Source organism: Hemiscyllium ocellatum, chromosome 20, assembly GCF_020745735.1.
Source record: "Hemiscyllium ocellatum isolate sHemOce1 chromosome 20, sHemOce1.pat.X.cur, whole genome shotgun sequence".
In the NCBI taxonomy this organism is placed as follows: Eukaryota; Metazoa; Chordata; class Chondrichthyes; order Orectolobiformes; family Hemiscylliidae; genus Hemiscyllium; species Hemiscyllium ocellatum.
The window spans coordinates 46,896,968-48,005,210 of NC_083420.1; the positions used below are offsets into that span (position 1 = coordinate 46,896,968).

General features: G+C 40.4%; 2 protein-coding genes across 2 annotated transcripts; both read left to right on the forward strand.

Annotated features, from left to right (window-relative positions):
• Positions 1-131,207: 131,207 nt before the first annotated feature.
• sdk1a (sidekick cell adhesion molecule 1a) lies at positions 131,208-958,469 on the forward strand. Its single transcript, XM_060840817.1, has 45 exons — positions 131,208-132,127; positions 420,666-420,825; positions 422,921-423,027; positions 443,441-443,588; positions 536,853-536,986; positions 642,753-642,864; positions 662,496-662,686; positions 663,728-663,811; positions 663,967-664,161; positions 674,682-674,798; positions 676,294-676,461; positions 699,115-699,217; positions 701,316-701,492; positions 704,449-704,585; positions 733,799-733,946; positions 737,493-737,633; positions 740,075-740,256; positions 751,252-751,367; positions 766,034-766,229; positions 771,092-771,190; positions 791,338-791,529; positions 791,908-792,029; positions 801,573-801,682; positions 806,894-807,044; positions 810,908-811,145; positions 816,166-816,281; positions 825,050-825,239; positions 847,886-847,984; positions 851,791-851,985; positions 863,349-863,550; positions 872,945-873,048; positions 873,841-873,911; positions 887,448-887,583; positions 898,607-898,663; positions 900,329-900,430; positions 900,531-900,646; positions 904,273-904,459; positions 919,772-919,909; positions 920,981-921,142; positions 927,252-927,377; positions 930,425-930,589; positions 946,184-946,321; positions 949,824-949,944; positions 956,229-956,358; positions 957,930-958,469. Exons 1-45 carry the CDS (start codon positions 131,521-131,523, stop codon positions 958,206-958,208), a joined length of 6,969 nt encoding a protein of 2,322 aa, XP_060696800.1. The 5' UTR covers positions 131,208-131,520; the 3' UTR covers positions 958,209-958,469.
• A 71,551-nt stretch (positions 958,470-1,030,020) lies between these two features.
• LOC132825493 (cytochrome P450 3A21-like) lies at positions 1,030,021-1,071,160 on the forward strand. The gene is made up of 13 exons (XM_060840821.1): positions 1,030,021-1,030,173; positions 1,031,231-1,031,324; positions 1,036,875-1,036,927; positions 1,038,302-1,038,401; positions 1,048,936-1,049,049; positions 1,049,458-1,049,546; positions 1,054,318-1,054,466; positions 1,059,312-1,059,439; positions 1,060,658-1,060,739; positions 1,061,268-1,061,428; positions 1,068,360-1,068,586; positions 1,069,674-1,069,836; positions 1,070,172-1,071,160. The coding sequence occupies exons 1-13, from the start codon at positions 1,030,076-1,030,078 to the stop codon at positions 1,070,265-1,070,267; spliced, it is 1,554 nt and encodes a 517-aa protein (XP_060696804.1). The 5' UTR covers positions 1,030,021-1,030,075; the 3' UTR covers positions 1,070,268-1,071,160.
• Positions 1,071,161-1,108,243: the final 37,083 nt, after the last annotated feature.

Below are 1,108,243 nucleotides of genomic sequence, written 5' to 3' on the forward strand. Positions count from 1 at the left end.
GGTTATGGCAACGCAAGTGAATATGTAAATAAGGCTGAAATGTTATAAGAATTTCAGACAATCAATTCCAGATTACCACCCTCTGGAAAAGAAACTCCTCAATTCTTATATTAACTTTCAATCTCTTACCTTAAATCTTTATTCACCCTTTTACTAATGGGAAAAGTGCCTCCAATCTTCACCATATGCATCTTTTCAAGTCACTCCTCAAACTTCCAAGTGTTGTCATTGTAAGTCAAGTGGACCTCATAGAATATGAGTTCCCTGATTAGGGCTGTTAACCTGGTCCAGAGAATGGTGTTGGAAAAGCACAGCAGGTCAGGCAGCATCCGAGGAGCAGGAGAATCGACATTTCGGGCATAAGCCCATCAAGGACCTTGGAAGCTGGGAAGGTGACTTGATGATGGGATTTCAGGCTCTGTGGAGTTATTTAACTCTGGAAAACTTTCTCTGAACCATCTCAGGTGCAGTCACTTTCTTTTTCGAATGGGTAAGCAGAACTTCAACATGTTCCAGTTGTGGTCTGACCATGCTTTATACAGTTCCAGCATAACTTTGTTGCTCTTCTGTTCAATGACTTGGCTAATTAAGGCAAGTATCCTAAATGCTTTCTTAACCACCTTTTTTAAATTTCAAAAGTATACTTCATTCATAAAAATATTTTTATATGCACAGTCACTGAAGCAATTTGGTTCTGCACTGTAGCATGTGAAGGAACAAACAATCATTGGAGTTTGACTCCATCTAACAAACAAATCAAAGGCATTCGTGACTTGTACAAGATTATATTTGCAGATATTTGAGGAACTGAGAGGTCCTATAACTGAATGGAACCCCATTGACCTTCAGCAGGAAGATCTCAGCTAACCCAAGCTTTAGTGCATCCCCCAGCACGTCATCGCTGATCTTGGAATGTGCCAGTGTGCAACACCCAGTTGAGGTTACCTTCATGCTCTGGAAGACTAACAGGTTTCGTGCAGACCAAAGAGCACCTTTCACTGAGTTGATGATCCTCCAGATATAGTCGATGTTTGTCTTGGTATGCGTCCCAGAGAACAGACCAGAGAGCACAGAGTCCTTGGTCACGGAGCTGCTTGGGACTAACCTCAACAAAAACCACTGCATCTCTCTCCAGACCTCCTTTTCAAAGGCACATACCCAGAAGACGATGTGTAACAATATCTAACCTCCCCTGCAGCCACTCCGAGGGCAGCGTATGGTGGGGCGCAGAGAGTCCGAGTGTACATGAAGGATCTCACATGTACAGTAGTGCCCTTCTCATCACCAGGCAAGTGATGCCTTGGTGCTTGTTGGAAAGTTCTGGTGATGAGGCATTCCTGAAAGTCTGTTCAGGGAATAGCCCAACAATCCACTCTCTCCTTTTACCACAGGATCTTCAGGACTCTATGTACTGACCACTTCCTGACAGGCCTGTGGCGAAAGATGCTTTTCTTTGCAAATTTCTTTACAAGGACAATCCACCTGCTTGGAGCATTCCGTGAAAACAAGGCCAATCCCATCCTTTGCCAAACCAGGGACAGGTAAAACCTCAGTACAGAGTGACACTTGGTGTCTACGCACTGAGGGTGTATGCACAACTTGATGTAGCCACACACAAAGATGGCCTTCAGGATGAGGGCAGCATTATGATGCGCTTCTCCCCCGACTTATCCAGCGTTTCGTACATGGTGTCCCTGTGGACACAGTCTGTCGTATACCTCCAGATGAAGTTCAAGATGGCTCAGGTGACTGCAATGAAACAGGACCTGTCCTGCTACTTTCAGTGATCTGTGGACATATACATCAAGGTCCCTCTGTCAGAGGGTCCTCACCTTGACCCTCCCCTTCAATAATGCTGACTGTCACATGGTTCTCACCCCAACCACTCTTGAGATGGGTTTGGAAATGAAGAGGGATGTGGAAAATTGGACAAAGGTAGAGGAGCTGGCAATTAAGATTGTCATCAGTATAAAGAAAAGCAAATTTCCTGCAATCAGACATGCTACCATGGCGTCAGGTTTTCAATGATGTATTAGATGCAGTTTCACAGTGGGAAGTCTGAGCTGCACAACAATTAAAACATTTTAAGCATTTTGCAGAAGTTCAAATGTATCCCCAGGCAGAAGCCAATGCAGCAGTTCGTGGAGACAGATATCTCAATGATGGTTGTACCTGATATAATGGTAGCTTCTCAGCTTCCTACTGAAGCTGTTGCTGTGCTGTTGGCAGAGTTTCAGTCTTGGTGAACTGTAAAAATGGGAGCAGAAATAAAGTAAGTGTGAGGTTTTAGAGACAAGATGATGGCATTTACATTGATGAAATGGAGAATGTCATCAAACTCCTTTCTACATTACTACGCATTCCTCCAGATGGCTTTGACTTCACTGACCCAGGTCTCGTAGAATCATACAGCATGATTCGGTCCAACCAGTCCATGCTGAACATAATCCCAAATTCAACTAGTCCCAGCTGCCTGTTCTGGCCCATATCCCTCCAAACCTTTCCTATTCATGTACTTATCTAAATGTCTTTTAAATGTTGTAACTGTGCCCGCATCCACCACTTCCTCAGTTCACACGCGAATCACCCTCTATGTAAAAACTTAGCTTCTCATTTTTTTAAATCTCTCTCTTCTCACCCTGACAATTTGTCCCTAGTCTTGAAATCCCCCATCCTAGGGAAAAGACATCTATCATTAATCCAATCTATAGCTCTCATGATTTTATAAACCTTTAAGGTCACCTCTAAACATCCAGTGAAAAAAGTCCCAGCCTATCCAACCATTTTTCATGACTCACACCTTCCATCCCCTTGTGTGTTTGTGATGATTAGCCTTGACCAAGTGATAGGGTCTGGTGTCATGGCCTCTTCTGCTAATTCTGGGGGAAGAGGACATCCCATCTATGTGTTATCCTGTTCAACAGGACCGCCAAGTCCTTGCCTGCAATGTATGTGCACAAATTTCCTTCTGCCATGTCCAGGAACTGTGCAGTTCATTTATAGACTGACTGGACTTGTCTGGGTACACAACAGCCTTTTAAAGATGGCACCCAGTGACAAGAGTGCTGGTCAATTCCAGAACATCTTAACAGTGGTACTTTGCTCTGGAAACAAAGTGTGGAGAGATAAATTGGGTAAAATGAACTCCCTGGGGCAGGCAAGGTAGTTAATGAGGCGAGTTTGGTAAGATGATGTGAGAATACCCATTCGGCCTCACAGTGAGAAACCCTCCAGAAAATACAACACAACAGATAAATATGCTTATGATTGAGACCAATGTAACTGACAGTAGTCTTCAGGAACAAACATTGCCAAACATCATGTGAACATTCCAGAGGCTTGACAAATTTTGATAATTAACTAATGAATTTTATTGTATTGTTTATTGCAAAAAATAACAAAGAAAACAATTTAAATTCAAAAGAGCTGCATAAATCTCAGGGCTCATGATCACTGTGATTAGTTCAGTTTGTAGTTTGCAGTATCATATAATTACAATCATATTTATAATTGTAATCATTTTTAACACACATTTATGCATGCACTCTTTAGTATGGAATACAATATGACATAATTGAGCGCTGGTGCGAAAAATCCATTTAACCTCTTTAATGCTTATTTTAGTTAACCTGCAATAACCTTTTCATAATTACGCATATCTCTTTCCAACTTTAAAATACTAATTTCCTTTGATTTTGTTTATTTCATTTGGACTAATTCAACTGTTGTGATCTTGGTTTACATTGCTTTTCCTCCTCATCAAAACAAACTTAGTTCACATGTCTGAAAATGACCAGTTAAGTTTCTGTTAAATAAATGCAAATTAAAAACCTTAAGCAAAAAGAAAGCAGTGAAAGTTTAAGTATACTTGATAAAACGTTACTGAATTAATTAAAATTGCAGCAGTTTTGTCTGTCTTCAGTAGTTCAGGAAGTGGCACTAATCTGTTATTCTTTAAAATGATTGATATTATTTAATTAATTGATTGATAATAACTACAAAATGGTTTTGAAATAAAGACACTGAAAAATTGCTTTTCTCTTCATGTTTTTAGTTATGACCCAGTAGGCAGTGGACCAGGTTTTGTTTTGTTAGCTCAACATTGAATTGTTTTGTGTTCAGCTGAAAAAAATTCTTAACATTAACTTCAAATTTGTAGTCAAACATGAGCTAAAGACAGACTGAACTGGATTTTATCTGAAGGAGTGCATTGGATTTGGGAGTGGATAGGAGGTTAACACTCGCAAAACTGACTTCTAACCAAATATCCAGCTCCCACCTGTTGTCTTCCAACTTTCACTGCAGCGCATCAGACGACATGTGAAGAGTCCAAGGAAGATTAAGGTCAACCTTGATCGTATTGAAGGGCAGCGCAGATTCGAGGCACTAAATTGTCAGTCCTGCTTCCAGTTCTTCTAGCCTTGAGATGGTTAGATTTTAATTTAATGCTTATTATGTTCTGTTAGAACAACATTAGCAAAGATTTTTCAGTTTAATTCTTGAGTAAGTGTTCCCTGAGCTTCCACAAACTTACTTTCACTTGCAAGACAAGAAATACTTTGAGTTTATTTGATTTATTGTTGTCACATGTACCAAGATATAGTGAAAAGTGTTGTTTCACTGATTTACTGATTTAAGCTTTATTGTCACATGTATTTAAGTACAAAAGTAGAGGAGGACAGTGAGAAGTATACAATGTCACCACAAGTGGCACCATTTTGGGTACAAAGGTTCTGAGGTACAAAACTTAGATAAAAATGGTAATGTAGAGAGACAAAGTTAAAAGTAAAGCATTACCATTGTTCTTCGTATAAGTAGAAAAATAAAGAAATAAAGTTAAAAGTTAACATGACAGTCCTTTCAAATATTAAATGGAAAAATAAAGGAATAAAGATAAGTTTTTCACACTATACAGGCAGATCATACCGAGGAAGTGCACCAGGGTAGCAGAACAGAGTGCAGAATCCAGTGTTACAGCTGCAGAAAGGTGCACAGAGAGAGATCAGAATTAATATTTGAGAGGTCTATTCAAAAGTCTAAAAACAGCGGGGAAGACACTGTTCTAGAATCCATTCTTATGTATATTCAAACTTTTATATCTTCTGCCTGACAGAAGAGGTGTGTTGGCTCAGAGCAACACTGAGAGGTTACTTTACCCACTTTTAATGCTTCTTCAACAACCTTGAGTCTGATCTGCAATATTGTGGTCTTTCAGATCAGGTGAGGTTTGACCTATGCTGCGAGTTCAGATTGCAAATGAGGAACAATAACGAGCAAAAACAGTAACTTTCTGGTAACTGATCTCCATCAACAGGCTAAAGGAAAACAGAGATATACAACTCACAGAAGGCCACACTCGGTACAGTGTGCTGAGTTTCTTTGACATGTCTGAAGCATGGAGTCCCAGGAGGCTGAGGATGTCCAGTCAGGTGATGCAGCCATTTGCAGGTGGACCACGTTTGACGAATGGTTGTCAAAATCACCACCACCCTCAACTTTCCAGATCTGTGCTGGAGATATTTGCAGGATTTCATAGGTGGTGAAACACGAACAAATCTAACAGATGACAGAATGATTGTTTGCCATGGTCATTAATTATGTCAAATTTGTATGCAGTGACATAATCATAATGAGTAATCCTAACTGGCTTCTCACAGATGCTGGACATCATCAACTGCACACTTATGGCGATTAAGGCAGCCGTAGATCATCCAGGAAATTTTGTCACCCATAAGGACTTCAATCCTGTCAATGCGCAGCTGGTATAAAACCACAAAAGCACCTTTATGAAGATGTGTGTAGAAGTTCCCAGCAGCTGGCATGGTGCTTTCATTTTTGCTGTAGTCCACCTCCCCGTCACCTTTACTGACAGAACAACATGCAATTCTCTGGTGTTTTCTGTTCTCTTCTAGAAAGAAGGAAAGAAGCGGTCACTACATTAGATAAACATCATGAATTCACTCAATGGATGGAAAGCATTTGTTGACACTAAAGAGAGGCAAGATATTGCATAAGGCATGTAAGAGGTAGTTGGATAGGTGGGGAAGTGAAGACACACACTGTTATGAACCATGCCAGACTCCCTCAACACATTTCAAGAAAGTAGTCCAGACCCTAACTTTGCTCGTTGTTTTAAGCAGGTATAAGGTGGATATTCCAGGAGGGATGCAGCTGGTCAAACCACTTAAGTTTTAAACAAAACAGAATTTATTTACAAGATTACTAAATGAAACACAAACAAAAGAGAACAGAATACCGAACAACTTAACCTATCCGAAAACCCAACAGATCATGCCAACTTAATGATGCTGTCCCCAATATTTGCAACAATCCCCATAAACACCGCTTGGCACAAAAGATAAAATCAAACACAGAGTCTTACAGGAGAGAAGTCAGAGAGAGAGTACCAGCATGGGCCTGCTTCTTTGGATCCAACAGCTTCACAACACTACTGTGCTAAAACCAAACCAAACCAGAGTAAAGCTGAGCTGGGAGCACTGGCCATTCCCCTTTCATTGTACAAGTGTATTTTTTAAACTTGAAAGTTTTTTGCCTGAGGCAGTATCTGTTGGCTTTAATTAAACTGGCCCTAAAATCCATCCAAACCCAGACTTTTCAGAGTCTGTGTCTTTTATGACTTCTCCAGAAAAAGAACCAAAGGATGACATAACTTTGTTAAAAGAACAGCATCATCATAACACAGCCAGCAAGAGATGGGATGGCTGTACCAGCAAGTGAAATGAGTGTGAAGAGAGATAAACTAGAGTAGATTGGAGAAGGCAAATTGAAGGGGCTGTGTGATATCAATGTCACAGTGCAGGTAAAGATGCCACAGTTCCTACCTTTCCTGCCTTGATTGTGCTATTATGGATTCAGAAGCACATCCTGCTCCTGACCTCTTCTACCATCTTCAACCACAATTGCTTGGTTCTCCCAGAAGTTGTTCTCCTTGTGTTGGGAGGGAAGGTGTTATAGGGACCTCACAGACCGTGACAGCACATGCAGAGAGCAGTCCATAAAGCAGAGCTCAGCCTTTGATCATCCACCTTCCATTCCTCACCATCCACCAATTCTCTTCCCAAGAGTGCTTCAACTTGCATGGTTAGATTTTCCCATTGCTTACTGGAAATGTAATTTCATCACATGCTCATCATTGTGCTTTCTGACACTAATTGGACAGCAAATAAAAAGGTCATGAGGTAACTGTTATTGTAATGGTGCAACTATTGAATTGAATTGAATTTATTGTCATTTGCACCAAGGCACAGTGAAAAGCTTTGTCTTATGAGCAATACAGGCAGATCACATAGTTAGGTAGCATAGATAAGTAATTACTAGGTAAACAGCGGCAAAAACAAAAACACAGGTACAGGGGAATGTTAAGAGTTTGTGAAATATTACTGCTACTGTACTTTCAGTCAACATAGGAAAGCTTTGCTGTTGCCACCATCCTCCTTTTGGGATCAACAGTGCCTCCTTTGTTCAGTGCATTAAAGGAACCCAGTCGGCTGACTAATGTGAAAAGGCTCTTGACTTAACAAAATGTGGGTTGTTGGGTGATAGTGATTAGGTTCAAGTTTCATTGGTACAAGAGACATTGTTATAAAGTCTATGATGGAAACTTCAATGGTATATCTGTCTCTTTTGAGATTCATAGCTGTTTTGCCTTTCTTCACCAAGTACTTACAACATCATCAGATTACTTAAGAGCCTAAGGTAGTCTTCAGAATTAACCCATATCACAACCATTGCCATATAAAGCCTCTGACCCTGAAGATTTTTTTCCATAATTTATATTTATACTTGCACGCAAGATATTCCATCTTTTCCTAGGTGTCCTACTTCAAAAGTTCAGAGGATCTGGAGGGTTCATTGTTCTTCCAGAATGCATCCTCTTCAGACTTCCAATATTGGTTTGTATTTGGCTTGATGATTGCTGACTTGATTTTGTTCTGGATCCTAATAACGTTCGTAATGTCTCTCTCCATATAAGACCTTTTATCTCATGAATATCTCTTGCAAAGAATATCAGTCTTGCTGAACCAGGCAATTGATTGATTACACCATCTGGATGACCCTTAATATCCAGAATTTCCTCCACAAACTAATTCATAACTGCTGAAACAGGTAATTATCCCATAACATTATCAAAGGACATTTAATCTCATGAATGTCCTTCATGGAAAATAACCACTGTGTTGTGTTATGGACTAGGCCAGACCACTCAAAATATTCTTAAGCAGTCAGCCCAGACCAATAATTTGCAATTTATTTCGATAGGTTACATGAAATTTACCCGAAGTTAGCTAGGTTGACTATAGAGTTTAAAACAATATTTATTCTCAAAATTACACAATGAAACACAAAGAACAGAATAAAAATCCTCTGCAGAACTCAGTCTATCCAAGCTAGACTTAAGTAGACAACAGTCCCAATAAGTAAAATTCCTTTGAAAACCAGTATGAATGGAACACATGCTTACAGGTTGAAGGTGAAGGGCAGAAAGAGAGAGAGCGAGAGTTTCCACACAACTCACTGTTGAACTCCTTACCAGTTCAGGACTGAACTAAACTGCTCAGCTAGAGAAATGACCACTCCAATTTCATTATACAGGTCACTTCTAAAACATTACCCCTTTGGCCTGAAGTCTCATCTGTTTACATATAAACAAAAGTCCTCCCAAAATCCTTTCCATCTGTGTACCAAACCAGACTGATTGGCACCCGGCCTGGTTTTATTACCCCTCTGAAAAGAATCAAGGACAGAGTATCCCTGAGCCAAGGAACAGCTTTTAGGAAAAAAAAGGGATTAGCTTTGTGCCAGTTGAAGCAGTATTTTATCATTTACAACATATGGTTAAGGTAGGCAATTTCTCCTTCACAGTATCCCGTATTTTTGTGTAAGTTAGTTTCTTCTTGACTGTGTTTCAAATTTATGGACATGGATCATTTAGTTCAGTGATGGTTTACATGGAGTGGCATCCAACTATCCTCAACCTATGTCAGAAAATCAAAGTTTGTGAGAAGATTTGTAGCTCGGGTGCTCGTTGTTGTGTTCTGTTCGCCGAGCTGGGAATTTGTGTTGCAGACATTTCGTCCCCTGTCTAGGTGACATCCTCAGTGCTTGGGAGCCTCCTGTGAAGTGCTTCAGTGTTGTTTCTTCTGGCACTTATAGTGGTTTGTCTCTGCCTCTCCCGGTTGTCAGTTCCAGCTGTCCGGTATATTGGGTCCAGATCGATGTGTTTGTTGATAGAATCTGTGGATGAGTGCCATGCCTCTAGGAATTCCCTGGCTGTTCTCTGTTTGGCTTGTCCTATAACAGTGGTGTTGTCCCAGCTGAACTCATGTTGCTTGTCATCCACGTGTGTGGCTACTAAGGATAGCTGGTCGTGTCATTTTGTGGCTAATTGGTGTTCATGGATACGGATCATTAGCTGTCTTCCTGTTTGTCCTATGTAGTGTTTTGTGCAGTCCTTGCATGGGATTTTGTACACAATGTTGGTTTTGCTCATGCTGGGTATTGGGTCCTTTGTCCTGGTGAGTTGTTGTCTGAGAGTGGCTGTTGGTTTGTGCACTGTTATGAGTCTTAGTGGTCATAGTAGTCTGGCTGTCAGTTCAGAAATGTTCTTGATGTATGGTAGTGTGGCTAGTCCTTTGGGTTGTGGCATATCCTCATTCCGTTGTCTTTCCCTTAGGCATCTGTTACTGAAATTGCAGGGGTATCCGTTTTTGGAGAATACATTGTAGAGATGGTCTTCTTCCTCTTTTTTGCAGTTCTGGTGTGCTGCAGTGTGTTGTGGCCCTTTTGAACAATGTCTTGATGCAGCTTCTTTTGTGTGTGTTGGGGTGGTTGCTTTCATAGTTCACTGCAGGCGGCCACTGCAGCCGTCAGCTGGAACTGACAACCGGAAGCGGCAGAGACAAACCATTATAAATGCCGGAGGAAACAACACTGAAGCGTTTCACAGGAGGCTCCCAAGCACTGAGGATGTCACCTAGACAGGGGACGAAACTTCTGCAACACAAATTCCCAGCTCGGCGAACACAACCACACCTATGTAAGAAAATTTTTATTCTCAATCTCCCAGTTAATCCGAACTATGTATGTAGACTTATCTTCAACTTGTTGATTACGTTGGAAGTTTGCATTCACCTTCTGTGGTGGTGTACCCAAAATACTTCCTTCATCAGGACATGCTACTTGAGAATTGCTACTTAATCAGCATTATCGTTGTTATTGGTACTGATGGTTCTTCCTTGAAAAACTAACAATTTCAATTTTCTTCTTGAACTTGTGTGTCATCATATCATCTGAAATCAAATTTGAATCTGTTATAACAAATTGTTCACCCGACTATGTCACTGGCTGAATGACTTCAGTCAAAGATTCATCAATGCAACTCAAATGGGTTACACTGCTCATTATCTTTCTCATAATTTGCATTTTCTCACAAATGTCATCTGAATTCTTTTCAGCGTTAATAGAAATAGAATACATTTCTGTCAGCCCCATGTAATTACAGATTTCCAACCTATTGACAATTCTTTTCTACCAACTTCGGTAATCCCAATGGACACTGTCTTGTTTTTTGAGTCCAGGAAATTTTCTACCAATTGGTTCTTACTGGTTGTTCAACAACTATTTGTTAAATACCCACATTTCCTTCAGCTGTGGTTCCATAACTGGCTGCTCCTTGACCATTAGTTGCCTGACTGGCATTTCTTTGAACTGGCTTGGTTTAACTCGCTGTTTTTGACCTGTTCTTCGCAGACTGTAACGAGTTAATTTCTTCTGCCATGTGGATAAGGTTGAGGTCAGGATTCATACTCAAAAGTGAGAATTCTTGATTATGATGTGCACATACATTTTATATTCTTTACACCCCTTGCAGCATTCCATTAATCTCAATTGGTGTATCACCAGGACAATGTTGTAGGCTGTGAACTGTTTCCTCCCCTGTGGTTTGTTAGTTCGACAATATAGTAACACTCACCACCACATCAAATCTAAAATTAGTGAGATGTCCATTGGCATAAACATTTTCTTGCCAAAATGTTCAGTTTGGATCATTAATTTCTCCTGGGAATATATTTGACTTCTCTTCCATTGTATGTTGCTCAACTTCAACAATGTCTTTATTTGATTAAAGTTAAAAATCACACAACATCCAGCTATAGTCCAACAGGTTTATTTGGAAGTACTAACTTTCAGAGTGCTGTTCCTTCATCAGAGAGCTGAGGAGCGGGATCTTATGACATAGAATTTATCGCAAAAGATTATAGTGTCACGCAACTGAAATGATATATTGAACAAATCTAGATTGCTGTTAAGTCTTTCATCTTTTAGAATGGGTTGCAGGTTTCGGTTCAGTAATATGTGAATCCCAGAAGTTCTTTTAAGTCACGTTCTTGTGATAACCTAAAGTTTTATAAAAACAAGGTGACATCTCAGCTTGGGCAACGCATTAAAGGTGTGAGTTAGATCTGTCTGTATCCCAATCTTGAGTCAGACTGGTTCTATTTCCAAAGTAGGAATTGATAAAATGTTATATGGATTGACTGTCTGCATTGACTGCCTGCAGATTGTGTGCTTTTTGAGCAAAATAGAATGGGTCTGCAAATACAAATCTACAAATGCAAATTCACCCCATAGACTTATATGTCTGTGTACATGCATGTGAGGGAGGGAGAGGGAGCGAGAGAGAGAGCGTGAGTGCACATGAGGGACTGCGTATTTGCATGTGTGCATGTTTGGTAGTGTGTGTCTGAGTGTGATGAATTATAAGCCTGTGAGAGAGTGTGTGCTTGGGTGTGAGTGTGGGGGGGAGGGGTTTGCATGTGTGTGTATGGGGCATGTGAATAAGAGATGGCCTGCGCGGGTATGTAAGAGTGTGTGGGTATGTGTGCTTGTGTGTGTATGAGTGTATAGTATAGTGGGGTCACCTGTGGTGTAACATGAACCCAATGTCCCAATTGAGGCCATCCCCATGGGTATCGAACTTAGCTATCAGCCTCTGCTTGGCCACTCTGTGTTGTTTTGTATCCTGAAGTCCGCCTTGGAGGATAGTTACCTGAAGATCCAAGGCTGAATGTCCCTGACCGCTGAAGTGTTCCCCGATTGGGAGAGAACATTCCTGTCTGGCAATTGTGCGGTGTCCATTCATCTGTTGTTGTAGCATCTACTTATTCTCTCCAATGTACCATGCCTCTGGGCATCCTTGTCTGCAGTGTAAGAGATAGACAAAGTTAGTGCAGTCACATGAGTACCTGTCACATACATGGTGGGTGGTGTCCCCACATGTAGTGGTGATATTCATGTTGACACTCTGACACATCTTGCAGTGGTTGCCGTGACAGGGTTGTACTGTTATTTGACCTTTTCAGACTCTATAATTATATCCTACTTCTACTCATCGTCTAGAAGTGATTTATTATTTTACAAATGTAGTTTATTAAAAAAAATTCTGAACATTGTTTTTACTCTTGAGGATTTGTTGTTATACAGTGCTGACACTGACCTGATCTGCTATCTGGCTGATTCTGCACTGATTTCTCATATGTGTCTTTGTAACCTTCCAGTTTTTGTGCCTTACATACGGAATGGATTCTGCAGATCTCCTGTAATAAGGTTGATCTTTTTTTCTTAGAATTGAGGTGTGTTGCTTTAGGACTTGACTCACCATTTGCATAACTTTCTCTGAAGTCAAATCTTCTTTGGACATCTGATTAAGTAGTATGTCTGACCAAGATTTATCAGTAATTCAAAGAACAATTCTGTCTGTTCTGAATTCAGATTTTAAAGCTCCATAGTTACACTATCTCACTGATCTGATGAGATGGTGAATTAAATTAATTGTAGATACCCTAGATCCTGAAATTTTCCATTCAGCTTGCTCCTTCAAGAATGTTATTTGTTCAGAGATTAAAGTAATTGTCAAAAGCTTGAAAGACTTCATCCAAAGTATATTTTCCTTCTTTTGTGCCTTGGTGAGCTGTAGTCCCAACTGAATCCAAAAGGGTGTTTACTTGTCCTGCTGGAAACTTAGTGTCTTGTTCGGAAACGATTCTGTATCTTAAGATCTGTTTTCACAAAAATGTCCAATTCCATTTGGTCCACGTTGAGAACTAAACTTTCCTGGCAATTTTATTTCTGTTGCCAATCCTTCCTATGTGATTATTTATTCTTCTCATTTTAAAGCTTTTCAATTCTACAGTGTCTCAATGCTGCTTTATTTTCCTTGCCTAAGAGTCTTTTAAATCTGCTGCATGGCAATGCTGTTCCACTTTCTTTTTCTTAATGATTTTCAATCCTGCAATATAGTAATGTTGCTTCATTCGTTTCCTTGAAAGGCTTTTAGTTATGTTGCACTACAATATACTATACTGGCTTCCACCTGTTACTACTGCCAAGCTGGCTCTGAACTGTAAATACATCATTTACTCCTGGATTTCTCAGTTTGTCCTTTCCAATCATTGATTTCAACTTTGCTCACAGACCATCTAAAGAAGATAGAACATAGAACAATACAGTGCAGAACAGGCCCTTCGGCCCTCGATGTTGCACCGACCTGTGAACTAATCTAAGCCTATCATCCTACACTATCCCATCATCATCTATATGCCTACCTAAGGACTGTTTAAATGCCCGTAATGTGGCTGTGTTAACTACATTGGCAGGCAGGGCATTCCACGCCCTTACCACTCTCTGAGTAAAGAACCTACCTCTGACATTTGTCTTAAATCTAACATCCCTCAATTTGTAGCTATGGTCCCTTGTATAAGCTGACATCATCATCCTAGGAAAAAGACTTTCACTGTCTACCCTATCTAATCCTCTGATCATCTTGCATTTCTCTAACAAATCCCTTCTTAGCCTCTTCTCTCCAATGAGAATAGACCCAAGTCTCTCAACCTTTCCTCATAACACCTTCCCTCCTGACCACGCAACATTTTGGTAAATCTCCTCTGCACCTTTTCCAATGCTTTCATATTCTTCCTGTAATGGGGCAACCAGAACTGTATACAATATTCCAAGTGTAGCTGCACTACCGTTTTGTATAGTTGCAGCATGGCATTATGGCTCTGGAACTCAGTCCGTCTACCAATAAAACCCACCACTATCAACCTGGGTGGCAACTTTCAGGGATCTATGTACATGGACTGCAAGATTCCTCTGCACACCCACACTACCAAGAATCCTTCCATTGACCCAGTATTCTGCCTTCCTGTTATTCTTACCAAAGTGAATTACCTCACATTTATTTGCATTGAACTCCATTTGATACCTCTCAGCCCAATTCTGTAGTTTACCCAAGTCCCCCGCAACCTGCAACATTCTTTCACACAGTCCACTACTCCACTGACTTTACTGTCATCTGCAAACTTACTGAATCATCCACCTATGTCTCTGTCCAAGTCATTTATAAAAATGACAAACAACAGTGGTCCCAAACCAGACCCTTGTGGCACACCACTAGTTACTGGACTCCAGGCTGAATATTTTCCATCAACCACCACCCGCTGCCTTCCTGCAGAAAGCCAGTTTCTAATCCAAACTGCTAAATTACCATCAAACCCATGCCTCTGCATTTTCTTCAACAGCCGAGCATGTGGAACCTTATCAAAGGCTTTACTGAAGTCCATGTACATGTAGAGTGATGTCCAGTCACTCTCAGGTTGAACACCTAATCAGGATTAGTTGGTTGCAATCTGATTAATCTAAACTGCCAAGTGTGACTAACATGCCTGCTGAACATACTTTCCAGCTCATATTTGCCAGCGTCTTTCCTTTGACTGCGGTTGGTCCCTCATAGAATTTTGCCATAAGTTTGTATTTTGCAAGACTTTTGATTGTTCAGCTCCTTCTGCTGCTGACTGTCTGCAAAATCATTTTTAAAGCTGTAACTAAAAGTTTCTTCTCGATCCACTGGAATTTGGTCTTTACAACTAAATCCCTAATTCCAATCCTCACTGCTGTTTACTGTTTGTAATAGCGTGGCTAAATTAAATCTTCAGGTGACTACAGCTGGCACTGTATTGAATGAACCAGCTGGACAGTTGATCACTAATAAGTCAATAACAACCTGCCACCATCCTCTTTTAGATTGTGATCTAAAGGGCCTGCTACGTCTAGCGTGGTAGATGAAAACCACTTGGTAGCCAAATGAGCAGAGGGTCTCCTCTTTAAAAAGTTGCAATTTATTGCATAATAGCAATCATATACAAGTTACATTGGTGTACTAAGCGTTATTACAAAGATGTATTTACAACTCAGAGCCAGATGTTTGCAAAAGCAGGTGGAAACCAGTACTTTGTGGGTTTGTCTGAGCGCCAATCTATCTCTTCCCAAGGTGACTATGTTGAGGACCTATCAGACAAATGGTAATCAGAGGTGCAGAAAAGAAGAGCTGCCCGCTATTTTCACCAATGCAGCTGCAGGCCTCAATATGCTGCCACTTGCCTTTGCCATTGGCCCCAGGCAGGTAGCTCCTTATTTCCTGAAATGCTTGGTGCCACTAATTGGGTGCTGAGATCGCTTCCTGGGGTCAATTAGGGCATTTGAATTTAAAAAGTAATGTCACAAGAGTGTACACAGTTCAACCAAGGGAACAGGATTTGGAGTTCATCTGAGTGCACAGATCTGACTCCAAATTGAAAAGTCGAGAGTGTGGTGCTGGAAAAGCACAGCAGGTCAGGCAGCATCCGAGGGGCAAGAGAATTGACGTTTTGGGCATAAGCTCTTCCTGATGAAGTCGATTCTCCTGCTCCACGGATGCTGCCTGACCCTGACCAGCGCCATACTCTCAACTCTGAGCTCCAGCATCTGCAGTCCTCGTTTTCTACTAGTCCAATTTGAAAACCCATCCTCAAACGGCCACTTCTGTCATAAGATGCAAGGCAGGATTAAGTGATCAAGGAATGAAGGTCTAAGCAAAGGGGAATGGTGTTGGGACAATAACAACACAAATGCTCGATCCAGAGGAGGTAGAAATAATAATAATTGAATTATTACATATACCTGCCAGCAAAAGTTGGGAGCAGTAAGAGTTGATTGTTTTAGTTGAATTTGTTTTAGATTTGACTCTGAATTTTCAGATTTAATTCTAATCCCAATGCTTCATTGTTACATGCTAAGCCGGGATAATTGAAAAAGTCCATGGTGTTCATTAGCTTTAACCTAACTGAATCACAGAATTCTGAAATGAAGCCAGAAATCAAACAGACATCATTGCAAAGGAGACATTTCCCTGACTGATTTAATCAGATTATGTCATCTTTGCAGCATATGTACTCTAAGAATAATGGATTTTAAAGTGGAAAAGCAATCACAGCCAAGGAAGTTCTGATGTTTTCATTCAACATGAAAAGAAGGGTAGGAATCATTTTGCCTAGGCTACCTTGAAGAATTTTCGTCTTGGAGGCAGAAACAGGAATTTGATTTATTTTCTGGTTACAACCTGTCTCCACGATGGGGCATGTGTGGTCAGGGAATGTTAACTAAAGATCACATTGACATGGGGTGAGCCCTTAACTGGTTGCCCAAAGAATATCCACACACACACACACACACCCACCCATGGATTCGGAAACTGACAGCTTCTGAAACACAGGGCAGCGTGGGGCTTAGTGGTTAGCGCTGCTACCTCACAGTGCCAGGGATCTGGGTTTGATTCCATCCTTGGGTGACTGTCTGTATAGAGTTCCTCCCTGTGTCTGTGTGGGTTTCTTCCAGGTGCTCTGGTTTACTCCCACAGCCCAAAGATCGGCAGGCTAGATGGATTAGCCATGCTAACTTGCCCATAGTGTCCAGGGATGTGCAGGCTAGGTAGTTAGCCACGGGAAATGCATGGATAAGGTAGCGAGCTGGGTCGGGGTGGGTTGCTCTTCAGCGTGTCATTGTGGGTCAAGTGGCAGGCTTCCATACTGTCGGGATTCTATGATTCTACATACACCCCTTCAAATATTCAACTCTCCTTCTTCAGCAAGCTGTGTTTTAACAAATAAAGACAAAAACTGCTAGAAATATTCAGCAAGTCTAGAGGTATTTGTGTCAAGAGAGACTGAGTAGATGTTTCAAGTTGAATATGATTCTTCTCCTGGAAGGCCATAGAAATTTTGCCTAAGTGCTTAAAACTTTTGTTCTCAACACTGATGCAAGTAACGCAGAAGAAAGTTCAGAGGAGTGTAAAGGAAATGCATGTTTTTTTTTCAGTTTCAGCCAACATTTTCATATTTTAGTTATAAAAGGATTGGTCGATATGAAGAAAGGCTGTTTTACTAAACTGGCCATTTCAAGGTATGAGAACATGTGATAAAATGTCCAGCAATACTTTCAACCAGTATTGGCAATTCTATCTCTGCCAGTTGGAGCAAAAACAGCAAAGAGGAAATGGTACAGACAAACTGAGAAAGGGACCATAACAAAGAGAAACCAATGTGGTTGAAAAGGCAGCAAAAATCCACTGAGCTCTGAAGCACAAAACTGCTAGTCAGCAGCAGCAATAGTTGTTCTGAAACTAAAATGGTGCTTACACAAAATAATTGTACTCAACATTCTGTTGGTGTCGGAATTGCTGAGAATTATTCATCAGCTATTAAATTACTTACAATGTGTGAGGAGTGGGGTGGGAGTGGGGAGGGTGAAGAAATACAAAGGCACAAAATGGCAGATTGATAAAATACTGCATGAACTCTACCCGATATATTCAGTCTCCAAGGCAGGTGAGTGCAAGGATAAAACTTTAAACATGATAAAGGAGTTAATAATTTCTTCCAATTCTCGCCTCTCATCAAAAAACTAATCTCGTAAGACTCAGGGGCATGAATCCAACATCAGAACTGTAGAGAAGTGCATATGTTCATTGAGCAATCCTTCACAGCATCTGGTGAGTGATAAATCTGTGAAATTTCTGTGTAGTTTTAGCTGAGATTATAAGTATTAATAGTCCACTCTGATATTTAATGATATTAAAGAGTACCAATTATTCATGTGCACAAATGTTGTTTCAAGAAAAAAAGAAAAGTTCCTTGAAGTGATAAATAATATGTGAATCACTTACTCATTCCAAAAAGATAAATAGGCAATAAGGTAAGAGAAAAGCAGCAGGATGAGTAGTGGCCATTTGTCCTGCTGAAACCTTGTTTTCTATAGGTCATGCACAATTCACACTATCATAGGTTCTGCTCAAATGTTCAATCTCCTGCAGGGAATGTGTCCAGATAATGATATCATTTTGTACCCTTTAACCATAAGGCAAACAAGTGAAGTTCTAAAGTATAATTCTACAACAATGCAAAGAAAGAAAGAGCATTATGTTTGTACCTTTACAACTTCAAGACATACAAAAGCATATTATATTCATAAAGTGCAATCATCACTCCTGTTGGGGATAGTTAGATAAATGAGATATGCCCACTATTCATAGTAAAAAAAAGCCTGAAGAACCGCCTTTGCAATAATGCAACTCAACATTATACCATAATTACCACCTACATTTACCAAAGAGTCTCAGTAGGGCCTAAGAATATTCCCTTTGAATTCAGTGCTGCCAAAGGTTACGCCAAAATTATATTTAACTGTATCTGACAAAAAAAGTCGACAAAACATGCTTCTGTATTCAATTCACTTTTCAAGCACACGCTCAAAGGACTTTAAGTTTAATATTTAAAATGAATATATATGGTAATAAACTCAGCAAGCAGGGCTCATTACAATGACAGGACTTCCGTGGTCTCTTTAAAGCATTCTCCTCTTGTTAAACTTCAAGAAAGATGTGTTTTTCAATGAGGAAAGGTGAAGGTGAAGGTGAATCAGTTTCATTGACCGTGTTTAGTTGTACAAGATTCGGCTCCAAACAGAATCATTCTTCATTTAATATCCAGCATGTGGAGCTGAGTGCTATAAACATGGTCATTTGGGACACTTTAGAAAACATTGTAGGATGACAGCGCCTTCATCACCTCAAAGCCAAAGAAGTGGCAAAATGGATATTTCCCATAAAATGGACAACATGCAACAAGGATAATGTTCAGAAAGTTAAAGACACAGAATAAAAAGTGAAGATAACACTCCCAGAGAAGAGTTAAGAGAATCATAACTGATTCAGGACCATCTAAGCAAGTAAAAACCAAAAGAACTATGGATGTTGTCAATCAGAAACAAAAACAAAAGTTGCTGGAAAAGTTCAGCAGGTCTGACAGCATCTGTGGCGAGAAGCCAGAGTTAATGTTTCAGGTCCAGTGACACTTCCTCAGAAGGGGTCCTCATGACATCCAAACAAGTATTTGGAATAAAATTTGATCTTGACAAAGGGGCGATTGTTTAATCACAGGTGGCCAGCCAAAGCCAGTGAGTCAGACCAGCTAACATAAAACTCAAAATGTCAAGAGGCATAGATCTTTAGGTGCAGGCACAATTCACCCTGAAACTTAGTTACAAATGTCAGACAAATATTATGCATGCCAATAAATCAGAACATCTTGCTGTTCAGCAGAAATGAATTTGTCTAGGTTTCTTCGAGAAAATAGATGCATTACTTCAGAATGAAGATGGGACACAATTTTGACAAGAATTTCCAAAACTATTTGAAGGTTGAGGCAAATTGAAGCAGGTGTATTACATTACTCTGCAACTTAAACATCCAACATCTTGCCCTGTGAGATTTAAATGTTAATGAGATTGAAGGGACTGATAGTGATAATAGATTAGACTCCCTACAGTGTGGAAACAGGCCCTTCGGTCCAACAAGTCCACACCAACCCTCTGAAGAGTAACCCACCCAGACCCATTTCCCTCTGACTAATCCAATTTAGCATGGACGATTCACCTGACCTGCACATCTTTGGACTGTGGGAAGAAACAGAACAAACCAGGAGAATGTGCAAACTCCACACAGACAGTTGCCTAAGGCTGGTATCGAACCTGGACTCTCGTGCTGTGAGGCAGCAGTGCTAACCATTGAGCCACCCTGTTCATAATGATATTTATGATAACAAAGTCTAAGCAAGTAGGTAAAAACACTGGAATACCTTAGAACAAGTAAGGACAAAGTGGGGGAGCAGGGGAAAAGATGTGTCATAATAATGTTCATATAGATGATGATTGTATAACTGATCACATGACTGACATCAGTAAGCAAGAAGGCACAGTCTAAAATATGTAAGTGAAGAGAGAAGTCGTATACATTATCATGGAGCATTATGTTTGCTAACCTTTATTGTTCAAATGACAACAAAGGGGTGTTACAATTCATAAAGAGTTGAAGAGCTTTAAAGATAAGGAGAAAATAATCATAGGGAGAGTGTATGCAGACATCCACAACTGAGAGATTGTCCAGATCAGTAACCCCATGTGCAGGTAGCAGTATTGTCTTAAAGCATAAGGTAGAGAATTTTCCTAATCAGCTGAAGTGATCTGCATTTCGTAGTAGCAAATGAATATAATATTGCAAAAATAACCATTTTACTTCAAAAATACAAAATGGGGTACTTTTTTTTGGATGTGTTCTATTCCCAAAGGTAACTCAAACTAATGTCATTAAACACAGGAACAGAACAAATCCAGTGGAAACAAGATTAATCGTACACATTCTCATTGCTTCATTTGATACCACAGATACAATCCATCGTTTCTGTTAAAGAACTCAGTTCATGTGATCTTTTCCGAACTGTTGTCAACAGAAGATGGGAGTTATACTCTCACCTATATCCATTTGGAAAAGGCTAAATGTACAGTATTTTAAATTTGAATTGTGCAAAAAACATTGTATTGTTTTCAAGATAATTTGCATCCTCAATTTGCTGTTTAGAGTCTCAATGTTAAATATGATAAATGCTTATATAAGAAAGTAAGTCAGAGTAATGACGTCAGTTATGAGTGTTTCAAATATAACTTTTGATTTCTCAGGTACCAAGTGTATTATAACTAGAAGGAAGAATGTTGAATGGTAACATTAATCTCTGAAGGAATTTTGACATTACTTGTCCAGTTTAGAAGTCAAATTATCAAAATAAAGAGACAAAGGTCCATTATGTTTATTGTTATGTTCCCAGCTGTTTCACAAGTCAGTTACCAGAATGTACTTTTGTTAATATGGTGATTAGTCATTAAAGGCAACAGAACTTCTTTAATAATAGAGCATTGTTTATTACACAAAAGAAAACAAAAACACAAGCCCTACAAATACCACAGAAAAATCTTGACACAAACATCAAAACAAAATTTCAGTCTGTTTCCCAACACTGTCTGTTATAAAGTCCAGAGAAATTACATTTTTCTATCAACTCTTGAAATGTCTATTCAACCAAAGGCCATAGAGTTGAAAAGTGTGGCGCTGGAAAAGCACAGCAGATCAGACAGCATCCGAGGATACAGGAATGATGAAGGGCTTATGTCCAAAACATTAACTCTCCTGCTCCTTGAATACTGCCTCACCTGTTGTGCTTTTCCAGCACCACACTTTTCAACTCTGACTCTTCAGCATCTGTAATTCTCACTTTCTCTCAACCGCTATCAGCCATAGAACATAAGATAGGAGCAAAATGAGGCTATTTGGCCAACTAAATCTGCTCTACCATTCAAACATGGCTGATACATTTTCAACACTTATTTCCTGCTTTCTACCCATAATCCTTGATACCTTCACTAATCAATATCCTATCTATCTCTATCTTAAAAAACATTCAATGACTTGACCTCCTTCTGCAGCAATGAGTTCCAGATTCACCAACCTCTGGATAAAAAAATTCCTCATCATCTTCAAATTGTAATTTTAAAGCTCACACACTTCCCCACATTGTATTCTATGTCACTCTTCTTTGCCCACTTTCCTGGTCTGTCCAAGTCCTTCTGCAGTTTCCCTGCTTCCTCAACATTACCAGCCCCTCTATCTATTGGATATTATTAAACTGGCAAGGGTTCAGAAGAGATTTACCAGAATGTTGCTGGTATGGAAGGTTTATTTTATAAAGAAAGGCTGGATAGGTTTTTTTAACTGGAGCATAGGTGATTGAGAGGCAACCTTAAAGAAGATTTATAAAATAATGAGGGGTTTAAATATGGTTAATGGGGGATTTCAAGACCAGGGGGCACATTTTTAAGGTGAAAGGAGAGAGATTTAAAAAAAGATACAAGGGGCAATTTTATTTTACACAGAGGATGGTTCACGTTGGAATCAACTTCCCGAGGAAGTTGTGGACGTGGGTACAATTACAATGTTTCAAAGACATTTGGATAAGTACATGAATAGGAAAGGATTGGAGAGATATGGGCCAGGAACAGGTAGGTGGGAGTAGTTTAGTTTGGGATGATGCTTGGCATGGACTGGTTGGATTGAAGAGTCTGTTTCCATACTGTATGACTCTATGACTCTGTCCTCAGTTTCTTCATCCAAAATCTTAATGTATAGCATGAATAGTTGTGTTCCACCACGGACTCCTGCGGAACTCTACTAGTCACTGGCTGCCATCCTGAAAAATAACCTTTATTTCCACTATCTGCCTCTTGCCTGTCAGCCAATCCTCTATCCATGCCAGTATCTTGCTCCTAACTCAATGGGTTCTCATTTTGTTTAGAGCTCCTTCCCATGTGTCTGCAGATCAAGAAAGAGAAAAATGTGTCAATTGCTCCTTGAGTCTTATGTTGCAGACCTTTTACATGTCTAATGGCCTAAAAGTTTTCATTTCTAACCATTGCTGCGATGCCTTCTGTCCCTTTTGTCTTGCGGGTACTGCCAACATTTCCACCATTACCGCAGAGCAATAGTTGTCTCTTCCAAAAGCTTTCTCTTCAACCTCTGAGAAAGTGAATATGGAAATCTCAGAAGAAGCATTGGAAAGGCTTATGTGATTACTCAGAATTAAGTACTTTCTGCTTGCAAACAGGGCTATGTTACAGTATTTTCTAAATTATTCCAAGTGGCCACGTTAATAGAACTCAGCTCCTTTTGCTGGACATGCCATGCATGAGTGATTCTGTTTGAAGCCACATGTCATACAACTTAACATGGTCAATGACACTGATTGGTGGGCTTTCAGGAGGTAGATAGCAATTCTTAGGGGATATCCAACCAACCATATCAGAATAATTCCTGATCTTTCCTCGCAATATGGCTGATTTTGGGCCCTGATTACTGCCGGGAGTTAGTGAATTGGATAGCTTGTTCCAATGGTAAATCTTTCTTGAATTGAAAAAAGTCTGACAACCTTTTCATCCGTCACACTGACTACTATACTGTCTCTAATCAATTCACCCTTCAAAGCTCCAACCCGCAATATCCTGCGATATGATATAAATCTGTTAAGAGAACTTATCAGTTCTCCTGAATGATGAAATTGCTGATTGAATCTTGTTTGTTTTATCACCCAATCTCTATTGGTACATAGGTTTTAATCACTTGTATTCATCAGCTATTGGATCCACAACATATAAATGCTGATTGGATTTTGCTGTTCTTTCACATGGCTCTGTAGCAATGAAATTATTATTTCCAGAGCTCTCACTTCTGACCTTGTTGTGGATCTTCTGCATTATCAAATGGTTGACGCAATGGCAAGGTCTCTACCAGAGCTGCCATCCCTGCAGACTATCATGCCTGACTGACCTGAGTGAGTACTTGGGTTTTTCCTTATTACAGTCAAAGAGTTCTACTCCTTTGTTTTTCTTCTCCAGAGTATGCTGGTTCTGGCTTGGTTTCAAAGTCTTCTGAAGTTCTTTTTTGCGGCTTCAGAGATTTCCCTTTACAGCTCTGTCCCTTGCAATCTGTTTTAACTTCAGAGCTTGGCTCTGGAGGATTTTCTTTTCTCCTAGCTGCTACGATATTTCATTTTCTGTTTTAAGCCAATACTGCAACCTGCACATTGATATATTGATCTGGAGTATCTCAAGCTGTGCGTATCTGTATATACATGGTCACTGAGGCTACTTGCTCCTTATCTCTAAGTAAGGGTCTCAACTCTGAAACTGCTAAAACACTCCTTTATTTACATGTGTACATAGTAGATTCTCAAATAGAGATCTCTAGTGTCATGTCCAAGACCTCACTCTTCACACACTCATTCTAGACTGGTGTCTTCTTTTACTGATGTTAGAGTCATATGATCAGTCACATCATTGAGATTTATCATTGCCAATTGCAATATACTACAAAAAGTACAGGAATGAACTGTACAAGTTTTGATTTTGCAGCAAAGACTCTACAGAACTGGTGATTCACTTGTAAGTAAATTTTTGATTCAACTTCAACCAGATAGAATATAGGAATTTCAACAAAGATCTGGTTTGACTCTTGTTAAATAATTTGATTTTTATACTGTATGTCCCTTCAGATGAAATTAGATTTTCCAAATAGTTTCCAAAACGAGCTATTGAGCATATTGTCAGGAGTCCAACAAATGTTACAATTGCATTGATTTGCTGTCTCTATTGTAGGTTCACTCAAAGATGAAATTTGGGAATGTCCCACTTTATTCTTCCATTAAAAGTAATTATAACAGCGAGTTGAGATTACTGACCGAATAACTGAGGTCTTACCACGTTGTCTCAGAAGATGGGCAAGAGTTATTGACAGAGATAAGACAGAAGATGCTTTACTGGCATTGAAGTAAGTATGAGTTGACAACAGAATAAAAATGACCCACTTCAAATTAGAGAAAAATATAATTAATTATAGATCACATTGGCAGACTTTAAACATGATCTATATTTTTTCAATTCATATATTAAATGAATGGTCATGGTGGAAAAATTGTAATATGTGAATCAGATTTTCCATTTTTGAGACATTTGGACTGATTCTCATAGGTCTTTACAGCATAAAAGGAAGCTATTCAGCCTGTTATGTCCAGACTGGTCAACAAAGACATGACAACAATCATCCCATTTTCAAGCTCTTGGCCCATAACCCTAGACAGTGTTTTATGTTCAAGGGGAAGTGGACTTTCTGCAGACAATATATGTATCTTCAAATCATATTTTTGAAGCTCACAATAGCTTGTACAAATATCCTCATTGGCGCTTCCCTAGTTCTATGTGAAAGAGTCTAAATTAATTTGTCAGGGGACTAAAACAAGAGTGTAGCATTGGAAAGAATGAGCAAGGTATACAAAACATTGTGAAATACTGGAGTAAGAAATAACAAGGAATTACGCTAACAGGGAATAAATAAAATTCAATTTAGGTTTTCAGTGCCAATACATAAACACATAAAGTATTGTAAACAAGATGAGTGAGCTGCAAACACTAATGGGTACGTAGGTATATGACGTGATCACAAAAGAGACATAGCTCAGATAAAGCTAACCTGCATTTGAAACATTCCTACGTATAAAGGAAGAGAGACAGGCAAGGAAAGAAAGCAGCACGATTGGCAGAAGTGGTTAATTAAAGTATTATAGGGCAGAGGCAGAGATATTTAGAAGGGCCAAGAACAAAATTTATTTGGTTTTAGTTAAGAAACAAGAAAAGTTCCTTTACACCACTTCTGCATTCTGTAGGACACCATCTCATGGGAAAACTGTAGAGGATCTAATTTGAAGAGAATTTACAGGCAATAGGTACTTTAACTATCTACATATAAGCTGGAATAGTCATAGTATAAAGGGCAGAGAGGGAGAAAAATTTCTGAAGGATGTTTAGGAGGATTTTCTTCACCAGTATGTTTCTGACTCAGTGAGGAAGGAGATACAGTTGGCTTTGTTTTTGGGGAATGAGATGGATCGAGTGGAGAATAGGAATCGTTTATCATAAGGTTTAGATTATCTATGAGAAAAGGAGTAATGTTTACTGTGAATAAAGGGGAGCCTGTAAACATCTATACTTGGATTTCCAGAAGGCATTTGATAAGATGTCACATCAAAGGTTATTGCAGAAAATAAAAGCTCATGGATCGAAGTTAGTTGCCTGGCTGGCAGAAAACAGATAGTATGCATAAATGGGTCTTTATCTGATTGGAGGGAATATGATGAGTGGAGTCCTGTTGTGCAATCTGTGCTGAGATCTACATTTTTTACAATTGACATTAATGACTTTATCGAGGACTGAAGGAATACTAAGTTCATCGATGACACTTGCTCGGTGGGAAAGTACATTGTGAAGAAGAAAAAGAAGTTGTAGACAGATATAGATAGGTTAAGTAAGTTGGCAAAATCTGACAGAACGGAATATAATGTAGGAAAGTATTAAATTGTTAATTTAGCAGGAATTTTTTTTAAACTTTGCTTTAAATTGAGAACAACTACAGAATGCAGTGATTTAGGTGAACTGGTACATGAATTACAAAATGTTGATTTAAAGTTACAGCACATAATCAAGAAATGGGATGGTATCTTTTATTCTGAGAAAGTTGAACACAATAATAAGGATGCTATGCTTCAGTCATTCGGTGCTTTGTTGGGTCACATCTCAAATACTGTGTGCAATTTTCATTTCCTTATTTAAGGAAGGATGGAAATGCACAGGAGGTAATTTAGAGGATTTACTAGATTGATACTTGGACTGAGCAGGTGATCTTATGAGGATAGACTAAGCTTGTATCTATTGGAGTTTAGCAGAGTGAGGAATGACTTGACTGAAGTGAACAAGTTCTGGAATGGATGCTTCTTTTTGTGGGTCAGTCAAAAAATAGGAACTATTGATTTAAATTAAGTATTGCCCTTTCCGGACAAGATGAGAAGTTCTTTTTTCTTTCTCAAAGGGTAGTGGAATTTTGGAACTCTACCTCAGAAAACACTGGAGGTAATGTCATTGAAAACATTTGAGATAAAGGAGGATAGATTCTTGTCAGGCAGGGGAATCAAATCTTATCAAAGGATAGAGGAAAATCATGAAACTCAACACAAACAGATCAGCTACTATCTTATTGAATGGCAGAAGAGGCTCACAGGGCCAAATGTTCTATTTCTGCTCTTATATCGTATGTTTGCATGCAAGTTTAATTATCTCAGCTGATTTTTCATCGCAAAAATATTAATTGTCCTCCTGTTACTAACTTCTACATTTCTATGACTTGCAACAATCCCCTGCTTCCATTCACTTCCTTGCAATCAGTACTGGGCACTTCACCCCACTTCCTTCTCCCCCAGCTTGCACAATCTGTACTCCATTTTCTCACACAAGTAGAAAACACATCTTGCACACAAATTCTGCACTTTCCCACAATAACGCATGCATTCACAAAACAGTTGGTGAAGCCATTACTGACACATTTGTTTGAGAGTTGTGGGAGATGGTCACACATGACATGAACCAACCAAAACTGCAAAGATTCCGCATATAGTGTGTCCAAAATATATCTGACCAGATGAAACATTAATGATGTAAGTTAAAATAGTGAAGGCAAATTCAACAATCGATGAAAGCCTAAGATGAAACTTTTAAACAAACTCTTCAGCAGATTTGTGTCTAAATTAAAACAAGTGGATAACCTTTCCTTTTAAACTGAACTGAAATGCAGAAGAGGGTTCAAGGGAAAGAGTTTAAATTTTCATTCCTCTTGTCTGGCAGAAATTTTAATGGCTGGGAAAACAATTCCCAATGCAATATGGAGAGATAGTCAGCAAGAAGGATGTTAATGAGGCTTGGCGATCACCAGATAGATCAGGTATTCAATAGACAGTTTCTATCTGGAAGTTAAAATTGTGCTTTTTGCATAATATTTCCTCACACTAAATTTTTTCATGTTCTTTTATTGCTTGGAAACATCAAGCTGTGAAAAGTGGTCATGTTCCAGAAAAAGAGGCTGACAGAGGTAATTCATTTCATAAATGGCACACGAAGCTACTATGCTCTGCACGTCATCTGACCACACAGATCATTTTCTCACATTTACTACAGTTACACTCCAGATAGTGCCATGATTGGCACTATTAAAGGTTACAGAGTCACAGAATGATCGCCCATATCTTATATTCTACAGCAATCTCCAGAGCCTCTTTGGTGAATTGGCTCATCCTTTTCATTTATCTGTGGGAATGGTTGAGGATAGCAATGACAAAAGCAGAGAAGCTTACATGCAATTGGTGATGACAATGAAGAGCTTTTATCATTTTGCACTTTTGCTAATCTTGCTGCCGTCAAATTGTACAACATTTAAAGTAATTGCCACTGTACACCAAAGCTATCCACACTGCTCCTTACTCAAAATATAACCGTTTTGCATACAATGTTCATATCAGAGCAACTCCATGTCTTTTTTTTATGTACTAGGATGCATTTTTGAACAAGCATTGTACTTTGATATTAACACCACTGAGAAGGTTGAAGTATGCATTGATCTGATCATTGATAAAGTTGCTTTGGTTAAGCCATTTGTCAAATGAATACTGACTTTACTTCCATTGTAGATAATCCGTTTACTATGAATGTTGCTATTAAAAATTGAAGCATACAGGGAGCAACGATCTGGCTTCTCTCATGGCTCCTGAGGATGTTGCCAGTCTTATTATTCTGTTGGCAGACTAATTTGAGATCTAGATTAGATTAGATTTTTTTTTAGATTAGATTAGATTTACAGTGTGGAAACAGGCCCTTCGGCCCAACAAGTCCACACCGACCCGCCGAAGCGAAACCCACCCATACCCCTACATTTACCCCTTACCTAACACTACGGGCAATTTAGCATGGCCAATTCACCTGACCCGCACATCTTTGTGACTGTGGGAGGAAACCGGAGCACCCGGAGGAAACCCACGCTGACACGGGGAGAACGTGCAAACTCCACACAGTCAGTCGCCTGAGTCGGGAATTGAACCCGGGTCTTCAAGCGCTGTGAGGCAGCAGTGCTAACCACTGTGCCACCGTGCCGCCCACTATTTTGATTTTACCTTCTTTTCAAGTCATTATTTATTATACCTGATTCATAGCAAAATCTTCTTTTTGAAAATGGAGCTTTACTTTCAGAATCATGCTCATAGAGTCACAAGACTTATTGCATTGACAAAACTTGCATGCACAGGTTAGCAAGAAAAGCACATCTGCCTGCAAAATGTCCTTATTTTCAGAGAAACACCTTACCAGTAAGAATAAGTTAATTATGTTGTTCTGTCAGGTAAGTGAAAAAAAAGACATGCATTACAAAACAAATTTCACCACCACACAACACAGCAAATTGCAGAGGAATGCAGGACAAATGTCTTTGGAGAATTACATATGTGGCTTGGAAATACAATCATGTTCCACTTCATTACCAGTTTTCTTATCACAGTCATACTTAAAAAGGAGGCAGCTGCATCTTTGTTCTCCATTCTCTACATAGTCATCATCTGCCTCTGTCTGTGATATTCTCTTGTTACAGGGGGTGTGAGGGAAAGGAAGAAAGATAGATGAATAGTTAGGCATACCTTGGCAATTAAGGGTTCAGAAAAATGAGGGAAATTGTTATACCTCTTCTGTGCCAGGTGGGCAGTGCACCAGTTCACTCACCCAATAGCAATGATAATATGCTGCTGCCCTCTTCCATTTAGCTCCTTGCTCACACCCAGTACATTCTTCACTCCATGGCTATCCCATAAAAGGAGCACAACCCGAATAACACCACAGCCTTTTCTTTCAGGGCATGAAGGATCTAAACTAGTTACACCTCCACTTATGCCCTTCTGCTGGGCTATATTCTCCTGTAGGCTGATTGAACAGATAAGCTGGGGGCCTGCAGTGAGAATGGTGGCCAAGTAGCTTGGGAAAGCTGAGGCAAGAAATGTGTGTACTGTCAGCCATTTAAATGGGAGAAAGGAGGCTTAGGGTTGGGTCATAAATAATTGCCATTTGGAAAACTGGTCAGACATAGTGCAACATCACCACAATAACTAACTTTTAGAGTCCAAATGTTCCCTTAATAAGGTGAAGAGTATGCTGGGTATGAGCAAGAAAGTAAGGGGAGAATTTCCTTTGTGTTACTCCTCTCCTGGTGAAATAGTTGAACATCTTGCAGACTTGGGGGTTGAAAGCATCGGTATTTAATACCAGTGTCACCACTCTCCAGGTGGCACAAGTAACATATCAGTGGTATTTTAACTTTGGATCTTTATTTCTTTCAATTTTAAGAGACCTCATAACATGATTCCAATAAATTGGAAATGTGATAACCCTGTTTTTCAGAGAAGGTTTCATGCATTTATAAAGCATCTATTCTCACTGGGATTTTTCCATTAGACTGAATTGCAGTTGGTTTTCAAAAATCTCTAAGCGTAATAAAAATACATGTAAAATAAAGCTCAATTAATTGGTCAGGTAATCGACTGAGGATTGTTGTATCAAATTTGGACAGGATTAATACTTGATTGATACAATAATCACCACCCACGGTCATGATATCATGAGGATTTGTCATGAGGTGGAAGCGCAAATAGGATTTTATGGGAGACAGACTAAAGACTTGGTCCTCCCAACAGTCTTTGTATCAATGTATAGCCTATTCTTAAAACACCTAAATATTTGCACAGATACAATAAACTGCTTCTTGTTTTATTTACAAGACTTGTGTTAAGATTATCTTTAATACAATCTGATAAAAAGTTAAATCAAATAGGCCTTCAAAGTATTTCATTTGATATCTTTATCTAGTGTAAATAAACATTCACAAAATAGATCACAAAAGGAAAAATGTTGTAAAGCTATCAAGCAAAAATCCCCTTCTGTCCATTTGCTTCAACAAATGAATGGAAATCTGGGTTCTCAACCAAGCCTCATTATGAATGCATAAAAAAGCTTGTTGCTCGTGTTTTATCTACTGAAACACTGGCTCTTGAGAAGGCCACAGATATGGAATTTTACTTCTAAAGTATTTTAGATGATATTTGGTATAATGGGTAAGCTGAAGATAGTATCCACTGAATGTTATGTATGTTTTCATGCCTTCATATTCAGAGAGTGAGAAAAAGTTTGGCTTGAGTTTGTCCTCAGATCAACACAGCATGATCAGTTTTTCCCCTTCCAGTCATACATTCCACCTTCACCTGATAAAGCTGTTGATGACAAAGGCAACAGTGACTGTCGGAGAAATTTGCCCAATTGGTTAGAGATCACAAAGCACAGTTCAAAGTGAAATTGACAAACAGTTTATTAGTATGGCGATATCATGGAAGAGAAACTGACTAAGCTGAAACAATACAGACAGTCTGTTTGGGCAGTCAAGGATTTTCTTCCCAGAGCTGAGGATGAGACTAGTTTTTTATGATAATGTCATGGAGTCACAGAGATGTACAGCATGGAAACAGACCCTTCGGTCCAACCCGTCCACGCAGATAGATATCCCAACCCAATCTGGTCCCACCTGCCAGCTTCCTTCCCATATCCCTCCAAACCCTTCCTATTCATATACCCATCCAAATGCCTCTTAAATGTTGCAATTGTACCAGCCTCCACCACTTCCTCTGGCAACTTATTCCATACACATACCACCCTCTGCGTGAAAAGGTTGCCCCTTAGGTCTCTTATATCTTTCCCCTCTCACCCTAAACCTATGCCCTCTGGTTCTGGACTCACCAATCCCAGGGAAAAGGCTTTGCCTATTTATCCTATCCATGTCCCTCATAATTTTGTAAACCTCTACAAGGTTACCCCTCAGCCTCCGATGCTGGGGAAAACAGCCCCAGCCTGTTCAGCCTCTCCCTATACCTCAAATCCTCCAACCCTGGCAACATCCTTGTAAATCTTTTCTGAACCCTTTCAAGTTTCACAACATCCTTCTGATAGGAAGGAGACCAGAATTGCATGCAATATTCCAACAGTGGCCTAACCAATGTCCTGTACTGCAGGAACATGACCTCCCAACTCCTGTACTCAATACTCTGACCAATAAAGGAAAGCATACCAAACACCTTCTTCACTATCCTATCTACCTGCGACTCCACTTTCAAGGAGCTATGAACCTATACTCCAATGTCTCTTTGTTCAACAACACTCCCCAGGACCTTACCATTAAGTGTATAAGTCCTGCTAAGATTTGCTTTCCCAAAATGCAGCACCTCGCATTTATCTGAATTAAATTCCACCTGCCACTTCTCAGCCCATTGGCCCATCTGGTCCAGATCCTGTTGTAATCTGAGGTATCCCTCTTCGCTGTCCACTACACCTCCAATGTTTTACAATAAGGCTGATTAAGAAATGGGGAAAATACAATGTATCTGGAAATGGAGTCATCTAATAACAAAGATACTAATTAGAAAACAGTTATCAGATGAATGTCCTGTTCCTTCATACAGTGTAATATCCTGACAGTATCAATGATTCCATTCCTCTTTGCAGGTAGGTGGTAATGTCTCCTCTGAAGTGGTGAGGTACTTCCATTGTCCTGTTCTTGGAGTATTGGGTGTTTTTCAGTACAGTTTGGCCAATTTTGCTTTTATGGGCCTATCGTGGGTTGGCAGGGTGACAGATCTTTTCCCACAGTGGCCAACATTCACAGTTATATGTACGCCTTCAGAAACAGAGGAGCAATTTTAAACCATCTCCCTAATGGGAACTGAGCTGCTGCGCAATTACCTCTGAAAACTCAGTGGATGTGCCTGTTCAGATTGTAACCATTGTCACTTTAACTTGATTCTGTTTTCACATGGCTAAAGCACCAAATGGATGGTACTTATCACAATTGCCTCCACAACATGGGAAAACATGATAAGTGCTGGACAATATTTACAGAATAATAGTTTTATAAAGTTCAAGGAAATTACTGGAGATATCAGTTGAGGCTATTAACTAAAACAAATGAGAAACATTGACATATTTGTTATCACAATTACGATAATACTTAACATTTCAATTATGAAAAATATAGCTTTTATAAATGATATATAAGACACAATTTCCGCTTCAATGTCTTTTCAAGCATAAATGTTACTATGAATAGAGTGATTGGCATAATTAGAACTAAAATTAGAATTTGCTTTATTGTCACATGGACTCACATGAGTACTGTGAAAAGTTTACAACTTGCCATTTACGACGCCATCTTAGGTTCAAAGATACCTGGATACCTGAAGTACAAATTCTTAGGGAAACAAATAGAAAAATAAAGAAATAAAAAGCCCAGCATTTCAGATAACAGGAATAAATTTGAAAAGAAAATGTTCAGAATAACAGACCATATTAAACCAGTCCACCCTGGCACCTAGCCTTGAGTCCTTGCTGGGCCTTGACTCCAGACTGTGCCGGGTTACACCACGAAGCTCTTGAGGACAGGAGACCGCTCTGGAATCATCTTGAGGCCCAAAGTCTACGCTGAGGCCAAACTGGGCTGAAAGATCGCCACACTGGGCTGCTGGGAGACGTCACAATAGGCCGAGATAGTGTCACGCCAGACGAAGAGACAGACACAACAGGCCAGGCGACAGTCATACCAGACCAAGAAGTCACCACATTGGTCTGCATAAGGCTGAGAATCCGAATCTGCAATCAGGCCAGGAGTTCACGACATCGCCAAGGAGAAAGAGGAAAGAAAAACACAAAAGAGAAAGAAAGAAAAGAAAAGGATGGCGTGGATGAGCTCTGGCTGAGGAGTCCTACTTTGTGGCATCACTTTGGTATCACATAATTATATCATCTCAAACAAGCCATACAATTAATTTCATTCCTAAGGCAAATTAATACAATTAAAACAATTGTATTTTTCATTTTAGAAAATTACTTTAATTACCTGCAACAGATTTTCATATTAACTGCAATACACAATTCATAGTGGTGAAAATTAATATTTGAAATATTGCCAAGGAGATAGAGGAATAGAAAATTGCCTATGGTATGGATTTCTTACTGACTTTTGCATCTATCCTAATTTGTTAAACAGTTTAATGACATTCAGAATAAATAATTGTATTTCCAGTATAATTCTTCACGACCAGCAATTCCTCAAATCGGGTTGTGTTTTCAGTCCCTGAGCACTGAACGGCATGTTTTAATCCACTTAACATTTCAAAAATGGTTATGTTTACTGAGCAGTTGGCTGGTGCTAGATGGGGGATCTAAAAAATGATTCAAAGTGTAATTGCAGATACTGAAAATCTGAGACAAAAAAGAGGAAAATATTGGCAACATGCAGCATGTCTGCCTGTTGAGAGAAAAAGAGTGACTGTTTCAGGTTGATGAAACTGACAAATGGTTTCCGATCTGAAATTTGGACTGAATTTTACAGAAGATTTTTAGGGCCAGGCATTAGGGTGTAAAGTGAGTCTTCAGTTGCTCATGCAGCCAATGGGACTGGCTCAGTAATTTCCTGGCCATCTGCAGGGCAGGCTTCAAATACTTTTGACCCAATCACAGGGTCAGCAGGTCTGAAGCTTCAACAACCCTATCAGAAGAGGCCATCACACAGATAAATTAAGCTTCAGGCGACTGATCAAGGTAAATAGTTTTGGCCAACCTCTGCAGACATACTGTTACTTCTGGCCTGGCGGTAGGGACATGATCCACAGCCACCAGAGGGGAAACCCTTACTGGAGGGTTTTCAGAGCTTCCTTCATAGAGTCATAGAGTCATACAGCATGGAAACAGACTCTTTGGTCCAACTTGTCCATGCTGGCCAGTTTTCCCAAATTAAACTGGTCCTATTTGCCTCCGTTTGGCTCATATCTTTCTAAACTTTTCCTATTCATGTACCTCTCCAAATGTCTTTTAAATGCTCTAACTCTACCGGCCTCTGCACTTCCCCTGGCTGTTCAGTCCATATATGCACCATCCTCTGGGTGAAAAGGTTGCCCCTCAGGTCTCTTTTAAATCTTCCCCTTCTCACCTTAAACCTGTGCCCTCTAGTTTTTGTACTCCTTGACATGGGAAAAATACCTTGCTATTCACCGTATCTACACCCCTCATGATTTTATAAATCTCTCTAAGGTTACCCCTCAACTCCAGGAAAAAAAGAGATCTGGATCAGAGTGGTGCTGGAAGAGCGCAGCAGGTCAGGCAGCATCCGAAGAGCAGGAAAATTGACGTTTTGGGCAAAAGCCCTTCATCAGGAATAGAAGCAGGGAGCCTCCAGGGTGGAGAGATAAATGGGGCAGGGTGGTGGGGGAAGCTGTGAGCTGGGGAGAAGGTAGCAAAGAGTACAATGGGTAGATGGAGGTCCAGGGAAAAAGTCCCAGTTAGCCTCTCCTTATAAATCAAACCCGCAAGTGCCAGTAATATCCTTGTCAATCTTTTCTGCACCCTTTCCAATTTAATGACATCCTTCCTATAGCAGGGCAACCAGAATTGTATGCAATACTCCAAAGGTGCCTTAACAATGTCTGAACAGCCACAGTAATTCCCAAATCCTATACTCAATGCTCTCACCAATGAAGACAACCATACCAAACACCTTCTTCACCACCCTGCCTACCTGTGATGTGACCTTCAAGGAACGATGTACCTGAACCCCTAATTTTCTATTTGACAACATTCCCTAGGGCACTACCATAAACAGTGTAAGTCCTGCCCTGGTTTGTCTTATCAAAATGCGACAGCTTGCATTCATCTAAATTAAACTTCATCTGCCACTCCTCAGCCCATTGGTCCAGTTGAATCTTAGATAACCTTCTTCACTGTCCACTATCCCACCAACTTCTTTTCTTCCACCCCAGAATTTGGCCTGGAGCCTCTGGTTCTGTGGGTTTTCCCAGGCTCCAGAAGGAGGGTGCCTGCAGGAAGTTAGCAATTTCCCTAGTCAGCAGGGAATGCTCCACAGTCAGCAAGATACTGGTAACTCCACTAAATGGCCCTGAAGTAGGTGTCTGACCAAGCAAATTGGCTGCCTGCATCCAATCCATCATTCCTACCCTGTCCCACTACCTGAGATGGGTTAATTCATCCCATTAAATCTGCTATTTTCTCTCCACAGATGATGTCAGACAGGCCAAGCTGTTTTCAGCATTTTATGTTTTCATATTAGACAGTTTAGTGCAATGCTTTCCAGTAATTTCAATGCTTTAACACCATGTCACTCACAGGTAGTGAACTGGGCATTTATTAAAAATGTTTCTTTCTGACAACCTGTTCTCAGCTTGATGAATAAAACGGCTTCAGATTACCATCATTAAGTATATAAAGGAGTATCTTTAACAGCAATGTTAAAAAAAACAAAGAACATTATATTGTACTGATTGATTGCTCTAGTTTGTGGATAATCTTACATGCGTGATTATGCAAAGGAGTTTTGCAGAAACTTGATACATAAACTCATTTTGGAACAACAGTGCAATTTGTGCCCAGTTTCACACCCTTTGAGTGAAGAAATTTCTCCTCATCGCAATCCTTAATTATTATCCTCTTAATTTGCAGCTGTCTATTCTGTCAATCCTCTTCAGAAATCTTGAATGTTTCAATGAGATCATCTCATATTTAAACTCCAGTGGATAAAGGCCCAATTTATTCAGCTTCTCAGCACAGGAAAACTATCACCTCATGGAATAATTTTGTGATCCTTCGCTGGACCATCTTCATTACAAATATATCTCTCCTTAAAATTGGAGGCCAGAACTGCACGTAATGTGCCCTGTACAATTTCCTTTGGTCAGGAAAACTAAGAACAATGACAGAATATTAAATTTGAAGTAAGGCCATCCAAGAATGAAAAAAAAATCTCAGTCATGCAAACAGGTAAATAGATTTCTGATAAGCAACAGGAGGGCTATCATGGACAGCAGGGATATTGAAGAACCAGATCCATGCTGTACATCTCTATGACTCTATGACTCTATAACATGGTGGCTCAGTGGTTAGCACTGATGCCTCACAGCATGAGGGAGCCAAGTTCAATTTTAACCCTGGGCAATTGTCTGTGCGGAGCTTCCACATTGTCCCTGTGTCTGGGTTTTCTCTGGGTGCTCTGGTTTCCTTTCTTAGTCCAAAGATGGACAGTTTAGGTGGATTGGCCTTGATAAATTACCCATAGTATCCAAAGACATACAGGTCAGGTGGAATAGCCAGAGGAAATGCCGGGTTACAGGGAAGGAGTAGAGGGGTGGATCTGGGTGGGGTACTCTTTGGAGGATTGGTGTGAACTTGATGGGCCAAATGGCTTGCTTCCACACTGTAGGGATTCTATGATAACTTTATTGAATGGAAGAGCAGGCGAGAGGTGCTAAATGCCTTCCACTTGTCTTAAATTTGTACATTATTAGAACAGAGCTGAAAGGGATATTAAACAAAGGTTGGCAATCATAATGTGCGTGAATCTTGAAATTTTCCAAGAGCTAAGTTCCTAAATTATACCCTCGCCAGGATAGACTACAATGTTTATGGACCAACATCAGAATTTTTAAGATTCCACCTTTACATTAATGACAATGTTTTATGTAACTTTATGACCTTGATTTTCAATGTCTTTTTAAAGTAATTTCATCTGACAACCATCCAACGAAGAGCCACAGGATATTTTACAACATGAAAGGTGCAATATAAATCCAAGTTGTTGTTGCAATAAAGTCTTCATGACCTTTAGTGTTTAAGTTAAAGCCCAAAGCAAAAGTTAATTAATGATTCCCTGTATCCTCCAGTTATACAAAAGGCAGCCCTCAACGTCCACCCTGTCTGCCCACTCTAACCCTTGGAAGTTGAAATCAAGGGGGATCCATTGCCCCTAGCAAGAAGACCCTCAGCATGTTCAAGCTGACAAAGCATAAATGCCCCTGCGGTCATCCAACCAAATGTCCATGGGGTCCACTTCTGAGCCAATTCCCACCAGCCTTACTGTGAAATCAGTGACTCCACTGAGACACAGTAGGAGGAAGTGAAAGGAGAAAGATCATTCAGGGCACTTTGGTAGCACAGGTAAAACTGCACTGCACATGAAGTCTCACGTTTTTATAAACATCACTGTTGGTACTATATCTGTTCTGGGTGGCACGTGGCACAGTGGTTAGCACTGCTGCCTCACAGTGTTAGAGACCCCAGTTCAATTCCTGCCTCAGGCAACTGTCTGTGTGGAGTTTGCGAATTCTCCCTGAGTATGTGTGGGTTTCCTTCCACAGTCTGAAAATGTGCAGGTTAGGTGAATTGGCCATGCTAAATTGCCTGTCGTGTTAGGTGAAGGGGTAAATGTAGGGGAATGGGTCTGGGTGGGTTGCTCTTCGGAGGGTCGGTGTGGACTTGTTCCACACTGTAAGTAATCCAATCTAAAACAAAAGTGTCTGTGCAGATCTGAATGTAACTGTGCCATCATCATACCTACATTTAAGTATACAGGGTGTACCATGGATCAACATATTGAAAGCCTTCTGCAGCTATTGGAAACAAAATGAACCAGGTATATATTAGGCAATGGGTTTTGGTGGTATCATTGCCCCTTATCTTAAAACATCCCTACCTGTGTGCCCAAAACTGCTAGTGCAAATGAGTTGGTCAACAATTTTTTTTCACTTATGGGATGAAGGCATCACAGGCTGGCCAGCATTTATTGCCCGTCCCCAGTTACCTTCAGAAGGTGGTGCTGAGCTGCCTTTTTGAACAGCTGCAGTCCGTGTGATGTAGGTTGATCCACAATGCCACAAGGGAGTGAATTCCAGGATTTTGACCCTGTGATATTGAAGGAATGATGATATATTTCCAACAAAGGATGGTGAATGTCTTGGAGGAGAACTTGCAGGTGGAGGTTTTCTAATGTTATCTGCTGCCCTTATCCTTCTAGGTGGAAGTGATTGTGGATTTGGAAGTTCTGCAGTGCATCTTGTAGGTCATGCACATTACTGCCACTGAGCACTGGTGCTTGTGAGAGTGGAAATGCTTCTGCCAATCAAGTGGGTTGCTTTGTCCTGGATTATGTCAAGCTTCTTGAGTGTTGTTGGAGCTGCACTCATCCAGACAAATGGGGGTACATTTGGCACTGGGAGGTGTGTATCTACAAAGAGCCAATGCCTTAGAAACCTTTGGGATTTGGGACCCCGCAGGTCTGTGTCCTGTACAGTGCATGAGTCTGTGTGTAATGTTCTTTCCCTTGAAAGAGCTTCACCTGGGTAGATCCTCACAGGTCAAAGCACTTTCCCTGCTCACTCTGAGTGTGGTTGCAGCCATATTCTTTCAATTTCCAGCACAATGGAAGGCGATGGTGAGTGCTGTTTGGCCAGTGGTTTCTAGTCTCTGCTGCTACAATTGCATAGCTTGTGCTTTATTGCATGTTGAGATTTTCTTTACAATTCCCATATATTACCCCATGTTTCCGACAATGTTTTTTTCTCTACCTCCTGATTCCAGATCCCATCGAGTCTCACCATATCCCCCAAGGCATTCCCTCTCTGCAAATGGTATATGGTACTAACCGAGAGAGCGTCCCCACATCGGAGCACCCTTCTTTCTGTGTCTGACTTGTAGGACTATGCCAAGAGTGTGGTTACCTCTGTATATAATCCCTAACCTGGATGTATCGGAAAGGGTCCCCATTAGGAATCCTGTATTTCTGGCTAAGCTGGCTGAAAGACATCAAGAACTCTCCTTCAAATAAATATCCCAAGCAGGAGATTCTCTTACCCTCCCATGCTTTGAAGCCGGAGTCCATGGGCACCGGCCTAAATCCGGGGGGTCCCACTAATAGGGTGAACGGCGAGGTCTAAAGTAAATTGCCTTCATCCTACCCCATTATCCTCCATGCTTTTACCGTAATTTAAGATAATTGGACTTTTACAGTGCTCAGCCACGGATCTCATCTTGTCCATAAACAATGAGGGACATCTCGCCTGCGAGGCCTCAACATCAAGCCATATTGACCTCGAGTCCTCACGCACGCAGTCACCCACATATGACACCAGGGCGCTTATTTAATACCTCTTCAGATCTGGGAGATCCACCCTCCACCACCAATACCCTGCGGAAGTTGCAGCTTGGTAAATTTAATTAAGGGGCACATAAGGCATAAAGGCTTGAATAAAGGATCCAAGCCATCCCGCAAACCTCTGCAGCACCTGTCTGGGTAACATCAATGGGAGCATCCTTATAGGATGTAACAGCCGAGGAAGAACATTTAATTTAAACAGAGCTATGCGGCCTAACCACGATATTGGTAGCCCCTCCCACCGTTGCAAGTCCTGCTTTATCCTCTCAAACAACAGCACAAAGTTAGCTCCGTATAGCTGACGGAAGGCAGGGGTAATAAAAATGCCAAAGTAGAGAAAACCTTTCTGCATACACTGAAAAGGAAACTGTGTTCCACCCTCTAGCTCTGGCACTTCCACCAAACCTCCCATGGGCATGACTTCTGACTTCCTAAAATTTATCCTGTATCTCAAAAAACTGCCGAATAGTTTAATTTTTTTGTATTAACCGATGTATAGACTTTTCCGGGTTAGCCATGAATAGAAGGACATCATCTGCATAAAGAGTAATTTTATGTCCCCCAATTCCCACCTTCGATGCCACTATTTCAGGGTCCTTCTGGATGGCCTCCATCAACAGCTCAAGTACCAAGGTAAACAGCAAAGGTGAGAGAGGACATCCTGTCGGCTGCCTCTCCCCACACTAAAATTATTCAATTTGACACCATTCGTGATAATCAGTCTTGAAGTCTCTGTATGACACTTGCCACCCACCTACCGAAGGCCCCCCCTCCAAAACCAAAGTGATTGACAAAGCCAAAGAGATATGGCCACACCACCCGATCAAATGTCTTTTCTGCATTCAGGGAGACCACCAAGCCCAGAATCAATCCCTTCTGACATACTTGCACTATATTCAATATCCTTCTGATATTATTGGAAGAGCTGCGTCCCTTAATATAACCCATCTGGTCTTCTTTTATAATAGTGGGCAGCACTTTTCCAACCTCATAGCCAGCACTTTTGATAAAACTTTGAAGTCTACATTCAATAACGAGATGGGTTTGTACAACACGGAATCCTTAGCATCTTTCCCTTTCTTTCAAAAAAGGGAGATATTGGCCTCCCTAAGAGAGGGTGGAACGTAGTCCTGGCTATACAAATGATTCCTGAAGAAGGGCTTATGCCCAAAATGTCAACTCTCCTGCTCCTTGGATGCAGCCTGACCTGCTGCGCTTTCCAGCAACACATTTTTCAGCTCTGATCTCCAGCATCTGCAGTCCTCACTTTCTCCTATACAAATGACTGTACCTCTCCAGAAGTGATTCAGCTCATATGTGCATAAACTCCTTTGAAAACTCACTTGGGAACCCGTCTGGGCTGGGTGCTTTGCCACCTTAAAGCTACTTTACTGCTTTTGCCATCCCTCAACAGAAACTGGTCCATGCACCAGTGCCATATGTCTGCTCCACTATACGTGGTCTTAACATCCAAGTACACTGCCACATGGTCCGAAATAGTTATGTTCCCAGTTCTGCAGGCCAACATCAAGTCCAAACAAACCGATGGAATAAAGCATATATCAATTCTTGTGTGGCACGTGTGCGGGTTGGAGTAAAAGGTAAAATCCCTCCCATTAGGGTGGAGATATCCACACACAAACACTAGCCCTAAATCTTTACACAAGTCCATTTACTACCTAGACTGCAGGCGTGTACCCTACAGCTCCTTGGCATCCTGTCTACCTCAGAGTCCATGAGACGATTAAAGTCTCCTCCTACAATCGTGCAGCGCATCCCAAGAGCCATTAATTTAGAGACTGCGTCAACTAAACATTTGATAGGATGCGCTGGGGGATAGTAAACGTTCAGGATGCCATACTCTTCTCCGTGCCTTGAGAATGACGAACCATCCATACCCATTCTTGATTTGATCTGTCACCTGAAATGAGAGGTTCTTTCGTACCAGTATGGCCACTCCTCTGCTTTTGGAGTTAAAGGAGGAGAAGAATACCCTATTGTATCGCCCCTGCTGTGACTTCAAATGTCCCCAGCTGTTAAATGTGTCTCTTGCAGAAGAGTGATGTCGATCATTTCCTTCTTAAGGTTTGAGAACACCATTTTCCTTTAATAGGAGAATGTCTCCCCTTTATATTCCAGGTACACCATCTGAACAGATCGCTAGCCATAACCGCACACTACAGCCCGCGATCCCCCGAGAGGAAGAAGCCCATTCAATGTGCGGCGAATGGAAAAAACACAGACTTTACAAAATCTAAAAACTACCCCTACAAACACTACTAAAGCTATACAACTAACCTTGACTCCTAACTTAAACAAATAAATACAAAAACCACAAATCTCCAGAGATCTTCCCTCTCACCCATTGGGGGCATTGACTCCCAACGTTACAGACATCCTGGCTCCTTCCAGTTGAGGCCGCGTCCCAACCCCAGGCAATGGGAAAAAAACCATGTTATTCACATTTAAGAATGTTAACAATGGATGTCCTCGCACTGCGCCCCCCACCTCCATATCTCAACCCCATACATCTTTACACCAAAGCAGTAACTATCCCTCACCTAGAAAAAAAAGGAACAGCAAAATAACAGAAAATTATTAAACAAAGCAAATTTAGAATAAAGAAAGAGAAGAAAAAATTATGCTATTGTCCACAAACTTCTTTTCCTCTTTCCCCCTTGGCCCAAGTCAATTATTTCATAGAGTTCACAAATTCTTTTGCTTTTTCTAGTGAGTCAAAGTTATGGACTGATCCCCCATAATTAAAACACAGTATTGCCGGGTACCTCAGAGAATACTGAATGTTCAAGTCTCTTAGTTTTTTCTTAACATCATCAAAAGACTTCCTCTTCATAATTATGGCCCCAGAAAGTCCTGGAAAAACACTATTTTTGAACTTTTGAAAACTAAAGACTAGAAACTAGAGTCTTCTGACTGTTTCTATTATTAACTGCATCTCTTTATAGTACTGGAATCACACTAGGACTAGGTGTGGGCGCTGACCCAACCCCCAACCTGTGCATCGTGATCTGGTGGGCCTGCTCCACACTCACCCGGCCCAACTCAAATCCAGCCCCAGCAACTCTGGGAGTCACCTCTCAAGAAACTCAGCCAAGTTCTTGCCTTCCTCAGGCTCTGGAAGACCCATGAAATGTAACTTTTTTCTCTGACCTCAATTTTCGAGGTCGTCGACCTGTCAGCGTGAACCTGGCCTTCCAAGGTTCAGACCCATCCTTCCGAGTTCTCCGTCACAATCTCCGACGCCAGGGTCGTTTGCCCGATCACTTCCACACGTCGATCCAATGCCCAAATCTCCTGATAGGAGCCCACCTTGCTGGGATATGATACAGAGCCCAACACTGCAGACTTTACAGACTGCCACCATCTTGAATCTCTCTGCAGTGAGCAGTTAACCATCCCAACTTACATGTAAAGGATTCTTAACATCAAGCTTATTCAGCACATTTGGGAAGTTAGAAAACTGAATATTAATGAGGCAAATTGTGGCATTAATGACATGTTTAACAAGCAATAATCACCTTTAAAAGGCAATTTGTTGCTCCTCACAAGCAACTCTCCTCGCTGCTCATCAAATTTCTCACACAACTCTGTTACAAATCTCGCCAAAGCCCACACCTTTCAGACCTCTGTAAGATTTAGCTCATTTTTGCACCTTTTTAAAAAATGTTTGCAGAACAAGAGCTCAAGTTGAAAATTCTCTGCTACATATTACTTCCTGACACAAAATCTCACCAAAAGAACCAGGACGAAAAATTATCCTGAAATATTACTGCATTTCCTGAGCACCCTTGGAACGCTGATCTTGCAGGATGCAGCGTCAAGCTCAACAATTTTCATCAGGTTATGGCACTATTTCAAAGCAATATCATCCCAGACCTCATTTATTTTTAATCGAGGGGCAACATTTTGGAATTCTCTCCCTAAACCCTATGCCTCCTCCTTTTTCATGATTCTTCCCAAAAATCGCCCAATTGGAAAAACATTTGTTGTTCTTCTTAATATCATCATCTTTATTATGTGTGCTTTTGTACTTCTGTATTTTATACCAACCTAGGACATTTTCCTATGTTGAAAGCACTATAGAAATGTTCATTCTTGCTGTTATCTCTTTTGTACACGACAAAGTGGAAAACGTTTTGCAGTCAAGTATAGACAAGTGAGCTGAACTCTGCCACTGACTAATCACAAGTCAAACTCTCTCTTGCTATCTCTCCATCATGTTGATGTTCACACATTCACAAATTACTGACTTCAACCTCAGCATAAACCTTTTTCCTGCAGCTACTGATTATTCTTTAACAGTGCTGCACTATAGTCATCATGTACCTTATCCATCTCTTTTATTTTCAGCTTGCAAGAAGAAGCCATTTTTGTTATCCCATAGCAAGTTAATTGACTGCAACCTGAAACTGTAGGAGTGTAAAATGGAAGCACATAAAATAAACCTGTTAAATGCAAAAATAAAATCTTGTGGACAAAAGTACAGAAGTGGATACCTTTCACTTATACTGGTGCTCTTACAAACAGCATTGTGTCTCTTATGGTTGTTTTACTATCTTGTTTTAACTATCCCATTTTCTATGAAAGCTGTCATTTATTAAGTAAGGTCAACTTACAAAATAGGAACAGGACACTCAGCCAACTGCCTGATGCCAGTCACTGTGGTCCACATCAATCTCTTCATCTCAGCCTGTGAGCATAGCCTTCTATTTCTTATATTTAACTAACTTTCCCTTACATGATCTTATTGCCTACTATTAGTTGTGGCAGTACATATGCTGCACTCTTACAACTTTTTGGGTAAAGAACCATCTTCCAGATTCTCTTTAGATTAATTTATGCCAAGCATTTCTTTATCATCTCTGGGCAAGGTCTTCCTGACATATGGAAACACTTTTTCTGCATCCAATTTCTCAAACCTTTTCAACATCTTCAAGACCAATACCTGACTAGGCCTTCAATCTTCCATTTTCTTGAGAAAAATGCCTCAGCCTATCTAGTCTTTCATATGGTGATGGACTTTGATAATGAACGAGTACAGAGGAAGCCATTGTGAGATTGAGTTACAAGCTTCTTTAAAATGTGATTGAACATTACAGATGGTTAAGTGTGCCAGGAACTGAGAGTGGGAGAACAGTTATAGACAGCAAGCTACAATGGTTCATCCCACAGGAATGCAAGGCAGAGCCCAGACTCAAATTGAAAAAAAAACTAAATTAATTAGAAATTAGAACAAGGCTGAAAGATTTGCCTAACTTTAGTCAAAGAGAGACAGTTGCCTTGGAAACCTGGCACAATTAAAAATGGTGTGGCACTGGAAAAGCACTGTAGGTTAGGCAGCATCCAAGGTACAGGAGAGTCGACTTTTCGGGCATAAGCCCTTCATTAGGAATGTGGGGGTGGGAGGGGAAAAGGGAGTTGAGAGTTAAATAGAAGGGTGACGGTGGGGAGAGGGTAGCTGGAAAGGCGATAGGCGAATGCAGATGGAGGGTGATAGTGATAGGTCAGAGGGGAGGGTGGAACGGATAGGTGGGAAGGAAGATGGACAGGTAGGACAGTTCAAGAGGGCAGTTCCAAGTTGGAGGATTGGATCTGGAATCAGGTGGGCGGAGAAGCGATTAGGAAACTAGTGAAACCAAGGTTGATGTCATGTGGTTGAAGGGTCCCAACGCGGAAGATGAGGCATTCTTCTTCTTCATCTTACACCTTGGAACCCTTCAACCACCCGGCATCAGCATTGACTTCACTAGTTTCCTAATCTCCCCTCCCCCCCACTTCATCCCAGATCCAACTCGACACTGCCATCTTGAACTGTCCCACCTGTCCATTTTCCTTCCTACCTATCCGCTCCACTCTCCCATCCGACCTATCACTATCACACCCCACCTACATCTATCTATTGCCTTCCCAGCTAGCTTCCCCCATCCCCACCCTCCTACTTATCTCAACATCCTTTTCCTCCCTCCCCAACATTCCTGATGAAGTGCGTGTGCTCAAATCATCAACTCTCCTGTTCATCAGATGCTGCTTGACCTGCTGTGCTTTTCGAGCACTACACTTTTCAATTCTGATCTTCTGATAGCATCTGCAGGTCCTCACTTTCTACTACAATTAAAGACAACCCTGGAATTTAAAGTTTTCAAGCTGGAAAAGGAAAACAACAGAATTATTTCTAACTGATTCGAGGAAGACTGCATGTTTCCCTAAAGGAAAGTGCAATATTCACTTGTTACACATGTTAAAGGTTGAAAGGATAAAGTTCTATGCTGAAAATGTGTTGCTGGAAAAGCGCAGCAGGTCAGGCAGCATCCAAGGAGCAGGAGAATCGATGTTTCGGGCATGAGCTCTTCTGCAGTCCTCACTTTCTCCTAGGATAAAGTTCTATTCCTTGTTATGAAATATGGTTACTGACAAATATAGTATTTAGTGAATATTGTTTATAGTTCTGAGTTATATAAAGTCCTAAAATGCAAAATCTTGACACTCTTTCAGCTATTTAAGGAAATTCAAATTTCTTTTTGAAGCGATTGGTCTCCAGACAGATCATATCAGTGCCTTTCCAGTTCCTTGGTATCCGTTGTACAGTATTGGGATGGATTTTATGGCCAGTGCAATGGGGTGAAAGTGGGGGGGGGGGGGGGTTCGGGTGGGTCTGTGAAATGTCAAAGGTGTATGCGCATTACCTACCTACCCAGCCCTGCACCCTTTACAGCTTTATCATTTTTGCCGGCAAAGTAAAAAAAAAGTGTTGGCAGCTTGCCTACCCTTAGTCCAATTGAACCTTTAATTGGCCAGTTAAGACCCACCATTGCTGATGTAATTGAAACCAACGGAGACAAGGGCCTAAACCAAATATCCAACTCAGCAGGTATCACTGTGCACGCTGATGCAGAACAAGGATGGTGTACCTCCTTAAAGTACCCGAAGCATGCTTGCTGTTTTCTCTGCCCCACCACCCATTGGTGCTGATGAGCTCCTCACCTAATTTGGCCCTGTTACCTGTATCTTTTAGTCTGACTCCAGCGATTGCACTGGGTAACACCACTGATTTTTCCCACTGGCTCTGACTCCTTATCAAAGGGGACTGCTGTAGTACAACAGTGGGTACTGTTCCTGGCATTCCCAGCAGCTGATGGAATGGAAGCAGAAGACCAGCCTTAAACTGATTAATGCCCCTCTGAGCAATTAAATGTCTACAGGGTGAACCACCAGGCCTGTGATAAATCAATTTTTCTGAATTTTGTTGAAATTTAGCACTTGGGGCTTTGTGAGGTTTTCAACAGGTCACTTGCAGCAGATTGAAATGACCGAGTGAATTTACAAAGAGAGAAAGAGTCAGAGAAAGTGACTCCACATTGCTAAAGTGCTGCGTTTAGCTGGTCCCATACACTTGGCATGAAAGTTGAGCCCATGGGATCCAGTCAGTTGGTTGGAAACCGAAGGCTGAGAGCTTGCGATTGCTGTTTCAGTCAGATACTTAGAAGTAGAGGGAAGAGACTTTGGACAACAGAAGTGGTGTTCTTCACAATCTCCAGGCAGTCAGGTTTCAGGAGAAGTCTTGAGGAGTGATGAGGGTGTGGAAGGTCATTGGCTCTGTGTTAGAGAGAGAGAGGAGCAGGAGCAGACAAAGATGTCTCCATACAGCTAAAGCATTGCTCTGGCTCTAATGAATGGTGAGGAGTATCTCCTCTTTGTCTTCTTCTCTCTAAAGAGATGTGGTCTATCCTCCTCACTGACATTTCTCATCCTTGGAACTGTTATGAATACCGTCCACATTCTCTCCAATGCATTCATAATCTTCCTTTCGTGTTGCACCAAGAACTGCACATAGCATTCCAGCTAAAGTCTAACAAGTGTATTGTGTAAGTTCAGCTCTACACCTCTATTAATAAACCCAGGATACTGTACACTCTTTCAGCCATCCTTGTAACTTTAAGTCTACTCAAACATATATACCCCAGTCCCTCTACTCCCACACCCCAATAGGTATTGCACCTCCTGTTTTGTATTGTCGGTCCATGTTCTTTATATTAAAATGCATTACTTCATGCTTCTTCACATTGAACTCCATCTGCCACCTACCTGCCCACTCCACCAACTTGATAATGTCCCTTTGGAGTTCTACACACTTTACAATTTACAATGCTTCCAAGTTTCATATCATCCGCAAACTTCTAGATTTTCCCTGTCTGACAAGATCTAGATCATTAATGTATATCAGGAAAAGCAAATGTCCCAATACCAACCCCAGGGGAACACCCAACAAGCCTTCCTCCAGCCTGAAAATTATCCATTGGCGGCTGCTCTCTCTTTCCAATTGTTCAGCTAATCTTGTGTTAAAAAATGCACCTGTCCCTGTATTCCATGAGCTATAACTTTTCTCAAACCTGCTGTGTGGCACCATACTGAATGACTTTTGCATCATGTACATCACGTCAATAACATTTCTCTCATTGACATTTTTGTTACCTCTTCAAAGCACTCTAACAAATTAATTAAACATGATTTCGCCTTTGAAAATCTATGCTGGCTCTTCCTAATCAACCTACTGCTTTTCTTATGATACCAATTGTGTTCAGAATAATTGTTTCTTGATGCTTTTTACCATCAGAGTTCACATGAATCACATAACGTTAGTATGTTGGTACAGCAAATGATGAGAAAAGCACGTGGAATGTTGTCCTTTATTTAAAGGAATATAAAAGTGGGATGTTTCATTGTAGTTTTACGGTAGTTTCACACCGTACTTTGTCCAATTTTGGTATTTTATTTAAGAAAGAATATATGTGTTACCACTTAGAAAGCATGAATAGGGAGATTTATCTTGTATTGGGGGGAAGCTTGGATAGGTGAGCATACATCTATTGATGTTAAGAGAATGAGAGGTGACCTTATTAAGACATGTAAGATCCTGAGTGGGACTTGAAAGGATGGATGCTGAAAGAATGATTCCCCAGATGGGAGAGACTTGAACTAAGAGTCACAGTTTAAAAGTAAGGGATTATTCATCTAAGATGGAGATGAGGAAGGTTTATTTCTCTCGGATAGTTGTCAGTCTTTAGAGTTCTCTTTGCTAGAGAGTGGTGGAGGCAGATTCATTTAATATTTTAAAGGTAGAGGCAAACACATTGTTGAGTAACAAGGGACTCAAAGATTTTCAGGGGAAAGTGGAAATATGGAGTTAAGACCAAAATCCAATCAGCCATGATCCTATTGAATGGCAGAGCAAGATCAAGGGGACAAATGGCCTACGCCCTCTCCTGATGTGTATGTTTGTATCCTCTCCCTAACATATTTCAATTTGTACACATAAACCAAATGGATCAGGGGTCTTACTCTAAATTAGATTAGTTTGCCTATTAGCTACCTATTTGAATCTTAAATGCTTTAATAGCTTTTTTGATTTCTTCTTCTAATTCATATCAACTCTTTAGTCACCATGTTAAATGCTGGGGCAAAGTAATGATTCAATATGTCAATCATTTTGCACTCATATCCTGCCAAATTAGCTTTCTTCGTGGTTACACCCCTAAACTGATTTTCCTTGTATTTATGTTATTATAGAATATTTTGCTTTTGCTTTTTTATATTTTTTCTTTAAACAATAGCTGAAACATGGTTCCACTCGTGATGGAAGCCTTTGTGTTTTCATCTGTATTCTTCACAACTGGTCTCATATCCTTCATAGAGTCAGAGAGTCAGAGAGATGTGCAGTATGGAAACAGGCCCTTTGGCCCAACTCATCCATGCCGACCAGATAGCCCAATTCAATCTAATCCCACCTGTCAACACCTAGCCCATATCCCTCCAAACCCTTCCTATTCATATACCCATCCAAATGCCTTTCAAATGTTACGATTGTACTAGCTTCCACCATTTCCTCTGGTAGCCCATTCCACATTCACACCACTGTCTGCATGAAAAAGTTGTCCCTTAGGTCTCTTTTATATCTTCCCCCTCTCACCCTAAACCAATACCCTCTAGTTCTGGACTCCCCCAACCCAGGTAAAAGATCTTGTCTATTTACCCTATCCATGCCCCCCATGATTTAATAAACCTCTATAAGTTCACCCCGCAACCGCTGACACTCCAGGGAAAACAGCCCCAGCCTATTCAACCTCTCCTTATAACTCAAATACTCCAACCCTGGCAACATCCTTGTAAATCTTTTCTGAACCTTTTCAAGTTTCACAAAATCCTTCAGATAGGAAGGAGACCAGAATTTCACACAATATTCCAACAGTGGCCTAACCAATGTCCTGTACAGCCGCAACATGACCTCCCAGTTCCTATATTCAGTACTCTGACCAATAAAAGAAAGCATAGCAAACGCCTTCTTCACTATCCTTTCCACCTGCAACTCTATTTTCAAGGAGCTATGAGCCTGTACTCCAAGGTCTGTTTGTTCAACAACACTCCCTAGGACCTTACCATTAAGTGTACAAGTCCTGCTAAGATTTGCTTTCCCAAAATGCAGCACCTCGCATTTATCTAAATTAAACTCCATCTGCCACTCCTCAGCCCATTGGCCCATCCAATTAAGATCCTGTTGTAATCTGAGCTAACCTTCTTCACTGTTCACTACACCTCCAATTTTGGTGTCATCTACAAACTTACTAACTATACCTCTTATGCTCACATCCAAATCATTTATATAAATGATGAAAGTAGTGGACCCAGCACCGATCCTTGTGGCAATCCACTGGTCACAGGCTTCCAATCTGAAAAACAACCCTCCAGCACCACTCTCTGTCTTCTACCTTTGAGCCAGTTGTATATCTAAATGGCTAGCTCTTCCTGAATTCCATGAAATCTAATGTTGTTAACCAGTCTCCCATGGGGAACATTGTTGAATGCCTTTCTGAAGTCCACACAGGTCACGTCTACTGCTCTGCCCTTATCAAACCTCTTTGTTACTTCTTCAAAAAACTCAATCAAGTCTGTGAAACATGATTTCCCATGCATAAAGCCATGTTGGCTATCCTTAATCAGTCCTTGCCTTTCCAAATACATGTACGCCCTGTCCCTCAGGATTCCCTTCAACAACTTGCCCACCACCAACATCAGGCTCACTGGTCTATAGTTTCCTGACTTGTCCTTACCACCTTTCTTAAATAGTAGCACCACGTTAGCCAACCTGCAGTCTTCCTGCACATCACCTGTGACTATCAATGATACAAATATCTCAGCAAAGGGCCCAGCAACCACTTCTCTAGCTTCCTACAGAGCTGATCAAATCCTGGGGATTTATCCAATTTTATGCATTTCAAGTGATCCTCCTCTGCACTTCCTCCTCTGTAATATGAACATTTTTCAAGATGTCACCATCTATTTCCCTACATTCTATATCTTCCATGTCCTTTTCCACAGTAAATACTGATGCAAAATACTCATTTAGTATCTCCCCAATCTCCTCCAACTCCACACAAAGACCGCCTTGCTGATCTTTGAGGGCTCTATTCTCTCCCTAGTTACCCTTTTGTCCTTAACGTATTTGCAAAAACCCTTTCGATTCTCCTTAACTCTCTTTGTAAAGCTACCTCATGTCCCCGTTTTGCCCTCCTGATTTCTCTCTTGGATATTCTCCTGCTGCCTTTATACTCTTTCCAAGTATTCACTTGATATATCCTGTCCATATCTGACATATGCTTCCTTCTTTTTCTTAACTAAACCCTCAATTTCTTTAGTCATCCAGCATTCCCTATTCCTTCCAGCCTTTCCTTTCACTCTAATAGGAATATACTGTCTCTGCACACTTGCTATCTCATTTCTGAAGGCTTCCTATTTGCCAGCCATCCCTTTACCTGCGAAAAACTGCCCACAATCAGCTTTTGAAAGTTCTTGCCTAATGCTGTCAAAATTGATCTTTCTCCAATTTAGAACTTCACTTTTTAGATCTGGTCTATCTTTTTCCATCACTATTTTAAAAAAATAGCTAGGCAACTTTTGTATGGAGCCGCTGGAGATGGGGGAGATATGAAACGAGTATTTTGCATCAGTGTTTAGATTAGATTTTAGATTAGATTAGAGTACTTACAGTGTGAAAACAAGTCCACACCGACCCGCCACCCACCCATACCCCTACATTTACCCCTTACCTAACACTACGGGCAATTTAGCATGGCCAATTCACCTGACCCGCACATCTTTGGACTGTGGGAGGAAACCGGAGCACCCGGAGGAAACCCACGCAGACACGGGGAGAATGTGCAAACTCCACACAGTCAGTCGCCTGAGTTGGGAATTGAACCCGGGTCTCAGGCGCTGTGAGGCAGCAGTGCTAACCACTGTGCCACTGTGCCGCCTTTTACTGTGCAAAAAGGACGTGGAAGAGATAGGATGTAGGGAAACAGATGGTGACATCTTGAAACATGTCCATACTATAGAGGAGGAAGTGATGGATGTCTTTAAATGCATAAAAGAGGATGAATCTTCAGGACCTGATCGGATGTACTGTGAAACTCTGTGGGAAGCTAAAGAAGTGATTGCTGGGCCTCATGCTGAGATATTTGTATCATCGATCGTCGCAGGTGAGGTGCCAGAAGACTGGACATTGGCTAACGTAGTGCCACTATTTAAGAAAGGTGGTAAAGACAAGCCAGGGAACTGCGCAACTGCCACAGGCTATTAATATGTGATACTCATGTACAAAGGTAAACTCCACAACCTGGATAGATTTTGCAGGGACAACATATTGGGCACCAAAGGAAAGTAACTTTTGTATATACACTGTAGTCCAAAAGAGCAGTCAACTTGGATGGAATCACAGTTTGCAACATTATGGCTACAGATTGTCTTCACAATCGATAACTAATGGTAACTAATGATGATAACATTTAATTCTGAGACTGTGTTACAGTATTTTATAACAGCCAATTAGTATTTTATGATTATGAACTAATTCAATGCAATTTCAACAGGCACTTTGGTTTCCTTCCAACACATCTCTCTGGGCTATGAAAGACTTTCGTTCATTTTTATATAATTGCATTCTGATGGAGAGGCAGATGATGTTGGATTTAACAAAAAGTGTCTATCTGATGAGAATGCAGAAAACTAGTTATCAAGCATTATAGAACAGACTAGATCACATACTGTTGATTGCACCCATTGACAATGAGTAAGTAAGACAACTTGAATCAGATAATTATATTGTTGTAGACATGGCAAGGTTGTCAATTAATGAAATATTATTTCCCCTTGATTGGAGGCAATGATGTCTCCTTTCAATATTTGTTGTTCACATACATTGGGTTGCTGTGTTGACTTTACACATTGTTATCAAGGAATTTCAGATCTTAATTCAATGTCTTGCAAAGGTTTCTGCAAGCCAATGTGCATAATACTGAAATTGCATCTAATTTTGTAATTCAGCAGTGGTAGTACAAGGCCTGTGTTCTACAAGTTTTTACTTACAACAAACTTTATAGTCCTGCACTTTCATGTCTCAGTTTTCAGGTTTTAATTTTTCGATTTAACCATCAGTCTCGTTGCAGTTTCAATTGAATAATGCTTTTTGAATAACCAAATTTGCTGAACAGGTTATATGGACCATTTTTAAAAATATTGGAATAGGATCCCTTAGGAATTTGCAAAAATCAAAGAAAACAGCAGCAGTAGCAACATCCTAGTAAGTGAAGTTGAACAGATGGTCTTAATTGTCATCTTAAAGTAGAGCACATTTGCTCGTTCCAAATATGTAGTAAGACCTAATGGAACTGCCCAACTAACCATTAAGCTACGTCCAAATCTCCTTCCCCCACACACATTCCAGGAAATGATGTGGAGGAGCCGGTGTTGGACTGGAATGGATAAAGTTAAAAATCGCACAACCACCCCTATAGTCCAACAGGTTTATTTGGAAGCACTAACTTTCGGAGTCCTGCTCCTTCATCAGGTGGTTGCAAAGTATAAGATCATAATTCTGTGTCTTATGATCTTATACTCCACAACCACCTGATGAAGGAACAGAGCTGCAAGAGTTAGAGCTTCCAAATAAACCTGTTGGACTATAACCTGGTGGTTGTGTGATTTTTAACTTATTCCAAGAAATAGTCTTGATAAAGGAAGTTTTTCAAATTGGAACAAACTTCTTCAATGGCTTAGGAGGCTGATTCAATGATTAACTGTGGCATTCAGAACAGTACATTTTCAGTTTTAAGCCTAGTTATTATAGCGTAAGGATTTTTTTTCCCCACAGATGTCAATACAACTGACACAGCTGGCCTTGGAACCCTATAAGGAAAATCAGCAAAGATTTCCATTCATGATCAGAAGGTTGTGAGTTCAAGTCTCGTACCAGGATCAGAGCTCATGAATCAAAACTAACTCTCCAATGTCATATTTAATGAGTGTCTCCTTGTTAGAAGTGCCTGTTTTCAGTTGAGATGTGAAATTGAGACCCCTTCTATTATCTTACTCATCCTATGGCACTGTCCTGAAGCTATGTAAGTGTGCTTTATCCAGAGTACTGGCCAATGCTGTATTCATCTCTTAATTAACATTGCAGAAGTAGATTATCTGATCATTATCAGAGGTTATTCGTGGGAACTTGCTGTGTGCAAACTGGCTGCTGCATTTCAAACATCACAACAGCAACTACACTTCAAAATTATTTCATTATGTTCATGGAAAGGTACTATTCACTAAAAATACAAATATTTTAATTATAGTGATATCTCCTGAGAACATGTATCCTAACGGTGGGTGAAGAAAGTTTTGCATCTGCTGTAGTGGTTTTCTCTCCAATATCCAACTTCATGCAAGCTCTATTAATTTGATGCTTCATTTTGGCGATTAAAGCTCTCTTTTCTATGTTTGGAAACCAAAGACTGGAATCTTTTTAACTCAGATTTTGGTCATCTGATCAAAAAATAGATCAAAAACTCATAGTCATGAAATCAGATAATCCCTACAGTGTGAAAGCAGGGCATTTGGCACATGAGTCCATACTGATCCACTGGAAAACATCCCACCTTGACCCACCCCACTAGCCTATCCCTGTAATCCACCATTTTCCATGGTGAGTCCACCTATGCTACACGTCCCGAGACACTATGGGTAATTTAGCATGCCCAACACACCAACCTGCACATCTTTGAACATAATGATAGGATGTGTAGTTTGTTAACAGGAAAGGCATGTGTTCTCAAAGTTTTTAATGGAAAATATGCACAAACTGATAACGACTTGAGAATCCTATATCAGTATTATGTTTCAGGACAAGCTGGACACCACCAAGACAAAGCACCCTACTTAACTGGCACTCCATCCACTGGCACTAGCTTCAACAGTGCCTCCGTTCACCACTTACACACATTGGCAGCAGTGTATATCAACTCCATGTTGCACTGCAGTAATTCATTACTCTTCCTTAATAACATGTTAAAAACTAATGACTTCTCCCACTTATAAGGACAGCAGATACTTGGGAATACTGCCACCTTTAAGTTTCACTCCAAGCCACATACCATCCTGACTTGGAACTTTCCCACTGTTCCTTCACTGTCAATCGGGAAAACCCTGGAACTTTGTCCCTCAAAGCACTGTGGATGTGCCTAAACCACATGGACTGCATTAGTTCAAGAAGATAGATCAACACTACGTTCTCCAGAGCAATTAGAAATGGTGTTATGATCCCAGCTGATGGGCATACTCAAGTCAGTACCAAAGTGAAACTTGGCTAGATAGAAAATAAGTTTTACATTGTAATATGGTTACCATGGTGGTATGTCACTGATATTATTCACGAAATTGTCAATTTACTTTTAACAAAAGAACAAAATTTAGTACACTTGAAATGGATATAAATTAAAGATATGCATAGCGGTAAAAATAAGACAGTTTGGAAAGATCTGATGAGAAACAGCAAAAAGAATCAAACTAGCCAGTGATGCCTACATCCCATAAATGAATAAAAAATTCTGCTAGCTTGTCAAGTGATTTAGCTTAATCCACGTAATTTCATTTATGTTTTGACACTGTGCTAAAAAAAAGTTATGATCGTTCGAAAAAGTTATCTTCACAGAATTATACATCAAAAATCCATTTGCAACACAAGTTCACAAATAATAATAATAATAATATATTATGAACCGTCAACACACCAGCAAAGTTCACATCCGTTGAATAGAAAATAAAAGCTGTTTTATTTGCCTTAATTTGAAGGTGCTGAGAGATGAATAGGTTTGTATAATTAAGATCACTCCTAGCACTTGGAGTGCAACATGGACTCGTACAAACAATACTGGCTTCAAGGGAATAAAAATCCCAAGGGTACATCATAGGAAAATTATAAAACAAAATTTGACATGAAGATAAATAAGGAAATATTTTCCAGAGTACCAAAAAAACTGTAGATTTTACAGAACAACTTGAAGGAGGAAGAAGGGCTAGAAGTGATTAGAAAGAAATAACATTACTTCAGTCTTGGTAGCTCCCAAAAGTGGGAGGCACTTTTGCACAGCTCCCAAAAGTGCAACAATTAAAATTAAAGATGCTCAAGAGGCCATTTAGATGAGTGCTTTGGGCCAAGGCAATTTTATAAATAGACTGACATCTCTTTAAACTGAAATAATTTCTCTTATGTGTGACATGAATGAAAGTTACATACAATAGGACTAACAAGCATCCTTAGTAATTCAGAGTTGAGAGTCACATGTCCAGTACACTGTTAGCAAAGTATCACACTAGCAGATTATAGTTCAGGTTAACATTACTGGTCAAATGTACTGACAATTCTAAAAGTCAGGCCAAATTAACAAAACAAAATGACAAATGAATAGATTACTATGAAAAATATTGGAATTCAGTTGACTTCTGGAAAAAGGAAATGCCAGTGAGGGGTTAATGAAGTTTTTGCTACATGGAGAAAAGGAAGAGAGATGCAGGCATTTTCATGAAGCATGGCAACTCGACTCTACATGAGATAGAATAAATAAATACTTTTAATGCAATCTCTTATTTTTGTCAACAATTAATGAATTTAAAACAAATGGTTTATATTCATATGTGAACAAGTGATAGTTTATGGGAAGAAATTTTGCTGATTCATTCTTGAAGTGTTTGATCCAAAGGTTAAGTTCCTAATATTTTGTTCCTTCTTTATACGAGTGGACACGTATGTTTATTTAAGTCAGTACAAGTATTTATTTTTAATACACATCAGCCAACTTCTATATGGTGTGTGGTTCCATCGACAGGTATCTACGGCCTGCTGTTTCTCTACTGCTCCAGATGTGACCACTGTTAATATGGAAACTTACAGTCATGCAAACAATGCATGAGCAAAGAAAATGCACTAATCCAGAGTGGATTGCAAGTTTAAAAACTGCCTAATTTCCCTTTACGAATCATGAAATTGCTCTTTGCTCATTCCTTTCATTGAAACATACAGTGAAGGAGGAAGTTATTTGGTCTACCATCCCTGTGTTCTTTTAAATGCCATTCAATCAGTGTCACCCTTCTGAGATTTCTCCACAGCCCTTTTCATGAAATCTTTCCTTTTCATGGTTTCTGCCTGTCATTGTACTGAAATAGCTTCAATCCAAATGTCAAATGAACATACTCTGTCAGTGTGACTACAGTGCACACTCCAACTTGTCCTCACTGAACTCTCTGAAGCCTTTGGTATAGTCCACTGTGTCATCCTCCTCCAAACCCAATAAGCGCTAGTAGAATGTCAAAGGAAACCAAATAGCCATTATGTCATTGTTGACATTTTAAAGGCAATTCACCTAGTGCCATTTAACTGTCTTACTCTCTCCTGCAAATTGTTTGCCTTTAAAACATCGTTGAATTCTCATTTGAAAACCTCAGTAAAACCCTCAGCACACTATTAGGCAGTGCCTTCCAGATCCTAAGCATTTGCTGTGCAAAAAGATTTTCCTCATATATTCATTACTTGTTTTGTCAATCACATTAAATTAGTGTTCTCTAAATCCTGATCCTTCTTTCAAAAATAATATTCTCCCGATCTACTCTATCCAGACTCCTCACAGCTTTGAGTACAGCTAGCCTATCTAAATGTTTTTTCCTAAAAATTCTAATACTATCAAGTATTTCAAATATGTCTTCTTTTACCATGACCATGATATCAGCAATTTCTTTGGTAAAGTCAGATGCAACTTATTCATTTCATACTTCAGTCCTGCTACCCTGTATTCATGTGCAAAATGTTTGTCAGTACTATAATCAGCCAGACATTTTTCACTCTTATTAGTTATACACATGTAGAAGGCATGTGAATTCCTTTTTACGTCAGTAACTTCTCAGTTTTTCATTGTTTCTGTTTTTCTTTATTCATTCACCTTTGAACCTTCTATATTGAATATTTCCCAATGCTTCATGTGATATTTGCCATATGCAACATTTTTTGCTGTACTTTACCATTTATTTAATAATCCAAGAGGTAAGTGGGTTTTGAGAAGATTTGTAGCTCAGGCTTAGGTTTGCTCAGTGAGCTGGAAGGTTCATTTCTAGATGTTTTGTTACCCTACTAGGTAACATCTTCAGTGGGCCTCAGGCAAAGCAATGCTGAAAATTCCTGCTTTCTATTTAGGTGTTTGGGTTTCTTTGGGTTGGTGATGTCATTTCCTGTGGTGACATCATTTCCTGTGGCAAAGTCACTTCCTGGTCCTGGGGATACTAATGAGAGAAGGTCAGTTCTTTTTGTGCCTAGTTGGTGTTCATGTATCCTGATGGCTAGTTTTCTGCCTGTTTGTCCAATGTAGTGTTTGTTACAGTCCTTGCAAGGACTAGCCATCAGGATACATGAAGAACAACTAGGTACAAAAAGACATGGCACTCTCTCACTAGTATCCTCATATATGAATGAGGAAGGACACCACTTTGCCTGGGACAACACATCCATCCTAGGACAAGCCAAACAAAGACATGCACGAGAATTCCTAAAAGCATGGTATTCCAATCGGAACTCTATCAACAAACACATCGAATTAGACTCCATCTACCACCCCCTGAGAAAAGAAACAGGAAGAGACTTCACCACAGGAAATGACATCACCACAGAAAATGGCATTACCAACCCAAAGAAACCCAAACACATAAATAGAAAGCAGGAATTTTCAGCATTGGTTTGCCTGAAGCCCACTGAAGATGTTATCTAGTAGGACAACAAAACAACAGGAAATGAATCTTCCAGCTCAGCGAGCAAACCTACAATTAAAATCCAAGAGGTTTTGAATTTATTTGCCCTACCTTTAACCTTGTGGTCATGTATTTTAACTGTATCCGAAGTACCTATTTTTTAAAGGCACCCCATTGTTCATGACCGTATGCCAATCAATCTTTGATTCCAGCATATCTTGATCTGAACTATTTTCCTTTTCTGGAGGCAAGTTAACCTTGCAGCACAATAATCACTGTTGCCTAATTATTCCTCTTCTGACACTTGATCTATGAGGCTCACCTCATTCCTAAGAACCAGGTCCAGCAACCTCCTTTCACATCTTCTGTATGTTCTCTATTTTATGTGCCCCTGTGATTTGATTTAAAATGAACATAAGAATTAGAAGTAGGCAATTCAGCACCCCAAGCCTGCTCCACTATTTAATACAACCATGACTGATCTCACCTCAGCCACAATTCCACTTTCCTGCCCACTCCCCATAACCCTGATACTAATTTAAAAATGGTCTTTTTTCTCTTTAAATGTATTCAGTGTCCCAGCTGGCCAAGCAGAAAAAGACCCATTTATCCCAACTGTCTGCTTTCAGTTAGCCAATCCTCTTTTCAAACTACTCTTTACCCTTTGTGATCTTACCTTATGTATTAATCTTTTGTGTGGCAGCTTGTCAAATGCCTCCGGGAAGTCCAGAAATACTACATCCACAAAACTCTCATTATCCACTTTGCTGGTTAGAATTTTGATTAACTGTAGCACATCTATCAAACATGATTTACTTCATAAAACCATGAAAACTCTGAAGGACTATGTTTTGACTTTCCAAATGTCCCATTATTACTTGTTTAATAATGAATTCTAACAATTATCCAATGGTAGACATTAAACTAACTAGTCTATAGTTTCCTAATTTCTGCCTTCCTCCTTTTTTTTCCAAAGATGTTACATTAACAATTTTCCAATTCAATGGAACTTTTTAAGGGTCTAGGATGTTTTGAAATATGATAAACAATGCACCCAACATTTTTGCTGACACTACTTTCAAGGCACTAGGATGTAGACTATCAGGTCCTGGGAACTTGTCTGCCTTTAATCCCAATAGTTTTTTCAGTACTCCTTCCCTCGTGATAGCAATTGTTTTATATTCTTCCTTTTCTATGACTTCTGCATTTCCTATTACTATTTCCTCCACCATGAAAACTGAAACAAAATATTGATTTAATGTCTGTGAAATGTCAGTGCTTCCCATTATTAACTCCAAGTCTTGTCTTCTAAGGGACTGACTTTCACTTTAGATACTCTGTGGATTTTTATACACTTATAGAGGCTTTTGGAATCTGTTTTTTGTATTGTGCATTAGTTTTCTTTCATAATATGCTTTTGTCCTTTTTATTACTGTTCTTAGTAGCTCTTTGTTGGTCTTTACAAGTTTGCCAATCCTCTAGCCGACCATTGATCTTTTCAATATGGCATGCTTTAGACTTTGCCTTTATGTTATCTTTCATGTATTTTCTTAACCATGGCTGATCCCCCCGCTTGTAATCTTTCTTCACGTCTGGAATATATTTTAGTTGGGAAGAGTTGAATATCTCTTCATATGTCTGCCATTGTTCACCAACTGTCCTATCTTTAAAAAAACAAACTAACCATCCAGCATTATTAAATAGGAACTAAACAGCAGATTACAGAATCATACCACAGAGAAACAGATCATTCAGCCCATTGTACATACACCTATCCTTTGAAATAACTATCATTTGGTTCCACTTCTCTATAATTTATCCATGTCTCTGTATTTTTTCCTTTTTCATGTACAAGTCTATTTCTACGTTGCAAGTTATTACTGAATCTGCTTTCTTCAACCTTTCATCAATACATTCATATGCACTTGCTGAGTATGACAATTTCTCCCAGTAAATCACTTTTGCAGTCTTCAAGGCCTTGACACCTTTTCTATAAAGTGGTGCCAAGAATTCGACAAGATATTCCAGCTGAAGCTTAACTATTGATTTACAAAGTTGGAGCATCTTACTTTTGTATTCCATGTCTCTATTTATAAAGTCGAAGATCTTGTATGCATAAATAATAGCATACTGGATAACTAAGGACTTACTTCTTTTATAACAATTTTAGTTGTTAATATACACATTTAATGACATAATACCAACCGTGGTTTCCATGGTATTTATGTTCCATTATTAGATATCAAATATTCATGCTTCCTGTGCAAATCTTACTCCCATGATTTTATGTTACATTACTAATATGGAACTATGCCTTGAGAGATATACATATTAACTAGGGCTGCCCCAAATATCTTTTATTTGAATTTAAGAAGATGTTCTGGATAGTTGATGCAAATATGTACAAAGCAGTCTGATCACAGGAATGAGGAACTGGTGGAATTCAACAGAGAAAACAATGAGCTAAGAAATGAAAGAAAGGCTTCAACATAGGAGTTTAGATCCTGGATTGAAGCAAACAATTCCAACAAGACCTGAATCCTGCAATTAATTGGATTATCAATAAAATAATCTGGAATCCCCCATTTTAAATTTTACCGGTAATCTGACTGTGCTACAGTTCAAATTTCCAGTCTACAGTAATCCATTTACAGTGAAGAGACCCTTGTAAATGTGACAATACTTTTACAGAGGGATCCTGGGGTTCAAGTCCATAGCTCCCTGAAAGAGGCCTCACAAGTAGATAGAGTGCAAAAGAAGGTGTATGGCATACTTGAGTTTATTGGTCAGGGAATTGAGTACAAGAATCAGGATGCCATGTTGCAGCTTTATAAGACTTTGGTTAGGCTACACTTAAGAGTATTGCATTCAATTCTGGTCACCACATTACAGAAAGGATGTGAAGGCTTTGGAGAAGGTGCAAAAGAGGTTTACCAGGATTACCTGCCAGAATTGCAGGGTATGAGCTATGAGGAGAGGCTAGAAAAACTCAGGTTGTTTTTTCTGAGGGAAAATTTGTTAGAAGTCTATAAAATTATGAGATGCATAGGTAGGGTTGATGGTCAGAATCTTTTTCCCAAAGTTGAAATGTCAAATACTTGGAGCATGCATTTAAGGTGAGAGGGTGAAAGTTCAAGGAGATGTGAAGGGCAAGTTTTTAAACAGAGGAGGAGTCTGGAACACACTGCTAGGGGTGGTAGTGGGGGTAGTGGGGTAGATACGATAGGGGTGTTTCAGGAACTTTTAGATAAGCACATGAATATGCAAGGAATTCAGGGATATGGACCAAGGGCAGGTGATAGGGTTAATTTAACTTCGTATCATGTTAAGCACAACATCATGGGTGAAAGGGCCTGTTCCATTCCTGTGCTGTACTGTTCTATGTTCTACATATTTAAGGCATATTTAGACCTTAACCTTCTAAACAAGCATTTGTGATGGTAATAAGTCTTCTGCTCATTCAGATTGTAAACAAAGAATGGGAATTTACACCATACAGCGTTATAGATTGCTATGCTGCCAATAGGACATCATAATTCAGAAATATAGAAACAGCAGTGAGTTAATCACAAGGCATAGGGGACATAATAGTTATGGTGGTAGACTAACAGTAAAATATATTGTGATTTCTATTCCCACCACATCAAGTTGGAAATTTAACTAATAAATTTGGAGATTTCCAGCAAAAAAAGATAAGAAAGATATTGTACTTTTCTGAAACTCTGTAATGAATGTGTTTCATTCATTTTCTAGGTGGAAATGCTTACAAAGAAGTCCAGTGTAAGCATTTAAGCAAACTTTTCAATGCCATATTCATTTTGGCACGATAAGAAGAGCCATCTAAAATATGTATAATGCCTCTCAGTGTATTAATAAGAAGCTTGTCTTGTTTTAGTGTCTAAACCTGAAATTAATTAACACTAAATGTTGCAGGCATAGGTATGATATGAGTAATATTTCTAAAAACACAATGTCTGGTCATTATCTCATTGCTGTATTTGACATTTTGCAAAGCATCATTTCCTGCTGCTTTCCCTACATTACGACTGTAATAATTACACTTCAAAAGTACTTTATTTGCAGTAACACCTCCCACCATGTATGCAGCGAGTATTCATGTGATTTGGCCAATGTGGTCTATTTCATACATTATAGGCAAGGATGCCCTCAGGCATGCTCCTTTGGCAAGACCAAGCAAAGGCTACAACAGATGAATGGACATGTGACAACAATCAACAGGTAGGAGTGTTCCTTCCCAGTCGGGGAACACTTCAGTGGTCTGAGACATCCGGCCTCGGACCTTCAGGTGACAATTGTCCAAAACGGACTTCAGGACAAGCAACAACACAGAATGGCTGAGCAGACTTTATAACAAAGTTCGGAACCCATGGGAATGCCCTCAACTGGGACCTTAGCTTCATGTCACACTACAGGTGACCCCACTGCCTGATACACACACACACACACACACACACACACACACACACACACACACACACACACACACACTCATGCACAAGCTCTCCCATATACCCACACACATACACCCCCCACACGCACACCCACGCATGCACCCATTCACACATACCCCATCACGCTCACACACACACTTAACCAAGCTTACACACACACTCTATCACGTGCAGTCACACTCACACACACAAACACACACACAGTCATGTGCACACTCAATCTGTCTCTCCCACACCTGCACAAATATAAGCTTATGGGATGAATTTGTTTTTGCAGAATTACATTTTATTTTGCTTAAAAACAGCATGAATCCATGTAAAACTCTGTAGAACTAAACAGAGGGTTTGTCAGTCTGACATAGCATTGGGACACAGACAGACTTCACACCTATTTTTTTAAAAAAGCTGAGCTATCTTGAGAATGTAATTTAAAAGAAGATCTGGGATTTACATATCAAAGAACAGAAACCAGCATGTCCCATTATAAAAGATGAAAGTTTTAATCTGAGATTGTTTTCTGTATCACATCTCCACGACACTGGACTCCTTTGGCTATAAATTCTGTTAGCATGATCTTAACCTCCACCTAGAAGGGGCAGCACGGTGCCTCACAGCGCCAGGGACCTGGGTTCAATTCCCGCCTCAGGCAACTGACTGTGTGGAGTTTGCACATTCTCCCCGTGTCTGCGTGGGTTTCCTCCGGGTGCTCCGGTTTCCTCCCACAGTCCAAAGATGTGCGGGTCAGGTGAATTGGCCATGTTAAATTGTCCGTAGTGTTAGGTAAGGGGTACATGTAGGGGTATGGGTGGGTTACGCTTCGGCGGGTCGGTGTGGACTTGTTGGGCCGAAGGGCCTGTTTCCACACTGTAAGTAATCTAATCTAATGAAGGAGCAATGTTCCCAAAGCTAGTGCTTCCAAATAAACCACGTACTGTGTGATTTTTAACTTTATTTGCAGTAAAGCACTTTTGGACTCCTTAAGTCATAAAGTACACTATGGGCAGAATCTTCCCAGTTCCTGGACAACATGGGCACTGGCAAGAAATGTGGGAGAATTGTGAAGTTGAGTGAGTCTTTCTTGACATTGGGAACACTTTCCAGTCAAGTTCCAGACATCGAGATGAGATTCTTGTTCATGAGTTTCAAGAGACCTAGTAACAGGGATTGTTGCTCATTATTCATTAATTCACCTCATTAATATGCACTGTCCCATGATACCAACTGCTTAATAGAAACTAAATTCTGAGAATCCTGAAATTGAAGTTAGAGCAGGTACCTGGCTACTCCAGTTCGCTGCATTCTCCTCCGCAGAGGAGGACCTGAAGGGCAGTTGGCACCAACATCTCAGGGAACACTCCACGGGCAGTAGCTGCACACACCTCATATCCTATCTTCACTCCCCCTCTCTCTCCCTGTCCTCACTGCCCTCCCACCATCCTTACTCCTTCCTATCCTCACGCATCCTCTGCCATCCCTCACACACTCCCCGTGCTCACTCACCCTGCCCTCATCCTCACTTAAACTTCCACTTATCTTTTCACACTCCCTTCCCATCCTTACTCCCCAAACACTTCCATCCCAACTCCTCTCTCATTTCATCCTCATTCCCATGTCCTCATTCCCACCTCCCGCATCATCACTCCCCCAATATCACTCCATCCTCCCTGTTACTTATTTCCTCCATCCTCCTTCTTGTCCCTCCTGTACCCCATTTCATTGCTACATTTCTTTTCTCACATGTGCAGTGCTGCCTTTATATCAGACATCATGGAAATTTTACATGTGACGTAACTAGTCTGGAATTGTGTGAGTGAGCATTCCTGGATAAGTATATATGTGCAGTTGGCTGCAGTTGTGGGTGTCGGCAGAATACATGTTTTGCATGAGGAAACCAAATGCAGCGTTTCCAAGTTTACTGATGCTACAAAACCAATAGTGAGTAGTGAGGAGGATGTAAAGAGGCTTCAGGGTGAGCAAGACAAATTGAATATGTGGGAAAACACAATTAGGAAGGCAGATGGAATGTGTGCTTTCATCGCAAGAGGACTTGCATTCAGAAGTAGGGATGTCATATTGCACTTCTACAAGGCCTCGGTAAGACAGTACCCGATTATTGTATGCAGCTTCAGCCTCCCTACCTTACAGGGCCATGATATATTCCCCATTGACAGAGGTTCACTAGGCTAATACCAGTGATGGTAAGATTGTCATAAGTGGAGAGATTTGTTCAGTTGGGCCTATATTCACTAGAATTTAGAAGAATGAGAGGGGATATGATTGAAATGTATAAAATTCTAACAGGGCTTGACAGACTGGTTTCTCCTGCTTGGAGAGTTTAGAACCAGAGTCACAGTCTCAGGATATAGAGTGGGATATTTAGGACTGAGACGAAAAAATATTCCTTCACTTGCAGAGTGGTCAATTTGTGGAATTTGCTACAACTGAAAACTGCAGGGGCTGGGTCACCAAATGAAAAATTTTAAGATACTAAAGGCATCAAAAGGTATGGAGAGTGTGCAGGAATATGACATTGAGATAGAGAATCAGTCATGATTGTATTGAATGATGGCGTAGGCTCAAGAAGGCTGAATGGCCTATTCCTGCTCCTAGTTTCTATGTGTTTCTGTTCCTATTTGCAATGGTTCTTTTTCTCCCAATGGTACATCCTCAATCTCCTGTTTATGCCGAAACTACAGAAAAGGAATTATACTGATGCCAAAGAGCATAAAACAGCCGTCCAACTTGTTTGCATTTGGAGTTCAACTAGATAGTTGACTTTTCTCAATTCCCTTTTGGCAAACTTTGTAAATATGCAAAGTGACAAGCTTCACTGGAGACAGCAACAACATTTCACTTGGTGTAAATAAGACGGTCATCTGCCGATGTCTGAGAAAAATCATCAAAGCACAATAACATTGCACTCTGGATAGAAGCACAATCACCATGTAAATGCTCTTTGTCTGCTGAGGATGGTGTGGCACCAGTTAAAGGAATACATAAAATCTCCAGAAATTTCTCGCTCAGTGAGTCACTTATAATTTGTACATAGCAAAGTCTGGAGATTTAACTCAATCAATGCCTAACTATCATTTCAGTGAACCCAATTATAAGTCATGGTCATTGAATCATTTGTACCCACCCAAGCCACATCAAACACTGAAATGATGAGTTTCCCAAACATTGGTCCTAGTACAGAAGACTAGAAGACATTCTTACAATTAGCAGTGATGGCCAGGGAATCTAATTTTCTTGGCTAGAATTCGAAGTATGATTGTTTTCACCTGTCCTTTTAAAAATGTCCATTTCCTTCTTTCCACAGAAAATTATATGTTATTGAACTTTACTGGACTGCTGTTGAAGTTTCAGATCAATAAAACATTCAGTCAATGCAAGGAAAGATGTTGTGAAACTTGAAATAGTTCAGAAAAGATTTATAAGGATGTTGCCAGGGTTGGAGGATTTGAGCTATAGGGAGAGGCTGAACAGGCTGGGGCTATTTTCCCTGGAGCTTCGGAGGCTGAGGGGTGATCTTATAGAGGTTTACAAAATTATGAGGGGCATGGATAGGGTAAATAGGCAAAGTCTTTTCCCTGGGGTTGGGGAGTCCAGAACTAGAGGGCATAGGTTTAGGGTGAGAGGGGAAAGATATAAAAGAGATCCAAGGGACAAAGTTTTCATGCAGAGTGTGGTACATGTATAGAATGAGCTGCCAAAGAAAGTGGTGGAGGCCGGTACAATTGCAACATTTAAAAGACATTTGGATGGGTGTATGAATAGGAAGAATTTGAAGGGATATGGGCCGGGTGCTGGCAGGTGGGACTAGATTGGGTTGGGATATCTGGTCGGCATGGACAGGTTGGACCGAAGGGTCTGTTTCCATGCTGTACATCTCTATGACTCTATGACTAAAGTGTCAGGTCACTGTCCATCCTTTCCATGAGGGTAACCACAACAAGAATAAAAATAGTATAAATGTAGCCGTAAAATTAAAAATAATGCAAAGCTGTCATAGCATTTAACTTGATGCTTGCTAACTGGCAACAAAAAAACTCAAAATAGGGTCTCCAAGTATTCTTAAGACCATGGAGTCATGTTCTTCAGATCACTTGTCTGATGCAAGGTATATCACCACTGTCATGTCACTGTGAAAAGTGGAAACTGATTTTTACCAACGATGAAATGGCAGTGTTTCAGCAGCTTACTTGTCATAATACCCAAAGAAATAGAAATATGAGCAAGCCTTTCAGTCTTAGTGTTGACTTGCCATTCAATAAGATCATGGCTGATCCAACACTATCCATGTCCACTTTTCTGCCCTTCCCCTACTGATCAAGATTCTAACCATCTGAGCCTACACCGGGACTTTGCCCCCACAGCTGTCTGCGGCAAGGTGTTCCGAAGACTCACAATTGTCTGAGAGAAGAAATTCCTTCTCCTCCTTAAATTTTCGGCAATGATTCTGAGACTATGTCCTTTGGTCCTAGACTCTCTCATGAGGCAAAAACAACCTCTCAGCATTTACCTTGTTAAGCCCTTAAATAATCCTGTTTGTTTCAACAGCATCCACTCTCATTCTTCAATCACTACTACTAACAGACACACCCCTGCCTTCAACATTCACTTGCTCAGTTTATATTGAAACACCATTCAATTTTTCTGTTCCAACTTACACAACAGAATTATGCTTTTGTCTTCTCTAAAGAAGAAAGACTTGGATTTTTGGAGCACCTTTCACAATCTCAGACCTCCCAAAGAGTTTTACAATTACATATTTTTGGAGGAATTCACTTACTTGAATATAGCACCAACAATAATTGAGACAACAGCACCTCCTGTGGTTGGACAAAGTTTCAAAGTGTAAGTGTGAGCATGAAGCTTGTAACATATATACCCATATATTCAATAGGAGGCTACAATATCAAATATAAAATAGTAAATTATGCAGTTGTTGCATAAGACGATAATTTCTCTAACAGTAAATGTGTGTTCGTACTGAATCCTCATAGAGCATACAGCACAGAAACAGACATATGAACAAAATCTCGACTGAGTCTTTTTTTAAATTGTGCAAATTTATTCCACAAAGGGAAAAAAATGGCCTGTGAATTGTCTACCCTTTACTGGGGATGAGAGAGTTACTGTACTTGAATTTTTTTTGTACCTCTGTTGTAATTGTCATATTACATTTCCATTGTCTCAGAATTTCTTTTGTCCACTTACCTAGCTTCATGTAGCCTCTCCCAATAGTTTGACCACTTTTATACCCTCTCTCTTATTCTTTATAGAATCATAGTCCACACCAATCCTCTGAAGAGCATCACACCAAGACCTATAATCCTTCCCCCATTCCATTCCCACAACCCTACATTTGTCATCGCTAATCCACCTAGCCTGCACATCCCTGGACACTAAATTTAGCGTTACCAATCCAACTTACCTGCACATCTTTGGACTGTGGGAGGAAATGAAAACTCCTTGAGGAAACCCATACAAACACAGGGAGAGCATGTAAACGCCGCACAGACAGCTGCCCAAGGCTGGAATCCAGATCCCTGATGCTGTGCTAACCACTGAGCCACTGTGCCATCCATTACGGACACCCATGGACAATGACCTACAGAAATACGAAATGAGAATGTAATGTTCTGCAAAATTATGATGAAATATGTTATTAGTATGTAACCCAGTCCAATATTCAATGTGGTGCTGAGGAAATGCTGAACTATCAGTTCTGCCATCTTAAGAACCCAAGAAAAAGGAGCAGGTGTAGGTCCTACTGTCCTCAAGTCAGGTCTGTAATTCTGTAGTGGCTATCATTATCCTGCCCAATATCCATAAGCCTCAATTCTTGCAGTGTGCAAGGGCTAGACATCCATGACTGGTTCAGATCCGAATGAATGCCGCTATCCAGAAACAAATGGGTCCAACATCGTGCTTACTGATGTCCTGATGCCATTCGTATCTGAAATCATTCTGAGGGTGAGTTGGGGGGATTTCTTATCAGGAACCAAATATTGGCAATTTCTTAGAGATCTTTTCGGGGCTGCATGGTGGCTTGGTGGTTAGCACTGCTGCCTCACAGTGCCAGGGACCTGGGTTTGATTCCCATCTCAAGTGACTGTCTGTGTGGAGTTTGCACATTCTCCCCGTGTCTGCGTGGGTTTTCCCTGGGTGCTCTGGTTTCCTCCCAGAGTCCAAAGGTGTGCAGGTCAGGTGAATTGGTCATGCTAAATTGCCCACAGTGTTAGGTACATTAGTCAGGAGTAAATAGGGGAATGGGTCTGGGTGGGTTACTCTTCAGAGGGTCAGTATGGACTTGTTGGGCCAAATGGCCTGTTTCCATACTGTAGGCAATCTAATCTAATTGTCTGTGTCGCCACGCCAACGAAAAATAAACTGAAAATTAACAGTTCCACAAAATAAGGATTGCAAAAGTTCTTTGCTGTTGCAGAAATTTAGTTTGTTCCAAAAGTCCCTGGAAGGGAATTGGAACCTCTTTATGAAGGGCAGATAAACATGTATATGCATATATTTTTATTTAAACAAAGTAATAAGTTGAAAAGTGAAAAGTTATAATATGAAGAGATGAAAATATTCCTCTGGAGCATTCATTTAATCAGTGCAAGCTTCAGCAATAAAACCTATTATTAAAACAATTATTTGCCTATAATGTCTGTATGCTGCTACTGCATTTTTTTGTTGGAAGAGGTTAAAACTGTTTCAGCAAAGAGAAAGTTAATTTAAAAATGGACGGCTCCAGAACATAAATTAGCAACAAGGGAATAGAAAAAGCACATAAGGATCAGGATTGGCAACTTTAAAAATTGCTACAATTCTTTCAGTAAGAGTCCAGGGTAATATTCGTAAAGAACACAGGTAGGTAATATATTGTATGATGCCGACTTTGGCTGCAATCCTGGAGACCATATCCCTCCTCCCACTAATAAGTGAAATCATTCGGTTCAAGCCACTGTGTCTAATTTAAATACACTTCTAAAAATCTCAAATGAAGGTTTTATGTTGTAATTACTGAACAAACTTCAATTTTTGCATGTTACATATTGTTATAACATTATGCCACTGCTTTGATTTCAGTTGTGTTGAAAACAGGGCACAGAAACACACTGAAGAATAAGTATTTATTCAGTGCAGATTTAAAACAATACCAGCTCTTTTTAAAATGAACTATTGTGCAAAACAGGATGAGATCAATAGCCATGAGCAACAACTTTCAATTCAGTTGTCTTGTCTTCAAGGGATACTATTACTGCATTTTATTACAGAATATCAATAAGATATTGTTTAGCAATAACAGAGTTGATAAAAAAAGGTGAGAAATGATTGCCAGCCTATTTATTAAAATAAAAGCAAAATGTACATCAAGGTAGGATTTTCATTGTTCTTCTTATTTTTGTGATGCACAAAGTTCTTTTTCTTCTGGAATAATTTAAGCTTTAAGGATTAATAAAAAGGCTTTTAGTTCAGTCACCAGAGAATTGTGCTGCACCACTGAGGAATGTTAGAATATGATTTGTTCAAAATATTGTTAACACACTGACAACTAGTCCATTCATGGAAAATGAGAACCTCGGTCACATTAACCTTTAGAGAACAACAGTGACATTACCAACTTTTAGAAAAAGAAAGTATTGAAAGTTGGCCAGCCACATTTGGACTGTACAGCAGGACTCTAAAACATGGGGGTGTGACATTTGAAAGCTGTCTTAAATGATGTTGAAATTTGGCAGAGTGAGTTTCATTGCTCAAAATGTTTACCACTCCCACCGAAAGTTGCTATTTGCTGCTGGGATGAAGATTCACTCAGGCTAGCAGTTTTCTAACATAGACACTACTTAAAGTAAATTACTTGATGACAGATTATTACAACTGAGCCCTGTGTTGAACTCACAAATACATAAGTTTCAGAGACACAACAGAAGGACTGGCTGGATAAGAATTAATAACAATAATCTTGGTTCCTTTTCTTGATACCTACCTTGGGGATTCTGAGACTGGCTCTTAATGCCGAAGTCATGTGCAGATTTAAATTATAAAGGTATTCATTGAATTCACTTATTAAGTTAATGGTGGCTCGAATCATTGTAAACTGATGTCTGTATTATTATGGCCAGATCCATTTGAATTTTCCATCACATGTTATTTCTCTAAACTGATTTTGAAATATTCGAGAATAAAATTAGACTATTATACAGTATTTAACATAACATCTATGAAAGTTTGTAAATCTCATGTTATTAATCTCTTATAAATAAATATAAACTTCTACTGAATAGCCATATTGAAGACAACTAAGCCTTTAATTGCCCTTTTAAACTATCAAACTGTGAACTGGGGATGCTCTGATGATATAACAATATGTTTTGAAACTCAAGCCAATATCCATAATGATATTTAATAGCCCTTAGGGCTATGCCAATGAACAGTTGTCTGAAAATTGCACGATCAGATAGAATTCATAGAATCCCCCACCTTGTGGAAACAGGCCATTTTGGCCCAACCAATCCACACTGACCCTCCAATGAGTAATCTACCAAGACCCATTCCCCTACCCTATTACTCTAAATTTACCCCTGACTAATGCCCCTAACCCACACATCCATGAATGCTGTGGGCAATTTAGCATGGCCAATTACCTAACCTGCACATCTTTGGATTGGGGAGGAAACTGGAACACTCGGAGGAAACCCATGTAGACACGGGGAGAATGTGCAAACCCCACACGACAATTGCCCAAGGTGGGAATTGAACCTGGATCCCGGGTGCTGTGAAGCAACCATGCCACCCTATGGCTTTCTTTTTGGTAACATACACTGTCAATAAAAGCAGTCCAGCAGAGGATTTATTTAACTCACTGCCAACTGCAGCATGTGTTTTTTTTAAAGCTTAAGGAGCAGGGAATTTAAAGAACTTCAGATCATGACAATGACAGAGACATTATCCACTTTTCTAAGGGGTTTATAGCTACTCCATAAATTCATGACTTCAACAATGCTGATTAAGGTCATTGGAACAGCCAAAAAATTATCTGTTTAAAGTCAGCACTGAAAACAAATGCCTGTGTTGAATTCATGTTTCCCTTATGTTTGAATCATGCCCATCTCCCTTTCTCTCACTGGCAAAAATTGGATCTTCTAAGGATTGGTGAGGGGTGACTTCCACATACAGGTTTTGCCCATTATGGTGGCGCAGTGGCTCAGTGGCTAGAACTGCCATCTCACAGCGTTAGTGACCGGAGTACAATTTCACCTATGGGCGATGGTCTATGTGGAGTTTGCACATTGTCCCCATGTCTCTGGGTACTCTTTTTGATGGGCGGCACAGTGGCTCAGTGTTAGAACTGCTGCCTCACACCACCAGGGTCCCAGGTTCGATTCCAGCCTCAGGCGACTGTCTGTGTGGAGTTTGCACATTCACCCCGTGTCAGCATGGGTTTTCTCCGAGTGCTCCAGTTTCCCCCCACAGTCCAAAGATGTTCAGGTTAGGTGAATTGGCCATGCTAAATTGCCCACAGTGTTAGGTGCATTAGTCAGAAGGGAAATGGGTCTAGGTTGCTCTTTGGAGGGTCAGTGTGGACTTGTTGGGCCGAAGGGCCTGTTTCCACACTGTAGGGAATCTAATCTATTCGTAAAGTTCAGCCAAAATTCAGTACTTTGATGCAAGTGCCTCAAGATGTTGAGCATCAAGGTTTATAAACTGTTATGTTTGATGCACCTTGTTGAATTGCAATATAGAATGGAATGGAGGTGCAGGGTCTAGAAATATTTAATTAGTATTTTAATCTGATGCAAGACTCATGTGACTCATGTTGTCATGAGTTCTTTGAGAAGGACAAAATTGATAGATGAAACATGTTATAAGATGGGATTGAGCAGATGAGGCATCAGAGTCGCTAGATTCCAGAAGTATAAGACAATGAATAAATTTAAAGAGGAGATAGACAAATTTTTAAGTAGAAATGGGTTAAAATGTTATGGGAGCACTCAGTGGAGCAGGCTCCAGGGACTAAATTGCCTACTCTTGCTTCCTACTTAAAAGAGAAAATGAGAGCAAGAGACAGTTCAGTATCTGAAGGAGAGCATATACTGACTCGATTGTTCACCATACAGGATGAAGGTTGGAATTATCATCAGATTGAAGAGAGCACATTAATGAAGATTTAAAGAACCTCGAAGATGTATTGATCTTCAGCTCAAGTGGGAGAATCTCCAGAGCATTCCTCACAGTCAAAGGGATTGGGATTAGAAGGTATTTGCTTGGAGAATATAAAAGGAAGCAAATAGGAGTAGAATACAGCTTTGAACTTGTTCCAGAAGTAAGAGAGTTCCCTTTAGAGACAGTGTAAAATATAATCTTACCATAGTTGGACATGTTAAAGTCATATGAGGAAATGTTTGTGTAATTTTAACTATAAATTGTGTCCTAAAGTGTGCAATTTGTCAATATGATTTTAAATTTATTGTTACAGTAAAGTACGTCTACAGGATGGATGGAAAACTTAAATCAAACTCAACTGATTGAAATCCAAGAGGAAAATGACACCAACCTCACTTGTAGAACTTCAGTATGCAGATGACAAACAATGGTTAGCACCGCTGCCTCACAATACCAGGGACCCCGGTTCATTTCCAGCCTCGGGTGACTGTCTGGGTGGAGTTTGCACATTGTCCCTGTGTGGGTTTCCTTCGGGTGCTTTTTGACATAGACAGGATGCAGAGCTGGGCTGAGAAGTGGCAGATAGAGTTCAACCTGGATAAATGCGAAGTGATGCATTTTGAAAGGTTGAACTCGAATGCTGCACATAGGATTAAAGACAGGATTCTTGGTAGTGTGGAGGAACAGAGGGATCTGGGCGTGCAAGTACATAGATCCCTCAAAGTTGCCACCCAAGTGGATAGGGTTGTTAAGAAAGCATACAGTGTTATGGCTTTTATTAACAGGGGTACCGAGTTTTAGAGCTGCGAGGTTTAGCTGCAGCTCTACAGGTCCCTGGTGGGACCACACTTGGAATATTGCGTCCAGTTCTGGTCGCCCTTCTATAGCAAAGACACAGAGGCTTTGGAGAAGTGCAAAGAAGGTTTACCAGGATGCTGCCTGAACTGGAGGGCTTGCCTTATGAAGAAAGGCTGAATAAGCTCGGACTTTTCTCTCTGGAGAGAAGGAGGGAGGAGACCTGATCGAGGTGTACAAAATAATGAGAGGAATAGATACAGTCAATAGCCAGAGACTTTTCCCCAGGGCAGGTTTGACTGGGATGTGAAGTCATAGTTTTAAGATATTAGGAGAAAGGTACAAAGGAGACATCAGAGGTAGGTTCTTTACACAGAGTTGTGAATGCATGGAATGCGTTGCCAGCTGAGGTGGTGGAAGCAAAGTCATTGGGGACATTTAAGCGACTGCTGGACATGCACATGGGTAGCAGTGAGTTGAGGGGTGCGTAGGTTAAGTTACTATATTTTACATTAGGGTTAAGTCTCGACACAACATCGTGGGCCTAAAGGCCTGTTCTATGCTGTACTTTCCTATGTTCTATTACCTCTGTACTGTCGCCAGAGAGAATCTTCAAGCCTTGCTTAATGCCTTCATGAAAGCATATTGAAGAATTGATCTCAGCCTCAACCTCAAAAAGACACAAATCCATTCCATCACCAAACCATTCCAAATCACATTCCAGTCCATCCTTCCACTTTAGATCAATAGAGAAATCTTCCCAAACATGGAATATTTCCCATACCTTGGAAGCTACTTCTTATCTAAGGCTGATATCAATGCGGAGATTCAACATTGCATCTAATTTGCAAGTGCTACCTTCAGAGGCTCAAGGATGAGAGACAACATCCATGCTAATACCAAGATCCTTGAGTATAAGACAGAGATCCTTATAGCTTTTCCATATGGTTCCGAAATTTGGCCTACATATGGACACCACCTCAAGAAAGTCTGATTCTTCACATCAGCTCGGATGACAGGCTTCCTGACATCAGAGCTCTTGAAGCAGCTAAAAGTGCCAGTATCAAGGCCGTGATCATCCAAAACCAACTCTGCTGGGACAGCCGCATGCTTAGGATAGCTGAATTCCAGCTGAAAATGTGTTGCTGGTCAAAGCACAGCAGGCCAGGCAGCAGCTCAGGAATAGGGAATTCGACGTTTCGAGCATAAGCCCTTCCTGATGAAAGGCTTATGCTCGAAACGTCGAATTCCCTATTCCTGAGATGCTGCCTGGCCTGCTGTGCTTTGACCAGCAACACATTTTCAGCTGTGATCTCCAGCATCTGCAGACCTCATTTTTTACTCGATAGCTGAATTCCAACAACCAAAGCAAATCATGTTTGCCCAGCTCCAAATAGACCCTCAAATGAGAAGACAACAAAGGAACCAATTCAAAAATTCTCTGAAGGTTTCCCTTAAGAAATGCTACATAGATGGCAATGCATGGGAGACCCTTGTTCAGAAGAAAATGATTTGGAGGAAACTCTTGTATGAAGAGACACAATTCTTTGACAATACCCAGCGGCAAGAGAAGTACGGAAAAGGAACTAGAGAAAAGGATGCCAGTGATCTGAAGGCCAAGAACCAATTCTACCTCCTGGAAACAGTTGCCAAATGTGTGATCAGTGATGGGGTTGTATGATTACTACAGAAGGACCCACAGAATCTGTAACAGTAACATGGACTTTTCCTAGGTGGACAATCATACTCATTAGTGAATGATTGCCAATGATAACAATAGTGAACAGTTAAAAGTGTGAATTTTTCTTTTATGCTTTTTGTCAGTCACTAGAAATTCAAGTATGTTTAAAAGTAAAAATTTTCAATGGAGATCATAACATTTGATATAATGTGGCATCCATGCTGTCCTGCAATGATCAAGAAAAATGCAATTATTGAGAACTCTTCATTAAAACAGGAACAGTTGATTTCTGATTTCCGTTTAAGAGTTTTGTGACATTTAAATATCCTGTTCTTAATGAAATTGCTAGTAACTTACATGAAGAGACGGTAGGGCATCAAGCATTTTATAACTTAGTATGTTGCAATTGGCAGAGCACAAGAAGTCTTTACATTGAGGTTGTGGTAGGGTCAATATCAGCATGTATTTCTTCAGTGTTTTCATTAGACTCTACATAAACACACTGAGTTGTGAGAATTCTGCGGGACAGGAAACATTGTTTACACTTTTTCTCTAAAAGTTTCATTGGAACAGATCCCAATGATTAAGAGATCAACAAGCAAGCTGTGTCAATTAGCAACGTGCAATACTTGTTTGGTTAAATAGGTAAAGTTCCAGAACTCAAGATAATTTGGGGTGAGAAAGGTCATTCAGCCCAAATCAGTCAAAGTAACAATGTGTATTTATATAGTCCCTTTAACAAAGTAAGATATTGTCAAGCGTTTAATAGAGGTGTTATCAAACAAAATTTAACACCAAGTAGTGTAAGGTGATATTAGGGTAAATGGCCAAAACCTTAGTTAAAGATGGAGGTTGTAAGATGTATCAAACTTACAGTGAGACAGAGATTTAGATTAGAGAGGTTGGATAAAGGTAACTTTGGAGTTTGAGGCTTAAGCTACCGAAGACATCAGCATCAATGGTGTAGTAATTAAATTTGCAATCCTCAAGGAAAGGTGCTCCAGAATTAAATGAGCAGAAATTTTTTGGATGATTGTAGGGGCTTGAGGAAGTTTCAGATGTAGAGAAGGGTGAAACTATGGAATGAATTGAAAACAATGATGAATAATATAGAATTTACAGACCTAGGAAGTGGTAAGTCATATTGAGATTATACAGTTAATGAGGCCTTTTTTTGGGGTATAGTGTAAAGTTCTGGTTGCCCCACTATCAAAAGGATATTAAATTGGAGAAAGTTCAGAAAAGATTTCCAAGGATGTTGCTGGAACTGGAGGGTTTGAGTTATAAGGAGAGGCTGGATAGACTGGGTCTTGTTTTCACTGGAGCATATGAGGTTGAGGGATGACATTATAGAGGTTTATAAAATCACAAGACGCTTAGATAAGAGAGATAGTAAAAGTCTTTTCCCTAGGGTGGGGGGTTTAAAACTAGGGGATATATTTTTAAGGTGAGAGGATAAGGATTTAAAAGGAACCTGAGGTGTAACTTTTTCATATAGAGGGAGGTTCATATGTAGAGTGAGCTGCCAGAGGAAGTGGTGGATGCAGGTACAGTTACAATTTGGACAGGTACACAAACAGGAAAGGTTTAGAGGGATATGGGCTAAACACAAGTAAGTGAGACTAGTTTATTTTAGGAAACTTGGTTGACATGGAGACAATTAGGAGAAAGTGAGGACTGCAGATACTGGAGTACCAGAGTTGAAAAATGTGGTGCTGGAAAAACACAGCAGGCCAGGCAGCATCCGAGGAGCAGAAGGGCTTATGCCCGAAACGTTGATTCTCCTGCTCCTTGGATGATGCCTGGCCTGCTGTGTTTTTCCAGCATCACATTTTTCAACTCTGACATGGAGACAAGTTGAGCCAAAGGGTCTGTTTCCATGCTGTATGACTCTAGAAGATCCTAACATTCTGTATTGCAGCCCACACACAATTCACATTTGTAGCATTCAATTATTGTTTCAATTCCAATTTGATTCTGGAGTTTTTGCCCTACTAATCTAACAGCAAATTAAATTCACAGATTGGTCACTTCGTATGAAGCCAAAATTAGTCCAAAATTATCTTCTGCTGCCCAAAATATTCATTCTGCAGTTTGGCTAGTGCACTAGACCATTTGAATATTTATTCCTTTGATTTGCATTTACTATTTTGACCATCTGATTTAACATTTTCTTGGTGTTATTACATTCTGCACCTTACCATTGATCTTTGAAGACTTACAGATCTCTTTCAACTTCACCTTTAGGTATTTCAACAGCATTCATAGAATCAGTACATGATAGAAGCAGGCCATTTGGCCGATCGAGTCCTCATCGACTCTCCAAACAGCATCCCACCCAGACCCACCCCCCCTATCCTTTGTCTGTAACCCTGCATTTCCCATGACTAATCCACCTAGCCTGCACACGCCTGGGCATGTCCAATTAACCTAACCTGCACATCTGTAGGAGGAAACCAGAACACCTGAAGGAAACCAACACAGACACAGGGTGAATATGCAAACTCTACACAGAGAATTGCCCGAGGGTAGAGTTGAATCCAGGTCCCTGGTGCTGTGAAGCAACAGTGCTAACCACTGAGCCAAAGTGTCACCCTGATTATTCATAAATAACACTTGTTGTGTGGTTTCTTTTCTATGTGTGTCAATTTAAATATGAGTCAAATTTTCACCTCCTAGTAGAGGTGTCAATTAGGTCACAGTAAGGTGTACTTCTGTTTTTTTGAGGAAAAGCAATTTTCCACTATCTTCTTAACTTCAAATGATTTCATGTGGCCAGGTCAGGAAGGCCAGGAGTTCAAAATGCAAATGTATCTCTTCAAAGGTTGGTGGCCCTGTTATGAGGACACCAGGAAAAACAAATTTCTTCCTGCATACTAGTTTTATGTGCTGGTGTGAGTTTGCAAATCCAAAAATAAATGCAGCACCTTCCAACGTTCATGATCACTGGTGAAAGACTGTCGGGAATTGTGAACATTCTGAAAAGGTAAATGTAATATAGTTTGACATCTTCAAATATCACGACTTGTAAAGTAAATGCATTTTCTGTGCTTTTTTTTTGTCATGGGGACTATCCTCCAACAATATGTATGCCTCTACATTAACCAACATTGTGCGACTGTTTGCATGCATTAAATAACCTTTCCAATTGTCAAAAATGGCATAGTACATTAAAAACATAAAAGAGGTGTCCTTTCAACCCCTGCTGTTGAGTTATACACTGTGATTTAAATGAACGAATAGCTCTTACTGCGAAAAAAAATCTGCCTTTAAAAGTTCAACAAATGTCGACAATTGTTCCCTGTCATTGATTGACAGGACTTTGCTTTTAAACAAATGGGGCATCATTTTGTTCAGTTACTTTCAGGCAATGGAGTTGGAAGCTTTTGCTATGACAATTGTAGCCATTTTGAATGTTTGGCCGTGTTTCAAAATCTAGGAATGACAACAGCTCACTGAATCAAGAATGATTTGAAGTTTTAAGATGCTGCAATGACAAAATACGTTTCTGATGTGTTTTGCATTTGTTAACATGAAACTAAAAGGTACTTAAAGGATTATAATTGTTTTTGTACCAGAGTAGTTTTTCTCTCCCCAGTATCAGTGATAGTGTATGTGAATTCAGAGGTTTTATTAAATTGTTAGAGGTTTACCTTTTAAAAATTATTTTGAAATGATTTCTACTGCTATTGCACTGCACTTGAGGGCTGTATATAGTGCATACTGGGTGAGAGACTATTGAAGATAAATGGTTACAGGATGTGGGTGGGGTGGGGGGGGATGGCATCAATATAATAGCCAAGATCTAGGATTAAAAATCACACAACACCAGGTTATAGTCCAACAGGTTTAATTGGAAGCACACTAGCCTTCAGAGTGCTGCTCCTTCATCAGGTGGTAGTGGAGGACAATTATCTTACAATTGTGTTCTCCACAACCACCTGATGAAGGAGCGGTGCTCTAAAAGCTAGTGTGCTTCCAATTAAACTGTTGGACTATAACCTGGTGTCGTGTGATTTTGAACTTTGTACACCCCAGTCCAACACCGGCATCTCCAAATCAAGATCTAGGGTGGCACTAAAAAACATGGGTATTTAGAGGGGCCACAGGATGGAATGGGAGTGGATTTGTAAGGGAGAATAGAGGGGATATGAATGATATGATGAACATGAAGTGGCATGGATGATTTGAGGGAACATGAGATGAAATTTTTAGGAGGGCTTCAAATAATGTTGTAAACTACATTGCTGTGTTGGAGAAAACTAAAGAGGATTTTGAACCTTCCTACACATTCAAAATCTCCATATTTTCTATTGCAATTCAGAAAATACATTGTGAATCTGAATCCTGTGTGAAAATGCAAAACTTTTAGGAGGCGTAGCATGGGCCAGACAAGTATACCAGAAGACAAGGGAAAGTGTGCAGTCCAGGCTTTTCCAAGCCTATATGAAAATTGGAGCCTGTATCTGCATTAAATTTCATCTACCATTGTTGATACATTCACACATTTCCACTGAAATGGAGAAAAAGATCAGGTGATATACAAAACAAGTTGCAAACTTGCTAGTCATTGTATTACACTAACAAAGTTAAGATCTACTTCATTGTCTTTATTTACTTATCTCTCCACTTCAATGCCTTTTCTTTTTTCTATTTTATATTCTATTCTATTTCATGTGATATGAAGTCTGTGTTGTGCAGAAACAGCTTAGCACCTTCCACGACACATAGTCGTGATTTTAAAATTTACTAATTGTGAGGGTAAAATCATTATATATCAGCTCTTCAAACAGGTGTAGCATCCTTACCTTCTTCAATATCAATAGAAACTGAGTTTCTCTATTAAGCCAGATGTATTACTAAAGACTTTAGTTGAAATGCCAAGAGTTATTTTCCCAAATCTGACAATCTCAAATCACTTTTGTCCCTCATTATGTTTCTTCTTTACTGTGATGGCTTGAGATATCCATCAGCCCTTATTTATTGTCTGAAAAGCTGATTTATGACAAGAATTCAGGAGAGCAGTGTTTGAAAATAGATATTGTAGACAGGAACAACTGATCTTCTGAGATTATCTATCTATCCCCAAAGGGATAAGAAGTCACCACAGTTGGAAAACTGTTATTGTTTTAGACAAATTATTTCAAAGCTCTAAATTGAATAGATTGAGAAAAAGATGCTGAAATAATTTTAATGTGAGGTCAGCTTTTAAAGTTAATTATTAACTTATTCTGCAAAAACTGATTACAAGGAAGTGCACATATAGGAAAAAGGTAATCCTTTCATTAGATCTTCCATAAGTGATGGTGTTACTGGTATGTATTCTTCACTCACAATTTATCTTCACTGAATTAATTTTGAAGAAGAGCAGGAGAGTTATCCTTGGTGTCCAAATTAATATTTATCTCTCAGCCAATATAATTAAAACATATTATTGGGTCATTCTCATGATATCATGTGAAATGTTGCTGTACACCTTTTACTGCTGTTTTCCTACATTATTACAGTCATTATCCTTCAAAAATATTTCATTGATTGTAAAAGCCTTTGGGATGTGTTGACATTGTGACAGGCTCTATAGAAATGTAAGTGCTTTCTTTCAATATATTCTATTGTTTGTAAATGTTAGTGGTTAAAAAAGAAGTGGGATTGCAATTGTTCCTCATCATAAATGAAATAAACCCCTTATTTGTGCGTAGTATCATTGCAATGTGCCCATTGAAAGCAGGAGCAGATCACTTTAGGGCAGGCCAAGAAGGTAGTTGGGTTCTGTGGTGGAGGGCAGCATTCAGAAGATGGTTAGCAAGATGTGGCCACTGGTGTTTATAAAATTAATGCAGAGCTAGGAGGAGCAATGAATAACTTACCTTTCAGGACACAACCTTCATAAATCAACTTGGGGTCTATTTTTGCTGCTAAACTTTGGAGTATATTGATTTTGAACAGACTATATAAACGGAAACAATCATTTGATCTTCTGTTTTCCAAATAATTGGTGGCTTGAATGTTCCAACTTAATTCAATAGGCATCTCCTTGGTGATGATAATGGAGCCTTGATAATGGCAGTACCATTGAAGGTGAAGAAGAGAATGATTTAGCTTTATCTTGCTTCAGCTAATTATAATTTGACAATTGTGCCACAAATGTCACCTTCCGCCTGTCAGCTCAAATTTGAATGCAATATCGTTTACTGGTTCAAGGAAACATGGCTCAATAGATTGTGTAGAATAATATCCTCATGTCCTATATTGTTTGTAAATGTATGTCATTACAAAGAGAAATGATGGTCAGGGTGGTACAATTAAAATATGAATACATTGAAAATTCTATGAGTACTGTGCCTCAATCAAGTCACTACCCCAAACTTCTCATTCCCAATTTTCTTCATTAATAGGAAAATAATCTCTGAATTATTTCTTCATTCAAGCATTCCTTTCTTCCTGAGCTACAAATTATTTATAGCTTTTCTCTGTCATATATTCATTGATGGAATTGTTGTAAATGGATTAAGGCAGCGTCAAGTCCAACAATATATCAAGTGCTGTCTGTTGAAAGCACTCAAGCCATCAACATTTCGCAACTTGTTCAGCTCAGTGTCATTTGGTTGTTTTGCCTGTAGCTGCTGTTAACATAATTAGTAAGTTCCATTTAATCAACACTATTACAGACATCCTAGAATGGAATCCCATGGTTAACCTTTTCTTCCCTTTGATTCCTGCAATATTACACTCTTGATAGTTGAACACATTTAGAACAAAGAACACAGAACAAAGAAAATTACAGCACAGGAACAGGCCCTTCGGCCCTCCAAGTCTGTGCCAATCCACATCCTCTAACTAAACCTGCCACCTATTTTCTAAGGGTCTCTATTGTTCTGCCACCTGCCCATTTATGTATCTGTTTAGATACATCTTAAATTAAGCTATCATGCCCACTTCTACCACCTCCACTGACAATGCATTCCAGGCACCCACTTCCATCTGCATAAGGAACTTTCCACGCATATTTCCCCTAAACTTTTCCCCTCTATTTAAACTTGTGATCCCAAGTAATTGGATCCCCCACTCTGGGGAAAAGTTTCTTGTTATCCACCCTGTCTATAACTCACATGATTTTGTAGACCTCAAACAGGTCACCCCTCAATCTCCATCTTTCTCATGAAAGTAATCCTAATCTACTCAACCTCTCTCCATAGCTAGCACCCTCCATACCAGGCAACATCCTGGTGAACTCCTTTGCACCCTCTCCAAAATATCCACATCCTTTTGATAATGTGGCAACCACAACTGTACGCAGTATTCCAAATGTGGCCAAACCAAAGTCTTATACACTGTAACATGACCTGCCAACTCTTGTACCCAATACCCCGTCCAATGAAGGAAGGCATGCTGTATGCCTTCTCGACCACTCTATGACCTGTGTTGCCACCTTCAGGGAACAATTGACCTGAACACCCGGATCTCTATGTACATCAATTTTCCATTTACTGTATAGTTCACTCTTGAATTGGATCTTCCAAAATGCATCACCTTGTATTTGCCTGGATGAACTCCATCTGCCATGTCTCTGCCCAACTCTCCAATCTATTTAAATTCTGCTGCATTCTCTGACAGTCGCCTTCACTAGCTGCTACTTCACCAATCTTAGTGTCATCTGCAAACTTACAAATGAGGCAGCCTACACCTTCCTCCAGACCATTTATGTATATCACAAACAGCTGTGGTCCCAACACTGATCCCTCTGGAACAGGTATGTCTAATACTACTTAGATCTGAGCTCTGAAATTTCCATCTTAAACATCTCCACCTCTCAATTTCTCTGTCCTCCTAAGATGCTCCTTAAAATGTATCTCTGACTAAGCATTTTGGTTATCATCTCGTTAGTGTCAAACTTTATATGATCATACTCCTCTGAAGCATTTTGTACTGTTTTACTATGTTAAAGTGCTATATGAATGCAAATTGTGTTTGTTATTGAATACATCTGTGGTTTCAGACTCCTGCAGATTACAATTTAATTGCTGTTTTGATGCTTACTAGTCCTTTACATTACACCTTTTCCATAAATCCTGCAACTAATAGAAAGTAACAAGAAAATTAATGAAAGACAATGTCAGCTGAAACACACTATATCCTTCTGTTGCTATGGAAACTGATCCAAACGCTCAGCAGCAGAAACACTCAGTTACGGTTCTGGAAACTGATGTGCATTGAAAGTATCAGGTCTGCTGGAATAGCACCTCCAAAAGTAAAGAGCCGGGGTGGCTCCAAAAGTAAAGAGCCGGGGTGGATCCAAAATGACAAATTTTGAGGTACCAACATTGTAAGTTTAGCGTCTGAAATCAAAGTAACTCAGCCTAGTTATGGTCTGACCTCAAAGAGCAATGATAAGCAGGAGAGTTGTTGCTGCAAAATCCAATCATATGTGGGAAAGAGCCTTAGGTTATGTGGTTAGGACATGTGGGCGGCACGGTTGCTCAGTGGTGAGCACTGCTGCCTCATGGTGCCAGGGACCCGGGTTTGATTCTAGCCTCAGGGGGCTATCTGTGTGGAGTTTGCACATTCTCCCCCTGTCTGTGTGGATTTGCTCCGGTTTCCTCCCACAGTCCAAAGATGTGCAGGCTAGGTGAATTGGCCATGCTAAATTGCCCATAGTGTTCAGGGATGTGAAGATTAGGTGCATTAGTCAGGGGTAAATGTAGAATAATGGGGAATGGGTTTGGGTGGGATACCCTTGGGTGGGAGGATCGGTGAGGACTTGTTGAGCCTAAGGGCTAGTTTCCATACAGTAGGGATTCTATGATTCTCGGACAATTCTGAAACCTCGCTCGAGCAATAATTTTGAAAACATCTCAGGAAAGGGAGCAGGGCAGTTCAATTATGCAGTGCATTGAATTTTGTAGGTGCTGGTCTCTTGCTCTTATCTGACTTGTCCGATAGGAAAAATTAAATAGAAATGAGATAGGACATTGGTATGTAGTTAACTTGAGTTGGTGACTAGATCAAAAACAGCATGGAAAGATGCCTGGGACCTATCTAACTTCACAGTTGGGTCAATATGGGCAGTATGGAGTAACCTGCAGTAATTTGATAATATGATTGATATAAATTCCACTGAGTTCAGAACTTTCTTGAATGTTTCATTGTAACTATGGTATAAAATGACACTTTGCCTTTAATTTCTGAGCAAACTAGCATGCAATTTATTTTTAAGTTCAGTATTTTAAGTTGGTTAAAAGCTCAAAATTTGCCAATCAATTATGCCACTTTCAAGGTACATTTAGTAAAATGTCTGCTAATCATTTGCAAAGCTCTTTTTAGGAACTCCCTTTGAGCCCCATTTCATGCAACAGATCAATTCATATACTCTCCTTTGCAAATATTGCATTGGAATAGATTAATGCTCAAATATTTAAGGTGCAGGATGATTCAGCAGCACACAATTAATTACATATTGCCTACAGAAATAGACAGTTCAATTCACCGTGCTAGGATTTATGCTGCATGCAATCCTTCCCTAATCTCTAGCCATCTGACCTATTGTCATATCCTTCATCTTACACACTGGGAGGAGATGTCACTGTCTTCCATCACAAAGGCTAGTGGGATGAAATTCCAGACCTACTTTTTTCTGATCTTGTTCCTGATGAAGGCTAAAGTCAAAGCCCTGGAATTATGCACCAATCTGGTAAATCTAGATTGCACTCTCCCCAATGCCATGAAAGCCTTCCTAGGGTGTGGTGTTCGAAAAGTACTTCACAACGGTGTCACAACAGTGTTTTGTATACCGGAAACATGACTCCTGCTCCCTCATAATCTCTTTCTCTACGTACAAAAGGAATCAACCCATTAATCACTGAGATTATTTGTTGTAACTGTTAAGGACAATTTCATGATCTACTCCAAATCTCTTTGGCCTTATGTTTCTTCCAGGTTTTTCTGTTCAGAAAGCACACGTTTTTTTTTGACCAAAGTAGATGAAAATGCCTAAATTGAAGTCTATTTACTGATTTTATCCTTTCACAGTTAAATATATTTTATTGTCATTTAGATTCATAGTGTCATAGACTCATATAGCATTGAAACAGGGCCTTTGGTCCAACTAGTCCACACTGACCATGTTCCCAAACCGAACTAGTCCCATCTGCCTTGGCTCATATTTTTCCGAGCCTTTCCTATTCATGTACTTTTCCAGGTGTCTTTTAAATTTTGTAACTGTACTCACATCCACCATTTCCTCTGGTATTTCATTCCATACACAACCACTCTCTGTATAAATATCTTTATGTCCTTTCTGAATCTTTCTCCTCTCACCTTAAAAAAATACTCTCGTGTTTTGAATTCCCACCCCCTATGGAAAAGAATCTTGATATTTAATTTATCTTTGACACTCATGATTTTATAAACCTCTATAGGATCTTGATACACAATATAAAGTATGCTGTTTACTATATTCTTAAAATTTTTGATGAGTTTATGGAATAATCAAGTTTAAAATAGGCATTTTTCTTACAAACTGAAAAAGAAATACACAAGTTTTTGCTGGCTGCCTTTATCCCCTCTATGAAAAACAAATCAACATTTCAGCTTCCCATAATTTTTAAATGTATTTAAAACAGAGACGCTCATACTTTCCTGTGTGAAGTAACACTCCCATACAGACAGACACTCCCAGGAACACTGTGTCCTAATCTGTGAGCTGTACACTGAAACAAACAATGCCATCATTGTCGAATAGATTTGTATTGATGTATGATGACAGAAACAATGTGTTAAAAAGTACACTAATAATGAAAGCCAAACATGCAATAAAAATTTCCCAAGACTTTACTGGAGCCAACAACAGCCAGAAATCAGGTGATCTTTGGCCCTTGGGGTTTCTAGTTTGAAACTCTGTCAAGCCTGAGAGAAAAACAAACAAACTAACTAACAAAGGAAAAGCTGAAAATCAAATAAATCTAAATGGTAAAATTTCTCCATCTTGGTGCATTATAAACAGGTAAAGGAGAAATAAAAATAGCAGTTATGTGAGAATAATTCAATCTTGTTAATTATACTGAATCATTGCCTCGTCACTAGCAGCATTTAAATTACTGGGAGTGCAACTTCTATTGGAACTGAAATGCCACTAAACTCTCACAATGAATGCACATTTTATTACCAGCTTAAACACTGGTAGGAATGCTTAAAGAATATGGTTATTTTCACAGACTGCACAATTTTTTTTGGCTTTGTTTTGAGCTAAGAACTAAAAAGGGAAGATATTGCATTAAGCCAGGGAGACTATGCAAAGGGTTGGCTGAAGTTTTAAAAATCACATTAATTGGAATACATTGTGAATTGTGTCCAATGGCTGTGCTTTTCCTGGAACACTGAGAGAAGATGGCAGGAGCAGAGTAGGCAGCATCTGGACTTTTGAGCCAGGGCTCGTTCATTCCATCCACTTTTCTTGTTTTATTCTTCCTTTCTCCGTTTCTCAGTTTCTAAATTTTTTTTGCTTATCTTCTGGAGAGAGCTCAGTCATCGAGGCACAATGGCATCGGAGTCTAAAGCATGGCAGCTGCTGGGACCAGCAGGACTTTGACAATCACCAGTGAGCCTGGATGGCAGCTGGTGGCGAGAGACTCAGCCCAGCTTGAGGGAGAGCATGCCTTCATTGGGATTGTTAGCCCCGTATAAGAGAGATCAAGCCCACATAGGGCAAGCCCAGCATGGAGTGATGACATGCTCATGGTTAAACAAGACTGTAATGTTTAATTTTTAACTGTTCATCTTTATTTTTCCACTTTGAACCTAAGATTTAGTACCCAGGTACCTTTGTATCTAAAATGGCATGAAGAATGGCAACTTTGTCCACTTTTGACTGTACTCATTTACTTCTGCACTTGAGTACACATAACAATAAAACCTAATTCTAATTCTATTTCTAAAAACAGACAACACAACATCGAAGGGTTCTGAGTAAGGGACAACTCCACATTTTGTTGGCTTATGACCCAGTGACCATAGCTTTTTTGGGGTCAATGTAGCAGGGAATATTCAGCCCGCAAAATGAAGCATCAGAAAAATCTGAGTGCGCATCTTTCTCTCCGTCTCCCCTTTTGCGAATGTACTATTAATGTTACAGAAACAACTAGCTGTTAACACAGGGTTGTTTGCACACCTTTGCTCTTTCATTCACTGGTCCTTTTCTTGTCTTTTTATTCCTCCTTCAACATTAGATTTACATAGAATGTTAAGTGGAAGACACACCCAGAACCCAATTGATCTGATTATTTTGGCCGATTATGACCTCTTCCCATCCCTGCTGGTATTTTAAGCACTTGAAGCGTACCCTCTACCATATGGTCAGAATGCTGGGTAAAGCTGTCGGCTTCCTGGTTGGCTGAAAGGTGAGACTCTCCTTTAGGATATTCTATCCCATGCAAATAATCCCCAAGGACACTGGTACCATGCTTTCAGAGAATGCCTCCCTAACCCTCACTGGATCCTAATCTACAAACCCTGGCACCCAGACGCACCACTTATCTTTGGTGGAGCAGTCAGACGCAGCCTCACTCTGCAAATATAGCTCTGCAGTGGCCCCCTGTAGCTCTGGTGATGCTGAACTGTTGGCCCTCTGATTTTCTGATGTTAGGGCAGGAAATTGGCAGAACACCTCTGGAAATTCTACCTCCCTGAGTCTGTACTGATTAGCCTTTGTCTGGGACCATTAACAGTGCCAGGACACCCACTAACAGTTTTCTCTGTGTAATCAGCAGTGAACCTACATCCAGTAGTGATCTTTTCCCCGAACAATTAGCTCCTTCAGAAGTTGTTGAGAATTAACAATGTCATTTGGGATTGTAACAATTTGTAAAACTGGACCTGGCACAACTTCCTGTTTGATTTAATTGAATCATCTGGGTTTTACACCAAACCAGCAGCTCAAGCCATTTATTTTCTGATGCTAATCCATAAATTAACAGATATATTCAATTTAATTTTAAATATTGCCATAATGAAATTGGACACATAATATAATGGCTAGCTTTGTACCACAGCTAGAAATATAACAAATGGGTTATAACGTTGTAAAAAAAATTTTAAATGCTGGATGTATTCAGCAAATCAGGCAGCATCTAGGGAGAGAAAAATAGAGTTAACATTTCAGTCTGTGACCTTTCATACTCTGTTATTTCAGATTTCCAGTACCCACTGGTATTTTGTCCAGTGTAGTTGTGGAGTCATCTTAGGCATTACGAAGGAGAAAATAAATATTATGCATACGTGAAAAGAGATGGAGAACAAACATGTGAATATAGTAACTCCAGACTTGATTGATAAATCCAAATCTGGTCTATTTATCATTGTCAGACGCCAATCAGCAGAGGGTGCTGTCTGACTTGAGTGAGTACATTAGCGACACAATAAAAAAAGTGCAGTATTGCAGTTTGCAATACAGAAATCAAGGACAGTATAATATATTCATGAGTATACATTATGTAATGCAATTATTCCATTTATTTTGCCTGATAATTTAGTCCTCCTTTCAGGTAAATGTACAATAATTTTCTGCATGAAAACTTTGCTTGTCTCTCATTCCACAAAATGTTCTCTTATTTAAAACTGGAATGTTCTCACAAAATAACAGCATAACACTGCACAGACAATAATGTAATATGTGAAATCAAGAAGATTCCCAATTTCAGAACTTTCAACAATAGATTTATGTTACACTGCAAAGCTCCTAATAATGGTGAGGTGCTTCTACACAAAAGATCAGACATACTAAAAGGAAACTTAGAGCCATTAACTCGAACATTACCTCAAGACTGCATCAATGCCCTAAAGCACTTCATGTTCTCAATCCTTGAACCCATTTCCTAAAAATGTTACTTCAGCATCTTCAGTGAGATGTATTAAGATCTCATTTGAATCTCTTTCAAATTTCTCACTCTCCCCACTTTCACTAAGCGATTAGTCTTAATTTAACAATATTCCATTTAGTTTATATCTTTTTCTTTGGTTTGCATCTTACAAAGCTCCTAGTGAAGGTATTAGGTTTCTTTGAGTAAGCAGACAAACAAGCTGAGTCTATTGTTTGCTGCTTATTTAATTATTTATAGGGACATATTAATATTTATCTTGAATGTGTGAAATATCCACAATAATATCTACACTCTCCCCAGGTGATAATTCTGGAAGCACATCTTCAATGATTTGCAACAATCACTCAGTCACAGATATTCCATGTAAACATTCAATAAATAGTTTATTAAGCAATGAAGAATCGAAGGTACAACATGCAAGCTTGAAACTTAGATTTGCATAAGCTGTAACCAAGGTAGCAAGGTTGAATGCAGACTAATCAAAACAATTTAAATATGTCAGACTTTGAGCTACTTAGGAGTAAACATTTGTTAAAGCTGGCACAAACTGAGGGTAGGGAATGCAGCGTCCCTCAACTAACAATTTTGTGTCTCATTAATACGTTTAAAGGTTCTAAAGCCAATGACTGGCCAGGCCACCTGTGAAATACTGCTTTCATCAATATTATGGCACTTATCACAAGCACAGGTCAGGTGGAAACAACTGCACCCTGAAGTTGATTCTTCCTGCCCACATATTCCATCCAGAAAATGGATCTGTGGAAAGCCTGTCTATCCAATTGTTTTTGGAAAGTATTTTACGATTGCATTATCGAGGGGCTTTACACAAATTATAATGAGCCTTATGTTTTATATGGCAGCTATGCAGTTATTGCTCTTTGATGGAGCCATCTAGTCCAGTAACTACTTTTGCTAAAACATTCCATTTTTCAATAAGTACCAGTATTCATCCCTACATTTTCTAATGATCCAGTGTATGGTGATTTGCAGTTAATCAACCTAGACATACTGATTGTCACTCTTTACCTTCTCAAACCTTATATTGCCTCTGATAAACTGTGCAGTAGGTGCCCCTTTCATCTTTCCTGCTCACATGTGAAAAAAAACCCAGAAATTCTATTCTGATCATACAATGCAATATACAATACAGCACAGTGCAGGAAGAGGCCCTTCAGCCCACCAATCCTAGTCCTTATTTAGACCCCTTACATATTGCCCATACAGGTTTCTACCCCTCTGTTTGACACCTGTTCATGTGTTTATCAAAATACGCCTTAGCATTGCTAATGTGCCTGCTTCCACCACCTCCACTGGCTGCGTTACAGGCACCCACCACCCTCTATGTGAAAATCTTTCCATGCATTTCTCCCCTAAACTTTCCCCTGCTCACCTTGAACCTGAGCCCTCTAGTAATTGACCTTTCTGCCCTCAGAAAAGGCCTCTGGCTATCCAACCTATCTGTGCCTCTCATAATTTTGTAGAGTCTATCGGGTCACCCCTCAGCCTCCTTCTTTCCAGTGAAAACAACCAGAGTTTATCTAACCTCTTCTGGTAACTAAAACCCTCCAAACCAGAAAACATCCTGGTAAACCTTCTCTGCACTCTCTCCAGAACATCCATGTTCTTCTGGTAGTGTGGTGATGAGAACTACACGCCTTATTCCAAATGTGACCTACTTAAAGTTTTATACAGCTGTAACATAACTTGCTAACTTTTATATTCAATGCCTCGAATATAAATTTTTAAAGAGCATCCATGAGAACTTTTTGTGTCAGTACAATGCCAGTCCAACTAGAGTTGGGGCAATGCCCAAACTAATCCTCAGGGAGGAAGCTGATCAACAGGTGACAGCATTTTGGTGGAAGTGAATATAACACTGTAAGTTTCAAAGTCAGTTTGGAAAGGGATAAGGATGGTGCAGAAATTTAGTTTCTAAACTGGAGGAAGGCTGAATTTAATATCATTAGACAGGACCTGACAAATATAGTCTGATATTATAAGTCTAGATTTGGATAGTGGAAGTATTTAAACGTACTATGGGGAAAATTCAGGGCCAGTATGTTCCTCTAAGAGTGAAAGGCTAGAGCGGTAGGTCCAGGGAACCCTGATGTCAAGGGATATCGAGAGTACAGTAGTCCACCTGCAGCTGCAGGGGATATGTTCCAGGACCTACCTCAGAAGCCCCAAACCGCGGGCAGGAGTGAAAGTATTCATTTCAATGGGAAACGTACCTTTCCATTAGCCTCTTGGTCTCTGATTCTGGAACGTTCCCTATAATATGTTCTGGCTGCAGTAAACAGCGGGTAACCGAAATTGTGGAAAACAATTCTGTGGATACAGGGTTTGTCCTGTATATAAAGTAAAATAAAGAAGCATACATCAGTTGAAGCACATGATAAACCAGGGAGGCCCTTCAACAGTATTGAGAGTGCAGGAAGTTACTTAAAAAGGAAACTAGGTGTCAAAGAGGGACTACGGAATATCTTTGGTAGATGGGATAAAAAAAAAACAAGGTTTTGCTTAAGTATATTAAGAGTAAAAGGATTACCAGGGAAAGATTGGGACCTATTAGAAATCAAAGAGACAACCTGTAAGTGAAGCAAGTGGATGTGGGTGAGGTCTTAAATGAATAGTTCTCACCTCTATTCGCAGAGGAAGGAGGCATTGTAGCCAGGAATTTCATTTGGGATGGTGAGGTTCTAGAATATATTAAGATTAATAAGGAAGAGGTATTAAATGTTTTAGCGGGCATACAGGTGCATAAATCCCCAGGGAATGAGATGTATCCGAGGCTGCTATGGAAGGTGAGGGAGGAGATTTCTGGCACCCTGGAGATACTTAATACCTCACTGGTCAAAGGTGAAATGTCACATGACTGGAGGAGAGCTAATGTGGCTCCTTTATTCAAGAAGAGAAGCAGGGATAAGCCAGTTAATTACAGACTAGTTTGTCTGACGTCAATGGTATGGAAATTATTGGAAAAATTCTGAAGGACAGGATTAATCAATACTTGGAAAGGCGGGGATTGGTCAGACATAATCAGCATGGATTTGTCAGAGGGAGATGCTGTCTGACTAATTTTGAATTTTTTGAGAGGATGATTAAATTTAATGATGAGGGTAGTGCAGTTGATGGTTTTCATAGACTTCAGTAAGGTCTTTGACAAGGTCCTGCATTGAAGTCTGGTCCAGAAGGTAAGAGCCCTTGGGATCCAAGGCAAATTGGCAAACTGGATACAAAATTGACTTCAAGATAGGAAGCAAAGAGTGATATTGGACAGCTGTTTCTGTAATTGGAAGCTTATCACCAGTGATGTACAACAGGGTTTGGTGCAGGGCCCCTTGTCGTTTGTAATTTACATTGACGTCTTGGAAATGGATGTATAATTAGTAAGTTTTCAGATGACACAAAAATTAGTGATGTTGTTGATAGTAAGGAGGATGGTCTCAGGGTACAGTCTGATATTAATCACTGGTAAATTAGGCAGAGCAGTGGAGATGAAATTTAATCCTGACAACTACAAGGTGATGTATTTTGTGGGGTCCAAAAGGGGAAGGACATATAGAATGAATGGTAGGTCCCTCAGGAGTACTGAGGAACAAAGAGACCTTGTACAGAAAGTATTGCAGGTAGACAGGATGGTGAAGGTGGCATATTAGATGCTTTCTTTCATTAACTAGGGCATAAAATATAGGAGCAAGGATGTCTTGATACACTAATTTATAAAGCATAGATAGAATATTGTGTACAATTCTAGTTGAAGGATATGATTGCACTGGAGAGGGTGCAGAGGACATTCATAGAATGTTGCCTTGGATGAAAAGTTTCAGTTAAGAGGAGAGACTGCATAGGTTGGGTTTGTTTTTCCTTAAACAGAGAAGGCTGAGGGTGAATCTGACTGAGGCATATAAAATGATGAGAGATATAGATAAAGTATATAATGAGAATCTCTTGCCGATGGCAGATGTCTCTAAGACCAGAAGGGATAAGTTTATGGTGAGGAGCAAAAGGTTTAGAAGAGATATGAGAAAGAAGTTTTTCTTGCAGAGGGTGGTAGATATATGGAATGTGCTGCCTGAGAGGGTGATGAAGGCAGATGCTCTTGTAATATTTAACAACTGTCTGGATGAGTACTTAAATGCAGGTAAATGTGATTAGTGCAGTTTGGTGTTTGTTTCTCATCTAGGCATGATGGGCAAAGTGCCTGTTTCTATGCAGTATGCTCTATATTCTTGCTCAGCTGGCATGGCTGCAATCAAATCCCTTTTGTCGCATCACTGCAAATTTACTAGATGCTATTTACTTCAGTTCATGTCTCTCCCTGGAATCCCTGAAAATAAACTGCTTACTCAATTCACTTTTAATTTACCAGAGATTCCCCAAACTCAAGTCTACAAAAGCCTTGAGGGAGAACACTCCTATTGTCTTCTAATTTTGGCATTTTTTTTCACTGACTCCAAAGCAACCCTTCCTTCTCCCTGCATGAACCTGTTTCTGGCCCATTCTGTCTCTCTCTAGGGCTTATAAAACTCAAGACAGCAAAAACCAGAACAATTGGCTTTGGAATTCATGTATTTTTCAAAATGAATACAAGCTACAAAGCTTCAGTTTCAAGATTCTGGGATATGGGGAAACAGCATGGAGTGGGATTAACTGGACTGCTCTTCAAAAGCTCTGATGTTGACCCAATAGGCTAAATGTCCTACATCCATGTTTTGCTATTCTATCATTCATACTCTGGGAGACACGCTGTACATTTCTCTCTTATTTTCATAGGAGAAGCTAGTGTCAAACAATAGATAGATGAGGAGTTACAGGAAGATGAATGTGCCATACTGTTTCAGAGTTAAAAATCACACAACAAACCATGGGCTGTCCTGGACCACCATGCCGAGTGATTTGTTCAGATGGTGCACCTGGAATGTAAAAAGGAGCCATTCCCCCATTAAAAGAAAGAAGGTGTTGTCAAGCCTTAGGAACGAAAGGATGGACATTGCCCTGCTGCAAGTGACACATTTAACTGATAACGAACATCTGAAACTGCAGCGGGGGGGGTTATGACAGGGTTTTCTTCTCCTCCTTTAGCTCTAAGAGTAGAGGAGTGACTATAATAGTAAGAAGGAACCTCCCTTTCCAGTTAATAGAGCAAATCAAGGACCAACATGGATAGTTAATCATTTTTAAAGCTCTTATACATGGAGAAGAGTATGACATCTTGAATGTTTACTGTCCCTGGCACACCCTCTTAAATTTCTAATTGATGCAGTCACTAAATTAATGAATCTTGGGGTGCACCGCATGATCATAGGAGGGGAATTTAATCGCTTGAGAGATCCTGGGGTAGATAGGATGCCAAGGGTCCCGGCAGGTACACCCATTCAACCTAAGCAGTTGGTGGACCTGTGTGAGGAGTTGGGATCAGTGGATGTGTGGAGGCATCTCCACCCTAATGGAAGAGACTTTTACTTTCCATTCCAACCCACACAAGTCCCGTATGCGAATTGACATGATTTTTATGCCACCAGATTGTTTGGACAGAACATTGGCATGCAAAATTGGGAATGTAGCTGTCTCGGACCATGCACCAGTGTCTTTTGATGTTAAAATCAAGGGTGGTGGAGTGGATGCATGGCACTGGCTCATGAACCCATTTCTGTTAAGGGATAGCAAATTTGTTGAGTACATCACAAGAAAGTTCAGGGCCTTCTGGGATGTCAACTTGGGTACGACCAGTAATCCGGCAATACTTTGGGAGGCCACTAAGGCATATTTACCAGACCTGATCATTTCATATTCAACAACTAGAAGGAGGTAGAGGGAGGAGCAACAGCGGATGCTGGAGACCCAACTGCAGATAGCTGAGCAAGTATATTAAAATAGGTCCTCTATGGTCAAGGTTGGAGAAGGTCCTGCTCCATATTATAAAAGAAGATCAGATGGGTTTTGTTAAGGGCCGTAGCTCCTCCAACTATATCAGGGCAGTACTGAACATAGTGCAGGTGTGCCATCAAGGATTGATCCTGGGTTTGGTGGTCTCCCGAGATGCAGAAAGGCATTTGACTGGATAGAATGGCCGTACCTATTTGGGGTCTAGAGCGTTTTGGTCTGGGGGGGTACCTTTGCCAGATGAGTGGCGGTATTGTACAGCTGTATAATGATCCGTTTCACCATTGCTATTTACCTTGGCAATTGAGCCGTTAGCTGAGGCTATCAGGAGGGATCCCGAAATAGTGGTGCCAGGAAATGGGGGTGCATGAGATCACCCTATATGCTGATGATATCCTTTAGTTCTTGGTCAAGCTGGAGGAGTCCGTTCCTCGATTGATTCAAGCAATGATTTTATTTCACAGTTTTTCAGGCCACAGGATCAACTTCACAAAATTGGAAGCCTTGCAGTGGGGGGATTAGTGGAGGTGCCTTATCTGAAGGATGGAATGCAGTTCCCATTTAGATGGTCAGCAAAAGGCTTTTTGGATTTGGGAATTTTTATTACTCCTGTATTCCACCTGTTATATAAAGCTAACGATGTACAACAACTGGAGAGGATAAAACAGGATTTACATCAGTGGGATGAATTACTGTTATCACGGTTAGGCCAAATAGCCCTGATTAAAATGAATGTTCTTCCTTGCCTGTTGTACCCCATGAGAATGTTCCCATTATTGCTACCCAGACGAGTGTTATGGAGGCAGTGTTTGACTAGGGTCCTTTACTCGGTGTCACAGGTGCCTCTTTATTAAATTTACCAAATTGCAAAAAACTTTCGCAGGGTGAGGGAGGAGTGGATCCTCTAGACTTGAGGAGATATCAAATAAGCACCCTTTTGCATACGTTGGTGTCTGGGTAAGGGGGAATTTGGAATCGATTTGGCTTGACATTGAAGCCTCGCAGTCAAGGTGTCCCCAAGTTAATCTATTATTTATGGATAAGATGACATTTGTGACCGAGCAGTGTAAGAACCCAATTGTTTTAAATACAGTGAAAGCCTGGAGGATAGTGAGGCAAAACGGGGCAATTGGCTTAAGACCTTGCTGTTTACCCCATTGGTGAGAGCCCAGGAATTTAAACCTGGAGCAGTGGGCGGCCCGGTGGCACAGTGGTTAGCATTGCTGCCTCACAGTGCCAGAGACCTGGGTTCAATTCCCGACTCAGGAGACTGACTGTGTGGAGTTTGCACATTCTCCCTGTGTCTGCGTGGGTTTGTTCCGGTTTTCTCCCACAGTCCAAAGATGTGCAGGTCAGCTTAATTGGCCATGCTAAATTGCCCGTAGTGTTAGGTAAAGGGGTAAATGTAGGGGAATGGGTGGGTTGCGCTTCGGCGGGTCGGTGTGGACTTGTTGGGCCGAATGGCCTTTTTCCACACTGTAAGTAATCTAATCAATGGACTCCAGCTTTAAACTATGGGAGAATAAGGGAATTTCTTGTCTGGGAGATTTATTTGTGGGGAGATCTTGATGACATTTAGCCAGCTAAGTGTCCAGCTAAAATAGGGACCTTTTCCAGTACTTTCAGATAAGGGATTAGAGACAGAGGAAGATCATGCTCTTGGCTCAGTTTACAAGTCAGACATATAGAAAAGATTGTTGTGGTGTACAGGTGCTCTTTCAATTAGTACTTTGTATCATTTACAGAAAGGCCATGCCTTAGGGGACGTGAGGGACTCTGTAGGAAATCAAGAGCAAGGGAAGGATATCTCATCGGAGGTATGGGAAGATATATGGCAAAATGGAAGGAAAATGTCAGTATGTAACAGAGCACAGGCCATGCAATTGAAGATTTTAGATCAATGTCATATGGCGCCAGAGAGGCTAGCTAAGTTCAAGAGAGAAACATCTCCAGGGTGTCCCAAATGTGAAATGAGTATAGGCACTCTCACACACTGCTACTGGTTGTGTTGTAAGATCCAGAGATATTGGAGTGCTATAGCAAGGGAGCTAAAGGACATCCTGGGATTGAAGTTAACGTGAATCCGGTATTGCTTCTTTTGGGGTTGTCAAATTTGCCTTCTCTGGGGGAACATGGAAAGAGATTGTGTAACATTCTTACCCAATGTGCAAGGAAGAACATTTTAATGAAATGGACTTTGGAAAAACCACCAGGTCTTATGAAGTGGCCCAGGCTGGTGATGGAGCATCTCCCCCGAAACTACCCCACAAATATGGTGCACCACAAAATGGAGCAGTTTTACAAGATGTGGTGGTCCTTTCTAAATTATATATTTTTTTTATTTTTACAAACATAAGCAAACAATAAAGAAACCCTTTCTAAATTATATTGACGCAGACCTATCAGCAATATTAATTAAGGCCATGGTATAGTCCTGGGAATCAGTCTGGTCGCCCATGGGGTCCTGGGAGGGGGAGGCTGGGGGAAAAGAGTATGGGTACAATGACTGGTGCTCTCAGGGATGGGAGCCTCAGTGGAGGTGTGATGAGTGAAATAGAATAAAGTCGTGAGATACAATTTAACTTAAGTTAATTTGAATTCATTTAATTTGTTTGTAGTTTAGTTAAAGTTAAGTAGATACCTTTGTTCTGGTAGAATAGTAGGTATTCAGTACTAATAGTATTGCGATATGACATTGTTGTACAGCCTCTGTCTTTCTGTTTTTTGGTATTATTATTTTTTGTATATAGATATTTTGTTAAAGATTTAAAAAGGTTTCTAATAAAAATACTTATAAAAATAAAAATCACACAGGTTATAGTCCAACAGGTTTATTTTGAAGTACAAGCTTTAGATAGTTACCTGACAAAGGAGCAGAGCTCAAAAAGCTTGCATTTCAAAATAAACCTGTTGGACGATAACTTGGTGTTGTGCGATTTTTAACTATGTCCACCCCGGTCCAACACAGGTACCTCCACATCATGGTTACTGTACTATTTCAACCACCCATTGTGTATTTGGATAATTTCAGTCTCTGTTTTGCCAAGGTTGAAAAGTCTTTCAATGGTGTGTCATGGACATAAACACCTGTTATTTTTGTCACTCTTTTCAAGTCAATAGTTCTACATGACTGATCAGCATTAAATAGGAGAGGGAACTTTAAAATTTACAAGCAAAATCAATATTTAAAAAAATATTTTAATGATTCTTTTGCCTTTAAAGAAAGTTGGATTTAGGAATGATCTCTGAAGAACCATCAAATTGAAGTTGGCATTCCTTAGATTTTCTGAATTTTCCCAGTTCAGAATGAGTTAATTCCTTTAGTCCTTACCTTATCCCACGTTAGATACTTTATATTTACCAAGAACCACTAACTGAAATTTCTAAACAATGAAACCGAAATTTGGATTCCAAATGAATCAACTGCACACGTCCTAATCAAGCTGATAATACTATATCTTCACGTAAAAGTTAAAAGTCATTATTGAATTATAATGTCAAACTATGTACTTGAAAGTTGTTAACAAAGAGTATTTCAAATCAAATGCTGCTCTCAAATCATTATGTTTGCCATGACTTTGCAATAAGGGGTGAATTCTCTGAATTACTGAAACTATTAATAGAATTTTCTTAAGCAATAAGATGACCTTATGTCATGATTATTGTACTCAAAGTTAATTGTACATATTGCTTAATATCTTCCCCATTGACCTTTACATATTGGTGCTTTGTTGCAAGTTCTTTGAGTGATAATTTTGACAAAGAACATGCATAAGACTATTCAGAGAAGTTCAGAATAAGCTTACTTCAATTAATAACATATCAGCCTGCTTTTCACAGATGTATGGTTACATTATTTCCATAGCATATTTCCTGAGTCTTTTCTAATAATAGCCTAATCATGTTAACATGCATTGAAACTGAAAAATATGAATTTTTAAGCCATATGGTTGCGAATCTCACCAATGTGGAAATGGAGATATTTGATCCCACTCATTTCAGTTCAGAGTTTTCTGCTTTCACATGCTTTGCTTAGTTGAGCAGAGGACAGTTGTATTTCAATGCATTTCTGTTCTTCAAATTTGTACCAGTGAGATAAGGCTATGTATGATATCAAATTCCAGTTTCAGAATCACGGCATGAGATTTTAATGCACAATATCCACCCTGTATTAAAATTTAATGTTCACGTTGAAAGATGTGAAATTTTAAGAGTTACTGTGAAAAAAGCTTTTAGAAATCTGAAAATGCTTTCTAAAAAATATTTTCACCACCACATTTCATTGCACATTGCAACCTTAGCACAGAAGATATAAGCAGATGTTGGTGAAAATGACACCCCTTATGCACAAGTACTTCTGGCACAACAGTGATAACACTGTGGCTTTAAGAAGTTATTTTGTCCTGGTTTCTTTTAAAAGACAGATTGAATGAAAGGTACCGAGCTGGCTAGTGAAGACCACTTGAATAAACAGTTGGGGAGTTGACATTTTTTTCAAAGACCCTGAATGGGTGTGGCCAGCTCTCACAGACCAGGGGTTCTGGATTTTGATTTTTCAGCAGCATCAGAAGTTGTTAGTGTCTCAACAGAGTTGGAAGCTTCAGTAAATGTCTCCTAGCTACTGTCTCTGAATTTTCTCTTGATGTTTTTTTTCCTCCTGGATTGGAGAATTGCATATGATAATCTATGTCTGAATTTCCCTTTAACCTGATGGGTGTGTTAATGGGATATCACTGTAATGTAACAGTTAATTACTAATAGCTACCGTATCAATTATTCAGTTAAGTTTTTCACTAGAGTTGTTACTCTAAATTCCTCTTTCTTTGTTTATATTTTAACTACAGTGTTTAAATAAATTGTGTTTTGCTTAACGTCTAGTTGTTGACGAGTTAAATTTTGTCTGTAACATACATTTTACAACTGCCTTTAAGATACAAAATAGTTAGGGTCTAGGCTATCTTCTTAAAATATTCTGTAGGTGTCCGGTCTGGTCTATAAGACTGTGCACACTGGAGACATTATGAGCAGATCACAAATGCACATGTTAAAATCATGCACCAAATCTACAACGCAGAATAAACAAATTGCAACATGTGAGTCATTATGATTTGAATCTGGCAGTGCCACATTCAACCTCACTTCTCCATTTAATGCTAATGTTAACTATACACTGTTGAACAGACATTCAGCTGCAGTAAGGACCTCCCTTCCTACACCACCCACTCTAGAAACCATATGTAAACATGTCGTAAGTAATTTTCAGGCAGGTTGCTGATTTATTCCTGTTGATTGTTGCTAAATTAGTTAAAAGAAAACACTCCATACTGTTACTTAAAGTTCCACAAAGGGTTCCACATAGTCTGGCCAACTGTACTATTGTAGTCTACACGGTGGCAGAGTGGTTAGCACTGCTGCCTCACAGCGCCAGAGACCTGGGTTCAATTCCCGACTCAGGCGACTGACTGTGTGGAGTTTGCACGTTCTCCCCGTGTCTGCGTGGGTTTCCTCCGGGTGCTCCGGTTTCCTCCCACACTCCAAAGATGTGCGGGTCAGGTGAATTGGCCATGCTAAATTGCCCGTAATGTTAGGTAAGGGGTAAATGTAGGGGTATGGGTGGGTTACGCTTCGGCGGGTCGGTGTGGACTTGTTGGGCCGAAGGGCCTGTTTCCACACTGTAAGTAATCTAATCTAATCAATACACACTTGCAGGTCAATCCTGGCATCCTGGCAGCAGTTACGATGCCATTATTCTGTATGAATCCACTGTAACATCTGTACTTGTACCACCAGAAGAAACAGTATTTGGATAATAGGCAACTAGAGCTATCTGCTAACTATTTGTATCCACTGACCAACCAGTGGGCATACAACAAGAGCCATTCGGCCTCATGATAGGTCATCAAGCAAACCACTGAAGTAGGTAAACAACACCTTTGCTGCCTGAGCCACTTGGAAAAAGCACTGTATTACTGCTATATCTTGTAAAATCTACCGTCGTACAGCTCTGGTATATAGCAAAACAGCGGGAAATCAGGAGTAGGAGGGAGGGAAGAGGGAACCAAATTCAGTCAGACTGTCTATGGCTGGCTCATTTATCTGCAGTTCCAGGGAACAAAACATCTATTCATCAACAGTTTCACACTTTACCCTCCCTCGGTTACTAATTACCACAGCTCTGCCTTGCCAAAGGTGTGCATAAAAGCTACAAAAAAACAAACATTCCAAAGGCATCTTATCAAATAAATCTTCTGACACTCATATGAAAGTAATCTAATTACTCTTGTGCATTCTTTAATGCTTAGCTTCTATTTGCCTTTACCAGTCCCAGTGCTACCACACAGCTGGTGGAAGGCTGCTGACATTTATTGTGGGTGACTATAGGTCATCATCCATGGTAACCTTCAGCAGCTTTTTTTCCTTGAAGGTCAACTTTGGACAGCACCATCCCAGACGGTAGCAGAAGACTGAGTTGGCTGTCTGGCAAGCAACAGAAAGGGTACTGGTGAAGTGGCAGTGATGGGAAGATGAATGCTGTCATCTGACAGTTCACAGCAGTTATCTCTCCACAGATACACAGTCACTTTCAGATGTAAGGATGTAATTTAAAAGTACTTATATCATTGAGTTTAGAGTTTGGATCTTGAATTAGTGGTATATGGGATTTTGTTTGTGTCTATGAAAGGGTTTAATGATTAACTATCAGTTTTTCTGAACCATGATCTTAAATCATGTTCAAAATATGTGTCAGAGAGCTGGGGCCTACCTGGAGTGATTATGGGACTTCATTTTCAGTAGAGTTCTACAATTGGAGAGAACAAACATTGAAAGGCATTGAAAATCTTGTATTTGGTTTAAGAGAATCAGGAATTATTTTTGTTTTGGGGGGAAAAAAAAAGCCAGAGAATGGAAAGCTTTTGGGACAGTTCACAGAAGACCAGGTTGGTGCCAAATGTGGAAACACTTCCTTCTGGAGAACTATTTTAGAATAGTTCGAAAATCGGTTACTTCATTATCAGAGTTTCAGCTTGAAAATTCAAGACCAAAAGTGATTGCTTGGAATGCTAAGGGGTCCATTTGAAGTTCAATTTTGTGACTAATCAAGCAAGAGGCTATCAAGCTCTTAAAAACCAAGCATTCAATGAAACAGTTAAGTCAAATGTATAGATATGATAGAACAGGGAACTCTCTCTAGAGTATGTTAAAGTGAAGATATTGAAAATACATGGGATTGTGTTTTGCCATGTGTTTTGAAATCTTTCAAATTATATTATATACAAATAGCTTGCTTTGTTCTACTTTATTTTCATTGTTTTTGTGAAATAAACTTCTGTTTCATCATTATTAACAAATTGGCGGCACTAAGTGCTCATATTTCAGTTCTTGTTGAAAAAAAGCAACATATTATCTATCAAGCCATATTTCAGTCTGGGATCTGACTTGTCCAGTAGCAACATCAGCTGGGGTCATAGCAGACTCCACAGTAGTTGCATCTCAGTGGTCTTAGTAATGTCAGAGGATAGACTGTTGTACTGCATGCCTTTTTGAATGGTGGTGTTAACAGCCATATAGCAACGGCCTGAGCTTGCAAAGCAGCAAGCTGATCCTTCATGATAACAGTATAGAAAAATTGGTTGGTCTCTGTTTATGCTACAAGGGAAGCTGAGACCTACTTTGGAAAGAAGGGACACACTCTGTGTAGAACCTCGTATTAGATTGGTTCCACTCTCATCCATGCTCCTTGACAGTGATTGCATAATTTCTGAAAGAAATGCCAATGCTTTATTTAATTCTACATGCTGTAGAAAAGATTTTAAACTAATTGGGTGCAGGGTGTTGGTGAAGGTTTAGGAAAGGGAGATACATAGCCTTACAATGCAAGATGATGTGGCAGCATTGCAGGGCAACTATTTTAATCGTGATGTACAGGGACTGGCACGGACAGTGTATACATACAAAAAAGCAACAAATAGGAAAAAAGATCATAAAATAGCAAACTTAATTGCTCTTCAATTAAATGCAGGTAGTATTCAGAACAAAATAAATGAATTAACTGTATAAATGAAAGTTAATGGGTATGATTATATAGCCATTATGGGGACATAGTTACAAGGAGATCAAAGCTGGGAGCTAAATATTCAGGGTGCGTGACTTTAAAGAAGGAGAGGAAGAAAGGGAAGGATGGTGGCGTGACTTTGTTTGTATGAAATGGAATAAGTAGAATAGCAAAAGATTTAGGATCAGATGTTGTAGAATCCCTATGGGTAGAGGTAAGAAATAATACTGGTGGGAATAGTTTCCTATGTGACATATTTGCCCACTCTTCCATTTAGCCTAGCACTTCCCCACCCATCCATGACATCTTTTGATTCAATCACAGAAGGTATAACAACTGCCATTTATCTCTTTCCAGGTGAAACCACATTTTATTTGTATTTCTTTCAATCTAGCCTTCTGCATTTACTGTTCACAATGTGGTGTCCTTTACCAAGACTAAACGCAGATTGGGTGACAGCACCATGGAATGTCTTTGTCTTGTTCCAAAGAATGACTCAAACTTCCAGTTGCTTGCCATTTCAATAAGCTATCTTGCTCCCAAACTAACATTACTGTATTGGACCTGCTACAGCATTTCAATGAAGCTCAAAGCCTTACTTTCCGCTTTAGCCGTTTACATCCTCTGGGTCCTAACATCGAGTCGATCAACTTCAGAGCATGACCTCTGTTGTACCAAAATTGATAGATTTATAGAGATCTATAGCATAAAGAAAGGTCCTTTGGCCCATCAGGTCTGTGCCAGTCAAAAGCAACCATCTAACTATTCTAATCCCATTTCCAGTCCTAGGCCTATAGTCTTGTATGCTTTCACAATACAAGTGTACATCTGAATACTTATTAAATGTTGTGAGGGTTTCTACCAATTATATAGGCAGAGTTCCACATTCTAACCACCCTCTGAGTAAAAATACTTTTCTGCATATCCCCACTAAACCTCCTGCTCCCTATGTTAAATCTGGTTATCGTTCCCTCCACTAAGGGGAAAAGTTTCTTCCTGTCTACCCTGTCTGTTACCTTCATAATTTTATACATCTCTATCATGTAGTCCCCCAGGCTCCCCTGCTCCAAGGCAAACAACTGCAATCTATTCAATCACTTTTCATAACTAAAACTCTCCAGCCCAGGCAACATTCTGGTAAATCTCCTCTGCACTGTCTCTAGAGCAATCACATTTCTCCTAAAATATGGATTCCAGAACTGCACACAAAACTCTATCTATGGCTTAACCAACATGTTATATTGTTCTGGCATAACCTCCTTGCTTAAACTCTACACCTTAGCTAATAAAGACAGGTATCTCAAATGCTTTTTTTTAACCATGCTGTCTATCTGTCATGCAACCTTACGGGAATAGGTCAATATGCACTTCAAGTCATTCTGATCCTTGGGGCTTTCCAGGGAGCTACCATTCATCATGTATCCCCTTACCTTGTTTGTCCAACCCACGTGCATCACCTCACTCATATCTGGATTGAATTCAATTAAGACTGAGTTGAGGAGCTTTTCTCTTTCTTTTCAGAGAGCTGTTACTATGTGGAATTCCCTTTCCCAGAGAGCACTGGGAGGCTGGATCACAGAATATATTCATTATTGAGAGAATTTTCTTCTCTAAGATGTGGTTTCTTTCAATTTTTTGTTTATTAAAAAATTTGTTTGGTCTGATGCCAAGAACAACCTGTGCCTTTTATTTTGTCCTTTCACTGACTATGTCTGCTTTATTGTTACTTTTTCAGTATTTCATCTTCTAGTCTGCCACCCACATGTGAAGGAAAGCAAGACTTTATTAAGATTAAAATAAAGAGCAAGAAAGATTTTTTTATGAGAGAATTAATATTGCTTCTGGCACAGGGAAACAACTGAACACAAGGATAACAGATCCAAGTAACCACTTGTCCTTTTAAGGAATGAAATAACCTTCTCGCTCTTTTATAAGCCTTTTTAAACAGTGAATTGTTCTTTGATACAGCCCTTAAAGAAAAATTTTAATCCAACTGTTTTGTCTTCCTGACATCTGAGCAGCAAGAGCCAACAAGATGCTACCCAGCCTTTACAATACTACATTAAGAACTTTGTTTTGCACAGTTGATTACTTCTAAAAGGAACAAACTGAATAGGTTTGTCATGTTACCACAATGCAGGATTGTTTTAGGAAAAGTAACACTACTTGTGGGTATGTAGAAAATCAATTAGAGCTGATGGTGGTAAATGGGCCTTGAATGAGCTTGTCTATTTCAAATTGTATTTTCAAGCTTAAATGTTGTAACAGCATCTTGTTTTGAGTTGCACTCCTGAATTATAAACACAGTACAACATGTTACAGTCTTATTGCTACAACTGTGCTTTGAGTTGATTTCCATAAAATCAATATTGCCATGCAAAAATGGATAAGAACCAAAAATGGGCATGCAGATTGCAATATATTACTAACCCACGCGTGTTTGTTGCAATGCTAGCAGATGAAAAACTCATATTTCCTGCTAATTTGAATCGTCAAGTGCGACCCAGCACTAAATGCATTGCTGAGTGGGTGTATGCCTCATTTTGTACAAGACTAGCATCATTTATACCCAATAAATGCTTAAAACCAGCCTGCATCTCTCAGACGGTAGTGCATCCTGACTACAGCAGGTGTTGAAAGTGGCAATGACATTCTAAGTAGGAACAGTGAAAACAGCATAATAGGACATAAAGTATGTTCCTAGGTTCATGCAACACTGGAAGACATAGTGTAGGAATTAGCAAGAGGAAAAAGCCTCTGTTGCTGCAGGATGCGTGAGGGCGTCCACACATGTATCAAGAAGGCAATGGAACCAAACAGCCTCACTGTCAATGCAAAGAATCTAACCCCAAGTACTTGGATGTAGTTCAGGTAAAAGTTGAGTGATCAATCATGAGTGGTCAGGTTCAGTGCATTTTTAAATTTTTCTTTTATTTCAAAAATATACTTTATTCATAGAAATCTTTTGGTATCTGAACAGTTGGTGATGCCATTCATACGTATACATTATATGTCTTTACATACAGAGAACAGACTGAGTCATTTGTATTTACAAGTCTGTATGTTAACCATCCAACCTCTTGGTGTTTAGCTGAGGCGTCAGCGGAGCCCAATTACTGAGTAGGCCCCCGTTCTTCTTTGGCAGGCAGACCTTATATGGTGATCTTTCCCACTATGCCTTGGTGGCAGCTGTCCCAAGCTTCAGTGCGACCCTCAACACATAGTTCTGGACCTTGAAATGCACCAGTCTGCAACACTCAGTCAGGGTCAACTCCTTCAGCTGCTTTCAAGCAGACGAAAGTGTGTCTTTCACTGAGTTGATGATCCTCCAAGCACAGTTGATGTTCGTCTCAGTGTGCGTCCTGGGGAACAGACCGTAGGGCACGTAGTCCCATGTCACAGAGCTGCTCGGGATGAACCTCGACAAACACCACTGCATTCCTGTCCAGACTTCCTTAGCATAGGCACATTCCTGAAAGATGTGTGTGACAGTCTCGCCCCCTCCACAGCTGCTTCGAGGGCAGCATGTGGTGGTGCAGAAAGACCAGGCACGCATAAACGATCACACAGGCAGAGCCTTTCTCACCAGCAGCCAAGCCATGTCTTGGTGCTTGTTGGAAAATTCTGGCAATGAGGCATTCTGCCGAATGACTTTGACAGTCTGCCCAGGGAACTGCTCAACAGGCTCTGCCCTCTCCTTTTCCCGAAGGGTCTCAAGGATACTGCATGCTGAACACTTCCCGATGGACTTGTGGTCAAAGGTGCTTTTCTTCATAAACTTCTCCACGAAGGATAGGTGATATGGAATGGTCCAACTACTTGGAGCGTTCTGTGGCAATGAGGCCAGGCCCATCCTTCGCACCAGGGACAAGTAGAACCTCAGTACATAGTGACACTTGGTGTTTGAGTACCAGGGATCCACATATAGCTTGATGCAGCCACACACAAAGCTGGCCATCATGGTGAGGGTGGCATTGGGTGTGTTTTTTACCTCCATTGCCCAGATCTTTATACATTATGTCCCTTTGGACCCGGTCCATCTTTGATCTCCAAACGTGGAAGGTGGCGTGGGTGACTGCAGCAGCTCAGGTTCTGGGAATAGGCCAGGCCTATGACACATATAACAACACTGAGAGTACCTCACACCTGATGACTAGGTTTTTACCCACGATGGAGAGTTGCTCCCATGTGCCCGTTTTTTGCCTCACATTACCGATACGCTCCTCCCAAGATGTGGCGCACACCCCAGCCCCTCCAACCAAATACTCAACACCTTCAGGTGGTCAGTCTTGATGGTGAAGGGGATAGAGGGTTGTTTGGCGCAGTTCCCAAAGAGCATGGCCTCACTCTTGCCTCAGTTTATCTGACTCCCAAGGCTCGTTCAAACTGTCGCAAATGCACAGGAGTCTGTGCACCGATAGCGGATCCGAGCATAAAACGGCGACGTCATCCATTTATCTGTAGATTCCCGCTGCCAGGAATACTCACCCCTCTCAGACTCACTTTCTTCCTGATGGACTTGGCAAATGGCTCTATGCAGCAGACAAACAAGGCAGGAGAGAGAGGGCAGTCTTGCCTGACTCCAGATCTGACTGGAAAGCTATCTGATTCCCACCCATTGATTGAGACTGCATTGGCAATGTTGGTGTAGAGCAGTCAGATCCAGTTGCAGATTCCCTCCCCAAAGCCCATTTCTGATGTAAGTATGCGATATCCTGTCAAAGGCTTTCTCCTGGTTCAGGATGATGAGGCAGGTGTCCACACCCCTGTCCTGCACGTAGGCGATCGTAACCTGAGGAGTGCGAGACTCTCAGCAATCTTCCTGCCAGGTACAGTGCAGATTTGGTCAGGATGAATTACAGATCCCCAAGTAGCCTGACCCAGTTGGTGATGATCTTTGACAAGATTTTGTAATCTACATTTAGCAGCGAGATTGGTTGCCAATTTCTAATTTCCTCCCTCTCCCTCTTCAACTTGTAGATGAAGGCGATGATGCCTTTCCTCATGGATTCACTTAGTGTACCTGCCAGAAGCATGCTGACATACAGTTCCAGCTGCCGATCAAGTCCCATAGAGCAGAATAGAACTCAACCGGTAAGCTGTAGCTTCCGTGAGTTTTATTCTTTTGAAAGGACTTGACGGCTTTGGTCTGTTCATCCAGGGAAAGCGGATGGTCCAGCCTTTCCCATGTTCTGTTGTCTAGGATCTCTGTGATAGAGGACAGGAACGACTGGGAGACCATGCTGTCAGTTGGCTTTGAGTCATACAAACTGGCATAGATTTGCTGATCCTCATCATGTCAGCCTGAGATTACATTACCGAGCCATCTTCTTCTTTCAGGTTGCTGAGGAGGATTTGTAGGGACAGATACTAAGAAAAGGTCTTGCTAGCAAGTTAACATTTGCATAGGACATGGCCAGTCAAAGGGCAATTTAAAGTAGTCTTAGGCACTAGAAAAGGGAGAACAAAAGAGAAAAGGAAAGAAAATGAGCATTCAGCATGCAATTGTGAAATGAATGTTTTCAATAGTTTAGGTGGACCAGAACCTTCAGCAGTTAAAGCAGAGTCAGAATTAATGGGTTGAAAAAGGATCCACAACAACTGTAGTCTCTACCTTGCAAAATAATTTCTATGCATGTTAGACTTAAGCTGATGAAGCTAAATTCTTGAAGGGCATTGCCAGTCAAGAAACCACACTCTAGAACCAAAAAGAGAAGATTCCAGACATCCTAACATCCATGGAAAAGGTATGCCAAAACACAAAACCTTGCATATCATGCCAAGCCTCAACTATTGAGAAGCTAAATATCACTTTCTGATGTTCAAATTTACCTTTTTAATTGCATTTCAAATTTGTGTTTGTCCTTTCTGCCAAAATATTATTCCTGGACAAAAATGTTTTTTACTTAGGTTCAATATTGAGTACAAATCCCAATATTCTCTGCAATGGAAGCACAGACTGAGGATGTGAAACCTTGGTTCGTTGGGTAGCTACTGGTGCATCACTGATGGTGGAGCACCTGGACAGGCTGAAGTACCAGCAGGGAAGGGTGATTAATTGACATGTGTATGGAATATAGTTTGTGATAACCCCCACAAGACCCAGGGAAAATCACTAATTAATCTCCCGATGGAGCTTGTTGAGTATGAGTTCCCTTGGTAACAGATAATAGCCTGCCCAGCTGGAACTAATCACCTAAGCCTTTGATATAGCAGACACCTGGGGGCTCTTGTGGCACTGTGGTAGTGTCCATGCCTCTGGGCCAGAAGACCTAGGCTCAAACTCACCTGTGAAGGAAATATCTCTCAACATGTCTGAACAAGTTGATTTAAAATAATTATAGATGGCCCTTTTCTGGCACAGTGAGAGTGTCCCTCCCCTTGACCAGGAGGACAGGTTCAAGTCCCATGGAAATAACTCTACAGAGGCTGGTATGCAGTCACCTTTCATTTACACATGGAGAGTCCTTGACATTGAGCCAGCACTCAGATTGGTCAGCTAGTACACCCTGATTGGACCAGATTAACAGCCCTAGTCAGAGAACTCCTATTCTGTGAGGTCCACCTGGCAGACCTCATTACAATCACCATACCCACCTACTCCACAGGTATGTAATAACATCTCTGAAAAGGTCGATTAGAAAATTTGTTAAACACATTTTTAAAGTCGCAGACACATATCCCCCTCCAACTCCATTTTGATTTAGTCCACTTCCTCTCTCACTAGCTGCCCACACCACCCCCCTCACCCTTGATGGTTTACATTGCCCATAAAGGGCTTTTGCTTGCAAATATATAATTGGCTACATTGGCGATTGCTGATGGTGGTTAATTTTTTTTTAAAGTTACAATGATGTGGTCATCGTAAAGCCATTTGATTATGTGTGATAGCACTTCTGGATATAAAGAGGTTATTAAAAAAAAGCAGACTCACAGGGGTCTTGTTGTGCAGTGGTAGTATGCCTACCTCTGAGCCAGGAGGCCTGGCTTTAAGTCCACTTGCTCCAAAGGAATGTCATAACATCTCTGAACAGATTGATTACAAAAAATGAATAATTAACCCATGAAGAGTTCATGAGTACAGTTGTGGTGTATCTATGAATAAGTTGATTTAAAGATATAATTATATTATATTTACACATATATAAAACAGACTCAGTGTCTTCAATGGGTTTTGGATGTCAATATCTAACTGGCTGTAAGGGTGTTTTACTAAATGCTGGTTATAATTTTCCATCACTATTTTAAAACTAATAGAATTATGGTCGCTGGCCACAAAGTGCACCCCCACTGACACCACAGTCATCTGCCCTGCCTTATTTCCCAAGAGTAGGTTAAGTTTTGCACCTTCTTTAGTCGGTACATCCACATACTGAATCAGAAAATTTTCTTATACACACTTAACAAATTCCTCTCCATCTATACTCTGAACACTATTGGCAGTCCGCTTGTATGTTTGGAAAGTTAAAATCCCCTTCCATAACCACCCTGTTATTCTTACAGATAACTGAAATCTCCCTACAAATGTCTTTCTCAATTTCCCACTGACTATTGGGGGGGGGGGGTCTATAATACAATCCCAGTAAGGTGATCATCCCTTTCTCATTTCTCAGTTCCATCCAAATAACTTCCCTGGATGTATTTCCAGGAATATCCTCCCTCAGTGCAGCTGTAATGCTATCCCTTATCAAAAGTGCCACACACCCTCCTCTCTTGCCTCCCTCCCTGTCCTTCCTATAGCATTTGTATCCTGGAACATTAAGTTGCCAGTCCTGTCTATCCCTGAGCCACGTTTCTGTCATTACAATGATATCCCAGTCCCATGTTCCTAACCAAGCCCTAAGTTTATCTGCCTTCCCTGTTAGGCCCCTTGTATTGAAATAAATGCAGTTTAATTTATCAGTCCTACCTTGTTCTCTGCTTTGTGCCTGTCTGCCCTGACTGTTTGACTTGCTTCTTTTCTCAACTGTACCAGTCTCCGATTGATTGCTTTCCTCAGTATGTCCCTGGGTCCCTGCCCCCACCTTACTTGTTTAAATCCTCTCGAGCAGCTCAAGCAAATCTTCCTACCAGTATATTAGTCCACTTCAATTCAGATGCAATCTGTCCTTCTTGTACAGTTCACTTGTACCGAGAAGAGATTTCAATGATCCAAAAATGTGACTCCTTCTCCCATACAGCAGCTCCTCAGCCATGCATTCATCTACTCTATCCTCATAATCCTACCCTAACTAGCTTGTAGCACCGGGAGTAATCCAGATGTTACTACTTTCGAGGACCTCCTTTTTAAATTCCTGCCTAACTCTCTGTATTCTCCCTTCAGAATCTCATCCTTTTCCCTTCCAATGTCATTGGTTCCAATGTGTACAATGACCTCCTGCTGGGCCCCCTACCTCTGGAGAACATTCTGCACCCTCTCTGAGACATCCTTGATCCTGGCACCAGGGAGACAACACACCATTCTGATTTTATGCTGCTGGCCACCAAAACATCTGTCTGTGCCTTGGACTAAAGAGTCCCCTAACACGATCAATCCCTTGAAACCCGACGTACCCCTCATTACATTAGAGCCAGTCTCGATATCAGATACTTGACTGTTCATGCTACATTCCCCTGAGAATCCATCACCCCCTATATTTTTTAAAGACAGCATACTTGTTTGAAATGGGGATAGCCACAGAAGACTCTTGCACACCCTGTCTACCTTTCTTACCTTTCCTGGAGTTAACCCATCTATGTGACTGCATCTGCAACTTTTCTCCCTTCCTATAACTGCCATCCATCACACCCACTTGCTCCTGTAAATTCCTCATTGCCTCCAACTGTCACCTCCAATCAATCCATTTGATCTGAGAGGATTTATAACTGAAGGCACTTATTGCAGATATAATCCTCAGTAACACATAAACTCTCCCTAAACTTCCACGTCTGACAAGAAGAGCATATCACTTTACTAAGGACCATTTTTGCTTCTTCCAATTACAGCCCTAGAAAATAGCACCATCTTATTCCTCTACAAAACACTGCTCCAGGCTAGCTTAATGTTTATGGCTTAAATTTTTACCTTTAATCAAGAGACATATCTCAATAAAACATACAATCAAGAAAGAAGCAACTCTACTCACTATTGGTTTACAACAAGGCCATACTTAAAACTATTCACTTATCTGTTTCTGAGCTGTGACCTCTCCCAAACAGATTTCTCCAAGATCGGTTGTGAATTTCACTGTTTTTTTAAGTTTTCCTAGACACACAACGATGTCCAGCGATACAGGAATTCAACAGCAAAGGGAGTAACTGTGCAGGTTCACTGCTGTGTCAGTTAACAGTGTGGGTTTCTTTCTCTCTTTCTCTCTCTACTTCACTGACTTGACCATGTGCTGCCTATTGTCTGTCCCTCTCCCTTTTAAAAGTGCTGTTGTTTTGACTTTTGTTTCCCTCCAAAGTTCCAAAACAATGCAACAGTGTATTAAACAGTAATTGTTGCTTCTGTATTTTGAGAAAATCACCTCCAACTCATAAAATACATCAAAAAAGGACAGAAAATTTTCCCATTCTCCATCTTGGGTTACCCAATAAAAAGGGCCTGAGGGTTAATTTTTTAATGCAGAGGGTTGTGTGTGTGGAACAAGCTACGAGAGGAAGGGTGGAGGCAGGTACAATTACAACATTTAAAAGGCATCTGGATGGATATATGAGAAGGAAGAGGTTAGAGAAATATAGGCCAAATGCTGGGAAATGGCATTAGGTCAGATTAGGATACTTGTAGGTGCAGACAATTTGCACTGAAGGGTCTTTTTCCATGCTGTATATCTCTGTAACTTCATGTAGATCTTGGCGTAAACCTGCAATTCCAAAATTTGTGAGTAATACAAAACTTGGAAGCATTGTGAATTATGATGAGTTTTGTACAAAACTTCAAAAGGACCAAGATGACTTGTTGGAATGCACAGGCAGGTTGCAGATAAAGCTCGATACAGAGAAATGTGAAATGATTCATTTTGGTTAGAAGAATATGGAAAGAAAATATAAAACAAATAGCTCCAGGGATGAGAAACTCTAATTGTTAGGATAGATTGGTTAACTTGTGACAGTTATCCTTGGAGAAAAAAGGCAGAGAGGAGAATTATTTCAGGTTTCAAAATCATGAGGGGTCTAGGCAGAGTAGGTAGGAAGAAACTGTTCTGCTTGTAAAACAATTGAGACTGAGAGGGCACAGATTTAAAGAAATTTGCAAAAAAAAAACAAATGTGATGTGACCTAAACGTTTTACATACATGGTATAGTTAGGATCTGGAAGACACTGCTTTAAAGCATGGAGGAGGCAGTTTCAATCAAAAAGGAATAAGAGCAGTCTGAAAAGGACAAGTATGCAGGGTCATGGGGAGTAGGTGGTAGAATGTGAATTGCTCATTCAGAAAGCTGTTGCAGATATAGTAAGCGAAAAGGCCTCCTTCTACTCTGAAACAAGTCCATTGTTCCATGCTTGATTATGCTTTTAGGTCTCTTAATGCTTCTAACACTGTTGGGCACCAATTTCTCTTCTGTAATTACTATGAATCACTCTCCATGTTAAAATAACTGGATAAATACAAGTTGTTTTTGCTGTTACATCCATTGAGTGACTATCCATTTTGATAGCATCACAGGATCAGTACTGCAAAATACTAGAGATGGTAGCTATCTGAAATAAAATCTGTAAAATGCTGAAAATGCTCAGCAAGTTAGGCAATATCGGTGAAGAAAACCAGCATGTGACATTTTGTACATGAACTCTTCATTTTAAACCTGCAAAGGCCATTTCATTGTTCTGAATCCTCACCACTATCAGTTATTACATAATCACTCATTCAGAAATGCACTCATCACAAGACAGCCAAATTACTTTGTCTATCCCTCGGGCTAACTACCTCATCAATATAAATTCCAGTCAAGAACTCAATTCAAATAGCTGTGTGTCCTATTCTTCTGTACCTGAGGCAAGTGTTTTACTACCTGTACAACTGGGGCTTTCCCACATCTCAAAGGACTGATGGTAAAGTGTGCTAGAAATCTTGAACAGTTTTGAATCTCATTCAGACAGATGTGTCAAAATTGTCTGTTCTCAGATGATTGTTGTGACTGATAAATGAAATGAGTCTGGGAATTTCAATCTGATCTTCCTACTAATATAAGTAAACAGTACAAATGATTTTAAAATTTAGCTTCGACAAAAACATAAAATATGCAATCAAATGGTATGATGTAGTCAGATACAAATAAGGCTAACCAGTAAAAAAACTGAAATTTTAATGTTCATGATCTTAAGACATAATTGCTATTTTCTCAGCAGTTTTTCCAAATACTATCAAAGTGAGAAATCTAAGTTGGCAATACCTAAAAAGCATAGTACTGACACTAATTTAGGTGGCACATAATGGTAACATAACATGGAATGTTCTGGAGAATTTGCATGGTTCTACACAGTAACCTTATCGAGCTAAATGCAGTCATGTGCAGATTTTTCAATATTCAACCTCATAATTACAATCAGACACCTATAAACGATTACACATTTCAAGCCATTTAATTGACCATCTTGAATGACTGAATTTGAGGCTATAATTACTGGAATATTCTGTAATTGAAGTAAATAGCTAAGTAGCTTATGCAAGAACAGCTATTATTATTTTTCACAGCCACAGTGCACATTTACACAAATTTATAAATTATTCAACGGCATAATGGCACATTTTAATATTTGAGCTATTCAAATACATACCTAGTTGCCTTTTTTTTTGGTTGAGTATTAAATGACTGCTGCAGTCAAATTACAAATAATAAACTTTTTTCCCCTGCTTCGTTTTTATCCCCTTAAATCCACAATTCCAGACTGTAGAAAGAATATAAATGCACTCAAGTGCAGCCCTTCCCAGAACAGCAGTCGGTTTTTCCTCATAGAACTGATTGTCATAGTCATGCAGCAGTCATACTGAAACTAGCACCAGCTAATAGCATGGACTTGAACATCTGTTTTTGTGTTTAAAGAGGCAATATATTTAATGAGCTGATTTATAATCCCTCAGCATTATAAAAGGATGTATTTGCAAGTCTCCAGTTACCAAATTAAACTGCTGATGAGAAATTGGCTCAGAGCAGCCGTTTTGCATGGAACTTTCCCTTAAGTAAATGGGGTCTACTGTTCCTGGCAAATGCTTTCCATTTGTGGATGCAGATCATTAGAAATCAGCATTAAAAAATAGCTGAATTTAGTCTTAATGACACCATGTATGCCAAGGCGTAAAGTATGGTAACAAGAATAGTTGAGAAACAGAAGAAACAGCTCAGATATCTCTCTTTGTAATATTTAAGACAGTAAAGAAATATCCTGTAAATAATTTTATTATTTTGCCACATAAATAGAAATCAGAATGTGTCAATCTCATGCCCAGATGCCTGTAGTTACTTGGGGTTTCCTACAGAACGGGGTGATGAATGACATTCAGACTTTATAATAGCATGAAGCTGATGCCCTGAAGAATACTCTGCTCAAAGTTTATTCAAAGCTTTGCACAGTTTATTGGAATGAGTAAACTCAGCTACAAACTGGTAAGTCTACACAGCAAGATGAATAACTATTTTCATGCCCCAGTGTATTCGAACTTGCAGCCAATACTTGTGAATTTTACAACTATTAAATTGATGGTGCAAATCACATGGCCTTTGGTATTTGAACTACAAAGTATTTCTCAATTGAATACTTAATTAAATTTGGATATTCACAGCCTTCTGGGGAATTGATACGTTCCTTTGCTTAAGGATGGATCAACACAAAAGAACGACAGCTGGCCAGTCTTTTGGTTACATCTTGGACAAATGGGAGCATCAACACTAAATGTGCATAAAAGGATGTAAATGGATCTTATCAACCTTCCATTTCATTGTAAAGGTTACCCTCATACAAATCAAGAACGAGTGAATCTCAAGATATCAAACAACAATTCATCATATGTTATCTGTAGACATGCTATTCCTTTATTTGAAAGGAAATTGAGTGTCTTAAGCCTTATGTTTAGCATGTTGATGTCTGCTTTAAATTTAGCAAAAACTGTTTGCACAGAAATTCATAAAGAAGCCATCAAAGTATTTGTAAGTCACCAAAGCAGCCAAGGTAATTGCCAGTAATACTTTTCAAGTAGGAGCTTCTATGGAAGAGAAGAACTCAACTCACCAGTTAATACTTAAAGTTTCTGGCAACCAATTTAAAAGAAATTAATTTTCAAGGAAGCTTACAGCTTGCTGAGGATCCTTAATTTTAAATCACTTCAATTTTTAGAGTTTAAATTCATCGCACAAACTTCAGGCTCATACTACTTGCATCATAATCTAATCAGTGTCTATGAATCAAGAAGGTGAAACATCGCATTATTTTGCAGTAGGGAGAAATTTATAACCTTCTTTGTTGTTAAACTTACAAAAGCTTGATGCCAAGTAGCATCAAACCATCATATCTTCACCTTCAATGGCATTACCATCGCTGAATTGCCCATTATCAACATCTTGGATTACCAGCGATAAGAAATTGAACTGGATTAGCCATATAAATACTGTGGCTATGAGAACAGGTCAAAGGCTAGGAATCGTGCAGCGAGTAACTCACCTCCTGACTCCAAAGATCCTGCCCCTGTCATCTTAAAGGCACAAGTCAGTCATATGTTAGAATACTGTCTACTTGCCTGGATGAGTGCAGCTCATTTATACTCAAGAAGCTTGAGGACAAAGCAGCCCACTTGATTGACATCACTTCTGCACACATTCACTCCCTCCACACGAAAATTCAGTAGCTGTGATGTGTACTGTTTACAAGATGCATCATAAAAAAGTCATCAAGGCTGTGTAGTCGGTACCTTTCAAACCCACGACCACTTCTATGAGAAGGAAAAGGACAGCAGATCCATATCAACATCACCACATGTTAGTTCTCCTCAAGCCACACACCATCCTGACTTGAAAATATATTGCCTTTCCTTCAGTGTAGCTGAGACAAATCCTGAAACTCCCTCCTTAAAATTATTTAAGGTTCACTGACACCAATATGTGTGTTACACTATGTGTTTGAACAGATTTATTAAAATAACTTAGCACAAGAATCCGTGTTCATCCACAATGCCTGCTGCAGCAGCCAAGAGCATAGCACAAGAAAAGGGGCCAAAGAAAGTGGCAACCAAGTAAGGTGTCAAAGGTGAGAGCAAGTGCAAGTAATGCTAGAAGGGGAGCGGCAATATTGGCATCTGCGAAGTGCTGAACGCAGGTTGACCTTGGCACTGGCATCCATGTGTTATCAACAACATCTTTGAGTGCATCAACTGTGAGGCCTTCTGCCTGATCAGTTGACAGAAAATGGTAGACTATCCTTTCCTGGGAAATCCATACCACGGGTTCGCTGCCTGGGAATAGGCGAGGCACTTTGCCTCTGCAACGACAAAGCAGTCACAAAATATACCAGTTGCAAATAAACCAATATATAGGTCGGGGGGTTGGTGGGGTGGGGGGGGGGAAATCCACTCACAAAATCAATAGATAAATATCCTGCCACCCAATCACCTGCCCTGGACTGTCTGACAGGGTGGGGGATGTTTTGAATACCCAGCCTTGTGCCCATTGAGGCCAATAAGTAGCCAAGGCACCCCAATAATTTACTAAAAAAGGAGGAAGCACACATTTGCTGGAAGTCCAGCAATAATACAGGACTACTTGCACATCAAGCAGTGGAAATACAGATATTAGACAGGGTTCAGTGATCCCACACGTACCCTATAAGCTTTAAGTGCTGCAGTTCTGCCACATGCTTTTGTGAACAGTGTTGGATAATTAATGAACTAACTAGAAGTAAAAGCTTTTCAAATATCTCTATCTTCAACAACGGGGGAGCTCGGCACATTATTGCAAAACAAAGGGTAAAATGCCATGTAATGACCATCTCCGACACAAGAGAGTTAAACAATCTCATCTTGTCATTAAGTGGCATCACCAAAGCTATTACTTTCTTTGGGTTACCACTGACAAGAACTGAACTGGTCAAGCTATGTTATAACTGCAAGAGCAGGTCAGAAGCTTGGAACTCTGTTACGATTGATTTGGATTTTGACTTTGCAATATCTCCCTACCGTCTACAAGACACAAGTCAGGAGTGTGGTCCACATAATTGGATAGGTGTAGCTTGAACACTCCAGAAGCTGACATCGTAGAGGACAAAACACTCAGCATGTTTATCAGTCCATCCACTACCTTAAATCTCTCTACAGTGGTAGCAATACATGCCATCTGCAAGATGCACTGCAGCAACTTACCAAGGGTCCTCTGCTAACAGCTTCTAAAACTGCAACCAACATCATTTAGAAAGACAAGGACAACAGATATGTGGAAATACCACCACCCATAAGATTCTCTCCGACCCACACACTGACCGAACTTAGAACTACATCACTTTCCTTCACTGTCACTGGATCACCATCCTTGAATTCACTTCATAATTGCACTGTGTGTAGACCTAAACCACATAGATTACAGGGTTCAAGAAGGTGCCTTCTCAAGGGCTAAGGAATGGAAAAAAATTGCTGCTTAACCATTAACAAAGAGAAACACCAAATATAATTATCATTGTATAAATTGCATAATTTAAACTCTGACAAAATAACCACACATAAAAAAGAAAATAAAATAACTTTGCAGCCTTTTGAATATTGCTGTCACAACTGTTAACAGTAGACTGCTCAGGATGTAATTGTTCACCTTTTCTGCTTTCTTTTCAGGTTATAACACCATTAAAAATAACCGTGCTACCATGCTACTGTCAGCCTTCCTCTTTTTCAAGAAATGCCAAGGATGTTATGTAGCAAGTAAGGACTGTTTCTTTTTATTTTGTGTTTTAAAGAACTGGGGAATGCAATTTTAGAAACCATTGTTTGAAAGCATGGCTGCAGTTTTGAAAGCAAATACCTGTCACCTATTGCAGGCATCATATAACTAACTGCTTGGACAAGCAGTAATTGGAGTTTTAGCTGGAGGTGAATTTGAGGCTGAGGGGGTTTACTGATGAAGCTTTTGCTGGCAACAAGAAATTGATTGGTCTATGGACTAGGGACCAATAATTAATGACTGAGAGTTACCTGCCTGCCAATAACTGTGTGATTGGCTCTTAGTAAATGAACAGCTTAGAACTGGGAACAAGTTACTAAGAGAGAGAAATGATCAGTACTCCCCCAGTACAGGAGTGTTCTTTCCATTTTCTGTAGTGAATGTAAAAGCTATAATTAATAATTTTGCTCATGACATGAGAATTAGTGGTGTATGGGATGATTGCCTTATTAGCTGGGGACTAGAATGTAGAACCAGGAAGTTTTGTTACAACTTTACAAAACATTGGTAAGGCCACAGATGGAATACTGTGTGCAGCTCTAGTTGCCATACAAGTGGAAGGATGTGATTGCATTGGAGAGGGTGCAAAGGAGAATCATTAGGTGCTGCCTATAGAAAGTCTTAGTTATGAGGAAAGACTGGATAGGCTGGGTTTATTTTCCTTGGAGCAGATGGGGCTGAGAGGGGAAACTGCTTGAGGTATACAAAATTATAAGAGGCATAGACAAGGCAGATTATGAGAATCTTTTGCCCTTAGCAGACCAGAGAGGATAAATTTAAGGTGAGGAGTAAATGATTTAGAGGAAATCTGAGGAAAGGTTTCTGTCACTGAGTGAATGGGAGAAATATGGAATGTGCTGCCTGAGACAGTGTGGAGGCAGGTACTTCCACAAAACTTAAGAAGCATCTGAAATTCCAGGGCACAGTTGGCTGTGGACCACATTAAATGGGATTAGTATGGTTTGATGTTTGTTGATTGGCACAGACATGGTTGTCTGAAGGGCCTATTTCCATTCTTTATGACTCTTTGATTATGACTGAAAAGTACTGTAAATCTGCACAAAACCAGTTAAAGTTTCAGCAACATTTATGTATGCTGCAATTTTTAACTGTTAAATCAGAAATTTTTTGTAAGGGAACCAACCACCTTGTGTCTTTCACCAACCAGTGGAAGCAATCAGAGAAAGATGACTGAAGCAAAGTGCTGGCCAGTAGAAGAGTCAAAAGGATGAACAAACAATCACCAATAACCTATCAAACCTAACAATCTGGGAACAAAGTTTACTGAACTGTCTTTCAGCACTTCTCCCTCAACTCATAAACTATTTCACCCTCACACAAAACAAAAGAACTACAAATGCTGGAATTCTAAAACAAAAACATAAGTTGCTGAAAAATCTCAGCAGGTCTGGCAGCATCAGTGAAGAGAAATCAGAATCAAGGTTTCAGGTCCAGTGACCCTTCCTCAGAACTCAGACCTTCAGAACTATTTCACCATGTCTCTTTATCTGTCTGTGTGTGTATAAGGGGAGTTTATAAGGGGATTTGAGTTTTAATTAGTGATATTATATCCTGACAGTTTATAACTGTATTTGTAGCTAGAGCCTTATTTACTTGAAATAAATAGTAATTTTTATTTGAGAAGGTTAAACTTTATTCCCTGGGTTCCAGCTTTGGGTAAAAGACTGGGGAATGGGATGATACTGACAAACCAATGGCTAGTAGCCCTAAATTACAGACGTGCCCATCTTCATTCTCACCCCCAAGATGAGGTGAAAATTCAACACATATTTTCAAAATGATATGCAAGTGAAGCCTACAGCCATTAATAGAAGATATCTAAGAGTTTTCTCAGTCATATTCGATTATGGAACCAGATTTTTTTGTGTTGTCGTATTAACGATATGCTGAATAATGTAATTGATACTTCAGGTCCTGGATGTAGCTGCAAATAATGGTTCAGGGGTTAGACAACTTTTAACTTTATTTCAAAAGTTGAATTGTGTAAATCCCTGTAAGAAATATTAATTTCAAAATTTTAAGCTCATGTAATTTTAGAAATCTAGAAATTATTCGTATTTATGCCACATGTAATATTGAGACAGGTCAGTTGAATAATATCTCATGCTGAGCATTGACCTGCGTAGCTATAATTTTTAAAACGTGCATTCTCATCAAAACTCTTGCCCTAATCTATTTACAGAAAAACACTGACTGAAATGCATGACTCAGGAATGATAAAGATACAACAATTGACACTTTGGATTATCAGTGACATTCATTGGATTTAGATCCAAATAGTAACGAATAACGTAATTTGATGAAAAGGTGATAATTACTATCAACTCAGAGTTGCATGTAATTTCATCACAATGCATTCCACAGATGAGAAAGGGAATAATAAAAATTATAGTGGCAATAAAATAAATCTTAAAAACACAGTTTACAGCATTTGTTATTCTCCCCATTGCACTTGCTCAACGTTTCAAGCAGTGTAGGTTTGTGCTGTGATTTCATCTCAGGAACAAGATTCCTGTTATTCTATTTTTATTCACTACATGTGGAATTGCAAAAGTGGTTGGGGTGGGTGGTTGTGGGGGAGACAATTGTAGAGATATGGGGGAAGACCAGGAGGTTGGAATTAATTGCATAGTTCTTTCACAAACCTGGCACAGGCACAATGCGCTGACCGGCCTCCTTGTGTGATACATGATTCTCATAAGAAGTGCATTTTATACCTTCAAAATTGAAGTCATAAAAGAAATTGAAGCAAAACCTCAGTTCATATCCACAGTTCACAGTTCAGAGTGAGACTGACTCACATCTCTCATTATTGGGGAATAGAATCTCAGACTAAATGAGGAAATGGTTAATAAAAATTCAATTCTGTATTGTAGCATTTTTCCATAATAATTCATTCTTAATGTACCTATTTCTAGCTCTTCATAACAAAACTTGATCAGTATTATAAATGGCAGTGTTCCTGGATGAAATAAATTCAACCTATCTCAAGTTCTACATCTATCATTCATATATTTTGAAATTTTTCTGGGAGTCCTCTTAAAAAAAAGAGGATGCTTACTAGGCACTGTGACAAGAACCTGCCAGTGGAGTCGTCTAACATGGCAAGGCCATTGAGCTGCAGCTACCACATGGTGTTAGCTAACTGGGGGATTCTCCCATGTTTACTGCTTACCATCAGAATATTAGAAGGATTTTCCAGTCAATAATTAACCTCATGAGTGCACCTTCCATGACCATCAAGTCGTGGAATTGGCCTTGAATCTGGAATTTCTAGCTTACAGGCAGATATGTTCCCTAGAACAACACAGGTCTTCCTGTTTGAAAACTCATTGTACAAACACATCTGATTAATAACATTGAAATGTTATAAAATTAAGCATGGAAAATCATAAGTATCTGTACTGATGCTTTCAAATTTTAGTGCTTTATTTGTTTTATTTGAAACATGTTTATGGAGTTTATTCAAAATAGGATAAGTTATTTGAAATATCATTAAAGATGCCAGGATCAAAAACACTAATTTTCCTACTTGTCTTGCTGCTTTACTTCGACAATTTTCTCATTTTTGAATGTTTGCTGACAATTAATATTGTCAGAAAGGATTTTGAGGTTATGTGCTGATGAGATGCCTTCCACCACTGATACATCTGCAGCCTCACTGACCAAGTTCGGAGGCACTGGTTCACCACGAAGATAGAGGTGATGATTCAAAATAACGGTAATCTCTGAAAAAAAATTAACATGGCCACAGCCTGCTGGTAGTGGTCTGAGTGAAATATAGGAAGTGTTGTGGGAGACCCAGTGGCTGCAACTATCACTGGTATAAATTGGGGTGTCCTACACTGAATAAAGAGCAACCCTTATCTTTCCCAAAATGAACCTCCGATGGTTGTTTGACTGTGGTCTAGTTTGATGTTTCTTTCCAGAATTGCAGATAAGAAATCCCTACTGGCATGGGAATGCCGAACTGCCCTCAGATTGACTATTTGATGTCTGCCTCCTGTCTCCAAATGTGACTTGCTTCTAAAATACAGTCCAATATTGTGATAGCAAAGTCAAATTGCATCTTCTTCCTTCTGTAACAAGAAGGATTTGACAAATACTTTCTTAAAATACTGTACAATACTATTGTTTTTTAAAAAATCACATTGCTATAAAAGGAGGTCTAAGAAATTCAAAGCAGAAGCAGTCATGATTTTTCATGTAGATTTCAAGTTTTGTAACCTCATGTTATTCTAATCATAAGTAAAATATTACATTGAGAGAAGTCTGACACATCCAAAAGCTTTTCTGGAGTTTCTGTGGTTCGTCTGCTAAAGTTAAATTGGGAAAATGGAACACGCCTGTGGAAATTTGTGCTAATATTGATTAAATTTAGTTTACAATATTTTATAAGTAGAATGTGCCTTTTTTTCTGGAGAAATAAATTATTTGTACTACTGTTCTCTCAGCCAATAGCTTTTAGTAGCCATGGAAACTCAGTTCATTTGGGGTCATGGTCTAAGAAGAACACAAGTGTGATTGAATGTAAATGTATTGGATTCTGCAGAAGGAAAACATTCAAGAAGTCTTTTGTAAGGTTACATTACCAAAAGGTTGATTACCACCCTATGACCTGTGACTAAGTATCTGTGAAATCTTTTGAAACCTAATTTCATTATCAAGCAGGCTATCCATTCGAACTTAATAGATATGCTCAGAAGAAACGACAGTGGATTTTTGTTGAAAGACAAAGAGACACTCTGGTGAACAAAACAAAAAAAGATGAAATGGAAAACCGTTGTCAAAAATGCTTGGGAGGAGTCAGTTTACAACAGATCTTCTATCTCACACCAAATTTTCAACAAATGTTAGTTTAATGATATAGTGTGGAACCTGTAGCATGAAACCTTTCTGAGGACTGACTTCAGCCATCATAACTGCTAATCAAAAATGATACATTATTTCACTTGAACATAACTTCATTCTCAGAAAACTTTCATTGCTGAACTGCATGGTCAGAGATAAAAATAAAACTATTTCAGTGTCAAATTATTTTCCAGCTGACTTTGTAATTTTGAGGTAAATGCAACCACATCTGCATCATAAACTACAATGCTCCTCTCTAATTTCTTGTTTTTAAAAATAACTTGTCACATAATCATTATTTATGAATCCCATAAATATATTTATATTTTAAGTTCCTTTTAAAAGACAGTTAGATAAGTACATGAATAAGAAATATTTGGAGGGATATGGGCCACATGCAGGCAGATGGGACTAGTAAAGTTTGGGATTATGGTCAGCATAGATGATTGGACCAAAGGAACTGTTTCTGTCTGATTCAGTGACTCTAAGTGTAAAGACAATGGCAGTCAGGAGATTCTCTTTAGCTTTTGGTACACTACAAAAATTAAAATTTCTGTTTACTTACTGAGGCTGCCAAATTCATTTATTTCAGGGATTTTAAAACCTCTGATGAGTATGACTCCAAAATTCCAAAATTATTACTATTAGAAATGACAAGAAAGGCTTTACACAATTTGAGTCTAAATAGCCTGTTTACTTTATAATTAAAAATTTATACAAATCACCTTATGCATTGTTTGGTTTTTTTCAGAAACTATGCGCAATGTACTTCTTCAATAACATAATTAAGTATTAAAATTAGAATTAGAAGTAGGTTTATTATCACATGTACTCAAGTACAGGGATACTTGAGTACAGTGAAAAGTGTACGAAGTCGCAGTTTCCAGTGCCATCCTAGATACAAGGATACCAGGTACAAAATCTCATGTATAAATTGGAAAAATCAAAAAAAGCTAAAAGATCAGCGCTGCAGCCCCTATAAAGTTGGGTACAAAGATACCAGATACAAAATCTTAGGTATAACTGACAAAAATAAATAAAGGTTCAGCATTAACAAGTTCCATCCTGAATATGCATTTCTCTGGGATCAGCTACAGAAATAGATAAATCCAGTAGAAAACAGACGGTGGGTTCTGGTCAAAGATCAGACCTCAATTGCAGTTCAGAGGTCCGATACAGAGGTAGAAAACGTGTCTTGTATGAAATACTGACAAATGCTGGTGTGTGTGTGTGGGGGGGGGGGGGATATTAATTTAATTTTAATACACAAAATTCAGATGGGTTGGGTTTGCATCAAACGTTGAAAAGTTAAACATGAACCCTGGCTCAAATAAATAATACACCTTGAACTTTATTCAGGGAGGAAAAGGGACTTGGAAATGTCAATATTTTAACGATGCTGGTTGCCGCTGATTCAGCGTTGCGGGTTTAACTCCGAGCAGGTTTTCTAAGCCTTGGGAAATCTAGCAGCTAAATTGAGGCGAGGACATTTCAGGGGGAAACTAAGAGCACAGCTGTGGCCAGAAAGAAGGAGCAGGAATGTTTCTCCGCACCCTCTCGAGGTGCACGCTCCGAGACAAAATTCCCCATGTTCGTGAAACGGATCAAACCCAACCGATATTACTGCTTTGAACTTCTCTCTGCTTGGCTGGAAACTAAGTCTGTCAATCAGGCTAACATCCAGGTGGTGGACCACTCAGTGCAAAATACTGCATACTGTGGACTTAAAAGCCATACCGAGGCGTTGTTTCAATTCTCAATACTAAGTAATTTAAAAATAAGTTTTTCACTTTTTAGTTTAGAAATTATTACCAGTAGAGTTAATGTATGAATATTATCCCGCCAATGGATGAGTCTCAAAATAATTGCTTTAAAATTACGAAGTGAAAAACTGATTTTAGAACTCGGACCATGTATGAGACTTTAACTTTTTCAAAACACATTTCCTGACAGAGTTAAAACCCGACCCTACAATTTAATATTGCATAATTCTGCTCTGCATTTTTTTTCACTCTTATACTTCAGAAAAAGCAAACTACAGTAACAAAGTGAAAATTATTATATAAATTCTAGTTGCTCGTCAATTCCACCTTTAGGTTTGTTGGCAAAAATGTGTATTTTAATAAAAAAAGTATTTCAAGAAAGCTTCTCTGTGTGCATCTAACTCTAAATCCAACCGAGGAAAAATTATTCAATCCAGTTTTAGTTAAATTGTAATTTATATTTCTTTGGTATATTACGTTTCAAGGAACAAGACAGTGCCATCTAGTGTCTGTTCATGAAGGAAAACTGAGAATAAACACATCGAATTTTCAGTGACTAATTTTTAGGTTTTAGAAATTTGAAAAGACAAAAATGATTTTTGGACCATCACAAACATGTAAAATTTCTGTAAAGAAGTACTTGCAGAAAATAATGGTAGCCTTTGTAAAGATAATGTTACTGTTAGCGTGACAATGTAAACCAAAACCAACTTGTAACTGTTCAAACTTGCTAATGACACAAAATAGGGGGAGTGGCAGAATTATAGAATGCAGCAAAATGCTCTCAATAATGTGGGTTAATTATGCAGACATATGGCTGATGAAATTCAGACAGCTAAGTGTGCGTCAAAATAATATCAGACAGTGAATGAAATTGAATGAGCAGAGGGAGGCTGTGGGAGGGAGCTTGGGAAAAATAGTAAACATTTAGGTAATGTAATGAAGTAATTTAAAAGTGAGAGAAATACATTTCCAGAGCTATACTAAGATTTTACAATACATTGTTTAGACTTAGAATACTGTGTTCAACGCTACAACAATGATATGTGTGACAAATGTACAATTTTGATGCCAAGGTTCAGATGAACCTTTTCCCTAATTAAAAAAAAGTGGAAAGAAATGATTTTGACTTTACAAAACGGGAACATCTTTTGATTAAGATTCACACTAGCTATTCATGGTGGTTCTGCAATATTGTATTTTAACTTTAGATGTTTTAGGCACTTGTGAAATGAGAGCTTTATGAGTTGGAAGCATTTGCTACTGAGGAGCACCAAAGATCCTCTGGAAGATTCTTAGGAGTATTACTGACAGAATTCGCATGAAAAAAATTGAATGAAATAATCACATCTAAACAGCCACTTGGGCAAGAAAGTTAACCTTATTGTGAAGGTTGTAACTTTGGACACAAGTAAAGTTGGAAAGCCAACTGTCCTTTTTGCTGTGCATTCTCAATGTTCATGTATTCTTAACTGCTGCCTTTTCATTTTAGTATCAACTATTGATGTTCCATTTTTAAATGTAAAAATAAACATTCGTTTTTAAGAAAACTAAGTCCAAAGTGTAACATTTGCACGTTTGAATCAATGAGATACTGTTGGAATCCTAGAAATTCCTTTTGGAAGTATTGCTGCAAAACATGATAATTTTTCATTCTTAGGGGCACAGTGCTAGATCAAGACATCCACTGCTTTTTTTTATAGGAAGCCAGAAAAACATGAGCAATAGAATGGGTAAGCCATCTAGCCATTCAGGCCTGCTTATTCTTTCAACATGTTCAAAGCTGATCTTCTACCTGAAGTCTAGTAACTGCTAAAAGGGAAAAGAGTGGGCCACAAAAAGTTGCAGAAGAGTCATATTTCAATTCAAGTTAAAGAGAATGCGCTTTGCAAAAAGATTAGAGAAGTTTAGCTTTACAGTCTGAAAAGAAAATGTTTCAGTCGGGGAGCACAATGAAGATATTAAATGTTATCAAAAAGGTAAAACAAAATTTTAATTAAGCCATGTAAAACCAAAGTAAATTAGTATTTGTTTTAAGAACTGGTAAAACACAAAATATGTTCAAAAAATTGATGTTTGGAAGAATTTATCAAATATGTTAACTTGAGCAACAGTATTAAAAATATTTAGCTTCTAATGAGTTGTTGTGATGGGTGAAACATTACCCCCCGGTTGAATTCTTATTGTTTTAACTATCATTTCTAGTTGGTCTATGACACTTTTTCTATTCTTAAATTACATCGTAAACAATCAAAGTATTGCAGCATATTGAGGGATCCGACCATGGTGTTGAGGGAATTTACTGGCAATAAAACTCAAGAACATCAGCGCACAGTTAACTTAATGCTTTGGGGAAATGGTTCACTTGAAAAGGGAATAGTGATGGCCTGGAAAGGGAATGAATTGGGTATTGGGTTGTGTGGGATTGTCTGTAAGATGAATCTTTCTCATTGATTTCTATTGGAGATAGTGATGAACTTGAATTTTGAGGACAGGGCGAGCATGAAGAATCCGTTGGAAGATGGTCTGGCAGTGGACAGCAGTTTTCCCTTTATTGCTACAAAATGGATGAATGAAAAAGAATGGAAAATGGGAACACGACTTAGCTATTTTGTCCTTTGGGTCTGCCCTGTCTTCAATATAATCATGGCTGATCATCCAATTCAGCACCTGTTCTGACTTTCTACCTCTTTCTCTCTCCCTTTGATCCTTTTAGTTCTAATATAGATATATGACTTGTTTGTGAAAACTTTCAATGTTTTGGACTCCACTGCTTTCTGTGGCAAAGAATTCCACAGGCTCATTACTCCCTGGGTGAAAAAACTTCTCCTAATCTCTGTCCTAAATTGCCTTAGTTTGTGAATACTGTCTCTGGACTCTTCAGTCATTTTTTGAGTTTACCCTGTAGAATCTTGTTAGAATTTTACATGTTTCAATGCGACCCTCTTCATTCTTTGAAATTCCAGTGAATATTTCCTAAACAATTCAGTCTCTCTTCATACATCAGCTCTGCCATCCCAGAAATCAGTCTGGTGAACTTTAAGTGGGAATAAAACTAAAATATTGTGGATACTAAATAAAAATTACCAAAATAAAAACAAGAAAGAGTGCAGAAACTCAGCACATCAGCAATATCTGCAGACAGAAGCACCAATAAATCGAATGTAATATCATTCTTTGGGGCTCAGTACTGCTGCATCACAGTGCCCACCTCACGCGACTTGCGTGGAGCTTGCATATTCTCCCTGTGTCTGTGTGGATTTCCTCCCACAATCCAAAGATGTACAGGTCAGGTGAATTGGCCATGCTAAATTGCCCATAATTTTAGGTGCATTAGTCAGGGGTAAATGTGGGGAGGTGGGTTACTCTTTGGAGGGTTGGTGTGGATTTGTTGGGTTGAGGGGCCTGTTTCCATTGTGTAGGTAATTTAAGAACCACAGAAAGTTGGAAAATTATGCTTTTTTTAATGCTATGAACAAAGGGGGAGAAGGAAACTGGTGGTGTGGGTGCACATCGTAAAAGGCCAAGGAAGCGCTAATGATAGATAAATTATATAGATGCAGATGAGTGGTAAGGGTAAGTTTGAATCATAGAAAATAAATCGGTTCTGCTGAAAACAATTCAATTCAAACAAAACAAGGCATACACAGTGATGGATTAATGAGAAACCCCGTTCTCGTGAATGATTGAAGGTGCTCTGATGAAGTCACCTCTGTTCAAAAGGTTCATTCTGTTTTCTCCCCGCAAGTGCTGCCACATCTGCTGAAGTTCGCCAGTGAATTCTATTTTGTTTCAGATCATCCGCATCTGCAGTTCTTTGTTTTATTTAAGAATTTAATTAAGCTTAGAACTTGGTCATGAAAGAACAGGAGCTGGACAAATCCAATTTTCTAACCTGGACATTTGTTCTTCCTTGGAACCAATCAGTAGGCCATCTCTTTTCATCCTCCTATTATTGGAAGGGGCTGCGGTTAAAAGACCAATCACCGACGGAATGGTCTTCAGTCTCGCGACCAATGGAAAGGCAGCGCCTACCTGCGAGCTGGTCAATCACAGCGATTGCATTCAATCCCTGCCGTAAGACTGGCGAATCAGCGAGCGGGGGCGAAACATTGGACCAATCAAGCCGCAAGAGATGTTTGCCTGGCGCAATGTTGACGAATCAGATTGCAGGTTGTGGTTGCCGGTGTTGACCAATCGGAGGCGCGCTCGATCTCCAGCTCGAGCTGAACGAGTTCGGTCCGGCGACAGGAAAAAGCGGCGGGGGCGGAGGAAATTGAAAACTGCCGTTGCAAACCTGCTGAAAGCAAGAGGAAAACCTGCAGGAAAGTAATCGGACAAGGGGAGTTCACCTCATAAAATTTAACTTCAGGTCTTTTGCAGGGCTCAAAGTTATTGGAGATTGTGTTTTTTTTAAAAAAAACATGTTGGATGTACCAATATAAATCTGTATCTACGTGTGTGGTGAGAACGCCTCTGGTCTCGCGCCACTGTCACGTAAAAGTTCAAACTTTGCTAAATGCAGCTCTTCCAGTTGGGGAATAAATTGAATGTGTTCAAGTAAAGTTTGAAAGCTACTTCAGTTATGAGTTGAAACTTTAACATGGTTTTCAGCTTTGGGGATTTTATCCCGTCTCCGCATTGTTGACAAAAGCCAACAACCATTCAAGTGATAATCAAGTTTGCTTTTTTGTTTAAAATAAAACAGACCGTTGGAGTTAATTATCAACCAGGTACTTGCAAGTGGCTGGTTGGAAGTTCAGAGGGATTCATTATTTCTGTCTGGAGTTTCCTCGCTGTGTGTGTGTTGAAAAGTAACCACGAAATAAGGATAACGAGGATTGGGAAGAAAACGCCTCCATTTATTTACACCTCTGCTTTCTCCTCCCAGGAGTGAAGGCGGCCTGCTGGAACAGAGTGACGCTGTTCCCATCAAGGAAATCCGGACTTTGGGAAGAGAGGCTGGTGCGATCCGAGCCCTCTATAAGAAAGCGGCAATCATTAGCAGGCGGCAAGAGATTAAAACAAACCCGACCCTCCTCCCTAGGGCAACCAGCCAAAAAACAAAACAACTCAGCCAGCGGCTCGGAAGAGACCATCGTCCAGTTTAATATATTCATACATATTAATTGAAAATATATTAGTAAATGCCAAAGCGTATCGATTGGTAGAGAGCGAATTGATTGCACGAATCGAGGCGATCAACAGATGATGGGAGACGCGAGTTGTGGGCTGGTCGATGCTCAGGTCATCACTGGATTACTCGTTGATGTTGATCGCTATTCAGAGGTGATTTGTACTCCAAAGACTGGAAGCAGGGGCCCGCAAACGCTGATCGGTGATTCCAGCAGCAGGAAAAGACCGCACTCTGGGGCTACCAGCTATGAACTAATTGTAAACCCAGCCACATCTGTAATCAATCATCCGAAGGATCGATGCCAAAGGAGAGCCCTGCAGGGACCGACAAGGAGCCTTCTTCACTCGAGAGGAATCAATGAGCAAGCATTGATCCAGCGTTCGAATCCCTCCCATAATCAGTCGATCGGAATTGCCAAAGAAATCGGGACTACGGACGGTACAATCAATAACCAAAGGGAAATGAAGCAAGGGCCTTGCTTGAAAGGTATTATCGATAACCAGATTGAAAATCGAAGTGATGAAATTAATGCATTGATCATGGGACCGAAAACGGGAGTATTCCGAAGAACAGTTGGATTTGCTAGTGCGAGAAGAAACTTTAATTTGTTTGGATGTTTTGGTCGATTGTGGACGTTAGTACTGTTTCACATCCACGTGCTACAGACCCTGGCTCAAGGTAAGATTAGGTGCAACATTTCAGGAGCCAAACTCCTGCCAGCGGGGACAGATTATGTTTGAATTTTGTTTATACAAATCTTCGAAGGGATATGAAGGAGAGATTAGAGTGTAGCATTTGTACTGTGCATTGATGTGGTAGCTTTAAGTGCCGACACAAAAATGCAACCATATTTGCAAGTGTCATATGGTTGCTTTGCAATATGCTTGTTAATCAAATGGCCTTTTGCAAGCTGCATAGTGCGCAAAGGGTTACATTTGAAACGTTTGAATATTGTATATGCTATCAGTTTTCACAGCTTTACTTTCTAAGCTGACTTTGCAGCATTAAGGAACAATTATCCATTGGTGAGTGAATTAATGGGACTGCGTCCGTTTTGATTTTTCCTTCTTTTGCCATGGGAACAAACTAAAGAATTGAAATACTATCGGCCAGTATTAGTTAGTACTTATACCAGTTTCACTTTCCATCACAGAATTGCAACGCGAAGTTGAAGCCTAATGTACTTTATCAAACCGAAATAATCTCTGTCTCCTTGTTCTGTCGCTTTTCATATTGCATTATGGATTATTGTTATTTGACACACACAAGCTTGCTTTTTTCATAATATAAGTAAACTCTGATATAGCTAACCGACCAGATAATACAAATAACCATTTTTTGTACTGTTATCCATGCGTTCGAGAAAGTATTCGAAACGCGGTTTTTACCCAATGAATGAACTGATGGTTGTACTATGATGGGATGCTAAAGTTATTTTGCTTGAGGGATGCGCCATCATGTTTATAAATTATGTCAATACTGCGTTTATTCAACTGCCGATGTCCTCAATTAGGAGTATCCCTATGTAAGAATTTGTATTAGCTTTGAATAAAGGGCTTTTATGTTGTACTCGTGACCTTATGTTTAAACGTTTAAAAGCTGTCACCTTTTTAAGGTTGGAGTAGATTTCTTAATCTAACTTTTTTCTCTGAGTAGTATCCATATTTATATTCAGTTTCATACACCTAGTTATAATTAATCCCTTTTTAAACAACTTATTCTTCACATTTCCCTTAGAGAATAGTTTATAGTGAGAGAATTTTCAAACTGATTAGCACCTGACAGGCCATGATGTTATGGTTTCTTTCAGAGCAGCAAACCTTTTTAATATATATCAATTGATAGATAGGTTAGCCCTATAGGGCAGAATAGTTTTATGAGCTACCATAGAGTGCACAGAGGAGGACCACTCATACCTGCTGGACATGAAGGTCCCACTGGATGTCAACCTGGAATTGAGAGTTGGGGCTTCCTTGTCTCACTTGATGGGATTATTTCAAGTAGTGCTAAAGCACTGTACATTCTAATTCTGAGTTGGGAATAGTATCACTAAGCTGAAGGCTCAAACCAGACTTGTTACTATTAAAGGAAAATTGATTATGGGAAAAATATAGATTTTCAGTGCTACCTTATTCAAAAGACATTGCAGTTAAAATTTTAGCTTGTAATTTTGTAGTAATTATTTTTGATTGTAAATCCCAAATGGGAATGAGATTAGTCACATGTCATCTTGGGTTTTAACAAAAAAAGTTCTTATTAATCTGGACAATTTGGTAATCTCACATGTAAAGATTGAGAGAAAGTAACAGCAAATAGTTGAGCCATCAAGCTAGTACCTTTTTTTTTTAAACCAAACTTTTTCTTTAGTGCCTGTGCACACGGTTGGAATATTTCCCATTGTCAGTCCATGATAAGTGATCAACACTGAAGTCTGTTAACCTTTATATGGAAGTTAAAGCACTAAAATCATGATAGCGACAGAGATGCACTTGGCAAGCATGAATTTGTAATAGAGTACTTTAATATTCAAATAGGTTTGAGAGACAAAATGTTCATATACTTAATATAAATCACAGGAATTAGGAGCAGTAGTAGATCAGGCAGTGCATTGAGCTTGGCCGATCATTCAGTAAGATCATGGTTGATCTTGATGTTGTCTCAATTCCAGATTCCCTTGTACTGCTGATAACATTTGACTCCCTTCTTCGCAATAATTTAATTACTCGCTCCCACTGCCATTTTTAGGGGAGAAGGATTCTGATAAATTATGATCCTCTGAAAGAAAAACGTTCTCCTCATCTATCTTAAATGGAAGACCTCTTATTTTGAAACTCTATCCCCTTGTTCTCGTCTGTCCATGTCAAGAGGAAAGCATTTAATCGATCCGAAGAAGTCCTCTCCGGGCCTTGTACGTCTTATGTGATCATGTCTTATTCTTAACTACGTTGGAAACAGACCAGTCTGTCTAACCTTTACTCAAAATATCTGGGATTGCAGATGGCGGATGGGTGTCAGTTGAGTGAATCTTCTCAGAACTGCCAACTCATTTGTAACCTTCCTGAACTAAGAAAACCAAAATGTACTCCCTTCTCCAGATATGCTCTTACCAATACCCTATACATTTGTGGCAGAATATCCTTACTTTTATGTTTGCCTTTCAGTAATGTCAACCATCCATTTGCCTCCCCAACCACTTGCTGTAACTGTAAACTAATGTTTTATGATTCATGTATCACAACACCCAGATCCCTCTGTATCTCATAAGTTTGTAGTTCCCTTTCTATTGAAATAATATGCTGTTTTTCTATTTATCCTTCACAAATGGGAAAGTTAACGTTTTCCACATAATGCTCCATATATCAATTTTTTTGCTCACCGATTGGACCTATTTATATCCCATTCCAGTTGCCTTATGTACTTGTCACTAAGTCTTTTCCTATCTTCCTTTGTTACATTTGCTGATGAGTCATACATTAAGTTCCTTCATCAAAGTAATTGTGTTCGTCGAGGCCCCACACTAATCTTTATATTCTGTCCAATCTTTTGACTCACCATTTATCTTGGTAGAATTATGTTTTTTTTGGATTTTATACAAACTTTAACATATTTGGGTTGGAGTGCAGGGTGCATTCTTTCCTTTGAGCCTTTGTCACCGGAAACTACCTTTTCCGAGTGTTTTGAAATATCTCCTTAAATGTGGACTATTGTATCTAATTTTGCACTACCACCTAAATTCCTTGTTCACTTGAGTCAACGTTTTCCTCGTGGTCATAATTGCCTTTCTTTAAGCTTATAATGTTTTTAGGTTTACTCTCCTCCCTCAAACTGAATGTGATATTGAGTTATATTATAGTTACTGTTACCTTGGAATGCCTTTAGTATGAAGTCCATTAATAAGTGTGGCTTATTGTACATTGCCTGATCTGGTTTAAACTTGCTCACTTACTTGGATCTAGAATTTTGTGACCTGAGAGACAATAATCTCATGAATTCATCACCCTTTACCTTTGCCAAACCAATTTGTTGAATTTATATATTGATTTAATATCACCCATGATTATTGACATATCTTTCCAACTAGCTCCTTTTTTTAATGTTTATCATCTTGCAGTATGTCTCAGTGTTGACTACCAGATCATATCTTTATATTAAGGCTGTATTGAAACAATTTAGCTCTGAGGTTTTAAATTAAGGGGATAAAGGGCAGGGAATGGTTGTCGTCTTATTGGATTTTTAGAGAGAAAAAAACAACCATGAATTTATAGGTGTTTGTGATTTGGCTGATGCAAAATAATCTTACCATGTTTTGAACAAAAGCAAAATACAGTGGATGTTAGAAATCTGAAATAAAAATAAAGTACTGAAGAAATTCAGCAGGTTTGGCAGCAGCTATGGGTAGAGGAACAACGTTCATGTTTCAAGTCCAATATGACTCTTAAGACCTAAAGAACATTGCATTTGTCCACCTCTTCAGTTCCTTAGGAGTATTGAATTTTCATTTATATAACATAGACAGATCAATGGGCAAACTTGAGTACTTATTTTGTGTTCATCCAAAAATAAATATTGGCCTGGGCACCAGGAGTGTTTTTGTATTTGAAGGCACTGTGGGTTCTCTTCTGACCTGAATAGACAAATCATGTTTTAACTATTATACTGAATTGTTAACTCAGATTATGTGCATAAATTCTGCAGTGGGCCTTGAATTTGAATTAGATTAGTTGTTACCATTTATAAACTAACTATCTTTTGACTCTCTGAATCATAGAATCCCTACAGTGTGGAAACAGACCATTCAGCCCATCCACACTTATCGTCCAAAAAGCACACCACCCCAATCCCTGTAACCATGCACTTCCCATAGCTAATCCACCTAACTTACACATCCTTGGACCATTAGGTGAATTGGCCATGCTAAATTGCCCAAAGTTGCACATCCTTGAATTGTGGGAGGAAACCAGAGCACCTGGAGGAAAGCCACGCAGACACGGGGAGAATGTGCGGACTTCACACAGGCAGTCGCCCAAAGGTGGAATTGAACCTGGGTCCCAGGCACTGTGAGGCAACTGTGCCATTATTGTGCAAACTCTGGAAACAGTGCTATTTCCAAGGTGTTTATCTAAAGCACAACTGACGTAATATCAATGAGATTGATGTGATGCTGAAAGGCAAATAATAAAAAGATATTGTAAATATTAAACTGATTATGTATTGCCATGTGGTTTGAACAAAACTGGTCATCTGTGGAAGACCATAAAAATGTGTTCAGTTGGTTGTTCAGAACTTTTGCATATGACCTAGATGGATGTCATGATTTGGAGATGCTGGAGTTGGATTGGGGTGTACAAAGTTAAAAATCTCACAACACCAGGTTATAGTCCAACATGTTTAATTGGAAGCACTGGCTTTTGGAGTGCTGCTCTTACATCTGATGAAGGAGCAGCGCTCTGAAAGCTAGTGCTTCTTGTAAAACCTGTTGGACTATAACCTAGTGTTGTGTGTTTTTTGACTGAGATGGAATATTGTAATCCTAATGAAAAGTGCATTATTTTAAATATTTGTTAGGTTGGGCCATGGGCAGAGAGATCGGGTGGAGTTCAATGTGGATAAGTGTAGAGTTGTGAGATTGGATAGAGTAATGGAATACTAATTTATGTATTAAATGGCACCATACTTAAAAGGGCTGATGAGGTAATAAATTTGAGGGGTTTAGTGATAAGTTTTTAAAGTTGTCAGTTCAGCATTTAAAGGTGGTGGTGATGATAATAGTGTCTAGCTAAGGATATGGAATAAGTAATGGTTTATTTGATTTTGGGATGAGAATTTGGTATACTTTGAAGTTTTGGCCTTCATGTTGCAGAAAAGAGGGAGAATTGGAGGGAGTCCAGAAGAGTTTTGAAGTTCTGAAATGCTGATTATTCTTTCTCTGGCTGTACAGGGGTTTGCCATGACAGCTGACAGCACAGTATACAGTTGGAAGAACTAATGGCCAAAGCAGTCTGAAAATTGCTAATCTTGGAAGCTAAACAGATTTGGGCAGAGTTAGGATTTGGCAGGAAGGTAATGGAGCAGTCGTGATATTACGAGATGAGTAATCTAGAATCCCAGTTTAATATTTGGGGTAAATGGGTTCAAATGTCACTTCAGTTGAATGGTGAAATTTGAATTTGTTTAAAAAAAAATGAAGTAAAAAGATTTAGGGTTCCTTACCTCTGGGCCAGAACACCACACTTCAAGTACCACCTGTTCCAGAGGTGTGTCATAACATGTCTGCACAAATATCTACAGTGAATGGGAGTGGCCTTGGTGTTTTTATTGCGGAACTCATGAAATGATAAGGAAACCTCCTGTTGATTACCAGTACGTCTCTATGTTGAACATACCTGGGAAAGCATTGAATATTGTCAAGGCATAAAGTGTATTCTGACTGGGGACGTCAGTATGCTTGATAGCAGCACTGCGGAATGACTGGCTCAGTTCTATAAGATGGGACACTGGTAAGCAATGTTAAATCTCATGGAATATAGGGAGTACTGGCCATTTGGATACAGAACTGGCTGGAAAGTAGAAGACAAAGGCTGGTGGAGTGTTGCTTTTCAGACTGGAGGCCTGTGACCAGTGGAGTGCCTTAAGGATCAGTGCTGGGTCAACTGCCTTTTGTCATTTATATAAATTGCTTGAATGTGAACATGGGAGGTATAGTTAGTAATTTTGCAGATGACTCCAAAATTGGAGGTGTAGTGGACAGCGAAGAAGATTACCACAAAGTACAACAGGATCTTGATCAAATGGGCCAATGGGCTGAGAAGTGGCAGATGGAGCTTAATTAATGTGAGGTGCTGCATTTTGGGAAAGCAAATCTTAGCAGGACTTATACACTTAATGGTAAGGTCCTAGGGAGTGTTGCTGAACAAAGAGACCTTGGAGTGCAGGTTCATAGCTCCTTGAAAGTGGAGTTGCAGGTAGGTAGGATAGTGAGGAAGGCATTTGGTATGCTTTCCTTTATTGGTCAGAGCACCGAGGATAGGAATTGGGAGCTCAATTTGCGGTTGGACAGGACATTGGTTAGGCCTCCTTTGGAATAATACATGCACTTCTGGTCTCTTCCTATTGGTAGGATGTTGTGAAACTTGAAAAGGTTCAAAAAAGATTTACAAGAATGATGCCAGGGTAGGTGGATTTTAGTTAAAGGGAGAGGCTGAATAGGCTGGGACTGTTTTTCCCTGGAGCGTTGGAGGTGAGGGGTGACCTTTATAGAGGTTTATAAAGTTATGAGGGGCATGATAGGGTAAATAGACAAAGTCTTTTCCCTGAGGTGGGGAATTCCAGAATTAGAGGGCATACGTTTAAGGGTGAGGAGGAAAGATATAAAAGAGACCTAAAGGGCAACTTTTTCATGCACAGGATAGTGCATATATGGAATGAGCTGCCAGAGGATGTGTTGGAAGCTGGTACAATTATAGCATTTAAAAGGCATCTGGATGGGTTTATGAATAAGAAGGTTTAAGAGGGATAAGGGACAAGTGCTGGCAAATGGGATTAAATCAGATAAGGTTAAGATATCTGGTCGGCATGGGCGAGTTGCTCTGATGGATCTGTTTCCGTGCTGTAGATCTCTGACTCTAAGTGAGAAAGCTGAACTTCAGCAGATGGTCAGAGAAAACACAAGGAAAAATCTGTTAGACCTGCTCCTCTTCAATCTATCTATCATAAAAGCATCTGACCTTGACAATAATGCGTTGAGACAAACATTGCATGTTATCTGTGGAGCCAAAGTCCTGTACTCACCTGTTGACATCCGTTGTTTTATGACTCTAATATCATGCTAAATGGGATGGATTCAAATTGATTGAGCAATTTGAATGAGGTTCTGAGAAGACTTGAGTTCTGAGCAGAAGAATTGCATTCCACTAAATTTTGTAATTGCATGGTGTAACCTTCACTCTTGTCACTACTATCATTATAAGTAATTAACTATGGTTTAATGAGGATAGTGATGGAACCAGGCATGCCTTTTCTAAAAAAAATTCTGATGAAGCTGCCCCATAGAAGAACATATGATAGACAGGGGAAGTAGCATGTAAGCAACAGAGGTGGTCTATTCCACAACTGATGGATCAGATTAAATACTAACAACCTGCCGTTGAATGGTAGTAGATTTTTAACCAGCTTATGGAAGGAAATGGTTTACATTGCCATTCTCACTGATGGCAGAGTCCAGCTCAAGTGCAAAAGACAAATCTGAATTGCTTGCAGTTATCTTCAGTGATATTTGCTCAGTGGTAATCCACCTTGGCCTACTAAGATTCCCACTATCGTGGATGCCAATTTGATTCACAGTGAGGTCAAGGAAATGACTAGGAAGTCTGGATACAGCAAAGTCTGTGGCCTGACATGTGCCCAGCTGTTGTGCTAAAGGTTTGTGCTTCAAAACTAGTGTACCTGCAGCCCAATTGTGTCAGTGCAACTATAAATTGGTGCATTGCACCAATGTAGAAAATTGTCCAATTGTGTACTGTTCAGAAAGACAGTTCCTGCCCCATCAGTTTTGATTCAGTCACTAGTCTGTTGATGCATTGATAATCCTATCAAACAGCATTTAGTCACCAAAAATAGTGTCGTTCCTGACCCCTTGATTTTTGGGATCTGTAAGGAGTACTGTGCTGTGGATTTTCATAGCCTTCTTCAAACATGCACGCATGCTCAGTTTCACAGGCAGGGTTACAATCTTCAACATCAAGGTAGATGACATTGCACTGGCTAATGTCATACTTCATACAAAGGAAGGTGTGGACCACACCCAAATGCTCTCAAAATGTTCAGAAGATAGCGCAGACCCTTTATCTTATTTTAAAAGTAGATGTAAGATGCTGCGTTTCAGATGCAATTCAAATGATCTAATTACTAGATTTAAAGCAAAACATACTTTATACATCCACTATAGTTAAATTAACCAAATTCTTTGGTTATATTTTAACAGAATAATAGATATAGTAACATACCATAAACAGATCCTTGGCAAAAGGTAAATGCAGAAAATAGTTTGTCTTACATGCAACTCCAGTAGCAGGAAGAGAACCCCAACTTTTGTCTCTAACCGATAAGGGGGGAAAAATCACTTCCATTCTTCAAGACCACAACTGCAGGTGCTGAAAACTGAAAACTAAAAGTCCTCATTCTATGAGAGCTAGATTGCACCCATTCAGCCTGCTTCCAATGTGCCAACTTAATACAAATTGCAAGGCTTCACGAGCTGTTTCCTCTCATAGATTACTTGGTACCTCTGCCTTAAATCTCTCTTAAAAACAATCCCAGGACAAAATAACCTCTTAAAGTCTTAGTATTGTCACTTTTTATGGTTATTAATGCATGGCATCTATGTACTGATACATTGTGACTTGAATTGCTCAGGGTTGTATCTGAGGTCCAACCATTTTCAGATAGTTTAGTAATGACCTCCTGTCCATCATTAAGTCAGGAGTGGAGATGTTCACGGGTTGCACACCATTCAATTCAGTTTATAATTCCTCAGATATTAATGCAATTTGTCCCTCCAGGCAACAATATTCGGTCTAATGTTGATAACCTAGAGACACTCGACACAAGTGCCAGGCAATGATCATCTTTAACGAGAGAGTGTCTAACCATCTCCCCCAGACTTTCAATGACCATCACCAAATCCCCTATTGTCAATAATTCTGAGGTCTACTTTTAAACAAACTGAACTGGACAGGTTATAGTGGCTACAAGAGCAGGTAGGAGGCAAAGAATTCTGCGATAGGTAACTCGTGTTTTGACTGTTATGCCCCTGTCGACATGTATGAGTCCAAAATGTGATGGAATACTTTGCACTTGCCAGGATAAATGTTGTTCCAGCAACAATCGGGCAGCTTGACACCATCCAGAACAAAGCAGCCCTATTGATTGGCATCTTGTTCACGCCCTTCGCTTTAGGTGCACAGTGGTAACCGTATGTACCATTTACACTTTAGTAACTCAGCACGGCCTGTTTGACAGCACCTTTTGAACTTGCATCTTCTATTACTTAGATGGGCAACAGCAACAGATACATGGGAATACCACCATCTGCAAAATTCTTTTCAAACCACACTACCTTGTTTTGGAACTACATTGCCAATCCGTCACTGTTATTGGGTCAAAATCCTTGAACTCCCTTACAAGCAAAAATCTGGATGTACCTACCCTTGATGAACTGCTGTGGTTCAAGAAGATAACTCACCCGCATCCTTTCAAGGACAATTGGTAATGGGCAATAGACTTCAAAAATGTTTCTGCCCATATTGTTTGAACTTATCAATCAATTTGAGCAAAAAATGTTTAAAATTTTGTTTTTGTTTGGGTTCTGAGATGGGATGGAGGAATTGGACTTTTGCAATATTTATTGTTGGTGAAAGTGGTTACAGTGGTACGTCACACAGTGAGGAATTTTCCCTGTACCCTATTTATTGTGACTAAACAATGTACTTTTGTTTCCGTAATGCTTTGTTCTCCTACAGTAAAATATGTATATATCCTGTAATTTTTCTCCTTCACTGGCTTTATCACATTTTATTTGACATATAACCACCATAAGACAAATAAAATTGAAGGCAAGGAGAATAACTTCTTAGCTAGGTTAATCTGAATTTATAATGTGTGATATTTAGTTGTATTTGAATCATGGCAATTTATTTTACATTCATATCTGAGAGGATAACATACAAAGAAAATTAGCTAAGAAACTATTTTCATTTGGACAAATGGATGTGGATTTTTATTTTGCATTATAATTGCTTTTGTTTCCTCATTGAGTTGCCCATATAAGTCTACTCCAAGAATATGTGGTTTGTGCACTTAACATGTTTACCCTTGGAGTTATTTCAACTGACATTTTGAAACTTTAACAAGCTCCCAAGAAATTCTAATAAAAGAAAATGAGAGGGATAGCCTTGCATCTCCAGATTTTTCTTCCTTTACTGATCACAAGAAAAAAAAACATGCTGACACTAACTTTTTTTCTTGGACTTTAATTCTTTCAACTCATGGTGCCAGAAGTGAAGATTGGTAAATTCTGATAGATGAGAATTGACATTGTGAATGGACCCTTTCATTCATTCCATATGGTTGGTTTGAAGGAAAACTGTTTCTGGTCATTGTATTTCAAACATAAAAGAAAATTCATGATCTGCCTGTTTCTCTTCAAATGATGTCAGTGGTTTCTAGGCACTGAAGTACTAAATAAATTCGAAATATTAACTTCCAGTCACAAGTACAAGACTTGAACTAGATTAGTGATGTAGTACCTTTTTTTTCAAGTTGAAGTTAAACATTGCAACTATCACAAGTGAAAATATGCATTTCAGGCTGGGATAATGTATTAGAAACAGTTACATTTTCAAGAATGTTGACACCAACTATAATGTTGCAACTACCATCTGTGTTGCAATTAGCTATTTTGGTGTCCTCTGAAGAAAAGTTCTGGGGCAGTAAGTATTTGTGTACCATGTTTCTTGTTCCAGAGCATTGACCTAATCTATTGAGTGAACTTGGGTGTGTTTTGAACAACAGACTTCAAAACTAAATTGAAACATTGTCTAATAGATTTTTGCACCATCAATTATTTCATATGCTAATAAATTTTGCTGAGATCTCAGAATTTTGTTCCCTTTTTTTATGACCATCTAATAGGCAATTGTTAGTAATTAGATGTTTCCAAACCATTTTTAATTGTTGTCAGATCAACGATAGTTGGAGAGAGATTTTAAAGAGGAGTCTTGACACTCTTACACATTTGGATCACAACAACTGGATTCCTCCCCTCCCACTTCAACTTCTTGCACAGCCCAGATAAGAGATCCTCAACCTAGATACGTGGTAGGAAACATGGCTCTCTATCCTGGCCTCTGAGAACAGTATCTATTCTTCTGATTATACTATCCCCCGATTACAACTACATTGCTTTTTTTTTAATCTCCCCCATCTCTTGAATGTCTTCCAGCACCAAGCTGCAATTTGGTGCATTCAGTTTGCTCATCTTCCCTACAGCCTCCATTCTCAACAGTGCAAGCTCAAAGGCTAACACTCCTTCAGCACTACATCCTGGATCTCTCCACCTGTCTCGCTCATAATCACATCTTTCTGTCTCTGACCGCTGACCAAATTTGAAGTACAAAGATCAGAGCAGTACAGCACATGAACGGGTTCTCCAGCACACTTTGACTGTGCTGATACATGATCCCTTCCTAAACTCAAAACATTTTGGCCTCTATGCGGTCTGTATCCTTCTATTCTTTGCCTCTTCTGATGTCTGTCAAGATGTCACTTAAATGTTGCTATTCTATCTCTTTCACCACTTCCTCAGGCAGTACGTTCCAGGTATTTATCACCCCTCTGTTTTCAAAACAATTTGCTTCTCATCTCTTTTAAATTTCATCTCTTTTATCTTAAACAAAGGTAGTTAATCTAATTGATGGCATTGTTTCAGGAGGCAATGTCCAGGTAACATTGCATTGCAGTGTTTGAAGCTCGGGCTCCAGCTTATCAACTGAGTTACAGTTCCACAAGCAACCAACACTTGTTATAGATGTGATCGCTATGAACTGCAACACAGTCCATTAGCTCCGACATTATGCAGTTACATTGCAATGCCTAGCTCTGTTGCCATGGCTTGGAGGTCCTGGTGTTGGACTGGTGTGGATAACATTAAAATTCACACAGCACGAGGCTATAGTCGCAACAGGTTTATTTGAAAGCATGAGCCTTCGGATCAGCACTTCTTCATCAGGTGGTTGTGCCTGGTGTTGTAATTTTTAACCTTGGCTCTGTTTCAATCACTTGGTTCTTAATTTGATTTTTAAAAAATGGTCTTTTTGTTTATAACCTGTTTCCCTTATTCCTCTTCAATCTGAAAGTAGCCTATAACAGTCAAATTAATAACTATTACCAAACAATTAATTTATGGTTCACCTCTGATGTAATTCTCTTTTGTGCTGGGCCTCTGATTCTCAGCTTCAATTTATCTTGGGCTGTGTCTCACTCTGGATGTGAGCTCTCCTTTCTAACCATGCAAAACGTACTTTTTAGCATGTCTTCTTTGTCTGTCATTAGTTTGCTCAGTTGCTAAACATCTGTATTTTTCAATTGGGCCATTGTCGTCATCTTATACTTTTGGTAAAGATAGGAGCAAAATGTTTGCTTAGGAACTCTGCCATACCTTTTTGCTTTTGTGAACAATTTACACTGCTTGTTCATTATGATCCCCCCCCCCCCCCCCCCCCCCCCCCCGTTCACTAATCTTTTACTATTAATATGTTTGAAGAACATTCTGCTGTTTTTTGTTTTAGTGCAACCTGCCATTTTTCCTCCTGCTTCTTCATAGGCTTACTTATTTCGAACCTTGACCTCTCTTCTGCATTTGAGGTTTAATTTGCTGATTTCTATTGTTCTTATTATTCCAGTATCCATCCTGTGCCTCCGTTTTCTTCTTTTTTTTTATCAATGTCCTTAGTCATCCAGAGTACTCTAGCTTTGGGTACCCCATAGCGTGTAGTCTATTCATCTCTCTTTTGAAAATCTCCATTTTCCATCCATTGTTTAGTCACCAAAATTGGTTTTCAATCAACCTCTGCGGTGAACTGTTAGACTGCTAAAATTTGCCCTTTTTCAGTCTGGAATCTTAATCCTTAATGGAGTTTTATCCTTTTTACAAGTTATTATTTAATCATATTATATAAAGATCACTTTCACAAATGCTGCTCTGCTCTACTGTATTAGTCTCTGCTTTGCCTCAATTCCAAGAACCAGATCCAGGTCTCTGTCTCTGGTAGGACTAGAACAGTACTGTTCCAGAAAATTCTGTGCACATATTAAAGGAATCTATCCCCTTCCAGCCCACATTGTACCTTTTACACAGTCTACCCTGGGAAAATTGAAATCACCAACTATCACACCCCTACTTGTCTTGCAAGTTTCCATAATCTGATTACAAATGCTGTCCTCTTCCTCCCAACTATTTTGAGGTGTACAATAAAATATCCAACAAGGTTGCCACTCCCTTCCTGTTTCTCATTTCCAACTATGCGAGTTCTAATTCCGGAATTATGGCTATATTGTTATCTTTGACCAAGACGTTCTTTTTTTATCTACCCTGTTTGTATTAAAAACTTCACAACTCAGGATGATCAGTTTCCAGTCCTATTTCAGTTTGAGACACGTTTCTGTTAATGCTACTTTATCCTATCCCTCTACAGCAATTTCTGCTGCAGTTCCCCAATTCTATTTACTAAACTCTCTCCTTTTGCATGCATACTATTTAACCTACCTTTAACTTTTTTTCTTGCTTGTTGAAAGCCAACAATTTCTTTGTGCACTGTTAACCATCAAGCCCCGTCCCTCACTTCCTTTTCCCTGTTCTCATCTTCTTGGCCTTGCTGGTATTATGACCACGAGTCAGCCCAGCCCCCTGCCTGACGAGTTTATGTTCGTGCCCAATGCACTATGTACTCCCTGAGCCAGGAGATTATTTCCATTTCAGCTTAGGTGAAACTCATCATTTCTGAGCAGCTTTTTCCTTTCCCAAAGGTGATCACAAAAATATAAATCCCTCCTGTCTACACCATCCTACAAGCCACACATTTACCTCCCTGATCTGCCTTTGCCTAAATGGTGAAGCTTCTGGCAAAAGTAATATTTCTCAGATGAGTACCCTGGAGGCCATGTGTTTCAACCTATGCCTTGACACCTGAATCAATCCTACAAGTCCTCAAAGCAGTTCTTCGCTATGTTTTTAGTTCTCACCACAACCAAAAGTTGGTCAGCACTCTTTCCCCCTGCCCATCTAGAAGTTTATCCAGCTGTTCTATTATATCCTGAACCCTTTAACCTGGGAGGCAACAGACTATGCGGAACTCATGATTACAGCTGCACGTTACGTTGTCTGTCTCTCAAATTATTGACTCACATAGTCTTGCCCCCTTTCTAATCTGCTTACCAACCTCTCTCCTTCTCCAGAGTAGCCTTAGGTATTATAATACTGTGAGGTTTCTTCCAGTCATCCACTCTTGACTATGTCATTTTGCTTACTAAATAGGCATACGAAATATCATTACTTGTTGGACAGCTTCAAGGAATATTGGGTTTCTGGACATGCTTTTCCTTTCAAACGGCCATCCACTCTTGTGCAATCTGTACCCTCTTGCTTCCCTGCCTATGATAATGTAGGTTGATTACCCTCTGGTGCAACTGTTCCAAAAGTCTCTCTCCTTACTGTATGGCATGCAGTGATGAGAGGTCAGTGCTCCAGATCATCCACATGTTGTTCAAAAGCTGCTAACCTCTGGCACTTCATGCAAATACTCATGTCCTGGATATCTTGTGAAACCAAACCTCCCACATCTTAAATGCCACACTCATCTTACACTTCCCCAAGAGTCCCTTTACAGGTAAGGTGATGCACACTGGCAAAGCTCTGCTGGTCCTCAGCCAGAAACAAGTATTCTAATAGCCCCTTACTCTTGTATTTTATTGGCTCAACGACGAGGTAGGGAGGAAGCAACTATAATAATGTGATCACTAAAAAAATTGCGAAGGTTTAGAACGGTTATTTTTCTCTTTTACTCAGATTCTTCAAGTTCGGCGCTTGCTATCTTGAACAAAAAAAATTAAATAGTGCTTCTTTGCAAGTGGGAGTGAGAAAGGAAACAAATTGGGAAAATTGCTGAGCCACAACATAATCTGTTCTTCGTTTTCTCCCATTGTATTTTAGTGCTTTTTCACATACCTATGAATCATACATTCCCAGTTTGTTCCAACATAGTTTACATATAACAAGCCAGAGTTTTAATAATATTACAACTTGCATTGCCATAAGTACATTCTGGTAAGTGAGCACTATGAAATCTTGTTCTGTGATTGTAAATGGGCTTTTTAAATATTTTTGGATTGTCTCAAATTTTATTAGCATTTTTCTTGATTATCAGGTATATTAATTAGTGCATTGGTGTTCGTACTCCGTCTTCTAGTTATTGCTATAATTAATTTGGAAAGATTTACTATTTAAATTTTTGAAAATCCTTTGAAAGATAGTTGGATGTCTTATTATCTGAAGAATCAGTCAACATTCTAATGCGACTGGAATGTTGGGATGTTGAAGTTTTTAAATAAGAGTTTAAAATGGAATATTAAATGATTATCTGTGCAGAAAAAAAGTCATATTTTGAATTCTACTTTCACATACTAATGAACTGATGTACTTATGCAAACATCTTCTACAAGGTTAAATGAAAAGCTTAGCATGGCTTTGTAATATTGGTTTGTGTCTGCCAATTTCTCTCTGCCAACCACGAAAAGGCCTTATCTGGGACAAACAATCGTTATTGAAGAAAATTATTCCACTATCTTTTTTTATATAGGGAAATTCAACCTTCAGTTTACAGTAAATGAAACTTGTAGCCTATGCATTCCTAGTTAAAACAATATGTATAATTTCAGCAAACGACATTTTGGTGGTGGCCTTGTCACTTAAGTTCAAAGTGAATCATACAATATGGATTCAAGCCAGTCAGTGAGTCAGAAAACTAAGACACTTTTTGTGGATAGTATTTATTGGTCACTCTGTTTTACAGTTTCTTCTACAGATACTTTCTATGTATGTGCTGAGGTAATTAATAACCATCGTGTACTTCTTAGACTTTAATAAAGCATTGGTTGAGTTTTGAATGTGGTAAACCAGACATGAACAAATTTCCCTCTTAAGTTGACAGCTTTGATTTGATTTAGAAAGATTGTTGCCAATTAAATATGAGTGGTCTTATGCCACTGTGATAGTGACCCTGTCTTTGGGCAAGATGGTCTAGGTTCAGAAAACAGATTTTTAAAAATAAATCTACTTATTCCATGTTCTCATCATAAATTATCCACATAATTTTCTGTGTACATCTTTTTTCCCCACATTATGTCTTGTTTAAGATTTCCATTAGACTATTTGACAAGTATGGTCCCATATCTGTTGCTTCCACTTGCACCAGTGTTTCAGGTGCTGAGGTACTTTTAACGTCCATTTTTATTGTCTGTGCTTTTCAGGCCATGGGTAACATTTTGTTTTTGTTTTAATTCTTTCCCACTAAGAATATGATAGATCTTATTTTACTAAATTATCTTGGTTGGAGACAAAAAACGCTGCAGATGCTGGAATCCAAAATAGACATGCAGGAGGCTGGAAGAACACAGCAAGACAGGCAACATCAAGTGATGGAGATGCCCTGAAGAAGAGTTACACCCAAAATATCGACTTCTCCACCACCTCATGCTGCCTGGCTTGCTTTGTTCTTCCAGCCTCTTGTCTATTTATTACTAAAATATCTCTGTAACCACCCAATGCTGGAAATATGAGTGCACATTTTTCTGAATTTAATTTCTGAATGTTTTACTTGCTATCAGAACTTCCTTAACTGTAGCATGTTTTAACATGGCACCCGGTTCCAATCGGACCTGCCTATTCTGAGTCCATAGCTAATTCAACTGACTAATCATGTTTCTTAACTGATCTGTTTCTGACCTAGATGCAGTATTTTCTTTGGCTGTATTTATTAGTATGTGATTGACCTGTTCTAGGTAGGATTGTTGATCCAAAGTCACTCTTGATCTATTTTGTTTTATGTCTAATCCTATATATTTAAAGGTCCCTGAAGCTTGATTACAATCTTTGAACTCCTTTTATTGTTTTATCTATTACATATTGCTTGGATTTTCAGAACATCCCCACAGAAAATTATCAATTTGCATCATAGAGGTACTAGCCAGTTTCTTTGTGTGACATCAGTAGAACATTGTTTGAACTGAATACAACTTAATTTCACGAAGTGGAGGTGCTGGTGATGGACTGTGGTGGCAAAGTTAGAAATCTCACAACACCAAGTTATAGTCCAACAGGTTTATTTGAAAGTACAAACTTTCAGAGCACTGCTCCTTCGTCAGGTAGCTAGTGGGGCAGGATCACAGGACTTATAGTATTTATAGTATACTATACTATAGAATTTATAGTAAAAGATAGAAGTGCCATACAACTGATGTGATGATTGAACAAATTTAGATGGTTGTTAAGTCTGCAATCACTTTTTAGAATGAGGATGCAAGTTTTGATTGATTAATATGTAAATCCCAGAATTTCTTTCAAGTCACAGCTCTGAGAGAACTTAAAGTTTTGGCAATGGCTAAAAAAAAAAGACAGTGCATTAAAGTTGAGAGATTAGAGTTTGCCTGTATCCCAGCTAGTCAGACTAATTCTACTTCCAAAGTAAGAATTTATAAAATTTCACATTGTTCAAAAAGCACACAGTCTGTAGGCAAAGTAGAATGTATCTACAAAATCCTCCCATAGACATATATGTGTATGGTGGGGTCCCCTGTTGTGTGTGACATGAACCCAAGATCCTGGTTGAGACCGTCCTCATGGGTACGGAACTTGGCTATCAGTCTCTGCCCGGCGACTCTGCATTGTGTACCCCAAAAGTTCGAGTTTGAGTATGTTCCCCTGAAGATCCAAGGTGAACTGTCCTTGAGGTGAAGTGTCCCCCGCCCCAACTGGGGGGGGGACATGCCTGCCTTGTTCCACAATGTCCATCTGGTGCCATAATATCTGCTTGGTTTTGCCAATGTACCATGCCTTGGGACATCTTTGCCTGCAGCGAATGGGATAGACAATGTTGGCTGAGTGACAGGAGTACCTGCAGTACATGTGGGTGTATCCCCACGTGTAATGGTTGTATCTATGTTGACACACTGACATGTCTTGCACTGTTGCCTGGCAGGGTTGTGTGGTGTTTGTCCTGAAGGCTGGTTAGTTTGCTGCGAACAGTGATCTAAGATTTGGCGGTTGTTCAGAGGTAAGAAGTGGAGGCATATGGAAGATCTTGGTGAGATGCTCATCCTCATTGATAATTGTTGCAGGCTGTGAAAGAAATGGCATAGTTCCTCTGCTTCTGGGAAGTACCGGATGATGAAGGGTACCGTCTGCGTCATAACCAGTGTCTATCTCCTGAGGTCATGACAGTTTCTCTGTTCTTCGCAGTCTGAACCACATTATCATTGAGGATGAACACCTTGTCAAGCTTTTACCTATCCCTCCATTTCTCTCCTTTGAACAACGCCAAACCTTAAACACACCATTGTTTGCAGCAAATTACCTAGCCTTCAGGACAGCATCGACCACAACACCATACAATTCTGCCATGGCAACCACTGCAAGACATGTTAGAGTGTCGACATGGATACCACCATTATATATGGGGAAGCCACTCATCACATGCACGGCCGGTGCCCATGTGACTTGGTCAACATTGTCCATCTTATCTGCTGCAGGCAAGGATGCCCTGAGGCATGGTATATTGGCGAAACCAAGCAGATGATATGACAAAGGATGAATGGACACAGTGCAACAATCACCAGGTTGGGATGTGCACAAAGTCCTCCAAGGCAGACTTCTGGGATACGTGACAATGCAGAGCCACCAAACAGAGGCCAATAGCCAAGCTCTATACCCATGCAGACGGCCACCCCTGGGATCTTGAGTTCCTGTGACACCACCGATGACATCACCACGTCATTCTATTGCACACTTTCTCTCTTGCACATGCCCCTCCCTACACCCCCAGCATATACTTCATCACACTTCCATGCACAGACTCTCTCTGGCCATATACTCATGCATATACTCACAAACTGCTACACGCTTTCCCTTTCCCTCACCTACCCACTTGTGCGCACACCTACAAGTTTATAGGATGAATTTGCAGTTGCTGATCCATTCTATTTTGTACAAAAAGCACAGTGTGTAGGCAGTCAGTTAATTTATATTTTATAAGTTCCTACTTTGTAAGGAACACCAGTCTGACTCAAGATTGGGATACAGACAGACTCTAACCTCACAGCTTTAATGCATTGTCTGAGCTGAGGTGTCAATTTTTTTAAGATACTGATAAGACCTTAAGTTCTCTTGGGACTGTGACTTGAAAGAGATTCTGGGATTTATATGTTCATCAATTAAAACCTGCATCCTCATTCTAAGTGATTAAAGACCTAATAGCAGTCTAGGATTGTTCAATACATTTGCATCATTGTAATACACTTTCATCTTTTACTATAATTTCTGTGTCCTATGATCCTGCCCCACTGGCAACCTGACAAAGGAGAAGTGCTCTGAAAGCTTGTATTTTCAAATAAACATGTTGGACTATGACTTAGTGTTGTGTGATTTTTAACTAATTTCAAGAAGACACATTTAACCTAGAAATACTAGATTCTCACTTCATCATTCAACCTGTAATCATATCTGTTTAATGCCTGTATATTACCACCTTTTTAGGTCATTTCAAAATACTTCCTTTTAAAACGTTTCTCCTGTAATGTAACTTTTACATTGGCTTGCATTCTCAGGAGTATGTTGCTGAAAGAAGACAGTCAAGGTTTCACTTGTTGCAGTTGGAAAATTTACCTGAACATTTTGATCATTTAACTTCTGTTCAAAACTCTGAACCACTGGCCTAGCTTCAACTTTGTATCCGACAAGGGAGCACTTTTTTTATGCTTATCCATCTGTGTGATCAGGCTAGCTGTCTTTCATCTACTTCCTCCATGTATAAACTAAATTCTTTGCTGCTGTCCAGCTTTTTGATTTGCATTCTTTATTAACATATCTTCGAACTTGTTTGTATCCACTAAAATAGGGTTTTTATTTCTTGTCATTCCTACCATATTCTATAATCTACATCCTTGTAAAACTAGGAGAAAGTGAGGACTGCAGATGCTGGAAAGTCAGAGTCGAAAAGTATGGCGCTGGAAAAGCACAGCAGGTCAGGCAACATCTGAGGAGCAGGAGAATCGACATTTCAGGCATAAGCCCTTTTTATCAGGAATGTTGTCAAATTACTGTTCAATGTCGATATATTCTACTGGTTCACAGTCTTCCCCTGTCGTAATCAAAGTATTTTGCTTGGTTGTGATCTTTCCTATAATTGTGCATATTTTCAAGTTTCATTTTCAAGTTTCATTTTCAAAGTTTCTTTTCTGGCTTGCCTGAAATTTTGTCAAATTTCCCTGTATCCCTGCTGTCCTTTTGGAATTTAGTGAGCCTTCCCAGTTTAGTTCCTAATAGTTCCTTCTCTTTTTTTTGTCCGCCATTTCATTTCTTTTCAAGATTATGATATTGAAAACTAAATATAGTTGCCATATCAATGTAAGTGCATGATTAAAATTATTCTTTCCTTTATCGCATACTTTCATGTCCATTGCTACAACTTCGTTAAAATCTCTTTCATTGGACATGATGTGACTTAGCAAGTAAAAGCAATGTCATATTTATCACACATTTCTACTTTAAATTTAGAGTGCTTATCATCCTTTTCTCTTGTTAACAAGCAGATGGGTAAATTGTCAATGTGGATTTAAGATAATTAGCCTTTTCCTTAAATCTCCTGGTGCTATTAACACTTTAACATTCTGATTAGAGAAGTTAGGTTTTCAGGAAGTAAAATAATGTCTGAATGGTATACATTGTAAATCCACTAACCTCCCAAAAATGATTATCTTCTTGTTCTATCCCAAGTTTTTTATTTGAGTAATTTTCATTGATGACCTGTTCAACAATAAGAGTATTTCACTTGACACTAAATTTCTGTGCTTGTAGCAGTTTACTCTGGTAGTTTACAGGAATCACCACTTTTTTAAAAAAATGATTTCAGCACATTTTGATACCCAAATCTGAAGCTGCCAAAATTCTCTAACTCCTTTTTAACTTAACCAGTCCTGGTAATCCAGAGTACCTAAGAATGCTTTAACCAATCATCTCTACACACTGGACATACAAACACAGCACAACACACCAACTGAATGGGTAGGCAACTAAACATTCGTTGATGCGCTGAAACCTTGACTGTTATGACACTTCAAATGCTCATCTAAGTAATTTTTAAAGGTTGAGTTTTCATGGTGCAGCTACCCTCCCAGGCAGGGCATTCCAGACCCCCATACTTTCTGGATGACATAAAAAAAATTCCTCCAATTCTTCTAAACCTCTGTCTTTTACCTTTTAAAATTCAGCTCCCTTGGACATAACCAGTAAAACTGCTTAACAAGCTCAAATATTATTGTTAACATTCTCTTTTCACAAACTTGATGTTCCCTATCTCCCCAACTTTCTATTTGAAATGTTATTTTCTTCCTCTTATTGTTTTACAATGAACAACCTGTTTACCATTTTAACAAAAAATGCCTGCCTCTTTCTCAACACGCCCATCTATGTTACTACCTTGGTACATTGATTTATCAACTAAATCATTTATATGAATGACAAATAAAAGTGCACCTAGCACCGATCCCTGTAGAACACTGCTTGGTCACAGGCCTCCAGTCCATAAAACAGCCCTTTACCATCAGTCTCTGTCTCCTGCCATGAGGCCAATTTTGTATTAGTTGACGAGCTCCTCTTGAGTCCCATCTGATCTAACTTTACTAATTAGCTGACCATGCAGAACCAAGTAAACAAAGTCTACCAGCATGTGAATAAAAAGGGTTTGGAAAGATACAGGCCAAACGTAGGCAAGTGGGGCTAGTTTGGTTTTGGGAAACTTGGTCGTCATGGACGAGTTGGACTAAAGGGTCTGTGAATGTATGACTCTACGACAATCTCAGTCTTCATCAGCTTCAGACTTCACTACATCATTATCCTGACTGTTATGGCATAATTCACTCCTAGTGATCTGTAGGGGATTTGAGGATTGAGTTACAGGCAGGAAAGTGCAGGTACAACCACAGTCAGGTCAGCCATGATCTCCAGAAAATGACAGAGCAGGTTCAGTGGACCAAATAGTAGCCATCTTCAATTTCATATGCTAGAGTCATAGAGATGTACAGTACGGAAACAGACCCTTCGGTCCAATTCATCTGTGCCAACCAGATATTCCAACCTAATCTCATCCCACTGCCAGCACCTGGACCCTTCCTATTCATACACCCATTCATATACCCTATCTTTCCGATAGGAAGGAGACCAGAATTGCACGTAGTGTTCCAACAGTGGCCGAACCAATGACCTGTACAGCCACAACATGACCTCTCGATTCCTGTACTCAGTATTCTGACCAATAAAGGAAAGCATACCAAATGCTTTCACTATCCTACCCACCTGCGACTCCACTTTCAAGCAGCTATGAACCTGCACTCGACAAGGTCTCTTTGTTCAGCAACACCCTCAAGGACCTTACCATTAAGTCTGTGCCTCCTGCGAAGATTTGCTTTCCCAAAATGCAGTACCTCACATTTATCTGAATTAAACTCCATCTGCCACGTCTCAGCCCATTGGCCCCTCTGATCAAGATCTTGTTGTAATCTGAGGTAACCCTCTTTGCTGTCCACTACACCTCCTATTTTGGTGTCATCTGCAAACTTACTAACTGTACCTCTTATGCTCACATCCAAATCATTTATGTAAATGATGAAAAGTAGAGGACCCGGCACCGATCCTTGTGGCACTTGACTGGTCACAGGCTCCAGTCTGAAAAACAACCCTCCACCACCACCCTTTATCTTCTACCTTTGAGCCAGTTCTGTATCCAAATGGCTAGTTCTCCCTGGTATGTATCCCCTGAGATCTAACCTTGCTCACCAGTCTCCCATGGGGAACCTTTTTGAATGCCTGACTGACGTCGATATAGATCACATCTACCACTCTGCCCTCATCAATCCTCTTTGTTCCTTCTTCAAAAACTCAATCAAGTTCGTGAGACATGATTTCCCATGCACAAAGCCACGTTGACTATCCTTCATCAGTCCTTGCCTTTCCAAATATATGTAAATCCTGTCCCTCAGGATTCCCTCCAACAACTTGCCCACCACCAACATCAGGCTTACTGGTCTATAATTCCCTGGCTTGTCCTTACCACCTTTCTGGCACCACATTAGCTAACCTCCAGTCTTCTAACACCTCGCCTGTGACTATTTGCTCATTAAGATTCAATTGCTGCTGATCAAATCCCCAGCCAACTTACTCAGCATCTCGTTTTTGTGGAGGTCTGTTGGTTTCCAACTATGCCATCCATAGATTATTGTATAGTATTTGTATATTTAATTGTGTTCATGTATTATTGGGTCAAGTGATGCATGTTTCTGTAAATGAAACATTTTATATAAAACAGGCTATCTTTCTCCCCACTCTTTTGTACATTTGGAAGATGATGCAATTTGACGCTTTCTGTTGAATTCTTGAATGTTCTTGTGCCACAGAAGCTAATGAGGTGTCAGTGTTTCATCTGTCAGCTTTGGTAGCATTGAATATCTTCTTGTCACTTGGCTTGATAATGACCCTTGCAGGCTGTCTGATCGTATGAAGGTATCGAATAGAAGAATCAGAGTTCGGAGTGGTTGGATTAGCATGTGCAGAAGATTATTTTTCTGCATTTAATCTGTATTTGATTTGATATTATAATCTGTTGTTAAGATGTAATAATGGAATACTAGTTCACACTAAGTTTGAACATTGTTTATGTACATAGTTAGAACAAAAATGCATATAAAGTTATACAGCACGGAAACAGATCCTTCAGTCCAACAGTTCATGCTGAACGTAATCCCAAACTGAAACAGACACACCTGCCTACTCCTGGCCTATATTCCTCCAAACATTTTCTATTCGTGAACTTATCCAATGTCTTTAAAACGTTGTAATTGTACCCATGTCCACCACTTGCTCAGAAAATTCATTCCACATGCAAACCAATCTTTTTGTGTAAAAAAAAAGTCCCTTGTGTTTTTAGATCCCCTTCTTATCACCTTAAAAATGTGCCCTCTTTTTTGTTCCTTCAGCATTTCCTCAGTTTGGGGAACTGAAGCTTTCAAAGTCAACAACCCACATGTGTGCCCATGCGAAAGTAGATTGGAAAAGGAAGTTATGGGAGCAAATGCAGTTTAACTTACTTTAAAATTGCATTCGATGTCTATTACATGTTCTTGCTTTGTGGGTTATTAGCTCCAAAAATACTGAACTTGGTAATTCTTCTCTAACCTGCTGTACAGGATGAGCGGAAACATTCTCCAGTTAAAGATTGAGAAGGCCGAAGCTGAAGTTTTCATTCGGTTATCCAACAACTGTCTCTAAATTTGTTTTTTTTCCTTCTATTTTCCTCTCTTTCTCTTTTCTTTTTTTTTCTTTTCACTTTCTCATGGCAGACTGATTGCCATGCCATCACCTAAGACTACCTCTTTTGATGATCCCACCCCATTATATTGCCACGTTGCTGTCCTGGTTTAGCGCGTCTGCTGTGAATCCCTTATCCTATCTTTTGTTACCTCAAGTCTTAAATATTCCAATTCATCCCTGAATGGCCTCTAATGTGTTACTCTTTATGAAATCAAGCTGTCATGCTCGAGTCCCTTTTGTGTCAATTATGTCAAATTTCCCCCCACCCCCACCCCGTCATTTCTTGTTTTGACCTATTGTAAAATTCTGATCCTTGATTTTGAATTCTTCAGTGGAATAACCATTTGTGTTTTCTCCTCTATCTTCATTACCCTTGAAGGTATTGGTACTGCTTTAATTATATGGCCTGACCATTCTTGGTTTTAATCACGCTACAATTTTGTGGTCGTCTTTGCAGTTGCCTAAGCTTTAAACTTAGGTAATATTCCCCAGCCACCCTGAAACTTCCCCATCACTTGATCTCTCTTCTCATATGTCGAGACATATGTCCCATCTGCCCTAATATTAACTTTGTCCCTTGATGTCCAATTTTACATCATAACTCTTCTGTGAAATGCATTGCCGGCTGTATTACTTTCAAGGCTCTATATAATTACATACAAAATTGATGTTGATATTAATCAATTTTGTGAGTGACATGTTACCAGATATATAGCAGGATGATAACTAGGTGTGCTTGGTGTTGCTGGTTTTGCACCCTAATTCAGTTCATATTGACTTGCTCAATAATATGAGCATATAAATTTGAACTGTTCCTATGTCGTGAAATTTATGCTGTTCATTTCCTTTGTTCATACTAAGCTAAATTAATCCCATTGCCACCTTTCATCATTTTTGAGTTTGAAATAAATCAATCAATTTTTTAGTAAAATTTGGATTCAAATTGCTTTTTGTGTGACTAATGACATAAGAAGTGGGAGCATTTTATTGGATAAAGAAATGTAATTTTGTTTGGGTATTAGTACTGATGGTCCTTCTGTGCAATGTAAAGATTATTGCGGTGTGGTCTTCTGGTGAAATGCAGCTGCTGCTTTGGAGCCAAGTTGCATATTTCAGTCTTTTAGCTTGTAAATTGTAACTTGCAGTTTGCAGTTCCTGGTATGACTTAAATTGATTGCAGTTCATAAAGCAATTGGAATCTGATAAATTGAATTGAGCAATTATCCTTCCATTATTATTCTGAAGTAATTTAAAATCTGAATTTTATACATGATATGTTTTTCTAATATACTCCAATTTAAATTATTTTTAAAAAGTGTACAATTCTGATGCTCTTAAGTGCCATCCATTTAATTCTCGATTTCAACTGTACGAATCAAATTCCTGGAATGGCACTTTCTTGCCAATTGTTTATAATATCAAAAAGAAAGAAACATTAAATTCTGATGATGGTACAAAATTTGAGTTGATGGTGCCCATTTGTGGGGAGTACAGTTGCTGTTAAGGAACTGAATTGATATCTGATATACATGTTTTGCTGAGAGTCATGCCACATATCGTCTTGGTGAACTTGTTGCTATATGCCAGCCTGTTGGTAGAGCGTGAGACTTAATCTCAGGGTCTTGGGTTTAAATCCCACATTGGGCCACTGACTCATTTAAAGGGCTTGCCTTTTCAAGGCTGAGAGATTTTTCACCACTAAGGGAATTGAGAATTGTGTGGGGGAAAAGGTAGGAAAGTGGAGTCGAGGATTATCAGATCAGCCATGATCTCCATGAATGACAGAGCAGATTTTAGGTGCTGAATGACCTACATTTGCCTCATCACCTTAAAGTCTTACAGTTTTACAGCAAGTTGTTCATGACATCATGTGGCGTTGAGACCAACAATGCCATTTTGGATCATCATGCTTCAGCCATGTCTTTGCTTTCATTTTTGTTCAAGTATGTAAAGAAAAGCAGTTGTAATGGCTGCCAGTTTCCCACCTATGTTATTTTAAGGGCTATCAGTTGCCTAATATCTTCTGAATATTGCCTATTATTCTGCAAATATTTGGTACTTTCCATAGGTTTTTCAAAATATGTGAGGGATTATCGCACGTTCAAGAGGACTTTTTACTGGTTTTAAGGCTTCTGCACAAATGCAGGTATGAGAACATAAATAATCGTCCTTCAAATAGGGCATTGCTAGGAGAATGATCAGAAGCATCATAGAACAAGTTGATAGAAATTGAGAAGAGGAACTCTCAGCAGCAAGTTTTTTATTTGCGCAAGGGGTTTTGAGAACATTTTCTGACCTGAACCTGAGCACGGAACAATGTACAGGATGTCTGCCTTTCAGTGCATGGCCTTGGTGACGTTTTGCCACGTGCAGCTGCAGTTGAAACACTGGAGCATAAGTAGTAGGAGGTGTAGGTGTAGTTGGTCCAACATTTGCCAAGATCAAAGTTATTCTGATCGTGATATCAGCTCCACTTGCTTGCTCCTCACGATCAACCTTGTTGGTCAAACATCTGTCGAATTCTTGATTGTACATATTTTGTGACTAAATCTCCCTTGCCTCTGGAGAATATATTTTTGTGTATATGTCTTAAATCGGAGATTCCTTATTCTGAAATTGTACCTACCTACTTTTGTATTCCCCCACAAAGGGAAATATTCTCACAGTCTCTCCTTGTCCTTAAAATCTTTTATATTTCAATAAGATTATTTTTCATTTGTCAATTCTTATGAGTATAAACTAACTTGCTCAACATTTCCTCAGAACACAACCTTTTCAGCCCAGGTATTAGCCTGATGAAACTTCTCTGAATGAGCTCCAGTGCAGGTATCTCCTTGTTAAACTGTTCACAGCACTTGACAGTGTGGCCTCACTAAAGTTCTCAATTCTGGCAAACTTTTCTGTTAGATATTTTCTAATCAACCTGTTCAGAGTGTTATCTCGCATCTTTGGAGCAGATGAAACTTAAAACCTGGGTCTCCTACTCAGAGACAGGTAGAATCCCACTGTGTCCCAAGAGCCCCCTTTCTTCCATACTTCATCACCTTGTAATAAAGGCCACAAATACCTTTTGTTGTCTGAAATGTTTACTTTATTTAAAACATCCAAATTTGTTCTTGCTTTTGCCCCACACTCTCTCACCATGTGCTCATAAACTCATGGGCTCCTGATGAAAAGAAAATCTAATTTTTGTTTTCAAATCCCTCCATGACCTTGCACCTCCCAAACAGTCTGAGTTCCACAATTATCCAATATACCTGTGTACTTCTAATTTTACTTGTGAACTCACAATAATAATTGACTTCACTTGTCATACCCAAGCCCTGACATTCTCTTCCACAACTTAACTTAACTTCCTTTGGCCAAGGTTTTGGTTACCTGATCTCCCATCTTCTCATATGGCTCTGTTTTTGTTTTATGATGCTCCTGTGAAGCACATTATGACATTTCATTAAAGGTGCTATTTAAATGTAAGTTATTGTAATATTGAATCTTGAAAATGAAATGTTACTTTTATTGAATTGAGTGAAAATTTCAAGCGCATTACAATTGGAGGAAAAGGGCTGCATCCGAATTATAACAGACTGTGATGTTAAATGATTTTTGCTTTTAAGACAAAAAAAAAGTGTTCATGTTATTTAGGTTGTCTGCATTATATGATTATTCAGTTTGAAAATAATTATAAAGTATGTAAAAATAAAGTTGGAGTTTCTCTCTAGTCTCCCCATTTTTTACATTTCCCAGCTTCACGTTGAAAATAGCTGGCAAAACTATAAAATTCAAGGTTAAGTTAATTAATAAATTTAAACATTGTTTATCAGAAGACACAAGGTTCTTTTTTGTCTTTTCATTATCATGTGCTTCCTTCCTTCCTTGTTTTGCTTTGCACTACTCAGCTTTACTGACAGGATGTACAGATTCTTTGCTGCAAGTTGTCATGACTGCTGTCTATTATTTGTCATTATCTTAGTGGAACAATTTTTATTGCATGGAAACAATTTCATCTTAAATTTATTGCCAAATTTTCCCTTCTCCCAGTCACCTCAATATAAAATATTCTATATTCAGCAACCATTTGCTTACTTGAGAAGAGATGTTACTTGAACATTCAGAAGATTTAAGAGCAGCTAAGCATGATTCTCAATGTTTAGTTTCAATTTTCAACCCCCTATCTCCTCTTCTCCCTCCTCCTTTCTTCTCCTCCTTCTTCCTTCCTCCTCCTGGCTCCACCTATTTGTATTTTTTTTTGTATCGTTTAATTGTCTTTAATTCTACTTCTCTTTGTCTTACTTTATGTCAGTTAAGACATTTTATCCTTGTGTTTTTTTTATTTTAACAGCTTATCACTGTAATTCATCTCTTGTCTTTGTATTCCCGATCTTCCCTTTGGTCTGTTTCTTTTAAAACACTATTCCTTGTGATTCTCTTGTTCCCTCCGGTACTGAGGGATTACACATGAAGCAACATGTTCTCTCTAGGAAAGTGAAAAATGTTGCTGAGCAAAGCCACCATGTTGTGCTTTTGGTTTGGATATTCTGGATTGGCTTTTTTTTTGCTTTCTGAAAGGCAAGTTGGGAGAATGCTATAACTGCCACATGACTATGTAGATTAAATTTAGTTTTCAGACTGGTGTCAACTTCAGATATTTCTATTTTCCTGGATAAAAGCAAACTACTGTAGATGCTAGAAGTCAAATAAAAGGAGAAAATATTGGAGAAACCTAACAGGTCTGGCAGCATCTGTGGAAACGAGAAGCACCTAACATTTTGAGTCTGATTTGACTTTTCAGAACTCCCACAAATACCTGTAATCTTGAGTTGATTTGAAATGTGATGGCTGGAACTTCACTTGGAATCTGTTTGGAGTAAGTTGGGGCCAGAGACGTTCACTAACCAACAAAATGTTGCTGTGAAAGCCCATTTTGGAAAGGCCATTTATCAAAGGCTTGGAGCGAAGTAGAAAGCAATGAAAGTGAACACGTTAAAAGTTTAAAACTGAAATCATGTTACAGAGAATAGGACCTCGTCAAGGTGGGCAGACCTAGAAGATAAGTAGCAGTTATTAAACAGTCAAATGAAGTACTGTGGATACCAGAAATCTTAGTACTTGGGACGTGCTTCTGGGGAAGACTCATATTGAACTCAAGATGTTAACTCTTTCTCTATCCACAGATACTGCCAGAACTGTTGAGTTTTCCCAGCACTTTGTCATTATTATTGTTTTCATGGGTTGACTGTTTTTATTTTGGATACAACTTCAACTTGGTCAGTGTAATTTTGAGGAAAGATCTAATCTAGTAAATGTGTTGTCGAATATTTGAAAATTTTAAGCTTGCTCTTTATAGTATCCAGTATACCAACATTTGTTCTGGAGTTGTGATCTTTTATCAGTAATATTTGTTAACTGGCTGATGTGTGGATTTTAGGGGGTTTGTGGTCACAGTTATCTAATGATTTGTAGCAATTTTATGATCGCTTATTGAGTTTAAGAAGTAACAGTTTAGAAAGATACATTAATTGGATGATTTAAGTATATAACCATGACATTTGGGGATGATTCACTATGTTACAAAATGAAAACAGCTAAATCAAATCACCCTTTACTTGCAACGAGTGAAATTAAAACATTGCATGGTCCTCAAAGTTGACCCACTAGTTCTTCACCAGACTTTTTCAATAACCTTTGTTACATTTTGTGAATAACCGACATCAAGTTTGTGGCTTAAATGAAAGAATGAACAATTCATTAGTAATTCTTATAGGTTTTGCAGAGCACAGATAGTCTAATTCATGTCAATGATTTAAATCCAATCCTCTTCAATTTTAGCCCCTAATCATACTAAGACAGACAGACGCAGTTAAGGAATAAATCAAAAGAGAAAATATAAGATGTAACTGGCCAGTTCACTTAAGCAGACTCCATGAGCCATAACAACTAGTCCATAAAATTATATCTTGCTTGGTACCTGATAACACCGATCAATGCAAACGGCTACCAATAGGCTCTGAGGATTATTCACTTAATACTTATAACTGAGATTCTGTTTCCTGAACTTTTCAACAAGTTGATACTGAGAGGACAAACATTGAGCAATCAAATCTCTGGCTGTAGCTGTGGCAGCCACGTTCTTTTTGACTTTAAACACATTTCACAATTAGTTCACACTTTGGACTTTGTTTGACAGGTTGCCTCCAGATGAGGCCCATGTTAACTTTCAGACATTTGCCATCTATTTGACCACATCTTGAACAAGAATTACCTGTAATTACCTTCCAGATCTGACCTTAAAAGCTGGTGTTCACTGTTCCAAGGTCACCTTAGCTCTTGCTCATTGTTCACAGCTCTAACTCAAAAATGGTTGAAAAAATTAAAATAATGAAGGTCTGAACAACTAATGCTAAGAACAAATAGGTTGTTTTTATTGAATATATGTTTTTTGTTATGTTGGTAGGGATTGCATTTCACTTTGTCGCCAAGGTGGTCTTCTACTGGTCTGTCTTCCATCTGATAAGACAGTTCTCTGAGGAATGCCTGATGAGCACTCCCTGTTGCAAAATGCTCTCGGCTTTTGTGAGCTTGAGCACTTGTTATGATGACATATTTCTAGAGACAGGTAGCTTACTCTCTATCAATTGTGTAAATCCTGTTGGCCAATGACTTTGGGACAGCTGTGCATGATGTCAGATGACGATTTTCTCCATGCCCACCTCCATTTATAGGTTAATTTACTTTGCTTCTAAGAACAAAATTACCTTATTTTCCAAAATAATGCATTGAAAATAGGGTGTATGTTTGGCACAGCTTAACTGCACTTAAACCTTCTACGTGTTCCCTTTTGTTTTTCCAAGTTGGAATTTTGAAAAATTAATTACTGCTTTAACAACTGTTAAATGAAATTGCATACCACAAGTGAATTCTAGGAATATTCAGTTTTTAAGGCTTCAACAGAATTCCAGGATTCAACAGAAGACTAGGTTTAAAAGCTGATCATCATCTTTCAAGGTAAAGAACTGGATTTCCAGAGCCTGACCTTTATCACTGCAATGATAACAGCAAGCTGAAGAATTGCTTCCTGGGACCAGTTTGGACAATTCAGGCATGTGAGAGTGTAACAGGAGTTTGGTGAAAGGGTGATGTGAAAGATGGAGGAGGTGACCTGTACCATCTCTCTTCTCTCATTGATGAGGACCTCTACTGTTTACTTTTGAAGTAAAATATTTGGAGCATAATGAAAATGAGTCAGCAAGGACAGAGACTGAGACCAAGCAGGAAATAAAAAACACAATGGTGTTCTCAACGTAAAATAATTTATTCTCTGTGAAACCGTTTGGAATGCTTTTGAATGACGTGACATGACATGTTATACAGCACTTCCAAAAGTCCATTGGGAGTTTGTAACCACACAGCTATGAGTGGTTACTGATCCAGAATTGGCATGGTTTTTGAAATCCTTTTGCTAGCACTTTTTTAGTTGAACTATTCTGAAAATAATATTTTCGAGGTTCCTGTGAAAGACAGGTTTTTCTTAGGGAAGCCAAAGTCACTGCGTACCTCTCCCCCTCCATCCTGCTCTTTCCTGACGCCACCCACGCCCCTGCAACGCCATCTGTGCCCTCTCCAATGTCACCTGCGTCCACCTCAACCCTCTCTAACCCTCTCCATCTGCCATCCGCCTCCTCCCTCACCCCCCCTCACCGTCTGCACCCATCTCCCCTCTCGCCATCTTCATCCGTTCCTGCCCAACACCACCTGCCCCACCACCCTGTCCATCTGCACCCCAACACCATCCACACCCATCCTCTCCATCCATGCCCCCCCCCTCACTATCAACCTGTGTTCCACCCCCCCTCACCCTCTCCACCCCCCTCACCCTCTCCACTGATTACTTTTTACCAAATTAATAACAATTTTGTCAAATTATGGCAAACCAACTTTCAATGCATACACTGCCATAAAATGCATCAGTCGTGACCTTGAGGAATCTCACTAAAATTCAAAATTGTATTATTCACATTTTCAGTTCTGCAAATTGAGACAAAGTGATTCTTTTTCTTTGGCCATATTTAATTTGATCGGTCCTCTCCACAAAAATTGACCAGTTATCAGCCTATCTGCTTAATCTCCGTCATCAGCCGAGTGCTGGAAGAGGTCTTTGACAGTAATTTCTCAATGATGGTGTTTCATTGCCATCTGTTACTTTGCCCCCTCTAATCAACCGAAGTGACTTACTGCTGTTGCTTCAGTGATTTGCTGTGAAGTGCCTCAGCACTTGCAGTCAGCATCTTACAAGTGAACCTATTTGCAGCAATCTAGGGGAAAGACGTAACATCTAATTGGAGGAGTGACACCTGTCCAATTCCATCTTCAGCACAAATGGGTGTCTGACAGTTGATCTGTGGTTGAATTTTCTTCTGACGTTTGGGGATTTTGTTCGTTAACCTAAAATCCTATTGTGACTTTATGCTTGCTGTTGTGTATTGGGAAATGTTGCATGCGTTGAAATGACTGGAATTGGCTTCCGACTTGAGTAAAACTATCAAGCCTGTGCTCAGAATTTTGAGTGCTTAAGGCTTGAAGTACAAACTTAATAAAGCATTATAAATAATTCTGTGTAAATTGAGCATGATAAGCTTGTTCTTTCAAAATATACATTGATCTTTTAGAACTTCATTTTGAAATTGCACCTATGGTACTAAGAAATAGCAGTTTCTTTTGTGTTAAAAAGTGTGTTTTGAGTGATTTATTTGGTTCATCAACAAACTGAAGATAAAACTTTGACTTGATTAGATAAGCCCTTGAGGTTATTATAAAGTGTATTGAATTTCATTTTCAATATTACCAGAGGCAGTTTGAGTTAAATGCTGAACTAATAAGTATGATCCAGAATCTTGACAACATTTATATGCAAAGTGGTAAAAGTAACGTTGCCATCATCCCAGAGGACCATAGAGCCACTCCTTCATTGGATTGAAACAACTGATGGTGGTTTAATCTGAGGGTCACTGTGCCTCCGATAAGGAGAGGAGTTGAAAAGAAGGAATCTTTTTGGTAACCTCGGCTAGTGTGAGAGTTGGACCCATGCTGTTGGCATCACTCTGCATCACAAACCAACAATCTAGCCAACTGAGTTAACTGCTCCTACAAACGATTCTTTTATTCACTCAGGATGTGAATGTTGCAGCCTGGCAAACATTTACTGCTTGTCCCTAACTACCCTTGAGAAGGTGGTGATGAGCTGCTGTTGTGAGTCACTGTAATCCATGCACTGAAGAGAACCACAATGCAACTCAGGTGGGAATTCCAGAATTTTGATCTAACTACACTGAAGGAACAGCAATATATTTCTTTTGAAATCAGGATAGTGAGTCACTTGGAGAGGAACTTGTAGATAATGGTGTCCCTCTGTCCTTCTAGAAGGAGATGCTTGTGGATTTGGAAGGTACTGCTGAAGGAGATTTAGTGAATTTCTGCAGTGCATCTTGTGGATAGCACACTGCTGCTACAGAGCGTCAGTTTTGGAGGGACTGGAAGCTTATGGATGTTGGTTGTCAGTGGGCTGATTTGTCCCGAATGGTGTCGAGCTTCTTGAGTGTTGTTGAGCAACACCTGCCCATCCAAGTGGGGACTATTCTATCACATGCTTGACTTGTGCCTTGTAAGTGGTGAACAGGGTTTGGGGAGACTTAATTTGAGATACTTGCTGCATTATTCCTAGCCTTTGACTTGGTCTTGCAGCCACAGTATTTATTTCATGAGTCCAGTTGAGGTTTTGGTCAGTGGTAACCCCCAGGTTATTGATAGTGGGGAATTCAGTGATGACAACGTTGAATGTCAAGTGGCATTGGTTATGTTATTTCTTATTGGAAATGGTCATTGCCTGGCATTTGTGTGGCATGGATATCACTTGTCATTTTTCAGCCCCAGCATGGATTTTATCCAGATCTTGTTGCATTTGAACACGGACTGCTTTTGTATTTGAGGAATGGTGCTGGTATTTGTAATCATTGGTGAGCATCCTGACTTCTGATTTTTATACTGGAGGAAAGGTTGCTGAAGCAGCTAAACGTAATTGAGCCTAGGACACTACACACAGTTCTGGGATCTCACAGCTTTCGGCAGCGCAATTTGCCGTTGCTGAAGAGTTAGGTAAGTGTTCTCCAAAATACCATTACCTTCGTTGGTAGTAGCGTGATTCCAGTGGGGATCGGTTCGCATGCTTTTGCATGCAAGCGCAGTATCATTGCGCTGTTTGGTGCACGTGCACTATCTGCACAAAAGACCCTATGCCATTCAGCACATGTGCAATGTCAGCACAGGTTTTTGTGTCGTTCTGCACATGCGCCAATGTCAACTGCCAACAGAACAGCTTTCTGTGGGAATACTGTACAGAGAACAGCTTTCTTATTTTAAATGTGCTGTTAGGTTTTCATCTATCTTGTTAATATATACAATTTCAACTTTCATTTAGGCTGTGCTCTACTTTGCATTAGACTTTTCAGTGATCGTGAGTTTTTTATTCTCTGGTCTGTCCAATCAGCTCTATTATTTATATTAAGTGATTTTCTATGAAGCGAGGTTTTGCTGGAAGGCAACAATGGCATTTGAGGAGAAATATCTGCACCTTGAGAAACTAGAGTTCTTGTGGTGCAATATTATTACCCCTATCTCTGGATCAGAAAGGTTGGATTCAGGCCTCATGCCCAAGACATTTCTGAACAGTTTGATAAAAAAACAAGTAGTCTGAGAAACTCTGCAGAGTTGAAAAAATGAACAGTTGCAGAATTCAATCCTCAAGGCAAACTTTTCCTGCTTTAAAAAAATGAAATTAAACATTAATAGAAAATGTTAATCCTGATCTCACATTCTGATCTAATAACCCATCCTCAAGCCTCAAAGAATTGCCTTGCTGACATCCTAAGCAGCCTGTAAAATTGTTGTTTACACTTTCTTGTCTTAATTGTTCATTCTACTTAATGATTCATTATACAGCACAAAAACTGGCCCTTCGATCTAACTTGATCAAGTTTCTTAAACTGGCCCCATTTGCCTGCATTTAGCCCATCTCCCTCTAAACCTTTCCTAATTATGTACCTGTCCAAGTGTCTTTTCAATGTTGTTTCTGTAACTGCATTTACCATTTCCACTGCCAGTTCATTCCAAACATGAACCACTTTTCACAAGTCTGTATTGAGTCGGTCTTAACCATAATCTTGAATGATAGGTAAAAATGAAGGATGAGGATCTGTGATGTGCTACTGAAATGGCTATCTTCTGGATCATAAATAACAGAATTTAGAGCTTATGATGTTATTCTGATCTAAATACATCATATTGTGGTTGCCCTTTTCAATATGAGCACAGCTTGCAGGCCGGCTCACTTAAAGTCATGGTAAATAGGTGTTCAAAGTTTGTGAGAAGATTTGTAGTTCGGATGCTCATTGTTGTGGTTCTGTTTGCCAAGCTGGAAATTTGTTTGCAGACGTTTCGCCCCTGTCTAGGTGACATCCTCAGTGCTTGGGAGCCTCCTGTGAAGCGCTTCTGTGATCTTTCCTCTGCCATTTGTAGTGGTTTGAATCTGCTGCTTCCGGTTGTCAGTTCCAGCTGTTCGTTGCAGTGGTCGGTATATTGGGTTCAGATTTTTCGATGTGCTTATTGATTGAATCTGTGGATTCAATCAATAAGTACATTGACCTGGACACAATATAGCGACCACTGCAACGGACAGCTGGAACTGACAACCGGAAGCAGCAGATTCAAACCACTGCAAAAGGAGGAGGAAAGATCACAGAAGCGCTTCACGGGAGGCTCCGAAGCACTGAGGATGTCACCTAGACAGGGGATGAAATGTCTGCAACACAAATTCCCAGCTCGGTGAACAGAACCACAACAACATGGTACAGTAGGAGGACTTGATTTATGTTATCAAAATGAGGCATTAATATCCCAGATCCCATCTAAGTCTTTTTTTCAAAAACCTATTTTCCGAAGAAACCACAACTTCCTAATCCTGTTCCAAAATGTCATTACGCACTTCTGGAACAAATGGGACTTGAACCCAGGTCTCTTATGGCAAAGTGGTCGTGTCCTGAGACTTGTGCCATAAGAACCCTCTGTCATTCAAGTCTTATAAATGAATTCACCCACAATACATCTGGCTGAATTATGGTGCAAAAACTACTGGAATTTTGTGACCTGGAAATATTATTAGCTTTTTGACCAACATAGGATAACCATGTTTCATTTTCCACCATATCAATACTGTCTTTGAACAATTTCTTTTTGTTTAGCTGTTATTTTTCTTGAACAACACTTGCTTTTTTTTTTACATGTTCCCCAATGAAATTCAAACTATCTGTGTTCAGAATTTGATGAATTTACAAAAAAAAATCTCAATTATTGGCACCAGGAAGTCCGAGATTAGATGAGATTACTTACAGTATGGAAACAGGCCCTTTGGCCCAACAAGTCCATACGGACCCGCCGAAGCACAACCCACCCAGACCCATTCCCCTACATTTACCCCTTTGCCTAACACTACGGGCAATTTAGCATGGCCAATTCACTTAATCTGCTCATTTTTGGACTGTGGGAGGAAATCTGAGCACCTGGAATAAACCCACGCAGACACAGGGAGAATGTGCAAACTCCACACAGATGCCTGAGATGGGAATTGAACCCAGGTCTCTGGTGCCGTGAAGCAGCAGTGCTAACCACTGAGCCACCATCCTCTGTACTGAATTAGCAGATCATTGTTGAAATATGAGAAGTGGTGCTAAAATTGGTCTTGCATCTAGCAACAATGACGACAGTTCAAAAGCAGTTAATTTACTGTGATGTGCTCCATCCTGTGCTCAACGAGGCAGTATTTTTTTTAAAAAAAGATTCTTTACCAATTTTGGAAGGAAGGTGGAGTAAAGCTTCAGTAATATTAATTACCATCACCGTTTCAATTGTTCAATTAGTTAATGGGACAAAAGTTACATTGTAAATTCTCCAGTACTCTGTATGCTTCTCAACAGTTTAAAAATGGCCAGACATTGTTCCATGCAAACTTTGAGTTGCCATCTTCAGTGTCAGAAGGTTTGAGGTGGTTGGCAAAAAAATACATGTGTGGAAAATCTGTGCTTAAAAATGTGTTGCTGGAAAAGCGCAGCAGGTCAGGCAGCATCAAAGGAACAGGAGAATCGACGTTTCGGGGTAGCCTCCATGTGGAAAGTCTCTGTTTTAATGTACTGAATTGTTAGAATGTGCTGTCTGACAGTTTTGACTTTTCAGTGGTAAGCTTGAGTTGGGAATTTGATACATAATTAAAAGAGAATAGTTTGCGGCAATACATGCCAAGAACAATGGAGGTAACTGGAGGTCTTTAAAAGAGATAATATAGACTTGATGAGCCAAACAGCTTCCTTTTGTGCTGTGCTCTTCTGTGGTTTTATTATTCATTACTTTTAAAGGGAATTCCCTTTTTAAAGGGAATTTTGGATGTGACAAGTAAGAAAAATATGTTGAAAGATTAATTTGTGATCCAGGAGGAACTGGAATGGTTTAAGGATGGCTTAACACAGATCTGATAGAATTTCAGGCATTAACTGGTAATCTGCATGTCTTGTCTGCATCGGAATGCTTGATCAATATCTGTAGTTAAGCTTCTTCATTGGACTGAGGCCCAGCGTTGAATTTCAGTTGAGCCTCTGGTTGGCTGAGTTTGTTAAAATAAGTACTTTGAGGACTTGTTGCTGATTTTGTGTAAGTCCAATTTCTTGGCTGCCGTATTCAAGTGCAAAACATTTCTCGATTTTTCTCTCCACTTCACAATCTAATCTTGTAGTTAGGATGGCGCAGAAACCAGCAGGGAGGAGCTCTCTAATTCTAGCCCCTAATAAATGTGTCTTTAACTCTTCAGAAGAAGTTATTTTCATGTTGCCATTTTTTTTACCAAATTATTCTCTACATAATTTCTGATTGAAGGGAACGCCTGAAAATTAGTTGTAAAGTGTAGCAAGTTTAATGTATGCTATCGCAAATCTGGAACTCGGCTGAGTCTGAAAAAACTTTCTACTTGACTATCTTCTCAAAGAACCATTTTTATCAATTATAGTGTTTAAACAGATGCATGCTAACTCAGTTCACGAAAATGCTGGAATGTGATTTAGTGTTTTGGACGCGGACATTATTGTTTGTTTGACGTAGATGGTTGCTAAGCTTTATTTTCCATCCTTATATGACTTGTAAGGATTGCATGTACAGTGATGACCCTGGAATCTGAATGCCCTATTGCTCGAACAACTTGGAATCCGAACAATTATTTCGAGAAAATTTTGCCCTAAAATCCAAACACATTTTCAGAATCCGAACACCACGTACTGTTCAGGTCGCACGTTGTTTGTTCAGTTCATCAACCGGAAGTAGTTATGAAAGCATCTCTCCTGTATCCATCACTAGTTTTACCTCGTGTTTTCACCTTGATTTGTGCTGTGTTTTTAAAATTATCACCCTTGTGCATTCACTGTGGCACCCAAGAAAAGCAGTGAAGCAAATAAGAGTAAAAGGAAGTCCATGAGAACGACAGTTGGGTTGGAGAAAGAACTTATCGCTAAGCATGAGAGTGATACACGTGTGTCTGGTCTCGCTGGCATGTTTGAGATGCTGCAATTGACCGTGTGTACGATTCTGAAAAATAAAGAAGTGATAAAAGCAGCTGATGTGGCAAAAGGTGTTCCGACTCTGACCTCTAAGAGATCGAAGTTTATAGAGAAGGTGGAAAAACTCCCCTTGGTGTGGATCAACGAAAAACAGTTGGTTGGTGATCCCATCTCTGAGGGCATAATTTGTGAGAAAGCCAGGCTCCTGTATGCTGGCCTTAAAAAAGACGTGCCTGGAAGTAGTGCTGATAGTGGTGAGTTTAAGGCTGGTAGGGGGTGGGTTGAAAACTTTAAGAAGAGAACTGGGATCCACGGTGGTGTTATGCATGGAGAGGCTGCTAGTTCGAATGTGGATGCAGTGGCAAATTTTGTGAAGAAATTTAATGAGTTTGTGAACACTGAGGGGTATGTGGCACAACAGGTGTTCAATTGTGATTAAACAGGCCTCTTCTGGAAAAAAGATGCCACGGAGGACCTATATAACTAAGGAAGAGAAGTCTTTACCAGGCCATAAGCCAATGAAAGACAGGCTTACTCTCTTGTGTGGTAATGCTAATGGAAACTGCAAGATAAAGCCTTGGCTTGTGTACCAGTCAGAGAATCCACGTGTGTTCAAAAAGAACAATGTTATGAAGAGCAAGCTTAATGTTATGTGGAGGGCAAACATGAAAGCATGGGTTACCAGGCAGTTCTTCACTGAGTGGATTCATGAGGAGTTTGCCCCTTTTGTGAAGGCTTCTCTTGAGGAAAAGAATCTACCCCTGAAGGCTCTTCTTGTGATGGACAACATTCCTGCTCATTCTCCAGGCTTGGAAGAAGATTTGGTGGGTGAATATAGCTTCATCAAGGTGAAGTTCTTACCCCCCAATACCACTCCTCTCATCCAGCCCATGGACCAGCAAGTTATCTCAAATTTCAAAAAGCTGTACACCAAGGCTATGTTCCAGAGATGCTTTGAGGTGACAAATGAGACCGAACTGACCCTCGGAGGCTTTTGGAAAGATCATTATAATATCTTCCATTGCTTAAGAATCATAAACAAAGTATGGAGGGAAGTGTCTCTGAGGACAATGATCTCTTCCTTGAAATAACTCTGGCCTGAATGTGTTGCAAGAAGAGACTTTGAAGGCTTCAAAGAACCGCCTGTTATTGTGTCTCTGGGCAAGTCCATGGGCTTGGAGGTGAGTGAAGAGGATGTGGAGGATCACAAGAATGAACTCACCACAGAAGAACTACTTCACCTCCACAAGACGCAGTAAGATGAACTGGCAGAGGAAATTTCTTCAGAGGAGGAAGAGAGAGCTAATGGGAACATTTCCAATGCTGAAATTAAGGAACTGTGCTTCCTATGGTCTAAAACACAGGCCATTGTTGATAAGTGCATCCCAACAAGACAGTGGTCAACAGGAACATAAACATGTTCAATGACAATGTGATTGACCACTTGAGAAAAATTCAGAAAAGTCGCCAACACCAGACAATTTGGGAAAGGTTTTGGAAAGAAAGCTAGTCCAGTGAGCCCCAGTCCTCTACAAGTGGTCTTAGTGTTACAACAATGATGAGACAAAGAGAGCAAACACCAAAGCACAGTTACCTGATGTTATTAAGGAAGGTGACTCACCTTCCAAGCAGGAAACCCTCTCCCTTCTTTCTCCTCTCCAACTTCCACATGTACCATTAGCACTCCTCACTAAGGTAAATGAAATTATTTTCATGTTAGTACATTTATTTCTGGTTATTGTCATTATTACTTGATATTTAGGTCATTTACTCATCTTACTTTACCTTAACCATGTGTATTTGCAGTTAAAACTGTCTTGGAAATGTTTTTTATTGCGTCCAGAAACTGATTAATTCACTTTCCATTATTTCCTATGGGGAAAATCGTTTCGGAATCAGAACTTTTCGCGATCCGAACAGCCTCCTGGAACGAATTAAATTCTGATTCCGAGGCCTCACTGTATACTGTTTGTTAGTTAACTTAAACTAACATCCTTTAAAGATAGTCTTTCGATATTACATAATATGTTTTGCTTCTGCAATGAGGTTGCCAGTTTTGTGTAATTATGTCTGATAACCAAATTAAATGCGTAGTGCACCTCATCCAGAATGAATTAAATGAGACAAGCTTGTTTAGTTAGCTGATTATAAATAATAATTAGTCAGTTGATCTACAGGTCATTCTGCTATAACGTGTTTTGATAACATGAATTAGCTGTAATGTGCTTGATGTTTTGGGGACACTGTGTTTCTAAAGTGTGAACTTTTTGCAAGGTCTGTGAAGGTTTGTAGCGCAGGTTGAGGTTTAGGGTGGAGGTTTGCTCGCTGATGTTACCTAGCCAGGTAATGAAACGTCTGGATATCAAACCTACAGCTCTGAGCAAACCTACAACCTAAAGTGTGAACTTTTAAAACATGTTGGCTTGTCAACATAGATGCCCACTGAAAAGAACCCAACTTCACTAAATTCAGTCTGAGATCTTGATCTTTGTAAGATGTTATTTCAACAAAATCAAAGCCCTGTCACGAATTTACAATCAACATTGCCATTTAAATCTTTCCATTGGTCTGTATGTGACTCTTAGCAGACAAAGCATTTTGAAAATCATGATTTGGAGATGCTGGTATTGGACTGGGATGTACAAAGTTAAAAATCACACAACACCAGGTTTATAGTCCAACAGGTTTGATTGGAAGCCTGAGCTTTCGGAGCGCTGCTCCTTCAGGTAGTTGTGGAGTACACAATTGTAAGACACAGTGTTTATAGCAAAAGTTTACAGTATGATGGAATTGAAATTATATATTGAAAAATACCTTGATTGCTTTTTTTGAGACAACAAACAAGGATTTTTCAATATATAATTTCAGTTACATCACATTGTAAACTTTTGCTATAAATTCTGTCTTACAATTGTGTACTCCACAATCACTTAATGGAGTAGTGCTTCCAATTAAACCTGTTGGACTAGAACTGGTGGTGAGTTTTTGAACTTTTTAATTTTTGAAACTTTGTGCTCCTTTTAGAGGGTCACTAGTGTCCACTGTGATCTGAACAAATACTGCAGTGAAACAATTTGCTGATTTTTACGCACGCTTGAACTGTTTAATTAATATCAGATTGATTTTCTTCATGTTTACAAGTTCCAAATTTTTATCTTAACTTCAGTGTTTCCTGCTGTATAGAGGTTTAGTGTATACAGTTCCTTGTTAATGTTAATTACAAACACATGAAATAGGAGTAGAGGAGATCATTCAGACCCTTGAGCCTGCTCTGCCGTTCAGTGAGATCACAGAATCCCTGGAAGCAGGTCATTCGATCCATCAAGTCTACATTGACACCCCCCCCAAAAATAGAAAAGAGCATCCCAACCAGACACCCACAAGTTGTCACTGTAACCCAGCATTTCCCATGGCGAAACCTCCTAGCCTGCACATCCCTAGATAGTATGAGCAATTTAGCATGACCAAGTCACCTAAGCTCTATAGTTTTGGACTGTGGGAGGAAACCTACGCAGAAAATAGGAGAATGTACAAACCCTACGCAGATAGATGCCCAAGGATGGAATCGAGCTGTGAGGCAAAGTGCTAACTAATGAGTCAACCTGCCGCTCAGATCATGGCTGATCTGTTTGTTCAAAATTCCATATTCCCGTCCATAGCATCGTAACTCTTGTTTCTTCTATCTAACAAGAATATATCTAACTCTGTCTTAACATTCAATTGCTCTGCCTCCACTGCACCTAAAGTCATGTAACCCCCAGTTCCAAACTGATCCACAAAAGGACACTTCGTTTCCACATTGATCTTATCAAAACCATTTAGGATCTTATACACCTTGAATAATGTCTCTCCTTACTCTTGTAAAGTCCAATGGAAATACTTTGGACTTTACAAGAGTAAGGGGAGACATTAACTTCATCCTATCCTCCAAGGACAATCCACTCATTCTAGGTATCCACCTAGTAAACCTCCTCTGATTCTCTTCCAGTACATTTACATCCTTCTCTAAATAGAGTCATAGAGATGTACAGCATGGAAACAGTCCCTTCAGTCCAATCTGTCCATGCCGACCAGATATCCCAACCCAATCTAGTCCCACCTGCCAGCACTCTGCCCGTATCCCTCCAAACCCTTCCTATTCATATACCCATCCAAATACCTCTTAAATGTTGCAATTGTACCAGCCTCCACCACTTCCTCTGGCAGCTTATTCCATACCCGTACCACTGTCTGTGTGAAAAAGTTGTCCGTAGGTCTCTTTTATATCTTTTCCCTCTCACCCTAAACCTATGCCTTCTGGTTCTAGATTCCCTGACCCCAGGGAAAAGACTTTGTCTATTTACCCTATCCATGCCCCTCATAATTTTGTAAACCTCTATAAGGTCACCCCTCAGCCTCTGACGCTCAAGGGAAATCAGCCCCAGCCTGTTCAGCCTCTCCCTATAGCTCAAATCCTCCAACCCTGGCATCACCCTTGTAAATCTTTTCTGAACCCTTTCACATTTCACAACATCCTTCTGATAGGAAGGAGACCAGAATTGCATGCAATATTCCAACAGTGGCCTAACCAATATCCTGGACAGCCGCAACGTGATCTCCCAACTCCTGTACTCAATACTCTGACCAATAAAGGAAAGCATACCAAACGCCTTCTTCACTAACTGCATACACTGTTTTGTGATGTGGTCTCATCAATGTTCTGTATAAATGATGCCTAGCATCCTTGAATCTCTTGCTCCTTGGATATTGTCTGACCAGCTGTGCTTTTGCAGAACCACACTCTGCGTCTTTTATCGCCAGCATCTGCCTCACTTTCTTCATCCTTACTTGTATGTTCTCTTTATAGATGGCAGCCTTGATTACTAGCTTTCCCTTGATTTATTTTTTGATTCGTGCAACAGCATACACTCACTTGTTTGCACTTGTGAATTCTGAAGTTGTTCTCCCTTTTAATACTCTTTTTTTTTTCTTAAATATTCTTCCTGCCAAGGGAAAATTCCACTCCATTTACAACTTTGTTTGATATCCGGTCTACCATGGTGGTGTCATCAATGAAGAGTCGGAATACAGGAAGAAGTTGGGGGCTTCATGTCATGGTACAGTGACAACAAGTGCTCTCAATGTTGGCAAAACAAAAGAACCAATCGTTAACTTCAAGAAGAAAGGTGCAGAAGACACCCCAATGTTCATCAATGGAGCTGAGGTGGAGGGGGTTGGGAGTGTCAAGTTCCGAAGACAATCTGTCCTGGCACTCCCATGTAGATGCAATGGTCAAGAAGGCACAACAACACCTCTTCTTCCTCAGGCTGCTAAGGAAATTTGGCATGTCCATATGGACTCTAACTGTACAGAAGCACTCCAGAAAGCATTCTATCTAAGTGTATAATGGCCTGGTACAGCAGCTGCTCTGCCTAGGATCACAACAAACTGCAGAAAGTTGTGTGCACAGCCCAAACCATGGAGGCCAACCTCCCATTATGGACTCCACTTGCACTTCACATTCTGCGGGAAGGCTGCCAACATCATCAAAGATCTCTCCCACCTTGGTAATGTTCTCTTCCAACTTCTTTCATCAGGCAAAAGATGTAGAAGCTCAAAGATATACTCAACAGAATGAAGAACATCCTCTTCCATGCTGTTATTAGACTGCTAAATGGACCTGTCTAACTTCAATTAATGTTGAGCTTGCTTTGTGCACCTCCTGTGTAGACTTAACCTTGTATGCATTGCTCTGTCCTAGTTCTCCATGATCTGTAAGTCCTTGTCTGCTGTGATCTGCCTGTACTGCTTGCAAAAAAAATCTTTTCACTGTATTTAGGTACACGTGACTACAATAAATCAAATCAAATCAAATCAAATCAAATCATTTGGCAGATTTGTACTCAATAATTCAAGCTGTGCTTTTCATTTGTAATTTTCTTAATTTTCTCCAGAATATACTTTTGTACTTATCTTGGTGTCATCTGTGAATTTAACCGCAGTGTCTTTTTATAACTCCTTGATGTAAATTGAGAAAGTCCGGGCCCCAGTGCAGACCCCTGTTGGTCTCCAGCAGTTTCCCTTTGAGACAACCAACTTTGCCTTTTTTGCCAGCCAGCCAATCTCCTATCCATGTTGCAATGTCGCCTTTGCATAATGAGCTTTCACTTTTCTGCAATAACCTTTGATGTGAGACTGTTGATCCTAGGCATCTGGTTGAACTTATCTATATCTTGTGACGATGATGCATTATCTTTCTTCATCTTCTCTGCAGTCTTTGAGATGGGTAACCACTTCATCCTCCTTCTCCAACACCCATCTTTTCCTAACTACATATTGACTACTATTAGATGAGGAATCACATCTCTCTACATAACCTTTAAAGACAGAAATTGTTTTTTTCTCTCCTTTTTACAGTTATAGCTACATTCATCAATGGATCTGTCCTCCTGCTTACCTTCACTTCCTCATCTACATACCATGGCAATAGTACCTTGAAACAATACCTTCCACATATATGCTGAAACCGTGCATGTTTTTCACGCCACCGTCATTCGCAATTAACTCCTCACTTCAATGTTGTAAAACTGTTTGTGATCTCCTGTCTTGATTGAATTACATCTTCTACCAAGTACCAGCATAAACTTTGTCTGATGTAACCCTGCTGTCCAAGCCATCCTCTTTTGCAATCATTGTACAAACTGTTCACAACCTTTTGGAATTGTATTCACTCTTCTATCTTCTCTATTATAGAAGCCAGGTTGCTGCTTTTAATCTACAAAACCTTTTCCATCTCTGTCTCAACCCCTCTTAGTGAAACTGTTACTCATGCCTTTGTCACTTCCAGACTATTCCAATGTCATCCTTGCCAGCCTTCACCTTCAGTAAACTTCTGCTATGTATCCTACAGCAAGTTCTACTTGCATAGTAGTCCCATTCATGCTGGCCACATTGAATCCTGTTTGCCCCAGAGATTCAAAGTGAAAATTCTCATGCTGATCTTTAAATTCCTCCAGGTTTCCCCTTCCACCTCATAATTTCCTTTTTTCCTGACAGCAAACAGGCCATTCATCAACTCTTGTTCTCATTTCAAAGATATTATTTAAAACTCACGTCTTTGAGGACCATTTTGTATCCTGTCCTTGTATCACCATTTTTTTTTCATTAGACCTTTGAGAAACATCATAGTTTCCTACATTTAAGATATTTTGAAATTTCCTGTAACTCTCTGATTAAGAGTGATAATTGGTACCTGTTAAAGGAAGCTACATTTGCAGCAATACTTGCGTTCTTTTCATAGCACGCTTCTGAAGAATCAGATTTGCTATTGCAATCCCCTGTAGTATGAGCATTTCTGTCAATTTGTTTGGACATGTTGTGACACACCTCCATGGACTTGAATATGGCCCAGGGAGAGTAAGAGGTGTTGTACTGTCCCACAAGACCCTCTGCTTTGTATTGTGACCTTGGATCGCAAATTCTGATAGAATTAATTCTAAGATTAATGTATTTATTTGCACTGCTTTTTGAACTTGTATTTACTTATGCCTTACTGATTGATTGAATGAATTACATTCATCACATACGTTTACCATTTTAGACATTTGCATTCCTGGGTAATTCTTTACTAACAAAGTGCCAGATGTCTATAATTGGCGTCAGTGTACTTGACAGTCTTTTGCTGTCTTCAGATGTGGGGAGGGAACGCTTGTCATGTTGTATCATTGCCCAGCCTTTTAATTGCCTTGAACTAACTTACCACTGTAGTGGAACCTTAAACATGTGTGGTAGCACTTTTCATCGGAAGTCATGCTGAAATGCTGTTTATGTTATTTAATCAGTGTGCTTGGACATGTTATGATACACCTTCAGGGCAGGTCAGACTTGAGCCTGCACATTCTGGCCCAGAGTTACGGACATTATCACTGTGCTATAAGACTCTAAAGTTTTGCTTATTAAATACCATAAAGTGTCATTTTAGTTGCATTTCTATTGCACATTTAATAATTGTCAAGTTATATATTGAATAATGTACCGAATATATATGGAATTTGTGATTTGGATTAGTTAAATGAAGGAAATGGCGCTGAACAGTTGAAATGAATGGATGTTAGCACAGTGAAAGATTCTGGAGCTGCTGTTTGTTGGCATCTTAACATACAGTTTTGGATACTGTTGGGGGGGGGTGACTTATCAAGGGTAAGCCATGAGGTACAGGTCTCTGGCACACAGTCTGTCCCTGTTGCTCAGAAACGAAGGGGGAGAAGAACAGGGCATTAGTCATTGGGAATTCCAAGGTTGGGGGACAGATAGGAGGTTCTATGGGAACGAGAGAGACTCATGGTTGGTGTGTTACCTCCCAGGTGCCAGGGTTCGTGATTCAGGGGGTGAAGGTGAAAGCTTAGAGCTAGAACAAACAGAGTTGTTACCTCTGGTTTGTTACCCATACTATGTGCTACCAAGGTGAGGAATAGGGGGAGAGAGAGAGGAGTTGAACACGTGGCTACAGGGATGGTGTAGGAGGGAGGGTTTCGGATACCTGGATAATTGGGGCTCATTCTGGGATAGATGGGACCTCTACAAACAGGATGGTCTACACCTGAACCGGAGGGCTACTAATATCCTTGGGGGGTGGAATTTGCTAATTCTTTCGGGAGGGTTTTAACTAATTCAGCAGGGGATGGGAGCCTAAATTGTAGTTGGGGTCCAGGAGATTGAGAATAGTGAGGTCAGAAATAAGGTTGCAAGGTCGCAAGAGTACACTGGCAAGCAGGAAGGTGGTTGGAAGTGTGTCCACTTCAACACCAGGGGCATCCGGAATAAGGTGAATGAACTACCAGCATGGGTTGGTACGTGGGGCTTTGATGTTGTGGCCATTTCGGAGACATAGATAGAGCAGAGACAGAAATAGTTGTTGCAGGTTCTGGGATTTAGATGTTTCAGTTAGAGCAGAGAAGATGATAAAAGATGGGGAGGTGTGGCATTGTTAGTCAAGGACAGTATTACAGTGGCAGAAAGGACGTTTAAGGACTTGTCTACTGAGGTGTTAGGGCCTGAGGTTAGAAACAGGAAAGGGCAGATCACCCTGTTGGGAGTTTTCCAAAGGCCTCCAAATAGTTCCGGATTTATAGAGGAGGACAGACAAGTCATTGGCAGATTGGATTAAAGAAAGTCCTAAAACTTTCTATAGGTATACCAGGAATAAAAACATGACGAGAATAAGATTTAGGGCCAATCAAGGACAGTAAGGGGAAGTTGTGCGTGGAGTCTGAGGAGTAGAAGAAGAGCGAAATTAATAATTTTTGTCAGTATTCACACTGGAAAAAGGTAACGTTATCAAGGAGAATACTGAGATACAGGCTTACACAACACCAGTTTATAGTCCAACAGGTTTATTTGGAAGCACTAGCTTTTGAGGTGCTGCCTCTTCAAAACCTTTTGATGAAGAGACAGTGCCTTGAAAGCTAGTGCTTCCAAATAAACCTGTTGGACTATAAGCTGGTGTTGTGATTTTTAACTTTGTCCGCCCCAGTCCAACACTGGCACCTCCAAATCATGAGATACAGGCTACTAAACTAGATGGGATTGAGGTTCACAAGGAGGTGGTGTTAGCAATTCTGCAAAGTGTGAAAATAGGCAAGTCCCCTGGGCAGGATGGGATTTATCCAAGGATTCTCTTGGAAGCCATGGAGGAGATTGCACAGCCTTTGGCTTTGATCTTTGTCGTCATTGTCTACAGGAATAGTGCCAGAAGACGAGAGGATAGCAAATATTGTCCCCTTGTTCAAGAAGGGGAGAAGAGACAACCCTGGTAATTACAGCCAAGTGAGCCTTACTTCAGTTGTGGGGAAAGTGTTGAAAAAGGTTATAGGAGATAGGATTTATAATCATCTAGAAAGGAATAGATTGATTAGGGACTTCTTTGAGATGGTGACCAAACAGGTAGATGAGAGTAAAGCGGTTGATGTGGTTCATAAGGATTTCAGTAAGGCATTTGATCAGGTAGACTATTGCATAAAATACGGAGGCGTTGGATTGAAGATGATTTAGCATTTTGGATCAGAAATTGGCGATCTAAAAGAAGGCAAAGGGTAGTGGTTGATGGGAAATGTTCATCTTGGAGTTCAATTACTAGTTGTGCAATGCAAAGGTCTGTTTTGGGGCTACTGCTGTTTTATCATTTTTATAAATGACTTGGATGAGGGCATAGAAGGATGGGTTAGTAAATTTGCGGCTGACACTTAAGGTTGGTGGAGTTGTGGATAGTATTAGATTAGATTAGATTACGTACAGTGTGGAAACAGGCCCTTCGGCCCAACAAGTCCACACCGACCCGCCACCCACCCATTCCCCTACATTTACCCCTTTATCTAACACTACGGGCAATTTAACATGCCCAATTCACCTGGCCTGCACATCTTTGGACTGTGGGAGGAAAACGGAGCACCCGGAGGAAACCCACGCAGCATGGGGAGAATGTGCAAACTCCACACAGTCAGTCGCCTGAGTCGGGAATTGAACCCGGGTCTCTGGCGCTGTGAGGCAGCAGTGCTAACCACTGTGCCACCGTGCTGATGGATGTTGCAGGTTACAAAGGGACATAGATATGCTGCAGAGCTGGGCTGAGAACCCCAGTTTAGTTTATGAAATTTGGAATTACATGGGACAGTGTTCCAATGGAAATTATGTATGCAATTGTTTGTTCATCCTAATTTGCATTATTAGGCGCAAGTGAGGACTGAGATTAGAGTCAAGATTAGAGTGGCTCTGGAAATGCATAGGAGGTCAGGCAGCATCCGAGGAGCAGGAAAATCGGCGTTTTGGGCAGAAGCCCTTAATCATTTATGTTATTGCCTATTGTAAATCCTTTGAAAGAAAGTTTTTAGAAAATGTTCAAACCAGGCCTGAAATTCTTTTGTTGTGATGTTTGTGGAAAATAATGATTTCTTCGTTAGTTTAAAAATTAATCCTTGTCTGTGTGGGATCATGTTCAATAATGACAAAGATCAGTGAATGGTGAAAATAGCTTAGTTATTGAGCATCCGCAATAGCACAGTTCAATGTGGTGATCGCATCCAAAGTACAGTTTGACAGTAGCCTCTTTTCTACACCATTTTTATATACTTGAAAATTTTAACATGGTGGTGTCACATAATTGTATCTATTGTAAACTGTTTATTTGACATTTGATTAAACACTGTGCTGAGTGCTGGCTGTTAGGGGGCGGCACGGTGGCATGGTGGTTAGCACTGTTGCCTCACAGTGCCAGAGACCCGGCTTCAATTCCCACCTCAGGCGACTGACTGTGTGGAGTTTGCACATTCTCCTTGTGTCTGCATGGGTTTCCTCTGGGTGCTCCGGTTTCCTCCCACAGTCCAAAAATGTGCAGGTTAGGTGAATTGGCCATGCTAAATTATCCGTAGTGTTGGATGAAGGGGCAAAATGTAGGGGTTGCGCTTCAGCGTGTTGGTGTGAAGGGCCTGTTTCCATTAATCTAATCTAATCTAATCTAATCTAATCTAATGTCTGATGGGATTAGCATGCATAATTCAACGATGTAAGTCATTTTGTCTTTAAAGTTAGTAATGTTAGTAAAAACACGAGATCTATATGATCTAGATATTGAGAAATTATATGTGTACTAAATAAAGGTAGAGAGGATATTAAACTGATCTCCTGCAACTTTCTATTGTCTCATTTGACAGTTCTTATACATTCATTCATGCAGTTTCATTGAAACACTGTTTTGATAGTAAGTTTCTTAAAGCGGGATAGCGGTCCTGTTTAATATGTATTCAAAAAGTACATACTAGTGGAGGAAACTGTTTGATGTGCTGAAGCCTATTCAGGCTCTAAGAGATGGTTAACCCTTCTATAGTTTCAAGTGTGTTTTGGAGACGATGTGGCATAGTTGGCATTGCTCTAAGTAGGTTACAATATTAAAACTTTTTCAGGGATAACCTTTGATACTGAAACAGGTCTAAACACTGCTTGCAGCATTGGGCCAATAAGAATTGAAAGGTGTAAAGAAACAGTTATGGGTTGGAAGGGATGCTTCATTTAGTTTATCTTGTAAGAGTAAACTGTAATACAAAAATGCATTTTAATTGATTTAGATTGGATTCTCTACAGTATGGAAAAAGGCCCTTCCGTCCAACAAGTCTACATCAATCCTCCGAAGAGTTAGCTACCCAGATCCATTCACTGCTCAGGTTGTTGATTTGCTTGCTGATCTGGTAAGTTTGTTTAATTGCAATATTAGGTAACATCATCAGAGCACCTCCGGTTAAGCATTGGTGTTCTGTCCTGCTTGCTATTTATCATAGAATCCCTACAGTGTGGAACCAGGCCTTTGGCCTAACAAGTCCACACCGACCCTCCTACATATCCCTGAAGACAATGGGCAATTTAGCATGGTTCATTCATCTAACTTGCATATCTTTGGACTGTGGGAGGCAACTGGAGCACCCGAGGAAACCCACACAGACACTGGGAGAATGTGCAAACTCCACACAGATAGTCGCCCGAGTCCCTGGCACTGTGAGGCAGCAGTGATAACCACTGAGCCACCGTGCTGCCCTGTTAGTAACTGGTAGCCCATAAACCAACAACCACACTGTCAGCTACATACCCACAACTAACAGAACAAACGCTCTATACAAAATACCGTGTAAAAATGGCCACAAACATTATATAATGAAAACTTGAAGAAAACTGGCCATCACTGGAGATGGATACCAACTAGCCAACAACAGAAATGATCAACTATCCCTTGTGTCCATACACACAAAGGAGGACACCGATTTGACTGGAACAGCATATCCATCCTAGGACAAGCTAAACCAAGACGTGCACAGGAATTCCTGGAGGCCTGGCACTCAACCTAAAACTTCAGTAACAAACATGTAGAGTGAGACAAACCACTGAGAAACAATACCGGAAATGATGCAAACCCCCCCCTTAGCAAACTGGGACACATAAATAGCAAGCAGGACAGAATACCAACACTTCATTGGAGGTGCAATGATGATGTTATCTAGTATGCAGATGATATGTCTGCAAACAAACTTGAGCTCAGTGAGTAAGTCAACAACCTGAGTGAATGGAGTTAAAAATCACACAACATCAGGTTATAGTTCAACAGGTTTACTTGGAAGCACACTAGCTTTCGGAGTGCCGCTCCTTCATCAGGTGCTTCCAATTAAACCTGTTGGACTATAACCTGATGTTGTGTGATTTTTAACTTTGTACATCCCAGTCCAACAACAGCATCTCCAAATCACGAGTGAATGGAGAGACAGTATAATAAACAGAGTGCACTTATGAATGAATTAGTACAGAGTTTGGACTGAATGAATGGAAATGTGGTATAGTACTCGCAGTGCTTGGCAAAGAGAATGATATGATATCTCGCAATACGCTTGTAATGATACAAATGGCTTGAATTTTTATGTTTATTCATTCACGGGGTGTTGACTATCATTTATTGTGGTGGTGAAAATGAACCTCTGCAGTTTGTAGGACAGGTATCCCCCAATGCTGATGGGAATTGTGATTTGGTGACAATGAAGGTACAGCAATATAGTTTCAACTCGGGATAATGCAGCTGTGGATTGAAAAGATGCTGTTAAAGAAGCCTGGGTGAGTTGCTACATTGCACTTTGAAATGAATTTTGTGCTGTCACTGTGTGTTGGTGTTGGCGGAAGCAAATATGTGAGATGGTAGATAGAATGTCCATGTAAGAAAGCTACTTTGTCCTTGATGGTGCCAAGTTTCTTGCATATTTTTAGAGCTGCAGTCGTTCAGGGAAGTGCAGAGTGCAGTCCTGATTGTGTTGCAGATGCTGGATAGGCTTTGGGTATCAAGTCCTGATCTTTGACCTGTTCATGTTGCCACATTGACAGCAATTGGCTCTGATTTAACTGTTGTCTGTGCTGTTACTCGAAGGGTAGGTGAATGTAAGATGTAACATGAAGATGAAGATGGAGGCACTGGAACAGGTGCAAAGGAGGTTTACCAGGATGTTGCCTGGTATGGTAAGAAGATTGTATGAGGAAAGGCTGAGGCACTTAGAGCTGTTTTCATTGGAGAAAAGAAGGTTTAGGGGTGACTTGATAGAGGTGTACAAGATGATTAGGGGTTTAGATAGGGTTGACCATGAGAACCTTTTTCCACGTATGGAGTCAGATATTACGAGGGGGCATAGCTTTAAATTAAGGGGTGGTAGGTATAGGACTGATGTTCGGGGTAGATTCTTTACTCAGCGAGTCGTGAGTTAATGGAATGCCCTGCCAGTAACAGTGGTGGACTCTCCCTCTTTATGGGCATTTAAACGGGCATTGGATAGGCATATGGAGGATAGTGGGCTAGTGTAGGTTAGGTGGGCTTGGATCGGCGCGACATCAAGGACCGAAGGGCCTGTACTGCACTGTATTTTTCTATGTTCTATGTGTTTGTTATTAATCTACTCTCAAGGTCGTGAAAATAACAGAAAATGGCACCCTTTATTGTGAAGAAAGTTATTTAGCAAGTATTCATATGGAAGGTTCCACTGTTGGAATATGAGGTGGAAACTGAGTTTAGCAGAGAACGGAATAGATTCCTACAAAGAAGTTGGTATGTTTTCAGGATAGCTATGCAAGTTGCTAATCTTAGGGGATTGGTTGCAGAGGATAATTTTTTTCTCCTTTATTTTCTCAAGGGCTACTTTTGATTTTCTGGGACACCTTTCTTTTTCTCATTAACTCTTTTACGATTCAGTGCAGTCATGTAGAAACATGACTTTCTAGCTTTGTGTTGAATTTAATTTGTTTCCTTCTTTAGAAACTTAACTGTGTACATAGCTATTTGAAAACTGTTTAACTTGGAATCCATAAAGATGTTTTTATTGTTAGTAGAAATAAATCTCCCAACCCTGGTTGACAGACAACCTTTTCTTCCTGGACTCTATTCCATTTCCAGCAGCTGTGGTATGACATGCCACCACTACCTTGCTGTCATCCTTGCAAAATATTGTCCCAACATGTTAATGTTTACAGTAATCATCAGCTTTCCTTTATTGTTGTCAGGCTAAATACTGATAGTTAGTCAGAAAACGAAGCATGATTTTTAAAAATAAATTATCAAGTTTACAATTAAGATAATCAACGTCTATGGAGTCCTTTGATTAAAGAACCAATCTTCCATCAACTTCCAGACCTGATCTTGGCACAAACAATAGTTTGATTCTTCCTTTTTTTTAAGCGCTAGTTGCTACCCACAGTCTAAAGATCATCTTCTGCTCGCAATTTGCAAGCCAAAAATTATTTTAAAAGAATGAAAATCAATGACGGTTCTAACACCACATTATGCACTTGTGTCCATGACTTTGTGTAATTTACTGGAAAAATGTGATCCAGCTGACTTGATGGATTTGAGCAACATAAAATTTCCAGGTTCCAAATTCTATAGTTTTAGTTTGTGGTCTTGCTTGTGAAGTAACACAATTTTGTTTTCATTTTTTGGGGCAACTGACTGAGATTTTTGACATGCAGTTGTTGAGGCAAGAATGTGAGCAATCCATCTAACTTAGTGTAAGAGTTGCAAAATCATGCACTAATATTTTTCAATTGAAACATTAAGCATTATTATTTTGAATTAATTATTATTAACATCATATAATACTGACATGCAAATTTGTTAGGTGAGGATTTTTTGAGGCTTTTAAAATTTAACTGAAACTATTGTATTTTTCATGATTTTTAACTTAATTGTTCTTAAATTATTTCAAGTTAAAAATAACTCAGGTACAAAGTAAATATACTGAGAAGTTTTGATGACATCTGGTTGAACTCCCACAGACACATCGTCTGTATTGGGGATTCTGCATGATCCTGACAGACAGCTCCAGTCTGTGGTGCTCGAGTGACTGCCTGACCATTGGAATATCTGGATCCATATCTTTTTGTGGCCAAGGAATTTACTTGATGTATGAGGGAGCGTGTTTTCAGTTTGGCAAAATAAAAGCTGAAAGTTTTTCAGCTTAGCAATTTACATTCTGTGATTAGTGCTTGTGCCACAGATGCTAAATTCGAGGTTTTTTTTCAGCAGCATGCAGCTTAGCGGTAAATGTTGCCATTGGCTTTCGATGTTTAGCTGGACATTCCAGGAGGATTCTGTTGCATCATCCAAAACAAAATTAAACCTTTTGTTCCAGAAAACCTCAGTCGGTTTCAGAGTAATTTACAACACGGAAATAATGGATTGATCTACCCCCTGGCGCTCTGCACAGGAAGATAGTGACCTGATGATAAGGCAAAGCCAGGGGATGAGTAATCTCAAGGCCCAGGCTGATGTTCTGGGAGCAATGATTCAAATTCCACAATGGCAGCAGGTGGAACTTAACTTCAGTTTTTTTTTTAACTGAATTTAAAAGTTAGCATTGTTAAAGGTGACCATGGAGCAACTGTTTTAAAAACTCTCACCTGGTTCACTATTTGTGAAAAGAAATCTGTTGTTGGTATTTGATCTGGCCTATGTGTGGCTCCAGATTCACATGAATATGGTTGACTCTTAACTATCCTCTGAAATGAACCAGTTATCCAGTCAATTCAAGGGTAGTGTAGCATGGGCAGCTAATGCTGGTCCTGCTAATGATGATCACATCCCAATAAAGAAATTAAAAGACAGCGTATTTCTTGATGTGTATTAAACCTGCAGGAGCCTGTGGCTCTTTGTTTTGCTGTTCAGATGTAAGATAGGAGTATATCACCTTTTTTAAAAAAAAAGATGTACCTTTTTGTCAAGTATTCTCTGTAATTTCTATTTTCAAGTTTGTCCAGTCCTTGCTAGTGAATTCCTCTCCTCCCGTAATCTTTATTGATTCAAAGAGGAGGCTTTATTTTCTTTTCCCCAATACTTAGTTATAGTTTTTACGACACCAGGTTATCATCCAACAGGTTTATTTGAATTTACAAGCTTTTGGAGCACAGCCTCTTTGTCAGGCGTAATGACAGAGAAGAGCACACAGGCATAGAATTTATAGGCATAGAGATCAAAAGATCATACAACTGGTGTGAGTGGAGTGTCAAATAATAAGTCTCTGCAGGTTACCATAAGGTGTGAGTAAAGTGTCAACAACTGAATGACAAGCCAAGGGATGACCTATAATCCGATTTAAGTGAGGTAGTGAGATAATTACAAAAGGTTAAAAATAAGGTGGCGCTGGAAGCAAATCAAATGACTGGAATAATATGATAGGTACAGGAGTTGCATGCCATGGGTCCTACCAAAGTAAAAAGTAATCCAAAACTGTAAAAACTAAAAAAGGTAGAGAGATCATAACAATTTATCAAGGTGATGATGTCAAAATAGGACAAAAAGGAAGATTTTACAGGTACAGAACATTGTAGTGGGGTGACATGTTGCATGATTTGAACCCAAAATCACGGTTGAGGCCGTCTTCATGGGTACGGAACTTGCCTATCAGTTTCTGCTCGGTGACTCTGTGTTGTTGTGTAAGTCCGCTCTGAAGGATGCTTACTCAAAGGTCACATCCTGAATGTCCTTGACTGCAGAAGTGATGCCCGACTGGCAGGGTACATTCCGTCTGGCAATTGGTGTGCAATGTCCATTCCTCCTTTGTTGTAATATCTGCCTGGTCTCTCCAATATACCATGACTCGGGGCAGCCTTGCCTGCAGCATATGAGATAGACAACATTGACCGAGTCTCACGAATACCTGCTGTGTACCTGGTGGGTGGTGTTCCCACTTGTCATGGTAGCATCCGTGTTGATGATCTGACATGTGCTGCAGGTGTTGCCATGGCAGGGTTGTGTGGTGTTGTGATTGATGTTGTCCTGAGGCTGGGTAGTTTGCAGCAAACACTGGTCTGTTTAAGGTCTGGCGGTTGTTTGAAGGTGAGAAGTGGAGGCGTAGGGATGGTCTTGGCGAGATGCTCATCACCATCGATGACATTTTGAAGGCTGTGAAGAACACTGCATAGTTCTTCAGGATTATTTTAGGATGGCAGCCAGTGACTTGGGAAATTCCACAGGGGTTTCTGTTGGGACCACAACTATTAATGTTATGCTTCAGTGGTCTGGATGAAGGAACTGAGGGCATTGTTGCCAAGTGTGCAGATGGCATAAAGATAGAAGGACAGGTAGTGTTGAGGTGGGGATGCTGCAGAAGGATCTGGATAGGTTAGGAGAATGGTGAAAGAAGTGGTAGGTGGAATACAATGTGGAAAAGTGTGAAGTTATGCCCTTCAGTAGGAAGAATATATGCAGAGACTATTTTGTAAATAGGGAAAGGCTATGTAAATCTGAAGCACAGAGGGGTGTGGGAATCCTTGTGCAGGATTCTGTTCAGGTTCAAATGTAGGTTCAGTTAGTAGTTAGGAAGACAAAGCATTCATTTTGAGAGGACTAGAATACAAGAGCAGGGATGTATTGCTGAGGCTGTTTAAGGCTCTGGTCAGACTATTTGGAATATTCGGAACAATTTTGGATCCTATAATAATAGAAGGATGATGTTCCAGAGGAGATTTACGAAAACGATTCCAGAGATGAAGGGCTTGTTAATATGAGGAGCAATTGCATTCTAACTGATTTGTCAGGCGTGACAGCCTCATGGCTAAGGGCCCTGTCTTGGTCTATGTTTGATGGAGTTTAGAAGGATGAGAGGAGATCGGATTTGAAATTTTCACTCTATTCAGGTTTCTCATGATTCTGTGTATGTGGAGGAGAGGTTTCCACTAATAGGAGAGGCGAGGACCAAGGGCACACCTCGGAGTAAAGAGATGATTAGAACTGAAATTAATAATTTATTCTTCCAGAGGTGGGTGAATCTGTGGAGCTCTTTGCTGCTGAAATCAGTGGATGTGAAGTCATTGCATGTATCCTAGTCAGAGATAAACTGGTTCTTGGTTAGTATGGAGCTGAAGGGTATGGGGAGAAAGCTGGAGAATGGAGTTGAATAACCTGTCAGCCATGATCAAATTTGTCAAGCACACTTGTTGGGCTGAATGGCCTAATTCTTAGTGTTTTAGCCATGTCTGATCCATTTTTCTCACATCTGCACTCAGTCCTTCTCCTCTCAAAACACGATAGGGTCCCCTTTGTCGTCACTTTTCACTTCATCCACTGTGTACCCAAAAGATCATAGGGACACTATTTTCATCACCTTTAACTGAGTTACTCCTACAGGACAGATATTCCCCTACTCGCAATTGTCAATGTTCCACACAGGAATTGTTCCCTCCAGGACAGCCTGATCCACTCCTCTACTTCCAATAACACTCCACACAGTCTTGGCACCTTTCATGCAATCACAGGAGGTGCAACAATTGCCTGTTTACCTCCTCCCTCACTATCCAAAGCCCTGGACGCACCTCTTGGATGAAGCAGCAACCTATCTACACTTGACTCGTGTCTAGTATACTGTATTCACTGCTTACAATGTGGGTCTCCTGTACAGCTGGGAGATGAAACACACCCTGGATGACAACTTTGCGGGCACCTCTGTTTTGTCTGTAAAAATGACACAAGGTTCCAGTTGGTTGTCACTTAAACATTCCATCATTTTTGTGCAAATATTCTGTCTCTGGTCTGCTCCAGTGACGCTTTGCACCTCATTTTCTGCTTGAGGAACCTTGTAGCCTTCAGGAATCAAAATCAAGTTCAGTAATTTTAGAGGCTGAACCCACTCACCCCAGGTCCTGGCATGAAATGGGTTGCTTTCAGCCCAGCCAACCCATTTTCACCCACTCATCGTTACTGTTAGTATCTCTCTAGCTTATGTTCTTCCTTGGCTTACTGTCCACAATCCCTTTATCTGCCTATCTCTCTCCCATGCACACCCTCACTCTCTCACATGTTCTCACTTCACCTTCTCCCTTTCCTCCCTTTCTGCTAGTTCCTTTACATTCCAATCCCTTTCATCAAGATAAATACCACATTTTTCCTCGATGCAAACAGTTCTGAAGATGAATCGCTATACTCGAAATGTTAACTCTGGTTTCTCTCCAGAGATGCTGCCATACTTGTTGAGTATCTCCAGCAGTTTGTTTTTGTTCTTCCTGCACTGTGGTGACCAGAACAGCACCATTAGCGTAACAATTGTGCTTGATAATTTGATCATGGCTGACATGTTTTTCAACTTCACTCTCCAGCTTTCTCCCCATGCTCTTCAGCCTCCACTAGTCCCAGAATTATGACCTAACTAACATAATATATAGCTCCATCATAATCTCATTGCTCTTGTATTCCATGCCATGATTTAAAAAAAGGAATATCTCATTTGTTGCCTTAATAGCCTTTTCCAGCTGTCTTGTCTTCGAGGATCTGTGGACATGTGTACACAAGGATCTTTGGATCATCTATATTGCCTTGGCTCCTACCATTCAATGTGACCTCCCATGCCTTGTGAACCCTCTCAAAATGCATCACATCACTTTTCAGGATAAAATTCTGTTTGGTACTTATCAGCCCATCTCAGCAGTCAGTCTATATAATCCTGCAGTCTGAGGCTTTCCCCCTGACTGTATATCATGCCATCAGTTTTGTGTACTCTGTGAATTCACTGATCAGACCTCCTACATTCATATCTAAATCATTCATGCACATAACAAAGGACCGAACCTCATGGTGCGGCACTGAACAATGGTTTCCATTCACAAAAACATCCTTCGACTATTACCCTCTGCTTCCTGCTGCATAAGTCAACTTTGGATTCAATTTTCCAAATATCCCTAGATTCCTCATGCTCTTAGCTTTTTTACTAGTCTGCTCTTGTCAAATGTCTTGCTCAAGTCCATGTAGATTTTATCAATTTCACTTTCCTCTTCTATACACCTAGTCACCTTTGAATTATTTTTGAAATCAGTCAAGTTCAGTCATGACCAACAGTTCTGAAAACCAGCATGCAAGTATTCTTCTGAGATAAATTGATTCATGTTTCTGTGCTATTTCAGCATGATTTTTGAGGATTTGAATTTGAATGATTTGCTAACATAGCCCAGCATTCTGTCTGCTTTTAGCACTGATGCTTCACATTGTTAGACCATGAGTGACGGGTCAATTAATCCATGGTCTTTTTGACTTCCTCTTGGTTGAGTGTTGCTTCATCATTTGAGTACAAGCAGGTTATGTTTGTTTTTCGAAAATCAAATCCTTTGTATTTGTTTGCTTTGAATTAGATTTTCCACTGTTCACTTAAATCAAGAAAAGGAGGGTCTTTCTTAGTTACTTTTTGGCCTAGTTCAGCTTTGGTATCCTCCTGCTTCCTCACTTTTTGGTCCTTTCTGATTTGCATGCATTACCCTTTGACCTTAAATTGTATTGGATTTACTCAAGAACTTTTAAAGTCGAGACTCACCAGATTTCAACATTACAATGTATCTTGCATCATATCAGTGGCTGCACCTGTGGGATGATGTGACATTTTGAAAGGCCACCACATAAATTCAAATTCTTTATTTCATATCCTGCTGTCACTTTGATATGTTACCTTCTCAATGTCTGTGGTAATTGTGCAATTTTTATCTGTTCAGTTTTCTAATTGGTTAGTGTATAGATAGGGTCATGGAAGGCTGGTTCGTGTGCGACATGAAGTGCATGGAAAACCAGAGCATATGATGTGTGTTTAGTCAACAGTTGGTGTCAGCAGTGGGATGAAAGGTTATTGGAGGGGACAAAGTAATGTGGAAGTGAAGGAGAAGCTAACAACCAAGTTAGCCTGGCTGGAGGGATTTTAAAAAACATTTGTTCATGTGATGGGTGTCACCAGTATTCCTTGCTCATCCCTAAGTACCACGGAGGGTGATGATGAGCTGCCATCCTGAGCAGTTCTTGGCGTATATGTGCACCTAATATTTCCTTAGGAACAGAATTCAAGCATTTTGTCCCCACAACAGTGAATAATTCCTGACGAAGTTCCAAGTCACGGTGGTGAATGACTCAAAGAGAAGGTTGCAGGTGATGGAGTTCTTCGCATCTGTCTTTTCCCTTCTAGGTGGTAGAGGTCATGGATTCAAAAAGTGTTGTTAAAAAAGCCTGGTTGAGATTGGAAGCATGAATTTGGACTGGGAGTCTGGATGGCCTGGGAAGAGTTACTGGGAAGAGCTGCTGGCAAAATGTGATTGGGAACAGCATGTATTGGTAGGTTTAGGGAATGAATAGTGAAAACAGAATCATTTCATGGGAAGAATTGAATAGTGTGGGAGGTGTGGAAAGGAGGAATTACATTGGAGGAGTACCTTAGATAATAGATTTGGTTACCTATCCTAATTTGACTGCAAACACTTGGCAGGTCTTTGCTTGTATCAAAGTTTTTTTTGTCTAAACATTTTGGTTAATGCCAAAGGGACTGAAATTCCAGAGCTTCAAAATGCAGTGGTCGGTGATCTGAATCTTTAAAACTCCTTGTAGTTGAAGTGGCACCCTGCCAAAATAATTAGGTGAGACGGTACCATTGTCCCAGAGAGTAGAAGACTGCATCCCATGAAATTTAATAAAAGATGGAATTTTGTTAATGAACCCTGACGTCGGTTAATTCCCATCGTGGGTCATGCTCCTGTATGACCAGTGTCTTGAATGTGACAAAGTAGGCTTGCGAAATATACCTGCCTTCCATTCCCAGACTGTAATTTGAGATAAACATGGATTGGAATTTGAGCACTATTAATTCAAACTTCCGGACCACAGATATTTTACGATTAAATTATGTAATTAGTGAACACATGTTGCTACTTGTGATAATATATTTCTAAGTCTTTTCAAGTTTCTATGTGGATGTAGCACTTTGAAGGGTTGCTCTGACATCCTGTACTTTCTGAAATTGAAAATGTGCAAGAGTCCTCTTTATATCTAAAAAGTCTAATACTACACAGATTGTTTTATTGATGTAAATAAATGTATTGAAACTCTGAATTTCATTTTTTTAAATAATGGAAGGTTTTCAAATAAATCCAAGTGTACATTAACATTCAGTGGTGTAGGAAGATAGCCCTTGAAAATGGAAGAACCTAATAATATACAGATCTGAATCAATGTAATGCTTAACATTGAGAAAACATTTAAATTTAAATGCAAGTAATCCTGGAAATATGTTTTAATTATGTTAGGGAACTGGTTAGCACTAGTCATGCATGGTGTGTAAAAGGAACATTTGAAACATGTATAGATGTACAGTATTGTTACGTAAGAAAATTGGGGTTCATGGAACTGATTAACATTTTACTCCCTTTTTCCCAACTCTGGAATGGTATAGAATAATGATCCTTAATGGTGACAGTTCCTATCTTTTTATTCGATCTTTGTCTACATTAAAAGCGTGAAAATCATAATTCAGTGTAACACTGGGTACCAGTAAATGTATTCTCACCGAGTGGACATGATGATGCAGGGGCTGGGAGCATTGGCGAAGTGTTTCCACATATTATTTCCCATTGACATGAAAATTATTCTGAATTAAGTGAGGTATTGGATGGATCTATCAAAGGAATCCTACCCACAATTGGCATGATGTTAATTGATGAGGCAATTAAAACTAATTATCTCTCAGCCTATAGGGATTTATTGGTAACCAAGAAGAGGAGGAGACCCCTCCAACTCTATTTTGATTTAGTCCCTGCCCTCCCCTTCACTGTTAGATTTTAAAAAAGGGTGAGTGATCACACAGCATTGCCTTTTGTGAAGGGCACTGCTTGTCACTGGACCACTCGGGTGTTTTCCCTTGACTTGAGCTGGATCAGAAAAAAAGAGGAGGAGAGAGTTCCTCATTGACAGGACGTCCGTCACTGACCCTTCCTGTTACCAGTGACCACCTATTTCAAACCCCATCAGCATCATACCACCCACTTAATGATCTTCAGGAATCCAGCAGTGGTACTTACGAAAGATTTCAGTACATTATTGACAGCAGCTACCACTCTGTGGTGTTGCCATTCTCTGACTAACAGCTCTTGGAGACAGGATTTACATCCTTGTTCCTTGACCACACAAGAGGCATGATACTGGCCATCTGAGTGCCTGACTGCATTTTCACAATGTTGAGCCTCCCATAGAGAGGCAACACAGGGTTTCCGCTAGTTTTTGAACTGGTTTGGATGTTGGGGGAAAGACCGAACCACAAACTAAATTCTATTTCAATGAATTTGAAGTCATTTTGAATTAATTCGCTTTGATCAGCAATAAAGCCCAATACAGGCGTTACCCAAAAATCTTAAAAAGTCACCAGCAAATTTCTGTGAAAATAAGCTCATGATTCATTGTTGATCAAACGGCACAAAAGATCCTAAAGTAGTGCATATGTTGGAAAATATTCATGAAATAATGTGGCAAAACTGAATCAGAGGTGTATTGTGCCTGAGGCTTCTGCTTCCCTCATCCACTGTCTCCCCGAGTTATTTTAGTTTGGGAATTTTCTGACTGTTCAATGGACCTGAAATGTATGTAGTGTCAGTTAGGTTTGTTATTATTTCTGATGTTGCAAAGATATAAAATATGAGCTATTGATTTTTGAAATCTACATTCAAATTTAATACATGGGACTTCGGACTAAAATGGTTCTGTAATAGTGATGTGCGTGAATACAGAACAGCAGTCAAAGTGGTCACTTTCATATGCGTTAGTGGGTCTGGTGATGTCAGTTACTGGCAATGGATATCCATAGTCAAAATGATTCTGCACATATGGCCAATGTCACTACATTATCACATTGACAACCCTCCTGGTGCCAAGATTCCTGTATGTCCAAGAAAACCCATGGAAGGCCCAGAGAGACAATTTTTTTTTAAAAAACTCAAGGGAATCCAGGATCATAGGGATAAGGCAGGAAAGTGGAGTTCAGGATTGTCCTATCAGTCATGGTTTCATTGAATGGCAGAACAGACTTGATGGGTGAATTGGCTTATTTCTGCTCCTGCATCTTATGGAATAGGGGAGAAAGCCATGAAAATTGTGCAGGCCATTGAGCAATGCAGCTGGTCAGCTCCTCATGGTGGACAAGAGAAAATAGTTTTATGCTGAATTTGGACTTTGGAGGAGGGCTTCTGACATGGAAAATTTTACCTGTCCTTCCAAGTAGGCTCTTTTCTGGCTGGAAGGCAACGGCTTTTGTCATTTGGCAGTGAGGTAGCATTGCCATGTGGAGTTTCAATGACAGCTTATGTTATCTATGAAAAACAGCCTTAAAAATAAGGTCAGAAATACTGACAAAATGGTGACAGTAATGAATCAAGTACCTAAGTTTCAGCATAGATTAACCAAGTCATTTGAGCTGAAATTAACATTTTATTGAAAAATCTGGGAAACCAGCCCATGGCCTTTCCCAGTTTTTTTTAAATCATCTGTTAAATCTCTTTTCATGCTTTTATACAGCATTTAAAATATTCACAATATCCCACATCTCTTCTCACAAGTACTCTCCCATCTGTACACTGTTTGTTTGTGGTTTCGGTAGTTCCCTATACTGACTTCAATGCAGTTATCATCTTTGAAATGTGCGAAGATGAGAAACTCAGCAATGTGTGCCAAGTTTCACACTGGTACTCTGGAAGTGACAGCTTGTCTGTCATATCCGCAAAGCAATTTTTCCCACTTGTAAATTCACAACTTAAAAGCACTTTGGCAAAACTAAGAACACTCCCTATACATTCTTCATTGTTCATACTCCCTGTTTCCTACTCCGTGGTCTTTCAGTCTCATGAGCTGACACTGCATTGCCAATTCTTGATAATCACTGTTTTCATTGCAATTATGCTGTAATAGAACACACTCGTGCTGCGTTGCCATTACTTAAATTGAACACTGCAAGTGCACTTTGAAGCATGGTGAATTATGTGCAATTACTTATTGGGTCGTATTGGGTGAAGTTCAGGATTATCTTGGAAATGCTGCTAAAGTGGTTCTACATAATTATTTTATTAAAAGGGTCACAAGATAAACTGTTAAACAGATAACTGGATAGATTACGTGCATATAAGAAATATTGTGTCCAGGAGCTATAAGACATGGCACAAAAGCATTTTACCAAAATTCAGGCATATGATAGCACCATTGAAGAATAGTCAGGAATACTGCACCCTCAGCATTTCCTACTGGGTACACATTTGTACTACACAATGAACGGGATGTAGGCAAATGGATTAAATTATCTAGGCCACATGGCAAGAGATTTTACAGTATGGAGAATTGTAAAACATTTCAAAAGGAGACAATAATTGACAGATGCAGTTTAATAAAAACAATGTGCAAACACATCATGATAAACAAGAAATAGAAGTAAAGTCATAGTCATAAAGATGTACAGAGCTGAAAAATGTGTTGCTGGAAAAGCACAGCAGGTCAGGCAGCATCCAAGGAGCAGGAGAATCGATGTTTCGGACATAAGCCCTTCTTCCTGAAGAAGGGCTTAAGCCCAAAACATCACTTCTCCTGCTTCTTGGATGCTGTCTGACCTGCTGTGCTTTTCCAGCAACACATTTTTCAGCGATGATCTCCAGCATCTGCAGTCCTCACTTTCTCATAGAGATATACAGCATGGAAACAGACTCTTCGGTCCAACCCGTCCATGCCGACCAGATATCCCAACCCAGTCTAGTCCCGCCTGCCAGCACCTGACCCATATCCCTCCAAATCCTTCCGATTCATATACCCATCCAAATGCCTTTTAAATGTTGCATTGTATCAGCCTCCACCACTTCCTCTGGCAGCTCATTCGATACCTGTACCTCCCTCTGCATGAAAAAGCTGCCCCTTTAGGCCTCTTTTATATCTTGCCCCTCTCGTATATCATTCTAAGTCAGTAAAGCTGGGTAGAAGATTGTTTTCAAAAATACAAACTAAGCACAAAAGAAGTGATGATAACTTCATTAAAGTCAGTATGGGGAGCTACCAAAGCTCCCTGAAACGTCCCATGCAAGTATCGGGCCCTCATCACCAAACTCAAACCACCTGACAATTTGAATAAGGATGCCGCATCTTTTGCCTTGGAACCCTTCAACCACATGGCATCAACATCAACTTGACTAGTTTCCTCGTCACCATTCCCCTCCCCCCCCCACCCCCAACCACCACCACCACCACCTCATCCTCGATCAAACCCTTCAACTCCGCATCGCCCTCTTTACCTGGCCATTGAGGTAACATCTTCTGCATATTATGGGGAGATTCATTCTCTCTTGTGTGAATTCTCTGGAAATATTTACTTAATTGTAAAATCATACATAATGTATCACATTACAGATAATGCGTGCCAATTTTATTTTTGTTTTCAGGTATTTGTCATTTCTAATTTGGGTAGCTACGCTGTTTTAATTTCTGATTCTAAATATCCCCTGCAAATCTTTCTATCCATCCTAACTATTTTCTAATCAACCTGTTGAGAGATGTTATTCCATACCTCTCGACCAGGTGACATTTGAATCTGGGCTTTTGGTTCGGGATAGGGACACTACCACTGCACCACAAGAGGGTCTCTCAACACTTATTAAAATCAACTTTAAAATCATTCAAACAAACATTTGACCATCAATGCACAGTGAAAATCATCAAGCTCATCAAGCTCCTTACAAAATTTATAATCAGGCATGTTATGTCATACCCCTGAAATAGGTGAGATTTGAACCCAGGCTTACTGGACCAGAGCTAGAGATACTACTGCTATACCAGAAAAGTCCCATTCTACGCTACAGTCAAATCATGTTGGACAAGTGTGTTATTTGAATTTAAAGTTTTCATTGTACAATGAAAATTTAGGTAACCATTAGGAATGTTTCAACCGGTTAATGCTCAGTGAAATGAATACCACTGCAACCAACAACAGGAAAAATACAAATTTTAGCAGCCATTTCTATTTACAGAATAGTCTCATCCCTTTATGACTACATTACCATCTCTAAGATGGTCCCTGATCTGTAATTATCTTTGATTTATGTTTGTACAGGTCACTCTGTATCCTTATCAATATTGAATGATAATTACTTGAACTTTAAGAAGTGATGACAGAAGAAATGAATTGACTATTATGTTACCAACACCTGTGCCATTACGTTTGAAAACTGGAAGTTCGGGTTGTAATGATTTTTGACGTCTATGAAGCACTCTTTTATATTACAAGAATCTTTAGAATCCATCTTTACCTGACAAATCTCTCAAGGTCTTGGTGTAGAAAATCTGAATTTGAAAGCAATGTTCTCTTTTTCCATACATGCACTTGTCCAAATTAGGAATGGGAATAGACCATTTGACCGCTCAAGCTTGCCTCTCCATTCAGATAAGATTCTGTTATAGCCTCAACAATACATTTCCATCTGCTTTCCTCCATTTGATTGTTCACATTTAAATGTTATTCCTTCAAAAAACATGTTTTCAGGTTGTAACAGACTGAACTGTATTTGCTGTAATTAAATTCCTTACCACAAGATCTATTAAAACAGCTGTGCTTGTATGATTTTTTTTAACCTCTGAAAATGTGGTGTCATTAAACTTTTTTTTAAAGTAGCCACTTGTGTTCAAATTATGTACTTACCAGATGGTTGGCATTTGTGTTTGGAAGCAAGGGAATGGTAAATGTCACAAGCCCAAAGCTTACTAAAAACCTTGTGCAAATTCTTCAGGGATACCTAATCGCTGATTTATAGGATATTTTTATTTAAACACTGCTGAAATATTCAGTATTCCTTTTGACCGTATACCAAAAATCAACATGTAATGAGGAGATAAGAAAAGCATCTCTACTCGAGTGACTTCAGTCCTTGTGCACACATGATGGTAATGCTGTGGGTAAAATTGTTTTTGCTTCATCCAGTTGCATGCACGTTTCTGTTTATTTAAAACCAAACATTTTAAATGCTTTGCGTTTCAAACTGTGGTTTGCTGTTAATGCAAAGTTTTTGTTAGCAACATTTGTTACATACCCTGAGTGGAAAAATACTTTGTAGAGCGTTTGATGGCTGATTGTCAGAGAGGTTTTGAACACCTTTTCCCCCTTGCCTTTTCATTTGATGCTGCCTTTTTAATAAGGGCAGTATTCCAGTTTAAAGACTTATCGTCTTTTTTTTTATTGGGGAGAATATTGGGAAATCTGGAATGATTCTGTCAAATTTAATCTGACAGATTTGGGCGATAATGACAGTTATTTGAGGTAATTGTGTACATTTATGTGTGAAATGAAGCGTAAGTGTCTTGATAGGTAAATACAAAGAAATAAATTTTATTGTAAATTATCTCAACTGTGTTGATGTTTTGTCACATAGAAAATATTGATATCATGTTCTTTTCTTTGACCTTGATCTCTTTAATATCTTTGTCCTTTGTAAATAAGGAAAAATTGTTTTCTAAATGATGTGGATGTTTAATTGGGTACTAGTATTCTAGATTTAGCTGAAAAATATTAGCTTGTTTACCCTTTCTTTTAAAGATTCTATTCTGCGTGACCATTGTGTAAATAGGTGGTATATTATGCAGCAAATGATTAGTTGCAGGTTGTTCTCCACAGCAAAGTGCATGAGACAGGAAGACAATGAGAAATTAGCAGAAAGATCCCCTTCTGTTAGTGCTGAGCAACAGCTGTTAAACTGTCCAAAATCTTCATGCATAGACCTGTTTTCATTTTCAATTTAAATTAGTAATGTTACTTTATGCGTATAATCTACATCTTTCCATTGTTTCATTTATTATTTTAGAGTATATTTATGGATTAGAAAGGATATTTGGGTTGGAGTAAAATAATTTAAAATTAGTGTTAAACTGATAGTTGTAAACATTATAGACCTACTATTTTAGATGTATGTGTCTGCTATAGTCAGTCATCTAGCACAGAAACTGAGTCTTCAGTCCAACCAGTCCATGCCGAAAATATTCCCAAACGAAATTAGACTCACCTGCTTGCTCCTGACCAGACCATTCCTATTCATGCAATTGTTGTAATTGTACCCGCATCCTCCTCTTTCTCAGGAAGTTCATTCCAGTAGCAAACGACCCTCTGTGTGTAAAAAAAATTGCCTCATGTCTTTTTAAAATCTCTTATCTCACCTTAAAAATGTGCACCCTAGTCTTGAAATCCCCCATTCTTGGGAAAAGCCTGATGACTAGTACAAGGGGACATAGTTTTAAATTGAGGGGTGATAGATATAGGACAGATGTCAGAAGTAGGTTCTTCACTCTGAGTAGTAAGGGTGTGGACTGCCCTGCCTGCAACATTAGTGGGCTTTCCAACATTCAAGGCATTTAAATGGTCATTGGAAAACACATGAATAATAATGGAATACTATAGATTAAATGGGATTTAGATTGGCTTCACAGGTCGACGCAATATTGAGGCCAAAGGTCCTGTACTGTTCTGTCTTCTAAGGCAACTACCATTAGATTAGATTAGATTAGATTAGATTACTTATAGTGTGGAAACAGGCCCTTTGGCCCAACAAGTCCACACCAACCCGCCGAAGTGCAACCCACCCAGACCCATTCCATACGTTTATCCCTTCACCTAGCACTACGGGCAATTTAGGATGGCCAATTCTTCTAACCTGCACATTTTTGGACTGTGGGAGGGAACCGGAATGATTCCGGAGTAAACCCGCGCAGACACTGGGAGAATGTCCAAACTCCTCACAGACAGTTGCCTGAGGTGGGAATTGAATCCGGGTCTCTGGCGCTGTGAGGCAGCAGTGCTAACCACTGTGCCACTGTGCCGCCCATTAATTCTATCTATAAGCCATAAGATATAGGAGCAGAAATTAGGCCATTCAGCCCATTGTGTCTTCTCTGCCATTCAATCATATCTGATATGTTTCTCAACCCCATTCTCCTGTTTCTCCCCGCAATCCATGATCCCCTTTACAATGAAGAACCTAACTATATCTCTATCTCTATCTTAAATATACTCAATTACCAGGCCTCCACAGCCCCTGTGAATTCCACTACACTTTCTGGCTGAAGAAGTTTCTCCTTATCTCTGATCTCGAAGGTTGTGCCCTGGGGTCCTAGTCTCTCCTACCAATGGAAACATCTTCCCAACATTGACTCTGATCAGGCCAATCAATACACTGTAAGTTTCAATTAGATCCCTCCTCATCCTTCTAAACTCTATTGAGTACAGACCAGAGTCCTCGAACATTCCTCATATGTTAAGCTGTTCATTCCTGGAACCATTCTTGTGAATCTCATCTGAACACGCTGCAGGGCCAGAAACCTTCCTGGGACGTGGGGCCTAAAACTGTGCAAGATACTCCAAATGTGGTCTGACTGAGCCTTATAGACCCTCAGAAGTACATCCCTGCTTTGATCTTCAAGTCCTCTTGAAATAAATGCCATTATTGCATTTGCTTTCCTAACTATTGTCTCAACCTGCAAGTTCATCTTGAGAGAATCCTGACTCGAACTCTCAAGTCTCTTTGCACTTCAGACTTCTGAATTTTCTCCCCATTTAGAAAACAGTGCATGCCTCTACTCTTCTTACCAAAGTGCATGACCTCATACATTCCCATCTGCCACTCTCCTAACCTGTCTAAATTCTTTTGTAGCCTTCCCACCTCCTCAATACTTCCTGTCCTTCTCCTTATCTTTATGTCATCTGCAAACCTAGCCAGAACGCTCTGTTCCTCCTTCTAGATTGTTAATGTATAAAGTGAAAAGTTATGGTCCCAACACCGAGCCTTGCGCAACACCACTTGTCACCTGCTGCCACCCTGAGAAAGACCCTTTCTCCCCACTTTCTGCTTTCAGACAGATAGCCAATCTTCTCTCCATGCTAGCACCTTGCCTCTAACATCATGGACCCTTATCTTAGTCAGTAGCCTCCTGTGTGGCACCTTGTCAAAGGCCTTCTTGAAGTCCCATAGAAAACATTCATTGGTTTTCCTTGGTCTAACCTGCTTGTTACTTCCTCAAAACATTCTAGCAGACTTGTCAGACATGACCTCCCCTTGATGATGACACCATGCTGACTTTGTGCTATTTGACCTACGCTTTGAAGTATTCAGAAATCTCATCCTTTGTGATGGATTGCAGGATCTTACCCATGATCAAGGTTAGGCTAATCTATCTGTAATTTTCTGTCTTCTGCCTTACTCCCTTTTTAAACAGGGGTGTCACATTAGTTATTCTCTGGGACCCTCCCATATCCTAGTGATTCCTGAAAGATCACCACTTACACCTCCACTATCTCTTCAGCAATCTCCGTTTGAACTCTGGGATGTAGTTCATCTGGTCCAGGTGATTTAGTCACTGAGGCCATTCAGTTTTTCTAGTACCTTCTCCTTGGTGATGGCCATCAGACTCAGCTCTGCCCCCTCTCTTGATTTTTGGGAAATTACTCATGTCTTCCACTGTGAAGACTGACGTGAAATAAATATTCAGTTCCTCAGCCTTTTCTTTGTTCCCACTACTATCTCTCCTGTGTTATTTTCCTGTGGCCCAATGTCCACTTTTGCTTCTCTTTTGCCCTTTTACATATCTAAAGAAATTCATCCAGTCTTCTTTTATATTATTGGATAGCTTACCCTTTTATTTAATCTCCCTTCTTATTTCTTTTTCTTTTGATGCCCTCGAGTCGTCTGTATAAGCTTCCCAATCCTCTGGTTTCCCACTGTCCTTCGGCAAATTGTGAGCTTTCACTTTTGCTTTTATGCTATCCCTGACTTCCCAAGTCAGCCGTGGTTGTCTAATCCTCCCTATACCATGCTTTCTTTTTCCCTTGGGATGAATCTCTGCTCTGTCTCTTGAATTACTCCCAGAAACTCCTGCCATTGCTGTTCCACTGTCTTTCTTGCTGGACTCCCCTCCCAATTGATTCTACCCAGTTCCTCCTTCATGCCTCTGCAGTTGCTGTTATTCAACTATAATACTGTTACCTCTGATTCTATTTTCTCTTTTCCAAATTGCAGAGCAAATTCGATTATGTTATAATCACTGCTTCCTAAGAGTTCCTTCACCTTAAGCTCCCTTATGAAGTTTGCCACATTGCACAACACTAAATCTAGTATTGCCTGTTCCTTATTTGGCTCCATCGCAACTGCTCCAAAAAGCCATCTTGTATACATTCCACAAATTCCTTTTCTTGCGAACCACTACCAACCTGATTTTCCCAATCCACCTGCTTATTGAAATCCCCCATGATCACTAACTTTTTGCCTTTCCTACACACCTTTTCCATCTCTTGGTGTATCAAGTAAACTTCTATCAGATTGCCTTTCAACATCCTACTCTACAGTGGAAAAAATGTCCCAGCCTGTCCAGGCTTCATAACTCAAACCTCCCATACCTGGTCTGCCTATTGCCTTCCAAGCTACCTTGGAAAAAGAAGAAGATTCCTGAAGAAGAGCTCATGCCCGAAATGTCGATTCTCCTGCTCCTTGGATGCTGCCTGACCTGCTGCACTTTTCCAGCATCACCTTTTCAGCTTATGCCTGAAACGTCAACTCTCATGCTCCTTGGATACTGCCCGACCTGCTGTGCTTTTTCAGCGCCACGCTTTTTGACTCTGATTCTCCACCAGCTGCAGTTCTCACTTTCTCCTGGTGTGTTATAATCTCAGCTCTTATTCAAATTCCGTTTCCGTCAGAAAGAGAGTACAAAGAATGGTCAAGTACTGTGGATACTGGAAATCTGAAAGAATTATAGAATTTTGGAGAGACTCAGCAAGGAAGAGAGTACAGACTGTCTGTAGGAGAAGATTGGTAGATTATGGGCCACTTGCTGTCTTTACAATCAAGTAGTGGGGTACAGGTTTCATGTAGGTCTCTAGGTAGGGTGGGGAATGATCCTTTCCCCCACATTTAACAAGGTTAAGTAATATATGCTCCAACTCTGGGTTCCAATTAGTTTGCAGTTGGACTCCAGTTGCATTTCTCTTGACTCCAGAAGATGACTCATTCACTGATAAAGCAAGAAGCTTTAAATTGGAAAAAGACTTTTGAAGAAGGGTTACTGGATCTGATACACTAACTCTGATTTCTCAATACAGATGTTACCAGATCTGAGTTTTTCGAGCAATTTCTGTTTTTTTTGTTACAGTATCCACAGTTCTTTTGGGTTTTTTTAAAGCTTAAAATAGGAGTCAGGCAGAAACTGTCTGGGGACTGGAGTTGTGCCATTTAACTGCTGTGTCGCTGTTGTCCCACCCAGCAGAGAAAGTGAAAATGTACTTGAGTTTTTGGAGAAAACCTGCTGGAATCCCTCATTTACTAACTGAAACTTGGCAAAACAATTTTGGAATGTTATCGTGTTTTTGCAAGCAAATTTTTTGGCTCATAATAGCCTGCACTTTTCAATACTTCACTTGTAATTTTCTGTACTCATGACTTCCAAGTCAGTTGTTTAAACATTGTTAGTACAGAAATTAGAAATAAATTAGTTATGGGGAATTAGACATTTTTGGATATATTAATCCTGCATACTAGTTCACAATTCTTGGTAATAATATAGATGGTACTATATTCAGCAGTTTCTCACAATTAATCAGTCTAACTGATAAATGACTAAATTTGAATATCATCATGATCATTCTGACAAGGCACCATGTGTTTTCTTTCCAAAATTGCTGTGTAAAGTCAGCAATGGGGAATAACTTGTTCAGTGAATGCTGATGTCACTGGCCCTTGTCCATCGGTAACAAGTATTCAATGTAGGTTGTATTACTTTTGGTTTTCTGGTATGTTTTTTGCTATAAATGCATGAGCAAATTTAGGTAATTATCAGTTTGATCCTAGTAAACACAAAGTGCTTCGGCTTTCTAGATAGGTAATTATAACACAGGTTTACTGTACTTCATGAAATTTATTTCAGAAGGCTTATTGAAGATAGAAAGAGGTGCAAGCTTGTAAGACCTTTTATCTTGAAAGATTTGTGGAGAAGGAAGAGATATGTCTGAGAAAGTGAAGCTACATTGTCTTGAAAGAAAGCAGTTGAGGTAGAACCTCAGTAAAGTGTAACTTCTCTGACTCGTAAACATCAATTGTTCTAACTACATGAACTTGGTTTAAGGTGTACGTTCAATTAAATGTTCCTTTTTAATTTGTTGACTTTGCTATGTCCTTTTTATGAAAAATGCTTAGTTAAGGTTCTTGGAAAATTTAGATTAACAATTGAAAAGTTTTTTTATATCTTGAGGACATCATTAGCAAGGCCAGAATTTGTTTCCTTTCCCCAGTTGCCCTTCAGAAGCAACTGGTAGTCTGTTGTCTTGAACTGCTATAGCTCGTGTGGTGTTGTAGACAGTCCCAGGATTTTGGCCCAGTGACTGTGAAGAAATGGCAATATAGTTTCAAGTCAGGATAGTGTGTGGCTTTGAGGGAAACTTGCAGATGATTGTGGTCTCCTGCATCTGTTGCTTTGAGATGGTGAGGACTGCAGATGTTGGAAAGTCAAGAGTACATCTCATCTTCTGTTTGGGGAGCTTACAACCTTATGGCCTTAACAAAGAATTCACTAGCTTCCAAATCTCCCTGTCCCTCACCTTATCCCAGGTCCAGACTTCTATCTTTGCTCCACCCTGCCTCCTTGACCTGACCTAACCTGTCCATCCTCCTTCCTACACATCTGCTCCATCCTTACTACTGACCAATCCCATTCAACTCCACCTTTTGCCATACCACCTACCTTTTGTCCCCCCCACCCCATATTTCTCAGTCCCTTCCCCTCTCCAGTCTAGATAAAGGGTCCTCCCTGACTCAACTGATGCTACTTGACCTGCTGTGCTTTTTCCAGCTCCACATTTTATTGACTCCTGCATCTGTTGCCCTACACTGCTGTCACTGTGTTCATGGTGAATGGGCTATCAATCAAACAGGCTGCTTTATTTGGGATGACACTGAACTTGTGTGTTGTTGGAGCTGCACTCATCCGGGAAAGTGGTGATTATTCCATTATACTCCTGATTTGTGCCTTGTAGAATGTGGGCAGTCTTGGGGATTTAGTGCTGAGATAAAAACCAAACATTGCACACGCTGGAGATCTGAAATAAAAATGAAGTTCTGGAGAAATTCAACAAGTCTGGCAGCATTTACGAAGAGGGAAATGTGAGTTAAGATTTTGAGACCAGTGACGACTCTTCTAAGAAAAGTTATAGAACTGTACAGCACGGAAACAGACCCTTCGGTCCAACTCATCCATGCCAATCAGAAATCCTAAATTAATCCAGTCCCATTTGCCAGCATTTCGCCCATATCTCTCTAAACCCTTCCTGTTCATATACTCATCCACATGCCTTCTAAATGTTGTAATTGTACCAGCCTCCACCACTTCCTCTGACCCAAAATGTGGATGGTTTTCCCTTTATTCATATTGACTGCCGTTTGCTAGGACTTGTTGAAGCTTTACTTGTTCTAAATGTTGCCAAAGGTAGTTACTCCTATCTTGAATAGCAAATAGTAGAGATAACATATTGCAGAATAAATATACGCATGTTGACAAATTTAAAGAAATTGCTTGATGATTTAATATTTTCAGCTATGCCTTTCTATTGATTTCAGATGTTTACACTGATTTGACTTGATATAAATCTTGCCAGAGCAAATTCTGATTTTCATAGCTTTGAACATTGGAAATCATTCACCTGACCATCTATTTGAGTATACTTCACTGTAATCGATGATGTGGTCATATCTGTACTGGGGAGACCAAATGGAGACTGCATGATTGAGTAGAGGTGTGCCACAAACAATCTGCAAACATGATCCCAAAATTTGATTGCTTCTCATTTTAATTATCCACCTTGCTCCTGTCCTGAACTTTCTGTTCATGGCTTGTTTCAGTGTTCAAGATTGAGTAGAGGTGTGCCACAAACAATCTGCAAACATGATCCCAAAATTTGATTGCTTCTCATTTTAATTATCCACCTTGCTCCTGTCCTGAACTTTCTGTTCATGGCTTGTTTCAGTGTTCAAGTGAAGCTCAAAACAAACTTAAGGAACAACACCTTGTCTTTTGTCTTGGCAATTTACAGTCTCTGGATTCAGCATAGAATTCAACAACCTACTGATTATCACATTGTCTTCATCTGTGTGATTTCTTTCTCTCGTTTTGCTGGCTTGGTCTTGTTTTTCTGACTTCGTTACTACTTCATGTTGCTTTTAGATGGTTTTCACCTTGCCGTTCGCCTCATTCACTTTTTATTTTAACTAAACATATTAACTCTCTCTTTTGTTGAATTGTTATGAAATCTTTTGTTATTTAATCATCCCAGTTTTCCACCTTATTAAAGAGTTTCACTTTTGTTCGACTGCAAGACATAGGAGCAGAAGTGGGCCCTCCGGCCCAGGCGAAAGTGAGGACTGCAGATGCTGGAGATCAGAGTCAAGACTAGAGTGGTGCTGGAAAAGCACAGCAGGTCAGGCAGCATCCGAGTCCAGCCCATTAATTCTGCAGCACCATTCAACGAGATCATGCCTGAACTGATGATCCTTAAGCACCACTTTGCTACCTTATCCCCATAATCCTTGATTCTCTTAATGATTAGATGTCTGTGTATCTCAGCCTTGAACATATGCAGTGACCCAGCCTTGACATCCCTCTGCTGTAAAGAATTCCACCTCTGGCATAACTCATTACTCCGAGATTATGCCCTCTGGTCCTAGACAGTCTGAGGCAAAGCAATTTCTTCACATCTATCCTCTCCAGTCTCTTGCAAATTTTGTGTGTGTCAATACAGACTCCTTTCATTCACCAACTTTTGTCCTACATCTTATGGTCTTCTCATCTCACATGAGAACAGGCCCGATCTACTCAACTTCTTGTCATAAGAAAATGCCTCCATATCTGGGATCAACCTAGTGAATCTTCTCTGGGCTGTTTCTAATGCCTCTATACCTTTCCATAGACAAGACGACACATTATTCCCAAATGTGGTCTGATTTGTACCTTGTTCTTTCCTTCTTGATCTTTAAAACTGTTAAATATTCATCTCTCTTCAGATCTAATGCATAGCCATTTGACTCGAATTGATAGTTCTGCCTTTCTCCAAGATGCTATCAGAACTGCTGAGTTTTTCTGGAATTAAAAAAAAATTTGTTTACACGTTTCCAGCATTTGGCTTTGCGATCATTTAGAAGGGGATGGTATTCAAGTGGTGGCTTACATGAATTCTGGCTGTTCAAAAGATCTGGCAAATGGTTAATTAAGTGCAGTTGCTATTATTTTGTAAGCAAATGCAGCAGCCATTTTGCATCCATATGCATCATTTTTAAGTATATTATTTGTTTGATCTATTCTTACATTTTATTCAATTATTGGTCTGAACTGGTTTTGTGACTGACTCCATGCCGTTCTACAAAACATTAGAGAGAACCATGAGACAATTGACCTGAGCCAACATCTCCCTCTTCAGGGGGAAGATTTTATTTTAAATTTTTTCATGAGATGTGGACTTTGTTGGCTGGGCCAGCATTTGTTGCCTATCCTGAATTGCGCCTGCAAAGGTGGTGGTGAGCTGCCTTCTTGAATTGCTGCGGTCTGTTGGATGTACTCCAATACTGTTGGAAGGAAGTTTGGGGATTTTGACTCAGTACAGGAACGTCATTATATTTTGCAATCGATATGTTGATTGTTTTGGAGGAGAACTTGCAGGTGGTGAATTTCCAGTGTATCTACTGACTTTGCCCATCCAGATGGGGGTACGCGGTTATATGTTTAGAAGGTGCCGTCTGAGGAACCTTGGAGAATTTCTGCAGTGCGCTTTGTACATGGTGCACCGGCTGATTCTGATGCCAATAATTTATGCATTTATATCTGAGTTGACCTATCAACAATTCATCTGAATAATTGACAAAAAAATTCTCTGAGGAATTCAGTGACACACATCATTCTGTTAGCCTCCTGACGCTGACCTGCATGTGAAATTGGCATGGTCTATAAATATTGGAAATATCCACATCCTGTGAATGTACAATATAAACATTTATATGCATATGTATATGATTATTTTCAGAAATTTGTCACTGATTTATGTAATTTTCAGCCTTTGAGATTGAATATTTAAAGTGATCCAGGAGTGAGGGAACACAGTTAAACCTGTTACATGTGAAAAATGATCAGTCTTGACAAATACCGTTGTTTAATGCAATTGAACATTAATGTAAACATAATTACTTTAATTTAACTAAGTACTTTTAGCATATGATGAATGGTTGTATCTGGCTTTTAATTTGGTTTCTGGATTTTCATGTTGGACATTGTTTTAGATTATCTCTTCTCTATTGACAACTTTTGTTTAGAGACACACACACACACACACACACACCATATTCCTTGGTAAAATTACAAATTACTACATGTTATATCCTTTACCGACATCTTTGGTGTCTTAAAAGACAATTATAACTGTTCTCTTTTGTTGCATGACATTGCATGTGTGTTTATCATGTCTCAGCAGGTCTGCTCAAATACTTATTCATGTAAATATGTTGTGCCAATAACTACATTTATGTTACAAATACATCTGAAGTAACTAATCTCTTTCTAAAGTCAGTATTGTAATAACTTCAGTTAATAATTGTCAGATAAAGCATGCAGATAATAAGAAACAAGTTTAAACAATTGTGCTTTTAAATATAATTGTGTAAAGTGAACATTTTTACTGTAACTTCACATTGGATGGAATTTAATAACTTAGTTGCACTGCCGTAGAGTTCCTGTGAAATAATTTTAACTATTTTGCTACTGTGTTCATGGGCTTTCATTCTTTTCAGTCTGGGTTGCAGCATCATGATTGACATAGAATGTACTGTGGTATCTTGATGTAAAATATTTGCTTATTGTTTTTCATTAACGAGTGAAATATAGTGTTCACTTTTTGGTATGTTGGAAATATGTGTAGAGTTGAATAAGGAAACAAAATTAGCCAATGACGACAAATCAGTGGGCTTTGCGTTTTGTCCTGGATGGTGGCGAGTTTCTTGAGTGCTGTTGAAGTGAGCATGTCCAGGAAAATAGACAATATTCCATGACACTCCTAACTTGTACCTTTATGGATCATGGACAGTTAATTATCACAAATTCCCAGCTTCTGTCTTGTTTTAGTAACCAGGGTAAGTATATGGTTGATCCAGTCCAGATTCTTGTCAGCGGTAGCCCTCATTGATAGGGGAGAATTCAGAAATGTTAAAGCCAGTGAGTGTCGTGCAGAGATGGTCATGACCTTCCACTTGTGTGGTGAATGTTAGTTGCCACTTATCAGACAAAGCTTGAATGATGTCCAGGTCTTGCTGCATAGTAATGCTGGTTATTTCAGTATCTGAGAAGTTATGAATGGAGCTGACATTGTATAATCTTTGGTAATTGAAGCACCCGAAAATGGTTGAACCTGGGACGTTATCTGGAGGAACTGCTGGTACAATGTAGAGTTGAATAAGGAAACAAGATTAGAAATGGCAACAAATCAGTGGGTTTTCTGTTTCTTTTATGGAAAGTGTAAACCTAAGTCTACATCTCTCCAATTTTTCTTAGCTGTACAGAATTAGTATCTTGGTCATATTCGTAGGTGTACAACATTGAAATAGACCCTTCGGTCCAACTCGCCCATGCTGACCAGAATTCCTAAATTAATCTAATCCCATTTGCCAGTACTTGGCCCATATCCCTCTAACCTTTTTTATTCACATACCCATTCAGATGCCTTTTAAATGTTCTAATTGTACCAGACTCCACCACTTCCTCTGGCAGCTCATTCCACACTCACACCACCCTTTGTGTGAAAAAGTTGCCCTTTAAAATCTTTCTCTCTCAAATCTCTCCCCTCTCACTCTAAAATTGATGTGCCTCTGACATCTGAGCCCTCAGTAGGACTAAAAATTTCTTCGCCTGTATCTGGAAACTGTGGATTGGACAAATTCCGAAAGGTTTCAACCCCTCAGTTTCAAAGTGCATTTTGTTACCAAGCAGAACACATAGGAAGAGTCACTACGTAAATCTATTTCTCAGAAACCTACTGCCACTGATCTAGTATGAAATACAATTATTGTTGAAACCAAGGAAAATTGGTTCATTTTGAGGTATACAACAATTAACTTTGTGCTGGGAGAGTGGCAATGGGGGAGTCATCGGTCTTGGAAACGATCCATAATTTAATTTTCTGCCTTGTTTTTTGCAACTTTTCCTTTCATCTTTCATTCATGTCATGTTCTTTTGCTGATGGAGAGTGCCAGTTGTTTAACAATAGAGACAGATTATAACTACTGCTCAAGGAGAATATAAGTGCTTACACATTTAGACTTTTAGACCCAGGAATTCCATAGTATTACATCAGTACTTAAATTTACCTATCTCAAGAAACTTGCTTTTGGTTACTTAATGGTCAAGTTTGTTTTCAGTTGAATGTATAAATAGTGTTTTTGAAAGGGACATCATGAAATCTTTTCATTTTGCTGTTGATTTGGTGTAAGATACTTTCGTTTGTGCTGAACTTTTTTCCCTGGCTATACCATGTTCAATGCTCAGGAAGTGAATGAATGGTTAAAGGGGAAAAGGCAGGAATGTGGAGTTGATTATCAGATCAGATGTGATCTCGTTGAATTGTGGAACGGACTTGATGGACTGAATGGCCTACCTCTGCCCCTATCTCATGCTCTTCGTACTGATATACTCATTGGTTGGAGCAGGCATTGTTTCACGCATTGCTCGTTTTTACATGAAAACTTCTGCTATAAGTGTGTAATTACTATGGAATGCAGGATGGTGCATCTGTTTGAGCACAACCTTTTGAAGGCTACTCCTTTGGGGTTTATACAGCTCTGGTTGTTGAAATTACACAGGCTGGACTGTGTGGCAGGATGAAAATTCTACTTTGGATTTGCAGGCTCAGCTTGCATCCAATGAATGGGGGAATAGACTTGAATCTGGTTTCGTCCTGCACCCATTCCTAAGTTCGTGACTAATCTTGAACTTCAACTCTGCTTGCCCACTTCTTCTCCATATCCCTCCATTCCAGAAGACCTCAAAATCTAACCTGACCTTAAAAATATTCCCTGATACCACATTCATAGCCCGTTAGAGTAGTGATTATAAAGGTATACAAGAAAATTTAATTTCATAGGCAATATTGAGATTAATCTGTTAACAGTATGAAAGCAAAGAAGTAACAATGCAATTGCACTTGCACTGTGTTCTAAAACCTTAAGATGTAGGGGCAAAAGTATATGATTCCAGCAGACACTATTAGGGAGTGAGTCAGATCCCAATCAGAAAGCTGGCTTGATAATAATTTTACTTGTTTTGATTTTACCAAAATGGTCTCCTGCTGAAACATTAACATGAAATCCTGCAGATTTTGATTGAACAGCAAAATGGAAGTTTATTAAAATAGAAACAAAGTAAAACAGATTAATCCAAGCTATGTAGTTGGATTTTAAATACATAGTAGAAATCCCAAAAATTTCTTTAGAAATTGAAAAGCAACCAAGTTTTTGTATTTTATCCAAAACGCTACTCTTAATATCACTCGCAGCAGAATTCATGCCCATACCATCTCTAAGTTTCAGTCACCGGCAACTTGAACATTTAAATTGGAATAGCACTATCTTCTAGCTGGAGCTACCACACACCTGAGCTTCAATGTACTCAACTTAAACAACCACTTTCTGTTTCTGCCGCTGCCACCCCCCCCTCCAACACTCTGGTGTAGGACTAATCTAACTTCTAACTCAAAGATGAAATAATTTGCTGAATTTATAATTTCCTTCTCAGGACCACTGCTGTAAAAGCATCTTGTTCCATGATCTTCCTCGAACTACCTCATTAAAGTCATAAGTATAACAAAATGTGTCTCGATAGAAGCCATTTTCCAGACACACAAACAGATCTCTAAACTCCCCCGATTTATCACACTAAGTCACAAGCAATCCGAAATAAACAAGTCAATTTGTATACAAAATCTGTTGAGCCAGGCTTCAAAAACAGTTTTTAAAAGAAATTGTCATGAAAGAAAGCAATTGAAATACTTGCAAGTTAACTCTAACTTCAGATGCACAGAAAAATCCAGTGGTTACTGATTCAAGTACATGACTTAAACTCTCACTAAATAACATGAAACATTTTACCTGTAAATCTGACATTGTAAAATTCTGAAAGACTGACTTAATTCGAGAATCTTCCCCCAACCTGATTCCAGGAAAAAAATAATAAGATCCTTAGGAATCAGACTCTCATAGTTGTTTTTCCATTTCATCAACTGCATGGGCACTTGCATTAAATTATAACAACGGGGAACTGGAGCTCTACACATACATAAGCATGTGCATCCACGCTTCTTGGCAAGCCACTCAAATTCTAAACCAGATCTTGATTCGCCTGGAACTAATTTTATAACTGCTGCAACCAGAATGTTGCTGATATAGATGAGTACAATTTATGCACAGATTATTTTCATTTGCAACACCTCGAGTTAAAAGCTTTTGCTTTCTATGATTCGTTCCTTGTGTATTTGTAGATCTTTCAGTACTTTCTCAATGCATTTTCTCAATTCAGCAAAAGCAAAACACTTTAGATTATCGAAATCTACATCTGTAAATAGAAAATTAAAATTTACAAAGGAAGTTAGATCTCCTAGTTTCTAAGCAGGTGCAGAGTTATGGAAGAGAATGAACAAAAGGATCTGATGGGGTGGATGAAGTGGTATGGGGAATAATGGTGCAAGATTTTTTATCAGTTTCTCTCACATGGAAAGGCAGAAAGAATTTCTTTGATTAGCTGTTGAATAGAAGAAGAGAACTGAAAATTGTGTTATAAGTATCTGCAGCATATTATTCAATAATTTCTAAAGACTTGAAATTAAAGAAAGTAGAATAGTAATGTCTGGATTTTCCGAGGACTAGCAATCAAATGCAGAATGCCAGTCTGCTCCCCTTCCATGTGAAAATGGGATCTTGCAGAAATATGGAGCTGTATTTTAAATCTGTCAGATTCCTTGTAGTGCAGGGTAGTTGGCAGAAGGCAGACCACCCCTCTTTTTTTATATATTACAAAAGTCAGTACATATATATTGTGATTTTAAAGGTCAGGTTGAAGGTAGGTGCTGAGACTTGGGGTGCAGAGGGATGGTATTGCAGGTGGATTTGCTGCAACTACAGCAAATTATTAATGGGATGCTATCCTTTTATTATGTGGAATTGAAAACGAAAAGCGAGGATGTTATGCCTCACTTACACTGGGCATTGGTAAGACCATGTTCTGAATATTAAAGTCTCCTTATTTATGGAAGGATTAGATTGGAAATGATTCAAAGGAAGTTTACTAGTTTGATACCCGTAATGAGCTTATGGGCTGATTGGGTTGTCTGACAAACTGAGCTTGTTTCTGCTGGAGGTTAGAATGTGAGTAGTGACTTGATTAAAATATCTAAGATCCTGAATGGTTATGAGGTGGATGCAGAAAGAATACTTTTTGTAGGTCAGTTCAAGATTAAAGGGAGTGGTTTTACAATTAAGGGTATTTCTCTTCAGGCAGAGACAGGATTTGCTTGCTCTTGGGTGTTGTGTGCCTTTGAAACTCTCTGCCACAGATGGTAGCAGTAATGCACGTATGGAATAATTTTAAGGCAAACATAGATTTGTCTTAGGCAAGGGAAACCAAGAGAGCCATCGAATCGTTGACAGTAAATTGTAGACTTTTTGTTTAAAAACACCTGTACGGACTCCAAGAAATTGGTTTGGAGGGATATGGGCTGGGTGCTGGCAGGTGGGACTAGATTGGGTTAGGATATCTGGTCGGCATGGTCGGGTTGGACCAAAGGGTCAGTTTCCATGCTGTACATCTCTATGACTTAAGTACTGTTTCAGAATTGTGCATTTCGGAGAATACTGATTGTGAATGTTATCAGTTTTACTTGGATTCACTTTCCCGATGCCTGTGCTGCTGTGGGTGTTCTAGTTTATATGATACAAATTTCAAAACAATAAATTTGTTTTGTATCTTGAGACCTTTAAGCAATCAAAATTTTGAGAGAAACATGTACGCTGTGGCAATCTGTATTTCAAAAAGATGTCCTCTTAAAACCTGGCCAAGGAAACACTGACTATACTATTAGAAGATCCACCAAAGACCACCAACTTCATCAGCAACGACAATATCATCAAGCTAGTGGACCTATGCCTTACTACTCACTTCACTTTCAACAGCAAAACCTACAGACAAACCAACGAAACACCCACGTAATCTCCGATATCAGGGTTCTTAGCAGAGGCAGTAATGCAGAAACTCAAACAAATGGCTTCGCTAACTATCCAACTCAGACTTTGGGTCTGCTAGGTGGATGACACCTTTGTCATGACCAAATGAAATGAGTTAGAGGAAGCCTTCAAGATCATCAATAATACTCTTCTTGACATAAAATTCAGTTAAGAGGAGGAAAACAACAACAAACTGCCATTCCTATATGTCACAGTAGAGCGAACAGCCAATGGGGAACTTCAAATCAGAGTCTACAGGAAAACAGCACGTACGGACCACATACTGAACTACAGAAGCAATCACCCCAACACCCACAAATAAAGCTACATTAACACATTATTTCAATGTGCTGTAGTGTGTGGTGGCTCAGAGGAGGTATGAAGAGCCGAGGAAAATCATCTATACAGCGTATTCAAAAAGAACGGGTACCCATTGAATACAGCAACTCAAACAAGCAGACAAAGTGCATCCAGAAACCTTGTCCACTCTCCCCTATATCAAAGACATCTCAGAAATGACTGCCAGACTTTTGAGCATCATAGTAGCTCACAAACCCACTAAAACAGCAGCTAATGAACTTGAAAGACTTACACAGACAACAAACAAAATTCATGCCATTTACAAAATACCTTGCAAGAACTGTAACAAATACTACATTGCACAAACAGGGAGAAAACAAGACATAAGGATACAAAAAGACATTACCCACTCTTACTTGCATCTTTACATACAGATGAAGAAAGACACCACTTCAACTGGAACAACACATCCATCCTAGGACAAGCCAAACAGAGACACCCAAGAGAATTCCTGGAAGCATAGCATTCCAACCAGAACTCTATCAACAAACACATCGACTCAGACCCCATTTACCACTCTCTGTGGGGAAAAAAAACAGGAAATGACATCACAAGGAATGACATCACCACGATGAATAACATCACCAGCCCAAGGAAACCTAAACACTTAAATAGCGCGTCACACACACCAGTGCATCAATGGAGGCTGTCCGATGATGTTACCTAGTATGGTGACGAAACGAAAACGAACCTTCCAGCTCTGTGAGCAAACTTACATCCAGTAACTGAAATGTGTTTATGACTTATCTGTCCTGTTTTTAACAAGTTATTCATGAAAATTTAGTTTGTCTTCTGAAGGCATGCAATGTTTCTGGTTGGCGGGCTATTTTGCAGTAGATTACAATGGGCTATACCAGATCCTACCCTCATTTGATCTCCTCTTGTGTACTTATTTACTTTAATTAACATGCACAGACTTGCTATGACCCACATCTAGGGCAGTGGGGACTTCAAACATGGCTCATAGATAGGGGTATTGTCCTTATGCCACAAAATATGACCTTTCTTTGTCAGGTCCTGAATAAATATAACAATCAGGGGCCACTGGCAATCTCTCCCTACCCTTTTGTAGCTATGGAACGCATAACACCAGTTATTCCTAATGCTGTAGCTGAGGTCAACAAGTCCGCACTGGCTGGAATTGAGTAACAGCCATCTGGCCTGTAGGTACAGCTGGCAATGCTTTATCCATAGTGGCATTTGGAGGATCTGCATCTAAATTTTCAGCTAATATGCTGCTGAAACTACCTTTTTTTTATGGCTCACATTTTGGTAAAATAATTTTTTCTATGGATAAGGAAATCTCCTAAATTTAGAAGATGTTGTGGTTCATTTCAAAGTGTGCACATGAAGTCTGAAATTCACGTTTTTAGTTCTAGTGTTGTGGGAAAGATTGCTCAGAACTAAGAAGGTTGAGGTGATTTTGGAAATGACTGTGTATATATTAAGGCTGAACATTGTACTGTTTGTTTCTTTTTGAGATGTTTAAAAACTGTTTTCATTCCCTTTGAACACAGGGTGAATGAAATGAACTTTGTTTCATGCACTTACTACTGTCAGATATAATATAAACTGGATTCTGATTGACTATTTTAATTGGAATGATACAAGAAAGATTGTGCAAAATAAAATGTTGATGATAAATTATTGGGTGGTCTTGTTATTTTTAAGTGTTTGAAATGTAGAAACCAATCACTAAAAGGATTAGGAGTTTTGTTATACAGTGCAGTTCTCAGATTCATAGCCTGACCGGCAATATTTGATCAACTACAGTTACAGATTTTAAGATGCTGGAAAATGTAAAGTGAGAAACACACTGTAAATTATTCATTATCTTTGGGCTTTGCTTGTTATATAAATTTCTTTTCAAGAGCTGAGGGGTCTGGAATAAGTTAATTTTAGAACACCTTGTTAATCGAGCCTTAGTTGAGTCAGAAGATGAGAGGTTTCAATTTCTCCCCAGAGACTTGGTCACACCAGTAACCTGATATTCACATGTTGTATTGAATGAGTTGTACTGCCAGAGGTGCCATCTTGCACAGGATATGTTAATCTGAGGCCCCATCCATTTTTTAGGATGATGTGAAACATTCCTAATCTAAAGAAGAGCAGGTGTGTTCTTCCAATGCTGAATACATATCCTGAAATGATCACTAAAAAAGTGATTATATGGTCATAATCTCAATGTGCTTGTTGGACTTTTCTATGAATTGTACATTAATTGAATGGTTAATTGTATAGGGGTAGTGTGCAAAATAGGGTTCAGTTGTGCTTGTACATACAGGAACAGACTGAAGCTATGGTTCTTATATTTGGGAGTTGAATGTTTTCATGTGTGTCTGTAAATAACAATTTGTATACAAAGATTTGGGTTCTTTTTTTTTGAGCTTGACATCTACCTGTCTGAAATATAGCACTTGCTGTGGGTGAATTTACTGTACCTCAACAGAATTTCATTAACTGTGGGGAAAAACAAACTTCAAGACATTCAAAATTTGTTCACATCAATAAGTGGAAGTTCATTAATTTTGTCTCTTTTGTTTCTCTACTCTGTTTTGCCAACCCTGCATCTCTGTCAGTTAATTTGGGCAATTATATTACAGTATATTCATGTTGCAAGCACATGATTTACAATACAATTTCTGCTTGTATGTTGAAAACTTTCTTAAAAATGCAAGTGGATAACATTGCAGTAAAAGAAACAGGTCATCTGAGAGAACAAAAAACAAGTATCCCATTTAGCTAACAGGTTGTGGGATCATAAAGTTAAGTATCGCAAGTACTGTAAATTTAAGTGGGTTGTAGTGATTGTAACAAGGTAAGCCAGGTGGACCTCATAGAATATGTACCCTGTTTGTGGCTGTTAATATCGGAGACCCTTGGCTGACAGGTAAGAAAAGGGGTGTCAGGCATCCTGTTCGTTTTGAGAGCTGCCTCTATGTCAGGAACTTTCCACTTATAAGTAATAGGGTGACTTGGTGATGGGATACCAACTTCTGTCAGGGTTAATTCATGAATAATTTCAGTACCAAATCAAATGCAGTGAGAGAGACATGCGAAATGGAAGATTGACTTGAGAGAAAAGCACGTAATTGGAAAAATTTGAAGAAATAGTAAAGTCTTAAATTTAATCTTTTGAAAATCAACAACAATTAACACTGAAGGATTAATCTTTAATGGCAGCATGGTTGTCTGGCAGAAAGAGTTCTTCGACTCAAAGTTGAGTTATCATTCTGCAGTGAGTTTAGATTGCAACTACTGTATAAGCCAGTGACGTTTGTTCTATTGGTGAACACTTTTAGGTACAATAGTCGAGGACAAAGTTGAGTCTCAAACATGGATTAAGTCAGCACAGGTTTATTGAGTGTTAGTTTTGTTTTTGTAACAAGCTTTTTACTGAATTAACGGTGAAGGCTGTTGACAGTGAATGTGGTGTGTGCAAATGTTCAAATAACAAATGTCACGCAGCAGCCTCGTTAATAAAGCTAACGCCATGGAATAATAAAATGACATTAGCAGCCTGTTAACAAACCTGATTGAGAGATGAATAATGGTGAATTTTTGGTTGATGTAAAAGAAGGCATGAAAAGGAGTTCATCAGAAGTTGTGTTTTCAAATTATTTTCTTGATCTATATTTAAAAATATATCAAGATATTTATTATATTGTTAAGCTGGATATGTTAGTTGAAGCACAGTGGAAGATGACAAGAACAGAGAGATTTTAAGAGGACATCCACTAGTAGAAAGGTCAAAAAACTGGTGGAAAAGTATTTAATGCTCAGAAATCTGAAATAAAAGTTTTGCATGGAAGAATGAGGAGGCAAAAGAAGGAGTAAATGCACATTAATTGTGAAGGTAGCAGAGACATTGAGAAAGTAGACATTGAGTCATGTGGGATCTTGGACTTCATAACAGTAGGCATGCAGTTCAAAATCAAGGATGTTATGGTGAACCTTAATGAAAGTGTTTGCTGGGATATGGTGTCTGAAATTGGGCACCATACTTCAGGAAAAATGTAAAAGAGGAAACAGAAGAGAATTTCTGCAATGATTTTAGGGATGACACAGTTTAGCTATGTGGGTAGAATAGAACCTAAGACATCTAAGAGCATAAAAACAAGGTGCAGGAGTAGGCAATTCAGCCCCTTGAGTCTGCTCTGTCAGCCAGTGTGAAAATTACACAACCTGGGGCTATGCTCTTTGGAGGTTTAATGTATCTGTTCAAAGTCATGACTGATCTGGGTAGAGGGAGAAAGAGTTGTTTACTTTCAGTCATTTCCATTTAATAACTTTTTAATAACCACATACTTTGAATATGCAATATTATTTCAGAAATTAATACAATAGGCTGGAAGAAAAATCTGGCTTTTGACTCAGCATATTTCAAACATTTGCATTCTTTAGAATAAAGGAAATATAGCACATGAAAAGGCCCTTTGGCCCATTGACCCTGCACTAATGAAGGCTTTGTATTGCCTTCCTTTAAAATATATCAGGTTGTATGCAATACGTGAAATTGAAGTAAGTGAGATTGAGTTCTCGATATTTAAAAAAAAATCCGACAGGCCTTAAATGAATGCTGGTTTCAAGTAATGATCCTGCTGAGTCAGCTTTCTGCTTCTTTCTATTCTCCACCTTTTCCACCAACCCAGGCCCTGGGCCCTCTACATTATCTGGAATATATTGCTAATTTGTTATTGGATGATGCCATACCATTGCTGTTTCTGATTTTGTCCTTCTAACCAATACCATGGCATTTGTTGTTGCAGGAGAAACAACAGGAGATTGCTGAAGAAGGGCTTATGCCCGAAACGTCGTTTCTCCTGTTCCTTTGATGCTGCCTGACCTGCTGCACTTTTCCAGCAACACATTTTTAAGCATTTGTTATTGCTACAGTGGGAATCATAAAGCTGAATTGGATTATGAATATTTGCATAGATTGATTGAATCTGATGATACAGAATTAATAATATTACAGTATTAATCCACAAATCCTACAAAAAGATGGAGCAGATCACTGACCGACTTAGGATAAAATTTTAAAGTGTGAAGCTTACTGTACTTGGAAATCTTTTAAATACAGGCTCAATCCATTCAAGAATTTTTTTTCTGTTGTAATATCTTAAAATTTAGGATATCATGAGAATATGCGCTGAGGAACCAAAAGTTAATTGAAAGTTTATTGCTCTTTTTGAGGAATCATAGTTCCTCAGAATTGGTTCACCATTTATTTTAATATATAAGAACAATTGAGCAGGAAAATCTGTTGTTATTGAATGAAGGCCTTCAGGTACGTTTTCTGTTTCTGTCAGATCATTTTAGTGATGTGTAAACACATATGCTTTGAAGCTGACATCTTCAGGTTTTTTTGATGATGAAATGCCACTGACGCAGTGACTGCAAAGAAAAACTTACCCAAGGCCGATTTGGATTGATAGTTTTATCCTGTAAATCATCAGGGCATCAATCAACCTGGAGTTGGTGCCTTTAGTGACTCTGTATGATGGAGAAAGACTTCTTCTCTTCTACTGTTTTGATTGCCAATTGGCATGCTTTGTGTGTCTGCAACTGTTAAGTTATGATGTATTGCTATTTCGTAAATATGAAATTGAAGTCAGTGCAATTGTGTTAATCTGCTGAAATATGGCACCACATATTTTATATATTTGCAAGCCTTTGGATTTTAGGAAAGGGTGACATGAGCAACAGACTGTGATCAACCTGGAAGGATTTGGACTGGAGTTACTATTTTTACTGCATTAGCGTCTTCAATTTGTTTTTATTCATTTTCCAAATAACCTTAAAGTGTTGTAGAAATTTAATTGACATCACATTCAAAAGGAAATGGAAGATGATCATAAGCAATTTTACATTGCCACTGGAGAGGGGTATCTTATTTATGCAGATTTAATTCTTATCATCCTTGAACGTTTGTAAAATTAGACTGCAACACTGCTAGTACAAGCACTGCTGTAGTACAAGAAGCTAACAGAACTTGGGCCAGAGGTTCCTTTCAGTTAATGTCTCATTAAATGTAGGTGAGGCAGACACTGTGCATATTGCACATTTGTATCTCAAAGTTTATATCTCAAAATTTAAATAATATGATCGAGTCAGAAATCCGATATGTTGTTTACTTTACAGATTTTACTCATGCCTACAAGCAGTACAAAATGTCTTGCATTTAATACTCGTTTCACTTAACCTTTAGAGACATTGAAATGAATGTTTATTTTTGATTGAGTCTGAGTTATGTAAAATCTTTTTGCATGCATTTCCACCATGAAGCTGAGGAGGTTTTCTTGCTATACCTTCCCAAAGTTGCTTCGTTATCTGTGTATCCTGCTTCTGTGGTGTCCCTCAAGTCTAATTCTGACCTATCATACCATGTACTGTTCTCAGAACAGTTTGCCAATCAGCAGATATCCCAGAATTGAATGGCATCCTTTGTGTCTGTGCCACTTATAAAGACTGTTGTGCAACCAGAGAAGCACTCCCAGTCTGGAGTTCCCAACACCGTTCTGACATTTGCCTTAGACATAGCAAACAGTGGAGGTTGACTTTCACTTTGTGGGCAAGAATCTAGAATGTGAACTTTGGAACAGGAATAATAGTCATTTTATCTGCCCAGTGAACTTGTATGTGGCTCATAATTTTTTTTTTGTTAATTTGATACCCTTTTTGTCTTCCAGTTAGTAAACCCTGATCATCACCACTACCACCTCCCCTTCACCCAGTGAAAACATGCATAACTTTGAAGAGCTCTGTTATAATCAAGACAATCCCAAGATTTTTCTATTTGCTCTTCATAACTAAAATCTCTCATTCCTCTTATTATTTCAGTGAAGCTGATCCTCAATCCTCTCCACTGTCCATGAAAGATGCCCAATACTCGTACTTGGGTTATATAGTTTAATGGTTAATAAGTACCAGTCATATTCAGCTCAGCATATCGGTTCCAAGTTTTCCTTAAAAGTGATCACCTGAAACATTAATCCATCTTGTCTTTTGACTTCTGATCACTGAGCTGTGTAATTCCATCTTGTGTTGGTTTATATTTCTAATGTATTTTCTTTTAAAGCAACTTTGCCTTGGGTTGCCATGGTTTGTTTGCTGTATGAGTGGTGGATTGGAAGAAACCCTGTGGAAATTCATCCTCTATAATTGAGTAACCAATATTACTCAATTAATAATGGAAATTGAATGAGTAAATCCAACTTTTAAATTGACTGACTAACATTTGAAAATCTTAACTAAACTGCATGTTCGCTAGGTTTGATAAATTTGTACCATATTGGGAATGGGAGCAGTAGGTAACATTAGAGAGAAAAAGTAAGGTGTGTAAAGAATTGGAAGAGACAGATCACATCTGCATTTTAAAAAAATAGTGAACGTAGTAAGGTTTCAAACAAATTTGCTGTTTGTATGTGCATGTGCTTAAGGTTGGTGAGCTGTGTGAGCCATATGGCAGTATGATTTTGTGATCATCAAAAACTGAAGGACTGAGTACCATATATTTCTGAATATATGGGAAGATGGGGAAAGAGAAGAGGAGGAGTGGGTCAATATTGGCAATAAAATAAAAGCAAATTACTGCGGATGCTGGAATCTGAAACCAAAAGAGAAAATGCTGGAAAATCTCAGCAGGCCTGGTAACATCTGTAAAGAGAGAAAAGAGCTGACGTTTCGAATCTAACTGACCCTTTGACAAAGCAGCTTTGACAAAGGGTGTTAGACTCGAAACATCAGTTCTTTTCTCTCCTTATAGATGCCGCCAGACCAGCTGAGATTTTCCAATATTGGCAATGCTGGAGAGACAGGATTCACTATAGATATTATGAGCCAAAAGTGTATAGCAGAAAGGTTCATAAGCAACAGGACTTAAGATGATAAGGTGCGTGATGGTACAAGCTTGCATGGCTGACTGAAGAAAAGTAATACCTGTGATTTTCAAATGCAAAATTGTACTGAACAGCGCATTTCAAACTGGTAGCACATCGATGAAAACTGTTGGAGAGTAAAATTTATAGATCGAGCGCATTCATAGTGTTTTCCTTTCCCATGAAGGCTTCCATTACAGCATTCAAAATGTTAGAGCCTGCTTTCCTCCATGATGTGCAGTCTTCCATGTTTCACTTCAGATTTCCATCCTGCAAGATTTCAAACATGTGAAATACTTCAAACTTGGCTTCCTCTTATAAAATTTGCAGGCCAACATTTTAAAATGTGCAGTCTGGTTGAAAGTGGCATTTGCACTCTGGATATTGCTCCCCTCGAGTGATTCTGGTCATCAATATTGTGGATATTAAGGACTGAACATTTGAAATCAGTGAATGAGCTTTTAGCATGGAGCTAGAATGTTGCGTGCATTTCATTTGATAGCCATGAGTTAGTTGTGTAATATGATTTCTGTGTCAGTTTATGGAGCTATTTAATTGAGTCTCCAAAGTGCAGTCATTTGTGATCAGACTTCTGAATTAGGCTCACCAGGTTGACATCAAGTATAGATGGACCATTTTATAAGGACAAGTTGAGTAGGTTGGGCCTGTATTCATTGGAATTTAGAAGAATGAAAAGTGTTTTTATTGAAATGCACAAGATTCTAGGAGTTCTTAACAAGGTGGTTGGGAAAAGATAGTTTTCTTTGGTGGGAGAATCTAGATCCGGACAGCATAATCTCAGCTAAGGGGTTGAACATTTACAACAGGTGAGGAGGAATTTCTTCTGAGGGTGGTGAATCTATGGCATTCTTTACTGCATAGGGCTGCAAGGCTGGGTTAAGAATATTCAAGACTGAGTTGGATAGGTTTTAATGGAGGATTGTGGGAAAAGGCAGCCAAGTGGGGTTTAGGATTACAGAGTTGTAGTCTCTCAGCATGGAAACAGATCTTTCAGTCCAATTTGTTTGTGCTGACCAGGTTTCCCAAACTAAACTAGTCCCATATGCATGCTTTTGGCCCAAATTCCTCTAAATCTTTCGTGTTCATGTACCGTCCAAATGTTTTTAAATGTTTTAATTGTACCTGCAACAACCACTTCCTCTGGTAGTTCATTCCACATCTGAACTGTTTGTAAAAATTCAAATCACCTTTCCTTGGAAAACTGGTGACTATTTGTTAAGAGTTAAGATTGACATGGCGCAAGAATGTGCCACAAGAAATAGGAAAACAAGGCTAAACCTACAAATGTAAAGTTTCAGCACATAACAGTTCATCAATTCTGTGTGCAGGATCAATAATGTTGAAGTGCAGGTACAGTTAGTCAGGACGTTGCAGACTGGTTTTGGGCTTTGTATCCAAGGAAAGACATACTGCTAATGGAGGCAGTGAAGAGAACCGTCTCCAGTCCCATCTGGTGTTCTATATTGCAGATGCTGCTGAACCAACATTTTTGGGGATAGCAGCATGGTGTGACTTAACAATGGTCACAACCAATGGGCACATTTAAATATTAGAGACACCACAAAAACTGCAGCAGTACATTCAAGAAACACTTGCAGAATGGAACACAAAAGAATAACCACATCACTTTCCTCCAAATTAGTGGAACTAACATCTTTGATGTCTGTGTGGAGAGAAAGATGAAGGTTCAAGAGGACAAGACTGAACAACCAATTCAAACATCAAAATACTATCTCTGAAATTAAGTTGTAGGGGATATCTGTGTTCTGTGCAGTAAGATGAGTGAAAAGCTGAAGAGAAAGAAAAGCAGCAGGACAAACTGCAAGCACAGTATCATCAATTCAGTGAAAAGATTGTCAGTTTGCATAATGATCTGAAGCATCTGACATGTAAAACAGATCACGTTCAGCAGGAGCAGCTTCAGAAACATTAGATTCGGTTCAAAGCTATGCTGGAAAAAATTATAAGCCTATAGACAGGTGGAGATGCACATGACAAGAAGCTGCAAATTAATCCACATTGCCTGTAATAATTTTAAATTTCAGTTTCAGTAAATAACTGCCTAGAAAGTGAAAATAGTCCTCCGTTCACAAACCTTTGAATGACCGGCATAGAGGAAAACTTTTCTAAAATCTTTGACCTCCATTCTGCTCCATCACTTCGGGGATACTATATTGACCTTCTAATATTACATTTGCAGTTACAAAATAAAATTATAGATGCAAAAACAGACAAATTTATTTTACTTTTTGGATTCTGTGTTCAGTTCAGAGAGATTGGGGAAGGGCTATGACGGAGGTCCCAACAGCAACATTTGATAATCTGTTTATAAATGGAATCGTAGTAGAACATTTAATTGCCTACTTTTCTGTATGCTGCAAGACCATCCAAAGGTTGACCGTTTTATGAAGGAAACACCAGTGGCTAGGTTTGTAATATCTGTTGCTAAGTATCTCCATCCAGACTGATACACCAGGTCAAAACAAAATAAACTATTTGAAATCTTAGTTTTTTTCTGCCTTTGAGAAAATTTTATCTGATGACTATAGAAGGTTCTGTGGCAGCAGATTACTGACAACAGTGTGGCCGGCTAAAACATAACCCTCGTACATCTTTCGTTTCTTAAGAAATTCACATGAAAGGTTTTGCATCTCCAAAGAAAGTAATCTGTCAACTACTTTTCTATCTTATATAACTGCCATTACTGAGAAGTTTGGACAAGGTGGTTGTAATAAATCTTTTCTAAATTGCTTAAGTTCTTGAGATAGCTGTGAGCAAAAACCTATGAGCCATAATTGGACAGCATATAGATCAGCTCAAATTCACTGGCAGACCACACTCTGGGCTGAATGGCCTACTTCTGCTCATACATCTTAGATCTTAATTGACAAAAATGCCTTTCAGAAAAAGGTAAAGGTGAATAGTTAGGTAATGTTTTCATTTTAGTTAAGAGGAAGTCTTAAATCAAAATAATGGAAACAAGTGAACTAGAAGACTCTACTTGTAATATTTTCCAAGCTTGCAATGAGCTGCAAGGTGCCGGGAATGAGAATTGTGAGAAAGATGCCAAGAGACTTCAAGGGGATTTAAAAAGGCTGAGTAAGTGGGAATGAGCATGACAGGTGGAATTCAACATGGGTAATCTACTTTGATTGGTTGGAGGAAATTGTCAAATAGTGCGAGATTGGAAAATGTTGATGCCCCAAAGGACTTCTCTGTCCTTGTTTACCATTCACTGTTATCTAAAACATAGGTGCAATAAGCAGTTCATGAGTCAAATTGTATATTAACTTTATTGAAAGAAGACTTGAATACAGGAGCAAACAGGTCTTGCTTCACTTGTTCAGAACACTGGTGAGATTGGACCTGGAATGTTGTGTGTACTTATGGACATCTTGCCGAAGGAAGGATAGAATTGCCATAGAGGGAGTGCAGTGGAAAGTTCATGAGACTGATTCCTGGGATAATGGTTGTTTCCAGTGAGGAGTGATTGAGGATGCTGGGCCTTTATTTCTGGTGTGAGAAGTGATCTCATAAAAATGTCAGAAATTCTGCACGTGAGGAGTAGAGTAGGTGCAGACAGGATATTTTTTTCCTTGTCGTGAGGTCTGAAACTAGGGGGTGTAGAGAGGTAAACCACTTTGGTTTGGTTCACTGTTGTCACGTATTCCTAAATACAAGTTTTCTTGTCTTGCATACAGTACAGGCAGGTATGGTATTTAAATAGAATGAGGCATATGTGGGATTGTGTTCAAATAATGACTAAAATAGGAGTGGCAAAAATATCCTCTTTTATTGAGCAACCACAAGTAACATAAGTTTGTGGTGACAATAGAATCCTGACATACAGTTCTTACACTAGCCCTTTTGTGCACAATTTTTATATTAAAATTCCATTATTATGGTGTTACATTGTTTTATCAAGAGTACACAAAGGTTTGAGGGGTCTGTGTCATGGGTGACCGGAAATGGGTTAAAACATGTGCTAAGTGCTGGCTGCTAATCTAATAGGATTACAAATATCTGTCCAGTCTGCTTGCATAATTAAAAAATATTAGTCCCTTTCTCCTTTTAAGTTAGTAAATGTTAGTAAAACAAAACTAAGCCTGTATGCTCTAAATAAGTTAGAAATTGTACCTGCATTTAATAAAAGAATAAAGAATATTAAACTGATTACTGCAGCTGGGCTGAGAGATTTATTAAGTGCTGTTTTGACAGTTAGTTTCTAAAAAGTATAACAGTCCAGTTAAAAGATACTCAACAAGTACATAATAATTGGAGAAAATGTTTGGTGTTCTGCCATCTATTTAGGTCCAAGAGACGGTTGGTAAGGGCTGATTAATATTATATCTTACTATAGTTTTGGATAGGTCATGGAGACATGATGGCATAGGTAGTCTTTGATATTTATTCAGAGGTAGGTAGGTCTAAACACTGCTTGTAGCGAAGGCTGATAAGAGTTCAAGGTATGAAAAAGCAGTAATGGTTGAAAGGGTTGTTTTGTCTATCTTGTGATAGTAAAGTATACTAGAAAACCGTGATCTTGTGAATGAATTAACGAAACTGTTTTAATAAATAACAGGTTAGGAAAGGGTTATGAATGAATGTACAGAAACCTGGTATTAATGAATTTAGCAAGCTGGTGAGTGAGTTAATAAAGATAACCAATAACAATATCTCACACAAAGGAGGTTATAGCTGCACAGGAGGTGCCCAAAAAGCAAGATCAGCATTAAATTTGAAATTTGAGAGGTCCATTTAGAAGTGTAATAACAGTGGGCAAGAAGCTGTTCTTGAACCTGTTGGCACATATGGTCAAGCGTCTGTTTTGTCAGCCTGACAGATGAGGTTGGGAAAAAAGTATAACCAAGATGGGAGGGGTCTTTGATGTTGGATGCCTTTTCAAAGTGTAGATAGACTCCATGGATGGGAGTTTAGCTTACATGATAGTCTGGACTGTGTTCATAAATGTATGCAGTTTCTTACGGTCCTGGACAGAGCAGTTGCCATACCAAATAGTGATGCACCCATTTAGGTGCATCTATAAAGATTGGGTGAGGGTCATCATAGACATGCTGAATTTCCTTCATCTCCTGAGGAAGAGGACATGGCGTTGTGCCCTCTTGACAGTTAAATCTATATAGGGGGACTAGGACAGTTTGTTAGTTATCGTCATTCTTAGCAACTTGATTCTTTTGACACTCTCCACCTCCAGCTGCATTGATGTAGATGGGAGCATGTCCTCCTCCTCACTCCCTGGACTGAGAACTGAGATGAGAGGGAATTTCTTTACTTGGGTGGTGGTGATTCTTTAGACCCCTCTACCTTATAGGGCTGTGGACATTCAGTTGTTCAGTAATTTCAAAAGAGAGATCAGTAGATTTTTTTGTTACTAATTACATCAGGGGCTGTGGAGATAGTTGCAATATGGCATTGAGGTAGATGATCAGCCATGGTCTAGAATGACAGCAAACTTGAGCAGCTGAGGAATCTATTCTTGCTGATATATTTCTAAGACATGAAACAATAGGAGTTTAGAAATATAATCCATTTGATAGAGGTTGCATATCACTTTTTAAACACTGTTTAAAAGCAATAGTGGATACTGATGGTCTACTGTTTCAAACATTTAGTTGTGCACTAACAATGATTAAAAGCTTGAAATTGAATTTAAAGTTAGATTCTAATGATAATTGAACACTTGAGCTTAATAGTTTGCGGCTGGATTTCTTATTTGATAGGAATCAATAGGTAATATGCCTTTAACTGGTGTCTTTATCATTGTAAATGTCCTGATTATTTATGGGAATGTGATCAAACAAGTTCACACTGAGTAACATCAGAATAGACAACGAAAAAGATATAGCTTTCAAAGAGCAACGAGCGATGCAGGATGTTTAAATGAGGGGATTCCAGAACTTAGGGCTTTGACAGCTTAAGACACAGATGCCAATGGTGGAACATTTACAATTAATGATGATCATGGCATTAATATGAGAACTTAGTAGGGAACAGCTAAGATCTCTGGGTTGTAGAGTTGGAGAATGTTATCAAAGAAGGAGGGGTAGGCCATGAAGTGTTCAAATTAGGAGTGAAACTGATAAAATTGAGAATTTATGGAAGCTGTGTAAGTTAACAAGTACAGGGATGGTGGAAGATTGGGATATGGTGACAATTTTGGATGAGAACTTTGGAGTAATGGAGTCTTCTAGTGATAAGATGATCAACCGAAAACACACTGCCAAAGGGCACATGTAATGGTGCACTTGATGTTAGCAGAATGAAAATCAATGATGTGCACAGTAGTGACTTGGAATTTTCAGTTCTAATTCCTACCTTTGTTCCACAGTTTCTTTAACAATTTCCCAGTAGCTGATGCAGTAGGAGGACTAAGGCACCCCAGAGGAGATATCTCTTTCTGTAGATCTACTGTTTACTATTTCTGATGCACATTCTTTGGTGAGACTGTCAGTGCAGGTGGTTGTATGAATGCACAGGGTTTACACATCACAAGTGTGTACAACAGATGACCGAGACAGATACAGCAGGTCCCAGGAGAGTCCCCATTAGACAATGCAAAACTGGTGTTTCAGATGATGAGACATGGGACAATTTCAGAAGAGAACTATTGTGGAGAAACAGCAGAATAAGCATGCGGTTCTGCAAGGAAATGGATCTGCAGCATGAAATCAATGATTCCTCAGAGGTTTGTACAAATGTCTGTGTCCATGGCAACAGTCGCTTCATGTTTGCAGTATTTCATGTGGGCAGGCAATCAAATGCATGCTAACTCTCATCAATAGTCTACCTGCTCATTGTAAATTTAAAACAAGATTAAAGAAGACATTGCAGCATCTTGCTGAAGAAAGAAAGTGCTCTTCAGTTCTTTGAGGCTCACTGGCAAGTGTGAATGTATCAAGAGAGCAATGATGGAGAAAGAGCAGTGAATTCTGCTGGAAACCATTGCACTTCTGGTCTCTGGAGAAGACACCAGCCAAGAGTGTCTAAGTTGATGTAAGTGGCCTGACTTTAGCTTTATTGAAGCCACAGTTGTAGTACCATGTGGAATAGCGCAAGAAGAAAGGTAAAGAATTTGTAGTTGTGCAAGGTCTTCACTTAGGTCTTTAACATAGTGTTATAAAGTCGCATTTATTCACTTTATTTAGCATAGTATTTATTTTGCAGATCTATTATCCATTTAGTTCATTTTGTACCTTTCTTCAGAATGTGTATTGTTCAGCAACTGTCTGAATGTGGCACGGTAGCTCAGTGGTTAGCACTGCGGCCTCACAGCACCAGGGACCTGGGTCCAATTCCTGCCTCTGGCAACTGTCTGTATGGAGTTTGCACATTCTCCCCATGTCTGTGTGGGTTTCCTCTGGGTGTTCTGGTTTCCTCCCACCATCTAAAGATGTGCAGGTTAGGTGAATTGGCCATGCTAAATTGCCCCTAGTGTTAGGTGCAATAGTCAGGGGTGAATGTAGGGGAATGGGTCTGGGTGGGTTGCTCTTCGGAGTATCGCTGTGGACTTGTTGGGCTGAAGGGCCTGTTTCCACACTGTCATGAAGCTAATAAAAAAATCTAATCTAATTAAAAAAAATTGAGGGAACAAGTCAAGCTCGTTGCCTGTAAACCCTATCTTTGGGCCATTTCTTCCAGGGAGCTTGAGTTTCATGCTCAGTCTCTCCACCTGTTTGAGTGGAATGCTTTTAATACAGTGTGCTGCTGCTCATCTTCATCTAAAATCTGGGAATTGCATAGATAACTGTCATGCTGATCTGATGTTTTATAAGGCAGAAAGAATTCCAGTATGATGGAGATGTCCCTGATAGTGCTGGAAATAATATCCAAAGTGTGAAAAGCATGCTTTCAGGACAATTCCTCTGAACAGAAAACTTATATATAGGCAGGTTAGGAGGTGCAAAATCTCAGTATTTAAGACATTTTTGTCTGTCATGTGCTCAAATTCTGGGGTTCTCTTCCCTTGTTACTTTTGGCAAGTTCCAAGAAGCTAAGGTAGTCCATGCATTCATAATTAAAGAAGCACATTGACATTTTACTGTTTGAAATAGTAGTTGAGCCACAGTACTTGTCACATGCAGGTTATCCTTAGATTAAAAGTCTAAGTTGTCAGGTTCCTGTTACTTCCCCCACACTGACAATTTTAACACTTTAGACTGCTCACTTCAGATGCTATCTACCTTGTCAAATTAAAATTTCTACCATTTGTTTCGTTGAAGTAAATTTCTGCTCATTTTAGTATTGGATGTCAGCTAAACCTAATGGGTTGGGCAGGGTGGTTGTCAATGATGAGTCGGACGTTCAATTTAATAGTTAGCCGATAGTTATGGTAGATTTTACCTTAAGATTTCCTTGCCAACTACTTAGTGAGTTGGACATCACTGCGTTAATGGCTGCTTTGCAGGATTCCAAATATAGCGGAATTGTTTATTAGAAATTTCAGTTTCACAGGGCAGTTGCCATGAGAGTTAGCTGTATCAGGAATGTTTCGTGGTCCTGGTGTGTAACTCTTGTCTGTGCTGCTCCAACAGATCTTGTCCAGTTCTGTTTTCCAGAGAGTGAGAACAGACATTGCTCAGGTAAATTGGAATCAAAGAATCACCACCAGTAAAAGTGTAACGGAAAAATGGGCTACCTTCAAAGTGGAGTTAATTCAAGTGCAGGAGAGAAAATTATCACAAAAGGGTAAAGTCGAACAAACCTTCCAAGGTGCCAAAAACAATAGTAGGTAAGATAAAGTGGAAATCATGTGTAAGTAGTAGATGTCATGTGAGAACCTGGCTTAGTTAGAGGTAGACAATAACCAAAGAATTGCAGATTCTGGCAATCTGAAATAAAATTACTGGAGAAACTGAGCAGATCTAGCAGCATCTGTGGAGAAAAGAAGAGGCGATGTTTCTGGTCTGGTGAGACTTTGTCAGCACTTCAGTTCTAAAGAAAGGACCCGAAACATTGAATTGCAGTTAGTTCTGAGTGGACGCGAATAAGAAACAAGGAGGCTGAAGAGTATAAATGGAATCCAAATACATCCAAGTAGTCAAAATAGTAAAATGGGGAGTGGAGCTAATTATAGATCAAGAAGAGAGATTTATGCATTGTGGCCAGGGGCAGGGCTATACGCAACAAGAGTACAGTGCACCTCTCTACACTGAGGAAGAATGTGCTACTGTCATAAATGAGGTTGTTGAGACATTCGATGAACATCTCATCATGAAGACATTGAACAGGTTGGTTGTTCTTAAAATTGCTAATAGAGCTGTCTTAATAGAAAAGATTGAAAAGGTAATTTGAGCCTGTACTCATTAGAGTTTAGAAGAAAGATAGGTGACCTTAATGAAAAATACAGGATTCTTTTGAGGACTTGGGAGGATAGGTTGCTTACTCCTGGATGTAAGTTTGCTCGCTGAGCTGGAGGGTTTGTTTTCAGATGTTTTGTCACCATACTAGGTAACTGCATCAGTGAGTCTTCGGTGAAGGACTGGTGTTAGTGACCCTCTTTCTACTTCTGTTTTAGGTTTCTTTGGGTTGGTGACATAATTTTCTGAAGTGATGTTATTTCCTATTTTTTTTCAGGGGTGGAAAATGAGGTCCAACTCAATGTGTTTGTTGATAGAGTTCGGGTTGGAATGCCCTGCTTCTAGGAATTCTTGTGCGTGTCTCTGTTCGCTTGCGAGCGAACTCCAACCTGAGCTCCAAATCTTCTCAATACTTATTGCTTACTCCTGTTTATCGCTCAGCCCTTTTCACCCTCCATATTTCTAATGAAGGGCTTATGCCTGCAACGTCAAATCTCCTGCTCCTTGGATGCTGCCTGACTTGTTGTGCTTTTTCCAGCACCACACACTTAATATTTGGTACTGCTTTTCCAACATTATAAATTTCATTTAACCTGCTACTTTTCTAGTTAACTTTGATGGTACCACTTATCTTATGGAGTTGATATCTTCAAGGATATTGTATTTTTGAAGTGAATTATTGAGTATTGCCCGAAATAGAGATATTGAAGATTTCTGTCTTGCATTCATCAGGACATTTCGCAGGAAAATATTAAGTCTGTGGGAAAGCAGTGTTGATACTGCATGAGTGTGCTGATTGGTTGACACGAAGACTTTGATTAGTCGAAGCTTTGCCATGGAGAATGCACTCATTAATGCTGATTGACTGTTAACAGCCACTTTCTTTAAACTTTAAGTCATGCATGTTGTAACTGTTTAGAGTTGAAAACTTGTACTTCCAAATAGACCACTTGATCTATAATCTGGTGTTGTGTGATTTTTAACTTTCTTCACCCCAGTCCGACACCTCCATGTTATCATAACTGGTTAGGGCATTGCCATGAGAAATGAATCACTGGTTGTTACCTATTTTGTTGAATTGAAGCAGGCACAGAATGTGGACATGTTCTTTCTATCTGCAACAAATAGGGCCCTATATATTAACATTTTAGCATCCTCTGCACACCTACAAGTTGCATTGCTAGCCCAAGTGACAATCTTAATTTGTAAGCTGTCATTCTACTTCCTCCATGTTGAGGATAAACCAGCAAATGGTGTTCACTTGCAGAAAAATGTGTCAATCTAGATACTGTTTTGCCAGTTTTGCAAATGGGGCTGTTTATGTAATGTCAGTACCTTGCTTAGACCATAAGACAGAGGAGTGGAAGTAAGGCCATTTGGCCCATTGAGTCCACTCCGCCATTCAATCATGGCTGATGGGCATTTCAACTCCACTTACCCACATCCTCCCCGTAGCCCTTAATTCCTCGAGACATCAAGAATCTATCAATCTCTGCCTTGAAGATATTTAGCGTCCCAGCCTCCGCTGCACTCTGCGGCAATGAATTCCACAGGCCCACCACTCTCTGGCTGAAGAAACGTCTCCGCATTTCTGTTCTGAATTGAGCCCCTCTAATTTTAAGGCTGTGTCCACGGGTCCTAGTCTCCTCCCCTAACAGAAAAAATTTCCTAGCGTCCACCCTTTCCAAGCCATGTATTATCTTGTAAGTTTCTAGTAAGTCTCCCCTCAATCTTCTCAACTCCAATGAATACAATCCCAGGATCCTCAGCAGTTCCTCATGTGTTAGATCAACCATTCCAGGGATCATCTGTGTGAATCTCCGCTGGACACGTTCCAGTGCCAGTGTGTCCTTCCTGAGGTGTGGGGATCAAAACTGGACACAGTACTCCAAATGGGGCCTAACCAGAGCTTTATAAAGTCTCAGTAGCACAACGGTGCTTTTATATTCCAATCCTCTTGAGATAAGTGACAACATTGCATTCGTTTTCTTAATCACGGACTCAACCTGCATGTTTACCTTTACAGAATCCTCAACTAGCACTCCCAGATCCCTTTGTACTTTGGCTTTACGAATTTTCTCACTGTTTAGAAAGTAGTCTACGCTTTTATTCATTTTTCCAAAGTGCAAGACCTCGCATTTGCTCACGTTGAATTCCATTGTTGTGAACAGCCAAATAGAGTACTAGTTTGTTTGGGATATATGGCCTACATAACTGGCATCACACTGGTGCAGAAAGCTATATGCAGGTACCACATTATTTGCTTCTTTGATAGAAAGAATGACCTTTTATTGCGGTGGCAGCATCCTGTTCATGATGGTTAACACTCCTGTTACTACATTGCAGTAGTGTGAAACAAAAAAACAGAACAGGCCCTGTTCTTTGCAAACAGAAAGAATATGTATGTGATCTGCACCTGCAGCAGCCCAACAAAATAGATGACCGCTATTTGAGGAATGTCTTATGGTGCAACATTATTTATTCATTTATTTACTACTTTATCCCCATTTATTTTATAAAGAATTCCATTGTTTTTGCTCTCACTTCTGTTGCTAGAAATTTATTCTGCATTTGCTCATCCTTTATGTAAGGATTAATTTCTTCATATCAGTCCTGAAATTATGATTTATTTTGTTAATAATCTTGTATAGCTCTAAGTCTTTTTCTGAGGCAGTTTTACTGATTGCATCCAAAATTGCCAAATATGGTGCATTTTAAAACTTTGCAGAATTGTTGTTTATGCATGAACTTATTATTTTCGCATTTTCTAAACTTGCAGCTTAAAACTGCTGAAAGCAGCGCAGACAAGAATGGTATATGTTCTTCATATCCTCACTGCTTTCAAAATATATGAAAATGCCACATTTTTCATTTTCAATGGGCTTAATGGGACATGAGTAGATTATCCAACATTGCTTGTGGCTCTTGATGTAATGAGACATTGAGAAAGGATACATTTTCAATATTTGATTTTTATTACCTTCAGATTCAATAGAATTCTTCCCCTACAGATCAAGAAAATATGCAAATCATGTGGAGGTTTGTGTATTTGAAATTGCTTTCCAAAAAAGCTTGCTAAAGGTGAGGGCAGTTGTGATTTCACTGCATACTGATTATTGAACCAACGTGCAGTTGTTTATCATCTAAATCTAAAATATGCATTAAGTTCAATTTCCTTTGGGTTTTGTTTCTTTTAGCCATTTGATTGAAATGAAAGAAAAATAAGTTTTTAACTGATATACCTGAAAGACATTGTAATGGAAAATGATGAAAAACAAGTTTCAGGTTTATTAAATGTATATAACAACTGCATTATATCAAAGAGTATAGAATATTCTATGCATAGAGAAATGGTTGCTATTCATAGATGCAAGCTGAATTACCACTTAACTTGACCCACAGCTACCCCCTAGCAAAGTGATCAACAAAAATCAATTGGCAAAATTTTCAAATGAAAAGATAATTTCCAACAAATGTCGAGATAGTTTCTAATTACCCTACTCAAAGATGTTATTGTACAACTCTGGAGCAGGTAGGACTTTGAATTCTGATCTCCAACCAATGTCTTCGCTTCAGTAGACCAACTGAGATTTTGAGTGGGATTGTAGACCTGCTGTCATTAAAAATTGTGTAACTTTAATCCATTTTAATGTAAGCGGAGTTAGGTTGGATGTGACAGTCCTGTTTGGCAAATGATTTTCTTATTCTTGCACAGTTGCAAATCTAATTAATCAGGTGCAGTGAGGATAAATCATTGAGTTTTTTTTCTAAATATAACTTCATTCCAAGATTGACAATAGATGCATATCATCATACAAGACTAACCCCTTTTTTTTGTACCCAAATGTATCATGAATATGATTTTAACTGTCACTTCATGAATTAAATTACACTAGTGTAAGCTTTCCTTCCCATAAAATGTTAGTACAAAAAACTTTTTTTTGCCAGCTGAAACTCCATAGTAGGAAGTGAAGCATGAAATTAACCTCTTCTGGAATGGAATTGTAAACTTGTCTTATAATTTGTGCATATTTGTTACTTTCTAAGACTTTTTTTACCTAACATAGCATATGAATAAACTAATGATCGTTGACAGACTCTGAAATAAATGGGTTTTAGGAAGTGGATGTCATTATTGTTCAGGACCCTGATCAAGTGGAAGCTAGGCTGTTTTAGCTAACTATGTTTCTGCACTGGGAATCTTGTCATTTTTCTGAATTTGTATAGTGTTGTGTACAGAACTGGAAATCACTGAATTGTATGCACATCTTTAGATGGCTTCACAGTAGCTTGCTTTTGCATTTTGCTCCTTTTGAGTGACTGGAAATTGACCACCTTCATCCTTCAAAGGTGGTACAAATCCTTCCTGCAATTGTCTTACTTCTGACAAATCAATTATGTGGTATCTGCATAAAATTTAGAGTTGTGTGCTATTTTGCTTTCCGCTTCCAGTGTTCTGAAAATATTGAACTTGTGGCTGGTTATCCTCTTTGGAATCGGTGTGTTGTGTGTTTTTCATAAAAACGAACATTTACATAAAAATGCCCCTTAATTTTTCTGTTAAATCAAGTTTATTGTCAGGAAATTTCAAAAGGTCATCCTGGGCAAGTAACCATGAGAGACCAGCCTGCTGACCTCCATAAAACCATGGGCAGGACCTTGTTGAATTTATCTGTGGTATAACATAACATTAGTTTCAGGGAATGTTGAAAACCTGGTAAATGCACGTCAGAAGTTTTAATCAACCAGTTTCATGGGGACATGAGAGTTATTGAGTTATTTGGAAGGCAGCATCACAATGGTAGTCTTATAAATTCTCAAAAACTATTTTATCCGATAAGTAAATAATCACACTGGGAATTACAGGATCCAGTTTCAGCAAACAGATAATTTGGTATTTCAGAATTGAGTTGTGGCTTCTACAAATACAGGTATCAAAGTATATTTTACAGGGATCTTACTGTTATTAAAGCATTTGAGAGAGTTCTTTGGATTACCAAACAATGAAAGCAGCATCCTGGATTTTGCTTTCATGTAGAACCTATGGAAAGTGTGGAAGTGTAGGAGGTTGCAGAGATTATAAGATCCTGGGCTACCGATATGATTTGTTTTTGGAAAAACTGTTGATCTGCTGCCACTGTAACATATAAATGAGAATTTCTTAGAGTGTGCAGTAAACGTTTGGCTTTTATATACCATGTATATGCTTAAGGTACTTGTGAATGCTCGTGAATGATGCCGATTATCCTTTTTGAAGGATTTGTTTTGTCTGTACCTTCTATTGGCTGCTCCTAATGTGCACCTGCTTCATTACAATGAAGCCCCAGAGTAAGTTTGGGTATAGGCTATTGTCTAGCAGAGCCCACGGTTAGACGAATTACTTCTGGAAAGTACTGGAAAAGAGGTACATCCCCATACACTTTTAGTTATAAATGGCTCAGTGGAGATTACCAAAATCAAGATTCCTGGCCAGAAAAGATGGTCTAATTGACTTGTTCATGTTTGTCATCTCTTGGGGGAATAATGACTTGGAAGTAAAACATCATAAATTTGGCACGTTGCATTGGTTAACATTTCTGCTTATCAGGTTCACTTGAAACTAGTTTTAGGTGATATGTAGCTAATGTTTTCTCTGGATAGATAGTAAGACTCTGAAAACCTCGTCTGAATGAAAAGTATTGTAGTTAAAACAATTAAAACTTAATTTGATCATAATGTTTAATCATGGTTTCTAACATTTTAATCTTTCATTGGGATGAAATTTGGTTTGATCCAAATAAAAATGCTGTTCTTCAAAGCTGTCTAGTTATCATAAGTAGAGGTGAAATGAAAGCTATAATTGCTAGGTTAAGAATCTTCTATCACGCAAGGTAGTGGTTAATGATATTACTTAAATATCATTTAAATGAACTAGTTTTGAAGGAAAAAGGAAAACGCTGGTGACATTGAAATGCTATTAACTAGTGGATGATTAATTCCTAAGTGACAATTATGAGCAACATCCTTATAAACTTTTATTTTAAGAGTAAACAAGGGATTATCTTGGGCATCTTGTAAGTTGCTGAAAGGGCTATTACTTAAAACAAGTCTTTGTCTTTATTATCGATCTCTACATTAATGCCACATTGTTGGAAGCAAATAATGGCTGTGAACCTCTGAGCCGAACCTATTAACTATTTCAATCAGATTTATTCTCGATGTTACATTTCAAGAACGTTTCTGATGTTTCAATTCTTGGGCTCCAACCAGAAATCATCCTGATTTTTAACAAAATGGGTTAAGGAGATTCCAAAGAATAGGGCCCTCAAAGATCAGCAAGATGGCCTTTGTGTGGAGATGCAGGAGATGGGAGAGATACTAAATGAGTATTTTGCATCCATATTTACTATGGAAAAGGCTATGGAAGTTATAGAATATAGGGAAATGGATGGTGATATCATGAAAAATGTCCATATTAAAGAGTAAGAGCTGTTGAATGTCTTGAAATGCATAAAAGTGAGTAAATCCCCAGGACTTGATCAGGTGTACCCTAGAGCTCTCTGGGAAATTAGGGAAGTGATTGCTGGGCCCCTTGCTGAGATATTTGTATCATTGGTAGTCACAGGTGAGGAGATTGGTTAACGTGGTGTTATTGTTTAAGAAAGGTGCAAGGACAAACCAGGGAACTATAGACTGCTGATCCTGATGATGGTGGTGGGCAAGTTGTTGGAGGGAATCCTGAGGGACAGGATATACATACATTTGGAAAGGCAAGGACTGATGAAGGATCGTCAATATGGCTTTTTTCTTGGGAAATCATGTCTCACAAACTTGAATGAGTTTTTTGAAGAAGTAACAAAGAGGATTGATGAGGGCAGAGTGGCAGATGTGATCTGTATGGACTTCAGTGAGGCATTCAACAAGATTCTACATGGGAGACTGGTTAGCAAGTTAGATCTCAATGGAATACAGGGAGAACTAGCCTTTGGATAGAGAACTGGCTCAAAGGTAGAAGACAGAGGGTGATGGTGGAGGGGTATTTTTCTGATTGGAGGCCTGTGACCAGTGGAGTGCCACAAAGATAGGTGCTGGGTCCACTACTTTGTCATTTATATAAATGATTTGGATGTGAGCATAAGAGGGAGGTATGGTTAATAAGTTCGCAGCCGACACCAAAATTGGAAGTGTAGTAGACAGCAAAGAAGGTTATCTCAGATTACAACGGGATCTTGATCAGATGGGCCAATGGGCTGAGGAGTGGTAGATAGAGTTTAATTTAGATAAATGTGAACTGCTGCATTTTGGGAAACTAAAATTGAGCAGGACTTATACACTGAATGGTAAGGTCCTCGGGAGTGTTGCTGAACAAAGAGACCTTGGAGTGCAGGTTCATAGCTCCTTGAAAGTGGAGTCGCAGGTAGATAGGATAGTGAAGAAGGCATTTGGTATGCTTTCCTTTATTGGTCAGAGTATTGAGTACAGGAATTGGGAGGTCATGTTGCAGCTATACAGGACATTGGTTAGGCCACTGTTGGAATATTGCGTGCAGTTCTGGTTTCCTTCCCATCGGAAGGATGTTGTGAAACTTGAAAGGGTTCAGGAAAGATTTACAAGGATGTTACCAGGGTTGGAGGATTTGAGTTATCGGGAGAGGCTGAACAGGCTAGGGCTGTTTTTCCAAGACCATCGGAGGCTGAGGGGTGACCTTATAGAGGTTTATAAAATTATGAGGGGCATGGATAGGGTAAATGGACAAGGTCTTTTCCCTGGGTTGGGAGAGGCCAGAACTAGAGGACAGAGGTTTAGGGTGGGGTGGGGTGGGGGTAAGATATAAAAGAGACCCAAGGGGCAACTTTTTCACACAGAGGGTGGGGCATATGTAGAATGAGCTGCCAGAGGAAATGGTGGAGGCTAGTACAATTACAACATTTAAGAGGCATCTGGATGGGTATATGAATAGGAAGGGTTTGGAGGGATATGGGCCGGATGCTGGCAGATGTTACTAGACTGGGTTGGGATATCTGGTCAGCATGGACTAGTTAGACCAATGAGTCTGTTTCCGTGCTGTAGATCTCTATGACTCTGACCCATGCATCACATTGTTATTACAATTAACCAACTTCAAGATGGTGCCGGATATTGTCGACTCCTTGCAAGCTCCTGCATGCAGATGTAAGTTTTCAATTTCCTCCAATTATGCTGCACTATTTAAATTTAATAGCCTACTTTTAAAAATTACTAATAATCATGTTATATCTAGACTCAAATGTTTGAAGCTCCTCCGATCCTCAAAGCCGGCTTACTGGATGAAGGCAGCAGACCTCGTGGTGCCCATGACCCATCCAACCTCCCCGGAAGAAGGCCAGGCCAACCGGAGGCAGCCTAAATGAGTCCCAGGCTTGCGGCCTGCTGAAAATTGGACGGACCCGAGAGACCGGGTGGCACAGTGGTTAGCACTGCTGCCTCACAGCGCCAGGGACCTGGGTTCAATTCCCGCCTCAGGCGACTGACTGTGTGGAGTTTGCACATTCTCCCCGTGTCTGCGTGGGTTTCCTCCGGGTGCTCCGGTTTCCTCCCACAGTCCAAAGATGTGCGATTCAGGTGAATTGACCATGCTAAATTCCCCGTAGTGTTAGGTAAGGGGTATGGGTGGGTTGCGCTTCGGCGGGTCGGTGTGGACTTGTTGGGCCGAAGGGCCTGTTTCCACACTGGAAGTCTAATCTAAAAAACCTGTCCCAGGAAGGAGAACCAACACAAAATGCTCCTGACCCCATAAGACCCCTGCCTGACAGGAAATTTGTCAGAACTTACCTGGAGAGCAGCCCAAACACATGCAAAATATGTGGCTGGATCTGGTTTTAAAAAAAACACATCTGCTTCACTAGGTCTTAAGCAGATCCACTTCAAAAATGCACTAAACTGCAACGTACCTGCTCCACAGGGTCCTCGGGAGGACCACTTAACTGGAAGCAGTCACAATCCACTTGACTAGACCACTGGACTGCTCAAATGTAAGAAACCTGCGAGGAAGCAGGGTAAGCCTGCGGCCAGCTCATAAGACTGAGGATGTGTGGTTTCATGACCCCCCCCCCCCCCCCCCCCCCCCCCCCCACTCCCCTTAGCTTACTCTGAGCAAATGTACAATCTCTGGAGAGCAAGATGAATGAACTCCGATCACTGCTCAGTTTCCAGTGTGAACTGCGAGACTGCTGCCCTGTCTGCTTCACAAACAACCCATCCATTCCTGGCTGCGCATTTCAGGCTGATGGTTTTTCTATCCATCGTATGGACCATACAATGTTCTCAGGTAAGACAAACGGTCGAGGGTTTGCTTTTTAATCAGCAACTTGTGGTGCATGGACATTGTAACCCTGGGCAGCCATTGCTCCCCAAACCTTGAATTCCTCACCATCATATGCTGCCCCTTCTATCTACCAATTTACCATTGCTATGTTAGCTGCTGTGTACATACAGGGTTGAGGAAGCTCTGGATGTGCTGTACTCCACCACTAATATCCTGTAGGCTGAACACCCGGAGGCTTGTTTATTGTTAGTGACGATTTCAATCGACCCAATCTAAGGAACGTATTGCCCATGTACCATCAGAACATAACCTGCCCCACCAGGCGCCCGAACATTTTAGATCACTGCTATACCACTGTGACAGATGCCTACTGCTCCACACCCCGCTCTCATTCTGATATCTGACCACAATGCCGTGTTTCTCTATCCGGCTTACAGGCAAAAGCAAAAGGAGGAGACCCCTCACGGATACAAGTCCAGTGCTGGTCGGTGGAGGCAGAGGATCAACACTGGTACTTTCTGGAATTGGCTGATTGGGCCATGTTCAAACAGTCTGCAGGTACCTTGCATGAATACGCCACCACTGTGACAGACTTTATTAGCAAATGTGTGGAAGACTGCACATGAGGCAGTCAATCCAAGTGTTCACCAACAGGAAATCTTGGATGAATCAGGACATACAGAACCTGCTAAAAACCAGGCCTTCAGATCAGGAGACCCACTCAAATACAAAGAATCCAAGTATGGCCTTTTCAGAACCATCAACTTAGCCAAGGACCAATCCCGATCCAAACCAGAGACCTGGCGACAATGGCAAGGACTGAATGACACCACAGGTTCTAAAAAGAGACCATGCAAGATGGCAGATATGATGATCTATCCCTCCCAACCTGTCTCAGCGCCTTCTATGCTCACTTTGAGCAGAATTTCGGCAGAGCGATAACACCTATTCCAACAGGTCCTGATGAACCTAGCCCAACAGCCACTGCATTAGATGTCAGGTCTGTTTTCCTTCGTGTGAATCCAAAGAAAGCGATGGGACCAAATGGAGTACCGGGTTGTGCACTCAGAGCATGGGCAGATCAACAGGCAGAGGTGTTCTTGGACATCTTGAACCTCTCCCTGCAGCAAGCCAATGCCTCTGCATGTTTCAAGAGGGCCAACATCATCCCTGTGCCTAAGAAGGCTCACATGGCATGTCTCAATGACTACCGCCCAGTGACCCTAACTTCAGTAGTCGTGAAGTGCTTTGAAAGGCTGGTCATGGTATTAATCACCCCTCCTGCCCCCCTTCCCCCCCATATCAATCGCCCTTCACTCCTTCCTAGAGCATCTTGATACCAAAAACAACTATGTAAGATTCCTACTCATTGTCATAGCGTCTTTGAGAGGTACAGCATAGGAACAGACCCTTTCGTCCAACTTGTCCATGCTGACCAGATATCCCACCCCAATCTAGTAACACCTGCCAGCACCTGGCCCATATCCCTCCAAACCTGTCCTATTCATATACCTATCCAGCTGCCTTTTAAATGTTGCAATTGTACTAGCCTCCATTTACACACAGTTCAGCCTTCAATACTATTATCTCCTTGAGACTGATGACTAAACTTAGTGTTCTCAGACAAAGCGCTACTCTCTGCAACTGGATTTCCCGACCCACAGGCCTCAATCAGTGAAGATTGGGGACAATATTTCATCCTCAACACTGGAGCCTCCCAGGGGTATGTACTGTACTCACTGTATACCCATCACTGCATTGCCAAATGCCAGACTATGCCCTTTACAAGTTTGCTGATGATGCCACCATAGTCGGTTGAGTTTCAGATGGCGATGAAATAGACTACAGGTAGAAGATCCTTTATCCGAACATCCAAAAATGAAAAGCTCCAAAATCCAAAGGTTTTTTTTGTGTTTTTTTTCTCATTAATAAGGTTGTTTGGCTTGCAAACAGTTAACCCAAGTCATAGAGATGAACAGTATGGAAACAGACCTTTCGGTGCAACCCATCCATGCCGACCAGATATCCCAACCCATTCTAGTCCCTCCTGTTAGCACCCGGCCCATATCCCTCTACCGTTCCTATTCATATACTCCTCCAAATGCCTTTTAAATGTTGCAATTGTACTAGCCTCCACCACTTCCTCTGGCAGCTCATTCCATACACGTACCAACCTCTGCATGAAAAAATTGCCCCTTGGGTCCCTTTTATAACTTCCCCCTCTCGCCTTAAACCTATGCCCTCCAGTCTGGACTCCCCTACCCCAGAAGTCGACATCCACTCGATGCGAGTCACTCAGTTGCAAAGTTGGGGCGATGTGGCCAAGCACCAACAGGCCTGGAGTTTCTATGTGAATGCCCCCTAGTTGACACCCACTCTATGCATGTCACTCAGATGTGACATGGTGGTGGTGGGGGGGGTGGGGGGCTTGTGTGGCATAGCACCAAAGGCCTATTTTTACATAGAAGTCTGCTAATCCGGTAAGATTTTTATAAATTTCACTATTAAACCACCACTTATTCTGAAAACTGAAAAATTACGAATTCTGAAAAACAGCTGGTCCTGAGTATTTCGGATAAAGGATCATCTACCTGTAGAGACGCGAGGTGAAAGACCTGGAAAAATTGTGCACTGAGAGCAACCTAGCACTTAATGCCAGCAAAACCAAGGAACTCATTGACTTTTGGCAGGATGTTGCTCAAGACCCCTACACATTAACAGCACAGAGGTAGAACAAGTGGAGTGTGTCAAGCTCCTGGGAGTGGTCATCAACAACAAGCTTTCTTGGGCTCTTCATGTGGACGCACTGGTTGCAAAGGCCAAACAATGTCTCCTCTTCCTCAGGTAGCTGAGAAAATTTGGCATGACAGTGAATATCCTTGCCAACTTTTATAGGTGCGCCATCAAGTGCATTCTGTCTGGATGTATCATTACTTGGTATGGCAACTGTACCATTCAAGATCAGAGGCGGTTACAGAGAGTGGTGAACTTGGCCCGGACAATTGCAAAGGTCAACCTCCCATCTACCAGGCCTGCTGTCAAGGAAAGGCTGCCAGCATTCTCAAAGATCCATCCCACCTTGGCAATACTTTTCTACAACCTCTACCATTTGAGGAGAAGGTACAGAAGCCTGAACATCTGCACCAGCTGGTTTCAAAACAGTTTCTACCGTACTGTAGTTAGAATACTGAATGGACTCTCAGACTCTTAACATTCGCCTGTACTTGTACTTTTGCCGCTGTTTACCTATTATTTACTCATCTATGCTATTTAATGATGTGGTCTGCTTGTATTGCTCGCAAGACAAAACTTTTCACTGTGCCTCAGCACACGTGACAATAAATTCAATTCAATTCAAACTACTTTTTACCATTACTACTGCCACTAGCGTGGTAACTTGATTAGCTCTGTCCCAAGTGATGGTTTGATTGTCGAAACAATTGGATCGATGTAAGTAATGAACATGAAAATGGATAAATGCAATTTACTTGAAGAAAGTGGCTTTGCTTTTGTTTTGTTTTCGACAGCAAGCCAAACACACAACACCATGTAACCTGTTTGTTTATGCTTAATTAGTAATGTTTATTGAATGCTATGTGGAAATTATGATCTAAAGCAGAATTGCAAATTTATAAGGGGGGCTTATAAGAGGAGCTAAGTCCCAAGTTATTTGGATGTTGTGTAACCAGAGAAGGGTAATTTTACTTAGTGCACAATTAGAGTACACTGCCATGGTATTATCTGACCTCTTTCCACAATGTGTGTGTGTAGCTTGTAACAATGTCAGCTCCTTGAAGTACATCACCTTGGTAAATCTCAACAAGGGTGTAGAGGCGAATCCCAATCTAGTATTAAACTGGGCATTCTCCTTGGTTTCACTGAAATCTTGAACAACGTTTTATTTGATCTTCATTTATGGGGATCATTAGATTAGCCAGTATTTATTGCCTATCCCTCATTGTCCTCCAGTAAGTGGTGGTGACCTACTATCTTGAACTGCTGCACTTCACGGTGAGTAGATATGCCGTTAGTGCTGTTAGCAGGATGTTCCTGGAAATTTGACCTGGGAACAGTGAAGGAGTAAGAATATTTTAACCCAATCAGGTTGGGTGTGGCTGGGAGGGGAACCAGGTGGTTGAACTCCCATTCATTTGCTGCCCTTGTTCTAGTTGGTGAAGGTCACCGATTGGAAGGCACTGTTTAAGGAATATCAGGTGAAGCTTGTTTTAGTTTGTTTACCTTGACTTAAACTTTTGATCAGGATCATTCAATTTTGACTCCCCTGTACTTTGTGTTCATCCTTGCCTGTTAGCTGGAAAATGATCTGAGCAAGAAAGTAATAGGTAGGTCACTTCTTTTACGTTTAAATACTTTAAGACATGCTAAATATTCCTTAATTTTTTTTATGGTTATAAGTAACACAGTGCTGTTGCCATAGATTGGAATCAATTCTATGACTAAAATGTTGGAAATTGGCTGTTCTGTAGATGTAACTGCAGTATTTTGTTGGTTCATGTTCTCATCAATGAATGGAGTTGGAAGCATCAAGGATGTGCTGGGTTTTGATAATGTGATTTTTTTTCTTCGAGGAAATGTAGGCAACTACTGAACAATAGTTGAAAAGCTCAGTGAAGTTTCATTGTAAAGCAAGATGAAGATTCCCTGTACTGGAATTGTGGCAATGAGAAAAAAACTACAGTAAATGAAAATATTCAAAATCTAATCACAACAGTTTTTTGTTTACCAAGGTGAATTTTGTAAATTTGCTGCTTTCTTAAAAATCAAGACTGGCAGGCAGTGATACCAAATTTATTATTAATCTTAAATTTATTTACAATTGAGACTGTTAGTTTAACATCATGTTAAACTGGAAAATTTTAGCCAAGCATTTGCCAAAAAGATGCATGTTGTGAGGTGTGTGCCGAAAAATGTTCTGAAATTCTTGAGGTTAATAGTTGCTTTTCAACCCTGGATATGTTATGCATTTTCTGTGCATGCATAATGGTAACCAGAGCGCAAGTTTATTAATTTGTAATAAGTTTTTTTTTGCATTCCCTCAAAAGAATAACCATTATTCCCAAAAATTTCATCTGCTTCATTAGCATCAAATCTTGTTAATTTTGTTGTGCTCATTGACCTTAACTGCAACTAACCTTGGTGCATATTTAAGTGCAACATTAAAGGATGTTCTCAATCATTAGAGCAAACTGTTTTGAGAACAACTCGTCTTGAAAGTTTTGTCATTAACACCATGTACTTTTGACAGTGCTGGGAGCGCAAATGCTGTTTAACTGAGAGAAGTCAGCAGGCTGGTTGGCTGTGGAATCTCTGGCATTCCGGCAGAGCAAAATCTTAGTTTTCGGTTCATGTATAGATTACTGGATTGCCACGAGAATCTGCTTTTCCTTTTGATCACTCAACACAGATTTCAAAGCAGTTTGTGGCAACTAAGAACTGATCTTATGATGTCAGTCTGAGGTATTTTGTGACTTCCATTTGTGTTATAGTGGAAACTGAAACAATGGCCAGCAGATGTTGCATCACAAATAAACAAAAACAAATTGTTGGAGAAACTCAGCAAGTCTGACCTCATCTGTTTTCTCTTGACATGCTATCAGACCTGCTATGTTTCTCCAGCAATTCCTGTTTTTGTTTGTTTCAGATCTCCAGCATCCATAGTTATGTTATTTTAGATGTTTCATCATATTGGACATGCAAGCAGTTACTTTGCACTTCACCGAAAAAGATAAGCTCAGTGTTTTTATAGTGTCTTGTGTGAACTTGGAGCTGAAATCCTTTGTTATCTTTGACAGTGACAGGTTCTATCTGGAAGGCTTCCCAAAGCATGAAATACCTTAATGAGTGTATTTATCATTGGCTTCCAGTATGCTATGTAAGAGACCACATTGTAGACTGTGGATAGAAAATAAGAAACTGAGCATTGCTTTAAAGGAAGGGAAAGTTAAAAATGTTGTTTGCAGCTTTGGAGGACCAAATTAAGCTAACAAATGGATATGAGAAAATGTTATTTCTGTGAATGCTATGTCCAGACAAGTTGGTACTATATGATGTGTTTTGCCCAGAGACACTTTTGATTGGCACTTCAATTGACACCAATTATTACAGGTTCGGAGAGCTCAGCATTGCAACAAGTCTTGTCATGTGGCGGTTTAATGCAGATTCTAAGGGGAATGTGTGTGAGAGAGAGAGAGAGAGAGAGAAGCAAGAAGACTTAAATTAACTGCATCAGTGTCACTCGTGCTGTCACTCACTGGAGGTGGGGGGGGTGCATTTGTTCAGAAGGATTAAGGATATCTGTTCTTGGTGTCAATGAATCGATGTAAATAACATCACTTGTGGAATGTGTGGCAGTACTTCCTTTTGATCCTGAGGTATGGAAGCTACACATATTTTACAGTTGGATGTTGGATAACTGAATTTCTGAATGACTCTTAAAAAAAACTCATACTCAATAGGAAAATAACTTGTAATTTAATAAGCTGAGTGGAATATGCACTTAATAGAACAATCCTGATACATTTTCATGTATACTACACTGAGCAGATTTAAATTTATTAAGCTCAGCTCCCTAATATTGACTGTTCTGGAATGTGAATGTCTCATTACCCTTACAAGCTAAGAAATCACAAAGGCTGAAACAGAGATAATAAGAAAGTTGGAAGATGTTCGTAACGTGTGTGTGTGTGTGAGAGAGAGAGAGAGAGAAAGAGTTCTTCTCTAAATTACATTCACTGACCTAAGGGTTCAAGGGACGCTAGCTGAGAGAGGGACAGACAGGATGGAAGCTGGTGGAAAGTATTGTGACTCTTTGTGGTCTGATTTGAGTGTACATTTGCTTGTCATGGATTGAATGTTTATGTGTTGTACCTTGGAGCTCGAGATCTTGCAATGTTATGAATTTAATTTGCATTGTGGGAATTTAAGATGATTTTTTTAAAAAAGCCATTTTGTAGGACAATGGTACTTGACACATTAACAGAGTGTGGTTACCTCATGACCTTTTCCACATAGTTTAGACTGGTCTCTTGTTATGATGTACTGTTAAAAGGGAACTTACCTAGCTAAGGCATTTGGCCTGGTTTGATCATGGTTTCCCACTTTCATATGCATGTAGCTTAATTAGTCAAGTGTACTCAGACCTGTCAAGTAGTTTCTCTTTCTCTACAAACTTTTGCCATTTTTTTGCTGCTTAAGGATATGTGGTGTTTTTTTGTAATCTCAGTACCAATTTCTGTATAAGGACAGCTTGTTTGCAGCAGTAAGGGGAGTAGCCTGAAAGAGCTCTTCGCGGTAAGAGCTGGCGCTCCTACTCTGCTAATAGTTTTAAAACCTTGGCTCAAGCCTGGCTTGTAGGTATTTGTTATATTGTAACATTGATGACATTGGTAAATAGAGGTAATAATTTAAACTAAGCTGTCTGCAAGACTTTTATATTCCACACTACCACAGAGTATGATCTCTGTGACGAACCAAGAGAGACTTAGAGGTCGGGTCCATTAGGGAATCCCTGAGCCATTTCAAATAGGTACTTTAACATTGTGTGTGAATTTTAAAAGGGATAAGATCAAGTTACATAAACATCCCATTCTTTTACAATTCTTGTTAAAGTCAGGAGTTTTGTAAGTAGGTTTTTTTATTGTGGTGGACAGACTGCTGGGGTTCACTTTTGTCTTGGGTAGCAGTGCTCAGAAGCAAATCTGAATTTGTGGTTGTGTGATTAAATCTTCACATTTGTCCTGACTCTGGGAATAGTGGGTTTTGATTTTCAGTCCACTACCCCTGTGGTTTGTAACAGTTGCCACATTGAAGTATTTACTTGGTGAGCTGGCCGCTAACCTATTTGCAGCCCATTTGAACCAATACGTGCAAAGCCTAATTCTGTTGTAAAGTTTGCAGCTTTTCAGTATCACTACTTGTTTCTTTGTGTACTAAATTAGGTGATGATACTTCATTGGTTTTGCAATATTGTTTCTTGCCCTTCATGAGACTATACTAGCTGTGCAGCTATAAGTTTATGGATTCTGTATGTAGAATATCAGAGGAGATTACAGTCATTGAGATGTACAGCAAGGAAACCTATCTAAGGGTGAGAGAACAGAGCTGTAGGGTGGCAAGTAAGAATTCTTTGGGGGCACCATCATCATTTTAAACATCATGCTGTGCAGCAGGGTGAGCCAAGAGTTGAGAACGGGCTTGCCATCTTCCTCTATGCTTTTTGACACCGTTTCTCTGTCACAGTTAGCCCCATTATACAAAGAGCCATTCTCTCTTTTTGGGGCTATGATTCTTGTTCCTCATAGCTGGTTCTTTGTTCTTCGTAAGGTACCCTTTTAAGATGTTTAATAAATGAATAGGAAAGGTTTGGAGAGAGATGTGGGCCAGGTGCAGGCAGTTGGGATTAGTTTATTTTGGGATTATGTTCAGCATGGACTGGTTTGACCGAAGGGTCTGTTTCTGTGCTGCATGACTCTATAAATCAAAAAAAAGAGCGGGAAGAATGCTAGAGTTGATGTTGCACTGTGTGTCTGTCTGTGTGTGTAATCTTCCTGCTACAGCTGGATATTTGAGCTTTAAAGAAGTTGCAGAACATGATTTAAATCTGCTCTTATTGGAAGGTGTGTGAGGTAGAATATGGAAATGTTATGTCTGGGTCCTGAGTGCCAAATATAGTTGATGGCTTACATGATAGGGATGTGATGCATTGAACAATGTTGAGGTTGTTTGGCACGTTGGATAAGAGATATTATGTGAAGTTTCATTCAATAATTTGTGTGAGGTCAGACCACTTTGTACAACATTGATACTAGTTCCTTGAGCCCTGATTTTCAGCATTGATCAGTTTATCTTACATGGCCTCCGTACCATTACCCATTTCCACTATCTATACCTCTAATATGCGCTGTGGAGAGGAATGAACCCCTCTTTTCCTTGGCACCTTGTTTAAGTAGGCCCTATTTTAAACTAGTATCACTATATGCAACTCGCAACAGCCTCCTTGAACAGAGTGCAGTTCCCCTTGAGTCTGTCAAAATGTCTTTGAGGAGCAGGCTAGCTGTACGATACGTAATTAATATGTATTCCTAGATCTCCTGCTGACCACTCAACTAGTCACCAACTGGCCATCTTGGCCCAGTGCTACAACAATTTAAATAATAATGTAATTGAGAAGGAAACATGAGGTTTGCATGCTACCTGGTTCAATGGGAGTGGGTGCAGATGCTTTACAGATTGAGACTTGTAGCTGAAAATGGGTGGCAATAAATCTTTAACCTAAAATTACTATTTTTGTTCCCTTCTGGTGTTGCGCTTATGTGAAGATTCTTCTCAGAATATCAAACTTAGCAAAGAAATAAATATTTTTGATCCATGACCATTCACACTTGGTCAGAACAAGCATACAGTCATCCCCGAAGAGTGATGTAATCCAGTGTAGTTAGAGTGCAGGTAACTGCATCCTCTGGATTGTTTATCGAAATTTTTGTACTATCTTGGTTAGTGTGTAGTAACCATTAGTTTGTTTTTCAGTTTGGGATAATAAAAAAAATTGATTTTATTTTCGTTTAGAAAACCCATAGGTTGAAAGAGCATTTCAGAGAGAACATGACTGGGTCAGAAGCAGGTATTGTTTCTCTCCGAGAAAGGAACATGTATCCAGAGCATTAAGGGGAAATAAGTTACCTCAGTAGAAAGTTTCAGTTGTGCAGCTTTATGTCAGTAATGAAATTCTGCACCTTCATGTGACTGACTGCCATGTTAACCAAAATTTAAAAAAATGCGTCTATCAAGCCAGATTTCATTTTTGGATCAGACTTGTTCAATAGTACCATTAATTGGCATCATAACACAGACTTAATGACAAGAGTTCTAAAGACTCTAGCAACAGAGGAATGGAAGGTAACGGGATATTATGTTAGTGAAGCAAACTTGATCTTGGATTTCATAGAAATACTGAATCCAAAAGCAAGGAAATTTGACCAAACCTTTATAAAACCCTGATCAGCCCAGATCCAGAATCTGTGAAGTTCTTATTTAATATTATCTTGTTTTACATTGTTTGCTTCAAAGTCATTTGGCTAAATTGTCCGTACTTTCAATTTTTTGTGATTTGGTTTCAAGTCATTTCATGCTGATATGAGGTCAGGCTATGTCACCAACTGGCGCTATTTTGGTATGGCCTGAACTGCTCATTGCCATGCTTCCTTTGACCTTTTCAATTTTGCCCTGTCAGAGATCCACCTTGCTGAGCCTGTTATTCACAGATTCTGCCACTCATTCCTTTCCTGCCCTAGACCCTTGCTGTGAGTATGGAAGCCATGGTGCTGTTGGGTTTTTAGAACATGACTGTATTGAAGGCATCAATTATAACAGTCCAACTTTGGCACTTTTGCACTATTGGCACACACTTGTACAGCTGTGGAATTCCAGATTTGGATCTGAACTGGACCTGTATTGGTATATATGATTATGACAGCTCAGGTAGACAAGGAGTATTGGTTCCTGTTTGCTGATGGTACTAGGTTTGGGAACAGAGGTTTAAGGTTCTGAGCAAGAGAGACGTTTTTGAGAATGAATATTTTTGTGCAGTAAGTGTTAATGACCTGGAACTCCTGCCTACAAAGCAGGGATCAAAATATTTTTGTTTCAAATATGCCTTGACATTTTCTCGGGCTGCTTTTTTGGTTTTTGCGTGATTTTTCAATCTCACTATCTTAATGTATTAGGTGATATTGTCACCATACTAACTCTATCATCTCTATTTGGTGTTGAACATGGTATTTGGACTCACACAAGGAGAATTTGTGAATAATTCATCAACATCCTGAACAATGATCATCTCCATTTCGCTTAAAGCCACAGTGCACAGTGAAAGCATGAATTTCCTAGACACTGCAGTATTTAACTTAGTACGAGTCAAGAGGTTCGCCTTAACAAAAGCTTTACCAAACTCAATTGCCTCTCACAAGATGTCATTCGTCTATGCACACCTTTCACGAAATAGGTGAGGTTGCAATTAATGTGGCAAAACTGGAACTTTTTAACTAGGTAGTTACAAACCTGTTTACTGCATCCCTAATTTCCATCTTAGATTTAAATTCAAGCTCTACGTTCATTGGAGCAGCTTTCCCCTAATTTTTACATGTATAGTGGCTTCTGAAATTTAAACTAGAGATCCCACATTGGTTTGTAACAAATTTATTATCTCAGTGATTTAAAGTTTTTTGGCTGTTATTTATTTGAATATTTCTTGAACAAGTTTAAAATAGTTCTCTATCCTTTGGAGCCTTTCACTCTTTCCCCTACACCCCTGCAACAACAGTCTCCCTCCACAATGTTTCAACTTTATTTTGTCCTCAGCCATTAGATCTACTACATCCTCCTTCTCCTCCAGTCGACTCACTATGAATTTATCAGCAAGCACAGGAGAAAAACAGCCTGCAACTGAAGTGTGAGCATGAGCAGAGACACAGCTGTGACTGAAACAACTCCTTTACATTTCCTATCATTTTATTTATAAAGTACGTTTTCTCTGATCGCCAGAAGCAAATTTAACCGAGTGTTTTGGGGACTTCGTGAATGGATTCCCATCTCCCCCTCCTCGCCTGCCTGTCAGCCCCATTTCATGTATTTGTGTGTTGCTGCAATGTTTATAGAACCAGAGATGAATGGATAATGGATGTAGGTTTGCTCGATGAGCTGGAAAGGTTCATTTCCAGACGTTCCATCACCCTACTAGGTAACATCTTCAGTGGGCCTCTGGGCGAAGCACTGTTGATGATTCCTGCTTTCCATTTAAATGTTTGGGTTTCTTTGGGTTGGCAATGTCATTTCCTGTGGTATCGTCATTTCCTGTTCTTTTTCCTCAGAGTGTGGTAGAGGGGTCTAACTCAATGTGTTTGTTGTTAGAGCTCCAGTTGGAATGCCATGTTAGATACCATCTACCAACTCCTGGGGGGGGAAAAACAGGAAATGACATCACCACAGGAAATTATGTCACCACAGGAAATGATATCACAACCCCGAAGGAACCCAAACATATAAATACAAAGCAGGAATTATTAACAGTGCTTTGCTCAGAGGCCTACAGAAGATATTACCTAGTAGGGTGATGAAACATCTGGAAATGAACCTTCCAGCTCAGCGAGCAAACTTACATCTAGAATCTCAACCTGAACCACAAATCTTCTCAAAACTTATGATGGATAATTTCTAATGAAAGAAAGTTAGATAGGCATTTTCAGAGAGTAAATGTGCAGGGGTACAACGATGGTAAAGAGGAGTATGACCGATTGGATTGCTCTACAAAGGACCAGGATGGAATTAATGTGCTGCACTGTCTCTTTCTGTTCCATAACAACCAAATAACTCAACCATTTGATGACATTCTTGAATAAAGAAGTCACAGAGACATAGGAGCAGGAGTAGGCCACTCAGCTGTTTGAGCTTACTCTGCTGTTCAATGTAATCATGGTTGATCATTCAAACTCTACGCTATTCCCTCTTTCTCCCCATACCCTTTTGATCCCTTTAGCCCAGAAAGAAGAGCTAAATTTGCTATCATCTTACCAGACCATAAGACTGCTTCCCCATTGGAGAGAATGAGTGGCGGGAGAGAAATGCCTCCTCATTTCTGTTATTAATGGCCCACTCACTTAATCTGTCTATATCCCATTATTATTGTGTGAACCTCATCAGTTGCATTCCCACCTATGTTTCGTTAAGGTTTGTGACAACTGGTTTGAGATAGTGATGCCAACAGTGTGGTTTCGATTCTCTCACTGAGATTGCCATGGAAGACTCTCCTCCTCAACCTCTCCTCTTGCTTGAGGTGTAAAGACCCACAGGTTAAAGCACTATCTGTCTCCATCAACATAGCTAAACTGACTCCTTGATATTAACAACTACACTTCATTCCTCTTTGAAAATATTCTGTGTTTTGGCCTCAACTGCTTTTTGTGACAGAGAATTCCACAGACTCAGCACACTTTGGGGAAAATAAATTTCTCCTTGTCTCCATCCTAAATGGCCTACACTGTAACCTTAGACTGTAATCCCTGATTCGAGACTCCCTACTCATTGAGAGCATTAGGCATTTGCCTTGTCTAGACCTGTAAGGATTTTTCTAAACTTCAGTGAATGTCATCCTAACCAATGTAGTTTCTCTTCATACTTAAGTCCGGTCATCTCAGGCACTAGCCTGCCAAATCTTTTGTTGTATTCTCTCCATAGTGGAACATTCTTCCGAGCAAAACTGCACATACAACTCCAGGTATAGTCTGACCAAGGCCCTGTACAATTGCTCCCATGAGGAGGTTGAAACATTGATGACTGTATCGACACTGCCTTGTGCTCCCATGAGGAGTTTGAACAGTCCATCAGCTTTACCAACACCTTCCACTTCAACCTCAAAATTCACCTGGACCATCTTGGCAACCTTCCTCACCTTCCTGGACCTCTCCATCACCCACATTTATCCCAGTCCCAAGCCTCCAACCCGGCACCTCCCACTGGACCCATCCATCACTGCCCCCCTCTGACTTATCACCTTCTCCTTCACCTCATCCAGCTATCGCTTTCTCAACTTCCTCCCCTCAATCTCACCCCCCCTCCCCCCATTTATCTCTCAGCCACGACCCACAAGCCTCATTCCTGATGAAGGGCTTATGCCCTACTCCATTGATGCTGCCTGACCTGCTGTGTTTTTCTAGCACCACATGCTTGACTCTGATCTCCAGCATCTGCAGTACTCACTTTCTCCTGTACAATCACAGCAAGGCATCCTTGCTCCAATACTTGAAACCTCTTGCCATGAAGACCAATATAACATTTGCCACCTTCACCAATTGCTGCTTCTGTGTGCTTACTTTCAGTAGCTGGACTACAAGGAAACTCCAGTCTCGTTGCACCTTCTCCTTTCCCAATCTATTGCAAATCAGATTGCTTGCCTTCCTGTTTTTGCTGCCAAAGTAGTTAACCTCTCAATTATCCGTGTTAACCTTCATCTGGCATACATTTGCCCATTCACTCCTCAATTTGTCCAAATCATATTGAAGCATCTCTGCATCTTCCCAACAGTTCATCCTCCCACCCAGCTTTGTGTTGTCTACAGACTTGGAGACACTTCACTTTCCTCATTTACGTCATTAATATTGTGAACTCATTCCGTTCTGTTCAATGGTCATTTGTCCAGGATTAACCAACATAATGTTAATGCTTGTTAAGTGCCTCCTTAATGATCCATTGGCCTCATTAAAATGCAGCTTCCTATCTTCTGAAACAAGCCAAACTAGACATCCAGAAATCTCTCAACATGAAAATCAGAGATTGACTTTAGCTCATTGCTTGCTCTGAAGGACCTCCATGTTATTTAGGATCAAACAGTATCCTGGGGCTGTGATTCATGGGCACAAGCTGCATGCACTCTCATTTTATAGACATCCAACATTTGGCATTTTCACATCTCTGGTGACCACCATGGCACCCTTCCAATCCATTGCAAACTGCTATGGAAGCACAGATTTGCATTGCAGGGTGCACGAGCAACTAATATTTAAAAAGCTGCTGCAAAGACACTTGATTTGCATGGATAGGTATTCAGTTCAAGATTGGAGTTGTCTCTCCATCAGGTCTGCTCATGTGCTGTTGTAGAACTCGCTTAACATCTCCCCTTCAACATTCATCTTGCCTTGCTGTGCCATGGAGTGCAGTCTGGCTTGCTGGCCAGTCTGTCTTGAGGGCTGAGAACGAGTAAACAAGTGAGGGAAGATATAACCGGCAATAGAGAATGGCAGAACATGTGCCTTAGTGGAAGGTGGCTGCAGTAGAAGAAATATTGAGGTGGCAGAGAAACAAATATGGTTCTTTACCTTGGTACAGCTGAAAAGGTAATTGACCTCTTGTGGCATTGCCAGCTATTCCTTGGCACTGTTGGGACAGCACTGACCCAAAATGGTAAACTTAGGTCAGGCTACCTAGGCATGTGGCATAGCCTTCTCTAGTGTGGGTGTGTTTCTCTTGCCCCATACCCTCCACCAGGAGCTCCAAGTTCTTGTGGGAGAATAGTTGCCATCTCCTCTTCTCTGACAATTTCATAAAATGCCCTTGACCAAACAGGACAGGTTCAGGATGCCAGTGCTTACCCAGGTGCACGACAGTCTTTTAATGACAGAGTGCAGACTGAAAGGCTGTCAATCTTTTGACAGATATTTGCCAAGTGGAATGTTGTTCTGGGATTGTTGTGCAATTAATATGGGGATATAATCTGACATGAAGGACTTGAGGGGGCGCAGTAGATTACTACTTCAGGCGAGATAAATTGTGGTGCTAACCTAGCTAGGCTTTGCAGTTGGAATTCCTCTTTTTTTAAAAAACGTTAATGTACCTTCCACCTTGCTCAGAATACCATAATACGTAACCCTTTATCTTTAGATTAGATTCCCTACAGTATGGAAATAGGCCTTTCAGCCCAACATGTGCACATCAACCCTCCGAAGAGAAACCTACCCAGACCTGTTCCCCTATATTTACCTCTGACTAATCCGCCTAGCACTAAGAACTATTTAGCATGACCAATTCACCTGACCTGCACATCTTTGGATTGTGGAAACTGGAGCACCCGGAGGAAATCTACGCAGACACTGGGAGAACGTGCAAACTCCACAGTCAACCGGGTGAGAATTGAACCCAGGTCCCTGATGCTGTGAGGCAGCAGTGCTAACCACTGAGCCACCATGCTGCCCTCCTTGAAGACTTTGTGGCCCACCTGACTTGATGTTACTCGATCTCAATATTCTTGAAATTTCAATTTTCTTCTGAGGGCTTATAAGCCAATTTAATTTAAACCATTCATTTCATGTTTTCTACAGAATCTCACGTCAAAGCAAATTCTGCTTTTGTTAGTAAAAATTAAACTTGCTCCACAATTTACAATCTTAAAAGTGTGCTGTAGAATTTAACAATCCTTTGGATGTTTTGTGCAATTTATTGTGTAGATTATCCCATTCTATTTTATTAATTTTCCAGCGCAAATTATTGCTTTCCCCTTTGGGAGGTTACAATTGTTCCTGACATCATAATGCTTTTTCTATAAAGAATATTGAGTTCATCTTTAAGTAAACCTAAGTATATCTTGTTTTTTGTCATCTACTTTTTCTTCCCACCATACGTTACTGCTCTGAAGTGATAAACTATTTCAACTGACCAATGCTTTTCTATCTACAGCAGCAGAATGAATCCTAATTAGTTTGTGTTTTTTATATTTCATTGCTGAAAAACGATAATGCCATGGGCTTATATTGGTATTGCACAAGCCTGATATGTATTTTTGCCTCATGTAAAATTTAAATAATCCCATATTTTTCCCATAAATATCGCAATACAGAATTATTGAAAAATCTGGTTAGTGGTTTGGAGTTTCTGGATACTTAATCAAGAGCAGCCCTGATGTCGTGACTGCTATTTTTTGCTAGAGGTGTTACAATGTTATTATGAACATGGTAAATTCCAGTACAGTAGAAACAGCCAGCAGATGAGGCAGCGGTTCTAGAGGAAGAAATGACATTAGGTTGATAGTATCTGAATGAAAATTTGAACATTAATAATGGGAGGGGTTTGACCTCTCAAGTTTGCTGTGCCTTTTAATATCATGATTAATCTGAATGTAGCTTTAACTGCATTTTCTCTCCAAGCATTGCAAGTCTTCACTCCCCCACCTCAGCTTCCAAAAAGCTCATCAATTTAAAATTTGTTTCATTAAACCTTGGATATCTTTAATGAATTTAATTCCAAAGATTGACACTGCTCTGAAAGAAGCATTGAACTAAATGGACATTTCACATGCCACCTCCTTAAAACTGCTCCCTCATTCAAGGCTACCTCGTGTGGAGACACTTTGTTTTAGCTTCTGTCCTGTTAAATCCCCTGATAATCGTATGTTTCAATAAGACTATCACTCGTGCTTCTACATTCATATGAATGCATTGTATGTAAGCCCAGCTTGTCTAGCCTTTTCCTCATAAGATTCCTACAATCCAAATTCTTAGTGCTTAACAACAAGAGGGCCGTAGTGTGGTCATTTGGGTAGTATCAGGCAGATACACATTTTACAGATGCAGAGGACGCAACTGATTGGATGTAAAAGCTTGGAAATTTTGTTTCATATTGCTTGAAAATGGCAAATTTAAAGAAAGGATTTATTTTTAAAAGATTATTTCTGCTGTTTCAGGAGGATGTCAGTTGGAAAGTCTAAGGAGGATATTTTGTTTAAAATAAAAGTAACAGCTGGTAAAATAATGGTTAGCTTTGTTGTTAAATGAACCGGAGTCTAAGGGTATGATTCAAATTAAGAAGTAGAGGTGAATTTGATTTATAGAAGAATATCCACAATTCAAAAATGTTATCATAACATGTGTTGGCAAGTAACAATCATTATACAAAAGGTCCAAGAAAAATGACTGCAGAAATTCACTTGGCCTTCTTCCAAACCCACACTCACCAACCATCTAAACAGACAAGGAAAGCAGATACTTTTGGTACTTGGGCAAGTTCCCCTCTAAGCCACTCACTGTTCTGCTTTGGTAATATGTAACTTCGTAACTCCCTGTACCAAATGGGCTGCAGTATTTTAAGAAGGCAGGTCATCCATACCTTCTCAGGGGCAGTTAGGGATGGACAATAAATGGTGACCTTGCTAGCAGTGCCTGCATTCCTTAAGTGGATGAAATAAATTGTTTGAACTCCTTCAGAATATGGGAACTGCTTTTCATACAGTGACATATGCAACGAGATTCCACAGATCCCCTGGATAGACAATATCACAAGGAAGGAAGATAATGGGTACAATCAAGCTCGTTCACAAATAACTAAATTAATTCAACCCTATTGTTGCTATTTATTTGACCAAAAATTCATGTGTGGTGGTGTGGGCAAATACTGTGCATTGTTAAGAGATGCTGGTATTACTGTTTTCTGGAAGTAACTTCCTGTTGTACGTACTTCACATTCCTGAAAGGCATGATAAACAATGAAGATTTGTGAAGAAGTGCACAGTGAACTGAAATACATCATTTTAAGATGCCAGTATTAGGGACCCACATAAGTATTGTCTCAGTCTATATACTGTTAGAGCGCAGATTGTTAACCGTTAAGTTTTTACCCCATTGATATTGCTCCCCCTTCCTTAAAAGAAAACTTTTATTTTGCTTTGAATATATTATAACTGAACAGTAATCTGCTGATTTACATTGTTTATGCAGTGACATTTCAACTGAGTTGAGTAATTCATACTGAATGTAAATGAATTGGTATGAATTAGAACTGGGAAAGTGAAATCATTCAAAGCACTGTCATGACCTGATATTCTGTCTTAAAAATGTGAATTGTTACATAAGTTTAAGAATATTTGGGAAATAATGGAATGTAATTGACTGAGAATGATGAGTATCAAAGCATTTGGAAAACAGTAATGGTGACAGAGTTTGATTTGATATATCACTGTACATTTAAACTGAGGATGAGAAATGAAACAGAAGGTGTTGCAATACACATCAGTCTTCAGATGTTGTGGTAGCTTGCACTCAAGGTGACCTGCAGTAGAAGTTGATTGGAAAGATTTTTCACCAGTAAACATATTTGAAGCCATGCATGCAATTCATTGAGCTGCTCGGGTATCTTGTCTTCATTTTAGCTTTGGAAGAGTTTGATATCCAAGCTCAATGAAGGGTCTGTGTAACTAGTTTTAACAAATTGTGCATGACATGAAAAACAAACTGAGTTTGATGTGAGAAGAGCTGTTTTTCGATCAACATAGATTTATTAATCTGTTTGATACTTGCTTGAATATTGGTGATTGCTTAACGGGCTGGCAACCATGGTAAGCTTGCTGAGTTGAAATTTTTATTTTGAAAAATGTATCATGATCCTAGAGTTTGAGTGGTTGCAATCAGGACGCAACTACCGGAGTGTGTGTTGATTCAAATTCTGTCGTGGCTTTGAAAATGGAATTGGATAAACACCCTTGGGGGAATATTTGCATGGCTTGGCTTGGCTTGGTGTGGGGGGGTGGGAGGAGGAAGTATGATGGAGTCAAGCTAACCGAGTTGCTCTGGTAAAGAACTGGCATGATACTATCAGACCAACATCTTCTTTAATGCTGTAACTGCTCTATGATTCTGTAGCCTCTTGTGTGCATGACTTTTAGAAGCGTTAAATGGAAATGATCTCTTCTGTATCTAGCAGGTGATTGGTGCCAATGATATCTGTCAACAATGCACATTAAAAAGAAGCAACTTATACAAAGTCATTTAATGCAGATTGGAGCACAGCTTTCCTAACAGTTACTAAAGCCAGTTTATCTCCCCCATCACTATGATATCTGAGTTAGCCTATACTGAAAAAGTGAGTAGGAGGCATTATTAAAGATCTGCATTATAATTATCATCACAACTTTTCAGTTATGCAATGTTTTGCATAACTCTTTCACTGACGGATGATAAAAAAGCCACCATGAACTGCTAACTTCAGCTTCCACGCTGAAGCTGTCTGCCAAGATCCGTTTCTCTTCAACTCAATTCCCATATGACTCCATAACCAAACAATATAATAGGTACTGACATTACTCTAAGATGAAAGCTACTGAAAAGGTCTGTCTCCCTCAAATAGTTGGCATACTTCATGTATTCTAAGCTATGAATCTGTAATTGACAATAATGGTATTGGTAAATGGTTTGTGCTATTTACCTGATAGAAACAGTTGTCCAATTCACATGTTAATGGTTGGAACGACACAACATCCTCAGTTATCAGACCGAGATGGGTGGGGATTATCTTGTTCAGATAATTGATTGTTCATTCGGATAATGTTTTTAAGGAACCTTGAGATCTTGTTCAGCTAATCCGAAATTCAGGTAAGTGACATTCGGATTGAAGATGTGGGCCACCAGCGGGGTCCCTCGGTTCCGCAATTGGTCAATAAACACTCTCAATAGGTCTGACTTTTTAGGACTTCGCTCTTTATTTTTCATATGGGTGGGTACACAGCATCCGGAAATACAGAGGTTGTGTACTTCCGTATTCCTCAGAGTGCGCAAATGGCTTAAAGCAAAGACATTTGTATACCCTTAAAGAACGGTACAGGCCGTGATTGCATAGTACATTCAAACAATTACCAGTCAATACATGGTATTGTTTTTATTAACAGTTACTTGGTCCAATGATATTTCCTGGGAACCAACTTTATTTTCCAATGCTTAGGCCATCTCTATCTCATGAATCGAACCACTACACCTACCTCTGAAGGCCAGCCAGGATGGCTAGTACCTTCTTATCTTGTCGAGTTACTTTACTCTAAAGGATGCATTGTCTGTTAATTTCCTTTGACGCAGACAGTGGTTAGTCATTTATGCAACTCTAGCAGAATTAGCAGTTGGTTACCTAAAAGCCATTAATGCCGCTTTAGCAGAATTGTCAATTAGTAGCCTAGAAGCCATTTAGTCATGTTACTTGCATTGAGAAGCCATCTTGTTGCCCCCCCCCTCCCCCAAGTTATTAAGAGCATCTGTTAAGTGGTTGCCCCTGACTACAACTAGTCACCTCAGCCTGAATTCAGGTTTCAGATTCTCAGGATAACTGAGGTTGTTCGGTATACACTTTGATACTCTGTGATAGACAGGAGTTGTCCACTCAAACTCCATTAGAGATATAGGCAATTTGTGGGAAACAAAATTAACTGAATCATTCATTTGCTATTTCTCATATACTCAATAGCATAGATATCAGGGTAGACTTAAGTCCTCCTGCTATGTAGTAACAGGAGATTAGTTCAGTACACCATTTGCTACTGATCCAGTGCCTGCTGTGAGCTTTCCTTGTGTGTATGAAACCGGGGATGCAGGATCCACATTTGAGGTATTATACCTCAACATCCTAATCCTCTATCTTTGCACAGTACTCCATGACCCACATTTTCATCACCATTCTTGCAGTCCAAGGTTCATGAGGCATTTGCTTATCTGATGATGCTCCTTGAGAAGGTCAGCTTGTGTTTTTTAAGGTGAAACACAGTGAAGTCCGTGTTCTTCCTTGGGTTTACCTTTCCAAAAGAGAGTGTAACTTTTTTTTACCTTGTTATTTAGTTAGACTTTTGCCTGCTCGCCATGACTCAGGGGTGTAATGTCAGAGCTAAAATGCTGCAACTGCTGAGCTATGATGGTTATACAGAATTTTACGTCTGTTACTGCTTGGGTATTCCATGAAGGTCTTGATGTTCCATATGCTAAACATCATTTTTCAAGGCAAGGTAAATGACTTGGTTGTGTGTGTGTGTGTGTGTGTGTGTGTGTGTGTGTGTGTATTTAATGGGGGTGGCCATTGCGTTAGAATGACCATGTGTTCCTTTGCCAGTGGTAGTGATAGCAAGATAATTGGAGACTGAGCTGTGCTGCACAGATGGAAACATAACACGCATAGTAGTCCTGCTTACTCGTAAGTCATCACTGGATTGGAGAAGATGCTATATATAAAGTGGCTGCTGTCATATCAGCAAAACGTTTTCTACAACAGGCTGTATTTCTCAAATGGCTAGACCTCCTGTGCCATCTGCACTTTTGTCCTTGTGCATGTGCTATTTTTCACATTGTGATTCAAGTTCTGATTCTTTGCTCCCTTGCTTCTTCAACTGACTGGCTCTGGCTTTTGCCTCCTCACTGAAGCTGCTCACTTTTCCTCTGCTTCTTTTAGTTGACTGGCTCCACATCTCTATTTGGTGTTTCTCACTTGCTCCATTACCTACCCACTTTGTTGTGATGCCATACCTTGAGTCAGTTCCTGCTGCTCCGAGGCTGTGTTCTTGCTACCTCTGTACCACTTTTATCGTCATTGCTGATCTTGCTCTCCCCATCTATACTCCTCTCACTATATAAAATAAAGGCTGCAAGAGCAGGTCAAATGTTAGAAGTTCTGTGGCAAGTTCGGATAAGGTTGTTGACCCCCTTTGATAATTAAAACCAAGACACCCAGAGAAGCTCGCCTCACCTTTTATAATCTGTAAAGAAGGGTGGTTAAGTGGAAAGAAAAATCCCTGACATTAACTCTAATGAGCAACAAGTAACAATTTATTGATTTAACCCTAACTGTGAACAAATTAACAGAATTACAAAGAAACCGAACAATTTCCCCCTTAACTACTATCTATTCCCTGACCAAACAAAATTCTACTAGTCTGCTCTTCCAGTAAACATAAGTCCCACTTATGTAAACCCAAGTAGTCAGAAAAAAAAAATAAAATGTACTGTTACAACACGGGGTAAACCCCCCTTTGCTAATTTAAACCAACAACGCAGAAAATATTTAACCCGTGCAGTAATCTGTGAAGATTTGAGAGGCCAAGAACTATTCCAAAAGTCATGATTGGAAGTAAAAATTAACAACTTTATTTTGTTTTTACAAATCTAACAGAGAATAATTAATTAACAACTATTTATAACTCATTTCTCTAACTTTTACTTTCCTTTCTACAATACTGAGCTGAAAAATGTGTTGCTGGTTAAAGCACAGCAGGTCAGGCAGCATCCAAGGAACAGGAAATTCGACGTTTCGGGCCAGAGCCCTTCATCAGGAATGATGAAGGGCTCTGGCCCGAAACGTCGAATTTCCTGTTCCTTGGATGCTGCCTGACCTGCTGTGCTTTAACCAGCAACACATTTTTCAGCTCTGATCTCCAGCATCTGCAGACCTCACTTTTTACTCCTTCTACAATACTGGTCTGATTTAAAAAATAAATTCGGATTATGATTTACCAAAAAAAACCCATTTCAAAACCAGTCACTTTGTTGTGGTTCTGTTTGCCGAGCTGGGAGTTTTTGTTGCAAATGTTTCATCCCCTTTCTAGGTGACATCTTCAGTGCTTGGGAGCCTCCTGTGAAGCGCTTCTGTGCTGATTCCTCCGGCATTTATACTGGCTTGAATCTGCCGCTTCCTGTTGTCAGTTGCTGTCCGCTGCAGTGGCCGGTATATAGGGTCTAGGTCGATGTGTCTGTTGATAGAATTCGTGGATGAGTGCCATGCTTCTAGGAATTCCCTGGCTGTTCTCTGTTTGGCCTGTCCTATAATAGTGGTGTTGTCCCAATCGAATTCATGTTGTTTGTCATCTGAGTGTATGGCTACTAGGGATAGCTGGTCGTGTCGTTTCGTGGCTAGTTGGTGTTCATGGATGCGGGTTGTTAGCTGTCTTCCTGTTTGTCCTATGTAGTGTTTTGTGCAGTCTTTGCATGGGATTTTGTACACTACGTTGGTTTTGGTCATGCTGGGTATCGGGTCCTTTGTCCTGGTGAGTTGTTGTCTGAGGGTGGCTGTTGGTTTGTGTGCAGTTATGAGTCCTAGTGGTCGCAGCAGTCTGGCTGTCAGTTCAGAAATGCTCCTGATGTATGGGAGTGTGGCCAGTCCTTTGGGTTGTGGCATGTCCTCATTTCGTTGTCTTTCCCTTAGGCATCTGTTGATGAAATTGTGCAAGTATGGTATCCGTTTTTGTTGAATACCTTGTATAGGTGTTCTTCTTCCTCTTTTTGTAGTTCAGGTATGCTGCAGTGTTTTGTGGCCCTTTTGAATAATGTCCTGATGCAACTTCGTTTGTGTGTGTTGGGGTGGTTGCTTTCATAGTTCAGGACTTGGTCTGTGTGTGTGGCTTTTCTGTATACCTTCGTGGTGAATTCTCCGTTCGGTGTTCTTTGTACCATTACGTCCAGGAATGGGAGCTGGTTGACCTTTTCTTCCTCTCTCGTGAATCGGATTCCTGTGAGTGTGGCGTTGATGATCCGGTGTGTGTTCTCTATTTCTGTGTTTTTAATGATTACAAAGGTGTCGTCCACATATCTGATCCATAGTTTGGGTTGTAATTGCGTTAAAACTGTTTTTTTCTAACCTTTGCATTACTGCTTCTGCTATGAGTTCGGAGATCGGTGAGCCCATGGGTGTTCCGTTGATTTGTTCATATATCTGGTTGTTGAATGTGAAGTGTGTTGTGGGGCACAGGTCCAGTAGTTTAAGTATGCCGTCCTTGTTAATAGGTTCAGCGTCCTGTTGTCTGTTATGTATGTCCAGCAGGTTGGATATTGTTTCTCTGGCTAGGGTTTTGTCAATAGAAGTGAACAGTGCCGTTACATCGAATGGTCTCAGAGGCACCTATTTCTTTGAGGTTGGTCGTGGGAATTCCTCAATGGCCTTCATCTTTGCTTTCCAAGGGGGTCAGCTTTCCATGACCGATGAATTTGTTCTGGAGACATAACAGTTTTGTTTAAGTTTATTATCAGTTTTGTTTCTCGTAGTCATTCAAAGAGCTCTGCCAACTGTACCATGTGATCTTTCCAGGACTTAGTAAAGATCACTACATCGTCCAAGTAGACTGCAGAGTTTGTTAACTCAGCCATAACTCTGTTCATGGGTCTTTGAATGTGGTGGGAGGCGTTCTTCATTCCAAAGGGCATCATTTTAAACTGATATAACACATTTGGGATTGCAAATGCAGAAATTTCTTTCGCTGTCTTTGATAAAAGTACCTGTCAGTAACCACGCATTAAATCCAATTCGGTGATATAACAGGCTTGTCCGACTTTATCAATACAGTCTTACAATCTTGGACTTGGACCTTCTGATAATTCACGCTGAATCATTGAGTCCCGTCCAGTTTGGGAGCTAAGATGATTGGTGAACTCCAGTCGCTCTGGCTCAGTTCGATGATGTACTTGTCAAGTATGGCCTCCACCTCTTGTCTGACTTGTCTGACTTTTAAAGGATTAAGCCAAAAGGGGTATTGTTTTATTGGGGCATATTCCATAAGTCTGCCTCATATACAATAGCATTAGTCCTCCCCATCTGATTCTTACATAAACTGTTATACTGTAGGAACAAATCTTTCAACTGTATTCTGTGCTCATGAGACAGATAGCTTACTAAACTATCCCACTCAAGGACGACTTCGTTTTTAAATCTATTTTGAGGCACATCAAAATCCACATCATCTGGATTTGATTTTTCTTTCTATGGGGCAGTAATTAACAATTGTTTCTCCAGTTCTTTCTCTCTATTTTAATATGGTTTCAACATGTTTACATGATATACTCATACCTATTTTTCTATGAGACATCTTTACTTGATAATTCGCCTGACTCAACTTTGTCACAATTTGATATGAGCCACTAAGCCTGGCTTTGAAATGGATCTCCTATCACTGGTAACAGTACTAACACGTCATCCCCTTGGGAAAACGTCTGAATCTCAGAGCTTTTATCTGCCACCTGCTTCATTCTACAGTGTGCCCTCTTTAGGTGCTGTTTAGCTAACTCACCTACTTGGTTTAGTCTCTGCTTCACCTCCAATACATAATCTAAGTGTGAGATTTCCGACTTTGGTCCTATCAATTTTTCTTTAATTAATTTCAAAGGGCCTCTTGTTTCATGTCCGAATATTAACTCGAAGGGACTGAACTGAGTAGATACTTTTGGGGCACCTCGAGTGGCAAACGATATGAATGGGACACCTTTATTCCAATCATTTGGAAATTTCCTGACAGTATGCTCTCAATGTGGTCTTCAAGGTCTGATGTCATCTTTCTAAAGCTCCCTGGGATTCAGGATGATACGCACTGGGCTTAAAGCGCTGTGTACCTAAGCTATCCATAACCACCTTTTAAACAGCCTGGCAGTAAAATTTGATGCTTGGTCCAACTGAATCTCTCTGTTCACATGGTACGGGCTACCCAAAACTACTAACTTCACCACCATTTTTGCCTTGATACTCTGTAATAGAATTGCCTCAGAAAATCTGGTAGAGACATCCATTACGGTTAACAAGTACTGGTTCCCATTTTTAGTTCTCAGGTGGAGACCTACACAATCAATCATAACTCTCATGAAAGGTTCTTCAAATGCAGGAATTGGCAACAAAGGTGCTGGTTTTATTACCCGCCTGTGGCTTACCTATCATTTGGCATGTGTGGTGTTGGAAAAGCACAGTGGGTTAGGCAGCATCCGAGGAGCAGGTGAATCGATGTTTTGGGCATAAGCCCTGATGGAAGGCCTTATGTCTGAAACATTGATTCGCCTGCTCATTGCATGCTGCCTGACCTGCTGTGCTTTTCTAGCACCACACTTTCGACTCTGATCTCCAGCATCTGCAGTCCTCACTTTCTGTGACCATTTGACGTGTATGGCACTTGCAGCAAAAGTTAACCACATGTGCATTCCAGGCCAATAAAAATCTTTTTGTACCTTAGCCTGAGTCTTTCGTACCCTTAGGTGACCTCCTACAGGTAACCCGTAACAATACCTGTCTGTATGCTACTAACAACACAATCTGGTGGACTTCGGACCATTTCTCCTCTGCACTAACCTGCTGTGGTCTCCATTTCCGTCTTAGGATTTTATAGTTCAGATAATAATCGTCCAGAATATTCTCTGCCTCCTTCTTCGGAGTACGCATTCACATATGTATATATTTTATTGGCTTGTCTTGCTGTTGCAAAACCCTGAGCCTTTTAGGACTAAACACTTTTCTGTCTGACCGTCTGCCTGTTCAGGTTTTTCCTGCACTATTTCGTCAGAGGTGTCTGATAAATGATTCTCAGCACCTGCATCTTTCTCCTTACTTTTCGCTTCATGCCGTGGGATCTGATTACTGCAGAGTCTGGGAAACTCCCAGGATATTTCTGTTTTAACCCCTGTTTCTTGGCCTCCTTTGAGCTTCTACACAACAAAGGGTGACACTCCCACCTTGGATCCTACCAAATCATTCCCAAGAACAAATTGAATTCCTGCAACTGACACTTGGCCAATTACTTCCACTGTAACTTCCCCAGTCTTACGTTGGCACTCCGACCTGATCTTACATAGGGGAATGCAAAATTTCTGTCAATCCATCTTACAACTTAGCACACTCTCGGGTAAAGATCAGAAAGAGTGCAAATTTGCTCATCCCTTACTATCATTGACTGGTTAGATCCCGTGTGTTCTAAAATTGTAACTTCTTGTCCTTCTTCCCTGTTTTTTGAGTAAATTTTACCCATGGAGGCAAATTCTTTGTAGAGCTCAAGTACTAACTCCATACCCAGCCCCAACTAGGCTGTGCACTCTCCTGCAGCTCCTCGGCTCCTCTTGTGGTCTCCCTTATTGCCTTCACTAATGCCACTAGCTTACCTTCTTTTCCCACATCTTTTCCCACAGTGCCTTTCTTTAATGACCAGCACTGTGACTTGACATGTCCCACTTTACCACAGTGGAAACACCTGTGGTCTTTCACCACCTTTCCACCCTCTTGGGCTTTTTTAACCTATGGTAGAGTCTCACCAGTGTTTTCTCCTCTTGCTTCCGTAGTGTAGGATTTCCCCTTCTCCCACCCTTCGGAAGAAATTTTGGCAGGAAGCTTGTCTTATGCACCAACATGTATTTATCTGCTAATTCTGCTACCCTTCTCACTTGCTGAACTTTGTTCCTCCATGTGAATTCTTAGCATCACCAGAAGTGAGTTTTTGGATTCCTCCAGCAGAATAATCTCTCTTCGAGCTTCAAAAGTCCTGTCTATTTTTAAAGCACACACCCTTCTATCAAAATGACTTATGTTTAATTCTTTCAAACTCAACATAAATCTGACTTGGCTACTCCCTTGTGTTTCCAAACAACTGTCTATATGCTTCTGGTACCAATTTATAAGCACTTAAAATAGCCTGTTTAACCTCTTCATAATCTCTTGACCCCATCATCTGACAACATGGCAAATATCTCACTGGCTCTGCTCACCAGTTTAGTCTGAACTAGCATTACCCATAAATCTTTGGACCACTCTATCTGCCTAGCCAATGTTTCGAATGAAATAAAGAAGGCTTCAGCATCTTTCTCATTACAATGTGGCAATTTTGACATATTTGCATATGTCATAACTTTCTCTTTTAATCTCCATCCTGTTAACTCGACTTTGCTACGTCGCAACTTCTCGAGTTCAGAATCTCTCTCTGAATGTCTCTCGCTTTGTTCTCTCACTTTGCTCAGCTAAGAACCTTCTCTTTTTCCTCTCTCTCTCCCGATCTCTTTCCTCGCTTTTTCTCTGTTGGTCTTCTAACTCCGTTTTCTTCAAGTTAAGTTTTTCTACCTCGAAAACACTTGTCTGTTTCTCTGACACACATAAGTGTTTCAGTAACTCCCTTACAATTTCAGTTTTACGTTTGTCCTTGGTTAAACCCAAATCTAACTTCTTTGCTAATTCCACAAGTATGGCCTTTTCCTTTTGTTCTAAACTTGCTTGGCAAATTTGAGAATCATCTTCCTATTCCAAAGCCCCTCTAGCAATTTTAAGAGCTATTTCTCTCACTTTTAATTTAATCAGCCACAAGTTACTGTAATTAAATTACCTCACCTATATTTTATTTAAAGATCTTGGACACTAACCTGAAAGTATTTAAATCTGCTGGGATTTTTCGTACTTCCAAATCTATTCAAATCTGTCTAAATGAGTTCACCTCCCAGATAAGCCCCCAAACTGTTACGACACGGGGTAAACTTCCCATGCTAATTTAAACCAACAGCACAGAAAAGGTTTACTCCATGCGGTAATCTGTGAAAATTTGAGAGGCCAAGCACTATCCCAAAAGTCACTATTTAAAGTAAAAATTAACTTTCTTAAAAGAAGTCTAACCGAGAATAATTCACTAACAACTATTTACAACTCCTTTCTCTAATTTTTACTTTCCCTTCTACAATACTGGTCTGATTTAAAAAACAAATCCGAATCCTGATTATGATTTACCCGAGAAATATAATCTCGTTTCAAAACCAGTCAGCTTGCCGAGTATCCTCTGTATTTTCCTGTCATCTTTTCTTCTTAGGGATTTCTGTTTCACAGGTCATTGATAGATAAAGGTACCTTTAAAGAGAGTTACTTTGCGGGGAATTCTGTGTTTGTGTTGGTGGCCTGGCAGTTCTCCCCCTAACTGTTCAATTCTTTTCTGGTTTTATACCCCCCAAAACATTGGATTGTTTCATTAGTTTTAATATTGTCAAAATACCAAATTCAACCTTGATTTGAGTTCGGTATCTTAGGGTATAATTTAAACTGAGTGGCCGAATTCAACTTTGATTTTGTATCCAGGCAACCCAGCTAATCTAGCTGTTCGATCAAATGTTACATTTTAAATTTTCTAGGACTCTGTGCTTGCTAAGTCCTTCAACTTTCTTAAATTTACAGTACACCTCTACAACTTCATAACAGTAGTCTGTCAAAGTCTACATAGAATGTTTCTTCTGGAATGCTCTGTCTTTTCCGCTTTCTCTCCTGTCATAAATGCCTTTCCATTGATCCTGCTGTCAGAGATGTTTTCTCTGTGAATTCCTGTGTGAGGACTCTGAACTAGAAGTGCTGTAGTACCTTTTTTGTGGATAGATGGTGCTTTCTTAGAGAGCTTAGAGATTTCCTGTGAAAGCTGGATGATTATTTCTTAGATAGGAGTTTGCTCTCATCCAGATTTTTCAAAATTCCTCTCCTTAAATACTTTGGATGACATTAACTTTTGTACATTTGCATTGGTCTGAGGTTGTCAAAACCTTTTAGATTTAAATCCAATTGGCTTTCAATCTCAAAGTGCTTGGTTTAACTTGTTTGGCTGATTCAAGCTAGTTGTCAAAACAAGCCTAAGGTTTCCAATCACACAGCCAATTGATAGATGTTTCAATTTCAGAATGGTCTGTAATTTGCAACTATTTATAGGCACATTTTTCACTCAATCTCTAAATTTAAAGGCAAACCACTTTACCTTTGTCCCCCATCATTTTTTATTTTACAGACAAATTCTAGCTTCCTGCCTTCCAATTCACAATTAGTCAACACAACTTTGTAACACAAAGAAACTCACGACTTGAAGGTATCCTGGTGCTTCTCCACCATCTTTAAGGCACAAGTTATGAGTGTGATGACCTATGTTCCATTTGCTTGAATGTAGTTGTAGTTTCAGTAACAGTAAAGAAGTTTGACCACATCCAGGGTAAAGCATCCTAATTATTTGGTACGCTATCCATCTCCTTTCACTTTGAATTCTTCCACCACTGATGTAGCCGGTGTACCACTTACATGATGCACTGCAATAATTGAAAGTGAGGATTGCAGGTGCTGGAGATCAGAGTCGAGAGTATGGTGCTGGAAAAGCACAGCAGGTCAGGCAGCATCCAAGGAGCAGGAGAATTGATGTTTCGGGCATAAGCCCTTCATCAAGAAGTGCTAATGCCCGAAAAGTCAATTCTCTTGCTTCTTAGATGCTGCCTGACCTGCTATGCTTTTCCAGCATCACACTCTCGGCAGTGCAATCATTGACTGTTACTGCATAAAAATTCTGGAACTCCTCCCCGCAACAACATTGTGTGTGCACCTACGCCTGAATGATTGCTTTCATGGTTTAAGAGGAGGTTTGCTGGTCATCTCCTCGAGGACAGTTAGGGATATAACAATGAATACCGGTTTACCAGTATGGTGCTCATACGACATGGCCCTGCATAAGATTTCAGGTCAGAAGACATCCCAGACCTTGCCCTGGTAAGCTGCAAGGGCACCAACTTCACCTTGTCTCCTTCCTCAAAAAAGATGGAAGAATGAAGAAATACTCCCTGGGTCAGTGAATGCTGAGTCATAGGAAAGAATACTTAACCTGCTCTTGCAGTCCATGTAAGAGGACAAGTTTAACAGTGTACATCCATTCCAATATAACTATAGAAGTAATCTTTTACTCCATTGTAATAGAATAGGCACGGTGGCTCAGTGGTTAGCACTGCTGCCTCACAGTGCCAGGGACCTGGGTTGAGTTCCAGCCTCAGGAGACAGTGCAAACTCCACACAGACATTTTGCGTGGGTTTCCTTCAGGTGCTCTGGTTTCCTCCCACAATCTAAAGATGTGCAGGTTAGGTGATTTGGCCATGCTAAATTGCCCATAGTGTTCAGGAATGTGTAAGCTTAGATTCATTAGTCAGGAGTAACTGTAGGGGAATGGGTCTTGGTGGGTTACTCTTTGGAGTGTCGGTGTGGACTTACTGGGCCGAAGGGCCCGTTTCCACACTAATTCTCAGGGCTTCCAATTCTAAGATGAACCTTGGACTTTCTCAGTGACTTATAGCATTTATACATTGCATGTGTGTATAGTGTTGTATGAAACATATAGATGCACCAATGTATGGATCACATTTCATCCTTTAGCCCAGAATTAGTTAATTCAGCATTCCAGATTAGTGAGTGTGATAAAATTTTTGCAGAATTGTCATTTCTATCTAGTCATTTTAACTGGATCAATCCTCGCTGTGATGCATCCAGCAGTTAAAAGTATAGTTTACTCTTTGAGGTACTAGCTGAAAATGTGTTTTTGGAAAAGCGCAGCAGGCCCGGCAGCATCCAAGGAGCAGGAGGATCGACGTTTCTGGCATGAGCCCTCCTTCAGGAATGAGGAAAGTGTGCCAAGCAGGCTAAGATAAAAGGTAGGGAGGAGGGACATGGGGGAGGGGCATTGACAGTACGATAGGTGGGAGGAGGTTAAGGTGAGGGTGATAGGCCGGAGTGGGGGTGAGCACGGAGAGGTCAGGAAGAAGATTGCAGATTAGGAAGGTGGTGCTGAGTTCGAGGGTTGGGACGGAGACAAGGTGGAGGGAGTGGAAATGAGGAAACTGGAGAAATCTGAGTTCATTCTTTGTGGTTGGAGAGTTTCTAGGCGGAAGATGAGGCGCTCTTCCTCCAGCCGTCGTGTTGCTATGGTCTGGCGATGGAGGAGTCCAAGGACCTGCATGTCCTTGGTGGAGTGGGAGGGGGAGTTAGTGTTGAGCCATGGGGTAGTTTGGTTGGTTGGTCCGGGTGTCCCAGAGGTGTTCTCTGAAACGTTCCGCAAGTAGGAGGCCTGTCTCCCCAATATAGAGGCGGTACTATAATATTTGAGGTATTCGATAATATTTGTTGTTTATTAGAATTCTACACCATATGTCTTCAGGTGGAGAGGGAGGAAAAACTTTTGGAAGAAAATTTGTACGCACCTTTTTTATTTTCAAACAGAAAGTGTTTTATTTAAATAAAACCAACCTAGAGGAAATGTCGAAGTTCTTTCCCAAGGGAAACATAGGCGGCTGCTGTTTCATTACTACCATCTGGTGCAGTTGAACCAGTTTCTGAGCTCAAGGAATTTCTACTTAAATTACATTGTACCAAATTGAAGTGTACTGCGTATCTAGCCTAAAAGTCTCATCAGATTAATCAAGGAAGAAAAATCTTGTCACACCTAACAAGTAAACCATTCAACCATCTGTAACTTCTTAAAATTGGTACCATTTTATCTTCAGAATTCTGTAGTATCATAGTATCAGAAGCAGAGATTCTTGGAAATGTTTTCAACACTTGTGCTATGCTGGAAAAGTCATGTTAGTTGTAAATCAAAGCTTGCCCAGAAAATTAGCTGGTCTTACTTCAACTAATGCAGTCAGTGTGGAAATAGTGCTGCGACAGTGGTGTTAGATCTGAGGAAGGAACAGTGACATATCCCTTGACATGATGGACAATTTAGTATGGCCTAGCCACTTGCAAATCTTTGGACTGTGGGAGGAAACTGGAGTACCAGGCAGAATATGCAAACTTCAGACAGACAATTGCCCAAAACTGGAATTGAACCTGGGTCCTTGGTGCTGTGAGGCAGCAGTGATTCAGTGTTTAGCTAACCACTGAATCACTGCTGCCCAAGAGATTAGCCACTCTTTGCAGAGTAACTATCCTCTCTTCAAAGTCGATGATGTCACAATATTGCTGGCACAGTGGAAGACTTTGTGAAATCACTGGTTTCAAGAGGCTTATCTGATTCTAGGGCTCTTATAGTGCAGTGATAGATGTTGTGGGTGCGCATGCTAGAGGTTGATTTAAAAATATCTAGTATCTCGTGCTTATAGGACACAAATATGATCTGTTACTGGTCAGCTCAATATTATCCATGTCTTGCTGCACGTGGCATGAGTTATTTCAGTTTCAGAGGATTTGTAAATTAAATTAGATGTTGTGGAATTGTCAAGCAATAGTCCTGCTCTTAACTATATATGGAGGCAAAGCCATGATGTTTAGGCTGAGATACGTCCCTCAGGGACTCGTGATGTTATGTCCTGAGGCAGAGATTGCTGATTTACAGTCACCCAAATATCCTCAGGAATGACTATAATATTTCCTTTCACAGCTTATTGGCACTCTGCTTTTGTATCAGGTCTGAATCTAGTGTGTGCTGCAGTCTGTTACAACTCGGTGAGGAGAGGTGAATTGGCTTGCCTCCTTTCAACCTGATGTTCTGAACAAAGAGTTAAGTTCCTTTTATGCACTTGACTATATCTTTCTTTAATTAAAATGTAGTTAACTGTATTTACTGTAAGCAATAAGGGACCAGTTAAAAGGATTTATTCATATGCCCTCGAGATGTCCTGCCCTTAATCATTGATCCCACCTAAGGTGGAAAAGTTCTTCCTGTCCATCTTGTCTGTTCTCCTCCAAACTTTTATGCATTTCAATCATAATCCCTTCCATCTTCTCTGCTTCAAGAAGAACAATAAGTCAAACCCTTCAGCCAAGACAACCCTGGTAATTTGCCTCTGCACCCTATCAATGCAATTATATCCCTACTATGATGTGGATTCCAGAACTCTGCACACCTTTAGGTGAACAGATTCTATATAGACTTAAAGTCATTTTAAAAAGGTTCCGCTTGGTTGACTGTTCAGCAAGGTTAGATCACGTCGCATCCAGGGAGAGCTAGCCATCTGGATACAAAATTGGCTTGAAGGTAAGAGACAGAGACTGATGGCGGAGGGTTGTTTTTCACTCTGGTGGCATTGACCAGTGATGTGCCTGAAGGATCATGCCAGGTCCAATGCTTTTTGTCATTTAAATAAATTATTTAGATTTGAATACAGGAGGAATGATTAGTAAGTTTGTAGATGACACCAAAATTGATGGTGTACTGGACAGTGAGGAAGGTTGCCTCCTCAGGTACAGTGGGACTTTGATCAGAGGAGCTGATGGGCTGAAGCTTTTCTTAAAATATCTGTTTTTGTTCCTGAATAGCCAAGGTATTTTTCCTAGGGTAGGTGAGTCCAAATCTAGAGGGCATAGGTTTAAGGTGAGAGGGGAAAAGATTTGAAAGGGATCAAAAGGGCAACTTTTTCAGGCAGAGGGTGATGCATGTATGGAATGAGGTTCTGGAGGAATTGATGGAGGCAGACGCAGTTAAAACATTTAAAAGACATCTGAATGGCTATATGAATAGGAAGAGTTTCGAGGGATATGGGCCAAATGCAGGCAATGGGACTAATTAATTCACCGTGGGCGGCACGGTGGCACAGTGGTTCGCACTGCTGCCTCACAGCGCCTGAGACCCGGGTTCAATTCCCGACTCAGGCGACTGACTGTGTGGAGTTTGCACGTTCTCCCCGTGTCTGCGTGGGTTTCCTCCGGGTGCTGCGGTTTCCTCCCACAGTCCAAAGATGTGCGGGTCAGGTGAATTGGCAATGCTAAATTGCCCGTAGTGTTAGGCAAGGGGTAATTGTAGGGGTATGGGTGGGTTGCGCTTTGGCGGGTCGGTGTGGACTTGTTGGGCCGAAGGTCCTGTTTCCACACTGTAAGTCTAATCTAATCTAATCTAATCTAATCTAATCTAATTATATCTAGTCATCATGGACGAGTCAGACTGAAATGTCTGTTTCTGTGCTATACAACTCCAGGACTCTAACTCAAAACTGTGCATCCTTGAGACGCTGTGGACCATCAGGAGCAACTGAATTGTACTTTCATATAATCTGTAAGCTAATGGTTGGCACATCCTCCACTGTACCATTGTCATCAAACCAGGGGATCAACCCTGGTTTAATGAGTGCAGAAGGATATACAAGAAACAGTATCAGGCACACTTAATAATGAGCTGTTAACTTGGTCAAGCTACAAAACAAGCCGACTTGCATGCCAAACATTTGGCAGCAAGTGTTGAAGGGGCTAAGCTGTATCAAACATGGTGGATCAGATCTAAGCTCTGTAGCCCTGCCATATTCAGTCATGAATGCTGGTGGAAACTCACTGGAAGAGGAGACTCCACAAATATCGCAATACCCAATAATGTTGGTGAAAAAGATCTTTAGCTTCCTGCGGAGATCTCCAACGTGACAGATACCAATCTTTAGCCAATTCGATTGACTCCACATGATAGCAAGAAATGGCTATAGGCATTGGATATTGCAAAGGTAATGGCACTGGTTAACATTGTGACAGTAGTACTGAAGACATGTTCCAGAACCTCTCCTAGTTAAGCTGTTCCAGTACAGCTCCAACACTGACATCTACCTCACCGTGAGAATGTGTATAAGGTATAAGCAGGCAGGGAAAGGGTTAAGTTCTGAGTTTTGTGAAACAAGAAGTTCAGCTGAGCATGATCAGATAAGAACTTGCAGTTACCAGTTGCGTGCTGGCGGCAAGGGTGATGGGTTAACAAGGTGGAAAAGCCATTCATTATGTTGAGGCATTTAACAAATGGAGGTAGTATTCAGTATGTAACATTGGTTAACAAGGTGAAAAGTATTCATTATGTGCAGTCATTTAGTCATTTTGTAACAGCAGATGGCTTAATCTTTACTATTGATACTCGTTCGTTGTAATGGTCACCCAATTAATATGTATGTTATTTTATCTGGATGCTCCTCCTGGTAGAAAGACTATACAGTTCATTTGAGAAACTACTATTCCAGAGATGACCGAGAACTTGTCACTGTGCACATAGGCAATTGTTCTTTCTCCCTCCAGGGCCCAGAATAAAGATGAAGGGGGTAAAGCCAGACTGTGTCTCTGAGTGTTTTGCTTCAACTGAGGAGGGGGATGACAATCATGTGGAAAATTATCCAAAAAAGGTGAAATAAATTCCACCTGGTCACTGGCTGGCCCATCCTTATGTGCTTGGTCATCAGTGAAGTGGTAGAAAGATCATCAACATTAAACAGCACTTGCTTTAGCAAAATCTGCTGACTAATGCTCAATTTGAGTGTCACCAGGACCACTCACCTGTGGACCTCATTATAGCTTTGGCCCAAATATGGTGAGAGACGACAAAAATCTGCAGATGTTGGTGTCCAAGTTCAACAAGCAGGAGGCTGGAAAAACACAGCAAGCCTGGCAGCATCAGGAGGTGGAGAAGTCGATGTTTTGGGTGTAATGCTTCTTCAGGATGAGTGGTGGGTGAAAGGGGAACTGGGAGAAAGTGAAGACTGTGAAGGGAAAAAGTGTAGCACTGGAAAAGTACAACCAGTCAGGCATCATCTGAGGAACAGTAGAATCGTTGTTTTGAGCATAAACTCTTCATCAGGAATGGGGAACTGTCAGAGAATGTCTTCAAAGTGGGCATCCTTTGAAGTGACTTGCTCCTCTTACACCCACCCCCAGTCTTGGAGTAGTATACCTGAAACATTGACTTCTCCACCTCCTGATGCTGCCTAAATTGTTGCATTCTTCCAGCCTACTGCTTGTCTACCTTGGCCCAAATATGGCCAAAAGAGCTGAATGCTTGAGGTTGAGGTATGAGTGACAACCCTTGACATCAAGGGACTCTAGCAAAAGTAAACTTGAGGGGAATCATGGTGAAACAAAACACACCTTGCAATTTGATGTCAAATCTCATGCAAAGGAAGGTAGTTTTGATTGTTGGAGGTCAGTCATCTCAGTTTCAGAAATCTGTATTGAAGCTCCTTGGCTTAGTGCCCTCGGTACAAAAATCTCCAGCTGTTTCATTTAATGACCTTCCCTCCATCATTAGCTCAGAAGTTGGAATGTTCTCGAATGATTTCAATGTTCAGCACAATGTCCATCCAAAATGGAAGCAGTTTTTGTCCAAATCCAGCAACACCTGGATAATATCCAGGTTTGGGCTGACACGCAGCAAGTCGCTTGCATGTCTTACACATGCCAGGAGATGACTCCAAATGAGAGGATCTAACTATTGCCCCTTTATATTCAATAGTGTTACCATTGCTGAAACCTCCCTGTCAACGTCCTGGTGGTTACAGTAGACAACAAACTAAACTGGATGAATCATATAAATATTGCAGCAGAGAAACTATTTTTATAATCAATGTTAGGATTAATATTTCAACACACTTTTCCTTTCCAATTATTGATGTTGCACAGTTAAATTTCCTTCTGAATATCCTGATTCAAAACTACAATATGGAGAAAAAATGCCAAATGTGTGCAATTTCTGTAGAAGGCTTATGGTTTTAAATACTTTGTTTTGACCATGCTTGTATTGGGAAAGTAAAATTCAACAATATGTGGCTAATCTCTTTCCTATAGTTACCAAAGGAAAAACTACAGCTTGTGGTCATTGGGCAATTTTGGAAAACAGCCACAAAAAGAAATACATCACTGGCACTATCTTATTTAAGGCACCATTTTGGTAAAAACAGAATCTTTGATCCGAAACTGTGCTTTAAATAGTTCATCTTTTTACTAGTATAATTTCATAGAAACTAAAAATTAGTTTTGTGCAACTTGTTTTATTTGCTATTAAGATATCAGAATCTGAAGAAATGAGCAGATTGTGTATGTGCATTCATAAATGTTGTAATACAACAAGGTTTGTTCATTGACATTTTACTAATTTGATATTTTTCAATCTGTTGGTTGATTTCTTCAAGATTCACTGAACTGTTCAGTAGGTTGTTTTTCTTTCAGATTGTGAACATCAAAAAGATATGTAGGAGTGAGGTTTGCAGGATATTGAGCACCTGTAAACTGTCAAAGTGAGCTCTAGATTGTATTCAAGTGAAATCACATCTGTGATTCAAATTGCCTTTGGGAACTGGGAAAATCAAGTTTTATTTCATTGGAAATATTTGCTCTTTGAATCATGGCAAACTTGTCTGAAAAAAACATTTTTACTCCAATCTTTTTGGGATCTGTAGGTAAGTTGATGTGTATTTTTAAAAGTTTTGTTGCAATTGAAGTGCAAATTCAGCCATGAGTACAAATCAACCAGAAGGTAGTGATAGAAACGAAGCTTACAATTGACTTACCTAGGTGAATCTACTCTACTATATTATTAACTGATCATTATGAAGTGAATTTTTCATACTCACTTTACAGATTCTGACACAGTCTGTATTGTGAAGTAAGGTCACTCTTTTGTAGTTAGTTCTGTTGTGGTGAAAAACCCATCTGAGTTAGAATCGGGGTTCAATGACAGAGTTTGTTGCTCAAGGAAATAACGGAGCTCTGGAGAGAGAGAGACACCAATAGCACAGTGGTCAGCTGCGAGTCTTCTCTTGACCCGGAGCATGTGTCAAGAAACTTTTATACATCTTGTGATACAATAGGTCAGTGATGAGATTATTGTCTTTGTAATGTGGTTTGTTTATGGCAATCATTGCAGAATCGTTGATAGTTTCGATACAGTCTTTGTCAGTTCCAGCACAGCCTTTGTTAATTTCTGCATGGTCATTGTCAGTTTCAATGTCTGCTCGGAAATCCATTGCTGTTAGTAATGGGTGCTAATCGCTCTTCCTGAGAAGGATGAATGCTGCAGCCTTGCCTATTAGCATTTCATATTGAGTCTGTATTGAGCTGTTAGCATTTCTATAAGAGCTGTTGGCTGGACCCAGACACTTTGGTAGGCACATGTATTCTTTCCCCCACCAGCCTTGAACTAATCACCTGGGTTGTGAGTGCCATACACTCAGACAACCAGGAACATGAATTTGACTGGGAAAACACTACCATCATAGGGCAAGCCAGACAGAGAACAGCCAGGGAATTCCTAGAGGCATGGCATTCATCCACAAACTCCATTAACAGACACATAGACCTGGACCCAATATACAAACCACTACAGCTGAAACTGACACACGGAAGCGGCAAGAACATCCATCAACAGACACATCGACCTGGACCCCACGTACAAACTACTACAGCTGAAACTGACACCCGGAAGCGGCAAGAACAAACCACTATAAATACCGGAAGAAACATCAAAGCAGCGCTTCACAGGAGGCTCCAATAGCACTGATGATGTTCCCTAGCCAGGGAACGAAACGTTTGCAGCAAAAACTTCCAGCTCGGCGAACAGAACCACAACATCTTGAAAATTGCAAATCAGATTTGTCAAACATAATTTCTCTTTCTAAAGTTCATATTGACCCTACGTAATCCTCCCATTATTTTCAAGGGAACCTGTTATCACATCCTTTATTGTAGTTTCTTGAATTTACCTAATAACTAATTTTAGGTTAACAAGTCTGTGGCCCATTTCCTCTCACTATTTTTAAATAATGTGGTTATGTTTGTCGCCTTCCAATCTTTCTGGACAATTCCAGAGTCAGTCGGTTTTGAAAAGTAATCATCAGTGCATGTGCTACAAACTGGGATATGGGTTATCAGGTCCACGGCATTATCTGCGTAGAATCGCAAAGTACAAAGAGGTTTTTTAACCCGTCAACTCTGTATACCACCAAAAATGTACGACTACTTTAATCCCACTTCACTGCATTAGGCCAATAGCCTTGAAGGTTATGATGCTTCATGTGATCATCAAGTATGTTTTGAAGGTTGAGGTTTCCTGCATCAAATACCCTCCCAGACAGTGCATTTCAGACCCCCATCACACTCTCGGTGAAAAATGTTTTTCTCAAATCCCCTCTCAATTTCCTGCCTTTCACTTGAAAATTCTGTCCCTTTATTATTGACCCGTTGTCTAAGGGGAATAATTGCCTCTCTTCACCCTGTCTATGCTTGTATATCTCTATTGGGAGTCTCACCTACTCCCCCCAACAAAAAACTTCTCTGCTCCAAAGAAAAGAATTTGAGCTTATCCAGCCTCCATTCATAGCTGAATGCTCCATCCCAGGCAACATCTTGGTGAATCTCCTTTGCAACTCCTCCAGTGCAATCACATCTTTCCAATTCTGTGGTGACCAGAACTTCTCTCAGTACTCCAGCTGTGGCTTCAGCAAAGCTCTGCACAGTTTCAACATAGGTTCCCTGCTCTTATACTCTTTGCCGTGACTGATAAAGGCAAACATCTTAAATACACATCGCCATAACTGCCTGACTAAACTGTCCTGCCACGGTCAGGGATCTGTGGATAAGTACCCCAAGATCCGTCTGTTCCTCAGAACTTTCTGATGTCTTGTCATTTTTTTGAGTACTCTTTCATCTTAGTAATTCTTCCAAAGTACATCACCTCAAATTTGTCAGCGTTGAATATCATCTGCCACTGATTTGCCCATCTGTCCAATTTGTTTATATCCTCCTGTAGCCTAATATCTTGCCCTCACTGTCAACCACATGCCCAATCTTTGTCTCATCCACATAGTTGATTATCATTTCCCCGCTCCCCATGTTCTCATCTACCACGTTTATGAATTTCACATACAGTAAGGGACCCAGCACTGAACCTTGTGGTACACCAATGTTTACCAGACTCAAGTCATACAAACGGCCTTCCACCATCAGCCGCTGTCTCCTGTCACTGAGCCAATTTTGGTTCCGACTTGCCAAATTACCTGAGATCCCATGAGCCTTTGCCTTTATAATTTTTCCATGCAGGACATTGTCAAAGGCTTTACTGAAATCCATGTGAACTACATCAAGTGTCCTAACCTTTTCCAAACATTTGGTAATGTCTCAAAAATTTTACTAGATTTGTTAAGCGTGACCTCCCGCTGAAGAAAATCATGCTGACTATCCTTGATCAAATCTTGCCTTTCTGAATGAAAATATTTTTCCTTGTCTCATGTCTCCAATAGTTTCCCTACTACTGATGGTTTCACTGGTTTATAATTTCCGACTCCATCTCTACCTTCCTTTTTGTAAAGTGGAATCAAATTAGTTGTCCTCCATCTCCCCTGTACCAGAGACTATTTGCAAATTTGTCAATACCCTTTAATTTTCTCCCTTGTCTCTCACAGTAGCGTGGGATACAACTCATCTGTGTCCCTGGGAATTTGTCCACTTGTAAATCTGCCACGGCCTCTGGTACCTCCTTGCTGCTTGTGTCAATCTGCTCAAGAGATTCCCAAATTTTGTGTTTGCATCCTCTTCCTTCCAAGTAAAGACAGATGTCAGTATTCATTTAACCTCCTACCAATGTCCTCTGGCTTCATGCACAGACTCCCCCTTGATCTCTAATTGACCCTACTCCTTCCCTGATTATTCTCTTCCCCTTGATATGCTGGTAGAATAGTTTGGGATTCTCTCTAATCTTGTCCACTAATATTTTCTTTTATACATTCTATTTGCTGTCCTAATTGCTTTATGGATCTCCCTTCTGTATGTTCCGTACTGTTCTGGAGCTTCCATTGTTTGGCATGTTTTTTTAAAAAATCTATTATGCATCTCTCTTTCTTTTCCTTTTTATCCATCTCTGAATATTCCTGGATACCCATGGTCTTCTATATTTAAATGGCATTAATTTTTCTTGAGCTTTTTTCCCTCACTAATATAAATATGTTGTATTTCCTTGTTTGCACTTACCCTCCATTGTTTCTAGGAAGATTTTCATATTTTTCTCCATGATTACAGGCGAAAAATATTGTTTGCTTTCTTTGTTATTTTCTTATGCCCCTTTTATAAATTCTTCTGACTCTGCGTTTTATGAATCCACATTTGATTTGCCAGTTTTTTCTCTTTCTACGTCACTGTAAAAGTTTTTCTTTCTATGTTTCTTGCTAGTTTACTCTCCCTCTGTGTCCCCTTTCGCCATCAATTTCTTGGTTTTCCATTGCAGTATTGTAAATTGTTCAGGCTTCCATTTATTTGGAATGTTACAGACCATTTGCTGTTTCTAATACAGTCTTTGATAGTCACAGTTGGGTTTACTTGGTTTTGTACATTTTGGGAATGTATTTTTATTGTGAACTATGAATATTGACAATGATAAGAAAATTGGGATTGGCAAGAAAATTGGAAAAAAATGTCAAATTGAAAAATCAGATCCTCAATGCAGAGAAAACTTTTTCTGATTTTTCCCTTAAAATTTAAAGGACTAAGCTCTGAATCTAGCTAATGAGCAGGATCTGTGCTATTTCCATACTTCTGCATCTTATCATTAGTTAATCTTGCCTCATTTTTATCCTCCCAATTCTCCACTATCCCTCCTTTGAATAGCTTGGCGCCGATTCCTGACAAGAACATCAGGTCCTCCAGCCACCTCCACTGCCATTCCCCTTCATGCAACATGGACAATGTACTCTTTGCCCTTAATTAACACAATGTGTCATCATAAAAACAGCCTATCCACGTCATTTTGGGTGCTTTTGAACTAGCTTAGATACCATTTCAGGATTTCACTTTGGAGCTCAGGGACCATTTTGATTAGATTAGATTCCCTACAGTATGGAAATAGGCCCTTCGGCCCAACAAGTCCACACCGACCTCCGAAGAGCAACCCCCCCAGACCCATTTCCCTCTGACTGATGCAGTCAATTCTATGGGCAATTTAGTATGGCCAATTCACCTGACCTGCACAGGGAGGAATCCGGAGCACCCGGAGGAAACCCACGCAGACACAGGGAGAGTGTGCAAACTCCACACAGTTGACCAAGTCTGGAATCGAACCTGGAACCCTGGTGCTGTGAGGCAGCAGTGCTGACCGTTGAGCTACTGTGGTCCAATGTAATTCTAGGGATTTGGCCCCAATCAGTTAGGTACTTAGTGTTACTGTAGTCTGACGATCAGTGTCCTTGCAGGGTGGGATTGGGCTGTCTTGCAGGCCATCTGATATTAGTCCAGGGATTGCAGGTAGATCAGTTGGGATGCTGTGGAGAAACTTGTCTGGGGGTTAAATTGCTTTCAATCACAGCTGTCCTGCCAAGTCAAACCTGGGATTTAGGATATTAAGGTTAGGGGCAATTCGTGGAGCCCTGGGGAAGTCTGGATTTGGGATTCAATGGATTGGGCTGCTGAGGAAAGGAATATAGTGAAAGGAGTAATTTGAAATTGGGTGGGATCTCCAAGCATGGGGGTGATAGGAAGCTGTGTGAGGAGATGTTCTCACAGGTCACTTTGCGAACAGGGCACAGCAATTTGCAGAGCCATGGACTCAAATGAGAACAATAGTTACATAAAGGACATGAATGGAAACTGGGGTGGCTGAGAGGCTGTGGGGGTCACAGAGACAGAACATAAATGGAAATCTGAAGGAATGGAAGAAGATCATTGATTAACTTAAGTGGCACTGAAAGTAATTTCCAAGGCAGGACAATGACCCATGCCATTGTTGCTGCAGGCTTAGCTATGCAACACTGCGCACAGAGTGGGCTAACTAAGTTTCTGTTTTCTATTTGGGGCTGGAGTACAATTGTTAGAATGTGAGGGCCTGCTGTGGGTGATAATATTAATCATGCACCTATTGACTCACTGATGCCATCTATCAAGTAGGATTTCATTGATGGATCATTCCTTTAGCAAGAATTTAATTTTAAGAATCCTTTTGAAAAATTGTGGACTTAAGCAATCGTGAACATTACGTACTTTGCATTAGCTGGCCTCTTGTCAAACACAAGGTATGAAGAGACAAAGTTAAAAATGTCATCTGAGTTTGCCATATCTGCATTTTGTTTGTATCTGGTGTTGGAGCTGCACAATCTCAACTGGAATCTAAATATGCATGGACACAGTACGTGATGTAAGCTGGTTTTTGGTTTGGGATGGTGTGCTCACATTGGTATTTCACTCACCCCATGTAGCATTTGCACTTTAGATCTGCAAATTATAACTGCATAATGTTACTTAGCTCAGAGTTCCTTATCAAGTGCACTCATGTCAGGGCACAACCTCTTGCTTCGTAATGATTGATGTGAAGAATTATTGATGATGTTACTGATGTGCTGTTCTGTGATATTGTAAACTTCAGAACTTTAATAACTGTTCATAGATTGAAAGAAGCAGCAATACCTGTCTGGAATAAACATCAAGGGACAAGGACAAACTGTTACAGAGGAATTGAAAGCAATTAGTAATGCCTGGGAGAAGAAAGATTTGAAGCTATTTAAACAAAACAGTTTTCACAATTGTTTGATAAAGGCTGCCTTATGCCACCAGGACAAATGATTGCCCTGCAGAAGAATGTGAAGCAGTTAATCACAGGAAAGCTGTATCTTCAAACAGACAAACCAATGCCAAATATTGGGGAAAAAAAAGCTCCTTCTGATAAGGCAAGATGCTAACATAATGGTTATAGAGGAGTAGTTGGTGTTTTGGATCAAAAGAATCTAAATGATTATCAATAATGTCACACCACAAACTTTAAGGAGAGAAAATTGTATAAGATTTCAATTCCAGGATTTCTTGGGAGCAGGACTTTGAAGAGCAACATTGTCCAAGGATCAAACACTGGACATCCAGAAACAGATTTTGTTGTTTGGAATTGTGACTAAATTTTTCTGCATTTAATCAGGTAACAGCCAAGTTGGGTTGTGAGGCTGAACTTGCGTACTTGAGATGTCTTATTTTATTTGCTACATTAAATAAAGCTTAATTAATTATTTCAGTATTTTATTGTCTCTGAAATTTCTAAAGTAACTGAATTAAAGGTAGCGTTTTTGTAATTTACCCACAATAGTTAGATTGACATTCTCCACAGATTATTGTTTTGCATATCTGAGATAGAACCTGAGGTTGGAAGATTGCTTGTAGTTTTGTTGGAAATCTGATGACAGTATTCAAGAAGAGAGTAAGTGTGGCATATATCACCAAGCTCCACAAAAACAGTGACTTCAAATGGTTGCTGCACAGACATTGACAGGAGGGATACTCAAGATCATGATAGAGCTTTGCATCATTGAGTGCAAGAAGTCAGATAGAATCTGACTGAAAACTTCATCCAACATAAATGACTTGAGTTTCTTTGGCATTCCTTTCACTATATACTTTAGTTATATGACAGACGGGCCCTTGTCAGTCCACAGAACATGTGGACCTTGTTCTTGTACTCCTTAAACTTGTCTATTGCTGAAGAGATGTTTCCTTGGCCTCTGGCATCTGGACATCTTTGATGCTGGGGTTTAAATATGTCACCAACAGCTTGAATATCTTAATGTCCAGGTTCCAGTGCGTATTTCTGCCTCTCTGGCCACACAATTCCAGTAGCCTGTGCCAAGATGCACAGTTGCACAATTAAGCTAAAGAGTGAAAGATTGTGAAAGTGAATCTTAATGAAAAATAAAACTTCAAAGCTTAGGAAAGTTCAGGCGTTAGTGGAGAATTTAGCATGACCAATCCACCTAACCTGCAAATCTTTGGATTGTGGGAGGAAACCCATGCTGACGCAGTGAGAATGTGGAAATTCTGCACAGTCACCTGAGGCTGAAATTGAATCCAGGTCCCTAGTACTGTAAGGCAGCAGCGCTAGCCACTGTGCTGCACCCTTTTATTCACTACCATTTCTCTGCTGTTCCCTGTTCTGAAGAAGGGTCACTGGACTGGAAGCATTTACTGTGATTTCTCTCCACAGATGCTGCCACATCTGCTGAGTTTTCCCTGCAAGTTCTGTTTTTGTTTTAACATCTACAGTTTTTCGTTTTTTTGTTTAGCCTTTCCTGTTTCCTGTCCTTATATATACAGGATTCTGCTTTTGGTTAACTTGTAATCATATCTCTGTCAAGACTACCAGGTCTCATGAATTTCTATGTAAGCTGAAATGTCATCCACTTCATGGCAGTGAGGTGGGCATTCATACGCAGAGTTCTTAATTTAATGTTTTAAACAGTTCTTATAAATTCTGGATTGTCTGTAGCACAGTCTTTAGTTTGCAATCACCACCCCTCCCTACTCTCATTATCATTACCTTCATGACTATTTTGAGCTTTGTCTTGCCATTTCCCTTAATTATACTTAATCTTCCCCTTTCATGATCCCGTCTCTCCTTTCTACTTGTCATTAACACACCAGTTCCAGCATGGTTCAACTGACGTCTAGTCTGAATGGTGCATCCTCGCTTTCTCCAGCACTGGGTGTATGTGCCTGATGAACTGAAACCCAATCATACCATACCAGTTTTTGAGCAATTCACCTCCCTCCCATCTTTAACCTATGTCCATTTGTGTATATGTTAAGAACGATCCAAAAGTTACTATCTTCTGAGGGTTGGCTCTTTAGTGCCTAGCTTCACATACTTTACATGCAAAGCCTCTCTTATTATTTTTACTTGTATCTTAGACCTATATGGACCCTTCCCACTTTGCACATTCCCCTCCAGCCTTGAACAGTTTTCTCGGCAGTAGGGAGGCAGCATAGCCTTTTAATTTCTTGCTCTCAACTGCAGAGTATGGTGTCATTCCTGACTATATAGTCTCTTAGTATTACTACATTCCTCTTCATTTACCCCACACAAATGACTTCCTGTGCCAAGGTGCCATGATTGACCTGCTCTTCCCCATACAAATTGCAAGAACTATTACAACTGTTGGACAAATGCGGGTGCTAAGGTTACTTCACACTCTCCACCTTGATGCCATGATGTACATGACTTGCAGTCATACCCTGACCACTGATGAAATCAGACAAAGCTATACTAAGGTGTGTCAGTGCCTTCTGGGAACAAAGCAACTGTCCCCTCAGCCTGATTGGTCGTCATCTATTATTCAGTGTATTCTTTTGAGATTGACAGTTCCCCATCTCACCTAATGCTTTGTATTACACTGAAGACAAACAGAAATGAGAAGCCCTTATATTTAAACTCCTGAAAAATAATTTGTTAAAGCTCTGTTGAAGCCGAGAAAGTAGCTTAAGCTAGTTCAGTTATTAATAAGTTACAAAAAAATTCACTTATTTATTTTCAACTGTAATTCTAAGTTAATTTCTAGCTGTTAACAAAAATTAGACTAGAGATGAATTTATTCTGATGATCTCCCTACTCCTCTGGCTTCATATTCTGCGCAATGTTGTGGACCAGATTAAACTCCCTCAAAGCGTGTCAAGAGAATAGCCTTTAACATAAGAAGATGTTAGGGTAGTGCCAGGAGTTGTGTACCAGATGCAATTCATTTGGTCAATCTACCAAGCTTGTGGCAAAACATACTCTGTCCATTATCTATAGTTGAAATACAAACAAAAGAAACAAGGGTTGGAATAACTCTAGTGGAACATATAACCGAATAATGGATTATTTAACGATTAAACAGCAACTGTTCCAATATAGTAACATTACATAAACACTCTTGGCAAAGGCAAATTTTTGGCTAATTTTCAAAAAAAGAAATACATTGATGTTATTTTCTTTAAATAATGGAATTTGTGAGCGCTCTGCCACTTATATTTTAATGCAGTAAAATAGATTGTCTCACATGTAACGCTAGCAGCAGGAAAATAACCCCAGCTTTTCTCTTTGAGAGAGAGATATAGCAGCTTTCATAACCCACAGCTACTGAAAGCCAAACAAAAAGTCCTGGTTTTGTGGGAGCTTGACTCCACGCATTCAGGTTGTTCCAACTTTAAAAAGAAAACCCAGGCCTCTCAAGCTGTTTATCTTATTGGTTTGAAGTAAATTGCTTGGTACCTATGTCTCAATCTATCGTCATTTTAAAAAAAAACAGAATACACCTCTTTTAGCTGTAATATTGTCATAGCAGACGTGGACTTTGGCACCAACTTGATTGTAAAGTTGCTGGAAGGGTAACAGTGTGTTATTAACCTTCTTTTGGGCAACACTAGAGTTATTGTCAAGGTATTGTTAGGAAGTTGAAGGTGTGTACTGTACCTTGAACAGAGAGTGAATGCTGTTCAGAACTGAGAGCTTATAAGCACCTGTGTATATGACTAGATGGCAGTCTCGGGGTGTAATAGAAAATTGAAAATATGTAAGATTTGACTGTGAAATTAATAGCTGCATTTTGACTGCTGTTCTGACAAAAAATTGAATTTAACTGATTAATTTAAATTATCTTCCAGGATATCAAAACCCGATCGATTTTTAATTTATTGTTTTGCCAACATTGAACCAATGAGAGAGTCCGATGTTGGGGATTAAAATGTGGACACTTTGAAAATTGGTCAGAGAGCAACTGCCATTGAGACAGAAACATATTGTCTTATGGAATCTTGAAGACAGAAAACCTTAAAAGAAAAGCAATAACTTGTTTGGGATTGTTTAATAACTCCTTATACTCCAATTAAAAAGGACATCTAATAAATGTATCCTAAGATATGGAAGCCATGTTGTCATCACAATGAATTTTTTTTGGATTAAATAAATAAGAAATTCATCTCACTTTATGGCAGCTGCTCATTGACCTCCTCCTGAGTGAATGTGTTTAGTGCACCAGAATAAAATGGTCTCAAGTGCTTAATTTGTAGAAGTGATGATACTGAAAATTTACTAATTCCAATGGATCTTTTCAGCACAATTTATAATAAAACAAACATAATAAGACCTCCTTTCTCAAGTTATTGTGTTTTCAATTCCATGTATAATTTTAAGATAGAAGAAAGCTGCAAGAGCAGATGACTCATCTTGCTCTCTGAGATTAGGAAGCACTCCCTATCAAAGGTACCTTTTCATATGAAACATACTTGCAGTAAAAAGAAAAAAGACAACCAGGGAGATCTTCAGCCAGAAGAAAGACACCAAAGATAGCAGCTGTTCTGTGGTTTTGAAATTAAGTTGATGTAATTTAATGAGTCTCTGATTAGAACAGCATACTGTTATAAAGTTGGAGGCAGTTAAGTAGTTAAGAGAAAAGGGGGCTTAGAATTGTGAATAGTTGTTTAATGTTCACTTTTTGAAAAAAGAAATAAATTGATGTTATTTTCTTTAAATAATGGAATTTGTGAGTTTTCTGCCACTTATATTTTAACAGATTACAAAGTGAGGTGAGCTTTTCTGGGAATTTGGTTTGTTTTAAAAAAAAGGGTTCACCTCCATATCGTAACAGTATTTACTGCATTAGTCATTTGCTCTTGCAGCTTTCTATCTTGGAATTATATATGGAATTAAAAACACAATAACTTGAGAAAGGAGGTTTTATTATGTTTGTTTTATTATAAATTGTGCTGAAAGGATCCATTAGTGTTAGTAAATTTTCAGTATTATCATTTCTACAAATTAAGCACTTGAGACCATTTTATTCTGGTGCACTAAACACATTCACTCAGGAGGCAGTCTTGGGACAATCCTAATACAATGAGCAGCTGACTTGCAAGGCTTAAAGTGAGATGAATTTCTTATTTGCTTAATCCAAAAAAAATTCATTTTGATGATAACATGGCTTCCATATCTTAGGATACATTTATTAGGTGTCCTTTCTAATTTAAGTATAAGGGGTTATTGCTTTTCTTTTAAGATTTTCTGTCTTCAAGATTCCATAAGACAATAAACCTTTGGTCAGTGGCATTTATAAGATTGGGATAAATGAGAGATGTCAGACAAAATGAACATGAATGATTTGAGATGCTAACAAGAGAATAAATTTGCTTGAATGAAGCACATAAAAGAATCCAAACACATTATAGCTTAGATTTATGGAAAATTAATGACTACAATGCATAATTATACAGAAATGAGGGAATAAAATAAAACCCAGGGGATATAGCATCGTAAACTTGAGTAAATTGGAAGTAAATAAAGAATATATTTAATTGTAGAACTAACAGAATTGAATGCATATCTTACCTCCTTGTTCGTATCAATGTTTTAATAGTCCATGCACCAAATATATTCCACTCAGATAAGTTAATGGATAACTAACCAATAAGTTATATTTTTCCTCATCATCTATGGATAGGTTTTCAAGGCTATGTTTAATTGCAAGACTTCTTTAATTGATAGGTTATTGAAATGGTGCTTGAATAATGTGAAATTAATCTACTCACCCAAATATTGAGTGCACCAACAATAGGTGCTCATGTCTAGCTACTTAGTTATGATTCTTAGCTATGATTATAAATCAGACTTAGCTATGATTTCAAAGCAATACATGCATGAATCTTGTGTATGTAATTTAATTTGATCATATATTTTGTTCAGAGGCACCCAGCCTAAGATGCAGAATCTGGTGCCAAATAAAACAGGCCATTTACAAATTGCCTTCAGCATGTTTTGCAAACCAAAGCATTTTTTTGTAGCTTCATTGGGTAATTAAATAACTATACAAATGCATTCAGAAATTTCATTAAATCAGAAGAAAGTCTATTTATATTCATTACTTTTCTTTGCAGCACCCTGAGAATTATGAATTGTTTTAGTGTAACATGGGACTCTTTCCCACACTCATGCAAAGTGGCTTTTTTCCACTCACTGCAGCAAACCCAGTGCAGACTTGTGAAGCAGCCTATCAAGTATGGTTATCAGTCTGGACTGTAATTGAGATTTCAGTTTCCCAGTCTGGCAATAGATTTTTCTTGCATTGTAGTTAGAATTCTGTCTTGATACAGTTTAAATCTATGGTCTTTGGCTGCTTTGAATCTAAAAATAAAAATATTCTGTTCAGATTAATTAATTTTCTGATTGACAAAATACATTCAAGTTTCTTCACCATTTATTCTAATGGTCCAAGGAAAACACTCAATCTTTGGGCTCATAATGCTGAAACTTATACTGATGCTTCATCCTGCAGAAAAAAGCCCTGTGCAACTGCAAGTAATGTCTGATAAATGGATCAAATCTAAAATTTCAGCTTTTCTGGGTGCTGATGGACATGTGTATTTTCAGCATTCCTTTGTCTCTTCCCCCCCAAGATTAAAGTACCTGTCGTAGGCCCTGAGCTAGTATATTCTGTGTTGTCTACACTCCAGTCATGTATAGCAGAAATGTGAGGACTTACTATCTGAAAATCAGGTCGCTGGTGATTTTCATTATTTGTCATTTAATAATATTTGTCCATTAATCACAATATAAAATTATTTAGTGATCATTACCTTTTAAATAGGTTTTAACAACATGTCATTCCTAATTACTCAAGAAATGTATAGGGGAGGAAGTTGGGTTTTGCTGGTTCTCGACAGTTACGTCAATTTCCATGCAGCAACCAGTGATGTTGCCTCATGAGGGGATATTGAAATGATCTGCGTAGTGCCACTTTGATAATTTTTATCCTTTTTAAGGTTTGTCATAAACAGCCTAGCTTATTAAGGACTTGTATTGCTATTATTTTAGCCACGCCAGCTGTAAACCAGCTCCTCGACAGGAGTGGGCAAACCTTTATACTGGAGGGTCACATTTGAATTGAAAATTGTAAAGGAGTGGAAAGGGATAGTATTAAATGCTCAAGAAATAGTTTTATCAGGACCAACCTATACCTGGATGAGTTTCAAGTTTTCCTGCATGTGCGCTTCAGTGGTCCTGGATGTTCAGCCTCCGAATTTCAAGTGGGAGTCCTCCAAGGCAGACTTAGAGATAGGCAACAATGCAAAATCGCTGAGCAGACGCTGATAGCTCAATTCTGTACCCATGAGGATTGTGATCTTGTGTTCATGTCACCCTACGTACTTCCACAAAGGCACACTTACACTGACCCATTCTTGCCCATGCACACTCCCAATCACATAAACACAAACCCATTCCCATTCACAAATGCGAAGCCATACACTCTATCTTTGAAATGTACACACATGCACACTATAACATATGAGCACACTGGAAGGAGTTATTTCATTCAAGATTCTTTTCTGTCAAAAAAAAATCCTGACCTCCGCTTAAAACAGAGATTTGAAGTGGGACCGCACACTTAAAGTTCATTGTCTAACCTGAAATGTCACCTCTTGTACAATAAAGCCTTTAATTATCAAGGGACAAAGACTTGAAAGGAATCTGGATTTTGCATTCTAATCAGCATCCTACCTCCAACTGATTAAAGGATTCAACGTGGACAGCTCGTTTTGAAGTTGTTAACTTTTTCCTCCTAAATACTACATCTTATACCTCCCTATCATACTAGGCCTGGAGGAAGGAGCTGAGCTCCATAAGCTTACAATTTCAAATAAACCTTTTGGACTGCAACCTGGTGTCATTTGAGTTTTGACCTTGTCCACCTCTCGTCCAACTCTAGCACCTCCACACTTTGCCTACAGGCACATTCCTGAACTTCATCTCAACTTGCGAAAAATAGCTTGGTGATATCATATGGTCTATGCTGAACCTGAAAGATCAGCAAGATGTGATCTTTCCTTCCTCACCCTGTGAAGCTTACTTTAGTTATATTAATCCAATAGGAAAAAAAGAGCCATTTATCCCAATTCTACTTTCTGTATATTAACCAATCCTCAGTCCATGCTAATACGTTACCCACAATATTGAGAACTCTTTTCTTATGTAATTTTTTAAGTGGCACCTTTATTTAATGCCTTTTGGATAACCAAATAAATTACATCTACTGGTTCCCCTTTATAAACTCTGCTTGTTACAATCCTCAAAAAGCTATGGCAACTTTATCAAGCATGCTTCTCCTTTTCTGTTGGCTCTGATTGATTGCATTAAGTTTTTCTAAATGCCCTGTTATTTCTCCCTCTATAAAGAATTCTACCATTTTCCCAACAATAGATGTTATTGGGAAAATGCAAATAACTGGTCTATCAGTTCCTGCGTTGCCTCCCTCCCTGTGTTATTATTCTTAATCACACTGATAACTTTCTTTATTGTGCCAGTAAACTATAAAAAGTGCATACTGTATTTGATTGGCCCAGGTTGAAAGTAGTTCAAGTATTCCATAATTCATTGTCTTTGCTACAAGCTACTGTTTAGTGATCTGTCTGACATGTAATAATTGTAAGAAGGTCTTTAACTACTTTCACCAGCGTTTCTTAACCCTTATTATTCCTTATTTCCATCCATATTGATCCCACCCTCTGGTCCTTTTTCACTCATGCTATTATCAGTGCTATCCCTCATTTTTCATTATCTGCGTTTTTTCAAAACTTAATGCACCCTGGAATTTATATTTCCAAACCCTGGTTACCCTGATGCTCTACACGTTCAGAGAAAAGGAATTCAGTTTTCTGTTTTTCCCCTCCCCTGCATGGACTGTAAACTCTGTGCTCTTATCATTTAAACTCTTTGTCCCTCTCTGTTCCATCAGCTTGGCTTTACCTCCATCAATGTATTTTACCATGTTATCAAATTTTATTTTTAAACATAGAACAGTACAGCACAGGATTAGGCCCTTGGGCCTGCTATGTCTTTGCCAACCATGATGCCATTTCAAACTAACCCCATGTGCTGCAAATGATCAGAGTCCCTCCATTCTCTGCCTCTCAATGTACTTGTCTAAATTTCTGTTAAATTTTGCTATCATATCTGCTACTACTTGGAGTGACTTTCAGGCACCTGTCATCCTCTGCATTTAAAACAACTTGCCTTGCACGTATCCTTTAAACTATTTCCTTCTCACTTTAAACCTGCCCCTCCCCTTCCAAAAACCCCTTATTATTTGACACTTGCACACTGGATAAAAAGACTGGCTATCCACAGCTCTCATATTTTTATGTACTTCTATACAGTTGCCCCTCAGCCTCGAAACCTCTTGTGAAAACAGTCCAAATCTGTCCCACCTCTCCTTTTCGCTAATACATTCCAATCCAGGTAACATCCTGGTGAACCTCTTCTGCATCCTCTCCAAAGTCTCCACATTCTTCCGTTATGTTTGAATTTTTAAATCACCCTCAACCTAAATCTTCCTCTTCTGTAAGTTTAATGTCATCTCCCCTACTCTGACCATACTTGTTAGTGCACACTCTGTCCCTTCCTTTCACAACCTAGTTACTGTTGGCTCTACCTTCTGCTTTTGTCTTTTGGTTTCTTTTAAGAAAAGTCCAAATCTCCACACCCTGCCCACCTTCAAAGTATTCAAATTTAGTTCAAAGCCTTCTCCACAGCTGTATTTATTAGACTTGCCAAGATACTTTGCAAAGTGGTTCAGGTGAAGATCCTTCAAATAAAACATCTGTTTCTTTCCCAGGGCCCTATTCTCCCAAATGACTGTTTGTTTGAGTTGTACATGCAAATCTGTGCTCTTTTATTTTATGCCAGTTTGCTTGTGGTTCAAATGGTAATGTGGAGGTTATTATCTTTGGTGGTTGTGCTTTGTAAACTTAACTCCTAGCTCCTTTCACTTCCTCAGCAAATCTCGTTATTAGACCGGCTGATATCATTGGTATGCACGTGGAGATGACATCTAAATCCTTACCCTTTCAATGTATTCCTCTTCAGCCTTGAAATTCTAAACCTTGGTACTGTTTCGGCATCATGGCCTTTGGGACTTGCACTCTTGGCTGCATCGAATATCATCGAACCAATGTTATAGATACGTTGCACTTTGCTCTCTGATGTAAGTGACTACCTGCACCAGGCTGCCATGGATAGTTTACTCATCTATCTGTTCTTCTGTTGTCCACATAAGTTGCAGACCTTGAACCTGTTCAACAATTGCAAGGGCTAAGGCTCCTCCTCTGTTATCTTTTGGTTCCCTAAAGCTACCTAACTCATAATCAAACTCTCCTGCTCCTGATCACAAGCCAAATCAGCAGTACATAGTCTAAGAGGTGTGACTTCCTCCAGGTACAAAGTATTCAGGTAACCTTCCTTTCCAGGATGTTCTCAATATCCAAACCAATGTCCAACTCTGGATCATTATTTCTGAGCTGATGTTCCATGAACTGCAGGATCCCAATGTGGTTGCTATGACATGGTTTCTATCACCCCTCACGTGCAACAGTTGCACCACATCAATGCATCACTTGCTTTGTTGCCTGTATTATGTTCTATTTGACCAATTAGCCGAAGTTTAGAACTATCACGCTACAGTCATCTGTATAAGAAGTTCAACTAATTATATATTTAATTTCCTGTCATTGTTTTGACCGAATGCCTCCTTGAAACAAATATAATCTTAACTCTCACTAGCCAATTTTCTTATGCCCATGGACACTCACTAGCATCTGGAGCCTGAAAAGATTTTAAAAAGCACTATTTGCTTTTTCTTCTGCATAAATATTAAAAATACCATTCTTTCTTCAAAGCAATGTGTCCTCAGTTCACTCTGTGTTGGGTTATAAAGTTCCTATGCTGAAGTTAGAAGGCAAATGTTTCATCAAAGTGGTGGTCATTGGTCAAAGTGGCGACTAAGAGAAAAACTAAAACTGTCAATATTACACTGACGTTGAGAAATTTCTTTTAATATGTTCCTTGGTGTTTTTGGTTTCTGTATGCATTGAGATACCAGCCTTGTTATTCACTAATATGATAAGACATCTCTATGATCCAATGAACAGAAGCAGTGTACAAGTTTAGGTTTAGGTTCTCTGCCCTTGGAAATGTCTGTAACTTGTTAAATGTGCATCTGTTTTGGTCTCAAAAGTTTCAACACTTCAATAAATCAAGATGCTTCCCTGTTCTCCAAATCTTATAGTTGAGCTTTTTAAAGGACTGACACGGGAGCATTCTAAGAGATGCTTAGAACTACAGGCTATAAGCTGACTGACAAGTCATCCTTTTTTAATACTTAATATCAAAATATCTGACAAGTTTTATCAAGATGAAGTCTTTTGGTAAAGTTTCCATACATATGGCAGGACTGATGCAATCCAGATTTGCTGCCAGTGATTTGCCAGTCTGATATTTGCAATAAATTCCATAAAAGTGGGCTGCATTCATCGGATTTATTGCATCTTGTCTGGTTGCCATAATATTGCACGTAAACTTCCAGAAACTGTTAAAATTTCCATTTTAACAAATTTGAACAATAATAAATTGCTTCTCACAACAAATGTCATGGCTTACCAATAATTGCTATTAGAATAGCCCAATTCAGAGTTTGTTATAAAAAGCATGTTATAATTAAATGATATACGCTGAATTATGGAGATTATTAAACGTTAAAAAGCCTTCTGTATGCCAATTGAATGCTAATGTATTTAGGTGAGGTGTTAATCAACAGGGGCACTTTTGTAATGTCAAACTAATGTCCTCATATCTTAATTATATTGCTACTTAGAAAATTTGTACAGATCAGCATTGCATAGATTTAAAATACAAAATTTATTTAAAAAAACTGTATTGCATTCTGTAACACACAAGCTGCATTACTTTTGAATTTGTAGGATTCTGGTGGGAGAAACACAGACCTCTTGTTGAGGGTAGATCGTGATGAGCAACCAAATGACCAGCTTTCATTGCTTGTTGTTGAATAAATTACAGAGAGGGCTAATGAAGGACTCTGGTAGTGTTCCTATCTCTGAGCCAGGACACCTTGGTTCAAGTCCCACCAGCTCCAGAAGTGTGTCATTTTATGCTACTGCAAAGTAGTGCAAGTGTGTGAATTTTGATATAAATAGAAAATGCTGGAAATGCTCAGTGGGTTAGATAGCATCAGTGGAGAGAGAAATATAGTCCATGTTTCAATGAGTGATCTGTTATTAGATCACATACCATATTAAATACTGTGGTGAAAAATGATTACTGTCAAGACTCAAGATTTAAGGAAGAAAAGATTCTTGAAAATATGCAGAGGAGAAGATCTCAGTTACCTAAAGAACTTCTCCACACAGAGCTCACAGCATGTGGATTAAGATAAATGCTCAGCACAACATTGTGGGCCAAAGTGCCTGTACTGTGCTGTACTATTCTATGTTCTGTGTTCTAAAACAAAATATTAGAAATACTTTATTATAGACATCAGAAAAGTATTCAAATCTCTCTTGTTATGAAGTTGAAAGAGTGTATGTTCAGTTTAAGACAAAATGTTTTCTGATTTTGAAAGTAAATTTAAAGTACAGCATCAGCTGCCAGAACAGAATAGCTGAGAGATGAACATGTAACAATTGGCTGTTAAATGGATACCTGAGTTTTCATTGCTGTTTGACAGTAATTCAAATTTGACCAATTGAATCAAATCGTGCCCAGAATACTAAAACCCAATTGAATTTGAATTTATTGTATTGACAACATGTGACAAATGAGAGGAAACTGTGTTGGGTGGTACAAAACCAAGGCATTTTGAAAATTGGTCAGAGCAACTGCCCTTCTAATTAGAAAAGCTCTGAAAGAAATCAAAGGCACTATTGATTCAAAGGTACCTTTTGTGGAATAAAAACTCAGTCAAAAGAAAGAAGACGACCCAGGGAGAAGACAGCAAAATCAGAAGACCAGAGCAAAGACAGCATGTAAAACTCTGTGGACTTGAGATGAAGTTAATGTAATGTTTAATGATTGTATTGTTGGAACATCATATTGATAAAATTGTGTTCATGGAGTCATAGAGATGTACAGTATGGAAACAGAGCCCTCGGTTCAAATCATCTAGGCCAACCAGATATCCTAACTTAATCTAGTCCCATTTGCCAGCACTTGGCCCATATCCCTCTTAAACCCTTCCTATTCATATACCTATCCAGATGCCTTTTAAATTCTGTAATTGTACCTGCCTCCACCACTTCCTCTGGTAGCTTATTCCATACGTGCGCCACCCTCTGCGTGAAAATGTTGCCCTGAGGTCCCTTTTATACCTTTCCCCTCTCACCTTTAAACCTATGCCCTCTGTTCCTGGACTCCTTCACCCCAGGGAAAAGACTTTGTCCATTTACCCTATCTATTCCCCTCATGGTTTTATAAACCTCTGTAAGGTCACCTCTTAGCCTCTGATGCTCCAGGGAAAGCAGCACCAGCCTATTCAGTCTCTCCCTGTAGCTTAAACCCTCCAACCCTGGCAACATCTTTGAAAGGGTTCAGGAAAGATTTACAAGTTTCATAACATCCTTTTGATAGGAAGGAGACCAGAATTACATGCAATATTCCAAAAGTGATCTAACCCAAGTCCTGTACAGCTGCAACATGACTTCCCAACTCTTATACTTAATGCTCTTACCAATAAAGGAAAGCATACCAAATGCCACCATCATTATCCTATCTACCTGCAACTCCACTTTCAAGGAATTATGAACCTGCACTCCAAGTTTTGTTCAGCAACACTCCCCTGGACTTTACATGAAGTGTATAATTCCTGCTCTGATTTGTTTTTCCTAAATGCAGTACCTTGCATTTATCTAAATTAAACTCCATCTGCCACTTCTCAGTCCATTGGCCCATCTGATCAAGATCCTGTTGTACTCTTGAGATAACCTTCTTCGCTGTCCACTACACTTCCAATTTTCAGTGAAGGAATAGTGATTAGTTGGAGGAAAGAGTATTTGGTTTGTTCATAGTTTTGTTTAGTGTTCATTATTAGAATTAGGAAAATGAATTGTTATTTTTCTTTAAATAGTGGAAATAAGGAGTTCTCTTTCGGTCATTCACATTTTAACAGGTTAAGAGGTGAGGTGAACTTTTCTGGATGTTTGGTTTTAATTAACAAAGGGGTTTGACCTATGCATCAGAACAGTTTGCAGGCTTGTCTGGGACTTGGGCAGATTTGGGTAGGTTTAGATTAATCAGATACAGGATTTGAATAGATTTGAGATACGAAAGATCCCAGCAGATTTAAACACACTTGGCAATTAGTGTTCTACATCTTTAATTAAAAATTACCTGAGAAAAATCTGTTTAATTTTGGCTACTTGTAATTGATTAGTGCCATTTCTCTCACTTTTAATCTTCCACTTACTAAATGTTTCTGGGGGTGGAAGAAGTGACTTTGGGAATTTTATAAAAGGTGAGCAAGGAAAATCTGCTGCAATTAGTATATAAGCTGGAGCTGGAGTTGCCTGTCTCCCCCCAAAATGCTGAGATTACAACTGAAATAGCTCAACATTTAAATGTGCAGGAAAGTTTGAATCTTTTGGAAATGGCTAAAATTCCATTCCAGATGAGGCAACTGGTGTTAGAAGATAGAGAAAGGGGGAAAAATAAAGTTAAATTAATGGCGAATTGCAGACTAGCAGCTATAGGAAAGCAACACACAGACCAGACACTTAAATACAGAAGCAATCATCCCAAAACTCTCAAATGGAGCTCCATCAGGACATTATTTAAATGGGCCACAACACATTGCAGCAGCCAGGAACTATGAGCAGCAGAAGAAAAATACCTATACAGTGTATTCAAGAAGAATGGGTACCCAATAAACCTAGTCCGCCGATTCTTAAACAACAAACCAAAGCAAGTAAACACAATAGCACCCACAAACTCTAGCCACACTACCATACATCAAAGACATCTCTGAGTTGACTACCAGACTACTCCGATCCCTTGGCATCATGGTAGCCCACAAACCTATCAACTCACTGAAACAGCTACTGATGAACCTAAAGGATCTTATACCAACGACAAGCAAAATGAATGTCATTTATGAAATACTATGCAAGGGCTGTAACAAACACTACCAGGGATAGACAGGCAGAAAACTAGCCACCAAAAGACATGACTTACTTTCACTAGTATCCTTACATACAGATGAAAAAGGACATCACTTCAACTGGGATGTGATATCCGTTCTAGGACATGCTAAATGGAGACAAGTACGGGAATTCCTAGAGGCCTGGCATTCAAACTGGAATTCCATCAATAAACATATCGATTTGGACCCCATTTACCAACCTCTGAGAAAAAGAACCAGAAATGATATCACCAACCCTAAGCGAACAAGATACGTAAATAGAAAATGGGACATGACACCAGCCCTTTACTGGAGGCTCACTGATGATGTTACTTAGCATGGTGACAAAGCGTCTGAAAACAAACCTTCCAACTCAGCGAGCAAACTTACAACTTGAACTACAAATCTTCTCAAAAATCATTCGACACTAATGTTAAAAGAAAAAGTAACTATTCCATTTGTTTCAAGGTGACCACCTCCAGATGTCAAAGATGATCTTTTATACAGTAAAGTGATCTTTTTCGCTAGTATGAAACTAGAAAGTTTAATGACATACCATAGCAATCATATGCGCTGGACATTTTTAATGAACTGTGATTGATAGAGCTGTGCCCCTGTGAAAGTAAGAACCTAGAATTGAAATCATAATAAATCTGTAAAAAATATTATCTTACCAAAACTGCTTACATTTCCGGTACTGCTTGGCTGAATGTGTTCACTGTATAAAGATCTCATTGCTACAGTAACAAATTGTACAAATCGTGGAAAATAAGAGTATTTATACTGTTGCACTTCTTTTAACCAAGCAAGCAATTGGAAAACAAAATTACCATGCCAGTGATATAATAAAGTTTGTTCTGAATTGTTAATTTGTGGACATGCATATGGACATGACTATCTTTTGGGAGTTACAACAAAACAACAAAGTGAAGCAGTCAATAAAGTTTGTAGCCATTGCAAAATAGACCACTTTAAAACAAATTTTAATGTAAAAATGCATATTTGTTAGGCAGCTTTGGAACCCCAACTGGTATTAAAGATTTAACTAGTGGCAACAGACCTTGATTTTGATTCTGTTTCCAGGTCAGCATTTGAACTGAAGTGCCATCATTTTGTGTTTTTTGGATTGTCACTTATCAAACTCAATTGGTGGAAATAGAACTTGGTTGTAATAGAAAGCGTCAACATTCAAAAGGGTAAAATAGCTATATTAAGGCACATACTTTTCTGAAGGAGTTAATTTTTGATATAGCTGAAAGTTTGGTGGCTCAGACTGTTGTACATAAGTCTAAAGGAAAATGCCTATGAATGCCAAACTCTGAATCTCAAATGAGACACAAGATACGAGAAGAGAAGAAAGGAATAACTTTTCATGGATGATCAAAGACCGAACAGAGAAGTATACAATTCTTTGCCAGCTCAGGAGTGGTCTCTCTATCTGTGCAGTCAAATCTCACTGTAAATCTGAAGAAAATCAGTTTCTGTTTCCTGTAACAGGTTTTTCTAAGCATGACTTTTGACTGATCAGTCAGATTCTTTCTCAAGAGACCAGCCACCTTGTGCATCTTACCAACTAATGGAAGCATCTGAAGAAGAATGATGAAACGAAATGCTGACTGGCACATATGTTGTAAGGATCATCACAAACACAATAGTTCTGAATAAAGGCGACTGAACTTTCTTTCCAGTTCCCCCTCCCCGCTGTCCATAATCTAGCTTTACCTTGTCTGTGTCTGTAAGAAGGTGCTGATAAGAGCATTAGAGTTTTATTCAGTAGTATATGTCAGTGTTTTACAGTATTTTGTTGCTTGAGACTAATTATTTGTAATAAATAGTACTTCCTGTTCAGCACAGAAAGCTGGTCCATGCTTTTTGTCATTCTGGATTTGAAAGTCAGGTAAATTGGGAAATATTGCTGACTTTTTAACCTTCTGAGCTTCTGTGATGATTCTGAGAATACTGGGGCTTGATTTCTATTGTGCTGTCCCCCTAAAACATAATACCTGTTAAAAAATTAACCTCTGCAGAAATAATCCCATTGGGATTCAAAGGATTTCCAATTTTTGTTATCTCTTAAAGAGCCACAAGACAGAGAACCCAGCCAAGCCTTGAGAATTTGTACCTTAAATGTCTGTTTAATCTCTTGATAGACTATTAACAGAATGACAGATGTTTAACAACATACTGTATTTTCCAACATCCATTTCTTGGTGTGTGTGCCTGTGTGCTTGAAAGTGATTTTTGTTTGCAAAAGGGTTGGAGTGGGATTGGAGGGAGGGTGTTGTACGCATGCACAGTAGCTGTTGGACTGAATTTTAGGGAACAGAGCCTGGCAAGTGATAAATGTTGGTGGGGAAGCATTTTGGTAATAGGGACCATAATTCAGCAAGATGCAAATGGATATTGACAAAGATGAATCGGTGTAAGGATCATCTTTTTATTTGTGCTTTAGAAGTTACGGGCTGAAATGAAGAGAGAACTGTTGTTAAAACTAGTGCTTTGAAAAGACGACTGCATATTTTTCAGAAATATCCTGAACAAGCAGTAATTGAAGTGGTTGTAGACAAACAGCCTGAGATGTTCTGTTCAGATGAAGCATTGGTTGACAACAAAAGTTGGTTGGTCTATAAACTTGGACCAATTGTTGATTGCAAGACCGTTTGCCTACCAAGAGTTGTGTGATTGGTTGTCAGGGGACTAAACAGCTTGGAGCTGGGAACAAGTGATAGTGAAGGGATTTTATTTTTACAAGCTCAGGAAAGGTGTCTCTATTCTTTGCACTTTAATCTTGCTTAACCTGAAGAAAAAACAGTTAATCTTTGCTTCAGCAATTGCCGTAAACTGTGATTTTTTTTAAATTGACAAATGAGAGACATTTTATATGTGAACCAGCCACCTTATGCCTCTTGCAAACTAATGGAAGGTTTAGAAAAGGGAAGCCAGGGGAAAAAACAACATTAGAACTTGGGAACAAAGACTCAAGTGAATTATTTTCCACTTTGTTCCTCTATTTTTATTTTCTCCCTTGTCCGTACATGTGTCTGTACGTATGTGTAAGAGGAAGTTAGTAAGAGGAAGTTAGTAAGAGCGTTAGAGTTTCAATTTGTATTGTTGTATGTCGCCAGGTGGTAACTGTGTTTACCCGCAGCTTGTAATTATATAGAGAGTTATACAGTAATACAGCATGGAAACAGGTTCTTTGGCCCAAACTGGTTCATGCTGACCATGGTGCCTGCTCAGCTAGTTTCAATTGTTTGTATTGTCCATATCACTCTAAACCTTTCCCATCCATGTACCTAACCAAATGCTTTTTAAATGTTGCTATTGTACCTGTCTAAGCCACTTGAACAGCCCATTCCATATAAGCACCACTCTCTGCATGAAGGAATTGCCCATTGGCTCCTTAAATCTTTCGCCTCTCTCCTTAAACCTCTGCTCTTTAGTTTTCAGTTCCTCATGCCTGGGAAAAAGACCTTATGCATTCACCCTATCTATGCCCCTCATGTTTTTATACACCTCAATACGGTTGTCCCTCATTCTCCCACATTGTAAAGAATAAAGTTCTATCCTGGCCAACTTCTTCCGATAACTCAGGCCTACCAGTCCTGGCAACACCCTTGTAAAGCTTTTTTGCACTCATTCCAGTTTAACTATGTCTTTCCTATAATAGGGTGACCAAAACTGTACATGATACTCCAAGTGCAGCCTCACCAATGACTTGTAAAACTGTAACATAACGTCCCAACTCCTACACTCAATGCCTCGACCGATGAAGGCCAGAATGCTAAATATCTTCACCACCCTGTCTGCCTGTGACGCCACTTTCAAAGAATTATGTACCTGTACTCCTAGGTCCGTCTGTTCCACAACACTCCTCAGGACCTTACCATTTACTGTATAAGTCCGACATGTAATAAATAATAACACTTCCTAACTACAGAAATTTAGTCTGTGCGTCATATCAACCTGGGTCTGTAAACCAGGTGAGTTAGGGAATTTTTGGGTTACTCTTAGAATAGCAGGGTTTGATTTCTAGCACAATGAATCATGAAACTCTATTCCTTTATGCAAATAACTGAGGAGTGAGGAGAAAGAGGGAATAGTATCCCACTATCTCTGTCATGCAGTAATCCAGTGAAGGAAAAGTAATTTTTTTGCAAGGCAGGTACAACTCCATCTTTGTGAGGGATTTCCTTTGCTACTTCTCCTGTTTGACAGGTGAATTACTAGAAATAAAATGTAACTGCTGATGTATTGAATACAGCTGTGCAATTTGTAATTAATTTCAAAATTAACAAAAAAACAATACATTTTCTTCAAAAGGGTAAGCAGATTTCAGGTTTCCATCATACGTTAATTAAATTCCATTCTCCATCCTCTGGTTGAATTTCAGTGCAAAACTTTCAAACAGATGATTTCTTAACTCTTTTGGCTTCTCTCCTCTCAGTTTCCATGAGCTTCTTCACCTACAGGGGAAGAGCTTGGATTGGGTATTACACAAGGTGACCCTGGAGCAGCTGAGGACGCTGTCAGTTGTGAAGATGGGCTGGGAAGAAAGGTTGCTTTGGGTCCAGTACTGTACAAAAATTAAAATACAAATGGTGTCTTGGTACCCCAGCCCTCACTCTCACACCCTTGTTAATCCCATGCCCATCCATGCTGTATTACATTTTCTATCTATTCCCCATGATTTTTCAAAGCCTCTGTACTGCTTCATGTCGCTTTATCTATCCATAGGCCCCTTCAGAACTCCCTGTGCAACCCTGTGCCATTTCTATCCTGCTCCATAGCCCCTCTGGCAACTTAATGCCTTTACCCAACCACAATCCTTTTCCTTTCAACTTACCTTGCAAATCGCCTAATATCCACATGGACCTATGCAGATACGAGAAAACATTGTAGTTGTATTACATGAAGTTCTACACAGCGCTCTGTTGACAAAAACACACTCCTTATCATAATATTTTGATAAGTCCTGACAGCTTTGCTTCTCGACTGTGTCTTTACGTGTTTCACGCTTCTTTGAGAGTTTTACAGTTTCAAAGATTTGTGCACGTTTTAGGTGCAATTACCTCTATTGTTATCAATCCCAAAGTGTTCCTGAACTCTCTTGAAAGGATGCATGCCCTCCTCCATCCCCCGCATGGTGATCTTGATTCATATTCACATTAATGGTTTAAATCTCAAAAGAGGAATCTGTGCTTTACAAAATAAATACACAAATAACTCTTTTCTGTGCACTCTGGGTTCTAACATCAGGATGACTGAGATGACATTTAAATGCAGACAGCTGCCTATATAAATGGCCAGCTGCTTCAACGACCTGTGCATACATGAAACCTGAGTGAGTTCCATTTCTATTGCTGTGGAAATAAAAGTAATGTGTTGAGGTGTGCATACCTCAATTTTGAGCAGTTTTCACTGTATTTTGTCACATTGCAGAGTTCGAGAATTCTGAAAGTCTGAACCTTGGAATGCTATTTTGCTGCAACTTAAGAATGATTTAAAAGAAGTCCATAATAGCCCGAGGAATAATGCAAGGAACAAAAATGTTATTAATAGTTGTACAGATTCACATTTCCGTTAGGTAATGATGTGTTTGTGATTTTACACACTGCTACCAGAGGGCAGAAACAATTGCTGCGTAGGGTGGAATGATAAAATATAGTTGAGAAGGGATTGTTGCAAGAGCTCTCAACTACTTATAGCACAATAAAACAGAACAGAAGCAGAATTGTGTGCCTAATCTGATCTAAGCATGATTCATAATGCTTGAAAATGCATTTGAGGGAGACAGCATTTGGTTTTAGCACCATTAAGTGGTGTGGCCGGGATTTAACAAAATATGCAAGCTAGGACAAGCCAAACAGAGAGACACGCGAGAATTCCTCGAACCATGACATTCCAACCAGGAACTCGATCAACAAACACATTGACTTGGAAGCCATTTACCATCCCCTGAGCAAAAGAACAGGAAATGACATCCCCACCCCAAGGAAACCTAAACACACAAATAAAAAGCGGGCCATATCACCAGTGCTTTACCAGAGGCTCACTGATGATGTTACCTGGTATGGTGACAAAATGTCTGAAAAGAACTTTCTAGCTCAGTGATCAAATTTAGATCCAGAACCTCAACGTGAGCTACAAATCTTCTCAAAACTTGCTAATTTCTGTTAACCTACAAGTGATTTTGGATGTAGTTAAATTTAGGATTGAGGCATAGGTTGATTGTGAAATCTTGTTGTAGTTGAGTAGGTCCCCAAGGTTCTGTTCTTTCATTTAATCATGTTGTGTAAGTCATTAGTGGTACATTGTGATAACCTAGAATGATTGTCTATTCTGGGTAATAGGGAACTGTTTCTGGAAATCTCTCCTCTTCCCCTTCAAAAAGAAATTGCAGTACATAACACGTAAATATGTAAGGTAATGCTTCTCCAAAGAATCTTGGACCTTATAAGGTCCTCTTCAATTAACAGAAATTTGCAGGATCTTCATTGTTTATCACCTTATGCTCCAGAATCTTTTCATAAAGTTATTTTGTATAAACACATTAAAAGTTTGCTGGAATCTGTTGGTCATTTAAATTGCAAAGGTACATGAAATTTCGATCACATTGTGTAGTATGATCGTTTTATTTTACAATTCCTTCGTTCTACATCCAGTTAACTTTTCATTTTAGTTCAATAAAATATTGAAAGAAGTCACTGAGCGGATTGACTTGTATACTGAATTTGAAACTTTCAACAGCTTAACCAAAAACATTGAACTCTGAACAGAGGAAGCAGAAATGCAAATTCATTGTAGGGGATAAAACCCACTTGATTCTGAAAGAATTAGTACAGTCTGGATTTATACCCCAACCTGTATTTGACCTCCACATGGGCAATCTGATTAATTTTAGTTCTGAGTAGGGTGACTTATATCTTAAGTAATTCTCATAGAACCTGTCTTTATTCCTTTGATGTGTCTGTGCAGGTTTGAAATTTATTTCTTATAACAAATAACCTCATACCACTGAATGTAAATGTTGGATCTAGCGAGTCAGTAACCTTGATGATAATTGTCAATTTGTGTTGAATTGATTAAAATATTTTATAATGTCACGAGCCACAGGTAATCTGCAAATGTTTGTGGAAAGATTCTTTGAAGTTTGTGCTCAGAGCTATCCTTTGACAAAACTGTATGCAGAGCTCACTAACTTTTAATGTATTGTGTGATTGCTTGAAGGCATTTAATTAACTTGCAATCTGGCCAATACCATTGTAATTTCAAAATGCATTTTATACAAATGTATAAAATATCATAACATAAGATGCACACCAAAAATTATGCAAGGATAGATTAGTGATATGAAGATGATCAATCTGGACAAATGCCATCATTTGACCATATACTTTTTCCGAATTCATTTTATGTTATCACCCATAATGTGAGCAACAAAATTAAAGACATCAGAAATGCCATGAAAATTGATAGAGATACTTTAACCAAATTTAAGTCTCTTCAGAACTCCGCCTCCTGTATCTTATAATGTAACAAAGTAGACTGTAAAATAATATTGTACCACAGATGTAGGAAAATTCAGTGGATGTGACATTTTCCTTGGGTGTCTTGAGTTAAGAGTATGAGACGTTCACCCAAATGCATTATAGCAGCTTTTCTTTATCTTTTCACTTGAAAATTACAATTATGAGGCAGTTAAACCTGACATTGTTATTTTGGACACTGTGAACTGGTGGCTAAGAAGCCAGAGCTATACTGATTTATTTTCAAGTTTAACAGGAACAATTTTATTAAAAATCAAAGCCAAGAACTATTCCTTTGAAACTCAAAAAAAGAAACTGTTAACATCACTTGTGATCTTTTCTGTATGATGGAGTACAGAATTTACTTTTTGTATTGAGCTACACGACTATGTATCCTTAACATATTAATTCATGTGACAAAAGCAGAGCACCGAGATGCCGTTCATAATAACATTGCTGTAATATATTTCCTAGGATTAAAGTGTATTTTATAATTATACCTATTTAACTGCCATCTTAAACAATTATTTTGGCTGTATGTGGTGGGATAGTGAGGCAATCCTTCTTTATCTTGAGACGTTGTTCTGGAGAGGGCAGTTTTTTGTTTTTCTGAATTCTGTCAATTGCCTTTGCTACTGGAACTTGAAAATTACTGTTGCACACACTTAGACTGCCTTAAAGAACAATCTCATTGTGCGATTTAAATGCCAAATGAAGTCAGACCATCAGACAACTAAATTTCGTGCTGTACTTGATTCTGTGTAGTTATGATTCTCTGAAATGTTGAACTAACAGGAATGGTTTCCTCGTTGGAGGAAACTAAGGATTTTGGTGATAAAAATGCCCAAGCTACTTTCTAAACAGTGTTGCACAAAACTGACCATTCCAAATCTTAACTTGCTTTAGAATTACAAGGTAATTCTTTGTAATTATTTGCACACATCTATCTGGTTTTCATGAAGACCGGGACCCACTGCAGTTTTAACAAATAACCTGAACGTGGAAGCTGATTTAGGTTCACTGTGAAAAAGCATTTTTAAAAATCCAACAGACTGGAAGAAACTTTGTGAGTGTACAGAAGGCTTGTGTTGCTGTGGAGTAACTGACAGAGATAACAGAAAACCTGCATAAAATACAAACAAAGTTGCAACAGCCCAATTTGTAACAGCACGTTAAAGAAAAAGGACCTACTTAGAATAGTGAACTGCTATTTTGGTCTGTATTTTTCTTTCTGAACCTGCCAGTTTTCAGAAATGGACAAAGTCAAGAAGTGGCGTGGCTTTGAATGAAAACTCTACCCTGAATAGATTTCCTTTCCATGAATCCACTGTCATCCTGACCCATCTTTTTGAAACCTACTGTCTTCTACAGGGATGAAGTCAGAGGGATTGGCTTAGCTGTGCACAAGGTTTTATTGATTTATTGTCAGGTAGCCATCCCCTGAAAATTTTAGGGTTGTAAATGATTCTGTTCTAATAAATATTTTTAAAAGTGAAAACCCCTTAATTGGCTTGCCAGCTTTTACCACCATATCAGAGGCTCTGCATCCTCATTTAAATCAAACTTCTGCTTCTGCAGGGTAGGCCCTTTTCTTGCGCTCAATATGTGACAAAGATCCCCTTCCCCTTGGCATTTTACCTGCCCATCATCATTCTGTACGATTTTTGAGTGGGAGTCGGATAAGTGAGATAAGTTTAAAACCAGGCGTGATAGTAGCATCTTTTAAGCACAATTTGAGTAATGTATTTCATGAGTATAGAACCCTTTGTATATCAGAAAAACTTGTCCTGTCCTTTGCCCTTTATATCCAAGATTTACCCTCTGATCTTTAGATTCGGGGAAGGTTCCTTTAGATTGGAAAATGGCTAATGTGTAACCCCTTTATTCAATGAAGGACAGAGTCAGAAAGCAGGAAACTGCAGGCCCGTTAGCTTAACATATGCAATGCAGAAAATATTAGAAGATTTTATTAAGATAATTGGGAAAACCCAACATGGTTTTCTCAAAGGGAAATCATGTCTAACTAATTTATTGGAAGTATTGCTGAAGTAACTTTATGTTTTAGATAAAGGGAACCAGTGGATATATTGAACTTAGATTTGCTGATGGTATTCGATAAGGGACCCATCACAAGATGTTGAAGAAAATAGTGTGTAGGGGCTAACATTTTGGTATGGATACAAGATTGGCTGTTTACCAGGAAGTAGAAAGTCAGAATAAATGTATCTTTTCCAGCTGGCAAGACTTTACAAGTGGTGTGCCACAGCCATCTGTGCTGGGGCCTCAACTTTTCATAATTTATGTAAATGATTTGGATGAAGGGACCAAAGGTATGATAGTTAAATTTGCTAATGACACAAAAATAGGTTGGAAGGTGAGTTGTGATAAGAACATAAGGAGCCCACAAAGGGTTATAGATGATGAGAGTGGACAAAGGTCTGGCAAGTTGGGAGAACATGAAATTATCCATTTTCGCTGAAGAATTTTAAAAAAGCTTTATTTAAATGGTGAGCGGTGTTTTTGTACATGATTCACAGATGGTTAGTGTGCAGGTACAGCAAGTGAACAGGAAAGCTAATAATTTATGTATTATTGCACGGGGAATTGAATGCAAGATTAGGGTGTTTTTGTTTCAGTTATAAAGGGCATTGGTGGCACCACACCTGGAGTACTGTGCTTAGAGAAAAATGTTAAAATGTTGGAAGCAGTTCGCAGAAGCTTTCTTAGACTGTTGCCTGAAATGAGCAGTTTGCATTATGAAGAAAGGCTAGATAGGCTAGGCTGTTACTCTGCAATTCCAAATAATCAGACATGACTGAATTGAACCATGTCGCCTCCGGATCTTACATGACAGATGGATGTTGAAAAAATGTTTCCTCTTGTGGGAGAATCTAGAACTAGAGTCGTAGTTTAAAGAGAGCACTGATTTACAATAGAGATAAGGAAACAATTTCTCTGTGGGTTGAGAATCTTTGGAATTCCCTTCTTTAGAAGGCAGCGGATGCAGGATCTTTAAATATTTTTAAGGCAGAGGTAGCTAGATTCTTCATAACCAAGGGAACGGAAAGTTATCAGGAATATTCATGAATTGAGGTTAAAACCACATCAGCCATGATTCTATTGAATAGTGGAACACGCTCGAGGAGCTAAATGACCTATTCTTGTTCCTAATTTTTATAGTTCCCCTCGTAGCCAAGTGCCATTGATCCAAATCTCTTAAGCATTGGAAACAAACTGCTTTTTTTTTCGCAATCAGCCTGTTCAGAGATGTTATGATGCATTTCTAGAGCAGGTGGACTTGAACGCAGGCCTCCTGACTCAAAAGCAGGGAAATTACCACAAGAGTAAAAAGTGAGGTCTGCAGATGCTGGAGATCAGAGCTGAAAATGTGTTGCTGGTTAAAGCACAGCAGGTTAGGCAGCATCCAAGGAACAGGAAATTCGACGTTTTGGGCCAGAGCCCTTCATCAGGAAATTACCACAAGAACCCTAAAAACTGCTTTTTTCTATCCCTTGAAAAATTTTCAACACCTGCACCAAAATCGACCTTCGACTTCCTTTTCTTACAAGAAAACAGATCTATTGTTTGTGAATTTTTCAAATCTGTGGTCCATCCTAAATTTGAAATACCAAACATCATCATCTGATTAACTGCAAGGCATGGGACTATCCAGAGCAGCCAATCATTTCTGAGAAAACTTCTCAAAATATATATCATGCCTAGGTCCTATTCATAAAACAGTACACATACAGTCAACTGTGGGAGCATGTTTTCTTCTGAAAAAAGGACAACAATTTAGACTACATATTATGTACAATTGAATTTTTTTGTGTGTATAAAAATGTCTTGTTTTGTATGGTTGGGTATAATTTAAAACTTAAGTAGGAATCTTGCAGTTTGACGTTTAAGGTTTGACTGTAATAACTCTTAATGGCTGAAACAAGATTTAATTGTGAAGCTGTAGTGTCCTGGAGAAAAATGGATATGCAACTGATACAGAATGAAGTCAATACTATGTGATTAATAGCAGTGTCATTACTACACTAGATTTGCAGTTATTATCAATAGTTGATTTTTGAGTTACATCTTTATATATCTGTATGCATAGAGACAATAGCACACACTTTTGATATAACCGTATGAAATTAAGCTTGCTTTCTTCGTTGTGCTTATGCTAAAGTAGGCAGAGTGTTAGGAGCACTCATGGTTATTACAAATATTGAAGAAGAGATTAATGTTCAATTTTTAGTTCAATAAAGATCTGAAGTGAATTGAAAACTGGTTGCACATTTTCGAATTGCTTATTACTGACCTGCACTGCAGTTTTAGCTTTATGATATAACATAAGTGATGATTCTACTGCAGTTTATGATTTGTAACTTTTGATGTTTGAGTGTTTCCTATGGTGACAGTCCCAATGAAGTTGTATTCTGTTGCAATGAAAACCTGCACACGATTCAGGCGTAGTGGTTCTAACTAAACTCTAATTATTAATTATAAGAAAATGCTTGTATAGCAATAAATGGCAAATAGTTAATAAAGCCCCTTTCCAAGACCCTGAATGGTCAGCTATCTTCCCTAGACTATCTTTAGGATTTGAGATGTTCTGAGAATACTTGGGCCTCATACTTTTCATAATGTCCTGTCAAGCTGACAGCACACGTGATTTGATAAATTTTTGGCTGAAAAGTATCCCAGTTTGTTGAGTGAAGCAAAGAATGAGATAGCAGGAGTATTTGCAAAAGATTTTAATTCCTCTCTGGCCACAGGAGAAGTACTAGGAGAAAGTGAGGACTTCAGATGCTGGAGATCAGAGTTAAGAGTGTGGTGCTGGAAAGGCATAGCTGGTAAGGCAGCATCCGAGGTCCTGATGAAGATCTTATGCCCAAAACATCGATTCTCCTGCTCCTCGGATGCTGCCTTACCAGCTGTACTTTTCCAGCACCACAATCGTCAACACAGGAGAAGTACTGGAGAGCAGCTAGTGTCGTACCATGACTCAAGAGCAGGAAACTACAGGCCTGTCAGTCTAACCTCAGTGGTGGGGAAACAATTGGAAGCAATTCTGCGGGACAAAGTTATCTGCATTTGAAGAGGCAGGGATCAATCTAGGACAGTCAACAAAGTTTTGTTAAAGAAGGCCGTGTCTAACTAACTGGATTAAAGTTTTTGCAAAGATGACGATGTGTAGATGAGATTAATGCATTTGACATCATCTATTTAGACTTCAACAAGGCTATCAATAAGGTCCTGCATGGAAACATGATAGTGAAGGTAAGAGCTCATGGGATCCAAGCACATTTGGCAGATTGGATCCAGAATTAGCTGAGTAGTAGGAAGCAGAGGGTGATCGTTCAGGGGTGTTTTTTTGCCTCTGTGACTTGTGAAGTCTCTATGTTTGGGCCCTTCCAGTTTGTGGTTACAGAAATGATTTCGATTTAAGTGGATTGATCAGTAAGTTTGCAGGGTGGTAAATAGTGAATAGGATAGCCTTAGATTATAGGAGGACATAGATGGACTGATCAATGGCAAATAGAATGCATCTGGATAAATGTGCACTTGGGCAGGACAAAAAAAACTAGGTCATTACCATGAATGATAGGACCCTAGGAAGCACTGACCATCAGAAGGACTTAGAAGTGCATGTCCACTGGTTCATTAAAGTATCAGGACAGGTGGATAAAGTAGTTAAGAAGGCATATGAGATACTTGATTTTAGCTAAAGCAGAGAGCTCAAGAGCAGTGGGATTACGCTGCAACAGTGTAAAATATTGGTGAGGCCACAGCTAGAGTGTTGTGTGGAATTCTTGAATCCACATTGTAGGAGGGCTGTGAGAACCCTGGAGAAAGTGCAAAGGAGATTAACCATGATGTTGCCTGGACTGAAGAGTTCCAGTTATGAAGAGAGATTGCACAAACTGGAATTGTTTTCCTTAGAGTGGAAGAGATGGAGAGAGGTCGTGACTAATATGTATAAAATTGAGGGGCACGGGTAGAGTAGGCAGAAAGAAACCTTTCCCCTTCATACAAAGATCAATGTTTGGGGGTTTGGATTTAAGGCAAGAGGCAGAAGGTTTCAAAGAAATTTGAAGAGAAGCTTTGTGCACTCAGAGGATAGTGGAATTCTGGAACTCATTGCCTGTAAAGATGGCCAAGTCAGAAACCCTCATGAGATTTCAGAAGTATTTGCATGTGTACTTGTGATGCTAAGGCATACAGGGCTATGGGCCAAGTGTTTGAAAATGGGATTTGAATAGTTAGTGGATATTTTTGACCATTGATTATACAATGGGTTTAAAGGTGTTTTTCTATCCCATAGATCTGTGTGTATGAGGGGGTCACATCTTGACTATTTAGTCAACAAATTATTTTGCAAATTTTTGTTATTGCACTTAGGCTGGTATTCAGGATTCTATAGTTCTGACTGTCTTAGTACTCTTAACAGGTTTTTTTGGCGTATTATGCTTTGACAACAGCATTTATTACTTCAAGTTCAACTTTGGAAAGCTGGTACATGACCTACACTTGTGTTACTCCATGTTTGCTTTCAGTGTTTTATGCAGTCAGTCTTGATTGTGTTGGCTTGCTAGTTAATAACTTTAATATTATTTAAATAGATTTCACAGTGTGATTTTGAGGAATTTGGGTTTGATATATTGGACATATTGCGCATATCTGATTCGATAATTCATATGTATTTTCAGAGTATATCCTTCAGGTTGGAGATTGAAGTATTAACTGCAATATCTTGACTTAACAAAATCATGTCTCAGGAACTTGTTTGCGTTTTTTGAAGACCTAACCAAAAAGATTGAGGGCAGAATGGTAGACTTTGTCTACTTGGACTTTTGTTAAAGCCTTTAAAACGTAGAACAATACTGCACAAGAACGGGCCCATCAGCCCACAATTTGGTGAACATGACACCAAATTAAACTAATCCCTTCTGCCTCCCCATGATCCACATCACTCCATTCCTGGCTTATTCATGTGCTTAGAGGTAAAAACAATGACTGCAGATGCTGGAAACCAGATTCTGAATCAGTGGTGCTGGAAGAGCACAGCAGTTCAGGCAGCATCCGAGGAGCAGCGAAAATGGCGTTTTGGGCAAAACCCTTCATCAGGAATATTGGCTTTTGCCCGAAACGTTGATTTCGCTGCTCGTTGGATGCTACCTGAACTGCTGTGCTCTTCCAGCACCACTGATCCAGAATTATTCATGTGCTTATCTAAAAGCTTCTTTAAGCACCTTTCCCATATCTGTCTCCATCAGTACCCCAGGCCACATGTTCCTGGCACCTACATGAAAAAAGAAAAACTTGCCCCTCATGTCTCCTCTGAATGTTTCCCCACTCACCTTAAATGTAGTATTAGACATTTCCCTCTAGTATTAGACATTTCAACTCTGGGAAAAAGATTCTGATTGTCAACCCTATCTATGCCTTTCATAATTTAGTTGACTTCTGTCAGTCTTCAGCCTCCACCACTCCAGTGAAAATGATCTTTGTCTGTCTAGCCGCTCCTTATAGCTCATGCCCTCTAATTCATGCAGCATCCAGATAAACCTCTTCTGCACTCTCCAAAGCCTTCACATCCTTCCTGTAGTGTGGCAACCAGAATTGAACACAATTCTCTAAGTAAGGCCTAACCAAGCTAACTGTACTCTTGCCCTCGATGCCCTTATCAATAAAGGCAGAATTGCCATATGCCTTCTTTATCACTTTTTGATAAGGTTCTGAATGGTATACGAATTAAAGTTAGATAACATGGGATTCAGGCCAGCTTGCCAATTGGGTGCAAACTTGGCTTGAAGATAGAAGACAGAGGGTGGTGGTAGTGAAAGATAGTTTTTTGGATTGGAGGACTGTGACCAGTGGTGTTCTGTGACCTGTTGTTTGTTGTTTATGTGAAAGATTTGGATGAGAATTTAGTAGACATGGTTTCTAAGTTTGCAGATTACACCAATGAATGACAGTGAAAACGATTATCTGAGGTTACAAAGACATCCTGATCATTTGGGCCAATGGGCTAAGGAGTGGCAGATGGAGTTTAATTTGGCTAAATGTGAGGTATTGCATTTTGGTAAAACAAACAGGGCAGGAGTTATATCGTTAATGGTAGGGCCTTGAGTAGTGTTGCCTGATTGAGAGACTGAGGGGTTCATGTATATGGTTCTTTGAAATTTGCATTAGAAGTAGACAGGGTGGTTAAAAGGACATTTAGCATTCTTGCCTTCATTGCACAAACTATTGAGTATAGAATTTGGATGTCATATTGAGGTTTTAGGGATGTTGGTGAGGCCTGTTTTGGAGTACTGTTTACATTTCTGGTCACCCTGCTATCGGAAGAATGTTATTAATTAGAGAAGGTTTAGAAAAGATTTATCAGGATGTTCCTGAGTTTGGAGAGTTTGAGTTATAAGGCAAACGTGGATGAGTTGGGACTTATTTCACTGGGAGGTTGAGGGGTTATCTTTATAGAGATTTATAAGTTTGTGAGGAGCGTAGATAAAGTGAGTAGCAAAAGCTTTTCACAGATGTGGGTGTGTTCAAAACTAGGAGGTGTATTTTTAAGGTGAGAGGAGAAAGATTTAAAAATAACCTGAGGGGCAAGTTCTTCCACACGCGGCATGGTTTGTTTGTGGAATGAACTGCCAGAGAAAGTGGTTCATATTTAAAAGACATTTGGATAGGTACATGAATAGAATGGTATAGAGGAATATGGTCCAAATAGAGGCACATGGGACTAATTTAGTTTGAGAAACTTGGTCAACATGAACGAGTGGACTGAAGGGTTAGTTTCCCTGCTGTCTGACTCTGACTGTGACGCTATGGAAAGAGTGTGCCAACAATTATGCCACTCTGTTTCATAAGCTGTCACAAAATTTATGAAATCCTAACAAGACTATCAAAAGTGACCAACTTAGCTGCTAACTGCTACTCAGGCCAAAAGTAATTCACACGGTAACAGAAAAATAATGAATTTGATATAACACACTTAGCTTTAACAAGAACAGTGAAAAGAAAGGATTTTTAATATATGCAACTTAAACCATGCTCCTTTAAAACCCCAAATGTAAACACAATTATGATTCTGAAATACAAAAGACAAATAGTTTAATGCACATGTTATGGGTGAAGAATATTCTCGACAGGGCCAATAAATTTCGAAGATCAATAGTTTAGACTACAAGGTTGTAAAGGATTTTCCTCTCAGTCCTTTTGATTTTTGCAATGATGATATGCTGTTGACTGTAGGGTGACTGCATTCTTCGATTCATCGATTGATCAGGTGAATTTGGAACTTTTCAATATGGTTTTCTTATCATTCTGAGCTTTGAGTTTTTCTGTCCTTGTTCCCATATTGATGCTTCCTGTCTGCAGGCTGTGGGTGTTTCCTTGACTCACTGCTGTGGATGGCATTTACAAATTCCTAATAATCAATTAACTTGGAGAATGCAGTGGCATTAGATTGACAAATATCCAAAAGCCAGATCCATTAATATTGTAAGCAAATGATGTAGCTCCGTTGTATTTTTTTTTAGTGTTGCAAACCTGCCCAAAAGAGAGGGTTTTGCAAAGGAAAGTGGAAGCCAGTGGGGCAATAGTTGGTCACGTGTAATACATTTGAGCAACAAAAGCATTTCCAGATGAGAAAGTCCAGTTTGTTTTTGGCAAACCTCCTAAAAAGGTTGAGGATAATACAAATTACAATTTATGTGTAGTGTTAGGACTTCTATTGGAACTTAAGGCTAGAGGAGAATCCCATTGTGGGAGGTCTCTGAAGCAAATGTTCATACATTGTTATATTGAACTTATTATGTAGTAAACTGAAGTTCTTTTTTAAACCCTTTTAAACCCTTTGAATATTAAAGACCTAAAGAATGTATAAATAAGTTTGTACCCTCAACAGTCTCTTTGTCTCATGATTAATATCAAGATCAATAAACTTGGCTTTGTTCCAACCAGGGTTGCCAAGTGTAGTTGAATTAATTCCTGGAGATTTTTATTTGCATCAAAATAGTCAGCACCCCTAATCTCTATATCCCACACACCACAGGACCATCATTGGTTATCTTCCACACTGATTTGGAAAGAGAACAGGTTCTTCTTTATCTGGCAAGCAGTCTTTTACTTTCATAATAATGTAACCAGTCGACAATATTGTTCAAATAAAGTAAAGAAATGCTCTTCACTTTTATTATTTCTGAGGTAAACTATTTGAATTGTTGATATTTGAAAGCTATGAAATAATCTGTATTTCTCAGATGGAGTAGTATAATTAAACAAGAAAATAAAATTATCTGGACCCCACTAAGTTATTACAATGAACGACTGGAAACATTGTATAGAATTATCAAGGGAAATGTGTAAAGTTAAAGTACATTAATTAAGTTAGTAGTTCTATTCTAATTATAGTTTAAGTGGACTTGGAGCTTTGTGCATCAACCCTTGGTGAATTCAGTGTTTGAATTTTAAAAAAAGGAAAGCAAAAGTAAGAACTCTTTCAGTTCCAGGTACTAGACCTGTTAAAATTTTAATTTCTGGAAGACTGAATATTTAAGTTCTTGATTTAATCTGGGTTTTTTTGGTATATTTGTTCAAAACTTGGAAACTCCTAGCTTCCTGTCCAGTATCATTGGAGATCTTTGAGTATCCAGAAAGATAGTGTAAATAGAATCAGAGAAAGCTGGCAATACTCAGCAGGTATAGCAGTATTTATTAATAAAGATGCATAACTAATATTTTAGAATGAACTTTCATCAGAAAATATCTCTGTAGAGGATTAAATCCACAATGATTTTAAGCATTTGGTGTGATAAAAATAATTTGGGCTAACTTCTCCTTCCTAGAGGGACAATGTAAATGAGTCATCAATATGATAGTCTTACTGGAACATTGAACTAACAAAGCTGGAAAGCAGATAACTGCATTTTGGGCTTGATGGGTCTGTGGCTAGATGAGAATGTGGTTGTAATGATCAGAATAGATTTGTAACTCCAACATGCTCCATATTTGCTGTTTACTCACATTCAGTCCCATTTTATTATTAACAAAATGATGTGAACTCTGTCTGGTAAATTATTGCTACATCAATTTCTTGATGCAGATGTAGTGGAACTCTTTCGTGCCAAAATGCATCAGACAAAAACACTTCACAGGCTAGAATCTGTGACCTAGCTGGAAACCCCTGATGTCTATTAAGGGAGGTCCAACCAAACCACAAGTCAATATGGCAATAGCAAGGTGACTGGCGGGCTTACTGTGAGAGGCAGGTACTCATGTGACTCTGCCTACATTGTCTATTTCATACCTGCAGGCAAGGATACCCCGAGGCATGGTACTTTGGTGAGACCAAGTAGATGCTACGACAATGGATGAATAGATACCACACAACAATCACCAGGCAGGGTGTTCCCTTCCCGCCAGGGAGCACATCAGCAGTCAGAGACATTTGGCTTCGGACCTTCGGGTGACCATCCTCCAAGGCAGACTTTGAGACAGGCAACAAAGCAAAGTGGCCAAGTAAAGGCTGATAGCCAAGTATGGTACCCTTGAGGATGGCCTCAACCGGGACCTTGGGTTCATGTCACACTATAGGTAACCTCATTGCAGCATACTGCTATACCTGCTGAGTATTGCCAGCTTTCTCTGATTCTATTTACACTATCTTTCTGGGTACTCAAAGATCTCCAATGATACTGGACAGGAAGTCAGGAGTTTCCAAATTTTGAACAAATATGACAAAAAAAAGATTAAATCAAGAACTTAAATATTCAGTCTTCCAGAAATTAAAATTTTAACAGATCCAGTACCTGGAACTGAAATAGTTTCTCGCTCTCTCTCTTGCTGTCCCTCACTCACTCACCCTCACTCTCTCTCTCTCTTTCACACTCTGTCTTACTCACTCTCTCATTCACTTAGTCATTGTCTTGCTGTCTCATGCAGACTCTCTCTGATACGCGCACATACACCTCACGTACTCACACCCTCTCACAGGCTTTTGCCCCATCACAGCATACACACACGCAAACACAGACCCTCTCACATGCACTCATTCTGTCTGTCTGTTCTGCCATACATACATTTAAGTTTATGGGGTGAATTTGTATTTGCAGATACGTTCTATCTTGCTCCCAAAATGCAGAAACTGCAAGCAGTCAGTGCAGGCAGTGAATCCATATAATATTTGTAAATTCCACTTTGGAAATAGAACCGTCTGACTCACACCTTTAAGGCATTGTATGAGCTGAGATGTCACCTTTTCATGTAAAACCTTAAATTATCTTGAGAATGTGACTGAAAAGAAATTCTGGGATTTACGTATTAAAGAACCAAAACCAGCAAATCCATTCTAAAAGATGAAAGACTTAACAATCTAGGTTTGCTCAATGTATCACTGCAATCCTTTGCTATATGTTCTGTTTCTTATAGTCCTACTTCACAACCACCCGATGAAGAAGCAGCGCTTCGAAAACTAGTGCTTCCAAGTAAACCTGTTGGACTATAACCTGGTGTTGTGTGATTTTTAATTCTTACATTTGATGAACTTCCTCTGAATATTTCTGTCCACTCCAATTAATCTGTCTGTATCCCTCTGCTGACTATTGATGCCATCCTCACCACTTGCCTGACCACCTATTTTTGTGTTGTCTGCGAACGTGGCAATATGACATTCACTTTCCTTATCAAGCTCATTAATCTATATTGTAAATAATTGTGGCCCTCTGTGGCACACCAGTGGAGGTTGCCATTTCTTAAAGTGCTCCCCTTATCCCAACTCTGTCTTTTATTAGGTAGGCAATTCTTTATCCATGCTCATCTGCTACCTCGAACACCGAGAGCTCCAATTAAGTAGTCTATTGTACATGAATGAATTCTTTGTTGAAGTCCTAGTCAGATTGCCACCCTCTTTTTCTGCTACATGGATTATTATATTGGTGTGATGTGCTCTTTTTGCCTAGGTTGATATATTTCATCATGTTTGCTTCCTTCTTCCACACTTACCTTGCCATCACGTGGTCTACCTCTATCATTTCTGATCCTTGACTGCTCTGCTTCCATTACTGGAGATTGGCTATTGATTAATATCTATGATATTCATGTTTCTACCACTGTTCATTTTTCTACTTTCTCTGTGTATCACACCTGTTCTTGTTATGCTGCTTTCCATAGAACCATAGGAAAATTATAGCATAAAAGAAGGGCATTCAGTCTATTTTCTCAGCACTAGCTGGAAAAAGCATACTAGCTGTTGTCTTGTAATCCCACTTTACAACATGTGTTCCATAGCCTTGCACTTCAGCTGCAGATACAAGTTACTTGTGATCAGTTGAGGGTTTTGCTTCTGCACCAAACAGGGCAGGGAATTCCAGAATCATTTCGCCGGCTGGGTGCAAAAGTTTTTCTTGTGTCCCGCTGAGACTTCAACCAGTTAGCTTAAACCTGTGCCCCCTGGTTGTTGACCTCACTGGTCAAGAAAGCAGGTCTTTCCTGTCTGCTCTATCTAGGGTTGTTGTAATTTTGTACATCTCAATTAAGTTCCCTACTGTTTCCTCTGTTCTAAGCAACCCAGACTGTCTAAGCTTTCCCCACAGCTGCAATTTTTAAGCCCTGGCAACATTCTTGTAAATTCATTCTGTACACTGTCCAGAGCAATTATAAAATTTCTCTAATGCAAAGACCGTACACACAATTCCAGCTGCAGCCTAATGAGAACTTTTTACACTTGGGATATTACATTCCTGCTTTTGTATTGGATACCTCATCCACTAAAGCAAACTTTTCTAAACATTTTCTTTTCACTTCATTCACCTTTCTATTAAAGGACCTTTGGAAATGTATACCATGGTGTATTACTGCTTTTTTTTCCCCTTTCTATCTCATGCTTATTGTATATTTGCCTAGCTTTCTTTGCTGTCCTTGTGTATTGCCTCACTCTTGTCTAGATTGAATCAATTCATTTGAAATCATGTTTCCTACATTCAAGCTCAAATTATTAGTATACAGGTCATTCTCCTGTAATACGCATTTTGTTAATGTGAATTTGCAATAACACAATTGATGAATTTGTGACACTGTTTCTCAAGCTTGAACTTTTAAAGCTGTCTTGTTTATAACTGTATTCCGGCTCCATTAGTTTAAATGATGGTATTGTGTGCTTTTATTCTCACATAGGGTTGCATGAGAGCAGAACTACTGCATTATAGCAGGACCAGCAGTATACAAGAAAAGCAAGGAATCTAACACTGAGCCCTGTGAATGTCACTAGAACAGATTTCAATTCGTAAATCTGTTGACCATTATTCGTTCTTTCCTGTCACTAAGTCAATTTTGGATCTGATTTATCACATTCTCCTGTATCCCATAGGCTGTGAGACCTTGTCAAATGCTTTACTGAAATTCATGCAGACAACATCCGTAGCATTCCCCTCATGAATCCTCCTTGTTAGTACTTCCAAAAAAATCAAGAATTTCAGTGACATGAGATCTTTCTTTATAAAGACATGTTGCCTATTTCCAATTGATCCAAGTGGTTTGAAATGACAACATCTCCTGTCTCCAAGAATAATTCTTATAATTTACCTGCCAGCAAAGTCATACGTACTGGCTGATAATTGCTCAGTCTACTTCTTGTATAAAATAATTATACAATGTTGAAGACCTCCAGTCATCTTGTACCTTGCATGTATCTTGTGAGGATTAGAAAATGATGTTCTGAGCATCAGCTATTTCCTCCCTGACTGGGATACAATTCATTCAGCTTTAAGGAAGTTAGTTCCTCTATACTTTTGCATTATGCTTCTTGAATTTATTACTTTGCACTCCTATTTAACTGGAATTTCTGCATTACTGTTCTCCTTTGTGAATACAGTGGTCAATTACTTGTTAAGAACTTTGTCCACATTTATCTAATCTGCTTTGTACTTTTGTACATTTCTGATAAGCCTGATCTTAGTTATTCCCCTTTTCTTCATGTAATTAATAAAATATCTTTGGGTAATAAATTCAAGGAAAACAATGTTCTTCTCTTTGCTTTCCTAATTTCCTTTGTTTTGTTTTACCCCTGGACAGTCTATTCTCCTCTAGACTTTCTACTCATAAGCTTTTGTTTTGTTTATTTTACCTCAAATGTTTCTGGATAACCGTGGGTGTGTAGATTTGGCATACTATAGCAGTATGCAATTTGTCTTCCTTTCTCTTTTTCAACAAAGGCTACCCCACCATTCCTCCCTTCACCACCTTCCCAGAACCACATAAGGCTTTCCCTTCTACTCACCTTCATGGGAGGGCCTTAACAAATGTCGTGGAACAGAGGGACCTTGGAGTTTAGGTGCACGGTTCTCTGAAAGTGGAGTTATTGGTAGACTGGGCATTGATGAAGGCTTTTGACACACTGGCCTTCATCAGTCATGACATTGAGTATAAAGTTGGGAAGTTATGTTGCAGTTGTACAGAACATTGGTGAGGCTGCATACGGAGTATTGTGAGCAGTTTTGGTCACCTTGCTATAGGAGGGATATTATTAAATTGGAAAAGGTGCAGAAGAAATTTATAAAAATGTTGCAGGACTCGAGGGTCTGACTTATAAGAAGAGGTTGGACGAGCTTTCTCTTTAGAGGAAAGGAGACTGAGGCGAATCTTACAATAGTGTATAAAATCATGAGAGGCATGGATAGGATGAATGCACTCAGTCTTTTTCCTGGGATTGGGGAATTGAAGACAAGGGAGCAATTGTTTAAGGTTAGAGGGGAAAGAATAAAAGGGAACCTGAGGGGCAACTTTTTTTTTAAGAGGGTTGTATGAATATGGAATGAGCTGCCAGTGGAAATGGTTGAGATGGGTACATTAACAGCATTTAAAAGGCATTTGGACAAATACATGGATAGGAAAGGTTTAGAATGATATGGGCCAAGTGCATGGAAATGGTGTGAGCGAAGATGGACATTTTGGTCGGCATGGACCAGTTTGGGCTGAAGGGCCTGCCTCCATCCTGTAGGATCTACCACTTCACCAAGCTCCATTTTAAATGAAATATCCTCGACCACTTCTGCCACCTCCAACATAAAGCCTTTTTCCTTTGAGACTTCTGAAGCAATCGTAACACAAGTCTACTTTCAATCATTCCAAACATCCCCTACCTTTCCTATGCCACCTTCCCTGTCGAGGAGATGTAACAATGGTCCTTTTACTTCTCCTTTATCATTGCTCAAAAATCCAAACACTACTTCCATGACATGTGATACAGTGACTTACAAATATTACAAACTATTTAATATACTATATTTGCCACTTATTATTGACCCTTTTTCTTTGGAGTGACTAACATGTACATTGAACTCTGTTCAGTTTGTAAGTGTGACCTTGGGCTTCTAGTTGCCTGTCATTTTTCTACCTCATTCCACCTCTGATATCTTTGTCCTTTGTGTTCTATGCTGTTTGAATTAAGTTCAGTATATCATGGAACAGCACCTGATCTTTCAGTTTGGGCAGTAGAGAGAAAACCCTTTTATTCCATGTGCCATGGGAATCAACAGCCTGTTCCGTAGAGATAGGCAGGCAGTAAAACTAACAAAAATTGCAATAATTTTTCTCCAGTCTGCAACGTTCCAGATATTCCATAGTTGGCTGCCACATTGGCGTCTCAACAGTTTTCAGGGTGTGATTGGGGAGTGAGAGGCTACTGAATTGATTGGGAACATCAGAGGATTGTAGTGATTAGATTACTTTTTAGGTTAGATTACTTAGTGTGGAAACAGGCCCTTGGGCCCAACAAGTCCACACCGACCCGCCGAAGTGCAACCCACCCATATCCCTACATTTTCCTCTTACCTAACACTATGGGCAATTTAGCATGGCCACTTCACCTGACCCGCACATCTTTGGACTGTGGGAGGAAACCGGAGCACCCGGAGGAAACCTACGCAGACACGGGGAGAACATGCAAACTCCACACAGTCAGTCGCTTGAGTCGGGAATTGAACCCGGGTCTCAGGCGCTGTGAGACAGCAGTGCTAACCACTGTGCCACCGTGCCGCCCTCAGAGTGTTCAAGAGTTCAAGGACAGTCACAGGTACTATATAGATAAATCCATCACTAAGCATTGTCTGGATATAGTGTTCCAAGACCTGTCGAAAAATTAAGCCTGTTAATCCTGTTTTTCCTTACAATTGCTGCCTGACCTCCATATTCAGAAACTGAGTAGGTCTGGCAGCATCTGTGGAGAAAGAAACAAAGATAACATTGCATGTGGGATTTTTATTAGAATCTAAGTCAACAGAATTTCAAAGGACGAGATGTTTGACAATTGATGTGCTCTTCAGTACCGGTTATCTGAAATTTAAAAGCAAGTCTTGCATCTATGATGTTCTGACCTGAGGTGAGGAAATTGTCAACTGAGCTGGGAGAAAGTGAGGACTGCAGATGCTGGATATCAGAGTCAAGAATGTGGGGCTGGAAAAATACAACCAGTCAGGCAGCATCAGAGGAGCAGAAGAATTGACTTTTCGAGCTTAAGCTCTTCATTAGGAAGATCTTATGCTTGAAATGCCAATTCTCCTGCTCCTCGGATGCTGCCTAACTGAGCTGAGTAAGGTCTGTGCATGAACCACTTGCACATGAGGGTGCTCAATCCTGACAACTTGTTACCCATCAAAGACGGTCAGAAAGGATGGGGAAAAATATCACTGTGGGAAAATCAAGAATTGGAGACATTAATTGTGCCATATATAATTTTTCAAGTCATGCTACTGAAATAAACTGTTCCTTTGAATGAATTGGACAAAACAAAATCCCCTTTCTTAAATCGAGTTTTAAATTTTGTAGCAGCTGTAAGTATGAATGTTTTAATGTTGCTCTTTTTGGATTCTGTATCTTGGCAGTAATTGCAAAAAGAAGCTTTGAAAATAGTATATCCCTGTATTATTTTCTCTCCTGGCTTTGCTGTTTAGTTGTGTGCGCTGATATGTCTCTAAGCATTGTATCATTAATGTATTGTTTGAAATTTGTGATAATATTTGAAGATGGTCAAACCATTGTAATAGAATTTCCAGTAAGTTAAATGTCAAACTGGCATGGATGTTTTTAAAAATTTCTCTTTGATGTATTTAATCAGTGTCTAACCATTCTTTCAGGTTTTACCGTGACTTTACATTTATTATGACTCAGGTTAAAATATGACACTACGTATTTGTATTCATATTAATTTGTTCCTAATCCCATTTGAAAGATGTAAGCTGGAAAGGAGATTATGAAGGTTGCTGTTGTATCTGTCAGTAAATTTAAATATCCTACTTACTGATTTTGTTTCACAAAAATTGATGTACAGTGAGATTACTATTTGAATAAGACCATGCACAAGCATGCTATGTTAATTATGAAACAGGTATTTAGAGATGTATTGGCTACACGTTTTTTATTAAATGTTCACAAGATTGCAGCACACTGCTGTGTAGTACTGCATACAATACATGATACAGCAAACTAATTATTAATCAGTACCTATGGGACCAGGAATATGCTGGTTGATCAAATATTCTGGATCATCAAGAGGTACGCATATCTGCAGTAGACCCTGACTAAGCAAAGCTTTGAGACATCAACACACCTCATAAGATCGCTATAGAAATGCAATAAGTAATTGAAACATAATGCAGGGTGTATATACATGATTGTTATACTTTATTTACAATATAAATACTCAGCATGGTATGTAATTTTTGCCAGTTTATGGAGAGTATTGGTTGATAAGGTGCCAGTTAAAACAAAGTTTGCTGTTTTTAGGATGCCCCCACTCCTCCCTTTGTTCATAATACACCCAGTAGACCAGGATAATTCAAATGAAAGTGGATAGTAATTTTGTCAGTTTTCTTCACTGATACATATGGGATTTTCCTGCATACATTTGAGTTTGTGACCATTGGCTGGTGTGGGTGCTTACCCCAATTTATAGACTTATTGGTAACAAAAATGATGCATCCGGTGAAATCTCCATGACCTAATCCATGGTTAACTTAACAATGTGCTTCATTTACTTAGAGCTGTGTGTCCACGCAGAAATTGGACTGACCTCATTAATGATGACTTATTTGTTTGAAAGTCCTCTTCAGTTAAAAATCACACAGCACCAGGTTACAGTCCAACAGGTTTATTTGGGAGCACTAGCTTTTGGAGCGTGGCTCCTTCATCAGGTGATCTTGAATAGAGTTAACATTCTGTGTGTGTTGCAGATGGTTAGTTAAGATCATGACAGTGCTTACTTGATGTAGGTTTCAAATAAATAAAGTATGATCTTGCAATAACCTATCATGATTATTAGATGTAATAGCTAAAGCTTCTGCTGACCTTCAGTATCAAGTTAGTTGGCAGGGATCCACAAACCAAAAGAGAATTATTCTGAAGTTATTCTCGTTGAAATTTTAAACATATCTAATCAAATTCTAAGTATTTTTTTCTGTTATCTTTTCCTTTAGTGATATACTTTCTCAACAATACTATTACAATATTCTGCACAAGTAGTGATTCTAATTTTAGAATCGTAGAAACTCTATAGTGTGGAAACAGGCCATTCAGTCCATCAACTCCACACTGACCTTCCAAAGAACATCCAACTCAGACACCAGTTTGACATCTTCTGTTTATGTAGTCCTTTGGCACTCTTATTTCAGATGTTGTATGTGCTTGGATTCTTGTCAGCTTTTACAGACTTTTGATCCATGCCATGCTTTTGTAAAGTTTGCTTTATTACACTTCACGAATAAGACTGTTTCCTCCAGAGCAAGGCAATATATGCTATAAATCTAATATCCAATTCATTTTTGTTAGGTTTTAAAAAATTCTAATGTGATATTTATTGTGATTTTTATTTTCTTGACCTTTCTCCCTGCTTTTCCTTCCATCTTTACATTTTCTGTAAGGTTGACTGGTGTAGTGTTTTTAAAATATTTGCTCGTAATCTACACAAATGCTGCACCATCCTATGCTCCCTAACGTATGCTGTAGGCGAGGGAATAAATGGGTGTGATAACAGGTAGAGGGGAAGGCACTGTGCTCAACACTTTCCTTTCTCTCATGGTAATTTACCAGGGATAGGAAAATATTGGCTGGCCCAGCAGTCTTGCCATGCTTTTCGTATTTTATCACAGAGGTGGGATGCACTGCCACATAGGGCTGCTGAATGAATGAGTAGGAGGAGAGGATTTGGAGAAAGAAGCAGCTTAGTGAATTTGTTTACATTTTGAGGGGTGGGTTAGAGAGGTACATGGATTGGGTATGTGTTTGGAAAGAAGAGCTAATTGTAATGTGTATGTTTATATTGGGTGAAAAACGTTACTGAATCACCAGTCAGCATGGAATATGGAAAGTTTGACTGACATCAACATGAGTACGTGAAGTAATAATGCTGTTACAAAATACTTTTAAAAACACAGATTTCCGGTTTCATCAGTTTGTAGTACAGAACTTGAATATTGCTGATAAACAAATGCATTTTGCACTCTAACTGTGTTGAATGTTGAGTTCAGTTTAGGAATTTTATACAGATACATTTATCCACAGTCTTCATGGTAACAGAGGGTAAACAAAAAGGAAACTAATGTTTCTAACTTGAAATTTAATACTGACAGCAGTTTGAAGTGGCCTGGAAACATTTACATCTCAGTACAGATCGTATAATACATTCCCTATTGTCAGCATATAATTCCTACCACATTCATGATTGTCCAGCAAATGTTGTGCCATAGCAGAATCACATCCAATGTTAGACTGTGTTGTAACTTGGCTTGGGTACTGACATTACATTGCATATTGTGAATGGCTGAAAGGCCAAGCTGTTTATTCAATTTACCAGTTGGATGCATGGCCTCTATCTGACGTCACACCAGCACTGAAACTAATATACCACATTATTTATTTGTGTGATTGGCAGTCCTTTGCTTGATATCAGCATCCTGTTAGGAGTGAATACAATTCATGTTGTTTCTGCATAATTCCAGAAGGAAATACCTTTACCTGTTACTCAGGTACTTTTCAGAATCAGGACACATGCTGTTTGCAAAAAAAAAGTAAGATACTAACCAAACACAACCAGACTTCGCGTATCTCACTTGTCTCACGTTGGATGTGGTTCTGCAGTTGGACAGCAATTGGTGGATATTCCTGAATGTCAGAGGAATTATGCTTGCAACCAGTTTAGGATTGTCAGTCAGCTAACAGTACACATGCATGTACTGGAAGCTACATACATTAATAGACAGGACCCTGTTCTTTGTGTGGATATAATATGTCTGTGTCTGTACCAGCTCAGCGAAATAGGTAACAGCAGTTCACTGGTTCATTTCTCATATCTGATCAATCAGAGTCAATCTGCCTAATTTAAAGTTCAACAAAGCCTTGCAGGTAACTGCCAGTCAAGATTAGAGTGGCCTCATTCCTGATGAAGGGCTCTTTTCATGGGTACTGAACTTGACTATCAGCCTCGACTCGGCCACTTTGCATTGCTGCCTGTCCCAAAGTCCACCTTGGAGGATGGTCACCCGAAGTTTCGAGTCCCAAATGTCCCGACCGCTAAAGTGTTCCTCGACTGGGCGTGAATACCTCTGCCTGGTGATTGTTGTATGGTGTCCACTCATCTCTTGTTGTAACGTATGCTTGGTCTCACCAATGTACCATGCCTCAGGGCATCCTTGCCTGTAATGTATGAGGTAGACATGGTTGGCCAAGTCAGGTGAGTACCTGCCGTGTACATGGTGGGTGGTGTCCTCACGTGTAATGGTGGTAGCCGTGTTGACACTCTGACCCATCTTGCAGTAGTTGCTGTGACAGGGTCGTACAGTGTTATGGTCGATGCTGACAAGCAGGCTGGGCAGTTTGCTGGAAACAATGATCTGTTTAGGGTTTGGTGGTTATTTAAAGGTGAGAAATGGAGACGTAAGGAAGGTCTTGGTGAGGTGACGACATTTTCTTCCTCCAAACCCATGGCGAGGAGTCACCTGAAAAAGACTACACAGCGATATCAGCAAGTTTCAACCCCCATCAGACATGCCATGGACTACTCTATAATATTGGTCTCGTTCTTGAACACATGCATCTCCATCAAGGATGGGCACCTCAGCACCTCACTCTACTGAAAGTCCACAGATAACCTCATGATGCTACACTTGCCTAGCTTCCATCTGGAACATATTAAAACAGCCATCTGCTATGGACAATAGACAATAAGCCATTCAGCTCTTCGAGCCTGCACCGCCATTCAATGTGACCATGGCTGATCATTCCTAATCAGTATCCGCTTCCTGCCTTATCTCCATAACCCTTGATTCCACTATCCTTGAGAGCTCTATCCAACTCTTTCTTAAATGAATCCAGAGACTTGCCCTCTGGGGCAGAGCATTCCACACAGCCACCACTCTCTGGGTGAAGAAGTTTCTCCTCACCTCTGTCCTAAATGGTCTACCCTGTATTTTTAAGCTATGTCCTCTGGTTCGACACTCACCCATCAGCGGAAACATGTTTCCTACCCCCTTTGATAATCTTATATGTCTCAATCAGATCCCTCTCAGTCTTCTAAACTTAAGGGTTAACAAGCCCAGTTGCTTCAGTCTTTCAGTGTAAGGTAATCTCTCCATTCCAGGAATTGACCTCGTGAACCTATGCTGCACTCCCTCAGTAGCCAGAATGTCTTTCCTCAAGTTTGGAGACCAGAACTGCACACAGTACTCCAGGTGTGGTCTCACCAGGGCCCTGTACAGCTGCAGAAGCACCTCTTTGCTTCTATACTCAATTCCTCTTGTTATGAAGGCCAACACATACACAGGATATGTTCAGATGACGAGGAACGTAACGGACACCCGAAGGTACTCAAGGATGCCCTCACAAGAACACGGTATGATGCTCGACTCATCAACTGCCAGTTCCAGCATGCCACAGTGAGAAACCATAATGACCTCCTCAGGAGACAGACATGGGTTGCATCTGATAGAGTACCCTTCGTTGTCTCATACTTCCTGGGAGCCGAAAAATGTTCTTCGCAGCCTGCAACACATTATCGACGAGAATGAGCATGAACTGATGCTGATTAAGGTGGAGAGAAAGGGAGAGTGCACATATAGTGGCACTTTGCATTGAGTGTGGATTTCAGGTTGTGGTGGGAACAACTGTTCGAGGGATATTGCATTATTTGGGGATGCCTGTATTTTTGGATGAATTTGAAATGTGCTGAATGGAATTTCAGTTGCAATCTGCATGGTGTAAGAAGGGGCCACAGACAGTCAAGGAGAAAGGAGATATGGGAGTTCTGGCAATTGCTTTATCAAACACTAGGAAGAAGATCCAAAAGAATGAAGTGAACAGCCGAAGGAGTAAAACTGAAATTCTGCTGGAGAGATGAGCAGAATATTTTTGAGGCAGGAATACCTGGAAGTGAAGTGACAGTAAATTATACACACTCCAATAAACGTGAAATACTGCGGATAGTTGAAATGTGGAAAACAGAGAAAATGCTGGAGAATCTCAGCAAAACTGGCAGTATCTGTGGCGAGAGAAACAGAGTTAGCATTTTGAGTCCTCTCCATAATTCATTAGCTTGCTAGTTTTGGCTAGCTTGGAAGTGACATGTTAAATTGCAGTACAAGCCTATGGCAATGATTTAGGAGCTAAGTAGGATTGCTTCAAAATTAGATTCATTCCCAAATTACATATATGGTGTTAGGAGAGTAGAATCCAATGAATCGATTGTGGGAAACTCAGTGCGGAACTTTTAGACTTCCATTGGATGAGCATGTGATCCTGGCCACAGCCAACGTGCTGTATCATTGGCATGGTTATGTAGCCTGGGCCATTAGTGATGAAGGAGTGATGAAGGAAAGTGGATAATCAATTAAGGCTGTCTCTGGGCTCATAAAGCCAGTGGAATCTTTTAGTTGCGAGCACTGGGAAACCAGCTATCTTCCTGAAGATGACAGATTAAGAAGCTGGGACTGCAGGCACGTTTTGAAGCTTCTTACATAATTCCAATGGGTCACTTAATCAAAGAATTTTTGTTTAAAACTTAAAAGGGGATAACATCTCAAAAAAGAAGCATCCTTTCTCTGTCTTAGTCTACTAGTGGTGAGACCAGGTATTTGGAAGGGTGTGTGTGCTTATAGCTATACCCTTTCCCTACCCTTACCTCTGATAATCCCTCATAACTGCCTTTCCCACAAAGTACTGTGCAACCCCCATGATACTTTTAATCACTTGTGGTCTGGATTAAAATATGCCCCATACAAGTACAACATATGAACTTGGCTCATCTGTTTTGTCAGTGGCTGAATATAGCAGTTACCTTCAGAAGATTGTGGACTCAAACTCCAGAATGAAACAGCAAATTATCCTAATGTGCTGATCAATGTTCCTTCCTCAATTTAAAAGAGTATAAATTATTTTGAGATTATTTGGTTGTTTGCTTATTAGCTTACAGTGTTCAAACTAGTTGTTTCATAGGTTTCAGAACGGTGATATTGTTATAAAATTAATTATGATTGTAGTTTGTTCAGCGCATATGAAGATAGAAATACAAATTATTTTTACCAAGTTTGATTCCTGATCTGTATACAGTTTTGAGAGTAAGATCATGTGATGTTGCATCATTTTCTGTAATCATGCAAACTGTTTTTCAATACCATCATATGGGAGAAGCACTAACTGATTTAGTTTTTTGCAAAGAAAATGTCAGCTTGGGAACCCATTCTGATCACAGTCAGTTATCAATTGCTGTAAAATACTTGTCTGAATTTAGGTGGAGACTAGATTGGGTTTGTTGGTTCCACTATCTGTCAATGGTTAGAGTCTTGGTTCAAACAGTTCAATTAATTTGCGCTTTTATAGAAGGAGAAAATTATAAAGAGGAGTAGAAGAAAAGAGGCACAAGTGTTCATTAATTCCATTTAAGCCATGAAGTATTTAATTTCTGGCCTTCATTGAAGATCATTACTCATAATAAGGCAACTGCCATCGTGTACTCTGCCCACATTGTGAGGTATTGTAACCTCTTATTTCAGTTTAGGAATTGGGATGCCTGTTTCAATTAGCATTTTACAGGTGGTACTAAATCCAAGTGGACAGAAAAATAAGACTTCCATTAACTTGCAAGTGATATTGAGGTGTGCTTTTATATTCCCATCGAGACATCTTTGATCAATAAAGGATACATTCATTTGCTGTGCCAAGTATTTAAAAGAAGAGACTTGCACATCATTTTTTGAACCTGTAGTTATTGTTGTGTAAATGAGTTTCCATAACAGACATCTTAGCAGAGACTGTGCTTCCTTGTTTTTTTTCCATTAGTCTGGGATTGGCAAAGGCATGTACAGACAGTGTTATGAAGATGTGGGTGTACTTTACCTTTAAGAGAGTTAAAAGCTGGCAGAACTACCTGACAACGCTAAGTGTTCTGAACAAGACATAATGTAACATGTGGTTCAATAGCTAGGGTAGCTGGTTGCCTGGAAATGACAAACAGATTCTATTCGAATTAGGCCAATCAGTTTAACTTATACCCCAAAAAATACCAAACTCCAATCAAGTTTGAATTTAGTGTATTGACAATCTTAAAAGCCAATGACACAATCCGGTGCTTTGGGGGGTATAAGACTGAGGAAAATTGAACAGTTGGGAGGAGGACTGCAAAGCCACCAGTATCTGTAGACAGCCTGGAGAATAGCTTATTTAAAGGTATCTTTATAGATTAGTAACCTATGAAGCAGGAATCCCTAAGAAGAAGAAAATAAGACCGAGGAAAAGATCAATGTCTGGCTAGATTTTTGAAAACTTGAATTTTTGGTAAATCTTAATTGGGGAGTTTTACCGGACTAGTATTGTAGAAGGGGAGGGTAAAAATCCAGTTAGAGGAAGGAGTTGTAAATAGTTGTTCGTTAACTATTCTCTGTTCTATATTAAGAAATGAAGTTGTTAATTTTTACTTTAAATTGTCCTTGGCCTCTTAAATTTTCACAGATTACTGCACAGGATAAATCTTTTCTGTGTCGTTGGTTTAAATTAAGAGGGAGGGTTTACCCTGTATCATAACAACGATAATGCTGAAGATAAAAGAAATCACATAACTTCTTGCACAGATGTGGAGATTGCACTCTGAAATTTCCAAAAAAATAATTATTAAGTCTTAAGGTTCTGAAATTTACAGTGGTAAGGCTGTATAGGCACTGGCTCTGATTTTCTAAGGAAACTAACAACTAAGTAAAACGCAGCATTTTTCTATAATTTTCTATTTTCATAAATTTTTATTATGCAATTTTAATTGCTGTGTAAACAATATATGCTCACCTCTGTTGATTGGCTAGGTCAAAGATTTTGCTGCATAGAAGCTGCGTAGCCTGCAGAGTATTCTGTTTTTTATTCTAAGCAATGTCAGCTTACTTCTGGGATAAATTAAAAATCACACAATGCCAGGTTATAATCCAACAGGCTTAATTGGAAGCACTAACTTTCAGAGTGCTGCTCCTGCGTCAGGTGGCTGATAACCTCATTGACAACCATCTGTTGAAGGAGCGGCGCTCTGAAAGCTAGTGCTTCCAATTAAACCTTTTGGACTATAATTTGGTGTTGTGTGATTTTTAACTTTGTACACCCCAGTCTAAAACCGGCATCTCCATATCGTACTTCTGTGATGCATCTCTTGTCCCTGAGTTAAATGTTGTTGATTCCAGTTTGATGCAAGAGTTGAGCAGATAATCAAATCTAACACAATGCAGTGTAGAGGGAATGTCTTTCAGATATGATGTTAAATTGAAGCTGTATCTATACGCTCAAGGGAATATCAAAGATCCTATTACACTGAGGTTTGTCTTCACTGCCTGTTCAACAATTTGGCTGCATGGATTAGCCACATTTTATAGAATCTATTATATAACGTACGTGCATCCTTCTCTACTCCCAGATTTCTGCTCTGATATTGAAGATTTGCTCCTTGATGAATATTTGGTTGATTACGGAAATTATCACAATAAAATTGCTATTGTTGACCACATGTAAATGAATACAGGTCCAGGGTAAAGTTTTCTGAGGGATATTGTTCATGACCATGCCTTGGTGTTCCTTCAGGAGTGCATGAATGCACTTGTAGGACTCATATAATGAAATCCGCCAAAGGCAAAGTCTGGAAACTGAAGCTGGGCCACTGATTCAGCTACATTGTGAATCATCCCTAAATTAGAATTGAAACAGTTAACTGCAGGTGTGTCACATACAAGGGAATTGTTAAGACTCTTCTCATTCTCGAATTTGGAATTACATTGCCAGTATTGTCGATAGAGCTGTGAGGTCTGTTGTCGTTCTTGAGAGTCAGCTATTGAATTTTGTAGGTATCTTCTTCAAAGTTTGTAATGTCTTGTAATTCATTTGGAAATTTTATGTGATTGTTTTAACGGACTTATAAAAGTAACAATACGTACAAATCGTAAATCAAATCTTGACACATTTATTGCCCACAAGTAAGTGATAAATGACTTAATTTAGATTGTTGGGCAGTCTCAAGAATGAGGCCACAACTATACTGTGTTGTATTTTCTTAGATAGAACAAGTGAAAATTTGGAGCTATTTAAACAGTATTGTGGTACAATAAGAAAAGTCTCTCTATATTTTCAGATTTCCTACTACTTGTAGTAAGTCCTCCTGTTTCTAGTACAAAAAACATTGAACTGCCAGGAATGAGAAAATGACATTTTATTTTTTTAAAAGTTGAAGCAATTAGTTGTCAATATGTTGAATTCAAGGGAATTGTTAAGACTTTTCTCACTCTTGAATTGGAAATGTGTTATCAAGAAAGAGAAAGTGACATGTTTATTTTTTTAAAAATTCAACTATTTTTGCATTTCCCCATCTCTGCAGGAGAAAAGTAACAAAATTTGCGTGACACATGGTACCTTTTAATTAACAAATGAAAACTGAACAATATTAACTCCTGAAATATTTCTTTCTAGCCATTAAAAAAGATATTTAGATTTACCTTTCACGTTCTCAAGATGTCCCAAAACACTTGAGCGAATGATTTTTTAAAAATATTGTCAATTAGTATGATGGAAATATCAAACCAGCCTTTCTGATGACGTGTGCTTTTTATGAGGGGTTTGTTCTGTCCTGGTTCTCTTGAAGAGTCAACCTGGTGCAATGAAGCTTTGCTCCATGGAAAGCAGAGTAAATAGCTTTCGTTTTTTTAAATAAAATTAGACATAAGAAGGATTCTGTTTTGCTTGAAGCCTAGAAGTGTGACCAGTTGAATCACATTTGGAACATACCACTTTTCACTTGCCTTTAAGTAAGATAGAAGATAGGATCTAGCTATTTCCTTGATATATTTTGAGGGGGTTTGGTGTGGTTCATAACACCCACTTGATTGGCAAATCAGCCACCATCTTCAATGTTCACTTCGTCCTTCTTCAATGTTCACTCCGTCCATTACCAATGCAATGGCAGCAGTTATATCACCTACACTGTGCACAATAGTAAATCACTAAGGCTATTTAATAGCACGTTGTAAACTAATAACTTCTACCAAGTAGAAAGACAAGATTAGCTGATGCATGGGAGCACCACCACCTGTAAATTCCCCTCACACACACAACATCCTGACTTGCAACTATTTTACTGTTAATCCTGTGCTACTGGATCAAGATCCTAATAGCATTGAATGTACCTACACCACTTGAGCTGCTGCAGATCAAGAAACGGGCCCACTGACACCTCCTGAGGCAATTAGGGATAGGCACTAAATGCTGGCCTCTCCACTGAGACCCTCCTTACTGATTAAAGCTATGCAACCAACTCTGTTAAGTTTGCCCTGGCAGTGGGATAGACGTACTTGGTAAGGTGATGACATTTTAAGATCTGGTACTCAATATGACAACTTTAGGCTTTTGCTTGACTAGCATTCCTGATGAAGGGCTTATGCTCGAAACGTCGAATTCTCTATTCCTGAGATGCTGCCTGGCCTGCTGTGCTTTGACCAGCAACACATTTTCAGCTGTGGGAGACATGTCCCAGTTTTCGCACAATCTATTAGATGTTACTGAGAAGGGTATGCAGGGTTGACAGGGCTGGGTGTGCTGTTGCTTGTGGCTAAGTGGATGCCAAGTGGTCAATCAGGTTTCTTTCCTTTATTGGGATTTTCACAACTGGTTTGATCTAATTCAGAATTACTTTCCTTCCCTGAAGTTAATTAGTGAGCCAGATATTAGAATTAGAATCTCTATATTATAGAAACCCCTTTGGCTCAAGAAGTCCACATCAACCCTCCGAAGCGACCCAGGCCCATTCCCCTTACTCTATATTTGCCCCTAACTAATGCACAAAACCTACCCATCTCTGAAAACTTTGGGCAATTTAGCATGGCCAATTCACCCAGCCTGCACATCTTTGGGTTGTGGAAGGAAACCGGAGCACCCGGAGGAAACCCATGCAGAAACAGGAATAAGATGCAAACTCCACGCAGGCAGTCGCCTGGGCTGGAATCGATCCTGGGCCCCTAGCCTGTGAGGCAGCAGTGCTAACCGCTGAGTCACGTGCCAGCCTTCGTTTTTTTTTAAAGATCTCCAGTGGTTTCATGGCCACCATTCTTGAGACTTGTTTTTAATTCCAGATGTATGAACTGAACTTATATTTCAACAGCTGTTATGGAATTTGAACCTCTTGTCCCCAAAGCATTAACTTGAGACTCCATATTGCTAATCTAGTGATGCAACCATAACACTATCGTCTGCCCTTCTGATTTATAATGACAAATGGACACTTAATCACCTTCCAGTTTAATGTAATAAAATGGATATAATTTAGAAAATTCCTGAAAATAATGCAAAAACTTAATCAATTATTGAAATGTATCTTAAATGTTGGCTTGTCACATCTGAGGAAAATGGAAAGATAGTCTGTCCAACTTGTTACTAACCTTGGAGTGAAAGCAAATTGATTATTTAAGATGGCTTTTCAAAATGTGGTCTTTCAGATTAAATAGTTGTATTTGGAAAAATTGAATAATATGCAAATTTTAATGGTTGCTTTTGACTAAATCATGTTGATAGGTGGGTCTTTGGAGAATGTAAAGACCATGTCGCTTGTTTTTATGTTTTTTAAAATTGTTGGCTGAAATAAGAAATAACTGCTTGAAACTAGTGTTTTAAAAAGATTGCTGAGTGTTTTGAAAAGCAAGTAAGTTCAGAACATATTGGAGCAGAATTAGACCATTCAGCCCATTGACCCTGCTCCCCTATTCGATCATGGCTACTATGGTCTTGACCCCCATTTTCCTGCTTTCTTCCCATAACCCTAAAATCCATCACCAATTAAAAAATTGTCTAACTCCTCCTTAAGTGTACTCACTGTCCCAGCATCCACCGTACTTTGAGATAGCAGATTCCACAGATTCACAACCTTTTGGGAGAAGGAGTTTCTCCTCAACTCTGTTTTAAATTTGCTAACCCTTAACCTTAGTAAACTGACTCTTTGCAAGTATAATGTCAGCTCCTTGAATGAACAGTGATTTGAGTTTGGATTGCTGGTGGAGTGGAACCTAGGTTGTGCATAGATGCAGCTTTGTTGGTAACAAGAAGCTGATGGGTAACTCGTTACTAGTCCGTAGACCAGTCACAAAAAAAACCTTTTGCTTGCCCACAACTGTGTAATTGCTTTTCAGGCTGTTGAACAGCTTAGAGCTGGGAATAGGTTATAGAGAAGGATTTGATACTCCACGAGCTGAACAGCTGTCTATTTGTTTTTTTTTCGCATTAAAACCTACTGCTCAACTTATTCTTTAGTAGTTACTGAATTCCTCGATTTTGTTTGTTTGACATTTTTCTGTGAAATGTAAACATAATACAATCTTATTCAACATTTCATTGAGATGACCTTTGCAGATTTAGTGTACCTTTTCCCTAAAATTGTGTTTTGTATTCATGTAAGCTTTGTGCCAGATCTCAAGAGCCAACTTCGTACTTGTTTTACCCAATTCCAAAACTTCAAGGCTTAATAATGAACTCCATAAAGTCATTAGTTTGAAGCAGTTAAAATTTGAATCTCTGTTTTGTGGATCCCCATTTCAGTTTGCCTTCTTGTCCCACACCAATACCTTAACCTTATTTTACGAAAGTAAAGATGACTTGTGATTTTGCCTGTGCTGCTGCAATATTGTCCTGTTGATTTTGTTCATTTCTTTACTGCTTAACTATCCGTGTACATCTGTCAGGCTTAAGCAACAACATAAATCACTTTTCTTTGTAGTTTGCAGTCTCATGTTTACTCTGTGAGACTTGTTTTCTGTAGGTCTCCTTTTAGAGGATCCATAGCCATAAATCATTGTTTTGCCTTGAATGCATGAATGAGCAATTTTGGAGTGGTGAAAATGAAAAACATTGACTTGCACATGGACAATGATTTTCATCTTCAAAGGAGCTACATACGTTTGAGAACCTCCCCTTTTTTCTCAGATATATCAACCACCCTTGCCATTATTTTTATTCTCGCCTGCCATTCTCTTATTTGAAAGAATTGGTGGGTGACTAGCTCTGATGCACTACCACCAGCAATTGGTTTACATCTCCTTTGCATAGAACCAGTGTTGCTTTGTTTTCCAAGTAGACTTGACATTTTATTCATTCTAAAACTGCAAATACTGAAAGATTGAGTCTAAACTGCAAACCAAACAAGGGTGTGCAAGCGTGGGGGGAGTGTGCGTGCGAGGGTGTGGTGGAGGAAGTGTGTGCGCACGGGGGAGGGTGGGGAGAGGGTGTGTGTGTGTGTGTGTGGTGAGGGAGGGTGTGCGCATGTGAGTGAAGGGAGTGTGTGTGATACAAAGTGAGAGAGATATAGAGAAGGTGTGCACGTGGCAGAGAGAGAAAGTGTGCTTGTTGGGGGAGAGAGGGAGTGCGCGTGGGGGAGAGATAGAGAAGGAGAAAGTGTGTGCGTGGGGGAGAGAGAGTATATGTGTGTAGGAGAGTGAGAGAGCTCGAGATGGTGTGCACTTGGCAGAGAGAGAGGGGGAGAGAGTGTGCGCGTGGGGGAGAGAGAGGTACAGTATGAGCATGGGGGAGTGAGGTACAGTGTGCACGTGAGGGAGGGAGAGAGAAAGTGTGCATGGGAGAGAGAGAGAGAAAGTGTGCATGGGAGAGAGAGAGAGAGAAAGTGTGCGTGGGGGAGAGAGAGAGAGAGAAAGTGTGCGTGGGGGAGAGAGAGAGAAAGTGTGCGTCTTGGAGAGAGAGAGAGAATGTGTGCGTGTTGGAGAGTGAGAGAGAATGTGTGCGTGTTGGAGAGAGAGAGAATGTGTGCGTGTTGGAGAGAGAGAGAGAATGTGTGCGTGTTGGAGAGAGAGAGAGAATGTGTGCGTGTTGGAGAGAGAGAGAGAATGTGTGCCTGTTGGAGAGAGAGAGAGAGAGAGAAAGCATGCGTGGGAGAGAGAGAGAGAAAGAAATTGTGCATGGGAGAGAGAGAGAGAGAGAAAGAATGCGTGGGGGAGAGAGAGAGAGCGAGAGAGAGAAAGAATGCGTGGGGGAGAGAGAGAGAGAGCGAGAGAGAGAAAGAATGCGTGGGGGGGAGAGAGAGAGCGAGAGAGAGAAAGAATGCGTGGGGGAGAGAGAGAGAGCGAGAGAGAGAAAGAATGCGTGGGGGAGAGAGAGAGAGAGCGAGAGAGAGAAAGAATGCCTGGGAGAGAGAGAGCGAGAGAGAGAAAGAATGCCTGGGAGAGAGAGAGCGAGAATGTGTGCGTGTTGGAGAGAGAGCGAGAGAGAGAAAGAATGCCTGGGAGAGAGAGAGAGAGAATGTGTGCGTGTTGGAGAGAGCGAGAATGTGTGCGTGTTGGAGAGAGAGCGAGAGAGAGAAAGAATGCGTGGGGGAGAGAGAGAGAGCGAGAGAGAGAAAGAATGCGTGGGGGAGAGAGAGAGAGCGAGAGAAAGAAAGAATGCCTGGGAGAGAGAGAGCGAGAGAGAGAAAGAATGCCTGGGAGAGAGAGAGCGAGAATGTGTGCGTGTTGGAGAGAGAGCGAGAGAGAGAAAGAATGCCTGGGAGAGAGAGAGAGAGAATGTGTGCGTGTTGGAGAGTGAGAGAATGTGTGCGTGTTGGAGAGAGAGAGAATGTGTGCCTGTTGGAGAGAGAGAGAGAGAAAGAATGCGTGGGAGAGAGAGAGAAAGAAATTGTGCGTGGGAGAGAGAGAGAGAGAGAAAGTGTGCGTGGGAGAGAGAGAGAATGTGTGCGTGTTGGAGAGAGAGAGAGAGAAAGAAAGAATGCGTGGGAGAGAGAGAGAGAAAGAAATTGTGCGTGGGAGAGAGAGAGAGAGAGAATGTGTGCGTGGGAGAGAGAGAGAGAATGTGTGCGTGGGAGAGAGCAAGAGAGAATGTGTGCGTGGGAGAGAGCAAGAGAGAATGTGTGCGTGTTGGAGAGAGAGAGACAGAGAGAGAAAGAGTGCGTGGGCAAGAGAGAGAAAGAGTGCGTGGGCAAGAGAGAGAAAGAGTGCGTGGGCGAGAGACAGAGAGAGAGAGAAAGTGTGCGTGGGAGGGAGAGAGAGAAAAAGTGTGTGCGTTGGAGAGACAGAGAGAGAGAGAAAGTGTGCGTAGGAGAGAGTGAGTGAGAGAAAGTGTGCGTAGGAGAGAGAGAGAGAGAAAGTGTGCGTGGGAGGGAGAGAGAGAGAATGTGTGCGTGGGAGGGAGAGAGAGAGAATGTGTGCGTGAGAGAGAGAGAGAGAATGTGTGCGTGGGAGAGAGAGAGAGAATGTGTGCGTGGGAGAGAGAGAGAGAGAATGTGTGCGTGGGAGAGAGAGAGAGAGAATGTGTGCGTGGGAGAGAGAGAGAGAGAATGTGTGCGTGGGAGAGAGCAAGAGAGAATGTGTGCGTGTTGGAGAGAGAGAGACAGAGAGAGAAAGAGTGCGTGGGCAAGAGAGAGAAAGAGTGCGTGGGCGAGAGACAGAGAGAGAGAGAAAGAGTGCGTGGGAGGGAGAGAGAGAAAGTGTGCGTGGGAGGGAGAGAGAGAAAAAGTGTGTGCGTGGGAGGGAGAGAGAGAGTGTGCGTGGGAGAGAGAGAGAGAAAGTAGGCGTAGGGAAGAGAGAAAGTGCGCGTAGGGGAGAGAGAAAATGCGCGTTGGAGCGAGAGAGAAAGTGTGCACAGGAGAGAGTGAGAGAGAGAGAGAAAGTGTGCGTGGGAGAGAGAGAGAGAATGTGTGCGTGGGAGAGAGAGAGAATGTGTGCCTGTTGGAGAGAGAGAAAGAATGCGTGGGAGAGAGAGAGAGAAAGAAATTGTGCGTGGGAGAGAGAGAGAGAGAGAAAGTGTGCGTGGGAGAGAGAGAGAATGTGTGCGTGTTGGAGAGAGAGAGAGAGAAAGAAAGAATGCGTGGGAGAGAGAGAGAGAAAGAAATTGTGCGTGGGAGAGAGAGAGAGAGAGAATGTGTGCGTGGGAGAGAGAGAGAGAATGTGTGCGTGGGAGAGAGCAAGAGAGAATGTGTGCGTGGGAGAGAGCAAGAGAGAATGTGTGCGTGTTGGAGAGAGAGAGACAGAGAGAGAAAGAGTGCGTGGGCAAGAGAGAGAAAGAGTGCGTGGGCAAGAGAGAGAAAGAGTGCGTGGGCGAGAGACAGAGAGAGAGAGAAAGTGTGCGTGGGAGGGAGAGAGAGAAAAAGTGTGTGCGTTGGAGAGACAGAGAGAGAGAGAAAGTGTGCGTAGGAGAGAGTGAGTGAGAGAAAGTGTGCGTAGGAGAGAGAGAGAGAGAAAGTGTGCGTGGGAGGGAGAGAGAGAGAATGTGTGCGTGGGAGAGAGAGAGAGAATGTGTGCGTGGGAGAGAGAGAATGTGTGCGTGGGAGAGAGAGAGAGAGAATGTGTGCGTGGGAGAGAGCAAGAGAGAATGTGTGCGTGTTGGAGAGAGAGAGACAGAGAGAGAAAGAGTGCGTGGGCAAGAGAGAGAAAGAGTGCGTGGGCGAGAGACAGAGAGAGAGAGAAAGAGTGCGTGGGAGGGAGAGAGAGAAAGTGTGCGTGGGAGGGAGAGAGAGAAAAAGTGTGTGCGTGGGAGGGAGAGAGAGAGTGTGCGTGGGAGAGAGAGAGAGAAAGTAGGCGTAGGGAAGAGAGAAAGTGCGCGTAGGGGAGAGAGAAAATGCGCGTTGGAGCGAGAGAGAAAGTGTGCACAGGAGAGAGTGAGAGAGAGAGAGAAAGTGTGCGTGGGAGAGAGAGAGAGAAAGTGTGCGTGGGAGAGAGAGAGAATGTGTGCGTGGGAGAGAGAGAGAGAGAATGTGTGCGTGGGAGAGAGAGAGAGAGAATGTGTGCGTGTTGGAGAGAGAGAGACAGAGAGAGAAAGAGTGCGTGGGCAAGAGAGAGAAAGAGTGCGTGGGCGAGAGACAGAGAGAGAGAGAGAATGTGTGCGTGGGAGAGAGAGAGAATGTGTGCGTGGGAGAGAGAGAGAGAGAGAATGTGTGCGTGGGAGAGAGAGAGAGAGAATGTGTGCGTGGGAGAGAGAGAGAGAGAATGTGTGCGTGGGAGAGAGAGAGAGAGAATGTGTGCGTGGGAGAGAGAGAGAGAGAATGTGTGCGTGGGAGAGAGCAAGAGAGAATGTGTGCGTGTTGGAGAGAGAGAGACAGAGAGAGAAAGAGTGCGTGGGCAAGAGAGAGAAAGAGTGCGTGGGCGAGAGACAGAGAGAGAGAGAAAGAGTGCGTGGGAGGGAGAGAGAGAAAGTGTGCGTGGGAGGGAGAGAGAGAAAAAGTGTGTGCGTTGGAGAGACAGAGAGAGAGAGAAAGTGTGCGTAGGAGAGAGTGAGTGAGAGAAAGTGTGCGTAGGAGAGAGAGAGAGAGAAAGTGTGCATAGGAGAGAGTGAGAGAGAGAGAGAGAAAGTGTGCGTGGGAGGGAGAGAGAGAGTGTGCGTGGGAGAGAGAGAGAGAAAGTAGGCGTAGGGAAGAGAGAAAGTGCGCGTAGGGGAGAGAGAAAATGCGCGTTGGAGCGAGAGAGAAAGTGTGCACAGGAGAGAGTGAGAGAGAGAAAGTGTGCGTAGGAGAGAGAGAGAGAGAAAGTGTGCATAGGAGAGAGTGAGAGAGAGAGAGAGAAAGTGTGCGTGGGAGAGAGAGAGAGAGAATGTGTGCGTGGGAGAGAGCAAGAGAGAATGTGTGCGTGTTGGAGAGAGAGAGACAGAGAGAGAAAGAGTGCGTGGGCAAGAGAGAGAAAGAGTGCGTGGGCGAGAGACAGAGAGAGAGAGAAAGAGTGCGTGGGAGGGAGAGAGAGAAAGTGTGCGTGGGAGGGAGAGAGAGAAAAAGTGTGTGCGTTGGAGAGACAGAGAGAGAGAGAAAGTGTGCGTAGGAGAGAGAGAGTGAGAGAAAGTGTGCGTAGGAGAGAGAGAGAGAAAGTGTGCATAGGAGAGAGTGAGAGAGAGAGAGAGAAAGTGTGCGTGGGAGGGAGAGAGAGAGTGTGCGTGGGAGAGAGAGAGAGAAAGTAGGCGTAGGGAAGAGAGAAAGTGCGCGTAGGGGAGAGAGAAAATGCGCGTTGGAGCGAGAGAGAAAGTGTGCACAGGAGAGAGTGAGAGAGAGAAAGTGTGCGTAGGAGAGAGAGAGAGAGAAAGTGTGCATAGGAGAGAGTGAGAGAGAGAGAGAGAAAGTGTGCGTGGGAGGGAGAGAGAGAGTGTGCGTGGGAGAGAGAGAGAGAAAGTAGGCGTAGGGAAGAGAGAAAGTGCGCGTAGGGGAGAGAGAAAATGCGCGTTGGAGCGAGAGAGAAAGTGTGCACAGGAGAGAGTGAGAGAGAGAGAGAAAGTGTGTGTGGGAGGGAGAGAGAGAGAAAGTGTGCGTGGGAGAGAGAGAGAGAGAAAGTGTGCGTGGGAGGGAGAGAAAGTGCGCGTTGGAGCGGGATAGAGAGGGAGAAAATGTGCGCGTTGGAGCGGGAGAGAGGTAGAGTGTGTGTGTGGGAGAGAGAGGTGAGTGTGCGCGTGAGAGAGAGAGGTGAGTGTGCACGCGGGGACGAGAGAGGGAGAGAGTGTGCCTCTAGGTAAGAGAGAGAGGGGTGGAGAGCGCGAGAGAAAGTGTATGCATGCGAGAGAGAGGGGGTGAGAGTGCGCGCACATTTAGAGAAAAAAAGTGCATGCGAGAGTGAAGGGGTGAGAGAGAGGGAGTGAGAGCGCATGAGGGAGAAGGGCGGGGAGAGAATGTGCACGAGGGAGTGGGAGAGGGAGAGAGCAAGCGAGGGATAGGGGATTGAGAGCGTGCGCGAGAGGGGGAGAGTGAGAGCGGGAAAGTGCGCGTGCGAGAGAGAAACCGAGCACGTGAGAGGGAGTAGGGGCAAGAGAGGGAGTGAGAGCGCTTGAGGGAGAGAGGGCATGAGCGAGGGAGAGGGGGGAAGAAAGAACACGAGAGCAGAGGAGTGAGTGCGTGTGCGGGTGAGAGTGGGAGAAAGAGCACGCGGAGCAGTGTGAGAGAGAGCTTGCACCCACGGGGGGGAGTGAGCATGTGCACACACATGAGAGAGAAAGTGCGAGCATGCAAGAAAGAGAGAAAGTGTGCCCCTGAGCGAGAGAGAGAGAGCACGAGAAAGCGTGTATGTGCGAGCAAGAGAGAGAGAGTGGGAGAGAGCGTGCGCGTGCGGCGGTGAGAGAGCGCAAGAGAGAATGTGTCCCTGAGTGAGAAAGCGAGTGCAAGAAAGCGTGCGTGTGGGAGGGAGAGAGCATGAGAAAGCGTACGCATGGGAGAGAGAGAGCGTGTGCGCGCACATGAGTGAGAAAATGCGCAAGGGAGAGAGAGAAAATGTGTGCGTCAGAGAGACAAAGTGCGCACGGTGTGAGAGGGAGAAAGCATGTGTGCGCGGCGGGGGGGGAGAGAAAGTGCACGCATGGCGAGTGTGTATGCACATGGGAGAGAGAAAATGCGTGCGTCGGAGAAGGAGAGAGAGTGTGCGCGTGTGGAGTGAGAGATTTCTGTGTGCGGACGTGGGAGAGAGAGAAAGTGTGCTTCTGGCTGGGGGGAGGTTAGGAAGTTGAGTGGGGTGTGCGTGTTCCCCCACTGGCAGGGGACATCCCTGTGTGGTGATCGTTGCACTGTGTTCATTTACCTGCTGTCATTATGTCTGCATGGCTTTGCCAATATAACATGCCTCAGGGCTTTCTTGTGTGCAGCGTATGAGTTAGACAATGTTGGTTGAGTCACATGAGTAACTGCCATGTACAATATGAGCGGTGCTCCCATGTGTAATAGTAGAAGCCATGACGATGCTTTGACATCTCTTGCAGAGGCTGCCCTGACAGGGTTGTATAGTGTTGTGGTCGATGTTGTCCTCAAGGCTGAGTAGTTTGCTGCGAACAATGGTCTGTTTAAGATTTGGCATTTTTTTAAAGGTGAGAAGTGACGTCTTTGGGAAAATCTTGATGAGGTGCTCATTGTCATTAATAATGTGTCGTTGATCTACCTCAGCTCCACTAACAGCTGTCAAGTACTCAGTCATAGTCATGTTTAAGTTCTTTGCAGACTTTTACCTTACCATTTTTTGTAATTATTCCCCCAACTGCTTAGTCCTGACCTTTGAAATTAACTGCCAGTTGTGTATCCTTCTTAGCTAATCAGCTGTTTGAGGTGTTTCAAAATATGAAATGAATTTCTCCTACAGTAGGAAGTTCACTGAGCTAGATTTGAAAAGCAATATCGTCCTCAATCTACAATATTTGGCAGAGGATGCATAGTGGAGAAAGACTAATGTTACTCTGATGCAGCAGGCGTTTATTTTCTGAAATTGGAATAGAGCAAACAAACCTTACTGTGTGTGCATGAAAAGTATTAAGATGTTCAAGTTGAAGCATAAGAAAGCAAAAAGAAATTCAAATCTTAAGTAACACTATTCCCTGTTTAATTAGTCTATTAAAATATGAATGCAGTTTTGGGGAAGGGGTAAGAAAATGTCTTTCCTGCTCTGCTCCCCTGGAATGGTTGTCACTGATTTACCCCAGCTTCTTAGTTAATTATTGGCAACAGCACCACAAAGATAACTTCTTTCAGATTGTGAAGTACTGCAGTGCTGCATTTTTATGTTATGTGTTACTTACAGACCTCTCTAATGAATCTCTGATGTATCAATTGTCACTGAGGTGCATGGCAGGTCATTCCCTAACTTTACAAGATGTTTTGAATATCTTCAAATGATTTCACGAAGGCATATTTTCATTTTTCTCTTTTTAAATACTGACCTGGTAATATATCATTTTATTCCCTCGTACGGCAGAAGGCTTTTTCGGGCTACCACTTAGAGTCACAGAGTCATAGAGATGTACATCATGGAAACAGACCTTTTGGTCCAACCCAATATCAGCTATCCCAACCCAATCTAGTCCCACCTGCCAGCACCTGGCCTATATCCCTCTAAACCCTTTCTTTTAATATACCCATCCAAATGCCTCTTAAATGTTGCAATTGTACCAGCCTCCACCACTTCCTCTGGCAGCTCATTCCATACCCACACCACCCTCTGTGTGAAAAAGTTGCCCGTTAGGTCTCTTTTATATCTTTCCCTTCTTACCCTAAACCTATGACCTGTAGTTCTGGACTTCCTGACCCCAGAGAAAACACTTTGCCTATTTTCCCTATCCATGCCCCTCATAATTTTGTAAACCTCTATAAGGTCACCCCTCAGCCTCCGACGCTCCAGGGAAAATAGCCCCAGCCTGTTCAGCCTCTCCCTATAGCTCAAATCCTCCAACCCTGGCAACATGCTTGTAAATCTTTTCTGAACCTTTTCAAGTTTCACAACATCTTTCCGATAGGAAGGAGACCAGAATTGCATGCAATATTCCAACAGTGGCTGAACCAAAGTTCTGTACAGCTGCAACATGACCTCCCAACTCCTGTACTCAATACTCTGACCACTAAAAGAAAGCATACCAAACACCTTCTTCACTATCCTATCTACCTGCGACTCCACTTTCAAGGAGCTATGAACCTGCTCTCCAAGGTCTCTTTGTTCAGCAACACTCCCTTGGACCTTACCATTGTGTATAAGTCCTGCTAAGATTTGCTTTTCCAAAATGCAGCACCTCACATTTATCTGAATTAAACTCCATCTGCCACTTCTCAGCCCATTGGCCCATCTGGTCAAGATCCTGTTGTAATCTGAGGTAGCCCTCTTTGCTGTTCACTATACCTCCAATTTTGGTGTCATCTGCAAACTTATTAACTATACCTCTTATGCTTACATCCAAATCATTTATGTAAATGACAAAAAGTAGAGGACCCAGCACCGATCCTTGTGGCACACCACTGGTCACAGGCCTCCAGTCTGAAAAACAACCCTCCACCACCACCCTCTGTTTTCTACCTTTGAGCCAGTTCTGTATCCAAGTGGCTCGTTCTCCCTGTATTCCATGAGATCTAACCTTGCTATGACTCTTATTTGCTGTTCATTGTGTGCCACCTCCATTCTCACATCCTCACTTGTGACTTGTGCTTCACTTGAGCTGTTCCATCCTCATAATAATCATCGAAATATCCTGGAATGCTTGGATATTCATGATGTTTGTACTTGTTTGAGTGCATAGAACATAGAATATAGAACATAGAAAAATACGCGCAGTACAGGCCCTTTGGCCCTCGATGTTGCACCGACCCAAGCCCACCTAACCTACACTAGCCCACTATCCTCCATATACCTATACAATGCCCGTTTAAATGCCCATAAAGAGGGAGAGTCCACCACTGCTACTGGCAGGGCATTCCATGAACTCACGACTTGCTGAGTAAAGAATCTACCCCAACATCTGTCCTATATATGTGTTATTAACATGTTGTTAACTTCTCTGTTGTCAGATGATATAACCTGGAAAAGCCAATTGAGATGATTTCAGGATAAAATAACTTCTAAACATGCTAAGATGGCAGTATGTTATATGTGAATTGTTGCATACTTAGAGATATTTAGTTATCTAATAAAAATTGGTTTAAAAAATTATTCTATGTGGAAAGTATCTACTTCTTCAAATTCTGCCTTTGTATGAAATGGGCGATTGGGAGAAATAGTGGCATTTTTAAAGCCACACAGCACCAGCTGTCTCTCTCATGCAGTGGGCAGCACCTGAAAAAAATTGCAGGTTTAGGATTTGAATTTCAATGGATGGATAATTGCAATGAAAACATCAATAAATTGCTGGTGAGCGACTTGGTGCATGTGAGCTAAGTTCATCCATGACTAGACCGTATATAAAGTTCACTATTTCTGTTGAAGTAACATCAAGAAATGCAGAGTAAGATTGCACAACTTAGTTCAGGATCAGAACATGCATAGGTGCATAGCTTTTGCAGTAAACAAAATTTTACCAACTTAAAAACATTTCATCCTGTGAAGATTGAAGTCAAATTGGAGGAGTTTAAGGACCAGTTTAAATGACAATTATTCAAATTTGCAAGAATCCATTGCAGTGAAATGGCATTTGCTGAAATTAATACTTGGTCTGACCAATACCTTGGAGGTACAATTGAGAATTTGGTAGTTGCTTATGATCCATCCATTACCAAAGAAATACCACCAATCTAAGCAGAGAGCCGAATGTGGTCAGCAGGGCGAAGGAAGTTGTGTCCTAACTGTACCTGCATGAGTTGTTCATTACAGTGTAGTGTGCAGAAGAAAACACTCTGCAAAATGTATAGGCAAAAGGTGAAAACTGCCTAGCTTTGGCAAAATTGTTTTAGGAATGAAAAACAAGTGGTAAGCTTTATTGTATTTTTTAATAGACATTATATGTGGTTCATAGTTCCAGATTATTTTTGCACTACAGACAGCTCAGCAAAGCCTGGCTAAAATAAACTGTTTCATTAATTTTACATATTCCCGATATAGCCAACTTGTGATTGAGGCTGACTTGCATAATGTGCCTTTAGATGTTTTCATGCTTTAATTTACTGTACTCTTCACAATTTAAAATACCTCTGTGAAAATCAAATTCCCATTTCAACTAAGTGTGCTTGGGTTCACATTTTTAGTTAATTATGAAGCTAAAATTTCCTGTTCTTTGATTCTGTTATTGCAATGAATTGTATTTGTATGTTGATTTAAATTTTCATGCATGTAAAACCATTCTTTTATTTCTGAGTTATATATTTCAAATTTTTAAATTATTTTTCTTAATATTTAGGGTGGTGATGCTCAATTTTTGTTATTGCAATGCCAATAAGCAAATACAGTAAATAAATTCAGTGAATGTGTATTGCTATCATGCCATGCCACATGGCTTGATATATTTGCATGCTTGATTTTCTGAACTGAAATGCATCAATTTCAAAATGATTAAAATGGTGTTGTCTGGCGTTGATTACAGTAGTTTGTTTTGTTTTGGATGTTGTAACCTATAGTCTGCTTGAAATTGTTGTCAGCTGAAGATAGGCTGGTCCCTTTCCATGTTAAACATTGTGGTGGTGGTGGTGGTGGTTCAACTTTATTGTGATGACTGACATATCTTTTAAATTGTTTACTTTCAAAATAGAGTAGCCCCAGATTTCTTGGGTACTTAATGCTGCTTGTCCAGCATAAAGAATTCTAATTTGTTAGAGTACCAATAGAAGATTTTTTTTGTGAGCTACTTTTCTCCTTTCTCCTTATATAGGTTCACGACTGCTTTAATATGCATATCCTCTCTTCATAGAGGATGGGAAGGTGACCTATAATAATACTTCAAGCCAACTACTGGGGGTGCATAGTAATGGAATTTTAATTCTCGGGATGTGGCAGCTTCGGATGTTTTTCTGCCTACCTTTCATAGTCATGCAGTACAAAAGGAAGCTATTTGGCCAATCACGACACTGTCAGCTTTCTGTAGAAGCAGATTTTCTCTTTCAAGTACTTAGTTCGTTTTTGAAAACCACAATTGACTCTGTACCCATGATGCTCAATATTTCCTCATGTTGCCATTTAGTCTTTTCAGCCATTCATTTCAAATTATACAGTTGTAGAGGTTTACAGCACAAGAAAAGGCCCTTTGGCCCATTGAGTCTGCACTATTCAAAAACACCCACCTAACTATGCTAATCCCATTTTTTTCAGCACTTGGCTTATAATCTTGTACACTTGTGCTGCCAATGCATACATTTAAATGCTTCTTAAATGTTATGAAGGTTTCTGCTTCTTCCTTTCCAGATTCCCACCACCTTGTTTTTCTCACATCCCATCTAAATGTCTTGCCTCATATCTTAAATCTGTGCCATCTGCTCATTGATCCCTCCACCAAGGGGAAAAGTTCCTCCTGTCTACTTTGTATTTCCTTGATGCCTCTCATAAATTTGGGCATCACAATTGTGTCTCTCCTCTGTCTTCCTTTCAGCAGAAGAGACTATGTGTTGCTGGTTAAAGCACAGCAGGTCAGGCAGCATCCAAGGAACAGGAAATTCGATGTTTCAGGCCAGAGCCCTTCATCAGGAATCCTGATGAAAGGCTCTGGCCCAAAACTTCGAATTTCCTGTTCCTTGGATGCTGCCTGACCTGCTGTGCTTTAACCAGCAACACATTTTCAGCTCTGATCTCCAGCATCTGCAGACCTCACTTTTTACTGAAAGGAAGACAACTCAAGTCTAATTTTTCTTCAATACCAAAACCCCTCAGCCCAGGTAATGTCTTGGTAAATCACCTCTGCACCCACTCCAGTGCAATCATATAACTCCTAGAACGTGGACTCCAAATTTGCATGCAATGTTCTCGCTGTGATTTGACCAACTTTTATACAATTTCAGCAGCACCTCATACTCACCTGCTGAAGATCTTTATGCCTTGACTAATTAAGGCAAGTATATCAAATGTTGCCTTAACCAATGTATTTATCTGTGCCGCTACGCTATAGGACTGGTGGATGTGCGCACCACGGCCCCTTCAATTGTTGGTGTTTTCCAAGGTCCTGTTGTTCATCTATCCCTTAACTTGTTTGTCCTGCCCAAGTGCATGACCTCACCATTTATGTGGATTGAATTCCATTTTCCACTAATCAGCTCATTTGACTGGCCAGTCTATGTCGATCTGCAATTTAAGGCTATCTTGCTCACTTCATTTCTCATTCATGACCTTAATGATAAACTCTCCTATTTTCAAGTTTAAATTGTTTATATATACCACAAACATCATGGGCCTGACGCTGATCCCTGCGGAACCCTAATGGACACAGGGTTGCAGTTACAAAACATCTCTTGACCATCACCGTCTCCTTCCTGACAATTAGTCAATTCTGGATTCAATTAGCCAAATACCCTTAGATTCCATGGGCTGTTAATTGAATCTGTGATAAACGTCTCCTTTTCCTTCTTATTTATGATTTCTGTCGTTAATTTAGGTGCTGTGGTATGATGATATATGAAACTTCTCACAATTTTTTTGTCAAAGTGCACGTGACATTAAATTTCTGTTACCATCAAAATCAGTTTCCTTTGTGGGACATTATCAGAGGTTTTGCTGAAATCCAATTGTACCGCGACACATGCATAGCCCCCATCTACACACCTGGTCAGCTTTTCAAAAAATTCAATTATGTTGGTCAGAAAGGATTTCCCCTTAAGGAAACCATGCTGACTATTCTTGGATTAATCTTTGCCTCTCCAAGTCCATATTAATTTTGTTTTTCAGAGTTGCTTCTCATTGTCTCCAACTACTGAGGTTAGACTGACTGGCCTATAGTTTCCCGGTTGATCCCTTCTCCACTTATTAAGTAACGGTACCACTTTGGCTGTCCTCCAGTCCTGGGGCACCTCACCTGCGGCCAGATGGGAATTGAAAATTATTGCCATTGCCCCTGCTATTTCCTTCCTTGCTTCACTGCACAGCCTGGAATATATTTCATCCGGCCCTGGAGATTTATCTACTTTTAAGCCTGCTCTTAAGTTCTTTAAGTGTGTCACAGCCCTCATTGTTAATTTCTATATCTATATCAGCCGTCTCACTCGTGTAAATACTGACACAAAGAACTATGTCCTTCAGCTCCATGCACAAATTATTTCTGTGGTCCTTAATGGGCTCTACACATTCCCTAATTAACCTTTATTTTACTTGTTATTTTCACATTTCACATGGCCCTTTAGTTTTGCTGTCCTAATATCCTTTTGACATTTCCCCTTGCATCGTCGGTACTTCTCCAGGGCTTCTGCTTTTGTGAGACCTTCGTATCAGCCATAAGCCTCCCTTTTTCTCTTTAGCCATTCCTATATATCCCTTGATATACAGGGCTGGCTAGATTTGTTGGTTCCACCCCTAATCTCAACTGATTCATGTTGACCCTGTCCTCTCTGTATCCTGCATGAATGTTGAGATGCACTTAACCCAAAAGTATCTGCTCCTGTTCCACTCTAACCAAATCATACCATATCGTATGAAAATTAGCACCGTCCACCTCTCAAAAAGTTAGACCTTAGATTTCAGGCCCACTGTCGCCCTTTTCCACACGTTTTTGAATCTAATGAAGTTAAATCAGTGTCCCTTCAATTCTTTGCCATTGAATAGTTTCTTCTTACTCTGTTTTTCACCCCAACATCTAATCTACTCTTAACCTTTTTAAAGAGAGCAGCCAGACGTTTTCCTGTCTGTCTCTGTAATGAACTCGTTTTTTGTCAGTCTTTTCTACATTCTCTCCACTGCTATCACATCTTTCTCAAAATGTAATGACTGTGGTTGAGGCTGAGTCAGTCCTATAAATGTTCTCTGTAACTTCCTTGTTTTGAACTCTGCCTTGGTTTAGATAGCCCAGAATCCCATACTCCTTAACACAAAAACATTACTTCTGCTTTTCTCCACCACAGCAACACATGTGCTATTTGACAGGGAAAAGAGAGACTTGTCATTTCAGTGTATTTTACACCTAATATTTTGCACCACCAAAGTTTATGAATGCAGAGAATAGTGCTAACATGCCCTGTGAGCAGTGCAGCTGCATTAGTAATTGTAGGATTAATTTAATTTGACTTATTGCTATGCTGTATGCCTGTCGATGAACTCAGCTAAGGGACCAACTAATCATAGACTAATCTAATGAGTGAGTTGTCTGTTAGATATGATTTAAGGTGTTTATCGAATAGAGTGCTACATTTACTTCAACAGAGTGATTGATGGAATTTGATTGTGAATTTGTTCTGCAGGGTAAGGGTTGAGTTGTTTGTGATCTTGTCCATATTTTTAAACTTGATGTGCTAAGAATCCTAATGTCAATAAAATTTCATAAGTAATTAGTTTAACAATAGTAAAAGGTGTTGCTGCTAAACATAAGCATGTATGAATAAAGCCTAAATCTGAAGTTAGTGCAGATGCTTGGAACCATTCCAAATGGTATTTTGCTTGTAATGCAGATGACAAAGTAAATAAAGAATCTGAATTGGCTGTACCATGAATTGGGGAATCTGTTCCACCTAAAAACAATCTCCGTTCCAAAGAGTGCAAAATAGCTTGTTTACTTGTGTCTTATTGGTTTCCATAGTCTACCCTGACCAAGTGTGAATTCTTCAGCCATTTCCCATGTTGACATTTTTTGTTTTCTATTTGAGTAAAGATGACTGATGGTCAATTTAAAATAATATGAACCTGTTATTTTTATAATGCATATCTTTTTGTAAAAAGCTATAAGCTCAGTTTTACACATTAGTAAATACTGAGTGGCATTGCCCTTGCGGAATCTTTTACTCTCCTGATCTCTCTCTCTCTCTTTGTCATTCTGTGTCTTTTATCCTGCTTACATGGATGTCTTTTCTCTTCACCAGATAATGTTCTTCACAATGTCTCTGTATATTGATTTGTTGGCTTAATGTTTCTCCCTAAACTATATCTCCTGTCGCTAATTTATCTTGTTTATTGGGCTAATTTGTCTTGATTTCTGTTTTGGTACATTTTCTGTGGTACTTGCCCTTGAGTGAAAAGGTTGGTGTTTACAAACTCAAAAAAAGGCAACTTAAGTAAATGAATAAATTTTGTCACTTTTGGGCTAGCACCAGACAATGGCTATGAAAGCTGTTGATTAACTGTTGATAGCAGATTGTTATAAAAACCTTGTTTCACAAATACCTTTTAAGGGAAAAAAGAAGAACTTTTTCTGTGCTGCAGACCTCCATATGCTTGACTCAGTAATTTCAGGTTGGCTCTGCAAAGGCAGTATATGTTAGCATGCTCGCAAGTATTGGCGGTATCCCAAGAAACATTCTGAAAACAACTTCATATGTATTCTTTCCTTGTCTTTTCTGTTCTTTCTCTGTGTGTGATATCTGTATTTATGGTATGCCTCTCGCTCTCTCTTTCTCCAATAGTTACTTTGGTGTTTGAATGAGAAGTAATCACAGGGCAGGTGACTGAGGTGTCAGTGGGGGAGCACCTTGGGGCCAGTGACCATAATTCTTTTAAATTTAAAATAGTGATGAAAAAGGAGAGACCAGATCTAAAAGTTGAAGTTCTAAATTGGAGAAAGGCCAATTTTGATGATGTTAGGCAAGAACTTTCAAAAGCTGGTTGGGGGCAGATGTTCGCAGGTAAAGGGACGGCTGGAAAATGGGAAGCCTTCAGAAATGAGGTAATGAGTGTCCAGAGACAGTATATTCCTGTTACGGTGAAAGGAAAGGCTGGTAGGTGTAGGGCGTGCTGGATGACTAAAGAACTTGACGGTTTGGTTAAGAAAAAGAAGGAAGCATATATCAGGTATAGGCAGGATAGATTGAGTGAATCCTTAGAAGAGTATAAAGGCAGTAGGAGTATACTTAAGAGGGAAATCAGGAGGGCAAAAAGGGGACATTAGACTAGATTACAGTGTGGAAACAGGCCCTTCGGCCCAACAAGTCCACACCGACCCGCCGAAGCGCAATCCATCCAGACTCTATTCTCCTTCATTTACCCCTTCACCTAAATTGGCAATTTAGCTCGGCCAATTCACCTAACCTGCACATTTTTGGACTGTGGGAGGAAACCGGAGCACCCAGAGGAAACCCACACAGACACGGAGAGAATGTGCAAACTCCACGCGGTCAGTTGCCTGAGGCGGGAATTGAACCTGGGTCTCTGGCGCTGTGAGGCAGCAGTGCTAACCACTGTGCCACTGTGCCACCCACGAACTTTGGCAAATAGAATTAAGGAGAATCCAACGGGTTTTAACAAATTAAGGACAAAAGGGTAACCAGGGAGAGAATAGGGCCTCTCAAAGGTCAGCATGGCAGCCTTTCTGTGGAGCTGCAAAAAATGGGGGAGATACTAAACGAGTATTTTGCATCAGTATTTACTGTGGAAAAGGATTTAGAAGATATAAAATGTAGCGAAATAGATGGTGACATCTTACAAAATGTCCATATTGCAGAGGAGGAAGTGCTGGATGCCTTGCAAGGCTAACGTGGTGCAACTGTTTAAGATGGATAGTAAGGACAAACCAGGGAACTATAGGCCAGTGAGCCTGATGTCGGTGGTGGGCAAGTTATTGGAAGGAACCCTGAGGGACAGGATTTACATGTATTTGGAAAGGCAAGGACTGATTATGGATAGTCAAAATGGCTTTGTGCATGGGAAATCATGTCTCAAGGTTGATTGTGTTTTTTTGAAAAAGTAACAAAGAAGATTAATGAGGACAAAGCGGTAGATGTGACCTATATGGACTTCAGTAAGGCGTTCGACAAGTTTCCCCATAGGAGACTGATTAGCAAGGTTAGATCTCACGGAATACAGGGAGAACTAGCCATTTGGATACAGAACAGGCTCAAAGATAGAAGACAGAAGGTGGTGATGGAGGGTTGTTTGACAGATTGGAAGCCTGTGACCAGTGGAGTGCCAAAGGATCGGTGCTGGGTCCTCTACTTTTTGTCATTTACATAAATGATTTGGATGCAAGCATAAGAGGTACAGTTAATAAGTTTGCAGATGACACCAAAATTGGAAGTGTAGTGGACAGCGAAGAGGGTTACCTCAGATTACAATGGGATCTTGATCAGATGGGCCAATGGGCTGAGAAGTGGCAGATGGAGTTTAATTCAGATAAATGTGAGGTGCTGCATTTTGGGAAAGCAAATCTTAGCAGGGCTTATACACAAAGAGACCTTGGAGTGCAGGTTCATAGCTCCTTGAAAGTGGAGTCGCAGGTAGATAGGATAGTGAAGAAGGTGTTTGGTATGCTTTCTTTTAGTGGTCAGAGTATTGAGTACAGGAGTTGGGAGGTCATGTTGCAGCTGTACAGAACATTGGTTAGGCCACTGTTGGAATATTGCATGCATTTCTGGTCTCCTTCCTATCAGAAAGATGTTGTGAAACTTGAAAAGGTTCAGAAAAGATTTACAAGGATGTTGCCAGGGTTGGAGGATTTGAGGTAAAGGAAGAGGCTGAACAGGCTGGGGCTGTTTTCCCTGGAGCGTCGGAGGCTGAGGGGTGACCTTTTGGTGGTTGACAAAATTATGAGGGGCATGGATAGGGTAAATAGACACATTTTTTTCCCTGGGGTCAGGGAGTCTAGAACTAGAGGGCATTGGTTTAGGGTGAGAGGAGAACGATATAAAAGAGACCTAACGGGCAACTTTTTCATTCAGAGGGTTGTAAGTGTATGGAATGAGCTGCCAGAGGAAGTGGTGGAGGCTGGTACAATTGCAACATTTAAAGGACATTTGGATTGATATATGAATAGGAAGGGTTTGGAGGAATATGGGCCGGGTGCTGGCAGATGGGACGAGATTGGGTTGGGATATCTGGTCGACGTGGACAGGTTGGACCGAAGGGTCTGTTTCCATGCTGTACATCTCTATGATTCTAATAGATATTTACCGCTAAAATGGGCCTTAGTGGAAAAAATGAAATGTCAATTTGGATAAAAGGAATAAGGTGCAATAAAAGTGTCATCAGCAAATAAAAAAGCATGGTCGAGACTGTAAGGGGCTGTGTTTTTTTTCTCCTGTTGAGAGTTGTGCTATATACAGTTGTGAAACAATATTGAAAAATCAGGAGCAGAAATAAGAGGCTCATGGTACCTCACCATCACCTAGTGGTGAGCCCTGTAACTACAGCAGGGCAGCTGACTGTTTACATACAAGGAAGGGGTGCTGGAGAAAATTCAAATATGAGGAGTCATGCTGTACTTGAAACATTAACTATATTTCCCACTCCATCGATGCTGAAGTTTTGTTTCTATTTCACATCTTAAGTATCTGCAGTATATTGCTTTTACACAGGATTGCTGCTGTATCAAGAAGTTGAACTTTGATGCTGTAATAAAATAATTTGAATAAACTTGTGAAATGCACACGTGCAAGATTTTGGTTTTATATAGATTCTGTGTATTTATTATATATTTGCTTGCAAAACACTTTTTTTAGAAATGTTCTTTGTTTAGTTGAAAATTTTCTGCCCTTTTCTTTCCTCCATGCTTGCTGCTTGAGTTGCTGTTTATCTATTTTCAGTTTCTGGATACGCATTGTATTGTTGAGAACTCTGACTGCTATCAGACCTAGGACAGGAGTGGTTCTTCCACAGATGGAGTTTTTTGATGTATGTATCCTAACACAACTGCAGCTGGTATATCGATCTTTGGTATGACGGTTACCAGTAGTGAAGGAAATCAGTGTCCATTATGATGATCATTTCTGCATCTATCAGGGCATTGTGGATACTTGTAAAATTATTTAGCGACAATACTTTAGGGATAAAGAAATCTAGCATAATATTTTGTATGCATAATTTTTCATTCACTCACCAAGTATTGTTGAGAACCAAAGATGTTGTCAGAAAAACATTCCTTTCGTTCTATGCATGGTAATGTCTCCCTTTGGAATACATATTTCATGATAGCTAACCTACTAGAATTTGAGAAAGTGGTGTTCTCGGTTGTAATTTATTTGCAAGATCTAATACATTTAACATGTAAGTGTATTGAGTTAAATGACGTAGAACCTCAATGAATAGCATTGTGAATGCAGAGCGAACAATGTCAAGCTAATTTTTGAAGTGGCATTTATATGCTAAAGGGAAATAAATTACACCCTATTCAGTTATTTGGAGCTGTAATTTAGGGACACCAAAGCTAGTTATTTTTTGGAAGCAAGGTGAATGACTTCTCTTCTTATTCATGTCAATTGGTAATTTTGGGGCTGTTTTGTACTTACAGATAAAACAAGCTGTATAAAAATGACCCTACACCTGACTTTTCAGCTCAGTCAACAGTGATTTGTTTTCAAAGCTTTCAGTGGGAGGAAAAATGTGCAACCTTTAACCAGCAAGCGAATGAAATTTCCTGTTCTTCGGAGAATCTATCAGTGCTCACTTTCCTCAGCATAATATATAATTCAGTTTAGTTCAAAGAAAGAAGTGAGGACAACGTTGTGGAAAATAAAGCACAAAACTTATGCTACAGACTGTAAAATTAAAGATACAGGTAGAGGATTGTTTTGACTTCAAAATATTTAAGATACACCTTCTTGTCAAACATGCTTTTGCTTTCAGATAGTACATAATAAGAGCCGAATAGATAGGTTTGCGATTGCAGTGTGGCTTGAACTTTTATTTGAATTCCACTGTCTGTCCTGAGGGGAGGTTAATTATTTTTTATTAACCTATTTTTCTAATCAACCTATTCAGGGATGATATTGCACACATGTGGAGTAGCTGTGACTTGAGCCTGGGCCTCTTGGTCCAGAGTTAGATTAGATTAGATTAGATTACTTACAGTGTGGAAACGGGCCCTTCGGCCCAACAAGTCCACACCGACCCGCCGAAGCTCAACCCACCCATACCCCTACATTTACCCCTTACCTAACACTGCGGGCAATTTAGCATGGCCAATTCACCTGACCCGCACATCTTTGGACTGTGGGAGGAAACCGGAGCACCTGGAGGAAACCCACGCAGACATGGGGAGAACGTGCAAACTCCACACAGTCTGTCGCCTGAGTTGGGAATTGAACCCGGGTCTCAGGCACTGTGAGGCAGCAGTGCTAACCACTGTGCCACCGTGCCGCCCACTAGGTTAGGGACACTACCACTGTACCACAAGAGGCATTTGAGCCAGAACAGAACAACAGTTGGCTGAATTCAACCTTGTGCAGGGAAACCTCAATACATTTGAAATCCATCGCTTTGACCACTCAGCCATGACATTGCCCTGCCTGTCCATTGTACTTGCAGGGCTGCAGTGAAACAAAAGTGTTGCTAATCAATGGTATATTAAGTAAATGCTCCAGCAACTCCCAATGGACATAATAAGGTGAACCACTGGCTGATGTTTTTGATAATAAAGGCAAAGGGGAACGTAAAAACTGAGTTTTTTTTAAAGTTTACTGCGTGTTGAACTTGTAAGAAAATAAAAATGGACCACACCACAGCTGATAGCAGTTGTGATCCAGTTGAACTGGTAAAGCATTTTCAGTTTGCATTTATTCATCATTTACACTTGCAAAAGTCTTAGTGAAATGATTAATAAAAAGTAACATAAATAATGTGCAAGATGGAAACCCGAAGTAATAACAATAAATACTGACCAGTTAAGGCAGTATCCATGAAAATAAACATTTCAGGTCAACATGACCTTTTATCAAAATCAGGGTATCATTAAAATATTCAAGTTTTTAAGATAGTGGAGTGGGAAGGAACATGAAGAACAAAAGAGAAGCTCTGAGATAGGGTGGAGGACAAAAGAGTGTAATTATCAAAAGATTTCAAGTTGCACTACCTAAAAAGAATGGTAATGAACATGACAGCAAGAATTTGGAGAGTTCCATATACTTGAAGAGAATGTTGCAGAAGCCTTCATTATGTGCAGTACTCATTGAATGTAGTGAATTCGCACAGCATGGCAGACAAAATTTGGTTTAACTGTCTGTACTGCATGGTGAGGAGCTTAATGAGGATTTCAGACTCAGTTTTCAAGTCACCTGTTCATACTGCAAAACCAGGAGCAGGAAGAAGATTCAAAACCTTACAGAAGAAACCTTGGTGCAGTTCATAACAATGAAGAAAGCTCCAGTGAATGATAAAACAAGTTCAACCCTAGTAGGAGACCTATTGCAACAGGAGAATTGGCAGCTTCCTGCAGATTGAGAATTAGTAACTCCAACGCAGGTAAAACCTGAATTACAAGCCAGTGGGCTACTGGAATGATCCCAAATCAATGTTCAACAATAATATAACAGAGTCAATATAAAAGAAAAGAAAATGGTGTTTGATTTTTGAAAATTATTAAGGTAGACAAGCCCCCAGATCCTGATGACATCTATCCCAAATTACTGAGGGAGGCACGGGAGGAAATTGTTGGGGCCTGTACAAAATCTTTGCATTCTTTCTTGTTTCGGGAGAGGTCCAGTGTTGTTCCTTTGTTTAAGAAGGGCAACAGGGATAATTTGGGAAATTTCACACCGGCAAGTCTTGCATCAGTAGTAGAAAAATTATTGGAGGAGATTATTAGGGACAGGATTTGCTCACATTTGTAAAAAAAAATGGACTTAAAAGCGATAGGCAGCATAACTTTGCATGTCTCTCAAACTTGAGTGAGTTTTTTTTTGAAGAAATGACAAAGATAATTAAGGATAGAGTAGACCCAGACCCATTCCCCTACATTTACCCCTTCACCTAACCTGTGCATTTTTTGGACTATGGGAGGAAACCGGAGCACCCGGAGGAAACTCACGCAAACAAGGGGAGGATGTGCAAACTCCACACAGACAGATGCCTGAGGCAGGAATTGAACCCGGGTCTCTGGTGCTGTGAGGCAGCAGTGCTAACCACTGTGCCACCGTGCTACCTGTATAGGTTTGGATGGAAGATTAGCTGGCTAAAAGGAAGCTCAGGGTAGGTATAAATGCTTCTTTTTTTTAGGTTACATATATGTCATAAGCAGTGTTCCCTCTAACCTGTTTACCTTAGATTGATGTAGGCATGTCTGTTGTCGTACTGACTTCAGAAGTTGTGGCCACACTCAGGCCTTGGATGCTCCTGCAGCCTGTAAGAAAATTAAAGGGAATGATGGTAACAAACTCTGTGCCAGAGAGATGCGTGTTGTGACTTCAACTGTTAGAACTATATAAATGACATGTGAAGGGATGGAAGGTATGGTTGCCAAGTTTAATCTCACAAATATCATAAAGTAAGCTGTGACTGATCTGGATGTCCTCATTCATTAATTGTAAAAGGTAAAACAAATAATTAGGAAAGCTAATAGAATATTGTTATTTATCGTGAAGGGAATTAAATGCAAAATTAGAGAGGGTTCACTTCAATTTTTCAGTGCAGTGGTGAGATTGCATTTGGAGTACTATGCACAATATTGGTTACCTTATTTAAGGAAGACTGCAAATGTATTAGAGTATTTAGAGATTGTTTACTGGACTAATGTCTTGTATTGCTGGAGTTTCGAAGAGTAAAAGACAACTTGATTGAAAAGTACAACCATGTGGAGTGATGGTAAGGTAGGGGTTGAGAGGATAAGTTGCCACTTATTAGAGTGTCCAGAAATAGAAGTCAGTAAAAATTAGGGATTGCCCAGTTAAAACAGGGATTATGTTGGTGTTTTCTCTTGGAGATTTCTTTGGAGCTCTATTCCTGAAAAGATAATGGAAGCAAAGCTGTTGAATATTGCTGAGCCTGAGATAGTAGATAGGCAAGAGGCTGGAAGATCACAGCAAGCCAGGCAGCATCAGGAGATGGAAAAGTCAACGGTTCGGGTGTCATCCTTCTTGAGACCTGAAACGTTGACTTTTCCATCACCTGATGCTGCCTGGCTTGCTGTGTTCTTCCAGCCTCCTCCCTGTCTACTTTGGATTTCAGAACCTGTAATTTTTCTGTCTCTAACCGAGGCTGAGATAGGGAAATTCTTTTTAAGCAAACAGTTAAAAGTTATCTAGGATAAACAGGAATGTGGATTTGAAATTTTTAATCAGATCAACAATCGCTTAATTGAATGTCGGAGTAGGGTTGAGGGACCGAATGACTAATCTCTTCTTCTAGCTGACTAATACCCAGAGATTGGACAGTGAAAAAAGACATTCGTCATGAAGGAAACCCAAGCAATTTGATGTTGTGCAATTCAGGAAGAGACTAAAGGTCATCTACGCAGAAAACTACCAGTCTTCCAAGGTACAATAGAATTCATTTCCAGAGAGCAGTGAACTTTCAGATGGACTGAATTTGCAAGGTCAGATATTTGGATAAAGATGGTGACACGGTGTATAATTACACACAAATGTATAATATTGTTAATTATGAGGAATAGAGGAACTTGGGGGCAAAGCAATATTGTATGAGACCAGTACTCCAAATGTGATCTAATTTCACTGTTTTAACTAGTTCAAGAGATTAATTTTTTAAAATCCACTCAGTTGTGTACTTTTATTAAATATTTCCTGACATACTTCAATGTCAGTGGCACCACTCCCTGCTTACCTAGTGACTTTTGTATCTTTTTATCCAAACAGATATTGTGATGTAGACTCAGTACAGTAGAACACTTTCCATTGCAATTTTTTATGCAAGAGATTATCATATGGAAATAGTTGTCAGCTTTCTGAGAGACAAAACCTGTGACTATTCGGGGTGGGGAATATGAAAGGCAGATGAAAGTTGCTCAGTGAAACTATTTCTATTTGTCTTTCTTGTCTGTCTAACAATCTCTGTATAACTGTAGAAACCTGGTTCTATAAGAGTTGAGTGAAAACATTAATATTTCAAGTATGTGCATCATCTTTGTTGATGTCATAATTGTCGGGAGCAACGAACAGTCCAATCTCCATTTTAGCATACTCAAGTCCTCCATTTCTGAATAAAAGTTCTTCTTCAATCCACAACCTGCATCTATGGTAATGTAATCCAATTTGATAAGTTCTGGGAAAACTATGCAAGAAAACATCTTTGTGATTTTGCAGATGAGCAGTATTGCATAGTCTTCGACTTGGATGTTATATCAAAGCAACACAATTCTGGAATCGTATTTTGAATAAGCTCAAGGTTATACAGTTTGGGATGCCTTCCAGGAGATGATTGGTACAGTAGAGCTCAACTTAATAAAGACAGAAATGAGAATTTAGCAGTACATAAAATTGAGACAGACAATTGGTTCAGTGTTCCAGTTAAGTTTGCTTATTACACAATACATTTATTGGCCTGTTGTGCAAAATGTTGTGCAAAAGTTTCCGCTAACTTGAATCAGTTGTGAGAGATGATCTGCATGTTTTGATATAAAAAGAAGAAAGTTTACTTCAAGTAATTGCAGTGGAATGCTGTTTGTTGGCATCCTGTTTTACACTAGCTGTTTAGAAATGCTGGTTCATTTAGTCCCTTGCTGGTTCTTTTGTTGGTACCTCAGTTTTATTCTGTGTAAGATTTGAGTAAGCCAGCACTTGACTCCTCAAAATTTGTTCGTTTTCTACAGAATCCAAGTCAGAAGTCTGATTGAATGCTGTGCACTAGCCTGGATACCTGCAGCTCTATCTGCACTGAAGAAGCTCAACACCATTATAATCGCTTGATTGGCATCCCATCTATCAATTTCAATTTGAACATTGACTCCCTCCACCACTGATGCATAGTGGCAGTAATGTATGCCACCTAGTAGCTGCACAACCTTAAGTCAGAAAGACTCTTTTGATAGCACTGTTCAAACACCCACCTATGCAGTTCCTTCCAAACTAAACACGATCCTGACTTGGAATTATATTACTGTTTCTTCACTGTCACTGGGTCAAAGTCCTGGAATTCCCATCCTGATGGGACTGTGAACATACATAGACTGCAGTGGTTTAAGAAAGACAGCTAAACACTATCTTTTCAAGAACAGGCAATACGTGCAGGCTTGGACAGTGATGGCCAAATCCCATGAAATAATCAAATTTTAAAATCACTGATCAGACTTCGAAGAATACATTGTGTTGATATATGTACTTGGAAAAAACATGCATTTTCTCTTGCCTGAGGTCCCTCTGAGAACAAAATGTGCTGGGGAGCATTTTGAAAGACAGTTAGTTGGTTTCCTGATTATAGTATCATTAAGTTCCAAGAAATTCACATGTGACCTGAGTTACCATGTTCCGTTATCTAACATAGAGTCATAGAGATATACAGCATGGAAACAGACCCTTCAGTCCAACCTGTCCATGCCGACCAGATATCCCAACCCAATTTAGTCCCACCTGCCAGCACCTGGCCCATATCCCTCCAAACCCTTCCAATTCATATACCCATCCAAATGCCTCTTAAATGTTGCAATGGTACCAGCCTCCACCACATCCTCTGGCAGCTCATTCCTTACACATACGACCCTCTGCATGAAACAGTTACCCCTTAGGTCTCTTTTATATCTTTCCCCTCTCGCCCTAAACCAATGCCCTCGAGTGTTGACATATTTTGTTTGATAATGCTCCTTTGGTGCTTCTTGCACTGATAAAGTGCTTTTAGCACAGTACGTTGTTGTATTGTACTTTTGTAAAAGCTGGATATTTTAAGCCATTAAATTTCTTATTCATTATGTATGTAAAATATATAAAACAATAGATTATTTCTTTTGATATTTGTGAACTTTCCCAGTAATGTTCAGCAGTCCCTATAACATCCAAAGCCTAAGGCAGATACAGGTGCTGAAAGAATAAGTAATAATCTATTTCAGTCCTTTATGGGAGGTTTTACTTGGAGGAAGGGTAGCTAATGTATTATATACTTTACAGTTCATTGGAGAGGGCTTGTACTGAATCTTGGGCACCTGGAAATATGCCAAAGAAATGTGTATTTCACTGTCGAAAAAGACCCTAAAATTGAAATGTGGATTCAGAGGGTCCTTAATTTTGACTTTTGAATCGTGACTGAATATATTTGAGGATTTATCGTTGATAGTTACTATTTTCATTATTCTGTCGGAGGTTTAAATCCTGAAAGTGATTATGTAGTCTACAGTGTTTGAATTAACAAGGATGAAGTAAAGGTTTGATTGTATAAGCTCGCTAGCTATCAAAAATCATCCCATAGAAAAGTTAGAGGATGAAAAGAGGCCATTCAACTCATTGTGCTTGCACCAGCCAACAAAAACATTGGCTGACGATTCTGTCCATAGCCACACAGATTACAGCACTTCAGTTTTATAGATCTTGGGACCTGTAAGCACATTGAGGGATCTGCTTGGACCACAATGGCAGGCAGTGATTTCCAGACATCCAGCAGCAGTTTTTTCTCATGTCCCCTCTATCATTCTCCTTAAATCTGTAACCCCGAGTAATTGACCACTCTGCTAGGGAAACACATCTTTACTGTCTACTGTCCTCATAATTTTGCACATTTCAATTAAGTCACCCCTCAGTCTTCCCTTGTTCTAAGGAAAGTAAACAAGGTTATCTCTCTTTATACCTTGTCAACTTCCTTGTAATTAATCTCTGTACCCTCTCCAGAATACTTATTGTCATTTCTGTAGTGGTGTGACCTGAACACTGGACAAAAATTCCAGCTGTAGCCTAACCAGCATTGCATCCTTGTTTTTGCATTCTGTACCTCTTTCAGTAAAGAAAAACATTCCATGTATTTTCTTTACCACTTATCTATCTGTCCACCACCCACACCCACAATACTTTCCAAGGTCTCTCCCACTTTCTCTATCACTCTCAATATCTTCCTGTTCATTATCTTACACCTATCTGGATTTAATTCAATGAGTCATTTTTCCACAATTTCAACTGGCACCATTTTGGAGTCAAAAGCTAATAATTACATGGTCAATTTTGTGTTATCTGCAAATTTCCCAATCATGCCACCCACATTGAAGTTGAAATCATTAATATACACAAGAAAGTGCAAAGGATCCTGCACTGAGCATTGTGGAATGCCATTGGAAACAGCTTTCTGTTTTCAACAAACATCTCATCCATTACCCTTTGTTTCCTTCACTGAACCTATTTTGAATCCAACTTGCCATATTCCCCTATATCTCATGGGCTTGTACTTATTTGACCAGTCTGCTATGTGTGACCTTGTCAACAACCTTAGTAAAGTCCATGCAGTCAGAGTTCCACTGTATTTCAATCATAAGTCCTCTGTTATTTCCTCACAAAATTAAACAATGTCAGTAAAAGACAACCTTCCCTTAACAAAACCATACAGTGTATCCCTGATTAATCTATACCTTTTGAAGTGGTAGTTTCTTCTGTCTCTGAGAATTGATTCTCAGAATTTGTCTGCTACTGGTTGACCAGCCTATAATGTAAAGGTGCCGGTTTTGGACTGGGGTAGACAAAGTTAAAAATCACACAACACCAGGTGATAGTCCAATGGGTTTATTTGTAAGTACGTACTAGCTTTCGGAGTGCAGCTCCTTCATCAGATAGCTGTGGAGCAGGATCATAAGACACAGAATTTATAGCAAAAGATCACAGTGTCCTGCATGCAACTGACATGATATATTGAACAAAGCTAGATTGCTATTACTTTTAGGATGGGTTACAGGTTTTGGTTCATTAGTATGTAAATCCCAGAACTTCTTTCAAATCACATTCTCAAATTAATTAAGGTTTTATTAAAAAAAAGGTGATATCTCAGCTCAAACAATGCATTAAAGGTGCAAGATTAGAATGTCTATAATCCCAGTCTTGAGTTAGACTGGTTCTATTTCCAAAGTAGGAATTTATAAAATGTTACATGGATTGACTGCCTGAATTGATTGCCTGCAAATTGTGTTCTTTTTGAAAAAAGTAGAAAATACCTGCAATTACAATTCTGCAAATTAAAATTCACCCCATAGACTTATGTGTGTGTGCATACATGTGAGGGGGGGTGGTGTGGGGGTGCAGGAGAGACAGAGAGAGAGAGAGACTGAGACTGTGTGTGTGCACGTGTGAGTGTGTGTGTATTATGGACACGCTCACTCACAAACACACACTCTCCCTCTCTATCTCTCACTCGCTCTCCCTCACGTGAACGCATACATACAAATAAGTCTTATGGGGTGAATTTGCATCTTCAGATTGTGACTGCAATGATGTTCTGGGATTTTCATCTTAATGAAACAAAGCCTGCAACCCCTTCTAAAAGATGAAAAACTTAACAGCAATCTAAGTTCGTTCAATATATCATATCAGTTGCATGCTTGACACTGTGACCTCTTGATATAAATTCTGTGTCTTATGATCCTGCTCCACAGCTACCTGATGAAGGAACAGTATTTCAAAGGCTAGTGTTTTCAAATAAACCCATTGAACTATAACCTGGTGTTGTGTGATTTTTAATTTCAGCTGATAATTATTTGACCTATCCCTCGTACCCTTTATTTTTTAAAAAATTCTTCAATGGAAATTATAGGTCAGTGAGTCTTGCATCAATCATAGGGAAATTACTGGATTAGATTCTGAGTGATAGGATTTGCATGCATTTGGACATGATTGGGCTTATTAGGGCTAGTCCACTGGCTTGTGCAGAGGTCTTGTCTCTCAGATTTGACTGAGTTTTTCGAGGCAGTAATGAAGATGATTGATGAGAGTAGATCTCAATCATTATCCAGATAGACTTTATGAAAGCATTTAACAAGGTCCCTCATTGTGGCTTAGTCAAGGAGATTAAATCACATTGGATCCATGGTGAGTTAGTAAATTGGATACAAAATTGCTTTGTTCATTGAAAACAGTAGATAGTTGTGGAGAGATGTTTTTCTGATTGGAGGATCCTGCACCCAGCATTGTGGAATGCCAATGGAAACAGCTTGTGACCAGTTGTGTTCTGCATGAGTCAGTCCTCACACCTCTTTTGTATTATATATAAATGATTTGGATGAAAATTGAGTGGACTAGTTAGTAAACTTCTGTACGACACATAAATTGGTGGAAATGTGGATAGTGAGGAAGGATGTCAAAGGATGCAGCAACATATGGATCAGTAGGAAAGTTGGTTGGAGAAATGGCAGATGGAGTTTAATCTGGACAAATGTGAGGTGACGCACTATGGGTGGTTAAATGCTAGAAGAAAGTGTTCAGTAATTGTTAGGAGCCTTAAGAGTATTAGTATACAGAGGGGTCTTGGGGTGCAAGTCCCTAACTTCTTGAGAGGGAAAATACATGTGCACAAGGTGGTAAAGAAGGTATATGGCATGCTTGCCTTCATTGGTCGGGGTATTGATGTATAAAAGTTGGCATGTCATGTTGTAGCTATATGAAACTTTAGTTAGGCCACATTTGGAGTATTGTGTGCAGTTCTGGTTGCCACACTATTGGGATAATGTGGAGACTTTGGAGAGGGTACAAAAGAGGTTTACCAGGATGTTGGTTGGATTGGAAAGATAAGGAGAGCTATAAGGAGAGATTGGAAAACCTTGGATTGTTTTTACTGGAGTGTTCGAGGCTGAAGGCCAACCTGACGAGTGTAGATAGCTAGAGACTTTTTTCCAAGGTGGAAATGTCAAATCCCAGGGGGCATACGGTTCAGGTGTGAAGAAGAAAGTTTAAAGGAGATGTGCATGTCAAATTTTTGTTTGCACAGAGAATGGTAGGTGCCTGGAATGCACTGTTAGGGGAGTTGGTGGAAACACATACGATAGCAGCATTTAGACAGACACGTGAACAGGCTGGGGATAGGGGCATATGGACAGGGTGCAGATAAATGTGATTAGCATAGACATAGTGGGCCAAAATGCCTGTTCCTGTGTGTACTAGTCTATGTCCTCAGAACTCCAGTCCTCTGGTACCTCACCTACATCTACTGAGGATTAGAAAATTATCCTCCGAGAATTCATTATTTGTTCTCTGGTTTCCATTAACAACCTGGGATACAATCCAATCTAGTCTTAGTGATTTTTTCACCTTCAACGATGTCAGTACCTCTGGTATTTTTTCTCACATTATGCATATTGTTTTGTGATAGTGTAAATTTCAGGGCATTAATAACTATTCATAAATTGAAAGAATCAACAATAACTGAAATAAACTGTTTAGGAACAAGAAAAACCTTATCAACGAATTGAAAGCATTTAGCTATGTCTAGGAAAAGGAGGAGTTGAAGCTACATAAACAAAACTCTTTTTAACATCTGCTTGATAAATGGCTGCCTTATGTCTCAAGGACAAATGATTGCCCAGCAGAAGAATTTAAGGAGTTAACTGCAGGAAAGCTGTGTCTTCAAAGAGACAGTCAAGGTCAAATGGAACAAGGAATAGGGAAGTTGCTTCTGCTAAGAAGGCAAACTGCTGACTTGCAATATAATGATTGAAAGATTCTAAAAGATCATCAATAATATCACACCACACATTTAAAGGAGGGAAAATTGTTCTGCTATAACATGAGTTTCATTAACGCAAGTTCGCTCTAACACGATTCACAAATTATGGACACTTTCTGAAGTACAAACTTTTAAAACTTGTATTGGCTGTAACATGATTATGATGCAAACACTTTAAGCGCTGTTTCTAAAGCGCAATTTTTCTATAACATTGGTTGTAATCTTGTGCAACCCTATGCATTACAGAAGAACTACCTTATAAGAAGTCAACTCCAGGATTCCTCAGGGGCAGAACATCAGAGATCAAGCCTGTGCAAGGATCGAGCCCTGGGCTCTTCAAGAGACGGACACTTTGGTTGGAATTGTAGTGAAATTGCACCATTAACTGGGTAGTAGCCAAATTGAGTTTGAGGTTGATTGAGACGTCTTATTTTGTTTGCTGCATGCAATAGTTTAAAGAAATATTTCAGCATTTGATTGTCTGAGATTTCTTAATAAGTGGCCAAATTGGAGATAGACTTGTGCTAATTTACACACAATAGTGTCTAATGTTTCACATGCCTACTCTCAAATTTCTCCTTTTGTGAAAACAAAGGCCAAGTGCTCATTGAGAATCCTGTCTGTTTTCTTCCTCCACACGTTACTTTGTACATTTGAGACCCTCTCTTTTCCTTATTTTTCCTGTTGCTCTTAAGGTTACAGTTTTATCAGAACATTAATAGCTTTGACATTCTTTACACCGTTTTGTTCATTGATGTCTACAAAACATTTGTGTGAAAATGAAAATTGTATTAAATTTTACTTTATGATGTTTATTCTTGGTAAATTTTTGTAGTAATTTGAGGAGGATGCTATTTGAAGGGAATAGGACTTCTTTCTACCCTGGATATTCAGCTTTGCCATCAAGCAATGCTAAACCCGATACAAGGCGTGCTTCTTTTTGACCATCAGTTTTAGATTAATATTTTCCATGTATGTTGGAATTTGTTGCGTCTTCATCCAGTTGTATTACAGCACCTGCATTCAGAGATGTGTTAGATTGATGTGACTGAGTTCTCTAGGAATTATGTTGAGACTGCTCAGGGTGAACTAGGGTAGATCCTTGAATATTGGTAGAGAGTAGGGAATGCAACTAATCCAATATGGATGCAAAACCAGAGGTTAAATTTTCTCTGCTTAGTGATAAATAAAAAGTTAAAAGTAAAATAATAAATGCTGTTGGATTTTTAAAAATATCCTAAATTGGAGCAATTTATGCAGTTTTATTGTTTTGTCATAAATTGCTTTTAACTTGTGTCAGTACTTTTAAAAAAGATCTTTAGTTATCCTAGTTGTGTTTCGTCTCACCAGTGCCTTGTCTTGCTGAGTGATCAGGATGGTATAAAGAAAATATTGTAATGAAAATTAACAGTATCTTGTTGCTATAGGGTGGCTCGTGGCGAGTATTGAACAAATCTCTTCTCAAAACTCACTAAGATCTCAATTTAAGCGGGCTACCTTCAAATCCAAAACAGGAAGAGATCCATTAATATATTGAAATAGGAGTCCTATAACATAATTATGAATCAGATGCAATATGATCTGTTGGCTGTACCACTAGTGTTCAGTTTTTAAAACAGTTGTGTAACTTAAGTGGAAAGGAAACATGCATATTTTACAACTGAGTCTTATTTACTTTGAGACCCAACTGACATTCACCAATTTCTTAGTGTTTGTGCTAATTTCTATATAAAAATTACTTGGATCTAATTTATCCAAACAGTTTTTTTAAGTCCACACAGTTGCATCATATCCTTGCATTGTTCTCTTTTCACGCAATGAAGGACCCAAGGTGATTAGTCTTTCCTCATACTTCATTCCCCCAAGTTCTGAGATCATCCATGCAGGTCTCTGCCTATTTGGCCAATTAATGAATTGCAAGATGTTATTTCTGATGTCGACTTGCTAGGACCAAATGTCATGATTCTGTGGAATTCATGACCCCAGAATATGGTAGATCCCAGCTGAAAATGTGTTGCTGGAAAAGCGCAGCAGGTCAGGCAGCGTCCAAGGAACAGGAGAATCGACGTTTCTTCTTCCTGAAGAAGGGCTCATGCCCGAAACATCGATTCTTCTGCTCCTTGGATGCTGCTTGACCTGCTGTGCTTTTCCAGCAACACATTTTCAGTTCTGATCTCCAGCATCTGCAGTCCTCACTTTCTCCTATGTAGATTGCATGGCACTGAATAAATTTGAGATGGTAAACAGATTTTTGGTTCGTGATATGTTAACAAGTGTGGGGTGCAATCAGAAAAGTGCAGTTGAGGCCAAGGTTAAATCAGCTTTAGTCATATTAAATGGAGGAGGAGCCTTGAGGGGTTGAATTGCCTACCCTATTCCGAACCTTTTATTTTATATTTAATATATTTGTGTTATGTTCTAAATTTAAAATGATATCCACAGTTTGGAGGCCAGTATTTCTGTTGGCTACATATTTGTTTTGATGAAATGTCATGATCCGAAACCATAACTCTGTTTGGCTCGACAGGTGTTGCGAAGCTTTCCAGCATTATTTATTCTTGTTTCAGATTTTCAGCATTTGCAGTATTTTTCTTTTCTCTTGTGACTACGTAGCAAGTATGTGGTGTAGTACAATGCAGCAATGTGCCTTCAATCCTGTACCAGTTGTGATAGTCGATGAAAGCTGACCTCCTTAACTTCCCATATACTTGATGTTGGTGGTACCCTTTAAGCTATAACCAATTGTCCCCATCTTTCTATTGAAGAGAGATGTCTAATGCCTTTCATAGACTAGAGCTAACTACCTGAACAATTTTCATTCACAGTTTATTGTTGAATGAAGGCATTGTAAATATAACCAAAGAATTGTTTGATGAAAGGCTGTCTTGGATTGCTTTGAGGAAAACTGAGAAGCTGATCTTAATAACATTGTTCATGCTGATCAACATCCTGCATAAGCAGTGCTGCATTTGGGTGACTTAAGTCTGGAGATTACTTTGTCATTGTATCCAGGATATCTGGCTCTTTGCAGCTGACAGCTCTCAGCCCATGATTACGTTTTCTTTTTGCCCTTCTGCAGAATCTTTTATGTAGCTGGAAATGTTGTGCTAGAATAAGGAAATAGCATTAAACTTGCATTAATGAATATTATGGGTTCGGTTCTACTGTTTGATTTCTGTACATGAAAACTGACCCTCACATGCATTTTTAATATTCTGGATTTTTCAGGTGTGAACCTCTCCATTAAATCATAAGAAATAAAAAAAAGGAGTGGACCGTTTGATCCCTCGAGCCTGCTCCACCATTCAACAGGATCATAGCTGATCGAACATTCCTAGTGTCCATTTCGCTGCATTTTCCTTATTACTTTTGATTTCCCCTATTAATCAAGAATCTATCTGTCTCAGCCTTGATGTACACAAGAGCTTTGCCCCACAGCTCTCTGTGGCAGGGAGTCCCAATGACTCTCAACCCTCCGAGAAGACATTCCTCCTCACCTCTGTCTTAAATTGATGCCCTTTTATTCTGAGATGTGCCCCTGCCCTAGACTGAGGGGAAATATCCTTTCAGTTAATACCCTGCTAGGCACCTTAAGAATCATATTTGTTTCAAAGAGTTCACCCTTCGATATTCTAAATTCCAGTGAGTAGAGTCGTAAGCTGTTTAGCCTTTGCTTCTAAGACAATCTCTCCATACCGGGATCATCCTAGCAAATCTTCTCTGAATTGGCTCCAATGAAATAATACCTGTCCTTAAATAAGCATGTGGAAGCTACTCGCATCACTTTCCTTTAGGACTTCGTGTCATTTATACATCAAAGTAGGAATTTTATCCAGAAATACAAGTCAGAGTTACAAAGTCAAGTTTCAAGATATCATCATCCTGATCATCTTTATCCCAACCTTTTTGAAGAAATAACAAAGAAGATTGATGAGGGCAGAGCTGGAGATGTAATCTGTATGGGCTTTAGTAAGACGTTCGACAAGGTTCCCTATGGGAGACTGGTGAGCAAGGTTAGATCTCATGGAATACAAGGAGAACTCGCTGTTTGGATACAGAACTGGCTCAAAGGTAGAAGACAAACGATGGTGGTGGAGGGTTGTTTTTCAGACTGGAGGCCTGTGACCAGTGGAGTGTCACAAGGATTGGTGCTGCTTCCACTACTTTTCGTCATTTATATAAATGATTTGGATATGAGGATAAGAGGTATAGTTAGTAAGTTTGTAGATGACACCAAAAGTGGACGCCTAGTAGACAATGAAGGAGGTTACCTCCGATTACAAGGGGATCTTGATCAGATGAGCCAGTGGGCTGAGAAGTGGCAGAAGGAGTTTAATTTAGAAAGCAAATTTTAGCAGGACTTACACACCTAATGATAAGGTCCTGGGAAGTATTGCTGAACAAAGAGATCTTGGAGTGCAGGTTCATAGCTCTTTGAAAGTGGACTCGCAAGTAGATGGGATAGTGAAGAAGGCGTTTGGTATTCTTTCCTTTATTGGTCAGAGTATTGAGTACAGGAGTTTGGGAGGTCATGTTGCGACAGTATGGGCCATTGGTTAGGCCACTGTTGGAATATTGTGTGCAATTCTGGTCTCCTTCCTATCAGAAAGATGTTGTGAAACTTGAAAGAGTTCAGAAAAGATTTGCAAGGATGTTACTAGGTTTAGAGGTTTTGAGCCATAGGGAGAAGGTGAATAGGCTGGTGCTGTTTTCCCTGGAGTGTCGGAGGCTGAGGGGTGACCTTATAGAGGTTTACAAAATTATGAGGGGCATGGATAGACAAATAGGCGAAGTCTTTTCCCTGGGGTCGGGGAATCCAGAACTCAAGGGCGTAAGTTTAGGGTGGGAGGGGAAAGATATAAAAGAGACCTAAGGGGCAACGTTTTCACGCAGAGGGTAGTACGTGTATGGAGTGAGCTGCCAGAGGAGGTAGTGGGGGCTAGTACAATTGCAACATCTAAAAGGCATGTGGATGGGTATATGAATAGGAAGGGTTTAGAGGGATGTGGGCCAGGTGCTGGCAGGTGGGACTAGATTGAGTTGGGATCTGGTCGGCATGGACGAGTTGAACTGAAGGATCTGTTTCTGTGCAGTACATCTCTATGACTCCTGTTTTTATTGTTCATGAAAAGAACTCATGACAAAGCTTCTGGTTGCAAAATCTCTGCAGTCAAAAAAAGATCTGGGAAAATAATTGGTTGAAAAAGCAGAGCAAGTAGAACATTGTGGATAAGGAAATAAAAGTAGATTATTCCAGCGAATAGCTCCCTGAAAGTAGGGTTGATTTCTGCTGTCTCAGCCTCTGTTTAATGTAAAGCTTACTTTTTTCTCAGTAGTTCATATAACAGAAGAAACATAAATCATTCCACTTTATCAAAATCTGCTTTTTGGGTAGGTTTAGATATGTAATTTTTAAAGTTACATAATATTATACTTGCACTAAGAGACAGAATGTTATGAATGCCAACCCTATTCCAAAATGTAAGTGTGCAAAATGAAATGAATTGATGTATTAAATTGGACTAAACTTTTCAGTATTCTGACATATTCAGATGTGAATCTCTCCTCCAAAACATTGTAAGTTGTGAACTGCTTTGGTATTTTGGTATGCAGTAGTCTAGCAGACATGTCTAGAAATAGATTATATCTGCAGAATTTACTTGGTTCTTTTGCATTTATTTTCTTCTTTGCAAAGTGAATACTTCAATAAAACATGAAAGGTTTATTGACTTTTTAAAACTCTCTCATAAATAAAAGTTTCAACTGAGCAAGAATAGATTCAGTCATGTTGACAAAATCACCAGTAATGTCTGAGACAGAACCAAAGATAGAACAAATGGATAACATTATCATAAAGAAGCCACTCTATTTCTCAAAAATAACAAGTCATCTTGGCTCAAGAAGCATATTATATGATCTAAGAGATGCTTTGTGTATGGTTATAATTTTGGTGTCTTTTTTATTTGAAATGGTTGGCTTTCTCTTAGTTTCTGTTCTGAATTTGAGTGTATTCTGCTGAAGAACCAATATGTTTTCTGAGTATTGTACCTTTAGCATTGTTATGAAATGGTACAGCCTTTGGCTGGGCTAAACAACTTTTATTTTGAAATGGGGCAGTATTTTGAATCCTTATTATTTAGCTGCAATGCAGAATTGAAATCCTTCCGAAAGCTGTTTAAATGGTACATTTCCATAATATTGTTTTAGGGAAAATCACCAGCCTCTGAGTCAGAGTTGGGGTTCAATGACAGAGTTTATTGTACAAGGAAATACTGGAGCTCTGGGGAGAGAAAGACACCAACAGCACATTGGTTGGCTGCGATTCTTCTCTCAACCCAGAGTACATGTCAAGACACTTTTATACATTTTGTAATATAATAGCTCGTTGATGAGGTTATTGTGTTTGTAACACGGTTTGTTTATTGTAAACGTTGCTGAATCATTGATAGTTTTGGTGCACTCATTGTCAGTTCCAGCGCAGCCTTTGTTAATTTCAGCGCGGTCGTTGTCAGTTTCAGAGCAGACATTGTCAATTTCAGCATCTGCGCAGAAATCCATTACTGTAGTAATGGGCGCTAATCGCTCTTCCTGAGAAGGATGATTACTGCAGCCTGGCTATTAGCACTTTGCATTCAGGCCATATCAAACAGTTAGCATTCCTATCAAAGATGTTGGCTGGACCCAGACTTCAGTGGGCAGTATATGCTACTCATGTATTCTCTCCCCACCCGCCTTAAACTAATCAACGAGGTTGTGAGTGCATTGAACTGGCATCCTAGTGGCCCCAGGCAGTGTCTGTGTTTGCGGTGATGTCCCTCTCCATATTGTGATCAGCCGGCCATCTTGTGTGTCAAGTGACTAACGTATGGCTCAATGGCCATCTTGTGTGTCCGTGTGCCTAGTGTCAGCCCGCCCCGTACCATCTCCCACTTCAATATGAATTCAGTATTTGTGTGCAGGCATATGATGAGGGTTGTGATATACATCCAACCCAACAATAGGGTTCCTTTCCCAGACTGGAAAGATCAACTGCAAGAGGGCACAGGTTCAAGGTAAGAGGGGGAAAGTTTAGGAGAACTTTTTTCTCATGGAGTGATGGCTGCCTATTGAAGCAGTCGAAGCAGATATGTTAGCAATGTTTCAGGCTTATCTTGATGGCTACATAAAAATGAAGCAAACAGAGAGATAGAAACTGCATAGGGGCCTCAAGTAGTAGGTCAAAAAATGGACAAGGAATCAGCAGAGTCTGAGTGGCCAAAGGGCCTTGTCTTGTGCTATGCTTTATTGTATTAATATGCATCACTTAAGCTTATATATGAAGAATGGTAACTTCTGTGAAGTATTGGAACAGAAATGTTGCTTTGGAGTCAACACTGGTCATCTATTTTTAAAAAAATGAAGAAAATTGATTGTAAAAGTGAGAGAATTACAACATTTTGCATCACATTTTTTGTATTTCTTTAAATATGAAAACAATTAGGTGATGTTTTTTCAGACAAGTAGCTTGACATTTAGCAGAATGAAATAATGGACAAAGATGATCATAAATTTAGGCAAATCAGTGAGTATGTTAGTTTTAGCAGTGTGCTTTCATTCTCTGCTGCCACATTGATTGCTCCAAACTCATTTCAGAGAGTCATAATGGTCTATAGTACAGGCTGTTCATCCCATTGAGTCTGCACAGGTCAAAAAAGAGCATTTTAATCCCATTTTCCAGCATTTGGCACATAGCCTTGTATGCCCTGGCAATGCAGCATGCATCTTAAGTATTATGAAGGTTTCTGCCTTTATCACCATCATAGATGGTAAATTCCAGGTCTCACCACACTTTGGTTGAAGTCTTTTTTCTCTAAATCTGCTGCCAACTATCTTAAACTTATCCCCACTGGTCATTGATCCCTTCATCAAGGGGAAAAGTTTATTTGTCTGTTTGTCTATAACCCTGATAATTTTATACATGTCTTTTTCAGTTTGCTTTCCTCACAGTAAACAGTCTATCCAAAACAAAAACAGAAATTATTGGAAAAACTCCGCAGGTCTGGCAGCATCTGTAAAGAGAAATCAGAATTAATCTTTTGAGTCTAGTGACTCTTCCTAGAACTGATGGTAGCTAGAAAAATGTCAGTTTTTACACAGAATATTAGAGTTGGGAGAGGGGATGAGGAGCAAACGGTAGTTGTGGATACAGTCGAAAGAGAGAGAGAGATGAAAGGGGTAGCATGGTGGCTCTGTGGTTAGCACTTCTGCCTCACAGTGCCAGGGACCTGGGTTTAATTCCTGCGGTGGGTGACTGTGTGGAGTTTGCACATTCTTCCTGTGTCTGCGTGGCTTTCCTCTGGGTGTTCCGGTTTCCTCCCACAATCCAAAGATGTGCAGGTCAGGTGAATTGGCCATGCTTAATTGCCGATCGTGTTAGGTGCATTGGTCAAGGGTGGGGGAATGTGTCAGGGTGGGTTACTCTTTGGAGGGTTGGTGTGGACTTGTTGGGCTGAAGGGCCTGTTTCCGCACTGTAGGGAATCTAATCTAAAAAACCTAATCTAATAAACAGTTGAACAGACAGAGGAGTGGTGACGATCTAGGAGGATGAATAGCTGTTAATGGAGTTTGTGACGAACAATGTATAATAGCTGACCATGTGATCACAAGGTCTGGTGTGTAGAGGTTGGGGCTAGGACATGGGAGAGTTGAAGCCCTAAAGTTAATGAACTCAATATTGAGTCCAAAAGGCTGCATGGTCTATAAGTGGAAAATGAGATGTTGCTCTTTCCAGCTTATGTTGAGCTTCACTGGAGCACTGCAGCAAGTCTGAGAAAGAGATGTTGGCCAGGACACAGGGTGGTGTGTTGAAGTGACAGGCAACTAGAAGCTTGACCATTTTTGCGGGCAGAACATAGGTGTTATGTGAAGTGGTCACCCAATCTACGCTTCATTTCCCCAAGATAGAAGAGGTCACATTGTGAGCAGCAGATGCACTGGATGAGATTGTGTGAAGTACACATAAAACACTGCTTCACCTGGAAGGTATGTTTGGGCCCTTGAATACTGAGGTGGGAGGATGTAAATGGGCATCTGTTACACCTTTGGTGATTGCAGGGAAAGGTGCGATGGGATTGTTGGAATGAAGCTTGGCGACCCTGCAGCCTTCTGGACTCTATTTAGAGTTCAATAACTTTAAGGCTTGAATTCTCCTATGTCCTCACCCCCACCCCCACACACTAGGCCTTGTGATTACATGATCAGCTGTTATATACAGCCCATTGTTAATCACTAACTCCATAAACAGTTATTCATCCTCCGAGCCAGATCTTTACCACTCCTTTGTATATCCAGCTGTTCTTCTTTGTCTTTGGGCTGTATTGCCAACTATCATTTACTCTTTATCCCCTTCTCCATAAAAACTGAAATTTTCCTAGCTACCATCTGTTCTGAGGAAGGGTCACCAGACCTGAAATGTTAACTCTGATTTCTCTTCACAGATCTGCCAGAACTGCTGAGCTTTTCCAGCAATTTCTGTCATTTGCTTCTGATTTAAAGCATTCTGCAGTTCTTTCCATTTTTACCTAATCTATCCAATCTGTCTTCATAAGTAAAACTCTCCAGCCCAGACAACATCCGAGCAAATCTCCTCTGCGCTCTCTGCGGTGCAATCAGCTCCTTCTCATGTGGATTCCAGAATTGCGAACAATACTCTAGCTCTAGATTAACCAATTTTCATACAGTTCCAGCATAAACTGTCTGCGATTAACCTCTGTGCCTTGGTTACTAAAGGCAAGCAATTCCTATGCCTTCTTAACCACTTTATCTACATTATTTACTTGTCCCTATACTTCAAGTGTACTTAGATTAGATTTCCCACAGTGTGGAAACAGGCCATTTGGCCCGGGAAGTCCACACAGACCCTCCAAAGAGTAACCCACCCGAACCCATTTCCCTCTGACTAAAGCACTTAACACCATGGGCATGTTAGTATGGCCAATTCACCTAACCTGCACATATTTGGACTGTGGAGGAAATCCACGCAGACATGGGGAGAATGTGCAAACTCCACACAGTCACCTGATGCTGGAATTGAACCCGGGTTGTTATAGAGGCAGCAGTGCTAATCACTGAGCCACCATGCCGTCCCTGCTTGGTGATGGACGTGTATACCAAGATCCTTCTGATCCCTGGAGAAAATGAGGACTGCGGATGCTGGAGAGTGAGAGTCGAAAAGAGTGGCGCTGGAAAAGCACAGGAGGTCGAGCAGCATCAGAGGAGCAGGAGAGTTGATTTTTCAGACATAAGCCCTTCCTCAGGAATGTGAAGGGGGAATGAGAGATAAATAGGGCAGTTCGGGAGGGTAGGTAAGTAGCAGATAGGTGGATGCAGGTGGATCTAATTGTGATAGTTTGGTGGGGAACGTGGAGCGGATAGGCGGGAAGGAAGTTGAATAGGTAGGACAGATCAAGAGGGCATTGTCAAGTTGGAGCGTTGGATCTTGGATGAGGTGGGGGGAGTGGAAATTTGGAAACTAGTGAAGTTGATGTGGATGCTGTGGGGTTGAAGCATCCCAAGGCAGATGATGAGGCTTTCTTCCTTCAGTTTGTAAGGGCTTTCATTTGGCAATGGACAAGCCCCAGTGCTACCATTCATCATACATTCCCTTGCTTTGTTTGCCCTGCACAAGTGCACCACGTTAAATGAATATATGAAAGCACCAGTGTTCCTGTTTGGTTAGTGTATTTTTTTGCTTTATTTAGATGAATATTTGATCTCACAAATTTCCTTAAAACATAAAACAGAAAAGATTTAAATTAATTGTAGTTATTTCTTTCATTTAAAGGGTGGTTTTAATTTAAGCCATTAGGTTTATTAATCATACTGACTATTGGGCATCCCTCTCTGAACAGAACATGAGGAAGATTGGAATCTTGGCCTAATTTGTAGCTTAAATTAGAGATGCCACCTAACTAACAGGCAGTACTCAAGTAATTTTAGTTTGTTCATTTCTTTCTAGGACAGGAGTATTTTACTGCCTCAGTTGATTGTTGAAGATTGTTGCAGCAAGTCAGTTGAGAATTGACTCTTCCTACTTGAAAAATAATGATAGTAATAGTCAATAAATAATCATGCACTGAGCCTTATTATTGTATACATAGTCCATGTAAGCAAGCAAGCAATATTGGGGATGAAAGAAAGGAGCAAATTTTGGTACAAGTTTTAGACCACAAATGTTGAGTGAAGTTGCCATAAATGAATGTCTGTACTTTCTTGTTGTCTTTGATCAAAATGCTTTTGTGACATTAATGTGCTGTTAACCTCAATGTGGTTTGTCTCAACTTAAATAATTTCCAGCAGTGAACTTCGTGAATTTAAATAGAGTATCCTGAAGAAGGGCTTATGCCCGAAACGTCGATTCTCTTGCTCCTTGGTTGCTGCCTGGTTGTTTTTCCAGCATCACATTTTTCAACTCTGGCCTCCAGCATCTGCAGTCCTCACTTTCTCCTAGTATCTTTTATTATAGTTGAGAGTGTGGTGCTGGAAAAGCACAGCAGGTCAGGCAGCAGCCGAGGATCAAGAAAATTGGTATTTCGGGCAAAAGCCTTTGATCAGGAATTTCCGGCACCACACTCTCGACTCTAATCTCCAGCACCTGCAGTCCTCACTTTTGCCTGTCATTTATTATAGTTATACAGGAGGTTTAAATATGACATCCCTTACACACTCATGCAGACAAAGGTCTGATACAAAGGAAGTGAAAAGCAAACAGTTACAGGTAGTAATTATTTCAATGTCATTCCTTGCAGGTGTGTAGTTTCTTGGGAGAATTGATGTTGCATCTGCAGTGGAGGAATTATAAAAGCAGTAAAGTGTGAAGTTTTTGTAATTGAATCATCACCTCTTGGTTGCACCTGAAATTGGTATAGGTGAGAGCAAAGCCCTTCTCCCAGTTCCAACATATCTTTGTTTTAGCTTGGCTGCAAAGTTGTCTTACGGCTTGTCTAATGGTATTTTGCACTTTTTACGAAGGTTCAGATGTTATTTGTCATGGTGTGTCTGACCAGAGAAACATCAGTAATACTTAAAAAGAAAACATAGATGGTTTACTCCTGTGACCTGTTACTTATCTTGAAGTCCTTTTCCAAATAATGTAGTGCTTTAGACCAGTATGCATCATTTGTTATAGAGTCATTAAGATATACAGCACGGAAGCTGACCCTTTGATTCAATTTGTCCATGCCTAACAGATATCCCTAAATTCATCTGGTCCCATTTGCTAGCACTTAACCCATCTCCCTCTAAACCATTCCTATCCATGTACCCATTCAGATGCCTTTCAAGTATTGTAATTGTACCAGCCACTACCATTTACTCTGGCAGTTCAGATAATCAAAGTCCATGTGTTTAGCATGAAGCAGCATCACAATATAGTGCAAAGTCCGTTTTATATTTGTCCAGCACCAATTGAGTTTTGATGTATCTGTTGTTGCTGGTAAAACACAAAGTCAAGCTGGCTGGTATGTTTGTTGATAGTCCATCCTTAAGCAAAATAAGCAAGAATTTCACTAGTATCTGATTGTTTATACTTAATTAGATATTTGCTTTAGTTTTAGAACTGTAAGAATTTGAATATTGCTAAAAGTCACATGACATGACCAAATGTATCAAAAGCATCTATCTCTACTTTGAAAATGCAGCTTCAAAATCTGTACATGCCTGTTCTTTGCATGATGAAGCATGTGATCTGTTTTGTAGGGAGCCTGTGTTGTGTACCGATATATAATAGTTCATCAGCTATTCAGTTCAAGTAGTTCTTGCAGGGATGTCAATTAATGTAGGTTGTCTGATGATAATAAGGAGTTTGGCCAGCACTGAAGTATGCAAGCTCGGTGTGTTAGCACCAGCATTTTCCTTCAGTGTTTTTGCATACCTGCCTTGGTAACATGTTAATTGTTACTCTTTTGGAGGCATGCTAAAGTGATGCAGGTACATAGTTAGTGCAAGGGCATTAAAAAATCTGTTTCCTGTTTGCTCATCTGTATTTTTTCAAAAAGTCTTGTGACCTTTGAAAGTGCTGAAAAAACATGCTTTTCATTTCTGAGAGTGATTTGGGTCAAATCTTTTGTTACAGAGATGAGTGCAGGTACATAGCAATGGGAAGCTACGTTGTAAATGTATCTTATAAAAACATGATTTTTTTAAACTGTTGAGAGCTGCTTTTAATGGGTATTTTATCTGGAATTTCAAGGGTAGTTTGGGGAATTTTTATGCAGAGCTATTATTTAAGGTTGTCTTCTTGTGTAAGCTAGTTAGAATGCAGTTTTTTAAAAAATTAATAAGCTAATCAACAGTTAATAATTATGACACACACCATCAGACCTCTGAGTGAAAATGTGTGCAGGGTATAAGCAGGCAGGGAAAGAGTTAAGTTCTGAGTTTTGTGAAGCAAGAGGTTCAGCTGAGCATGATTCGGATCAACTAAAAATGGGGTGCTGGAGGCAAGGGTAATGGGTTAACAAGGTGGAAAAGCATTCATTCTGTAAAGCCATTTAACAAGAGGAGATAACATTGAGTATGCAAGGTCAGTTAACAAGGTGAAAAGTAGTGATTGTATGAATCCAGTTAACAAGATTAAGAACATTCATTGTATAACAATAAAGGACTTAGTCTCTGCTATAGATACACATTGATTGTAATGGTGACCCAATTAATATGTATGTTGCATTAGCTGGATGCTCCTCCCTGTAAAATGACTATATAATTCATTGAGAAACTGCTGTTCCAGAGAAGCCCGTGAACTCATGTCTTTGTGCACATGGGTGATCATTCTCTCTCCCTCCATGGCCCAGAATAAAGGTGGAGGAGGTAAAATTACTGTGTTTCTGAGCATTTTGCTTCGACTGAGGGGGGAACGAGATGACATGAGGAGATCATGTTTAGGATAACCTAATGGTGGAGTCATTTCCCTCGCAACTTTCAGATACAGCTCAGAAAATTGAAGAAATAAGTTGTCATGGAAACTAAACTGGTTCTCTTTGTTTAATTGCAAGAGAAGAAAGATGTCTTTCTTTCCTTCTTGTTCAAGGCAGTAATATCTATTTCATAGAAACCCACGGCTTGAAAATATGGGATTTGACTATCATTCTGTGCTGGCGTTATACAGAGTATAGAATTATAAATGATTACAGTGCAGAAGGTGGCCATATTGTACATTTCTTAGTGCTGATCCTCTGAAGAAGCAGTTAAGCTCCCCCATCTTTTGCTTGTAGTTGCAAATTGTTCCTTTTTAAATAATGATTCAATTTCCTTTCAAAAGCCTCCTTTGACCTTGCCTTCACCACATTCTCAGGCAATGCCTTCTAGATCCTGAACATTTGCTGCATTCAATTTTTTTTCATATTACTCATGGAATGTGGGCATCACTGGCTGGCCAACATTTATTCCCCATCCCTTGTCCTTGAAAAGAAGCTAGTGAACTACCACTTTGAATTCTTACAGTCCATATGCTGTTGGTTGACCCACAATGCTGTTAGGGAGGGATTTTGAGGATTTTGACCCAGCAACAGTGAATGACTGAACATATATTTCCAAGTCAGGATGACGAGTGGCTTGGAGGAGGATTTGCAGGTGGTCATGTTCCCATGTATCGTGACCTTCCAGATGAAAATGCTTGTGGATTTGGAAGATGTTGTTGAAGGATCTTTGGTGAATTTCTGCAATGTATCTTGGTGATTGTACACGCTGCTGCTATGGAGTGTCAGTGGTGGAGGAAATGAATGCATGTGGATGTGGTGCCAGTCAAGCAGGATGCTTTATCCTGGATGGTGTCAAGCTTCTTGAATGTTGTTTGAGCTGCATTAATCCAGACAAGTGGGGAGCATTCCATTATGCTTCTGACTTGTACCTCACAGATGGTGAACAGGCTTTGGTGAATCAGGAGGTGAATTATTTGATGCTGTATTCTTAGCTTCTTACTTGTACCTGTAGCCACTGTATTTATATGTGAGTTCAGTTCTATTCTAGTCAATTGTAACTTTCAGGTTATTGACTGATGATAATAACATTGAATGTCAAGGTAGTAGTTAGATTGTTGCTTAGGGGAGATGCTCATTGCCTAGCATTTGTGTGATGTGTATGTTACTCGCCACTTGTCAGCCCAAGCCTGGATATTATTTATGCTTTGTTGCATTTGAATGTGGACTGCTTTAGTGTCTGTGAGTCACAAGTGGTGCTGAACATTGTGCAATCATTGGCGAACATCCCCACTTCTGACCTGATAATGGAAGGAAGCAGTTGAAGATGGTTGGGCCTAAAACACTATTCTAGTGAGCTCCTGTCATGAAGCTGAGATGACTAACTCCTACAACCACGATCACCCTCCTAGGTACCAGATATGACTCCAGCCAGCAGTTTGTCCCCTGATACCCATTGATTCCAGTTTTTCTCCTTGATACCACACTCAGCCAAAAGCGGCCTTGATGTCAAGAGTTATCATTCACCTCTCCTGTAAAATTCAGCTCTTTTGACCATATTTGAACCAAGGTTGAGTGGCCTGGGTAGAACTCACACTAAGTAAGTTATTGCTGAGCAGGTGCTGCTTGTTAACACTGTTGATGATACCTTCTATGACTTTACTGATGATCGAGAGTAGACAGGTAGTAATTGGCTAGTTTTGATTTGTCATGTTTTTTTACGTACAGGACATACTTGGGGGCAGTTTTCTACATTGTCGGGTAGATGCCAGTGTTCTAACTGTACTGGAAGAACTTGTCTAGGAGATTAGCAAGTTCTGCAGCATCAGTCTTCAATACTATTGCCTAATGTTGTCAGAAACCATAGCCTTTGCAGTATCCAGTGTCTCCAGCCATTTCTTGATATCATGTAGAGTGAATCAAATTGGCTGAAGATTGGTATCTATAATACTGGTGACTACTGGAGGAGACCAAAATGGATGATTCACTCGGCAGTTCTGACTGTATATTGTTGTGAATACTTCAGCCTTATCTTGTGCATTTTCATTATGTCACTAATACTTTTACCAATTGCCTTAAATCTGTACCTCTGGTTCTTGGCCCTTCCACCAGTAGGAATAGTTTTTTTTGTCTACTGTGTCCAACCCTCACGAATTTGAGGATCTCTGTCAGATATCGTCTTGAACTTCTCCAAGGAGAACAGGTTCATCTTCAATCATTGCACAATGTTAGCAACATTTGCAACTCCTCAGACATTGAAGCATTCCATGTTCAAATGCAGCAAGATATGGACAATGTCCAAATGACAAGTAACATTTGCTCCACAAATGCCAGACAATGACCATCTGCGATAAGAGACAATGTTATCATGGTCCCTTGATATTCAATGGTGTTATCATCACTGAATTTCCCACTATCAATCTGTTAGGCATTAGCATTGACCAGAAACCTGTGATGGGATACTCTCCACTTGTCTGGCAGAATGAAGCTCCAACAACAGTGAAGGAGCTTGACACCATTCAGGACAAAACAGCCTGCATGCTTGGCACCACATTCACTCACTCCACCACCAATATTCAGTAATAGCAGTGTGTACAATCTACAAGGTGCAGTGCAAAAATCATGAGACCCTTAGATCCAAATTCTTGACTACGTCTTCCTAGTATGACAAGGGCAGCAGATACATGGGAACATGACTATTTGCAAGTTTCCTTCCAAGCCACTCAATATTCTGACTCGGAAAAATTTGACTGTTTCTCTCTTGCTACTGGTCAAAAAAATGTTAATTCTTTCCTTGCAGCATTCAGGGTCTACCTCCAGCACATGGACTGCAATGATTCAAAGAAACTGCTCACCACCATCTTGTCAATGACAACTGCGAATGGGGAATAAATGCTGTGCAACTTTGATTCCTACGTCCCACAAGTGAATAAATTAAAAATTCATTGAATACTTTCTTGTTCCTTCTTCAAAGAACATCATCTCACATTTATTGGGGTTAAATTCCATCTGCCACTGATCTGTCCATCTGACCAATCCATTTGTCTCCTCCTGTAACCTAATATCTTCCACTTCTCTATCAACCACACAGTTAATCTTTGTGTCATCCACAAACTTACTTTTCACCCCCATCACATTCTCATCCACATCATTTATGAATATCACAAACAATAAGGAACCCAGCATTGATCCCTGTGGCATGGTCTTGGACCCTGTGCTCCAGTCACAAATACATACACACAAACACCTTTCTGCCACCACCCTCTGTCTCCAGTCACTAAGCCTGTTGTTGTGGTTCTGTTCGCCAAGCTGGGAATTTGTGTTGCAGAAGTTTCGTCCCCTGTCTAGGTGACATCCTTAGTGCTTGGGAGCCTCCTGTGAAGCGCTTCTGTGATCTTTTCTCCGGCATTTATAGTGATTTGTATCTGCCGCTTCCGGTTGTCAGTTCCAGCTGTCCGCTGCAGTGGTCGATTATATTGGGTCCAGGTCGATGTGCTTATTGATTGAATCTGTGGATGAATGCCATGCCTCTAGGAATTCCCTGGCTGTTCTGTTTGACTTGTCCTATAATAGTAGTGTTGTCCATGAACACCAACTAGCCACGAAATGACACGACCAGCTATCCTTAGTAGCCACACACTCAGATGACAAGCAACATGAATTCGACTGGGACAACACTACTATTATAGGACAAGCCAAACAGCGAACAGCCAGGGAATTCCTAGATGGCATTCATCCACAGATTCTATCAATAAGCACATCGACCTGGACCCAATATACCGGCCACTGCAGCGGACAGCTGGAACTGACAACTGGAAGCGGCAGATACAAACCACTATAAATGCTGGAGGAAAGATCACAGAAGCTCCCAAGCACTGAGGATGTCACCCAGACAGGGGATGAAATGTCTGCAACACAAATTCCCAGCTCGGCGAACAGAACCACAGCAACAATCACCCGAGCTACAAATCTTTTCACAAACTTTGAGTCACTAAGCCTGTTGGCAGAAACAGAATAAGAGTTGTATAGTTTGAGCTGAGATTATCAGAACTGGTGTCACACTTATGTGGCATTTCTAAAAAGTGAAGAGCCAAACTCATTCTTTGAAAGTTTTTGATTTATAATCTATTTGTAAAGGATGTACCTGGACCCAACCTCTGAGCTGTCACACAGTGCTTCTATTTTCAAATTTAGTCGGTCTTTCCAAATAGCCATTAATAATCCAGGAAGGTGCTTACTGTTCAGAAAGTGTGCTTTACTATATGTGTGACTAGAAGTGGAAGCTTTTTATGTTGATGTCTGCCCTTTGTTTGGAAATTAATTCCAGCAAATGTTTTGCCCCTAGTAAAGTGTCTTTTAATTCACAACTTTTTCCCTCCGGGTTTTAAACATGCTATGAGTTACCATCCTATCTCATTCATAAGCCTTGGACAAATTTTAGTTTCTAAATATTATTAATATAGCACATCTAAAAACAAAGTTCAAAATTATTGGTTTGATTTATTCTTTATTTTGGATGATTGTATTAGTTTGTTACATCAACAACAACTTATGCAAGATATAGCTTAATTTAACATCTCAAAATCATCTCAAATCTGAATGATTGTTACTGTGTTGATGGGGTCTCTCCAGCACTTAATTTATTCTCTTGAATGGGAACTTTTTCTCTTCCATGTTCGTTGAAATTATCAAGATTGTGTCTGCTTTTTATTATTTTCAGAAACTTTCCTTAAACCCAGATAAACTTAATTTAGTTCATAGATTCTAATTCCTTAAATGTCTTATCAAATTCTTGAAGTTGCAAACATTCTTGCTACATTTGTAAACAAAACGAATGAAAGATTTATTCCGCTTGAGGCAGAATGTGTTGATGTGGTGACATGAAATCTTAATCTGCTAGTGAAAGTAATAAACTTTGGTGTCTCCAAAGAGGTGGAGCAAAACCAATTTCCACTTCACTCATTTGTGTCATTTCATATATGTTTTAAAATTAATGTCTTGAACAATAAGGCACAAGACTCCACTTTAAATGTAAATTTTCCCCAAACTTTTTAACATTTTTTTCTCATGCTTACCTTTGTCAAATTTTCTTAATTGTAACACTTTGAGCCGACTATCAAACATACACCAGTTGTTTTTAAATTACACAACCAGCAGTATCCAAATTTAAAATTAATTCCCCTTTGAGAGTTATAATGGGAACAAACTTTTCTGGGTTTTTAACCCAAGATCAAACTTGTTTGAGACTAATCATAATCACTCCAAACAACCCCATTTACACCAGCAAAAATTAAAGAAAAATCATTCTGAACAAAGATTAAAAATATACATGTTTTTCAGAATATTCTGGAATCCTAATTCTGGCCAATAGCCCTGATTCCAGTAGTTATCAATTGAAAAATACACTTGTTTCATTACTCTTCCCATGAGTTATGTTATTTGCTTTTTTTACTCAAACCACTGAAATGCTGTAAGATTAATTCCCAAGGGGAAGCTTAACCTATTTAGTCCAAACACTATAAAACTTGTAAACTTTCACGGACTCGCATATAATCTCCTCGACATTCATTTATTTTAATAGATTCTTAATTTAAAAAAAAAATTTTTTAAAACTGCTAACTAGCAAGTCTCCTACAGCCACAAGGGGCAAGAAAAAGAGGTCTTCAAGTCTTCATTGATATGCTTTTTTCTACGTTTTGAATGTCTGATGTTGTTATACCTCCACGCCAGAGAATGGTCTCAGAAATTTAATTCACGTCAATGAAATAATTGCTTCTGAATAACTGAAATATGTATTTCATCATGAATTATTCTTAGGCCAATTTTACTATAATTTTGTGAGGAGGTATTTCATGCGCATTATACAAGTTTTAAAGTGTACTAGACTGCAGTGTGTTCAGGAACCTCTGCTTATTTTAACAGGCAGATATATACGAAGAACCATATGTATACAGAAATGGCATACAAGTTTTTTTTCTTGATAGTAATCTGGGATGTTGTGGTTAATTCAAAATTCCCTTTCGTATCTCTAGTCGTGTATTGGTGGGAATGAAAAGATCATTTTTTTTCTTTATGACCAAAACACACAACAAGCTTGAGTCATATCTCCTGACATGAGCTCTTCTCCTTTAATCTCAGCAGTTACCAGTAGTTGTTGTCTATCCAGTTTCCCTTTAAATTCCAATACCTCTCCCAATCCTTTCTCTGTATCCTTTTTTTTGTAGCTCAGAAAGGCTTACCATGCACAACAGACGATTCCTTCTTTCAACATGAGGGTAAAAAGTGAGGTCTGCAGATGCTGGAGATCAGAGCTGAAAATATGTTGCTGGTTAAAGGCAGCAGGTCAGGCAGCATCCAAGGAACAGGAAATTCGACGTTTCGGGCAAGCCTGATGAAGGGCTTATGCCCGAAATGTCGAATTTCCTGCTCCTTGGATGCTGCCTGACCTGCTGTGCTTTAACCAGCAACACATTTTCAGCTTCAACATGAGGGTCCCCATTGTGAGGACCAGAGGAAAACTGTATTCCCTTGAGCACATCATTTGCGTTTGGGCTGAGATTTTCTAAGCCCTTAAAAACAAATCTTAGGTTGTGACCAATGTGGGAAGATTGCTGACAGAGAAGTGTAAAATGTTTTGACACTTTCAACTGTCACTATTAGGTGATAGATTATAGTAAACATAGTTTCTGATTGCATTGCTTCATTACAGGGATCTGTCCTGATTTGGTTCTTTCATTGACCACTATTGTATATTTATTGTCATACATCACAATACTTTTCCCATTCTAAAAACTCCCATCGTGCATTATTAGAAAAATTCGTCAGCCTCTGAAGTGCTGTTTTGGGGCTATGATTTAGATTGACTGGCAGCTCTAGATGTTAAAACGAGCAATTTTTGCAAGTTAAAAACAAATTCCCTGCTTCACCTTCTTCCATTGAATGGGACCCATCATATTCTGTCAGAATCATGCAATGTAGTTGGAATGTTTTCTTTGACAGCTATAATTGTTCTGAATGTTTGGTTGGGTTTCAGAATTTGCTGATGGTTTAAGTTCGTCAAGTGGCCTGTTAATCCAAGAATGTTTGAAAATGTTCACAAGCTGTAATAACCAAATGTGCCTTTGATGTGGATCGCTGGTTGTTTACGAATCAAATAGACATTTAAAGGATTAAATTTTTACACAAGGGTAGATTTATATTTTCTTATGTAACAGTAATACTGTGTTTGAATTCAGAGTTTTATTAGATGGCCAGTGTTTTCCCCCCAGTAACTTAAAATAATTCCAATTGCCATTGCGTGGTTCATGGGGACTCTACTGGTACATACTGGGTGAATAACTCTGGTGGACACAATTGTGGACATGGTGATCTGAGAAGATATGATATGAGAACCAGGCAAGGGTGAGGGGGAATGCAGTGGTATAAGTAATGAGTTGGCATGTGGTGATGTGAGGTGAGTAGGGGGTGAACGTTAAAGCAAATAATAGGTGTCTGCCAATTGGCCTAATTTCAACTTCGGAAGTTTTTAATGTGTTTGTGACTTCTACTGAGATGTAGTTGAAATGTAGAATACTTAGAAATTCAGCAACAATTTATTATTCATTTGGGCCTGGCTTGGGTAGGAGGTAGGGGGTGTGAAATATGCAATGTATTGATGAGTGCCTTTTTTGGATGTGGTGCTGGAGTATTGATTAAATGTCACAAAGCATAGGGTTCAACTTTGCACATGATCCTGAGCTTGAGGTAGCCGAAAGGCAGGACATCCATGATTTTGTCTGTCGTCTGAAGTGCAGAGAGACTTAGGAGTTCTAGTCCAGGATTCTCTAAAGGTAAACCTGCAAGTTGCGTCAGTAGTTAGGAAGGCAAATGCAATGATGATATTTATTTTGAGAGGACTTGAATATAAAAGCAAGTACTTTTGATGCTCTGTAAGGCTCTGGTCAGACCACATTTGGTGTATTGCGCACAGTTTTGGGCCCCATATCTCAGGAATGATGTACTGGCCCTGGAGCATGTTCACAAGAATGATCCCAGGAATGAAACGTTTCACATATGAGGGACTCTGGGTCTATCCTCGAAGTTTAGAAGGATGAGGTGGGATCTAATTGAAACTTGCAGGATACTGAATAGCCTGACAGCGTAGATGTTCAGAAGTTGTTTCCATTAGTAGGAGAGACTAGGACCCGAGAGCACAGCCTTAGAGTAAAGGGATGACCTTTAAGAACAGAGATAAAGAGAAATCTCTTCCGCCAGAGAGTGGTGAATCTATGTAATTCATTGCCACAGAAGGCTGTGGAGGCTACATCATTGAGTATATTTAAGACAGAGATAGAGTATCAAGGGGATCAAGGGTTTCAGGGAGAAAGCGGGAGAATGGGGTTGAGGAACTTATAAGCCATGATTGAATGGCGAACTAGACTTGCTGGGCTGACTGGCCTAATTTCTGTTCCTCTGCCTTACGGTCTGAAAGGAGATCAAGCAGCAGATAGCTTAGTTTGTAACTGCTACAAACAGGCAAAATAATGCATCTTCTGCTTTTAATTTTCCTCCTGATTCAACTTGCTTCAGGTCAAAATAAAACTGAACTGCAGTTCACTTGAAGACAAAAATAAGCTACTTGTTCATTTCTGAAAACTGAGTTTTTTTTTAATGAGTGGCCAATATGGAGCATGAATTTTAAGTTCATGACACAATTTGAAAATCTAGCCCAATGCGTTTAATCAGTTATAACATGTTGTCATTTCTGGAAAGCAAATAATCCACCTGAAACTTAATTTGTCACTGAAGTCTTCATTTCAGTTCAGACAGAATCCACTCATCCGACAACTATTTGATTCTGTTCAGGATTTCATACAGCTTATTTATTCAACATGTTTAACCTAATGAAGCATCCCAAGGGATTTCACAGGAGCACATAAAACTAAGTCACACAAGGAGATATTAAGTCAAGTACCTAAAAGCTTGGTCACATAAGTAGATCTTAAGAAGCATCTTAAAGACTGAAAGCAGGATGGAGAGTCCAAGAAGTATACTAATGAATTTCAAGCTTGCAGTTGAGGCAACTGAAGGCATGGCAACCAGTGATGGTGCAATTCTAATCATGAATGCATGAGGGAACAGAGTCAGCAGAGTGCAGATATCATGAAGGATTGTTAATGTGGAGCAGGTTACAGAGATAGGGAGGGATAAGTGAGGAAGCGACTTGAACATAAGGATAAGTATTGCTCGGCAAGGAGCCAATGCCAATCAATCAGCACAGGAGTAATAGGGTGAACGGGTTAAGGATATGTATAGCATAGTTTTGATGCCCTCAAGTCTGTGGAGGTTAGAATATGGGAAGTCAACTAGGAGTGCATTGGAACAATCAAATTTAAAGGTATTAAATATTTAGATAAAGGTTTCAAAAGCAAATGAGCTGAGGCAAATATTGAGATGGGCCATACACCGGTTCCAGTACTAACTGAATTAAAAACTGCTTCCGTCACACTAATCTTTGGACATTTAATTCTGTCATTTGATTTATCATGCTCCCAACTTGTTTGTGGCTTCAGTAATAATGTTGAGTTTATTATCTTTGAGGTTCTGCTTTTCAACTTAGCTTCTCGTTGCATGTGGTTCCAGAATAAAACCTTTTTCCTGATTCTATCCACAAGATTGATATGCATGTGGACTTCAGTTGGATTTTCCTGTCCAACTGCAAGGTCCTGTGCAGCCCAGAGGAGACATCCTGAACTCTTGGATCAGCAGACAATACTGCTGTCTGGACTCACTCTGGGTAACAGGAAATTGTGTCTGTTGCCTGACTACATTCTCATCTATTACCACTATTTTTTCGATACTCCCCTCACTTCAATAGCAGTCTTCACCATTTTACTCATCCACTTTGCAGCCATAGGTTTTATTCATACGAACCATAAGAACTTTGAATCTATTCAATAATATCAACGATTGAGGTTTTACCTGCCATGTGCTGAGTCCCATTCCTATCTCTGAGAGTTATACCCTCTTTTCCATAACCACTGACCAAATCAGGCCCCCTCTTAGAACAAAATTTTCAGTTGTCCCCTCCTCCCTGACATGACTGCAGTCCGGTTTTCAGCTCATAAACTCTTATCCAAAGCCGCTTGAGCAGTAAACACTTACGGCTGCAAATGTGTTGCTGGTCAAAGCACAGCAGGTTAGGCAGCATCTCAGGAATAGAGAATTCGACGTTTCGAGCATAAGCCCTTCATCAGGAATAAGAGAGAGAGAGCCAAGCCGGCTGAGATAAAAGGTAGGGAGGAGGGACTAGGGGGAGGGGCGATGGAGGTGGGATAGGTGGAAGGAGGTCAAGGTGAGGGTGATAGGCCGGAGTGGGGTGGGGGCGGAGAGGTCAGGAAGAGGATTGCAGGTTAGGAGGGCGGTGCTGAGTTGAGGGAACCGACTGAGACAAGGTGGGGGGAGGGGAAATGAGGAAGCTGGAGAAATCTGAATTCATACCTTGTGGTTGGAGGGTTCCCAGGCGGAAGATGAGGCGCTCCTCCTCCAGCCGTCGTGTAGTTGTGTTCTGCCGGTGGAGGAGTCCAAGGACCTGCATGTCCTCGGTGGAGTGGGAGGGGGAGTTAAAGTGTTGAGCCACGGGGTGATTGGGTTGGTTGGTTCGGGCGGCCCAGAGGTGTTCTCTGAAGCGTTCCGCAAGTAAGCGGCCTGTCTCACCAATATAACACTTACTTCCAGTGTGTTTGCCCTGGATCAAACTGGCATCCAGAACTCATCAGCTGCCCTGCCATCTTTACTGTCTTAATTAAGTAATTATTTGTATAACCAATTAAATAAATGTCTCTCCTCACTACTGTTTGTTTGCTTTCTAATTTAAACATCAATAATCTAATAAACCATATAGATTAATAATAAAATAAGTGTTGAAATCATTAGGTTCTTGCTTCTGTAAGAGTTGTGAAATTAATCATGAGCCAGTTACTTATAGGTTGTTCAAAAAAATTAATCTACTCAATTCCGGTACTTTGTGATTGATATGAAAAATAATGAAACTACCAAAAAATGAATTAGTAAAGTTGAAAATGTATTTACCAATTAAAGGAACAGGTTAGAACAACTCATGGGAGAAAATAATTGGTTTCTTTTAGGTTTCACTTAATTTTGCTGCAAAGAGGTAGAGACATAGAACCTGCTCTTTCACTGTCCAGAGTCTTCACCCTGAACACCAACTATTCAGCTGCCTGGGAGACAGTCAGCGAGTTATCATCAAGCTGAAGACTTTCGGCAACCATAACTTTTGTGTTGTGCATTACACATTGTTATTGCATTCAACAGTGTTTTCTCATAATTTTAGACACATTTGCACAAACCAATCAACAATCTGTTTCTGAACAAATCTCACTCTGTCTACACACCCCAGTGCCATGACTTCTTATCTGTCTTTTCATACTGCTTACAAAGTAGCAGTGTAACCATAACTCAATGGGTTCCAGTAACTTGTTTCAAAAGTACAGCAACTCCTTATGCATCCCTGGTTTAGAACAGTCCTTTCTTCTATTTAAATTCCACAATTAAAAATAAAGAAAAATAAAAAGAGGTGCTCTTTACAAATTTGGTATATTATTATTTAGAAATTTGTGTTCTAAAATAGAACAGTGTGTACCATTAAATTTGATTTATATTTTTATGTTTTGGAGGTTAAGAAAGGGGGAGATAGATTGTGTTTTGTTTTTGTGTTTGGTAAGTGCCATTTTGTCTGGATGTCTATTTGCATGCATTTAAATAGGGTTTAAAAATATATGTTTGAGGATGAGAGTTCATGCTTTAGAAAGCAAGGTTAGGAAAGAGGAAACAAATTGAGTTGTTGCCTGGCAACAAAGTGCTCAATGACCTTGGAAAACAGAGACACAAACAGGTCCTTTTTGTGAAACACAACCATCGGAAGGTCAGTGAGTGAACAGGTTCTTTCAGAGAGAGAAGCAGATCATTTACACAGGAAAGGTCTGTAGCAGGCTCAGTGCAGTTTGGTCATCTCCAAAACTGTTAGGGCAAGATAAAGAAAATCCTGAATAGAAATGTCTGAGAAAGAGAGAGAGACTCCAACGGAAAGCCATAGGAGAGGAAATAAAGGAAACCATGTCAAGAAATTATTGAGCTGTATCAGCAGTTTTTTTTTCAGGGTTTCAAAGAAAAAAAACTTTGCCTAAGGAGCATCAAAACCAATTGCACCCATATCTATGTTCTTTTGTTAAAAGTACATTGGCAGCCACTTATGAATATCTTCGATGACTGACCAATGCGGTAAACAAATTACAAAAAAGTACGTGAGGTCGATCAAGCCAGTTTTCACTTTGTGACTGTAAAAAAGGAGATAACATCAATTGTATTAATATACTACAGGGAAGGTCATTCCAAAACTCATCCTCAGTTGCCTTCAGTTAGTTGCTGAAGAGCTCCTGTCACAGTCATGTCTTGCTTTTCTCCACTGGAGGTTCAATTTTCTCTGTATCCACTGTATTGAAACCTTTTGTAATTTTAAATACTAGTTATGTCAACCCTCAACCAGTTTCTAAGAATAAAAGAAATTCCCTAAAAAGTACTGATATTCTTTCTGGAATGTGACTTGATTGACACTATTCACCACGCTTAAACATGTGTCTGAAGTGGCTGTAATATATACCAGATAGGAAATGCACTACCACAACTCAGGAAGGTTTCTATCTGCATCAGTACAACTCAGCTTATGAAAGGGAACGTTACTGCCACATTCCCATCCAAATCACTCGCCATCGTGATGGGGCAATACATCTCATTGAATCTAAATCCTGGAATACTTTCCCTCAATACTGTGGGAATCTGCACCAAATGAGCTGCAGTGGTTCACTTATTACCATCTTCTAAAGAGTAATAGTTACTGGTCATATCAGTGACATTTGCATCTCAGAAAAGTTTTTAAAAAGTGTTTATGAAGCAAAGTACAGTGGATGCTATCGTCTGAGGGAACATAAACCTATAACATGCAGGGAATCTTACAATGTCCTGACAGGTACAGTCAGACCGAAACACAGTTAATATTTCAGATCCGTGACTTTTTGTCAGGACAGATTAGAAAAAAAAATCATTTGAAAATCAGCCTTGTGTAGACAGCAGATGCCATTTCAGTTTCAGTTTTGAAGAACTGAGAAACTGAGTAGCAAAGAATGCAAATCTGGATACATTTTGATGAATATTGCAATGAGTAGTTAGGCAGTTAGGATAATAACCCCATTGGCTCTATGAGATGATGCAGCTCGCCACAGGGGAATTAAATCTTTTTTCTTCATGAATTAAATTGGACGGCACTTAGACCAGATTGCTTTTTTAATAGAAAATATTAAGTTATGAAAAGATTTGCACCGTGCCAGAAACCTAATCCCCCTTGCCCTTGAGTAATTGAAAGACCTTTCAATCCAGCATTTCGATTTATTCTGGAAAATGTAATCCCATTGAGATAGAGATGTGTTTATGCAGTTGGGTAATATTCCTAGAGTTTTATGGGATTTAAATATAGTCTGCACAAACTAGTAGGTTTAAGATTTGCTGCTGTATTCATTCGCATCGCTTGCCTGCAAGAACTTATTTAAACATCTGTATGAAGTGCTCCAATTAGCAAAATTACTGATACATACAGCAGAATTAGGAGAAAACCTAAGCTCTCTTTTTCTGCTCATTTTTCCATTTTATATTTGTATTATAGCCAATCCTTGGATACTGGTGTCTAAAATAACTTTTTGCTTGTATATAAATCTGGACATGATGCATAATTAAACTTTGAATTATTTCAGATATGTCACATTTTCTTAATTGCGTATATATAGAAAATGATTGGCTTCTTTATATCACATTAAATAGCAACAAACAACTTATGAGGCAAGCGAGAAATGCTGTGGTTATATTTAGGAACTGAAGTCTATCTAATTCCTGATTTGCAAACCTCATTTTAACATCAAACAGAAGTTCTGTAAATTTGGTACTCTAAGACAATGAGACTATGGCCAAAGGATGTGTTGTACTGGTGCAGTAAAGGACAAGTCACCTTGAAGTTACTGTTAAGGTGTTATTGTTGTGGACTACACTGATATTTTCTATTGCAATGTGGATAATAGCATAGAAATGGGAGCAGGACAGGTAGCCCTTCTCTAATCATTCTGTTAGATCTTTGCTGATCAGATCTTTATTCCACCTGCAATTTACTGCTTGTTCTCAATAATATTTGACTTAGCTGTAGTTCAAAAATCTATCTACCTTAGCCTTGAATATATTCAATGACTCAACTTGCACAGCTTTCTAGGTTTGAGACTTCTTAAACTTCCTGTGAGAGAACAAATTAATTTGTCTTTATTTTAAATGAGTAGACACTTACTCTGAAACCATGTCACAAGAAGAAATAGCTTCTCAGCTTCAACCCTGAAAAGGCACTTCAAAGTCTTATATACTTTAATAGGATGAGATCTCATTCTAAACTTCAATGACTGCAGGCCCAATCTGCTCAGGTTCTTCTTAACAGAACCTATCCACCCAAAAAAGTATCTTCACAAACCCTTTGCCCCTTAACTGAAGAGGGCAAAACTACAATCAGCACTCTAATGTGGTCAACCAATGCAGTTGTAACAAAACTTCCTTTACTAGGCACATTTATAGAATAAAGACTAACATTCCATTTGCCTGACTAGTTCTTGTTGAACCTGGTAGTGTCTCTCCATTCAATTTTATTTTTGCTGAATAACCTCATATTTTCCCACATTATACAGCATCTGCCAAACTTGGATCTGCTCCTGTCAAATTTCTCACTTCACGTCCTTATGGCTTGCTTTATACCTTTCTGTGGTTAGCAAATTTCGCTACAAAACACTTGGCTCCTCCATTCAAATCATGAACATAGATTGTAAGTAATTGACGCCCTAGCACAAATCCCCTTGGCACTCTATTAGTTACCGTTTGCAGACTTGAAAATGGCCCATTTTTTTCCCCCTCAAACCCTATTCACTAGCATCCCAGTAGGGCGGAAGGTTGCATCTTCTTTGTATTAGGACTTTCTTCTTGGCGTCAATATCAGTAAAATCTATGAAATCGTGATTCCTTTTAGATTTTTCATTCTGAATCATATGACTCAGTCTTACTGTTTCAAAGTGTAGATTTTTTTGTGTATTTCAGTAAATCATGTATTATTAGGGATTAATGTTAACAAATGCAAAAATGAGACATGCAGTTGAAGCATTTTGAAATCTAGGATTGTGACAATGCTGTAGGTTTGAGGTTATTTTGTTCTAGTTTATTTTGAAAAAGAGATGGGATGAGAGCTGAAAAACTACCTACTATTGACCACTTGAGTAAACAGCTTGGTTTTTTTTTAATACAGCCTGATTGGGTATGGCCAGCTCTCCTTGATCAGGATTTATGAGTAGCATCCGAAGCTATTGGTGTCTCAACAGAGTTGGGAGTTTTAGTGGATATTTCCTGGCTGCCACTCTCTCTGAATTTTCTCTTGATGTCTTTTCCCTCCTGGATAGGAGAGCTGCATGTGAGAAACTGTGTCTAAATTTTCCTTTTTAAGCCAAGCAGGGTGTTTATGGGATGTTACTATATTGGTGCAATTAGTTAATAATAGTTACCATATCTATTATTCTGTTAAGTTCATCTTTTACATTTATATGTAATGTTTACATTTGCCTTTAAAATAAGAAAAAGTTAGGGTCTAGGTTACTTTCTTAAAATATTTAGAGGGGGGTCTGGTTTGGTCTCATCCATAACAGTGTACTTAAGATGTTGAGGTCTTGTTTCAAGACATTGCCCATATTTATTAAATAAGTTAGAAAGATTGGTTATTTTTTGAATTGGAGCGAAAGATGAATTATGACAAAAACATTCAGTGAGTTCTGTAAAGCTGGAAAACCCATTATCTTACAGCAGGCTATGTCATCATGGGGATGTGTGGAGCTAAAGTTTCTCTGATTTTAAAGTTAGTTTCACTTGGAATCTGTAGGAGTACTGAAGCAAATACGTCATTTTAGGCATCAAAAGTATTACTGTTAACGAACTGTAGTTAGGGTATGAGAAATCACTGATACCAATGGAAACCATTGGTAGTTCTGTGTAGTTGAAATTGTGGGTAAGAGAAGACTAAAGCAGTGTTTGCTTGGCATGGCTATGAAATATTGGAGTTTGGGGAATCCTCAGGAATAGAGGCAGCTTCGTGAAAGAGTTGGATTTGTTCCAGTGATTAGGCACTGATGTGCAGTCTCTGAAATCCAGTGGAATCTGGTTTTGGGAAAAGAGATTAAATGACCAGGACATGAACAGTCATTGAGACAGTCCATGACAAAGCAATATTTGGGGGATTTTCAAGGCTTGATCATTGGATACCAATTCTTCACTCTCAATGTGAAGGAGACCCACAGTGTGATTGTGTAGTTATTGTGGAGAAATCATGGAATCTTGACTGTATTTGTATTTGTATTTTCCATTGAGAGAGAGATGACAGGGTGGGAGGAGAAACTGAAACTTGATAAGAGTGAATAATAATGTGTCTGTTGTCAATATGTCATCTAATTTCACGTAACTACAATTGATTAAAGCTTTAAATATGTACCTGCAAGCTAGTTCCAACTAATGTGCCAACTAGTTCCACTATGTTCAAACTCATTCACTCAGCTCAGAAGCCAACTGGCCCAATTACTTCCAGCTGGACCCATTATTTCCAGTGATGCCAGTTAGACTGAATTGCAGTTTACAATTGATAAACTCATCCACATCTTCCCAGTGTTCATTCTAAAATGCCCTTTTTAAGAATTTTATGTATTTAAAGGAGGTTACCTCCCATTCTTCTAAGGTCACAGTCGGATAGGCATTTCTCCTATGGTAATCACCTCATTTCAGAAACAAATCTGGTGAAATTCTGAGGTGTTCTCACTTGAAATAACAAAGGCTGGTACCTCATCACCAAGTCACGCTGTGTTTACATGTGCACAGGACACTGGCTCTCGTCAGCCAATTCAGAGTCAATCCCTGAACTGAGGAGATTCTAAATCCCTGTTGATATATTTTATTAGACAGTACAAAATACAGTTAACAATAAATATATACAGGGGAAAGGGCAGCAAAGCCAAACCCACTGTTCAACGAGTTTATCCTCTGTTGATATTAGTCAGCCAGGGCTTCCTGACTGGCCCAGGAATCAGATCCACCTGGTTCCAATCACTGCATCTCTTAAGCACCCTCTTCCTTGGGTAAGGAGACCAAAACTGAGTCAAGCATTTCAGGTGTAGTCTCACCAGGGTTATACGAAATTTCAGTAAGATTTCTTTATCTTCTTCTGTTTTCTTCCATGTTGTCTGTGCCTGCATGTTACATATCTGAGATTCTTTACAAGAGTATATGAGATCCTTAAAACATTTTCTGTCTCTCTTAGGAGGAGATTAAACTACCAAAGGCAAGAGCAATTGTTGATGCAGTTTAAGAGAGTGGCTTTTTAGGGAATTGTGAAGCTAGATCTTAAAAAGTGAAGGATTAAAATCTCTTTTAAAGGAGACAAAAGTTTTTGAATGAAAATTTGTGAGCACAGTATTACTAATGTCTGGATTTGTTGAGAAATCTGTAGGATGAAATTTGACTCCATTGGCCACTTGCTCTGGGATACTTCAATTCAATTTGTTTGTTAATCATGTTTACCTTGTTAATTTTGAGTATCAATTGTATATATTGTAGATTATGTTGTCGCTGTATCTTTGTATGGTAAAGTTTAGTTTGGTTGTTCAAAACAACAGAATCTTGTGGTTTTATCTTCTTAGTAAAGTACTTCAGATTTTGAACTTTGTCTACTTTAAACAAAACAATTGCTCTTGACTCTTAGCCAAAATTTGGCCATCTCATCTGAGATTATAAGAATATCCACTGGTTCATGGTTATCAACACTGGTTAAAGGCTGTTAACACATATGTCAAATACCATTTTAGTTTCAGAAAACTCTCTTGACTTAATCATATTTTGATTTTCTAAGCACCCGCTATTGCATTCATTTTCTGTGCTTTTAATGTCTGTCATTTTATGTTCGTTTTCTCTCTCTCTCTCTCTCTCTCTCTCTGTAGTTTTTTTAAACTGAAAATGCAGTGAGTGTGGAGTCATGTAGTTCTGGTTCTGTTCACTGAGCTGGGAATTTGAGTTGCAGACGTTTCGTCCCCTGTCTAGGTGACATCCTCAGTGCTTGGGAGCCTCCTGTGAAGCGCTTCTGTGATCTTTCCTCCGCCATTTGTAGTGGTTTGAATCTGCTGTTTCCAGTTGTCAGTTCCAGCTGTCCGTTGCAGTGGTCGATATATTGGGTCCAGATTTTTCGATGTGCTTATTGATTGAATCTGTGGATGAGTGCCATGCCTCTAGGAATTCCCTGGCTGTTCTCTATTTGACTTGTCCTATAATAGTAGTGTTGTCCCAGTCGAATTCATGTTGCTTGACATCTGCGTGTGTGGCTACTAAGGATAGCTGGTCGTGTTGTTTCATGGCTAGTTGGTGTTCATGGATGCAGATCGTTAGCTGTCTTCCTGTTTGTCCTACGTAGTGTTTTGTGCAGTCGTTGCATGGGATTTTGTACACTACATTGGTTTTACTCATGCTGGGTATCGGGCCCTTCGTTCTGGTGAGTTGTTGTCTGAGAGTGGCTGTGGGTTTGTGTGCTGTTATGAGTTCTAGTGGTCGCAGTAGTCTGCTGTCAGTTCGGAAATGCTCTTCATGTATGGTAGTGTGGCTAGTCCTTTGGGTTGTGGCATGTCCTCATTCCGTTGTCTTTCCCTTAGGCATTTGTTGATGAAATTGCGCGGGTATCCCTTTTTGGCGAATACATTGTATAGGTGTTCTTCTTCCTCTTTTTGCAGCTCTGGTGTAGTGTGTTATGGCCCTTTTGAATAGTGTCTTGATGCAACTTCTTTTGTGTGTATTGGGGTGGTTGCTTTCATAGTTTAGGACTTGATCTGTATGTGTGGCTTTCCTGTATACCTTTGTGGTGAATTCTCCGTTAGGTGTTCTCTGTATCATCACGTCTAGGAATGGGAGATTCCTGTGAGTGTGGCGTTGATGATCCGGTGTGTGTTCTCTATTTCTGTGTTTTTAATGATTACAAAGGTGTCATCCACACATCTGACCCAGAGTTTGGGTTGAATTTGCGGTAAGACTGTTTGTTCTAATCTTTGGATTACCGCTTTGCTATGAATCCAGAGATGGGTGAGCCCATATGTGTGGCGGAGGAAAGATCACAGAAGCGCTTCACAGGAGGCTCCCAAAATTTGTATTGATGAAACACACGTTATAGCAGAATGACCTGTACTCATTCAAATGCTTATTAAATGTTATAAATGTCATTGACACTCAGGCAGTGTGCTCAACATATCTATAACACTCTGGGTGAAAAAGTTTTTTCCTCATTTCCTCTAAGCCACTTACTCCTCACCTTAAGTGAATGCTTTCTGGTCTTCGGCACATAGTCATAGAGTTATACAGCATGGAAATGGACCCTTCAGTCAAACTTGTCTATGCTGACCAGATAACCAGAACTGATCTAGTTCCATTTTCCAGCAATGGCCCATATCCCTCTAAACCTTTCCTGTTCATAAACCAATCCATTTGGGGCGGCACGGTGGCAGGGGTGGCACAGTGGCTCAGTGGTTAGCACTGCTGCCTCACAGCACCAGGGATCCAGGTTTAATTCCCACCTTGGGCAACTGTCTGTGTGAAGTTTGTACATTCTCCCCGTGTCTGCGTGGGTTTCCTCCCACAGTCCAAAAATGTGCAGTTTAGGTGAATTGGCCATGCTAAATTGTCCATAGTGTTAGGTGCATTAGTCAAGGGTGAATGTAGGGGGGGCGGGTTGCTCTTCGGGGTGTCGGTGTGGACTTGTTGGGCCGAAGGGCCTGTTTCTACACTGTAGAGGATCTAATCTAATCTTAAAAAATGTCTTTTAAATATTGTTATTGTACCTACCTCCACCACCTGCTTTGGCAGCTTGTTCCATTCAGGCTCCATCCTTTGCATGAAAGAGATGACCCTCAGGTCTCTTCTTTATCTTTACCATCTCACCTTAAACCTATGCCCTCTAGTTTTGGACTCCCTTTTTCCTGGGAAGAAGACCTTGGCTATTCATCCCATCCATGACCCTCATGATTTTTTGAACCTCTACAACGTCACTCATCAGCCTCTGAGGGGAAAATATTCTCAGCTTTTTCAATAGCTCAAACCCTCCATTTCCAGCAACATCTTGTAAATATTTTCTGACCCCTTTCAAATTTAACAATATAATTCCGATAGCAGGGAGACCAGAATTGAATGCATCTCCCAAAGGGAGGAGATTCATACAATCTACTCTGTGTACACCTCAATCAGATTCTCTATCAGCCTCCTCTGTTACAAGGAGACCAAACCCAGCCTATCCAGTCTCTTTTCATAACTGAGACTGTTCATCTAGTCAGCATCTTCGTGAATCTCCCATACATCTTCTCCAGTGTGATTATGTGCTTCCAAGAGTGTCGTGACCAGAACTGCGCAGTATTCTATCTGTGGCCTAACAATGTTTCATAAAGTTGTAACAAGACTTCCTTGCTCCTGTATTGATGCTCCAGTTAATGAAGACAAGCTTGCTGGATGCCGCCTTCACCACTGTGTCTGCCTAAGCTGACATCTTCAGGAATCTATGGACTTGTATACCAAGTCCGTGTCTTCCTCAGTACTCCCCAGGAAACATAGTGTATATTCATAGTGTCTATTTTTCCCCTATTTGATCTCCTAAAATGTATCATCTGCACTTACTGGGATTAAATTCCATCTGTTGTTGCTCTGCCCAATTTACGAGCTCATCAATATCAGACTGTAGCCTGATACCATCCTCTACACTATCAACACCACTACCAATTTTTATGTTGTCTACAAACTTAACAAATTATACCTTCTACATTCATATCTAAGTTAATGGATATAACAAGCTGCAAGGGTTCCAGCACCTATCTCTATGGTATACCCCTGGTCACAGGCTTCCAATTCCGAAAGTAACTCTCCTCCATCAGCCTCTGCACCTATTTAGAGTCATAAAGTTCTGCAGCACGGAGATGGCCCATTTTGCCCAAACTGGTCAATACTGACCAAAATGTCTATCCACACTAAACCCATTTCCCTGGACTTGCCTCATATCCTTCCAATTCTTCCCTATCAATGTATTTGTCCAAATGCCTTTCAAATGTTGTAAATGTATCCGCCTCAACCACTTCTGCTGGCATCTCATTTCATATGTTTACCACCTTCAGTGTAAACATTTTGCCCCTCAGGTTCGCTTTTATTCTTTCCCCTCTAACCTTAAACTGATACCCTCTAGCTCTCGATACCCCAAACCTAGGAAAAAGATTGAGTGCATTCACCCTATCTATGCCCCTCATGATCTCATACATCTCTATAAGGTCCCCCCTAAGTCTCCTAGCGCTAAAGAAAACCATCCTAACTTTGTCCAACCTCTCCCTATAACTCAGATCAGGAAACATCCTTGTAAATTTCTTCTGCACACTTTCCAGTTTAATAACATTCTTCCTATAGCAAGGTGACCAAAATGGAACACAATACTCCAAGTGTGGCCTCACTAACATCCCATATTATTGCAACATAACTTCCTAACTTTGATACTCAGTGCCCCAACTGATGAAGGCCAGTGTGCCAAAAGCCTCCTTTATTGCCCTGTCTACCTGCGACTCCACTTTTAGAGAAATATGAATCTGAACTCCAAGATCCATTTGTTCCACTACACTCCTTAATTCCCTACCAATCACCATGAAACTCCTATCATGATTAGTAAGTCAATTTTAGATCCAGTTTGCCAATTTGCCTCGGATCTCATGAGCTCTTTACTTTTGGACCAACCTTCCTTGTGGGATCTTGTTAGAGGCCTTACTGAAGTCCATGCGAACTGCATGACTTTCATCAATATATTTAGTCACCTTTTAAAATAAAAACTCAATCTAAATTAGACAGGATCTCCTTCAAACAAATCTAAGCTGACAATCTCTGATCAATCCCTGCCTTTCCAAATACTGATTAGTTGTATCCTTCACAATATTTTCCAATAATTTCCCTACCATTGGTATAGACTAACTGGTCTGTAATTAGCTGGCCTATCCCTGCTTCTTTTCTTGAACAAAGGAGCCACATTAGCTCTCCTCCAGTCATCTGGCACTGCACCTGTGACCAGTGAGGTATTAAATATCACCAGGGTCCTGCCTTCCATAGCAGCCTGGGATATATTTCATCAGGCCCTGGAGATTATCCACCCGTATGCCAGCTAAAACATTTATTACATCCTCTTTATTAATGCTAACACATTCTGGAACTTCACCGTCCCAACTGAAATTCCCTGTACACACAGGTCATCTCTTTGGTGTCCAATAGATCCCTTTCCTTGGTAATTATCTTAGTCTTACTATACTTACAAAAGCCTTGTTTTTCTTGATCTCATCTGCCAAAGATATTCTATGGTCCCTCTTTGCCCTCCTAATTTCCTTTTTAAGCAAACTCCAACACTCTCGATAATTTTGTAGGGCCTCCGTGTTTTAATGCACCATACCTGACATGTGCTTACATCTTTTTCTACCACTTTCTACCACTTGAAATCCAGGGTTCCATGGACTTGGTACCCTTGTCATTTACTCTTAGAGGAACATGCTGGCCCTGAATTCTCACTCTACTACTTTTAAAAGACTCCCAGTTTCCAAATGTAGACATGCTTGCAAGTAGCTGCTCCTAGTCTATGTTTGCCAGAACCTGTGTAATGATATTGATATCAGCCTTCCCCTAATTTAGACACTTAATGTTTGCACGATCCTTATCCCTTTCCATAATGACTTTGAAACTTAAAGTTATGGTCACTATCTCCAAAGTGTTCGCTGACAGAAACTTCAACCACTTGACTGGATTCATTTCCTTGGATTAGACTGAGTACTACCCCATTTCAAGTTGGAATATCTACATACTGGCACAAAAAGCTCTCTTGGGTGCCGTTGAAAAATTTCCTCCCAAGCTAATCGTTCCACACCTAAGGCAATCCCAGTTATTAATAATAAAGTTGAAATCTCCTACAACTTGAGTCTCCTATTTCTGAGATTTGTTGTCTCCATGTTCTCTGCTTTTTCTCCCTCTGACTGTTGGAAGATCTCCAGTTTAACCCCAGCAAAATAATCCCCCTTTTTATTTCTCATCTGTACCCAGATGGCCTCATTCGAAGACCCTTCTTGGACATTGTCCCTCAGTACTGCAGTGATGGTTTCCATTATCAGTAATGCAATACCCCACCTCTGAGGTGGGGTATTAGGAGTGGAGGAGGATTGGATCAAGGTGGTTGGAGGGAACAGACCCTGTGGAAGGCTGGCAAGTGTGATGATGCTATTACTTTGAGAAGGTTATTTTGTCCTGGGTTTTTCTTTTGAACAGAGGTTATAAAGGCAGAGGTGCAGCACTGGCTACGAGACACGGTCTAGTAAACAACTTAGGAGACCTTTAGGTTATTTTTAGAAAAGTTGGATCAACCGAAGCAGCTTGAATAGGAATGGCCAGTTCTCAAATTTTTTTTTATGGTTTTTTTTAGCTTTAGTAGTCAGAAGGTGATTGGCGTCTCAGAAGAGTTAGAAGCTTCAGTGAATGATTCCTTGCTGCTGTTTTCTCTGAAAGCTCTCTTGATGTTGTTTCTTCCTGAATTGAAGAACTGCATTTAAGAATCTGTGTCTGACTTTAGCTTTTTGGCAAGGGATGTGTTTATGGGATGTTATTATATTGGAATAGTTAATTAGTAGTAGATATTGTACGTATTATTCAGTTAAGTTTTCCAATAATAAAGTTATTCTAAATTCCTCTTTCTTTTGTTTGTATTTTAACTGTAGTGTGTAAGTAAATTGTGTTTGGTCAAACTGTGTGATATTAATCAATCTCATCACATGTGGAATATGCACTTCACATCTACTTTAAAAATAAGAAAATGAAAGATTCTAAGGTACCATCTTTAAATATTTTGAAGGGGTCTAGTCTGGTCCATAACACAAGTGCTGGGAGGGAGATGTGTCTGGCGGTGGTATCCCACTGGAGATGGTGGAAATGGCAGCTAATGATCCTTTGGATGTGGATGTGGATGTTGATGTGGATGTTGATGGAGTGGTAAGTGAGATCTGGAGCCCTATTACTGTTCTGTGGGAAGGAAAAGAAAGGTTGAGGGCTGAAGAGCAGGAGATGTGTCAGACACAGTGGAGAGCCCTCTCAACTACAGTGGGAGGAAATACCCAGTTCAGGAAGAAGGTGGAGGCAAGGTGATGCATTTTAGATGATCAAATTTAGGTGTGAATTATACTATAAATGGTAGAACCCTTAGGGACATTAACATCTAGATGGGTCTGAACATGTAGGTCCACAGTTCTCTAAAAGTGGCAACACCCATAGCCAAGGTAATTAAGATGGTATAATGTTAAAGATTAAGTTGTACTATCTCTCTGGACATTAATGTAATGCTAAAGGGTTAAACTGTACTGTCTTTCTCCAAGAAGCTGAACATTCTGGATGGGGTGGTGGCGGCTTTCTGTCTCACAGATAGCGTGCATGAATGTGGATGACTTTCCATTGTAATTAAATTCTCATTCAGTCGGTTTCATTCAGAAATGCTTTCATAGCCATCCCCAGCCAATCACATTTGTTTGCACAAACATTCCCTGATGCTGAAGCATATCACACTGACATTGTCTTGGGAGATCACAGTCAGGAAATCGTTTGCATAACGATTCCCCAGGATTAGGGCATTAGCATTTGCATTATCTCCGAGGATGACCTCATCCGCCTGGGGTAACGTGGTAATGGGGGTGGGGGGGGGGGGGGGTGGCTGGAGTACCGGTGAGCATTATAATCTGTCCTACATAAAGGGGATGGGTTTCCTTTGTTTGGGCCCTCTTTTGACTTGACTTCGCACGCCTGTGAGAATGTCAAATGGGGGTCACCTAGCTTGTATAGGCTTTAATAAACTTTAACTGTTTGCAGAGGTTGGTGTGTGCAAATTGCATCTCGTGTGTGAAACCTTGGTAAAAGAACCTAACAAAGGCATATGCTTGTTTGTCTTCCTCAGCCAGGGCATAGAGTACAAGAGTTGGAAAACCATGTTTCAGCTATATAAAATCCTTGTTAGGATTTGGAATATTATGTGCAATTTTGGTCGTCACACTACCAGAAGGACTTGGAAGCTTTGGAGAGAGTGCAGAGAAGGTTCATCAGGATGTTGCCTGATCTCTTGGGCATTGGTTATGGGGAAAAGTTAAAAAGACTAGGATTGTTTTCACTGTAAAGATTGCGGCTGAGAGGAAACCTGATTGAAATCTAGAAATTGAGAGGCATAGATTTACCCAGGTTTGAAGTTTCATTTTCAAGGGGCACAGGTTCAAGGGAGAGCGGGAAAGGGAGATGTGTGAGGGACGTTTTCACACAGAGTAGTAGAAGCCTGGAATGCACTGTCAGAAGAGATGGTGGAAGCAGGCACGTTGAGACATTTTTGAGACATTTGGTTGGTTACATGAACAGGGAGGCAATAGAAGGATCTGGACCAAATAAGGGCTGAAGGTTTTATTTTAGCCAGGGCATGATGATTGGCACAGGCTGGAAGCGCCGAAGGACCAGTTCCTATGCTGTACTTTTTGTTTGTTCTTGTTCTTCATTCTGGAGGCTGCCTTCAGAGACTTTATCAGAACAGGTGCGTCAGATCAGTTCTGAAGAAGTGTCACTGGATCTGAAATGTTAAGTCTGCTTTCTATCCTCAAATGCTGCCATACCTGCTGAACTTTTCCAAGCATCTCTATTTTTGTTTCGTTTCAATGTGCTTTCTGTAGGGCCAGGAGATACTTGCTGATTAGAGGCCTTCTTGAAATTCACTTCCCATGATTTACCTATGTGCTGGGAGTTTTTCCACTTGTCCGACCAATAACCACCTTCTGTCCAAAATTCTGCCTCTACCTGCGAACCAATATTCAACATTCTGGTGGGAAAATAATCTAATCATACAAATGGTATATGAGAATTAAAATCTCAGAGTCTCATACGTATGAGATGAACATTTTCCAGACATCTAAGTTAAAATCAGGGCTTTGAATGTATCATCTATGGTCACAGTTCATTGCATTACTAACGTACTTTCTCACTCCCCGAAGATCTACCTTTTCAATGATGTGCTAAAACCTGTGCACCCTTTTTTAAAGGGTTCTAAACAATCTCATGGCATTGTTCAAAGATTAGGAGGAGGGTTCTCCTTGCCTTGGCTGACATTTATCCCTCAGCAAGCATCACAAAAGTTAGTTCTCTGGAAATTTTAATAGCTTTTGAATCTTGTGTGCAATGTTTTCTACTGTATTTCCCTACTTTGCAAGAGTGATAACTTCATTATTTGTAAAGTGGTTTGGGATTTTGATTTTGAGGCATGAAATATGTTGTGTTGTTGCAACGTATGTTTTTTCCTTTTTGTAAGGACTTGTCGTAGAGATGTACAACATGGAAAAAGACCCTCCGGTTCAACTCGCCCAAGCCTTAGGTATCCCAACCTAATCTAGTCCCACTTGCCAGTACCCTGCCCGTATCCCTCCAAACCATTCCTATTCATATATCCATCCAGATGCCTTTTAAATGTTGCAATTGTACTAGCTTTCTCTAGCAGTTAATTCCATACATGTGCTACCCTCTGCCTGAAAAAGTTTCCCCTCAGATCTCTTTTCTATCTTTCCCCTCTCCACCCTAACCCTAAGCCCTTTAGATCATAAGACCATAAGACATAGGAGTGGGAGTAAGGCCATTCAATCATGGCTGATGGGCATTTCAACTCCACTTACCCGCATTCTCCCCGTAGCCCTTAATTCCTCGTGACATCAAGAATCTATCAATCTTTAGTTCTGGACTGTCCCACTCCAAGGAAATTTATCCTATCCATGCCCTCATGATTTTTATAAACCTCAATAAGGTCACCCCTTAGCTTCCGATCCTCCAGGGAAAACAGCCCCAGCCTATTCCACCTCTCCCTATAGCTCAAATCCTCCAACCCTGGCAATATCCTTGTACATCTTCACTGAACCCTTTCAAGCATAGCATGATTGAAGGCAGGCAGCATGGCTTTGTGAGGGGCAGGTCATGCCTAACTAACCTTATTCAGTTCTTTGAGGAGGTGACAAGACAGGTGGACGAAGATCGAGCAGTGGTGTGGTGTATATGGACTTCAACAAAGCATTTGATAAGGTTTTCAATGGTAGGCTCATTCATAAAGTCAGGAGATATAGAATACAGGGAGATTTGGCTATCTGGTTTCTGAATTGGTTGGCTGACAGAAGGCAGAGAGTGGTTGTAGATGGAAAGTATTTTGCCTGGAGGTCAGTGTTGAGTGGTGTCCCCCAGGGCTCTATTCTTGGGCCTCTGCTCTTTGTAGTTTTTATAAATGACTGGGATGAGGAAGTTGAGGGGTGGGTTAATAAATTTGCAGATGACACAAAGTTTGGAGGTGCCGTTGATAGTATCTAGGGCTACTGCAGGCTGCAATGTGACATAGATAGGATGCAGAGCTGGGCTATGAATGGCAGATGGAGTTCAACCTGGATAAATGCGAAGTGATGCATTTTGGAAGGTTGAACTTGAATGCTGAATATAGGATTAAAGACTGGATTCTTGGCAGTGTGGAGGAACAGAGGGATCTTGGTGTTCAAGTACGTAGATCCCTCAAAGTTGCCACCCAAGTGGATAGGGTTGTTAAGAAAGCATGTGGTGTTTCACTAATAGGGGGATCGAGTTTAAGAGCCTTGATTCACTCAATCTATCCTGTCTATACTTGACATATGTTTCCTTCTTTTTTTTGTGCTTATTATTATTAAATACTATTATTATATTTAGTATTAAACTATTATTGTACTATTCAATGTTACAGATTGGCTCTCGACACATATATTAATGACTTCATCATGATTATATTTCTTTAATCAAGTTTGCAAAAGATCTGAAAACTTCCTGAGTCTTGTCAGTTTGAATAACATTAGGTGATTTTTCTAATCTCTCTCTTTATCTCCTATTTCAATAATTGCTTGATGAGTTAAAAAAAAATGAACATGCATTGTGATATATCTGTCAAGGAATTGTTTAAAATGTTTGTGATTCAGTTGTGGTTTGTTAGTTGTCCAGCAGCTGGTTTATTTGCATGGAGAGCATTGCACTCAGAAAGGCTTTTGACATCAGCCTGAATGATTATGCTTCAGGGCTATTGTTTGAGCCTGACCTCGATGTAAGGAGTGAATCTACAGTACCATTTGATCTCTGAGTTTTCTGCATCTCTAATGTTGGTATTTCTGTTGCAACTTTGGTAGTTATGACATCAGACACATTTCATGTCGAATGTTGTATTTTTGATACTGATCTTCTCAGCATTCCTGTTTGGATATTTTTACTTGATCTTGGATGTGATCGTTGTTATCTAGACCAGTAATCTCTCATTACCTTGATGCAGTCCTTAAGGTATGGGAATATCCACGCTACTATTTGACCCAGCAGTGAACGAATGGCAATATAATTCCAAGTTAGTATGATATGTGACTTCACGGTAGTGTTCAACTACAACTGCTGCCTCTGTTCTTGTAATTGGTAGAGTTTGCAGGTTTGGAAGGCACTGTCAAAAGAATCTTACTGCATTTCTGCAGGCCATCTTGTAGCTGGTGCATGGTATTGCTGCTGTGCGATGCTGTGAAGGGGAGTGAATGATAAAGGTGGTGGATGGGGTCCCAACCAAGCAGGCTGCTTTGTCCTGGATAGAGTCAAGTTTCCTGAGTGTTGAAGCCATCCCCATCACACCCTGGAGTTATGCCTTCTAGATGGTAGACAGGTATTGGGACAATAGGAGGTGAGTTACTCACTAAAGAAATCCTAGGCTCTAACCTGCTCTTCTAGCGATAGTATTTATAGCATTTTTTCTCTAATAAGAGACATGTGAATTAGTATTGAAGCTTCACTAAAATGCTAAATTTAAAAAAGCAACAATTCAGTCATTACTTCTGTAAAATCCAATCCTCCATGCAAATATTTTTATATCTTAATAGTTTCATGTTACCATTACATTTGTTCCTGAGACAGAAGACTTGCTGCCTTCCAAGAGCTATGGTTCAAGATTCGAGCATGCACTGGTCAACATATGACTTTGTAATAGACGGAAGTGGGTACTGTAGATGCTGAGATTAGAGTAGTGCTGGAAAAGCACAGTAGGTCAGGCAGCATCCGAGGAGCAGGGCAATTGACATTTCAGGCAAAAGCCCTTAATCAGAAAAGCCCTAATTAAGGGCTTTTGCCCGAAATTTCAATTGCTCCTCAGATGTTGCCTAACCTGCTGTGCTTTTCCAGCATCACTCTACCCTTGACCCATATGATTTTGTAACCTCTTACAGAGAGATGCCGACAGGGTGGGTTCACTTCCTGCACTGTCTGAGGTTAGCATGAGGGACTCTCCTTCTCAATCTTTTGCCCTGTGGTGACCCTCCGGTTAAACAACCATCTGTCGTCCCTCTAACGGGAGTAAGGGATTACTGGGAAATGACAGGCCAGTCAGTCTACAACTTGTAAAAATTGGTTGAAGATAAATATGATCTTTGGCATTCATTTAAGGACAATAGCTTCAAATGTTTTCACATTACTTTGCACAGTTTTTTAATTGTATGTGATCAGCATAGTAATTGCCAAGTTGGTACACAGTTTAAAGTGCAAATCAAAATAATGTGCATATTGGAGATCTGAAATCAAAACATTGTAGAAAAACTCATCGGGTAGGCAACATCTGTTTAAGGTGGAGTGACCTCTGAACAGAACTGATTCAAGGTCATTCCATTTGTTCCCTTCACCAATGCTAGGTTATCTCAGTTTTTCCAGCTTTCTTATTTTCATTTCAATTTAAAGACAGCATTGGTTCCACTGCTAAGTACATGAAAATAGCATCTGAGGTATAAGTGGTGTACCTCTTGATCTGCATATTTAAACAGTCCGCTACTTTTTCTGGAAGAGACTGCTAGATGCTCCTTTTAAATCATTGAACATTGTGAAAGGTGAACCTGGATCAATAAAGGGATGTCTGAAATGCCCCAAAAATGTTCCTCTATGTGCTTTTCAAGTGAAAAACAAGTCAGCAGTAATTGAACATTGCCTCCATGTAAATTAGAACCTGAAATCCTTTTAATGCAGAATTTCAGTTTCATGGAGAAGCTGAAATTGTTCTCCATGGAGCAGAGGTGTTAAGTGGAGATTACAGAGTTATTTGATGTGATAAAAGATTTTGATAGAGTAAATAAGATGAAGCACTTTTCTCTGGCAGAAGGACGAGTAATCACGGCTCAAATTTAAGCTAACTGTCAAAACAACTGGAGGAGAGATGAGAAATATTTTTACATCGTGAATTGATGTGTTTGGAATGTCCCACTTAAAAGAGTAATGGTAGCAGATTCAATAATAACTTTCAAAAGAGAATTGGATGGTAGTTCTTTCGTCAAGTCAGTGTAGGCATGATTACCCAAATAGCTACCTTCTGGCAGTGCCTTTCTATGTACTCGTGATGTATACTGGATACGATGTATGTTAGCTGTTATTAACATAAAGTTCAGTAACCCAGAGTGATACCACTGTCTAGCAAGCAGTGTGTCATAATGAAGAACCTACTGTGTCTGATTGGAACATGCACACGGATGTTCTACTCCCTCTGCTATTGAACTGTAATCTGATTGATGGTGTGATTATGATGGCTTAATAAATTTCAATGACAGTTTACTTGAACATTTGGTTTAATTTGTATGCTGCTCCCTATACTGTCTATAACAAAATTGATTTGCCTGTAACTGCAGACTGATTATTATTAATCTGAAGGAGGAATTTATGAAATCAGGTCATAAATTAGCCTCAAACCTTTCTGGTTGGCCAGTGCAGGACTCATCCATCTCTTAAAAACATTCTCCCCCCCCCCCCCAACAATATTTTTCAGACTTCGAACATGAGAACACTGCCAGGCCTGTTCCCAAAGGTTAGACCTCAACCAGTCATATGTTATAAAAATACACTCACAAGAAGCTCATTTGACATAATAATAGTTATAACAAGAATGATGTAATGACCAAAGATGATATAGGTCTACTTCAGTGAACCTTGGCAGCAATGAATTAATTAATTTTGGATTTATTTATTTTTCCTTATTTTAACATTAGTATTCGACATTGTATTTGAATTATTGCCCATATCTGTACAGCTTCCACAATTGAGAATGAATCATAGAATGATTACAACACAGCAGGAGGCCTCGTCGCCATTTGTATTGATGCTGTCTCTCTGCAAGAATAGTTCAGCCAGTTCAGAATGTTCTTATTGCCTGTGGTTCAGAACAGTTGATCAGTTCTTGACTTTTTATTCTGAATCAGTTAGAAAGGAGTGCATAAAGTGACTAGCAGTGTTTTCTTTTCTCCCAATGTATCTGGCTTTCACAGCATTACGTATTAGACTGGTAACCCAATATTGAAAATGTTTCATCTATTTTCAGCATTGGATTTTAAATTTCCTTATAAACAAAGATATCTGATGCTGAATTCATTTAAAAATAGACCTGCAGGAAGGCATTTATGCTGCCATCTTATTCACCTGTGTACAGTGGTTTGTTTTCATAATTTACAAACCAATTATTGAGTATTCAATAAACTTGGTTAATTAGTTTATTTTCATAGTCCCAAGGATCCTGTCAAAAACAATTGGGGTATTACCACAGATCTGTAAGCATCAATTTGGCACCTTGATAATATAAAAATAAATTGTTACATGAGCACCAAATTTTTTGAAGTAATTTATTTTCTTCGACTTATACTCTAATTACTGGAAAACATGTATTTAGAAGTAGTGAGTTGTAAAGTGGCTTCTCCAACAGCTTTATAAAATATACAGATCATTGCAGCAAGACTAAGGCTATATTCATAGGACTACAGGGAGTTCATTTTATGTTCTGATTCACCAGAATAAATTAATTGGATATTTATTTCATTTTCGTTTTGTGGCACCTTGCTGTACATAAATTGACTGTTGCACTTGCATACATAACAACAATGACTAGTATTTACAGGTGTTTTGAATATAGAAGGACGTCAAAAGGGTTCATAGCGATGTAAGAAATTCTCCAAGCCAAAGGAAGAGAAACTACAAGGGGGTGACCAAAAATTGGAGATGAAATTTGATGGTATTCTTTAAAGGGGAAAGCAAAATGGAGAGGTGAAAGATTCTACAAGCATAAATAGCTGAATACATGGCAGAAGTATAAGAAAAGATCTGCTGACAATTTTCTCAGTAAAGAGAAATAAGAGATGTTATGGAGCAAAAGCAGGCAGACTTCATGCTAAATATGAGATTAACTAGAGCCTGAATTTGCAAATAATTGGGAATCATTGAGAGGAATGTTGAATTTGTGTTCGGACTCTGGCTTTGGTCAGAAACTAATTATTCTTCTTTCTCCTCTTCAAAAGAGTAATGATATGGAAGAACTGCAGGTTTCAAACCTTCAGGTTGTCATGACCTTCAAAATGTTGCTTTCGATGGATAAACCAATTAGTAAATTGTTGGGATTCTTGGCAGGGTGTAGGGAATATGACAGTTGAGATGTCAATTCAGAGGAACAGGAGGATGAATAGATGTAAAACCTCTGTTGGACCATTGTGTGTAATTTTGGGATGTACTATATTAAAGGGTGTACCTTTTATTCTATTTGTATTGCAAAAAAGCTTGAGCACAGTCGTCACAAGTTCAGTGCCATGGAAAATAACACAAATTGTACCAGTTTTATAGAAGTGTCATATCTCTTGCTCTGTCTTTAACATGTTGGTTTCGGCTGCTTTGTGACAGAATCTTTAACATTTACATGCAATCATTATAATAATGTCATTCACCTCACTGAATTTCTTTCTGGAGCAGACCATTAGTCACAATGAGAATGTTTGCTGCATTTGTAAATATTTGTAAATCTGTGCAGTTAAAATCGTGAAGGACATGATATGTTGAGAGGAATTAACGGGTCTTCCTTTCTGCCCTATTAGCTTCTAACCAATAATATGAAAGCATGATCATTATAGTGCTGCTCATATCCTGAAAGTAAAGTACTTTGTGCTGTTTGTGCATTTTCTTAATGATTGAGGAAAAATTTCTATTTTCTTTCTTTTGTTTCCTCGCTTCTCTCACAGACTGTCAAAAATTAATGGAAGTTATTTGCAGTTGTTTGAAAGAACTTGTGTATTGCTGGAAAAGACTTTGTCAAAGTTTTTAAATTTTATTAGGACTAACAATCCTCAATTGAATGTCAGCATAATTTCTCTGTATGTTGCACTTGGGTGTACTGAAAGCTGCATACATTGCTACGCAGGGGCCTGTTCTTTACAGACAGAAAGTACTTACACACACATGGTACCTGTTTCAACTGAACAAAATAGGCGACAGCCATTTGCTGGTTAATTTCTCAGTAATGCCCCGACTCATCAGAGTCAACTTGCCTGGTTTATATTGATCAAAGCCTGGCTGTTAATTGTTAAACAGCACGAATGGGTGCATTCACTATTGCAGTGTCTCTCCAATCAGAATCCTCTTGCCAAACAATCTGTTCTCTCCTCTCATGCAGCATAAATATTGACTTTTCCCTTGAATTTCTATTACCATGAAAAGTCCTGAGGAATGCAAAACAGGAGGCTTCAACAATTTGTTTACAAATATATTAAGTTAATTGTGTTGTTAGTACGAAAGGTAAAGTAGTATCTGGTGTTTTGCTTTAGGGATTGGAGAGAAGGGGCATCAGTCAGAATGAAGTATGAGGAGGGGTACAGACTTGGGGCTGGGATGTTCCTCAGAAAACAGCCAGGGAATTCCTAGAGGCATGGCACTCATTCACAGATTCAATCAATAAGCACATCGACCTGGACCCAATATACCGACCACTGCAGTGGACAGCTGGAACTGACAACCGGAAGCGGCAGATTCAAACCACTACAAATGCCGGAGGAAAGATCACAGAAGCGCTTCGCAGGAGGCTCCTAAGCACTGAGGATGTCACCTAGACAGGGGACAAAACGTTTGCAACACAAATTCCCAGCTCAGCGAACAGAACCACAACAGCTGCTCTATTATTGGGCATAGTACAGAGAAACTGGTACAAAAGATGCAGAGGTACATATAATTGGTCTCTGTATCTACATGATGAATGATACATTAACTGTCACATAGTCACTGCAGATAAATGAGGTGTCTGGAAATCGACATCCTTGAACGAACACAATCATTTTTATTGTATTATTAACATTGTTATTGAATGCTGTTGTTGAACTTTTACCATAATCCAGTAACTGCTAGAAAGGTTCTGCTGGAACTGTCAAAATGAATTGGATGCAGTGTGTTTATATTAATCTAATAGTATTAATTTCTGTCACTGTACAAGTTTACAATATGAAATTCTGTCTTTCAGACGATGTTCCACCATATTTTAAGACTGAGCCAGGACCACCACAGATTCACTTGGAGGGGAATCGTTTGGTCTTAACATGCCTGGCAGAGGGAAGTTGGCCACTTGAGTTTAAATGGTTACGAAATGATACAGCAATCACAGCATTCTCTCCCGAGTACAGGTAATCAAATGGAGCAATATAACATAATTGAAGCTGGCAAAATATACTTGGATAATCTGATAAATCAAATAGGGAGTCTTTTATTTATGCATATACTTCCGCACCACCAGTTTAATGATCGAGTCTGCATCAATGCAAAACATTTTAAGATTTGCATTGACACAAAATTTACAACATAATTTGGGAGTTTCATTGACCATTTTATTGTAGGTTATATTGCTATCTATTTGGTCTTTGATTTGCAAAATTGTCTGGGATAAATTGAATGCTCGGGTCAACTTATCTAGTCCCTATTCATAGCCCTATCTATTGGCTGATTAGTATCAGTGCCTTAGAATGCTGTTCGCCAGTCAGAAACCACATTTTCAAGTCTTATTACAAAGGGTTGGCTTGATTCAATTGCTGCCCATCCTTAATTACTTTTGAAATAAGAATGTAAGGAGCAGGAGTAGGCAATTCAGCCATTCAAACCGATCGTGGCTGATCACTACTTTTGGCCTCAACTCTACTTTTTTTGCCTACTGTTCATAATCCTTCAACCATTGCTAATTAAAGATCTTGTCTGTCACTTCCTTAAATTTACTCAATAACTATTGTACTCTGGGGTCATGCGTTCCACAGATTCATGACCCTTGAGAGAAGTAATTCCTCTTCATCTATGTTTTAAATCTGCTACTCCTTGTACAAAAGTGATGTCCTCTTATTCTAGATTCCCCACAAGACGAAACATCTTCCCTCCATCTAGTTTGTCAATCCGCTTTAGCATCTTATCTATCTCAACGAGATCACTTCTTCCAAACTCGAGCAAGTACAGGTCTAAACTCAAGATTCAATGTTTCTTCATAAGATAGACTCCTTACCTCTGAAGTCAATGTAATGAATTTTCTTTGAAATGTCTCCAACGTAACTACATCCCTCTCTAGTAAGGTGATCAAAACTACGCAATTCTCCAAGTAGTCTCAATAGTAACATTTCTCTACTTATATACTCCATTCCTTTGGAAATAAATGCCAGAATTCAATTTGCTTCCTTATAACCTGCTGTACCTGCATACGAGTTTTCTGTGATTCATGCATGAGGACACCCAGATCCCCCTGTACTTAAGCACTCTGAAGTTACTCTCCATTTAGTTAATAAGTTGTTATTCTATTCTGCTGACCAAAATGGATAACCTTATGCTTATCCATGTTAAACTCCATCTGTCAAATTTTATCCTATTCACCTAATCCATCTATATTCATTTGTAAACTCCTTATTTCTTCATTCCAACTTACTTTCCCACCAATTTTAGTGTAATTTGCAAATTTGGCTGTATTACCTGCTATTCCTGCATTCAGGCCATGAACATAGATTGTAAATATCCCAACTCTGTCTTCTGTTGGTTAGCCAATCCTCTGTCTGTACTAATAAATTTTTGTGATCTTGCATAGTGTTTTACCCTTGCATGTAGTACTTTATCAAATGTCTTCTGGATGTCCAGATATACTACATCTACAGGATCCCCAATATCCACTTTGCTTGTTACACATTTGAAGAACTCTAGCAAATTAGTAAAACCCTACTGGTGGTTCATAAACCATGCTAACTCTGATGAATTGTATTTTGACTTTCTTAACAATGTATTCTAGCAAGTTCCCAATGACAGATGTTTAACTGGTTGAGAATTTCCTCCTACTCCTTCCTTTTTTGAATAAAGGTTTTATTTTAGCATTTTTCCAACCACTGGAACCTTTCTGAAATTCAGGGAATTTTAGAATATTATAACCAGTGGATCCATGATCTCTGCTGTGATTCCTTTAAGCCTCTAGAATGTAAACCATCAGACCCAGAAAACTTGTCTGCTTTCAATCCCAGTATGAAATTCATGGCTTGTACAATAACAGGAGTAAATGTTTGCCTTCTTAGTGGATCCCAGATGGACTAATACATAAACCAAAAGATGTAAATAAAATGAAATGACTTCATACTGCTGGTGGAAAATTGGCATTAGTTAGAGAATGATCAAACAAAAAAACAAAAGTTGCTCATTTCCGTCAGCATTATTTTCTACCCCGTTGATTCTCCAAACTAATCTGAACATTTATTCTTGTCCAAGGTATGTTATTCCATCCCTCCAGCGCTCAGACACTGGGTTTTATCAGTGTGTTGTGCGGAACAGACGTGGAGCACTTTTACAGAAGAAAACACAAGTACAAGTTGCATGTAAGTGGATGCTACCCTCTGTCACTGTGATGCACAGTATCTGAGTTGTGCATATGAGCAGCTTTGTTAGCTTTGTATAATAAGAAATGCTGTTAAAACTTCACTTTCATGACTTCTTCGAAATATGTATTGGAAACAATAGTGGCAAATGGTCCAATTTACAGCATGCACACTCGAAAGTAAACTTCCATGTAGATGATATAAATTAAGTACCTTTATAGAAACATACAAAATAGAAGCAAGTATATGCTATTTGGCCCAATGAGCATGCTTCATTGTTCAGTATAATTATGGCTGACCCTTTAACATGCATCTCTAATTTTCTGTTTGATATTGTCCATGTATTACCACTTTTGCCCAACGATACTTATTAGCTTCACACAAACTTATACTACAGCTAGATTTGCGAAGCCATTTCTTTTCTCATTCTTGCACTGACTTCACCATTTTTCTGCCGATGACATTCCACATCCTTTTCCTTTTTGCTTGTCTTTCCTAAATATTAAATGCTTGTGCATGTTCAGGTCCCAGGTTTGACCGCCCTACAGCTACATCTCTGTAATTGCAATCACAGATAATAATGATCTAATAATGTTTATAATGATTTGACTTGTAAGTCCATCTCCCTGACTGCACATACTGTGTATTCCGCCACACAGTACCATTATTTTTGATTTTTTAAAATATTGCATATCTCTTATTATGTTTCCAGGTGGGATACCCCACATTGTCAAACTCCCATGTGAAAAGGAAGGAATTGAATCTCCTGCCTTATTCACTTGTCCTATTGGTTAATCATGACAAGGTTCATTGTGATAAGGATCTCTTCTCCTGTGGATGCCCATCTCCCAGGCCAATTAAATTTATGTTTTTGAAGAAGCCCATTTAACCAGGCTTCCTTGAGCTTATGAAAGATGGAGTTTAGTATTTCTTTTCATCTTTAGTATCTAATAATACCACCCTCTCTCATATGTACACACGTGTAACCAAAAACAAAGAACAGTTGAAAAAGATATATGGAGCAGATTGTTGAATTCTGTGAGGAATAGATGATGGGATGTTGCAGCGTCAATATTGGGTGAAAGTGTGGACAGTCAACAGCTTAGTGGAATTTACAGTCCAGTTTTCTTTTGATGATTGCTAGCTTGCAATACTGAAAGCACATTCACAGCCTACTGGTTGACTAACATAAACAGGCCAGGGTTTGCAGGTGTGTTCCAAACACCTGTCTCGCGTATTCCTGGAAGGGTAAAATGCAAACATATCTTCCATCTCATGTCTCCAGTTTGGAATATAACTGACAGATTTTTTTTTCTGCTGAGAGTTGTGAAGAAATTGCCTTGTCCTTCCACTTCTTGAAGTCTCAGTCTTTGAAGCTTCTGTGGCATCCTACCATGTGTGAAATTCTAGGGATTCATTCAGCAGTCAAAATCAGTGCTATAACTTAGATTGTCAGTCATGCTTAGCTTGTAGTCTTTGTTGAAAAAGACGTGTCTTGTCTTGAACTTCAGTATCATCCATAAGTAATCTGGGGTTCTGATCCATCATTGTGACATCTCCTATTTCTGATCTCACTGTCATGTGACACTGGGAGTAATGCTGAGATTACTACCTTTTGAGGTTCTGTTGCTTTTTAATTTATTTTCATGATGCCCCTCTTTTTACTCATTGTTGGCACTGACATGGGCCCCAAACTCTGCCTTTTCACCATCCCCATTCAAAATATTCTCTAGCTGTTAAGGGACATCCTTGATCCTGGCATCAGGGCGACAACATACCATCTGGTATCCGGTCTGCAGCTAAAGTGGAAATCAATAAGCAATATATTAAAAAGCAGGTAATATTAGACTTGCTTTGATATCAACTTTATTCACTAGATGTGACTGATACCTTGTAACTCAATTCATGCAATCAGATCTTATCCAAAAATAGCTATTTGAATCTGGCTTGTTCTTTCCCTATGTTAACTAATGTAGTTAATCAGGAAAATCAACTGTGCAGTTTATCCACAGAGTTTCTCCAGTACTTTGTTTTTGTTTCAGATCTCCAGCATCTGCAGTAGTTTGCTTTTAGTAGTCTGTTTTTCTTCCCTTAATGAACTACCACTGCCACATAGTTTCATTAGCATTGGTGGTTTGAAGCAACTAGGTAGTTATGGTCATTATCTCTAATTAATCTCTGCTAAAGTAAAGGATGACATCTTTACTTGTATTGTGATATCAGCTCTTCTGCACTCGATCAATGTTGTCTAATTGAAACTGCTGACTACTCACAGGTGTGCCAGGAAGTACTGTTTTAGCCACATGCACCAATGATAGTAGAAAGTATTTAATGTTGGTTGATTAACTTGTGGAACACCTGTTGCTATTTTGTGTGAAACTTTGCAATATTTCATTTTGCCCAAAGTTTGGAATTCTGAATTGGTGTGCCATACACAATTCGTCTGACTACAAATTAAGGCTTTTGGCAAGCGTTTTTTTGCAGCGTTTGGACTTCACATTAATTGCTAAAAATGCTGAGTTGTGCATTGAGGTGCAGTTGTCTCTTTCTCAATTCACTCTGGATTCTGGTTTTCTGGTCACTCCACTGCTCTAAATCTGGTTCCATTCCTTGTTCTACATATAACGCTTGTGTCTTGCTCCTCCTCTGTTCCTCCTCTCCTTGTCTCAGCTCCCTTCTCTCTATCAATCCTACTCCCCTTGCACCCACACTCACTGTTCTCCATAAGGCCATGCCTGTCTTCTTCATCCAGCCAAACCATATTCTTCATCCTGATGCACCTCAGTTTTTTAAGTACAACTATCCTGATTCTCAAAATTATGAAGACCAGATGTGGTCTCTTGTGTCTATTCTGCCATTTCATAAGATGATACATAGACTAGCAGGAGGCTGGAAGAACACAGCAAGCCAGATAGTATCAGGAGGTGGAGAAGTCAACATTTTGGGTGTAACCCTTCTTCAAGACTCGGGGTTAGTGTGAGGAGACTTACAGATAAACGGGGTGGCGGGGGCAAGGTGATGAAGTGGGGTAGATGAAGACAGTAGAGGGTATGATCTGGTTGGTCAATGGGAGGAATGAATCCGGTAGGTGGCTGAGAGGAGTGGAAGGGAGGGGGAGAGCTGGGTAGGGAGCTGGGGGAAGTGAAGGGAAAAGAGGTTATTTGAAATTGGAGAATTCAATGTTGGGTCCTCCGGGCTGTAGGCTGCCCAGGCAGAAGATGAGGTGTTCTTCCTCCAGTTTAGTAAGATCATGGCTGCTGCAAATGTGTTGCTGGTCAAAGCACAGCAGGTTAGGCAGCATCTCAGGAATAGAGAATTCGACGTTTCGAGCACAAGCCCTTCATCAGGAATAAGAGAGAGAGCCAAGCAGGCTGAGATAAAAGGTAGGGAGGAGGGACTAGGGGGAGGGGCGATGGAGGTGGGATAGGTGGAAGGAGGTCAAGGTGAGGGTGATAGGCCGGAGTGGGGTGGGGGCGGAGAGGTCAGGAAGAGGATTGCAGGTTAGGAGGGCGGTGCTGAGTTGAGGGAACCGACTGAGACAAGGTGGGGGGAGGGGAAATGAGGAAGCTGGAGAAATCTGAATTCATACCTTGTGGTTGGAGGGTTCCCAGGCGGAAGATGAGGCGCTCCTCCTCCAGCCGTCGTGTAGTTGTGTTCTGCCGGTGGAGGAGTCCAAGGACCTGCATGTCCTCTGTGGAGTGGGAGGGGGAGTTAAAGTGTTGAGCCACGGGGTGATTGGGTTGGTTGGTTCGGGCGGCCCAGAGGTGTTCTCTGAAGCGTTCCGCAAGTAAGCGGCCTGTCTCACCAATATAGAGGAGGCCACATCGGGTGCAGCGGATGCAATAGATGATGTGTGTGGAGGTACAGGTGAACTTGTGGCGGATATGGAAGGATCCCTTGGGGCCTTGGAGGGAAGTGAGTGTGGAGGTGAGGGCGCAAGTTTTACATTTCCTGCGGTTGCAGGGGAAGGTGCCGGGGGTGGAGGTTGGGTTGGTGGGGGGTGTGGATCTGACAAGGGAGTCACGAAGGGAGTGGTCCTTGCGGAACGCTGATAGGGGAGGGGAGGGGAGGGAAATATATCCTTGGTGGTGGGGTCCGTTTGGAGGTGGCGGATGGCTGAACATCTATGCAAGCTCTAAATTTCCATACAGTTCTCACGTGCATTGATTTCCTTCGACGTTAAAGTTTTATTTTAAATGGGATGCAAGTGTCATTGACAAAACCCAAATGTACTTCCCATTCCTAACTATAATCTTGAACCTTTGCAGTCTCTGTGCTATGGATGCAACCACATGCTGTCTGGGAGGTTATTTAAGGTTTTTACCTAGCCATGATGAGGGTGGATGATGTAGTTACAGGTCAAGATGTCATGTGACTTGGAGAGGAACTTTTGAGGTGCCAGTATTCTGATGTGTCTGCAATCCTTGACTTTCTAGGTGGTAGGGGTCACTGGTTTGGAAGATACTGCCAAAGGAGTCTTGAAAGTTCATCTTGTAGATGGTGCATACTACTGTTACTGTGCACTGTGTATCCATTAGAGTTTAGGAAAATGAGAAGTGGTCTTGTTGAAATATAGGAAACAATCACAGGACTTGACAGGCTAGTTGTTGAAAGAATGGCAACCCTTCTAAAAGAGGCTCAATGGGCAAAATTACCTTACCCCTGCTCCCAATTCCCAAGTATTCATGTTTCGACTTATGGAGGTGATTGGAATTGGAGGACATGGTTTAAGAAGAAGAGGTCCTCCTTTTAAGATAGGGAGAAGTTTTCTCATTTAGTTTTGATCATTGCTCTCCAGTAAGATTCAGGGTGCTGGAGGCTCCAGAGTGTTTTTTTTATATTTCTGTTTATTTGAAGGGCTATATTCCTGCTTACAACAGCCGTGAAAAAATCAGTAGAAGTAGCTCTGAATAATCAGGCACTCAGCAGACCCCAATGTGTCAATCAGTGTGTTGGGGTCAGGGTGAGGGTTGGGGGACACTGCTGCTGAAGTGAGCTCCTCGTAAGTTGTAGAGTCCTCAGTAGCAGTGAACCCCTCTGCTTATTGCTGCTGAGAGGGCAAAAATACTGTTATTATGTGGTCAATGTCCCAGAGAATTTCAATCTTTTCACCTGTGTAACACACTTTTTCAGCAGGTAATAAGTTACCAAGAAGATAATGCTCAAAGTCTGCTCAAAATACACTTGTGCTGTTTTCCACTGATTATTTTAATGGCATTGCACAACAGAGGTTCAAGTTGCCATGAAGTGGATATGTTTATTAAAATGACAGACAGAATGATGGTATCTGTTAGTCATTTTTGATTTACTATTTAAAATTGCAATTAGCCACATCCAGATTTCCACATTCTATAACACTGCTCTGGCTGAAAGTTTCAGGTGGAATTCAGACTAGAGTAAAGCAAAGCTGGTAGTGAGAAAAGTGGAAGGCAGGAGAAATAAATGCCAGCATCAAATAGATTTAAAAGGCAGAATAACAATATTCTAGCTGAAACCAGACTGCATCTATAACAAGGTTACAATTGATGATACACAAAGAAGTAAATGGATATGATCTGATTGCTATTATGGGGATGTGATTTTAAAAAAAATCAAGGCTCAGAACTGAATATTCTAGAATGTTTGATATTTATGACAGGCAGAAAGGAAAAGCAAGTAGAGTGGTGCTAAAAATAAGGGCGAGGGTACATTAACAGGAGAGGAACTTAACTCAAAAGGAAGAGATGTAGAATCTGTTTGGGTAGAAATAACAGTTTGGAGAATTTTGGTATTCAGCCAAGGAGGATCAGAAAGCTGACAAAGGGAGAGCAGAATATGAATGTAAACTAGCAAGAAGCACAAATAAAGACTGTAAAATTTCTACAGCTCTGTAAAATGAAAATGTTAGCAAATATAAATGTGGGTCCATTCCTGGCAGAGGCAAAAAAATTTATAATGGGAAATAGGGAAATGCAGAAGAGCTATCTTGTTAATCAAGCAAAGTCAACAGTTCTCCTGACTATCCAAATGACTTCCCACCTAGGGAAGCTTTTTAGGAGCTGAGAATTAAATTTTATTTTTCTTTATGCTTCTACAATTATTTTACTGGGTTTGTTCATTACCAGTCCCCTAAAACAAACTCAGAAAATGCTGGAGGAACTGAGCAGGTCTGGTAGCATTTTGTTGAAAGGGAAACAGTTAGCGTTTTGAATCTGGTAAGAGCCTCCTTCAGAACTGAAAGGTGGCAGAAATGTTAACATGAGAGCATGGTGTTTATTAAAATGGCATATGATTGGGAGGTCAGCGTCATTCCTACAGACAGAGCAGAGGTGTTCCACGAAGCGGCCACCCAGTCTAAGTTTGCTATCATCAGTGTGAAGGAGACCATATTGTGACCTACTATGTCTCTCTGAATCTTTACCTCCTGCCCTTCTCCTCGAAGATGCTCATTGAAACCTAACTACTGTGAACTCACCCTTCAGTTCTTCTATACCCTGGGACACACAAATCAGTGATATAAAACTTACTAAAAGAAGTTAAAAAAGGCTTATGGTTTGCTTGCCTTCATTGGTAGTGGCATTTAGTATGAGGAAAGATAAGTTATGCTGCAGCTTTATAGAACTTTAGTCAGGCCACACTTGGAATATTGCATACAATTCTGGTCAGCACAGTACCAGAGGATTGTGGATGCCTTGGAGAGGGTACAGAAAATGTTGATCAGGTTGTTGCCTGGAATGGGGGATTTTAGTTATGAAGAAAGATCAGACAGACCGGGCTTGTTTTCACAGGTACTCAGGAGTTTTGAAGGAAGACCTGATAGAAGTTTGTAAGATTGAGAATGGCATGGATAGAGAGGAGGCTTTTTCCTCAGGGTGGAGGGGTCAATTACAATGGGATACAGGTTCGAGGTGAGAGAGGGGAAAATTTGTGGGGGAAGTATTTCACACAAAGGGTGGTGAGTGGGTGAAATTGAATCAAAGCTTGACAGTTAACTGTCAGCCTTCACCAAAGTGGCGAATTCTCCATAGCAAGACCTTAACTAATTAGTGTCCACCACCAATCTATCAGCAATATTTCCCATGCATACTAAATGCTGAACCCCTTCAGAGTGGTATTTTTGTACGTGTCCTGATGATGTAAGGTGAAAAGCTTTAACAAAATATGTTTTCTATTCAACAATATATCCATACTATGGGAATTTGGGTAAAAAGGCACATTCCATAGCCACGGGTTCCGAATGCAGTAGGAGACAGTGTTCCATTTCGGAAAGTGCACAAGCTGACCAACTGGAGGTGCCAAGGCTGCAGCACTTTTAGACAGGTGACAGGACCTAGTTTGTCAGTTTGTAAAACTACTTGATTTGAACACGATAAAATTACATGCCTGAGCAGAAACTGCACTTGCCTTCTCTTTTCTGTGAAACCCCTCGCATCAAAATTTAAGAGTTGAAAACTCACTCGGAGACTGCATGACTCCAAATGGAGCATTCCAAAAGGGAGAGCTCTTCATTGATACAACTTGAGAGTTCTTGAAAGAGAATCTAGAATCAATCATCATGGTGTCCAGATAAAAAGAATTTAGAAAGCCATAATTGGTGCAGGGACAAAGAAGGAGCATCACATTAACAGGCCCTTCGGCCCTCCAAGCCTGTGCCAATACATTTAACTGTTCCATACTAAAACCGTCTTCACTCACAGAATCTGTATGTCTCTATTCCCTTTCCATTCATATAATTGTCCAGGTACTTCTTGAATGCTGCTGTTGTGCCTGCTTCCACCGTCACCTCTGACAGCATGTTCCAGGCACCTCGCCACCCTTTGTGTGAAACTTGCTTCCCACATCTCTTTTTTTTTGGTAAATACCTTTATTGAAAAGAAGAAGATTTGAGGTTTTTTTACAAAATTAATATAAAATAGTGTTTCCACTTTTCAGTATAATAACAGCACCAATATAAATTAAGAAAATTAATTACTAATCTACTGTACAAACTACCGAAACACAGAATAAGACATAAGAAAGAAAACTTTATATATAAAAAAAAGACCACAGTGTCGTACATGACTGACAACAAAAAATGGGGGAAAAGGTGAGTAAATAAATAAGTACACATTCAGAATAAAATTATATCAAGTCACAACAAAACTCGTATTTATATGGGATTCTTCCTACCGGGGCCCCCGAACCATCAAACATCATCCTCATGGCTAAAAAAGGCCCTAGGCAGTATGGTTGATACATTTGCATCGCTGTAGTTCAAAAAGGGATGCCATGTTCTGTAAAATAATTCTGTTTATTGGTGCACCATATTCATACGGAAGTCAAGGGGAATATATTCCATAACTATCCTGGGCCAATTCGAAAGTCCCGGGGGACTTTCCAGTACCCAACGTATTAAAATATTTTTCCTTACACAAAAGGAAAGGGTAATAAATAGTTTCTTCCCATTTGCATCTAGAGAAGGAAAATTTGGAAAGCCCAAAAGGAAAAACACTGGGTTCAACCCCATCTCCATTCCCAAAATCTTTGCCAAGGCATTCACTACATTGTCCCAATATCTACGAATCTTATGGCATGTGACAATGAGTGAGAGTACCAACTTCTATTTTACATTTAGGGCACATTGGGGATGCTCCTGCCTTGAACTTTTCAAGATGCTCTGGTGCCATATGAGCACTATGAAGTATGTTCAGTTGAATAGCCTGAGTTCTGTTACAGATAGAGATCTTCCTGGCATTTTCCCAGATATCCTCCCACATCTCTCAGGAGACTTCCATCCCCGATTCTTGATTCCAGGTTTTATATAACTTCCATATCCTTTGATACTTATTATCTAGCGAGTGGCAGAGAGTACTGACTGAGGGTGTACCCATTGGCCAAAGCGCACTCCTTTCCATATCTGATTCGCACGGATTTGTCATCAATGTGGTTGCTTTTTGTATGAAATCTTGTACTTGAAAATATCAAAAAAGGTCCTTGTTAGGCAACCTGAACTTCTGATGCAACTGTTTGAAGGACATCATGACCTCCCCATCGAACAGATCTCCCAAACAGGAGATGCCTCTGGACTCCCAAATTTTTCATTCCTGAAGAAGGGCTCATGCCCGAAACATCGACTCTCTTGTTCCTTGGATGCTGCCTGACATGCTGCGCTTTTCCAGCAACACATTTTCAGCTCTGATCTCCAGCATCTGCAGTCCTCACTTTCTCCCAAATTTTAAGTCCAGCATCAGTCAAGCCTAGCTGAAATCCCAACATTCCCACTATAAGAGTAGAAGGGGAGGTTTTTTTTGTGAATTACCCTCATCCTGCCACATCATCCTCCAAGCTTTGATTGTATTTAATACAACTGGATTTTTACAAAGATCCATAATAACTCTTATGTTATCCATAAATAATAGATGATGAGGGAACATTTTGCTTGGGAAGCCTCAATATCCAACCAAATTGATTGTGGGTCACAAGAGACCCAATCAGCCACATATGATAACAAAGAACTCAGTTGGTACCTCCTGAAATCCGGAAAATCTAGACCTCCCCTTACTCGTGGGAGCTGCAACTTATCTAATTTAATAAGGGACCGTCAATGATTCCAAATAAAGGAGCCAAGCCAAACACAAAGCTTACACAGCGCCTGTTTCGGCAACAACAAAGGAAGCATTCTCATGAGGTATAATAGGCGAGGTAGAATATTCATCTTGACCAAAGCTATTCTTCCCAGCCAGGATATCAGGATATCTTCCCAGCATTGGAGGTCCTGCCTTATTTTCTCTAATAAATGTGTATAATTAGCTTTGTATAGCTGTCCAAATACCAGGGTAATAAAAATACCTAAATAAAGTAAACCTCCCAGTGACCACTGAAAGGGGAATCGGGATCCATCCAGAAAATTGGATATGCTGGTAAGACCTAACTGCATGGCCTCTGATTTCGTAAAGTTAATTTTGTAACTTGAGAACATACCAAATAAGTTAACCACTTGAATTAAGCGGGGCACAGACATCAATGGGTCATTTAGGAAAAGAAGGACATTTTCCGTATAAAGAGTGATTTCATGCTTACCCGATCCTACCTCCGGTGCTGTTATATTAGGGTCAGTTTGGATGGCTTCCACCAGAGGATCAATCACTAGTGTAAATAATAGTGGTGAGAGAGGGCTTCCTTGACGACAATTTCTGTCAACACTAAAGCTGTCCGATCTTATGCCATTGGTAATCGCCGCTGATTTAGGGTCGTTATATAATACCGTGACTCACTTGGTAAAGACCTCTCCAATGCCAAACCGTTCCATAGTTTAAAAAACATATGCCCATTCTACCCGATTGAATGCCTTATCTGCATTTATGGAGATGACTGATCCCGGTATCGCTCCTTGCAGCAGACTTGTACCATATTTAACAATCTTCTAATGTAATTAGTAGATCTGCGACTCATGATAAACCCCGTCTGATCCTCTTTTATAACAAATGGTAAAACCCTCTTCAGTCTTAATGCCAACATTTTTGAGAGAATTTTGAAGTCCACATTCAATAAAGATATAGGTCTGTACGAAGTCCAGTCATCTGGGGCATTTCCTTTCTTAAAAATGAGAGGGATATTTGCTTCTCTCAGGGAGGGCGGGAGGCTACCCTGACTATAGATGGTCTGGCCAATTTGTCTATAAATTCTTCACTGAACTCAGCCTGAAATCTGTCTGGTCCAGGCGCTTTACCGCTCTGGAGCTGCCTCACCGCCTCCTGGACTTCCTGGGTTGTCGGATTTTTAAGAGATTCCATCTTCCTTGCTCTATCCTCATAGCCTTCCGACTTATATAACTTGAAGTAGAACTTTCTAAAGGCTGCATTGATCTTTTAAGGATCACAAGCCAAGGTACCAGCACCCTCTCGAATAGACATAATGGATTGGTGAGCCTTTTTCTTTCTGGCAAGGTCTGCTAGATACCTTCCCGCCTTATCACCGTGCTCAAATAATCTCTGCTTTGCAAACAGTATCTCCCTCTTTGCTGTTTGAGTAAGTGCAGTATTCAAAGTAGCCCTGAGGGCTGTAATCCGCTGTAATTTAGTAATGGATGGCCTATCAACATACGCTGTCTCAGCTGCCTTCAGGCGAACCTCAAGCAGACGCTGTTGTTCTCCCTTTTGTCTTTTCCGGATTACAGAATATGAGATAACCAAGCATATGCCTTAGCAGTCTGGGTTGCTGGCTGTATCTGAATTCATACCCCAGAAAATTTTAAATTCATGTGAGAAATATTCAATGAACATACTATCCTTCAATAGGAAAGGGTCCATATGCCAATGTCGGGAACCCACCTTGTCATCACTAGTCTTGACCTCCATATACATTGCTGCGTGGTTGGATATAGTTATATTCCTTATTTTACAAGACATTTTGAATTCAGGAAGGTTGAGGGGACAAAAAAAATCAATTCTGGTATGATACTTATGTGAGTTAGAGTAAAAAGTAAAATTTCTACCCTCAGGGTGGAGACACCTCCACACATCTACCAGTCCCAACTCCCTATTCAGATCAGCCAACTGCCTGGATCTCTGAGATGTACCCACAGAGCTCCTAGGTATCCTGTCCAACTTCGGGATCAATAACGCAATTAAAATTTCCCCCTATAATTATATAACGCACCCGAGAGCCATCAACTTGGAGATCGCAATAATTACAAATTTAAAAGCATGTGGCAGGGGGCAATATACATTCAAAATCCCGTACTTCTGTCCATATATTAGGGCTTTAAGTAATATATACCGTCTGGACTCATCTTTTATCTGGCTTAGCATTTGGAGGGGAAGATTCTTCTGGATAAGAATGGCTGCTCCCCTACTTTTTGAGCTGAAAGATGAAAAAAACACCTCACCAAATCCTCCCTGCTGCAGCTTCGAATGCTTCTTTGAATGACTAACCATGATCGTTCAAGAATGTCCAAGACCTCCCAGGAGAAAGAACCCCACTCAAAAAGCATTGGGTAGAGACCATAAATAATTCACATAAATTTAAAAATACAACCTTTAAAACAACTAAATCAAAACAACTAAGAACTACTTCTTTAAAAAAACATAAGACATAATTCAAAGGAGACTTTCCCCCTTGTCCATAGGGGGCACTCCTACTTTCAGTAATCCCACGATAACACCTCCCAGCTAGAGCCATGCCCTCGGCCCAGACATTACAAAGTAAATAAACAAATGGCAATGTCTTATAATACAGGAGTTAGAAGTGAGCAACCAACCAGCCCCCTCCATATTATTACCTAGGCACTCTTAACAAGACAGCAACATAAACACAGCAGTGGAATGGACGATGGAAGAGGACTTGCCATCTGAGGTAGTTTGGGCTGAGGTTAGAAATAGGAAAGGTGAGGTCACCCTGTTAGGTGTTTTCTACAGGCCTCCTAATAGTCCTAGAGAAGTAGAGGATAATATTGCGAGGATGATTCAGGAAAAGAGTGAAGGTAGCAGGGTGGTTGTTATGGGGGACTTTAACTTCCCAGATATTGACTGGGAGAGCTATAGCTCGAGTTCATTAGATGGGTCGGTGTTTGTCCAATGTGTGCAGGAGGGTTTCCTGACACAATATGTCGACAGGCCAACAAGAGGGGAGGCTATATTGGATTTGGTTCTAGGTAATGAACCAGGCCAGGTGTTAGACTTGGAGGTAGGTGAGCACTTCGGGGACAGTGACCACAACTCGGTGACTTTTACTTTAGTGATGGAGAGGGATAATCGTGCGCCGCAGGGCAAGAGCTATAGCTGGGGGCAGGGAAATTATGATGCAGTGAGGCATGACTTAGGTTGTGTGGATTGGAAAAACAGGATTCAAGAGAAGAACACTAATGAGATGTGGGGATTGTTCAAGGAGCAGCTACTGCGTGTCCTCGATAGGTATGTACCAGTCAGGCATGGTGTAAAGGGCCTTGTGAGGCAGCCGTGGTTTAGTAAGGAATTGGAGTCCCTTGTGAAAGGGAAGAAGGCGGCATATGTAAAGATGAGGCGTGAAGGTTCAGTAGGGGCGATTGAGAGTTATAAGGTAGCCAGGAAGAAGCTAAAGAGGGAGCTAAGAGAAGCGAGAAGGGGACATGAAAAGTCTTTAGCTGGTAGGATTAGGGAAAACCCAAAGGCTTTCTATAGGTATGTCAAGAATAAAAGGATGACTAGGGTAGGTATCGGTCCAGTCAAGGATAGTAGTGGGAAGTTGTGTGTGGAGGCGGAGGAGATTGGAGAGACATTAAATCAGTACTTTTCATCAGTATTCACTCAGGAACAGGACACTGTTGCTGATGTGAATATGGAATCACAAATAATTAAAATGGATGCCCTGGAAATATGCAGGGAAGAGGTTTTGGGAATATTGGAGAGGATGAATATAGATAAGTCTCCTGGGCCTGATGGCATTTACCCCAGGATCCTATGGGAAGCTAGGGAGGAGATAGCAGAGCCATTGGCCTGGATTTTTATGTCGTCATTGTCAACGGGAATAGTACCAGAGGACTGGAGGATAGCGAATGTGGTCCCATTGTTCAAGAAAGGGAGTAGGGATAGCCCTAGTAACTATAGGCCAGTGAGTCTGACTTCAGTGGTGGGCAAAGTCTTAGAGAGAATGGTAAGGGATAAGATTTATGAACATCTGGGTAGGAATAACGTGATCAGGGATAGCCAGCATGGTTTTGTGAAGGGCAGGTCGTGCCTCACAAACCTTATTGAGTTCTTTGAGAAGGTGACTAAGGAAGTGGATGAGGGTAAAGCAGTAGATGTTGTGTATATGGATTTTAGTAAGGCGTTCGATAAGGTTCCCCATGGTAGGCTAATGCTAAAACTTCGGAGGTATGGCATTGAGGATACATTAGAGGTTTGGATTAGGAATTGGCTGGCTGGAAGGAGACAGAGGGTAGTAGTTGATGGATTATGTTCATCTTGGAGCGCAGTTACTAGCGGTGTACCACAAGGATCTGTTTTGGGACCATTGCTTTTTGTTATCTTTATAAATGATCTAGAGGAAGGACTTGAAAGCTGGGTAAGCAAGTTTGCGGATGACACGAAAGTCGGTGGAGTTGTGGATAGTGAGGAAGGAAGTGGTAGGTTACAGCGGGATATAGATAAGTTGCAGAGCTGGGCGGAAATGTGGCAAATGGAATTCAATGTAGCTAAGTGCGAAGTCGTTCACTTTGGTAGGAATAACAAGATGATGGATTACTGGGCTAATGGTAGGCTACTTGGTAGTGTGGATGAGCAGAGGGATCTTGGTGTCTATGTACACAGATCTCTGAAAGTTGCCACCCAGGTAAATAGTGCTGTGAGGAAGGCATATGGTGTACTGGGCTTTATTGGCAGAGGAATTGAGTTCCGGAGTCCTGAGGTCATGTTGCAGTTGTATAAGACTCTGGTGCAGCCTCATCTGGAGTATTGTGTGCAGTTTTGGTCGCCATACTATAGGAAGGATGTGGAAGCTTTAGAACGAGTGCAGAGGAGGTTTACCAGGATGTTGCCTGGAATGGTAGGAAAATCTTATGAGGAAAGGCTGAGGCACTCGGGGCTGTTCTCATTGGAGAAGAGAAGGTTTAGGGGAGATCTGATAGAAGTGTATAAGATGATTAGGGGTTTAGATAGGGTAGATACTAAGAACCTTTTACCGCTAATGGAGTCAGGTGTTACTAGGGGACATAGCTTTAAATTAAGGGGTGCTAGGTATAGGACAGATGTTAGGGGTAGATTCTTCACACAGCGGGTTGTGAGTTCATGGAATGCCCTGCCCGTATCAGTGGTGAACTCTCCTTCTTTATGTTCATTTAAGCAGGCATTGGATAGGCATTTGGAAGTTATTGGGCTAGTATAGGTTAGGTAGGACTCGGTCGGCGCAACATCGAGGGCCGAAGGGCCTGTACTGCGCTGTATCCTTCTATGTTCTATGTTCTAAATACATAAAATTACAATCCCAGCAAATATTAAGGAAACAAAGACTCAAACATCCCCCAACAACTGAATAAACCAAGCAAATTAAGGTAAGAGTTAAAAGAAAGTACAAACCCCCAAGGAAGGATGGAAAAGAGAAAGGGGGAGGGAGGACGAGACAACAAAGGGGGTAAAATAAAGTCATTGTCCATATATTCAAGTCCATCAGTCTATTTGAGAGCATCCAAAAATTATTTTACTTCTTCTGGCGATCCAATTTTATGCACAGACCCTCCACGACTGAAGCGCGGCGTTGCCAGGTATCGCATGGAATATTGAATATTTAAATCCCTCAGACGCTTTTTTACCTCGTCAAACTCCTTCCTCTTGCATACCACAATCGGAGAAAAGTTCTGGAACACCATTATTTTGGATTCTTTGTATACCATGGCTTGGGGATCCTTCCCCAAAACTCTGGAGGCCTCCAGGAATATTTGTTTTTCCCTGTAGTGCTGAAGTCGCACTAGGACCGGGCGGGGCTGGTCCAAACCGGGCCTGCGTACAGCAACCCGGTGGGTCCGCTCAACCCACACCTGGCCTAACTCAGAGTCCAGCTTCTGCAGTTGTGGGAGCCATTGGTCTAAAAAGTCAACAAGCTAGCCTTGCTCCTCACGTTCGGGAAGGCCCAGCAACTGAATATTTTTCCGATGACCTTGATTTTTGAGGTCGTCGATATGCTCTTCTAAGGCTCGGACTTGACATTCCAGAGCCTGGACCTGACCCACGGAGGATTCAGCAGTGATCTCGGAGGCTGCGGCTCGTTACTCCGCCCTTCCAACACGCTGCTCGAGGTTCTCAATGTCTCGGTCTCTCGGTCATGCTGCAGAAGCATGACTGAGATCGACTCCCACCTGGACCGGGTCTCTTCAGTGATGCGTCAATCTTCTCTCGGAGCTTTACAAACTCCGAGATCAGGCTCGCTTTTGCAGATAAGTCCCCCGGGGTGGCTGCGGACAAATCTGTTGCTGCAGGAAGGAGGAGGGGAGGGGTCTCTGCCTGTTGCAAACTCAGTGGTCCTTTACCTTTGGTCATTTTAAAATGTATCAAACTGCAAAAGTTTGTTTCAGAATGACTTTAGCTGTTGGGGAAAAGCTATTTTTAGTAGCTTGAAAAGTGAGGAGAGGGTAGGTACCCCACTTTGCCTGGATCCTGGGCAGAGCTCAGCAGACTCAGACCTTCTGAGTTGCCACCATCTTGAATCCCCCCCCACAACTCTCCCCTCTCTCACCTTGGACCTGTTTCCCCTTGTAATTGACCCCTCCACCCTGGGGAAAAAGCCTCATACTTTCCACTCTCTCCATGCCATTCACAATCTTACTAATGATTTGGAGATGCAGGTGTTCGACTGGGGTGTACAAAGTTAAAAACAACCACCTGATGAAGGAGCAGTGCTCCAAAAGCTAGTGCTTCCAATTAAACTGTTGGTCTATAAACCTGGTGTTGTGTGATTTTTAACTTTGTACGCAATCTTACTAACTTGTATCAGCTCGCCCCCACCCTCCCCACCAACCCCCTGCATTCCAATGAAAACTAACCCAGTCGATCCAACCTTTGTTAGCTAAACTTCCCTGTATCAGGCAACATCTGATTTGTGAGTTCATGGAATGCCCTGCCAGTAGCAGTGGTGGACTCTCCCTCTTTATGGTCATTTAAGCGGGCATTGGATAAGCATATGGAGGTTATTGGGCTAGTGTAGGTTAGGTAGGCTTCGGTCGGCGTAACATCGAGGGCCGAAGGGCCTGTACTGCGCTATATTTTTCTATGTTCTATGTTCTATGTCCTAGTAAACCTTTTCTGTACCCTCTCCAAAGCATCCACATTGTTCTGGTAATGTGGTGACCAGTGGCAATAGCTTGTATGCCAAATGACTGAGGCAACCGAGCAATATTTTGCACCATTTAAGATTTCCTTTTGTTTGAATTTAACTGTGAGTTGGCCAGGTAGTTTTATGTTGATACTGTTCAGAGTTTTTGGATTTTTTCCAACACATGGAGCACTTGGTTGTGTTTGCATCTTTTCAAACCTTTTGTTCCTCATTTTTGTGTCTTTGCCTGACAAAATTTTGTTCACAATAAAGTAGTTCCTCACGATCTCACTTAATCAGCTGGTTGACTTGTTTCTAATGCTAAGCTATATGCAGTCTTTTAGATATACTTGGCAATATTACCTCCCCATTTAAATTCAAACTTTGTTTTGACCAATGGAAGAGTGGGATATGGAGAAAGAATCACGCCTGTCTCTGTGTCTGACTCCTTCACCCCTCCGACCAGGTCCCTAGATGGGAAAGGCAAATCTTAGCAGGACTTATACACTTAATGGTAAGGTCCTTGGGAGTGTTGCTGAACAAAGAGACCTTGGAGTGCAGGTTTATAGCTCCTTGAAAGTGGAGTCGCAGGTAGATAGGATAGTGAAGAAGGCGTTTGGTATGATTTCCTTTATTAGTCAGAGTATTGAGTACAGGAGTTGGTAGGTCATGTTGCGGCTGTACAGGACATTGGTTAGGCCACTGTTGGAATATTGCATGCAATTCTGGTCTCCTTCCTATCAGAAGGATGTTGTGAAACTTGAAAGGGTTCAGAAAAGATTTACAAGGATGTTACCAGGGTTGGAGGATCTGAGCTACAGGGAGAGGCTGAACAGGCTGGGGCTGTTTTCCCTGGAGCATCAGAGGCTAAGGGATGACCTTATAGAGGTTTACAAAAGTATGAGGGGCATGGATAGGATAAATAGGCAAAGTCTTTTCCCTGGGGTCGGGGAGTCCAGAACTAGAGGGGATAGGTTTAGGGTGAGAGGGGAAAGGTATAAAAGAGACCTAAGGGGCAACTTTTCACGCAGAGGGTGGTACGTGTATGGAATGAGCTGCCAGAGGAAGTGGTGGAGGCTGGTACAATTGCAGCATTTAAGAGGCATGTGGATGGGTATATGAATAGGAAGGGTTTAGAGGGATATGGGCCGGGTGCTGGCAGGTGGGACTAGATTGAGTTGGGATATCTGGTCGGCATGGACGGGTTGGACCGAAGGGTCTGTTTCCATGTTGTACATCTCTATGACTCTATGACAGAGCATTGACAGTTTTCCTGGTAACAGGATTCTCAAAGGAGGTCTCCATATACCAAGTTAAAATAATGTGAAAATATGACTGCTTTTAGTTGACTGAATTACTGTAAGGTTTTTACAATTACATGATGTATTAAATTTCCTGCATGAACTTAAGAGTTCCAGTTAAATGTCACTGTTCTGAAGAATGTAAGTGATTTAAGCTTGTGTTGTGAAGATGTCAGTGTACTGTACCTTTTAAGAGCGTAAAAAGCTAGCAGAACTACCTGACAGCACTAAGTGCTCTGAATGAGAGAAAATATAAATGTGGTCCAGCAGCTAGGATAGTTGGTTGCCTAGAAACAAAAAACAAATTTTAATTACCAATCAGTTTAAATTATACACCCCAAAAATACCAAACTCCAATCAAGTTTGAATTTAATATGTTGACAATATTAAAAACCAATCTTACAATCCGATGCTTGGAGGGTACAAGACCAGGAAAAATTGAACAGTTGGGAGAGAACTGCCAAAAGACCAACAGATGCAGGCTGCTAGTCAGAACTCTCTGAGAGGTACTTGTCTAGAGAAGGAGTTTGCACAGAGGAAAGCATCAACATCGATCTGGAGAGCTAGTCTACAGAGGAAGGTATAATAAGAAGATTCGACCGCTGGCTGGTTTGAAATATGTATTTTTGGTCAACCTTAATTGGGAGTTTTATCTGACTAGTATTACAGAAGGGAAAGTAAAAGATAGGTTAGAAGAAGGAGTTGTAAATAGTTGTTAGTTAATTATTCTCTGTTAATACTTGAAACAAAGTTGTTAATTTTTACTTTAAATAGTTTTTGGCCTCTCGGATTTTCACAGATTACTGCATGGGATAAATATTTTCTGTGTTGCTGGTTTAAAGTAAGCAGGAAAGTTTACCCCTGTCGTAACACTTGGGAGAGAAATCCAAATGCAGTTACAGTTACTTGTATTCATGAAACTTCGTGTTTAATAAAGGACATGGGTATGTTAGCAGATGGCTACTTAATATAAATATAGGTCATATTTAATCAAATTAGCAATCTGTCAGTTCTACGAAATGTTGGCTGAAACTCAAAGCAGCATTAAGGAGAATTTCACTTTCAAGACCAAGTTTGAAGTCAACGGTTTAAATTCAAAATGGATTCAAGGGTAAAAAGTTAGGTTAGAATGTCATGGAAAAATTACCTTGTTCTAATTTTTAAATGCTAGAATTATTGTAATGTTTCCTATGCTCGACAAATAATTTCTGACTTGAAAAATCAAACTAAGATGCGATTATATAGAGTCCTAGAGATATACAGCAGGGAAACAGACCCTTTGGTCCACTTCGTCCATGCCAATCAGATATCCTAAATAAATCTAGTTCCATTTTCCCGCATCTGGTCCATATCCATCTTAACCTTTCTCATTCATATACCCATCCAGATGCCTTTTAAATGTTGAAATTGTTCCAGCCTTACCACTCGCTCTGTCAGCTCATTCCATACACCTACCACAGTCTGCGTGAAAATACTGCCCCTGAGGTCCCCCTTAAAACGTGTTTTGGACTCCCTCACCATGGAGAATGTGAAATAAATCTCGAGAGGCTGGTATACTAACACCAAGTCACCCTGTATTAACCCGTGGAAAGTTGTTGACACTGATCCAGTTCCCTCAGAGTGACAAGATGTCTGACACTCTTATTTATAATCTGTCAGCCAGGGCTCCCTGATTGGACCAGATTAACAAAGCCAACAAGGGAACTTATTCTATGAGGTCCATCTGGCTGACCTCATAACATTCACTACTGTATTAATTCTAAATTAAAGATTTTAATGTTCACTTGTGACAATTCAAACACTTAAGCAAACTGAACAAATGTTATTCACACAATGGTAGATATGGAAGAATTACATACTTAATTCTGGTTGTTCAGTTTTTCACTTATTCACAAAGTAAAAATTATTTTTATAAATTGAATATAGATTTGGACTAACAATGAATACCTCAACTCTAATCATTAATGCTCATTTTCTAGTCTGCAATTTCTGTGTATACTGGTACATTTTAGGGAAAAATGACATGTATGTGCAGTTCTGTAGTTTTATCCTTGAAGGAGAAGAATCAAGTATTGCTTGCTTAATTGGTCCTCTTAATCTGGGGATGGAATACAGTACCAAAGAAAGGGAAGAAAAATGAATAGAACAAGTGAGTAGAATTACATGATAGTTGTTCTTTGACACTTGCAATGCTGTTTATAGGTAGTAGTCTACAAAGTTGATCCCATGCATTGCAAGAGTAAATATTATTTGAATATCTTTCACTTTCTTGTCCTGTTTAGTTTGGTTCCTAATGTTTTAATTACAGAAGTAGTGTAGGTCTCATGGTCTCTTAGTAATTTTTGTCATTTGAAACTTCTCACTTTTTCCTGTAGACATGGGAAATTTTGAAGGAGGCAACAAACGGATTACAGTGTCACAGGGTCAGGCTGCTGTGCTAAAATCTCCAGACATCAGCAGCTACCCCCAACCACAAATGACATGGTTTCGTGATGGCCAAAAGATTATCTCAAGCAACAGAGTGTGAGTTAACATTTCCTTAGCTGTTAACATGTCAGTGGTGATTTTTGTTTTAAATAAATTGATGATATATTGTGGAAATTTCCTTAATGCTAATGTAAAGAATTTATTTTAAGAATTCACACTAATGGCTTGAACTTTATGTGCTAAAAACATGAATTGTGTGCAGGGATCAATGTACTCTTTAAAATTTTCCATCAATAATTTCAGCAGAAAAATACACCACATTAAATTAGCATTAATGCATTTCTTCACTGCAATTTAGTCAGAGTCTTGGCAGGGGTGAATAAAGGAGGGTACTTGACAGTTATTATCTAAGATCAATATTCATATCTGTCTTAATTATTTAAGTTAAAAAAACATTATATTTTTAACCAATGGTTTGTTTCCATTCTATCAGATTTCGGTATATTATAAAAAGAAAACTAACGTTGAGGTCAGAAATCTGTACTGAGCTCTGCTCTAACATCACTAAGCTATGGTAGAAGTAATGCACATGTGGAATTTCTTTTGTATTTCCAATTATGGTTGACAGACGAGGAGTAGCTTCCAAGGAAGTTCTCTGTTTTCATTACATGATTCAGGCCTGAATTCTGCTTGCACAATTCTCAAACTGTAATGATTGTAGTAAATTTTGGATTCTTGCAGTGATTGTGACTTTGGGTTCTTATTGTTATTTCAGTTTCTCCAGAAAAGTGTTTGAAGTTTTAAGACATCTTAAATTATTACAGAAATAATTGCTAAGAACAAATATATCAGATGGAATATTTTACTCACCCTTATGTTGAGATTGGTGGTGGTAAGGGGAGCCATTATTTTGGGACCCTGAAATACTCCTATCAGCTAACACAGATACTAACTAAGCAATGGTTGCCCTCATTCAGAGGCAGTCAATACCTTACCAGAGTATTCAGAATTACGATTGGGAGCTGCTAAAAGCCAACCCTTGTCTTTGCTCTTGATCCTCTTCTTCCATAACCTTGGTATGCAACTCTTCTTGCCATTGTTCACTTGTGACTTGATTTCTTGATGATCAGAGACCTGGAACAAATGAAGTATAATGGCAGCATCAAAAGGCAAATTTCAGAGATAGATTAAGTGGTCCATTGAAGGGAATATAGGTAAAGGTAATGCCGCGATTGAGATTTGCTGAAGATTTTCAACATTGTCAGCATTCACACCAGCATTGCGTTGGCTGTCAGGCAAGATTGCCACCACAAAATATTTAAATTCAACCACTTAGTTGAGATCTTGCGAACTCTAGCAGATGAAGAGCATTAGTGATGAACCTTCGTATAAAGTTCAGCACCTGCAGCTGTTTAGACACAGGATTAATCAACTTTAAACATTTTCCAAGTGAGTATTAGTCTCTGACTGAATCTGAGACTCGCCAGTGATTCCCCAATGCAGTCTCTCTCAGCCTTCCAAAAGAGACTAATTTGCCAGTTATGTGTTACTGTTATAGTTTTATGCAGATAGACTATATTGCTCATTACTTGCAGTGTTTATACTTCTTAAAATGGTGGGTAACTTGCGGCTTGTCAGATAAAACTTTACTTGAACTTCACATCAGTGTAATGTGTTGGGCACAACACAAATGCTTTCCAACCCCTCAGCCCTGTTCTTAAAGGGCTGCTAAAATGCAAGCCTCTCCCTACATTATAACAAGGACTATAAATATTTCAGAACTGTAATGTGTTTTAAAACTTCTGGTGATTGTGAAAGGTGCTATATATAAGGATAAATTTTCTTTAGTTAATGTAACCTTGATCCTTTTGCAAATTGAAATTTAAAACTGTTTAGAGAAATAAATAGCTAAACTTGAGAGACATTTCAGATGTAAGTCATCAGCTGAATAAAGTGACTAAATGTAGGGAGTGGATATTTGGTTAAACAGCACTCTTCTTGGGATCACTGTATCTGTAGTAATCAAGAATTAGCCTGCAACTAACTTCCAGGTCTGGCCTCACAAAGAAACAAAAGCTTGTGTGGCAAATTTTTCCTTTTACTGCAAACTGTTTCCCAAAATCCACAAATCATCTTCAGCTCACAATTCCCAGTTCACAGCTCTAAACTAAAAGAATAAAAATAAAATGGTGAAAAATCAACAAGGGTTCTAATAGTATGTACTTCCTCAACAAAGAAGAAACTGTCCTTGAAGTCTTTAGTGATGTTATTGCAACAATATCTGTGATGAGAATCTTTGTCATTGGCCACAAGGCCTCTGAAATAGGTGATCAGGTCTAGGAGATGGACAAATCTCCTGAAGACCTTTGGCTTTTTCATAGTGTGACATTTCAAAATCCTTATTACATAACATTGGATATAACCTTTCAAACCAGTAAATAAAAAGAAATGAAGTTAAATGTTTGCACTCTCAGCATGTTTTGGTGCAGTTCAAGTTTGAAAATTATATTGGAGTCTAGCCTGATATTGGGTTCTGATAATTGTTGCTAGATTTTTGGGATGCCTATTTTGGATCAGAGCTTTCATTAACCTAAACCTGATTTCCTGCATGGTAGTTATTGCTGGGAATTTATTGGCCCTGACCTGAGATTTCAGGATCAGACACAATGTGAGATGAAGGACTAAATATTCATGCATTTAGTGAGGATGGATGACATGACGGGCAGTGTGAGGGTTGGACCTGTGTGATGCAGTCATTTGCTGGATCCTTTAAAAATGGAAAAATGTTTTGATCAAGATTGGAAGTAAATACTGAGACAAACTTGCTGGAGCAATTTTCTTCGAGAAGAAAAACAAGTAGAGTTGATAAAGGGGAATTAGTAGATGTAGTACATTTAGATTTCGAGTACTAGGCATCTAGATGGATATATGAATAGGAAGGGTTTAGAGGGATATGGGCCAAGTGATGGCAAATGAGACTAGATTAGTTCTGGATTTCTGATCAGCGTGGACAAGTTGGACCGTAGGATCTGTTTCCATGCTATACATCTCTATGACTCTATGAAAGACCGTTGACAAGATAAGTGCTCTTGATAATAGGGATAATGTGTAACTGTGAATTGGGGATAGGCTAAAACGCAGAAGACAGTTGCGATTAATGGCTCTTTTTCAGGTTGCAAAGATGTAATTCGTGAAATGCCACAAGGATCAGTCTTATGGCCAGATATATTTGGAGGAAGGGGTAGAGTTTGTTTCTGGACAATACAATAATAATTGAGAGGGCGTATTGTGATTCAGACATAAGAGATTAGCAAGGGGATAAGATAGTTTGAGTGAGCAGAAAAAAATCAGTTGATGGATGGAGTTTAATGTAGGAGTGTGAGATCATGTACTTTGGTCGGAAAAATCACAAAACTATTATTTAAATGGAGAGATTCTCCAAGAAAGTGCAGCACAGAGAAACTTGGATGTTCTTGTGCATGAAACAGAAAAGGTTGGCATGCAGGTGCAACAACTAACTGAAAAGACAAATAGAAATTTGATCTTTCTTGGCGGGTGCTGGAATTTAAGAACAGTGAAATGTTGTTACTGAAAATATTTAAAGAGGAGGAACATAGATTTTTGTAATAACTTGGAGTCGTGAGTTATAGGGAGCTGTTTGAGAGCAGAGTTGAGGGGGTTAGAAAGAGTAAATGTTGAGAAGAAGTTTCCACATGTGGGGGAATTTCACACTAGGGGGCGTAGTTAATGAGTGGACCCTCATCTAAAGGTGAGATACAAAAGAATTGCTTTTCCCAGAGGGTAGCCAATGTCTAGAATTCTTCATCTCAGAGGGGTGGAAGATAGATTGTTGAAAATATTTAAAGAGGAGTAATAACTGGGAGTTGAGAGTTATAGGGAGCTGCATGAGAGCGGAGTTGGGGCCTGGGTAGATCAGACATGTTTATATTGAATAGTGAAGCAGCTTTGAGGGGTCGAATGGCCTAGTGCTGCTCTATTATCTATCAGTATGGTGGGTTGTAAAAGGCTGAAAGACCTCGCTCTCTTCTATCTTGCATGCCAAGGTTTTCTTGATAGGTGCATCTCTAAAGGCTTACAAGTGACAAGTAACATTTGCACCACTCATTCAACAAAAAAGAATCTAATCATTGTCCCTTGATGAATGGCATTAAACCCCCACTATCAACATTCTGATTTGGATGGATGGATTAAAGAAAACTTACATACTCTGTTAGGATCAATGACAAATGTTACAATGGATTTGTGCCAGGATTTTTATACCTGCATATGTTTGGCTGCATTTGATACTTCTTTTAACATTTGACATAATTTCCAACAGTGAAATTTATACAGTTCTACTGCACATAGCTTGTGAAGGCAATCATTAGCCTGCTTTCTGGCTGTTCTGCCGTTAGTTTAAATCATCTGATGAGTGTGGTACTTTAGGAAAATGTAAGGTATTCTTCCATTTTTCTAAACCTTCCTTTGGGGAGCTGCCTGTTGATTATCGTGACTAAAGCCATTCATAAGAGACTCTTGCATAGAATCAACAACATTAGCTAGTTTTGTTTTACACCTTTCATGAGGTTGCATGACAATACAAATGCATTGTTACTTCTCAAGTATGCCTTCTAATCATTAATAATTTCATTGCTTTGCTGACCGAATTCTCTATTCCTGAGATGCTGCCTAACCTGCTGTGCTTTGACCAGCAACACATTTGCAGCTGTGATCTCCAGCATCTGCAGACCTCATTTTTTACTGACATAATACTTAGTAATTTTCTAGAAATTCCTTGTGTAAAAAACATTTGCTTCGAGTAAAAATTCTTCAATTAGTATTGGGAATAGCGTATTGAACTGAATTTTTGATTAACACTTCGAGGAACAATTTTCTGAGGCTTAATCTTTACAGGATAATAATCAACAATACAGTGCAAAATTTAACCGTCAGACAACAGTTATTTAAAATACAGGTCAACAAGGTTCTTATTGGAATATCCTGCTATATTATCAGAGCTAAATTATTAACTTATATTTCTTACTGGTTTATGAATAAAAGCTCGGCTAAAATGGATTGCAAAATATTTGCCTCTGTGTAATCATTAAATGTGGGAGTGTGTGAAAATTAAAAGGTCACCTTTTACCTTGGTCAAGTATCCTATCATGCAGCAGTATGTCAAATTCTTACTACTTCCACATTTGCCTCCTTGTTGATCTTCCAGATCAACACCGAAGTGTAGGAAAGTGGTTCATCCAAAAAAGAGGGTGCATACTCATACACACTTGCTCATCATGAGGGTCATCATGGGGTACGGTCCGGTAGATGATTACTGGCTTTTGAGCAGAAAATGTGGTAGGAGCAAACTGTGCACAACAACAGCCTGTAGTTCTCGATATGATACTAAGTATCAGGAGTAAGATAGTAAAGATGACAAGCCCAATAACTAAGGAGGATCCCTACTTACCCAGCCAGGCAAGGTCAAAAGACCATCCAGATTCAAAAGGTGTACTTACTTTCTTGACTTAGGAGCAAATGCAAGTCACCAAATAGGGACATTTTAAGAATTGTTAGGTATGTAGGTACAACATTCCTGCCCTAATAACAGCACAAGTGCCACCCTCCTTGGATAATAGAAAATCCAAGGCCAAGCATTTCTGAAGGGCCACTGTCCTAACTGCAACTAGCCCTGCATTGATCTCAGTAAGGACTTCAGCAGTATAATTGGTGATTAGTATTTAATTTGCCCAATTCTTGGGAATGCAGATAGATTCTGTTAGGAGGAGAAGACATCCCTGTCCAGGTGAGAAATCCAGTGAGGGATCTTGTGGGCTTCACTGGAGTAGCCAACCCATCCAAAATTCTGATACGAGGTACAACATATCCCATTATGTCGTCATTGCACAACTGACAGGTACTTTTGGCATGCCCATCACAAGGCCATGCATATCTAGTTTCAGTCATTTGCACCAGGAAGTGCATCCACAGGGTTCTCATCATTTGCGTTAGTAGTTGCTGAGTTGGTGGGGTTATGTATTTTACCGTTGGTTGCGTGCACCCACTCCTTACATCCTTCCAATTTAATTGCAGTTTGGCTCGTCAGTAACACTTGATATGGCCCTTCCTCCAAGGGGAGAGAGAGACAGCCATTTTTAAGAGACTTATCATACACTAAATTGCCAGGTGTAAAAGGGTGTGTGTTTGCCACATGGGGTTTTGGCATGGCCTTTATTACCTTTGAATGATTGACCCGGGCCACTTCGCTCAGGGCTTGGGCATATTATGTGGTTTTCTCATCTACCCAGATCAGGGCTATTTCAAATGTAGACAGAGGGCATGGGTACCAATAGTCATAGGTCTTCCCTTCGGAGCTTCAAATGGGGTTAGACCAGTGATTCTATTAACCTAGTTTTGAAGGGTGTACAGGGTAATAGGATAGGCTTCAGGCCACTTAAAGATGTAGATGGAGGTGTAGTGGACAACGAAGAGGGTTACCTCAGATTACAGCAAGATTTTGACCAGATGGGCCAGTGGGCTGAGAAGTGGCCGATGGAGTTTAATTCAGATAAATGCGAGGTGCTGCATTTTGGGAAAGCAAATCTTAGCAGGACTTATACATTTAATGGTAAGGTCTTAGAGAGTGTTGCTGAACAAACAGACTTTGGAGTGCAGGTTCATAGCTCCTTGAAAGTGGAGTCGCAGGTAGATAGGATAGTGAAGAAGGCTTTTGGTATGCTTTCTTTTAGTGGTCAGAGTCTTGAGTACAGGAGTTGGGAGGTCATGTTGCGGCTGTACAGGACATTGGTTAGGCCACTGTTGGAATATTGCGTGCAGTTCTGGTCTCCTCCTCCTTGGAAAGATGGTGTGAAACTTGAAAGGGTTCAGAAAAGATTTACAAGGATGTTGCCAGGGTTGGAGGATTTGAGCTATAAGGAGGGGCTGAACAGGCTGGGGCTGTTTTCCCTGGAGCGTCGGAGGCTGAGGGGTGACCTTATGGTGGTTGACAAAAGTATGAGGGGCATGGATAGGATAAATAGACAAAGGCTTTTCCCTGGGGTCCAGAACTAGAGGTCATAGGTTTAGGGTGAGAGGGGATAGATATAAAAGAGACTCAAGGGACAACTCTTTCACACAGAGAGTGGTACGTGTGTGGAATGAGCTGCCAGAGGAAGTGGTGGGGGCTGGTACAATTGCAACACTTAAGAGGCATTTGGATCGGTATATGAATAGGAAGGGTTTGGAGGGATATGGGCCGGCTGCTGGCAAGTGAAACTAGATTTGGTTGGGATATCTGGTCGGCATGGACGGATTGGACCGACGGGTCTGTTTCCATGCTGTACATCTTTATGACTCTATGACACAATGTGCAGGTTAGGTGAATTGACCATGCTAAATTGTCCATAGTGTTAGATGCATTAGTCAGAGGGAAATGGGTCTGGGTGGGTTACTCTTCGGAAGGTCATTGTGGACATGGTGGGCTGACGGACATGTTCCACACTGTAGAGAATCTAATCTAAATCTAAAAGTCTTTGCAAAGGTATTTTTTAGCATCCCGTTAATTTGTTCCACTATTCCTGAGGACTGGGGTTGAACCTTACACAAATCCCAATACTGTACTGTGCACAGTGCTGTTACTGTGGATACCTCTGTCATTATTCACTTGTTCTAGTATTCCAGATTGTGGGATTATATCTTTCGTAAGACATTTTACTAATGTTCGGGCATCACCCCTTTTAGTGGGAAATGGCTCCATCCATCTAGAGAATATATCTAGTATGACCAGTATGTATTTAAACTCTCCTGAGGGAGTCATATGGACGAAATCAATCTACAAGTTCCAAATGACCCCTCAGGGATAGGTAGATGATCAAAATGTGCGATTGTTCTTCTTCTAGTGTACTGTTGGCAAATAATGCAGGTTTCTGCTATTTATTTTAAGATAGTAGATATCCCGGGAGCAACCATTGTTGGATAATGTGATGTAACGTCTCTCCTTTTCCTACATGCCCCTGCCCAGGTGCCAGCCAGGCAAGGGTATGGAAGAAAGTCTGCGGACAGACCACTCTGCCATCAGAATGCCGCCTAAGGCATCAGTGGAGCATTGCAACACAAGCCCAGAAATCATGTACCTCTGCAGCCATGTCGTGTACCTGAAGAGCTGCTACAAGGTCAATGGTGGAGGGGACTTGTATCTTAACGAAGACATGGACCATGACCGTGTGTGTCTGAGGGGCCTCACAGGCGGCAGCATCTGCGGCAGCGTTGCCGGGGTCACCTCGTCCTTAGAGATAGTATGAACTTCACATTTTGACAACCACAACATGTGCAGGGATAAGTACTGCCCATAATAGGTTGTTGATAAGAGTCATGTGTTGAATAGATTTATTGGATGAGGTAATAAACCCACTATTTTTCCACAATATATTGAAGTCATGAACCACCCCAAAGGCATAACGAGAATCAGTATAAACATTAATGATTTTCCCATGGCAAGGATACATGTGCAGGTAAGTTCAGCAACCTGGGCTGAAGACCTGGTTTGGAGAGCGCATGTTCTAGCATTTTGAAGGGAGTAAACAACCATGTAAATGGGCAAGGGAATGATCATCAGTGGGATGTATGGGCGAACCAACAGTGAACAGAACAAGGTCAGGATTGTCAAGAGGCGTGGATGATAAATCAGGGTAAGGAGAGGTCATGGAGTCTACCACCTGCAGGCTGTCATGGTGGTAGGATTCCAAGTCAGAGGAAGTAGGAAGGAGGGTAATGGGATTCACTGAAGGAGCATGGCGGAATGATAGATTCGACTTGGATGACAGTATGATCTCCAACTCAGTCCTATGGGCTGGAGTGAAATGCTGAGTAGCAGCCGAATTGAGACAGAGCAAAACAGCGTGGGGGCTGTAACAGTATAGTGGTGATGCAGAACAATGGGATTAGCCTTTTCCAGCATGGTAGCAGAGACAGGCGAGCAGGCCATAGACCACTGGAGGTAACTGAGAGGAGTAACAGGCCACTGAACGCTTCAGACCGCCATGGGTTTGGGCGAGTACTCTGCTGGCAAAACCCTCTCATTCGTTAACATCGAGGATGAAAGACTTACGATAATCGGGTAAGCCCAAGGCTGGAGCCTGTGTCAGAGTAGTACGAAGTTCCTGAAACCTTTGCAACCACTCAGGGATCTACTCATTAGAATGAAGCTGACCCTTAAGAGTAACCTGACACAAAATCGCATCCATTTTTGTATGGACCCATTCGCAGTAAAGTTCACCATGCCAAGAAAAGACAGCATCTCCTGTTGTGTAGACAGTCATGGGTGTTAAGAACAGCAGCAACACAATCGGGACCCATGTGATGGGTACTGTTCTCCAGGATGCACCCTAGATATTGTAGCAAGGTCTGACATAATTGTAGCTTGGCAGCAGAAACTCAGTGCCCAAAGGAGGCGAAGTGGATCAACAAAGTCACTCAATCTTGCTGAGAGTCAATGTGGGACCACAAGGTGACAAGGAGGTCATCAGCATATTGCAAGACAGTACTCCCACGAGGCAAAGAGAGTTGAGACCGATCCTTTCGTACTGCTTTGCTTTCCGTATATACCTGATGAAGACTGGTCCAGGTAAACTGTTGGCTCCAGTAGGTGAAGGTAAAGAGATCTTGGCTATCCTCATGCAGAAGAATAGAGAAAACGCTGAGCAGAGGTCTATGACTGTGTAACAAGCTGAAGCTGGGGGTCAGCTGAGAAAAAGATAACTTGGTATCTTGGCTAACCTGTGCCATGAGGATAACAATCTGATTTAGGACATGCAGAGTAGCAGAAAGCACCAACCCCACGTGATTTTTACGGAGTGCCCACAAGTAAGATGGTATGGATGCTAAAAGCGGTAGGGACATACAATCATGAGGCAAGAATAGCAGATACTGGAGAAAAGTCACCGGCCAGCAGGCAGGTGGGAGTCAGCTGCAACAGGCCTCATCAGAAATTACAGTAATCCGGAATTTCCTGCAATGGATCTTCCTTAGAAATTCACCACAGGACAAGGATTGGATCATAGGATTAATTTCCGCAGGCCAACAGAGACAGTGACATGGGACACTGAGAAGGGACCCATTGTGAACAAAAGTGGTTGTACAGTATTCACGTGGATGGAAGCACCAAGGCCCACCAGACTGAAATAAACTCACCCGTTGAACTACAGTGAACCTAACCGACCGAAACAAGGGGCTGCCAGGCTTGAATATAAGTCAGAGACCAGATGATAGGTTAAAAGGGCCGTGCAATGTGATTTTGTAGAGCAGGATATAAGGAGTAGGTGATGAAGAAAGCTTCTATGTCTGTTATCTGGTCGCAAGACAGGTTCAACAGGGTTGTTCTGTGTAGTTGTCAGCAGTGCAATACAGCCTGGGTTGCAGGGTCAGAGCACTGCATCAGCAAACTTGGAGCATGTGCCGCAGAGTGATCAGGGAGCTCCAAGAACAGGCTCTGATCAGAGCAGTGGATCGCGACACTCAGTTTTGGTGCCTATCAGAAGCTCCACGAGGAGGGTACAGACAAAATAGTTGCACTGGAGTTGACTAAAACCTTAATACACTTGCCCTAAACATCAATTTTCATCATTCGGTCTTCAAGGGGAGAGGAAGATAGCTGGATCAAGGCAGCCCTGTACCGATAACCCCTTTTGGCACCTTTAGTTTTTAGTCTGGAAGGGGTCCATGAGTGTAAAAGTTCAGGCATGGAGGGCTGAATTCCTGCAGTTGCAGAGGAAGCAGCCAACTGTACCTGACAATCTCTAGCCGACTGACCCTTTCGACTACACTGATGGCAAATATCATTATCCTTGGACCAAACCAGCCCCTTTCCCCCATCTAACTAGGTGAGTAATATCTTTGGGGCCTTTTATTATAACATTGGTTTTATTGGACAAACTAGCCCTGGAGACCCTAATATGTTGGTCCATATTGGTGAGGAAGGTAACTGCAGCACCCCAATTCTGCTGTTGCCAGGTTAGATTGATCAGCTTGAAAGCCTGAGCTATCTGGGGCTCAACACAATTTCAGAGTCTGTACCGCCAAAAGATCGTTTCCTTCCAGACGCACTCCCACAGATGATTCCCACTAGTCCTTAAAATAAAATAAACAAGGGGTTACCCTTTGTTTTGCAGGCATGGAGTGACTTTCCCAAAGTCCCTGGCGGCCTGACCCAATTTTGAGATGGCCTGCATAGCTCAGTTCTGGAGCCATTCTTCCCGGGAGATATTTCCCTGACCCTGCTGCTTCTCTGTGGGTTCTTCTATCCAATCCCCATTTTTCCTAGCTGGAACTGAAAAGGAATCCTCAGTAGTAACCTAGGAGGTGCCATGTACAACTTTGAGTAGCAGAAGAACATCTCTGGGTAAGTGGGAAAAAGTTTGGCAGGTTTGGACCAGCCAATTATGGAAGGGGATAGGCTTCTTCAATGGGTTAGGAGCCTCCTTAGTCATGCTTCTAACCTTAAGAGGGGACCAAGTCTTTCAGACAGCTATATTACCGACCATGAGTCAAGGTAGTTGGGTGTCCACACAGGTGGAACTAGAAGGTTCGATAGCATCAGAGTGACGGAGAGTGACCCATATGCTATAGTCAGGTGATGCATTTTATCTGACACCAAGTCTACGTTGTAGTGGGTTGGGTAGAATCAGGTGCAGCTGTAGACGTGCCAGTAGTACGGACTAAATTCCGGTACTGTGGAGTTTGAAGAGACAAGGGCTGCTGTTCTTGAGTAGCCGCTGCCAGGAGGATGTTCTCTATAACTGTATCCTCTGAGATTCAAGCCAGGGATAACGCCTCATTGAGGCACTTGAAGGTGGCTCGTTCTGTGCACCAGCATCTTTCTTAGGTTTAGATTTGGGAGGTTGGTGACCCTTAGTAACCTCTAACCATTTAGTGAAAAAGTGCATCATATAGCATTTTTCACAGTGGGATAACCACCTCCTTCCTGAGTAATTTCTTGCCATTCCTTAATTTTACTTAAGTCAAAAGAGCCTCTGTTGGGCCAACAGCCCTGGGACCATCCGTAAAGATCATTACAAAAAGGAATGATGTATGTGGAATCTCGTGTTTCACAGAGCACCATATCCGCCGGTGAACCCTCTGGAATGATAGGATCTCCTACCTGTTGCCATGATCTTATCACCTTACGATTCCTTTGTTTTGTTCACTTTTCCATCTTTGGGCCATCTTCTGGATGCCTTACGTCAACGTTCGCGGAGAGGCGCTGACTGCTGGCTCGATTTTCCATTTCCGTAACCTACAAAGAGCTGTCATCTGCCAAGAAAGGAAAAGAGAAAATACTGTTATCAGAGCCAGCATGTACTAACCTACTATAAGCGCTCACCGGTGTTTCTCTTCTGTCTACAAGGTCTCGAAGTCTCGTGCCTACTTCAGTTGGGTAGCTACCACTTGTGAGTCTCTCTGACTACCCTGGTAAGTTTCGTCTTCTCTGCTATTTTGCCTCAGACATTCTTCGTTCATCTGGACACCAGACAGTCTCCACACTTTTCCCCCATGAGGGGAGCACGAGGCCCAGTCCCCTTTTCAGCTAGGTCTGTCCTGTGCACTAGGTCCACTATTTCCTCCTTTTACTTTCTTCGGATCCCATATTAATTGGGATCCTGTCAACTACATCGGATTCTGTTGAAACAATTACTTAGTCTGAGACTTCAAGAATTGTTTCAAGAAGCTTTATTTTTCGTGAATTCACGGAAAGGCTGCCATAGTCTTCACTCTCACAGCACTCTCTATATATCAGCAAACAATATTACACAACCTCCGTCTTTATCTCCAGCAGTATTTTTCAACCATGGCTGAGAGCTAGGTCACCTTCCCATCATGCAGAGTATGTCAAGTTCTTATTACTTCCATATACCACATCTTGACGTACATTGAGAGTGCTTACTTTTTTTTGAAAACTTGCTCCTAGTGCATAGCAAGAAACAATACAGTAGAAACTTTACCCATCAATTTCAAAGTTTGAGGCTATTTTCTGTTGTAGGTTTATACTCATTCTGAACTCGTTTGAGATTACCCAAACAAATTTCCTTTACAAATAACAGATTGAAGAAACTTTGGCTCCTTTCTTTTTCTGGCTTGACTTGAACTCTGGCAGAAGGTTTGTGTCTAAACTACAGTGTCACACATAATGGGGCCAATTTTACCTCAATATAAGTTTGGAATAAGCTAAAATCTCAGACTGCTGAAGCCAGGCGCCAACTCGAAGACACCTCCTCCTACTGCCCCCTTGACCATGACCTCACCACCCCCAATCACCAAACCATCATTGCCCAGACCATACACAGCCTCATCACCTCAGGGAATCTCCCACCCACAGCATCCAACCTCAGAGTTTGGGAGCCCCGCACCGCCTGATTCTACCTCTTACCCAAGATCCACAAGCCTGACTACCCCGGCGACCTATTGTCTCAGCCTGCTCCTGCCTCATCAAACTCATGTCCACCTACCTTGATACTGTCCTATTCATCCCAGTCCAGCAATTCCCACATACGTTCGAGACACCACCCATGCCCTCCACCTCCTCCAAGACCTCCGTTTCCCTGGCCCCAATGCCTCATCCTCACCACAGACATCCAGTCCCTCTACACCTCCATCCGCCATGACTAGGGCCTCCAACCCCTCCATTTACTCCTCTCCCGACGCCCCCATCAGTACCCTTCCACTGACACTCTCATTCGTTTGGTTGAACTGGTCTTCACCCTTAACAATTTCTCCTTCGAATCCTCCTACTTCCTCCAGATGAAAGGGGTAGCCATGGGCACCCGCATGGGCCCCAGCTATGCCTGTCTCTTTGTCGGCTACGTCGAACAGTCCATCTTCCAGAGTTACACCACCATCACTCCCTACCTCTTCCTCCACTACATTGATGACTGCATTGGCGCCACCTTGTGCTCCACGAGGAGGCCAAACAGTTCATCAATTTGGCCTCATACATTCCACCCCAACCTTAAATTCACTGGACCATCTCTGACACCTCCATCCCCTTCCTAGACCCCTCCATCTCAAGCCACAAGGTCCGACTCAACATTGACATTTTTTACAAACCCACTGGCTCCCACAGCTACCTGGATTTCACCACCTCCAAACCAATCTCCGACAAAAATGCTATCCGTATTCCTAATTCCTCCGCCTCCACCGCATTGCTCCCAGGAGGACCAGTTCCACCACAGAACACACCAGATGGCCTCCTTCTTTAAAGATTGAAATTTCTCCTCCCATATGGTTGAAGATGCCCTCCAACACATCTCATCCATGTCCTGCACTTCCGCCTTCAAACACCACCCCTCCAACTGCAACAAGGACAGAACCCCACTGGTCTCACCTTCCACCCCACCAATCTCAGCATAAGTCACATCATCCATCATTTCCGGTACTTACAAATGGATCCCACTACCAGGGATATATTTCCCTTCCCACCCCTATCTGCTTTCCGCCAAGACCGCGACTACCTGGACTGCTACACACCCTAACAAGCGACCCACCCCGACACTTTCCCCTACCACTGCAGAAATTGCAAAACCTGTGCCCGCACTGACCGTCTTACCTCCATCCAAGGCCCCAAAGGAGCCTTCCACATCCATCAAAGTCTCACCTGCTGCACTTCGACACGCCATTTAATTGTATCCGTTGTTCCCAAAACCATCTCCCCTACATTGAAGAGACTGGATGTCTTCTCACAGAGCGCTTCAGAGAACATCTCCGGGATACCTACGCCAATCAACCCCACCACCCCGTGGTCGAGAATTTCAACTCCCCCTTCCACTCTGCCGAGGACCTCCAGGTCCTGGGCCTCCTCCATCGCCACTCCCTCACCGCCTGGCGTCTGGAGGAAGAACGCCTTATCTTCTGCCTCGGGACCCTTCAACCCCAGGGGATCAATGTGGACTTCACCAGTTACCTCATTCCCTTCCCACTCCCACTCCACCCGGGCCCCCAACCTTACCCCAGTTCCAACCTTCCAGCTCAGCACCGCCTTCATGACCTGTCCCACCTGTCAATCTTTCTCCCCACCTATCTGTTCCACCCTTCTCTCCGACCTATCACCTTTACCCTCACCTCCATCCACCTATTGCACTCTCAGCTGCCTTCTCCCTAGTCCCACCCTCCTCCCATTTATCTCTCCACCCCTGAGGCTCCCAGCCTCATTCCTGATGAAGGGCTCCAGCCCGCAATGTCGATTTTTCTGCTCGGATGCTGCTTGACCTGCTGTGCTTTTTCAGCAACACACAACTTTGATCTCCAGTATCTGCAGACCTCACTGTCTCCTAAAATCTCATCCAGTCCAGCCTTTCCAAGAAGTTTTAATCTTTTCATAATCAGCTGCAAAGCTTAATATTTAGAAAAATTAATTTACTTGTTGCTCTGCTTCTATACTTCAAAGGTGTGCTTAATTCTTCAGTGCAAAGGTAAGTCAGTGAAGTATTTCAAAACCTCCTTGTTAACTCCCAATTGTGTTTTTATCAATGTACTTTTCCTGCCTTATGAGCAGGAGTCAGTATTTTAGCAGTAGTGCTTATTAAATCTTTAGAGTCTTAGAGTCATACAGATCCACAGCATGGAAACAGACCCATCGGTCCAACTCGTCCATGCCGACCAGATATCCAAACATAATCTAATCTAATCCCATTTGCCAGTTCAGGTCAGCATTTGCTTTCCAAGCCTAATTGCTATTCAGAAGACGGTGGTGAACTGTTGCCTTGAACTGCTAGAGTCCATTTGTTGTTGGTACATATACTTTGCTATATGGAGGGAGATTCAGATTTTTGACATGGAGACGCTGAATTAATGACAATACAGTTCCAAGTAAGGATTGTAGAGATGTTCTCCTGCATTTACTTGTTGTCAATTACAGAAAATAATGAAGGCATTTAATAATAAGCCCCTGAAAGTTGTTATATTTTTTCTTGAAAATGCTCTTTCTAAAATAAAATCAAACAGGCTATTCTACAGTGAGCTGCTGTAGTTACTCATGTTCACTGGTGAAAGCTTTTAGCCTGATCTTCTTACTATAGGTATTAAAAGTAAACAAATCATCAGCTGTAGCAGGAGCATATTTCATTTTCTACAGTAAAGACTGCAGCAACGTGATGTTGCTGGTCAGTTCTTGAACTGTACAGTTTAACTGCAACTTTAGTTGCAGTTTCATTAATGACCAGGGAAAGTGCAATAGCAGTATAGAGAAACAACCCATGGAGTTACACCTAAATCTGTCTGTAGTGGTTTGCATTACTCAGAGGATGAGGTAACACATTAAAGAAAGGAAATAACTGCTGTACTGGAATATTGCCAGGGCTGGAGTATTGTAATTACAAGGAAACATTGAGGAGGTTTCTTTCTCTGACCATGTGGTTGGCATTATTTTCCTTGGAACAGAGAAGGCTGAAGGATGACATGATTGGGAAATACATAATTATGAGGGGTAGAGACAGTAGGTAGGAGGTAACCGTTTCCCTGGCAGAGTGTCCAAAAACCTGGGGTCATAGATTCAAGCTAAGTGACAGTAGAATTAGAGGAGATGTGAGGACTTTTTTTTAAATGCTGAGGGTGATGGATGTCTGAAGTTTGCTCCTTGAGTTGGTGGTGGAAGCAGAGACCCTGAACACGTTTTTTTTAAAAAAAGTACTGTATCTGCACTTAAAATGCTGTAAACTGCAGGGCTATAGGCAGTGTGCATGAGGATGGGATTAGAATGGGCATCTGGGTGTCTTCTGTTGGCATGGAGAAGACTAGCAGAATGGCCCCCTTCTGTGCTTTATCATTTCTGTGGTAGTATATCTCAAACATGTTTTTATAAGGCTGTGGGGCAGCACTGGCTCAGTGGTTAGCACTGCTGCCTCACAGCGTCAGGGACCCAGGTTTGATTCCAGCCTCGGGTGACTGTGTGGAATTTGCACATTCTCCCCATGTCTGTGTGGGTTTCCTCCGGGTGCTCCAGTTTCCTCCCACAATCCAAAGATGTGCAGGTCAGGTGAATTGGCCATGCTAAATTGCCCATCGTGTTAGTTGCATTTATTAGGGATAAATACGGGGTCAGGGGTGTCCCTCTTCGGAGGGTCAAGTTGTTGGGCCGAAGTGTTTGTTTCCATACTGTAGGGAATCTCATCTAAGATATAAACCACCATATCAACATGTATAATTGGTCAGACAAAGCCATCTGTTTCTCCAGAATAGTTTCATGCGAGACCAAGCTGCTTTGACTTTGTCATGCCATCTGGAAGTTCGCTGTCTCATTCCTTCTGCATGCATCTTCCATTTCATAAATTGAATCATAGCTGCTTGACTGAGGATGCCATTTAGCTGATGGCTTATGAGTAAAGGCTGTACTTGGTTCAGTTAAACTTAGTCTTCATTAGAATAGGAACTTCTTTTCAATGAGCACATGGGATATAGTTACGTTTCAGCCCTGTTGGGTACAAACCAAAGAAGCTCTATCGTTTGAATGATTAAAGTGGTTGGCACCAGCACTTGCTTTGCATAAGAGGGGCTCGGCCTTTAATTTGTTATTTTTACACTCTTCAGGTTTCACAGTCTAGTTCCATGGGTGATCTGATTTGTTTGATTTTAATGGATTACAGGGGAAGTGGGTAAATGTACAGATGTAGATGGATTAATGTGCTGTAAGCAATTAACACTGTAATTATCTGTACAACTGAAACAAGCAGTAGAAGGAAGAAAAACATAAATTACATCCACCTTTTGCCTTGTTTATGTTGTTTATAGTGATTTATTCCGGACACTGTTAAAGTTTTTACGTGCAATAAGAATAAAAATAAGCAGCTTGTATTGTAATTTCAGGGAAACCTAGGAAATGAAATAGAATGATAATATAACCTCTGTGCTGTGATAAATTCAAACAGAATATTAATATAAGTTCCTCTTGGTAAATGTTTTTGAGGTTTTTTTGATGGTCGTTACAACAAGCTGAACTGAGTTCCCTGATTGTAAACTGCACTGCCTAATGTGTTATGGAGCAATATAGCGAATTGAACCTGAAATAGGAAGTAGAAAGGTTGCAAAGGTGACTTGCAGAAGATGGAAGAAATGAAAAAAAGCATCAAGTATGCTTCAATTGTGGTTTGATCTTAAAAAGACAAAGAGCAGCAAACACATATCATCCATCTTTGTTGCAAATGGTCTGAATGGGCAAATGGAAGTAAATGGTTTTTATATTAATGCCTTTCTAGAAGCATAACTACGTAGCAATCTAGGAACTGAATATTCAAATATATCTAACATTTTAGAAAGGACAGAGAAGAAAGAAAAGGAAGTAGAGTTGGGCCAATAATACAAGACAGGATCAATGCATCTGTAGGGGAGGATTTCAGAAATGTGGCATATTTTTGGGAAAAGCTAAGAAACAGCAAGGGGCATCAGACATTGTGTGGAATTATTTACTGACTAGCAAACAGTAGAGGCAGTGTAGGGCATCAGGAAGTGAGATAATATTGGAGCATAGACAACACAGCAATCATTGGGTGACTTCAATCTGCAAATTCATTGAGTAAACCATTTCAGCTCTAAAGCTGTGGAAGACAAGTTCCTGAAATGTCTTGGGGTTGATTTCTAGAACAGTGTAATGAAGAGCTGACTCGAACAGAATGTTTGGATCAAATAATAGGTGATGAAAATGGCTAATTAGTAATTTTATTATTAACCCAGTTCTGAGGAAGGATCACCTAACCCAGAACTTTAACTGTGAATTCTCTCCACAGATGCTGCCAGACCTGTTGAGCTTTTCCAGTAATTTCTGGTTTTGTTTATGACTTATAGCTTCTGCAGTTCTTTTGGTTTGCATGATAGATTTTACACTGTTTGAAAGTGAGATGGTTCTTTATGAAGCAAAGGTATACAAATTGAAAAAGGAAAATTATGAAAGCATGAGGTGCAAGTTGACTGAGCTTAATTGAGAAAGTACATTAAAAAGCATGACTGTATATAGGCAGTGAGCAGTTTTCAAAGTAGTATTTTAAGACTCAGAGCAATTATACATTCCTTCGTGATGTAAAAACTGAAAAAAGATCTGTCAACTATGGCAAAGTATGTTAAAGATTGTTTAAGATTAATAGAAAGTCACCAGGAATATTAATAAATCTGACGGTTAGAAAGATTTTAGAATACAAGGGAGGATCAATAAACTGGTAAGAAATTGAAGAGTAGAAAATGATTGCAATCAAGTAGAAAACATAGAAATGGAGTATAAAAGCTTTTAAAAATATGTTTAACAAAATGTTTGGCTAAGAAGAATGTGGCCATTAACAGCAAAGTCAGAAGAATTCGTAACGGTGAACAGAAAAATGGCAAAGAAGATAAATTATTACTTGACATCTATTTTAGAACATAGAACAGTACAGCACAGTACAGACCCTTTGGCCCTAATTATCCTTTTATCCTAATCTAAGGTCAAACTAATCTACATACCCTTCATGGTGCTATCTTCCATGTGCCTATCAAGAGTTGCTTAAATGTTCCTAACGTATCTGACTACTACCACCAGTGGCAGTGCACTCCATGCACTCACCACTCTGTGTAAAGAACCTACCTCTGACATCTCCCATAAATCTATCTCCTTTCACCTTAAAATTATGCCCCCATGTGATAGCCATTTCCGTCCTCGAAAAAAGTCTCTGACTATCCATTCTATTTATGCCTCTCATCATCGTGTATACCTCTATTAAGTCACCTCTCATCCTTTTTTGCTCCAGTGAGAAAAGCCCCAGCTCACTCCACCTTACTTAATAAGACATGCCCTCCAGTCTAAGCAGCACTCTGTAAATCTCCTCTGCACCCTCTCTAAAGCTTTCACATCCTGAGGCGACCAGAAATGAACACAACATTCCAAGTGTGGTCCACCAGGGCTCTATGGAGCTGCAGCATAACCTCACAGCTCTTAAACTCAATTCCCTGTTAATGAAAGCCAACACAACATACACCTTCTTAACAACTCTATCAACTTGGGTGGCAACTTTGAGGGATCAAGGGACATGGAGTCCAAAATCCTTCTGAGCCTCCACACTGCCAGGAATCTTGCCTTTAAGCCTGTATTCTGCACACACGTTCAACCTTCCAAAATGAATCACTTCACAGTTTTTCATCTGCCATTTCTCAGCCAGTTCTGCATCCCATGAATGTCCCGTTGCAACCTACAACAGCCCTTCGCACTATCAACTACTCTACCAACTTCGTGTCATCGGCAAATTTACTTACCCACCTTCTACTTCCTCGTCCAAGTCTTTAATAAAAACCAAAGAGCAGAGGTTCCACAACAGCTCCCTGACCAATACCCTTAGTCAATAAGCTCTAGGCTGAATACTTCTGATCTACTACCACCCTTTGTCTTTTATGGGCCAGCCAATTCTGTATCCAAGCAGCCAGATTTCCCTGTATCCATGCTTCCATACTTTCTGAATAAGCCTTGCTAAAATCCATGCACACCACATCCACTGCTTCATCGATGTTTTTTTCGTCACATCCTCAAAGAATTCAAAAGGTTTGTGAGGCATGACTTGCCCCTCTCAAAGCCATGCTCACTATCTCTCATCAACTGTGATTTTCCAAGTAATCGTAAATCCTGTCTCTCAAAATCCTCTCCAATAATTTGCCCACTACAAACGTAAGACTGACTGGTCTATAGTTCCCAGGATTATCCCTATTCCCTTTCTTGAACAAGTGATTAACATTTGCCAAGGAAGGGTGTAGTTATACTGTAGGCCTTCCAACAGCCAGCGAGTGATAGAGGAACAAATATGTGGACAGATCATAAAAAAAAGTAAAAACTACGGGATTGTTGTGGATGGTGATTTTAACTTGCCCTATATTGGCGGGAACTCCCTTAGAGTCGGGGGCTTCAATGGTGGTGAAGGGTGGAGAATTTGTTATGGAAAATTGTGAGGTTATCCCCTTTGGTCAGAAAACCAGAGTATTTTTTAATTGGTGAGAGTTTGGAAATTGTGGATGTGGAAAAGTGTATCCTTGGCAATAAATCACAAGGCTAATATGCAGATGCAGCAGGCTGTTAGGAAGACTGATGATAGGTGCATCCAGGAGGGTTGCTAGAAGCAATATGTAAATAGTGCAAATAGGGAAGGGGTCATATTAGATCTGGAATTGAGGAATGAGGTTGGCTAGCTGGTTTAAGTTTCATTAGAGGAGCATTTCAGAAACAGTGACCATAATTCGGTAAATTTTAAGTTACTTGTGGATAAGGATTAGAGTAGGTGCAAAGTACTAAATCACAGAATGGCTATGAAAATATTGGGCAGGAACTGGGCAGTGTAGTTTTGGGACAGCTGTTTGAGGGTAAATCCATATCTGTCATGTCATGATCTTCTAAAAGCCAGTTGATTAGAGTTCAGGAGTAGCATGTTCCTGTGAAAATGTTCATAAGATAGCTCCCAGAATTAGAGATACAAATAACTACTATAGAATAGTGAATAGAAGGAAATTACTGTCAAAAATAAGATTGTATTGGAGAGCTTAATTGGGACCTGACGGTCCACATCCCAGACTCTGGAAGGAGGTGTCTATAGAGACAATCAATGCATTGATAATTATCAACAGAAATTCCATAGATTCTGGAATGAATCCTGTAGATTAGAAGCTTGCAAATGTCACTTTCTATTCAAAAGAGGAATAAGGAAGAAAACCAGGGCACTACAGATCTGTGAGCCTTAGAACGGTAGCAGAGAAATCTAACAAAGGATATGGTAAATGGACACTTGGATTAAAATGATCTAATTGAGTTTAGCGTGGATTGTAAATGGAAAATGGTGTTTGATAAACTTATTGGAGTTTTTTGAGAATTTTCCAAACAAAGTTGATAAATGGGAGTTGATGCTATAAATTTGGATTTTCAGAAGACCTTTAATAAGGTACGCACAGGAGATTGGTTAGTGAAGTTTATGCACATGGTATAAGAGGTACTGTACTGGCATGGATTAAGGATTGACCAGCAGAAAACGGAAAATAGGAATAAATGGCTCAGTGTTGTGTTGGCATGCTGTGACTAATGGGATTAGTTCTTTGGGCCCCCACTGTTCACAATGGGAAGCAAAAAATATCATTTCAAAACTTGTAGTTACAAAACTTAAGCAGAATTGTGAGTGATGAGTAAGATGTAACACGCTTTCAGGACAATATGAACTGGCTTAGTGATTGGGAAAGAACATGGCTGTTGTAGTACAATATGGAAAATTGTGAGGTTATCCCCTTTGGTCAGAAAACCAGAGTATTTTTTAATTGGTGAGAGTTTGGAAATTGTGGATGTGGAAAAGTGTATCCTTGGCAATAAATCACAAGGCTAATATGCAGATGCAGCAGGCTGTTAGGAAGACTGATGAAAATTTTGCATTATTCACAAGACGATTTATGTGCAGATAAGACAGCAACTGGAAAACTCTGCAATTTGGGTCTCCGTACCTCAGGAAAAATACAGTTACCATAGACGGAATGTAATGAAGGTTCACTAGACTTGTTCTTGGGATGGCAGAATTGTCCTCTAAAGAGAGATTATGAAAAAGGTTGTGTGCCCGAGAGTATTAAAGAATGGGTGATTGAAACCTACAAATACTTGAAGGGTGAAACAGATTAGATTCAAGTACAATTTTTATCCTGGTGGATGAGCCTAAAATGAGAGGGCACAATTTAAAAATACTTGCGGAGTGGGTTGGGTGGTGCCATTTAGGACTGAGAAGAAGAGAATTTCTTTTACACAGTGTGGTGAATCGTTGGAAGTCTCGGCCACAAAAGTATGTGGAAGTTCAGTTGTGTTTTTTACTAGTAGAATAGAAGGGGACAATGAGGTTAAAAATCTTTGAAATATTCAATCCATCATGGCGGAGCAAACTTAGTTGGCTGAATGGCCTTCTCTTTTTCCTATATTACATATTGCTAGTCTTATATTTGATATACACCATAAGACATAGGAGCAGAAATTAGGCACAATTGATAACAAGCTAAAAGGAAAGAAATGGTTCACAGTTTAAAGATGCTGAACTCAGTACTAAATCCAAAAGGCTATAAAATGCCTAGTCTGAAGATGAGATGTGCGCTGTGTTTCAATGGAATTGTACAGCATGCCGAGGACAGACATGTAAGCATGCGAGCAGGATGTTGTATTAAAATGACAGGCTACGGAAGGTTGGGGTCCTACTTGCGCACAGACAGGAGATGTTCTGTAAAGTGGTCACTCAGTTTGCGTTTGGTTTCTCCAATATAGAGTAGGGCCACATAGGGTGCAACAAATACAATACATAAGATTGGTGGAGGTACAGGTGAAATGTATCTTCACCTGGAAGACTGTTTGTTTAGGCCTTTGGACAGTGAGCAGGGAGGAGGGTGAAGGGGCAGGTGTTGCACCTTTTCCGGTTACGTGGAAAAGGTGCCATAGAAAGGGGATAGATAATGTTGGTGGTTATGGAATGGACTAGTGTGTCCTGGAGGGAACAGTCCTTGTGAAATGCAGACAGGGGAGTGAGGGGAAGATGTGTTTGGTGGAGGTGTTCTGATGGAATTGTTTGAAATGGCAGAGAATGGTCCTCCTGAATATGGCATCTGGTGGAATGAACAGTGAGGACAAGGGGAACCTGCTCACGCTGTTGAGTGATAGGAAGGGGCAAGGGTGGAAGCACAGGTGATAGGTCAGATGCAGCTGAGAGCCCTGTTAACCACAGTGGGTGGGAAACCACAGTCATGGAAGAAGCAAGACATATTAGCAGCACTGTTTTGGAAGGTGGCATCTTCTGAAAAAATGTGATGTGGGAAAAGGAGCTGAGAGAAAGTCATGGAATCCATGCAGGATGTGGGGTGTGTGGAACTATAGTGAAGGTAACTGTGGGAGATCATGGCTTTGTAGTGGATGACAGTGGATAGTTTATTCCCTGAAATAGTGATTCAAAGGTCAAGGAAAGGGAGGGAAGTATTGGAAGTGGATGATGTGAAAGTTATGGAGAGGTAGAAATTGGAGGCAAAATGAATGAATTTTCAATGCCCTGGCAACCTGATAATGAAGAGATTGGGGGCAGGCAAGATGCCAGGGGAAGAGGTCCAAGTGTTGGAGTATAGGTTGAACACTGAAGGCAGATGAAGCGATCAGTGGAGTGTTTGGGGGTGGGGGGGGGGGGGGGGTGGGGGGGAGGAGGGGAGTGGATGGAGGGTTGGTGGGGAATACTCCTGACGAAAACAGTTCAACATCATGACAACCTGAAATTGATGAAGGTGGGAGGCGTAAGGTTATGAAGCTAAGTCCTTTGCCGAGGACAGTCTGTTCAGCCTTAGAGTGGGGAAGGTCAGGAGACAACTGTTTTTCTGCTGACTCTGTCTCTGTGCTCACTTTGCTGGGCAGGATTGCTCCCATCGTTCCACTGACCCCTTCACCCACCTCCAGTTTCTACCCTCCGCTTGGACCCCTTCCCCTGGCCTCTTGCCTGCCCTTGATGTCTTCATTGAAAACTGCCAACATGACATTGGCTGTCTCAATTTCTCTGCTCCTCTCACCCATTCTAATCTGTCATCTTCTAAAATTGGTGCATTTTGCTCCCTTAGTTCCCACCCTAACTTTGTTTTCAAACTGCTGACAAAAGTTTTGCTGTTGTAGTCTGATGCACTGATACCTTGCAGAGGCTTAAAGTTGGTTCTTGGACATTTCTTCATATTGCCCCCTGGACTATGATTCTATATCCGAACATCAAGCCATTGTTGTCAGGACTGTCACTGACCTCATTACCTCTGGACATATGCACCCCTCCCCCACAACCACCACCACCACCACTATTACCTTCAAGCTAGTAGCCTCCCAACCCTGGACAGCCTGCAGTAGGAATGGCTATGGGTACCTGCGTGGGTCCCACTTATGCTTGCTTCTTTATGGGATATGTGGAACAATCCTTGTTCCAGTCTTACGCTGGCTGCTGCCCTCAACTTTCTTTTTGGTACATCGATGACTACTTCAGTGCAGCTTCATGCTCCCACCAGGACCTTGAAAACTTCATTCATTTGCCTCCAATTTCCACCGTTCTATAACTTTGTCCATATCTGACACTTCCCTTCCTTTCCTTGACCTCTGTGTCTGCATTTCGGGGAATAAACTGTCCACTGCCATCCACTTCAAAGCTTCTGACTCCCATAGCTACTACCTTCACTACAGCTCCTTACACCCCATGTCCTGCAAGAACTCCATCCCATTTTTCCAATTCCTTCTCCTGTGTCACATCTGTTTGGATGATGCCACCTTCCAAAACAGTGCTGCTAACATGGCTTCCTTCTTCCATGAATGTGGTTTCTCACCCACTGTGGTTGACAGGGCTGTCAACCTCATCTGACCTATCACCTGTGCTTCTGCCCTTGCCCCTTTCCGTCATTCACAACAATGTGATTGGGTTCCACTTATTCTCTCTTTTCATCCCATCGGCCTCTTGCATTCAAAGGATCATTTTCTGCCATTACAAACAGCAAAATGCCACCACCAAGCACATCTTCCCCTCACACTCTGTCTGCATTTCACAGGGATTGTTCCCTCCAGAACTCCTCCTTCGGTTCCACAACGACCACCACCTTCTCATGTAACGGGAGAAGGTGCAACAGCTGCCCCTTAACCTCCTCCCTGCTCACCATCCAAGGGCCTAAACAGACTTTCCAGATGAAGCAGCATTCCACCTGTATCTCCTCCGATCCTGTGTATTCACTGTACCCAATGTGGCCCTCCTCTATATTGGAGAAACCAAACGCAGGCTGGCTGACTGCTTTGCAGAACACCTCCAGTCTGTGCGCAAGCAGGACCCCAACCTTCCCGTAGCCGGTCATTTTAATGCAGCATCTTGCTCTCATGTCTGTTCTTGGCATGCTGTAGTACTCCAGCGAAACCGTGCAAACTGGAGGAACGATATCTAATCTTCAGTCCAGCCTTCTGGACTTAATATTGAGTTCAATACCTTTAAATTGTGAGCCATTTGTTTCCTTTCTTTTAGTTTGTCATCATGTCCTTTGTCCCCTCCCCATCCCACTTAATGTCAACTTCATGTCTGGCATGAGAGAGACACCATTGTTCTGCCATTCTCACGCCCTGATCACTTAATATAAACTACTAGCATCTTTCTCCACTAGCACCTATTCCCACTACCCTCACCACCAGCTCCCTGAACTATTGCTTAAATGCTGTCCCTCCATACTTCACTTCAGCTTTGTTGAAGAGTCACCTCAACTCGAAATGTTATTTTGCTCTCTCTCCATGGATGCTGCCTGACCCCCTGTGATCTCCAACTTTGTCGTTTTGAATGTTATATGTTTGAATAGGATAAAGTTGGCTATATTATTTGTCATGGTTCAATAATCTGCCAGTGAGTGCTGTTTGATATTCCTAAGTGCAATAAAATGATTCATTAGCTATTTGACTAGTGTATGTATCACTAATTTGATGGGAATTCATTTTGCACCAATCAGAAATAACACATGACGGTGATAACAAGAAATATTGTTAGTTTCACAATAGAAAATTGCAAACATTTTTAAAAACAGGGAGTAATTCAATTTCCTTTTTATCTGATTGAGTCTTTTCTCTGCCACCTTTTAACCATGACTTTGAATGAAAAGCTGAAAGCCTTTTAAACTAGTTTTAATAACATTGACGATAATGTCTGTTGTGAAGTGGATTGGTTCATTCAGGTGTCACTTTGTGGAAATATTGACTATTTGATTATTTTATCTTTGAAAGAAATAGCTGAACTGATTTCAACTAGGTAAAAACAATGACTGCAGATGCTGGAAACCAGATTCTGGATTAGTGGTGCTGGAAGAACACAGCAGTCCAGGCAGCATCTGAGGAGCAGTAAAATCAACATTTGGGGCAAAAGCCCTTCATCAGGAAACTGATTTCAATCCAGTTGGGTTTTGCCACATAACTGAGTTGTATACAGAATCTGACTTGGAGAATCTCACACTGTAAATTTTTGCTATAAATTCTGTGCATTAGGATTGAGCCCTCCACGATCACCTGATGAAGGAGTGACGCTCCGAAAGCTAGTGTGCTTCCAATTAAGCCTGTTGGACTATAACCTGGTGTTGTGTGATTTTTAACAGAATCTGACAACAGTGATCTGGCATTTATGAGAGCGTGTGTGGGCTTAGAATTAAAATGCTGCTTGTTAGTTTTCTCCAATGAGAAACTCATCAAACATTCTTGGGTAATTTCCCTATCTACATTTATATATCATGCCTTTTCCATACTGGAAGTAAATTTCTCTAACTTAATTTGTTTGAAATTAAGTGTTATCTTTTGACAGTCATCTGAAAAGAAGGGCAATTTAGTATTCATAGTAATTGCGCCCTCATTTTTTCTTACAATCATTTTAAATGTTATCCTTTTGAAAATGTCTAAACACAACTGTTGCAAATTGCAATGCAACTAGAAGGTTTATTTCCCTTTGAATGCAGTTATTTCTTTTTTTAATATTTAATTTTGGTGAAACCTGTTTTTACAAAGATGAAATAAAAAGTTAAGTAAAACCTTACCCTTATATCACACCTTCACCAGTTTCAGGAATGTGCATTTCCCTGTATTTTCAGGGAATTCCAAAGTTCATCTCAGCCAAATATAGTCACTGCTATAATTTCAGTCACTGCAGAACCCATTTTCTGTGCAGCAAAACCCACAAATAGCAATGCAACAAATAATCTGTTACATTACTTGAGGTGTAAGTGCTGGCTGAGTCATGCGAGCTGCCAGATTTTAGAATGATGTCATAGCGCAGTGGTTTCTTGCATATCCAGCACAGAGGACCTCAGTTTGCTTTCTCATTTGAATAACAACACCCATCTCATTGCAAAATTCCCTCCCAACATCATTGGCCCATTGTGTTATTGGCAAATTTAGACGCATTGCTTTATATTCAATCCCTTAAGTTGTTAATAAGTATGGCATATAGTTGAATCATGATCTTAATCCTAAGCGAACACTCTGTCAACATTTTCCCTATGATCCGATTCTTTCTGCTTAGCCAATTTCATGGGGTGAATCTTTTGTAAACTACAGCTTTACCTAACCATCTCTTATGTGGGACTTTATTGAATGCAGAGTTTAGATTAGAGCGGTGCTGGAAAAGCACAGCAGGTCAGACAGCATCTGAGGAGCAAGAAAACCGACGTTTTGGGCAAAAGCCCTTCATCAGAAATGGAGCAGGGAGCCTCCAGGGTGGAGAGATAAATGGGAGGCCTGGAGCTGGGGAGAAGGTTAACAAAGAGGTGAATGGGGATGGGGATGGAGGTGATAGGGTCGGAGGGGAGGGTGGAGCGGATAGGTGGGAAGGGAGTTGGCAGGTGGGACAGGTCATGAGGACAGTGCTGAGCTGGAAGGTTGGAACTTTATTGAATGAAGACTAGAGAAGTTAATTTAAGTAACATCCATAGTCATTCTCCTGTACAATATGTACTTCTTCAAAGCATTTTATCAGATTTGCAAGAAATGGTTTGGGCTATTTCTGAGGCTAGCTTGAAATGTGTACCACTAAAAGTGAACCCCCAAATTTGTGTTAGTCAAACCTAAGGCCTTACTTGACTACATCTGCACCCCTTCCTTGGTGATCAGAACTTGGGGATTATTCCCTTTTGTTCTAGCTCTGTTTTTCAACTGAAAAGACAAAAGAAAAGATTTTTCTTATTATTAGTCAGCTTGACTGCCTGGCACTTTTTAATGGTCATTTTTATGAATTAGTTACTTCTTAACTCACCAATGTTGCTTTGGAAATATATTTTTTCTGAAAATCCTGACAACTTTTGTTACAAACCTTATCTTTCTGATATTTGCTCATCCACATCTTTTCCCCCAAGAGAAATTTGAAGTGTGACCTCTGATGTGAAAGCTTTTTGACAATCAAAATGTAGGCATTTAAATTTTTCTTTGATGAATTACTAAAATTCAATAGATCACTAGGTTTTGAAAATACTTACAGTGGATCAAAAAATGTATGCGCTTAATCGATGGCTTTTACTGTCAGAGTTCATATTGATTGTTCAGGGATTTATCATTCATAATATGTATATTCTTAATTACCTATTGTTTTAATACTTTGAAAGTTAGTGATGGCAATAAATTGCCTGAGAATAATACTTTGTTAAGAAAAGAATAGTAAAGTGAAGGGATTTTAAATAGTGCAGTTGCGTGATGCATTGACAAATATGACTGCACATTCATTCTACTTTAAATATATATTAATTAATTTAATGGTAGTCATTAACTGATTAAAAATGGCTCAATGGTACATTGAAATTTGTCAAAAACTATCCACTGTAATTTCATAGATGCCCCAATTTCCAATATGCCCACTCATTTTTATTGCAACATGGTTTAACAAAGCAGAAAGGGAATTGTCATGAATCTTTGGAGTGTAGAATAGAATTACAGACAGAACTCACTTATGTTGTGATTCTGTGAACTTTGAAAGTATCCCATAGTGCTTGATGTGGAATAATTTTGAAGGAAATGCACTGGGTGGAATCTTGTTTGGCATAACTAAATATGGCACAGTCCACTCAGAAAAGATCAGGTTGGCTTGTGATTATATTGTTCTCATGCATATATGCATATCAGCCTATCTTATGGGCCAGAAATGCTGAAGGCTGCCAGGATCTCCTGTTTCCCAACATTTGGTTTCTGTTTTTAAATATTCAGAGTGCACTTCACTTTCTCCAAGTTAGGGGTATCACTCAACCTTTTTTGGTCATTGCCATCCATCCCTTGAGATGACTGAAACCAGGCAGAATGTCGCTCCTTGCTTCAGCAATACTTCCCTTGAGGTTCTCCTCTTCTGGAAGAGAAGGGATGTACCATTTCTGGGAATAGCAACACCAGGCTATCCCTACTGTCAAACACATCCTGGATCAAGGCCACTGACATTAGTAATCATGGATGAATTGAGAACCTGGTTCTTGTCCCATGAGAGGATTATTGATCAGTTCTGCTCTGCCAGTGTAAATGCCACTGTCTAAACAGAGTATGAGTTAACAGTGTCGGTGCGTCCTCTGCAGAGGACACCATTGAATGCTGGTCATTTCTATTAATTATGTTTCAATTAACTTGAGCTACAGTAATAGTCCTATTTGCACTACAATGGTACTGGCTGTCTCACACATGCCACAGTTCATAGTTAAAACAGTAAAAGGAACAATAAAACTCAAGAGCTCAAACACCATCCGAGTACAGACTTCTATTATCAACTAGGACAGCGTAGTCATCTGATGTGCTTTTACCAACGCGTTGTATGAGACAAGAGCACATCAATTAGATCAGAATCAGTAACATTTTTTTTTATCTTTCAACTACTCGGCACGGTGGCTCAGTGGTTATCACTGCTGCCTCACAGCACCAGGGTCCCAGGTTCAATTCCAACTTCGGGTGGTTGTGTGGAGTTTGCACATTCTGCCCGTATCTGCATGGGTTTCCTCCGGGTGCTCCAGTTTCCTCCCAGGGTAGGTGAATTAGCCATGCTAAATTGCCCATTGTGCAAGCTGCATTAGTCAGAGGGATATGGGTCTGGGTGGGTTATTCTTCGGTGTGTTGGTGTGGACTTGTTGGGCCAAAGGGCCTGTTTCCACACTGTAGGGAATCTAATACGCAAACATTTTGACAAAAGTGCGCACTGTTCATTCAGTACCTTTAACTCCTTAGATGTCTGAAGCCACATTCTTCTTACAGGATTGCGAGTTGAGGAGAGGTGATGCTTGACATAATAACGTTCCTGACTTCCTTCATGGGAGCCCCAGAACTGGCAAGTATGCAAGGGGACCATGCCTGAGCCAGAGGAGATATTGAATATGTACACACACCCCATGAGAAAGTTTGATTCAGCTACTTCCAGCTGTAAATGAAGCAACAATGTCTTAAAAACATGCTGGGTAAAGGCATCAGTTCATCACACAAATACATCTTTGATTTTCTTTGCTCCTCCAGATCCCAATCCCATTGAAGGAAACAAAAAAAGCAGGAGCCCATCTCCCGCACCACTTCTGAGGGAAGAGTTAGCCCCTGCAGAGGCTGCACTGCCAAAGCCTTCCTCCCTATCTTCCACCAAAGCAAATAAATTAATTTCAATAAATAATCTGTCTAGAGTGGGCCTGGAATTGCATTCCAATTAGCACAGCGCTGACAAGGGCTTATAGCTAATGCAGAAAGTTACAGCCAAGGTCTTTGGCACTAAGAAAAGTACTGGAGGACAGGCTCCTGCCCACTTCAGACAATGAATCTCAGGAGTCAGCCATTAATAGGCTGGCAGAAATGCATAGATGTACAGGGAACAGCTGTCAGAGGTGCCAGAGATAATTCACCGACTAGAATGAATGGTTTAGGACTTTGTCGTGTTTGTCTGATGTCATAGCTCTGGCATGCAAGTGTACGTCCCTAGAAGGCCAGAACCAGCAGAACACTCTGTATTGAGTCATAGAGATATACAGCGTGGAAACAGATCCTTCGGTCCAAACCATCCATGCTGACCAGATATCCCAACCCAATCTAGTCCCACCTGCCATCACCCGGCCCATATCCATCCATCCTTTTAAATGTTGCAATTGTACTAGCCTCCACCACTTCCTCTGGCAGCTCATTCCATACACACACCACCCTCTACGTGAAAAAGTTGTTCCTTAGGTCTCTTTTATATCTTTCCCTTTTCACTTGAAACATATGCCTTCTAGTTCTGAAGTCCCCACCCCCAGGGAAAAAACTTTGTCTATTTATCCTATCTATGCCTCTCATGATTTTATAAACCACTATAAGGTCATGCCTATATCTGCAGGAAGTATAAGAGGACCATTACCCCGTATTGAACCATGGATACATTCGTTCATTGGCTAAGTGAAAGAGGGGGTGGCGAGATGACTTGATCACCTTCCAGGTGATCCATCCATCAAGGTAACTTACCTACCACACATATTAGGTTTACTGATCTACAGTTCCCAGGATTTTCTTTGCAGCCTTTCTTGAGAAAGGGCACAACATTCACTCCCTCTTCCGGGACCTCACCCATGGCTAACGATGATGCAAAACTATCAGCCGGGGCATTTATGATTTCTTCTCTAGTCTTTTGCAGTTTTCTTGGATATATCTGGCCAGGGCCAGGAGACTAATCCACCTTCATATGTTCTCATACATCCAACATCACGTCTACTGTGATATGGACTATCTCCAAGATATCACCATAAACATCTCCAAGTTCCCAAGTCTTCATGTCTTTCTACAGTAAACACAGAGGAGAAATATTCATTGAGGACCTTGCACATCTCCTGCGACATGGACATCTGTAGGAATTGTTGGCTTGTGGTCATAAACAAGCTGAGCATTGAAGGATTAAGTTCCTTTCCTGTTCAAGATTTTGGCTGGATGATGCCTTGGGGCTCTGAGAACCAAGTGTGCCCAGTTTTGGTAGAAAATTCAATTGCAGCTTTGCTCTCTGGATGTGTGATGAACTGCACAAACAGATAGATGTACTTTCCAGAGGAGTGCGTCCACAAACTCTGCAATCTACTCTTGAACTGGTTTAGAGTCCCCGCTCAAATCATGTGTTGTGGTTTGAAAGGTACATGATGAAGAAACACCATGCTGCTGCAATCTTCAGCTCTGTAGCCATGGTGTTTCCTCCCAAGCAACACAAATGCAGATCTTTCTGCAAAAAGTGGCAGATGAAGATTATAGTGTCCCCAGACATGTAACGATACTTCTGGCATTGACAATCAGTCATCTGCAGGTAGATACATTTGAATAGACTCACACATGGCACATTGCTGAACATGCGGAAGACCTTGTTTCCCTTCTTCAAGCACAGCATGATGCTCTTGAGCTAGATTTCCTGAGCCTTGGGTTTTTGATAATGCTGGCACAGGACGTTTATTCACTACCTTCTGCTCTTTGGATACATCACAGCCAGTGCAGCTGCAAGCTTTAGATGGCCTGGTTTTTCCAATGGATAGACAATGTAGAAGGGAGCTATGACAATGACGACATAAAAATCCAGGCCAATGGCTCTGCTATCTCCTCCCTAGCTTCCCATAGGATCCTAGGGTAAATGCCATCAGGCCCAGGAGACTTATCTATTTTCATCCTCTCCAATATTCCCAGAACCTCTTCCCTGCATATTTCCAGGCCATCCATTCTAATCATTTGTGACTCCATATTCACATCAACAACAGTGTCCTGTTCCTGAGTGAATACTGATGAAAAGTATTGATTTAGTGTCTCTCCAATCTCCTCCGCCTCCACACACAACTTGGGTCTGAACTTGCAGCGTGCGTTTGAACTTGCAGCGTGGGTTGGTACCTGGGACTTTGATGTTGTGGCCATTACAGAGACGTGGGTAGAACAGGGACAAGAATGGCTGTTGCAGGTTCCAGGGTTTAAATGTTTTAGTAGGATCAGACATGGGGGTAAAAAAGGGGGAGGTGTGGCATTACTTGTCAAAGATAGTATTACAGCAGTGGAATGGACGATGGAAGAGGACTTGCCATCTGAGGTAGTTTGGGCTGAGGTTAGAAGTAGGAAAGGTGAGGTCACCCTGTTAGGTGTTTTCTACAGGCCTCCTAATAGTCCTAGAGAAGTAGAGGATAATATTGCGAGGATGATTCAGGAAAAGAGTGAAGGTAGCAGGGTGGTTGTTATGGGGGACTTTAACTTCCCAGATATTGACTGGGAGAGCTATAGCTCGAGTTCATTAGATGGGTCGGTGTTTGTCCAATGTGTGCAGGAGGGTTTCCTGACACAATATGTAGACAGGCCAACTAGAGGTGAGGCTATACTGGATTTGGTTCTAGGTAATGAACCAGGCCAGGTGTTAGACTTGGAGGTAGGTGAGCACTTCGGGGACAGTGACCACAACTCGGTGACTTTTACTTTAGTGATGGAGAGGGATAAGTGTGCGCCGCAGGGCAAGAGTTATAGCTGGGGGCAGGGAAATTATGATGCAGTGAGGCATGACTTAGGATGTGTGGATTGGAAAAACAGGCTTCAAGAGAAGAACACTAATGAGATGTGGGGATTGTTCAAGGAGCAGCTACTACGTGTCCTCGATAAGTATATACCAGTCAGGCATGGTGTAAAGGGCCTTGTGAGGCAGCCGTGGTTTAGTAAGGAATTGGAATCCCTTGTGAAAGGGAAGAAGGCAGCATATGTAAAGATGAGGTGTGAAGGTTCAGTTGGGGCGATAGAGAGTTATAAGGTAGCCAGGAAGGATCTAAAGAGAGAGCTAAGAGAAGCGAGAAGGGGACATGAAAAGTCTTTAGCTGGTAGGATTAGGGAAAACCCAAAGGCTTTCTATAGGTATGTCAGGAATAAAAGGATGACTAGGTTAGGTATCGGTCCAGTCAAGGATAGTAGTGGGAAGTTGTGTGTGGAGGCGGAGGAGATTGGAGAGACACTAAATCAATACTTTTCATCAGTATTCACTCAGGAACAGGACACTGTTGCTGATGTGAATATGGAGTCACAAATGATTAGAATGGATGGCCTGGAAATATGCAGGGAAGAGGTTCTGGGAATATTGGAGAGGACGAAAATAGATAAGTCTCCTGGGCCTGATGGCATTTACCCTAGGATCCTATGGGAAGCTAGGGAGGAGATAGCAGAGCCATTGGCCTGGATTTTTATGTCGTCATTGTCAACGGGAATAGTACCAGAGGACTGGAGGATAGCGAATGTGGTCCCCTTGTTCAAGAAAGGGAGTAGGGATAGCCCTAGTAACTATAGGCCAGTGAGTCTGACTTCAGTGGTGGGCAAGGTCTTAGAGAGAATGGTAAGGGATAAGATTTATGAACATCTGGATAGGAATAAAGTGATCAAGGATAGCCAGCATGGTTTTGTGAAGGGCAGGTCATGCCTCACAAACCTTATTGAGTTCTTTGAGAAGGTGACTAAGGAAGTGGACGAGGGTAAAGCAGTAGATGTTGTGTATATGGATTTTAGTAAGGCGTTCGATAAGGTTCCCCATGGTAGGCTAATGCTAAAACTACGGAGGTATGGCATTGAGGATACATTAGAGGTTTGGATTAGGAATTGGCTGGCTGGAAGGAGACAGAGGGTAGTAGTTGATGGACTATGTTCATCTTGGAGTGCAGTTACTAGCGGTGTACCACAAGGATCTGTTTTGGGACCATTGCTTTTTGTTATCTTTATAAATGATCTAGAGGAAGGACTTGAAAGCTGGGTAAGCAAGTTTGCGGATGACACAAAAGTCGGTGGAGTTGTGGATAGTGAGGAAGGAAGTGGTAGGTTACAGCGGGATATAGATAAGTTGCAGAGCTGGGCGGAAATGTGGCAAATGGAATTCAATGTAGCTAAGTGTGAAGTCATTCACTTTGGTAGGAATAACAAGAAGATGGATTACTGGGCTAATGGTAGGCTACTTGGTAGTGTGGATGAGCAGAGGGATCTTGGTGTCCATGTACACAGATCTCTGAAAGTTGCCGCCCAGGTAAATAGTGCTGTGAGGAAGGCATATGGTGTACTGGGCTTTATTGGTAGAGGAATTGAGTTCCGGAGTCCTGAGGTCATGTTGCAACTGTATAAGACTCTGGTGCGGCCTCATCTGGAGTATTGTGTGCAGTTTTGGTCGCCATACTATAGGAAGGATGTGGAGGCATTGGAACGAGTGCAGAGGAGGTTTACCAGGATGTTGCCTGGAATGGTAGGAAAATCTTATGAGGAAAGGCTGAGGCACTTGGGGCTGTTCTCATTGGAGAAAAGAAGGTTTAGGGGAGATTTGATAAAGGTGTATAAGATGATTAGGGGTTTAGATAGGGTCGACACTGAGAACCTTTTACCGCTAATGGAGTCAGGTGTTACTAGGGGACACAGCTTTAAATTAAGGGGTGGTAGGTATAGGACAGATGTTAGGGGTAGATTCTTTACACAGCGGGTTGTGAGTTCATGGAATGCCCTGCCAGTAGCAGTGGTGAACTCTCCTTCTTTATGGTCATTTAAGCGGGCATTGGATAGGCATTTGGAAGTTATTGGGCTAGTGTAGGTTAGGTAGGATTCGGTCGGCGCAACATCGAGGGCCGAAGGGCCTGTACTGCGCTGTATCTTTCTATGTTCTAGTTCTATGTTCTATGCAGGGGACCCCTGTGAAATTCCCAGACTCTGGAGTAATTTCCCAGGAAATTGCAGATTCCACAGAACAATTTTTCTGGTCCACCTGGCACCCTCTGGGAATAGAACCATAGAAAAGGTAGAGCACAGGAAGGGGCTATTCAGACCATCTTGTCCATGCCACTCTAAAGATACCCAGATGCCCTTTCTAATCCCAACTTCCTGTACATGGATCAAAGTATTGCACCTTACAGCATTCAAGTTGCAGATAAAGACACTTCTTGCAAATGTTCAGGGTCTCTGCCTCCACCATTAACTCAGGCAGCAGAATTCCAGACACTGTGCATAAAAATGTTTTTCCTTATGATCCATCTAATCCTTCTGCCACACCATGAATCTATGACCCTTGGTTTTGACCTCTCAGCCAAGGGAAACCGGTTCATCCTGTCAACTCTCTCTACCCTTCATCACCCCAAACTCTCATCTCGATTTGTAGCTACAATTCTCCAGCTATGGCAACATTCTTGCAAATCTTTTCTGCATTCTCTCCAGAGCAATTACATCTATATGCTATAATGACCAGAACTATGCACGATACTCCAAATGTGACCTCACCAGTACTTTATATGGTTTCATCATTATATCCCTACTTTTGTATTCCACAAAAAAGAGAGCATTATACATGCTGTCTTTACAAACTTATCTATCTGTAATGCCCTGTGCACTTGGACACCAACATCACAGAATCATAGAATCCCTACAGTCTGGAAACAGGCCATTTGACCCATCAAGTTCATACTGACCCTCTGAAGAGTAACCCGTCCAGACCCATTCCTCTACCCTATTACTCTACATTTATCCCCGACTAATGCACCTTACCTGCACATCTCTGAACACCATGGGCAATTTAGCATGGCCAGTTCACCCTATATGCATATATTTGGTTTGTGGGAGAAAACTGGAGCACCTGGAAAAACTCTCATAGACACAGGGCCAATGTGCTAAATTGACACAGGCAGTCGTCTGAGGCTGGAATTGGACTTGGGTCCCTAGCGTTGTGAGGCAACAATGCTAACCACTGTGCCACCCTTGATCTCTTATTTCATCTACTCCTCTCAATATATTCCCATTTATTTGGTACTCCGTTTTACTCGCACGTTCCTGACGAAGGGCTTATGCATGAAACGTTGACTCTTCAGCTTCTTGGATGCTACCGGACCTGCTGCACTTTTCCAGTGCCACACCTTTTGACTTTGAACTTCAGCATCTGAAGTCCTCACTTTCTCCTATTCCCTGTTTGACCTCCTTAAGTGCATTTACTTCATGCTTATCAGACTTGAACTCCATTTGCTACTTTCCTACCCATTCTAACTACTCATCTGTATTACCTTGGAACTTGCAGCTCTACTTCACACTGTCCACTGCATGCCAACTTGTCTTATCTGCAAATTTTCCAATTGTGCCCTGCACATTCAAGTCCAAATGTGAAAAAAAAACAGCAGAGGTCCCAACACCGAGCTCTATGGAACACCATTTGAAACAGCTTTCTGTTCTCAAGGCAGCAATCAACCATTACCCTCCGTTTCCTGTTACTAAGACAACTTTGACACTTAACCATATATTTAACTTTATCAACTAGACTGCCATGTGAGTCCTTGTCAAATGCATTACTAAATACATTAGACAACATCTACTGCACAACCCTCATCGATCCTCCTAGGCACTTGCTCAAAGATTCAATCAAATTTGTAGGGTATGACCTTCCCTTAACAAAACCATGCTGATTAAACCAGTCCATGCTTTTCTCAGTGGCAGTTTATGTAATCTTTCAGGATTGATTCTCGTAATTTGTTTACCACTGAAGTAAGATTAACTGACTTCTAATTGTTTGGCTATTCCTTTGTACCCTTTTTAAACAACATTTACATTCCTCCAGTCCTCTGGCACCTCAACTGTGCCTAGTGATGATTGGAAATAATCTTGGAGCATCTGCTGTTTCTTCACTGACATCCTTCAACATCCTAGGGAACAATCCATCTAGCCCTGGCAACTTCTTTACTTTCAAGAATGCCAACGCCTCTAACACTTGCTCTTACATGATTATTTTGTCCAAAATTTCACACTGGATTACTGTATCTCTTATCTTTAAGAATGCGATGACAAAAGTTCTTCTCATATCCTCTGTATGCTTCTTCTTCTGTGATAGGTCCAATTTTTTCCTTAACTATCCCTTTGCTTTTTATATACTGTTAAAGCATCTTTGGATTTTCCTTTATCTTGCTTGCTGATAGTTTTTCTTTCCTTATTTCTTTTTGTAACTTGACCCCTGTACTTTCTATATTCCTCTGCGCTATTTGCAGTGTTGAAATTTTTTTTGATTATCATAGCCTTACTTTGTCAGTTAAATCTTGCCTTGTATTTTACCAGACAACCATGAAGGCTTACATTTGACGATTCCGCCCTCTCTTTTAGAGTGGAAACATCTGCTTTGTGTCCTAAGGATGTCACTTTGTAGTCCTCCCACTGGTTTACCACTGATTTATCCTTTCGCAGTCCTGACTAGCCCACCTCAGCCAAAGCACTTCTCAGTTCTTTTTAAATTGGCCTTATCTCAGTTTAAAACTTCTACTCCTGATTTATCTCTGTCCTTTTCCACCATAAAATTAAATTCAACTGCATTGTGGTCACTATCCCAATATAATCACCCACAGTCACTTGACCCACTTGTCACCCACCTTCATTTCCCAACATTAAACCCAGAATTGCTCCTCTCTTTGGGTTTGTCATGTATTGTTAAAAAAGACTTTACTGGACACAGGACGTGAATGTTTCACCCTCAATGCCCTTCTGTTGTTTGAAACCCAGTTGATGTTGGGATAGTTGAAGTCTTCTACTGTATTGCCCTCTTACTCGTACAGGTAGAAATTTGTCTATGTATGAGTGCTTCTATCTCCCTGTCACTATTTGGTGTCTGTAGTGTATTCCTAGTAGTGTGACTACCTCTTTTTTTATTTCTATGCTCAACCCATAAAGCTTCATTTATTAACCTGTTCAGTATATCATCCCTTGCAGTTGTAATTGATTCTTTAACCAATACTCATAGCCACACCCATCCTTTTTCACCCACTGTATCCTGCCTGAAAACTTGAAGGGTTTTGAGCATTAATCAAGTTTCTGTCATAGTAATTACATTATACTGCCATGTGTTATCATGCCCTTAGTTCATATTCCTTGTTTGTAATACTCCTTTCATCGAAGTATAAACAATTCAACTTCATCAACTTGCTTTGCTGGATGCTTTTATTTGGAAAATCTCCAGTTAAATTAAAGAATTTGGAAGGTTACTTAGAAATTGTTAGACAATTAAATAACTCCTGAATAATCATTTACTCTGCCACCTACTTACTTCGCATGCTTGCCAGCTACAGTTCCCCCAAGACCACTTAAACTGCTGACCCTGACCTGACACCTGCACCTACTCTGGTCCCAAGGCACCTTTCCTCCGATCCCCTCTTCCTGTAGTCTGAACTCAGTCTCGTTTGCCCATTTACCCTGCTGCAGACCTGCCTGTCTGCCTTCATATGTTTTGCATGTGATCCCCTTCACTGATTTGGAACTTGATCCAATTTCATCTGCTCCTGACCCACCCCCCATTCACTGCGAAAGTGAGAACTGCAGATGCTGGAGATTAGAATTGAGAGTGTGGTGCTGGATAAGCACAGCAGGTGAGGCAGCGTCCAAAGAGCAGGAAAATCGACGTTTCGGGCAAAAACCATTCACTGCACCAGTGCTGACGCCTTCATCTTCTTGGACAAGAGCCCCTCCCCTACCCCTTCATCTCTTGGGACGTGAAGCCCCCCAGGACCTGACCTTTTTTTGTTTCCTTGGAGCTGATCTCACTTACCCTTTAACAAAGAATCTGACCCTTTCCTCTCCCCCTTCCTTTTGTTCCCCAGGTCCTGGCACCGCTTCGTCCCCCGGAATCTTTAGAGAGAGAACCAGAATTGATGTTTCCAGTCTGGTGTGACTCATTTTATGAAGAAAAAACACATTTGACTCAAAATGTTAACTCCTCCTTTTTCCACAAAAGATACCAGACCTGCTGAGATTCTTCAACATTTTCTGTTCTAAATACAATACTATGTATAATCACAAGTATCATTTCCTCGTCTTTTTTTGTTGATTTCTATATGTGGATGGTAATAATTTAAATGTAGTTAAAATACTATAATTTGATGTTGTTAAAGCTGTAATCAGAATCTGACTTTCACACTTCAGCTGAAGTATTTGACTTATATAGCAATTTGATTTTACATTAATGTTAACTGTTTTGCCTTCATATTATAACTTGCATTCTTGACTACATTGCACTAGAATCGTGTAAATTAAAATATAAAATATAAAATAGAAATGGAAACATTTGAATTAACATTTAAAAACATAAATACAATTAAGTCCATTAGCCTTTTATGGCTTTAATTACGAGTTATTACTTTTAATACCTTGTGAACCTTTTTCTCTATGTCCTGCAATCTTCTAAATTACCCAGACTTTCCTCATTTAGGGGTATTACAATTTTGCTTTTTTTGACAAAATTGAGCCCCTCGTGTTCTTCTGACCATTTCTTTGTCCTTTTGACTAGCTTACCAATATCCACTTGTAGTCTCCTTTGTTCTTCAAAAATGTTATTATTATGTGTAAATTTGGACACAGCTCCTTTTAGCCCTGTATCTCAATTCCGCATCTGAAGATCCAAACATATGCGAGGAGTATATTATTTAAGGTTTTCATCAAATCGTTTGATGCCTTAAAATACACTATGGAGTAATGTTAGATAATAGAAAACAAGGAAATTCTAAGTTTAACCTTTGTTTTTTTTTCTGCTGCAGTGACTGGTGACAAGTACACGTTGACCTCAGACTTTTAATTGAAAATTGAGCTAGGGTTCAGATTCTTGTTAGTTATTTTTGGTGAAATTCCGTTAATGTTTGGTAAAAAAGCAAGATAAAGTAAGAAAAGGATTGGAATTTGCTGTCATGAACCCATGACTCCATGAGACACTTCAGTAAAGAATAATTACTTAGGCAAGGTACTGAACAAGTACTGGGATTGTCAACCCTGTTCCCCTTTGTGAAAATCTTTTTTTCCAATGAAGGAAAAAGACAGTGAGAAGAAAATTATATACTGAGTTGTTTGAATATTTTTTGATAGTGATACATCTAATTTATGCAAAAATAAACTTAATAAATAAATACAGCACTTGACAAATCATTTTCACCACCAGCCTGGAAATTGGTGAGATGATTTAACCTTTTATCTCATAGGAATGTTGGACTTAGGAGCAGAAGAGGGCAATTTGCTGTTTGAGACTGCCACCATAATATCAACTACTCAAATTATACTGCCTTTGCTGACACAATTTACATTAAAAATCTCATTGTCATCTTATCTGATATTAAAGAGCTACCTAACAGTCCTTGTTCTTATCCATTCAGACTGCAAGTACTTCGTACCTGTTAATTAAAGGCAAAAATCAAGGCTCCATGAGTCTGAATCCTCATACTTGCTTGAATTACAGTCATACCCACCTGTTGCTGACCAGTGACCATATCTGAAGGACTAACTGAAGATGTATGCCTGTCTCCTGGAAACAAATATCCTTACAACTCTCCACTATTACAATACAATGTCCACTTGTGAATACATCAACTTTGTTTTTCGCCCTCCAACATCACTGAAGATATGGTGTACCATTCATCTCTGAATATAAGATACAGCAGTTCTTTCAATTTAAAATTATCTACTATATATTGTAAACACTTCGACTTAGTGAGTGTTTTTTTTTAAATGTTTCTCCTTGTTCACGTGGATATAAAAAATCCCATTGCATTACTTGAAGAAGCATAGGGGAAATCTCCATGCATCTTGATCAACATTTATTCCTGAACCAACAGAACTAAAAATAAAGATTATATGATCATTTACCTCAGTGCTAGTTAAGGGACTTTCTTGTATGCAGTTGATTGCTTTGCTTCCCCACATCACAGAATTTCAATGGCAATTTTAGAATATCCTAAGCAGGTGAATAATTTCTAGTTATATTTTTAGTTTTATTAACTCAATTTCTGCTCAAGAATTGTTAGTCTGCATTGGTTGTTTTCTTCAAATGGGAGACATTTTATTTATCTAAAAGAATTTTTAAAAGTAGAATGGTTCGTAATTAATTGTCCCTTATTTCAGCTTCTGTTCCATTAAAGCAAGTGTGATTTGGCATTTGTAATGATATGGCATTCAGTATCCATGTAGAGCTATTCAAATTGCAATAGATATTAAATTGCATATTTTAAGCCAAAGTGCTAGGTAACTATTGGAGTTTGCATGTTCTCCCGGGTGCTCCGATTTGCTCCTACAGTCCAAAGATGTGAAATGGGAATAGGGTGGGATGTTCTTTGGAGGGTCCATTCTATGATTCGATGAAAAATATGAAATAGAGACCTCCCAAATAAAAATGCCAAAGCAAAAACATGATCAAGGAAGCAAGTTTGTTATTAGTTTAAAATACTGAACTCAAGGTTTGTGCATTTTCAGTACTCCAAATGATTTCATTGGGAAAAAAAGTGTTTCATATTATGCGATGATGTATATATACAGTGGTATAAGATTCCACCTGTTTGTGTCTGTATGATTCCATTTCTCAGCCACTTTCTCAGGTCTGTCAGTACTCAGGTTGCAAACAGAGTCAATTGAAAGTCAAAATTTACCAACAAATTTACTAAAACATTAACCCAGATTTAACTTTCTTCTTCTTCCTTTGGCAGTCTCTCAGGTTCGAAGATGACTTGCTTCCACTTTGTGCAGTGTAGGTCAGGGTCTGAAGTTGCAGAATAATCCAATTCTGCAGACCCTGCCATGGGTGGGGTAGGTGGTGTTTGGTGAGGCAGGTGGTTTTTGGTGAGGTAGGTGGGTTGGATGCGCTGCTTGCACTTGGTGTCCATGTGCTCCACTTGATGCCTTAATTTAGTACATTTTGGTTTGCATTAGATCTTATACTTCGTTTAGGTTATTGTGCAGTTTCTGGATATTACTCCTATGTGGATGATATGCTGCTGTAGATCTGCAAATGAGGGATACCTGAGAACGTATATTTTCACCTTTTGCATGGGAAATTCAGGATTTATGTGTTTTCTTATATAATTAATGGGCTGTCTTAACATTGGGGAAGATGTACCTCTGACACATGCAACCCTCTTACATGACTCTTTTAAGACAGCAGATACCTCAAGGCACTGGAGCAGTACCCCAGCATTGCCTGTGCAAGATCCTCCAAATCTGCTGGGAAGAAAGACACATTAACACTAGTGTCCTCGCCAAGCTAACATTCCCACCAACGAGGCACTGACCACCATGGTTGGCTATGATGGGCTGAGCGAGTTGTCCATGTGACTGACACGAGACTCCCAAGGAGGTGTTCTACTCCCAGTTTCGAGACGGCAGCCAAGCCCCAAGTGGACAGACCGAAATGCTTCAGTGATACCCTCCAAGGCCTCACTGGCGAAGTGCAACATGCCCACAGACACCTGGGAATCAAAGACAGTTAGAAGTGGAGGAGGAACATCCAGGAAGATTAGATTATTTACTGTGTAGAAACAGGCCCTTCGGCCCAACAAGTCCACACCAATCCTCTGAAGAGCAACCCACCCAGACCCATTCCCCTACATTTACCCCTTCACCTAACAGTACGGGCAAATTAGCATGGCCAATTCACCTAACCTGCTCATTTTTGGACCTCATTTTGAGTTGTTGAGCACCTCAAGACTTGCAGTCAGGACAAGTTAGAAAAAAGATGAAAATAGCAAAAGGAGCGCTCTGCCACAGTAATAGGCCAGCCACTTTCCTGTGACCACTACCTGCCCCAAGTGTAACACAATCTGTGGTAGCTGCATCAGTTGGTACAGTCACCTCCGGACTCACTGAGAGTGGAAGAGAGTCATCCTCGTCTGTGAGGGACCTTTGTATTCAAAATCACCTTGCAATATGAAAGGAGTTGATTGGGAAAAGCCAATTCAAGCTGTCAAACTACCTCTACTTGCGGCACATCTGAAACATCAATGTGGTATTATATGTATTTCAGTGCAAGGATGGAAAGTCAGCAATATTTCTGATGATGTGTACTAATCAGTTGTTAATTACCTTGTCAACCCAATTGATAGCTTATTATGGATGTGTCTAATTTTGATTGACATTGGCAGAGCATTTATCTTAAAACCTGACATGTTAAACATCAGTGTAACAAAACAACGTAGCCTGTTTTGCATTTTACTCACAGATTGATGTAGTCGTTAACCCCTGTTGAAATGCATTGATTTTTACCTTGTAGTGTAACCTATGATCGGAGAATATATCATTCACTTGTTTACATGGGCAGATCCAATCAATTTGGATTAAGTTTCAAAGCTGATACTGACCTTCTGTTGGCTTTTGGCAGTCTTTTTCTTCAGATTAGATTGTACTTTGAATGTTCAAAGACAGGCTGAATAATTTTGTGATCTGTTATGTATGCACATAATGAGGTAAAGTACAGGCATTTAAATTGTTTGGTAAAACTAATAACCTATTTGTTAAATTATTTTATTACTTGTCGGGGTATTCACTTAAAGCTTTGATTTTACATTGCATTATGTTAGGTATAAACATTACAGTGTATTTTACTAGAAAATTGTACATGCTGCATTTATAAATTGCAACATTTAACTAAGTAACATCCATTAAAGAGTTTTCTTGTGCACTCTTATCAAACGTATCCTTTAACATGAATTGTCAGATAAATATGAGATGGATTGCCTTCATCTGTTTTTTGTGTTTATGCATGATGTATATGTCTTTGCGTATGTTTCTCTTTTCCATCTATTTAATGAAAGGACATAGAAAAATTATCCTTTTCATTCAATAATCTTGCAGAACTAAAAACAGGAGCACATTAGTTAAACAGATGTATTCATCTGTACATATTGGATTTGAAATAAGCACTGATGGTTGTCCTTTGAGTTTGAAGAAGTAGAGGAATATGCAGACTCATCAACGATAAATGCAGAGAAGAATATATTGCCCTAGTCTGGCCATTGGAGTTTTAGAACTCATGTTGACATAGGTAGAATTTCTATTATATTGTTCATGGATAGCAATGTGACATTGATGTCAATTCTTTCAAAATGACAAAAACTCCACAAGTGGGGCCTCTCCAATATATTCATTCTTGCACTGATGTTTTCAACTCTCTTGGCTTCAGGCCTGCATCAGGTTTCCTTCAAGCATGCCCTGTACTGCTGGCACAGCTTTGGTTCCTTCTGCCAGATAATTTCCCTGCATGCAACAAATGTCTTGGAATGAAATAGTCTTCCGAGTCTTACACAGGGCATGTGGACTTCCAGGAATATTGCCTGAATACTAGTTGACTGAGCATAGTTTAAGATTTGTAATCTTGCCAGCAGATGTTAAGAATAGAGCAGAGAGTACACATGTGAAATTGTTCCAATGGTCTTGTGTGTATAGAGGCTGGCACACTCAGCCATAAAGGAGGGAAATAATGTCAGGAGTGTCATATGAAATGCAGCAAATTCTGTACACAATGGAAGGATTACGAAAGGATTGTAATTTTGAAATGTCATCAATAGCTTGCAACAAATTTAAATTCTTAAGGAAATCAGCAACCTCTGTTTCATATATTTAGAATTGCAAGAATTATATAAACTACTGAAATGTCAAATGCAGTTGCAAACATTTGCAACTAATAGTCTATTGGAATAGTATTTGTTCCTTTTTGAACAGCTTCTTAATTTAATCTGCTCAGAATAAAACTGACCGCAGTAGCATTTTATGGTGAAACAAAAGCGATGAGAAAAACTAAAACCTAATGAGAATAGTACTAAAATGTACAAGCAGGTTCCACAAATTATTTTTTTCTCCTTTGAAGGTTATTTTGATCTTGCAAAACAAAACCTTATTCCACCAGCAAGGGAATAATACACTGTATCTCTGCTGTGATCTCACAATCTTCAGTATCATATAAAAAGAAATCTTTCTTTCAGTTCAAGATTTAAGTTATCAGACAAAAACTGTAGTGCTTAAAATGTGAACAATGCTGCTTGATATTTGACCTTTAAATATATGTGTACTGTGGAAGATTGACTTTCGTTCCTGCAATGCAAAACACAGAGTGCAAGTACTGAAGGATTCTGCTATAGCCATGGTCTTTCAATTGGGTTTTCAATGAAAAATTTGAAACTGATGAAGTCCACATGCCTTAGGTGAAATCCTTCCCAGCTTCCAACAGAGATTGCCTTGTGTTATATCATGTTTTCAGTTTGCTTAAATAGAAATAACAGGGAATTTTAGAAGGGTAACTTTTTGCTTTTAGAATTTGCTTAATGTCACAAGGAGAATGGGAGAGAAGGTAGGAAATTTCAGGACAGCACAACATTTAAGACTCTTGTTCCAATTTTAAAAAATTGAGAAATTGATTGATCAGGGAAGGGCTGTAGATGTCATATACATCGTCTTCAGTAAGATGTTTGATAAGGTTCCCTATGGTAGAATGATGGAGTAAGTGAAGTCGTATGGGTCCAGGGTGTACTAGCTATATGGATAGAGAACTGGCTGGGTGACAGGAGACAGAAAGTAGTAGTGGCAAGGAGTTTCTCAAAATAGAGAACTGTGACCAGTGGTGTTCCTGCTAATCAATACCACTGTTGTTTGTGATATACATAAATGATCTGGTTCACAGGAAGGCATGGGTGTTCTGATTAGTAAGTTTGCTGATGACACTAAGATTGGTGGAGTGACAGATAGTAAAAGGGACTGTCAGGGAATGCAGCAGAATATAGATAGATTGGAGAGTTGCGTGGAAAAATGGCAGACGAAATTCAATCCGGGCAAGTGCAAGGTGATGCATTTCGGAAGATCCAATTCTAGAGCGAGCTATATGGTAAATTAAAAAACCCGGGGAAAATTGATGTACAGAGAGATTTGGGTGTTCAGGTGCAATGCAGGTGAATGGAATTGTCAAAAAGGCATATGGCATTCATTGGATGAGGTATTGAGTACAAGAGTTGGCAGGTTGTATTACAGTTGTATAGGAGTTTGATTTGGTCATATTTGGAATACTGCGTACAGTTCTGATCGCCACATTACCAGGAGGATGTGGATGCTTTGGAGAGGGTGCAGACCAGGTTCACCAGGATGTTGCCTCGTATAAAGGGTGCTAGCTATGAAGAGAGGTTGAGTAGATTAGGATTATTTTCGTTAGAAAGATGGATGTTGAGGTGAGTTCTAGAGGAGAGGTATAGAGAGGGTCCCAGAGTGGGGGACTCAATTACTAGGGGTCACGAGTTCAAGGTGAGAGGGGAAAAGTTTAAGAGAAATATGCATGGAAAGTTCTTTACGCAGAGGCTGGTGGGTACCTGGAATGTATTGCCAGCGGAGGTGGTAGAGGCAGGCATGATAGCGTCAGTTAAGATGTCTCTAGACGGATACATGAATGGGCAGGGCGCAGAAGGATACAGATCCTTAGAAAATAGGTGACAGGTTTAGATAGAGGATTGGATCGGAGCAGGTTTGGAGGGCCGAAGGGCCTGTTCCTATGCTGTAATTTTCTTTGTTCTTTTTTTCTTTGTAATGCTGTCAGTTAAAGGTAAATAGCTAAGTATGAGGGCTAACGTTCAAGAGTGTTCCTAAGGATATAGAATGGATTTTTAATAGCTGGTAATATTAATTGGGATGAAAGGCTGCATGAAATAATAAGATAATTGCCGGAATAAAGTGAAGATACTCAATACGGAGACATGAATGAAATCTTTGAGCATATACCAGTGGTATCACGTTTAGCCTCTTATTTTGTGGTTAAGCCACAGTAATTCTGTATGCCAAGTAGCTGACGATAAAGACATCATAGCTGACTTCAGCATCTTGGGGTAAAAAAAAGTCAGGAAAATTGGCCAGAGTCTTAAAAGCCAGAAATTTTCACAGTGGTAGTAGCCCTGCACCTGGGCTGAAAGATTGTAAGATGCTCTGCCTTTCCCACCCAGTGAACATTTATTCATACTGTTAACTTTCCTGTTGCCGAAAACCTGCCCCAACACTGCTGCAATTCCTGCAGAAGGGGGCCGCCCACTTTTGAGGGCGGGGAGCCCTGAGTTTAATTAGTTTCGGTCATAGCTTCCATGCCTGTCTAGTGAAGATATTCCATCTCCCAGAACTGCTAGTCAATCAGATGGCTCACAGCTCATCAGCTCCATCAGTGACTGGAGGTGAGTCCTCCAGAAGCAGCATTGATGGAGGCCAGGTTTTTATTTAATCCATTCTGGAGTATGGATGTCTCAGCATTTTTACTTCACATCTGAAAGTTCCCAGAAGGCAGTTAAGAGTCTACCACATTGCTCTGTTTTGAGAGTCGCATGCCTGACCAGGTGTAGGTGGTAAAATTCCTTTCCTAAAGGACATTAGTGAAGCAGATACATTATCATAACAATCAATTATTGCATTGAAATTTTATCATCTGACACAGTGAGATTCAAGCCCATGTTTTCAGAACACTAGCCTGGGTTTCTGAATGAATAACCTAGTGGCATTACCACAGTAACTGCCTCCCTCTCAGGAGGGTTTCTTTTTCAGAATCTGTTACGCAGGCTAAGGAAAGCTGGGTGAGAGGCTGCAATCAGGAGGGTGACTCATAGACTGCGATTAGTAACAGTCTATCGGCTATTTGTTGTGCATAAAATACCCATAAAGGGAAGAGGGCAGGCATGCCACATGTCTTTGTGATGCCCCCCTCCCCAAATTATCACTCAAGTTGGTTAAAAATTGGTTTTAGGGCATAAAATAATGAATGACGATATATCATTACTTTTCCTGACTGGTGCACAGTAGACTATGATGTTTTCCAAACGTCAATGCTAGGACACCAGTGGCACAGTGATAATGTTATGGGTTTTAATAATCGGAGACTCAGGCTAATGTTTTGGGGATATGTGTTTGACTTCCACCATGGCAAATGGTCCAATTTGAATTACAAATTTAAATCTGGAATTATTAGCTTAGTCTTGTGGTTTTAAATTGAACAGCAAAACGTTTGGTGGCAAGCACTTAGTTACAACATCCGCCATCCCAACAACCCCTATCACCACCAACCTATCATTCTGTCAGGTAATGAATCAGCAAAATCCTTCATAATGAGTACCAAACCACCATTCTCAGGAAGCAATGATAGTGTTAAGAGCACAAAAGAAATAAGAACAAGAGTAAGCTGTTCGGCCCAACAAGCCTACTCCGCTTTTTAATAGGATCATGGCTGTGGGGGGACATTTCATTGCCTATCACCAAGAGTGAGCTGTTAGTAGCACGACAGACCAAGCTTTCTGTGACCTAAATGGTTTAGCTGCTGGACTGTATCTGTGATAGGTGGCAAAGAAATAAAAAGAGGTAAATATTCTACTTGTTGTCATCATCAACAATCAACCAATTGCATATGCATCTGCTCATGATAATATTGGTAGAAGTGATGCCACAAGTCATTGTAGAGGCAATCTCCTTTTCTCACATTGACTGTTGCATCCATGTTGAAAAGCACTACCACTGTGCTAAATGGATGGAATTTCTAAGCAGTTCTAAACTGTGCATTGATAATGATCTGTGGACCATAATCAGCAACAGTTATATTCAACCACAATCACTAACCTCATGACTTCTCATGTCCTCCCCTCTAAAATCGACATGGGGAACCAATGATTCAATGCATGCGGGGGCATTCCATGAACAGCATCAGGTAAACCTAAAAATGAGGTTTCAACTTGGTGAAGCCACTACATAGGACTTCTTCATGTCAAATCTCATAAGCAGCATACGACAGACACAGCTAAATCATCTCAACCAGTGGATCAGATCAGAACTCTGCATGCAGTCCTAACACATCCATGCATCAATGATCATGAACAAAGGAGGAGGCTGTATAAATAATTCCATCCTCAACAACAAGAGAATCCAGCACATCATACTAAAGACGAGGCGGATATTCTGTGACCGTCTTCTGCCAGAGGTGTGCTGAGTGGGTGATCCATTTCTTCCTCCTCCCGAGGTCCCCAACATTCAGTTCAATTTACTTCAAGCAATATCCAGAAATGGCTGAAAGAATTGGATACTGTAAAGGCAATTAGCGCTGACAATATTCCAGCAATGGTACTGAAAACCTATGCTCCAGAACTAGCCTGCCCCTAACCAACTATTCCAGTGTAGATAAAATGCTGGCATCTCTTGGCAAAGTCCAGCTATGTCTAACCTACAATTAGCAGGTTAAATACACCTCTATCTGCAGAATCCCCTTCATACCTGCATACCATCCTGACTTAGATCACTTTCCTTTTACAGTCATAAGAAAATAAGAAATAAGAACAAGAGTAAGCTGTTTGGCCCAACAAGCCTACTCTGCTTTTCAATAGGATCATGGCTGATCCTACATTCTTAATCCGGAAAAGCGCAGCAGGTCAGGCAGCATCCAAGGAACAGGAAATTCGACGTTTCGGGCATAAGCCCTTCAAGAATACAGTGGAGGCCGGGATGCAAAATGTCTTCAAGGCAGAGATTGATAAATTCTTGATGTCACAAGGAATTAAGGGCTACGGGGAGAACGCTGGTAAGTGGAGTTGAAATGCCCATCAGCCATGATTGAATGGCGGAGTGGACTCGATGGGCCGAATGGCCTTACTTCCACTCCTATGGTCTTATGGTCTTATCAGGAAATCAGAGCTGAAAATGTCAGCATCCAAGGAACAGGAAATTCGGGCATAAGCCCTTCATCAGGGTGAATTCCTGATGAAGGGCTTATGCCCGAAACGTCGAATTTCCTGTTCCTTGGATGCTGCCCTGATCTGCTGCGCTTTTCCAGCAACACATTTTCAGCTCTGATCTCCATCATCTGTAGACCTCACTTTCTCCTCCTATATTCTTAATGCCTACTTTCCTACATTTTCCCAAATCCCTTGATTACCCTACTGATCCAGAATCTATCTATCACAGTCTTAAATATACACAAGGACCCTGAACTTTCAGCTCTCTGTAGTAAGGAGTTCCAAAGGTGCTCAATACTCTGAGAAAAGAAATTCCTCCTTATCTCAGATTTAAATTGCTGCCCCTTTATTCTGAGACTGAGCTCTCTGGTTCGACAGTGTTCCATGAGGGGAAACAAATCCTCTCAGCATTTATGCTGTGAACACTGTTAAGAATCCTATTTGTTTTAATTAGATCACCTCTCATTCTTCTACACTCGTGTTTGGAGTCTCAAGCTATTTAACCTTTGCTCAAAAGACAATGCCTCCATATCAGGGATCATCTGAGTGAACCTTCTCTGAACTGTCTCCAATGAAATGACATCTTTCCTTAAATAAGGATATCAAAACTGCTGAGTACTCCATAGATGTGACCTCACCAGCACTGTATACAATTACACTGAGACTTCCACGTTGTTATACTCCAATCCCTTTGAAATAAGGCCCAACTTTCCATTAGCCTGATTACCTGCTGCACCGATAGGCTTACTTTCTGTGTTTCAGGCACAAGTACTCCAAAGTATCTGTGTTTCAGCTTTCCTCAATTTAAATAATACCCTTCTTTTGTTCTACATTCTTAAATGAATAACTTTACATTTTCTGACATTATATTCCAATTGTCACCTTTTTGCCCACTTAACCTACCAATATCTCTCTGTAAACTGTTTGATCCTCTTGTAACTTGTCTTTCCACCTATTTTTGTGTCATCTTCAAATTTGACTACACTGGTTCATTATCCTGGAAACCTCTTCTTATCAGTACTGTTTCCCTACATCCCAAGGTCTGCAGTAGTTCAGTAAAACAGGTCAACATGACACCCAGGACAAGTAGGGGTGGATAATAAATGCTGGCTGTGCCAGAGACGACTCCTCACAATGAACAAATAAAAAAAAGCTTTTATATTGGAATACAAAGTAAAGTTTCATCATTTGCCAATGATATCAAACTTGGTGTCATCCTCACTGTCCAGAATGGTTCCAAGGATGGATATTTTAACTGCAGGTTATGTTGGAAAAAAAATGGTGATACTATTCTTGAGAAGGGTGATTGGAGATTTGTACAAGATTATGACAGGTTGATATCTTAGCTAAAGAAATGCTGCTCTTCCCATTAGCTGATGTTACAAGAGCTAGGGGATAGAGATTTAAGATTTTCATCAAGAAAAATAACAAGTGTGAAGAAGAACATTGCTGTGCGAGCAAATGGTAATAGTTAGGAGTTTACTCTCTGTGAGGATGTTTGGAGCAGAACTTCTGATTAGTTGCTAAATGAAATTGGATATATACTTCATGGAAAAATGACCCAGGGCTACCAGGACAGAGCATTGGAGTTGGACTGTGTGGAATTTCATCCTCAAAATGGCATGGACTGAATGGCCTCCTGTGTTTTCATGACTCTCTGACTCTCAATATCCATTGTGTATACACAGTGTTGACCACTTTTGATGAGAAGGGATCTATACTTTAAAAATGTAGCTAGATTAAATCCAATTTTGATAAATTTAATAATAAAGTGAGCTGAGCAAAACTGGGTGACTCAACTTTTGGGTGTGGCAATATTGCAAACCACTTACCTTTGACAAACATAGACCACTTTAATTTATTTGTTATGATTCTGTATGTATCAGATTTTTAAAAATGATCAACTTCCATTCAAACTTAAACATAAGCGCATGAAACCTAGCAATTTATTATCAAACTGTCAGTAGATAAAACTTGAAAAAAGTTTACAGTTGATAACATAAATGGAGAAGAAACAATCAGATGTGTCTTGAAATAAGTTTTTCTTCCTGCCTTCGTAACAAGTTCCTTTTATTTTGCACATAAATATCAGAAACCTTGAAGAATAATTGGACAAATTTACCACATTGAGAGAGTGGCACATTCAAATCATTTTTTAATACGACTTAGTAATGTGTTTACATATTTACCAAATAGTCAACATGACAATGTTAAAAGACAACTTCAGTGGTTCCAGCAAGAAACATGATCATAATAAAGCAGTGGATTTGGATCAATCTCTTTCTAGATGTGCATTCGCTATTCCCTTCAGATCTTGGTTGTGTTATCAAGAGAGTGTATGCACAGAATGGAGACTGAAGGCACAGATGGAGGTTAGATGCTTTCCCGCAGGGGAATACGCAAGCATAGTGCAAAACGAGAAGCCAGATTGGAGAATGATAGGTCATGTCATCTGGGGCATATTAATTTTCACAGAGGAATGATTCTGGTTTCAACATTTTGCTTTGTGTTCTCTTGAGGAACCGGCTGTTCAGAGAAGGGGGACAAACAGTCTATCCTGCTAAATTTTTAATGCCCTTTTCCCCTTTCATTTCATTATTTGGAAAGTGGGCTGAATATTTCATCCCATATTCTGTTCACTGACAATTATTAACTAAGCAACTACTGTATTCTACTACTGGTTTACTGTCTTGCTACGTTCAATCTGACAATTTGTAAACTTGATCCACAGTTTGCTTTAATAATCTTAGGTATGGAAGATTGTGAGTTCTATGGGATTAAGAGGATTTGTAGTGAATCTTTGTGAGTGTCTCCTGAAAAAGGAACTGATGTCTAGATGAAGCTGCATGTGCTGAGTGAATTCTCAAATAAGTGTCTACCATAAAACATAGGGTTCAATTATTGAAAGTTCAGTTATTAATGTTCAGGAAGCTTTGGTATTTTGCCTGACATATTTGTGGAGAAAATGCGAGAGTCCATTGTAACAGATTTAATAGCAGAACACTTAGAAAACTGTGACAGGATTAGATAGAATCAGGGATTTATGAAAAAGATATCCTGCTTGAAAAATCTTCTGGAATTTTTGGAGAATGCAACTTGTAGAGTTTATGACTAGGAAACATTGACTGTGGTTTATATGGACTTTCAGAATGTTTTTGCTCAGGTACAACATAAGAGATATGAGATTAAAATGAAAGTGCATGGAATTAGGGTTCCTACATTGACATTGATTGAGGAACTATTTGGCATGCAGGAAATAACAAGTAGCAATAAATGAGCCTTTTTCCAAGTGGTAGCCAGTCACAAATGGGGGACAGTAGGGATCCGAGCTTGGAGTCCAGCTATTCAGGATATATTTAATGATTTAGTTGAGGGAACTCAATGTATTATCTCCAGTTTGCAGATGACACCGTGCTGGGTGGGAGGGTGAGTTATGAGGAGAATGCAGAGATGCTTCGTGTGAATTCGACAAGTTGAATGTGTGAGCAATAACATGGCAGATAAACTCTTATTTATCCACATGATACTTTACCGACTATGGTAGCAAAAGCAGGAAGACAGATTATGTTATGAATGGCAATAGATTGGGAAAGGAGGAAGGTGCAATAAGGTCTGAAAGTAAGCATGCAGACTCAGCAGGAGGTGAAGAAAGCAAAAGGCATATTGGCCTTCAAAGGCGAGAGGATTTGCATACAGGAACAGGAATGTTTTGCTGTGAGTGCTCACCTCGAGTTTTGTGTGCAGTTTTAGGCTGTTTGTATTCTAGGAAGGATGTTCCTGGCTATGGAGGGAGTGCAATGAAGGTTTAGCAGACTGATTCCAGATATGACAGTCCTGACGAAAAAGACAGATTGGATCCGTTAGGACAATATTTACTGAGGTGGGAGACTCATAGAAACCTATAAAATTCTAACGGGACTTCTAACATTAAACACAGGAGGAATGTTCCTGATGAGCAGGGGTACAGTACCATGGGTTACAATTAAGGATACGGGTTAACTCATTTGTGACTGAGATAAGAGATTTCTTCTCCCGGAGAGTGGTGAACCTTTGGAATTCTCTGTCACAAAAAACAGTTCAAGTCAAAACATTGAGTATTTTCAAGAAGGATTTAGAGTCATAGAGTACAGCACGGAAGCAGACCCTTCGGTCCAACTTGTCCATGCCGACCAGCGATCCCAACCCAATCTAATCCCACCTGCCAGCACCTGGCCCATATCCCTCCAAACCCTTCCTATTCATATACCCATTCAGATGCCTTTTAAATATTGCAATTGTACCTGCCTCCACTGCTTCCTCTGGCAGCTCATTCCCCACACACCCCACGCCCCACGCCCCACGCCCCACACCCCACTCCACACACCCCACACACACACCCCACACACATGCGCACACACACACCCCACGCACACCCGGCGCCACACACCTCACACTACACACCCTGCACCACACACCGCACGCACCACACACCACACACACCCGACACACACACACACCGACACGCACACACACACACACCCCACACACACACACCCCACCATACACACCTCACACACACCCCACATACACACCCCACACCCCCACCCCGCACACACCACGTGCACACCGCACACACACCGCGCACACACACACTACACCCACACACACACCGCAGACACACGGCATGCACACGCTCCACCGACACGCGCCCCCCACATGCCCCCCACTTCTCCACCACACGCTCCCACACACCTCCACCACACGCCCCACCCCACACACGCCCCACCCCACACACGCCCCACCCCACACACGCCCCACCCCACACACGCACCCCCCACACACGCACACCACACACACGCATACCACACGCGCACACTGCGCACACCACACGCTCACATACCACACAACACACACGCACGCACGCACACACACATACACCCACACCCACACCCCACACCCCATCCACACCCCACCCCACAACCCATCCACGACTCCACCCCACCCCTCCCCACACCCCACTCCACACCCCACCACACACAGTCCACACACCCCACACCACCCCCACACTACACCCCACCCCACTCCCCACCCACACCGCACACACATCCCACCACACCCCACCACCAACCACACCACACCGCCCACCCCACACTACACACCCCACCCCGCACCACACCCCACACCACATCACCTCCCACACTACACTCCAACTCACACTACAACCCACACCCCACCCCACCACCCACCCCACCCCACACACCCCACATCCCCCATCCCACACCTCCCATCCCACACCTCCCACCCAACTCTACACACCCCATACCAGACCCTGCACCACACCCCGCATGACACCCCACCCCAAACCACACCCCACAACCCACACCACACCACCCCCCACACTACACCCCAACCCACACCCCCCACACACACCCCACCCCATACAACCCACACCGCGCACACCCCTCCCACACACACGCCCGACACACCCCCCACACCCGTCCCACACACCCGTCCCACACAACCGCCCCACTCACGACCCACACCTCACCACACACCCCACCAGACACCCCACACCCCACCCCACACCACACCCCCCACCCCACACCCCACCCCACCCCACACAACCCACACCCCCCCACCCCCCCACACAACCCACACCCCCCACACACCACACCCCACACACCCGACACACCCCACCCCACACAACCCACACCGCACACTCACCCCCTATTCACCCCCCACTCACCTCCCACACACCCCACACCCCACACCCTCAACCCCCAACCCCCCCATACCCCCAACCCCCCACAGCCCACACCACCCCACACCCCACCACACCCCACACTACCCACTCCACACCCCACCCCACACAAGCCCCACATCCCCCACTCCCCCCACACCCTACCACACACCCCACCACAAACTCCACACCCCACACCACCAACACGCCACCCACACACCACACCACACCACCCACACCCCACACTACACCCTGCCCCACACCCCGCCCTACACCCCGCCCTACACCCCGCCACACCCCACACTACCCGCACCTCGCCCCACACCCACCCCACACCCCACTCCCCACCCCACATTTCACCACACACATACACACCCTGCACACACCACACACGCCACGCGCACACACACCACCTCCCTCGCCCCATGCCCCGCCCCATGCCACGCCCCACCCCACTGCACACCCCGCAGCCTCCTCCACATTCCACTCCACGCCCCACCCCGCCCCACTCCACACCCCGCCTCACACCCCGCCCCACTCCACACCCCACTCCACACCCCACACAATCCCCACCCCAGCCCACACCCCCTACACCCCACACCTCACCCCACATTTCACCACACACACACCCCGCACACACCACACACAACGCACACATGCAAACCACACGCACACACCACAGACACACGCAGCACAGACACACACCATGCACACGTCCCCCACACGCCCCCCGACCCGCACTCCCATACCTCCACCACACGCCACGCCCCACCCCACACGCACCCCACATGCACCCAGCGCATACGCATCCCGCGCACAGGCATCCCGCGCACAGGCATCCCGCGCACAGGCATCCCGCGAACACGTACACCACACACGCACACCACATACCACACACGTCGCACACGCACATTCCACACATGCGTACTCGACACGTGTGCACCCCACACGCGCGCGCACACCACGCACAGCACACCGCGCACGCACACACACACACCCTGGCAACATCCTTGTAAATCTTGTCTGAACCCTTTCAACTTTCACAACATCTTCCAATAGGAGGGAAACCAGAATTGCACGCAATATTCCAACTGTGGCCTAACCAATGTCCTGTACAGTCGCAACCTGACCTACCAACTCCTGTACTCAATACTCTGACCGATAAAGGAAATCATACCATATGCCTTCTTCAGTATCCTATCTACCTGTGACTCCACTTTCAAGGAGCTATGAACCTGCACTCCAAGGTCTCTTTGTTCAGCAACACTCCCTAGGACTTTACAATTAAGTGTATAAGTTCTGCTAAGATTTGATTTCCCAAAATGCAGCACCTCGCATTCATCTAAATTAAACTCCATCTGCCACCTTTCAGCCCATGAGCCCATCTGATCAAGATCTCGTTGTAATCTGAGATAACCTTCTTTGCTGTCCACTACAGCTCCAATTTTGGTGTCATCAGCAAACTTACTAACTATACTTCTTTTGCTCACATCCAAATCATTTATATAAATGATGAAAAGTAGTGGACCCAGCACCGATCCTTGTTGCACTCCACTGGTCACAGGCTCCTAGTCTGAAAAACAACCCTCCACCACCACCCTCTGTCTTCCACCTTTGAGCCACTTCTGTATCCATATGGTGTTTCCTCCCTGGCTGACATGAGATCTAACCTGGCTCACCAGTTTCCTATGGGGCACCTTGTTGAACGTCTTACTGAAGTCCATGTAAACACATCTATTGCTCTGCCCTCATTCAAATCTCTTTGTTACTTCTTCAAAAAACTCAATCAGGTTTGTGAGACATGATTTTCCATGGCTAAAGCCATGTTGACTATCCATAATCAGTCCTTGCCTTTCCAAACACATGTGCATTCTGCCCCTCAGGATTCCCTCCAACAACTTGCCCACCACCGATGTCAGGCTCACTAGTCTATAGTTCCCTTGCTTGTCCTTACCACCTTTCTTAAACAGTGGCACCAATTTAGCCAACCTCCAGTCATCCGGCACCTCACCTGTGAGTATCGATGATGCAACTATCTCAGTAAGAGGCCCAGCAATCACTATCCTAGCTTTCCACAGAGTTCTAGGGTACACCTGATCAGGTCCTGGGGATTTATCCACTTTTATGCATTTCAAGACATCCAGCACTTCCTCTGTAATATGGACGGTTTTCAAGATGTTACCATTTATTTCCCCTCATTCTATAACTTCCATATCCTTTTCTACAGTAAATACTGATGCAAAATACTCATTTAGTCCCATCTCCTGCGGCACCACACAAAGGCCACCTTTCTGATCTTTGAAGGGCCCTATCCTCTCCCTAGTTACCCTATTGTCCTTAATGTAATTGTAAAAACCCTTTGGATTCTCCTTAACGCTATTTGCCAAAGCTATCTCATATCCCCTTTTTGCCCTTCTGATTTATCTCTTAAGTATACTCCTCTGCCATTACACTTTTCTAAGGATTCACTCAATCTATCCTGTCTATACATGACACATGTTTTCTTCTTTTTCTTAACCAAACCTTCAATTTCTTTAGTCACCCAGCATTCCCTATACATACCAACCTTTCCTTTCACCCTAACAGGAATATACTTTCTCTGGACTCTCGTTATCTCATTTCTAAAAGCTTTCCATTTTCTAGCTGTCCCTTTACTTGCAAACTGCCCCAAATCAGCTTTTGAAAATTCTTACCTAATACTGTCAAAATTAGCCTTCCTCCAATTTAGAACTTCATCTTTTAGATCTGGTCTATCCTTTTCCATCACTAATATGGTTCTTAGGGTTAAAGTGATCAAAGCATATGGGAGAAAGTAGGCACTGAGTTGGATGGTCAGCCATAATCATATTGAATGGCGGAGCAGGCTTAAAGTGCCAGTTGACCTACTCCTGCTCCTATTTTCTATGTTTCAATGTTTGTCTCATAAGTGTTAAAGGCAGCAATTAAGTCAAAACATCAGAGGCTAGAAATTTGTGAGGACTCATTTTAGCTGGACTGTAATTGTGCCAGTGAGGTCTTAAGGTCCTTTCATATTGGACCTTGCATTTCACTTGTTTTGAGACGTGTAGCGTTCCAATCTGTCAGCAAAATGTCACTATAGTATTTGGACATTTGGGTCTGGGATACTATTGGGTTGCATGTATCTGAGGAATTCTGTAGGGTGGGAGATCAGAACCTAGGTCTCCGAGAGATGACGTCTGGAATCTTTAACTGGCATGCTGCCAGGCACAACTCCTAGACATGCCCATTAGCAGCCTGCATTTATTTTTGTAGGAGCTGTGTTAGACTTACACAGATTTACTGCTTACACAGTAGTCTACTTCAGTGTTTTGCAGTAATATCACCTTGTGGCCCGAACTGAGTATTTCTTTCGATCCTTTAATCTCTCAAAAAGCAACTGTAGAAAGATATTATGAGACTATATTTGATAGTTTTACAAAAATCTAATTCATCATTTGTCAGAATAATTTTTACTTGTGGGATTTAAAGTTTTAACTGCAGGTAAAGGGAGACCCATAGCAACCCTTAAGTAAATACAATTCAAACAAACTTGGAATTAATTAGTTAAAAGTCAACCTTGCTTATTTTGCAAGCTCAGAGGTAGAAGTGTAAAACCTAAACATGAAAAACTCATCTCAATGTGGTCACCATTCACATCAATTTTTTTTTATTCTTGGAAATCAAAGTAAGGTAAAATCCAGGTTGTACTTGAGAGAGTTCCTTGACAGGGTTAGCAATTCTGGGAGAGAGGTCTGTAAAACTCAATTGGAAAAAAGTTCAATTTTCATGTTGTGTGGTGAGAAGGTAGTGGCATTGTTATTGTTTCATATTTGAATTGTTCTTTGTAGACTTCATCCATTAGCTGTAAGATAGAACAATGATTTTCATGAAGTTTGAATAGTTAGCTTGGAAAGAGCTATGCAAGCAGACTGGGAATAAAAGGACTGAGTACTTATATGTCAAATGCCAGGGCAAGCAGCTGAAGATGAGGAAACAGACATGAAATCTCAAAAGAAAATTGAAGGGTCCCTCAGCCAAAAACCATTCAAAAAGTCCCCATGTAATTTGTACCCCAAGGATTATCTAGAATGCTAAGGACTATTAAAATAAATTGTAGAGGGCTGTTTCAAAACCTTTACATTGGTACAAGGAAAAGTGGAATGCACCCTAAAAAATATTTCAAAACATAAGAGAACTCTTGGGAAATAGAAGGTAGAACTGAGTTTAGAACTTTGTTTATAAGCTGTAGTGTTAATTAACACTTTTCATTTGTTTATTTTCTCATTCTGTCAGTTAATTGCTGGGCGTTTGGGTTTTTTTCTTGAAATGATAAGTTTGTAACAAAATAAGTCATTAAGTTTTTTTGTGTGTCACAATTAGATTAATACAGTACAGAGAAAGGCAGTTACGGCTAGGCTCATTCAATTCAGGGGCATACTGCAAATTACCTTTGTGCCGTCATTGAAAATTAAGAAAACATCAGCATGAGGGAGCATCTTAGTTGGATACTTTACCTCTACATTCCAGCCTCCAATATTTTTCCAAGTCTTGCTTGACTACGTAATAGTATTGCATTTCAAAGAGCCTCTTTAATTTGCCTCTGTCTATATTTTAGTTTCTATTGTTCAAAGGTGTGAAAGAGATTGGACCACCTGACTGAAGTGGGACTGAAAACTCCCCAACACAATGCCTTTGAGATGTTTATAGATTACTCAGATGAAACATTAATTTTTTTTTAGTCTGTGGTGAAACAATATCTGAGCTAATACCTGAGATATTACCTATGTATTCTCTGAGAATGTCTTTGTATTTGTTTGGATGACTGTTTCCTGCTTTAAAACCGGTTTACATTCATTCATTTTCCAATCCTTTCCATGAAAATGGTAGAAAGGTTCCAAAGCATGCTTAAAGCCTGATTTTCTATGAGAAAACCTGCCAATGTTTTGCAAATTAGTTTTCTGTAAATGTTTGATACTTCCTTCTCTGAGGCACTCCTGCAAGAAAACTTTGACATCAATTCTGTATTCGATGGCACTCCCAACTATATCAGTACATCATTAGAAATCAAATGAGGAATTTTGAAATGAGTCTTGATCGCAGACTAAGATTGTGATCAAGGAAACAAAGTCATAAGTCAAATTGTTAAATTTGTGGAAGCAGGCATAGGCATCAATTGCAGATTCCTACATGTAGTGATATGAATAAAAAATAAACAATTACGACTGTGTGTTTTCAACAATTTCTTGAGCTTAAATACAACTTCCATTTGACTCTACCCTTCACTCAATATTCTCCATCATCTCTGTGTGAACTCCCCCTGGAGAGCGTCACCTCTCTGCAGACTTGCCCGGGTGACCTACCACTGGGGAGAAACAAGGCATGCTTATGGTGCAGGGTTGGGGGAGGTTATAAATAATCAACATATGTAACTATGTAAACGTAGCAAGTTTGGTAGCTAGTAAAGTGCACTGGAATTAAATGTAAATATATATAATTCAATGTTTGTGAGAAGATTTGTAGCTTGGGTGCTCGTTGTGGTTGTGTTCGTCGAGCTGGGAATTTGTGTTGCATACGTTTCGTCCCCTGTCTGGGTGACATCCTCAGTGCTTGGGAGCCTCCTGTGAGGCGCTTCTGTGATGTTTCCTCCGGGCATTTATAGTGGTTTGTCTCTGCCGCTTCTGGTTGTCGGTTCCAGCTGTCCGCTACAGTGGCCAGTATATTGGGTCCAGGTCGATGTGTTTGTTGATAGAATCTGTGGATGAGTGCCATGCCTCTAGGAATTCCCTGGCTGCTCTTTGTTTGGCTTGTCCTATAATAATAGTGTTGTCCCAGTCGAATTCATGTTGCTTGTCATCTGCGTGTGTGGCTACTAAGGATAGCTGGTTGTGTTGTTTCGTGGCTAGATGATGTTCATGGATATGGATTGTTAGCTGTCTTCCTGTTTGTCCTATGTAATGTTTTGTGCAATCCTTGCATGGGATTTTGTACACTACATTGGTTTTGCTCATGCTGGGTATCGGGTCCTTTGTCCTGGTGAGTTGTTGTCTGAGAGTGGCTGAGACAGAACCACAACAAATATATACAATGCAAAACGAAAGCTTGAAACTCAGCAACCTGGTCAGCATGGGTGAGTTGGGCCAAAGGACCTGTTTCCATGCTGTATAATAACTCGAACTCACCAAAGCTCTTTTGCTACTTTTTCTACCTGTGACCTCCACCACCCTTTTTTTTTGTGTGTTTGTGTGTGTGTGAGAACACTGTAAGAAAAATTGACCAGATGAGTGTTACCTACTCAGCAAAATTTCTGTTATCCAGCATCTTACCAACTAGAATGCATCACCAACTGGAATCTTCAATATTCAATATTCCCATCAGACATTACTGTTAACTATATAAGTAAACATAATTGTAAAAGAATTGGCTGAATGGTGAAGTATTTTTCTCCATGTTGATGGTGAGAAGAGTCAAATTTTACAAACCTCTGCGAGTAGCAAGCCTCTGACTGTTCAAAACATGGTTTTATTAACATGAAATTCAATGAGTTAACAGCATTTTTGATTTATTGGCACCACCTGACCCTGGAGTGTACCGAGAAACACAATCCTTTTTATTGCTCTGACTAAGTTCACATTCTAAATAATGCAAAATCTCAATGTTAAATTAATGTTTTTATTAACCTTTCTTGCTGCACAGTCAGAACCAAATGTGGTGGTTCGCAGAGTCAGAACCAAATGTGGTGGTTCGCACAGTCAGAACCAAATGTGGTGGTTCGCACAGTCAGAACCAAATGTGGACAAGCAGGTTCAATGACGGTGATGGACATGTCAGCAAGAATTCCCTGCTTCATGTAAAACACTTGGATAACCTTGTGCATTACAGTTCCAGAAAAGCTTTGAAAAACACCACTGCACCAGGACTTTGATTGTTATGAAGTGAATTATTTTAATCAGCTTCTGAAGCTTTTCCATCATTAATTGTATTATATCCTACAGAGTTTTCAGATAACCCATTTCTATTTGGCCTCAGCAAGCTACAAAACAGAGAAGTGAAGACCCTAAGTGAGTTTACAACATCCCAGTGCCCCGATTGCAATGACAGTGTGACCTGGTATCCAAGCAACAGAAAACTTCTTGTCAATAGGAGCAATCCAAAATGAGATTTAAAAATTGTTGTATGCAAAGCTTTGGAAGTACCTACTTTTTTTCTGGAAAAACAGTTGAAGAGTTGAGCAGGCTTTATGATGTATTAAAATCAGTTGTGGGATGGCATGAAATTGATTCACAGTTATGGGTGTTTGACTGTTAAAGTGAAGAGCTACAATTATCCACCGCATTTAGGCCTTTAAAACTAAAAACAATTTTGGTTCCTCAATTATAATCAAAACAGTCCTGTGTTTTTAGTTGTATTTCAAAAATTATCAAATATTTTGTATTTACTTAAAGAGGAAGATGAATATTCACTTAATAGCTGAAAGAAGACTTTAAATTTAAAGATTGAATTTTTATATAAAATTCAATTATGTGGGGGAAAAAAGTAACTTGAAATATGGCATGGTATCTCTATGCCTCACTGTAGAGAATTCCTGAATGAAGTATGGAGGAGGATATATGCAAAAATCCCTTGACTTTGCATATATTGCCAGTTTTGTTATCAGACAAAAATAATGCATACAATTTGTGTTTATCTAATAATGCAGTTTGTGTTGTATATTTTTACAGAAGTTTATATTACTTTGTTGTAGAAATGGCCTATTGTACAACATTTCAATAAGAAACGGGTGAAAAACACCATCGTACTGTTAAATAATTTCTGACTGCTACTATTGTGGAGATTTTTGATTGCTCTTTCCATTTTGGAAGAGCTGTCAGCATTTGCAACTGACTAATGTGACAGTAAAATGATGATACGTTGCACAGGGCCATGAACATTTGGCGTATGAAAAGTGAAAGGTGGCAGGAATTAATAAAATGACATCTGATTTTAAAAATATCAAATGATACATGAGAAATGAGGTCATTATCAGGATGATTTGGCTCTCAACGTTTTTACTTAAACTGCGTTGTAGATTGAATTACATCTTATATGTACTGTATAAATGGTAAAAACAAGCCTACTGCCAATGTAAAATACACTAGGGGCAATATTAGTTACCTGTAAAACACCCCTCCCATGCTTCATTTCTACTGACAGCAATAGACCTGAAAATCACAAGCTCTGCTTAGAAAATTACATGAAGTTGTAATATCATACTACTGAGCTCATTTTAAACTGTGTTCCATTTTCTTTATGGTATGTGTGTTTTGTGATAAAACAATGGATGTTGCAAATCAGCTTCATGGAGTCATAGGGATGTACAGCATGGAAACAGACCCTTCGTGGCAGCCTGTGACCAGTGGAGTGCCACAAGGATCGGTGTTGGGCGCTCTACATCTTGTCATTTACATAAATGATTTGGATGCGAGCATAAGAGGTACAGTTAGTAAGTTTGCAGATGAGCCTAAAATCAGAGGTGTAGTGGATAGCGAAGAGGGTTACCTCAGATTACAACCAGAGCTCGACCAGATGGGCCAATGGGTTGAGAAGTGGCAGATGGAGTTTAATTTGGAGGTGCTGCATTTTGGGAAAGCAAATCTTAGAAGGACTTATACACTTAATGGTAAGGTTCTGGGGAGTGTTGCTGAACAAAGAGACCTTGGAGTGCAGGTTCATGGCTCCTTGAAGGTGGAGTCGCAGGTAGATAAGATAGTGAAGAAGGCGTTTGGTATGCTTTCCTTTATTGATCAGAGTATTGAGTACAGGAGTTGGGAGGTCATGTTGCAGCTGTATAGGACATTGGTTAGGCCACTGTTGGAATATTGTGTGCAATTCTGATCTCCTTCCTATCAGAAAGATGTTGTGAAACTTGAAAGGGTTCAGAAAAGATCTACAAGGATGTTGCCAGGGTTGGAGGATCTGAGCTACAGGAAGAGGCTGAACAGGCTGGGGCTGTTTTCCCTGGAGCGTCGGAGGCTGAGGGGTGACCTTATAGAGGTTTTCAAAATTATGATGGGCATGGATAGGATAAATAGGCAAAGTCTTTTCCCTGGGTTGGGGACTCCAGAACAAGAGGGCATAGGTTTAGGGTGAGAGGAGAAGGATATAAAAGAGACCTAAGGGGCAACTTTTTCATGCAGAGGATGGTACATGTATGGAATGAGCTGCCAGAGGAAGTGGTGGGGGCTGGTACAATTGCAACATTTAAGAGGCATTTGGATGGGTATATGAATAGGAAGGGTTTGGAGGGATATGGGCCGGGTGCTGGCAGGTGGAACTAGTTTGGGTTGGGATATCTGGTTGGCATGGATGGGTTGGAGTGATAGGATACATTTTTATAGTTAGTTGGATCCTTTATTAAAATTGTGCATTTGTAAATTTTAGGGATCTTAATTGCTGTGTACATTTATGTTCTTAAATACAAGTTAATGACATTTAACAGACAGGTATTTTTACAAACATATGAACATATTCAATGAATTTTAGTGTTTTTTAAAAATAAACCAAGCTTTACTTTTTTTTTCTTACCCTGTAGCTATGAATGTTGTATGTTCGTAATTTGTGAGCTCGATTACACATTCCATTCATATGTAGCATTAAAAAAAATCTCAATGTGACTTTAAATTCTCAATACAGTCTATTAATGTTGTGTGTCAATTATTTATCCATATTATTTGCTGCACTGCTAGGTATTTATTTTGTTGTTGCTTAATAAAACCGTACCTAAGCATTCATATCTGGTATTAATATTGCAATATACGGTAAGTTCCTAATTTGATCCTTATTAATTATAGGATGGAATTATGTCAACGATATGTTATTTCTAATATCATAACTTTGCATCCAATCAGCTTACCACTCTATTATAATTAAAAATGTAAGTGCCAACAGGAAGCAAGAAAAACTCTCCTCCCAAATGATCTATCCAAGTTGGAGCGTATTAGTCTACTTCATACTTCGCGGCTGTAAGTGAGACAACAGCAAATGTGTAGACCAATTTGTTCCTGGCATCTTTGCTGGTCCATGGTTCTGGCTTCTGTGAATGGCTAATTTGGATTCATGGACTCTTGCTTATCAGGGAATGGTTTCTCCTCACTACTTCTCTTTGCAATATGTATCCCTATTGGAGTACCAGATTATGCAATACACTGTTGTTCATGACATTTCTAAGATGTGATTTTCAAATGGTTCTGGTAAATGCATGAGCTTGATTGCAGTACTCCTCTACCTTGCACTGCAGATGTCTCACTGGTATCATATTTCACCCATATAGGGCATAACCCTCATCGCTGAGATCCCATTCAGCAACCTGGACTGGGACTTCAGTAAGCTTTGGTGTAGTGAGTTAGACAAGATATGTGGATCATGACAGCTCCATGGAAATGAGCAGAGACTTGCATTATTCCTCTGTTCATTGATTCACTGAAACACTTTACAATTTACAAATGTAGTTTATATGATCAAAAGTCAGTAGATGACATCTTCAACTCAATAAAACTCAGCAATGACACAAAAAGTAGCTGGCCATGTGTCCTCATTTCCTATTCAGTGGTGAAATGGTTGAAATCATAGGCATGACAGAATAGGGCACTTTGTTTATGTGTCTTGTGTGGCAACTGGTATGATCTCACCCATCATGCCCTGGAAGCTACCACTGGCAGAAGAATTGAGAGACACAATAACCCTGAATGCCATTAGTATGGAGTTCCCACCAAATCCATATGGCTGCATGTGTGGATTAACAATCCAACAGGTTATAATGACTGTTTCCTAGGTCATCCTCCAAAATTTTTGGCATTCCCTCTTGGGCATCTGTAAGTAGTTAGTTCTTGTCCTGTGGATGTCTTGATGTGCCACTGTTTGTCTTCATGCATGTCTTCCCGAGATATGTGTGCAGAATTACCTCATCCTTTGGTGCTAACTGATGTTGACCTTTCAGATTCTGCTGTTGGGTGACTAGACTTCTCCTTATTTAAATTCTCTCCTCTTCCCCCCAAAGTTTCAGGAAAATTTAATTAATGAATCCTGTGGTTAAAGCAGTAATATCACTGTGATTGGGGAAGATATACATCAGAGCATGCTCACTCATGGTTCTGTTTCAATTAAGTAATCGTTAGCCCTCTGTGCTCAAGGTAGCTGTGAGTCTAATGTTACCTTTTCAATGCTGTCTATGTTTATGGATGATAAGCAGCTGACTCCAATTGTTTTATTCACAAACTGCTAATAATTTCCTGGAAAACTTCAAATGTTAAGGTTAGAACCCTGATCAGACTGCATCTGAATTGGTAGCCCATAACAAGTAAAATAAATCTGTTGCTGATAGACAATCGTTTATCTGAAATGCTTGGCACTAGCTGGTTTTCGGGATTCGGAATTTTTCAAATTTCAGAATAAGTGACAGCTCAACAGTGAATTTTTATTTTAAAACTCTTACCGAACAGCAGACTCAGTGTGAGTAACAGGCCCTAAGACAGAATTGAGGCCTGCCAGTGCTGGGCCGTGCCACCATGTCACATTTGAGTGACATGCATCGAGTGGGTGTTAACTTTGTTTAACTGTTTGCACGCCATACAACCTTGTTAATGAGATTAAAATCTTCACAAAAAACCTTCAAATTTTGGAGCTTTTCGGTTTTTGGAATTTTGGTTAAAGGGTTGTCTACCTGTACCTTTTCCACTACTACTCTAGCTGTAAATGCCCTTAAAAGAATAACTTTTGGGTGTTGAGTTGTTATATCCAAAATTGAGGATGTACTGATGTCCTGCTTTTGTTTTTTGAAATTCTCCTACACAATCCACTGTCACTCAACTAAATAGTTTTTTTTTGAAAACTACATATTGGTATCAAATATGCTGGTCTGATTACTTGTTGAGGCTTTCCTATCACCTGACAAGTATGATATGCTCTGTGGACCTGTACCACATGAAGTCCTGGATATGTAAAACATCGGTTTATTGATGCCTGTGTTTTCCATATTCCTATATGCACTGCTAGAGCAACTTTCTGTGCTACCCAAAACATCATCTTATGATATCTGGGCAGTAGCACTATTTGATGAGGAACCATTCATCCTTCATCCACAAGTCTAAGAATGTGTCCACCTCCTCGTCAACATTTTGTTCCTTATATAATAAAATTCTGGAATCCCTTCAGCCTCGGCTTCAGTGTGAGCAGTCTGTGCTAACTTACTTAACCTAGATCTGATTCCTGAGTTTCAAGCTGTAAGTTTTAGAACACTCATAGACAAAGATGAGAGTGGTCCTAAGGGAAAAGCATTAAACTGGTCCAAGGCCAATTATATCAAATTGGCAGGAGCTGGGAAATGTGGATTGGGAGCAGTTATTTAAAGGGAAGTCCACATTTGATATGTGGGAGGCTTTCAAAGATAGGTTGAAGCTAATGCAGGATAGGCATATTCCCTTGAAAACAAGGGATAGGAAAGGCAAGATTCGTGAACAGTGGATGACAGGAGAACTTGTGCAACTAGCAAAGATGATAAGGGAAGCGTGCATAAGGTCCAGGCAGCTAAGAACAGAATGAGCCTTGGAGGAATATCGGGAGAGTAGGACCAATCTTAAACGAGGAATCAAGAAGGCTGAAAAGGATCATAAGATAATTTTAGCAATCAGAATTAAGGAGAATCCCAAGGCCTTTTATTCATATAATAGAAGCAAGAGAGTAACATGAGAAAGAGTTGCTCCACTAAAGGATAAGGAAGGAAGGAAGGTTGTGTGTCAAACCTGAGAAAATGGGTGAGATTCTCAATGATTATTTTGCATCAGTGTTCACTAAGGAGAAGACAGGATGAATGTTGAGATTAGAGATAGAAGTTTGCTTACTCTGGATCACGCTGACATAAGAAGGGAAGATGTGTTGGGTAGGCTACAGGATATTAAGGTGGACAAATCCCCAGGACCGGATGGGACCTATCCCAGGTTGCTGATGGAGGCGAGAGCAGAAATAGCTGGAGGCCTGCCAGATATCTTTGTAGCATCCTTAAACATGGGTGAAGTGCCGGAGGCTGGAGGGTTGCTAATGTTGTCCCCTTGTACAAGTAGGATATTCCATGTATCTACAAATCAGTGAGCCTGATATCAGTGGTGGGAAAGTTTCTGGAGAAGGTATTGAGGGATAAAATCTATTTATATTTGGAAAAGAATGGGCTAATCAGTGATAGGCTACATGGTTTTGACCAGGGTCGGGGATCATACCTTACCAACTTAATAGAGTTTCTTGAGGAAGTGACCAAGTTGATAGATGAAGGAAGGGCTGTAGATGTCATATACATGAACATACATACAAGGCATTTGATCAGGTTCACCATGGTAAACTAATAGAGAAAATGAAGTCACATTGTGTGCAGGGTGGTCTAACTAGGTGATAAAAGAACTGGTTGAGCCACAGGAGACAGTAGCAACTGAAGGGAGTTTCTTGAAATGGAGGAAGGTGACCAGCGTTGTTCCACACAGTTCAGTGCTGGGGCCATTGTTGTTTGTGATATACATAAATGATCTGGAAGAGGACATTGTTGGTCTGATCAGTAAGTTTGCAGATGACATGATAATTGGTGGAGTAGCAGAAAGTATAGGGGACTGTCAAAGAATACAGGAAAATATAGATAGACTGGAGAGTTGGGTGGAGAAGTGGCAGATGAAGTTCAATCCAGGCAAATGTGATGCATTTTGGGAAGTCTAATTCTCAAGTGAACTATACTGTAAATGGAAGGACCTTGGGAAAAGTTGATGAGAGCAGACAGATCTGGGAGTTCACACCCATTGTATCCTGAAGGTCTCTAGACAGGTGGATCGAGTGGTGGATAGAGACATTTGTTGTGCTTGTCTTCATCAGACAGGGTATTATGAATAAGAGATGGCAGGCCATGTTAAAATTGTACAAGACTTTGGTTCGGCTTAAGTTAGAATACTGTATACAGTTCTGGTTGACACATTACTAAAAGCACGTGGAGAGGGTGCAGAGAACATTAACGAGGATGTTGCCTGATGTGGACGCTGCAAACTATGAAGAGAGGTTGACTAGGTTAGGATTGTTTTTGTTAGGAGAAAGGAGGTGGGGGGGGGGGGGGGTGTGGGGGCGGTTGGGACCTGATTGAGGTCTACAAAATCATGTAGGGTATAGGCAGGGTGGACAGAGATAAGTTTTTTCCCTCAGGGTGAGGGATTCAGTAACGAGAGCCACATGTTCAAGGTGAGAGGTGAAAAGCTTAAGGGGGATACACATGGAATGTACTTTACACAGAGGGTGGTAGTAGAGGCAGGCACAGTAGATTCATTTAAAGTGATCCTGGACAGATGCATGAGTAGGTGGGAGCAGAGGGATACACATCCTTAGGAATTGGGTGATAGATTTACCCAGTGGATTTAGATCAGCTCAGGCTTAGAGGGCCGAAGGGCCTGTTCCTGGGCTATAAATTTTCTTTGTTCTTCTTTGTTCAATTAATGAAGATGTGACAAATACACTTGAGAACTATCCTCATTCTTAAATAGGTGTTAGAGCACCTGAAATTCCACTTGCAGTATTACTGTGACATCTGGTGATGGACTTTATTTATCCATTGCTGTGGTCACCACTCATGATGGGAATAAAACCCTGCAACTAATCCATTTATTTAGCCTCAGTTGGACTTTCTATGGTTATAGGTGAAACTCTGACTTTCAAATCTACCAGATTATTCCACAGAAATAAATCAACTCCATCTACAAGAAAATTTCTTAGCTACTCTGATCATTACTCATCCAGATGACAAGTCACACTCCACTTGGACTTTGTTAAATGGAGGGAAACTAAATTATTCTTCTTAAAGTTTGAGTAGCTCTTGTATCTCTTAAAGTAGTTATGTGCTTGAATTCTCCCTTTGAAGATAAAGGGGTTATCTTCACTTTAGCTTAAAATACTTAATATCTCTCAGCTACCCTAGATTCTACTTCTGCGCTGTGTTTATCTTTGGTCTTGGTTGTAGTTAAAGCTTTTTTCCTTTAAGTCCTTTTTCTTCTGAGTTTTCTTTTAACACATTTTTACAAACTTTATTTATGTCTCATGGCATTCCCTTTCAACTTCCAGCTTACTGAATGATTGGGTCTCTATTACAATAGAAACATCTTGGCTTCTGATTTTCACTTCCATCCTCAGTACTTCCTGATCTGAGGAGGAGATCTTGGGGCATTCTTTGCCTTGGCCACTGACCTGCCTTTCACACTGTCATTTTGGACATATGAGGGTGACGAGGAAAAGGTTTTGTTTTATGGATTGGTTTATAATAGTTAACCATTATTGCTGCCTGTCCAGCAGTCTTAGCCCCTTGCTCCGCAACATGAGTTTTTATGACCAGAGGTTTTTCAAGTTTTGAAGTTCCTCGAAGAAAATAACCTCTATAAGTGCCTCATACATGGTTTCGCCATCTAATGCTTTTGTGATTCTTGAGTAGCTGAACAGCTTGTTGGTGTGAATGACTTCAGAATTTTGCAAGGGCAGTTAGTATGCCTCCCTCTTTGCAGTGAAATACTTTAAACCTGAGGAAAGTCAGTTATTTTCTCCCATCAGTTGCTGTAAGCTGTTTCTCTTCAGAGCTTGTGCAGTTAGTGTACCAACTATCCTGTTGCTGAAGGTTTGAAGGGAAGCTTATGCCCGAAACGTCGAATTTCCTGTTCCTTGGATGCTGCCTGACCTGCTGCGCTTTTCCAGCAACACATTTTCAGCTCTGATCTCCAGCATCTGCAGACCTCACTTTCTCCTCAACTATCCTGTATGTCCTGCAAAGAAATGATAGAACCTGGAGAAAAGAAATCCTATAACAGAATGTCTGGCAAGCCAAAAGGATCCATGTGGATTGGTGCTATTGAACTGTGGTTCCATATGTTTTCTGGCAAACCAACCATGTGGATTGGTGCTATTGATCTGTGGTTCCATATGCTTTTTTTCCCATCCCAAGTGAGTCATAATTGAAGGCACATGGTATGTATTCCTTTATTCTAAGAGAATCTGAATTAGTGAATAAAGATGTCTAATTGAAAGTATATAGAGGCTATATTTACAGTTTTGGGCTCCCTCCCTAGGAAAGACGTACTTGCAATAGCAACAAATATCATTTCTGGGGTGGCGAGTTTATCCTATGAGGCAAAATTAATAGGCAGGGAACTTGCTGTAATTTAGAAGAGTGAGAGTTGATCTCATTCAGATATACAGAATTTTGCAAGGTTGAATGACATGGATACAGGAAAGGATGTATTTTCTTGCTGGGACAGAAGTGGAGGACACAATCTCACAATAAGGGGCAAGCTATTTAGGGCTGAGATGAGGAGGAATTTCTTCACTTAGGATGGTGAATCTGTGGAGCGCACTGACCCAGAGGGCTGTGAAATCACTGAATTTCTCCAGAGTTTGACAGATTTCTACATGTTAAAAGCTTTAAAGGAATAGTGCAGGACAATGGTGTTGAAACGGAAGACCAGGTATGATCGCTTTGAATGGCAGACCAGCCTCAAAGGGTACAGTGGCCTATTCCTGTTTCTAGCTCTAATGTTCATATGTTTTTGAAGTTTTAACAAAGAGACCCAGAAAGTTTGAAGTATGTCAAAGTCTTCCCTTCAAACCTTCAGCAACAGGTGTACAGTCAAAGGTAATGTAATTTGACCCTTGAAATTCTTTGCAACAACTTCTTCACTTCCAGTCAGCAGGTCCCTTATCGGAGTAAGTGTTCGGTAAAGCAGTATCGACAAAAATACAGTCAGTCTCAGTTATTTTTTTAAGCAGTTTAATTGGTAGTTGGTGCCTTAACTATTCTCTGGATGTCCATTATTAGTGCTAACATTAATGTTTTTCCCCAGGTGGCCTCTTGCTCACAATATGAACTAAATACTAGTTTGATCACCAGAAGGTACCATTGAAAATTGACCATAAGAAAGCAACTGGGAAAGTTTTAAATTGGTTTTTATATTATTGGGAATGAATTAGGAACTTGTGTCTTGAGGCACTGTGATGTTGTCCCTACCTCTGGACCAGAAGGTCCAGGTTCAAGTCCTACATACTCCACACAGGTCATACTTGTCTGGATAAGTCAACTAAAAATAATTTGTGTCTCCTTTGTTTCCCAATTTAATTGTTACAGTGACATCATATATTCAGTAAAAATGAGTAACAAGTCTATCAGTCACCTGGACATGATAAAGCTCTAGCCCTTTGAGTATAAAGTGTGATTATTTCTAACTTAGGAAGATCTGAAAACAAACTTTATTCATTCCCCCAAACCAATCTATTGATATCTATGCTGCATTTATCTTGTTGTCATTTTAAATCAAGAGATATGATGAATTTTAAATACCTAAAAGCTTTACATAGTCACAACTCCACATGTTTTAGTAATTAAAACCATACAACATTAGGTTATAGTCCAACAGGTTTATTTGGAATACTAATTTTCAGAGCACTGTCCCTTCATCAACCACCTGATGAAGGAGCAGCTCTCTGAAAGCTAGTGCTTCCAAGTAAACCAGTTAGATTATAACCTGGTGTTGTGTGATTTTTAACTTTATACACCCAAGTCCAACACCGGCACCTCAAAATCATGCTTTAGCAGATGAGTGTTAACAAATTGCCTCAACAAAGAGGGAATATTACCAGTCTCATTGTGAACATCTTCAGTGCAAGTGAACAGCACCTATGATTTACCTAAGGCATTATATATAAACAATTTCAATTCTGTCCATGTTGTATCGAAAATCATGGCTTTCATATTCTCTTTTTGTACTGTGGACATGATTATGTAAAGCCTTTGATGTGTTTATTAATTATTCTTGAAACCATAAGAAAAAAATATTAACACAGTGTTACAGTCAGAGTGTAATGACTTTGATCTGACCATCAAAAAGGTTGGTTTTGAACAGATCTGTTATGAAGTGTGGTCTGGATTTCAATGAATTGGATTGCGTAGATGTTGTTATTCTAAATTAAAATTGTCACGAGAATTTGGCTGGTTAAAATCATGTAATTTGCAAATTTGTTTACAGTGGCAGTTGACAAGTTTAATCATCTTGGTTTGGGTGTCGGGTTGTTATAACTGTCTCAGTGTTATGATCATGCTGATGGTAATATGAGACAATTCTGATTCCAGAGCGAAGCCTGGCTTATTAGATCATGTGTTTTTCTTTTTGTTTTGATACTGTGGTAGTTTGTCACTTAACATAGTCACACAGGACTGTCTACATTCTTTAACAGTGTGTTACACACACAAAAAAAAAGCTATATAAATAAAATCAATAACTCAGCTGGTATTACAACATCAGTGTTGATCTTTTGACTGATATAAATATCCTTCAAAAGAGTGTCATATTGGCCTTGAAATATTAACTCTGTTTTTCTCCAAATGGATACTGCCAGATCTAATGAGTTTCTTCACCTTTTAGATTTTGAATTTTCAGCATCTGCAGTATTTTGTTTCTATATATTTAAGGCAGTTTGGAAGGTTCTTAGCACCAAAGAAAACTTCAAATCTTTTCCCAGCAGTATCCTTTTATAGATATTCAGTCCCAGTGTAGTTGAACACCTATCTTAACTCTTTCCCATTTTGATGGCCAATAGATTTCTTCTTGCGTGAATGTATAAAATCCTTTTCAGTTCTGACAGCCAGGACGCTAATACAAATTTTCACTACCAAGAGTTTCTACAAACTAATAAACTGCCCATCAGTGAGGAAAACTGTTTTTCTGAACTCAAATGTAATTGCCCTAAGCAACTAGTGGCCCCTGACCATTTGCCCTTCTGTATGTTTTAAAACTTGGCATTGTAAACGTTTTATCACTCTACAGTTTTATCACTCTACTTTAGTTGCATTTAACTCACTTTTGCAAATTACTTCCTATATTTTAAGCAAACTCCTGTCATAGAACTAAAACCACATTGGTTTGTTTCCACTTTATCGTTTAGAAAATTTATATTGTACTATGTTATAAACCTTGATCACAATTATGGGTTATATTAAGGGTGAAAAATAGAGAATTCTTATTTGGTTTATGTGAACCAGATTGTTTACTTACAATTTGTTTACTAACTTAATGCTACAGACAATGCCTGAATCCAACTAAGATGCTTTTAGAATCAAGAAAGCCCTGAACTTACCACAGAAATAATTGTTTATGGATGGAGCTTTGCTATTTTGGTTTTATAAAAACAGAAAGCAGAGGAAGGCTGAATGTAAAGAAGATTGCCAAAACGTAATTTGTTGTGTTATGTGTAGAGACAGAGAAAAAGTGTTTCTTAGTAGTTGTTACAGGGTCATGTTGTAGTTTTAGGAAAGGGAAGTCCTTTTACAGAATAAACATCAAAGGGTTGCCTTTGTGTCTGGTGTGTCTTGGCATGTGACAGTCATCAATTCCTATAATTGGATAAAAAGTAACTGCTTTCCAGACAATGTATAAAAGCTAATTGAACTGAAAGTGAGTAAAATTATTTAGCTGGATTTAGCTGTTAGATTGAGTTTAAGTTAGAAGCTTATATTGTTCAGAATCATTATGTTACTTGATCATTGTACCTACTTAGTCATTATTGCTTGTGCTTGTTTTGTTCAGTTTTGTGTAGCAAAGATTGTTTTGATATTTCAGTTTAGCCTGGAATCTTGCCAATGATTTTCTTAACCTTGATTCTTCCAACCGCTGTTTTGTTTCAGTGACTATGGTTTATCCAGCTTAATCCTGACAAATATTCAACTTGTCAGTATTCTCATAACTGGTATTTTAAAAATTTACAGTTGGACTAGTCAATTTGATTGCACTTGTGAGAAGCTTCTTGAAATAATAATTTCATTCAGCCCATCATGTCTGCACTAGCTCTCTGAGCATTTTAACTTAGTGCCAGTCTCCTGGCTTTCCCTGTGACTCAGCCAATTGTCTCCCTGTGTCCATCAATGTTCCCCGTTCAAGGGCTATGTATGGCAATTAGAGTGCTGTTGTCAATCTTCATATTGATGTGTGGTTCGTGCAGTCAAGAAAAAAAACTGAAGGAAACTCCGAGGCAGTTCGCTCAAGCCTTAATTATTCATTGTGTGAAAAATGTTTTTCCGCTCTTGCATTTGCATCCTTTACATTTTTGAAAAAAGGTCCCCTCTGAATCTTGGTTGATTTGTGAGTATAGAGTCACAGTCTATATGATGTACAGCATGGAAACAGACCCTTCGGTCCAACTCATCCATGCCAATCAGATATCCCAATCCAATCTAGTCCCACCTGCCAGCACCCGGCCCATATCCCTCCAAACCCTTCCTATTCATATACCCATCCAAATGCCCCTTAAATGTCACAATTGTACCAGCCTCCACCACATCCTCTGGCAGCTCATTCTATATACGTACCACCCTCTGCATGAAAACGTTGCCTTATAGGTGTCTCTTATATCTTTCCTCTCTGACCCTAAACCTATGCCCTCTAGTTCAGGACTCCCCGACCCCAGGGAAAAAACTTTGCCTATTTACCCTATCCATGCCCCTCATAATTTTGTAAACCTCTATATGATCACCCCTCAGCTTCCAAAGCTCCAGGGAAAACAGCCCCAGTCTGTTCAGCCTCTCCCTATAGCTCAAATCCTCCAATCTTGGCAACATCCTTGTAAATCTTTTCTGAACTATTTCAAGTTTCACAATATCTTTCCAGTAGGAACGAGACCAGGATTGCACACAATACTCCAACAGTGGCCGAACCAATATCCTGTACAGCCGCAATATGACCTTCCAACTCCTGTACTCAATACTCTGACAAATAAAGGAAAGCATACCAAATGTCGTCTTCACTATCCTATCTACCTGTGACTCCACTTTCAAGGAGCTATGAACCTGCCCTCCAAGGTCTCTTTGTTCAGCAACACTCCCTAGGACCTTACCATTCAGTGTATACTTAATGTATACATTATAATGATAATTATAATTATATAATGAGTAGGAGCAGTTGCTTCTATATACTCTGCCCAGATACCTAATGGTTTTGCAAGCATCTATTAAATTTCCACCTAATCTTCACCATTCCAAGGAAACCTATTCCAACTTCTCTAGTTTATCCTCATAACTGAAGTTTCTCATCCCTGGAACCATTCCTGTAGACCTTCTCTGCATGTACAGAAGATAAGAGTAGGGGTAGGCCTTTCAACCCCTCAAGCATGGTCCACCATTCATCAAGCTCAATTCCCTTATCCCACCCTCGCTCCACATACCTTGATTCCTTTTGTCACATGAGTTATGTCTATCACCTTCTTCAAAACACACAATAGTTTGGTCTCAACCATTCACAGCGGTTGTGAATTCCACGAACTCACTACACTCTGGGTGAAGAAATTTCTTATCTCTGTCCTAAAAGGTTTGCCCTTTATCCTTAAGCTATGACCTCTGGTTCTGAATTCCCTAACCATTGGGAATATATCCTTCTTGCATCTAACCTATCTAGTCCTGTTAGAATGATATAGGTTTCTATGAAATCTCACCCCATTCCTTTCAACTCCAGCAAATGCAATCTGAGCTGACTCAATATGTCCTCATATGTCAGTCCTGTCATCCCAGGAATCAATTTAGTTAACTTTTGATGCACTCCCTCCATAGCAAGAACATAGTTCCTCAGATAAGAAGACCAAAACTGCATGCAATATTCTAGATGTAGCGTCAAGAATGACTGTATAATTGCAGCCAAACACAGTCTTCAGTGTACTCTCATTCTTTCTATCATGTGGAACGAGAACCGTAAACAACACTTCAGCTGACATCTAACCAGTGTCTTATATCAATTCACAATAGCCTTCCGACATTTGTATCTGTTTTATGAGAAGATTTATTAAGCTAAGAATCGTGTTTGCTTTATTCACTGCTTTCTGTACCTGTCCTGCCACTTTTAATGATTTATATACATTTGCAACCAGGTTTCTTTGGAATAGCACATATCCTTTGGAATTGTACCCTTGATTTCACACTGCCTCTCCATGTTCCTTGCACTGAATGTATCACCTCACACTGCATCACGTTGAACTTCATCTGTCACCTACTTAACCACTCCACCAATATATCAAGCTTTTCTTCAAGTCCTACACTTTCCTCCTCACGGTTTATAATTCTCTCAAGTTCTGTTTCATCGGTGAACTTTGAAATTATCCCCTGTATATCAAAGATCCAGATCATTTATCTATGTCAGGAAAAGCAAGAGTCCCATTATCAACCTGTGGGGAACTCAGCTACAAACTTAATTTCAGCCCAGACTAATAAGATATGAGTGGCGTCATATTGATGAATGCTGAACACATGAATTAGGTCAAAAGACTCGGCTTTGCAGCCAGCACTATCCTTCATTTTAGGAAAACAAGCTAAAATGGTCCATCAGAGTTATTGTAATTGTGACTGGTAGTTCAAGTTTGCAGTTGTGTCAGGAAACTGTAGTTTGTAAAACTCAGGTGCTTGCGAAGTGCCAGAGTTTTCATAATTACAGAAATTTTCCAGCTTTTCAGTAGATTTTCAGTTCGATTGCATAATCTTCTCCTGAAGTTGCATAATGTTCACAAATTAACATATGACTTGAATTTACTTTTAAATTTACAAAGGAATACTCAAGATGCTTGCTGAACTGTTCTTAGTGTTAACACAGCTGTTGAATAATGGCACATATTCAAGATTCTGATTGGGCCAAGACTGAGAAAGTACACAAGAGTAGTTTCATGCTCAAAGAAGTTTGCAGTAGGTCTAGTGAAAACTTCTTTCAATGTGTGATTTGTCTGTTGCAATGAGAAATGTACATGTAGCAAGAGAAATTCGTTAGATATAATGGTAGAAGTCACATGACACCAAGTTATAGTCCCACAGGTTTATTTGAAATCACAAGCTTTCTGAGTGCTGCTCCTTCATCAGGTGACTGTAACTTGATATCGTGTAACTTGTGACTTTGTCCACCCCAGTCCAATACTGGCTCCTCCACATCACAGATATAATGCTGTTCACAGCAATTTGAATATGTAATTTGATCATGGAAGCCTACTCATAAACCAATTACAGCTCCCAACTTGTGTTGTCCATTTGTGAGATACTAAATTATCCAGATATCCTTGAGGGAAAAAAGAAGAATGTGGGAGAGCAGGGGAAACTACAGATTGGGGGACAGGAAGTAACCTAATACCTGAACTTGGCACTGCTTGTACACAACTGGGGAAAAAAAACTGAGGCATTTCCAGCTTCAAGAAGTTATGCATATCTGTAAATGTGACAGACTTGAATATCTGAAATTTTGTAGGGATCTTGAGTAATCTCTTTAACTTTTATATTATTTTTAAAAAGCTATGATACTGCCCATATTGAAGCACTTGGAGGTTGACAAAGGACCTATAATGAGGACCTATATGAGGAACGGCTGAGGATCCTGGGATTGTATTCATTGGATTTTTGAAATTTAAGGGGAGGCTTAATAGAGATGTACAAGATAATACATGGCTTGGAAAGGGTGGACGCTAGGAAATTGTTTCCATTAGGCGAGGAGACTAGGACCCGTGGACACAGCCTTAGAATTAGAGGGGGTCAATTCAGAACAGAAATGCGGAGACATTTCTTCAGCCAGAGGGTGGTGGGCCTGTGGAATTCATTGCCACGGAGTGCAGTGGAGGCCGGGACGCTAAATGTCTTCAAGGCAGAGATTGATAAATTCTTGTTGTCTCGAGGAATTAAGGGCTACGGGGAGAACGCTGGTAAGTGGAGTTGAAATGCCCATCAGCCATGATTGAATGGCAGAGTGGACTTGATGGGCCGAATGGCCTTACTTCCACTACTATGTCTTATGGTCTTATAATGTAATTTAGCTATAATTAGTTTTTATAACCTTGCTATTTTATGCCAGTTGATGATTTGATTAGATTAGATTACTTACAGTGTGGAAACAGGCCCTTCTGCCCAACAAGTCCACATCGACCCGCCGAAGTGCAACCCACCCAGACCCATTCCCCTACATTTACCCTTTCATCTAACACTCTGGGCAATTTAGCATGGCCAATTCACCTAACCTGCACATTTTTGGATTGTGGGAGGAAACCGGAGCACCTGGAGGAAACCCATGCAGACATGGGGAGAATGTGCAAACTCCACACAGAGAGTCGCCCGAGGCGGGAATCGAACCCGGGTCTCTGGCACTGTGAGGCAGCAGTGCTAACCACTGTGCCACCGTTATGCCCAATGAGGAAATAATTTTTCAGAAATTAAATGAGTGAGATGACTAATTTTGATAATGTGGTTTCAGGTAAGATTTGTATTGCTTTTTTTTAACACAATATTTTTATTGATATTATTGATTTAGCAAATAAAGCTATGTTTTCAGTATATACTCATGAAATACAATTTTAAAAAATATTATGTTTGAGCAAATGTAATTGCACTTCGCAAGGTGATGAATGCTGGTATTATTACAGCAATTGATGCTTATTAATATATACACTTGACAATCCAGAAAATATTGACAATAGCAGTAAACAAAAATAATGCTGGCTGTAAAAAGCTGAGAAATCCAAAATGCTCTGCATATTGGTCACTAACATGTGAAAATAAGGTTTTACACTGGTGAGGGTGCATTTGTTACTGGTGATGTAGGCAGAAAGCAGGTCGGCCTGATCATGCCCATGTTTGATGCTATCCCATGGTATTGCATGCTACATTGAGGTTAGCTCCATTAGAGACAATCCCAATGTAACTGAATTATGAGTCAACAATTCTAAATTGGCAACTCTCTCATGGTTTGGCACTGCGAATGGAACATGGAGTAAAATGTGCGGCCAGAAAAATATGCCAAACACAACATTTCCTTTCTCTACTCTGGCATTTTTACATTATCTTGTGGGGAAGATTCCCATGAGAGTTCAAAGTGCGTTTAAGAATACAGTTGTTTTAGCAGTGATTGGAATGTTTTTTAAAATATATTGTTACATCTGCTTAGAGCAGAACATTTCTCCTCCTTCAAAGCTCATGTTACAGTATTTATGTTTTTTGTTCCATTGTCTTTTTGTACACAGTAAGGATGAAAATAACTGTGAATGCTCACTATAACTTTATTCAGGAATTATGGATTACACACTAATTTATAATTACTAAATCAGTATGGTTCAGAACTTCAGAATAAAATAAAAGCTATTTTATATAATTTCCACAATTCTGTTCAATCCGTTCATGATAAATTTATGTACACATGCTTTTTTAATTCAAACTTGTATACATTATACCATTACATATTTGAGATTGAAAGTTTTAAATTTTTTGGACATATAATTACAGTAATGAAATGAAAACCATATAGTAGACAACTATTAGAAATAATTTTATGTTTCCAGAGGTGAATCTGTTATGCTGAATGTGTTGTACTATTATTATGTTTAAAATGTTTGAATTTATGTCTACTTAGTAACACAAAATTCTATTAGTGACCATGCTTAATGTAACAAACAGTCTAGCATGTTTAACTACAGAAGACTTGTCTGCCGTGATCCTCCATTTCAAATCAAGGTCGTACTCTGTAGACCTTTGGATTTTCTGATTGGGGAGTATTTTAGGATTGTGGAGGTATGGGAAACAGGGTTCAATTTCAAGAGAAGGCCAAAAGAATTCCAGATATTTAGGCTTTGGGCCTTTTCTCCATTAACGCCCTATAGAATGAATAGCTCACTAGTGAAGAACTAACAAAGATTGGGTAGCAAGTAGCATCATCATGCCTTCAGGTAAGTGAAGACCTGGGCTGGAGAGGTAGACACTGACCCATGACAATGTCCTTACCAATGCCTTTTTATCATGCACAGCTTTGTCATTTAACTGCAGTGCCTTTTAAATTGTTTTGGATAATTGCGTATCTGTTTGTGTGTATATCTACTTAAAGGAGACAACTTATGTTCAGCCTGGGAGAGAATGTTTTTGGTGAATGCATTACTTCGAAATCATATTGAATTGGGTGGAAAGGGTTTATTATGTTCATGGAAGGGATGGGGAGGGCAATGATGGAGTCTATCATTAGGGTTAAAGGGAATATCCCTTTCCAATTCTTCATATTCACCTTAGTCTATTTCAAACACACTCAGTGTTTATGACAAATCACATTTTTCCTGAGGGCATCTGAGAACTGACAGCAAACCAGTCTTGCAGTTGAGCCTCAAACATGTCTGGTCCTATCATGTGCATTGACAAAATGTTGACCGTCCTTTTCAGGAATGGGTACTGCATCACAGCTTTTGCTCTTATGTGAGCAGCATGTTTCTAGCTGACTGTGCCCATGCATTTGCCAACTACTATGTTGGAATCTTATTGGGCTTGTGAGATCCTGAAAAGCAGCTACTTTGCTACCAACTTTAAAGTGATGTTGACCCATTGGTATAGCATTAGTAGAACGGTATGCCATTTTTATACAGTTAACTTGCAAAATATCTATTTAAAATCAATTATTGATAATACTTAGTAATACTTCTCATTTTTGTATTTATGTTCTAAATGTAGCAGTGAATATGAACATAGAAAGGAGTATCCTTGCAATAATAGTATCGTGTTATTGAGTCTACTAAATATTCTGAAGTAGTAACTATAGATTATGCTAGAATGTCATTTAATGCTGCTCAGAGAAATTGGAAAAATAAACTAATTGAGTGAATAAATAAATCTTATTTACTCACCTATCTCAGTAGTATCTCTGCATTAAGCTTTTCATAAATCAGCTCTCAGGGTCGCACAAATCCAGGCCTTTGCACATTAGCCTCTCATAAATTAAGTTGCAGATTGCTGGGAACCAAGGCCCTATATTTCTCCAATAGCAATCTGACAGAGCCATTTCTGAATCACTATATTTTGAATGACTCCTTCAATACCAGAAAACTACTTCTAATTCTGAGTCGTGATAGTTCGCTTTCTTATTGATAATATCCACGAATATAATTGGCAGCTTTTGTGCAGTCCTCCGAATAGGTTCTGTAGGAGGGTCACTCAAGCTACAACATTAATTCCGTTTCTCTCTACAGATGCTGCCAGACCAGCTGAACTTTTCTAGCAACTTCTATTTTTGTCATGGATGACAGTCTAACCTAGTAAACACATTGTGTACTCTTCTAAGATCTGCCCTATTGTCGGCAATGCTGTGCTCTGTTTCCTGTTTAGATCTATTCTGGCTTGTCAGCATTATCAGTCTAATCTTTAGATTTTCTCCACCTGAGAAGAGTGGCTTGTATTTACTGTCTATGGTCTGGAACCCCAGATTTTTTTGAATGCAATTGCATTGGGATCCTTAGCACAAATAAAATTCTGTCACATTACCTCAACCTTACTTTAGTCGTGTTTCTATTTTGGATGGTAATTTTGAAACACTTTGCACAGGTCTGTAGAGGTCTTGATATTGCATGATATAGGTGTTTATCTATCTGAGTGTCATGATGACTGATATCCTCCTTTTGCAGTCATCATTCTGACAGTCACAAGCTATGCATCAACCCATTGGCTTGACTAGACTGATCAGTTGCATCCTGTAGGTGACTTATCGATACCATCAGCAGATATCTCTCACGTAGTCAGCTGTACCTGCTTATTGTGCTTTCTTTCAACTCTAGTGTGCAAAATAATTCTTCTTGCAGTGAGAGCATTGCTTTCACCATGCTGGATACATCTCCTTCTCTTTTGTCTAATGTCCTCCACACCATTTGCTTGTTGTCCTTTGTCTTGGATTGTTCTGTCCTTTTGGCATGAAATATTATCAGAATAATGCACCTATTCTGTTCTGCCATGAATATGCTGTCTTTGCTGATTTCTAACTTCATCACTTCTGTACATGTTAGTTGACAAGGATTGAGCTTCTTCTCTCCCAATAGACACACTCTCACTGCAGAATCTCTTCAGCTAAATTTAGTGCTGTTTTTAATTAGATCATCTTTTAATTATGCAAATTCACAGAATTCTGAGAGCTGAGTTAATTGCATCAATGAAATCTTTCACTTTGGGCATGAACATTTCGAACATAAGAAGTAGGAGTAGATCATCTGGTCTTTCGAGCCCGTTCCACCATTCAGTAAGATATATGGCTGAACACATACATCGAACACATAGCATTCGTAAATTACATTTAATTGCTGTTCAAAGTTTGTCTTTAAGGTTTTCAGAAACTTTGCACTTTTTTATGTGCATCAGAGAGATGCAGGATGGAATATTCTTTTTGACACAGTCTTTTCCTCATAATAAGCATAGAAATCTGTAGCTTATTAAATCACATTTTTGCAATTTCATAATTTTGCTGTTACACATGGAGGACTGTCAGTCTTGCTTCAGGTCATCTTTCATTTTGCTGAGTGGCATGGAAAAACAAGTCATTTTCTCTTGCCCATTGTTTCAGCTGTAGCCTGTTTCTTTGTTCTCTATGCACTTATTTCAGGTGCTTATAGCATTTTTATTGATTTTTTATTTTACAGCACTTCACTGAATCTCAGCTTTACTCCTGACACCATGTTTTGTGTTTTCCAGGCAGCAGCCTGGTCAGGATGGAGGCTTTGTCTTAATGCCTCTTTTGTGGATCCTGCAATATGCTGCCTTCATGTTAGCGATCACATCACTACAGCAGACAAGGAAGGACATTTGTACATGATTGTATTTCTATCTAAACAGCCTGGGAGCTGCCTGTTGTTCTCTGCAACTCATCAAATTAAGCGCAAAGCTCAATGTTGGGCTATTTTGGGCTACGCTGGGCCTCCCAATTAAGGTACAGAAATTGAACTCTCTGGTTTCTTCAACAACCACCCCATTTTACCTTCTGTAGCATTCCTGAGGTGGCATGTCAAAGTTTCTAGGACAGTAATTCAGAGCATCTTTCCAGAAAATATTTAAGAAGCATATGTTATCAATTACAGTATAGTAAAATGCAAATGATTTGTTTAAAGAATTCATCACCTGGAACAATATTGAAATCAAAGTTTACTTAGCTCAGTGCTCCTTGTTCCTTTCCTTAAGGACAAAAATGAGACAGTCTCCGTTTGGTTCCTTTTTAAATAATTAAAGCTTAACCTGTTCTAATATATTGACCATTGAGTACATTTGCAACAATGAGAGCAGTTTAGGTTATGGAATGAAATATCCTGACTGAGGCAGTTAGTGTTTTGATTTGGGAGGATGCGGATGAGAGTAGGATTGGAGAAGGAAGTGTCATATTTAATCATGCACTACATAAAAATGTTTATTTTTACTCATGATTTTTAATGATTTTTTTTATAATGATTATTCAATGCACTTTAATGTGATTTATGACCTGATGTCAAGCTAAAGATTTACAAGTGGAGCAATCACCCAAACATTTATAGATGGATGAGAAAAAAACAGTGGTGCAGTTGAAATCTTGACAAGGATAGAAATGAAGAGGTTTTATTGAATTTTATCAGAAAAATGCAAAATAATTATTTCTTCTGTTTATACATTTGGCAGCTGGCCAAATTGATGGGCTGATAGGTTGCTGGGTGAATTATACCTTGGAGATTGTCCCCAGTAGTCAGGATCATGGGACATATGACATGTAAGGTTGGAATTCAGGGGCCAGATGTGAACGCAGGGCAGGTTGCAGATCTGGGCCTGCTGATGTTGGCATGTTCATCGCCAGCCTGCGGTTTGCGATTGGTATTGGGATGCTGCCAGTTGTAGCAAGGGCTCAAGGAAGGTTACAATAAGCTGAAAGTAAACCAAAAGCATTACCTTTAGCTCAAAGCTACCACTTCGCTTTCACTGGGGAGTTTCCTGAATCTTGTGAAAACCATATGGGAAGTATCAAGTTTATGGTAGTGTGGTAAGCCTGTTTTAAATATAGACATATCACACCTGTCCAGAATGAGGTACTTGCATTCCACATAATCCACAGCATAAAAAATGGGAACGACCACATACATTTGTGGGTTAAGGATACGTTCACTGCTATTTAAGGTTTAAATATTATACTACTTCACTCCATTATGAGGAGGGTTAATATTGAGGCCATGGTCTTTGCTTTAGGATGCTGATTAACTTCTAAAATGAGCCTGGCTTCTAGAGTTCAAAATTATGGAGATCTCTGAAGTAATATCTTCATCTCAAATAGTTTTGTTGAACAAACTTTGTACTTTACTCCGATGACTAAGGATACAGTAAAATGCATGTAGGTTGTAAGTTTGTGTTTATTCGTGCTGTAAACCTCTCTATACTTGGAGTTCAGTAGAATAGCTTGTTGCTGTTTATGTACCAGGCAAATTAATATGTTGTTTTGTTATAAGCTCTGCCTCCAATCACAACCAGTGCTGCATTAGAAATCTCAATTTCCCTGTTAAGGTTATCTTAAATAACTTAAGGCTGCTAATTACTGTACCATGCCTGCAGGTACATTGCCTAGCCTGATGTCACTTGCATTCTTTCGCACACAGAATCTGATGATCCTACTAAGATCAGACTGACTACCAACTGGCAGAAATTCCTACATATTTCTTGACGAAAATGGATCCACTTACCCACTGAATCTTATAAAAGAAGCATTTATTTAGAAGGAAGTCCAGTTTTGAAGTTTCCTGTTCATTTACCAGTGGATTGTGGGAGTTCAGTTGGCTGATCAATTTTTCTGGAGAAACTACCGGATAGTTGGCATTTCTGGCGGGTGCATTCTGTTGATGTTGGACATCAGTCACTGCTAGCTTACCCCTATGCTATGTACAAGGTTCTGATGAGACAGAGTGATTGTTCACTTTTTTTCAGGCTTGATCACTATTTTCCACCCTCAGGTGCACATCGTTTGGTTTGTAAATCTAGATTGTTCAGGCAGTGGAGAGGAAAATATTTTCATGGAACTGCTAAAGTAATGCTTTGTGAACAAACTTCTTTCTCTGTGTATTTGTTGCATTATAGGTTGTGGGTCTTGTTATTGTGCTTGTTTCAACAGTTTGTTCTGTTTTGAATTTTTTTTAAACAATTTTTTTATCGTTGTTTCCCTGAAAATGTAAACCAAGTGGCATTTCTTTTTCTTGATGTTAATGCGAGCGAATTGTAACTCATTATTGTTGCAGTCACTATTCCGCACAGACCAACACAAGCTGTATTACCTGCAGTTTTGCTGCACAGGTTGAAACTTAAATACAGAACTGATGGGTTCTGTTTGTTCTTTAGTAATTCTAGAGTGAATATGCTGTGTCTTTCCCATTAACAAAAAGGTGCCAGCATTGCTTCAAGTACTGTAGAGCTAATACAAATAATGATAGCTAAATAATAGCCTGAAATATGCGTTTTAAAGTATACCTCCACCTAATCAAAATTAGGTTTCTGATATCTGCTGAGATAAGCCCAGAGGCATGATAAAAGCTGATGGGAATTGAGTGTGGCTAGAGTAGTCTAGCCACATATTGTGATTGTCTAGTTGTTGTTGATATCTGTAAATACCAGTCATTAGTAAGGTAAATCCCAACCTGCTGATCTCCAAATAAAAAGAAATTTGGAGAGAGAGCTCAATGCCTGACCTTGTCATACAAATGTATTTATTTAATCTCTCAAATGAATGAAATGTCCCAAGATGTTTCATGAGCATTCTGAAATAAAATATGACACAAGCCAGCTAAGATAATGTTAGGACAAGTGTCTTAAAGCTTAGTCAAAAAGTTAGCTTTTAAAGGCATCTTAAAGGAGGAAAAAGACTTATATTCAGAAAAAGGTTTGAGAGAGGAAGCTTACGGCCAAGGTCCTTGTTATTGTTTTTGTAAAGCATTTAATACCTAAATGGATGAACTGACGTTACACAATAAACTTTGCATCAGACCATGATGTATATTCTTAGGCAGAACTAACCAGTGTGTTTTCAAGTTATTAGTGTTTGCTGTCAAAGCTGAGTGAAAATGTTTTACTGAGATGAACCTGTTTTCGTGAGTTAGATCTATCTTTTCAAGCAGTGGGGAAAGTCTGGTTACAGATGTGCAGGGGTCAAGGGATGGTACGAATGGAGCTTCAACCAGCAACAATTAACTAATTAAACTGGTATGGTGACCAGTTATCATTGACAGAGGCCTTCTGCCTGCCAATAACTATGGCTCCCAGGTAGTTGAACAGCTTGAGATGTGAATGTTTAAGGGAAAAGTCATCAGACCTCCAAAAGGGAAGAAGGAGCTGTGCCTTTTCTCTACTGTAAAAGCCACCTCAAGTCTGAAGAAAGAACACTTATTTTTTTTGTTATCTGTTACTGTAAACTGGGGCTCTTAACCAAGTCACAGAGTTCATAAGTGTGAGTCAGCCATCCTTTGTTTATGCAGGCAAGTGAAAATACCTGGACAAAGTTCGAAGTGGTGCACTGTCTTGATAAGTCAAAACGATCATCATGGCGGACTCGAGGGAAAGGGACCATTGAATTGCCTTTCTAGTCTTTCAGTCTGCAATACCTATTTCTTAAAATCTGAGGAAAAGGCAGGATTGTGCAATTGAAAGTTATTAGCTCAATGGTGATCTTGTTAAATTGTAGGGTAAACTCAATAGGCTAAATGCTGTACTTCTGCCATGTTTTATGGCCTTATGGTTAGAATTTTACCTAGAAGGGTGATGTGTCGATGGTTCATAATTGTTTATAAGTAGTTAGAATTGTTATTTATTACAAGTACTATTGTTAAGTACAGAAACCTCCATGCTGATGGTCAAAGACAGATAAACTAGAGAATTCTGTGTACTTTTTTAAAATTGTGCATTTGTTTTAGTAACTACAGGAATAATGGGGCTTGATTTTCAGTGTGCTATCCGGATTAAGTGTTACAGTACTTTATTTAATGAAGTGGTCTGTTTTCTTCATGAGAAGACGGAATATTACTTTCCACTTCTGACTTCTTGATGTGCAAGTATTTTCTTCGCAAACTGAGGCCAGTCCATAGATAATGGACTATAACTCCTTTCTCCTGAATCTCAAATAGATTGTTGCTGACTTTATCCTTATCCCTGACAGTAGTCTGAGATTAAGCTAGTCTGTCCCCTATTTTCGTATCCCATTTCAACTAGAAATGAGTTTCCTATTTTGCATTCAGTCCATGGTGAAGACTGCCTGTTGCCATTCCAACACATTGTCCAACTTCCTCTCGTCTCAGCTCACTTGTTGCTGAAACCCCAATTCATGTTTGAGTTGCCTCTTGATTCAGTTATTTCAGCATGTTGCTGGTTGGCTCCCCACATTGTATTCTCCAATTTGTCATCCAAAACCTGCGCCATCTTAAGACAAGGGCTCCCAGGTCCAGGATCTTTATCACAGCTATGCTTGCAGATCTATATTTTCCCAGTTAAGAAATGTCTTGCTTTTACAATTTTTATCATTGCTCTTAAATGACCCTGTGTCATAGCTGCTCTCAATTTCTCTAAACTCCTCCAAACTCTCAGTCCTCTGCAAGATATCTGCATTTTTCTCACTGACCTGTTGAGCATCCCCAGTTTTAATTGCTTTACCTTTGCAGGTCACACCTTCAATTGTTTAGGAGATGAAGTTTGAAATTATTTCCCTAGCTCTCTAGGTCACCTTTCTCATTTAAGTCGTGCCTCAAATCCTACTTGTATCATATTTTGTTTTACATGCTGCTTGTGAAATGACCGGGCATTTTATTCATTAAAGCTGCTGTTTAGTTATAAGGCTTTCTAGTGAATTTTCTATGAATTTTATTCTGTGCTGAAAATCGTAATTTTTATTTAATCACATCACGAAGACTAAAATTAAAGTAACCACTGTTGGGTAAAATCAACCTTTCTTTGTTACAATCGCTGTTGTCTTGACTGTTGAAGAATCTAGAAATAATAGGTGCATATATAATATTATGATTATGAGAATAAGGTGTGCCTTATCGTTGAAATTAAGAAGCATTTTTAATTGTATTATGAATAGATTGGAAAGATAGGCTTGCAGTATGCATGTTGGAAACATGTGCTTTGAGTATGAAACTCCAGGTCATAACCACAGCTAGAATGAATGAGAGTTAGTAGAGGCTTAGTCTGCTTTACAGTTTGTATCATTCAATGACAAATAAAAGTGGCTAGCCACTGTAGTCGCTTGACATGCGGAATTAGAAAATGTGATAAACATGTCGACTAGAAATTCCATATCTTGTCAACATATAATATGTACACACCGGCTTAAAGGATATTTTCAACAAGGCTGCTTTAAGAAGAATAATATCAGTTTAGTAGTTGAGAAAAGTTTTGGTCTCCAGTTGCTGTCAGTTTCTAATTTGTTGCAGAGTTCTCTGGCTTCAGTTGTTAACTGGCTTACTGTCATTTTCAGTTTTGTACCTGTATCTGAATATTCATGTGTATGTAGGTTCTTGGAATGTTGCTCACAAGTTTTGCTTATTTGAACTTTATGAGAGATGTTTCAGTTCATTTTTATACAAAGACTTGCATTGATTTTGTTAGGTTTGTAAAATTCACTGTAAAACAAAACATTAAGTGAAAATAAAACTTCTCCTTGCCAAAGGTTTTCTTAACAGGGTGCCAATTTGTCTTTTCTGCACTTTTTAAATTTGCTAAATAGCTTTAATCTCAAGTCACTGTAATCTAAATATTTCAAAGTTAGGGTCACAGAAGATAAAATTTAGCTGCCATGCTAATCCTTTATTAAAAGTTAACAATGGTGTGTTGTTAACTATGAGATACTAAACTAAACTTTAATCAAAGGCTCCAGATATGGAGAAGATTAAGAAAAGTGACCAAATATTTTAGGGTCATGGATTCTAAGTTTAAGGAGATGCACTGAGAAATAACATTTGTTTAAATGTAGAAAAAAAATCAAGTTATAAACAAAAAGTTTTAAAAGCTGAGAAATGTAGGTCATTTAGACAATAGGTGCAGGAGTAGGCCATTCTGCCCTTCGAGCCTGCACCACCATTCATTATGATCATGGCTGATCATCCTCAATCAGTATCCTGTTCCTGCCTTATCTCCATAACTCTTGATTCCACTATCCTTGAGAGCTCTATCCAACTCTTAAACAAATCCAGAGACTGGGCCTCCACAGCCTTCTGGGGCAGAGCATTCCACACACCCACCACTCTGTGGGTGAAGAAGTTTCTCCTCATCTCTGTCCTAAATGGCCTGCCCCTTATTTTTAAGATGTGTCCTCTGATTCAGGACTCACTCATCAGCGGAAACATGTTTCCTGCCTCCAGAGTGTCCAATCCTTTAATAATCTTATATGTTTCAATCAGATCCCCTCTCAGTCTTCTCAACTCAAGGGTATACAAGCCCAGTCGCTCCAATCTTTCAACAGAAGATAGTCCCGCCATTCCAGGAATTGACCTCGTGAACCTATGCTGTACTCTCTCAATAGCCAGAATGTCTTTCCTCAAATTTGGAGACCAGAACTGCACACAGTACTCCAGGTGTGGTCTCACCAGGGCCCTGAACAGCTGCAGAAGAACCTCTTTGCTTCTATACTCAATCCCTCTTGTTATGAAGGCCCGCATGCTATTAGCTTTCTTCACTACCTGCTGTGCCTGAATGCTTGCTTTCATTGACTGGTGTACAAGAACACCCAGATCTCTTTGTACTGCCCCTTTACCTAACTTGACTCCATTTAGGTAGTAATCTGCCTTCCTGTTCTTGCCATCAAAGTGGATAACCATACATTTATCCACATTAAACTGCATCTGCGATGCATCAGTCCACTCACCTAACCTGTCCAGGTCACCCTGCAATCTCCTAACATCCTCATCACATTTCGCCTGCCACCCAGCTTTTCATAATGATAACTGCAGTGAGAAAAAACAGTCATCTCATATAGCTCATATTTGCATTGAGATCCAAATGTTTTCTGATCACAATGTATCATGAATGATTCTTCAGTGCTTTCAGAAGTGTTTGTAGACATTTAGCAATTACCTCTTACATTAAGTAATTCAGAGAGGCAAGTTCTAAACTAACTAACATGAGCTGACATTGTACTCATCAGAGTTGTAATTCAATAAGCACTCATGAAATTGTTCGCATATAACTTAACCCTGGCACATATAACAATTTCAAGATTGTAAATGCATGCTTGTACTGTTCTTCTGTTTTTCTCAGATAGTGAGCGAAGTTCTTTTTACAGTTAGTATATTCACATTGATTGTGAATCATTAATTTCCGGAGACATGGCATGTCTTTGTTTACCTGTTCATATACTTTTAATGTAAGTATCCTTTTCACACAGCAGGTAGAATGCTTGTCTTTGCGTAAGGAATAAATTTATTCTCACAAGTGATTTCAAAAATATCTAGATGTAACTTCAGGGCAATAAGAATGCACTTATTGGACGTGCTATCTTTTAGGTAATACTATAAACCAAGGTTCTGCTATTTATTTGTGTAGATTTTAATGGTTCGATGGCACGTTTCCAGAGAAGAGTAGGATGTGCACCTAACGTTATGACTGTTCATCTCTTACAGCCTAAAAACAGATTAACTGGCCACTTAGGTCACTAAGCATCCTCTGCAATGCTGTGGTGCAGAAAAGTTATAACGCTTGGCTGCACAGCAATGAAAATGAAGGACTTTGGGATGAATTGGCTTTTGAAAAATTGGCTACTTTTAAGTGATTATTGAAAGACTTTTCAGTACTCAAATTCCCAGCATTAGACTTTGTCAGCTACTTTTGTTGCAGGTTTCTAATGATTAGTCTACATAAGATTTGGCTAGGAGAACTCATTTTTTTTGTTTTTTAACAGAGCTATAACTCTCAACAATCAGCTGGTGGTGCTTTCAACAACTGCAGCAGATGCAGGAAAATACTACGTACAAGCAGTCAACGAAAAGAATGGGGAAAACAAGACCAGTCCATTTATCTACCTGAGCATTGCAAGTAAGTGTGAAAACTAAATGAATTGTACTCGTGTTCAGGAAGAACAGGGGTTTCCAAAAGGGCAGTATTGCCTTCAACAAGGGACTTACAACATTATGGATTTATTTTTCACACAGTTAAGTAAGATCTTCTTGTTCAATCAATACAAAGTAGAAAACCTTTTTTTTTCATTTCCATTCTTATTCAAGACAGCATCAAGAGTGAAATCAACTATAATTTTAATTGTGTTACAATAAGGTTTGGAAGTACGAAAATATTATGTCGAGCTTGCTGAAGAATATGATGAAACAAATTATTTTGCAATCTATTGGCATAACATGGAAAGAGAAGATCAGTGAACAAAATTGTTCCTGTGTATGAATATGCTTACATTTTTAAATCCTGGATTGTTTGAAGCGTTCCTGTAATTTTTGTGGGTGGTACTTCTTGTTCAAGCTTGAGATGGAGAATGTGCTGGAGTCGAACATATTTTTCACATCAACCTGGTCAGGGATGTCATTACACACCTCTGGAGCAGGTGGGACTTGAACCCAGGCCTGAAAAATGAGTTGCTGGAAAAGCGCAGCAGGTCAGGCAGCATCCAAGGAGCAGGAGAATCGACGTTTCGGGCATAAGCCCTTCTTCAGGAATCTGGTATGAATTGGGGGCACTATCATTGCAGCACACGAGTCTCTTGTGATGAAATTTTTTTTTTATTTAACCTGTTCAGAAATGTTATTACAGACCTCCGGACCTGGTGGCACTTGAATCCGGGTCTCTTGGTTCAGGGATAGGGGCACTACCTCTGGACCACAAGAGGGCCGGTGCTGGAATCTAACAGTCTGCCCTTCAATTGTTAACAGCATATTGCTCAGATAATAAGCCCATTTGTGTAAGTGGATGGGTTTTGAATAGAAACCATTCTCATTTTGAATAGAAACCGTTCTCATCCATCCTGCTCCCTCCCTTCCCTGCTTCCAGAACAACATTGTGGACGTTTCTCCTAGTTGGGCATAGCAAACCACAGAATCTTTCAATTCTAGGGTGAAAGTCCGGCCTTACGTGTGAATCCACAACTTGTCCCATAGATTGATCAGCCTTCTAGGAAAAGAAAATTCTTGACTTTAAACTTCTGATTTACTTTATATACCTGTTCCCTTCTACTTCATAAACAGTCATGTTTAACATTGGCTAACTGTTCATTTGGTTATTTTGATTCCTTTTCCTTCTCTGTATGGTAACATCTGACTTCTCCTTGAAAGGTTATTTTGGGATGGCTGAGGCCGATTACAAAAATGTGAGCAGTTCTGAGCAGGAAACTATCTCCCAATGGTTTGGGAATTTGAATTCCAGCATGTGGTCACTCTGAATGTTTAACTACATTCTTTAGCGGAATCTAGCTAATTTGTTCAAATTAATTGTCCTTGCTAAAACTGCTGAAGCCGTATTAAGTCTAACACATTAGGAGTGGCATAGCTTTGCGAATTAAATTGTAATTCACTTTGTCAAATTGAGATTGAAAGGTAAGCAGTGTTTTTTTTAATGCAGTTTGGAATTTGTTTCACTGTTTATACATACATACATCGTAGTTCTGACAGATTCTTGAGTTACCATGTGGAATGTTGTATAAAAATCACAATCTCAATACATTAGGTTTCTGATAATGCAAAATCTAAAGTTTCAGGTGGTTCTTGTTGCTTTTGTTTGCTTCTTGTATTACCCTAATGATCATATTGACTTGCACTGTATCAGTTCATAAACTGAAGGCTATGTCTCTCATTCTAGATTTATCTCCCTGATGTCTTGGGGAAAATGGATCAGGTACATAAAAGAGTAGTTTAGAAGAAAATAAACAAAGTGATTAAGAATAATTGTTTAAAAATATTCTGAACTTTCTCAGAAGGGAGAGGAAATGTTTGGATCTTAATTATCGTTGATAGGTTGCTAAAATGTCAATTTATTATTTAGTAAGTGAAAATTTCTGGAGTCAGCAGTCACTTCCTTAAAGTTTAAAGCCTGCCACTTAGTTTGTACAGGGCACAGTCATCAGTAATGTGCAGCATTGTTTGTGTCTCATAAATGCATAAGGGGTTTGTACTGTGGCTCAGCACTAAAGATCGTTACAAAAGGCTCTGGCTTGTCCTAAGCCTGTTTCCTTTGGACCACTGTCTCACCATGCTATTCAAAGCAGGTTATTTGATATATGGGATTTGTTGCGAAGAAGATGTTAGTCATGTCCTGTATTTCCTATTCCTTTATCCAAAGCATGCATGCTGGTAGATTTTGCTCAAGAAATGTGTTACAAATGGTGTGGTGAGATATGGATGGAGTGAATATGTCTCTATGGGGATGTATGTATGAATGATTTCAGTCAGCTTGTCAGTTTTCATCAATCAAATGACGGAGTGAATTTTATAAGGAGAGGAAGCCAAGGGAGGGGTCTTGAGCAGAGGGTGTCCAATTACAACGCATATTGTGACATTCAGTTGGGTATCAATAAGATGTATGTGAGATGACCTATGCCTAACAGATGCACTGTATTCTATTGAGGCTTTTGGTAGGGCAAGGGCTGATGTCCAGAATCAGTCCCATTTAGATCCGCAAGTTTGACTAAAGTTTGTCTCCTTCAGATGTCTTCAGAAGAATGGAATCCCATCTAAAATCACTGCCAAATAGATTAGCTTCTAACCATCTGTATAGGTATGCAGATCTTTCAGCACTGATGTTGGGGAGGTGGACTACAATGGAAATGACTTCAGAGGTCTAGCTTAGAGTGGTGCTGGAAAAGCACAGCAGGTCAGGCAGCATCCGAGGAGCAGGAAAATTGGCGTTTCGGGCAAAAGCCCTTCATCAGGAATAGAGATTTCAGAGGTATTTAGTGTGAAGTGTGTTATGCGGTATAGTCCGTAAGCTTTGTAATGCCTCTGTTAGAGACTTTGTTCAGTGTATAAAGGATAGGAGTTTGGATGGTGCAAAAAATGTCCTGAGCATAGATGAACCTGAGATCTGGTTGTTGGCAGGTTGCACTAAGCTGTGGTCGTCCATTGGATAGTTTTCTCTGTGCACATCAGCAAATTAAAAAGTGGGTATATGTGGCTCAATGCTTTTGCATCATCCAATCTCATACTGGTCACCAGAGGTAAAGCATTTGAAACAGTCAAATACAGTCAGCTCAGTGAGAAAATATGGGAATAACTCTGATTAGAAAGCAATCAAAAGAGATTCAGTAAGATTGTGTTCTCTCACTGGACTCTGCATACAAGTGATCACATTCTCAGAATAGATGGATTTTATAAAGTTGGGAGGAAGATTCATTAGCATCCACTATGTCAGTGACATTGTACTTGCAGCAATAACTGAAGGCTTCCAAAAATTAATTAACAATTGTGAATGAAAATGGTAGTTTTAGATTACCACTCAGATGCAAGTAAACACATACCATGGTAAGATACAAACGAAAAAAGACATTACGGTGTGCAGCATTGCAATAAATCAAGTTAGAATAGTCAATCAAGTCATTTTTAAAATTCAATTATAGGATTAGGGTGACTCTGGCTAGGCCAACATTTATTGTTCATCCTTAATTAATTCAACTATCTCAGAAACACGGTAAAATCCAATGTCAAATGTAGTATTTAAAATCAGAAATGATTTGACAAGTCAAAAGTGTTCTTACTAAATTAATCAACATTATAAGAAACAATCAACCTGAATCTTGAAATGAGAATCTGTTATGTCTGGTTGGTAATGAATTATGGATGTGTTGCTTGGAGCATTGGGAAAGAGGAAGAAACGAAAATCAATAACTTTGCAATGTGGTGCTTAAAGATCCTAAGGGTAATCTGAGTGGAGAAAAGAACTGACTAACAAGTACTGAGTGAAACTGGGAGAACAAAAGTATGTTCAAACAATACCAAAAAAAGACAAATAGAATTCTTTGGGAATGTTACTCAGTGGAAGGATTGGAGCACCTACTCAGTGCTCGAAGGGTAAGAGGGTGACAGTGAAGGAAGTAGCTAGACAAAAGAGAGTATTAAAATTAAAGGTTGGCTTAACCAGAATTTCAACAATTAAGTCATTCACATTTATTATGATCAGAAAGTTCAGAAACTTCGGTCTCATACACTTAGATAATGATGGCATGGGATATTTGACACCGAAATAGACTTGTGCAGTCCATGCCAATGTTAATGCTCCATACAAGTAAACCATATGATCATTCCCATCTAAAAGTTTACCAATTTGATTTGTTTGGACCTCTGATATTTTAAATTCAGTAGTCCTGATATTATTGTTAGCACTGAAAAGTATGAATTTTTTCTAAGAAACAAGCTTTGATTATGGTCTGTATGGCTGATTTCAGTGGGAGAGAGTTATACTAATACCTTAGTGATTGGAAAACGATACTGCAGCTTTGACTACTACTGATTATAGAAGCATACTGCAAAAGGATTGCTGCAAGGGAAAGAAAGGAAGTGTTTTACTGTTGTAGCATTTGGTAACATGAGCAGATGTTAAGATGAAATGGTTTTGGCCAGAAACATAGTGTGATATGAATATTTGATATTATTTTCAAATACTCAGAAGCAAGAAGGAATGGGGATCAAAAGGGTGCCCTCTGGAGATCTGCCACTAATTATCATGATCAGAAGTTGGTAAACTGATAACCACTTTGCTGTGGAAGTTCTTCATATTTCCAATAAAATCAGTAAATCTTTCAAGATCAAAGTGTTTTAATGTGGCTAATGAGGGCACATCATTTGCATTATGGCCATTACTGTCTTGAGTTTATAAGACTGATAGGCATACATTTACATACTATCTTTCATAACCTCAGGGTATCCCAAAGCATTTTACAGACATTGAAATACATTTTGACAGTTTATAACCTAGGTTCAGGAAAACCTGACCTGTGTGCTTCTGAGCCAGTATAATGGACATTGAACCATTGAACTTTATGTGGATTCTTGTCAGGTGTGCAGTGTATTTTGAGATTTGAAACTTGGAGAGTTTGGCAAGCTGGTTGCAAAGACCTTTTTGTATCTCCAGTATAGCAGCCGAGCTCCCAACATTTTTTCAAAGACTCCTCCCCCCAAAAAAACTAATTTCTCCCTTACCCCCATGGCATCGCACATTTCCTGATAGCAGTCCATGCCCAATCAGATTATTCCATTCTACTAAATATGCCTCACATTCCTCTGTGTAATATAAACTGGGATTTTTACTTTAATATTTATTTTAAGTTTGGATTTCTGGTTTTCAGTTCATTACTGGAGGATTTTTTGTATGTCTAAAGTTAGTAGTTAACTTGTATTACTGTAGCCATGGTGATTTCTTTTAAAAACAAGGTTTGAGGCCTAGCTTTGGAATTAATGGGTTTTTGTATATGTGGTAGAGTTTTATAACTGAACAAGATAAACATGCTCTAATTTAGAAGAATCGGAGAGTTCTTTTAAACATCAGGGAAACACTTAGAGAGATTTACTTTTAGATTTTCATTTTAGAAATGGTATCAGTCCTCGACCAGAAATGTTGAGCGAAACCCTGAAAAGGGTACTTAAACCTGAGTACGTTTAAGCATGTTTATACTAATAGATCCAGAAAGAAGCTGTTTGCAGTATCAGTGTAAAAATTGATGTAATGAATGACTTAAACATACCAAGGTGTTAGGTAAGTGACTCTGTTGAAAGTATTGTATGAGTAGGGTTTTGGATACTGTACCGGGGTGTGAATTGGGTATGTATAAAAGATATTTGTTTCTTTTCAATCTACGCAGTGGTGTTTTGGGATTAATGGGAGTAGTTTTATTGTGTGGTTAAAGATCTTTGAGTTTACATTCAAAGTAAATGATTTGGTTTATTCTATTTTATCATCTGTTTTATTATCAAAGAAAAATCTGCGGCATTCTGTGCTTTTGTTTCAATGAGCTACTAGTTCATTAAAACCAAACAAATCAAACTATGCTTTATCAAGCCAGTTTGCTGGCTGGATCTGATTTGTCTGGTAATAATATCAGAATCATAAGATTTGCCTCCCATGTTTCATTCTCAGTCTTTCATCTTTTCGAATGGGTTGTAGTTTTCAGTTCATTAATACGTAAATCCCAGAACTTCTTTTAAGTCACATTCTCGAGATAGCTTAAGGTTTTCTTAAAAAAAGGTGACATCTCAGCTCAGACAATGCATTAAAGGTGTGAGGTTAGAGTTTGTCTGTGTCCTAATCTTGAGTCAGACTGTTCTATTTCCAAAGTAGGAATTTATCAAGTATTACATGGATCGACTGCCTGCAGATTGTGTGCTTTTTGAACAAAATAGAATGTATCTGCAATCACAATTCTTTAAATGCAAATTCACCCCATAGACTTCTGTATGTGTGTGTGCGTGTGTGTGCATGAGAGAGTGAGAGTTGATGTGTGCATGCGAATGCACGTGAGAGAATGTGTGTTTGCGTGTGTGCAGGCTTGGTAAAGTGTATGAGTGTGATGGAGTATAAGCCTGTGAGAGTGTGGGGGGTATATAAGTGTGTGTATGTATAAGAGAGGGTTAGCGTGAGTGTGTGTGTGTTTGATAGTGTGTGTGTGTCAGAGTGTATATAGTATAGTGGGGTCACCTGTTGTGTGCCGTGAGCCCAAGGTCCTGTCTGACTGCCTGCATTGCAGTGCAGTTCTCAGGAACCAAGCAATATTGTTGGGAATTATTCTAAAATGATTGGAATATCAGTAAACATGTAACAATCTTAGAAACTCCTGAATTCAAACTCCTTTCTTTGATACGGGACTAAATATTAAAAGTTGTAATTTGTTAAGGATGTTTCTTAGGTTGGGGGCAGTTGGGAGTGTGCAGAGGCATCATTGACTGGTGGATTCCCCATGGCAACCCATTTAGCAATTTCAACCCTCTTGCCAACCAATCAGTGCAAACAGTGCAGTGCCACATATTGATGAGATTACTCAAGTGATTTTACTCAAGATTTTATTTTTGATTTTTCAGTGAATACTTATTTATTGTACTGGGTTTAACTGGAACTATCCTGTGCAAAAAGTTTCAACTTCTTGCATTGCTGAAATGGCAAGATTACATTCCATTTGAGGTGAAATGAAGATGAAAAACAGTCCATGTATCAATGTGGAAATCTAGTTATTAAATCATATAATCAGTGAGGATGCTTGTTTTGCTTCTCTGCAGCCTCTAAATGTTGTATAAAATTTCTGTGACAAACATGTTATGGAAAATGTATTGTAAGATATCAATATTTGTAATTAAATGTTTATTGTACAAATAAGCAACTCATTCACAAAGATCAATTCCTCATAATATTTCCTTATTGATTACCTCTTTCATTAAAAATAAATTGGAAAAAGCCAGTGTAGTATCGAAAATAAGACACACTTATGGTAGATTTAAAGAGCACTGAATGCTTGACATAATCTTGTTTGTTTTTCGATCCTGCAATCTATGGGATAGATTCTTAACGTACTACTTGTTATATAGAATTATTGGTGCATTCAACTGAACTTGGTTTTTCCTCGGGCTGCTTCAGGTTATACTCAGTCACTGGCTCTCTTGATACCATGTGCACTAGCTCTCATTGAACCTTTACAATTCAACTCTGTTACCTATGTTGAGATCACAATTGCAGTCCAAATGGGATGAAATAAAGCAACGTTGAGTAGGTTTGAGTGAACAAGTGCTACTTAGTAGAACTGGTGATCGCATTTACCATAACTTCACAATTATGTGCACACTTTTGCATGTGGAATTGGCAGTTGGCTGGATTGGGCTTGCTCTGATTTTCATGGACAAAACAAAACTGGGCAGATATTTCTATTGTAGCTATGCTGAAACAGCTCAACAAGGACATAGTTAGTTGTGGAGCACAAATCTTCATAACTGCAGTTGGAATGGTCGCATAGCTTTTTCAGTACCATTGGCCATTTCTTGATATCCTATGAACTGAATTGAATTCTATAAATATTTCTTCCGGCAATGAAAAGGATCGCAGGAGGAAGCCAAGATGAATGATTCTCTTGGCATTTCTGCCTGAAATGATTTCTCTGTCAATACTGAGGATGGGGATGTTTTTCGGGTATCCTTTCATTCTTTATTTGGGGCAGATTTGACAGTATTGCATAACTTTGATCTAATCCATGTTTTGTGGGATCTCTAAGCTCTCTCTATGGTATATTGCTTCAATTCTTTAGCGTGTAGGTCATCCTGGTGTAACTTCAAGTTGACAAACATATTTAGCCTTAGGTGTGACATGTTCTTCCCTATACCTCATCGAGTCCAAGTTGGTCCTTGTCTTTTTAGTAACATGGAGTAAGAAATGTGTTGCATTTGAGGTGACAGATAGATGCAGCTGTTGACACAGAACATCTTAAGGATAACAGGTTTTAAGCTGCTGGGTATCTTCTGAATCAATCCAATTTCCCACAGTGATAGTGTAACACAAAATAGTGGTATAAGTGTGAAAACAAGGCTTGATCTTTACAACAGCAGTGTAGCAGACACCGCTATCAACATCTTCGGGAGGCATGCATATACAATAGATGAATTAGTAAGAATCAGGTCAAACAGCTTTTTCCTTGTTTCACCAACCCAGTCTGACAGAAATATGTTCTTCAAGCCTCGTCCAGCTTGATTGGGAATTGTATCACCAAGCTGCTGTTGATGATGGATGTTGCAGTTATTGTGATCGAGTGGCCTCAATTGTTATGGGTAAGTGCTCACTTGATGTTGGCAACCAAGTCAGATCCCTGACTGGAGCCTGGCTGAATAGATTATAAATCTTCAATTGTTCTACTGAAAAGATCTTTTACTAAAATATAAGTGCACAGTGTTGCAGTCTTTGTTTTGAAAATGAACAGTAGAAATGAAGATAACCAAGAGAAACACCATTATATTCCTTTATAATTTGGATTCAAAAAGTTTTAAACATGTGTAGAAATGACCGATGCAGAATTAGTACACCCTTGTACATCTTCCAAAGGAATTGCAATTTTAAGAATATCTAGTCCTTTACCTCAAGCACAGTCTAGTCCAGTTCGTTCCTAAGAGAGAGAGTTTTTTGTTTTAATATTTTGATGATCTTGAAATCATTAAAATTGTAACACTCATGCTAGCACTGGAGATAACTCTGTTTTTATTGTTTTTATGCTCCTGACTGAATTTCTTTCCAGTGCTATAGTATCCTTGCCATTGTTTCTTTTAAGCTTCAAATTCACTTTTTTTCTACTGACTATATCCCCAAAATTTTGGTTTTATCACTTTAGACTCCTTTCCTTCGGAACATAGCTTAGTATGTTACTCTGTCAAAAGATTCTCAGCACCTCAAACTTTAATACATGCTTCTTTCTCAAACAACTTCCAAGCACTGACTGAGTCAACATCAAAGTCCACTCAGTGGTTTCCTAGGAGCTCTGGTTAACTTTCTCTTGCTTGGAATTACAGGTATCATGTTTGTTTCACTTTCCTTAAATGCCAAATTTTAATTCCCAAGTGTACGGACAAACCCACACATCCAGTTGAGAATTCCAAGGAGTCAAACTGGTGGAAAGTTATACCAAGATACATATTCTATCGATCTCGGTTTCATCACAGTATCCAACCAGTGTACATTCTGTGCCCTTGGTGCTTTGTGTTTATTGAAGTGGGGTTCAACAAAAGAAAATACTAATTTATCAGTTGAGCGAGGTCAGCAAATGACAATCAGGAGCAGGTTTCCATGCCTGTCTTGAACTATGTGCTGTGAGGCTACTTGAACTGCAGTTTGGAAACTACTTGAGGAATTCCTGGGCCATTATCTACAGTAAAACATAGGAAATAGAAGCAGGAATGAACAATACAGCACCTCATATCTGCTTTACCATGCAATATGATCATAACTAATCTTCTACCTCAACTCTACTTTCGTGCTATATCCCATATGCCATCATTTCCTGAGAACTGTGTCAAATCTCTTTAGGATCTTGTATGTTTTAATAAGATCCCTCTCATTCTGTCAAAGTCCAGAGGGTATAGACCAAATTTTATCAATCTTTCCTTCTTGGCAGTCCTCTCATTGCAAGAAGCAATCAACTGAATCTTTGCTGAACTATGTCCAAGCTAAATATCTATTTACTAAATATGTAGACGAAAACTGAGATGCAGGAGTTCAGATATGGACTTAGCCAGGTCCTAAACAATTGTAGCAAGATCCTTGCTCTTGTTCTTTAGTCCCTTTGCAATAAAAGCCAGCAATTATGCATCTTAAATATTTGCTGTATCTGTGTGTTAAGATTCTGTGCTATTCTGATCATATACCACTTTACTATCACCCTAAATTGAATAAAATATATTAAGAGGCGAAGGTGTAAGACCCTTGAGCATTGACTGTATGATTGTCAAACTGTTGCTTGGTGTGGTAGTGATGATCAATCTGAGTGCACCTGTATGTACTGACTACGACTTTAAACATTTAATTGAGCAGCTTTATAGCCTCTCTTTCTTACTATGTTTTCAGCATATTGCCTTTGGTTTGTACTATTCATTTGTCTCAACATTCTGAGCAGCATTTTCCCAGTTGTTTACAATGTTGGTAGTTGTCAGGGAAATACTGACAGTGGCAGAATCTGAAACTGCTGGTGATTGAGAAAAACAAGTAATACAGTGGACAAAGAGGAACTTTGATGACCATACGGAGGTTACAAGTCACTGTGCAGAATAACAGTCAAAAGACTGTAAGCATTTGCTTGTGTAGTATAATCGTGTAAATATGCTTCATTAGTGATTGGAAATTGTAATTAAGTAAGCATACAGATGCTGTAATTGATTAAATATAATAATGTGAGACAAATGAAGTAACCAGAATGACTAGTTATAGTTGGATAGTTATAACCATAAAACAAGTGCATACTTTTGATTACTATATATAAACTGCTGTTATGATAAAGTAAGTATAAAAATCAATGTGATGTATTTTTCGGGGAATCCATTTGGCACATGGTGAAAATGTCTCCCCTACGTATGCTTGAATAAAGACCAGTGTAAAGAATTACCCAGTGTTGTCTGGTCATTTATGGGGACCAGAGAGTTGGATAACTGAAGGTTGTTATAAATGTAATATTCAGCAACAATGTAGTCATTCAGATAAATTCAGCGGTCCCAGCTGTCCCAAATGTGCGAGTCGGAAACAGGAGCTAGAATTTGTCTAAAGTAGCAGATTTTCTACAGGACCAAAAATTTGCAGGTTTGAAGGAAGAGGAAACAATCCCCCTTGGCTCAATGATGGAACTTGTGACCAATGTCTTTTGAGCAGCAGCTCATTAAGTCATGCCCTATTCAGATTAGCAAGCCACTCCCTTGAGCTGCTAGGCCATATAGGGTGCTGGCAACTTAGGAACATCAGCTGCACCAAAATGTAAGGCCTGCGGCTTACAATTGATTATCAAAAGAATTACAGGCCTGTGTGTTGTAGAAGTATATTGTACAAGAAATCCCTTCTGGGAAACAGTCAGAGCATAGGAACTGTCTCTCTTATCCATGGCCCAATCTCTGTAATGAAACTTTCTCACTGGGCTGCAGTGTGAAGTCACCCCTATTCAGTTGATGACTTCTCATACAGTGGGGGTAAGCAGGACAACACTATTAAATGTTCCTTTATTGAATCATTGCGCTTATTCCTGATGAAGGGCTTATGCTCGAAACGTCGAATTCTCTATTCCTGAGATGCTGCCTAACCTGCTGTGCTTTGACCAGCAACACATTTGCAGCTGTGATCTCCAGCATCTGCAGACCTCATTTTTTACTATGTAAATTGGCAGCCCACTTCTCGTCCCCTTGCCAGTAGAATGTCTTTGTGTCATTACTCCATTACTCTCAGAATCTCATTCTCCTTCCTTGGGGCTGGTAAAGTCCTGTCCTAGGTAGATGACAGGGCAACCTCGATTATCTGAATGACACAGGTGGGGAGTATTTTGTTTGGATAATCAAATATTCAGATAAAACAGTTTATCAAGCACGGGACCTTGAGATCTTGTTCAGGTAATCCAAACTTCGAATAATCAGTGTTCACCTATCACACCCGGAATGAGACACAGCCCAAATGAGTCTATAGTTCAGTGATTTTGGAGCAGTGTGGACATAGATTTACCAGTTCTATCTTTTCTTCCTACATTTTAAAATTCAGAAGTCTATTTGAAAGCTTAACAAGGTAGCTCATTTGGCTGACTAAGGAGCAGTTATCGGTTAATAACCTGAAATCTGAATTAGGCCTTTTTTTTATTGATTCATGGGATATGAACATCACTGGCAATCACTAATTGCCCTTGAGAATGTGGTGAACTGCCTTCTTGAACCACTGCAGTCTACCTGGTTGACCCAAAATGCCCTTAGGGAGGGAGTTCCAGGATTTTGACCCAGCAAAAGAGAAGGAATAGCAGTATGTTCCCAAGCCAGCATGAGTGGCTTGGAGGGGAACTTGGAGATGATGATGTTCCTATGTATTGGCTGGCCTTGTCCTTATTGATAGAAATGGTTGTGGGTTTGAAAGATCTTATGATGGAGGGAAGGTCATTGATGAAGCAGCTGAAGATGGTTGGCCTCGAAACTACCCTGCGGAACTCCTACGGAGATGTCCTGGAGCTAAGATAATTGACCTCCTACAGTGTGATTATCTTTCCATGTGCCAGGCATGACTTCAGTAAGCGAACAGTTTGCCCTGATACCCGTAGATTACTGTTTTGCTAGGGCCCCTTGATGCCACACTCGGCCGAGGGCTGTCACTGTCACCTCACCTCACCTCTGAAATTCAGCTCTTTTGTCAATGGTGCAACCCAAACTGAATGTCACTGAGCAGGTGTTGCTTAATAGCACTGTTGATGACACCATCCATCACTGAACTAATGGTCAAGTGCAGACTTAAGGGTGGTAATTGGCTGTGTTGGATTAGTCCTGCTTTTTATGAACAGTACATACATGGACAGTTTTCTACATTGTCAGGTAGATGCCAGTGTTGTAACTGTCCTGGAACAGCTTGGCTGAGGGAGCAACAAATTCTGTAGCACAAATCTTCAATACCACTGCAGAAATGTTATTGGGGCCCATAGCCTTTGCAGTATCCACTGCCTCTAATTGTTTTTTGTTATCATGAGGAGTGAATCAAATTGACTGAAGAATAGTATCTGTGATGCTGGAGACCACTGGAGGAGGCTGAGATGGATTATCTGCCCAGCACATTTGGCTGAAGATTGCTATGAATACTTCAGCCTTAACATTTGTTCCATCATTGAGGATGAAGATGTTCGTGGAGCCTCTTCTTCCAGTGAACTGTTTAATTGTTCACTACTATGTTTGGCAGGATGTGGCAGAACTACAGAGCTTAGGTCTGATCCGTTGGTTGTGAGATTGCTTAGCTCTGGTTATTGTGTGCTTCCTTTGCTGTTTGGCATGCAAGTAGTCCTGTTTGGTAGCTTCATCAGGTTAACACCTCAATTTTACATATGCCTGATGCTGCTTCTGGCACACTCTCCTGTACTCTCCATTGAACGAGTATTGATCCCCTGGCTTGATGGTAATAGTTGAGTGGGGCCATGAGGTTGTAGATTGTGCTGGAGTACAGTTCTGCTGCTGTTGATGGCCCACAGCTCATCATGGATGCCCAGTCTTGAGTTGCTAGATCTGTTCAAAGAGAGTCCCATTTTCAATAGAGGCATTTCAGAGAAGATTCACAAAGATGAACACTGGTATGAGGGGATCGTGTTATAAGGAAAGGCTAAGTAGCTCGGGACTCAACTCACTGAAGTTTAGAAGAAGATAATCTCTTTGAACTGTCGAGAATTCTTAAGGAACTTGACAGGATTAATGCTGAGAGGATGTTTCCCCCCTTGAGGGAGAGTCCAGGAGCAGAGGGCACACTCTAAGAATGAAGAGGCGCCAATTTAAGACTGAGATAAGGAATCTTTTCTTTGAGGGTTGAGAATCTTTGGAACTCCTTGCAACAGAGAGCTGTGAGGACAGAGTCCATTTGTATATTTAAGCCTGAGATTGATTTTTGAGAAGTAGGGGAATAAAGGGTTATGGGGAAAGAGCAGGAAATTGGATGTGAGGAATGTTGGGTCAACCGTGGTGCTATTGAATGGTGGAGCTGCTCAAGAGGGTGGATATCTACTCCTATTTCTTATGGTCTTTTGCTAGTTAACGCAAATTACTAAGGACCTCGTAGTACAGTGGTAATGTTGCCTACCTCTAAACCAGGAGACCTGGGTTCCAGAGGAATGTAATAAATTCTCTGAAAATATCTACAAAAGCTAATCTCAACATAATTTGGATTTTTATGAAGAGGTAATAGCCCTACTTCTGAGCCAGGAGGCCTGGGTCAAGTTCCAGCTGCTCCAGTGGTGTGCACTAACATTTATGAATAGTTTGGTTTGAAAATACTCACACAAATTAGTTGCTCGGGTCCTTTTGGCACAATGGTAGTTTTCTTTTCATGGGATGTTGGCATTTCTGGCTGGACCAACATTTATTTCCTATCCCTAATTGTCCAGACTGCAGTTACGAATTAGCTACATGATCAGGAGTCACATATAGGCCAGACGTGGTAAAGATAGGAGATTTCCTTTGTGGAAGGACATTAGTGAAACAGATGGGTTCATGGTCATCACTAGATTCATATTTCCGTATTATTAACCCATGTTGGGATTTGAACCCAGGACTCCAGGACATTCCTTCTGTCTCTGGATGAATAATCTAGCGTTAATAGCACCAGGCCATTGCCTACCCTTTGAGCCAAAAGGCTTGGGTTTGTCTTCCCTGCTCCACTCATGTGTCATTGCATGTCTGAACAGGTTGTTGTAAAATATCTCTAATTTTAAATTAATTGCTGAATGTGCATGCATAGTAGTTCCTCAGAATAAGGATGACATTGTCTCGTGGAATGACAGTACAAGTCATCTTTTGACATGGGGAGAATGCTGTGCTTCGGCTAAGTTAACAATTAGATCTAAGGTAGATATCACTCAATAATATAAAACTGTAAGTCATCTAATTATTGCAACCAATGACACACATTGCTATAAATGTAGGCAAACACATTGTAACGTGAGTTTCTGAAAGCATGCCTTGAATTTTATAGGCAACTGATCACTGCCAATCATGATCATTCGAACAAGATTCCAAGCTAGTAATTGTATAATCTGTGGTCATAACAAATAACGGGTTTATGCTGTTAGATAGAGAAAACCTGTTGTTTTGTGATTTTCAGCAATATCTTAACCAAACAAAAAATATAGCCATGATGTTATGAGGAGAATTCATGTTGTGATAGCTTAAATACCTGGCATTTCCTCAGTTGAACAGCATGCTTTGTGTCAGGATCTTAGTGTTACTGCTGAATGCTATGCATTCAAGTACCGACAGTCTGTCACCTTTCCAGCTACGCAAGATAAATAGTTATGCGTCACTATAGCAATTAATCTTCCTTATTGTGCCATGCAGTAACAGAACATTGAAAATGAAATGCATTGTTTAATAACAAAAATTTTCTGAATATGGTGTGGAATGCTAATCCTGCCATAGTAAAAGATAAAGAATTGTTTTTTCACACTTCTAAAAGTCTAGAAAAATAAACATGATTCCAAACCACTGGGTCAACAACACTAGATTGGTTACATCTAATGAGCTGTGCCCAAAGTCCTTGGAGCATCAATATCTTCATTGTTTATTAATGAGTAGAAACGTATGTGACACGAATGATTTACCCTGAAAAATGACTTCCATAATTCTTTTCCAAGACACTTTAATTGACAAATTGGGAGTCTGTTTTTTGTTTTTTTTTCCAATAAGAATAAAGCTATTAAATAATATATATTTTTACCATTGTATTGTAAGGCAGTTATAAATTCATAGATTGTCAATATGTAAAGCAATAGTCTAATTGCTGAGTGTACATGCACAGTAATCCCTCAGAATAAGGATGACATTGGCTCGTGGCGTGTCTGTACATGTCATCTTTTGACATGGGGAGAATGTTGTGCATCGTCTCAGTTAAAAATTAAATCTGTGACAAAGTACCTTTTATTGGGACCAGATCAAGAGTCTGTTAAGATTTCTGTGAGTGACTGACCATGCAGTTGACAAGAATTCGTGAGATCTTCTATAAAGTTAAAAGATGACATCCATTTCTTGCTTCTTGGTGTTATGGTACTTAATTCATTAACATGATGCACTTGGTAGAATCTTGTGCTTTAATTTAGATGAAATGTATTTTTCTGCTACTGAAATAAATGGCTTATATTTACAATTTTCATGTTTCATTCAACAGTCATATTGTACTCAGTGTCAATTTGTGTTGCTCTCTGCACAGATGTTACAATTTCTCTAGCATTTTCTGTTTTATTTCAATTCTCCTGCATCTGCATTACTTTATTTTCACTCCAGTCAAATTTGTTGGTGATGAGTAGCTTCTTATGTTGATAGCATTAGAGACAGATTCTGCCACATGTGTCGGTTAGCAGATGTCCTGGATTTACGGTTTTGTGTTGGCAAACTGCTGTCGTGACAGATCATCAAAGTGGTGCATGTAAGCCCACATCATACTGCCATTTTCCTCTATTTTCTGTTAGTGTCCCAAGTATGAAAATTGATGTCATATTTGCAAGCATCCTTAAATCAATGCTTTCGATAACATTATTGATCTTCTAGCACTGGCTACAACATCCTCCAGAAAAATCCTGGGTACATGATTATCTTCCATTCGGCAAATGTATCCAAGTGAGTGAAGTTGTCTCCCATTAATGAGTGCCAATGTATTTGGGAAATGTGTCTTAGAGGCTGCTATGTACATGACTTTGACCTTCCATGAGATGCCCAGATTGTGCAGCAAACATTCAGAATGAAAGTTAACCTTCAATTCTTGTTCACTTTAAGTTGATCATGCTTCACAGCCATATAAAAAGGTGATAAAGCAGAAGCATTATAAACGAGAATCTTGGTCCGAAGATTCATGTTTGATATTCCATGCATGATATGTGAGCTGCTTAAAAATGATAGCATGTGTTGAGTTTTGCCGCAAGAGAGAGATTGTCACTGCATGTGGCTAAAGGAGCAGAATTTGCTAACCACTTCTTGTGGGGCATTACTTAGTGTGATCAAAGGTGAAGATGTGTCATAGTCGTAATACTAGCATTACAATGATCGCTGATGAATTTGAAATGTCTTACTGTTTCTTTAATTTCTGTCCTCCCCATGATCTAAACAGTTCCGTTGTGACATCAGGTGTGTGATTTATTTGTATGTTTCAATAACATTTATTTTTGTGATGGAATTTTTAAGTTTTGACCTAATGGCATATGGGTTTTCTGTCTGTCTCAAGGAGTTTGGTTATTATTTTGTAACTATTTCTGTAGCCAAGGTGATTGATTTAAAGCATTTGAGAGAGAGCATCCAAAACAAAGGGATTTTTGTTTATATTGGGAGAGTTTTCAAGTGAACAAAGTACACAAAAATACTGTTTGTCATTTTTATAAATGACCTAAAGGAGGGGCTTGAAAGCTGGGTGAGCAAGTTTGCGGATGACACGAAAGTCGGTGGAGTTGTGGACAGCGAAGAAGGATGTGGCAGGTTACAGTGGGATGTAGATAAGTTGCAGAGCTGGGCAGAAAGGTGGCAAATGGAGTTCAATGTAGCTAAGTGTGAAGTCATTCACTTTGGTAGGAGTAACAAGAAGATGGATTACTGGGCTAATGGGAGGCTACTTGGTAGTGTGGATGAGCAGAGGGATCTTGGTGTCCATGTACACAGATCTTTGAAAGTTGCCACCCAGATAAATAGTGCTGTGAAGAAGGCGTATGGTGTACTGGGCTTTATTGGTTAAGGAATTGAGTTCCGGAGTCCTGAGGTCATGTTGCAGTTGTATAAGACTCTGGTGCAGCCTCATCTGGAGTATTGTGTGCAGTTTTGGTCGCCATACTATAGGAAGGACGTGGAGGCATTGGAACGAGTGCAGAGGAGGTTTACCAGGATGTTGCCTGGCATGGTAGGAAGATCTTATGAGGAAAGGCTGAGGCACTTGGGGCTGTTCTCATTGGAGAAAAGAAGGTTTAGGGGAGATTTGATAGAGGTGTATAAGATGATTAGGGGTTTAGATAGGGTTGACAATGAGAACCTTTTTCCACTAATGGAGTCAGCTGTTACTAGGGGACACAGCTTTAAATTAAGGGGTGGTAGGTATAGGACAGATGTTGGGGTAGATTCTTTACTCAGCTGGTTGTGAGTTCATGGAATGCCCTGCCAGTAGCAGTGGTGGACTCTCCCTCTTTATGGTCATTTAAGCGGGCATTGGATAAGCATATGGAGGTTATTGGGCTAGTGTAGGTTAGGTAGGCTTTGGTCGGTGGAACATCGAGGGCCGAAGGGCCTGTACTGCGCTGTATTTTTCTATGTTCTATAGCACGTGAGGCTTTCTAATGGAAGATTCTGAACTTTATTTTGAGGAAAAACTTAATACAGAAGTCTTTCAGGTTCATTTTAAGTTTCGTGTAGTTCTCTGGAATTCTTAGCTGAAGATGGATGTGTAAAGCAGCTTTTCTTATAAAGGAAGAAAGTAGTTTTGCATTGTGAAAAAAATACAGATTACCTTAGAATAAGAGGTTGAGTAATTATTCCAGACCAGAAATATTTGAGTAAAACACTGAATGTGTTATTTGAAGCTGAGAAAGTATGTGAAGTTCAAGTGTATGAAGGGTCCAAGAAGCAGTTATCAGAGACTAGGAGTTGAATTCACAGTTAATTTAAGCCTATTGTAGTGATTGGGAAGAAGATTTGTCTCTGTTGTGAATACTGTAAAAGAGTGTTTTTGGAATTAAGTGGATTTTTTTTACAATGTATTCTGGAATCTTTAAATGAGTTGTGTATGAACAGTTAGATTTATTCTATTCTACATTTCTTTTGCTTATTAAATTGTTTTGTTGTTAAAGCCGTAGCTGCAACATTGCATACTTATATTTCACAAGACACCACAGCATTGAAACCAACAAAAGTTAAAATATGTTCAGTCAAATTTGGGATTCAGTCTGGGATCTGAATTGTCCAGTAATTATGTCAGCTAGGATCATTTGTACCATTCTCATAATCAGTTGAGAAGTGTTCAGGGGCTGATTAAAGTGATTAAAATGCTGTATAAATTGCATTATTAACTTGTGTTCAACAGCCAGTATTTGCCAATGTGCAGAGTGGATATGTCTCTTCAATGGTAAAGTATGGCTGCTTCTGAAAAAATGATATGATGCACCCTGTGGCTGGATGAGGGGAAACCATATTTTGCTCTTGAGGTCCAAAGCATAAATGGCACATTGAGCCATTATGCCATTATTGGAATCTAGTCTGCATATTTAAAGAACCTCATCAGCTTATAGCTTAACAGCTTGGCTTCAACTTAAAATTCTCGTTGGCCAGTTTGAGGTGAGGAAGGAATGGCCCCCACCCAGTTTCTGGCTGATTATAGCCAGCTGTATTAGGCAAGGCATTGCCTCACTACCTCCTTCCACTTCTTCCCGACTCTGCCGTGTTCTCCCTGGGTTGTCTTCCTTTTTATTGCTTTTACAGAAAATGGTACCTTTTGATAGATAGTGCTTTCTGAAATTTCTTTACAATGTTAGACAAGCAGTTAGCTCTCCAGCTCTACAGCAGTTGCCCTGTGGCTTGATGGCAGTTGCTTTGACTAATTTTCAAACGTCCATATTTTTTATACTTCCAATATCGTTCCCTATCATTGTTCTGATGTTGTCAATACAATAAATTGAAACTCAGTTGGGTTTTAGTTTCGGGCACGTAATTTAAATTAATTGGTTAAATTTGAATTGTTGTCACAACAGCAAATAAAATTCAAGTATCCATTTAACAGCCAATTGTTACATGTATCAATTTTGGAACAACCTGCTCCTTAGCTGCTCTGTGTTCTGGCCGTTGGCTTTGTTTTAAATTTACTTTAAAATTCAGAAAACACTTAATTAAAAGAGTGTATGTTCACTTTTTGTAACAATGGTCAAATAGAGAAGATAGGGGAAAAACACACAACTCCATAAAGTTGATGTGATGGTTAGATAATCGTGAGAATATAAAAGGCACAGTGACTAAAAAGTTAATCTGGAGAAAGAAATTAGAGTCTGAGAGGAAGTAATCTTGGAATATAAAAATAAATAGCAAGTTTCTACGGGTGGTTAAAAAGGAAAAGAATAAATAAAATGAGTGTTGATTCTCTAGAGAGTTGATAATTGTAGTTAAAAGGAAATGGCAGATGAAATTAACAAATATTTGATTCAAACATCATTTTAGTAGTAGTTATAAATCAGGAGCAGTTAGGTAAGTGGAACTTAGTAATTTTGCAATCACAAGGGAAACTAAGCAAACTAATGGACCTCTGAGCTGCCACATCTTCCGGTCCAGTTGGACTTGATTCTAAAAATTTTGCTAATGAGGTAATAAAAGCATTGGTTTTCATTTTGTAAAATTTTCCAAGATTCAGGAAAAGTTCCATCAAACTGGAATGTTGCAAATAAAACCCCTCTAATCAAGAAGGGCAGGAGGCAGGAAGCAGGAAGCATGAAACTGTGGGATAGCTTGAACTCTGTCTTTGGAAGGTGTTAGATTCAATCATTAAATAGATTATAGCTGTGCACTTAGAAAAACTCAAAGTAATTGGGAAGAGTCAGCATGGTTTTGTCAAGGGGAAATCATGAACCAATTTTTTTTATTCCTTTGAAGGAGTAACGTGCATTCTGGATAAATCAGATAAAACCTCTGGGTACTTGGCTTTCAAAAGACATTTGTTAAGATGCCAATTCACAAGTTATGGCAGAAAGTAAGATCTCATTGATTGGCTGGCAAAAAAAACAGAATATTCATAAATCAGTCTTTGTCTGATTGGCAGGTTGAGATGAGTGGAGTCAACTAAGGACTCAGTTCTTATGATTACAAATGACCTTAAATGGGAGGAGTGAAGGCATTTTCGATAATTTACAGTAGCGCAAAGATAAGGAGAAAAGTATGCAGTGCCAGAAGCATGATGAGGATGAAATGGATAAAGGTGCATCAACTGAGTGGGCAGAAATGTGATAGTTGGAGTGTAATGTGGAAAAATGTGAAATTATTCACTTTGGTGGAAAGAATGTTGGTAGAATTATGGAAGGAATCTCATATTTGGAGATAGTTTTTAAGTAATTCACACTTGCATTTTGAGTAAAGTTTTAGCACAATACATTAATTTATACAATTAAGGATAAAACTGTGTCAGACATGGATAAGAAAGATACTTTAATACCAGTAATCATACTGGGCTGTACCAGTTTTGGTGAAATTCAAGAGTGGGTTACATTCTGTTCTTCTAGAAGTAGAAAGGTATTCAATATACTTTTCAGATTTATTTAAGTGATTTTATCTTGCTTTTAACAATTCTGGTTTACTAATGACCCTTTTCTGATCTTCAAGGAAAAATTAATATATTATTTCATTAATTTAGCGTATCTCCTGACATGTCGACCTGACAATGTTTTTAGGTTCATGTTTAGGCATGTTAAGCTTCATTAATTCAAGTAGAATAATACAGTAAATATCTTCTCTGTAGTTTAGCATGAACATGTGCAATATTTCAGATAATCAAACAGTCCATGCCTGTAGCATCCAGAATTAGGCTGGTAAATGGTAATAAGTCCTACTCCTACTCTTAGTCAATTGTCCACCACTTCGCGTGACTGGATAAATCAGAGTTTAATCTGATCTGTTAATTAGTTTATCTTGTAGCATTCTGCTGTTTAGCATCATTTAAACCTTCAGTGTAGTTTCACCATGTGGGCATTACATTGCAAGGTACATCTGCAGCTGTTCCTGGCATGTTCTTCCACACTCTTCATTGTGTCAGCATTGATTATGTGTTTTGATGGTAATGGTAGCATGTTTGATGTATTAGGCCATGGAGTCCAAAATTCTAATAAATACAATTCTGTTGCTGCTGATAATTCACAGCATCTCATGGATGTGCAGTTTCAGGCTACTGGTTCTATTCTGAATCTATCCAATTGAATATTAGAACATTTCTCATGATAATCCTGCCCACTACCATTTTAACCAGGATCTTGACAAAAGAACAATCACCCCCTAAATTGTACTAATGTTCTATGTATTCCCTGCCTATTTGCATTCAATGGTGATTGGTAGAGTCAGTAGTTCAGTAAGGACAGGAACAGTCATTCTGTAAAGGGTACACGAGGTAGTGTATCTTCTCGTGTAAAAGTTGAATATTTTCGTCTATTTTTAAAGGTTAAATTTATGGGCTCGACTATTACATGTGTGCTACTTCTGAGGGGCCGAAATTCATGCTACAGTCAAAAATACGTATCATTATCAGAGGCCAATTGATCTCTAAACAGATAAAGAAAGAAAACGCAACAAATTACGATAAGCTGAGCTACACACAAAGAGAGGTTGTCACCTAACTCTGACCTAATGCGTCTTAAACGTTTGCACCAAATTGGTGTGAATTGAGATGGATGGAAAATTTCAGAATTTTTGACCAAAAATAGGGGGTCAACTTTTACATGAGATGATCGACTTTTACTCGAGTATATATGGTATCTAACTTTTTTGATTGGAGTAGCAGGTTGTTTACATTTCAAGAATAATTAATCATTGCTGGAAAGGTATACATTCTCAACTGTCGTTTGACTTACCTTAAAAGTCCGTTGTTTTTCTGGCCTTGTACATCCCTCAAGTTACCTAGGAGTTTCTACTTGGTGCCTGCAGTTCAATTGCAAAGTGCAAGTGAGAGTCAACTTAGGTTCTAGACTCAGTGGTCAAGGCCTTTATTAGATATAAAGCACATGTGAGGTACACATTTTGCCAGAAGTCTGCACGTTTTTGCACCCAGAGTTAAAACCAGCCCTAATTTATCTGAGGCATGAAGTTAAGTTGCTGAATGACACAAATTTCTTGCAGATAATGCTACCAACCCAACACAAAAATCTAATTCAATGAAGGTCATTAGATTAAGATGGCAGCACGAATCCTTGGCACCCCATAAAGCATAGAAATGGAATAGCCCAGCATCGAAGGAAGCAGACTAGTTTGAATTAGTGCATTAATTTTTCTTGTTCCTTTGCTTTTCTGTCCCTCACTAGATGGATTGCTGGTGAATGTAGCAGCAGGAGACCTGGATAGTCATTTCAGCAAGTTGGTTTCATTTGTGGCTGATTTGGTACCACACTTGTCTTGGAATCAAAAGCTGCTGGGTTAAGCTCCACGCCAGAGTGTGAGCACAAAAATCAAGGCTGTCAATCCAGCACAGTACTGAGTGCTGCATAGCAGGAGATCCCATGTTCCAGATGAAAGGCTCCATCAGTCTGCTTCAATGAATATAAAAGATCCCATAACACTATTTTCAAGTGTCCTGATTAACACTACCCTTCCAGCAATATCACAATAGCAGATTATCTGATATTCCCAGACACAGCACTTCTAATTATGTTGAGCGCATATTTGCTGCCCCTTTCCAACATTACAACAGTCACACTATTTCAAAGAGTATTTCAGTGGCTTTAAAACACTGTATAAATAATGCAAGTCATTCTTTCAAACCTTTTCCCTTCGTGACATAAGATATTTGGGTTGAAAATGTGTTGCTGGTTAAAGCACAGCAGGTTAGGCAGCATCCAAGGAACAGGAAATTCGACGTTTCGGGCATAAGCCCGTCATCAGGAATGAGGAGAGTGTGCCAGGCAGGCTAAGATAAAAGGTAGGAAGGAGGGACTTGGGGGAGGGGCGATGGAGATGTGATAGGTGGAAGGCGGTCAAGGTGAGGGTGATAGGCCGGAGTGGGGTGGGGGCGGAGAGGTCAGGAAGAAGATTGCAGGTTAGGAGGGCGGTGCTGAGTTGAGGGAACCGACTGAGACAAGGTGGGGGGAGGGGAAATGAGGAAACTGGAGAAATCTGAGTTCATTCCTTGTGGTTGGAGGGTTCCCAGGCGGAAGATGAGGCGCTCCTCCTCCAGCCGTCGTGTTGTTATGTTCTGCCGGTGGAGGAGTCCAAGGACCTGCATGTCCTCTGTGGAGTGGGAGGGAGAGTTAAAGTGTTGAGCCACGGGGTGGTTGGGTTGGTTGGTCCGGGCGTCCCTGAGGTGTTCTCTGAAGCGTTCTGCAAGTAAGCGGCCTGTCTCCCCAATATAGAGGAGGCCACATCGGGTGCAGCGGATGCAATAGATGATGTGTGTGGAGGCACAGGTGAACTTGTGGCGGATATGGAAGGATCCCTTGGGGCCTTGGAGGGAAGTGAGGGAGGAGGTGTGGGCGCAAGTTTTACATTTCCTGCAGTTGCAGGGGAAGGTGCCGGGAGTGGAGGTTGGATTGGTGGGGGGTGTGGACCTGATGAGGGAGTCACGAAGGGAGTGGTCTTTGCGGAACGCTGGATAGGGGAGGGGAGGGAAATATATCCCTGGTGGTGGGGTCTGTTTGGAGGTGGCGGAAATGACGGCGGATGATACGTTGTATATGGAGGTTGGTGGGGTGGTAGGTGAGAACCAGTGGGGTTCTGTCTTGGTGGCGGTTGGAGGAGCGGGGCTCAAGGGCGGAGGAGCGGGAAGTGGAGGAGATGCGGTGAAGGGCATCGTCGATCACGTCTGGGGGGAATCTGCGGTCCTTGAAGAAGGAGGCCATCTGGGCTGTGCGGTGTTGGAACTGGTCCTCCTGGGAGCATATGCGGCAGAGACGAAGGAATTGGGAATATGGGATGGAGTTTTTACAGGGGCAGAGTGGGAGGAGGTGTAGTCTAGGTAGCTGTGGGAGTCGGTCGGTTTATAGTAGATGTCTGTGTTGAGTCGGTCGCCCGAGATAGAAATGGAAAGGTCTAGGAAGGGGAGGGAGGAGTCTGAGACAGTCCAGGTGAATTTGAGGTCGGGATGGAAGGTGTTAGTAAAGTTGATGAACTGTTCAACCTCCTCGTGGGAGCACGAGGCAGCGCCGATACAGTCATCGATGTAGCGGAGGAAAAGGTGGGGGATGGTGCCAGTGTAGTTGCGGAAGATGGACTGTTCCACATATCCTACAAAGAGACAGGCATAGCTGGGGCCTATTTGGGTGAAACCCATAATCAACTAAGACCTATTGGAAGTTCATTCACTTTAAAGTCTGACTCATAAAGCATTGAAATTTGTTTATATTATGAGTTTATTATTAATATGAAATTCCCACTTGCGAAAGCAAACCAATGAATTCAGATTGAGGCTGAAAAAACTTTTACTCAATATGATATTTCTTTACAAAAACTAAAAACTATTAACTAAAATATATTGATTTTGAATCATTGCATCTTATTCAAGAGTGTGAAAATAATATGATTGTTAGCTGCATAAATCACTCTCGTGTAGGTACCAGATACTTTTGTTGAAGGGAGTGTTTCTAAGTCTTTCGATGGAACAAACTTTTAAAAGATGTTAAATTAAGCATTTTTCATACTTTATATTTTGTAGCCTTATGTGGAAATAACACTTTTACTGAATACGAAAATAATTGTTTTGCAAAGTAGACATAATAGAAATGAGTTAGATTGAAAATGATGTTGGTCCAATAACTTTGTCATCAGTTTTATGGTTAGTAAAATGTATTAAAGATATTGTAAATGATTGCTACTCTTAGATTTTATGTCTATGAAATAATTAACAAGGTAAAACCAGATACATTGTGAACCAGCTGTCAGCTCTGTTGAGCAAGAATACTGCCCTTGGAGGCAGTCCTAGTATAAAAATTCTAACAGTTGTCTGAGGATAAAACATATTAACAAAAATAATAATTATCACAACATGTACTGGATGTCGGTGTGATACCCTATTCAAAGTAAAAAGGAGGCAAAAAGCAGGCCAATTAGCCTAATATCTATTGTTGGAAAAATGTTGGAATCAATTATTAAGGAAGTAGTAGCAGCACATTTGGAAAATCAATATCTAAAAGATTAAATAAGTGGCCTTAAAATTTGCAAAGTATGCATAATGTAGGGCAATGTGAAGTTGCTCATTTTGGAAGGGAGAATAAGAGAACAGTAATATTTGATTGGAAAAAAACTGCAGAAAGCTGCAATACAAATGGACTTAAAGATACCTGTACATGAAATACAGAAAGCTAGCACACAGATGTGGCAGGTAATCAGACAGGCAAATTGAATGTTGGACCTCATTTCAAGTGGGTTGGAATATAACAATAGGGAAGTCTTACTGCAACTCTACATAGTGCTGATGAGATCACATCTGGAGAACTTTGAGCAGTTTTGGGTTCTTACTTTATGCAAGGTATTTCACTTGAAGCAGTTCAAATAAAGCTCACAGGGATGATCCCTGGTAAGGAGGAACTGTCTTACAAGCACAGGTTAAACAGGTTGGGACTCTTCTCATTCTAGTTTAGAAGAATGAGAGGAGATCTCATTGAAAGATAAAGGATTCTTATGGTGCTTGATGGGACAAATTCTTACAGAATGTTTCCACTTGTGGGAGAGTCAACGACCAGAAGGCATTGTCTCAGAATGAAGGGATGCCAGTTTAAGAGTGAGATGAGGAATTTCTTCTTAGAGATTTGTATCTTTGGAATTCCTTGCCACAGAGAGCTGTGGGACAGAGTCCTTGTGTATATTTAAGGGTGCAGTAGAAGAGTCCTGATGAGTGGGCGAATTAAGGTTTCCAAGTAAAGGAAAGAAAGTTGGACATGACGAATGCTGGATCAACTATTGAATGGTGGAATAGCCTCCAAAGGCCAAACTGCTTTCTCCTGTTCCTATTTCATATGGTTCTTAAGGGTTGTATTAGTCAAACTGTAGTGTTATATTAGACAAAATGTACTGCAATTGTAAACTTCAGGTTAAAGTTCCAATTCATTTTAGTTCTAAGTCTTGTTGTGAAGAATGAATACCTAACATTGATTCAAACAGTACAAATGCAAAACGAACATGTTAAGTTGATTCAAAAGCAAAATGTTTAGCAAAGCTATAAATCATCTCTACTGAACTGCATTGCACAAACTTAATTCAGCATTAGATTTGATATTTCTCAGTTATTGTAGAAAATACAGCAATTGACTCATTCTACGCACGTCATGATCAATGTTACTCCAAAATGTGCGGTAAACCATTCATTCTAAACAAGTCAATATATCATTAAAATAACTTCAGGTCAAAGATTGTGAACCCAATTGCAAATAACTTTGCTGACATTTCAATAGCTGTCTACTGTCTACCATGCACGAGTCAGAAACAATCTTCTCTTGCCTGGTTGAGTACAGCTTCAATGCAGGCCAAATTCGCTTGATCAGCGCATCGTCCACCACATTAACCATTCACCCCCTCCATCACTGACACACAAGGTATCAATGTGTATCATACATAAGGTACTGCTACTGTTGGGTTGAGGACAATAGGATCCTGGAGTGATCTTAGAATTTTGACACAAAGCTGAACATCATTCAATATAAGTGGCACAGAATAGGCAGAGTTTGAATGCTATGAAAGAAGACTGTAACACTGCACACAAATTTAGAGATACTTGGCAGAATGTAGATGTGAGCACACAAAGAAAATAGCTAACTATAATCACAGCCTGCTATATATATATTTTTGATTACTGTATTTAGCAGTATTCAGCATTAATGTATTATAAATAGCATTACTTTAAAGTATAAGACAGTCCTTGACTTTATTTTTCAGTCTGTAAACAGCCTAAACTCAGGGTGTGGTGTTTAACTGCACAATAAAAGAGCTGCAACTCACGAATAGATGTTGTGGGACAGCAGACCTTAAAACTGACCTGTTGATTGTGAGATCACTTAGCCTTTCTGTCATATGCTGTTTCTAACGTATGGCATGTCATCTATATTATAGCTTCACCAGGTTCACAGCTCATTTTTAAATATGCCGAGTGTTGCTCCTGGCATGCTCTCCTGGACCCTTTGCTGAACCAGTTCCTGGACTTAATCGTAATGTGGATATGCCTGGCCATAACATCACAGAATTGTCACAGTAAGGAAGGGAACCATTCAGCCCATTGTGAGTGTAGTGACTTCTGATCATTTTATTTTAAAGACACACTCCTTTTTTTTCCCATAACTCTGCACATTGTTTCCATTTAAATTACCATCCAGTGCCCTATTGAATATCTCCTTAGAGTTAGCCTTCACAATATTTCTAAGCAATGCATTCCTACTCTAACTGCTCACTGTAAAATTTTCAACAACCCTTCGCTCTGGAGGAACACTATTCAGGTACCTGGGATCCTGTGTTCATTGAAATTCTCACAGATAGCTCAACAAAGATGCTCAAACAGATAACAGATTTACCACGCTGAGTGCACCAATCTCTGCAGGCATACTGTGTTCTTAGTCCTAGATTGCACTTTCAAGGTGCTGAGCATAATGCCCATCACCATATTGAAGTGGTCTGTAAAACCACTTCATGGCAAGATGCTTCATATATGCTCTGCCTTTTATCTTTGTCTGGCAGTAAGCAATGTTTGGTAACTGGAGTTTCAGAGAAGCACTGCTTACTTGAAGTTAGCTTTGAACATATATTTAAAAATCAGAATAGAGAAAAGCATGCTTATTTGAATTCTACCTGAGATTATTTTAACAGAAAAATGTATATACAATGAATATTAATATGTGTGACAGAGTTACAACTGTTGTCCATTAATCACAATTCATACCTACTGACACAGTAATATTATGATAAGAATTGCATTACCTATTTTCAAAACCCAGTCTCAAGCTCAAACTCTCACTTTCTTCTACTAATAAAATGAGATGGCACACACCCAACTCTGAGCAACAAGGGAGCTTTTCTTTTGGACCTGTAAGCGGATTGGAGTCTTGACTTGTTTCCTGTTTTGGTGGTGGAGAAACTTTAAAGCAGAAAAATAAACATGCAGAAAAAAGGAAGAAAAAGAACATTAAAGCCAGGCACAGCAATCGAAAGACAAATCGTGTGCGAGATATACAGAAAAAGTGACAGCATCAATGGGAAATGAGAGACGGAAAATTTAGCTCAAATATGGGGCAGTATTTAACAGAAGCAATAGGGCTTTTACTGCTGTGTGGGCAGCCAGCGAAGAAACACCAAAATATCCAGTGGTAGATATATCTTAAGTGGTGTAACGAGGGGTGATGACTTTAATTCCATGTGTTAAGAATTGCTGACGAATCAGGGGTTGGTTGCTTTGAGTTCTTCGAGGAGAAAGTGAGGTCTGCAGATGTTGGAGATCAGAGCTGAAGATGTGTTGCTGGAAAAGCACAGCAGGTCAGGCAGCATCCAAGGAACAGGAAATTCGACGTTTCGGGCATAAGCCTGAAGAAGGGCTTATGCCCGAAACATCGAATTTCCTGTTCCTTGGATGCTGCCTGACCTGCTGCGCTTTTCCAGCAACACATTTTCTGCTTTGAGTTCTTCAATGCTAAGGATGTGTAGTGATTCCTGTGCAGCAGTACAAAGATCAGTATTATATCCCAGGCCAACAGGTGTGATTACAGGAAGAGGGGTTGGGATGGGGTTTTGACAGAAAATGACAGGATGTGACACTCAAGGGCCTCCCTTTCTAAAGTTGCTGTCTTCACCAGGCTTAAATCTTCACCCTGTCTGCACCCCTCTCAGGAACCCGAAGCAACTCAAAGTCAGTTACACGCAAGAGATCAGCATACAGATACAGAGGATGTTTCCCCTCATTGGATAGTGATTTGAAGGTCAGTTTCAAAATATAGCGTTTTTTTATTTAGCAAGGAGATGAGGAAGAATTTTTCTGATTTGTTTGGATTTCTGTTCCCCAGTCAGCAGTTGAGGGTTGGAATGATAATATGGGTTGTTGGTTTTCAGAATTGTATTGTCCGATTTAATACCTGGGACTTTCATTGACTAAAATGGTTTAAAAAGGGCCAAGTCACTAATTTGAAATGGTCACAGTCATCACAAAGGTTGATAAATTTTCATAAAATTTGGATTAGAGAGGCAATAGTTCTGTAAAACTGATGCTTCTATGTAAAGTCATTAAAACCAGGCAACTCCCAACCCCTCCCCCTATCGAATTTGCACCATCATAAGAACCTTCTCACATTGGAGGTGAAGTGCCACTTGCAGATGGAATGTAAAACCATCTTGTATTTCAAGGAGAATTTTTTTTGGACAAAAGCAGAAGAGACTCTCTCGCATTCTTTATCTCTCAATGATGATGAAAATCCAATGACTAAACTGACTGGGATGAAATCAAGAACTCGAGGCCACTATCAGAGATTATATGTTTCAAAACCATGTATTAGCACATTTTAAACATGCACAGATAAGAAAATAAAGTTCATCAAATAAACTAAGTACATTGTCAACTCCTTTATAGAGAAGATCCTGCTTTTTCATAAAAACACATTTGTCCTTTTAATGAATTTAAAAGTAGTAATCATTACATTCAAGTATAGCAAGCATCATAATTCTACATCAAAGATCTTTGGAACAAAATAGGCATTTCTCCCTTTTTCTGTAAAAGGGAAATGTTGAACTTCTAATGGCAAGCTTTGTTGATCAACAGTAATGGTTAATGAGTCGGATTTAAACTGTTTAAGAAAGGCAGTAAAGACAAGACAGGGAACTATAGACCGGTGAGCCTGACCTCAGTGGTGGGCAAGTTGTTGGAAGGAATCCTGAGCAACAGGATGTACATGTATTTGGAAAGGCAAGGACTGATTCGGCATAGTCAACATGGCTTTGTGCATAGGAAATCATGTCTCTCAAACTTGATTGAGTTTTTTGAAGAAGAAAGAAAGAATGTTGCTGAGGGTAGAGCAGTAGATGTGATCTATATGGACTTCAGTAAGGTGTTCGACAAGGTTCCCCATGGGAGACTGATTAGCAAGGTTAGATCTCACGGAATACAGTGAGAACTAGCCATTTGGATACAGAACTGGCTCAAAGGTAGAAGACAGAGGGTGGTTTTTCAGACTGGAAACCTGTGACCAGTGGAGTGCCACAAGGATCGGTACTGGGCTCTCTACTTTTTGTCATTTACATAAATGATTTGGATGTGAGCATAAGAGGTACAGTTAGGTAAGTTTGCAGATGACACCAAAATTGGAGGTGTAGTGGACAGATTACAGTAGGATCTGGACCAGATGGGCCAATGGGCTGAGAAGTGGCAAATGGGCCAATGGGCTGAGAAGTGGCAGATGGAGTTTAATTCAGATAAATGCGAGGTGCTGCATTTTGGGAAAGCAAATCTTAGCAGGACTTCTACATTTAATGGTAAGGTCCTAGGGAGTGTTGCTGAACAGAGACCTTGGAGTGCAGGTTCATAGCTCCTTGAAAGTGGAGTTGCAGGTAGATAGGATAGTGAAGTTGGCGTTTGGTATGCTTTCCTTTATTGGTCAGAGTATTGAGTACAGGAGTTGGGAGGTCATGTTGCGGCTGTACAGGACGTTGGTCAGGCCACTGTTGGAATATTGCGTTTAATTCTGTTCTCCTTCATATCGGAAAGATGTTGTGAAACTTGAAAGGGTTCAGAAAAGATTTACAAGGATGTTGCCAGGGTTGGTGGATTTCAGGTAGAGGCTGAACAGGCTGGGGCTGTTTTCCCTGAAGCGTCGGAGGCTGAGGGATGACCTTATAGAGGTTTACAAAATTATGAGGGGCATGGATAGGATAAGTAGACAAAGTCTTTTCCCTGGGGTCAGGGAATCCAGAACTAGAGGGCGTAGGTTTAGGGTGAGGGGGAAAGATATAAAAGAGACCTAAGGGGAAACTTTTCATGCAGAAGGTGGTACATGTACGGAATGAACTGACAGAGGATGTAGTGGAGGGATATGGGCTGGGTGCTGGCAGGTGAGACTAGATTGGGTTGGGATATTTGGTCGGCGTGGACAGGTTGGACGGAAAGGTCTGTTTCCATGCTGTACATTTCTATGACTCTATGACTAAACTATTTCAATATTTTCATGGAGTCAGCAGCTGTAAGACAATAAAATATCATCATCGAGGTCTGAGTCTGTTTGTAGTTCTTTGACTGCAATTTGCTAATGCAAAGGGCCCACTTTCCCTTCCAGGTTTTTCAGAGAAGTGTGGGGAGGTGGAAATGGTGGGCTGGATTGGAAATTGGTCCAACAGTATTCGCCACACTCTATCAATGTCCACGTCCCATCCATGCCAATCTATGCCTTCTAATGCTGTTTGCTGTTCCCATGGCCGCCCCATAAATTTTCCATGTTAATCTTTGCCCTTTTACTCATCCACCTCACAAAAAGAGGCTCTCTCTCCCAGTGAAAATCTGGGTTGGAGTATCATTTTGATTCTTGTAACTTTCGGTCTCAGTTGTCTATTTATCCATTTATATTTCTTTTGTACAGTTATTTTCTTATCAGTATACAGCTATGAAAGTAAACAAATTAAATATTATTTCAAGTGCATGAATCAATTAATATAATTAACCTAAATTCCATAGGGATATTAATCAAAATGTTATTTCAACCTCCTCCTATAAGAATTCCACTTTCCCAGTTACATGGAGCTTGGTGTTTTCACTTCCAATTAAAATCATTTGCATATGTAAATTATCTATAATTAGTATTCTCCATAACAGCACCCATGAACCCTGCAAGTCTCAGTTTTAGTTATCGGATAAAATATTGTTTCAATTAACATCATTCATAAACTTAGCTCAAGGTTTTTGGGCTGTTAATTAAAATTGGAAGATGCTAATGAAGATAGAGCAACTCCGTTGTATGGAAGTGAAAAAAATTTATGTAAGGTTTAAAAAGGCAGCATTTATTGGAAAATTGTAGCCTTTGTGTCCTCAGTTCTCTGCCAATTATGTCCATTAGTGTTAAACGTTGCAAAGGTGAACAGGGAACTTCGGATTTGTAACTTGTTTAAAGAGGTCAAAGAATGCTGAGACAGGGATAGAGTGCAGATTGGATAATTATCTAATTGCTCAACAGAAAACCGATTGTGCAGGGAAAATGTAACAATTCAAAATGATAGTGGTGGAAAGTAAGGCTACCCTAATAAATGATGCCAGGATCACCATGGTTCACAGTTTGTATTAAAAATGATTTGGAGGTGCTGGTTTTGGACTGGGGTGGTCAAAGTTAAAAATCACATAACACCAGGTTATAGTCCAACAGGTTTATTTGGAATCACTAGCTTTCAAAGTACTGTTTCTTCAGGTGGTTGTCAATCACCTGATGAAGAAGCAGCACTTCAAAAACTAGTGATTTCAAATAAACTGCTGTTGTGTGATTTTTAACTGTATTAAAAATGTAAACTTTGGAATCAAAAGCGAAAGGTAAGAGTGACAGGACCTGTCAGGTTTGGATATGTTTTGCATAACTAGCACACCTCGGTGTCAGGCAGGACTTTGTCTCCTTCTGTCAATATCTCAGACAATTGGAAACTGCCAGATGGGAAGGTGCCAGTTAAAGAACACTGTATGCTTTACCTGAAGCCAGACCAAACAAAGGACCTGAGATTCTGACCCAGTGGTACTATTGAGAGAAAGCCTCTGCTAAAGCAGCAGGGAAAAAGTGTGGGCACCTCCATTTTGACAGTAAGCATGAAATAAATTTTTTAATTGTTTCAATGGGCAAGGAATGGCCTCGTGGTATTATCACTGGACTGTTAATCCAGAGACTCAGATAATGTGCTGGGCATCGGGATTTAAATCTTGCCACTGTAGATGATAGAACTTGATTTCAATTTCTTAAATATTCTGCATTAAGAGTCTAATGAAGACCATGAATCCAATGTCGAATGTCAAGAAAAGCCCATCTTAGTCACTAATGTCCTTTTGGGAAGGAAACTGTCCTTACCTGGTCTGTCCGACATGTGATTTCAGACCTATAGCAATGTGATTGACTCTTAACTGCCCTAGGCAGCTTACAGCCCAGAGGACTCAACATTGAGTTCTCTAATTTCAAATAACCTCCCTTCCCATCCTCCTAATCCCTTCCCAGCTCTATCCCTCCCTTCCACTACTTCCAGCCACCTACCGATTCATTCTCCCATTGACTAACCAGGTCGTACTCTGTACCTGTCTTCACCTATCCCCACTTCACCATCCTGCCCCTGCCACCCCCTTTATCTGCAGCTCCCCTTAGATCCACCCCCAGTCCTGAAGAAGGGTTACATCCATTACATCAACTTCTCCACCTCTTGATGCTGTCTGACTTGCTGTGTTCTTCCAGCATCCTGCTTGTCTACCTTGGATTCCAGCATCTGCAGTTTTTTTTGTCTCTAACTGTGATTGTATGGGTATCTAAGTCATTGAAGGCAGGAGAGATGAAGAGTGCTGTTGATATCATATTCTTTATTAATAGGGTCATAAGAGTACAATTCTTGTACTCTTATGCTGATCTTGCCTGTACACGACCTCTTGTTAGACCTCAGCTTGAGTATTGTGCACACTTCTTCAGTACAGAGTACAGAGAACAGGTTTGCATTAGTATTTTCAGGGATTAGAACCTTCAGTTGATTGAAGGCTGTGAAGGGATTACTTTCAAAATCATGAAAAGTCTGGACAGTGTAGATAGAGAGAAGCTGTTCACTCTATAAAGGATTGAGAACAAGAATACACAGATTTAACCATTTTCCCGCATCAAGTACTTCGGACCTGGAATGCATTGCCTGCAAGTGTGGTTGGAAGTACTTTCAATTGCGGCATTCAAGAGGGCATTAGATAATTATTTGAATGGAATTGTGCAGGGTTATGATGAAAAGCCAAAAGAATGGCACAAAATCATCGTAATTGTTGGCAATAATTGATGCAGATAGGTTGAATTACTTCCCTCTGCATGAACTGCAACAATTCTGTGAAAAAATTGCTCAAAAGTATTGATTGACAGACTACGCAGTGTCTCTAGTCAATGAATGGTGTTGAAGCACTAAATTTGATATGATCAAAAGCTAATAATAAATAGAACTCTGAAACAAATCAGTTTTAGCCTTTGCAATTTTGGAATGCTGAAAATGATTAGGCACTAGATTGTGAACTACTTATTTTGGGGAATTTCCTGGCATAGTAAAGATATTTTAAGCGTTCCATCTTGTTTCTTGATTTGCGTTGGTATATGGTTGTGGAATTTGTTAAATTTTCACTTCCATCTCAGTTTATCTTTGTATCCTCCTCCTCCTCTTTCCAACCCCACTTTACAGAGTCAACTTTCCTTGATTCACCTTTTACTACTGTTACCAGCTGCTGTCTGATGGTCTTCCTACTCCATGGATCAAATTCTGTTCAGTCGTGGTTCAGCTACTGCTAATCTTAGATTTGCCAAAGCACAGAATACATCAATGTAGTAAGAACCAAATTAATTTAAAGCCAAGAGTTATACTTTTGAGCATGTTGGGTAATGAAACAGAATGATTTGTCTGAAAATGTGGTGTGCTTTTCATTAATTTTCACGGAAATAATCAAGCTTCAATTTTGCAGCAGCTCTGTTGGCTGTTAAAATTCTGGTTTTTTTAATAGTTGTTTTAGTCAAACTTGAAATCACAGGAATAAAGACCCAGGCTTCGTTGTAGAAATAATGGAAAACTGTCAACATTAGCCATCACTGCTTTTCCGAAGCAAAGGCAGAAGTAGCTGGAAAAGCTCAGCAGGTCTGGCAGCATCTGTGAAGAGAAATCAAAATTAATGTTTCAGGTCTGGTGGCCCTTCCTCAGCTTCATTTTTGTGTTCTGAGGGAGGGTCAGTTTTGTTGAATAGCATTTATTACCATACTAGTTGCCCTTGAGAAGGTATTGGTGAGTGGCTTGGAGGGGTGCTTGCATGTGGTGATGACAAACCACTCACCATCCTGACTTGGGACAATATTGCTGTTCCATCGTTGTTGCTGGATCAAAATCCAAGAACTTCCCCATACCCTCATCTTCCCCCCCCACAGCATTTTGGGTGTATATACACCAAATTGACTGCATGGGTTCAAGAATTTATCTCTCCACTCTGCAGGCATTCTACCTCTATTCCTGATGAAGGGCTTTTGCCGAAACGTCGATTTTACTGCTCCTCGGATGCTGCCTGACCTGCTGTGCTTTTCCAGCACCACTCTAATCAAGAAGTTACCTCACAACCACCTTCTCAAGGGCAACTAGGTATGGGAATAAATGCTATCCAACATAGCTGACCCTCCCTCAGAACTCTCAAAAATGATATTTCTATGTACTTGCCCTTATCCTCCTGGATAATAGTAGGTGCAGGTGCGGAAATTGGTGTTTAAGAAGCGTTGGTGAATTTCTGCAGTACATCTTGTGGACGGTACACATTGCTGCTATACTACTCTGGTGTCAGAGGAGTGATTGGGACCATGTCAACAAACAACTGAGAGAGCTGCTTTCACCTGGATGGTGGTAACCTTCTTGATTTTAAACATTTTTGGTAGATACCAATACCGTATTTGTACTGGAAAAGCTTGGTTAGGGGTGTGGGACACTATAGATCACAAGTTTTCAGTTCCAGTACTGGAATGTTGCCATGGCCAGGAGTCTTTTCAAATCTGTGTCTTCAGCCATTTTCTCTACCATTGGAATGAATTGAATTAACTGAAGACTGACCTCTCTGTTACAAGGTACTTTCAGAGGGAGCAGAGTTGGAATATCACATGGCGGTGGTAGCTGAGTCAGAGATATTAGGGACATTTAAAGCGATTGCTCAACAAGTGCATGGACAGCAGTAAATTGAGGGGTGTGTAGGTTTGGTTGATTTTAGATTAAGATAATGCTCTGCACAACATTGTGGGCTGAAGGGCCTGTACTGTGCTATACTGTTCTATGTTCCAGCTGAAGATTTTTGCAAATACTTCAACCTTATCTTTTGCACTGATGTTCTGGGCATCCCAGTCATTGAAGGTGCGTAGTGTGTTGTTTCATTTCTCCCACTACTGGATGTGGCTGAACTGCAGAACTTAGATCTGATCTATTTGTTGTAGAATGACTCAGCCCCATCTATCACTTGCTGCTTATACCTATTTAGTACATAAATAGTTTTGTGTTGTAACTTCAGAAGTAACGTAGTGGTCATGAAGAGCTTTGGAAGTTCTAAAAACATGATGTGCACTATATAAATTGAGATTTTTACATGATAATTACATTGCTGTGATGCTAAAAATAGATGTATTTTGAAGATAGAGATCCAACACAAACAAGAGATAATTTAAAGCTAAATTAATATTGGTAACTATAAGATTTTTTTGGAAAACTATGTTACATGTAGAATTCATAATCAGCATGTACTGAGATTTAGTGATGGCAAGCTTAGTGGCAGCCTCCCAATTACAGCCTATGCTTAAGTCGGCTTTGATTGTAACATGAATCATGGAATAGAATCACAGAATCCCTATGTTGTGGAAGCAAGTTATTTGGCCCATCAAGTCCACACCGGCCCTCCAAAGAGGATCCCATCCAAACCCACCCCTAGCCTATCCCTGTCACCCTTCATTTCCCGTGGTTTGTCCATCTAGCCTGCACAACCCCAGACACTGTCGGAAATTTAACATGGCCAGTCCATCTAACCTGCACGTCTATTGACTGTGGGAGGAAACCAGAGCATCCGGAGGAAACCCATACTGAATGTGCACACTCCACACAGACAGTTGCTTGAGGGTGGAATCAAACCCGGGTCCCTGATGTTGAGAGGCAGCAGTGCTAACCACTGAGCCTCCATGCTGCCCAAATGTGATTGGAAGAAAACACCAATGGAGAGCAGAAGATGGAGCAATCTGATTAAATACTTGACAATAAATATTCAAAACAATGTTAAAATGTATTCAAACTAAAATTGAAGAAAATGATTGAAGGCTAAGAGACTTTTATTTTAATTGAAAACCAGACAGAATCAATTAATGATGGGTCAATTAATTTTAAAAATCCAGGTTTTTTTCAGCACAAAATCAAGTTAGTGATCAGCTGGGGACAAGGTCGAGAAGAGTAGAATGGTTTTGAATAGAAACATGATATGATCTATTTTGTCTATTCATGTTAAATTGCAGTGTGGATTGTATTCGGACCATATTGGAAAACTCACGTGAAATGACTTGTGTTCACTAATATGTTTATTTGGCATTGCATCTTAAATTGCTACCTTCTAAAGTTGTACAAATTTTCCAAATCTTGCTTAATACACATTCTAGACAATAGTGTGGTAACAGTAAAATTACTTCTTGATCTAGAATAGAAAGATTGGCACCATTACAAACAGCAAAATGGCATATATTAAATTGTCCGTAATTAATCATCAGCACCTGATCGGAAGTAAATTTGGCAGAATTTTATTGCAGTACATTAACCAAAGTCATGGTTCAAAAGGTGGGAAAAAAATCATTAATCAAATGTTTGAAACATCAAACCTATAATATATCAAGTATTTGAAATATCAAAAAACTTTTAATTCATTGAAATGTTGATATTGCTTGGAACATATGCCAAAAACTTTCTGCATGCAGCCACAGTGCTGATTAATACATCCAGCCAGTACATTTTGTAATTTTGATTTACAATGTTAGTGTAACAAACTATGTTCATTTACTTAAATAAATATAAAAAGGTATGATGATATAACAGCATATAGTAAAATTGGAGCAATAGAAAGCCACAGAAACATTGAAAAAGTACTTCATGTACTATTCAAATAGAAATCAAATGGGTCTAAGCATTTAGGTATATAAAGCATGAAAATAAATACAGCAAAAAAGTCAATGATCTTCATTTGCTTTGTGCTGATGATTCCTCCTTGCTTAATTGTTTGTTGCCAATAACATGAATATCAACAGTTTTAACTTTAGAGAATATCTAATCATTTTATTTCACTTTTAACAATGGGTGTCTAGTTCATGATACAATCATCACATTCCTTTTTCTGTCTTTTAGTGTTTATTGCGGTAATGGCAGAAAATACTTTGTGCTTGAAGCTTAGCTTGGCTTTATCATTATTTATGTCAATTGCTGGTATTTGCTGCTCTCGGTCTCGATTGCTAATATAACTGCAGGAGAAGTCTTTTTGATGGCTACATTCAACTAAATGACTTCCAAATTCTCTACATGGCAGCAACTGATCAACATGGCTCATTGTCTGCCATTTTGATCATGTGATATGAATGGACATCATTCTTTTTTTCATAAAAGCAGAGATACATAGCTGAAAAATTTAATCCTATTTGGTGGAAACCAGATAAGGGAGCTGTTAAAATGGAGCATTGGTTGTACCCACTTCTACTTGTTTTGAAATTGTATGAGGCATGAGCAGTCACCCAAAGCTGAGAGGGTCCTCTTTAATTTTTCATCAGAAGCTAATCAACTATTTTAACATTAGCAGGAAAGCACGTCCATTTTTCTAGGACCAGGATCTGTCACAGAAGAGGATTGGCAAAGAGGACTAACTTTTGGGTATTATGGAGGCAACGAATGAAATTCTCCTCAAAGCCACCTGTATTAGAAACTGTTCCTGGGAATCCTTTGTGGTGTGCTCTGAGAAGCATGATTTGACAGTCAGTGAGTCGTCTAATGGCTTTTTTAGTCCGGAAGTGTTGCCAGAATGAAGTCCTATCTTTAATAACTTCCATAACTTACCAATCCCAGACAAATGCAAAAGATTGCTGTAAAAGATTGCTTGCTCATGATATAGAAAATTTGATTTGAAAAACAAATGCTAATACTTAGATCAGAACCTCGAATTTCAGCTGTTGAACTTGCTCTTTGAATGACTTGAACTTTTTGAAGCCTATTTAAGTTCATGTAGGTGCCAATGTAAACCACTAATCTTAAAAGAGCAGGCCAAGTTAGTCCAGGAGCATGACGTATCTGCTAGAACCTGGACTGAATGTCACCACAGGACGTTGACTATCTTGATATTTTCAGTGGGTTAAAGTTTAGTTTATAAAGCCTGCACTGTATTTTAAGTAGGTTCATCTCAACAAATAAAGGAATTATGTAGTTTAATGCATTTCAAACAAATTCAGAATTATTTTAAAATGTTTTCAGAGATGAAGTAAGCGCATAGCTTTTTATTATAAATTACATAAAAATATAAAATTTGTATGTTTTAAACATGTCAAGGTTTTGACAGATAAAGAACTAAAGGAGAACATGTTCCCAGAGTGAACAAAATAATGCTTAATTGTTCATAGCATTTCTCTTCAGATATTGTAATGCTTCACTGTGACTTTGAAGTTAATTATGAGAAGTTCATTGATTTTTCTTGACTGTCTGAGATATTCAGTATTTCTTTGATCAAATCAGCAGATGCATTAAGAAAGTATTATTTGATCATCACTGCCAGATGAAAGATATGCTGTATATACTTGTGTAAAAGTCAAATTTATTAGACTATTTTTCAAGGTTCAATTCATAGGGTAGACAATTACGTGGGCACTAGTTTTGAGGGGCTGAAATTCATGCTACAGTTTGAAGTACCGTATTATTAGCAGAAGTTGATTTGATTACTCAACTAATCCCAGTTAAAGAAGAAAAACACAATCGATTATGGTAAAGGTAATTACTAGATAAAAGTAAAAGAAACAAAATGAATTACCTGGTCTGAAAATTTAAAATGTCAAAGAAATCCTGCAAAATCACATTGTTCAATATCATCATGGCCTGGTATAATGGCACACTTAAAATGAAATATTTGTTAAATTCTGAATGTATAAGCATCTTGAACTTTCTCGCCAAATTCTTCCATTTCCCTCCCATTTACTCTCATATGTAATGAACCTCAGCAACATTAACAAATTTGTCAAAGATCTTGAAGATATGTGCAGCTAATATAGCTCACTTTTATTCAAACATAATGGCACAATTAAAATGATTAACTTTTTAATGATATCAACTTGGTAGATAGGATAGTGAAGAAGGCATTTGGTATGCTTTCCTTTATTGGTCAGAGTACTGAGTACAAGAGTTGGGCGGTCATATTGCGGCTGTACAGGACATTGGTTAGGCCACTGTTGGAATATTGCGTGCAATTCTGGTCTCCTTTCTATCGGAAAGATGTTGTGAAACTTGAAAGGGTTCAGAAAAGATTTACAAGGATGTTGCCAGGATTGGAGGATCTGAACTACAGGAGAGGCTGAACAGGCTTGGGGCTGTTTTCCCTGGAGCTTCGGAGGCTGAGGGGTGACCTTGTAGAGGTTTACAAAATTATGAGGGGCATGGATCGGATAAATAAACAAAGTCTTTTCCCTGGGGTTGGGGACTCCAGAACTAGAGGGCATTGGTTTAGGGTGAGAGGGGAAAGATATAAAAGAGACTTAAGGGGCAACTTTTTCATGCAGAGGGTGGTACGTGTATGGAATGAGCTGCCAGAGGATGTGGTGGAGGCTGGTACAATTGCAATATTTAAGAAGCATTTGGATGGGTATGTGAGTTGGAAGGGTTTGGAGGGATATGGGCCGGGTGCTGGTAGGTGGGACTAGATTGGGTTGGGATATCTGGTCGGCATGGACGGTTTGGACCGAAGGGTCTGTTTCTATGCTGTACATCTCTATGACTCTATGTATAGTGAATCAAGTGCGATACGTTCTGATAGACTTAACACCAGTATGTATGAATGAATGGATGAATTAATCTATCAATCAATCAAAATGTGCTGTAGTAAACCAAGTGGGCTAAGTAGAGTTATGAATGAAAGAATGAATAGAGATGCAGTATAGTAAACAAAGAGCGATGAGTAATCAGTATGAATGAATGCGATTTTGTTTAAGTGGGTTAATGGGAACGTGCAGTTTCCTTTGTGAAAGGTTTGTAATGCGATATAGAAGGGTCAACTTTTACATGAGATATGTGGAAAATACAAAACTTTTTGGCCAAAATAAGGGGTCGACTTTTACACAAATATATACGGTAACAAGTATTCTAACAGTTCAAACATAGGGCAGGTGACTGAGATGTCAGAGGGGGAGCACTTTGGGGCCAGTGACCATAATTATATTATTTTTAAAATAATGATGAAAAAGGATAGACTGGATCTGAAAGTTAAAGTTCTAAATTAGAGGAAGGCCAACTTTGATGGTATTAGGCAAGAGCTTTCAAAAGTTGATTGAAGAAGCGAATGTTCGCAGGTAAAGGGGCAACTAGGAAACCTTCAAAAATGAGATAATGAGAGTCCAGAGACCGTATGTTCCTATTATAGTGAGGGGTAAGGTTTGTTAGTGTAGGGAATGATGGATGACTAGAGAAATTGAGGTTTTGGTCAAGGGTAAGAAGGAAGTATGCATCAGTAATAGACAGCAAAAATCGAGTGATTCCCTAGAATAAATGCAGCAGGAGTGCACTTAAGAGGGAAATCAGGAGGGCAAAAAGGGGACATGAGATAGCTTTAGCAAATAAAGTTAAGGAGAATCCAAAGTGATTCTACAAATACATTAAGAACAAAAGGGTAACTCGAGAGAGAATAGAGCCCTTTAAAGACCAGCCAGGCTGCCTATATGTGGAACTGCAGGAGTTGGGTGAGATACTAAATGAGTATTTCTCAACAGTGTTTACTGTGGAGAAAGATATGGAAGTTAGAGAACATGGGGAAATAAGTACCGACATCTTGAAAAATGTCCATATTACAGAGGTGGAGATGCTGGATGTCGTAAAACACATGAAGGTGATGTCGATGGTGGACAAGTTGTTGGAGGAAATCCTGACGGACAGAATTTACATGTATTTGGAAAGGCAAGGACTGATTAGGGATAATCAACTTGGCTTTGTGCTTTGGAAATTGTGTCTCACAAGCTTGACTGAGTTTTTTGAAGACGTAACAAAGAGGATTGATGAGGGCAGAATGGACGTCACTAAGACGTTCAATAAGGTTCCTCATGGTAGACTGGTTAGCAAGGTTACAGCATAAGGAATACAGGGAGAACTAGCTATTTGGGTACAGTACTGGCTCAAAGGTAGAAGATTGGGGGTAGGGAGTTGCTTTTCAGACTGGAGGCCTGTGACCAGTGGTGTCCCACAAGGATTGGTGCTGTGTCCACAGCTTTTCGTTATTTATATCAATAATTTGGATGTGAATATTGGAGGTATAGTTAGTAAATTTGCAGATGATACCAAAAAGTGGACAGCGAAGAAGGTTACATCAGAGTTCAACAGGATCTTGATCAGATGGGCCAATGGGCAGAGGGGTAGCAGATGGAGTTTAATTTACATAAATGTGAGGTGCTGCATTTTGGAAAGGTAGATCAGGGCAGGACTTACCCACCTAATGATAAGGTCCTGGAGAGTGTTGCTGAACAAAGAGACCTTGGAATGCAGGTTCATAGTTACTTGAAAGTGGAGTCGCAGGTAAACAGAGTAGTGAAGGAGGGGTTTGGTATGCTTTCCTTTATTGGTCAGTGCATTGCGTATTGTATAGGAGTTGGGAGGTGATGTTGTGGCTTTCCAGAACATTGATTAGGCCACTATTGGAATAGTGCATGCAATTCTGGTCTCCCTGCTATGGGAAGGATGTTGTGAAACTTGAAAAGTTCAAACAAAATTTACAAGGATATGCCAGGGTTGGAGGGTTTGAGCTATAGGAAATAGCTGAATAGACTGAGGCTGTTTTCCCTGGAATGTTGGAGGCTGAGAGGTGACATTATAGAGATTTATAAAAGGGGAAATAGACAAGGGTCTATTTCTTTGGGGTGGAAGATTGGAAAGGGATCTAAAAGGCAACTTTTTCACACAGAGGGTGGTGCATGCATGAAATGAGCTGCCAGAGGAAGTGGTAGAAGCTGGTACAATTACAACATTTAAAAGGCATCTGGATGGGTAAATGAAAGGAAGAGTTTAGAAGGATATGGGCCAAATGCTGGCAAATGGGACTATATTCATTTCGGATATCTGATTGGCATGAAAAGCTGGACCAAAGGTTGTGTATCTGTGCTGTACATCTCTATGAATCTATGACTATATAGTAAGTACTAACTATTCAAATAAAAATCAGATGAATTTAAACGTTTCAGTACATAAAGTATGGAAATAAATAAAGCAAAAAAAGTCACTGATTTTCATTTGCTTCTTAATTGTTTGTTGCCAGTAACAGACTGAAGTTTGTTTGCACCTGAATATCAACAGCCTAACTTCAGAGAAAATCTAAACATTTTGTGCCTTCTGGACTGAATTTTATTTCCACTAGCAGGTCTGAAGACAGGATGCTTGAAAATCCACTGGATGATCTTCCTCCTGCATATTCTTAATCTGTCTGAGGTTTTATAGGAGGAACACAAATCGTTGTGTGACCTTCCTGCTCTTGGATTTATTAAGGCCCTTTGACAGGAGAAGGACAATTCTATTTGCATAAAAAGAGCAGTTTAAACTGTACAGGCTGGTATCAGATGGGCTATGAAGAACCTCTTTTGCTGGACCATTGTCAACGGGAGCCACCTTCCACCCTAAACTGAAAGGTCGCCATTTGCCCTATCTGCACTTCTATCTCCCAAATCCATCCCCCTCCCCGGTAGCCTGCTAACCTAACTGTGGAAAAACCCTGAAGTCTGAACTCCTCCTTGTCAGGACTACTTACATCTTACAGCTAGTAGTAGGACAACAGAGCTGGCAGCTCTCTAAACTGGGACTTACTCCAAAAGTAGAGACTGAAGCCTTGTCTTGAAGCACATAACATTGCTCCCAGCATTAACGTGCTAAGGACCAGCCATTAGATTAGCAGGCAGACTTCACACAGACCTTTTTAGCCATTGTTTGGGAGGGAGAGACCACAGTGCTCTGCAAGTACCAGCCCGTTGAAATATGCATTCTGTATCACAATCTTCCAAGACCGTTCTCACAAATTTCCAAATCTGATTATTTAAAAACTCAGAATTGATTCAATTTATGTAGTCACAAACTGTTTTGTCCGATTGGACTCAACTAATAAAGTACACACCTCTAATATGTTTTTATTTGTCTATGAAACTGGAAGAGCAATTTGCATAATATTTGTCTCAGTAGAAAAAAAAGCTTGCCACTGCTCTTATGCAAACATGGCAACCTAGAAAGATTGTAAAAACTGACAAATAGCTTTCGAAAGCTGATGCAGCTCCAGAAAATGCTGACAGTTCAAAATTAAAACCTTGCACAGTGGTCTGTCACCAGGGTGACTGATTTTTGTTTTTACGTGGAATTTCAGGATTTTTAACTTTTAATGAATCATGTTTTCCAATTTAATTTATCTTTCCATTAAACCAAATCCAAAGGCCTTATGACATACAAATAAATAGTTAGTGTGCAGTGCGACTTGAGCTTTCTCCGACTTAAGCTTCAGGTATTCCCAACTTTCAATCATTTGCAGGAAAATAATCCTCAAATACTTAGAAGTACATATTTTGCCATTAAAGACTTGGACACTGAAGGTGTGAAGTATATTTTCCTGAATGCTGATGTCTCCCTTTCTATCCACTTTGCTCTGTCTCTGACTGGAACGGGAACCATGCAATGGCAGTCACATTCTGTTGGAAACCAGATGTTATTGTCAACTTTGTCAAAGACTATGGTTAGGATGAGGAGGAATAGCTTACTGATGTTGCACACATTTAGAATGTAATTTGTATGTAATTTGTGACCTTGATAAGTGTTATTTGCAGACCAGAAGTGAAAGAGATGTGTGTATGGAATTTTGGAAATGTTAGGCTGAGATGTGGGTGCTGACAATATATTCAAAACGAATATATGGAGAGGAAAGAGTCACTGAAGGTGGGTAGCAGTTTGCAAGGTCAGCAAAGTCAAATGAGACTTGTGGAGATGGTAACAGTAGTGGATTTCAAGGAGAGGTGGCCTGAGAGGAGCAGATTATCCAGTACAGAGAACATGAAGGCCAGGAAGAAAATCTGGGTGGTCAGCAGTTTTGTGGCAGTAGAGTCATGGGAGCAGAGTCACCTTGCAGACAATATGAGGGGAGATCAAAAAGAAACTGGAGGAAAAAAAAATTAGGGGACAGGTTGGGGTGGGAGGGTGGGAAGAGATGAAACCTTAATTGAACTTTAGCCTGTTGGACTGGGAGAAGGGTGGGAAGCAATGGTAACAGCTGAATTTATAATCCAGTTTTCTGTAATATCAGACTGGAGTACTATGCACAATCTCAGCATCCATTCAACATCAAGCTGAGATTCTGATTCATATACTCTCTATCAGAAGGAATGCATAATTCCATCTTTAAATCATTGCCAACCTTCATGCTTATCTCAGCATCTTTGTCACTAAAATCGTTATTCGTGCCTTGGTGTTTCCCACCGTTGTCTTTTGCAATTTTCCCCAGCTGGCCTCCTTTTCCTGACCGCTCTAACCTTCCATGCATTCAAAACATTGCTGCTGACATTCTAACTTGCACAAAATAGTGTTCACCTACACCCTAGTTAAACTTTCTTACGGTTGCTTTACTTCTCTTTTCAATAAAAAATATTTTTCCCATGACCACTACATTTTTGTTTCTCTTCTCAAAGTCTAAGAGAATCAAGTGCCAAGACATATCCGACTTTATAAAGAAACCTGGAATTTTAACTGCTATAGTTCATCTCTAAATAGTTAGAAGTTGCGACTGTGGAAAGAGATTTGACATGTGCTAATCAGGTGTGTATCCAGCATCATGGTCACATCAACTGCCCTATCAATTCAGCAAGAACCCTCGTATTCAGACCTTGACAGCTTTCCTGATGCTCTTGGGCGCATGAAAGATAACATGTAATTTTATCTGAATGAGACTTGTGAGTTAGGCTGCTCTACACATGACCTCCCTATCATTAATACAAGAAAGTTGCATCAAGGCCCTGTAGCTTCGCTTAATTATTAATATCCAAATTTCTCTGGTACAAATTGTGCTCATCTGTTGTTCTGTTTTCCAACATTATCTGTTTGACTAGCATGTGCAACATAATCACAATATAGCAGACACATGAAATTTGATTGTCTCTAGTGACAATAGATAAAGAAAAATGTGCTGAATGTGGTGCTAGAAAAGCACAGCAGGTCAGGCAGCATCTGAGGAACAGGAGAATCGATGTTTGGGCAAAAGCCCTTCATCAGGCTGTGCTTTTCCAGCACCACACTCTCAACTCTAAGCTCCAGCATCTGCAGTCCTCACTTTCGCCCATAGAAAATGTACTGTCTATATCTGTCATTTCCGTACATTGCATTTTAGCAGGATCAAATTAAGATGACATTGGGTTATTCTATAATAATCTACTAGTGAAAATATCATCTGTTATTTGGCTTATTGAGTCGATTGTGTCAGGAGTAGAGAAAGCTTTTATGTCATTCTAGTTATCTAAACTTATTTATTAGTGTCAGTTTGGAGCATTGATTGCAAACTTTAGAAGTGTGTAGATGCTGGCATGATAGATTTGGACTTTATAAAACAGAGATTCAAGAGGCAAAATTTAAAAAATAAACAACACAAACACGGAGTCAATTTCAAGGAATTGGCAGGATATTATAAGTATTGATTTTGGCAAGTACTAACATGAGTAGGCAAAAAACTGCAATAATTATGTATCCTATGGATGCTTGCAGCTACTTTGACTTAGGAAGCCATGAATTACCACAGGACAATTACAACCCAATATCACTGAAATGTGGGAATTTCAAGTGCTGACCTTTAGGTGCCAGTGTGATTGTGCATCGATAATAGATAAAATACTAATAACAATCTTTACTTATATCCATGTAATGGAATGAAATATCCAAAGGTGATTCACAGGAGGCTGTTAATGTTAATTAGATGGCAAGCTACTACAGGTAATCAGAAAGTTGTACATTTGTGCTGAAAGATAATGTGTTACAGTTCTGAGACCAGCCAACCCAAACAATGTTATTAGCGGCAGTTTCATTTATTCTTTGTAACATTGTTATAAGTTTTGTTATTAATAATTTTTATCAAACATAAATTAAGCAATAGTGATCTCATCTAGGACAGCTTGATGGGTGTGAAAGGTGGATATGCACATGTAAAGAGTAACTACTGATAAATTGTTTGACGAGTATTCAGTGGAATTCATTCAGTGGTTGACCAAGCCATCATTCATCAGTATTGTCAACATTGGTATTAATGTTATTTTTCATGCCATGATATTTGATTTGATCTTTGTGTTTGGAGAAGACCCATGTTTAGCCTCACCTTGCCATTCTAACAAGGGATTAAATTCAGTTCTTTGAACTTGACAACATTGCATTTGCATTGTCCTTTGTTGCAGTTTGTAATTTAATTGGAGACATTATGTAAAGAGAAGCTGTATCTTGAGGCAATGTTGACGCAATGTGGGAACTTTTAACTTAATTCATTAACTAGACTGAAACATAGATCACTCTGTTAATGGCCATTCAGCCTTCAGTTCTGCTCTGTCTTTCGGTGGCACCATGGCTGATCTAATAGTCCTCAACTCCACTTTCCTGCTTTTTGTCCAAAAACCTTGATTCTCTTAGTAATTCAAAATCTGTCTGTCTTACTCTTGAATGCACTCAATAACCGAGCATCTCCAGCCTTCTGTGGTAACGAAATCCACAAATTTGTTACCCTCTGAGACAAGAAATTTTTTCTTATCTCTGTCTTACACGGATCACCCCTTACTCTGAGATTATGCCCTCTCGTCCTAGATTGGCCCAGAAGATGAAAGTTGTGTAGGTTTTAATCACAATCTGCTGTTTCAAACATTTCTCTTATTCTGACTGTGGAAAACACAATGACCACAAGACTAGGTGACAATTCATTATAAAAATAGAAACTAAAATGTAACTTTTTGGAAACTTGAAATAAAAAACTGAAATGTGAGAAATATATAATAGATACCAACAGCTGGGACGTTAAAAGATGGATTACCTCTCTTGCTCTGATGAAGGGATTCTGCTCAGAATATTATTTTTTCATATTCTGATAAGCTTGCAGGCGTCATTGAATCATAAAATGATTACAACATAGAGAGCCACCATTTGGTCTGTCATGTCTCTGCTGACCTTTGAAAGGACACTTTTCATCCAGTGCTGCACCCTTGTAGCGCTGAACTATTTTCCTTTTCAGGTAATTGAAAGCTGTTATGTATGTAATTGGAGGTGCCAGCCCTTTAGAAGAGCTGTTCAGGTGAGCCAGAGGGACAGAGCTTGGATCCAGTGTAGAACTTGCTGTGGTGATGTGAACATTCTCAATAAAATGTTGAAGAGTGTGGTGCTGAGAAAGAACAGCCAGTCAGGCAGCATCCGAGGAGCAGGACAGTCAATGTTTCAAGCATAAGCTCTTTATCAGGAATGAGTGGGTGGCCCAAAGGGGCTGAGAGATAAATAGGAGAGGGCTAGGGCTGGGGCTGGGGCTGGTGGGAGGGAAGCTGGAAATGTGTTAGGCAGGAGTGAGGGTGATAGTTCAGAGAGTGTTCCAGTTCAGATTTACCATTTGTCTACCTGGTATATATTCCTGGTTCCAGAATAAGCACCAACATAACAAAAGCTGCAATTAAACCTGCATTTGTCGCGTTCTGAGGCAGTGCATTCAAATGCTAAATGCTTACTACATGAAAACAGTTTTCCAATGTTGCCATTACACAGACATTAGAATTGTGATCTAAAGTAAACCTATCAGCCCCTCGAGCCTCTTTTGCCATTCACTTAGATCATGGCTGATAAAATTGTAACTTTGACTCCACATTTCTACCTACACCTGATAACATTTCACCATTTTGTGAATCTAGAATCTGTCTAGCTTTCCCATAAAAATTCAAAGACTCACCTTTTGACATAGGGAGTTCAGAGACTCAACTCAGAGAAAAAATTCTCCTCATTTGTATCATAAATGGGTGACCCTTTCTTCTTAAACAGTGACGTCTGGTTCTATATTCTCCTTTAAGAAAGAACATCATTTCTACCTTCACTCTTTCAAGATCCTTCTGGATCTTAAACATTTCAATCAAGATGCTTCTTACTTTTTTAATCTCCTGTGGATACAAGCCAACAATTTGTCATCCAAAAATAACCAGTCCGTTCCAGTTATCAGTAGAGTAAAACTTATCAGAAATGTTTCCAATTTAATAGCTTATTCAAACAAGGAAAACCAATACTGGACACAGTATTGCAGGTGTGGTCTCACCAGTGCCCTATGGCACTGTGGCATGACCTCCCCACTTTTGTATTCAGTTCTCCTTGCCATGAATGAGAATGTTCTATTTTCTGAATTATTGTTATACCTATACACTAATCTTTTGTGATCCTTGTTCATCTCAGAATTTTGAAATCTTTCACCATTTTGAGAATATGCTTTTTCTTATTCTTCCTGCCAAACTGGGCGACTACATATTTTCCCACATTATACTTTTGCTTCCAGATCTCACCTATTATATAATATAGGTTCCTTATCTCCTTTTCACAACTTGCTTTCCTATCTATTTTATGTCATCAGCAGGGATAATTACCATCCATTCAGTTCCTTCATTGAAGTCATTTATATATATTGAGGATCTGCACTGTGTGACACTCCATTCCTTGTGTCTTTCCAACCAGGAAGTGACCCATTTATACTTAATGTCTGGTTCCTGTTGGCTCACTGATCATCAATCAATGTCAGTATGTTAACTTCTACACCATGAGGTTTCATACAGCATTCTATCAAATGCCTTCTGGAAATATAAGTTTAGTACTCCCACTGGCTTCTGTTTATCTATAGCATATGCTATGTCCTCACAGAACTACAATAAATTAGTTAAACATGATTTCCCTTTCAAAAAGCTGTGCTGCCTAGGCCTGATCGCCTTGGATTTTTCTAAATCCCTTACTATAATAGGGATAATTTCTAATATCATTCCTATGACAAGTGCTAAGCTAATTGACCTGTATTCCCTGCTTTCTGTCTCCTTCCATTTTAGAATAAAAGAGTTATATTCACTATTCTAATCTAATAGAATCTTCCCCAAAACTAGGGAGCTTTCAAAAATTAAAATTACCTTTCGTAGCTGCTTTGTTTAAGACTGAGGATGAAGTTAATCAGGACTTGGGACTTGTCAGCCGGTAGCTCATAGCTCAGTACAATTTCCCTGATGATTTTCTTGAGATCCTCTCTTACATTACCTGATTTAAAAAATTTTCTGTGTATTCTTTTATCCTATGTAAGGAAGAGAAATGCAAAATATCTGTTCTATTCACCTGCCATCTTCTGACTTTCTGTTAATTCCTGATGTATTTTCTAAAGGTCCAGTGCTCACTTTTGAAATTTTGATGAGATCTTGTGCTATCTATTTTCATGTTTTTAGCAAGCCTTCTCTCGAACTCTTAATTTTTCTTTCCTTATTAATCTTTAGTCATGCCGTGCTTCTGTTATATTCTGTCTCATCTTCTGATCTTCCATCCATTTTTGTATATTTATAACCCTTTCCATTCCATTACATTTGATGCTATCTTTAACTTTATTTTGTAAGTGGGAAATGCTGGGTTCTCCCCTTGCAATTTCATTTCTGTTTGGAGTGCATCTCTTCTGTGTATTCTGACAAAGTTCTTTAAATGTCTGCCACTGTGTCTCTTTTGACCTATACCTTTATCTAATTTACCCGTTCATTTTGGCTAGCACTGCTTTCATAATTGCCTTCATTTATGTTTAAAATACTTATCTTGAACCGACTCTTCTGTCCCTGAAACTGAATGCAAACTTCAGTTGTGATGTGATTTTGCTACTGAGAAATGTTGTCATTGGGAGTTCCTCAATTAGTCCTATCTGATTACACAATACCTAGTATAGCCTGCTGCCTAATTAACTCCAGAATGTACTGTTTAACATTATGTGAACTCATGACCGAGGAAATTTTTCCCTCTGATTTTGACAGTCCCTTTATAGCTTAAACTCCCATGATTATCATTATCCCTTTCAGACTAGCTCCATTATTTCTTCCTTTCTGCACTGTACCTTCATACAGTGTGATTACAATTAGAAGCCTCTTCTTCACACCCACAAGTGACCTATTGCCTTTAACATTTCTCATCTCTGTCCAAACTGCTTCTGTGTCCAGGTTGTTTCCTGATCTTAGGACATCCATCTGTATGGTGTTAACATCATTATTAGTTGGCAGACTCATCCTTCCTCTTTTTTCCAGCCTCCCATCTTTCCAAAGTGTCTCTCTTAAATAACTATCTGATTGCCCTTATGCATTCCAGTTTGTGCTATTCATTCATGTTTTTATGAATTTGAGAGCTTCTGGTTGCATGGTATTGACATATATTTTTTCAATGTCTGTTCAGAAAACAGTGTCTTGGTTAACAACACTGTTTGCAGAACCTCATTGCAACAAGAAACTGGATTGGGTACTACTTTGTAACATGGCTTGTTTTAGAATACTTCATTTTACTTTAATACTTTTATGCACATTTGGCTTATGTAAGCAATAATTTTGCTTATGTGGATGATGTTTTCAACTTGTTTCTGCCACTTATAGTGGTGGGAAGGTCTTCTAACTTTTTATTAATCACATTGACTTTATAATTTTTTAGATTTAGATTGCTGTTGTTTGAAATAAAATGTGTTAAGTACTATGTAATTGTCTTTTTTATTAGTAATATGACAAAAATTAATAACACAGATTATTTCTGTACTTCATGTACTTTAATGTTAATATTTCATAAAATAGTACCTAATTATTTCTACTCTTGTAGGACAACAGCAAATTGAATTTTGAGATGATGTCGTTTTTTTGTAGTTGCAGAAATCAAAAAGAATATGACTCAACCTAATCACCATACCATAGTGTCTGAGTTCATGCTCAAACTCTCCCATTCTGATAATGGGTTCAATTTTTAATGTGACTGTAATTGGCTTGAGTGTTGCATGATCAGCTGCCATCAATGTTTCTGCAGTAGCTGCTGATGGCATGCCCTGAGCTCCAACTCAATTCATGCTCACACTTGGTGAGAAATTATAGTCTTCTATGTGACAGTGAGTTCCTTGACTCTGGAAAAATATCAACTTAAATGTAATAGGCAAGGTGTTTCTCATGAAAAGACACGACTGGCATCCCACTGCCACAGTAGTTCCCTCATGACGGCAACTGCAGCCTCCACCCTGGTTATGACCCTGTTATCCCCGAGTTGTGCTGCTTGACTTCCCCACCAATTTCTCACTGTCTTCCACCCCTAAATTTCTCTCTTTCCACAACTCCAAAAATGTTTCTTCTCCTATCCCACAATGTTTCTCACCCCTCCCCAAATTTCTGACCCCTCCCCACAATCTCTCATACCCCAACCCACAATCTCTTATCCCACTCCATAATCTCGCACTTACCACTGCACAATCTCTCTCATCCCTCCCACAATTTCTCTCATCTCTCCCATAATCTCTCTCACCTCTCCCTACAATCTGTCTCACCCCTCCCCACAGTCTCTCAGTCTTTCTCTCTCTCTTTCTTTCTTTCTGTCTCCCTCTCTTTCCCTTTCTTTTTCTCTCACACTCTTTCTCTGTCTCTGTTCCCTCCATTTCTCTTTCTCTCACTCTATCTCTTGCTCTCACTCTGTCTCTCTCCCTTTCTTTCTCCCTTTCTCCTCTTTCTCCCTCTTCCTCTCTCTCTCTTCCCTTCTCCCTCTCCGCCCCTCTCTCTGTCACCTCCCCCCCCCCCCCCCCCCCACCCCCCGTCACCCCCTCTCATTTTCGCCCTCTCTTGCTGTCTCTGTCTCTTGCTGTCTATCTGTTTCTCTTCAATTCATGTGCTCTCTCTATTCCCAAATTTCTTCCCCTCCTCCCAAATCTCTCTGTCTCCATGTCCATTGGTTTGTCAGTTAGGAAAATAATGAAATTAGCAAAAATTAGATTCTTGCTCAAGAAAATAAAATCCCAATTCTCTAACTAGGTTCAGGACAGCAAGATGAGAATCTTTCTAGTGAGCAGCAAGACACATATTTGCATCCTTTTACATGCTTTAGCATGACCATTGCAAGTTAATCTTGCCTCTTTAAGATGTGGTTTCTGATTCTCCCACCCACCACATAGAATCTAGGTGGCATTAATTCACAATATTAAAGTCAGCCTGGCTTCCTGACAACTCTAGCTCATCACTTGCTTTGCCAAATCTCTGTCTTGGACAGCATCAACATCTCAGGAAAGGTTCCTTGGACAGTGACTGCTCAACATCTGCCTATAGAGGTTGGGGTCGGACATGTATCGGTCTCACTGCACCATAGCACATCTCTGACACACTTAGAATACAATTCTGCAATTCAGTACACTGTACTGCCTTTTGGATTGTGCCAATGCAACTATAATGTTGTAGGCCACTTTGTGTGCAGTATCAATCAGAGTGCACTTCAGGGCTTCATGTTTATCTCTGAGCATTTACTCATTTTGCACTGACTTAAGCTCTCCCGGCCTCTCTGCCTTGCCCTCCGTAAGATCATAAAGTCTCTTGGAATGTCTGTTTTGCATTGTTTTTTGCTGAAGCTGTAGTTTTCACCTTTTTGAAGACTTTCCAGGATGTGATTGTTTAAAATGGACTATGAGAAGAAATGAGGCTTTGGAGGGAATTGGGCAGGGTTCTAAAATCAGATACACCAATGACAGGTAACCTGTGTGGCTTGGTTCCTAAATAGCAATACATTTATCAGTTGTGCCACCTCAGACATATTCTCTTTTTCATTCACCTTCCACTAAGTTTGACAGATATTTTCTGGCTGCTTTAGCACTTGATCTGATGTACTGCTAGGGTTTAAAAATGGGGAATTTTAGCAGTGGCTAGTACTTTCATTTCTGGAAAGAGGGAATTTAGGATGTGTAGGACGTCAGGGAGGTGTGGTGCATAGGTGTGGCGAGGCATGTTTTGGCAAATAGCATGGGAAACTCACTCAGGCTAACAAAAAGAAACTCTCCGTCAAAAGCCCTGTAGTTGACACTTAACTGATTTCTGGTAATGTTCAGCTCCAAGTCTCCTCTCTTTCTTTCTCCAAATCTCTCTCTCTGCATTCATCCAGTGTCTCTCTTTCTGTCTCCATATTCCCCCAGTCTCTTTCTCTCTCTTCCCCCTTCTCTCTCTTTCTCTCTCCTTGCCTCCCCCACCATTCTCCCAGTCTCTCTCTCTCTCTCTGTCTCTCCATTCCCCCAGTTTCTCTCTCTCTCTCTTTCCCCCCTGCATTCCCCCAGTCTCTCTCACCCCTCACCCTGATTTCCCCAATTTCTGTCTCTCCATTCATTCAATCTCTCTCTCCCCATGCCCCCACTCTCTCACTCTTCCCATTCCCTCAGTATTTATCTCTCTCTCCCCCATTTCCCCAATCTCCCTTTCTCCCCATTCCCCCAGTCTCTTTCTCTCCCCATTCCTCCAGTCTCTCTCCCCATTCCCTAGTCTCTCTTTCTCTCTCTTCTCTCTACCCCCATTCCTCCAATCTCTCTCTCCCCATTCCCTCCTATCTCTCTCTGTTCCTATTCCCCCAACTTGTCTGTCTCGCCTCCCAATCCAAAACTCCCCAACCTTAATTTCTCTCTCTCTGCTACCCAAATCTCTCTCTCTCTCTCCTCCATCTCTAAAAGGCTTTTCCACATGAATTCAATGTCCTGATTAATTTTGCAGAAATTACACTCTAATGCAAGTGTTAAATTTTGTCCTGTCATTCCACACAAACAGCTGGGCAGGTGTCGAGGGGGGTGGAGACAGTGATGATGCGTGGGAATCTAGCTTTCTACATTAAATGGCACTGAACTGTGAGCATGTGATATCACTTCTGATTCAGGCTTGAACCCAATGTGTATCAGGAACCTGCAGCTGCTGCAGAAGTCCTGGGAGAAAGTTCTGGAGACACAGAATTAAAGGGTTAAAGGGCTGAGGAGTTTGATTATTGGGAGGAGAGCAGAACAGATAATAAACGGATTGGTGGAGCTTAAAAATAAGAAAGGGATGATCACCTTGTTGGGATTGTCTTATAGGCTTCCGAGTAGTTATCAGGAAACTGTGAAGCAAATACGTAAGGAGATTTCAGAGAGCTGTAAGGGTAACAGGGTTGTAATGGCAAGGGATTCTAACTTTTCAAACATAGACTGAGACTGTCATAGTGTTAAGGGTTTGGGAGTGGAGGAATTTAAATGTGTACAAGAGAATTTTCTTATTCAGTATGTGGATGTACCTACCAGAAAGGGAGCAAAATGTGACCTTCTGTTGGGAAATAAGGCAGAGCAAGTGACTGAGGTATCAGTGGGGGGAACACTTTGTTGCAAGTATTCATAATTCTAATGTGTTAAAATAGTTATGGAAAAGGTTAGAAATGATCAAAAGTTAACGTTCTAATTTGGACGAAGGCCATTTCTGACGGTATTCTACAGGAACTTTCCAAAGTTGATTGGGGGAGGCAATTCGCAGGTAATGGGATGGTTGGAAAGTAAGAGACCTTTAATAATGAGATTAGTGTTTAGAAACAATATGTTCCTGTTGGTATGAAGGGCAAAGCTGGTAGGTGTAAGGAATTCGAGATGATTAGATAAATTGAGGCTATGGTCAAGAAAAAGGAGAAGGCATATAGTAGATGGAAACAGCTGGGATTGAGTGAATCCCCCAGAGGAGTATAACGGCAGTAGGAGAATGCGTCAGAGATCAGGAAGGTGAAAAGGAACATGAGATAGCTTTGCCAAAAGGAGTTATGGAGAATCAAACGAGATAATATAAGTATATTAAGGGCGAAAGAGTAACTACAGAGCAAATAGGGCCCTTTAAAGATCAACAAGACTGTCTATGTGTGGAACCACAGGATATGGGTGAGACACTAAAACAAGTATTTCACATCAGTATTTACTGTTGAGAAGGACATGGAAGCTAGAGAACTTGGGGAAATAAATAGATTTATTAGATATCTTGAAAAGTGTCCATATTACAGAAAAGGAGGTGCTGGAGTTCTTAAAATGAACAAATTTAGACAAATGCTTGGGTCCTGATCAGGTATTTCCCAGAACTTTGTGGGAATCTAGGGAAGAGATTACTCGGAAGACTGGAGTTTTGCTAATGTGGTGCAGTTACTTAAGAAAGGCTGGAAGGAAAAGACAAGGAACTGTGGACAAGTGAGCCTTGTGTCAGTAGTGGATAAGTTGTTGGAAGTGATTCTAAAGGATAGCATTTACAAGCATTTGGAAGAAGAAGCACTGATCAGGGATAGTCAGCATGGCTTTGTGCATGGGAAATTATGTATCATTAACTTGATTAAGTTTTTTGAAGAGGTGACAAAGTAGATTGATGAAGACAGAGCGGTAAATGTTGTCTAAATAGACTTCAGCAAGGCGTTCGACAAGGTTCCACATGGTAGACTAGTTAGTAACTTTGCAGGTGACACCAAAATAGATAGTGTAATTAATAGTGAAGAAGGTAATTTCAGATTGTAAGTTTGCTCACTGAGCTGGAAGATTTGTTTTCAGACATTTTGTCACCATACTAAGTAACATCATCAGTGAGCCTCTGCTGAAGCACTAGTGTTACGTCCCATATTCTATTTATATACCTTGGTCTCTTAAGGTGGGTGATATCATTTCCGGTTCTTTTTCTCAGAGGATGGTAGATGGTCTATCTCGATGTGTATATTGATGGAGTTCCAGTTAGAATGTCAGGCCTCCAGGAATTCCTGTGTATGTCTCTATTTAGCTTGTCCTAGCATGTGTTGTCCCAATTGAGATGGTGTCCTCCTTCATCTATATGTAAGGATACTAGTGATAATGGGTCATGTCTTTTTGTGGCTAGTTGTGTTTATGTGTCCTGGTGGCTAGTTTTCTGCCTGTCGGTCTGACGTAGTGCTTGTTCCAATCCTTGCATGGTATTTTGTAAATGACATTCGTTTTTGCTGGTTGTTTATATCGGGTCCTTTAGGTTCATCAGCTGCTGTTTAAATATTTTTGTAGGTTTGTGGGTTACCATGATGCCAAGGGATCTGAGTAGTCTGGAAGTCATTTTAGAGTACGGGATCTTGATCATATGGGCAAGTGGGATGAGGCGTAGCAAATGATGTTTAATTTAGGTAAAGGTGATGTGTTGCATTTTGGTAAGGCAAACCAGAGCAGGACTTGTACAGTTAATAGTAGAGCCCTGGTGAATGTTGCTGAACAAAGAGACCTAGGGGTGCAGGTGCATAGTTCATTGAAAATGGTGTCGCAGTTAGACATGCTGATGAAGAAGGTGTTTGACACACTTGCCCTCACTTGCCATAATGTTGAATAAATGAGTTGGGATGTTATATTGCGGCTGTACAGGACATTGGTGAGGCCATATTTGGAATACTGTGCAATTTCACTCATCCTTCTACAGGTAGAATGTTGTTAAGTTTGAGAGGGTGCAAAAGATATTGACGAGGGTGTTATGTAGACTGGACGGTTTGAGCTATAGGGAGAAGCTGAGGAGGTTGGGGCTTTTTTTCCCTGGAGCATCAGAGACTTAGGAGTGACCTAAGAGAAGTTCATAAAATCATGAGGGGCATGGATAGGGTGAATAACCAAGGTCTTTTTCCTTGGGTGGGGAAGTCTAGAACTAGAGGACATAGGTTTCAGGTGAGAGGGGATAAATTTACACGTGACCTCAGAGGCAATTTTTTTCACGCAGGTGGTGCTTTGTGTATGGAAAAAACTGCCAGAGAAATTGGTGGAGGTGAATACAATTACAATATTTAAAAAGCATCTGGATTGGTATATGAAAAGGAAATGTTTAGAGGGATGTGGGCCAAATGCAGGCAAATGTGGACCAGGTCAAATTGGGATATCTGGTCGGCACGGATGAGCTGGATCAAAGGGTTTGTGTCCATGCTGTCTGAGTCAGAACAGAGAAGAGGGTCAGGACTCAGGAAGAAATCAAGGACAATTCTGTTTCAGAGGACCTCAATAATGAGTGATAGCAGGATATTAGGTTGGAGGGGGAAGATCTATATCTTTACTGTGGGTGGTGCCCCTCCCACACTTGGCAGTTTCAGTAGAACCCCACTTCCTTCCCTAAGTCAGATGTCAGTCATTCTTAACAGGAAATGGCCACCTTGCATCTAATTGGCCAATCGGTACACAGCAACCTGTGTAATTCTTGAGATTTTAAAGACAAAATATTTAATAATTGGATAATAAGTATGCCTGTCAAATCATTCTCCATTAAGATAACATATGAAATAATGAGAAGAGTCAGTATAAATATAGTTTAGAAACAGGGAAGCTATAATCTGAAAGTTGGCTGAAAACTATTACGAAAACAGGTGGATTTTAAAATTGTCATTTAATGTACATAGGAGAAAGTGAGGACTGCAGATGCTGGAGATCAGAGCTGAAAATGTGTTGCTGGAAAAGCGCAGCAGGTCAGGCAGCATCCAAAGAGCAGAAGAATCGACGTTTTGGGCATGAGCCCTTCTTCAGGACTCCTGAATTGTACATAACCAACAATATTGTTGAATGGATATTGCCCTGAATATTTACTCCTTTGCAAACTGTGCAGAGCTGAATTGACTGTTAATTATGCTGTACTCTAATTTACAATGAGAACAACTGTGTAATCCAGGATTCACTTGCATAACAAAATTGTTATTAAGCTATCATCAAGAGGTTGTCAACATTTAATGCCTCAAAGCTGCTGAAAGAAAAAAAATGTTAGAATTCTTGAGGCATAGCTCACTCAGCCTGTGGGACTATACTGTGGGGGGCGCTTGTTAAACTGCAGTTGAACTTGGTCAAATTTTCTTTCTTCAGGCGATTAGTCAAATTTTCTCTTAGTTTCTCATTTTCTGAGCTAAAAACCCGGAAGAAAATCAAGTTACAGCTTGCTGGTAAATTTTCAACTCCTGATATTACATCTAATACTAATTAATAACAATGATGCCCATTGATAACTGTTGAGGATGTCAATTACAATTCTCAAGTGCAACTGTATCAACTGCTGAAAAATTGCATTTCAGTGCTTATGAGATCAAGCGATAACTGAAAGAAACTTTTTAAAATGAATGAAAGCAGTCGAAAGTGAATGATATTGAAAGAAAGTAACAAAGAGGATTGATGAGGGCAGAGCGGTAGATGTGATCTATATGGATATTGGTCAGGCGTTTGACAAGGTTCCTCATGGGAGACTGGTTAGCAAGACTAGATCTCATGGAATACGGGGAGAACTAACCACTTGGATACAGAACTGGCTCCAAGGTAGAAGACAGTGAGTGGCAGTGGAGAGTTGTTTTTCAGTCTGGAGGCCTGTGACCAGTGGAGTGCTACAAGGATCAGTGCTGTGTCCACTACTTTTTGTCATTCATATAAATGATTTGGATGTGAGCATAAGAGATATAGTTAGTACGTTTGCAGATGACACCAAAATTGGAGGTGTTGTGGACAGCGGAGGAGGTTACCTCAGATCACAACGGGATCTTGATCAGGGCAACCTTTTCATGCAGAGAGTGGTGCGTGTGTGGAATGGGCTGCCAGAGGAAGTGGAGGAGGCTCGTACAATTGCAACATTTAAAAGGCATCGAGATGGGTATATGAATAGGAAGGGTTTGGAGGGATATGGGCCGGTGCTGGCGGGTGGGACTAGATTGGGTTGGGATATCTGGTCGGTGTGGATGAGTTTGACCAAAGGATCTGTTTCCATGCTGTACATCTCTATGACTCTATGTCAAAACTTGCTGGTATGGTGAAGCACAACAAACTTTATAGGTTGCGCCTGCAGACCATGAGATGCTTTTGGATAGAACTTCAAAAAGGGAAACATGTCTTTATTTCCGGAGGATCAAACACTAATGGCAGTAATTATATTCGTAACCTATTCAGTCCTTCTTGTCCTGTCTTTATAGTCTGAACACTCCTTCAGCCGTATAACACTCAATGAACTCTGTCTTCTTAATACTGAACTCTTGTGCATCCTCGTTGCTCTTCATTGCATCATACATATCTTCAGCCATGTAAGGCCTAAGGCCTGGAACCTCCTCCTTCAACCTCTCGATCTTTCTTTTCAAGATCCTCGTTGCAAGATGGTGGCAGAGTAATGCACTCTTGCTGGAGTTCCTGTGCTCTGCCCATTCATTTTTTTCTCTTTCTTTTCCTCCTTCCTGCTTTTTTTGTCAACTAATGACTTCAACTTACCCGAAGGGGAGTAGAGGTGCTGGCAAGCACTGGAAGCCAATCCTGGAGCTGTGGAAAAGCAGTCCTAGAGTGGAGGCCGGCAGGGGGAGTGGAGTCCTGGAGCGGAGGCCGGTGAGGGGAGTGGAGTCCTGCAGTAGAGGCCAGTGAGGGGAGTGGAATCCCGGTATGGAGGCCGCTCAGGGGAGTGGAATCCCGGCGTGGAGACCGCTAAGGGGAGTGGAATCCCGGCGTGGAGGCTGGCGAGGGGAGTGGAGTCCCAGAGTGGAGGCTGGCGAGGGGAGTGGAGTCCTGAAGCAGAGGCGAGTGGAGTCCTGCAGCGGAAGCCGGCGAGGAGAGTGAAGTCCTGGAGAAAACTTACCTCAGAGCAGACTGGAGGTTTGGAGTGGAGTAGGATGGTTCTTGGACTGGGGTGTGGCGCAGGTGGTGCGACCATGTATGGAAGCCCATGCGCTCAGCTACTGCAGTGTAGTGTTTATGTGTAATTTGTTTGTGGCTGTAATGTCTATCCTTTTAACTATGTCTTATTTCTGTAAAGTAATTCTCTTTTTTATTCCTTTTTTATAGCTAAGATTTGTACCTAGATTCTTGTACCTCAGGTGGCACCATAAGAGGTGTCATTATAAATTTTTTCCCTGTACATCTGTACATGAGTACACGTGACAATAAAGAATGTTCTAATTCTAATTCTCAAACCTGCGTTTTCTTCTTTAGCTCGGTTCAGTTTTTGTCGGATTACTTTGCTGCGAAGTGCCTTGGAACATGTTCTTATATTGGAAGACATAAAATGCACGCTTTTTTTGTGACAGACCCTTAATAGAACCAAAACTTCTGATTCCACATGCTTAGAATCCCAGTAGGAAATAAGAATAGAGAGAGGTTTGCAACATCGATTGGAATTCTAGCAAACACATCAGAGGGAGAAATTTCTAATTAGCAATGCCTGCATCAAACATTCAAAAAAAGAGTTGCATTTATATTTTGCCTTTCACATCTACTTGGCATCTCAAAGTGCTTTACAGCCAAGGAGATGTAGTCACTGCTGTAATGTAGGAAATGCAGCAACCAATTTGTGTACAGTAAATTACAACACATAGCAATGTGATAATGACCACAGAATGTGTTTTTTGAGGTGGTAATTGAAAGATAAATATTGGTATCAAGGTTATAATGTGCATGTGTTACTTTGAAATAGGACCGAGAATCTTTTACATCCTCAGAGAGGGCAGGTGAGAACTCAATTTAAAAAGACAAAAGATGGCTGAGTCTAATTGTGGCCAATAATTTTAACTATTATTGACCAAAAAACTGTTTCGTTAAAATGAATCAATAGTCCATGAGTTGAGGATTCCTATTTTGACATTACTTTTTTTTTAAACCTATGAATTGGGGACTTTTCTATTTATGTAGCTATTAATACTCTGTGTTGCAGCATCTAACAATCTAGTTCTAACCGTTTTTCAATGCACCATATGAACTTGTCTGCTTTTATACATTCTGTTTACTTTGTATTCAGCATACCTACCCAAAACTGGTATATGGAAAAGAACCTATTAATTTTAAATATTTATACATACATTCTGTTACACTGATAACAATGCTGCAAAATGTCACTGTTTCATTGTTTTCCTGAAAATCTAGTTTGGCCCCACACCCCCAGGTAAAACAGTTATTGCAGGTTAGAAGATTTATTTCTCCCCAGCTGAAAGGGCCTTGTTAGGTTCTTCCTTTTTTTTCCCATTGATCTCTTTGAATTGTCATCAACGCGATTTATGATTATCACTTGAGGGGAAAACAAAAAAGACCAGTTCAAATGGTGTTAATTTTATATTTCCAATATCAATCTTGTGATTATAGTGACACCGTGACAGCTAGAACATCTGAAATTGGGTCCTAGAGGCAAAATTCTTTACTGAACATCCCTATTTGATAAATGCCATAAGGACAACAATAAATTTCAAGAAGAGTGCCAGCTAATTTGGTGATGGTCATCAGATAGATTTGTTGCTGTGAGGCAGACACATTCCATCGATAGAGATTTTTAAAAAGCCATAATGTTTCATGAGTCTAAAATAAAAACAGAAAATATTGAAGTGAGCAGAAGATTAGCCAATATTTGAAAGGGGTGAGACAGTTTAACATTCTGCTTTATTCAGTTGGCTGAGAAGCAACGGGACCCCAGGTCTGACATTAGGCGATGAAATGTTTAGGGGAGTCTTAGGCATGAGTAAAAGTTGGCTAGCCACTTGAAGGAATAGTAGCTGTAAAAATGGCTTCTGCAGTTAGGCTCCTACTCCAGTCCTTGCTTCTAGATATGGCCTGACTTGGTTGTGTTTATATTTTCACTGATAGCCAAATGGAATTGAGAGTTTTCTTTAGTGATGAAAGGCAGTGAAAGCTGGAGAAGTCAGGCTTCAACTCTTGCTTAAGTTAGCTAAACCAATGTGATTCTCCAAGTGTGGTCCAGGGAATAATTGAAAATGCAAGTCACAGCTGCAAAGATTACAGGCACAGCTGTATGAGAGAAAGGAACAGAATCCTCATACCCTTTCTCTGTGACATCACACAGCAGATTAATTCTCACTTGCATGGCATGAATTTTATAATCAATGACAATTGGTTTAATTTCAAAATTGTTTATTGTATTATTATATTTCACTTTCAACAGAGACATTGTGCTTGCATAGCTGAAAGCAAGGATGAGCAACCTGATGAATGTGAATCTCAATGTGAGACTGATATTCTCCAGTTTGAAACTGGACATCACTCTCATGGCATCTTATCAAAAGCAGCACATTCTTTCCATTAATTCTGATACTTTTTTTTACCCCAGTGGCAAGTGGAAGAAGACTGGGTAGGGCAAGTAGGTGTTCCATTGGGTCTTTTGCCCAAACTCTCACCGATTTTCAGATGAAAGGAGATCCTTTGGTCTAGTGGCTAGGAGTCAGATTTGAGGAATAGATTCTGAATGAGGTAGATGAATAGGGGAGACAAACATTAAATGAATTAGTGTTGAACCTCAAGGGAATTCAGAAAGTTCACAGGGAATGTAGAGAATATCCATGTAAAAGTAAAATAAATATCTTACATTTTAAAGTGTCTTCTGCAAGTTGTGTTTCAAAGAAAATGCACTGCTTTTGAACTACAGTGACTGTGAATGTCAGAATTGTAATTTGTGTACAGCTGACAGCAGGGTTAGTCAAGGAACTGGGACTTTTGACACAAACTTGCAGGGTAGAATCTTAAGTTTCTCATTTACGTTAGTCCCTTTCTGATTTAAGGCTTGCTGCCAGATGTGCGCACACGCACACAACAATGCCAAAAGTCACATAATTTCACTGATATGAAGACTTTCCACTCCTTGAACTTAAGAATTGTCTGGTTTTGTAAAACTAACAGTGCAAGTGAAGTAAACTTTCATTTTCATCTGCTCCATGTTATGTATGGATTTAATAGCAGTCAAATTGAGCATTATTTTGAATTTGTTCAGCAACCTTGGTATGCCTGCAGAAGGACTTTTCAATGAACAAAGTTGTTTTAAAATTATTACTTAAACATAGGAAAAATATTAATTAATGTTTTAGAAGAAATTAATAGAAAATATTACATGACTATTGAAACATTGAGATTTTGATTAGGTATGATAATATGATATTGTATAAGTAGAATTTATATTTGGCTTTTAATATTCCTCTGTTTTGTTCTTGTGGTTTATATATGTTCTTTATTCTTTGTGCTTTCATGCTACCTGGCAGTAGATAAGACAAATCGCCAATACTCTGGTAAGATTTTTGAGTGTGTCTGCTGTAATGCTTATGTTTTAGCTTATGTATCCATTCAATTAATTGGTCAGTACGTTTCCCAATTCTGATATAACCTACTGGGGCAATAACCTGGATTTTTTGAGCAGTAGCAATGGTGGTCAGATTACTGCTACCCTCAGAATTACTCCAAACTGATCCTCCTGTGCATTTCTTCTAGGATCTTCCATATTTGAGTTGTCCAAGAAATTCCAAGCACAATGCCTCTTCGGGAACTCTGTCAGAGTAGAGTGAAATTAGGGTGGACCGAACTGGCCTCCCTTTTACACTACTAACAGTTTTATAGTATAATTCAATGCCCAGTGTAACTATTAGTGAATGAGGCTGAGTAAGAAAGTAAATGGCTCAGATGTGTATGCGGTGTGTGAGTAGTCTGGCCAGAGGTATTTTGGCTTGGTTGGGAGGGATTATGGGATAAAGGAATATAGATTCCCTATAATGTGGAAGCAGGTCATTCAGCCCATGGAGTCCACACCAACCCTCTAAAAAGTAGCTCACCCAGTCCCACCCTGTACCCTATCCCTATAATCCTGCATTTTCTGTGGCTAATTCACATAGCCTGCATATCCCTAGATATTATGGGCAATTTAGCATGGCAAATCCACCTAACCTACACATCTTTAGACCTTGGGAGGAAACCAGAGCACCTGGAGGAAATCCACGCAGTTACAGGGAAAATGTGCAGACTTCACACAGGCAGTGGCCCGGGCCCCTGGCGTTGTGAGGTAGCAGTGCTAATCACCGAGCCACCATGCTGGTAGTCAGGTCTGTTTGAGGAAAGTAGTCAGGTGATGAGGAAAGGTGATCATGTTTAGACTAGTCAGATCAGGTTGGAGGAGAGGGTGGATTAGTCAAGTGAGGTGGTCATGAAGGATAGTCAAGTGTGGTAGTGTCAATTATTTGGGAGATAGAGTGAGTTCAGAGGAATGCCAGATCCTGCTGTGGTATAAATAGATCTCATTATGTGGCACTTGTGTGTCTGTCTTTTATCTGACTTATTACCTGAGGATCCTGATAGTGACCAACCGCAAAAATTAAAAGGTATACAGCAGCAAAATTAAAAGGTGTCCATAGATTTTCTAGGAAGATAGAATTTTTTCCTCCATCTGACAAAAGTTTCAAATTTGTGAAAGCTGATGCATCTGTGTTTTACATGGTCACTGGAATAAACTATTCAGATAAAGTCTTTTTTATGGTCCAAATACTGTCAGAATGGTCCCTTACCAAATGTGAAACAGTACTTTTTTCTGAAAGCTACATCGAAAGGCATGGTTAATAAGATAAGAGCACAATATACTTGAGACTTTGTGAGCATGATCCTCTTTGCACATTGATTAGCAACACTCTCTGTTATCCTGAGACTTCTCTGTCACTTTGCTTACATTTATCCACTGCCTTCTTTAGATTCATTCTTAAATGTATCATTTTGTTTTTGGAAGCAAATTTTTTAGGAAAACCTTGAAAAAAACCTTCACATCGATGCACATCTTTGATTTTTTTTATTGCCGTGCCAAATCTTCATGTTTTAATTAAGAGGGCAACACATGAAAAGAAACAAAGAGAGAAGTTAAAAATGTACAGATGAATCTTCGAGTAAAAGAAGCTGGAGCTGCAAATGCTCAACTGACCCAAGTATGAACTAATCCAGTGTTTACTTAACAGCGATGTCTTTATCGCCTTAAATGGACAGAAACCTACACTTCAACATTGGAATGTATGTCACGTTGTAGCATTCTGATGACCTCTTAAAAACAGAGCATTCTCTGATTTTTTTAGAAATAAATTAAAATGGAATTTCACTACGTCTAGCTGTTGCCCAATTCTGCACTGCAAACTGAAACTGGCAAGTACATAGTGATCTTTAAGATGACTAAGTTTGACTAAAATGCTGTAATATGGCATTGATTCTGGACTAGGCAGGACTGTACCTTTCAGACAATTACATGACATCATAACATGTGACATTCTGTTGCAAAGGTACGTGCCTCACCTTGAGTTAAAAATGTGTTGCTGAAAAAGCTCAGCAGGTCAGGCAGCATCCAAGGAACAGGGGATTCGACGTTTTGGGCATAAGCCCTTCTTCAGAAATCTTCAGGGTTCCTGAAGAAGGGCTTATGCCCGAAATGTCGAATCCCCTGTTCCTTGGATGCTGCCTGACCTGCTGCGCTTTTTCAGCAACATGTTTTCAGCTCTGATCTCCAGCATTTGCAGACCTCACTTTCTCCTCACCTTGAGTTAGTCTGTCTGTGTAGTTGAGTCAGTGTAAAGTCTTCAGTCAGCTTTGTACAGTGTACAGTGACATCAATATGCTGAAAATGCAGACTGTCTATGTTAGTGATGTTATAGCCATGTAAGTAATTAGAAATGTTGATAAACTTCAAGACATCTTTCTCAACAATAAGTATATTCTCTGTGGAATATATTAAACAGACTAACATTTGTAAGCTAAATAAGACATCATGCTGAAAGCATTCAGGATAGCAATTGGGCAAAAAAAAAATTAGTTGTGACAGCTCATTCATGGCAATCTGTGAACGTGAAAGCCTGAAAAGATTAGATTACTTACAGTGTGGAAACAGGCCCTTCGGCCCAACAAGTCCACACCGACCCGCCGAAGCGCAACCCACCCATACCCCTACATTTACCCCTTACCTAATACTACGGGCAATTTAGCATGACCAATTCACCTGACCCGCACACCTTTGGACTGTGGGAGGAAACTGGAGCACCCAGAGGAAACCCACGCAGACACGGGGAGAACGTGCAAACTCCACACAGTCAGTCGCCTGAGTTAGGAATTGAACCCGGGTCTCTGGCGCTGTGAGGCAGCAGTGCTAACCACTGTGCCACTGTGCCGCCCACTAAAAGGTGGAGGAGGCATGGCAGTTATGAAAAGGCATTTTGCTACCTGTCCGGGTCTGAAGCTGAAGTTACAGTTATAACTGAAAGTAAGGGCTACAATCAAAATTAATGGCTCCGAACCTAGCACACTGAAGCACAATTAATTCTCTACCTTTTTCTCCTTTTGAAAAAATACTAGTTTGAAAGTGCTGAAGGATTGCTCCAATCTAAGTAATCATCCTGAAACAAAGTATTGAAAACAAACACTGAAAAGCCTGTCTATACTAAGAAAGATGTACCTGTGTCCCGATATCAGTTGATTCTGCTATTTTCTTTGACTGAAAAGAAGTGAAAATTTTAAAACAATATGCATATTACATCATTTCTGCTTTTTAAGTACAAATGTTTTGTAAAGACACAAGCTTCTAACTGAAAGCAGGCTCAAAGGGCTGAATGGCCTATTCCTGCACCTGGTTTCTATGTTTTAAAGGGGAAACAAAGTTTAATTATAGAGAAAAGAGAACAGAAGTTAATAACAATTGAAAAACAATGAAGTACTACACTGCATTTCATATTCTTTCATAGCATTTTTGAAAAGTAAAACTACTCAAAGAAAGATGGAAAATAAACATCTAACCATGGCCTGACAATCCATTGACATTCTGTCAGGAATTCAATGGTTTATAGAATATTTCTTTATCTGCTTTATAGATCACCAGATAGCTCTCAAAGACTGATATGGAGTCAAACTTCTTGCTTTTGGCACTGAGTTAAGAATGAAATTCTTTGGTATTTATGAAGGGACCACTGAGATCCTGATATAAAAATTTCAGATTTTAGAATACCAACTGAAACTTCAAGTCAATTTCAGGACCCATGCAGGCTTGAGTTCATGTCATGCTGACAACAGCCAAGTGAAACAAGTGACCAATTTTGTCTGCAGGTGTCAACATAAAGATACAGAATATAATTTAATTAAAGTCAACTTGGTTGAAAAGATCATAAAATTGGTCATTGCTTCACCCATGAAATCCTTCAAAAAAGCACATCAGGGCAAACTCAAAGAATATACCATTAAAGCCCAACTTAAAGGATGCAAGTATTTGACTGAGGAATAATTATTGTGTCTGTCAGCAAATTTTGTATAATATCCAAATCTTGGATGTGGCGTTGCTTGTCTCACCCACTGAGACGTAATGAAGCACTTTGTGATATATGCAAGCTATTTTCTACGAGAGGCGATTGAATAAAAATGTATCAAACTACTTACCTAGAGAAACTCAAAGTACACCACAATGTTCCACAGCAGCAAATGAAGGAGAGCCAACCAAGGAACAATGCCAGGGAAATTTCCAAACTTCTATCCATGGTCCACAAGCAAAACAAACAAAATTCACAATAAAATCTAAAACATGCAATAATACAGTTACAGATTGCAATCAGATAATGTTTAATCTGGACATCTTTAACATCTCCTACCTTCGATATGAAGTCCCACCTGCTTCAAGAAGACCACTATCATCAAGAAAACCACTATCATCACAGTACCAAGGAAAGTCATGCAGCCTGCCTCAACAACTAATATCCAGTCTGACTTCCATAATTATGAAGTGCTTCAAGAGGTTAGTCATGGCTCACATCAATTTGAGCGTACCAGATTACCTTGATCTGGAATTCCAAACAAACTCATTTCCAAATTCTGAGACCTAGGTCTCAGCTCCCCCCTCCATAACTGGACCCTCAGCTTTCTGACCTATAAACCGCAATCAGTCAGAATAGGCAACAATCCTTCTCCACAATAATCCTCAGTATTGGTCTCCTCAAGGCTGTATACTCAGTCCCCTACTATACTCCTTATGCACTCACGATTGTGTAGCTAAATTCCGCTCCAAATCCATTTACAAGTTCGTTGACGACACCAAGATTGTAGGTCAGATCTCAAACAATGTTGAGCCACAGTACAGGAAAATGATTGAGTGCTTAACAGCATAATGTAAAGACAACAATTTCTTCATCAATTTCAGCAAAATGAAGGAACTAGTCATTAACTTCAGGAAGTGGAGTGGAAGGCACAGCCCTATCAGTATCAGTGCTGCAGAGGTGGAGATAGTCGAGAGAGCATCAAATTTCTGGCAATGATAATCATCAACAACCTGTCCTGGTCTACCCACATTGATGCGACGGTCAAGAAAGCACAGCAATGTCTCTACTTCCTCAGTAGGCTGAGGAAATTTGGAATGTCCACAAAGACGCTTACCAATTTTTATAGATGAACCATAGAAAGTATTCTATTTGGATGCATGACCGCATGGCATGGCAACTGCTCTTCACAAGACAGCAATAAACTACAACCCAGTCCACCACATAAAACTAGCCTTCCATCCATTGATTCCATCTATACTTCCAACTGCCTCAGGACAGCAACCAATATTATTAAAGACTCCTAGTTATACACTTTTCCACCTTCTTCTGTTAGGCAGAAGATTTAAAAGTTTGAATACATGTAAGAGCAGATTCAAGAGCAGCTTCTTCCCTGCTGTAATAAGACCTCTCAAATTTTGATGTTGATTTTTCTCTCTGCATCTTCTGTGTGACTGTAACACTGTATTTTGCTCTCTGTTCTACTAGCTTGATGCACTTTGTATGGCATGATCTGCCTATATAGTACGCAAAACAGCACTTTTCAATCTTGCCCGGTACATGTGACAACAGTAATGAAATCAAATCAAGTATATGTGATCAACTTGATGCACCACGTCGACTTGTATAAAAACCAAATCTTTTTCCTCCATCCACGATATACCAAACCGTAATGGATGGCATGCACTACATGCTAAGATGAATATTGGTTCAAATGCAGATATCATTCCCATGCACACCTTCCACACGATGTACTCAGGAAACTGGCACAATGTTGAGCAGTCCCCACAAGATGAATTAGCTCCTTTCAATGTGTCCATATCCAGTGCTTTGACATTTTCCGTAATAAATGCCGAAACAGATCCTCTGGACGGACACCTGAAACATTTTCCAACGTTGAAATTGATGAAACTTTTATCAGCTGTCTGCCAGTTTACATTAATTGATGTATTTTCTTGATCAGTAAGGTATCACATACGTGTTTGCAACACCAAAGATTCCAGACCATCAATCTCATACCTTGGTCATGGCAAAGAAGAGTAGATTCCGCCAACTACATGAGATGACAATCTGCTGCAAAAGTTCAAAAATATGTCATCGGGTGGCTTAAGTTCATTCAAAAGGCATTTGAGGACTGTCTATGAATATAATCTTCAATGTCAAGCAGTTTATAATTCTGCAAGCTCAATTTCAAGTTTTGCCAGACCATACTCAAAACCGTCACATGGATGGAGGAAAAAGCCAAGAGATTATCACATGAATCCATATGTAATCAGCATGAGTAGGGTATCAATCAACTGATCAGTTCTGAAGAAAAATGATTTTGGACTTGAAACATGAATCCTCTTTCTCTCTCCACACGTTCTGAGATCTGAATTTTTCCAGCATTTTCTGCTTTTAATTCAATCAAGTTGTCTGATACTTGTCAACTCCATTAATTGGAGTCCTTTGACGTAAGAATCTTTCAAAGCTACTGATAACATTCCATGTTGTTTACATGCTAGTAACTGACTATTTCACAAATTTATTTTTCATACAGCAAATTAAAGATGGTACTCCACAGAAGCTGAACTGCCAAGTCATGATTGTTGTATAAGGACTAGATATGGTTGTATTTTATATCCACCAAGGTATTGATTTAATGTACAGAGTCAATAAGTCAATATGCATCATGACCTATGTTCCCTCTAATTTCTTCAACCACTGCGTAGACTTAAGAAGTCTGTGTGCCAGCAGTAGGAGAAACCAGAATTGAATATGTCGCCACAACATCAGCATGCCAATCAGCAAGTGCGACTACAGAGCTTAGCGGGAATGTTGATCATGATGTGATATTTTGGTTTAAAGATACCAGCCTTACCGTCAGGCACAGTGTCAGTGTAATAGTCAGTGTGTTGTCTTCAGTCAGCTATGTATATGTAATGTACAATAACGTCAGTGGCAAACGTTATGTGCATTCATGTATAGAAAACCTTTGTGTTCTGTGCTCACCAGGACAATTTGCAAGAATGCCAATTCAAAGGGAAAACCAACATTTATACCGCATGTGAGGAGAGTGCTGATTGGTTGGCAAGTGGACTCCTCTTGAAAGAAGTGTTGTAGTTAACTGCTGAGCTTGGTTTAAATATTAAACCTAGGTACAATTGCTCTGGTCAGCGCATTGCCCTGAGAAGTGATCCAGGAAATAGCTGTCACCTATTTTGTTGAGTTGAAACAGGCGCAGTGCATGTGTATGTTCTTTTTGTCTCTAAAGAGCACGGTCCTGTGTATTAATGTATGTAGCCTTCAGTACAAACAAGTGTGCCATATTGTGAATTAACTGACAATTCTAAATTATCTTTCAACATAATTCTTCAGACACTCAGGATTATCCAGCAAATATCCAGTTACACTGTTAGATTTAATGTTGGACACTGTTGCAAGCTTTGCAAACATGAGCTGTTTGGGTTTGGTCAATACCTTGCTTGTTGGGGAAAAGCTGAAGAGATATGCTATTTCAAATTATCTGCCAGTCTTTAGAATATATGGACTACATGGCAAGCACTGAAATTCATTCACTATAGTCCTCATTTGAACATCTTTTCAGCTTCATGACAGCATCCTGTTAGTGGCAAATATTCCTCCAGTTATGACTGCATAGTTGAAGTGACAAATCGCTAGCTTCACCTTGCACAAATGTATGTAATACCTTGCCCTTCCAGAGAAGCCTGAGGTAGGCTGGACACTTTTTAGAAATGTGAGTGATCACCCTAGGATCTATCATTAGGTTGCATGATATAGGGCAAGGAATTATCTAATTAGGGTAGCTATTATCCTGAAAGATGAGTTTGATGCACCCTATTTTGGTTGCAACTTTGCACAGTAAACAGCTTGAGTCCTGTTTATAAGTTTACTGAGAGAAAGTGAAGACTGCAGATGCTGGAGATCAGAGCTGAAAATGTGTTGCTGGAAAAGCGCAGCAGGTCAGGCAGCATCCAAGGAGCAGGAGAATCGACGTTTTGGGCATGAGCCCTTCTTCAGGGCTCATGCCCGAAACATCGATTCTCCTGTTCCTTGGATGTTGCCTGACCTGCTGCGCTTTTCCAGCAACACATTTTCAGCTATAAGTTTACTGATATGACCAGTCTTATGGCATTTGGAATTGTTGGAATTCCTCTGTGTATATTGACCAGTGAACAAAGGCTTATGATAGACAGTATAGAACCCCTGTCCAATTTTCAATTATTACAACTAGTAAAGAAAGGCAGCTCTTTTGACTATTCCATTTCAAACATGTAAAGGAATTCTTATATGCAGCTACAGATTCAAATGTTGCAAATGTATAATCAATATATCAGAAATAAGCAATGAAGACACATGAATCATGGAATTCGACAAATATTTTTGCAAGAGTAATGCCCTTTTACAGTCTATGATTTGTTCTTCATAACATGAATGGGCAAATGGGTGAAATGCTTCAACCAGTTTTGAGTAGGTTTTCTACTTCCGCAGTGAAAGATGCTTTCCCATTTACGAGAACCAGACAGGCAGGACATGCAATATTGATAGCAATGCAGTGTTCATGTGCTCATTTGACATTGATAGCCTATTCATCAGTGTATTATTCAAGGAAGTCACAGACATCTGAACTATAGTACTCTTTCTTGACAACCTAGACCCACCATCATAGCATGAATCTTTATTCATTGAACTTATGACTTAAGCAACTCATGCAATTGAATTCAATATAATAACACTTTGTATATTTATTAAATGTTGATAATACGCTTGCTATATTTGAATCAGTAGGTGCATGTCAGAATATTTTTACATGGCTTTGCATCACAGGTAAACAGGTTCGTGAAGAAGGTGTTTAGTATGCATGCCTTCACTGTCTAGACAATCGAGTATCTGAGTTGGGATGCCATGTTGAGGTTGTACAGGACGTTGGTGAGACCGGTTTTGGAGTACTATGTACAGTTTTAGTTGCCTTGTTATTGGAAGGATATTATTAAACTGGAGACGGTTCAGAAAAGATTTATCAGGATGTTGTCGAGACGGGAGCGTTTGAGTTATAAGGAGAGGCTGGATAGCTGGGACTTTTTCACTGGAGCATTTGCGGTTGGGGGGTGACCTTATAGATGTTTATAAATTCATGAGGGGCATAGATCAGGTGAATAACAAAGGTCCTTTCCCTAGAGTGGAGGAGTTTAAAACTAAGGGAGCATAATTTTAAGGTGAGAAGGGAAAGATTTAAAAGGAACCCGAGGGGTAACTTTTTCGGGTGGTTCATATAGAGAATGAACAGCCAGAGGAAGTGTAAGATGCACATATAATTACAACATTTAAAAAACATTTGGATAAGTACACAAATATGAATGTTTAGAGGGATATGAGCCAACTACTAGCAAATGGGACTAGATCTCATTTGGGGAAACTTGGTCAGCGTGGATGGGTTGGACCGAAGGGTCTGTTTTCGTGCTGTATGACTCTATAATAGGGCAGAAAGAGCCAAGATGGCTGGTGGTGGTTGGGTAGGGGTCCTATAATGATGGTGGTGGTGGTTGGGTAGGGGTTCTATATTTAGCTCCCCACCACCTAGGAGATGAGGATTTTGGCCATCACTGCCCCAAGCAGGCACCTGACCTAAGATCCTGGGCTGATATCAGCTGTTGTTCTTGACTTACTGTGCCAGAAGTCCCTACCTGAATGGTGCCTCTCATCGCTTGACTGAAGAGAGTTCCTCTTCAATTTTGAGACATGGCCATTTGGCTGATGCCCATGCACTTGTGGTGCATATACAGTTGGCACATAATGAAGGTATTGCACTGATGCAGCACAGTGTGGCTCAGCTGCATTCCCAGCCAGTGGACAATAGCTGCTGACAATTATGGCAAGCTGCCTGGCTTTGTGCCAGTGTTAAAAGGCAAGGCAGAAATACTGTGAGCCTGTTAGTTCCCATTCAGAGGCAAAACATAAAAAGACAAGACAATCAAAGCAGAGATGCTATGAGTGTCCAAGTAGGCTTGAAGTGTGTATGTGCAAAGAGAATGAGTGCACAGCCCTGAGATGAACCCTAATCAAATCCATGAGATGGGTGTCTATCTCTGTGCACAATATTCTACCAGTTGCATTGGAATGAGAGGTGCTGGTGTGGTCCAACATGCATCAGTGAAGTACAAAAACATAACTATAAATGAATAATAGATGTGATATGGCAATGCAGTGAGGTTGCGACATGTTCAGTGCCAAGGTTCATGGACAGGTGCTGCATGAAGTTGCCTGTGATACTTACAGGAGGTGTCCAAGATGTTGGTCTTGAGGACAAATTGGAGTCACTCTGACTTTAATTTTGGGATCTCTTGATATATGATTTTATCTGCAGATGGGAAGGAGACTGGGAAACTACATTGTAATGAGGCGAGTTTCCGTAATGGTTAGGTCGATAATAAAGATAATGCATGCTAGTAGGTCTCTCGCTGTTCACTAGCATGAATCTTAACTGGTCATCCAACATTTGGTTGAAAAATAGGAAGTTTTTGTCTCAACATGAAAAAGGAACATATTTGAGTTATCCGACAGTGTAAGTAGGAGTACAAAGTACAAACTGGGAGTGATTATTTATCCCAAGCACCTCAGCTGTCAGCACTCACTCCACACCACTTTAGTTCTAATCTCAATTCCCTCTCTTGGCTGATCCCAACCTGCCTTTTAGTCAAATGTCAAACAGTCCAGAGCTGTTCGCTTCTCGAGGGCTACATGATTAATAGTATTCTGTACTAGTACAGTGTTTTCTCAGTACAGTACTCATCTTAAATCTTGACCTTGAGTTACTAGTTGAAAGTGATTAAATATTTATTAAGGATATTGACTCTTGTCAAAAGATTAAAAGAGGTTAGCGGCTCCATTGACTAACTTCTCCTAAATTTGCTAATGAGATGCACTAATCCTATGACTGTACAATATTTTATCATATCGATGTAATATTGCAGCAATAACTACATTTCAAAGTGCTCCTTTTGATGTAAAATGCATTGGCATTGAGCATGTAAAAGATGCCCAAGAAACACAAGTTCTCCTTTTCTCTCTTTAGAGTTCCTAATCTGTGATCTGTTGTACTAAAAACTTAATTCTCCTCAGGTCACGAAAACAATAATGCGATAGTCAGAATGTCCTAGTGAATATTTACACCAGAAAAATATATGCAAATGCAATTCATTAGTCTCCAATGTTATAAATTGTGATACACAATCCCAAGACCCTAGTCTGCATGAACAGAATCAGGAACCCAATCAGGACAAAGTAGTTGTTGCATAATTACTTGCCATAATCGTCCATTTACGATTTTTAAAATCCTGACATAATGAATTGCAGTTGAGGCACATGAAGTTAATTTGCTTGTCTGGCAAACTGCCCAGCCTTTGTAGAACTGACTCAATTTTATTCCATTGATTTCAGTGAATTGGCAATCCACTCCACCAGTCTTTTGAGGAAATGAAAATTACCCCTCATGTTTCTAAGGTTATAAAATGCAAAATCCACTGCTCTGCCAGCAATCTCTGAAATTAGTGGGATGTACTGTAGGGGTAAATGGATGCATTTCTCCAATAATTACTATAACTCCCTAAGACTGTCACAAACAGGAGGCAATGTCTCAGAAAATGTCAGGATTGGATTTGACTGTTTGCACGATGCCACCTCATGATCTTCTCTCTCTTCATTTTGCTCTCCAGTGACCGCGCTTTCTAGATCTCAGTCTCTGCCAAAGCTCATGGCCGAGCTGCTGTGCAATCTTTTGGGGGCTTCATTTTCCATAATCGCTCAGCTATCTCTTCTCGCCCATAATCGCAACATCATGATTTTAACATTATTCTTTAAAACACACCTACACTGAAAACATACTTAAATGGAATATTTTATCAATGTAATTAACAATGTCAATAAAGACAGCATAAACCTCTCTGACCATGTACTGTCTGAAAGTGAGGAATTTGTCATTGTGTACAGTTTTATCTTTGGTGTGCATTCATCATACACCAAACAGAAGGAGATATTTGCTGAATTCGAATACCTCTGCTTCTAACTAAATTTGTATTGGCTGCCAGATGGGTATGATGATCTTGATGCCCTGCTCAACCATGAGTTGAACTTGTCACCCCATCTTCCCACCACCGCTAAGGCTACCTATTTCCACCACCCATCTCTTGGCCATGCCCCAACACAGTATATTTGCTCCTAAGACTGTGGACACAACTTTCCTAGCAGTTCTCTCATATTCCACCATTCATAAATCTCCCCAAAAACACCTGCCATTCTCTCCATATTTACTACACCAATTTCTAAAATCCATGCTTTTACTGATTTCTATTGGCTTCTTGTTCTCCCACTTTCCCACATTTAACAACCTCATTGTTTCTTGTAGTTATAGCTCCATGATTTTGCTTCTTCCTATCTCTAATTTCACTGAGCCATTGCTATTCCACAAAATCTCTTCACATTTTATTACCTTATTTGACCTTTTTCTTTGACATCTACGTTGAATATTTTAACATAGCTTGCTATTTTGGGCATGACTGTACACTGACTACCACGTTCTCTACTAATCTTTGAGTCTTATGCAACATGCATTATGCGAGAGGTATGGTAGAATCATACAAGAAGTCCAACAAGAACTTTATTGATGTTGGGAACAATTTTGTGAAGATGAGATTCTCACTAGGTAGTGGAGAGTTGCTTAATAAAGGGGATTATTGCTTGTTAACAACCTTAAGTCTAAATCTTGCCTCATTAATATGCAGCTTTCTATCCTATCCAATGCTGCAAGCAAACTAGACGGCAACAGTTCTTGGCCTGGAATTCAGAGCAGAGTCCTAGTAACTCAAACTTGCCTCACCTTCATGTTGGGCATATTCCATTGGCACCAGCTCCAAACCTCTCTGATATTCATGGACATTGGAATTCAAAACATGCTAATCTTTAAGAATCTGTACGCATCAATTCCAATCTATTAAGAGTTTGCATCTGCACTTCAGCATTACTCCTTAATTATCATTGTAATGCTTCAGGAACGATTATTTGTGTTTTGGGACAACCATATAACTCATTGAGTGGACCAGGCAGCATCTCTGAACTCTTAACTTACTGTCTTTTATATTCATTCACTTTGATCTAGCCTGGATGCTCACAATCCATCTGCGTTGCCTTGCCTTGCCTTTTTTATACAGTGCTTCTCCACCGGACATACCAGGCTCACAATAAAGCTGTCTGCTTTATTGCCATACTATTTCATCACAACACACAAAGTGTAATGGACAAGACCAAAGACCAAGGAGATAGCCTACACCCTAACTTATACCTTACTTAAAAGCAAGTATAAGATGTTGCGTTCCAGATGTGATTCCATTGGTCGAACTATGTTTAAGCAAAACACACCTTTTCTTGCAGCACATTTAAAATACAAAGAAAAAATTGGCATAACTAACTCTATCAAAATACTTAGTTAAATCATATATTATTTTGTTACTACTCATTGACCGGTCCAATATAGTAGCATCCCATAAACCCAGCATTGGCAAAGGCAAATTCAGTAAAACAAATTGGGTCACGTGCTATCTCCTCCAGTCCAGGAGAAGGAACACCGACAGAATGAATCGAGCAGCTGCGAGAGGACTCAAGTTTTTGCAGCAGCAGAGAGAAAGCTGCTGCTAGCTTCAACTCTAATATCCTAACTGAAAGCATAACTACAACCTAGGGTCTTCTGTGTGAGCATGACTCCACCCAGTCATACTTCTTTTGTCTACTTGAAAGGAAAAAAATCCCAAAGCTATTTACTCTGCTTTCCATGGAGCAAGCACCTCAATACCAGGTTTACAGCACTCCTCTTCAAGAGAGCCAGGACAGACAAATCCCTCTGAAAATTACATACCATCACAAAAGACAGGAAACTTGTCAGTAGTTCTCAGTCAAATCAAAGGAGATTGTGTTCAGTCGAGGGGTTCCAGCATAGTAATTCAAGGTCTTTGTCCATTATGAGTTTGGGGCTTAGCTATGGTCAATCACTCGGGATGGTCAAAATCAGAATCTTCTCATGAGTGAGAATATGAATGTCAGGCAGCCCACCAGCCATTGTGACTCTTTCTGCACTACTCCGGGCTATTTTCTTCCTGGTATGAGAGGGAGAGACAGATATTCAAGAGTGTGGCTCAGTGTTACTTTTTTGGTGGAAGTGGGAACATGTCCCAAATGAGTATCAGCACAGAGGGCATGTAAGGTTAGTGGTGGGTGAGGGAAAACATTGCAGGCAAGAGTGAGAGTGGTAGATTATGTGTCTGCTGGGAGGTGGGTACAGGAGCAGAGATAGAGTGATTGTGATGTATCAGTTACTCTGGAGGAGTAAAGGAGGTCATTGACCTCCTTCTTAATTTGCTGAACATTCACCCAGATAGCTAAATCTGTCCCCAGGTGGCAGTCTGGAACCAGGCTGTCATGATCAGGAGTTTTATCATTCTGCTACGTCCAGGGCAAATATCTGGAACTGTCCAGGGCACCTCTGGATGAATATTACTTGTCCAGCTGTATTTTAAAGATGACACTGGTGCCAAGGATGCTTGTCCATTCTGGAATATTTAAGCAATGGTAAATTTTTCCTGGTAGAGATAGTAGTAGGCTTGATTTGGGATTGGGTGAAAAGGACAACTTTGGAACCGATCGATAATTAATGAGGCAGATTTGGTAACTTGAAATGAGAAGAAATTGACACTGAACCAAAAAAAAACTGAAAATGCAGTTCAAGTGAACTTCACTGATATTACCACGATAGAAAAGCATAGTCTCAATTCAGGAAATCAGAGTTGTGATCAACTGCTATCAACTGCTTAAAGTAGACATTGGGCAACTTCAAACTGATGCAGGAAGCCTAGTGATGGGAGTTAAGGAAATAGCAGGAGAACTTAACAAGTACTTTGCGTCAGTTTTTACAGTGGAAGACATGAGTAATATCCCAAAAATTAAAGGGAGTCACGGGGCTGAGTTGAGTATGGTTGCCATTACGAAAGAGATAGTGCTAGAAAAGTTAAAAAGTCTTAAAATTGATAAATCTCCTGGCCCCGATGGGATACACCCTAGAGTTCTGAGAGAGGTGGCTGAGGAAATAGCAGAGGCATTGGTTGAGATCTTTCAAGAGTCACTGGAGTCAGGAAAGGTCCTGGATGATTGGAAAATGGCTGTTGTAACCCCCTTGTTCAAGAAAGGATCAAGGCAAAAGATGGAAAATTATAGGCCAATCAGTTTAACCTCAGTTGTTGGTAAAATTCTAGAATCCATCATTAAGGATGAGGTTTCTAAATTCTTGGAAGAGCAGAGTCTGATTAGAACAAGTCAACATGGATTTAGTAAGGGGAGGTCATGCCTGACAAACCTGTTGGAATTTTTTGAAGAGGTAACAAGTAGGTTAGACCAGGGAAACCCAGTGGATGTGGTCTATCTAGACTTTCAAAAGGCCTTTGATAAGGTGCCACACGGGAGGCTGCTGAGCAAAGTGAGGGCCCATGGTGTTCGAGGTGAGCTGCTGGGATGGATTGAGGATTGGCTGTCTAACAGAAGGCAGAGAGTTGGAATAAAAGGTTCTTTTTCAGAATGGCAGCCGGTGATGAGCGGTGTCCCGCAGGGTTCGGTGTTGGGGCCACAGCTATTCGCATTATATATTAATGATTTGGATGAGGGGACTGGGGGCATTCTAGCGAAGTTTGCCGATGATACGAAGTTAGGTGGACGGGCAGGTAGTATTGAGGAAGTGGGGAGGCTACAGAAGGATCTAGACAGGTTGGGAGAGTGGTCCAGAAAATGGCTGATGGAATTTAACGTGAGCAAGTGCGAGGTCTTGCACTTTGGCAAAAAGAATAAAAGCATAGACTACTTTCTAAATGGTGAGAAAATTAATAAAGCCAAAGCACAAAGGGATCTGGGAGTGCTAGTCGAGGATTCTCTAAAGGTAAACATGCAAGTCGTGTCCGTGATTAAGAAAGCAAATGCAATGTTGTCTCTTATCTCAAGAGGGTTGGAATATAAAAGCAGAGATGTGCTACTGAGACTCTATAAGGCTCTGGTTAGGCCCCATTTGGAGTACTGTGTCCAGTTTTGGTCCCCACACCTCAGGAAGGACATACTGGCACTGGAACGTGTCCAGCGGAGATTCACGCGGATGATCCCTGGAATGGCAGGTCTAACATATGAGGAACGGCTGAGGATACTGGGATTGTATTCGTTGGAGTTTAGAAGATTGAGGGGAGACTTAATAGAGACGTACAAGATAATACATGGCTTGGAAAAGGTGGACGCTAGGAAATTGTTTCCGTTAGGCGAGGAGACTAGGACCCGTGGACACAGCCTTAGAATTAGAGGGGGTCAATTCAGAACAGAAATGCGGAGACATTTCTTCAGCCAGAGGGTGGTAGGCCTGTGGAATTCATTGCCACGGAGTGCAGTGGAGGCCGGGAAGCTAAATGTCTTCAAGGCCGAGATTGATAGATTCTTGTTGTCTCGAGGAATTAAGGGCTATGGGGAGAACGCTGGTAAGTGGAGTTGAGATGCCAATCAGCCATGATTGAATGGTGGAGTGGACTTGATGGGCCGAATGGCCTTACTTCCACTCCTATGTCTTATGAACCAGTTGGTGCAATTAAGTGTTGTAACAGCAGAATTTCAGAATTTTGACCCAGTGACACTGAAGAAATGGTAATATATTTTCAAGATGAGATAGTGTCTGGCTTGGAGAGAAACTTGCATATGGTAGAGTTCCCATGAATTTACTGCCATGCATTTTAAGATGGCAATGGTGATAAATTTGATGGTCTTTTGTAGATGGGTACGCACTACTGCTCTGGTGCATTGCTAGCCAAAGAAATGAATGTTTGTGGATATGGTGTCAATCAAGCAGGCTGTTTTTTCTCTTGGATGGTGTCAAGGCTCTTGAGTTTGGCTGGAGCTGCATTCAACCTGACAAGTGGAGAGCATTTCATTGCACTCTTTAAATTGGGCCCTGAAAATGGGGCACAAGCTGTGGGGAGTGTGGTAAGTTCCACACTGCAACAGTCCTACCCTCTAACCTGCCCAAACCACAGTATTTCTATTACTAGCCAATTTAATTTCTAGTTAGTAAAAACCCTTGGATATTGACAGAGGGGATTCATTGATGGTAATGCCATTAAAAGGAGTGATAAGTTAGATTTTCTCTTGTCAGAGATGATTGTTGACTGGCACTTCTGTTAGGCAAATGTTACTTGCCACTTGTCAGCACAGGCCAGGATGTTGAAACATAGTTGCATAGATTACTGTTAGTTTAGGGAAAGCGTGATATCATCTCAGTCATCTCAGCTTCAGGACATCAAAGTAGATCCATCCATCTTTAGCTATATCTTTAATAACTTTTGCTCCATGATAAAGTCAGAAATGGGGATATTTGCTGATGATTGCACAATAGTCAGCACCATTCATGACTCTTCCAATACCAAAGTGTGTCCAAGTGCACTTGCCAAAAGGATGGTGAAAGCAGTCTTTGAATATTTTTAATAAAATATGTCGTACGAGGTAGAGGGATTCTTGAAGTTTTATTGAGGAAAGGCTAGTTGAGTTGAGTTCAGGCTACAATCAGATCGGCATTGTGTTATTGAATAGTGGAACAGGGGGCTCATTGGGCCAAGTTTCATCTTCTGACAGCCTACACGTGGTCCCCAAATCCAAACCATGTATATAAATTGTAAGTAATTGCAGTCCCAATACCGATCTCTGAGACACACCACTAGTCACTGATTGCCAGCTAGAATAGCACTCATTTAGCCCCTTTTAGTCAGCCAATCCTCTGTCCATGCTCAATCCTTGCCCATAATGCCATGCATCCTTATCTTATGCAGCAGCTTCTTATGCAGTGCCTTGTTGAAGGCCTTTTGGAAATCTAGGTACACCATATCCACTGGGTTCCCGTTGTCCACCTTGCTTGTAATGTCCTCATAAAATTCCAAAAAATTTGTCAAGCATGAACCTATACTGCGTCTGCCCAAGGGACAGTTTGTATCAAGATGCCCTGCTATTTCTTCCTTGATAATGGACTCAAGCTAACCGGTCTATAATTCTCCATCTTTTGTCTATCTCCCTTTTTAAACAATGGCGTAACATATGCTGTTTTCCAATCTGCTGGGACTGCCCCAGAGTCCAGCAAATTATGGAAAATTACAGCCAGTGCGCCTGTTATTTCTCCTGCCATCTCTTTTAGTACCCTGAGATGCATTCCATCAGAGCCAGGAGACTTATCAATCCTTAGCTCCATTAGTTTGCCCAACACTACCTCTTTCCTAATAATGATTGTTTTCCAGGTCCTTACCTACCTTCTCTTTGTCAATTATTGGCATGTTATTCGTGTCCTCTACTGAGAAGACTGATACAAAATACATGTTCAATGCCTTCGTCATTTCATCATATCCCTTAACTAAATTCCCCTTCTCATCCTTTAAAGGGCCAATGTTTACTTGAGCCACTCTTTTTCATTTTTATGTATTTATAGAAACTTTTGCTATTTGTCTTCATATTTTGTGCTAGTTTTTTCTCGTGTTCTATCTTACTTTATAGCTCTTTTTGTGGCTTTCTGTTGACCTTTAAAGTTTTCACAATCTTCTAGTTTCATACTGTTTTTGGCCACTTTGTCTTGTCTTTCAATTTGATAGCCTCTCTTATTCCTTAGACACCCCTGGCAGCTTACCCTTTTTCTTACAGTCCTTCTTTTTCACTGTGCACTTTGAAAAATTGCTTTGAACAAACTCCACTGCTCATCAACTGTCCCACCAGAAAATCTTTGTTTGCCCCCTACTTTAGCTAAGTCCTCCCTCATTCCGTTGTAGTCCCCTTTATTCAAGCATAGGACCCTGTTATTGGGTTGTATCTTCACATTCTCCACCTGTATTCTAAATTCAACCATACCTCTCACATTACACAGCACCAGATCTAGAATAACTTGCTCCCTTGTCGGATCCATTACATATTGTTGAAGAAAACTATCACAGGTGCACTCAACAAACTCCTTCGTAGGGTTACCCTGACCAAGCTGGTTTGAACAATCCAAGTGTAAATTAAAATCCCCAATGATACTTGCCGAACAATTTTTACAGGTGTCATCCTGTTCTCCACCCCACCCCCAGTCAAAGCAAACCTCTTAGAGACACAATATAGTTTTACTTCCTTCATCTTTAATCTGGGCCCTGGAGCGAGAGAGAGACCAATCGCCCATGTGCACTAGGAAATGAGTTCACTCTCTTCTCTGGAACAATCTCTCAATGAACTGTATAGACATTTTACAGGGAGGAGCATCCAGATAAGGCAGCATGCATATTAATTGGGTGACCATTACAATCAACAAGTATCAACGGTGGCACAATGGTTAGCACTGCTGCCTCACAGCGCCAGGGACCTGGGTTCAATTCCCACCTCAGGCGACTGTCTGTGTGGAGTTTGCACATTCTCCCCGTGTCTGCGTGGGTTTCCTCCGGGTGCTCCGGTTTCCTCCCACAGTCCAAAGATGTGCGGGTCAGGTGAGTTGGCCATGCTAAATTGCCCGTAGTGTTAGGTAAGGGGTATATGTAGGGGTATGGGTGGGTTGCGCTTTGGCGGGTCGGTGTGGACTTGTTGGGCCGAAGGGCCTGTTTCCACACTGTAAGTAATCTAATCATTAAGCCATCTGCTGTTAAACAATGAATAACTGGCTTCACATAATGAATACTTTCACCTTGTTAAACTGACCTTACAAACTGAATGTTTCCAATATTGTTAAATGGCAGTACATAATGACTATTTTTCCACCTTGTTAACCCAGTACCCTTGCCTCCGGCACCCCATTATTAACTGTAAGTTGTTATCTGATCTGAGTCATGCTCAGCTGAACTTCTTGGTTAACTCTTTCCCTCCCTGTGCTCAGCTGAACCTCCTGTCTCACTTGGGGCAGTACGGTGGCTCAGTGGTTAGCACTGCTGCCTCACAGCGCCAGGAACCCAGGTTCAATTCCAACTTCGGGCAACTGTTTGTGTGGAGTTTGCACATTCTCCCCGTGTTTGCATGTGTTTCCTCCGGGTGCTCTGGTTTCCTCCCACAGTCTAAAGATGTGCAAGGCAGGTGAATTGGTCATGCTAAATTGCCCATAGTGTTTGGTGCGTTAGTCAGAGGGAATGGGTCTTGGGAGGGTTACTTTTCAGAGTGTCGGTCTGGACTTGTTGGGCTGAACGGCCTGTTCTCCACACTGTAGGGAATCTAATCTAATCTAATCTAAAAGTCAAAACTTAACTCTTTCCCTGCCTGCTTATACCCTATACACATTCTCACAGGCATTAGTTATTTCTTTGTTTATTGCCCTCCTTAATGTGATGTTGCTATTTGATGGCCTATAGACTACACCTATCAGTGACTTTTTCCTCTTGGACTTTCCAATTTCCTCATAGGTTTTATATAGAATATCATCTCTCAGCACTGCTCTGATGTCATCCTTGAATATCAGAGCTATACCACCTCCCTTACCTTCCTGTCTGTCCTTCCGACTAGTCTGGTACCCCTGGATATTTAACTCCCAGTCGTGATCATTCTTTAACCATGTCTATGTAATGGCTACCAAATCATATTCATTTGTGATGATTTGTGCTGTTAACTCATCGGCCTTGTTACAAATGTTACGAGTATTCAGGTAAAGTGCAGCTATGCTCGCTTTCTTACCCTTATGATTTCCAACATCTCTAATTATCTCTACTGACTTAACATTCTTTTTTTGCTTCTTTCGTAATCTTCCTTGAACTTAAACCCTCCTGCACACATACTAACCTGCTGCATACTTTTTTTATTTACCATCATACTCCCTGTTGTTTTCCCTTTCCCTTTCCTTTCCCCCGACTCACTTGTTTAAAGTCCTAGTGACCACACTATTTATTCTTATTGCTAGAACACTGGTTCCATATTGGTTCAGTTGGAGACTGTCCCACCGGTACAGATCCCTCAGTTCCAAAACTAATGCCAATGCCCCCAAGAAATGGAACCCCTCTTTTCCTACACCACCCCCATAACTACATATTTACTTCCCTAATTTTCTTATCCTTAAGCCAATTTGCACATGGCTCGGGCAGTAATCCAGAGATTATGACCCTCCAGGGCCCCTTCCTTAATTTCATTCCTAGTGCTCAAAAATCCCTAAACAGGCCCTCCATCCTAGCCTTGCCTATGTTGTTTGACCCAACATGGACGACAACACCTGAATCTTTGCCCTCCCACTCCAATATCCTTTCAAGCCAGTCAGAAATGTCCTGCACCCTGGCACAAGGCAAACAACACACCATACGGGACTCCTGATTTGACTCACAAAGGATACTATCTATCTCCCAATTATCGACTCCCCTATAACTACCACATGTCTTTTTGTTCCCCCCTCTTGTCATGGTGCTGTGGTGAGCTGGCTCATCCTCCCCACAGCGCTTTTCCTCATCCACACAGGGAGCAAGTATCTTGTAACTGTTGGATAAGGTCAAAAGCTGAGGTTCCTCCAACCTGAACTCAGGATCCCCCTACCTGCCTCACTTGGAATTGCACCCTGTTGTCTCTGATCACTAACTGAATTTGAATTGCTCAATCTACCCGGTGTGACTGCCACCTGAAACAAAGCATTGAGGTAACTCTCCCCCTCCTGAATGTGCTGCAGTGTTTGAATCTCAGATTCCAGATTATCAACTCAGAGTTGGAATTCTTCCTGCAACCAATGAACAAATAGTATCTTGAATTGACTCATCAGTCCTTCAAGTCTACTTTGTCTTTTAGCTTATTTTCTCCCTCAGTTCCCTCTTCCTATGCTGTTTTAATAGTCTTTTATTCTTTTAATATCAAAAAAGCCTGTTGATATCTCTCTCGAGGATCCACGCTGTCTGGGCAATGACTCAAAAAACATCACAGTCTTTCACTGAAGAAATTTCTTCACATCTCACTCCAAAATGGCTGACTCACTATTCTGTAACTGTGCTGTATAAGAATAGAAATTTTCTTGCATTTTAACTTTTTGTTTAATTTAGCCCATTCCAGAAAATTTTCATGTTCGTTTTTAAACTGTTAGACTTCCTTTCATGCTGGCCATTCCCCAGAGTATCATCTCTGGTCCCTCAATTCCATGGGTGACAAACTCGAAAGAGACACCGGCAGAGGTTTAGTTATCCATCAAATCTGATGAGAGCACGAAAAGTCCTATTGGGTGTACTGTCATTTGCTAAAACACTTTACTGTTCCAGCATCATCCAAGAAATGCCCTAGTTCATTATTGCTATTGGAAAATGTTTTCTTACACCCCTCACCCTTAGCTCATCAACTTTCACCTCAACTAATAAGTGTAAGGCGTTCATGGACTTATTTCTCATGAGTATCAAGACTATTCGAACTGCTGTCTCTGCTGTGACCCTCGCTTCCACTAGCCCAGCTGATCAAATATCCCTAACTATGCAGAAATTGTTAATTCTTTCTCTTCATCACCACTCTTCACAAGAAATCAACTCTTGATCCCACCAATTTTTCAAATTACTGCCCCAGGAAATCTTCCTTTCCTAAGACCTTGAAAGAATTGTTGTGTCCAAAATCTGTACCCATCTTTTCTTGGGACCTGATTTTTCTCATCAGGTTCGCCTCTGCCACAGAACAAAAACTGGTTTGCTTTTTGAAATCACAAATGACCTCTTACATGATCATAACAAAGATGAATTATCTCTCCTTGGCCTTCTTGACCCGAGTGCAACTTTTGAACTGGTTGACCATATCATCCTCCAATGCTGTTTTTCTTATCAACCAATTCAGTGGTCGTGCTCTAACCTGGTTCATTTTTCATTTATTTAATTGTAGCCAAAATAATCATTTGCAATGGCTTCCTTTTGTTCTTCTGCAGTTTTACCACTGCTGTCCCCCTAGCATCTGTCCATGGCACATTCTTATTTATGATCCACAAGCTGCGAAATTATTCAGAAGAATAGCATTAATTTTTACCTGAATGCTGAGGGCACCCTTCTGTTAGTCATCACCCATTTCTTTAGATTCCTCAAATGTTGCTGAAATAGCTTATAACAGGAGCAGCTGTAAGCCTTATGGTCCTGTCTCTGCCATTCAATAAGATCATAGCTGATCTGATTATGATCTCACATCTACATTCCTGTGTATCTCTGATAACTTTTGACTCCTTTGCTTTCTAGGATTCTGTCCACATCAGTCTTAAAATAGAATAGAATCAAAGTTTCAAACATTAATGATGTTTTGAGTGATAAAAAAGACTTAACCGCACATCCCCATATTTTGAAATAACTCCCTATTTCTAGATTCTTAAATAAGGGAAAACATAGTCTCCACGACTACCCTGTCAAGACACCTCAGGATTGTATATGTATCATTCAAGTAGTATCTTACTTATCTAATCTCCAGCATATACAAGCTTAGCACGTCCAAACTTCCCTCATAAGCCAACTTTCCCATTCCAAGTATTTGTTTGGTAAACCTTCTCTGAGCTACTTCCAATGTACTTATATCAATGTTTAAATAAGGTGTCTAATATGACACACATTCACATGCCTATATTACTGAAGTATAACATTCCAACACTTGTATTCAAATACCCTCACAATAAATTATAATATTCCATTAGCTTTCCTGCATATTAGCTATTTGTATCTCATGCGCTGGAGATCTTCATCTTAGATCTTACAGGCTATCACTAATTTGCATAAGTATTCGTCCTTTTTATTCTTCTTGCCAAAATGGACAGTTCTACATTTCCACAATCTATACTCCATTTACCACACCATCTTTGCACACTCACTTGGCAGCCCTTTAGTCCTGTTCACAACTTACTTTGCTCCCTATTTTTGTACCATTGACAAATTTGGCAATTGTATCATAGATCCCTTCATCCAAATTATTTATCTACATTGTAAGTCATTGAAACCCCATCATCAATGCCTTTGTGGCATTTTATCAAAAGCATTCGGAAACCTGAGGACCATGCATTCGTCAATTTCCCTCTATCCAATAATATATTACATTTCAAAGGACTCCAATAGATTGAGTACATGGGATTTCTCTTTCACAAAACAATGTTGTTTTTGCCTGACTACTTTGAATGTATCTAAATGCCCTGCTATAATTTCTTTAATTACAGCATCTAACAGTTTCCCAGTGACAGATGTTAAGCTAAATGATCTGTACATTGCTGCTTTCTGTCTCCTTCCCCTTTTGAATAAAGAAGTTACATTCGCTACCTTTCAATTGACTTTTGTTCAGATCTAAGGAGATTTGGAAATTTAAAATCAATACATCACCTGTCTCACTTGCCACTTCTTTTCAGAATAGAGGATGAAGTTCATAGGACTCAGGAACTTGTCAGCCTACAGATCCAACACTTAGTACCAGTTTTCTGTTGAGTGAATTTTTTTCTGACTTCCTCCTTTTCTTTGATTTCATGTTTATAGCTGTTCCTGGGATGTTCTGTGTATTCTTTATAGTGAAAACTGTTGCAGAGTATTAGTTCAATGTATCTGCTATCACTTCATGTCCCTTTATCAATTCTCCAGACTAACTTTCTAAAGGACCACACTCACTTCATTCACCTTTTCTTTCTCAAATATTTATAAAAACTTGTGCTATCTGCATTTATGTTTCTGGTTAGCTTTCTCTCATACTCCAATTGATCCTGTTTATTTAATCTTTTTGTTATTCCTTGCTGTTTTTAAATATTCTGTCCAATATTCTGACCTATGTTTAAAGAACGATTTTTTTTTCTTTAACTTTGATCCTATTTTTAACTTATTCAGTTAACCACAGATGATGGGTCCATCCCATTGCATGTATATGTTCTTTGTATTCTGAATTATCCCATTAAATATCTGCCATTGTATGTCTTTTGACCTGTTCATTACTGCCATATAATACAGATGCAAAGTTAGCCCATGTGGCCCCAATAAGTCTCCTATGCCATTCAATCATGCTGATATATTTCTGAATCCCATTCTCCTTATAATTTTAACTGGGTTTACCAACATTCTGCTTTCATGCTGTCATAAGTATCCTTATTTAACTTTTAAAACATAGTCTCAGACTCACTTCTCGATGTCTCAAACTGAATGTAAAATTCAGTCATATTGTGGTCGCTACTACCTAGCTCTGCCTACATTGCAAGATTATGAATTAATCCTGCCCCATTACTTTAACTTTTATGGAAGGCTTATGTGTTTCCATAAGTATTTTAAAACTAATAGAATTATGATTGCTAGACCCAGTGTTCCTCTGCTATCACTTCAGTCATTTGTCTTTCCTTATTATCCAAGAGAAAGTCAAGTTTTGCTTCTTCTTTGGTGGGAACAATAACATATTGATGAAGAAATTTTTCTTTAACACCATCCAAGCCCTTAACACTGTGGTAGTCCCAGTCAATGTTTGGAAAATTAAAATCACCTACTATTACAGCCTTGTTATTCTTAGATATATCTGCGATCTCTCTACATATTTATTCCTCCAATTCTTCTGACTATTTGGGAGGGCCTATAGTACAATCCCATCAAGATGATCGTTCCTGTCTTATTTCTAATGTCAACCTGTATATTTTCACTGGAAGATTTTTCAAAGATATCTTCTCTAGTCACAGTGGTAATGTTTTCCTTAATCAAAAATGTCATTTCCCCTCCTATTTTGCCTCCCTTTCTATCTTTCCTGTCGTGTTTGAAATCGGGAACATTGAACTGCTAGTGCCATCCAACCATCAGAGCTGAAACCCCTATCAGCGTTCCAAAAAGACCACTCCCTCTGTGACTCACTTGTCAGGTCCACACCCCCCACCAACCCAACCTCCATTCCTGGCACCTTCCCCTGCAACAGCAAGAAATGCAAAACTTGTGCCCACATCTCCCCCCTTACTTCCCTCCAAGCCCCCAAGGGATCCTTCCATATCTGCCACAAATTCACCTGCACCCCCACACACATCATTTACTGCGTCCGCTGCACCCGATGTGGCCTCCTCTATATTGGGGAGACAGGCTGCCTACTTGTGGAACATTTCAGCGAACACCTCTGGGACACCCGGACCAACCAACCAATCACCCCGTGGCTCAATGCTTCAACTCCCCCTCCCACTCAATCAAGGACATGCAGGTCCTTGGACTCCTCCATCGCCAGATCATAGCAACACAACGGCTGGAGGAAGAGCGCCTCATCTTCCACGGATGCCATCCACCCAACAGCCAAGTTTCTGTAAAAGTTATAACATCTCAATATCACGTTCCCAAACATGACCTGAGTTCATCAGCCTTACCTATATAAGACCCTCTACATTTAAATAAATGTAGTTTAATTCTTCAGAGTTACTTCAGTCTCTGAAATAATTTGAAGTGAGCGTTGGTTCTCTAGAAACTGAGAATGGGAGTTTAATACAAGGCAATAAGGAAATGGTAGATGAAATGAGCAAATGTTTTACTTCTGTCTTCACTGGGAGTACAAAAAACATTCCAGTCATAGCTGTAAATCAGGAGTTGGAAGGGAGGAATAAATTTAATGAAATTACAATCACAAAGGCAAGTGTTAGTAAATAAACTGAAAGAGTTGTGGGCTGGCATGTCACAGAGTCCAGATGGATTTCATCCTAGGGTCTGAAGAGTTTTTGGTATTGAGGTATTAGATGCATTGGTGATAATTTTCCAAAATTTCACTAAATTTGGCAAAGGTTTAATCAGACTAGAAAGTAACAAATAAAGAAGGGAGTTGGGCAGAAAACAGGAATCTAAAGGTCAGTTAGCTTGCTATATTTCATGGGGAAGCTGTTTGAATAACTTTTTAAAGAGATGATAGCGGTGCACTTTAGAAAGTCTCCAGGTAATTGGGAAGAGTCAGCATGATTTCATCCAAGGGAATTTAGTCTTAACCGGTTTACTCCTTTCGAAGGAGTAACATGCACTGTTAATAAAGGGGAGTCTGTTCCTGTACTGTTTTTGGATTTCCAGAAGGCATCTGGTCGGTGCAATAAAGTTGCAGAGTCCTAGAAAAGAGGTCTTTCGGCCCATCAAACCTGTACTGACCTATCTACACTTTCCTGTACTTGGCTCATAATCTTGAATGTTATACGTTTCAAGAGTTCATCCATGTCCTGCCTCTCCTCCCCTCCCTGCCAGTGCATTCCAGATTCTCACCCCCCTCTCGGTGAAAAGAGGTTTCCTCAAATCCCTTCTAAATCTCCTGCCCTTTACCTGAAAATTATGGCCCCTCATTATTGACCCCTCAATTAAAATGAACAGCTGCTTGCTATCCACCCTGTCCATGCCCTGCAAGATCTTATACACCTCAGTCAGATCCCCCAAGCTTTCTATGAGAAAAAGAAAACAACCCAAGCCTCTCTTCATGGCTAAAATGCGCCAGCCCAGACAAACTCTTGTTACATCTTCTTTGCACCCCATCCAATGTGATCATCCGCTTCTGCTAGTGTGGCAATGAGAACTGTGCACAGGACTGCACTGTGACCTAACCCAAGTTTTCTACAGCTGTGACATAATCTCCATGTCTTTATTATCTCCGCTATGACTGAAAAAGGCACGTGCCCCATTTGTCTTTTTAAACACTCTATTAACTTGTCCTGTCACCGAAGGGGGTTCTGTAGATATTACCGTCCGATCCCCCTGTTCCTGAGTTTCCTAGTGTCCTGTCATTCATTGAGCACTTCATCATTTTTGTCTTTCTTTTAAAGTTCATCACCTCACATTTATCAGGGTAAAATTCCATCTGTCACTGATTTGTCCATCTGACCAATCCATTTATATCTACCTATAACTTAATCATGGAGCACTTATGTTCAGAAAGCGGCCATTAGACCCATCAAGTCTGCACCGACGTTCCAACGCAGGTCAATTCCACCTTATTCTCATGACCCTGCATTTACCATAGCCAACCCATTTAGCCTACGCATCCCTGAACCCTATAGGACAATGTAGCATTGCCAGTCCAGCTGCCCTACACATCTTTGGACTATGGGAGTAAATTAGAGCACCCAAGGGAAAGCCACACCAATGTGCAAACTCCGCATAGTTAGCCAAGGCTAGAATCAAATCTGGGTCCCTGACATTGTGAAGCAGCCATGCCAACTTGTGAGCCGCAGTGCCGCCCCTACCACGGAGCCACCTTACAACTTGCTCCTCTCTGTCAATTAGCCAATCTTCACATCACCACAAATTTACTCATCATTCTCCCTACATTCTCAAAGATATTGTTTCTCCATATATATCACAAGCAATGAGGGACTCAGCATTTATCCTTTGGGGTATGCCCATGGACAGCAGCCTCCAGTCACACAAACAGCCTTCTACCTCCACCCTCTGTCTCCCATTACTCAACTAAAGTGCCACCTCAAATAAAAGCTCATCGTATGAACAGTCACATTTGTATAGGTTGGCTGGCTGGAAAAATAGAGTACGCATATCTGAGTCTTTGTCTGATTGGCACTACATAATGAGTTTAGTCTCCAGAGATATGTGCTGGGGCCTCATCCCTTTACAGTTTACATCAATGATTTAGATGTGGAAAGTGAAGATAAATTCACAGATGCCACCAAGTAGGAAAGTATATTGTGAGGAAGACATAAAGGAGTTGAAAACGGGTATAGATTGGTTGAATGAGTGGGCACAAATATGATGGAATATATTGTGGGAAAACATGAAGTTCTTTACTTTGGCAGGAAAAAACAAAAAGATAAGTTTTGACTTAAATGGAGAATGACTGTTGAATTCTGAGGTGCAGAGGTATTGAGGAGTTCTGATGCATAATCAATAAAAATTAGTATGAAGGAGGTTAATGGGAGCTACCATTACTTTGAGAAGAATTAGACATACAAATAAAGATATTATGTTTGTTATGTAGGGTATTATTGAGACCACATCTCAATTGTGCTGTTTTAGTCTTCTTAGTTAAGGAAGGATGCAACTGTGGTTCAGAAGAGTTTATAAGAAATCTGGAATGAGTAGATTTTCTTATGAGCTTAGGTTGTACAGACTGTTTCCTTTTGTGGGTGAGTCCAGATCTTGTCAGCACTGTTTTCAAATGTGGATTGCCCTTTCAGGGCAGAGATGAGAAGAATGTTTTTTCTCTCAAAGGATTGTACAACTTTGGAAATCTGCTTCAGGAGATGGTGAGAGTCAAAATCATTGAATTAAGTCTGAACTGCCAGATCCTCATTAGGCTTGATTTCAAGGGTATTAGAGTAGATGGCAATGTGGAATTTGGCCTTACTGAGTGACCGAGCAGGTTCAAGAAACTAAATGATCAACTTCTGCCCCTATTCAATATGTTTGTCTGTGTGTTCATATGTTCAGATATGAAACTTGCACAGAGTTGATCACATTTAGCTCGAAACCTTAGCAAAGTTAACAGTTCTTCAGGAACTGCAGTTGGCCGGACAGGTGGTGATAGAAGGTTCAGGAGGAAGTGAGGACTGCAGATGCTGGAGATCAGAGCTGAAAATGTGTTGCTGGAAAGGCGCAGCATCCAAGGAGCAGGAGAATTGACGTTTCGGGCATGAGCCCTTCTTCAGGAATGAGGAGAGTGTGCCAAGCAGGATAAGATAAAAGGTAGGGAGGAGGGATTGGGGGAAGGGCGTTGGAAATGCGATAGGTGGAAGGAGGTTAAGGTGAGGGTGATAGGCCGGAGTGAGGGTGGGGGCGGAGAGGTCAGGGAGAAGATTGCAGGTTAGAAAGGTGGTTCTGAGTTCGAGGGTTGGGACTGAGACAAGGTGGGGGGAGGGGAAATGAGGAAACTGGAGAAATCGGAGTTCATCCCTTGTGGTTGGAGAGTTCCTAGGCGGAAGATGAGGTGCTCTTCCTCCAGCCGTCGTGTTGCTATGGTCTGGCGATGGAGGAGTCCAGGGACCTGCGTGTCCTTGGTGGAGTGGGAGGGGGAGTTGAAGTGTTGAGCCACGGGGTGGTTGGGTTGGTTGGTCCAGGTGTCCCAGAGGCGGCCGGTTAACCCAATTATTTATAGTGATGGTATATAAAGAACACTTTAAATCATTAGAATTGAAAATTGTACTGATCCAAAGAAGGTCTTTTCCCTTTATCTTGAGTCCCTCTTCGAATTTCTCTTGCTATAATTTATGAGTCAGAGAATTAGGTTGAAACATTGTAACCTTATACCACAACCAGAGTCATTGTAAGTCTCCACTGGGAGATTAATTCTGTAGATGCATGGCACAAATGTAAAAGCAATTAAGATTAATGGATAAAGAAAAGACTCGCCATGAATAAAACCTTAAAGTGTTGGATTACTGATAAAATCAGCCGATATGCAGAAGACCAATTTAGAAGGAAAAGTTTACAAATGAGGGAATAAAATGTCTGAAGCAAAAAGCATCCACCTGCCTTTATGAAACCTTTCTCACAGGGCTTCATGGAGCCATTTATTTTGGATATGTCCTGTGCTTTGATTGGACCCTTGCCCGAATATTTAAAATTTTTCTTCTTTGTACAAGTTAATTTTTACAATTATAGAGGCCTCAGTCTCAACCTCTTAATCAGTGACGATAAAGCTGAGTTCCAAATCTGTTGTACGCCTGATTTTCCAGACTGCATGTCTCTCAACATGTCCTGTCCCCTAGTAACTGTTTTTGGTCCAGAACATGTTTTGTGAACAGTATCATAAAGATTGAGAGCTGTTTGTCACTTAGCTACTTAGTATCAGCAGTGACCTCCAGGCTCCAAATGGTTTCTATGTTGTTGGAAGACTTTAAAAGGTTTTTAATTAAATCATACAAAGTCTATTTATTGTCCTTTCAGAAAACTTCTGTGGTCATTCCAGCAGGTATTGGCCGCAATGCTCTTTGTTTGTGGACAAGTTTAATTGGCTGCATTCTCACCTTTCCAAACACTGAACATAAGAATTTGCAGCTTGATAAAAACAACGCCATATCTTGTTATGACATGGAAAAAATACAATTGTTTTGATTTATGAGACACTGACTTGCAGTGGACACTTCATGCACTAGGGCTTATACAATCAATTTAAATTACTTATCTCAACACACTCCTTCCCCATAAAAACAAACTTTTGTGGATGCCCATAATTGGTACAAGGCACAGTTCTAGGCTAATGCTGTAACTGAATTGAAATGACATATTCCAGAGTACTTTTTAATTTCAATCAGTGCTGTTCCCATGAAAATGTGCAGATGTATACTGTGAACTTTTTTTTATCACAATTGTTATCGGTCCATTTATTTTACTCGTACAATAATTTATCATATATAACTATGAAATCTAAAATAGAGAATTGACTAAGTGAAAGGATGAAAGAACATTAGAAAAATGTAACTAGTGGAGTGTCACAAGGATCATATTTAATTTTTGCTTTTTGATGAGATTACAAAGTTACCCTTAATATTTAAAGGATAATATCTGCGAAATCCACTGCCACCCATTACTGACTATACGCTCATCTGAATACCCACATAAGTACTCATCCACGAAACATAGAGTTGCACGGCACAGAAATAGACCCTTTGGTCCAACCAGAAATCCTAAATTAATCTAGTCCCATTTGCCAGCATTTGACCCATATCCCTAAACACTACTTATTCATTTACTCATCTAGATGCCTTTTAAATATAATAGTTGTACTGGCTTCCACCACTTCCTCTGGCAGCTCATTCCATACGTGCACCACCCTTTGTGTGAAAACTTTGCCCCTTAACTCCCTTTTCAATCTTTCCCTTCTCACTTTAAACCTATGGCCTCTAGTTTTGGACTCACCTATCTTGTTGACACTGCTACCAATTATCTAGCACCAACTGTTTTCCTTGACAAGTCATCACCAAGGATTTTGTCATATTCATTCTATTTTGTTTTTGAGATTGGACACAATTGCTAGAAAAGAAAATGTAACCAGAATCATAACATCTATAAACTCTCAGACTACTTTTCAATTGCTACCATAATACCATTTTTAATACCTACTTACTGGATGACAAAGCTTCTTTTTCAGTCAATGGGACCTTGTAGATTTTGCCTTTTTTATAAACCTAGCTGCTCTCAAGGACCTTAAAGTCCAGGTAACTGGTCCTTGACTGTTCACCTTATCCATACCCCTCATGATTTTACAAACCTCTCCACGGTATATAGCCCCAGCCTTTTCTACCTCAAACCCTGGCAACATCCTTGTAAATCTTTTCTGAACCCTTTCAATTTTTGTAACATCTTTTCTACGTCAAGGAGACCAGAATTGAATGCACTATTCTCAAACCACATTCACACTTCACAGATGCCTAGGAAATAAACCAAGTTGATTCAGTGGAAAAGCTCAAACTATACGATGAAATACTCTGGTAAGCTGTCATTTAAATGAGAATAGAAATTTCATTAATTCTACAGTACAGGCCAGAACTATTATGGCTATTTTTAATGACAAACGTACGTAAGGGCAAACAAAACCCAAGCTGTGAGAATCCAATTTGGTAGTAGTAATATATACTGCATGAAAAATGCAACTGTGGTACTGACCTGATGTCTCAAGAATTGGAGGAGTGATTTGGTATGACCTGGTAGTCTGAAGATACTTAAGAATCAAAGGATATAATTTTAAGAGGTTTACTTTATTTACATGAGGAAAGGGTACAGGCAGAAGGTATAATGTTGAGTATGCAGGAAAAGCAGCAAAAATGAACAAAACTAAAAATATAATTAAATGGTTTAACAAATGAACAGTTCTATACAAGCACTCCTGGGGGAAGCATTAATACTACTGCTAGTATTAATATAAAAATAGAAATTTAAGAATTAGCAAGGCAGAAACTCACTCCATTTTGTACATATATAAATAAATGTACGTGCAAGACAAAACATTATTGCAAGTACTGCTCCCTCATCAGTCCTATTCATGGCTAGAGCATAGCCTATGAAGTTGATAACATCCTTCCCCAAACCAAATTTCTCATCTACATTCTTCTTAGTTGTTTTCTTAGAGTCAGTGCTATCCCAAGTCATGAGATCATTTTCATCAGAAACAGAAGCACACTGCAAAACTTTCTAAATCTATTTTTTTCCATTAAAACAAATTGGATGAGAAGACTTGGTATTCTACAGTGACTCACCTCCTGACTCCAGAAACCTATTCAATCATCTGTAAGGCACATTAGAAGTATGATGAAATATTCTCCAGCAGCAGTTCCAACAACACAGAAGAGGTTTGATTCCATCCAGAATAAATCAAACACTGTCATCCGCCTAACAATGTGGAAAGTTGACCGGGTATGTCCTGCACACAAAAAAGCAGAACAAATACAAACCGGTCAATTTATCATCCTGTCAGTCTTTGTTTGATCATCAGTAAAGTGATGGAAGGTGTCTTTGACAGTGCTATCAATCGGCACTTGCTTAACAACAACCTACGCGTTATCCAGTTTGGGTTACGCCAGGTCCATTCAGGTCCTAACCTTATTACAATCTGGGCTCAAACATGGACAAAAAAGCTGAATTCCAGAGGTGAAGTGAGAGTGATGGCCTTTGATACCAAAGCTGCATTTGAGCCGGTGTGACATCAAGGAATCCCTTGGCAAGGGATTCAAGATGACGACAACCCAGTAGGTCTGCTATGCTGAGCTTTGCACCAGAATCCAGACTTAATGTGCTGGAAATAACCATTTTCTGACCCTAGAACTATCTAATATTAGTTGGAAATTGTTAAGAAACTGACCAAATGGAAGGGAGCACGCGGATCGCATCAGGCAGGGACCCCCCCTGCAACAATGAACACACCCGTGGCTGCAGCGTCAACCCCTGCGACCGACCCAGGGGACTCACCTATGGAGTAAAGCTTGATCTCGGAGTTCGTGAAACTCCGAGAGAAGATCGATTCGTCGATGGAGGAGACCCGGGCCAGGCTTGATTTGATCTCAGTCATGCTGCAGAGGCATGACCAGGAGATCCAACGTCTCGGGCAGTGTGTCGGGCAGTGTCTCGAAAATCAAGGTCGTCGGAAGAATATCCGTTTGGTGGGGCTTCCTGAATGGGAGGAAGAAGGCCAGCTCATCAGCTTCTTGGAGCAATGGCTCCCACAGTTTGAGGCTAGAAGTTGAAGTAAAAAGTGAGGTCTGCAGATGCTGGAGATCAGAGCTGAAAATGTGTTGCTGGTTAAAGCGCAGCAGGTCAGGCAGCATCCAAGGAACAGGAAATTCGACGTTTCGGGCAAAAGGATTCCTGATGAACCAGCAACACATTTTCAGCTCTGGAAGTTGAAGTAGGCCGGGTGTGGGTCGAGCGGGCCTACCGGGTCGCAGTGCACAAGCCCAGATTGGACCAGCGCCCCTGTCTGGTCCTAGTGTGACTCCAGCACTACAGAGACAAACAAATGATGCTGGGATCCTCTAGAGTGCTGGGGAAGGATCCTCAGGCTCTGATATGTAAAGGAGCACGAATTATGCTTTCCCAGAACTTCTCTCCGATCATGATTCGTAAGAGGAAAGCCTCTGATGAGGTAAAAAGGCAGTTGAGGGAGTTGAATATCCAGTATTGCATTAGATATTTGGCGATACTGCGGTTCAGTCACAGAGGGTCCGTGTTCAATTTTGACTCACTGAAAAAGGCAAAGGACTTGTTGGATACTTTAAAATAGACTGACTGGCTTGAACAAAACGGACAGTTATGTTTATTTTGTTTTTTTTTCTATTATTTGCCTGGTTTATCTAGTTGTTGGGGGAGTGGTCTTTTTTAAATATATTTAGGTGTCATAATTATTTCCCTTTTTATCCTCTCTTCTCCCTTCTCTCTCACTTCCCATCATCCTTTGTATTCCTGGGTTTTCTTATTTCCTTTTGTTGTTCTTCTCTGATTTGGGATGAGAGTCAGGGAGTGGGGCAGTGGGGAGAGGTTAGATATTCTTTTTTGTTCTACCAAAAGTGCCTCGGGCTACAGTATGGAGGGGACAGGTTGAGTGCCCACTTTTAACCTTCTTGTTATAAGATGTTGGTTTTATTTTTCTTACTTTGTGTTGTCTGGGGCGGGGGCATGGCTTTAGCTGGAAGGAGCCATGGTGGGGCTAATGGGTGATATGAATGCTCCCTGTGGACAAGGGGAAAAGTTTCCTTTCATTTGTTATATGTTGGTATGTCATAGAAGTAGCTGTTCCAAGTTTTGATTTGGTGGTTTTGGAAGTTGCATTTTTAAACTTGTACAAACTATTTTTTGTTTTTACTCTGCATGCTGTGAGTGGGATTCTTCCTCCTGAGAGGTCACAGACTGTTTCGGATGATCATGGCTTGCCATTTGTTTAAATGGTGCACTTGGAATGTTAAGGGGAGTCATTCACCAATTAAGAGAAAAAAGATACTGTCAAACTTTAGAAAAGAGATGGTCGATGAAGCCTAGTTGAAAGAAACACATTTAACCGATAAGGAACATTTGAAGTTGCAACAGGGAGGATTCGGCCAAGTATTTTTCTCATCCTTTAATTTGAAAAGTAGAGGAGTTGCTATTCTCATCCGGAAGAACCTCCTGTTTCAAATGCTAGGCCAAATTAAGGATGAGTGCAGGATGGAAAGGAATATGGGATTCTGAATGTATATTGCCCCCACCCCCACCCCGGCACATCCCCTTTAATTCTTAACAGATGCACTTTCTAGATTGATGGTCCTTGAGGTGCGTCATACAAATATAGGGAGAGATTTTAATTATATTATTGACCCTAAAGTTGACAGGATGCCTAGGGGTCTTGCGGATATGTCCCTGCAGTCCAGGCAGTTGATGGACCTGAACAGGGAGTTGGGGTTGGTGGACATGTGGAGATGTATTCACCCCAAAGGTAGGCATTTTACCTGTTTTCCTAATCTGTGTGAATGCGATATTAGAATTGACATTTTTTTTTGTCCCATCAACTTGGTGCTGTCTTGCAGAAAAGGAAACGTAGCCATTTTTGATCATGCGAGAATATGCATGGAGGTCAAGGCCGGTGGTAGCGGGATGGACTCCTGGCAATGGCGTATGGACTCTTTCCTCCTGAAAGATAGCAAGTTTATAGAGTATTTTTTGAGGGAGTTTAAAATATTTTGGGATATTAATTTAGGTACGGCCAGAAATCCATCGGTGCTGTGGAAGACTGCCAAGGCCTTTGCGCAGGGTTTGATTATTTCTTATTCTGCGACCCGGAAGGGACAGAGGGGAGAACAGCAACGTTTGCTTGAGGCTCGCCTAAAGGCAGCTGAGTTAGCATACTTTGACAGACTATCTGTAATTAAATTGCAGCAGATTACAGCCCCTAGGGCTACTTTGAATGCTGCATTCACCCAGACAGCAAAGAAAGAAATCTCTTTTACGAAAGAGATTATTTGAGTATGATTCCGGGTGTAACCTCAGAGCAGGCGTCCCTTCTGAATGCCCCCCTGATGATTCAGGAAATTCAGGAGGCGGTGAGGCTGCTCCAGAGTGGTAAAGCGCTCAGTCCAGGCAGATTTCAAAGTGAGTTTTCTGAAGAGTTTATAGACAAGCTGGCTGGGCCGCTATTGGATATATACAATTACTCATTCGGTCAGGACTGCCTCCCATCTTCTTTGAGAGAAGCAAATACTTCTCTTATTCGTAAGAAAGGAGAGGCCCCAGACAATTGCACTTCTTACAGGCCCATATCGTTATTGAATGTGTAATTCTAAAATCCTGTTGAAAATGCTGGATAGGGTATTGCCTTTTATTGTAAAGTAGCAGCAGAGAGGTTTTATTAAGGGTCTTAGGTCTACCAACAATATTAAAAGAGTACTAAATATGATCCAAATATGCCAGCAAAGATTGATCCCTGCATGCAGGGAAAGCATTTGATTGAGTGGAGTCGCACCTCTCTTATGTCAGAATGGTTTGGTTGTGGAGGGGTTTTTTTTTGCCAAATGGGTGGCAGTGTTGTATAATGATCCAAAAGCAGCAGTTCTCAGTAATGGTATAAAGTCACATAGTCTTAGTGTCGACAGAGGCTGCCATCAAGGGTGCCCTCTCTTAACACTATTATTTACATTGGTGATAGAGCAACTGGTAGAAACCATCTGGACGCATCCCAATATAACTGTCCTGGAGATAGGGTCAGGCAGGCATAATATCAACCTCCATGCAGGTGACATCCTTCTCTTTTCAACTGATCCAATGACATCTGTGCCGTGCTTAATACAAGTGATTAATCTATTTGGTTTTCAGGGTATAAAATTAATTTCATGAAATTGGAGACCATGCCTGTGGGGGGCCTTGCTGGTAAATCCAAATTTGGGGATGGAACTCGTTTCCCTTTCCGGTGGTCACAGGGAAGTTTTCTGTATTTAGGTATTTTTATCACCTCGGTCTTCAATCAATTATATAAAGCCACTATGTGCAGTTGTTAGAGAAGATAAGGCAGGACCTTCGGCACTGGGAAGATCTTCTGATAGCTTGGTTGGGCAGAATACCTCTGGTTAAAATGAATTTTTTGCCTTACTTATTATATCCCATGCCGATGCTCCCTTTGATGCTGCCAAAGCAAACACTATGCTGGTTTTACAGTTGGCTTGGATTTTTTATCTGGCCTCATAGCGGCCTCTTATTAAGCTGGATGAATTGCAGCTTCCGCAGGTGAGGCGGGGTTTAGATTTTCCAGACTTAAAGAAATACCAGTTGAGCTCTTTACTATCATATGTGGCTGAATGGACCTGTCAGGACCCGCAATCAATCTGGTTGGACATTGAGGCATCCCAGACAAAATGCCCACTGATTAATTTGTTGTTTATGTTAAGATGGGTAAAAGGTGAGGTCGATGAAGGGCTTATGCCCGAAACGTCGAATTTCCTGTTCCTTGGATGCTGCCTGACCTGCTGCGCGTTAACCAGCAACACATTTTCAGCTATGGTTAAGATGGGAACTGTTATGGACCGCTGTAGAAACCTGATTCTCCTAAACACAGTTTAAACATGGACAATGATGCGGCAGGGTGAGAGCAATTTACAAAAACTTGCCCTTTCACTCCCATAGTGGAAATGTTGGGATTCCAGCTGGCATCGATGGACTCTGGCTTTAAGTTCTGGGTGTCCAGAGGAATCTTCAGTTTGGGGGATCTATTTGACAGAAAGGTCATGATGTCCTTCGAGCAGCTGAGTTAGAAATTTGAGCTACTAGGAGAGATCTCGTTCAGTACTTGCAGGTTAGAGACCTTATACAAAAAAAGACTACATTGATGGTTAGTCCCTACAAGTCGGATATGGAGAAGATAGTGCTCCAGTCGATGGGCGCACTCTCGGTTAGCATGCTATCGCTTGTTAGGAAATAATGTTTTGAAGGACATTGAGCAGCTGTACAGAACCTGGACTCAAGAATTCGGGGTGGAAGTCTTGTCAGAGATGTGGGGTGATATCTGGAAAAATGTTATGAAGGTCTCGATTTGCAATAGAACCCAGGCTATTCAATTGAAGGTACTTCATAAGGCTCACTTGGCACCGGAATGGCTTGTGAACTTTTAAACATGAGTGACCTCAATGTGCCTCATGTGTAAAGTGGAAGTTAGCACTCTTAATCATTGCTTGTAGTCATGCCACAAGCTTCGTAGGATGCCATAGTGACTGTTTTGGAAGAGATTTTGGGAACTGAGGTTAAGTTGGATCCAGTGTTCCTCCATTTGGGTCTTACAAATGCTCCCTCTTTGGATGTGCAAGGGAAGAAATTGTTTAATATTCTTTCATTCTGTGAGAAGAAGAACATTCTAATGAGCTGGGTATCAGAGAATCCCCGAGGACTTTCAAGCTGCCATAGGTTAGTTGTGGATTACATCCCCCTGGACTTATATGTATGGTGCACCAGAAAATGGAATTGTTTTACAGAACATGGCAATCCTTTTTGAATTCTATTGATGCAGACTTGTCAGCTATACTGATCAGGGCTTTTGTGCAGCCATGAGGGTGGTGTCTGGCAGTCCCAGGGCCCCTGGGGGAAGAATCCTGAATAAGTATGGGTCTGCTTACTATTGCTCCCAATTGTGGGAGCTTCGGTGGGATTGCGCTGAGTGTAGTAATTTAATTACATATAATTTAAGTTACCTTGTTAGAACTTGGTTTAATTTTATTTTGTTTATTTATCTTTCTTATTCTTTTTCCTTGGTTATTTATTGAATTGTAGTTTTTGTAGAGTTTTTTTCTGGGTTTTTTTGTGTTTTGGTAGTTTGTGGAGTAGAGTAGTAGTTTGTTTCCCGTTGTTGTTATTATATTATAAAGTTGTTCCACTATTTTGTAATGGTTTTGTAATTTTGTAAAAAAACTTAAAATCTATTTTTTCAATAAAATTATTTTTTTTAAAAACATCCTTGGCAAAATGAGAATCAATAAGAATTAGGGGGATTCATACCTATCCCATAGGAAGAAGGTTATGGTTGTGGAAGTCAGTCATGTCAACTCTAGGACATCTCTGCAGGAGTTCCTCAGAGCAATGTCCTAGGCCCAACAATTTTCAGTTGTTTCATCAATGATCTTCTCTTCATCATTAGGTCAGAAGTGGGGATGTTCACCAATGACTGCACAATGTTCAGCACCATTTGCAACTCGTCAGATACTTAAGTAGTCAATGTTCAAGACCTGGACAATATGCAGGTTTAGGTTGACAAATGGCAAGTAACATTCATGCCACAGGCAATTACCATCTCCAGTAAGAGACAATATAACCACTGTCCCTTGACTTTCAATGGTATTGCCATCACTGAATCACCCACTGTCAACGTTCTGTGGATCACATTGACCAAAAACTCAACTGAACTCACCAAATAAAGACAGTGGCTACAAGAGCAGGTAAAAGACTCAGAATACTGTGGCAAGTAACTTAGTTCCTGACTCCTCAAACCTTCCACAAGTCGGGGGTGTGATGGAATAGTCCCCAGTTAGCTGATGGGTGTCGCTCCAAGAACATTCAAGAGGCTTAACACTATCCTGACAAAGCAGCCTGCTTGATTTGCGCAACATCCACACCCTCCACGACCAACACTCAGTAGCAAAGTAGCAAAGGTGTGTGCTATTTACAAGATGCACTGCAGAAACTTGCCAAAGATGCTTAGGCAGCACCTTCCAAACCCATGATCCGGACCACTAGTAGGTCCCCCTCCAAGCCACTCGCTATCCTGACTTGGAAATATGAATAAATGTATTATGGGTCTGCCTACAGCGCATGGCCTGCAGCAGTTCAAGAAGATAGTCCACCACATTCTCAAGGGCAACTAGTGACTGGCAATAAATGCTGGCCAGCAATAACCTGTTTGATCTGCATCCTATACATTTGCATCCTTCTATAAATAAGGACACAATACACACTACTCCACAGTCAAGCCCACTTGACTAGCACAACATATCCACAAACATCCACCCCCCTCCACCATTAATGCTCAGTAGCAGCAGTGTGAACTATATATAAGAAGTACTGCAGAAACTTGCCAAAGATCCTGAGACAGGACCTTTAGAATCCATGATCACTTCGCTCTGGAAGGACAAGCACAGCAGATTCATGGGAACTGCCACCTCCAAGTTCTCCTCCAAAGCAATCACCATGCTGATTAGGAAATATCTCACCATTCCTTCATGTTACTCGGTCAAAACCCTGCAATTCTCTCCCTAATGGCATATTGGATCTGCCTACAGGACATGGACATGTGATGTGTAAATTCAATTTGCAGTGTTGGAATTTCAGGTTTGATGAATTATGTAATGTTTCCTTTATACCTAAAACTTTATGTTAAATGTTCCATTATTGGTAAAGATTTTCCTATTGTGGACAATGAGGGTCACACAGAAATATTAGAAACAATGTACATTTGTGCCAAAGTTTGAAGTTCAGGTTTTTGAAACAACCTGAAAGCTTAGTAAATGCAAGATGAAACATAATTGAGCCATTCAGTTGTTCATTTAATGAAGTAGGGAGAAAATCTAAAATTTCTGCTACAGAATTGGATTTTAAAAAAAAATCCTTTGTCTTTTGACCTCTGCTCATAACTTTCATTCTTTACAGATACTGAGGATCCAGCAGACCCTGTGGCACCCACAATTGTTGTTCCTCCAAAAAACACGAGTATAGTAGCTGGCACAAGTGAAGTTACTCTGGAATGTGTTGCCAATGCAAGGTGAGTAGAAGAAACAGCAAGGTCTTTATTGGAGTATGCTGGTCTATAAAAAGAAATGTAGCTATGTACTGATTACACAACTTGGATATTCTGTATGTCTTGTAAATGTCAGAAAATGTTCTAAGCTGACGATGGAAGAGAGGCAGTCAATCTTAATTTGATGTCATCAGAATTTTTTAAAAATAAATTTTTGAGCAATCCTTTGTTAGGGTCAAAGGTAATCCTTTCTAATATTGAGATTCTAATTTAGTCCTCAGCTCCAGAGAAAGGAATATATGTTTAGAACAAGAGAGCTACACACATAGAAAGTCATGCAGAAATATTATTGCTGCATTTGAGTTTTTTTATTTCCTCATGGGATTTTGGCATTTATTATCCATCCCTAATTGCCTACAGGGCTGTTAATAATCAATCACATTATTGTGGGTCTGGAGTCACATACAGGCCAAGCCAGGTAAGAACAGCAGGTTTATTTCCACAAGTACATTAGTGAACTAGATGGATTTTAAAAAAAAAATATTGTTATGAAATTAGTGGAAATGTTTATTAGGCTAGCTTCTTATTCCAGAACATTTTTGAAATCAGATTTTGCCATCTGCCATATGAGGTTCAAACCCATGTCCCCAAAAATTAGCCCGAGGTTCTGGATTACTGGTCCAGTGACATTGCACCACCAGCACCCCAAAGCAAAAATGAACGACTTTAAAGAGTAGTAACATGATAAAAAGCTGAAGGAATGGGGACAGGTTAAAGGAGGTAGATAAATATAAGAACTGGGTGGATGTTTGTTGTGGTAATAGTACCAGCCAAGTGACACAATTTTGTCTCATTTTTTGCTCCCACCTTAAATGCAGCCTGCAGTGTTTGGTTGCTCCTTGAATCCCCCAGACTTCTCCATACAGTCCAACACCACTTACTCATCAGAGAAACAACACAGAGAAGGAAGCTATGATTTTAAGGGAATAGAGACCGAAGAGAATGAGAAAGAGGGCCACAGACAGAGGATTAGAAACATTATTTTCTTGAATTTACTATTATTGTCATGAGTGATCACCAAAGAATAGTATTTTATAAAATCCTTTATTTCTTTCAAACACTTTACGCCAGCTGTTAATTATAAATTATTATACCTGCATTTATAATGACATTTGCTTGTATAAGCCTATCATACTGTAATTTCACCCTCTTGCCAATAGAAATACCGTAATATAACCTTGAGTAAAAGAGAGTACTTAAAAGTGTGACAATGTAAGTATAGACATAGTGATTTAGCTTGGAAATACACAAACTTTTAAGCCAACATATTTTCTCAGCCATGTTCTAGAGACTGTTGAGGTCAAAGCTATGCATTTACAATTATGAGATAAAGACTTTTGTTTTAATGCTCATCTGAGTTACATCTAGATTCCCCAGTCAAATTGACCGAGCTGTCAAATGCTGCAAATTAGGCAGGAATCTGTGAAGAAAATAGCTTTGTCCAATCGGCTATTGTATCTCTATCCTGATTTAGGTTCCTTTCTACTGGGTAACAACTGGTGACTCCTAACCATCTCCAGCATAAATACAAATGCAACCCATGGTAATTTTCAGGATCAACCATGCTGCAGAATAGCCAGGAGGCAAGTGCCAGTAGTCACCAGCAAAGAGGCAGAAGCCTCTGCCATATCCCCTTTTAGAGGGGCTTCTCAATAATCAACACTGATTCGTTCCGCTGGGCAGTATTCTATAACCTTGGATTAATTGGCCCTCTGATCAATACAGTCTCGGGACCTATTTTTGTCTCTTTCTCAAATGACAGTGCCACTATAGCACTGCCAGAATTTCCTTTAATGACAGCATTTAGCAGATGTAATGATACTTGGTCCAGGAGAATGATTGGGGAGGGATAGCAGATTGAAATCTGACTGAAAATAATGCACATCTGGACAACACCTCATATTATAAATGCCACAACCATTCACTATCTGCCCTGTCAGTTTTCTTCATTATTTCAAAATACTCAGAACTTTTCCAAAGATCGTAACCCAGGTCTACCCAGTCTTGCATCATAATACTTCTCATCATCCGAGATGAATTGTCTTCGGACTTTCTTCAGGATCCCTTTATGCTTCCTGATATTGATTCTTGAGCAGTAGTATCAAAGAAAATGAGGCTTTGTCTTAAGCCATGATGTAGTAAGGCATGAAGGCCACCCAGAAAGAGAACAATAAATGCCTCTTTCTGAATCTTTAAGTTATTTATCCTTTCTTAGGAAAGGGTAAAGGTAAACAAGACCTTAGTGATAGGAGACTTGATAGTTAGGGCGCAGACAGGAGGTTCTGTGGCCGCAAACAGGAATCCAGGTTAGTGTGTTGCCTCCCAAGTGCTAGAGTTCAGAATGTCTCAGAGCAGCTGCAGTACGTTCTCAAGGGGTAGGGTGAGAGTCAGAAGTCAGTGTAGATCTTGGCTCAAATGACAGGTAGAAATAGGTATAGATCCTGAAGAGTGATTTTAGAGAGCTAGGAAAACAGTCAAAAACCAGAACCTCATCAATGGTAATTTCCGGATTACTTCCGGTGCCATGTGCTACTGAAAGTAAGAACAGGAGGATATGGTAGATGAATGCGTGGCTAAACAATTGGTGCAGGGGGTAGGGATTCAGATTTTTAGATCATTGGGATCTTTTCTAGGACAGAGACGACCTGTTCAAGAGGGACAGGTTGCATCTGAACTGGAAGGGGTCCAATATCTTGGTGGCCAGGTTTGCTAGGGCTACGAGGGAGGGTTTAAACTAGATTTGCAGGGGAGTGGGATTTTCACCAATAGGGAGGCAAGTGTGAGGCTCAAAGGAGATACAGTAATCAGAAATAGTAAAGTGAAGAGAGAGGTCAGGCTGGAACATGACTGGGAACAAGGAATGCCTGCTGGATTAAATTGCAACTATTTTGATGCAAGAGGGTTGACAGGTAAGGCCGATGAACTCAGGGCATGGAAAGGTACATGGAACTGGGATGTTATAACTATTACAGAAACATGGCTAGGGGAGAACAGGACTGTCAGCTTAATGTGCCAGGGTACTGATGCTTGAGGTGAGACAGAGGTGGTGGAAACAGGGGAGGTGGAGTTGCATTTTTGATTAAGGCGAGTATCACAGCAGTGGTCTTAGATGAAATAACTGAAGGAGCATCCAATGAGGCTTTGTGGGTGGAGCTAAGAAATTAGAAGGGGATGGTGACATTCTTGGGTTGTACAAAAGTCCCCAGATAGTCAGCAGAAATTAGAAGAAAAAATATGCAGGGAGATTGGGGACACTTGCAGGAGCAATAGGATTGTCATAGTAGGGGATTTTAATTTTCCTAACATAGACTGGGACTGCCTTAGTTTAAGGGCTTAGATGGCGAAGAATTTGGAAAGTCCATTCAGGAGTGTTTCCTCAGCAGTATATAGAGGGTCCTACTTGAGAAGGGGCAAAACTCGACTTACTCCTGGGAAATAGGGTAGGACAGGTGACTGAGGTGACATTGGGGGAGCACGTTGGGAGCAGTGACCATAGTTCTACTAAAATAGTTATGGGGAGGGATTAAACTGGTCCACAGGTTCAAATTCTACATTGGGGAAAGGTGATTTTTGATGGAATTAGACAGGAACTTGCTGGGGTTGATTAGAGTAGTTTGTTTGCAGGCAAAGTGACCTCCAGCAAGTGGGAGGCCTTTAAAAGTAAGATAGCGAGAGTTCAACGTCTGTATGTTCCTGTGAGGGTGAAGGGCAAGGTTGGCAGGAATAGGAAATCCTGGATAACCAGAGATATTGAAGCTTTGACCAGATAAAGGAAAAAGCCTGGCTCAGGTACAGGCACCTGGGTTCAAGGGAATCCCTTGAGGTATTAAGGAGTACAAGTGTTGACTGAAGAAAATCAGGAGGGCGAGAAAGGGCACGAGATAGCCTTGGCTAAGAAGATTAGATATACTTGAAAGAACCTCTTTGAATCTAAAGAAGTTCTATAAGTATACTGAAGGAAAAGAATAACTAGAGAAAGAATAGGACCTGTCAAGGACCAAAGTGGACATTATGTGTAGAATTGCAGGAGTTGGGCAACGTCCTCAATGAATATTTCTCCCCTGTGTTTACCATGGAGAAAGACCTGAAGAGTTGGGAACTTGGGGAAGTTAGTGGTGATATCTTGGGGACAGCCCATATCACAGTAGAAGAGTTGTTGGGTGTATTAGAACGTATGATGGTGGATAAGTCTCCTGGTCCTGACGAGATATATCCAAGAACACTGCAAGAGGCTAGTGAAGAAATTGTGGGGGCCCTGGCTGATATTTCTGCATCATTGTTAGCCATGGATGAGGTCCCAGAAGAGGGGAGCAAATGTGCCCTTATTCAAGAAGGGCTGCAAAGAAAATCCTGGAAACTATTGACCAGTAAGTCTAACATCCATGGTAGGTAAGTTATTTGAGAAAATTCCGATAAAATATACATGCATTTGGAAAGACAGGGTTTGATTAGGAGCAGTCAGCACAGCTTTGTACATGGGAGGTGATGCCTCACAACTTTAAAAGAGTTTTCTTACAGATTAGAATCAGATTACAATTAGATCCCTTACAGTGTGGAAACAGGCCCTTCGGCCCAACCAGTCCGCACCAACCCTCTGGGGGTGTAATCCACCCAAACCCATTTCCCTCTGACTAATGCATCTAACTCTATGGGCAATTTAGTATGGCCAATTCACCTGACTGGCACATCTTTGGACTGTGGGAGGAAACCGGAGCACCCGGAGGAAACCCACGCAGACACAGGGAGAATGTGCAAACTCCACACAGACAGTTGCTCAAAGCTGGAATTGAACCTGGGTCCCTGGTGCTGTGAGGAAGCAGTGCTAACCAGTGAGCCACCGTGACGCCCATATTCTTTGATCAAGTGATCAGGAAGGTTGACGAAGGCAGGGCAGTAGGATTTCAGTATGGATTTCAGTAAGGCCTTTGATAAGATTCCACATGGTAGCCTGCTCTGGAAGGTGAGATTGTATGGAATCCAGGGGAACTGGCAAATTGGATACACAATTGGCTTGATGGTAGGAAGCAGAGGGTAATAGTGGAAGGATGCTTGTTGGACTGGAGGCCCATGACTCGTGGAGTGTCTCGGGTTGGTGCTGGGCCCATTACTGTTTGTTACCTATATCAGCGTTATGGATGAGAATGTACAAGGTATGATTAGTAAGTTTGCAAATAACACTAAAATAGGCAATATTGTGGACAGTGAGGAAGGTTATCAGAAAATGCAACAGGATCTTGATCAGCTGGGGAAGAGGGCCGAGAAATGACAAATAGATTTTAATGTAGATAATTGTGAGGTCTTGCATTTTCGGAAGTCAAATCAAGTTAGGAGTTTCATTGTGGATGATAGAGCCTTAAAGAGTGTAGTGGAACAGAGTGACCTTGGAGTTCAGGTGCATGGCTCTCTGAAAGTGGAGACACAGGTAGACAGAGCAGTGAAAAGGCTTTTGACACACTGACCTTCATCAATCAGGTCATTGAATATAGAAGTTGGAAAGTTATGTTGCAGTTGTTCAGGATGTTGGTGACATCACACTTGGAGTATTGTGTTCAGTTTTGGTCATCTTGCTACAGGAAAGATGTTATTAAACTGGCAAGAGTGCAGAAGAAATTTACAAGGATGCCAGGATTCAATGGTCTGAGTTATAGGGAGATGTTCGACAAAGTAGGACTTTTTCTTCAGGCGTAGGAGACTGAACTATGGTCTAGGGTGAGGTGGGGGAAGGGGAAATGACGAAACTGTTGAAGTCCACATTGATGCCCTGGGGTTGAAGTGTTCCCAGGCGGAAGATGAAGCGTTCTTCCTGCAGGCGTCTGGTGGTGAGGGAGCAGTGGTGAAGGAGGCCCAGGACCTCCATGTCCTCGGCAGAGTGGGAGGGGGAGTTGAAATGTTGGTGCAGTTGTCCTGGAGATGTTCCCTAAAGTGCTCTGCTAGGAGGTGTTCAGTCTCCCCAATGTAGAGGAGACCACATCGGGAGCAACGGATACAATAAATGATATTGGTGGATGTGCAGGTAAAACTTCGATGGATGTGGAAGACTCCTTTAGGGCCTTGGATGGAGGTGAGGGCGGAGGTGTGGGCGTAGGTTTTGCAGTTCCTGCGGTGGCAGGGGAAGGTGACAGGATGGGAGGGTGGATTGTAGGGTGGCGTGGACCTGACCAGGTAGTCACGGAGGGAATGGTCTTTGCGGAAGGCAGAAAGGGGTGGGAAATATATCCCTGGTGGTGGGGTCTTTTTGGAGGGGGCGGAAATGTCGGAGGATGATTTGGTTTATGCGAAGGTTGGTAAGGTGGAACAGGGGCATTCTGTCCTTGTTACGGTTGGAGGGGTGGGGTCTGAGGGCATGGGTGCAGTATGTGGATGAGATGCGTTGGAGGGCATCTTTAACCATATGGGAAGGGAAATTGCGGTCTCTGAAGAAGGAGGCCATTCTGGTGTGTTCTGTGGTGGAACTGGTCCTCCTGGGAGCAGATACGGCGGAGGAATTGGGAATACGGGATGGCATTTTTGCAAGAGGTAGGGTGGAAAGAGGTGTAATTCAGGTAGCTGTGGGAGTCGGTGGGTTTGTAAAAAATGTCAGTGTCAAGTCGGTCATCATTAATGGAGATGGAGAGGTCCAGGAAGGGGAGGGAGGTGTCAGAGATGGTCCAGGTAAATTTAAGGTCAGGGTGGAATGTGTTGGTGAAGTTGATAAATTGCTCAACCTCCTCGTGGGAGCACGAGGTGGCGCCAATGCAGTCATCAATGTAGCGGAGGAAGAGGGGAGTGGTGCCAGTGTAATTACGGAAGATCGACTGATCTACATAGCCAACAAAGAGACAGGCATAGCTGGGGTCCATATGTGTGCCCATGGCTACCCCTTTGGAGGAAGTGGGAGGATTCGAAGGAGAAATTGTTAAGGGTGAGGACCAGTTCAGCCAAACAAATGAGTTTGTAGGTGGTAGGGTACTGTTGGGGATGTCAGGAGAGGAAAAAAAGGAAGACTTGGAGGCCCTGGTCATGGTGGATGGAGGTGTAGAGGGATTGGATATCCATGGTGAAGATGAAGCATTGGGGGCCGAGGAAACGGAAGTCTTGGAGGAGGTGGAGTGCGTGGGTGATGTCTCGAACATATGTGGGGAGTTCCTGGTGTAGCGGGGATAGGACAGTGTCGAGGTAGGTAGAGATGAGTTCAGTGGGGCAGGAGCATGCTGAAACAATGGGTCGGCCAGGGTGGTCAGGCTTGTGGATCTTGGGAAGGAGGTAGAACTGGGCAGTGCGGGGTTCCCGGACTATGAGGTTGGAAGCTGTGGGTGGGAGATGTCCTGAAGTGATGAGGTTCTGTATGGTCTGGGAGATTATGGTTTGGTGATGGGTGTGGGGTCATGGTTGAGGGGGTGGTAGGAAGAGGTGTCCTCGAGTTGGCGTTTGGCTTCAGCGGTGTGGAGGTCAGTGTGCCAGGGGAATCATATTGACGTGTATAAGATCATGAGAGGCATGGATAGGGCGAATGCACTCCTTTTTTTCCCAGAGCTGGGGATTCAAGGACTAGAAGGCATCAGTTTAAAGTTAGAGGGGAAAGAAGAAATGGGTACCTAAGGGACAATGTTTTTACACAGTGGTTGATATGCATATGAGATGAGCTGCTAGCAGACATTGTTCAGGCAGGTACATTAACAACACTTAAAAAGTATTTGGACAAATACATGGACAGGAAAGGTTTTGAAGGATATGGGCCAAGTGCAGGGAAATATGGTTAGCGTATATCGACATTTTGATCGGCATGGATGAGTTTGGCCCAAAGGCTTGTCTCTGTGCAGCAGCACTCTATGACCCATGCTATGCACCCTGCTCCCCTATGAACCCAAAAAACACACAATTGACTACAATAGGGTCTTTACACACTGACAGTTTAGAGTCATAGAGTCATACAGCATGGAAACAGACCCTTCGGTCCAACTCGTCCATGCCAACCAAGTTTCCCAAACTAAACTAATCCCATTTGCCTGTGTTTGGCCCATATCTCTCTAAACATCTCCTACTCAGGTACCCATCCAAATATCTTTTAAATGCGATAACTGTACTTTTCTCTGGCAGCTCTCTGTGAAACTGTGGCCTGTCAGGTTCCTTTTAAATTTTCCTCCTCTCACCTTAAAATTATGTCCTCTAGTTTTGAATACCCCTATCCTAGGGAAAAGATCTTTGCTATTCGCTTTATTTATGTCCTTCATAATTTTATAAACCTCTATGAAGTCATCCCTCAACTCATACTCTCCAGTGAAAGAAGTCCAAACCTATCCAACCTCTCCTTGGAACTCATACTCTTCAGTTCTGCTAACATCCTTGTAAATCTGTTTTGCGCTCTTTTCAATTTAATAATATTCTTCCTATCATTAAGCCATGCAAAAACATTTGGTCACAGTGTATAATGATGTGGAATCACACATAAAATTTTTCACTTGACAAATTACCAAACTAGGCTGTTTCATTGTATTCTGTCCCAAAAACTGAAAAATTTATCCCTTTCTCAGCTTTCATTGAGCTGCTTTTTTTATTAGCTATCAAAGAATTTTAAACTTCAAAAGGGGTTGCAGTAGCAAAGGGATCTGGGTGTGTATGTGCTTAAACCATTGAAGGTGGCTGAATGGTTTTGTATGACTCCAAGACTCAATGACAGATTGAGAGAATGGCTAATAAAACATACAGTATCCTAGCCTTTATTAATAGAGGCGAAAGCAAAAAGGTTTTCCTAAAATAGTAATAAAACACTGATTCAGCCTCAACGACAGTATTGCATCCAGTTCTGGGTGCTATAGTTTCAGAGGTATGTGAAAGACATTAAAACATTAAAATGTTGAGAGATTGCTTCCGACAATGAGGCACTTCGTCTATGTAGACAAATCGGAGAAGTTTGCTCCTTTTCCATGGAAAAGGGAACGTTGAGGCGAGATTTGGTTGAGGTGGTCAAATTCACAAGAGGTCTGGATAAAGCATAGATAAGGAGAAACATGATCATTTTGGTGGAAGGATCAAGGTTGAGAGGGCACAGGCTTAAGATGATATGTAAAAGAAACAATAGTTTAGTATGTGAAAATTGCATCTCATGATTGTAACAAGATCAGCCAGGTGGACCTCATAGGATAGGAGCTCCCTGATTGGGACTGTTAATCTGGTCTAATCAGGGAGCCCTGGCTGACACAGATAAGAATAGGACTCTTTTCCTGGTGGTGGAAATTGAATAAAGATTTGTACACCTTGTCTCTCACTGTGTCTCACACCTGCACACACACACCATGGGTGCTGGGGATAAAAATAATAAGCACTACCGCAGTTAGGCGGTAGTGTGGGGGTTAATTAAAAAAAAAATGAAAAAAAAATAAACAGGAGAATTGCCCTTTGATAAAAGAAAGAAAAAAGAAAAAGAAATGAAAAAAGAAAAAAAAAGAATAGGACTCTTCACATGTTAACAAAGGGTAACTTGGCAATGGGATCATTATTTGGGAACCTTGATTCATTCAATCTTGCCATCAAATACTGTGCTCAGTATGTGCAGATAATGCATTTTTTTTTCTTAGCAAATGACATTGGGGCAAGTGCAAGGAAAATGAATAATTTTGCTGACAACCCATTGAACCCAACTTTTCCGGTTATTTTAGGAGCCTGACTTTCCTTGAGACACCAGATGCTGAAACCTTTTGAGAGTTGATGGATTTAGTTAAGGAATATTTCAATTCCAAGCCCCTCCTAATTCTGATATTCTATTGCGTTTTTTCAGTAGTTTGGGTACCTGGGAAATCCAGATTTTTGGCTAAGTTAAGATGACTGGCAGAGACATGCGACTTTGGTTTAATCCTTAATGAGATGCTGAGAGACCATTTGGTATCTGAGATTAATGATGTAGCCATGCAAAAATGTCTCCTAGCTGAATGCCATCTCTATTTCAGTCACTATAACTGATTTTATCATAGGAAAATGCAACAAGGGGAGCATATGAGTTGCAGGATATTCCAATAGAAGTGGGCATCCTTACTAGTCCGACTGAGTTTGTGGGACACCACATGTGAGAAGACAATTACATCGCCTCACTCAGGTTGCATCCTGAACAGAAGGACTCTCAGTCAGCCCAAACCAAAACCCCAAAGCATAGACTAGCCTCGGCCAAATGGTTAAAATGTTCTTCAGGATCCAGTCTGCAAGCCATGTAGTTGATGCCAGTATGCAAACTCGAGACAGCAAAAGAGCCCTTGTAGACCTAAATTGAGTAAGACTGCTCATAAGCTTGTATCCAGGAGAGTGCACACCCTAGAAAGTCCACTCACATCTGAATTAGAACAGTCAAGTTGCTTAGAAATATCCAAATCAGAACCAATAAAAATAAAGTCTGGTTAAGTGGTCACCTGGTTCTAATGGAAGTTGATACCAGCGTGGTCATTTCAGTGATTGTAAAACCAATCTTAAACAAGATTCACTCTGGACTCCAACTGTTAAGTTTTAGCAAGACCTTGAGTAGACTGAGAGCCTTGTGCCAGGGAATCTTGATGTTGGTTTTCTCGCTGAGTTGGAAGGTTCGTCTTCAGATGTTTCGTCACCGTGCTAGGCAACATTTTCAGTGAGCCTCCGGATGAAGCACTGCTGATGTTTCCTGCTTCCTATTTATATGTTTGGGTTTCATTGGGTTGGTGTTGTCATTTCCTATGGTGATGTCATTTCCTGTTCTTTTTTTCTCAGGGGGTGGTAAATGGGGTCCAAGTCAGAGTTCTGGTTGAAGTGCCATGCTCCTCAAGGCATGACATTCCAACTGGAACTCTGTCATCAGACTCATTGACTTGGACCCCATTTACCATCCTCTGAGAAAAAAGAATAGGAAAAGACATCACTATAGGAAATGACAGCACCAATCAAAGCAAACCCAAACATAGGAAGCAGGAAACATCAGCAGTGCTTCGTCTGGAGGCTCACTGAACATGTTACCTAGTATAGTGACAAAGCGTCCTAAAATGACCCTTTCAGCCCAGTGAGCAAACCTACATAAAGAACCTTAACCTGAGCTACAAATCTTCTCAAAACTCACTACCAAGCAATCTTTATAGATTCAGGATGCAACTTTGTTTCCAATCTTGTCTGAGAAGTAGCTGGTTTAGTGACCACTCATTGTAGTAAAATGCTCGGGTTCAAGTGTGATGGGATAAAATTAATTGAGAAGGATTCACCAAAATTGGTTTAATATCCGTTGATTAGAAAATGGCTGTCTGAGTAAAGTTCTAATTAAATACGCAGAAGATTTCCAGGAACGTCTAGGGACTATCAAAGGAGCCAAAGCCACCTTGCATGTTAACTGGGAAGCAGTTCCTTGATTCTGTATGGCCCACCCATTGCCATTTGCCTTATGGGCAAAAGTGGAGGCAGAAATCAGGAGGCTGGAAAGTGAAGGAATCATCAAACCAGTCCAGTTTATGAAATAGACAGCACCGGTCGTACTGATTGTGAAGCCCAACAGGTCAATCAGTACGACCGCTGCTGTCTGTTTCATAAACTGGACTGGTTTAATGATTCCTTCACTTTCCAGCCTCCTGACTTCCGCCTGTACTTTGCAAGGATTTTAAACAAATGGTAAACAGCTTCTCACAGCTGGATAAATCTCTCTCCACCCTTCAGGCACTCTGCCTGTATTCCTGATTAAGGGCTTTTGCCCGAAGTGTTGATTTTCCTGCTCCTCGGATACTGCCTGAACTACTGCGCTTTTCCAGCACCACTCTATTCCGGAATCTGGTTTCCAGCATCTGCAGTCATTGTTTTTACACAGCTGGATAAATACCCAATCCCTCGCATTAGAGGATTTATACACAATGCTGGCAGGGGTTAATAAAGCTGGACATAAACTATGCATACTTGCAATTGTGGTTAGCTGAGGATTTCCAGAAGTATGCTACAAATAATATCCATAAGGATTTGTTCCAGTGTACCATTTGGTGTGTTGTTAGCTAGTGTGAAGGTAAAGCGAGAGAGATCAAAGATGTCCGCGCTTACCCATTTTTTTGGAGCTTATGTCTTTCCTTGGGCTGAAGATAGGATTTATAATCATCATAGAAAGGAGTAATTTGATTAGGGATAGTCAATACAGATTTGTGAAGGGTAAGTTGTGCCTCAAACCTTATTGAGTTTTTTGAGAAGGTGACCAACAGGTGGGTAAGGATAAAGTGGTTGATGTGTGCATGGATTTAAGTAACGCATTTGATAAGGTACTTCACGGTAGGCTATTGCACAAAATATGGAGGGATTAAGGGTGATTTAGCTGTTTGGATCAGAAATTGGCTAGATGAAAGAAGATGGTGGTTCTTGATGGGAAATGTTCATCCTGGTGTTCAGTTACTAGAGCTGTACCACAAGGATCTATTTTGGGGTCACTACTGTTTGTCATTTTAATAAATGACCTGGATGAGGGCATCGAAGGATGAATTAGCAAGTTTGTGGATGCCACTAAGGTCGGTGGAGTTGTGGACAGTGCGGAAGGATGATGCATGTTACAGAGAAACATAGATAAGCTGCAGAGCTGGGCTGAGAGGTGGTAAATGGAGTTTAATGCAGAAAAGTGTGAGGTGATTCACTTTGAAACGAGTAACAGGAATAAAGAGTACTGGGCTAATGGTAAGCTTCTTGGTAGTGTACATATTTATAGATTCCTGAAAGTTGCCACCCAGTTGGTAGGGTTATTAAGAAGGCATATGGTGTGTTAGCTTTTATTGGTGGAGGGATTGAGTTTCTGGGGAATGAGGTCATGTTGCAGCTGTACGAAGATTGCCACCAAATACTTGCTAAACTCCACCTGGGTCATCCCAGGGTTTCCAAAATGAAGATATTTGCAAGAAGATATGTGTGGTGGCTCGGGTTTGATGCAGACACAGCTGTGTTGGGAAGGTAATACACAGAATGCCAATAAGGAAAGAATTACTGCCAGCAGCTCCCCTACATTCATGGGAACAGCCAGGTAAACTTTGGAGTCAGTTACATATCAACTGTGCAGGTCCTTAGATGGTCTCAATGTCCTTAGTCACTGTGGACACCTCTCAAAGTGGCTGAAAGTGTATAGATTTCATTCAGGAAGGACAGGACGATGATAGAAAAGCTGCATGCATCTTCTGTAATACATGGATTCCCGGAAATATTGGTCACAAATAACAGGAATTTGAATATTTCCTAAAGTTGAATGGTACTCAACACTGAAGGGCACCTCTATAATCCGTCATCCAATGGCCTGGCAGAAAGAGCAGTTAAAACTTTGAAGGCAGGGTTAAAGGAGCAGCCTACAGCTCCACTAGATACCAAACTGTCCCATTCCTATTTGATTGTAGGATGAGCCCTTATGCAAGTGCAGGGCTACCTCCAGCAGAGTTGCTTTTGAGGCGATGACCATATGACAGTCTAAATCTGAACTTCCTGGCCCTGGAGGGGAGAATGAAACAGCATCAGAAATGCCAAAATCCAAATCAAGACTCTGCTAAGAAGAGATACCATTTACTTCGGGGGATAAGGTTTGGTGTACGAACCACAGGAATGGCCCCAAATGAATAAGAGGCATAGTCCATGTGAGGTGAGGTTCACGGACATATAAAGTTGGGGTTGGTGTGACTGTCTTGAACAAGCACATGAACCATCTGAAAGCTGTAAACTTGGGGCAAGAACAAAATGTGCTTGACCCGTCAGAACAGTCAGAATGATTGAAGGAATCTGTGGGTTTTTCCTCTCCGTCAAGCATTGGAGCGATCTTGGAATCTGAGATGGACACGCCAGGTGTCACTGCCTCAACGTCTTTGCCGCCAGAAGAAGAGAATAAACTTCTACAGACGTGCTCTGTGAGCAAGAGATGAGCTACTGTGCATTACACGCTACCTGGGTCTGAGGCAGAGTTGGAGGAACCTGACCCAATCCTAAAACACACCAGGAGGAGCTGCAAGATAAAGAACTGGCCTATGTCCTCAGCATCAGAGAGGGAGGGGAAAATAATGATTGTAACATGGTCAACCAGGTAGCCCTCATACAATATGAGATCCCTGAGTTAACCTGGTCCAATCAGGAGCACTAGCTGACATAAAAACAGGAATGAAGGATGGTGCTGAAAAAGCATAGCAGGTCAGGCAGCATCCAAGGAGCAGGAGAGTCAACATTTCAGGCATAAGTCCTTCATCAGAAACAGCATCAGAAATGCCAATGCTGAACCCAAGCCTCCACTAAGAGGGAGATACAGTTTATTTCAGAGGACAAGGTTTGGTATAGGAGCCACAGGAATGGCCCTGCAGAGTAAGAGACATGGTCAATGCAAGATGAGGTCCACTGACATACAGAATTCAGGTCAGTGCAATGGTCTTGAACAAGCATGTGGACCATAAGAAAGCTGTAAACTTGGGACTCCTGCATTCTACTCAATTCTTCTAAATTATTGGACCAGTCCAAGTAGAGGTTAGCTGATAACTTGCTAAAAGTGTTTAGGTCCAAAAACAAGTGCAGGAGAAACTCAGCAGAACTCCTGACAAAGGGTCACTGGACTCAAAACATTAACTTTTTTTTCACTTAACAGATGCTGCCAGACCTGCTGAGTTTCTCCAGCATTAGATTTTTTTTCAGATTTCTAACACTTGTGGTTCCTTTTTTAATCCTTATATGAAAGAGATTAATTCTTCTGTATCAACCATTTTTACAACACTCCTGGTAAAGTTAGAATTCATGTAGCACAGTTGGGTAACTGCCTTGGGCTTTTACCTGCAAAGTGGCCATAGACAGCTGTAGATGAAGCAGAATATCTTTGTCTCCTTTAACAAATTCCTAGTGGCCTTAATGGCTTATTTTCTGTATCTATATGAAATGTTTCATTTATATAAGTTTTCCTAGTTGAATTAAAATCAGCCTTTTTCTTCTTTAGAATTCAGTCTAATTACTGAAGACATCTTCAAGGCTGTTTTAGAGCATTATTCCTATATTTTTACAGGTCATTTATAGATTTAAAGCTAAATGTGGCAATCCAAGTGTTATAATTGGTGGCAGTAAATAATTTATCATTGAACTGTCAATCCATAATCTATTTTTATATCACAATATGAAAATGTTATTTTTGTTTTCACCATTATAATTTTTAAAAAACTGATTAGAGTAGAAGTAAATCACAATGATTTAGGCAGTATTGAAATGATTTAATCAAGTAAATTATTTCATTTGAGCAGTGTAATTATTGAAGGCAATTTCATAGTAGATACCCTTTGAGCCTTTGAAATTATTACAATCTACACATAATCTGAAGCTTTTATAAAGAATAAGGATATAATTCTTGTAGATGTGTTCTCTCTTCAGAAAGAGTTCACGAATTCTCAGACATGTGCCAGTATTTTCACTGAAGTTGTCTCAGATGTTGTTTCATCATTACAATGAAATGTCTTGGGGGTTTCTGAATTATAATGCTAGTTTGGAGCTAAGTATTAATGGATCATTACACAAGAAATCTCTGTGGATAGAATACTGAATTGCACTGAAGAACACTATTGATTAAATGATGTGTTGAACTGGTGAGCTGCAGGCAGTCCATTGGTACAGCGCACTTGTTGACTAACTGCTGCTTCAATGAGTGGTAACAAACTGTTTGCTATGATTTACAACAGTGTGATTTTTCATATCTAGCAAGCTATCTTGTGGTTGTCAGGTTGAGGTTAGGTTTGGTCCCTAGAGCAAAGAAAGCATAATTGAAGAATGATGAGTGGCATTCTTTGACACTTCCTTGTAATAAACAAAAAAGCAACCAAGCAATGCCCTGTGATAATATTGCCAGATGGTGTATCACACTAAGACCTGAAAAGGGAGTGGTGCATGGGCAAGTCACATTATACAATTGATTTCTGTTCATTTCTGTACTGCACGTAGATATAGTTTGTAACTATATAATATTTCAGGATAATACCTTTTAGGCATTTGAGAAATATTATATGCAAGAATATTAGTAAGTTTTAAATGAAATTGAAACACTTCAATTTATCTTTTAGTTTTAATTAAATTTTATCCACTGCTTTCCACTTCAGATGGAAGTGACCAATAAATTGCTGCATTGTTGTGGTTGCCCAGAGTTTGCTGGAATAGGGTGTTATATCCTTCCGATTAATTACATTAAATTGGTATGTGGTCAGGGATAGGAGTTGTGACTGAAAATGAGGCAGCTATAGGAATCCAGAATTTGGCTTTGGAAGAGCCTCAGCTAGTGCCTTTATTGAATTGGTACAAAATTCTTGCTTTTGGTATGGATGAGGGTACAGACTGCAGGGACAATGAGGGAACTTACCATGGTATCGTAGTCCAGAATGCCATTTAAATTGAGGAAATAAGAGAAGTGTTGTAGTAATCGGAGTAGCATAGTTAAGGAAATAGAAATTGTTATTTGTGGCAAAGAGAGTCCCGAAAGTTGTGGTGCCTACTTGTTGCCAAGGGAAAAGACATCTATTCTGAGCTGGAGAGGAAGTTGGAGCGAGAGGAGGGGCTTCTAGATAAGACCGTGAGACATAGGAACAGAAGTAGGCCATTCAGTCCATCAGGTGGGAATGAACTTCATGAGGAAATGGTGGATGTTGATACAATTACACCGTTTATAAGGCATTTGGATAAGTACACGAATAGGAAAGATTTGAAGGGATATAGGCCAGGAGCAGGTAGGTGGGTCTAATTTAGTTTGGGATTACATTTAGCATGGACTGGTTAAATTGAAGTATCTGTTTCAGTGCTGAATAATTCTTTGACTCTGTGAAATCATGGCTGATCTCACGATCCTAAACTCCACTTTCTTACATTTTCTCCATAATCCTTGACTCCCTTATTGATTAAAAATCTGTCTGTCTCAACTTTGAGTATTCTTAATGACCCAACTTTAACAGCCCCTTTGCAGTAAAGAATTCCATACATTCATAACCTTCTCCAAAAAGTAATTCTTCCTCATCTCTGTCTCAAATATGCAGCCCTCTGATCCTAGACACTTACACAAGGGGAAACCTTTTTGTATCTACCTTGTCAAATCCTGTAAGAATCTTGGATGTTTCAAAACAATCGGCTCTTATTCTTCTTTATTCCAGCAAGTATAGGCCCACTCAACTCAATCTATCCTCATAAGACATCCCATCATAATTGATATCAGCCTAGTGAATATTCTGTGAACTATCTGCAATGCCAGTATACATTTCCTTAGATAAGGGCCCAAATCTGTTCACAGTATTTCAGGTATGATCTGACGACTGTCTTGTACAATTTCAGGAAAACATCCCTATTGTTATATTCCAATTCCTTTGAAATAAAGACCAACATTCTATTGTCCTTCCCTCTTAGCCGCTGAACTTAGACGCTACCTTTTTGTGATTCAGATGAGGACTCACATATTTCTTTAGCTTCTGCAGTTTTCTCCATTTAAATAATACTCAGCTGCCCTATTCTTCCTGCCAAAATGCATAACCTCATGTTTCCACACATTATATGTCATCTACCAAGTTTTGCCCATTCTCTTAATTTGTCTGTATGTCTCCATAAACGTTTTGTGTAAATCTCACCATTGGCTTTCCCATGTATTTTTGTGTCATCCATGAATATGGCTATAGTGCATACACTTTTCTCATCCAATTCATTAACGTATATTAATAGAGTAATAGAGAAGTACAGCTCAGAAACAGACCCTTCAGTCTAACTTGTCCATGCTGACCAGACATCTTAAATAAATCTAGTAACATTTGCCAGCATTTGACCCATATCCCTTTATACCCTTCCTAATCATGTATCCATCCAGATACCTTTTGTTGTATGTATGTTATAAATAATTTTGCCCAAGCACTGATCCCTGTGGCAGTCCATTAGTTACAAGTTGCCATCCTGAAAATACCCACTTTATTCCATTTCTCTGTCTTCCATTTGTTAGCCAATCTCCTGTCCATGCCAGTACGCTGCATCCAAAACTATGGGCCCTTAACATATTTGTTAGTCTAACATGTAGCTCCTTATTAAACATCTTTTGAAAATTCAAATACTTTACAATCACAGCTTCCTCTTTATCTATCCTGCTTGTTACTTCCTCCAATAATTCTAATAAATTTGTCAGGCACGATTTCCTTTCATGAAGCCATGCTGACTCTGCTTGGTTATATTATACATTTCTAAATGCTCTGCTGTTATATCCTTTATAATGTACTCTTAAAAATTTCTCAATAACAGATGTTAAGCTCACTGGCCTATAGTCAACTTTTTTCTTGTCCCCTTCCTGTTTTCAATAAAGGTGTTACATTGGCAGTTTTCTAACCCTCTGGGACTTTTCCAGAAGCTAAGGAGTCCTGGAAGATTACTACCAATACATTTACTATCTCTATAGCTACTTCCTGGAATATGCAAAGCTGTGCATCCCATCAGTTCCATGGGACTCATTGGTCTTGCTCCATTAATTTCCCTCGCACTTTTTCTCTCGTGATAGTGATTATGTTTATTTCTTTTTCTTTTGCCCCATGTATATTTAGTAATTTTGGGATGTTATCAGTGTCTTCGACTATGAAAACTGATGCAAAGTATTTGTTTAGTTCCTCTGCCATTTGCTGTTTCCCCATTATTATTTCCTCAGCCTCATTCTGTCAGGGCCCTTTGTTCACTTTTTGGCTTCTATCTTTTTGTATATTTAAAGAAACATTTGCTGTCTATTTTGATATTACTTGCAATTCTACTCACAAAGTTTATTATCTGTTTTTTGTTCTTGGTTGTCTTTTTGTTGGTTTTTAAAATTTGACCAATCCTTTAGCTAAACACTAATTTTTGTCACAAGGCATGTTATTATCGCCCAATCCTATCTTTAACTTTGCTGGTTAACCATATTTGGCTAATTCCCTTCCTAGAGTCCTCCTCCACTGAAGTATGCCTTGGCTGTGAGCCTTGAACCATTTTAACAGCAATCCAGGACCTTAGTAAACAACAGGTGGTGTCACAACCTTAATCGATGGAATTTAAGATTTCGGAAAGAAACAGGAGCAGCAGAGGAGGAAACAAAATGAATCAAAGTCGAGCCAAACACAAAAATAAATTGAAAAGGGAAAGAAACATTGAAGAGAGTAAGCGAGAAAAAAGTTCGAAGTGTGCAAAAATTTTTATGCTGTCTCAAGCAACAATTCATCTCCAAGAATAAGAGATCAGTTCAATTTGTTCCTTTTTTAGTTTGGGAACACTGAGTTACTTTGCAGTGAGAGAAATCTCATTAAAAAGATAGTTATGGTGTTAAGTTCCAGCCCTAACTTCCTGCCCTAAATTTAATTAGCAATTAATGTGCAAGTGCATCAATTTCATGAAACTCTTGGGGAGGTTGATGGCAAGCTGCCATTTTTATGAATTGTAAAGCCGACTGCAGCGAATCATCCAGCAACGTGTGGCAATTTGGTATTCACAGGATATTACATTCTTGCCACTAATTTATGGTTGAGTTACACATTGATAGAAGTATATGCATTAAACTCTCTTTTTTGTTAGACATGCTTGGGCCAATATATTTACGTTGTCTTCCTCAAATGATGGAACTGACGGATTATTGAATATTTGTATAGAAACTAAAGCCTTTATCATTTAATTTCCAATAGGCCTGTGGAGAGTCTGAGTATTACCTGGAGGCGAAGCGGTGTGAAACTAATGAATGGGATCAGTATATTTGGAAGGCGATTGACAATCTTAAATCCAACTTCAGCTGTTATTGGCATGTATGAGTGTGAAGCAACATTACAGAGCAGCAACGTTGTTTCTGTAAACGCTCATGCCTACCTGTCCATTATAGGTAATGATTGTGTTTAAAGCTCTAGGGAATGAATTTCCACTCCAGCTCTTAAGATGCAAATATTTAATTCTATTATTAAACGTTTTCAGCCACTTGTGTATGATTTTGATTAATACAAAACTAGTAACCTTTTCGGTAAAGCCTTATAAATTTACAGAGTGTAAGGAAGATTTCATTTGTCTTGGTCAAACAGATCATTTGCAAACATTAAAAGATTTTTATTAATTATAAGTAAATGCAAAGATCAACTTCATACAGTTTTTGGATTGCTAATGTAATGGATTTTTTAATCTGCATTTACAGTGAGTTTTAAATGTAAAGGCTTTAAAAATCCATGGTTGTTGTGGAATTATGTTAGAGATTCCTCTGTATCCTGCTGGATCCCTCTGCCCATGCTTGTCAGGATAAGGTGTTTTTGGGGATGAGAATAGGATTTGCTACTTTGCAAGTTCCAAAGCAGAAAGCAATCACTGGTTTCTGAGATATGATACCAGCATACATCTCTAAGAATCGGTGATGTGTAGATCAGTCTGTACACTGCAAGAAAAAATCAACTTAGTTTTGTTTTACTGTCTACAAATATGGCTACAAGGATGCCACTTACGGAGTTGGTAGCTGCCATAGTGGATGGAGAGTGATCTGACTCACCATCACAGGGAACACTTTCAGCAGATCGACAGTCCTAGTGCTACACTTCCCTACCATTAGAATGTAAATTGGAAAATTTTGCCATGACCTTACAGTACACCATGGCTGTTGACAAAGGTATCCATGGAATGCAATCCAGCCAATGCACCCAAAGATGTCTCCAGAATGCATTTTCTGGACTTGCTCCACTACTTTAGCCTTCTACTTGAAAGCTATTCCTTTACTGTGAATTTGCTGGTCTAACTGAACAACTAGTCAAATACAATGTAACATGAAGCATATTTCTGGGATGTTTAAATATTTAAATTAAGGTTTTCTGTAAAACCTACTTCTATATGTACACAGTGTTTAACCCTAAATTTAATTTTTCCTTCACTATCACTTCTCCCATAGAACCACCATATTTTACCGCAGAACCTGAATGGAGAATTCAGGGTGAAGTAGAAAAAACTGTTGATATTCCATGTCGAGCAATGGGTGAGTATTGAGAGTAAACTAGAACCTTTTTGTAAGTTTAACTGATTTCTCCAAATAGATAAAAGTGGAATATACTTTTTTGAAGTGTATTTTCATTCTGCATTATTAAAAAAGAGCATATACATTGTGTGGTTTTAACTCTTCATTACTTGCAGGTATACCTTTACCTAGTCTGGAATGGTATAAAGATTCAATCCCAATAATAATGTTGAACAACAGCAGATATAAAGAAATGGTAAGTGGGATCCTGCAGATCCAGAGGCTGGTCCCTGAAGACTCAGGAATATTCCAGTGTTTTGCTAAGAATGAAGCAGGGGATATTCAAACACCTTCATATCTCACTGTTACGAGTAAGTATTGTGTTATTTATGAAATTTGTAATTTTTTTGCTTTGGGATTGCTAAGAATGAAACAGGAGATATTCAAACAGCTTTATATCTGACTTCTACCAGTGAACATTGCTACAAATATGAAATTTCAGATTGTGTCTTTGATTTAGGGTGAAATGGAGGAATGAAGGAGGCCATGTGACCTATTCTGAACTCTTCTGATGACAAGCCTCGGTGGTTTGGTTGTTGAAGGTTAAAGAGAGGCCCACTCTGTCTTACTGGGAAAAGATTGTAAAATATTTACATCTGCAAATGATGATCAAAGGAGCTGTGCTGATGACAGATACACTGTCTCCAAGCCTCAAGGAGATGTTAGAATTCAAGTTTTATATGCAGATATACTTTAAACTACCTCTTCAATTCCAAAATAAAATGAAACAAGGCGTGGGGAGGATGGTCTAAAGATTAGATTAGATGAGACTAGATTACTTACAGTATGGAAACAGGCCCTTTGGCCCAACAAGTCCACACCGACCCGCTGAAGTGCAACCCACCCATACCCCTACATTTGCCCCTTACCTAACACTACGGGCAATTTAGCATGGCCAATTCACCTGACCCGCACATCTTTGGACTGTGGGAGGATACCGGAGCATCCGGAGGAAACCCACGCAGACATGGGGAGAACGTGCAAACTCCACACAGTCAGTCGCCTGAGGCAGGAATTGAACCTGGGTCTCTGGCGCTGTGAGGCAGCAGTGCTAATATTTTTAAGCATAGTTAAGCAGCATTACTGACTCAGTATAAGCCCATGTGATTTTGGTATTGAAACTGGCTTTGAAATGAGCGAACTCCATGGGAGGCTGTTGTAGGACTGGGTTGTGGCTTTCTCATAAACTTCACAGACAGAGTCAGTCTCCAAGAATTCAAGAGAAAGAGTGCAGAGAGATAGGGAGTAGCAAGCATTTATTGTTCACTTTGCAGGAAGTGGGTGGAAGGTTATGTTTGGATGAAAGAGGCCAAGTTCGTAAATGTTTAAACAAACTGAAAGATTAGCTTAGCTTTGGCTGAAGGAGCGAACTTCCAGTTTATCTCTTACTGTGAAATCCAGTCTGTCATTTGGAGTTACCAGGCTGGGAAAGGTAAAGACATTAAGCAAGCCTTCTGGAGCTAAGAATCGCTACAGACTGGTTCCAGGAGAATGAGTGTTTACTGAAGAGGGCAAAGTAAAACTGTGACAGGAATATTTTCCATCATTGTTAGACTTAAATGGCTGAATGTGTTCTGCAATTTGGAACCTATGTTGCCTGACAAAATGATGTTTCATCAAATGTCTTAAGTCTTGATATGTGGTCTAATAATTTCACTGGAAGGGGGAGTTTGTTTTTAAAAGATATCAATCTACATGGAATTCATAACAGTATCAATATGCTCTTACTGTAATTGTATGGGAATACGAGCCTCTCTTTGGTTGTTAGTTTGAGTAAATTTAGCAACCTTGGAATAAGTATACAGTTAACTCCAGATAAACACATTCTTGAACTACATATATTATTGTGTGTTCCAAACTGCTTTCCTCTTTATTTTGTTGTATGGAGTTCCTGATTCAGACACAGATCTGAACCACAATATATTGTAACCCTATGTTCACAAGTAAGTGTACTTTTAATTGCTTTAGTGTGTGCTCTAAATTTAGAGATATTCCATAAATATTAAGCTTAGCAATAGTTAAAATTACGTAATTCCACATTATTTGTGCAAAATTACATCTGTGAATAGTAAATTAATTTGTTTATCAATAGCAGAGTTAAGTCCTTTAAGTCTCAAGAGATAACTGTGTCATACATAGCAATTTTTTTCTATGTATACAAACATAAAAAATACTCCAATCCACTGATGCTACCTTAATCCCTTGCTTGGGGGTAAACACAGCAGGAGCTGGTTAGAGGCATCTCTGTAGTTTTGGTTTTAGGTCTCTTGTGGTTCAATGGTATCTTTGCTACCTTTGAGCCAAGAGGTGCTGCCGTTGTCTGGCGGACTGGTCTCTACATTGCAGAGGCTGAGCACCAGCTCTCTGATCACTCCTACTATCTCTCTCTCTATCATAATTCCACCATGGAACAGCAGACCATTGTGTCCGCTATGGTCATAAATCTCATTTTATCTGGTGATCTCCCATCCAGTGCCTGCAAGCTCATAATCTCCCAACACTGCACAGGTCGCTTCTACCTCTTCCCCAGAATCCACAAACAGGCTGAACAGACCCATTGTTTCTGCCTGCCTCTGCCCCACAGAACTCATCTCTTCCAACCTTGACTTGATTTTTTTCTCCCCTTGTCCAGTCTGTTCCCACTTACATCCACGATTCCTCAGACCCTTTACATGAGTTTCAAAATTTCCAGGTCGTAGTCTCTAGCCACCCCTTCTTTATCATGAGTGTACAATCCTTTTCAATGTCCGTCCCTCACCAGAATGGTCTCAAGGCTCTCTGCTTCTTCCTGGAACAAAGGCCTGAACTGTCCCCACCCACCACCATCCTTCTCTGCCTGGCCAACCCTAAACAATTTTTCTATTAACTCCTCTCACTTTCTTCAGGCCAAAGGGTGGCCATGGGTATCCACATGAACCCCGGTTATACTGGTCTCTTTGTGTCTTATGGAGAACATTCCTTGTTCCAGTCCTATTCCGACTCCCACCCACAACTCTTTGTCCAGTACATCAATGATATCTTCAGTGCTGCTTCCCTCTGTCTTCTGGAATTGGAAATGTTTATCAATTTAACTTCCAATTTCAGGCCCACTCTCACCATGACCTGATCCATCTCTGACTCCGCCCTTCCCTCCCTTGACATCTGTTTCCATTTTTGAGGATAGATGGCCACTAATATCCACTATAAACCTACCGACTCCCACAATTACCTGGACTATACATCCTCGCACCATTTCCTGTAAGGACTTTCCATTCTCCCAGTTCCTCTGTTCTGAAACATCTGTTTTGATGTGCCAACTTCGATAAGAGCACCTCCAAAATATTCACCTTCTTCCTCATCCTAGGATTCCCCACCACTGTAGCTCACGATGGCCTCAGAGGGTCTAACCCATCTCCTGAACTTCAGCCCTCACCCCCTCTTTTCCCTTCCACTACAGAGATAGCATCTCCCTTTTCCACACCTACCGGCATCCACATCCAGAGGATCATTAGCTGCCATTTCTGCCACCTCCAGCGGGATGCCACCACAAAACACACATTCTCCTCTCCACCCCTGTCAACCTTCTGCAAGAACCATTCCCTCTGGGATATCCTAGTCTCCTTCTTCATTCTCAACCCCTTCCCATCCACAGCCCCATAACACTTTGCCCTGCAATTGCAGAAGTTGGAACACCAACCTATTTACTTACTCCCTCCTCAGTATCCAAGGGTCCAAACACACCTTCCAGATCTATTTGTGCTTTACCTGCACTTCACTCCATCTATTCCACTGCACTCACTGCTCACAATATGGTCTCCTCTACATTGACTAAACAAAATGTAGACTGGGTGAAGGATTTGCAGAACATTTGCGTTCTATCCACAAAAAAAACCCTGAATCCCTCGTTGCCTGCCACTTTATTTTCCACTTGGGAACACTACAGCCTTCTGGACTCAATATCAAATTCAATGCTTCCATGCTGTCATCTTCTTCCATGCCCTTAACTCAGCAGCCCTACACCAGGCCAAGTGACCGATTGGCATGCTATTACATACAATCCATTGTTAGCCACTAGTAATCCCCACTAGTAGCTACTCAATCTCCCAAGCTGATTATCTAAATATTCTTTTCTCTCTTTGAACTCTATCTGCACCTATTGTTTACCCCTTACCCTCTATTTTTGCATAAAAAACAACTTTTCCTAGCTGCCATCAGTTCTGAGGAAGGGTCACTGGACCTGAACTTAACTTTGATTTCTCTCTGTAGGTGCTGCCAAACCTGCTAAACTTTTACATCATTTCTGTTTTTGTTTCTGAGCCAAGAGGCCTGGTTCCAAGTCTCACGTGCTCCAGAGGTGTGCCATAGCATACATGGTTGGGTTGATTTAAAAATATCAAGAAAAACTCAACAGGTTTGGCAGCATTTGTGGAAAGAAGGCAAAGTTAATATTTTGGGCATAGTGATCCTTCTGTTCTGAAGAAGGTCACTGGACCCGAAATGTTAACTCTGCTTTCTCTCCACAGATGCTGCCAGATCTGCTGAGCTTTTCCATCAATTTCTGTTTTTGTTTCTGATTTCAAGCATTTGCAGTCCTTTGTTTTTTTGGTTTGCATGACGGTGTTTAGGTGATCAAAAACTAGGTTTTACCATACTATTGTTTGAGAAAGTATGTATGATTATACCTTGAAGCACTAATTAATTTCTACTTAAGATTTAAGCTAGGGTGGTTAAGGCGGCATTTAGCATATTTGCCTTCATTGCCCAGATCTTTGAGTATAGGAGTTGAGATGTCATCTTGATGTTGTGCAGAATACTGGTGAGGCCTGTTGTGGAGTACTGTATGCTAATCTGGTTGCCCTGTATTTGGAAGGATACTATGAAATTGGAGATAGTTCAGAAAAGATTTACAAGTTGTTGTTGGGAATGGAGGCTTGAGATTTGAAAACAGACTGGAAAGGATGGGACTTTTTCACTGGAGCTGGCTGAGTGACCTTATTGGGGTTTATAAAATCATTAGAGACATAGATAGGATGAATGACAAGGATTTTTCCCCAGGGTGGAGAAAGATTTAAAAAGGACATGAGGAGCAACATTTGTTTTTACACAGAGTGGTTTGTGTGTAAAATGAACTACCAGAGAAGGTGATGGATGCAGGTACGGTTACAACATTGAAAAGAAAGAAGTCTGAGGCTGGTACAATTGAGAAGAAGGGCAAATCAAATAGTCAAGACAGGTAGGAGTAAGGCAGAGAATGAGGTAATAATGATAAATTAAACTGCATTTACTTCAATGCAAGACCCTACCATTCACCATGAAACTCCTAGCTTGATTTGACTTTCCAAAATGCAACACCTCACACTTATGTACATTAAGCTCCATTTGCCATTTCTCAGCCCACTTCTCCAGCTGATCAAGAAACTGCTGCATTTTCTGATAACCTTCCTCACTGTCCACAATATTGCCTGTTTTAGTGTCATCTGCAAACTTACTAATCATGCCTTGTACATTCTCATCCAAATCACTGATATAGGTAACAAACAGTAATGGGCCCAACACTAACCCGAGACACTCCACTAGTCATAGGCTTCCAGTCCAACAAGTGTCCTTCCTCTATTACCCTCTGTTTCCTACCATCAAGCCAATTGTGTATCCAATTTGCCAGCTCCCCCTGGATTCCATACAATCTAACCTTCCAGAGCAGCCTACCCTGTGGACTATTCCTGGGAAGTTATTTAGCTGGACTGAAGAATATGAAAGGGATAATCACCTTACAGAGATTATATTATCCACGTCCCAAATAGTAAGCGGGCAGTTGAGAAGCAACTGAAGTTTATGAGGAGATCTTAGATATCTGTAAGAATGATGGGGTTGTAATTTAAGGAGATTTTAACTTTTCCACCATGGACTGGATCTGCCATAGTGTTAACAACTTGGATGGAGAGGAATTTGTTAAGTGTGTACAAGAAAATGTTCTTATTCAGTATGTGGATGAAGCTACTGGAGAAGGAACAATGCTTGGAAATAAGGCAGAGCAAGTGACTGTCAGTGGGGAAGCACTTTTGGACCAGTAGCCATAATTCTATTAGTATCAAATAGTTCTGGAAAAGGATAGACTGAATCTAAATGTTCAAGTTCTAAATTAGAGTAAGCCATTTTTGACAGTATTGGGCAAGAACTTTCAAAAGCTGATTGGGAGAGGCTATACACAGGTTAAGGGATAGTTGGAAAGTGGGAGGTCTTCAAAAATGAGATAACAAGAGTCCAGAGGCATTATGTTTCTATTGGTATGAAGGGCATGGCCAGTAGGTGTAGGGAATGCTGAATGACTAGATAAATTGGGCTTTGGCCAAGAAAAAGAAGGAAGCATTGTAGGAGGTACAGAGCTAGAAACGAGTGAATGTTTTGAGGGGTATAAGGGCAGTAGCTGTATACTTAAGAGGGAAATCAGGAGGGCAAAAAGGGGACACGAGACAGCTTTGGCAAATAGGATTAAGGAGAATCCAGTGATTCTACCAACATATTAAAGGCAAAAAGAGTAACTAGAAGAGAATAGAGCCCCTTATAGATCATCAAGGCCGATGTGTGGAACTGGAGGTGATAGGTACGATACTACATGAGTATTTTGCTGTATTACTGTGGAGATGGATATTGAAGCGAGAGAACTAGGAGAAATAAATAATGATACCTTGAAAAGTGTCCATATTACAGAAGTGGTGGTGCTGGAGGGCTAAAACACATAGAGTTGGGTACATCGCCAGGACATGATCAGGTGTATCCCAGTACATTGCAGGAAGCCAAGGAAGTGATTGATGGGCCTCTTACTGAGATATTTGTCATCGATAGCAATAGCTGAGGTGTCAGACGACATGAGAGTGGTTAATGTGGTGCCGTTACTTCAGAGAGGTGGTAAGGAAAAATCAGGCAACTGTTGACTGGTAAGCCTGATGTCACTGGTGAGTAAGTTGTTGGAAGGGATTCTGAGGGACAGGGTTTATATGTTTTGTAAAGGCAAGGACTGATTAGGGTAGTAAGCATGGCTTTGTGCGTGTGAAATCGTGTCATGATTAAGTTTTTTAAAGAAGTAACAAGGAAGGCTGATGAAGGCAGAGCAGTGGAAGTTGCAAATATGGACTTCTGTAAGGCATTTGACAAGGTTCCACATGGTAGACTGGTTACCAAGGTTAGATCACATGGAATCCAGGGAGAGCTAGTCATTTGGATACAAAATTGCCTTGAAGGTAGAAGATGGGGTGGTGGAGGTGGAGGTGTGCTTTTCAGTCTGGAGGCCTGTGACCAGTGGTGTGCTGTAAGGAACATTGCTGGGTCCACAGCGTTTTGTTCTTTATATAAATGATTTGGATGTGAATATTGGAGGAGTGCTTAGCAAGTTTGAAGATGACACCAAAATTGGTGATGTAGTGGACAGTGAAGAAGATTATCTCAAAGCACAATAGTACCTTGACCAGATGGACCGATGGGCCAAGGACTGGCACACAGTATTTAATTTAGATACAGTAAAGTGCATTTGCTAAGGCAAATCAGACAGGACTTATGCAGTTAATGGTAGGGTACTGAGGAACGTGGCCGAACAAAAAGACCTTAGGGTGTTTTTTCATTGTTCCTTGAAGGTGGAGTCACAAGTGTACAAGGTAGCAAAGGCAGTATTTGGTACACTTGCCTTTATTGGTCAGTACATTAGGTATAGGAGTCAAGGTATCATGTTGTGGCTGTACAGGACATTGGTTAGGCCACCTTTGGAATACTGCATTCAGTTCTAGTCTCCTTGCTTTAGGAAAGATGTTGTTAAACTTGAGAGTGTGCAGAGAAGGTTTACAAGGATAGTGCCAGGTTGGAGAGTTTGAGCTATAGGAAGAAGCTGAATAAGCTGGGGCTATTTAAGAGGGACTTAAAGAGCAACTTTTCCACAAGTAGGTGCTGCGTGTATGGAATGAGCCATCAAAGAAAATAGTGGAGGCTGGTGCAATTACATCATTTAAAAGGCATCTGGATGGGCATATGAATAGGAAGGGTTTAGGGGGACCTTGGCCAAGTGCTGGCAAATGAGACTAGATTAATTTATGATATCTGGTTGGCATGGTCAAGTTGGATCAAAGGGTTTGTTTCCATGCAATATTACTCTATGACTCTGTTTAAAAGACATTTGGATAAGATAAACAAAAGGTTTGGAGGGACCCAAGCGCAGTCAGATGGGACTATTTTAGTTTAGGAACATGGTCAGTGTGGACTGATTGGATCATAGGATCTGTTTCCATGCTGTATGACTCTATGACTCTTTTTATCTGCTTGTTCTTAATTTACCATGTAATGTACTGAAATTTCTGTAGTTGAATAAGAGGATTATTTTTCCACTTGGTGTATCTGTTGTTTCAGGTTATAACAGTTACAGGATGATAAAAGTAAAAATCTGAAATATCAAAAAAATTCAAGGAAAAAATTAATATTGAATCAATTTACAGGAACAGCTTAAATTTATCTAACACCCATCAAGTAAAAGGTGGAATGATAGGCACACTGGAAAATTGAAGACATGGTTGAGCAGTGAGTTTCAGAAGGCTTTTCAAAGCATGAAGGAATTGAATGAGATGGAATAGCTTAGGATGACAATTTTGAAGAACTGGTTTTAGTAACCCTGCATCAATTCAGCCACTTCAACTCACTCCTCATCATTATCAAAAAACGGTCGGAGACATTGGAAATTGCAAAGGCAACAACATTCCAGCAATTGTGCTGAAGACTTGTGCTCTAGAACTTGCCATTCCCTGAGCCACGCTGTTTCAGTAGTTATAATGCAGACTTCTATCTGACAGTAGAAAAATTGCTCAGGTATGTCCTGCAAACAAGCAGGGCAAATTCAAACAGCCAATTACAATTCCATCAGTCTACTCTTGAGTATCAGTACAGTGATGGAAAGTGTCATCAACAGTGCAATCAAGCATCATTTGCTCAGTAATAACCTGCTCATTTGGGTTCCACCAGAGCCACTCTGCTCCTGACTTCATTGCAGCCTTAGTTCAAGCATGGACAAAAGAGCTGAATTCCAGAGGTGAGAGTGACAGCCGTTGATACCTAGACTGTGTTTGACCAAGTGTGACTTTGAGAAGCCCTACCATAAGAATTTCTGCAGTACATCTTGCAGAAAACATTGATTGTGTAATGTTATGATGCTAATGTTATGGAAGCCAAAATCTTTAAATGTTGGCTGAGTCTTTAAATATTGCCAGAGCACCACGTAGTACATTATAATCGTGCTGTCAAAAGCATTCCATGCATGGAACAGAACACAAAGTGTCAGTGGAATTTGACAATAAACAATACCAAATACTGATTTGGCACGACATACATAAAATGGCTGCTTCACTCAGTGGCAGTCATGCACAGAGAATCATGTTGATAATAGAAAAAAATAATGCAAATAGTGAAGATGTGAAGTAAACACAGATAATGCTGTAACTACCCAGCAGGCAATACAGCATCTTGGAAGAAATAGAGTTAACATTTCAATAATGTTAGCTTTCATCAGAATTGAGAAAAGGTTGATGTACGTGCAAGGGTGAGGGGGGGGGAGAGGAAACGAGAAGATCAGTGATGGAATGAAGGGTAAGGCAACTTAAAAGCCAAAAATGTTGATGATTCAAAAGCCAAAGAGAACAGTGGTGTGCAAGATAAAGAAATTTTTAAAAAATGGATTGCAGTCATCCTGAATACAAAACCAAGGGATCGTGTTGGTGAATATTTGCTGTCATGGCAGTAGCAGTGAGGCAGACGTCTTGAGCTGATCAGCTAATACCACCATCTTGTAGCCATATGGAGAAATCAAAGACTAGTTGATTGGTGACAAATGCTACTTAATCAGATACAGCTGTGACCCATACCTCAAGTGTGCATAGCCACTCATTTACAGAGAACTTCTCTATAACCAGAATGTTGTGGGGCAGGCCATCAAAAAATGATTTTGTTGCTTGGATCATTCAGAGGAAAGCTCCTCCAGTTCTGACTAGAACACATCTCCAAGCATGTAGTAAACTGCTGCATCCTTCACTAGTTCACTGTCAAGATAGGAAAGCCCTTGCCAGCATACTTTTTGTGGTACTTCCAAAGAAGGAGAATGAGGGCATGTATCCATGTCTTCTGTGTTCTGCTGGGTTTTTCAAGCCCATCTGTTTCAGATCCTTATTCTGAGATTACATCTCCACTGCTTTTCCAATTTTTTCTTCCTTCTGCTGAATCCCATCGCAATGTATTCTTGTCTTAAATTCGAAAATGAGACTCCAGAAAAAGACGTCTAAAAGAAGTAACTGAATTCAACAATCCACTTCTGATAATATGTACAAAACAGAACTATTTATCTGCACATTGCCTTTGTGCTTGTCTTGATGGTGCTGTTGCCTAGCCTTGTGCTCATAGGCTGTGCTGTCCCACATTAAAAGCTGTGGCTTACATTGGTGGAGAGCCAGGGCAGTGCAGATGGCCTGAAATTTAAATTTGAGTAGCTCTGTACCTTGAGGTCTGGATATGAGGGTGCACTACCTTAACATGGGCATTAACTGTCTAGGTTGGCTGACTGTAAGTGCAAAATGATCATTAAATTCCTACTCATAGATGTTTTCAAGATTAGGAAAACCAAGAATGTTGTTTATATTTCAAGTGATATGTAACAGGTTACTCTCTCATACAGTCAGCTTGGAAGGAAAGAAAATTTTTTTGTGATCAAGATAATGCAAATAAATGTAAGATTAAATCATTTCATGTTAAGCTAATTTAAGTTTATTTTTCCTTCCCAAAGTAGAAATTTAAAATATCATTAATCTCATTTTGGTGATATATTTTTCAGACATTGCACCATCTTTCATTCGAGCTCCATCAGACACTGCAGTGACAGATGGAACAGCAGCAGTTTTACACTGTGAGGTTTCAGGAGCACCAAAACCGCGCATTACATGGAAAACAGGTAAATATAATAAAACGTTATTTTGGGAAAGAATAAAGCATTATGTTTTCATTTTTCCCTGATGACAAATTAGATAACATCAATGTCAAAATTGTTTTTCAATGCACACTGCCAACAACAATCGAGAAAAGTCCTTCTATCTATAGTAGTCAAACTGTCTGCTTCAAAATTTGAACAAATTATTGAACTCTGCAATCCTGTGATGAAGGTTTGTTTTTCAAAACTTAGTCATTTTCCTAAATATAATGATGAAAATATATAATCAGTCTCCAGCCTGACCACCATTTCTCTTCTCAAAAAGATACTTTGGTTTTCAAATGTAAAAGTTTTGACAGATTTAAGAAAGGAACTTTGTGGAAACTTGGCTTGCAAACTGTTCTTCTAATTTAGTCACTAGTTTTTATGAAGCAAAATGTGAAACTTTTGTCAGAACATTTATTGGGTTATGAAAAAATGTTACCTTTCTTTTCCCAATTTCCTGAACTCCCTTTATTTTGTCTGTGTAACATTGCAAACATTCATGATTGTTACAAAGGCCAGAGTAGGTAATTTCACTTCTGACTGTTGCCAGTCTCACTTTTGGGCAGGGAGCCACCCTGATGGTTACCCCATCTATTCAACAACTTTCTCATTTAGAAGAATAGTTGAAAAATTGATGGGAAGGGTAATTGAATATGCAATGTTCCAATTAAAAGAGTGTTATCTTTTTGTTTCAATCACTTTGCCTAAGAAAAATCAGTTGCGGGTATTAAAAATTTGACATAAGTTTATACAAATTGAAGAACTGCAAGTAATGTGATTTGTTGCATGAAATCCCATTCAGTTCTTACACCTTTGCTCGCTGAGTATATTGGCTCCCAGTAACTGCAATAGTAAAATTCCCCTGCTTGTTTGCCCCACGGATTTGCATTTCATCCCATCCCATATTTTTTTCATGTCCAGCCTTCCAATTCTACAACCTTCCAAGATATTCATGGCCATCTAATTCTAGCCACACGAACACTCCTGATTTTAATTGTTTCACCGTTTGTGGTCATACTTTCAGATGGTAAGGCCAAAGCTCTGGAGTTCCCTCCCAAATCCACTCTGCCTCGCTTTCATTCTTAAACACACTTCATAAAATCTAGCAGTTTAGTCCATCTTTTGATTATTTGTCCTCCTATTTACTTAACTGGCTCAATATCAATTTTTTTGTTAATGTTCCTAAGAAGTGCAATAGAATGTTTTAATACTTTCAGTGCACCATATTAATAAAGATCTGTATGTCCTTATATGTTATGATCTGCCTGTACTGCCTGCAAAAGAAAACCTTTCATTGTATTTAGGTACATGTTGCAACAATAAATCAAATCAGATACAAGTTGTCACCTGTCTTTGCAGTCTTTCTCTCGTTCTTCCTTTCTTTCTATAGTACGTAGATATATTGTCTACATTGCTGCACAAGTATATTGCTGAGAGTTGTCTGCATTTACTGATTACCCTCATTTTCGAACAGGCACTAAGATATTGGCAAGTGGTTCAATACAAATTCCACGGTTTGTACTTTTGGAGTCAGGCGGATTGCTGATAAAACCAGCCCATACTGAAGATGCAGCAATATATACCTGCTTTGCAGCGAATTCCAAAGGAACAGTAAATGCATCAGCTGAGCTTACTGTGTGGAGTAAGTATTTTGAGATAAGGGTGAAACTGAAATTGGGGCTAACAAATATGTTTGTTTTTGAAGGGTCTCAAGAGTTTTCTTCATCATGCAGTTCTCCACCACTTTCCCCAATTAGATGTTATGAATAAATCTCGACAGTGATATTTGGCCGCATGAGTAGAAGAGTCATCCTTAATTCAGGCACTCACTCAGTACCCTCGCTTGCTCATGTTCCAGACTAAAATAACGATTAGGACTGGGAGCACAACCTGCATTCTCTACGAAAGAGAGGGAACTAACTGAGGCCTGTGGTAGTTTCTCTACTGCCATCAGAGTCCGCACTTAGTATTGCACCTGGGGTCATGTTGGTTTACTAATTATTAGATCATCCTTTGTATTGATGTATAATCATTTGTACACCCCAGTCCAACACCGGCATTTCCAAATCATATAATCATTAGATAATCTTTATTAAGGGAATAGTCAACAACTATTTCCTGGTAACAAGCTGATACGTTACACAATCCAACAAGATGTAATATTTATTTATAATGCAATATTTATTACCCATAAGGTGAGTTCCAAGGCTATTATTTGTTTTATATTTTCTAATCAACTGCTCAGAAATGTTATTACATATTTCTAGATCAGGTGGGAATTAAACTCTGATTTCCTAGTAGGGACCTTACCACTGGAGGTACTCCCTCCACCCTTCCCAGGCTTTTTCTGTCTTACCTAAGGTTTGTTCTGTCACACCTGCAGGCAACAGATTGTAACTTGGTGTAAAAGAGAGACATTTCATCTCAGTAAATGAATGCAAATAAAATTGTTCTGTTGACAGCGCCTCATTCTGCGTAATCAGAACAAAGATCATGTCTGTCCATCCCCCATCCCCTCACATCCTTTTATGCTTTAAGGATATCAAGGTAAAATAGAAAAGTTAAACTAATTTATTTTCAAAATGAATCACTTTAAAATTGCATTTGAAATATGTTAGAAATAAATCAATGCTTTTGACACAAAAATGCTTAAAAGAAGCAGTGAAAGGAAGATGTGACTTGGGTATGAGATTAATTTGCAGCAGGGACCTGTGAAATGGAATAAATCTGTGGAAGCAAATGTAGTTGCTAATAGATTTTTAACACGCTACATGTCAGTAAATTGTCAAAGGAAGTGATTTAGATGCAGCTAACTTTTACAGCCCTCATTCACTTCTGTTGATCGCTTGAAAATTTCATAATATATCTAAAGCTTTAGTCTAGAGTCTAAATCTTGAGTTAATTCCCATTTTAGCACCATTGTGGATAATTGCTTGCCCCATTTACTGCCATTGATGATTACATCTGCAACCCACATTATCGTTTGTGACATTTTCAGAAATTGATCTGTCCACTTAGCATTTGTGGGCTATTTTTTCTGTAAAACTCATTTAAAAGAGACTTGGTTTCAGAAAGGCTATGACAGAGATCAGTTAAATGTTCAAATCAATCTTGGCACAGCTTCAAAGTAGAAAGAAGTTAAACTTTGTAGAAATAACTTAATTTTGCTTTGGCAAAAAGCCTTGAGAAACTCCTTGTCGGGATTGTTTACCTTGTAACTGAAAGGATGACTGGTGTAGGAATTGGGAAAGGAGGAAAGGTGAGTGATAACAGAAGTATTTTTGTGATCTTTTCAAAACTTCATTATAAAGAATTACCAGATTTTTATAGCTTTCTTTATTACAAATTGTTTTTACCCTTATTCTACTTTTCGTGGGAGAATTTTCTTACACCCTCAATGATGTGAGCAATGACAAATTGGTTGGGAAAATATGGTAAGATCAGAAAGAGGAAATACTCGACATTGAGAAAACAGAACAATTTTGCTGTTGAGGTTTTTTTGACAGCAAGATGCAAAGCAAGGATGGATGGATGGATTAACATCACATGATACCTATTCTCACTTCGTTGAGAAGCAGCTTGTTATTCTCTGACGTGGCTCAGAGAAACTGGTCAATGACAATTCCTGACATGAGTGTCAGAATGAGCACCTGCTGACTCTAGCTCGCTGCTTGCCCTCTGGGCCTAAGATTTCGTCAGCAGTCCTAATCACCTCAGGGCATGCTTCATGGGTGACAACCACATGTATATTCTGTCCATAGAAATTGCATTGGACATGTATCAGCTTCACCATATTTATCAAGGTGCAATCTCAACTCACTTAGAATACAAGCGAAAATGAGGACTGCAGATCCTGGAGATTAGAATCGAAGTGTGGTGCTGGAAAAGCACAGCATTTCAGGCAGTATCCGAGGAGCAGAAAAATCGACATTTCGGGCAAAAACATGATGAAGGACTTTTGCCCAAAACGTCAATTTTCCTGTTCCTCGGATGCTGCCTGACCTGCTGTGTGTTTCTGGCACCACTCTTGACTCACTTTGAATACAGTTCACCATTTCAATGCTGCACTTTAGACCACACTGATACATTGCATTGTAATGCAAGTTTGCTTTGCACACAGGTGCAGGTTCCAATCTTCTGTCTAGGAGCAGCATGCACTTCTTACTTGTTTTCTTAGCATTCACTCACTTTGTGCCTCCTTGGGGTTTCACAGCATTCCTGCCTTGCCCTTTTGCACATTTCACATCATTGCGAACTTACAGAACAACTGCCTTGTCTTATCTCTTATTGCTGGGATAAAGTCTAGCAGCTTGTCATGTTTGCCAACAGTAATTAATGAAGGGGGCAGAACGTGTTCCTGTACAACACTGTGCTACATCAGAGTCACATCTACAACATGTGCCAGCAGTTTGTGACAAACATGTGCTTCGACTAAATGGCTGCGTTGGAAAAGCTAAGGGGCTCACTCCTTTGTCAAGTCAAAAGAGACTGGTTATTAGTCGAAGTTACTATTACAATAAGTCAAGGACATCACCTGTTATCAGTCCAGATGCTTAACACAGTCAGAAACAAATTTAGAAATTGCTGAAAAATCTCAGCAGATTTGGCAGCTGAAGAGAATGTAGAGTTAACATTTCAGGACCAATGACCCTTCTTCAGGGAGTAGTATAGTTGGGAATGTTGGGCGTAATTATGAGGTCAGTTTAGAATGAGATCATGTATTTAATATGTATTTAATTAACTTTTTCCTGAGTAATATTTTATTTGAATTTATCAAAACCTTCTACAGTATCCAATTTAAATGGAGACTTTAGGGATGTTCCAGGCATAGAGGAATTGCCCAGTAAAAGATTTAAAATCATAGATTGTGTTCAGGAAACTTTTCTACGGCAGTATGTGTTTAGCCCTACAGAAAAGTTGCACTATTGAACCTGGTTCTTGGAAATGAGATGCGCCATGTAGATTGAGTCAATGGAGAAACATTTAGGAGATGGTGTTCAGTATATCGTAAGGTTTGGGCTGACAATAGAAAAAGCTAATAGGCAATCCAGAGTAAGAATAGTTTATGCGGGTGGGGGGGGGTCAAACCAATTCAGTAGGGCAAGAATGAACCTGGATTGGATAGACTGTAGAGGAAAACATTGATGGAGGAAATTGTAGTTGAAAAATAGGCTACCTTCAAAGAAGAAATGGTTTAAGCACAGCCAAGGCCTGTTCCCTCAAAAAGGACCAAAATAAACAAACTCAGAGCTCCCAAAAATTAAAAAACACAGTAGTTAATTGAACTCTCATTGTAGCATTGTTAATATTTTCACTCAAGTAGCTTTTGCCTAATGAATATTTTCCTAATGGTATCTAGACTACTTGGTGAAGGGTTTATGCCCGAAACATTGGCTCTCCTGCTGCTCGGATGCTGCCTGACCTGATGTGCTTTTTCCAGTGCCACACTTGTCGATGCTGACTCTCCAGCATCTACAAGTGCTTCTAAACTACTTTGGTCAAGTGTAGACCCTGTAATGCATTTTCTGTGATCGGTTATTGTGGGCGAAGTAAAAAATACCATACTCTGACTGGCTGAACACAGTACAATTTCTCAACAAATAACAGGACATCTGTTAATTAATTTCTCCTGAGGAATTGAGTTCATTTGCTATTGGAGTCTTTAAATTTGATTTAAAATCTGTAAAGGGATTAGAAAAGCAAGGAAATGGCTTAAACAACATCAGCTGCTTCTCTTGGCACAAGGAAGGTATTTCCAATCTGCTGCCAATCCTATTTTCTCATAACTAAAGAATCTCATCTTTAATAGCATCAACTGATTTGTCTCCTTTCCCTTGTGATTCTTCTTTAAAAGGATGCTACAGATATCACCAAGTTTCCAAATCCGACTTAACAAGTTATTGATATAGGTTTAGAATTATGTCATTGCATTTATAATTTATGCCCCTTCTAATTAAAAGGATTTTATTTTAAGGATGCTTTATGTTTTATTTTACAAGAAAAGCAAAGTTTGTTTTGGTAATACCCAGCTCCCCCATCTTCCCATAATAGTCATTTTTTTTATTGTCTTCATGATTTCATCCTGCAAATGGTTTTATCAACTTACAATAGTAATGTATCAGAGAAAGTTAAACATAATGGTTCTGAAATTCCATGGAGGTTCTGCTGCATTCCCACTGGTATTCTGCCAGGAGGTAAGTGAAACTCACGGAAGAACAATATAAATGGATGAAAACAGCATCTATGCCATTTCTGCAGGACTTCTGCCAGTCATCACCTGAGATTGTAGAATCGCACTGCACAGAAAAAAAGACTTCGGCTCACCGTGTCTGAATCAGCTCAGTTTAATAGGGCTATCTAATTCATCCTACTCTCCTTCTGTTTCCTGATAGTTGTACAAATGTTTTTCTTTCAAGAATACAGGCAATTTCCTTTTGAAAGTTTTTGTTGAATCTACTCCATTCTTTTTGACACCCAGGTGCTGATCACACATTGCATTTTCAGAATTCTTATCTATCAATGATTCTTTTGGTTTTTTTTATCTTAAATACGTGCCTGCTGATTACAGACACTCATGTTTGTGGAAATATTTTCACCACAATTACTCAAAATTAAAAATAAAATACTGCAATGCTGGAGATCTGAAACAAAATCAGAAATGCTGGATGCATACTTAGAAGGTCTGATAATATCTGAGAAGAGAAAATCAAAGTCACAGATTAGAGTCACTTTGGAACTTCGCAAAGTAAATGTTTCTCTCTCCACAGAAATACAAACAGTTATACTTGGCATTTACCCATCAATAATTGAAATTTGCCTTGATAAATCCTTGTTAATTATTTATTTGCACAAGTCAACTTTTCAAGTAATGAAGTAGAAATACTCAGCTATTCTTTCTCCTTAAAAATGCATTTTAATTAGAAAATAAATATAATTATTTTAAACTGAAATTACTTTACTTTAAAAGCCGGGGCATGCATACAAGCTTCCTGTAAGATATGTGAGAATAATGAGGTTTTGTGACTGTCATTTTACAAAAATTAAGTGCTAACTCTTCTCACTAATTAACACGTTCACGCATCGTGAAAAGTGAGAGAATGTACGTTTGTTGTTGTCTCTCATTGGGTCAGATGGGCTTCTGTTTATATTTGAATTGTGCAGCTTTCAAAATTAAATTAAAAGAAGTGGATTATCATTTTGCCATTGCAGTACACCTACTGCAACAAAGTAAACTTGAGGGAAAACACAACTTTCTTGCTGGCAACTATCTGATCTGAACCTTGACACGAACATTTTCTTACTGGCATGAATACTAATAAGCCTCATTTTCTGCATGAGTAGCACTGTTCTTTCTCCAGGTGTCTGACAATATCTTTCAACAATCGGATGGTAAATTGGTTCTGTATCAATACTTGGTTCATTAGAAATATTTGAAAACTGGTGGAATATAAATTAACCATAGTCCAGTACTCTATCTCCTGGCAACCAGCTCAGTTTCTTTGATTGCAGGTCCTCTGTCTTTTAAATGAATAGATTGTTTAAGGAGCCCTGGAAGTGGAAGTTATTATATCATTAAGGAGTCTATTTGCATATGATTGCTTAGGATATGTGGTTCAGACCATTCAACCCAACCAGTCCATGTCTATGTTTATGCTGTGATGAGCTTTCTCTCATCTAAATCTACCATGCCAGCCATCTCCCTTCTCTATCAACTGCTCGTCAAACTTCCCTTTAGATGTATCGTGTACAATACGATTCAACAAGTCCCTGCCATAATGAGTCCCTCATTTTTGTCACTCTTTGGAGAAAGAATTTCTTCAGAATTCCTCAAGGGATTTCTTGGTGATCATCTTATATTGGTGGCTTCTAGTTATGCTGTTTCCCACAAGAATTTTACCATTGTCCCCTGACACCACATTTTTTAACCCTGTTCCATAGGCTATCATGGGTTACTTATCAAAGGCTTTTGATACTCCAGATAAATTGCATTCCTTCATTATCATTGTCTACTCTTTGCTGAATATTTGAGGGGGTAACAATGTATGGCGAGCAAGTATCTCCTTCTGAAATTCATGCTGATTATTCATTATAACATTCCACATTTCTAGATGTTGTTCTATTTTTGTCTTTTTTTTAGTTTTCCTACACCTGACATAAGCTAACTGTTCTATAATACCTGAACATGTCTGTCTCTCCTCTTAACTGTAGAGATTATTTTTTCAAGCAGCTTATTGTGTGGACAGTAATGTCTCTTTATTTCTTCTCTAGACTCTTTTAAAATGTGTGGTTACAATCTATCAGGCATCTGTGTCTCTGAGTTTGTTTAGTTTGTTCAATGCATTCTGTGTTTTTAATCTTAAATGTACTTATTTGTTATTAATCTTATCATTGGATATGATATCAGACAGTTCAAACTTCCATATACATGCCAAAACAAAGTAATTATTTAACATTTCTACTACATCTGTTTTGATAGCTGTATTATTATCCTGTCAACTCTTAATGGTCCTATTTCTATCAAACCTTTTTTTTTGTTGATGTACCTGTATAATAATTTCATTTGTTTGGTTTCCTTGACAATTTAATTTCATCATTCCTCTATGCCTTTCTAATTGTTTTTCTGATGATTCTCCTAATCTCTTTGTATTGTCTCTTATCATGAATTCCTCTGCAGCCTATGTACCAAATGCATGATGCCTTTTTCCTAAACCACAAATGTTTCTTGATGTCTTTATTTATCCATGGAGTCCCATTTGTGCTTAGCTTGTTTATTCCCTGCAGCAGAAGATAGTTACATTGAATTCTGTACAATAATGTTTTATATGTTATCCATCATTGTTATATGTTGTTTGCCATTACAATTCCCATTTACTCTTCGCAAATTTGATTCTAAGCATCTCAAAATCAGCTTTTCTCCAATCAGTGAAAGTTAGTTTTTATCATATTTATGTCTTTTTTCTATTGTCATCTTGAAGTATGATGTTTCATGGTTACTATTACTTTGATGTTCCCTACTTTAACCTATCTTATCTGCTCTGGTTCATTCCTCATTACTAGATCCAAAGGGAAAATTCCCTGTTCATAGAATCCCTACAGTGTGGAAACAGGCCATGTAGTCCAACAAGTCCACACCAACTCTTCCCCCCCCCCCCCCCCCCCCCGCCAAAAGAGTAACCCACCCAGACCTATTCATCAATCCTATCACTCTACATTTAACCCTGACTAATGCACCTAACGTACACATCCCTGAACACTGAGCAATTTAGCATGGCTAATTCACCTAACCTGCACATATTTGGTTTTGTGGGAGCAAACGGGTACACCTGGAGGGGACCCATGAAGACATAGGGAGAATGTGCAAACTCTGCATAGACAGTCTCTCGATGTGGTTCTGTTCGCCAAGCTGGGAATGTGTTGCAGACGTTTCGTCCCCTGTCTAGGTGACATCCTCAGTGCTTGGGAGCTTCCTGTGAAGCGGCTTCTGTGATGTTTCCTCCGGCATTTATAGTGGTTTGTCTCTGCCGCTTCCGGTTGTCAGTTGCAGCTGTCCGCTGCAGTGGCCGGTATATTGGGTCCAGGACGATGTGTTTGTTGATAGAATCTGTGGATGAGTGCAATGCCTCTAGGAATTCCCTGGCTGTTCTTTGTTTGGCTTGTCCTATAAAAGTAGTGTTGTCCCAGTCGAACTCATGCTGCTTGTCATCTGCATGTGTGGCTACTAAGGATAGCTGGTCGTGTCATTTCGTGGCTTGTTGGTGTTCATGGATGCTGATCGTAAGCTGTCTTCCTGTTTGTCCTATGTAGTGTTTTGTGCAGTCCTTGCATGGGATTTTGTACACTACGTTGGTTTTGTTCATGCTAGGTATCGGGTCCTTTGTCCTAATGAGATGTTGTCTGAGAGTGGCTGTTGGTTTGTGTGCTGTTATGAGTCCTAGTGGTCGCAGTAGTCGGCTGTCAGTTCAGAAATGTTCTTGATGTATGGTAACGTGGCTAGTCCTTTGGGTTGTGGCATGTCCTCATTCCGTTGTCTTTCCCTTAGGCATCTGTTGATGAAATTGCGGGGGCATCTGTTTTTGGTGAATACATTGTAGAGGTGTTCTTCTTCTTCTTTTTGCAGTTCTGGTGTGCTGCAGTGTGTTGTGGCTCTTTTGAACAAAGTCTTGATGCAACTTCTTTTTGTGTGTGTTGGGGTGTTTGCTTCCGTAGTTCAGGACTTGGTCTGTGTGCGTGGTTTTCCTGTATACCTTTGTGGTGAATTCTCCGTTTGGTGTTTTCTGTACCATCACATCTAGGAATAGAAGTTGGTTGTCCTCTTCTTCCTCTCCAGTGAATCTGATTCCTGTGAGTGTGGCATTGATGATCCGGTGTGTGTTTTCTGTTTCTGTGTTTTTAATGATTACAAAGATGTCATCCACATATCTGACCCAGAGTTTGGGCTGAATTTACGGTAAGACTGTTTCTTCTAATCTTTGCATTACCGCGACTGCTATGAGTCCAGAAATGGGTGAGCCCATGGGTGTACCGTTGATTTGTTCATATATTTGGCTGGTGAATGTGAAGTGTGTTGTGAGGCACAGGTCTAGTAATTTGAATATGCAGTCTTTGTTGATAGGTTCCCTGTCTTGTTGTCTGTTCTGTATGTCCAGCAGGTTGGGTATTGTTTCTTTGGCTAGGGTTTTGTCGACAGAGGTGAACAGTGCCGTTACGTCGAATGTGACCATAGTTTCTTCCTTGTCTAAATGTATATTTCTGATGATGTCCAAGAATTCCTGTGTTGACTGTATAGAGTGTCTGGATCCGCTGATCGGGTTTCAATTTCTGTTGTAATTCTTTAGCCAGTTTGTGGGTTGGTGTCCCTGGTAGTGATACAATGGGTCTGAGTGGGATGTCTGGTTTGTGCACTTTCGGTAATCCATAGAATCTGGGGTGGTGTTGCTTTCACGTTTAATTCTTTGTAGGTCAAACCTGGTTATCTGTCCGTTTTTTTGCAGGTTCCTCAGTGTGTTATTTATTCTACTGGTGAGCTGTGGGGTGGGGTCACATTGTCTCTTTTGGTAGGTGTCGGTATCTGCAAGTAGTGGTTGTGCTTTCTGGATGTAGTCTGCTTTGTCCAGAATGACCGTCATTCTGCCTTTGTCTGCTGGTAGTATGATTATGTTCTTATCATTTCTTAGTGTTTTTAGTGTTTCCCTCTCCTCGTTGTTGAGGTTATGTGTTTGTCTTTTCCTTGTTATCAGAGGTACTATACTTTGTCTCACTGTTTGTTGTGTCTCTTCTGTCAGTCCATTATTTCTGAGTGTGCATTCTAGTGCTGCTAGGAAGTCTGCTGTCTTGGCGTCTCTGTGGTTATAGTTGAGTCCCTTGGCCAGTATTGTTCTTTCCGTGTCTGTGGGAGAGATTTCTAACCCAGGTGTGTGTTGTGATGTCCCCTCTGTTATGTGTTAGTTTGGCCATTTTTTTCTTTTAGTGACGTTTTTTTTGCGGTGTCTGGTCCTGTTCTGTCCTATGGTGACGGCCTGTTCTGTGGTCCGGGTCCATTCCTGATTGGTGGATTTTGAAATTCACGATTTTTGGTGCACAGTTTCTTGTCTGTATTTGTGTAGTCTGTTGTGTGCGTCTGTAATCATTACCTGGATCATCCTGAATCCGTTCTGTCTGGCTGTGTCTCTGGCTTGTGGGTTGTTGACTGGTGGTCTGTATCTGACACATGGTGGAAGGATTCAATTCTTTTGGCATTCGTGCAGGAACTGGAGTTGTTCGTATGTGGCGCTTAGGCAGTTGGCACAGGATTCTCATTTCCTGGCTTGTCTTAGCATCTCTCGCCTGTAGGTGTTCAAAGTTTGTGAGAAGATTTGTAGCTCGGGTGCTCGTTGCTGCTGTTCTTGGATCTATTCAAATATGTATACAAACTTTTACATCTTTTACCCAATGGAAGACAGTATAATCAGGGTAGGGAAGGCCTTTGATTATGTTAGATGTTTTCCCGGGGCAGCAGGAAGTATAAATGGAGTTAACAGTGGGAATTTATAAAGTGTGGCTCTGGAAGAAGCACAGTGAGTCAAACAGCATCCGAGGAGCAGGAGAGCTTCGGGCAGAACCCTTCATTAGAACTGGGGAAGAGGGAAGGGGACTGAGAAATAAATAGTGTGAGGAGCGGTTGGGGCTGGGGGAAAGGTAGATGGGATGGCGATAAGTGGATGCAGGTAGGAGGTGATTGTGATAAATCAGTGGGAAGGGTGGAGCGGACAACTGGGAAGGAAGATAGACAGGTCGGTCAGGTCAAGAGGGTGGTGCCGAGGGTTCGATCTGGGATGGGGTGGGGAGATTTGGAAACTGGTGCAAATCCTGCTGCTGGTAGAAGTACATAACCTGCGCACACATCTGCCCCCTTACCTCTGTTCAAGGCCCCAAAGGATTATTCCAAATCCAGCAGTGATTTACTTGCATATCCTCAAACCTCATTTACTGCCCCTCTTGCTCTCGATGTAGTCTCCTCTACATCGGAGTGACCAAGTGTAAACTCATGGAACAGTTCAGGGAACATCTCTGTATTTACACACCAAACAATCCATCTTCTGGTGGCCAGCCATTTCAACTCCTGCAAAATCATGTTCATTCTGGGCTTTCTCTACCACCTAAACAAGGCCATACCTAAACAAAGCCATCCACAAACAAGAGGAAGAACAATCCATCCTCTCCCTCAGGAGCCTACAACCACATGTCATCAATTTTGAATTCACTGATTTTCCAAATCTCACACCCTCATCCTCAATTCAACTCTCCGACTCGGCACCGCCCTCTTGACCTGACATACCTTTCCATCTTCTTCCCACCTATCCACTCCACCTTCCCACTGATGTATCACAATCACCTCCTACCTACATCCACTTATCACCATCCCATCCACCTTTCCCCCAGCCCCACCCCCTTCCCCTATTTATTTCTTAGCCTCATTCTCCCTCCCCAGTCCTGATGAAAGGTCCTGCCTGAAATGACACTATCTCCTAGTCAACAGATAGAAGGCTGTTTTGTGTAGGGGCCTGGGCTGTGTTCATGACACTCTATGATTTTTTATGGTCTTGGAAAGAGCAGTTGCAATACCACAGCCAGCTAGATTGCTTTCTATGGTGCATCTGTAAAAATTGTAAGAGTCCTTGTGGACACACTGAATTTCTGCAGCATTCTGAGGAAGTATAGCCATTTTTGTGCTTTCTTGACCATTGTATCAATGTGTGTGTACAGGGACAGATTGTTGGTGATCATTGCTCCCAAGAACTTGGCACACTCAACCATTTCCATCTCAACACCTGTGATGCAGACAGGGACGTGCCCTGCACTCCGCTTCCTGAAGTTAATGACCAGTTCCTTTATTTTGCTGATATTGATGTCTTTATACCATGTCACTAAGCACTCCATCTCTTGCCTGTACTCTGTCTCATGGTTTGAGATCTGCTCTACTATGGTAGTGTCATCCACAAACTTGTAAATGGAGTTGGGTGGAGTTTGGCCACACAGTCATGAGTGTGTAATGAGTAGAGTAGGGGGCTGAGTCTGTCACTTTGTGGGGACCTGTGTTCAGGATTATGATGGAGCAGGTGTTGTTGCCTACTCTTAAACTGATTACACTCTATGGGTCAGGAAGTTGAGGATCCAGTTTCAGAGAGGGGAACTGAGACATAGGTCTCGGAGTTTAAAGATGAGTTTGTTGAGAATTATTGTGTTGAAGGTCGAACTATAGTCAATAAATAGGAGCCTGACATAGATATCCTTGTGATCCAGATATTGTAGAGATGAGTGTATGGCCAGGGAGATGGCGTCCGCTGTAGACCTCTTGCCCCAGTTGGCAAATTGTAAAGGATTGAGGCAATTTGCTAGTTTGGAGTTGACATGAACCATGACTAACCTCTCGACACACTTCATAATTACAGATGTCAAAACCATCAGGTGATAACCTTTGAGGCAAGCTGCATGATTTTTATTTGGAATCAAGGTAATGGTGGTCTTCTTGAAATAGGTCAGGGACATCAAATTGTAGTAAGGAGGGGTTAAAGATGTCTGTGAGTTCTTCTGCTAGCTGGTCTGCACAGGATCTGAGCGCACACCCGGGGACTCCATCCAGGCTAGATCCTTTCACTGGGTTCACTCTCAAGAAAGCCGATCCAACATGGTGGTGACCATGGATACAGGTGCACCTGAGGCTGATGGAGATTGAGAACATTGTTTCATTGACCTTATGTTCCAAGTGAGCAAAACTTGCATTGAGCTCTTTGGGTGGCGGTGCAGTATTACAGAATTCCTACAGTGTGGAAACAAGCCATTTGGCCGAACAAGTTCACACTGACCCTTCAAACAGTATCCCACCCAACCTCTACCCCTATTATTTTTTTTACATTTCCCCCGACTAATGCACCTAAGCCTACACATCCCTAAACATTATGGACAATTCAGTACGTCCAATTCACCTAACCTGCACATCTTTGGTTTGTGGGAGGAAACCAAAGCACCCAGAGGAAACCCATACACACACTGGGATAATGGCACTTCCACACAGACAGTTGCCCGAGGCTGGAATCAAACCCGGTTCCCTGGCACTGTGAGGCAGTAATTCTAACCACTGAGCCACGGTGCAGTTGTCTGTGGATCTGGTTGACTTCGCTTTGTAGCCATTTATGTCGTGTAAGCCTGGCCACAAATGTCAGGTGTCCATGTGGTTGGCTTGGGACTCAAGTTGATTTGGTATTGTCTCTTGGTGTCTCTGATGGCCTTAAGGTCATACGTGGATTTCCTGTATACAACAGGGTTGCCCAACTTGTACCTCTCAGACCTGGACTTTGGTAGTGAGTTAATCTCCTGGTTTATCCATAGGACAGCAGATGAGATGGTAGTGGAGAGGCAACAAGCGGAAGGGTCAGCAACGCACCAAACAACCACCTGCACAGAAAAATACTGGGGAAATTCAGTAGGTCGGGCAGCAGCATGAGAAGAGAAACATATTTAGGGTTTTGAGTCCATTGTGATTCTGCTGGACCTGAAACATTAATTCTTTTACTCCCTCTCCAGATGCTGCCAGAACTGAGTTTCTCCAGAATTTTCATGTTTCTAGCCATTCACCTACCTGCTTACCTAATTAATGTTTCAGGAATTCAGCTCTCGGGTCTTGCTAATTCTCAGACCACTTGTTGTTCTGTAAAAGGCAAAGATGCACCTGTTCTCTCTGCATTGAATTCCCCTATTCATCAAATTTATAGAGTCATAGAGGTGTACAGCATGGAAACAGACCCTTCGATCCAACCCATCCATGCCGACCAGATATCTCAACCCAATCTAGTCCCACCTGCCAGCATCCGGCCCATAACTCTCCAAACCCTTCCTATTCATATACCCATCCAAATGCCTCTTAAATGTTGCAATTGTACCAGCCTCCACCACATCCTCTGGCAGCTCATTCCATACACGTACCACCCCCTGTGTGAAAACATTGCCCCTTAGGTCTCTTTTATATCTTTTCCCTCTCACCCTAAACCTATGCCCTCTAGTTCTGGACTCCCCGACCCGAGGGAAAAGACATTGTCTATTTACCCTATCCATGCCCCTCATAATTTTGTAAACCTCTCTAAGGTCAACCCTCAGCCTCCAACGCTCCAGGGTAAACAGCCCCAGCCTGTTCAGCCTCTCCCTGTAGCTCAGATCCTCCAACCCTGGCAACATCCTTGTAAATCTTTTCTGAACCCTTTCAAGTTTCACAAATCTTTCCGATAGGAAGGATACCAGTACTGCACGCAATATTCCAACAATGGCCTAACCAATGTCCTGTACAGCCGCAACATGATCTCCCAACTCCTGTACTCAATGCTCTGACCAATAAAGGAAAGTATACCAAACACCTTCTTCACTATCCTATCTTACTGTGACTCTACTTTCAAGGAGCTATGAACCTGCACTCCAAGGTCTCTTTGTTCAGCAACACTCCCTCAGACCTTAATATTCTGGCGCCGAACTCCATGAACTGGACCTTGTGATGCTAAGTTTATTAAGAAAGTAATGACAATTTTATCATATATACATTGTATACCTGGACAATTGTAATTAAATTTATGGAAAATCAGAATTTCCACTCTAACTTCATAAAATACCAATCATTACTTTATTTTATTAAACGCTGTACATATTTTCTAAAATTGACTATCTACTTCAAAATGATGCATAATTTATTTGGTTCAGGAAGGACGAGTAGAGCTCTTGCAATTAAATATTTATTCACTTAACTACTGCAATAACAATACTAGGTTTTCAACCAAAGGAATGCTATTAAAAACGACAGTCTCATTATTCATACAGCCTGAAAGATTAGATATTAAGAGAAAACAACAGTTATAGTTACTTTTAATCTCATTACTGATTTTACTCCACTGATTTAAACTCTCCTGCTCTGTATATGTTCCAAATGCATGAAGAATTCTCCTCCCCCATGTATGAGCTGATAACCCCAATGGAATTGTGTCACAAAAATAAGTGCTGCAAGTAAATGTTAACAGGTGGATCATCTTAATTCTTTCAACACCTCCTCAGCAGCTCTCCAGCACCAAAACGTAACATCCACAATTGTCACACTGCAGAGTAAGTAAATGGCTTGTAGAATTGTAAGACATTGCAGTAAGTGCGTTTCATTATCACTAACAATCTTTTACATTAGTTGTGATCATAATGCATAGGTGAGATTGTATTGCTTCTTAACAACTTCTACCTATGTAGTGAATTTAACGTAATAAGATTTCCCAATGCATTTCACAGAAGTATTATCAAACCAAATTTTACCCTAAACTACATGAAATGTTATGACATGCAGATGGCCAAATTTTTGTCAAGTAGTTTTTCTAAAGAGCATTTTAATGGAGGAAAATGACAGAGAGAGATGAAAAGATTCAATGAGTAAATTCCAGAGTTTATTACTTGGCAGCTGAAGGCAAGGGTACAGAATTGAAGGAACACTGATACCTGGAATGGAATAGCACTAGAGGAAAGTATAGAAGTAGCAAGTGGACAAAGTCATGAGGGATTTGAAAACAAGCATGAGGATTTTCAAACCATGAAATAATGAGTGAAAGAAACTTATTGTGAGTTAGGATGCAGGCAATAGAGATTTTTTGACCTTAAATTTTTGGAAATTGGGAAATGGAAGCCTAGTCAGCAGTGTGTCAGAATCCCAAGAGGTAACAAGTGTGCAGATAAATATTTCAGCAGCAGATGAGCTAAAGCAGACCATAGAGTCATAGAGTTGTACAGCACAGATTCAGATACTTTAGTTCAACTCGTCCATGCTGACCAAATATCCTAAATTAATCAAGTTGCATTTGGCCCATATCCCTCCAAACCCTTCATATTCACGTACCCATTCAGATGTCTTTTAAATGTTGTAATTGTACCAGCCTCACCACTTCCTTTGGCAGGTCATTCAATCCACACACCACCGTATGCGTGAAAATGTTGCCCCTTGGGTCCCTTTTATATCTTTACCCTTTCACCTTAAACCCATGTTCCCTAGTTTTGAACTCTCTCTATCCTATGAAAAAGAACTTAGCTATTTATCCTATCCGTATCTTTCATGATTTTATAAACGTCTAAAAGGTCACCCCTCCGCTTCCGATGCTCCAGGGAAAATAGCCCCAGCCTATTCACCCTGTCTCTAATTAGCTCAAACCTTCCAACCTGGCAACATTCTTGTACGTCTTTTCAAGTTTCACAACATCTTTCCTATAGCAGGGAGACCACAATTGAACACAGTATTCCAAATGTGGCCTTTACAGCAGGAACATGACATCCCAACCCCCATACTCAATGCATTGACCAATAAAGGCAAGTGTACCATAAGCTGCCTTCACTACCCTGTGAACCTGTGACTCCACCTTCAAGGAACTATGAAAAAGTACCCCAAGATCTCTTTGTTTGGTATCACTCTCCAAATGGAAAGAGATGTTCTTAGTGATAGTGTGGATATGTGGTTGGCAAATGATTTTAGGGTCGCATACTACACCAAGACAGTGAATAGTTTGTTTAAGCTTCAGCCAGATTTAAGGCATGGTGGAGAATTAAAGCTCCAAGGTTGAATACAGGGTGGCTCCATACCACCACTCAGCAGAATGTTCATAATGCCTCGCTTTAGTGAATTACGGTGCATTGATTGGCCCAAAGAATGTAATAGCTTCAGAGAACTGGTCACACCACAGCTAGTCAGGTAGATAGATGACTGTCAAGATAAGTAGGAGGATAATGCAGGAGTCTCCTGTGGCAATCCCTGTTTCAAACAAATGTATTATGTTGGAAACAGTGGTGGGGTGGGGTGAGGGGGAGGGTAGCCTCTCAGAATAAAATAGCAGTGGCAGCCAGTCTTGGGCCCCATGGCTGAATCTTCTGATAAGTGGGGTTTGTCAAAGTTCAGATGGACAGTTGTGATTGGGGACTCTCCAGCCAGGGGCACAGATAAACGATTCTGCAGCCATGAGTGGGATTTCAGATTTTTTTTTAATGATGCCAAGGTCAAGGACGTCTTGGAGCGGGTGCAGCAAATTGTCAAAGTGGAGAGTGAGCAGCCGCAGGTCATTGTATACATTGGTACGAATGGTGTAAGTAGAGAAAGGGATGAGGTTCTGCAGAGTGAATAAAGAGAGTTTGGCTGGAGGTTAAAAAGGAGGACCTCAGGGATAGTAATCTCTTGATTACTTCTGGTGCTATGTACTAGTGAAAAATAGTAATAGGAAGATAAAGCAGATAAATGAGTGGCTGAGAAGATGGCGTAGGGAGCAAGGATTCAGATTTTTGGATCATTGGGATCTTCTGGAGCAGAAGAGATATGTAGAAAAGGAACGGGTTTCGATTCAACTGGAGGAAGACCAGTATCCTGGTGGAGCGACTTGCTAGTACCACCTTGGAGACTTTAAACTAGTATGGAGGTGGGGTGGGGGATCCTAAACAGTAATGAGAAAAAAAGAGGGAAAGCTGAGGATAGTTCAGAAGTTAAAGGGAACATGTTAAATAGACAAGGCAGGCAAGACCAGAGAGAACAATTAAATTGCATTTATTTCAATGCAAGGGGCCTGACAGGCAAGGCAGGCTATGGATGGGAACATAGGACCGGGATATCATAGCTACTGCAGAAACATGGCTGAGTGAAGGACAACTATTGCAGAAACATGGCAGCTCAGTGTTCTGGGTTATATATGTTATAGGATTAATGGAAAGGGAGGCAAGAGAGGAGGGAGAATGATGTTTTTGATTAGGGGAAAACATTACTGCATTACTTAGAGAGAACATTCCTGGTGGATTGTCCAGTGAAGCTATATGGGTGTAACTCAAATAAGAACAGAAAGATCACCTTGATGAAATTATACTATAGGCCCACCATAGTCAGTAGGAAACTGAGGAGCAAACATGTCGGGAGATCGCCGATATGTATAAGAATAATAGGGTTGCAAGAGTAAGGGACTTTAACTTTCCAAACATAGACTGGGACTTGCATTTTGTTAAGGGCTTGGATGGGGAGAATTTTTTTAAATGTGTTCAAGAAAATTTCCTTTATCAATATGTATGTGTACCTACCAGAGAAGGAAGAAAACTTGACCTTGTCTTGGGAAATAAGGCAGGGGAATGAATGAAGTGTTACTTTGGGTCCAATGATCATTATTCTGTTAGTTTTAAAATAGCTATGGAAAAGAATGGAACTGTTCAAAAAGTTCTAAATTAGAGCAGGCTAATTTTGATGGTATTAGACAGGAATTTTCAAAAGTTGATTGGGATAGACTGGCAAGTAAAGAGACAACTGCTAAATGGAAAGCTTTCAAAAGTGTGATAATGAGAATTCAGAGACAGTATGTTCTTATTAGAGTGAAGGATAAGGCTGATAGGAAAAGAGAATAACAGATGACCAGAAATATTGAGGCTTTCGTCATGAAAAGGAGGCATATGTAAGTATAGACAGCTGGGATCAAGTGAATCTCTTGAAAAGAGAGTAGGGGTGTACTTAAGACAGAAATCAGGGGGACAAAAAGGGATATGAGAGCCTGATTTTTCCAGTATTCCTGCATATTGAAGTCACCCATAATCATTGCAATTGTGACTTTCTTATGTGCCTTTTTCTTATATATGTCTTTTCTATCTCTTGATTTATTTTCTTTCCAACATACTAACTACTGTGAGGAGGCCTGACACAACTCCCTGAGGTCTTTTTTCCATTGTGGTTCCTCAACTCTACCCACAGATTCTACACTTTTTGACTCTGTATCACTAGTTGCTATTGATTTAATTTCATTTCTTACCAGCAAGGCAACCCTACTCCTCTGCCAATCTGCCTGTCCTCTTGATAGAACACATATCCTTGGATAACTAGTTCCCAGCCTTGATCCCTTGAGCCACGAGTCTGTGCATTTAAGTGTAAAAACCTGTGACTGCTGCCCCCTTTATCATAGTTGTCCCTTGTCTACCCTGCCTGAAGTTAGATTCCTGAGCCTTTCCATACCCTCTGTCTTATTACTTGTTGTGGAAGCTTTTGTAACCTCTGCAAAGCACGCCCTTCTCTAGTTTTAACTTTGTCCATAATTTTTCATACAGCTGAACACCACCCCACCACCCCTCCAAAAACCGCCATCACCATCACCATGAACAATTTAATTTAAAGTTTAGTTTCTTTCCTTCTTCCACACAACCTATTGCTCAGTCTTCCAAATTCTCTGCCTTCTGTCCTTGCAGGAGAAATCACCAGTGGTAGCCACCTTGACACCACTGCTCAGGCATACCCGCCAGGTCCACTGGGAAAGATGTCTTGTTGCAGAAGGTTATACATGTCACCAGTGATTTGCCTGAGCCATCTGGGGTACTGGTGTCACCTAGATGAAAATAAATGATAATTCACTGCCTGTTGACCCTAGTGTCGCTGCTGGTGTTACTTCTAGTACACTTAATGCTAATGGTGTTTCTAGTGTTGCTGTTCTCCTTTCACTCATCAGAGATCAAAGAAGTGTTGCATATGCTGCACCTATGCTGTTGTTTAAGGCTGACCATAGAAATGGTCCAAGTTAACATGGGTGAAGTCCAAAACAGGTGAACTAACTTGGAGAAGTTGGAGATCACCTGTCAAGCAATAAGAACACATTCTCTCAAAGGATGCTGTCAACAGCAACTTCTATCTAGGTAGGGCAGCATTTAGTCAGTTTCACTGATAAGATTCAGGTGGATTCAGTGAAAAAAGTACTCCCTGCTTATGCTATTATTGAGTTGACCCTGACATGTTTCACATAGCTTGGGAAACCCACATACTGGATGTTAAAACTAAAATACTAGTTTTAATCCTCAGTTAATTGTCCTTTGGATACTTTAATTACTTTTTTGATAACTTCAGATGGATTCTTCTCTTAACCTTCAAACCAGTCCAGGTTAGTGTGGGCAAGATCATGTCAGGTCCTGACCCAATGCCATTTTATTTTGGAATTTTCATCCCAGCTAATCTGCCCCAGCCCCACACATCTATCTACCTCTGCTGAGCATAAAGTATTCTGCTTATTTACTTTACAGTAACAGTGCCACCAACTAAACAACAAGCAGTGGAAAAACATTAAAATTTGTCAATATATTATTAAAACATAGTACAGTTAAAAAGTTAGAGCCTTATGTGTCATCAGATCAAAATATTTTAGATAATATATTAGCCTCACTGCTGCTTTGACAATAAAATCTGATCTGACATAAGCAATATGACTTAGATGGCCTTTTTAAAATTGATTTCAAAATTTCTGTGACAAACATTGGTAAGCAAAATATTTGCTAATCGTATTCTATGCCTACTCGAGAAATTTCTTTAAATCCACAGAGCATTGTCATCAATAAGTTAGAAATTGGTTACATTAGGAACAAAACCCATTTATCCCTTTAGCCTATTCCATTATCATGGCTGATATGTACTTCAACTCCTTTTACCTACCTTTGTTCCAAATCCCTTCGTAGCCTTACCAACAAAAATTCATTGATTTAATAATTTCTTCTTGTGGTCTGTGTATCTCTGACAATTAATAAAAATAGAAATACTTCTTCTACTTGCTTCTCAAACTTACTATGAATTGTTTGAAGCCTCATTCACTTTACAAGACTTCCTTCAGTGACAAAGCAAACTTGAAAGGAGGTTTGAGCTATGAATTCCCCAGTTGCATTATTGTAAACCTGATATAGGTGAGTTATCACCTCAAATAGTCAGGCCTGCCATTCAGTCACCAGTGTTGACTAGCATTGATCTTTCTTCATTTAATGAGCATCACATGATTGGGATGTTGTTTGGGTGTAATCATGTTCACACCACTGCAACCACATGACATTTTCTTGTTGACCACTCCTAATCTCTTGTGATATTTTCTACCTTCAACCCAATGAAGTACTTGTATAAGGATTGTTTGACATAGATGACTCTCTTCAGCCAGTCATCTCGGTTAAATGCTTCTTAAAGGTCCTACTACAAATCGTTGTGTTATGCAATGCTGCAAGTGCTGTAGCACTAGCAAATTCCTGTTTAAACACACGTTCTTAGTGCTTTGGCATTGATGTACTTAGAAATATCATCAGTAATAGCTACCTGATATCAGTGGAGAAAGATTAACCCGAAACAGTATGCTGGAGGTTTCTTTTAATTCTAATGGATGCACAAAAGGCAGCAACTCAAGACTGACATATGAAAAATGTAAATAGTATTGTGTTTCAACTTGCTATTTATTTTAAGCAATCAACAAAATATTCTGCTTTCTACAAAAGAAACAAAAATTCCTAAACATCCATGAACCATTATTGAACATTGAGATATTTGAATAAAATAAGAAGGCAAATCAAACAAATCAAGGGATTCTGTAAATGAGAATTTTATACATTTGCAAAACTTTGTTGATTCTCTTCGATACCACCTGTTGAAAAAAGGTTTATGGTCATGGCATCACATCAAATAGAAAGAACTGAAAGGGAAAGAAACCACCACGATTTTTAAAAATAAAATAAGTCAAAAATGAATTAAAATCATAGAGGAAAGTTAATTGAGAAACCAGTCTGTGGAGATCTTACACAGAAGATTGCTATTCCTTCCATTGTATTTAGACTCGCTCTCTGCAGCAGCAACTCAGTTAGTACCTCTATGACCTGGCCCCTAGTCCACTTCCACCCATTTTAATTAATTGATCTCCAATCATAAAACTCTTTCAAAACCATTGTTTATAAAGTTTTATTGTTCTGCACACATAGGATGAATTCTTACATTTTTTTGGCTATGTCTGAGCTGTATTTTTTTTTTAGGTATTTTTGTCACAAGGTTTCTCCTGTAACTCACCAAACTTGGTTCAATAACGACATACCCTATGCTGTGACATCTGTCACATCCAATTCTGTCAGTACAGAAGTCGGTAATGATAAAATTAACAATTTGATGTAACATACTTTAGCAAAAAAAATTCTAATCTACAACTTTGCGACTTGAGCTTTATCCCTTCAAAAACTCTAAATATATACACACACAACCATGATTAGGACACACAAACCACTTAAAATGTATACTCTGGGTAGAGGAAAAAGAAGGCAGGGTAGACTAAATTCCAACGATCAAAAGTCCAGAGGTGAAGAGTTAGCTTCTCTTAGCTCTTTTCCTTTTCATAGTGATGGATGCTGTTGTCTGAAAATTGACAGTCATCTTCAATGCAATGGTTGGTCAGGTGGGTCTAGGTATTTTCTTGTTGGAATCTTTTCTTTTAATCTTTCTTCATTTTTCTGTCTTTACCCTTTATGCAGAAAGATGGAGAGAATAAATGCTTTCTGTCTACAGGCTGTGGAGGTTTTTCTGTCAATGCTTCAAAAGAAACACATCACACAGCTCAAAAAAAATGCAGCACTTGATTTTCAAGTTCCAAACCTCTCCTATATTTCAGTTATTACAATTCAATTTCCATTTCAGTTTTCAATCCCAAAAAAGCGACGTGATCTTTCACAATACAGCATATGTGTTTTGTCGTTTAGAGTGTAAGAACATTTGAAATCACATTGTGAAACTATCCAGTTATCTGTACATTTACCAAAAGCAAGTGTCTCGTCCCTAGGTATGACATTATAGTTAATGCAATGCAAATAATGCTTAACTAATACCTGTTTCTAAGAATCTGAAATGAGTCTTGCAAATATTCTTCACATTATAAACATCTCAATGCCAAAATGAGTTAAGCTGGGCTTAGTGATCTATTAGTATCATCAATAACTTAACAATACTAACTTTCCTATGTTTCTCCAGCTCGGACTGTTATCTCTATCCCACCCAAAGACCGCAGTGTAATCAAAGGAACAACAGCAGTACTAATTTGTGGAGCATCTCATGATCCCAGGGTCACAATCCGGTGAGTCAACCTGATACAAAACCTGCAACTAACATAATTGCTGAAAACAACGAGCTTTGCAGAGCCAGTGAAATGCTGCATAGCAATAAAAACAAATGGAATCCTGTAGATTGTTCCATGGATGCTCATTGTTCATAAATATAATGACTTGCTTTATGTACACGGAATTTTGTAGCTAACGGAAGAAGGTATATCAGTCTAGCTACTTTACAGTTCATGCTATTTTTCAGCATGAATCACATACGTCTCATTATCCCTTCAGCCCTTCTGTAATTCAGTTTCTTGATTATGCTTCTGTGATGACTCTCGGGATATTTTTCAATATGAAAACGACTCTGAAAGAGCACATTTTTATTGCTCAGTTTTGAATTCTGCAGTTGGTCTATAGCCAGTGAATGTGTATTTTGTTGGTTGTATGGAACTGGTTACAGACCAAATAATGAACACTGAAGACTTTGGCTTGTGTGTCTGAATGTTTATTACTGATTTCACTTGTGAAGCATCACAGACTTGCCATCAATTTGAACCTAGTCAACACCTATGGAAGGAAACAGCCCTGACCAATAAACTGTCTGTCTGACACTTCACATAAGCAACAGATTCAATACCTTTAATTGATTCTTATTATTCTATGTATTGTTCAAGCATATTTATGTTACGAAATAATGCACTAACCTTCTGTGAATCTTAATGTTCGTATGGTTGTTTGATCAATTGTTTGCTAAAATCCATATCCATTTGTATCCATAAAATGCGATATCATTTTGGGTTAATTTTAATTAATTTTAATAAAGACAGGTGTTCCAAAATGTGATAAATCTAACCAAAACAATACTTGGAGTTTTAACTCCACTTAAGTGCATTTTTTTCAATCAGTTCCCTTACCAGAAACCAGTCTGATTTACAGGCTTTGCTCCATTTTTAGTTGTGGAATACATCTAAAGAGACCACAGCACAGAACCTGGTGGATTTTTTCCTAACCAGGATAGAAATCACAAAAAGAGATTTTGATAAAGCATGTTTGGAGGGTTTGGAACACTTGCAATATTTGGAGTACAATCGACAAGCGGTGCGGGAGTAGGCCATTCGGTCCCTCGAGCCAGCACCACCATTCATTATGATCATGGCTGATCATCCACAATCAGTATCCTGTTCCTGCCTTATTCCCATAACCCTTGATTCCACTAACTCTCAGAGCTCTTTCCATCTTTTTCTTGAAAGTATCCAGAGACTGGCCTTCACCGCCTTCTAGGGCAGAGCATTCCATATATCCACTTCTCTCTGGGTTAAGAAATTTCTCCTCAACTCTGTTCTAAATGGTCTACCCCTTATTTTTAAACTGTGACTTCTGGTTCTGGACTCACCCATCAGCGGAAACATGCTTCCTGCCTCCAGAGTGTCCAATCCATTAATAATTTTATACATCTCAATCTGGTCCCCTCTGGAAAAGAGATCGATACGTCAGAGTGGGATAGAAAAGAAGAGTTGAGGAATTCAGGGCAGCATCAAAATAGGTTGGTAAGGCATCTGAATGAGAGGCAAAGCTATTGAGAAATCTAAGAGAAGAATTCAAGATTGGAGGGAAGGTTAGAAGAAAGATAATGGCTACTGACTTGGAGGGGGTTTAGTGATTGCCATGGACATGGTAATTCTAACAGGATTAATGGGCAAATTAGTAGGTTTGTCGAAAGTTCAGAAGGAAATGCAGACACTTCTCTTACTCCACTAGCAGTACTGGAAAGGCACGTATCCTGTTCCAGGTCATAATCCCTGTTTCCTCTTAACATGTAGTTCCAAAGGATCTGGAAATTTTGCTGATAGGCATTAATGTCCTAACAGAGAAACAGTTCTGAGAGGCTTAGACTCATTAAAATGTATAAATGTCTGACCTATCACCTTAAGTTGTGTTGTTTGCAGGGCCTCCAAGCCTGACTTTGTTAAAACCGGAAGTAGGTGTGTTGAAAACAGGTTTGAGTTTTTTTTATATTTTGTTTGCCATCTATCTTAACCTCACTAATGTTTGAGGATTAAAGGTGTGCATTTGGTTGTACTAACAGTTTCCTTTGTGGAGTCTTGAAAGTTTCTATTATTTCTTTAGGTTTGTCTGGAAGAAGGATGGAAATATTATTGATGCAAATGCTCTACCCAGAATTACCATAGGGCAAAATGGCTCACTTCATATCAGTCAAACTTGGTCAGGTGATATTGGTGACTACACCTGTGAGGTTCTGTCCTTGGGAGGAAATGACTTCAGAACTGCCCGCCTGGAAGTCATGTGAGTATGCTAGTTCTTGAGGCACAGTGGTAGTGTCCCTCTCCCCAGACCAAGAAGCCTGCATTCAACTCATATCTGCTCCAGAGGTGTGTAACAACATATTGCGACTCTGGTCAAGAATAAGACGGAGACATATCTTAGGTATGGACAACTGGGATTAGGTGAATCTCTAGAAGAGTATAAGAGCTGTAGAGGGATTCTTAAGAGGGAAATCAGGGGATACGTGAGAGCCTTGGCAAATAAGGTTAAGGATAATCCAAAGAAATTCCACAAGTTCATTAAGAGCAAAAGAGCAACTATGGAGACAATAAGGTTCCTTAAGGATTGACAATGTTTGGAACCACAGGAGATGAGAAAGATAATAAACAAATATGTCATATTAGTTTTTACTATGGAGAATGAAATGGAGGCAAAAGAGCATGGGGAAATAAATATTGATGTATTGAAAACAGGCCACACTTCAGAAGAAGAGGTGCTGGAAGTCTCAAAAATCTTGAAGGTAGAAAAGTCTCCAGGACCTGATTGTGTATCCCAGGATATTGTGGGAAGTTACAGAAGAAATTGCGGATCCCCTAGCTGAGGTATTTGTATTGTCGATAGCCATAGGTGAGGTGCCGGAGGGCTGGAGCTGGCTAATACTGTGCCTTTATTTAAGAAAGGCTGTAAGGAGAAGCCTGGAAACTATAGGTCAGTGAGTCTGACCTCAGTGGTGGGTAAGTTGTTGGAGGGGATTCTGAGAGTTCTGATTCACAAGCATTTGGAGAGGCAGGGGCTGATTAGGGTTAGTCAGCAAGGCTTTGTGCATGGGAATTATTGTTTCACGGACTTGATTGCATTTTTTTGAGGACTTAACCAAAAAGATTGATGAGAGCAGAGCAGTAGATATTGACTACATGGATTTTAGGAAAGCTTTTGACAAGCTTCTGCATGGTAGACTAATTAGTAAAGTTAGATCACATGGGATTCAGGGAGCGCATGTCAATTGAATACAAAATTGGCTTGACTGTGTGAGAGAGAGGGTGGTGCTGGAGGGAGTCTTTCAGACTGGAAGCCTGCAATAAGCAGTGTTCTACAGGAATTGGTGCTGGGTCCACTATTGTTTGTCATTTATATAAACAATTTGGATGTGAATTTAAGAGGCATGATTAGTAAGTTTGAGGATGACACCAAAATTGGAAGCATAGTAGATAGTGAAGAAGATTATCTAAGATTGCAAAGGGATCTTGATCAATTGGACTAATTGGCTGAGGAGTGGTAGATGGCATTTTGTTTCAATAAATGTGTGGCATTGTAATTTGGTAAAGCAAACAAGGGCAGAACTTATACAGTTAATGGTAGGGCCCTGGATAGTGATATTGAAAGAAAGACCAAAGAGTTCAGATACATAGTTCTTTGAAATGGTTAAGGCATTTAGCATGCTTGCCTTCATTGTTCAAAGCATTAGGACATCACGTTGAGGTTGTACAGGATGTTGGTGAGGCCACCTTTGGAGTACTGTGTACAGGTCTGGTCACTCTGCTGTAGGAAGGATATTATTAAATTGAAGGCATTTCAGAGAAGGTTTACCAAGATGTTGCTGGGATTGGAGGGTTTGAGTAAAAGGAAGAGACTGGATAGGCTAGGATATTATTCACTGGAGCATAAGGAGTCGAGAGGTGACCTTATGGAGGTTCATAAAACTATAAGAGGCATAGATAAGGTGAATAGCAAATGTCTTTTCCCTAGGGTGGGAAGTTCAAAACAAGGTTTAAGATGAGGGGAGAAAGATTTAAAAAGGACCTCAGGGGCAACCTTTTTCACATAGAGGCTGTTTTGCATATGAAATGAACTGCCAAAAGAAATGGTAAATGCAGGTACAGTTACGCATTTAAAAGGCATTTGGACAGGTCCATGAATAGGAAATGTTTGGAGGAATGTAAATGACTTTTTTTAACCAGTTTCTCAACAGGTCCTGCCATTTTCAATGATTTGTGTACTCATGTCCCTGCAATACCTTTCAAATTGTAAACAATATATCCTTTCACACTTCAGTACATTAAATTTTGACTATTGTGTATCCACTCAGATCACCAGCCTGTCTTTATCTGTTTCATCAATGCCATCCTCAAAATTCACACATTTGTGTTACCTGCACCAACATGATTAACAAGAAATACTACTAACCTCCAGAATATTCTATGTACCTTAGTCCAATATGAAAAACAACCATTGACCATTACTCTGTTGATTGGTTCGCACCCAACTTTGTATCCATTTTGCCACTTTTTTTTATTCCATTGCTGATTTTGCTTGCAAGCTTATTATGTGGCTCAGTGGTTAACACTGCCATCTCACATTACCAGTCATGGGTTCGATTCCACCCTCGGGCAACAGTATGAGGAGTTTGCACATTCTCCCTCTGTCTGCATGGGTTTCTGCCGGAATCTCCAGTTTTCTCCCACTATCCAAAGATGTGCAGGTTAGGTGGATTGGCCATGCTAAATTACCCAGAGTATTCAGGGATGTGCAGGTTCCGAGAGTCAGTGTGAACCAGTTGGGCTGAATGGGCTGTTTCCAAACTGTTAGATTCTGATTATCAAATACCTTTCAGAAGCCACTGAACGTCACCACATTACCTTCATCAACCTTCTTTATTACATCATCCAAATACTCGATCAAGATAAATAGATATGATTTGTCTTTAATATCCTTGCTAGATTTTTAAAAATTAATCCATACTGATGCGCTTCATAACTGCTCCTGATTGCAATCAAAAATTACTCCATTATTTTCTAATTCCCTGCTTGTTAAATTGCCTCAAGCTCCACTATTTAACCAAAAGTAATATGACAATAAACTATTGTTTAAAAATTCAGTGTCTGACTAAATCATTTCTCTGCATCCTACTTCAATCATCCCTTGACTTCTTGTCACACTTCACCTGAAACTATTATTAATTTTCTCCGTTTTGTTTTAGTGAACTTCCTCACCCACCCAGAAATCTGCAAGCGAGTTTAAACTTATCAAGCAGCCGGGCAGTGGATTTATCTTGGACGCGGCCCTTTGATGGAAACAGCCCCATATTACACTACATTGTGGAGTTATCTGAAAACAGTGAGTGCTCTGTTTAGCATTGTTGCTAACTGTACTGAAAATATTATATAAGTTGTCACTGGCAAACTTATCTTTTTGATGAGCATGTTACATGAAAAGCGTGTCGGTTGCCAATGGATATGTGGAATATTTTGCTGACCGGTGTCATTGTTAATGTTAAGTAATTCTGATGCATTTGAATTCCATTTATGGTAAGATTTGTGCAGCTGAGAGAGCACCTTAAAATTTGCATCTACCCTGCGTCTGCAGCAGCTTCCCTCCCAGAAAATTTTGACACTGCTTTTGTTTTCTGTATTCTTAAGAATAATTTTGCTACCATTTGACATGATATGATCTTATTTGGAATGAATGAAGTGCTCGAAGATTTCAAAGTGCTGGTAAGACATCTTAGGCATTGAATAAGACCTTCAATTGGCTTCACTACTCTCGACATCAAATCAGAACTGTCAAAGGAATCTAAAGAAAATGCTCAAAAGCATCAAAGTGAAGCTCTTAAAGGCATTGAAATAAAACTCAAAAATATCAATTGGTATCAAATGCAACATCAGTCCAATTTGCAAAATGCCTTTTGTCAATTAAAATCCTAATGAATAATAATGAAATAAATAAAATTACAAAGTTTGGGTGAGGTCGAAATAATAATTTTATTGATTTTTGTGATGTACAATATTGCAAACATTAGTCCATAATTTATCTTCAAGAACCAGTGTATGTTTCAATTCTGGCAAATCACCATAAAAATGTAATTCTTGACATTTTATGCTCAAAAAATAAAAATGAGATAATGAGCTTGCCTTTCAAATGGTGACTCATCAAGAGAGCGTGTGCAATCACTGGTTGAAATTGTCCTTTTCCTTCTGCAAATCTAACTATGAACTTGCCTGGATAAAATTTCCTGGGGATGATAGGAAGACATTCAAAACAGTGCAACCATCCTGAGCACTGAAAGGAAATCAATGCTGACTGTAAAAGTTTGAATGCTTTGATATTCCATTCATTGCCAATTAATGCCTTAGATGCCCGTTGATAACCACTTGCTATGTCAAATTATAGCTGTGATTGCTCTTCAGTGCAATTGATATCCAGTATTAGCTGAAAGATTGTATTTCAATGAAAGTAAGATCATGAGATGACTGAACAATTGTTTCCAGGAGCAAATTAAATTTGTTGAAAGTGCATGATATCAAACAATGTCGAAAAGCATCAAAACGTTCTGATAGGACCCTGTTAACTGGTAAATCACTGTAATACTTAGTGAACGCAGTTGTCCATAGATTTCTGTCTTAATGTTAATTCTTTAAGTGCAGCAATTTCTGTGTTCTTGAAACCTTTATCCTAATGAAGTTGTTTAATATGTTGATGTTTCATACAATAGAATGAAACATGATATAAAGGAGGAGGCCATTGGGCAAATGTATCTGTGAAGGAAGCATCGTATTTATACCACACCGGTGTTACTTTCCCATATTCCTCCAAATATTTCACCTTTCAAACATTTAATCAATTCTGTTTTGAAAATTACTATTGAATCTGTTTCTGATGCTCTTTCAGACAGCAGATTCCAGCAAAGAAACAGACTCTTCAGTCAAACATATCCATGCCAACCAACTATCCTAAATTAATCTAGTTCCATTTGCTAGCATTTGGCCCATATCTCTCTAAACCCATCCAGATGCCATTTAAATGTTGTAACTGTACCAGCCTTCACTACTTCCTCTGGCAGCTCATTCCATACATGCATTTTCCTCTGCATGGAAAAGTTGCCCCTTAGGCTCCTTTTAAGTCTTTCCCCTCTCACCTTAAACCTGTGCCCTCTAGTTTTGGACTCCCCTACCCGGGGAAAAGATCTTCGCTATTCACCCTATCAACATCCTTCAAGATTTGGAGATGCCGGTGTTAGACTGGGGTGTACAAAGTTAAAACTCATACAATACCAGGTTATAGTCCAACAGGTTTAATTGGAAGCACACTAGCTTTCGGAGTGACGCTCCTTCATCAGGTGATTGTGGAGGGCTTGATTGTAACACAGAATTTATAGCAAAAATTTGCAGTGTGATGTAATTTTCAATGTATAACTTCAGTTACATCACACTGCAAATTTTTGCCATAAATTCTGTGTTACGATCGAGCCCTCCACAATCACCTGATGAAGGAGCGTCGGTCCGAAAGCTAGTGTGCTTCCAATTAAACCTGTTGGACTATAACCTGGTGTTGTGTGATTTTTACCTTGGAACACCCCTTAAGATTTTATAAAACTCTGTAAAGTCACCCCTCGGCCATTGACACTCTAGGGAAAATAGCCCTAGCCTATTCAGCCTCTCCCTATAGCTCAACCCCCCCCCCCCCCCCCCCCCCCCCCCCCCCCCCCCCCCACCCTGGCAACATCATTGTAAATCTTTTCTGAACCCTTTCAAGTTTACCAATATCTTGGTAAGTAGACCACAATTGAATGCAGTACTCTAAAACTGGCTTAACAAAAGGCAAATGTACCACCTTCACTACCCTGTCTACTTGCAACTCCATTTTCAAGGAACTGTGAATCTGCACTCCAAGATCTCCTTGTTCAACACTCAATAGGACTTTACCATTAAGTATATAAATCCTGACCTGATTTGCTTGTTTAACAAAATGTAGCACCTCACATTTAGCTAAATTAATCTCCATCTACAACTCCTTGACCCATCTGACTAAGGTTACATTGTACTCTGAGGCAACATTCTTTGCTGTCCAGTACATCACCAATTTTGGTGTCATCGGCAAATTTATTAAACATATCTCCTATATTCACATCCAAATCATTTATATAAATAACAAAAAGGATGGATTATAGATAATCGAAGTTGGAACACAGGAGAAAATTGCAGCTGCTTTTCTCAGGTTTCTTTCAGTGCTGAAGCTGATTTCCTTGATTTCTTGGAGCAGTAATTGCTGTTTTATAAGCTGTTTGCTCGAAAGTATATATTGAATACCAGTTCTTAAGAGATTATTTTCATCCAACAGAATTATCCCAAGTTATAGTTAATGTGAAATTCAATTTGTTCAAGTTGTTTTTGTTATTCTAGTGAGGAGACAAATGTACGGCTATTATAATTCTATATGTTGCAAATGTGTTGCTGGTCAAAGCACAGCAGGCCAGGCAGCATCTCAGGAATAGAGAATTCGACGTTTCGAGCATAAGCCCTTCATCAGGAATGCTGATTCTATATGTTGCAAGACTGTTTTTACCTTAAGTATTCTCTTTTATTCTTTCATGGTATGTGAATGTCTGTTCCCATCTTGAATTGTTCTGGAGAAGGTTTGTGGTGAATCACCTTTCTGATCCATTACAGTCTACCTGGTGTCCAACATTCACAATGCCATTAAAAAAATATTTTTAGTCCCAGATATAAATAGTGCTGCCCTTGTCCTACTGGGTACTAAAGGCCACTATTTTCAAAGGTTACCTGGCTTATCAGTGATGAGTCTACTGATCATCAAAAGGTAATGATTAGATTGCCTCTTGGTGGAGACAGTGACTGCCAGGCACTTGTGCAGTGCAAATATTGTATGCCATTTATGTGCCCAGGTCTGGATATTGACGAGGTCACGCTGCATTTGGATGGGACTACTTCAGCAGCTGAGGAGTTGCAAATTGTGCTGAACAATGTATAATCTGTTTACATCCCCACTTCTGACCTCATGATTAATGAAGCAATTAAAGATGTTTGGGCTAGGATGCTATTGAAGAATTTTTGCAGTGATGTCCTGAGGTTGCATCATGAGTTGTACCTGCACTAGATTGCAAAGCAATCTTACAAATCTAGAAAGTGTAAATGAGGAGTGTGTTGGAATACTGTCCCTTTGCCTGATTGAATGCATTTCCAGCAGCACTCGAAATTCAGCATCATCAAAGACAAAGTAGCCTACTTGATCAACACTGCATTCACCACATTCAACATTTGACAGTGTGGATTCATGTGCACAGCCCATCCCATCATGGAAGTCAACCTCCCATCCATGGACCTCATTTACACCTCTCATTGCCGCGGAAAGACTGCCTGCATCATTAAAGACCCATTCCACCCTGGTCATGTATTCCTACAACCTCTTCTGCCACACAGAAGCTTTAGCACACACATCTGCAGGTTCAAGATCAGCTTCTTCCCTGCTGTTATTAGACTCATGAATGGACTGTCTTACTTTAGATAATGTTGATCTTGCCTCCGTGCGTGTGCGGTGTAACCTGTACATCTCACTCTGTCCAAGATTTTTTTTCCACCCTATGATCTGTATGTCCTTACTATGATCTGTCTGTACAGCTTTGTAAACAAAGCTTTTCACTGTACTTAAGTACATGGAATAATAAATCAAATTAGTCAATCAGTTCAATCCTTCCATCTTTCCATCAGCAGTACAACCTGGTTGCAGTTTGTGGTAGTCTATGTTTGTTCAACCTTCCAAACTTGTGACATCTACCATCTAGTAGGACAAAGGGGAGGCAGTGGCCTACTGGTATTATCACTGGACTGTTAATATAGCGATCTAGGTAATATTTTGGGTCTCGAGTTTGAATCCCACCATGGCACTTGGTGGAATTTAACTTCAGTAAATATCTGGAGTTAAGAGTCTAATGATGACCATGAATCCATTCGTGATTGTCAGGATAACCTATTTGGTTTACTAATGTCCTTTAGGGAAGGAAACTGCCATCCTTACCTGCTCTAGCCTAAATGTGACACCAGAACCACAGCAATTTAGTTGACTCTTAACTGCCCTCTGGACAATTAGGGATGTGCAATAAATACTGGCCCAGCCAGTGACTCCCTCATCCCATTTAATGAATTCTTTTAAAAGGCACGTGTGCAAGGCAAGCATGCACTTCCAAGCCACCCATCATTCTTAATATTATATTGTAATTCTGGCATTCTAGGACAAAAGCACTGGAAAGCAGTACCAGGTAATGGTGTGGGAGTATCTTCACCACACATTCTGCGCCAGTTCAAGAAGGTGACACACATACCCTGCTGAGAGAGATTTGGTACCTCACCAGACAATATGCTAGGGAGAGCCAGTACCCTTACAATTTACAAACACTTCACTGAAATCTTTTTACAAATTTGTTGTGAATTTATTGCACAAATAAAAGATTTTATTTCCACAGTTCATCTCTATCTCTATTGAAAACATCATTGATAACTAACTTAAAGTATCAAATAAGCCCATCAATGGATTGAACCTTTATTGTAACATTAAGTTGCTGAGTATATTGAATGGAACAATTTTTGATCCATTTGACAGAAACCCATCTGGGTCAAAGGGAAAAAGTTCTTAACGTAACTCGTACCTCATTTAAACTGACCAGTCAAAAGCAGTCTACATAAGCAAACAGTCCGTATATTAGAGATAATGCCATTTTGAGTGCATCCTTCTTCTTTATGATATGTATTACAGTTGACTGTCAGTGCCACTCTACTATAACATATGTGCATCAGTTATCCTTTTAACTATGTAATATATACTGTTTTGCATTGTATTTTGAGAAGTTACTCTACATCCTTGGCATGATGCTTAAAAACCCTGAGGAGTTTGTTTTAATTCATGTGATTAATAAAAATCCAAGTGCATTGATTATTCACAGAACAATTGAAACAATTATCCACTGAAATGATAAAAGAAAGTTCTAGAATTCTCTTGATGGTTCAACAAGCCTATCAAGTCATCTACATCTGCCAGTTGCTCTGAATCAAACTATGGCTCCACAAACACTGTGTGATGCTCCTGTCATAACTGTACAAATACTGTGAACGGAAGATTATAACAAAGTGTAAAGAGTCAATTTCACAACTCTTAATAGGCTTAAAGAGGAAGCTAAATTTAATTATCTTTTTGAAGTCTGACATTGTGTGGCTTATTGAACAGCTGACATTGCAAACTTGATAATGATCATCTGTACAGATATTACTTCATCACCAGTTTACTCCTCAGAAATTGTAGCCCTTGGTGTCTACATGCAGCAAGACCTGGGCAATATTCAACCATAGACTGATAAATGACAGGATCATTCATGCCACACATCCTACCTAGGGAGAATCTTAGTATCCCCGTTGACAATTAACAATATAATTGATAAATCCAGCACAATAAATATCCTGAAAGTTACCATTGACCAGAAGCTAAACTTGCCGTGGTTGTGGGTATGTTCACCGAGCTGGGAAGTTGATGTGAAGATGTTTCATTCCCTGTCTAGGTGACATCTTCAGTGCTTTGAAGCCTCCTGTGAAGCGCTGGTGTACTGCATCTTCTGGAATTTATTTGGTTCAGTTCCTGCTGCTTCCAGTTGCCAGTTCCAATAGTTCATTGTAGTGACCGAAATATTGGGTCTTGGTCTATGTTTATTGTTGGAGTCTGTGGATGAGTGCCATGCTTCTAGAAATTCTCTGGCTGTCCTCTGTTTAGCTTGTCCTATGATCGTTGTGTTGTCCCAGTCGAATTTATGGCCCCTGGTATCTGTGTGTATGGCTACTAGAGACAGCTGGCCATGGCGTTTAGTGGCTAGTTGGTGTTCATGGATGCGGATTGTTAGTTGTCTGCCTGTTTGCCCTGTATAGTGTTTTGTGTAGTCTTAGCATGGAATCTTGCAAAAGACTCATCAGTCTTGCATATGATAGGCATAGGGTCTTTTGTTCTGGTGACTTGACTGAGTGTGGCTGTCAGTTTATGGGCTGTCATGAATCCGAGCAGTTGGATAAGTCTGGCTGTTAGTTCTGGGGTATTTTTATATAAGATAACGCAGCTAGTGTGTTGGGTCATGGCAGGTCCTCGTCGCATTGTTTGTCTGCTAGGCATCTGCGGATGAAGTTGCGGGGGTATCCATTCTTGGTGAAGAAACTGTAGAAGCTAAACTTGTCCAGTCATATAATTGCCGTGACTACAAGAACAGGTCAAAGACTCTGAATTCTGTAGTGAATACTGTTATGACACTACACTTCACCTACTTAATTTAAAACCAGCAACACAGAAAAGACTTATCCCATGCAGCAAAAATTAGACTACCCAAGAACTATCTAAAGTAAAAATTAACAACTTTATTTCTTAAAATATAACAGAGAATAATTAACAAACAACTATTTACATTTCCTTCCTCTAACCTATCTTTTACCTTCCCTTCTATAATACTAGCCCGATAAAACTCCCATTAAGATTTACAGAAAAATTGAAATTTTAAAACCAGCCAACGGTTGAATCTTCTCTTTATCTTCATTGGTAGACTGGCTCTCCAGGTCAGTGTTGAGGTTTTCTCTTTGCAAGCTTCTTCTCTAGACATGTACCTCTCAGAGACTTCTGACTAGCAGTCAATAGCTGTTGGTGTGGTGGCAGTTCTCCTCCGAGCTGTTCAATTTTCCCCAGTCTTATACCCCAAAACATCAGATTGTGTCATTGGCTTTCAAGATCGTCAATATATTCAATTCAAACTTGATGGGAATTTGGTATTTTTGGGGGTTATAATTTAAACCGATTGTCTGGAAATGACAAAACAGATTTGAATTAGACCAATGAGCTACCCCAGTAGCTGGAGCACATGTTACATTGTGTCTTATTGAGAACACTTGGTGCTTCCACTGTTAGCTTTTATTCTCTTAAAGATATAGTACACCCACATCTTCATAACAATATTTTAAAATTTTATTTATTCACGGATGTGGACATTGCTGGCTGGGCCAGTATTTCGAGCCCATCCTTAATTTACCTTGAGGAGATGATGACGAGCTGCCATATTGAACCATTGCACATCTCTTATGCCTTTACTAGGATGAGTATACATATAATTGTGCCCACTGCTGCATAAGCCATCACAAATGTGTAAAATCTCATCTAAATCACTAAGGTAATCAATTTACCTGGCTAACTGCTATTCAGATCAAATGCTTTTCAAACTATGTTCCATTAACAGAAAGTAACTGTTTATTGTGATGTAAATAGCTTCAAACAGATGGCAGGGAAAGAAAACATTACTAAATTACTACTATGCAACTTGAACTACACCCTTTTTAAACCCCAAATATTCGTGCACACATTAATGTTTAAGACAGATAAAGGACAGATGGTTGGCACGTATAGGTGGGAAAAAAATAGATAGGGAACAATGTTCTAAAGATCCAAGTCCAAATCACACTGTAAGGTTAAGTTGCCCCTCTTTGTTCCTTTGATTTCACAAGTGATTACTGAGTTGTCTATAATGGGATGGTCATTATCCATGGTGATAGTTGATCTCGTGGACATAGGTCTTTATTGTTAGAATTCTTTCTTGTAAGTTTTCATGAAGAATGGAGAGGAATGTTTTCAGTTTCCAAGTTCTGGTGGTCTTCAGTTCTGTACTGACAGATTTGTCGCTGAATCAACCCAAGGACAGCCTTCAGGCAGTTTTTCCTTAACTCAAAAACATTTGGTGCTACTCAGTCTGAATTATGTATTAATCTCACTCATCAAGCAGCAATATTATCTTGCATGGCTGAAAATATGCAGCACTTGATTTTCCAACTGGTGAAATTCTCTTGTTATTTCAGATATATAGCCATTTTCCATGTCCATTTCAGCTTATAACCTGAAAAGTAAATATATGTGATCTCTTGCAAGGCTATTTGGTGTAGGGACACCAGTAGTTCTGTTCTGGAGGACTTACCAAGTAACATTTATCGAAAAGGGATACAGCAGGAGGCTTGGAGAGGAAATTGCAGGTTGTGGTGTTCTCATGTATGTGCTACCCTTGCTCTTTTAGATGGCAGTGGTTGAGGGTTTGCAAGGTGCTGTCTAAGGTAATGTTTTTTTGAGTCATCATTCTCGCTACACTTCTCGAATTCAGTTCCTTTTTCCATGTTTGGACCAAGATTGTAATGGGTTCTGGAAGCAAATATTGGTGAGCAGGAAATTGGCAAGTACTGCTTCATAAGACTATTGATGATGTCTTGATTTAAATTTGCTGATGATTGAGAGGTGATTGACAGGATAGTAATTTGCTTTGTTGGATTTATTCTTTCTGTAATGCAGTGGTCATACTTCTACTGCTGGGCCAGAAAGTTTGCACTCATATCTCACCTACACTGGTGGTATCATAATATGCCCAAACTAGTTGATTAAAATAACTGTACAGGTACACAATCCTTTATCCAAAAGCCTTGAGGCTAGTTGTTTTTCAGATTTTGGATTTTTCAAGTTTCAGAATAACTGACATTTTTGCAGTGAAATAAAAAAAATCTTAGCAAACAGCAGACCCACGTGTGACTAGTAAAAGCGCTGAAACACAATTGACCCCTGCCAGTGATGGGCCATGCCGCTACATCTCATCTGAGTGACATGGATCGAGTGAGTGGGTCACCTGTTTGCGTGCCAAATACCCTTGTAAAAATACCAAAAAAACTTGATGAGAAAAAGTTCGGGTTTCGGAATTTCGGGTAAAGGATTCGAACATAGAACATTGCAGTGTTCTAAGTTCATAGAACAGGCCCTTCAGCCCTCGATGTTGCACCAACCTGTAAACCAATCTGTAGCTCATCTAACCTACACTATTCCATTCTCATCCATGTGCCTAACCAATGATCATTTAAATACCCTTAAAATTGGTGTGTCTATTACAGTTGCACGCAGTGTGTTCCACGCCCCTACTACTCTCTGAGTAAAGAAACTACCTCTGACATCTCTCCTCTATCTATTACCCCTCAATTTAAATCCATGGTGCTAGCCATCACCATCTAAGGAAAAAGGCTCTACAGTCCATCTTATCTAACCCTCTGATTATCTTACATGTCTCAATTAAGTCACCTCTCAACCTTCTTCTCTCTAATGAAAACAGCCTCACATCCCTCAGCCTTTACTCAAAAGACCTTCCCTAGTAACTCTCCCCTGAACCTTTTCCAAAGCTTCCACATTCTTCCTATAATGCAGTGACCAGAACTGTATACAGTACTCCAAGTGCAGCCACACCAGAGTTTTGTACAGCTGCAGCATGACTGCATGGTTCCGAAACTCGGTCTCTCTGCCAATAAAAGCTAACACACCATATGCCTTCTTAATAACTCTGTCAACCTGGGTGGCAAGCTTAAGGGTCTGTGTACATGGACACTGAGATCTCTCTGCTCATCTACACTACCAAGAATCTTACCATTTAGCCCAATACTCTGTATTCCTGTTACTCGTTCCAAAATGAATCACCTCACACTTTTATGCATCAAACTTCATTTGCCACCTCTCAGTCCAGCTCTGCAGCTTATCTATTCCCTCTGTAACCTACAACATCCTTCATCACTATTTACAACTCTACCGACCTTAGTGTTATCCACAAATTTACTAACCCATCCTTATGTGCTCTCATTCAGGTCATATATAAAAATGACAAACTGCAGTGGACTCAAAACAGATCCTTGCAGTATACCACTAGTAACTGAACTCCAGGAAGAATATTTTCCATCAACAATCATTCTCTGTGTTCTTTCAGCAAGTCAACTTCTGATCCAAACCACTAAATCATCCTTAATCCCGTCCCTCCATATTTTGTGCAATAGCCTTACTGAAATCCATATACACCACATCAATGGCTTTGCCCTCGTCCACCTGTTTGGTCACCTTCTCAAAGATCTCAAAAAGGTATGTGAGGCATGACCAAAACCATGCTGACTATCCTTAATTACTTATTTTTTTCTAGATGATTGTAAATCCTATCTCTTATAATTCTTTCCAATGCTTTATCCACAACCGAAGTAAGGCTAACTGGTCTATAATTACTGTCTCTACTCCCCTTCTTGATCAAGGGGACAACATTTGCTACCCTCCAGTCTTCTGGCACTATTTCTGTAGACAATGAAGATATAAACATTAAAGCCAAAGGCTCTGCAATCTCCTCCCTGGTTTCCCAGAGAATCCTAGGATAAATCCCATCCAACCCAGGGGATTTATCTATTTTTTACACTTTCCAGAATTGCTAACACCTCCTCCTTGTGAACCTCAATCCCATCTAGACCATATCTTAGAAAAGTGTTCAAATGAGGCTTTGTGAGTAAAGCTAAGGAATAAAATCAAGGAAGGCAGACTTCTGGATGTGTATCACCGTCACTGGATGATAGAGAAGCAGATATGTAGCCAATTCATTGTGATGTCTAAAAACAAAAATAGGATAATTGTATTAGGGCATTTCAACTTCGCTAACATAAATTGGAGTAGTCATAGTGAAAAGGGTTTTGATGGGGGCAGATTTCTTGGAATGTGTTAAGAACATTTTATATCAATATGCAGAAGATAGTGTCATGCTGGACCTAAGTCTGTGGAATAATATTACACAGTTGTTTGAAGTGGCAGTGGGAGAGCATTTTAGTGATAGCAACCACATTAGCATACATTTTAAATTTGTTATGGAAAAGGAAAAAGATGGTCACAATAAAGGTATTTTGTCTGGGGGAAGGAAGATTTCATTAAAATAAGGCAGGATCTGGCCAACGTAGACTGGGAACAGCTGATTCTGAGCAAAACTACAAGAGAATATTTCAACATGGAATTGGCAAGAGTGCAGGCCCAACATGTTCCCTTTAGAGTGAAATGTAGGAGCATCAAGCTCCGAGAATCCTGAGGAATATTTAGAACTGAATTTAAAAAAAAGAAAAAAGAAGCTTTTAACAAATACAAGGGGAGCAAATTAATAGAGGTCCTTTTGGAGTATTCGAAGTGCAGAGATAAACTTAAGAAAGCAGTTTAGGTATCAAAAATTTAGGTCACAGCTCCTGTAATTTCCCTTCATCTTCCACAGCAGCCTGGGATACAACTCATCCAGATCTGGGGATCTGTTCAGTTTTAATCCCACCAAAACCTCCAATATCTCCTCACTCTCTATGTCAAACTGCTCAAGAACCTCATAGTCCTTCTCCCCAAATTCTGTACCTACATTCTCTTTTTCCAAAGTTAAGACAGAAGTGAAGTACTCGTTTTACAGCCTACCAGTGTCCTCCAACTCCATGCACAGATTGTCCATTTTGTTCCTAATGGGCTCTATCTTTCTGACGAAGGGCTGATGCCTGAAACATTGACTCTCTTCAACTCCATGGATACTGCCTGACTGGATGTGCTTTTCCAGTGTCACAGTTTTTGACTCTGATCTCCAGCATCCGTGGTCCTCAATTTCTTCTACTTTTCCTCTGGTTATCCATCTTCCCTTGATATATTTTGAAATTCTCTCTAATCCTATTCGCCAATGATTTTTCATGTCCCCTCTTTGCTGAAACTGAATAAACTTGGGTTATTTGTTCTCTTTAGAGCAAAGACCTGAGCAGAGGGGACTTGATTGAGGTGTATAGGATTGTGAAAGGCATGGACCGCATGGGAGGCACTTGTTCTCCTTCATGAAAAGATAAATTAACAAGGGGGAATAATTTTGAGGAAGCAGAAAGTTTTGAGGGAATTTGAGGAAAACAGTTTTCACACAGAATGTGGTGGGAGTCTGGAATGCGCTGCTTGTGAGAGCAGTTGAGATGAAAAATCTAACAACCTTTAAAATTGACTTAGATGAGCACTTGAAATGTTATAACATTCAAGGCTATAGGCTAAGTGTTGGATAGTGGAATTACTTTTGCAAGTGCAGACTGGGCAGAAGGGCTTCTTCTGTACTGTATGATAATGTGCATTTTAACAACCATTGAGCCTCTTAAGTACCAGTAATGAAGTCTACTCTCATCTAGTCTCTGCTGTAAATTAGGAAGCATGACAGCCAATTTGTGCACAGCAAGTTCACGTAGAAAGTGCAGTGATAATGACCCGATAACCTGTTTTGCACAGGTCAGTCAAAGAATAAATGTTGATCATGCCAAGAAGAAAGAGAGTCCTGCCTTGAAAATTTGTCATGGTTTCAAATTAGAGAATGTCATTCCTGGCATATGATTTGAACCAAAATTTTCTGGCTCAGAGGATACTTTTTTTCCAACTAAGCTATGGCTGATGCCTGTATGAAAACAAGTAAAATTGAGCATTTTTATGTTGTCATTGTACTTACACAAACACCAGAACAGTAAAAAGGATGTGACATAAAAACTAAACTATTAACAAAGGCATTGAAATAAAACACATTTGTCACATTTTCTTCACAGCCCACATCTTTGAATTATTTCCTCATGTATATTTATAATATAATGGGGCATCTCTAAAACTGCAGTAGATAGCTTAAAAAAATTCTGATCTTTTGCAAGAAAATGCTTTATGAACAGTTTCAATTTTATCATTTCCTGAATCCAGTAAAATATTCCATTGTGCTTCATAGAGGCATAATTAAACAACAATATCAACAAAAAGATCAAAAGGTTTAGTTGCTGAGAATTTTATATCAGAATTGGAAACATGGCACAGCTACAAGTTCACAAAATGTTAATTTTCTGTCCTTTTGCAGCAACTAATCAGCCGTTGAATGTACATTTGAGTCATAGACTGTTGCAGTGCAAAGCAGATCAGAGATTAAACACCTGAAATATCACAAAGTGGCATCACAGCATTTGACATTTTTCACATCCTGTGGGTGTGCTGTCCTTAGCTTATAACAGCTTGAAATGTTTTACATGGACACAATACTACTGCACAGTACAGGCTCTTCGGCCCATGATGTTGTACCGAGCCTTTATCTTAACCTAAAATCAACCAAACTTACACACCCCTCAATTTACTGCAGTCCATGTGCTTGTCATGCAGATGCTTAAATGTCCTTAATGTCTTTGACTCTACTACTGCTGCTGGCAGTGCATTCCACGCACCCGGCACTCTCTGCGTAAAGAACCTACTTCTGACATCTCCCCAAACCTTCCTCCAATCATCTTAAAATTATGACCCCTCATGACAGCCATTTCTGCCCTGGGGCAAAGTCTCTGGCTTTCTAATCTATCTATGCCAATCATTACCTTATACACCACTATCAAGTCACCTCTTTTCCTTCTTCTCTCCAATGTGAAAAGCCCTAACTCACTCAACCTCTCTTCATGTGAGACAAGATTTGAAGCAGCGACCATTACATCCTTTAAGAAAAACCAAATATTTGGAACAGAATTATGGGGAGTGAGTTAAATAGTGGGGTTCATTTAGGATTACTAAAGATTTTGCTTAGCTAAGAGTTTACACAGTTGGCCTCATTTATAGAGCCATACAACACAAAAACAGGCCCTTCAGTCCAAATCGCCCATCCTGACCAGGTTTCCCAAACTAGTCACATTTTAGCCCATAGCCCTCTCAACCTTTACTATTCCTTTTAAATTTTTCACTTCTCACCTTAAACCCATGCCTCCTTGTTTTGAACTCCCCCACCCTAGGGAAAGGACCTTTTCACCTTATCTATGCTCCTCATGATTTAGAAATATCCATAAAGTTACCCTTCAAATTCCTATGCTCCAGGGAAAAAAGTCCCGGCCTATCCAGCTTCTCCCTGTAACTCAAATCCTCTTGGTAAATCTTTTCTGAACCTTCTCCAATTTAATAGTATCCTCCCTGTAGCAGGGCGAACAGAACTGCACATAGTATTCCAAAAGCAGCCTCACCAACATCCTCTACAACCTCAACATACTGTCCCAACTCCTATACTCAGTTGTCTGAGCAAGAAGGCAAGCATGCTAAATGCCTCCTTAACCATCCTGTCTACCTGTGACACAACTTTCAAAAAGCTATGTACCTGAGCCCCTGGTTATTTTAGTTTCAAAATGTAAGCTTCTTTCACTCTTGAATCCAGGGCCCGGGCAGAAAACATAGACCCCAGTGCTACTCCCTGGTCCAAGCTTCTGCTCTCTACCTTAATCTGAGCAAAGTGGTCCCAACCCCAATGAACAACTTGTTCACAAGCCCCCCCAGAGTCCAGACCCTCCCATGTTCTAAGCACTGCTGTGGTATCCATAAGCAGTGTTTACCTTGCTATTTGGAGAAAACAATTGTCTTTTGCCACTATGTGGCCAACATAGTGAAGTTCCCCATACATTTGTCAAAATTATTGACTCAAAATTGCAGCATCTGAAGGACAAAGGGGAGCTCTCTCTCTCACAGTGTTAAGGCACTCAGGTAGAGCAGGTGAACACTATCAGTAAATGTATATTGTTTAAAAAGTGAGACGGATAACTTCTGAAACAGAATTACTGATGTCAACATTGTTAGATATGTTCAGATTCACACTTTTATTTTGTTTGTACAGTAGAGATCTGGGTTATCAGGGCAGTTTGTAGGAGGAGGGAGCATGTTAAAGAGATAGGGGGTAAGTGTCTTTGAACACAACTTGAAAACCAGCATCAGAAAAAAAACCTTCACTTCAAATTTTGCCTGTCATGCATCCCACAGAAAGGAAATTTGGATAGGATCTATAATGTGGGGCTTGACCTGTCATGTTTATAGCCTGTCAAAGTTGAAAATTACTTGTCTTGCATTCTCTGTAATAAATAGCAAAACAGCGAGATGTTGGGGATTTTCCGGTTGAAGGTTGAGTGGCGGACATGTAATGCAAAGTTTAGTACATCTCCAAAATAATATACTTGAGAGAGAAAAATGTCTTTGTGAAGTGGGGAAAAGTTCAGTGTCCCTTTGAGTTGGGGGACACATTAGGACCTAAAATTTCTCCATGAAATTGTGAAAGGGTAGGGCAGAATGTGCTTTTGAGAGTTGTGGCAATGACTCGCACAATAAGGTATCTGTTAAGTAGTGAAAGATTAGGGCAGAGTGTACCTTTGTGAAATAGTTTGGATGGAAAGTGCCTGTGTGAGGTGAGGAAAGGGTTAGTGCAGAGAATTTCTGTGTGAAGTGAAAAAGGGTTAAAATCGAGAGCACCTCTGGAAAATAGGGAAAGTTTACGATGGAATGTAACTCTGCAAGTGAGGAAAAGTTATGACAGAAGGTGCCTCTGGGAAGTGGGAAAAGATAAAAAAGTTTCTGAATATTGAGCCAGCTCATTCACAGCAACCTTAGTTTTAAACAGAATCGCAAATTTACGAAATGTCAAAGTTAATAATAATTGCCCCAGTTTTTAACGTAACTGTTTATGAGACTTTGATCTCATAGATTTATAAAATCCCTGGAGTGTGAAAACAGGTAATTTGGCCTATCGAGACTATGCTGCCCCTCTGAAGAGTATCCCATCCAGACTGACACCATCCGTGTAACCTGCATTTACCATGACTAATCCACCTAGTCTACACACCCCCCGGACACTATGAGCAATTTAGCAGAGCCAATCCACCTAATCTGCACATCTTTGGAATGTAGGAGGAAACTGGAGAACCCAGAGGAAACCTACACAGACAGGGGAAGAATGTACAAACTCCACACAGACAGCCACCCAAGGGTGGAATCAAACCACAGTCCCTAGGACTGTGAGGCAGCAGTGCTAACCACTAAGCCATCATGCCACCACCAGCCAATTTGCTTGGATCATTATAATTGTGTATTATTTTTAAAACTATAAGTGAGAAAGAATGAAAGTAATTTATGGCTGTTGCACTTTTTATTCCAACAGAAGTTGGTTTGTATCTTTTGTTAGCCTTGCCCCTATCAAATGGTCCACAATCTATTTAAGTTTCATACATTAAAATGCACTTCCATTTCTTCCCCGAAGGCAGTTTTTAGATTTGTCTTGATAAATGTGAAAAGATATCTGATTCAATCAAAATTTAAACTTTGTTAGTAGATTTCTATAACAGTTGTACTGCAATGGTGTTACTTCAACTGCTGAGCTGTCTTGTTTCAAAGTTTACAAGGGCTTCTTATTAATTCTTACACGAAACTAGTTGTACCAGACAGCCTTAATTTAGCTAGGTGAAAGTGAGTACTGCAGATGCTGGAGATCAGAGTTAAGATTAGAGTGGTGCTGGAAAAACACAGCAGGTCAGGCAGCATCCAAGGAGCAGGAAAATCAACATTTTGGCTTTAGCCTGAAACGTCAATTTTCCTGCTCCTCGAATGCTTCCTGACCTGCTGTTTTTTTTCCAGCACCACTCTAATCTTGACAGCCTCAATTTAGCAGGAAGTGAATTTTTAGTCACCATTCAGTTTAGGTTCATTGTTGTTCTGTGAAAACAGATATCATATTTTAGCTGCTGTCAGTCAATAGATATTCTATGTGTTAGAAAACATGAGAATAATTTGCATTCTAGCAAATTCCACATTAGCTATCAGTCAGCTTTAGTAGCTAAACAGAGCTTTGAGAACAGTCAGTTATGCCATGTTCCTAATTGAGCTATGCTCTGAAATACACTCATTGAAAGGGTTGGTTGTGGAAAATTAGTTGACTGGCATTCAAAAAGGTATTAGGTGAGCACTTACAGGGGAGAAAATTGCAGGCCTAGGGGTGGAACCAACTAAATTGCTCCTTCTATGAACCAATATAGGCTTGAAGGGCTGAGTAGCCTCCTGTGCTGTAATTATTCTATTCTGTGATTCCATGTAAGGATCGGTACACCAAGTTAGGTGGGGCAAACCATATTTGCTGCATGCAACTTTTGGTTCTTTTGCCAGTCATTTATTTCAGTATCTTAGGTTTCTTGACCCTTGTGCCAAAGAGAACAATTTCTCTCTGTTCTATCTAGGCCCATAATGATTTTGAATACCCTTATAAAATCTTATCTCAAGCTTCTCCAATCTATCCACGTAACTGAAGTCCTTCTCCCTTAACATCATTCTCATATATCTGTTCTGCCACCTTCTGAATCTTCCACATCCCTCTTAACAATGTGGTGCCCAGAATTGGACTCGATTCTCCAATTGGGTCCACCATAACTTTCTTGTTTTTAGATTTTTTTGCCTAGAAATCAAGGTCTCCTCATGCAAGTGAGGGTGGAGGAAGGTGTCAAGGCGTTAACCAATGCAACAACATCATGTCAGTCTCCCAAATTACAGAAGTTATGGTGATCATGGGGGAATTAATATGCAGGTGGGCTAGGAAAATCAGGTTGGTAGTGATTCGTAAGAAAAGGAATTTGAGAAATGTCTACAAATGGCTTTATGGAGCAACTTGACGTGGAGCCCACTAGGGAACGGGTAATACTGGATTTAGTGTTGTGCAATGTGGCAGACTTCGTAAGGGAAGTTAAGACAAAGGAACCCATAGGAAGCAGTGATCATAATATGATATAACGTACTCTGCAGTTTGAGAAGGAGAAGATAGAATCAGAGGTAACAGTATTACAGCTGAATAAAGGTAATCTCAGAGGCATGAGGGAAGAGCTGGGTAAAATTGACTGGGAGAGGAGCCTAGCAGGAAAGACAGTGGATCAGCAATGGCAGGAGTTTCTGGGAGTAATTCAGGAGGCACAGCAGAGATTCATCCTGAGGAAAAAGAAGCATGTACAGGGAGAATGAGGCATCCATAGCTGACAAGGGAAGTCAGGGATAGCATAAAAGCAAAAGTGAAACCATATAATGTGTCAAAGGACAGTGGGAAACCAGAGGAATGGGAAGCTTACAAAGATCAACAGAGGACATCAAAAAAACAAATAAGGAGGGAGAATATTAAATATGAGGGTAAGCTAGTTGGTAATATAAAGGAAGTCTGTAAGAGTTTTTTAGACATATGAAGGGCATGTCTGAGGATAGCTTACTCTCATATCTTCACGGTGGAAAACATGAGTAATATCACCAAAAATTCAAGTGAATGTGGGGAGAGAGCTGAGTATGGTGGCCATCACTAAGGAGAAGGTGCTAGAGAAACTGAATGGCCTGAAGGCGGATAAATCACCTGGACCAGATAGACTACACCCCAGAGTTCTAAAGGAGAGCACTGAAGAAGTAGTGGAGGCGTTAGTGGTGATCTTTCAGGATCATTAGAGTCACGGAGGGTCCCAGAGGATTGGAAAATTGCTAACTGTTTAAAAAGGAAGTTAAGGCAAAAGACAGAAAATTACAGACTGAGTAGCCTAGCCTTGGTTGTGGGTAAGATCCTGGAATCCATTGTGAGGAATGAGATTTCTGAATACTTGGAAGTGCACAGTAAAATAGGGCAAAGTCAGCGTGGTTTCATCAACGGGAGGTCATGCCTGACAAATCTGCTAGAATTCTTTGTGGCAGGAATGAGCAGGTTAGACTAAGCGAAGCCAATGGATATTATCTACCTGAAGACAAGGTTCCGCACAGGAGGCTACTGCGTCAAATAAAGGCCCATGGTGTTCAAGGCAAGATGCAAACATGGATAGAAGCTTGACTCTCTGGCAGAAAGCATATGATGGGGATTAAAGGGTCTTTCTCAGGATGGCAGCCGGTGACAAGTGGGGCACCGCAAGGCTCAGTGTTGGGACCACAACTTTTCACTTTGTAAATTAACGATCTAGATAAAGAAACTGAGGGCATTCTGGCTAAATTTGCAGACAATACAAAGATAGGTAGAGGGAAAGGTAGCATTGAGAAGGAGAGGATGCTGTAGAAGGATTTGGACAGGTTGGGAGAGTGGGCAAAGAAGTATCATGTGGAGTACAGTGTGGGAAAGTGTGAGGTCATGCACTTTGGTAGGAAGAATAGAGGTATGGACTGTTTTCTAAATAGCGAGAAAATTCAGAAGTCTGAAATGCAAAGAGACTTGAAAGTTCTATTCGAGGATTCTCTCAAGGCAAATGCAATGATAGCATTTATTTTGAGAGGACATGAATATAAAAGCAGGGATGTACTTCTGAGGGTCTATAAGGCTGTGGTCAGACCACATTTAAAATATTGTGTGCAGTTTTGGGTCCCATATTTCAGGAAGGAAGTACTGGCCCAAGAGCGTGATACAGGAGGTTCATGAGAATGGTCCCAAGAATGAAAAACTTGTCTGAATGGCAGAGCAGACCCGATTGGCTGAATGGCCAAATTTTTGCTGCTATATCTTATGGCCTTATGGCCTCAAGTGAAGAAGTGTGGTAAGCAAGTGCCCCCATGCCATTTTGTAAATCAGTGATGATTAAGGCATTATCCTTGCGTACAGCCTAAATTGCCCACAATTTTCTCGCTGCCTGCTGCATTTTCTCGGTATTGGATCTGAGCAGTTTGAGAGGTTTATTTTATTCAAAATATAATGAAGTAGTAAAATTGGTCAGTCATCGGAATCCTGATTGCATGTATCATCTGATTTGCTGGTGAAATAGTCATACTTTTTTTTATTGATGACATCTTGTATGTTTTGTACAAGTTCAATGGAAAAAAAATACTATTTCTATTTCTAAGAGCAAGTTCTAGCTATGACGGACATCCTGTTCACAACCTTACCCCTCTGCATGATATCCCAGTCTTCAGTGTTGATTGAGCATGGAGTTTCTCCTCTACTCCTTGAGTTGACTTTGTCCTTCCTGATAGACAACCGCGTATTAGTTATCTGATACTAAGTGTACATATTGATACTACAACAAGCGGATCCCTCCATTTCGGGTCTGCTTCTCACCCCTCAGAAAATAGTAAAATCCAGCCTTGTGTCTATTTATAAAGGTCAGCATCCCATAAGACTTTCTAACATTTCTCAACCTATCTGCAACATTCAATTATTTGGGCACATGTATTCTTAGGTATCTCTGTTCCTCCATCCCCTTGCAAATAGTACCTTATGTTTTTATTGCCTCTCCTCATTTATCCTACCAAACTTTATCACTTCACATTGTTCATTGCCATGCATTGATCCATTGACCGAGCTCATCTATGCCCTCTTGAAATCTATCACATATACTCCCAGGTTTGTATCATCTAAAAAATTGTGCCCTGATAATACCAGTCTAAGTTATTGATGTGTATCAAGAAGAACCTACTCTAATAACAAAATTTGTAAACAGAATTGTTGCTTGTACAATAGGTTTGTTAATGTCAATTTAGATAAAGAATTGGCTGAAGGTCAGTTAATGGATCATGAGAAATTATTATTTTACCGGAGGATGTGAAACATTGTGTTCCTAAAGGATCAGTCCTGGGATCCTTGTCCTTTTCATAGAGTCATAGAGATATACAGCACGGAAACAGACCCTTATGTCCAACTTGTCCATGCCGCCCAGATATTCTAACCTAATCTAGTCCCATTTGCCAGCACTTGGGCAATACCCCTCTAAACCCTTCCTGTTCATATATCCATTTCATGATAACTATAAATGATTTGGATATTGAAGTACAAAATAAAATTTTTAAATTTGCTAACAAAGTCAAACTGGGAAAAGTGACATTAGTGATTGTGGCATAAACTGACTATAACAGAACTAAGATAGGCAACCAGAATTGGTAGGCAAATGGGATTTACTATAGGGAAGTGTGGGGTAATAAATGTTAGCAAAATGAATAGGGAGAAACAAAGTAGATTTCAAATTCACAGTTCTGAAGCCTGTACCAGAATAGGACGATCTTGATGTATATGTTGGTGGAGCTTTGACATATTGAGAGAATGTGAGCAAAGCACGTGCGACTGTGACTTCATAAGCAGAGGTAGTGCATACCAAAACAGGGAACTTTTATAAATTTCTGGATGAACACAATTAGTGAATTATGTTTAGTTCCACTCACCACAATTTAGGAAAGCTGTGAGGGTCCGCGAAATGATGCAGAGGAGATTTACTGGGCTGATTATGAGATGGAGGATAATAGCCACACTGTTAGTTTGGAGAAAATGGTATTGTTCTCATAGGTACAAAAGAGATTATGGGGAGATTTGATTGACATGTACAAGATTATAACAGGCTTAAATAAATTACAGAAGAAATGTCCGTCTGAAGGTGCAGGGCTATGGAACACATATTTAAGGTTTGGGTAAGAGCTGCAGGTAGGATATGAGAAAGAACCTGTTACAACGTGAGCAATTTTGATCTGGAACTTGCTGCCCATGAGTCAGTGAGGTGTGAATGGATGGAAACAGAGATAATCTGTGTTTCCAAAAATACAATGGATTGGCGTTTGAAGGAAATAAACATGCAGAGCTCGGGGATGGATTGAGGAAATGGAACTAACTAGATTGCTCTATGGAAAATCAGCATAGATTCAGTGGGTCGCATGGTTTTCTTCTGTGCTGTAAATCTCTATAATATCAACATATATCTCCCTCGAATCCCAAAAAACTAATCACTCGAACTCTGTTTCCTGTCATTCACCCTGCTTTGAGTCCATTTTGCCAGTGTCTCTTGCATTCCATGACCACCTCACTTTGCTGACAAGCCCATTATGGGTCACTATCAAATGCTTTTACACAATCCATACACACCGTATCATCGATCCTCCCTGTTAACTCATCAAAAAACTGAATCAAGTTGGTTAAACAGAACTTGCCTTTTTCAAATTCATGTTGGATTTCCTGAATTAATCCTCAGTTGTCCAATTTTCTTAGAGCTATGCCCTGGGTTACATCTTTTTCATACCACCGAAAGATAAACTAACTTGCTTGTAATTGTTAGGTTTATCATTGTATCCTTTTTTGAACAACGATTTTCAATTTTCCAGTCCTCTGCCACTGCCTCTGTAGCGAAAGAGAAGGTTATTATCAGCACTTCCACAATTTCCACCCTTCTCTTAGCATTCTTGAATTATCTCATCCAATTCTGGCAACTTATCATCCTTAAGTGCAATCAGCCTCTCTAGTGGTCTCTGTTTATTAACTTTTTAGGCTGTATCACAACTATTTCTTCTTTCGCGCTGACTTTGACAGCATCTTCCTTCTTGGTTAAATAAAAAAGATAAAGGTCCTATATAGTTGGGAAATGGAAACTCTCAGTGAAGGGAATCATCACCAGTTTGTTTATACTCTTTCAAATGTGGGTTAATCTTTATGAGAAAGAAGAACCAGCACAGCTAAGGAATCCTAAATCTTACCCAGACCACAATCTTTACTTTTTACCTCACTTAAGATTTTATAAAATTGGAGAGCAGGAACTTTTAATTGAGCACCCTCTCCTTAATCTATTTTCCATTGAAACATGAACCTTTGAAGCTAATCAGCCTCCAACTGCCCCTCCAGACTTGACAGCATGCATGCCATCTTTATTTGAACGGACAACCAATCCTCAAGTCAATTAAATGTGCAGCCCTCATGAAAATCAATACAGGTGACTGGTTCTCCCTGAGACGGGGATTTGGCATCTGGAAACAGAGGGAAAATACTACATACATATGTCATTTATGTCATTGCTCTTGATAATGTCTTCTCTTAATCTGTAATTTTGCTTGAAGCTTGCTAAGTATTTGATATTCTGACAAAGAAAGAAAAACTTACATTTATAATTACAACCAAAGTAACAATCCTGTCCAGCAGCAAATTACTGCAGATACTGGAATCTGTACTGGAAACAACAAATGCTGGAGGTCACAGAGGGGCGAACAGCATTCATGGAGAGAGAGAGCGAACTACTGTTTCGGGTCTTCTTGAGCCTCTATTAGAGCTGAAGTGAAATGTAGAAGGGGGGACAGCATTTATGCTATAGTTTTGAGTGGGCAGATGGGGAGAGGGAATAGGGTGCTGATAGAGAAAAGATGCTGATAGTTCAGATTAAGTGATAAGAAAGCAAGAATGGCAGAACGATGGTGTGTCTCCTGCCAGATTTGAAATGACAGACACTGGGATGGTGAAGGGAAGAAAGGACTTGATAACAAGCTGAAAGGAAGAGAAGAAGTCGTTCACAACTTGAAAGTGTTGAACTCAATATTAAGTCCAGAAAGCTGTAAAGTGCCTCATCTGAAAATGAGATGTTGTTCCTCTACTTTGCGCTATGATTCACTGGTACACTGTAGGATGCCCAGGACAGGCATCTAGGCATGCAACCAAGGTTAAGGAAGAAACAAGCCATTGTTTAGAAGGGCTGTTTTAGAAGGTGGAATAATCTAAACAGATGTGACATAGACAAAGGGCTGGGAGAATAGGATGGAGTCCTTGCAGGATGTAGGGTGTGACAAGTTGTGAAAGTAGCTATGCGAGTCCATGGCTTTGTAGTGAATGGCAGTGAACAGTTTATTTTCTGAAGTGGAAAAGAGGTCAAGGAAAGGAAGTGTCAGAAATGGGCAAAGTGAAAGTTGTAGAGGGGTGGAAATTGGAAGTAAAATGAATGAAGTTTTCAAGGTCCCATTAGGAGCATGAAGTGGCACCACAGTAGTTGTCGATGTACCAATAAAAAAGTTGTGGGAAGGAGTCAGTGTAAGACTGGAACAAAGATCATTCTACATACCCCATAAAGAGGCAGGCGTAACTGGGACCCATGTGGGTGCTCATAGCCACTCCTTTAACTCGACAAAAATGAGATGAATTAAAGGAGAAATTGTTCAGTGAGGGAACAAGTTCAGTCAGGTGGAGGAGAGTGGTGGATGGGAATTGTTCAGACTTCTGGTCAAGGAAGAAGCCAAGAGCTCAGACCGTCCTGGTGGGAAATGGAGGTATTAGAGGGAACTGGGAATTGTCAATATAGTAGAGAATATCAGTGGAATTGCTGATGTAGGTGGGCAGGGTCTGGGCAAGTGGAGAGAGGATCAGCGGCGGAGGATGATACAATGGGCCTACCAGGACAGTCTGGTTTGTGGATTTTGGAAAGTGGGTAGAAACCTGCTGTTTGGGATTGAGACACTCCTAGATTGGAGGCAGTAGGGGGAAGATCTCCTAAGGTAATGAAGGCGATGACAGTCCTGGCAACAATGGCTTGATAGTCAGATGTGGGATTATGGTTTAGAGGACGGTTGGAAGAAATGTCCGAGAGCTGATGTTGAGCTTCCTCAAGGTAAAGATCAGTGCACCCAGACTAGTTGACATGGCTTGCTTCATCGGTAATTGTGGTTGACAAGGCCCTCAACCACATCTGAACTTTAACCCGTGTTTCCATCCTTACCCCTTCCTATCACTCACAACAGCGTGAGTGGTTTCCCCTGTCCTCATCTTTCATCCCACCAGCCTCTGCATTCAAAGGATCGTTCACAGCCATTTCAGACAACTGCAGCAGAATGCAACCACCAAGCACATCTTCCCCTCATTCCCCCGCCTGCATTTTGCAGAGATCGTTCCCTCCAGGATACCCTAGTCCATTCCACAACCACCAATACCACCTCCCCCTCTCCATGGCACCTTCCCAAGTAACTGCAGAAGGTGCAACACCTGCCCCTTCACCTCCCTGCTCACCATCCAAGGGCCTGAACAGTTTCTCCAGATGAAGCAGCATTCCACCTGTACCTCTTGCAATCTTGTGTATTGTATTCACTGCACCCAATATGTCCTACAATGTGGTTTGGAGAAACCAAACGCAGACTCGGTAACCGCTTTGCGGAACACCTCCAGTACATGCTCAAGCATGACCTCGACCTTCTCATAGCTGGTTATTTTAATACAGTATCCTGTTTGCTTGCCTACATGTCTGTCCTGGGCATGCTGCAGTGTACCAGTGCAAGCCGGAGGAACAATATCCTATCTTCAGACTGGGCACTTTACAGCTTTTCTGGGTTTAACATTGAATTCAGCACCTTCCAAGTGTGAACAATTTCTTCCCCTTCTTTTAGTTTGTTATCATATCCTTTCTTCCCTTCCCCATCCTAGCATCTGTCGTTTCAAGTCTGACAGGAGACACACCTTCTTCTGCCATTCTCGCATTCCAATCATTTAATCTGTACTATGAGCAGCTTTTCTCTACCAGCACCCTACATCCACCATCTCCCCTTCCCCTCCCAAATGACACCATTAATGCGTTCCCTTCACACTTCAGTTCAGCTCTGATGAAGAGTCATCAAGATTGAAACGTTAGCTTGTTCTCTCTCTCCGTGGATGTTGTCTGACCTGCTGTGATCTCCAGAATTTGTTGTTTTCAGTAAAAATCCTGTCAAGTTCATGTGATGTGTTCTATCTGCCCAGATTCATCAAGTTGTCCCCATAGACATGTCCCCAATATGTCTACAAATTCAATTTTGTTTTCCTCTGCTCAGTATCTCAATCTTTAGTTCTTTAAGTAATAAGGCATTAAATTGGTTTCTTATTCATGAATTGTAACATGCTAAAATAAATTGATTAATCTTCATTGTACCAATTGCAATATTGGTTTGAATTACAACAAAATATTGTACATCAATTCAGCTTTCAGCTGAGTAGATTTTCAGAACTAAACTAAACAGACTTCAACCTGGGATTCTGGCATCATTACCTTGTTAATTATTTTCTAATTTACTTTGTCATCTTTTCTCAATTTTTTTTTAAATTCTCTAAACGGGGACTCCTTGTGACTTTGCTTGGAGAACCAAACAAGTCATTGTCTATAATGAAAGGAGTTTACCTATAATCAGTAATATATATTGCATATATCTGGTATTTAGTAATCATGTAATTTACATAATACATTTGAGTTCAGCTCACGTCGAATGTTAAGCAGAAAATTCCACCCACTTAGATTTAATAACCTTTCCAAAATATTCATCATGATGCTATTATACCACACTTTAAAGAAGAACATCCACCTAAAAAATCATGCTGATATTTATTAATAGTATCTTTTAAGGTGTTTGAGTGATAAAACTACATTTTAAACTCCTTTAAACACAATATTTCTGGTGAGAATTGATCAGATTTTATCTTTCAGAAAATAATTTACTATTAACTCAAGTTGTGTTGCTGGAACTGCATTAGTTCTTCAAACTTAACAGCTTCATGCTTATCTGCTCCACACACTGCTGGGTTTTATTTACATTTTTCCACTTCTGCCACATTTGGCCAAAAGGAAGCAAAGGATGATGAGATAACAAATTCTGAGTTTTGAGACCTTGGGACAGAATGCGATGAGACAGAAAACTGAGACAGTCTTAATTTTAACATAATAGGAACATAAGGAAAATTAACAACATAACATATACTTGGATATTGTTGCTTGAATTTATGATTTCTCAGTTCTACTTTCTATTCTTAGTTTTAGAGTTAATTCAATGTCTTGTTTAGGATGTTGTATAGCATTAAATAAGTGATGCAATGCTTTGAGGTGGCCAAGTAGCAGTTTGCTAAACAGTGGCAAATATGGATGCAGTTCCTTTAGAATTCTGAAAACACTCATTTGATAAATAATTTGATCCAACCAACATTGATCAGTGGCAGATTGGTTCTTTGCATGAGCACTAAGAATTATTTCCATTCACAGTGAAAAGTTGCAGGAAAAGAGGTGCTCAGTGAAGAGCATACCTGTTATGTTTCGATGATCTAGCAAATTCATTTATATGCCTGCCTGTGTCAAGTGAAATTAGATTAATGGGGTCTGGTTGTATACTTGATTTTGACTCTATATTAGGATTTTTCTGAGACAAATGTTGTTTCACGTGTGTTTTGGATGCACTTCCAATTTGTTTGCCCATATCTTTTCAAATCTGAAATTACAAAAAATAAAATCTAATTTTTGACATTGGAATTTTATGATAAGATTCAAGAAAGTAGTCCAGGTAGTTCTTCTATAACACGATGGTTGCATTCTTGTGCAACCCCATGTTATAGTAAAATTGCGTTTTAGAAACAGTGCTTAAAGTGTTGGTGATGTGATCGCTTTACAGCCAACGCACATTTTAAAAGTTTGCCTTTTCGAAACAGTGTCCCCAATTTGTCAATCGCGTTATAGTGAATTTGTGGTAATGAAATGCACGTATATCAGAATGAGTTGTACAGAACTCCGTTTGTAAGTCCTTAGATGGTAAGTTGATCTGTGATAAGGTGTGTCCATTTATGATTCTGTACACTCAGGAAATTCATTGTATTAGAATCTTACAATGGGTAGAGCCCATGAAGACTCCTTAAGCCCAGCATCTCTAGACTAGCTATCTACAACTTGTGGATCCCAATTCCCTTGCCAATCCCCTGGAGCCCTGTTACATTTTATTCTCAAATAATTATTTCATTCTCTTAAGAAAGCTACAGTTGAATATGCCTTCACAACACACTCTCACACTGTGTGGCAAAATGAAGAACTTACAAACACATGAACACTTACTTGCTGCATAGAAGAAAATCTTCACGTCATTGTTCCCATTGTATTCCAATCACCTTACATCAGTGTCCTCCAGTTCTTAATCCTTCCGCCATCAGGAACAGATTCTCCCTATTTATTCTGCCAGACGAGTCATGATTTTGAACACCTATATCATGTCTTCTTGTAAGCTTCTCTTCTCCAAACAGAATACCTCAATTTTCACCAGTCACTCTGTGTAGCTGATGATCCTAAGTCTTGGAACGATGTTTATGAATCTTTTCTCTCTCTACTGCCATCCTTTGGCAGGTGCATTGGTCAGAGTTGAAAAATGTGGTGCTGGAAAAACACAGCAGGCCAGGCAGCATCCGAGGAGCAGGAGAATCGACATTTTGGGCATAAGCCCTTATTCAGGAATGAGGCTGGTGTGCCAAGCGGGCTGAGATAAAGGTGGGGGGCGGGGAGGGAATTTGGGAGAGGGGTGCTGGGAAGACGATAGATGGAAGGAGGTGAGTGTGAGGGTGATAGGCCGGAGAGGGGGTGGGGGCGGAGAGGTCGGGAAGAAGATTGCAGGTCAAGAGGGCGGTGCTGAATCCGGGGGGGTTGGGACTGAGATAAGGAGGGTGGAGGGGAAATGAGAAAGCTGGAGAAATCTACATGTATCTCAGTCCCAACCCCCGGATTCAGCACTACCCTCTTGACCTGCAATCATCTTCCCGATCTCTCTGTCTCCACCCCCTCTCCAGCCTATCACCCTCACCCTCACCTCCTTCCACCTATTGTATTCCCAGCACCCCTCCCCCAAACTCCCTCCCCCCACCTTTTATCTCAGCCCACTTGGCACACCAGCCTTATTCCTGAAGAAGGGCTTATGCCCGAAACATCGATTCTCCTGCTTCTCGGATGCTGCCTGGCCTGCTGAGTTTTTCCAGCACCACATTTTTCAACTCTGGTCTCCAGCATCTGTAGTCCTCACTTTCTCCCAGGTGCATTGGTCAGAAGTGATACAATACTCCACTTTAGACTGAACCAACATTTCACACAGGTTAATCTAGCATCCTTACTCTGTACTCTATGCCCCTATTTATGAAGTCCCAAGATGTTGTCTGGTTTATTACCCATTTTGTTAAAGTGCCCTACCATTGGTGATGAGTAGATGTACATTCCGAGGTGTCTCTACTACTGCAATTGTGTATGACGTGAAATCGATAAATCTAGAATTTAACTTCAACTTTTAGCAGAATTACAATGAAGTTGCTTGACCTGACTTGTGTTTTTTTAAACATACATTGAGAAGAACCTTCAATTGCCTTATCGGCTATCTAACCATTCAATCTTTCTTTGTTGTTTTGTGCCACTCGGAAGACTCACCATGGACAGTACAGTTACCCAATATTAATCCAGGAGTGATGCACATTACTGTGCATGGGTTAACACCAGCCCGGTCATACCAGTTCCGCATGTGCGCAGTGAACCAGCTAGGAAAAGGACAGTACAGCACAGAAACCAACAGGTGTGTTACTTTTTCAAGAACCAAGCAAAGTTTGCACAGTATTATTTTCGGGTTAGTCCAAAGTATTTGCTATGACTGACAATGTACTGAACTGTTTCCTGTCCTTTTTGACCACTTAGATTCTTTGACTCAACTACTGGTCCAACTGGAAATTGAATTTTAAATATATAAATTCAATTGAATGCCTTTTCCGTTTGAAATGGTCTAGATGCATTTACATTTCACTACACATCGTAAAAAAGTGCTGTAGTTCCAAATTGCAAAGACAAAATCTTTGTCTTCTCTTTCAGCATTCATGGGGTGGCATGATGGCACAGTGGTTAGCACTGCTGCCTCACAGCACCAGGGTCCCAGGTTTGATTCCAGCGACTGTTTGTGTGGTGTTTGCACACTCTCTCTGTGTCTGCATGGGTTTCTTCCGGGAAATTAGCCATGCTAAATTGCCCATAGTATTAGGTTCATTAGCCACAGGGAAATGGGTCTGGGTGGGTTACTCTTTGGAGGATCAGTGTGGACTGGTTGGGCCGAAGTGCCGGTTTCACTCTGTAGGGGATCTAATCTAACCTGATCATTGTATACATTTGAGGCTGAGATGGATAAATGTTTAGTCCTTCAGTAAATCAAGAGATTGGACAATGAGTGGTAAAGTGAAGTTGAGGCAGAAGATCAGCCCTGATGATATTCAATGGCGGGTGTAGGCTTGAGATGCAGTGTGATCTACTCCTGTTCCTTTTTGTTGTGTTCTTAGAGGGTGGTCAGTAATAAAGGCAGCAAGACATTCGGGTGAAAGTAGTTTGAAACTGGAGTTTACCCCTACAAGGTCTGATTGAGGCACATAGAATTGATGTATTTAAGTGAAAGCTAGATATGTTCATAAGGGCAAAAGGATTTGTTAACAGGGTTGGATGAAGTAAAATGAAAGAGGCTTTTCATGAAGTTTAAGCATGAGCTGGTGAGCAGTGCTGTAAATTCTATCTATTTTGATGTGAATTGTAGTTTTATTACATGTAAAAATACAATATTCAATAGCAATTTCTGTTAATCAAACTTGAATGGCCCTAAGAATGGAGAAAATGGGTCACTTGTATTTTCAGTTTCGTCTATGGTATGCTTTTTCTGTTTGTAGCAATATGTCAGTTTAAATATGGCTTTCTTACTGGGAGTAAACACACTTATTATGAACTATTTATGGTTGACAAGTTCCTGTTTCTGTTTGCTTGGAGCTAGAATTGTAAATGTTTTAGTGTTGAACCTTTCCTGGAAACATGCTACTTTTGACAAGGCTTCCCCACTCTCCTTGCCTCATGTTGTAAATGCCCAATAAAAAGACTGACTTCAACATAAACCCTTGAGGATTTAGAATGTCAACACTTCAGTCTGTCCATACTTAACTGTGCCTCGAATAAAACAAAAATAATGACACAAGGAGATGAAGAGCAATAATTGTACCGCATTACAAGCAAATGCATTAAAAAAGGTGAAAAACTGTTGCAAATATTATTCCCTATGTTAAGAAATCTGTATAAACTCTCTCACTTCTTATTGGCCATGAATACAGGAGTGTGGTTTCAATTTCTTATTAATTGCACAGTATTAGTTGAGGATTATATGGAAATTGTAATTTGAGTAAGCTTCCAACTCATTTGCATTTTAGAAGCTAGATCTAATGGTTTTCTTGAGACTGTGTGACCACCAATTGAGAAAAGTCTTTAAGAATTTTATCTCAATCTTACATGTGGGCTCTGAGTGTTTTTGGTTATTAACAAGATCGTGAAACAAATACTTGTGTATGTTCTGTACAAGTATTATCACAAACTTTTGTGTACAACTTGGATTGTATGTCAGTAACAATAAACACATAGGTTGGTGGACTATTTGCTAATTTCAGGCATAAGAAACCCAGAATATGTTCCAATACACTGGACTGTTCCATTTTCTAAGGCTATATTGGGGTATAATGGGAATAGATATCTTAATAATAATGATGTGACTCTGTCAAAACTCTAAGAAGAGATGATTAGAAGAACTGAGTTCTGAAGAAGAGGTGCTGGACTTGAAATGTTAATTTTGCTTTCTCTTGACTAATGCTACTGGACCTATTGAGTTTCTCCAGCAATTTCTGTTTCTGTTGTAGATTGACATTCATGGGTCAACACATTCCCTTAAAAGGACTGTAATCTGTTTTGTGCCATTGAGAAACGATCAGAACATGTACATGTTCTTTCTAACGGCAAAGAACAGGACCTTGTGTATTAATAAATTTAGCTTCCAATATATGCAAGTGCGCCATACTGCAAACCTGAATGACAATCTTAAATTGGTTGTCTGCACAATTCTTCACATACTCAGGTTTATGTAGCAAATGTTGTCCAATTGCAGAATCACATGCAATAGCAATATGAATGCTGTCATCAGCAGCATCAATAATAGGATAAGATATCAAGCCACGATGTTTTGCCTACCAGACAAATTAATAATGCTGGATCTCAGTGCCATTGTAGTTCTAAGTAGGTAAGCCATTTGTTTCAAAGACAGGAGGATTGTATCAATCAACATACCCCTTTGGCTCTTTTCAACAATCAAGGTTTCAACCAAATCCAACTAGGTCAATCTGGCAGGGCTCTCAACACACTGTCCAAAATTAGAAGTGATTCTGTAGACAAAGGTTGACCAGCAGAGTATTGAAGGGACAAAGCAAAATATTGAGAGTGCTGAAAATCTGAAATTCATAGAATCCCAATAGTGTGGAAACAGGCCCTTTGGCCCAACTCATCCACACCGACCCTCTGAAGAGTAACCCACCCAGACCCTACCCTATATTTACCCCTGACCAATGCAGCTAACCTACACATCCCTGAACACTACAGGCAATTTAGCATGGCCAGTTCACCTAACCTGCAAATCTTTGGATTGTGGGAGGAAAGCAGAGCACCCAGAGGAAACCCGCACAGACACTGGGAGAATGTGCAAACTCTACACAGGCACTCGCCTGAGCCTGGAATCGAACCCGGGTCCCTGGTATTGTGAAGCAAATAATCCTAACCACTAAGCCACTGTGCTGCCTGAAATTAGAAGAGAACATGTTGGAAATTCTTGGCCTGTCGGGAATGAGCTTTAAAGGGACACTTACTAAAAGAAAATGCTTGGCAAATTGTGTTTGTTTGCTGAGAATAAAGCTTAGCCTTAAGTCTACCTTGCAAAGAAAAAGATATGTAGTCATTTCCCTGGAAACTGTTCAAGTAGACATAATGATTTCCACATAGATGCAGAAAGTTTTAGCACCTGAATGAAAGTTCTAGAAAATAGTTTTCAGAAGAAAGTAACGGCCAAAAATACTTCCTGAGATGTAACATTACTTCCCTTCCTCATTAAAATTGGTTACACAGACTATTTTCTAATTTTCCACAATGCATCTTATTAGCATTTTAATATTTTTGATTACTTTATCTTGCTTACATATATGGACTCTTCAACTCTAGAACAATATTCATATAGCTTTCTGTATTTCTATCTTTTGATGCATTGTGTAATTATGTTTGATTTCAGGATGCTGTTACCTGAAGAATCACCTGGTGCCCCTCCTCAGAATATTATGGCCAGTGGTCGAACAAACCAATCCATAATGGTACAGTGGCAGCCTCCCCCAGAGCAGGAGATCAATGGGGTTCTTAAAGGATATATTCTCAGGTACAGAATGAAGCAGTAATAAATTCTGGAGAAAGTGAGGACTGCAGATGCTGGAGATTAAAGTCGAAAAGTGTGGTGCTAGAAGAGCACAGCCAGTCAGGCAGCATCCGAGGAGCAGGAGAATCGAAATGAGCTTCATTCCCAGTGAAAGCCTTATGCTCGAAACGTCGATTCACCTGCTCCTCAGATTCTGCCTGACCTGCTGTGCTTTTCCAGCACCACACAATAAATTCAGACAAGTCAGGAAAATTCTGCTTTAAAAGAAGTGGAATCCAGGAAGGAAATTGCCAACAACCCATTTTTTGTTTAAAAATGCAAAGTTAAGAATCTGAGAGATACCTTTTCTTTAAGGATTCATTCAAGATTTATTTTGCTTTAATACATGACATAATAGAAACAATAGATGGTGAAAGAGCTGGAATCATATATTTTGGAAATTGAAATTTTAATAAAATATCACTGAGAGTTAAGTACTACATTGTAAACTTCCATTGGATTTTTTTTTGGAAACTGAACACTTTCTCAAGGTTTCATCAAGGGGGAGAAAAAAGTGTTGGCTTTCATACGATATTAATACTAGTTCAGTTCTTGAAGGGGCTCTGTGCAATAGTTTAACACAGTATCCTTGCATCTCTGGGACCTGATATTAAATCTAGCCCAGACAGATTGAATGAAAGCGTGCTTCCACTGCTGACTATTGAAGTCCAATGACAAACTGGATTCAGTCAGTCTCAATCAGTTGCGAATTAACATAAACACAGCATCCACAAAATTACCTATAATTTAATTCTTACTGATATGAAATTGTCAGCCTTATGGGAAAGGCAAGTGTGGAAAATGGAAACAGCACTTTTGATAGTAGATTATGTCATTGTGATAGTAAAAAGAGTGTTTATTTTAATGTACTACAGTGATGTTGAAGTGTTGAGCTGACACTGTGTGTCCAAGATACAAGAATGGTCCATTCCTTTCTCTCAACATTGTTTGCTTTAAAACGCACCAAAATATGATAAAGAACATGGTGCAATTCCCAGTGTAATTGTTCTCTGGTGATGATACCAAAGGAATATTTTTAACAGTTGTGTTGAGAAGTGCAGACAGTAAAGGAGGTAGTGTGTGATTAATTCATCTACCACAATCACCATGATTTATAATGATCACACCAGTAATAATGAAAACAGCACAATAATCTCAAGAAATTAATGACACTAATGTTGGAAAAACAACTAATAAAATTAGTTTAGGGGACAGGCACATCATAATCAAACAAACAACTATAAGTTGCAAGAGTAAATAGTTTGTTCATAAACTATCTGAACTTGAAAACTTGAGTTTTCTTTCTGTTCTTTTAATTGTTCAGTTTTCGATGCTTTCAAAAATGTTCAAGACATTTCAATGACAATTTTGTGGAATGTCCGTAGTTTTGATTCTTAGAGTTTCACAAGTTTTAAAAACAATAAATACAGTGAAACAAAGCTACAAGTTTCACATGGTTACAAATTTTGTCACAAGTTCAGTGGTACAGGTTCATGTCCAGTCCCAATGTTATAAATCTTGGTCAACTTTTATATATTTGCTATCTTTCTTGTGTTTTAATGTGATCTTAATCCACCTCTGTTTTTACCCTTCACAATATCAAGTATGCAGTTTTTGATGGTCCCATTAGGGACAATATGGACAAAATAATCACAAACTTTGAATAAGAAACATCTGTGTTTTGTGATATTTTAGGATATCTTCTAAGTTAGAAAATAAACCATTTTATTTGTGTCAGATTTTTTTCTACAGGGCTAAGAAGATTGGGGTAGGGAGCTGATAGAGGTGTATAAGATTATGAGGGACATGGACAGAATGGATGAAAAGCAACAGTTCCCTGTTGTCGAAGGTCAAGAACAAAGGGCACACTTTTAGAAGAAAGACAGGAGGTTCCGAGCAGATTTGAGGAAAAATACTTTCACCCAGAGGATTGTGGGGATTTGAGAATACACTGCATAGGAGGGTAGTTGAGGTGGGTAATTTTGCAGCCTTTAAAAAGTACTTGGATGAGCACTTGAAGTGTCATAACATTCAAAGTTATTGACCTAGAAAGGGAAAGTGAGACTAGTGTAGGTAGTGATGTATTTTTGACGTACAGAATTGATGTGCTGAAGGGCAGCTTCAGTCTGTCTAATTCTATGACTCTGTAATATTAAAAGCTATAGCAAAGTATTTAAGTTTTTATCAGAAGAGTGTATTACAGAAAAATAAAAACTGAAAAATGCTTCTCAGTTCTGCCAAGTTCCACACCATTTATTCCAAAAATGTTTATTGATTTAAAAACTATGCATCTTCTTCATATCACATTGGTATTATTCATTGCTATGTTCATACATCTGAATTTAATCCAATACCACTGCAATTCTGTGATACTGTTTTGAGTTTCGGTCTTTATTTCTTTGTAGGTATCGACTTGCAGGCCTTCCAGGTGGATACCATTATAAGAATATCACTAGCCCTGAAGTGACCTATTGCCTAGTGAAGGACTTGATCATATGGACCCAGTATGAAATTCAAGTTGCAGCATACAATAGTGCTGGGCTTGGTGCATTCAGCAGAGCAGCAGCTGAGTACACACTGCAGGGAGGTGAGAAAATCATTTTAAAGATTTACTTTTAAAAAATTATGTCTTACCTTACTCCCTGATGTTCTCCCACTCAGGGGCTGTCATTGCCCTGTTGCAGCTACATCAACTAGGCCAGAACAATATCAACCCCAGACCTTTGATAACTTTGACATTAATGTCAGTCTTTATTCAGTAAAATCGAAATATATTTCCTTGAGTGGAGATTGCTGCTTTAGTTGTGGTGCAATGCACATTTGTTATCTGTTATCAAACTTGTCCTCCTTTGTTTTCTATTTCATTTTATTGTTGTCCCATAGAATAGCTTCACTGAGGATTGATGATTTGATTTGAATGATTTATTGTCACTTGCATTTCACAGTGACTAATACAGTAAAGCATACTTACCAATTTCAAGTGTCGCCACAATCCAGCACCATTTTGAATAGTTGAAGAAGAAAAAGATATTCAAAAATTTAAATTTCCAGCAGTCCTGAGAAGACCCATTAGAGATTACAACAAACATCCTTTTCTAGATCCTGTACTAAATACAGTAATCTCGAGTTTAGTATTGAAAGTTTAGAACTGTATAAGTCAAACACTGTTTTATCTGAATTGTTCCTATAAACCTTGTGCTAAGGTATTTCATGAGGAGAGATTGTCAAAGTAAGCAGACCCTTGAACTAATTGCTATGTAATATTTCTTAAGATGCTGCTGAAATGAGATTATGTATAATTTGATTTGTCCCTTTAAACTAACAAATAAGAAAAGTTTCATTCAATAAGCTGCTTAAGATTTCTCAATTCATGAGGAAGAGACCAAATTATAAGAATCTGTAAAACCAGCATGATAAAAATAGGCCTGGATTTTGCACTAATGATGGCAGAACTGTCTGAATTGCCTGTGTATTACTCCACTTAAGCTGCCATCAACTTCAGATATCCGAATATGTCCATAATGCTGCAAAGCTCATGGACTCTCCAACATCCCCAATGTAGTGCTCAAGACTTGTTCCAAAAGTAAATGAACCATTACTCAAGCTGACTCAGTATAGCTAAAGCACAAGCAGCTACTTGATTATCAGTCTTCTACTATCAGCAACATAGTAGAAGATGAAAATGACAGCATTACAAAGGAACACTTAAAACATCAAAATTCTGCTCACCATAGTTTGGGTTCCACCAGAGTTAACCAACTCCCAAGCTTGTTACAATCGGTATTCTCGACAGAAAATTCTTAGGACATCAAGACAGTATTTGGACCATTGGACATTTGAGCAGAAATTCAGCCATTCAGCCCATCTAGTCTGCTCTGCCATTCAACCATGGTTGATCGGTTTTTCAACCCCGTTTTCCTGCTTCTCCTTGCAACATTTGATCCCCTTAGCAATTGAGAACTTCTCTATCTCTGTTTTAAATGTACTCATTGACCTGGCCCCCGCAGCATTCTGTGGCAATGAATTGCACAGATTCACCACTTGCTGGCTAAAGAAGTTTCTCCTTATCTCCATTCTAAAAGGTCATGATTTGGAGGTGCTGGTGTTGGACAGCGGTGTACAAAGTTAAAAATCACACGACACCAGGTTATAGTCCAACAGGTTTAATTAGAAGCATTAGCTTTTGGAGCACTGCTCCTTCAGGTGGTTATGGAGTATAAGATTGTAGGACACTGAATTTATAGCAAAAGTTTACAGTGTGATCTAATTGAAATTATATATTGAAAAAGGCCTGGATTGATTGTTAAATCTCTCATCTTTTAGAATGGGCATGTGGTTTCAGTCCTTTCATATATAAATCCCAGAACTTAAAGTTACATTCTCGAGTGAACTTTAACAATAGGTCTCCACAACCACCTGATGAAGGAGCAGCGCTCCGAAAGCTAGTGCTTCCAATTAAACCTGTTGGACTATAACCTGGTGTTGTGTGATTTTTAACTTTGTACACCACAGTCCAGCACCGGCATCTCCAAATCATTTAACAATAGGTGCCATATTGGTCCAGATAATGAATTGAAGGCGTGAGACTATCTGTGCCCAAGTGTTCAGATGATTCTAATCTAAAAAAGGGGTTTACAGAATCTTACACGGATTCATGCAGTTTTTGAGGAAAATAAAATGTAATTCTGCAAGTACAAATTCATCTCACAAACTTATATGTGTATGTGTGCACTTGGATGTGTGTGTTTGCAGGGGGTATGTGAGGAAGTATGTGTATGTTTATGTGTGTGAGTATGAGTATAAAAGGGTATAAGTCTGTGAGAGGGTGAGTGTGGGAGTGTACGTGTGCACGTATGAGAAAGAGCTTGTGTATGAGAGAGTGTTTGCGTGAGTGCAAGGGTCTGTAGGAGTGTGTGTGTGTGGTCTGTAGGAGTGTCTGTGAGTGTGTGTCTGTCTGTGTGTAATGCTGTGGGGTCACCTGTAATGTGACATGAACCCAAGGTCCTGGTTGAGGCCATCCCCATGGGTACCGAATTTGGCTATCAGCCTCTGCTTGGCCACTTTGCATTTTTGCCTGTCCAAAGTCCGCCTTGGAGGATGATCATCTCAAGGTTCGAGGTCGAATGTCGCGGGTCACTGAAGTGTTCTCTGACTGGGAGGGAATACTCCTGTCTGTTGATTGTTGTGCAGTGTCCATTCATCTGTTGCCATAGTCTCTGCTCGGTCTCACCAATGTACCATGACTCAGGGCATCCTTGCCTGCAGCCTTTGAGATAAACAATGTTGGCCGAGTCACATGAGTACCTGCCACGTACATGGTGGGAAGTGTCCCCACGCATAATGGTGGTGTCCGTGTCTACACTCTGACATGTCTTGCAGCATCTACCATGACAAGGATGTATGGTGTCGTCCTGAAAGCTGGGCAGTTTGCTGCGAACAATGTTCTGTTTGAGGTTTGGTGGTTGTTTAAAGGTGAGAAGTGGAAGCATGGAAAAGGTCTTGGCGAGGTGCTCATCCTCATTGGTAGTGTGTTGCAGACTCCGAAGAACATGGCATAGTTTTTGGCTCCTGGGAAGTACTGAATAATGAAGGGTACCCTGTCTTAACAAACAATCCAGGTCTTTTTCAGTATATAATTTGAGTTACATCACACTGTAAATGTTTGCTCTAAATTCTGTGTCCTACAATTTTATACTCCACAACCATCCGATGAAGGAGCAGCGCTCAGAAAGCTAGTGCTTCCAAATAAACCTGTTGGATTATAACCTGTTGTTCTGTAATTTTTAACATTCTAAAAGGTCTTCCCTTTACTCTAAGGCTATGCCCTAAGGTGCTCATCTCTCATGCCAATGGAAACATCTTCCCAATGTCCACTTTGTCCGGCCCATTCAGTATTCTGTAAGTTTCAATCAGATCCTCCCCATCCTTCTAAACTGTATCACGCATAATCCCAGAGACCTCAAACATTCTTCATATATTCAGCCTTTCATTCCTTGCATCACTCTTGTCAACCTCCCCTGGACCCGGTCCAGAGCCAATTGCTCACAGTACTGTAAATGTCATATTACCACAGCCTTATAAAGCTTCAGAGTACATCCCTGCCTTTATATTCTCATTCTCTCGAGATGAATGATAACATTGTATTTGCCTTCCTAACTAATAACTCAACCTGTCAGTTTACTTTATGAGAAACCTGGACTAGGACTCCCAATTCCCTTTGCACTTCAGAATTCTGAATTTTCTCCCCATTTAGAAAATAGTCCATGCCTCAATTCTTCCTACCAAAATGCAGGATCTCTCACTTTCCCACATTGTATTTCATCTGCCACTTTTTTGCTCATTCTCTCAACCTATCTAAAGCTTTCTGCAGCCTCCCAGCCTCTTCAATACTCCCTGCCTCTTCACCTAACTATGTATCATCTGCAAACTTAGACAGAATGCCCTCAGTTACTTCATCCAAATCATGAATGTATAAATTGAAACGTTGAGGTCCCAACACTGGGGAACACCACTAGTGTCCAGCTTCCATTCTGAAAAGGCCCTTTTGTTCCCCACTCTCTGCCTTCTGCCAGATAGCCAATCTTTTATCCATGCTAGTACCTGGCTCTAATACCATGGGCCCTAACCTTGCTCAGCAGCATATTATCAAAGGCCTTCTAGAAATCGAGATACAATGAAATCCATTAGCTTTTCTTGGTACAGCCTGCTTGTTACCTCCTCTAACAAATTTGTCAGACATGACCTCCCCTTGATGAAACCATACTAACTTTGCCCTATTTTACCATATACTTCCAAGTATTCATAAATCTCATCCTTCACAATGGACTCCAAAAAAGACTGAGGTCAGGCTAATCAGCCTATAATTTAGTAGTGAAAGATCACTGCTAAAGCCCCCACTACCTTTTCAGCTATCTCCTTCAGAATTCTAGGGTGTAGCCCATCTGGTTCAGGAGATGTATCCACTTTCAGACCTTTCAGTTTTTCTCGCACCATTCCTTGGTGATGGCCACCACACTTATATCTGCTCCCCCATCCCCACCACCATTCTCTTGAATTTTTGGGAAATTACTCGTGTCTTCCGCTGTGAAGACTAGCACAAAGTACTTATTCAGTTCCTCAGCTATTTCTTTGTTCCCCATTACTACTACTCCAGAATCATTTTCCAATGGCCCACTCTCCAATTTTGCCTCTCTTTTGCCCCTCATATATCTAAAGAAACTTTTGCAATCTTTCCTAATATTACTGACCAACTTACCCTCATATTTAATCTTCTCCCTTCTTATTTCTTCCTTTGTTGTCCTCTGTTGGTCTTTGTAGGTTTTTCAATCCTCTGACTTCCCACTGCACTTTGCCACATTGTATGCTTTCTTTTCTGCTTTTTGTTGTCCCTGACTTCCCTGGTCAGCCATGATTGCCTCATCCTCCCTTTGGTACACTTCTTTATCCTCAGGATGAATTTATGCTTTCTCTCTCGAATTACTCCCAGAAACTGCACTGTCTTTCCTGCTAGGTTCTTCTCCCAGTCAATTCTGATCAGCTTCTCCCTCACGCGTCTCTAGTTGCCTTTATTCAACTGTAATACCATTACATCTATTTCCATTTTCTCCCTTTCAATCTGCAAATTCTATCATATTGTGGTCACTATCTCCTCAGGGTTTCTTTGCCTTAAGCTCCCTTATCAAGTCTGCCTCATTGCACAACACTAAATCCAGAATCACCTGTTCCCTAGTGGACTCCACCACAAGCTGCTCCAAAAAACATGGTCTTAAGGAGCTCTAAGAAAATTGAAGTCAAGGTTAGAGGGAAAGTCCTCACCTGGCTATTGTTATATGTAGCACAAAAAAAGATGGCTGTCAGCTTTAAAACCAGTCATCTCGGCCCAGCAGACTGCTTCTGTAGATACTCAAGGCAATATTCTAGACCCAACCATCTTCATCTACTTCAACAATGATCCTTTTATCAAAAGGTCAGAAGTGGAGATGATCATTTATGTTTGCTGTATGTTTAGTTCAGTTGAGAACTCCTTAGAAAACGAATCAGTCTGTGTCCTTGTGGTCATGATTCCTGGCCTGCATTCAGCCTTAGGCCAATAAGTAGACAATAACATTTGTGCTAGTTAAGAGTTGGAGAATGAAAGCCTACAAGAAGAGAGAATCTCACTATCTCCTCTTGACAGCTTTGCTAGAGCTGAATTTCAAGCTGTCAATATCCTAAGCAGTATCATTATCTAGAAACTGAACTGAAACAGCTATATATATAATGTAACTCCTAGACTAGGTCATGCGTGAAGAGTTCTACTGTGAGTTTCTCACTTTCTGCCACCTCAAAGCTTATCAAACATCTATATAGAAGTCACAAGCCAGAGGTTTGATGGAATTGTTCCTAATTGCCTTGTGCGTGCAGTTTCAATAACACTGAAGCAGTTTGATAAAACCTTGAACAAAGCAATCCACTTTCATTACCAACCCTCTGGGGCTGCAGTACCACTTACAATATGCAACAAAGTAACTCAAAATGGGCTGCTTCAAGAGCATCATCCAACCCTGTGACCTTTGCTAGCTAGGAGAGCAAGATCAGAAGACATGAGGAATATCACCCTTTGCAAGTTCCCATCCAAGTCTTATATCATTCCGTCTTTGAAATATATTGCTGTTTCTTCACTGAGTGGATCAAAACTCTGAGCCTTAAACCAAGCAGCATCGTGGGTCTGTGTGTTACCATACATCATATGAGCTATAGCAGAAAGTAGTTTATCAGCATCTCCTCAAGGGCAGTTTGGAACAAATCGCAACAAATGCTATCTAATCCAGTGATGCATATATTCTGTGAAATATTAAAATAAATAACACAAAAAATCTATCTCTTCCAATTACTTTACACTGTTCAGAACTTGCATTGTTGAAGCCAAACGCAGACTTCAGTCAATGGAAGATCTTATGAATTGTAGAATAAGTATGATGGCTCAGTGGTTTGCACTGCTGCCACACAGCGCAAGAGACCTGGGTTTGATTCCAGCCTCGGGCGACTGTCTGTGTGTAGCCTGCACATTCTCCCCAGGTCTGCATAGGTTTCTGCTGTGTGCTCCGGTTTCTTCCCACAGTCCAAAGATGTGCAAGTTAGTTGGATTGGCCATACTAAATTGCCCATAGCATGCAGACTAGATGCAAAAGGCATGGGAAATGCAGAGTTACAGGGATAAATTAGGCGGATGAGTCTAGTTGGGATACTCTTTGGAGGTTTGGGTGTTGACTTGGGCCAAATGGCCTGTTTCCACCCTGTGAGTCTATGATTCTGTTCTGTGAACTTCCATTCTTATTGATGGTCAAAGAGTCCACCATCTGTATAGCACAAGTCAGAGTGTGGACAAGCCTTGATGGGTGCAGCTCCAACAACACTCAAGAAGCTTGACACCTTTCAGATTGAAGCAACCTGCTTGATTGACGCCACATTGACAAACATTAACTCCCTCCACCTCCGATGTTCAGCAGAAGTGTGTGGCATCTGCAAATTGCATTACAGAAATTCACCAAGGCTCCTTAGACAGCACCTTCCAACCCATGGTCATTATCATCCAGAAGGATAAGGATAGCAGATACATGGTAACGCCACTTACAAGTTGACCCCCAAGCCACTCAGCATTCTGACTTGGAAATATATTTACCATTGTAAAATAATACATATTACTTGTATACAGTCAGTACTGTATTACTAATTGGCAGACACTGCTACATTCCCTGTTTCTACCTTCGCCTGAATTGCTTCCTGTGTCACAATGTCTTGTTCAGTTTGCTCATTGACTCATTACTCATGTAGTCGGGCTGAAGCTTCTAAGAATTAGAATTAGAATCCCTCCAGTGTGGAAACAGGCATTTCAGCCCAACAAGTCCACACCATCCCTCCGAAGAATAACTCGCCCAAACCCATTCCCCTACTCTACATTTACCTCTGACTAGTATTCCTTGCCTATACATCCCTGGACACAATGGGCAATTTAGCATAGCCAATTCACCTAACCTGCACATCTTTGTGATTGTGGGAGGAAACCAGAGCACCCAGAGAAAACCCACACAGACACGAGGAGATTGTGCAATCTCCACACAGACAGTCGCCCAAGGTTGGAATCGAACTGGGTCCCTGGCACTGTGAGTCAGCAGTGCTAACCACTGAGCCACTGTGCCGCACCAGCATTCCTGATGAAGGACTTTTGTCCGAAACGTTGACTCTCCTGCTCCTCAGTTGCGCTTTTTCTGCACTCTTCTTACCTGGCTCACACAGGCACACCCTCCTACCCTGAACCACTCACCAAATCAAAAGACCCTGACCTTAATGTTGAATGAGGTAGCCATTTCCCTCCCTAATGTGTTGCATTGTCTTTAGATCAGCTGATCAACTTACTGCAAATATGTTTGCTCATGATCATGATGCTATCCAAAAATTCTCATATGGTTGTAGCCTTTAAATGTCATCTGAACTGCCAACATTGCTGAGTTTTAATTAGGGTCATAGAGATGTACAGCATGGAAACAGACCCTTCAGTCCAACCCGTCCATGCCAACCAGATATCCCAACCCATTCAGATAAATGCGAGGTGCTGCATTTTGGGAAAGCAAATCTTAACAGGACTCATACACTTAATGGTAAGGTCCTAGGGAGTATTGCTGAACAAAGAGACCTTGAAGTGCAGGTTCATAGCTCCTTGAAAGTGGATTCGCAGGTAGATAGGATAATGAAGAAGGCTTTTGGTATTTTTTCCTATATTGGTCTGAGTATTGAGTACAGGAGTTGGGAGGTTATGTTGCGTCTGTGCAGGACATTGGTTAGGCCACTGTTGGAATATTGCATGCAATTCTGGTCTCCTTCCTATCAGAAAGATGTTGTGAAACTTGAAAGGGTTCAGAAAAGATTTATAAGGATGATGCCAGGCTTGGAGGATTTGAGGTATAAGGAGAGGCTGAACAGGCTGGGGCTGTTTTCCCTGGAGCATCAGAGGCTGAGGGGTGACCTTATAGAGGTCTACAAAATTATGAAGGGCATGGTAAATAGTCTTTTCCCTGGGGTCGGGGAGTCCAGAACTAGAGGGCATAGATTTAGGGTGAAAGGGAAATGATATAAAGCGACCTAAGGGGCAACCTTTTCACACAGAGGGTGGTGGTTATTTAGTTTTTTTTAACTTACGTCAATTTTGACAGTTTTTTTAATATTATCACCAATTTCTATACTATGTTAGAATTTAAAAATAGAAAAGATCTTAACCAATTACCAGAGACTCAACAAACAGCTAACTCCTTTCTTTGGAAGAACAAAAACCAATTCCAATCAGCTCTAATGAATCTAGCTCTATCTCTGGCCTCCTGTCTCAGGATCTCACATCACCTGTTGGCCTACTCAGAAGATATGTACTTCAATTTTGTGAATGTAATCAGCCAGTCTTTTGGGCCTTAACACATTCACAAGGCTCTGAGGCTAACAGCGAGAAGGCATTTTTCCTTTTGTCAGTGTTGCGTCCTGTCAGTTAGCAGGAATGCTCTAAAATTGTTTCAACTAAGTAATCCCACTTCTTGCTGTGTTGTATCTCTGCAGCAACGGGCCATAATGAAGGGCCTTAAGATAATGCTTCAACTTCATTTATGTTTCCATTTCAATTGAAGGAGAGGAACCAATTGTAAGAATATGCCAGTTTAAGAAAATCAGGACTTCAGTTCATATTGGTAACTCCAAACCTTTTCATGAACTCCAGAATTCTAAAGTTTTTAATGCAAATAGCATTTGTATTTGAGGCAGTTCCTAAATCCATGAACAACTGCTTTGAGACCAATAGATTGTGTTTATCTGTATGTGCATGACAACAACATGAATAATAATTTTTTAAAAAAGCTTGAAATAATTTATTTTAAAACCAAACTGTGTCTCTGTCAGCTCCAATCATTAATTCTATCTTTTTTTTTCTCCAGTCAGTTTGATTTTTTTCATGCAGTTTGTTATTAAAGATAGGGAGGGCAACTGAACTTGCCTCACTGTAGTCATTACTTTCTTATGAATGTACAATCTAGAAACTCTATGCTGTAACTCTGCTGCCTAGTAATTTGAAATTGTGCTTTCTGAATGTACAGTAGCTAGAGAAAACAAAAATTGAATAAAGAATACTTTGTCAGCTTACCATCCATGCCTTCCAAGTAGTAAGTGGGGTTATGGAATTTCAAATGCTAACTTCAACTCCCTGATTGTCTTGAACAGTTGTTAAGGCCTGTGAATGAATTTCATCTGAATTAGTTGAAGTTTATGCATTTGCTTGCTGCAAGTTTTGTTTTGGATCAGACTCCAATGATGTTTAGGAAAGTTTAATTTTATTTTCTCCCCTTGGTTAGGTGTACTTATGAGCAATTCCATTTTCTTCACCAAGAGTGTGGTTGGGCAGTGTGGCATGTAGGCATGCCACACAAATGTATTCGAAAAGATCCTGTGCTCTCTGACCTTCCATTTTACCACGTGACAGTATTAATATTATACATCTTATCAACATGTACATGATTACGAACCCAAAATGGCTGTAATCCTCAGCTCCATCATCCATCTTTAAACATTGCTACAATTTTTGTTCAATGTTTATTTTACAAACAGTATTGTAAGTTTTGGTTTGGGCAATTGGATCTTGATTGTTCACAATGTGTCTAACTGCTTCTCTGACTCTCTTGTAAGTTCTAATCTGGACATGCCAAATGGACTAATGTGCAAATTGAGATTTTCAGACATACACCCCCAGTGAGGAAGGGGGAATTAACTTCTCGCACTCCAACCTGCTTCCATGCTATTATTCCTTGGGTGAAAAGTGACATTCATTGCAAAAGCCATCTTCCTGATCTCCTGGATCATTATATTATTGTATTATGATTGTAATAATACCAGTAAGGGCCAGAAATCCTGATTGCATTCAAATTAATAGAAGCTCCTGTCATGGAAAGTTGGATTATTGTTCAGTCAGTGAATTGTGCAGATTAGAATATGCAGGTTCCCTGCAATTTCCTATGTTGTCTCATACAGCAAGTCCAATGGTATGCTGTTTATTAAGGGTGAGCTAATTAAGACAAATGACACACAATATAACTTGTTACAATTTGCTGTCTCACTTTAAAGTCATAAAATCTTATTGCCCTTCGACAAACATCAGTTCAGATAGTTGAGACTGTATGGTTGCTTGGTCATAGAACTTTGTAGCAAAGAAAATGCTTATCTATTTCATACTGCAAGATTGTTGGAGGATGTGGTTCATGTTAAGAAGGTTTAGTTTTATTTTCTCTCCTTGGTTAGGTGTACTTATAAGCTGTTCCATTTTCTTCACCAAGAGAGTGGTTGGGCAGTGTGGCATGTAGGTATGCCACACAAATGGAATCTTTGTATTCGAGAAGATCCTGTGCTGTCTGATCTTCCATTTTACCACGTGATAGTATTAATTAGCTCCATCATTGCTACAATTTTTGTTTAATATTTACTTTACAAAACTCGAACTGTCGTTAGATATGTTTGTGATGATTATACCATTTACAAAGTGAAATAGAATGTAACAAGTTGTTCTGCTTGTGTATAGTGCCAACAGCACCCCCACAGAATGTCGAAGTTGAAGCTATAAACTCCACTGCTATCAAATTTATGTGGGATCCTCCTCCTCAGCAGTTCATAAATGGTATCAACCAAGGTTACAAGGTAATAAAACATAACACAAAAGCTAAATGTTGAATAAAATAATTGCTTGGTTTTGCAAATAAAAATATTTCATCTTACTTTGGCCGAGGAGGTTGAGAAGGAATGTGGAGAGGAAAGTAAGATAGGCCAAGAATATGAGAACAGAATGTTACTTAATATTAAAGGGAATCCAAAAATCTTCCACAATAAATAGTAGATAGATAAGAGTTGGTGTTTAGCCTGTTAAGGACAAAATGGATAAGTTTGTCAACAGGTTGATGTGGTATGACGAGTGTATGGTTGCTGAAGAGAGTTGGTCTGTTTCTTAATTTTTGTGTGCTCTTGCATTCGTTTTCAACCTACATCACTTGTTAGCAGAAACGTGAAATGGAGAGCCAGTTGAAAAAGTCTGTCTTTGTCATAACAAATCCTCCTCTTCCGTCAGTCTTCTGCTGTGCCTTTGCTTGACGATAGATGAAAATAGGCCTCCTGCAGCCCCACATTGAAGCATCAGAGAATTTGATATCTGCAGCAATTCCATTGACTCTTAATTGCTCTCTGATATAGTAGGGAAGCCATTTACTTGGATCAAAGACAATTACAAAAGCTAAAGAAAGGACTGAAACTGGACAGTCCACACACAACACCAACCCAAGGACTGAAAACGGCAATGGCAAATGAGCATTGTTAACCTTGCAAAGACGCCCTACTATCATTGAGGATTTGTAAGTAGGGAGAGCGTACCCCACAGACTAGCCAAGCAAGCAATAGCCTGACGTAGTCTTACTTATGGAATCGTACATTACTGACAATGTCCCAGTCACCACCACCACCATGCCAGAAGCAGCAGCAGGTGTACCTAAACACCAGGTCTCAACATGGTAAAGCTACAAGCAATTAACTTGAAAGCATTTAACCTGACGCTCAGTGCAGATTTCATTGATAAAACTGCTTCTGAACCTGTCATTGGAACATCATTTATAGATGAGATTGGGTTGTGTACAGATGTAGCTTTGGTTGGCAACAGGAGCTGATTAATCTTATGACTAGTTATTGATGACAAAGGCCAACAACCATGTGGTTGGTTATTAGGTAACTGAACAGCTTGGGACTGTGAACGATATACAGAGAAAACTTTGGACCAGAACTACCTTCAAGGTTTGCTCTGTATTGTGTGCAAAAAAAAAGCCACTTTAAGCCTGAAGAAAGCAAGTTTTATCTTTTGTTCAGTTGCTGCAAGCTGTGTCCTTTAATTGATAAGTCAGGGCTGTTTCATATGTGAACCAGTTGCCATGTGTCTCTTGCAAGCCAATGGAAGCATTCAAAGGACAACTGACAAGCACCATTCTGACCAGCACAAGAATCCTAGGAGTCTCGCAGAAACATTTATGAACAAGACCACTCAACTGTTTTGTTAGTTTTTTCCATTTTTCCATGACCTTTCTTTTTTAAAACACTGCAGCGCATGTGTGTGTGAGGGGGATAAGTGGATTTAAGTTATAATTAGTAGAGTTACATACTAGGGTTTTATAACTGTTTACCTCAACTAATTACTTGTAATAAATAGTGACTTTTGTTACATACAGAAACCTGGTTAGTGCTTTCTGTCAACCTGGGTCTGAAAAATCAGGTTAAATGGGAAATATTTGTGAACTTTGTCAAATCTTTTGCAAAGACTCTGGAAATCATGGGGCTTGATGCTCAACACCCTGGTGAGTTGTGATGTAGACGCTGAGACAAATGTAATGCTGCTATTTAAAAAAAAGAGGGAGAGAAATAAACAAAGAATTATAGACTAGTTTGTTTAAAATCACTAGTGTGAAAATATTATAAAATGTGATAAGAATACTTAAAAAGAATAATGGGATTAGACAAAGTCAGCATTGTTTTGTGAAAAGGACAATTCTGCTTAACTAATCTACTGGAGTTTTTTAAGGATATAACTAGAAGAATTGATGAGGGAGAACAGTGGGTGCATTTGGATTTCAATAAGGCTTTGATAATGTTACACTGGTGAGCAGAATTGGGATTGGGGAAATATCCTAGCATGGATTAAGAATTGATTGACTAAAGGGAAACAGAGAATAGAAGTTAACAGATCTTTTTCCAAGCGCCAGTCAGTGACTAGTGGGTACTAGAGAGATCAGTGCTTAGGTCTCCCAGCTATTCATGATATCTATAAATGGCTTGGATGAGTGAATAAAATGCAAACGTTTTATGATGATACAAAACAAGGTGGGATAATAAATTATGAGGAATATCAAGGAGACCTCCGGATCATCTTGAAAAGTTGGATATGTGGGCAGAAGTATGGCAGATGCAGAATATCATGGGTAAATGTGAAGTTCTACCTTCGGTATGAAGTACGAAAAGGATTATTGTTGAAATGTTGATATATTGAGAAATGTGCAAAGGAATCTGGATGTCCTTGTACTTCAGTAAAAGTCAGTAAGTGGGGCTAGACAGACTAAATTCAGGGAGGATGTTGATTCGGTTGGGGTGTCTTGAACCAGGGGTCATTTTCTCAAGATGTGAAGTGGGCCATTTAGGACTGAGATGAGGAAACATTTCTTCTCAGAGGGTGGTCAACCTGTGTAACTCATTACCATAGCGGTTTGTGGAGGCTGGGTCGTTGAGTGTATTCAAGATTTTCTTTCAAAGGCATCAAGGATATGGAGAGAAAGTGTGAACATGGCATAGAGATAGAAAATCAGCCATGATCATATTGAATGCTGGAGTAAGCTTAAAGGGCTGAATGGCCTGCTCCTAGTTTCTACATTTCTATTTGAGTACAGGAAGATTGTAGAGTTCAGACATACAAAGGTAAATGGAATGTTGTCTCTTTTTGCAAGGAGAATGAGTTATAAAACTAATGATGTTTTGCTGCAATTGTATAGAGCATTGGTGAAGGCACAACTGGAGTATGTTTTGCACTCACTTTCGGTCTCCATTAGAGACAGTTTAGAGAAGATTTACTTAGTTGATCGCTAGAATGGCAGAATTAATTTTTAAGAAAATGTTCAAAAAGCTGGGCCTGTATCCATTGATGTTTAGGAGAATATTTGGTTATCCTATCGAGACATATTAGATGCCGCGCAGGTTCTAACGTGTTGGTTGCTGAAAGGGTGCTTTCCCTTAGGGGACAGGCTAGAACTACACCGTACAGTCTAAAAATATTTGATCTCCAGTTAAAGACAAAGCTGAGAAAGATTTCATTCTCTCCGAGAGTTGAGAATGTTGTCATTCAACTTAACAAATTGCCAGGAGACTGAGATTTGGGATTACGATAGTTTATTTGTGCATATGCAAGGAGAGTCAGGTTTAGGACGAACTGTAGAAAATTCCGTGTATCTTCAGGTTCTTATACATATCGAGTCATGTACTGAATACTTTAGTGAGTCATTTCTCATTGTAATTTACCTTTTTTTTTCCCCTACAGTGTACAACAGGCTTTGGTTTGTACTCCAAACCACCTCTATCTTTGCTTTTTGTGTGGCACCTCGTCCTTACATTCTTGGTCTTGCACATGCGTGGTTCCCATTTGCTTTTGCTTTTACTGTTACAAATAATATTTCTGACTGAAGGTTTAACCCTTAACTAACTAAAGCTAATTCAAACTCTTCAAGATTCTTGGATTCTCCCTTTTCCCAGAGAACAATGGAGCAGACTCATTGTATATTTTCCATGTAGATTGGTTTCTTTGTTAGTCGAAAATCCAGGTTTATGAGTTGGATGGGAATGTGGAAGTAAGGCTACATTTAGATTAATCATGAGCAATGGACAGGGTTGAGGAGCCAAAAGGTCTACCAATGTTCCTATTTCATATTTTTTTTGTCTGTATGTGCTGGTCATGTTCTAACATATGTAGCTGCTACACTGAGCCAGTGACAAATGAGAGAACCAGCAAGAGGAAAACCTCGCTTCACTTCATCCTCAGCAATCTCTCTGTCACAGATGCTTTCTATCCAGTACAATAATGGTATGAGTGGCCACTGCATTGTCCTTGTAACAGTGAAGACAGTCTTCACATTAAAGATGCCCTCTACCATGTTGTGTGGCACTAACGCAATGAAAAGTAGAATAGATTTCACAACTTGTATGTAGATATCTATGAGCAGGGATAGATAACGTCACCATAGTCCCAGAGGATCATAGGCTTTTCTCACATTAGAGGAATAGAGAGATGATTGGTGGTAGTTTAGTCAGAGGGTCATTGCCTCAGGCAAGGCTGTAAAGGTGAGCTCTTCATGCTGACCTGAGCCAAAACAGGAAATGATCCTACGCTATTAGTGTCACTCTGCGTCACAAATTCTTCATCTAGCCAACTGAGCGACAGAATTACAGACCACAATCTGTAGCCTCATGGCCCAGCGTCTGCTCCACTCTGTTATTCTTACACCATAGGACCAACCTGGTTCAATGAAAAGTACAGGACGGATTGCCAAGACCAGCACTAGCCATAAATAAAAATGAGCGTTTGACCTAGTGAAGCTACACACTGGACTACCTGGATGCCAAACAGCAGAAGCAGCATGTAATAGAACAATGTGATCCCACAGCCAATGGGTCAGATCTGAGCTCTGTAATCTTGCATCTTCCAGATACAAATGATGTTGACAATTAAATAACTAACAGAAGGGGGAATCTCCACAAATAAAATCGTCCTCAAAGATTCACGCAAAAGTCAAATTGAAGTATTTGTAGCCCTCTTTTACCAGAAGTGCAGAGGGGAGGATCTATCTCAGTCTCCTCCTGAGGTCCCAGCATCACAGATTCCAGTCTACAGCCAATTTGATTTTGTCCATGTGATATCAAGAAAAAAACTGAATGCAGTGGATGCTGCGAGAACCATAGAGCCTCTCAGCAATCCAATAGTAGTTCTAAAGACTTGTGCCCTTACCCAAGCTGTTCCAATCAAGCTATGACACGAACATCTGCCAAATAAGCTGAAAAATTGCCCAGGAGGTCCTGTACACACAAAGCTGGACAAATCCAATCCAGTTGGTTACTGAAACAAATAAAAACAGAAATTGCTGGAGAAACTCAGCAGGTGACAGCATCTGTAGAGAGAACACAGAGTTGAAGTTTCAAGTCCAGTGACTCTTCTTCAGAAAGCCACAACAGCCCACTACTTTCTCATCAGTCTACTCTTGATCATTAGCAAATTGATGGAACTGGTCGGTACTATCAAGCTCTGCAACAACCTACTCACTCTTCAGTTTGGATTCCACCAGGGCCACATAACTCCTGACCTCATGGTAACCTTGGTCCAAGCGTGAAGAAAAGTGAGAAATAGAGATGAGGTGAGAGTGACTGACCTTGACATCAATGCAACATTTATAAAGAATCAAGAAGCTCCAGCAAAACTGGAATAAATGGCAGTCACATAGAAACCTTTCCACTTGTTGGATTCACACCTAGGACAAAGTAAGATGATTAGGATTATTGAAAGTTATTCTCCAGGATGTAACTACTCGAGCTCCTAGGAGTTAGTGTTTTAGGTTCAACCTCCTTCAGCTGCAGATCAGAATTAGGCGTGGTCACTGACGATTGCACAATGTTCAGCACTGTTCCCAACACCTCAGACATTGAAACAGCCCATGTGTAAGTGCAGCAAGATCTGGATAACATCCAGGCTTGAGTTGATATGTGATATGAATATTACTTGCCACTTTACTGGCAAGCAATGACCGTCTCCAACAAAAGGATTATTTCCCCTTTAATAGTGTCACTGCATTCCCAATTATCAACATCCTATGGGTTATCATTGACCAGAAGCTGAACTGGATCAGCCATATAAGTAATTTGGGAGCAGGTCAGAGGCTGGGCATTCTGTGGCAATTAACACCTGTTGACTCATAAAAGCCTGTCCACCATCAATGAGGTATATTCTGGAGTGTGATGGAATGCTCTCAATTTGGCTAGATTATTGCATCTCCAACAACACTCAAAATATTTGATACAATCTAAGACAAAACATTTCACTTGATTAGTATTCCATCCATCATCATCTACATTCACTCCCTCGACCACCAATGTACTAGCAACAGCAGTATGTAGTGTCGACAAGATGCGCCACACCAATTCACCAAGACTCATTTAATTGCACCTTTGAGACCCATGGCTACAACCTGAAGGATGCTTGAGAACACCATCACCTAAAAACTCCCCTCCAAATCGCATCCTGATTTGGAATTATATTGCAGATCCTTCCCAGCAGCACCATAGATTTCCCTAACCACAATGGATTGCAGTTTTTGAAGTAAGTACCACCATCTTCTCAAAGGCAAGTAGGGATGGATAACAAATGCCTAAGTGACCAGCAACACCTGAATTTAAAAACAGATAGGGAAAAGAATTCTGATGTTTGGCTAGCCAGGGGCCATCATTATTTTTGCTAGTGTTATGCATTGGAGTGGATGCTCCATTATTGGTACATTATTAACCCAACACAGAAGACAAATATTTGACTGATGATCTCAATTCATTTGGCATAGAAAGTGGGTGCCATATGTTGGCTTCAAAGGCAAGAGAACCCATTACTCCCCACTAGTCATTTACCTCAAGCCAAACAGCCCAACTAGTGAGGGACTAAGTCACTACTGTCTATCTGCTTCTGTTGGTATCTGGAGTTTAATGAGTGAACTGAATCAATTGCACCATGTGAACAAATGAAAAGAAACATATGTAACCTTTAACTGATAAGCTTGAACCATGGCTGTGTGTACAGGACTAACAGATGAATTGCAACTAATCAACAATAACCCAACAATAGCTGCAATCGATGTTACTTAATAGACTGAACATTGACATGACTGCCCTACAAAATACAACACCCACTGAAAATGCTGAAGGAATAATTACATGTTCATTAGATAGAGTAAGAGTTCATGGGAAACATGAACATGGTGTAGAGCAGCAATCAAACTATTTTGAAGGCTCTTTTTGCGAAAAAAATGGATCGTTTTTGAAGTAATTATATTACGACATGGCAGTGAACCCTTCTGCTAATTAAACCAAACCCCCAGAAAAGCTCACTTCACCTCATAATCTGTTAAAGTATGAGTGACAGAGAATTCCCAACTTCCCCTATTTAAAGGGGGAAAATATCAATTTATTCTTTAACGCTAAAAGTGAACATTAATCAACAACAATTTACAACTCTTAGCCTCATTCCTCTTAAAGGTTTGTTATCTACCTCCAACTATCACAATATACTGTTCCAATAACCAACCGTATTAAAATTACATCAACTTAATTTTCAAAAACAGACAGCGGCAGTCGCCTCCGGTGTTGTCCTTCCTCTGGCTGTAGATCTCCCTGGGTAGTTTTTGGTCTTTTGCTGAAAAGACATTTCATATCAAAAAGGTACCTTTGATAGAGAGTGTTTTGCTGGCAGTTACTCTGGTGATGGCAGGTGGTCGCTCTCTGTCTAATCTCAAAATGCCTGCTTCTTTAGACCCTAAACATTGGTTCGGCTCATTGGTTTAAGGTTGGCAAAAACAATAAATTCAAATTTGACAGGAATTTAGTATCCTGGGGCATAATTTAAACTGAATGGTTAAATTCAAACTGTTGTGAAAACAGCATCCAAAACACAGGTCTTTGTTTCACAGTCAAGTGTTACATATTTTCAATTTTCCAGTACACTCTGCGATTGCTAGTCAGTCGCATGATGGTGCCTACAAGTCTTAGTGCAGCTTTCACTCTCTCTTAAAGGTACAGGACATGCCTTCCAGTTCATAACAATTATTTCAAGGGCTTCTTGATTTTCATTGCTACTTTTAGTTTTGGGAGATTTCTTCTTGGTTTTCCTACGAGGAGTTCAGGGTATCATTCTTCCTTGGTTCATTGGTAATTTCTTTTAAACTTTGACTCTAAATACAATTTTGAATTTACAATAAGGTGTTAAGATCAGATTCATCTCAAATTCCAATTACTTGATACAATGAAACAGAAATGAGACATCCATAAGCCATTATGTATTATAATATTTTATGTATGTGTGTGTATATAATTAGATATCTGTTATGCAAGTCAGTAACAGACCAAGTGAATTTCTGCATGATTAATCGTGGTGCTATGCACCATATCTTTGCAAACCAGAGTATGGCTAATGCATTTTATATCTCATATGAATAGTTGAATTCAGCAATAGTGTTTAATTGGAACCTTCCGAATACATAATCTGGGAAATAGAATATACAATCAAAAAATAAAGCACAAGCTGATATTAGTGAAATTATTAACAATTGGACAGTAGTTAGGCTATTGATTTTACAAATTATTGTAAAACATAAGCACATATGTATCAGTTCTCCCAAGAAATATATATACCATGCTTAAATTGACTGAAATGATTCTTGATTTGATGTACATATATATGCTGCAATATCGACTTCAGTGAAGTCTTTAAAATCATGAGAGACTTTGATAGATTAAATGAGGAACAACTGATTTCAGTGGCAGATGGCTCAGTTACCAGAGAGACCAATGTAAGATAAAAAGAAAATCAATGAAAAGTTGTGTATTGAGAAAACAAATTACAGAGCAATTTATAGTAACATTACTCACAGACAAATTACAGAGATGCCACCCACACATTTATGTTAAGCCCAAATTTGAGATAGAGACCTTCCCAGCTAAGTCAGGGCATCCCGAAATGAGGGTTGCAGTCAAAAGCTGAAATGTTAGGTTTGCAAGCTCCAAAGCAGTAATGACCACCATGGAGGTCTAACCTTGACCAGCTCCCATGGATTTTGGCCGCAAGTTACAGTGAGAGAAAGTTTGGGAAGCACTCCTATGCAACCCAATTTGCCTCCAAATGTGTTGTATGTCAAAAAAAATTAAAAGTCTGACACAATATTTATGTGAAAAGTGTCTTTTTTGTTCAATTTGATCATGCTTTATAACTACCTGACATCGTACAGTAAAAGTAGACAGGAAGGAGGCTGGAAAAACACAGTAAACCGGGTAGCGTCACAAGGTAAAGAAGTCGATGTTTCAGGTGTAACCCATCTTCAGGACTTCTCTGCCTCGTACAGTAAAAGGCACTGAAAAATATTGGAGTTGCTCCAGAAAAACTTAGTCACTTATTTCTACTTAGTGAGCTGTCTTTGGACGAGTGCATCATGTTGTCAATACTGTTTACCTGGTTTTTGTGCTGCAGTGCAAAATCCCCCAGTATCTTTGTGGTTTAATCAAGGGAATCGGGCATCTGATTCTTGAGGGTCTTCGGGTTGATAATCTTCATTTTCCTTCATTGATACATTTAGTCCATTTATGGATTAAACATGTCTACTTCATTATGATTTCACTGTAAAAGTACAACATTACTTGCAAAAGGATAACACAATCAGGCAGTTCGGATAACGCAACTTTGAAAAGCACGGTGGCACAGTGGTTAGCACTGCTGCCTCACAGCGCCAGAGACCTGGGTTCAATTCCCGACTCAGGCGACTGACTGTGTGGAGTTTGCACGTTCTCCCCATGTCTGCGTGGGTTTCCTCCGGGTGCTCCGGTTTCCTCTCACAGTCCAAAGATGTGCGGGTCAGGTGAATTGGCCATGCTAAATTGCCCATAGTGTTAGGTAAGGGATAAATGTAGGGGTATGGGTGGGTTGCGCTTCGGCGGGTCGGTGTGGACATGTTGGGCTGAAGGGCCTGTTTCCACACTGTAAGTCTAATCTAAAATTTCTGCTTTAAAGTGTCTATCTAGGAAAATAGTATTTCTAAATTAATTTTCAAAATTACTTTCAAGATTGAAGTCACAGCAGACAATCATTGGGGGATGAAAGCCTATTGACCTACATAATGTCAAGCATCAACCACAAAGGGAAACATTTAGGATTGAATTAACCCTCAGACAATGCAGTGAGTCTTTCAAAAGGTGTGAGATTATGAAGCCTCTGAGAGACCAGAAGACTGGAAGTATACCATAATGAATTCTAATCTAATAAGCCCATTTGCCTGATGAAACAAAGGCTTTAGTTCTGATGAGATAGGTGATGAACCAGCATTTCAAGGAGAACTCCAAGAAATCTGTGACGCATCAGTAGAGAGAGCGTGGCTTCTCAGTAGAGACAGAGAAAGAAAGACAAACTAAAGAGCTGCTGTACTGAATTTGGCCACCGTGAACAGCAAGCTGCAATGCTGTAAACAAAAGGCTGAAATGAAAGTACCTTCACTCCTCCTCAAAACTTGTTTTACCCATGCTACCTGTGGAAGAAACCTCCAGCAACTCAACTAAAAAAGCAGCTGCTGAAATCTGACTTCAAGTTTTCAAACCTTTCACCTTGGAAAGTAAAAATTTCAAGCCAGATCTGCGATCATACCAGAGACTGGTCTTTCTTTCACCTTCGTGAAGTAACTTTATTGCAGCCCTATTTTTATTTTTGGTATCCGCATTTTGGCTCGTATTGTATCACCTTTTAAATTTGTAACTTTAAGCAATATTTACATAATAAACTAACCTTTTTTGAAGCATTGAGCTGTGCTGTTATTATTTAAAATATATTGTGCACCAATGGCAACATTTGTAGCTCACTGCCACCTTCCAAGGAGGCTTATGGTTGAGCAATAAATGTTGGCCTAGCCAGAGATGTCCACATTCTGTGAATGAGTGAAAAATGGTACATATTGAAGGAAATGGGTTAAAAATTTATTTTTGCCTCATCACCTCCATCTCCGAAACTGTAACTCGCTACCTCCTCTGCTTGCTACTGCTGTTCAGTAGAATCAGTAAGACGAAAGATTTTTATTGACTATGATCTACAATGTAAGATTTGGTGCACACCATTAGGAGTGGCAAACCTGGCTTGGACATCACGGCAGGAAAAGATAAATACAAAGAACAGACTGTGCTCTGTGTGGTTAACATCATTTTTTAGAATAAACCATGCTGCATGTGTCCTCGAGGCATCCATGTTCGGGACATTAGCATCCGTTAGACTTATTCATCATCAGATTCTTAATAGCATCCTTAACACAACACTGAGTGTGATACAGATCACTCGCTCATGTACACTGAGATCTGGATGCAATCCTTGAAGCTTTTCCATTCAAAGTCTGTTTAAGTTACAAAGCAGAGTTACAGTCATTGTTTCAAAATCAACCATGTGGCTTACCAAGATAAGTTCCTTGACTCCAGTGAACAGGTGCTGTCCACCATTCTCTGAGTGCTAGAAACAAAATTGTAGGTTCTTTTGGACTTTTGCAACAGTGCATTATTAACATGTCAAAAACAAGGAAGGAAAAGCTTCAACTTATTCAAGACTAACATTGCTGTGTTGGAATCTGTTACTGAAGCAAAGCAGTCTGCCCTCAATAATTATATGAAAGCCAGACAAGAACACTCTGAATATAGTAGTTCACTTTAAAGAAAGCCCTAACAAAGTCCTAGGTGCTGTACCGTGACTACTGGTTACAATTATGTTAGAACATGCAGATTTTGCTGGGCCAGCATCCTGCTCCCTTCCTCAGCGCAGTGAGTATACTTCTACCTCAAGGATTGGAGTTGTTCAAGAAAGCAGATCACCTCAAGGGCTGTTAGGGGTAGGAAATAAATGCTGGCATGGCACTAAAGCCCACATCCCACGAAAGAAATTTTAAAAAACCCTTCAACATGGAGATCATTAAGAGGATCTATGATGGGTTCAATAACAGGTACATCAGCAAAGAAAATGGCCCCATTGCAAACGAAGGCAGTGGAGGTAGTCAAGCAATAAATAGACAAAGATTTGAGTTAGACCTCTAGGAAAGCAGTGTCACTGAACAAGCAGAAGATGTATTAGAGAGATTCCTTGTCATGAACTAAATATTAAACCCATGGCGGAAGAGCTTAGCAAAGCTGTTAAATTGCTTGCCACTAGCAAAACTCCAAGTGATGAGGCTAGAACATCTGAACATCAGAAATATGAGCAGATGTCTAGGCCATTTGACCCATTCAGCCTATTCTGCCATTCGCCTAGATCACGGCTAATCTGAACCTTACCACCATTTTTCCAATACCCTCGTCACTTGACAGCTTTAATTTCTTGAAATCAAAAATTAAATGTTATTTATCCGTAGTTCACAAGGTACCATAGGCATTATTCTTTGTCCAAGAGAGAGTGAGAGGAACAGGTGGTATATAACTTGAGTAGCAACCTTTTTCACGTCAAGCATAGGCAGACCTCCAAGAACTACCAGATCCAATGGGAGATTGACCCTCAGTTATTCTGCATCAGACTCTTGCCATTTAGCCATTTGAGCACCTGATGCCCTAAGTACCATGAATCAGGCCCAATGAACGGGGAGTCTAGAAGTCTCATGACTCAGAGTAGACCATTTAGGACTCAGATTTCTTCACTTAAAAGTGTAATGAACCTGTGAAATTCTGTATGACAGCAGGCTGTGGAGGACAAGTCACTGCGAAAAGTATTGGCCTATGATGCTCTTATCAGATTGCAATTCTTGACTGAACATTTCAAGACAAATGTGCACCAAGTCCTCATCAGAAAGTTGCTCTGTGCTGATAATGTTGCACTGACATTCCATACTGAGGAAGACTTTCAGCAAAATGGACAGATGCTTCTGCACTATCAGCAGCAGGAATACAAATATCAGGTCCAGGATGTTGTCATAATACCATCAATCAGCATGTGGTGTGAGCCACACCACTCAGTGTTAATACAGAGTTAACCACCAAGGCAGCAACCACAAATGTGCTTTGCCACTCAACAAAATGAGAAATATTATTGGTTTTATGAAGGAAAAGGATGCTGACAAAATATAGAAATGGAATGGTAACGGTGATCCATGAGTTGAAATTGATCAGCTGTGCTTAAAATGAAGATGTTTCTCATCTGGATTACTTGCATCTCAGGTTGCTAAGAGAAGTGAGGGGGAGATAACATGAAGATTAACTATAATCTTCCCGTTTACTCCATATACTTGGAGGTACCAGAGGATAGGAAAGTGTTAAATATCGCACTTTTGTTCAGGAAACAATGCAAGAACATTCCTTCTACCAACAGGATGGTCAATTTAACATCAGGGATGGATAAAATTTTAGGAACAATAACTAAGGAAAAATATTAACAGGCATGTGGAGACCTTTGAGACTATTAATTAGAACCAGCATGAGTTTGAAGTGGATTACATAAAACTAGTTCAATTAAATTCTTCGATGAAGCATGACAGAGAAGTTTGAAGAAGGGAATGTAGTGAATGTAGCCAGAATAGATTTTAAGAACTTTTGACAAAGTACCATATAAGAGACTATTAACAAAATTGAGACATACAAGAATCAATTGTAAGCCGAAGTTCCCTTTAAAAGCAAAGTACTGAAAATGCTAGAGATCTGGAATAAAACAGGAAGTGCTCAAGAAACTCAGCAGCATCTGTGGAAACAGAGTAATCTCTTCCCAACAGTTCTGAAGAAGTTATTGAACCTGAAATGTTAAATCTCTCCACAAATGCTGCCAGACCTGCTGATATTCTCCAGTGATTTCTGTTACTATTCCATAAAATCCCGTAACTGACTTTTTATATATACCTTAACCTTTCTTCAGTTAGTACATGCTGCTAATCACACCTAGAACATAGCTATGTATACACCCAATTGACATAGTATTCACATCGTTAACAGTCAGTGCTAAGATCACTGCCCCTTTTGATAAATATAAAGTTATTGGAATATAGAGTACAATTTCAAAGTTTGGTCATAATCTCAGACTTGAAAGTATGAACAAGTAGTGAGGATGATACCAAATTATTGCAACAGGATTTAGGCTAGCAGAACAGGCAGCCAAAAAGCAAGTAGAATTTTATGCATAGAACTGTGAAGTGGTGCGTTTTGAACCAAAGATACAGTGAGACACAATATAAACTTAATGGCACAATTCTGAAGAAGTTGCAGGGACAGAAGGACTTGAGGGAATCCTTGAGTACAGATCTTTGAAAGTAGCAGGACATAGGGAGAATATAGAGAGCAAAGCATATGCATTCTTGGACTTCATAAATGCAAGCATTGAATGCAAAAGCAGGAAAGTTTGCTGAACCTTTATAAAGCACTAGTAAACCAGAATAAGAATATTGAATCCAAGTTCCAGTCACTTTTAAAAGAATGTTGGATCAGTAGTTGAAAACAAACTTCCAGGGCCTCAGGGCTAAAGTGAAAAGTCAAACTGGCGAGAGAATCATCATACACAAAATGAGCCAAAAAGCCACCTCTGTGTGTTTGACTCAATAAACGAAATGCCAGATTGGTGCAAGCTAATCTGGAATCAGCTTTAATCTCTGATCTGTTAAATTAGCTGATATCAACCAGAGAGGCATTAAGGCTTCTGCAGCTTTGCAATATCAGCTGGAGTTCTCATACTTGATTAATACTTGTTCCTCTACCCCGCATTATCCTTCGTGGCTAGTGCACCTTCGGATATAAGATTAAGGAAATCAATGCAGCTAGAATATCTAATACGGTTGAATGTTCTTTTGATATTGACTGTCAACTTTGCACGTGAAGTCACCATAAAGTTGAAGTATTCAAAAATGGCCAGCACTTGTAGGACTATATTTCAGCATGTGGTACGTCTTGGAAAGAGAGGGGTAATTAAAAGGAAATATTTAGTTTTAAAATTCTAAATTTATTCTACGTATCTTTACAAAACTTCTATCTTCATAATTCCTCTAATCTTCTCTCATCAGCTCCTTGCCTGGACTATTGACTCACCAAATACAATTGCAGTGATGACCATCACCCCTGATTTCCATGGAACACGCCATGAAGGAATTTTTACAGGCCTCAGAAAGTTCACAAAATACTACACATCTGTATTGTGTTTTACAACACCAGGTGATGGCCCAAAGAGTTCACCCCAACTCATGCAGACCTGTGAAGATAGTAAGTATTTGAAAACAGTCATGAGACATAATAGTCATATTAGACAAATGTTGATTCACATTTGATGATGTTTAAAAAGACTCTATCGATGTTAGCATGACTTTGAAGCCACACTTGGATGTCTAGCAAAGCATAGGCAGCTTTGCATTCATGTTTTGTTTGTAAACTGAGTCTTCAGATTGCTTACCCTTCTTCCAAGAGAGGGAAAGGATTGTTTGTGTAACTCTCTGCTCCTTCTAAGAGATCAATGCACTCCCAAACCAGAAAAGGTTAAATGTGGGTTTTTGTGTAATCTAAATGGAGAGAGTATACAAAATGCTGCAGTGCAAGGGAACCTGAGTGCACTCATACACAAGTCATGAAAAGTTAAAGTGAAAATGAAGTAATTCAGTAAGGCCAGTAGGCTATTGGCCTTTTTTACATTGGATATAGAGGATATAAGGAGAGGAAGTCTTGCTCAACTGGACACAGGTGCTGGTGAGAATGCACTGAGTGCCATCTTAGAAATTTGTATCCTCCACCAGCAAAGTACAATGGCAGCAGTGTGCATCATCCACAAGGTGCACTGTGACACCTCCTAAACCTACAATCTTCACCACATCTCCAGCAGCGCTGGTTATTTCGTTCTACCTCTCACCTTCTTACCCTCTCTCTGCAATTTTCTTCTTGTTTCTGGCTTCTATCAAAGTGTGATAAATGTAATGTTCCTGCTTTATACTTTTATCTTTTATGTCAATGTAAAAGTTGTTCAGCTATCTTTGGATGCAGGCCATCCTACTACTTCTACCCTTTATCATTACCTAAGTGAATTTTCAAACTTCATCCTATCTCCTCTAGTAGCCTGTCCTTGGAAATTATACACAAATGTTAACAAAGCATGTCAAAAGAATCCTAGCAATTGTCAGTTGCAGATAATAAACGTGGTACTATTTTTGAGAATTTTCATGACTTGTCTGCTAAAGCCCCATGCGAGTAATGAATGGGAATCCAAGCATTTTGTGATGCTGATTTTTAAGTAATAAAGAGCATTCATTTACGTAATATTTTTTATGACCTTAAGCCATCCCAAAGCTTTTAATAGCTAGTACGATTGCTTTGGATTGTACGTACTACTGTAAAGTGTGTCATTTATAAATATATATTCTTGTAAAGAAATAATCTTCACAGGCAAGCCATAATGTGAAAAGCCATACGTAGCTATGAGGGAAGGGTCACAGATCAGCCTAATCCAGTTCTCATGTACTGTATACATGTTTATATTTTCCATTATTTAGTTAATGGGAAACAGTAAGAAATATGAACACCGTGTTTTTTTTTTCTACTTTATGCCTGGCCCCTCATCACCTTTCCCGCAACGCTCATTTCACCCTCTCTGCATGATACTGAGTCCAATTGTAGCATCCAAATGCTGCCCAGTTGAAATGAGTTAACTCATTTCTAAGATTTGTAATCACTTAATTGTCATTTCCTTATCCAAGCAACTTACAGCAGCTTTTATACGTATATCCTACCTCTTCACTTTTTTCTTTTTCCCAAATGTGCTCATTTTCTTCATATCCTTTAAAGATAGTCTAGCCCTTGCAACTACTTCTAGTTATCGTCTTTTGCATTCTGTAATTGACATGGAATTTTCCTGTGCCTTTTATCTATAACTTTGCAGAAACATTGCACATAAGCCAGTTTTGGAAAGCAACACACTATGTTCTCTTACAGTAAATATGCAGAAGCATAAAGTCAGCATCCCTGGTGAGGCACTGTTGCATAAGTCCTTCAGCAGTGCTGCCTAAGGCGTTCATTGTTGATTTTTAAAAACTCAGACATAGCTCATCAGAGGAGGAGGGCTGACAAGTGAGAGGGTTGGATTACGTTCTACAGTCACGTCACAAGGCTCAGTGAGATTCACGAACTCTTCCAGAATCATCTTTGTTTATTCAGCTGCTTTCATTAGGCCAGAAAGACAATATTTGGCTGGCTGTCCTCAGCATTTCTTTGTGTAGCTATACCAGGCTCTGTTTTATATCCTCCCTCTTCTGCTGAGCAGTGCAGATCCGTGAATGATCCGGGACTCTTAATAGCATCAGGAACGAAGTATTCTAGCAGTCATTCCTCAACACTTAAGAAAACATAGAATATACTGCTCAAAAGTAGGCAATGTTACCTAACCAGATCATGCCAGTGATTTTGCCTACTTCTGCCTCCTTCAGCCCTTCCTTGTCGAAGTTTTGTGGCATAAACCTTGAATCCAGCCTCCATCGTGCTTATTTAGCTTCCTCGTAAATGGACCTGAACTTTTTATTTTCAGTGTGGCTCGGTGGTTAGCACTGCTGCCAGGGACCCAGGTTCGTTTTCAGCCTTGGGTAACTCAATGTGGAGTTTGCGTGTTCTCCCCATATCTGTCTGGGTTTCCTCCGAGTGCTCTGGTTTCCTCTCACAGTTCAAAGATGTGCAGGTGAGGTGGATTGGCCATGCTAAATTGTCCAAAGCATCCAAGGGGTGCCAGATAGTTTGATTAGCCAAGGGAAATGTATGATTACAAGAATGGGGTCGGGAATTAGGTCTGGGTGGGATGCTCTTTGGAGTATCGATGTGAACTCGATGGGCCAAAAGGCTTGCTTCCATACTTGCTGGTATTAGGTTCTACATTATCAGCACTCTGGCTACAAACGTGCCCTTGAATTAACCACCTGATCACTTGGGTGATGATCATTTGTTGATGGCCTCTAGTTTATCTCTCTTTGAAAAGGCAGAACACTCTGTGCCTACTCAATAAAACAATTCACAATTTTAAGCACACTTTTAAATCAACTCTTGCAGCCTTTTTCTCTGAAGAGAAAAGAGACCTAATTTTTTTTTATTCTTTCCTGACAGATATAACTTAACTGTTTTAGTTTCATTGACATAAATCTTTCTTTGAACACTCTACAGGACCACTGTGTCCTTTATATGTTATGACAGCCAGAACTACAGTGCAGAATATCTATTCTAACCAAGATTCAACACATTTAGAATAACTCCTCTATTTGAAATAAACACTAGTCTTTGGTCTACCACCCATGTATTTTCCATGAAATATGCAGGTTCCTTCATTCTCTTACTGAAGTGTAATACTTCATACTTATAAGTATTAAAATGCATTTGCCAATTATATTTCTATTAAGCATATTATTTAATATCTCCTCACTATTGTCTAACAACCCCAGTTAGGTGTTATCCACAAATTTGGAAACTAAGTTTAAATTATTAATGTAAATTGTGAGTAATATGTTGCATTTTCTGCTGCTTTAAATAGTTATGCATCACCCATGCACTCTTCTTTCTGTCTTTCAGCCAGTTAGCTATCCATTCTTTGATTTGCCCTTGACAAGAGTGACATTAAATATTATAATATTATATATTCTACTATCTCTGCACAACTCAATATAATCTAAACGGTGCAGCTGTAGCCACACCTAGAAAAAGATCTTCTGACAGCTAGCATATATACAAATCCGAGCATGACAAACTCCCGGATTTGTCACATCCGGTTGCAAGTCAAATGTTTCCTGTTCTGATCAGCATGGTGCAGTTAGCATAAAGGGTAAAATTGCTATAAAGGAAGTGCTATTGTTTCTTCTTATTAGAGTTCCAATGGTGCACCACCTTAGGCTGTACACATTGTAGGTTATATTGGCATTATGAAAGAAGGACCATATTTGAACTATGAAATTTAATTAATTGAGGAAAATTAAAAGACCGTCATTAATTTGGAGGACACAGGCAATTTTTAGAAAATGTGAACGTTGATAAGCATTAAACTGCAGCATTGTGATTTTCGTAAATAATTGTTATACAGTACTTTGTAAATAATTGTTACACTTTGATGTGCCCATTTTGCTTCTGCAATAAAACTTTTTTAAAAATTCTGAAGATGAAATTCATGCAGAAATCTGATCGAACATTTTGCTTTCATTTGCATTCTATGAAGTTCAGTCACGTATTTCCTTTTCTGCAAAGCAGTACTTTAGACTTTTCCTGCATTTAAAATACACAACAGGGATTTGTACACCTTATTTCTGAACTTGCTATCTCTCTGATCATATCTTTTACTTGTGTATTTCTGGGCTTTTTGCAAAATAAGATTTATCTGTTTTGATTTTTGTTCTGCAATATTGCAGTCAAAGCTTTATTTTCTTGTCCATTTTTATATGCATGCATTGGTTCAAAAATAGAACAGCATCAATGTGAGGTTTAACTGACAGTCAAAGTGGTGTAGTAGAAAAAGATTTATCTTGCAGGTGAAGGAAATAAGAGGGCAAAAATAAATTGAAATCTGCAGTTAGAACCCAGATAAATTGCTTTCACTAAGGTTCCATATATGATCATTTGCTCTCAATCAAACTAGTTATTAAAAAAGTTTAAAAAAAAGAATTAATGTATAGCAAAAAGATTTGTGTATATTCCACTCCTCAATCATTAACCCACAACTGTTCTGTTGTGAATTGAGCTTTAGTAATCCTTTAGCACAGACTGCCTAATGCCTAGCAAGAAAGATCCTAGTTCAATATTTACATACAGAAATTATGCTCAACATATTTTTTGATTATTTAATATAAAAATGCAAGGAAATTTAAATAAATGGGATGCATTCTGATAATGCTCTGGTTTCAACAATAGTTTAATTTCTCCCCGGAATTGGTGCTGAAAATATAAACTGGTTACAATAAAAGTGCAAGCATGTTTTATCTGACAGGACCTTGTGACATAGAATTACATAGCCCTTGAATTTGTGTGTACTTTTTGCAGTAGTCCCTTATACATCCTGATTTAATCACACCACACTAGTCAGCCACTGTCTCTAACAATAACATTTTAAACTTCTACAGGACCGGGAGCTGTTGGGCACTTGGGTTTTGCAGAAATACTTGATACCTCTTTGAAAGTCAGCTGGCAAGAACCACAAGAAAAAAATGGGATCCTCACAGGTAGGAAAATACACTAAAATGTATTCAAATGCATCTTTTACTACAGGAAGGTGTCAGTGTTTCAGTGCACATTTATGTGTCATTATCAAATTATTGGAATGTAAGCATTTTAATTATGTTGTATGAATTTCATTGCATCTACAGTGTTAAAGTACTTGATGTACTTTAAATTGAATTATGCTGAGTGTCCAGGAATGTGGCATCAGAAAAAAAAATGCAAAAAGGTGTAGTTGTCCTTTTATAACTAGTGGATATCTTAAAGAACTTTACGGCCAATGAAATGTCGTCACTCTTGTATTATAGAAAACGTAACAGCAACTTTGCACATTGCAAACTCCCACCAAGAGCAATGTGATGATACATAATTGCCATAGATAAATAATTGGTTTATTGAAATCTCATCATAGTGACAGCTGCTAAGGTGTGATGACAAATTAAGTAAAATGATTCAGCATAATTCATAACACAGTTATATACAGTCATTAAATTAAGCTATAAAAGGATTACATAATTATGAACATTTTAGTATACATATAATTGTAATATGTTTCAAAATGCAGACCCCTCAATTTACAGAATAAAATTGAAGAGTCTGCTGCACTTTATTTTGTGTGAAAGTCAGTATATTGCCAGGTTGAATTATTAACTTCTCAATAATTTGCATACTATTTGAGTTTTATGAACTAGGGCACTTTACTATATCCTGAATATACCGTCCTTTCTCTGTAATTGCATTGCACATGGACTACAGTGCGGTTATGGCAAGAGATCTTTTCTGTGCGATGTGAAATTCAAGGTTTTCTTATTAATTCTAGTTCAAGGCCTTGACAGCAGGAGCCAAATTGTTCTTTTTTTTATAAATTTAAAACAAAACAATAAGAAAATTATTATCCTATATATAAAGGGAGAAGTGAATAAAAAGTGCTCCCTTTATCAGTCAGTTTATACATTTAGCACAACAATTGTGTTGGCATGCCTGAAGTTTTAATCTTGAAGTGTTTTTTAGCATGCTGTGACTAGGTATTCAGTAAATCAGTCACTTCCATCATTACAAGACTCATTGCCTTGTCGAAAGTATACTGAGAGTAAACAAATCCTTCCAGCAATTCGATGAGGTCGTATGATGCAGCTGCTGTGCAATCTTCCGTAGGTTTTCCGGTTGATGGAATTATACTCAAATCTCTAACCAATGTCTCTATCAGTGCTTTTTATTTGCATATTGTGCATGTGTGTGTTTAGAACAGTTATCAATCATAGTTTGATCATTCACAGTATGGCTATCCAGTTCTCTTGATTTAATTGTTTAACAGTGTGCTGTTATTCCTTTGTTTTTCTGACATTTTATTTAAAGGAAAGGGATTTTCATTTCCTGGTTTTGATCTGTTTTTGCATTCATTAAGAATTGCATGAATATCTGTGTACATTCATTTATGATTTGGATTAATGTATTAGCAATTGCAATCACTTTATAATCCATAGGCTACAGATTCAAGTACCAAGTGATTTTGAGACACTTCATGTTGCTAAGTGCATTTACAATAAGTTCAGTCTCTTTTGGCAGTGATAACATACCATAGAGCTTTACTTAAATTAATGACAAAAACTGATGAGTTCATTATTTTCACTTTCTAAAAGTAAAAGCATGAATTTCAATTGCTTCCTTTTCCATTCTGCCTTCTATCTGATAGACTAAACTGCTGAATCACGTCTCAAATGACATTTTTTTTTAACTTCCACAATGGCCACTTCATTACCATTAAGATCCTTGCCATCCTTAGATGTATTGTTAGTCTCATTCAAAGATGAGCAACATTTGGGAAACCCAGCTTTGACACTTTGCCCTTACTGAAATCTCCCTGTCTTGTAATAATTTTTACAAACTGTCATTCATTTACAGGTGTTGTTGAGTGGGAATTTATACAATTTGCCCATTTCAAGATCCAGTCATAAAAATACCTCGGTGTGAAGAAGACAGTAACATTGAGTGATGTTACTTACAGAAAGTTATAAATTCATGAGGGACATGGATAGAGTGAACAAAGTGTTGTTCTCAGGGTCGGGAATTCCAAAACTAGAGGACATAGGTTTAAGGTGAGATATAAAAGGGACCTAAGGGGCAACTTTTTCATGCAGAGGATGGTGCACGTATGGAACAAGCTACCAGAGGAAGTGAAGGCTAGTACAATTACAACAGGCATCTGGATGGCTGCATGAATAGGAAGAGAGATTATGGACTAAATGCTGGCAAATGGGAGTAGATTAATATAGGATGCCTGGTCGACATGGATGAGTTGGACCAAAGAGTCCGTTTCCATGCCATGCATCTCTATGACTGTAAGTCATGAACATTTTCGTAATTTAGAAAAATATCAGAAATACAATTGAGATCATATTGTCTGGGTGAGTAGTTGAAACAGGAAACCTCACAACCTTAAAAATGTATTTGGGTTAGCACTCAAAATGTCATAACATTCAAGCCTGTGAGCCAAATGCTGGAAAGTAGAACTAGTGTAGATTTAAAGTAGTTTTTAACATTGCAGACTCGGTGGGCTGAAGGGCCAAATTCGTAGTATGATTCTATGAACTGATTAGACGCCATTATATTAAGATAGCAATGACCTGTGCAATGTTAGAGGTAAATAAGATTTAATTTTTATTTAATTGGTGATTTAACAGCTATTCACACATATTATCTTTTTACAAGAGCACTCAGGAAGGGAGGTAAATACTTAATGTAAAACTGTGCACAGATCATTAAACACTACGTTTTTCAAGTATGTTTTTTTTTAATTTGAGTAGTTAGCATAAGATTAGTCATGGTAATCTTGTACAGGACCATATTGTGAAAATATAATCAAAATGGATAGCCCCTAATAATCTCTCAATGAGTGGGCTTTCTATACTGTCTATACCTGCCAAGGACATCAGCTTATTCAAATTATAGTGTTCCCATTCAAAAGTGAGAGACTGAACATATATTGTGTTGATTCAGGCAGTTCACAGAAAAGTGCATTCAGACAGCAAGAGAATAAATTGATCTGCCACATTAATTCTATTATTATTGCTACAAAAACCAAATCAAGAGAGTACAGCTGATTTGCATAGATGCACAGGGATCATAACTGATACATGAGACTAAAAGCAAATGTCATTTTTGACCAAGTTGAATTTAACAACACAAAGTTAACATGTGATCATCGGTTTTATAGATCTTAAAAAGTTCATATGAAATCTGAAGAATCTGGTGATGGTTTCTATGTAAGTGAGAGTAATTAGTGAGTAGAATATTTTAAAAAATCATAAATCTAATCCAGTTTTTAGTGAAATAGTGAGACTATTATCTTAAAAGATATTTTACAAGTTTGGGCAAAGCAGCAGGAAAATCCCTGTGGGAATTCAAGGCACTGAACATTTGAATGGCAGAAATTCTGGAGCAAACAGCAGAGAGCAGCAAGTATCAAAGAAAAAATTGCTTTGTAAATAAAAAAAGAACTTCAACGGTTTCACATAACAGATAGTAAATGTAGAAAGTCTACATTTTTTGCATATTGCTATTGATATTATAATGTCATAGAGCTATATAGCATGGAAACTGACCCTTCAATCCAATTTGTCCCTGCCAACCAGGCATCCTAAATTACTCCTGTCCCATTTGCCAGCATTTGACCCATATCCTTCTAAAACTTTCCTATTCATGTACCCATCCAAATGCCTTTTAAATGTTGTAATTGTATCAGCTTCCACCACTTCATCTGGCAGCTCATTCCATACGTGCACCACCCTCTGTGTGAAAAAGTTGCCCCTTCGGTCCCTTTTATACCTTTCTCCTCTCACCTTAACCTATGCCATCTAATTTTGGACTTTGCTACACTGGGGCACCCCTCAGCCTCTGACTCTCCAGGGAAGTAGCCCCAGCCTATTCATTCTCTCCCTATAGCTTAAACCCTGCAACCCTTGTAATATGCTTGTAAATCGTTTCTGAACGCTTTTAAGTTTCACAACATCCTTCCTATAGCAGGGAGACCAGGATTGCATGCAGCATTCCAAAAGTGACCTAGCCAATGTCCTGTACAGCCACAACATGACCTCCTATACTTAGTGCATTGACCAATAAAGGAAAGCATACCAAAAGCCTTCTTCGCTATGCTATCTACTTGTGACTCCACTTTCAAGGAGCAATGAACCTGCACTCCAAGGACTCTTTGTTTAGCAACACTCTCCAGAACCTTCTGTTAAATGTATAAGGCTGCTCTGATTTGATTTTCCAAAATGCAGCATCTCACATTTAACTAGATTAAACTGCATCTGCCACTCCTTGGCACATTGGCCCATCTGATCAAAATCCTGTTGTATTCTGAAGTAACCTTCACTGTCCACTACACCTCTAATTTTGGTGTCATCTACAAACTTATTAGCCATACTTCCTCTGTTCGCATCCAAATCATTTCTATAAATGACGAAAACCAGTGGACCCAGCACTGATCCTTGTGGCACATTGCTGGTCACAGGATCAGTTTTATGTTACTTGAAATCAACAAAAAAATTCCTGCTTCCTTGCTAGACTTCAGTATAGAGGTTTCTAAGATCATGAGGGGCATGGATAAGGTAAGTAGACAAGGTATTTTCCCTGGGGTGGGAGAGTCCAGACCAGAGGGCATAGGTTTAGGGTGAGAGAGGAAAGATATAAAAGAGACCTAAGGGGCAACTTTTCATCCAAAGGTGGTGCTTTATAGAATGACCTGCCTGAGGAAGTGGTGGAAACTGGTACAATTGGAATATTTAAAGGCATCTGGATGGATATATGGGTCAAGTGTTGACAAATGGGACTAGATTAATTTAGGATATCTGGTTGGCATGGACTAGTTCGACCAAAAGGTCTATTTCCATCCTGTACATGACTATAGTTCTATTATATATAACTCTATATTTCTCATTTTTCTCTCCCTTCCTCTTTCACTTCTTTTCATTCCTTCTCTTAATTTCTCTTCCTTTCTAATTTATCTCTTGTATTATTGTTTTGTTTATATCATCCCCCTTCACTCTTTCCTTCTTCCTCTCTTTAAATTAATTTCTGTTTCATTTTCATCTGTTTGTTCTCTTCCTCGCTTTTTTCTATTTTCATTTTTTTTCTCACTATCACTTTACTCTGTCCCTTTCACATTCTTTCTTCCTGTTTTCCTATCCAAAAGGATTTTATTATGTCCTCAAGCAGCTGAATATTGAGGTGCCTCCAGAGTTGGGATCAAAATAGATAAAGACAGAAGTGCCAGCTCAGATAGTATGTCAGTCTCCTCAGTACATTCCTGATGCTGGTGACTTAAATCAGGACGACCAGCCCCATAATCCCACTCAATCCGCTAACAATGCGGGGGGGGGGGGGGAGAGAGCGGGGAGAGCGGGGCAGCGCCTTGGTAGTAATGTCACTGGAGTAGTAATTCAGAAAACTGGGCTAATATTTTGGGGACACTTGTTCAAATCCTATCATGGTAATTGGTGAGATCTGTATTAGGTTAATAAAATCTGGAACTGAAAAATTAATCATGGTAATAATGACAATGAAACACTCATCTATAATCTCATCTGGTTCACTGATGCCAACAGAAAAATAACTCTGCCTTTCCACCCAGTTTGGCTGACATGTGAGTCTAAAACCACACCAAGTAGGTCCATTAGAGAAAGAGCAAAGCTTCCAAAAGCAATTTTGGACACAAGGAAGGCAGTGGCTGGCAATGAGAGTATGATTTTGAGATTTTATGTCCAATAGTGATGAGGAACAACATCTATCGGAAAGTCATGTGACTGAGCATCAGTACAGGGACAAGGGAGAAGAAAATCATAGATCCTATACTGACGCTATAGGAAGTAGAAGCACCCTGTATGACCAAAAGCCAAAGACTGCAACTGTCCAGACACATCGTCACTGAGTCATATAGCTTTAATGTTGACACCACTCATCTTACATCACTGCTCACCTTGACCCATGTGAAGTCATCAAAATCATTTGTGCTGAACTTTGCTTTTGGTGTCTTCCAAGGATTAGATCCAGATCTTAGCAACACCACCCAAGTGGCTGCATGCTACTGCATTATGTATGACACTAATGGCCTATTTGCAAGAATGAAACGGTTCTTTCTTTCATTCCAGACAGTTGTGATCCAACAGATAAATAAGACGGTAAATTTATTTCCATTTTCACCCATCCTACCTTTGTCATCAAGGCATCTATTGTAATTCACCTGATGAAGCTCTGATTCTTCTTCCACAAATGCTGCAATACCCACTGACTATTTCCAGCATTTATTTTGTTCTTATAAGAGTTTTCTGCATGTGTAAACTTATTTTCTTGACAACTGTCATGACTCCTTTATAGTCCACTCATCCAAACTGCTATAACTCTTCAAACTTCCAAAATTCTGTGGATGGTTTTGAGGAGAAGGGATATTTCTAATGAGAGAGCTCCCTGTCTCTCAATAACAGCATAAGGCAGTGACACAGTGACAGTACAACTAAAGCCAATTGCTCACTAATGAGGAGGCCATTGGGCTTCTGAACAAGATTGCATTACAGTCCCACAAGGGTCTTCCTCATTGTGGTGGTCTTCTACACTTTCTATAACATGCTCCTTCAGAGAGGTGTGAGCCTTGAAGAGGGTGAGACTCTTAATCAAACAACCCATTGGAGGAAGACAAGGAACTGGAGGTGTAAGGGGATGATGCAGCACTGGAACGGGGAGTGACTGGCCTGAGTGTTTCTGTACTGCAGCAGCTGTGTGACCTTACTTTCTCCCATTGTTACTGGAAACCAATGCAAAGATGCTCATGACCAATCACTGACTTTCTCTTGGGGAGTTCTACAAGGTGCCCAATAAAATGAGTAACATAGTACTTACCTATTGGAAGTTCTTAGCAAATTTCCAGAAAATATGTTAATTAGGACTTGGGAAAAAAAAGACCCAAAGTCACCTGATGTGATTAAAACTTTCTAAGTACCACTTGAAAGTTCTCAATAATGACCTGTTTCCTCTCAATCAACTGGTCACTGTTAGAAAAGGCATTTGTTGAAGTGCTAACCACCACAGTAACATGCAGGCATCCTGACGAGTATAAGGATGAAATTTAAGTGGTAGTTCTCCCTTTAACAATCCTCTGGACAGCTATTCCTTTCAAGTAGGGCCCACTATCTCACCTGCTCATCAACCCCTGAGTTCGTCACTTCTCTGATACCAAGGATGTGTGGGTACAACATCGATTGCCTCACCATAAGTAAGGGGCAAGTGAGCTAATTAACAGCTTGTTTGGTCCCAGTAATATGGTGTTCACCATAACGTGGCTACAGTGGAGAGCTAGTTCTTTTGAAAAATTTTTGAAAAGGCAGGAAGGAAGGTGATTCTAATTTTAGAGGGTGTGCAATGTGTTCTTTTTAATCATAATGTTAACTCTGGTAACATGAACACAGATTGGGTTCTTACTGCGAAGAAGTAGGTGAAGGTTTATTTACAGACCAAATAAATGATTAGTATGAATGTGCTTGACAAATGTTCCTCATGGATTTCAAAGTTCAGTAATAAGTATTCAAGATGGAGTTGATAATTTATACAAGAATATCACACAGCATGATGTCACACAAATGTCATCACTAAAAGTAAATGCTTTAATCATGGATTCATACCATGTCACAGCATACTATGTGCATGTGCTGCCCAATCTGATAGGCTGGCAGCTTCCAAGCGTGGGACCTAGTGCCCAAAGAGGGTGGAAGTCCCATGCTCTCCTTGTTAACACAACCCACAATATCTTATTGCTGTTTGGTGTACTTTTATCTTGGTTGGTTTCTGACTAGCATTTTAGTTGGTAGGGTAGAACTGTCCGCCATCCTGGGAAAATGCATTCAATTAATTTAATTTGTCTTACTTTGTTTTTCACATTTCCAAATTTCAACCAGCTCCACCATTATTCTCAGATAACATTTTGATTTTTAGAGAATTCTAAGATTAATTTGTACATGATGATCCACAAATACCAATTGGCATGCAATTTGAACCAGCACTTTAGGGGTTATCGATATTTGGCACACTCAATTTGAGGCATATAAAAATTGACTGCATGCTAATTCTCCCTCTGTTTTTAGTTGGGCAACATACCTAAACATTCTGTTATCACACTTCAAAACCATCACCTCCACATGTTGTGTCTGCTTCTCCTGCCAGCTCTAAGCTATTTAACACAGGCTGTTAAAAGATCAAAGCTGGTAGGAGCAGCGTGCAGATCTATTTCGTTATATCACACAAGCTGCACTGTGCAGACAACAAAAAAAATGCCTCTGTCTTAATTTTCTCAGATGTTTATCAGTTGCCATAAACAGCAGATGTTTGGGCCAAGGGCCAAATAGGGGATTTGTGTTCTAAGAAATTACCATACTCAGCAACATGAGTTCAGTTAATGCTAGCTGGTGGCAATTCAGCCGATAAAATAAATTTGTATTTTTAAACATTTTGCATATAAAAAGGTTCATCAAAAGTTTTCTGAAGAAATATTTATTTTTTATGTATGTGACAGATTTTCCTTTTCCTGACATTGGCACAATATAAGACCATAAGAACTAGGTGCAGATGTAGGCAATTCAGCCCCTCGAGCCTGCTCTTCTATTCAGTACAAACACGGCTGATCTTATCTCAGCCTCAACTCCACTTTCTCGATAGTCCTTCGACCTGTCACTGCCTTAGGCTCTTGTGGAGAGATGAGGAACTATCTCCTCGGAAAGATCCCTTCTCTGCTAGAAACCATCCCTGGAATATGAGCAGTTTGAACAGCTGTAACAACCTGGATGGGTGGATTATGAAGGAGTCATGACAGTTGCTAATCTTTGTCTTCTCCTTCCACATTCATGGGGCGGCTCAGTGGTTAGCACTGCTGCCTCACAACACCAGAGTCCCAGGTTCGATTCCAGCCTTGGGCTGTGTGGAGTTTGCACATTCTCCCTGTGTCTGTGTGGATTTCCTCTGGGTGCTCTGGTTTCCTCCCTCAACACAAAGATGTGCAGGCCAGGTGAATTGGCCATGCTAAATTACCCATAGTGTTAGGTGTGCTAGTCAGAGGGAGATGGGTCTGGGTAGGTTCTTCTTCAGAGGGTCGTTGTGGACTGGTTGGGACGAAGGGCCTGTTTCCGCTCTGTAGGGAATCAAATCAATAACGTAAATTAATAATTAACATCAATACCTCCTGAAAAGTGTCAAGCGGCAGTGCTAACTACTAAAACTATCTTTTTGTCTTTTTGCGTAATAAATAGAGATGAGCACTAACTTTGGTTTGCACCTGATGATGAAAGCTAGCATGGCAGAACTCTCAAGGGGATGGAAGTAGGTTGTCTTACAGTATGGGATTTCGTCCCATCCCAGCCTAGTTTATAGAAAGACATTTTGAGGAAGGGTGGGTGTGTGTTCACGTCATCTTCATTTATAGGATTTGCACCAATTCTCCATTCCTGCATCAAAGATATTCCTCCCACTGACACTCTCGTTACCTAAGTCTACTTCCCTCGTACGTTCTCACTCCCTCATCCTCTTTCCCTCACTGATACTCTCTCTTTCCTTCACCAATGCCCTCTCTCTCTTCTCTCTCACACAAACGTTCCCCTCTATCTCGCCAACACCCCCTCCTTCTCTCTCTCCTTCACCAACACCCTCTCTCTCGCTCTCAAGCGCACACTCTCCACCCACATGGACCTATGTATTTTCTTGTTTGAATTCTTTATTTCGTTGGTTTATTTTTGTTTGTTCACTCGAATGTGAGAGAGGTCAAGAGAAAAATATTTTCAGCTCAGGTTCTGGATGTCTCTTGCTGCCCTGCAAATAAAAATTTGTGACAAATTGTAGCTCAGCCAATCCGAGGAGAGTCCTCAGGCAGACATTCCTTAACTCATGCATTTGGAACTGTTCGGTCTCAAAATAGCAACCTCATTGCTTCAAAAAACAACAACTTTGCAAGCTAAAAATGTTCACTTGATTTTTCCATTTCGCAATACTAATCTGCTTTTCCAGCTGAAGGCAGACTCAACTTCCATTTCAGCTTACTTTCTAAAAAGTAGGTAGTCTCTGACAAAGGCTAAAACTAAAACAAAATGGTGTAGATACTATAAATGTAAAGTAAAGGCGAAGTGCTGGAAACACTCAGGTCCAGCAGCAACAGTGGGTCAAGAAATAGATAATATTTCAAATCAAGTATGACTTTTCTTCATAACTGGATTTCAGAAGCCCATATACGACTTGAAACATTAACTCAGGCCTCAATTTTCCAATTAAAATCTAAAATATGACAGCAAGCATTCAGATGGCATCATTTCTGTCAGTGTCCAAGGGTATGTTATCTCAGGCAGATGTGTTTTACAGCTCATTATGCAAGAGAGATGGCTGTGTATATTATTTGACATATCACATGCTAAATGATCAGAAGTTCTCACTATTGGCAGGCGGTTCCAGGGTCAAAGGTTCTGGGACTATATTTATAGGCCTTACCGGACATGCAAACTAGCTATGGCACCGTAGTTGGAAGGCATTCAAATGGAGAGGGCAACAAGAGATGTAGTAGTAATAGTAATAGGTGACAGTATAACAAGGAGTATTGACCCCGTTCTCTGAAGCAAAGAGCAAGAGTCCAGCCTTGTGCCAGGGTTCAAAACATCAGCTAGGGGCTGGAAAGGCACTTTTAATGGGAGAAAAGAAATCCAGTCATCTTGGTCCATATGGCTATCAATAACATAAGTAGGAATAAGGATGAGGATCTGCATAGAGAATATGAGGAGTTTGGCACTAAATTGAAAAGCAGAAACTCATAGAATCATACAGATGTGTAGCACAGCAACAAACCCTTCGGTCCAATTCGTCCATGCTGACTAGATATCCTACATTAATCTAGTCCCATTTCCCAGCACTTGGCCCATATTCCTCTAAGGTGTAAGTGGGTACTGCAGTGGCTGGAGGTTAGAGTCAAAGTTAGAGTGGTGCTGGAATAGTACAGCAGGTCAGGCAGCATCCAAGGAGCAGGAGAATCGACATTTCGGACAAAAGCCCTTCATCAGGAAGCCCATCTCTTCCTATAAACCTCTAAACCCTTCCTATTCATATATCCATCTTTTTAAATGTTTCATTGTACCACCCTCCACCACTTCCTCTGGCAGCTAATTCCATACATGCATCACCCACTGCATGAAAACGTTGCCCCTTAAATCCCTTTTAAATCGTTCCCCTCCCACCCTAAACCTATGCCCTCCAGAATAGACTCCCCACCCCAGCAAAAAAAGGCTTTGCCTATTTACCCTAATACACCGCTCATGAGTTATTAAACATACATAAGGTCACCTCTCAGCTTCCTGCTCTCCAGGAAAAACAGCCCCAGCCTATTCAGCCTCTCCCTGTAGCTCAAATCCTTCTCACTCTGGCAACATGCTTGTAAATCATTTCTGAACCCTTTCAGCAACTCAATAGTTTATAATCTCTGGGTTGTCACCTGAACTGCATGCATATTGTTAAAGGGTACATAAAATTAGACAGACAAGTACATGGCTCAGAGACCTGCAATGGTGGACTGGGTTCTGATTTGTGAGCTCCTGACACCAGTATTGGGGAAAGTGGGGATGTATAATTGGGAGGATTTACACTCGTTGTTGTGGTTCTGTTTGCTGAGCTGGGAATTTGTGTTGCAGACGTTTCGTCCCCTGTCTAGGTGACATCCTCAGTACTTGGGAGCCTCCTGTGAAGCGACTTCTGTGATGTTTCCTCCGGCATTTACCGTGGTTTGAATCTGCCGCTTCCAGTTGTCAGTTCCAACTGTCCGTTGCAGTGATCGGTATATTGGGTCCAGGTCGATGTGCTTATTGATTGAATCTGTGGATGAGTGCCATGCCTCTAGGAATTCCCTGGCTGTTCTCTGTTTGGCTTGCCCTATAATAGTAGTGTTGTCCCAGTTGAATTCATATTGCTTGTCATCTGCGTGTGTGGCTACTAAGGATAGCTGGTCGTGTCGTTTCATGAGGGATGCGGATCGTTAGCTGTCTTCCTGTTTGTCCTATGTAGTGTTTGTGCAGTCCTTGCATGGGATTTTGTATACTATGTTGGTTTTGCTCATGCTGGGTATCGGGTCCTTCGCTCTGGTGAGTTGTTGTCTGAGAGTGGCTGTTGGTTTGTGTGCAATTATGAGTCCTAGTGGTAGTAGTAGTCTGGCTGTCAGTTCGGAAATGCTCTTGATATATGGTAGCGTGGCTAGTCCTTTGGGTTACGGCATGTCCCCGTTCCGTTGTCTTTCCCTTAGGCATCTGTTGATGAAATTGCGCATTTTTGGCGAATACATTGTATAGATGTTCTTCTTCCTCTTTTTGCAATTCTGGTGTAGTGCAGTGTGTTGTGGCTCTTTTGAATAGTGTCTTTATGCAACTTCTTTTGTGTGTGTTGGGGTGGTTGCTTTCGTAGTTCAGGACTTGGTCTGTGTGTGTGGCTTTCCTGTATACCTTTGTGGTGAATTCTCCGTTGGGTGTTCTCTGTACCATCACGTCTAGGAATGGGAGTTGGTTGTCCTTTTCTTCCTCTCTAGTGAATCGGATTCCTGTAAGTGTGGCATTGATGTTCCGGTGTGTGTTCTCTGTTTCTGTATTTTTAATGATTACAAAGGTGTCATCCACATATCTGACCCAGAGTTTGGGTTGAATTTGCGGTAAGACTGTATGTTCTAATCTTTGCATCACTGCTTCTGCTAAGAGTCCAGAGATAGGTGAGCCCATGAGTGTGCCGTTGATTTGTTCATCTGTTTGGTTGTTGAATGTGAAGTATGTTGTGAGGCACAAGTCCAGTAGTTTGAGTATGCAGTCTTTGTTGATAGGTTCAACGTCCTGTTGTCTGCTCTGTATGTCCAGCAGGTTGGGTATTGTTTCCCTGGCTAGGGTTTTGTCGATAGAGGTGAACAGTGCCGTTACCTGGAATGAGACCATGGTTTCTTCCTTGTCTATGTGTATATTTCTGATGATGTCCAAGAATTCCTGTGTTGATTCCGCTGATCAGGTGTTTCAGTTTCTGCTGTAGTTCTTTAGCCAGTTTGTGTGTTGGTGTCCCTGGTAGTGATACTATGGGTCTGAGTGGGATGTCTGGTTTGTGCACTTTATAGAATCTGGGGGTGTTGTTGCTTTCAGGTTTCATTCTTTGTAGGTCAAACCTGGTTATCTGTCCATTTTTTTGTAGGTTCCTCAGTGTGTTGTTTATCCTATTGGTGAGCTGTGGGGTGGGGTCAAACTCCCTCTTTTGGTAGGTGTTGGTATCTGCAAGTAGTTGTTGCGCTTTTTGGATGTAGTCTGTTTTGTCCAGGATGACTGTCATTCTGCCTTTGTCTGCTGGTAGTATGATTATGTTCTTATCGTTTCTTAGTGATTTTAGTGCTTCCCTCTCCTTGTTGTTGAGGTTATGTGTTTGTCTTTTCCTTGTTATCAGAGGTACTATACTTTGTCTCACTGTTTGTTGTGTCTCTTCTATCAGTCCATTGTTCCTGAGTGTGCATTCTAGTACTGTTAGGAAGTCTGCTGTCTTGGCGTCCCTGTGGTTATAGTTGAGTCCCTTGGCCAGTATTGTTCCTTCCGTGTCTGTGAGCTGTCTGTGGGAGAGGTTTCTAACCCAGGTGTGTGTTGTGATGTCCCCTCTGTTGTGTGTTAGTTTGGCCATTTTTTTCTTTTAGTGCCGTTTTATTTGCGGTGTGTGGTCCTGTTCTGTCCTATGGTGACGGCCTGTTCTATGGTCCAGGTCCTTTCCTGATTGGTGGTTTTTGAAATTAACGATTTTTGGCGCGCAATTTCTTGTCTGTATTTGTGAAGTCTGTTGTAAGCGTCTGTAATCATTACCTGGATCATCTTGAATCCATTCTGTCTGGCTGTGTCCCTGGCTTGTGGGTTGTTGACTGGTGGTCTGTATCTGACACATGGTAGAAGGATTCGATTCTTTCGGCATTCGTGCAGGAACCGGAGTTGTTCGTATATAACGTTTAGGCGGTTTTCACAGGATTCCCATTTCCTGGCTTGTCTTAGCGTCTCTAGCCCGTAGGTGTTCAAGGTATACAGGAAAGCCACACACACAGACCAAGTCCTGAACTACGAAAGCAACCACCCCAACACACATAAAAGAAGTTGCATCAAGATAGTATTCAAAAGAGGCACAACACACTGCAGTACACCAGAACTGCAAAAAGAGGAAGAAGAATACCTATACAATGTATTCGCCAAAAACGGATACCCACGCAATTTCATCAACAAATGCCTAAGAGAAAGACAACGGAACGAGGACATGCCGTAACCCAAAGGACTAGCCACGCTACCATACATCAAGAGCATTTCCGAACTGACAGCCAAACTACTGCGACCACTTGGACTCATAACAGCACACAAACCAACAGCCACTCTCAAACAACAACTCACCAGAGCGAAGCACCCGATACCCAGCATGAGCAAAACCAATGTAGCGTATAAAATCCCATGCAAGGACTGCACAAAACACTACATAGGACAAACAGGAAGACAGCTAATGATCCGCATCCATGAACACCAACTAGTCACGAAACGACACAACCAGCTATCCTTAGTAGCCACACACGCAGATGACAAGCAACATGAATTCAACTGGGACAACACTACTATTATAGGGCAAGCCAAACAGAGAACAGCCAGGGAATTCCTAGAGGCATGGCACTCATCCACAGATTCAATCAATAAGCACATCGACCTGGACCCAATATACCGACCACTGCAACGGACAGCTGGAACTGACAACTGGAAGCGGCAGATTCAAACCACGATAATTGCCGGAGGAAACATCACAGAAGCGCTTCACAGGAGACTCCCAAGCACTGAGGATGTCACCTAGACAGGGGACGAAACGTCTGCAACACAAATTCCCAGCTCGGCGTACAGAACCACAACAACGAGTGCCCGAGCTACAAATCTTCTCACAAACCTTTTACACTTGTACTGGGCTGGAGCCAATTTTCTTGTGAACTGCATAACTAGTAGAGAGATTTTTAATGTAAATCATGGGGACAAGAGCTTAAATGTGGAAAGATGCAGCATGTCAAAGAGTAAAGACACGATAAGGAAGGAACATTGTAATATGGGAAATGAGGATCAGGAAGGGGCAGAGAGATGTGAACTAGAAATATACGACAATCAACACCAGGCGCTATAAAGATAACAAGAAGACAAAATAAAAGGTTCTGTGTTTGAATTTGTGAGTATTCACACAAAATAAATAAATTGATAGCCATTATGCTGACATAAACTGAATATTGTCAAGAGTGTCGTGCTGGAAAAGCACAGCAGGTCAGGCAGCATCCAAGGAGCAGGAGAATCAACATTTCGGGCATAAGACCTTCATCAAAGTTAAATTATATCCTGAATATTGAGTGATGTATAACACTCAAGAAAACTGGGAAGCTAGGTAAAGGTAAAAGGGTGGAACTGCTAATCACGGATCAAATTTGTGCAATAGTTAGAGATGACCTTTGGTTCAGGAGATCAGGATATAGAATCAATTTGGGTCAAGATCGGGAATATTAAGGGAAAAAGTCACGAGTGGAAAGGTCTACGGGCTCCTATTAGTAACTATGCAAAACAAAGTGTACACAAAATCAGGCACTTGTGATTAAGGGCAATTATCATCGGTGACTTTAGTCTTACATTTCAACTATGAAAATCAAATTTTCAATACTATAGGTAAGGAGTTCATAGTATGCTTCTGAGACAGTTCCTTAGAGCAGCACATTTTGGAACCAACCAGCAAGTAAGCTATAACAGACTTGGTATAGTATAATATTACAGGATTAATTAATGATTTCAGAATTAAGCATCTCTGGATAACAGCGACTACAATATAATTGAACTTTGCATCCAGTTTGAATGGGGAAAACTGGTTTTAAAACTAGTGTTTTAAATGTAAAGTTGGGCAACTATATGAGCATGAAAGCTAAAATACCAAAAGTAAACTGAAGTAGTAAACTATGGGATTAATCTGTAGAGAGACAGTGACACACATGCAAGGGGATATTTCAGAATACTCAAAAAATATATTCGTACATTAGATTACTTACTTACAGTATGGAAACAGGCCTTCGGCCCAACAAGTCACACCAACCCACCGAAGCACAACCCACCCAGACCCATTCCCCTACATTTACCCCTTCACCTAACACTACGGGCAATTTAGCATGGCCAATTCACCTAACCTGCACATTTTTGGACTGTGGGAGGAAACCGGAGCACCCGGAGGAAACCCACGCAGACAAGGGGGGAATGTGCAAACTCCACACACACAGTTGCCTGAGGCAAGAATTGAACCCGGGTCTCCACCGTGCCACCCATTAAAAAAAACTTCTGAAAGAAGCCCGGGGTTTCCTCCGGGTGCTCCGGTTTCTTCCCACAGTCCAAAGATGTGCGGGTCAGGTGAATTGGCCATGCTAAATTGCCCGTAGTGTTAGGTAAGGGGTAAATGTAGGGGTATGGGTGGGTTGCGCTTCGGCGGGTCGGTGTGGACTTGTTGGGCCGAAGGGCCTGTTTCCACATTGTAAGTAATCTAATCTAAAAATCCCATGCCAATTGTGGTTAGCTAAAGAAGTTAGGGAAAGCAATGTACTTGAAGCTAAATACATAAAACTGTGCAAAGTTGATTGGCAGATCAGATGATTGATAGCATATAAATAACAATGGAGAATGACCAACAAATTAATCAGGAGGAAGAAATTCAAGAATGAGGGGAAACTAGCTAGGAATGTAGAAATGGATAGTAAGAGTTTCTACAGCTATTTAACGAGAAAAAGCAAGAGAGAGAGAGAATGTGCTGTTAATAGTAAATAATAAGAAAATGGTGAAGATAGTGAACAAATAATTTGCTTCCGTATTCATAGAGGTTACAAAAGCTGTTTCAATAATAGCTGTAAATTCAGATGTGAAGAACTTAATGAAACTACAATTACGGAGAAAGTGATAGTACCCTGTTCACCAAAGTACCATCTGGGAAGCTGAAGCTGGTGTATTGCCATCCTGTGGTTGCATGGAGCAATGGACATGTTCTGCATTAGTCCCCATATATGTGTGGACTGTAGTTGTAGATATTATAACAAGAGTGAAGACAGAAGGACTAAACTTGTTTTTTGGTAGAAGTAGCCAAAGCTATGTACTGGACTGGAGGTTGAAAAACAAAGTTAAAAGCTGCAGGCTTTATGTAGGTAGATTTCTGAATTGATTCTGAAGTTTCAATTGAGCAGAAATTAATTGGGAAAAGGAAGTTGATTCCTTTTGTGAAGTTAATGAGATGCAAATACATGTATATAGGTTTCACGCCACCTGATGGCGCAGAATTCATCTTCATCTAACAGTGCAGGAATTAATCACAAAAGTGTCTCAACAGTGAGCATCTGGTTTTTGGACTTCCGCCTGATCAATTCATCATGCTTGCCATTACTCTTGCCACTTCAGGGAATGAGAAATACACCCATTGATTCTCTTTTCACAGATGTTGCCATGCTCAGATGAGTATTTTCAGGACTTTGTCTACAGAAAAGCCGATGGGTACCCACACAGAAATCATTGACACAATGGTAGGCTTGACAGAAAACCTGCTGTCACTGTTAAGGACTGTGGAGGATTCCGTCACCAATTTTGCATGTAACCCTGCCCAGAGTCCATCTTTTCTAAATTTGCCTCCGCTTCTTGCCATGAACACACAAACTGATGCCAGTGGACACCAGTGTTCAAAGGGCTTTGCAACATCTCACAGTAATCCAACAATCTGTTCTCCCAATAGATTATTGGAATTGCTGAAACACTGCCTTTGGAAGTAGCAGTGATGTGATGGAACACAAATCTGCTGCCCTCTTCTAGTTCGTTTTTCCATCAGGGCACCACTCCACTGGTGCACTTGGTGTTATCTATCAGCCAATAAGTCTGAGATGATGTCTAAAGCCTAGACCTTGTAGTGCAAAGAACATCCTGTTAGGCCATCTGTCAGTTGCCTTTCATCAGTCATGCTCCAACAAATGGGGTAGAACTGTGTGACAGTGCTTGGAGAAAGTACATAGATGTCAGGCATCAGAGCAATTGGTTCATGTTTCCAAGGATTATTGGATAGTTTGATTCTTAAAAGTTGGTTTAGAATGTTTGATATATTATGGCTTTTACTTCAGCACTGTGCAAAGACAACTCTGTGATGGTCAGTAAATGAGGGATGGTAAAGTGTGGAACTATAACTGAATGGTTAATAGAGCTGCATTTGTTGGAACCATAATTTAATCAGCTAATCACAAACAATGCACAACGAGGGTGTTTTCCTCCTGCTATGTCACCCACCTTCTGGTCTACTTGTGGAAAAGTTGCATGTGATGCAGCAAGACCACTACAAATAATGTGATACACTGAGGCTTTTGCAGGTTGGTCCAGACAGAAGAGTTGCTTAAACACTTCAGTGGTCTGCTCAATCACATTTCATGTTGTATTATTCCTCTAATTATCTTCTAACTGCTCGTGAAGTCATCAGGCAAGTGGTCAATGGATAGTTCTTGTTACCAAGTAGCTACTCTTTGGTTTCTCCAGATGACTCGTATTCTAATGGTGCAATGAAATGACACAAAACAAATGCTTCGTGCCTGCTACCACAGTCCCAGTCCATGAGTTTCATGATTTTTTTTCAGTAGATTTGTAGATTGCATTGAAGGAGTAGAATCTTTTATATTTGTGGTGCAGCTCTGAATTTACATGTTGTTCCCAGAAAGTAATGGGCATACAGTCATGGGAAGCCTGCTAATCTGCAAAGCCAAATGTTCATTTCACTTGTTTCTCTCTGGCAAGAGACAATACAGTACATTCCTCTATCTTTTCATATAGAACACCAATAAACTCCCTGATATAACAGTAGATTATGAAATATTGGAGATGTTGCTTGCTTTGACTTGGGTGGAGAAATGCAAAGAATATGAAAGCTACCATCAACTTTCATTGTCAATAGCAGAACTGTCTGTACCTTCCCTTCTCCAGTATTGCGACTCTGGTTGTAAGCAGTAGTGAGTTTCAGTGAGTTTATCCTTAATGACACTTTTGCTCACTGATGCTGTAATAGGGAAATGAATCCTGGAAATATGGCCTCCTACTGAGAATCTTTCTTTCCCTCCACCTTTTCCTTGAAGCAGCCTATGCTCCTTGTTGACTCTTTCATTCTATCCCTTCAGGTTGCAGCAGGTCAAAGATGATAAAACCTATAATTGGATGCAAGGTTTATGAACTGAACAGAACACTTGAAGTGAGAATCAAGATCTTCACCAAGTGCCACATCACTCCTTGTAGCCTTTAATTTTAGCTAGTGGTGCAATCAGCAAACATTCTGCAAACTCAGCAAATGCTGTCAAAATCAATCAGCAGCTAACATGAAAATGGTAGACAATCTTTTTAAAAAGCATTGATAGAGGGTCCTTCCTGCTGAGTGAGGTTATGAGACGATACTAGCTAAAGTGTTGAGCTTTGAAATGGAGTTAATTCAATGCTACATGCTGACTGATTCCACAATCTGCCAATTCTGCTTACTTTTGGCACACCATCCAGATATAATTTGTAATATTTTATATGTTAATGTTATCGTTAATGCTGTTTTAATTATGCTAAACCTGATAGAAAATAGTGTGGTTGAAGAATAGGGGGATCTGTTGGAAACTCAGAATCATGAATAAATCACAAAATATTGCAGTTATGTTGAAATCTACAAATTTGAACTGTCATATAAAATTGTGTAATCATTCCTTCATATATCTTTTACAGTTTAATTCTATCATGTGTGCATCAAAAGTTCTTCAAGTTTAAAGCTGACTTTATTATAAATTGCATATTAAGAATTTATATTCTGAATTTGGTTTCTGTACATGAACTATATTCAAAGTAGCCTAGGGAATTTGTTCATTTCATTATTCTTGGGTTTATTTCTCTGTAGGAAGAACTTAATGTTTGACATCTTAAATATATGCCACTGACAAAAATAAAGTAGTGTTCACCAAAGGAGTATATATCCTAAATTGACACCATGATACTTGTAAAATTCAGATAAAGATCAATCAAAGTTGAACATATTTCTGTCGTCCTGTGCCGCATAGGTTACCAGATTTCCTGGGAAATATATAACAAAAATGAAAGTCGTATGAGCCGCAAATTGTCAAATACAACACAAGAGTACAAAATAACAGGACTGAGTTCCCTTACCACCTACACTATTGAAGTGGCAGCCATGACATCAGTGGGCATTGGAGTACTAACTTTATCTACCATCTCTTCTGGAGTCCCACCAGGTAAGACATCCTTTTGTTGGGTAATTGGCATAATAAGGGAAAAGTGAGTACTGCAGATGCTGGAGATTAGAGTTAAGTGTGTGGTGCTGGAAAAGCACAGCAGGTCATGCAGCATCCAAGGAGCAGGAAAATAGACGTTTTGGGCAAAAACCCTTCATCGGGAATTGGCATAATAATTTGAATATATTAATTAATTACCCTTCTTAATTCATTTGTAATCTTGTTTATGAATGATTCTTATTGGGGTCTACACTGAGGAAGTCACAAAAATTCTTGATTGATTTATTTCACTGATACTGTACTTATCTTCATGTAATTTCCTGGGGTAAAAGGGAAATCAAGCGCATAAATTATGTATTAAACTTCTCTGTTTTGCAGAACTCCCAGGTGCTCCATCTAATCTTGTGATCTCAAATATCAGTCCTCAATCAGCCATGCTGCAGTTCCGGCCAGGGTATGATGGGAAAACATCCATCTCAAAATGGATTGTGGAAGGGCAGGTCTGTGACATATTTTTAGATGTGGTGCTATCCAATCCACCTGTATGTTTAACCATAGCACAAAAGCCAGTACATTTCTATTGGCCAAATCAATAGACAGTGAGTAGAAACCTATGTATGAGCTAGTCCTTAATTAAAACTTTTATCATTTTGCTTCAATGAATTCTAAAGTTTTCCTGCCATGATTTAAGCTATCTCAATGACCTGGTACATCTACCAGCTAGCAAAGAATCATTTTGCTTTCAACTGTATCTTTCAATTATAATTTGGAAAAAAAATTCTTATCAGATATTTCTATTATAGAATAAATGATCAAGTTTTCATAGAGCATATAGTTGTTTTTCAATGAATCTGTCAATGAAAAATCTCAATCTGCTTAAAATGTGGTAGAAAATGTATAAAGGTGATTTGTATTCCATGGTTTACTTTGGGTTTTTACAATTCCCAGCTGATGTTATTACAGGTCAAGTCAGATCCCAGACTGAAATCTAGCGTGATAGTTTTTTTTATTTAATGGGGTGATCTTACACTAAAACAGAAGCATATGTTGCATATCTGGTTTAATAATAAAACAAGTTCATTATGTGACATAAAATAGTGTAGATCAAGCTATTTACATATAATGTAATTTGAAAATAGAATAGGAAAATGATTCAACCATGGCTAACAAGAGAAATTAGGGATAATATTAAATCCAAGGAAGGGGCTTACAAATCAGCCCAAAAAAGCAGCAGACTTGAAGTTTGGGAACAGTTTAAATTTTGACAAAGGAAGAAAAGGGATTGATTAAAAGGGTATGAGAGTAAGCTTGTGGGGAATATACAAACTGATTGCAAATGTTTCTCAAAATATGTTTTAAAAAATAGTGAAGACAAATGTAGGTTCCTTACAGTCAGAAACATGGGAATTTATATGGGGTAACAAAGAGATGGTAAACCAGTTAAATGCATATATTGGTCTGTCTTCACAAAGGAGGACACAAGTTTTGCTCTAAAATTGGTGGGAAACAAAGGATCCAGCGAGAGGGAGGAACTGAAGGAAGTCAGTATTACTACGGAAATGGTGCAGGGGAAATTGGTGAAATTGAAGGCCAGTAAATCCCCAGGGCCAATAATTTACAACCCAAAGTATTTAAGAAAGTGACCCTACAAATAATGGATGCATTGATGGTTATCTTCCAAGATTGTTTAGATCCTAGAACAGTTACGTTGGATTGCAGAGTTGCTTATAACCTCCACTGTTTAACAATGGGAGATGGAGAAAAACACACGGAATTATAGACTGGTTAGGTTGACATTGGTAAAGTCCATTAGAAAACTTGCAGGAGTGATACACATGGAATCAGAATCAGACAAGGTCAGCAAAGATTTACAAAATGGAAATTGTGCTCGACAAGCCTATTAGAATTTTGAGTGGATGTTACTAGTAGAGTTGACAAGGGGGTGCCAGTGGATGTGGTTTGCTTGTTATGGACCAAATCAAACCCCATTAAAATATATCAAGGAAATAGCGTAGACCCTAAATTTTTAAAGGCAAGTTTAAAGTCCTGTGTTCCAGATATAATTTGATACGTTACACTACTTGGCTTTAAGCAAAACACACTTTATTCATTCACTATAGTTAAAATACAAACAAAAACAAGAAGGTTTGGAATAACTTAACTTGAATGGAACACTTAACAGAATCAAAGATTATTTAACTAGTATACAGCAACTATTCCATTATAGTACCATCCCATTAAAACATCCTTGGCAAAGATAAATTCAGTAAAATAGATTGTCTCACACGGAGTTTTCTCCAGTCCAAGAGGAAGGAACATCAAGAGAAAAATTCTGGCAGAGAGAGAAAACTAAAGCGTTTTGCTGCAGCGGGGAGAGATGTATTGCAGCTTCCAAACCCCAACAAATACTGTAAGCTAAACTAAAATCCTACTTCTGTGTGAGCCTGACTCCTCCTATTCATGCTGCTTCTATCGTTCCAACTTTAAAAAAAAACCAAAGCCTCACAAGCAGTTTACTTCATTGCCTTGGAACAGACCACTCCTCACCCCGTTTCAAATTCTTTTCACAGAAGAAAAAGACAAAATACATCTCTTAAAGCCATGATATTATCACAGTCCCACTTATGAGATTAGTATATAAAATTAAAGTGTAGGGATCAGTGTATTGAATGAATAGAGTGCTGATTGGCAGACAGAAAATAAAGAGGAGGAATAAATGGTATTTTTCGCAGTGGGCTGTGACTAGTGAGGTGCTGCAAAGATCAGTGCTTGAACACCAGCTGTTCTCAATATATATTTGTAATTTAGAAGAGGGAACTAATATTTAATAACTCCAAGTTTGCAAACTTGGTAGCTGGGTGGGAGGGAGAGCTGTGAGGTGATGCTTCAGTGTGATTTGGGTAAGCTGAACGAATGGACAAATGTGTACCAAATGAAGTAAAATGTGGCTAAATGTGAAGTTATCTGCTTTGGTGGCAAAAAAAGGAAGACTGGTTATTATCTGAATGGCAAAAAAATGGGAAAGATGGAGATGCAACAAAACTTGGGTATACTTGTACACCAGTTGTTGAAAGTAAGCAAGAGGTGCAGCAGGCAGTTTAGAAGGCAAGAATTGGCCTTCATAGTGAAAGGATTAGTGTACAGAAGCAGGGATGTCTTGCTGCAATTGTACGGGACTTTGGTGTTGATTTGGTTCCTTATCTGAGGAAGGATGTTCTGGCTATAGAAGTTTGAGAAACAAACGTTTATCAGTCTGATTCCAGGGAGAGCAGAACTAATGTATGAAAAAGAGATCAGTCATCTGAACCTTCGAGGAATGAAGGGGAATCTCATTGAAACTTACAAACCTTCTGTAGGAATAGGTAGGTAACTGCAGAGATCATGTTTCTGATGACTAGAGAGTCCAGAATTAGGGGTTACAGTCTAAGGATACTAGGTAGACCATTTAGAATTGAGATGAGAAATTTGTTCACTCTGACATTCTGAGGTAAAGAAAGTGGGTGAGACCAAGTCTTTGAAGAAGTTTGATGTAATTCTTAGAGCTAAAGGCATCAAAGGCTATGGGGAACATGATACTGAATTGGATGATCAGCCAGGTTCATATTGAATAGAGGAGTAGACTTGAAGGGCTGAATGGCCTACTCCTGCTCCTAATTTCTATCTTTCCATGAAACACACAATTAAGATACAATCCCATCTTTCTTTCTGACAGTATCACTATTCAGTACTTAAATACTGGAGAGAATTTGCTTCTCTATCATATCTACAGATTTAAGTTAAGTCTGGGAATTGAAAGAAGCAGTTTTGAGAATTCAATAGCCTCTTCCTTGATTTTGTTTTAAATTCACTTGTGGGGCATGGGCATTGCAGAACTGGGCCACCATTTATTGCCTATCCCTAGTGGCTCTTGAGGAGGTGGTGATGACCTGCAGTCCTTGTGCTGTAGATACATCGACAATGTCAGTAGGTAGAGAGTTCCATAAAGAAGGGGGGGGCGGGGGTTCTGAAGAAGAAGAGAGGTCTCAAGGAAGGGTCTTCCTTTCTGAAGAAGGGTCACTGGACCTGAAACATTAATTTCCCTCCACAAATGCTGCCAGACCTGTTGAGTTTTTCCAGTAATTTCTGATTTTGTTAGGAAATTCCAGGATTCTGATTCCAAGACAGTGAAGGAACGGAGATATATTTTGAAGTCAGCATGATGAGTGCCTTAGAGGGGAATTTGCAGGTAGTGGTGTTCCCATATATATGTAATCCTTGTCCATCTAGATCATGGTGGCTGTGTGCTTAGAAGATGCTGTTCATGAATCTTTGATGAATTTCTGCAGTGCATCTTATAAATGGTATACTCCACTGCTACTGAGTGATTGATAGTGGAAGGAATAGATATGTGTGGACATGGTGCCAATTAACAGGACTGCTTTTTGCTAGATGGCTTCAACTTTCTTGAGTGTTGTTGGAGCTGCACTCATCTAGGCAAATATTAGCATTGTGCTTTGTAGATGGTGAACAGGCTTTGAGGAGTCAGGAGATAAGTTACTTGCCACAATATTCCTAGCTTCTAATCTGCTTGTATAGCCACTGTATTTATAATGCTAGTTCAGTCCAGTATATTTCTCCGCTTAGTCCTGATTAATAAACACAACTGAGCTTAATATTCAATGTATGGAAGAACACTAGGAAACTCAGAGGAACAGAAGGTTCTTGTCCACAGATCCCTGAAGGTGGCTGGACTCTGTTGGAGCTGTACAAATCTTTGGTTAGCCCACGATTGGAGTAATTCATACAGTTTTGGTCACCACGTTATAGTAAAGATGTGATGACACTGGAGGGGACGCAATGACGATTTACCAGGATGTTGCCTGGGATGGAGTATTTTTTGCTATGAAGAGGCTGGATAAGCTCAGGTTGTTTTCATTCAAGGAGAAGGTTGACTGGGGTGCTGATTAAGGTGTGTAAGATTATGAGAGTCATCAGTGAAAAGCAGCTGCTTCCCTTAGTCGAAGGATGAAGAACAAGAGTGCACGCTTTTAAAAGTAAAGGCAGGACATTTGGAAGGAATTTGAGTTAAAGTGTTTCACCCAGGGGTTGATAAGGGTCTGGAATGTTCTGCCTGGGAGTGGAGTTGAGGCAGGTAACCACAGCCTTTAAAAAATATTTGGATGAGCGCTTGAAGTTTCATTGCATTCAAGGCTACATTCATATTCAAACAAAATCTTTCCCAGCTATGACTATTTGCCCAAAGCAAAATTTTAAAAATTCCTGATCCTTCTGAACAGAAAACAAGCTAATGTTTCTCAATATTTGCTGTCTGAACTCTTAAAATGCTACCAGTACAAACAAATTCCCATTATTACCCCAGGAGCTCCTACTTTGTCAAAATGGTTTTAAAAATCGTACTGCAGAGATACTGACAAGTTAATTATTAAGCCTGCTCATATACATGGTCCAAAACACACCCGCCACTAGTTCAAGAGGCAAGTTCTAAAATACATGTTATTAATATATTTTATATAAATCTCGCTCACCTCACATCTCAGGGCACACTACAAATTTACAATCAATCTGAGAAAGTATCAGATAACTCTCTGAAACAAGGTATTCTTTTTTTAACTTAAAAGAATGAAAAATTAAGATAAACGTCAAGCTGTGATTCACGTTTATAATAAAAATGTTTGAACACTATAACAACAGATTCTGAGTTAACTTGAAACCAGAACCCATATCCGCTGGTGAAATGGATTTCTCAACTGTGCAAAGCTTTGAAATGGCTTCTGGTTTGCAGTTTATTGCAAGCCAGAAACTAATTGGTTTAGTGTCAATTTTTTCAAAACTGCATTTGCTCAAGACGTGATTTCATTAAACAAATAGAGAAAAGGGTAATTATACATTCTGATGGTTGCTAATAAGCAATTTATGCTGCAATCATATTATTTGGTAAGAACTGCAGCAACAATTACAACTTAACATGTACGTAGTACTGTTCACAAAATACTGTTTGTAAGAGTGCAAGAATTTGCATTTTCTAACGTGATATCATACCCTATAATGCCGAAAAACACTTCACAACCAACAAATTACTTTTGAAATGTTGCCAGTGTTGTTACATAGGTAAATATGGTATTTAATTGCATACCATAACACACTCTCAGGAAGTGATCAAGCTGAATGACAGAACTAAATTGCAGTTTTTTCTTTGAGTTTTGCTGGCAGAAGTGTATAAATAGAAAAGGAACAGAACTTAAAGGAGTTTAGGAGGGACTAAAAGCAAGAGGCGGATTTTTGACGATGGGTCCACAGAGATAGTTAGGTGAAATGGTTCCAGGAGAGTATCAAAGATTACACAATACTTATTACAGATCAACTTCTAACGAAAGAATTGAGGGAACAGGGGCACATTAATAATCCAACTCAGACAGTTGATTATGGACTGGAATTTATGTTCAGAGTATATTATCTAACAAGAAGTATCTAAGAATGAAGAGAAGAATTTTGAAAAAAAATTGCAGAAAATGCTGGAATCGCATACAAGATCAGGTAGCATCGATTGCAAGAATGTTGGTGAGCAGTTCATCTCTATTGTTGAATCTCCAGCATTTACTTTTACAAAGGACACCCACAACAGCATCCCCACTGTGTGTCTGAAGGTTGTGAATAGATGTTACCATGTTCTCACAGAACCAAGCCAGCTGTTGTGAGATCAATAGACCACACAGATTTGTCAATCACACTGCCAAAACAGCAAGTGTTGGGTTGCAAGTTGGGTCCTGTGCCAGCCTTTAAAAAGGCAAACATCCAATTGCAAGCAAGGTCATTTCTTAGAACATCTGCCATTGCAATGCTTTTGGAAGTACTCTGGAATGTTTTTGGAAGTATTTGGTTGAATTCCTAAATTTGCCAATGATTGTCACTGCATCTTTACAATGGGGTAATGATGCAGTGACCTTTACCTCTCAGACTACAAGAGGCATCAGGACCACAGTTGTAGTGTCTGTGCCTGCAGCACATTCCTGATGAAGGGCTTATGCTCGAAACGTCGAATTCCCTATTCCTGAGATGCTGCCTGGCCTGCTGTGCTTTGACCAGCAACACATTTTCAGCTGTGATCTCCAGCATCTGCAGACCTCATTTTTTACCTGCAGCACAAAAGGCAAATTGGAGACAATGCAGACAAGAAGCTCTTTTGATGCTTTCAGTCAAGTTAGTTAATTCACCCAGAATCTTCTTGCATATTAGATTACTTACAGTGTGGAAACAGGCCCTTCGGCCCAACAAGTCCACTCCGACCCGCCGAAGCGCAACCCACCCATACCCCCCTATATTTACCCCTTACCTAACACTACAGGCAATTTAGCATGGCCAATTCACCTGACCCGCACATCTTTGGACTGTGGGAGGAAACCGGAGCACCCGGAGGAAACCCACGCAGACACGGGGAGAACGTGCAAACTCCACACAGTCAGTTGTCTGAGTCAGGAATTGAACCTGGATCTCAGGCGCTGTGAGGCAGCAGTGCTAACCACTGTGCCACCGTGCCGCCCACGATATGTCCATCACAACTCTCTTTCTGTTGCCCCATTGAGATCATCCTCAGTAGAACTCTTCTATGATCTCTCGTTCTAGTGAACTGGCAAATGAACCTTTCTTTGTCCCTAATTTGCCTGCATCACATGCATACCTGGATGACTCACCATGTTCTGATCCCAATCCAATATTCCAGACAAACATGTAAAGTGGGTATATCTGACATGGTGCCCTCTCCAAGTGTGGTGTTAGTGCTGTGTTTTTATTCCACCCTCTCTTCCCTTGGGTTGCTGTGGCTCAGAAGGCAGCAATTTGCAGATGTCTGAAATCATAAAATAAGAAGGGAAAGATTGGTGATGGAAGGAAGTGATAGATTGGACAGCAAGAATTCCATCATTGCACATTGGTGGCTTGCTTATCACACCAGATAGTACGATCAGGGTGAGATGAAATTGAGAAAAGGAATAAAACACATCAGACCCTTTTTACTGTGTATCATGATCTTTGGATTTGAGACTTAGATGTATTGGGGTGAATTTCTTGACACAATAAAACCCTCAATATTCACTATCTATACATTCAGAATTCTTATGCAACCAGCAATCAGAAAGCCACTTCCCTACTGCATGAAGTAGTCCTCACACAATACTGATTGAAGGGTCCAGCATCAGCAAGAGTGTGCCACTGAATCCCAAACCCTTGCCCTTGCTGCTGACCCCTGGACCATCCCCATGCAACTCCTCCCTGCATCACTCTCCACCTGTGGCCTGCATCCCACAACAACCTTGGGCCTCAGATAGGTGGATGACCAACTGCAGCCACTGCCTCTCTGATGGCACTTCCAAGCAATGAACAACAAAGTCTACTGCTGTCCAGTTGAATGCCTAATTGGCATTTAATGCAATGGATTTTTCATGAAAAGACTCAGTGCAAGAAAATTGAATTCTGCAATAAATTCAAATCGATAAGGTGAAGATGCATTCACTGAACTGACCGCCCGTGTGAGGTCATTAGACTTGATGTGAAGCTGCCTAGACCCGAAGTCCAGGCTCCCAAAGTTAACCTCCCTTGCTCCCACTTCTCATTCCCTTATGAAGGCTCTCTCCACCTTTTCAACTCTGCCTACATGCAACGGTGCATCCATCATGCTGGAATCCTGTTCCTGACTTATTGTCCTATTTTCCATTATTTAAAGTTTAGCAGTATTATTTAGTGTAGATTTCCTTTGCAAGAAGGAAACAGGTTTCTGGCTGGATCAGGTGCTCTCAAAACTAATTCTATTTGGCTCTTTTCTGAGTCTAGAGGCAGCCAGTGACACAAAACAATCACCAGTGTAGAAGTACTTTCTATTCATTCAGGGGATGTGAGTGCTGCTGATTGGATTAACATTTGTTGCTCAATGCTAGTACTGCTCACTCCAATGTTACTGTCTAGCAAATGAAGCCAGGGCATCCAAATGGGCGTACTGGACATTTCCAGTGGAATTTGTGCAAGCAGTTCGTAAAGCACAACACTTACATCTAAAAGTAGGGAAGACAATTTTTAGTTATCCAAGTGAATTAAAATTTTCAAAAGTCAATGCGTCCTTGGTGTTTTCTTTTCTAGCCTGTTTTACTTCTGTTGTCTCTTTATCTCATATGTGAGATCTCTTTCTGGGTCTGCCACATGGAGAGACTAGAGCAAGCGGAATGGGGTCACTTTTTGCTCCCTAACTCTGACAGAAAAAAGGAAGATTTGAAATACTGAGAGCTGCTTTTGTAAAACATTGGAGGAAATTCCTTGCTTCATTGGCACTTCTGTCTAACCTGTTGTGTTTGGAGAAATCACTGTGTACAAATATAGTGCTAGATTCCATTTGATGAAAAACAGGAAATTCTTAGTGCTGATCTTTGAAGATTAGGGAAAGATCACAAACGTGCCGACAATGCAGCTTTGCAGCTACTTGATAGACATTAACTGATAATACTGCTATCACCAGCAGCGAGTTCTGACCTTGGTGTCAAGAAGCTCTCTTCACTTGAGAAGAAAATACCTGACTCATCCAAAATTAATGTACCTTTTCTCAGCTAAATTGAAAAATATACTTGGCAGCAGGCATGGAGAAGACCAATGTTTCATTCTTTAGATATTAGCACTATATTGGAGGAAATTAAATTATTATTACTCAAATTGCAAATTAACCTGAAAAAAATATATTTATTTGAATTTTTAGTTCTCCCTACAAAATAAAACTGGCACCGCAACATAACTCCAATGTCTGGATTTTGACTTCTCTACAGTTGAGTGTAATTGTTAAGCTGCAAATTGTTTAAAATTTCTAAAGTTAAGTATGACATACCAAAAACTGTAGAACCAGATTTTTTTTTGAGTTTTAACTTTCAATTAAAAAAAATAGTTTTACCCGTTGCCTTGTGTACTGTGTGAATGTTAAAATATGAGGTTCTAACAATACTCTAAGTCAAACAAGGTTTCACTTTTTATAACTAATTTCCTGTATCAGTATTATATCATTTTATCCTCAGATTGGAATGATTGGAGATGATGAAGAGTGGGTTGTACTGTACGAAGTAGAGAATGAACCAGATGCCCAGATGTTAGAAATCCCAAATTTGATGCCATATACATACTACAGGTAAGTCAAAGGGCATTGGTGTGAAAGTTCATATACTTATATTTTTAACTCTAATGTAAATTGCAGCCATGATATTTTAATGTACCTTAATATAAAGCTCCTGTTAAAATTTAAATTAAGGAGGTATGACTCACCAGTTTTAGCTCTCCACTATTTCACCTGTGGCATTTTGCTTTATTCCTGATGAAGGGCTTATGCTCGAAACGTCGAATTCTCTATTCCTGAGATGCTGCCTGGCCTGCTGTGCTTTGACCAGCAACACATTTGCAGCATTTTGTTTCCAACCCATTCCTGACTTGATGTCATGAAAAAGTTGATGAACAATAATGTATGTTTGTGGAGTAAATGTGCAATTTCAAAACAGCTGCAAACAGCTGTGGTACTGATGGTGCTCATGTATTCTCACATGGTTGACTGTTTGACTCAGGCCCTAGGGTGGAAGATAAGAGCAGCGAAAATATTCACACAAGTACAATGCAGGATGCTAATCAAAGTTTGGGATACATGTTTGGTCGGACCCTTTAGCACCAACTCCTTCTTAAGATCATAAAATGTTTTGGCCTTGACCGCTTTGTATTATAGTGAATTCCACAGCCTTGCTATTCTTTGGGCGAAGAAATTAATCCTCAACTCAGTCCTAAATGATTTACCCCATATCCTTAGACAGTGACCCTGGTTCTGGGCTCCCTTGTGATGAGGAACATCCTTTCCACATTTACCTGGTCTCATCCTGTTCAAATTTTATACATCTATGAGATTCCCCTATCATTCTTCAGAACTTTAGTGAATGTAATCCTAACTGATTAAACTTGTCCTCATGTGTAAGTCCTGTTATTCCCAGGAATCAGCCAGCAAACTTCACTGTGCTCTCTCCACAGCCAACATATCCTTCCTCAGATAACGAGACTAAACTGCAATAATACACCATGTGTGGTCTCATCAAGGTTCTGTACAATTGTAACAAGACATCCCTGCTCCTGTACTCAAATCCCGTATGAAGGTGAACATTCCACTTGCCTTCTTGACCGCCTGCTGAACCTGCATCCTTACCTTTAGTGACTCACGTATGAGGAATACCCAGGCTTCATTGCATATTCTTTCTCTCAATTGCATATCCCTTCTCTCAATTTATAGTTGTTCAGATAATGATCAGTCTTACAGTTTTTGCTCCCAAAGTGGATAACCTCACATTTGCCCACTTTATACTATTTTTTCCACCCTTCACATTTTACTTTTGCACCAGGCAGATATGAACAATTGTTGTAATTCGCTCATGTGTTCTTTGAATGTTTGCTATTGTCTTTCCACTGTTATCTCTTTGCGTAACTTCCCCAGTTGATCATAGCCAACTCATGCCTCATTACAATCGTAATTTCCTGGTCTCAGAATCAATTACCTCACTCTCCAGCTTGATGAGAAATTCTGTTATAATAAGGTTGCTCATCACCAAGGGGCCTCACACAACTAGAATGCCAATTATTCTTTTCTTGTTAGCCAATACCCAATCTTGGATGGCCTGTTCTATTTGGTACTTCAACATTTGGTCCAGAAAGCCATCCAGTATACAGTTCAGGAATTCTTCCTCTACAGTTTGATTACAGATTTGGTTTGCTAAATCTATGTGCAGATTAAAGTCACCCATAATTACAGATATTCCTTATTGCATGCATCTCTAATCTCCTGTTTAATGCCATTGCCACCCCCCTCAACCACGCACAGTTTGGGAGTCTACATACAACCCCTTGTACGATGTCTGCAATCATATGTGCATCTAATCTTATCGGCATATGATTCAGGGAGTAATTCTAAGATCATTGCTTTTGAGGACCTAATTTTTAACTTAGTTCCTAACTCCTTTGCATTCTGTTTTAGGACTTAATGCCTCTGTTTGTACTAATGTACATGCACATTGTTTATATTAATGTGTACCACAACTAATGGCTGTTCACCTCCCCCTCTAGAATATCGTGTAGCCACTCTGAGCCATTCTTGATCCTTGCACCAGGGAAGCAACATATCACTTGCAGGTTAAATGCCCGTCTATTCCTTTGCAATTAAATCCCTAATACTGTTGCATTCCCACACTTTTACTCATCATCTGTGCAGCAGAGCCAAGCTTGATCCAGTGAATTTCACTGTTTTCCCAAAACAGGCCATTCCCCTTAACAGTATCCAGTTTGTTTTACAGGGAATAGCACAGGAGACTACAACACTGTCTGGCTCGTCCTCTTGCTCTGCCTGCTGGTCTCCCATTCACTTCCTGTCTGTGGAGTTTTAGCCTGCACAATGGCCACCTCTCTATATGTGCTATCCACAATACTCTCCGCCTGGAAGATATTCCACAGTGTTCCCAGCCACGACTCCAGCTACTAAACCCAGGCTTCCAGAAGCTGCAGCTGGGACGCTTCCTGCACCCTGGCCTGGACACTGGAAATGTTTCCAGCTTCCCACATAGAGCAGGAAGAGCACACCATGGCTTTGAGCATTCCTACCCTGACTTAACCCTTTTAATTAAAACTTTTGCAAGATGCTTAATATCAAATAATATCAATTACTCCAGGCTCCTTACTCAGTGGCCCTTGTAACTATGGACTATAGTCCTTACAAATTATAAGCCGCAGTGAAAAAAAACCTCTTACCCACCAAACCAAATTCCCAGAAATACACGTTCACTCTGGCTATGTCTGTGTCAAGTTGTGCTCTTGCAACTGCTCATGGAAAGCTCACTGACAAAGGGGCATTTTATGCTTGAAATTTGTTTACTCTGGAGTATGAAATTCACCACAACAGCAAAGAAAATTAAACTATATTTGCACAGAAATCACATAGAAACATTCTGGAAAAGTTTTTTTTTCCATAAACCCTTAATTGCCTCAGTAATGAAGATCAAGCTATATCTATAACTTGGTAGAAGTATTTTCTATATCGACATCATTATCACTTGAGATTACTAAACGTTGTTTTAAAACTAAGCATTTCTGTAACCAGTTCCGACCCAACATCTGTCAGGGAAACTATTGTAAGCACATTATGTAATACATCCATACCATCTTGGGTATGTGAAGGATACTGAAGGGCATTTGCTGTCAACAATGTAATTTTTTTTAAATTTATATTTTGTGGTTTGATCATCAAGGCTAAACTGACATTTCCATTTATGACACTTGTCCTGTCATCGTGACTAATGTGGTATAAATTCGTATGTGGGTGGTTTTAGCACATTAATAGTTTTTGCACCACATGGAATCAATATGTCCGTGTCGTAGACATTAACAGGAATCTCACTGACTTGTACTTGCCAACATAATGCAGTCATTTGTAGTAAATAGTTTTTTTTTAAATTGCTTGCTGCTAAAAATGTCACTCTTAAAATAGTATTGCATCTTTGAAAACCAAATAAACTTTAATTGTGATGTAAACATCTCATAACAAGGGTGTCTCATAATGCTGGAAGACATATGGCTATATTTTGTTACATGCATATTTTTCAACTGTTTTGAAATATAATATTGCACTGTATCATTTTAAAGCAATAAGACCAATTGTTGCGCCACTAGGTGTGAACTGGTTTTATATTTAACTTAGGAAAATGACTTATCTCTTAAGGGGCAATTGATCTGTCATGTTTTCAGGCAATTTAGCTATCATATTTGTTCGATTACCACAATAGCCAACTAAGATCAAATATATAATAACGTGTGGGGCATTTTAAAACGTTGCCTTGCTACAATTAATATGTTTAATTCAACTGTTTGCCATGATTGATCAGTAATGTTTAAAAGTAAGCTAGATGGACAGGTTAAATATCTGATTGCCACAGCTTTTCTTCATGAGAAATGTTCACAGAAGATTTGTACGCTCAAAATAAGAAAATTTTCAGCTACCATTGTATTAAATATTTAAATAAAGACTTCAATTTAATGATAATCACAGCATTTTATAAAAGTGGAGCTTTTCTCAAACTTGTCATTACTCTCACCCTTGAAAGTGCATTAATCTGCATATTTAAAGATTCTTAAGTTGGTATTTCTTTAGTTTAGCACAGTGCTCTTACAATTATTTTACAGCCAATCAATGTGATTATTCCATGCTCTTTTTTAAAAAAATTAAGCAAAGTGACTGATTTATTTCCTAATGTCTCCTTGTCCTCATTTTAGAAATGTTTTTAAACAACCGAAGTCAAAGGAAAGATTCAAAAGCATCATACCTATTTATTTTCTTTTCTGTGCTGGTGAATTTGATAGTTTGCGGTGAAAATTCATGGTGCACGCAAAAAATTAAGAAAAATTTAGCTAAAGCTTTGCAAAAGAAGGAAAGCTATCTGATTTTCTTTATACCATTTAAAAATGTTATTTTGTTATCCCCTTTTTGGACATTTGATTGCATGTAACATTTTTTGCTGATCACAATCGATAGATTATTTACTGCCACTTTCTAAATAAAAATTGTGAAATAGGTGCGTTTACTCCTGATAGCTTGCTCAGTAGAGGAGCAAGCCTGTGTGGTACTGAACAATTCAGAGCATCAGCTTGTGCCAGGTGTATGCTAACATTGACTGTTACTAGTCTCAAATTTCCCTGGTATAAGGAGGGAAGGTGGGGGAGAAAAAAAAACAAGGTTTCCACTGCTGAGTGCTGTTCAAGAACCCTTAACTGCAAGATACGTGCATCTGGACACAAGATAAGGTCAGGATCAGAAAACCTATTTTCCAGGTCAAAATGCTGCTGCCGTTTTACTTTATTTCACTGATGAAGATGGACAAGCTTACAGCAAGGCAGCTGCTATCTATGAAATTTAATTTGTACCAAGAACTATTGCTGATGGAAGGAACAGGAAGAAATTTGAAAGAACTGCATCTTATCCTTCAGTATTATGTATTTATTTTTGCTGTTATTTTAGAATTTGGCATTTACTGCACTTCTCTGTAACATTCTAGCTACAGTTTTGTGTGTATATATGTGGGATATGTGTGTCATTTATTTACCTCTAGATCATTGGATCACGATAAAAATATTTGCACAAACTAGTCATATTACCAGGCTGTCTTGGACAAGAGACTTAGTTCTTTGAATTTTGAAAGGGCAGTCAAATTTAATAATTGACTTCGTTGCCAACGGAAAAATTGCATTTCTACTCCTTTAAGTATTTGATGTTTCTCTGAATAATAAATTTAATTCTTTTGTTAAATGTGCTTCATTATTTTGTCATTAGGTTTCGAATAAAACAGCTGAACATAGTTGGCTCTAGCCCCGTAAGTTTGCCTTCCCGTGTAATTCAAACTCTGCAGGCTCCACCAGATGTAGCACCTGGTAGTGTCACAGTGCGAACCGCAAGTGAGACCAGCTTATGGGTTCGCTGGGTGGTAAGTGAAGATTCTATGTAATCACAATTAAGGCAGGAATTAATACAATGCAGAATTACAAAATGGAGCAAGAAAAATATTAACCATAACAATCATCATAAAATAATTAACAATCTGAACAAGTTATGACAGAGGGTTTTTTATTAGTGGTGCTATGCTGTAGTGGGTAGCACAATAAAGTGGGATTTCCTAGAAAATGGTGTTGGAACCACAACAGTATTGAATTCATAGCAGTTACTTGAACTCTAGATCTGACTGCAAGTTGATGAAAATTGCAAATGACAACAAACTAGGAGTTTAATCAGAGGAAGCAGCTCAGAAGTTACAAAATTGGTTAATCTGAATATATGAGTGAGCATGTACTAACTCAGATTATTTTTATTTGTTCATGGGATGTGGACATTGCTGTGCTAGGCCAGCATTTATTGCCCATCCCTAATTGCCCAGAGGGCTAAGAGTCAATCACATTATTGTGGGTCTGGAGTCACATTTTCCAGACCAAGTTTCCTTCCCTAAAGGACCTTGGTGAACCAGATGGGTTAGATTCAATTGTAGTTTAGATTCTTAATTCCAGATTTTTATTAAATTCAAATTCTTCATCTGCCACGGTAGGATTCAAAACCAGATCTCCAGAATATTTGCTGGGCTTATGGATTAATAATCCAATGATAATACCACTAGGCCATTGCCTGTTCAACAAAACAAGCATATGAGCATACATACAAACGTGCAACCAAACATAGGACTACAAGACTGATTCAGCATTCAACAAGATCATGGCTGATCTAATTGTGGTCTCAACTCTACTTTTGTGTCTTCCCCTGACCCACCCACCCCTCCACAATCATTGACTCTTTTCTCTATTTAATATTGATCTAGTATCCTAGGTTCCATTGCTTCCTGGGGAAGAGAATTCCACATACTAATGGAACTTTGAGAGGAAAGATTTCTCCTAATTTTTATTCTAAAAGGAAGCCCTCTTGCTCTTAAACTCTGTCCCTAAATGCTCATCTCTCCCACAAGCAAAAGCAAACTTCCAATACCCACTCTATCAAGTCCTTCCCCAAGCTTATGTGTTTCAATAAGGTCGCCTCTCATTCTTTTCAACCACAACAGTTATAGCCTCCAGTTCAATCTTGCTTCATACACCTATCAGGCCAGATATGAGGAGATTGAACCTCTTTTAAATTGTTTGTAATTAATTCCTGTACAATTATATCTTTATTCAATTAATGGGACTAAAACACTATACAGTACTCCAGGTGTAGTCTCTACAGCAGCATTAAAACATTCTATTCCCCTTGGAATAAACTATGTCTTCTGATGTTTGCACAATGTTCAGTGCCATTCATAACTCCTCAGATATTGAAGCAACTTGTCTGTGTGCAACAATACCTGGACAACATTCTGGTTGGGCTAATAAGTGGCAAGTAACGTTCATGGCTCACAAATGAAAGGCAATGACATCTCCAAAAAACAGAGAATATAACCATTGTCCTTTGACATTTAATAACAGTAACATCATTGAATCCCTGCCTGTCAACATCCTGGAAGCTAAACTGGACCAAACACACAAATCCTATGTTGACAAGAGTAAGTTGGATGCTAGGAATTCTGTAGTAGGTAGTTCATCTGTTGTCTCCCCAAAACACATTTATCATATACATGGCATAAGTCAGGAGTGTGATGAAGTATTTTCCTCCTGCCTAGATAGGTGCAGCTCCAGTAACACTAAAGAAGCTCTCAACACATCTAGGATAAAGCAGCTTGGAACTCCATACACCACCATTATCATTTATTCCATTCTCAACTGATACATAGCATGAGTAGTGTATACTATCTGCAAGATGTTGTGCAGTCACTCACCAGGGTTTCTTTGACAGAATCTTACATTCTCACGACATCTACCACCTCGAAGGACAAGGGTAGCAGATGCATGGGAACATCACCATCTGAAAGTTCCACTCCAAGTCACACACCATCGTGACATATCTCTGTTCCTTCACTACTGCGGTCTCAAAATCCTAGATCTCCTTTCCTAACAGCACTATAGATGTACCTAACTCCAAGGACTGATGGATGATAAATGCTGACTAGTCAGCAATATCTATGTCTCGTGAACAATTTTTAAAATTTGCTTTCCTAATCACTTGCAATGCCCTGCATAATAACATTTTGTAATTTCTGTACCAAGATACCCAAATCCCTCTGCATCATCAAGTTCTAGGGTTTCTCTCCATTTAAATAGTTCACTGCATTGATATTCTTCCTGCCAAAGTGAACAAGGTTACAGATGCACACATTAAGCTCCATTTGCCATGTTCTTGCCTACTGATTTATCTTGCCTATATTCCTTTGTAGACTTTCCTTTTGACAACTGACTCTTCTTTCAACCTTGGTATCATCATCAAATTTACCAACCATGTATTTGGTTCTTTCAGCCAAGTCATTAACATAGTTTGTAAATAATTAAAGCCAGAACACCTAAATCTGCGTCAACTATGCATCAGGTTGCCATTATTAATATTCCAAAAATGAAGTTTAACAAGTAATTGTCATTTTTGCAAATGATAAATGGCAGCTGAGCTTTTTGCTGCGGCTGCAAAAATCATAGGATCCTGTCACAAATACAATTTAGTGATTTTGTTATATTTTGGGGTTCTATCTTCAATTTACAGTAAAAGGGAAGAATGAAAAAGGTCCATGTAACCTGTTCTGACAGTAAACATAGATGATTTAATTACTAATGATTAAAGGTGGCAGATTGTTCCTTTAACGAAAAGATTGAGTGCAGTTGGGTTTCTGAAGAATAACAAATTAGCAATCATAATTGAACATAATATCTATGTGATTCATGTTTCCATTGAAATGGGAAAGGGGCATGGAATTAGCTCACAGTTCCAATAATGCTGTCAGGCACAGCACGCTGTTGATAAGGTGCTCTCCGACATGTACAACAATTTTATGGAAAACTCTTAAAAATTTAAGACCAGTTTGTTCCTCACTTGGCTTTCTAAGCCAAATGGATTGCTGTTTCAAGTCTTAGTGATCAAATTTATAAGTCATTTCCTAAGATTCAATTTGAAAGCATTTGATTGTTTTAATAGATTAACGTATTGAGGTCTGTGGGGGAAAAATAGTTTTGACACATATAAGGCCATAGCTTGAAAGTAAGAGATTGCAATTGTTTCATCCTGAAATTATTGACGAGCTAAGAAAAATTGCATATGTTAGAACTAATTATAAAAGATCCAATTTTTTTTAACAATCTCATCATCTGCAGTTGTTGCCTGGGAATGGCTTCCCCCATAATAGTGGCATTTCAGTCAGAGCAACCTTCTCCTGCTCCAAGATATGTAGATCACCTAAACTGAATGTCTACGAGAAAATCAGAAAGGCAGAAAATAACATTTGGAAGGGAGCTGCTCAATTTGCTATTGTTTTTCTATAGTTTGCTACACCCTTGTGTTATAATTTAAACAGGCATTAAAAGAGGAAAATTTGTCCCAATCTCTTCAGTCTCAAGTTTCATTGTTAATTGTTGTGAAGAGAAAACTCAACAAAATACCTTTTTTTTAATGAGACAATTTATGATGTGATTGCAGAAAAATGTTAGGAGAAAGTGAGGACTACAGATGCTGAATTCAGAGTCAAGAGTATGGTGCTGGAACAGCACATCAGGTCAGCCTGATGAAGGGCTTATGCCCGAAACATCAATTCTCCTGCTCCCCAGATGCTGCCTGACATGCTCTGCTTTTCCAGCACCACACTGCAGAAAAATGTTATCAGGTACCATAGCAGAATTGTATGCTAATCAGCGTTTTTTTTTATTCTGAATGCATTGAAAACTTATTTGTCCACAGCCTATTCCAGAGTCTGAATATAATGCTAACCCTGAATCGGTTGGATATAAAATCAAGTATTGGCGACTGGATGGTCAGGGTATGCCTGTACGCCAGATAATTAATGATCGCTTGGAGCGGGAGATCACAATTGAAAACCTAGAGGAATGGATTGACTACGTAGTCCAGATCCAGGCTTTTAATGCCATTGGTTCAGGACCTTGGAGCAACCAAGTCCGAGGGCGTACAAGAGAATCAGGTACTGAATCAAAAGACAGTTAGAAATTTATAATCGAACAGGCATCTTCAAGCCTATTGATCTTATTCCCTTTTTCTTAAATATATACTTTGTGATAAGTTTCAGTATTTATTAAAGTAGAATACTTCCTGCATTTTTGTGAGTGTCAAGCACTGCCAGGTGAGATATAGCATAGTCAGACACAAGATTAAATTTTTCTCTCTCTGGCCCACAGTGACCTTTAACTACAGCCTCAAGGCAGCACTATCTACTGCACCAGTAAATTTCTGTCACCCATTTCTTACTGCAGCTATCTTTCTGGTCTGTTTGAGTGGTTTTGCTGTTTTTTTTGCCTTTAGAGCAGTTTTGCACTAAACATCAGTTTAATCTGTTAATTGTAAATTAGTTGTATTTAATTGAATAGAGCTAGAGGGCACTTATTAGCGTTTCCCATGAGCACAGTGACACTTACTGAAACTTGGGCTTGTTTAAATTAGGAGTTGTATGTTTTAATGTTTCACGATGTAAGTAAATGTTGGACTGAGTAAGCATTAACATCAGCACTATCCTTCAACAGCTTGATTTCTGGATCATAATAAAATCTGCCCACAGTCTTTTTTTTTTATTTTAAATTTTTGCAGCTGTGGAGAGTTTTTTTTTGGAGATAGGGCCAGTACTTGAAATAGTTATATTACACTGTCACCCATCATTGTCCTTTTTTCATATGAAAATGTCCTGCAAAAATTCCAGTTCATATTGAATGTATATTTTTATTTTTCTAAATATTGTTTTTGTTACCTTTGTTTAACCCCTAGTGTTCAATTAGCCTAGTTTTGAAGATTAATTCAGTTGTCTGACGGTACTGAATTAATTTCAGTGGAGATGGAGTTGTTCAACCTAAAGTATTCCAGATGCTTTGTCATTTCAACGATGTGTGCTAATTCAGATTTCTTCTACTGCTGGGCTTAGTGAGCTATGTAACTCTTCCAAGCCAACTCACTCAATGGTACCTTCATCGCTCAGAGTTTGAACAATTTAAACAAAACATTGGAAATACTCAAGAAATATGAAAGCTTCTTTAAAAATAATCAGTTGTTTAATTTTTAAAAAATTATTGGTGCATTGTCCCTTTTAAAATCTGAATAGGTGAATAGTACTTGAATTTCTTATTAACACCCAGGGATGGCAAGTAATGTCCCATGCTCCACAGACTCAGCTACTTGTAGTGACTTTATGAGTACATGGTTGTTGAGTATTGTAAGTCATTCTAAGCATGTATTTTAATATGAATAAACAAAACAAGACTTGCAATTATGTAGTGTTTTCCATGGCACAGATTTTTCAAAGTACTACACAGCCAATGAAGTACCTTTTTCTTGAAATGTGGTCACTATTCTAATGTGAGAAACTGCAACCAATTTGCAAACTCCCAAAAACATGATAACCAGATGAACATTAGTCTGGACATTAGAGATAAATTGCTGTGCTGTTCTTCAAAATAGTGGCATGTTATCTTTTACACCTACCTGAGAAGGTAGTTTGGGTACTCAATTTAATCTCATCTAAAAGACAGCAGCTTCAAAACTGCAGGACTCCTTCAGTACTGCATTGGAGTGCAGGCTTTTTTGTGTTCTAGCCCTCCTATGGAACTTGCACCATGGCTGACATATAAACATCACAAAATAAATTCAATTGGCATGTACCTATATGGACTGGATTCAGCCAGCAGACAATCAGAATCATCTGTACAGCAAGTGTACTTGCATGCCTCTTTTGAATGATTCTTCTCACTTTCACATGGCCCAAAATTTGAGGGAGCAGTGCATAACAAAAGTACCCTAAATCCAGGTGAAAATCACAGCTTCCAGTGCAAACCCTGAGATAGACCTACTGTTGTGGTTCTGTATGCTAAGCTGGGAATTTGTATTGTAGACATTTCGTCCCCTGTCTAGGTGACATCCTCAGTGCTTGGGAGCCTCCTTTGAAGCGCTTCTCTGATCTTTCCTCCGGCACAGATTCAATCAATAAGCACATCAACCTGGACCCAATATACCGACCACTGCAACAGACAGCTACTGACAACCGGAAGTAGCAGATTCAAACCACTACAAATGCCAGAGGAAAGATTACAGAAGCGCTTCACAGGAGGCTCCCAAGCACTGAGGATGTCACCTAGACAGGGAACAAAACGTCTGCAACACAAATTCCCAGCTCGGCGAACAGAACCACAACAAAGAACACCCAAGCTACAAATCTTCTCACAAACTTTGAATAGACTTACTGCTAATCAGTCTTCCTGGTACGTACAGAATGACCTACTCGGTCTATGCTGATTAATTAGAATTAGATTTATTATCACCTACTCAAATACAGAAGTGCATGAGTACAGTGAAAATTGTACAGTGTCGCCATTCCTGGTGCCATTTCATGTACAAAGTAGAAAAATGAAGAAACAAATTTAAAAGTTAAACATTACAATCCTTCTTGGTATAACGTCAACAATAAAGAAATAAAGTTAAAGGTTATCCAATACAGTTTTTAAGTGTTGAGCCTTGCTGGGCTCGTAGAAGACTTGATTTCCTCCATTTTTGCTTGCTCTTCCTGCGCTGGCTCACCACAAATGCCAGGAGAGCTCAGGCTACTAACTATCCACATGCCCACATTGCTCTCGATGTCACCACTGATGCTGGGGGACCTCTCTCAACTCTGTTTTGGGCTCATTCCTCTATCTCCAACCATCAATGTCCTGAGATACTGCCGTGCACTGCACCTCTAACCCACCGCCAAATGTCCCAACCCATGCCCCCAGCTGCTACCACACTCTGGACAGCAACAAAGCTGCGATACCAGCACCATCACTGCCTCCGCAATTGAGAAGAAAGGTAAGTAAAACGCTAAAAAAAAGAATGAGGAAAGAAGAAAAAAGGAAAAGTAAAGAAAAGTGAATGGAGTAGATGAACTTACTCTACCACCACTGTTTTGAATATTTTTAATATATGGAAACATTTAAATGAAGCCACTTTCTCTTCTGGCTGGCCATTTTGCATCTTTAACTTAAATAAATAATACCATCCCTCTATAAATGTGTCATTGTAGTGAGTTGGAAACAATGTCACAAGAAACCTGTGACATCCTGAGCATGTTTCAGAATTCCCGCTAAAAGATGGCTCAAATTTGGATTAGATGCCATTGACATTAAAGAACGGAGTATGGGGTGTCAAGGTCCTTATAATGTAACTACTGTTACATATAAGTCATCTTCTTTTTGCCAGTAAAGTTGTTGATGTCAAGTGGAGTGAAACGTGAGCAAGGATAAATTTTAATGTCCAAGTTAAGCAGATTTAACTGCACCAGAGTAAATGAAACATTCTGTAATATTGAAAATACCAAAGCCAAAGTTAAAATGAGATGACTTTAGTTTATGCTTACTATTTCCTCAGAGCAAATTTCTTAGTTTACTAAAAATGACTCTGGTGCCCAGGTTCTCATTCTCATCTATGAATGGCCCCTGCAAGGAAGTTCTTGGCCATCCACTACACCTCCAATTTTGGTGTGATTTGCAAACTTACTAACTGTACCTCCTATATTCACATCCAAATCATTTATTTAAATGTCAAAAACAGTGGACCCAGCATCAATCCTCGTGCCGCAGCCCTCCAGTCCGAAAAGAATTAGAATTAGAATCCCTACAGTGTGGAAACAGGCCCTTCAACCCAACAGGTCCATACCACCCATCCGAAGAGTATCCTACCCAGACCCATTGCCCTATATCTCCTCCGAGTAATGAACCTAACCTATACATCCCTGAACACTGTGGACAATTTAAGCATGGTCAATTCACCTCGCCTGCACGTGTTTGTGACTGTGGGAGGAAACCAGAGCACCTGGAGGAAGCCCACACAGACATAGGGAGAATGTGCAAACTCCACATAGACAGTTGCCCGAGGCTGGAATCAAACTTGGGTCCCTGGCAATGTGAGACAGCAGGGCTAACCACAGAGCCACCGTACTGCCCTTAAGCAACCCACCATTCTCTGTTTACTACCTTCAAGCCAATTTTGTGTCCAAATGGTTAGTTCCCCCTGTATTCCATATAATCTAACCTCACTAACCAGTTTATGATGCGTAACCTTGCCTTACTGAAGTCCATATAGACGTCTACTTCTCTGCCTTCTTCAATTTTCTTTGTCACTTGTTCAAAAAACTCAAGTTAGTGAGATATGATTTCCAATGCATAAAGCCATGTTGACTATCCCTAACCAGCCCTTGCCTTTCCAAATACATGTACATCCTGTCCCTCAGGATCCCTTCCTACAACTTCCTCATCTCTGACATCAGGCTCGCTGGTCTATAGTTCTCTGACGTTTCCTTACCACCTTTCATAAATAGTGGCATCACGTTAGTCAACCTCCAGTCTTCCATCACCTCACCTGTGGCTATCAGTGATACATATATCTCAGCAAGGGGTCCAACAATCATTTCCAAAACTCCCCACAAAGTTCTAAGGTGCACCTGATCAGATTCCAGGGATTTATGCATTTTAAGAAGTCCAGCACCTCCTCTGTAATATGGACACTTTTCTCTATTTATTTCCTCAAGTTCTCTAGCTTCTATTCTTCTCCACAGTAAAATACTAATGCAAAACACTTCAGTAAAGTTAGACCATTCAATATGTAGTGTACCTCTTGAGTGACTACCCAATACATCCTATTCCTATCTCTCTCACTCGCTGACTCCAGACCGTGACCTGACACCATCCCCTTCCTCTGACTCACTGGAAACCTATTCCATCACTCTGTCTCAGCCCTTTTATCCCCCAAGCATCCCGATTCCTCACTGGACCAGATCAGATCCCCACTTCTCACCAGACCCCACCTCCTGACCCTTGCTGGACTGGCCTGAGTTTGTCACCCACCTGCTGCTGGCTTCAACCTATTTTTGATGTGGCCATTCATTTTATCCAGTTATGACAATGCACCCTACAGTTTGGAATGTTCTTATAGTTTTAACTGTCGCAATGATATTATTTTTTAACTTTCAGTTCCATCAGCTGCACCGGGAAATATTACAACAGAGGCTGTGAGCTCCACACAGATATTGGTCATGTGGGGACCAGTCCCAGACTCTGAGCAAAATGGACTGATCCTGGGATACAAGGTATGCGTACTTTTATCTTAAAAACATAGATGACATTTAAAAAACTAGCTGATCTATCACTCTCCTATTCACCAACGTTACAATTAGGAAACGTTGCTGCTAGTGTTACTGTCCAGCCACTTAACTAATCAGTTTAGGGGAAAGGAAAACCTCGAAGGCAATATTCTATTGACTGTAAAAGGACCTACAGTATCCTGATAGTGTAAAATCAGGAAGCTTAGTTTACAATTTTACACTTATGCCCAACATTGTCAGATAAACAGCATTAAATATGGTTAGATTGCAACTTCTGATTCAATATTTTCTAAAATATAGATGCTGTGCCAACACAAAATGCCAAGTTCAATTTTATTTTGTTAGGTAAGGGTGAAGGGTTAATCATCAATGGCAGATAAATGCGATATAGGTACAGATAGCACAGAGTGGCACAGTGATTAGCACTGATATCTCAGAGGGCCAGAAACCCAAGTTCAAGTCAAACCTTGGGTGACTGTGTGGAGTTTGCACATTCTTTCCATGTCTGTGTGGGTTTCCACCAGGTATTCCTGTTTCTTACCACAGTCCAAAGATGTGCAGGTTAGGTAGATTGGCCACACTAAACTGCCCCATAATGGCCAGGGATATGTGGACTCGGTGGATTAGCTAAGGTATTACAGGCATAGGCGGGGTGGTGGGTATGGATGGGATGCTCTTTGGAGAGTCGATACTGATGTTCTGCATTGTGGGGACTCTTATGTTCTATTCCATGTGAGCAACTAGGATCTAACAAAAAGGCTGAATAGGTAAATGGAGCTGAAATATCTGTTTCTGTGTTCTTAAAATACCAGTGCAGTAGGGTGAAGATTGTGGATTTAGAGAGCATTTAATATGATATTCTTATGTTGCTGTTCAAGCTGCACATCTACAAAATTCAGCTCATCACATTTTAATTCTGCTGACCTGTAAATGTAGTCCATCCAATAAGGTATCGAATTATATGATTAGTGTGCAAGTTATGAATTCAACACACTTTTCTACTAGATCTTCTTTGGCCATCTATCTAAGATTCAGATCAATCTTAAAAGCTCCCAAATGCTCCATTGTTGAACTCCGATTACCTAGTTCACTGTCAATGCGGCTTTGGATGAGATGGTTTTTGTCCACTGACTCCTGAATTATATAAAATCATCACATCAGGCTGCATCTGTGGAGACAGAAACAGAATCATATTGAACTCAAAATGTTAGCTGTTTCACTATGCATAGATGCTGGCAGACCCATGCGTTTCTCCAGTATTTTCTATGTTTTTTTCAGATTTCTAGCATTCATAGTATTTTCCTTTTATTGGGAAAAATCATTTAATTCATAAACAGATGTGCTTTGTGGCTAAGTAAATACAGCTGGATATATATATAATTCAATAAGATCCTATTAGTCTACTCACTAATGTGTATTACTTTACAAGCTAGTCAGGCTTTCTTTAGAAGAGACATTGGTAATATTCTCTTTTGTTGAAGAGCCTTCAGAATTTTCTTAACTCTGTTCCTCAAGTTAATGCCCAATCTTTGAGGAGGCTGCAACGTTAGCCTTGAGAAATCAAGGTCACTGTCCCTCTGTCACCCTGCTCACTTCATAAGAGCCTGAATTGCTAATTTGTAAATCTTAAGTGTATTCTGATATGGGTACGGAGAAATATATTTTTCTAACTACAGTTCATCTGTTTTGAGACTTCAATTATAAAACGATTTGACTCAGTATTTTTAACCATCGTATAGTTTTGTGCTCTGCAAGGGATAAAAATGTGGCTTTGCAGTGTAGGTTTATTTTCTGAAGGCAACATAATATTGCTTATTACCATAAAACTTAGTGTTAAAAATCATCTGAGTTGGCTAAATAGAGGAGATCCTGTGAAGAGTGATAAAGTTATCTACAACTGAAATATGGGCTGCGTCATGAAAGGGAATTAAAATGATTTTTCAGTGCATTTCATAGCTTATTCTATTTATAATAGTCATGTGTGTTTTATATACACATCATAATAGTGGGTGTTTAATTTAGTTAATGTATTTAATTTCATTTGTTCTCAAATTGTGGATGATAATTCCAAGGCAACATTTATTGTTCATCCTTGTCTAGCCTTAAGAAGGTTCTGGTGATTGACCTACTGATGTATGTCCAAGGTTATGTGTGATTTAGAAAGGAAATTGAGGGTGGTGGCATGTCATTACTACTATTATCTTAAATAATGGCAATGGACCATGAAGGGAGGGGCTGTCAAAATAAAGGTGAGTTTCAGCGTTGTAATCTGTAGATTTTTTGTACTGCAGCTATAGCATGGCAATAATGGAATAAGTGTCAAATGACAGGAGCATCAAGTGAGCTACTCTTTCCTGGATATTGTATGATATTCCTGTATATATATATATATATGGATTCTAGAGTGGTTCTGCAGCTACATTTGTCAAATTAAGTGATTGATGTTGCATCACCTCCTGACATGAAATTTGTAAAACATCAAAGGAATTTTCAGTCATAGCATGAGCTACTCATCAGAATTCCCAAATGCTGCTTCCTCATGTACCCACTGCACTAACATGGATATCAGGTTAAATCTTGCGTCTGTGATTGCCCACTAGTGTTTGATGATGGGGTCTCAGGGATGTTGGTGACTGCAGGGCAAAATTCTTATTATTTGAATGATCAGAAAGGTTCTCTGTTAATCCAAAAGGATCCACTAACTAATTGAGGAGAAAGTAGCTTTTTGGTAATATCACTGGATCATAATCCATCCAGAATGTCAAGTCTGTATTCTGGGGACATTGGTTCAAATCTGCCTACAGCATATGGACTGCAGCAATTCAAAAAAGCGATCTACTACCACCTTCTAAAGGGTAACTAGGGCCAGGCAGTAAGTGCTGGTCATCCAGTGAAACCCACTAAGCCTGCACCATGACAAATGGAGAAATTTGAATTTAATAAAATTTGGAACTAAAAACTAGCTTAATTGTGATCATTTAATTGCAGTTCATTGTCCAAAAAAAATCTGGTTCACTAATGCCCCTTAGGGAAAGAAAAACTGCCATTGTTACCTCCTACCTCCAACCCACAATAATGTGATTTGACTCTTAACTGTCCTTTGAAACAGCCTAGCAAGACACACCATTCTATAATACTACTACAAAACCTAAAGAAAGAAATGAAATTGATTTCGCACTTAACATCTTACATCAACCTAGGCCCCAAAATTGACAATGACAAACATATCCATGTCAACCCTACAACATCTGGGACCTTGTACCAAAATTGGAAGGGCTACCCCATAGGCTATGTAACAGCCTGACATTGTCATACTTACTGTCATACCACTGTCACTAGAGATGGCTACACGGTGGCATACCCTCTATAGACATTTATCTTTTACTCTGGCTCCATGCAATCTCATGGCATCAGGTCATGGGCAAGAAAACCTCTTGCTGACTACTACCCACTGACTCTCTTCACCCCACACCTCAGCTGACGAACCAGTACTATGCTATGTTGAAAACCACTTGGAGAAAGCACTGAGTGTGACAAGGGCACAGAATGTACTCTGGGAGGGGGACTTCAGTGCCCATCATCATAGCACCGCTACTAATAGAGCTGACTAAATCCTAAAGGACACCGCTTCGTATCCGCGCCCATGGTAAGTGTTGTGGGAACCAACAAAAGAAAAGTCCGACTTGGATCTCATTGACCTACTTGTCACAAGTCCATCCTTCCTTAACAGTAATATTAGGAGTGGCCTCATGTTTTGGAGATAACTCCTGTTTTCACACTGAGGACATGTTCCACTGTCTTGTGTGGCACCAGCACCATACTAAATGTGATAGACTTTGAACAGATCTACCAACTCAAAACCAGGCGTCTGTTGGTCAGTGTGAGCCATCAGCAACAGCTGAATTGTATTGAACGACAATCTGTTAAGTTCATGGCTTGGTATACCCCTCACCTTATCATTATCACTTAGAGGTAAATCAACCCTGGTCCAATGAAAAGTGCAGGAGGGCTAGCCAGCAGAAACACAAGGTATCCCTAAAAATAAAGGGCCAACTTGGACAGCTACAACACAGGAGCAATGGCAGACCAAACAGCAGAAACAGCATGCAATAGACAGGCAAGGCTAAGTGATCCCATAATGAATCTGATCTATGCTGTGCAGTCCTACCACTCTAGTGGTGAGTGGTGGTGTATCATTAAACAGTTAACAGTAAGTGGACACTTTCCAAATATCCCCATCTGAAGTACTGGCATTAATTTTCAGAAATGCCGAGTGGATGGCCATCTGAATTTGCTTCAGAGATCCCAAGCATCATAGATGACAGTATTCAACAAATCTGATTCATTCCATGTGATGTCAAGAAACTGCTGCAAAGACGAAGAGCACTGGCAACATTTCAGCAATAGTACTGAAGGCTTGTGTTTTCGAGCTCATTGTGACCCTAGCCAAAGCTGTTTCAGTACTGCTTTCATGCTGGCATCTACCTGACAATATGGAAAATTGTCCATGCATGTCCCTCTCACCGCTTACTCGATTGTTAGTAAAGTGATGGAAGCAGTCATTGACAGTCCCAATAAGCAGCACTTGCAAAGGATTAACCTGTTTGCTGGTGCTCAATTTGGTCCCACCAGGGCCCCTTAGCTTCTGGCCTCATTACAATCTTGGTCCAAACATAGTCAAAACATCTGAAACCCAGAGGTGAGGTGAGAGTGTATGTCCTTGACGTCAGGAATGAATTTGCCAAGGAATAACATCAAGTAGCCCCAAGTAAAACAAATGTTAATGTGAATCAGAGGGAAACCTTCTTGCTAGATCGCGTTGTACCTAGAATAAAGTAAGATGATTACTGCTGTTGGAGGCAATCATTCCAGCCTTAAGGAATCTCTGCAGGAGTTCCTCAGGGTAGTGTTCTCAACCAAACCACCTTCAGCTGTTGGTGGGCAAGTTGTTGGGAGGAATCCTGAAGGATAGGATGTACATGTATTTGGAAAGACGAGGATTGATTCGGGATAGTCAACACGGCTTTGTGCGTGGGAAATCATGTCTCACAAACTTGATTAAGTTTTTTGAAGAAGTAACAAAGAAGATTGAGGGCAGAGCAGTAATGTGATCTATATGGACTTCAGTAAGGTGTTCGACAAGGTTCCCCATGGGAGACTGGTTAGCAAGGTTAGATCTCATGGAATACAGGGAGAACTAGCCATTTGGATACAGAACTGTCTCAAAGGTAGAAGACAGAGGGTGGTGGTGGATGGTTGTTTTTCAGACTGGAGGCCTGTGACCAGTGCAGTGCCACTAGGATCAGTGCTGGGCCCTCTACTTTTTGTCATTTACATAAATGATTTGGATGTGAGCATAAGAGGTACAGTTAATAAGTTTGCAGAAGACTTATGGACGACACGGTGGCACAGTGGTTAGCACTACTGCCTCACAGCGCCTGAGACCTGGGTTCAATTCCCGACTCAGGCGACTGACTGTGTGGAGTTTGCACATTCTCCCCGTGTCTGCGTGGGTTTCCTCCGGGTGCTCCGGTTTCCTCCCACAGTCCAAAGATGTGCGGGTCAGGTGAGTTGGCCATGCTAAATTGCCCGTAGTGTTAGGTAAGGGGTAAATGTAGGGGTATGGGTGGGTTGCGCTTCGGCAGGTCGGTGTGGACTTGTTGGGCCGAAGGGCCTGTTTCCACACTGTAAGTAATCTAAAAAAAAAGACACCAAAATTGGAGGTGTAGTGGACAACAAAGAGGGTTACCTCAGAGTACAACAGGATCTGGACTAAATGGGCCAATGGGCTGAGAAGTGGCAGATGGAGTTTAATTCAGATAAATTTTGGGAAAGCAAATCTTAGCAGGACTTATACACTTAATGGTAAGGTCCTAGGGAGTGTTGCTGAACAAAGAGATCTTGGAGGGCAGGTTCATAGCTCCTTGAAAGTGGAGTCGCAGGTAGATAAGATAGTGAAGAAGGCGTTTGGTATGCTTTCCTTTATTGGTCAGAGTATTGAGTACAGGAGTTGGGAGGTCATGTTGCGGCTGTAACAGGACATTGGTTAGGCCACTGTTGGAATATTGCGTGCAATTCTGGTCTCCTTCCTATTGGAAAGATGTTGTGAAACTTGAAGGGTTCAGAAATGATTTACAAGGATGTTGCCAGAGTTGGAGGACCTGAGCAACAGGGAGAGGCTGTACAGGCTGGGGCTGTTTTCCCTGGAGCATTGGAGGCTGAGGGGTGACCTTATAGAGATTTGCAAAATTATGAGGGGCATGGATAGGATAAATGGACAAAGTCTTTTCCCTGGGGTCAGGGAGTCCAGAACTAGAGGGCGTAGGTTTAGGGTGAGAGGGGAAAGATATAAAAGAGACCTAAGGGGCAACATTTTCACACGGGGTGGTACGTGTATGGAATGATCTGCCAGAGGAAGCAGTGGAGGCTGGTACAATTGCAACATTTAAAATGCATTTGGATGGGTATATGAATAGGAAGGGTTTGGAGGGATATGGGCCAGGTGCTGGCAGGTGGGACTAGATTGGGTTGGGATATCTGGTCGGCATGGACGAGTTGGACCGAAGGGTCTGTTTCCATGCTGTACATCTCTATGACTCTATAAGATCAGAAATGGGAATATTCACAACTTCTCAAATACTGAAACAGTCCTTGTCCATATATGACAGGACATGGACAACATCCAGTCCTAGGCTGATAACTGACAATTAACCTTCATGCCATACAAGTTGCAGGCAATGGTCATCTCCAATAAGAAAACATCTAATCATCACCTCTTTATGTTCAATGGCGTTACTATTAGGAATTTCCTGTTGCCACCATCTGGCGGTTAGCATTGGCCAAGAACGGAACTGGGTTAACTATAGAAATTCTGTGTGGCAAGAGCAGTTCAGAGGCTACAAATTCTGCAGCACGTAACTCATTTCCTTTCTCTCCCATATCCTGCCACCAACTCTTATACAAAAAATCATGACCATGATGGAATATTGTCCACTTATCTGAATGAGTTGAATCTGACAACATTCCAGAAGCTGGATACCATTCAGGAAAAAGCAGCCCATTTGATTAGAACACAGTACATCACCACCAGCACTCATATCCTTCATCATTGATGAAGAATGGCAGCAGTGTGTACAACTGCAAGATGCACTAAAGTGTCTCACCTAGGTGGTCTGAAAATACCTTCCAAATCCACAATTAATTCTGTGTAGAAGGATAAGCAACAGATGCATGGGAGCACCAGCCACCTACAAGTCAGCCTGTAATAATATGAAAAACTTCACCCTGCAGTTTGAGAGGCAGCCGCTGGAATCAGGTATATACAATCAGATATTATGATTGAGTAAAGATAACCACAAAGACGTGAAGGAGGAGCTGACCAGAATTGATTGGTTTGGGAACCTAGCAAGGAAAATGGTGGTACAGCAATGGTAAGAGTTTCTGGGTATTATTCGGGAGGTTTGGCAGAAATTCATTCCAAGGAAGAAGAAGCATACTAAGAAGGGGATGACACAACCGTGGGTGATGAGGAAAGTCAGGGACAGCATAAAAACAAAAGAAAACACAGACAGTGTGGTGAAGGTCAGTAGAAAGACAGAGGATTGGGAAGCCTTTAAAAACCATGATATCCCAAAGTTTATTGCAATCTGTCAGTTAGTGTTAATATGAATTCTTTGTTGGTCATAGGCAAATGGGATAGCATAGCACAATCCGACAAACAGCAAAGAGTTAATAATCGGTTCATTTCTGTTTTTATATCCATATTATGTTTTTATTGTGGGATGATTTATGTTGGGCCAGGAGGATTCAGCTATTTTTTAAATAGTGGCGTGTGATCTTTTATGTTGAATTGAACTGATGTATGGGATTTTAACATCTCATCTGAAAGAAGGTTGCTCAGACAATGCAGCCATCTTTAGTATTCCATACAACTGTCAGTATGGATTATTTTCTTAAGTTACTGAAGCAGAGTTTGAAACTCAACCTTTTGACTTGGAAGCAAGATTTCTGCCATTAAGCCAAACTGGTGCACATGACTGAAGTCAAACTGTACAATTTTCTTTTCAGCTTGAATCCCAGCAACCTATTGCACTCTCATCCTGCTATCCCAGAAGTTTGTTTGGGATTTATTGCAAATCTGTGGTTCTCTGTATGAGAATTTTTGCCTCAAGGCAAAAGAAGCAATTTTAATTTTGAATTGGAGGAAGCTCTGTCAATTATTTTCTTGAGGTTAATTCCTAGTAGTCAGTACTACGCAGTTACCACTGTTAAACTTCATTAGCCATTGATCAGCCCAGTTGTAAACCTGTTGAGCTATCTTGATAAGAACTTGACTGCTTAGCATAATTTTAAGTTTTGTACCCCATCATTCTTGTGTCTTCCAGTGTAATATCATTAAATATCCTATTTTGTGAAAGTTTTTCATGCAACAAACTGTAAATTAATTTCCTGCAGAGTACAAAAACTATCTCAAACATTTAAGCAGGATTAAAATGTAGATTTCACAAAAGAAGAAACTTTTTAAAAAAATTGTTTTATTTCAAGAATCCAGTAATTGAAGTGAAGTTGATTGTTTTTTTAAATTTACCTTTTCCTGTTAACATAGTCCAGTGTTAGAAATTATTTTTTTAATTTCAGAAAATGTGTGCATATTTTGTAATATGACATTTCTTTCACTCAGAGTTAAAATGAGTGGAGTATTAAAAGTACACTTTCGCTGTTGTACATTAAACTGCCTATATTTACTGTTCCAGATCCTGTACCAGGAGAAAGATTCTGAATTAAGTATTTGCACTCATCTTGTGAAAGGAAATTTTACACAATCTATTGTCCTAAATGATCTGAGGAAGTATAGTCCATATGAGATTCAAGTTTTGGCATTTACCAGAATTGGGGATGGAGTGACAAGTTCACCACCTGTAATAGAAAGAACAAAAGATGATGGTAAGTTCTGAAATGATATATTTAGTTAATCTAGTGTATTTTATTATGGCTGCCATAGTCAGCTAAGAGAGAAACAGATAATCCTCTGTTTTTTTTTACCTTTACCATCTTAACCAGAATATGTTCATTTGCTTCTTATTAACAAGTTAAGTTATCTCACCGTTTGAAAGTTACTATTTAAGGCTTTCTGAATGGTTCAGGTACTTTATTTGATGAATACTGATCCCTGTAGACCAAGGAAATGCAAATTGTTGGTCAGAAAGCTATACTTACACTCAATACCTTTGGATTTGGAAGAGAAAATTGACCAAGATTTTTGTTTTTGATCACTGTTTGGGGATTATTACTGAAATTTCTATACCGGCGAAGTTTGGTTAGGGACAACTTTACACTTAGTTATAATATTCTTCTGGATGCTTCACTTTCCAGCATTTGCTCTGTATATTTGCACTTTAAAAATAACTATGCAGTAAATAAGAGGGTGCTTAGTAGTCATGGCACTGGTTAACAGTTTTGGGAGAAGACAAGGGGAAGACAAGTCCTGCTAATAGGTATGTATAATTTGATTTCAGTAGCAAACACCATTCCTTAGTCTCAGATATGTGTCTCTGTCTGCATATAATTGCAATAACCATAAGATATAGGAGCAGAATTAAGCCATTTGACTTTGAATTTGCTCTAACATTAGATCATGGCTGATATGTTTCTCGACCTCATCTCCTGCCTTCTCCTATAACCCTTAATCCCTTATTAATCAAGAACCTGTATACTTCTGTCTTAAATAACTCTGAATGACTTTTCCTCTACAGCCCTCTTTAGCAAAGAGTTCTACAGATTAACCTCCCTCTGATATGAACACATCAGTGACAAAGTTTCATTGTGAACTTCTGAAAATTGATCATCTTTGAAGAAGTGGTTTTATTGATATATTCATTTATGAAATACCTCTTGGTTGAAAAATGTTGATAGAGGAATGCTTTATGCTGGTGTAATCATTCTAACTTGCACGCATCTTCGAAGGTTTGTGTATATTGCCAGATGTACCCTGCTGACAGTATATTCCACTGTCAAGTTCTGCAAACAAAAAATAGTAAACTCATGTTTCAAGATATGAAGTTCTGGTACTTTGCATGGGTTATAAATTTAGGAACCTTCAAGCCTCTACATTTGTTGGTGTCTTGCTATTTATTAGTAGGAGGGCGGAGTTTATTGTCAAGGATATTTCAAGAATGTTGCATTTGCAATCTTTTGATTGAGAGCCATCTTTGTTACATCTTAAAGTAAGAGTATCAATTTGCTTAAAAATTCTTATTTGGAGAACTGATCTTTTGCATGTAGCCACTAACTAGATTGTGGAGCTAATATCTTCATTTCTACTTTTTGCTAGATCCTAATTTTCCCCCCCCCTTCCCTTCTTCCCTCTTGAAAACCTTGCCTGCTAGTTAGAGTATGGTTCAACAGGCATGGATCATCCTCTGGTTCCTGTTGTTTGGGCTTCAACACTGACTAGCAAGCAAATCTTTGATAACAAGGGTATTAAAAGCGATTCGTAATCCAATATGATCTGACAAATGGGATCATGGTTGACAATCAGAGGCAAGGTCTCTGGTCAGTTTTAAACACTGCCACCCCACCAAAAACAAAGAAGAACTAAACTGAATAGTGATCTTTCAGATAGTAGAGACTCTGTTCCCTTCATTCTATTGCTATGATGTGTCAGAAGATGGTCCTTTCAACCTCAGTGTGACAAGGAGTAAGCTCATCTAGTCAGCTTTGAACTGCATTCAAATTTAGGGTGCAGAAGTGAAACAACAGTGCAGCACCACTGGACCATCTAATTTTCCCAAAAGCAACCTTTATTAGTTTTAATTAACATTACCGAAATATAAAGAGCATAGATATATTAAAGACCAGAAATGATAGCATTTTCACTAATCATAGTGTCTAAGATGTATGATGACCTCTAATATTTGTCTATTTCTTGAACTAGCAGAAACCAATTTCAACCTTACTGTTACACGTTCATTACTATCAATGTTAAGTAGTAAAATCTAACTTGTCTTTTCCTACCTCCACTAAAACATTTAAATATACCTTCCTATAGAATATAAAGCAACTAAATTTCTCCTTGTTATTTCAAGTGCTTGTGTTATTCCATCCTTTTTCATAAAGAATATCCAGAATTGTTCACAGCACCAACAGTAGCAACAATGTGTACTATGTACCAGATGCAGTGCAGAAATTCACCAAAATGACAGCATCATCTAAACCCATGACCACTTCCACCTAAAAGGACAAGGGCAGCAAATACATGGGAACAGGAAACACCATCACCTCTCCAAGCCACTCATCATTCTGACTAAAAAATATACTGTCATTCCTTCACTGTCGCTGGGTCAAAATCCTGGAATTCCCTACCTAACCACGTTGTGTGTCAATCTGCAGCATGTGACTGGTAGCAAATCCCAAGTTAAGGAATTACTGCAATGTCTATTAGATTTTGTATGGAGCAGCATTGGTAGAGCCTAATAGGGAAAAGGAAGTGCGGGATTTGGTGATGTGTAATGAGCTAGACTTGATTAGGGAGCTGAAGGTGAAATGACCATACTCGGAACAGTATCTGTAATATGATAGAATTCACCCTTCTGTTTGAAAGGCTGAGGCCGCAATCAGATTTAACGATATTTCAGTTGGGTAAAAGTAACTAAAAATAATGAGAGAGGAGCCAGCCAGAGTTGATTAGAAGGGGAGCCTAGCAGGGAAGATGGTGGAACAGCAATGGTCGGAGTTTCTGGGATAATTTGGGAGGCACAGCAGAAATCCATCCCAGCGGTGAAGAAATATACAAAGGCAGCCATGGCTGTAAAGGGAAGTCAGGGACAGCATAAAAGCAAAAGAAAACTCATACAATGTGGTGAAGATCAGTGGGAGGCCAGACGATTTGGAAACCTTTAAAAACTAGCAGAGAATAATTTTAAAAAGCAATAGTGGGGAGAAGGGTAAGCTAGCTAGTAACATAAAAAGAATTTGCAAGAGTTTTTTGTATCCATCAAGGGTAAATGTACGTAATAGAGTAAGGGAATGAGTCTGATGGGTTACTCTTTGGAGGCTCGGTGTGACCTTGTGGGGCCAAATGTTTCCACACTGTAGAGAATCTATTCAATGATTCTATCTAAAAGGTAAGAGAGAGAAGAGTGGACATTGGATCACTGGAAAATGAGGCTGGAGAAGAAAGTCATTGGGAACAAAGAAATGACAGAGAAACTGAATAGGTGCTTTGCATCAGTCCTCATGGTGTTAGACACTGGTACCAAATCAGAACTTAAAGATAATCAGGGGCCAGAGGTGAGTATAGTGGCCATTTTCAAGGAGAAGATGCTGGGGAAACTGAAGTGGCAGGAGGTGGATAATTCACCTGGACTGGATAGACTATGCCCCAGGTGTCTGAAGGTGATAGCTGAGGAGATTGTAGAGATATTGGTGGTGATCTTTCAGGAGTTCCTAGAGTAAGGAAGACTGAGAAGTCGATACTATAACACTCCTGTTTAAGGTGTGTGGAGAGGGAGAAGCCAGGAAATTATAGGACAGATAGCCTGACCTCAGTCATTGTTAAGATTTTAGAGTCCATTATTAAGGATGAGATTGTGAAGTGCATAGAATCATAGAATTCCTACAATGTGGAAGCAGGCCATTTGGTCCATCAAGTCAGCACAGTGGCTCAGTGGTTAGCGCTACTGCCTCACAGCGCCAGGGACCCTGGTTCAATTCCTGCCTTGAGTAACTGCCTGTGTGGAGATTGCACATTCTCCCCGTGTCTGCGTGGGTTTCCTCTGTGTGCTCCGATTTCCTCCCACAGTCCAAAAGATGTGCAGGTTAGGTAAATTGGCCATGCTAAATTGCTCATAGTGTTAGATGTAAGGGAATGGGTTTGGGTGGGTTGCTCTTCGGAGGGTTGTTGTGGACTTGTTGGGCTGAAGGGCCTATTTCCACACTGTAGGGTATCTAATCTAAAAACAAGGTCCACACCGACCCTCTGAAGTGCATTCCATTCATACCTACTCCCCTACCCGATCTGTAACCCTGCATTTACCATGGCTAGTCCACATAACCTGCATATCCATGGACGTTTTGAGCAATTTAGCATGGCAATCCACTGAAATTGCGCAAGTAGGAAGAAACATAGACACGGGGAGAATGTGCAAACTCCACAGAGTCGCCCGAGGGTGAAATCATACTCCGGCCCGTGGCCTTGTGAGGCAGCAGTGCTAACCAAAGATCAACCATGTCACCTTGGAAGTGCATTGTAAAATAAGACTGAGTCAGCACAGTTTCATCAAGGGGAGATCATGCCTGACAGTTTGAATTCTTTGAGGAGATAACAACCATATTAGATTAAATTAGATTACATTACTTACAGTGTGGAAACAGGCCCTTTGGCCCAATAAGTCCATACCGACCCGCCGAGGCGCAACCCACCCAGACATATTCCCTACATTTACCCCTTAACCTAACACTACGGGCAATTTAGCATGGCTGCTTCACCTCCCCTGCACATTTTTGGATTATGGGAGGAAACCGGAGCACCCGGAGGAAACCCACGCAGACATGGGGAGAATGTGCAATCTCCACACATTCCCCAACATTTACCCTTTCACCTAACATTACAGGCAATTTAGCATGGCCAATTCACCTAACCTGCACATATTAGACAAAGGAGAGCCAGTGAAAGTGATCTATTTGGATTTTCACAGGCTTTTGATAAGGTGCTGCATTGGAGGCTGTTGAATAAGATAAGTCCATGTTGAAGACACAAAGTACTGGCTTTAATAGAAGATTGTTGACTCGCAGGAGGCACAGAGTAGAAATAAAGCAGTTATTTTCAGGATGGCACCCGGTGACTAGTGGAGTTCCATAGTGGTCAGTATTGGGATCACAAGTATTCATGTTATACATTAATGATCTGGATGAAGGACCTGAGGGCATTGTTACTAAGTTTGTAGATGACATAAAAATAGGTGGAGGGACAGGTAGTCTTGAGACAGGGAGGCTGGAAAATGACAGGCTAGGAGAGTGGGCAGATGGAATACAATGTGGGAAAGTGACAAATTATGCCTTTTTGCAGGAAACGTAGAGGTGTAGACTATTTTCTAAATAGGGAAGGCTTTGAAAATCTAAAGCACAAAGGGACTTAGGAGTCCTAGTTCAGGATTCCCTTAAGGATTAACACGCAGGTTCATTTGGCTATTACGAAAGCAAATGCAACATTAGCATTCATTTTGAGAGGGCTAGAATTCTTCTTGTGTTGGCACAGCTAAAAACTTAATGTGGTCAATTAAAGGCCAGTTCAGGCTTTAAGTCGGAATCAACCCCATTGCCTGTCATCCTGGCAGGTGAGAAAAGTGCTTGACGACCTGCCCACCGGGTTTGGGGGTGGAGCTGCAAGGGATCTCCATTTGTTCCGAATGTATGTGGGGAGTTCCTGGACCAAGGGGGCCAGGATGGTGTCAGGGTATGCAGAGATAAGTTTGGTGGGTCTGGAGCAGGCAGAGTTGTGAATATTTATCTCTTAGACCCCTCCCCCCACCCCACATTCTTGATGAAAGGCTTTTGCCTGAAACGTTGACTCTCCTGCTTCTTGGTTGCTGCCTGACTGCTGTGCTTTTCCAGTGCCACACTTTTCAACTCTGAATTCTGACACCAATGTAAATAATTCCTGCACTATGCAATTACATTTCTTTTCATTTTAAGCATCTTCTAAATTCTCAGCACTACAAACTATATTCACAAAACATTTGCAATTGAGTGTTTTAAGACCTGAAATCATACTGGTCAACCTATGTTATAGCTCCATTCAACCCAATCAATCATTTCTAAGACCTAATCACCACAGATGAAGTTTCACCAAGATTCTGTACAACTGAAGTGACACATCCTTGTTTTGTATTCCAACCTCCTAAGGTAAAGGCCAACATTTCATTATTCTTTATGATAAATTATTATAGCTATTGACTAGTTTTAATGAGTTATGTAAATGGACATACAAATCCCTGTTCCTTCACAACTGCTCGTCTCTTACAATGGGAAAAATATTCTGATTTGTATTTCACAGATCCTTAGAATAATACTATTTAATTTATACTATTACTATTTCCTAACCTCTTGAGTTTGCAATGATTCAAGAGAAATGGCTGGTCTTCAGTCAAAACATCTGATCTATAGAGGTCCTCCACATTTAGTTTGCCTTTCTTACTTATTTGCTGTCCCTCCCAGTTTGATAAACAAACTTGTAGTTTTATTCTTGTCCAAAGACAATTTACTTAAATAACAATGGAATCCACAAGAATCTCTGTGTTCCATATGCAGTTTTAAATACATGACATACATTGGTTACAATTACATTGTGTAATTGCTCCTTTAATAGGGTTGGAAATTTATGTTGGCATAATGTCATTCTTATTACACTTGACTTGGTAAGGAAATATTTATTGAAATTTGAGAATGGTTGCTCTTGACTGCATGAATAACAGAGGCATCTTCGTGCTGAGATGCGAAGCTGGGAGACGATCCAAGATCTTGGTTGATTAAGATTGAGAATGAAAGTATTCTACCAATTTAAAATAATTTATAACAAATTAACACAAATAGACAGTGCATAAGTATTAGTTTAACTTTTAATCCCTCTATAATTGTATATGATCGTCTAATTGGAAGGGAATTATAAATATCCAATTCAGGTGTGGATCTGTATTGACTGTTGAATACCGGTAGACTTGAAACTAGGCTTCAGAATCTTAAAAGTCGGGATTAATTGAGAATTTGAGTATTGCTGAAAAAGAGAGATTTTGTTGAAGTCTTTCATCATGTACTCTTTAGGACAATTCATAAGAATACCAACTCAAGAGAAAAAAACAAGCTTTTTACTATTTCCGTACTTTGGGAATTCTGAGGGGAGAGTTGTGATTGGTACAGGTACTGTCATGGAAATGCACCAATTGATGATTGGCAATTAACAGTTTATCTGCCTTTCAATGTAGAGAAGTAGATGCTGATCAAGTGTAAGACAAAGCTTCCTTTTAATCAGCCAAAGCCATTTAAATCACAGTAGAAAAGATAACAATGTGGTTTTTGATACGTTTTGGACTCACCTTCTCAACCTCTCCCCTTATTTGAGGCTTGATGACCCTCAGGTTAAACCACCACCAGTTAACTCTCTAATGAGAAAACAGCCCGTATGGTCCGATCAGACAATGACAATTTTGTTTAATCTCATTGTGCTTTTTCCAGTGGAAAGCACTGTGATGCATGTTAACAAATACACAATAATCAATGTAAGAGCAGATCCTTGTGATGAATTACTGCCCTTACAGAACAAATCTTTATGATGAAAAACATATAAACATTACAATAGAGCACCTAATACTGATATCTGAAGGTTGTGAAAATATTCAGAATATTCCAGACTCTTCAGCAGGATGTACCCACAGCTGACATCGGACTCACTGGGCTATAGTTCCCAGGCTTCTCCTTGCAGCCTTTCTGTAATAAAGACACAACATTAGCCACCCTCCAGTCTTCCATCTGTGGCTGTAAATGATGCAGATATCTCCGCTAGCGACCCCATAATTTCTTCCCTAACTTCCCATAATTTGTTCTTGCACACCATTTTTCAGGGATGTTACAAAGTTTTAGAGGCCCATTAAAAGCAGGACTCCCATTTTCTTCCATTTGGAAGCTTTTAATGGGGTTCCAAAACCTGGGAACTATATAGATCAATGGATCTGATGTCAGTGATAAGTAAGTTATTGGAGGAGATTCTAAGAGACAGGATTTACATGCATTTGGAGAGGCAAGGACTGATAAGAAATTGTCATTATGGCTTTGTGTATAGGAAATCATGTCTTGCAAACTTGATTTACTTTTTTGAGGATATGACCAAGAAGATTGAGGACAGAGCAGCTGATATTATCTACAACCTTTGACAAGTTTCTGTATAGTAGACTGGTTAGGAAAGTTAAATCATACTGGATCCAGGGAGAGCTAGCCAATTGGATACAAAATTGGCTTCACAGTAGGAGAATTGTGGTCGTGAATTGTTTTTCAGACTGGACGTCAGTGACCAGTGGTGTTCTGCAAAAATCGCTACTGGGTCCACTGTTTTTTGCCATTTATATAAATGATTTGGATAAGAATATAGGAGGCATGGTCAGTAAGTTTGTGGATGACACCAAAATTGGTGGTGTACTGGATGGTGAGGAAGGTTATCGAAGAGTACAGTGGGATCTTGAACACTTGGGCCACTGGAGTGGCAGATGGAGTTTAATTTAGATATATGCAAGGTGTTGCATCTTGGTAAGGCAAATCAGGGCAGGAGTGATATATTAATGATAGGGCCCTAGGGAGTATTATCGAACAGAGAGACATAGTTCCTTGAAATTGACATCACAGGTAGATGTGATGAAAAAGACAGCATTTGGCACACTTGCCTTCATCGGTCAGAGCATTGAGTATAGAAGTGGGGACTTCGTGTTGTGGCTGTACAGGACATAGGTGAGGCCACTTTTGAAATACCATGTGTAGGTCTGATCGTCCTGCTATAGGAAGGATATTGTTCAATTGGAAAGAGTACAGAGAAGATTGACAAGTTTGTTACCGGAACTGGAGGTTTTGAGTTTGAAGGAGAGACTGGATAGGCTGAGACTTTTTTCTCCTGGAGCATAGGAGGTTGAGTAGTGACCTTATAGAGGTTTATAAAATCATAAGGGACATAGACAAGGTGAGTAGCAAAGGCCTTTTCCCTAGGGTGAGGGTGTTCAAAACTACATGGTATGGTTTTAAGGTGAGAGGAGAAAGATTTAAAAGGGACCTGAGTGGCAGCGTTTTCACACAGGGTGGTGCAAATATTGAATGAACTGTAGGAGGAAGTGGTAAGATACCGGTACAGTTACAACATCTAAAAGACATTTGGACAAATACATGAATAGGAAAGATTTAGAGGGATATGGGTCAAACAAAGGAAAATGGGGCATTTTAGTTTGGGAAATCTGGTCGGCATATTGAACTGAAGGGTCCATTTCAATGCTGAATTGCCCATGACTCTCTGATTCGAAGTTTGATTTTCACTCCTAGTTAAAATGTAGAACCTTACCTCAAAGTAGCAAGTGTATTTTTTTGCACACTAGGCATTAAGCAAAAAAACTAGTAAAGGGGTAATTTCAATGAACATGTAATCCACCGAAGAATGCACTGGGACTTCGGTTCAAATGCCAAATATCACTTGGGGAATTTCAATTCAAGAAATAATTTCGGAAAACCATGCTTCCTATATTCTCATCCAAGTAGTCTCATGAAACTATTGTCACTACTCACGGGGGTTACGCTCCGGAAATCAAGCCCTGCTATTACCAGAGTGATCAGAAAAGTTACATATTTTAAAATAAGTATTCGAAAATCCCCAAATTATCATCTTCTAGGTCCAGGTTAACGGAAAGCATAGACTAGGTTTCTGTGCTGTTAACAAGAATTACTATTTATTACAAACATTGAATCTGGCTACAGGTAAACAGTTACAAACTGTTGGCATACAACACTGCAAATTAAAGCCCTAATCCCCTTGTAAACTCCTCTTTCCATCAGCACACAGACAGACAGAAAAACAAACACATGGACAGGGGAAAACTGGGAAAACAGTTGAGTTGATCTGTTGAGTTTCTCTTTGCTGATCAGAACGTTTCTTCTCTGCCTTCCATTTCTCAATACTTCCATTGGTTTGCAAGAGGTACAGCATGAGTGGTTCACTTATAAAAGAGTTCTCAATTAAAAGTCACAGGTAATAGCAATTGCTGAAGGAAAGATAAACTGATTTTCTTCAGGCTCAAAGTGGATTTTTAAAGAACAGAGATAGCTCTTGACAGCTTCTCTATATTTTGTTCCCACCCTAAGCTGCTCAGTTACCTGAGAACCAGTCACATGCTTGTTGATAGGCAACGGTCTGTGTCATCAATAACTGGTCAATTTTCCATAGACTAATAAACTTCTTGTTGTCAGTCAAAGCTACATATGAATACAGCCCCTTGACTCCAGTTCATCTGCAGCCTATAATTAGATTACTGCCTGTTTGAGCAGCTGTTTAAATTACGTTTGCCACTTGCCATGTTTTTCAAAGCATGCAGCAATTCTTGGCTTTTTAAACAGTCTTCTAATTTCAGTCTATAATGTTTAACTGTACAAAAAAAAGGCACTATGATGAGTTGTTGTAAAAACCCACAGAAAATCCGCCATCCTTACCTGGTCTGCATGTGATTCCAGACTAACAGCAATGTGAATGACTCTTAACTACCCTCTGAAATGGCCTTAGCAAGCCACTCAGTTCAAGGACAATTAGAGATGGAGAACAAATGCTGGTGCTACTGGTGATACCCACATCCCATGAAAAAAATATTTAAAATGTTCTGCAGTTAAGAATTCAGACAAAACCCGATTTCCTCCAAAAAAAAATTAAGTGCTGCCATACGTGCACTGAAACAGCACCTCTGACAAGAATTCTGCTCAAAGTGTTTGATTTTCTAAATAAATCAGTGACATCATAAAATTCAGATCATTTGAAACTGGTGTTTTAAAAGTATATTTGTCACTTAAAAAGTCCACCGAACATCTTAAATCCTAAATCCACCTAGGAGCGCCCCTGTCTGGTGTTGGTGGTAGTCATGTTTTTGTCAGGCAAGGCTTCCTTCATGGCTTGTTTTAATCTCAATTGATGTATTCTGCAAAGGCTTAAGAAGTATCATGATTACTTTTTCAAGATAATTACAGCTTGGGTCTGCTTAGGGCACAGTCAACTGTGTATTGCAGTTGATTGTGTCTGAACTTGCATTGGAGAAGAGAGTAATTGAGATAAAACTATACAACAAAAGTTAAAATGTAAAACGTTGTACCAAAATGTACAGCTGCCAAGCTCATGTAACAAGTAACATAACAAATATTGCCTCACCCAAAGTAAAACAATGTTTGAAGACAAAGTACTTGGATCGAAGCACTTGTTTTATTAGTCCACTAGTTTCACGATCATTGCAAAAGTTGAACTGTTAATATCACAATTTTTCAGGAATATGGCTAAGGGTGAAATGGATCCTGGCCAAAAGATGTATTCAGAAAGCCACACTGCCATTTTGTTTTCTTTGAATGCCTTTCTACAAATCTGCCATATTCTAAAAACTGAAAAAGGAAGATTTACTTTATGATCTCTGAAAGCTGCAGATGAGTTCAAACCAATCCATTGGACTACAGCTGAATTGAATGCTACCTTGTTGCTATTGACAACACTGCTGATAGCCCCTGGCTGTATTTTCGTTGCTGCCACTTATCAGTTGAAAGATCCTGTTTTTGCAGTCAAATCTATCTTTATAGCTGTCAAGAATAGTCACAGTTACATTCCTGAAATCAGTCTTGGATGAGAGACCATGTTAGCAGTTGTGCAACAAGCCAAATTTAGATCATTCACTGAACTATAAAAGTCTGCTTATAACATTATGACTGGCCAAGTTTCTCCTATTCGTATCAAAGATTCATTTGACAATGGTAAGAGTTATGATCATAAATAGATCTTGTGATGAAATAAGATATTTGCCAGAAGACTTTAATTGTAAAACTCTATTTAAACTATAGGCAAGTGGAATGAAATTTAATGACTTCTTACCTGTGACAAGTTTAACTACAGGACTGGAGGATGCCCCATGAGAACTCCTCCACCCTCCTGCCTCTGCTCTGACTGTCTCTGGGGCAGGAAGTCTCATGGACTCTTGTGCTGCCCCAGGGCCAGTTGATACCTGGGAGCTCACAATACTGGATGTCCAAAAAACAAAGCAGTCAGTGCCTGATCAAGAGATTCAGGATCAGGAAGTGAGAACCTGTTGTAAGCTATTGCATTGCCTTGTTGTCTGCACCCCAAATCCATCCAATTTCTTGACCTCCCCCTCCCACCAGTTCACCTGTGGCCTGGATCCTTTCTTGAGCTGTTGGATGGTGTGAGGGGTGCAGGGCCAGGGGTTCCATCCAGAGATCCTAAATCCTGTGGAAGGGCCAACACTGCTCAGATTGAGCCTTCCCAAAAGTATTATCTCCCACCAAGCACCCCCTTCCCTCCCCCCCCTCCACATTTCCTACTTTGAATTTCTCTGTTGGATTCAACATGGCCATTCTTTGTGAATGGACAATCTTTAAGTTGTGGGTTATTTTATTAGCAACATATTGCAAAGTATATGTAAATAAATACTAAAAGCAAAACAGGCACAAATTTCAAAACTTCACTAATGGCAATGAAAGTCTAAGGTTATTGTAGTAAAAGTACTGAGCAATCCAAACAGAAAATATGAAAGAAGAGATAAAATAGAACTACCTCAATTCTCCTACAATTCCTCACACTTAATTCACTATGTTTTACTTTCTGTTTTGCTGCTACCAAAATTATAGCGATCTATCTGAAAATTCTAAGGAATGTCTGTTGGGAGTCAGGAAGCAATTCATGTTCAGTGCTAAAATTTCAATCCTCTTGAATCATCTGGCACTGACAAATTGGGTCAGTCATGAAATAGTTCTGACAGGGATAGAAGAGGCTGCTGGGAAGCTACTTTGTGTATGATCATAAGCTATCTTGCAGGTTACATTGCTTCTTCATTTTTCGGAAATCGTACCTTGAATTGGGCTTTAGATCGGAAATGTAAATCCATTTTAAGTGTGGCTGGTTTGATCAGTGATCAGCTGTGATATGCAAATGTATAAGGTACTTGTGGTGCCATATAAAACCATTCTGCAGCGTGGAGTGACCATACTTCAATCATAGAGTGATCAAATGCAGAAGAAGTCCATTCAGCACATTCTCCCTGAGTCGATTCTTTGGTAGAGCCATCCAGTTAACCTCGTTCACGTGCTTTTCCGGTCCGTTTCTATTTATGCCATGTTTTGATCCTGTGGCAATTTTATACACTGGATTAAATCTTTGTACAACTGCCCATTACAATGATAATTATAAGACCATTCATAACATTTTGTCAGGCTACTTTGACCATGTTGGGTCATTTTACTTGGATCAAGTTTGGAACTGGCAATGTCCCTTTCCTTTTTGAGTTACACTTCTTCCTGGTTTTAGTTTTGATTCAAAAGTAGTTGGTGCATAGCATCTTTGAATTGTATTATTGCAAGCATAATTGTAACCTCAGTCAAATTTGCCTTGCTATTTACCATCAGATTTCCTTCAACACTATTTTCTTCTTGTATTTTTAGGGCAATATTGATGTTAAGAGTATGATAGTAATTTCAAAATCAATCACTCATATACCTAGAATTTCTGTAATGGAAAACTTTACCCTTTTTGGCAAAATTAAAGGATTTTCTACCGACAGCAATAATGATAATCAGGCACCAGGTGAGCAGATTCAAGGAAAAACTTTGAATCCTAGTTGTTGCTTAAACTCTCAAAAGTTTTAAGGGGAGATGAAAAAGCAAATAAGAAAAGCAAAGAGAAAAGTCTAACAGCTATCATAATGGGGAAACCCAAAGACTCCTATAGACACACAAATAGTAAAAGATGGCTTAAACGAGTTGTAGATCCACTTAAAAGAGCATTTACACATGGAGGTAAGGGGCATTGCTTAGATATTAAATGAATACTTTGCAGCTGTCTTTGAAAAAGAGGAGGATGTTGCATAGGCCAGAGAAGAGTATGTGATAAAACCAGTAAACTGGAAATTAGGAATAGCAAGGGTCAGAAAGCACTGGTGGTAATACTGTGCGAACCCTCCAACAGTAATTATAAAGTTGAACAGAGCAGTGAACAAGAAATTAGTGAAACTTGTCACAAAGGCAGTGTGACAATTGTGGGGAATCTTAATTTTATTTCATCTGAGAAAATAGACTGTTTCTTGCAGCATATATTGTGTGTCATAAATCATGGTTAACTAGTAATGTTTGTAGTAAAATGTTCTGTTGAAAATACTAATTATAATAACATTAAATTCCATGCTAATTTTAAAACCAATGAACTTCAAACACAAGTAACATTCTTTAACAAAACCAATTATGTACATATGAAAGGATGACTGACTAAGATTATTTGGATAAATAAACTAAAAGGTATGACTGTAAATTAACTGTGGGAACAATCCAAGAAATAATTCAAGGTATTCAACAAAAGTACATTCCATTGAAAACAAAAGTTCAACATAGAAGAACCATCTGTCTCTCACTCAGGAAGGTAAGGATAGTATTAGATTAAAGGAAGAGGCTTCTAATATTGCTGAAAACATTAAAAGTCTGAGAACTGATGTGATTTGGAAACCAGTAAAGGGCTACCAAAAAGTTAATAAAAAGATAAGAAGTACAAAAGAAGAATAATCTAATCAGCAACACAAAAATAAATTGTAAGTACTTTTATAAGTATATAAGTAGGAAGAGAGTAGCTGAAGTAAACACTGATCCCTTAGAAACAGAGCCAGGAGAAATTATTGTGGTTAATAAGGATCTTGCAGAAACATTGAACAAATATTTTATGTCTCATTTTACAGAGCAAGACTTAAGTTTCTTTCCAGAAATATATGGTAACCTAGGGGCTAAGATAAAAATCAGAAATTAATGTTAACAAACCAAAAATAATGAAAAAAATCTAAAACATTAAAATCCAACAAATCTCTAGACCTGATAGCCCACACCCTAGAGTTCTAAAAGCAATAACTGCAGATAGTGGATGCGATAGCTATGATTGCTGACTAAGTGTTGCTTGATAGTGTTGTCAATGATCTGTTCTATGTGCTGATGATTGATAGTAGACTGATCAGACAGTAATTACTGTTGTCCAAGTGGATTTGTCTTGCTTTCTGTGGACAGGATTGCCTGTGCAGTTTGATATAGTGTGCAGTGTATACGGGCATCAGAAGTGGATATATTGAGATTGAAAAATTGGAAGACAAGCAAAACTTGTTAAAAGGAAAGTAGTTACAGGTTTTTCTGAGGATGTGATTCAAAGGCCTTTAAGTCAAATTAGATGATTTGTGGATCAACACTTGAATTTTTCATTTTATATTACTGTGTGAACCAATTGAAAACTAATAATCAAATTAACAAATGAATCAAAGAACCACCTGATTTTAGGGAGAGATATTGCACCCTAACGCCTGCAATGCCCATGGGTCTCAGAAGTGACAACTCCCCCTCCAGGGAATCCAAATTCAGATGTAATCACAGAAGGGAGGCAGGTAGTCGGGTAAAATGATCTCCTCCATGGCCCACTGCCCGGATTTATTAATGGCCATCTTGGTGGGAGTCAAGAGCAAATTCACAAGGAAGTCCCCAGTCTGCCGAACAGACCTTGCATCAGGTGGCCTAAAGATGTGGGGGTGAAGTGCAACCAAAGGTTTTGAAGAGCAGCCCATTCAAATAGATTCATAGAGTCATAGGGACGTACAGTAAGGAAACAGACCCTTCGGTCCAACCAGCCCATGCCGACCAGATATTGTAACTTTATCTAGTCCCATTTGTCAGCACTTGGCCCATATCCCTCTAAATCCTTCCTATTCATATACCCATCCAGATTCCTTTTAAATGTTGTAATTGTACCAACCTCTACCATATCCTCTGGCAGTTCATTCCAAACATGCACCACCGTCTGCATGAAAAAGTTGCCCCTTAGGTGCCTCTTAAATCAATCCCCTCTCACCTTAAACCTATGCTCTCTAGTTCTCAACTTCCCCACCCCAGGGAAAAGACATTGTCTATTTATCCTATCCATGCCCCTCATGATTTTATAAACCTCTATAAGGTCACCCCTCAGCCTCTGACGCTCCAGGAAAAACAGCCCCACCCTATTCAGTCTCTCCCTATAACTCAAATCTGGCAACATCCTTGTAAATCTTTTCTGAACCCTTTCGAGTTTCACAACATCCTTCCAATAGGAAGGAGACCAAAAGTGCATGCAATATTCCAAAAGTGGCCTAATCAGTGTCCTGACCAGCCACAACATGACCTCCCAATTTCTATACTCACTGCTCTAACCAATAAAGGAAAACATACTGAACGCTTTCTTCACTATCCTACCTACCTGCGACTCCACTTTCAAGGAGCTATGAATCTACATTCCAAGGTCTCTTTGTTCAGCAACCCAGGGCCTTACCATTAAGTGTATAAGTCCTGCTCTGATTTGCTTTTCCAAATTGCAGCATCACACATTTGTCTAAATTAAATTCCATCTGCCACTCCTCAGCCCATTGGTCCCTTTGATCAAGATCCTGTTGTAGTTTGAGGTAACCTTCTTCACTGTCTACTACACCTCAAATTTTGGTGTCAGCTGCAAACTTACTAACTACACCTCCTATGTTCCCATTCAAATCATTTATATAAATGATGAAAAACAGTGGACCCAGCACCGATCCTTGTGACACTCCACTGGTCACAGGCCTCCAGTCTGAAAAACAACCCTCCACCACCACCCTGTCTTCTACCTTTGAGCCAGTTCTGTATCCAAATGGCTAGTTCTCTCTGTAATTCCTGAGATCTAACCTTGCTAACCAGTCTACCATGAGAAACCTTGTTGAACGCCTTACTGAAGTCCGTATCGATCATGTCCACTCCTTTGCCCTCATCAATCCTCTTTATTACTACTTCAAAAAACTCAATTAAGTTCATGAGTCATGATTTTCCATGCACAAAGCCATGCTGACTATCCCATGCCATTCCAAATACATGTAAATCCTGTCCTTCAGGATTCCCACCAACAACATGCCCACCACTGATAACAGACCCATTGATCTATAGTTTCCTGGCTTTTCACTACCATCATTCTTAAATCGTGGCACCATGTCAGCCAACCTTCAGTCTTCCTACACCTACTTGAGACTATTGATGATACAAATATCTCAGCAATCACCTCCCTAGCTTCCGACTTTAGGGTACACCTGATCAGGTCCTGGGGATTTATCCACTTTTATGCGTTTCAAGACGTCCAGTACCACCACCTCTGTAATATGGACAATTTTCAAGGTGTCACCATCTATTTCCCTACATTCTATATCTTCGATGTCCTTCTCCAGAGTAAACACTGACGCAAAATACTCATTTAGTATCTCCCCACCTCCTGCGGCTCCACACACAGACTGCCTTGCTGATCTTTCAGGCGCCATATTCTGTCCCTAGTTACCCTCTTGTCCTTAATGTATTTATATAATACCTATGAAATAAATGCTATAACTGAACACATCATAGACATGGACTGTTCTAGGCATGAAAAACACAGGTGGCCTAGTATTCTGTATTTTTCCAGGGCTGCCATGTTGAAAACCTTCAATGCCCAATCCCCAGTAATACAAGAGAAGACTCCCACTGGAGGACCCTGACATCTCCCCAGGACAAAACACCTCAGCATGTCTGACAGTTGAAGAAGGTGCAGAAATGGAGGCACAACAGCAGCCTATATAGGAACCCCGTCCATGCACAATGATTCTGAGGGAGAGGATTCTGAGGAACAGGACTTAGATGCATTTGGAATGGCAAGGACTGATTAGGCATAGTCAAGATGACTTTGTGCATGGGAAATCATGCCTCACTAACTTGATAGAGGTTTTTGAAATGGTAATAAAGAAGATTGTTGAAGGTAGAGTGGCAAATGGACTTCAGCAAGGTGTTCAACAAGGTTTCATGGAGTAGACTGGTTAGTGAGGTTAGATCACATAGGATTCAGAAGGAGCTGGCCAATTAGATACACAATTAGCTTGACAGTAGGAGACAGAAGGTGGTGATGGAGGGTTGCTTTTTGGGCTGAAGGCCACAAGTGTTGGTGCTGCGTCCACAACTTTTTGTTACTTATATAAATGATTTGGATGTGAATATAGGAGGCATAGTTAGTGAGTTTGCAGATGCTAACGTATCTGTTGGCAGCCAGCTTATGATCAATGCCATCCAGTGGCTTAGAAACATAGTACTGAACCTTGACTGCATACGTAGTGTCGAGTCAGCTGAAGCATGTAGTAGACTCGCTTCTGAATTGTCCTCCATTTCACTGAAATTTCATATTAGCTCCAGGTCCCAAAATCTGCCTCAAGAGAGGTAACCTTTTCAAACAAAGGGTGGCGCATGTATGCAATGTGCTGCCAGGAAAAGTGGTGGAGTAGGGTACTATTACAACATCTGAAAGGCATCTGGATATGTATATGAATAGGAAGAATTTAGACGGATATGGGCCAAATGCTGGCAAATGGGACTATGTCAGATTGAGATGTCCAGTCAAAGTTGTCAAATTAGACCAAAGGGTCTGATTTCATGCTGTATGACTTGGTGACTCCATGACTCTGTGGCTGAACTTGTGGAACTGGGATTCTTGAAGCAGATTTTGGGACCTGGACTTAATGTGAAATTTCATCCAAATGGAGGACAGTTCAGAAGCGAGTCCACTACATATTTGAACTACCTCAACACCATATATGCAATCAAGATTGAGTACTATCTTTCTGAGGCACTGGATTGCATTGATGACAAGCTGGATGCCAACTGATATATTAGCATGAGTTGTAGAGTCATAGAGATGTACAGCATGGAAACAGACCCTTCGATCCAACCCATCCATGCTGACAGATATCCCAATCAAATCTAGTCCCACCTGCCAGCACCCGGCCCCCATATCTCTCCAAACCCTTCCTGGTCATATACCCATCCAAATGCCTCCTAACTGTTGTACCAGCCTCCACCACATCCTCTGGCAGTTCATTCCATACACGTACCACCCTCTGCGTGAAAAAGTTGCCCCTTAGGTCTCTTTTGTATCTTTCCCCTCTCACTCTAAACCTATGCCCTCTAATTCTGGACTCCCCCACCCCATTTGTCTATTTATCCCATCCATGCCCCTCATAATTTTGTAAACCTCTCTATAAGGTCACCACTCAGCCTCCGACGCTCCAGGGAAAACAGCCCCAGCCTGTACAGCCTCTCCCTGTAGCTCAGATCCTCCAATCCTGGCAACATCCTTGTAAATCTTTTCTGAACCCTTTCAAATTGCACAACATCTTTCCAATAGGAAGAAGACCAGAATTGCACGCAATATTCCAACAGTGGATTAACCAATGTCCTGTATAGCTGCAACATGATCTCCCAACTCCTATACTCAATACTCTGACCAATAAAGGAAAGCATACCAAACGACTTCTTCACTATGCTATCTACCTGCGACTCCACTTTCAAGGAGCTATGAACCTGCATTCCAAGGTCTCTTTGTTCAGCATCACTCCCTAGGACCTTACCATTAAGTGTATAAGTCCTGCCAAGATTTGCTTTCCCAAATGCAGCACCTCGCATTTATCTGAATTAAACTCCATCTGCCACTTCTCAGCCCATTGGCCCATCTGGTCCAGATCCTGTTGTAATCTGAGGTAACCCTCTTCGCTGTCCACTACACCTCTAATTTTGGTGTCATCTGCAAACTTATTAACTGTACCTCTTATGCTCACATCCAAATCATTTATGTAAATGACAAAATGTAGAGGGCCCAGCACCTATCCTTGTGGCACTCCACTGGTCACAGGCCTCCGGTCTGAAAAACAACCCTCCACCACCACCCTCTGTCTTCTACCTTTGAGCCAGTCCTGTATCAAAATGGCTAGTTCTCCCTGTATTCCGTGAGATCTAATCTTGCTAATCAGTCTCCCATGGGGAACCTTGTCGAACACCTTACTGAAGTTCATGTAGATCACATCTACTGCTCTGCCCTCATCAATCTTCTTTGTTACTTCTTCAAAAAACTCCATCAGTTTGTGAGACATGATTTTCCACTCATAAAGCCATGTTGACTATCCCGAATCAGTCCTTGCCTTTCCAAGTACGTGTACGTCCTGTCCCTCAGGATTCCCTCCAACAACTTGCCCACCACCGAGGTCAAGCTCACCGGTCTATAGTTCCCTGGCTTGTCTTTACTGCCCTTCTTAAACAGTGGCACCGCGATTGCCAACCTCCAGTCTTCCAGCACCTCACCAGTGACTATCGATGATACACATATCTCAGCAAGAGGCCCAGCGATCACTTCTCTAGCTTCCCACAGAGTTCTCGGGTATACCTGATCAGGTCCTGGGGATTTCCCACCTTTAACCGTTTCAAGACATCCAGCACTTCCTCCTCTGTAATCTGGACATTTTGCAAGATGTCACCATCTATTTCCCTACAGTCTACAGCTTTCATGTCCTTTTCCACAGTAAAAACTGATGCAAAATATTCATTTAGTATCTCCCCCATTTTCTGTGGCTCCACACAAAGGTCGCCTTGCTGATCTTTGAGGGACCCTATTCTCTCCTTAGTTACCCTTTTGTCCCTAATATATTTGTAAAAACCCTTTGGATTCTCCTTAATTCTATTTGCCAAAGCTATCTCATGTCCCCTCCTGATTTCCCTCTTAAGTATACTCCTACTTCATACTGTTCTAAGGATTCACTCGATCCATCCTGTCTATACCTGACATATGCTTCCTTCTTTTTCTTAACCAAACCCTCAATTTCTTTAGACATCCAGCATTCCCTATACCTACCAGCCTTCACTTTCACCCTGACAAGGAATATACTTTCTCTGGATTCTTGTTATCTCATTTCTGAAGGCTTCCCATTTTCCAGCCATCCCTTTGTCTGCGAACATCTGCATGCACACACACCCCCCCCCCCCCGGACCTGCGCCCCAAATCAGCTTTCGAAAGTACTTCTTGAATATCATCCAGCCTACTCTTCCACTATTCAGTTATTATCCCCATTCTGGTTAATCCAGTTGCCTAAGCCCCCCTTCCACCAGCTGTGTTGTTGGAAGTCCAGATTCCTGAGCAGCGCCTCTCTGACAATAGCCACAACCTCTCTTTTTCCTCTGAGGGCTGTGCACAGCAGTCATGCAACAACATGATGATCAACGTTTGCCAAACCTTCCAGCAGCTGTGAGGCCACTACTCCAGTGTGAAGTGACCATGTTTCAGATTTTGATCAGGTTCTAGTAAAAGACTGGCAGCTCCTGTTGAAGAGTTATCGAGACGATTCAGATTTGTGAAGGGGGTTTGCATGTTACACTAGGGGTTATGCGTTTGCAGAAGAAATACATTGTACATGCACACCATAGAGGAGGGGGCTTAATGTGAAGGTATATTGCTGCAGGGTGAAGTTGTCACCTGGGTTCATTTACACAGACGTTATACCATTTGAACTGCATTAAACTGGTTGTACTGCTGCTCTTTTATGGCACCTTCCTGTGAAATCAAGCAGCTTAATGATTCATGTCAAACATCTCACCATCTGGTGTTATCTCAGTCAGCTTTTGAATTGTTGCAGAGGAAGGAACGTGAATGAAAGTCATGATAACTAGTTGGTATACCTAGAGGCCGCATTGCGCATTCTCTAGAATTTGGGAGCAACTGATGCCAGTGCACCTGAATTTGTGACAGGAATCTACCTGTTCATACACTAAGCTACAAAAATAACTTTTTAAATTGATTTTTCTTCTCTTTCCCCTCTGTGGATTCTTTCACTCCGTGCAAAGAGGACAAATTGGAAACTTATTCCAGGCTTGTACCAAAGCCATATTGTAATCTTAGGTTGGGGTATGAGAAGGAATGGTTCAGAGACCTGCCATGCAAAAGTACTTCTTCACAATGCCTTCCCACGTGATCTAGCATGGTGCATTCCTCAATCTGGTAGTTTCCTTTAATTCCTTGGCAAAATATGCAGATGTACCTACCATTGGTAACTCTTGAAACAGCATCTTCCTTCGTACATTCTAAATCTTAAAATTGGAAAATGCATATTTGAGAATTATGATTAAAGTATTAGCTTCCAAAATTTGTCAGTAATACAACTCACGTGCTGTAAGGAAGCATATTATATGTACAGTATATCTCTATTGCATGTTTTTTTTATTCCCACAAGTGATGTCATTAAATTTTATGGGCGGCACGGTGGCACAGTGGTTAGCACTGCTGCCTCACAGCGCCTGAGACACGGGTTCAATTCCCGACTCAGGCGACTGACTGTGTGGAGTTTGCACGTTCTCCCCGTGTCTGTGTGGGTTTTCTCCAGGTGCTCCGGTTTCCTCCCCAGTCCAAAGATGTGCGGGTCAGGTGAATTGGCTATGCTAAATTGCCTGTAGTGTTAGGTAAGGGGTAAATGTAGGGGTATGGGTGGGTTGTGCTTCGGTGGGTCGGTGTGGACTTGTTGGGCCGAAGGGCCTGTTTCCACACTGTAAGTAAGTAATCTAATTATAGGAATTGTGATCTACTTAGTCACGTTCTAAATAGATGGCGATGAACTTAAAGCAGAAATTTGTTTTACAGGTAACACAAATAGTCACACAAAATTGTATTTTAAAGTAAGAAGCTGAAAAGTGTGTTGCTGGAAAAGCGCAGCAGGTCAGGCAGCATCCAAGGAGCAGGAGAATCGACATTTCGGGCATAAGCCCTTCTTCAGGATAACAAGGGCTTATGCCCGAAACGTCGATTCTCCTGCTCCTTGGATGCTGCCTGACCTGCTGCGCTTTTCCAGCAACACATTTTTCAACTCTGATCTCCAACATGTGCAGTCCTCACTTTCTCCTCGTTGATTTTAAAGTAAGAAATAAAGTTATTCAAATGATTATGTTTCAACTCCTTAAAACTTCAGTTCCAGGTCCACCTGTAAGATTGTTATTCCCAGAGGTCCAGTTGACATCATTGAGAGTTGTCTGGCAGACACCCGAAAACCCCAATGGCATCATCCTAGGTAAGACACAGGAAGAATGAACTGCATGGAAGTTTCTAATAAATACTATTGAATGGCCTAATAGATATTGATATGATTTAAGTTTGCCTTTCTTCACAACTTTTTTTATTTTTCCTTTTTATTTCTTCTATGAAACATTTGTTCTCATAGGTATTTTTCCAAGGAAACATGGGACTGATAAATGACAGATTTTACCATGACAATTACTGCCCTTCTACATGCGAATAAAAAAACATTTATTTACCTCAAATAGAAATTTTCAGAATTGTTCTTTGCATAGTATTTAAATGCAACATATTTGAAAGCCTCCATTTTAAGGCCTTAATGAGAATTTACCAAAGATAAATCGGTAACAATATTCTACATGGAATCCCACTGGTAATTAATGCTATGGCAGAGCAATTACATTTGTGCTTTGGGAAATAAGATAATCTGCAAAAATAGTTTTTGGGTAAACAGACACAGGACAAACACATTGTCTTTCAGCGACACTGAGTGGTTATAAAGTGTATTACATGATTGTGTTTTCTTTGCATATAGACAATTTAAAGTGGTTTATTAAAGTAATAATACATAGCAGTGTTTGGTGCTGTGCATAATTAATAGAGGTTCTTTGTGTTTCTTGAATATGGATGCAATTACACACTCAAAAGAATTTGGAAACACACAATCAAATTTCGATGAAGGAATTTCAAATCAGCTCGTAGTGATTTTTCAAAACAGTTTTATTGTAGTGCTAGAATTATAATATTTGAACCACAAACTAATAATCAAGTCCATCAATTATAAGTGGCTTTCTGTGGTAGCACAATTCTATAATCTTTATTAAAACTGGAATTATATTCCCAACATACTTCTTGTCCAATTTTTATTTAAATCAGTTTCAATTGAATAATAATTATAAATAGGTCAGAATTTATACTGAATTGAATCTAGAAATTTGAGAAACCTTTTGCTGGGTCTTTTATTCTCCTTCCTTGGTATGGCTTGCCTTCGTATTTTCTTAAGTAACAACGGCAAAACCAATGGCAAAACGGAAGAAGGCATTCTCTGTTGGCTCAAACAGTCAGTGTTCCCTTTGCTTTAAGTCAATCACTAATGCTTTTCAAAGTATTTTTCACTTGTTTTAACTTTAAATGTCAGATGGGTGAATTAAGAATGATGATAATCGACAACAGCTTGTAGTCATTTAGTACCATGAAATTGCCTGGACATTTGCTGTTATTCAAAGGTTGAGGATTTTCTGATTCAGCAACAACACAAAGTGGACTCTGCTGATGGCTTTTAAAAAAAAATCTGTTGAATTTTTAAAAATCTGTCATAAAGAAATATCAGCTCCGTTCATCTACTCCCACCCCCGCCAACCCCTCGGGAGAGAGCAAAACCTAACAACTGCAGTATAAAAATCACACTTCTAAAGACAAGCTAGAAAAGTACGTCACTGGGGAATAAGAGTAATCCCATTTGGACTCATATTGTTGATGACTGCCAGAACCGTTCACCTAAACATCATGTACAGCATGTTTTTACAATTTCTGAATAGCTGTGTGCGTGTCATATCATGATTAAAATAAAACCACCCATTGACTTTTGAAGAACTTTTTCTCTTAATTTTCTTTTGTCAGGACAAACAGATGATGCAGTTGCAAATTGAAAACAAATGAGTACAAAATTATTAAAGAAATGCTTCAGGGACCATAATGCATCTCAAGGACACAGTGTAAAAAAAATTTCCGATGTCAGATGAAGTATAGATAGGACGATAGGATACTCTGGAAGGCTTTCCCAACACTGCTGTGTGAAAGTACTTAAGATCCTATGTCAGAGCATCAAACTCGAGCTGTACCAGGCATGCTATCATCTTGTACAACTTGTTCTTAAGTACTTTCCTGAATTAGTTTGCTGGATTGATAAACTATGAGAGATTAAATACTCAATGAACTTGATTTGAAATTTGTTTGTAGAATTCAGTATCCATGAGATTGAGAGGAGTCCCATCTTCACTTCTGTTCCGGTAGGTGATAGGATTCCTGAAGAAGGGCTCATGCCCAAAATGTCGATTCTCCTGCTCTTTGGATGCTGCCTGATCTGCTGCGCTTTTCCAGCAACACATTTTCAGCAGTAGGTGAAAGGGCAGTTTTTCAGTTAGCATAATGATACATTTAGAGACCATGTAGAAAAAGTTTGCAGGAATGGTTCCAGGGTTGAGGGATTTCAGTAATGAAGATAGACTGGAGAACATAGGATTGTTTGTCTTTGAGAGAGTTGAGAGGAGACTTGATAAAGATTTTCAATATTGAGAGGGTGTGGCAGAGTAAATGTTGTGAAACTGTTTGCTTATTGGAAGGTCAAGAACCAGTGAACATTGATATCCAGTAAATAACAAAAAGTGAACAACATTTTATGTCTCAAATAGTTAGGATCTGAATTCAATGACTCAAAGTGGGGTGGAAACAGATTTAATCATATCCTTCAAAAAGATTTTGGATAGTTATCTAAAGAGAAAATAATTACAAATTTCAGGAGACAAGGTAGAGTGTAGAACTAACTGAGTTATTTTTGCAGAGAATCAACTCAGAAATGTAAGATTGATTGACCTCCTTTTGTGGCGTAGCCATTCTAGGATTCTTTGAAATGTTTAGGCATTTGTTCTGTGGCACTAACAGTATGTGAGTGAAGATCTTCGGGATCTCTTCATTTTCTATGGTTTGCAGTCGGAGGTTTGCCTGTACACCATTTCTACTAAGGAAACGTACAAATCACTGACAGCACCTTCAGGATTTTCATGTTATTCTGTGTATATTATTATCCTGTGTATGTGCAGGCTCCAGAAATTCTGTTTCAACGAAGTAACAACAACAAACTCTAATAATTTCTTAAAATCCAGGCTAACACCTTGCATTTCTCTCATGTTCAAGTTCCTCCTTTTCTATCCAATAATCCAATGCATCTTTTATTATCCTTATGGGACCTTTTTATTGCTGGTCCAGATTGCTCTGACACATTTCAAGTACCACCATTACTCTTCCTGGCTGTGACGATTGAGAATGCATTCAATAGTAAATCTTTCTTCAGGAAAGAATTTCTCATTTCTTCCTTCACATTTGTAAGGAGACAGACAATTTAAGTTATCTATTTTGATTAAACTCTTTGCGCAGTGCTGCTACAATTAGCATGGGTCATTACATTTGCCCATGGTTCAAATTGTAAATGCAGTATACAGTGCAAAACAAAATTCCACAAAGTTGGCCACTTTAATTCTAATTTGTACTGCTTTAGCTGATCTTTACCAAAAGCACAGACAGGATGTACAATTGATCTCAGTCTTGAGCTAGAGAGGGAATTATTCAGCTAAAGTTCCTGCAATTGACTGCTATATGGTAAAAGCCTAACATCAGGGGAGCACAGCAAGGAGACTAGTTCTGAAACCACCCATGGTCTAATAACCTGCCAGTGCTTGCTGTTTGGTTCACACATGACAAGTGGCATCTTGGGCGACGTATTGGTGATTGGCTGGTCTCCCAGCATGAGTCACTGCCTTCAACAGAACAGAAAATTAGAGTGACAAAAATGAACACCAAATCATCAAGGCTACAATGTGTTCAGTTTCATTGAAAGTATATGTTGAAAATGCAGTATAAATACATTCCATCACACTGGTTCAATAATGTGAAAACAAAAAATTACAGATTGATTATAGCATTCTGACAAGTATGTACTTTGATTTTTCAAAAAATCTTTTTCACTATGTACCCTTTCAATATATGTGAATAATTTGAACACAACAGATTTGTTTTTATTTGCAGGTTACCGGATATCTTACCGTTTGGCAACTGCTGAACCAAATAGGTTCATCACCACAGAGGTCAGTTCCAATGTTCGACAGTATTCTGCAACAAAGCTGATACCTGAATCTCCATATATCTTCCGTATTTCAGCAAAGACACGTCAGGGGTGGGGCGAGTCAGTGGAGGCAGTTGTGATCACCACTGAAACTAGAGGTAAAGTATAAGTTTCCTAGGTCAATCCCCATTTCTGTTGCCCTCCTATTCCTTTGAGAAAAAGTTTCTGGAGGTTTTCAGCTCTGATCAAATGTCTGAAATACTGATATTTTCCTTTTTTGATGTCACTTTTTAGAGTTACTTATACAGTCTGTGCAATAGAGTCCTGCCATTCTCTGGGGAATGCATTCCCAGAGAACATTGCAGTTGGTGAAATAATGAACCGTGAACATGGTTTATAACAGGAGTCAATGGAAGAGGTTCCTGCCTACAAAAAATTTTAATAGCTATAGCACACAGAACAAGTTGAAACTCACTTAAGTGCACTGAAAACAATGTTTTTATTAAATGTATAGATTTTTCTGTGGAGAAATTGTGCTTTAAACACACAAAGTGGCAGATGTGTAACACTGATTCTTAATTTATTGTAGATGTGTACTCAAAGATGGAGGTGAATTCTGTAAATTTTTACTAATGAATATTAACAGTGTCAATCCCTCTGCATTGGACACTGCTTCTTTGCATGTGGTATCATAGTCTGTTGCCTTTTTTCTGATCTCATGATATCTGCTATCAGTTGAGTGAAGTTGAGGTTTCCTTATGTCAGACTCTCAAGTCAGAATGATATTAATAAAGAAAAGCATTTAAACACACTTGAATGACTGCAAAGTGCTTGGAACATGGTGCTGCAGAGATCTGGCACTACTGTGCCAGGGTTCAATGCACTAGCTTGCTGTGTAGACTATACTTTGTTCTAGCAGGAAAAGGTTGCATATGAAATGGCTTCATCACATATCACAGTACCGGTATACAATCCTTTATCCAAAACCATCGCGGCCAGCTTGTTTTTGGAATTCTGAATTTTTCGACTTTTGGAATAAGTGACAGTTTCACAGTGAAATTGGAAAAAAAAATACCAAACAGCAGACGCACCTGTGAGTACTACAAGCACTGAGACAGAATTGACGTCTGCCAGTGCTGGGCCATTCTGCCACGTCACGTCTGAGTGACATGGGTCAAGTGGGTGTGGAGTTGGGTTAACTGTTTGCAAGCCAAACAACCTTGTTATGGAGAAAAAAGCTTCACAAAATGATTTCTGACTTTTTTTGGATAAAGGGTCGTGTATCTGTACTATGAATATGTGTTATCCTTACATTGTATGGCCTCACTGGCCGATGCAATGCCAGAATACCAACTTTGGACCATGCAGTTCAGGCAAGATGGATTCTGCACTCTGACTCCTTAAGGGGCTGAGCCTCGCAAATTGCAGATAAGGTATTCAGCTGCTTTTACTATGGCAAACTGTCTGGAGTATTGCTTAATGTGTTGTGAGCTGCTGAATTTGCCAGGTTGTTGGTACATTCTCTCAGAAATTGGAGAAGAATTAGTGACCTGTTGACTCAGAATGTTGCAACAGGTACGGGAGCAGCTGGGGCTGTACCTCTGGGTCTGCAACATGAATGGAGACTGCAGAGCCTGACATCTTTACGAAGCTGGAGCAGGATATCCTCATACCTGATGCTGTTAGGAAGCTGCCTGGCATATCAGCCCGTGCACCCAGAATCTCAGTGTGCTATTTCCTTCTTTCCTAACCCCATCAAGATTCTGATCTGAACCTCTTGCAGCAGAAACTGTCTGCAAACAAGCACTCCAGCATATTAGTAAAAGATTTTTCTGGTCAGGCTGAGGCCCGTTTAAGCGTGAATAATTACCACATGTGGATTCCAACTTGCTTCCCAGGTACATGCAATGGCAGTATTTGATTTTGTGACTTCATTAATACTTTCATGCTAGTTTTTTCTTTCCTCCTTTGTTCCTGGGTGCATGAAAGAAGAAAATCAAAAAATGAAGGTCGGTGTTGGAGAGTGGTGGTGGTATGTGTGAGAAGGAAGAGATCCATGGTCATGTTACTAGCAACTTGTTCATTATAACAGAAATCAGGAGAAGTGTCTGCAGGGAATTGAGAAGAGGCATAAGGCAGGAATCTAACATTGATCCCAATGACCCCGGCAACACCAGATGAATGAGAAATTGCTCAGCAGTTCTGGTGCATCTCTGGATTGGAATTAAAATTTCGGGACCAGTGATCCTTCTTCAGGGTCCACTTTCTCTCGCAATTTCAATTTTGTTTTAGATTTCCAGCTTGCACAGTTTTTTGTTTCATTCTTAACCAGATGAAATGACATCACTTCCAGCCCCATTAGTCTGCAAACTGTGTTCTGCGAGAGCCTCAGGAGATGCAGAGGTTCTTGTGCCATCCACTGGTCTAATGTGACCCTTCCTGTTGTGTGTCACATGGTCCAAAGGAGATGGGACAGAATGCCAGTAATAGTGCAACATGTGGGATTGTGTTTGAGTGATGTTCCCATTGTTAAATAACTGGACATGTGTGGAGGTAATTAGAGATGAGTGTGAAACAGGCAAAATTGTTAGTTGTATGAGATGTATCTGGATATTAGGCATCACCCCTGATTGGCAAGGAATTTTATGTGGGAGTATATTTAAATGGGTAGGATTGGAAGTTCATTTTAAGGATCATCCATGAGCATTTTCTGCACAATCCCTCCAGTGTACAATGGCATCTCTGCCTGCCCAACTCCACCAGAAATATTTCATTCACCATAGCCGTTGTCTGTGACACTCTCTGCCTCAGTACTGAATTTCCCATTGTTTAAATTCCACCAATATTCTGTAGAACAATATTCCTTTGTAAATGAAAGCCTACTTTAATGGGTTGGCTGCATCACACTGTTCAGCCCCTGTAGGGTGCAGAAAATGTTGATAGCGTGAAGAAGAGGGAAGTAGTACAGAGCTCATTCGAACGTTAGGCTTCAGTTGTGCAGATTGGGTCATTTTTAAATTCATTCAGAGAATGTGGACTTTGCTGGCTCGAACAATTTTTATTGCCCATCTGTAACTGCTTTTGGGAAGGCGATGGTGAGCTGCCTCCTTGAACCATTGCAGTCCATTTGATGTAGGTGCACCAACAATGATTTTAGGGAGGGTATATCAGGTCATTAACTACAAACCATTTCACAAAATCTGGGCATATGATTTTCTAGCCTCCTATATGGGTTGCAGGAGATATTAAAATTGCAAAAGTGATTTTGTTTTTTTTTTGTAGACTTGAAATATCTGAGCATTTTTCTACATTGTCAGGTGGATGCTAGTGTTGCAGTTGTATTTGAGCTAGAAACAAGATTAATTCTGGAGCACTAGCATTGCAGTTGAGCTGCTCTTCAGCTTCATAAGCAGATATCCAATAATGTCGTGATGCAATACAGCAATTCACAAAAGTTCGAAGGCAGCACCTCACAAACCTGCAATCTCCACCACCAAAAAAAACAGTTAAATATAGGCACTTTGGCAACGCCATTATCTCCAAGTTATACACAGTTGTGATCTGGGCAAGTATTCCATTTCTTCATTATTGCTAAGTCAAAGTCCTGGAACGACCTCACTTGACAGCATTGTGGAACCCATTTTGACACATAGACTGGAGTAGTTCAAGACAGTAGACACTGTAACCTTGTCAAGGACAGCTGGAATGAATGGCAATGAATGTTGGTCTTGCCACCATAACATATACTTCAGGAAGTATTTATTAAATGCCTTTGTATTAATCAGTGCTATCATCTATAAGGTACAGCTGTATTACAAAACTGAATTTATTTAAAAGTAATAATCAAGTTTGTAAGTTTGATAGAAAAGAATAAATTTCACTTAAAGCCATTTGGAATGACCATGAATTAGTGAACCAATATTCCAGAAATTCCATATTCTCTAGATATCTTAAAATAGTTACTAATCCATTTCAGATCTCAGATTTTCTGCACAAATAGTTCTCTAACCTATTTAATGTTCAGAATCATAGGAAGAGAATTGTACCTTCCAGATAAGCTTTCTGATATCATTTAAAATCTTGACCATAAAATAGCATTATGACATAGTACATTGGAGAAAGTGAGGACTGCAGATGCTGGAGAGTCAGAAAAGAGTGGCACTGGAAAAGCAGCACAGGTCAGGTGGCATGCAAGGAGCAGGAGAGTCGGCATTTCGGGCATAAGCCCTTCCTGATGAAAGGCTTATGCCTGAAATATCAACTCGTTTGCTCCTTGCAAGATGCCTGACCTGCTCTGCATTTCCAGCACGATCCAAATTGACTCTGACATAGTACATTAATGTGCCTTTCCCTCAAGAAATTATGTGCAATTACTTTTAAAGGTGTAATGTGTTAAAATAATTGTTATCATTAATGGCAATATAAATTTTACCTTCTTGAAGAGATTCCATTAAAACAAAATAACATGCAAATTTTACAAAGGAAAAGATTTCTCATAATTTATACTCGCCTAGTTTCCATATGTCAACTGAAGTACACTTTTCTGGGTTATCTTACATTTCAGGTAGCTCAACTCAATGTTAGAAACTACTCCATAGTCTTGCACAAAGATCAAGGCTAACCCTCCAGTAAGAGTACTGAAAGAACAGTGAGAATGAGAGTACTGTGCCATGACAGATTTTTCTCGCTGAGAGGATATACTGTCTCAAGCAATTAGATGCAAGTAATAGGACAACAAATGGCATGTTGTCCTTTTATTGCCAGAGGAGTGGAGTATAGAATGAAGAAGTTTCCCTCCAATTATATGGTGCTATGGAGTAGTATACATATTTTTCATGCAAATATTTGTCAAGCAAACAGTTATTGAGAGTTGAGATTTCTGACCCAGCAATCCTGTCACTGTCCTGCAGGAGGCTGCCCATTCTATTTTAATTTTGGGATGATGGGCATAGGCTGAAGATGGGACCCTGTATCTGAAGGTAGGCATAAGAAGGCAAGAGACAGGCAAGTAGCAAGGTTGTTTGGCAGTATCTCCAGTAAATTAGTCTAAAGTAATCATGACTCTCGCCCTCTAGTTCTCACTCCTCATCCATCTTCATATATGCCGACTTTGGCTTATATCATCCATGACCTAACCCTCATATCTCCCTTCGCCATCATGTACTCAACACCTCTTCATGCATCCAGCAAGCACCCACAGCCTCTGCTATAGCCCAATCCCTTCCATGTCTCTACCAAACCCACTTTTCCAGTTATCATCTATGATTAGAACCAATGAGCCATTGACAAGTCTTTGAAATGCTCCATAAGTAATAACACAAGAAACTAAGTTTAGAAATCTCATTTGAAAAATATTTGCTCATCTAAGAACCTCACAAAAGTGTCAGTCAACCATAAAGAGTCATGAAGGCAATCCATTTCACATCTCTTCATCTTATGTAAATAAGCAATGAAAAAAAATCTTCAAAGAAAGATGTTTTGCAAGATAATAAAGATGTCAATCAAGCAAAGCTAACATACCTCTGAAAACTGGGTCAACATTTCCGAGAGGCCTAAGACTATTAGCAATTATTTCACCCAGGTAAGTAATTATAAAGAGATCATTTGCCAACTGTATCCCCAAAGCAGTTTGCACAAATGAACAAATACCTTCTTTCCAAATGGCCTTGGGTAAAATAGCAGTAGGTATGGAAGAGACCTATAACTATCTTGACTACTCCACCATAAAATTACATACCAGTTGAAAGTTTATGGCAGAATGGCCACCTGATGTATTTTACAAGCCCTCCCAGCTTCAAGCCTACCAGGACAAGAGTGTAAATTAGTTGGTAGGGTGTGATGTAAAAAACACTGCATAAACTACAGAGGAGTTAAGAGAATTTTTATCAGAGTGGTTGGAAGTGGCTAGCAAATTTACAAAGAGATCTGTAACTACTTCATTGTCTAGCATTCTTGTCAGAGACAAGAAGGATCTGCACTGTTGGCCTCACTCTGCATCATGAATTAGCCATCCAACCAACTGAGCTAACCAGTTAAATAAGGGTGAAAATCCAGGGTGCAGTTTCTTAGGCTTGAAAACTAAAGAAGAAAATTAGATAAACTAAGACATAGTCAGATGGTGTTGACAAGCTTTCAGGAGGACATGGGATAGAGCAACTTTTGCTGAATCATTTTCTTCTATGTGTGTGTTTACTGCTGCTGAAGATTACACCTTCCTTGATGGAAAATGATGCAAACAAAAAGGCAGAGTGATAAACCAACATGCTGAACTTTTTTTTTGCTGAATACTGAATGAACAAATTGTGGAACAAATGTGTGCTGAACCATCAAAAGTCAATCACTGCACTATGATGTTGGTTCCTTTACACGTATTCAATCAATAAATTGTGTATTGCTCATGCACAACACTGCAAGCAAAATCAATCACTTCCAATGTAACTTCAAAACATATTGCTTTCTTGATATTTATCTGCAAAAATTGATAATGCTCATGACACTGAACTAATACATCTAGACACTGATAGGCTTTGAACAGTCATTGGCACATTTCACTTATCACTTAGCACAGAATAGCTGTGAATTTCATTATAATTCCCTTTCATCTTCAATTAGTATTACTCTATCTAGTGAAATCAATGGGCCAAGTTATTAAAATTTAAAATGAGCTGGAGAAGCATTTACTGTTATAGTCCAATTACTCTCCATTTGACTATAAATGGCTCACTTTGAAACTTTCAAAACCCAAGTTCAAGTATTTCAATTCGTCCTTTTACAATTTAATTGTTGTTGGAAAATTATTATTTCAATCATTCATTGCATTTTTAATGAAAGCTGTTGATTTAAATGTGGATGAAGTTGAAAGACATCTTGCTCTGTTAGTAAACTCTCTAACATATCTGGTCCTGTGGAGCAGCAATCATTATACACAGTAGGATGTTTAATAATATGATCAAATCTGTGGGTTAGGTTGTGGCTGTCTCTTTAACACAGTATTATGTTCTGGTCAGATCATATATTGATGCTAATCATTGCTGATTGAGAGAAGAGCTATGACTTTGATTCTTGGTGATCAAGCAGACATTGAGAAAAGATTAGCTCTTCAGCTTTGAGCACAGTGAAAAATGAGCCTGCTATTAGTGTACGAGTCAGTAAACAATACATACAATATCAATTTAGACCATTTTAAGTTAAATCATGACACCAGGAGGGTCTATAATTCAAGCAAGAGCAAGGCAAATTTAGAACTGATTGTGGAATTATCTTTTCATGTGTGATCAGCATATGGACTTTTAGGTAGGGCAAAAGCAGCAAAACTTGTACTTAATTAACTTAAATAATTAGCTGCTATGTGATGAGGTGTGTGGCATATATAAATATTTTGTAATATTTGTATATATACACATAATATAAGTATTTGTAATATTTTGTAACATGTATATATTATCATTTCTTTAAAATTTGAATATCAAACTAGCATCTATTTTTGTAAACCAGTTTAAAAATTTATTAGGTCAGTTTTTCTGCAACCATGAGTTCAACCAGCTTGTGTCAGAAAGCAGGTGACTGCAAGGCCTGGTGGAGCATCATTGAAAGTTTTTTTTAAACTTAGTTAAAAAAGCTTTTGATTTAGTTCAAAGGAAATGTGACAGGGTCAGAAGTGATCATAGTCTCTCCTAGAGAACGAGATAGTTCAGACCATTAAAGACGTGTCAAAGAAAAGTCATCTTGTCCTTAAAATATTAAGTCTTTTTCTTTCCCAAACACTGAAAGTGTTTAGTTCAGATCTTCAGCAACTGCAGTACTTCACTTTTATTTAAGGGAATAAGTTACCACAGTGAAAAAAATGAAGCTTGTGCAGCTTCCAGACCAGAAATTTGAGTAGAACTCAACAAATTATTAAAAGACTGAGAGAACCAAAGTGCTTAAATATTCCAGAAACAATACTTCACAGCTTGCAGGACATGAACTAGGAAGACAGGCAGGAAATTGGAAGAACACAGAAAGCCAGGCAGCATCACAAGGTGGAGAACTTGATGTTTTTGGGTGTTACCCTTCTTCAGGAGTGGGGGTGGGTGTAGAGAGAGCAGCAGATAAAGGGGGTGTCAGCTGCAGGGTGGTGAAGTGGGGATAGTGAAGAAAGGTTCTGACTGGATGAGGTAGAGTGATTTGAGTAACCCTCCACATCTCTTCTGGTAGATCATTGGAGGCTTTTTACAATAAGCTGTCTGTAATTGTGATTAAATAATATCAATTCAACTCAACCAGTACCAAGGCATTGACGCATATATAACCAGATTCAGTAACTGATTTTTCAGGCAGGTAAAAAGAAAGTTTGGCGAACACCACTTAAACTACTGTAAGCTAATTAAAACAATGAATATTTTAATATTATGTATAGAGATTCTGTATATATATTTTTAAAAATTGTAAATTAAAGTATTAGTTATTATTAACTTATGCTGTTGATCTATGTGGAAGATTTATTTAGTCTACTAGATGCAATGAGATTATGAACCCATTCTTTATCAATGGGTTTTAAAACATAAGAGTAGGAATAGGTCATTCAGCCATCAAGACTGCTCTGCCATTTCAGCTCGTAGCTGATCTTCTAACTGAATGCCATTTTCCTGTTTTTTTCCAAATTTGTGGATGATACATAATTAGGTGGGAAAGTATGTTGTGAGGATGATGAAAAGGGGATTTTAAGAGCCTTTGGGCAGGCTGAGTGAGCCGGCAAGAACATCGCAGATGGAGTATAAGGTGAATAAGTACAAGGTTGTCCAGCTTGTAAGGGAGAACAGAGGTGCAGAATATTTATTAAACAGTGAAAGGTTGGAAAGTGGTGATGTTCAAAAGCAGCTGGATGACAAAGGGTCAGTTAGACTCGAAACGTCAGCTCTTTTCTCTCCTTACAGATGCTGCCAGACCTGCTGAGATTTTCCAGCATTTTCTCTTTTGGTTTCGGATTCCAGCACCTGCAGTAATTTGCTTTTATCTGGATGTTTCTGTTCCGACGTCTCTGAAAACTAAGAAGCAGGTGCAACAAGTAATTTGGAAAGGCAATAGTACTTTGGTTTTTCTTGTCAAAAAATTTGTATGCAACAGTAACAATGTCTTGCTTGAATTGTATACACATTTTGTGTAGTTTTGATCCTTTATCCAAGAAGGAATATATTTGCTCTTGATAGAGTGTAACGGAGACCAGACTAATTTCTGGAATTATCCTATTTGGAGAGACTGAGACTAGATCTGTATTTTCCAGAGTTTAGTGGAATGAGAAGTGAACTCATTGAAAATGGCAAATTTTTAAAGGTTTAAACATGGATGTATAAAATATTTAACATGGCTAATGGGAGTCCAGAGTCAGGGACCACAGACCTAGAATAATGGACAAGGTATTGTGGAATGAGATGAGAAAGAAATGCTTCACTCAGAATGTGGTGAATATTTGGAAAGCTCGACCCTAAAATACTGGAGAGATTTAGTCATTGTGTATGTTCAAGAAAGACACTGATAGATTTCTAGAAACTAATGACATCAAAGGATACAGGGATATTGCATATTACAAAGTTTTCTGAGAGATGGGATTTATGCTTATTTGGAAAAGCATAGCTTGATTAGAGATAGCAGGGCTTTGTGAGAGGCAGGTCATGCCTCAAAAGCCTTATTGAATTATTTGAGGATGTGACAAAACACAATGATGAAGATAGAGCAGTGGATATGGTGCGTATGGATTTTAGCAAGGTGTTAGATTAGATTAGTTTCCCTACAGTGTGAAAACAGGCCCTTCAGCCCAACAAGTCCACACCGACCCTCCAAAGAGTAGCCCACCCAGACACACTTCCCTCTGACTAAAGCACCTAACACTAAGGGCAATTTAGCCTGGCCAATTCACCTGACCAGTACATTTTCGGACTGTGGGAGGAAACCGAAGCACCCGGAGGAAATCACGCAGACACAGAGAGAATGTGCAAACTCCACACAGACAGTCACCTGAGGTTGGAATCAAACCTGGGACCCTGGTGCTGTGAGGCAGCAGTACCAACCACTGAGCCAACGTGCCACCCCAGTTAGATAAGATTCCCCATGATAAGCTCATTCAGAAAGCAAAGAATCATGACATACAGAGAAATTTGGCTGTCTGGATACAGAATTGACTGGCCGATAGAAGACAGAGGGTGGTAGTAGATGGAAAGTATTCAGCCTGGAGCTCAGTGACCATGGTGTTCTGTTCTGGGACCTCTATTCATTATATAAATGATTTGGATGAGGAGGTGGAAGGGTAGGTTAGTAAATTTGCAGATGACAGAAAGGTTGATGGATAATGTAGTGGGTTGTTGTAGGTTACAACAAGACATTGACAAGATGCAAAGCTATGCTGAGAAGTGGTCGATGGAGTTCATCCTGGAAAAGTGTGGAGTGATTCATTGTGGAATGTCGAATTTGAATGCAGAGCACAGAGTTAAAGGCAGTATTCTTGGCAGTGTAGAGGAACAGAGGGATCTTGGGGTCCAAGACCATAGATTCCTCAAAGTTACCACAAGTTGTTAAGAAGGCATATAGTATGTTGGCCTTCATTAACTGGGGGATTAAGTTTAGGAGCCGTGAGGCTATTCTGCAGCTCCATAAAGCTGTGGTTAGACCACATGTGGAATATTGTGTTCAGTTCAGCCTTATTACAGGAAGGATGTGGAAGTTTTAGAAAGGGTGCAAAGAAGATTTACCAGGATGCTGCCTGGACTGGAGAATTTATATTATGAAGAAACGTTGAGGGAGCTCGGACTTTTCCTCATTGGAGTGAAGAAGGATGAGAGGTGACTTGAAATAGGTGTACAAGATAATGAGAGGCACAGATAGAGTGGATAGCTAGAGACTTTTTCTCCAGGGCGGAAATGGCTGTCATGACAGGGCATAGTGTTAAGGCAATTGGAGGAAGGTTTAGGGGGAGATGTCAGAGGTCTGTTCTTTACACAGAGTGGTGGGTGCTATGCTCTGGCAGCAGTGGTAGTACAGTTAGATATGTCAGGGACATTTAAGCAACTCTTGGATAAGCACATGGATGATAGTAAAATGAAGGATAGGTAAGTTAGTTTGATCTTAGAGTACGATAAAAGGTTGGCACAACATCAAGGGCCATAGGGGCCTGTAGTGTGCTGTATTGTTGTATGTTCTATGAAATATTTTATCAAATAAGTCTGCTGTTGTTGGATCACCTCATTTTTGTGATTCTGTAGTTATTTAACATAGTGATGCTAGAAAACGCATCTCTGATTTTAGGCAAAAGTGAGGACTGCAGATGCTGGAGATCAGAGTCAAGATTAGAGTGGTGGTGGAAAAACACAGCAGGTCAGACAGCATCCGAAGAGCAGGAAAATCAACATTTCGGGCAAAAACACTTCATCAGGATCTCAAATTTTGCCCCGTTTTCTTTTAATTTTGTTTTGTTCATTTCAGTGAAATCCAGAGTGTTTTGGGATGGCTAGAGGACAGAATCATTTTGAAACTATATTTTGTTTTATAGACCGCCCACAGCCAGCCATCAATCTGACAGTACCTCAGTCTGAGATTCGGGGTCGAAGTTTGCTGTTGCAATGGAAACCAGGGAGTGACGGGTCATCACCAATCCGCTACTTCACGGTGCAAACAAAGGAACTACCTAACATGACTTGGCAGACACACACCTCTTCAATTAGTCATGATGCTACGTCATATGTTATAGACCGGTAATGTGTGCAGTCAATTTAGTTTGAAATTCTGCATCTTATAGATATCATATTATGGTTTATCAAATTAAGACAAAGCTATTTTTATGCATGTGAATAAATTAATTGAAAGAGCCTCAGGTTTCCTGAAAATCTGAAATCAAAATAGAAAATATTGAAAATATATAGGTGACAATCAAAAACTGGAGGTGAAATATTTTGAAAGATAATGTTTCATAATTTCTGATCAAAGCCAACAGAAAAATATGGGCTGGACTTTAGAGAGCTCTATATTATCTCCTATCACAACTGAAAAGTTGTTAGTTAGCCCATCTACTGAAATGCTGGCTGCCCTGCAGCCATTTTATGCTGGAGGCTGCCTTAATTGTTTCATGTAAGTTCCACTTTAGAGAGATGCAAGCCAATCTGATTGGCTATATCTCTGCAGTCCCAGCAGAGCCTTGTACAAGCAGTGGCCATTGCTCGGACTACAGACAATCCCTGAGGAAAATAAATGATAGAGCTCATTGGTAAAGATAAATCCAGGTTTTGATAAGTCTGGCTGACAAACCACACTGAGAGCATATTTTTTGGTGGGGGGGGTGGTGGTGGTGGAGGAGATGTTTTAGAGGTGGCTTGTGCTTTAAAGTGGAGATATGACCTTAAGAAGATGTGTTTCCCATGAGTACAGGGGACCACCCCCAAAGGAGCTTTTCCCCCAAACCAGCTCCACCTCCTTACCCAACAGCAGCCTGTGTCATGAAAGCTGCTGGGCTACCTGCCCCAGCGTTGGGTAAAATAGTTGCAGATATGGCATGAGCCCCTTAACTGACCATTAATTGGCTTAATAACTTCAATAGATCCAATAGCAGACAAGATATCGGATGACTCCCCCACTTGGGAAACTGGGTGGGCAACTGCTTGCTAGAGGAAACATTCATGTTCTGTAAAAGGATTGATTTGATAAATTTTTGTACTTCATGTTCTTCCTTTAAATTGGATCTGTGGTTTCAGATTAAGGCAGTTTTATCTTATAAAGTTTTATCCTATCAATACAAAATTCAGCAATACACTAATCTAGAACCAAGGCAAAAAATCAATGTCATATATAATATCGTTAGGTTTTTTTAACTGATACACAAAACCATTGTGGCATTATGGTCTGCTTGAATATTCCAGCGGTGAAGTCTGTGCTTGGTTGGTGAAAGTTTATGTCAGGAATCTTCAACACCAAGACACTTATTACTTCTATTGTTTGTTACCTAGAGCAGTTCTTTAAGGTGACTCCTAAAGCTTTTCTCAACAACTTTCTGTCTCCAACATAGTGGAGAATCATAGATATTCTATTGCTGAATTTGCTTCCACAACTCTTTCAGGCAGTGCATAGCAGTTCATAGCAACATGCTATATAATTTTTTTTGCTTATGTCATCTTATAGATATCATATTATTGTTTATCAAATTAAGACAAAGCTATTTTTATGCATGTGAATAAATTAATTGAAAGAGCCTCAGGTTTCCTGAAAATCTGAAATCAAAATAGAAAATATTGAAAATATATAGGTGACAATCAAAAACTGGAGGTGAAATATTTTGTAAGATAATGTTTCATCATTTCTGATCAAAGCCAACAGAAAAATATGGGCTGGACTTTTGAGAGCTCTATATTATCTCCTATCACAACTGAAAAGTTGTTAGTTAGCCCATCTACTGAAATGCTTTTTGAGAGTAATGGTACCTTAAATCTGCACACTCAGGTTACTTTCTGAAATTACTGATGGTTTCGAATTATTTTACTTTATCAATATCCTCAATGACTTAGAACATCTGTATTGTTAGTTCCCCATATTTTTCCCTTTGATAAGGACAACAATGCCTTCTCTTATCTTGTCACATCAATAAAGCTTTATTAGAATCGCATCAGAAATATGAAATCTTACTCCATTTCTCAGGCCTTGGCATTCTTCCCAAATAGTGATACTCGTTAGTCACAATATTTCATCTGGGGCTAACCAGTATTTTTTGAAGACTTCATGTAACTTCCTTGCTTTTGAATTCAAGTACCATTTACAACCTTCTCAACTTATTCTGCCATCTTCAAATCTGTCACAGAATCACAGAATTGTTACATTCCAGAAGGAGGCCAGTTGTCCATTGTGTCTGCATCAACGCCGCTAAGGAGCAATATGACTTAGTACCATTCTCCTGCTTTTCCCCATACCATGAATATTGTTTTCAAATAAACAATTATCCAATGCCTCCTTGAATGCTTCAGTTGAGCCTGTCTCCACCACCCTTCCAGACAATGTATTCTTAACTACACACTGTGTGAAAAAGTATTTTTTTTGTATCACATTTATTTCCTTTGGTAGTCCTATCTTTGCTCACCCATTGACGATCCTCTTATGAGACGGAACAGTTTCTCCCCTTTTTCACTGTACAGCTCCCTCATAATATTGAAAACTGCTTTCAAATATCCTCTTAGCCTTCTCTTAGGAAAACAGTCTCAACTTTTCTAATCTAACTTCATAACTGAAGTTTTTCACTCCTGCATCCATTCTCAGACCTCAGCTGAGCTGCTTAATTGTCCACCATCATTCACAATGGGATGTGGCAGGACTTGTAGAGCCTAAATTTGATCCATTGGTTGTGGAATCATTTGGCTATATATCAATTGCAGCTTATGTTGTTTGGCATGGAAATAGACCTATACTCTAGCTTCGTCAGATTGACCATTTTAGAAATGTCTGGTCCTGCTCTCAGCATGCCCTGCTGCACACTTCATTAAACCAGGGGTGACTCTGGTAGTAATGGTAGACCGGGAGATATGCCAGCCCGTAAGGTTACAGATTGTATTTGAATATAATTCTGTTCCTATTGACGGCTCATACTGCCTCATGAATGTCCAGTCTAGACCTGTTCAAGTCCATCTGATTTTGCATCGTGATAGTGCCACACAACACAATGGAAGGTATTCTCAATGGGAAGATAGGACTTCATCTCCATAAGGACTGTGCAATGATCTCTCTTACCAATCCCAACATGGACAGATGCATCTCCAACAGGCATACTAGAGAGGATGAGATCAAGTATGTTTTTCACTCTTGTTGATTTCTTAATATTTGCCACAGACCCAATCTAATAGCTATATTCTTTAGGACTCAACCAGGTCAGTCAGCAGTGGCGATGAAGAGCCAGTCCACCCTCCGACCACTCTGATGTTTTTCCAATTGTGTTGAACGTGGAAAGTACTGATTCATCAGGTGCTAGGAGGCAGGGAGTGGTACTGAGTAATCAGCTGGAGGTTTCCTTTCCCATGTTTGACCTGATGCTATTAGATGTGATGGGGTGCAGAGTTGATGTTGACACCCAGAAACACTGATTTCCCAATTGTACACCACTGTGCTACCACTTCTGCTGTCTGTTCTACTGTAAGACAGACTGTACACAGCGGTAGTGAATGTGCTGTCTGGAGCATTGTGTGTCAGGCATACTTCCTGAATAGGACTATGTTGATTGACTGTGAGTTAGCTTTCCCAATTTTGGCGTAATCTTCAGATGTTAGTAAGGAGGACTTTGCAGAGTCAACAGGACTGAGGATTTGCCATTATTGCTTCCGGTGCCTTTTCACAGGTGGTGCAACTGAGTGGCTTGCTGTGCGTTTCATATTACTTCTAAGAATCAACCACATGCTGTAGACCCGAGCCGTGTGTAGACCAGATCTGTTAAGGGTGGCAGTTTTCCTTCTCTAAAGGACATTAGTAAACTGGATGGTTTTTTTTTAATGACAATCTATAATGGTTTCATGGTCAATATCAGTCTTTTAATTCCAGATTTTTATTGAACTGAAATTCCACCATCTGCGGCGGTGAGATTTGAATCAGATTCCCCAGAATATTACCACCCGTCTGTGGATTATTGTTCTGCAACATTGCCATTATTATTGCCTCCTCACTCCTCACAGTTTACAATGCTAACAAGTTTAATAACATCCACCAATCTGGAAATTACCCCCTGCAAACCAAGAACCAGATTATTAGTATGTATCAAGAAAAACAAGTGTACCAAAACTGACACTGAAGAACTACACTACAACCCTTCTTCCAGCCTGAAATCTACCCATTAGCCATTATTCTCTGTTTTCCATCCCTCAACCAATTGTATACCCATATTGCTGTTGTCTCATTTATTAACGAGCTATAAATTTTCTCACAAGCCTGTTGTGATACACTGTACCAAACATATTTTGGCATTCCATGTACATCAGTTCAATATTTTCCTCATCAACTCCCTTTATTACCATTTCAAAGACCTTTAGCAAGTTTGTTAAATATGATTTTCCCTTAGTTGACACACATTGCTCCATGAAGCTCAGAATTCTGTCCCAATAATTTTTTCAATACATTTCCCCAACACCAAAGTTATACTCACTGGTTCACAATTGCCAGGCTTATCTTTGTAAACTTTTCTCAACGAGTCAGTTACATTTGCATTTTCTAGTCCTGTGGCACTACTCCCAAATTCAGGGAAGATTGAAACATTGTTGCCAGTGCCTCGCAATTTCCAGTCTCACTTCCTTTGGTATCCTTTGATGTATATCATCCAAACCACTTACATTATCAACTGCCTATCCAAGGCCAAAACCTTACCAGTTTTAAATGCTTCCAGTAACTGGGTTTCCTCCTCTGTCACCATGGTCTGACCAATAATTCATTCCTAAGTAAGGACAAATGAAAAGTATTAATGTAACATGTCAATCATTTCCCTTGTGTAAATATCCCACTTCTACACATCTACTGTTTATGTGCCTATGGAAAACTTCGGGGTTCCCTATGTGAGCTGCTAGCCATTTTTTTCATAATCCTTCTTTGGTACTCTTAGTTGTGTTTCTTGTTTCCTTCTGAACCTTCTATATTCAGTTTCATTCTTAATTCTATTTAATACCTGAGGAAAGCGTGTTTTTTTCTTGTTTATCTTAATCTATCTTGATTTTTATTGAGGGAGCTCTGCCTATATTTCCCTTCCCACATCTGTGCCTGAACTATCTCTTTGAAAGTAGCCCACTGTTGAGCTACAGTTTTCCATCAATCTTTGACTCCACAATCCAGGCCAGTTCTATTCTTGCCTCATTGAAGTCAACTCTGACAATTTATTATTCTAACTCTGGATTGACAAATGTCATTTTCCATCCTGGACCTTATGAAACTATGATCACTGCCCCCTAAATACTGTCTCATTGGCAATCGTTCTACTTGGTCACCCTCATTCCCAATAACAAAGTCTAGCAGTGCATCTTTTACAATTGGACTTAATACTGACCTACTGCATAAAATTTTCCTGAATGCAATCGAGGAATACTTGTCCTTGCTATTCCTTACACCACCAAAATTTATACTTGTTGCAGTGTTGTATGTCTACATCCCTCCTACTAGTTGGAGGTCTACAGACTGCACTAAGCATGTAATTATACCTTTCTCACTGTTCCTTAGTTCCAAGATGACTCTATCCTTGAACATTCTGGGACATCATCTTTCTATAGCACTGCAATGCTCTCCTTACCAAGTGCTGCCTTCCCTCTGCCTTTATTTCCTTTCCTACCTTTCCTGAATACCTTGTAACCAGGAATACCTAATGCTCAGTCTTACTCTTCTATTCTGTTATAGCCACAATATCATAATCCCATGTGACAATCATTGTGAAACTCAGCAATCTTATTAACTATATTGCATACGTTCACATTCATGCAGCTTTACCCTGACTTGAAGACCCTTGAGTTTGTCTGTACCTACACACCCTTTAAAATTATACTGTTTAATTTGTATCCATTCTCCAATCTTTTTGCCAAAGTTATTCACTTAATATTTACCCAGAGTTAGATTTCATTTGTCATGTGTTTACTTATTTCACCAGCCTGTCTATGTCCTCTGGAATTCATTGCTATTAGTCTCACTGATTACTGTATTTCTGAGTTATATGTCACATACAAATTTGGAAATAATACTTGATGTACCTAAATCCATGTTGTTAATGTTGATCAAATAGGGCCGTGGTTCCAACACTGACAGTAGGGGTACATACTCCCTATTTTCCTCCAAACTGGAGAAATAATTGTCATACCACAGTGTCCTTTTTGTTCCTGCACCAGTTGTGTATCAAAGCATTCACTGCCTCCCGAATCCCAAGTGCTTGGATTTTGAGAACACTTTTTTTAAGGTAGTCTTTGTTAAATTTCCTTTGCAAGTCCATACATACAAGATCAATCACATAACCCTATCAACCTGTTATTTGATCAAAGAATTCCATCAAATTAAATGAGTAGTCCATTCTTCAAATCCATGCTGGCTGTAATTTATCAGCATGTATTTCATTAATTGCCAATTAATTAGAGACCATCACTATTGTCTCTAAGTGATTTATTATCTCTAGTGTTAGGATGACTGCCCTGTACTTGGTTTTATCCTTGTTTTTAAACAGGAATATAACATTTGTGTTTGTTCGGGGCTCTGACTCCACTCCCATATACAGCACTAATTGGAAGTTGTGACCAGATTTTTCACAATTTCCAGTCTTATTTTCCTCAGCAACTTAGAGGGTGTCCTATCTGAACCAGATGAACTTTGTGTACTATCAACCTTTTAAATCCCTTGAGGAGAAAGTGAGGACTGCAGATGCTGGAGATCAGAGCTGAAAATGTGTTGCTGGAAAAGCGCAGCAGGTCAGGCAGCATCCAAGGAACAGGAGAATTGATGTTTCGGACATAAGCCCTTCTTCAGGAATTCCTGAAGGGCTTGTGCCCGAAACGTCGATTCTCCTGTTCCTTGGATGCTGCCTGACCTGCTGCGCTTTTCCAGCAACACATTTTCAGCTTTTAAATCCCTCCACTTGATGTCTTTATATCAAGACCCCCTCTCACTAGTATCCTCACATACGTATGTGGAAGGACACCACTTCAACTGGGACAACATATCCATCCTAGGACAAGCCAAACAAAGACACGCATGAGAATTCCTACAAGCATGGCATTCCAACCAGAACTCTATCAACAAACACATTGAGTTAGACTCCATCTACCACCCCCTGAGAAAAGGAACAGGAAGTGACTTCACCACAGGAAATAACCACCACAAGAAATAACATCACCAACCCAAAGAAACCCAAACATATAAATAGAAAGAAGAATTTTCAGCATTGCTTCACATGAGGTTCACTGAAGATGTTACCTAGTCTCGAAATGAACCTTTCAGCTCAGTGAGCAACCTACATCCAAAACCTCAGCCTGAGCTACAAATCTTCTCAAAACTTGCTAAGTCTTTATATATTGTCCAATTTCTCTACACATGAAGATTGATGCAAATAACACATTTCATCCCTGAGTCATATGCTCAGTCTCAACAAGAAGAAATGTAATATAGGTATTCAGAGGGCATGGGAAGACTAGTTGAAATTTCTCCTCTTTCGTGAACTTTGTAGTTTCCATCTTGGTGGCAGCTCTTTTTACATTGCACATAAATTCATTACATTACATTATATGAAATTTGATGCATCTTTTCAGGAGCAGCAGTTGCCAACAAGTTTCTTCTGATGAGGGGAAACTTTCTAATTTGATCCCCATTCTTCAAGCAACTACCTTGCATTCCTATGCTATGGCATTCTGAAACTAGCTCTAGAGCAATGTTTATTAGCGTAAACTCTTAACAAATTTACAACATATTATAGAAGGTTTGAAATTTCTGATTATAGAAATTATTCCATATTGGTTCATGATTGTTCCCAACATGCCTTTTGCAATGGCTTGTGCTTCTACTTTGATGCTCTTAAATTCTTTTTATGATAAATGAGGGCAGAATATTCAACCTGTCTACTCTGTTCTTCATTGGAATTAAATTATGGCTTGATAACCAAGTGAATTTGAGGTTTTGAACTCATTATTTTTGTAGGTATGTGGAAAATCATTTTTTTTGGAGGTAAAATACTTTGCATTTTTATTTCTAAGGATCCACATTTCTATACCTGGGCAGTCACCAAGTTGCGAATAGGTTTTGTTCTAGAGTACATTACGAGTCAATTTGTACGCAAGTCAGAACACAATGCAGGACAATACAAAATAGCCGCTCATATGTATGAGGACACATTGACATGTCAGATCTTTAACATAAATCCACCTCTGTATAAGATCTTATAGATGTTTGTCAATTAGGGACTGCCTTATCTGATTCAGTCATAGTTATCTGTCCAGGAAAAAGTGAGGTCTGCAGATGCTGGAGATCAGAGCTGAAAATGTGTTGCTGGAAAAGCGCAGCAGGTCAGGCAGCATCCAAGGAACAGGAAATTCGACGTTTGGGGCATAAGCCCTTCATCAGGAATGAGGAAAGTGTGTCCAGCAGGCTAAGATAAAAGGTAGGGAGGAGGGACTTGGGGGAGGGGCGATGGAGATGTGATAGGTGGAAGGAGGTCAAGGTGAGGATGATAGGCCGGAGTGGGGTGGGGGCGGAGAGGTCAGGAAGAAGATTGCAGGTTAGGAGGGCGGTGCTGAGTTCAAGGGAATCGACTGAGACAAGGTGGGGGGAGGGGAAATGAGGAAACTGGAGAAATCTAAGTTCATCCTTTGTGGTTGGAGGGTTCCCAGGCGGAAGATGAGGCGCTCTTCCTCCAACCGTCGTGTTGTTATGTTCTGGCGATGGAGGAGTCCAAGGACCTGCATGTCCTTGGTGGAGTGGGAGGGGGAGTTAAAGTGTTGAACCACGGGGTGGTTGGGTTGGTTGGTCTGGGCGCCCCAGAGTTGTTCCCTGAAGTGTTCCGCAAGTAGGCAAGTAGTTATCTGTCCACCCAATTCCAGTAAGTCTCTGCACCAAAATTATATTTATTTTATCAAATAAGATCTTAGCTTAAAATAAAGAAACATTGTGGATGCTGGAGATCTGAAACAGAAACAGAAATTGTTGGGAAATCTCAGCAGGTCTGGCAGCATTTGTGGAGAGAAATCAGAGTTAACGTTTCAGGTCCAGCAACCCTTCTTCAGAACTCTGACCGCTCCACAAATGCTGCCGGATCTGTTGATATTTTCCAGCAGTTTCTGTTTTTGTTTCTGAGTTACAGTGTTATGCAGTTCTTTTGAGGTTTTTTTTCATCTATGCAGAGAAGTCAGAGTTAATGTTCGGGTCAAGTGACCCTTCCTCATAAGATCTTAGTAGTATGCTTTACTGGTACCAGTGCCTTTAACTCTGTATTTAATCCTTGCACCTAACTATAGAAGCAGATGCTCTCAGTCATTCTTTTGTACAAGGTTTCATGAGTTTGGAAGTTTTATTTAATTCCCAAAATGGTTCAAAATTTTCATTACATTTTCTGCATGGTAAAACTAATTCAGAAAGGAAAATAATGTCCTTAAATATTTATTCTTTCCTGTCATTTGCCAGCTTAAAGCCTTACACCTCCTACCAGTTACGAATAATGGCGACTAATGATATTGGAGACAGTGTTTATAGTGTACCAACAGAGCCAGTGACAACACTGCAGGATGGTAAGGATGATTTTTAGTGTTATTTTTTGCTTTGTTCTATTTACTTGTTACATTCTTTGGTTTAAATGGATACTTAACTTATTGCTGATAAAGGGTGGCATTGGGAAAAGCACAAGTTAGGCAGCACCCAAGGAGCAAGAGAGTTGACATTTAGGGCATGGCCCTTCTTCAGGACTGAGAAGGGCAAATAGAAAAATAGGGGAGTGATGGGTGGGGTTAGGGAAAAGGTGGGTGGGATGGCGATAGGTGGGCAAAGGTAGGAGGTGACTGTAATAGGTTGGTGGGAAGTGTGGAGCAGATAAGTGGGAAGGAACCCAACTCTGACTATTATTTGAGTCAAGATTAGAGTGGCGCTGGAAAGGCACAGCAGGTCAGACAGCATCCAAAGAGCAGGAAAATCGACGTTTTGGGCAAAAGCCCTTCATCAGGAATAGAGGCAGGGTGCCCGAAGAGTGGAGAAAGTAGTTTAGTAAAGCAATTGAAGTGTTCCAAAGTATTTCACTGCAGCATAAACAGACAGAAGTTGACACTGATATGGATAGCATTTATTCACAATATTCCTATTTGGGGAATCGGTTGGAAAGAGATACTGAGCTCAGCTATAAAAATTGGTTCCTCAGTATAAGAAAATTGTACCGCTCTTTGGAAAAGAGCATCTTCATAGTTTCACCTCACATAAAACATTGAGATATCATCCCCTCCTAATCTTCAGTCATCTTCAGAATGATTCAACACATTGTATAAAATTGTGACGCATTGTTCAATTGCTTTACCTATAGTTCTGTTTTTCAGTTCCCAGTGAACCACCAGTTATTCTCTCTGTGATTCCACGCACCACTACCTCCGTTCTTGTTCAGTGGAAGGCAAGTTATGTCCTCTGGACTGTAATTAATCCTTTGTGTATTAAAAATGTCTATTGAGTTGGTGAAGTATTAAGAGCTTTTTTAACAATGTATCACAATGTATTATTTAAATGAGATTTATAAAGAATATAATTAGCAGCAACACAAAACTTAACACAACCAATCATATTATCATGGCATGGTGATCAGTATAACTCAGTATATTATATTCATAACGTGAAACTGTGCTCTAAATGGTTTGAATGTGATGTTAGCATTGGCTAAACGTCTGTTATTCATTCATAAATGTATCTCTAATTTGATAATAGATAACAAACTCACTTCTAATATTATATACTTACAAGCTTCTACAGATTTCTAGAATAATATTGGCTTTGTGAGAGCAACACAGTGAAATGATTTAACCTTTTTATCACAGTTTTCACAACATGGATTAAATTATTCACAACCTGGCATTGTAAATCTTGTCATGAAACATGTCTTGGAAAAAGATCTATAATTTCTGTTTCTATTGTTAATATAATTTAATGACTTTTCTGTGCTGTTCATAGTGTTTGGACTTAACACCTAAATTGCATGTGGAGCTTCTGTTTTTATTATTATATTTTTGAACATGTTACATATTATGCCTCCAGTCCTTCCATTGTCAGAGATATCGTGGCTGGCAAGCGTCTTGCAGGGCTGTTTTCACCATCTGACTTGTTGCGATAAGCACTATTTAAAAAACATACGGTGCTGAATATGTATTGGTAGTACCCATTGTTGGATAGTTTGGATGCCATCATGATAACCAAGATGACACCTGTGATCCACATGCATGTTTTGCAGTGAGGTATGCCTGTAAGAGTTAGTGTGCCCACAGTAAATAGTATTTAGATAAGGCAGATATGATATCAGTATACAATGCTATTTTGGTGAAAATGTATTCAGCAGCAAAAAGACACACTGCCACCCATCTCCCCATCCATCAGTGCTATTTAAAGGAATCATAAAATCTTGTTGCTGATTTATTTCTTCTGGCTGTTGCTTCATTTCCACATGTTTTTAGTGCTTTCGATAATTGTTTAAAGTTGGAGAGTGGTGTTGCAAGTAGCTCTATCTACAGCACATGGACTGCAGCGGTTCAAGAAGGCAGCTCAACATCACTCACCAAGGGCAACTAGGAACGGGGCAATAAATGCTGGCCATCCATGATGCTCACGTCCCATGAGTGAATTTTTAAAAAAATCTCTCCCTGCTATGGTATAGGGCAAAGTTGACATTAGCATTTGAGGAGTGATATATGTGCAGTCAGTGGCATCTTACATTAAGAAAAGTCTGCAATCCCTGGGAAGCTGAGCATTCACTCCATCTGTATGTTTAAGGCAAGAGACCGTAAAATGTTGTTACCTCTCATTGAAGATCAGAAAGCATCAACAAACTCTGTTGTGCGGCATTGTGTAGCAATTTGTGCAGTGTTGCAAATATCTTCAGCTCTGTCCTGGATAGGTTCAGATGTATAAATCTTCGGGTAAAAAATGAGGTCTGCAGATGCTGGAGATCACAGTTGAAAATGTGTTGCTGGTTAAAGCACAGCAGGTTAGGCAGCATCCATTTTCAACTCAGATGTATAAATGTTCATCTCATAAATCATCTTCACAGTCACCAGCAGTATCGTCCTTATCCTGTTTTGTGGGCCAGGGATGGCGGTCTATTCCAGGATCATGGAAGTAGCAATCTCTTCAGATATGATAAGCAGGAGAATTAGGCTAGCATCCAATGAGAATATCACCATAGGGTGAGATAGGTATTAATAGTTGAGACAATGTGGCGAGAAATCTCAGTGGACCTCGGAGAAAGAAACCCTCCATGAAACTCAATTAAACTGACACTAAATCAAAATATGACAATTTCTTTCCAGATATCTTTATTATACAATCTTGAACGAAACAAACATCAGCAATAATAACTAATAGATTTACAGCACAAGTAAGATAATTCTAAACCACACATGGTATGGATGTAATTTAGACTTTAACATTCAGGGTTAGTATTTGGTAAATATAAGCTAACTCTGACAAATTGAAATAAACACCTCAAGGACTAAATTTTAAATGGCTGATGTGGTATAGACTGATCCCAACCTGAGGTTAATGTTTTTGTCAGTCACAAATTCTCATTAATATTCTGTCTCCTTTGCAAAGGAATTCCAGTTCTTTACTTTTGAAGATCTTAACTATTGCTCTTTCTTGTTATTTCAGTCTCTTTGTCCGAGACCAGGACTCCTGAGACTGCTCCCAAGCATTTAATTGTTGGCACAGCTTTAGGTTTTATCATCAGCTGGTTTCACAGAGCTCCTGCTGGATTTCCTTCAGTTTCAGTCTTTCCCAGTAAATATTGCCTTTGGGCTTCCTTCACCCCACTCATGACTCATCAAACTCTAAGTAGCTCTCAGGAGTTTATTTTAGCTCTAATTATTTTCCATGGCATGGAACCACAGCCCCTGACACTTCTCCTGAGCCTGAACTACATGATCTGCTAATCACAACATTTGTGCTTTATAGCTCCTTCTGCTTCAGTAGTGTCCCAGTTTCAAGTTGCAACTATCCTGTTTCAGCAAAATACTCCCTGAAAATTTGAAACCAGAGAACCTTCTTAAGCACATCTCCAAGATGACATAGCCCGGCTTGAGATATCCTCAGCCTTGACTTTTCGATTAAATATCCCTCAATTATAATGTCCTTTTTAATCTGATTAAGTAAATAGGTTTTACAACCTTTCAGAAATTACTGAATGCTTTTCACTGATTTAGCTTTAAATTCCAAAACACACAATCTGTTTGGATTGTCACTACTGCAGGCAGTGTGGGCACCTTGTCTCAAGCTGAGCACAACACGAACTTATAGTCTAATAGGTTTATTTGAAAGCACTAGCTTTCGGAGCACTGCTTCTTCAACACCTGGTGAAGGAACGGTGCTTTGAAAGCTAGTGCTTCCAAATAAGCCTGTTGGACTAAAATCTGGTGTGTGATTTTTTTTTAACTTTGTCCAACCCAGTCTAACACTGGCTCCTCCAAATAATTTATAGTTGTTAACCATTTGATACACGTGACTTCAACCTTTAAGTGTAAAAGAATTCCACGTGCTTCAGTTGCATATATCCCATTTTCTATTGTTAAATTTTCATTCCTAGTATATGAAAACACATGACCACAATACAGATATTTGCAACACAATCAATGCATCCACTTCTCTGCACAAGCCAGAAGCAGCAAATGTAAGAATGTGGTGGAACATTGTGATGCTATAACTTAGGATTGTGTGCATACTAAACAGCTGATGCAGCACATTATAGACAGAACAAAGCAATTACACAGCCAACAAACCTGATCAAATCTCTGTAGTCCTGCCACATTTGGTTATGAATGGGTGGTGAACAATTCAACAATTGACCAGAAGAGGAGGCTCCAGAAATATTCCTATCTTCAACTGAGATCCAAGAACATCAGTTCAAAAAAGCAAAACTGAAACGTTTGTAACTATCTTCAGCCAGAAGTGCCAGGTGAATATTCTGTCTCCCCTTCACTCTTCGTAAATTCAAGAAACAGCTAAGGGTATTGGATGCAGCAAAGACTATCAATCCTGATAGTATCCCAGCTATGTGTAGACAAGTACTCCAAAACTAACCATGACCTTGGCAAAATTGTTTCCATCAAGTTCAACACAAAAATTTGGATAGGCATAGGCAATTTTCTGTCCGCAAACAGCTAGACAAACCAAATGCAGCCAGTTGCCACTCCATGAGCCTCCATCATCAGCAGAATAATGGAAGTGTTATCAAGCATTTAGGTAATATAAGTATGATAAGTAAGTCAACAGCAAGGCCATCAATTTGTAGCAGTGTATTAAGATGTATCCAATATAACGCGATCTAATAACTTAGGCAGTAATTAACATAGCTTAAGTGGGTATACTTTCAATAGAGGACACAGAAACTCAGAATGAATTTGTCTTGTAGGCTTCTCAAACTTATACTCTTTACTGCAAAGGTGAGATGTGAATAGCTTTATTAGTTATAAATATGCTGCCATCTTTGGTTTCACCTCCTCTGCTTGCCACGTTCAAAGTTGTAGACATCATAATAAAGGCCAGCACTGTCTCCTGCACAGGGGTCAGAAAAAGTTTCATGCTTATTGTCATCCATGTAACAAATGTCCTTGCAAAAAAGAGTTGTGTAATTGAGCATCATGCTATCTGTTTGTCTTACGTGGATGTTGTGGCACTGTGTGCAAGATGTAAAAATTTGGGTGTGTTAAATGTTCTATGTGTTTGAGTGTGTAGCGGAGTAAATGAATGTCAGGTGAGAGTTCTTATTGATAAAGATTTTTATCTGAATAATGATGGTGTAGTATACTGAAAAGTGTGTGAAATTAGTGATGCAGTTTGAAGGATATGGAATTTGAAGACGCCTGCGTTGATCTTAACCCCTTATGTGAAGTTGTTGAAGTTGACTTATTTGACTATCTGCTTCTGTTGCCCTCTGAACATGTGACTGTGACTGAAAGGACACCTGCAGACAAAGGGTATGTCCTTTAAATCTGTCCACTAAAACATCAATTACAATCTTCAACAGCTTTGGAGCCTGATCTTTGCCCTATTGTGCCATTATTCAGTATTTCATAGATCAGGTTCAATTCCTGCATGACAGTAAGCACTATTTTCAGCCAAAATGTGTCGTGCCGTTCAGAACAGCAGAAAGTTTAAAGTACTGCTCACTGTGTGAACTGCTAATTGCTTTTACAATGTATGTATGTACCCAAGTGAAACAGGTAGATTCCATTTATTTGGATATCACTGGTGGGTATATTTACTGCTAATATAGCCAGTACAAAATAACCTTGAGAAATTATATAAACTAATAAAGTAAGTAATTAAGTGGAAATGGCTAGACAAATTATATCATTGTATATTGTGGGAGCTGGCTAATCCCATTGAGAACTGCAGTGACCACATTTGCAAGAGATGGTTGCTGGAAGAACTACGGCTCAGAATTGATGAGCTGGAATCTGAGCTTCAAACACTGCATCACATCGGGATGGGGAGAAGGACCTGGGTGCTGTGTTTCAGAAGGCACTCACGCCTGGAAGATTACATACTTCAGATTTGGTCAGTAGCCAGGGACAGCATGCTGTGACTGCAATTGAGACAGGTAGAAGGATCCTGCAGTAAGGAACAGAGGAGCCTCTGCTGTTAACCTTGTCCAACAGGTACGAGATACTTGCTCCCTGTGTAGATCAGGGAAAGGGCTGTAGTGAGGATGAGTGACCACTGCACCATGGTATGGGAGGGCATTCAAGTTTGGGGAGCAAAAAAACAAGTGGTAGTTGTTGTGGATTCTATAATTAGGGGAATAAGCAGGACCAAGAGTCCTGCTTGGCGTGTTGCCTGCCCGGTGCCAGGGTAAGGGATTTCTCTGACCGGCTTGAAAGGATATTAGAGAGGGAGAGGGAGGATCTGGTTGTTGTGGTCCATGCTAGAACAAACAACATGGCAAGAATAGGAAAGACGACTTGTTCAGGGATTATCAGGAGCTAAGAACCAAATTAAATAACATGTTCTCAAGGATTATAATCACGGATTACTGACTGAGCCACACATGCAAATTGGCTTAGGGACATGAGAAAAAGGGAAGTAAACACGTGGCTAAAAGAGTGGTGTCGGATAAAAAGGTTCATTTTCATGGACCACAGGCACCAGTATTGGAACAGGAGGGATTTCTACCACTGGGACAGTTTCCACCTGCACTGAGCTTGGGACTAATGTTCTAGAGAAAAGGGTAAGCAGGCTGGTCAACAGGACTTTGAACTAGAAAGTGGGGTGGAAGGGAAGGATGAATCTTCCCTTAGTGGGAAACAAAACAGCAGGTTAACATATGTAAAGGTTGATTCAACTGATAGAGATGACAGGCAAGGAGAACTCAGGAGAGGTTATTAAAATCTCCAGCACAAACACAAATAGGATCGAGTGTTTGGAAACGGTTAGCAATCAAACTTCAAGCACACTGGACAAATAAGTGACAATGAGAAGAGGGAAAGTTAATGCAGGACTGAAGGTGTTCTATCTGAATGTGCGCAGTATAAGGAATAAAGGAAATGAGTTGAAGGTGCAGAACAAAATTGGCAGGGGTGATGTGATGGATATCACAGAGACGTGGCAGCAAGGTGTTCTGGATTAGAAGGCTGAATATCCAGGGATATAAATCCTATTCGAAAAGATAGGCAAGTGGGCAGAGGGATGGGCTTGTCTTATTAGTAAGAAATTAAATTAATTCAACAGTAAGAAACGAAGTAGGGTCAGATGGTATCGAATCTGTGTGGGTAAAATTGAGGAACCGCAAATGTGAAAAAAACCATAGTTGGAGTTATGTACAGGCCTCCAAACAGTAGTAAGGAGCTGGGGCACAATATACATCAGGAGATAGAAAAGGTGTGTAGGAAAGGCATAGTTACAGTGATCGTGGGGATTTTAATATGCAGTTGGATTGGGAAAATCAGGTTGGTAGTAGATTGGAAAAAAAAGGATTTGTGGAATGTCTGTGAGGTAGCTTTTTGGAGCAGCTTGTGGTGGAGCCCACGAAGGAACAGGCAAAACTGAGTTTAGTGTTGTGCAATGAGGCAGACTTGATAAGGGAGCTTAAGGTGAAGGGAACCCGTAGGAGGCAGTGACTATAATATGATTGAATTTACTCTGCAATTTGAAAGGGAGAAGATAGAATCAGAGTATTACAGCTGAATAAAGACAACTACAGAGGCATGAGGGAGGAGCTGACCAGAATGGACTGGGAGAGGAGCCTAGCAGGAAAGACAAGGGAACAGCAATCCAGGAATTTTTGCGAGTGATTCAAGAGATATGAGAGAAAGAAGCATGGTACAGGGAGGATGAGGCAAGGATGGCTAACTAGGGAAGTCAGATAGGATAAAAGCAAAACAGGAAACATATAATGTGGCGAAGAGCAATGCGAAAACAGAGGATTGGAAGGCTTATAAAGACTAACAAAGAGCGACAAAAAAAGAGGGTGAAGATTAAATATGAGGGTGAGTTAGCCAATAACATAAAGGAAAATTAGTTTATTAGATATATGAAGGACAAAGGACAGGCAAAAGTGGATATTGGACTACTGGAAAATGACGCTGGAGAGATAGTAGTGGGGAACGAGGAAATGGCTGAGGAACTGAATAATTACTTTGCAGTTTTCATGGTGGAAGACATGAGTAATATTCCAAACAATTCCAGAGAGAAAGGGGGCGAGCTGAGTATGGTGGCCATCACCAAGGAGAAGTGCTAGAAAATCTGAATGGCCTGAAGGTGGATTAATCACCTGGGCCAGATGATCTACATCCCAGAGTTCTAAGGGAGATAGCTGAAGAGGTAGTGGAGGTGATCTTTCAGGAATTGCTAGAGTCAGGGACTTCCCAAAGGACTTGAAATTCGCTAATGTGACAAACTCTTGTTTAAAAAGGGAGTAAGTCAAAAAACAGAAAATTATAGCCTGATTAGTCCAGCCTCAGTCATGGGAAATATTTTGGAGTCCATTGTAAAGGATGAGATTTATGAATACTTGGATGTTTATGATAAAATAGAGCAAAGTCAGCATGGTTTCATCAAGGGGAGGTCATGCCTGACTAATCTGCTAGAATTCTTTGAGAAAGGAATAAATAGGTTAAACCAAGGGAAGCCAAAGGATGTTACCTACCTGAATTTCCAGAAGGTCTTTGACAAGGTGCTGCACAGGAGGCCGATGAGTATGATAAAGCCCATGGCATTAGGGGCAAGGTGCTAGTATGGATAGAAGATTGGCTGTCTGGCAAGAAACAGAGTGTGGAGATAAAAGTGTCTTTCTCCAGATGGCAGCTGGTGACAAGTGGTGTTCCGCAATGGTCAATGTTGGGGCCACAACATTTCACTTTATACATTAACAATCTAGATGAAGGAACTGAGGGCATTCTGGCTAAGTTTGCAGATGATACTAAGATAGGTGGACGGACAGGTAGCATTGAGGAGGTGGGGAGGCTGCAGAAGGATTTGAGCTGGAAAAGCCCCCACACTCTGGGTTCTTTCAATGAATCCCTGCAGAAGGATTTGGACAGGTTAGGAGAGTGGGCAAAGAAATGGCAGTTGGAGTACAATGTGGGAAAGTGTGAGGTCATACACTTTGCTAGGAAGAATAGAGGCATGGACTAATTTCTAAACGAGAAAAAAATCAGAAGTCTGAAGTGCAAAGAGACTAGGGAGTTCTAGTCCAGGATTCTCTCGAGGTAAATTTGAAGGTTGAGTCAGAAAGGCAAACGCAATGATGGCATTTATTTGAGAGGACTTGAATATAAAAGCAGGGATATACTTCTGAGGCTCTGTAACCCTCTGGTCAGGTCACATTTGGAGTATCGTGCATAGTTGTGAAACCATATCTCGGGAAGAATGTACTGGCCCTGGAGCGCGTTCAGAGGAGGTTCACAAGAAGGGTCTGTTTCCATACTGTACATCTCTAATGTTCCAGGAGTGAAAAGCTGAACATGTGAGGAACATTTGAAAACTCTGGGTCTATACTCAATGGGGTTTAGAAGGATAAGGGGGAAGCTTTTTGAAACTTACAGAATACTGAATGGCCTGGACAGAGTAGATGTAGGGAAGATGTTTCCATTGGTAGGTGAAACTCGGACCCAAAGGCACAGTCTTAGAGTAAAGGGAGGACCTTTTAGAAGAGAAATAAGGAGAAATTTCTTCAGCCAGAGAGTGATGAATCTATGAAATTCATTGCCACAGAAGACTATGGAGGCCAGGACATTGAGTCTATTTAAGACTGAGATAGGTTCTTGATTGTCAAGGGTTACAGGGAGAAGACAATAGAATGGGATTGAGAAATGTCTCAGCCACAATTGAATGGTGGAGCAGACTCGCTGGGCTGAATAGCCTAATTTCAGCTCTTATGTTATTTGCTCTTATGAAGACACATCCTTTTATCTTGGGTCTAGAGTGGCAGTGGCCTCTGATTGTGTGATAACATCCTCGTACTTGGCTCACCTGTTGTAGCTTCTTAAGAGGCCCTCTTCTGGCTGCTGGGTGACAATACACACTGTCTTTGTCACAATACAGAGAAATGCAGCAGTGAAAGGAGCACTCTCAACTATGTTCCCAAGGTTACCTGCCTTATCTTGTGAGGTAGCAATCCCACTGGTGTCTGTTCATGGATTTGTATTTGGCATGTCTTGAATTTAGCTAAATCAGGGAGGAAATCTGTTTCATGATCTGTCTCAACATCAATATCCAGTGTGTCTACACTGCGGATATTGCATTCTCATTGGCAATCATTTTTACTCTTTAGCTTTTTTTACCTATTCCATCAGCTTTTTATTTTCGTAAATTGGTTAATTAGATAAGGCGTACAATAGTGACATGCTGTTGGCACTGCATGTGTTAGTCTTATTAAAGTTATGGGGGCAGCATCCTGCTCTCAAGCAAGAGGATAGGGAATTCTTCCCTGGGTCCTCTTCTGGTCCACCTTCCCTCTGAGAAAACAGCTCTCTGATGACTACCTGGTGAGAATTCACCAATGAGAGCTCCCTTCTGCCCGAGCACTTTTTGTTGTACCATACTTCTAGGGGCAGATTATTTTCTCTGTCAATCAGTTGTCTGAACCCTTTTCACTAATGGCCATGGGAAAGCCACGCATGCTATCTGATGACAGTCATTGCCTTGCTCACCTTTATTTGGGGGTTTATTTACCATTGTTTGGAAGAACAACGCTTAGTTTTGAAAACAACATACTGGTAATAGAGTACATTTGGCACTGGCTAAACTGTTGAAACCAGTTCAGTGTGCATTGTGACTTCTGTGTTTCTCATACTTCTTTCCTTTTGTTTTCCCACACTAGAATTTTGGAAAGTTATTACTGCTGGGATAGCTGTAAAATTAAATCTAATGCTAGGAAAGTATTACTGAAACTCAGTTTTTAAGGGACTCCAATTTCCAACTGTTAAAGTGATAGTACGACACTAGCCACACACAATATTGGTCATGTCTAGCTAAATAGTTATACAATCAAAGATGGTATAGCACTGATCTCATTTAAAACAAAAGACCACACAAAGTTGATGTGTTGCCTTTGTTGCATTCATTTGGTGAGGGCTTAATCACACATCGCAATGCTGATGTCTAATTTTATGTGCTATTGAATATTGTCTCCATAACATTTCATCCAGTGAATCAAAAGCAAATCCAAAAGGCTCGGTTGCATGCGTCACACTCAGATTGCACACTTTATTGCATACACAAGGTTCTCTTATAAACTGAAAACAACCCAGCCATTAAATTGCACAAGCTGTTACTCCTGCTTTTTGCTTGAGTTAAACAGTTTATAAATTATGACTATTACCTACATTCGCCTATTAAAGCTGTGATTAAAAAATATCACAGCAACTTGGCTAATTAAATTTATGGTAACTGATGGCTATAAATCAATCGCATTGAACAAAAATCATCATATTGGATTAGGTGGTTTTTGTCGTGTTTGTTTGTTGCCAGTTGGAAACATTTCTGTGTGTGCAGTGAATAAATATTTTATTAGCACTAAATGAATGGGATGCTCTGTTGGCACAGTAATTTGCTCTTGAGATTCAAAAGGGAAAAAGCCAACATCTTCCTTTGAACATTCACCTTCTTCCATCTCATGTTGAAGTTACGTTCATTTGGTCTGGCATAACCAGTAGTTGGGAGTGAGAGGCAAAGTCACGGTGGCTGAAGATGCTTTTGGCTGTTGGAGGTCAATCATCTCAGCTCCAAGACATCATTGCAAGAGTTCCTCAGGGGCTTCCCTCCATCATAAGGTCATCTTTGCATCCATCTTTATGTTGAAAAGCATCAGTAGTGTGCCAGAACCTCAAGAGTGAGTGTGATGCCTGTCACTAAGGACAAGGTGCCTGGTAGCTGAAGGAAGAAAAAACGTACTAAGGGGAGAAGAAGGCAACCATAGCTGACAAGGAACGTTGGGATAGCATAAAAGCAAAAGAATTATCATACAATGTGAAGATTAACTGGAAGCCAGAGGATTGAAAAGCCTTTTAAAAACCAGCAGAGAACAACTAAAAAAGTCATAGGAGGGAGAAGTTGAGATATGAAGTTTAGCTAGCTAGTAATATATAAAAGATGATTGCAAGAGTTTCTTAAGATATATAAAATGTAAGGTAGAAGCAAGAGTGGACAGTGAACCACTGGAAAATGTGGCTGGAGAAGTGGTAATAGGGAACAAAGAAATGGCGTGTGAACTGAATTGGTACTTTGCATCCATCTTCGCAGTGAAAAACACAAGGGGCATATCACAACTTTGAGAGACGGGGCAGAGTTGAGTGTACTGGTCATGACTAGGGAGAATGTGAAAAGTCTGAAGGGGAATAAATGACCCAGAAAAGATAGACTACACTGCAGAGTTCTGAAGAAGTTAACTGAGGAGATTGTGGAGGTATTGGTGGTAATCTTTCGGATTCACTGGAGTCAGGGAGAGTCCCAGTGGATTGGAAAATAGCTAATGTTTACAACCCTGTTTAAGCAGGGTGAGGGGCAAAAGATGGGAAAGTATAAAGCATTTAGCCTAACCTTGGTCATTGGAAAGATTTTAGACACCAATATTAAAGATGAGAATGCAGCGTACTTAGAAGTTCATGGTAAAATGGGGCTAGGTCAGCACAGTTTCATCAAGAAGAGATCATACATGACAAATCTGTTAGAATTCTTTGAGGAGATCACAAGTAAGTTAAACAAAAGAGAGTCAGTGAACATGATCTATTTGGATTTCCAGAAGTCCTTTGACAAGGTGCCACACAGCAGGCTGCTAAATAAATAAGAGCCGATGGTGTTCGGAGCAAGATACTGAAATTAATAGAGAATTGGCTTACTGGCAGAAGGCTGGGATTGTAAATGAAGGAGTCTTTTTCAGGATGGCAGACAGTGACTAGTGAAGTTTTGCAGGGGTCAGTTTTGGAACCACAACTATTCACATTCTTCTTTAACATTCTGGACAAAAGAACCGAGGACATTGTTGCTAAGTTTGGTGATGACAGAAAGAAACAAGTAGTGTTGAGGTAGGGTGGCTGCAGAAGGACTTGGACAGGCTGGGAAAGTGGACAAAGAAGTGGAAGATGGAGTATAATGTGGGAAATTGTGAGGTTATGTACTTTGGTCGGAAGAATAGAGGTGTAGAATGTTTTCTAATGGGGAAAGGCTTTGGAAATCTGAAATAAAAAGGGACTTGGGAGTCTTAGTTCAGGATTCTGTTTAGGTTAGCAAAGAGGTTCATTTGGTAGTTAGGAAAGCTAATGCAATATTAGCATTCATTTCAAAATACAAGAGCAGGGATATTTTGCTTAGGCAGTACAAAACACTGGTCAGAGCACATTTGGATTATTGTGAGCAGTTTTGGGCTTCGTATCGAAGAAAGGATGTGCTGCCTTTGGAGGGTGTCCAGAGGCAGTTTACAAGAAGGATCCCAGGTTGAAGAGCTTGTCATATGAAAAGCGGTTGAGGGCTCTGGGTCTGTACTTGATGGACTTTAAAAGGATGTGGGGGATCTCATTGAATCTTATAGAATGCCGAGAGGCCTGGAAAGATCGGACGTGGAAAGGATCTTTCTACTAGTTTTGGGACAAGTGGCAGAGAAGATTGAGTGTGTGGTTCACATACAGGCTGTTGGACTTTATAAATAGGGATACAGAATTCAAAAGCAAGGAAATATTGGTCACTCATGATAACCTGAAGTATTGTGTCTGCTCTGGGTGCTATTGTTAAGGAAGAATGGGAAGATATGAGGAGATGGTGCAGAAAAGAATTGTTCCAGGTCTGATAGATTTGCTCAAAATGATAAAAAAAAATCTGGATGCACCCACTGGTGTAAGGATTGAGAACCAGAGAACACCAGTTTAAGGTGACTGACAAAAGTATTGGTGACAACATGAGGAAAATCTTTTCTCTCATAACCAAGGGTTTGAATCTGAACTGCCCAAGATTGTGAATGAAAAATATTCAATCAAAACTTTCAAAGGAGAATTGTACAATTTTCTCAAGAGAAAGAAATTGCAGGGCTCTGGGGAAAAGGAATGAGTTTGGAACTTGATGAGTTATTCTTGCAGACAGCCAGCACAGATAATGAGGAACTAAATGGCTTCCTCCTGTACTGCAATCAACCTTTGATCCTATGACTACAATCACAGGTGACTTTTCTGCTCATTTTTTTATGGTATTTCAGGCCACTGTGGTGATACGATTCACTGCCCCACATTGAATCATCTATTTTTTGTTACCTGGGGTTAAGTAGTTTCCATTTGTATGGTTAATGCTTCTTCAGTTATTTTATTTACATAGTAATCAATTTGAGGGGTAGATTAATGTTTTGGTAATAGAGGCAAACAAATGTATTAATAAGGCAGAAATAAAGCACATCGTGAACCAGGCAAATCAACATGATAACATGGAAACACATCGAGAATAATTTTTACACTTTCTTTCTTCCTAGTCACCAGAGGAAGAAGGTATAAACGGCATATTGTTGGGATTTCGGATTTACTACAGGGAGCTTGTGTATGAGGATATGCCACGATTCAACATCCAGTCCACTGAGGATCCTTCTTCACTGCAGACAGAGTTAGCTCGTAAGTAACAACTGATGACAGACAGATCTGTGGACAGCCTTGAATTAATTCAAAAATATTTTGTTGAAGCCCTTTGTTGTTTTAATGCATGTGTCTGCAGGACTTTAAAGGCTGACTGCTTAGTTTAGACTGTGTGTCTAACTTAATAGTGTCACTTTTGATAAAAACAATAAAAATACAAATATTACTTATATTTAAGCATATAGCATCATTATCATATCAATTCTGGAATCCACCATTCACGGTTCAGTGATATATACTTTTCTGACTTGACAGATCTAACACTTGTGTTGATTGGAGAAGACTATGACCTTCCTTTAAATGAGAAGTATTTCTTGTTAATTGCTGCCTCGCAGGTGTTTTTAGTCAGAATTTGAATAAATTAATCATGGCTTTATAGCTACACTGAGGCTGTTTACACAGCATTTTTATGAAAATAGTCAACTTCACTTTTATTCCTCTGCCATAATTCATGGTTCAGATAGTGATGAATTCTACATCTTAATGTAGTGTCATATTTTTATGTGCAAATACCTCAATGCATTTAATGATAGAGAAAAATGTTAGGCAAATGTGAATTAACTTCATGGACCTACATTATAACCTCCCAATATGCATTCCGTCTCAGAAGAGGAATAAAGGATCAGCCTGCAGTGTCTTCGGGCATCATTAACATAAATAGCCTGAGCTATTGCCATAAGTTGTGCACCACAGGCAGCTCCCCTGAGCAAGGTAATCAACTATAAAACATCTGGTTCAACAGGAACAACCTTTAAATAACTCTAGCAGGTTGTAGGGGCTGAAGGATTGCAATTCCTGTACAGTTGTAGAAGATCTGCTGCTCCTCATCACTCTGTGAGTTAGGTCTCTTAAACAAAACCTCTTTTATTAAATTATCTGACATTGATGGTCTTTTTTAAGGTGAGGTACAGTTGTGCTAAAGAATTGTGAGAGAGAGAGAGAGAATCATTGTCTTCCCCACATATTGCCAACTCATTCTGCATTGAGATCATTTAGTAAGTATTATATGTTTTTATGGGGTATAACAATTGTTTTAAGTACTCACCCAGAATGCTAAATTTTAGGTATTTGAATCTAGACGCACATTGTCCCACTAATGAATTCTAGGCTTAGGCTTCTTTTTACGCTTAAAAATAAGCACAACACTTGCAATGTTTTAACGTTGTGACTTTTTCCTATGAGTGCATTCGTTGCTGTAAGTACTCCCATTTTAGAGAACTAGCAGTGTCATAAAGCAAAGTCCACAATTCAGCTACTTTATGTAGTAGTTCAGGGAAAAGGGAAACAAACACATCTTTTTTCTAACTTCCCTATGCTAAAAGACATGCTGATGATCAGCATGTGATTTTGCCCAGCTGGGAGTCACACTATCACAGCCCCAGATATCCAGCTTTGGATTGGATTTAGATCATGAGCAGGAATGCAGGTTCAAGAGAGAAAAGCGATAGAGAGGCGAGTTGGGGTCAGGAAGAGACTGCACATTAGAGAGTTGGAGAAGGGGAGAGACCGCTCCAAAATGGGACCAAATAGGTCTCATAGCTGCCACAGACTAACATGAAACAATGTTAAACAAATCTCACAACACTCAATAAGATTGCAAGCCCCGTGTACCAGCATTAAAATGAAACAATGTGAAAGGGTACTTACTGGAAATGACTAAGTAGAAGAAATAATGAAACAAAAATTTAGAAATTGTAGTATTAAACCCAAGATATGTTTATTATTGCACCACAGGAAGAGTCCATGAATTTCTCTTCATTTACGCTCTCACTTATAAATTATGTATCTTTAGCTAAATAAATATATTCTTTTTCAATGCAGAAATGCAAAGTCAGTTCCCTTTGGCACTTTTAAGATTTCAGTTTGAAAGCAGCAATGAAATATTAAATGCTTTTCAAGATGTTGGTCAAAAATGATTCTAGCATCTAATTCTGTTGGTCAGCCCTTGTTAACATAACTTGTGTGTTTTCTTTTCCTATCTCCCCAATGTGTTTCACTAGCTAGATTGCCGTGTCTCTTTGCAGCATGCACCAAAACACCGACATTCTGAATTTAATGTTTTCACTGCAAGGGTCTTAATCCCAAGTACGAAGTGAACAGGATAATGTTAGCTTACATTTGTCAAGTTAATAATCACAGCACAGAATGTTGAGTTAGTGCATGCATTTGAATGATGTACATTTGCAACCACAAGATTCCTGTCACTGAACTTGTAATTTCAACACTGAGGAAAGTGCAAGCAAACATAGATGGAGCGAAGATCAGAGGTGCAGCCATTTCAGTTATCCTGATTTCAATGCAGGGCAGCGTTCAGCTGAAAAACAGAAAGAAATGGCAACAGGCCCACTCTTAGCATGTAGAAGTAGGGTATTGCAAAGTAGGAAACTGAGAACCCAAGGAATGGTCAATGGTATTTGGTGATAGGGCAGTTTTCGCTCCTGTTAGTCCCACAATGAATCTTCTTTTTACAAAAGAAAGCAAAAACCATTTGACCTGTTCTAGTGCCTGGAGGGAGAGCTGCAACAACTTCTCTGCACAACATTAATACAGCAGTAATTGGAGCATTCAAATGGAAAATCTAAACAAGAATCCACTAGCTTCCAGCAACATTCTGACTTGCTCAGAGGAGGAGATTAAAATTAGGACTTTGACAAAGAGAGCAGGACTTCATCAGGAAAATCTCCTGAATATGTTTAACTGCCTGGTAGTTTGATTACATCTGGGAATCTGTTTGAGAACAACATCAGCAATGGAGCCAAATTAAATTCTCTGTTCAGGAATGCATTTTGAATGTGAGATGTCCAGTTGAACTTGATCTGAAAAAGATCTGTGTAACATGCTGGCCTGATTAGGAGATTTATTTTTCAAAGTGCTTCCTGGACTGCTTCTTTTTCACATATAAAGCAAAGCAAAATCTCAAATCAGCATTCAGCAAAAATATCTCCCCGAACACACTGGTCTCTGCTCACATAGTTACTTAGCTTACATAGTAGATGTGAATGCATATTCCACTTTGAATACGTCCCATGTCATCATTTATGCTGTTGATGAAAAAAATGTGATGGCAGATGTGACCTGAATAACTCACTCTGTGTTCAGCATTTTCCAGGTTACCTGTATTGGTGTTAAAATATATGAAAAGAGGCTTTCAGGCAATCTAATAAAATTTTCTAGGGTCATGAAAAGGATTGAGAAAGTTGATCTAGGTGTATTCTTTTTACTATGTTGAAGGATTTAGAAACTAGGTGACACAGGAATCCTCCGTATCTCCCTCTTAAGTTGGTGATCCTTTACTTTGAAACTGAATTCCAAAACAGAAGAAATGGAAGGTGTCATCAACAATGCCTTCACGCAACATCTTTTTAGCAACAACCGCACTCACTGACTCCCCGTTTGGGTTCCGCCAGGGCCACTCATTACATCCTTTGTCCAAACATGGACAAAAGAACTGAATTCCTGAGGTGAGGTGAGAGTGACGGTCCTTGAAATCAAGGTTGCATTTGATCAAGTGTGGCATCAAGGAGCCCTGGCAAAACTGGAATTGATTGGAATCAGAGACAATTTTTTGCTGGTTGGAGTCATAACTGGCACACACAAAAATGGTCGTGGTTTTTGGAGATCAGTCATCTCTCTTCTGGACATTTCTGCAGGAGTTCTTCAGGGTAGTGTCCCAGGCCCAATCGGCTACAGTTGCTTCATCAGTGACCTTCCTCCACCGTAAAATCAGAAGTGGAACGGTTTGCCAATAATTGCACACTGTTTAGCATCATTCGCGACGACTCAGATACTGAAGCAGTCTATGTTCAAATACAGCAGGATTTGGACAATATCCAGGCTCGGACTGACAAGTAGCAAGTAACATTCACGCCATACAAATGCCAGGCAATGATGATCTCCAATAAAAGACAATCGCATCACTGCCCCCTTGACATTCAATGATGTTACCATCAGTCATTCCTTCACCATCAACAGCCTGGGAGTTATCATTGACCAGAAACTCAACTGGACTTGTTATATAAATATAGTAACAACAAAAGTTGGTCAGAGACTTAAAATTCCACAATGAATAACTTAGCTCCTGACTCCTCAAAACTGGTTCACCATCTATAAGGCATAAGCCAGAAATGTGAAGGAATCTTCCCCACTTTCTCGGATGGGCACAGCTCCAACAACACTCAAGAAGCTTGACACCATCCAGTACAATGTAGCCCACTTGTTTGGCACCACATCACCAAGCATCCACCTCCTCTGCGATCGAGTCTCAGTAGCAGCAGTGTATACTATCCAAAAGATGTATTTTAAAATTTCCAAGTCCTTCAACAGCACCTTCCAAACCCACTGGCACTTCCATCTAGAAAGACAAAGACAGCAAATACATGGGATCACCACCAGCTGCAAATTGCCCTCCAAACCACTCACTATCCTGACTTGGAAATATACCAATTTTCCTTCACTGTCATCAGGTCAAAATCTTGGAATTTCTTCTCTAAGGACATTGTGGATCTACCGAATGAACTGCAGCGGTTCAAGAAGGCAGCTGACCACCACCTTCTTGACAGCCAATAAATGCTAGCCAGGCAGCTAGCAATGCCCTCTTTGAAGTGTAAGCTAAGCATTTACATCCTTCTTAAGTCGGCAGACAATACCAGGGACTCCAGATATATATTCAGTGTCCTTGAATAAGTGATAAAATTCTACTGTTTTCTTGCTGTACCAAATACCAATGTTCTGTCAGTTATGCTATAACTGTATGCTGTATGATCCTGGTTTTTAATTTTATCCTCAACCTCTGGTCAGTAACTTTAAGACTCATTCAAGAGGAAGAAAATGGCAAAAATAATTGTATGATGGCTACAAAGAGACTTGTATCAGACACCAGTTAGACATTAGCTGGTGTATTATGTTGTGGGTGTCACAGTATTGTGATTGATTTGGAAAATGTGCAGAAGCAATTTACAAGAGTAGTTCCAGGAAGAGAAACTTCAGTCATTAAGACAGATCGAGGGAATTGGGACTGCTCCCCTTGCAGAGGAGAAGGCTAAGACAAGATTCGATAGAGGTTTTCAAAGTCATGAGTGGACTTCAGAGAATAAATCGGAAAAAATTGTTCCCATTCATTAAAGAATAAAGAAACAAGGGTCAGAATTAAAGTGATTTGCAAGAGATTCAAGATGCAGCAGTCCGAAAAGTCTGCTGTGTTGGGCTCTGTGACTTACCCCAGGCAAGGTGGGCTCCTACCTCCGCTCCCCCCCTCTCCCATTAGGCACCCCTGAGGACAACGTTTAGTACAAAGCAGGAAGAGAACCTACAACTCCTTAAATTAGGATTTGGAGGCTCTGGAGTCAAGATGAAGACATCTAAAAGAAAGGGAGCTAGGGGTGTGCAACAGGGCAGTGCACTCCCATACTGTGTTGGGCAGACCCGCAGCTGCTGCTTCGACTACTGTGGCAGCGCCGTTAAGCTCAGTGGAGCAGGAGCTCCTACTCACGGAGTTTGTAAAACTCTGTGAAAAAATCAAAACAGCGCTGGAACCAATTACTGCCATGCTGACAAAGCATGAGCAGGATATCTAGGCGTTGGATCGGTGTGTGGAAGCAGTTAAGCAAAGGGCAGCGGCCTCAGAGACCGTGATGGAGAACTCTGAGGGGCGGATCCAAACCTTGGAAGGCCAAGTTCGGGCCTAGCTGGAACAGGTTGACAACCTCGAAAATCGTGGTCGAAGAAAAAACTTACGTGTCATGGGTCCTCCAGAACGGGAGGAGGGCAAGAACCTGGCGGAGTTTCTTGAGAGATGGCTTCCAGAGTTGCTGGGGCTGGAGTTCGAGCTGGTTGGGTGAGTGTGGAGCAGGCCCACTGGATCGTGATGCGCACGTCCGGGTCAGATCAGTGCCCCCGCTCGGTCCTAGTGCAACTCCAGCTCTATAAAGAAAAGCATTTAATAGTGAAACATCCAGAAGACTGGGAAGAGATCCACAGGCTTTGGTTTATAAAGGTTCGAGGATAATGTTTTTTCAAGACTTTTCTGGGGCCATAATTAAGAAAAGGAAGACTTTTGACAATGTTAAGAAAAAATTAAGAGACTTAAATATTCAGTATTTTCTGAGGTACCCCACAGTATTATGCTTTAATTATGGGGGATCTGTCTATAACTTCGACTCAGCAGAAAAAGCAGAAGAATTTGTGGACTCGCTGAAATAATAGACTTGGACCGAGGGGGAAAGAGGAAAAGATGTGTGCAGACGATGGCATAATTTTTATTATCTTCTCTTTCTTTACTCTTTTCCCTTTCATGGTCTTGGGCCTTATAAGCTTAGTATTGCTTTGGTGTAAAATCTGGCTTGTTTTATGTTGTATCTGTTTGGCAGTTATCTGTTATTATACTGTTCTATTTTTCTGGGTGAGGGTTGGTTACTTCTTTGGTGTAAAGATGTATGGAGTTGAGATGTGGAGGGGGATGGGAGGGCATCCATTGTTAACTTGCAGGACTGTAAATAACATTCTTTTTCCATTGTCTGGGTTTGGAGCGCGGTCTTAACTGGAAGGAGCCAGGATGGCTGTAATGTTGAGTGTGAATGCCCCCTATGGGTGAGGGGTGTGATTGCTGGAGATTTGTAGTTTTTGTGTTTATTTGTTCAAGTTGTGGTTAGTTTCTTAGTTTTAATAGTGGTTGTAGCAATAGTCTTTAGATTTGATAAAGTTTTCTTTTCCACCCGCCGCATATTGAATGGGCTCCTTCCTCTTGGGGGACCGTGGGCTGTAGTGTGCGGTCATGGCTAGCGATCTGTTCAGATAGTGAACCTGGAATATAAAGGAGAGCCATTCTCCATTAAAAGGAATAAGATGCTCTCAAATCTTAAGAAGGAAAGAGTTGACATCGCTCTGCTGCAAGAGACACATTTAACCAATCGGGAACATCTGAAGTTCCAGCAGGGGGCATACAGTAAGGTAAGGTATGCTTCTCCTCCTTGAACTACAAAAGCAGAGGAGTGGTACAAAGGAACCTCCCATTTTAGGTGATAGATCAGGTCAAGGATGAGAATTGATGATTTGTCATTCTCAAGGTTCTGATACACTAAGAAGAGTATGGCATTCTGAATGTTTACTGTCTCCCAGCGCATCCTCTCAAATTTTTAGATGACGCGGTCTCTAAATTAATGGCTCTTGGGGTGTGCCATACGATTATAGGAGGAGACTTTAATCGTTTCATGGACCTGAGGTAGACAGGATGCCACGGGTTCTGTTGAGTACACCCCTGCAGTTTAGACAATTAGTGGACTTGAGTAAGGAGTTGGGGCTAATGGATGTGTGCAGGTGTCTCCACCTGAATGGGAGGGATTTTACCTTTTACTCCCATCTGTATAAGTGCCACACAAGAATTGATATGTTCTTTGTTCCATTTGTTTGTTTGAACTTGGTGTTGGCCTGCAGGGTGGGAGCATAACTATTTCGGACCATGTGGCAGTGTACTTGGATGTTAAGGCTAAGGATAATGGAATAGACACACGACACTGGCACATGGATCCGTTTCTGTTGAGGAATGGCAACTTTGTACAGTACATCACAAGGGAGTTCAGAGCTTTTTGGGACATCAATCGGGGTACGGCCAGTAATCCATCAGTGCTTTGGGAGACCACCATGACGTATTTAAGGGGTCTGATTATTTCATACTCAACAATGAGAACAAGGCAGTGAGGAGAACAGTAATGTGATCTCCCAAATCTGAAGAGATAGGTGCCCTGTTGTCATATGTGGGTGAATGGATGCGTAAGGACTCAAGGTCAATTTGGCTTGATGTTAAGGCCTCACAGGCGAGATGTCCCCTCATAAATTTACTGTTTATGGACAAGATGAGATTTGTGGCTGAGCAGTGTGAGACCCCGATTATCATAAGTACGATGATAGCATGGAGGATAGCGCGGCAGGGTGAGGGCAATTGGCTTAAGACCTTGCCTTTCACCCCATTAGTGGGAGCCCCAGGATTCAGAACGGGGTCAATGGATTCCGGTTTGAGAGCATGGGAGATTAAGGGAATCTGTTGTTTGGGAAATTTATTCAAGGGAGAGGTCTTCATGTGTTTCAACCAATTAAGTCAAAAATACGGGATTCCTAATCGGGACCTTTTCCAATACTTTCAGGTTAGGGATTATACACAGAAGAAGACCATGCTCTTGGCCCAGCCCTATAAGTCAGACACAGAGGAGAGTGCTCCGATGTGGTGGTGCTCTCTCAGTTAGTACCATATACCATCTGCAGAGAGGGAGTGCCTTGGGAGACACTCTGTGGGATATGGAATCAGGAGTTCGGGGAAGAAATCTCATCGGAAACAAGGAGGATATATGGGAGAATGTAAAGAAATTTCAATATGCAATAAAGCACAAGCGATGCAATTGAAGATCCTCCACAGGGCCCATATGGCACCAGTGAAGTTAGCAAAGCTTAAGAAAGGATTTTCCCTGAAATGTTCCAAATGTAAAATCAGCATAGGCACCTTCACACATTGCTTTTAGGCCTGCTACAAGATTCATGGATACTGGGATGCCATAGTGAATGAGCTGGAGAAGATTCTGTGAATTGAAGTTAAAGAGGATCTGGTATCCCTTCATTTAGATTAGATTCTCTACAATGTGGAAACAGGCCCCTCGGCCCAACAAGTCCACACCAACCCTCCGAAGACCTACCTCCCCCCCAGACCCACCTCCCTCTGACTAATACACCTAACACTATGGGTAATTTAGCATGGCCAGTTCACCTGATCTGCACACCTTTTCGGCTGTGGGAGGGAACCAGAGCACCTGGAGGAAACCCACACAGACGCAGGGAGAATGTGTAAACTCCACACAGACAGTCCCCCGAGGCTAGAATCGAACCTGGGACCCTGGAACTGTGAGGCAGCAGTGCTAACCACTGAACCACCATGCCACCCACCGGGACTACCAAACCTGCCCTCTCTGGGTGAGCACGGGAAGAGGTTATTTAACATTCTTACATTCTATGAGGAAGAACATTCTCATGAAATAGTTATTAGAAAAACCTCCAGGGATTGCAGGGTGGCGCAGACTTGTGATGGAGCACGTCCCCAAGATTATCTGAAGTATGGTGCATTGTAGAACAGAGTAATTTTATAAGACATGGCAGCCCTTTCCAAATTACGTGGACATGGATCAATCAGCGGTACTTTATATAGCCATGAGGGCCAGATATAGTGATCCAGGGGCCCATCGGGGGAAGAGGCTTAGTAAGTACGGGTATAATAACGTTGCTTAACTATTGGGTTAAGTAAATATGAGATGATTGTATCTTGAAGAGTAGTAGGTAGTTTATTGTTAATATTCATATAATGTGGTATTATTTCTACTTTTCTGTATTTTTGTACTTTTCGAACTTGTCTTTTTTTTGTAAAAGAGTAAAAATTTTTCAATAAATATACATTAAAAAAGTGATGAGCATATGGGATGTGAGAAAAAATGTTTTCACTCAGCGAGTAGTTAGATGTGGAATGCAGTGCCTTGAGGTTTAGTGAAGACAGGTTTAATTGAGGTATCAAAGAAGATTTTGGATGATTATTTGGATAGAAATAATATACAAGAGTATTTGAGAAGAAGTAGAAAATTGGCAGCTGATAAAGATGCTCATTTGAAGAGCTGATGCTGACGTGGTGGGCCGAATGGCCTCCTCTACCATGTAAAATTTCTGCAATTTTGTAATGAGGTGGTACAATGAGATAAAGGAGAAGAATCAGATCATAAATGCTAAAATCCTTGGTAAGGAGTGGAACTATCTCAAGGGTAGCATGCACTGATCTGAAAAAAGGGATTAGATTTGGATAAATACATTAAAAAGGCATCTTGAATTCTAAATTTTTACATTTATTATATATTATATATAGGCATTGATTACTGAAACAAAAAGGTGATGTTAAAAGTCTACAAGATTTTAAGTTCAAATGCGATCGGTACACTGTACAATTCCAGGCTCTCCTTTCTAGGAAACAAATCCAAATTTGAAAATACATGACTGATTTACTGGACTAGACTTAAGAGAGAGAATTTAGTTCTGTTGATTGTCCTGGAAGGCTGAAGGTGTTTCACTAGAACATAGAAGGTGAAGGAAGACCTAATAAAAATGTTGAAAATAATGAGAAGGTTTGAAAGGGTAAATAGTTAAAGCACTTCTTAATACTTGCACTGTCGACGAATCGTTACATGATATAAATTTAAGGTTAAAACTAGATAAATTTCATGTGCCCTTTACCACTCTATTAGGCTGTTTCTAATCATCATTGATTGATTATAGGATTCATCAGGAGTGCTTTCAAAAATCAACCTAAACAGATTTCAAGGAAAATGCTTAATTCAGTGCATTATTTAAATCTGCAATATTTTGCCATAAGTAGCTATTGTGGTTAATTCAATTACAGTATTTAGGAGAAGCATAACAGCTAAAGAAAAATATAGGTTGTATGGGAAGAGCAGGAATATATTTGGAATAGATAATTCTCATTGTTGATCTCAAAATAACACTGGCACGATGGACTGAAGTGGCCTCCTTGTTTAAATTTGTCTGACTCAACAAAAGTATTATCAGGTGTTTGGGATGTTTTCATTAAAAATAGTAAAGGCATTAATTATTAGTTTCAAAAATGCCTTGTATAAAGAGCAATATTAATTAACAGCATCAGATGTCATGCATTGGGTATGATGTTGATTTGAAAACATGGCCACTTTTTACTTGTGATACACAGAGAAGTAAACTCCACTTCACATGTTTAAATTGTTTTGTTATCTGTCTAACTGGCTCATCATCGATGTCATTATGACCTTTTCCAAGTGTCACTAGCTCTGTTCTGAACTGGATATTTTAAATTTCAAAAATATATTTTACAGGAAACCTTTGTCACTTTTTTGTGTTATTAATTGAACCTTGCCTCTCCTCATTATTAGTTAGCGTTGCAGATACTAATCATCTAAACTCTAACTTATTTTGCTTTGCTTACCTCACATAGCTGAGAGTAGCTTCAAGACAGTGAACAGTTCCACAGTAACAGAGTTCGAGCTAACACGTAAGTGTAGACACACACTTTTCTTACCTTAATATTAATTTACAAGATCATATTTCTTTATATAGCTCATGTTTTACAAGTATCTAGGAACACTTGGATTTAGTCAAAGGTTTGGCTGTGCCATCTCCTGTTTTGAAGTAAGTGCTCTATCATATAGCTCGAAAGTAATGTGTCACTTTGCTAAATTGTCTATGGTGTGAAAAGTGTATTAGGTACAGGTAAGGTCTAACCACTTCAAGTGACTTCAACAAATATTCTTGCTGTAAATAAGTAATTATAATTTCTTTTATTTCTTCTGTCTGCTTGATGTTCTATCTCTCTGCACACTGATCCCTTTATGACTCTCCTTTCCCTGTCACTGTCACTCACAAATAACTTAATTTGATTTTGCTTTGAAAGAAAAGTATCTCAGTGCATTTCCTCAGGCAAGATTAAGTTCACTGTCCAGTCATGCTATTGTACTGAAATATGTATCCTGTCCTTTTTTTCCTCTCCTCAGATTTTGCCAGCTATCAGATTTTTAAAAAATATGTCTATGCAATAAGCCAGGTGCCTGATTCCTATTAACCATCTGGCTCTGTTTAAAAAAAAACTTGCTAAAACATGATTTAATAGATTTGGAATTTATTGAAATGTGATCATTTTTCTGTTTCGATCATTTGACTGGGTTGTAAAGATTAAAATAAAAAAATGTTAAATGTAATCTATCAAAAATTATGCTTTCAACTGGTAACAGTGTGTCTCCCACTGTAAACTATTCTCTAGTCATGCCCAGTGTTTATATAATCTCTTTGTGGGGGTTAACTGTGTAGTTACAATATATGGTATTTCAGTGCTTCTGCTAGTCATCTTCTGTATTAGCATGATGAAGCAGAGATTTTTCATTGCATCTAGTTCACATCAGGTGAAGTGGGGTGGTTTTGGCAGGGGTCAACCAAATTCTGTTCAGTATTACTCTATATATCACCACTATGTGTGTGTTGACCTTGATCAGCTTTCCTGTATGGGGAAGCAACTGCACTATATTTTTATACTTTTACTGATGTTATGACCAGGATTGGTATCTGGTATACTTTAAAGAGCGCATGGACCAGAATTTCCTCTACTTGTGCATGCTTTAACATATTGCAGAACCTAATGTGCAAATGCAAATGCTATTGTATTTCAAATAAATATATATATTTTAAATTCGTGAGTATGACAGACTACTACAGATACATACCATTTTAGTGTGAGTTTAGTTGGAAACAATACAAGGTCCAACAATGTCTCAATTTAGCAAGCATTCCAGATTTTCTCAAATTATGCAAGAAATGTAAATTGGAGCGATACTCAGGGAAGATGACACATTGAGGTACTGGCTAGTACTGTGTTTAATTAGGTTTGAGTGACAGAATTGGTACCCAGAAGCAGTAAGAGTGCTAAATTTCACTTTACTCAGTTATAACTCAAAGAGACAGGTAAATGAATAGTATCATGTGCGTCTTTTCTGAGCAAGAAATCCAACATGACTAGAGATCATCAGGTAGCTCTTCGTCTTTTCTGAGAGAACATTTCTCACTTTCGTATTTCTTGCCATCTCCGAAGCATTGTGTAACCAGGCAAATGTTATGATTATGTTTATTTAAAATATACGCAGCAGATTTCATGTCTTTTACCCTGCAGATTTAAAGAAGTACACAAGATATGAAATTCTAATGAAAGCATTTAATGTAGTGGGTGAGAGTCCTGCCAGCAGTCCAAAAGAGGTCTACATTGGAGAAGCAGGTAAACAGAGGGAGGGAAACAAAGATCCATTTTGCATTTTTTTGTCCCTTTATTTGCTTCATTTGACCATCACTGAATCTCTGAATTGTTTCCCCACCAGTCCCTACAAGAGGTCCTCAGAATGTAAAGCTGCATCCTCTCTCAGCAACTCGATTGGAAGTGACATGGGATCCTCCTCCAGCAGAGTCCCAGAATGGCAAAATACAGGGATATAAGGTAAGGTGTTTGACCTAGGTGAGATCTCTTAGAGTTAGAAATAACTTCAACAGTTTTATAAAGTTTGTTATGTTTGCTGATAATATTCCATTACAGCCCAAAATTGTTTTAGATAAATGACTTTATAATAAAAGCAGAAATGTTAGAAACAACACAGAAAATGATGGAGAAACTCAACAGGTCTGACAACATCTGTGGAGTGAAACTGAGGTAATGTTTTGAGTCACTACGACTTCTTCAGAACTGAAGTTTTGTTCTAGTTCTAAAGAAGAGTCATGCTGAACTGACAACATTAACTCTGCATCTCACGGATGCTGCCCGACCTACTGAGTTTCTGTATTACTTTATAATATTCTGACACTTTAGATTTTGTAGAAGTTGCCCAGTTTGTGTGAAAGGGTGAATGCATCATTGGCCTGTATGAGTCTGCTGGATGCTAAATTCATCCATATAAAGCCAGTGAACAATATTAATTTTATTTGTTGGTGACAATGCTTCTTCTGGAGGCAATAGCAAGCATTCTTTTCTTCACTATCCACTTCTGCTGTTAGCCCAGGCTGCATTCAGTGCCATAGCTGTAGTGTATCAAGGTCATCGGATTATTTGTTTCCAGAGGTTTCAGTTTAAATATTTCTGTCTACTGAGTTATGTTAGTTACTCTAGATTCTAATAGTTTTTCATCTATCCAACTTTAAAAATTCTTCATTAATCCAAATTTTTCAACTATTTGTGCACAACTTTAAGTTGCTAACTAAAACTGTTAGCAGGAGAGAATGACATCTCGAGGCCTGATTAAGACTATTTCATGAAAATGCAACTGTAGAAAAAAACTTATCAAAGACATAAACACATGAAAAAGAGGCAATCCTGCTACATCTTTTTTTTTGGCCTTCAAGTCAACAAATCAGCATCCCTTGCTCATCATTTATTGTAATTGTTTGAAATTTGAAATATCTGTCCCCTAGTCTTGAAATCCTCCATCCGAGGGAAAAGACAACTACAGTTAACCCTTTTTATACACCTCATTATCTTATAAATTTCTATAAGAGTCAATTCAAGGGGTCATATTGGTGTCCTTGCTTTTCCTGAAGTATTTTAATAATCTGCATCTAGTTTTTCTTAAACAACGCATGTGCTTGTTATTGTACTTTGCTTTATTTCATAATAAACAGTAAGGACCATTTTTAAGCTCAATTGTGTATGTCTCTCCTGATAACCCATTTCAAACACTTTAAGTTAAAGGTAAGCAGTTTCTGCAACTTAAAATAGCTAGTAACTGGATGTGAGACCTGCTCCTTGAAAATCTGTCCAAAATAAAACTCGAGGTGTAGGAATGCACATAATTTACAAAGAGTTCTTATGTAGTGAGTCACTGACATGATTGCTGCTAAATATTTTAACAGTTGCAGCATATTTCAACTTTATGACATGCTATCGAAATAGATGGCAAGAATTGAGGCCCAGGGCTATCTTTACAATAACTTTCATCAGGCATTTCCATATCTTTGTCATCATAAGAGTTTTGAAGACTCTTAATTTTTTACAGGCATCAAATTACTGATGTTGATAAATATCGATGCTCAGGTTAGGATTTACAAATCAATAAGGGACCAGTGATGAGAACATCCCTCTTCAAACCGACAGTCTGACACAATCAGTGGCAAAAATAAAAAGTAAGAGAGAGCCACACAAAAGAAATGCAATGAATGAATTATCTAGACTTCAGGAATAAGATTGCCTGCAGTTTCAGTGCTGCATATTAGAACACTTTGTCATCATTTATAAATTACCCTATCGTCAGCAAGGCACCTTACTGTTAGCTACACAAGGAAGAGTTGACATACTATGACAGAGATTGGCTAGGAACCCTCCAAAACCCCAACAAGGATAAATGCTTCCCACTTATAATTAAGGTAGTTAATGCATTAGCCACACAGGCCAGAAAAGCTGTAGGTTCTATCCAGGACCAGCATTGCTTTAGTAGATCCCAGACAAGGATGGATTTAGTAACATACAATGGCCTTAGTATACTGGGTTATCAGTGATTAAAATCAGCATCACTAGAAATGTGGTAAGGTTCAGATGTTTGATGACTGGAAGCCTAAGTCTAGTGGGATTCCACAGGGATCAGTTTTGGGGTCCTTAATGTTTATGATGTAAAAACAATTTAGACTCAAATGTAGGAGAGTTAATAATTGAGTTTGTGGGTGATATGAAAACCGGTAAGGTGGTGTATAGTGAGGAAGATAGCCTTAGATTATAGGAAGACATAGGTTGATCAGATGGGCTGATCAGTGGCAAATGGAGTTCAATCTGGATAAGTGTGAGGTGATACACTTGTGTAAGACATACAAGATACATGGTGATTGATAAAATCCTGGGAAGCACTGAAGATCAGAGGGACCTGGGTATGCATGTCTAGTGATCCCTTCTGTAGTGGGACAAGTAGATAAGGTGGTTACGAAGGCATATGGGATACTTGTCTTTATTTGCTGAGGCATAGAATTTAAGAGCAGTGAGGTTATGCTGGCTCTGTATAAAATACTGGTTAAGTCACAGCTTGGTAGTAGTGTGCAGTTCTGGAATCCACATTACAGGAGGGTTATGATACACAGAGGGTGCAGAGGCGATTTACCAAGCTGTTGCCTGGGCTGGAGAGTTTTAGTTATGAAGAGAGATTAATATCCTGGGATGTTTTCTTTGGAACAGAGAATATAAGAAGAAGGCGCAGGCAATTCATCCCTCAAACCATTTGACATAATCATAAGTCCACTTCCCTGCTCGCTCTCCATAAGTCTTCAACTCTCACTACCACTTAAAAATTTATCTCTCCCTTAAGTTTGCTCAAGGTCCGAGCATCCACCACATTCAGAAGGAGTGAATTGCACAGATTCTTCCCTTTAAAAGAAGTAATATCTCCTAATCTCGAAGACTAAGGAAACTGAGGGAGTACATAATTGAGATGTATAAAATTATGATGGATGTAGACAGGGTACAGGAAGAAACTTTTCCCCTTCTTGCTGGATCAACGCCCAAGGGGCGTAGATTTAAGACAATGGGCAGAAGATTTAAAGGGGATAGCAGGAACAACATTCCCACCTAGAAATTCCCAGGTGGAAATCTTGAACTCACTGCCTATAAGGATGGCAGAGGCACAAATCCTCATAACATTTAAGAAATATTTCAGAATACATTTGGCAATGCCAAGGCATACATGGCTTAAAGCCAAGTCCTGGTAAATATGATTAGAATAATTGGGTGTTTTTGATTGGCACAGACTCAATGGACTGAAGGGCCTTTTTCTGTGCTGTAGATCCTTATGATTCTGTGACAGGATCAGCTACTGACTTTGTGAATGAACAGCCTGCTGTCACTTGTCTAGGCTGACTCAGGGAGAATGGGCAATCAGCTGTTCATAACCAGCACCTGTGGAGATGGACTGCAGAAAAGTAATCCATTCTGATAATGGTGATTTAGGATGAGCATTTGAGTCAACTTAACACTTGAGCTAACGATATTTTATGGCTATTACATATACAAGTGAATTTCTTTTTCTTTCACCTATCTTATCTCCAGATCTTACAATTGTTAATTTGGTATCAAAACAGTGAATAATTCAATTACAGATCCACTATTGGCAGCTTCAGAAGCAGAACGAAACACAAAAAGTGAAGATCCTCTTCCTCCCAGAGAACATTATCCGCTTAAAAAACTTAACCAGCTATACAGTTTATGTGGTTAGTGTGTCAGCATTCAATGCTGCTGGAGATGGACCCGGAAGTGAACCAGTTGAGGGAAGGACACATCAGGCTGGTAAGAGAAAAGTCAGCACCTTTGTCAAAGCTATGCAATAACTCTTATGAAAATATAATTATTACAGAAATCATTATGATATCCTAACAGTCATGCAATAAATATATTTTGAAACTATTGGGAATGTTCTGTCTTCCCCTGACATTTGTGCAATATATTTCAATACAGGTCAATAACTGTCCTCATCGTTTCAGAGTTGTTTATCTGGGGGGAATCTATAACATATGATTGGGAAACTACATCAATATGCATGCAAGATTTGGCTGGATCCCTCAGTTTATACAAAAGAAGAAACAGTAAGCAGTTGCTTGCACTAGAACTAGTATTGACCAGATGCCCCAGTGCTTCTGACTGCAGATGGGCCAGCAAATCGGTCACTCCAGATACTACTTGTCGTATTAAAAGGTAAAAAGAAGATCTTGGACCCAACCACCTCCCCACCTTGCAGGCCCCAACATCCCCCATTATGGGGTCTGATATCTTCCAACCACCTTGACTTCCCTAAACACCCAGTCACTTACCATGCCACCTTTCACTTTGGCATTCTACCTGGTCAAATTGACTCTGATTCTGGACTTCAGAATAGTGCACCTGACTGCTGTGAAAAAGGGAGCATTGTTTGCTTTCCCTGAACAGTTCTGTGCTATGTGGGAACTGTTGGGATAGAAGGTTGGCGGCTCTGCATTTCCGAAGGAGCCATTATCGGAATGTCCTGTCAGAAAAGTGGAGTTTTTATGACATTGAACAGAAACAAATTAGAAATCTGAGAGATTGCCACTCCTTAGAAAGCCAAGCCCCTCATTTCCCTAATAATACTGTCATTGTGATTGGTTTAGTATTAACAGCATCTTTGTGAGGTAAATACACAAGCAAACATAGCAGCTGTTTCTTGACCAGTTTATTATTTGTGGGCATCTGGAATTCACTACCTGTAAGAATGTAGAGGCAGAAACCTGACAACATTTAAGAAGTATTTAGATGTACACTTGCTATGCTGGCAAATGGGATGAGAATAGTTAGTCAGTTGTTTTTGATTGGAAGGGAAAAAAGTTTTTTTCTGTACTGCAGACCTCTATAACCCATGACCGCAATATTTCAGTGTATCATGTAACATGTTGTCTTCGGAACAAAAGGAAATATTACATAGAATCAACTCTATGCAGCCACTTTTAGAAATACCGTACCTTTCTGCAGTATCACTGAAGCCTCTTTATTAAACCATTAGTGAATCTATTCCTTTATGCTGTCTCCTGCCAACACAGAAAAAAACACTTGTGTAGAAATTAATGGACATAATACATTAATATAGAGATCACAACGGAATTAATATAAAGCCTCAAACCTATATGTTGAATATTTTATATTATACTGTTTATGATGCTCATACTGATGTAGCATTAAATTAACCTAACACACAGATAATCCATAACTACTTCCATGATTGTTTTTATTTGTCCAGGTCGTAAACAGTGAAATACAATTTTTGGAAGTATTATTACAGAACAAAATTACTTCAAAGTTTGTTAGAGTCACTGCTAAACTCAATTCGCAATTTTTGCATTGTAAAATTTGACAGATTTGTTACATTGTCTCTGGGTCATTATTCAAAGAATCACTGCTGAATTGGTTTACAGTAATGATATTATAGAGCTGCACTAGACTTTGTCTCAGGATTGTTATATGATACTGCTCCAGAGTTTTCTTCTTTCATAACAATGATAAATTTATTCTTAAACAATATACTGTTACTTAATACCCAAATTTACATCTAAGAGAGATGTGCATCTGACAATTAGAAAGATGAATCATTGGTAGCTCCACTCCTACAGTTAGAGTCTACATATAATTTTGCTGCTGTCTGCAAAGAACAACAGACTTTGTCTTTTCTTCATGAAACTTATTATGAAATAGTTGCTGAGTCAAATCTTTAGAAATCACTTAGGTTTTTGCAACATTTGCAGCTTTTTTCACATAAAGGTTGCATTCAAAGCCTTTGACTTTCCAATACTTAAAAACAAACCAATATATTTATTGTTCCATTTGCTTCCCACTCTCCTAAGCCTCGCTCATGCCATGCATCATTTTACAGTTTACTGGAGCTAAGCATTGTCCTTCTTTTCTTAACTGTCCTGAGCACTGGCATGTTTTGGCCTATAGTAATTCAGTTTGTGAAAAGACCAATTTCATATTTTTACTCAGAGTGTTTTTCTATCATATATCTTCCAGGAAGGATTTTCTTCTTCCAAACTTTCCTTAGTCCAAGGATATGCTTAACTTTGCTTCAGCTTAGCACCTCCCTTTGAAAGATAATTAAGATCAGCAAATACATATATGGAAAATTACAGATATAAATTTATACCCCTACCCTACAGTTCTGTAACATAACTTTCTGAAATCTCAGTGAGTGTACCCAGCTTGTTACATTGTAGAATTATTTGTTCAGCTTCTCTGGTGACTTCTTCACTGAGTCTCACAAACCAGGAAGACTACAGATTCATTCACCAGTTCCATCTATGTTACCTGACATTTAACTGTCTAACTGCCAAAAGTGCAAGTTAGTCATTTGTAGAACTGATTTTTTTTTTCCATTTTGGGTAGAGTTTTTTAAAGAGATTCATGGTGCCCAGTCCTCCATTGGCCATGATAACATTTTTCACCAAATCTTTTGTTCTTCATCTCATTAGTTAAGCAACTGGCCTGTGTAGCCCCCCATCTTGTGGAAGCGCACAACTGGAGAGGTGGACATGCTCATAGTAGGAAGGATTTGCAATGTTCATGCTGCTGGTGCCATTTTTAAACATGAGCTTTACAGCATTTCAGCTGATACAAGTAGGAACAAGCTTTCACTGCACTGTAATTCCCAAGGAAATTGCCGACAAAGAGTTAGCTCCTGGGAGATGAACAGAAATTGCTGGAAAGCTCAGCAGGTCTGGCAGCATCTGTGGAGAGAAGTCAGAGTTAACATTTCAGGTCACATGGCCCTTCCTCAGAACTCAGGCAATGCGAAATGTTGACTCTGATATCCCTCCACAGATGCTGCCAGATCTGCTGAGCATTTCCAGCAATTTCAATTTTTGTCTCTGATTTACAGCATCCACAATTCTTTAGATTTTTATTGAGTTAGCACCTGAGTTTGCTGACAAGGAGCTGGTGGATGGCATGGTAGAAACAAAGGCAGCATACATCCTGCTAACTGGCAAAGAAGGCCATGCCCCCTGTCCAAGACAGACCGGACCAAGGTAGCAACCTGAGTCAATGGATTGAAGTAGATGAAATGCAATGCACAGAGGCACAGGAAGAAAGTTCATGATCTTCTTCTATCTCTCATTCCTTAAACCATGACATTTATGACTGCAACCAAGGCATTTTACTTTAATGTGGACAACATTAATTGTGTTAGGGGATGGCCTGCGTAGATATTCCACTCGTTGTTGGATTCAAAGATTCATTCTATCTATCAGCTTTCCAAGGTATCACACTGTCATTCAAGGAAGGGAGATGTTCATGAGTCCATTCTCCCTCAGTGCATTAGCTTGCTTAGAGAAACTGCACAAAGTGCTGTGTGTCTCAGGTTGAATGCTATTTTCCAGGATGCTCACACAATACAAAGTAATTTAGCATTCCACATGAACTCTGAAACATTGGTTGTCTTTCAATGATGAAAAGGTCAAAAGGAAGTTCCTTAGTTTTCTTCTCAATCTGCTGCCTATCATGAGAGACCTCACTACACAACACTCAGTTATCATATGCTGACTGAAGCCTTGAGATGGATATCCTCAGCAGCGTTTAACACTAGTGAACCGCCTCTCTGCTGCTTTTTCCCCGTCAATACAACCCGTGATGTATAGATACGTAAAAGTGGGATCAGGCAAAGATAGCAAATGTAATATCAGCTGGATAATGAAGCACTTATTCAGCAATAAACAAGATCGAGGACTGAAAAAGTAACCAAGTCTATGCATACTTTGCATTAAACAGTGGCTGCTTTCCAAATAACCAGTAGAAAGTTACACAATTAAAGGAATTCCAAACCAAGTTTATTTATGCTGGAAGCGAGTTTCAGTTAGGTTCTCTCTGGATTCTCACACTTGATGCACACTCTATCATGGTCTCTTTAATATCCCTCCCAGTCAATATCCTGATCTTCATCCTTATCATCATTCTCACAAGATTCCTCTCAGTGCCCCAATTCCTTTGCATTCAGGACATATCTCCTCTCTGTTGACTCTAGATATTAAGAGCACATGCTACAATGATGCAGTGTCCTTTTCAAGCTTTATCTTGCAGGGCCCTATTGTAGGCATTGACATGTCATCTTAAACAGGCTGGTCCTGCTGATTCTCTGCATTACCCTGAGGGCTTCATAAATTAGTCATGAGCCATGTCTGGAGCAGAGCCCATGTTTCCCAATAGTCATCCTTCTAATGCCTGAGGATCATGGAAGGACATAAGAAATTGAATTCTTCATATGTATACATTATGGCAGTCCCAGAATGCCTAGTGCACACCTCAAAACCTAGTCAGATATAATTGAAACATTGATGGAGTGGAAGCCATTTCCATTGATGAACTTTGTGAGTTAATGATAGGATGCTCTCAAATCAACATGGTGCATTCCAAAACACCCTGCATCTATGGAAAAAAAACTTACTGGCTACTTAATGCTTCTTGTCACACGAAAAGGTTATGAAAATGGCATCAGTAATGTTGTGGGTCAAGATTCGGGAGATCCCACACAGATCCTGAGTTGATCCTTGAAATGTGCCATTGGCATAAAATTCAGAGCAGTTAGAACTTTGAGGGCTACCCAATCCTTCTGAGCACCGTTTCTGCTCCAGCTGATGACATAATTCACTGATGGTGTCCAGGACATCTTTAATCTGATCGTGCGCTGTCTTTCCAAGAAACTGACAGCAAAGCCAGGAAATGAAGAGATTGTACATTCTCCTCTGCTTTCTTTTTGGATCTGCCCTGCTGCTTTTCTTTCTGGGGGCTTTGCAGCAGCTACAGGAGTTTGCTGTTTCAGCTAACAATATTAAATTATTCTCTCGTTTGACATTGTCTTCCATCTGAAGTAATGCCATGGGGATTGCAGCCATGGCAATGCCCATGTCAGGCACGTGAGCAGATAATCTGTGGGACATGTTAGAAAGAAAACATCATTTCATGGGTTGTATTCCTGAACACTGTCATCATTCACCGTGAAGTGCCATGTTATACCCTGATATGTATTCCATGGAGGCTTCATAGAGAGATAAATGTCAGGCCTGAATAAGGAGCTCTGAGGGATGTAACCTTATCCAAATGTATGTTGTGTAGCCAAAATGTTCATGCTATAATGCAGGAGTGAAATTCTGGCTGTAAGCCACCATGATGGTGCCCTCCTCCCAAAAATAGGTACTTTTGAACACTACAAACTGACCTTGCATGCTTGCGGTTTAGTGTGCAAATGTGGCAGCTCCGAAGTTTTGTCTTATGAATATATGAACAAAGAGCAAGTGTAGGCCACTCATCCCTTTGAGCCTGCTCCACTATTTAATCTGACTAGGGCTGATCCGATTCTAACTTAAAGTCTACGTTCCTGCATATCTCTGATTAACTTAAATCCCCTTGATAATCAAGAATCTATCTCCTGATGAAGGGCTTATGCTCGAAACGTCGAATTCTCTATTCCTGAGATGCTGCCTGGCCTGCTGTGCTTTGACCAGCAACACATTTGCAGCTGTGATCTCCAGCATCTGCAGACCTCATTTTTTACTACAAGAATCTATCTCCCTCTGCCTTAAAAAAAATTTAAAGTTTCTGTATTCACTGGTTTTCCAAAAGACATTCCACCCTCTGAGAGATAAAAATGTTTCTTCATCCCTGTTTAAATGGGTGACCTTCTAATTTAAATAAAGACTCCTGGTTCTGGATTCCCTCATAAGAGGAAACATCCTTTCTACAGTCAAATGGTCAAGTCCATTCAGGATTATGTATATTTGAATTTAATCACCTCAGACTTTCCTAAATACAGGCCTAATCTTTCTTCATATCACAGCACACTAATTCCGGGTATTGATTGAGTAAATCTTCTCTGAATTGCTTCCAAAACATTAGCATCCTTCTGTAAGTACAATGACCAGTAATGTACACAGTATTCCAAATGCTGTCTTGCCAATTCCTTGTATAACTGAAATGTAAGCTCAACTTGAGCGTTGAATTCCTCTTGCAGCAAAACAAAACGTTCTGTTAGCTTTCCTGATTATTTGCTGTACCTGAATGTTAACCTTATGTGATTCATGCACTTGAACACTCTCATCTCTCTGCGTCTCAGAGCTCTGCAACTTCTCACCATTTAGATAACATGTTTCTATTTTTATTCATACTGCTAAAATGGACAGTTTTACACTTTCCCAATTGTATTCCATTGGTCAGATCTTTGCCCACTCATTTAAGCTATCTATATCCCTTTGTAGGTTATTTACGCCTTCTTCATGACTCACTTTCCTACCTATCTTCTGTCAATTGCCAATTTAACTACAATACCTTCAGTCTCTTCATCCAAATCATTTATATAAATTGAGTTCAGGTCTGAGCATCGGCCCCTGTGCACAGTGCAAATGGCATCTTGCCAGCCTGAAAAAGATAGATTTATTCCTAGTCTTTGCTTCCTGTTAGCAAACAATCTTCTATCCATGCCAATATGTTGCCCCCTATAGCATGAATTTTTTTATTTTCCACAATAGTTAATAATTAGCCTGGTTCCAGCAGAAGTCTTCCAATGTTAGCTATAAAATGTGTTTCGCAGAAAAGCCTAAGTGGCACTTTTAAGTTACTGTCTAATAACACTTGGCTGATATGTCAGAGGCAATTAGTACAAATAATGTAATGGTCATGATTGTTGAGGTTAAATTGGTAATGTCTATTCTTGGAAAACGATCGACCTGCCGATGAAAATCAGTTTGAAGCTAGTTGGGTGGCATGGCATTTGTGAATCAGTGGATGCTTGATTAATATAATTGGCCTTAGGCCAGACCTCACATTCAATCAATTATACTCTAACAACAATGGGAAAGACAGTTTCTCACTCTGTCCGCTCTGCATGTGGTAGCACTCATTTGAGGTGTGACCATTTAAGTAAGAGAGAGGAGGGCTGCCAACATATGGGTATATTGCAAATGTGACCCACATTCATAAGATAGCAGCATTGAAGCAGAGTCCAGAAACCTCCATTCTTATTACTCATTTCATTTTCTGAGCTGCTGCTACCTTGTTGCAGACTAATTTCTAACAGTAGGTCGATAAATTTGGGAACATCAGAACTCACCTTAATTTATACTGTGCCCTTGAAACAATGGTAATAATAAGCATAAAAGCCATCTTATTTTCTTTCCAACAAAATAGCTAAAGGTGAATTTATAACTGTCTATCAGTTTGCAATACCAAAGTTCAAGAGTTTTGGTTTGTTATTTTATTGATAACAGTACTGGGGTAACGTTTTTTTCTGGAGTACTGATGACCTCGGTCATCCTGCTATGGGAAGAATATTATTAAATTGGAGAGGATTCAGAAAAGATTTACCAACATGTTGCCAGGATTGGAGGGTTTGCACTATAAGGAGAGGATGGATAGACTGGGACCTTTTTCACAAGAGCGTAGGAGATTAAGGGGTGACCTTTCAAAGGTTTATAAAATTACGAGGGGCATAGATAAGGTGAGTAGCAAAGGTCTTTTACCTTGGGTAGAGGAGTTCAAACTAGGGTGCATATTTTTAAGGAGAGAGGCGAAAGATTTAAAAGGGAGCTGAGTGGCAATCTTGGCCGGCATGCCCAAGGTGAACCGCAGGGTCTGTTTCCATGCTGTGTGACTCTGACTGTATAACTTGAGCAGGCTCTGCAAATAGATTGCAAGACTGCGGGCTGATTGTAATTTGATATTGGTATTTACTGCACCTTTTGCATAGGTAGAGATTTAATAATCAAACAATATTATAATACATCAAAAGGCATGTGGATAAGGATAAGGTGTTTGCCAAGTACACACTGTATCCAATAGCTCATAAGACACACAAAACGGTGTCCTCCCTGCACCATTAGAATCATGCAAGCATATAAGAACTGTTCGTGTGGTGCGGTGCTGGTGTCCTTACCTCTGAGCTAAGGAAGCCTGGGTTCAAGTCCCACCTGCTTCAAATGTGGGTCATAACATCCCTGAAAATATTGATTAAAAATATTATATGAACCGCTTGATGACTAAAGAAATCAATACTGGGCCCACTTTTGTTTATCGTTTATGTAAGTTTATATTTATATTTGGATGAGAATGCAGATGGCATAGTTAGTAAGTTTGCAGGTGACAACAAAATTGATGGTCTAGTGGACAGTGAAGATTACAAAGAGGTCTTGATCAAATGGGTTGAGAAGTGGCAAGAGGAGCATATTTTAACCAATGTGAAGTGTTGCATTTGGTAAAATAAACAAGGGCAAGACTTATACAATTAATGGTCAGGGCCCGGATGATATAGTAGAAAAGAGAGATCTAGGGGTTCAGGTACATACTTCTCTAAAACTTGCACCACAGGAAAAAAGGATGATTAAGAAAGCTTTTAGCACAGTTGTCTTCATTGCTTAGATCTTGGAGTATAGGAATTGGGATGCCATGCTGAGGTTGTAAAGAATGTTGGTGAGGCTACTTCTGGATAGCTGTGTGCAGTTCTGATCACCTTGTTATAGGAAGGATATTATTAAACTGGAGAGATTTACCAGAAAGGTTTTGCCAGGATGTTGCCAGGATTGGAAGATTTGAGTTATGAGAGGCTGGATGGGCTGACACTATTTTTCACTGGAGCTCAGAAGGTTGAGGGGGTAACCTTAAAGAGGTTTATAAAATCACGAGGGATATAGATAAGGTGATCAGATAAGGTTTTCTCCCTATTGTGGGGGGAGTTTGAAATGGTTTGCGTGAACTACTTGGACCTCAGTGTCTGTTTCCATGCTGCATGACTCTATCTGGAAGCTGCATAAATATAATAATAATGGTGTTGCTGATTAGTCATTGCCATTATGATAGCTACACGTCTGGCCTTCTGTGTTGAAAAAAATCAATACTTTCTCAATGTAAATGTCTAGGAAAGAGGAGGATGGAAGTTAATTATTTTTTGTTTTCTTGTAAATTTAAGATAGAGCAGTCAGATCAGTTAAAGTTTTCTCATTGTAAATGGAAATATTATTTATATTCACAAATATTTTGTTTATTGTTGTGTCCCTTTTCAGTTTCTGTCATCAAAATATATGAGCCATTATATATTGTGAGAATTCAGATTTCAAGACTACGTTATCCTATTTTTCAGACAGTTAATTGTCAATATTGAATCAGTTCCATCAAGTTTAGCACAGCAATGTATTTAGTGATACAAAAGTAGACATTAATAGCTGAATTACTATAATGAAGTCTAAATGTTTTTATGTAATAGTCAAAATGAAATTATAAGGAAAGCTAGGAAGAAATAAAGCTTTTTTTTCTGACAGACTTTAATGTAGTATTGAGAATTGAAGATGAAATTCTCTTTAGAATTGAAATGCTGTTTACAAGAATTTTAATGTGTGTTGCTTATTTTTTGTAGATTTTATTGTGGCAAATTATTCAACAAAATCAAATCTATTTGTTGAGATAAGCATCATTTAATCAGTGAAGTGTTCTCTTTTTAACAGTCAAATGGCCCAGAGATTTCAAGGAGTAGCATTCACAGTCAGATTGCCCCTCTGCTCCATCTCTTTTTCCTTGAGATGTCAGTCCTGCATTTCTAGCCAGCATATCCAATCTAGAAAATACCTGAAACCAAACAGTTCCCTTATAGAGCAGGTCAGACGAAGTCAAACCATACCCCAGTTACAGCAGTCATTGTGCCATGTGGCTCAATGGTTAGTTATGGAGCAGGTTCGATTCCAGCCTTGGATGATTGTCTGTGTGGAGTTTACATATTCTCCCCATGTCTGCATAGAGTTCCTCCAGGTGTTCTGTTTCCTCCCACAGTTCCAATGTGTACAGATTAGGTTGATTGGCCATGCTAAATTGTCCCATAATGTCCGGGCTTGGGCAGGTTAAATGGGGTTAGCTATGATAAATGTGGAGTTATGGGGACAGGATGAGGAAGTAGGATGGTGTTGGAGGTTCGATGTAGACTCAATGGGCCAATGGATTCTGTGATTCCATGTCCTGTGTTTTAAATGTCTCACAGCAGAGCTTGCCACTTTTACTGTGAAAAGATAAGAATGTAAAGTGTAAGGTGAGGGTGGCAGTTGATTAAGGGTTAGGCACCAAGTAAGAAGAATGTCAGATGGGCAGAGTGCCAGTTAAATGATAAAGTATTAAGGGTAGGTTGGGGTTGGTGAGGGTAGGAGAAGGATCCAGTGACGAGTGAGTAGGGTGCCTTTGGTTCGATGGCAATGGCGGTGCTGGGTCCAAAAGAGAGAGCTGGGGGAATCAGGTTTAGCAGGGAGGAAGAGGAGGATTTCAAGTCTGCTAGTGAGGTTGTTGGTATTGGTCTGGTGCCAGAGAAGGTTAGGTGAAGATGATTGAGATGCATTCGGTGTGGTGAGAGGGTGTTTTATCCAGCAGAGAGGGGGGGAGATCCGGGCTGGCAAGGGAATTGTTGGATCCTATGGGAGAAAGAATTGTGTTGATTTAGGCGGGTTCTTGATTGTCGGGGCTCCACGGCAGAAAAGGGGTTTGTGGCAGTGGTGAGTCGTGGGGGTCAGCTTAATAATTACCCCGCAGTTAGACTAGGTTTTTAATCCTCTGAATTTTCCTTGGTAACTATTAGCTTAACTGAAATGTGTCCCTCCAAATAAAGACAGGAGCATTATCTATTGATTCCTTTAACCACAAGTGCTATTTCTATCTCCTTTTTGAAAACACATTGTTTTAACCTCAACAACTTTCTGTTGTTGTGAATTCCACAGGCTCACCACTCTAGGTAAAGAAATTTCTCTTAATCTCAGTCCTGAAAAGGTTTACCCTTTATCCTTAAACTATGACCCCTAGTTCTGGACTCCCCCAACATTGGGAATATCCTACCTGCATCTAAACTCTTTAGTCCTGTTAGAATTTTAAATGTTTCTAAGGGTCCCCCTTTTGTTTTAACATCCAGTGAATACAATTCTAATCAACCCAATCTCTCCTCATACATCAAGCCTACCATCCCAAAATCAATTTGGTAAATCTTTGCTGCATACCCTCTATAGTAAAAATATCCTTCCTCAAATAAGCAGAACAAAACTGCACATAGTGTTCCAGGTGTGGCCTCGTCCATGCTCTGTATAATGCATCAAAACATCCTTGTTCCTGTACTCTAATCCTCTTGCTATGAAGGTCAACATACAGTTTGTCTTCTTTACTGCCCACTGCACCTGCACATTTACTTTCAGCAACTGGTGCACAATGGTACCCAGGTCTCGTTGAACATTCCCCTTTTACAAATTACAGCCATTCAAATAATAATCTGTCCTCTTATTTTTGCGACCAAAGTGGATAACCTCACAGTTAACCACATTGTACTGCATCTGCCATGCATTTGCCCAGTCATACATCGCAACATCTCTCATCTCACCATTCCACACAACTTTGCGTCACCAGCAAATTTTGAGATTTAATATTCAGTGTCCTCATCTAAATCACTAATGTATACCGATTCCTCCAGGACCCCAGTAGTCACTGCCTGCCACTGGGGAGAAGACCCATGTATTCCTACTCTTTGTCTCCTGTCTGCTAACTAATTTTCTATTCATCTCATTACATGACCCCAATCCCATGCGCTTTAATTTTACACATCAGTCTTTACATGGGACTTCATTGAAAGCCTTCTGAATGTCCAAATAAAACACAACCACTGGCTCTGCCTGATCACCTCCAGTAGTTACATTCTTGATCAATTTCGGAAGATTTGTCAAGCATGATTTCCCTTTTGTAAATCCATGCTGACCATGTTTAATTCTCTCACCGTTTTCTAAGGTTTGCTATAAAAATCTTGATTACAGTCTGTAGCATCATGTCCATTAGTGATGTCAGACTCACTGGTCTGCAATTCTCTGCTTTCTCTCTACCTCCTGTTTTAAATAATGAAGTTAGCTTCCTTCCAATCTATAAGATCTGTTCCAGAATCTAGAGAATCTTGGAAGATGACCACCAATGTATCCACTATTGCTAGGGCCACTTTCGTAATTACAATGGCATGTAAATTTTCTCTTAACTTTAATATTCTTTCAGAGGTTCCAGATGCAAGAAAATTGCCTATCAGGATCTTCAAATTCCTGGGCAATTCCCATGGAGTCCCCTGCGACTGGATCTGCATCGAGCTGTGTTTACAGCCCCATTCTAAGCTGCTGCAACAACTCCCCGACTGTCAGAATATCCTGGCCGCATGATATAGGAACTCTTACTTGTTTTAGCGAGTTTTGAGAAGGTTTATAGCTCAGGTTGAGGTTCTGGATGTAGTTTTGCTCACTGAGCTGGAAGGTTCATTTCCAGACTTCATCTCCCTGCTAGGTAACATCTTCAATGGGCCTGTGGGCAAAGCACTGCTGATAATTCCTGCTTTCTATTTATTTGTTTGGGTTTCTTTGGATTGATGATGTCATTTCCTGTTCTTTTTCCTCAGAGGATGGTAGATGGGGTCTAACTTGATGTGTTTGTTGATAGAGTTCCGGTCGGAATGCCATGCTTGTTCATTTGACTTTTGAAGGAGAAGGACCCCATTTAACCTATTCAGCAAAAGGTTCTATCTAACTCTCAAATGCAAGCGAATGAAAATTCCAAGGACTTAATCTAGCAATATTATCATTTAATTCACAGCCTCTGCAGAACTGAACCAATTGTGCAGAGATGGTTATTGTTGCTTTACTTTTTCCAATGAAAAAGTACAGGATAACAGTGTTCTTTTTTTCTGTTTTCACAAAGAAAATAGATTCCCAGGCAAGAGTTAATAACCCACATGCAAGGGAAATGTTAGATCTGGATAGTTCATCACTCTTTTTACAAATATAAACAAAAAAAACCATCAGTGTAAAAAAAAATACTGATCTTATAGTTGTTTCATCTTAAATTCACAATTGTTCATTTAACTGCCCACCTGTTCATGATTGTATTGTATTAGATATTGTTATGACCTAGCTGATTTTATTATTCAAAGTCCAATCCCAGTTGAAATATGGCTTGATCGATCATTTTTTGTTCTTTTTTATTTAAAAAGTTGGTCTTTCACTGAACACAAGCATGCAATGCTGTAGATTTGCTTTTAACAATAAAACAAATTTATTAGGCAAAAGAAAAGATAAAGTAAGATAAATCAAGCTATTTTCACACAATGTGATCTGAAAGATTTCAAGACTTGCAGTAGTAACATAATCCATCTATCCCAACAGCATCACTTTACAATACTCAAACTTGAGAGAGTGTTCACCTCTCTATCACAACCATAGGTTGAATATAATTGTGTCTTTTGACTCCCAGTTTTTAGAGTTTGGTAGCCTCTGGATCATTAATACAATTCAACATAGACTTTCTCTGCTTTAAATAATATCTTTTGGATGCTAAACAAACACTTATGGTCTAGAATTGTCACATTAAACCTATTGCACTAAGGTAATCTATTTCAAAACTACCTCCTTTCTTCAAGGGAAATATTTTATACATCTAACTTCAGCAAGTTTTGTGCAAAGTGAAACCAAGTTTTCCAAGCTGTGAAATGTCCCCTAAAAGCAAAAGAAAATGCCTGATTCTTCTAAATTTAAAGCAAGTTAATGGATCCTCAATGTTTATTTTGTCCTCACGAAAAGCTCTTCCAATGCAAACAAATTCCCATTATCATTCTAGGAAGTCTCACTCTTACTGGTTTTTAAAAAAAATTATTGCTCCAAAAATACTGACAAATTAAACATTAAATCCCCTCATACACTCAAACCAAAACCCACATGGCGCATTCAAGTCTCACACTCCAAAATAAATGATTTTAAAACATATATAAATCACACACCTTATATCATAATATTGGTTAGCAAAATAAAAATAATTTTTGCATTGGAATATATCCTATTGGATTTCTCAATCAGTCACTTGGTGATAGAGGAATGTAGTCAGGCAGTAATTTCATTCATGTAGCATTTCCTTTGACAGGTGGAAGGAGTTATTTGGCTGAAAATAGAAAGAAGAAAGAAAATTATTTCAAGGAATATGGTTCCTCTTGATTCATAATCCTTTCTAATGTGTATTTCAAGTTACTTTGTGTTATGCAAAAACAAAAGCCTTTCATCTCAGTCTGAGGGTATTTACATTCCTTTTTATTTGTTTGATTGTCATATTTGTTATTATCAATAGGGTGAAAAGAATCATTCAAAGTAAACTAATCTATATCCACTTGTGCTGTTCTCATGCACCATCAATCACTATTGGTAAAATTATTGTGAAAAATGGATACAATTTGAAGAAAGCTAATGGATTCATGTGAACACAATAAGTCATGTATCCTCTTGAGTCATGGGTCCAGTGCCACCTGAGATTAGAACCAGCAGAGCAGTTAAAAGAAAATTGTTAAGCAGATGGTACGGACTCTGTCTTTGGCACAGTCATCCAAACATCATTTTATATCCATTTCCCATGTGATATGCACATCAGCCAAACAGATTTTTTCTTCTTCCTGTTGGAATATGCACTTTCCTCCATTTTCCTTGGCCTGTGAATGAAAATCTGCTGTCAACTGTGCTAAAGACTGAATAAATACATGCCAAATGCAGTACGTTATGAAGGACTGATTATGGCAGAGACATCATTGTTCAAGAAGTACTAAAGAAACATCTGATTAAAAACTGCATTGGCACAGTCATCAGGATTATTCAATACAATAACCTCTGGACCAATGCCAATCGGCTAACCATGTTAATGGTGGAAACCAGTTTCAGCAAATATACCTTCTCACCAATGTACTTTTCTCTCAAATTCTTTTGTAACACATTGCATGAAATATCTGTGTTAATACAGACTGTGGTAGAGTCTGCAGTTTGTTTTTATTCACAGGCCAAGGAAAGTCCTCATCATATAACAAAGTGCACTTCCTATAAGAGGACCAATTCCACTCAAGCTATAGTGCAAGCATTATGAAAACAGATCCAAATCACATCTACATATACCCCCTTTTAATTGTTGTTAAAGAGTACTTTAACTGCAATGCTCAAATTTTTAGTGATATGGAGATGTTGAATTAACCAGTGACTATAGAATTAAAAATACTGCTTTAAAATATATTTATATGTGACTTTTTGTATTTTGCTGATTCGCCAGCTCCAAGTGCGCCCAGTTATATTACATTTACAGAAGTTACCTCCACTACGTTGAAAGTGTTTTGGGGAGAACCAGCAATGCCCAATGGAGTTCTTGAAGGATACAGATTGGTTTACGAACCATTGGAATCAGTACAAGGTATAAAATTTGCTATGATTATTGGACACAGTGTTTAATAGAGTAACCTATTTCTCTGCTGTTTAGAAATCTATATGCTAATTCTTTTCAAAATAAACTGAGATTATAAAAGGATCATATCAATTGAGCAGCCCATTTTATGGGTCTGTCCAATTTTATTTTAATTGACAACAAAAACAAAAATTGTTGGAAAAACTCAGCAGAACTGGCGGCATCTATGGAGAGAAATCAGAGGTAATGTTTCGAGCCCAGTGATCCTTTTTCAGAACTGATAGTAGCTAGGAAAAGGTTGCTATTTAGATAAGGGCAGGGAGGAGTAAATGATAGGTGGAGATAGAGCCTAAAAAGAGAGAAAAACACTTGAACAATCATAGGAGTGGATAAAGGTCAGCCTAAGGGAATGAATAGCTGCTATTGGGAGACTATTAGTAGCTGACAATGAGTTGTGTGTGGTAGCACCCATGTGATGACAAGGCTTGGTGTGTGGACGTGGGGGAAAGACAGGGAAAAGTGCTTGAGCTCTAAAATTATTGATCTCAATATTGAGTACAGAAGGCTGTGGAGTTCCAAAGCAGAAAATGAGCAGGTCTTCTTTCAGCTTATGCTGAGCTTTGCTGAAGCATTGCAGCAAGCCTGAGACAGGGATATTTGCCAGGGAATACGGTGATGTGTTGAAGTAGCAGGCAACTAAAAGCTTGAGGTCTTTTTTGTGGGTAGAATGTACGTATTCTGCAAAGTGGACATCCAGTCTGCACTTCGTTTCCCCATTGCGGTCTCTTGATGTCTCACTACAGATGCTGCCAGAAGTGCTGAGTTTTTCCAGCAATTTCTATTTTTGTTTCTGATTTCCAGCATCCACAGTTCTTTTGGACATATTTGTTTATTTAATTGACCATTGTTTTACACTTTTGAACAAATTCTAAATTATCTCCAGTAAGTTCCTAATTCAGTGTAAGTGGATAGCAAAGCTCTTTATTATAGATTCAAACTATTTTGTTCACAGATGCTAACATTTTCCTTCGGCTCAGTTATTTGGAACAGTTCCTTCATTCATTCGTTCTTTTTGTTTAGGTGTGAGTAAAGTGGTGACAGTCGACCTGAGAGGCAACAATCAACGCTGGCTGAAGGTTCGGGATTTGTTTAAGGGGGTCCCTTACACCTTTCATGTCCGAGCCAGAACCTACACCTTCGGCCCTGAGATAAGGGCTAATGTTACACCAGGACCAGAAGAAGGTAAAACTCCTAAGTTGTATTAGCCTGTATCTTGATGTTACTGGATTAACTCTGCAATTCTGATATTTTTGTCATGGCAGTGATTTGAGGGGTGTCCCAAGGATTCAGAGATCATACAGATATTAATGCAGGACCTCATTATAATTTCCTTCTTTCATTTCTTGCCTGTCAGTCAGTTGGATTGGCAGCCTGGCCATCTACCAGGCTGGAAAACCACGGTGGCAGGCAGGAACTCCGATAGTCTGCAGCAATTAGCAAACATCCAGGTCTGGGGAGGAGAGATGAGCAATGGTGATAAACGGGCAGTTGGCAGAAAGTGATTATTGTTCAACCCAGAAGAAAAACGCAGTTTTAAAAAAAACTTGGAAATGGACATACCGGTCATACTGGAGCACTGTCCTGAGGTACATAAAACATGTTGGATCAGTGCACATCATTCACAAGCTTTGCTTTTATTTTTTCCGTCTGGGGCCTAGGGCACGTACAGACCAGAGATCAGGAGTTGGAAAGGGATTGGGCATTAGGTAATCATAGAGTAGGCTTGAGGTTGAGGGGTGGCATCAAGCAGTTAATATTGAGCAGGCCAGAGATAAGCATTTGGGTGGAGGTGAGGAAGTAGATGTGCTCAGAAGCTTAGGCCACACTTCAAAAAATGGCCAAAAGTTTGCTTGAAAAGCCACAGGACGCACTCCAGCTCCTGGACCACAAAATCTTCTAGAAAGCACATACCTGATGGAAACAAAAGCTGTTTTTACGTATCACTACCAGGTTTCTTGAGCCCTGCAAACTATTACATTTAATGTAGGCTCCCTTTAATCTGCACACTCAGAGCATGATTTATATACTACAATGGAGTGCCTTTCCTCTGCCAAAAAAGAACACCCACTATATACAATCCATCATCATAGAAATGGTGGATGCTCCATAACGACAGATTTCCTGATGATTTAAACTTGAACCATAGCTTAGCCCCATCCATCTCCTGTTTACTGTGGGGTATATGTACAACAACAGTCCTCATTCACCAAAAGAAATCAGAAATAGCAAAATTAATCATTAAGATATACTCATGTATAAAAGAGGCAATCAAGACAATATTTGTTTCCCAAATTACCTCATAGTATTTCAACTTTTTACCACTTGCATTTAGTTTTATACCAACCATTAATCAATGTTGAAAGTCCTTTATCTAGTACCATTAGTTTCAAATAGGGTTGCCAACTCTGCTGGTATGTGTTCTTGGAGCTTTGATTACATGACATCTAATCATGTTTGCAAATTTACATTTCTAATGGCCAGGACCCACGTATTTGAGCGATTTTATGATCTTGTTTGGTATGTGAAATTCTGAGAATTAGGAGTCATGTGTTGTGTACAGGCATGAAATTCTGCTGGATACACTGAAGGATTTTAGCACCTTCCCCCATGGTGAGCTAAGATGCAGGAGGGTGGCGGAAGGTAATAGCCCATGGATGGCTGGCCTGCCCAGGGTCAGTTGAGGGCATTAAATGAACAATTAATGTGCACTTAAAGGCTTTGTCAGACGTTCAGCAGGCAGAGGGCTTGCCAGATGGAGAACAAACATCTGCATGATAACTTGCAGTCTGAGAGCCTTGGAGTTATACAGCATGGAAACAGATGTTTTGGTCCAGCTACTCCACACAGACCATGATCCCAAATGAAACAAGTCCTACCTAATTACACTTGGCCCATATCCCTTCAAACCTTTCCTATCATGCAGTCATCCAAATGTCTTTTACATGTTGTAAATCTAACTGCATTCACCACTTCCTTTGGTAGTTCATTCCACCCACTAATCATTCTGTTAAAAACGTTGTCCTTTTTAAATTTTTCTCCTCTCACCTTAAAAATACGCCCCCTAGTTTTGAACCCCTCCATCTCCTTGCCGGATGAGAAGGTGGTGAAGTTGGGGGGACTTCTCTCACTGAGGCACTGCAGTTTCTTATCAAGGCTGGCACAGTGGCTGAGTGGTTAGCACTGCTGCCTCAGTGCACCAGAAACCTGGTTCTGTTCCAGCCTCAGGTGACTGTCTGTCTGGAGTAAGCACGTTCTCCTCATGTTTTTGTGGGTTTCCTCCAGGTGTTCCAGTTTCCTTCTGCAGTCCAACAATGTGCAAATTAGATGGCTTGGCCATAGTGAAATTGTCTTTAGTGTTCGGGGATGTGTAGACTAGCTGGATTAGCCATGGTGAATGTGGGGTTATGTGATGGGGTTGGGTCTGGATGGAATGCTCTTTGTTGGTTTGGTGCAGACTTGATAGGCCATATAGCTTCCATCTGCACTGTAGGAAATCGATGATTCTGTGAGAGGATTGGCAGCAGGGGCTGGAGGGGGAAGCATGCTGCCACTTTCCTGACCTTATTGCTGAATCCACTTCGCCATTGTGACAACCCTCACAAAAAAACTGTGACTCCCTTCCATCATCTCTTTCTTGTTGCCTGAGATCCAGCAATAATACTAGGTTTTGGTAGGTGTTGTACTGATAGCATTCACTGTATCCCTGGCGGCATTGCTACTTAATAGGGCTACCAGCATTACCTTTTTGCCTGGGGTCCTTGATCCACTGTCCATCATTAATGTCATGGGCCTTCCCAAAGGAAATGACATAGGGCTCTCACCAGCTCTGCAGCCACCAAAAAGCCCCACTTTCTCCATTAATCCAATCCATTGTAACTGCAAGTGACTGCTTTCAGGTTTAGCAAAACCTGTTTTAGCAAAACCAGATAAAGATTCATTTCAGCATTAATAACTACAATCCAGAAGGAATCTTTAGTGTTTAATGAATACTTATGCATTTTTGCTGCACTTGGCCAGTGTGTTGCACACTGTGCATTAAACCTGAAATCCCAATCGTATTTTGGGCAACTATTAGATTTTATCTTAAACACTACATTAATGTCCTAACAACTCAAATTCATTCTCCATTTCCTGCAGATTGATGATTACAATTACTTAACAAGATAACTATTTTTAATGATTGTTATGTTTGCCGGTTACTATACAGAATATCAAATTTCAGTAAATGCAGTGAGTAACATAAGATTTAAATCATTTGCATTCATCATTTCATTCCACTGATATTTGCCGGTTGCATAGGGCTGAATTTTTCCAGCCCCATTGTGGTCAGCATGGAAGCAGGGACAGATGGAAATACATGGGGAAATCTCATCAGAACAGCTTCTTGACACAGTCCCAGTGACAGGAAACAGACTGGGATTAGGATTGACTGCCTGCTCCATGGAAGGCAGGCAATCAATTATCACTGCGAGGCTTGAATTAGGGTGATTTAGAAGCCTTGCCATTATTTTTTCACCAGTTGAGTGACAGTGCCACCCTGTGTGGAAGCCACTGGTTCAGACTAGAGGCTATTAGTACCAGAATCTCCAAGAATCATTAATAGGGCAATCAACAAGAAAAACCACATAAATGGACCAAATGATTTTATCTGGAGTGATTTTCCCCATGCTCCAAAGTGTCCACCATCTTTGGGCCCTCTTGATATTTCATTTCTATCCATGTCCTCTGTTAGTTTCTCCATGTAGCTTCACCCTTGCTCTGCCTGACCTGTCTCAGCAGTACCTACCTGTCCTGGTAGACTTACAAGGCTCGGGAGCTAATAGATGTATCAGTCCTCTGATTGGGCCAGCAGCATTGTGAGCTGAAATGCAAAGGCCACCTCTGGGAAGACTGTGCTGTTGAGTGCACTGCTGGCAGTTGCAAGCTCTGGATCCCTGTTTGTTCCCAACATCAGGTTCCTGATACCAGTATTAAATTCCAGCATACATCTTAAACAAAGACTAACCTTTGAGCTGATGTGCCATTTCTCTTAAGCATTTCTGTAATGTCTAACAAAGAAATGCAACATGAGCTTTTTTTTAACATTTTCTATTTACATCGCTGGGATATTAGTTGAGTTTCCTTCAGTATTATGACATTTCGCTTATCCCAAAGGCTGTTGTATATGTGTTAGCTATGTTAGCATGGCTGTTCCACCAATGAACTCTGCATCAAATATGGCACTTTTTAAAGCAATTATTGTGAAATGATGTCTGAAAGATACCATCACAATTTGAAAATGCACAAATCATTTCCATGTGAATTGACAAAAACTGAGATCCAGAAAAATGTACTTAATCATCCATTTATGTAGTCTTAAAAATCTGTTTATATCACCCATCCAACTCAAAAATTTACTCAAAAAAAATACAGCTTATTTTCTTCCTGGATGCTAATTTTCATTATTTATTTTGCAAAGGATCTCATTGCAGGAGTGATAGAATTTCATCAGCCAATTACATAGGGAAGCTGAAAGAGCATATCTGTGACTATGCTGCATGTAGCACACATAAGAAACCAATCTCTGATAAATGTTGTCAAGCCAGATAGTAGGCAAAGGCTTGGCATTTCACCAAAACAACGAGAAAAAAACAGTTGGTTTCTGCTCAGTTAACCATTGACTCTTAGTAAGTGGAGTGACACAGACAAAACCTTGAGAGGCACTTGCCTGCTAGCCGAGGCATGTCCTTGCATGGGAAGAATTAATTAGTGGGCTTGGGGAAGACAGAGAGAAATCATGTTTTCTTTTTAAGATTTGTATTTCCAGCAGTGTTAAAGGATGCACTTTCATTTTGCGGAATGTGAAATTGGGAATCTAATAAGGTTCAGTAATGCACGGTGGTTCAGTAACATCACAAGACAATTCTCTAGTTCAGTCCCCATGTGATCCTACATCCAATAATACATTTAACAGAAGAGTCTTGAATATGGATTCACGAGGAAACGTAATAAGCAATGTTTGTGCTGTAACTAGCATTTTTCCTTCACAACACCTGGTACCAAGATAAATGGGAAATGTTGTCATGACAATTTCTAATTCATTCAATAACTAGCCATTTCTAACTGCACTTAGACTCTTTAAATCGCTCATGCCAGATCAGAATCTGTAACACACTTGGATTAGGTGTGCCTAGAAATAGAATTTCCTTTTAAGTAATGTTAGGCTCATAGAAATTATCACCTATCCAGATTTTTAAGCATGAGTCCAATACATTAAAATGAATAATCAAATAAAAGGACTTCTAATTAACAGCAGTCTTCATACATTAGAAATTGTTAGACTTCAATAACATAAATGTTACTGCTGGTTTATAATTGCTTACTTAAATAGCATCAAGGCATTGTTGCATTTTAACCCAAGTTCACACGCATCTTTTGTCTGTATTTTCATCCATCCGATTCATCACCAAAAATGGCAAAGGTTAATTTTTGAGGAGAAAGTGAGGTCTGCAGATGCTGGAGATCAGAGCTGAAAATGTGTTGCTGGAAAAGCGCAGCGGGTCAGGCAGCATCCAAGGAACAGGAGAATCGAAGTTTTGGGCATAAGCCCTTCTTCAGGAAGAAGAGCTTTCCTGAAGAAGGGCTTATGCCCGAAATGTCGATTCTCCTGTTCCTTGGATACTGCCTGACCTGCTGCGCTTTTCCAACAACACATTTTCAGCAAAGGTTAATTTTCACCAACCAAGGAGTTCAAAACTAGTGGGCATAATTTTAATGTGAGAGGAGAGAGATTTAAAAGGGACTGGATGGATGAATTTTGCAAACAGCGGGATTGGTATGTGAAATGAACTGCCAGAGGAAGTGGTAAATGCAAGTACAATTACAGCATTTAAAAGATATTTGGACAGGTACGTGAATAGGAAGGATTTAGAGGGTTATGGACTAAACACAATCCAGTCAGATTGGTTTAGTTTGGCATGAACGATTTGGATCAAAGGATCTGTTTCCATGCTGTATGACTCTAAGACCGCACCACCAAGAAACAGCCCTCAGTGCACCTCTACTTTTACTTAATGTTGGTGGGGAGTTATTAGTTTCTTTGTTGGGAGTCGGCATCTTAATGCGGGGGGGGGGGGAGGGGTGGAAAACTGGTACTGATGTAACATTGGTTTCAATATTTTAAATGGATAACTAACTCATTAACTGAGTGCTTAATACTCATTGAACATCATAATTTCTAAAATCTCAATGTTTCCATGCAAATTGCTTTTATTCTTTACTTTTTAGAGTAATTTCTTGACTTTTTGTGCAGGTTCCCCTGGTCCCCCGCTGAACCCCTCAATTAGTGAAACAGCCTCTACACTCACTGTTCATTGGACACAGGGTTTGCTTGGAGCGGGACCAATACAAGGCTATGTAATTGAAGCACGACCTTCTGGTGAGCATAGCTGACTTCCAGCAGTAGTTCATCTTAGTAAACTTCAAAGTGATTTCCTTAATAGTTCAAATGTGTTACAGGAGACCATCCTGGTTTGAGAATTTCTTTAAATATGTTGCTTTCTTTTTTTTCAATTTTCCTGTTAAAAATGAATGATAATACATAGCATTGTTCCCTACCCTGAAGATATAGCTTTCAGGTAGAGGTTGAATCCATGCTCTCAGCTTTTGTTCTTCCTATGAGGTAGAACATTCAAGAAAATAAATCTTTGTCAAAGTTAGTCATGATTTGAAGACACCAGTGTTCGACTGGGCTATACAAAGTTTAAAATTACACAACACCAGGTTATAGTCCAACAGGTTTTTTTGGAGGCACCAGCTTTCAGTGCGCTGCTCCTTCATCAGGTGATTGTGGAGAATAAGATTGTACGACACAGAATATATAGCAAATGTTTACAGTGTGATGTAACTGAAATTATATGTTGCAAAAGACCCAGATTGTTTTTAAGTCTCTCATCTTTTAGAATGACCATGTTGGTTTCAGTTCTTTCATGTGTAAATCACATAACTTTTTTTTTAAAAAGTTACATTCTCAAGTGAACTTTAACAATGGGTGTCATGTTGGCCCAGATAATGTATTGAAGGTGTGAGTTTCCAAATGAGACTGTCTATGCCACAATGGTCAGACGGATTCTTATCTGAAAGACAGATTTACAGAATCTTACATGGATTCATGCAGTTATTGAGCAAAGTGAAATGTAATTCTGCAATACAAATTCACCCCATAAACTTATATATGTATGTGTGCATGTGGGTGTGTGTATATGTTTGGGGGGAGGGGGCAGTGTTATGAGTGTGTGTGAGTGTAAAGGGCCTAGGAGGATGTGTTATTTAGTTATTTAAACTAGTTATTTAAATGTTGGAATAGTCACATCTGGAAGTGAGTAAGATGCAAATGAGAGTTTTAACCAAACATTGCACAGGTAGAGCAAAGGTAAGTAATGTTCAAAGGCTTTCAGGCAGGGAACTCAGATTGGAGTTGATTGGTATACAAAAACTTTGACTTAGCACACTTATAACACTCAAAATACATATAATAAAATACACACACAGACACACACAAAGACATGTGTTCCTACCAATCACACACTCAAACAGTATATTGTAGAAACTTTTGATCCAACCCTGTTGGCAAGATTTTCCCATTTTTAATTTGTATTTTGTTGAGTAAGATACTTGGCACACAGTCAAGACCCATGGTGTTGAAGGTAGCAGAGTGGCAAGAATAAAAGATTGGCTAACTAATAAAAGACAGAGTTGAGATCAGGGGAGCATTTTAAGGATGGCAACCCATACCTACGGGGATCAATACTTGGGTGACTATTAGTAACAGTCTGTATTATTGACTTGGTTGAGGAAAGTGAATGTACTTTTTTTATTCACTTATGCAACCTGGGTATCATTTGTTGTCTGTCCCTAGTTGCCCTTGAGAAAGTACTGGTGAGCTGTCTTCTTGAACCACTATTAGCAACTTGTCATATGATACAGAAATAAGTGGGAAGGCAAGTAATGGGATGACACAAAGAGTCTGCAGAGGGATGTAGACATTTTAAGTCAGAGGTACAATCTTGGCTGTTGGAATATGAAGTTATGTGCATTGGAGGCTAGAGGAGCTGAATATTATTTAAATAGAGAAAGGAGGCCGCAACACCAAACTGAGCAAGCCTGGACACACATCACAACATAGTTCAGTGTAGTGGCCTGAATGAAGAAGGGCATCCAGTAGAGAAGAAAGAAGGTCAATGATCTTGTGTGCTCTGCAAGGGTAATTGGAACCATCTTGTCTCTGCTACCTGGTCCTCACAGGACCACCACTCACTCTAATCCTACCACTGTAAAGCACACAGACAGCAACCTTCAGTGTTGCATGCATTATCTTGAGTCAACATCTCTCACCCATCTTATTGTCCCAAACTCCTAACCTGTCCTGCCCTCTGTGCTTTATGCTCTCACACCGGGGATACCTCACCACCCCTCCAGTTTGTACGTTGCTCCTCCATCCACTCCCATTATATGTATGTCTAATATTATAGCTCATTACAGAAAAATTGGCACATAGACAAGCTGAAACTTCCAAACCTGTGGGGTGGGGGTATGGGGTGTGCGGACATGCATTGGGAAGGTGGCAGGAATCATGGTCCTTACTTATTCGACTCGAGATGAAAATTCTGGAACTGCTCTGCTAAGTGTAGCTGATCCCATTATTGAAATTGATCCATACAGACACCTTAGATGTCCACAAAGAAGAAAACAAAATTACCCAGTATGCACAGTGGTGTGCTGTGCTCTTTGCTCATTCATTATTAATCTGCACAAGCTTTTATCCATCATCAACAGCTAATTCCTTCTAATGTCTTATGCAAGCATTAATGGCATTAATTCTTCCTATTGCTGCGCAGACCTCTGGGATTCATATGCGGCAGTGACTTCCGAAACTGGAAATCAAAGTATTCACACACAGCTCAATGTGTACAAACTCTCCAAGTGGCTGTTCATCCACACATCTGAGAAGGAACATTGATTGGCACCCACAAAAAAGTCAGAAATAGTGGCTGCCTCTACATCTAAGAGGAAACTGGTGAAACCTCAAAGGATGCACCAGCAAGGCTTTCCCCTGCACCTTCCCCTAGCTCAGAATGTCACCTTGCTGGGTACTCTTCTCAGGTCACACTTTGGAACACAGTCTGGTGAGCATACCACTGGCAGGTATCTACACCTGGTCTAGGAAGAAATTTTCCTAACTCTAGTGATGAAAGGACTACCAAAGACCAGGCACTCGCTCACTTCCAGTCAAAAGATGAGCTGCTGTGATCAGCTGTTAATGGCATTGTCAAAATGCACAAAATGAAGGTAACATTAAGAACAAAATGTGTTAAAAATAATTATTAATGCTATCAAGTTGACCTAAAACCCTTGACAGTTTTTGTGTTCTGTGATATCATATTTTTACTGTTTGGATGCTTTAACATGATTTATTTTTTTTCTTAGATGAAGGTTTGTGGGATACATTTGTGAAGGACATACCTGGTGATGTGACATCCTATGTAGTTAGTCGGGATCAGCTAAAGCAAGGAGTGAGTTATGAATTTCGGATTATCGCGGTCAATCAATTTGGATATGGGGAACCAAGCACAGCATCCATTGTAACATCAGGTAAATTTAATTATTTGCTGCATATTACTTAACTCAATCATTTTCTGATGGTGGAGGAATGAATCGATGGAGAGTGAATTCTCTTGGATGTTGTTTCCAATTTCCTATTTACAAGTTACAGAGCATTGACAGAATGTTGATTATTAGCAAGCTGTCTCTTCATCATCACAGTAGCTGACATTAATGGTGTAGAGCTTCAGTGTCAGGATGATAAATTAGGATAAATTCATAATTTATTTGATTTATAGCTTTTCCAATCCTCTATTTTACCTTCTAAATGAAGTTACAAATATTAATGATGTGCATGTCTTGGTGGGGGTTGGCTTAGCTCAATTGGCTGGACGGTTAGTTTGTGAAGCAGTGTGATGCTACCACCATGGGTTCAATCCCCACACTGGCTGAGGTTACTATGAATGACTCTCCATCTCAACCTCTCTCCCCTCGCCTGAGGTATGGTGGCCCTCAGGCCAAATTACTACCAGGCATGTCTTTCTCTCTCTAATGTGAGAGCAGCCCTATGGTCTGGTAAGACTGCAGGGACTTGGCTTGATGTGTTTTGCTAAGGGGGTTTGTTTGCATTTAATCACATTTGTACTGTATATTATTAAAACTACTGATTTTTACTGACAGTTACTTTCTGCTCTTCGTGACAGAAGAGAGTATTAAAGAAGCATTTTTTAAAACAGCAAAGAACTGTGGATGCTAAAAATCTGAAATACAAACAGAAATTGCTGGAGAAACACAGCAGGTCCAACTGGACCTGAAACATAAGCTCTGCTTTCTCTCTACAGCTGCTGCCAGATCTGTAGAATTTCTCTGGAAATTTCTGTTTTTGTTATCAAAGGAAAGTTGCAGTTTCATATCAGTTCAAGGTCACATTCACCAACTGCTGCATGTGACCCATTTATTTACAGTGTAACCTGATTTCATGAACAAAATGTTTTAATTTTTTGGACTTTTCCATCATTTGAATGTTTTCATAATTTTTGCTCAACAGCAGTGATGGTACTGTAACATGTGGAGAGGAAGGAATACATGGCTAATTTGCTTGAGACCTCAATCACACCTTGTTAAAAGATACAAAATCAGCATGAGGTTGATCTGGTGGTTAGTGCACAGACAAAAGCAACCAGGCTAGGTAGAGAAGGAGCTAGTTCAAAACCTGGTGCTATCCCACTGGTACAATGCACTTGCTTCCAGTGGATAGGAGTATAGACATTCAGAAGGATGTATAGAATTGTAACCAAGGCATCTCAAAGCAGGAACCTGTCCAACAGGGTAAAGAAAGGAACTGTAATGTGATAGTTACAATGAATTGATTAAATAAAGAGGTAGATAGCAGACTTTTGTAAACAGGATCAAGAATAGTTTTTTGTTTGTTGCCTATCAAGGTGACAAATATTTTGAAGTGACATGAAATGATGTTGGCGAGATCTAGTCATGTGATCCACGTTGGGGCCAACAATAAAGGAAAGATCCTTTCTGGAGTGTATCTGGAGCAAGGCACTAAAACTGTCTTCAAGTGTGATACTATATAAAAGGGAAAACTAAAAGAGAAATAAAAAGTATATGGAAAAAAAGACATCAAAGCAGGAGGACAACGTAAGATGAATGACCTAACCGGGTGATCTTCATAAAAATGCAGAAATTGTATGGAACTGAAAAAACATGGGCACAAATTCAACCTAAAGGGTATGCTGATGTGACAGCAATTACAGAGACTTAGCTTCAATACAGTCAGGATTGGTAACTGAATATACCAAACCATGATATTTACAGAAAGATAATAGAATCCAGTAAATACGGAGGAAGAAGGCTTAGTATTTAAAGGTGTAATCACTTGAATTGTAAGAGTACCTAATGACAGATATTCAGATGATGGAGGTGGAGTCGCTAGTCTTAAAATCCTTCCTATTTATTAGTTCTCTGGAGTTATGTATATGACCCCTATGAAGAGATTAGACAAGCCTATAACAAAGGCAGAGTGCTTCTAATGTGAGATTTTAATTTTCATATAAATTGGGACAAGCAGAGTAGTGCAAGTCAGTTTATGAATTTCTTGGAAAAAATAACTGCGAATGTTGGAAATCAGAAATACAAACGGAAATTCATAGAAAAACTCAACAGGTCTGGCAGTATCTGCGGAGAGAAATGTTTCAGGTCCAGTGACTCCTCTTCAGAACTGAATGTGGCCAGGAAAAGGTGAGTTGAAGGAGTCATTGAAGATGAGTAGTAAATGATAGGTGGAGGTGGAGCCCAGACAGAGAGAGAGAAAAACTGTAATCCAGTTGGGCAGACAAAGGAATGGATAATTGTCAGCCGAGGAGAATGAATAACTGCTAATAAAAATCATTAGTGGCTGACATGGATTGGTTGTGCTCGCAGAGTCAAAAAGCATGGTACTGAGAAAGATGCTGCCTGACCAGCTGTGCTAAGGAGCAGGCGAGTCAACGTTTTGAGCATGAGCTCTTCATTAGCAATGAAGGTGTGGTCCAAGGGGGCTGAGAGATAAATGGGAGGGGAGTGGGACTGGGGGCAAGGTATCTGTGAATGCGATATGTAGATGAAGGTGGAGGATGACAGTGATAGGTTGGAGAGGAGGGTGGACCGGATAGGTGGGAAGGAAGATGGACAGGTAAGACAGTTCAAGAGGGCAGTGCCAAGTTAGAGAGTTGGATCTGGGATAAGGTTGGGTCAGGGGAAATGGGGGAACTGGTGAAATCAACATTGATCCCGTGTGGTTGGAGGGTCGAAGGTGGAAGATCAGGCGTTCTTCCTCTAGGCGTCGGGTGGCAAGAGTTTAATAGTGGAGGAGGCAAAAGACTTGCATGACCTTGGCAGAGTGTGAGGGGGAGTTGAAGTGTTTGTCCACAGGGTGATGAGGTTGTTTAGCGCATGTGTCCCAGAGATATTGGTGACCTGTCTCCCAAATTGGAGGAGCAACGGACACAGTAGATAACATCTGTGGAAGTCTCTGTTGGATGTGGAACGATCTTTTGGGGCCTTGGATGGAGGTCAGGGAGGAGGTGTGGGCACAGGTTTTGCACTTTTTGCGGTGGCAATGGAAGATGTCGTAAATAGTGGGTGGGCTGGTAGGGGGTGTGGACCTGACAACGGAGTCACGGAGAGAATGGTCTCTGTGGAACGCAGATAGGGGAAGGAAATATATCCATGGTGGTGGGGTCTGTTTGTAAGTGGCGGAATTAGCAGAGGATGACATTTTGTACGGAGGTTGGTGGAGTGGAAAGCGAGGACCGGGGTGTTCTGCCCTTGTTGCAATTGAATGGATTGGGTTCAAGGGCAGAGGTGCGGGAAGTGGAGGAGATGTGCCAGAAGGCCTCGTTGACCATGTGAAAGGGGAAATTGCGGTCCCTGAAGAAGGAGGCCATCTGAAATGTTCTATGGTGGAATTGGTCCAACTGGGAGCAGATGCATCGGGGGCGGAAGAATTGGGAATGAGGGATAGTGTTTTTACAGGAGACAGGGTGGGAGGAGGTATAGTCCAGGTATCTGTGGGATTCGGTGGGTTTGAAGTATATGTCCTGTTGAGACAGTCACCAGAAATGGAGATGGAGAGGTCCAGGAAGGGAGGGAGGTGTCCGAGATGATCCAGGTGAATTTGATGCCAAGGTAGAACGTGTTCGTGAAATTGATGAACTGTTCAACCTCCTTATGGGAGCACAAGGTAGTGCCGTTACAGTCATCTATGTAGTGGAGGAAAAGGTGGGACGTAGTGCCGGTGTAGCTGTGGAAGGTGGACTGTTCCACGTACCCAGCAAAAGATAGATTGTTCCACATACCTGACGAAGGTTCTGCCTTCTACACAAAATTCACAAACCTAACTGCACCCGGTCGACCCATCGTCTCAGCTTCCACCTGCCCCTATCAGTGGCACCTTGTGCTTCCATGAGGACGCTGAACAGTTCGTCAACTTCACAAACACCTTTCAGCCCGACCTCAAGTTCACCTGGATCATCTCGGACACCTCCCTCCCGTTCCTGGATCTCTCCATCTCTATTTCCAGTGACCGACTCAACACGGACATCTACTGCAAACCCACTAACTCCTACAGCTACCTGGACTACACCACCTTCCACCCTGCCTCCTGCAAAAATGCTATCCCTTGCTCCCAGTTCCTCCACCTCCGTCGCATCTGCTCCCAGGAAGACCAATTCCACCATAGAACATCCCAAATGGCCTCTTTCTTCAGGGACCACAATTTCCCCACCCACGTGGTCTCCTCCAGTGCATCTCCTCCACTTCTCACACCTCTGCCCTTGAACCCCACCCTTCCAATCACAAGGACAGAACTCCCTGGTCCTCACCTTCCACTCCAGCAACCTCTGAGTACAACGCATCATCCTCTGCTAATTCTGCCATCTACAAACAGACTGCACCATCAGGGATATATTTCCCTTCCCACCTCTATCTGTGTTCCACAGAGACCATTCCCTCCGCGACTCCCTTGTCAGGTCCACGCCCCCCACCAACTCACCCGCCACTCCCGACATCGTCCATTGCCACTGCAAGAAGTGCAAAACCTGCGCCCACACCTCCTCCATGACCTCCATCCAAGGCCCCAAAGGATCGTTCCACATTCAACAGAGATTTAAGTACTTCCACACGTCATCTACTGTGTCAGTTGTTCCTCTACATTGGGGAGACAGGATACCAACTCACGGAACGTTTCAGAGAAAATCTCTGGGACACACGCGCTAAACAACCTCACCACCCTGTGGACGAACACCAACTCCCCCTCACACTCTGCCAAGGACATGCAAGTCTTTGGCCTCCTCCACCACTAAACTCTTGTCACCCAACGCCTGAAGGAAGAACACCTCATCTTCGGCCTTCGACCCTCCAACTACACGGGATCACTGTTGATTTCACCAGTTTCCCCATTTCCCCTGCCCCCACCTTATCCCAGATTCAACCCTCTAACTCGGCACCGCCCTCTTGAACTGGCCTACCTGTCCATCTTCCTTCCCACCCATCTGGTCCACCCTCCTCTCCAACCTATCACTATCATCCTCCCCCTTCATCTACATATCGCATTCACAGATATCTTGCCCCCAGTCCCACTCCCCTCCCATGTATCTCTCAGCCCCCTTGGACCACACCTTCATTCCTAATGAAGAGTTCATGCTCAAAACGTCGACTCGCCTGCTCCTTAGATGCTGCCTGACCAGCTGCGCTTTCTCAGTGCCATGCTTTTTGACTCTGATTTCCAGCATCTGCAGTTCTCATTTTCTCCTGTTTGTGCTAGCAGCCCATGTGATGATAAGGCCTGCTGTGTGGGGTTGTATCTTAGAATCCCTAGAGTTAGTGAAAATAGCCCTTCAGCCCAACAAGTTCACACTGGCCCTCCAAAGAGTATCACACCCACACCCATTTCCCATTATTCTACATTTACCCCTGACTAATGCACTTAGCCTATATGTCCCTGAACACAATGGGCAATTTAGTGTGGCCAGTTCACCTAACCTGCACCTGACTGTGGGAGGAAACCAGAGCACCCAGAGGAAACCCATGCAGACACAGGGAGAATATGCAAACTCTACACAGACAGTCACCAAAGGCTGGAATCAAACTCAGGTCCCTGGCGCTGAGAGGTAGCAATGCTTACCACTGAGCCACCGTGCCAATAAGGACGTGGGAGCAGGTGGTTGGGCTCTAAAATTATTGAGCTCGATATTGATTCCTGAAGGCTGCAGAGTTCCCAAGCAGAAAATGAGATGCTATTCTTTCAGATTGCGCTGAGGTTTGCACGAACACTGCACCAAGCCTGAGACAAAGATGTTGGCGAGGGAACACAGATGATGTGTTGAAGTGACAGATACCTGGAAGTTCAGGATTATTTTTGTGGACAAATATAGGTGTTCTGCAAAGTGTCAGCATTGTCAGCAGTGAATATAGTAGACTAGATTAAGTGAAGAGCTGAAAACGTGTTGCTGGAAAAGCGCAGCAGGTCAGGCAGCATCCAAGGAGCAGGAGAGTCAACGTTTCGGGCATGAGCCCTTCAGGAATGAGGAAAGTGTGTCCACAGGCTAAGATAAAAAGGTAGGGGGAGGGGCGTTGGAAATGCGATAGGTGGAAGGAGGTCAAGGTGAGGGTGATAGGCCGGAGTAGGGGTGGGGACGGAGAGGTCAGGAAGAAGATTGCAGGTTAGGAAGGCGGTGCTGAGTTTGAGGGATTTGACTGAGACAAGGTGGAGGGAGGGGAAATGAGGAAACTGGAGAAATCTAAGTTTACTCCTTGTGGTTGGAGGATTCCTAGGTGGATGATGAGGCGCTCTTACTCCAGCCGTCGTGTTGCTATGGTCTGGCAATGGAGGAGTCCAAGGACCTGCATGTCCTTGGTGGAGTGGGAGGGGGAGTTGAAGTGTTGAGCCACAGGATGGTTGGGCTGGTTGGTCCGGGTGACCCAGAGGTGTTCCCTGAAATGTTCCGCAAGTAGGCAGCCTGTCTCCCCAATATAGAGGAGGCCACATCAGGTGCAGCGGATGCAGTAAATGATGTGTGTGGAGGTGCAGGTGAATTTGTGGCGGATATGGAAGGATCCCTTGGGGCCTTGGAGGGAAGTAAGGGGGGAGGTGTGGGCGCAAGTTTTGCATTTCTTGCGGTTGCAGGGGAAGGTGCGAGGAATGGAGGTTGGGTTGGTGGGGGGTGTGGACCTGACGAGGGAGTCACGGAGGGAGTGGTCTTTTCGGAACGCTGATAGGGGAGGGGAGGGAAATATATCTCTGGTGGTGGGGTCCGTTTGGAGGTGGCGGAAATGACGACGGATAATACGATGTATGTGGAGGTTGGTGGGGTTGTAGATGAGGACCAGTGGGGTTCTGTCCTGGTGGCGGTTGGAGAGGCGGGGCTCAAGGGTGGAGGAGCGGGAAGTGGAGGAACCGCCTAGGAACCCTCCAACCACAAGGGATGAACTTAGATTTCTCCAGTTTCCTCATTTTCCCTCTCCCCACCTTGTCTCAGTCAAATCCCTCAAACTCAGCACCGCCCTCCTAACCTGCAATCTTCTTCCTGACCTCTCCGCCCCCACCCCCACTCCGGCCTATCACCCTCACCTTGACCTCCTTCCATCTATTGCATTTCCAACGCCCCTCCCCCAAGTCCCTCCTCACTACCTTTGATCTTAGCCTGCTGGACACACTTTCCTCATTCCTGAAGAAGGGCTGATGCCCGAAACGTTGACTCTCCTGCTCCTTGGATGCTGCCTGACCTGCGCTTTTCCAGCAACACATTTTCAGCTCTGATCTCCAAAATCTGCAGTCCTCACTTTCTCCTCGTGGATTAAGTGAAGTCCAAGTAAAGTGCTGCTTCACCTGGAAGATGTGTTTGGGATCTTGGATCTTGACGACGGAGGAAGTAAATGGACAGGTGATACACCTCCTGCGGTTGCGAGGGAAGGTGCCATTGATCTATGGGGGTATGTTGAGTGTGGAGAGGAGTGGACCAGAATGTCCAGAGGGAATGGTCCCTGCAGAAGGTTGACAAAGGAGAGTGTATTATGTGTCTATTGGTGGCATCTTGCTGAAGGTGGCAAAATGGAGGTTAATGGTGCTTTGGATTTGGATGCTGATGGTATGGTAAGTGAGGATCAATGGGACCCTATTGCTATTATGGAGGGAAGAGAAGACGTAAGGGAAAAAATACGGGAGATGGGTTAAACATAGCTGAGGGCCCTGTCAATCGGTGATGGGGAATCTTCAGTTGAGGAAGAAGGTAGACATTTCAAAGGCCCCTTTGTCAAAATAGACATCATCTAAACAAGTGTGGCAGAGATGGAGAAACAGAGAGATTAGACTAGAGTCCTTAAAGGAAGCAGGTTGTGAGGATGAATAGTCAAGCAACTGTGGGAATCAGTGGGCTTTTAATGAATATCAGTGGCCAGCTTATCCCCCACAAATGGAAACAGTGATTTCAGGGAAGGGAAGGAATGAGTTAGAGATGTGCCAGGTGGAGGTGACAGTGGCATGGAGATTGGAAGCAAAGTTAATAAATATTTCCAATTTTGGATGAGAGAGGAAAGCAGCACCAATGATGTCATTGATGTACCTGAGAAAGAGTTGTGGGTGGGGCACCAATAGGACTGGAATAAGGAATGTTCTACATACACCACAAAGAGAGAGGCACACTGGGGCACATAGCTGTCCCTTTGACCAGAAGAAAGTGAGAGGAGTTAAAGGAGAAGTTGTTCAGAGTGAGGACGAGCTGAACCAGGCGAAAAGGGTGATGGTGGATGGGGACGATTCAGGCCTTTTTTTTAGCAGAGAGAGTCCGGAGACCACCCCGATGAGGGATGGATGTGTAAGGGTTTGCACATTCATGGTGAAGAGATGGCTGGAGCCAACGAACTGGAAATCCTGAAAATGATGCAAAGCGTTAGAAGAATAGTGGATGTAAATGGGATTGGACAAGAGGAGAAAATATCGAGTCGAGTTAGGAAGAGATGAAATCTGTGGGGTTTGAACTGATGAATTTGTTCAGGATAGTTTTTGTAGCAATATATTAGACTCCATGGTTTCAGAGCTTGTGCTTTTTGAGACATAGCCTAACTGAAAAGAGAGAATGAGTAAGAAATGGAAATATTTGGTGTCGAAGGGGGACTGACACTGACACAGACTGTAAACAATCTCTCAGAAGACTGAAATCTTTATAGAATAAAAAAGGATACAGGGGTTTCCAAACTCACCAACAGTGTCCTTGTCCAACTTTGTGGCATCATTATTTTTGTAAATAACTGGGATTTTGGAACTTTTTTACTGACAATAGTTGCTAATCTTTACCAAGATTGGAATTGGTAGAACCACAAGGGGGCAGGCCATACTAAATTTCATAACAAGTAATGAGCCTGATTTGGTTAACAGTCTGACAATGCATGAAGATTTGTCTAGTGGCAGTCATAAAAGACAAGTTCATCTTTAGACACCTTTGAAATACAATGGTGCAGTAGTGTCCCTAATTCTGAGTCAGGAGGTCCAGGTTCAAGTCCCATCTCCTCCAGAGGTGTGTAATAACATATCTGAACAGGTTGGCTAAAAAAAAAGACAAGTTCAACTTTGTTTTTGAAAACAGAAATACAAAACAGTTACTCAGATTTTAGATTTGCGTAAAGATGACTCTAATAGAATAAGGCAAAGGCTGTCCTCAGTAAACAGGATGAATTTGTAAATAGCTAAATCAACAGAAAGCCAATGGAAGGTGTGCCAAAAAAGATTAATGTGATCCAGAACCATTTTATTTTTCTAAGGATCGAGCATTCTACTTGCCAGTCAAAAGACGGCCATAAACGATAAGAAAATGTGGAGATGCCAGTGTTGGACTGGGGTGGGCAAAGTCAAAAATCAAACGACACAGGTTATTATCCAACAGGTTTATTTGAATTTACAAGCTTTCAGAGCTCTGCTTCTTCCTTCAGCGTAGTATGACAGGGAGGAATAAGCCAAAGTATTTATAAGCAAAAAGTTAACAACTTTAAAACTAGCTGCCTTTACTGAATCTTTTAATCAGTTACGAGATAGATTGCTGAAAAAAATGCTAAATCCAGATTCCTTTCAAGTCTTTGTCCCTAGCTAATTAAAGGTTTTGTCAAGGTACAAGAGGTGATATCTCAGGTTAGACAATGCAGTTTAGGTGTGAGGTACCCCTTAAAATCTGTCTATGTTTTAAGCTGAGGTGTGGTTTTAATTTTTGACAGAATAGAGTCTTGAATAAAATAATTCCCCCCACCCCACGTTTTGTGTGTTTTTTTGACAGAAAAGAATCTTGAAAGAAATAATTCCCCCCAGTGAGTGTGTATGTGAGAGCGTGTGCATGCATTTGAGAGAGAGAGTTGTGCAGGTGTATGGATGTGTGAATGTGCGTGTGGGAGAGGGTCTGTGTGAGTGTGTATGAGAGAGTCTTGTTTGGAAATATATAGTGTAGTGGGATTATTTGTAGTGTGACATGAACACAAGATCACGGTTGAGACTATCCCCGTGGGTATGGAACTTAGCTATCAACCTCTGTTCAGCGATTTTGCATTGTTGCATCTCCCAAAGATTTTTGAGGACTTTGAGGTCGCTCACTCGAAGATCGAAGGCTGAATATCCTCGACTGCTAAAGTGTTCCCCCACTCGGAGGGAACCCCTCTGTGTGTTGATTATTGTGCAATGTCCATTCATCCATTGCTGTCATGTCTGCATGGTCTCACCAATGTACTATACCTCAGGGTATCCTTGCCTGCATTGTATAAGATAGACGACATTGGCTGAGTCACATGAGTATCTGCCGTGTACATGGTGAGTGGTGCTTCCATGTGTGATGGTAGCATCCATGTTGATGATCTGACATGTCCTGCAGTGGTTGCCATGGCAAGGTTGTGAGGTGTTGTGATTGATGTTGTCCTAAAGGCTAGATGGTTTGTTGTGAACAATAGTGTGTTTAAAGTTCACCTGTTGTTTGAAGCTGAGAAGTGGAGACGTAAGGAAGGTTGTAGCAAGACATTCATCGTCATCCATGATGTGTTGAAGACTGCGAAAAACATGGTGCAGTTTCTCCGCTCCAGGGAAGTACTGGATGATGAAGGGTCCGGTATCTGATCGTATCCCCTGTCTGTTTTCTGAAGAGGTCATTACGGTTTTTCACTGTGGTACTACGGAATTGGCGATCCATTAGCTGAGCATCGGATCCTGTTCTTATGAGTGCATCCTTCAACATCCTCAGCTGTCTATCACATTCCCCTCCATCTGAGTAGATCCTTTGTATGCGTAGACCTTGTCCTTTGGGGATGGCTGTTTTAATATGTTTAGGGTGGAAGCTCAAGACATGTAGCATCATGAAGTTATCCATAGGCTTGCAGTAGAGTGTGATGCTGAGGTGTCTGCCTTTGTTGGAGATGTGTGTGACCAGGGCAGGTACTCATGTGACTCGGTCAATGTCGACTATCTTATACAATGCAGGGAAGGATGACCTGAGGCATGGTACATTGGTGAGACCATGCAGACACTACGACAATGGATGAATGGACACCATACAATGATGAACACACAGAAGGTTCCCTCCCAGTGAGGAACTCTTCAGCAATCCAGGACAGTCAGCCTCCAATCTTTGAATGAGCAACCTCCAAGGCAGACTTCGAAATATATAACAATGGAAAATCACTGAGCAGAGGTTGATAGCTACGTTTTGTATATGAGGATGGCCTCAACCGTGATCTTGTGTTCATGTCACACTACGGATAACCCCATCACACTATATACTCTCACACTTGCACACTTACACAGACCCTCTCACCCACAAAAATATTCATACATGCACTCACATATACACACGCACGCACATACACTCACTCTCTCAAGTGCACGCACACTTTCTATGTCTCTGTCTCTCACACACACACACACACTCTCTCTTATTCACTTACTCACTCACTCACTCACTCTCTCTCACTCACAGTCTCTGTCTCTCTCTCTCTCTCTCTCACACACACACATAAACACACACTCTATCTCTCCCACTCTCAAAAATTCTCTCTCTCTCACACACACACACACACACACAGACACTTCATTCAAAATTCCTTTCTGTCAAAAAAATAAAATTGGACCTCAGTTAAAGTGAATAAGTGGGACCTCACATCTAAACTGCATTGTCTAACCTAAGATATCACCTCTTGTGCATTGATTAAAACCTTTAATTATCTAGGGACAAAGACTTGGCAGGGATCTTAAGTTTGCACATTTTTTCAGCAGTCTACCTCCTAACTGATTAAAGGATTCATCACGGGCAGCTAGTTTTAATGTTGTTAACCTTTTGCTTTCAAATACTGTGTCTCATACCTTCCTGTCATGCCATGCCTGAGGAAGGAGCTGAGCTCTGAAAGCTTGCAATTTCAAATATACTTGTTGGATTATAACCTGGTGTCATTTGATTTTTGAGAACAAAGGCAATCAAAAATTAAAAGGAAAAGCATACAAAGATGTAGAAACAAAGATACTGCTGTTTGAGGGAACTGCAACAAAGGTGACAAAATAAACCATAAAATCTTCATGACTTGAATATGATAAATTTGCAAGGAATATTAAAATTAAAGCCAAAAATGATAACTACGTTAGAAACAAAAGAGTGTGGTGGGGCAACACGGTCCTGTAAAAGCTGATCATGATATATTAAATGAAAACTACAGTTTAGAGATCGTATTGAGTAATTTAAATAAAGCACTAGATGAAAAGGATGTCACGTTGTACATTGTCAAGGTAGCTAATGTTGAAGCAGGATCAGGGGTTGCTGAAACTATATTAATAAAAATAACAAAAATGAATTAATGAAATAATGACACTAAAAGGCAGCAATTCCCCCCTGTTAAGTCATGTTGGATGATGACCAGTTAGGTCATGCTGGATGAGAGCACTGCAGGTGCCCTAACTGTCTCTTGACTCAAGAATCTTCCTTTCACATATTCTTCCACTATTTATGAAAATTAGAGAGGGAAACCTGGGAATTAATAGACCAATTGACCTCACATCTGATGTCAGAAACTTGGAAGTATGTAATTAAGAAATCAGCAACTAAATGCTTTTCCAATTTTCAACTGACAAGAAAGAGCAAGTATGCATTTGTAAAGTATAGATCATACCTTATGAACCCAGTCAAGTTCTTTGAAGATGTGACTAATATAGCAAATAGGGATGTTATTTATATGAGTATCCAGAAGACACTCAGTAAAGTGTTTCATTTCAAACTGTTAGCTGAAGTTAAAGCAAGGTTTGTGAAGGTTTGTGGTCCATGTTGAGGTTTAGAGTGTAGGTTTGCTCGCTGATCTGTAGGTTTGATATCCAGACATTTCATTACCTGGCTAGGTAACATCATCAGTGGCAACCTCCAAGTGAAGTGAAGCTGTTGTCTCCTGCTTTCTATTTATATCTTTCTCCTGGATGGTGTTTGTGGTGATGTCATTTCCTGTTCGTTTTCTGAGGGGTTGATAGTTGGCATCTAGATCTATGTGCTTGTTTATGCCGTTGTGGTTGGAGTGTCAGGCCTCTAGGAATTCTCTAGCATGTCTTTGCTTAGCCTGTCCCAGGATAGATGTGTTGTCCCAGTCGAAATGGTGTTTTTATTTCATCCGTGTGTAGGGCTATGAGGGAGAGGGGGTCGTGTCTTTTTGTGGCTAGCTGGTGTTCATGTATCCTGGTGGTTAATTTTCTTCCTGTTTGTCCTACGTAGTGTTTGTGGCAGTCCTTGCATGGAATTTTATAGATGATGTTGGTTTTGTCCATGGGTTGTACTAGGTCTTTTAAGTTTGTTAGTTTTTGTTTGAGAAGGTTGGCAGGTTTGTGTGCTACTAGGATTCCGAGGGGTCTCAGTAGTCTGGCTGTCATACATCAACACCTACCAAAAGGTGCTGCTAGACCCCACCCCACAATTAGGAAATAAAAATTACATATCTCCTAAGAAAATTACACAATTCTGGACAATTAAACAAGACAGAATTCCAGAAAATGAAACCCGACAAGACCAACATCCTACGATTCTACGGATTACCAAAAATCCATAAACCAGGAGCCCCCCTCAGACCCATAGTCTCACTACCTGGAACACCAACTTACAGACTGGCCAAAGAACTACATGCAAGACTGAAATACCTAGTAGAAGAGTCACAACACTCCATCCACTCCACCCAGGAATTCCTAAAAATCATCAAAAACACCAAAATAGAGGAAGACGAAGCAATGATCTCATTCGATGTAACAGCACTGTTCACCTCCATCAACATCGACCTGGCAAAGGAAACAATCGCCAGACTTTTAGAACAGACCATCAATCACATTACCAACAAAAACATCATGAAGCTAGTGGACCTGTGCCTCACCACCCACTTCACTTTCAACAACATAGTCTACAAACAAACCAACGGCACACCCATGGGATCTCCGCTATCAGGATTCATAGCAGAAACGGTAATGCGAAGGCTAGAACAAACAGCCCTACCAATCATCAAACCAAAAATCTGGGTTCGCTACGTAGATGACACTTTTGTCATCACAAAACGAAACACGATAGAAGAGACACTTAACATCATCAACAACACCCTCACAGGCATAAAGTTCACCCAAGGAGGAAGAAACTGACAACAAACTCGCATTTCTGGACGTCACAGTAGAAAGAAAGGACAAGGGAGAATTACAAACCTGCGTATACAGAAAACCGACAAACACTGACCAAATATTCAACTACACCAGCAACTATCCCAACACACACAAATGAAGCTGCATCAGAACACTATTCCAACGAGCCACCACACACTGCGGCACAGACGAACTTCCAAAAACAGAGGAGAACCACCTATACGACATATTCAAGAAGAACGGATACTCAAAAAACACAGTGCGCAGATTCCTCAAGAACAAACCACGACAAGCAGACAGAACACAGCCAGAAACCCTAACCATCTTACCATACATCAAAGAAGTTTCAGAAATGACAGCCAAATTACTAAGACCCCTCGGAATCCTATTAGCACACAAACCCGCTAACACTCTCAAACAAAAACTAATGAACTTACAAGACCCAGTACAACCCATGGACAAAACCAACGTCATCTATAAAATTCCATGCAAGGACTGCCACAATCACTACGTAAGACAAATAGGAAGAAAGTTAGCCAACTGGATACATGAACACCAGTTAGCCACAAAAAGACACGACCCCCTCCCCTCATAGCCCTACACACGGATGAAAAAAAACACCATTTCGACTGGGACAACACATCTATCCTGGGATAGACTAAGCAAAGACATGCCAGAGAATTCCTAAAGGCCTGGCATTCCAACCACAACGCTATAAACAAGCACATAGATCTAGATGCCAACTATCAACCCCTCAGAAAACGAACAGGAAATGACATCACCACGAACACCATCCAGGAGAAAGGTATAAATAGAAAGCAGGAGACAACAGCTTCACTTCACTTGGAGGTCCCCACTGATGATGTTACCTAGCCAGGTAATGAAACGTCTGGATATCAAACCTACAGCTCAGCGAGCAAACCTACACCCTGAAGTTAAAGCTTATGAACTTGAAGATGAACTACTGACCTGGTTAGAAAATGTCATAAGTTTTAGTAGACCGAGATTAGGAATAAGGGGCAGGATATGATTAGTAGTGTCTCAAAGGGAACTGTAAATGTGTCAAGAAGTTACCATATTTATATATTCATTATTAATAACTTAGATGATTATTTATAACTTAGAGTTATAAGCAACATAGATAGAAATATAAAATTACAAATATTATTAGATAAAATAAATCCATGACAATTAGATTTCAATATGGACAAATGTGAAGTTTCATTATCTGGTAGAACAGAGCTGGTCTATGTAGCCTACTCTTGTTCCTTTGTTCAAGTTGGTGCAGCATACAACTTCAGTGCCTGCAGTATCTAAGCCATGTTGGGAATTTGCAGTTGTTTGATATGAACAAGTTGCATGCAGTCCCTCCAACTGTATGCTGTAAAGAAATTGAGAGTGAAGGAAATGAGATGGTAGAGATCTTTCATATTAGATAGCAATTGCTTATGTCTAAACTTTTGCTGTGCATTTTCTTCCAGCTCAACTGGGAAAACCTCCATTTTATGAAGAGTGGTGGTTTCTGGTGGTGATGGCTCTATGCAGCCTTATTCTCATTCTGCTCATGGTATTTGGACTGATCCTACATGGACAGAGCAAGAAGTACAAGAACAATACTGGTAAGATATTCACCGGCTTGTAGAATGGAAACTTGTAATAATCAACATTGCTTCAAATTTTACAAATTCAGAAGTGTCTCAGAACTCTTTGTTATTCAACTGAATATAAAGGTAATGCAAAACTTGACAATCTCAGTGTCTGTTTACAATGTCATAGTCTGGTGGGCATTAATCATCCTCATCTTGGTATATTAACATCTATTTCTAATCTCCCCTTTTAAAGTCCTCATAAGTAACATTGTAACCCAACTCTGCAATTGCCTGTTTAAATCCATTGAATTTCGTTTCCATCACATTCAATGCATCACGATTATTCTACACAGAAGTCATAAATGTGATTGATACAAACAGAAGTGTGAGTTCTCAGCAATGTTGGCAATTCATCACTCTGTCCTCACTGGTGCATTGTCCTTCCATAGTTCCACTCCTGTGCTAATGGAATTAATACATCTACTTTCCAATGTGCAGAGTGAATCCTAACAAAATCTTGCACTCTATCCTTAGCTCCTTGATATTCCTCACATTGACTGTCCCTTAGGGGCATTATCTGAAAGTATAATAACTCCTTCTGTGGTTACAGTAGATGCCCCTGTGTCCTTACAGAGATGGAGGAATCACTTTTACAACTTTCTAGTCCTCTGGCACCTTCCCCTTTTCCAGGGCTGACACAAAACTTGCAAGTATCGTGAACCAGGAAAGAAATAAACTTCAGGAAAACATAGAGAGGCCGATGGAATGAGTGGGCATGTGGGATGAGACTTAATGTAAAGAAGCATAATTCAATACATTTTAGTAGCAAGAACAGGGGGAGGCAATACAAAAGACAAGATATAAGTGTAAATGGGATGCAGGCGGAGGATTCTTAAGTACAGGCAAAAATCATTGATGTCAAAACAGACTGAGAAAGGGATTAATAAGGCATACCGAATTCAGGGTTTTATAAATTGTGACATGGACTACAAAAGCAATGAAGTTATGGTGAATCTTTATTAAATACTAGTCTAGCCTCAACTGGAATGTTGTGTCCAATTGTGATCACCATCCTTCAAGGAGGATTGAAAAATTATAAAGAGAATGCAGGAATTATTTATGAGAATGATTCCATTAATGGGACATCTCCATTACATGAATAGATTTGAAAAGCTGAGATTGCTCTGAGATTTCTGTTTCTGTTTACTCAAGTGATACCAGGAATGCGGAATTTTAGATACAAAGAAAGATTAGAGCAATTGGGCTCATTTGCTTTGAAGCAGAGAAGATTAAGAGATTAACTTATTGAGGTGTTCAAAATTCTGAACAATTTTAACAGAGTAAAGAAGGATATTATGTTTCTACAACGTGCTATGTCAGTAACTAGGGTCACAATTTTAAGATTGTCAGCAAGAGACCTAGGAGATGAGGAGAAACTTCTTTACTCAGAAAGTTATTAGGATTTGGAATGCACTGCCTGGGAGAGTGATGGAGGCAGATTCCACATAGGGTTACAAAAGGGAGCTGGATATATATTGGGAAGTGATGAATTTCTAGGGCTATGGAAATAGGACTGGAAAATGGGACTAGTTGGGTAGCTTTTTCTGGAGCCGGTACACACACGATGGGCCGAATGGCCACCTTCTGTACTGTAAAATTCTATGAATAGAAGATTGAGGAACTTGAAAGAGGTTTTCAAAATCACAAGGGGTCTAGAGTGAGAAGCTCAGGAGAAACTTTCCTTTGGCAGAAAGGAAACCAAGGATGCTGACTTAGGCTGAGTAACAAAAAAGAAAGTGCCTTGAAGAGAATACTTTTTTTCATGCGGTGGTCAAAATCTGGATGGACTGCCTGGGAGTCTGAGAAAGATTCAATCATAGTTTTTAAAGGAGATTGTATTATCTGAATAGAAAAATAATGCAGGCCTGGAGGGAAATGGTGGGAGACTGGGACTAGGTGACTTGTTCTTGAAGACAGTCAGTACAAATGTGATAAGCTGAATGGTCTCTTCCTGTGCTATAACATTCTGTGATTCTATGTTTATGACATTAACGACCAATTTTACTTCTCTGTCACTGTCTGTGATGCTCTTTGTTACTCCTGTGAAATTGCAGTGGAGCAGGACCAAACACATTATGTTCACCTCTGACAAAAAGTATTTACTGAGGCTGAACTCAGTGAGTTTGAAATTCAGTATCCCAATTCATCCTCAAAATTGTCAGCTTCTTCTATAACAGTGAGATCTATTTCTATCCTTTGCAGATTTAAGCTGAAACCCAAAAAGCCACTCCAGGCTTAATATCTTCCCAGCTTCCTCACCGACATTCCAAGCTGTACCTTATATAAACTGCAATTCAACCAGATTTCTACTTGTCATATCTTGTTCTTGCTAAGTCCTTTATCTAAACAGTCATTTCATGGCTTCCAGACTCCAAGAACATTGTACTCAAAGGCTATCCTTGCTTTCAAATCTCCCCATAATCTTTCTCATATTTGTCTAATTTTTACCAACTCATCCCAGTTTCCACGTTTTGTGCTTATTGTATGTCCTCCTCCCTCCAGTCCAGTATTTCTGACCTTCTACGGCCTTGCCCCTTAACAAGCTTTATAGTATCGCTTTCCTCCTTTAAAAGTCTCCCATTTGACTTCACCTTCACCTACATCCCAGAACTTGTCTCTTGTATCCTCAAACAGGTTCTTAAATTTTGCTTCATTTATGATTTCTGTTGTAAATAATTTATTTGTTAGCTTTCCAATTTTTATTCCATGTACATCATACACATTAGTGTGTTAAATGATTATTTGGATAGAGATGGTGTGCAGGGATATGGGAAAAAGGTAAGAGGTTGGAACTGGATAATAGAATAGCTGGAGGCACCATGGGCCAAATGGCCTCCTTCTGCACCTTAACAATTCTGGTATTCTATGATATACAACACTCAGAAAATCTGCTGCAGTTGTGAAAATTGTTTCAAAATAAAGAGAAGAAAGGCAGTTATGTTGAGTTTTTTTTCCCCTCAGTGGGTACTAGAAGTTTACAAGTATGCCATTATTAAGCAAATAGCAAATAAACTTTGATTGGCCTCAGTTTGTGGTTACTTAGAATAATTGGACTTTGTGGCTTTGAATGCAATATATAAACAGCTCCTTTTAACTGCAGAAAGTATATTGCACAATCTATATAATGGCCTTGTCATACGACAACATTTTATTTGATTCACTATCGACAATTCCCATAATAAATTGTTATTTTACAAATCTTCAAATCAATGCCCCTTTCCATTGTCATTGTGTCCTTTAAACTAAAAGCACTGAAGCTTGTTCTGTAACTCTTAATTTTTGCTTGAACCCGGTTTTATTTCCAATCGTATGTTTTATTTGGACAAAGCCATAAGTTTAAACTTACACTAGAGTAGAAGTAGGACTAGGTTTTCTCTCCATTAATTATAAATGGGCCATAAATCAAGTTTTTTTGTGTTATTTAGCAACAAAAAGCCCTTTCTTTATTTACTGTAGCTATTTTGTGCTTTAGGTAAAAGTAGTACAAATGTGGAAGAAACTCTCACCTTAGATAATGGAGGATTTACTTCACTGGAACTGAACAGCAGACATTTAACTGTCAAGAGCAATTTCTGTAAGAAGAATGGCAGCAAGTAAGTATTGTCACCAGACTACAGCTGAGTTTTGTTTGTGTTTAACTTACTTTTATTGCAGTTTCTACAGTTTCATGCTTTGGAAGGTGCAGGACAGGGGTTCTCTGAATAAAAAACTGAATATGTTCGAAATACTCAGAGGAGGTATTGCCACACCTATGTAGGGAGGAATTTAATCATTGAGGCATAGGTTCCAACAGTGACAGGAGGAAATGCACACCATTTCTGGTTGTGTGTTTGGAGCTGGCATACTCCAGAATTTCATGGTAATTTTAAAGATTGGGGATGGCCACACAGCACATGATAGATCATGTGACTAGACTGGGCAGCCTGGAAGTGACCAAACCCATTAACAGGTGGAGCTCTGGTTGAATTCTGAAAGAGCTACAGAACAAGCCACATGGGAGGAAACTAGTCAGCTGCGGGGTGGGGGTGGGGGTAGTAAATTTGGAAGGTTTGCGTCCTTCCTTGTAGATCAAAATCTCCTTCTACCACCCATCATTCAATCCTCATAATTCTCTGTCATTTCTTGAGATCCAGCTCCTCACTCACTCATCAATAACGTGTTCAGACTCCCTGCTTATTACTCACCCCCTGCCACACCCCCACCCCTCCTTCCCCTACTCTCGTCACCTTTTTCCTCCATGTTCAAGAAACACAGTCACTTACTTCGGATCAGAATGTTATGTTTAGCCAGTCAAATGGCAAGAATTTCTGGTTTACCACTAACTTAATATTGAAGATGTGATGATTTGGAAATGGCGATGTTCAACTGGTGTGTACAAAGTTAAAAATCACACAACACCAGGTTATAGTCCAACAGGTTTATTTGGAGGCACTAGCTTTAAGAGTGCTGCTCCTTCATCAGGTGGTTGTATGAAGGAGCAGTGCTCCGAAAGCTGGTATTCCAAATAAATCTGTTGAACTATAACCTGGTGTTGTGTGGATTTTAACTTTGAAGATGTGAGGTTGTGATTGAATGAGTAAGCATAGCATGCAAACAAAGGGAAAGATGATGCAGCCACTGAACACCATGAGTCTCAAAATGCTACTACATTACTACCTTAAACTCAACCTGCCATCAAGAAGCCAAGATTCTGACTCTTATGTCTCATAGCCTGCTATGATTTTCACTCCCAGTGGCTCCATTATATTGGTCCCAGATGTTTTAAGTCAGTAGATTTTCATTATTTTTCAGTGTCCTAACATTTAATTTGACTTGAGGTAAAAACTGCCCAAAGCATTGAAGCACCTTTTAAACAAAATCAAAATAGTGAAGCAACTACAAACATGGAAGAAAAGCAATAGGTGTGGGAAATACTAATCAGGTCAGGCAGCAGTTCTGGCTAAAGGTCACTGACGTGAAGCATGAAGTTATCTTTCCTCCTGATGCTGCCTGATCATTTTTGTTTTTATGATCTGCAGATTTTTGTGTCACTTGCAAAACCAGCATTTGCTGCCCAACCTAACTGCTGCAGTCCCTGTGATGCCAGTACATCTGTAGTGCTGTTGGGAAGGAAGTGAGGGGATTTCAACCCAGCATCAGTGAGAAATAGTGATACATTTCCACATTAAATGCTATTTAACTTGGAGGCAATATTCCTATGCATTTGCTTCCCTTGTCCTACGAGTTGGTTGAGGTCAAATATTTGAGAGGTGCTGTTGAAGACTTAGCAAGTTGCTGGAATGTATAGACGATGCACTTTGCAGCCATATGCCAGTGATGGAGGGACTGAATGTTTAAGGTGCCCCTTGGGTTGCCAAGCAAATAGTCTGCTTTGCCCTAGATGATGTCACTGTTTTTGAATGTTGTTAGAGTGGTGGGAGGTGATGCTGTAGTGGTATTGTCACTAGTAATTCAGAGAACCAGGTGATGTTCTGGCAGTCTGGGTTCAAATCCCACTGCAGCAGAAGGTGAATTTTATATTTAAAGAAAAGAAAAATTTGTAATTAAAAGTCTCATGATCAATTGTTATAAAAATGCAACTTCCCTTTAGGGAAGGAAATCTGCCACCCTGACCTGTTCTGGCCTGTATGTGACTCACATCAGTGTGGTTGACTTTTAGCTGCCTTCTGAAATAGCCATCAAGCCACCCACATGTAACAAACCACTAAAAAGTCTCAAAGGAATGACACTGGACAGGTGATCAAGGCATTGAAAATGATATTGGCAAACTTGGCCCTCCTAACAACTGATGTCTGGGGCTAGTGCCACCATTGGAAGAGGCATCACACAGATTAATCAGACGACAGGCTAACATACTCATACTCACAAAATTGTACCATGCACCAGATATCACCATCACCATCCCCACATATGTCCTGTCCAACAGCAGGTAGTGCACGGCAGATTCTAGATCCCATGAAGCCTCATGGCATCAGGTCAAATCTGGGCAAGGCAAACTCCCACAGATTGGCATTTTTGGCTCCCCTGTCAGCTGATAAATCAAGTCTCCTCCATGTTGAACACCACTTAGAGAAAGCACTGAGGTTAGCAAGAGACAGAATGTATTCTGGGTGGGGGACTTCTATTCCGTCACCAAGAGTGGCTCAGCAGCACCATTACTGACCAAATTGATGGAGTCATAAACAGCAGCAAAATCATAATCAAACACAATCTGTAACTTCATGGCTCAGCATATCCACCACTCGCCTACTTTAATGAAAAGTGCAGAAGGACACGCCAGGAGCAGTGCAAAGAGAAGCTACAGCCAAACAACAAAAAAAAGAAGCAATAGACACAGCTAAGTAATTCCACATCCAAAGGATCAGGCCTATGCTCTGAGAGCCATCACATTCAGTTGTCGATGGTGATGGACAATTAAACACTCACTAGAGGAAGGTTTTCTTCTTTTTCATCGTCGTCTTCATTTTCTTTGTCTTCAATAATGGGGTAGCCCAACAGTGTACAAAAGGTAAGGCTGAAGTCATTTGCAACAGTCTTCAGCCAGAAGCTCCAAGTGGCTGATCCATCTCTACCACCTGGTGTGGAGATTTCCAGCATCACAGTCTTCAGCCAATTCAATCCATTCCACATGAGGCACTGGATACTGCAAAGATGATTGGCCCTATCACCACTGCAATGGTCCTGAAGACTTATATTCTAAAATTTGCCATGCCCATGCCAAGCTGTTCCGGTACCACTACAACACTAGCATCTATGTTACGATATGGAAAATTAACCTGGTATTTCCTGCACACAAAAAGCAGGACAATTCCAACCCAGCTAGCTTCCATCCCATCGGTTTGCTCTCAGTTATCAGTAAAGTGATGGAAGGAGTCATCAAAGTGCTATCAAGGTGCATTTGCTAAACAATAAACTGCTCACTGACACTCAGTTTGGGGTCTGCCGACACCATTCAGCTCCTGACCTCATTATAGCCTTGGTTCAGACATGGACAAAAGAGCTGAATTGCTGATGTAAGGTAAAAGTGACCTCCCTTGACATCAACCTTACATTTGACCAAGTGCAGCATCAAGGAAAACTAGCAAACACTGGGAATCGGAGGAGAGACTCTTCATTGGTTGGAGTCATTTCTAGCACCAAAGAACTTGTTGGAGGTCAGACTTCTCAATTCCAGGACATCTTAGCAAATGTTCCCCATAGTAATTTCCCAGGCCCAACCATTTTCATCTGTTTGAACAATGACTTTTACTCCATTATAAGGTCAGAATTGGGGATGTTTGCTGATGATTGCTCAATGTTCAGCATTGTTTGGGACTCTTCAATTACTGAAGTAGTCGAATCCAATTGCAGCAAGACTTAGACAATATCTAAACTTGGGTTGACAAGCAATTTGACAAAGGAAAGCCAGCAGACATGATCTATTTAGATTTCTAGAAGGCCTTTGACAAGGTGCTGGATAAGAGGCTGCTAAATAAGATAAGAGCCCATAGTGTTAGGGGCAAGGTACTGGCATGAATAGAAGATTGGCTGACTGGCAGAAGACAGAGAGTAGGAATAAAGGGGTGGTGTTCAGAGTAGTAGCAAGTGACTAATGGAGTTACCCAGGGATCTGTGTTGGGACCACAACTATTCACGTTATACATTAATGATCTGGACAAACTGAAGGCACTGTTGTTAAATTTGCAGATGACACAAAGACAGTTGGGGGGGAATAGGAATATTGAGAAAACAGGGAGCCTGCAAATGGACTTGACCAGGCTAGGAAAGTGGGCAAAGAAAGGGCAGATGGAATACAATGTGGGAAAGTGTGAGGTCATGCATTTTGGGAGGAAGAATAGAGGCATAGACTAATTTTTAAATAGGGAAAGGCTTTGGAAATCTAAAGCACAAGGAAACTTTGGTGTTCTCCTTCAGGATTGTCTTAAGGTTAACATGCAAGTTCATCTGGCAGTTAGGAAGTCAAGTACAGTGTTAGCAATCATTTCAAGAGGGCTAGAATACAACAACAGAAATGTACTGCTATAAAAGGCAGCATATTCCTGGAAATACTCCACCTGTAAGTTCCTTTCCAAGCTACTCATTATCCTGATTTGGAAATATATTGCCATTACTTTTGTGTCACTTTTTCAAAATTCTGGGACTTGCTCCCTGAAAACACTGGAAGTGTGCCTTTAGCAAATGAACTGCACTGATTCAAGAAGACAGATCGCCAGCATCTTCTCGAGAGCAGGTTGGGAGAGACAATAAATGTTGGCCCGGCTAGTGAAGCCCACGTTCTCTAAAGGAATAAAAAAAAGTTGCTGCTATCATCCAGGCAAGTGGAAAGTATTCCATCACACTCCTGACTGATGCCTTGTATTTGGTGGAAAGTTTTTGATGAAACAAGAGGGGAGTAACTTGCCAAAGAATTGTCAGCTCCGTCCTCTTTACCAGAGTATCTATGTTTCTCTTCCAGTTGAGCTTCTTGTTGACATGAACCCGCCCTAATACAAACAACCCAAGCCAGACTGTTAATTTTGGTAAAGCTGTTGAGTGTCAAGGGGAGATAATTACATTCTTCATGGCAGCCTGACACTTGTGTGGTGCGAATGTTACTTGCCACATAAGCGCATATATAAATGTTGTCAGGCGATGCTCCATATGCAATTGGATTGCTTTGTTACCTAGGATGTTGGAAATAGGACTGAACACTATTCGCTCATCAGCAAGTCATCACTTTTGATCTTATGATAGAGGGAAGGTTATTATTGAGACAACTAAAGATTGAAGGACCTAAGACATTGCCCTGAGGAATTCCAACAGCAATATCCTGGGTTGAGATGATTGACTTCTGACAACTGAAACCATTTTTTTTGTGCCAACTATGATTCCAAACTATGGAAATTTTCTCCATTTCTATTGACTTCAATTTTATTGAGGCATGTCTATGCCACATTCATTGATGTCAAATTCAGTCATCCCCATATCACCCTGCAATTAGCTCACGTTTGTGTGTTTGAATGCTTAAATATAGCCTTCAACCAAGTGTCCCCGGCAGAACCCAAGGTGAACAATGATATTTGGTGAGGTTGTTGGTGAGTAAATGCTGCTTGATTTGGACTGTCAATGATACCTTCCAAAACTTTGCAGCTGATGGAGAGTAAACTTATTAAGCAATAATTGTAGTTGAGTTTGCCCCACTTTTTATGAAGAGGATATTACTAAACTAATTTCTATTTTGTAGTGTAGGTGACATAGCTATACAGGAACAACTTATTCTGGAGCACAAAAGTCTTCAGCACTGTGGACAGGATATTGTTGGGGCTTCTAGTCGCTGTGCTCAGCTATTGTATGATATCACTTGGATCAAGGAATTTCTGTTTGTATTTTGAAATTATTTTAAAACCTAGTTTGACAACACAGTGAATCTTTTCTCCAACCAAAAAGAAATGTTTTAAAACATCGCCAATATTATTTATACAGGTCGTTCTGTTATAACTCACATTTCGTCAACACAAATGCACTGCAAAGTGATTGATGAATTGGGGATGCTGTTTCTACAGCACAAACTTTTAAAGTGTGTGTTAGCTGTAATGCAATTACAGCACCAACACTTTAAGCGCTGTTTCTAAAGCACAGTTTTTCTGTAATGTGGGTTGCACACGAACACAACCATCATGCTATAGAAAAACAGACTGTATATCATGCTGCAATAGCAAATTAAACCACACTTGTCTATAGTCACCACCTAGCATAACTATGAGCAAAAGGTTTAGCACTGTATTCTAAAATGGTATTTTAATGTGACATGATTATTAAAACATAAAATGACATTTCAAAAGTGTTGATTGAAGGAGATGTTGATATTTATAATTTTTTTTTTCCACTGTGTTGCAAGGTTTCCACCCAGGCCCAGTCCAGGAGGGTTACGCTATTCTGATGAGGATTTATGTAATAACTACAATGGAATTGTGCTAACAGAGAGCACGACTCTGACAGAGAAACCCACAGAAATATCAGAGTCAGAGGTAATATTCATTCCTCCATTTAGTTTTCTGTTTCCTGAGAAAAGCATACCACAGCCCAACCAGTGAAGGAACATAGTCACAATGTAGGCTTTTATTTCTGCCCTCAAATACACAGTACTATCTGCATGCTTACACTTTGAGTGCTGCAACTTGCAAGTTTTATAAGGAGAAACGGAATCATTGTCAGTCCAGCTTTTGTACAAGTACCCACAAGATTGCTGAAAATAGACTGAATAATTTATCCAACCACCTCCATCTTGTCATTGAAATTTAGTAATATATGGGCAAAATCGGCTTTGCAAATCTAGGCAGGGACAGCATTTTGGAGTGGGAATGTTATCACTGAAGTTTTAAACACGTTCCTGACTGCTCAACTGTCCAATACGTTCTGAACTCAGATACAAAACAAAAAGATTCCAAGTACCTTCCCCAGTTTGTGCTGAGTCAACTAATCTCAGCCTCAGCAGCAGTCAGGATACTCCAACTGCCTTGTCCTTACCCAAGTTCAGGTGTGAAAATCATCCAGGATCTCCGGACATATATAGACATCAAATGCATGGAAGTGTGGTGGAAGCATGTTCAATTGAGGCATTTAAGAGGTCATTGGATGATGATTTGGATAAAAGTAATGTTCAAGGTTATGGAGGAATCGTCCAAAGGAGGTTAACACTGGATAATGATGCATATTTAATGAGCCAGTGCAGGCAAGATAGGCAGAATCAACTCCTTCTGCACTGTAACACTTCAGTGATTGTATGAAATGAGGAAGGCGTTCCGTGTGTTATTTTTATTCACTCATGGAATGTGGGCCTTGCTGACTGGGCCAGCATTTATTGCCCTTCCCTAGTTGCTCTTGTGAAAGTGGTGGTGAGTTTCTTGAACCACTTCAGAATTCAACCCCACCACACTTCTTCTGTTTGTCTCTCTACCTCAACTTACTCCTTTAAGACATTCTGCAAAACTCTAAATTTTCACCATATTTTTGTTCAACTGCTATATACATCTCCTAATAAGACTTGCAACGATGTTTCATTTTGAAATGCTCCTGTTAAGTATTTTACAATGTTTTGTTACATTAAAGATGTCAAATAAATTCAAGTCGTTTTTATTGTGCTGATACATTGCAGCTGTTCATTCAGCCGTTCACCAATTGCTTAGACTAGTTAAAATCTGAATCTCCATATGGCATTGTTCAAAAATGTGAGAAAGATTCTGTGGAGTTTCTACTACATGAGAGAAATTCAAGTGAAGGTTTTCTGTTGATTATCCTGGTCACAATACTAGAACATAGCAAGTTATCACAAGCAGTGAACATACTTGAGATGAGCTATGAAATAACATTTGAGTCAAAGTACTTGGAACAAGATTAGTGGGAAAATCCAAAAGACGTGACAGGTAGCCTTTGTTTTTGTTCTGATATATTTCGAAAAGGTTGACTGAGTACTAACATTGAGGTAATTAGATCAGATCGCCAGCTCATCCATTGCTGTGTGGTATACCTAAGGAATAAAATTAAAGTCACTTACAAACCAGGGACAAAATAAAACTATAATATATTACTCCTTTTACAGGCTACTGACAGTGATTATGAAGGTGAATTGCCAAAAAGCACACACTCATTTGTAAACCACTATATGAGCGATCCAACCTACTTCAACTCATGGAAGAGACAGCCCAAAGGCCTTCCAAGAGCTTCCGCCTACAGTTATGAGGAATGCACAGATGGTGAACAGGAACCATACTATCCGACTGTGATCACGACGCAGAGTACAGGGGGTGCCTACACTCCCACAGGGCAGCCTGCTTCAGGAGCACGGACTCCTGTGACTGGGTTTTCTTCCTTTGTGTGACCATTCATTATGAACAAAGTAAGGCAATTTCTGAAATATTGCTTACTCAATGGACCAACGTGCTGGATGAAGTGACACACAATCACAGTGCAGAAGAAGGCTATCTAATGGAAATTGTCATCTTCATAGCTGCCTAAAAAGTGCCTTTTACATGTTAGTAACTTGATGATACTAATACAGCAGTGGTGTTTATAAAATCTGTTTTCCAATCATTTGAATGAGAAATAGAAACAGATTCTATGAACATTTTTCTCTTGTCCTTATTCCAAAGTTAGTTCAGAAATGGTGGTATCGCTGCATCATATCCATTATTTTGTGGAATGATCAAAATTATCATGAAACAAATTATTTTTAAACTTCCAACCAGACCTAAGGAATTATGACGACTTCTGTCTGAAAGTCAAGTTTCTGACATAACAGCATAAAACTGATGTTTCAGAGGAAGACCCAGATTGAACCGAATCACTTTGTGCTCCAGCAAATTGTAAGGCTGCTCATGTCCCCACTGCACGAAAAGGCATGTTTCAGGCAGCTTATATCATTGCCTTCTAGTTTCATTGCAACTTCAATGCTGTGAAATTAGCGAACCTACAGTTCCACCACCAACAAAACAACTGAAAGAAATAGAAACATTTTAATTATTTTCTAACTTCTGAAAGCATTCTCTGAATATACTGCTGATTCTTTAGAAAATGTAAGCAGTAGGAAGGAGTGTGGGTTAACTTGCTGTTTAAGAATTTATGGAAACTATCACAAAGTAACAGAATAATTACCATCCCTCTTCTATTTTTGAACAGTTTGAGAGGTCACAAACTATTGCAGTAAGTTTCCTTTCATGTAGTGAACTGCATTAAGTCTCATAATTGCACTCAGTTCAGTTTGGTTTTAATTCTCAGGATTTATGGAGTGCACTGACTTTCAGGTGCCTGCTCTTTCTCACTTCATCTGCCAGCTTGTCAACACCAACCACTTTTCACCTTAGCGTTTGGAACTAATGACAGAATGTTTTCCAAATTTTCATTTACACACTTTCTTCAGAAATGCCTGTTTATCCTACTAGGTGCACTGACATATCACTTCAGTAATTCCAGAACTTAAAAATTACTATTTTCAGCCCATTTCCTGACTGTAGTACTGTATATAGTAGCATATAAAAGACCCCTATTAAGTTGCCCTAGGTTTGCCTCTGCACCTTCAGTTGATACGAGATTTCTCAGGGTGCCAGCTGTATCAGCATGTTTGACACTTAGAAAGGAGTCGACAGATGAAGCATGTCCTGAGCTTTCCTGAAATCAGATATATCCTCTCAAGATCATTCTGGTGCAACTGTGGAAAGCAATGGGCCCAGACTATTCCTCCTGAAGGTGAACAGATTAAAAGCAGTGACAGGTATAAAAAAACAAAAAAAGGAAGGGATTTTAAAAATTGGATTGTTGCATATGATTTCCTATTTAGAACACGGATTTCTCTTAGAGCTGGCTGGCATTCTTCTTTTGACCTCAAACACAATTTACCATATTTTCAACAAATCAAAGACTACATTCTTTTAAAAAGTTACTAACATTTCATTGAATACATTTTATTATATAAAGTGAACTTTTGCAAAATGTGTTGCATTTCTTTTTTTTACTTCTAAGTTATAATTTTAAAAGAATTTAAGCTGTAAATATTTCTACAAACGTTAAACTGTCACCTTAGTAAGTAAATAATGTGCTCACCAGACTTCAGATTTAATTTCTTGTCACCAGACTGAGTTTCTACCTAAAATCAAGGTGCTGAGGCAAGACCACCCCATATTCTTGATCACAAACTTATGTTAACAATAACCATCATTGTATCACTGAAAGTGAAATCCTGATAGAATGTATTTTAATATCTAAATAAGCAATGACATTGAAAAACATTTTCAGCAAAAAAACATATTGATGGAAACTTGATTTTTTTTTCTGACTGTGAGGTAAAGAATTTTTAATGAAGGTAAAACTTAATGGCATATGGGTGGAATGTTGCCTATGTTCCACGACCATGTTGTTAAATTCACACTAAAGACACTTGAGAATTTGAATCTGGAATTAACCACTAGAATTGTGTATTTATTTGTGGTAGTTTATATTTAAATATATCAGGCTAATGTTGTTGGATTTTGAGCTCTTTTAGAGGCAGCCAATGAAGAACATTATGTAATCCAGTGAATAAAGTCACTAAAATTAATTTAATGCAGTTTGCACTAAAATCTTGATTTGAATACAAATAGCAAACCTATTTATTGTAACTTAAGGCATTTTTCTTTTTTGTATTTATCCCAATTTTTATATTTTATGTTCAGTAAATTTGTATACACTTTATGATATACAATATATTTTCTACTTATTTCTTAACTATTCAAAGTAATTTGGACAGTTTAAATAAAAATACAAAAATGTTATTTCTATAAAAAAAATGTTTTTGCCAAACTCGGTATAGTTCCCAGTTGGTTTGTGAGCACTGCTCACCCCTTGAAATGAAGGATAGAGTGGGCATATTTTGCCAAGGGAGACTTTGTTCGCTAATTGAGAAACTCACTGTGAAGTGTTTGTGACCTTTCAGAAATTCCACAGTCCAGGTGAGGGAATATTCTCAACGTGACCTATAGTAAAATTAAAGATTTTCAGTACTGCTGGAGAAACATGTTTCTGAATTTCCTCAAAATTGTGATATTTCCAATCTTCTCTAGCTGCTTGAAAACAACTCCAAAATCCTATTAGTAGTTGCATAAACATTGCAAATGTTGGCCTCAATGTGAGATTTCCAGAAAAATCAAGAGTGTTCAGTGAACACCTTCTAGCATGTGGTAATGCTACTTGGCACATGGAAACAAGGCAGAATTTGCTTGTTGAATTCAGTTCAGTCTAAGTTGGTTGGTGGATGACTAGAGGTCATTTGTGATTTTGAATAAAATTCTACTGCTTTTAAGAACTGTATATAAAGGTTGGTTCATAGGAAAAAAAATTCAAATTAAACTGCTGTGGAAGAACATGTGGGATCCAGAGGATACTTAATTAGTTTGTACAGAGGAGATTAGCCTCCAATGGTGTCTTTTGGATTTTGGATGATGACATCCGAGAATCAAAAGAAATACTGCCCAGCACACTTTGAATGCACTCTCAAGCCATATGAATATTGCTTTAATCAGAATGTCTTCATTTGCATTTTTATTTTCTCAATAAGTTTATTTAGTACTTTGTAAAGGACATGACTGGTACATGTTTTGCTAGCAATATATATATGAATGTGTATTTTTTAAGATATTTTTTGTACTGCTGAATTTATACCCCCTAATGAAATCCTATTGGAGTATGAATCAAGTTGAGACAGATTAAATATTAAGATCTGCCTTCAGCAAAATAGAAGATGCTACATTTCATAGTACGGTGACTTCGGTAGTTCACTTTATATAGTGTAACTCGACTGTGATCAATTCTAAGCAAAAACAATCTTAAGTGTAAATCTAGGTTAAGTTAATTTTCTAGATTTGTTTGCGATAACAATGTAATTAAGGAGAAGAATGCTTTAAATTCTGCCTTTTTCCATTAGTGTAGATCACTCACCTTGTCTCTTTGTAAATATTATGTTGTAAAGGATGTTCATAGTAAGCCAGATATACGCTTTAGTTAAAGAATAATCACCAGTCATTATTTGAAAGATATCACTGCATAAGTAGAGTAAATCTTTGTCACTCTGAGCTTTAGAAAACTATTGTTGATTTGTTTATTCATTATGTTTTCCTAAGTTGTACTAATTAGTACTGTTAACCATGTGATTGACAGCTGTAACATTCGGTCACACAGTGATGTGGTCAATGTGTTGCTGTGGTATAGAAAAGGACAAATGCCCCACCTTAAAACTGTTAAGTTTGAAATGAAAGAAATATTGTGTGATATCTGTTTTGCATTCTCTAACCTGTTTAGAGTTGATTTTAGAAAATTGGGATTGGATCTGATCAGAATTGATCTGATGTTGGCTCTGTTTCAATGAAACAATGACCATTGTTGACTGAAAGTAAATTAGCTAATATTCTAAAACATATAATTGCCAACTGTGGAATTATCCTAAAGTCTACAGGAAATGAAAGTGTCCTCCTGCTGATAACAACACAATCAAAAAGGGAGCCTCAGGTCCTTTTTAATTTTCTTTAAACATTTTTTTTTAATTGGAGATGAAGATGAAGACTGTTTGTCAGGATAGGGTACGATAGGGCGAAGGAAGTAAGGCTGTGATTGGGCATTTGAAATCATGCATTGATGCTTCTGAAAATACATCCAGAGTTGGTATCCCTAATGTGCATGCCAGTTCCCCATGGTTTAAACAGGAACTTCATTTGACAATGATGAATTCAAGTTATTATAATGTTCTGTATTTTTAAGAGGTTAACTATTGAAAATCGCACAGAGAATCAAACGAATAACTGTGACGTGAAGGGAGCCCATATCTTACAAGAATTCAGATACCACATGCTCAGAATTTAGACAAAAGGTATCAGTAAAAGCTAAGAGAATTTCAGATTCCATCTATCTCATTTGAAAGTTCCAAAAACACCATTGCTAAATGCACAATAGCACTGGAATTATATATGTGCAATTGGTTCCCTTTTGAAATTACACTTTTTGTTTGCCACCAATTTTCCTGTTTTATTGCCATTTGATCATTGGTGTATTTTGTCATTTTTAGATAGAAAAGTAAGTGAGTGGCCATGATTGATGAATGTCAGGGTAAGATGAGTTGAAAGTTATTTCTATTCCTAATATTTTAAAAAATTTATAACTTTTTATATTGGGCCCAGTTTTAATTTTGTACAATCGAATCAGCTTTGAGTAGATTGCAATCAAACACATTGAATCTAAATTGAGGTGCCAGTTGACACACAACTGCAGTTCATAATTAAGCTCCCACTCTCCATGATCACTTGTGTATTTACAGGGTTCTAAGCCAACACGCTACATCTTGTGAAATGTTAACCTGTTAGAATTGATACAGAAATTTATTCTAGTGTGTAAACCTCCATAAACCCAACAATATGTGGATATCTGGTCCCTTTCTATGGTCATTGGTGAACATTATTCAGTTAGAGCAATACAGGTTTAGTTTATGGTTAAAAAGTAAATACAAGTTAGGACATCTTTGCACTTTGAGTTTAATATGTGAGATGTCACTTCAAATTGAATATTTGGCACAGTACTGCATGGAGACTATTTATTTGGCCTTAAGCAACAGATGCAGCAGAAACATATGTGATCAGTAATCTATGGACCACTTTTATTGAGGGAACTTTAGGTTTAGCAGTGATTAAATAAGGACTAAAGGCAGCCTTTTATATACAAATATCACGTTTGTCACTAAAAGGTTGTGTTTAAAAAAAACTGACTTAGCTTGCAGATTTTTTTAAAATACAGCCTCTCAACAAATGTCTTAAATGTTATGGTATTCTCTAGAAGGTCCTTGTTTCCTGATAAAGTGCTGTCCTTTCTGGGATCCTTCAGAACCAAAATATGTTTGCATTTTTCAAGAAAAGTTGTGTTTCAATGTTGAAATGTATTTTGCATCGTTGCTTGATAAAGCAGTTAGTTTTGCATATTCAGCATTTTTTTAAAATGGATAATTTAATTTAGCATGAAATAACTATTTGAGATGGGAAGCATTACATAGATTAAACTGTGTAAGAAAAATGGAAAAAATGGGTTTAATTACGTAAGAGAAAGAAACCTTCATGCCAGTTTATTGAACCTTGAAGGTGTCCACTATATATCACTTCAGTACCATTTAACATTCTTTGTCACCTGTAGCAGGCTTTTGCATCCGTAGCCTAACAGTATGGGAGCACAGGGAAATGTACAGAAATATTCATGATTTAAGACATTATTAATACAATTAAAAGACAAGTTTGAACAAGTTTGGCTTCAGCAAAGGCTTCAAAGTGCTCAAATGTGTGAACTTGTCCATTGATTAGTTTACTGTCTTGTAATCATAATGTGACAACAAATAATCATCAGGATAATTCAGGTGTTATCTCCATCAGTAACAACATCAACAAAGTTAGAATATACACATATAACCCTTTAGTTCCAAGGTAATGCTGTATGACAGACAATTGCCAGGGAATTCTTTTGAACTGATCCCTCTCCACTGCTATAACTAAACTGGGAATGCAGCAAAAATCCCCGCTTACACATTGCCAGTGGACGAGTGGGAGCATGTCAGAGCAATTAGATGGCAGCACTGGGATAATCAGAAAATTCTACAGCACTGAAATAATAACCACAAACCAAGAGACGAAACACAGAGCAGTGGGTTAGGTAATGACCTTTGCCACTCAGTCTTGACTACAAATCTAGCTTAGTTGGAATGTAAATTTCCTCTAACTTACATATCCATTATGAAGTGAGGAAACTACAAATTCCAAGTGGTTAAATTTAAAACTAATTGGTACAATTTAACATACCACTTCATGAATGGCATGCAAAATTGCAGGGGATGAAATAATGTTGAGCCAGCAGGACTCTTGAGATCGGGGTTTGAAGCACATTGCCAGGAAGGTATCATGGAAGATTCTGTTTTCTAAACATTGGATCAATCAAATGGACCACAGAATTCTTTCCCAGTTCTCTACATTCCTATGTTCATTAAGTAATGGGAAACTTATGCAGCAAAAGTCTGTGCTTTGCCAGACCTGGGAGCATTTTGATGTTGAATCTTTTCCCCATCGCTAACATCCTTTAACTACATGAGCACAATTTTAAAAATGAGAATGCTGGATTCACAATGAAATTCTACTATTTCATGTTTTTACTTTGGGTTAATTTCACATTATTACCATTGATATGGTTTTAGAAAATTCATAAACCTGTGGAATAAAATCCAAGTCTTGTCATCAGGTGAAGCAGTGAGAGGAAGCAGGGGAAAAAGGGACCAAAGAATGTATATGTTATTCAGTCATTTTAATGTCATGCATTCCATTGATAGTCTTAATTTTTCATTGTAAGTGTATAATAGAAGCTGACTGTGGGTAAATTTATTGTACTCAAATCATACCTCTACTGGTGACTCCACTGAGAGGTTGCAGTGTCAAAAGTTTAATGTGGGCATTTTCCATAATAAATGTAGACATAGAAGTGGACAACAAAATAAATTGACAGGAAGTAAGTTTGTAATACGCTAAAGAAATGTTAAGAGTGATTCTTAATTCACTGTCTCATTGCTCTCACTACTGGAGACATAATTGTAACCATCTGTGATTCTCTGTTGTGTTACATCAGCCAAAGGGCGTAATGGGTAGCATCCCTACCTCTGAACCAGAATCTCTGGATTTGAGTCTCACCCAGAGACTTGATAACCAAGAAAGTTCTGTTCATAACATGGATAAATAGGTTGAGTTGAAATCCTTCCAATATAGGCCAATGGCAAACAATAAGAGAAATTCCTGATAAGCCATGTGATAGAAAGATTGTGACAACCTCTAACATCACTGTTCATAGCTTCAGAATACAACATGCATGTAGAAAAGGTACACATTGCCACAGAAACTCAAGACTTCCTGAGTGAATTGTAACCACATCAACCAAAATGCTTTCTCAGGATGATCCAAATATGTGAGGACAAAATGTGTAATAGTAGGCTGAACATTTTTCACACTTGATATGGCATAGCATGAAAAGGTTTACATTCCCCATTGAGATTTCAGTGAAGGTTAACAATGTTCACACTGGAGAGGATTTGAAGATGGTGTTCTTCAGGTACTAGAGAAAACTCTCTGCTGTTATAAAAGGTTGGGTATTCTTAATTATTGTGCAATGCAGTGAGATAGGCATCCCTTCACCTACAGACTGTTCATTCTGCTGTACTTTTAGACCAGTTATCATTCCATTTTTGAATGCACCGAAACTGAAAGGTTCCTGAATGGAGTGGTGGAGTAAGAAATGAGTCAACTTTGGAGAGGGTCAATAATGTATGGAACTAGGCAGGATTGTGTAGAAACAAGTCAGCTGTGAAAAATGTTCCCCAAAGAGCCTGCCAGCTTCCAGCCAAATGAAACCCAAGTTTATAATCTTCAACAGTGTGAATCAGGTATTTCAGCTAATCATTTATGTTCATGGTATTGTTAATTAAGAACACATTATATTTATCTTCATGCATAACATTTGTACCAGTGAGATCTGCTTCTATGGCACTGCTTTTTTGTATAACTTTTACCTACACACTTCCTCCCAATTAAAGAAGGTTTAATTTAGCTTTTTTTTATTGTTTCAATAAAAATAATGTAATTTCTTTGGTTTCCTTGCTCCTCTCAAACAGAATCTTCTATCTCAGTGGGACAGATGGAAAATTACCATTGTATTGTTTGTTTTCTACCAAGCAGATTATAGGAATTAGTTTCTGAAATGAGAAGGGAAGATCACCATTATCCCAGAGAACAATAGCCCACTCTCATTAGGAGGCCATGATAGCTGGTGAGTTTAATTGCACCAAAGTGGCCTTAGTCAGTATTGAACATATCCCGGATTAGTGGTGCTGGAAGAGCATAGCAGCCCAGGCAGAATCCAAGGAGCAGAGAAATCAAGGTTTTGGGCAAAAGCCCTTCATCAGGAATAAAGGCAGTGAGCCTGAAGCGTGGAGAGATAAGCTAGAGGCGGGTGGGGTTGTGGAGAAAGTAGCATAGAGTACAATGGGTGAGTGGGGGAGGAAAGGAAGGTGATAGGTCAGGGAGGAGAGTGTGGAGTGGATAGGTGGAAAAGGAGAAAGGCAGGTAGGACAAGTCCGGCCAAGTCATGGGGACAGTGCTGAGCTGGAAGTTGGAAACTATGGTGAGGTGGGGGAAGGGGAAATGAGGAAACTGTTGAAGTCCACATTGATGCCCTGAGGTTGAAGTGTTCCGAGGCGGAAGATGAGGCGTTCTTCCTCCAGGCGTCTGGTGGTGAGGGAGCGGCGGTGAAGGAGGGCCAGGACCTCCATGTCCTCGGCAGAGTGGGAGGGGGAGTTGAAATGTTGGGCCATAGGGTGGTGTGGTTGATTGGTGTGGGTGTCCCGGAGATGTTCCCTAAAGTGCTCTGCTAGGAGGCGCCCAGTCTCCGGCAGCAACAGATACAATAAATGATATTAGTGCAGGTAAAACTTTGATGGATGTGGAAGACTCCGTTATGGCCTTGGATAGAGGTGAGGGAGGAGGTGTGGGCGCAGGTTTTATAGTTCCTGCAGTGGCAGGGGAAAGTGCCAGGATAGGAGGGTGGGTTGTGGGGGGGGGCGTGGACCTGACCAGGTAGTCATGGAGGGAACGGTCTTTGTGGAAGGTGGAAAGGGGTGGGGAGGGAAATATATCCCTGGTGGTAGGGTCTTTTTGGAAGTGGCAGAAATGTCAGCGGATGATTTGTTTTATGTGAAGGTTTATAGGGTGGAAGGTGAGCACCAGGGGCGTTCTGTCCTTGTTACGATTGGAGGTGTGGGGTCTGAGGGTGGAGGTGTGGGATGTGGACAAGATGCATTGGAGGGCATCTTTAACCACTTGGGAAGGGAAATTGCAGTCTCTAAAGAAGGAGGCCATCTGGTGTGTTCTGTGGTGGAACTGGTCCTCCTGGGAGCAGATACGGCAGAGGCGGAGGAATTGGGAATACGGGATGGCATTTTTGCAAGAGGTAGGGTGGGAAGAGGTGTAATCCAGGTAGCTGTGAGAGTCGGTGGGTTTGTAAAAAATGTCAGTGTCAAGTCGGTCGTCATTAATGGAGATGGAGAGGTCCAGGAAGGGGAGGGAGGTGTCAGAGATGGTCCAGGTAAATTTAAGGTCAGGGTGGAATGTGCTAATGAAGTTGGTGAATTGCTCAACCTCCTCGCGGGTGCATGAGGTGGCGCCAATGCAGCCATCAATGTAGCAGAGGAAGAGGTGGGGGTGGTGCCGGTGTAATTACAAAAGATCAACTGTTCTACGTAGCCAACAAAGAGACAGGCATAGCTGGGGCCCATACGTGTGCCCATGAAGTGGGAGGATTCAAAGGAGAAATTGTTAAGGGTGAGGACCAGTTCGGCCAAACGAATGAGAGTATCGGTGGAAGGGTACTGCTGGGGACGTCTGGAGAGGAAAAAAATGGAGGGCTTGGAGGCCCTGGTCATGGCGGTTGGAGGTGTACTGGGATTGGATATCCATGGTGAAGATGAGATGTTGGGGGCGTCTTGGAGGAGGTGGAGGGTGTGGGTGGTGTTTTGAACGTATGTGGGGAGTTCCTGGACTAGGGGGGATGGGACAGTGTCGAGATAGGTAGAGATGAGTTCAGTGGGGCAGGAGCATGCTGAGACAATGGGTCGGCCTGGGTGGTCAGGCTTGTGGATCCTGGGAAGGAGGTAGAACTGGGCAGTGCGGGATTCCCGGACTATGAGGTTGGAAGCTGTGGGTGGGAGATCTCCTGAGGTGATGAGGTTCTGTATAGTCTGGCAGATGATGGTTTGGTGATGGGGGTGGGGTCATGGTCAAGGGGGCAGTAGGAAGAGGTGTCCTCAAGTTGGCGTTTGACTTCAGCGGTGTAGAGGTCAGTGTGCCAGACTACCACTGCACCCCCTTTATCCGCTGGCTTGATGGTGAGGTTGGGATTGGAGCAGAGGGATTGGAGGGCTGCGTGTTGTGAGGGTGAGAGGTTGGAGTGGGGCAGGGGGAGTAGACAGATTGAGGTGGTTAATGTCCCAGCGGCAGTTGGAAATGAAGAGGTCGAGGGCAGGTAATAGGCCAGCGCGGGGTGTCCAAATTGATGCAGTGTGTTGGAGGTGGGCGAAGAGGTCCTCGGAAGGTGGGCGGGAATCCTGATTATGAAAGTAAGCTCGGAGGCAACGAAAGAATTGTTCGATGTCACGGCATGTATTAAATTCATTGATGCATGGACGGAGAGGGATGAAGGTGAGTCCTTTGCTGAGGACTGATCGTTTGTCCTCAGTGAGGGGAAGGCCTGGGGGGATGGTGAAAACTTGGCAGGGTGGGGAGCTGGGATCTGGTGTGGGTGTGGAGCTGGGAGTGGGGGCGGAGCCAGTAACTGGAGTGGGTGTGGTGGTGGGGGGAATGGGGGTGGAGTCATGAGCAGGGGTAGTGTTCCCCACGGGGTTCTGGGGGGTGGGGATAGTGACAGTGGAGTCTGCGGGGGGCGTGTCAGCAGAATGCAGATGAGTAGCGCTAGTGGGGGCGGAAGTCTCTGACTGTGTGGCATCAGCGATGATGTGAGGGGCGGAAGTGATGTCACTTGTGATGCATGAGGAATTGTGAGGGGTGGAAGTGTTGTGGGAATGGCCATGATTGGGGGGGGGGGGCGGAAGTGACATCATCAATCAGCGTGGGGGTGGCAGCTGCATCAGCCGCATGGCTAATGGCGTCTGAGTAGTTTCCGAGGCCGGTGGAATCTTCTGGAATGTTTGAGGAGCGCTGGTTATGGAGGTAGGTAGATAAAAGTTTGTTGTACTTACAGTTTTTGATGTTTGAGATGGAGTTGAAATACTGTTTGTTGAGAGTATGAATGCTGTAGGCTTTGTTTTGCTTCGCAAACCAGCCAGCCAGCCAATTGAGTTAACCAACCCCAGCTTAGTTTCTCAAATGTATACACCCTTCATTATTCAAAAGGTTATTTTTCCTAATTATTTTACTATTTCTCAATATATCCCATTTATAACCACAAATGTTCCATAAACTGAGAATACTCTGAGATTTGTCTAAACCAATAGAGCATCTTTTTGATCTGTGTGTTCATTGAGACTGTATTTGAATGTTGTAACAGATAATATTTTAAAGGTATTTTATAAACGTTTCAACACAATTTGCAGAACAAGTTGGTAAGTCCCAAAATTCATCTCCATGATTGTAACTTGGCTACAAGCAACCCTGGCCTCTATTACTGTGTAGATGTCCTCAGTGCACTCCATTGGGCTGAGTACAATTAGTAAGAAAATATACATTCGGGGCAGCTGTTTGTAAAGCTACAGTCACGATAAAAAGCAAGTTGCAGCAATAAACAGCTGATTTGTTGCCATTTAGTGAGAAGCTGCAGCAAGGGAAAGAGGAGCTTTTGTGATGCCCTGGATCCAAACCAAGAAACAGAGAGCTGAATTTTCCTAACCCCTGAACAACTTGAGCAGCGGGAAGTCAGTTGTGAAAATGTGGCGAGAGAAATTAGATTCTTGACATTGAAAAGAAAAAGTCAAATTTTCCATCCAAACTTTGAACAGTGAAATGAGAACCTCACCAGTGAAAAGCAAGGCCAATTTGCGTGCAGTAATATCTCATTATTCCCTATTCTTGCCTCATATTTCAGCACTTCACTATTCTTCCATGCAGCAAAGAAAAGCTAGATAGTGATAATTTCATCATGGCACATCTCTGAATTACTAGTGTACAATTTTCCATTTCAATGCTGCACTTTGGTAGCTCTGACACATTCTATTTTAATGCTTCTGCCAAGCCCCTTTGTCCATAAGGACTCGACTCCAGTCTCATGGATTGGAGTGGGGTGTGTGTCAAGGCTTCTCAGCTTGCTCTCTTGGTGCTCACTTGCTTTGCATCTATTTGGATTCTCCCAGCATGTTTGCCAGCAAGGATCAGTCAAGGGAATGGGCATGTTGCTGGATGGCATTGTACTGTGTCAATGTGATGCCTGCAGCATCTGCCAGCAGCTTACATGACAAATACTGCATATATTTCAACCAAATGACTATGTCTCAAAAACTAAGGGGAGTAGTCCTCAGTCAGGTCGAGGGGGATTGTCATAAGTCAGGAGACACTGACACAGTGTGTCAAAGTCCTTGATAGGTCCAGAGTCAGGCCAGAATAATGACAAAAAATTACTGTCATTGCTGGATGTTAGGGAAAGAATGGCATCTCTTTAGTCAGGCCTTTAACATTGTACAGTGTTAAGGGCGAACTGCCTGTGTAGCTGCTGTTATAGCAACCATTGATCACACAGATAATAATGAAAAGTGGCAATACATTTATAAACGGAATTCTTCTTCCAATGATGTGTCATCCATTCTATCTATGTATTCTCAGGAGTTTTTCTTCTTCATTTGCCTCCCACTACATGTAATATGATGGTCTAGTTGTGGCTGGCAGCAATTGACTTGATGCAGAGGAAGGCACTGAATATGGAACCGGCAGCAGAAATCCCAGGAAGTCCTAGCAGTGCCGAGTACCACTGCTGCAAGGCAACGTGAATGGCGCAATAGAGGCATGTGCATAAATAATGAGGTGAACAGCATAGCACTGCATGCAGTTACTTGCTGGTGCTCACAGAGAGAACACCTCCACGAAATTCTCCAAAATTGTCACTTGGCCAAATTTTGGTTACATTCAGGCACATTTTTCCAGTAGGGAGCAGAAAGCTTAATCCTAGAAAGGCATGGGAGTAAGTGGCAATAATCATCAATGCCCAGAGCATGAAGCTGGCCACAGTGCCATATAATGTTCTGTGTCCTTATTTAAGTGGTCAAAGTGCATGGATGCACAATTAATCTCTCAATCCGCTCAATTAAGCGTATCTCCATCAGTCATTCGTAACAATCCCTGATAATCATAATGAACTTCAAACTTCCTTACAATGCAGTCTTATCTTATACAGCTCACCCTCTCATATTACAATACCACCAACTACATACCTCTCACTGCCTCTGCCATAAGGCAGGCACAAAGTTAAAAATCACACAACACCCAGTTATAATCCAACAGATTTATTTGGAAGCACTAGCTTTTGGAGCGCTGCTCCTTCAGGTGGTTGTGGAGTATAAGATCAGAAGATGCAGAATTTATAGCAAAAGTTTACAGTGTGATGCAACTGAAATTATACATTGAAAAAGATCTGGATTGTTAAGTCTTTCATCTTTTAGAATGAACATGTTCGTTTCAGTTCTTTCATATGTAGATTGCAGAACTTTTTTAAAAGTTACATTCTCAAGTGAACGTTAACAATTGGTGTCATGTCAGCCCAGATAATGCAGTTAAAGGTGTGAGCTACCCTGTGTGAGACTCTCTGTGCCACAATGTTCAGACTGATTCTAATCTAAAAAACTGGATTCATGTAGTTTTTGAGCAAAATAAAATGTAATTCTGCAAGTACAAACTTATATGTGTATGTGGGTGCGTGGGGGGAGTGGGGTTATGAGTGCCTGAGAGAGAGTGTGTTTGTGTGTGAGTGTGAGTGTAAAGGGGTATAAGTCTCTGAGAGGGTGCATTGTGAGTGTAAGAGTGTATGTGTGAACGTATGAGAGAGGGTCTGCGTAAGTGGGTGGATCTGTAGGAGTGTGTCTGTCTGTGTGTGTATAATGCATGGGGTCACCTGGAGTATGACATGAACCCAAGGTCCCGGTTGAGGCCATCCCCATGGGTACCGAACTTGGCAATCAGCCTCTGCTCGGCCACTTTTCGTTATTGCCAGTCCCAGAGTCCCCCTTGGAGGACGGTCACCCGAAGGTCCAAGGTCGAATGTCCCAGACCACTGAAGTGTTCTCCAATGGGAGGAAATACTCCTGTCTGATTGTTGTGTGGTGTCCATTCATCTGTTATCATAGCTTCAGCTTGGTCTCACCAATGTCCTATGCCTCAGGGCATCCTTGCCTGCAGCGTATGAGATAGATAATGTTGGCTGACTTGCATGAGTACTGCCACATACACGGTGGGAGGTGTCTTCACACATAATTATGGTATCTGTGTCGGCATTCTGACACGTCTTACAGCATCTACTGTGACAAGGTTGTCTGAAAGCTGGGCAGTTTGCTCCGAACAATGATCTGTTTGAGGTTTGGTGGTTGATTAAACGTGAGAGGTGGAGGCATGGGGAAGGTCTTGGCGAGGTGCTCATCCTCATTGATAATGTGTTGCAAGCTGCGTAGAACATGACGTAGTTTGTTGGCTCCTGGGAAGTACTGGACAATGAAGGGTACTCTGTCAGTTGAAACTTGTGTCTGTCTCCTGAGAAGGTCATTACGGTTTTTCGCTGTGGCACGTCAGAACTGGTGGTTGATGAGTTAAGTATCGTACCTTGTTCTTATGAGGCCATTCTTGAGTACTCCCATGTGCCCATCACATTCCTCCTTATCTGAACAGATCCTGTGTATGCGTAGTGCTTGTCCATAGGGGGTGGCTGTTTTAATATGTTTCGGGTGGAAACTGGAGAAGTGCAGCATCGTGAGGTTATCAGTGGGTTTGCAATAGAATGAGGTGCTGAGGTGCCCATCCTTGATGGAGGTGCATGTGTCCAAGAATGAGACAGATAATGGAGAGTTAGATGGTGGGATGAGACTCGTTGATATCACTGTGTAGTTGTTTCAGTGACTCCTCGCCATGGGTGCAGAGGAAGAAAATGTCAATGTGAAGATCTCGACCCACCGGAGAGGTCTCTCTGCGATCAGTCAAAAAACATGAGCAATTCAGATTGGTTCTGCAAGATTTCACACTATTGTCACGCCGGGCACAGGTTGTCCAGCAACACGGAGGTTAAACACTACTATGTTCTAGGAGAAAGTTACACACACAGCTTAAGACAGACACTTTTATATCTTTTTTTGAAAAGAAGTACAGCCATGGTTACAGAACAGATTCAGATAATTACTAATCAAATTTAACAAAATGACATTATTGACAGCAACTTAGCCCAATGTTATTTCCTGGGAACCAACTTTACTTTCCATATTCAAGCACCTTATCTCGCAAAACTGTTCTTTGCACCTGCCTTTACAAGGTCAGTTAGGATTGCTAATAATGTCTTTTCTAGTCTAGTTACTTCTATGCTGTAAAGAAAGCATTGTCTGCTAATCTTTGTTAAAGCACGCTACGATTAATTTAGAAATGCAGCTTTTATCAGGGTTAAAGCCATTTGAGGCTGAATTGTCCATTTGCAGCCTAGAAGCCATTTTGTCATGTTACTTGCATTAAGAAGCCATTTTGTCACTGCCTATATTAGTAAGACCATATAATAAATGGGTGCTCCTGACAACAGCCTGTATTCAGATTTCAGATCCTCAAATGTACCTGGTGTACAGTGTTGATTTGAGGTCCTGCTTAGAGAAGAAGTCTTGTTCGAACCTGTGCATGAAAATGTTAGCATATTGGGGTGCAAATTTGGCCCCCATGGGTGTTGTGTGTGTCTGGGTGAAGAACTGGTTATCAAAGGTGAAAATGTTGTGGTCAAGAATAAAGCAGATGAGTTGCAGGACGGTGCTCGGAGGTTGGCAGTTGTTGGTGTTGAGTACTAAGGCTGTTGCCGCAATGCCATCATTGTGGGGGATTCTGGTGTAGAGTGCTGAAATGTCCATTGTGACCAGGAATGTTCCCAGTTTGACTAATCCGTGGGTGCTGAGTTTCTGAAAGAAGTCTGTAGAGTCGCAACAGAAGCTGGGGTTCCCCTGTACAAAGGGTTTCAAGGTGCCTTCAACGTAACCAGAGAGGTTCCTCACTGGGCTCGTTGGGATCACTGCTGGCATCTAGAAAGAATTCCCAGAGTCTTAGTTATCTGATGAATTCATTCATGTCTACTGCAAGAACCATGGGGTCCATTTTGGTGGTGGGACAGAAATTGAGGCCCCTGCTAAGAACTTCAATCTCTTCTGGTTGAAAGGTATGGTCTGATAATTTGACGATCAACTTTCCCGCAGTGATAACGTTATCCACTGTGGTGTCAGGGCGGGCTTAGCTACTGTTGTTGGTGATGCCAAGTTTCTCCAGTTTCTTGTTCTTGGTGTGCATGTACATGATATAGTTTTGTCACCTTGTCTGTTTGGCAATATCCTGTAACTGTACTGCTGTATCCTGAGTGCAGGCTGAGAGTGTGGACTCCATCTTAATTTCAAGGTTGTGCCGTCTGCTGTAGAGTTTGTGCACAAGATGATTGAGGGGTTTGTGAGAGGTGCGGTGGCAAAGTCCCGTCACGTAGTCTTGTGTTGTAGGTAGACTTGAGCAGGTTCATGATCTGTAATCCTTTTGGGATCTTTCCTGCTTTCCTGCATTTCTGTAGAAACTTGATGTCTGTGTCGATATGTGCAATCTTCTTGGGGATCCTCCCCACTTTAAGCCGGCAGTTAGTGGTGTCGATGGTAGTCATGATTTGGAGTGTTCATTTTGTAGGGGGATTCATTGATGAAAGGTCATTGTCTCACAGACTCAATCTTGAACTTCTTTGTAGGTTTTAACCCAATATTTTACTGTAGAAACATTTGAGAATTGAACTATTTATGCTGTTGTAACAGTGATAATGCCTTGTGATAATAGTGTTGTGAGAAACCAGAATGGAAAAGAATATGATTGAAATTGTTGTAAAATACAGTTAACAATAGTATGTTATATATCTTGTTTCTTTTGGTCCTTGGTTTTGCGATTATGTTTCTGTCTGATAAGACAACAATTGCAGAAAATGCCTCTCCTAATTTTCTTTACCATGCTTGTGACTTCCTGCAAGGAGTTTATGATTTAAAATTCTTCACTGGTGAAGTCTCCTCTGGTCTTGCAACCCAAGGAGAACTTTTGATTTCTTCAAACTGGGTCTAGCCTCTTGAGCATTGATTTTATCCTGCCCTCCATTAACTGTGGTGTCTTCATCTACCTAGGCCCAAAAATCTGGAATTTCCTCTCTAAATTCTGTGCCTGTAGTTCACTTCTGTCTTTAAAACCTCCGTGGAACCTATCTCTTTGTTAAACATTTCATTAGTTTATCCCTCCTGTCAAGCAAGTGTTCCATTTTGGATACTGATGAGGGGGGTGGCCCATCAGGTGACAGCAGCAGCCAGAGCAGAGGTGCCACGGCCAGCCCTGCTGTACAAAGGAGAGGAACAAAACACAGTCGAGCAATAGCAATTGGAGATTTGATAGTCAGAGCCATAGATAGAGACCTCTGTGGCCATGAGAGACTCCAAGATGGTATGTTGCCTCACTGGTGCCAGTGTCATGGAGGTCTTTGAGTGGGTATGGGGCATCCTGAAATGGGAGGCTAAACTGTGGGCGGCACGATGGCACAGTGGTTAGCACTGCTGCCTCTCAGCGCCTGAGACCAGGGTTCAATTCCCGACTCAGGCGACTGACTGTGTGGAGTTTGCACGTTCTCCCCGTGTCTGCGTGGGTTTCCTCCGGGTGCTCCGGTTTCCTCCCACTGTCCAAAGATGTGCGGGTCAGGTGAATTGGCCATGCTAAATTGCCCGTAGTGTTAGGTAAGGGGTAAATGTAGGGGTATGGGTGGGTTGCGCTTCGGCGGGTCGGTGTGGACTTGTTGGGCCGAAGGGCCTGTTTCCACACTGTAAGTCTAATCTAATCTAAACAGAGGTCATTGTCCATATTGGCACAAATGAAAGAGTTAGGATGACTAATAAGATCCGACAATGACAATTTAGTGAGTTAGGTAGTAAACTAAAAAGCAGGACCTGTAGTATAGTAATCTCAGGATTACTCCCCATGTCACATGGTATAGGAACCGCGACAGAGTATAATTAAACACATCGCGAAAGAGTTGGTATCGGAGGTAGCTTTAGATATGTGGATCTTTGGGTTATCTTCCAGGGAAGATGGGACCTGTACAAGAATGACAGATTAAAGCTGAACTGGAGGGGCATCAATATCATGGCAGGGAGGTTTGATAGTCCCACTCAGGAGGGTTTACATTACTGTGGCTGAGGGCTAGGCCACCGGAGCAGCAGGTCAGTAAATATAGAGACTGGGGAAGAGCTTGAGTCTAAGGCAAATATAGTTCAGAGGAAGAGCAGTCAGGGAGAGGTTGCTGAGGTGAGTGGAATTGGAGGCTTGGACTGTATTTGCTTCAATTCAAGAAGTTTAAAAGGTAATGCGGATGAAATTAGAGCCTGCAATTATGATGCATTACAGAGACCGTGTTGAAAGAGAGACACGACTGGCAGTTAATGTTCCAGGCTATCAATGTTTTTAGATGAGACAAAGGAGAAAGCCAAAGGGGTGGGGCACTTGCATGACTGGTTAGGCAGCATATCACGAGGGAGCAGCAGGGTAAGGAAGAAGATTGCAGGTTAGAAAGTTGGTGCTGAGTTCGAGGATTGGGACTGAGACAAGGTGGGGGGAGGGGAAATGAGGAAACTGGAGAAATCTGAGTTCATCCCTTGTGGTTATCTCAGATTTCTCCAGTTTCCTCATTTCCCCTCCCCCACTTTGTCTCAGTCCCAACCCTCGAACTCAACACCACCTTCCTAACCTGCAATCTTCTTCCTGACCTCTCCGCCCCCACCCCCACTCCAGCCTATCACCCTCACCTTAACCTCCTTCCACCTATCACATTTCCAACACCCCTCCTCCCTACCTTTTATCTTAGCCTGCTGGACACACTCTCCTCATTCCTGAAGAAGGGCTTATGCCCGAAACGTCGATTCTCCTGCTCCTTGGATGCTGCCTGACCTGCTGCACTTTTCCAGCAACACATTTTCAGCTCTGATCTCCAGCATCTGCAGTCCTCACTTTCTCCTAGGCAGCATATCACAGCTACGTTGAGGGAGGGCATCCAAGAGGGATCTTGCAGTGAAGCATTATGGGTGGAGCTCAAGAACAGGAAGGGTGCAATCACAATGCTGCGATTATACAACAGAACTCTGAGCTGCTAGAGCAAGAGATCTGTAGTCAGGTTCTGGAAAGAACACTGAGATAAGTACGCGAGTAGGAAAGGTCTGGAGGGATATGGGTCAGGAGCAGGCAGGTGGGACTCGTTTAATTTGGGATTATGTTCAGCATGGACTGGTTGGACCAAAAGGTTTATTTCTGTGCTGTAGGACCTTATGACTCTATAAATGCATTTGTGTAATGTACACTTATTTGGCATTGTTATATGCACTCAGGTGTAGTTGCTGTTAATATAGACAGAGAAACCATTGAATCTTGCACATGATATAGGAACATTCCAGTAGAAACAGGCCAGCAAACAAAGAGAAAACTCAACAACAAGCAGGCAGCAATGGAGAATTATCCCTGAAGTAGTATCTGTGTTCTCAATAGGAGCTATTGATCCTAATTCCATTTCTACAGGATCAAGGAAGTATCATATAGCAAAATATTCAACGAAGAAGTTAATCTACCTGTCAGGTTCTATTTCAGCAGAAGGGAAGAGAGGTTTCACCTTACCAAACATATTAATGTTCATTATATCAGATACTATTACATCGGTTCATGCAAGCTCTTTTACAGGCACTCTGATGATCTTTAAATCTAAAAATGTAAATGCAGGAATGTATTGTATTCATTTAGTTAGCAATACCAGTGATTGTAATACTTTTGAAAAAGGGCTCTTTAAGCAAAAAGATTTGAGAATTGCTACATTACTAAAGTTAATACTGACTGGTTTGGGCAGTAACGTTTGTGTTCAACACAATGTATCAAAGCAACTCCAATGTAAATTAATGCCACATTCAGATGGGTGGGGATGCATTAAGCAATTCTGTGAGGTATATGTCGACATCTTTAAGACAAATTGTCATAATAACATCACCTTATCAGCATGTGACCTGAGAGTACAAACGTGTTCCATACGTACTCAAATTCTATCATACCTGGGGCCATATGCTGGCTGTTTGGAACCGATTAGTTTAGTATTAACAGAGGCACTCGTGTTTTACTGTATGTATATATTAGGATCTGTAGTAAACATGTTTGAACTTGCAGTGCAATGCATCTCATGTCCAGTTCTTATGTAATTGGAACTGGCATAAGTGGGCGGCACGGTGGCACAGTGGTTAGCACTGCTGCCTCACAGCGCCAGAGACCCGGGTTCAATTCCCGCCTATTGCACGTTCTCCCCGTGTCTGCGTGGGTTTCCTCTGGGTGCTCCGGTTTCCTCCCACAGTCCAAAGATGTGCGGGTCAGGTGAATTGGCCATGCTAAATTGCCCATAGTGTTAGGTAAGGGGTAAATGTAGGGGTATGGGTGGGTTGCGCTTCGGCGGGTCGGTGTGGACTTGTTGGGCCGAAGGGCCTGTTTCCACACTGTAAGTAATCTAATCTAATCTTTAAAAAAAGTATTCCCTCACCAGGTAGAAGTACATTGCTGATTCCAAATCACAGTAACAGATCAATTCCACAGCCGCTTGTGCCATAGACTTTGTTACAATGATTATTTGGTACAAGGTTTGTACTAATTCAAGATGTAATATTAACAGCAAATATTGTTGACGTTCATTGATCTTAAGAAGAGCTGAACCTTTAAACTCATGAAATAGGAATTAAATGGAATGAATTCACTGAGTTAACACCTTCATTGGTGAAGAACCATCGGCATATCATACATGATCATATATTCCTAACCATCTGTTTTCTGCACAGCCTGTTCATGTTTCTAGCTCCTGTCTCCATCGCAGGTAAAGAAATTGACTTGGGGATTGCTGAACTCATTCAATGTTGTTACAGCGCACTTGGGAGGGTGCTCTGATTCTTAACCCCAATGTTCCTTGAGTCACCACAAATGTTCATGATTTAATTAAATTACACAAGCCAAATTTTTTGGGATAACAGAAAACATTGGCCAGGTTCCTGTACTGAAGAAAAACTGCTATTTAGTATAAATAAGTTCTAGTCTACTGATAAATGGAGTGATATGTTGATAGATTATCATTCCATTAGTTGAAACTTTAACCCTCTTTTAAATCTTACACACACATTTAGACAGACACAGACAAACAAAAAATGGGCATCATGACTGGAGGCAACAAAACTGGGGAAATGTAGTTCAAAAGCACCAGTTTACAGAGTTCAATGACATGGAGTCATACAGCATGGAAACAGACCCTTCAATCCACCCAGTCCATGTCACTAAATAGTCTCATCTGCCTGCTCCCAGCCATATCCCTCCAAACCCCTCCCATCCAGGCACATATCCAAATGTCCCTCAAATGTTCCAATTGTATCCACAACCACCATGTGGAATTTTTACCCCTTACGTCTCCCCCAAATCTCTCTCACCTTAAAAATGTGCCCCCAGTCTTGAAATTCCTCATCCTGGAGAAAAGACAACAACCACTAACTCCATCTATACGTGTCATTACTTATAAACCTCTATCAAATTGCCTCTGAAACTCCTACACTCCAACGAAAGAAATCCGAGCGTAATCCCCACAACCCAAAACTCCCAACACCCTGGCAAATCCTTCCTGAACCCGCCTCAGCCTGATAATGTCCTTTCTATAACTGGGCGACCAGAACTGGACACAGCACTCCAGAAGAGACCTCACCATTGTTCCATACCACCTCAACACGACTTCCCAACTCCCAAACTCAAAGGGCTAAGCATTGAAGGCAAGGATAGAGATGAGTACAACCAGACCAATCAGAAGATATCTGGACAGGTATGTGGACCAGGAAGGCCAAATTTTGGCAAATGGGACTATATCAGTTTATTCATCATCTTTATGGTCATTTATGCACCACCGGAAGGCTACTTCACCTTGTGGAACAATTTTGAATGAGATGTCATAGGATATGGGGTAGCAGATTTCAAACAGAGATGTGGTGAAATTACTTTTCTCAAAGCGTCATTAAACTGTAACATTCACTCCCACAGAGTTCACTGGATGACAGGACATGGAATACGTTTAAGGCAGAGATAGACAAGATTTTTAATTAGTAATGGGTTCAAGAATTATGGAGGGTAGGCAGGAAAGTGGAGTTGAGGCCCAGATGAGATCAGCATTGATGGGATTAAATGGCTGAGCAGGTTTCAGGGGTCTGAATGGTGTACTCCTAATTCGAGCTGTCTTCTAAATGAGTTGACTTTCGATCTTCCTGCAGTGGTAAACAAACTCAATTTCCTAACCTGGATATTATAAATGATGTTCATCGGCTTCTGTGAATCATTTAGAGTCATAGAGATGTACAGCATGGAAACACACCCTTTGGTCCAACTCGTCCATGCCGACCAGAATATCCCACCCCAAACTAGTCCCACCTGCTAGCACCCGACCGATATACCTCCAAACCCTTCCTATTCATGTACCCATCCAAATGCTTCTTAAATGTTGGAATTGTAGCAGCCTCCACCACATCCTCTGGCAGCTCATTCCATACATGCACCACTCTCTGCATGAAAAAGTTGCCCCGGAGGTCTCTTTTGTATCTTTCCCTTCTCACTCTAAACCTATGCCCTCTAGTTCTGGACTCCCCGAAACCAGGGAAAAGACCTTGTCTATTTATCTTATCCATGCCCCTCATAATTTTGTAAACCTCTAAAAGGTCACCCCTCAGCCTCCGACACTCCAGGGAAAACAGCCCCAGCCTGTTCAGCCTCTCCCTGTAGCTCATTTGAGAAGAATTATGCAGTCCCAGGCTCAAAGAGCATCAGGCTCGCTGGAATAAAAATTCTCGCTGACCCTCCCACTTCATCCACTGTCAAGAATGAACACGGTTCAGTCCTGGATGTGAATCTCAGCAAACAAAAACAACAGTGGAATCCAACTGCTGTTCTTCACTGATGAACACTCTGGTGTCCCAGCAGTTTACATGACTGAATAAATCTTTTCCCCTCCACACAGCAGGTCAACGGCTTCTCCCGAATGTGAATTTGCTGGTGTTTCCCCACAGTCGATGAATCTCTCAATTCTTTACCAGACGTGTAGCTGGGGAGAATGGTTGCTATGAGTGTGCTGGTGGATCAACAGTCTGGTCGACTGAACGAATCCTTTCCCACACTCGGAGCATTCCATTTGTTTCCTGAAATATTCTGTGGTTTGATCTCCTTTGTCAAAGTTCCCGTTGTATCTTTGCAGGAGGCACATGGCAATTGGTACACTAATTACAAAGTCTCTTAGTAACTGGTAAAGGCAACAGCTGAGATGGAATAATTGGCTTTCATCAGGCTTCAGGTACATTTACTGCAGAGAGAGAAAGACAGAAAACCACAGAACCTGTTCTTTGTGTAATCTGGAAGTTTCTCCCCATTTAATAAAAACCCAAACTGTTCACCTGCACAGGAGCCAATCAGAGAGCTGTTGTCAGGCTGCTGACTTCCAACATTGACATTGCACAAAGCAATCAGCAATCTGTTGCCAGCCAAATCTCACTGTGAGTACACATCCTGTGCAATACCATTTTATTATGTAATCCCAACCAAACAAATAAGCAGTGTAAACAACTCACAATGACTCACAGGAACTTATATTCAAAACTACAGCAATTCCTTTCACAGTCCCTGGTTTTGAAACATCCTTTTTCCATTTCAGTCAACTTTCAAAAATAAAAAAAGTCTTCATATTGTGTTTCACTTGTTCTGCTCAAGTTCAGATTTTCTATCTCAAGATGTGGCTAACACCTGGCAAGACAGGACAACAGGTTTAGTGATGAGGCAGTAAATTGAAATCGATTGAAAGGCAGCCTGAATTTTCAAAATATTCTGACACAGAGAGAATCTAAACAAATTCTAAATGCCTGTTATAAATCGCACAAAAGTAAACAGAATCATTGTAGGATTTTTTGTTTATATTATAGGATAGCAGCACAGAATGAGACCATTTGACTCTAATTAATCCATTCACCTGTACTTTCCCCATAACTCTGCAAATGCTTCATTGTCAAGTATTTGTTCAATTGCCTTTTTAGGGTTACTATTAAATCTGCTTCTGTGACCCATTGGGCAGTGTATTCAGAATAAGTCGATATGATAAACAATTCTTATGTCTATTCTGGATGGAGCAAGAATTGCTGTAATGACTAGGAGGTGCCGGTGTTGCACTGGGCTGAATAAAGTTGAAAATCATATAACACCAGGTTATAGTCCAGCATGTTTATTTGGAAGCACAATTTATTGTGTGTTTCCTTTCTTTTCTATGTTTGGACTTTATTAGGCCCAAAAGGGGGAAAGTGTGTCGAAATTTAATGTCTCAGAAATACAAAAAGCCAGAGTGTGATCCGATGGTAGTGGGCTATCATTGCTATTTGCTTACAAAATGATGAAGTGCTGAGGGCTCCTGTGGTGCAGTAGTAGTGTCCCTACCTGTGAGCCAGGAGACTTGCTTTCAAGACTCTACAGGTGTGTCATAATATCTGAGCAGGTTGATTAGAAAATATCCATCCAGGAAAAGATGAAGACAACTTATTTCTCGCGATGTTTCAATGCCTCATTTTGCTAATAGCAGGTAGAGTGTTGAACATTGATAGTTTGGTGTGATGAAGCAATCCTGATCCCGCCCTCTGGCTCTCTGTTCCCCCCCCTCCACTCCCTATAAACACAGCCAGTACTAGCTCCGGCTGCTCCCAGTTGCTGTCTGCTGTTTACTCTCAGGATGGTTGTCCTTTTTGCAGAGTCTGGGGGCGATCCGGGCCGCTCTGTCCGACCAGACCTGGATCCTTCTCATCACTTTCCTACTCCTGCTGGCCTGGTAAGTGCCTGTGGGATCTCTTTATCGCCTCGTCCAGCTTCCAACGATGGGACAAAACAGTCACAAAGTTCATCTGCAGTCGCTAACGGGGACGGGGACAGTTTGTCACTGGGTGGTCTGTGTGTTTGAACTCTGTGTGTGTGAGGCAGAGAGAGGAAGGGGGGTTTCCCCAGCCTCTGACCGCACTCACCCTGCCCGGGCAATCGCTGCTGATTGTGGGGTATTTTCCCTTCCTCCTGCCCCCAGCCCTGAGATCCCAGGCTCTGGCTGAATGAGGCTGATCTCAGGATGGGAGAGAAGCTGATCCTTGTGAGATCCAGTTTTGGGTGGGGGCAAAGGGGGGTCGGGGGTGTTGGGGAATGTCTGGTAGTGAAGAGACAGTCAGAGCTGGGAGTGTGTGAGAGGAAGCCATCCTCCTAACGCTGCAGATTCCTCCCTCCCTCCAGCGTTTTCAGGTGATGAATCTCTGGGGCAGGTGAGGTTGACAGTCCTGTGTTTTGTGGTTATCCAGAAGTTAGACAGGACTGTTTTAATTGTTTATAGGGGTAGGTCTACTCTGCCGATTATAATTTAGATCTTGCCTTAGAGCTAAGCAGTATTTACAATGGTATGGGAACCAGATCTTACATTCCCAGAAGGGCACACAACTGAACGATGTCTTCTCCACCAAATCACCAGTGGGATTTTGTCATCTATTAACCACCACCAGTAAATCACCCATGTTTTTCAATTGATTGATATAGTTGCAAAGCCCATTAAGGGCCAGGCAGACCATGTTTGGGGGGGTGGGGGGTGAGTGGGGGAGGGGTTGGGGAGTGGAGGTGAGACAAAAGGGGGGTGGTAAATCAAAATGGAGTTGGAACGGGAGATAGGAAGCCAGTTCTTCTACCCAAAAGTGTGTTCTCACACACAAATAAGCGTCTTCCCACTACCAAAAGCTCCATGACTTTGTTGCTTTTAAACTAATAACCAATAAAACACCCGTGTAGCCATTTGAATATTTACAGGCAATCCTGTCAAGGGCAATGCAACCCATGAAAGGTTGGTGGGGGCAAGGAGTAGTTCCAGAGAGCAAGAAGGGACTATATCAAACTGGTATTAGATTAGATTACTTGCAGTGTGGAAACTGGCCCTTCGGCCCAACAAGTCCACACCAACCCTCCGAAGAGCAACCCACCCAGACCCATTCCCTTACATTTACCCCTTCACCTAACACCACGGGCAATTTAGCATGGCCAATTCACCTAACTTGCACATTTTTGGACTGTGGGAGGAAACCGGAGCACCCGGAGGAAACCCACGCAGACACAGGGAGAATGTGCAAACTCCATGCAGACAGTCGCTTGAGGCAGGAATTGAACCTGGGTCTCTGACGCTGTGAGGCAGCAGTGTTGGATTGGGAAATAAAGCACTGAGGAAACCAGTTCTTCATTATATGCTGCAAGTAGTCTCAGCAGCAGTTAGTCATCCCTGGAAAGGATCCACACTCAGTTACTTCAACATTTGCAACATTAGCCACTTTTAGAAGCAAATACTATGAATGCTGGAGAAACTCAGTAGAACTGAGTTTAATTTAAATAAATGTGAGGTGCTGCATTTTGGAAGGGCAAATCAGAGCAGGATTTAATAGTGAGGTCCTGGGGAGTGTTGCCGACCAAAGAGACCTTGGAGTGCAGGTTCATAGCTCCTTGAAATTGGAGTAGACAGGATAGTGAAGAAGGCATTTGGTATGCTTTCCTTTATTGGTTAGAGCATTGAGTATCAGAGTTGGGAGGTCATGTTGTGGCTGTGCAGGACATTGGTTAGGCCACTGTTGGAATATTGCATGCAGTTCTGGTCTCCTTCCTGTTGGAAAGATGTTGTGAAACTTGCAAGGGTTCAGAAAAGATTTACAAGGATATCGCCAGGGTTGTTGGATTTCAGCTATTGAGCTAGACTGAATAGGCCTGGGGCCTGCTTTCCCTGGAGCATCGGAGGCTGAGGGATGACCTTATAGAGACTTATAAGATCATGAAGGGCATGGATAGGGTAAATAGACAAAGTCTTTTCCTGTGGGTGGGGGAGTTCAGAAATAGAGGATGTAGGTTTCCGGTGAGAGGGGAAAGAATTAAACGGGATCTAACAGGCAATGTGTTCACTTAGACTGTGGTGCATGTATGGAATGAGTTGCTAGATGAAATTGTAGAGGCTGGTACAATTCCAACATTTTAAAAGGCATTTGGCTGGGTATATGGAAAGGTATAGAAGGATATCGGCCAAGTGCTGGCAAATGGGATATATTAGGTGAGGATATCTAGTCGGCGTGGACAAGCAGGACTGAAGTGTCTGTTTCTGTGCTGTCAATTTCTATGACTCTATAACTGACTGTAATTGTGAAGTGAGAAACAGAGTTAAAGAAGAGTCACATTGGACTAAAAATATTAACTCTGGCACTGTCCTATGGAGAGACAAATAGATTTGCTGAGTATTTCCAGCGTCTGTTGTACTTTGCTTTTATTGACATGTTCAGGTTTTGTTGTTGATGAGATAGTCATTCACTTTACAGGTACAGTGTTTTACCATTTGGATTATTTAAACGCATTGGAGTTCCAGGCCCAAGATCACTGCCATTCATTGGAACATTTCTACATTATAGAAAGGTATGTTTGTTTGTTTTCTTTCTCAACTCTGTCAAGAAATCCAATTTGAACTTTGCCTGTTGTGCTTCCTTTGACCAAGGGCTGATGGAGATTCCTCGAACATATTTAAGGGTAAATACCAATCTGGAGGATGCAGGGTTGATGCTGGCTGACTGTCATCACGCTCTAATTAGTGGAGTAGCCACAATCTGATGGAACTCTCCCACAGGACAGTCTCACTGGATGTCTGTAGAAGTGAGTTTGAACTTGTACTCCTGTGATTGGCAGTGCTAGTGCTTCAACATTGGACTGACTGCAGTAGTATAAAAGAACTATTTTAACAGCATGGGTAATGAATGCAAGTTTTTAAGATAATCTCAGTTAAAAATGATAATCAAAAGTGGACACAGTACCAATCCCTGTAGAACATCAATGATCACAGGACTGCGGTCTGGGAATGGTTATTACAACAGAACAAAAGAAGCCTCCATGTAGTTCCATGCCCAACCTCAATGCCTGCTTTCAGCTTCATGTGCTGGAAAAAGATCAACAACAAGAAAGACCTGATTATCTGACTTGGTGATTTAAGGTTGAGGGATAAATATTGCCCAGATAAATACTGCAAGCAGAAATTGCTGCTTATCTTTGAAATAGTGCTGTGGGGTCTTTCACATACACGTGATAAAAGGAAGGTGAGGCCTCGAGTTAGCCTGTTGTCAGAGGAATACTGTTCACAAGAAACTGTCTTCACCCGATCACCTCAAACAGTTGATGGGATGAGGCTGCTGTAGCTCCATGTCCTTCTTTCATTCTCAGTCTGGATGAGCAAGGTTCTGAGGTACATATACCTTGGTCATGGACATGTCTTAGAGGGAGTGAAGACAGAAGTTGGGTATCTCAGATAGTAGTGGGATGAAGGGTGCATAGCACAAGGGGCAGTTAAGGGGAAGCTAGAAGAACACACCAAGGATAAAGAGATTAAAAGGGGCCCCAACGGGATAGATGGAGTCTTGTGCGGAGCATAAATTCCCTGAATACAACTACTGCCTCAAATGGCCTGTCTTCATGTATGAAAGTGATTTCAAACTGTCTGCTGTGTTTGGTTCTGTTGAGGTGACATTAAAGTATAATTGCCAAATACCAAAATGGAATGGAATTAAAAAGGTGCATTTAGTGGTGGTTCCAGAAGATTCTTTTGACTAGAACATTTGTAAGAACTCCGAGTCTAGGACATTGACTGCAAATATTGGCAGGAATGTGTTTCTCTGGTGTTCAAGAGGAAAAGTGCCCTTTATATTGCCCCCAATTTTATACCTCACCTCCTGTCACTTGGTGGTTTTGCCTTAGAACTCACCCACTGCACAATCACACGGACTTGCACATGTAATTTTCCTTCTACCTTCTTTGAGCTTTGAGATAGTTTTTGTTCCCTTCCTGACTAGGGTATGTTTCGATTTAACACAGAATGCTACCAGAAATATGGAAAAATATGGGGGTAAGTGCATTTAATCAACCAGTGACTTATGTGAAGTTTTGGATTTTTATCTTCTTCAGAAATCCATTCTGCCTCAGTCATGTAGTGCAGCTTATGTGTGCGTGTAAACCCAGTTTCAGGATCATTCCAGTCTTGACATTGATTCAGTTAATACACTTCACAAAATTTGTGCACTGTTGACATAGACACCTTCAGTTTTGACTCAAAAGGGTGTTTTGAAGTTCTTGTGGAGGGATGTTCAACTTTGATGTACTTTTGTTCATTCTGAGAAATGTCTCCAATGGTGCCTTCACATTAAGCCTGACATTCACTCTGGTTTAATTCAAACACAGCTCATACACTCTCCATCTGACTCACCAGAATAATGGAGTGAAGTTTCAATCTGCTGGAAATTGACCTATTGCCACTATTTCCAGGAAGTCCGCAAATGGGTTGGGCTGAATTCTGTCCACACTCTCTATAGGATGGGAGCATTTCTGGGGTAATGTCCTTGTCTATCGCAGAAATTCCATTTGCTGTAAACTGGGCAAGAGTCTGGGAAATGTTCCATTTGTCCCTGAAAGCTTATTGATCCCAGAGGTGACCTTTGATAGGCTGGGAACCTTTAAACTCTCACTTCCCTTTGGATGAGAATGGACTTCAGGATGAAGGACAGGTGGATGGTGGTGACTAATTCACTTGCAGGGTGGTGGTGAGTCACAGCGTGAAAGGCTTTATGGATTTATTCAACATGCTTTTATTTATGTTTCATGTTTGGCAGAATTTCCTAGACCTGAACTATTCCAACGCTGTCCTACCCATCTCCTATTGACCCCACCTCATCTCAACCCTCCCCTGCCATTGCTACCTCAAATTCTCCATCCCTGATGTTTACTATAGGTTGGTGGCAGAGCACTCTCAGACTTGACAATTTGGCAAATTCTCAAACAGCCTCTCTTTCAGCAGGGAAAACTCATTTGCATTATAATCTGTATGGTATCTGTGAAACCTGCACATCTAGGTTTTCTGTGCCCAACTCCCGCTCACATTAAATATTAAGCCTGGGTTTTCTCTCTGACCCAGTTTTGAGTGAGTCAGGCGGTGGTGAGAGTGTGTTGATATGTCTGTTTTAAGACGACAGCAGTGGAGACCTGGCTGTCTAGAGCACCTGAAGTTATTGCAGTGCAAAGAACAAACAAATAGCCAAGAAAATTACAGCACAGAAACAGGCCCTTCGGTCCTCCAAGCATGCGCTGTTTCAGATCCTCTATCTGACCCTGTTGTCTATTTTCTAAGGATCTGTATCCCTCTGCTCCCTGCCCATTCATGTATCTATCTAGATATATCTTAAATGAAGCTATCATGCCCGCTTCTACCACCTCCGCTGGCAACGCGTTCTAACACCCAGCATCGTCTGCATAAAGAACTTTCCACACATATCTTCTTTAAACTTTTCCCCTTTCACCTTGAACTCGTAAGCCAGCCAAGTCTCCCAATCAGACCTCAAACTTTACCTGAAGCTCAAATTCACTTTAGAACATTTCTACCTTTTTCCCTTTAGGATTTATGATGGATGGTTACCCATTCTCTCAATCTTGGATCTTGACCTCATTAAAACCATCTTTGTAAAAGAATGCTACACTTTGTTCACCAACAGGTGGGTATGTATTGGACTGCACTGAAGGTTATCTGCTTTTTTATTAGTTCTTTTCACTCCTGGAAAAAGCCCTTGTTTTCCTTATCTGAATGTTAGAATTGCTTCAGTGGTTCATCTGAAATGTAATTTGACTCCCATGTTTTCTCTACCTGATATTGTGTACAGTTCTGGTCATCGCATTATAATACGGATGTGGAAGCTTTGGAAAGGGTGCAGAGGAGATTTACTAGGATGTTGCCTGGAATGGAAGGAATGTCTTATGAGGAAAGGCTGAGGGCCTTGAGGCTGATCTCGTTAGAGAGAAGAAGGTTGAGAGGTGACTTAATAGAGACATGCAAGATAATCAGAGGGTTAGATAGGGTGGACAGGGAGAGCCTTTTTCCAAGCATGGGGACAGCAAACAGGAGGGGACACAATTTTAAAGTGAGGGAAGCTAGGTACAAGACAAATGTCAGAGGTAGTTTCTTTACTCAGAGAATAGTAAGGGTATGGAATGCTTTGCCTGCAACAGTAGTAAATTCACCAAGTTTAAGTGCATTTCAATCGTCACTGGACAGGCATATGGACATACATAGAATAGTGTAGGTGGGATGGGCTTCAGATTAGTATGACAGGGCGGCGCAACATTGAGGGCCTGTACTGCGCTGTAATGTTCTATGTTCTATGATAAAAGGTATGCCTTTCCAAGCTTTATCTACCTTGTTGTCTGGAACTTGCAATCCTCACCTCAGAGTCTATAATTATTTTGAATTCTGAGAGGATTTCTGCATCCTGGTTGATGTCATGCAGCAGAAGGAATCGGTCATAGAGCTGTCCAGCATGGAAACAGACCCTTTGGTCTGGCCCATTCTTGTTAACCAGTTAAGCTAAATTAATGTAGTCCCATATGCCAGCATTTGGCCCATAATCCTCTAAACTATTCCAATTCATATACACATCCAGATGCCGTTTAAATATTGTAATTGTAGCAGCTTTCACCACTTCATCTGACAGCTTATTCCATACACGCACTACCCTCTGCATGAAAAAGTTACCCCTCAGGTCCTTTTTTAAATCTTTCCCCTCTCACCTGTTAATGACACAGAGTAAACCCCTCTGCTAATTTAAACCAGACACACAGAGAAGCTCACCTCGTGTTGCAATCTGTTAAATTTCAAGTGGCAAAGAACTACCCCAAGTATCACTATTTAAAGGAAAATTTAACAACTTTATTCTTTAAGACCAAAAAAGAACATTAGACAACAATTATCTACAACTTTGTTCCCTTAAACCTATCTTTTACCTTCCACTTTACAATATTGGTCCGATTAAAAAATAAACCTATTAAGATTTTCAAAAAAACTCACATTTTAAAACCAGCCAGCTGTGTAGACTTTCCTCTGTAGATTTTCCTGGGTGGTCTTTTCTTCGGTCTTCTGCTGCACAACTCTCTTATGGAAAGGTACCTTTCCGAGAGCTATTCTGCTAGCAGTTGGTTGGTGCTTGGCTGCTCTTTGCCATTCTGGTCAACTAATTCAAAATACCCAATTTTATATCCCCCAAAACGTCCATCTGTCTCATTGCTTTGATGTCATCAAAACATTAAATTCAGATTTGATTAGATTTTGGTATCTTTGAGCATAATTTAAACACATTGGCCAAATTCGAATTTGCTGTGTACCATGGCAACACAGCTCCAGCTATTTGTTTCCCAACCAGATGTTACATTTTTAATTTGTTCAGTCAGTCCTTGCCAGCTTTCACTCTCTTAACAGTACAGCGCACACCTACACCTTCATAACACCTTAGGAAAAGAATGAACCATCATAATGAAAGGATGGCTTCATTTTTTTCTCTATTCTTTAACCACATTAGCGTGACACAAATATGACTTTAATCTACGTTCATATTAACTTCTTCCCATATATATTACATTGAATGGATACCAATTTCTACTATACTTCATCAATTAAATCCGTGATAATGCATCTGTGATTATATTCTTATGACCCGCAACATGTATGATTTGTAAATTAAAAGTTTATAACATCAGACTCCAATGAAATAGAATCCTATTCTTGTTTTTAAAGCATTCCAAGAATGTAAGAGGATTGTGATCTGTGTCCGCATCCATCTCGGACACATTGTTCATGCCATACACATTAAAATGTTGTAAGGCCAGTACCAAACTCACTAGTTCTTTTCAGTCATGGAGTATTCTCAATGGTGGATGCTGAGTTTCTTTGAAAAGTAACCAACTGGCAGTTCAATCCCATCATCATCGTCCTGTAGCAGTACAGCTCCAACTCCTATGTCACAAGCATCGATGGCAACCTTGATGGGTTTCGAAAAGTTTGTTGTAGTAAAAACTGGTATATTGGTTAATATTGCTTTTAAATGATCAAATGCTTCCTGGCATTGTTCTGTCCACTGAAACTTTGTGTTGTTCTTTAGCAAATCTGTTAATGGTGCCATTACACTGTTGAAGTTTGGAACAAACTTCTGATAGAATCTGCTTCATCCCAAAAATTGAAGCCCCTCTTTGTTCGAGGTTGGTCGTGGAGATTTCTCGATGGCTTTCGTCTTTGCGTTCCGTGGGGTCAACCTTCCATGACCAATGCTATGTCCCAAGAACTACACCTCAGCTTTCATGAATTCAGTTTTGTTTAAGTTTATTGCCGGTTTTGATTTTCTTAGTTGTTCAAAGAGCACTGCCAACTGTACCATGTGATCTTTCTAGGACTTACTTAGGATCACCACATCATCCAAACAGACTGCACAGTTTGTTAACTCAGCCACAACACTTTTCATGAGTCTTTGGAATGTGGTGGGTGTGTTCATTTCAAAGGGCATCACTTTAAATGAACATAGCCCACTTAGGTTATAAACACAAATTTCTTCAGCTGTCTCTGATAAAGGTACCTGCCAATAACCACACATTACGTCCAACATGGTGATGTAACTGGCTTCTCCAACATTTTCTGTACAGTCCTCCAATCTCGGTACTGGATACGGGTCTGGTTTTGTTACAGCATTGACCTTCCAATAATCCACACAAAATCGTTGAGTCCTGTCGGGTTTGGGAACTAAGATGATCAGTGAACTCCACTCACTGTGGCTCAGTTTGATGATATCCTTGTTGAGCATGGCCTCCTTCGGGACCTGTCTGGCTTTGAAAGGATTAAGCTGATAGGGGTGTTGTTTTATCCAAACAGTATTCCCTACATCTACTTCATGTACAACAGCATTGTCCTCCCTTCTGATTCTTACGTATGTCCTCATACAGCAGTAACAAATCTTTCAACTATGTTCTTTGCTCTTGAGGCAGGTAGTTTACTTCCAGCTCAGCACTCTCCCCATGACTTGTCTGGACTTGTCCTACCTGCCTATCTTCTTTTCCACCTATCCACTCCACCCTCCTCCCTGACCTATCACCTTCATCCCCTCCCCCACTCACCTATTGTACTCTATGCTACTTTCTCCCCATCTCCTACCCTCCTCTAGCTTATCTCTCCACCCTTCAGGCTCACTGCCTTTATTCCTGATGAAGGGCATTTGCCCGAACAATCGATTTTGCTGCTCCTTGGATGCTGCCTGAACTGCTGTGCTCTTCCAGCACCACTAATCCAGAATCTGGTTTCCAGCATCTGCAGTCATTGTTTTTACCTAGTTTACTAACATATCCCAGTCCTCAAGGACTTCTTCAGTTTTTAAACATATTTTGAGGCCCATCAAAATTCACAACATCTGGATTTGATTCCTCACTTTGCAGGGCAATAACTAACACCTGTTTTGACAGTTCTTTCTCTCTAGTTTAATACAGTTTCAACATATTGACATGACATACGCAATACAGGCTTTTTTAAAAATCTAGCATCTTTACCAGATAGTTCACCTGACTCAACCTTTTCTCAGTTTGATAGGGACTACTAAACTTGGCTTTGAAGGGATCTCCTAACAGTCCTAACCCATCATCCCCACTCGAAAACGTTTCAGAGTTTTTATCTGCCACCTGCTTCATTCTGGACTGTGCCCTCTTTAGGTGCTGTTTATCTAACTCACCTACTTGATTTAATCTCTCCCTCACCTCTGATACAGAATCTAAGTGTGAGATCCCCAACTTTGTTCATGTCAATTTCTCTTTGATTAATTTCAATGAGTCTCTCACTTCATGCGTGAATATTAACTCGAAGGGAGTAAACTGAGTAGATTCATTTGGGGCATCTCTAATGGCAAACGATGCGAATGGAATACCTTTATCCCAAACATTCAGGTAATCCTGACAGGATGCTCTCACCATGGTCTTCAAGGTTTGATGCCTCCTCTCTAAAGCTCCCTGGGATTCAGCATGATACACACTGGATTTAAAGTGCTGTGTACCTGAGCTATCTATGACCTCCTTAAAAAGCCGAGCAGTAAAATTAGATACTTAGTCCGACTAAACACTCTGGGTAGCCCATACCGCATGAAGAAAGCTACTAACTCCTCCACCACCCTTTTTACCTTAATACTCCGTAATGGAATTGGCTCCAGAAATCTGGTAGACACATCCATTATGGTTAACAAGCACTGGTTCCCACTTATAGTTCTCGGGAAGGGACCTACACAATCAATTATAACCTGTGTGAAAGGTTCTTCGAATGCGGGAATTGGTAACAAAGGGGCTGGTTTTATTACCATCTGTGGCTTACCTGCTATTTGGCATGTGTGACACGTACAGCAAAAGTTAACCATATCCTTGTCTGTATGCTACCGGCAACACAATCTAGTGCACTTCAGCCCGTTTCTCCTCTGTGCTAACCTGCCATTGTTTCCATTTCCATCTGAGGATTCTATCTTTCAGATAATAGCCCTCAGGAATATTCTCTGCTGCCTTTTCGGAATATGCATCCACATTATTATCTTTTATCTTCTTGTCATTCTGTTACAAGTCCATTAGCCTTTCAGGAGTAAACACTTCTGTCTGACCCTCTGCCTGTTTAGGTTTATCCTGCACCATTACATCAAAGAGGGTGTCTGTTAACTGAACCTCAACTCCTTCATCATTCTCTTTAGTTTTTGCTTCGTGCTGTGGCTTATGATAGTGGGATCTTGTTACTTCACAGTCTGGGAAAATACCAGGATATTTTTCTTTTAACCCCCCGGTTTCTTGAAGTTCCTTGGGCTTTTCCACAACAAGGGGTATCACTCCCACCTTGGACCCTGCTAAATCATTCCCAAGAACAAACTGGATTCCTGGGACTGACACTCTGTCAATCACTCCCACTGTTACTTTCCCAGCCTTGAGTTGGCACTCCAACCTGATCTTATATAGGGGAATACTAAATTTCTGTTCATCTATCCCACAAATTACCATACTGTAACAGATCAGAAAGAGTGCACATTCGCTCATCTCTCACTATTAGAGACTGGTTAGATCCCGTATCTCTCAAAATTATAAGTTTTTGCCCTTGTCCACGTGTTCTTTCCGAGTAAACTTTACCCATAGAGGCATGCACTCTCTTGTAGCTCCCTCTTATAGAGATCAGGCACTAAATCCATACCCAGCCCTTGCCTAGGCATGCACTCTCTTGTAGCTCCTTGCTTTTCTTGGGGTTCCCTTTACTACTTTCACTAATGCCACTGGCTTAGCTTCTTTTACCACATGTTTTCCCACAATGCCCTTCTTTAACAACCAGCACTGTGACTTTGTGCCCCACTTTACCACAGTGGAAACACCTGAGGCCTTTCACCTCCTTTCCACCACATTGGGCTTCTTTTCTAACCTGTGGTAAACACTTACCAGTGCTCTCTACCCTTGGTTTCATAGTGTAGCATCTCCCCTTCTCCCAACTTCTATCTCTCACAGGATGTAATTCTGGCCAGAAGCTTGCCTTATGCACCAACATTTATTCATCTGCTAACTCTGCTGGACTTCTCACTTCCTGAAATTTCTGTTTATCCACGCTAATTCTTACCATTGCTGGAAGTGTGTTTTTAAACTCCTCCAGCAGAATAATCTCTCTCAGAGCCTCAAAGGTCTTATCTATTTTTAAGGCCTGCACCCGTTTATCAAAATGACTATGTTTAATTCTTTTGAACTCAACATAAGTTTGACCTGGTTCCTTCTTTATGTTTCTGAACCACTGTCTATACACTTCTGGTACCAATTCATAAGCACTTAAAATAGCCAGTTTGACCCCTCCATAATCTCTTCACCCCTCATCTGACAGCACGGCAAGTACCTCACTAGTTCTGAACCAGCATTACCCATAAATTCTCGGGCTACCACAACTGCCTAGCCAATTTTTCAAATGAAATAAAGAAGACTTCAACATCTTTCTCATCAAAACGTGGTAGAGTTTTGACATACTTGTGTATATCACTACCTTCTCTTTCAATCTCCATCCTGTTAACTTGACTTTGCTGACAAAGCTGCAACTTCTCAAGTTCACAATTCTCTCTTTTTGCTCAGCTAAGAACCTTCTCTCTCTTTTTCCTCTCTCTCTCTCTCTCTCTCTCTCTCTGTCTCTCTCTCTTCCTACTCTCTTACTCTTTCTCCCTCCCTTTCCCTTTCTCTTTCCCTTTCTTCTCTCCTTGCTCAGCAAAGAACTTTCTCTCTCTTTTTCCTCTCTCTCTCTATCCCTTGCTACTCTCTTACTCTTTCTATCTCCCTTTCTCTTTCCTCTCTCTCTCTCTCTCTGTTTGTTTAATTCTAACTCCATTTTCCTGAATTGTAATTTTTGTTTTTCTAACTCTGCATTTGTATGTTTCTCCGAGATTCCTAAATGAGTAATTCCCTTACAATTTCGGCTTTACTTTTGTCCTTGGTTAACTCACTTTGGGATGGGCAATAAATGTTGCCTAGCCAGTGGCACTCTCATCACCACATGAATGAATAAAGAAAGAAAAATCCTGGGAGTGGATATGGAAAAGATGTATCCACTTGTAGGAATGACTAGGATCCAAGGGCATGGCTTCAGAAAGTAGGAGCAGTCCCTTTAGAACTCAGATGAGGAGGAATTTCTTCAGCTAGGGGGTGGTAAATCTGTGTAACTCTTATCATAAAGGGCTCTGAAGGGCTCATTCCGTGTGTTTAAGACAGAGACAGGTTCTTGATTGATAATGGGGATCCAGGATTATGGGGAGAAGGCAGGAGGATGAGGTTGAGAAACACATCAGCTGTGATCAAATGGCAGAGCAGACTCAGTGGATCAAACGGCTTAATTCTTTAATTCTGCTCCAGTACCTTAACATCTTATGGTCTAACCCAATTTGGCAGGATTACATAGTTTGTTATGTGCCCCTCATCTCTTTGAAACCCAGTATTTTCAACACAGAAGGAAAGAAGCCATTCAGTTCATTGCATCTGTACCTGCCAAAAAGTAACTAATTATCTGACCTAATTGGCATTCCAGCTCTTGTGGGTATGGGTACAGTGGGATGGCATTCTCCCAGTGGCTACCTTTCCTGGCAATGGAACATGAAGTTTGCTCCACTAGGACGCTCTGTCTTTTTCCCATCAGCCACCTCCCGTGGTTAGAATTAGAATGTGAAGCAGGAGATACATGTGATGTTTCAGTGGGAAAGCTTTACAGTGGTAACACCTGGCCCTCCGTCAAACAGGGAGACATCACAGCCACAACGTTTCTGCACTGCTTTTAACATGAGAATTGTCGAGAACACTAATTACATTCACATTTAAATTTAACTTGTATGTCACATTAAGTCGGTTTCACTTAATTCACATGCGCATCTATTATTTGTTGAAAATAATGAGACAGCAAGACATACTGGCACACATCTTGGTTGGCATGTGGATGATAATAGGGGAGTAGGGGGAAAAACAACACTTTTGTTTTGTTTTTTATTGAATACAGAGGCACCGCAATTATCCGAAAATCAATTATCCAAAGGAGATCTTGAGGTCCGAATAGAAACATTACATCAAAGATATGTTTCCAACACTGATCGCATCTTTTGTTTACAATGATTAAACAGGCACCATCTCCAAATGACTGACCTCCCGTCCTCTCTCTCTCCCCACATGTTCCCTGGAGTTCTACAGAGGGAAGTACCCTAAACACCCCTTTCCCAGATCATCTCTGCAACATTGTCTTGTACAGGGCAGAGTGGGAACTTGTCAAAAAGGTGTATGTGTGTGTGTGTATCGCTCCCACAAAGGCAGCAACAGTCTTGTTGGTGTACGGTCTGGCTGCCCCAGAGAGAGGGTGGCGGGGCGGCAATGTTGGACAGGGTTGGGGGGTCGGGCGGGGGACAGTGTTGGACGGGGTTGGGGGGCAGGAGGTGGGGGGAGGGGCGATGTTGGATGGGTTTGGGGCGGGCGGGGTCTCATGTGCAGTGTGTTACTGCCTCATCTCCTGAACGGGGAGCAGACTTAAACTATGAGCCCCAGAGGAAAGGCATTCAATTGATTAGCCAAATAATCGATTATCCAAACAAAATAGTGACCGCCCATCTCGTTCAGATAATCGAGGTTCCTTTGTATTCATGTTAGTGCCCAATGTTATACTCACGAGGGGGCATGGCTGAAAATGCAGGCTCAGCTTGTCCTGTCTTCTGTGCACGGTAAAAGAGTTTATCCAACAGAGATTTTCGATTAATGTAAGGCTCATTTTTGGTTTTGAAAACTGGTGATATCCCCAGTGGGTTACATCCCAAGAATCCACCCCAAATTGTACCTCAGACTTCAGAGGAATAATTTCCGTCTGTTGCCAGAAAGTTTTCCAAAGGCCAAAAGACCAGTAGCTCCAGCAGTGACTCTTGGATGGTTTGGGCAGTGGTCTGGCAGGGTTAATGTGAAAATCTCTTGAACCTGACATGTCGTCTTAACTTCTTTTATAGGACTTTGGTCTGAATTGACCATTGAGTGAGTCCATCCTGGTTGTCGAAGATGACCACTGGAAGAGAATCCGAAGTGTGCTTTCACCAACTTTCACCAGCGGGAGACTGAAAGAGGTAATGAACCTCCATCCCATTCCCCAATAAATGAATGGCTTGTCTCTGTCTGTACTTGTACTTGACATGCAAGATGAGCTCCATAGAAATTATATGCAAAATTGCACAATAATAAAAATTGGATATTTTTAAATGTTAGCTGTAGTTGCTGATACTCTTTGAGAACCTATAATATAAGTGAAAATGCAAAGTAATTGAAATACATTTTATCAATATCCACAAGGTCCCAGGCTCCATCCGACCTTTGTCAGACGTAATGTAATGTTGGAAAATGTCGCCCATTTTGGTATGAAGAATAGAAAAACATTATTTAATTGGAGAGAAACTGTGGTAAGGAGGGATCTGTGTGTCTTGTACATGAATCAACGTTGACATCCACACATTGTTTGCCCTATTTCTTTTCCCTTCCCAGATGTGTCCAATCATCAGTCACTATGCAGAAAATCTTGTAAAGAATGCAAAAAAGAAAGCAAAGCTGAATGAATCTGCTGACATGAAAGAGTGAGTAACTTGTCTGTAAGATTGTGCTTTGGCCCGAAACATCGATTTTCCTGCTCCTTGAATGCTGCCTGACCTGATGTGCTTTTCCAGCACCACTCTAATCTAGATTCTGATCTCCAGCATCTGCAGCCCTCACTTTTGCCTGGAAGATTACATACCTCTGTTCCTGTACCACAAACCCTTTCTAGCCCAAGGACTTTCTGATTCTAACTGGTTTCAAATGGAATTTCTGTGATATTCGCTAATCATCCAGCCTGTCATGTTCATGCTGACCCTGTACAAGAGCTCTTCAGTCTCATTTCCCATTAGCCTTGCACAATTCTTGCTCAGATATTCATCCAATTTCCTCTTTCAAACCACAATCAAATCTTCCTCCCCATCCCCGTTGGAAATGCATTCCAGGTCCTATTCATTCACTGCATGACAAAAGAATTTCCCATTCACTTTAAACCAGTGTCCTCTGTATCCTGACTCTTCTCTAACACTAAGTTTCTCCCTATCTGCTCAAGTAGATGAATTCCCATCATCTCTTTGAACTGTTTCTAAATTAATTGTTGTGATGGTTGCAATGAATTATTTTTCCCCACTACAGTCAGATCCTATGCCATGCACAGATGTAGACATAGTTGTAAAATGCCAATAAGAGGAAGGTGGAGTCAAGGTGGTCATGTCAGTGGGTAAGTCATACAGAACCCCACATAAACCTGTGTTTGAATCCCACCACAGCAAGCAGTGAGATTTGAATTCAATAAAATCTGAAATAAAAATGCTGATCTAATGCAGCTCTCAGTTATTGTAAAAACCCACTGGTTCAGTAATGTGCTTTGGAGAGAGATCTGCCATCCTTATGTGGTCTGGACTACATGTGATTCCAGACACACACACATCTGGTTGATTCTTAAAAGCCCTCGGGCAACTGGGGATGAGCAATAAATGCTAGGCTCACCAATGATGCTTCATTCCATGAAGAAATTGAATTTAAAAATTGTATTTCAGGGTGCTGACATCTTTTGTTTAAATCCTATCAAGGGCTGGCACAGACAGGATCAGCCAAATTGCTTCCTGCTGAGCTGGGACAATCCTGTGAAAAGAACAAGCCAGAGAACAGGGGGCTGGATTATCTCTCCTCCTTCAAGAGGCAGGAGGTGACTTCTCCCTTTTTGAGTTTTGTTGCAGTCCTTGCAGAGAGCCCTGAACAGTGGATGGCTGTTTCTCTCTGTATTTAATTTCAGTCCAGATAATGTCAACGTACAAAAGGTGGAGGAGCTGTGAAATTGGACTCCTTAGTGCCTGAATGCATAAAAAGATGTGGAGCACCTTGCTAGCCTCGACCTGTGTGCTACCCAATCCTGCTCAGTGTGCAAGAAATGCATACATTAGCACTGACACATGGAGCTGCAGTGTGTACCATTTACAAGATGCACTGCAGGAATTCATCAAGACTCCTGAGACAACAGCTTCCAAACCCAGAACTGTTACCATTTAGAAGAACAAGGATAGCAGATACATGGGTACATCACAACCTAAAATATTCCGGTCTGTGCCATCCATTGTCCTGATTTGGAAATATTGCCGTACCTTCACTGTCAGTGGAACTCCCTCCCTAACTGGGTTGTGGGTTTACTTATTACACAGGCATCCCAGTGGTTCAGGGAGGCAGCTCACCACCAACTTCTCTAAGGGGGGATCGAGGGGTGGACAATAAATGCCAGATCAGCCGGTAATACCAACATCACATGAATAGTTTTTTTTTCCAAAACTAAGCCTCTTTCAACATGGATGATGATAGCACTGCCAATGTCAGTGTGGCTAGATCCTGGCCATTCCCATCTGAAGACATGTCCAACGTGTCCCATTTCACTGACCATAGATTCATCTGGAAGATGACAGAGGCCCTCTATCTTAAGCAAGGGGATTGCATTGTGTTCACTTCAAGGAAGAAACAGAATGGATAGGCACCTGGATTTGCCATGTCAGCTCGATTCTTAATGTTTCAGAAAGCTATCGGCTGCAATTGGCTATGAAGCTGTGATTGTCTTACCTGAGAATTGTGAGGGTTATAGAGTCATAGAGATGTACAGCATGGAAACAGACCCTTCGGTCCAACCTGTCCATGCCGACCAGATATCCCACTCCAATCTAGTCCCACCTGTCAGCACCAGACCATATCCCTCCAAACCCTTCCTATTCATATACCCATCGAAATGCCTCTTAAATGTTGCAATTGTATCAGCCTCCACCACATCCTCTGGCAGCTCATTCCATACCACCCTCTGTGTAAAAAAAGTTGCCCCGTAGGTCTCTTTTATATCTTTCCCTTAAACCTATGTCCTCTAGTTCTGGACTCCCCGACCCCTGGAAAAAGACTTTGCCTATTTATCCTATCCATGCCCCTCATAATTTTGTAAACTCTATAAGGTCACCCCTCAGCCTCCGATGCTCCAAGGAAAACAGCCCCAGCCTGTTCAGCCTCTCCCTATAGCTCAGACCTTCTAATCCTGGCAATATCCTTGTAAATCTTTTCTGAACCCTTTCAAGTTTCACAACATCTCTCCGATAGGAAGACCAGAATTGCAACAGTGGCCTAACCAATGTCCTGTACAGCCGCAACATGACCTCCCAACTCCTGTACTCAATCCTCTGCCCAATACCAAACGCCTTCTTCACTATCCTATCCACCTGCAACTCCACTTTCAAGGAGCTATAAACCTGCACTCCAAGGTCTCTTTGTTCAGCAACACTCCCTAGGACCTTACCTATAAGTGTATAAGTCCAGCTAGGATTTGCTTTCCCAAAATGCAGCACCTCGCATTTATCTGAATTAAACTCCATCTGCCACTTCTCAGCCCATTGGCCCATCTGGTCCAGATCCTGTTGTACTCTGAGGTAGCCCTCTTTGCTGTCCGCTACACCTCCAATTTTGGTGTCATCTGCAAACTTCCTAATTGTACCTCTTTTGGTCACATCCAAATCATTTATGTAAATGACAAAAAGTAAAGGGCCCAGCACCGAGCTTTGTGGCACACCACTGGTCACAGGTCTCCAATCTGAAAAACAACCCTCCACCACACCCTCTGTCTTCTACCTTTGAGCCAGTTCTGTATCCAAATGGTAGTTCTCCCTGTATTTCATGCGATCTAAGCTTACTAATCAGTCTCCCATGGGGAACCTTGTCGAACGCCTTACTGAAGTCCATATAGATCACATCTACTGCTCTGCCCTCATCAATCTTCTTTGTTACTTCTTCAAAAAACCTAATCAAGTTTGTGAGATACGCACAAAGCCATGTTGACTATCCCGAATCAGTCCTTGCCTTTCCAAATGCATGTACATCCTGTCCCTCAGGATTCCCTCCAACAACTTGCCCACCACCGACGTCAGGCTCACTGGTCTATAGTTCCCTTGTCTTTACCACCCTTCTTCAACAGTGGCATCACGTTTGCCAATCCAGTCTTCTGGCACCTCACCTGTGACTATCGATGGTATAAATATCTCAGTAAAAAGTCCAGCAATCACTTCTCTAGCTTCCCACAGAGTTCTCGGGTACACCTGATCAGGTCCTGGGGATTTATCCACTTTTAACCATTTCAAGAAATCCAGAACTTCCTCCTCTGTAATCTGGACATTTTGCCAGATGTCACCATCTATTTCCCTACAGTTTATATCTTCCATAACCTTTTTCACAGTAAATAATGGTGCAAAATATTCATTTAGTATCTCCCCCATTTTCTGTGGCTCCACACAAACTCCGCCTTGCTGATCTTTGGGGGACCCTATTCTCTCCCTAGTTACCCTTTTGTCCTTAATATATTTGTAAAAACCCTTTGGATTCTCCTTAATTCTATTTGCCTAAGCTATCTCATGTCCCCATTTTGCCCTCCTGATTTCCCTCTTAAGTATCCTCCTACTTTCTTTATACTCTTCTAAGGATTCACTCGATCTATCCTGTCTATACCTGACATACGCTTCCTTCTTTTTCTTAACCAAACCCTCAATTTCTTTAGTCATCCAGCATTCCCTATATCTACTAGCCTTCCCTTTCACCCTGACAGGAATATACCTTCTCTGGATTCTCGTTATCTCATTTCTGAAGGCTTCCCATTTTCCAGCCGTCCCTTTACCTGTGAACGTCTGCCTCCAATCAGCTTTTGAAAGTTCTTGCCTAATACCATCAAAATTGGCCTTTCTCCAATTTAGGACTTCAACTTTTAGATCTTTTCCATCACTATTTTAAAACGAATAGAATTATAGTCGCTGGCCCCAAAGTGCTCCCCCACTCACACCTCAGTCACCCTGCCTTATTTCCCAAGAGCACCTTCTCTAGTTGGTACATCCACATACTGAATCAGAAAATTGTCTTGTACACACTTAAGAAATTCCTCTCCATCTAAACCTTTAATACTATGGCAATCCCAGTCGATGTTTGGAAAGTTAAAATCCCCTACCATAACTACCCTATTATTCTTACAGATAGCTGAGATCTTCTTACAAGTTTGTTTCTCAATTTCCCTCTGACTATTGGGGGGTCTATAATTCAATCCCAATAAGGTGATCATCCCTTTCTTATTTCTCCGTTCCACCCAAATAACTTCTTTGGATGTATTTCTGGGAATATCCTCCGTCAGCACAGCTGTATTGCTATCCCTTATCAAAAATGCCACTCCCCCTCCTCTCTTGCCTCCCTTTCTATTCTTCCTGAAGCATTTGTGTCCTGGAATATTAAGCTGCCAGTCCTGTCCATCCCTGAGCTATGTTTCCGTAATTGCTATGATATCCCAGTCCAATGTTCCTAACCATGCCCTGAGTTCATCTGCCTTCCCTGTTAGGCCCCTTGCATTGAAATAAATGCAGTTTAATTTATTAGTCCTACCTTGACCCTGCCTGCCCTGACTGTTTGACTCACTTCTGTTCTCAGCTGTTCCCCCTCTTGGAACCACAAGATCAGTTTAAGTTCATGTGTCATTCATAGTACATTATGTCAGTGGGTCCTCTGATTCTGGCAGCAGCCATGATGGAAACAACATTCCCATTATCTATGGGGCTCCAACAACAACCAGAGGATGGCTTCGAGGACAAAGAATTCCCTGTGCATATGATTCCTAATCTTCTGTGACCTGACCACACAAGCACAGTTTGGCATGTAACAAGAGTCATGCAACCACCAGGAACATAGTGGAGCTGCAAACATGACTACTGAAACAACACTCTCACTGCCTGGGCTGTTCAAAGAAACCCTCAGTCAATACAGGAGCAAGTTTGAGTTGATCAGCTGTGACCTCCATTGCATCACCATTGTGAGGACACAGCCAATGACACCAGGAATCCAGAGGCTAACTTGAGAGCAGGAGGAGTAAGAAAAGGAAGAATTTAAGAGGAGGAGATGGGAATTAGAATATGAGTCACTTCATGTCTAGAAAGGCTGAAAAAGTATACTTGCCTTTACCACCCGTGCTCCTTTATACCCAACTTTGGTATCCATCTGAGATACCCCATTCCAGCATCATTTTGGGACAGGAATCTACAATAAAAGCCAACAGCAAAACCCTTCCCAAAACATTCCAATTTACACAAACTGAGATCAACTAATCTCCCTAGTGCATTTTGTCAAGTCAAACAGTCCAGAAACAGACTCTTCGGTCCAACTCGATCCTGCCAACAAGACATCCCAATCTGACCTGCTCCTATTTGCCAGCATTGAGCCCATGTCCCTCTAAACCCTTCCTATTTATATACCCATTCAGGTGCATTTTAACTGTTGTAATTGTACAAGCTTCCACCACTTCCTCTGGTTGCTGGATCCATACAGGCACCACCCTCTGCTTGAATAAGTTGCCCCTCAGGTCCCTTTTAAATCGTGCCCCTCTCACCTTAAACCTATGCCCTCTAGTTGTGGACTCCCCAACTTAGGAAAAAGATCTTGGCTATTCACCCTATCCATGGTCCTCATGATTTTAGAAACCTCTATAAGGTCACACCTCAGGTTCCAACACTCCAGGGAAAAATGCCCCAGTATGTTCAGCGTCTTCTTTTCGCTCAAACCCTCCATTCTCACCAACATCCTTGTAAATCTTTTCTCCACCCTTCCATGTTTAACAACATCCTTCCTGTAAGGGGGAGGCAAGAATTGTATACACAACTCTAAAAGTGGCCAAACCAATGTTCTGTACAGCTGCAACATGAAGTGGCAACTCCCATTCTCAACGTTCTGACCAATGAAGGGAAGCATACAGAACGCCTCCTTCACCACCTTGGAACTCCACTTTCAAGAGACTATGCATCTGCACCCCTGAGGCAACCCCCCACCCCCCACCCCCCCTCCTCAGGGCCATACTGTTAACTGTATAAGTCCTGCAAGGTTTGTAGCTCAGGTTGAGGCTTAGGGTGTAGGTTTGCTTGCTGAGCTGTAGGTTTGATATCCAGACGTTTCATTACCTGGCTAGATAACATCATCAGTGGCAACCTCCAAGTGAAGCAAAGCTGTTGTCTCCTGCTTTCTATTTATACCTTTCTCCTGGATGGGGTTCCTGGTGATGTCATTTCCTTTCGTTTTCTGAGGGATTGATAGATGGTATCTAGATATATGTGCTTGTTTATGGCGTTGTGGTTGGAGTGCCAGGCCTCTAGGAATACTCTGGCATGCCTTTGCTTAGCCAGTCCTAGAGACCTGGCTCTAGGAATTCTTTGAAGCCTGTCCTAGAGAATTCCTAGAGGCCTGGCACTCCAACCACAACACCATAAACAAACACATAGATCTAGATGCCATCTATCAACCCCTCAGAAAACAAACAGGAAATGACATCACCACAAACCCCAGGAACCCCATCCAGGAGAAAGATATAAATAGAAAGCAGGAGACAACAGCTACGCTTCACTTGGAGGTCCCCACTGACAATGTTACCTAGCCAGGTAATTAAACGTCTGGATATCAAATCTACAGTTCAGCGAGCAAACCTACACCCTATAAGTCCTACCCTGGTTTGCCTCACCAAAATGCAACACCTCACATTTATCCCAATCTGACCTCAACCCATTTGCCAACATTTGGCCCATATCCCACTGAACCCTTCCTATTCAGATACCCATCCAGATGCTTTTTAAATGTTGAAATTGTATCCACCTCTACCACTTCCATCTGCCTAAAGGTTCATCTGATCAAGGTCCCATTGTACTCTAAGATAATCTTCTTCACTGTTCACTATGCCATCTATTTTAGTGTCATCTGCAAATAACCATGCCTCCTATATTCAGATCCAAATCATTTATATAATGACGAAAAGAAGGGACCAAGTACTGATCCTTGTGTCACCCTGCTGTTCACAGGTTTCTGGTCCGAAAAGCAACCCTGTACCACTACCCGCTGGCTCCTACCTTCAAACCAATTTTGTATCCAATTGTCTAGCTCCCCAAATCACATGTAACCTAACCTTTTTAACCAGTCTACCATGTGAAACCTTCTCAAACATTTTGCTGACATCCATATAGAAAACATCTACTGCTCTGCCTTCACCTCTTTGTCACCTCTTCAAAACTCAGTCAAGTTTATCTTGTGGGTACCTTTACTTGTTTGCCAATGTGGACAAAATTTATTGTATTGGAAAGCTTTTTTCAAATAATTGTTATCAGTGGGATTACTGCTTCTATTGCTGCTGTCATGATCAGACAATGGGATGTGAATAAGACACAAAATTAGTCATGGTATGGAGGATTATATAAATGAACTCACATTGGGGTTGTGAGTTTTTGTGTTGTAGGTTATCTTTATTAACTCACTCACCAGCTCACTATATTCATTAATACCAGGTTCCTATTCATTCATTCATAACCCTTTACTAACCTGTTATTTATTATTACATGGTTCATAAAACTGTAATTGGTAGTATTTTACAATTATAACATGGACTAAAATTAAAACATCCCCTTCTCCCCAAACACCTCAAACCATTATCAGGCCTATGTCCACATCAAAAACGACCTCTGAATAGGTGTCAATATCATAAAACAATACCATCCCCATCAAGTCTCCACGAAACATTATAATATCAATCAGCCCTTTCCAACTGTGTCTCAGACCTGAAACACCAAACAGTTTCTCCAATTGGCCTGTACTTGTTGAGTACCTTTTAACCGGACCACTATCCCCTTAACTGACAAAACAGCGCTTCCATGAAATTGCGTGAATGAATGAAACTCACACTGGCAAATAGCAAACAAACCTCCCAACCCAACTGCAGTAATCAGTTTAATATCCTTTACTCTTTTATGAAGTACAGGTACAATTTCTAACTTATTTAGAGCATGTAGGCCTGGTATTTTTTATTAACTTTATTAATTTAAAAGACAAAAGGACTAACACCTCTCAATTATACAAGCAGTCAGGACAGACACTTTTAATCCTATCAGGAGTAGCAGCCAGCACTTAGCACATGTTTTAATCCATCTTCTGTCTCCCAGACCAAAACTAGGAGACACATCCTAAGAATAAGAAGTTTCACTTTTAAGCCAAGGATGAGAAGAATATTTTCCCCACAGAGGGTTGTAGTTCTGTGAAACTCCCTTCCCCAAATGTATCGGTGCAGACCGAACGTTGAATTTATTCAAGGCTGAATTAGATTTTTGCTGGACAAGATGATCAAAGGTTATGAGGCAGATAGCAGAATGGAGTTGTGATGGCAAACAGATCAGCCGTGATGGAGCGGGCTGAATGATCTACTCCTCCTAAGTCCTCTATTCTTCTGCATTAGAATTACTCCATGATGTCACCCCAATGCCTGTATTACAGCTGGTGGAAGGTTGCTGACTTTCACCGGGGAGACTGCAGACACCCTGCAAATGATGCAGCCAAACAATGCATGGGATATAGTGAGCTGCAAGCTGGAATCATACAAATGAGGAAGCAATGTGAAGTTGTTATACATCCAGCTTACAAGTGAAGGCAGACTGCCATTTTCAACAGTGAGATGTGAACAAATCTTTAGTCATAGAGCTACTAGCTACTAGAGAAATGATATCAGAAGTAAGATTTTCCATTCCCGGAATCACAGAAGAAGACCATTCAGCCCATTGTGTCCACACTGGCTCTCTTCAGCATTTTAGTTTGTTGCTGGTTTCTTGTCTTTTTCTCATTAATCCTGTACATTGTTTGTATTTAAATAATCATCCATGCCCTTTATAATTCCTCAACTGAGCCTGCCTCCACCATACTTCCAAGGCAGTGCATTAGAGACCCAAACCACTCATCATGTGATAATGTTTTTCTCACCTGACCTTTGCTTCTTTAAAGCTGCCCTCAGGTTCTTGATCCATTTACAGATGGAAACCATTTTTTTAATATAGGGAAAAAGCTGAAACACTTCAATTTCAAAAAGAAGCAGATGAGGGGTAAACAGGAACCTTTAACATTCTGCAGGCATTTGATGGGGATAAACATGGATATGTTTTCATTTTCAGGGAAGAGCAAGGATAAGGACAATATAGTTAGCAATAACTCCAGGGGGAAACTTGCTTGTCAATTAGTATTCACATTGTGGAATTTGTTATCACAAACAGTAGAAGCAGCTGGCAGAGAGAGATTGAAGTGGAAGCAAATTGAACATATGAGTGAGAAATGAATCGAAGATGTTTATAGAATTAGATGAAAATGGATTGAAGATGGTTTATGTGGTGCTCAGATGACCAACTAGGCTGAATGGTTTCTTTCTGAACTGTACATTTGATGGAATAGTTTATTGTGCCTCAGTTTCACGTGACAATAAAAGTGTTTTTTTCAGCTGCTAACCAATTGTAACAAATGCATTTCTCTTCTGCCAGTTTCTTCGGAGCATTCAGTGTGGATGTGATTACCAGCACTGCATTCAGTATGGATGTGATTACCAGCACTGCATTCAGTGTGGATGTGATTACCAGCACTTCATTCAGTATGGATGTGATTACCAGCACTGCATTCAGTGTGGATGTGATTACCAGCACTGCATTCAGTGTGGATGTGATTACCAGCACTGCATTCAGTGTGGATGTCGACTCGATCAGCAATCCCAATGACCCATTTGTAAAAACTGTCAAAGAATTAATAAAATTCAGCCTCTTTGATCTCAGCGTTATCTTTTCTGGTAAGTCATTACATGTTTTTCCCTCTCCAGTTGGTTGCTGTGTCATTCATGTCATGTTGCTCTCATTGCAAAGGTTTATCAATATTTTGTAAGGAAATCCTATTGAGCAAAAGATGAAGGGATAGGTCCAACAACAGACCCTATTGAATACCTATCAAACCTAAACCTGACCCAATGAGTTTTCTGTGTGCACCCATCTTTATAATTCTACATTTGAGTGCCAGGAGACTTTTTCTCCACAGTTTCCTCAGACAAATTACTGGGAATGTCTTGGGGCCATTGAAGTTCAGAATCAGTCAGTAGGTGCAGTGATTGTAACGAGATCATACAGTATGAGTTCCCTGATTGGGCTGTTAATCTGTTCCAATCAGGGAGCACTGGCTGACTGATAATAACAGGAGTGTCAGACATCCTGTCACTCTGAGAGCTGGCTCTGAGGCAGCTGGATCAGTATCAAAGACTTTCCAATAAAGTGTAAATAAAGGGTGACTTGATGACGAGATACCTGCCTTTGTAGAGTTATTCAGTGGGTGGCATTTTACTCCAGATTTAGAAGGTGATGGGTTCAAACCCCACTCCATTGAACACACCATCCAATTAATAATCAGTGCAGAGCTCATTAGCACTGCACTGTCAAGAGGTACAATTGTTGAAGAAATAGCAAATTATTTTTGCTCTCAGATGGGTGTAAAAGATCAATTTTGAACAGGGACAGTTTTCAGTTTCTTGTCGCACATCTATCCCGTTACACCTGATCTCAACCTCCAAATATACTACCGCATGATCTGAAATGGTTATATTACCAATCTTACAGGTTAGTACCGAATCCAGAAAAGTCGGCGGGGCAAAGAACATATCAATCCTTGTGTGGCACTTATGCAGGTTGGAGAAGAAAGTAAAATCCCTTCCCTCAAGGTGAAGACATTTCCACATATTCAACAACCCCAACTCTCCACATATGTCCACCAACTGTTTGGATTGCAGGGATATGTCCGAAAGACCCCTTGGCATCCTATCCACCTTGGGATCCATAAGACGGTTGAAGTCTCCTCCTCTAATCTTGTGGCGCACTCCAAGGGCCATCAGTCTGGAAAATGCATCAGTTAAAAATTTGAGGGGATGTGCCAAGGAGCAGTAGACGTTTAAAATGCCATACTCCTCCCCATGATTAGGGCTTTGAGGATCACAAATCGCCCATGCTTGTCCTTAATTTGGTCTATCAACTGGACTTGTAGATTCCTCTGTATTAGGATAGTCACTCCTCTGCTTTTGAAATTAAAAGACGAGAAAAACATCCGACCGAACACTCCTGCTGTAACTTTAGATGCTCCTTATCATCTAAGTGTGTTTCTTGTAGCAGAGCAACATTAACCCTCTCTCTTCTTTCTGAGACTCGAGAGCACTTTCTTTCTTGTAACTGGTGAGTGACCTCCCTTTATGTTCCAGGTGCACCATCTAAATGAACAACTAGCCATTTGTGGGTGGCATGGTGGCTCAGTGGTTAGCACTGCTGCCTCACAGCGCCAGGGACCTCGGGCAACTGTCTGTGTGAAGTTTGCACATTCACCCCGTGTCTGCGTGGGTTTCCTCTGGGTGCTCTGGTTTCTTCCCACAGTCCAGAGATGTGCAGATTAGGTGAATTGGCCATGCTGAATTGCCTATAGTGTTAGGTGAAGGGGTAAATGTAGGGGAATGGGTCTGGGCGGGTTGCTCTTTGGAGGGTCGGTGAGGACTTGTTGGGTCGAAGGGCCTGTTTCCACACTCTAAGTTATCTATCTATCCTATCTAACTATTTAACCGGTGAGTGATTCACCTTTATGTTCCAAATGAACAACTAGCCATAACCATCTAAAGTGGCCTGTGACACCCCTGAGAGAAAGATCCCTACTCATAACGCATTGAGTGGAAACAACAAAAGATGCAAAAAATCTAAAAAATACAACTACAAACATTACCAAAGCAAAAATTCTAATAACTACTCCTAAAATAAACAAAAGACAGGGGGCACTTACCCTACCCACTAACACCTCTATGGCTCCTTCTGGCTGAAGCCATGCCCCAAACCCAGGCAAGACAGAAACAAAGAAAACATATATCTTATACACACGGAAGTTAAAAGTGGACATCCAAACCATGCCACCCATACATTGACCCCACTTGTAATCAATAACAGAAATGACCACACTAACCAAAAAAAAAGCGACGAAAGGGACTATCAAAAATAACAAGAAAGAGAAAGAAGAAATAACTCCACATATTACAGGAACAAAGCCAGGCAAACAAAGTAAACAACAGAAAGAGAACAAAGGAAACACTATTGTCCATAATATTTGACCCAACCAGACTATTTTAAAGTATCTAGGGAGTCCTTTGCCCTCTCTGCTGAATCAAATTTATGCACGGATCCTCCATGGCTGAAGTGCAACACTGCCGGGTACCTTACAAAGTATTGAATGTTCAATTCTCTCAGCCTCTTCTTTACTTCATCATAAGGTTTCCTCTTCCAGATCACAGCCCCAGAAAAGTCCTGAAAAAGCATGATTTTCGACCCCTTGTAGATCAGGGCCTGTTGATCTTTCCCAACATTCTAGAAGCTTCCGCAACCTTTTGTTTATCTCTGTAACACTGCATTCGCGCTAGGACTGGGCAGGAGTGCTGGTCCGACCAGCTGATCTCCCTCCTCTTGTTCAGGCAACTCAATAATGCGGATATTTTTTCTCCGACCTTGATTCTCGAGTTCATCAATCTGCTCGATCAAGGCCCTCACCTGTTTTTCCAGGGCCTGAATCCACCCCAGCACGGTTCGCTGTTCCACCTCCTCCACACACTGCCCAAGATGTTCGATCTCCTGCTTATGCTTCTGTGGCATGGCCAAGGCCGGTTCAAGTCTGGTCTGTGACTCCTCCAGTGCTGATTTAATCTTCTCTCAGAGTTTGTCAGACTCTGAGACCAAACTGTGCTGCTCTGGTAAGTTCGAAAGTGCCTCTGCGAGAGACAACATTGCACTTCAGGTGGGTGCCCTGCATGTTGCGATCCACTAGGACCTTTTCCTTTAGTCATCTACCCTAACCGTTCAAAATTATATTTAGAGAATCTGGGGACTTTATATTGCCGATCTTTACAAAAATGGCTAGTAAAGGGAGGGTGAAAGCATCACTTTGCCTGGATTGTGGTGTGGAGCTCAGCAAGGCCGACCTGTTAAATCGCTGCCATCTTGAATCCCCCCCCAAAGGTGCGAATTTAACCATTTCATTTCAGTAAATATTGAGGAATGGGAATAGTAGGATTAACAGAAGCATCTATTACTGTAATCAACTGTGATGAGTGATTCAAGCACACAGTTGGCGCAAAGATTGTGAAGCAGGAATTCATTCTTCCACTGGCTTTGAATTTTTAAAACTTTGAAATTAAGACTAAAGCAAGAAAACAGAATTAACGTTGGACTGAACCTGTAGCTCACATCTTGGTTGCAGAATCATTTTGTCTCTTTCCTCCCTTCTCTTGACAAAGACACCCTTTCATTCTGAGAGAGGACACTATGAACCTACTTCAAGCCTTGTTACATAAATTTTCCTGTTGGTCATGTATTAACTTTGCTTTTTCTATTCCAGATTCCATTAGAACTAGATGTGACTGGATTCATGCAGCCTAAAAAGCCGATAATCCTGAAATTTGTGCTACGGTTGAATGCTGATTCAAAGGATTAAACAACTTGCCTGACGATGCTGACTCTTTTTAAAGGATTATCTTCACCTGCTTTTTTTTTTAAGAGGTTGTAAAGCAGAGGCACCAGGTAGTCCATCAGAACCACTGGAGTAAACAGCTTGTGAGGCCTTGGGATTTTTTAACTGCCTGAATGGGTGTGGCTATCTCATAGGGATCAGGATTTCTGAGTTTTGTTTTCTTCAGCATTCAGAAGCTGTTTGGGGTCTCAAAAGAGTTGGAAGCTTCACTGAATGTCTTTTGGCTGCTACACTCCCTAAATTTTCTCTTAATGTTTCTTACTCCTGGATTGGACAACTGCAAGTAAGAATCTGTGTCTGAATTGCCTTTTTGCCAAAGGGTTTATTTATGTGATGTTAATAATGGAATAGTTAATTAGTCCTAGGTACTCAATCTTTTGTTTGTTTAAGTTTTCCAATGGTTAACTTATTCTAAATTCCTCTCCCTTTTGTTTGTACTTTAACTATAGTGTTTTAATAAATGGTGTTTTGCTTAACGTCAAGTAGTTACATCACGTCTAGAACATACACTTCACATCTACCTTTTAAATAAGAAAAAATTAGTGTCTGGGCTACCATCTAAAATAGTTTGATGGAGGACCGGTCTGGTCCATAACAAGCTGGGGCTCTTGTTGGATCAAAATCTTTCTTTCCAAGTTGGGTTTAGGATTATTGGGTTCAAAGGCAGTGGCTGGTAGGTGTTAGTGTCTTTTGTTCCAGATGTTGAATTTCGTTGGTTTAAACAGGGTGAGCCTTTTATAGTAATGGCTCTTTTGGTCAGTAAGAGTTTTCTGAGGGTGGAAGAGGTGACTTTGGGAATTTTACAACAGGTGAGCAAAGCAAAGCTGTCAGAGTTGGCAGACAAGCTGGAGGAGGGAATGCCTGGGTCTGCCAGAAAAGGGAAGGTAATTGCAGCAATAGCTCGACATTTGAAATTTGCTGGAAATGCCATTGGAATCTTTGAGAATGGCTAGAATTCAATTGCAGATGAAGCAGCTTGAAGATGAAAAGGAAATGAATCAGTTTGAGTTATGATTGAAAGTGGAAGAAAAAGAGAGTAACACCATAGCAGAAGAAAAGCAGGAAGAGAGAGAGCTTGAACTTCAGAAGTTAGCAATTAGAGAGGAAAGTCGACTTAAAAGGGAGAAGGTGAATATAGGAGGTGGGCTTAGTGAGGAGGATGATGATGATGAACAAACCCTTTGTAACCAATGACCTGATGGGGATCTATTTAAATATATCCAAGCATTGCCTAAATTCGAAGAGAAGGTTTTAGACTAGATTCCCTGCAGTGTGGAAATAGGCCCTTCAGCCCAACCAGTCCACACTGACCCTCCAAAGAGTAACCCACCCAGACCCATTTCCCTCTAACTAATGCCTAAATTTGACGAGAAGTTTGATCCAAACAAAGTTGGTAGATACAACTAGTGGGGAATTTGCATCACTATGTGGAGGTGAAGAAAGCCATCTTAAGTGCACAAGAGCTTTTGCCAGAAGCCTTATAGACAACATTTATCGAATCTAAGGAGGGACCCTGTTCAAATGTACATAGAGTTTGAACGGTTCAAACAAAGTAATTTTGATAAGTAGACAAGGGCATTCAAGTAGAACAAATGACGGTCTTAGAGGCATGATTATTTTGAATGAGTTCAAAAATTCACTTGCTGAAATAGTGAGAATGCATGTGGAAGAGCAGAGAGTTAAAACTGCAAGATGAGCAGCTGAAATGGCTGATGATTATGAATTGGTTCATAAATTAAAGTTTGGCTTCTGACATCGATTTCAGTCTTTGAGGGATAGAAGTTCAGGAAGAGAGGAATCCTCAGGTGGTAAAGGGAAAATGAGATGTTGGTGAAGACAATAAAGATAGTTTACCACAGGGTAAAAAAGAAACCCATGAGGGGGAAAGACAAAGTAAAAAAAAAATTCAGGTGTTTGAAGTGTGTCACCTGAAGTCGCAGTGTTGGTGGTTTAGAAAAAGCATTGGGAAAACAGATGTGGGAAAACAAGATAAGTCAGTGAGTTTTGTATAAGTGGTGAAGGAAAGCATAGTAGAAGCTAAGAAGCTGCACCAGAATGTACAAACTGGTCAGCGGTTGGTTGAGAAGAAAGTGCCAGATCTTCTTAAACCATTTACTTGCGATGGTAAGATTTACTTCATTATGCCAGGAGGACCAGGTAAAGAAATTACAATTTAAGAGAAATGGAAGTGTGTCAATCTTTGACGTTGAGAGATGAGGATATATGCAATTTAGAAGGATTTTTGACAGAAAAGGTGGTAATATGTGGAATTCATGGTGAGATGAGAAGAGACGAGAAGTGCTCCATTATGTAAAGTAAGGTTGGAGTGTCCGGTGAAAAGTAGCAAAGTGGTGGTTGAAGTACTGGAGAAACTCTCAGCTCCAGGAATAGAATCTGTCCTTGGTAACGATATAGCTGGATCATAGGTGGGAGTGCTGCCTACTGTGGTTGAAAAGTCAGTGAAAAATCCTGAAGTATTGCAGCAAGTATATCTTGGGTTTTTTCCTGATAATGTGATAACAATGTCACAAAGCCACCAGCTGAAGCAGAAGGAGAACTCAAAGAATAACAATAAGGGAATTGAAGTACAATCATCAGTGACTACGTTTGATCGAATAGTCGGGAAAAATCAACAAGTGAGGACAAAGTGAATATTTTTAGTTCAGAGAAATTAACTGAGTTTCAACAGAAAGATGAAAAACTGAAGCAGTTGTATCAAAAAGTGCACACAGGAGAATCTGTATCCCAGAATGGTTGGAGATGCCAGAGTTGGCCTGGGGTGTACAAAGTTAAAAATCACACAACACTAGGTTATAGTCCAACAGGTTTAATTGGAAGGACTAGCTTTCGGAGCGCTACTCCTTCATCAGGTGGTTGTGGAATATAAAATCATAAGGCACAGAATTTATAGCAAAAGCTTACAGTGTGATGTAACTGAAATTATGTATTGAAAAAGACCTGGATTGCTTGTTAAGTCTCTTATCTTTTAGAATGAACTGTCTGTGCCACAACATTCAGATTGATTCTCATCTAAGAAATTGATTTACAGAATCTTAATGGATTCATGCTGTTTTTGAGCAAAATAAAATGTACTTCTGCAAGTACAAATTCTTACAGAATTACAGTTTATTTTGCTCAAAAGCTGCATGAATCCATTAAGATTCAGTAAATCCATTTTTTAGATTAAAATCAGTCTGAACATTGAGGCACAGAGAGTCTCACTGGGGCACCTCACACCTTTAACTGCATTATCTGGGCCAACATGATACCAATTGTTAAAGTTTACTTGAGAATGTAACTTTTTAAAAAGTTCTGCAATTTACATATGAAAGAACTGAAACCAACATGTTCATTTTAAAAAATGAGAGACTTAACAAACAATCCAGGTATTTTTCAATATATAATTTCAGTTACATCACACTGTAAAGTTTTGCTATAAATACTATTCTGGATCAGTGGGGCTGGAAGAGCACAGCAGTTCAGGCAGCATCCAACGAGCAGCGAAATCGACGTTTCAGGCAAAAGCCCTTCATCAGGAATAAAGGCAGTGAGCCTGAGGCGTGGAGAGATAAGCTTGGGGAGGGTGGGGGTGGGGAGAGAGTAGCATAGAGTACAATGGGTGAGTGGGGGAGGGGATGAAGGTGATAGGTCAGGGAGGAGAGGGTGGAGTGGATAGGTGGAAAAGGAGCTAGGCAGGTCGGACAAGTCCAGACAAGTCATGGTGACACTGCTGAGCTGGAAGTTTGGAACTCGGATAAGGTGGGGGAAGGGGAAATGAGGAAACTGTTGAAGTCCACATTGATGCCCTGGGGTTGAAGTGTTCCGAGGCGGAAGATGAGGCGTTCTTCCTCCAGGCGTCTGGTGGTGAGGGAGCAGCGGTGAAGGAGGCCCAGGACCGCCATGTCCTCGGCAGAGTGGGAGGGGGAGTTGAAATGTTGGGCCACGGGGCGGTGTGGTTGATTGGTGCGGGTATTTCGGAGATGTTCCCTAAAGCGCTCTGCTAGGAGGCGCCCAGTCTCTCCAATGTAGAGGAGACCGCATCGGGAGCAACTGATACAATAAATGATATTGGTGGATGTGCAGGTAAAACTTTGGATGTGAAAGGCTCCTTTAGGTCCTTGGATGGAGGTAAGGGAGGAGGTGTGGGCACAGGTTTTACAGTTCCTGCGGTGGCAGGGGAAAGTGACAGGATGGGAGGGTGGGTTGTAGGGGGGGTGTGGACCTGACCAGGTAGTCATGGAGGGAATGGCCTTTGCGGAAGGCAGGAAGGGAAATATATCCCTGGTGGTGGGGTCTTTTTGGAGGTGGCGGAAATGTCGGCGGGTGATTTCGTTTATGCGAAGGTTTGTAGGGTGGAAGGTGAGCACCAGGAGCGTTCTGTCCTTGTTACGGTTGGAGGGGTGGGGTCTGAGGGCGGAGGTGCGGAATGTGGACGAGATGCGTTGGAGGGCATCTTTAACACGTGGGAAGGGAAATTGCGGTCTCTAAAGAAGGAAGCCATCTGGTGTGTTCTATGGTGGAACTGGTCCTCCTGGGAGCAGATACGGCGGAGGCGGGGGAATTGGGAATACAGGATGGCATTTTTGCAAGAGATAGGGTGGGAAGAGGTGTAATCCAGGTAGCTGTAAATACTATGTCCTACAATCTTATACTCCACAACCACCTCATGAAGGATCAGTGCTCCGAAAGCTAGTGCTTCCAAATAAACCTTTTTTGATTAGATTAGATTACTTACAGTGTGGAAACAGGCCCTTCGGCCCAACAAGTCCACACCGACCCGCCAAAGCGCAACCCACCCATACCCCTACATTTACCCCTTACCTAACACTACGGGCAATTTAGCATGGCCAATTCACCTGACCCGCACATCTTTTGGACTGTGGGAGGAAACCGGAGCACCCGGAGGAAACCCACGCAGACACGGGGAGAACGTGAAAACTCCACACAGTCAGTCGCCTGAGGTGGGAATTGAACCCAGGTCCCTGGCGCTGTGAGGCAGCAGTGCTAACCACTGTACCACCGTGCCGCCCTACTGTACCACCGTGCCGCCCCACTGTACCACCGTGCCGCCCCCACTGTACCACCGTGCCGCCCTGTTGGACTATATCCCGGTGTTGTGTGATTTTTAATTTTGTCCATCCTAGAATGTTACTGTCTTAAAAGTGATGTCTTGATGACTAAATGGAGACCATGATATATTCAGGCAGATGCGAAATGGGCGGAAATTCATCAAGTTGTGTTACCAGTGGTTTACAGAAAGGTAGTTTTGCAGGTGGTATGTGTCCAGTTGGAGGTCATTTGGAAGTAAGGAAAACTCAAGCCAAAATACAAAAATATTTTTACTGGCCTGGACTGCATGAGGATGCAGTTGCATTTTGCTATGCATGCTGCAAATGTGTTGCTGGTCAAAGCACAGCAGGCCAGGCAGCTTCTCAGGAATAGAGAATTCGACGTTTCGAGCATAAGCCCTTCATCAGGAATAAGAGAGAGAGAGCCAAGCAGGCTAAGATAAAAGGTAGGGAGGAGGGACTAGGGGGAGGGGCGATGGAGGTGGGATAGGTGGAAGGAGGTCAAGGTGAGGATGATAGGCCGGAGTGGGGTGGGGGCGGAGAGGTCAGGAAGAGGATTGCAGGTTAGGAGGGCGGTGCTGAGTTGAGGGAACCGACTGAGACAAGGTGGGGGGAGGGGAAATGAGGAAGCTGGAGAAATCTGAATTCATACCTTGTGGTTGGAGGGTTCCCAGGCGGAAGATGAGGCGCTCCTCCTCCAGCCGTCGTGTAGTTGTGTTCTGCCGGTGGAGGAGTCCAAGGACCTGCATGTCCTCGGTGGAGTGGGAGGGAGAGTTAAAGTGTTGAGCCACGGGGTGATTGGGTTGGTTGGTCCGGGCGGCCCAGAGGTGTTCTCTGAAGCGTTCCGCAAGTAAGCGGCCTGTCTCACCAATATAGAGGAGGCCACATCGGGTGCAGTGGATACAATAGATGATGTGTGTGGAGGTACAGGTGAACTTGTGGCGGATATGGAAGGATCCCTTGGGGCCTTGGAGGGAAGTGAGTGTGGAGGTGTGGGCGCAAGTTTTACATTTCCTGCGGTTGCAGGGGAAGGTGCCGGGGGTGGAGGTTGGGTTGGTGGGGGGTGTGGATCTGACGAGGGAGTCACGAAGGGAGTGGTCCTTGGTGGTGGGGTCCGTTTGGAGGTGGCGGAAATGGCGGCGGATGATACGTTGTATGCGGAGGTTGGTGGGGTGGTAGGTGAGAACCAGTGGAGTTCTGTCTTGGTGGCGGTTGGAGGAGTGGGGCTCAAGGGCGGAGGAGCGGGAAGTGGAGGAGATGCGGTGGAGGGCATCGTCGATCACGTCTGGGGGGAATCTGCGGTCCTTGAAGAAGGAGGCCATCTGGGCTGTGCGGTGTTGGAATTGGTCCTCCTGGGAGCAGATGCGGCGGAGACGAAGGAATTGGAAATATGGGATGGCGTTTTTACAGGGGGCAGGGTGGGAGGAGGTGTAGTCCAGGTAGCTGTGGGAGTCAGTCGGTTTATAATAGATGTCTGTGTTGAGTCGGTCGCCCGAGATAGAAATGGAAAGGTCTAGGAAGGGGAGGGAGGAGTCTGAGACAGTCCAGGTGAATTTCAGGTCGGGATGGAAGGTGTTAGTAAAGTTGATGAACTGTTCAACCTCCTCGTGGGAGCACGAGGCAGCGCCGATACAGTCATCGATGTAGCGGAGGAAAAGGTGGGGGGTGGTGCCAGTGTAGTTGCGGAAGATGGACTGTTCCACATATCCTACGAAGAGGCAGGCATAGCTGGGGCCCATGCGGGTGCCCATGGCAACTCCTTTAGTTTGGAGGAAGTGGGAGGATTGAAAAGAGAAGTTATTCAGGGTGAGGACCAGTTCAGTCAGTCGGAGGAGGGTGTCAGTGGAAGGGTACTGGTTGGTGCGGCGGGAAAGGAAGAAGCGGAGGGCTTTGAGTCCTTCGTGATGGGGGATGGAGGTGTACAGGGACTGGATGTCCATAGTGAAAATAAGGCGTTGGGGACCGGGGAAGCGAAAATCCTGGAGGAGGTGGAGGGCGTGGGTGGTGTCCCGAACGTAGGTGGGGAGTTCTTGGACTAAAGGGGACAGGACCGTGTCGAGGTATTGGGAGATGAGTTCGGTGGGGCAGGAGCAGGCTGAGACAATGAGACATTTTGCTATGCATGTCAAACGTGTCAGATAATTGGAAAACATCAGGTACTGATACATCCAGAACCTTTAATGCCCATTCCTGGATTTGAGGAACCTTTCTCAAGGGTCTTAATTGATTGCATAGGACCCTGACCGAAAACAAAAAGTGGGAATTAGTATTTGTTGACAATAATGGATGTGTTCATTCGATTTCCAGAGGCCTTTCCATTATACAATATCACAGCTAAAAGAATTGTAGAGGAGTTACTCAAATTTTTCAATTAATAAGGAGTATCCACAGATCAAGAGTCAAATTTTATATCAAAACTATTCAGGGAAGGTATGCATAGCTTAGGAATAAAACAATTCAATTCCACGGCATACCAACCAGACTTGCAGGTAGGGTTAGGTCAATGGCATCAAACTTTAAAGACCATGTTGAGGGCATATAGTCAAGACAATCCAGATGATTGGGATGAATGAATTCCATTTGTACTTCTTGTAATTTGGGATGCACCAAAGGAATCTATCAAATTCAGTCTATTTGAATTAGGTTTTGGGCATGCGGTGAGAGGACCATTGAAATAAATTAAGGAGAAATTGGTGAGTCAGAGTTCAGAGACCACACATTTGGACTGTGTCAAATTTTAGGCAAAGATTAAATTGAGTGGGTGAATTGGTGAGATAGCATTTAAAGGTAGTAAAGGATGTGATAAAACAGAAAGCAGACAAGAAATCAAAAATTCACAATTTGGCTAGTGGAGATAAAGTACTAGTGTTACTTCCAGTGATAGGTGACCCTTTTAAAGCATGGTTTAGTGGGATCTTATCAATTCGAATGGAAATTGAGTGAGGTGAATTATTTAATACGAATGCCAGATAGGAAGAAATTTTACACGGTGTGTCAAAAGGGCAATGAAAGCAAAAGGAGAATGTGTTACTGGTTACAACACAGAATGAAGAAGCAAGTTCAAAGGAAAATACATGGAAGCTTATAACTCAATATAATTCTATAGGATCGGAAAAAAATCTATTAGCATATATTAGATAAATACATGAGTAGGAAAGGTTGGCAGAGATTATGGGCCATGGGTAGGCAAATGGTTGTAGTTTAGTTTGGGATTATGTTTAGCATGGACTGGTTAGACTGTGCTGAATGACTATAAATGCATTTGGCATCGTTGTATGCACTTAGGTGTAGTTACTATTAGAATAGAGAGAGAAACCATTGAAGCTTGCACATTAAATAGGAATATTCCAGTACAAACAGGCCAGAAAACAAAGAGAATGCTCAACAAACAGGCAGGCAGCAATGGAGAATTATCCCTGAAATAGTACCTGTGTCCTCAATAGGAGTTATTGATCCTAATCCCACTTCAACAGGAGCATAGAGATACCTGGTAGCAAACTTTTCAACAAGGAATTACTCTACCTGTTGGGTTCCATTTCAGCTGAAGAGAAGAGAAGGTTTCACATTAACAAACATTGATGTTCATTATATCAGATATCATTACATTGGTTCATTGAAGACCCTTTACAGGCACACTGATGAACTTTAAATCTAAAACGCAGCAATTGATTGCAATCATTTAGTTGTCAGTGATTACTAGCACTTTTGAAAAATGGTTTGAGAATTGCTGCATTACTGAAGTGAATATTGACTAGCTTGTGCAATAGTGTTTGTTCAACACACCAGATATCAAAGCAACTCCACTGTTGCATTTCTTTGTGGGTGGAGTGAGGGGGTGGGGGGGGAGGTGCGTAGGTGGGTGCAGTACGCTATTCCAGGAGTGATATGTCTACAAAGGTCTCAAATTCCCACATACCTGGGCCCATTTGCTGATGGATGAGTGCTCCTGTTTGGAACCAATTAGCTAAGTATTTATCCAGGCACTTATCTCTGTTACTGTAACATATGTATACATCAGGACTTGTAATAAATATGTTTGAACTTTCAGTACAATTCACCTAACGTCCAGTTTTTATGTAATTGGAACTAACATAAGTATCGCCTCACCAGGTTTAAGTCCACATCACAGTGACAGATCAATTCCAGAGCCTCTCTGTGCAATAGACTTTTTAAAAATGATTGTTTGATACAAGGTTTGGATAAATTCAAGATGGGCCTAGATTTCATCACTGGATGTAATATTAAACAGTCAATCTTGAGAATAGCTGAGCCTTTTTGAACAGAATTAATTCACTAAGTTAACATCTGCTCTCTTGAAGATTTATCAGCATAGCTCCTCGTGATTCTCACAGGATCTTCATACTGATGAGTTCCAAATTTTCTCTGATATAGAACATAGAACATAACAGTGCAGAACAGGCCCTTCGGCCCTCAATGTTGCGCTGACCTGTGGAACCAAGCTGAAGTCCATCTAACACTATTCCATTTTCATCCATATGTTTATCCAATGACCATTTAAATGCACTCATAGCTAGTAAGTCTGTTGCAGGTAGGGCGTACCACGCACATACTATTGTCTGAGTAAAGAAACTACCCAAACTACATTTGTCCCATACCTATCACCTCTCAATTTAAAGCTATGTCCCCTCATGCTAGCCATCACCATCCGAGGAAAAGGGCTCTCACTGTCCACCTGATCTAACCCTGTGATTATCTTATATATCTCAATTAAGTCACCTCTCAACCTTCTTCTCTCTAATGAAAACAGTCTCAAGTCCCCAGCCTTTCCTCATATGACCTTCCCTCCATACCAGGCAATATCCTCGTAAATCTCCTCTGCACCCTTTCCAAAGCTTCCGCATCCTTCCTATAATGCAGTGACCTGAACTGTATGCCATACTCCAAGTGCAGCCACACCAGAGTTTTGTACAGCTGCAACATGACCTTGTGGCTCTGAAACTCAATCCCTCTACCAATAAAAGCTAATACACCATATGCCTTCTTAACAACCCGATCAATCTGAGTGGCAACTTTCAGGGATCTATGTACAGGGACACCAAGATCTCTCTGCTCATCTACACTACCAAGAATCTTACCATTAGCCCAGTACTCTTTATCACTGTTGTTCCTTCGAAAGTGAATCACCTCACACTTTTCCACATTAAATTCCATTTGCCACCTCTCAGCCCAGCTCTGCAGCTTTATCTATGTCCCTCTGTAACCTGCAACATCCTCTGTCCACAACTCCACCAAATTTAGTGTCATCTGCAAACTTATTAACTCATCTTTCTACGCCATTTATAAAAATGACAAACAGTGACCCCAAAACAGGATCCTTGCAGTACACACTAGTCACTGAACTTCAGGATAAACATTTCCCATCAACCACCACCCTCTGTCTTCCTTCAACTAGACAATTTTTGATCCAAAACGCTAAATCACCCTCAATCCCATGTCTCTATATTTTGTACAATAGCCTATCGTGGGGAACCTTATGAAACGCCTGACTGAAATCCATATAGATCACATCAACCACTTTACCCTCATCCACCTGTTTGGTCAACTTCTCAAATAACTCAATAAAGGTTTCTGAGGCATAACCTACCCTTCACAAAACCATGTTGACTATCTCTAATCAACTTATTCCTTTCTAGATTATCATAAATCCTATCTCTTATAACCTTTTTTAACACTTTACCCACAACTGAAGTAAGGCTCACCGGTCTATAGTTACCTGGGTTGTCTCTACTCCCCTTCTTGAACAAGGGGACAACATTTGCTATCCTCCTGGCTTCTGACACTATTCCTGTAGACAATGATGACATAAAGATCAAAGCCAAAGGCTTTGCAATCTCCTCCCTGGCTTCCCAGAGAATCCTGTCTATTTTTGTCTATTTTTACACTTTCCAGAATTGCTAACACCTCCTCCCCGTGAACCTCAGCCCCGTCTCGTCTTGTAGCCCATATCTCGGTATTCTCCTCGACACTATTGTCTTTTTCCGGTGTGAATACCGATTAAAAATATTCATTTCGTACTTCTCCTATCTCCTTGGACTCCACGCAAAACTTCCTATTACTGTCCTTGATTGGCACTAATCTTATTCTAGTCATACTTTTATTCCTGATATACCTAAAGAAAACTTTAGGGTTTTCCTTGATCCTATCTGCCAATGACTTCTCATGTTCCATCTTAGTTCTCTCTTTAGGTCTTTCCTGGCTAGCTTGTAACTCTCAATTGCCCTAACTGAGCATTCACATCTCATTCTAACATAAACCTTCTTCTTTCTCTTGACAAGAGATTCAACTTCTTTAGTAAGCCACCGCTCCCTCACTCGATTGCTTCCTCCCTGCCTGACAAGTACATAATTATCAAGGACATGCAGTCTCTGTTTCTTGAATAAGCTCCACATTTCAATTGTGTCCATCCCCTGCAGTTTCCTTCCCCATCCTATGCATCCTAAATCTTGCCTCATCGCATCATAATTGCCGTTCCCTCAGCTATAACATTTGTCCTGCAGTATATACCTATCCCTTTCCATCACTGAAGTAAACATAACCAAATTGTAGTCATTATCACCAAAGTGCTCACCTTCCTCCAAATTGAACACCTGGCCTGGTTCCTTACCCAGTACCAAACCCAATGTGACCTCGCTCCTTGTTGGCCTGTCTACATACTGTGGCATGTGGCCCTCCCGCACATATTGGACAAAAACTGACCCATCTAAAGTACTCAAATATTTGAAAGCTAAAGTCCCCCATAACAACTACTGTTACTCTCGCTCCTATCCAGAATCATCTTTGCTATCCTTTCCTCTACATCTCTGGAAGTATTCAGAGGCCTATTAAAAACTCCCAATAGGGTGACCTGTCCTTTCCTGTTTCTAACCTCAGCCCATACTACCTCAGTAGACAAGTCCTCAAACGTTTTTTCTGCCACTGTAATATTGTCGTTGACTAACAATGTCACCATTCCCCCTCTTTTACCATCTTCTCTATTTTTACTGAAACATCTAAATCCCGGAACCTGCAACAACCATTCCTGTCCCTGCTCTATCTCTGTCTCTGAAATGGCCACAACATCGAAGTCCCAGACACCTACCCATGCTGCAAGTTCACTCACCTCATTCTGGATAATCCTGGCATTGAAGTAGACACACTTCCAACCACCTTCCTGCTTGCCTGTGCACTCTTCCTACCTTGTAACCATGTTTCTGACATCACCACTCTCAACTTCCTGGACACTGGAACTACAATTTAGGTTCCCATTCCCCTGCTGAATTAGTTTAAATCCTCCCAAAGAGCATTAGCAAATCTCACCCAACCCCCAGGATATTGATACCCCTCTGGTTCAGGTGTAGACCATCCTGTTTGTAGAGGTCCCACCTCCCCCAGAATGAGCCCCAATTATCCAGGTATCCGAAACCCTCCCTCCTAAACCATCCTTGTAACCACTGTTCAACTCCTCTCTCTCTCTCTCTGTCTCTCTCTCTCTCTCTATCTATCTCCCTATTCCTTGCCTCGCTAGCATGTGGGGGGTGCAGTGAGAGAGGGATTCACTGAGATCCTTGTAGAGGGAGGAGGAGAGCTTCTTCAAGGTAGGCATCCTTACAAGAAGATTCGCAGTAGGTTAAGATCAACTAGGAGAAAGTGAGGACTGCAGACGCCGGAGACCGGAGTTGAAAAGTATGGCGCTGGAAAGGCGCAGCAGCCCAGATCATCTCCTCTGCCCTGAAGCTCTTCAGCCATGTCCTGAGCAATCTTCTTCCTGTCCTCTCTGCCCCCACCCCCTCTCTGGCCTACCATCCTCACCCTCACCTTCTTCCACCTATCGTTTTCCCAGCGCCCCTCCCCCAAATTTCACACCCCCTACCTTTTATCTCAGCCCGCTTGGCACACCAGTCTCATTCCTGAAGAAGGGCTCATGCCCGAAACGTCGATTCTCCTGCTCCTCAGATGCTGCCTGGCCTGCTGTGCCTTTCCAGCGCCACACTTTTCAACTCTGGTCTCCAGCATCTGCAGTCCTCACTTTCTCCTAGTTGATCATAACTCCATTAGTTAAAACTTCAGCCCAGTTTTAAATCTTTTGCACACATTTAGATGGATATAGACAAGCAAATGGGCATATTGTTGTGGTTCTGTTCGCCGAGCTGGAAGTTTTTGCTGCAAACGTTTCGTTCCCTGGCTAGGGAACATCATTAGTGCTATTGGAGCCTCCTGTGAAGCACTGCTGTGATGTTTCTTCCGGTATTTATAGTGGTTTGTTCTTGCCGCTTCCGGGTGTCAGTTTCAGCTGTAGTAGTTTGTATGTGGGGTCCAGGTCGATGTGTCTGTTGATGGATGTTCTTACCGCTTCCGGGTGTCAGTTTCAGCTGTAGTGGTTTGTATATGGGGTCCAGGTCCATGTGTCTGTTAATGGAGTTTGTGGATGAATGCCATGCCTCTAGAAATTCCCTGGCTGTTCTCTGTCTGGCTTGTCCTATGATGGTAGTGTTTTCCCAGTCAAATTCATGTTCCTGGTTGTCTGAGTGTATGGCTACTAGGGATAGCTGGTCGTGTCGTATTGTGGCTAGCTGATGTTCATGGATGCGGATTGTTAGCTGTCTTCCTGTTTGTCCTATATAGTGTTTTGTGCAGTCCTTGCATGGTATTTTGTAAACTACATTAGTTTGGCTCGTGCTGGCTATGGGGTCCTTTGTTCTAGTGAGTTGTTGTCTGAGTGTGGAAGTTGGCTTGTGTGCTGTTATGAGTCCTAAGGGTCGCAGTAGTCTGGCTGTCAGTTCTGAGACGCTCCTGACGTATGGTAGTGTGGCTAGTCCTTTTGGTTGTGGCATGTCCTCGTTCCGTGGTCTATCTCTTAGGCATCTGGTGATAAAGTTGCGTGGGTATCCGTTTTTGGCGAATACCTTGTATAGGTGTTCCTCTTCCTCTTTTCGCAGTTCTGGTGTACTGCAGTGTGTTGTGGCTCTTTTGAATAGTGTCCTGATGCAGCTTCGTTTGTGTGTGTTGGGGTGGTTACTTTCATAGTTTAGGACTTGGTCTGTGTGTGTTGGTTTCTGTGTACCCTTGTGGTGAATTCTCCGTTGGGTGTTCTCTCTACTAACACGTCTAGGAATGGGAATTGGCTATCCTTTTCCTCTTCTCTCGTGAATCGTATTCCTGTGTTCCAGAACCACAACAACGAACACCCGAGCTACAAATCTTCAACCAGACTTTAAATGGGCATATTGGCTGGAGGCAGCAAAGGTGGGGAAACACAGTTCAATAGCTCCAGTTTACAGCGTTCCATGACATGTTCCATTTACTTCCTGAAATCTTCTGTCATTTGATCTCCTTTGCCCAAGTTCCCATTGTCTCTTCGCAGGAGTCACATGACTCGGTCAACATTGTATATATCATATGCTGCAGACGTATGCCCCAAGGCATGCTGTATTGGCGAGATCAGGCAGACGCTAAGACAATGGATGAATGGACACCGCGGAACAATAACCAGACAGCAGTGTTCCTTCCCAGTTGAGGAACACTTCAGCAGTCCAGGATATTTGGCCTTGGATCTTTCGGTGACTATTCTCCAAGACGAACTTCGGTTCAGGCAACAACGCAAAGTGGCTGAGCAGAGGCTGATAGCCAAGGTTGGTACCTATGAGGATGGCCTCAACCAGGACCTTGGGTTCATGTCACACTACAGGTGACCCCACTACGTTATACACTCTTTCTCACACAGACGCATGCAGACACACACTCTTACATGCTCACACATTCATGCAGACCCTCTTATGCACATGCTCTCTCTCATATACACACACATGCACTCCCCACTCACAGCCATGCATGCACCCTCTCTCAGGATTATACCACATCACACTTACACACATACTTTACCAAGCTTGTACACATGCAAACACTCTCTCTCCTGCAAGCGCTCACACATGTAAGTCTATGGGGTGAGTTTCTATTTGAAGAATTATATTTGCACGTACATTCTATTTTGCTCAAAAAATGCACAATCTGCAGGCAGTCAATCCATGAAATATTTTGTAAATTCCACTTTGGAGCTGTGCCTGCCTCTTTGTTGAATACGTGGAATAGTCCATCTTCCACAGCTACACCGGCACCGTTCACCACCTTTTCCTCCGCTACATTGATGACTGTATCAGCGCTACTTCGTGCTCCCATGAGGAGGTGGAACAATCCATCAACTTCACTAACACCTTCCACCCCAACCTCAGGTTCACCTGGCTCATCTCAAACACCTGCTTCCCCTTCCTGGACCTCTCCATCTCCATTTCCATGAACTGACTCAACATGGACATCTACTGCAAACCCACCAACTCCCACTCTTCTTCCTGTAAAAATGCTATCCCTTATTCCCAATTCCTCCGCCCCCACCGCACCTGCTCCCAGGAGGACCAATGCCACCATAGAACATCCCAGATGGCCTCCTTTTTCAAACACCACAATTTCCCCTCCCACATGGTCAACGATGACCTCCAGTGCATCTCCTTCACTTCCGAGCCTCCGCCCTTGAACACCATCCTTCCAATCGTAACAAGAATAGAAACCCCGGTCCTCACTGTCAACCCCATCAACCTTCAGATACATCACATCATCCTCCACCAATTTCGCCACCTACAAACAGACCCCACAAGTAGGGATATATTTCCCTCCCAACCCCTATATACATTCTGGAGAGGCCATTCCCTCTGTGACTCCCTTGTTAGGTTCATATCCCTCACCAACCTACCCTCCACTCCCGGCACCTACCGTTGCCACTGCAAGAAGTACAGAACCTGCGCCAACACCTTTCCCCTCACGTCCATCCAAGCCCCAAAGGAACCTTCCACATCTGACAGAAATTTATCTGTACTTCCACACACATCGTCAACTATGTCTGTTGCTCTCAATGTGGTCTCCTCTAGATTGGGGAGACAGGATGCCAACTTGTGGAATATTTCAGAGAACATCTCTGGGACACATACTCTAAACAACCCCACTACCCTGTGGCCAAACACTTCAACTCCCCCTCACACATGCAAGTCCTGGGCCTCCTCCACTGCCAAACCCTAACCATCTGATGCCTGGAGGAAGAATGCATCATTTTCCACCTTGGGACCTTCCAACCACATGGAATCAATGTGGATTTCACCAGTGTGCTCATTTCCCCTCTCCTCACTTTATCCCAGATCCAACTTTCCAACTCAGCACCGCCCTCTTGAACTGCCCTGTCCATCTTCCTTCCCACCTATCTACTCCACCCTCCTCTTCAACCTATCATCTTCACACCCACCTATCATGATCACAGCTACCTTCCCCCCCAGCCCCACTCTCCTCCCATTTATCTCTCAGTCCCCATGGGCCACAAGCCTCATTCCTGGTGAAGGGTTTATGCTCAAAATGCTGATTCTCCTGCTCCTTGGATGCTGTCTACTGGCTGTGCTTTTCTAGCACCATGCTCTTCAACGCTGATCTTCAACATCTGCAGTCCTCACTTCCTCCTGGAAATAGAACCAGTTTGACTGAAGATTGGGATACAGACAGACACTAATCTCATACCTTTTAATGCATTTCCTGAGCTGAGATGTCACTTTTTTTTATAAAACCTTAACTTATTTTGAAAATGTGACTTAAAATAAGTTCCGGGATTTAGATATTAATGAACCGAAACCGGCAACTCGTTCTAAAAGATGAAAGACTGGAGGGGGTGATGGTGATCGGTCATCCCCCACCTGCATCTCCCTATTGCCTTCCCAGCTATCTTGCTCCCAAAGATCACCCCCACCCTACTGTTTATCTCTCAGCCCCCTTTACATTCCCAATGAAGATGTTATGCCCAAACCTTGGGCTCTCCTGCTCCTCGGATGTTGCCTGGCCTGCTGTGCTTTTCCAGTGCCACACTTTTTGATGACGAATGGAAAACAATCATCATGTCCATTCTAGATGGAGGAAGAAACGCTGGAATGTTGTGACTTCAACTGATTGTGTTTCCTTTCTTTTGTATGATTTGGATTCATTAGGCCCTGAAGGGGGGAAGTGTGTCTAAATTTGATGTCTCCGAGTTACAAAAATCCAGAGTCTGGTCAGATGGTAGTGGGCTATCATTGCTGTTTACTTACAAGATGATAGTGTGCTGAGGGCACCTGTGGTACAGTGGTAGTGTGAGCCAGCAGACTTGCTTTCAAGTCTCCAAACATGTGTCATAATATCTGAACAGGTTGCTTTAAAAATATCCATCTAAGACACCTTGTTCGCACGCGATAGTTCATCACCTGATTTTGCAAATATCAGTTAGAGTGTTGAACATTGATAGTTTGGTGTGATGAAGCAATCCTGATCCCGCCCTCTGGCTCTCTGTCCCCCCCCCACTCCCTATAAACACAGCCACTACTAGCTCCAGCTGCTCCCAGTTGCTGCTGCTGTTTACTCTCAGGATGGCTGTCCTTTTTGCAGAGAGTCTGGGGGCGATCCGGGCCGCTCTGTCCGACCAGACCTGGATCCTTCTCATCACTTTCCTGCTCCTGCTGGCCTGGTAAGTGCCTGTGGGATCTCTTTATCGCCTCGTCCAGGTCCCAGCGATGGGACAAAACAGTCACAAAGTTCATCTGCAGTCGCTAACGCGGACGGGGACAGTTTGTCACCGGGTGGTCTGTGTGTTTGAACTCTGTGTGTGTGAGGCGGAGAGAGGGAGGGGGGTCTCCTCAGCCTCTGACCGCACTCCCCCTGCCCGGGCAATCGCTGCTGATTGTGGGGTATTTTCCCTTCCTCCTGCCCCCAGCCCTGAGATCCCAGGCTCTGGCTGAATGAGGCTGATCTCAGGACGGGAGAGAAGCTGATCCTTGTGAGATCTAGTTTCGGGTGGGGGCAAAAGGGGGGTCGGGGGTGTTGGGGAATGTCTGGTAGTGAAGAGACAGTCAGAGCTGGGAGTGTGTGAGAGGAAGCCATCCTCCTAACGCTGCAGATTCCTCCCTCCCTCCAGCGTTTTCGGGTGAGAATGAGAACAAGCTGAATCTCTGGGGCAGGTGAGGTTGACAGTCCTGTGTTTTGGGGTTACCCAGAAGTTAGACAGGACTGTTTTAATTGTTTATAGGGGTAGGTCTAAGCTTCTTGACTTTGTTGCTTTTAAACTAATAAACATTAAAACACTGTTAAGGGCATTGCAAACCATGAAAGGCTGGGAGATGAGGTATTTAGGGAGAGTAAGAAGCGACTAAATCAAGATGGAGGGTGAAATAAAGCACTGGGGAAACAACTTTCTCACTTGCTCCAATTAGCCTCAGCACCTGTTAATCATACCTGGAACATGCACATATCCACATTCAATTAGCTCAGCATTTGAAACGTTAGCCACTTTTAACAATAAACACAATGAAGAAACTCTCAAGAGTTTTTGCAGAAACTCAGAAATGACTGCATTGTGAAAGAGAAACAGAGTCAAGCAAGAGTGATATTGGACTAAAAATGTTAACTCTGGCACTATCCTGTGGAGAGAGAAACAGATTTGCTGAGTGTTTCCAGCGTCTGTTGTACTTTGCTTTTATTGACATGTTCAGATTTTGTTGTTGATGAGATAGTCATTCACTTTGCAGGTACAGTGTTTTACCATTTGGATTCTTTAAACGCATTGGAGTTCCAGGTCCAAGGCCACTGCCGTTCATTGGAACATTTCTACATTATAGAAAGGTATGGTTGGTTGCCATTTTCTTTCCTGACTATGTCAAGAACTCCAATTTGAACCTTAATGAGGGCTGATGGAGATTCCTCGAACATATTTAAGGGTAAAGGCGAATCTGGAGGATGCAGGGTTGGTGCTGGCTGACTGTCATCACGCTCTAATTAGTGAATTAGCCACAATCTGATAGAACTCTCCCACAGGACAGTCTCACTGGATGTCTGTAGAAGTGAGTTTGAACTTGTACTCCTGTGATTGGCAGTGCTAGTGCTTCAGCATTGGACTGACTGCAGTAGTGTGAGATATTGTATTCTAGTTCCCTTAACTATCCCACTCACAAATGCTTTATATTTTCCACACACAACATTTTATATTTATTCATTTGTAATCCTTTACTAACCCACTAACAAGCTCACACCACTTTCCGGTTTCTTTCATTCATTCATTTATACCTCCCTACTATAATACGGTTTCATTCATTCATTCATTTATAAAACCACAGTTTTGTAGTAATTTTACTACCATGGTAGCATTGGCGCATTTTCATACTTTATCAGCACTTGCTACAAGTATTGTTTAGGTTTATTTACCTCTGAAAAAGTGTTGTGTATTCAGATCAATGCCATTCCCTCCGTCATGTCTCCACGAAAGATTATGATATTCATCAGTCCCTTACTAATCAACTCTCATACCTGAATAGATTACAGAACATTAAACATTTTCCCCAATTAGTATGTATTTGTTAAATGCCTTTTAACTGAGCTCATAGAGTCATAGAGATGTACAGCATGCAAACAGGCCCTTCGGTCCAACCCGTTCATGCTGACCAGATATCCCAATCTAGTCCCACCTGCCAGCACCCGGCCCATATCCCTCCAAACCCTTCCTATTCATATACCCATCCAAATGCTTTTTAAATGTTGCAACTGTACCAGCCTCCAACACTTCCTCTGGCAGCTCATTTCATACACGTACCACCCTCTGTGTGAAAAAGTTGCCTCTCAGGTCTCTTTTATCCTTTTCCCCTCTCACCCTAAACTATGCCCTCTAGTTCTGGACTCCCAAACCCCAGGGAAAAAGACTTTGTCTATTTATCCTATCCATGCCCCACATAATTTTGTAAACCTCTATAAGGTCACCTCTCAGCCTTCGACGCATCAGGAAGAACAGCCCCAGCCTATTCAACCTCTCCCTATAGCTCAGATCCTCCAACCCTGCCAACATCCTTGTAAATCGTTTCTGAACCCTTTCAAGTTTCACAACATCTTTCCGAAAGGAAGGACACCAGAATTGCACGCAATATTCCAACAGTGACCTAACTAATGTCCTGTACAGCCGCAACATGACCTCCCAACTCCTGTACTCAATACTCTGACCAATAAAGGAAAGCATACCAAATGCCTTCTTCATTATCCTATCTACCTGCGACTCCACTTTCAAGGAGCTATGAACCTGCACTCCAATGTTTCTTTGTTCAGCAACACTCCCTAGGACCTTACCATTAAGCATATAAATCCTGCTAAGATTTGCTTTCCCAGAATGCAGCACCTCACATTTTTCTGAATTAAACTCCATCTGCCCCTTCTCAGCCCATTGGCCCATCTGATCAAGATCCTGTAGTAATCTGAGGTAATCTTCTTCGCTGTCCACTGCACATCCAATTTTGTTGGCATCTGCAAACTTACTAACTGTACCTCTTATGCTCATATCCAAATCATTTATATAAATGGCAAAAAGTAGAGGACCCAGCACTGATCCTTGTGGCACTCCACTGGTCACAGGCCTCCAGTCTGAAAAATAACACTCCACCATCACCCTCTGTCTTCTACCTTTGAGCCAGTTCTGTATCCAAATGGCTAGTTCTCCCTGTATTCCGTGAGATCTAACCTTGCTAACCAGTTTCCCTTGGGGAACCTTGTCAAACACCTTACTGAAGTCCATATAGATCACCCCTACTGCTCTGCCTTCATCAATCCTCTTTGTTACTTCTTCAAAAAACTCAATCAAGTTTGTGAGACATGATTTCCCATGCATAAAGCCATGTTGACTATCCCTAATCAGTCCTTGCCTTTCCAAATATATGTACATCCTGTCCCACAGGATTCCCTCCAACAACTTGTCAGGCTCACTGGTCTATAGTTCCCTGGCTTGTCCTTACCACCTTTATATGTTTCAAGACATCCAGCACTTCCTCCTCTATAACATTGACATTTTCCAAGATGTCACCATCTATTTCCCTACATTTTATATCTTCCATATCTTTTCCCACAGTAAATACTGATGCAAAATACTCGTTTAGTTTCTCCTCCATTTTCTGCGGCTCCACATAAAGGCCGCCTTGCTGATCTTTGAGGCGCCCTAGTCGCTCCCAAGTTACCCTTTTGTCATTAATGTATTTGTGAAAACCCTTTGGATTCTCCTTAGTTCCATTTGCCAAAGCTGTCTCCTGTCCCCCTTATCTCTTTAAGAAACTAACTGTCAAAAACAGCACTGAAGTGAAATTGCATGAATGACTGAAACTCACACCAGCAAAGAGTAAATAAATTTCACAACCCAGCTGTGGTAATTAGTTTAATATCATTTATTCTTTTATTAAGTACAGGTAAAATTTCTAACTTATTTAGCACACATAGGCCTAGTATTTGTTTACTAACTTAAAAGACAAAGGAGAAAGTGAGGACTGCAGATGCTGGAGATCAGAGCTGAAAATGTGTTGCTGGAAAAGCGCAGCAGGTCAGGCAGCATCCAAGGAGCAGGAGAATCGACGTTTCGGGCATGAGCCCTTCTTCAGCCAAGCAGGCTAAGATAAAAGGTAAGGAGGAGGGACTTGGGGAGGGGCGTTGGAAATGCGATAGGTGGAAGGAGGTTAAGGTAAGGGTGATGGGCCCGGAGAGGGTGTGGGGGCGGAGAGGTCGGGAAGAAGATTGCAGGTTCGGAAGGCGGTGCTGAGTCCGAGGGTTGGGACTGAGATAAGTTGGGGGAGGGGAAATGAGGAAGCTGGAGAAATCTACATTCATCCCTTGTGGTTGGAGGGTTCCGAGGCAGAAGATGAGGCGCTCTTCCTTCAGGCGTCGTGTTGCCATGGTCTGGCGATGGAGGAGGCCAAGGACCTGCATGTCCTTGGCGGAGTGGGCGGGGGAGTTAAGGTGTTCAGCCACGGGGTGGTTGGGTTGGTTGGTCTGGGTGTCCCAGAGGTGTTCTCTGAAGCATTCCGCAAGTAGGCGGCCTGTCTCCCCAATATAGAGGAGGCCACATCGGTTGCAGCAGATGCAGTAAAAGATGTGTGTGGAGGTGCAGGTGAATTTGTGACGGATATGAAAAGATCCCTTGGGGCCTTGGAGGGAAGTAAGGGGGGAGATGTGGGCGCAAGTTTTGCATTTCATGCGGTTGCTGGGGAAGGTGCCGGGAGTGGAGGTTGGGTTGGTGGGGGGTGTGGATCTGACGAGGGAGTTGCGGAGGGAGTAGTCTTTCCGGACAAAGGGCCAAACACCTCTGAAATATGCAAAGCAGACCATATAGACACACTTAACCCTATCAGGAGAGAAGCCCCTCAGCCCTTTGTGTATGATACATAAAACACAACACTGTAATAATGGAATTTTAACATATGTAAGAACTGTCTATAAACAGGCGAGTGTAAGAACTGTGTTTAAACAGGCGAGTGTAAGAACTGTGTTTAAACAGGCGAGTGTAAGAACTGTGTTTAAATAGGCGAGTGTAAGAACTGTGTTTAAATAGGCGAGTGTAAGAACTGTGTTTAAACAGGCGAGTGTAAGAACTGTGTTTAAACAGGCGAGTGTAAGAACTGTGTTTAAACAGGCGAGTGTAAGAACTGTGTTTAAACAGGCTAATGTAAGAACTGTGTTTAAACAGGCGAGTGTAAGAACTGTGTTTAAACAGGCGAGTGTAAGAACTGTGTTTAAACAGGCGAGTGTAAGAACTGTGTTTAAACAGGCTAATGTAAGAACTGTGTATAAACAGGCGAGTGTAAGAACTGTGTATAAACAGGCTAATGTAGAACTGTGTTTAAACAGGCTAATATAAAAACTGTGTATGAACAAGCTAGTGTAAGAACTGTGTTTAAGCAGGCATGTGTAAGAACTGTGTTTAAACAGGCGTGTGTAAGAACTGTGTTTAAACAGGCATGTGTAAGAACTGTGTATAAACAGGCTAATGTAAGAACTGTGTATAAACAGGCGAGTGTAAGGACTGTGTATAAACAGGCTAATGTAAGAACTGTGTATAAACAGGGAAGTGTAAGGACTGTGTATAAACAGGCGAGTGTAAGGACTGTGTATAAACAGGCTAGTGTAAGGACTGTGTATAAACAGGCTAATGTAAGGACTGTGTTTTGGGATTCTATTGCTGCCTCGAACTTGTGCTACTTGTGGTTTCTGAATAAAGAGATTATTTTTGCCACTCACCAATTTTGGTCATTATTTGAACACAATCTGACAGAAGAATTATTTTAACAGCATGGCTAATAAATGCAAGTGTTTCAAAAAATCGCAGTTAAAAATTACAGAGAGAAATGGACCCAGTACTGATTTCTGTGGAACGTGCAAATCACAGGTCTTCAGTCTGGGGGTTGGGGGTGGGCATGGGGTGCAATTACAACAGAACAGAAGAAGCCTCTATTGTAGTTCTATGCCCAACCTCAATGTCTCTTTTCAGCTTAATTTGCATTTGGGCTAGAAAGAGATCAGCAACAGTAAAGACCTGATTATCTGACTTGGTGATAAAGGTTGAGGGATAATTATTGCCCAGATAAATACTGCAAGCAGTAATTGCTGCTTATCTTTGAAATAGTGGTGTGGGATCTTTCGCATACACCTGATAAAAGGAAGATGAGACCTTGAGTTATCCTATTGTCAGAAATACACTGTGCAGTAAAAGCTGCCTTCATCCGATCATCTCAAACAGTTGATGAGATGAGGCTGCTGTAGCTCCATGTCCTTCTCACATTCTCAGTCTGGATGAGCAAGGTTCTGAGGTACGTACACTGTGGTCATGGACATGTCTTATCAGAGACTGAAGACAGAAGTTTGGTATCAGAGATAGTAGTGGGAGGGATGAGGGGATGTTGAGATGAAGCTAGAGGAATATATGATGGATAAAGCGATCGGAAAGGATCGTCAACAGGATAGATGGAGTCTTCTGCAGAGCATAAATTCCACGAAGACAACAACTGCCTCAAATGACCTGTCTTCATCTTTGAAAGTGATTTCAAATTGTCTGCTGTGATTGGTTCCGCTGAGGTTACATTAATGTATACTTGCAAAATGTCAAAAAGGTACATTTGGTCGTCGTTCCAGAAGATTCTTTTGACTAGAACATTTGTAAGAGCACAGGACATTGACTGGAAACATTGCAGGAATGTGTTTCTCTGGAGTTCAAGAGGAGCAGTGCCTTTCGTATGGTTCCAATTGTATACCTCACCTTCTGTCTCCATGCACCAGCCCTTCGTAGGGCTGGTGCATGGAGACAGATATGCAATTATCCTTCTATTTTCTTTGAGCTTTGTGCTTGTTTTGCTGATGTTTTTGTTTTCTTCTGGCCAGGGTATGTTTGGATTTGACACGGAATGCTACAAGAAATATGGAAAGATATGGGGGTGAGTGCACTCAATCAACAGGTGACATATGTGAAGTGTTGGATTTTTATCTTCTTCAAAAATCTATTTTCCGTCAGTCATGCAGTCCAGCCTAAGTGTAGTGGCCAACTCAGTTTTAAGGGAAAGATCGTTCCAGTCTTGACATTGATTCAGTTATGACTCTTCAAAAACTTGATACACTGCTGTCATGGATACTTCACTTTACACACAAAAGGGTGGTTTGAAATTCTTGTGGAAGGATGTTCAACCTTCATGTCCTTTTGTTCATTCTGAGAAATGTCTCCAATGGTGCCTTCACATTAAGCCTGACATTCACTCTGGTTTGACTCAAACACAGCTCATACATTTTTCCATTCAAGTCACTGCAATCATGGGGTGAAGTTTTGACCTGATGAGAATTGGCCCATTTTCATTGTTGCCTGGAATTGGCATAATGGGTTGGCCTGAATTCCGTCCACACTTGCTGTAGGAAGGGAGCATTTTTGAGGGAGCTAGAGGTTCTTGTCGACTGGAGAAATTTCATCTATTGAAAACGAGCAAGAATCTGGGAAATGTCCCAGTTGTCCCTCAAAGCTTATTGGTCCCAGAGGTGACCTTTGATAGGCTGAGAATGTTTAATCTGTCATTTCCCTTTGGATGAGGATGGGCTTCAGGATGAAGGTGGAATGGATGGTGGCGACTAATTCATTCGCAGGGTGGTGATGAGTCACAGGGTGAAAGGCTTCAAAGATTGAGTCTACATGTTTTTATTGATATCCCATTTTTGGGAGGATTTCCTAGACCTGAATTATTCCAGTGCTATCCTCCTATTGACCCCACCTCTTCTCAACCTTCCTCTGTCATTGCTACCTCAAATTTCCTATCCCTGATGTCTACTACAGGTTAGTGTCAGAGCACTTATCAGGCTGACAATTAGGCAACTTCTCAAACAGGCTGCCTTTCAGCAGAGTTAAAAATCACGCAACACTACTTTATTGTCCAACAGGTTTATTTGGACTATAATCTGGTGTTGTGTGATTTTTAACTTTGTACACCCCCATCCAGCATCTCCAAATCATGCCCTTTCAGCAGGGCAAACTGATGATAAATTTGCATTATAATCTGCATGGTGTCTGTGAAACCTGAACATCTGAGTTTTCTGTTCCGCTTACAGTAAATATTGGGCTTGTGTTCTCTGTCTGAACTGGTTTTGAGTGAGTCGGGTGATGGTGAGAAAGCATTTATATGTCTGTATTAAGGTTATAGTGATGAAGACCTGGCTGTCTAGAGCACATGAATTTATTGCAGTAAATCAGCCAGGTCCCCCAAGTCAGACCCCAAGCTTTACCTGAAGCCAAAATTCACTTTGGAACATTTTTGCCTTTTTCCCTTTAGGATTTATGATGGACGGTTACCCATTCTCTCGATCTTGGATCTTGATCTCGTTAAAATCATCTTTGTAAAAGAATGTTACACTTTGTTCACCAACAGGCGGGTATGTATTGGACTGCACTGAAGGTTATCTGCATTTTTATTAGTTCTTTACAGAACTGCAATAAACTCTTGTTTTCTTTATCTGAATGTTATAATTGCTTTACTGGTTCATCCAAAATGTAATTTGATTCCCATTTTTTTCTCCATCTGCTAGAAGGTATATCTTATCCAAGCTTTAAATTTCTTGTAGTCTGCAATCCTCACCACAGAGTCAGTAATTGTTGTGAAGTCTGACAGGATTTCTGCACTCTGATTTATGTTATCTAACAAAAGGATTTATAGTCACAGAGTTGGACAGCACAGAAACCGACTCTTTGGTCCAACCTGTCCATGCCAACCAGGTACCCTCAATTGATCTAACTCCATTTCCCAGCATTTGACTCATATCCCTCTAAACTCATTCTATTCATATACCCATCTGGATTCATTTTAAATGTTGTAATTGTACCGGCCTCCACCACTTCCTTTGACAGCACCACCCTACATGTACAAATGTTGCCCTTGTGTCCCTTTTAAATCTTTCCCCTCTCACCTTAAACCTATTCCCTCCAGTTTTGGACACACTCACCCTGAGGAAAAGACCTAGGGTATTCACCCTATCCATGCCCCTTATGATTTTATAAATCTCGTTAAGGTTACCCCTCAGCCTCTGATGCTCCAGGGAAAAATAGTCCCAACCTATTCAACCTCTCCCTCTAGCTCAAACCTTCCAACCCTGGCAACATCCTTGTAAATCTTTTCTGAACCCTTTCAAGTTTCAAAACATCCTTCCGATAGGAAGGAGACCAGAATTGCACACAATATTCCAAAAGTGTCCTAACCAATGTCCTGTACAGTCGCAACATGACCTCCTAACTCCTGTACTCAATACTCTGACCAATAAAGGAAAGCATACCAAACACCTTTTTCACTACCACATCTACCTGTGACTCCACTTTCAAGGAGCTATGAATCTGCACTCCAAGGTTTCTTTGTTCAGCAACACTCCCTAAGACCTTACCGTTATGTGTATAAGTCCTGCTTTCCCAAAATGCAGTACCTCGCATTTACCTAAACTAAACTCCATCTGCCACTTCTCAGCCCATTGGCCCATCTGGTCATGATCCCATTGTAATCTGAGGTAACCTTCTTCGCTGTCCACTACACCTCCAATTTTGTTGTCATCTACAAACATTACTAACTATACCTCTTATGCGCACATCCAAATCATTTATATAAATGATGAAAAGTAGTGGACCCAGCACTGATCCTTGTGGCACTTACTGGTTACAGGCCTACAGACTGAAAAACAACCCTCCACCACCACCCTCTGTCTCCTACCTTTTAAGCCAGTTCTGTATCCAAATGACTAGTTCTCCCTGCATTCCATGAGATTTAACCTAGGTGACTAATCTCCCATGGGGAACCTTGTCGAATGCTTTACTGAAGTCCAGATAGATCACATCCACTGCTCTGTCCTCATCAATCTTCTTTGTTACTTCTTCAAAAAACTCAATCAAGTTTGTGAGACATGATTTCCCATGCACAAAGCCATGTTGACTATCCCGAATCAGTCCTTGCCTTTCCAAATACATGTACATCCTGTCCCTCAGGATTCCCTCCAACAACTTGCCCACCACCGACATCAGGCTCACTGGTCTATAGTTCCCTGGCTTGTCTTTACCATCCTTCTTAAACAGTGGCACCACGTTAACCAACCTCCAGTCTTCCGGCATATCTTCCATGTCCTTTTCCGCGGTAAACACTGATGCAAAATACTCATTTAGTATCTCCCTCATCTCCTGCGGCTCCACACAGAGGGGCTACCTTGCTGATCTTTGAGGGGCCGTATTCTCTCCTTAGTTACCCTTTTAAACTTAATGTGTTTGTAAAAACTCTTTGGATTCTCCTTAACTCTATTTGCCAAAGCCATCTCATGTCCCTTTTTTCCCCTCCTGATTTACCTCTTAAAAATACTCCTACTGCCTTTATACTCTTCTAAGGATTCATTTGATCTATCCTGTCTATACCTGACATATGCTTCCTTTTTCTTAACCAAACCCTCAAATTCTTTAGTCATCCAGCATTTCCTACACCCACCTGTCTTTCCTTTCACTGTAACAGGAATATACTGTCTATGGATTCTCGTTATCTCATTTCTGAAGTTTTCCCATTTTCCAGCTGTCCCTTTACCTGCGAACATCTGTCCCCAATCAGCTTTCAAAGGTTCTTGCCTAATACCGTCAAAATTGGCTTTTCTCCAATTTAGGACTTCAACTTTTAGATCTGGTCTATCCTTTTCCATCACTATTTTAAAACTAATAGAATTATGGTCACTGGCCCCAATGTGCTCCCCCACTGACAACTGCTCTGCCTTATTTCCCAAGATAAGGTCAAGTTTTGCACCTTCTCTAGTAGGTACATCCACTTATATTGAACTAGAAAATTATCTTGTACACACTTAACAAATTCCTCTCCATCTAAACCCTTAACACTGTGGCAGTCCCAGTCTATGTTTGGAAAGTTTTAAAAAAAACCCTACCATAACGTATTATTCTTACAGATAACTGAGATGTCCTTATAAATCTGTTTCTCAATTTCCCTTTGACTATTAAGAGATTTACAATACAATCCCAGTAAAGAGATCATCCCTTTATTTCTCAGTTCCACCCAAATAACTTCCCTGGAAGTATTTCCTGGAATATCCTCCCTCAGTACAGCTGTAATGCTATCCATTATCAAAAACACCACTCACCCTCCTCTCTTGCCTCCTTTTCTGTCCTTCTGTAGAATTTGTATCCTGGAACATTAAGCTGCCAGTCCTGCCCATCCCTGAGCCATGTTTCTGTAATTGCTATGATATCACAGTCCCATGTTCCTAACCATGCCCTGAGTTCATCTGCCTTCCCTGTTAGGCCCCTTGTATTGAAATAAATGCAGTTGAATTTATCAGTCCGATCTTGTTCTCTGCTTTGTCCCTGTCTGCCCTATTTGACTCACTTCTTTTCTCAACTGTACCAGTCTTAGACTGCTCTCTTTCCTCACTACCTCCCTGTGTTGTGTTCCCACCCCCCACACCATACTAGTTTAAATCCTCTTGAGCAGCTCTAGCAAATCTCCCTGCCAGTATATGAATCCTCTTCCCATTCAGGTGCAATCTGTCCTTCTTATACAGGTCACCTCTATTCCAGAAGAGATTCCAATGATCCAGAAATGTGAATCCTTCTCCAATGCACCAGCTGCTCAGTCATGCATTTATGTGCTCTATCCTCCTATTTCTACCTTCACTAGCTCATAGCACCGGGAGTAATCCAGATATTATACTCTTGAGGATCTCCTTTTTAAATTCCTGTCTAACTCTCTATATTCTCCCTTCAGAATCTCATCCTTTTCCCTTCCTATGTCATTGGTCTTAATGAGTAAATGATCTCCTGCTGGTCCCTCCCCCCTTTGAGAATATTCTGCACTTTTCTGGAATTTCCTTGATCCTGGCACCAGGGAGGCAACACACCACTCTGACGTCTTATTGTCATCCACAGAAATGTATGTCTGTGCCTCTGACTAGAATGTCCTCTATCACAGTAGATCACTTGGAAACCTGATGTATCCCTCGTTACATTAGAGCCAGTTATTAACAGTAAACCAACATACAATATCATTTGTGATCTGTGGTTAACCATGATCACTGATATTTGTTGTACTATGATGCCTGGCCACCAACAACTGGCAGCTTGTGGTAGGGGGTGGAGAGTAGCCACCAATCTTCCTTCTGATGACATTCCAAGGGGTTGTCTAGCAGTCTGTGTAGGAGGATGGAACATGAGTAAGTCTTAGCAAAATAAGTTCTTTCTGAACAATATATAGTTTGTTAGATAACTCTAACTAGATTAAAGTTACATGAATTCTCAGGCACATTAATTATTCCTAACAAAAAGGTAAAAAAGATGTGGCTCCATTAGGAGATCGTGCAAGAATCCAGCTGACTCTCCACTCAGAGGCTGAGCGACATCATCAACTCAGTCATGAACTCTTTGAGAACCACTTCCTTGTATGAACACCATAACTAATACTGTTTCATCAGAACCAGTAATAGACCATGCAAGCCTTCAGCTTTTCCCCACCATTCTGTAAGATCATGGTTAAATACCCTAGGCCTCAACTTCTTGTTCATGTCAGCTCCCCGCAGCCCTCAACTCCTTGATTATTTCAAAAATCTGCCATCTCTTTCAAAAATTCCAATGATCTAGCTCTCTAGTGTAGAGAATACCACACGTTCACTGCCATCACAGGAAATTCCTTCAAATCTCCATTTTAACTGAATGTTCCCTTATTCTGGAGAAACAACATCAGTGTGAAGTGGTAAATCCTCGAATGTGAAATAACTTGATGCAAATAGGAATGCAACAGTTATCTTTATTGTGCATATTGCCAAGAGTGTCCAGCTCAATGCGTGATTTCATATTTGTGTTCTGATATTATAATATTGTGTGCAATAATCTATGAGAATGAAGTACTCTTTTTGTGCCTGCATTATGTTGCACCAGCTCTGTGCAAAGATAACCTAATAACAAATGTTGGAAGGAGTTGAGCAGCTTTGTTGTGTTGTACAACTGCTTCCTCATCATTTGTACTAACTCTCTTTCCTCCTCCTCTTCCTTATGTTTCTTCCCTTTTCCTACATGTCCTCCTCACTCACTGATCTGGAGTATTTGAGGCGAGCAGTTCAGTCTTGACCATTTTCTCCAGGTGAAATATTCCACAGTTTCTATGTGGTATCCCAGTTATCACAATGAATTTTCTTTATTTAAAAATAGGATTATGTGATATGAAATTGTGCCCTAGACTCCTTGATGCCAAGAGGGGATAAATCACACTGAGTCAAGTGTATTTTCAGAGTGATCATAGTTCTAGGTATTTGTTGAAATCACTGCTCAGAGAAATAACAAACATTCACATTGGTGTGGTTGACAATAGCACATTGCAGACATTATAAGAAAATTGTAACTAAAAGCAGTCTGGGCAGACATGGTCAGAGAAAAGGTTGTGGAAGTGGGAGAAGGTCTTCAAATAGTGATTAGGCTTTAAAATAAATGGTGCATTTAGCAGGTTTTCACAGGAATCATTGCTTTACACTGCTGATGGATTTGAAGCAACGAGTGTTGGTTACCTGAGGAACTCTGGTACGGATTTGATGATCTGGATTCTGAGATTTGTAAACTTTGACACACCTGGAAGAGTGAGAGTTACCTGGATGCTGTGTTACCATCACATCCTCCAGATTAACTATCTGGAATTTGGTCAGTGACCAGAGAATGTGACAACAAACAAGTAGAGGAATCCAGGAGGCAGTGCTGAAGAAACCTCAACCTTCGACAGGTTTGAGATGCTAGTTCCTTTTGTGGAGAAGATTGGGGGCTGTAGGGTGGATGAGCAAATCGACCATAAGCAGCGAAGAAAGTTACCTCAGATTACAACGGGATTGTGAGCAGATGGGCCAATGGGCTGAGAAGTGGCAGATGGAGTTTAATTTAGGTAAATGTGGGGTGCTGCATTTTGGGAAAGCAAATCTTAGCAGGACTTATACACTTAATGGTAAGGTCCTAGGGAGTGTTGCTGAACAAAGAGACCTTGGAATGCACGTTCGTAGCTCCTTGAAAGTGGAGTCGCTGGTAGATAGGATAGTGAAGAAGGCGTTTAGTATGCTTTCCTTTATTGGTCAGACTACTGAGTACAGGAGTTGTGAGGACATGTTGCGGCTGTACAGGACATTGGTTAGTCTACTTTTGAAATATTGCATGCAATTCTACTCCCCTTCCTATCAAAAAGAAGTTGTGAAACTTGAAAGGGTTCAGAAAAGATTTACAAGGATGTTGCCAGGGTTGGAGGATTTGAATATAAGGAGAGGTTGAATAGACTGGGGCTGTTTTCCCTGGAGCATCGGAGGCTGAGGGTTGACCTTATAGAGGTTTCTAAAATCATGAGGGGCATGGATAGAATAAATGGACAAAGTCTTTTCTCTGGGGTGGGGGAGTCCAGAACATGAGGGCATAGATTTAGGATGAGAGGGGAAAGATATAAAAGAGAACTAGGGGGCAACTTAGAGATTGATCATTACCAGAAAATAAAAAGAAGAAATAGAATATATGAATGCCATATTGTATCAAGGAACCATAAATGTAGTGAAGCTCGATAATAGAACAAACGTAAAGGATTTTTATGTTAATGCACAAAGCAGTCAGAATAAAATAGATAGACTGATGGCACAAATTAAGAGTTCAAAGAGTTTAGACTAATTAAAGATGGAGGATGGCTCAGCAGAAGATATTAACATTTCCAGAACAAAGAACAGGACAGAGAGTACGAAAGGAGCCAGGAGTCTAACTTCAGGCAAAGCAAATAAGGGGACAACAATGAGAAAGGGAACAGTCAGTCCAGGACTAAGGCATGGTTATAAATGCACGCAGTATATCAAACAAGATAAAGGAGCTTGTAGATCAGATTGTAATTGCCAAGTATGTTGTTGTGAGTATCACAGACTGCAAGGGGATCTGGGCTGGGAAGGATATGTGTTCTATCAAAAGGACAGGTAGAGGAAGTAGGGTTGCTTTGTCAGTCAGAAATTAAATTAACATCAATGGCAACGAGCGAAATAGCACCTGAAAGCATAGAATCTGTGTAGATAGAGTTGAGGAACTGCAGAGGAAAAAAGATCCTGATATGAATTACGTAGAGGCATCCTTGCAGTGGTCAGGATGTGGGGCAGAAAATAAATCGGGAGATAGAAAAGGCTTGTAAGAAAGACACTATTACCGTAATGAAGGGGACTTCAATATGCAAATATACAGGGAAAGTCAGTTTGATAGCAAATCCCAAGAAAACAAATTCATGGAATGTCAAAAGATTTTTTTGAAAGCAGATTGTGATAGAGCTGACTAGGGAATAGGCAGTTCTGAATGTGGTAATGTGTACTGGAGCAGACTCAATTAGGGAGCTTAAGAAGAAACCCCTAGGCGGATAGTGATCACAATATGGAAAATTCGCCTTGCAGTTTGAGGGGTAGAAGCTGGAATCAGGTGTAATTGGATTACCATTGAGTAAAGGTAACTACAAAGACATGAGGGAGGAGCTGGTCAGAGCTGACTGGAAGTTACGAAGACTGTGGAGCAGCAATGGCTGGAGTTTCTGGAGGAAATTTGGGAGGTGCAGCAGAGATTCATCCCAAGGAAGGTGAAACATATTAAAAGGAGGATGAGGCAACCATGGGTGACAAGGGAACCCAGGGACAGCTCAAGAGCAAAACTAAAAAAAATACAATGTGGTGAAGATCAGTTCAAGTCCAAAGAATTGTGAAGATTTTAAAATCCAGAGGTCAACTAAAAAAGAAACAAGGGGGCAGAAGATGAAATGTGAGGGTAAGCAAACTTGTAATATAAAAGAAGATTGCAAGAGATTTTTCTATGTAAAAGGTAAGAGAGAGGCAAAAGTAGACATTGGACCACTGGAAAGTGAGCCTGGAGAAAGAGTAATATGGAACAAAGAAATGGCGGAGGAACTGAGTAGGTGCTTTGTATCTGTGTTCACGGTAGAAGACACTGTTAGAAAACCATAATTTCAACAGACAGAGGTGCAGAGGTATGTGCAATGGACATCACTAAGGGGAACGTGCTGGGGAAGCTGAAAGATCTGAGGTTGTAAAAATCACCTGGGCCAGATGAACTACACCTCAGAATTCTGAAGGAGATGACAGGAAATTGTGACGGCATTGGCAGTGATCTTTCAGAAATCAGGAGTCAGGCAGGAACCGAGAGGACTGGGAAATAGCTAATATAACACCCCTATATAAGAGGGATATGTAATAGAAAGCACGAAACTACAGGCGACTTAGCCTGATGATATTGATAAGAGACTGTCTTTAATGATGAGATTGCAGAGTACTTAGAAGTGCATAGTAAAATAGGACTGAATTAGCACAACTTTATCAAGGGAGGTCATGCCTGACAAACTTGTTAGAATTCTTTGAGGTGGTAGTGAGCAAGTTCGGCAAGGGAGAGCTCGTGGACATGATCTGTTTGGATTTCAAGAAGGTCTTTGGCATGCTGCCGCGCAGGAAGCTGCTCAATGAGATAGGAGCCCATGGCATTAGGGGTGAAGTACTGGCATGGATAGAGGATTGGCAGATTGGCTGACCGGCAGAAGACAGAGTGGGGACATAGGGATCTTATTCAGGTTTGCTGCGGTGACTGGTGGAGTTCCACAGGGGTCCATGCTGGGATCACAACTATTCATGTATACATTAACCATCTGGATGAAGGAACTGAGGGCGTTGTTCCTGTTTGCAGATGTTACAAAGATAGGTGGAGGAACAGGTAGTGTTGAGGAGATGGGGAGGCTGCAGAAGGACTAGGACCAGCTAGGAGAGTGTGCAAAGAAGGAGCAGAAGAGCTCCAATATGAAAAGTGCAAGATTATCCACTTTGGTAGGAAGAATAGAGGCATAGATTATTTTCTAACTGGAGGAATTCTTCAGAAATCTGTACTACAAAGGGACTGTAAGAATCCTAGTTCAGGAATCTCTTAAGTTAACATGTAGGTTCAGATGGTTGTTACAAAAACAACTGCAATTTTAGCATTCATTTTGAGAATATGAGAGCAGGAATGTATTTCTGAGGGTCTGGACAGACTACATTTGGAATATTGTGAGCAGTTTTAGGCCCAATTTCTCAGGATGGATGTGCTGGTGTTAGAGAGGGTCCAGAGGAGAATTACAAGATTACTCTCAGGAATGAAGGGTTTGTCATATGAAGAATGGTTGACATTCTGGGGCTGTAATCAACAGTGTTTAGAAGGATAAGAGGAGGATCTCATTGAAACTTACAGGATACTGAGAGACCTGCATAGACTTGACATGGAGGAGATGTTTCCACGAGTAGGAAAAACCAGGACCCCCAAGGCACAGCCTCAGAGTGAAGGGACAACCCTACAGAACTGAGATGAAGAGGAATGTTTTCAACCAGAGGGTGGTGAATCTGTGGAGTCTTGCCACAGAGAGCTGTGGAGGCCACGTATTTGAGTGTATTTAAAACAGGTTTGGGTTCTTGATTGATGAGGGGAAATCGAGGATTATCAGGAGAAGCCAGCAGAATGCGTTTGAGGAATCCATCAGCCATAGCAGGATTACATAATTCATTATATGCACCTAACAGTGACTCGTCTCTTCAAAACGCAATATTTTCAACAGAGAAGGAAGGAAGCCATTCAGTTCATTGCATCTGTAGCTGTCAAAAAGTAATGAATTATCTAACCTAACTGGTATTCTAGCTCTAGTGGGTATAGATACAGTGGGATGGCATTCTCCCTGGCAAATTGTTTGCATTCAAATGTCCCTGTACATGCATCACAGAAAGTTAACATGGAGATACAGCAAACTATTAGGAAGCCAAATGTTATGTGAACTTTTATTACAAAGAGTTTGGAGAAATGAAGTCTGATTACAATTATAATTTGGAGATGCTGGATTTCAGTTACATCACACTGTAAATGTTTGCTATTAATTCTGCATATTACAATCTGATGAAGGAGCAGTGCTCCAAAACCTAGTGCTTCCAAATAAACCTGTGGGACTATACCCTGGTGTTGTGTGATTTATAACTGATTACAATTATAAAACACACCGGTGAGGTCACATGTAAATTGCTGAGTACAGTTTTTGTCTCTTCATCGAACAAAAGAGACACTTGCCGTAGAGAGAGTTGATGCAATGAAAATTCACTAAATTGGCTCGTGGGATGAGGGAATCAACTTCTCAGGAAAAATATAACTCCATTTCCCTTAGAGTGAGGAATAAAGTGGTGAAACATAGAAACTTCTTCAGGGGTTTACAGGATTGATGGTGGAGAATGGAGAAGGTGGGGTCACAGAACAAGAGATCTAGAAGATTCGGAGAAATTTCTTCACTCATATTGTAATCCTTTGGAATTCTCTCCTGTGGGCTTTCTGTTATCGCATTTACTTAAGACAGAGATTGATAATTTTTGGAAATTGTGGAGTAGTGCAAGAAGGTGAAAAATCAACCATGATCATCTTGAATGGCAGTATGGCTCAAAAAGTGAAATTAGCTTCTGCAGCTCCTGTTTCTTTTGTTCTTGAACCCATTCCACATTTCAGTCACAAGATGGCTCATCTTCACTTCATTATGTTTTTCCACTTTGCCTTCATTATTTTGTCGTACCTTCATTTAGATTGTCAATTTCAGTCTTGTTATTGTGCCAGGATTCTCAGTACTTTTTTAGGGTGAACATTTCAGATTAATATAAGGCCCATTTTTGGATTTAAAACAGGTGATATCCCAAGTGGGTTACATTCCAAGAATCGGCCCCAAATTGTATCTCAGACTTCAGAGGAATAATTCCAATGAGTTGCCAGAGAGATTTCCAAAGACCAGTATAGGTCACCAGTAGTTCCAACAGTGATTCTTGGTCGGTTTGGAGATATGGTCTGGCTGGGTTGATGTGAAAACCTCTTGAACCTGGCATGACAAGAAAAAAATTTCTTTTCTAGGACTTTGGTCTGAATGGACCATTGACTGAGTCCATCATGGTTGTCGAAGATGACCATTGGAAGAGAATCCGAAGTGTGCTTTCACCAACTTTCACCAGCGGGAGACTGAAAGAGGTAATGAACCTCCATCCCATTCCCCAATAAATGAATGGCTTGTCTCTATCTGTACTTGTACTTGACATGCAAGATGAGCTCCATAGAAATTATATGCAAAATTGCACAATACTAATAATTGAATATTTTTGAAGGTTAGCTGTAGTTGTTGATAAACTTTGAGGACTTTTAATATAAGTGAAAATACTAAGTCATTGAAACACATTCTATCAATATCCACAAGGTCCCATCCTATCTTTGTCAGATGTAATGTAATGTTGGAAAGTGCTGTTGTCACTTAGGTATGAAGAATTAGAAAAACATTATTTAATTGGAGAGAAACTGTGGTAAGGAGGGATCTGGGTGTCTTGTACATGGATCAACTTTGACATCCACACATTGTTTGCCCTATTTCTTTTCCCTTCCCAGATGTGTCCAATCATCAGTCACTATGCAGAAAATCTTGTAAAGCATGCAAAAAAGAAAGCAAAGCTGAATGAATCTGCTGACATGAAAGAGTGAGTAACTTGTCTATGATCTCTGTTCCTGTACCACAAACCCTTCCTAGCCCAAGGACTTACTGATACTGACTGGCTTCCAAGTGGAATTTATGTGATATTCACTAATCGTCCAGCCTGTCATATTCATGCTGGTCCTCTACAGAGGAATTCAGTCTCATTTCCCTTTTGCCCTGCGCATTACTCTCAGATATTCATCCAGTTCCCTGTTTGAAACTACAATTAAATGTTCCTTCCCCCACACTCTTCGGCAATGCGTTCCAGTTCCTAATCATTCATCTTAAACCAGTGTCCTCTGTATCCTGACTCTTCCACCAACAGTACATTTCTCCCCATCTGCTCGAGTAGATGAATTAATATGTAGATTTCCCACCATCTCTTTGAACTGTTTCTAAATTAATTGTTGTGATGGTTGCAATGAATTATTTTTCCCCACTACAGTCAGACCCTATGCCATGCACAGATGTAGACATAGTTGTAAAATGCCAATGAGAGGAAGGTGGAGTCAAGGTGGTCATGTCAGTGGGTAAGTCATACAGAACCCCAGATAAACCTGTGTTTGAATCCCACCACAGCAAGCAGTGAGATTTGAATTCAATAAAATCTGAAATAAAAATGCTGATCTAATGCAGCTCTCAGTTATTGTAAAAACCCACTGGTTCAGTAATGTGCTTTGGAGAGAGATCTGCCATCCTTATGTGGTCTGGACTACATGTGATTCCAGACACACACACACCTGGTTGATTCTTAAAAGCCCTCGGGCAATTGGGGATGAGCAATAAATGCTAGGCTCACCAATGATGCTTCATTCCATGAAGAAATTGAATTTAAAAATTGTATTTCAGGGTGCTGACATCTTTTGTTTAAATCCTATCAAGGGCTGGCACAGACAGGATCAGCCAAATTGCTTCCTGCTGAGCTGGGACAATCCTGTGAAAAGAACAAGCCAGAGAACAGGGGGCTGGATTATCTCTCCTCCTTCAAGAGGCAGGAGGTGACTTCTCCCTTTTTGAGTTTTGTTGCAGTCCTTGCAGAGAGCCCCGAACAGTGGATGGCTGTTTCTCTCTGTATTTAATTTCAGTCCAGATAATGTCAACGTACAAAAGGTGGAGGAGCTGTGAAATTGGACTCCTTAGTGCCTGAATGCATAAAAAGATGTGGAGCACCTTGCTAGCCTCGACCTGTGTGCTACCCAATCCTGCTCAGTGTGCAAGAAATGCATACATTAGCACTGACACATGGAGCTGCAGTGTGTACCATTTACAAGATGCACTGCAGGAATTCATCAAGACTCCTGAGACAACAGCTTCCAAACCCAGAACTGTTACCATTTAGAAGAACAAGGATAGCAGATACATGGGTACATCACAACCTAAAATATTCCGGTCCGTGCCACCCATTGTCCTGATTTGGAAATATTGCCGTACCTTCACTGTCAGTGGAACTCCCTCCCTAACTGGGATGTGGGTTTACTTGAACCACTGGGATGCCTGTGTAATAAGGAGGCAGCTCACCACCAACTTCTCTAAGGGGGGATCGAGGGGTGGACAATAAATGCCAGATCAGCCAGTAATACCAACATCACATGAATAGTTTTTATTCCAGAACTAAGCCTCTTTCAACATGGATGATGATAGCACTCCAATGTCAGTGTGGCTAGATCCTGGCCATTCCCATCTGAAGACATGTCCAACGTGTCCCATTTCACTGACCATAGATTCATCTGGAAGATGACAGAGGTCCTCTATCTTAAGCAAGGGGATTGCATTGTGTTCACTTCAAGGAAGAAACAGAATGGATAGGCACCTGGATTTGCCATGTCAGCTCGATTCTTAATGGTTCAGAAAGCTATCGGCTGCAATTGGCTATGAAGCTTTGTCAGTCCCCTCTGAGAACAGTGAGGGTTATAGGAACCACAAGATGTCCCATTCTGTCAGTTTGAAGTTTGTGTCATTCATGGTACATTATGTCAGTGGGTGCCTGCTACCCTGATGAGACAACCTGACATTCCCATTATCTATGGGCCTCCAACAATGGGACGGAACGGTGGCACAGTGGGTAACACTGCTGCCTCACAGCGCCAGAGATCTGGGTTCAATTCCCGCCTCGGGCAACTGTCTGTGTGGAGTTTGCACGTTCTCCCCGTGTAAGCGTGGGTTTCCTCCGGGTGCTCCGGTTTCCTCCCACAGTCCAAAAATGTGCGGGTTAGGTAAATTGGCCATGCTAAATTGCCCGTAGTGTCAGGTGAAGGGGTAAATGTTGGGGAATGAGTCTGGGTGAGTTGCTCTTCAGAGGGTCGGTGTGGACTTGTTTCCACCAACTTGTCTAAGGGGGGAATCGAGGGGTGGACAATAAGTAAGTAACACTGGAAGTAATCTAATCTAATCTAAAACAATCAGAGGATGGCTTTGGGGACAAAGAATTCCCTATCCATATGATTCCTAATCTGCTCTGTGACCTGACCACGCAAGCACAGTTGGGCATGTAATAAGAGTCATGCAACCACCAGGAACATAGTGGAGCTGCAAACATGACTGCAATATCAATGCTCTCACTGCCTGGGCTGTTCAAAGAAACCCTCAGTCAATACAGGAGCAAGTTTGAGTTGATCAGCTGTGACCTCCACTGCATCACTATTGTGAGGACACAGCCAATGACACCAGGAATCCAGAGGTTAACTCGAGGAGGAGTAAGAAAAGGTAGAATTTAAGAGGAGATGGGAATTAGAAATAAGGGTCACTTTCATAAAACCATACGACAGAGAAGCAAAAACTAGGCCATTCAGCCGATCAAGTCTGCTCCTCCATTCAGTCGTGGCTGACAAGTTTCTCAACCCCGTTGTCTCACTTCCTCCCCATTAACCTTAAGCCCCTTGATACTTGTTATGACACAGGGTAAACCTTCCAGCTTAACTTAAAACCAGCAACACAGAAAAGATATATCTCATGTAGTTATCTGTAAAGTTTAGAGTGGCCAAGAACTATTCAAAGTAAAAATTAACAACTTTATTTTTTAAAGTATAACAAAGAATATTTAACTCACAACTATTTACCATGCCTTACTCTAACTTATCTGTTACCTTCCCTTCTATAATACTAGTCCAGTTAAGCTTCCAATTAAGATTTACAAAACTTCTTATCTCGAAACCAGACAGCTTTTGTTCTTCTGTTCGGATCTTCCTGTGCTTCTTTTTCTTAGGAATTTCTGCGTCAAAGGTTACTGATCGAAAAGGTACTTTTAAAAGAGCTATTATTCAAGCAGTCTGTTTACATGATAGACTTGGCAGTTCTCCTCTCAACTGTTCAATTTTCCCCAGTCTTATACCCCCAAAGCATTGGATTGTGTTGTTGGCTTTTAAGGTTGTCAATATACTCAATTCAAATTGGATTTGGGTTTGATATTTTTCGGGGTATAATTTGAACTGATTAGCCAAATTTGAATTTGTGTTTTTGTCTCACAGCAACTCAGTGAGTGCTGTTTGTTCTCAATCAAATGTTACTTTGTAAATTCTCCAGCACTCAGTGTACTTGCCAAGTCCTTCACTTTCTTAAAGGTACATACACATCTTCATAACATACTCAAGAACCTATCTATCTCAGTCTTAAATATACTCAATGACCTGGCCTCCACAGCCTTATGTGGCAATGAATTATACAAATTCACCACTCTCTGGCTGAAGAAGATTTTCCTCTTCTCCATTCTCAAAGATGTTCCCTTTGCTCTAAGGCTATTCCCTCTGGTCCTAGTCTATCCCACCAAGGGAAACATCTTCTCTACATCTACTCTGTCCAGGCCATTTGGTATTCTGTATGTTTGAATTAGACACCCCCCCCCCCCCCCCACCTCTATCCTTTTAAGCTCCATCAAGTATAGATCCAGAGTCCTCAAATGTTCCTCATACGTTAAGCTTTTCATTTCTGAGACCATTCTCATAGACATCCTCTGAACATGCTTTAGGGCCACTACATCCTTCCTGAGATATGTTGTCCAAAGCTGCACACAATACTCCAAATGTGGTCTGACCAGAGCCTCAGAAGTACATCCCTGCTTTTATATTCAAATCCTCTCAAAATAAATGTCATCATTGCACTTTATCTCTATAAAGGCTGAAGAAGTGTACTTGCATTGACCACCAGTAATCCTTTATTACCAACCTTAGCATCTATCTGAGATGCACCATCCCAGCACTTTTTGGGTCAGGATTCTACAATAAAAGCCACCAACAAAACCCTTCCCAAAACATTTTCATTTACACAAACTCATCCGCGCCAACCAGACATCCCAATCTGATCAAGTCCCATTTGCCTACATGTTGCCCATATTCCTCTGAACCATTGCAATTCATATATCCATCCAGATGCATTTTAACTGTTGTAATTGAACTTGTCTCCATCAATTCCATCTGCCACTCCTCATCCCATTGGTCCATCCATTGTAGTCTGAAATAATCTTCTTCACTGACCACTATGTCACCTCTTTTAGTATCATGCACAACCAACCACGCCTCCTATGTTCAGATCCAACTAATTTATATAAAAGATGAAAACAGTGGACCCCGCACCAATCCTTGTGGCACACCTTTGTTCACAGATCTCCAGTCCAAAGAACAACCCTATACCACCACCTCTGTCTCCTACGAGCTAGGCTGAATGATTTCTTTTTAAACTGTACATTTGATGGAATAGTATATTCTGCCTCAATGCCAAATGACAATAACATTTTTGTTTTCAGCTGCTAACCAATTGTATCAAATGCATTTCTCTTCTGCCAGTTTCTTTGGAGCATTTAGTGTGGATGTGATTACCAGCACTGCATTCAGTGTGGATGTCGACTCGATCAGCAATCCCAATGACCCATTTGTAAAAAACGCCAAAGAATTAATAAATTTCAGCCTCTTTGACCTTAGCATGATCATTACTGGTATGTGATAGCATCTTTTTCTCTCATCAGTTGGCTGTTGTGTCACTCATGTCATGTTGCAAAGTTTTAGCAATGTTTTGTGGGAAAAAGCTTTTGAGCAGAAGGTGAAGGGATGGATCCAACAGCAGACCCTATTGAATAGCCTGTCACAACTAAACCTGGCCCAATGAGTTTCTCTGTGTGTACTCATCTTTATAATTCCACATTTGAGTGCCAGGAAACTTTTTTTTCCACAGTTTCTTCAAACAAATTACTAGGAACTTCTTGGGACCACTGAAGTTCAGAATCCGTCAGTGGGTGCAGTGATTTACAGCCCAGGAACAGGCCCTTCAGCCCTCCACGCCTGTGCCCATCCAAATCCAATGTCTAAACCTATCGCCCAATTCCTTAGGATCTGTATCCTTCTGCTCCCCATCTACTCATGCATCTGTCCAGACGCACCTTAAATGAATCTACCGTGCCTGCCTCTACCACCTCTGCTGGCAACGCGTTCCAAACGCCCACCACCCTCAGTGTGAAGTACTTGCCATGTGTATTCCCCTTAAATTTTCCACCTCTCACCTTGAAAGTGTGACCTCTTGTTAAGGAATCCTTCACCCTAGGAAAAAGCTTGTCTCTATCCACCCTGTCTATACCCTTCATGATTTTGTAAACCTCAATCAGGTCCACCCCAATCTCCTTTTTTCTAATGAAAATAAACCTAACCTATTCAACCTCTCTCCATAGCTAGCACCTTCCATACCAGGCAACATCCTCGTAAACCTTCTCTGCACCCTCTCCAAAGAGTCCACATCCTTTTGGTAATGTGGCGACCAGAACTGTATACATTGTTCTAAATGCGGCTGAACCGATGTCTTGTACAATTTTAACATGACTTGCCAGCTCTTATACTCAATACCCCGTGCAATGAAGGCAAGAATGCTATATGCCTTCTTGAGCACTCTATCTACCTGTGCAGCAACCTTCAGGGTACAATGGACCTGCATTCCCAGATCTCTCTGCCCATCAACTTTTCCCAAGGCTTTTCCGTTCATTGTATGATTTGCTCTAGAATTAGACTTGCCTAAATGCATCACCTCACATTTGTCTGGATTGAAATCCATCTGCCACTTTTCCACCCAACTCTCCAGTCTATCTATATCCTCCGGCGTTCTTTGACAGTACCTTATGCTTTCTGCTATTCCACCCATCTTCGTGTCATCTGCAAACTTGCTGATGATACCAACAGTGCCCTTTTCCAGATCATTTATGTATATTACAAACAACAGTAGCCCCAGCACTGACCCCTGTGGAACACCACTGGTCACCTTTCTCCACTTTGAGTCCATGTATATGATGTCAACATCCCTTCCTTCATTTATCAATTTGGTTACTTCTTTGAAGAACTCTATTAAGTTGGTAAGGCACGATCTCCCCCCGCACAAAGCCATGTTGCCTATCACTGATAAGCCCAGTGATATAAATAGATCTAAATATAAATAGATCCTATCCCTCAGTACCCTCTCCAGCAACTTTCCACCCCTGACATCAAGCTCACTGGTCTATGGTTACCCGGAATATCCCTACTACCCTTCTTGTACAGGGGGACAACATGAGCAACCTTCCAGTCCTCCGGCACCTCATCTGTATTTAAGGGTGTCACAAAGATATCTTTCAGAGCCTCAGCTATTTCCTCTCTCATCTCCCCAGCAACCTGGGATAGATCCCATCCGGTCCTGGAGATTTGTCTGCCTTAATAACCTCTAGCCTACCCAACACATCTTCCCTACTTATGTCAACGTGATCCAGACTTCTGTCTCTAATTTCAGGATTCATCATATTCCTCTCCTCAAAGTGATCATTCAGAATCTCACCCATTCTCTCAGGTTCGACACACAGCCTTCCTTCATTATCCTTTAGTGGATCAATCCTTTCTCTAGTTACCCGCTTGCTTCTCATATAAGAATAAAATGCTTTGGAATTTTCCTTAATTCTGCTTGCTAAAGTTATTTCATGACCCCTTTTCGCCTGCTTGATTCCTCATTTAAGACTTGTCCTACTCTTCCGATATTCCTCCAGGGCCCGTTCTGTTCTTAGCTGCCTCGACCTTATGTACGCTTCCCTTTTCCTCTTGGCTAGTTGTACAATTTCTCCTGTCATCCACGGTTCATAAATCTTGCCCTTCCTATCCTTTGCCTTCAATATGACATGCCTATCCTGCACTATCTTCAACCTATCTTTTCCTCTATCATGTCATATCAAATGTGGACTTCCCTTCAAATAGCTGTGTCCAATCCACATTTCTGAGCTCCTGCCTAATTTTGATATAATTGGCCTTGGCCCAGTTTAGTACTCTTCCCTTAGGACCACTCTCATCTTTATCTACGAGTATTCTAAAACTTACAGAATTGTGTTCACTGTTCCCAAAGAAATCCCCCACCACAACTTATACCACCTGTCCTGGCTCGTTCCCCAGTACCGGGTCCAATATGGCCCCTTCCCTTGTCGGATTATTGACATACTGCTCTAGAAAACTCTCCTGGATGCTTCTTACAAATTCTACCCTATCCAGACCTCTGATGCTAAGTATATCCCAGTCAATGTTGGAAAAATTAAAATCTCCCATCACCACTACCCTATTGCCTCTATATCTTTTCATAATCTGTTTAGCTATTTGTTCTTTTAGCTCGCACTCACTGTTGGGGTGCCTGTAATACAACCTCCAATAATGTAACTGCACCCTTCTTATTTCTCAGCTCCACCCATAATGCCTCACTACCCAAGCCCTCCATAGTGTCCTCCTTTAGCACAGCTGTGATATCACCCCTGACCAGCAATACAACTCTACTTTTACTTCCTTCCCTGTCTTGTCTGAAGTGTCTATATCCTGGAACATTTAGTTGCCAATCATCATGCCCTTCCTTCAATGAAGTCTCTGTGCTTGCAATACTGTCATACTCCCAGGCACCAATCCAAGCCCTAAGTTCACCTGCCTTACACTCTATTCTCCTTGCATTAAAGTAGATGCATTTCAGGCCACCAGTTCTTTTGCGCTCATCTGCTCTCTGCCTACTCTTCCCTTTATTAATGCTAGCTTCATGATTCTTACAGTCTCCGGTCTCCACCTCGCTGCCTACTTGGTTTCTCTTCTGGTTCCCCGTCTCCTACCACAATAGTTTCAAACCTCCCAAACAGCAGTAGCAAAAACTCCCCCAAGGACATTGGTTCCGGTCTGATTCAGATGCAGAACATCCATTTTGTAATAGTCCCACCTTCCCCAGAACCAGTGCCAATGTCCAACAAATCTGAACCCCTCCCTCCTACACCATCTCTCAAGCCACATGTTCATCCTGCCTATTTTTTCATTTCTACGCTGGCTAGTACGTGGCACTGGTAGTAATCCCGAGATCACTATCTTTGAAGTCCTCCTCTTTAACTTCTCTCTTAGATCACTGAATTCTTCTTTCAGGACCTCATCTCATTTTATCGTTGGTGCCTATATGCACCAAGACAACTGGCTGTTCACCCTCCCCTTTTAGAATGCTCTGCAGCCGATCAGTGACATCCCTGACCCGAGCATCTGGGAGGCAACATACCATCCGGGAGTGCTGTTTTCGGCCACAGAACCGCCTATCTACTCCCCTCACATTAGAATCCCCTATGACTATGGCCTTACGAGTCTTTTTCCCGCCCTTCTGAACAGCAGTGCCTGCCGCGGTGCCATGATCGTGACAACTGCTGCCATCTCCCCCACCAGTATCCAAAATGGTATACCTGTTTTGGAGGGAGATGACCGCAGGGGACACCTGCACTGCCTTCGTACTCTTTTTCTGTCTTTTGGTCACCCATTCACTGTCTCCCTCAGCAATTCTAATCTGCGGTGTGACCAGTTCACTAAGCGTGCTATCCATGACCTCCTCAGCATCGCGGATGCTCCACAGTGAGTCCATCCGCAGCTTCAGAGCCGTCATGCAGTCAACAAGAGCTGCAGCTGGACACGCTTCTTGCGAGTGTAAGAGTCAAGAAAGTCAGACATGTTCCTAAGCTCCCACATCAAGCATGGGGCACATGCCACAGATCTGAGGTCCCCTGTCATTGTAAGTTTAGCTTTATATGAACTAACTAAAATCAAACAATGCGCTTAAATATATGGAAAAGAAAGATAAGAAAGAAGTAAAAGCCTTACCTTACAGAGTATTTTTCTTCAGTGTCAAGGATGCTCCAGTAAAGTGTAAATAAAGGGTAACTTGGTGATGGGATACTGACCTCTGGACTTATTTCAGTGCTCCTGACCTAGAAGGTGATGGGTTCAAGCCCCACCCCAGAGACGAGAGCACATAATCCAATTAATTATCAATGCAGAGCTGATTAGCACTGCACTATCAAGAAGTACAAGCGTTGAAGAAATATTAAATTATCTGCACTCTCAGATGGGTATAAAAGATCAATTTTGAACAGGGAGAGTTTTCAGTTTCTTGTCAATGTTTTATTCCTCAAACAGCATCACCTGAAATCATTTCCATTCATTATTATTTATTTCTGTTTGAAAGTTGATTGCTATATTTCCTACTTTGCATTTTGTAAAACATTTGATTTTGCTGTCAATTATTCTGTAATTAAAAGTTGACTTTACACAAATTTTTCTTCCTCTTCCCCCACCCCTTCTCTCTTCCCCACCTTCTCTCCATCCATTCACTCTTTTCCTCTCCCACTCTCTCCTTCCCTTTCAACCACCCTCTCTCTGCCCCCACCCCAGTCTTTCCTTTCTGCCACTCTCTCTCTCTCTCCCCAAACCTCTCATATCCTCCTTTCTAAACCTGTGCAAGTGGTTTTATTGACCCTTTGATTTTGCCTCATCAATTCTAGTTCTCTTTCCTTCCATTATTCCAATCCTGGAAAAAATGGGTGTCAGCGTCTTCCCAAAAAGTGCAACTGATTTTTTTATGAAAATCCTAAAGGATTTGAAGGCAAAGAGACAAAACGGAATGTGTACTGTGAGTATTAAAATATATATTAGTGACTTGAATGAGGGAAATGAACATACAATTGGCAAGATTGTGTAATACATAAAAATAAGTGGGAAGCCAAACAATGAGGAAAAAGTGAGGTCTGCAGATGCTGGAGATCAGAGCGGAAAATGTGTTGCTGGTTAAAGCGCAGCAGGTCAGGCAACATCCAAGGAACAGGAAATTCGACGTTTCGGGCATAAGCCCTTCATCAGGAATGTGCGCTTTAGCCAGCAACACATTTTCAGCCAAACAATGAACACGGTACAGTCTACAGCAGGATACGGACAGCTTAACTGAATGGGCAAATGCTTGGTAGGTAGGAAATAATGTGGGAAATGGAGGTTATGCACTTTGTTGGGAAAAATAGAGAAGTCATATTATTTTAAATGGAGAAAGACTGCAAAACGCTGTGGCATAGCATCCTCGTGCATGAAAAATCACAACCTAACATCCAAGCTAACCAGGTAACAGAAAAGGCAAATGGACAGTTGGCCTATACTTCAAAGAAAATCCAGTATAAAAATAGAGAAGTCTTGTTAAAACTGAACAAGGCACTCGCCAGATCACAGCTAAGTACAGCAAACCAGTCTGATCCCTTCATGCAACAAACAATACTCTAGCATTGGAAGCAGTCCAGAGAAAGTTCAATTAGGTTGATTCCAGGTATGAATGGAATTGATGAGGAGAGGGTGGGTGGGTTGGGCCTGAACTCACAAGAGTTTAGAAGAATGAGAGGTGACCTGATTGAAACATTCAGGATTATTAGGGAGCTTAACAGGGTAGATGCTGAGAGGTTGTTTCCCACTTGTGGAGAATCTGGTACCCGAGGGTGTGTTCTTTCAAGAAAGGAATCATCTACTAGAGATGTGGAGGATTTTCTTTTATTTTGAGGGTAGTGCACCTGTGGATTTTTTTTATCCACAGAGGGCTGTTCAGGCTGGGTCATTAAGAATGTTCAAGGCTGAGAGAGATTTTTGGTAAAGCAGGTAATCAAGGGTTAAGGGGCAAACAACAGGAAAGAGACATTGAAGATTATCAGATCAGCCATGATCTCCTTGAACGACACAGCAGACTTGCTGAGCCAAGTGGCCCACTTCTGCGCCTGTGTTTTATGGTCTTACCTTTGGGTGGGATCTCAGAGACTAGGAAATTGCTCCTAAGGAACCTGTTCCTGTGCTGAGCCCTTGATTGTTTCATTCTCAGGATCGGGTGGATTTTCTGCAGCTGATGGTTGATTCTCAGGTGACCAACAAACAAAACAATGACAGCAAATCAAGAGACAAAGGTATCGTCAGTAAAAAGCCTCTCATTCTTTTCATTATTGTTTCTGTTCCGAAAATGAATGCTTCGTGCTTAGTTTATTTTTGTTTATCATTCTCTGGTGTCCTCATTTAACTTCCTGGTTGATACCTATTCCCAGCCCCTTTAAATATTGAGGTTCTGACTCAACCCCTCTGGAAGCCATTCTTTTTAAATTCTCTCCTTTAGGTTTACCCCCTATTCAAAAAGGGATGCAGACAAGGAAAATGATTTTAGGCCAATCAGCTTCCCCCCAAATGACAGATATTAATCTGTCATGAAGGACGTAATAACTCTTGTTGGGATGCGTTGTTTGTTACCATAATGGGAGTTGCCCAATCAGTGATTCCATACAATCATGGGCCTGAGACTGCTTGGTGAACAGTGTGGAGAAATCTAAACACCTTATCTAGTAGAAAAAGTTCTTAAAGTATTAGTGTTGAAAACCCATCATTTGCATTTGCTCAATTGTAAAGTGGAGTTTTTGATAGCTTCTGGTTCTGATTCTCTGCAGCTCTGACTGACACAGAGATTCTGGCCCAGGCTTTGACCTTTATCTTTGCTGGGTACGAAACCAGTAGTAGTACATTAGCATTTGCTGCGTACAAACTGGCGATGCACCCGGACGTACAGACGAAACTGCAGCAGGAGATCGATGAGACTTTCTCTAACAAGGTGAGTGCCTGAGAAAAGACAGGAAAGAACTTGCATTTCTGTAGCACCTTTCCTGCCCTCGAGATATCCTTGATCCATTTTACAGAAATTTATGAATTGTCGTCATTGTTGTAATATATAAAATGTCTGCCTGTCTGGACAACAATGTGACTTAACAGTGAGATATTTGTGAGAATGCCCTTCCAAAGCCTGATGTGTCAATTGAATTTTCCCAGCCTCTGAACAATGCCAATGACAATTCAAAAAATATCCTTCTCCGTGTCGAGGGGAATAAACTTTCCATTCAAGCCTTGAATGACAAGATGAGAGGAAAGGTCAATTTGTCTTCATTTACATCTCATTATTACCTAGCTCCACTTCATTCACAGGCAGTTTGCTACTCATCTGCCACACGCAGATAGAAACTGCACAGCAACAGTTCCTGGCATGGAATTCTGAAAAGGTACTTGTTGCCACCAGCTCAGTGCTTGTTCTTCTGAGTCTCCAACAGTGAGCCTAGGACCAGCAGGTAACCTCCCCATGAAGACATCACAGATTAACGTCCCCTTCACGATATGGAATAGGTACAAGACACCCAGACTCTCATCGTCCCCAATATAATTTCCTCCAGCTGAGTAAAGCACATTGCTACTGCAGTTCTGTGAGGAAACAGACCCTTCGGTCCAACTCGTCCATGCTGACCAGTTGTCCTCACCTAATCTAGTCCCATTTGCCAGCACTTGGCCCAAATATACTCACCCAAATGCCTTTTAAATGCTGTAATTGTACCAGCCTCCACCACTTCCTCTGGCAGCTCATTCCAAACATGCACCTCCCACTGTATGAAAATGTTGTCTCTTAGGTCCCTTTTATATCTTTCCCTCTCACCCTAAACCTATGCCCTCTAGTTCTGGACTCCCCCATCCCAGGGAAAAGACCTTGTCTATATATTCTATCCATGCCCCTCATGATTTTATAAACCTCTATGGTAGTTTCCGAGGCTCCAGGGAAAAAGTCCCAGCCTATTCAACCTCTCCCTATAGCTCAAATCCTCCAACCCTGGCAACATCCTTGTAAATCTTTTCTGAACCCTTTCAAGTTTCACAATATCCTTCTATAGGAAGGAGACTAGAATTGCAGGCAATAGTCCAAAAGTAGCCTAATCAATGTCCTGTACAGCCGCAACAATTGATGTTCCAATGCCTATTTTTAATGCTCTGACCAATAAAGGATACCAAATGCCTTCCTCACTATCCTGTCTTCTTTCAAGGAACTATGAACCTGCATTCCAAGTTCTCTTTATTTAGCAACATTCCCCAGGACCTTACCATTAAGTGTATAAGTCCTGCTCTGATTTATTTTTTCCAAAGTGCAGCATCTCGCATTTATCTAAATTAAATTCCAACTGCCACTCCTCAGCCTACTGGCTCATCTGATCAAGATCCTGTTGTACTCTGAGGTAACCTTCTTTGCTGTCCACTACACCTCCAATTATGGTGTCATTTACTAATTTACCAACAATACGTCTTATGTTTATATCCAAATCCAATAGTAAGACTGAGTCTGTGCAGTTTCAAGACGCACCCCCCCCCCCCCCACCCCCACCTTCCTAGCTTACTCTGAGCAAATGTATGATCTCTGGAGAACAAGATGGACGAACTCAGATCACGGCTCAGCTTCCAGCGTGAACTGTGGGACTGCTGCCCTGTCTGCTTCACAGAAACCTGGCTCAACCCATCCATTCCCGACTGCACACTTCAGGCTGATGGTTTTTCTATCCATCATATGGGCCATACAGTGTCCCCGGGTAAGACAAAGGGTGGAGGGGTTTGCTTTTTAATCAACAACTTGTGGTGCACGGACATTGCAACCCTGGGCAGCCATTGCTCCCCAAACCTTGAATTCCTCACCATCAAATGCTGCCCCGTCTATCTACCACGGGAATTTACCGCTGCTATACTAACTGCTGTGTACATACCACCACAAGCAAAGGTTGAGGAAGCTCTGGATGTGCAGCACACCATCACTAACACCCTGGAGATGGAGCACTCCGAGGCCCTGTTTATTGTGACTGGCGACTTCAGTCAAGCCAATCTGAGGAAGGTGTTGCCCAAGTATCACCAGAACATCACCTGCCCTACCAGGGGCCCGAGCATTTTAGACCACTGCTACACATCTGTGAAGGATGCCTACTGTTCCATCCCCCACCCTCATTTCGGGAACTCCAACCACAATGCTGTGCTTCTTCTCCTGGCTTACAGGCAAAAGCTCGAGCAGGAGACCCCCCTCATGGATACAGGTCCAGTGCTGGTCGGAGGAGACAGAGGATCAAGTCCGGTGCAGTCTGGAATCAGCTGATTGAGCCATAATCAAACAGTCTGCAGGTAGTTTGGACGAGTACGCCATCACCATCACAGACTTTATCAACAAGTGTGAGGAGGACTGTATACCGAGGCAGTCAATCCAAGTGTTCACCCTTGATGAATCAGACCCTGCTAAAAACAAGGCATGAGGCCTTCAGATCAGGAGGCCCATTCAAATATAAGGAATCCAAGTATGATCTTCGCAGAGCCATTAAGACAGCCAAGGACCAATACCGATCCAACCCAGACTCAGACAGACACCCAACAACTATGGCAAGGACTGAATAACACCACAGGTTCTAATCAGAGACAGTGCAAGATGACAGATGATGATACATCCCTCCCAAGCCGTCTCAACGCCTTCTATGCTGGCTTTGAGCAGAATTTCATCAGAGAGGTAACACGTATTCTAACAAGTTCTGGCGAACTTATCCCAACAGTCACTGTATCAGAGGTCAGATCAGTTTTCCTTCATGTGAATCCAAGGAAAATGATGGGACCAGACGGAGTACCAGGCCGTGCACTCAGAGCATGTGCAGATCAACTCGCAGAGGTCTTCTCCGACATCTTCAACCTCTCCCTGCAGCAAGCCACTGTCCCTGCCCGTTTCAAGAGGGCCAACATCATCCCTGTGCCTAAGAAGGCTCATGCAGCATCTCTCAATGACTACCGTGGTCATGAAGTGCTTTGAAAAGCTGGTCATGGCATTAATCAACTCCAGCCTCCCCACTACTCTTGACCCACTCCAATTTGCCTATCAGACCAACAGATCCACGTCAGATGTCATATCACTTGCCCTTCACTCCTCCTGAGAACTTCTTGACACCAAGAACAGCTATGTAAGACTATAGTTCAGCCTTCAACACTATTATTCCCTCGAGACTGATTACTAAATTTAGTGACCTCGGACTAAGCCCCACTCTCTGCAACTGGATCCTCAGTTTCCTGACCACAGGCCACAGTGAAGATTGGGGGTAATATTTCATCCTCACTAATACTCAATACTGGAGCCCCCCCAGGGGTACGTACTCACCCCCCTACTGTATTCACTGTATAACCATGACTGCATCACCAAATACCAGACTAATGCCATTTACAAGTTCATTAATGACACCATCACAGTTGGTCGAATCTCAGATGGCGGCGAAACAGACCACAAGTGGGAGGTGAAAGACATGGAAAAATGGTGCACTGAGAACAATCTAGCTCTCCAATGCCAGCCAAAACCAAGGAACCCATTACTGACTTTCAGTAGGATGTTACTCATGCCCCCCTACACAATAACAGCACAGAGGTGGAACGAGTGGAGAGTGTCAAGGTCCTGGGAGTGGCCATCCACAACAAGCTTTCTTGGACTCTTCATGTGGATGGACTAGTTACAAAGCCCAACAACGTCTCTTCTTCCTCAGGCAGTTTTATAGGTGCACCATTGAGAGCATTCTGTCTGGATGTATCACTATCTGGTCATCAACTGTATCATCCAGAATTGTAGGCCGTTACAGAAAGTGGTGAACTCGGCCCGGACAATCACAAAGGCCAACCTCCCATCTATAGAGTCCATCTACCAGGCCCACTGTCAAGGAAAGGCCGCCAGCGTTCTTAAAGATCCATCCCACCCTGGCAATGTTTTTCTACAGCCTCTCCCATCGGGAGGAAGGTACAGAAGCCTGAACACATGCACCAGCCGGTTTCGTCACAGTTTCAACACTACTGTTGTTAGAATCCTGAATGGACTCTCAAATTCTTAACATTCGCCTGTACCTGTGTTTTTGTTTTTGCCGCTGTTTACCTATTATTTACTTATCTGTGCGACTTAACTCTGTGAAATGCCTGTATTGCTCGCAAGACAAAGCTTTTCACTGTGCCTCGGTACACGTGACAATAAATTCAGTTCAATTCAAATCATTTTTGTAAATAACAAAATGTGGTGGACCTAGCACTGATCCTTGTGGCACACCATTGGTCACAGGCCTCCAATCTGAACAGCAATGCTCCAACACCACCCTCTGTCTTCTACCTTCAAGCCAGGTCTGTATCCAAATGGCTAGTTCTCCTTGTATTCCATGAGATTTAATCTTGCTAATCAGTCTCCCACAGGGAACCTTGTCAAACACCTTACTGAAGTTCATATAGATCACGATCACCGTTCTGCCATCATCAGTCCTCTTTGTTACTTCTTTGTAAGGCAATCTCAGCTATCTGTAAGAATAATAGGGTGGTTATGATGGAGGATTTTTAACTTTCCAAACATAGACTGGGACTGCCATAATGTGAAGGGTTTAGATGGAGAGGAATTTGTGAAGTGTGTACAAGAACATTTTCTGATTCAGTATGTGGATGTACCTACTGGAGAAGGTGCAAAACTTGATCCACTCTTGGCAAATAAGGCAGGGCAGGTGACTGAAGTGTCAGTGGGGGAGCACTTTGGGGCCAGCGACCATATTCTATTAGATTTAAAATAGTGATGGAGAAGGATAAACCAGATCTAACAGTTGAAGTTCTAAATTGGAGGAAGGCTAATTTTGACGGCATTAAACAAGAACTTTCAAAAGCTGATTGGGGCTAGATGTTCGTAGGTAAAGGGACGGCTGGAAAATGGGAAGACTTCAATAGTGAGAGTCCAGAGACAGTATGTTCCTGTTAGGGTGAAAGGAAAGGTTGGTAGGTATAGGAAATGCTGGATGACTAAAGAAATTGAGGGTTTAGTTAAGAAAAAGAAGCAAGTATAAATTGGGTTGGGATATCTGGTCGGCATGGACAGGTTGGACCGAAGGGTCTGTTCCATGCTGTACATCTCTATGACTCTATATGTCAGGTGTAGACTGGATAGATCGAGTGAATCCTTAGAAGAGTATAAAGGCAATAGGAGTATACTTAAGTGGGAAATCAGGAGGGCAAAAAGGGGATGTAAAATAGCTTTGGCAAACAGGGTTAAGGAGAATCCAAAGGGTTTTTACAAATACATTAAGGACAAAAGGGTAAGTAGAGAGAGAATATAGCCCCTCAATGATCAGCAAGGCAGTCTATGTGTGGAGCTGCAGGAGATGGGGGAGATACTAAATGAGTATTTTGCATCATTGCTTACTGTGGAGAAAGACATGGAAGATACAGAATATGGGAAAGTAGATGGTGACATCTTGAAAAATGTCCATTTTACAGAGGAGGCAGTGCTGGATGTCTTGAAATGAATGAAAGTGGATAAATCCCCAGCAGCTGATCAGGTGTACCCTAGAACTGTGTTGGAAATGAGGGAAGTGATTGCTGGCCCTTTGATGAGATATTTGTATCATCAATAGTCAAAGATGAGGTGCCGGAAGACCGGAGATTGGCTAACGTGGTGCCACTATTTAAGAAAGGTGGTAAGGACAAGCCAGGGAACTGTAGACCAGTGAGCCTGACATCATTGGTGGGCAAGTTATTGGAGGGAATCCTGAGGGACAGGATTTGCATTATTTGGAAAGGCAAGGACTGATTAGGGATAATCAGTATGGTTTTGTGTGTAGGAAATCATGTCTCATGAGCTTGTTTGAGTTTTTGAAGAAGTAACTGTCATCTGCAATGCATCCCTTTCAAACCGAAGCATTGGGTGACCATTGGATCCCAGCGGTCATCAGGTTTTTATGCAACTGGTTGCTTCTAAGGATCCATTGGATTTTTCTCAGATGTCTCAATCTTCCAACCACGAATGCATCAAGGCTGTTCCTGAGGAAACTTTGTACTAGATCACACCCCTTCACATTTCCCCATGAAGAGGTCAATGCTGCAGTCCAAGCTGTAGGCTTTGCCAACATAGCTGGCTTCCCCCAGATGCAAGATGCTACATCACATCAGAATATAACTGACTTCCTCAACAGCAAATAATGTACAAGAGACCCAGATGCCTATATCCTTAAATTCTCATGTTCTTTAATTTCAAGGGCTGGATGCTTTACAAAGATGGTTACTAGAAAACATGGCTATCCTCTGCAAGCCCCTGACTGAGCGTAGCTACAACTCCTGAGGAAGGGTGTTTTTTCTGAATTCCTTCTTAGATTTCTTAATAACAGTCTTATGATCCCATAGTTATGGCCTTCCCCAAGAAGATGACCTTTTCCACTGATATAAAATAATCAAATATTTATATTGCTCTATGACAAAATATTTTAATTTTGTGAACAGCACTGCATGTTACATTGAGGAAACGGTGGCATCATGGGTATTGCAGAGGCTTAATCTTCCAGGGGCATGGATACAAATCTCGTTGCATCCAACTTGTGTAATTTAGGTGCAACTAATACATCTGGAATATAAATCCAATCCTCTTAATAGCAACTATCATCAATTGTCATTGAAAATAAGAACCTGGTTCACAAATCTCCCTTACAGAAAATGTTGCGATTCCTATTTGGTCAGTCCTACAGTGGATTCCACACCCACCATAATGTGGATGACCCTCAACTCTCCTGTGAAATAGTTTTGTATGCCACTCAGTTCAATAGTAAACCAGGGATGGGCAACCAATTCTGGCCTTACCTTTGAGTACATATGACCTCTGAAAAATAAAAAAAACGTTTGTTGTTAATTGGTAAAAATGTTCTTATCATACAAAGGCTCCCGCCACATACGATGGAGTGATGAAGTTGGAATATATGGACATGGTGATATCTGAAACCCTACGAATATTCCCCCCTGCTCCCCGTATTGACAGAGTGTGCAAGAAAGATGTCCAGCTCAATGGGGTAACAGTTCCAAAGGGGACTATAGTCATGGTTCCTGCCTATGTTCTGCACCATGATCCAAAATACTGGCCAGAGCCCGAAGAGTTTAGACCTGAAAGGTATGTAGTAATGATTTACATTTTCACTTCTGCTGCATAACTCAAAGAATCTCAAAGCTTTTGAATTTTGATGATCAACCAGCTTTTGATGCATTTTAGATTTCGTCCGTCATCTAACATTGAAACTGCCAGGAAACAGAGCTGATTATTGCTCTTTGCCTTGGCCTGTGGAGTTAAGTTTAAGCCCATCTGTATACCTGGTCATTAGGATGAATATCCGCCTTGTCAGTTGACATAGGGCATAAGCCTCACCTGTCAGAAATTCACCAGTACTGAGCAGGATAATGTCCTCATCCATGCATACATGCCAGCTTTCCAGTAAGTAAAGTTGCCAGGAGCAATAATTCATTGGTTGTATTCCACTGCTCCAGAGTTACTGAGACTTAGTGTAACAGCGCTATCACCACTCTTAACTGAGACCAACCTGACACTTTACTCAGCGGACAACACATTCTGGACTTTAAAGCTGAATTTTCCAGGACTTCTGTATATTGCTTCACTGAATTTGTCATCTGGTTGCTCATTTGTCTACGCTTGCAAATGTCCTTTGAGTTGTTGAAAGTTGTATCTTTCTTCTGCTTAGGAAGAACTACATTTACATCAAAATGGATTTACCACCTAGGGTGGACTGGTTGTGATAGCTTAGGTAGCCTGAGACGCCTCTATTCTGTAATGATAGTATAAACACAAACCATGGCTAAAACAGTGAATTAGGTGAGCCACTTCTTGAGCTGTTACATCCATCAGGTAAGGTGAGGCCAGACCAGGAAAGGATTGCAGATCCTAATAAATTGGGGTTCACTGACATGCAGCATAACCATTACCATTCTGAATAGATCTGTTCACACCGAGATGTTCAGTGTAGAGAGGATCCAGATTGGCTATCATCCACACTTCTCCACAGTTGGTTAGTCTGACTACATATCAGGACTGACACTCATTGCCTGTGAACCACCAACTTGAAATATCAGTAATTTAAGGAGTCATTGAACAAGACCATAGCTTCAAAATATGGTCTTCTCTGTCTATCCAATTAGAAAATTTTGAAATTATATAATTCACTCTCATTGTCTCTCAATATAATTAGATTCAGTGAAGAGAATAAGGAGTCTCGGGATCCTTACACCTTCCTACCATTTGGAGTGGGCCCTCGGAACTGCATTGGGATGAGATTTGCTCAACTGGCAATGAAGATGGCACTCACCTCTGTCTTGCAACATGTGACCATTGTGCCTTGTGAAGAGACAGTGGTAGGAATTTAATCATTATGTTTCAGTGAATATTGAGAATAATAGGATGAACAGAAGCATCTATTAACATAATCAACTGTAATGTGTTATTTAACCACACGTGGCACAAAGATCATGAAGCAGGGGTTCATTATTTCACTGGCATTGGATTTTTTAAATTTTGAAATTAAGACTAAAAGCAGGAAAACAAAATTTACATTGGACTAAACCTGTAGCTCACACCTTGGATGCAGAATCACTTTTTTTTCTGAGAGAGGACATTATGAACCTACGTCAAGCTATATTACACAATTTTTCCTGTTGGTCATGTATTAACTTTGCTTTTTCTATTCCAGATTCCATTAGAACTAGGTGTGACTGGATTCATGCAGCCTAAAAAGCCGATAATCCTGAAATTTGTGCCAAGGGTGAATGCTGATTCAAAGGAATAAACTACTTGGTCCAAATACACAGGACTGTGTTTGCATAAGATAATCAAATGAAAATACAGTACAACCTTGATTATCTGAATTTTGGATTATCCAAACAAGATCTCAAGGTCCCATAAAAATGGCATTATGCAACTCAGCATTCAGTTATTAGTTAAACGGCATTATGGTGTGCATTGCCAGATAACCGAGGCACGTTGAATAACCAGCACACAACGCTTGTTACGATCAGTTCAGTTATCCAAATGATCAGTTGTCCAAACGAATACTCACCGCCTGTCTCGTTTGGATAATCGAGGTTGTACTGTACAAGAAAACTTGTAACTCAATTTAAATCTATAGGATCAAAAAAATGTATTAGCATGAATGTTAACTGTTTTTCTTTCTACTGTTAAAACAGTGAGGGACCCTCTGATGTTCTACAAGTGATTTACTCAACAGGAAAAGATCTGTCAAGTGAATATTAATTTTTTTTGTAATCTTAGATGTAGAAATAATTATGTGATTGTAAAATTATTAGATTACCTACGATCGTTTGAATATAACATTTTTCATAGCAAATATATCTAAAGGATTTCTTAAAACTAATTGTAAGCATTGTGGTAAAAATGTAAACAACATGAGTTAATGTTTTGTTTCGGCTACCTTGTATACAAAAGAGCTTGCAGGGTTATTCTTCAGAAAACCATGCCAAGGGGATAGCTCACTTGGAAGACAGATTGTTGTTGAATTTGTCAACATTCTGCAATCTAAATAGAACAAGCTCTCAAATTGTATTACAAATGGTGGAAACTTGAAGCAAATGGGTTAAAGTTCCCAAGTGTGCAGCAAATCAACCAACATAATTAGAGAGTTGACACTTCAATTCAAAATAGATTAAAAGTATCTGAAACTGAGTTTGTGTGTGTGTATGTGGGTGGGTGGGTGGGAGAGGGAGGTCAGCCTGTGGTCTGAGGCCTGAGTTGGATGGAACTGAATTCACCAAGCAAGCTGGTGAAACTTTACCTTTCAGCTCAAGGGAAGCTAGGTTTCACAACCTAAATGTTCACTACGACTCGCAAAGAATGAACACTGGTGGGAACTTTACATTCATTACTGTGTAAACAACTTATTAGTATCAGCATAAATGGTCAGTGTTTATAATCTGAAAAAAGGTCTTTCAGTAAAACATTTGCAAATTCCTGCATTACTGAATAATCCCTGCAAGACTGATTACTATAAGACCATAAGACATTGGAGTGGAAGTAAGGCCATTCGGCCCATCAAGTCCACTCCGCCATTCAATCATGGCTGATGGGCATTTCAACTCCACTTACCAGCGTTCTCCCCGTAGCCCTTAATTCCTCGAGACAACAAGAATCTATCAATCTCGGCCTTGAAGACATTTAGTGTCCCGACCTCCACTGCACTCCGTGGCAATGAATTCCACAGACCCACCACCCTCTGGCTGAAGAAATGTCTCCGCATTTCTGTTCTGAATTGACCCCCTCTAATTCTGAGGGTGTGTCCACGGGTCCTAGTCTCCTCGCCTAATGGAAACAATTTCCTAGCGTCCACCCTTTCCAAGCCATGTATTATCTTGTATGTCTCTATTAAGTCTCCCCTTAATCTTCTAAACTCCAATGAATACAATCGCAGGATCCTCAGCTGTTCCTCATATGTTAGACCTTGTATGTTAGAACTGTATATGTTTATGTTCAATATAGCAGATACCCACACAACTGTTTTGTAAATTTTATGTGGATTGTTTTAGATTATCAAGCTATTCACTGAGCCACAGAATTCATTCAAACATATCAGTTAGGAGTAGGCCATACATCCCTTGAGGCTACTCTGCCATTAACTAAGGTCATAGAGTCATACAGCACAAAAATAGAATGATTGGTCCAACCAGTCCATGCTGACCATAATCCCAAACTAAACCGGTCCTACCTGCCTGTGTTTGGCCTGTATCCCTCCAAACATTTGTTATTCATGTACTTACCTAAATGTGCTAAACATTGTAACTGTACCTGCATCCACCACTTCGTCTGGGTGTTCATTCCACCATACAAACAACTTTTAAAAAAAGATGCCCCTTGTGTCTTTCTTAAAAGTTTTCTCTCACCTTAAAAAATGCCCCCTGGTCTAGAAATCCCCCACCCGCAGTGAAAGACAACTGCCATTTATGCTTATCTATACCCCTGGTGATTTTATAAACCTCTATAAGAGTCACCAGGGAACTTCCTGTTGATTATTCCGTATTTTTGTATAGCCCTGATGACGTTTGTGGGCGGCACAGTGGTTAGCACTGCTGCCTCACAGCGCCTGAGAGCCGGGTTCCATTCCCGACTCAGGCGACTGACTGTGTGGAGTTTGCACGTTCTCCCCGTGTCTGTGTGGGTTTCCTCCGGGTGCTCCGGTTTCCTCCCACAGTCCAAAGATGTGCGGGTTAGGTGAATTGGCCATGCTAAATTGCCCATAGTGTTAGGTAGGGGTAAATGTAGGGGTATGGGTGGGTTGCGCTTCGGCGGGTCAGTGTGGACTTGTTGGGCCGAAGGGCCTGTTTCCACACTGTAAGTCTAATCTAAACTTTTCACCCACTTAACAAGAATCTACCACTCCTTTTAAGAATATTTAAAGACTACTTTGCTTTCATCGTCTTTTGATAAAGAGTCCAAAAGACTTTGAGCCCTCAGAAAAAATTCTCCTCCTAATCTTGTTTTAAAAATAAACAATGACCCCACCTTCCAGGCCCTCCCATATCCACCTGACAAGTCTCTTCAGAAGCTCACATGTTCAGTCAAGTCATGGTCAGCATGGACGAGTTGGACGGTAGGATCTGTTTCTGTGCTGTATATCTCTATGACTCTAAGTCACCTCTTACTCTTGTAAGCTGCAAGAAATTTAAGCATCACTTCCAATATTTTATTACAAGACAGCCCATGGGACAGCACAGTGGCTCAGTGAGGAAATCCCGTGTAAGAGTCCATTTCCTGCAAGCATCCTGGCTGCAGCCCATAAAATCTGTCCAAATTTATCTCATTTGTTGTTGATAACCATTCAGTTTGAACTGGACAGAAACCAAAGTTGGTGTAGTCACCTCTTGTGTGGATGTTTTCTAAACAATCTGTTCAGATGTGTTCTTACAAATTCCCTGGAGCAGGTAGGAATTGAATCCAGGTCATCTGGCCCCCACTATCACTGTGCCATAAGAGACCCCACCTCATCCGTACGATAGCAGTATCTGACTGAGTGGATCTTACTACTTAATGCCATTCTACAAACAAGAATAGGCCACTCCGCCTTTCAATCCCGCCTTGCTGTTATCGGATTCCTCCATACCCCCAATAATCTGCCAAAAATATATTTTTAAGATTGTGTGTTCACTGCCTTTTCAGAAAGGGAATTCCAAAGGCACCCTATCCTCAGCTTCCACCATTTCCTCCCCCCCCACCCCAACTTATTTATTTTAAATAGGTATCCCCTTACCCTTAAATTATGTCGTCTAGTCATAGATTCCCCCAGAAGAAGAAGCATCCTAACTGCAACCATCCAGTCAAGCCACCGCCCCCCCCCCCCCCCCCCCCCCCCATCCCAAACTATCTTATACATCTCAATTAGATCTCAGGCTCAAAATCTAAAATATATATGCCTAGACTGTCCAGCCTTTCATCATAAAGCGATGCACTCATTTGGCCCATTCCCATTCTAGTAAACCATCCCTGAAATACTTCCAACTCATTAATATACATCTATGTAGCCTCACCATTGCCTTAGGTAACTGATGCATAATTTTGCATTCAATTCTCTCCCGCAGTAAAAAAGGAATAAACATTCTATTAGCTTTCCTAATTACTTATGTAACTGTATATAATCTTGCAAGATTCATGCCCAAGAATACTCACATCACCCTGCATCTCAGAACTCTGCCACCTGTACACAACTCCCATAAATAACCTCTTGCCTTTATTATTCCTCATCTCTGCCCAAATAGCTTCTACATCCTGGTTTCCTGAATTTAGTTTGATACCCTCTATTGTGCTTTTATCATTAATTAACAGAGCCAATCCTCTTTTCTGTTTATGTCCTTTAAAATGTCACATTCTTTGAGATACAAATCCCACTGTCAACTGCCTCTGTGCTCAATAGAAGATATGTTGTTTGGAAAATGCATGGTGCAGTCCACCTGCTCTTCTCAAAGGCAGCTCGTCCCTCTTATAGGGAAGTAGCACAAAGGAATATTGCTACAATTTAAACAATGATAGAGATAATCAGAAACTGACTGTGAGCTTGGAGTTGAGTTTGGGACAGAAGTACCATTATTGCACAGGAGACCAAGAAGGACCACTCCCAGAAGAAGACGAGAGGTGGTGGTTAGGAAATTGAATGATTGGAACCTGGACCCAAGGACCTCGCAACAATCTCATGACTTTGCACAAGGATTTAACATCAAATAAATGCATTCTTGTATGTTGTATGACCTAGCCACCAAAACAACTCCCATACTATTCAATACACCATTTCCACACCACTCCCCAATAACACTTCCAGGCACTTGGGACTCAGACATAACTCCCAGATATTCCTTTTTAGCAACTTACATTTACCAATGTTGCCAACTCCACAACTACTTAGTGCTGCCTCCATATACGTCGAGCTATTCAGCTACAGTAGGACCATTACTGAAATGCCACACAAGACAGCCCTTTTTTCTCTCAGGTCAAACTTACACACAATGGACAGGAGCAGAGATGAAAATGTGAGGGTCAAGGATACCTGTTTCTCCTAAGCTTTATTAAAAGAGAGTGTACCCTCCAGAACATATAGGATCCAGAGGCGATGAGAACAATTTTCCACCTCACCCTCATGACAGCAAGTTGTTGGTAGTGACTATAGACTTCTGCCTTTACACCCCATTGCCCTCACCGCACTCTGAACTTATTTGAGTTCCTGCATACAGCTGTCCAAAAATTGACAGCCACAGCAACAACAGCATTGAACTGTTCAAGAGGTTCTGATTTACATCTGCAAACTCCAACTCAGGTACTGTTTCTGCACTTACCTTGGAGCTGGAATCAGTATGTGATGAGTTTTTCGTACAGGAGTGGACTATAGCTAGGCTGAGATCATGGATGGCTCATTTATCAGCTCTGCTTATGCTGTGAAAAGGCAGCAACACTCCCCTGCAAACTAAGGGAAACAAAAAACACATAGAAACATTCCAGAGTCCTTCCAGACATATTGTTATAGGAAAAGTTGTCAAAATTAATCTTTCCTCACAATTTGAGTGCTAGTTCATTAAGGAACTAATATAGGGTCCATGTTGCTGTATTGGAGCCATAAAAACTTTCAAACACTGGATTTCCTAATCTTAAAAGTCAATTCCAATTATTCTAAACTGTAAAACAAGCTAACGTCCTTCAATGTACACTCTACCTGTCATAAACCATCCCAGTGTGAACAATTTTCCATAAACACTTCAAGATGCAAGATTATATCATGTTCCAGAAAGATTTTCTGACATCAGTTTTATTTAATCCCTTGATAAACCCCAAACTGTAAAACAAATCCTAAAACTTAAGAATCTCACAGCATCCATCACACCTGCCCCCAAAAAAGAATTAAAGAGTAATGTATAGTTCCCAGATTCAGAAGTCCTGTATCCCAAGATGGAAAATATTGTAGCTCTAAGAGCTGCTCCTTTTTTGAAGTATTTTAGGTGTTTGAGCTGATTTCCTCGAGCATAAATTACAGTTTTAAAAGATGTTGCATTGTTTTGGAACTTTGCGAAAAAATGATAGTGAGGAAAGAGATCAGTCTGAGACTGGTGTAATTGGGGAAAAGAGCAAGTCAAACAGTCAGGGCAGACAGGGACAAAGCAGAGAACGAGGTAGGACTGATAAACTGCATTTACTTCAATGCAAGAGGCCTAAGAAGGAAGGCAGATGAACTCAGGGCGTGGTTAGAAACATGGGACTGGGATATCATAGCAGTTACAGAGACGTGGCTCAGGGATGGACAGGACTGGCAGCTTAATGTTCCAGGATACAAATCTGTATCCGTACAGAATATAATGCCATACGAAGGATAGAAAGGGGAGGGCAAGAGGGGGAGAGGCATTTTTGATCATGGATAACATTATGGTTATATTTAGGGAGGATATTCCTGTGAACACATCCAGGGAATTGAGAAATAAAAAGGAGATGGTCACCTTATTGAGATTGTACTATAGACTCCCTCCCCCCCCCCCCCCCCCCCCCCCCCTCAAAAGTCAGCGGGAAATTGAAAAACAAATTTGTAAGGAGATTTCAGTTAGCTGTAAGAATAATAGGGAGGCTTATGGTAGGGGATTTTAACTTTCCAAACATAGATTGGGACTGCCATAGTGTTAAGGATTTAGTTAGAGAGGAACTTGTTCAGTGTATACATGAAAATTTTGTGATTTAGTATGTGGATGGACCTACTAGAGAAGGTGAAAAACTTGACGCACTCTTGGGAAATAAGGCAGGGCAGGTGACTGAGTTGTCAGTGTGGGAGCATTTTGGGGCTAGTTTTAAAATAGTGATGGAAAAGGATAGACCACATCTAAAAGTTAAAGTTCTAAATTGGAGGAAGGCCAATTTTGATGGTATTATGCAAGAACATTCTAAAGTTAATTGGGGACTGATGTCACAGGTAAAGGGATTGCTGGAAAATGGGAAGACTTCAAAATTGAGATAACAAGACTCCAGGGACAATGTGTTCCTGTTAGGGTGAAAGGCAAGGCTAGTAAGTGTCGGGAATGCTGCACAATGAGAGAAATTGAGGTTTTGGTCAAGAAAAAGAAGAAAGCATATGTCAGGTATAGACAGCAGATATCGAGTGAATCCTTAGAACAGTATAATGGCAGTAGGATTCCACTTAAGAGGGAAATCAGGAGGGCAAAAGAGGGACATGAGATACCTTTGACAAATAGATTTAAGGAGAATCCAAAAGGACTTTATAAATACATTAAGGACAAAAGGGTAACTACTACAAGCCCACCGACTCCCACAGCTACCTAGACTACACCTCCTCCCACCCTACCTCCTGTTAAAAAAGCCATCTCGTATTTCCAATTCCTCCTCCTTCGCCACATCTGTTCCCAGGATAACCAAATCCACTTCAAAGTACCAAATGGCCTCCTTCTTCCAAGATCGCAACTTCCCTTCCCGTGTGGTTGCCAATGCCCTCCAGCGCATCTTCTCCACTTCCCGCACCACCGGTCTTGAACCCCACCCCTCCCAATGCAACAAGAACAGAACCTCCCGGTCCTCACCTTCCACACTACCAAACTCAGCATACATCACAACATCCTCAGCCACATCCACCACCTCCAAATGAATTTCACCACCAAAGATATATTTCCCTCCCCACTCCTATCAGCGTTCTGAGAAAACCATTCCCTCCGTGTCTCCCTTGTCAGGTCCACACCCCACTCCTAGCACCTTTCGCTGCCACCGCAGGAAGTGCAAAACCTGCACCCACACGACTCCTCTCAACTCATCCAAGGCCCCAAGAGATTCTTCCACATCCACCAGAAATTCACCTGCACCTCTCCCAATGTCAGCTACAGCATCCATTGCATCTGGTGTGGTCTCCTCTACACTGGGTAGACTGGACGCTTTCTTGTGGATCGTTTCGGAGAACATCTCTGGGATGCCCGCACCGACCAACCCCACTGTCCCATGGCTGAACATTTCAACTCCCCCTCTCCCTCCCCCTCGGTCAAGGACATGCAGGTCCTGGGCCGCCTCCAACACCAAACCGTTACCACCCGATGCCTGGAGGAAGAACGCCTCATATTCCACCTTGGGACCCTGAAACCACAGGAATAAATGTTGATTTCAACAGCTTCCTCATTTCCCCTCTCCCCAACAGTATCCCAGTCCCAAGCCTCCAACTCGGCACCACCCTCCGGTCCTGTCCATCACTCCCCCCTCTGACCTTCACCTTCTTCCCCACCTTCATCCACCTATGACTTTCCCAGCTACCTTCCCCCCCCCCCCCCCCAAGCCCCACCCCGCTCCTATTTATCTCTCAGCCCTCAGCTCACAAGCCTCATTCCTGATGAAAGGCTTTATTGCCTGAAACCTCGATTCTCCTGGTCCTCGAATGCTGCCTGACCTGCTGTACTTTCCCAGCAACACACTCTCAACCCTTTCCTAATCCTGTCTGATTCCTTTTTCAGGGGGGCCATGTGCCATGACTATGCAGAGTAGTTAAGGTCATCTGAGAAGCTGGTTCTTAGATCTTGACATTTTTGCCCACCCAAAGTGATACTCAAAAGAGGAGATTGTAAGGTGGGGCAAAAATCCCCATCAGGTTGTGGATATACCCTGGAATAAAACTTGGACATATGTTTATGGAACTTTTGCACTCAAGAAATGATGGGGCTCAATCGAACTCAGAGAAGGCTGATTGGGACAGACTGTAATAACCAAGCCTAGGGGCAGCTGTCTGGATCAGGGGTTAGCTTGCAAAGCGAAAGAAAGACCCCCATTCATGCCCCAACTTAAAACAATGAAAGCCAGATTGCAGAATAAGACAACTTCAGACACAGCCACTTCAACTTTCAATCAGTGCTCGGACACAGAAATACCGAACATTCCCCATCTTTGTGCTACATGTAAACCTGTTTCGCCTTTGTTCGTTAGAGCTTTCAAATGACTTTGAAAGAACAGCCATTGAAAGAAAATGCTGGACATTCCAAACCATTGAAAAACCATTTACACCCATTCAGTAATCAGGAGGCTCATCCAACTGTGAGGGAGGAACAATAGCTCAGTGATTGAAACCAGATTTAGTGGGAGATAAGGGGCCTATGTTGAGTATAACTGTGGGAGCCCCGCTATATAAAATCAAAGAGAAGGACAGAAAAAAAGACACAGAATGGAGCAGCACCAGCAACACCCACCAACATCCAGGACAACAGGAAAAAATCAGCATTCGTGGTCAGCAGCAGAGCCCACCTACAACAGGAAACTGTGAACTATAGCAAGCCAAGCTTGTGTTCATACTCCAGGGTGAGCCCAAGGTCATCGAGATCCTCTGTCCCAGCTTGGTTAGTTAGGATAATGGGAGGTGGGCTTTGGGGCCAATCGTGTAGGGCATCCCCAATGAAAGCAGTGGGATTAGCAAATTTTATTTTCCTTTCTCCCTATCTCTCTCTTTTCTCTGTCACCCATCAGTCAACCACTACACACTGCGGTCTTAAACTCGCAATATCAACACTGGGCTGCGTTCATTCCTGATGAAGGGCTCCTGCCCGAAACATCGATTTTCCTGCTCCTCGGATGCTGCCTGACCTGCTCGACTTTTCCAGCACCACTCTCATCTTGACTGGGGTTCAAGTTAACTGCCAGACGTCTCTCAGACATTTGATTTCGATCCACAATAGTTGGGTTTGAAACATGCTTTATTTTTCCCCTTGCTGCACATGTATTAAATTCACTTGTTACCAATAGATTTAGAGTTTTCTTTGCTGCTGAAACATCTGCCTGTTGTGTTTTCCACCACACCACATTCCACAACATAAGCTCAGTGTCAGAATCAGAGGGCTGGTGAACAAGAAAGCAGGCAACAGTTCCTATAAAAAGACCATAGGTGCAGAAGTAGGCCATTCAACTTATTAAATCTGCTCCACCATTCAGCAAGATCATATTTTGCTTGAAGAAACCTCAATTCTAATTTCCCACTTTTTCCCCAGAATCCTTGATCACATTACTATTTCAAAACTTAGCTCGGCCTGGAATATACTCAATGACTCAGACTTAATAACCTTTTGTGGTGAAGAATTCACAAATTCACTATCCTCTTCTCTGCTGCTGGCCTTTGGAGCCTTTCTTCATTAAAAAATATTCAGCTCCCTATTCTTAAAGTGTGTGACTTCACATCTCCGCACTGATTCCCAAGTTTTTGCTCACTCACTTAACCTGACTATATCCTTCTGCAGACTCTTTCCATCAGCATCATTGCTTGACTTCTAACTATTTTTGTGTTATATGCAAATAGGGCTAAATAAAGTGCATTTGCTTTTTCTCTTTTTTTCACTCTACTCAGTATTTACTGCCCATCCCTAATTGCCCAGGGGGCAGTTAAGAGTCAACCACGTTGCTTTGGGTCTGGGTCACATGTAGGCCAGACCAGGTAAAGATGGTAGTCTTCAATATAAATTGCAAATCATTGTGACCCTGACACCCAAATAGTTACAGGTTGCCATCATGAAAATGTCCCCCTTATCTCAACTCTGTCATCTGCCAGTTAGCCAATTCTCTGTCTATGCTAATATACTCCCTCCAACACCATAAGCACTTATGAAGTAGCCTCATGTGTGGCACCTTATCAAAGACCTTTGGAAAATCTAAATATATTACATCCACTGCTTCCCCTTAATTTATCACATTTGTTACCCCCATTCAAATAATTCCTGCACATGATTTCCACTTCATGAAGCTTTGCTGACTTTGCTCGAAGATTAGATTAGGTTACTTACAGTGTGGAAACAGGCCCTTCGGCCCAACAAGTCCACACCGACCCGCCGAAGCGCAACCCACCCATACCCCTACATATACCCCTTACCTAACACTACGGGCAATTTAGCATGGCCAATTCACCTGACCCACAAATCTTTGGACTGTGGGAGGAAACCGGAGCACCCGGAGGAAACCCACGCAGACACAGGGAGAATGTGCAAACTCCACACAGTCAGTCGCCTGAGGCGGGAATTGAACCCAGGTCCCTGGCGCTGTGAGGCAGCAGTGCTAACCACTGTGCCACCGTGCCACCCGGTCTCACAACAGGTCCCAATAACAGATTTAAGCTAACTAGCCTGTAGTTACTTGTTATTTTTGTCTTCCCTTTTAAAGTTCCCAGGGTCTTCTCCTGAATAGAAAAATGTAGTGCTGGAAAAACACAGCAGGCCAGGCAGCATCTGAGGAGCAGGAGAACAAACGTTTCGGGCATAAGCCCTTCTTCACCTGAATAAGAAACACAGGGAGCGGAAGGTAAGTCAACGCAGGGACACATTTGTGTTCTGTTCTATGATGTGGGTTTTATTAAATTCGGCATTTTAATGAACTTGGATTACTCAGAGTTAGATTAAAAGAAGCACCTTGTTCGCACGCGATGTTTTAGGCTTGCTTTCAAGACTCCAGAGATGTGTCATAATATCTGAACAGGTTGCTTTAAAAAAATCCATCTATGAAAAGATTAAGACACCTTGTTCGCACGAGATATTTCATCACCCGATTTTGCTAAGAGTTTGGTGTGATGAAGCAATCCTGATCCCGCCCTCTGGCTCTCTGTCCCCCCCACTCCCTATAAACACAGCCACTACTAGCTCCAGCTGCTCCCAGTTGCTGCTGCTGTTTACTCTCAGGATGGCTGTCCTTGTTGCAGAGAGTCTGGGGGCGATCCGGGCCGCTCTGTCCGACCAGACCTGGATCCTTCTCATCACTTTCCTGCTCCTGCTGGCCTGGTAAGGGTCAGCGGGATCTCTTTATCGCCTCGTCCAGCTCCCAACGATGGGACAAAACAGTCACAAAGTTCATCTGCAGTCGCTAACGGGGACGGGGACAGTTTGTCACCGGGTGGTCTGTGTGTTTGAACTCTGTGTGTGTATGTGTGGCAGGAATTAAATCATTTCACCACTGTTTTCCAAGTTTCCACTTTGGGGACAGACGTGAATCTCGGCGGGTGAATTTAAAACTTTGCATTTATTGCTAGTGTACACTAAACTGCAGAAGGGAAGATGTCGAAATCTGGAGTTGGTTCTGTTTAAAAGACTTGTTCCGGATTTTCCAGTTTCTGAACAAATGGAAGCAATCACAATATTAAACTACACTGCTCTGTAATAAAAGACACAACCATGGGTTTGTAGGATATTCCCTTACCCGTGTCCTAAAACCTGTCATGCTGCTTTGCCACTGAAGAAGATGCATATCATTTTGGTAGTTAAAATTATTTTTAAACAACTTGTCCTGATCCATCTCCCCAACACGTATCCAGGCTCACGTTTTGATGCTTAACGGTTTTCTTAACCTCGTCTGATAACAACAAATGCCTGATTGGGAATAAACCGCTTGCAGAGGATTTTGAGTGCTACTTAAAATTGTCACTTTTACTGTTCTCTTGCTATGCCAGGTTTTGAAGAGGACTTAGAGTCAAAGAGAATTACAGTACAGAAACAGACCCTTCAGTCCAACGTATCAATGCCGACCAGATATCCCAACCCAATCTAGTCCCATCTGCCAGCTCCTGGCCCATATCCTTCTAAACCCTTCCTATTCATGTACCCATTCAAATGCCTCTTAAATGTTGCAATTGTACCAGCCCCCACCACTTCCTCTGGCAGTTCATTCCATACACGTACCACTCTGCGTGAAAAGGTTGCCCCTTAGGTCTCTTTTATATCTTTCCCCTCACTCTAAACCTATGCCCTCTAGTTCTGGACTCCCTGATCCCAGGGAAAGACTTTGTCTATTTATCCTGTCCATGCTCCTCATAATTTTGTAAACCTCTATCAGGTCAAAAGTCTGGTTGAAGATTTGGCATTCATCCACAAACTCCATTAACAGACACATGGACCTGGACCCCATATACAAACCACTACAGCTGAAACTGACACCCGGAAGCGGCAAGAACATCCATCAACAGACACATCGACCTGGACCCCACATACAAACTACTACAGCTGAAACTGACACCCGGAAGCGGCAAGAACAAACCACTATAAATACCGGAAGAAACATCAAAGCAGCGCTTCACAGGAGGCTCCAATAGCACTGATGATGTTCCCTAGCCAGGGAACGAAACGTTTGCAGCAAAAACTTCCAGCTCGGCGAACAGAATCTATCAGGTCACCCCTCAGCCTCCGACACTCCAGGGAAATCAGCCTCAGCCTGTTCAGCCTCTCCCTATAACTCAAATCCTCCAACTCTGGCACTATTCTTGTAAATCTTTTCTGAACCCTTTCAAGTTTCACAACATCCTTCTGATTGGAAGGAGACCAGAATGGCATGCAACTGTGGTCTAACCAATGTCCTATACAGCCGCAACATGACCTCCCAACTTCAGTACTCAATACTCTGACTGGTAAAGGAAAGCATACTAAACACCTTCTTCACTATCCTATCTACCTGCGACTAGGCTTTCAATGAGCTATGAACCTACATTCCAAGGTCTCTTTGTTCAACAACACTCCCAAGGACCTTACCATTAAGTGTATAAGTCCTGCTAAGATTTGCTTTCCCAAAATGCAGCACCTTGCATTATGAATTAAACTCCATCTGCCACTTCTCAGCCCGTTGGCCCATTTGATCAAGATCCTGTTGTAATCTTAGGTAACCTTCTTTGCTGTCCACTAGATCTGTAATTTTGGTGTCATCTACAAGCTTATTAACTATATCTCTTATGCTCACATCCAAATCATTTATATAAATGACAAAACGTAGTGGACCCCGCACTGATCCTTGTGGCACTCCAGCAAGCACAGGCCTCCAGTCTGAAAAACAACCCTCCACCACTATCCTCTGTTGTCTGCCTTTTGAGCCTATTCTGTATCCGAATGGTTAGTTCTCCCTGTATTCCATGAGATCTAACCTTACTAACCAGTCTCCCATGGAGAACCTTGTCAAACGCCTTATTGAAGTCCAGATAGATTACATCTACCACTCTGCCCTCATCAATCCTCTTTGTTATTTCAAACAACTCAATCAAGTTTGTGAGACATGATTCCCCACGCACAAAGCCATGTTGACTACCCATAATCAATCCTTGCCTTTCCAATTACATCCTGTCCCTCAGGATTCCCTCCAACAACTTGCCCTCCCCCAACGTCAGGCTCACTGGTCTATAGTTCCCTGGCTTGTCCTTACTACCCTTCTTAAACAGTGGCTACACGTTAGCCAACTTCCAGTTTTCCGGCATCTCACTTGTGACTATTGATGATACAAATATCACTGCAAGAGGCCCAGCAATCACTTCCCTAGCTTCCCACAGAGTTCTAGGGTACACCTGATCAGGTCCTGGGGATTTATCCACCTTTACTCATTTCAAGATATCCAGCACTTCCACCTCTGTAATATGGACATTTTTCAAGGATGTCACCATCTATTTCCTGACATTCTATATCTTCCATGTCCTTTTCCATAGTGAATACTAACGCAAAATACTTGTTTAGTAACTCCCCCATCTCCTGTGGCTCCACACAGAGGCTGCCTTGCTGATCTTTGAGGGGCCCTATTCTCTCCCTAGTCACCCTTTTGTCCTCAATATATTTGTAAAAACCCTTTGGATTCTCCTTAATTCTATTTGCTAAAGCTATCTCATGTCCCCTTTTTGCCTTCCTGAGTTCATTCTTAAGTGTACTCCTTCTGCCTTTACACTCTTGATCTATCCTGTCTACATCTGACATATGCTTCCTTCTTTTTCTTAACCAAACCCTCAGTTTCTTTAGTCATCCAGCATTCCCTATACCTACCAGCCTTTCCTTTCACCCTAACAGGAATATACTTTCTCTGGATTCTCGTTATCTCATTTCTGCAGGTTTCCCATTTTCCAGCCATTCCTTTACCTATGAACATATGCGCCCAATCAGGTTTTGAAAATTCTTGCCTAATACCGTCAAAATTGGCCTTTCTCCAATTTAGAACTTCAACTTTTAGATCTGGTGTATCCTTTTCCATCACTATTTTAAATCTAATAGAATTATGGTCGCTGGCCCCAAAGTGCTCCCCCACTGACACCTCAGTCACCTGCCCTGCCTTATTTCCCAAGAATTTGCACCTTCTCTAGTAGGTACAGCCACATACTGAATCAGAAAATTTTCTTGTACTAACCTAACAAATTCCTCTCCTCCTAAACCCTTAACACTATGGCAGTCCCAGTCTATGTTTGGAAAGTTAAAATTCCACCCTAATATTTTTACAGATAGCTGAGATCACCTTACAAATTTGTTTTTCAATTTCCCTCTGACTATTAACACGTCTATAATACAATCCTAATAAGGTGATCATCCTTTTCTTATTTCTCAGTTCCACCCAAATAACTTCCCTGGTTGTATTTCCTGGAATATCCTCCCTCAGTACAGCAGTAATGCTATCCCTTATCAAAAACGCCACTCCCCCTGCTCTCTTGCCTCCCTTTCTATTCTTCCTGAAGCATTTGTATCCTGGAACATTAAGCTGCCAGTCCTGTCCATCCCTGATCCATGATTCTGTAATTACTATGTTATCCTAGTGCCATGTTCTGAACCATGCCCTGAGTTCATCTGCCTTCCCTGTTCGGCCCTTTGCATTGAAATAAATGCAATTTAATTTATTACTCCTACCTTGTCCCTGCCTGCCTTGACTGTTTGATTCGCTTCTATTCTCAACTGTACCAGTCTCAGATTGATCACTTTCCTCACAATCTCCCTGGGTCCCACCACCACCTTACTAATTTAACTCCTCCCGAGCTGCTCTAGCAAATCTCCCTGCCATTATATTGGTCCCCTTCCAATTTAGGTGCAATCCGTCCTTCTTGTACAGGTCACTTCTACCCCAACATATACTCCAGTGATCCAAAAATGTGAATCCTTTTCCCATACACCAGCTTCTCAGCCATGCATTCATCTGCTCTATCATCTTATTCCTGCCCTCACTAGCTCGTAACACCGGGAGTACTCCAGATATTACAACTCTCAAGGACCTCCTTTTTAAATTCCTGCCTAACGCTCTCTAATCTCCCTTCAGAATCCCAACCTTTTCCTTTCCTGTGTCATTGGTTCCAATGTAGACAATGACTTCTTGCTGGCCCCTCTCCCCCTTGAGAACGTTCTGCACTCTCTCTGAGACATCCTTGATCCTGGCACCAGGGAAGCAACACACCATTCTGATTTTTCACTGCTAGCCACAGAGACGTCTGTCTGTACCTCGGACTAGGGAGTACCCTAACATAATTGATCTCTTAGAGCCCAATGTACCCCTCATTGCATTAGAGCCAGTCTCAATACCAGAAACCTGGCTGTTCATGCAATGTTCCCTTGTGAATCTATCACCCCCTACATTTTCCAAAACAGCATATTTGTTTAAAATGGGTGTAGCCACAGAAGGCTCCTGCACTACCTGCTGATCTCTCTTAACTTGCCTGGAGTTAACCCATCCAAGTGACTGTATCTGCGACTTTTCCCCTTCCTATAACTGCCATCCATCACATATCGTTGCTGTTGCAAATTCCTCATCACTTCTGTCTCTCCAACCCATTCATTCAATCTGATAGGATTCGCAACCAACAGCAATTAATGTAGATATAATCCACAGTAACCTGTAACTCTCCTTAAACTCCCACATCTGGCAAGAAGCGCATATCACTCTACTAATGGTCATTTTTGCTCCTTCACAATCTACAGATCCAGAAAATAACACCGTCTTATTCCTCCAAAAAACACTGCTCCTGGTTAAATTTAATAGTTATGGCTTATATTTTAAGTTTAATCAAGAGACATATCTCAAAAAACTATAATCAAGAAATAACTCACTCTACTCACTACTGCAGATTTTCTGTAGGCCACACTTAAAACTATTCACTTATCTGTTTCTGTGCTGTGACTTCACCCAAACAGTTCTTCCAAGGTCAGTTGTGAACTTCTGGAACATTCTTTTTAGAACAACGAACAAAACATTACAGGAACAGGCCCTTCAGCCCTGCAAGCCTGTGCTGACACATTTTACCATTCTGTACTCAAACTGTCTTCACTTTGTTATGGACCAGGCCAGACACCCTCACAACATTTCAAGAAAGTAGCCCAGACCCTAACTTTGCTAGTTGTTTTAAGCAGGTGTAAAGTGGATATTCCAGGAGAGACTAGCTGGTCAAACCACTTAGTTTTAAACAAAACAGAATTTATTTCCAAGATTACCGAATGAAACACAAACAAAAGAGAGCAGAATACAGATTAACTTAACCTGTCCTAAAACCCAACAGATTACACCAACTCCATGATACTCTTTCAAATTCCTGTGTCTATTAGCTACAGTCAACTTGGCCCTAAAACCCTTCAAACTTAGACTTTTCAGAGTCTGTGTCTTTTATGACTCCTTGGGGAAAAAAGGAGCAGCATAATCACACCCCTCTTGCTTGAAAAATCAATATCAAAAGATGGCTTCATTTTAAAACCCTTTACTAAATTGTTGGTACACTACAAAAGCCATATACATTACATTGACAATAATCATGCAAACATCCACTACTACATTTTGTTTCAGTCTGTCTTACTCCTGCCACTGAACGCCTCTGTTTCTCATTCAAGTCTTGACAATGTGTTGACAATCATGTTTTCTTGCCACATGCACAAGTTTCAAGTTGAATGGCTATAACAACAAGTTTCATCTAAACGGTTCTGGCATTTTTGTCCTTAAATTTCTCCACAAACTTTTATGGGTTACATCAGTATAGATGATTTGTCTTGGATACGTTACTGGTAACATGAACATTGAAACATTGTAATGCCAACACCAAGCTCAAAGTTTCCTTCTCAACTGTAGAATATTTCTGCTGATGAATGTTCAACTTCCTGGAGAAATACCCAATAGGTCTTTTTATCATCTTGTTGTCTTTTTGTAAGAACACAGCTTGACACTCACATTAGGTGTAGCTAATACTGGGGCAGTGGTTAACACAGCTTTCAGGCTGTGAAATGCCTTCTGACAGTCTGCTATCCACTGAAACTTCTTGTCTTTCTTTAGCAATTTAGTAAGTGGAGCAGCCACACTGCTAAAATTTGGTATAAATGTTTTGATAAAATTTACTCAATCCCAAGAATCAGAGTACTGGTCTTTTTGTTGGTAAGATGGGAAACTCACTAATTACCTTTGTTCTTACATTCCATGAGGCCATTTGTCCATGTCCTATAACATGGCCCGGGAAAGTGACTCGGGTTTTGGCAAATTCATTTTTAGCCAGGTATATCACCAAACCTGCCTTCCAAAGTCGATTGAACAAGTCTGATAAATCTTTTAAGTGTTCCTGTTGATTAAAAATCACCAGGTAATGAATACATTCTACATCAACTTTCTTATCTGTACTCTTGACCTCTCCTGTTTCAACTGGTGGCTTTGTGACCTCATTACCGCACAGTCAGGAAATAATGTGTCCTGCAATAGTTCAGTTGCCTGAATTTCCACTGGCTTTTCAACCACAATAGCAGCACTCCTAGCTGTGAACTGGCTATATCATTAGCAAAGACAAGTTATATTCCTGGAGCTGAGAGTTTGTCCAGTACTCCTACCACAACTTCCCATTCTTCAGTGGACACTCTAACCTCACTTTATATTATTGAGCACTTCTTGTTACTAATACTTTTGTGGTAATAGTCCTTCAAAGGTACATATCTTCTCATCTTTCAACGTCACATTGAGAGGATCCTCTTTCTCTTATTATTGTAACCTCTTTAACTGTTGCTCCACCTATCAAACTACTTTGTTTGATCCTTTCAAACTCAATGTTGGTTTGACCAGGGTTTCTTCTTCGATTCCTGAAAAATTTTCTCTAGCCTTCTGGCACAAGCTCATATGATTTAAGATGGCTTTCTTCAACACCTCATACACCCCAGGCATCTCCTCTGATAGTGATGCAAATACCTCACTAGCTCTATATACAAGCGTTGTTTGCATCAACAAAACCCACAGTCACTGGCACCACATTTGTTTAGCTACCTTTTCAAATGAGATGATAACAGATTCCATATCCTTCTCATCAAATTTCAGCAATGCTTGAATACATTTCAACAGTTTCTCACCAGGCCTTTAGCGACAATGGGTTTGTTCATCCTCAGTTAGCTACCTTCAGTCTTCATCACTATTGTTTTTAAGCTGACTTCCCTGTCTAAGTGCCAGTTTCTGAAGTTCAAACTCCCCCTTTCTTTCTTTCCTCTTTCTCCCTTTTTCCATTAACAAACACATCGTGTTAGATCCCATCTACCACCCCCTGACAAAAAGGAACAGGAAGTGACTTCACCACATAAAATAACATCACCACAGGAAATTACATCACCAACCCAAAGAAACCAAACATATAAATAGAAAGCAGGAATGTTCAGCAGTGCTTCACCTGAGGCCCACTGAAGATGTTACCTAGTAGGGTGACAAAACATCCGGAAATGAACCTTCCAGCTCAGCGAGCAAACCTAGCAAAGTTAACCTATCTTAAAGCTCAATAGATTTATACTAACCTAATGATGCTGTTCCAAATTTCTGCAACAATCCCTATAAACACCACTTGGCAAGAATAGGTAAAATCAAATGCAGGGTTTTATATGATAGAGATGGCAGCATGGAACACCCTCTTCCATGTAACTGTTTCTTGGATCAGCTGCCTCAAAACTACCTGACTGCTTTCAGTGAATAGCCAGACTGCTTAAAAAAACACAAATCAAACCAGGGAAAAGCTGAGCTGGGAAACTGGCCACACCCCTTTCATTCTACAAGTTGTTTTTAAATTCGAAAGCCCTTTTCCTGAGGCAGTATCTGTTAGCCACAATCAAATTGGCCATAAAACCCTTCAAACTCAGACTTTTCGGAGTCAATGTTTTTTATGACCTCTCTGAAGAAAAAATACCGAGGACAGCATAACCTTGTTAAAGGAACAGCATCATCACAACTTACAGTATCCGTATCCCTCTATTCCCTTCCTGTTCATGTATTCATCCAGGTGTTTCTTGAATGCTGCTATTGTGTCTGCTTCCTCCACCTCCCCTGGCAACATATTCAAGGCACTTGCCACCCTCTGTGTGAAAAATCTGCCTCATACATCTCTTTTAAAGTACAGCCTCCATTCCCCACCACCCCCCCCCAACCCACCACCCTGCCCCCAACCCACCTTGAATCTATATCCACCAGCAACTGACCTCTCCACACTGGGGAAAAAGCCTCACACTTTCCAGTCTTTACGTACCATTCATATTATAAGTTTTTACCAGGTTGGCCCTCAACTTCCTGTATTTCAGTGAAAACAAACCCAGTCTATCCAACCTTTCTTCACAGCTAAAGTCCCCCATACTAGGCAACATCCTGGTAAACCTTTCCTGTACCCTGTCCAGAGCATTCACATCCTTCTGGTATTGTGATGATTCAAACTTGTGCACAATATTCCAAGTGTGGCCTAATTAAAGTTGTATGAAGCTGCAGCATAATTTGCCTATCCTTTCACTCAGTGCCCCTTCCAATGAAGGGCATGCATGCCACAGGCCTTTTTTTACTACCATATCTACCTGCGCTGCAACCTTCAGTGATCTATGGACGTGCATACCTAGATCCCATTGCATTTCAATACTGCTCAGGGTTCTGCCATTCACTGGAATGCATCACCTCACATTTGTGTAGATTAAACTCCATCTGCCATTTTTACTATCCATGCCTCCAACTGTAACCTCTGTACAGTCTCTTCACTATCCACAACTCCACCAATCTTTGTATCGTCTGGCAACATACAAATTACGCCAGCCACAGTTTTTCTTCTAAGTCACATCTGTAGACTATGAACAGCACCGATCCCTGGGGAACACCATGAGTTACAATCCTCCATTCTGAAAAGCAACCTTCCACTGCTATTCTGTCTCCTATGAATAAACCAGTTCTGTATCCATCTTGCTAGCTCACCCCTGATACCATGTGACTTCACCTTTTATACCAGTCTGCCGTGAGGGAACTTGTCAAAGGCTTTACTGAAGTCCCTACAGACAGCATCAATGGTTTTTCCCTCATTAATCATCTTCGTCACCTCCTCAAAAAACTTGATCAAGTTAATGAGACACGACCTTCCCCATACACAACCATGCGGTGTACACTAATAAGTCCATTTGCTTCTAAATGTGTATAGATCTTTTCCCTGAGAATTGTTTCCAATCATTTCCCTACCCTTTGTGAGGGTCACGGTCTGTCATTTCCTGGAGTGTCCCTGTTATCCTCCTTAAACAATGGGGGAGCATTGGCTCTTCTCCAGTCTTCTGGGACCCCACCTGTGATCAAAAAGGATACAAGGATGTCCAGCAATGCTCCAACAATTTGTTCTCTTGCTTCCCCTAACATTCCCTCCTGGGAGAGATCGCTTCAGGGCCTGGTGAATTACCTACCTTAATACTTTTTAAGGTGCACAACACCGCTTCCTTTTTAAATATCAACTTGGCTTAGAAATTTGAAAGTCCCTTCCCTGAGATCATCCTTCACCAATTCCTTCTCTTTGGTGAATACCAACACGAAGTACTCACTTAGGACGTGACCTATCTCTTCTCAGTCACGACACAGATTTCCTCCTTTGCCTTTTCCTTGCTTTTAGTTTATGTATAAAACCCTTTGTATTCTCCAGAATCATGTTTGCTCACAACTTTTCATGACCCCTTTAGCTCTTCTAATTCCTTGTTGAAGTTCTGTCCTACTTTCCTTATTATACTTTAAGGGCTTTGTCAGTTCTCATCCTCTAGAACCTCCATGCAGACTTTTTTTTTCTTTTTGACCAAGGTAAGAATATCCCTGGTCATCCAAGGTTCACGTGACTTGCCATTCCTATTCTTTATTCTCACAGGGAATGTGCCACCCCGAACTCTTATCAACTGCTGTTTGAAATACTCCCACATGTCCCACTGTTGATATACCCTCAAACAGCCACCTGCAATCACAATTCTCCAGTTCCTGCCTAATGTTGTTGTAATTCACCTCACCCCAGTTTAACACCTTCAGCTGAGGACTACTGTTATCCCTATCCATGAGTATCTTCAAACGCGCGGTATTGTTGTCACTGCTCCCGAAATATTCCCCTGCTGAAAGTTCACTCCCCTGGCCGGGCTCATTTCCCAAATCCAGATCTGGTATAACTTTTAAGACATCGTCAACATTCTTTTAATTCATTCTGGAAGTTTGTAGACAACTCTAAAATACGTCGCCCCTTCTACTCCTATATCGCTCTTACATCAGGGCTTCAACATTTGGTTATTCTCTCATAGACATTGGCCAAAGCAGCAGTTATTGCCCACTCCAAATTACCCTCTAAAGTAGCGGTGAACTGTTATAGTCTGTGTTATGGAGGTGTACTCTGCAGTTGAGTTTTGAGTTCATGATGAAGAAATAGTGATTTTTCCAAGCCAGAATAAATTGTTCCTTGGAAGGGAACCTGTAGGTGTTGGTGCTCCTTTATCTATCACCCTTGCTCATCCAGGTATTAGAATTCCTGTGTTTGGATGCTGGTGTCAAAGGAATGCTGGGGAGTTGCAGCACTGCATCTTTATATTTAATATGCACTGCTGTCATGGTGGACCAGTGTGGAGAAAGTGAATGTTTAAAGTAGTGGGTAAAGTGCTGGGCAGATTTATCCTGGGTAGTATCCAGCCTCTTGGGTATTATTGGAGCTACAATCATCCTAGCAAGTAGATAGGATTCAAAGTTCCTTTATAGATAGTGAACAGACTTTGGTAGGTCAGCAGGTGAGCTACTTGCTGCAGAATTCCCAACTTCTAACCTGCTCTTGTAGTCACAACACTTGTGTAGCTAGTCTCTTTCAGTTTCTAGTCAATGGTGACACTCAGTGGTTTGGTGGGGTGATTGAGTGAGTGAGTTTAATCCTATTGAATTTTGATTGGAGTGTCATCCTGTTCCCTTTTCCAACGAAGCAAAATGCTCAGAGGCACAGTATAGTTTTACCTCCTTCGTCTTTACTCCGGCCCTGGAGGGAGAGAGAACGATCGTCCATGTGCACAGGGACATAAGTTCACGGTCTTCTCTGGAACAGCAGTTTCTTAATGAATTATACAGTCATTTTACAGGGAGGAGCATCCAGATAAGGCAACATACATATTGATTGCATAACTGTTACAATCAGTGAGTGTCAGTAGCAGAGACCAAGCCCTTTCCTGTTATACAATGAATGTTTTTACCCTTGTTAACTGGATTCATACAATGGATACTTTCTCCCTTGTTAGCTGACCTTGCATACTGAATGCTTCCAATATTGTTAAATGGCTGTACATAATGACTGCTTTTCCACCTTGTTAACCCATTACCCTTGCTTCCAGCACCCCATTGGTAACTGTAAGTTCTTAACTGATCTGAGTTCTGCTTAGCTGAACGTCTTGTTTCACAAAACACAGAACTTAACTCTTTCCCTACCTGCTCATACCCGATACAGCTTCTCAGGACTGTCTGGTTGGTGATGGACATTGTCTAGCACTTGCTGCTTGAATGTTGTTTACTGACACATTAATTGACACCTATCAGCTTTGATGTCTAGATCCTCCCATGTGCAGAGATGTGTAAAGTGGTGCAACCAAGACTGATTGTGAGATCCAAGATTCTGGATTTAAAGAGCAATACTGAAGGTGGGATTGATTTCCTTCAAGTAGAGAAGACTTGATAGAAGTTTTCAAAATCATGAAAGGTCCTTGTGTAGTAAGTAAGGAGAAACTCTTTCCACTGAAAGAAGGATTGGTAACCAGAGGGCATAAATGGAAGGAGTATGGGGTAAGTGGCAAGTTGCTATGATCTATAATATGTTGCCTGAAAGGATGGAACAAACACTAAGAAAGTCTGTGCTTCAGCAAACAAACGCAATGTATAACTGTGTCCAGAACTCTCTCACTCCTGAACCTTCTTTGGAAATGTTCAAAAATATCTCCATGTTTTAGTGTTGATGTGTTGTGGAAGATTGGAGTTTAAATGAAAAGTTATTTCATAGAACTATTAATGGGAATTTGTTTGATTACTAACCAATGTGTTTATTGTTTAAGATTTTGTAACCAATTTACTTTGCAGATACAGTGTTTTACCATACAAGTTTTTAGACAGCTTAGAGTCCCAGCCATTCCCAAGGCCACTGCCATTCATTGGAACATTTCTACATTATAGAAAGGTATGTTCGATTTTTCTTACTTGACTAAGGAAAGAACTCCCCTTAGAATTCTGCCTGTTATTGAACCAATCTGCCTTAGTGCTGTTTCTTTAAACTAAGTGATGAGAGAGACATCTCCCAAGCCTGTGTTTGGTTGAGCAGAGATCAAGGTTCAAAGCACATGGGAGCAGCAGGTGAATTTGCAATATTTTTAAAGCATAGTGAAAATGGAGGGGGGTGGGGGGGTGGAAAGGGGAAATTCAGGAAAGGTCACACTCTGTACTATATTGTCTCACATTATGGATCCCCTGTTGTCCTGAACAGAGAAATGGAAGGTAGCTGGTTGGATGTGGGGAAGATGGTGCAGAGTTGAAATTGGATGAGCAGCTTTCCTCGCTGATGTTGTTCCAGCTCTTCCAGTGACAGGTTCCCTCTCTCCCAATCTAGCAGCTCATCCAGAGACACAATCTATGCTGGATCTGGGGAAGTAAGGCTCTGTAGGATGTAGAAGGTACATCCGACATACCACAAGAGAAGTAGGGGAATTCAGGAAGGAGTGGGAGCAGTTGTGGATTTAGAGGTTCCCAGCTGTTTCGAGATATGTAACATTTTGACCTGGAGAAAACACTGGGAAGGTGTGCAGCTGACAGCAACTGCCTTCATCCAGCATGTAAGAGTGGTTGAAGGAATTGACAAGCACATGACAAATAATGGGATAGAAAGGGATCTGGATAAGATTGGGCGAACTTCATATGGAGCATAAACACTGGCACAGACCCGCTGACCCAAAGGACCTGCTGATGTTTTTGTTTTCTTTCTGGTCAGGGTTCACTTGGGTTTGACACACAATGTTACGAGAAATATGGAAAGATGTGGGGGTAAGTGCATTTAATCAACTAGTGCTGTTTGTGAAAGTTTTGATCATTATCTTTGAAAAATCCGTTTTACTCCAGTCAGACGGTGTAGCCTAGGATGTGATGTACAGGTAGTAATACCAGTGTAATAGTAAAGAGCTTTTTAAACAGACGTTGCATTGATGTAATCAATTATTTCTCTTTAGTGACATTGTGAGTGCAATTTTTGGTCGACCTTAATACAATTAGTTCATTTTAACGAAGGTTCAGATTGACAAATGGTTCCAATGATGCACTCACACTGATTTTGATGACATTCACTCTATTTTGTTTCAAACACATTTCATCCTTATTTCCATCCAATAAAGGAAGTACAGAGTGAAGTCTCATTCAGCTGGGGACTAACTCATTTTGTTGCTGGAACTTCGGCAGTAGATTTGGCTGAATTTTGTCCATCTCTGGAGCAAAGGAGCATTTCTGGGAGAATATCCTTGTCTCACACAGGAATTCAACCCATTGAAAACTGGAGGAGTGGAGTGGAGGAAAGGAGGGGAGCGAAAGGGGGAAGGAAGCTGGTGAAAACCAATTGAAATATCAGTACTTTCTGTAATTAGCTGTTTATGGCCTGTCCTTGGCATGCTAATATCCTGTTCCTAAAATTCCACGTGCTTCTGTCAATTATAAACTTTATAATCTTTTCCAGCACACAATTGGAATTTAACCCCCATAAATGTAACCAATTCACTTTTGACTCAAACACACAGGAAAGCATGTGGATTTAGAAATAGATTTGTGAGGAGTTGAACCAAATTAGAATAATATCAACCACTTTATATCTCTCTACTGCCCCTTTCTGCCCCAAATCCCAACCATAATCCACAACAAGTCTCTCTTCCTCTCTCTCTCTCTCTCACACACACACACACACTTCTCTCTCTGTCTCTCTGTCTCTCTCTCACACACACACACACACACTTCTCTCTCTGTCTCTCTGTCTCTCTCACACACACACACACACACTTCTCTCTCTCTCTCTCTCTCTCTCTCTCACTTCTCTCTCTCCCTGATTTAAAGCTCAGATTCACCATCTGACACTTTTCTTTCTCCTTTAGCATCTATGATGGACGCCAGCCCATTCTATCCCTTGTGGACCCTGACCTAATTAAAACCATCTTCATCAAAGAAATTTTACACCTTGTTCACCAATTGATGGGTAAGTTTTGAACTACATTGACCAGAATAAACTCTTGTTCTCTTCCTGAATTATTTAAACCCGCCTTGGAAATGCCTTGCCTTGAATGTAACTTAGTTGCCTGATTTTCTCCATCTGGTGTTCTGATCTCATGACATGTAGGACAAAGGTCAGGCTTACCAAACCCAACTGGGATATGGGATGAGAAAATAAGATGATAGGGAACAGACCATTTGGCCCCTCAAGCCTACCTTGCTACTCACTGAGGTCATAGCTGATCTGATTGTTTCCAGTCGCGAAGCTGAGGTGCAATGCTGAAATTTTGCATCTGAAAAGGTGGGATCTGATTGCTGCTCTTTCCTCTCACCCCTTTCTGTTTTCCCTACACCATCTCACCATTTGCCCCTCCCCTATTCAACATAAATACTCATTGCTGCTTTGGCAGAAATCTGCTAATAAACTAATATGTATAGAATCTAAAATCTAATCTAAGTAAAACAGAAGGTTGTCATGACAATTTTTCTGTAGAACTTTGGTCTGAATGGACCATTGACTGAGTCCATCCTGGTTGTCGAAGATGACCACTGGAAGAGAATCTGAAGTGTGCTTTCACCAACTTTCACCAGTGGGAGACTGAAAGAGGTAATGAACCTCCAACCCATTCCCCAATAATTGAAGGTTTTGTCTCTGCCTGTAATTGAGGTTTGTAAGATTATGTATTAATTGTGTGTCCGACAGAAAATTGTACGATAACAGATTATATGATATGTAGTTATACAGTCATAGAGATATACAGCACTAAAACAGACGCTTCAGTCCAACTCTTCCATGCAGATATCCCACCCCAATCTAGTCCTACCTGCCAGCACCCGGCCCATATCCCTCCAAACCCTTCCTATTCATTTACTCATCCAAATGTCTTTTAAATGTTTTAATTGTACCAGCCTCCACCACTTCCTCTGGCAGCTCATTCCATACCTGTACCACCCTCTGCGTGAAAAAGTTGCCCCTTAGGGCTCTTCTATATCTTTCCTCTCTCACCCTAGATGTTACTACAGTTGTTATGGGGGATTTTAACATGCAGGTAGACTGGGAGAATCAGGATGGTATTGGACCTCAAGAAAGAGACTTTGTGGAGTGCCTCAGAGATGGATTCTTAGAGCAGCTGGTGCTGGAGCTGACCAGGGAGAAGGCAATTCTGGATCTAGTATTGTGTAATGAACCAGAATTGGTTAGAGACCTCGAAGTGAAGGAGCCATTGGGAAGTAGTGACCATAATACAATAAGTTTCAACCTGCAATTTGAGAGGGAGATGGTACAGTCACAAGTGACAGTACTTCTGTTGAATAAAGGGAACTATGGAGCTATGAGGGAGGAGCTGGCCAAAGTTCAATGGGGCAATACCTTAGCAGGGATGACAGTGGTGGAACAATGGCGGATATTTCTGGGTATAATACAGAAGTTGCAGGATCAGTTCATTCCTAAAAGGAAGAAAGATCCCAGGAGGAGGCATGGGCGGCCGTGGCTGACGAGGGAAGTTAAGAAATATATAAAGTTAAGAGAAAAAGTATCACATAGCAAAGATAAGTGGGAAAACAGAGGACTGGGAAGCTTTTAAAGAACAACAGAGGATTACTAAGAAGGAAATACGCAGGGGAAAAATGAGGTACGAAGGTAAACTGGCCAATAATATAAAGGAGGATAGTAAAAGCTTTTTCAAGAATGTGCAAGGCAAAAAAATGGTTAGGACTAAAATTGGGCCCTTGAAGACAGAAACAGGGGAATATATTACAGGGAACAAAGAAATGGCAGAAGAATTAAATGGGTACTTCAGATCTGTGTTCACTGAGGAAGACACAAGCAATCTCCCTGAGGTAACAGTGACTGAAGGACCTGAACTAAAGGGAATCTGTATTTGCCAGGATTTGGTGTTGGAGAGACTGTTAGGTCTAAAGGTTGATAAATCCCCGGGGCCTGATGGTCTACATCCCAGGGTACTGAAGGAGGTGGCTCGGGAAATCGTGGATGCGTTGGTGATGATTTTCCAGAATTCGATAGATTCGGGATCGGTACCTGAGGATTGGAGAGTGGCTAAGGTTATACCAGTTTTTAAGAAAGGTAGGAGAGAAAGCAGGAAATTATAGACCAGTTAGTCTGACCTCAGTGGTGGGAAAGATGCTGGAGTCTATTATAAAGGATGAGATTACAGCACATCTGGATAGTAGTAACAGGATAGGACAGAGTCAGCATGGATTTATGAAGGGGAAATCGTGCTTGACTAATCTTCTGGAGTTTTTTGAGGATGTAACTCTGAAGATGGACGAGGGAGATCCAGTAGATGTAGTGTACCTGGACTTTCAGAAAGCTTTTGATAAAGTTCCACATAGGAGGTTAGTGAGTAAAATTTGGGCGCATGGTATTGGGGGCAAAGTACTAGATTGGATTGAAAATTGGTTGGCTGATAGGAAACAAAAGGGTAGTGATAAACGGCTCCATTTCGGAATGGCAGGCAGTGACCAGTGGAGTACCGCAAGGATCCGTGCTGGGACCGCAGCTTTTTACAATATATGTTAATGACATAGAAGATGGTATCAACAATAACATTAGTAAATTTGCTGATGATACAAAGCTGGGTGGCAGGGTGAAATGTGATGAGGATGTTAGGAGATTACAGGGTGACCTGGACAAGTTAGGTGAGTGGGCAGATGCATGGCAGATGCAATTTAATGTGGATAAATGTATGGTTATCCACTTTGGTGGCAAGAACAGGAAGGCAGATTACTACCTCAATGGAATTAATTTAGGTAAAGGGGCAGTACAGAGAGATCTGGGTGTTCTTGTACACCAGTCAATGAAGGCAAGCATGCAGGTACAGCAGGTAGTGAAAAGGCAAATAGCATGCTGGCCTTCATAACAAGAGGAATTGAGTATAGAAGCAAAGAGGTGCTTCTGCAGCTGTACAGGGCCCTGGTGAAACTATACCTTTGTGCAGTTCTGGTCGCCAAATTTGAGGAAAGACATCCTGGCTATTGAGGGAGTGCAGCGTAGGTTCACGAGGTCAATTCCTGGAATGGCGGGATTACCTTACACTGAAAGACTGAAGCGACTGGGCTTGTATACCCTTGAGTTTAGAAGATTGAGAGGGGATCTGATTGAGACGTATAAGATTATGAAAGGATTGGACACTCTGGCAGCAGGAAACATGTTTCCGCTGATGGGTGAGTGCCGAACCAGGGGACACAGCTTAAAAATACGGGGTAGACCATTTAGGACAGAGATGAGGAGAAACTTCTTCACCCAGAGAGTGGTGGCTGTGTGGAATGCTCTGCCCCAGAGGACAGTTGAGGCCCAGTCTCTGGATTCATTTCAGAAAGAGTTGGATAGAGCTCTCAAAGATAGTGGAATCAAGGGTTATAGAGATAAGGCAGGGAGCGGATACTGATTATGAATGATCAGCCATGATCATATTGAATGGCGGTGCAGGCTCAAAGGGCTGAATGGCCTACTGCTGCACCTATTGTCTATTGTCTAAACCTATGCCCTCTAGTTCTGGACTCCCTTATTCCAGGGGAAAAAACCTTGTCTACTTACCTTATCCATACCTCTCATGATTTTATAAACCTCTATGATGTTACCCCTCAATCTCCAATGTTCCAGGGAAACAGCCCCAGCCTATTCAGCCCTCTCCCTATAGCTCAAATCCTCCAACCCTGGCAACATCCTTGTAAATCTTTTCTGAACCCTTTCAAGCTTTACAACATCCTTTCGATAGGAAGGAGACCAGAATTGCACGCAATATTCCAACAGTGGCTGAACCAATATCCTGTACAGCCACAACATGACCTCCCAACTCCTGTACTCAATACTCTGACTAATAAAGGAAAGCATACCAAACACTCACTATCCTATCTACCTGTGACTCCACTTTCAAGGAGCTATGAACCTGCACTCCAAGGTCTCTTTGTTCAGCAACACTCCCTAGGACCTTACCATTAAGTGTATAAGTCCTGCCCTGATTTGCCTTTCCAAACTGCAGCACTTCACATATATCTGAATTAAACTCCATCTGCCACTTCTCAGCCCATTGGCCCATCTGGTCCAGATCCTGTTGTAATCTGAGGTAATCTACTTCACTGTCCACTACACCTCTAATTTTGATGTCATCTGCAAACTTACTAACTATACCTCTTATGCTCATATCCAAATCATTTATATAAATGACGATAAGTAGTGAACCCAGCACTGATCCTTGTGGCATTCCACTGACCACAGGCCTTCAGTCTGAAAAGCAACCATCCACCACCACCCTCTGTCTTCTACCTTTGAGCCTGCTGGCTAGTTCTCCCTGTATTCCATGAGATCTATCCTTGCTAAGCAGTCTCCCAGTTGAATGCCTAACTGAAGTCCAAATAGATCACATCCACCACTCTGCCCTCATCAATCCTCTTTGTTTCTTCTTCAAAAAACTCAATCAAGTTTGTGAGACATGATTCCCCACGTACAAAACCATATTGACTATCCCAAATCAGTCCTTGCCTTTCCAAATACATCCTGTCCCTCAGGATTCCCTCCAACAACTTGCCCACCCCACCGTCAGGCTCACTGGTCTATAGTTCCCTGGTTTGTCCTTATCACCTTTCTTAAACAGTGGCACCACGTTTGCCAACCTCCAGTCTTCCGGCACCTCACTCGTGACTATCGATGGTACAAATATCTCAGCTAGAGACCCAGCAATCACTTCCCTAGCTTCCCACAGAGTTCTAGGGTACACTGATCAGGTCCTGGGGATTTATCCACTTTTATGCATTTCAAGATATCCAGCACTTCCTCCTCTGTAATACGGACACTTTTCAAGATGTCACCATCTATTTCCCCACACTCTATATCTTCCATGTCCTTTTCCACAGTAAATACTGATGCAACATACTCTTTTATTATCTCCCACATCTCCTGAGGCTCCACACAAAGGCCGCCTTGCTGATCTTTGAATGAGCTGAAAATGTGTTGCTGGTTAAAGCACAGCAGGTTAGGCAGCATCTCAGGAATAGGGAATTCGACGTTTCGAGCATAAGCCCTTCATCAGGATTCCTGATGAAGGGCTTATGCTCGAAACGTCGAATTCCCTATTCCTGAGATGCTGCCTAACCTGCTGTGCTTTAACCAGCAACACATTTTCAGCTGTGATCTCCAGCATCTGCAGACCTCAATTTTTACTCGAAGATCTTTGAATGACCCTATTCGCTCCCTAGTTACCCTTTTGTCCTTAATATATTTCTAAAAACCCTTTGGATTCTCCTTAACCCTGTTTGCCAAAGCTATCATGTCCCCTTTTTGCCCTCCTGATTTCCCTCTTATGTATATGCTGCCTTAATACTCTTCTAAGGATTCACTCGATCTATCCTGTCTATACCTGGCATACACTTCCTTCTTTTTCCTAACCAAACCCTCAATTCCTTTAGTCATCCAGCATTCCCTATATCTACCAGCCTTTCCTTTCACCGTAACAGGAATATACCATCTCTGGACACTCATCTCATTTCTGAAGACTTCCCATTTTCCAGCCATCCCTTTTCCTGCGAACATCTGCCCCCAATCAGCTTTTGAAAGATTTTGCCTGATACTATCAAAATTAGCCTTCTTCCAATTTAGAACTTCAACTTTTGGATCTGGTCTAACCTTTCCTACCATTATTTTAAATTTAATAGAATTATAGTCATTGGCCCCAAAGTGCTCCCCCACTGACACCTCAGGCACCTGCCCTGCCTTATTTCCCAACAGTGAACAGTATCAAGTTTTGCTTGTAGGTACATCCACATACTGAATCAGAAAATGTTCTTGTGCACACTTAACAAATTCCTCTCCATCTATGTTTGGAAAGTTAAAACCCCCTACCATAACCACCTTATTATTCTTACAGATAACTGAGACTTCCTTACAAATCTGTTTTTCAATTTCCCTCTGACTATTAGGGGGTCTATAATACAATCTTAAAAAGGTGATCATCCCTTTCTTATTTCTAAGTTCAACCCAGACAACTAACTTAGATGTATTTCTGGGAATATCCTCCCTCAGCATAGCTGTAATGCTATCCCTTATCAAAAACGCCACTTCCCTTCCTCTCTTGCATCCCTTTCTGTTCTCCCTGTAGCACTTGCATCCTGGAACATTAAGCTGCCAGTCCTGTCTATTCCTGAGCCATGTTTCTGTAAATGCTATGATACAGTCCCATGTTCCTAACCATGCCCTGAGTTCATCTGCCTTCCCTGTTAGGCTTCTTGCATTGAAATAAATGCAGTTTAATTTATCTGTCCTGCCTTGTTCTCTGCTTTGTCCCTGACTGTTTGACTCATTTCTTTTCTCAACTGTATCAGTTTGATCTCTTCCCTCACTATCTCCCTGCGTCACATCCCCCCCCCACCCCCCCATTAGTTTAAATCCTCCCAAGTAGCTCGAGCAAATCTCCCTGCCAGTATTACTGATACATGAAAGAATCATAATTTACCACAAAATACAGAGTAACTTGAGGATATCTCAAACTCTGCTCATGTCTTCACTCCAAGCAAATCCAATTCCCCTGAAACTGTACATTCACTGACCTCCTTTGACTCCTCGTAAAATGTCTTAATTTTAAAATTCTCATCCTTGTTTTCAAATTCCTCCATGGCCTCACTCCTGGCTACCTTAGTAATCTTCTCCAGCTCCACAATCCTACAGGAATTCCCTGCTCTTCCTATTCTGTAACCAATTTGTAAATGCTCCACCATCATGTGACTTCAGTTGTCTTGACCCAAGCTCTGGAATACCTTTTGTATCTCGCATTGTTCCTTCAAGGCAATCCTTAAAACATTACTCAGACCATCTATCTCCTTATTTTCAATATCCCCTGTGAACCTTCTAGATTCAGCCCAGATACTGCATTATCCACCTGTCATAAACACACTTGTTTGATCTGCATCCTCTTAATCTCTGTCTCTTTCAAGAAAACAGATATCTGTGCCCTATTTTTCCCCTATTGTGGGTATATTCCTATCCCTCCTTTCAAAGGAAACCCATTCTTCATTGCAGTTTGTCTGTTAGTTTATAAATCTAGTCCAGATTAATTTTAATTACCAATTCTATAAGTGGCCATCCCAAATTAATTATTCATAAGTTCTCATGTTCTTTGTCTTTCTTTTTATCCAGAGAAACATGAGCCATTTCTAACCATCATCCCCTTCAACATTGCCCTCCTCATGCTAACTAATTCCCAAGAACAAGGTGTCTCCTTTCTTGTTGGAATGGAAACATATTAGATTAGATTAGATTACTTACAGTGTGGAAACAGGCCCTTCGGCCCAACAAGTCCATACCGACCCGCCGAAGCGCAACCCACCCATACATTTGCCCCTTACCTAACACTACGGGCAATTGAGCATGGCCAATTCACCTAACCTGCACATTTTTGGACTGTGGGAAGAAACCGGAGCACCCGAAGGAAACCCACGCAGACACAGGGAGAATGTGCAAACTCCACACAGCCACTCTGTTGTGGCACCATAGTTTTGTCGCAGTTCTGAAGGAAGGTCACTGGACCAGAAACATTGATTCTGCCAGACCTGCTGAGTTTCTCAAGCAATTTCTTTTTGTCTCAGATTTCCAGCATCTGCAGTTCTGATGGCAGGAATGCATTCCATGGATTCCTGCCTGGTTGTTCTTAGCGCAGTAGGCAGTGCGTCAGTCTCATAATCTGAAGGTCGTGAGTCCAGTCTCTCTCGCTTTCTCTCGCTCTCTCTCGCGCTCTCTCCTTCTTCCATACTCCCCAGATGTGGAATGACCACATCTGTCATTATGTTGTCTATACCTTCCACATGTTCTACAGCAATGCCATTTGCTGCTCAAGCTCCAAATCCAAGATCTTGAGCTGCTGGAGCTGATGACGCTTCCCACACATGCAAACAACATGTGACCAACAAGCCCAGGTAATGGGTGTGGCGTTTATAATGAGACAGATCATATGTGGCTGAGTTTTGAGTGTATCTGTGCAAGCAGGTAAAGTACTGGGAGTTCTTCACAGTTGCCATGGTTCAGACACAAGGAAGTTTGAGGAAGTGGATAATTTATTATGGAAAATGAAGGAGCCTGAAGGGATGTGGCGTGTGTAAGATGCTCCATTACCCGATGAAATCTGCTAATCTCCAGGAACATATGACTACATTTGAGTCCCAACCAGCTTTGTATGTATCCCATACATTGTTTGTCCTGTTTTTCTTTTCCTTCCCAGATGTGTCCAATCATCAGTCACTATGCAGAAAATCTTGTAAAGAATGCAAAAAAGAAAGCAAAGCTGAATGAATCTGTTGACATGAAAGAGTGAGTTACAGCTTTACAAGATTACATGTCTGTTCCTGTATCACAAACCCTTCCAAACACAAAATCGTTTTCACTTTGATCCGAAAACTTTGATTCTTATTGGTCTCCGAGTTCCGAATCATGTGATATTTGCCAGCTTTCATGAACTTATCAGTCATCCTGTGTTAACCAGTTATACCTAAATATCAGCAGCTAGTGGTGGCTTCTTTCCATTCTAAAACGACATGTACATTTTGAGGTTCCTCATGAAGAATTCCACCTTTCCATTTAATTTCTCCCTTTGGATAACATTGGCAAAGGTTGTGGATGAACTCCTTCTGAGATTTCCCCAATGTCACTTTGATCCACGCTGTAGACATAAGATCAGAGGAACAGAGATAACAGTTCACTTTACCCATCCTCCACCAATGCACAGTGCCAGCCGTGTTTACAACAAATCACCAAGGAGACTTTGACAGCTCCTTCCCAAGCTGGGATCTCTCTGACCAAGAATGACAAAGGCAATGGATACATCGGAGTACATCACCTATAAGCCAGAGCTTGTGACTTGAAATGATATCTATGGCTGAATCAAAATCCTGGAACTTCCAACCCTATGGTTATGCCTACATGAAATGAGCTGCAGTTGTTCAAGACAATAGTTCACTACTATCTTCCCAAAGGCAATTTGATGAAGCCACCCAGTGACACCTGCATCCCATAAAAGGATAACAGCCACCCTCATTGATTGATTCTTATTGTTTGAGACTGTTTTAGTCCAAGGAGAAACCCTTTCATAGTAGTTGACTGTTTTTACTCTGTAAATGTAATTGAAATTGAAATGGTATCCATGTAAAAATATAAAGTCATAGAGTAAGATCTAAATAATCTGATCGCACCTTCTTTAACCAAACACTTTAACTTGATGAAGGAGCAGCACTCCAAAACCTTGTGATTTCAAATAAATCTGTTGGATGAGAACCCGGTGTCACGTGACTTCTGACCCTAACCAGATGATACAATGATCACTGTCCCCAAAATGCTCACCTGCTGACACTTGGCCCCCCCTTATTCCCATAAACCAGATTCAGCGATGTCTCATTTCTCCTTGGACTGGAAATATGCTGTTGTTAAATCTTTTCCTATAATCAGTCTGGAAGGAGATCAGAATTGCACACTATTCCAAAAATGGCCTAACCAATGTCCCGTACAGCTGCAACATTATTTTAACTTGCTGTTTATTTCAGAAATTTGCAAATTTGTTTTAAGAAACATTTGGACAGGTAAATGGATGGGATATCAATGAATGGATATGGACGAAATGCAAGCAATGGGACTGGATTAATTGTAAAAACTGGCTGGCATGGACAAGCTAGGCTGAAGGGTCTGTTTCCATGCTGTAAACCTCTATGACTTTATAACTCCCTATTAGGAGTCATAAGTGTGCTCCTCAGCCTAGTTTTTTTGGGTAGTAACAAAACTTTCTTTGTCTCTTCCCTCAAGGGATTGAACCTGTTTCGAGCATCGAGGGATCAATTTCTGTTCTCGGTTATTTGATTCTGATTTCCTTCCTCAGCAGCTAGGGGTCTGTTCCTACTTTCACTGTTTTGTTTTAAAGACTTGCTTCTCCTTTATCAGCTGTATAAAGTTTACTGAGAATAACAGTGTTGTGGTGGTTTCTCTGGAGGGATGTTTCTGTTCAGAAGTGTTTTTTTTAACAGCAGCAGTTCTGCCCCGTGGGTTTTTGGCTAGATGCTGACTGATCTTAAAGCAGTATGGATGATTACTTGAAAACAATGATTTTAGAATTCTTCTCTTCTCCAGGTCTGTCTCTTGATCTTCACTGCCACCACATTTTTTCTTGGCAGTGTATCCCAGAGCTGCTATGGGTGGATCGATACCACACTGATTTTGGGATTGTGACAGACTGGTTGAGGAGAAGGCAGAGTCAAGAACTGTCTTCAGTTTAAAACTTCAAAGTACCATTGCATATTATACACAATGACAAAAAAAACTGCAGTACGTGGTAATCGTGGGTATATTAGGCTTTAACTTATACCCTAGAACAATGGTGAGTTGATTGGGAAAATACCCCAATGGTAAATGAGATTCCCGATGTCAAAAATATGTGCAATTTTTTTTAAATAAATATTTTTATTGAGAAGAAGATTTTGAATTTTTTACGAAAATATAAAGTTACAACAAAATAATATAACAACCTTGCAATATAGCACCAAACAAACAAACTACTACTCTCCTCCACCAACAATTTAGGAGAAAGAAAACTCTATACAAATGACAATTCAATAAATAACTAAATCAAAACAAAAAGAAACTAAATTAAACCGATTTGAACCAAAGCAAATTAAAATAAGTTACAACACTCAGCACAATCCCACCAAAGCTCCCCATCTCCGGGAGCATCAGTTAGCATACTCATATTTGATCAGATATTCTTCCTCCCAGGGGCCCCCTGGCTGCCAGACACAGCCCTCATGGCTGCACAGAGGTCTGAACCAAGGTGGCCGATAAGTCTGTGTCTATGTGGTTCAAAAAGGGCCGCTAAGCCCTATAAAAAAATTCCATTTTCTGGTGCACCATACTTGTAAGGAAGTCCGGAGGACGTGCTGCATAACTAACCTCTGCCACCCCGGGGGTCCTGGGGATTCTCCGACCACCCACCTCATCAGAATGTTCTTCCTCGCACAAAATGAAAGAATATTAAACAATTTCTTCCCATGCAGGTCCAAACAAGGGAGATTTGGTCAACCCAAGAGGAGGGACACCGGATCTACCTTGACCTTGGTTCTCAAGACCCCTTCCAAAACCCTCGCTATAGCACCCCAATACCTACAAAGCCTGTGGCATGACCACAAGCAATGAGTAAGAGTGCCAACATCTGTTTTACATTTGGGGCACATTGGGGATGCTCCTGTCTTAAATTACACAAGCCGCTCCGGTGCCAAGTAAACCCTGTGGAGTACCTTCAATTGCATTGTCTGTGTACTTTTGCAAATTGAAACCTTCCTTACATTCTCCCAAATATCCTCCCACTCTTCTGTGAGATCTCCATCCTTAATTCCTGAGCCCAGATTCCAAACAGCTGCTCAATGTTCTTCGAGACACGGCCTCCTAATAAATGATAGAGGCTGCTTGCATTGGCAGCATTTGCATGGGATATAATAAACAAGGAAGAATATTCATTTTAACCAGAGCTATTCTACCCAGCCAGCGTATTGGAAGATCCCCCCCAGTGCCAAAGGTCCTGTCTTATCTTCTCTAGCAACTGCATAAAGTTAGCTTTATATAATTGATCAAACTCCAGGGTGATAAAAATGACTAAATACAGGAAATCTCCCTGTGACCACTGAAAGGGAATCGGATTCCACCCCCAAGATTGGCTACTCTCATAAAACTTTTGACAGGCATAGCATCCAATTTCATTAAATTGATTTTATACCCGAGAAAGAACCAAATAATTTAATCACTTGTATTGAATGGGGCACAGATATCATCTGGTTAGTTAGAAAGAGAAGAACATCATCTGCATAAAGGGTCATCTTATGCCCTCCTGATCCTATCACCAGGGCAAATATATTGGGGTCCCTCCGGATAGCCTCTGCCAATGACTCAATCCCCAATGTAAATAGTAACGGTGAAAGGGGGCACTTTTATCAGCTGCCTCTGCCAATAATCAAATTGTCAGACCTTATACCATTAGTGAGAACCGCTGCTTTCCAGTCACTATATCA

Bases quoted from the DNA above. Each gene is read 5' to 3' on its own strand.
- sdk1a (XM_060840817.1), top strand. From the start codon at position 131,521: ATGATGGGAGACGCGAGTTGTGGGCTGGTCGATGCTCAGGTCATCACT. The intron at 851,986-863,348 runs GTAAAGTATAAG...TTTGTTTTATAG, and splicing joins GATCACCACTGAAACTAGAG to ACCGCCCACAGCCAGCCATC. The intron at 946,322-949,823 runs GTAAGATATTCA...TTTGTGCTTTAG, and splicing joins GAAGTACAAGAACAATACTG to GTAAAAGTAGTACAAATGTG.
- LOC132825493 (XM_060840821.1), top strand. From the start codon at position 1,030,076: ATGGCTGTCCTTTTTGCAGAGAGTCTGGGGGCGATCCGGGCCGCTCTG. The intron at 1,036,928-1,038,301 runs GTGAGTGCACTC...TTTTCCCTTTAG, and splicing joins AAATATGGAAAGATATGGGG to GATTTATGATGGACGGTTAC. The intron at 1,059,440-1,060,657 runs GTGAGTATTAAA...TTTCATTCTCAG, and splicing joins GACAAAACGGAATGTGTACT to GATCGGGTGGATTTTCTGCA.